The sequence below is a fragment of the Hyperoodon ampullatus genome, assembly GCF_949752795.1.
Source record: "Hyperoodon ampullatus genome assembly, chromosome: 4".
NCBI lineage: Eukaryota > Metazoa > Chordata > Mammalia > Artiodactyla > Ziphiidae > Hyperoodon > Hyperoodon ampullatus.
Genome location: NC_136917.1, coordinates 87,226,584 through 88,138,862, shown reverse-complemented (window position 1 = coordinate 88,138,862; position 912,279 = coordinate 87,226,584). Strand labels below are relative to the sequence as shown.

The following is a 912,279-nucleotide window of genomic DNA, read 5'->3' as shown; positions in this document are numbered from 1 at the left end:
TGTCCAGTACTTTTCTAAGAGCTGAGAATTCATCAGTGAACCAAACAGATTAAAATCCCTGCCCTATGGAGTTTCCTTCCTAGTGGAGAGAGAAATTAACAAATAAGACTAATAGATAAAATATATGGTACATTGAAGAGTGATACATGCCAAGTTAGGGAGGTAAGGGAGCAGCCACATGAATACAGGGAAAAGCAATCCAGGCAGAAGGAATAGCAAGCACAGGGGTCTGAGTGGGGAAAGTGTCCAGAGTATTGGGGGATGCCACCCTGGCTGGGGAGAGTTGAATGAAGGGACCAGCAGAAGGAGATAAAGTCCTAGGATGTAGTAGGGGCCAGATCTTCCAGGCATCACAGGCCTTTGTAAAGACTGCGACTTTTACTTCCACTGTGACTCTTACTTTGAGTGAGATGGGAAGAGTAAAGGGTTTAGAGCTGAGGGTCAGACTGACGTTTCAGAGGCTCAATCTGGATATTCTGAGAATCCAGGGCAGAGCAGAGAAGCTGGGAGACCAGAAGGAGGACTTATGTTAAGGATAAAGTCTGTTCTTGGTTAGTTGCTACTATCATTAATTACATTATATTCACATTAGGTAAGTTGTACATGTCAGGATTTCAGAATTACTATATACTTTTATGTTTTTTATTAATTTTTTTCTTTCCTTGGTACCATTTGACATTGAAGCCCAACAACGTTCTGTTTGCGGTTGAGGAAATGGTAATGGAGATACTTACATATCAATAAATGATCCCTATCCCAGGATTTCAGTTTTAGAAGCATTATTATATGAGGGGAGATTTTAAACGTCATCACCCTTGTTCCTTGATACCACAAGTCAAAAAGCAACCCCTCTACAGCCAGAGGGCAAATTAGTTGCTGGTTCCTGTGTAGATGAATTATGGCTTAAGGAGTAACAAAAATTTTGAATTACTAAACAACTTACATTGAAAGAAATAAGAAGAGAGGAAAGATGCATGAGCTTAGGGAAAGGATTTTATAATGTACCCCAGTCGACTCAATGATAAATGTACATAATTAATCATAGATGCCATTTTTGCAAGTGATATTTTTAAATGATAGAGGCAATTATCTGTACAATTACATATGCACAGCAATGCATTATTTTCTGCTTTCAACCTACCCTACAGAACAGGTAAGGAAGAGACTTACCTAATTTAGCATCCTAATTTTAACCTCTATCTCAAGAGGACATTTTTTGGTAATTAGAGGAGGTTCAGAAAAGGAATGTAAAATGGTGACTTCTTGGTTCGCCTACTATCCTGGTGAAACTATTTAATCACTATGGTTTAAAGCCATAAAATATAAGTTACATTCTCTTTTTTTAAAGAAATATAAAATAATTTTCTAAATGCTTTTCCAATAAACATTCTGGAAATAAATTATAAAACTTGTGAAAATGAAAGAATATTTGCTACTCTCTTTTTGTTGTTGTTGGGGAATGCTTTTTAATTTTTTTCTTTTTCTTTTTTTTTAATTCACATCTTTATTGGAGTATAATTGCTTTACAATATTGTGTTAGTTTCTGCTCTATAACAAAGTGAATCAGCTATATGTATACATACATCCCCATATCCCCTCCCTCTTGCATCTCCTCCCACACTCCTTATCCCACCCCTCTAGGTGGTCACAAAGCACCGAGCTGATCTCCCTGTGCTATACAGTTGCTTCCCACTAGCTGTCTATTTTCCATTTGGTAGTGTGTATATGTCCATGCCACTCTCTCACTTCATCCCAGCTTACCCTTCCCCCCCCCAGCCCCCATGTCCACAAATCCATTCTCTACATCTGTGTCTTTATTCCGGTCCTGACTCTAGGTTCATCAGAACCATTCTTTTTTTTAGATTCCATGTATATGTGTTAGCATATGGTATTTGTTTTTCTCTTTCTGACTTACTTCACTCTGTATGACAGACTCTAGGTCCATCCACCTCACTACAAATAACTCAATTTCATTTCTTCTTATGGCTGAGTAATATTCCATTGTATATATGTGCCACATCTTCTTTATCCATTTATCTGTCGATGGACACTTAGGTTGTTTCCATGTCCTGGCTATTGTAAATAGTGCTGCAATGAACACTGTGGTACATGTCTCTTTTTGAATTATGGTTTTCTCAGGGTATATGCCCAGTAGTGGGATTACAGGGTCATATGGTAGTTCTATTTTTACTTTTTTAAGGAAGCTCCATACTGTTCTCCAGAGCGGCTGTATTAATTTACATTCTCACCAACAGTGTAAGAGGGTTCCCTTTTCTCCACACCCTCTCCAGCATTTTTTGCTTGTAGATTTTTTGATGATGGCCATTCTGACCAGTGTGAGGTGATACCTCATTGTCATTTTGATTTGCATTTCTCTAATGATTAGTGATGTTGAGCATCCTTTCATGTGTTTGTTGGCAATCTGTATATCTTCTTTGGAGAAATGTCTATTTAGGTCTTCTGCCCATCTTTGGATGGGGTTGTTTTTTTTTTTTTTGATATTGTGCTGCATGAGCTGCTTGTATATTTTGGAGATTAATCCTTTGTCAGCTGCTTCATTTGCAAATATTTTCTCCCATTCTGAGGGTTGTCTTTTCATCTTGTTTATGGTTTCCTTTGCTGTGCAAAAACTTTTAAGTTTCATTAGGTCCCATTTGTTTATTTTTGTTTTTTTTCCATTTCTCTAGGAGGTGGGTCAAAAAGGATCTTGCTGTGATTTATGTCACCGAGTGTTCTGCCTATGTTTTCCTCTAAGAGTTTTATAGTGTCTGGCCTTTCATTTAGGTCTTTAATACATTTTGAGTTTATTTTTGTGTATGGTGTTAGGAAGTGTTCTAATTTCATTCTTTTACATGTAGCTGTGCAGTTTTCCCAGCACCACTTATTGAAGAGGCTATCTTTTCTCCGTTGTATATTCTTGCCTACTTTATCAAAGATAAGGTGACCATATGTGTATGGGTTTACCTCTGGGCTTCCTATCCTGTTCCATTGATTTATATTTCTGTTTTTGTGCCAGTACCATACTGTCTTGATTACTGTACCTTTGTAGTATAGTCTGAAGTCCAGGAGCATGATTCCTCCAGCTCTGTTTTTCTTTCTCAAGATTGCTTTGGCTATTCAGGGTCTTTTGTGTTTCCATACAAGTTGTGAAATTTTTTGTTCTAGTTCTGTGAAAAATGCCATTGGCAGTTTGATAGTGATTGCATTGAATCTGTAGATTGCTTTGGGTAGTAGAGTCATTTTCACAATGTTGATTCTTCCAATCAAAGAACACGGTATATCTCTCCATCTGTTTGTATTATCTTTAATTTCTTTCATTGGTGTCTTATAGTTTTCTGCATACAAGTCTTTTGTCTCCTTAGGAAAGTTTATTCCTAGGTATTTTATTCTATTTTTTGCAATGGTAAATGGAAGTGTTTCCTTAATTTCTCTTTCAGATTTTACATCATTAGTGCATAGGAATGCAAGAGATTTCTGTGCATTAATTTTGTATCCTGCTACTTTACCAAATTCATTGATTAGTTCTAGTAGTTTTCTGGTAGCATTTTTAGGATTCTCTATGTATAGTATCATGTCATCTGCAAACAGTGACAGTTTTACTTCTCCTCTTCCGATTTGGATTCCTTTTAATTCTTTTTCTTCTCTGATTGCATGGCTAAAACTTCCAAAACTATGTTGAATAATAGTGCTGGCTACTCTCTACTAAATTATTCTTTCTATTAAAATGAGAAAGAAAATTTCAGCAACTAGAGTAGGCAATGGTCTTTTTTTTTTTAACTTGATAGAATGAATACATCCTCTCTGTGCTATTTCTTTACCCTGCTAGTCTTATCTTACAAAGGCAGTAAGCTGTGGTGAAGGGTTCAGTCTGGAATCAGACCAAACATAGCTTCAAATCTGGTTCAGCAATTTACTATGATTCTAACCCTGAGCAACTTACTTAACATTGCTAAGCTTCAATTGCTTTGTAAAAGTGAGTCTAATCATAGCAATCTCATAAAATATGCTGTGAGCAGTACAGGAGATAATGTTTATCAAGTATCTGGTCTAATGTCAGGGATTCAACACATGTTCAATACTGTAGGTAGTATTAATGTTAAGTCCTCCCCCTCAAGTTCTTTAACATCTTACCCGACTAAAATAAATCGTAATGTCAACTATCATTCACTCATTCTACCAATGTGTATTGAGTGCCGTGCACACTTACAAGATATCAGTGTATAAATAAATGAGTCATTTTGGACGTAAGTAAAGAAAGGATGGATTATTCAGGTTAGCAATTTTGATCTCTAACTCAGATTGTCTAAAACTGTGCTGTCCATATGACAGCCACACACATGGCTCTTGAGCACTTGAAATGTGACAATTTTAAATTGAGATATACTGAATATGTAAAATATACTCCATATTTTGAAAACTCATTTTTAAAAAAAGACTGCAAAGTATCTCTTTATGATTTTTTTTGATATTGATCACATGTTGAAATGATAATATTTTGTATATACTAGGTTACATAAAATATATTATTAAAATGATTTTTTTCTGTTTCTTTTTACTTTTTTAGATATATGGCTATGGGGAAATTTTAAATTTTGTTCCTCACATTTGTGGCTACAATTATGTTTCTACTGGGCAGCAGTTATCTAAATATTTAAATACAGTAAGAAAGGAGGAAAGATTGGAAAGGAGGGAGGGAAGGGGGAAGGAAGGAAAATAAAAAGAATCTTCAAGAACTAAAAGATATAAGCCTTAAAAGATCACATGGTGGAACAGTCATTTCTCCACATAACACCAATGACAAAAAAATCTGGGAGATTGAGATACTGTGCTTATAGTACAACGCCAGTTACTTGGCAAATGCCAGCTTGTAATACTTATTTGTTTCATGATCACCTCTCATGTTTTAGGCACCATACTAGTTGCTACAGTTACAATGATGAACAAAACAATCCCGTCTATCCAGGAGTACTCAGTCTAATGAGAATTACAAACAAGAAAAAATTTTGCAAATTTTTTGTTTTGTATTTTATATTGTTCTCATGGACATAAAAGATACAATGTTCTAATTTTCTTTCAAAGAGCTTGTACATACCTCTCCACATCTGACCCTTATTAGCATAATTTCTGTTTTGTTCTTGTGAAAATTAACAGCAAGGGGATATCGAAAGGCATTTTTAGTTCCTCTGGCAAAAATTTCATTGACTAATATACTGCAAAGTTGTTCAGTAACAAAAATCAATTTAGAAGCACTCAACTGGCATATATTTCTATATCATACATATCATTCTCACGCAAAATCATTCCTGAATCCTCCTACAATATTTCAGGCTGCCTATGTAGTCATGCTTGTATATGTGTGTATGCAAACTATTTGCATTCAAATATGCAGAGCAAACCCTTCATTTTGGAGCCATCACAGCCCTCGCCCGCCCCCTTCCACCACCACCTTCCCCCACCAAGCTCTAAGAGGAAGGAGCCCACAGCTCTGGCGGCTCCCAGCCTTTTGTCGTGCTGATTAGAACTGAGCTGAGCTGCAGGATTTACATCTTAAAGGAAACCAAGCCCTGGCCCCAGAAACCGATCGATCCCTGAAGGAGGAGGAAAGAAAAGGAAAAGCTTACAGGAGCCAGAGTTGGGAAGCCGAGTTTGGGGGAGTGGAGAGAGAGAGAGAGAGAGAGAGAGAGAGAGAGAGAGAGAGAAAGGAAACAGAGAACAGTTACCGTGGCGAGCCGTGCAAGATATTGAGATTTGAGATGAAACTGAAATACTGAGCTATTGATAAGGGATGAGATTCTGAGAGAGAAGAGAAATGAAGGCAGAATGAGCAGAGGCAAGAAGATCCCAAGACTTGCTGAGGGTTATGTAATCCTTTGGTGATTTTCTGAGAGGCTGCAATGAGGATTTCAAATGCTTTTCATTAATTCTTGCCTATCCAACTGGTGTTTCTACCTGCTTTGTAACCATTGACGCTGGTGAGAGCAGCTGGGTTAAATTAATTAAACAACGAGGCTGAGGCTGTTAGACTGAAGGGGCTCTAATGCTGTGCCAGCCTGTAGGCAAACCTAAATCTAAGCCTGTAAATGCCTCCAGGTTAGGAATGAAAATGCTAAGGACAGCCAATCACAAACCACAGCCAGTCAAATAATTTCCTTTCTTTGCTTCCACACTTTCTCTGTATAAGTCTTTCCTGAGCTCCTGTGGTCCAGTGTTCCCACCACTTCTGGTTTGGTGCTGCCGGATGCAAATCAATTTTTGCTCAAACTTAAAATTTTTATTCTGCCTCGGTTTATCTTTTAACAGTTCAAAGCAGCCCAGCTCTCGCTGGGTTCCTGGTGCTACTTCAGTAACTCAGTCTGGAAAGTGAAGGCTGTCCCAAGCCCTGTGCAGCACAGCGGCAACTATGGCGGTCTCTAGCACCCTCAACCAGAAGATGCTCCGGAAATACGGGCTGAATGAAAAAATCTCTGGGGTCTGAAGGGAGATTTGATGTTGGTATCTCCAAACACAGACTAGGTATGCGGCAACTGACTGAATAAATGCATCTGTATGGCTGGAGAAAGTGACAAGTACCGCCCCAAGCACGACCCTTCAACCTTCATGTTTGTGACGCCAAGAGCTAGAACAGACCTGGTTTACTGGTTTTGTTCAGCTGTTTTGTTTGCTTTGTTTTGTTTTTTGATATTCAATTGTCCTTGACAAGAAATACACAGTCTCAGTTTAAATACACAGGTCACTTTACTGCCTCTCCCACTTCCTCCTACCCCAGGTTCCCTAGTTGCAGGACCATTCCACTGTCTCTTCAGCACAGGGCAATCCTGGGGGAAGGGAAGACCAGGGTATGTTGCCTAGAAACCTGAGAGAAACCGTAGAGTTCCAGGTGAGGTGCACAATAGAATCATCAAAATCTTGTTTAGGCCCAATCCAGAATAATTAAAATTGAATTCCTGGGCCTCTGTCGTTTTTTCAAGTTCCTGGGTCACTCTGACACCTCGTTAAGAGAAGAGAAGCACTCTCCCCTTCATCCTGACCAAGTTCAAGTCCGAGTCTTCACTTTCGACATCATAATACCATAGGTTACAGTGAAGGTCTCCAGGCCTCTACAATTTAGTCAATAGCCCAGGTGTGAATCTGAAAGGAGATTCCTTACTCTATCCCTAAACTATTGAGACCTGATGCCTTGGCTGGCTGGGCCGGTCCCGGGTCATGCTGGCATCTTGGAAAAATTACTAACAGCTCCTCTTTCCCTCTTAAAGGAGCTCAGGTTTGGATGGTAAATTATATGGTCCCTCTACACATATCAAACAGGGAAAACCTAGCCTAGCGTAGTATTTACCTGGGATTCCTTCCAGCAACAATGTTAATGTTCTTTCACTCTCTTCCTTCCTCAGATGTCTTTCTTTCCAGTCCTTTCTTCTTTCTCTTTCGTCAGATAAAGCTTAAACACTCCAAACAGTCCATTCCCTCACTCTCCCCCACCCGACATCCCTGAGAGGTTTCCTCTTCATCTCCACATGTGGAGAGCTCAGGAGGAGGCTGCAGCTTAAAGATTTTATCTTGTTTGTCCTGTTTGAGAGCCAGGAGAGAGGGAAGTAGCCTGAAGCTCTGTGGAGCCAGACCACCCCTGGCTTTTCTCCAGGAAAACTAGAGATATGGATAACTTGGATAAGTAGAAATATGGTCTATCAAGCACAACATTCAAAAGGAAATCACTGCAACTGATGAGGGAATCAGATATTGTCTGGACCTCAGACCTCAGTGTGGACCTCAGACTACTACAGATCGAAAAAGGAAACCATGGGTTTTCCAGATTCACCCAAATCAGACTTCCCAAAAAGGAATGCGAAGGCCAGAAACTGGCATCTGCATCTTTCTGCATCTGGCTTAGGTTCTAAACTTAGTATCCTAATTCCTGTATCTGATACTTCTTATGCTTTGGTACTGGGTTTGCTTTTTGCTCCACCTTTGCCTTGTACCCTGATTGCAGTGCACCCCCTATCTTGGGCTGACTCTCGCCTCATGGAGCTCTTCCTGGATTCCGTTTCTAATTCTGGTGATTCCCCAGGAACACAGGCCAGGACTAGGAACTATCACTTGGGGCAAAGATGATATACAGGCCATGTCAATGGCGGAGAGTCTCTGACATTGTTATAAATGTCATTGATTTTTCTTCATGTTTACTACCTGGCCTGCTCTCTTCTCACCAGAATTCAGAAGATTTCTCTGCAGAGCTAATACTAGAAAGCAGACTGGATCCCCTGAATCTGTTCTCACATTAAAGCGTGATTCTTTTCATGACCCTCCCCTTCCATTCAGTCAGGCTCTCTGTTTTCATCATATTCCCTACCACCCTCCTAAGCTGCCTCAGCTCTGCATCTGACTTCGATATGAGTTGTTAAATTAGTTTATGAACCAGTTTTTGGATCATAAACTAACTACTGACATTTCCAGTTACAGAACTTAATTGTCCCATAAGGAGCAGCAGTTGCAAATTCAAATGACCACAGGGGGCGGAAGACAAGGTAACTGAATGAAGCAGTCTGGGTGGCAACTAGAGCAAGCTGGCAGGCACCTGCCCTGGATAAAGGGTCTAGCTGCTGTCCTTTCTCAGTGAACTGTTGCCATGAAGGAATGCTGGCCCCAAATGCTAGATCTTTCCAATTTTCCAGAAAAAAAAAAAAAAGATATCTAGATTCTTATGAACAGTCTACTATTTTTTAGAATATTGATGACTCATTTTAAAACATTTAAATTTCATCCTGGATAAACAAAACTCATCTGTGAGTCGGATCTGGTTTTCTGGTTGCCAGTGTGCAATGGCTTTTCTAGTGTATGCTCAGACAAATTTCTACAGAATTTTAAACATGATTTTAATATGGAAAAATCATCTGAGGCAACCCAACATCATGGGATATGAAATGCTAAAGGATATCCTGGAAATCTACAGATGCTAGCGTTTATGCATAAAAATGACAGCAGCAACAACAGAAATTCCTATTAAGTGACAAATAGCCACTTAAGAAAATCTTTGAACGAAAGGAGATTTTAAACGTTCTATAAGAGGTCCACTGTGCATGTTTTGTGCCTGAACACTTCATTTTTCATAAACAAAAGCGTCTCATTGTCTTCCATTTTAAAACATCTTTGTCAGCAAAGATATTGAGGAGGTAGTTAGAGGGGAAAATAAAAACACTATAAAAGTTAGCAGTGAAATCAGTTAATCTCTTATCCCTTATGACAGTTTACATTTTGAGTGACAACTAAGGTTATCTACTTTGCAAATACTGTAGCTTTATTCTTGAACAAGGTGATAGGAAAACACATTATTTTCCTCTATTACTGGACATTATCTTTTTAAAACAATCAGGATGTAATGCTTTAATACTTCAACACATGCAATACTTTGAAATGCAAAGTATTTCAACATGGGATGACAAAAATGGTCAGCTGACGAAAATGCTAGAGCGGGGCTTCTCAACCTCAGTATATATAACTGACATTTTGAGTCTGATAATCTTTTGATTTTGGGGGGGGGTGTCCTGTGCACTGTGGGCTGTTTAGCAGCACCTCTGACCTCTATCTCCAAGATGCCAACAGTACCCTCCCCAGCTTGTAACAACCAAAAAGTATTTCCAGACATTGCCAAATGTCTGCTGGGGGCCACATTTGCCCCCGATTAAGAACCATTGCTCTAGAGGAAATGTTGTACCTCACAACTTGGATTTTGATTTTCCAGGAAAGCCTTAAAATGGCACTTCACACAAAGGGGAAGATACTGGAAAGAGCATCACCCCTGACTTCATTTAAGTCCTCAGGGGACTGTGGGGATTGGGGAGGGAGGTCTTTGAGGCAAGAGCAGTGAATGTATACTGACAAGAAAGTTGCTGTGGGGGGCAGGCGGGGTCACCCCTAGATGTGAAATCCACTCTTCTTGACAATAATGCCGTGACAAGCAGGAACCAATAGAGATCTATCAGGCCAGGCAGCAACATCTGGTAGATTCCAAACTACATATGGGGAACTCCAGCCTTCCTCTGGCCAAGTCTGAGGCAAATTTTCAACATCTTGAAGAATAGGATGATACCAACCAGTTACACATTTAATAGGAAATCCTTTTTTTTTTTTTTCCATTTTGGAGAGAAAACATTTTTCCAGAAAAACATGAAAGGTTATAATAGTGGTTGGAAATCAGTAACTCTCAATTTTTTCTTTGTGGTTATGGAAGAAATCATCAATTCCATTTCTCAATAGAACCTCATAAACACAACAGGCCAGATGCCAGAACAGAAATTAAATGGCTTTGTGAGCCTCAAGGGAAGACATACTTTAACTATGAAGTATTCACACCAAACTTTGAGAACAGTACATGAAAGAGAATGGGCTAGAGTATGTGGTGTTCGCATTTGCTGTTTTTGACAGCACTGTTTATCAAAATAACTACAGCTTTCAAAGACAAGCCTACTTAATTTTTACTATACTGCTTTTCTGACCGGTAGGAACTATAAAGAATAAGTTCACTAAGTTTTGGGTTGAGTTTTAGTTCATTTAACTTGTTTCAGCCACAGTTAGATGTTTCAAAATGGTATCTTCCAGTCTCCTTTTATACTTAGTTTAAAATCTGTTTGGATGATATTGTAATGGTGGATACATGTCACTATGTATTTATCAAAACCCCGTGGAATGTACAAAGAATGAACAGTAGGGCTTCCCTGGTGGCGCAGTGGTTGAGAGTCCGCCTGCCGATGCAGGGCACACGGGTTCGTGCCCCGGTCCGGGAAGATCCCACATGCCGCGGAGTGGCTGGGCCCATGAGATATGGCCGCTGGGCTTGCGCGGCCGGAGCCTGTGTCCCGCAGTGGGAGAGGCCACAACAGTGAGAGGCCCGCGACCGCAAAAAAAAAAAAAAAAAAAAAAAGAATAAACAGTAATGTAATCTATGGTTTAGTTAACAATAATGTATCAATATTGACTCATCAGTGTATCATATATATCACATTAATGCAAGATGTTGATAATAAGGGAAGCTGGGGGGTGGAGTGGAGATGTGTGGGCAGAGAGGGCATAGAAGGGAACTCTGTACTTTCTGCTCACTGTTCCTGTAAACTTTAAACTTCTCTAAAAAATAAGGTTTATTAAATTTTTAAAAATCTGTTTTGTACATTTTATAATAAAAAACCCAAGAGAGTTAAAATTCTTTAAGTGTCTTTTAAATAGGCCTTTTGATGGTTGTTCTGCTACCTGCTTATTTACTGATGAAAGATGATTGTTCAGGATGAAGTGGGGAGAGGACAGGACTTCCTTCCTTGTCTGAGTGTGGTCCCTGACCACTCTCATCTAAGCTCCTGGAAAGCACTATTTGAGCACTGTAAACAGTGAACCTCGAATTGCATTACATTTATGCATTTTCTTCATATCACATGCTTTTATGGTTTTATGGTTTTTCCCCACAAAATAACTTTTGAAGTAAAATTCACTCAAAACTGTTTATAATGCATTTTACATGACAGGCCAAATTTGTTTCTAATTAACAACATATACTATTTGCTACAGAAGCAGTAAGTTATGATGAATCAAAGAGCTTTTTGTTGGACTTTATGCAACAGCAAACAAGTTGTGTTGAAATATAGTAAATTTGCTTTCTCAGTGGCATTCTATTCACCCTGTCATAAAAACTGTTGGTTCCAGTTTTAATCTCTGCCACAATGGGACATTTTTCAACACAGACGCTTCTTGGATGGTTGTCAGAGACTCTCCAGGCTAATTAGACCATCATTTGTCAAGGGAAGGCTCAGAGCAAAGCTTCACACTAGATGCTCTGAGGGGAAAGGGCAATCTAAAGAAAGTTTTAAATGATCCTGTGTTCAAAGGATACTCGTCTTGTTGAAAGGATAGAACTACATTTATGACAACATTAAGAACACACCCAAAGCAGATAAGAGTAAGCACAACTGAATTTAAGAGAAAGCTAGTGCTGAAAATTGCCAAACACTTAGAGAGTTACGAGGTACAGAACAAAGTAGTAAACTCATGGGCTCTGGAGTCCTAGAGACTCAGGTTCTACTCCAGATTGTGGAATCCTGGGCAGGTTATTTCACCGCTCTGGGTTTCCAATCTTGCATCTGTGGAGTGAAGCAAGGTGAGGCCATGTCTTTCGAGAGCTAGATTCATGGGAAGAGTGCAATAAGTGATAGTTTTATCATTATTGTTAAGAGTAGTAATAGCAGTAGTAGTAGTAGCAGTAGTTATACATTCTGAAAAAGAGACATGTTTTCCAAGAAGGTGAGACATAGTCAGACAAAGTAAGGAGACTGGATTTCAAGGTGAAAGTTTGTATTTCCAAAGAAGTGGGAAAGAACAAGTCACATTTTGTGGTAAGACTAAGAAAGGGAAGCTCCTTTGGGAGATTTATATGAAGTAAAATCAATGCAGTCAATATCATTTAGGGAATAATATCTGAAGGTTTGGGGGAGGAGAGCAAAAGGTAGAAAGAAAATTGGTTCAGGAGTCAGAACACTGGGGCTCTGAACTAGGTTTTACCTTCCAAATACTAATTCCTCTGCTGACTAGCTGTGTGACTCTGGGAAGGGCAAATCCTCTCTGGGACTTGAGTTGTTCACCGATGAAATTGGATGTGTGGTCTTGGAGGGTCACACAAGACCTGTGGCAAATAAGAGTCTAAGTTCTTAGGTATACAAGAGGCATGATGAAAACAGGAAGACAGTTGCTCTACAAGCTCTTTGTAGAATTGATTGGAGAGGGAAATAGAGAAGGACCAGGAGAGAAAAGAGTTACATTTACAAAGTACTGTCACAACAGGACAAGAAGGATTGAATCTGTTAACTTGGTGCAGGAATGGATATTAAGAGGCCCATGAGTTGGGAGAATGGGAATAACATGAAAATTACTAAAATTGAGAGAAAGGAATTATTTGTAGAAGAAAGGGAACATGATAAGCTAATTTTTCAAAGAAGTTAAGTGTCAAGACATGGCAGGAGATCTTTAATATTGACTAATAAGCAATAAATTAGATTTGATATAAGTAGAATAGATTATGTTACACATTTTAATTACTTTATCATATTAAAGATTTCCTAAAAACTGACTATAAAATTCATATAAGAGCATAAAATTCCAAGGATAACCGAGACAAATTTGAAGAAGGAAATATAAAGGAAAGATTTGCTTCATTAGAGATCATGAATTACTATAGTGTACTACTATATCAGGTAAAATAATGTGGTGTTAGGGGAAGGTCAACATATCAATGAACGGAAAAGAAACCAGACCTATCACTGAATGGAAATACCTAGTCTTACATAAGACCTGAGTGCAAGCAGAGGTGACCTTAAAAGCCAGCAGGCTTTATAAGTAGCTGCACTCTCCATATGGAAAACAGTACAGTTAGAACCATACCTTACATATCATACTTAAAAAAAAAAATGCAAATGAATTAAAGACATAAATGTGAACACAGCACATTATATCTTTTCATAATGCAGAGAGGGAAGAAATTCTTAAAACATGCTCAGCAAGTAGAAAATCATAAGGAAAAGATTGATTATTTTGACTACCTTATTGTTGGTGAAAGTACACATTTGGAGAGCAATCTGGTAGAAGATGCACGTATTCTAGACCCAGAAACCCCAGTTGTTCCATAGACTTTAAAGAAACTTGAACATTTATACAAAAGGAGACATGCTGCATAGTCTATATAGTGAAATATTGGAAGCAAACTAAATCATTAGAAGAATAAGTAAATAATTAGGGTGACTATTTAAATTTATTTAAACCTTGATCTACATGTATTCATATAGGTAGAACTTAAAAACAAAATACTGAGTGAAAAAACCGAGACTGAAGTATAATATCGTTTATGAACTTTTTAAGAACTCACACAAATACTATTTACCAATTATGGTAAAATTGGTAAAATATACATTTAGTAAAAATGTTGACAATAGACGGGCAGGGTATATGCCTACTTTAGGATAGAAGCTATTTTGGAGAGCGAGGAAGGGAAATAACACCAGGGAGGGGTTTAACCATTCTCAAGTACATGTACCTATGTTTATTTTTTAAATAAAGAAAACCTGTTAGTATTTTAAGATTCTGAGAAGTGGGTAATGAATCTTTATTATATCACTCTTTATATTTGTCTGTATGTTTGAAATATTCCACAATAAAAGACTTAGTAAAGCACAGTGGGAAAATTTTTATCACTCTAATAATTTAAATATTATCTATGTATGGCTACTTGAATTTTAAGGCATTGTAATTACTGTTTTGTAAGTGTTTGGAAATTTTATTTCAAATTTTCAGAATGATTTTGTTTGTTTGTTTTACTTCTCCATTTCCCAAATTGTTGAATACAAATACATGGGAAAGAAAACCTGCCATAAAACACTGATAGTTACATCACAAAAGCATTCTTAGCTTATAACAAGATTTATTTCATGGCTCCACTTCAATTTGATGAATTAAATGATCAGGGGCCATTACCAATTGAAAGGATTAGTGGATTAATAAAATTCAATTCACTAAAATTTACTTTCCAATATGTTTCAAACATAGAAGTGCTGTGTAAAATGAGGTACACCCGTAATTCCAAAGTGTAACTCAGGCTCCTGGGACCATAGACCCCTTTGATCTTGTCACAAATTAGCTCCTGGAAAGCAGAAGGCCTCCTGGACTCAAGTCTCCAGGGATTTTACCTCTGAAGCATCTCAAAACAAATAAAATGACTGAGACAGATGCTGGATCCAGAGAGAATGGCAACCATTTCACAAAATTAACCCCCAAATGATGAGAACGGACAATTCTCCACATGTAATTATGGCTTTTGTTATTTTTCTCCCATGAAAGCATTCTATTGCTTTGGCTTAAATGCAACAGATAGAGGTATTCAGCCTCGGCTGGCAATAGTTCTGATCCATATTTCAATAGATTATCCTGAATTGGCCTCCTGGAAGCATTTATGCTGACCAGTTTTGAAAACCTCTTTGTCAGCCCTCACCCTTACCTGCTAACGCCCAGCTCTCTCTAATGGATGAAAGCAGGGGGTGATAATAATCACTGTCTGCCCAGCCCTGAGTGCAGTGCCTGCGTCTGCAAAACAGTCTGCCTGGCGGGGGAAATAAAAAAAAAGGTAACGAGGAGTGTAATTCAATGAATACTTGAGAACCAAGCTTGAGGGTTACTTTTTCTTTTTAAAGGAGTAGTGATATCAGAAGCAGGATTATGAAAAAGAAAGAGTTAGTAAAAATAGGATCTTTGTGAATTAGAATAGCAAGGCCATTTCAAATTGAATTACACAGGATCATGGCAATTAGAATTGGAAAAGATCTCTCAGTCTTTCTCTGTCAAAGCATGATTACTCCCAAAGGTACATTCTCCCAAGCTTAGTTCAGTCCAATTTTAAATGATTCAAGTGATGAAGCCTTGTTGGCTTCTCTTGGGATATCACTTCACAGTCTAAAATAGCTAACTGGTAGGGAAGCCCCCCCATATATATATTTTTGTCCAAAAAAATATATATATATATATATATTTTTTTGCCTTATTCTATTATTCTGTTTTGTATTTCCCCAATCCACCTTAAAACTATTTGAATTTAATTTTAAATGGGTACAACCTACATTTAAATGATTAAACCCAGCTGAGTCTGGGTCATTTTGGATGGGTTAATGTCTCTCTCTCTCTTTCTCTATCTCTCTCTCACACACACACACACACACACACACACACATATCACACATGTACTCACATATACAATCAGAAAATATTACACAGCCACAATGTATTTATTGGAAAAAATTAATAAGGACCCTTAAGTTTTAGGTCATTCATTGATAAAACAATATAAAAAAATCAATAACCTACTGCCTTTAAACTGACAAAGAAGCAACAAACAATAAACCTAAATGTTATTCCACTTTGTGAATATTATATCTACTGTACATGAGTAAAATAATATGATCTAATAAAGTGTTTTCTATAGCTTATTCAGTATAAATAATATAGATATACAATATGGTGCTAATGCCATAAATATATTTATAGAAATTATTTTATTGAAACATTTTTTGCATCCATTCAAACAATAGTGATTCATACTTTCTTTGTAGATAGACTCATTCTTACCTTAAATTTGGTTTGAGCTTTGAGTAAGTTGTAGAGCCTGGGGGAGCAGCTTGGAGTGTTCAAGGTTAATGGAGGTTGCTTAAGGGTATTTAAATTTGATCAAGATTTTATATAGCTTTCCATGTCCTTTCCAAAGAGCTGCCCTAAAGTATTTTTCACACCTGTCAATTAACCAACCAATATCCAATCAGGTATGAAAATGAGTACCCTGGGAAAAGGAGAAAAAATGTAAAGAAATGATTTGAGTTTAATTTAAAGAAATGGAATTTACCATTTTTGTAGGCATGATGTTTTTATGTCATCAGTTCACAAAATTTTGAGTTGGAAGGAGTCTTAGAACTAGGAATCTTTGAGCTAGAATCATCTAGCTCAATGATTATACAGTCATGGTGGAAAAATTATAAAGAGAGACTGTGCAGCAATTTAAACTTTTGAATTTGTCAGTTGGGTGAATTTTAGTTGAATATGTGGATTGAACATGTTTTTACACCAAATTCCTCCATAAATCTTATGAAAATTACAACAAAGAAATTTAAAAGAACAAAAAGGAAGTGAGAGAAGACAGTAGCCAAGGAGACATGTCTATGCAGTTTTTTGAAGATGAAAGCAAATGGAGGGGTAAGTAAATGACTTGAATGGAGGAAGTTAATAATATCTAATGATTTTTGAGCATTTATTATGTGCTAAGCACCATCATAAAAGTTTCACATAATTTAATTCAGTAAACCCTCACAACAACACTATAAGGTAAGTAACATTTTTATCTCCATTTAATAGGTGATGCTTCTTAGGCAGAGTAGGTTACTAAGAAAGCTGTTAAGTGACAGTAACTGGTATGTAATCCCAGAGGATCGAACTCCCACATCTGTGAGAGGGGAATATCAATGACAAGCAAGCCAAATTGCCCCACCCAACACCCCCAAAAGCTAAGTGGAAGAAGGAGTGAGCAGTAGGGCTGAATGATGGTTGAAAGAACATAGAGAAAAAACTTAGACCACTAGCTCCCCTTTACCACACCAAATGAAAGGAGATTTTGAACATCCAAGTGGATCAGAAGATTGGGGGAGTCTTTACGGCAGAAACTGATCTCCTTGAAAAAATATCTACAATACCTGACATTATGGGTTCCCATAAAAAAGCCAGATAGCCAACAAATCCCCACACAGTGGTGCCTGTTTACAAGCTCCACTCGTGTACGGAGAGTGTTAACAGTCAGATTTTACTGCATCTTTCTTGATGTCTGTTTATATTGACTGCTTTATCTTTCACAAAAAGGTTGCTTTTCCCTTGCTTCTTTGTGTCTCATTTTCCACTGAATGCCAGACAGTATGTGCAGAAGACCAATGGAGACTGAGGAAAATTTCGTCTGAATATCCATATTAAAAAAAAAAAGAACCTTGACTCCTACCTTGCCCCATACACAAAATTAATTAAATATGGATCATAACCCCAAATACAAGACAATTAAGCTTTTAGAAGAAATCACAGGAAAATATATCCAGGACCTCGCGGAGCTTTCTTAAAGGGCACAAAAGGCATGAATCCTAAAAGAGCAAACCGATAAACTAGATTTCATTAAAATTAAGGAATTTGATTCACAAAAGACAACATTAAGAAAGTGAAATAAGGGCCTCCCTGGTGGCGCAGTGGTTGAGAGTCCGCCTGCTGATGCAGGGAACGCGGGATCGTGCCCTGGTCCGGGAAAATCCCACATGCCACGGAGCAGCTGGGCCCGTGAGCCATGGCCGCTGAGCCTGCGCGTCCGGAGCCTGTGCTCCGCCAACGGGAGAGGCCGCAACAGTGAGAGGCCCGCGTAAAAAAAAGAAAGTGAAATAAAGACACAAACAGGAATTATAAATCTGTAATACAGATGTATGACAAAATACTTATGAGATTATGCAAAGAACTCCTTCAAATAAATAAAAGACAAGTTATTTGTAAAAATTAAATGAAATACTTGAAAACAAACATCGTAAAAGAGTATATCCAAATGTCCAATGAGCATAGGAAAAAACTACTCAACATCACTAGTCATCAGGGTTATATAATTTAAAATGACAATGGGATATCACTGTTAAACCACCAGAATGGCTAAAATTAAAAAGAGTGACTATATCAAATTTGGGTGAGGCTTAAGAGCAATTTGAACTCATATACTGCTAGTTGATGTGAGTATAAATTGATGCAACCACTTGGGAGAACTGTTTGGCAGTATCTACTAAGTCTAAATAAATAACTAGTATCTACTAAGTCTAAATAAATAACTATTGCACAAGTCAGCAACTCTAGTCCTAGGTATATACTCAAGAGAAATGAGTTTATATGTATACCAAAACATATGTAAAAGAATATTAACAGTAACTTTATATATAATAGTCTCAAACTGGAAATAATCAAAATATCCATCAGTGGGAAAATAGATAAGGAAAGTGTAGTATATTTATATGGTAGAATAGTAAACAGTTACTTTTTTTTTTTAAGTTTTAAAAAAGAATGAACTACTACTATATACAACAACATGGATAAATCTGCCAGGCAATATTTTAGTGAAAGGCAGATGTAAAAACATATATACTACATAATTCAATTTATATGAAGTTTAGGTACAGGCCACACCATCTATGGTATTAGAAGTTAGTGATCACCTCTCTGGGGGTCTTAATCTGCAATGCTGAAATGTTCTGTATCTTGACCATCTGTTGGTTACTTGAGTTCATACATGTAAAAATTCATCACGTACATTTAATATCAGTGCACATTACTGAATATATACACTATTCTCAATGAAAAATTTTAAAAGGCTAAAACAAGTTCAGCTAGGATCATGACATATTTGAAGAAACCTCTAAAAGAGAACAAAATGAAACAAAACAGACTATCCTTTTTCCCAGAAAGTCAAGAGGATATATATATACATCCATGAAATAGAAAGCAGGAATTAAAAACATAAAACAAAGAACAGAGAAAAAGAAATAGGTTTTTTGGGGGAAAAAAAAGATAAAATGTAAAAATTCCATAGAAAATAAAGTTGAGGAAATTATCTAGAAAGCAGAACAAAAAATTGGGAGATAGTCCATAAAAGTTACCAGGGTTTTAAACAACTTAGCCACTCTAGGCAAAAATGCTCATCTCAGGACATGGTAGTCCTTGCCCTCCATGATTTCAGCCTGACCTTGGGAGGGCCTGGGCATATTTTCCTGTAACAAGGCTGCTCAGTGACTGCAACAGTGTATTTTTGATTTTTTGAGAAATTATATCAACCCAGCTTGGTCACAACTATTTCTTCAACTATGATTGGCAAATATAATTTTTTGAAAACAATTGAGAAAGCACATTAGTTAACCTTTACTTAATTTTGTTTGGGAGGTAGAGGAAACATTTCAAAACATGAGGTCTATATGAGAGGGAGAAAATAACAAATATAGTCCCTGGTGGTTATAAAAACAACAGCAACAAAACAATAAGAGAGGTGTGAAGAGTTGAACATACTCCTTTTGGTGTATCACAGAATTATTCAACCCTCTGGATTTATCCATTTTAGAATATTGTATGTTATCATTTCAAAATTGTTTTTCTATTTTCTTAAATAAATAATGTACATTCTAGAAAATCTGGATAATACAGTTAAGACACAAATAGAAAAATCAGTGATGTTTCTTCTGCACACAGATAATCACTATTGATATTTAGTTAAGAATTTTTAGAGTTTTTTTCTCTTTCACCATATATATATATTTGGGGTGATAAAATCGAGATCATAGTATATATATATCAATATGAGCTTGAACCATTTTTTTAGTTAATAATATATTGTGGACATCTTCCTATGTATATAATCATTTTTAACTGGTAATATTTCACAATATGGATGGTACATGGTTTATTTACCATTATCTTATTGTTGGACATTTAGCTTGTTTCAATTTTAAAATATTATAAATGATATAAAATATTTGTACATTTTTAAGGTATCTGATTCTTATTGCCAAATTGCCCTGAGAAATGTTATCTAAATTTACATTTACACCAGAAACTGCAAGAAGTGCTTGTTTCACTGAGCTGCAGCCAAATCTGAAAATTTTCATTTTTATAAAATCCTCAACAATCAAAAGGGAAAAAAAAGTAACATTGCTCTTTAAACTTGAATGTCTATGTTTCTAATATTGTTGAACATTTCTTCATATGATTGCTGGCATTTTAATTTTTTTCTTTTATGACTTGCTCATTCATGATTTTTCCCCCAAGTTTCAATTTTTCTTATTAAAGTATAAAATCTTTAATAAATTAAAGCTAAGACCAATAATTTTCAAATGCTTTTTCTCTTTGGGTGTTTTTGTTTGGCAAATTATGCATGTCTACACAAAGGAACACGTGTGATGGGAAGATAAGTGGAAAAACAAGGGTCAGAGGGGTTGACAGCTCACAATACCTTAAGTGTGGACATATTTGAAGATGGCATCAGTAAATCAAGAAGGAAAAGAAGGCTAGAAGAAAATGGTTCTTATGGATAAGATGTATTTTTGGGAGTTTTTCATATATTTGTATAACATAAGTAGGGTATTAGCAGAATAAAGTCTCTCTCAAAATCTGGAAGTCAATTCTTTGAATGATGATAGAAATCTTTCTTTTGCAGAATGAATAAGTCTTTTGGCTAAACATAGGTAAAAGCTTTTGCTCAATATGGCATAATAATTCCAGTAGGCTCACAGCAGCAAAACTAAGTCTGTCTCAAAGTGTCTTATTACAATAAAATCAAATTTAACCTCCTAAACCCAAGACGTACATCACTCACTTTTCTTTTCTTTCAAACAATTTGTTAGTATATTATCATAAATGCTACCTGTCACAAGACTGATAGCTGTCAGTACCTCAAAACTATGAATAAAATTGAAAATGAATTTGAATATGGGAACCATAATAGCATTTCATAGAGAGGTGACAATAATAAGAGGTTGTGGCAGACAAGAAAAATTCTCAGGAATAAGGAAATCAAGAAAACTTTCTTCAAATTAAATAAGCTCCCAAATCAGCCTCACCAGAGTTATATTTCCACCAAACTTAACAGTCAATAAAATACTTATTGGCCCTTGGTAGTCTGTAGCAATGGCAAATTGAGTTTACCTTGTGAATTTTTATATTGTAAGTATGTATCAAGTTGCAGAGCATAATTTCAAAATAACACAATCTGAGTTTATGTTTCTTTCCAAATAATACCTGAAACTTTCATTAATATTTATCCAACAATGTAAAAATCTCACTTGAATTTTAAAATATAATTTTAATCACTAACTAGGATCAATAAACACAATGCCTTTTAAAAGATCCAAGTCAATATATTTCAGATAAAAGAAGTTTCATCCAAATTTTAGGACTCAATTTATATTTCTTTTGCATTTTCTGGTTTAAAAAACAGTATTACATGCAATTATTTGGATGGATCTCAAGGGTACCATGCTGAGTGAAAAAAGTCAGTCTCAAAATTTATATACTTTATGGTTCTATTTATGCAACATCCTTGAAATGACAAACTGTAGAGATGGAGAAGAGATTACGGTTGCCAAGGGATGGGTGGAGGTGGGTGTGACTAATAAAGGGATAGCATAAGAGAGTTCCTTTGTGTTGCTAGAACAGTTCTGTATCTTGATTGTGGTAGGAGTTGCAGAAATCTATACACAGGACAAAATTGCAAGAACAATACACACACAGATAAATAAGTACATGTAAAAACTGGTAAAAAGTGAACAAAATCTGCACTCTCTGAATGGACATACTAATGTCAGTGTCTTGCTTTTGATATTGTACTACAGCTATATAAGTTGTCACTATTGGAGGAAACTGGGTGAAGGGATCATGGAACTCTAGGCATTAATTTTGCAACAGCCTGTGAGTTTAAGTATTTAAAAATAAAAAAGGGTTTTAAAAACATGTTTTCCACTTATCCACATGTTTAACTTTATATAGACAATTGTCAGAAAGGGAGCAAATTAGAACTCTTAGCAGCCACTACTGATCACAAAAATTCATGCACTGACAATAATTCATTTTACTTATTGGAGAATTCCTCAGGTTCTCATGCAGTGCTGACTTGCTCGGACTTCAAACACATTTCTAGTATACTTGGTAATCTGTTTTTCTCAACTATAGCAGATACATTCATCCAATCAGTCAGCAGTCATTTATTCATTTATTTATGTTTATTCATTCATACTTTTGCTGATTGTGCCAAGTAATGTGATAAGCATGACGTCCTGATGAATGACACAGTTTCTGTCCCCAAGAAACTTATGACTTAGAGTGGTGATTTCTACACAGAGGTTCAAAGAGAAATGAGGAAATATGTATCTGAAAGTTACAAGCTTTTCAAAATACATACTACCCCACCCCCCAAACTCTTATATATCCCTGAGGAAGACATCCTCCCACTTCCTAGAATAGAGGGAAGATGATAAATGGGAAGGGAGAGGTGAAGATAGATGGGACCAGATCAGGAAGAGCCATATATGTAGGAGCTTTGGACTTCATCCTTAAGGTAATGGGGCACTACTGAAGGGTTTAGGCAAGGGGGTGGGGTAAATAATCAAATTTACAGTGTTTTTCAAGATTACACCAGCTTTAGCATGCAAGTCTGGAGGATGGATGACTAGTTAAAAAGCTGTTGCAGTGATTTTGAGATGGCATAATAATGGCTGTGGGGATGAAGATAAGTAGACATGTTTTTGAATTCATTAGGAAGAATAACTGACAGGACTTGGTGAGCAGTTATTCCTCATCTCCACAGAAATGGAGGTAGCCAAAGTTTACCCATTGCAAGGTGGAGAGGGTAATGACTGGGTGGGACATAGGAGGCCTTCCAGGTTTCCAGTAATGTTTTGTTTCTTGACTTGGGAGCTAGTTAAACTGATCTATTTACTCTGAAAATTCATTCAGCTTGTACACTTATGATCTGTGCACTTTTGTTTCTGTGTATGTTAAACTATGATTAAAATTTTACATAAATTATGTACATAGTAGCAAAAATGCACTGAAATGCTATATGATTTACATGGTAATGAAATGTATTCAACTGCACATCACATGGGAAGAAAAAAGATAAATTTTAAAGATTCTCCTGTCATAGTGATAAGTCCTTAAAAGCCAATATATATATGCAAATAAAAGAAAGAATTAGGCCTTTGGGCTATCAACCATCACATTCAACAGGCTGAAAAAAATATGTGCAAAATTTGGCAGTTTTGAAAGTACATATTTTGTATTAGACCTACAGAAACTGAAAAAAGTTTTCTTACTGACCTTTGATAAAGATGAACACGACTTTCTTTACTTAAACATCATCTAGAGACAAGTCTAGGTTTACCCATAAAAGTAGGTTCAGGGACTTTGTGTTTCTCATTGGTGTAAGGGGCTTAGAAGATGCCATTTCATCCTAACATCAAGTATAAAAGTGAACAAACTGAAAAGTCAACAACTCTTCCTAGATCTGTCAGAGAAGTGAGGCCATAAGCAAACCCTTGCCCCCCAGATTGGAGAGAGAGACAGGCAAGTTCAGAGAATGCCAACCTACTAGAGCAGGAAACAGCAGAACCAGTGCTGGGGTAAGAAAACCTAAACTGTAATTGATGAATTGCTAGAGGCCCAGTGTGGACAAGTCTGAGAGTTAAAAACTCCAGGTGGACCCAGTCATAGAGGGTACAATACTTTCATTAGTTGTACCTACCAGTTCCTCATATTGAATATCAGAGAAAAATCTCTCCTTGTGCTTCTGGCAGGGTGAGAGGAAAGGAAACCATTTTGAAATACACCAGAGCCTTCTGTTTTTCTTAATATAGCCTGCCTGAGGAGAAACTATTTTACTAGAGCCTAACCTGCTAGGGTGTTATCACAGCATAGCCTGGGAAGTGAGATACCTAACTCCAGCCTCCTGTAGCCATCCAGATTCACCAAAGGAGGGAAAAGGGAGACAGAGAGAGAGAAAGAGAGAGAGAGAGAAAGAGAGAGAGAGAGAGGGAGAGGCGGAGAGGCGCATTGGTGAAGTTCACAGTCCAGAGACGCAGGCTCACCAAAGGCTGAGACCTAATCATAGAACTGTAAAATGCTTTTCCTCCACACTTGCCTTGCCACTTCATTATTAAAGTCTTAATTACTGTAGTTCCTTTTCCAAGTACATCATGTACACCATTCAACAAAAAATTACAAGGCATACTAAAAGACAAAAAATCACTTGGAAGAGACTGAACAAGCATCAGAACCAGAGTCAGATATGGTGAGAATGTTAGAATTATCAAACAGGAATTTTTAAAAACTATGATTAATATGCTAAGGGACTTAATGGAAAAAGTAGACAACATGCAAGAACAGATGGATAATGTAAGCAAAGAGATAAAAATTCTAAGGAAGAATTTTTTAAATACTAGAGATTAAAAACACTGCAACAGAAAAGAAGAATGCTTTTGATGGGCTCATTAGTAGACTGGACATGGCTGAGGAAAGACTCTCTGAGCTTGAGTATACAGCAACAGAAACTTCTAAAACTAAAAATCAAAGAGAAAAAAACCTGAAAAATTAAAACAGACTATCCAAGGATTCTAGGAAAACTAAAAAAGGTATAACATATACATAATGGGATTATCAGAGGGAGAAGAAAGATAAAAAGGAAAAGAAGCAATGACTAAGAATTTCCCCATATTAATGCCAGACACCAAACCACAGATCCAAGAAACTCAGAGAATACGAAGAAGGATAAATACCAAAAAACCTTACACCTAGGCATATCATATTCAAACTTCAGAAAATTAAAGATAAAGAAAAAAATCTCAAAAGAAGTCAGAGGGGGAAAAAATTCTAAGAATTACATCCAACTTCTCCTCCAAAACCATGCAGGCAAGAAGAGAGTGGAGTAAGATATTTAAGGTGCTGAGAGAAAAAATATCCACCTCTCTAAAATTCTGTACCCTGCTAAATTATCTTTCAAACTGAAGGGGAAATAAAGACTTTCTTAGACAAAAAAAAAATTAAAGAATTTTTTTTTGCAAGTAGATCTACCTTATAAGAAATGTTAAAAGAAGCTCTTTGGAGAGAAGAAAAATTATATAGATCAGAAACTTGGATCTACATAAAGAATATTTGAAGAAAGAATAAGTGAAAGTAAAATAAAAACTTTTATTTTTCTCATTCTTAATTGATCTAATAGATAACAGTTTACTCAAAATAATAGTAGTAACAACGTATTTAGATATATGTAAATCATACATAATTATATACAACCATATGTGATACATAATTATATCTATGTACATATATGATTCTGTATGCTTATGTATAAGTGAAATGAATGACAACAATGAAACAAGGGACAGGAGGGAGATATTAGGAATATTTTGTCATTATAAGTTACTCACACTACCCATGAAGAAGTGTAGTGTTATTTGAAAGTGTATTTGGATTAGTTGTAAATATATATTGTGAATTCTAGGGTAACCAATGAAAAAAGCTTTTAAAATGTATGATTGATATGCTAAGAAAGGAGAGAAAATGGAATCAGGTAAAGTGCTCAGTTAAAATCACAAAAGGCAGAAAAAGTGTGGAAAACAAAAATAGGAGCAAGGAAAAAAGACAACAAATAGAAAACAGTAACAAAAATAGTGGATATTAATCTACCATATCAATAATAACTTTGAACATCAATGGTCTAAATACACCAACTAAAACATAGAGACTGTCAAAATGGATCAAAAAACATGACTTATCTATACATTGTCTCAGAAAACCTGCTTTAAAGATAATGGCCCATACATATCAAAACTAAAGGAATGGAGAAAGAAATACACTAATCAAAAGAAAGTGGGACTATGTTTTAAATTTCAGATGGAGCAGATTTTGAACAAGGAAAGTTATTGGGGATAAACAGGGGTACTATATAATAATATCTCAAAGAAGACATAGGAATTCTAATGTGTATGTACCTGGCAACAAAGCTTTAAACTACATGAGGTAAAAAATGGAAAAATCTACAAGGAGAAATAGATGAATCCACTATAACATTTGGAGATTTTAACACAGTTTCATCAGAAATAGACAGATCCGGGCTTCCCTGGTGGCGCAGTGGTTGAGAGTCCGCCTGCCGATGCAGGGGACACGGGTTCATGCCCCGGTCTGGGAAGATCCCACATGCCGCGGAGCGGCTGGGCCCGTGAGCCATGGCCGCTGAGCCTGCGCGTCCGGAGCCTGTGCTCCGCAATGGGAGAGGCCACAACAGTGAGAGGCCCGCGTACAGCAAAAAAAACCCAAAAAACAAAAAAAACAAACAAAAGAAATAGACAGATCCAACAGTCATATAGTAAATCAGTAAGCATATAGTTGAACTCAACAGCATCATTGATCAACAGGTTATAATTGACATCTATAGACTAATGCACCCAACAACAGACGACTACACACTTTTCTCAAGCTCACATGAAACACTTACCAAATAAACCACATTCTGGGCCATAAAACACACCTTAACAAATTAAAAAAAATAGAAATCATATAATGTCTTCTTTTAACCACAGTGGAATTAAACTAGAAACCATTAACAGAGAGATAACTGGAAAAATCCCAAAGTATTTGGAAATTAAACAACATACATCCAAATAACACATAAGTCAAAGAAGAAGCCTGAAGATTAAATTTAAAAATATTTTGAACTAAATGAAAATGAAAATACAACTTATCAGTATTTGTGGATGCAGCAAAAGCAGTGCTAAGAGGGAAATTTATAGCATTGATTGCAGGTATCAGAAAATAAGAAAGATTTAAAACCTAAAATCTAAGCTTCAATCTTAGGGAACTAGAAAACAAAGAGCAAAATAATCCAAAGTAAGTAGATGAAAATTAATAATAAAAATTAGAGCAGTAATCAATGAAATTGAAAACAGGAAATCAATAGAGAAAATCAATAAAAACCAAAAGATAGTTCTTTAAAAAAGATATGTAAAATCAATAAGCATCTAGCCATGCTAACTAAAAAAAAAAAAAGAGAGAGAGAGAAGACACAATTGATATCAGAAATGAAAGTGGGAACATGACTACGGATCCCATGGACATTAAAATAAAGATATATTAAAATAAAATAAAATAAATTATATTAAAATAAAGATAAAGATAATAAAGAAACATTATGAACAACTCTATGCCCACAAATTTGATAACCTAGATGAAATGGTCCCATTCTGTGAAAGACACAATCTACCAAAACCCACACAAGGATAAATAGACAACCTGAATAGGCCTATATCTATTAAAGAAATTGAATCAATAATTAACCTTCCAAAATAGAAATCACCAGGACTGGATGAATTTACTGGTAAATTGTACCAGAGATTAAGGAAGAACTTATACTAATTCTCTACAATTTCTTCCAGAAGATAAAAGCAGAAAGAATATTTCCTAACTCTTCTATGAGGCCAGCATTAAGCTAATAACAAAACCAGACAAAGGCATTACAAGAAAACTACAGATCAATATCTTTCATGAACATAGATGCAAAAATCCTCAACAAAACACTAGCAAATCAAATCCAACAATGTATAAAAAGAATTATACATGATGACCAAGTGGGGTTTATACCAGCTATGCAAGGTTGGTTCAACATTCGAAATCAATTGATAAAATCCATCAAATTAACAGGCTAAAGAAGAAAAAACTCACATGATCATATCAATAGATGCAGGAAAAACATTTGACAAAATCCAACACCTATTCACGATAAAACTCTTGACAAACAAGGACTAGACGGGAAACTTCCTCAACTTGATAAAGAATATCTACAAAAAAACCTAACAGCTAACATCATACTTAATGGTGAGAAACTCAAAGCTTTTCCACTAAGATCAGGAACAATTCAAATTAAAACAATGAGACAGTACTACCCATCTATCAGAATGGCCAAAATCTGGAACACTGACAACACCAAGGACGTGGAGCAATAGGGACTCTCATTCATTGCTGCTGGGAATGCAAAATGTTACAGGTACTTTGGAAGACAATTTTGTAGTTTCTTAAAAAACTGAACATATTTTACCTACAATCCAGCAACTATTCTCCTTAGTATTTAACCAAATGATTTCAAAGCTTAAATTCACACAGATATTTGCACATGGATATTTGTAGCATCTTTATTCAGAACTGTCAGACCTGGAAGCGTCATGATGTCCTTCAGTAGGTGAATGGATAAATATATTGTGGTACATCCAGACAATCAAATATTATTCAGCACTAAAAACAAATGAGCTATCACATCATGAAAGATATGGAGGAAACTTAAAAGTCTATTACTATGTGAAGGAAGCCAATCTGAAAAGGCTACATACTGTATGATTCCAACTATATGACTGACATTCTGGTAAAGGCAAAACTATGCAGATGGTAAAAGATCAGTTGTTACAGGGGTTAGGGAGGAGGGAGGAATGAATAGGGCAAGCTCAGAGGCATTTTTAGGGCAGTGAAACTACTCTGTATGATACTATAATGAATACTTGTCATTATACATTTGTCCAAACCCATAAAATGTACAACACCAAGAGTGAACAAGAGTGACGATGATGTGTCAATGTAGCTTCATCAATTGTGACAAATGTTCCACTCTGGGGGAGGATGTATGTCGATAGTAGGGGATATTGTGCATATGTAGGGATAAGGGCTATGTTAAAACTCTCTTTACTTGGTGCTCAATTTTGCTGTGAACCTAAAGCTGCTCTAAAAAGTAAACTTTATTAATTAAAAAAGGTATGTTCAGAAAAACTTATATCAATTTTCACACTCACATTTAGAATTTCCCTACACACTGAACTGTGAAAACTAGAGAGAGATGATTTTATTCAATTGCTTTTAGAATCATTGACACCACTTAGGTCTCTTATTTTTTTGAGCCTTGAGGCAATGCTTCTTTTCATGGCAGAAATATAGAGAAATTCCCTTCTTCTCATGCTACTTTCCATTTCATATTTTTATATAATCCTCTATGATTTTATATTTTTATAGAGAAAACTATTTCATTAAATCTCTTAAAAATAACTTTTTGGTGTTTCTGCTGAGGCTTTAAAAATATGCTAATAATTATTTTACTAATCTCTTTTACTTAGGCTAGCATAAATATGAACATATACATAATTTCACTGTAATGCTAATACATAATACATTGTGTTTAGATTGGTTAGATATTGAAAAATTTTTTTTCAATGTGATTTTTTTATTACCGAAGAAGTAATTTATGTACTTGAAGAAAAATGGAGCAAAGTATATGCTATCAGGTACATTTTGTGATTATCTGCAGGTGGTAATGTTTATGAAGAAGTAGGCAATTTTTTTTAAAAAAGTGTTCATCCCTGAGCAGATCTTTTTCTGTCATCTAGTCTGTGCCCCCTTCTAACTGCACCTGTTATATTCAGAGATCATGTTGCATATAATGATATAATTATCTGCTTTGGGAGATTATTGATATGTTATGAATGAAAGATAATGGATCAGTCACTATGTGTGATTATAATTTTAAAAAATGTTACCAATAATATTTGGACAATGAACTCCATGAAGAATGAGTAGAAATCGATTCTCAAGACTTGGGGAGTCCTGAGAACCAGTGGAAAAAATATTTTAAAAGACTTCTCAAGGTCTCAAAAGCAGAAAGTTTCTACAGACTCACTGAAAAATTTTTAATGTATGTTTTTTTAAAAAGTAACTCCCAATATATTTATAGAAATGGCCATCTGATGTTTCAAGACTTCATTCTCTACTAGAGAGTATTTCCTTCATACCAAATTTACTGACCTTACTTCTAATTATTTTCAACCTCATTTTTCTCTGATTTTACTTAATTGCCTATCCTCCAAAGAATTCCTATAAATGGTCCTAAATAACTATCTTTTAGTTTTCTTCCATGATTTCTGACTACACTTCTATGCATTATTCTCTCTTCTGACTCTGTAGGGATAATGAGCTCCATGCTTTGACTCACCTGCTCAGGCCTCTTGAGAGATGTCTGAATGTCACCATGGTGACGGGGTACCACTCAAGGTCCTGTTGGGAATGGGATAGGGCTCAAGGGCTGAGGCATATGTCTGACAGAATGAGTTTAAGTACTCTTAGTTGGGAGAGAATAAGAGGTAGACAGAGGTACATAAAAAAACTATGTTCTGATGCTGACAGGCCTTGGAAGCCAAATTTAATTCACTATTTCAAGAAACTAAATCTTGGTTTTGCAGCTTCTCTCTCTATTCAGGTGTAAGGGTAGTCAAAATTAAGGCCCCAGAAATGTTGCTGTGTCACCTCTGTGTTAATGAACCTGGAAGGGTGTGTGTGTGTGCGCGTGTGTGTACGTATGTGATACTATAACACTCTCAAACTAGGCTGAATGTTAGGTTCCTAGTCTTCTATTTGTAGAGGTAGTTTGGGAGTAATTAGTATTAGGAGAAATAATTATTAGCAACCTTGTTTTATCAAAGTGCCCTAACAGAGGACAAATAATCCAGCCATTTCTTTTTTTTTTTTTTTTTTTTTTTTTTGCGGTGCGCGGGCCTCTCACCATTGTGGCCTCTCCCGTTGCAGAGCACAGGCTCCGGATGCGCAGGCTCAGCAGCCGTGGCTCACGGGCCCAGCCGCTCCGCGGCATGTGGGATCTTCCTGGACCGGGGCACGAACCCATGTCCCCTGCATCGGCAGGCGGACTCTCAACCACTGCGCCACCAGGAAGCCCAGCCATTTCTTCACTGACTGATTTTAGATCACTATTGTTTGGAGATGTCCCCACAAATGCTGAACATATAGGGAAACCTGCTTCCTTAAGAGTCCATAATTAATGATGCAGTAGCCAGGGGCTTCCCTGGTGGGGAAGCAATGGGAGAGGCCACAACAGTGAGAGGCCCACGTACCGCAAAAAAAAAAAAAAAAAAAAAAAAAAAATGATGCAGTAGCCACTTCACAACTGTGGGCTGGCATATAGAAATATATATATATATATATATATATATATATATATATATATCAAGATCTTCAATACAAATTTAAATCTAGGTTTTTCATTACAAACTTTTAGAAAGCAAAATTCTAAACCACATCTTTTCTAAAATGTCAAAGCTATTCCAATAACGTTCTCAAATGGCTGCAGAAGGGGTAAATAAGAATCACTTATTGATCAAAGTCAAGAAAAAAGAATCACTGGCTCAAAGGCTAAAGTTAAAGAAAGATTTGAGGTTACAAAATGTGTTTTGAGTTTCAAAATGCAGGAAGTGAAGAAATAACAGACCACTTAGGTAGTGCTTTGTAATTCTAATTTCAAAGGTTTGGTGTGAGAACTGAAATGAACATCTTTTTATATAGGAGAAACATTATAACCCAGCATCCTACACAGTTTCCTCCTCATTATTTGGTTCCATGTGCATCACTCTCCAGTTGGACCCTAAGTTGTTCTTGTCCAGCATGGTGCTAGGAATGAAAATGTTTTCTGCCTCTGGAACACGCCCTCCACAAATACTTCGGGATTAGGGAAATTTAAGGATAATGACTGGATTGGAATGCAGTTTCCTTGAGTGCTAGAGCAATGGATCTCAGACTGGAGCCTGCATCATCTGGAGGACTTGTTAAAACAGAGTTTGCTCAACCCCCATCCAGTTTCTGATTCAGTAGGTCTAGGGTGGGATAAAGAACCTGCATTTCTAACAAGCTCCCTGGTGCTCATCTGGGGAGCACAGGTTGAGGGCCTTTGTTCTAGACCAGTGGTCTCAGCCATGGCTGCACATGACAATAAGCTGGGGAGTTTTTTGACTCCTCATGCCCAGATTATTATCCAGACCAATAACATCAGAATCTATGGTGGTCGTGACTAGGCTTCAGTATTTTTTAAAGCTTCCTAGTAGATTCCAATGTGCAGCCCAGACTGGGAAACACTGTTCAGTCTCATAGTTGTTCTCAGCCCAGGCTGTATATTAGAGTAACTTGAGAAAGCATTTTTTTAAATTGAGCTATAATTGACATAGTATAAAAATAACTCACTTCAAAGTGTACAAGTCAGTGGTTCTTATTTATTCACAAAATTGTACAACCATCACCACTATCTAGTTCCAGAACCTTTTCATCAACTTCTAGGGAGATTTTTAAACAAAGTTCTGATACGTCGGTTCTACTCTTAGAGATTCTGGTTTAACTGTTTTACAAGGTAAAGGCATCAGTGTTTTTTTAAGTTCCTCAGGCGATTCTAACGTCCAGCGAGGGCTGAGAACCACAGCTCCTGAGTTTGATTACTGACCTTCCAAGACTGTTTTAGGAGTTAAGACTTATTCAGGAGATTTCACTGACCCAGGCAGGGATGTGGTAAGTACAGAGGAACTAGCACACATTTTCTGTCTAAACTCCTGCTTGTCCATTAAATATGGTCAATCACAATACAGGGAAAACATCATCCTTGATTTCTGGCGCTCAGAGCAGAGAGCTGGGTGGCCTTTAACAGACGGACCTGGAGGTGACTCTGGTAGTGAAACTGGCTCCACTGTCTGTGGCATTTCCCTGAAAACCATAGCTCCATTTTAGAGACTTCAAGAGCCTCTAAGGCTCTTTGGGCCCCCAGTAGGACTCAGAGCTGTTAGTTAAATTTTTTTTTTTTTTTTTTTTTTTTCGGTATGCGGGCCTCTCACTGTTGTGGCCTCTCCCGTTGCGGAGCACAGGCTCCGGACGCGCAGGCTCAGCGGCCATGGCTCACGGGCCCAGCTGCTCCGTGGCATGTGGGATCCTCCCAGACCGGGGCACGAACCCGTATCCCCTGCATCGGCAGGCGGACTCTCAACCACTGCGCCACCAGGGAAGCCCTGTTAGTTAAATTTTTAAACATTTGCTTCCGTTGGTCTGATGTTGTTTCAGTGATGGGCTTCTGTTGATTAAGGCACAGAAGCCGAGTTAGAGTCCTGGCTCCTGCAATTACTATTGTCTGATGTGGGGTAAAAACAGTTTCTTCATTTTGTAATAATCTCTTCCTCCCAAAGATATTTCCGTTATTAAGGAAGATAGTGTATTGGGTGCATTCACCTCTGTACAATTAATTCAGTACAAAGATGATGAGATTTTACATCATGTGATCTGGATTCAGTCCCTGGCTCTGGCCCTTTTAGCTGATATGATTTGAGCAAAATGTGAGCATTCACACTCTATAAAAGGGGAATCCAACAATGACAACAATAATAATAGCACCTGACTCACCTTTAATAACACCTTTGCATATTTTTGTGAAGATAAAATGGTATAGTTCACATGAAAATGTTTTATATACTATGGCATCATATAAATGATGATGCCTTAGGATGTAACTAGAGGGACAGACTTATGAAAGGAGGAAAGACTGCATAATTTATAAATTAAGATGATTCCTTTTGCTATGTAGACAGTTTGAACTTTAGGACCTCAGGAACAAAAGGATACTTCTTCTACAGATCATTTAAAAGCAGCTATTGGGCTTCCCTGGTGGCGCAGTGTTGGGAAACTGCCTGCCAATGCAGGGGTCACGGGTTCGAGCCCTGGTCCGGGAAGATTCCACATGCCTCAGAGCAACTAAGCCCGTGAGCCACAACTGCTGAGCCTGCGCTCTAGAGCCCGCGAGCCACAACTACTGAAGCCTGTGCACCTAGAGCCTGAGCTCCCCAACAAGAGAAGCCACCGCAATGAGAAGCCAGAGCACAACAATGAAGAGTAGCCCCCGCTCGCAGCAACTAGAGAAAGCCCGCACACAGCAACAAAGACACAATGCAGCCAAAAAAAAAAAAAAAAAAAAAAAAAGCAGCTATTGCCTGAAATCTAGGTAATGAAACCTCATTAAAATGATTTAGGGAGAGGGGGACTTCCCTGGTGGCACAGTGGTTAAGAATCTGTCTGCCATTGCAGGGGACACGGGTTCAAGCCCTGGTCCAGGAAGATCCCACATGCCACGGAGCAACTAAGCCCGCGAGCCACAACTACTGAGCCTAGTGCGCCACAGCTACTGAGCCCGCGCGCCTAGAGCACTGTGCTCTGCAACGAGAAGCCATGCAATGAGAAGCCCGCTCACCACAATGCAGAGTAGCCTGCTCTCACCCCAACTAGAGAAAGCTGGCGCGCAGCAACGAAGACCCAACACAGCCAAAAATAAATAAAATTAAATAAGTTAATTTAAAAAAAAAGATTTAGGGAGAAGGAGATCCTAAGTTGGTATCCCATAAGTAGTCATTTTTTTACTTTTCCTGATTCTATCTATCTCCCCCTTTTTGGGGGTCTTTGCCTATACAGAATTGAGTTAATTCTCCTCTTTAGTTCATAGCACTTTACCGGTCCATATGAGGCCCCTCCTTTTAATTTATTCTCCTCCTTCATCTCCATCCCTGATCCCATTTCCCATCCTTACATAGTCCCTATTCTTGTGCTTGCAATGTGGATTCTTCCAATCTACCTTCTGTACATTTGTTTATATATCTGTAAAAATATTTTTTAGTATGTATGAAATTTTTGTCATTTACACAATTATTGTGCTATAAATTTCATTTGTTTCACTTAGCAGTAGGCTTTTATTTCATGTGGTAAGAATACTCACATGAGACCTACCTTCTTAACAAATTATGTGTATAATACATTATTGTTGACTACAGGTACAGTGTTGTACAGTAGATCTCCAGAGCTTATTCATCTTGCTTAACTAAAACTTTATGCCTGTTGATTAATTACTCCCTACTTCCCTCTTCCTTCAGTCCCTGGCAACTACCATTCTACTCTTTGATTCTATGAATTTGACTATTTTAGATACCTCATATAAGTGGAATCATGCAGCTTTGGTCTTTCTATGACTGGCTTATTTCACTTAGTAAATGTTCTCAAGGGTCATACATGTTGTCACATATTGCAGAATTTCCTCCTTTTAAGGGCTGACTAGTATTCCATTGTATGTATATGCCATTGTGAGATTGGTCGTCCTACTATATGAAGATCTAACTCATTTTTTTTGACTATTGCATATCATTCTATTTTAGGCAAGTGCTCTATCATACGTACCTATTCCCCTAGAGAGGGATACACACTGCCCCCCAACTCCCACTGCCCAAAACAATGGTGCAGTGTTCCTCCTTGTGTGTCCCCTTGTACATCACGGTACCAGGAGTGGAGTCCCATTTTTCTATTGGGCTTCTGTCTTTCCTTAAAAAATTTTGAGAATTTCTAATATATTCTGGAAGTTAATGTTTGCCTGTTATAGATGTTAAGATCTTCCAGTCCATGAGTTACTATTTTTTAATTATTAATTAATTAATTAATTTTATTTTTGGCTGTGTTGGGTCTTCGTTGCCGTGTGCAGGCTTTCTCTAGTTGTGGCAAGTGGGGGTTACTCTTTGTTGTGAGTGGGGGCTTCTCATTGTGGTGGCTTCTCTTGTTGCGGAGCATGGGCTCTAGGCACGCAGACTTCAATAGTTGTGGCACGTGGGCTCAGTAGTTGTGGCTCGCAGGCTCTAGAGCACAGGCTCAGTAGTTGTGGTGCAAGGGCTTAGTTGTTCTGTGGCATGTGGGATCTTCCCGGACCAGGGATCGAACCCATGTTCCCTGCATTGGCAGGCGGATTCTTAACCACTGCTCCACCAGGGAAGTGCCCATGAGTTAGTTTTTAATATTGTGTATAATGTTCTTCGTTCAATAGAAACCATGAATTATTTTGATGTAGTCAAATTCCATTTACTCTTTTTAGGGATTGTACTTTGAGGGTCTATTTTAAGACACCCTTTTCTGCCCTGAGGTCCCAAAGGTTCTCCTGCAGGGACTGTTTCATAACTCTATTATTTCTTTATCATTTGTTCTTTCCCCAGTGACATATTAACTACTATAGTTTTTCTTAATATCCATAATATTTCTTAATATCTTTTAGGTCAAGCTCCTTATTTGTTCTTCCTTTTCAAAACTGTCTTAGCTGTTTATGGGCTTGTATTGTTCCATGTTAATCTTAGAAGCACTTTATCCTGTTCTCCCAAAATATTCTGCTGGGATTTTTTTTGAAATTGCATTGAATTTATAGATCAATTTGCAGAAATCTATATCTTTTAATTGTAAAGATATCAATCCATTCACATGATGTGACTTTACATTTATTCAAATCTTTGTTCCTCTTTTATTATAATTTTAAAACTTCTCTATAAAGATCTTTATTAGATCAGTTTGTAGACAGTTTTTAGCTTGTGTGTTATTGTAAATGATGTTTTATTTTCTACTGTATTTTCTAATTGGTTATTGCTGGTATAAAAGAATGTTACTTATCTTTGATATTTTATTTCTCGAACTTGCTAACCTCGAACTCCTTTATTTATTACTTTTCATAGCTTATTAGTTCTCTTGTATTTTTATGTAAATTATATAATCTACAGACAATGGCAATTCTGTCTTCTCCCTTCCAAATTTTATCACTCTTATTTCAATTGATTGTCGATTGCATTGGCCAGAACCTCCAGTACTATGTTGATCAATAGCATTCAAAGAAATTAGCCTTGTCTACTTCCAGACCCAATCATATCGTGGTTATGAAACTCACTGTCATATCTTCTTGGTTAGAAATGTGGTAGGTTTTTCCATAAGGCTCTTATCTTCCTGTGGTGGGGAAGGGGAATGGGGCAGAACCTGGCTAAAAAAGGAAATATATGAAAAGTCTTAGATAACACTTATAAAGCCAGGGACTCATTATACCAAAAGCTGGGTAATTCTAGTAAAGATGCATTTTCGGTTTATACTTGAGTGATTACTATAATCCAAAATAAATCCCCTTCCTTTATTTTCGCTCTATTCTCTCATGCCTTAAAATTGCTCTGAAGCCCCTCTGTCTTTAAACACCTCTAAACTCTTTCTTGATATGAGCCCACTGGCTTTTCTGTCTCTTCCTCTACAGGTCCTCCTTTCCCGCTTTATTATGTAGCTTACTTTTTCTCCTGGAGAAAACATAACCCTTCGTTTTTGGAAATAGAGTATCCAAATAGCAAGTGGGTGCAGAAAGAGGGCTGTGAACATTCTCATTATTAATTTTTATACTTTCTGCTTACATGGCTTGGCACATTGAGGCAGATAATTAGATATCCAGGTAGAAATATTTGAAAACTCTAGTTCCTTTGGCTCTATATCCCTCTGCCCTATCAGTCTAACCACAGTTTGTTCAATATGACATCTGCCTCCATCACCATTGTGTCCTATTTATGCAATGAAATGTAGCTTTATCTGTTTATTTATGTAGGCAGCTGTATCACATTTCTGATCCATTTTGAAATTACACTTAACTAAGCTTCTAGTGTTACCCATTTATTTGTATAATTCGTTTTTGGATTTAATTGAAAGATTTTACATTTGTTCTTAAAATTCCATTCTGACGCTCTAACATATGAAGAGTTTTATAAACTGATTTCTGTTATCTAACATACTATCTATTGCTCCAATCATCTTGTCATCTGTGGAATTTGATAGGAAGGCCATCAGTGTGCTCATCCAAATCTTTGATAAATATGTCAAAAAGGACAGGGCCAGGGAAGAACCCTAAGGCACACCACTATAAAATTTCCTTCAGCTTGACATGGAATTAGCATTCTTGGACATGACTCTTCAATTATTGATGAAGTCACCTGACTGTACTTGCATTCACTCCACATTTCTGCACGTTATCCACAAGGTTTTCATGAGAAACACTGTCAGATTCCTTGCTGAAATACTAACACACTGTGTGTGCAGCATTTCCTTGACCTACCCAATTAGTAAATCCATGTATTATTCAGTTCTATTTTGGCTTCAAGTGACAAAGTTTCAACTTAAACTAGAATAAGCAAAAGAGATAATTCGTAATTTACCTAACTGTACATTCTATACCATCAGAGCACTGGCTCTTTCCACCTCTTGGCTCTACCATCCACTGTGTTGGCTCCATTCTTACATTGTCTCTCTACTCTTGGCTTCAAGATGACTACCCGCAACCAGGGAGTTTTAACCCAACAGTTACTCTGACATCTAGAATTGAGTCTCATTGTCTCAGACAGGATCATGAGCCCATCTCTAAATCAAACCCAAGGAGATGGAAGGGTCTGAGCAGCCAGCCTGGGTCACATGCCCACCCTTGAAGCTGGAGCTGGAGTTTGCTTCACCCAAATTACATAACCTGAGAAAACCTCAAAGATAGCAATGATATCAAAGGAAGAAGAATGAATGGATATTTTCTCACCCAACAAAAATGTCTCAGCCCTCAGTGTATGCTCCAAAGTATCTTCTCAGGAGCCTCACAACTCAAGGATTATTCATATTATGCCTACATTTGTATAATCAGTTACTTTATACAAATATATATATATACACACACACACACACACACACACACATATGGAATACATATATTCAACTGTGTATATATATATATATATGTCCAGTTGTTACACAGTTGGAAGCAAAGCTCTGTTTGGATAAACAATGTATCATCAGAAGTTTATTTCTACAGGGATGACTAATGAGTGTTCTCCACTCTGCAGCTGGCTGGCTGACTTCAAACCCACTCACCACAGAAATCTGGGCAAGAGAGTGGTCTACAGATGAGGGGTGAGGGTATCATGTATGTATTTGTGGTGAGTTGTCCTGCAATGAAGAGATAATTTCTTGTTCCTGATTTATCTGGATGGCAACAGTAATATATGGTCCAAAATATAGTGGTCTTAAAGCAACAGGAAATGCCAGGGGTGAAAGCTATAAGAACGAGAACTGTATTTGGCTTTAATATATCTATTACAATTCAGGGCTGAATTGCTTTTTCAGAGATGGATTCTCTAAAGGCACTTAATGATCTGATTGGTTTGTCACCAAGGTACTTTTCTATGTGCTTAATTTTATTTGTTCCAACCACATTCAAGTCCATGGAGAAGTCTTACTCACTTGTGCAAATCTGCTAATGAGAGAGCCCAGCAATGAGCGCTAGAGAAGATGCTCTTAGGGAACACTTTAAGGGGATGCTCTTGCAGGGGATAATCTTGGGAACTTTTATTTCATGGAGCTTTTCTAGAATCATTTATAACCAGACTCAAGGACAAAATGAGGACACTTCAGGTCTGACTGCCTGATAAGAGCAGCTTTCTCATGTCTATGCTGTCAGGCATCCCAGAAAGAAAACCAATAGCAACAAAGGCAGGACCCCACTCCTGCTGCTTGACCACCCAAACAATACAATAAGGCCCTGGCCTGAACTATATACCTCTATACATTTTGGGTAGTGTCTGCTACCTTTCCTGTTCTTATTTAACAAATGTCCTGTCTTTTGTGTTAGACACACTTGATGTTATCAGAGTCAATATCTAGGCAGCAGCAGAATCACTATATCTTACTTACACTGAGAGACAGATAGGCTGGCAGCAGAGAAATAACAAGAGGATTGTCAATTGTCGGGAATATATTAAGCTTTTCCTGAATGTAGTAGATATAAGAATGAAAGCAAAAATCTGTTGGGAATTTTGCTACTATGCTATGAATATTAGTATTCATATGAATAATAATTCATATTAATTATATTAGGGGACCACCTTCAGAGAATGTAGGGAACCAGTGGATATCTTAGGAATCCAATAGAGAAGACAAATAAGCCTCATGTTTTGACACGGTAGAGCCAACCGTATAACCACAGGAGTGTTGGGGCATCCTAGCACTTTTCAGACTGATCAATAACATTAAACACTGCAGTTAAGTCTGACAAAATGAAACTAGCAAGAACATATCAATGAACACAAAGAACCTGATCATTATCACTCCTAGGGTGTAAAGAGCAACAAAATTGTAATTTATCTGAGGGTCCCACCATTAGAAAATAGGACAGAGTCTGAATTTCCTTTCTCATTTTCACAATAAGAAAGTCAATCCAGTGCTCCAGGCGCTATTACATTAAATACTGATATGGAGTCACTGTATAGTAAGTTTTCCTTCTAAGAAATTGATTAATCCTTAATGAAGGATAGGGAGACAGAGCCCAACCTAAATGGGTAATTCGTTCAAATACAGTTGACTTTTGTCTTTAGAGTCATTCTTTTCCCATATTATATAACGAATGATTTTCTTTGGAATTTAATTTTTCTGACAGTAACACATACATACCTAATAAATCTTTCTGGATTCTAAATGGACACTCTTGGAAAGCTTTCATTTGGCACAAATGAAAATGAGCTAAAGCTAGCAGGGAACTGCCTTAAAACCTATGTTTCATGTCAGGCCCAACAATCAATAGTGCCCACTAAGGATAAAAATATATATACATGTGGTTGGCTGCAAGGCTTCTGCTCCTGCTGCTTTCTGAACCCTTTGAGGCTATCAACATTCTCTGTGCTTCTAGGGAAGAGTGGAGGGTACAGGTTTCTGGAATTAAGAGGGCCCTGAGATGTCCATCTGCATCAGAGCTACACAGAGCCATGGAGGTGTGTCACTGTCAATTCAAGAGTTCAGTTCCATTCACTTCAGCTCAAAAGTTTTCTGCTGAGCACTTAAGTACAGAGGTGTAATGACAGCTAGAGATAGGAAAGGTGCAAAAGACACAATTCCAGTCCTCAAGATGCATATCATCTAGGACTTATTCAAAGCACCCACACATGAGCTAAATAGTCAGGATCAATGTGTGATGATAATATTTACCAAGCTACATGCAGAGATGCTAAGTGGGTGGAGTTATTTTTTGGATTGAAGTGTAAAGAAAATGACAGGGTCATCTTTTGGCCTTAGGATGCATTCACCTATGGTATCACTGGAAGAGTGTCCCAACTGAGATGTGCCTTAGGAGCTCTGGATGAAGAAACCCAATGGGGAATGCTCTTGGTAAGCTAAAAAGGTGTGTTTTCTGGAACTGAGTGTGTATTTTTCTGGAGATCCCAGCAGAGCACTGCTCAGAGGATGGCCAATGAGATGTTCCATACAACTTGCAGATGACCTCTAACCAAATAACCAGAAACTGGAGGGGGCCGCCCCGTCATTATTTTGCTGTTCCCCATTCCAGGATCACACAGAATTGGGGAGCTTACCTGGATCCCAGAAAAAAAGGGATCAGACTGCTAACTGTCTATTCCAGTCTGAAGATGCTGACCATATTCCAGTCTGAAGAAGCTGACCATTCTTATTTACTGAGCCCATAATGGCCCCTTAAAGTCTTGTGACTCTGCTGTTTTGAGACGCAGTGGCATATAGGAATCTTTGCTAAGGCTTTGAACATGGTCTCACCCCCTGGGTAGAACCTAAAGCCAATGTTTGTGAAGTTGTGCCTTTTGCGGGGGACATTGCCGCAAAGGACACACTCAGTTCTCTATCTCAGCAAACTCTACGCCCTTTTCTGAATCTTAAGTAATCACTCTCTCTCTCTCCTGTGGCTACCTTCAAAGTCTTCAGGGAACTCAGGTTTTAAGAACGTGCCTTGCAAGGTATCAGTTAATACAAATTTCCCTCCAAGGAAGAAGACAGCCAAAAAGCTGGGCTGCCTTTGTGGAGTGGGGTAGGGAAAAATAGATGGGGAGATCTCCTATTAATTAATATTTCAAGGTGTTTTCCTGCCACACCTGGATATTTGGAATTTTTCTTATAGACAATGATGCTTTAAGTGGTAAAATGATTCTTCTGAGAGCAGGGGGCAGGATGGATTGGAGAGGGGAAGGCATTATTGGGAAACCAGTTAGAAGTGTATTGTCAAAATCTAGACATGGTGTGAAAGATCCTGGACCTTAGTAATGGCAGTGGCCATAGGAAACAGGACAGACATTAGAGGCATACAGAGAAGACTTTAATCACTGACTAGACACAGAAGTTGTATGAGAAGGAGGAGTCAACGACAAATGTGAGCTTTCAAGTCTCAGGGAGTGGAAGATATTGACTTGGAGAGATAGAAAGGGGAAACAGGGGGCATGGAGATATGAAAGTGTTAGCAAGATAGTCAGTGACGTGAGATATTCAACCAGATGAGCAAGTTGTGAGGTTGAAATTCTGGAAAAGAACTAAGGGCTAGGGAAGAAAATTTGGGGACTCACTTGAAAAAGGAAATAGTTGAAAATGTGAAGATGAATGAGAACTCTGACAGAAAAGTATAAAGGAAACCAAGACAAGGCTGGTTCCTGGAGTTTGCTGGTGTCTGGCACAGGCAGCTAAAATCCAGAAAACTGTCTCATGAAAAGGAAGAGAATCTCTTCAGAGATCTGTCCCTGAAGCCTCAGGGTCAAGTCAGGGTCAATGAAACTAGACGTTTTAGAAAGAACAGGAAGAATGGGAATAGCCAACTCAATATCAAGTTGGGAAACTAATATTAAAAAGTTATTGGAGTGGGTTTCTAGCATCTTTGTGAGAAAAGATTTAGTCATTTAGTGGGAAGACAAACAAGGAGTTCAGGAAAAACTAGGTGGTGAAGAAAAGGAGACAGGGCTTATAGACCCACTCTTTAAGAAATCTGGCTGTGAAAATATGGTGACAAATAGAACAATAGCTAGAGGGTATTGTAGAATAAAAGGAAGAGTTGTTTCCTCTTTCCACATACCTCAAGAAAATATCTTTTCTGAGGGCCAGAAGTATCAGCCAGATACTGTTGAAGGAAATAACCAGGTTTTATAAGAGTTTGCCATTTGTAATAGGCATAGTGGAAGCTGTTTGCCTAGATTACTCGGCTTAGGCTCTACCATGACTCAATAAATGATTAAATGTCCATTTTTATGGCTTTCTGAAAGAGACATTGACCACCATGGCACGGTCAGCAAATGACAGTGGGTTCTTTATTCTCTGTTGTCATCACAGTCACTAAAGTTGACCACTCCTGCCCAGTGGCTGTCAGTTCACTGCAGAAGATACAAGAAAGAGAGCAAGAAGTTGGAAAGGAAATGTATACTTCAGTCCCACACAGAGATCTAAAGGGCTGGATCTAGACTTGTTCTCTTTTCAGAATTTGGATTAGAAATAGGCAGAGATGGAGTCTAGGAGAACAGTGCCTCTGGCATTATGACTCACTATTTAAGGATTTCATTAGGAGGGGAAGTACGTGTCCTTCAGCCAGTCATCAGCAAATCACGACTGGCCGCTTATTCTACCAAATCCTGCAGAATTTAGCTGGAGAGGGTAAGAATGTGGAGGTGGAAACTTCGACATTGTAATGATTTCCTTGCCTAAATCCAATCTTTTCTATTTCAAGTCATGAAAACACATATTTTTAGATGGATTAATAGACATAGACACATACAGAGTGCATATATGTTATCTTTTCATAAACATTTACCTGTCAATGTCTGTAACTTAGGGTGCTTTTAAATAAAATCCCAACTGAATTAACCTAAAATACGATGTTCTCTATACCAGTTCTCAAAAGAAGATGGATCCTAAGAAGGACTACTTAAATTCCTTCCAGAGAAAATAGGGAATAAATGAGAACACCAGGTAGAGTTAGAGGGTTATTATGATGAACTGATTTCTGTATAACATGACGGAAGATTAGAGCTCATAGGGTTCTGCATTTTAAAATAAATCACTGCATGGAGGCAGAGGAAACATTACTAAGAATTTTGTTCTGATGTCTGGTTAACACTTTCCTCTCTTTAGAGATTTCAAAAGTTCAGAGGGAAAGCACAATTTAAGCAGTCCTTTCACCCATTCAACAAAAAAGGCATTGAGGGCCTCCCGTGAGCTAGGCACAATGTTAGGCTCCAGGACAAGAAGGTGAACAAAAAAGACCTTTCTCATTCCTGGAGCTGAGAGGATAGTGGGGAGAGGGAGAGAGCAGTAAACAATACTGGCTCTGATGAATGTGTAATTACAGACTGAGATAAGTGCGTTAAAAGAAAAGAATGGAGCCCTCTAAAAAGCAAAGAACAAAGGACTCAAGGTGGAAGGGGGGTGCAGGGACACGGAAAGGCTTCCCTGAGAAAGGGCTATTTGAGCCGAGAACCAGGTCGAGTTAAAGCTAACCAAGGAAGGGGTCGGGGGAAGCTGCCGATACCCAGAGAAGAGCATGCGCAAAGGTCGATCCCGCCCCCAAGCTCAACCCTCACAGGGGCCTGGCTGTGCAGCTCCTAGTTAAGGGTTTAGTCTTTATTCCGAGAACAGTGGGACGCCATTCAAGGGTTTTAAGCAGGTTGGTGACATGATCAGATTTGTGTTTTGAAAGAGCACTCTGGCTGCCACGTTGAAAACAAATTGGAAAGACATTGTCTAAAAGCCATTGTTTCACAAAGTAAATGCTAAGGCCTGCAGCTGTCACAGTCACTTTCTTGTGGTCACCTGACCCCACTCATATTTTTCTGCCCCCCTGTGGACATTTGGAAGCTATTTGAGGCTGAGGATTAAGAATTTATTGATCCCAGATTATTATACGATTATGTCAACATTTGGGCTAGAGACACAACACCTTTCTGTCTGCTCAAAATTTTGATTAGCATGATGAATCGCCATTCTTGTCCGTGATTGAACAAACAAGGCCTAACAAACAAACTTCCGCATTTTACAGTCAGTCACGGTATCATATTACCCTTCTCCTCCTTCCACCTCCATCGTTGTAAATGCTCATCATCTTTCTAGTGGCCCTGTCTGTGTTTTGACTCTCCATGTATCTCACCCTGTCTCTGACTTCCCTGGTTTCTCATCATGAGCCCCTGGTCAGTCGTTTCAACAGTGCTCTTGCTGTGGTGCGTGACTGAGGACAGCAGAGAAGGCACCGTCAAGAGCAAGGCAGAGTCTTGGGTACCGGGCAGATTCCAGTCATCCTGAGTCGTTTGTAACTTTATTATAGAAAGGCCTGATTGCATAGGCCAATTTACCAAATTTCAACTAACCAGGACTAAAACCATGAGTGTGCAATTGCCCTCACCAGAACCCTGCATTGCCCTCAGGTTGCCTCAGCAGTAGTCCTGGAGCCCAAGGAGGGCTGAGCTGCAGTATACGCTGGTGGTCTCGGCTGACATACACAGAGGAAAGCAGGGACGGGGAGCCAGGCCGGTCCTGATGATCCCAGCCTGGAGAAACCACCTTTCACCATACCGGCTGTGAAATGTTGCTGTAGAGCTGATGTGCTTAGGGAGCATCCAAAACCTCCCCTCCACCGTGTGAAAAACTCTCTTCAACATTCCAGGCAAGTGGCCATCCCTTGGTGTCAATAACATGGCTTTAGTTGTTATATCTTCCTTATATGGAGCCTAAGCAGACTCCTCCCTTAACTTCCACTAACTTAAACTAACTGTGGCCTCTGCCACCACATAGAAGGCGAATTCTTCCTTGACAAGGTGGCCCTTTAGTACTTTAAGTGTGTCATTTTGTTTCCTCAATCTTCTCCATGCTGAAGCTCCCTATTTTCTTGCATGGGTGCTTCTCTGGTGAGGTTACTAGGGCCCTGTTGTCTTGGCTGTACTTCTCTGGACTTGCTAAGAGTTTGAAAAATACCATTCTTGAGAAATGTGTAATTGGCTGATTAAACAAGCTGGGCCCAATCAACTTTATTCTTGTATCCGTTCTTTTCAAACCAGTTCTTCTTCCATCTGTGTACAAAATTTGAAACAGACCCCATAGCTTTTCCACTATGGGAAATACTATTAGTCTCTTTGTTTGGGCACTAAAAATCTAATAACTCTGTCCCAGTCCAATCCACCCCAGTTCAGTCAAAATTCCAAATACATGTCCAGTTTAGGGCTTACCCCCCACTCCTGCTCAGATCTGACCCAGTCTTTGAAGCCTGGAGTTGTGAACAGTGTGGTTGCCTGCTTTACTGTTTCATAGCTCTTCCTCTTCTTCTCGGCAGCTGCTGTTCCCAACCACACCAGAGCTGGGCTGGGGTAGAAGAGACTCGGGGAAACTGGCTGGTACAGTTAGGTCTGTTGATGTCCTCTAGGCAAAGCTGATTCTCTTATGTGGCACTTTTGCCTGTTCCTCAGAGATGCTCTGCTGGTGACATCTAAGCCACTGCTTCTCAAAGTGTGGTCCACAAATGAAAAAGTTATTATCACCTGGGAGTTTGTTAGAAATACACATTTTGGAGCCCTTCCATCCTAAGGAATCAGAAACCCTAGGAGTACGGCCCAGGAATCTGTGTTTTAACAAGCCCTCTGGGTGATTCTAATGCAGGCTAAAGTTGAGAAACATCGATCTAAACAATGGCTCCTCCCCTCTGGCTGGTCACTTACAACTTTGTTCATACCCTGGGTTCCTGGGCACATTGCACCTCCAGGCCTGTGTTCTCCTGCTGAGCTGAGCCCACAAACCAACCTCAGGAAACTACACTTTCCCTGCAGCTAAAGGCGGCACATTTCCCTCCCAACATTATCTTCTCATTGCTGTACTCCTCAGGGGTCCTTGCACCTAGATTGTCCATCTTAGACTTATGGGGACATGTAGATGTGAATGTCTCTGTGCCCCAAACTTCAGGAAGTAAGTGCCAAGCTCTCAAGATGTTCTCTTGAAGCCTCCCTCTCTTGGCTTAAGGAGAAGAGTATGCTCCCCTCCTTTACCTCCTATTGAAGTGGGTGATGAGCTCTTGCTGACCAAACTGGACTTATGATCTGTTAACATGTTTCATGAAATGGATCTAGCACACCCTTTTGGGACATGGGAGGACTTTGATCACCCTTGTACTATTCATGTCCTTTGGGGCCTACTGCAAAAATCCAAGACAACAGTAGAGTTAATATTTAACATCTTTTTGGACATGGCAACCAAAACTCAGTCCAATTGGGTGGTCGTACTTTGTTCTGCATGCTACTTTTAGTAATGCAGTCCAAGCTTACATTGGTCAGATCCCAGCATTGACATATAAGGAATATATTGTCAATTTCCTTAAATAATTTTCACTCATGTTCCTCTTAAGTCATGTCTCCCAAAATTTATTCTTAGTTAGGTCTTTGTGTCAGTTTTAAAATTGATTTATGCTTCTCTTTATATTTAGCATGGTTATGTGCCACTCACGCCTTCTTGTATTCATACATTGCTGAGCTCATGGGACTTTTCAGACATTAACTTGCCTAATATCTAGACTATCTGTCCAACTATGCTATCTACTTTTAAGTGAAATAATCACTGTTCCCATTATTCCTAGCGTTTTTCCTTCTTGTTGATCAGAATTAAGAACAAATTGCTCATTTCCTGATCAATTCCTCTACATCTGAGAGATGAAATCATCAACAAGGCAAATGAAGAACTTATCAGATGTCCTGCTGTCATTGCATTAAATATCCTACAGATGCTCATTCTGTATATGAGCTATGCACCTTTCCTAGTTGGGCACACACTGCTGCTTGGCAACTGATTTCTTAACTGCTCTTTATTGCATCTCCATGGAGCTTACACTAACTCTTCTTTACCCCTTAAAATCCAGGCACCATTTCTTCCCATCACTACTCATAGATGACCCCTCATCCATTTAACTAAAGAACTAACGTCAGACAATATGAGCTCCCTCAACTTCCCGCCTCTTGATCTCAAAATCTCCCATAATTTGATTCTTTTACTTTCTCCCTGTTATTATCTCACAAAACATACCTCTTATGCTTGCCAAGACCATGCCTCCATCTTTGTCATCTTTTCTCATCCTCTTTGGGACTTCCATTTCTTGTGCCTCCTTAATGTGTCTCTCTCCACTAGCCCCCTGACACTGGCCAAAAAAACAACAGTTTTAGTCCCATATCCTACAAACCAACCAACAAGAAAACACCCCTAGACGCTGAAGTTGCCATCATGTTGTTTTCCTTTGCTTCACTCCTGTTGACCAATCTCAGCTCGCTTTTCTCCATTCTCCTGATAACTTTCCATTCAGAGTTACTCAATGATCTCCTAACCATCAAATTCAACAGCTTTTTCTTATTTTTCTTCTTCTTGGAACCATAGACTTTTCATATTACACTTTATAGTCTTGACTCTCCACTGGGCACATGATAAGTCCTCAATAGAGATCAGTCTCGATTGTTGTAATCGCATCAGCTTCAAAACTGATCTCCCTACTGAAAATCTCATTGTATATTCCATTGTCAGAATTACTTTTGTAAAGGAAATACAGCTTTGCTTAAATCTCTTAAATAATCTAGCCCCAATAACCATCTCCAGCCTTATTGCCTAATGTTTCTTTTTTTTTTTTTTTTTTTGCAGTACGCGGGCCTCTCACTGTTGTGGCCTCTCCCATTGTGGAGCACAGGCTCCGGATGTGCAGGCTCAGCGGCCATGGCTCACGGGCCCAGCCGCTCCGCGGCATGTGGGATCTTCCCAGACTGGGGCACGAACCCGTGTCTCCTGCATCGGCAGGCAGACTCTCAACCACTGCGCCACCAGGGAAGCCCCCTAATGTTTCTTGACACACCAACCAAAGTGGATGACACAGGATAGAACCATTTCCCTCTTCTCCAAACAAAATGTTTTTTATTTCTTCAAGCTTTTGATTATGATGTTTTTCCACTTTGAACTTCTCCTCCATCCCAGTTCTTTGTCATAGTACTTATTCTTTAAAATCTATCACAAATGCTACCTCTTCTGTGAAGACTTGCCTGATTCTGTTAGATGAGTGACTTCTTTTCCTCTAAATTTCTATAGTCTATTGGCATCCCTCATGTTATGCATTCAAATACACGAATATGAATAATCACTAAATTTAGACAGCATAACTTTTTTCTAAAATGACTACATCTTTCTTACACAAGGAAAACAGTATAAAACCAATCCAGGGCTTCCCTGGTGGCACAGTGGTTGAGAGTCCGCCTGCCGATAAGGGGACACGGGTTCGTGCCCCGGTCCGGGAAGATCCCACATGCCGCGGAGCGGCTGGGCCCATGAGCCATGGCCGCTGAGCCTGTGCGTCTGGAGCCTGTGCTCTGCAATGGGAGAGGCCACAACAGTGAGAGGCCCGCGTACCGCAAAAAAACAATTAAATTAAAAAAAAAAAAAAAAACCAATCCACCTTTCTTGTCTTGCATTAGTTTAGACAAAACATCATCTGAGAACTGGGAAAACCATAATTTTCTTTAATGTTTTGCCTGTAATTTGTAAAACAACAGAAAATATTCCTGTGGACGTGTTTAAAATTTTTCCCAGATGCCATAATCTCAGTACTGTATGGCAATGTCTTCATGACACCCACTGAACATCCAGATGCTGAGAGAGTCTGGAGGACAGGAACTAAAATGATTAGCAATTGTGGAAATAGGCCCTTTGTGGAAGTAATTTATATATGAAGAAGAAGAAGGAGGAGGAGGACAAAGAGGAGGAGGAGGGTGAATTATTTGACTCAGAGAAGAAAAGGTAGGGGCAGGAAATGTTAGTTATTAGTATCTGAGTGTCTAAAAAAACTATTATATGAGAGACAGTGAGCAGCTTTTTCGTGTTCCTACTCAGAGGAGGACAAATGCTTTGGGCTGTTGCATGAGAGATTACAAAAAGACAGTGGGATAAGTCTCCAGTCTCTAAAGTTGATAAAATTGTGAGGTGTGATAACATGTTGTCAAAGAAAGGGAGGAGAGACATCTTTCTACACTGGGGTCAGGGTGGTACCTTGGCTGAAAGAAAAGATACTGGAGATAGGGTTTTTATTCCCATGAGGTCACACATGTAGAGAAAGAAATGATTCTATCACACAGCGTATGAGAGAGCTCTTTCAGGAATCTAATTAGGAATCTAATCTATACTCAAGGAAGGAAGAAAGGTTCTGAGAATATGGCCCTGTGGGTAGATGCAGTCTTTGAAATGACATTCTGTTTACTTCTCATGGATCACCCACTCCCTAGCATTGTGACTCTGAGAAAGTTATTCGACTACTCTAAGAATCAGTTTTCTCATCTGCAAAGTGGGGATAATAGCTGTGCCTCCTTCACAGAGATGAGAGTACTCTCTGAGATGATGCTCAGTAAATGTTAATTTTTAAAATTGTATTCGATATGTAGCACCTTCTAGGTACTATGTTAGGCATATTCCCAATCATTATCTCCTTTACAGAGCAATCATCCAAGCCCTATATAAAACAGATGATGTGACGACTTTTCACCAGAGTTATGTTCTTTAATTAAAAATGAAAGCCCTAGGTATCAAAGACCAGCCTGCTGAGTTTCCTTACCTTTCCCAACCACGAGACATTTCCCTGATGTCTGCAGCACGTCTTTGACGTCTGGGACAGAAGACCAATTTGCCTTTACCCCCACATGGCTCCACCTGTCACCATTATTATGTGATCTTTATAAAATTAAACAGAGAATATACCAACCTTTTTTTTGCTATGCTTTCTACCAAAGCCATTAAGCTGACAAATATGGTGTCTGTTTAATAAGATGAATGGATACAAGAAAGAAAATTCCTGTATTTAAGTTTATATTTTCAAAACAGTATTTATACCCACTAAAGTATGTGTGATCAATTTGAGCTATAATGTATTTCTCATCATCTGATGAACTTGTGATAGAGGGTCTATTTTTAGCCAGTGGTTATTATAGAAAGCATATTTTCCTCTGGGTCATTGCTTCTTTCTTCCTCTGCCACTTACCTTCACAAAAAACCATTTTCTCAAGGATTCCAGGGTGTGAATCCTTTAACTCTTCTCTGTTTCTATCAAGAGATCACCATTCTGATCTGGGCAGTAGTTACTGTGTATCAATATAGACAACTGGTAAGCTTTCAATACCCCCATTTGAGAGTCAGTTAAGAAGCACAGAATGCTAAAGTTACCTATGTAGTTGTATTAGAGTGTGTGTGTGTGTGTGTGTGCACGTGCGTGTATGTGTACGTGTGTGTATACATATGCATTCCCTTTATTTATTTATTTATTTATTTTTTTTTTGCTGTCCGCGGGCCTCTCACTGTTGTGGCCTCTCCCGTTGTGGAGCGCAGGCTCAGTGGTCATGGCTCACGGGCCCAGCCGCTCCGAGGCATGTGGGATCTTCCCAGACCGGGGCATGAACCCGTGTCCCCTGCATCAGCAGGTGGACTCTCAACCACTGCGCCACCAGGGAAGCCCTCCCTTTTTTTAAGGAAAGTTTGGATACTCAGGAGCAAGGATAATGAGACATATGCTCCATTCTTAGCAAAATAAAGAGTTCAGTACAAAGCATTATATATAGCTTAATGCAAAAATATATTAATGACTATCTCTACGCTAATAGTGAAATTTAAAAATCCGAACTGCACGGTTGAATTTATATGGCTGAGTCAGAAAGAGTCATCATAATTGGAATTCGGCAACATGTCTGGATGATAGAAATCAGTGGGGCATGACAATCTTTACTTTGAGTTATACATAAAGATAGCTTAGGACTGGAATGAGACATGTGTGATGTATAAAGGAATCCTTAGACACTATGAACATAGTTCGCCACTGTGAAGAGAAAAGGGGAAGGTTAAATTACTTTGGCTATAAAACCCCATGTAAGGCTTCCCTGGTGGCGCAGTGGTTGAGAGTCCGCCTGCCGATGCAGGGGACGCAGGTTCGTGCCCCGGTCCGGGAGGATCCCACATGCCGCGGAGTGGCTGGGCCCGTGAGCCATGGCCGCTGAGCCTGCGTGTCCGGAGCCTGTGTTCCGCAACGGGAGAGGCCACAACAGTGAGAGGCCCGCGTACCGCAAAAAAAAAAAAAAAAAAGGAAAAAACCCCCATGTAATGCCAAAACCAACTGAACCAACTTTGTTTTCCAGATGTCTTAAGAACTGCATAATTGCAGAAGTTGGAGGAGTATATGAAGATGATTTCAGGGTATGCCTGATACATTATTACAGAAACAGCAACAATAATGATAAAAGTTTTAAATGATCCTAAGATGAACAAAGGAAATACTACTGCACAGGTTTAATAAGACATCCTTTTATAGAAGATGCCTAAACTATCAGCCTTTAGAGTAAGAACCACTTGAGTTTGAGCCCCAGTGTCACCACTTACTCTCTGTTGGACCTTGAAAATGTCCTTTACCTCACTGAGCTTTAGTTTGCTCATCTGTAAAGGCTGACCAAACAGGGCTAATGTGAGGTTTAAATGAGATAATAAAATAAATTTCTTAGCATAGAGTCAGGAGCAAGGATTAAGGGCTCAATAAATGTCAGCTATGGTGTTGATAATGATGAAGAAGAGGAGGAAGGAGAGAATGAAGAGGAAAATCAGCTAGATTGTCTATCTATAAATGCTTGTTAAAAGAGACTCCCAAGAAGAAACAATTGTCTGATGATGAAATGAGAGAATCCTCTCCTTCTAGGGGAAAGTTATATTATAGTAAATCATTTAGGTGCATTCCTATCTGTCCTTGTAGAAGAATATTCGCTGTAAAATTGAAATGGGGTCATATGACTTCTCTCAGATGGAAAGAGGAATTTTTTTTACCTAGAATTAAGAACAAACCTTAAATATGCTATTAAAAAAATCTGTCCTTTGGCTAAATCCCTATATAGCTAAGAGTTTATGAAAGAGAGCAGTTTCTTCACTGTCCCTGAGTCTGCAGGGACAGTGGGGGTAGAACGTGGCACATCAAAAGTTAAGGCGCTATGAGCAGCAGTTCTTGAAATTGACAAGCCAATCCTAATATTTATATGAAAATGTAAAAGACTTCAAATATTTGGAGCAATCTTGAAAAAGAATAACAAAGTTGGAGAACTTACACTACCTGATTTCAATATTCTGGGAGGCTACAGTAATCAAAGCAGTGTGATTGTGGATTCACAGAGCAATGGAACAGAATACAGAGCACGAGACTCCCACTCAGGTGGTCATTGGATTTTTGGCAAAGGTGCCAAAGTAATCCAACAGGAAAAAGAAATTTTTATCAATAAGTTGTACAATAAATAAAAGGAAATAAGTATCAATAAATAGGATATCCATATGGAAAAAAGTGAATCTTGGCCTCTACCTCACATATACACATACATTAATTCAAGATGGATAACAGACCTACACATGAAAGTTAACACCATAAAATTTTAGTAGAAAACATAAAAGAATGTCTTCATGGTTTGGGGGTAGGCTAAGGTTTCTTTTGTGTGTGTAATGGGACAAAGAAACACTAACCATAAAAAATGTTTTGATAAATTAGTCTTCATTAAATGAAAAGCTTCTTTCATCAAAAGACACTACTAAGAAAATGAATAGGCAAACTGAAGACTGGGAGAAAATATTTGTAAAATAGATATCCAACAAAAGACTGGTATCCAGGATCTAAAGAACTTTTACAACTCAGGGACTTCCCTGGTGGTGCAGTGGTTAAGAATCTGCCTGCCAATGCAGGGGACATGGGTTCGATCCCTGGTCTGGGAAGATCCCTCATGCTGGGGAGCAACTAAGTCCATGTGCCACAACTACTGAGCCTGTGCTCTAGAGCCCGTGAGCCACAACGACTGAGTCCGTGTGCCACGACTGCTGAAGCCCGTGTGCCTAGAGCCTGTGCTCCGCAATGAGAGAAGCCACCGCAATGAGAAGCTCGCACACTGCAACAAAGAGTAGCCTCCGCTCGACACAACTAAAGAAAGCCTGCGCACAGCAACGAAGACCCAACGCAACCAAAAATAAATAAATAAGTAAATAAGAGCAATCATTAAAAAAAAAAAAAAAAGAACTTTTACAACTCAGTAATATAAAGTCAAATAACTCAAAAATAAAGGGGGCAAAAGACTTGAAGATGTTTTCCAAAAGAAGATGTATGAATGGACAATAAGTACACAAGAAGATGTTTAACAACATTAGTCGTCAGGGAAATGTAAGGTAAAACTACAATGAATACCAGTATGTAACCATGAGGAAGGCTAAAATAAAAAAAAAATGACAACATCAGAATTTGATAAGGATGTAAAGTGATTAAAACTTGAAAATATTATTGGTAGGGGTGAAAAATAGTACAATCTAAAGTTAGTACAATCTACTTTATGACCCAGAAACTCTACTCCTAGGTATTTACCCAGGATAAATTAAAACATGTGTCTACAAAGGCTTGTACAATACTGTTCATAGCAGATTTATTCATTATAGCTAAAAACTAAAGACAGTCCATCAACAAGATAATGTAGAAACAAATTCTGTTCTATTTATGCAATGGAATACTGCAATAAAAAGGGGAAAAGCCATACTGATTACAGACAACAATATGAACAAATCTCAGAAACAATACTGAGGGGGAAAAAGAAATTTTAGAACAGGCAAAAGTAATTTATGGCAGAAAATGTCAGAACAGTGAGTGCCTGAGGGGGGGAATAATTGACTGGGAAGGAGCATGTGGGAGCTTTCTGGAGTGTTGGTGATGTTCTATATAGGGGTTTGGGTTATATAAGTGTCAAAACTCATGGAATGTTTCTTTAAGATCTGTGCATTTCATTACATATAAATTTTACCTCAAATAAAAACAAGACCATAAACAAATATTGAACCCTAATTAATAATATGAATACTGAAATGTTTGGGGGAAAGTGTACTGACATTTGAACTGGCTTTGAAATGCCTCAAAACATAAGATGGATTGATAGATGCATTGAGGGATGGATAGATGGACTGTTATGTGATATGTGATAAATCATGTGATTGATATGTGATAAAGTAGGTATAATAAAATGTTAATGGCACAGTCTAGGTGGAGGGTATGTGGGTGTTCACTGTAAAATTCTCTCAACTTTTCTGGATTTTTGAACAGTTTTGTAATAAAATGTTAGAAAAAGAAGTTAAGGTTGAATGGGTAGTTGATGGGTTGATCTGGGTCTGACCAAGACCCGGATGAGTGAGTCTGGTCCTCTCCTGTGGAGTATAGAATAGAAGAGCCAGGAAGGTTTTAAGCAGGGCGGTGCTATCATCAGATTTACATTTTAGAACGACCTCTCTGCCTGAAGTGTACAGGGTGAATTGTAGGCAGAGGGAGAGGAACTAATTGCAGTCTAGGAGACCAGTTAGGAAACTATTCCAGTTGCACATGTGAGATATTTAACAGGGTAAGGTCTATAGAATTACAGTAGGCGATAGTTAGGTAATGGGGGAGAGGGCCAGGAAGGCGTCCAAAGGGGCACCTGGGTTTCTGGCATTGTTCACAGAAAGAATGGTCTGACAACCTCTGGAGGAAATGGAGATGAAGCAAATGAGGGGTTGAGGGTGGTGGGTGAGAAGAGATGTTCCATTCCATATCAGACACGCTGACTTTGAGGTTCTCTGTGGTTCTCTGAGATGAAGATGTCCAGGTGGCATTAGTAATAAGGGTCTAGAGCTCAGAGAAGAAGTCTAGGTTGGAGATGTGGATTTTGAAATAATCAGCTAAATGATGGCAGTTGAAGCCATGCCAATGGATGAGATGGTCCAGGGGGAGAACATAAATGAAAGAGCCCTGGGGTTACTCACTCTTTAGGGTTTGGCTGAGGAAGAGGAGCAGGCAAAGAAGGTCAAGGAGGAACAATGGAGAGCAATGTTTGTGGATCTCAAAAGGACTAAGGGCAAAATTCATATAGAGGAGGGTACAAATAACTCTGTTCTGGCTTTTGGAGTGGGAAGAAGAGGACGCAGGAAAGTTTTCACAAAGGAAACACCAGTGGAACAAGACTTGAAAGGGTGAATAGGAGTTTTCCATGTGAACAAGGGAGGTAAAAGAAAGGCAAAAGGAACAAAACGATAGGCCAGAAGTTTCAAGGAGTATTTAGGGAATTTCAGGCCATGTTTTGTGGGTTTTTGTTTTTGTTTTTGTTTTGACCCTAGGTTGGGGATTACAGTTTGGCTTTTTCACCAAATATCAGCCTGTCGGAATATAGTGTTGGGTTAGGGGAGGACGATTTCTGTACTTCTCCCCAATATAAACTACTAGTTTTCAACTGTAGTGCACACCAGAATCCCCTGGACAGCTTGTTAAAACAGAGTGCTGGGCTCCACCCCCAGAGTTTCTGATACAGTAGGTATGGGTGGGCCTGATAATTTGAATTTCTAATAAGATCCCAGGTGATGCCAATGCTGCTGCTCTAGGGACCACACTTTGAGAACCACTGAGAATGCAGAGAAGAAGAGGTGCCACACTACCCCCCAGAATCAGCTTCTAAGGGCAGGCTTTCCCTGTCAGAGGGGACTAGTTATATTGGGAATAAGGGACTGTTCACATCACACAGTCTTCACATCTTTCTCACTTTCTTGGTAGACAGTTCCTTCTTGTTTAATCTTCAACTTATAAAAATTTTGGAAAATTTCAAGGCTGGGTTCTCTTCAACAAAGCAGACTCATGCTCGTGTGAGTCCCAGGGCCTCCTCTGTCCACTCACCCTGGTGACACACAAAAAAGAAAATGACTGCCGTGCCTTTCTCCCCAGTCTTGGCTGCCTTGTGGAACTGATTTACATCAGTTCATCATTTTCCCCTCCTAAGCCAGCTCAGTTATTACTGGAAGATAAAAGAAGCAAGCATAGGGCTTCCCTGGTGGTGCAGTGGTTGGGAGTCCGCCTGCCGATGCAGGGGACGCCGGTTCGTGCCCCGGTCTGGGAAGATCCCACATGCCGCGGAGCGGCTGGGCCCGTGAGCCATGGCCGCTGAGCCTGTGCGTCCGGAGTCTGTGCTCCGCAACGGGAGAGGCCGCAGCGGTGAGAGGCCCGCGTGCCGCAAAAAAAAAAAAAAAAAAAAAAAGAAGCAAGCTGATAATGTATCAAATTCCCCACAATAGCTCCTGGTCTGGTGGTGACCCTAGTGACACCACAGCCTGTCCTAGAAACTGGTGACACTTTTTCATTTAAAATTTATCTCTTCTACCGTTCTGCGACATTTCAACAACACAATCTAATGCAACATCCCCAAATTAATCAGGAATTGTACTCCCTCCACACCCTCCCCTCCCAGATTGTAGGGTTTTATGGCAGTAGAATTTAGGATGCCTATTACTTTGTGAGAATGGGCTGCTTTTAACTCTCCTCCTTCCCCCCAAACCTTGAGAGTACGGGGGTCTTGCGTATATCTCTGTGCCACCATGGTGTGGGAATAGCATAGTTGATATGTCTGCAAGGTGAGTGCCAATTTACTACCCCAAGCCTCCCTGAATTGGTGGAGAAGAGCTGGGCTGTTCCTGTGCCCACAAGAGGAGCACAAAAGGGATGAGCAGGGATCAGAGGATCAAATTAATCTGTAGCGAGGAGGACATAGCGTGACCTGCGGGGCCCATGACAAAGGGCATGGTGAGAGGGAAACTGAGCTTGTTAGACGACTGATCATAATCCAGAGAGGTGTTTACACCAGGTAAGAAAGTTTAAATAGGGAGAATTATACACAATGGTAGAGACAGGGCCAAACTAGAATATACTTGCGAGATACTTCAGAGTTTTAGAAGGCATTCAAATCAAACTTAGCCAAAGAAGAGATAAAGCGATGCAATTCCAGGAGATTCTAAGGGAGACATTATCACCAAAATACAAGGCTCCTATAGTCTAATGCATTCCTCTACCAAACTAAGTTCAGTTTATGATAAAGATATTAAAATGGGGGGAGGGTGTAGGATTCAGAGCATCAAAGAGCCCTTACACAGTGTGTGATCTAATAGAAAAAAAAAAAACAATGCAGCTGAGCCTCAAAAACAGACAATTCAGGGGGATGTGACACTGAATATTTAAAAGTCTGTCATGTGAAAGGGGATGAAACTTGTATGGATGGGTAGATGTTACAGGGAAAAGATTTTAGAGCAAGAAATATAATAAGGAATTTTCTAGAAGGTAGAACAGCTTGAGGAGTTAGGAGATGGGGTTTGGAGCAAAGCTGCTTAGGTTTGAAGGTCCTGTAGTAACCTTCTGATTGATTTACCCTCTTGGTACCTCAGTTCTCTAATCAGCACAATGGCATTAAGAATAGTATCTTCTAAGAGTGTTGTTGGGAGATTTTAAAGAGTTAACAGTTTTAAAATGCTTACACAGTGTCTGGCACATGCCAAGGGTTATAGTTGTTGTTATTCTTGTTACTGATAGAGCTACTGATGGAAGAATGGCTTTGAGGGATGGTGTGTACCCTCTGAGTTGTTGTCCGAGCAGAGATGTTCAGGTAGGCAGGAAATCAGAGAGGAAGCAGTGGTAGGAGGGCAATGGCGCCAGATTGATGGTTTCAGCGACAGGCAGACACGGGACTTCAGAACAACTACAAAGGATTAATTCTCCACCATCTCTATTTCCACTCGTAACAGCATCGTGACTACTTGTAAAGGTTGTTTTTGCTTTAGTAAAAGCATGAGAACTCACTCCCACAAATACTTCCACAATTATAATATCTTTAAAACTGTCTATAGATGATATTTACATTTTCACAAACTAAAAAAAGTCAGTCTTGAGAAAAAGTGAGCATTTTGAATCAGGTAAGATGCGGGGACATTCATTCATCCTTTCATTCAATATTTACCTAGTAATTCATACGTCGGGCACTGTGCTAGCATTGGGGATATATATATTAGTAGTGATAAGCTACACTCCCTTGCCTTCAAGGGGTTTACGATTTAGTCACATTGGTCAGAAATAAGATACAAGAGGTTAAGAACCACTATGTGACATAAACCTAAGAGAAGCCTTTCAATACTGAGTGAGAGTCTACAAATCTACAATTCTTGCCCCAGTAAGTAGCAGCAGCAACAGTCCCGTGGACTAATTTAGTACAGAGAACAGATAAAAACCAAAGCCAAACCCCAAAATCACAAAGCACCACTCCCCCCGCCCCGCCGCCCAACCCACAGACAGCAGCCTAGAACCAGCCTTGAGGTTGTATAAGCATGTTGAGTTAAAGGCACTGAGGGTCACTTTGCTTTTGAGAAGTAAAGCATAAGGGCAAGAAAGAGCAATCCCTGTGTGATGAAGCAGAGAAATGACTTCTTCAGAAAGAAAACAGAAATTCTTTAAAGTAAAATATAATCTAAAAAATAAAAATCTACCTGGCTATAGCCATTGAGGTGTTAAATACATACATTAAATTCCAATGGAACGAGGTAGATAAACATAGGGTACAAAAGAGAGATTGTTGAGAACCTTTATGAAAACTACATATTGTAGTTTAGAAGCTGGATGAAAGAATCTGTTGCTAAAGATAAATTTAACAAAGAATAGAGAATTTAAGACATGCAGTTTCAACAAAAGAAGTTTAAGGTAAAACAAAAATTTCTCCTGCAATCATTTTTAGCAAAATGTAGATGGAGACTAAAGTCTCTTCCAGGAAGTCGTTACGTAGCACTTAAGACATGTAAGTGTTTCAACTCTCCAAAGCCAGATGGTATTCATTGTGGGGTCCCAGGAGGACTCACATGTGAATGGCCACAGTATTGGTCAGGACATAAAATACAGCCTCAGTGTTACATACTCACCTAAACATCAGGCTCCACTGGGATTTTTTTCTTGAATAAAGGTTTGAGAATTGGGTCCCATCATCTATTAGTGCAGAGGAATTATTTCTGGAAATTAGAAAGGTGTTTTGTCCTCCAGAGATACAAGAAATTTTAAAACTCTGAGCCTCTTGAATTCTAAAACACTTTCTTCAAAGATTAATTGAATCACTATGCCGTTATAATCGTGATATATTCTGAAGTAAAAAATAAAATCAATATTCAATTTAAATTCTTTCTGGGGAAGGACAACAAAATGGGGAGAAAAATAATCCAACATTACTTTCTAAAAGTGATTTATATTTTTCTGTTTTTTCCCCCAAATTTTGTCTCTTGAATATGTATCATTTCCATAATCAGGAAAGATGGTTGAAACAAAGAACTATAATATACCAATATTAAGACATTTCTTAAAATATTTATCTTAAAGAGTGCAATTAATTCTGGTAGCTCCACTCAAAAAGATTTAGGATAGCCAAGCATAATAAGAGTTAAGGTGACCACTCTGGATTAAGACTCCAAATAGAGAGTGCAAGATGGATGGTCCAATACATGGTATGAAATTGAACAGTCTAATGTTATTTTATTCTAGAACACAGAAAAATTATTAGAGACTTTGTTGAGCTATTTAAGCCCTCAGTGTAATCTGAGCAACTCCACATTTTAACCTATGTGCTAAGGGGAAAAGAGGGATGCTGTATGAAATTAATAACCAGGAGAATTAGTAAAAATATGAATTAATTTTTCACTCCATATAGAGCTGAAGTATAGAATATTGTGTCAAAGTTTATAGTGGGAAAATCATGGAGGTATATGTTTTACAGTCATTCGTTATATTTGTCTCCACAAGTATAAAAATATTATTCTATCAAGTAGGTAATATAAAGCTATCAAAAGCAACAGGACATCAGTTGATCACCTACAAAAGAGATTACATTTATTTCCCTTGCTCAGTAATATCACACATACCCATTGGTTATTGTACTATGGGGTCAATGGCCAGCTTATTTTAGTATTAGCAGATGTTAGCTACTAATGAAACAGGACACCTGTTGAGGGGTACCAAATAGTTGATCATTTATGGGAGATCTTTATTTCTCTTGCAAGATTTTTCTTTAAGAGAAGCTCTTGGTCCTTAGTCAGGAAGACTAGTATATTTCCCAGGGAACTGAAAACTCTGTGTAAAATAACCTCTATTATGCATGAGATACCATCTGTCTCTGGGTCAAAGAGATGATATACTGTGTTGCAGGACACTGGTTCCTTTTTGCTCCCATTGGATTAAGTCAGACACTTGGCTTCAAGGGACCGTCTGCACCAGTCCCATACCCCAAAGTTTACCCATGGCCTAATGTCAATCAACAGTCTGGAGGGAAGAAGCTCTTCCTATGTAGCAACAATACTTCATTTTAACTGACAGCTGACATCCTCCTTAATAGCAATTAGCACATTGAAAACTCCCAACAATTAACCTTGGCGGGAAAATAAATAATTACGATTAATGTCTTTTCCAGGGTCAAAGACTATCATTTCATTATGCTCATACCCTTGTTAGTACATAGATTTTCTATTAATTTGCTGATCATGTATGGACTTCAGTCTCAGTGTACATATTTAAAATTTGTAGAAGTTGATCCTATAAAAAACACTATCCTGTGACCGCTTTAATAGAATTAAAATGCCTAAGCAGCCCTGCCGATACAATTCTTCCTTTGCGTATCTGACTTCTAAAAAACACACATTCTCTTTGTAGTGTTCAAGCAAGTAGCCTTGAGCTGGAAGCAAGAGTGAAGGTCACATAAGAGAGGAAATCTTAACTAAATCAGATACATTTCATTTTGCACAAGAATTTTCTCTCAGTCACCTCTATCAAAAACCAGCCTATTTTCCAGTTTACTTTTTACCAGGAGTAAAAATTAGTTTGCAAATTGTAAATGTAGGGGGGAAAGATAATTCAGCTCACTGTTTTATCACCGTCAACCCAGTGGTTTTCATAACTGAATCCCACATAGTCTGAGAACGTCATTACTGCCTTGCAGTGTTTGTAAAGCGGAGTGGAACAAGCCCATCTCCGCCAAAGGTGAGAGAGAGAAACCGAATGACCCAGGGCAGGACAGAGTGTGACCTGTTTGTGACTAAACTCACACTATAGTAGGCAGAATGAGAGCGAAGGAGGATACACACTGGGAGATCAGCCATATTCCTGAGGTTTTTCCGCCCCCCTGCCCCTGCACACCCTGATGACGCCAAGGCCGATAACTGCTCTTCTTATTTTATTTTTATTTATTCATTTATTTTTTGCGGTACGCGGGCCTCTCACTGTTGTGGCCTCTCCCGTTGCGGAGCACAGGCTCCGGACGCGCAGGCTCAGCGGCCATGGCTCACGGGCCCAGTTGCTCTGCGGCATGTGGGATCTTCCCGGACCGGGGCACAAACCCGTGTCCCCTGCATCGGCAGGCGGACTCTCAACCACTGAGCCACCAGGGAAGCCCGATAACTGCTCTTTTTAGATCAGGGCATAAATGCTCTTTCCTCAGTGTAGTCATTAAAGCCGGGAGAAGGTGAGGATCTTACTTAGTGATGCCAGGATGCACTTCTGTTTATTCCTTTCTACTTAAGGACAGAAAGAGGCAAGGGGAGTTTACCCTGGGTTTCAACATCTGTCCACATCCCTACAGAAATGTTCAGCAGCTGAAGTCAATCAGTTTCCACAAAGTGCTAAGCAACCGTACCAAGCGCTCTCAACCAACATTACCTCCGAATGTGCATGACCAGGCATATTTCAACGTGCTCTGCCAGGCGGTGTTAGTAATGTGAGCAATATGCAGCTCACTTTACTTGCTGACTGGCTTAAGAAGAGAAAATTAAATACATTTCTCATAAGGATATTTTGTGGAATTTTTCCACATCATTAAATAAAATGTAGCCCTGGTTTAAAGGCATTTCCTGAGAGAAAACATTCCTTAACCTAAACTAACTGAACGATGTGAAACAATCTGCCTGTATACACCATAATATTTTTTTCCTGATTACATGTAATGGCTCTCCTATCATCCTGCAAGCTTACCCATATCATCGAATGTTTCATGGCCATCCGAAAAAACTGACTGCCAACTTTTTAAAGCTGTTCTAGGGAAATGGGTGGTTATTCAATTTTCTCCTCGTAGGTACAAAAGACTGGATGGTATCAGAGATGACATTTCGGAAATAATTAAGAAAAATAACGACTTGCTTTCTTCAGCTAGGTCCATGCTTCCTTCACGACTTTGGCATAACAAGCTATAACATTGCTTTCTTATTGCTAAAATAAGGAAGATAAGCTCAAATGTGACAGACAGCAAGAAGCAGATGCTATAAAGAAATACAGAATCAAATGGAAAGCTTTCTTGTTTGCCATCAGAATGCATATTTTTCACTTTCTTCCCAAGGAAGGACTGCACATCCCTAGTGATGACTTAAATCCATTCAGAGTTTGGGTTTGCAACACCGTTTAATTACTTTAGATCCCCAATGAGGTAAATTACCACTCCTAACTCCGTCAGTTTTGGTTCCTGCATAGGGACTGAGGTGCTGTACAAGATTTGTGTTTTTTATTTTCCATTGGAATAGCCACATGAGATGTTCTGATTTTTCAACAGACTCTCCTGGCCTCTTTGTCTCAGTCAGAAGTTTTCTATTAAAAAGAAAGAAAAAAAAAAATGTTCCTTACAGGAAGATACCACACATCTTCTGTTTAACCCCAGGAGTCCTCTCTCCAATTTGAAAGTCAACATCAGACAGAGAGGTAACGCTTTTTTGTTTTGTTTCAATCCGAACACTCACAGTTGTTCAAATTGAATCAAGAAGCAAGAGTTTCAAACTAAGTGGTGAGCTAAAATAAAACTGGGAGACATTCGTTCTAAAGGTTGTATGGGAGAAGTGCTGAGTACACCCTGAGAGAAGAATAAAGGAGGGGGTAAGGTCTCCATCAAGAGGTTATGGCTACACAAAAATCCACAAAGCAATGTGTAGGAAGAAAATGTACATACCGCCCGCAGCATAATCCAAGTTGCTGTAATACAGCTTGGTGAAACATTTCAGCACTGGGGTTTTTGAAAAAACTCTGTGAGTGAGATGCCTTCAGAAATAAAAACAAAGTTGGGTTCCAAGAATCTTAGTGATTCTTGTCCCCATCTGGCAACACGGACAAATGTGCATGTGTGAGTGCGTGTGCACCCACCCCACACACACACGTGATAGGACAAGGCTGCTGTGTCTAAAGAGAAACATAGAACAATTTTCTCTTTGGGATGCTGGATCAAATTCCCAGTCTCCTAACTAGGTTAGGACTTTGTCCCTGCTTTGGGCATTGCCTTGTGGCAGAGAATAACCTCCTGCTCCATTTCTATTCCCTGCAAAAATAAAACCTTCAAGAAGAAAGAATGTCCTATTGTTGGAGCAGAATTATTCCTCCAGCTTCTCAAAGAGGAGGTATTTTTGGCATCTGGGAAGAGATTGTGTCCAGAGGGGCTTCTTAGTTTTACAGCTGGGTCCACTCAAACCAGTCCAACAAGCCAGCATTACATAGAGGAGCCCAGCCAAACACAGGCACTTCAATCACGCTCAATTCACTTGGGTTCTGGTAAATGAAATAAAACCCCAAAGCTTGGGCTTTTTATTTTTCTTAGGGCAAAGTCCATTTAGAATTGATATAATCGCTTGCTATGGTTACATATGCCACATTTATTTTTAAATAGCTCCACATCCCCAGGGCTCCTGATTTCCATCCACACGGCAGGTAGAAAGGCTGCAGGAAAATAATTTTCAACACAGTCTACATTTTACCAGGTTCCAAAAAAGCACATCTGGAGATGCACACCTAAGTTGGTAAGAAGCTGGGCTGCTTGGTAAATATGCCCTGCATTTTGTGTCCTGCTAAAGGATGCCCAGCCAAAGACATGGCTGGGGATGAAATCTATCCCATAATCTGCTAGCCAAGCTGAACATCCTGTCATGGGGCTGCAACTGCCTAGAGGAAGAGGCCTTTTTTTCCCCTACCCTGTGTAAATATGTCATCCACTCATAACTCTTGTGCATGTGGGGCTGTGTCTGCAAGTCACCTAATAGGCGACTGGGGGCCCTGATTAAGAAGTCCCGTGTTTGCTCTCGAATACCAGTGGAGGTGGATCTATAGAAGGCTGTTCCTCTACTATACGAGGGCTCAGGGGCCAGACTTTCACAGCCCCTGCCAAGAAGCTGACTAAGATGCGGACCAACACTGGGATAAGACTCAAGCTCTCTGACTCGGGTTCCTCTGCTTCCTGGCTGAATGGTATTTTGTGCTTCTCCTGAGGAAGGTGACGACATTTGCCTACTGTTATCCAGGACTGGTGCTTTACTTCTCTTCCTTATCAGTTCCTTGCAGTCAGGGACTGGGTCTCACTCATCTTTGGATGCCAAATAGAGTCCAGTTGAGTCTTGATGGTTAATATCTTGTTTAATCCAGAAACTGCAAACTGTGACCTGTAGACCAGCCTGGCTGCCTGTGTATCATTTGGCACAGATAGAGTTTAGCAAGTTATAAATTAGGTTTTATGTTTTACATACATTCTTACATTTACAAATGGAGAGGTTTCACATTAAAATCTGCATTTCTGGTTTCTTTGGAAAAACTGGGAATGCTGGCATCACTGGCTTTGCTTTGTCTCATGACAGCATTCAGCCAGAGCAAAGGAGCTGCTATGCTTTCTGATCTGGCGTGTTCTCTAGGTCACAGAGTCACCATGGTGCCTTATTCCTTCCTGTGAATTATCTGCCTTGCTCTTCTACGAATACGGTTTAATTGAATAGGAGTCCATTGGAATAATGATCCAATAATCTCCCTTATTATATTCAGTTACCGGATCCAATGCTGTAGCATGGAGTTTGTCAACTTTTTTTCTTCCTTATCATCCATGGTAGATGACTTTCACATGTGCAACACACTCTCAAGGGTGCTGTCAGTGTTATTCTAGCTGTAACAAGACTGTGAGATGGTTGCTATAGCCTGGAAAACTCTCTTCTTAGAAAAAGAAAGCAAATACTTCGCAGGCTTCAGAAAAGCTATTACTGGTAACAAATTTCTTGTGACATCTCACAACTGATCATGACACACTAGTGTGGAGTGAGAGTGCAGTTGCGAATAGCTTTGAAGCTGAAAAAGGAAAAGCATAAATAAGTTTAGAGAATTGTGTTTATAAAGCACGATAGAAAAGAAGCATCAACAAGACCTCCCAGTAAATAATTTTAGGTCAGGGTAAATACTAGGTTTACTAACTTCAATTCAGTTTCCCACACATATATTTATGACCAGGGCCAGCTCACTACATGGGAGAAATTGGCAGCCACCTTCTTCTTGTGATCGGGCTGGTAAGGAATCTCTACTATTAGACTCATTTCTAGGATTTAGGTAAAGACAGGGTATTGTCTCTAGGAGACTCTTGAAGACAGAGAGGATCAACAGATTCCCTCAGATGCTCTCCTAGAACTTGAATTAGGGTTGGTGTCTTAGATTTGTAGTTTGTACCAAGAGAGTAGCAGGAAACCTGGATCTGTCTCAAGAGAAGGCGTGGAGGCTGAGAGCTCAGCAGCAATCGGGAGGGAGAAACAGTAGGTCTGGACAGGGGGTGATAGAACCAGAGGAAGGATTGACAGAGAGCCCTGGGGTGCTGAGTGCTGACTTAGGGAAAGAGACCCAGGAGATGAGGCTTTTGAGAAAGAAGAATGGAATAATGGCAAAATCCATGGGGATAGATTACTCCAGAAGTTCTTTCCAAAGCTGGCTTTGCTGGTGATTTTAAAATTCACCAGTGTTATACTGGCTCATTTAAGGCATGGCTGATGGATTGCCTTCACCTGGGGGGCAAGTGGAACGTCAGATGCTAGTCCCTAATGCAGAGTGTGGTTTTTGTCTTAATCACCAATCTTTGTTTTTCAGGATTTTTAATAGGGTGACTGGCATTTTGCCTGAGAGCAATAGGGTCTTAAGATAAAGTATTGAAAGTCTGATGTTTCTAGGAATTAGATTGTTAACAGGCACAGTAAATGGATCAGGTGGTTCATTTTTCTTTGCAGTCTGGATTATGTACAAGTTGGCCTGGGCAAATTAGGAACCATCTATTGAGAATTAAGTATTTATTACTCTGCCCAGGCTCTGATTTCTTCAAATTCTAAGACGAAGAATTTTGAAAGAAAAAGAGGTTTCAGAAGCTTCTAAAAAGGTGGTGTAGACTAATGGTTTTAGTCATAGCTCTTTAAGTTGTTTTTACCACCTCTCAGAGGGACTTACATTTCAGCTGTCTGAGGCTGGCTAATTACTGAGGTAAAGTCAAAAGTTGTTCTGTGCTCAGAGAGGACAGGGGAATAAAAGCAGTGAACCACAAAACTGTGTCAGGAAAGTTTACTTTTCATGGTCATTGAATTAACGAAGGAACACAGCAGCTCTGGTCTGTCTCTGTCTGTCTTCGTGTCACCCTGGGCCTCGGTGCCACAAAGGGAGAGACTCTTGTCAGACCCAAGCACCTTTTCCACCAGAGGGGAGCTGGCAAAACAGAATGCTCCTTGATTAGAAAAAAAAAAAAAAAAGGTTGGAAATCGCTAATTCTCACTTTCTTAAAATGTGACAATTGTGTTTCTGGGGTGTCCTTTGAGAGACACAAGGATGAGAAGTGGAGTGGGGGACAGAAAACACAATGCCTGCCTTTTTTCCCTCTGGAGATGGAGAGAGAGCAGAATGACTTGCAGGTGGCCCCATCTGCAGCCACAAGGAATGCAACGACTTGGAAAAGAGCTCTACTTTTTTTTTTTTTTTTTAATTGTAAAAAAAGAATGAGAAGAAAATGCTAATAGTTGCAGCTAGAAAATACGCCTGGGAGAATGGCCTTTATCATCTGCTTTTGAAGTAGCGGTTGAGAAAGAGATGAAGCCAGGGAGAGAACCCAGAGGGCTGATCAGGCGTACAGAGCACTGTGGGCACCAGGACACATTTGGCACCTGAGGGGGAAACTTTTCTGTAAAGTCATTTCAAACTTGCTCGGTGATTTGGTGAGAATAATTTACATGGTCTTCTAAATGGTATATTCCTGTTTCATCTCCAGACAAGAGCACAAGAGATGTTTATAAAGACCTTAGCCTCTGTTTAGGGATGTCTAAATACATTCTGGTAATTAACTTAACTTTGATCCAGTGCAGTGCTTTTTCTTGGCAAAATAAATAAATCAGTGAAGGTTCTGGAACACTCTCCCCATTGAGACCCCTATCATTAATATCAAACTGAATTATTTCAATGGATATTGTTAAGTCTGTTTTTTTTAAATCTCCTATCTGGTTTTCCTATTAATAAATAATATTAACTATCTATTAATAAGAGTTCAAAGTGAAAAACTTTAATTATTAGTGCAATGCTTATCTTTTCTCATAAAACAAAACCTAAAAGTGTTCTATATAAGACTGTCCACACGTTGGTAATATTCTTGTCATAATCTGCATCTCAGTTTCTCACTATATTGTTAGAAAGGCTTAGTCACATGGCACAAGCAATAAAGAGAAGAGACCACAGTTCAGCTTCCATAACAATGAATGGATTGCGTACATTCAACTCCTCTTGCCATTTTTATGTATCTCTCTTCTCTGAAACCCAGAAGGGAAAGAGTGAGGTAGAATTACTATTTAGCTGAAAAGTATCACAGGCTAGTATATACTAGATATGCTGTCACCCCCCTCTTGTCCCTGTTTCCTGGTATTTCCTCAGTTGTGGTGTCTGTGAAATGGGCTGGTCCCATATCAGACCTGGAGTTATGAAAGGAAGTATGATTTTTTTCATAAAGGGAGAAACAGATATATTTAATCATTTCATATGAACATTGAATTTCATCAATATAGAGCATAGTCTCATGTACTAACAGCTGATATCTTTTTAAAGAAAGATTTTAGAATGCTGTTTCAAATTGTTTAACTGTAAGAGTTTCTAGATAATATTCTTCTATAAAATAGACCTGACCCAAAGGTAACAAAAAAATATACTTTAAGGAAGAAAATTTACTTGTATCTCACCACTTAGAGATAATCACAATTAACATTGTGAACTATTCCCTTTCAGAGTTTTTATATGCACACAAAATGACATTTTTATAAAATTTGGATCCTGCTGTATACATACTATTGTACTCTGATTTTTTATTCAAAGTTAAATCCTTTCTCTCATGTGTTATTTTAAAATGACCATTACCTTTTTGTAAATGAAAATTATACCTTTATATGGTGGGGAAAAAACCAATACACTGCAAAATATGATGATGGAAAGGAACACTCCCATTATAGACCTCAGTTTTAAATGCTTCCTAGGGTTAGGTAAGCATGGTCAACAGTTTCTCATAGAGATTAATTTTTAGTGACCGGGCTATACTGTCTTTCTAAATTAGCATCACACTAAAGCATTGAGCAAAACATCCCACAGAATGTTAATTAATGAGAAAGGGAAAGTTCCCATGCTGTACTTTTAAGATGATGTGAAGTCAAGCCCATTGTTAACGTCAACCGAATTATTTATGTGATTGTGCAGGTGAACAACTGAGGATTTGTATAGGTAAGTGCAAACAGCCCTAGAGAGTCATAGTATGGTTTTGCAGTGGTCCCCAACCTTTTTGGCACCAGGGACTGGTTTCGTGGAAGACAGTTTTTCCACGGAGGGCGGGGATGGGGGTGGGGAATGGTTCAGGCAGTAATGAGAGCGATGGGGAGCGGCAGATGAAGCTTCGCTTGCTCGCCCCTCACCTCCTGCTGTGCGGCCTGGTCCCTAACAGGCCGTAGACCGGTACCAGTCCACCGCCTGGGGGTTGAGGACCCCGAGTTAGACTATCCAGTGACATTGGCCCCTAACGAAAAGACTGTGGCATCCTTGAGAAAGGCAAGGTATTGTCATGCTTGATATAGGATACTGCACCCCACAATTCTTCCCAGCCACACTCTTGCAACTCGAAGGTTACAAATTCAGGTGCCTACTTGGCCAGGAGAGGAAACTGAGTGACTGAAGTGGGAAGGTGTGAGAAATGAATAGGGAAAGATGGGAACCATGGTAAAGAGGAAAGAATGTCTCATGGTGTGAGGGTGGAGTTACCACTCAGACTAGTACTTAATGGAAATGCAGCCTAGTGTTACCCTTTTGATTTTTTAAATGAGAAATATGAAACGTAAATTTTCATGTGAATTTGCCCAAATTTTTAAGGTTGGCAATTTATTAAAAAATTTAACAGTGCTGGACTATCCTTGCCTATTGGCTGCCTTAGAGGGCACTCTTATTTTTCTTCCATAAAAGCCCCCTCACTGAAGACGACCATTGCTTTAACTTTACCTGCAAGCCCTAGCTTCTCTAATCTCTGGAACAGACCTCCCCCTGCCCATCTGTTTCCCAGAAGGAAGCTCATGTGACACGGCTGGCTGGTACAGGCCCTGACATAACATCACAGCATATCCAGGGCAAAAGATGAGCAGGGCCTTGGGGCAGGCATAGAATGAGGACAGTCCCATTTTTGCCATAGACAGAAAGTGGCATTTTGACCTCCTAGTTCTGCTACTGTGATAATATAAGGGGACACCCGAGGCTGCAGGGTTAGGATGGTACCCACTGCCACAAAATGGCCCTGTCTGTCTCTGGTGGAATTCTCCCTCCTGTGAGGGAGCACTTAGGCCAGGGAAGTTGTGGGTAAGAGATCTGAAAATGGTCTAAATATCCTTTTTAAAAAATCCACTTAAGATGGTCTAAAACCTTTTCCCCCATCCTAAAATACTCTTTCTGAAACCCAGCCCAACTCCCTTTATTTGTGTTAGCATATTTGCCCTTGAGTGTGCCTGGGTGAGTTTACTCTGTCACCTAAGAAGCAAAAGAAAGCAAATTCAATTTTATGTAAGTAGTGAAAGAAAAATACCATCAAGAATCTTCAGGGGGCTTCCCTGGTGGTGCAGTGGTTGGGAGTCCGCCTGCCGATGCAGGGGACACGGGTTCGTGCCCCGGTCCGGGAAGATCCCACATGCCGTGGAGCAGCTGGGCCCGTGAGCCATGGCCGCTGAGCCTGCGCGTCCGGAGCCTGTGCTCCGCAATGGGAGAGGCCACAACAGTGAGAGGCCCGCGTACCGCCAAAAAAAAAAAAAAAAAAAGATAAAGATTTCTTGGGCTTCCCTGGTGGCGCAGTGGTTGAGAGTCCACCTGCTGATGCAGGGGACACGGGTTCGTGCCCCGGTCCGGGAAGATCCCACATGCCGCGGAGCGGCTGGGCCTGTGAGCCATGGCCGCTGAGCCTGCGCGTCCGGAGCCTGTGCTCCGCAACGGGAGAGGCCACAGCAGTGAGAGGCCCGTGAACCCCAAAAAAAAAAAAAAAAAAGAATCTTCAGGGCAGCAATTGTAGATGTTTTGCACCAGGAGAATTGAGAATGTGCTTTGTGAAAATGACAAAAGGTTGCTAACAAGTGTCAACAAACCAGTTTGGGAACTGATGTCCCATAAAAATGATGGCCACTTGACAAGGTATGGGTGCCATAAAGGGCACTGGTACCCAACAGAGACCTCAGGTCCTATCTTTACAATGAGGCAGACATCAGTTCACTCAAAATGGCTTACAATTGATGTCTTTGCTATTCTCCTACCTAAAGCAGTGTCTCATTATTTGAATATTGAAACATGGAATCAAACAAACCCATCAATCTATTTCTCCTAGTTATTTGCATTTCAAATTAGTGAGGTCTTTTAAAATATTCATGTTCTTTGACTCAGTAACACCACTTGCAGGAATTTACTCCAAGGAAACAATTCTACACAATAGCAAAAAACAGAAAACAAGCTAAATATTCAATAATAGTGGAACGGTTAAGTAAACCACAGTCTATGATCTCAGTGAAATGTTATACAACCATTGCAATGATTATAAGGACTATGCAATAACATAGAAAATACTTATGTTAAAATGTTGTCAGAAAGGCAAGATGCAAAATTCTAAACCAGCATGATTATATATTATACAAACCAGCCAACTAGCGAGCAAAAAAATCCTTTGTACAGGAAATACAGGATTACAGGAAAATTCATTGAAAAGTTAACAGTAGCACTGTCTGGGTGATATCAGTTTTTCTCTTCTTTCCTTAATTTTCTGTATTTTCTTAAATGAGCATATATTACTTGTGTAATGAAAAAAAGTATACATTTAAAAATGGGGCTCAGTCCCAATGCTTTAGAAAATGATAGCTAGGGACTTCCCTGGTGGTGCGGTGGTTAAGAATCTGCCTGCCAATGCAGGGGACACGGGTTCAATCCCTGGCCCAGGAAGATCCCACATGCCGCGGAGCAACCAAGCCCGTGCACCACAACTCCTGAGCCCGTGCGCCACAACTACTGAAGCCTGCGCACTCTAGGGCCCTCGTGCCGCAACTACTGAGCCCGCGTACTACAACTACTGAAGCCCGCGTGCCTAGAGGCTGTGCTCCACAACAAGAAAAGCCACCGCGATGAGAAGCCTGCGCGCTACAATGAAGAGTAGCCCCGACTTGCCTCAACTAGAGAAAGCCTGGGTGCAGCAATGAAGACCCAAACGCAGCCAAAAAAAAAAAAAAGAAAGAAAAAGAAAAAGAAAATGACAGCTAACAAAATGAAGCAGTCTCTTCAACAAAGTGGATCTAGGGTTATCATTAGCAGGATTTTCTAAAGCGAAAATGTTCATCCAGCACAATAATGATCCAAAAGCACTGCTCATGAGGAGGGGAAATAACTCCAACATTTCCCTCAAATAACTCTGCCAACACTGTGCACAGAATCAAGTTAATTATTCCAAGGATGGTTTACAACCCAAAGCAAGAGATTTTCTTATTTTTATCGTAATCTCAGTGAAACCTTGTACATGTGGTACAATCAGTGAGAAAATTAACCTTATTAAAATCCAGCTACAGTATTAAATAAGGGATTTCCATGGAAGCAGATTCAGAAAGTTGAATTAATGTAATGTGAAGTGGAATTTCCTTTCATTTTGTACCCCCTCCCCTCATAAATCTCTGCCCTTCAATTTCATCAAGTGATCCTTTGTTCTGACATTCTGGGCAGGAAGTATGGAGAGAACTGATCAGCTTTCCTAACACCTCTTGTGAGTTTTGAATATGCACGTGTTTGAATACATCAAACACATCTGCTTCAAGACAGTCCATGCTAAATAATCTCACCATGTGTAATTCATACACCACACCAGCTCCCTTCCTCCTGTCTCCCCTTCATGTAATAGCAACTCACACAGACACACACTAGAGTTTTCCCAGCCTGATTTTTAAAATGGAGGAAAACAAATTTGCAACAGGAAAGTGAAAAGCACTATGTTGCTATGTCCAAATAACCATCAAGAGAGAAATAAATCAAATTCAGCAAGTGAGGGGAGAGATGGGAAAGGGAGAGGACTGAGAGGAGAGGAGAGAAATTTAGGCTGGAAATTCCATTGTGTGCTTTTCAAAGGCTTTTCTGAGCTTTCTCTTTCTATTATCACCTTACAAATAGCCTATTGAGTAGAAGAGGATGCAAATATTTGTTTGGGGTTTCTCGCTACCTTCTTCTAGAAGATGGAGAAAAATGTTAAAGAGGATATTTTATTATTCTTGTATTGTTTTTGCTTTATTTCGCTAAAGTGGCAAAAAGACACAAAGTGAACACACAAAAACAAGCATTACTATTGATGCCACATTGACTTACTTTTTCATCTTGTTTTCTTTGTGTGTGTGGCTCAGGCTACTAGAAGAAATGTATTGATTGGTTGACAATTATTCCTAAGATCCTTCCATAGGGATGTGTGTGAATTAAGTTTGTATGTTTTAAGAATTAAGTTTGAAGTAGACAAAGTTTATATTAGCTTTCCCTAGTCATTATCATCTTTCCTTTCATTTGTACAAATTAAATACTACATGCTTTCCCCTGGCCTCTTTCCTAGTTTGCTTGGTTGTATCTGAAAAGTCTTCAAATTTGCCACGGCTTATCCTCAGAGGAACAGAATCACCGGCATTGACATCTGCAACAAGGCTTCAAGTTGGGTTCTGAAAGTAATCTGGGCAGAATTATTTTCTGTCTTTGAGCATTAGTTTACTTATTTGAGTCTGTTCAAAAAACAAGGTTAAGGGCTTCCCTGGTGGTGCAGTGGTTGAGAGTCCGCCTGCCGATGCAGGGGACATGGGTTCGTGCCCTGGTCCGGGAGGATCCCACATGCCGCGGAGCGGCTGGGCTCGTGAGCCATGGCCGCTGAGCCTGTGTGTCCAGAACCTGTGCTCCACAATGGGACAGGCCACAACAGTGAGAGGCCCGCGTACCACAAAAAAACATAAAAAACAAAAAACAAGTTTAATAGTACAGAGCTCAATTGAATGGAATTCCCAAGATGTTAAGTTAAACATTTATGGAAAACCGCATTTAGTTCATAAGCCCATCAGCAACACTCAACAAGGACATGAGGATGGATGTCCGATCACTAAATGCTGCCTCACAAATCCAGCAAGTCCTTCCCTTTCTTAACTGGTTTTCGATTCACAAAGGGATCTGACCTTTACCCTATGGTTTCTTATTTCCTTTAAAAGTCAGAAAAAAGTTATGAAAGAGTTTACTAAAATGTCTTATAAAAGACTGTCCATTCCTCAAAAGCTGGCTCTTGCCTCTCAGTTTTTCTCTTCATCCATTTCCACTGGGATTTGAAACATTACTTTAGTTCCCAAGTCAGGGAGGACATTTCTCTTTATTTCCCACATATTCCTCTGACCGGAGCGTATATTTAAAATAGCAGTAGCTTGCAAAATTGAATAAACAATTCTACAGGTGTTCCAGTGCCCACTCAGACTTATCAGGAGGTGTGGAGATGGCCTCTGAATGGTTGGGAGATTGGCACAGAATTAACCAATGTAAGAGTTCCCCAGTGAGTTGTTTCTCAATTAAAAAAATAAAACAAAAATAGGGCCCCATAGCTACTGTGCCCTGTGTTAGGAACATTATGCATTACCTATTCCAATCTGAACGATTCCCCGGGCTCTACGAACCCTTCGTTTTTCCTCCCAGTCCTCTGTCCCAGGAGGAATTTTGCTATGTGTGACCCAAATCTTTACTGGTCTCAGCTCCTTAGTGATTCCACTAACATCCACCTCGAAAACTTTGACACTTCCTTTTATAGTGACATAGGACAGATCATCTCTTTGTGATTATCCTAATGAAAATGGAATTCAGCTAGAACACACACACACACACACACACACACACACCATATACATACAAATTCTTCTCTTGCTTCCAAATCCAAATGCTTATACTTTCCTTTGATTTTCAGCATGCCTCTTTGGGAGTGAAGAGCTTCATTGTTCGAGGCAAGTTTCAGTGAATGGGTCATTTCCTGGCCTTCTGCATTGCGAACACACTCATGATAACAATTAATGAGAGGAAGGTTTTTTATGATAGCGTCTAGCTTCCGGTTTTCAGCTCTTAGATTCTCCCTACGCGCGCACGGATCCTATTACCTCTGGGAGAGCTCTTATTAATCTCAGTGTCAGAGCTGTTTCAACAAATCTACTGTAATAATGAAAAGTCATCTTATCACACTTTGCTCTCAGTAAATTTACCATTCTTTGATAAGGTTGCAAACAACTGGGAAGTAATTGATCTGTAATTAGCGTGGCAACTGCTGAAGAGAGTCTGGGCTGGGGTTTCATCATTTATCTGCCCAGCACAGCACATCCTTCTCCCCAATGCTAAATTATTTAGCATTCCTTTCAAATACAAATGGTCTCAATGGGTTCTCCATTATTTTAAGAACTTTCTGAAGAGGAGGCTAACATTTAAATTTGTGATTATCTGTCACCAGTGCAGTGCTTAGAGGAGCTGGGAGTGGAAAGGGATCATTTTTCACACATGACTTGCCTGCTGAAGCCAGCCTGTGCTATGAATGGAGAAGGACAGGGGCTCTTTGATCTGAACCAAACTTGCACAATTTACCTTTCAAATGCACTAAAGCTTTTGATAAATGTCAATTTGACAATTAAATTCTTCAAGGGACACAATATATCACCATCACAGTGTCTATTTTTGAGGGTTGGTCAGCCATAACATCTTTCAGCAGACTGCAGCAAGCAGAAGTCAGAGGAGAAATGATAGCTCTCAGGCTTTGCTCTTCTACACATGGTATTTTTGTCTCTTGCTGAGTAAAAGAACTGTGATCTTTTCCTTCAAGACAGGGCACAGCTCTGACGGCAGAGTTTAGGGTTTGCCTTGCAACCCAAAGGGATTGTGTTTGAGATCTGTCCTCTATCATTCCTCTGATAGTTCAGGGGAGAAATGAATGAAATTTTTCTTGTCATTTGCCCTTTTTGACAGTCTATTTGCTACATTAATATATATATGTATGGTCTACTATATTAATATATATATGAATATATATGTATTTCTCTTCTCAAAGGTATTTTCCTTTGTGTTTTGCAAGAGACAAGACAAGGCAAGCCTGCCATTCTCAAAAGTCTCAAAGCTGGTAGGAGGGCAGAAGTAGGATCACTGAGTTAGGACTTTGGTTTTATGTAAAACCCAGTTTAATGACAAAAGCCACTGTTAAGTCAAAGAGTGTAGATCGTAGTTGCAGGTTGAAGGGAATGGAGAAAATAAATGGTAGGCATGAGGGTTTGAGGTGAGATTTCACCTTCAAGGCCATTTCAATCTTTTAGGGTACAGGAACTACAAAGTTATTTCATGCCTAAGCCTGGATCTTTCTATGCTTCTTTGAGAACTAAAATAGCTATCAGATCATGAAGAAGGACTGGTCGCTGCCTTCTCAGGGTTGATGTTCAAAAGCACTTCTCCTCTTTGCTCTTTTTGCTCCATGAAAACTCAACCCTTACTGGAAGAATAACAATTGTAATGTGACATTTTGAAATGTTTCACATGAAAGATTATTGAGAACTCCATGGTTACGAAGGAGTTTCTGAAGTGCTGACAAAGGAAGATACTTTGGACGGAGCAACAGTGCCTCTGTGATCACCTTTTAAGCTCTTCCGTCATCACAGATAGTGCTGCCATGGCCCAGTGTGGTCCCACCACCCAGACATTTGGCACGGATATGATTCTATCGTTTTTCTTTTAAGATTACCATCTCTGGACATCTTAGTTTGCTTATTTATTTATTTATTTATTTATTTTTGCTGTGTTGGGTCTTCGTTTCTGTGTGAGGGCTTTCTCTAGTTGTGGCAAGCGGGGGCCACTCTTCATCGCAGTGTGCAGGCCTCTCACTATCGCAGCCTCTCTTGTTGCTGAGCACAGGCTCCAGACGTGCAGGCTCAGTAGTTGTGGCTCACGGGCCTAGTTGCTCCGCGGCATGTGGGGTCCTCTCAGACCAGGGCTCGAACCCGTGTCCCCTGCATTAGCAGGCAGACTCTCAACCACCGCGCCACCAGGGAAGCCCTGATTCTATCTTTTGACAAAACTGACATTTCAGTATGATTGTGAAGAAGACTAAAGCTCCCTCATCAGTTGGCTGACCTGCTGAAAATACAGACATAAGATGCTGCTCTGATGTCTACGTGGTACCTTGTCTCAAGAACTGAGGAGAATCGCTATAATCCTTACTATCTCTAAGAAAAAGTAAAAAAGAACCAACTGACTGAGTGTCTTGAGGGCATCTCACTGTTTCCAACACAGATTAATTTTTTGGATGGGCTATCATGCACTATTGTCAATCAAACCCTCCTAGAATCATAATGTGACATCAGCCCTCAGTACAGCTAGAGTCATGAGTGCTGAAAGTTAGCTACAAAAGAAATGGAGGTCACATCCCTGACCTTCAAAATGTTTGCAGTCTCTAACTTTTTTTTAAGGACTGAGAATAACAATTATTCTGTAGCTGGAGCTACCAGAGGATATTTGTCATATGCTTAAGGTTATTTCATGATGGCAAAACTGGGTGTAATGACAGGAAAAGAAAAAGTTATTTTGGTCAATGCCATTTCAAAGTACGGTTCTAAATAGCACCAACAACTCTAGTTGAAATTTAGCAAGTGATCATTTAGCTTTTCTATGGCAGCCGTGTAATATTTAGTTCTTTGTTCTGCTGTGCCTATTATTGTAAGGTACACACATGCCCTGCAAGTAAAATTCTCTTTTTTGTTTTTCTCGTGTTTTCTCCAACCGTATCTTATTGGATACACTTAATAGATCAGTAAGTAGGTAAACCTCTATGGATGGATAAACAATTATCCATTTTAAGCACTGATATTCAGACATTCCATATATCATAATGCATTTTTTAAGAGATAGGCAACGTCCTTTGGAATGATATTGCTGATGTAATAAACTTCTAAACTTTCATTCTCTATGTAAATTGTCTACTGATATATCACTAAATTAATCATTGACATTAAACATATGAAATCAGATTAAAAAATTAATCCATAATTGCAAATTTCATCATTTACCCCCAAATAGCACTTGGTAAGTATCTCATGTTATCTAACACTCTCCCCTGCATCACTGGATGAACTGCTTCCAGAACTGCGCAGATTTTGTCCTTTTCACTGACTTTTGATACATCACACACTGTAGTAGGTGGAGTCTGAGGCAGAAGTACAAATATAGGCCAATATATCACATCTAAATATTTAAAAGTTACACATTATATCTAAAAATTATAAAACTTACACATTAAAACTAGCACTCAATAAAATATGTTTATTCTTCTACTTTGGTAAATATATGTTCATAATAACAAAATTGAGTAACGTGCTAAAAAAAAGTAGAGTTTTTATATGACTGAAAGTCGGCAAAATATAAAAGATGACAGGGGCTTCCCTGGTGGCGCAGTGGTTGAGAGTCTGCCTGCCGATGCAGGGGACACGGGTTCGTAGCCCGGTCCGGGAAGATCCCACATGCCTCGGAGCAGCTGGGCCTGTGAGCCATGGCCGCTAAGCCTGCGCGTCTGGAGCCTGTGCTCCGCAACGGGAGAGGCTGCAACAGTGAGAGGCCCGCGTACCACACATAAATAAATAAATAAATAAATAAATAAAAATGACAGAATTCAGTTACTTTTACACATGTCTGGATGTTTTGGTGATATGCTGCTGATGTTTGGATGAATAATAAAATAAGACATATATAATTCATAAGTTATTATATATATTTATCCCCTAAAATTCTTTTTCTTGCTTTCCTTTCAACAAAATTGTATTGCTTTATTTATTTTTTAAAAATTGTATTTAGGTGAAATTCACATAATATAAAAGTTACCATTTTAAAGTGAACAATCAATGACACTTAGTATATTCACCATGTTGTGGAATCTAGTTCCAAAACATTTTCATGACCCAAACAGAAACCCCACCCCCTAAGTACTAACTCACCGTTTGTCACTCCCCCAACACCTGGCAACCATGAACAAAATTATATTGTAATGATTAAGATTTTTTTCATAAATTTTTGTTCTATTGCCAAAAATCATCATGTGTTAAATGTGAAAGGTACTAGTAATCAAATATATGAAATTCAAATACATTTTTTAATCAAAAATTTAAATCACTGGGTGGGAAGGAGGGGACTCTGCCCTGCAGATGCTGGACCCGCTGGCACCATGCGTGTGGCTGTCCTGCTATACCTGTGACGTTGGGGCAGAAAGGAAGCAGCTATTTCTATGCTTTAGTGCTCAGAACAGTGGGTGCTAAGAATGGTTTGTAGCCCGACATCGCAAAAAAAGCCAAAAAAACCCCACTTAAATCAAACATAAAAATTTATTATTATTGGGTTGGCCAAAAAGTGCCTTCAGTTTTTAAGTAAAAATAAGACACATTTTTCATTTTCACCAAGAACTTTTACTGAACAACGTATTCACCATTTTGTTCCACTACCTTCTGCCTTTTTTCAGGCAACTTCATAATTCCATCTTCCCAAAACTTTTTATCTTTTTGAGCAAAGAAGTGCTCCAGGTGCCTTTTACAGTCTTCCAGGGAACTGAAATTTTTTCCATTAAGAGAATTTTGTAAAGACCGAAACAAATGGAAATCCGAAGGTGCGATGTCTAGTGAATATGGCAGATGCATCAGAACTTCCCAGCCAAGCTGTAACAGTTTTTGTCTGGTCACCAAAGAAACATGCGGTCTTGTGTTATCCTGATGGAAGATTATGCATGTTCTGTTGACTAATTCTGGACGCTTTTTGTTGAGTGCTGCTTTCAGTTGGTCTAACTGGGAGCAGTACTTGTTGGAATTTATCGTTTGGCTTTCCAGAAGGAGCTCATAATAGAAGAGTCCCTTCCAATCCCACCATATACACAACATCACCTTCTTTGGAGGAAGACCGTCCTTTGGTGTGGTTGGTGGTGGTTCATTTTGCTTGCCCCATGGTCTCTTCCGTTCCACCTTGTTGTACAGTATCCACTTTTCATCACCCATCACAATTTGTTTTGAAAACAGAACGTTTTTGTTATGTTTCAGTAGAGAATCGCACATGGAAATATGGTCATGGTCAAGAAGGTTTAGCTTCACTTATGTGGAACCCAAACATCAAAGCAATTAACATAACCAAGCTGGTGCAAATGATTTTCAACACCTGATTTGGATATTTTGAGTACGTTGGCTATCTCCCGTGTGGTATATGATTGTTCTCAATTAATGTCTCAATTGGATCGCTATCAACTTCCACTGGTCTGCCTGACCATGGAGCATCGTCCAGTGAGAAATCTCCAGCATGAAATGATTGTTCTCAATTAATGTCTCAATTGGATCGCTATCAACTTCCACTGGTCTGCCTGACCATGGAGCATCGTCCAGTGAGAAATCTCCAGCATGAAACTTCAAAAAACACTTTTGACAAGTTTGATCAGTCACAGCACCTTCTTCATACACTGCACAAATCTTTTTTTGCGTTTCAGCTGCATTTTTACCTTTCTTGAAATGATAAAGCATAATATGCCAAAAATGTTGCTTTTTTCTTCCATCTTAATATTAAAATAGCTACAAAAAATTCACCGATTTTGATGTTTTTTTTTAAATGCAAGCTGATATGACAGCTGTCACAATACAATCTAACAAAATTGTTTCGAATGAAGTAAAGACAACTAAGCACTACTAGAGCCAGCTTACGGAAAAAACCGAACAAACTTTTTGGCCAACCCAATAGTTTTCATACATTTTACAAGAGTGTTATTTTTCTTCTACAATATTAAAATTACATATTAAAATTAAAAGGCAAAATATAAACTACAATTACTGACTATATGAATTTTTCATAACCTTTCAAAAGTAAAGTTGACTTTTTAATGTACTTTTAAAAAGTTGTATTATTTTTACAAAAATATACACAATTTTAATGTTCAGTGTTCGATACCTACATATATATAAATTTAATAGTAACATTAATTATTTTATATTGCAAAAATTTCCTCAGCTACCACACTTTCAAAACTGTTGCAAATACCATGATAAATTGTGGGTACCTCCAGAACAATGAAAAAGGACATGACTAGACAAAAAAAAGAAAAAAAAAGGAAACTTCACACCAGTATGCTGCTAAACCAGCATAGGGAGAGAGGGGATTACTACTAATTAATTACTAATTAGTACTAGTAATGTCCTGATTAGTAGTATTTACCAATTTCATTTAAGGCTACCAGTGATTTAAAATCTGGCTTGCAAAATTCCTGCCTTTTTAACTACTGGCTCTTGGGAGCTGGTATAAGCTAGCTCCAGCATACCACTGTTAGCACCTTGGGAAATGATACTTCACTAGGCAGGATTTGTAACATTTATGCGTTCTGAGAGTAAGAATTTGACAAGTTACTTAATATGTCTTTTCTCATAACTAAGCATCCTCAGCTTAATACTCCCCACTCTCGGAAGCAGTCTCCATCTGTGATGTAGAGAGAAGCACAACCTCCAAAGTTTCAGGTCACTTGGACATAGTTCCCTTTTGTTTCAAAGACACAGGGCAAGAGATGTGGTGAAGTGTTTCTCTGGGGCCTGAATGGTGTTAATGAAAAGATGGATGTTTAGGAATTCTAGTCACTCTGTGCCAATGCTGAGCATCAGATTCAGAGAGAAAGAGACTCCTGTGTATTATTTAATCAGTTTTATGTGTTTGCAAAATTCAGAGTCCTTTAAATTACAGGGCCCCAGGGTCCCTTAATGGTGAAACTGCTTATCAATCAGATCAACTATACTACTTACGTTTGTTAGATCTATCTCTTTTTTAGGCTCTGATCTACTTGATCTGTCTTACACTCAGAGAAGTAAATTAAAATCTTCCACCTCTAGGACTTCTATCTATTTCTCTGTACATATCCTTGTGATTCTGACATACATTTGTCTCATGATTAATGATGTTGAACATACATAAAGGTGCCATCTGTATATCTTCTTTGGAGAAATGTCTATTCAAATCCTTTGCCCATTTAAAAATTGAGTTATTTGTCTTTCTACTATTAAGTTGTAATAATTTTTATATATTCTATCCAAGTCCTTTATCACATATATGATTTACAAATATTTTTCCCATATTGTGGTTATTTTTTCACTTTATTGATAGCATCCTTTGAATCACAAAAGTTTTTAATTTTAATGAAGCCCAAATTATCTTACTTATTTATATTTTTTCTTTCCTTGCTTGTATCATTATGTCATATCTAAGAAACCATTGCCTAACCCAAGGTCGTGAATATTTACTCCAATGTTTTCTTCCACATTTTATAGTTTTAGCTCTTATATTTAGATATATGACCCATTTTCAGTTAATTTTTGTATATAGTGTAAGGAAGGAGTCCAACTTATTCTTTTGCATATGGATATACAGTTGTCTCAGCATTGTTTGTTCAGAGGATTATTCTTTTCCCCATTGAACATTCATGACACCCTTGTCAAAAATAATCTGACCATAAATGTAAGAGTTTGTTATGGAATCTCATTTGTATTCCATGAGTTTGTATGTCTATCCTTATGCCAGAATCACACTGTCTTGATCACTATGGCATTATAGTAAGTTTTGAAATTATGATATATGAGTCCTCCAACTTTATTCTTACTTTTCAAAATTATATTGGCTATTCTGGGTAACTTGCACTTCTGTATGAATTTTAGGATTGGTTTATCAATTCCTTCAATAAAGGTATCTGAAATTTTGATAAGAATTGCATTGAATGTGTAGATGAATTTAGTGATTATCGCCATTTTATCACTATTAGGTCTCCTGATTCATAGACATGAGACATCATTCCACTTATTTAGGTCTTTAATTTCTTTCAACAATGTTTTGCAGCTTTCAGTGTTCAAAAAACTTTATCTTCTTTTGTTTAATTTATTGCTACCTTTTTCTTTTTGGTGCTACTGTAAATGGAAGGCTGGAAGTCCAAGATCAAGGTTTTGGCAGGTTTGGTTTCTCCTAAAACTTCCCTTCAAGCCTTGCAGATGACCTTCTTCTCACTGTGTTCTCACATGGACTCTCCTCTGTGTGTATACACCCCTGGTGTCTCTTCTACCTCTTACAAGGACAAGAGTCCTATTGGGTAAGGGCCCCTCCCTTATGATCTCATTTAACCTTAATTACCTCTTTAAAGACCTATCTCCAAATACAGTCACTTGGGGGCTTAGGTCTTCAACATATTAACTCTGGAGAGGATACAGTTCAGTCCATAATGATCGATAACTTTTGCTTTTGTTTTCTGCCATTTTAAAAAACAGAATCTTTGTATCGATGCTGGACCTATTCCTTATTTCTTATCACTGAATGAGTTGTATTTTTTCAGACCAACTATTTGCTTGTATAGCTTCCTCTGTTTCTCTGAATCAAAATCAGCCCAGCAGCAGGCTATACAAACTGCCACCCATCATTCGAAACAAAGTATATATAGCTTGTCTGTTTCTGAGTCTCACCTTTAGAAAATGTATTTAAAATTGAGGTATAACTTATATACAGTGAATTGCACAAATCTAAAGTGTTCAAGATGATGAGTTGACCACTGTTCATACCTTGTAACCATCACCCATATCACATTATGGGACATTTCATCACACAGTAAAGTTTCTTTCTTGTCAATCACTACCCCTTCCCACCTTCATTTTCTTGCATGTCAAATGCTATTCTTATCACCATAGATTAATTTTGCTTGTCCTATGATTTCATATAAATGTAAGCATACACTATGTACTCTTGTATATGGCATCTTTCACTCAGCATAAATTGTTTGAGATTAATTCATGTTGTTGGGTAAAACAGTAGATTATTCTTTTTTACTGGTAAATAGTGTTTCATTATAAGACTATACCACAAGTTGTCTATTTATTCTCTTGTTGGTGGACATTTGTGTTGTTCCTAGTTTTGACTGTTATGCCTAAAGATGGTATGAAATCTCTTGTACATGTATTTTTATAGACAAATGTATTCATTAATCTTGGGTAAATACCTGGGAGTGGAATGCTGCATCATAGGCAGATGTATTTTTAACTTTATACATCAATCAAAGTTGTTGTACAATTTTATATCTTCACTGGAAATGTATGAGAATTCTAGTTGGCCCACATTCTCACCAATACTTCATCTTATCAAGCCATTTTAATTTCACCCATTTTCATGGGTTGTAGTGGTATCGGTGTTAACTGGCATTTCCATGATAACTATCAATGTTGTACTACATTTTGTGTACACTTTGATCAATCATATAACTTCCTTTGCAGAGGTTCTTTTGCCCTTTGTAGTAAAAAAGTTAGTCTTCACAAAGAGGAGGTTTGGCCTTTGCCTTTGCTTCTGGAAGATAATCTATATCATACCTGATAGGAGTGTCTTTACTAAGGGCAGAGGCTGGCCACCAAAAGATCAGTCATATGAATAGAGGGTGGGTGCTTTAGGTCACATGGGGTCAGTTGACCTAGAGGCTGAGATCAGCCAGATGGGCAATCAATCAATCATGCCAATGTAGTGAAGCCCCAATAAAAACTCTGGACCTCAAAGTTTAGATTAGCTTCCCAAGTTGGCAATACTCTATGTGTACGGTTACACATCAATGCTGGGAGGGTAATGCGTCCTGGGGACAACAGAAGCTTCACATTTGGAACCAACCCCAACTATGCCTTAGGAGTCTCTTCCTTTGACTGATTTTCTGAAAAATTTTTTTCTCTCTAATAAACTGTAACCATGAATATCAATAGCTTTCAGTGAGTTCTATGAGTACTTCCAGAGAATAATTGAACCTGAAGGTGGTTTTGAGAACCCCTCTTCTCAGAAGTGAGGGTGGTCTTGTGGAGAACTGTGCCCTTAGGCCCTGTAATTTAGCTAACTCTGGGTATGCCCCCTTTTATTGAATTATAGATGTTTTTACATATTCTGAATACAAACACTTTGCCAGATATATATATAAGGCAAATATTTTCTCCCTGTGTGTGGAGGGCCTCTTTACTTGTTTAACAGTGTCTTTCAATGAGCAGAAGTTTCAGCTCTGAAGAAGTAAAATTCATTATTTGCTTCTTTGATAGTAAGTGCTATCTATGTGCTAAGAAATCTTTCCTGGCCCTGGTGTCATAAAAATATTCTATGTTTTTTCTAGAAGTTTTATGCCCCTTATATGTATTTTAGAATTTCTTGATTATATCTGTCTCCTATCTTCTCACTGAAAATGACATTTACAGAAATTTCTTCATTTTCTTTTGCTTTTGTACAGAGCAAAGGGGAGACCATGCTGACCTGTACTGCTCTGGTCATACCAGGAGTCTACATCAATGTAATTTGAATTTAGAAAACCAATCCCAATATCCCATTAATTTTATATATTTGGAATCTGTTCTATTACAAAAAGTCATGAATTTATAGCTCATTTAAAAGTAAACTTTGCTCCAGGAGATTGTAGGACCAGCCCCAGATAAGCCAAGTATATGATATTGAAAGAACACCTCAATCCTGAGGGGGGAAGAGGAGGAGATTAATGACATGTGCTTTTGAGACAGGGACACAATGCCCCATGCACAAATATTACCAGCTGGTGTGTGAGTAAAGGAGGAACAGTGGAAGAAACAGAACAAAAGAAACCATGGTAAATTCTTCAATCTAAATGTTTTCTTTTTCCTTAAAATAATATTTAGAAAATCTGTAATTCCTCTTTCTATAATAAGCTCAAAAGTCCCTCCCACAACCCTGATGACTTTTACAAATGCTGGTCTGGTCCAGATGAAGGAATGAGAACTACATGCACTTTGCATAGAAAAGAAATATTTGGTAAACACAATCTTGAATAAGATTGGTAAACTAAAGTCATAAATACAAATATGTTGCTGTCTAGGCCTACTTACAACTAGTAAAATATAAATGGGCTCAGAATTTCAGTGTTGCAAGAGATTAGATGATGAGTTAGTAAGGTTAGTAGAAGGAATGCATATGACAGTGGATTTAACTATTACTGAGTATCCTAGACTTAGTTGAGATCATGTCAGAGCGTTTACTACTGTGACACTATAATAAGACAGCATTGCTGGGAAAAATCTTTTGTATAAACATTTTGCTGCAGTATCAACCAAATGTGTACCTACATGTATGTGTATACATATGAATGAATATTATTTGTAAAATATGCACATGGTTTTCTCATTCATCATTTCCTGTCTAATAATACAGGGCAAGAACAACATCTATATGAGTTAAGACTAAGTAATTCTCAATTTTGTTTGTTTCCTTTTGAGTTTTTTATGGTAAAGGGGACTAGTTTAAGAAATTAAGATGCTATATGAGCTTTTTGGTCCCATTTGTAAAACTTATGACATTTAACTCAGAATCTTTATAAAACCCTACTCGCCCTTCTAATATGACAGTATGAAAAGTTTTTTAAATAGGATATAGTCTGGAGCTTGCCCTCTTGTAATGGCTCTGAAGGTGTTTTGCGGCCTCCCTGTGTTTAGAAGGCAAACTTAATGTTTGTCATTGGCTATAAAATAGTAATTTCCTTTCACAGATGGCTGCTGAATGCACTACACCCAACAAAAGAATATTCAACTGGTTCTTGCTAATGTAAGTTCATGAAAAAACTGAAGCAGAACTCCTTGGAAAATAGAAAATGTTCTTTCCTTTTCTCTGTTTCCACAAAATGACAAGAGTATCAATGAACTGACAAATGAGCAGAGTGCCAATTTCATCTGAGGATTTCACTATTTCAGAAATACAGGTGCAGATTAATATGTCTTTAGATTTGTATGTGTGTATATATATATATATATATATTTTTTTTTTTTTTTTTTTTTTTTTGCGGTACGCGGGCCTCTCACTGTTGTGGCCTCTCCTGTTGCGGAGCACAGTCTCCGGACATGCAGGCCCAGCGGCCATGGCTCACGGGCCCAGCCGCTCTGTGGCATGTGGGATCTTCCCGGACTGGGGCATGAACCCATGTCCCCTGCATCGGCAGGCAGACTCTCAACCACTGTGCCGCCAGGGAAGCCCTAGATTTATATTTTGAGATGAAATTTTAACACTGTAATACCCTTGATATATAATAAAATATAAATAATATTCAGCTGTTATGTTCCATGCTGAAATTATCCTACCAATTCTCATCATTTATCATTCCTTTCTAACTAAAGAAATCTATAACTCTTAAACTGATGAGTTCTCTTTCATTTACTTTGAGACTGTGATTGTAGCAGGATTAATAAATTCACTTCTTGCCTCAGTTCAGTAGCTATCTATAACCTCCATTTGACATATTTTTAATCCCCTCCCTAATTTCAATAAAACGGTTCTTTAGAAATAATAAAAACAAAATAAGTGTATTATATTCACATTCATTGATTATGTTCTGGAAGGTTTACCTATTAAAGCCACCAGGTCATTTGTACTTTTAATAGAACTGCACTCTGCTGATAGTGTTTTCCTTCTAGTTTCATTTTGCGCTGGAAAAACCCTGTAGCAGCTTTTTCCAAAGTGTGTTTCTTGAAATATCAGAGTCCTGCAGGATATTGTAGTTCTTCAGCCAAAATAAAGGGAGGCAGGATTTAATGAGCCAGTGTATTTGGGAACTTCTGGGTTAAAACAAGGGAAGGCATTTTCACCTCTTTACTACAGAATTCTCAGGGTTTTTGAAATGCTGGTATGTACTGTGACTTTCTAAAAATGCCATGAATTCTAAAACTTTTCTCAAATATTGGAAACCATGAAATCATTCAAAAATATATGTTTTTAAAATGAAAACAGGTTGTATCAAGTTAATATCCCAAGTCCCTTTCCATCAAGATACTGAAATCAATCTTAAATCAGTTAAAGAATAAAGAAATAAATTACAGAATATACAGAATATTGTACAGCCATCAGAAATAATTCTTTAAAATATTTTTAATGGTATTGGGACATGCTAATGATATAATAATATTGAATAAAAATAATATACAACTATGGAGAATTTGGCAATATTACTGGATGTTATTGAAAATTACCAGAAAAATAGTAGAAAATTAATGAAAGGAAATACACAGGAAAAAAATGGCCATGGTGTTCTGGCTTATTTTTTTCCTTGCATTTTTCTATAAATTTTACTTTTAAATATTAACATGTATTAACTTTATAATACAAAGAAAGTGAAAACTTTCCCCTTCATTTCATTTTCTCTACTATTGTCAACCCATCATTATTTCTCTGTTTTAGCTGACTCTTTACTTTCTCTTTACCTCAAATCAATCCTCTGTATCAGGAGTCAGCAATTGGGATGCTGCCTGTTTTTTTGTCAATAAAGTCTTATTGGAACATGGTCATGCCCACTTGTTTATATATTGTCTGTGGCTGCTTTTGCTCTGTGGCAGAGTTGAGTAGTTAAGACACAGACTGTATAGCTTGCAAAGCCTAAAATATTTACTTTGTCACCAGGCTAGGACCAGAGAGGCAAATAGGGCCCCAGGATGCACTCACTCTCAGGAGAGAGGCACTTCCTCTTGGGGCAATGATGGGTTCAAATGTGTACGGCACTCATCTGTCCAGTAGATGCTTGTGTCAGTTTGGCCTGGGAGGAACAGATGCAATAAAAGAATTGGATGTGCAAGAGATTTATTGGAGGAAATGCCTATGGAGAGGAAGAGAAAGAAGCAGCAGGAGGAGGTGTGTGCTCGGGGAGAGGAGTCATCAGACCCACATGCAGGTCTGACCACTGTGACAGGAGATCTGTTAGGAGGAGCCTCACAGTGCAAAGCTGTTCTGTTTCAGCACTGGCCCACACAGAGCCCAAGAGCAAGACTGACGGTAGAGGAGTCCCACAGTGAGCAGGAGTGGCCTGAATCTAACACCCCTGCTTCAGCAGGAACGTCCAGGTGGGTCCACAGGTGCCACTGCTGGAGGCTGTCACCTGAATATACATGTATCACAGAAAGTTCTTTTGAAGAGACATCTGAGCAGTACATCTCCATCCACCACAGGGCTTATAATATTTGCCTCTGTGATTTGAGGTGTGTGGTGAGCATTGTGGTTATTTTCTCCAAACCATCACACCTCTGATTTTCAGCTTGGGAGAGATTGATTGCATTTTGGACTAAGGCAATCAGGGGTAGGTCATTCTGGGCCATAGTGGTGCATGGATGGTTCAGTCAGAATGAACTTTATGACTTTTATTAAGTGGGTGGAGTTTGTAGCAGGTTCTCTCTCCTTGTATATGAACAAGGAAGCAAGTAACCATGGCTGTTGCTGGGTTAGTCAAGAATGCTTTCAGCTAAAGGTATCCAAGATACCTGATTGGAGTAGTCTGTTACAGTTAAAGAACAAGCGGATCAGAGATGCAAGGTTGCTGGCATTAGTTCAATGGTTTTGAGGGAACATTCACTTGGCCTCATGACTGCAGCAGCTCCATCCTCACGCATTCATATTCAGCAGCAGGGGGTAAAGTGGCACAAGGTACCTGGCATTATTTCTCCTCAAGTGCCTTCCGGCCCTCCTCCCATCAGGGGTGAATAAGTATCATTATCAGACACCTCAGAACCATGACTGGGTTACACACTGACATCTAAGGCAGACCGTGGACCCACATTCCCTGAATCAGGGAATCTCTACACATAAAACAAAAGTAGGGTTTCACCTAGCATGCAGGTTCCAAGGAGGTGGAAAAATAGCTTCTGGAAGGGCAACACACAGAACTAGCACTTAGTTATCTTACAAGGCCAGCCTGAGGATGAAGCTGACACACAGAGATAGAGCTGGGAAAACAGAGAGAAGTGGAGCCAGAGCCCCCATCAAACCACACGACGATGTTCACGACGAATTTTCTGTTACGTGAACCAGTGTAACCCTTTGGCGGTACAGTAAGTTTTAATTGGTTTCCTCATTCCTGCATCTGAAGAATTCTAGTTAACTGAAGGAAAGAAAGGTATCTTTGTCTTTAGACTTTATAAAGTTGAAAATAAAGGGGGTTGGGCTGTATTAGTTAAGATGCTTTGGGTTATAAATTACAAACAAACAAAAAAATTCCTAACTCAAAGTGACTAAATGGTAATGAAACACATGATCTCTTCTAGCAGGAAATCTAAAAGTAGGGCAGCATGCAAGAATTCAGCAGCTCAAGAACATCATCAAAAAATGAGATTCTTTCTGTCTCTCCACTCTGCAATCAGCATCAACTTCAGCCTAAGGCAAAGACGGCTGTCACTGGCAATGGAAGCTACATCTAAGAGGAGAAAGAGCACAGAACCCAAGGTTTCTCTTCAGTTTGATAGGATCAACCTGGACCAACAACACATGAAAAAAAGTGGAGAAGCAGCAAGGATGAGATTTGGGAATAGCTGATAATGTATGTATATACATGTGCATGCACACACACATACACACATATCTATGTAGCTAGTGGCCTATTTCTTCAGTTTAGAATAAATATAGTCTTAAGTACCACTTTCATCATCATAATTACATAAACAAATAACTGCTAAGTGTTTACCATATGCCAGGCATTCTTCTAAATATCTGTACATGCACTATCCATTAAATCCTCACTGTAACTGCTCTTTGAGCCTATTTTCATCATCCCTGCTGTACAGAGGAAGCAACTGAAGGCACAGAAATGTTAAGTAATTTGGACAAAGTCACACAGCTAGTAAGTGGCAGAGCTGATACTTGATTGCAGGAAATTTGAGTACAAGTTTTAGTTTCAAACAGTCCTGGATTTGGGTCCTTGGCTCGGTTATTTTCTGGCTGTGCAACCTTGAGCAAGTCACTTCCATCTCTTCAAGCTTCATGTTCCTCCTCCATGCAATGAATCAGATAATAGATTATGATCCACATCATGGATATGCTCATCACTGTGCTGGAGTTTTCCAAGACCACCCTACAATTCTTCATTAAAAGGACTCAGAACTCAGAAAAGCTGTTTTACTTATGGTTATAGCTTATTACAGTAAACAGATACACAGTAAAATCAGGAAAAGGAGTACAGTGCAGACATAAGCTTCCAGTTATCCTCTCTCAGTGGGAATCTCCAGACAATGCTTAATCCTCCCAGCAATGACGTGGAGCAATATGCACACTATACTGCCAACCGGGGAAGCTCATCTGAGCCTTGGTGTCCAGGGCTGCTGATGCAGGTTGGTAATGTAGGCATGGAGTACCCACATGGCTGACCATAGTGGCTCAGGCTCCAGCCCAAGGACAAACGGATGGAGTGTGGCCCAAGGCTGCCACCATCAATCACATCATTAACATAAACTCTCTGGGGTGACCCAGGGCCCTAGCTATGCAAAGTCACTCTTATCAAGCAGGATATTCTGAGGATTTAGAGGTTATCTCCCAGAAGCCAGAGAAGGGCCAGTCCTTTCTTTGGGATAGGAAAGGTTTGAACAACCCAGGCCTGCTAGTTAACCCTTTACTGAATAGTCAGATTACATGAAATTTGTAAAATGTAATCAGTAACATTTGTCTCCTGGCAATCACTTGGTTCTCTCCTTTTACCCTCATCTTCATGGCCAGAAAGCAGCATTTAGCAATTAAAGACTTGAGAGGATCTATCCAGTTTCAATTCATTGATTACCCTTATTCAGAGATTAATACTATTCCTGGTCCCACAACTCATAAACATCAATAAATTGCAATATTTTGAAATCTCAGAACCAAGCGCTTTTAAAAGGGAAGATTCCTCAAAAGTCATAGCATTGGGCAGAGTTTGCATCTCCCCACAACTGGGGCACCTGCCAGATGCTGGTGGGGGACCCCGACGAGCCCAAGGAGATGGGAAGAACCCCCAAGTGAACCAGTAGGACATGGGGGGACTAAGGGGGGAGGAGAAGTGGAGACCAGATAGGACTGGCGCCCCTGAGGGGTGGCTGAGAGGGGGGAGGGGTTCCCACACCTGGAGGGACCCTCAGGGGCTCAGATCAAGGGGGAACAGGCCCAGCATTTCTCCTGCCCGATCAGCTGGGGAAGTCTGCCCAGTTCTCAGACCAGGTCCTACACACTCAGAGGTCCCCTCCGGGCTGGGTTGGTCCTGCGGGCATAGGAGGGAGGCCGGGGAGATCAGGAGAGGCAGGCAGGAGGGGCCCTCCAGGACCAGAGGAGCAAGAGAGGAGTGGAAGGTGTTTACCCTACCCACTTGAGCCCAGGAAGCCTGCTGGGCTCCCAAGTGGGGTCCCCTGCCCTCTGAGACCAGAGGCGGGAGGCACGTCTGGGCCCCTTCTGTTCTGTTGAACCTAAGCCCACCCCCCACACCTCCCGGGCCTTTTCCAGGCCTGTGGGTCCTAAGTATAGGCCCCACCCACCACCCAAACCTCACTCCTGCTTAGGCCCCGGCCTCCACAGCCAGGGCCTTTTCCACCTTTTTTTTTTCCTCCTCCTCTTTTTTACTACTGTGATTCTGCTTTACCTTCCGGTTGTTGTTTCATCTATGTTTTTATTTTTATATTTTTTCTAACGTAGCTGTTAGTTTCCTAGTCTAATTGTATTTTTTACTTTGTTATTGTCCTCCTTTTTTTTGCTGCCCTGAGCAGCTTGCGAGATCTTGGTTCATGAGCCAGGGGTCAGGCCAAAGCTCTTGCAGTGGGAGCTCTGAGTCCAAACCATTGCACTAGCAGAGAACCTCAGAACCCAGGGAATATTCATCGGAGTGAGGTCCCGCAGAGGTCCTCATCTCAGCACCAAGACCCAGCTCTACCCAACAGCCTACAAACTCCAGTGTTGGAAGCCTCAGGCCAAACAACCAGTAAGACAGGAACACAATCCCACTCATAAAAAAAAGAAAAAAAAAGAAAAAAAAAAAAGAGAGACAGCAAAAAAATATGTCACGGATGAAGGAGAAAGGTAAAAACCTAAAAGACCAAATAAATGAAGAGGAAATAGGCAACCTATCTGAAAAAACATTCAGAGTAATGATAGTAAAGATGATCCAGAATCTCAGAAATAGAATGGAGGCACGGATTGAAAAAATACGAGAGATGTTTAACAAAGATCTAGAAGAACTAAAGAATGAACAAACAGAGATGAACAACACAATAACTGAAATGAAAAATACAACAGAAGGAATCAATAACAGAATAACTGAGGCAGAAGAACGAATAACTGAGCTGGAAGACAAAATGGTGGAAATAACTGCTGAGGAGCGGATTAAAGAAAAAAGAATGAAAAGAATTGAAGACAATCTCAGAGACCTCTGGGACAACACTAAACACACCAACAGCAAATTATAGAGGTCCCAGAAGAAGAAGAGAAAAAGAAAGGGTCTGAGAAAATATTTGAAGAGATTATACTGGAAAAATTCCTGAACATGGGAAAGGGAATAGTCACCCAAGTCTAGGAAGCACAGAGAGTCCCAAACAGGATAAACCATAGGAGAAACACACCAAGACACATATTAATCAAACTAACAAAAATTAAATTCAAAGAAAAAATATTAAAAGCAGCAAGGGGGCTTCCCTGGTGGCGCAGTGGTTGAGAGTCTGCCTGCTGATGCAGGGGACATGGGTTCGTGCCCCGGTCCAGGAAGATCCCACATGTCGCAGAGCACTAGGCCCATGAGCCATGTCTGCTGAGCCTTCACGTCCGGAGCCTGTGCTCTGCAATGGGAGAGGCCACAGCAGTGAGAGGCCCACGTACCGCAAAAAAAAAAAAAAAAAAAAAAAAAAAGCAGCAATGGAGGGGCTTCCCTGGTGGCACAGTGGTAAAGAATCGGCCTGCCAATGCAGGGGACACGGGTTCAAGCCCTGGTCCGGGAAGATCCACATGCCATGGAGCAACTAGGCCCGTGCACCACAACTACTGAGCCAGGGCTCTAGAGCCCACGAGCCCCAGCTACTGAGCCCATGTACCACAACTACTAAATCCCATGCACCCAGAGCCCATGCTCCACAACAAAAGAAGCCACCACAATGAGAAGCCTGCGCACTGCAACAAAGAGTAGCCCCCAATCACCGCAACCAGAGAAAAGCCCACATGCAGTAACAAAGGCCCAACACGGCCAAAAAAAAAAAAAAAAAAAAAAGCAGCAAGGGAAAAACAAAAAATAACAGACAAGGGAATCCCTATAAAGTTATCAGCTGATTTTTCAGCAGAAATTCTGCAGGCAAGAAGGGAGTGGCAGGATATACTAAAAGTGATGAAAGAGAAAAACCTACAGCCAAAATTACTCTACCCATCAAGGATCTCATTCAGATTGGACGGAGAAATCAAAAGCTTTTCAGACAAGCAAAAGCTAAGAGAATTCAGCACCACCGAACCAGCTTTATTACCAAGACTAAAAGAACTTCTCTAGGCAGGAAACACAAGGGAAGAAAAAGACTCACAAAAACAAACCCAAAACAATTAAGAAAATAGTAATAGGAACATACATATTGATAATAACCTTGAATGTAAATGGATTAAGTGCCCCAACCAATGTAAATTGATACAGCCACTATGGAGAACAGTATGGAGGTTCCTTAAAAAACTACAAATAGAGTTACCATACGACCCAGCAATCCCACTACTGGGCATATACCCTGAGAAAACCATAATTCAAAAAGAGTCATGTACCAAAATGTTCATTGCAGCTCTATTTACAATAGCCAGGACATGGAAGCAACCAAAGTGTCCATCATCGGATGAATGGATAAAGAAGATGTAGCACATATATACAATGGAATATTACTCAGCCATAAAAAGAAAAGAAATTGAGATATTTGTAGTGAGGTGGATGGACCTAGAATCTGTCATACAGAGTGAAGTAAGTCAGAAAGAGAAAAACAAATACCGTATGCTAACACATATATATGGAATCTAAGGGGAAAAAAAAAAGGTCATGAAGAGCCTAGGGGTAGGACGGGAATAAAGACACAGACCTACTAGAGAATGGACTTGAGGATATGGGGAGAGGGAAGGGTAAGCTGTGACAAAGTGAGAGAGTGGCATGGACATATATACACTACCAAACGTAAAATAGATAGCTAGTGGGAAGCAGCCGCATGGCACGGGGAGATCAGCTCGGTGGTTTGTGACCACCTAGAGGGGTGGGATAGGGAGGGTGGGAGGGAGGGAGATGCAAGAGGGAAGAGATGTGGGAACATATGTATATGTATAACAGATTCACTTTGTTATAAAGCAGAAACTAACACACCATTGTAAAGCAATTATATTCCAATAAAGATGTTAAAAAAAAAATGCCCCAACCAAAAGACACAGACTGGCTGAATGGATACAAAACAAGACCCATATATGTGCTGTCTACAAGAGACCCACTTCAGACCTAGGGACACATACAGACTGAAAGTGAGGGGATGGAAATAGATATTCCATGCAAATGGAAATCAAAAGAAAGCTGGAGTAGCAATTCTCATATCAAACAAAATAGACGTTAAAATAAAGACTACTACAAGAGGCAAAGAAGGAAACTACATAAGGATCAAGGGATCAATCCAAGAAGAGACATAACAATTGTAAATATTTATGTACCCAACATAGGAGCACCTCAATACACAAGGCAAATGCTACCAGCCATAAAAGGAGAAATCAACAATAACACAATAATAGTAAGGGACTTTAACACCCCACTTTCACCGATGGACAGATCATCCAAAATGAAAATAAACATGGAAACACAGGCTTTAAATGATACATTAAACAAGATGGACTTGATTGATATTTATAGGACATTCCATCCAAAAACAGCAGAATACACCTCTTCTTAAGTGCTCATGGAACATTCTCCAGGATAGACCATATCTTGGGTCACAAATCAAGCCTTGATAAATTTAAGAAAATTGAAATTGTATCAGGTATCTTTTTGAACCACAACACTATGAAACTAGATATCAATTGCAGGAAAAAAACTGTAAAAACCACAAATACATGGAAGCTAAACAGTGTACTGCTAAATAACCAAGAGATCACTGAAGAAATCAAAGAAGAAATTTTAAAAATACATAGAAACAAATGACAGCAAAAACAAAAGGACGCAAAATCTATGGAACGCAGCAAAAGCACTTCTAATAGGGAAGTTTATAGCAATTCAATCTCACCTCAAGAAACAGGAAAAATCTCAAACAAACAATCCAATCCTACACCTAAAGCAACCAGAGAAAGAAGAAAAAAGAAAACCCAAAGTTAGTAGAAGGAAAGAAATCATAAAGATCAGAGCAGAAATAAATGAAATAGAAACAAAGAAAACAATAGCAAAAATCAATAAAACTAAAAGCTAGTTCTTTGAGAAGATAAACAAAATTGATAAACCCTTAGCCAGATTCATAAAGAAAATAAGGGAGAGGACACAAATCAATAAAATTCAAAATGAAAAAGTAGAAATCACAACTGACACCATAGAAATACAAAGGATTATAGGAGACTACTACAAACAACTTATGCCAATAAAATGGACAACCATGAAGAAATGGACAAATTCTTGGAAATGTACAATTTTCCAAGACTGAACCAAGAAGAACTAGAAAATATAAACAGACCTACCACAGGAAATGAAATTGAAACTGTAGTTAAAAATCTTCCAACAAACAAAAGTCCAGGACCAGATGGCTTCACAGGTGAATTCTATCAAACATTTAGAGAAGAGCTAACACCAATCCTTCTGAAACTCTTCCAAAAAAATTGCAGAGGGAGGAACACTCCCAAATTCATTCTATGAAGCCACCATCACCCTGATACCAAAACCAGAAAAAGATATCACAAAAAAGGAAAATTATAGACCAATATTACTGATGAACATAGATGCAAAGATCCTCAACAAAATACTAGCAAACAGAATCCAACAACATATTAAAAGGATCATACACCATGATCAAGTGGGATTTATCCCAAGGATGCAAGAATTCTTCAATATATACAAATCAAACAATGTGATACACCACATTAACAAATTAAGGAATAAAAACCATATGATCATCTCAATAATGAAGAAAAAGCTTTTGACAAAATTCAACACCCATTTATGATAAAAACCATTTAGAAAGTAGGCATAGAGGGAACTTACCTCAACATAATGAAGTCCATATATGACAAACATACGGCCAACAGAGTCCTCAATGGTGAAAAACTGAAAGCATTTCCACTAAGATCAGGAACAAGACAAGGATGTCCACTCTCGCCACTCTTATTCAACATAGTTTTGGAACTCCTAGCCACAGCAATCAGAGAAGAAAAAGAAATAAAGGATCCAAATCTGAAAAGAAGAAGTAAAACAGTCACTGTTTGCAGATGGCATGATACTATACATAGAAAATCCTAAAGATGCCATGAGAAAACTATTAGAACTAATCAATGAATTTGGTAAGGTTGCAGGATACAAAATTAATGCACAGAAATCTCTGGCATTCCTATACACTAACAACAAAAAATTTGAAAGAGAAGTTAAGGAAACAATCCCATTTACCATCGCGACAAAAAGAATAAAATACCTAGGAAAAAACCTACCCAAGGAGGTGAAAGACTTGTACTCAGAAAACTATAAAACACTGATGAAAGAAATCAAAGATGACATAAACAGATGGAGAAATATACCATGTTCTGGGATTGAAAGAATCAACATTGTGAAAAAGACTATACTACCCAAAGCAATTTACAGAATCAATGCAATCCCTATCAAACTACCAATGGCAGTCTTCACAGAATTAGAACAAAAAATTTTACAGTTTGTATGGAAACACAAAAGACCCTGAATAGCCAAAGCAATCTTGAGAAAGAAAAGCGGAGCTGGAGGAATCAGGATCCTAGACTTCAGACTATAGTACAAAGCTACAGTAATCAAGATAGTATGGTACTGGCACAAAAACAGAAATATAGATCAATGGTACAGGATAGAAAGCCCAGAGGTAAACCCATGCACCTATGGTCAACTTATCTATGACAAAGGAGGCAAGGATATACAATGGAGAAAAGACAGTCTCTTCAGTAAGTGGTGCTGGGAAAACTGGACAGCTACATGTAAAAGAAAGAAATTAGAACACTCCCTAACACCATACACAAAAATAAATGCAAAATGGATTAAAGACCTAAATGTAAGTCCAGGCACTATAAAACTCTTAGAGGAAAACATAGGCAGAACACTCTTTGACATAAACCACAGCAAGTTCTTTTTTGACCCACCTCCTAGAGTAATGGAAATAAAAACAAAAATAAACAAATGGGACCTAATGAAACTTAAAAACTTTTACACAGCAAAGGAAACCATAAACAAGACAAAAAGACAACCCTCAGAATGGGAGAAAATATTTGCAAATGAAACCGCGGACAAAGGATTAATCTCCAAAATATGCAAATAGCTCATGGAGTTCAATATCAAAAAAACAAACAATTCAATTACAAAATGCGTGGAAAACCTAAATAGACATTTCACCAAAGGAGACATACAGATGGCCAAGAGGCACATGAAAAGATGCTCAACATCACTAATTATTAGAGAAATGCAAATCAAAACTACAATGAGGTATCACCTCACACTGGTCAGAATGGCCATTATTAAAAAATCTAGAGACAATAAATGCTGGAAAGGGTGTGGAGAAAAGGGAACCCTCCTGCATTGTTGGTGGGAATGTAAATTGATAAAACCACTATGGAAAATAGTATGGAAGTTCCTTAAAAAACTAAAAATAGAACTACCATATGACCCAGCAATCCAACTACTGGGCATATACCTTGAGAAAACTATAATTCAAAAAGAGACATGTACTCCAATGTTCACTGCAGCACTAGTTACAATAGCCAGGACATGGAAGCACCCTAAGCATCCATTGACAGATGAATGGATAAAGCAGATGTGGTACATATATAGAATGGAATATTACTCAGCCATAAAAAGAAATGAAATTGAGTTGTTTGTAGTGAGGTGGGTGGACCTAGAGTCTCTCATACAGAGTGAAGTCAGTCAGAAAGAGAAAAATAAATACTGTATGCTAACACATATATATGGAATCTAAAAAAAAAAATGGTACTGATGAACCTAGTGGCAGGGCAGGAATAAAGACATAGACATAGGGAATGGACTTGAGAACATGGGGTGGGGGGGTGGGTAGGGGGAAGCTGGGGCAAAGTGAGAGTAGAATCGACATATATACACTACCCTATGTAAAACAGTTAGCTAGTGGGAAGCAGCAGCATAGCACAGGGAGATCAGCTCAGTGCTTTGCAATGACCTAGAAAGGTGGGATAGGGAGGGTGGGAGGGAGGCTGAAGAGGGAGGGGATATGGGGTTATATGTATGCATATGACTGATTCATTTTATTGTACAAAAGAACCTAACACAGTGTTGTGAAGGTTTTATACTCCAATAAAGATTAAAAAAAAAAAGTCACAGCACTTATCATAGCAAGAAATGTCAATGGTTTGGGGTTACACTTTATGATGCTACATCAGACTGGTTCCTTTTAAAGTCAGATTATCTCTTTTCATTGTATTCAGAAATATGTGGACAGATCAAGGTAGCTATTTTTCTGTTCACACTTCTATGCCAGTACTCGCAAAGATTTTTTGATTGCACACCTACTTCTAAAATAACTTTGATCTCTCCCGTCCAATTTATGTGTATTAATTATAAATTACATGTACCTATCCTACTGTACTAATATAATACATGTATGATAACAATTATACTCTCAATAAAAATCTTAAGAGGATGAAATTGAAAAGTAAATGTAAATAGAAGTTCTAATACTGTCTTCCCTTACTTGAGTGGATCATCTTGTGAAACCCTTGGGGTACATGTCTCCAACGTGGATATCGTTATTCTCCACATGGGAACCACACCACAATTCCTTTATGTCATGCTATCCTGGTTAGCCTGGGCCTCTCTGAGGTCCTCACTTTAGTATTATGGCAACAGCATTGAATTATGGAGAATATTACTTGATAAGGGAGAAGGAGAAAGAATCGATATTTAGGAAATAACCCGAAGCAATGGAATGCTAAACTGTGTGTCAAGGGGATTAGAGGTTGAAGGCAATCTCCAGGTGTTGGACTTATTGGACTAGCGTAGCCAGGAAGGGTCCATGAAAGAGGGAGAATATGGCTGGCTTTTAAGATGGATGGAACTGGGTTGGAAGATGGAAGCATAAAGTGAGCAAAGCCCTGGAGGAAGGATTAAATGTGATCAAAATTGGGGAGAATGTGAGACTGGCCCAGCTGAAAGACACAACTCAGGCCAACCTTGAAGCTCTTGACCCTTTCTCCCATTAGGCCACTAAAGTGATTCAATCTGGTTCCTTTCCTAATTCTCAGGAGCTCCAGAGGCTGAAAGCTGTCCTCTCAAGCCTCATCTGTCAAGGTAACTAAGGACTGTCCATAGTTCTCAGAGGTCAGCTCCTTGCAAACTCCTTTCTGAGCTTTGTAGCCTCTGGCTGGCTTTCAGGCTCTCCCCTGAGAAGTCATCAAGCCCAGGCTTCCCCTAGGTAGAACTAAGCTGTAGGCGATGGAAAGGGAGTTTTTGACAGGATTAGGACCTCCCTGCATGGTAAGCAATTTGTGTTTTCAAGTTAAAAGTCCTGACAGTAAGCTATGTAGTGTCATGTGCTGTGTGCAGTTTTCATTTAAAACGTGTGTGGGGCTAAGGTTGAAATAAGATTTCACTGATACATCAACTCTCTCAGTCAAGTTCACTTGGGATCACGTCTTGAGAACACGCCCTCTCCTGTGAGTGGGTCTGAAGGAAGATCACTGAGAAGAGAGCGAGGATGGTGGGTGGTGTGTCAGGAAGTATGAGTTAATGGAGTTAAAAATTAATCGGTGTGTGTGTGGTAACAGGAAAAATGAAAGGAACAGATGTTGAGGAGAGGCCAGTTGCCAGCACACAGGGATGGATGGTCTGTCTCTCTGCCAGGGCTCAATCCGAGCTCCAGGGAGAAATGATTTCGCTGCCTCAAGGTCTTAATGGAACATTAGTCAGGGCTGTGGGGACTAAGTCTTTGCCAAGGAGACGTCATCTCAGACCAGAATTCAGAGAGGCAGGGGAAGTGTGGGACTCTGCCCCTTATATGCTGTTTCAGACAGACAACTTCCAGGCTTGTGTGCTTTCGTAGCACCTTTACGAAAGCAAAACTGAAGGAGCCTGTGGTTTTCTCTCGACACTCATTCTGAGTGATCGCTGACACATTATAAGCCACTGAATCTCCAGATTCAATCCAGCCACAAAACAGGACTCAGGCTGCGTCGGTTATCCTTTACAGAATTACAGCCTGTTAGGACACTGGGGCTTCTGCCGAGATAGGTTTCCATGCATAATTCTGTTCATTCATTAAATCACAACAAAGATACAGTGAGTGCTCCTGCTGTACTTTGTGGCTATGTACCAGAAATATATCAGTGAACAGAACAAACATTTCTGCCCTCATGGAGCTTACATTCCAGTGGGAGAAGATAATCAATAAACAATATTCATAACAAATAAATTATATATTATGATGGAATGGATGTGTGCTATGGATGGAAAGAAAAAGTAAAACAGAGTAAAGGGGATAGGGAGTGCCAGGGCTGGAAGTGAATGACAATTTTAAATTGACTAGTCAGGGCAAGCTTCTTCATTAAAGGGGGTATATGGATATTAGGGGGAAGCTTATTTAAGGCAGTGGCAACAGCCAGTGTAAAAGCCCAACGTCGGGAGGTACATGAGCAGAATGAGCAGAGGAGAGAATAGTAGCAAATTAGGTCAGAGAAGCATGGGGCCAGAGCACCAAGGACCTTGTAGACCATTGTAAGGGCTTTGGCTTTGAGTCCAAGTGAAATGGGAGCCACTGCAGTGATTTGAGCAGAGGAGGGACATGATCTGACATGTTTTGAGAAGATGTCTCTGATTGCAGTGTTAAGATAAGGGGCAGTTATAGACACAGGCAGATGCTTTAGGAGGTCACTGCAGTGATGCAAGGAAGAGATGATGATGGCTTGGACCAAGGTAGAAAGGTAGGAAGAAGCAATTGGATTCTAGACATATTCTTTTGAGACTGTCCTCCTCTTATGTTTGAGTGTCCTAAAGTATAAGCTACTGCATGGCCTTCACCATGTGTGAGTGACTCACTCTATCTTGAATTTCCCAAACATACTTTTTCATATAACACTCGTTATGATTAATCTTGGAAAATGTTGTTTTAATGTCTAAGCCTTGGGGTGAAGATGGGTAACTGGCATCCACAGCCTATATCTGGTATGAAGCTTTTTGTTTCTGCAAAAACTGAACTAGCATTCTAAGAACAAGAGATTCACATAAAAATCTGAATTCCCAGTTAGCTTCATTTAAAAAATCAGGAAGTTGGCAATACATTTTCTTATGGCAACCATCAGCTGGAATTGAGTAACTGTTCCCATTGTGTCCTTCAATTCCCCGCAGTCCCTACTTGGCCTCTTTCACACGTTGACATTACTTGCTTAGACCATATAAGTATCGGGGTTTATGAAATGGCCCTAGTCCAGGGGGAGTTCTGAGGAAGAGGAGGAAGAAGAACAGGGCTATGGGTCAAGACCACAGAAACTACTGGGCCATTAGTCTCGGACTGTGGGACACTCAAGCAGACGAAGAAGTTCAAAGCTCTTTTGTCTAAACAAATACCCTCTTTAGATTTTCTCTATGGGCACGTTTGTCTCTCTTCCTCAGTGGCTCTGTCCCCTCTCACACAGTGGTGTGATGAATGAAACCAGGCCTCTTCCAGCTTGTGGGAAGACTGCTTCTCTCCTGTAGAGAGCCCAGTGGGTCCAAGGAGGGCTTCAGGCACTAGGACCCATGGAGTGGGTGGCAGAGGCCACATGTTCTAGTCTTTAGGGTGAAGACTGCTCTCTCTTGCTTTCGTATCTACCATTTTCTGCTTTTTCTTGCCTTCTGACCAGTAAGGATTGGAGGGCCAACACTAGTAAGAAGTTCTAAGTGACAGACTTGAGCCAACGGCCTTGGGCAACTCCCCCGCCCAGCTCTCCAGGGCCAGGGGCTCCATGGAGGCCTCGGGACAAATTTTCTCTAGTCATGAAACATGTGCATCTGCTTAGTTTTCCTTGTAAACCTAGAGTGTCTGTAAACAAGTGTTCAAAGACATGGTGACTTGAGGCTCTGACCACCTTTCTTTACATAAGAGGTATGTGGCCCTCAACTGAGAGTGCTTGTCAAAGAGAAATATTTCAAAAAGCCTTATTTCTGAATTTATTAGGAAAATGCAAGGAAAGACTCATTCTTTCCCCTCTCCTCTTGCTATGGATCCTGAGGATGGAGCAAAAAGGTCTACCTTACCCATTTTACAAAACAACCTCAAGCACACGCTCTCTTCCATGACCCTTACCAAAATCATCCACACTCTTTTTTTTTTTTTTTTTTTTTTTGCAGTACGCGGGCCTCTCACTGTTGTGGCCTCTCCCGTTGTGGAGCACAGGCTCCGGATGCGCAGGCCCAGAGGCCATGGCTCACGGGCCCAGCCGCTCCGTGGCACGTGGGATCTTCCCAGACCGGGGCACGAACCCGTGTCCCCTGCATCGGCAGGCGGACTCTCAACCACTGTGCCGCCAGGGAAGCCCTATCCACACTCTTGATGAGGCTTGAAATTCCAACAGTCTTTCATTCCACAGCTAAAAATAAGACTCAAAATGCAAACTGCAGAAACACCATCCTCTAGTACTGCTGCTCCTATTAAGGTCTCAGGGAAGCATGGAGAAGGCAGAGGTGATAAGAGAAAGAATCCAGGTGTGTTTACCCTTCATCACATAATGAGAATCAAGCAATTTCTTGGTCTAGGCTAGACTCAGAGGAGGACATATTCACAAAAGTTTTATAGCATCTCCTCATCTTTTCCTAATTCCCATCCTCCCATCACCATGGCAACCCACATGTTACAAAGGCAGGTGAAGAGGTTTGTGAATCTTAGCTCCTTGACCTTCAGGCCTCTTTAAGTTTTATTCTGTGCTTTTGAAGAGCATAAGTTACCTAACTTGTGCATTGCAGGGAAGAGGATTTCTATGGAGGATGTAAGAAACAGAACTTCTAAATGTTTAGCTGAAAATAGCAGGAGAGCCTTCACACTAATGACTGGCCACTCAAGGCTATTCCACCAAGAGAAGAAGATGTCAGGCCCCTCACTGAGAATGGCTGTGGGGAGAGAACTAAAATGCTTATGACTCATCTAAGTTCACTCCAGTCTTGTTCAAATGTTAGACCTTCTTATCATTAAAGTTTACCTTTGCAGGCTAAACTTATTATTGCATATAAGTAGAAACACGTGAGAAAAGTGATGCGCGCACACACGCGCACACACACACACACACACACACTCTAATTCTCACTAAGGTAGAAATGACTGACTCGAGATCATTCCAGAAGAACCCAGTTTTAAACAGAGGAAAGAGAACACCAAATCTAAGAGCAGAGGTGAACACAATGGAGCAAAGAAAATCAACTAACTAGAAAAGTTAGTAGGCGATAGGTACAGAAGAATGCTGGAGTATAGTATTTAAACAGTACGCTTTTAGATGTATGAATTACACCTGAGTCGAGTGCAATGGGAAGGTCAAGCTGTAGGGATGGTCTTTGCTCTCACAAATGAGTTTACATAGTGAGTTTGATAGGGTTTTAAATTCTAATGCATGTCTTGATTCTGGGTGAAATTTCAGAATTTCACCTTTCTGGTTCAAATGGGTCTCAGCATTAAATCATTCCTGGTATGAGGCAAGTCCATTCAATGTGGTTCCCAGATGCCCCTTAACAAGCTCTAATTTGAGCCAGGTGCTCAGGCATGGTCACCTCCCTGTACTCAACTAAGTCTGAGCTGTTGCCTGAATGGCATGTCCATTTTTCTAAGCCCGAAGAAGCATACGGTCAATGCATTATTGCTAACGGTAATTAGTGGCCCTGCTGAGGTCTGGTGCTTTCTCCCGGCTCCTGCACAGAGCCACATTTGTTGCTGCCCACAGCCAAAGAACTGGTTCTTTTTTTTTTCAATCGTTTGAAATCTGAAGAGGGATTTAGACCTCAGGATGTGAATGACAAAATGCACGTTGTACCCTTGTAAGTGGTTGGAGCCCCTGAGATTCTAGTGTTCTCATCACTGACACAAGGACACAACATGCCAAACGAGGAGAAAGATTCTGCTTCAGCAGAGAGCGATTCCCGTGGACAGCCTGCTGTTCTCCAATAATAGCGCCGAAACGGAGACACAGGAAAACAAGATCAGCCATTCCGGAAATCAAAAAGAGATGGAGTGGAGGGTGAGGAGGGATGAGACAGCAAACATATGGAAGAGTTTTCAGTTATGGAAGAAGGAAGCCAAACACGGGGGCCATTATTTCAATTTTCTTCAGTTTTCAGCCTTAAGAGATGCCCAGGAAATACTTTATGCTAATTCTCTTTTCTTAAAAAGCTGAAAAATCTTTCAAAACTAGAGAGAAGTAATTGTGGCTTACAGCTGGTTTGGTGTTTTTTTCCCTGTCCTTCAAAATAATCTGCATTTTTTTTCCACCCGGGGGGGTTAACTAGTTCAAATTCGATTCATGAGTGACAATTTCACTAAAATAATCTGAAAATATTTGCTATGAGGAAATTCTCATGAAGCTAAAGACTGCATGGGAGCCTTTTATACAACACTGGATTCATTCACTTTAGAAATCCTGAACACATAGAGGATACCTTCTATTAAGAAGAGCACTGTGGACTTTTATAAATTTCCACAGTGCTTCTTGGCCTATTTTCACCTTTTTGTCAGTAGCATTCTCTGTAGAGAAGCAATTTAGCAGAAAACAATAAACAGATCAGAATTTAAAGCAACTCTTTTATTCTTACAAGCCTTAAATGGCTTCTGACTATTTCAATCAACATAGCTTAAAATTTTCATGGGGATAAACATCCTTTTGTAATATTTTTCTAACAAAAATTGCCATACTTCTTTTCAAAAATTACATTAATTAATACTCATAGCCATCAAGGTGAAAATTGTACTAGTTCTATTACGAAGTCATTTTAATCACTTAATAAACATAAGGTGTTGATTGTTTCCTTGGATAGCAAGACAATCCAATCAAAATAACAGAGAGTAGAAAATAATCTCAGGCAAATAGACCCCATCATCTCTTCATACACAAGTGTAAGTTTGTGAGTGTATGTTTGTGCATGCAAGGTACATTTTAAAGTAAGTTTTAATTCTCCCAAAATGTCACTTTTGAAACAAAGCAAGATTAAAGGTGAAAATTTGAGAAATTAAATCTTAGTAATAGTTCTATCTTTAAGTTTAGTAATAGTACCACCTTTTAAAACACAGTGTTGCTTGGAAAAGAGTTCCCCTAACCTCGTCTTCATCTTAAAATTTAGGTATTTAAATTAAATATGCCTATTCCTTGGTACATACACCAGGATCACGAAAGCCATCGTATCGTTTGCCACAATCAAGAAATAAATATATCATTATCACAAGTAATAAGGAAAATTGAGATGCTTACAGTCCCTTGGCAGTGAAAGCTCTTGTATGTGCCAGTTCCTTGTGGTATCAGAGTAAATCCTTTTAGAGAAATCTGTGGAGAACCACACCAATCCCCATAACCAGTGTCAAGGGAGCAGGTAGTGGAGCCATGGGAGCAGAGGTGTGGTTGGGAAAGGACGTCTGTTGCGGGAAACTAATCAGAAGTTCTGGCTCCTCTTACAAAAGGGGACAACCCGACAACAAAGAGCACGCGTTCCTACCAGGAAACGCTGGGCTGGAGCCCTGCCCCCTTTAGACTTTTAGACGGTGCGCGCATTCTGTCTGCAGCGTTTCTCACACCTCGCCTGTTGCAGTCACGTGTGTTACCTTCCTCACAGCTGTAGGCACTTGAGTTGACTGACTTTATGGAACACGTGACCTAATACCCTTCACCTGGCAAAATTCTCCCCGGCCTTAGGCGCCCTCATCTAGGAGCCTTCCCTGCTCCTCTGAAGACGAGCCTGGTGTCTGCCATTGCGCTTTTCACAGGGCCCTGTACCCTTCTCTGCCATGGCGCTTTTCATGTCACCTGAAGGGACAGCTTAGTGTATTTGCCACCCCAAGGTTTGTATATAGCCCCGACTCTCCGCCAGGTCCTGGAAGGATGCTGGAATAAGCATAACATATTCTCCAAAGACATGAAAAGATAGAAGATGGGATAGGATAAGGGCTATATTCATTGTTCACTTAAGGAGATCAAGAAGGGCCTCTTGGAGTAACTGACATTGAAAGTGCTTTGTGGAGGTTTTCACAGGAAAAATGAGGCAAGGGATGTGTTCCAGAAGGAGGAGACAGAAACTGGAGGAATATTTAAGGATCAGTGAGTTTATAGGGTGTGTCTGAGGCACAGGAAGGACCAGCAAGCAGGGTGGAGGAGTGGGCACTCGTATAAATAAACGAGAGCTCTTTGGGTTGCACAGAGTGACATAATCAGTGCTGGACTGTGGTGACAAAGCAGGAGGAACCGGAGAGGAGAGACATAATGTGAAAAGGAGCAAGCATTTGTTGAGTGTGCCAGACCTGAGCTACACGCTTTTTATCTATGGTTTCTCTTATCCTCACAGCCCTGTGAAGAGGTTGCTAGGATTTTTATTGTAATTTCAGAGGGGAAAGCTCAGACACAGCTGGTTAAGTAAATTGCCAAGCTCTCAATTTCTGTACCCTTAACATCTTGCCCAGTGTTTGTTGTATGAGTACAGAAAAAAAGAAACCAATGGGGACTTCCCTGGTGGCGCAGTGGTTGAGAATCCGCCTGCCAATGCAGGGGACGTGGGTTCGAGCCCTGGTCTGGGAAGATCCCACATGCCGCGGAGCCACTAAGCCCGTGCTCACAACTACTGCGCCTGCGCTCTAGAGCCCGTGAGCCACAACAGGAGAAGCCACCCCAATAAGAGGACCGCGCACCGCAGCGAAGAGTAGCCCCCGCTCGCCCCAGCTAGAGAAAGCCTGTGCGCAGCAACGAAGACCCAACGCAGCCAAAAATAAAAATAAATAAATAAATTTAGAAAAAAGGAAGGAATGAACAAACAAATGGATGGAGCTGCCACTGAATCAGTTCTGCCTGAATGCTAAGCCCATTTCTTGCCTTCCACTGGCTGGAAGATATTCAGTAGGCAAGAACAGGCTCAGTAAAGGCCAGACCTTGGGTTGTGGTGCTGAGGGTGGATGGAGGAGCCAGCAGGAGAGGGGGCGGTGTGCTACAGACACAGCATGGAGACGTCATTTCTAGGGAGGCCAAGCACCTGATTTCCCTGGTAAAACTGGGACAATACCAGACAAACCAGACTGTTAGTTCTCCTAACTGGGAGCCCAGAGGTAAGAGTCCTATATTCCAAGGCAGTGGTTCCAGGACACCCACTGGAAAAGAAATAATGCTATAAGTGGACAGTGGTGGCTCTAAAACCACCAGCAGGCATCAACATCCCCTGGAGGGCTTGTTGAAACACAGAGTGCTAGATCCCACCCCCAGAGTTTCTGACTCGGTGGTGTGGGGTGGAAACTGAGGATTTGCATTTCTAACAGGTGATGCTACTGCTGCTGGTCTGGAATCACACTTTGAGAGATGCTGCTTTCCAGTTTGCAAAGCTCTTCTGCAGCCTCAGCTCATTTGCTCCTCATGATGACCTTGCAGGGTGGGCTGGGGCCACTGGGAAGGTCTGAGGATGACTGCTGGCCCGTGGAGCTGTACGGTCTCAGACCAGAGAAAATTAGAAACAAATGTCAGACTAGACACTGCCTTGGAGTCGAGTCCCTGGGGGTTTCTGTGTACTTTCTTGTCAAAACTAACCCTGTTGCTCTTATACTGTATACATCCTTGCACCTCCAGAGAGCTTTTATGCAGTGAATGCTATCCTGAAGTCCCAGAATTCATGAAGTCGGTCTCTTATAACTAGACAGAATCATAAATGTCTTTCCTTTTCCTGCCATATGCTGTGCATTTCTTACCCTGTGATCGTGAGCAAATGGTTTCTTTAAAAAATTTTATTTTATTGAAGTATAGTTGATTTACAATGTTGTGTTAATTTCTGTTGTACAGCCAAGTAATTCAGTTATATATATATATTCAGTTTTATATATGTGTGTATTCTTTTTCATATTCTTTTCCATTGTGGTTTATTACAGGATATTGAATATAGTTCCTGCTTCCCAAAAGTACTCTTCCAGAAGCTGCCCTCTTCTGGTGTTTACAGAGATGCCTGGCTATAGGAATGGAGCTATTCATTTGTAATTATCCGTTTTCCAAAAGCACCCCTAAATCTTTATCTGACAGTCTCTGGATTAAGCCAAAAGTCGCTTGCATTAGTTTTTATGCTTAACTATTGAAGATGGTATATAGGCTACCAACTTTTACAAAAGAGATCAGAGGGGAAAAGCTTATTTTTATGTATTCCTTACAATTTACAAAGTTTTTCATAGGTCATGTTGTGCTCAATCCATATAAAATCCCTCTGGGTATATTCCATGTTTCATAGATGAAGAGGATAAAGTGATGTATCTTAGGGTTGACAGCTAAGAAGAAATACAGTTAGGACACATTCTCACTTCTACCCATTGTCTATCTCTACCATTCATAAAGGCAGAAAGTCAAACCAGCTGCATTCTTTCGTATGTACATCATGAACATGCATCATTCTTTCATATGAATGTCAAGTCTGTGAAATATCCAGATCCTAGCCAGACCTTCAAACCCATATCCCCATACTGAGCACCCCCTCCTTTCCTATAGTTCTTCATCCACTTTGTATCATAAATTTCATATGTACATGTTTATTTTCTCCAATTAGATGGTAAGTCCTAGCAGACAGAGTCTTGCATTCCTTCCATTCTCCTAAGACCCTAGAACAATGCTATATACATAGCAGGAGCCCAGCGAGCATGTGCTGAACGCTCAGTGACTATTAAATAAGAACCTGGCCTTCGTGCAGCTCTATAAATACCAGACAGAGTGAGATGTGTTTTAGTTTCCTATTGCTGCTATTACATATGACCACAAATCTAGTGGCTGAAAACAACACAGATTTATTATCTTACACTTATGGAGGCCCGAAGTTTGAAATGGGTTTCATGGGGCTGAAACCAAGGTGTTGGCAGGACTGCATGCCTTCTGGAAGCTCTAGGGAAGAATCCCTTTCCTGGCTTTTTCCAGCTTCTTGAGACTGCCTGCATTCCTTGCCACACCATGACCTCTCTCTTCCATTTTCAAAGCCAGCAGAGAGGGTTGAGTCCTCACACTGTGTCACTCTGACCTTCTCTTCTACCTCCCTCTTCCACTCTTGATGACCCTCGTTGATTAGCAACCTTAATTTCCCTTTGCAGTGTAACATAATATTCACAGGTTTTAGGGATTAGGCTGTAGACCTCTTGGGAGGAGGAGAGCCTTATTCTGCTCACCATACTGAGGGAGGAAGAGAGTAAAAGGTGTCCAGAAATTGGTAAAATCCAAATAAACATAACTCACTAAAAGTGCCTGCTACCACTGCCTACTGTTTGAGCACTTATGAGGCATCTAGCTCTTACATATATGAGCGCCTTGTGCATATTTTGTGCATCATTTAATCCTCACATCCATCTAGTGATACTGGTATTAGGCCCATTTTCAGACTAGGAAACAGAGGCAAAGAGAAATCATGCAAATTGCTTATTATCCGCACAAGGGCTCAGTAAGGGAGCCAAGAGGGCGCTACGCTCTTCACACCACTGCACACCCAGCCTCCTGAGGTCCATCTCAGCTCTGCTCTGCAGGCCACACACGGCCTTGCATTTTCCTCAGCTCCCTTTCTGTAACTCCCAGCCCCAGAACCTGCTTAACTACACAACAAGAGCTAGGGTAAAACAAGACCTGGCAAAGCTCTCCAGCAGGTAACTCTTAGGGGATTTGTTTTTCCTCTTATTCTTGTTGTTCAAGGAGACATGATAATTAAAATGTCAGAGCTCTTCATGCTTCCCTGATCAAGATAACTACTTTACCACAGGTGATAGAAAGGCAAGGAGGAAAATGTCTGCTGTGGGGGAAGGTAGGTGATGATTCTGACAAGGGGCGAAGCTGGGGAAACTGATCCCACTGAGCTCAGGGGGGAGTTGATTACAGCTTCGGCTGAACCAGGATGAGTGCTCACCCATGGGGTCTTCAGGGAGCTTCCCACCCCAGCCCTCCTCCCCAAATCCCCATCCCCACCGGCTCGAAGGGAGCCAGTTCCCAGCGGATCCATCCAACAGCTTGCTAATTCTATCCAATCTCTCCAATTCAGTTAATTCCCAGTTTTAGTGACAGAAGCAGCAGCTGTCAAGCTCGGCAGCTGTGTTCTTTGTCTCTCTAGCTCTACCTCTCCCCCTTCTCTCTCCAAGTTAACTGAGTGGATCACATACAACCTTCTAGGGGGAAAACAGAATAAAAGTCCTGGATAAGATGAGAGAAGAAAGGAGAAACAAACTGGTAGGTGCTTGAAATTGTCAGGTCAGCTGGAGACAATGGAGAGAATTCTTTCCCAGCCTGAAGTCTCAGCTTAACACTGAACAGTCTCCTCAATGCTCATGTGCTCTCTAGAACAGACAGGGAAGTAGCTTTTAAGTTCTAATCTGTTGCAGGCCAGTGCATGGATCTACTGTGCATGACTAGGGAGCAAGCTCACACCACACGTGACTCACCCCCAAGAGCAACAGTACCCGGGCTGCCCTGCACCCTGTTCAAGAGACCCCATGCATGGATGCTGCAGTAATGACAAGCTGCCATAAAAAATTCCTATACACTTCGATTTCTGTATTTATCTCATTGACTAAGCTGCACTGTCCTAGAGGCCTCATGGAGAAAGTATGATCTGCACAAGGATTTAAGTTATGTTAGTTAGCCTTGTGAATTTCTGGGGAAAGCATACTTCAGGCAGAGGGAACAGCTAGAACAAAGGTGGGAGACAGGATGGGTAGAGTGGAAGGAATGAGGGGAGAATTTTAAAAAGATGAGATCCAGCAGGTAAGGGAGGGTAGTAGGTCATGCTGGGCACTGCAGGTTGTTCAAAGATTTTGAATTTTTTTTACTCTGAGTGAAATGGTGTGTGTTATAGGATTTTGAGCAAAGGACTGGCATGATCTAGCTGCAGTTAGGGGGGCAAGCCTAGATGCAGGGAGAACAGTAGGTGCTACAATAATTCAGGCAAGAGATTGGAGGACTGACTACAGAGGCTGTCTGAAGACAGAGGATGGACAGGGTACAAGAGAAGAGGAGGCAGGGATGGTGTCATTGTTTTTGGCCTGAGCCACAGGAAGGGTGGAGTTGCCATCACTGGGTTGGGGAGGGCATCACGCAAAGTAGATCTGGTGAAGGAGAATCCGGACTTTAATATTCAGCACGTTGAGATATTGAAATATCTAAAACACCTCCAAACTGAGATGAGAGATGCTGAACAGCAGTTGGAGATACAAGTCTGGAGTGTGGGAGAGACGTCTGGGCTGGAAATAGAAATGAGGGAGTTGTATTTCAAGCCATGGGGTTCAATGAGATTTCCAATGGAGTAAATTTAGAAAAGAAGGTACTCCAAAATTAAGAGATCAGGGAGAAGAGGCGGAACGGGTAAAGGAGGGGGAGGACGGAAACCAGAGAGTATAGTGACACGAAAGCCAAGGGAAGAAAGCACTTGAAGCAGGGACTCGGGCAAATTGCCAAGCTTCACTTTCTACATCTGCTAAACGGGAATATTAACGCCTCCTGTGAAGTTATCGTAAAGATTATAAATGAGTTAATCCATTTAATAAATATGTACTAAGTGCAGTCACTGTACTGGGTACTTGGATTTGAGTAACATATGGGTTCCCGAGTGGGAGGTTACCCATTTGTAAAACACCCAGCCCAGTGCCTGACCCCAGAAGGTGCTCAAATAGGTAACATTACTGCTCGGGTAAGAATAGCAATTGCCTGTGTGTGGCCTATGTGGATTCACACTCTCCTCTGCTTCTTGAGGCCAATTAAAATTACTTAGTGCTAATTAGTGAGTCTGGGTAAAGCAGGGGATCTTTCAGTTCCCCACCACACCAACCATCTCCGTCTAATGCTCGGATACTCCACAGAACATATGGATTTCTTTCTTGGTTGGGGAATAAGAAGGGACCGCTTCCGGAACTAGTAACTAGTCTTACCTGTGTACACAACTCAGCCCCAACTCCCCACCTCCCAAGCCTCGAAGGAGATGAAATAAGGTAAAGGGCAGTTTCCAAAGGGGAAGAAGATCAAGAAAGGGGAGCCTGGATCCTGTGGCCTGGAGAGCAGGCCCAGGGAGAGGCTGTAGAGCCTTCATTGCCTACATGTTCCCAGAAGGTGCACATGGATTTATGTGTTGATATATAAGATTCACTTTTTAATTTTCCCATAAGCCAATCAGCTGCCTCCTTCACCTGTTCGCTTTGATATTCCAGCAGCCTACGGCCTCCCTTCTACAGGCTGGATCCGACACTAGGGCTCCACGGGACAGGTAGCCAAGGTAGCCAGAAGCCCCTGGAGCCCAGGAGGCCTCCCTGAGGACAGTCCCCAAGGGCCATGGGCTCCAGGCAGTCAGCATAGGGCGCTCTCCCAGCTGCCTGTTTTCTCCCCTGATGTGCCCTGCCTACCTGGCCTGCTGCAGAGGGAGGCTCCTGGGGCCTGCTGTTTTCCTTATGACTATGGGTGACATTGCACACGCACTCCAGTTTCTTTCACGATGCCTTTGTTTTGATCTACAAAAGTCTGCTGAGTTTCTTTTGGGCCTTGTCATGTTAACAAAAACAAATGTAATAATATGCACTTGAAAAGGCTCGCAAGTCTTGATATTCTAATAAGCTTTTGATGCTACAGGGACCTCTGAGGTTTTTAAAAGTTTAAAGTTAATAAAGAGAGTAAAAGAAAAAAATATGAATTGTTTTTAATTATTATTATACAAGATTAACCAAACCAGTTGTGTATAATTAGACAGTAGCTACCTTGCATAGTAGAGGCAGTAAATAGGTCCACAGGGGGGCTGCCAGAAGGCTGAGGTGTTTACAAGGCACTGGAGATGTTTTCACCAAGCACATAATCCCCATTGCAGTTACTATTGCTTTTATAATGGATGTGTTCATTACAACCAGAGGCTAATAGACGTATCCGTCTTCTTTCTAGCACAGATGACTCTGAAGGGGGGGATGGCAGTGGAGAGTGTATGATATAATCTGGCGGTAAAATTATTAAGAGGGCCCATTAGAATGCAGCTTTTTTTTGTGGTTTTATTTTTGTTGCCATTGCCAAGAGGAATTTTAAGTTAAAGAAACAATTGCCAAAGGAGTGATGATTAAGATGTTGCTAAGAAAGTGTGGTTTAAAAACAAAAAACAAAAAAACCCTCCAGCATTGAAAGCAATGGGTCAGGAGTTCCAGGGCTTTGTTATGAACCAACCTATGACTTCGGGGAATCCATTCATTAACTTAACATTTATTGAGTGCTGCCATATGCCTGGCATTGTCTTAGGTGCTGGGGGAAAATAATGAGTAAGAAACACTGAACCTTTCTTCCCAGGTGTTCTCAAAGAAGGACATCCATCAGAGTCACCTGGAAAGCTTTTCAAAACATATTCATTGAGACTGCAGCCCAGAGTCAACAGAGCTGGGTATGACCCTGGGCGTATGAATTTTTATAAAGTGTTTCAGTGATTCTGAAGGTTGTTGACTGGAGTGGGAGAGATACATAATTAAACAACAAATATGATGAGTGTTTGATCTGAACTTCCAGTCCTATATTTTTATAGTGGGGATAATAATATCTGTCCTACATATCTACCTTGGGTCAGGTTCCCCAGGAAGCAGACTCTGAGAAGGAGTGTGTAGGGAATTTATTGGGGAGTGGTCTCATTTTGGGGAGTGAAGTGGACCAGTCATTATCTCCCCCCCTGGTAGGGATGTGACTTGGGGCAGGGCAGCTCTCTCCAGCCCTAGGCTAGTTCCTGGTGTAAGTTAGCTGACAGTTATCAGCCACGACCTCTGCCTGCAGTCCCACTAGCTGAAGGAACAAGGCCCTCAGTCCTGAAGGGGGATGGGAGTGGCATGTCATAACACCCTACACTATAGCTATTTCCTAGAGAAATAGATATTGAGATGGAGACTGGGAAGTAGTCTAGACTAAAAGTTACTCAAGACTAGAAGGTACCCACTTTCTATTATTAACCCATCACCAAATTTGCTCTTGACAATGGCTTTTGAATTTTATTCATTTTTGATGTGAGAATGATCTGACTGTGAAGTGTCACCCCATAATTACCAGTGTTGATTAGGCTGAGCTGGCTGGCTGGGTCAAACCTGCACACCGGACTGAGAAGGAAACAAAATGAAAAGACAACCCACAGAATGGGAGAAAATATTTTCAAACAATGCGACCGACAAGGGATTAATCTCCAAAACTTACAAAGAGCTCATGCAGCTTAGTATCAAAAAAGCAAACAACCCAATCAAAAAATGGGAAGAAGACCTAAATAGACATTTCTCCAAAGAAGACACACAGATGGCCATCAGGCACATGAAAAGATGCTCAACATCGCTAATTACAAGAGAAGTGCAAATCAAAACTACAATGAGGTATCACCTCACACCAGTCAGAATGGCCATCATCAAAACGTGTACAAGCAATAAATGCTGGAGAGGGTGTGGAGAAAAGGGAACCCTCCTATACTGTTTGTGGGAATGTAAATTGGTGCAGTCACAATGGAGAACAGTATGGAGGTTCCTTAAAAAACTAAAAATAGAACTAACATATGACCCAGCAATCCCACTGCTGGGCATATATCTGGAGAAAACCATAATTCAAAAAGATACATGCACCCCAGTGTTCATTGCAGCACTATTTACAATAGCCAAGACACAGAAGCAACCTAAATGGCCACTGACAGATGAATGGATAAAGAAGATGTGGTACATATGTACAATGGAATATTACTCAGCCATTAAAAAGAATGAAATAATGCCATTTGCAGCAACATGGATGGACCTAGAGATTATCATACTAAGTGAAGTAAGTCAGACAGAGAATGACAAATATCATATGATATCACTTATATGCAGAATCTAAAATATATATATATGTGTATATATATATATATATATATATATATATATATATGAACTTATTTACAAAACAGGAACAGACTCACAGACTTATAGAATGAGCTTACCAGGGGGGAAGGGTGGGGAAGAGGGATAGATTGGGAGTTCGGGATTGACAAGTACACACTTATATTTAAAAGAGATAACCAACAAGGACCTACTGTATAGCACAGGGAGCTCTGCTCAATATTTTATAATAACCTAAATGGGAAAAGAATTTGAAATAGAATAGATACATGTATATGTATAACTGAATCACTTTGCTGTGTACCTAAAACTAACACAACGTTGTTAATCAACTATACTCCAATATAAAATAAAATTTAAAAAAAGAGAGAGAAAAGGTACATTTCCAGGGATAAAATAACTGAGTGTTGGGCTTCCCTGGTGGCGCAGTGGTTGAGAGTCCGCCTGCCGATGCAGGGGACACGAGTTCGTGCCCCGGTCTGGGAAGATCCCACATGCCGCGGAGCGGCTGGGCCCGTGAGCCATGGCCGCTGAGCCTGCGCGTCCGGAGCCTGTGCTCTGCAACGGGAGAGGCCACAACAGTGAGAGACCCACGTACCGCAAAAAAAAAAAAAAAAAAAAAAAAAAAAAAAAAAAACTGAGTGTTGATAAGAGACATAAATGAGCTGAGTGCTCTTGCTACACACTTTAAACAAGTTTGCAGGTTCCACTCATAGTCATATTGCAACTACATAAGAAGCGGTAGTTTTTTAATTCACATTTGTCAAATTTTTTTCTTTGATTCTCCTACTCAAGGACGAGTTGCTGGAGTTGATTCACACATTCAAGCAAAGAGTTGAAACCTGTGCTTCTCCATTCCAGCATCTAGAAATGAAGGGATTAATTTAAATGACCTTTAAGATTTCTCTGGCTCTAACCTTCTATGATGACCCAAGTATTTATCTTGGGCTGGGAAGACCAGAATTCCTCTCAGACAAGAGCAAGCAATGCAAGGAGACCTCCAAGCAGAAGCCTGTTATACTAGAATGAAAGCTTTATAAAACGTCTCTAAATAACAATAAAGCTGGAAGATTTTTTTCCATGCAGCTTCTCCAGTACTGTCTCTTCCTTGTCTACACTGTGGAGCATGCATGTCAATAAGTGTGTATACACAGTGGCAGGAGGGGTACAAATAGGAAGATACTATAGATGGGAAGAAAAAAATTGATTTAAAATTGGGTAAAAAGTTGGAGTCTCCTCCATTGTCTTGGCTGGACACATGTTACACTTCATCCCCACCCTCAAATCATATTTACCCATGTTCTTGATGTAGTCAAGCAATCTGATGTGTCAATTTTTTTTTAAATTTTACATTTATTTAAAGAGTCATCTCTTATGAAAGCTGCTCCATCTCTCAGCATGTTCAAGAATATTTTAAACAACAAGAAATGCTCCATGTGACTTCACTGGGGCCTAGAACTCCCTGCTCTGGGAATTGAAAATCATAAACCAGTTTGCTGGGGGATAGTAAGCCAAAACACAAATAGAGCTAGAAAAATACTTGGAACTTGAGAACCTAGATGGCCAGTTGGAAATGAGTTTTCAATATACTCACTTGATTTCTAGGACTTTGAGCTTCAACCACAGGCCATTGTATTGGATAGATATATAAAAAGGTATTTGCATAAATACACGTTTGTATAAAATTTCCATAATTTTCTTCCCTCTGGAGTTAGAGATGGGGCCATCAGGACAACCTGTCAGGCCTGAAACCAGACTATTTTGGGACCTGAAAGGGAAATTAGGAGATGGGGTAGCTACCAGGATTTGGTGACTAGGAAAAGTGAATAATGACAAAATGGTTTAAGAAAAGATGAAATCCTTTGGAGCAGAAATGGCTAGGAGGAATGTTAATGGTCTGCCTTCATTGTGCTGTAAAGGAAGTGAAGTACTGAGAATCCAGCGAAGAACCCTCATCCCCCTGGTATAGCTGAGAGGTATAATAGATGGAATTTAAGAAGAGAAATTTGAGACAGGCATTAGGGAAGAGACCAAACTTCCGTGTTCCCAGGGGAAGGGGAACACACTCAAGGCATTTGAAAATTGAGGTTGAATTAAACTCTAGGAAATATTTTCTATTGTCAGCAACAATTCCATGCTGGCCCACTCGGATGGAGTACGTCATCTACCAAGACGTTTTCATTTCTAATTTCTTTAACTTCATGGAAAATCCTTCCTGAATTCTCCACAACTCTCTGTGGTGTTTAATAAGTGAAATAACTTAGTGCCCTCCATGGCCTTCACTAATTTACTATCCACTCACTCCTCCAAATCAATAATAAACACATTAAATAACATTGGTCCCCAAACGGACCACACTATTAACCTCCCTCCACTCCAAGAGACCAACCGACACTGTTTCCTGCTGCTTAGCTGGTTTTGTAAAAATCTACAGTCTTTGATTGCTCCTGCCCAGCTGAAAGAAGAGTCCAACTCCGCTTTTGTCCTTTCCTGGCTAATGCCGCGTGACTATCAGGTCACAGGGCCTGGACCCCTGGGCGCAGGGGTGGGGTAACACCAGTTGCTTTGATGGGAGGTGCCAAAGATTGAGCAAGGGAGCAAAAGAAGGTAGAAAAAGTTCATTGTTCTTGCTGAAAACTGAATTGCACTGCCATTTTTCAATTCCATTGAGAAATGTCAATGTTCTTTCCTAGCGTCTGGCGGAGGCAGATTTGACCAGGTGTCTCCACACAGAGTGGGTTCTCACAGTTGGGCTGCGTGTGTGTCATAAAGCTAAATAAGGAGCCAGCTCAGCCCGCCACCCCCCTTCGCTTCTGCCGGCCAGACACACTTCCGCATATGACAGTCTTATAAATAGATGCTGAGCAGCTGGTCCTCCTCTCACCCCCTGACTCCATCAGCTTCCCCCATCAGAAGCCCCTGACAGTCACGCAGCTGGGAGCTCTCCCTTTCCCTTCTCCACCCTCTACCTCCGACACGTGGCCACCACCTCAGCCCTGTCCACTATAACCATTCAGAGATTGGCTGGTGTGGGAGAAGGGCTCAAGGAGATGGGGGCTGGATTGGACCACTGAAGCAAGCTGTCACCCCACTAAACGAGGGGATGGAAGGTTGTGTGACACCCAACAGTCCATTGTATGGGGCCCAGATGGCTGCCCTAGCCCAAAATCCCAGGAATCATTCCGAAGTGAGTTAAACGTTCTAAATATCTATGGGGCTCTGCTATACCTCTATCTATATATGTACCTAGTCAAGAATAGTTTGGGGCAAATAAATATAAGATAAAATGCATTTATTAACTTCTACAAAGTACCAAGAATGTATTCAGGGTTCAAATGAGGGTAGGATTTAGGATAAGGAAAATATATGAAAGAATTAAAGATTTGGAAGCCACTATGTAATTAGGAGGTAATATAATAGAAGTGCTATTTTCTTCCTAAATACTGTTATTTTTTATGAAAAATTAAGGCTTTACAGGATATCAGAGTTACAGGAATGGTCAGAGTCAAGTCATTTTACAGGAATTAATTGAGTGTCACTATGTGCCGGACACAGGGAATGCAAGGAGATATCTCCTGGCCTTGATTGGCCCCTGGGCTGGTGAGACAGACAGACAAGTCGAGGGCCAGGGAATGATGCAGAAGATGGAGCGGCCAGTTTTGCTTTCCGTAAGGAGAGTTTGGGAAGTATGCCGAGAGGACATAGTGTCGTCTAGGCTACAGAGACAGCAGGAGGTGCATTTCCGGCAGGTCTAGGAAACAGTGAATGGAGCCACTGAGGCACAGGGTGCCTGGTGGGGACTGGCTGACATGGGCTGGGGCGGAGTGTGCCACCACAGGAAGGGGATTAAAAATGTGAGAGAATGAAGTCTTTGGACAAAGTGTGTGGTACCCACAGGTTAATGGTCAGATCTCGATGGTCACCTAAAGAATCCTTCCACTTTCTGGTTCATTCAGGTAGGCTAACCTGAATATTTAAATCTCTCATAGTTTAAATCTCCTACCGAGGAGTCATCCTTAAACCATGGCCCCATCAAGATCGTTTCCCAAAATACCCAGATATTCACTGGAAATGCACGGGCACACCTCCACTGAGGGATCCTTCACAAAGTGGATAAAAGTTCTGGTCCAGCTAATGCTGGACCAGGGCTCCCTCCTGGGTTAACACACACCAAGTTGTCACATTCTATGGGAAGCCCTCCCCGGCCCTTCCTTATATACTCTCATAGCACCATGTACCTGTTCTTTTCATTGTTGTTGTGACTATGATTTTTTTTATTGATATCTGTTCCTTTCTCCTGGAGGACGGCAGGATAGATTTCCTCCCTGCTGAATCTCCTATTTCTACACCTGCCTGGCACACACTATGCACTCAGGAAATAACTATTTCTTGAAGTTTTATAAGAGCTAGTGTTTATGGAGAAGTTTGTGTTTAATCTTTCACAATATTTTATTTATTGTGAAATAAATAGTGTTAATTGATCCCATTTTACAGACAAGTAAATGGAGAATCAAAGGATTAAGTAATCTGCCAAATGCTAACGAGTGGCAGAGCTGGGATTTGAACTCTGGTGTCTGAGTCTACAGGCCATGCTTTACCAGCTTGCACGGGCTAGGAGCGGCCATGGAGAGGGCCTGGCGGCAGAAAAGGAAAGCACAGCAACCCAGAGAAGGGAAGGCAGGGAAAGTGGTGGATAAGGAGTGGGGGCTGTATGGAAATCCTTTCTTCCTTTTAGGCTCAAGGGACCCCAGTCTCTGGCTTTACCACTAGCTCACCTCCATCTCAGCTGTTGAGAGTATTTTAGTCAGTGAATGAGGCTGGTCATCCTCAAGAAACGCTGCCCACCCACTCGGACGGCCCTCCCCAGCCGTGCACTGCCGAGTTCAAGCTGTTGATTGTTTCCTCAGGTCCCCTCGGCAGCAGGTCCCCCCAGCTCCCCATGCAGGCTCCCTCGCTCTCACTTCTGACCTAGGCCCTGTTCTTGGGAGGGTCTCCACAGCAGGTAAGAGGCCAGGTGGCTCTGAGTTCAAGGGTCACATAGTTCCTAGGAAATACAGGAGATGACCCTAAGACTATCATTACATGCGTGAATCTGAAGTGTCCCATAACCTCCCTGAGCCTGGAATTTAGATGGTGCCCTGCAAATGTGAGTCCTTCTCTATTTCAAAGCCATTTCATTACCTGTAAGTCTTAATTTGATGCCAAGTGGACAATATTTTGTCTTGTCCTGAAAGTCAAGCTGGCTTTCTCAGGGTAGTTTTCTTAAGTAAATTGAACACTGACCTGTGCTAAGTGCTCTACATTTATCGTCTCATTTCATCCTCACAGTAGCCAACAAGTAGGTATTAGTATCTCACATTTATAGATGAAGAAACCAAGGCTCAGAGTGATGAAGGCACTTAGTGTCACCAGGGAGTGAATGGTGGAGCTGGGATCAGAACGCTGATTTTTCTAAATGACAACTAGGGTACTGTAGGTTAAGAGCCCATTATAGCATAGCACAGGGAGATCAGCTCAGTGCTTTGTGACCACCTAGAGGGGTGGGATAGGGAGGGTGGGAGGGAGGGAGACGCAAGAGGGAAGAGATATGGGAACATATGTATATGTATAACTGATTCACTTTGTTATAAAGCAGAAACTAACACACCATTGTAAAGCAATTATACTCCAATAAAGATGTAAAAAAAAAAAAAAAGAGCCCATTATGGCCGCCAGTATACTATATGTATAATTTTTTTCCATTTTGGGCTCTTGAAAATAAGATTTTTGAGCAGTCAAATCTATTACCTGAAACATTGTAAGGAGTCATTGTGAGGATTTCTTTCTCAATCAGCAGCTTGATTGTTTAATAATCTTTTCTTTTAAGAAAATTAGCCACCAGATTAATAAATCCCATCTTGGTCTGTAGTGCTAATTCTAGGAAGCCTAATCTTTATCTTCATAGAGAAAAATGCAAGGGGAAAAGGGGGGTAGTATTGTCTGAATGGTTTCATTTGGGGATATTTTCAACAACAGCTTTTGTCTAAGAAATTAAATGTGACAAGAAATTAATCCACATTGTGATCTAATTATTTTTAGAATTATGAGAAAAATGTAAGGTGTCTCAACTATTTAATTTTGAAAAGTGTCTACCAAAATTAACTTTTATTACCTTTCATAAAGATTTTTAGTTTTTTTGACGTCCTTAAATGGCATTTTCAACAGTCACTAATGTTGCTATTGTTGTCATGCAAGGTCACTAGCATATAAGGTAGGGTGTCTTACAAAGCCTGACTTTAAAGAACATGTGACATATGATGATCTGGGCTTGTCCAAATATAATTTATCAAGTTCATGAATCAGAATGTGGGAGCGAATTAAAGACCCAGCCATATTCCTGACTTCCTTTATGTCTCTAAAGGATCAACTGTTAATCAGGAAGGAATCCCAAACACGGGGAGCTTCCTTGTGGGGTGTTAAAAGCAATATCAATCTGCCCCTTGAAAATTAGACTAAAGTAAGACCAACAATAACGGAAAAATGGCTAATGGGGATGGAATTAGTTAACCTAATTAAAAATATTTGAATTGGGGAAGAATTCACAATTATGACATTTTAATAAGGAATGTTTTGAAGATGTTTAAATCCCACCTATCTTTCCCAAAATATGTCCCCCAACTGCAGGATCCAGTGACCCAAATTCTGAATATTGAAGCTGATCTTCAGGGGAAAAAGCCACTGGATCCAGAAGGCACCAATCAAACTCAAGAGTGTACTCTGGGAAGAAACCTGTCTAAGTCGCCTACTCTCAGGAAAAGTGGGTTTTTACAGCATTTGGTAGAGAACAAGTCACAAGTGAACTACAAGAAGTTCTGTTGAGGGGAAAGTAAAGGGGAGAACATGGAGCCCCAATAAGAGAGGGTCCACAGCGATGGTGGAACCCCCAGGACTGCGGGGAGGAGCTCCAGAGGTAGGGAAAGCCAGGGGATGCTACATTTTATTTACTTAGCAATTCTGTAGGCCCTTCCATCATTCAGGATCCTAAATTCAGTGCTAACCCCTGGGTATCTGTAATCCAAAACACCGGTTCTCCTGAATACGACCTTTAAGCCCTGGGGAAACTCACATTCACTTCTCTTGTCCTAGATCCTCAACACAAATGGCAACCACATCCAAACGCCATGCAGGTCTGCAGCTAAGGTGCAAGCTGGAGGGGATGGACTCTGCTTCAGAATACGGGAGGGGGAGGAATTCCTCAGCAGAAGCACTTAGGTAAGAGAAATGACAAATTAATTAACTTGTCAAATTCTTACTTTCACAAAGCTTGAATGCAATGGATTTTAACATAACAAGACACCATTTTCTGGCAGTGTCAAGTATCCATTTACTTGCTTCTCTTCTTTCTCCAACTGGGGATTCCAAAGGTACTCACACACTAACGTGGCATTCAGAACAGTTACACATGGCTGCTAATGTGTATCACTCTGGTATTTGAATATATACACGGGTCTCTATGTAACATGAGTGAAGTATGATACTGATTCTTTACATTGATGGCTAGATGGACATTTAATAATGGGGCTGCAAATAGTTTTTTTAACAAAAATATATGACAAGATTTATATTTAAATCATTAAATGGAAATCTAGCCTTTAAATAATGTATATTTAAAATTTTAAAAATTTTAATAGACTTTGTTTATTTTAAAAGAAAAATATTTTTTTGTATAAGGATATTTTAAAAGAAAAATATTTTTTTGTATAAAATACATAACATAAAATTTACCATCTTAACCACTTTTTTTTTTTTTTTTTTTTTTTTGCAGTACGCGGGCCTCTCACTGCTGTGGCCTCTCCCGTTGCGGAGCACAGGCTCCGGACGCACAGACTCAGCGGCCATGGATTCTCAACCACTGCGCCACCAGGGAAGCCCCCATCTTAACCACTTTTAAGTGTACAGTATAGTAGTGCTAGCTATATGTGTCTTGTTGTATGACAAATCTCTCGAAATTTTTCATGCTGCAAAACTGAATCTCTATACCCATTGAACGATACTCCCTCTTTTCCCCCTCCCCAGCCCCTGGCAACTACCATTCTCCTTTCTGCTAAAGAAAAAAATTTTTTGAAAATATAAGTCAATTTTAACTTCTTTCATTTTTAAGCTTTACTTTCATTTACATTTTTATAAAAATAAATTCAAATTGTATGTATTTTAATAAAATTGTATCTTAATATTTTAATTCTTTAGACTACTTTCAATAGAACACAAATTATATGAAAAATCTTGACTGTAATGTCTTAATTAGTGATTTTGTTGGAATGAAGTCAAAAAATAAATTTTATGGAATAAATACATGATTTTTTATGAATTATGTACATCTTTGTTATTCATTCAAATATCTCTAGCTCATCAACATAACACAGACAAATGCAATAACAATTAATTCAGTCACTTTTGACATTTTGCCAACTTTAAGTCATATAAAGGCTATAATTTTTCATATTTTTCAATTTTGTCTCTATGAAATATGTTTTTCAAGGAAGGAAAATAGAACATATTTTGTTTAACAGTGTATTAGCTTTAAATATTTAGACATATGGTATGTGGGCCTGTATTTGTACTCCTGTCTGGCCACCAAAATATGAGCCTGCCTGATTGCAATTGCATGTCTAATTATCATTAATAATGATACACATGTTATCACCATGTCTTCACCATGTTACTATAAACTTTCAAGGGGCAATTATTTGTTTTGTTTATCATCATATCTCCAGTGTTTGGAATAAACCTGGTGTATAATTGATCCTCCTACAAATGTGTTACATTATATTGAAATCACCTTCACTGATGACAACTAATTGAGCTACTGAGTGAGCCATTGTATTAAAAATCCATATAGGTACATACCAAGTGCTATGGACAGTAAGTATTGCTAAATTCTAAATCCCATGTGTAATACAGGGATAATAAAATTACCTACTTTGCAAGGTTGTTGTGAAGATTAGAAAAGAGAATGCATGTGAGGCACTTAGCCCAGGGCTGGCACAGAGTATCCACCCAATAAATGGTGATGGTAATACAAGTAGTAGTTTTGTAATAGTAGTAGTGGTCCTGGAAATTGTAGTGGTGATAGTCGTAACAGTAGTAATGGTAACTGATATGGAAGTACAGGAACAAACAGTGTCTATGGGCTCAGATGGTCAGGAAAGGCATCATGAAGGAAAACACAGAGGTATTAGAGAGTTGAGCATACTTGAAAAAATGCATTTTTGAAAAGATGTGTCAAGGAGTCTAAGCTAGATAAAAAAGAATTGAAGAAAGGTAAAGTGGAGAAACCGATAGGTTAGTAGATGAAAGCAGCTGTAAAGGAGATAGGGTGATATAGCTGAATGGTATAGTTCACAACGGAACTTGATTGCAGGGAAAGAAGGTCAGGGAGTTACAGTCAAGGAATAACAGCAAGAAGCAGAGAGAACAGACTCTGAACCCTCTTGCCAGCCTCGAGGTTTACTGGATGGGAAAGGATTAAGAGTCACACTGTGAAAGTGTCACACTGTGAAAGAGCTTCAGGGGATGCAAAATTTGGGGGAAAGATACAAGCTTCAATTAAGGGAATGAGTTAAAGAGAGCACTCTGATAAAAGACTCTAGACCCGTTTTTCTGGAATATGGCAATTCTAGACAGCAAGGTAGAAGCGTTGACAGACTTATGGTGAGGACTGGATCAGGAGCAAGGAAGAAAACAGGTGATGGAGCAGCTCAGCAGGATGTGAAGAACATATCATCCCAGTCCTGTCACCAAATCTGTATGAATTTAGATAAGTGACTCAACTTTCTGGGTTCATCTCTTCATTTAAAATATAAACTTAATAATACTTGCTTTGTGAATCAATGAAAAAAAATTTTAATATATAAATATTTGGAAGCTTGAAAAAGTGAAACATGCTTTAAAAATATAAGGTATGATTATGATATTCATATATCAAGTCAGATTGGGTTCTCAGTTCAAATATTCCAAATACACTAGTAAATATGTCGAGACACGTAGGACACCAGCTTCAACTACCTGATGGATTTTTGTGAAATACAAGTGATTCAGAGCATTGGTCAAAACAATAACATCGACCATTGGCATGTTACAAGTCAAGCTGGATAAAGAGGTACATGAAGAAAGAAGAGAGCAGACTAGGAGAAAGAAGGAAGGACAGACATCTGGATGGTTCCATGAAAACAAAAAACAGGGGTGATGGAGGAGAGTGCTCCATAGACAGGGCTTCCACTGCCCCACTGGAGCCACAGCTCCATTACATGCCACAAACTCAGCAGTCTTGAGTGCAGAAGCAAAGAATAACTTAACAGGATACAGTTTAAATTAGCCTCATGGGAGGACCTGAGTCATATTTGGGTAGAACAGTGATATGATTTCCCTGGCTCTAGCAATATTTTTCCCCAAAGCTTGGCTGTGTATAGCTTTAGTCACACATCTCTCCAGAAAGTTGTAATTCACTGTAGTTTCTCACGTGTTAATATATCACATTGAGTGTTGACAGAATGGGCATTTAATTATCTGGGGATTGCTGTACTTTCTTTGCTTCTTGAGTAATGAACTGGATTCTATACCAAAGTGTGAGGTACTTACAGCTTCTCTGAAACGCCAGGGACTCTTCCTTAAGTTGCACAGGGATTCAGCTATTCACATATATCCCAAGACAGTAAGTGAAGCAATTATCTGGAGATTTCAGGAAAGCCACTGACTCATCTTAATTATCTGGATATAAGTAAAATCCAGTTTCAACAAACTTTAAGACACTGTCCTAATTACTTTGAATGTTGAATACTGTTTACAAGAAGTGACTCATCATTTGGGCATTAGATCTCTGTTGTATAGGCTGTTATCATTGTAATGGTGTCTGTGATAATTAGATTTAACCTGCTTGAATTATCTAGAAAATGGCCTTAAATTATCACTTCATTTTTGCAAAAGTATGTAATCCACCTTGAGTAGAGACAAGCAAAGCAGAAAATACCCCTATTCAGTAATGTACTTGGATTTGAAGACCATGAACTCTGCCACAGTCAAACTATGATTCTTAGAAAACAATTTATTCTGAGTTCACTGGAATGAAGGCAGCAGTGGGTTTAGGCTCCCTGTCCTAGTTAGTTTTGCATTCCGGGCTGCTTGTTTGATCAGCTTATACATGGTTTAGTTCAGTTGTTTCTGAGTATTGCCTTTCCTTAGCCTGGCCCTTCATGTGGGCTGGTTTTGTGAGCTGCTTCAGTTGCCAAGGTCATCACTCCCTGGCCGCATTTAGACAACACTACAGGAGGCTATGAGGTCTTGTAACGTTACATCTTCATACCGTTATAAAGGCTTTAAGTACTACAAGACCACAAGAAGGTGAGCTCCATTAAGAAATGGAAGAGCAGCATACCAAAGTATTACCTGAAGGCCTAGCACGGTGTCTTACACACAGAGGGTGCATGAATGTTTACTAAGTAAATGAGAACATGGTGTGCCCCATATTCAAACACAGCTGCCACAGAGCTATGTAAAAAATTGCTTCACACACTATTATAGTTTGATCCAACTTCCCTTTTCAAATTCAGATTTATACTTTCAACTAACCAATTGACATCAGCATCTTAAGACCCCATAAGCAGCCCAAAACCAACATTCTAAAAGGTGGTGGGGTAGGCAGCCCCTAAAATGGCTCCCACTGATCCTGCCCCTTGGTATTCATGCCCTTGTGTAATCCCCTCCCCTGAGCAGGCTGAAGTTGGTGACGCACTTCTAACCAATAGAATATAACCAAAGCTCTGGGGTACTACTTGTGAGGTTAGGTTCCCCAAAGACTCTGGCATTTGATTTGCTTGCCCTCTCTTGCTCCCTCACCCTCTCTCTGTCTCTCCCTTGTTCATTCTCTCTCTCTCTCTCTCTCTCTTTCTCAGAGTCCTTGCTCTGGGCAAAGTGAGCTGCCCTGTTGTGAGCAGCCCTGTGGAGAGGCCAGTGTGGCAAGGACCTGGTACCTTGGCCAACAACCAATGAGGACGTGTGGCCTGCCACAGCCACACAAGTGAGCTCGGCAGTGGGACTGTTGAGACCTTCCAAGAGCCATGTGAGTGAGCTTAGGCATGGATCCTCCCTTAGTCAAGATTTGAGATGCCTGCAGCCTTGGTTACACCTTGATTGCAGCCTTGTGAGAGACCCTGAGTCAGAGACGCCCAGCTAAGCCTTGACTGGATTCCTGGCCTATAATATCTGTAAGATAATAAATGCTTATTGTTTTCAGCTGCAAAGTTTTGGGGTAATTTGTTACACAGCATAGATAACTAATACAGTCAGTTCTGTGTTTTCTAGGGTATATAACGATCTGATAAATGGCATCCTTGCTTCACACTCTATTTTTTCCCACCACAAATCCAATCATACTCACCTCACTAAAGATGTTTTATGGGCTGTTGTTGCTCCAAAAGAAGAATTCTAAAAGTCTGGCACAGAACATCCTAAATCCTTTGTAATCTGACATTTACCTGCAGCTTTTCAACCTGTTTTCTATCAGTGATCCAACTTCTAAATGTCTCTGCTCCAACTACACCAAATTACTTGCAATTCCCAAGTGCATTACATATTTTTATGTTCCTCTGTTCTGTCCTGGTTGTTCCCTCTGCCTGGTATGCCCTCTCCATCTCACACCTTACCCTCCTGGAGAACTGCTACCCATCCTCCAGGCCTCAGGCCCCAATCTTCCTCTCTGTAAATTGTTCTATTCCAGGCAAAGCAAGTCACCCCCTCCTGTGTGTCCCATAGTACTCTGCTCCCACTACACCATTCTCTCTCTGAATACAGCATGGGTTTCTCATAGGTAGGAAACATGTTCCCTAGAGCATGATCATTAAAAGCAAAGGATTGGGAGCCAAACTGACTGGGTTCAAAATCCTGACCCGACCTCTTTACTTAGGGGAAAGCCTTGGACAAATTTTTTAACCTAAATCTCAATATCCTAATCTGTAAAATGAGGATAATAATAGAACCTACCTATTGTGTTGTTTTATAGTAAATGAGATAGTGAAATGTGCCGAGCATAGTGCCTCATGGTAATAAGTGTTCAATTCATGTTATTATTATTTGCATTGCTAGCCACAGAAACTAACACATAGTAAAATTTCAATTAATGTTTCATGATTCTTTGAAACTTATTTGCACTTCCAGTGGGGACAAAGTTTGGCAAAGAAATAAATGTTAACAGTGGTAGAGTTTCAGGCATTGTGGACAACTGTTTTGCCTCCTCCTAAGGTTGGCCCTGGATATTAATATGAAAAGAGCTAATAAATTAGCAGGTAGTCAAGAGAGCAGGGTTCATTTATTCACTGGGAATTATTTGTCAAGGGTCTGGAAATGAGAAGATTTTCCCTATTAATGTGATGAAGTGATTATAATTTGAGGATGAATAAACAATTTCCATTTTTTTGAAAGAAAAATTGCCAGGGAATCAATTTGAGAAGCCCATAGTCTTTGACAAGCTCTTTCAAGCAGCATGAGACAATAGAAGGGGCCTAGGCTGAGGAGTCTGAAGACCTGGGGTCTAGATCCAGCTCTGCATTTACTGCTGTGTCTCAGGGCAGGACACACTCATGCCATCTGTAAATGGGGGATGGTGGTACCCATTCTCCCTAAGTCACAGCACTAAGCCACAGTCGGGAGGAGCAAATGATCATATATGGGAAGACAATGTTTGAAAGTTTAAGAAAACAGAAACGTACGATGTGTATACTTTTGTGGTTTCCTATTTAAATAAGAAATAGTCAAACACGTGTAAGGACAGCAATGGAAGACATAATTGATTCTGCTTATGTAAATGTGGTGTTTTTCTTACACGCTTTCCAAAAAATTCAAAGGAAGTCATAAGACTAAAAGTCATTTTAAGGAACTTTTTTTTGTAAATTGGAGTAAAAGTGATTTTTCTTTTTTGGAACTAACAGAACATGACTTAAAAAAAGAAAAAAAAAAAAAAAGAAAAAAGGAAACCCTGAGGGATTCAATATTTAACACAAAGGAACTCAACGTTAAGAGCCAGGAACTAGCTTCTTTACCGTGTGCTTGAGTTCTCACAGATGTCATTGGGTCAGGTAGATCAGCTCCAAGATATTAGTAAGTCTCTGTATTTCTCAGGGGGTCTATTTGGAATCTGCTCATTGTTACTTGTCTTGAAAGGGCCAACCTATCTTATCTCCTTCAAAACCATTGTTGTAAGTAGGAATTTGAAAACATCAAATGCAAAAGATGATTCCAGGTAAACTAGATGAGCATGGTTATCCTTAAAGATTGATTCATTCCAATAGAAAAAAATAATGAAGGAAAATGGTAGCCAACCAACATGGTCTCCATATTAAACAAGGCATTCCAAATCCAGAGGTTTCTCCTTTGATTATCTCTCAGAGACAAAAATCACTCTTCACAATTTGAAACAAAAGTAAATGGAAGTTTGCAATGCTAAGAACCCCTGTGGAAATAAGGCGAAATAAGACAAGGCCTTTAGACCTGTGAGAAAAATCAATCTGATGGAAAATTGACAAACTTGTTTAACGTGAGGCACAAGAGCTGAGGGCTGACCCCAGAGACCTCCACTGAGACACCCCTCAAGTTCCCGTCAGATCCCTTAATCCATTCAATTACACAACAGCATCTCAAAGGGAACTTTTTTTTTTCTAAACCAAACATCATTTTATATTAACTTTTTTGCCATTGTGCTTTAAATTCCAATTTCTTTCTCTTCATTCTCTCTTCTATACTAAATTATTAAAATCACCAACTGCTCTACAATCAAAAATATTTCAGAAAGCAGTGATGCCAAATTTGGACTGACTAAAGTGAAATCAGACAGAAGGAAAGATATTTTAAACATTTCCATGCTTGGTGCATTGTTTAAGGATATGGCAACAAGTAATTAAAACTGACTACTTGGCTTTTCCCCATGAAACCAACGCTAAGCTCAGTGTTTGGCCCCATTACAACCTAATTCAGACCAGGGAGGCATCTGAGTGAAATGAAACACATTAATATATTTATAAATAAACAGATTTTTTTCTTCATCTATAACTTGTTCCTTTTTTATATATATTTATAAGCCACGGTAAGATGATAAAATAAGTAAAATTACATGTTGGTTGGAAAGCCAAATTGGAAAGTCAGAATGAAAAGACAAGATAGATAACCTTTTACAACTAGAGAAAGGAAGAGGTTCTTGATTGTTTTTAAAGAACAGATTTTACTCAAATGTCACTTAAATGGACTTGCATGCGTAGCTAGCCATAGCAATTCTGACCTGTATGCTTTTCATTTGCCATCATCTATCTATATACACACTTACACAAATAAAATAGCGTACCCAACTACACAGAGGGAGCAGAATTGCACTTCACCTTCACACACAAGTAACAAACACACCTCCACCACTGGCCTTGCTGCCTTCTGATGGGTGATCACCACTGTCTCCTGGTCAGGAGTTTCTATTCAACGCCTGTCAGCTTCTGGCCTAGCCCCTGGCTTTACTATGCTGTCATATGCATCTGTCATCTCAATTTCATTCAGTTCAACAGTTAAGTTCAACCAACAATTACTGAATTTTCTCTGTGCCAAGCACTGTGCTATGCACTAGAGATGCAAAAATGGCCCCTGTTCTCAAAAAATTTATGGAATAGTGAGTCCCTTAAAGTTCCTTCATTGAAGGGCCCTGTATTCCAGGCAGCACGGAGCAGAAAAAAATGGGTGAATCCCAAACTAACAAGTAGGCTTTGTTTAAAAAGAGAAAAAGGGGGGGACTCATTATTTGATTGGATATCAATTCACATTTTTTTTCTGTGAAAAAAGAATATTCACAGCGATGGTGGTGATTACATGGCTGGGTCTATGGATACTTATTTAACTCCTAATGTGGCTGAAATTCCCTTTGATGCCAAAGAAAAGTGCAATGAAAGGAAACTGCACTGCTGTAAATGTGGACCATTGCAGATATAAGTTTCCTACTTCTAAAAAAGTCTGTACTAACTTTCAGAGACTAGAAACCACTTTCAAATATTACCTCGTTTGACCCCATGAGATCAGAGGCTTATTGATCTCAGTTATTACAAATTAGGAAACCAGGCTTGGTGAGGCCAAGGAACTCGTTAAGGGTCACCTGGTTAGGAAGTGGTGGTTCCAGGACTGAGGGTCTCGCGATGCAAGAGCCCGTGTTTCTCCTTCTATGTGAGGCTGTCTCGGGAGATCTCTTGGGTAATACAAGCTATTGCACCAAAACATTGAATTGCATTTAAAAATAGAAATACAATGTTTCACTTTGTTATAAAGCAGAAACTAACACACCATTGTAAAGCAATTATACTCCAATGAAGACGTTTAAAAAAAAAGAAATAAAATGTTCACCTAGAACTTTCCAGTGCTCCTGGTATATTTGATTTCTTCCTCGTGACTTCAAGGAGTAAATATACCTTGGGGAAGAATGAACTTATCCTGAAGCCATTTTTCTGGCAGTGGACGAGTAGCTGGTGAACCACATTTTACTTGGCTTACTATTGCAATAGTTAGTTCTTGGTTCCATTTCTAGATAATGACAATCTTTAAAAAAATTTTCCCCTTCAGTTTTCAGGTTTGGAAATTGACATACTGATTAATTAGAAAAGAGAGAAAGGAGCTGCTGCTAAGATAAAAGGGAATGTTTGTAAAGACTGTTTCGTTTTGGACATGGGTCACCTAAATTTTCATTTATTTCTTAAATGAAGGAGTTAAAAAAAATGTCAAGTCAGTTATCAAGGCATTAGTTGGACAAAGATTGCATATTTTATCAAGCATTTTATGCAAAAGATAGATCTTTAAGAAAATCAGACGTAAGTAGCCTTTCTAATTATGGGGGCCCATAGTGTCAGCAAATGAGTGACACTTGGAAAAACTTATTTTAAAATTAAAATGTCTGAATTTCAGTCCTGTGCTGAAGATAAGGAAACAAAGGTGTTTAGACCACAAATTGCTACGCTGAGTGTCAGAAGCAAATCTGTTGTAAGAAACGCAGTATCTCCTGCTATTTTCAAGTCCACAATACACTTTCTGTGTGCAGACTTGCTCTTATCTCCTCCACCTAACTCCATTTCACTTAGAATACACATGTAGTTTATTACTCTACCATGCAATGGTGACATATTACTTTTACTTTGTGAGCCGAATATTGCACTTTCCCACATGTTACTGAGCTGCAAGCTTTTGTGAGCTCTCATGGGAAATTTGTGATGGTGTGAAGTGAACTCCTGTCACCACTCAATGGATTGCAAAAATAGTGTAGCTCTTGCTAAAGACCTGCATCATATCTTGAAAGACTGCACTGTTCAAATGAATACCTTCAACAAGATTTGTTGTAGCCAGCCTCGTTTAAATGTGTGAAATGGATATAGTATGCTTAAGAACATATAGTTGGCTATCTCCTTCCATTATACTCCTTCTAGCTAATCTTTTGATATGGATTTTTATAAGTATAAAAAACAAAAGGTAAGTATCCAAGCACGAATATTGGCATTCTGTGGAAAGAGGATGTTTTGGAGTCTCACAGACCTAGATTCAAAGCCAAGCTCTGTTGCTAAGTAGACATGTCGCCTTGGGCAAGGTTCCTAACCCTTCTGAGCCTTGGTTTCCTTCTATGCAAAATGGAGGTGATGATGTCTGCATCACAGGCTTGAGAAGTACCAAGCGCAAAGCAGTTACCCCCTATATGCTGATTTACTCTCTTTTCTTCCCTACTAGGCACCATTCTTCTTTTGCTCCATGATTCACCCACTTCTCATCTCTATATTATCACACTCTTGAGTATATCTGTACACTTATAGGTGTTCATGCATATGTGTGGATTTACCCCTTTATAGTCATACCATTGAATATTGAGCTGAACGGTGACTTTTTTCCTGTATTACCTTTAGGAATTCCAAAATAAGTTCCTTTTTTTTTTTTTTTTTTTTTTGCGGTACGCGGGCCTCTCACTGTTGTGGCCTCTCCCGCAGCGGAGCACAGGCTCCGGACGCGCAGGCCCAGCGGCCATGGCTCACGGGCCCAGCCGCTCCACGGCATGTGGGATCTTCCCAGACCGGGGCAAGAGCCCGTGTCGCCTGCATCGGCAGGCGGACTCTCAACCACTGCGCCACCAGGGAAGCCCAATAAGTTCCTTTTTTATATGATTTAACATAGACCATTAAAAAAAATTTAATAGCTATTTTAATTTCTAATTGGTACAATCAATAAAAAGAAATGTTCCTCTTAAAAGATGGGATTCCTGACCCCAAAATATGTAAAAGGGATTTGTAATTAAAAAGGAAAGTCTAAATGAGTTCTATTTACTTGAAGCTTATCTGACAATATACTGAAAAATTAAGCATATGAAAAAGGGTGTTTATAAGAGATTTAGTCACATACTAAAGAAAATATTGGCTTCTAAATGGGAGAAATTTAAAGTGAAATACTAGAAAAGGTGTTAAGAAAAGAAAGAGAGCAACATATTGCTGAGGGCCACACACTCCATTTGCATATGAATTTTGCCCTCAGGATATACCAGGAAGAACAAAGGCAGGCTGGGAACAAGACAGATCAGGTCAGAAAGAGTCCTGGTAATATGGCTTTAGAAAGTGTCTGCAGCCCTTTGCTTAAGCCGGGACCCTAGAACACAACAATTTCAGAAAGTAGAAACAAAGTTTAGTGTGCTGAACAGCAGCCATATTTGAAAACCTAGTGGCAAAATTCATAGACTTTGCCCCAAGCCTTCATCCTGATACACTATGCTTCACCCTTAGGAAGCAGGCATTAGGAGCTGCATCAGAGGGACCCCCTCAGGAGAGATTTTTGTTTATTAAGCTCTTTTACCCTTGTGGCCGAATAATATTTTTGAAATTTTAATCAATCAATTTTAATCAACCCTTTCAAGCAGCTGGGCCACTTTAGGGTCACTGTTCAAGGTTAGGAGGCTACAGCAGGGTGGAAACCAAAATTGCATTCATGGCTTTTGTCATCCAAAAGCCAGGGCCCCCGAGTGTCCTGAGGAGAGAAAGTGACAAGAAGTTTGAGAGCTGAGGATCTGAGTGGGAAAATGTAGGAATGTATTTCTCCCCACCTTTAACTCCTCAGCCTAGAAAAAATTCCCTGGGCTGGAGAAGATGGAAAAGAGATAGGAAAGAATCCATAAGAAAACAGATGGTGGTGGCTCCTGGTTAGAAGGGTCTTTTGTCCCTATCTCCTGGGCTGAACCCTGTGGAAGCAGGAAAACCCTAGGCGCTTTCCAAAAGCTGAGACCGGAGAGCATCTGTGCCCTTTCCCAAGGGGTGAAATGGCTGTGCAGGGAATCTAGGTAGCCAGGGTAGGATCTACAATAGTCTTGCAAAGATTTTCATGTCTCAGCCTGGCACGAAAAGAGCAAAATGGTGACTCTGACATCAAGCACGGCACCGAGAAGCAGAGAGAAGAGAGAGGGATTGACCTCAGGGGTCCAGGTGAACAGGAACAAGAAGGCTGACAGACTACTAAGCAGAAACCGGAGCGGGAGAGGCTCCAAGGACTACAAGCGTCCCCTGTCACCCTCCTTCCACGCGGCCCCTCCGTGCCTTCAGATGCCGCCCCAGAGAGAAAGGCAGGGTAGAACCTTCGATGACGGAGGGTAAATTTCCTCCACCTCAGCAGAGCCCGGACTTAATATAAAATTAACCAGAGTTAAAGAAAAATAAACTCCGATAACTCTTGCATACCTGATTTGTGATGTACAGCCTTATCAAAACCTAATAAAAAGTCCAGAGATGAAACTAGATAGGCTGCCGAGGAGAGACTAGGGGGCGGGACACGGGACAGCTGGAACATGGCTGGGGCAAGAACGTCTCCTTTGGTCGGAAGAGCGTCCCCTCCGCTCCCTTCCTGAGTCTCGCTTACAATTCTGTTTAAGTTTTGAAGCTGAGAGAAGAGAAGGCCCGTCGGAGGGAACTGAGGCCTTTAACACCCTGCACTGCAGTGAGTTCTTGAAGCACAGCAGCTCTGCCAAGGTGTTTAAAAATGAAGTGCAGTTCCTACCTCCCCACGCCTCACATTCAGGAACTTCAGTCAGCTCACATTCCTTTCACATTTGTTGCAGAAGCTCCCCTTACACCTGAGGGGGAAGCTCTGAGTTTTTCAACTGTTCAAATGCAGTGTATTGAGACGAGCACAAAGTTTCCATTCCAAAGCAGTAGCGGTGGAGGATGGAGCCCGAGGCGCAGCAAGCCTTTCTTGCCAGGTCCTGAGCAATGTCAGGGCCTCTGCGAGGCAGCCTCCGAGGAGCTGTGGACTCAGACCCTCCAACAGGAGCCAGAAAGAGCCCGAGTCCAAAGAGAAGACTCTGTGCTCATGAAATCATTGAATAGCTAAGCCAAAAAGACTTCTGGTCACTAAACCACAATAAAGCGGGCTTTACTTTACAATAGGGCATGGGTGTTAGTCCCTAACACGGAAGGAAGCTGACAGATGAGCCATCTATGTCCCAGGAAGGAAACAGGACTGGCTGAATTTTAAGCAAAAACCTTGGAACAATAAAAACAAGTACGTTAAGGGCTGGCCAAGGGCAAGTCAATAAATAAATAAGGGAAAGGCTCCCTGGTGTGGCTGCCAGAGGTTGAGATTGATTACTTTGCATGTGTTATAAGAGAAGTTGCATGTAATGCACTTCATATTTTTGCTTCCAATCACACCATTTCTGTCTAACAGGGGAGAGCTCTGGACCCGGATGCACACTGCCAGGCCTGCCAGATAAGGGAAATGTATTCCTCTGGGCAGCCTCCCTGTAATTTGCGGTCACAGTGAAATCACTTGTGCTGTCTCGGATTCCCTTCAGAGAGTGTGGGAAGGAAGATGACAAGAGCATCCCCTGGGGGCCGCAGGGTCCTCTTAAGCCACCTCTAAGGCAGGTGGGGCCTTAGAAGGTGCGGGTCTACCTGGTAATATTTCAGTGACACCTGGAAGGCTCTTTGTCCGCCTCCTCCAATTGCTCTCAGTTGCTCAGCACTCTTCTAAATAAATACAATCTTTCTTTCCACTGTTAGAAAGAATTTCATAGTAAGGTGTAAATGACTGATAGCATATCCTTTCCCGAGGATGGGTTTTGATAAGAGGAAAATAAGGGGAACATGGAGTTATTATTGAGAGCTGGAGTAGTGCCTTGAGGAAGGGAGGAAACTCTGCGTTGGGGAAAATGATGAAAAATGGGAAAGGCGTGGTTGCCAGAAGTTGATCACTTCATAAATTTCCATAGAGTCAGTCTTATTCAAAAGTACTGAAATGGCTTTGCTGACCCATGTGAAAGTGTCATTTAGAATAATCTACCAGTTGAGAGATCTTGTATGTTCCACATTAGTAACATCGAGGTAAGAAGAACTCCCACTAGAACATCCTGCAAACGCTTGGCATTCTCCAGCTCTGGCTTTCTGGGTTACGTAACCTCTGAGTAAAACATAGTCCTAATACCTGCCCAGCAGAGCTCACTGCAGTGCCTGGAGGGCAGTGGTCAGAAACCATCAGAATCCCCTTGGACATTTTACAAATGATGGAACCAAAGTGTTCTTGATCAAGAAGTCTTAAGAATCCAGGGCTTCCCTGGTGGCGCAGTGGTTGAGAGTCTGCCTGCTGATGCAGGGGACACGGGTTCGTGCCCCGGTCCGGGAAGATCCGACATGCCCCGGAGCGGCTGGGTCCGTGAGCCATGGCCGCTGAGCCTGCGCGTCCGGAGCCTGTGCTCTGCAACGGGAGAGGCCACAACAGTGAGAGGCCCGCGTACCGCAAAAAAAAAAAAAAAAAAAAAAAGAAGTCTTAAGAATCCGCCTTCCAATGTAGGGGACGTGGGTTCGATCCCTGGTCGGGGAACTGAGATTCCGCAAGCTGTGCGATGTGGCAAAGAAAAAAAACTCTCTTCATCATAAATATCCCAATTCTTCCTAAACTAAGTTATGAATTTGACATGACCTCAACAGAAGTACTAACAGTTCTTTTCTGTACCTAAACAAGCTGTTTTTAGAGGGCAGGGGGTACTACAAATCAGCTCTAGTAGATATTAGAACATACTAAAAAGCCTCAATATTTAAAAAGTGTGACACCGCCACATAAAATGACAGACCTTTGGAACAGAACAGAAATTATAGAAGAATAAAATACATATAGAATTTAGTATATGATAAAGATGGACTTTTTATACAGGGTGTTGGGACAACCAAGTATCATATGCTAAAGGATAAAATTGGATCCATACTTTACACTATACAGCAAAATTAATGATTTAAATGTGCAAAATGAAACCATAAAAGTACTAGAAGGAAACATGGGAGAATTCTTTTATAATCTTGGTATAAAAAAGGCCTTTTTAACTATAACTAAAAATTTAGAATCCATAAAAAAAAGATTGATAAATTCAGCTACATTAAAAACAACAACAAAGTCTTCTCCATATAAAAGTAGCATCAAGTCAAAGAGAAAAAATAATTGGAACTCATATATAGACAAAGTGTTCATTTCTCTACATAAGGAGCTCCTAGAAAAGAAAGAGGCTAACAACCCAAAATAGAAAAATGAACAAATGACATGAGCTAACAGTTTGTAGAAAAAGAAACACAAATGCAAAACATCAAGATTATCAGTGTCACTCATTACAAGAGAAAAGCAAATTAAAAATATACAGAGATGCTATTTTTCCCTGTGAGATTGACAAAAATCCAAAAGTAGGACAACACATTCTTTTGGTGAGGCAGGAAAAGAGGAGCTCTCATTCACTGCTGGTCAGAGAGCAAAATAGCAAATTTGGAGGTAGGTATTGGGGTGGCCCAAAAGTTCGTTCAGGGTTTTCTGTAATATCTTACTTTTTGGCCAACCCAATCATCTGTCAGTACCCCTAGATTAACAACGCATCTGCCAGACTTCTGCTTTCAGCCATGATAGAGTAAGATAAACCAAATTTACTTTCTCATCTTAAACAACAGCAGCAAGAAAAAGGAAGAAACATTTGAAGCAAAAGTTTTTAGACACTGGACAATAAGCAGCACAGGACAATTTTGATGGTTAATTTTATGTGTCAGCTTGACACATGGGTCATGGGGTACCCAGATATATGGTCAAACATTATTCCGGGTGTGTCTGTGTGGAGGTTTCTGGATGAGATTAACATTTGAAGCGATAGACTGAGTAAGGCAGATTGCCCTCCTTCACCCAATCAGTTGAAGGCCTGAGAAGAACCAAAAGGCTGACCCTGTTGTGAGTGAGAGGGAATTCCTCCTTACTGACTGCCTTCAAGCCACCACGTTGGCTTTTTTCCTGTTTTCAGACACAAACTGAAACATTGACTCTTCCTGGATCTTGAGTCTGCCAGCCGACAGACCAGAACTATGCACCATCCTGGCTCTCAGGCATTTGGTCTTGGACTAAAACTACACTGTCAGCTGTCCTGGGTCTCTAGCTTGTTGACTACAGATCTTGGGACCTGTCAGCCTCCATAACTACATGAGCCAATTCCTTATAATAAATCTCATATATATTCTGTTGGTTCTATTTTTTTCTGGAGAACCCTGACTACCACAACAGTGAACCCTGAAAAGAGAGAAACAAGTAAGGTGACGCTGTTGTTGCTACAGCCTACCACCTAGAGTCAGGTTCCAGCCCAGGGAGGGGTCTCCCCAAGAGCCCACAGCCTTGCTAAGTTGAGGAGACAGAGTTCAGAATTCTGAGAGGCCAGGGAGACTAGAAATCACAGGGCAAAATACCAGAGAGGCAAGCGCTCACAGAAAGTTCAGAGATCAAAGTGTTCCCCTTGAGGGTTACCCTAAGTCAGGACTCTCTCGATCCATGATTTAGTCAGTTCTGGGCTCTCATGGTGGGAGCATCTTTACAGACTATGATTCTTGAGCTTAAAAGACCCATTTCCTACACAACAGGGTCTCTAAACCCTAACCTGCTACTTCATTTGGTGCATGAATTAAGAACAACAATCTACTCCGAAGGAAAATTTGGCTGTGTTGGACTCAGTGGAAGACATGTGTTTGTTTCCAGCATGGTGTCTTTCTAAGAGATTTTCAGAGGCTATTTTTTGACCATCTGCTATTTTGACCTGATGTAGGCTTCATCTCTGTGCAAGATGCAAATCAAATGAAATGGCAAGAACGCTCAGTTTTGCATCAGGAGCCTTGCTGTTGGCTCTAGTCTGTCACATAACCTCTCTGGGTTTGTTCTCATCTTTACAAAAGGAAGTTGCTCCACTCTGTGATCTCTAAAGCCCCTTGAGTTCTAGAATTCTATGAAAATTTCTGATAATACATCACAATCACAAAGAATTTACAGTGCTCCGAGATAAGGCATAATTGCACCAGTTCTAAAATATATAGTTATGCTATTTAATTTTACAATGAGATTTAATTAACTTTCCTTTCCCACTGTCAAAAGCCTCCGTGGAATAATTGTCTTTGCAAATCGTGCAGAGCTTTGGTGCCCTGATCAGACACTCCAGATACCCAATTTGCTCTCATAGCAGCAGGAAAAACCTTGGAAAGCAATAATGCTTTATTCACTGGAGAAAAGGACAGCATAGTTGCCACAGGAAAGCCACCTCCATCCTCCTCTCCACAGCCCCAGAAGAGCTGTGGTACCAGGCACCGGCTAAATGCCATGAGAAGGATTTAGCCCAATGGATAAATCTTGTTCCTTCGGCTGCCTCAAACAGGTGGATACATCTGAAGCAAAGGTTACGAATTGGACTTTTTCGTACAGCCTTGTGGAAGTATCCATTGCCCTAGGCCCCCAGAGCCATCAGGGAATGTTTGACTTAACCACAGTTTTACTCATCTTTCAGCTCAAGCAGACCTTCAAACATAAACCTGAGTCACGTTGGGGCACTGAGTGGATTTGTGACCTTCCCTGGAGGCGACTGGCTCCAAACCCCGGGAATGTGTTATATGAAAAAATAAATGCCTTTTTTTTTTTACCATCTGTAAATGAAAAACATTCTTCATATGTTTAACTGTTTCAAATTGCCATATGTCTGTCACACACACACACACACACGCACGCTGCATGCCTGCTGGGGGCTGGGATCAAGTTGGTACTCGAGATTTTAGGTCCCTCTTCCAACCCTCTGCTTTTTCTTTCAAGGAGGCTACAGGTAAGAAGCTTCCAAGTTTGTACCCACCCGGAAATAGCACAATTTAAATCTTAGTGGGGATGCTATGGCTGGCTTTTCTGGAATTTCAACCGTCTGCTGCAATTCTCCCCCTCCCCTTTCAGCCATTCACTTAAACTGTCCCCATGCTGCCACAGAATCATAAACATCTAAGGACTAAAACCATGGCAAAATAGGGTAATGCACTTTATGTTTTATTTTATAAGAGGGATGGATGGGTAGAGAGAAAGGGAGAAGGAAGAAACTAAAAGAAACTTTTGAATTCAATTGTCCATCATTAACTGAGTAAGAGGACTAATTAGCTTCTTTCAGAGACTTTTTGGTTGGGTGTTTGCTGCTTGAATTAATTTTCCTGGAAAGCTAACAAGCCAGAGCTTTTCTTATTGTCTAAAGTTCCTCATTCCTCCCTCAAAACCATTAGGGGATGAAGGCAAAACCCCTAACAGTACCCACTGCAGGATCTATTTTGGTCTGACCTGACCATGGTGACTGAGGAACGGTCAGTGAGCAAGGTGGTGACCCACGGAAGACATGATTCTCTAAATCTAGAAGGAAACCCTCTCATGAAGGACCTTTTAAACTGACTCACAGGTATTGCCAAATAAGTCCTTTTATAGCGAGCAGTGGGTACTGCTGTTTGCTTATCCAGATCGATCCCTTCCTGACTGGCTGGCACAAATGTTTCTTTGCTTCAGAGGGTTGACACTGACTCCATTCCCTCGGATAGGGTTTCAATGTAGTCATGATCATGTGACCCAATTCTGGACAAAGAGATATAAGAGGCTTAGAACTTCTGGGAAAAGCTGAACAACACAGGTAACGTTCACTAATATCTGGTTCTCCTTTACTTCTGAATACATGGAAAATTGTACCTCCCTACCCCCTTGAAGTGAAGCAGGGCCATGGCAGGTTTCTGGCCAATGAAATCGAAGAGGAAGTTACAAGAACTATAAGAGGAAGTCACTTCGGGCCAAAAGATTTATCAGCAGCCTTCTTTTTTCTTGCCACTACAAACTCTGAAGTTCTTTTTAAGATGAGAACCTCCATTAGTCTGGGTCCAAGACTGAGCCAGCAAATCTGTGTAAGACATGGAGCATGGGCAAGCAATGTGCTTTTGTTGTTTTTAAGCCACTAAGATTGGGAGGTTATTTGCTACTGCAGTATAATCTAGTCTATAATGACTGATACAGCTTTTCTTGCTCCTGAGAAACAGACATAAGATGCAATAAGCAAGAGCTACTATTCCTACTCTGGAGACAATTTTGTGAGAATATGACACTGGATCAATTTAGTTCAGAGGAGGATGCCAACACATAAAAACCTAAAGAAGCCAGGCCCTTGACAACATCATTGAACACAGAATAAACCTGGAAGTCACCAGACTTCTTCTTCTTATGTGAGATAATAAACATCTCATTTTTATGCCACTTTCAGTCTCATATTCTCTTATTTGCAACCAAAAGCATCCTAACCAATACACTACAGAAGAGGTTATCCACCTCTCTCCTTCTTTCTGTATCTTTTTTTGTTTCCATCTATCCATCCATTCATTCATCTATATGACAAACAGATATATCAGTTATTTTTCAGGCCACACCAACCATAGGAAACAAAACACAGCAAAAGACCCCCATGGTTTTAACCAAAGCCATAAACAGATTCCCCAGAACTCTGGCTCCACCGAATCCCCCCAGTGATCACTGGTGCTGTTCTTATTACTGACCACCTCCCAGAGTCCACAGTGACTCTTCTCTTTTTTTTTTTTTTTGCGCGGTACGCGGGCCTCTCACTGTTGCGGCCTCTCCCACTGCGGAGCACAGGCTCCGGACGCGCAGGCTCAGCGGCCATGGCTCACGGGCCCAGCCGCTCCGCGGCACGTGGGATCCTCCCAGACCGGGGCACGAACCCGCGTCCCCTGCATCAGCAGGCGGACTCCCAACCACTGCACCACCAGGCAAGCCCCACAGTGACTCTTAAGGTATTACTGGAAAGCCGAGGGTCATCTGGGCCTGTTTCTTTGCTACTTGCAGTTTTTAAATTTACTCCGTCTATAAACATGTTTCCTGATATTAGCTCCATGCTGAGCACTGTAGTGACTGCAGGGGACAACACATAGTTACTGCCATGGAAAAGAAACAGGGTGATTGGGCAGGGAGGTGAGACAGGCAAATCAACAGGCCAGTTGAATACAGGGCCTGCCACTGTGAGCTGCAGATCCCCTGCAGCTTCTCACCATGTTCTCTTCTGGACACCAGTCTGACTACCACATCTGGTCACTCCTGTCAGCAGGTTGTGCCTGTCCTATATGCTCCAAACCATCATAACAAAGGATCCGTCAGGTCCTGAAAGGACTTTGCTCTGAGAGGTCTAGACCGATGCCCGGAGTTGGGTTAGAGCTTTTCTTTCATTCTCCACTTGCCACATTGCAGCCTTGCTTTCCCTACCTCTAACCAGTGATTGCTTCAGGACAGTCCCTTACCTGCAGTCACAAAGCCAGAGCTTTTCTTATTGTCAAAAGTTCCTCATTCCTCCCTCAAAACCATTAGGGGATGAAGGCAAAACCCCTAACAGTACCCACTGCAGGATCTATTTTGGTCTGACCTGACCATGGTGACTGAGGAACGGTCAGTGAGCAAGGTGGTGACCCACGGAAGACATGATTCTCTAAATCTAGAAGGAAACCCTCTCATGAAGGACCTTTTAAATTGACTCACAGGTATTGCCAAATAAGTCCTTTTATAGAAAGCAGTGGGTACTGATGTTTCTTTATCCAGATCGATCCATCTATATGACAAACAGATATATCACTTATTTTTTCAGGCCACACCAGCCATGGGAAACAAAACACAGCAAAAGACCCCCATGGTTTTAACCAGAGCCATACATAGATTCCCTGGAACTCTGGCTCCCCCAAATCCTCCCAGTGATCACTGGTGCTGTTCGTATAATGACCACCTCCAGGAGGTGGTCAGTAATAAGAGCTGGGTCTGCCTGGTCCCCTGGCAGGTGGCTTCCTAAGTATCCATTCCAAGGACTAGAAGGCAAAATTCATCCCTGTTCCTTGATGCTTGGACCAAAGCCCCTACAGAGCTTGAAATGGAATGTGTTCTCCAGAAGCAGACATTTAGATAGACTTTGGGGTACAAGATGGCTTGGGGTTTTTTTTAGTGAATAATGGCTGTGAACAAAAGGCAGGATTAGGCAGTGGAAGAAGTAAAACTATGATGCAGGACTGACCAACCTCAGCCAACCCAGTACACTGTGTTGGGCTGAAATGGCCAGGCCTCCATTCTGCTCCTGCTAGCTCAGTCACCAGATGAGAGGGGCTCCAGGAAGAGTGTGACCCTGAGTGAGGCTCCCCTACAGCTGAGGCAGACCATGACCGAGCTGACAGGGAGAGCTGTGTCTGCTGGGCTCCCCGCAACTGGGCGGCAAGTCCTTCTCCGGAAGGGATCTGGCAGACCCAGTTCAGTGTGCACCACAGTCCACCCTTTGGGCTTCTTGGATCTACTTCTCCAGGCGTGCTCAGTGAGCAGCTCCTCCAGGATTCCTGTGGGCCTCTTTTAGAGAGTGGGAACAGGTGGACAATTATAGCCCCCAGTGTGATCGTCTGAGCAAGGCAAGTGCTTTCAGGGCCCACAGTTGATTCTTATTTTCTCCTCCCCCATTCACTCTTGGGTACCACCTCGGCAGACTCAGACCATCCTCTCCAAAGTTCACCATATCCTTCTCTGATGGGGTTGCTGAATCTGTCCATCCACAGTTACAATCGGGCAAGGAAGTAAAAAGGGGCACCCATTTGGCTCCGTACATATTCCTCACTGGTCCCACGGTGTAACAGAAGCCCACCTCCTCCTGATGATCAGGGTCAGCTACACCTGCAATGATCTTGCCCACTTGTCCCCTGGATACAAGGATCCTAAAATGCCTGGGCAGCAACTGCAGTTCGAATTCAATGGGACTCTTGCTGTGTCCCCTAGAGAAAGTCTGTCCCCTCTGGGACAACTTTGGGTTGCAGGGACATAAAGCACAAAGTTCCCCAGTGAGTCACTGAAAGTGGGGCGGGGGGGTCACTCCTACTTCCACCTGTTGGTTCCCAGATCCATGTATTCTTCCCACTGAGAGCATAGTGTTATGGGGACACAGCACCCTATAAAGGCCTTTGGTTCAATGCATGCATTATATCCTTCTGGGCAGTGGGGAATGTGATACGACCAACTCGTGGATCCCATGGTAGTGTGCCCATTCCTCATATCTTTGCTGTAAAGTGGGTCCCCTGATGGGATGCCATGTTATACGGGATCCTATGCCAATGGATCAAATACTGCACAGGCCCTTAGAGAGTAATGCTGGCTGAGCCCTGATGGTGGGAAAGTCAAACTTGTGTCTATTCTTATGACAACAACTGCTGGCTTTTCCAGAATGGAAGAGGCTCAAGGTAGTGAGCTTACCACCAAGTGACCAGTTGATTTCCTTCAGGACTGATGCCATATTGGGCACTCAGTGTCAGTCACTGTTGCTGGAAGGTGGGACAATTAGCAGAGGAGTAGTTAGATCAGCCATGGAAGGTGGGAATCCCTGCTGTATGTCCTGCATGTAGACTCTATCTCTGTTGCCATGGCCACTACATTCATGTGTCCATTATGCCAGCACTAACGTGGCTGATGACAAAGGCTAGATAATGTCAACTGGCCTGGTCGTTCTGTCTACTTGGTTGTTTACTGCTTCTTCTGTAGTGGTTGCTCTCTGGTGGCTTTAGCGTGTTGGATGACGATCTTCACACTTGGTGCCACTCCCCACGTTCATCTGCGTGCCTCTGCCTCAGATTGGCTTATCCCCAACCTTCTAATCTTTTCTCTATCGGGCATCTAACCAGAAAGCCAGGACATTTGCTATATCTAGCCCACAATATATATTCTAATCTTGGGTCATTTCTCTTTTTGCAATTTGGTGAACAGGTACGTTGGGAAACTTCCCACTGGGAAGATTTTCCCTTGATGCTCTCTTTCAAGTCCATTGCTGACGAGGCTATATTGAAGCTGCTGTCCGTTTTTGGCTTAAACCCACATACTGAGCCAATCCATCTGTGTACTAAACTCAGGTGTTTCCCTCTATTTTAAGCTGGTCGTACAAGATGTCCTATGCACTCATTAGCAAGAGCTGAGGCAGGGGAATGTACAAAAATGGTGGATGCTCTGGTCTGGGCTACCTGTTCATGCAGCTTGCTTGTGCAGTAGGTCCTCCTTGGGCTTGATCCCAGATGGATCATGTCCATCTTATGGATTGCTGCCGGGCTCACCCAACCTTCTGATGTGAAGGGTGTGACAGGACCCAAACCCTGATGGATAATGCCTGGTAACTTAGTGTCCTGTGCTTAGGGTGACTATCTGTTAATGCAGGACTGAGGGATTTGCCATGATAAAAGACTTTCAGTGTTAAAACTGAAAATCTGGGAAAGTCTTGGGCAAACTGGGATGTGTTCGCCATCCTACCCATGGTCAGTCACTCTGTCTCCAGGAGGGCCCTGTTAACATGCCAGCAGTTGTATTTCAAAAGGTGTATAAGGGTTTCCCTGGTGGTGCAGTGGTTGAGAGTCTGCCTGCAGATGCAGGGGATGTGGGTTCGTGCCCCGGTCCGGGAAGATCCCACATGCCGCGGAGCGGCTGGGCCCGTGAGCCATGGCCGCTGAGCCTGCGCGTCTGGAGCCTGTGCTCCGCAACGGGAGAGGCCACAAGAGTGAGAGGCCCACGTACCGCAAAAAAAAAAGAAAAAAAAAAAAGGTGCATAATTCTCCACTGAAGGTAACATGGCTTTGTTCCAGAACCCCAGGAGCCTCCTTTGTTGTTCTTCCACTGGGACTTGCCACAACTCTTTGAGGGCATCCACCCAGATATTATCGCATGTGTCAAGGCCCCAGGTTTCCCAACCCGGGTCCTGACCTTGGGTTAACATACCTGTCCTGGTCGGTTCGTCCACTCCGACTTGAAGTCCTGGGCTTGGTCCTTGGCTTGCTGCACTCTCCAGCTAGAGAAGATGAGAGCTTCACTGTGTGTGAGCAAAGAAGCCCTCCGGCTTTAATCCCTGACTTTCAGTTAATTGCCTGTTACTCATTTTCAGGTGTTCACGATCTTCTGTGGAGTAGCAACAGCGCCTAGCAACACCCATCCAGTCCCACTTGAGGGCTAGATGTTCATAAGTTTCAGGTGCCTCATATACTGCTTTCACTAGTACATTCTCTGTTACAAATACACCATCCCAATTCACCACTGAAGGAAGTTTTAATGATAGGACCACCACCTGGTGCCGTAAAATGGGCCCTAATTGCCAGACAGGCGGTGAGTGATTCAGCTTTAAAGTTCCATCTTACCCTCTGCTTTCTAAGACTCTTCTCAGCACCAACTGTTGCAAGGCCGGTTCTTCAAACTGAGACAGTCTGGGGAGCAGGATAGCTATTACAGATGAATATACCTAAAAGGGAAAGGGGGAAGAGACAGGATTGGTCCCAGGAAGAAGACGATCTGTGATGCAGGCCCGACAAAGCTCTGGTGAAGCTGGCGAGGCGCTCTGGAATGAGTGTTTTCTGTAGAATCTAGTGCAGGCTGCCCTGAAAGAGTATGACGGACCACGTGGCTTCTGTTGAAGGAGCCAACACCTGGAGGCTGGCTGTTAACTGCACCCACTCCCTGTAGCTGACCAGGAAGTCCTTCCATGATGGGGGCTCTGCACAGTGCACCTCCACACCTACCACCTAACTCTCCTCCGACAACTCAGAGGCCCCCTGAGACACGGCTGTGGCATTGCACAGGGCCCGTGGTAGGCATGGGCCCTAAGCCATACTGTGATTCCTGGCTTGTGGGTTCTACAAAGTGAGTCCTTTGTTTTCCCATCGGGGAAGAAGGGGAAAGATGGCGGGGAGGACCCAAAGAATCACTGTTTGTAAATTAGGAGGTACAAAGAAAAAAGCACCACAACAATCTGAGGAGAAGAAAAATGAAAGCTGGTCTCTCTCCAGATATCCTCTTTCATTGTCTTTTCTTCTCCATATTTTCCAGTCCAAGACCCAGAATAAAAGCATCTGGACTAGGACTTTTCTTAAAGTGGCCTAGAAAAGAGCCAGACATGTCTGTATGGACCTTTCTTCCAGCTTTCTGCCAGAAATGTTCAATCAAATGATGACTGCTCTTCCTTGTATTGGGGTATCCAAATAGGGAAAGAGAAATCTCTTATCTTGTTCCATAAACCCAAGTCCTAGGAATTCCACCACTGGCCGCATTTCCCACTCTCTCCCCAACCATCTGTGTTCACCCCACGCTGGCCATCCTGCAGGGAACTGACCAAGTGTGTCCCTTTGGCATGACCAGCCACGCAAACGTAGTGAGACCACTTTCTAGAGGTCTACTACATTGCATGTTTAAAAAGTTAAGAGCAATTTAAAGTGCAAGTATTACTCTGAAAATGCTCCCTAATTAATAAATGTTCTACATTTTTATGTGGGAATGTTTAATATTTAATTTTTCAATAATTTTATCATTTATAATTTACTAAATTTATTTTATGGCTTGTATTTATTAAAAATTGATATACTTCCTATTTCTTTTACTCCAATGTTAGATTTTTATGCAAAGTGAAAAAAACTGGTGCTTTTCAGTCATATGACTTTTTTTAAAGCCTCAATTGCAGTGTATTAAGGCTCCAACATCCTAAGCTTCCCTTATGGTATCTCTCCTGACATTTTCTCAATGACTATTGCATTTGTGTAGGTCAGGGTATCAGCAGCTCTTTGGAACTGGGCTAAGATGTTCAGCATTTTTCTCCAATGAGCTGGTTATAGCAGCTATTGCAGCACTAAAACTTCATGGTGTTGGAATTGTATGGACTTGGAGCTACAATGTTCTATATGCCCCTGAAAATTCAGACCCTGTATCAAGATGGGCTGAGTAGGGATTTCTGGCCCTCAGGCGTTGACAGCTCAAGTGCATTAAGTTTCCAATCAGGTAATAGAAGGGAGGGGCTGGCAGAGAATACTAGAAGTGGAGTTGGTGTTAAATGCCCCAACCATTGAAAACCAAATATTTTCAAAGAAACAAAGCATGTCTGATGTCTTTGGTCTGGATTCTGCAAGTTTGCAGCCTCTGCAAGGGAACCTTTGAGACTTTGAACTGAAATCTGAATATTGGGCTGTACATCTTCGTAGGTAGAGGGAGTGCCAATATTAAAAGTCTCCTTTCCGTACTGTGGATTTTAGGCAAGCTCAAGTTATGATTAAGGTCAGGAGACCACATATGCGTTAAGTGGAGGAGGATTTTATACCGATAAAATCGGCAGGCACAGAGTGGGTTCAGTTCATTCAGTGCACACATGTTTATTGAGCATTTACTATGTGAGGTGCTCATGAGGTCAGATAAAAAGAGAGGTGCAAGGAGTGAGAGGGCATTTCGATGAACAATGGCTGCAAAAACAACAGAGGGGAAGAATGACCTTTGTCACTCTGTAAGTCACCACAATTCTATAACAAAAGCCCATCAAACAAGGCTGTGAAGTATTTCGAGATGCTGGGTTTAAAAATATGATATAAGGGCTTCCCTGGTGGCTCAGTGGTTGAGAGTCCGCCTGCCGATGCAGGGGACACGGGTTCGTGCCCCGGTCCGGGAAGATCCCACATGCCGTGGAGCGGCTGGGCCCGTGAGCCATGGCCACTAAGCCTGCGCGTCCGGAGCCTGTGCTCCACAACGGGAGAGGCCACAACAGTGAGAGGCCCGCGTACTGCACACACACACAAAAATGATATAAAATCATTAATGTCAAAATCTACCACTCATCACGTTCGACATTTTTAAAAATTAATTAATTAATTAATTAGTTTATTTATTTATTTATTTATGGTTGGGTCTTTGTTGCTGCGTGCAGGCTTTCTCTAGTTATGGCAAGTGGGGGCCACTCTTTGTTGTGGCACGTGGGCTTCTCATTGCTGTGGCTTCTTTTGTGGAGCACAGGCTCTAGGCGCAAGGGCTTCAGTAGTTACAGCACGCGGGCTCAGTAGTTGTGGCTCACCGAATCTAGAGCACAGGCTCAGTAGTTGTGGTGCACGGGCTTAGCTGCTCCACAGCATGTGGGATCCTCCTGGGCCAGGGCTCGAACCCATGTCCCCTGAATTAGCAGGCGGATTCTTAACCATTGCGCCACCAGGGAAGTCCCACATTTGACATTTTTTATGACAACTCTTGAACATGTTTTCTCACCCCTGTTAGAACCGAGGGCAGAGCCCACCTCTGTTTTATCTTTACTTCCCTGCATCCTGTATAGTGCTTTGCTCACAGTAACTCCCATAAAGATGAGCTAAATGAGTTCATGTTTACACCCAGACCATCTCTAGCTTGTAAGCTACAGGAGGATAGGTTGGATGCATTTTTCATTGATGTTTTCCAAGGAGCCTAGAATGGTGCTTTGCGCTGAAGGTGCTGAATAAGTGCTGGTTCAGTCAAAGAGAAACCTCTGACACCCTATTCTTTTTAAGATCCAGGCCTCCCCCAGTGCCCTTCTCTCAACCTGGCAATGCTGAGTTGGGGCTCCTTTAGTGCCAAACACAGCTCGCTCCTGTAATATATCTGCTGAGTGTCTGTAGCATTTTGATATAATGCATTAAAACATTTCCTCAGCCAAGTGTTTTACACAACATACAATATTTTCCTATGCTAATGTTTCTTTTATTGAGTTTTTTACAAAAAAATTATCACACATTCTACAGATATTCAGCAACACTTACTCAACTGAAACACAAAATAAAATTACATAAACACCAAATACAGACATTCTCTTAAATTAACTGGAAAGAACTGTTTGTTAGTGAGGAATCAACTCCACGTAAATTGCCGTGTGGCCTCTGCATAGGGCTCTCTTTGGTCAAACGTCACATTGGTGGGGCACTTTCCAGGTGGGTCAACTCCACTGTCCCTTTATCTGCCAACCCAGCAATCAGGACAGAGACTGAGCATCCCAAGTTTAAGTTCTGGAAGAGGGCTTATATTGTAGCTCCAAGGGTCCCAAAGCAGACAGTTGCTACACCTTGTACAGCCCAAGATGAAGGCAAGTGAGGAGGGTATGTAGACTTGGCAAGAGTTACTGAGTTGAGAGAAACACTTGTTGCCAGAAGAATGTGCAAGTGGCCCCTCCCTGTGGAAGGACCATTGTCTGGGGAAAAGGTGACTTAGAGAAGAGAGCAGATAGCAGAGGTCTGGGCATGGAGGTGAAAGCATGAGGAGGAGGTGTAGGGAGCAGGTCAGGTAGGAAATCAGTGAGGGGAGGTCACGTGGGGGCACCTCCATCCTGGGAATTGAGACCACAGCTTGTGTCAGGTGCTCAGGGAAGACTTAGAATAACTGCCCAAAGCTCAATCGTTATACTTCCACTTGAACTCTAAATCACACCAATTTCATCCCCCTGTGAGGTAGAGGCAAAGGGTCAAGGAGCCTAGACCTTGGCAGATAGGGTTAATAGCATTCATGCCTACGTGCATCACTTCTGATCCTTGAAATCACCCCCAAATTCATCAAAATAAGTATTTTCACTCTTAGTCAGATGAGGGGACCAAGCACCAGGAAGTTTAAGTATCTTGCAAATTGTTGTACTTGGCATAAAGGGGGAGACCCAGGACTGGGATTCAGGTCCTCTGGCCACTCACCTACTGGTTTCCTCCCTTGTTTCCTTTATACCTCTGTGCAAATTTTACCCTCTCAGTGAAGGTGATCACCATTTATAAGTAGGAACCCTTACTCCACATCTGTACTCCCTCACCCCCATCCCTTCCCGAATACTCATCAACGTCAGAAATACTAATACTTACTTGTCTGCTTATTTATTGATCTTGCTTCCTTCCCCTATTACAATGTAAGCTCAGTGCAAGCAGGATTGTCTGTTATATTCACTGCTGTATCCTCTAAACCTACAACTGCAACCGGCACGTCACCCTTGCCTAATCCTATTTGAAATGTCTGGATTAGGACTTCTGAATCATCCAGGTATCTTGCTTGAATGCAGATTCAGAGCCTGAGATAGGTCCTCTATGCTCATATGGCTGGTCTGGGGAACACTCGCCATCACATGTGGTTCTCCTTTAGCTCTGATTTGGTGGTAGGTGGAGATGGCTAAAGAAGAGGGCAGGGTGGGGCCCAAATGGAGGGGAATAGCTGAAAGGAATCTCTTATAGGTAATTTTCTATCCTCAGTAGTTCCCCTTTGATCTCACATGCATCATGAATGTGCAATATTTCTGAATGGTACTTAAGGAATAGGTATTCTCATCCCACAGCACTTTGACAAGCACCCAGCCTCATTTCCACTGGGCCTCCCTGATGAACACTCTAGGAGCCGCATTCCTGTTGAAAACTTGGTTCAATTCCAAAGCCTACCTTAAAAAACATAAAAGCCTCAAAGGCTGCAACTAAGGGAACCAACTCTCTCAAACAGGGATTTTCTTTAGGATCTTTTTGGCAAACACGTATGTTTCTTACTTTGAGGCAGGCCATGTCAGCAGTTTAATTTAAGACATCAAATGAGAAACAATCTGTCTGGCATAACCTTTTGCCGGTGAAATGAACAGCCTCTGAGCCAGCTCCCAGAAAACACTCTCATTATCCTGGTCTCCGTGACATGGGACATATTGTCTCTTTTCTTGACTTGACCTTAACACATCACTGATGCAAAACATATTTTTAGTTTGAAAAACAGTCATCTAGAAAATAAAACCATTTCATCGTCTCAGCCACAGTTCTGAGCCTCAATGCTATTGAAAATGTGTTTTATTTGTTTGATTTGTACCACTGACTGGTTCTGGCCTCTTAAAAAATTAGGGAAATATTTGTGAGCATAGAGGTACCCTGCAAAAATTTATTCTTTCCATTCAAAGCCTAAGGTTAACAAACTAAGATCAATGGGAACATGGACTCTTTGACTCTGGTCACAAAATATTCTTGGAAATTGAGGGATAAAGGGAGTTTTGTTTGGACGTAAAGACTCATGATCAAATTAAAGAAAATAATATCTCCATAACTGTTTAAAATAGCAAAAATGTGATCTACATCATGGAGAGTTCCAGTGGAATGGGGGAGGAAAATTAGAGACCATTTAGTTTAATGAGACATTTTCAGAGATGAGGAAGCTGTGGCCTGGTAGGGAGACTTGCTCAAAAATATGTAGCTATAGTGGGAAGAAGCAGGACTAGAATTCAGGTCTCCTGGTTTGTGGCTAATGACCTCCCACTTCACCTACTTTCTTCCCTGTAAAAGTCCTACACGACAGATATACTTGCACTAATTGGTGCATTGCTTATATGAGAGCCTCTTGTACCTACATCAGTTAGGATTAGCATCAACTACTATTAACAGGGGCTAGAGCAAGATAAAAATTTATATTTCACTCATTTAAAAAAAGCCTGGTGGTAGGCAGATCTGGTGTAATGACTGCACAGAAATTAGGGACCCACTCTCCTGGTAACTCTTTACTCCATCTTTCTATTGCCAATTTATGACCTAAGATAGATGCTGAAATTCCAACTATTATGTCCACACAACATGCTGGAAGATGAGAAGAAAGACAGTGGACAAAGGGGCTTCCTTCTGCTGTCTCTTTCTCTTTTAAGGTGACTTCCACAAATTTCCTCCCAACAACTTCTGCTTATATCTCACTAACCAGAACTTATATTGCCACAAGGGAGACTGGGAAATGTGACTTTCCATCAAATTGGGGTTCTATTCCTGAAGAAGAAAGAGAATATTGGTATTGGAAGGCAATGAACTGCCTCTGTAACTGTACAAAGTATATTCATAGCACTGAAAGCCATCCTCTGGTCTAAATTTGGCATTTTTACAGTCAGTACATTAGGAGTCATGATTCTGATAGTGGTATAGCAGCTTGTATTGGACTAACCATCTCACAGATAATGATTAAACTCTAGGGAAAAAACAAACACAAAAAACTTCCTGAAGTCACTGGAGAACAACCCAAAGTAGGAGCTAAAGGGAATTCAACCATTTAAAGAAAGGAAGCGGGGGGGCAGAGTCAAGATGGCGGACAAGGAGGACGCAGAAGTCGAGTCTCCTCACAACTAGGGCACCTACCAGGCACTGGTGGGGGACCACGGACACCTAAGGGGACAGGAGGAACCCCCAGGTACTGGGTAGGATGTGGGGTGTGTGGGGAGTGAAGGGGGAGGAGAGGTGGAGGCGGGACAGGACCGGCACCCCTGAAGGGTGGCTGGCGGAAGGGAAGGGATCCCACGCACTTAGGGGGAAACTGGGGGACCACTGGGAGAGCAGAGGATCAAAAGGGAGCATGGCCAGGTTTCCCCTGCCTACTTGGACCCCCAGGAACCTCTTGAGATCCCCAGCCTGGTCCTCTGCCCACCTAGGCCCCCTCCAGCAGTGCGGGTCCTGAGGGAGTGGAAGGGAGGGAAGGGGGAGCAAAAGTTAAGGCCAGACCTCCAGGACTGGCACGGGAGGTAGGAGTTCCTACACCCAGCGGGACCCACCCACAGTTAGGGGTCCAGCAGGGACAGGGGAGACCCTGGGGGAGACAGTGGGGGAGGGGTGCAGAGGAATGGAAGGGAACGTGGCCAGTGCTTTCCCTGTCCACTTAGGCATCGGAAGCATGTTGGGCTCCTGGGCCTAATCCTCTGCCCTTGGAACCTCCCTCCTGCCGTGCAGAGCCCAAGCCCCGCCCCTACACCCCCACCCAGGGCCCTACCTCTACACTAGGAGACCCCCTCCAGTGAGCTGGGCCTAAACCCCACCCACACACCCTCACCCAGGGCCCTACCTCCAAACTCCAGAAATCCACACTCCAGAGGCCTTCCTTTCCAGGTGCTGCCTCTCCCCTTCCATACTGGTCCTAAGCAGCAGCCTCGCCGCAAGCTTGAAAGTTGCACCACTGAGGCCCCAACCCCAGGGCCTTTTCCAGCTATGAGGGTCCTGAGCCTAGGCCCCACCCCCCTCTCAAACTGTCACCATCCCACCCACCTAGGTCCTGCCCCACCCTAAACCCCACCCCTGCCTAAGTTCCACCCCGCCTAAACTCTGCCCCAATGGCCAAGGCTTTTTTTTTTTTTTCTCTTTCAGATTGGGGTTCTGTTTTACCTTGTTGATTCACTGTTGATTCTTTTATATTTTTATTTTTCCTAATAAATCTTTTATTTTTCTAATTTTATTTTATTCTTTATATTTTGTTATTGTTCTCTTCTTTTAGCTTCTTTCCCCCTCCCCCACCCCTTTTCTTTTTTCTGTTGTGGTTTTATTTTACATTGTTGCAGTTGTTTCAATTATAGTTTTATTTTTCCTAATATAATTTTTATCTTTCTAATTCTACTTTGCTTTTCATTCTTTGATATTGTACTGCTCCTTTTTTCTTTCCTTCTTTCTTTCTTTTCTTTTTTTTTTTTACTGCACCACGAAGCTTGCGGGATCTTGGTTCCCAGGACAGAGGTCAGGCCCAAACTCCTGTGGTGGGAGCTCTGAGTCCAAACCACTGGACTAACAGAGAACCTCAGACCCCAGGGAATATCAGTCAGAGTGAGGCCTCCCAGGGGTCCTCATCTTAGCACCAAGGCCCAGCTCTATCCAACTGCCTGCAAACTCCAGTAATGGACATCTCAGGCCAAACGACCAGTAAGACAGGAATACAGCACCACCCATCAAAAAAAAAAAAAAAAAAAGTTACAGATGAAGGATCAAGGTAAAAACCTACAAGACCAAATAAATGAAGACGAAATAGGCAACCTACCTGAAAAAGAATTCAGAGTAATGATAGTAAAGATGATCCAAAATCTTGGAAACAGAATGGAGAAAATATAAGAAATGTTTAACAAGGATCTAGAGAATTAAAGAGTAAACAAACAATGATGAACAACACAATAAGTGAAATTAAAAATACTCTAGAAGGAGTCAATGACAGAATAACTGAGGCAGAAGAACAGATAAGTGAGCTGGAAGATAAAATGGTGGAAATAACTGCCAGGGAGCAGAATAAAGAAAAAAGAATGAAAAGAACTGAGGACAGTCTCAGAGACCTCTGGGACAACATTAAACGCAACAACATTTCAATTATAGGGATCCCAGAAGAAGAGAAAAAGAAAGGGTATGAGAAAATATTTGAAGAGATTATAGCTGAAAACTTCCCTAACATGGGAAAGGAAATAGTCAATCAAATCCAGGAAGCACAGAGAGTCTCATACAGGATAAACCCAACAAGAAACACACCAAGACACATATTAATCAAACTATCAAAAATTAAATACAAAGAAAAAATATTAAAAGCAGCAAGGGAAAAGCAACAAATAACATACAAGGGAATCCACATAAGGTTCACAGCTGATCTTTCAGCAGAAACTCTGCAAGCCAGAAGGGAGTGGCAGGACATATTTAAAGTGATGAAAGGGAAAAACCTACAACCAAGATTACTCTACCCAGCAAGGATCTCATTCAGATTCGACAGAGAAATCAAAAGCTTTACACATAAGCAAAAGTTAAGAGAATTCAGCACCACGAAACCAGTTTTAAAAAAAATGCTAAAGGAACTTCTCTAGGCAGGAAACACAAGAGAAGGAAAAGACCTACAAAAACAAACCCAAAACAATTAAGAAAATAGTAATAGGAACACACATATCGATAATTACCTTAAATGTAAATGGATTAAATGCTCCAATCAAAAGACATAGACTGGGTGAATGGATACAAAACAAGACCCGTATATATGCTGTCTACAAGAGACACACTTCAGACCTAGGGACACATTCAGACTGAAAGTGAGGGGGTGGAAAAAGATATTCCATGCAAATGGAAATCAAAAGAAAGCTGGAGTAGCAATTCTCATATCAGACAAAATAGACTTTAAAATAAAGACTATTATAAGAGACAAAGAAGGACACTACATAAGGATCAAGGGATCAATCCAAGATGAAGACATAACAATTGTAAATGTTTATGCACCAAAGAGAGGAGCACCTCAATACATAAGGCAAATGCTAATAGCCATAAAGGGGGAAATCAACAGTAACACAATAATAGTAAGGGACTTTAACACCCCACTTTCACCAATGGATGGGTCATCCAAAATGAAAATAAATAAGGAAACACAAGCTTTAAATGACACATTAATCAAGATGGACTTGATTGATATTTATAGGACATTCCATCCAAAAACAACAGAATACACTTTCTTCTCAAGTGCTCATGGAACATTCTCCAGGATAGACCATATCTTGGGTCACAAATCAAGCCTTGGTATATTTAAGAAAATTGAAATCGTATCAGGTATCTTTTCTGACCACAACACTATGAGACTAGTATCAATTACAGGGAAAAAACTGTAAAAAATACAAACACATGGAGGCTAAACAATATGCTACTAAATAACCAAGAGATCACTAAAAAAATCAAAGAGGAAATCTAAAATTACCTAGAGACAAATGACAATGAAAACACAACAACCCAAAACCTATGGGATGAAGCAAAGCAGTTTATAGCAATACCATCCTACCTCAAGAAACAAGAAACATCTCAAATAAACAACCTAACCTTACACCTAAAGTAATTAGAGAAAGAAGAAAAAAAGAAACGCCCAAAGTTAGCAGAAGGAAAGAAATCATAAAGATCAGATCAGAAATAAGTGAAAAAGAAATGAAGGAAACAATGGCAAAGATCAATAAAACTAAAAGCTGGTTCTTTGAGAAGATAAACATAGTTGATAAACCATTACCCAGACTCACCAAGAAAAAGAGGGAGAAGACTCAAATCAACAGAATTAGAAATGAAAAAGGAGAAGTAACAACTGACACTGCAGAAATACAAACGATCATGAGAGATTTATTACAAGCAAATATATGCCAATAAAATGGACAACCTGGAAGAAGTGGACAAATCCTTAGAAAAGCACAACCTTCTGAGACTGAACCAGGAAGAAATAGAAAACATAAACAGACCAATCACAAGCACTGAAATTGAAACTGTGATTAAAAATCTTCCAACAAAAAAAAGCCCAGGACCAGATGGCCTCACAGGTGAATTCTATCAAACATTTAGAGAAGAGCTAACACCTATCCTTCTCAAACTCTTCCAAAATATAGCAGAGGGAGGAACACTTCCTAACTCATTCTACAAGGCCACCATCACCCTGATACCAAAACCAAAGATGTCACAAAGAAAGAAAACTACAGGCCAATATCACTGATGAACATAGATGCAAAAATCCTCAACAAAATACTAGCAAACAGAATCTAAGAGCACATTAAAAGGATCATACACCATGATCAAGTGGGGTTTATCCCAGGAATGCAAGGATTCTTCAATATACGCAAATCAATCAATGTGATATGCCATATTAACAAATGGAAGGATAAAAACCATATGATAATCTCTAAATGCAGAAAAAGCTTTTGACAAAATTCAACACTCATTTATGGTAAAAACTCTCCAGAAAGTAGGCATAGAGGGAACCTACCTAACATAATAAAGGCCATATATGACAAACCCACAGCCAACATCATTCTCAATGGTGAAAACTGAAACCATTTCCTCTAAGATCAGGAACAAGACAATGTTGCCCACTCTCATCACTATTATTCAACATAGTTTTGGAAGTTTTAGCCACAGCAATCAGAGAAGAAAAAGAAATAAAAGGAATACAAATTGGAAAAGAAGAAGTAAAACTGTCACTGTTTGCAGATGACATGATACTGTACATAGAGAAACCTAAAGATGCTACCAGAAAACTCTAGAGCTAATCAAAGAATTTGGTAGAGTAGCAGGATACAAAATTAATGCAGAAATCTCTTGCATTCCTATACACTAATGATGAAAAATCTGAAAGAGAAATTAAGGAAACACTCCCATTTACCACTGCAAAAAAGAGAGTAAAATACCTAGTAATAAACCTACCCAAGGAGACAAAAGACCTGTATGCAGAAAACTATAAGACACTGATGAAAGAAATTAAAAATGATACAAAGAGATGGAGAGATATACCATGGTCTTGGATTGGAAGAATCAACATTGTGAAAATGACTATACTACCCAAAGCAATCTACAGATTCAGTGCAATCCCTATCAAATTACCAATGGCATTTTTCACAGAACTAGAACAAAAAATTGCACAATTTGTATGGAAATACAAAAGACCCTGAATAGCCAAAGCAATCTTGAGAAAGGAAAACAGAGTTGGAGGAATCAGGCTCCTAGACTTCAGACTATACTACAAAGCTACAGTAATCAAGACAGTCTGGTACTTGTACAAAAATAGAAATATCAGTGGAACAAGATAGAAAGCCCAGAGATAAACCCACTCACATATGGTCACCTTATCTTTGATAAAGGAGGCAAGAGAATACAGTGGAGAAAAAACAGCCTCTTCAGTAAGTGGTGCTGGGAAAACTGGACAGCTACATGTAAAAGAATGAAATTAGAACACTCCCTAACACCATACACAAAAATAAAATCAAAATGGATTAAAGACCTAAATGTAAGGCCAGACACTATAAAACCCTTAGAGGAAAACACAGGCAGAACACTTTGTGACATACATCACAACAAGATCCTTTTTGACCCATCTCCTAGAGAAATGGAGATAAAAAGAAAAATAAACAAATGGGACCTAATGAAACTTAAAAGCTTTTGCACAGCAATGGAAACCATAGACAAGATGAAAAGACAACCCTCAGAATGGGAGAAAATATTTGCAAATGAAGCAACTGACAAAGGATTAATCTCCAAAATATACAAGCAGCACATGCAGCTCAATATCAAAAAAACAAACAATCCAATCCAAAAATGGGCAGAAGACCTAAATAGACATTTCTCCAAAGAAGATACACAGATTGCCAACAAACACATGAAAAGAGCCTCAACATCATTAATCATTAGAGAAATGCAAATCAAAACTACAATGAGGTATCACCTCAAACCAGTCAGAATGGCCATCATCAAAAAAATCTACAAACAATAAATGCTGGAGAGGGTGTGGAGGAAGGGGAACCCTCTTGCACTGTTGATGGGAATGTAAATTGATACAGCCACTATGGAGAACAGTATGGAGGTTCCTTAAAAAACTACAAATAGAGTTACCATATGACCCAGCAATCCACTACCGGGCATATACCCTGAGAAAACCATAATTCAAAAAGAGTCATGTACCACAATGTTCATTGCAGCACTATTTACAATAGCCAGGACATGGAAGCAACCTAAGTGTCCATCAACAGATGAATGGTTAAAGAAGATGTGGCACATATATAGAATGGAATATTACTCAGCCATAAAAAGAAACGATACTGAGTTATTTGTAGTGAGGTGGATGGACCTAGAGTCTGTCATACAGAGTGAAGTAAGTCGGAAAGAGAAAAACAAATACCATATGCTAACCCATATATATGGAATCCATAAAAAAAAAAAAAAAAAGGTTCTGATGAACCTAAGGCCAGGACAGGAATAAAGACACAGATGTAGAGAATGGACTTGAGGACATGGGGAGGCAGGAAGGGTAAGCTGGCATGAAGTGAGAGAGTAGTAGTGACACATATACACTACCAAATGTAAAATAGATAGTGGGAAGCAGCTGCATAGCACAGGGAGATCAGCTCAGTGCTTTACGACCACCTAGAGGGGTGTGATAAGGAGGGTGGGAGGGAGGCTCAAGAGGGAGGGGATATGGGGTTCTATGTATGCATATGGCTGATTCACTTTGTTGTACAAAAGAAACTAACACAACACTGTAAAGCAATTATACTCTGATAAAGATGTTAAAAAAAAAAGAAAGAAAAGAAGCACAGTCATTTCATGTGATCTGCTTTTACATGGGTTTTCCCTTGAGAGGACTCCTCAGTCCACATGGTACCACGAAGATTAGAACCTGAGAAGAAAGCTTCTGTCTATAGACTTGAAGGGCCAGGGAAGGGTCCACGAGATGGGCAATTGAATGGGAAATCCTGGAAATGAAAGAGCCTCATTAGAATCTGCATATAAACCCTATGCCAATCCCTGGCTGACTCCTGTTCTGCACATACATGGGGAAGGCTATAAAGAGACCAGTGAAAGCAACGATTGGAAGGCTGAAAAGATTAAAAAGATATTTCAGCTCTGCCAACACAGGCAAGAGAGAGTTGAGAGTTTAAGTCCTTCAAAGTTAGAGGGACTTGGCTATTTTTTTAAAAATAATTTTCACCTCTATTATTTTCTTCCTCTTTGCCTGGGATTCAAATTGCACATACATTATTAGGCCAGTTGTACTGCTTGTCAGTGAGACGTTTTTCTGCCCCCTCAACTTTTTTCTCTCCATTTTTCAGATTAGATAATTTCTACTGCTATATATTCACATCCACTGACCCTTCTGCAAACTCCATTTGCTCTTAAACCCATATTCAATAAACTTTCTGTTTCAGATATTGTACTGTTCAGTTCTAGAATTTCCATTTTTTAAATGTAATTTCTATTTCTCTGTGGAGATTCCCCATCTGTTCACTCATTATGACCACTTTTTCTCCTAATATTTGGGCATATTTATAATAGTTTCTTTAAAGTCCTTGTCTGCTAATTCCAATAACTGTGTCATATCAGGTCTATTTCAACTGACTGATTTTTTTCTTGAGTATGAGTCAGATTTTCCTTTTCCTTCACATATCTATTAGTTTTTGATTGTACACAGGACATTGTAGATCATGTGTTGTAGAGATTCTGGCTTATGTTATCTTCCTTTGTTGATTTTTAACTTTTTTTCCATTAGGTAATTAGATTATTGGCTAATGACCTTGAACTTGTGGAGGCTTGGTTAGAGAGAAACACAGATCTCTTTGTTAGAGAGAAAATATAAATCAATAGCAGGATTGAAAAGGGGTATCATTATACAGCTTACAAACATTAAAAAGATTACAGGGAGTTATAAACAAGTTTATGGCAATATTCTATAACTCAGATGTAATGACAAATATCCCTGTGTTGTCCTGATACAAGAAAAATTTCACTGGGGAATTCTTTTAACTATTTAAGAAATAAATAATACCACTTTTACATCCTCCTTCATAAAATAGAGGGACATTAAGAGGCTAGAGTATACCAGAAGAAAATAAAAGAATCTATATGATCATATCAATCAATTACAATAAATACTAAAAAAAAATGTTCTTTAGGATGGAGAAAAATGACATTAGAAGAAGCAACAGATATGAATAGATATTAAGAAAAACACTTGACAAAATTCAATATCCTTTTGTAATAAACACTCTCAGCAACCTAAAAATAGAAGTGAATTTTTTCAATCTTATGATTGGCATCTACAAAACTCTACAACTAAGATCATACTTACTGGTGAAAGATTAAATGCTTTCCCCTAAGACCACGAACAAGGAGGTCACCTCTCATCATGTGTATGTAATATTGTACTGGAGTTCATAAGCCAGTGCAATAAATCAAGTAAAAGAAATAAAAGGTATAAAGATTGAAAAGAAATCAGCATTGTCCTTATTATTGCAGATTTTTTTTGGATTAAAAAATCCTCAGAATCTGCAAGACAGCTACTAAGAACTAATAAGTGAATTTAGCAAGGTTGCTGGATACAAAGACAATGTACAAAAATAAGTAGCACTTCTATATACTAGCAGCAAACAAGTCAAAAATGAAAAAAATTAAATTCCATTTACAGTAGCATCAAAGCATAATATACATAGGAATAAATTTAATGAAAGCAGTATAAGACCTCTACTCTGAAAGCTACTCTGAGTTGCTGAGAGTAATTACAGAAGACTGTAATAAGTAGAGAAATGTACCATGCTAATGGACTAGAAGACTCAATATTGTTAAGATGTCAATTATCCTCAAATTTATCCAAACACTGAAATAAAAGCCCAATTAAATCTCTAATGGGCCCCTAAAATGGCTAAATTTGAAAGACTGACAACATCAAATGCTGGTGAGGATGTAGAGTAATTAAAACTCTCATTCATTGGTACTGGTAGTAGTGGAAAATGGTATAGCCACTTTAGAAACCAGTTTGAGAGTTTTCTTATAAGGACTATGTTTATACAAATATCCTATGACTCAGCAATGCCACTCCTAGGTATTTACCCAAGCTATTCCACTCCTAGGAATATATCACATAAAAAGAGTTACAAAAATGTTTAAAGCTCCTTTATACATTAGTCAAAAACTGGTAACATCCCAAATGTCTATTAAGAGGAGAAAGGATAAATAAATTGTGGTATATTTATACAATGGAATACTACTCAGCAATGACTGATACATACAATAGGATAAATCTCAAAAACAGTCATGTGAGGGAAAGACATTAGACACAAAGAATATGTGCTCCATGATTCCATTTATAAGATATTCAATAACAGGCAAAAATAATATGCAATAGAAATCAGAACAGTGATTGTGGTGGGGTGAGGTGATAGGGGAAATTTCTGGGATGGTATACACACACACATACACACGTAAGTGTTTATATATGTATACACGCATACATTGTATAGCTTGTTATATATATATTATATAGCTTGTTTGAGATATTTGTTACAAAATCTACATATTTGTCAAAATGCAAAGAACTGTACCTTAATACATATGTATTTTATTGTAGGTAAGTTATGCCTCAATTGAAAAAAAAGGGACTTTTTAAACCAGGAGTGCCTATCAGTTGGGCATCTGTTTTGGTCTAAGCAGGTACAGTAAAAGTCCTCTTATCAGCATAGTAAGGACAGCTAGTTGGACACTTACTTTTAAAAGCTTATTAAAAATCATTTAAAAACATATATGTACATATATTTTTTCAATATTTTACTTTTAATATAAAAACACACACACACACACACACACATATATATATATATATATATATATGCATTCATTTGCTAATCTTTTGATGTAGAGCCAAGGCCTTTTTTCTTTGATTTGTGTTCTACACTGTCATTCTTGAATAAACCATCTCCATAACGTATCTATGATTTCTAGTTTCAATTTCTTTTAAAAGCAGTAATAAATTAAATTCATTTTTGAAGCAATCTAAATGCAAAATTCTTCCAGGTTTTAATAATTTTTCCACATTCTACATCTTGTGTGCCCTATAACTAACCTGAAAGATTTCTCTTGTGCCTATCTTTTCATCTGAATTTCCAAAGCATTCAACTTTGTTTTTATAGCAGAGGAGAGAGAACTCTCTTTTTCCCATTCTTATTTCACTGGTTTACACAGTATTTAATTTAATTACATCATCACAATAACCATACAATTACATAACCTTAATAACCATACAGTTACAGATCCCTGTAATTTCTCATTTAAATCCAAGACAATGGCCTCCTTCCATACAAAAAGATGTAATAACGTCATAGGAAGATAAAGGGCTAAAGTCACAGGAAGATGAAGGGAAAGAAAGCTCTGTCTTTTTAATCAATAAACCTCTTACAGGGTCTCTCACTTTCCTTGCCCTCTTTACATACCTTTTTACCCACGAGCTATGATCCACAGTGAAATTGTGGCAATCCTCTCAGGCCTTTCCTGTCTATGTTCTTTCTTTTATCTGAAACGGGAAGGCAAACATTGGTTTAAAGGTCTTTACAACCATTATTTCCTAAGTAGCCAATAAACATATGAAATGGTACCTAGTTTTTTAATATTCTGGAGAATGCAGACTAAATCATGATAAGATACCACTACAGGGCAATTGGAAGCAAATAGGTGCTCAATAAGAATTTCCATACTCTGCTGGTAGAGATGTGAATTGGTTCAACAGCTTTGGAAAATGGTGTGGCATCACCTAATAAAGTTGATGATATGCAAATAGTCGCACTTCCTCTCCTAAGTATGTATCCTGTGTGCTTGTGTGCACTATGACACTTGTACGAGAATGCTTTTGGCAGCAGAATTTTTAACTGTCCCAAACTGGAAACAAACCAAATGCTTTTCAATAGTAGAATGGCATTTCCACAAAATAAAATGGATGGATCCTACAAACACATTTCATCAAGTAAAAAAAGAAAGTTACAAAACAATACACACAGTATGATTCTTTCATGCAAAGTTCAAAACCAAGCAAAACCAAACTATATTTTTCAGGAGGCATATAGGTGGTACAAGAAAAATAAAAACAATAAAATTATTTCTATAGAGGCCAGGAGAGTGATTATATCTGGAAGGAGGGAGATGCCTGGGCTTGGGGAGGGGTATTTGGGGGGGGCTTCTAGGGTGCCAGTGTTGCTCTATTTCTTAAGTGGTGCTTGTTTTGCGATTTTATTACAACTGTATGTGCATGTGTTATTCTCTGTTATATTCACAACAAAATATTTTAAAACATGGAGTATTTTACGTAATTCACTTAATTCTCCCTGTCTCTCCCCAATTCCATGTTTGGGGATTACTTTCTTTTTTCTTTTTTTTTTGCGGTACGCGGGCCTCTCACCCCTGTGGCCTCTCCCGTTGCGGAGCGCAGGCTCAGCGGCCATGGCTCACGGACCCAGCCGCTCCGCGGCACGTGGGATACTCCCGGACCGGGGCACGAACCCATGTCCCCTGCATTGGCAGGCGGACTCTCAACCACTGCGCCACCAGGGAAGCCCTGGGGATTACTTTCAAATCTATCATTAATCCTTGGAGGCATGAAGAGCCTGATCAATAATTTTCTTAGACTCTTTGGTTAATTATAAGAATGAAGTATAGCTAGGAAGAAATGGGGACAGTAACATTCAACAGCAGCCACAGGAAGAGAGTAAGGAAGTGGACTAAACATCCATTAGTATACATGTGAGCAAATTCGGTCATCTGAATTATCTAATAACAAGGGATGTCAGTAACTTAATTTTCACATTAAACCCAATTATTTAAGTTATCTATGAGTGTGTTTCCCAGTATTTGCCTCTCTATATTCAACCATGAACCCTGAATAGTAATCCATCTTTTGATTTGGAATCGAAGAAACACTAATAAAAGCTTCATTGAAATCCAATTATCAAAGATGTCTTTTTTTTTTCACTTAAGCCAGAAAGTGAGCCAGTTGCAAGATGCTGCTTAAATTACAGTAGAATTATTTGCTAACAAAATTAAGGTTGCTGAGCTTTCTCCATTAATTTTGGTATTATTTATAAAAATCACCCTTGTCAGTAGCCACCAGGCCCATCAAGGCAGCATCTATTATTTTAATAACAATTCTTTTTAAAAGCCCTCCTTTAGTCACTGATTCTTCATTTTTGATTATGTTAATCACTAAAAACTCCAAGGAAAAAGAAGACTAAATAGATTGCACTCAGTAAACGTCATTTATGATTGTATGGTGTATGTGAGCACATGAGCGTACACACATACACACGCACACACATACACACATAGTCACACCATTGAAGATTTCAGGCTAGAGAAAGGAACTCAGTGAGTGCCCATCAGCCTGGTCTAGTCGTGAATCCTCATGCCACTCGACATGATGCCAAGCTGTGGAAAAAGTACAAGAAACATCCATCCGTTATATGGTGAATGAAAGAGTTGAAATAAACACTTGCCCTTCGAATGTTTCTTTTTTCTTGGGCTGATGACATCCATAGTTTTATTAGCCAAGCAAAATCACAGGAAAGGAGAGAGGAGATGATTTTAGTTTTCTGAAGTTTATTTCTTGGAGACAGAAGATTGCATTTCAGGGACTGAGGAAGCAATATTGATACATTTGTATCTACTATCTCTCTCAAAAAACTGGGATTAATATTAATAAGCATAATGCCCAAACAGGAAACAACCTAACATCCACCAATGGTAGTATGGGTAAATAAATTGTGGTTTATTCATATAATGAAATAGATAGACTTGACCCTGCCTGTTCTATTTCAGCTATAGATTATCACATTATCAGACAAGCCTCTGTATTACTAAAAGGTTTTGATACCAGATTTGTGTAATTAAAAATGAAGTGATAGTTCTATTTTTAGTTTTTTAAGGAACCTCCATACTGTTCTCCATAGTGGCTGTATCAATTTACATTCCCACCAACAGTACAGGAGGGTTCCCTTTTCTCCACACCCACTCCAGCATTTATTGTTTGTAGATTTTTTGATGATGGCCATTCTGACTGGTGTGAGGTGATACCTCATTGTAGTTTTGACCTGCATTTATCTAATAATTAGTGATGTTGAGCATTTTTTCATGTGCCTCTTGGTCATCTGACCCAGCAATCCCACTACTGGGCATATACCCTGAGAAAACCATAATTCAAAAAGACACATGCACCCCAATGTTTATTGCAGCACTATTTACAATAGCCAGGACATGGAAGCAACCTAAATGTCCATCGACAGATGAATGGATAAAGAAGATGTGGTACATATATACAATGGAATATTACTCAGCTATAAAAAGGAACAAAATTGGGTCATTTGTAGAGACAAGGATGGACCTAGAGACTGTCAAACAGAGTGAAGTCAGAAAGAGAAAAACAAATATCGTTTATTAACACATACATGCGGAATCTAGAAAAATGGTACAGATGAACCTATTTGGAGGGCAGGAATAGAGACACAGATGTGGCGAAGGGACATGTGGACACTGCAGAGGAGGGGCAAAGGGGGGATGAATTGGGAGATTGGGATTGACATATATACACTACCATGTATAAAACAGATAGCTAGTGGGAACCTGCTGTATAGAGCAGGGAGTTCAGCTCAGTGCTCTGTGGTGACCTAGATGGGTGGGATGGGGGAGAGGTTCAAGAGGGAGGGGTTATATGTATATGTATAGTTGACTCACTTCCTTGTACAGCAGAAGCTAACACAACTTCGTAAAGCAACTATACCCCAATTAAAAAAAAAAAGCTACTTTCAAATATTTAAAAAAAAGAAGTGATAATGAAAGGGCCCCCCACTGTTTTACGAAACAGTGTAGTGGTCCTTTGATTCCTGTAGTGGTAATGACATGACAGGTGTGCCAGAAGAATTCCCACAGCTGTCTCCCTGCCACATGGACAGCTGTTCCACTTAAAATTCCAATGATGGTCGGATAGAAACCAAAGAGTTACGCAACGCTATGCTCCCAGCACAGGAGAAAAGAAAGGTGAGACAAGAATGTTCTCCCACTTCTGCCACCTGCTTAGACATGGGATTGTGTAAACTCTGTGTCACACAGAGCTAACCTCCACTACCAAACAGGTAGGGAATCTTGCATCTAGGTTTAGCAATTTTGGATAATCAATCAGTTTAAACAAGTTATAAAATTTTCTTTAAAAAGTTAACAAAATATTCGATACAAAATAATTTGTTACATATGAACACATTATGAAGCATATTAATAAAGCAAACACTGGTGAATCCACACTTCAACTAATGAAGTAGAACCTGCAGATTCAGTTGAAGCCCTCCATGTGGTCCCACGCCTGCCCACCCAAGGGTAACCACCACCCTGAAACTGTGCAGTTGTCACCTTTTCCTTTTTCCATTTTTATTACTATGCTGTGTCCCTAAATAATAGCTTATTTAATTTTGCTTGTTTTCACTGGATTCTAGGATAGAACACACTCCTGGTTGTCCTCCTTCCTCTCAGGTTATTCTGTGTCACTCTCCTTTGAAGAGTTTGCTTCCTCTCCCTGCCTTCTGAATTTTGGAGTGACCAAAGACACAGTCCTTAGACTTTTCTATCTAAAGTAATGGATGATGACCAGAGATGACGATTTCAGACCGGCTTATGGTTTGAAATGCCATCTGTATACCTCTCCTCAGAACTGAACTCCTATATCCAACTGCATACTCAATATACTCATTTGGAAGTCTAATGAGCATCTAAAAATTAAATCATCCAAAACTGAGCCTTTGATATTCTCCTCCAAAATCTTTTTTTTCTTCTTAAATGGAAACTCCATTATAGCTTTAAACACTGCCATTCCCTTATTCTATTTTTTCTTCTGCAAGATTAGATATATTGGAAAGTTTCATACTGTGTCCCATGTGTCTTAACCTCTCAGTCATCCATCCATATGGAAATTATCCACGCAAAAGAAGAAAAGCTTTTTTTTTTTCAATTTTCCTTTTCGTTTACTCACATCTACCTTTCTGTTTACAAATTATCCCTATAGCTGGATCTTTTCTACTAATGCCTTTCCATTTTAATGGTCAATTATATTTTTCATTTCTAAAAATTCTATTTAGCTCTTTTAAAAATATTTCTGTTCATTTTTTGGCAGTTTTTTTCTTATACATTAATAATAATTTTTAATATATTTGAATATATCAAACTTTTATTCCGAATTATCTATCTTAACATTTAATATTGAAGCCTTTGAGGATGTGGGCCTATTGTTTTTCTGTTGACTTGAACTAATGGTGGCTTACCCCTGCTATTCTCTGTGATTTAGACTGTGAGTTCATATTTTCTGGCAGGCTATTTGTTTTTCTTTTGAGGCTTCGGATGATTTTTGTCTGCTTTGTTGGGCAATGAGCACTCCTGAAATGAATCCTTTTAAAAATAAAATTACAAGCGATACAAACAATGCAAATACCATAGATTCAGAAAAACCCATGTGAATGGTAGCCAGTGGCCACTTATTTTCAGAAGAACCTTTTTAAAAAACAATCCATGAATAGCCAAGGCTGAAAATGGTAATTTTTCTTATTGTCTACCTCTTCAACTTTTGTTTTGCTTTGCTTTATTTTAGTTCACTCTTTATAAAAGGGTATTGCCTTTCCTATTTGTGCTCCCCCTAATAATTACATCTACTGTGCTCTGCTACTATGGCTAGTTTTTAAGACTGTCTCCTTGCTATGCTATGAGCAATTGCAGGATGGGAATGAGTTTTATTTATCTTTAAATGCCCAGTGCCTGGCACATGTTTTTTATTCAATAAGTTTATTTATTTACTTTTGAGAAAATTAATAAATGGCTAAGTAAATGAATGAGGGTTTAGGGAATGGTACTTTAAGCGGACCACCTGTTTAAACCCTTGAGGTTTTAATCTTATCTCAGTACTCATTGGCCAAATGCAAATCTCCTAAATTCAGTCTTGTTTATTATTCTGGGTTCACTGAACCTACATAAAGTCTGCAGTGAAACACCCAAGGACACGGACTGCTGCATGCATCACACCCAACCAGCATAAGGGAGGCCATTTATTGTCTCTAAAATAAAACAAAAGACACTGTGTTTTCTTTCTCTTTTATTGCAACCCATTGCAAGGTCAAAAGATTCACAGAAATATAGAAACTCGAAACTGAATGAATTTCCTTTATCCACTCAAAGAGATGTTAAAGACAAAGGACCAAAATTTTCCACCACAGCAATGTATTTCATAGTCTTTATTCTGAAAATACTGTTGACATTTTGGAGAGGATAAAAAGCCCTGCATTAAACATGTTCACATATATTTATGACATTCTAAGCAAAAAAAGAAACTCTATATTGCCCAGAAAAATCATTTTAAGCCTTATTTCAAAGCATCTAATGAGAGTACATTCAACAACCATCACAGGATCATTCAAGGTGATGCTTTTTCTGGTTGTTTTTGTGATTAATGCTTTGAGGCTGGATGTGATGTTTCTACAGATTCCTACAAACACACCAAAGCAGTTTTCCAGGTTATGATGCATCAGGCTTTCTGGATTAGTCAACATCTTAAAGAATAAGTGCAAGTCCCCAACCCACCCCCACCCCCAAGCTAAAGCATGTTATAGTGCTGTACTTGAGATTCAAACAACGCAACATTAAAAAAAAATTGATTACACACTTCTGAAACCATCTGCCAACCAAATTGTGACATTCCAAGGATTATCACAACTTTGAACTGAAATGGCACCATCTATATCATCGGTGGTTCTCCTTCCTTTTGTCTTTTTTAACTATTTAAAATATAGTGTGACATATATAAAAATTAAACTTTTGCTTATTCACTCAAGCTACTATTACTTTACATATTGTCTTATAAATTAGTTTTGGATTAAAAATCAGTTAAAATATTGTGAATTAAGACAGTTTTCAGTAGTGGGGAAATGAACATGAAGATGATACAGTTCAACGTTTAAGAAGAATAACAGTTTGTTAATAGTGAACAGCTTTTTTTCTTACATAAATTTTATTCCCTTGAAATTAAATTAGTAAGCCATTTAGTGATGGAAGAAATACTCTCGGTGCTTAGTGACTGGATTTTCCAAACTGATTGGGATTAAAAGCAAAAACATGCCACATCAGAAACAGGTTGACATAATCAAAGGAAAGTTGTTTACACAAAAAGAGTTATTATAAATAAGTGAATGGCATTTGAATGTAAAGCTATTTTTCATTTCTTACAGCTCGTATCATTTTAGCAACACTGGGACTTATATAAAGTGAATCTCAAATCTTAGCATATCTGTTAAAGACCAAAAAACACTTATGTCCACATTGGGAAAGAATAAATAGCAAACTCACAAGTCAGGGTTTTGTATATCTAACTCTACTGTGAAAGACAATCACTCTTTAGCTTAAAAAGCCTCCCTGCTGTCCTTGAGGATATGGGGAAGGGGAAGGGTAAGCTGTGACAAAGGGAAAGAGAGGCATGGACATATATACACTACCAAACGTAAGGTAGATAGATAGTGGGAAGCAGCCGCAGAGCACAGGGAGATCAGCTCGGTGCTTTGTGACCGCCTGGAGGGGTGGGATGGGGAGGGTGGGAGGGAGGGAGATGCATGAGGGAGGGGATGTGGGAACAGATGTATATGTATGACTGATTCACTTTGTTATAAAGCAGAAACTAATAAAAAAAAAAAAAAAAAAAAGAAAAAAAGCCTCCCTGCTGTCTTGATTATAAATCTAGACATAGGAAAGGTTATTTGAGCCTGAGTCCCCAATATGAATTACTCGTAAAGATGTGTGAAATCAAAACATATATTCATTGACTAACAGATACTGTCTAAACTGAAAACTGGCAATCTTTAATTAAACAAAGAAATGCTTATTTCTGACAAGTGTAAACAGAATCTTAATGAAAAGATTTTCTAATTTTTCTTCTTAACTCATACATTAACCAGCAACAGATCTTTGCCATAGCATAATAATTCAAAATATGATAACATGCATATATCCAAAAAACCTGTTCTAAAGCCCAAAGCAAAAAAAAAAAAAAATTAATAGAAAGATTGTCTACTCATATCTCACTCATTAACCTTCTATTAACGTGACTAGCCCCAAATCTCAGAAATATACTTTCATAATTACCAAAATTAACAAAAATAATTAAATGATCTGTAGAGTTTTTTTTTTAAATAACTGCACACTAGTAATTACATTGGTGGCTTTAATGTGGATAATGCTAAGATTAGCTCCAAATATCATGAAAACATATCCAGACCAGTTACTATCCATTGTATTATAAAAGCTAATACAATGTTAACATGAAACTCAAAATACTTAGTACTCAACAGAATTTTGTACAATAATGAATAATTAACGTTTGTGAGCTGGTCAGGGGAGTTCAGATTGTTGCCTCCATATGAAAACTTCACAAAAGGTTTTGTCCTCTATAGTCCCTAAGTCGCCCACCAGACAAGCAGGTTGGGCCACCTGTGGGGACAGTGAGTTAGGCAGAGTGACGGTGGATGCCATGCTCCCTCAGTGGCCTGAAGAAAGGTCCCTGTGTCAGAAAATGATCTAGAAAGAATGTGCTGTGGGGTGTGTGTGTGTATGAGAGAGTATGAGAACCTATATGTGTGTACGTGCTTGAAATCTTGAAAAGTACTGCTTTCCGGGCTTCTAATTAGCGCAACGTGGCTCCTTTCCAGTCATCATCAGTAGAATCGCACAATTCTTTCCCATCGAAAAAGAAGGCAGTTGCCTTCATTTGGGGGCATCTCCAGTGGCAGTCATTATTAGAAGGTCAAAATAATGGATCCGTTTTTTTTTTTTTTGATTCTACAGCAAAAAAAATATATATATATTTTTTTTTAGAGAAATAAGCCTTTGAACTTAAAAACTAAATGTCTGTGCCTGTCAAAATCGTTATTTAAGGAAAAAACCAGCTCACCTGGGAACAAAATAGCAATTAAGCTTATGCTACGCAGTATGCAAACGAGACACAGATATACACACTCGGGTACACATGGAGACATGGGACAGTCAAAACCTTTGCAAGAGATCACCCACCCCAACTCTACAATTCCTCTCCGCCCTGCTGGCTGATCCACATGGACCCAAGCATGGGCAGGGCTGTCAGGAGGAGGCAGCAGACATGTTGGGGGTCCAGCCCATCTGGTAGGCTCTCTCCAGGGTCCTCTTGCAGTCCTGAAGGACGGTGCTGAAGGTGATATGGGGGTACTGCTGCACCAGCTGCTCCACCGTCACTTCACTGACCTGCAACCACAAAGAAGAGCCACGGTCACCCACAGGGACCACCGAAACCACCAGCCACCCACGCTCACTGGGATGTGCTTTCCATGGCACCGGGAACCCTCGTCTCCTTCCTTTTCAGCAGTGTGACCAATGCTTCGTGAGAAGACAGTGTCGCTTTTTGTGTGACCTCCCTGATTTCCTAAATACTACATTCACCCTAAGGGATTTTCTGAAAAGACATGATATCAAGAAGTTAGTGTTTTCTAGACGCATAGATAACTGTGACTTGTCAAGATCTTAACAATGTCCATTGAAAATGGAGTGCTTGGGAGGTGAGGCAGCAGTTAGCATCCTAGTGTGCATTTGACTTCATCATCCACCTGACAGCTTTTTTAGGATAGAACTGTAGATTGGTGGAGAGGATACACAGGATTCTGGATAGAAGTGTTGGGGAAAATGTTTATTTTTCTTCCCTTTAAACGTTAAGGTATTGCAAACTTCAAGTCCCTTTGTGGAAAGGGCTGAATTGTGAAGAATCAATAATTAAAACATACATGGCTGGCAGGTCAGGGATGGCCCCATAGACCTTAACCATCAAAGATACCACTTTGATTCTTGATTAGACAAGGCAATCAGACAGGCCTAATTAAAACTAACACCTTTACAATTGCTGTGCTGTGAAGGGATTAATTTGTCAATTATTTTTAAGCTGATTGCAGTTCATATCACAAAAGTAGACAGCTTCCTTCATCCTTTAGATAAATAAATGATTAACCTAAGAACCGCAACTTTTAGGTAACTTTATTTAAAATCTTTATTGAACACTCGGCATTTTCAAATACATCAATATTTCATTTATACTGGGTAAGCTGGTCTGAAAGAAGGTGCTGGTGATACACATTTTTGTGCTCCCTCTCCATGTCTGTCCGCTATTGAAAAAGATCAGGACCACAAGGAAAAACCTAAAACAACATCAAACCCTTGCTGTTTGCTTTGAAAGCACGCTTGGGAGTATGACGACCATGACATTAAGTCATCTGCACTTTTCTGAAATAACATGGTGTTTTCTGGGTGATTTGGTAAACCATGTTATATATAATCTTTTTGTTACATTTAGATTTGATATTTCCATATTGCACTGATGATACTTAGTCTTTGTCAGCATTTCTATTCAAGACTTTCTTGTATTAAAATCAATTTTAATTCCAAATTCAACCAAGCCATGCAGTTAATTCTTTTTGTGATATAGATACAATGTATAACATTTTATTCACAAAAACACAAAATAATTTTGAAAAAAAAGAAAAACTGATATACAAATTAGAGTTGAGAATATCAATTAATGATCTTAAAAGGAGTTCTAAGCAATATAATTTTTGATTTTTTAAATTTCAATTTCTATCCTAAATCTTGCTTGAGTTGAGGCTGCTTAGAACAGTACACTTAGAAAGTCATGCATCATCTAGCCATGCCTATCTCTCTAGTATATTTTTGATACTAACCAGTCACCTGACCTAATTTAAAGTTATCAAGCTGTCCAAGTTCTTTCTGGCCTCAGGATCTTTGCACATGCTGTTCTCTTTATCTGGAATACTGTTAAATCCACTTCCACCTGAATGTCCCCTTCTCACGCTTACTCCACCTTATTCTTAGTTCTTAGTTCAGTGTCATTTCCCCAGGGAACGTTGATCACTGCCCTCACTCTGCTCCCCTCCCCACATTAGGTAAGGCTTCCAGGTTATTCACTCTTCCAACACTGCCTACTTTTCGTTCATGGTACCTTCAAAGTTAATTTATAATTGCTTTGTTTAATGTCTACTCCTGTTCCCATGTAAGATCTTACAAGAGCCATGATCAATTTTGTATTCATGAGCCAGGCCTACTTCTCAGTGAATGAATGAGAAAACAATGACAAACTACAAATAAAAAATAGAAACCCAAGAGCAAGGCAAAGCCAGACACTAACATACTAATCACAACATACTAAAAACCAACAATTCCCAGAGGAGCTTGTATTCAGCTCAGGAATTCCCTCCTTCAGGAAACCTTCCCTAAGCAAGCTATCTCCCCATGAGGTTGGTCTCAGTACACCTTCTCTGTGGACCCATGGCGGGTAAATGAAAGGCTTGTCTCTTATTTAAGCACTCTCACATTGTGTTGCAATCATCTCTTTACTTGCCTCTCTCTTCTACCTGAACCAAAGTCTGGGGACCAGAGACTGCCTTTTATCTTTAAGGCTATAGAGCTGTATACAAAGTAGAGAAGAAACATGACAACTGTAGTTGACTTGAGAGTCAACCAGGCACAGGTTGGAATCCTGGTTTCACTTTACAATTTGGTTTCCTCAACTGTAAAAACTGGATAATAGTACTGATGTCACAGGACTGTTACAAGGATAAAATAATATGCCTAACACTGTGACTGACATAAAAAGGTCCCCAAATGGTAGCTCTTATTAGTACAGCTGGCATTCAGTTAACGGTCATTCACTGAGTTAATTAATGCTATGGTAAGGTGACCAGTTCTCTATAGTGATGCTCAATATTGTTCAACTTCTGAGATATTTCAGAAATAAACCTTGATAACGTAAGTTGTAATGCTCAAAATAAAATCATCGCAGGATGAGAAGTAACTATACACTATTGATACTATGTATAAAATAGATGACTAATGAGAACCTACTGTATAGTTCAGGGAACTCTACTCAGTGCTCTGTGGTGATGTAACTGGGAAGGAAATCCCAAAAAGAGGGGATATATGTATACGTATAGCTGATTCACTTTGCTGTACAGTAGAAACTAACACAACATTGTAAAGCAACTATACTCCAATAAAAATTTTAAAAAAATACTTCAGATACAAGAAGAATCTATTCTATCTTAATGCTCTCTGGAGAACAGTTCAGAACTTTTCTTAGTAATACAGTCCAGGTTTTAAATATCCACTTTCAGGAAATCCTCCCTTTTCTTTACCTGACATTCCCCAGGCTGTGGTTAGGTTATGTTCCACCCTCTAGCCATGAACAAACCCAGAAGGATGCAGGTCCTTCTAAGGGACAGATGAAGTCATCTGGTCAGAGGACTTTCAGAAAATCTGCATCGAATTGGAAAGGAAGTAAACACGGCCCAAATCACTTAGCATTCAAGGAACAACTAACTGAAAAATAGACGAAAAACGGAGGGAGAAGGGAAAACATTTAAACCCACCATAAAGATGGGGCCTGTCTTCTGCAGTACATCTTTTCTAATTTACACATAGACCTGTACAAAGTTTTATACCGAGGGTTGACAGGCATTTCGTTTTGGAGGTCCAATTTTTAAAAAGTGAAAATATCACTAAGTGATAACTGTTTTGCAAGAGGAGATATAAAGTTCACCTTAAGCAAACTTGATACATGAGATATGGATTTATGAAGTACATAAATTAGGAGATAATTGTTCACTTTAGCAAAGACCTTCACGGTAGGGTTATTTTGTCAGCTCTCTTAATGTGTTTTATATTCCTTTGATTTACCAAAATTCAATTTACCTATTTCTGTTGCATAAGGTAAGGTCCACCTATAGCTAAGAATATAGAGTGTGTTAGATCTCTGGCTTTCATAGGTTATGGGCAAGAACAGACAGTAATTTGGCTTTGTATAGCTGTATGAAAAACGTTACAGGTAATCCTCCATGGATATAATGTGTCTTCTAAGCAATCTTTTTGCTAACTGTGTTAGCAAAACAAAGCAGTAGGGAAAATGCAAATATTCCATTTTAGAGCTTTGTTGGGTAGAAGCTATTCAGGGGAAATACATGTACTCCCACTAGGGAAGGTTCTATCTTTTACTTATAGTGTCTCCTGGCGATACGGTGTGACAAATTTTATACTGAAGTTATTTTCATTTACTCCTCAGAAGTATAAATTATGCTCACCTCTTTGTATAGACTCCATAAGTGCTTTGGTGCCTCAGAGAAAAAGTTGGGTGCAAGACACCAGGAGGGTCCAAATCATTTTAAATCGTTACGCCTACATACACATTTCTGCAGACATTTTGTCATGCACAACTCCACTTGCTAGAATGAAAAGAACCATTCTCTGTTCCAACTCATAAAATGTATGTAATATAAAAAAAGGAACATAAAGATGAATTTTAAAAAGTTTCCCCACGATCCCTGGTTTTCTGTAATTTCTTTTTAACCTGCTGAAACCTATCAATGGCAATTCTTATATTACACATGAGATTTGAAAAATGCAGAGTATCTTCCTAAAGAAGTATGCAGTAGTGTCATTTGAAGAAATTACTGTGATTAAAGGGGAAAAAAAGCATGTACCACAGGTTTTTTTTTTTAATATGTGAAATATAGTTCTCTCCAAAGACTGTATAGCCCTAATTTACATTTTCAAAATTATTATAACTCTTTTTAAGGTAATAGCAATTTGTCTGGTATTTTAATCTATTTTGAGCTAACATCTATTAGCACTTTTTGAAAATGTGAGGCAAACTGCTATGCAAATTAAGGTAAATCATACTATAGTTTCATCCTATTGCTGCTGCTACTATAGAAGCGTGAGGAGAGATCCTTCAGAGTTTCTGAGATTCAGTTTAACCAATTTATCCAGACCATCACCCTGTTTCTTCACCTCCTTATTGACACTTGCCCCAGAAAATTCCAGAAAGTGCAAGCCTAGGCCTGAATTATCTCCTCAATAATACCTGTTGTTCAAAAAATACAATTTCTAATGGAATTTGCTGCAGAAACCATTTATGTTAAGTGATTCTTATTTCCTCTTTGACTCTTGTTATAAAATAGAACATGCTTCTTATGTCGGGGGGGAATATTTGACATCTGAGTACATTAAAACCACACTTGAGAATATAATGAACCACTTAGGGACTTCCCTGGTGGCGTAGTGGTTAAGAATCCACCTGCCAATGCAGGGGACATGGGTTCGAGCCCTGGTCTGGGAAGATCCCACATGCCGCGGAGCAACTAAGCCCGTGCGCCACAACTACTGAGCCCACGTGCCACAACTATGAAGCCCGTGTGCCTAGAGTCCATGCTCCACAACTAGAGAAGCCACCGCAATGAGAAGCTTGTGCACCACAACAAAGAGTAGCCCCTGCTCGCTACAGCCAGAGAAAAGCCCACGTGCAGCAACAAAGACCTAACACAGCCAAAAATAAATAAATTAATTTATAAAAAAGAATATAATGAACCACTTAAAATCATCTTTTTTTTAATGAAGAAAGTTTCTCTGCAAAAAGTGGACACTATTTAAAATACCACAAGCAATAAATGTATTGCATTTTTCCTAGACCATAAGTTCCTTGACAGCAAGGAGGATTTTAGTCATCTTCTTGTTTTCAGTCCTATACGCTCTCTCTGGCACATTCTCATCCCATTAGAATATAAGCTCATGAGAGAGGAGTTTTTGTTGTTTCTGTCCACTACCAAACCCCTAGCAGCTAGTGAATGCCTGGCACATAATAAGTACTCAATAAATATTTGTTGGCTAAATTAATATAGTAGTTGTTCTATGAGTGTGTATTGAGGAAACAAAAAGGCACCAAATAATACTAATACCCAGAAATCATGGAGATAAGCTCACCTTGTTCCCAGGGCATTTAGCTATGGTGGTGGCAGTCTCTAATGTCTTGACATTAGGGCAGCTCCAAACTCCTTTAATCTTCCGAAGTTCACAACCAAGGTGATTGTTTCTGCTACTCTCCTTTCTCTTCTTTCCATCTGATATCACCGGGTGCCTCCTTCCAGATACACCTTGCCTGGGCTTTCCAATAATTTTGCACAGGAGACCAAAGCAGCCCGTGATCGTGGTTCAGCATCATGAGCTGGTGGTCACTGGGCCATGTGGCTGTTGGGCAGTGCTCAGGAAATGCCTAGGCTATACTTCAGATTAACTGATGGCAGCCTTCCTACTGGAGATGCGTGACACACTACACCTGGTAGGTGACACTGAGAAACATGCTGATGGTCACTGCACATGTGCCAGTTTCCAAAACTTTGCGAAAACCCACATGTTTCAGAAGATTTCATACTTCAGCCTTCAGCATCCAGTGCCCTGCTCAGGGTAGCAGACCCAAGAGGGCCCCACAGAAGATTCTGAAGTTTTGTGATATTTAAGGTTCCTTCTGATGTCACAGTTGTCTGGCGACAGGCGGAACTGTGGGCAGATCTCCTGACTCAAAACAATGCTATTTCCACCCTCTGATTTCTTGGGCTTCAGCAGTTCTACATGTCTTCACTGTTTACCCAGGGGCTGGTTTTTGGTTGTTGTTTTTCCTTGTCACAGTGGTATCTGGCATTTGTTGTCCCAGGGAACATGTAAACAACACTCCAATATACAGTATAGTCCCAGACAAGGAAAAATTCTCCAACTAAAACTGCCTCATGCTCTCTAGCGAGAGACACTGTACTCATCAGGATTAGGCTCTCATGTGCTACGGGATAAATCAAACGCATTCTTCAGTGTGGTTTGTTTTGGCAAAATACTTGAAAGTAATTTGTTAATTTTTCAGCCTAATGACCAATAGGCAAAATAAAAGTATGTCCCCATTCCAGTAGGGATGGAGGAAGAGGGCAAGGGAAAAACATTCAGTGAGCATCTACTATTTTCCAAGCATCTAAGCATTAATACCACTGATTACAGATGAACTGTGGCTCACACAGAATTAGTATTTCACACAGGGTCACACAGCTAGTAAATGGCAGCCAGGATTTGAATCCGGGACCCTGCAACACAGGCGCTCTCTGCCCTGGGACACATTGCCCTGCACACAATGCGATGCATGAAGCGTCAGACTAGGGCCTAGCTGAGCACCCACTCAGTGAAATGTCCACTGACATTCATTTTCCAGCTAACATTTTAAAAGTGATGGCGGTTTACATATAAATACAATTCAAAGTCCTTTACAAGCTCTTCAAAGTGGCTGCTCTATGGGAATGTAAATTACAATAGATCTCACTTGGCCTGGGGAACATTCTGCTGTGGAACTGTGGTTGTGGAGACTTTGACACATGATGGAAACATGACGGAGCTGTAGGACTAACAAGGGGCCTTTTAGCAGGGCACCATGCCATAAACTGGCGTAGCTTTCCCTCCAATCTTCTACCCTTCAAAACGTTTTTCTGTGTCCCAGAGGTAGAATGGCCAGCATGACAGATATGGTCCCTGCCCTCTTGGTGTGGGAAGATGGACAATTACAACAACAGCAGCAAGGCCTGAGAAGTGCTTTCTAGGGGAAGTACAGGTTGCTGTGGACAAAACTTCGTAGCTCCTGACCTCCGCCAAGAGGGCTGGAAAGGGCTTTCCAAAAAAAGTGATCCTTAAGGGGACTCCTGAAGGACAAGGAGGTATCGGCTTGTGTACCCCATGCACTAAATATACACATATTATTCAGGGGAGAAAGGAAACCCGCTCATGAGCTAGAATAAAACAAATAATCTGTCCTTCACTTTGTAAGCTTTGTAAGGCAATGCTTCTCCAGCCCACCTAACAAACTCAAGGGTATAACTGAAGTAAGTTCTTGTTTCCAATAGCACTGCTCTGAGGACAGGGGTGGGTGGATGCAAAGAAAAGGCCCCCCCTCCCTTTCTGCAGGCTGGAAAAGTAAGGAGCCCACAGTAAGTCTGTGAAAGTGTCGCAAATAGCACAGTCAACTCCTGCATCCTAATTCAGGGCTCTTGCCCTCACGCTGGTCTGTCACTATTCACAGACTCCTGGGCAACGCCACTCACTGCTAACAGCCCCACAGGCTGACTCCTGGGCAATATGCCTCCGGAGTCGGCCTCCCTCTGAGCTTCTTGGCTCCCGGGACAGTGTGCTGGCTGTCCGTGGGACCTGGCATTCACCAGGTGCCAGCTGCTTTCACCAAGTGCCCACTGGCCCCAAGATGGGCATGTATTAAAACGGATAAAATAAGGGTGACATGAATTTAGTAATACCTCAAATTTGCATGTAAATGAGATGAGTCATCTAAGTGCAGTTTAAAATATTGTAAATAGGACACTAAGAAGAGAATAAAAGAGCAGACAATGCAGTGATTTGGCCAGGACCCTCACAGCCAACCACATGCACTGGGCTCTCCGCAGGCCAGGGTAGATTTCTTTTATGATTCTCTTTCCCTCCCTTTGCAGCAGGACGTTTCACATCCCTGTTTGGGTGACATACCCCATCCGGCTAATGTTTCCCTATGATCAGAGCAGGGAGGTCCAGGACACCAGGAATCTGGCGCCACTGTTACAATCTCTCACCTCATCTCTTTCCCTTCAGCTGCAAGCCTAGCGTCCCAGCAGCCAGCAGCTCCACAGGCAGAAAGAGGCTGCAGGCGGACCCCACAGGGAAGGCAAAGGCTGGTGAGGGCTGTGGAATGACTCTGGGCATGAGTGGAGCACCCAGCTCCTTTTCTCCACCCTGCAGGCAGCTTCACATGCCTTTCCTTCCCGCTTCCTTTCTCCACACTCCACAGTGACCCATACGTAACAAATGATCAATCCACGTTTACTGATGTGGGATGAATTAAGCTGTGTCAATAATGCCCCCAAAGGAGAATCATTTAAGAGTTCTTTGGACTTCATCCTCAGAAGTAGCCAAAGAATTCGAGGGACAGTTTGCCCCAGAAAACCTTTTGCAGTTATTGAAATTAGGGTATAACTAAGAATGTTCAGAACACCACACACACAGTTTAGGTTGTCTTGGTATATAACTCATAGGGGTGGAACAGCAGTGATTGTAAAATGAAAGTAATTAACCTGAACATGCTCTGTCTGGGAGGACTAAGGGGAAGCAGGTGTTCAGCCTGCGAAAACGTTTCTCAGTGGATTTCCTATGAAGTCAAAGTGTCTTGGATTTAACTTTGAAATACAAATAACGAATTTAAAAAATTAAACTGCATCTGCAACCAAGAATACAAACAAGAATACAGTGGTTCTCAGCCCAACTGCTCATTAGAATCACCTGGGGATCTCTGAAAAATCCCAGTGCCCAGGCCATATCCCAGACTAAACGTAACCCAAACTTGGAGGAGTGGGACCCAGGCATTAGTATTTTTTAAAGCTCCTAGGAGATTCCAATGTGCAGCTCAGGCTGATTGAAGAGCTCCTAGAGAGCACAGGTGGTTTCTGCACTTGGGAATCTGAAACCAAGGTCTGAACTACCATCACTTACAGGTAACAAGTACCCACCCACCTCCCATGCCACCCACCACATTAAACACTGAGTCAGGGGTTCTGGAGGAAAGAAGCTGTTGCTCCTACAGCTTCTTGGTCCATCTTGTTTCAGATATTCATCACTGTCTGAAACAAAATGTATATTCTTTGAGTGTAGTAAAAACAGACTGGTTTCCTGTCCTTCCACCTTGGCCTTCCATCTCCAGTAGGGCACAGCCAAAGGAGGTGGCCACCTGACCTTCCCAACAGCTAACGGAGAGAAAGATTCCCCTAAACCCAGTTCACACAAGGACGTAGTGCTTCCTCAAGGACCACTCAAGAGGTGGGAGGAGAGGGCACACATAACTGAGTAATATAATTTTTAAAAGAAAATGATTATCTTATTGGAGCCTAAAAGCCACCTGCTAAATTATGGGCATCAGCTGATTATAGGACACCCATAATGCACTATGCCTCATGCATGAACCTCATACCAAGAGCCTGAGGCCTTTAAGGATGTATTTTTTTTTTATATAGAGGTAAGAAATATTACTTTTGGGTGGCAAAAAACTCATCTAAAAATCCCAAAGTGTAGAAGGAGACAGATACTGAGAATGCAATGAACCTGACAGAGGCAGGCTCATAAATTCAGTCAACTTTGTCAAATGCAGTCATTCCATTTCAGGATCTGCAGTGACTGGAAGTGCCATGCTCTGTCAATATCACAACAGGCCTGGATTCATGCTGTCTCTTTTTCATGAAATGTGGGTTTCCTGTTAACACTAGCATTGCTTCTGTTCACTTGAATTAGTATGGTGAGAAAGTTGCAAAGAACCTGGGAGGATGGAGATCACAGAAACGCCTGCAATATTAAGTGAGAACCGGGGCTCACCAACCTGAAGCCTCTAATTAGAGATTAGTGTGACAGGAGTTCAAAAACTAGACTGTCAGAGAGAAAAATTAGTGACATTTTCATTCCCTGTTTCACCAAGTGATCCTTCACCCAGAAGGATGTTTCAAGCCAATTGGAAGCTCCAGGTACACAGTATTCCATAGGACGTTCTGAGGCCACAAACGCATGGAATTGACCCATCGTGCAAGTCTGTACATTTTTGGTATAGATTTGCATGTGCAGTGCAGGTTAGAACCAAAATTGACATGTGTGGGACACGAGGATGGAGAAAGCCACTTGGGGAGTCTTGGTGGCGCTCTAAATGATTCAGTAAAAGACTATTTGAGAAAACCTGGGTCCTAATAAGATAATTAACACTGTCACTAAGTGAGTGGTAAGTGTAATGTATTTACAGAACACATCTGCGTGTTTCTAAATTAAACTTGCAAAGTTAAGCTAAAAAACACAATTGAGGGAGAAAACTCTCAGAACCAAAAATTATGTTTTCTTTTGTGCGTAATGGCTTTCTTGATTTCAGTTTTTATCTTCTTCCATAAAGTCTAGGACGGTGGTAATTACCTGTGGACACCTGACGAAAAAGAAATCTCTCTAAAATTGAGTCTCCATCAGGTAGAATTTATGGATTTGACCTGTTTCCTAAAACAAGTTTATTAGCAGCAAAAATGTATTCTGTATAAAAGTGATAAATCCATAAATTAAAATTAAAAAAACCTGAAAATAAGTGATATTTTTGGCTTTCAGAAGAGAGACTCTACATAAATCAGAGCATTTCAGGGTTAGGCTCTGAAGGATGCTGAGTCCCGTCACACAGCAGATGTCTGAACTCTGTCCCTGACTGACCTGAACCCTTAAGGCTGCACTCAGAATTCCCCAGCTACAGGAAACTGGTATTAAATCCAAGGTGTCATCTTTCTTATTTATTTCCCTCCGTCTAGATACTTTTTGTTACCTATCAAATTATTCAGAGGCAGTGGGATCTAATGGTTTTCAAACTTGCTTTTGGCTGTACAATACTTCTGCACACCAAAGTAGTAAGTATACAAACCAAATAAATAACCGGATAAAGCAATATAAGTGGGGTTGCTCTGGCTGATGTTAGGTGCGACCAGGCACCGCGGCCTCTTAGCCACTCTGTCATTCCTAGAGGCTCTGAGGAACCTCCTCGGAACCTTGGGGCCACACAGAATGCAGATGAGAAATAACCCCCAATCCATCTATCCATCATCCAACACATATTTGTTTAGCATCTGTTACGTACCAGCCACTGTGGTAGGGCCTGGCAATATAACATAGACTAGAAGCCCATGGATCTTATATTCCAAGGAGGAGTGGAGTCATGGGGATGAGAATGTAAGAATTCACCACCACTACAAGTAAGAGCTAATGTTCACTGTTTACTTCATGTAAGGAATTTTACACATATTAACTCACTTAATCCTCTCAACAGCCTAGGAGATAGCTGCTATTTTTATTTCCACTTTACAGATGAGGGAACAGAGGCACAGAGAAGCAGTATGGGAGGTGGAGACAGAAAAGCCAGGGGTGTGGTGACATTGGAGACAAGAGAAAAGCATCCTCGCTAAGGAGGGAGTGGTTACCATGTGGATGCGGCTGCTCAGAGATGGAGCAAGTTGTGGTCAGAGAAATGGAAACTGGATTTGGTGACACAGGAGTCACTGGTGACCTTGCAGAACAGAAAGAGAGTGTATGGAGTGGTGAAAAGTAAGGACAACTGTTCACAGTCAGTCCTTTTCAGGAACTGAACGGTCGAGTGCCAGAAAGATAAAACTGTAGAGGACCATAGCTGAAAGCCAGGTGGGACCAAAGTGAAGTTCTTCATGTAGAAGAAACAGAATCGCGGGTGCTGCTTTTGAAAATTAATTTGCAGTCTGATAGCACGGTAACTGCCCATTTACTTGTCTGTCTTCCCCAGCAGGCTGCAGGCTCCATGGGGTACGAACTCTATCTCGTTCACTGTTTTTTTCTGACCTGTCTCCGATTACAGTTACTGGAACACAGTAAGGAGCTCAATAGATATTTCTTGAATAAATGGATAAAATATATAATAAAAATTGGACGCTGGGGAAGGAAGCTTAGGTTTTCTCTTGAAAAACTACTTGCCAAACAAAGTTTTCACTAGACCCAGCACGGTGGGCCCCGGTAACCTGCTGCTGAGTGGCTGGGCCTCGGGGGCGGGCCGGCCCGTTCCTTTCCACGGAGCCACAGTCCTCCAGTCTCCTGAGCCTCAGCAGGCTGTCCTTGTTTCTACTTTGTGAAGTCAGGTGCTTCGGAGTTCTGGGATCTAATCTGAGCTCCATTAAGAAACTGCTGTTACCTTTTCTATTCCTAAATTAGAAAAATAATATGATCCTGCAACCTAATTCTTTCTTATAATTACTTAAGCCAAATCAAAGTCCCAAGGAGATTATTTACTGCAAAGCAATGATGCTCCAGGGAGCCTTCAGGCAAAGACCAACGTAACATTCTATTCACCCCACAGCATTTGGGGAGCAGTAGGCCCCTCCTGCCTCCTTTTTTTAAAAAAAAAACAACAATTTCACTATACATCCATCCCGTAACAGAAGTGAGCAAAACATAAGCAACTACTTGCACACTCCCTTAAAAAGTTCCAGGGAGATGCCGTTTTTCTTGAAGAAACAAACCAGCCTGGAACTGACTGGCGGTCAGACTTGCTGAGTCTTACTCTTACTTACTCTCTCTGTTCACAGAGCCCTGCTGATCTCTAGGTTTCTTCTTCCTCTGTAAGTTTCACTGTAATTTAATGGGTCCTAACTATTAAAAAATAAAAATGGATCGTATTTTTTTTTTTTAAGAATTGCGGTCTAAGTCTCAGGGGCCTAGTTTTCTTTGGAAGATCTTAGCATGTGAATTTATATTCATGGCTAGCATATATGAACTAGGCAGTTCATATCATGGTTAAGTATCAGATAGGATTCCAGAGCAGCCGTGTATACATGAATAAATAATAATGATAATAATTATAATAGTTGACATTTACTGAGTGCTTACAGAGTACATGACATTAGGCTAAGTGCTTTATTGCAATATCTCATATAATCTCATAACAACTCCCTGAGGTAAATATTACCCCCATTTTTCAGATGGTAACACAGGCTTTTAGAGATTAAGTTGTCCAAAGTCCCACAGATAGTAAAGTGAAGGACGTAGAATTTGAAAACGTAGTGATTTGACACTAGTGCTCACCAATTTAACCTCTGTCATAAAGCTCCACACCAGTGTCTCTTGCTTTATTACTTAAATACAGGAAAGGCCTTTCAGTTACCACTTCGTAGAAGTTTAGGTGAGGAGGGCTGGAAGAAGAAGTGATGGGAACTTGGCGAAAATGAGGTTGAGAGATAACCTCTGAATTTCAGCTGATGTGTTTTTCCCTGTTTCAATTACCAGCAATAGTCAGGAGAGGGTTGTAAAAATGTGTTTTAAAGTATTCCTGTGCGGAAATCACTGGAAGAAACTGTTTTATCAGCAAAAGGAACAAGATGCTGATACTTCAAGTGAAGGACTTAAGTGCAGATTTCAGAGCCCCAGCCATACTCTCTCCCCATTTTTCATCTCCCCTTTCTCTTGGCACGCATGGCATTGGGGGCTGTTAGGGCAGTGGTTATTGTCTCCCATGATCTATAGGACTGCACGATCTGATACAGTCAGACCACTCCTGTCTTATTAGGAGAGAAAGTTTTGTTTTGTTTTTTTTCACTTTATTTTTTTTGATAAGGCATACTTTGCAATATTCAATTTTGGCCATGGGCAATCTGGAAACAGCTGTGGATACACTGTGGGGAGAGCGGAGTCCCTGCAGGTACGCACTTTGTTTCATGGCTGAATTGCTACCCAAACAGTCCTAGACACAGTGCCCCACAAATTATTATTGCCTTAAACTGATTTTTCCAGTTAGTTCTGTATATTAGTTACAGAGTCCTGTATTATTTTCCCCATAGGGCTTTCCTGCTCATGATTCCTAAACAAGCTGATAAAAACTCCATTTTCCCCACAGAAATCTTTACGTTGTTGAGGCTTTCTCTTGCCATAATTACTTCCTGAAAAATGCAGTGGTCAATTCTTCCTGAATATTTTTACATTAAAATGGGCACATAAAACTTGGCCCTTGAGATTTTAAGGTTGCAAAGCAGATTCCTGGCTTTAAAGAGCTGACTGGTTGCTATTACTTGCTTTCTGTATTGACTTCTCATTGACTTGATTCAATCTCTCTACCATTTCAATGAGGAACTCTGTGCAAAAACAAGGATTCCTTATGACCTGAAGAAATCTTTTCTTATGAAAAAAAATCATGTTTCATTCCTCCACCAAGTACTTCAGGAATTAGGCCAGGTGAGGAGAAAGGTCTTGGCAGTGGCAGTTTGATGAGAAATGAATTAATTTGATTATTTCCATGGTGTGGATCAATAATAGTCAGCCTCCACAGAGGCCCCTGGCCTGAAGGCAGCTGGATAGTCAATAGGATCACACAGAGGTGATCTCCTCCCCCAGCAGCCTCTCTGATCTTTTCTGGGTGGACTCTTCACGCCTGTGTAATTCTAATTTATGTCAACTAGAAATCAAAGAAATTCCAAGAGGCTTTGGTCATAGGACATTGGGGTGGACCTTTCAAAATCTATTTATGTCTATTCCTTAAGTAATGTGTCCCCCACAGCCCTCCTGGCGTCTCTACAGGCCAAGGAGAGGTAGCTTCCCAGCAGAAGGGCTGCTACCTGCTCTGGGCAAAGGCAGAGGAACGCAGTTAGGTAAATCAAGGTACCCTTTCTCCTTCCTATTGACAACTCCGCAGAAACATAAGAACTAATAAGCATTTTAAGCAAAATGCTTTGCCAAGAGTGGCTCCCTCAATAACGCTCTTTGATGATACCCCAGACGCTGGCATTTTCAAATCAAACGAACAGTGTATAAAATTAGTTCTGCATGAAGTTAAAAAAAAAAGTAGAAAGTGAAAGGGAGCTTTTAAAAGCTCCAGCACTTCTTCATCCAACTGCTTTTCACAAGGGTTTGGCATTTGAGAATTGTTACATTTATGATGCTATTTGCTGCTCATAATTCAGGCCCCCTGTCTCCAAACTTCTGTATTAACACTTGCTGCAGAGGTTTCCACCGTGACATTTTATCACTGAGGTTTCCCAAACCAGCCAGGCTGCCTCTGGTGAGGTCTGGTTTCTCAGCCAATACCATGCCACTGGGCTTCCTCCCTTTTCATCAACCCTGTTACCCCAAACATTTTTCGTTAACATTGAACATTGCATTTCCATTTGCCCTACAGCTTTCCCAGGAATTTTTTTTTTCTTTTTGTCCTTTTTAGTTTTGTTCTCCATCCAAACTGCCATGTAAGAAGTGAGAAAAATATCATATTAGTAGAAGAAACAGATCTGTATAGAATCTAGAATTCACTGAAGTTGTGAAAATGATTTCTATGACCAAAGCCACTGACTGTCTGTAATTGTGGAAAGCAGAAAAAACATACTGCTCTTATTAGACAGTCCCGTTGGTTATACAAGTAGTTTTAACTAAATCACCAAATAAATGCGTGTTAAGTTGATAGGTGATTTCGGGTCAACTCTAATTCCCAAGGTCAAGTAAGCCTTTGAACAGTCTTTAAGAATATAAGTTCACCCCAATTCATCAAAGCTGTCTCACACAGCGTTTTCTTCTCTGGGTTCTTACAATGCACTAAAGTTTAGGAGATTAAGTGGCGTCGGCTTCAAAACCGAAAGTAATGCCTCTAACGTGCTTATCCATCCAGCAATTGGAAAAGCTACTCAAACAGGGGCTTCTTAACGCGCTTCCTAATTTTACAAGTGTGTGGGGAACACTGCATTTGTCTAACCGCTGGAGGACTCCTTCCTAGGAGTCACCAATGTTGCAGCCAAATTTACTGCTGTTTAGCTTAGACCCTGACTGATAATCTATATACATGTTGCTTTCATCTGCAAAGAATACATTTAATGTTTCTTATCTGTTCTTTGTCTACCTAATGAAAATGGGAGAAAAAGAAACAGAGGAAAAACACTTTTTTTCCTACAACAAATACAATGCATTTCGTTATTTAATTCTTCAGAAGCTCAAGTGAGGAAAAAAGCAGACATTTGGTATAGCTTCCAAATCAAATATAAGTGGCCCCAAATGAAAGAAAATATGATTAGCCTTCAATATTTCTGAGAACCCCAGAATTGCAGGACACGAACCCTGGGACACACAGATATCACAAACCCCATCTCTCTCCAATGCAGGGATCCCACTGGCAACATGCCTGACAAGGCGGCTAGTTGTGGAAACCAGTGAGGTCTCTTGCCCCTTCCTTTAGCTCCAGTTGGTGTGCAGAGGGGAAAGAGAACTCAAATGAACAAGTTTTTAGTGGTTAGCAGATTAGATTAAGGTACAGGGAGAAGAGTAATAGATCCAAATTAATTTTGTTCTTTAATTCTTTGTTGGCACAGATGATACCGTGAGACAGACAGTGGCTCTTTGTCTCTGTATCCTAATCGTAATTTCACTGTTTCCTGTTTCTGTTCTTCTATTCTTTCTCCATTATTTTTCTTATCCTAGCCACTAGACCACCAGGGAGCCACATCTCCATTATTCTCCTTAATACTTTCTTTTTGTTTCCTTACCTATTTGAATTGTTTTATCTTCAACCCACCCTTTTCTCCCACTGCCAAATCTTTCTTCAGCATTATGCCTGGATCAGTAAGTTGATTCCAAATACACTGTCCCACAGAGGCATTAGTTTTCCTTCGTAAAGTGTGTTGAAAATGTAACTATTGATATATTTATGTCGAAAATAATAATCTTAAATTTAAGTGAGAAAAAAGTAAAAGAGCAACATCTTCTTTAATCTGAGTTCATTTCTTTCTTCTTTTTTAAAATTTCCTTTCAAAATGGCGGGCAATACAGTTTCTTTTCTCATTTGGAAATTCAAATATCAAAACACAGGTTAATATAATGATGATGATAAGAATAATCATTAACACTGAGCATTTTATATATAACAAGCTTTACTCTAAGGGCTTGATATATGTTCACTCATTTAAATGCTCGTAGCATTTCCACGATTATCATCCTCATAGTAAACAACGAAACAGAGAGGTTAAATAACTGCCCAAGATGACACAACTAAGTGCAGAGCCCAGATCTGAACCTGAACTCTGGCTGTGTCCATGTCCTCGGCTACTACTAACTTCTTTTCTTTGCTACTCATATCTTCCTTTGAATCTTGATAACTTTAAAATCTGGAGACAGACAGCATAATACAAATGTCAAAGACAGAAGAGCTACTCACGCTAGATCTCCAACCAACTAAATCAACCCGTAGGCTTTTTTTAAATTTTATTTTTTGCTTTATAACAAATTTAATCAGTTATATATACATATGTTCCCATATCCCCTCCCTTTTGCGTCTCCCTCCAGAAAGATAGATCAATGGAACAGGATAGAAAGCCCAGAGATAAACCCACGCACATATGGTCACCTTATCTTTGATAAAGGAGGCAGGAATGTACAGTGGAGAAAGGACAGTCTCTTCAATAAGTGGTGCTGGGAAAACTGGATAGGGACATGTAAAAGTATGAGATTAGATCACTCCCTAACACCATACACAAAAATAAGCTCAAAATGGATTAAAGACCTAAATGTAAGGCCAGACACTATCAAACTCTTAGAGGAAAACATAGGAAGAACACTCTATGACATAAATCACAGCAAGATCCTTTTGGACCCACCTCCTAGAGAAATGGAAATAAAGACAAAAATAAACACATGGGACCTAGTGAAACTTAAAAGCTTTTGCACAGCAAAGGAAACCATAAACAAGACCAAAAGACAACCCTCAGAATGGGAGAAAATATTTGCAAATGAAGCAACTGACAAAGGATTAATCTCCAAAATTTATAAGCAGCTCATGCAGCTCAATAACAAAAAAACAAACCCGTAGGCTTTTAAGCGCAAGGCTTTATGTGCACTGTGTGTGTGGTTTGGAAACTTCTTCCATCCTAACAGAACTTCCCGTGTTTGGCCCTGAGCTGCCTTAAGTCTGAGGATGCCATATTGCAGGGCTGGGCCATGCTGCACCAGGCTGTGGTCGGACGGCTGGGTGCGAGAGCCAACGGGCTCTCCGAGCAGCAGGCTGGTTGGAGAAAGGATTCAGAGGCCACCTGAGGAAAGGGCTAAAACCCTCAGGAATATTGCTCATCAAAACCACCTTCTGATCCCATTTTGGACTAATTTGCATTTAGGTAGAAAAGGATCCATTAGCTAACTGAAAATTGGCAAAATGCTGGTCAGCAAATATGTCTGGAATAATCTTCTGCACTAACTGGAACACAAATTTCTACAATTCATCTCTGAAGGTGAAGCTGATCTCAACAAATCTAAAGAGTATGGACTAGAAACATGGTGACTTCTGAGAATGGTTGTGGCTACAAAGATACATTTTGAATGCATACATTTTGGCATCCTTGCTTAGGTAGTTCTCATGTAGCAATTCCTTCTGGTGAAGCTGAGAAGCTCTGCTGTCACTGTTTAGTGTTTCTAGAACACTCTGCCTACTGTGGACCCTTTTATCTGTTTTAAAAGAAGTCATTTTAAAGTGACAGGGTTAGTAGCAGTGTTAGGTTAGTTAGTAGTGAAATCTGAGGGAGACTTGCAACCCCTGGGTCTCCGCTGTTGCTTAGTAACAAAGTCAGTCGGTTTCTAGGCTGGGCTTAGAATATATAATAAAATCTCTCTAAACATAACTAACTGGCAAAGGCCTAGTATAAGTTGGGATTGTAAAGCATATGGAGAAAAGAACTAGGTCAATTAACAAAAATGACAAAGATCTTGGACCATTCTTCTTATTTGCCCCCAGATTTGCTACATTTAGAAAATGCATGTCCTTTGAGAGGCATACATTTTTAGTTTCACTCTCATTTGTTGGATTTGCTAGATTTGTCCCTAATCACCAATTGTAAAAGTAGCACACATGTGTAAATCATTACATGATGCCAGCACTTTTGGAGCAAGTATCTGAGGTGGGTCTTTTCCAAGGAAGCATCCCCTTGCCTGGAGATAGCCCCCAGGGTTTGCCACAGGCACTGGACACAGACTTGAAGATCTGGGGTAAAGTCTTGGAGGAGTGGCCTTGGGCCAGTGCCTGGTCTTTCTGAGCCTCTATTTTCTCCCCTTCACAGTACAAATGATTACTTCCTAGACTTGTTATAGGGGAAAACATAAAAGCGACAAAGGGGAAGGCACCTCTCTAATGCCTGGTTATCAATTCAGGTTTTGATCATCTTTAGTAAATGCAGCACAATTTCTCAAACTCATGCTCACGTCTCTGGCCAGCTCCACTGACCTCCCGTGGGGCCTCTGGGACTGTTTCTCATCATGTGCGAGAAGTGGCGCCTGAAACGTGGAGAGAGGCAAATTCCCACATAACATTCCCTCACTGGCCCTTTCTTGCCCCCAAATGGCCAGAATACATAGATGTTGAGCACTGAAATCACACACTTCAGATTGCGACAAAACAATTTGGCACTGTGTTTCCATCTTACTGTTGTAGGAAACTTGGAACCCAGAACAAAATTTTACTGTTAGACCGTGCACATTGCAGTGTGCCATGGAAACATTTTTAATTGTGGTCCATAGACTTATGGATAGGAAGCCAAAATCTAAGCTGAGCGTGTGTATGATTGTTTTTTCTTTCTGCATAAGCACGAAATTCATTTTTAAACAGAGAAATTCAAAAATAATCTCAGATAAGTTTAGAAAACCAGGCAACTTACAGTGTAATGGTATATGCACATATGTGTATACAAACATATAAATATATAGGAAGAGAGGAAGAATATAATATCAAGCTATTAACTACAGTGATATGTAGAAAAGAAACTTGATAGGCAACTCTTACTTTATCGCATCTCATCAGCCCCAAATATCTTAGAGACTTGCTGCTCTGTGCAATCAGGGTGGCTCCTTGGTCTGTAATTTCTTTACACCATCCAACATCCACAGTCTCTATTGTCATGCTGTATCGCCCAATGGCTATCAGTGCTGCAGGGAGGGACAAAGGGGAAGAAAGCAAGCATAAATGTTAGCAGGGTAAGGGATCTCTATCTCATTATGACTATTTCTCTCATTTCCTCACTAAATTTGTTCCTGAAATGTTGTGTGTAAATGAATGTTTTGTAAACGAAATTCAATTTAAAATGCTTTAGGAAAGCTTGCTCTATGACAAACCCTTTCACAAAGTGAATAATCATGCCATAATTTCCCTTTCATTGGAACACAACATTTTATCAGTTTTACTCATTACAAGGTTACCTGTACTTCCAAACATTCGTATCTGCAGAAGGGATAAATTAAAATGAATTACACATATAACGTTACAGAAAACCCTAAGCAGTAATTAAATTTTACCCAAGATAACTTTAATAATTAGAAAAAAGAAGAACCCATGTAAACACCATTTTGAGGTGTGTTATACTGCATATGAATTTCTTTACCAATTGGCATTTTTTTCCATCTGTTCATGATCTGTAAAATGTAAGAGTATATAATATTTTTCACGTTAGTCCTTCTTGGGACCGCTAGGAATTAAATGTACATTATACATACAGCTGAATTTAATTGGTGCTATGCTAGAGCACAATAAAGGGAATGCATTTGTTATGGGGAATTTCCTCACCATATCAAAAGTCTTCCTTCTATTAACATATGAAATGAAGCCTGTCATCTGAACATTACGACAGCATCTCTAGTCTTCTTGACTGTTTAGCACTGTACCACTACTGACGTGCAGATGCTTAGCCCATAATCTATGATGTGTATTACTTATCACTGCAAAGCTCCATAACCCATCTCCCTGTCAGAGCAACCAGTCGGTGAATTTGGCTCTTTGCTACAGACTTCTGATTAAATAGACGTGCACACTTCTACCTTTGCAGCACAGGAAAACAGATTTCAATACCTCCAGCCAGAAAAATTTACGGTGCATTGGTTTGTAAATGAAAACCCTGAAAACAATGCCAAAAACGTTAAAAAGGAATAATAAATTGTTTGCTAATTATTTCCTCATTCTAAGATAGGATGAGTTGGTTTCTGTGACATTAAAAGCAGATGATATTTTCCAATTGATTAGATTGATAAGAGCAGAGTGCATTACTCATGTAAATAAACATTAACTTTTTTCACTTTAATTTTTTTATACAGCAGGTTCTTATTAGTTATCTATTTTATACATATCAGTGTATATATGTCAATCCCAATCTCCCAATTCATCCCACCACCCCACCCCGCCTCCACCCCCGCTTTCCCCCCTTGGTGTCCATACGTTTGTTCTCTACATCTATGTCTCTATTTCTGCCTTGCAAGCTGGTTCATGTGTACCATTCTTCTGGATTCCACATATATGCGTTAATATATGATATTTGTTTTTCTCTTTCTGACTTACTTATAGCTTGCAGAAAAAAAACACTTGGCAAAATCTCTTTGCTAATTACCTAAGTAATTTTTTTAAACTAGAAAACTCATGCCCATGCATTCAAGTATCAAAGCACTCCGAAGTAGCCAGATATTTAAAGTTTATAAAAACAATAATCATGATCCCAGTGTTTTCCAGTGAAAATGCTATAAAGGAAGAAAAAACTTCCTGGAAGTTCCTCATGTTATCAATTTGTTGATGTTCTCATCTGTGCACATGCTATTTTGGCATTTAGTTTTCCAAGGAGGTGGGGCGGGGCAGGGGAAATCTGCAAAGGTTTGCTGAATGGTCTGAGTGATATTTTCGTGTAGTATAAGCAATATCCCAGGTTAATCCCATCGGTGTTCCTGACCTAAGAAAACTATTGTTCTCTCTGATATTGTCATAAATTTCATTGGTTATGATATCCTGAGGATCTTGTATGATAAAAGAAGTAGAAGGTGCAAAAAGAAATTCCTTTCAATACAAAGTGCTCAAACTGTGATTTCAAAAGATGGAGCACAAGATGCAGGATGACTTCACATTAGTGGATAGCGTATTTTTACTGAGGTTTGAGACTGGAATGTGAAAGCCCTGCACTATCCAGAAAACAGTAAATCAAGTGATCTGCGGAGTTTCCAGAGGCTGCTTGATAAGCAAATGAAGAGTTAACAGCTATTAAGTCCAGATGCTAAAATCACTAGTGTTTGGTATTTTCCTTTTTTTTTTCTTTCTTGTCCAAATTAAAACAAACAGTAAATAAGACAACCGAAGATAAATCAAGGTATTCAGTTTTTGTTTTGCCATAGTTCTATTTACTGAAGAATTAAATTTTATTTTTCCTTAACTCATTCATTTACTCAACAAACACCTCACGAACACTCACCCTAGAGCATTTCTCTCCAATACTTATTGACTATCCATGTGCTAAGCATTGGGCTAAGAATTTTAGGTGCATTATCTCATTTAATCCTCACAGCAACCTTACAAAGTCTTATTGGTAGTTCCATTTTAAAGATCAGGAAACTGAGTCACAGAATGATGGAACACCTTTCCTGGTATCACAAGATAGTAAGTGGGGAGTAGATAAGTAAGCTGAGAGCCGGCTCTCAGTCCTGGCTGCACATTAGATCTACTAGTTCAGAATCATGGGCCCAGGCACCTGGCAATTCCAACATGCTGCACTGCCAGCGTATGGAACTGTGGTGTGACACACCTGGCCTGTGCTCGGTCACAGGGACAGAAAGGTTCACAGAGCTCAGAGGTCAGTTCAGTGGGGATGGCGGGGGGAGGGACGGTTGGGTGGAAATGAGGAACAACCAAGTAAACAGTCACAACACAATGCTCATCCCCCATCTCTTCCCATCCCTAACTTCTCACTTTTCAGATCTTGAGTCAAAGGTCAGCTTCTCAGAACCGATCGCCCTGTCATTTTCTGATATCGGAAAAGTTACTATTTATTTGTTCAGTTATGTACTTTTTTTGCACCTCACTTCTCCCATTAGAATGATGGATTTCCTATTCACTGGTGTATCCCCAGCATCTAGCATACACCTGGTACAGAATCAGTTCTTAAAAATATTAGTTGAACATGCCAATGACTATAATGTGGTTAGGTCTATTATAGAGGCATGCCAAGGGGCATGCGAGCCCCTCACTCTTCAGGGGAGGAGAGAGATCACGGGAGCCCTCATGGAAGAGTTAAGCTAGGTCTTGAGGGATGACTAAGGATTCTCCAGAAAAACAAAGGCGTGACTATGGTGGGCTAAGGAAATAGCATATGTAAGGGCAGAGAGATGTGAAAGGACTGGGGAGCTGCAGGTCATTCCGTGTGGCTGAAATAAAAACGAGTACAAGGAAGTGGCAGATTTATTCCAGAAATATTCATTCCATGATTAGTAGCACTGGGGTTGGCATAAGACATACACGGAGTAGCAAGAATAAGCAGAGTCCTTGATGTCATGAAGCCCATATTCTAGAAGAAGAGAGAGATGTGAAGTGGACACAAAAGTATATATAATTCTAAATTGTAACAAGTGCTTTGAAGGAAATGGAATGATCATTGTAAGAATGACGTTTACATGGCACCAGGGAGAGTCTTCCTGGTGAAGTTACTTTTCATCCCTCCAACAGCACTGCAAAAACAATATCCATGGTAGAGGTAAGAAAACTAAGGTTAAATACCTCACCAAGGCCCCATGCCTATTAAGTGGCAAAACTAGGGTGCAAATGGAGATAGTTTGGCTCCAAAGCCAGGGCTCATTCTTTCACAGCAGCAGCATCCAGGGTGGTAGAGGAGCCTGTGTATGTTCAGAATGTATTTCCCTTTACCTTCACTCAAAATTTAAACACTACTGCTCATAGGTAGCCAGGTAGCCAAGTATCACCCTGTGACTATAAAACAGGGTCCAAGAGTATCTTTAAATCCCGAAATATATACTGAGTAATTTACCTCTCTGTGAATATATCCTACCTTTGGATATATTTTTTTATTGTTTTTCATGAGCTAGCTGTGGTAGAGTCTCAAATTCATTTCCGGCCTCACTACTTAGTAGATGTTGACCTCAGGATGACATTTAACTTTCCTGAGTCTCAGCTTCCTCACCTGCACAATAGCGATGGTGACTATATGTCCTGTCTACTTCACAGGGTTGGTCTGAGGTTCATATGAGATAATACATGTAAGGGACTTCACACTACATAAATGTACTACATAAATAAAATACTGATTTATTCGATATTTTCCCACGCCATTCTACAGTGGTGCAGTTGATTGAAAATGAAAAGACTTGGAAGAGTTTTGAAAAATAAGAAGCTCTGGGCAAATGGGACCATTATATAAATACTTAGTCATTATGTCACTGCTAGAGTTCTTGAACTGCCTGCTCTCCATCGGTGATCACAAACTTACAGACTGCACCTGGGATGATACGGCTGTAAATGGAATGTATGATTACTATCTTCACTAGGGGCTGTTGACACATTATAATGGTATTTATTAAGCCTTGAAAAGGGATAAATTATGCAAGACTAATTCCTTATCCCAATGCCATTTTAATGCACTTTTTAATGTGCTAAGTGTAACTAATAAAGTTAAGTTTTAAAAAGTTACAAAAATTCAAAGCTGTAATTCAGAAACATATGATGATCAAGGATATACATTAACCCACTAAAAGGTGTTTCCATAGGCATACAGAGTGACTGAAAGACATGAGCATATACGTAGTTAATTTTGACGAAGAAACTCCATTTCTAGGAATCTATCCTGAAAATATACTTCTAATTATACAAAATTACACACATACAAGTTTACTCATTAAAGCGTTGATTGTAATTGCAAAATAATGGAAACAGCCCCTAATGCCCGTACATAGGAGAGTGGTTAAATAAACTATGCTACATCCTCACAGTTGAACACTATGCAGCTTTAAAAAAAATTAATGGGGGAAGATCACTAGGAGCTTCCAAATCATTCAGTGAAAAAACCAAAGTGCAAAAAAGAGTTTACATGATGTGCTACCACCATCCAAAAGACAATGCAATTAAAAAACTAATCAAAAACAAAAACATGAATCTGCTCACTTGTGAAAAAAGAATATGGGAAAGACACACCAGAAACTACAGAGACTGTTTAACTATAGGGGGTTGGTGGGAAAGGGGAGAAAAGAAGGGGGCATGGAATGTGGAGGTGAGGGTGGGCGAGTGAGGGGGACAAACACTTCTTAGACTCTCTCTTTGGCTAGAGCTTTGACTCTCTGAGCCATAGTAATGCTTTACATACTTCCCCAAATTAAAAATTTAAACCAGCCAGGATGGGGAACCCCAAGTGGAATACCAACAGTAACAAATGAACCTAACTGTGTTACAAATGAACAACATGGCCCCAACAAATAATATAACCACACCAAAGGGGATGGGAATTAAGAATTAAGTGGCGGGGCTTCCCTGGTGGCGCAGTGGTTGAGGGTCCGCCTGCCGATGCAGGGGACACGGGTTCGTGCCCCGATCCCGGAAGATCCCACATGCCGCGGAGCGGCTGGGCCCACGAGCCATGGCCGCGGAGCCTGTGCGTCCGGAGCCTGTGCTCTGCAGCAGGAGAGGCCACAGCAGTGAGAGGCCCGTGTACAGCAAAAAAAAAAAAAAAAAAAAAAAAAAAGAATTAAGTGGCTTCGGAAAACATGATTTTGACTGGATATTGTAAAGTGAAAACCAAAAAGAACTGTCAGCAAATACTGCACTCTAGTAAGGAAATCTATTTCTCACAGGGGTGTGAGTTAGCAATTCAGTAACTACTTTACGCATAATCTAGGATTATAAACAATGAGAGCCAGTCTTTTCACTGTTAGGGAAAGGAGTTACAAATAAGAAAAGGGGGGAGGCTTATAATGAACCTTGTGGTATTGAACTGGAATCAGAGATATTAGAAAGAACTCATGGTGTTTTATACACACATTATAGAAAAATACATGTAGAAATAATAAATATGATGTATGTGCATGCATGCATGGCTTAGTATACATACATACATTTCTTAGCTCTTTCTGCTGAGAGGAACTCGGAGCAAGGATACCCCAGTAGCAATGATCTACTAGCACCCAGATCTTAGTTTTTAAGTATCATTCTCCAATAAAGTGAATAAAAGAAATCAGGGCTTCTTAGAAAAATGGTTGATTCCAGAACTGGGGCCGGGAAAATAGACGATGATTCTGGGATATCTTGTGATCGTATAAAAAAGAAGTGCTTAAAAAAGAGTGAGGGTACATCAAAAAGACAGAGGATCCAATCAGAAAGAGCTACTAATGGCCACAGCTGGAACAATTTGAGCAGCAAAATAAATAATGATAGTACTGGATTATAATTCAGAAAACTGAATAAGCATTCACAGATTCACACTGATATAAATAAAAAAAAATAGCCAAGGAAGGGCACCTTACAGAAGAATTCCAATTAATAAATGTATAAGGAATGAGGGAAAAAAAAAAAACATTATCAGGCGAAGACTAGAGTAATAATGATTGCAGGCAAGATCCACCAATGGATGCTCAAATCAGCGAGTGAAAGTTTGAGGTGAAACAGAATATTGGCATAGTGCCAAAGATATTTATCAACTACCGAAAATTGTAACTTTATAGTGGAGAGACCCAGCAGACACCACCTTACCCAAATGATCAAGGTTAACATCACCAGTAATAACATATAGAGATATACTGTATCACCTGATCACTTCTGCAGTATTCTCACCAAAATGAATAATTTCAATCTACTCATAAGAAAACATCACACAAACCCAAAGTGAGAAACATTCTATAAATAATTCACCAGTACTCATCAAAAGAGTCAAGATAATGGAGTATAAGAAAAGAATGAGGAACTGTCACAGATTAAAGGAGCCTGATGAGACATGACAACTAAATACAATGTGGGATGCTGGATTGAATCCTGGACCAGACAAGGAAATTAGGGAAAAACCTGGTGAAATTCAAGTAAGATTTGTAGCTTAGTTAATCTTGTTGTTTCAAGTTAATTTCCTAGTTTGATAACTGTACTGTGGTTATATGTCGTCAACATTAGAGGTAGCTGGATGAAGAGTATACATGAACTCTCTACTATTTTTGCAACTTGTCTGTAATTCTAAAATTGTTTGAAAGCAAAGAGAAAAAAACATGGACAAGTTAATAAGAGATACCAAGTGAACGAACTAAGTAGAGGATTAAAATTTTCTAAGTGAAAGCAGGTATTATTTTTACACTGTAAGATCTGATATATAAATGTTAGGACTAAAAATACATTTTTTCCGCATAGAAGAAAGATTAGTCATATGAGTGCACTAACAAGTGACCTGCATGTGCCATTTTGTCCTTTCCAGTTCTATCATCTGCTGTAGATCTATGTACCTGTAATAAAATCAGAAGAAATGCCCTAGTGCATGAAAGAATCAGGGTTAAAATTTAACAGTAGGATTAACATCTTTCATGTAATACTTGGATAAAAGCCATTTGTAAAGAAATTTCTTGGCACGGATACAGAGAGATAAATAGGAAAAGTGCTCTTCTTTGTGGAAGCCACAGAAGCCCCCAAAACAAAGGAACGGCGCTTTCAGAGACACTTGTTATTGCATCATGGTCCCTGCAAAGGCTCCCTCTACCCCGCAGGGACTACAGCAGTGGCTCCTAACCCTGGCAGTTCAGGAGAATCACAGGTGCCTAAAAAAAGTACAGATGCCCGAGTCTCACCCCTGGAGATTCTGATTCAGGAGAAGCTATAAAAGCTCCTGTGATCCCAATGTGAAGTCAAGGCTGAGAACCACTGGAACAGAGAAACCTACAACTCCAGCAAAGTCAGTCAACTAAAAACAAAAGAACTCATTTTTAAGGATATAAATAACTTATGTGTTCTGATATTTTAAAACAACTTTGCCTCTCAAACAGTTACGACTTCTTGTACATAATCCAATGCTTTTAATCCCTTTATTTCTTATTTATAGCTTTAATTCCACTTTTAAACATTATTCTGTTCCTCCCATTATTATGTAGCAAACCCAACAGTGACTACACCTTACATTTTTCCAAGTTGTGCTTTTTTGTAAATATTTTTCTTTATTTCACTGCACTTACTTATATTTCTAATGCTGCACTTATCAGAGTTCGTTTCATATTAGAATTATTTATCAACATGCCCGTCTTCCCCAATACTGTAAAATCTTTGAAGCACTGAACATGGAGAGTGTTTTCCTAGGACCCCTGAATCTCTGAAAATCAAGTGTCACTCATTTTTTATAGTTTTAATATAGTTTTTGGAAGTATAACATAAAGGTAGAAAATTACACAAATCCTCAAGGTACAACTTGATGAATTTTGACAAAGTTAACATAGCTGTGTAACAGTATCTGGACTGAGAAACAGAGCATGACTAGCACCCCTAAAGCACCCTCATCCCCGACTCCAGTCACTACTATTCCCCCAAAAGGATAACCACTATCTTGACTTCCCATCACACAGATTAGTATTCTTGTTTTTGAACTTCATACAAATAGTCAAACACCCAACACACTTGTTTCTGGTTTTTTAGCTGTCCATCATGTTAATGAGATTCACCTACATTGCTATGTGTACTGGTGGTTCGTTCATTCTCAATGCTGAAAAGTATTTCATTCTATTCTAGATGAACATTTGGGCTGTTTCCACTTCTTGGCTATTAGGTATAACGCTGTTATGAACATTAGCACACATGTCTTTGTGTGAATATATGTTCTCACTTCATTTGGGTAAATACCTAAGAGTGGGATTTCTGGGTCATATGGTTAAGTTTATGCTTGACTTCCTAAGAAACTGCCAAAATGTTTTCCAAAGTGGCTATACAATCTTACATTCCCACCTGCAGCATATGAAAGTTCCAGTGACTCCACATCCTTGCCAATACTTGGTAATGTCTATCTCTTTGATTACAGCCACTCTAGTAGGTATGAAGTGGTGCCTGATTGGGGGTTTTAATTTTCATTTCTCTAAGCACTAATGATTTTGTGAATCTTTTCATGGTGTCATACATTTTTAAAAAATCCTAGCTTAGTGCCTCTATCCTTGTAAGTACTCAGTAGATATCTATTAAATTAAATTGATGAAGAGGAAAAGCACATAGATAATTTTTCTATTATTAGACTATAGCAGAGAACTAGCTTTCTAGACAACAGATAATTTTCCATGTAATTTGAAGGAAACTACCAGTAAAATAAACTTAGTCTATCCTCTGGAGACATGAAAAGTCTTGAAGTTTCTTAAAATAATAAAGTAAACTCAGGGAAAAAATAAGGTTATAGATAAGTTTCCAAATGCTCATTTACTTCTGGAAATTTCAAAGACTGTGGAGTATGCTTTACTTAGGAACTCTAAATCTCTAAAAATCAAGTGAAAAATAAATCTGTACGAAAATTGTCCAAAAATGGTGGATAACAGAGTGGAAACACTGAATTGTGCTAGAATTTTCAAGATGCTGCACATAGGGCATTTATTTTACATAACTCTGCTTATGAGTTCAGAATAGCAACATGCGAGTATTGTCTGACTTACAAAGGGAGCAAGCTGGCTGTGGCCCTTGACCTTCCTGGGAAGAGGCTCTCCTGCCCTATACATCCTGAAACAGAAATGCAAGCACTATTTATAGGCTGTGTCTGCTTTCCTTCCTATGAGATAAACAAGCTGGTGGGAAAGTAAAAGTTCAAGTGAAGGAATTTTTTAAATAAAGGTCTTTTGATACATTAGGAGCAAGGATAAGTATTTTTCCTGCTTTATCCCTTCTTAATTATTTTTAGTTTAATGCAGAAAGATACAAATCTGATTGAGTAAGTAGAAACTATTTCTGAATATGTGACATCCAAAAATGTAATGAACAAGGGGTGCATTTAGAACTAACCTTCATTTAACAGGAATCTGATCCACTACTCTGGTTTTCAGTGGTGCTGTATTTGGTGGTAACCAACCCTTTGAGTGGAATGTTAGGCTCCCCTGACAATCTCCTTATTAAATTTTAGAATTTGAGATGAGGAAGAAAAAAAGCCTTGCCACTCTAACATTAGCTGAGAACCTAAAGTCCCTGGTTCAATGCTTCTTTTTTATTCCAGCCTGCATAAATACATACATTACTTATCAAAGAATTATGCGTCCTTTTCAAAATCCTGACATTATATTAGATTTCCTCACTTTATGAGAAGTGAATTCTGGGCTTAAATATGTTGGTTCATAGATATGGAAAAGTACATTAGTGTCTCTGTCATCTATCTGCCTTGGCCACCTTTCTGAACTGAATTTTCCACACCACGGTAAAGACAGGGCATCAGTTTCAAGCAGGCGTCAGATACAAACATCTATCTGCCCCAGTGTGCAGAAAAGTAGGATGTGATTTCAGGGACTACCACTTAAGAAATACCAAGGTTAGTGACAACATATGTGTTGTCGAGCTGCCCAGTAAACATTATAAGAGTATCTTGATACTGAAGGGAAGGAAACCAAAGGAAGAAAGAACGTGTGGGGATGTCAGCTGAGTGAATATATTATCTCTTCTTTCTTTCAACAATACTAATTGAGCACCTACTATGCATCAGGAAATGTTTTAGGAGCTGGGGATAAAGAGATCAAACCCCTGCCCTCGTGGAGCTCATATTATGAATACAAATAAATAATACTATATAATATTTTGGATGGTAATAATGCTTTGAAGAAAAATAAAGCAGGGACCAGAGGTAGGAGTGCTCTAATTTTAATTAGGATGGAAGGAGAAGGCCTCACAGAGAAAGTAACATTTGAACAAAGATCTGAAGGGGAGGGGTTCAAGCCATACAGGTATCTGAGGGAAAAGCATTCTGTGCAGAGAAAACCTAGTGCCAAGTCCATGAGGTGGGAAGGTTGCTAGCTTGTTCTAGAGTGAGCAAAGGAGCAAGATGGCAAGCAGCAGATTTTAGATCAAGGAGTTGATGGAAAAGGGGGTGGACAAAATCATCTTACAGGCAAATTTAATGACATTGGCTTTCACTCTAAATGAAGTGGGAATACATTGGAGAATTTGTGGCAGAAGAGCGTCGTGAGCTAAAAAATTTTCAAAGGACTTCTCTAGCTTCTGGATTGAGGACAGAGTGTAAGGAGGCAAGAACAGAAGCAGCGAAACCAATAAGGAGGCCATTGCAATTATCCAGACAAGAAGTGATAGTGGCTTGGGCCAGGGCAGCATAATAGAGATGGAGAGGAGTTGAATTATGAATAGAATTTAAATATGGGCCCAACAATATTTGCTGATGGAGTAGATATGGAATGAGAGAAAGAGAACAGTCAAGAATGTCAAGAGAAAAGAAATCTTTTTGGCACTTAGATTTGAAAGAAATTTCCTACGTGGGATTTTACATAGCTGCTCTTGGCGTCCCTGTGTGTCTAAGTGTCCTTGTATTGGTAGGGATTTATTGGCTTCTTCTACCGGATATAAATTCCACTGAGAGGAGCAAAGGCCACCTTTATTCATCTTTATATCATCATTGTCTAGCATAGGGACTTTACTTGTTAGTACTCAAGGTATGTTCATTTACATATGGGTATCTTAGATACCACAATTACAGGCACTTAGGGAAAAAAACTCAGAAAGGGGTTTTATGTGTATTCTCTAGAGTTCATATTATTCTTTTATTCTAGAAATATTTATTGAGTAGCTCTAGTATGTCAAACACTGTGATGACTGTAGGTATCTTTGGGGAGATTATAGGTAACATATATTTCCTTAAATATTTATGCATTCGAAAATGTTCAACACTAGGCAAGTTTTACTTTTATGAAGGATTAAAAACCAGTTTCCACTAAGATCAGGAACAAGACAAGGTTGCCCACTCTCACCACTATTATTCAACACACTTTTGGAATTTTTAGCTACAACAATCAGAGAAGAAAAAGAAATAAAAGGAATCCAATTGGAAAAGAAGAAGTAAAGCTGTCACTGTTTGCAGATGACATGAGACTATACATAGAGAATCCTAAAGATGCTACCAGAAGACTACTAGAGCTAATCAATGAATTCGGTAAAGTAGCAGGATACAAAATTAATGCACAGAAATCTCTGGCATTCCTGTACACTAATGATGAAAAATCTGAAAGTGAAATCAAGAAAACACTCCATTTACCATTGCAACAAAAAGAATAAAATATCTAGGAATAAACCTACCTAAGGAGACAAAAGACCTGTATGCAGAAAATTACAAGACACTGATGAAAGAAATTAAAGATGATACAAATAGATGGAGATATATACCATGTTCCTGGATTGGAAGAATCAATATTGTGAAAATGACTCTACTATCCAAAGCAATCTACAGATTCAATGCAATCCCTATCAAATTACCACTGGCATTCTTCACAGAACTAGAACAAAAAATTTCAAAATTTGTTTGGAAAAACAAAAGACCCCGAATAGCCAAAGCAATCTTGAGAATGAAAAATGGAGCTGGAGGAATCAGGTTCCCTGATTTCAGACTCTACTACAAAGCTACAGTAATCAAGACAGTATGGTACTGGCACAAAAACAGAAATATAGATCAATGGAACAGGATAGAAAGCCCAGAGATAAACCCACGCACATATGGTCACCTTATCTTTGATAAAGGAGGCAGGAATGTACAGTGGAGAAAGGACAGCCTCTTCAATAAGTGGTGCTGGGAAAACTGGACAGGGACATGTAAAAGTATGAGATTAGATCACTCCCTAACACCATACACAAAAATAAGCTCAAAATGGATTAAAGACCTAAATGTGGGGCCAGAAACTATCAAACTCTTAGAGGAAAACATAGGAAGAACACTCTATGACATAAATCACAGCAAGATCCTTTTGGACCCACCTCCTAGAGAAATGGAAATAAAAACAAAAATAAACAAATGGGACCTAATGAAACTTAAAAGCTTTTGCACAGCAAAGGAAACCATAAACAACACCAAAAGACAACCCTCAGAATGGGAGAAAATATTTGCAAATGAAGCAACTGACAAAGGATTAATCTCCAAAATTTATAAGCAGCCCATGCAGCTCAATAGCAAAAAAACAAACAACCCAATCCAAAAATGGGCAGAAGACCTAAACAGACAATTCTCCAAAGAAGATATACAGACTGCCAACAAACACATGAAAGAATGCTCAACATCATTAATCATTAGAGAAATGCAAATCAAAACTACAATGAGATATCATCTCACACTAGTCAGAATGGCCATCATCAAAAAATCTAGAAACAATAAATGCTGGAGAGGGTGTGGAGAAAAGGGAACACTCTTGCACTGCTGGTGGGAATGTGAATTGGTACAGCCACTATGGAGAACAGTATGGAGGTTCCTTAAAAAACTACAAATAGAACTACCATATGAGCCAGAAATCCCACTACTAGGCATATACTCTGAGAAAACCATAATTCAAAAAGAGACATGTAGTGCTTCCCTGGTGGCGCAGTGGTTGAGAGTCCGCCTGCCGATGCAGGGGACGCGGGTTCGTGCCCCAGTCTGGGAGGATCCCACATGCCGCGGAGCGGCTGGGCCTGTGAGCCATGGCCGCTGAGCCTGTGTGTCTGGAGCCTGTGCTCCGCAACGGGAGAGGCCACAACAGTGCGAGGCCCGCGTACCACAAAAAAAAAAAAAAAAAAAAGAGACATGTACCAAAATGTTCATTACAGCTCTATTCACAATAGCCCGGAGATGGAAACAACCTAATTGTCCATCATCGGATGAATGGATAAAGAAGATGTGGCACATATATACAACGGAATATTACTCAGCCATAAAAAGAAACGAAATTGAGCTATTTGTAATGAGGTGGATAGACCTAGAGTCTGTCATACAGAGTGAAGTAAGTCAGAAAGAGAAAGACAAATACCGTATGCTGACACATATATATGGAATTTAAGAAAAAAAAAATGTCATGAAGAACCTAGGGGTAAAACAGGAAAAGAGACACAGACCTACTTGAGAATGGACTTGAGGATATGGGGAGGGGGAAGGGTAAGCTGTGACAAAGCGAGAGAGAGGCATGGACATATATACACTACCAAACATAAGGTAGATAGATGGTGGGAAGCAGCCGTATAGCACAGGGAGATCAGCTCGGTGCTATGTGACCGCCTGGAGGGGTGGGATAGGGAGGGTGGGAGGGAGGGAGATGCAAGAAGGAAGGGATATGGGAACAGATGTATATGTATAACTGATTCACTTTGTTATAAAGCAGAAACTAATAAAAATTAAAAAAATAGAAACAAACAAACCAGTTTTTAAAAAGGTGCTACTGGACAGATCATTTAATTTTACCAAAGTGAAGAACTTGACATTTCCTATAATACCATTTCTCTCCAACTCAGCGCTCCTTAAGGCAAACAAACACACTTACTGGTGCCAAAATTCAATATCTAAAATCATGGGAAAAAAGCAAAAAGCTATTTGTAAACTAAAATGAAACACAGAAAGTTGAGCTCAGTTATTCCTCCCTGACTATAACCAGAGCAGCTGTAACTCAGGGGTTGTTGTCCAGTATATGGACTAGTTTAGAAAGTGGCAATAATTCTTGCTGATGGGCATTTCTGCCATAAGAAGGGCAAAGTAAATAAAAATACGAAATTCAAAGTATCTCAATCTGAGATTTTAAAGTTTAGTGCAGAACTAGATTAAAATGTAGAAAACACTAAACTTTCCTATTCTTTTTGCTTTTGAGGGAGAAGAGAGAGTCCCAGCCCTGGATCCTCTTACCTGGGAGCTTGAACCATGCACACAGGTTCACACACTCACATGTGCACACAGGCACAGATGCAGACATGCAAACACACATTTATTCCTAGGCCCTAGCCCACAGGTAGACCTACCCTGAAGCTAATGAAGGTTAAGCTTCAGGGTCCATCATTTACATGGACCTTTACCAGGGCCTGGTCCTAGAAATGTATTCACATGGCCATATATTTTTGTAAAATCGGTTAAAGCAAGATATTTTGCATTCATTTTCTTAAAGAGAAACCCCAAACTGTACAAATCTCAGGCCCTGAGAAACCCTGACTTTGTCCCTGACCCAACCCAGAATATTCTGATTCAGTGGCTTTGCGGGTGTATACCAGGAGGCTGTATCTTTTCCTGCTTCTCCTTCTTTTTAAATGTCACCAAGTGATTTTGATATACAGCCAGGTTTGGAAATCACTGACAAAGGACTACAGACTGATTAGTTTAATGAGTCCCTGACATCTAGGTAGTATTTCTTTCTGGAGCTTTGCCACCATTGATTGGGACATAAACCATATAACACTATGTAGTTTGGAAAAAGCTGAATATTGGCAACATTCACTTCCTCATTGCAGTGATGAATCGCATAACCCTCTGTGCAGAGTAATTAACTATCCATTTGTATGTATTGGCTGTAGTGATAGAGTTTTTTCCACGAGGAAGGAAGGGAATTTGGACATAACATTAACAGTTGTTAATACCAAGCAAATAGAGTAAATTGGATTTATTAAAGAGTATGTGTGTGGATTTTTTCCCTAGGAGTTGATATAATTTGTCTAGCTTTCTAATTATAGCTAGGACAGAAAATGGCTGAACCCAGAGACCTCTCACGGTATCTAATAAACTTTTACTTACAGGGAGAACATTTCTTGGGCTGGAGAATGACAAATAATTTACTAAGCTTTTCCTGAAAGACAGCTAAAGGTGTTTCACCTATATCTAGCTGATGAATTAGCTTTAGCTAATAATCAGTGTCATGAGACAGGGAAAAAGCAGCCTGTAATTACCTTGAAAGGAATGAAGGAACAGATCTGATAAAGAAACTAAATCAGTTAATTCCTCTAGAGGCATACTGAGTGAGAGAAACTTACTTTACTGCAAGTTTAAAGTCAGGCAGAGATGGGGGCATCGGTAGTTTTTACCTGCCCGGCATCCATTCATTCCCACTTTCTGGTAACAAACCTTCAATTTTTCTTTCCATAGGTGCAGTTTGGGGGCTCTAATCAAAGGTCCCCTCCCTTCTCCAGGCTGCAGGTGGGCATGTGCCCCAAACTTGACTAAGCACACTCACCAGCAGATATCTGAATTCTGCCTGGAATGACTTAAGAAGAAAAACAGCTAGAGTCCATGCATCCTGGGGGAGTTCCCTAAAGAGACTCTTATTAGTCCCAGCTACTTAGAGATCCCACGTGCTTATCCTTCCCAAGGCCTACCTTATTTAGGTTTTATTTTTGATTCTGGGAATTACCCCATTTTTTTTCAATAATTTCTGTGCTTTTGTTCTTGGTTTTGTTTTCACTTAAAGTAGCCTCTGTTGGTTACTTGCAACCAAAGAATCTTAACTGATACAGAAAACTATGCACAGGATGGCTCAGTTATTTTCTACAATAATATGAAAATCCCAAAAGGATTCTCAACAGTATTCAGCTGAGTCACAACAGCAGAATATATAAATATGGCTCAGTTAATAACCATTTGTTTTGTTGGTAGATGTTACTGAAATATCTGTACTCACTTTTTAAAATTTTATTTTATTTTTTATTGGAGTATAGTTGCTTTACAATATTGTGTTAGTTTCTACTGTACAGCAAAGTGAATCAGCTATATGTATACATATATCCCCTCTTTTTTGGATTTCCTTCCCATTTAGGTCAACACAGAGCACTGAGTAGAGTTCCCTGTGCTATACAGTAAGTTCTCATTAGTGTACTCACTTTTTTTAGCCATCAAATGAAAATAACTTTATTCAGATTTTTAAACAATGACTCTATTGAGTAAAAATGGCACAACTTATTACAAAAGTTAAATTAATAAAGGAAAGTATAAGAAAGCTTAAAAATTATAGCAAATCCCACTATCCAGAAATAGCATCACTAACTTTGGTAAGCATTCTTCTAGCATCTTCTGCATATACACAGCAAAAGAAAGATAAAAATAATTTCAGAAATATATATTATTATACATGCTTTTAAAAAGTATTTAATTGATTTTTACTTGAATTTAATGAAAATAAAGAAACTGAATTGAAATTAAAAGAATCATAGAACTTCAGTTAAATATTTCTTCACCATAAAAGATAGCAACTCTTAAAAGAGTTTACATAAATTAATTTTAAAATTTCATGAAAACTTTTAAGAATTCTGAGCTATTTAAAAAATTCTACACTTTAATCTCAGACAGAATCTATTGACTCTCTTCTAGGAAAGATGAGAAAACTGGCAGGCTTTTCTTCCTCCTCTCATATTTGTTAGCTATATTATTATTTTTACATTATCAGGTTTCAACGTTTCCATCTGCTTTTCTAACCACAATTCTCATGGCTGTTTTCTCTGGTTCTATATTAAATGGGTGAAATACCATGAGTTTCTCCATGATTGTTTTTTTATCCCTGAGTTTTTTTTTTTTTTTTTTTTGATTAATCTCTTGGGTGGCTAGGTAGCATCTTTAAGTAGTTTTGCTTTTTTTCAAAGGCAGATTCATTATATAATTCCCGAAGTTCTTGAATGTTTGAGAAAGACTGTTACCCTTATGTTTAAGGAACAACGTAGCTAAGTATTAAATTTAGGGGTCATACTTATTTTTACTTTCAGAGCTTTATAGACAAGTGCTTCAGTTTTGCTGTGGAGAAACCTAAGTACAACCTGATTTCTCCCCCTTCAAACGCGTCTTGCTTTTAATGTCTAGAAGTTATGTGATTTACTTCTTAGGATCAATACTTTTATCAGGATATGTCTTGATTATTCTGTAGTGATTTAATCTCCTGGAACCTGTCAGATGCTTTTGACTTCTCTACAAAACTCTTCAGACACAGGATCCATGTGTTTCACTCTTGTTCTGTCTGCCTAACTTCCCCCTATCCCACCCCTCACCTTGCAAACGATGTGCTCAAATGAAATGAGAAGCATAGATCTGTTCCTTTCAAAATCGTCTTTGATTGACTGGGATTGGTTATCTGTGGGGAATGTGGGGAATACGGGGAGATGAGTCATGAGCTAGAGCCATTTGCAGCAACTACTTGGGAATCTTCATGTCTGGTATCTTCACCACAAGTCCATTATTTCCTTTATCCTCTCAGGTTTCTATGTTCAAGATGTTACATATTACTAATAACTAAACTATTGGGGTCATTTTTGTGTTGAATTTTGGAACTTTCTGCTTCTCTCCCTCATGATTCATCCACTTCACTCTGGCAGTCCTCCCCATTCCAAAGCAAGCTGGTAGATGAGAGAGATGGCTCATCAACATGGTTTCTCCTTGAGTGACCCCTTCCCCAACATTTTTGTAATGTGAAACTGGGACTCTGCTTGAACATTCCCACCTCTTCAGGGACTTGGAGACTCATGGCTCTAATCAAAAATTGCTGGATGTGCCTTTCTGAATAGGGGATACCTATTTCATGTTAATCAAAAGTATCCCCCAGGATTTTTTTGTTTGTTTGAGAATTATGAAGTTAAAGCGTCAATAACGTTGAGAAATAACAAATTACACACAGAACTGTTGAACTGTAGGTTAATTTGACTAATATTTGTTGTATGATTACTGCATGCAAAATGACAAAGGGGATAAAAAATGAGTAAAAGAAAGTCCCTTTCTTTTATGTTCACTGCTGAGCCAAGTAGTATACTACGACCAACCTTTATTCCTCAATTTTTATCTGGAGTTTATATTTGCATCATTATTTTTTGAATGTTCCTATAGATGGTTCAAATCCCTACCAATATTTTTCCAAAAGCTTAAACACATAAATTAACTTATTAGTTCCATTACCCAACCACACCCTCCTGTGTCTATGCCCTCCACTCTGAAGTCCTCCAAACTCCTGCTCCTGCTGAGGTGAAGACTGCTACGGATAGGTGCCCAGGCATCCTAAGATTTCCCTTTTCAGCTGTCCTGTGGATCCCATTTCTTCCCCCTATTGTAGTTCATTGTCTTTTGTGATGAAACACATCTTCTGAAGTGCTAACGGGAGATAAAATTTGAGCCCTTAAATGTCTAAAAGAATCTTTATTTTATTTTCACAATTAATTACTAGTTGAACAGTGTATAGAATTCTAGGTTGAAAACCATTCCTCCTTAGTTTTGAAGGTATTGCTTCATTATCTTCTAGCTTCTCGTACTGCCTTTTCCTCTCTCAGCTTAATTGAGATATAACTGACATATAACACTGTATAAGTTTAAGGTATATGTTGATTTGATACACTTATAGGTTGCAAAATAATTATCAATATGGCTTGTAAGAGATTTGGAGCCACTCATTTCTGATCTATAGCATGAATCTGGTCTTCTTTCTTGGGTAACTTCTAGAATTTCCTTTTCATCCTTGGCAATATAAAATTTCATGATGATGTGCCTTCATGTAGATCTATTTTCATACATGTTGCTGGGCATTTGGTGGGCCCATTCAATCTGGAAACTCATACTCTTCCTTCTTTCAGAGCAGAGTGTTCTTTTTCAAGGATGTAATTGCTTTTCTTATCTCTGAGAATAGTACTTAAGGTTTTTGATGTTTACTTATGCTATTTGCATTGCCTCTGTTTCCTCTTAGCCTCATTTTTCTGTTTGTTTTCATCTCTCTATTTTACGTCAAAAGCTTTTCTCAAATGTCTGGTCACTTAAGTATTTTTGACCATATCACGAGGGCCTTTTAGCATATCTGATGCTTCTGAGAACTGAGCCTTGCAGGGGTTCTGCAGCCCAACAGGCTCACTTGCAACAAGCTCACCTGTCATGGAGGCCCTCTCTGAAAGCATTGAGGTTATGAGTTCCTCTGCTTTGTTAAGACAGTTAGCACTCTTCCTTCTGATTCCTGTTTTCTAAAAAAGTGTTGACATCTTTCTCATCCTCTCTTATATCCTTTCCTACTCTCTCTCTCTCTCTCTTGTTTAATCCCATTAATGTCACTTTAGCAAGATTTTAGGAGGAAGAGAAGATAAATGCATGTGGTCCATCAGCCATTTCAACTGGTGAGAACGAACATGGGAAACCTACGGTCTTTCCTAATTGTTCCCAGTTTTAGGCATTCATTAAAAATTGCTTTTTTGGGCTTGAATGAAATATATAGTTAAAGGAAAGGTCAGTCTCTTTACATGTGTACATGTTACATACCCAGTCTATTAAAAGCAAAAATTAAAGGCAGAGTAAAAAGCAGCCCAACTTAGCGTCAAAGGTGAGCAGTATATCCTGGAAAATATAAGTAAACCTAATAATTAAATAATAATATCTTCTTAGTTATTCCTGGTTCCTGCACTATTAATCTGCTCTATATTTTATATTACTCTTCTCTATATTTAGGTTAATCTATGTGGATGAATAGATTATTTTAAAAATCTATTGGGATATACTTTATCAGCCAGAGTAATATGTTTACCATTGAGTAAAACAATATTTGAAATAGAATCTCAGATGCTTGAAAATTCTCCATATATTCTCAAAGAATAGTTTCTACAATTTAAATCTTTCCTTCATAACATATTTGAAACACTTCTTCTGATTTCACCAAAACCTTAATACACTAAATATTTTTATTTCAAGATATTTGAAAATAAACAAGTAAACACCTGGCATTTTATGCAAAAGTATATTTTCAGTAAAGGGACTATTTTTGCTAAAGTAAGTGTATTAACATGACTTGATTCAGTGTGTTTTTTGGTAAGAGAATTCAACTCGATTTAATTGCAGCAAATCTTGATGAAATTCCATCATCTATCCACAATATATGAAATAGTCATTAAATTCAGTCAACTATTTTTTAGGTCCAGAGAGAGATGTCTTCAAGAAAATAGACTATGATTGACAGTTCCCTTAAATAAATCAGTAATATCATAAATATTTATATACACAGTTATAAACAAACTATTATCAGTTTAGGAAATGCAATTTATCCTCAGTGATAATAGCTTCGAAATTTAAAAGCAGAATTTAAACATTTTATTTCTCTGAAATTTTATGCTTTAAACAAAAACAAACTCTTCCAACTAAAGAATATCAGATAATGTAGTTCTCTACTAATTATTACATTTCAATTTTTTTGGATATGTATGTAGCATAGGGTAACCACCATGTGCTTAAAAATTATTTGTGTGCACTAAATACATCACTTGCAAGAATGGTTCAGATGCTAAATGAAAGATTTTAAATAAAACCGCATCCCCAAAAGCTTCTATTTAAGTTCTTTGCATTTACTGAAGATTCTTATAAAATCTACTGAATTTCAGGTGATGATCTCTTTCTCAGGTAAAGCCTATAAAAGGTGAAAGTTGCATCCACAGAGGAAAACAAACGAAGTGCAATGTAGTTAATTTCTAGAACATATTTATTAGATGCTAAATAGAGTAAGCCTCTCTAGAGAAAGCACTACATCTCAGGGGATTAGAAGATTTGTGAAGCTACTATCCTCTCATAATGCAGGGATCATCAACTGCAAAATATTTTCAATCATTACACTCGGAGTACATTATCACATCCATGAACATAAGCTATATTTCAGACTGTAATGAAGCACGGTACTGTATGTTTTAATTGCTTTTATAAGCTTCACATAATATCTGTAAATATTCTTCTATATATTTTGAATTTTATTAACCCAGATAAATCACTATCTCATTTTTTGATATTGTGGGAAAAGAAGGAATTCCATATAAGTGAAATAAGCAGGTAGCAGAAACTTACTACTTTATCGTAGGTTAATTAATGTGAAGCTGCCATTTTTGTGGGTTGAAATGATTAAATATTGGCAGCTTCAAATGCTTCAACTTACACACTGAAAGTTTCTTATTTTGGCTATTCTAGATTGAAGTAGTTTTGGAAAGTTTTATCTACTTCTTTATCTTTTAAAATAGCATTTACTGGACCTAGCAAAACTTTTTCTCGATTATTATAACTTTACTGTAATGAGAAGCTGTGCTCCAAGCTAGAGAAGAATTCTTTACTAAGCACAAATGCCTAAACGGCCATGTAGATAAAGTAAATGAGCAAAGCTGCTTTATTATATTTCTTTGACACAGACACACTTTGTTTGCATATTACACACTGAAACATTTTTCTCCTCTATTAAAAAAAAAATGCACTTGCTCCCTGTCTTTTAATAACACTCAGCCCACTAAGCCTGCCTTCCCATTCCTCACTTTGATGGACACTCAGATGTAACAAATACTTTCTTCAGGTTTTTTTTAGCCAGACTGTAGATAAATGTCAACTAACACTAAGCTTCAGTATTGGTGAGACAATGGGGATGAGTGGGGACTGTGAATATTGAAATGCCCTCCCTAAAAGTAGGGGCAGTAGAAAACCAGATACCTCCATCTGCAATCAATATACTGCAGTCAATCTAAATTCCCAAGAACTAATTAATGTTTTTTAGGAATGTAGATTCAGTGCTTCCAGATCTTCAGTTCTTCAAGGGAGATGTCAAATAAATTTTTTTAAATGTGAATCACCTGATACTTGTGTTAGGAACTGAAAAAAATCAACAAACAAAAACAAAAATGCTGTGTAGCTCAACAGATTGAGAGCTAAACTAAACATGTTTGTGAGATGGATATGGACCATAAAGCATTAGTTTGGAATCTCTGCTCTAACTGTTCCCACATGATGCTGTGTGGTTTTGCATCTCTCTATGTATTTCTCATTTCCCTGTTGTCATAGCTATTTTTCAGTAACTCCAGGTTGTTGGACAGCTTGAGAAATCAGATAATCTCACTTGTCACAATATATAAGGTTGGAATGAATGGGCTTGGCAGGAGTAAAGGACAAGAGGGTTCTTTGAAAATATTTAAATTTACTTTATTGATTCCAACATGACATCACAGGGTGGGTTTTAATGAAATATTTACTATTGGTACAGTACTAATGCAACTAGGAGTGCCAGAGGGACAGGCAAGAAGAGCAGGTGCCAAGGATATTACCCTCTCACAGCATCCCCCTTTTAGGGTAGGAGTTACAGTCAGAGTCATTAACACTATAACATTTCAAAAAGCTAAACAAGGATTATCCTTCAGTAACTAAGCAAAGCATGGGTATCTCAGAGGTTGTTTTCTTTCTTCCATAAAGTAAAGCAGCTCTCTGAAGATGAAGCAGTCTTGAAGACCATCTAAAAATATCTTTTCATACTTTCTTCTCATCTGTCTTTATTTATTTCTTCAAAGTTCTTATTATGGAAATTTAAAAACAAAAGTACAAGAGATTTTATGCATGTACTTTGTGGTATCTATTTTAATTGCACAGGGTGTTTTTTTTTTTTAATAACTTGCAGGCTTTTGGTTTGTGTTCTAGTTGAAGTTGGTTGATAAGTGATCTCCAGACAACTGAAATTTCACTACAGTTTGTATAATAAAAATCATCATTCACGGCATTGCCTGAATAAAAATTGAAGAGAACAGAAATGTTGTTTTATCTCGGTAATTTATGAGACTGAAGAACTTTTCTTGTGTATTTCATCAACATCTATATAATAAAAATGAAAACCATTAAGTCATTTTGATTTTGTCTTTTTAACTGTAACTTGATTTGTAATCTTTTTTTTTCTTTCATATCTTTATTGGAGTATAATTGCTTTACAATGTTGTTAGTTTCTGCTGTATAACAAAGTGAATCAGCTACATGTACACATATATCCCCATATCCCCTCCCTCTTGAGCCTCCCTTTGATTTGTAATCTTAAGCTTAAACAAAAAGATTTAAGAAACATACTTCTGGAAAACATTGATATTTCATATTTCACAGATCTTATTGTAAGACATTTCCTCCTATATTTATTTTACTTTAGATTTTCAATGTAAGCAATTTTAACTTTCCTGATACCATTTTGAAAATAGTTAATTGAGGCAATATTTATAGTAGTAGTAGTCAATCATATAATCATTATTAAAAAATTTATTTATTGAGCACTTTCAAGGTAGTCTAAACACAATATCTCATCCTCACTGTAACACTGCACAGTACTGGATTGAACCACTTGAAATTGTTGTCTCTGTAGACTGAACATTTGCAATTGCAAATGAATCAACCCATAAGTAATATTAGCATAACCCTTATGCTACAGAAAAGAACACTGAGCAGACAGAGGTGGAATGTAGCCAGTTAACAGCAAAGCTAGGATTCACACCCAGGTCGACCTGGTCCCAAAGCCTGTATTCTTAAATTGAAGAGCTGTCATGGGGGCATGTGATGACAGGTGAGGACAGACAAGGGCAAAAAGGAGGAAGACAGTCCCTTAACTATAAGACGTTTACAGTTTGCTTGGGGAGAAAATAATAATCTCAAAATTAACCAGGGAAAATAGAAACCATCATACCACAAAGTGCAAAATGACGGGACATTTGCTTTCACACCATGGTCTGAGCTTTACTATTACAATTTCAGAAGCAATTTTTCTCTGACCCTCTTCATCCCCCCCTGAACTGGTTTTCTTGAGGCCATCAAGGCACCATGTCACAAGCTGGCGGGAGGGAAGCCTTGGTCATATGATCCAAGGACTACAAGGGAGCTTTCTTTAATACACCCATAATCACACATTTATAAGAATAACATTTTGAGGGAGATCAGCTTGGTGCTTTGTGACCACCTAGAGGGGTGGGATAGGGAGGGTGGGAGATGCAAGAGGGAGGAGATATGGGGATATATGTATATGTATAGCTGATTCACTTTGTTATAAAGCAGAAACTAACACACCATTGTAAAGCAATTACACTCCAATAAAGATGTTAAAAAAAAAGGGTCATATAAAGCTACTGTTACGCAACTTGTACTTTTCCCTTGTTGGACATCTTTATATTTGTAGAAAAGCACATTCTATTTATAGTAATGCTGTATCAATGTTTGGCCTAAAATCTGTCATTTTATTTTATTAAAAAAATGTTTATATCGTTTTCAAAACAAAAGGAATAACATTTTGACTTTGATATCAGTACAATTCACTGTACAAGAATGAACTTCTAAAACATTAATGACTCCAAGCCTAGTCCTCTCTCCAGAGCTCCCCATTGCATTTTTGCATCTGGGACCTCACCTAGATATTCCACAGGTGTTCAAAGGCCATGTGTCCAAAAATAAATTCACCATTCTTGACTCCAAACCTATTACTCCTCTGATTCCTTATCAGGTCATGGCACCAATGAGTTGCCCAGATCAGAGCCAGGAGAGTCATCCTTTACTCCTCCTCTTCCTTGGCCGTCATATTCAATCAGGAACTTACTCTACTATTGATTCTATCTCCTCAACAGCTCTTCAACCTCCCCCAGATTCTGCATCCCCACTGTACGTATTTGGATCCACAACATCTCTTGCTGACCAGTGACCCAGTTCAATTAGTTTCCCTGCCTCCAGTCTTGCCCCACTTCAATCTAGCCTTCACAGAAAGAAAGCTTTCTAGTTTCTAGTCGTATCAAGCATACTTAAAAGATGAAGAAACAACCTTATTTACTTGCAAAGCACAGTCTAGGGCTTGAACCCCAAAGCCGAGATATAATAAACATCTCAATTTTTTGATAGGTAAGTAGCCCCCACTGACAGCAAGGTCAGGCCTATAAACTTAAGTTCTTAATGGGAAGTTTATACATGGCAATAATCAAATAAAACAGCGAAAACCAAACAGAAGTATATTTTCCCTAAATAAAGTTACTAAAGGATCAAAGATATAAAACAGTAACAACTATCTCAGTGCCTACGTATTATCAGTCTGGGGTCACGCTTGCATATTAACAGTCTGGGATCACGCTTGCATATTATCATTCTGAGATGATGCTTACGTATCATCAGTCTGGTGTCACGCTCATGTATTATCAGTCTGGGGTCACGCTCGCATATTATCAGTCTGAGATGATGCCCGTGTATTATCAGTCTGGGGTCACGCTTGCGTATTATCAGTCTGGGATGATCCTGAATTGCTATTTAGACTTTTTACTCCAGGAGTAACTTTCCAGAAGATTGCTAAAGAACCCTGAATTCTGCTGAAGTACCCCCAGGTACTTCCTCAATTCCAGGGATGGGGCAAAAGGAAGAGGAAAGTGAAAGAGAAAGCAGAGGGAAGAGGGAAGGAAAATGCAAGTAAGCTGGATTCCTGGTTTCCTGCTTCCAGCTCAAAGAGGGCAGTTCAACTATGTTTTGCTAAATATATTGTGGCTCTTCATAAGACTTAATTATAAAAGGGTAATAATGCTTTAAATAGTAATTTAAAACTTACTGCTCTAGTTTAATAGAGTAGATGAAAAATGTTAATTCAGGTGTAGCAACTAATTATGCAAAGATAGCTTTTAACTAAATAATAATTAACACAATACCAATCTCTCTTTCATAAATATAGAAGTGTCTATTCTGTGTCTTCTTAAACATTCTCTGCTTACAAAATATATCTAAAAGCAGCTTATCTCAAACTCAAGATTTTATCTGATATTATTGTAATCAATTCCTTTTGCTCTGATTTCTAACATAATCTACTTTTGATTAATGAGCAAGTATACCCTTAAAACAAGGTATGTGGAATACCTCTTCAGACTTCTATCTTAATATTTGCTTACTATTTGTGGAATAATGTACACTTAGTACTTAGTATCTACTGTGAAAATGAGACCTTGAAATACATCAAATACATACAAGTGCAGATATTTATAGTTAAATACAGCCAGTTACAGGTAAATCTGAACATACAATCACAACATATGTGATGTACGTATATACATAAATCAGATACACACACCACACCACATAGGTACATACATGCAACAGATGTACACATATACATACATCTCCTGTCTTTGGATATATAGTTGAAGCTATAACTTACCTATACTAAAAGATTATTTTCAGGCCTTTGTCCATCTGGAATGATTCTCATAGTAAAATTTCAAATCATACTATTTGAGTGGAGACTTGCCTTTTAATACATTCTATATGTTTTATATTTTCTCTGGGCCTCACCTGCCTTAGGCAGCTGTGGTCTCCAGCGCTAATCTGTGGGTTGCCTTTGGGCAACATTTCTTGAGAATGATGTATGGAACTGCAGTTCAACTAAGCAGGAATATAAGGACATGACCATGTTGGGAACAAATCTAATATTAGGCCCAAATGAACTAAAAAGGAAAAGGGGTAGACTGCATGCCTGGAGCAGACTTTTTTTCTTGGGGAGTTCAGCAAATCTGCTTAAATTCCCTAGATCCAAATGTACATTTTGACCTTTTCTTGGAAGCTAGATGACAGGCCAGTCAAATAGTGAGAATAATTTCTACTAATACATATTTTTTGAAAGCATATTCCTTAAACATCACAGGCATTCAAGGTATGTTATATCTAGCATGTACATCCGGAATTTAGTACTTTAAGGCTTCATATACTAAAGCATAATGGGTAAAAACTACTTTAAGTAAAGGTAAAATAAAAGATAAAGCATACTCTGTAATGACCTATATGGGAAAAGAATCTAAAGAAAAGTGGATATATGTATATGTATAACTGAGTCACTTTGCTGTACAGCAGAAACTAACATGACATTGCAAATCAACTATACTCCAATAAAAATTAATTTAAAAAAGAGATAAAGCAATATAGCAGCCATCAAAGAGACTATGAATAACATAACAACAACAAAAGGAGTGACAGGGGACTTCCTTGGTGGCGCAGTGGTTAAGAATCCACCTGCCAATGCAGGGGACACGGGTTCGAGCCCTGATCCGGGAAGATCCCACATGCTGCGGAGCAACTAAGCCCGTGTACCATAGCTACTGAGCCTGCGCTCTAGAGCCCGTGAGCCACAACTACTGAAGCCCACACACCTAGAGCCCGTGCTCCACAACAAGAGAAGCCACCGCAATGAGAAGCCCGCGCACCTTAATGAAGAGTAGCCCCCGCTTGCTGCAACTAGAGAAAGCCCGCGTGCAGCAACGAAGACCCAACGCAGCCAGAAATAAATAAGTAAAAGTAACAATTAAAAAAAAAAGGAGTGACAGTTTATGAATATGTATTATCTGATAACATGGTGTTAAGTTCTTTTATATACATTTACTCAATTAATCCTCATCCCCTTCTTGCGATGTAAATGCTATTTGTGTCATATAAATGAGGAGGTTACATTTCAGATGAGGTTGTATGACTTAAGGACCACAGCTAATAAGAGGTAGGGACAGGACTGGAGCCCAGATCTGTTAATTATACCAGACTCCAACATTGCCCCTCCTACCACCGGATAATTAGAAACAACTCATAAAGAAAAGAAGGCAACAGGATTCCGGTGGGGAGAACATATCTAGGAACATGACTAATAAATGTGAATTGTTACGAATAGTAAACTGAAGTAACCAAAGAGATTCAAAAGCAGCTAAGGACTTTCATTTAAACAGTCTGAACAAGACAAAGAAACTACTCAGTCATAAACATTATACAATTTGGGGGTCGCTTATAATACTACTGTTACATTAAACTTAATTTTCCTTTAATTAGGCATATCTCTAGTTTCCATTCTGCATGGAAAGTAATGTGATACTAGATTACAAGGGCAGACATTTCCCAGTCAGACTTGGAAATATAGTCAACTTTTGAATCACAATTAATACCTTCATAAAATAGATAAAACTCCCATGACATATATAGTAATTCCTTGATAGAGGAAAATATTAATAGCTAATTTGCACCTTCCTAAACTGTTGTCCTCTACCTCTCCTTGACCATATCATACATTTACACTTCACACATTTACCTTGTAAAGATCTATGAAGTATGACTACAGTGTAATGAATAAGGAATAGTCTCAAAAGATGACTAATTTGAAGGAGATAACAGTGATGTAAATAGGAAAGTTCTAGTATGTTGACTAAAGGTCAGTCATATTACTTTATAGATTGCTACTGAACAGTTTCACATGCAATAGCCACAATACGTACATATAAGCTCAGTACCAAACACTGTAATCTCAGCACAGTGCCAAATCAGAATAGCTGCAAACTATTTTCTCTCCAAAACAAGCAAAAAATCGACCAAGCAAACAAATAACCAACAGGGCTCTACTTGGTATCTCCTGTACTTAGTATTAGGGTAAGAACTAATTCTCATGTATTTTGGTTATTTAGTCATGGTAGATTTATTTGCTAATTTCACCAATATTCAAAATACCATCTTCTGTATACAGAAAAATCTATTCATTTATCCAACAAATGATTATAAGTATCTACTAGGTTCCAGGCATAGTTCTTAGGCACTGGAAAATGAAAGAACAGGTTAGCTGGAAGACAGACAAAAAATACATGATTTTAAAGCTAAAAATGTCCATATATTCAAATTTAAAGGAACCTTGGGCCCATTCAAGAAAACTATATATATAAAAACTGAAAAATGTGACCAAAAATCTGTAAACAATTAATTCCCTATAAAGAGCCATGAGTTCAAAGAAAGGGAGAATCCTTGTGTCCTGGAATCATCAAAAAAGACTCCATAGAAGTGGGTTGTGAGCTGGATCATGAAGCATAAATGGGCTGATAAGTGATGAGAGGGTATTCTAGAAAGTGTGTAGGGGAAGCAAAGGCTCTGAGGTGGGAATGTACATGGTAGGATGGGGTTCAACAAGCACATCAGTGAGCATATGAATCTACGAAAAGAAACAGTGGGGGGCTTCCCTGGTGGCGCAGTGGTTGAGAGTCCGCCTGCCGATGCAGGGGACATGGGTCTGTGCCCCGGTCCAGGAAGATCCCACATGCCACGGAGCGGCTGGGCCCGTGAGCCATGGCCACTGAGCCTGCGCGTCCGGAGCCTGTGCTCCGCAATGGGAGAGGCCACAACAGTGAGAGGCCCGCGTACCACAAAAAAAAACCAACAACAACAACAACAAAAAAACAAGAAACAGTGGGTATCAAGGTCGTAAATGAAGATTGGGCTCTTCCTACAAGGGTCTGAAATGTTAGTTTGGAAAGTTGAACTGTATTGAAAGATCCCAACAGCCTTATACTTATGGATCTGGGATAGTGATCCCCTGCTGAAACGGCTCTTTCTGCTGTGCCAACACACACTTTTGCTGACTGCAGCACAAGTGGCCACAGTGATAGATTCTGCCCCATGTTAATTATGACTAACCAAACCTGTGATGATCTCACTTGTATACTTAAATGAACATAAACAGATATTTAGAACAACTTATACTGAGATTCCGGGGGAATAAATGAAAAAAATTAAACAGAATTCTATATTGTGAATCAATGCAGATTGAGTAAAAATACAGTGAAGGGAATGTTTCCAGTCAAACCATTTTGAAGACTCATTATTAACTCCTTTAAGTGGATCCTGAGTACTTAGACAGAACAATTGCACCAAGTTTCCATGGAAAGAACCACAATTTGTGCATAGTGTCTCAAGTCTGTCAAATTAGTTTCAAATAATGATACCTACTGTATGCGAACAATGTTTATTGCTCAGTGGCTACACATAACTTACATATTCTTTAGACTAACAGAGCTTCAAACCATAATTAACTGCCTTGCTTAATGAGCACATGGAACTTCAGGAAGGTGGCTGAATGAAATTGTCTTCAAAATCCTTAAACGACAATGGAATGATGGAAATACAAAGAATAGCTATTAGTTCCGCAGGTCTTTGAAACATTTTCCCCCCCGAACTAAAACATTTCTCCAGCCTATCCTGCATCATAAGCTTAAGTAGCAAAATCTTACTTTCCCCACTAATTGAGCCCTCTTTGCCTCAGGGATTTCTCAAGAAAACATAATACAAATGGCAGCAATCTCCTTCAAATCCTTGCCCAATGAATTCTGAGACTTTAAATACAATATAAATCTTGAATGCAAAAACAAGAGAGATAAGTGGGAGGGCTGCATCCAAAGATGGGGGAGGCTGTTAAAGTTAACTAATGCTAAGGTTAACTTTCCCTAAAGAATCTTGCTCAGAATTCAGTAAAACTCACGCTTCAGGCACTGGGACAGGACCTGAGCTATCTTCTGCTTCAAGGAGGTTTAAACATTTCAGGGATAAAATTCAATCTTGAGGAAGGTTAACAAATATGTTTATATTTACCGTACTATAATTGAAGCTAAATGCCTTCATATATAGGATATATATTGGTTGCATTCTAAGAATCTGCTTCTTTAGAAAAGTAGGGTCACTAAATTCTTCTTGGAGAGCTACGCTGAACTAAAGTAGCCTCACCATAAACCACTCAAATAAATGCAGTTCAGAGTCTCCAATGTCATTTGCTCACAGTATGGGATGGGCGTTGTGAAGAAAGATGTTCCAGGGTGGGTAAAAGCCTGGCCAGGGGGAAATAGGGGACAAACTGTTCAAAGAAGTCAAGAAAAGAACCATTAAAGGAAGGAAAGAAATAATGGAATTGGGCCTGACTTTTCTGAAAACTAACAAAGAAGGAAATGAAGTAAATTAAAATTCTTTCATTCTTAAAAACTTAATCAGTGACAAATTATAAGTAAATATATTAGGACTTCTGCTTTACAGATGAAGAAGGCTGACAAAATTTTTAAGGCAAAAGTGCAAAATGAGAAACAGCATGGTGTAGTAGAGAGAGTCCCACTAAAGAGTGCTCATCTAAAACTCACAGCAAACATCAGACTGGAAGGTGCAATAATGTAAGTGTCCATTAAAGCCAGGAACAAGCCAGAGATTCTCTGACATTCCTAGCACCCAGGGTATTTATGGTCCTAGATAATGGCAATAAAATAAAAAGAAGAAATGTGAAACCTAAAAATTGGAAGGAGACAAAATGATCAGGATTTTCAAAAGATACAATTACTTACCTAAAAAATGCAAGAGACTCAAACTGACAAACTATTAAAAATACTAAGAAAGTTTAGTAAGTTGGACAGTTACAAGATTCATAAAACCAACTGCATTTCAATATAGTAACAACAACCAGTTAGATTTTTTTTTTTTTTGAGGTTGAGCAGAGGAAGGTTATTGCAGGGCCAAGCAAGGAGAATGGGTGGCTCGTTCTCAAAAACCTGAACTCCAATCAGTTAGAATTTAAAAGAGAAAAAAGATACTACTGACAATAGTAACACACATGCAAATAACATTATATAGGAATATACCTAATAAAACATGAAATAGCTTTGTGAGGAAAATCATAAAACTTTATTAAAGGGCATAGAAGAAGACAGAAATGGAGAGTTGTACCTAATTTATAGATGGGACAATTTAATGTTATGAAATACATCCTCTCTTCAGAAAAACCTATACATTCAGTGCAATCCCTCCAAAAACCAATATTGTTTTTAAATAAAATTTAAGAAATTGATTGTATAATTAGTATGAAAGAATACTGTGTAAGAATGAGAAAAGGTAATTTTGAAAAAGAATTAAGGGGGAATAAATCTACTATATTTCCTGTCAAAATATAAAGTTACAGTAACTAAAACAGTATAGTATTGGTGACAGAATAGACAACCGATAGAAGAGATTCCAGAAACAGGCCCATAAATATATGGAACTTCTGTCTATGAGAGAAGTGCCATATCAAATCAGAGGGAAAAAGACATTGATAAATGATTCAGAGACAACTTATGATCATTACATAAAAATGTGTAGATCCCAACCTTACATGTAAAAAAAAAATTCCAGGTCAATTAGAGACCTGAACTAAAGAAAATAAAATTAAAATAATTACAATACTATATATAGAAGAATATCTTTTTGACTTTCGGTTGAGGAGGGCTTACTTAATATTAGAAAACAAAAAAATAATAGAAAATGGTGCTCATTCTGTGCCTGACACTTTGCATGTATTAACTCATCCACCTCACAACAACCTATGAGGCAGGTATTATTACTATCCTCATTTTATAGCTGAGGAAATGAAGGCATTGAGAGGTTATGTAAGTTGTCTAAGATCTCAGGGTAGGTAAGTGGCAGAGCTGGGATTCAAATCTCAAGTCTCAAGGACTAAAGCACATCAAAGAACAGACTGATAAATGTGGCCCCATAAAATTCAATCTCTTAAAGACAAATATATTTTAAGCTAGGGTAAATAAGTGGCAGATTGAGAGAAAATATTTGCAGCATGTAACAAAGAATTAGTATCAAGAATATATTTTTAAAAATTTGACAGAAGTCTATAAAAATAGAAAAATAAACAATGGCTACAAATAATTTAGAAAAGAAATCAAACTGGCTAATAAATATGTAAAAATATTCATCTTCACTACTAATTGAGAAAATGCAAATTAAAATGTCACTGAAAGGATTTTCTTATTGGACAGAAGAGCAAATAAAAAGGTTTGCTAATACAAGGTGTTGGGAAGAATTAGGAAAATGAGCACTCTTACACTGCTGAGGGAATTATAAATCTGTGTGGCCACTTTGGAGGGCAATTCAGAAATACCAATTAAACTAGAAATGAGAGTAACTCAGGATCCAGACATTTATGCTGTATCATAAATGCTCACTTTATGGAGCACTTACTATGTTTTGAGCCTGTAACTCAGCACCTGATACATATTACCTCATCTAATGCTTATAACAACTCTATGTTGAGGAGAATGAAGCTCAGATTGTTTAGGTAACTTATACAAGGTCCCACAGCTAGTAACTCAAGAGCTGGGATTTAACCAGCAAAATATATTGCTTTGTTGCACACAAGGAGGTCCACCGAGGAATTTGTAATAGTGAAAAATGAAAAAGAGCTTAATGTTGATCAACAGGGGAATAGATGAATATGACATGGCATGTTCATTTCATGAAATTCACGAAGTGGTTAAAAGAATGAGCTAGATATATATACATCAACATAGACAAATCTCAAAAGGATATTGTTAATATTGTAAGGGTACATACATATGAATATGTATAAAAACAGTCTGCAGGAAGTACACCTGTCACAGTGTTTTCCATTAGGGAAGGGGAGCAGTAGCTAAAAGGAATTTCAGATTTAGTTATAACATTATACATGTTCTTTAAAGGACAAAGTATTCATATATTATTAGTATAACTAAAATACAATATTAAAAAAAAGTTCACAATTTGGTGCCCAAAAGACTTAGGTTCAGATTTTAGGTTTGCCACTTATTTCCATATTTAGCCAATGAATCAAATGTTGTAAAGAGGTGTAATATAAGGACTTGGGGAAGACTTCAGGTCTGATGTCTAGGTGGGCACTGGGGACCATTTCTGAGGGAGTTTCCAGGTGGCTTAACCAGGGTGGGGAATAGCTATCATAAGACTATAAGTGGTTTACATAGGCAAAACATTCTCTGACATAGATCGTACCAGTGTTTTCTTAGGACAGTCTCTCAAAGCAATAGAAATAAAAACAAAAATAAACAAATGGGATCTAATCAAACTTACAAGCTTTTGCACAGCAAAGAAAACTATAAACAAAACAAAAAGACAATCTACAGAATGGGAGAAAATATTTGCAAATGATGCAACCGACAAGGGCTTAATTTCCAAGATATACAAACAGCTCATACAACTCAACAACAAAAAAACAAACAACCCAAACAAAAAATGGGTGGAAGATCTAAATAGACATTTCTCCAAAGAAGAAATATGCATGGCCAACAGGCACATGAAAAGATGCTCAACATCACTAATTACTAGAGAAATGCAAATCAAAACTACAATGAGGTATCACCTCACACCAGTCAGAATGGCCATCATTAAAAAGACTATAAATAACAAATGCTAGAGAGGGTGTGGAGAAAAGGGAACCCTCCTACACTGTTGGTGGGAATGTAAGTTGGTGCAGCCACTATGGAAAACAGTATAAAGGTTTCTCAAAAAACTAAAAATAGAATTACCATATGATCCAGCAATCCACTCCTGGGCACATATCCAGACAAAACTGTAATTCAAAAAGGTACATGCACCCTTATGTTCATAGCAGCACTATTCACAATAGCCAAGACATGAAAACAACATAAATGTCCATTGACAAATGAATGGATAAAGAAGATGTGGTATATATATTCAATGGAATACTACTCAGCCATAAAAACGAATGAAATAATGCCATTTGCAGCAACATGGATGGATTTAGAGATTATTATACTAAGTGAAGTAAGTCAAAAAGAGAAAGACAAATATCATATGATATCACTAATATGTGGAATCTGAAATATGACACAAATGAACCTATCTACGAAACAGAAACAGACTCACAGACAAAGAGAACAGACTTGTGGTTGCCAAGGGGGAGGGGGTGGGGAGGTGAACTGGGAGGTTGGTGTTAGCAGATGCAAACTATTATATATAGAATGGATAAACAACAAGGTCCTACTGTATAGCACAAGGAACTATATTCCATATTCTGAGATAAACCACGATGGAAAAGAATATAAAAAAGAATGTATATATATATATAACTGAATCACTTTGCTATACAGGAGAAATTAACACAACATTGTAAATCAACCATGCTTCAATAAAAATAAATTTAAAAAGAAGATTGTAAGTGGTTTAAAGACAAGGCCATATTTTGTATCATAACAGTAAGTAGCTTTTCACACAATAGGCTCACAAGAAATACTGATTAGAGATTTTAGGAGGACGTGTGTTTGTGTGGGAGGGTGAAGGCAGAAGGAGTATCAGGAAGCTGGTATGGACTATGATACTGACTACCAAGAGGCTAGCCATGAAGAAAACAGAGGTGTCATTTGTGTGGAAGTGACAGATTGAAGAGAAGTTTGTTTTGCTGCCTTTGTTATATTCTGAATAGGCAGAGGGGGAGGGGAGAAATGGTGTCAAGTTTTGGAGTAGGACAGAGGAAAATGGGATGAGAGAAGCACACGTGCTGGGTTAAGAGAAGTGACATTTTCTCCTGGGAAGGGAGCAAAGGAAAAGAAGATCTGTAAAGAGTTGGTGGTGATACTGATGATGGTGATGATCACAATGATAATGACGTCACCTTGTAACTTCCCTTGATTCTCTTGGAACACTTCTTAGATACGAATGGTTTAGAGCTTCCCTGAGAATCTTTGATCCTTAAGTGAAGCAGATCCATTAACTCTTCACTGTACTGCATCCTGGAGACTAGGGGTGCGGGTCAGGAGTGATGAAAGGCCACATTCTAATCCTTAGACGCCTTCCCCTTTTTGTCTAAGGGCAGCATTCAGGGCTTAGCTTCATAAACTTAGCACGAGAGGATGATATTTGCTAAGGGCAACAGTATCACTGCTCATGCTGCAAATACTGACAGCGGTGGGTAGAAATTCAAACACAGTTGAGGGCCAAGCCAGGGAACTTTCAGGGCTGTTAAAAACAGCACAAGAGCATGTGCCACACAACTGAAATGGATGCACTCGGAGCACAGGTAAAGAAACAGGAAAAACACAGGGAAAGACTTCAGGTTTCATTCTATGAGGTTGGTTTGTTTTTGTTTTTTTAATGGGAGACACTTCACACAATCACATGAGTATACAGTGCAACCATGAGTCCACCATACGCAAGTTCAGCATTCTACAGGAATACATCATTATAAATTTAGTAGAAAATCTAAATGTAAAACTAGTAAAATGTTTATCAAATGTAGCTTTTCTCTAAAGCGTATAAGCAGTTCACTGAAACCAGAACAGTGTTTCAAATCAGAGCATACAACTTAAGGTGGAATGATGAGGCACTAGAGTCAAGGGGGAAGACTCCAGTTACACCTGCTGAATACACTCCTCCTTTGAAAAGTGAATTTGTTTTCAAATGGATTAAGAATTAACAGTTGAAGTAAGGTTGCAAAAGTCCTACTGGAAAATACCCAAATAATGGGATTGGATGACCTCTCTGCTGAGAGGTAAAGGGGGATAATGGGCAAGATAAACTTCCCCCGACTGATTTAAGCCTAGGTATCTAAGTCTGTACCCTTTTTAGGTACACAGTTGCAGAGGATATTTGCTGGCTGTTTCCTAATTATGTGCCATCCTCCTTCCCTTGTCCTAAAACCACTCAGATTTCCTTTAAGAATCAACCAATCCCTGAATTCTTAGCTGTACTTGGGTTAAATGGAATCCATCTTTAACCCTGGAGTTAGGCTTTGAACAGCTTAAACACACCTATGAATTCCATACACCTGGCCAAAGCGATAAGTGGACATTTGATACATGCCAGTCCCACTAGAGTAAACCCCAGGACTTTGCTGGGAATGCTGGGACACAGATTCTTTCTTTCCTTGGGATGATATGTGTGAATTACTGGGTCTACAACTACTATAGCCCTTTTTGCTACCACAAGGAGAGTCAGCCTAAGGGCAACACCAATAGATTGAGGGAGACAAAATGCAAAGAACTGCAGGAAAACAGAACTGGAGCCTGAGAACACGAACCTCACAGGTAAATAGAACTACCTCTTCAGGTCCATGAGTCAATCAAATTCGCCCCTCCTTTTTTGTTTAAATCAGTTGAGTTGGTGTTTTTATTAACTGCAACCAAAAGATTCCTAACTGACCATATTCCATTCGTTTGATTAATGTTTTTTTTTGTTTGTTTTGGTTTTGCGGTACGCAGGCCTCTCACTGTTGTGGCCTCTCCTGTTGCGGAGCACAGGCTCCGGACGCGCAGGCTCAGCAGCCATGGCTCACGGGCCCAGCCGCTCCGTGGCACGTGGGATCTTCCCGGACCGGGGCACGAACCCACGTCCCCTGCATCGGCAGGCAGACTCTCAACCACTGCGCCACCAGGGAAGCCCTGATTAATGGTTTTAAAAATAAATATGGATAGAACACTGAACTACATTTTAGTCTTTGATGAAGAGGCTAATAAACTATATTTTGTGTAGAGAAAAACTAGTTTCTTACTATAATTGAAATCTTAAAATATATTATTTGCTTAGACCCAAGCATCCCTTCATTATTTTAGGAACTTCCTAAAATTTATGCCATATGGAATCTGGAGGGGTATGTCTGAATTCTAAATGAAGACACTCAACCATTAAAAGCTGCATTAAACATAAGTAAAACATTTTTGCCAATTTTTTTTTATTTGTATACCCTATTTTAGATCTGGGAATCTGACGCTAAAAATGGTCTCAGATTTAATGTTGATTTGTATTCAATGCCAACAATAATAAAAAAAAAAAAGAACCCTAGTTAATGTCTTTGGTGTTTTTATTTTACAGAACTGTTATTTCATAAGAGCTGTTTCCCAGATTGAATAGAGGCTGGGGTCGGGGAATGGTTTGTTCTTTATATGTGAAGAAAAATTTCCACCAATAGTCTGGAAAAAATATGCAACAGTCTTTTCTGCAAGAACTTATGAAAGTAATGAGATTTTTTTTTCTTCCTTAGCTTCTAAGAAATTTACAGTGAACCACATTGTTCTTGCGTAATCTAGTCTTGGGACGTATAATTTTAGAAACCAGATGTACCTTTTTGAGTGTAAAAATAAAAGTAATTTTGGTGCTTATAATAAATCAATAGCCAAACAGGAGAGCTGTGTTTACTTTAGCCTTGTCTGCTGCCTTGTTCAGCTGCTAGAACAAAATACCTTAATCCAAACTTGACTTCCCAAACATTTCATCGTTATTGCTAGTTCTCGCTGTCTCCCATCTGTATTCAATCAGGCTGACATCTATTGGTTCAAAGAACTTTACACATATGCCAACAGACAAAGGATGCTTGGTGCCAGATATCCGCGCTCACCCATAGGTACCTTTGGACTTCTCACCTCATCGTTTTGCAGATATTTTCTCTGACTATCTAAAACCTCATTTAATACTTTCTTCCTCAGACAATAGATTTTTCTTCTTGTGGTGGGGCAGTCTAGTAAGCACCTAAACTGGTTGCTTAAAGATCTTCTGGGTAGAGCAGACTTCACCTATGCCCCACTGGGTGGTGTAGCTGGTGCAGTAAACACAAAATCCAGATCCCAGGTACTATGTCCATATTTATTCAATAAAGACTAGGTGGTTTGGGACTATAATAATCAATCCCTTGTTTTCACAACATTTTATAAAATGTAAGACCACCTAAACATGGTTTAAGGTCATGCTTTTAAAGTCTAAAACAAAATGTACCACAGAGATTGGGAAGGCTCTTAGTCATGGCTAAAGTTACTGTGAGAACTCCACCTGATCCACATGCTAGGTGAACAGAGGGGTGGGTAGAGTTATCCCATTAACTTCAGTTTCTTTTCTGACGTAATTTCCTTAAAGCTGCATCACTTCCTGCTTACCTTTTTTTTTGTTGTTGTTAATATATTGGAAAATGTCTTTTATTCTTTTTTTTAATATATTGGAAAATCTCTTTTATTCTTTTTTAAATGTTATTTTATTTTTTATACAGCAGGTTCTTATTAGTTATCTATTTTATACATATTAGTGTGTATAAGTCAATCCCAATCTCCCAATTCATCCCACCACCGCCACCACTCCCGCTGCCTCTTTCCCCCTTTGTGTCCATACGTTTGTCCTCTACATCTGTGTCTCTATTTCTGCCTTGCAAACCAGTTCACCTGTACCATTTTTCTAGGTTCCACATATATGCGTTAATATACAATGTTTGTTTTTCTCTTTCTGACTGACTTCACTCTGTATGACCGTCTCTAGATCCATCCACGTCTCTACAAATGACCCAATTTCGTTCCTTTCTATGGCTGAGTAATATTCCATTGTATATATGTACCACAACTTCTTTATCCATTTGTCTGTTGATGGGCATTTAGATTGCTTCCATGACCTGGCTATTGTAAATAGTGCTGCAATGAACATTGGGGTGCACGTGTCTTTTTGAATTATGGTTTTCTCTGGGTATATGCCTAGTAGTGGGATTGCTGGGTCATATATAACTCTAGTTTTAGTTTTTTAAGCAACCTCCATGCTGTTCTCCATAGTGGCTGTATCAATTTACATCCCCACCAACAGTGCATGAGGGTTCCCTTTTCTCCACACCCTCTCCAGCATTTGTTTGTAGATTTTCTGATGATGTCCATTCTAACTGGTGTGAGGTGATACCTCATTGTAGTTTTGATTTGCATTTCTCTAATAATTAGTGATGTTGAGCATCTTTTCATGTGCTTCTTGGCCATCTGTATGTCTTCTTTGGAGAAATGTCTATTTAGTTCTTCTGGCCATTTTTGAATTGGGTTATTTTTTTTTTTTAATATTGAGCTGCATGAGCTGTTTATATATTTTGGAGATTAATCCTTTGTCCGTTGATTCATTTGCAAATATTTTCTCCCATTCTGAGGGTTGTCTTTTCATCTTGTCTGTAGTTTCCTTTGCTCTGCAATAGCTTTTAAGTTTCATTAGGTCCCATTTGTTTATTTTTGTTATTTCCATTACTCTAGGAGGTGGATCAAAAAATATTTTGCTGTGGTTTATGGCACAGAGTGTTCTGCCTATGTTTTCCTCTAAGAGTTTTATAGTGTCCGGTCTTACACTTAGGCCTCTAATCCATTTTGAGCTTGTTTTTGTGTATGGTGTTAGGGAGTGTTCTAATTTCATTCTTTTACATTCAGCTGTCCAGTTTTCCCAGCACCACTTATTGAAGAGACTGTCTTTTCTCCATTGTATATCCTTGCCTCCTTTGTCATAGATCAGTTGACCATATGTGCATGAGTTTATCTCTGGGCTTTCTATCCTGTTCCATTGATCTATATTTCTGTTTTTTTGCCAGGACCATATTGTCTTGATCACTGTAGCTTTGTAGTATAGTCTGAAGTCAGGGAGTCTGATTCTTCCAGCACCGTTTTTTTCCCTTCCTGCTTACCTTTTTTAAATGTAGTTTCACAAGATAAAAATGACATCAAATAAAGAGATTTGAGGATATACAGTTTCTGACAAGACTGTTCTTTCCTCCAAGAAACTCAACAATAAATAGGCATTATGGTTAATCATTTTAAATGAAGTCAAGTCTAAAATTTGCTATTTTTATTCCAGATCACAGGCTATACAAACATCTTTCTTCTTTCTTATATAAGAAAGTAAACTTCTTAAATAAGCTATCCTATTTCCCCTGGCAGCTGGGCATAAAATGTGCCATTTAACTAAAGAGTATTTTACCTCTTCCCTTTATCCTGTTCATTTCCAGCAAAATAATGTACATCTTTTACCTTCAGAATAGACTGAATGAGAAAATGCCTCAAACATATGTGGTTAAAGAAGTTTGTTTTCTGAATTAAAAATCCTCAGAATGAGAAACCGTTTTCTCAACATGCTAAAAATTTAGTCTTTGAGCATGATCAAAGGTGTGTCACTATGACATACCAACTTTGGGTGTAAGAATCCTATTTAGGATTTCCTATTTCACAGCCTGTCAGGGCATTTCTATCCTTTCCTAAGGGCATTTCAAAGACATGAGTAAAAGTTTCTTCAATATATAAACCTTAAATATATTTAACCCTGTTAAATTGCAAATATTAGTAGATTAGGACCACCATGACCACCACTACTATTACATCTATGATTCCTGGTTGCTGACAGAAACTGTCAGCTTCCTAGAAAGGAATAAATGCAGTGTCATGGGGAGGCTTCTCTATTTTTTTTTTTTTTCTAATTTCTAAGATTCCTGAGGATTTAAAATGATCTTGTGAGGACGCTGGTAAAACCACAGCTGAAAATCCAGAGACTGAGCATTCTATAAAACCTAAGAACGAAATAATATCAAAAGCTTTAGAAAGCTGTGGATTTTTTTTTTTTAAAAAGAAGGTGAAAGATGAAAGGAAAATCTGCACAAGTAGCATACCAAGAAACAGATGGTCTTTTTAAAAAATGAACCAAGAGTGTGCCTTCCACAAGCATGCTTCTTAATTGTAGCATACTGAGCACTTTTATGCAGATTATTTCATTGCTAAGCAAAGAGCTGAATAAACGGGGTTAGCTCATTGACATTAAATGACATAGTATACTTGGAGCTCATCTACGATTTAGTCTGTAAACACCTGATATGCAAAATCGTATGAAGAAACTAGTGCCAAGAGGGTTTAAGATTGACCAATGTTCAGTGAAGATTTAAAAGCTTGCCTTTCATTTTGCAAAAGATGCTCCCTTTCATATTTAATCAATGAACTCAGTTCTGTTTTAAGCACTCGATTTAGAATATATGATTTTGTTTCATTTCAGCTTATTCCAAATGAGTCAAAGAAAGCTTAGAAACTAGGAGGGGGACGGGGGGAGGGAAAAAATAAGAACTAATGTGAATTAAACAGAAAATTTCGCAAGAAAATTTCCGAAACAAGTAAATTATCAACTTTACCTCCGTTGGACAGACTGAGGAATAATGGTTTAAATGTTTATTTCTATTTAGCACAGGATCGTAGAAACATTAATGACAACCCTCAGCTAAGGTCTTCCTCCTCACTTTGGTTTGCCAGCTTAATGTCCCCTCACTCCTTGCTGAGGAAGCCTTCCAGCGAGGGTGGAGGCAGACCTACCGACACTTAAGAAAGCCAGCTGCTGCCCCAGCTCCTTGATGGGAGAAGAGCTGGACCAATGGGGGGGCCTGCTCTGGAGAAGAGGAGGCAGATGTCCCTTGTCGGGGGGGTGGTGGATGGAGGGGGGGCTCATGGTGGCAAAGCCGGAAGTCATTCAGAATCTGCACACAGCAGCTCTCCAACCTTCTGGGATGGCTGTAACCCAGGCAGGGGCACCTTTAGAGCTGGGAGGGAGCTCTTGGCACATCTACGAGAGTTGCTGAGATTACCGCACCCTGTTACTCAATGCACCAGGCTTTTTCAAGGAATCTGGATCAATATCTTCTCATTAACTTGGGTACTAACTTTCCAAACTGATCTTTTTATTTTTGTGGACAAAAAGCTTTGTGTAGCTTACATGACCTCTTACTTTACTATGGCTCTTACTGATCACAGCAGCCAAGCAAATTCTGAAGACTAAAATTTGGAACAAGAATATGCATAAGTTTGTACTCACATCCTATATTGCTGGTCTGTGTATACATAAAAGACGTACATTGAAATATCTATCTATACAGATCTATATTTAATATATCTATATTTATATTTGAAATAGTCACATTATTGACATATATCTCCGTAAATGATATAAATAAAATCCTAGTGCTCCACTGAGTTATGGAAGGCAAGGTACTTTCATTAGACTTTAAGCTCTGCAAAGATGAGGATGTGCCGTGTTCCTTTGTTGATTTCCATGCTTAGCCTTGCTGAGTAACTATTGCAACCAATCTGTGTTCAGCCCTCCTCCGGATTTTGTCTCCCCATCCAGGGAATTCAGGCATGAGCGCTTGTTTTTGTTCTTTCTATATTTCAAATTTGACCCTCCCTCTGCTTCCATTACTCATGGATTGTACTTTGGGAGAGAGGGGTGTAGTACAGAACCTGAGCATCTGGTAACTTAATTCTCAAGCAGCATCTCTATTTTGTTACACCATAGTATAACTGTTTACCTTGCAGCGAATACTACTTGTATCGTGTTGTTCTTTTTATATACAGAGACACAGATTTTCACTGAGTCAGAAAGAGAAAAAATATGTAGGGTCCTCAACTAAATGGAAATTGGATTTCTTGTTTTGGCTACTACATAACAAGTAATCGGGACTATAATGCTGGCAGGCTTGACTCCTCTCTTGCTCTCACATCTATATTTGCTCCATCAGCAAGTCCTGTTGGCCCTGCCTTCCATCCATCCAGAATCCAAGTGCTTCTCCCCACCTCCTTTGCTACCACCCGGGGCCAAGCCAACTTCCTCTCCCACCTGAATTACGGATTACTGCAACAGCCTTCTCATCAGTTCCTCTCCATCTGCCTTTGTCTTCCTAGAAACCATTCTCACGAGCAGCCAAAGGGATCCTTTTAAAGCTAATCAGTGCAAGTCCCTCCTCCTTGCAGGAGCCATGATAGAGTCTCACCTCACTCAGAGTAATGTCCTAAAGGCTTAAATGTTCTGGCTCCCTTTACCTCCCGGTCTTATCTGCTTGTGCTTTTGATTTTGCTCACTCCACTCCAGCACACTTGCCCTCTTCACTGTTTCACCAACAAACAAATCATCCTCCCATCTCATGGTCTTTGCACCTGAAGTTCCCCTCACCCGGGTATGCTCAATCCTCCCTCTCCCAAATCTTCATGGCTCACACTCTCACCTCCCTCAGGCCTTTCAGAGTTCCCTTCTCAGTGACAGCCTTCCTTGATCCCCTTGTTAAATGGCACTACTTCCCACCCTCCCTTATCTCCCCTGCCGGGTTCTATTTGTCTCCCTATCACTTATGAGCTGATTCTACTTATTTACTTACACTAGAATGTAAACCCCCTGAGGGCAAGAATTCCTGTTTTCTTCACTGCTTTATCTCCAGCAAGCCTGGGGTACAATGCTCAATAAATACTTAAAGAATAAATGAATTGAATGATGGCAAAATAGTTCAACCAAGCAAACTCTTAAGATCTAGTTTTATGCCATAGTTGCAGAATGCATACTTAAAACTTAAGCTCAGACGGCCAAGTTATTTAGTTTTGTGACTCTTTTTCAGTCATTAGATATTTCAAAATGACATATTAGTTCTTTTTTGACAAATTAGCAAATTGAGAACCAAAGTGACTGGGGCTGCTGCATTTATATCTAAACTGTGGATGTGAATCTTAGTACATGGCCCACAAGTCTCTGCAGCACTGACTTTATCATTTAATCAGCAAAATTCTGGTGGTCAAAAAGGGTTAACAAAATTTTTAGGTGAATATGAATTATTACAGAGGATTGGGACAACCTGGCTTAATATGAATCTGAGATTTTTTGGATGGTCAACTTTAGGGGACAATGAAGCGATATCTGGGACGTGAATAAATCCACACCCCAAATTCTGAAGGTAACTTTTGAGAAAATTGAATGACTTCTGTATAGCACCTTTTATGAATCTAGCAGAAACCAAATTTACATCAATGCCAAAGGCAGAGTGACACTTTCTCCAGGAAGTGCCTAATCCTGCAATAAACCTGTTGAAGAGACAGGTTTAATGTTTACCAAGGCTAAGTGTTTAAGAGGTCTCCATGGTATAATTTATCACTACTACAAGTTTTTGCTTTCCTTTCAAAGCCATGAAAATTGCTCCCCAATCCCACTAGGAACTAAGCTGCTCATGTCAAGATCACAGTTTACAATTCGTTTCTATTTTCATAGCACTTCTTTGTTTATTCCTTGTTGAAAAAATATATGCTATTATATACACTACAAAGCCACAGGATGTAGTCACATGAAAATTCAAAGGATAAAATATTTAAAAACTAACACTGCTTGACAATAATAAACGGAGTAAAAACAAGGCACAATGATTTGAATAAAAGGTTTCAGATTTAAATGGGAATGAGGGAGGTGGTCATTGAATTTTTATTTCCAACCTAGTCAGAAGTTAATTATCCACACTCTTAGCAAAACCTTACAGTCCATGAGGTTTATCCAGGAATTCTGAAGGCAGAACCTTCCTGAGTTCTTTTCATCACACTAGTTGTAAAAGAAAATGTGTGCTGAATTTACCTGCAATAGCGTTCAAAATTAATGCTGCAGGAATCTAAAGAAAACATTTTTGTATTTACATGCCAAATATATAAAAAGAATAAAGACACAGTTGGCAAAGACTTATTTTCCATTTATTCTCCTTTAAAAACAAACCAATTTTTAAAATTGTATAAGTCTATATGCAAGCACATGCTAATTTGATGTCAGGGTCCATTTTCAGGGAGACATTCATTTACGACAGTACTGTTTATTAATGGTCACAAGGGGACTGATAAGGCTGAGGAGCTTCTATCATGAATGATAAGCTGAAACCTTTCTCAGATTTCATCTCAGAGCATCCTTTGATAGGGTTTTAGTGTAAAGTGTTAGGAGGAGATTCGGTACGAGTTTTTGAAAATCCTAAACATTTACCCCCAACTTTTTTTTTTTTTTTTTTGCAGTACGCGGCCTCTCACTGTTGTGGCCTCTCCTGTTGCAGAGCACAGGCTCCGGACGCGCAGGCCCAGCGACCATGGCTCACTGGCCCAGCCACTCCGCGGCATGTGGGATCTTCCCGGACCGGGGCACGAACCCGCGTCCCCTGCATCGGCAGGCAGACTCTCAACCACTGCGCCACCAGGGAAGCCCCCTCCCTCCACCTCTTGCTTTCCAGGGAAGATAAAGGCACATAACTCAAACCTGATTTGGCTCAGATTTACTGAGTCCTGATTCAATTCAATTTCAATATCTATGGAGCACCTGCTGAATACAAAGCTCACATTTCCTGTGACCACACAGGTAGGACAGTACTGCTGGGAACCTAAACCTTGTGGCAGAGACCTGGGCATCACCAGGCAGATCCTGAGCAAGGATGCCTGCATTGGCTTCCTTACAAGGTACCAAGGGATGGCAGAAGTCAGAGAGAGGCCAATAAGATGTGCTTTCCCTCAGTGTACAGAACATTTTATTTCCAAAATGGATTGAGGTCAGACAGAAATACCACAAGGCACCCTGAATCTCTGAATGTGGAAGGTTTGCAATGTGTGCTTTGGGCACTAGAGTCACTAATATGTATGGAAGTCCTCAGGACTACCTCACCATGTAATATATTACAGCATCTGAAAAATCAATGTCCTAGGGCACAGAAAGATGAATACAGAGCTTTTCAATTATCTTTTTTTTCCCTAAAAATATTTCTCCCTTCAAACAGATTCAAAAGGCAATATGATACTGTTTTCATTCTGGTTAAGAAGATGTTGAGTTTATGCAAGGATCTCAACTGCTGCAATCCCACTGGGTAATGGCCCACTGGGCAAAAGCTGTATAGACCCTGAAAACACAGTAGGTTAATAAAACTCTCCCTAAGAGCTCAATGAATGAGGATGAGGCATCTTCAGTAAATTGACTTGTCTGTTTAACAGTCTAGCTGCGCCCAACTTCTTTAAGACTGACACTTTTTTTCTTTTTTAAACCAATGTCTTCTGTCAGTAAGTACGTGGATCACAGTATTGTTTTAAAATAAAATTTCCTGTCACACTCACATCTTGGGAAATATAAGAGAAGCAATCCTAAAAGCCCAGCTTCTTCATATTCAGTCAAATGAGAAACCAGAGTGAGTTTAATACAACAGGAAGAAACCTAAGTTTCAATCTCAGTTACCCGAAGGCACAAGGTCATCTGCCACCTTTGAAAAAATAGGCCTGCACACAAATGATGCAATATCAAGAATAGCCTTGGAGACTTCCCAATTTCTTGGTGGGGAGTGGCAGAGAGGAATATTCTGGTGGGATATAGAGCATTTATCCTGTGTTTCAGAACATCTGTATTCTACCTAATGCCCAAGCACTTCCTACTAGTGTTAATAATGTGTGCAGAGAAGGCTTGGTGGGTTTGTTATAGTGGCAAAGCCCTTTTTCCAAACCAAATTTTACAAGAGAAGTCAATGAATAATGAAGTCAAAAGCAGAGTGTCTCCATAGCAATGGGTACGCAAGTGTGTTGGGGGTGAGAGGAGCAGGAAGGAACGAGGCTGGAGTCTAAATGGTGCTACGATAAAAGAGGTTTGATAAATATTTGTTAAAAGAATAAATGACCTACCATTTCAGGACAGACTGGACTGCTGTGAACTCCCATGGTACGTTTACCTTAAACACACCCAGCTTGTGCTTTCCTCTGGTGGCCTATAATGGCACTTTCATCTTTGTCCTGGTCTTGGTAAATAGGCCCCTGCAACCGGGGAATAGCTCGACTGTTTGAGCCACGAGAAAGTGGAAATTTATTGAGCCTTTGATTCCTCCTGTTTCTTGGCTGATTCATGTCATCTTAACTTCCAGGTACTTCCCAATTATATTTCCACAGCTGCCTGGCACACTGACCAAGAGTGTCTGCTCCTGGCCATCCTCCAAAACCCTGTACCTAGTGCTCCCTTGTCAGAAAATCCATGGTCAATAGCTTAGCATTCTACTCCTGAGAGGATGCCTCTTTTTCAGATCTTTATATTATTGCTGCAGTGAAAGAAAATGCCTCTTTTTAAGCTGGAAAGAGTTAAAGTTTTTTCCTAAAACCCTAAGGCACTTGATATGCTACATTGATTTTCAAGGACACAGGATTCTTAATATCCATTCTTTCATTGAGTCATTCAACAAAAATTTATTGAGCGCCTACTCTGTGGGAAGCACTGTCCTTGACATTGGGGTATAATAATGAATAAGACAGATCAATTCTCTTCCTCCATGGTGGTAACGTTCCAGTGGGAGAAGTCAAACAAACATACACATAAAGGAACAAGAATAAATAAAGAACACAAGATAGTGATGAATGTGCTGAAGAAATATAACAGGGTGAGGTGATGAACTGAGTGGCCGGGACAAAGGGCTATTTCAGATGGGATAACCAGCGAAGTTCCACCTGAGGAGGTAACATCTGAGTCAGTGAGACTCGACTTTTGAGAAAGTGTTCCTTTGAGACTTCAGTTTGTATGTAGCTTTCACCAGAAAATATCAAAAATATGAAGGAAGTACATAAAAGATCTTTTCATTTGTCTGCACTTATGTGGTTTAGGTTCCACTAAAAGCTACGCTTCAGGGCAGAGAGCCACATACATTTCTAATTGGGTACAAGGAGTCTTATTAGAAAAATATTTATTACATGTAACTGGGTAAAATACTCCAGATGGCATCCGGGCATTTGCATAGCGCTTCATGTCAAATTAATAATCATTAATTAAGGGTTAGAGTGTTCAGAATAAGTTGGCTTGAAAGAAGATAAATAAGTAGTCAGGCTAGGACTTAACCCTCTATAAAACTTTCAAGCAGATAAGGTTGGGCCTTGAGGTTGCTCTAGTCTCCTAGAATTCTCTTTTTATCACATTCACCACCAATGTATCTGGAGTCCATGTACTTTACAGTTTAGCAATTCTGGATTTAACAAATAATCAGAAGGATCTGCCCTGAAAAGAATCTGAGGAACCCTCATTTTAACCTAAAAGCAATATCACCAGATGATCTGTTTTAAATTGAGTAAACCATTCATCACAAATTTTTTTTTTTTTTTTTTTTTTTTTTTTTTTTTGCGGTATGTGGGCCTCTCACTGCTGTGGCCTCTCCCGTCGCGGAGCACAGGCTCTGGACGCGCAGGTTCGGCGGCCATGGCTCACGGGCCCAGCCGCTCCATGGCATGTGGGATCCTCCTGGACCGGGGCACGAACCCGTGTCCCCTGCATTGGCAGGCGGACTCTCAACCACTGCGCCACCAGGGAAGCCCCCATCACGAAACTCTTGAGACCAATTTAAGAATTCAACAAAACTCCTTGTGCCTAATAACACCTTGCTTAGCTGCAGAGGAAAGCTTACGAAGATAATAAGTGAAATAGAGCAATTCTGAAATCTTTGCATTTTCCGATTTGTGTTATAGTATAATACAATGAAAGAATTGCTTTTGACCCTGCCAAGTGGAACCTCAAGGACAAAGATTTTACTGTTTCTTTTCCTGGAAAATTGATGTAAAGATTCAATTTACTTTGGAGTGTCCAAGTGCTTCAGCAACTAAGGGGGAAAAAAAAGATTGATTTTTCATATGGATGTTATGTAATTAAGTTCTAATTTGATAAAAGAGCTGATCAAAAAGTGGTGACCATTCTAAAATGTTCCTCAGAGCCGAACAATTACCTGTAATGCTTTTAGAAGGAAAATTTCTCAAGTAAATTTCCTTTATGTTATTCAGGTGTTGTGTTTCCATACTAATGTTCTCACCTTTATTTAAAAATATATACATGTAAATCCAGCATTTGTACACTCCTCTTATGTTTACTATATATTTTGAGCTTGCCACATTCAGCCTCATGTTGTAGCTTTTGGGTGAGGATCTATGTAGCCAATGCTATTGGTGCCCTCCCATATCCCTCTATAATTACTGTTTCTGAAAAGGCCAACAGTTTCCCATTGCAAGCACCTGTGACTCCACTGAGAGCGCTCTCTGGGCCCAGAGCAGGCCTGGGCAGCATACAGTGCTGGTTGGAAATGCCACAGAATTATCTCCCCAGAAGCAGCCCTTGGCCAACAACATAAAGTCAATGGTTGATAAATACCCCATTTTCTTTTCTCCTTGGGGAGACATGTTCTATGTCAACTTCTTGAGCCCCTCAACTGGGACTGAGCCCCAGTTGCCCACTGCAGTAATGTGTTCATAAATGTGCCCTCTCGTGGCTTTCTTTTCCTGTCCATTTTCCATCCCCAACCCTTACAACTGCTCCTTGAGATAGGCTCCTAAATACTTGCATTCAAATCCTTGCCTCAGGGTCTACTCTCAGGAATTAAAACCTAAAGTAATCTACATCTCAAGTATGCAAAGAAACTATTAATGATAAAGGATAGGTCCAGTCCAAACCTTTTTCTGATTTCTTAGAAGACATAACTCAGTGCTTTGTACGCAAAATGCGGCATTAATAATGATGAGGAAAGCATGTAACATCAACTGAGCACGTCCTCTACGTCAGGCACTGTACCCTATTCTATACCCTATTGACTCTCCCCACAGCCTTGTGAGGTAGGTACTATGGAAGGTACAGCCTTTTTTCACCACTCACTGTTCACAAGAAGTACTAAAATGTTCCTAATTTATTTTGAAGCAGAATTAAATACTACCACTACAATCCCCTCTACCTGCCTCCCTCCATATTATTACCTTTTTAATGATAATAATAATAAAGGAGATACATTTACTTTTTTTACCTAGCACAGACTGGCTAGTTATTATGCCATCCAAACTTCACTGTTAAGCCTCAGCTCCTAGAATAGTACCTAAAACATATCAGGCACTCATTAAATACTTATTGCATAAATCCAATTTTACAGATGATGTAATAGTGACTTAGAAAGGTAAGTAACTTCCCAATGGTTCTGCTGTAAATGGTAGAGCTGATTCCAGAGTTCAAGCTCTTAATCCCGCGTTACACTAGAAGATGATCTACATGAGGAGGAGGAGTGGGGAGTCCACTTAATACTTATTTGCTCTGGGCTTGCAGAGAGACTAAGAGATATGAGGGGTTGCTAACATATTTGTTGTCACACCAAAAAAAAAAAATAATCTGCATTACTGCATCTTCATTTACTGATTATACTAGTCATAATCCTTCTGGCTACCTGCATCCTTTCTTGCTCTTTCTCCATGCATCTCCTGAATAAGTAAATTCATGTGTCTGCCTTGCGTTTGATGAGACTATTCCAATGTTTAATTTGGTGATTAATGTGTGTCGTGATCTACGGTAAATGTCCTACTTGTCTAACAGTCATTTCTCAGGTCAAAGGAAGCAGAATAACTAGCCTGTCTGTGCTATGTAAAGAAGTAAATGTCTCTCCTTTATTATTAACATGAGGGAGGCAGGTAGATGAGGTAGTGGTGGCAATTTTTTTCCACTTCAAAATAAATTAGGAACATTTAGTACTTTAAGAAAAAAATTTTTTCTCAGTTACTAATGTACATTTTTGAGCTACCTATACCTACCTTCTCCAATTAGTTAATGGAGAACTGGAAACCTATCTATTTTTGTTGGACTACTGACTTGAATTTTGTTTAAAAACAAAGCACAATAAAATTACTGATGAAACATTTAAAGAAAATAAAGCAAAAAATGATGTATCTAAAAATAATAATTGTACATTACACAGGTGAATAAGCAATTTAAAAAATATGCTAAACTTTGTCATCAACAGAATGGGTGTTTAGTGGTTATTAAAACGATGTCTCTAAAGTCCACCGACTTTTAATAAAAAACACCAAATAGAAAAACAAATGCTAAGCCAATTTCTCTTCAAATATTTAAAATGTTAAACGTTCATCTATTTTGGTGAATTACCCATGACAGAGTGAAATGTTGTAAATAATAAACAGCCTTGGGCCTCCCTGGTGGCGCAGTGGTTGAGAGTCCGCCTGCCGATGCAGGGGATACGGGTTCGTGCCCCGGTCTGGGAGGATCCCATATGCCGCGGAGTGGCTGGGCCCGTGAGCCATGGCTGCTGAGCCTGCGCATCCGGAGCCTGTGCTCCGCAACGGGAGAGGCCACAACAGTGAGAGGCCCGCGTACCACCAAAAAAAAAAAAAAAAAAAAAAAAAAAAAAAAAAAAATAATAATAAACAGCCTCTAATAATAACTGTAACTACATTACATAATAGCAGTATTTAAATAACGGTTCAGAGTCACGTCGCATGCTGTCAGTAATTAGCCACATGAGGAAAAAATGCAATGGTAACTCCTACTCCAGAGTTACGTTACCCAAGATTTTGTAGAAGAGCAAGTGAGTACTTAAGACTCTGTAGAAAGCTTTAAAGTCTTTGATTCTTGAGCATCCCATCTGCCCAACAGCTAAGAACAATCACTTCCTTTTATATAAAAGATTATGAGCCAAATGTGAAAACTGAAACATACAGCAAAGAATTTTTCCAGTTAATCAGCTCTCATAAGATTTTAACTATAAACACATAATGATTCTCTAGTAAATAAAGCTGGATATAAAAAAGCATATTATCTATTACAAGGTTATGTTTTTCACTAACACAGTAATTTTCTTCTGAAGAAAAGATTCTATAATTTCAAAGAAGTATATTTTAGAGGGAGGAAAAAACACTCAGTTTTAAAAAATATTATGGTAATAAATTGACACCCAACATAACAAACTCCTTTTCTTGGCACATGATGATCGGTATTCTACATGTATTCCAAGAAGCTAAGGAGGAAGCATAAAAGAGACTGCACATGACCTCTTTTCATATCATGTTAGCAATCACTCTTTTCAATTCACCTGTTCTTATAACTGACCTCATTTGGCATGTAGATATTAAACATCCAAATATTTTAAGGATGGCAGATGATATTACAAAATGATTAATTTCTTGCCATTCGTCTACAGAGGCTTTAAAAATATTAAGGCTACCCTGGGAAAAGAGGTTCTTGGATAGTTCCTCTCAACCATAACAAAGGAAATTCTAAACAATAATTAATATGAGAAAATATGATTGCTCTTTGAGCACTGGTGAAGGAAATGTGGATATATCTCAAAATCTGGTAAAGAGAAGCAGCATGTAGAAACACATAAAGAGAAAATAGGGCTCCTATGGGGCCTTCTCAAGCTCTAAGGAAAGCTTTTCACGAAGATTAAAGAGGCAGTGGGAAAAAAAAGCCTTTGACTAGCTTTGGAGGAAAATACATATACAGTAGCAATCCATCACACCCTTAGTTGTGAAACATTTATTCTTTTAAACCTTTATTTACTTAAGAGAGTTCAGCTCTAGGATTTGTTCTAAGAGACAAAAGCTGCTTTGATTTTTTTATAAGTCAGAAAAGATGACCTCCCCAAAATAATTCCTAGATATTCCTTTTAAAGAGGCTATACTGCATTTAGAAATATTACATTTTAATTTTACATACAGAACCTCAACAATTACTACTACTTCTAAATGACCTTATATACTCAGATTTAAGGAAGGCATGTAGCTTGCACACTTAGTTCATTGATCAATAGCTTCAAAATTTTATTTTATGGGAAGGACAAGAACCTGAAGATAAAGAGGTAGTGGTTTTAGCAGGATTCATTCCTAACATATTATTACTATAAGAGCAAAATGATGTATCCCTAATCTTCCCAGTAAGGGTCTTTCATCTGTTATGTAGTTGTGGGTCTGCCTATGATTACACAATCATCACTATAAGTGTATGCAGTCATTTGTAGAAAATATGCTCTTAAAACAGAAGTTATGTATTTCCTAATTACCTCTCTGGAAGGAGAATTTCTTGCTAAAGCAGATTTTTTTTTTTCAAACATACATGACACTAGAAAAAAGAAAACAATCTCCTTGTACAGGACTGAATAATCTAAGTCTCTCCATCTCTGCACCGCCATTTTACCATTTACCTTTCTTTACATAGTTCAGTAGAGGGGAAATAACACAAGGCAATGAAAGGCAAAATCTCTCTCTACCTCAAAGGAACTTCCCATATTGGTGGTGAAAAGAAACTCACTGTCAATGCTGGAAACTGTTCAGACTAAACAGATACAATAGGGAAAGTCTTCAGAGAAAAATTCATTTTTAAATGGCTTGTCCTTTTATTTCCTTTGGGGTAGGGTGGAGGATATGGAGCCAAGTGATTTTGAAAGCCTAAATCTAATTATTCTGTGGTTTCCAATTTTTCCTGATGCTTCTTTTCCTTCTCTAGTCTCATTACTTAAAATGAGCCACATTTGTTTGGCATTATTAGATCTGATAAATTAACCTAAATGCTCTAAAATTACTTTTACTACTACTTAGTGGGAAAACATATTAAATTATTATAAAACCAATATTTAACTATGATACGGTATATAAGTGTATAAGTGTATGCTAGTAAAAATAAAAATATTTTAAATATTTTTTCCTGATTTTTAGTTTCTAAATGCTTCAGCAGATTTTCTTGGATTTTACTCTCAATCTAAAATGTTGATTTATTTACAAAATAGAAATAGACTCACAGACATAGAAAACAAACATGGTTACTAAAGGGGAAAAGAAAGTGTGGGGGGGTATAAATTAGGAGTTTGGGATTAATATATACACACTACTATATATAAAAGATAACCAGTGATGACCTACTGCATAGCACAGGGAGCTATACTCAGTATCTTGTAATAAATCTATAAGGGAAAAGAATCTGAAATATATATACATATATATATGTATATATATAACTGAATCACTTTGCCATATACCTGAAATTAACACATTGTAAATCAACTATACCTTAATAAAAAGAAATTTTTAAAATAAAAAAATAAAATGTTGATTTATTGACAATCTGAACATGGTATAAAAGTCAAAAATACGAGTTGTAATCAGATATCTGTGAAACACAATGGTTCCAAGAAACATTTTCCAATATAATTATAGGACCCCACAATGCTTACAGATCTTTGTGGGAGGAATCAAAGAGAGAAAGGCTGTAGGAAAGTAACTTGTTCCATCTTCTCCCACATCTGTGTATACAAAGGCAAAACATTTCTGTGGTGACTACCCTAAAGAGGACAAAGTCCAGGGTGAAGAAAGGATGGGAGCTAGCAGCTGTGAAATTTTTATCCCCTATTTGCTTACATTTCTACATCTACAAAGTCTGGATTTACATATATTCTTCCTGAAAATAATGCTCTAATAACTTCATGTAAATTCCAGAAGAAAATCCAATCCATCAGCAAAGTCTGTTTATTCTACCGCCAAAATATACCTTGAATCCGTTCACTTTTGTCCATCTCCATGGTCACCATCATTTGTCCTTGGACCACAGCAACAGTCATCTTTCCACCACAGTGCCCCCACCCCCAATCCATTCTGTACACAGCAGCCAAAGAAAATTTAAAAAACATATTTCTGGGCTTCCCTGGTGGCACAGTGGTTGAGAATCTGCCTGCTAATGCAGGGGACACGGGTTCAAGCCCTGGTCTGGGAGGATCCCACATGCCGCGGAGCAACTGGGCCCGTGAGCCACAACTACTGAGCCTGCGTGTCTGGAGCCTGTGCTCCGCAACGAGAGGCCGCAATAGTGAGAGGCCCGCATACCGCGATGAAGAGTGGCCCCCGTTGCCACAATTAGAGAAAGCCCTCGCAGAGAAACGAAGACCCAGCACAGCAAAAATAAATAAATAATTAATAAACTCCTACCCCCAACATCTTCACACAAAGAAAAGAAAACCACAGCTTTAAAAAAAAAAAACATATTTCTGATCACATTTCTCTGCCTAATACTCTTAAATGGCTTCCCACTGCATTTGGAATAAAAGCTAAGTTCATTGCCTACACAGAACAGTCTACCTATCTATCTGACTTCTTGTGTATTCACCCTGTCATTCAGGTTGTACTGGTCTCCCTTCAACTCATGAGACTTTCCCTCTGCAGGGCCTTTGTGTCTGTCGTTTGCTCAGTTTCTTGATCCAACTCTTCTTGTGCCTGGCTCCTTCTCATCTTTCAGGTTGGGGCCGAGATACTTCCTTCTAGGGGTAGCCTTCTCTGCTAATTCTGTGTAGAGTTGGACCCCTGCCCTGTTCTGTACTTTTCTGTCATAGAATCTTGTAAGTTTCCTTAAGAATTGTTTTATTACTTGGTTTGTTCATGTTTTCATGGACTACTCTCCAACTGGTATACAAACCCCAAGTGGTAGGGGTGATTACATGTGCTCATTCTAGGCTGCAGCCCCAGGGCCTAGGACAGTGCCTGGCACTGTCACTTAATAAGCATTTGTTAAATGAATAAACACAAAAGAAGGAAGTGAAGTGAATAGGAAATCTAGCAGCATCCTAAAGTTCTTTTATATTTCAATGCATGGTATTACCTATTTATATATAATTATGTCCTATAGTACAAACAGTTACTGCATGCTTATCTATGAAAGGTGACTGATTTATAAAATGAGTACCTTATTAATAAATTCTGGAAAGCTATATCCTTTTTGGGGGGCTTTATTTATACTGATTTGTCAATGTTTTCTACCTTGACATTTTCAAGTGTTTTCAAGACTGTACAAGCATCTTTTGCAGTTTAGCTCTATTTATCTTTCTGTAGTGCTGGGTAAAAAGTAAATAAGGACATTTTTTCCTTGGGGCTATATATACAGTCTTTGTGAACAACCACTTTTGGCTGAGCTGAGCAGTTGGTAGAACTGAGCAGAACAGTAAAACCCAGCACTACGAGGCAGTAGTGCTGGCCTCAAGTAGAGTCACTTGATATTGCTTTTGCTGTGAAACATCTAAGAAGCCAAGACCTCTTTAGCATTTTTGAGCTATCTTTTTAATTGAGTAACTTAAATAGGTATCTTTCTACTTTACTGCATGGCAGATTTATTCCTACTCCGTGCAAACATGAATTCATTCTGACATTTCTACTTCAAAACAGACAGAATCTCTAGAACAGTATGTTTAATTAATTTCTGTTAAGACTTAAAGGCACCAAAGGCATGGAATTTTAGATAAATACTTATCCATGTGCTCACTCCATATGATAGGTCATATGTTCATATTACATACATTACAAACATAAATTTAAATAAAGTATCTATCAATGCCAATTCTATTAGAATAATTATCACTCAGTGTTATACTTATTTCTTTTGAGGTCCAGCTTCTTGATATACAGGGGCCTCTCAAATTAATGAGCCTCAGAATCACTGGATAAGTTATTCAAAAGTGCAGATTCCTGATCCTATCTTCAGATTATGGTGCTAAAGGTCTGAGGTGGGGTCCAGGAATCTGCATTTTTAACAAATTCTGCAGGTGATCTGGATACTGATGCAAAGGGGCACACATGCTGAAAAGTCACTAGTCCAGTCTTCTCCTTAGCAGAAGGACTTTTATCTTGCACTTTTTAATGTCTCCATCAGCACTTTGCACATCACCTGGCATCTTGTAGGCATCAATAAATTTTTACTGAATGTTCATGAGAATAGAAAGTTTTATGACTTTATGAAACATCTAATGGAATATTATCATTGGTGTATCTTTTGAATAGTAAAATTAGCCAATACTAGTTATTTTTTTTAAAAGGAATACATTTGGGCTTCCCTGGTGGCGCAGTGGTTGAGAGTCCGCCTGCAGATGCAGGGGACACGGGTTCGTGCCCCAGTCCGGGAAAATCCCACATGCCGCGGAGCGGCTGGGCCCGCGAGCCATGGCCGCTGAGCCTGCGCGTCTGGAGCCTGTGCTCCGCAACGGGAGAGGCCACAGCAGTGAGAGGCCCGTGTACCACAAAAAAAAAAAAAAAAAAAAAAAAGGGACTACATTTAAGGAATATGTTTATGTTTAAAACTTTCTGTGAATACAATGAAATTGGATATTTTAATGACTTCCATGTGGCTAGCAGCAGGTGGAATTACTGTGAAGAACAGAAAAGAACTCTTTACTACTTGATCTATTTTATTCAGTTCCATTAAATGGTTTGAAATAAAATGCGACTGTTGTCTACTGAACTCTCAGCACCAAATGTATTTAATAAAACAAATTTGATTTGTTTTATTAATATTATCATATCTCAAATCACTGAACTAAGTCTCTTTTCTCTAATACATGGTAAAAGATTTTTAAAGATCAAAGACAATCTTAAAATATTTGAATTGAACATGATTTATTTCAAAATAAGAGATATCTATTAAAATAAATTTAAAGAGACACTGGAAAGAATACCAGAAGGAGGGGGAGGGACTCATAAACTATCTCTAAAACAGCGTTTAGAATCCAAGTGACTTCTAAGCCTAAAAACTATCACCACCGAAAGCAAGAAGCATGCTCAGGAATATACAGAATGTCTAGTTCAATGTTGATTGTGCATATAAACTAGGAATTCTAGGAGCTAAGTGTAAGGTTATGGGTATTATAAAAACTGAAAATGGAGATAAAAGTTTGAAGAGGAAAAACTGAATGGTATCAGAAGACAGGAGGAGGCAGCAGTAAAGAAAGGATAGGCTTTAGAATTAGAAGGTAAGAGTTCGAGGAACAGCAATGTGACCCTAGCCAAGTCACTTTAAAGAAGTCTGGGGGACTTTCCTCATGGTCCCGTGGTAAAGAATCTGCCTTCCAATGCAGGGGATGCGGGTTCCATCCCTGGTCAGGGAACTAAGATCCCACATGCCGTGGGGCAACTAAGCCCGTGCGCCACAACTACTGAGCTCGCACGCCTCAACTAGAGCCCACGTGCTGCAAACTACAGAGCCCAGCGCCCTGGAGCCTGTGTGCCACAACTAGAGAAGAGAAAACCCACACGCCACAACTAGAGAGAAGCCTGCATGCCGCAACAGAAGATCCCATGTCCTGCAACTAAAGCCCGACACAGCCAAAAAAATAAGTAAGATAAATAAATAAATTAAAAAAAAAAAAGGAGTCTCAGTTTTCTTATTTGAGGGATGAAATGGCACTGAATTACTGGCTTATTCTGGGGATCCACCATGATTTATGTTATGGATGCCTTGTAAATGGCTGTCTTTTATTATTGGCTTACCATTACAGAGGCACAGAAATAGGATCAATGGGTAAAGAATGAGATGGGACTTGGAAGATATCTACATTTGCCATTTTATCCAATTTCATCAGTTTGCACAAAACTCACCCTCTCACGGATCCCTCCATACACAGCCTGGGAAGACGCATCACAACTATTGACTTACCAACAATAAACAGTCACTTAAACTACACCTAAGATAATGTGACTTAATAGGCTTCTCAAGCGTTCTTTACATCAGGTTAATTAGAACTCAAAGAAATAGAAAATCTAAATCCCTTCTTATTTTCCTAATTATTTCAAATATATAAGGAATCTGTGGTAGGTATATAGACTTTAAACAATAAGCCATCCCCCAGATAGGGTTACAATATAGCCACTGACATGTATCCAATTCTATTTTCTTACTTTTTACCAATTTGCCTTTGATTCTGCTTGTGAGTTTTCATCTTGACTTGCTATTCCTCCTTTTGCAAAGTGTGGGGTAGTGTTACAAGTTAAAAATCTGTGATATATTTCAGGATACATTTCTCCCTAACTGTCTGACTTTGACCATTACATTTATTTTCATTTGAGAAACTCTAAAAAAAAAACAAACAGATGGGAACTGGAGGAGAGGAAGAAAGGATGTGAACTCTTATCCCACATAGCTTCATACCAGGACTACATAAAGGAAGAGGTCTGGATTCTCAGGATGAGATAAGGACTGTGGCTGCTCTTGAACACAAGGGACTGTGACTATGCTTCCACGTAACATGGACTTGAGGGGTGTAAGCACGGCCTGTCTTTTGACATCACAAGTGCTACGTTGGGAGACCTGAAAAATTGCATATTCCTTTGTGGTATCTGAAATTCTTCTCCCTGTAATTGACTTAGATTTGCATTACCTCTTTTACTTTCCATGACAAATCTAGGCTTTGGGAAAAGAATTATTTCCATGGTAGAATAATAATCTAAAAGTGAAGTTTGAGCAAAAATACTATTTCAAATGACATATTTGACTACATATGTTGCACTGCAGACTTCAAAGAGAACAAGTCTAGTTAAATCACTTTTTCACTATCATCCAATATTAAATGAGCATTTTAACATAAACTAAATGAATCATTTTCTTAATTTCAAAATAGTCAATATGAAAGAAGAAGCAGACTTTTTTTTTTTTTTTTTTTTTTTTGTGGTACTGGCGCCTCCCGCTGCTGTGGCCCCTCCTGCCGTGGAGCACAGGCTCCAGACGCGCAGGCCCAGTGGTCACGGCTCACGGGCCCAGCCGCTCCGCGGCACACGGGACCCACCCCTGGGCCAGGGCACGAACCCGCATCCCCCACATCGGCAGGCGGACTCCCAACCACTGCACCACCAGGGAAGCCCTTAGACATGATATTTTGATACTCAAAAAATACTTCTAAATTACTATCCCTTTATTAAAGTTATTGAAAAGTTCAGTTAAGCCTTAAACCTTTTTGAAGCAGGTTAACTTTGCCAAAGATGTTTGTTTTCTTTTTGAAACTAGGTACATACAATGTTAAAGGCTGTTTTCTAACTTTCTTTCCTATTTTGTTTTCTTAATTTCATTTTCTTTTCATTCTTTCACTACACACTCTTTAACTGCAGACTGGCTCTAGTTACCATATCTGAAATGTAGCCTCTGGTGTCCATTGCTATGGCTGCATTTCAGACAGACCCCTGACTTTAGGAGTCTTAAAAGCTGGAATCTCTTACTATGTACTGTATTTCCTACAAAAGTATGAAAATGCATTTTGAACTACTTATACACATTTTATCACATACTTCAATGTACTTTGTAAAGTACATAAAGTCATGTTAAAAAGTTAGGTGCCAGATGTTGGCCTAAAACATAGTACCGGCATTGGAAATAAAATGTGTTCTGAAAGCGTGGACGTCAAGTCAGGTGGTCTGTGAAATTTATTCCAAGGAGGTTATCATTGTCATTTGTCTATAGAAAAGAATGGTCAGTAGATCAACAAGATGTCTTTTGTTTTATGGTACTTTGTTCACACAAGGTTCTGTTGAATAAAAAGTGGTATTTTATATATTACTTACATGTCTATTTCCTTACAGAAGATGCAAAGCGTGCCTAGATTAGTCTCTTTGTTTGCTATGTATGTGCAGCAGCCTTCAAAAGTCAAGGACTCTTAAGAATTGATTTGAAAGTAATTGCTGTCCCTTTTACATTGGCAGGAGACCATAGCAAATGTATATAAATATTACTGACTCGCCTCAGCTTTCGTGTAAAAACCAAACTAAAGCAAACAAAACAATGCTCTTGATTCTCAGAAGAGGCATATATACACACCTCTCTCTCTCTCTCTCTCTCTCTCTACACACACACACACACACATACACACCTCATCTCAAAATATTGTGCAACATCTTTTTCAAAAAGTGTTGTCGGGCCTCCCTGGTGGCGCAGTGGTTGAGAGTCCGCCTGCCGATGCAGGGGATGCGGGTTCGTGCCCCGGTCTGGGAGGATCCCATATGCCGCGGAGCGGCTGGGCCCGTGAGCCATGGCTGCTGAGCCTGCGCATCCGGAGCCTGTGCTCCGCAACGGGAGAGGCCACAGCAGTGAGAGGCCCGCATACCACAAAAAAAAAAAAAAAAAAAAAAAAAAAAAAGTGTTGTCAGTGGTAACAGAACACTTTCCACAGTGATTGTTAGGGATCTTTAAGAGAAAGAAGGTGAATGTGCTCTCATGGTTTGCCTTAAAAACAGCTTTAGAAGGAATGATAAAATAAAAGGTATATCAAATAGAATAACATACACCATTTTTTTTTCTTTGACACTTTTGCAAGATATAAACGTGTAAGTTGGCATAAAGGGCCATTTTCCATTTATTAAGCCAAAGAAGAACATTAGGTAACACATCTGAACTGAAATGCCAGCACCAGTTTGTCTAATAGGTTCACAAGACCTCATTCTGCAAATCAGACTGAACAGGGGAAGAGGCAATGGAGGGGAACCTGAGATTGTAGCAACCATGGAGGGCGGGGGAGATGCAGGGCACCACATGCCACCTGCTAAGCAATTAGGAGAACTGTTTGCAAGCTCAAGAAATCCTGGAGAATTTGGGGTTGTAGATAGCACTATAGTTAAGAGTCAAGTAACACACAGAAACTTAATGGGAATTCTCTTTTGAACTTATAACACTCAGTCATAATTTTAACACCCATATATTAATAATACTATAGTTCATACCAGCCACTTTGCTGTACGCCATCTGCTCCAAAAAAGTCTTATATCTTTACATTATTACTATAAGCATGAAAGCTGTTTTTAAAGTTGCACTGATATTTTCCTTTTAGTTTGCATTAATGGCACTGTTGGATGAGTTTGAAAATGAACTTGATTTTTCAAATGCAGTATTTTATAATTTCTCATTAAGGCATTCTGTAGCTTCAATGTTTATGTAACTATTTTACACTCTTAAATTTGTTCAAATTCTTAATACTGAAAAAGTCAAAGTATAAATTCTTTCCTAAGATTTGTTTTACATAGCGGATGGGGTCAAAGAAGCTTGTAAGTCACTTAATTTACTATCTATTTCTTCTAAAATTATTCCCAGAGGCTCTGAATCCTCTTAAGTCTGTTGCTTTTCTTTTGCCTTCTGGCTAACTATTCCTCCTCCCCTTGTGCCACCTTCTACCTTGGAAGATCTAACAAGTATTCTTTTGTCCTACTTTCTTGTATTCGGAACTATTGATGACTTTACATTAGAAGGCTGACTGATGTGTTACACAAAGGCCCCTATGTAGGTGAAGTCTGAAGATGTGCTAAGCAGCCCATTATTTTCACAGTACAGTGATCCGCTTGTGGAATTTTCTGAAAACATTTCCAAGGGACAAGACATCAGAGCCTCCATTCCTGTTTTGCATTGACTTTTGACCTAACATTGGACCAGTAAATCCCATGTGTAAATAGGAGGCTGGGTGGCAAGGCCACTTTCCTAAATATTTACAGTGGTAAACTCTCCAGGTTATAAATTACAAGAGAGACAAGATGATCACCTTTACCCACCATGAACTTGTATTTAACACTTATTTTTGTATTATATTAAGCAGGCTAGCAGAAGTTTAGCAGTATACAGAAACTCAAAGAGGAACAAAAATTAGATTAAATAATTCATCATTTCAAATAACCATGGATAAGAAAAACAGCTGAGAAAAAAAAACAAAACAGCCAATGTTAGCATAGGAAAATGTTTCTTAAATTTAAAAAAGCAAGATAAAACTTGAGTAACAAATAAGTCCTATTATTAAGCAAAAATGCCATGTTCTCATTTATAAACATAAAAGGGTGTGAATTAACAAAACATTATACAATGTATGTGAAACATCCAATAATCGTCTGAACGTAAATAGGCTGAGATGCTCAGTCACCAATCGGTGCAGCAGGGATGCAAATCACCCCATCTTATTCAGTCTGTTGTGTGCAGTGATTCTCTGAGAGTAGAATAAAGGGCTCAGGAGCCAGCGTTAGACTGTGATTTTTGTCTTCTGGGAAACTCCACTTAACAGCTCTGAATATCATTAAAAGCCTGTGAGAGTCATTCAAGGGCTGCTGCTGTAGGTTGACGTGGGAGCTTCCAAAATGCACACATGGAAAGACAGCTCATGGTTACAGATCTTTCTGCAGAATAAATCCAGTGGCCAAGATGCTGAAAAGCTTACTCTGACCTCCAACAGCACTTCTCATCTGTCTCTCCTAATCGTGAGATGGACTTTTATCAGCAGGCAATAATACTGTAAGCCCCTTGAAGGTAGAAAATGTGCCTGCATATCTTTCTATTCGGTGGCACTTGTGTATTTCTAAGCCAGTGGCAGGTGTGCCATAAATAGATGCTGAACTGAATTACAGCATGAGATCACATACTTGGCCCCGTCAGCAGAACCCCACACACCACTCACTGGCAATATTGAGATTACAGGGGTCACGGGCAGCACTCTGCCTAATGGTGTGCTGACTGACAGAGTAGAAAATCAAATCAAGGAGGCCAGCGTGACCTCTGAGTTGGGCAGACAGGGTGCGCACTTACTGTAGCAAGAAGGTCAAGATCAAAGTGACGAATGTCCAACCTTCCAGTACATGGCTAGAGACCCTGACTGACCACATCTGATTATCTGCGCAATTTCATCAGCATCACCTGTAATACTTTAGCTAATAGTAAACAATGAGAGAGGAGCACAAATAACACAATCCCAGACCACAGCAAATTTACCAGGTTGAAGAAGTGCACTTGACAACAGGCTTCTCGTGGATTATGCAAGCCTGCCGATTAGACATGAAAACAACTGCTTTATGGTGACCCAAAATGGGATTAACGTAAGCCGGATGAGTGTTAGAAATTTTTAAAGAACTCAGTGAAGTACCATTCAAAATGATACAGCCAAGCTGTTAAAAAAGAAAAAAAAAAGTCCTGGGAAAACAGAGAAGCTGAGATGAAGCTGGTTATCAGTAATCAAGAAATGGGACAGCTCCTACTGAGAAAACTTATGTGGGAAAACATGATTCTAGGCATCAAAGTCACTAGTTTCTATGAATCCAGGGTGAAAAGGGTTACTAGTCACTTATCTGTCTGTTAGCCACATCAGTCCTCACAAATGGTAGTCAGGCCATTTAAATACTAAAGACAAAAATAAATATGCTGTATGTAAATATGTATCTAAATGACTTTTACATTTAAAAATAACTTCACTCTCAGCTACTAAAAAGCTCCTTTAATTCTAAGAGAGATAGTCATTGGGTGACTAGGGCACTGCAATTTACATCTGCCTAGTGGTGATATATTAGTCCAGTCTCCAGAGGGCTTCACCTTGATTTTCTCCATATGTTACCCATATGTTACATTACCATAAACATATCTTCTAGAAAATATCCATAAGCTTCACTTTTATACCTGAATAATAGTGGCCCTTCTTTATCCTTTGGTTGTTATCTCTTCTGTGGATTTTGAAATATTTATAGGAATTATATATTAAAAGAAATATTTTTAAATCAGTTGAATATAATCCCTATCATGCATAACATTGCATTTCTAGGATCTATACATTTCTTTCCTATAATACTGAAGTTCTCACACTCGAATATCAAGATAGAATTACTATTTACATTTGGGTGAAACAGAATTTAGCCTGAATTTTAATGCATCATCCCAACCAATGTTCCTAAGTGTGCCCTGGAAGTGGAGGATTTTCTCCTTTTGATGAATGAGTCATGGATAATCATCATCAACCCCGTGATATCAATAACAGTTTATGGTTACTGAGTTCAGATGACATGCCAGGTACTGTGCTATGGGACACCACACGTCATTTTTCATTTTACCTACAACTAAAATATAGGTAAAAACGTAGTAATGATGTTTACAGCTATATTCTTTTCAGGTAGAATTCACTGTAATTCTCAGTTACCACAATGGTAATTTTGCACATATGAGACCCTAACAATCCTGGTGCTTCTAGGGCATACAGCATGAGAAAGAGTAAATAAATAATCTGACTCTTTGCTCGCTCTCTTTTTTCTCCATCTTCTTTCTTCTTCTAGCTTTCTAACTACTGGAACCTCCACGGATCAGAAAGGGCTATGATGATCTGGTTTCAACGAATGCCTCTGGGTGGATGACTGTAGCCATAAAGTTTTTTATTTCAGGTTGCTTTAAAGTAGGAAATTCAGAGTCAGTCTCTACCCTCAATAGTCTCATTATTTCATGTCAGATTTTGGGGAGAATCACCCTGTTTCCAGTATCTCCTATTTCCAATCATGTAAAATTGTATAGAATAATTCTGCTCATATACAATCTGAAATATTTCACTCTCTTGCTAGAGCATATCCTTTCAAAACCAAGGATCCTCTCTTTGTCTTTCAAAGTCTTCTACCAGCTGAGTCCATGAGCCCTGTGTACTCCTTTCCCAAAGCCAGCCGATAAGGCCTTGGAAGAGAAGGGCAGGAGGGCTCCATCAACCTAGACCGGACTAATGCAAACTTCAGTGACCATGTTTCACCTATTTCACGCTCTAATCCCTATCGCAGATAATACTTAGACTTATATCCAGATAGAAAACAATTAGGAGGTAATAAGAATAATAGCAGTGAACATTTATTTAAAGCTTCCTGTACATTAGGTACAATATTAGCCACTTTACAAATAGTATCCCGTTTAATTCTCACAAGTAGGAAACAGTATTATTCTCACCTAACAGAAAATGAAGTTGAGGCTTAGAAACACTACGAAACTTGCTCAAGGTTACACAGATAGTAAGTGGTAGAGCTGTCATTTGAACCCAGGTAGTCTATCTCTGTAAGCCATGCTACTGCTCCCCATAAAATGAATTTTTATAATAAATTTCATTCCTTCATATGTTGAGTCCTCACTATGATTTAGGCACTGTATAATAAGACACAGAGTAAGTAAGGCGCGCCCCACCCCTCAAATAACGTGTGTTTTGTTGGGGGGAGGGGTCGTGTAGCTAAATAGTGGGACTGCCTGTCTGAGAAAATGGAGTATTACTGTGGTAATCAGTTAGGTATATATGTCCAATAATTATGCTGTACGCTTTATACTTATACAGAGCTGTAGTATATCAATTATATCTCAAAAAAACTGGAAAACAATGGAGTCATTGGAGGGTATGTACAGCAGACTAGCATGAGCTTATCTGGATGAGTAGTGGAGCCATGCTGGGAAGGATCTTAAATGCTAAGCAGTTAAGCTGTTTTCTGTGGACAACGGGTTTTAAAGTGTGGAGGCCCCCAGTTGGATGTGCATGTTAAAAGGCAGGGGTTCTCAAACCTGGCTGCACATTAGAATCATCGGGGGATCTTTTAAAGAAATACTGGAGCCCCGACCCCACTCCCAGAGAATCAAATTCAATTAATCTGAGGGAGGGTGTGGGCATGAGTAGTTTTAAAAGCTCCCTAGGTGATCCAAATATGCAGCCTAGGCTGAGGACCACAGCTTCTCGGCTTCTAGTGTCTCATTGACAAAATTTTTAAAATGTACTTTTATTAAACATTTGCCACACAAACAGCAGAACATAACCACCAGTTCAGAAGATTTTACCTAAGATATGATTCTAAACAATGTCTCAAGCAAAATTATTGCTAAATCAAGTGAAAAAAATTTTTAATAAATTTTTTGCTTGTGATTATATGCTAAAAGGTAAGGATTTGCTGGCAAGACGTGAGCCAGAATGCTGAAAGGTTAAGTCACAGCACATGATGATGAAACAGTGGGGAAAATGACTTTAAAGGGGTAAAAAGAAAATCAACCACTCATCTTAAAAACCTTCTTTTCCTAAAATTCTGCAATTCTCTCTCAATGCATCTTGGGTGACAATAGTTAAAAATCAAACGTATCTTTACACTATTCTACAGAATCGTGGCTAAATTCTGCCACAGCAATTGCAGACCACTCTCAGCTGAGTTACATAACAAAAGTATCTGCAGTAGTGAAAGTTATTCCAGCTCTTGGGTAAAATGACGGATGCTCCACAGTTTCTTCGGATGTGAAGCCACTAGGGACCTGGCTGCAAGCATGTATTTTTATAGACACCTCAGCTAATGTAAAAGTTCTAATGCGAACTTCAGTGCTTGGGAACATTAAATAGGTTTGGGATGCTTCCCCAGAGAGTTTTAGTTCCATTAACACAAGACTTGGTGGCTGAGGAGGATGTAATCCTGATCCCATGTTAGAGATATAGAAAGAAAATCTCCTCACTGTCTTCAAGTTAGCACTCACGTTTCAAAAGATAAGGAGAACCTTTCTATGTCGAGAGGACTAAGGAATTCAAGCGGAACCTAATTCAGCATCTTATACACATCCCCTTCCCCCAACAGAACTCAAGTGGCAGAATATAGCTAAATTATTTCAGCTGTTAGAAGAGAGAGAATTTGTGGGCCTCCTTCAGTGACTACCATGATAGGAAGTTCTGTTTACTAGCTCTTGGCCCTTCAGGCTCTGACTGTTGGCTCTCAAATGGCTACGGGTGGCAGCTGCATGTGAAAATGTCTGCTGCCAACTCAAAGGCACCATGGTGGTCACTGCACATGGAAGGCCTATGTACACAGATGCTCCTGTATGGAGCTTCTACCTTCTGGCACAAGGCTGAAGTTTGGATACAGGCAACACCAGCAAATCTACTGAGCTCCCATGATTGTTCTCAGAGGGTCTAACGTTCCCTCAGTAGGCCCTTCCCCACCATCATGATCCCAGGAGTCATACAAATTGGACTCTAAAGTAGACTCTAAAAAAAACAAGACTTGGGCTGCCCTGGTGGCACAGTGGTTGAGAGTCCACCTGCCAATGCAGGGGACGCGGGTTTGTGCCCTGGTCCGGGAAGATCCCACATGCCGCGGAGCAGATGGGCCTGTGAGCCGTGGCCGCTGAGCCTGCGCGTCCGGAGCCTGTGCTCCGCAACGGGAGAGGCCACAGCAGTGAGAGGCCCGCGTACCGCAAAAAAAAAAAAAAAAAAACAAAAAACCCAAGACTTTGTCCTCTTGGAGAGTTCAGAGAATAGTTGGTACGGTCTCCAAGGACATTCAAGGCTTCCTAGAGGCAGGTCCCACAGCAATTCTTCCCTCACTACCAGCCTCCACCCCATTCCAGAATACAACCGTGTCAAGTATACTTCCACAACATGTCCTTAGCCATCCCTTTCTCTCCATCCCTACTTTCACAGTCCTGGTTTGGAAGATTTTTTATTTTATTTTTTTACCCAATCCAGTCCAATCATTCTAGTTCATCTTGTCTCCAATACATCTTCTCCTCAATCTATCCTCTATTCCAGTGGTCAGTAAAGTATGGCCAAGGACCAAATCCTGCCTGCTGCCTGTGTTTGTATATAAGTTTAATCAGGCCACACCTATTCATTTATGTATTATCAATGGCTGCTTTCATGCCACAATGGTGAAAGAGAAGGCATGGCCCACAAAACCTAAATTATTTACAATCTGGCCCTTTACAGAAAAAGTTCTCTAACTAACTGCACCATTGTCAGGATGATTTTGATCAGAATATAGATCTGATCACACTGCTTCCATGCTTAAAAGACTTTTGTGGCTACATTTGGTGGTGAGGGACCAAACTGAGGTTGCCAAATGTAGTATTTCTGACCACATTAAATAAACTCCTGATCTTGAAGGTGCCTTGCATATTAACACCGACTTTATCCTTCTGTGCCTACGCTGTGTGTTTTGCATATCATGCTCTTCATCTGAAGGATTTCTATTCATCCTCCCAGTTCAGTTCAAATGTCATCTTTATTACCATGTAGACTTCTTTGACTCCTCTCAATGGTCAGATCCTCCCTATGTACTTTCTTCAGTTCCGCAGCACATTTTTCAATTTTGCATTTATCACTTAGTATTTCATTCATTCATCTATCTGCAGATCTGGTTGCCTTGCTAAGTCATAAGGAATTGGCTTAAATATATCAGGATTAAACTTCCAAATAAACATAATGGAGATTTTATGCCCTTATTTATATTGAGATTACTGTTATTTCAAAATAGTTTGAGAATTTCTCTAAAAGTCTGCCTTCAGAGTCATTTTATGTTCACACCAGAAAAGGAGTCTTAACAGTTTGTAGGTGCATCTCATTTCAAGTTAAATGAAAAATCACTCTTTAGTTTCATCACTAAGCTTATTCTAAAGAAGTTCTAATCCTTTCCAAAACTTAAGTCTGCCCTTAAAGAAAAATTTACCAATGATGGTAGTTGTTAAATAATTTTTAGCAGGCTTTGAATGTAGTTTTAAAAAGATAAATTTCCAAAATATTTTGAGCAATGGCAGCCATCTTGAGAGAATAGATACTTTTGTTAGGCTATCAACTTTCATGGGAATGATACATGGTTTAGAATGTATTTTTTGTTTCATTAATTAAATGGCACTATGTAAAGAATGGAATACTCAACAATTTGGTTAACCACTTTTTTTTTTTTTTTTTTTTTTTTTGCTATACGCGGGCCTCTCACTGTTGTGGCCTCTCCCGTTGCGGAGCACAGGCTCCGGACGCGCAGGCTCAGCGGCCATGGCTCACGGGCCCAGCTGCTCCGTGGCATGTGGGACCCTCCCGGACCGGGGCACGAACCCGCGTCCCCTGCATCCGCAGGCGGACTCTCAACCACTGCGCCACCAGGGAAGCCCCAATCTTTATAATTTTGAATAGAAAATGCCTCTAAAAGGCAAAATAGAAGCAACAAAACAAAGCAAAAAATGATAAATGCAACTTCATTAAAACGAGAGACTTGTTCATGAAGATACCATAAACAAAGTAAAGTCAAGCCATAGCTTTGGAGAAGATATTTGCAAAGCATATAGCTGACAACAGCTTCACATCCAGATTGTCTAAGAATGCCTACAAATCAATAAGATAAAAGCAATCTCCTAAACAAACAAACAAACAAAAAGATAAGAACAGGCAGTCCAAGATAAGATGAAACTTGAAGGTCCAATAAACATACCTAAAAATTCTCTACTTCATCAGAAATCGAGTAAATACAAATTAAGCCATAATGAGATATCATTTCACACTGATCAGACTGGCAAACATTAAAATGTCTGGCAACACCAAATGTTGGCAGGGATGTTGAGCAATGAGAAATCTTATACCTGATGGTGGGAGTGTAAATTAGCACAACTTTGGAGAGCAAATTGGCAATACCTAGTAAAGCTGGAGATGCACTCCTAGGTTTATTCTTAGACACAAAGAGATATATCCAAGGATATTCATTGCAGCACTGTTCGTAATAGAAAAATCACCTAAATGTCCTTCAATTGGAGAATGAATAATTAAATTGGGATTGTTTATAGAATGGCAAAAACAAATTAACTAGGACACATATACCAAGTTGGATAAGTCACAAAAGCATAATGCTGAACAACAGCAAAAAAAAAAAAGTGAGAAGCAAAAAACATATATAGTAAAATACCACCTACATAAAATTTTAAAACCTGCAAAGGAAAGATCTATATTGTTCAGAGATACATACAAATAAAGCAAAAAAAAAAAAATAGTTGTGTGTGGGACTGATAAGTACCAAAATCAGGAGAGTGGTTACTCTTGGAGGGGAAAGATGGAATGTAATTATGGACTTCATAATCATCTGGTTTTTAAAGCTAAGGTATACTGATGTTTGTACACTATTCTCTATGCTTTTCTGAATATCTAGAATTTTCACAATTTAAAAAGTCAATCACTTTGAAGACAATTCTTTTTGAAGGAAGTTGATATAACATGCACCTCCACAATAATAAATCCAACAGCCATATTCCAGTACCTGACAGCAAACTGGTGAGATTTTAAACTACTCAGACAGTGTTATCAGTTCTACAATTAGAATTTACCTTCAAGTTTGGCCAGCCTAGCTCTCTCCCATTTACAAGAAAGGAAATGGCAGGGATAACTCAATTACTCAGTATTGTCAGACTGGCAAGTGACAGGCTTGGAACAGCTGGGTCTGTACCCAAGCTGCTACAACCGCAGACACGGGATATAATCAAATAGGGGCATTTTCAAGCAATGTCCAACATTCTCGCATGATTACTTTCATCAATCTTACTTAATTTTGAATTATAAATATGTATCTTGAAACTTTCCTTAGGGACAGAAGCACCTGGATACATTTTGGACTTAAATGACTCCTGTATCATGATATAATATTTATCAGATGAAAACAGTAAGGTACAGAACAGTGTGCATAATGCAGCACCACTTTGTAAAAAATGAAGGGAAACAAGAACATTGTATTTATTCAGCTTGCATATGCAAAAAAGAAACCAAAAAACAAAACTGGACAGGATAAATTAGAACAGAGGTTAGCTGTTAGCAGGAATGGGTACTGGGCAGAGTACCAGGACTGGGAGGGTTACTTTTCCCTATATATTTTTTTATAGCTCCTCTATTACAAAGCATACATTATTTTTCTCATCCTCTTTTCTCAATGAACTCCAGTTCCCACTTATTATCATGCCTACGTAACCTTTTTCATGGACTGATCAGACAATGATGGCTTATGGTCAGGGCCTGACAGGTGGTACAATGCCCATTACCTTGGCATTGCTTATGGACCCCAATTTCAATGGCTCAGCTTCTTATGTACTAAGATTCTGGTTTTTAGCTCCCAGGTTGAAATGCCTCATGCCTATTGCTTTCTGCTTAAGCTCTGGTCTCAAGCTCCTGCAGGTCTTAAGCTTTTCTCACAAGGACACTGTCTTATACAATTTTCGTTAAGACTATGAGGTAATAGAGAAGTAAACCTTTGGAAAGTAGCGAGCTTTGCCTGGGTTGTAAGATGCTCAGCTTTCTTTTGATGTCTGAAATACGCCTACCAGTCCACTTAGCAACCGCTTTACACCTGACACCTAGGCTCCTGGGTGCTTACTGACTCTCATTATCCTGTCTGAGGTTTGACTGACCTTGACTCTGTGCTGTTGACTCTCACCAGGGTATCTACTCTAAGCTCCTTTCTCCTCTCTTCTCACCTGTTGATCCCTAAAATGTAGAGTTCTCACTGATATATTTTTCTATGATTGTTTCCAGCAATCAAGTGGAAGCTACTTCTTCCTTAACTTAGAATTTGGTTCTTGTTCTACAGCTCTTTTCTAAAGAACTGGGTTCTAAAAGATACTCCAAGAAAAATCATGGCAGTCAGGAGAACCCTAGCCTGAGGATCTAAGGCTCCAGGCTGGATGAAGAACAACTTCTCTGGCCCTTAATTTCCTCAACTCTAAAATGAGCAGTTTAGTAAATATTATCTGTAAGGTTCCTTACAGACCTGAAATTCTATGATCCTCCTCTTTCTTTTATTCTCTTCTACCTTCTTCCAGCTCTATTCCTTCTTTCACCTCAACATTTCAAACATACTCTGAACAGATGTGTTTAGACACATGTACCCATGATTTAATCTCATAGAAATATATCAGAGAAGACTAAAAAGCTTGGAAACATAAAGGAACAAATGAGAATTGCTGCCTGCCAACTTTCCTCACGGGAAAAAGGCATTTTCTTCTAGAGAGAAAAATCTCTCGAGGTACAATTGTTAAAAAAAAAAAAAAAAGGCTCCATTTTCTCATAAGGACCTTGTCTTATAAAATTTTCCTTAACAATAGAGGAAAATAGAGAAGTAATAGGAGGTAATAGAGAAGTAAATCTCCAGAAAGTGTTCTTTTAACTTTAACATATATCATCCATTCATGTAGTCACCCACTAAGATATATTATGAGCACATAATCATGTAAGTAATTAGGTCTCTATAACTAATTTGTATTTTTAATCATCACCGTCATGTTGTGGCTGAAGTTAGAAATCTGGGAGTCCTCCCTTTCCTTGACCACAGATCCAGCCAACCACCAAATCCTGAGGACTCAAACTCCAGAAAGACCTTCCCTTCCACTTCTCTGCTGCTCTTCTGCCTGCCTAGCCATGGCTTGCCTAAACTCTTTAATAGCCTCGTGGTGGCCTCTTTGCACTCTGGCCATTCTCCAATCTTCTCTCTGCAGAGCAGCCAGAGCAATCCTTTTAAAACCACAAACCTGGCTATGCCACTCCCCAGGGAACACACTTCAATGTCATATCAATGGCTTTTCAATCAAATCTACACTCCTTCCTGAGACTTCAGGGCGTACAGGATTTGGTTCCTGTCTACCTTTCCGTCATTAACTAGCTATGTGAGCTTCAGCAAGTTATAGGATCTCTCTTTACATTATAAATTTTATGCTATAAAATGCAGCTAAGGGTTTCCCTGGTGGCGCAGTGGTTGAGAGTCTGCCTGCCGATGCAGGGGACACGGGTTCGTGCCCCAGTCCGGGAAGATCCCACATGCCGTGGAGCGGCTGGGCCCGTGAGCCATGGCCGCTGGGCCTGCGCGTCCAGAGCCTGTGCTCCGCAACGGGAGAGGTCACAACAGTGAGAGGCCTGTGTACCACAAAAAAACAAAACAAAACAAAAAAATGCAGCTAAGAAGTAGAACCTGACTGTAAAGTGCTTATGAGTTCTCGGTACATAGCAAGTACTCAAGGAGTGTTAACTCTGAATATTTTATAGTCAGTAAAGACTCACAGAGTATCTACTCTGTGTATCACACTAAGCTAGGCACTTCAAAAAACAAATGAACCCTTTCTAATACTTCTCCCAACATATCCTTTTCTCATTGCTATGTCAACAAGGGGATTACTACTTTTAACTTAACTTTTTATAAAAGTTAAAAAATATATAATATAAAGTCTTACATTTGGGCTAAAATATCAACAGCACCAAAAATGGCTTAGAGCTCTTCACAGTTAATGTGAAAAGACCTTAAGGATTTTAGGTGATTTAGGAGTTTAGAATCTAAGAGAAAAGAGCACAGTGGTTTCCACACTACCTCCCTACCCCAATGCACACACAGAAAAAACTACAGAAATCTTAGATAATGATACTGCTTATATCTGTAACAAACTTATGGTTACCAAAGTGGAAAGGAGGGGGTGGAGGGATAAATTAGGAGGTTGGGATTAACGTATACACACTAGTATATATAAAATAGATAACCAACAAGACCTACTTTATAGCACAGAGAACTAGACTCAGTATTTTGTAACAATCTATAAGGGAAAAGAATCTGAAAAAGAACTGAGTCACTTTGCTGTATACCTGAAACTAACACAACATTGTAAATCAACTATACTTTCATTAAAAAATAAAACAAACAAATAAAACAAGAGAGGTCACATGTTGCACTGGTCAGACAATATCTGGTTTTATTCTAGGCATCATATTTTTAATGGTTACATTAACATGTGAATTAAGGACCAACTTAGGACAAGTAGGAAGGTAAGGGTCCTGCTAGCAATGTTATATATGAGATAGTTAAGGCAACTGGGGTCATTAGCCTTGGGAAGAAAAAACCTGGAAGGGAGGATGTCAAAATATTTCAAATATTTGAAAAGACTTTTTATAGAAAACACATTATATATGTCCTGATGAGCAGAGCTGGACCCAAAGTCCTGAAGACACAAAGAAGAAGACTTCAATTCTCACTATCAGAACTATTCAGAAACAGTGGGGAAAATACTTGGGAGAGTAACAAATGGCTCTTCATAGGAAAGATTTTAAGTACAGGCTGAATTATCATCCTCTAAGAACCATGTGGAAAGAATTTCCTTTTTGGATAAGAGCAGGGACTAGATAATAATAGTTGACTTTTACTAAGCACTCAGTGATGTGCTAAGAGCTTTACAAAATTACTCATTTAGTGTTCACAACAACTCTAAAAGATAGATACCACCATTTTTCTGATGAGGAACCTGAGATAGGTTAAGTGACTTGCCCATGGTCCAACAGAAAATAGCTGAACAGGAGTCAAATCCAGGCTGCATGACTCCAGAATCTGGACTCTCAGCCTTCATATTAGCCAACTTCTAAACTAGTTGATTTCTGAATCTTCTCTACCTCTAATTTCCATGTTTTCATCTCTCACAACTTTCTGCAGTCACTTGTTGACTGGCATCCCATAGGCCTGTGATTTCCTGTTTCTAACATTTGTAAGGAAAGGAAGTTTATGGGAAATAGATGAATGTGTACCATTTCCTGGAGATGTACAGGAATGCATATGTAAGGAGACAGAGTTGTAGCAGAAGGGGAATATTAATCTATGCAAACCCTCCAAGAAAATGTCTCTATAATCAAAAACGACCCTATAAGGGACCCCTCTGCTCATTCAGAAAGAGAATTTTGAGATGCTTTTAGATATACAATAATTTAAAATATGCCATACTTAACAAAAAGATCCAAGAGAAAAATCAAAAGGTATAGCAACCTTTACAAATATCGTCTTGCCATTACATTAAAAAGTGATAACTGCAGGAAGTTAAGACTATTAACATTCTAAAAGCAGAATAACAACCATACAATATTCCATATAAGGAGAGAGTTTATAAAGTAAAATGTTCTGGAGTAATTTGAGATCCATATAAAAATCAGGTGGATAGGGCTTCCCTGGTGGTGCAGTGGTTGAGAGTCCGCCTGCCGATGCAGGGGACACGGGTTCATGCCCCGGTCCAGGAAGATCCCACATGCCGTGGGGCGGCTGGGTCCATGAGCCATGGCCGCTAGGCCTGCATGTCCGGAGCCTGTGCTCCGCAACGGGAGAGGCTACAACAGTGAGAGGCCCGCGTACCGAAAAAAAAAAAAAAAAAAAAAAATCTGGTGGATAAATAAGATAATGACAAAGAGCAGAATACCCCACAGAATGCACAGATATTCTGGTCTGGTAAAAACTTTTGGGTATATTACTATGCTTAGATGACTTACATGGTCTCATCTGGCACAATTTTGCAGTGATAGTAAAAAAAAATACAATTTGCTCATTTAGAACATGTTTTAGAGCTGGGTGAGAAATAATTTCCCTAAATTGAATATGTGGGAACGAATTACAACCCCAAATCTGCTATTAACCTCAAAATAGGTAATTGCAAGTTTGTGTCTAAATCCATTTGTCATAATAGAACAAAGGAAGAATCAACATGATGGATGTGGTTAATGTGTGACAGTTATCATGAGCACCACGAGCCCAAACTAAAAACAACATCAAAGAGAGATTCCAAATGTGATGCAGCCATGAAGGCAAAACTAATTTTCGAATTATAATAGCAACATCCAAGAAAGCGAATGTTTTCTTTGTGTGATAGTCACAGCTGGCATTTGGAGGATGGCCGGCCACTAATGTCCTAATAAATGGTAGGCACACACTGGAAAGGTTGTAATCACGTGGTGAGCTGAACAAAATTGCTGCTGCTTTTGTCATAATGGACCGGCCTGGCAGCACATCACAAGGTGCTGGAAAAAAGTGAGTCTCATTACCAGTTCGGGCTCCAGGCTGGACGTGCCTAAGAATTCTCAATCCTACGGCATAAACACATTTTCAGTGCATACGGGTAATACTCCTTCTTTACTCTTCTGCAACACTTCTTCCCTGTTTTTCTGTTGGAAGAATAGCAGAAGTCCTGGAAACTACTTGGTAGCGTCACAGCAAGAGCTTGCTTTAGGCAACAGTCACCTCGCAGTTAAGACAGAAAACTGCCTGCAGATTTTGTGAGAACAGAGGCTTTCGTTGATGCCACTTGATACCGGGGGAGAATAACCACTCTGGTAGCCACTGGCAGGCCTGGTACTGCCTGGTGAACTGTACAAGGAAAGGCAATGACCCTACCCTGCTAGACTGAGTGTCATGAGATCAGAGAGAAGGTCTTTTTCATCTTTACATCCCTGGCACCAAGCACTGTGCCTGGAATGGATAGCCAAGAAACAAAGGACAATATAGAAGAGAGTTAAGCAAACAGGCTCAGAATCTTGGCTCTGCTGTTGACTAGCCTATGGGACTCTGGGCAACTTATTTCAGCGAAGTCTCAGTATCTCTCTACAAAAAGGAAAAACAGTTGTGGGGATTAAATAGTGTATTAAAGCATTTAATACACAGTTGTGCTAAAGAAACCAGCAGTTTATTGCATCAAATACATTTTAACAATGAAAGCTGCCTAGGAGGTATGAGGTAAGGGAAAATAGAGAAAAAGCCCAAGATGGTCATTTTTCACAGATGAAAGGGGGCAACAAAAGTTCTCTGCATAGCACTTTGAGGTGAATACAAATGACCTTTACTTGTCCAAAGCAGTTTTTAAAAAAAAAATCTAATTGGCTTTTTATCATTGGTCATACAAGGGTTCAAAGACAAAGTCTGTCCCAAAACAGTAAATTCTGAGAGTAAATAGAAATTAGAATTAATATTTCTTGTCTCATTTTAGCTCAACAAATTTCTTAAAAGCTGGACTATTTTAACACTTGTAGAACCTCAAGGACAGGAATACACATACATTAAAAAAAAACTTCTTAACTTTTAGTCATTGGTTTAAGTATGAACATATCTGCCAAACTAAGTAAGTGTAGACACATAAAATAATTGATGGCTCCTCTCTTTCAAACATTTTTACATTTATCTACTCTTGGCATTCTTCTATAAAATCATCTTTCTATGGTTTTCTCTCTTTTGACAGGATACAATTTGGATTTTTATTTGCACTGCTCATAGTTTTAAAATTAAAGTAGATATCTTAGATGTTGGCAGTTTTCCACATCTGCCTCCAACATGACTGAAACTGTCTTGGTATCATCTCCGGGGATAAATAACTAATTAGTTATTTGAGTCTCCAGTCACAGAATTGGTTAGCAGTGATGAGTACTGTAATATAATTGTTTCTTATTGGAGGGTTAAATTTGAAAGAAAGAAACTGTTAGGCCTTCGAAGACTTCTCCAAATTATGGTTTTCTGATGTGTGTCAAATTTTAGGTTCACAAATGTGTTTGTTATTTTAATATACCATCAAATAGCTCAGATAATCAAATGATGTTTTCAGTGGTTCTGTTTAATACATTGGCATGTTTCCAAAATACAGACTTGAAGTAAGTAATCAGAGATGAAAGCAAGGTTATTTGAACTATTTAAATGGCATAAATGGCACTTTCATACATCCACATATTCTGATTAAACTAGATTGTGTACATGAATGTGTATGTGAACATGATTCAGCCTAAAGAAGTCCAGCTTTTCTTAGAACGGTCAATAAGTTAACTTGACTTTCCTGATGAAAAATACACAAATATTCAATGCAAGGTGAAATCCATATGTATATCTTGTGATTAGTGATTACAGCCTCTTAAGAACCACCACTCCAGTGCTAGAGCATGACATGTGTCTCATCAGACACAGACTGGTCAGAAAGTCAGGAGACATGAACTGTCACTCCTTACTCTGTGATGTCACCACACATGCTGCTTCTCTTCTCTCCTCACACTATCATCTGCCCCATGACAACACATCCCCTTCTGCTTTGTCTTCATCCACTTGGAAACCTCAGTGTTCCTCCAGGATCAGTCTTCCTCCTTTACTCTCACTAAATATTCCTCTGACCATAAAAGGTCAGATGTACTTTTATGGGCTCAATTATTACTTGTGTGTAGCAAACTCTGAAATGTTGCTTTATGGAATGTTAAAATGCAAGGAATCTCAGGACTCTTATTTTATGTACAAGAAAATGGAAGCTGGAAGCCATGAAGTCTCTTGGCTAAACTTACCCATCTAGTTGGCATCAGGGAGAGCACTAACTAGAACACAGGTCTCTGCAATTCCAGTTGCCTGCTCTCTACTACACAACACTGCATCCATTTCTATCCTTGGTGCATCATTTGGTCTCTTGCACCTCTACCTTCTTACTGGACCTCACACTTCAGATGTCCAAAACCAGATTCTTCACCTTCTCTCTCAAGCCAACTCCCACGACTTTTTTTTCCCCCCCACTAATGTCATCTCAATCTCCAGGTTATCCTAGCATGAAATCTTGAAATCTCCTTTGAGTCCTTCCTTTTATCTTCTGAATATAATCAGTAGCAGGTCTTTGCTATGGATATGATATTGAAATATACCTATCTTTCAAGGACAAGTGTAAATACTAACTCTTCAATCAACCCTTCCAAGGTCATCAATTCATATTGATTTCTCTCTCCTCTGAACTCACAGAACATTGACTGAGTCTACCAATTTTTTTCATACTTAATCATATATCTTATATCTTACTGTGTCACAAATTACCAAACTTTAAATTTTTTTGTAATTCTCATAAGACCTAGAAAAGTTTATGCATATAGTAGGTACTCAATAAATTCTCATTGTATTGAATCATATTTCTTTGTAACTTGTTATTGGCTGACATAGCTCTAAAACATGAATACGATGCTTGCAAATATTTTCTGATAGTTTTGAATATTAAAAGAAAAAAATTGAGTGCTGACTAAATATTCCTCTCAGAAGAGCATCTCATTTAATACAATATTTATAAGTGAGAATAAAGGTAAGTAGATATGCACAAAATAAAATGAATATAAAATAACTCTATCAAGTATTATGGATATTACCAAAATGTGGCCATTTCAATAATGTTTTTCCTGACACATATATGAAACACAAAAATAATGTAAAATAGCAACATCTTTAAGCGGACAGTGCTGTCTCAGGAAAGATCAGTTGAGAAAGTATACTGAACCACACACCGAACAGCAGTCCACTGGCCTGTAGTGCAAAGGAGGGTGCACTGTTACAGAGTGCAGGGGTCCTCACAAAGAAAACATCCTATTTCAACCTCCCACGTCTAACTTGCGGAATCATTAGTAGGCAAAGACAGCTGATTTTAATTGTTGCACTGGTACACAGGGAGAATGACAATCTCAAAAGTAAAGAATTCTTTTTCCCCTCCTAATTAGTCAAAGAAAGTTGACATACCATGGCATATTCCTGAGTCTACAGGAGAGGAAACAGATTTTAAAAGGAGAGATGAATGAAAAGATAGCAGGCGGAGAGAAAAATGATTTTGATCACAGAAGACTAGAAATGAAGGAAAATTTAGATAAACTAATATTAAAAAGCTGAAATGGTTAGGACTAAATTAATAAGTGTAAAAAGCAGAAAGAAATGGAATAAGGTTATTTATAGGAAAACTGACTTTCTCCTTTTTCTTGTCCGTAAAATTAGGCTCAAGGAACTATAGATTGTACAATTACTGCTCTGATACAAAAAGCGACTTTAAAGCCAGAAATTTACTTCAAATTCCACACAGGAAATTTAATCTCATTAATTTACTGACATACCTTAGATATGTTAAGTATGGAATATGTAATGCATTTTGAAAATCAACTCTAAATTTTACCCAACTTCAAGGAAACAAAATTTTTCTTTCAAATAATAAAATAAGTTTTTAGAAGTAAATGTTGAAAACTAGTAAACTATAAGGAATTTCATTTTTTAATTATATTTGCTGATATTTGAAAATTGTTTCCAACAAATAGAATAATTCATATGAACAAAATAATGCATTGAGCAGGAGGAAGTACTGACCCTGAAGAACCGCAAATTCAATACACACCACAAAATCATTCTCCCCTTACCTAAATAGCTGTTAGTCTTAAGAAGAAAAAAAAAGAAAGAAAGAAATTAGAGTGAATAATATCAGTAGCGTGCGTTTGATTTTTTTTAAAACAAATAACTAAGAAAGATTACAAAGATGTTTTACTTTAAAAAAACTAATAACTAGAAAGATCACAAAGATGCTTTACTTTACCACAGACTGATTCTGTAACCCTCTTTAATGTTGATTTTGCAGTCAGAGTAGAGGCAGCTCAGAGCTATTGCAGCTCCCTGTGACAAGAGTCTCCAAAGGAGATGAATGAGATCATCCTATTAATAAGGTCGCAATGGATCTGAAGTAGACCTTTTACAAATTAGCAAAATGTTGCAGCACTTTAGTAAGTGTCAACAACAGCCTTTCTCCATGAAAAATGCACTGGCTTATGGAAAACTAATTTTTTAAATTAAAAATTTCTCATAACAAAAGATGTGCTGCTACACCTACTTTTTCGCAATTCGTTATTATTTCAGAGACATAGATTCTCAAGGTAGCCTACACTTACATCTGGGTTCAGAATAGCCCACCTCCCAAAAATCTTTTAAAGTAAGTTATGTCCACTAATTAAAATCAATCTCTATGGTTAAAGTGTCAAAAGAAAGTTTTCTCAAAACACTAATAGACGTCAATCTTAAAATTCTCACCCTATTAAAACGAAAATATCTTTAGCAATACTTGAAAAGACTTAACTCAAAATCAATGAACTCTTGTATCAATCTGAAGAAAGCAAAACCAACCCTTTGGCTTTCTTGGGATGAACAAAGTGGACAGAAAAGGAGTGCTTAGATTTAAAGGGGTTGTCCTTAAAAGTATCAAAAACATAACCATCTTTTTTTGTATTTTTATAATGGGATATAGTTGGTTTTCAATGCTGTGTTTTTTGCTGCTGTACATCCACTTGATTCAATTACAGAGACATCAATAAATTCTTTTTAAGAAAAAAAAAACTTAACCATCATGTGGCAAGAGAAGTCAGCTTTTTTTCCCTTCAAGTAAAAATTATTACAGAAACTCTTCCAGATATACATACACGATAGATGCATGGATGGATGGATGGATGGATAGATATTTACAGATAATTTTATTAATACTTATAGAAAAGCAGTCCTCAAAGTGGAAATCTGCTTCAAAATTACCTGGGGGTACTTGTTAAAAATTCAGATTCCTGGAGGTATATTCAGATTCCTCTGCAGGTATAATAAGGAATCTGCAATTTTACTATGCTCCCCGTGTGATTATTTTGCACAGTGACGTTTCAAAACTACTGCTGTAGAAAGACTTGGTTGGCTACTTTGCTGTGTACAGTATGGTGCTGGTAACCTCTACCTTTCTTTCCACAGGCATGAGGTGTAGTGGTCAGAGTTCAGGTAGAATGAGGCTCCAACTCTTGTCTTCCCTTTACAATCTAACTTTGGGCAAGTGACTTCAACTCTCTGTGATTTGGGTTCCTCATCTTGACAATAAGGATTTTAACCTCCCATAGAGGTGCTTTGGGATGAAAGAAAATGTACGTTAAGTCTGGCACACAGGAGCCTCTCAAAGATCATATTATTAGTTCAATCCCCACAGTGGCAATTAACTTGTCCTGCAGCTGGTCCACAAAATGTACCTCAAAACAGCAGCCAAGGGCTTCCCTGGTGGCGCAGTGGTTGAGAGTCCGCCTGCCGATGCAGGGACACGGGTTCGTGCCCCGGTCCGGGAAGATCCCACATGCCGCGGAGTGGCTGGGCCCGTGAGCCATGGCCGCTGAGCCTGCGCGTCCGGAGCCTGTGCTCCGCAACGGGAGAGGCCACAGCAGTGAGAGGCCCGCGTACCGCAAAAGAAAAAAAAAAAAAAAAACAGCAGCCAAGAAAAGAAACCGACTATTCTGGGGTGATGTGCTCCTAACTCTCTAAGATAAGGTGATATGGTGAAACTCTGAGAAGTTTTACCAACCCTTCACAAAATTAATTTTGTAGCAGTGGGCAGAAGAGAGACTGCCAATTGAACAGTTTAGGGAAAGTCAAGAGAAGCACTGAAAAGAAATCGTTCCAAATCAATGGTAAATTTTTAGTTTTTGTGCCCAAATCTAGGCACCGATAGCGTTGGGACGGTAGCAAATGAATCTGCATCGATTTCACATTTAAAATTAGGACATAATTTGTCACCTTCAGGACTGTGAGGCTGATTCCTTTCATTTTAAATTTACATGGTTTCACTGCTTTGCTTAATATGGTCATTTCTTGATTATTAGTTTCTTTCCCTTGTGCTTTCTCAACCTTCCAGTGTCACTGATTAAAACTCTTGGTGCCAGAAGTATACAGCTAAGAGGACAAAGGGCATTGGCTTTATAACTAATACAGGTGAGGAAAACGGGGATAGAGACCCAGGAAGAGCGGGTGTAAACAACATCTGGTTCCACCAACTGCTCCACTAGACTCAGCCAATTAGTGTGATCAGGAAGTAACATGCTAATAAACAGTTCTAACACTGGAAAGGAGAGAAAGGAAACAGGATTTTTTTCATTGGTTAGAAAAAATGGCTTCAGGCTAAGTTACAAAAAAAAAAAACAAAAAACCAAAATCACTCAGGAAGAAGAGACTCTTTATTTCCTACTTGAAATATACATTTAGAAATACATTACTAAAAAGTACTACACTTAAAGTTGATATTAGTGAAGGAAATGTTGCATGTCATCTTTCAGAGCTTCATACAGATTTTAACGCATTGACTACATGTGATTCCTCAAATTGGGGCATATTCCTTTTCTCCTCCTAACATAACTGTATAACTTTCTGCCCACATCAACTCAGGTGCCACCTAAGCTGCTTTGTATGTCCAAACACAGCACAAGCACACACTTATGTACACATAAAATGAAAACTAGCACTTTGGATTGTATTTTAATTACAGAGAATACAGTTTGCAAGTATTTATAATTAATTGTGGTAGAAACTTCCTGATGATTCAGTTGGATTGAGGAAAAACAAAAAATGTTTTAAAATGAACCCCTATTCCCATTTTTACTAAGCAATTTTAAGATGACCTAGTTGATTCTAGGCGGCGATGGACATTGACATGTAGAATGCATCCGTAAACAGCAGTTTGTGAATCAGGCATCCTGTACAGGGCATGAGGCTCTGTGTCCACGCAATAAACTCTTAACTGTTGATGTGGTAGGGAAAAGATCTAAGGTGAAATGGTACAATGGCCACATAATCCAGGTGGAGAGCAAAATTATCTCCCTTATGATTATGAGTCAACTATGGTACACAGAGATGAAGTGGCTTTAAAAAAAAAGTGAATCATGAGTAAAAATAGAAGGAGAAAAGATAGCCCAGATTCTGGTTTCTTTTTTTTTTTTTTTTTGGTCAGTTGTTCTCAGCACATAGAGATATAGAACTGTTCCTTTATTTTTTGGTAATTTTAAATATCTCTCTTACTTTCATAGGCCATCACCCTTTCCCCTTATTTAGTTTTAAGACTCTTATTGACTAATGTAAAATATTTACTCTCAGAACAAAAGATATACTATACAGACCTCAGAGTGATCCGCACTTCAGCCAGCTCAAAATTTAAGAGTCAACATCTAATATATCTTTTTCTATCTCCTTTTGTGAATAAAGAAAAGCTTAAATTATTTATCCCTCTATAGTTGGGCCAGCTACAAGTTAACTTGTCCTTAAAAAGCACCAAAACGCAAATGATTGGGCTACTTAATACAGAGATATTTACAGTGTGCTTCTCTGACCTACGGCCTCACTTAAAAAAAAAAACATCCATTTCTTAATTTTATTTCAAAGTGATGTCACACAACTAGAGTTCAGTAAAAACAACATGACAAATTAGAAAGAATTTACAAGAAACCACGTTCTTTTAAAATGTGGCCTGCAGCAGGTTTGCATTTTGCACATCTCAAAAAATATATCATTAAGAGCTCCTTCCTCATCCTCAAATGAAAAGTTACCAGAATTCTTCCATCCTTCAATCGCTCCCCCTTCAATGGCCACTGCTCATGCTCCAGCTGTGACTCATCCATCAACAGCCTATGATGATACAATCTAATGGGAGCTTTGGGATCACTCAAGCTCTGGCCTCACTTCTTTGAGGAAGGGGGCAAAGGCTCTAAAATGAACACTCCTATGGGTGCTCCTGGCACACCTCTAAACAACAGTCTCCTTCTAGTCCTTGTCTCACCTCAGGTCATGTGTCTGCCAGCTAACACCCTGTGGCCCATTTTCCCTACATTAGACAGGCCTGTGCTTTCTCCTAAATTAAAACAGTAACATTCAAAATTACGTAGAAAATAATCCTGTGATAATGCTAAGAAGAAAACGAAGGAAAACTTGAATCAAGTTCCAAATTTTACAGGGAATATTGCACATCTTTCAAAATTTTGCATCCTCAGTTTTATGAATGATGGGGCAATCACATATTTTCTTAAAATAAACTCTGTCACATTAGAGTTAAAAATGTCAAGTATGGTCAAGGTTCTGTGGAAATTAGTGGAGACATGAAGATCAGGTGCTTTAGCATCAGAAAGTGACTTGAATGTGGTCGCCATGGTAACAGCCTTGGTGCTTACATCAAAGGCCCTTCTCTTATATGCACAATACCCCGTGATGTTTCTGACTTTCTGACGAGTGCTTGGGCCATGGAATTGTTCTCCTCTTAGGTGGGGGCCCACTGCATTCAGGGCTGATCACTAAGTTTAGTTTAGATGCTGGTGGGTGAAATTCTCTCACAGAACCCTGGGTCTAGCAAAGTACAAAGACCACTTTATATAAAGAGAGGGGTTCAGGAATCATGTAGAAGAACCTCATGTATTTTCAACTTACTTTTATTCAGTTACACAGAAAATTAAAACGTTCTGAATCACGATCATTATTTAATATGTAGGGCTGAGAAATAATCACACACACTCACACGCACACAGGCAACTCTTTGTTAAGGAGGTAGATTTTACTTCTGTATGCATTTTGTGATATGCCTCACCTGCCTTTCACCTGGTTCTAATCAACTTCATACTCCCTTCTACCCACTCATCAAATTCACTAGTTTATTTGCTTGGTACGTTTCAATGACCACACTGTGAAAAGCATGCTAATCACCCCATCATATGTTATATTTTGGTAGGGGTAGCTTTTATTATGCAAAAAAGTTCACATGCTCAATGTACTAAGTTTTGTTAGAGTGGTTCTTATAACATGGGGACTATGTCTGCTGAATTTCACTGAAAATATCAGTTTCAGGTCCCTTCCAACGTGGTCTCAACCAACACAGACCAGAGCTTAAAGCAGTTTGCTAAAGTTGTGACCAGAAATGGCCTCTGAGTTCCCTGTTTCTTTTATGCATTTTTTTTTTTTTTTGTCTTTCGAACTAACATGGTCTCACAAAGGCAAGAAAAGCTCTGGGAGGTTTATTCAGCGCTTTGCAGTAAAATCCATACTTACTGCAGGGAACATTTCAGTAGATCTGTTCTCAGTGACTAAAATTAATCTGTGTACTTTCCTTCTCATGCGACACACAAGTCCTGGGGCCTTATTCTGTTGTGGAAACTGATATTCAGATTAACCAAGAACAGGAATGATATGGGCAGAAGGCGAATTTGGGGGACTTTGTGGTTCCTGTTGGTTCTTGATTCGTTTTTATTTTCACTCCTTTGGATACCTTGCTTTTCATGTGGGCTGGAGCTCACAGTTCTGGGACTCAACTTGTCCTCCTTACATGCACAGTTGCTCATTCATCTACTCTCACCTTAAGAGTAACCCCCAAATGTGAACTGATACAGCCACTATGGAGAACAGTATGGAGGTTCCTTAAAAAACTACAAATAGAACTACCATATGACCCAGCAATCCCACTACTGGGCATATACCCTGAGAAAACCATAATTCAAAAAGAGTCATGTACCAAAATGTTCATTGCAGCTCTATTTACAATAGCCAGGAGATGGAAACAACCTAAGTGTCCATCATCGGATGAATGGGTAAAGAAGATGTGGCACATATATACAATGGAATATTACTCAGCCATAAAAAGAAACAAAATTGAGTTATTTGTAATGAGGTGGATGGACCTAGAGTCTGTCATACAGAGTGAAGTAAGTCAGAAAGAGAAAGACAAATACCATATGCTAACACATATATATGGAATTTAAGAAAAAAAATGTCATGAAGAACCTAGGGGTAAAACAGGAATAAAGACACAGACCTACTTGAGAATGGACTTGAGGATATGGGGAGGGGGAAGGGTAAGCTGTGAAAAAGCGAGAGAGAGGCATGGACATATATACACTACCAAATGTAAGGTAGATAGCTAGTGGGAAGCAGCTGCATAGCACAGGGAGATCAGCTCGGTGCTTTGTGAATGCCTGGAGGGGTGGGATAGGGAGGGTGGGAGGGAGATGCAAGAGGGAAGGGATATGGGAAGAGATGTATATGTATAGTTGATTCACTTTCTTATAAAGCAGAAAATAACACACCATTGTGAAGGAATTATACTCCAATAAAGTTGTAAAAAAAAAAAAAAAAAGAGTAACCCCCAAAAGGTTCTGATAGACTGAAAATACAAATATAAGCAATCCATTGTACTTGGGTCTGAAAGGTTGACTACAACTGGAAAAACTCTAGTACTGTAACATTTATTAACTATTTACTAACTGCCTCCTCTGTGCCAGTACTGTGCTAGAAAATAGGGTTATAAATATAAGTAACACTACCAAACCTTAGGGAGTTCCCAATCCAGAGGGAAAGAAGGCCGGTGAGTACTTATTCTCAGCAGAGTGTGATGCAGGTTACCAGAGGGTTTGCACAGGAAGCTACCAGAGTACAGAGGAGAGGCAGGTGGGCTGGGTGCCAGAGAAGGTTTCCTTGAGAAGCTGAGTCTGAGCTGACCACAGAGTGATAGTAACAACCAGCCTGGCTGCAAAGAAGTGGAGGTTCAAGTTGGGGAGGGACACTAGGGCAGAAAAAGCAATACATGCAAGAGGCACAGATACGGGATCACCAAGTGTGGTCACTGTCTGTTAACTAAGGGAATGGCGGTGGGGAGTGGGCCCTAAGAGTGGGGCAAGGCCTGGGGAAATAGAGATGATTTAAACTCATGGGTAAATCAAAATCAGTCAAAACCTGGTACACTGTGGATAAAATAGAACTAATGTCAAATGTTTTTCCTGATAAATATTTACTTCTTGAAAGACAGCTAGTTTGAGAATGCCTTCATTTGGATGTGAGAACCCCTACCTCAGTTGCACAGCTTTCTCAGCTAAACTTCTTAATTTCAAGTGATCATGGGTGGGTATGTGGCAATGGGTGGGAGGGAACAAAGGATAGGAGATGGGTTCTTGGAGTTTGGGTAAGAAAAGATCAAGATTTTTATAATGATACCTTTATTCATTAATTCATTATAGTAAATGTGACTCATAGAAGAGTGAAATGCCTTTGGAATTAAAAAAAGGGAACACAGTAAATGTTCACTATAGATCTGTTATATATTTTTTTGTTGTCTAATTCTTTAAAAATGGAAAACAATTTAAAATAAAACATATAACAGTTTCTGTTTGGAAAGTTCTGGAAATGAACAGTGATGATGGCTGCACAACACTGTGAATGTACTTAATGCCACTGAATTGTACACTTAAAATGGTAAATTCTGTGTTATGCATATTTTTACCAAAAAATTAAAAACTATATAAAGTTATATATAATATATATACACACACATACATACATATATATATATATATATATATATATATATATATAGTTGACCCTTGAACGAGTTTGAACTGTGTGGTCCACTTATACGCAGATGTTTTCAATAAATATGTACTACAGTACTTCATGATCCCTGGTTGGTTGAATCTGGGGATGGAGAATCATGGTTACAGAGAGTCGACTGTAAAGTCATACATAGATTTTCAACTGCAAAGAGAGTCGGTGCCCCTAACCCTTGCATTGTTCAAGGGCCAACTTTGTATATACAAGTTAGGACTTATAGTACAAAACTCTTCATGTAGGGTAAAACACCAGTAATGACATTATTTAATAACCCATGCTTTCACTGTGACTAACATTCCACTATATAAATAGCTACCAATTATTGACCATCTACTCTGTCAGGCCTGTGATACAACCTACAACACATGCCCTTTGATACTGGTATTATTCCCATTTTACAGATGAGGAATATATACTATTAGGATAAGAAATAACATTTACATGCAAAAATTGAAAGACCATTACATGGAAGTTACTGCTACTACCTTACACGCCACATGGGATTTTAAAATTTTTTCTTACGTTCTTTTTTTTTTCTTACATTCTTAAATGCAATTTTAGAAGATACCTATGGGCCAGTTGGTTGTAAATAACAGAGCAAGTGTTAGTTTTTTTAAATGAACCACTTTCCATTTTATTTTAAGGAATCTTGTGTAACCATAAGCTAATTACTTTCTTCATAAATTAGAACAGATAAGTGGATACCAGTAAATTTACACAGCTGATAAATTTCTTTTAACAATTTAAGTAATTTCAAGATTCATATAGGATTCCTCATAGATATGCCAGAATTTGGCAAAAGCATAAAATTTTATAGAGAAGACAGTTATTTCAAACAATGCATGCCACCCAATAATCTAAATTTAAAAAGCTATCTGAATAATTTCATGGTACAAAACCCACCCTCCTTTAGGGAAATCTTTATCTGTAACAGAAAATTATGTGTTCATGATGAGGAGGAAAAAAAAAAACCACTTAAAATATTTGGAAGAAGTAATCACACACTATCAAAGAATAAAGTATTTGTAGGATTCTCAAATCCTGATCTTTTAGTAAACTACATATATATTGTAAATCCCAGGACTTTACCTGAATACTTGAAGGATCTGGGAGTGAGAAGCCTGTGGCTCTGGTCCTGGGCATCCTCCCATTAATTGACAGCCTACTGTGGGCCAGGCACTCTCACTAGGCACTGATGAACAAGACAGACACAGTCCCTTGCTTCTCAAATGGGGAATGAGAAATTTAACAGGAACAACACATAAATATAAATTATAAGACCTACATAAGAAATGTACAAGATACTAAGACTAAACATAAGGGAAGGGATCTAATTTGCCACCGATACAAGCTGAAAGCAAAGGCTTTGAAGTCAGAAAAACTGGATTTTAGTCCTGGCTTCTCTAGTTAGTAAGTAGTCGGGTTACTTAACAACTGTGCTACTGAGCCTTTCTAAGCTTCAGTATTTTTACCTGGAAAATGAGGATAGCACTGCTTTTTCTTTCAGTCTCATAGTAAGAAGAGATAAAGTATGTAAAATGTCTAATAGTACCAACTGCACACATAGTGGGTACCATTATTATTTTAATACCGCCATTTATTATAAAATACACAAACAGCATGAAACACATTTGACTCTGGGAGCATGGAAAATCATGTTACTACTCTCTGACACTCTGTTATTGTTATCTTTAGCATACTCAAATTTTGGAGATGCAAATCAACAATTTTATTATTTGAAAACACATTCTAGGGTTTATATAACAGAAAGTAAAGTGTGGGAAGTAAATTCTTTTCTAGTTAAATGAGGTTAATCATCAGACAATTCGGAACATCTAAAATCCTGGATAAATGCTTAAGTTTGTCTTCCTTTGCCAGTACAAAGGAGACCTAGCACTTTCATCACCTAGGCAAATGTCCAAATAAACAAAGTTTGAGGAAGGTAAATAAAGTGGAATAGGTTTTATGTCAGTAAGAGCTTTTTTTTTTTTACATCTTTATTGGAGTATAATTGCTTTACAATGGTGTGTTAGTTTCTGCTTTATAACAAAGTGAATCAGTTATACATATACGTGTGTTCCCATATCTCTTCCCTCTTGCGTCTCCCTCCCTCCCACCCTCCCTATCCCACCCCTCTAGGTGGTCACAAAGCACCAAGCTGATCTCCCTGTGCTATGCAGCTGCTTCCCACTAGCTATCTATTTTACATTTGGTAGTGTATATATGTCCATGCCACTCTCTCACTTTGTCACAGCTTACCCTTCCCCCTCCCATATCCTCAAGTCCATTCTCTAGTAGGTCTGTGTCTTTATTCCTGTCTTACCCCTAGGTTCTTCATGACATTTTTTTTCTTAAATTCCACATATATGTGTTAGCATACAGTATTTGTCTTTCTCTTTCTGACTTACTTCACTCTGTATGACAGACTCTAGGTCCATCCACCTCATTACAAATAGCTCAATTTCATTTCTTTTTATGGCTGAGTAATATTCCATTGTATATATGTGCCACATCTTTATCCATTCATCTGATGATGGACACTTGGGTTGTTTCTATGTCCTGGCTATTGTAAATAGAGCTGCAATGAACATTCTGGTACATGACTAATAAGAGCTTTTTAAGATTTATCATGGACCCAATCTAATATAGACAGGTGAATTCACTCCACAGCTGCCCTTTCTTTTTTTTACTTCACTTTATGTAAGGAGGAACCGGCATCAAGAAAAGGTTCCCATTTTCTTTATCCAAATGGATAATTTTGCACAAAGAGATCACTTTGTCATACGAGCTTTCATGTGGTGAGCTGGCAGAGTTGTTGCTGCCTTATATGATCAAACAACAACAATAAAAATCACAGGGGATGCAGTGTATGGGCAAAGCTTAATTAGAGCCACAAATAATTCTCGGGGATAAAAATATGATTTAGAGAATAAACACCATGAAATTACTGATTATCTCTTCCTTTCGAAAAAATTACCCAAAGTGAAGAGTACTTAAATGTGATACAAATATCAAATGTAATACAGATATGCTAACTGGATCCTAACTGCATGAGATAACAATCCTGAGCCAAGAAGCTGCACCCAATTCTCATGCTTTAAATGAAGAACCTTAATAAAAATCATAGTTTCCATTAAATGTTGTCCCATTATCATTAGCACACAGTTAAGACGTGATATCGAATGGATAGCTTTATCTTCAAGGCTATTTATAGGAAGCTAATAACTGGGACCCCAAAGACCTCAATTTGCATAAAAAGGAGGCAAGGCTACATTCACTCAAGTATACAAATGGCAACCTTACAGACAAAAGCTCTAAGAACTCATAATCTCTTCTTTTTGGATTTCGTCAGGGATGGCTGGCTAATTGGAGGAACTCATGAAAGTTCCTTACAATCCAATTAGCACTTCAGTGCAATTAAGCAGTAGAGGCTTCCCTATTCTGCGGAGAATGGCTTTGATCTTGCAGTGAAAAGTGTCCTTCCTTAAAGCTGTGGTTTTGATTTTTTTCTCAGTAATTAGTGCTAATTGTAAACCCAAGCCTGACCTGCCATAAACAGAGTGTTTTACCGCATTTGACACTAGGACCTTAAATCAGTGTTCTCTTTTGTCTATATTGTACTTGCTTATTAGAAGTCTGGCTATTTTGCTCATTATTTGATGCACAATGGATAAGTACATACTAAAGTCAGCTGAAACAAATGCCTGGATCTTAAGAGCTTGTGTGGGTATTTTCACTGATGTCTTTTAAGCCCAGTTACCATAAAAGTAGTTGATTGAATTTCACTTAAGGAATATACTGTAGTTTTTCCACACAAAGAATGACTATTCAGAAACAATTTCTAAAGAGGTTTAGTGACCCTTGTATGTTTTGAAAATAAAAACAAAAGATGAAAATGGTCTTTTCACAGGAGCAAACAAAGAACTGTACAAATCAACTGCAGCAGTCTGCTGAAAAATACCTATTACAACAATGTCTGTTAAATCAAATCATTGTTTAGATTCATAAAAATGAATTAAAACATAAGCCTGTTAGTGACTAGGCCAATGAGATATCTCTATATGGAAATAAGATGCTGCAAAATATAAAATCCCATTCCTTCTCTAAGGTATAGATAAGACCTTTTGAAATTAGCACACATTTTCTATGCAAATGCAAAGCAGCTGGATATTAGATGGGACACTTTTCCCTCAAATATGTTTTTAAACATACTCTATTCCATTACTTAGTAAATGGAATAGAAAAAAAAAAAAAAGATAAAGGAAGCTAGCCCAGTCCAGGTTACATCATTAGACATTCTGAATCCGGACCAATTTACTGATCTTGAAGTAGACACAGTCTAATGTACAGACATATAATTACTAGGAGGAAAAATATCTATCTAAATACAAACATACTCTACACAAAAAATATGATGACGCCAATTAGCACTACTTAGAAACAGCTATTTTGGTAAAAAAAAATTTTCCCTTATGGAATAAAGTCAAGAATCTACAAACAGTATTTTCTCTAAAGGACAACATGACTGAATATGACTAAAGCAAACAAAAGGCAAGATGGACTGTTAGAAATCATCCCTTATTTTATGTCTTTTAAATTTATTCTAATCATTAAAAAAAACAAAGTATTGCATGCATACAGTTTAGAAATCAAATAATAATAAAAGGCCAGTCAAAAACTTAGGGGTACTTTCCCATTCCCTCCCCTCCTCCTTCCTAGAGGCAATGACTTTCAACTCTTTTAGCCATTGCTTCGGCTCTTCTTTGGCTCCATATTTTAAAATCAGCTACGACTGTAGTGACGTGGCTCACAGGGATAAGCCCTGACTATCTGCATTTTGGAGCTCCTCAGGGGAAGAGGCTCAAGGCTCAGGTTTAGGACCACTAGACTTTCACCTGTGTTTTCAGTGTGGTTCCCGCACCCTCTTCAGTCCCTGTAGCCTCTAAGTCCTGAGACTCCCTGATTCTGTCTTCCCCAGAGCATCATCTCCTACCTGGATGGAAGGGGTGAGGTCATCTGACCAGGGGCAGTGGAAATGACCAGGAGGTCTAGTTGCAACTTGTACACATTTTCAAGCAATCCCTATTTTCACTACCCTCACCCTCTATTACTACATGACCTCCAATTCTGAGATCTTTTTGGGAGGCAGACTGGTAAACTGTTCTTTGGTACTCTCAACCTGCAAGCATTTTTGTTTGACCAAAATCTACTAAATTACTTATCATTCCTTCAAAAAAATTTATTGTGGTAAAAAATATATTCAAATTGTGCCACTTTAACTATTTTTAAAGGTATAATTCAGTGGCAACAATCATACTCACAGTATTGTACAACCATCAACACTATTTCCAAAACTTTTCCATTACTCTAATCATTTATCGTTCTCCCATCTGCCTTCCAACTTCACAGGCTGTGTTCTTGGACTACAGTGGGTGATTCCCTACTTTAATCATAATCAAACTTTATGTTTGTGCTTTTTTTTTTCTAGTTGTGGGTGTGATTTTCAAGAGAAGGGTGCAAAAATGCTTTTATTCTATCATTGTAAAACCTAAATTCCCATCTCCTAATTTTAAAGATGTGACAACTCTTGCCTGGAAAGAGTAAGCAATTTGCTCTGGGTGCCACTGAGATTTGCTTAATTACCCAATGGGGCTCTCTCCATCAACTAGACTACTCGTTTCATTATTGGGGTCCTTATGGGTTTAGATAATTTTGTGGGGTACACAAAAAAACTGTGTATACTAAAGAGATTGAGAATGATGTTTCTGTAGAAATTATTAGAACAGTAACTGTTGGACAGTCGATGCTTAGGCACCTAGATCTTCCTAAATTCCTGTGGTGACAGCAACTAGGAAATTGAATAATAGAATTAAGTCTCTGGAACATCTTGGATGTGCAGACATGGAGAACTTGTTGACCAATGTTGACAGCTAAACTTTTCTCCTCCTAGAGCTGGCAGACTTTATTTTAGGACCTGTTTCATACAAAATTTTCAATGTTTTACTGTGCATGCATGCCAAATTCAATGTAGATAATACCTTAAACATCTAGTAATGTAATAGCAAAAATGATAAAATAACATTTTCTGTACTTGGATGTGGCTCTTTATGTTATAAATCCTCACTTTCTGAATTTCATGCACCACTGTGGCCACCATTTTAAAGTCTGGCAAGTTATTTTAATCTCAGGTGTCATCTGCTTCAACGATGAACTGGAAAAAAAAAAAAAGGGCCTTAACAGGATAGTATAACTTAAATAGTATGGTAGGATTTGAACCTATGGTTGATCTGAATGTCTCTTGAGGAAAGGAGGATGAAAAGAGGAGGAATTATAAGGGCAACAACATCAAAGAAACAGGACAACTATGCTCTCGGGTAGGTACCCTTGTCACACCTACTCTGTAGATGAAAGAGCCAAGGCTCAGGAAAGTTAGGTAACTTGCCCAATATCACACAGCTGTAAGTGACAGAATTACAATTTGAACCCAAATCCAGTGCTCTCAACAACTCAGCTATGTGGGCAGATGGAAGAGTTCCAACAACTCAAAACCAAAGTTTAGTTATGTGAATAAAGTAAACTAGAATAGGCACAAAATATTATAGAACACTGATCATGGTGAGGGCAGGGCAATTTCTTTTCATCTGAAAGGCAATTTAGTCTCTTCTTTTAGAGTAGACACATTTGTTACTCTTGATAAACTAATTCATAAATATGAAAAACACTGGACAAGACCCACTAAATTACGCCCATGAAAATGCAGTTGAAAAATTTGTTTTTACTTTTTTTTTTTTTTTTTGCAGTATGTGGGCCTCTCATTGTTGTGGCCTCTCCCGTTGCGAAGCACAGGCTCCGGACGCGCAGGCTCAGCAGCCATGGCTCACGGGCCCAGCCGCTCCGCGGCATGTGGGATCTTCCCAGACCGAGGCACGAACCCGTGTCCCCTGCATCGGCAGGCGGACTCTCAACCACTGCGCCACCAGGGAAGCCCTGTTTTTACTTTTAAGCAAATGTGATGTATAGTTACAAAAGCCCATTGAACTACAACAAAATTCTTTTAACACAAAACTTATTTTCCACATTAACAATTTGTTCAAGAACCTAGAAATAAATAAAAATGGCCCCTGAGCAAGTATCGAGAAGGAAAGCCATAGTAAATGCACTCTGTGCCTTCTTGACTAGAAAGCCTTTTGCCCCTCCCTTGAAGTCTACTGATTCTTACTTTAAGTACAAATCTAACAAGCTACGTTCTTTTCCCCTGTAGGCCAAACCACATCAAAAGCAATAAACAAAAAAGGGTGAGACATTGCTAAAGGAAGGAATACAAGAACATCAGAACAGCAAGAATCATGAACTTCTAATAAGTTACTCGAGAAAGATGGTAGTTGAGGTCAGAGGTTGTCAAACCACAGCCTGCAAGCCAAATTCAACCACTGCCTATTCAATGACGAAGTTTTATTGGAAATCAGCTATGCTCATTCACTAAATATTAGCCATGACTGCTTTTGTAATACAGTGGCAGCGGAGTAGCAGCAACAGAGACCACCTGGACTGCAAAACTTAAAATATTTACTACCTGGCCCTTTACAGAAAAAGTTTGTCGACCTTGTGGTTGAGGTCATTAAAACCATGAGTAAACAGCGTTCTACACCTCATTAGGCCACGTGGGCCCAGCACAACTGAGTTACCCAGAAATTGTTGGCTTATCTTTAGTATATTTCAGTATATACTGTTTAATAAAGCTTTGAAGGATATGATGCACTTTAGAACAGTTTCCCCCAAAATGATTTTCTTTTAACCAACACAGCTCAAACATTTCAGTTATCCAGAAATCTGATTATAAATGAAATTTAATATTTAAAAAAACTATTCAGAAGTTGAAATCTTAGAATTATTCACTGGCATAAGCAGGTGAACAAAATGAAATCATTTCGGTTGCACTTGCTAAAGTATTCTTTCCCCTTGAGATCAAAGTTTGTCTTCTAATTTCCTCCAGGTGATCCAGTCTCAGGGCTCTAGAAGCCTCGTGTTCCCTAAACTGAGCACGTTGGAAACACTGATACTGGACAAGTGAATTGGCATTTATTGAAGAACTAGTGCCGTAATCTGAACTACTCCTTGATCTTCCCCCAAAGCATGCTAGAGAACCTAATTTCCATAAAACTTTCTAACCCAGTTTGAACAGTATAATGTGGACAGTGGGGAATAAATGAGTTTGATCAATTATGAATTTATATGATATGTTAGTAAGCTATTCAGGCTAAGTCTTACAATTCAGTATTTTGAACACTAATGCCATGCTACATAATTTTAAAATGGTGCATTTCAGAAAAACCTCACTAGGGCATATTTGCATATTTGGAAATCTAATTAACCCAAGCATATCTTAAAGCTTTCAAGAGAGAACATACAATAACATTTTTGTCAGCTGAATGTTTGCTTGAGGCTATGAAAGGATTTTATCATCTGTATAATTTAACTCTTTAGCTCCCAATTTTTACATAGACCTGTCGGATCTGGCAGCTAAGTGTGGATAGATGGAACCTTTCCCTCTCTCTGGGCCTGTGACTCCCGGGGTTCAGTGTGAACAGGAGGACTCCAGCCACTTCAAGAACACCATCAAGTGCCTCTGACGACCCTGCTACCCAATCCAAACCCAAATGCAAAACTGTCTCTTTTCCCTGACCTCAGATAAGGTAACTCTGAGCTGCCTTTCTTGCACAAACACGTGAATTAAGTGGAAAAAAAAAAAAAGACCTCCACATTGCATAGAGAGCAAAACAAAACATCGTTTTTATATCTTTTGTGGTGGAAAATATTTCACAAGGAGACAGAAGCCCAGAGAGGGACGCTGCCTGACCTGCCTCCCCAGCTGCTACCTCCTCTGTCCCTCACGAATCGCCACCACTGGGGTTTTCCTCTCCCCCTAGGCCAGAATCTATGCCCATTGACAAAAAGGAAAGAGCAAAAAAAGAGTCCAGTTCTAAGGACCTACTGGCTTCCTGCTAAGAGGCAGCAGTGATTCCTGTAGGCATCAATCTGTCTGCGAGCCTGGTCATTGAGGTTGATCCATGCCATCTCCAGACATCTTCCTTTGCATTTCTGGCCATTTACCTTGTCAGAGTGAAGAAAAGACCTGCAGTCCTTGTGACTGCATTTCCCCAAGGACTGCTGCAAATATGGAGGCTCAGGCTGCCAAACACTATTTGCAATCTCATGGCCCTCACCTGTTTTGCCAAGTTCCCTGCAGATGCTCCCCTGTTACAGAAGCTGAAAGGAAAATGTAGCTCCGGCAAAAATGGAAGTCACTTATATCAGCATTAAGTAGGAGACTGGATTTATGAGGAATTCTGACATGTCCAATAGAATCTAAATACACTATGTTAGAGATTTCAGGATATACTGTAAGAAAATTATGAACTTAATTTGCAACAAATACAGTCAGTTCTGCAATAAGGCTTGTTTGGAAATTGCAAATTTGTTCCAACAGAATTGATACATTAGGGAAGGACTTGAGCATAATGCAAATTTCATATTTGCTTTTACTCCAAGATCTTGGTGAGAAACACTAGGGGAGCACAGAAAACTGTACCCAGCTGAACTGAATTGTGGAGAAATTTACAAAACACACGCAAGCTCACATCTCAAACTTCTCGTTTCACTTCCCGTGTTATGACTCAGTTATGAGCCATATTCATGCCTATCTCTCATCACAATTTTCTATCCTATTTCAGATCACCTCCCTCCACCACTTCACCCTCGGACTTGACTTCCACAAGTAAACTCCAGGTCTTCTTCAAGGTACACTGCCACATTTTTTGTAGAATCTATGTAGTACTGTAGTATTAGTATGTATTCCTTGACTCTTCAATATGTGTAAACCATGCTACCATTTTCATTAAGTTCCTATCATTTAAAAATTTTGTGTCCCCCAGATGAAGTTTTTGGAGTGTTTGTCCCTAACCCCTTTTTCCTCTAAGCTACAATTTTCTGTGCAGCATGATGAATTTAGAAACATGTATGTCACCTTATAACAGAACTGACTGTAAATTAGGTTTCATTGTTTTATTAAAGATCAAAGAAAGGGCAGAGGACAGAATCAATAACATTTTAGTTGATAAAAAGAAACAAATGCTTTCATGTATCTTGCCAGGTAGTAACAATCAGTTCCTGTGATAGCCCTCTTGGCATTCTGGAGCACAATGGACTCCCTTCTCACCACGCCACAGTTCAGCTCAGATGGCATCTCCTCCAGTAAACCCTTTGAAATCTCCAGACACTGCCCGAGTCTGTACTAGATGCACCCACCACGTCTCACATGTTTCCAAGCCGCCTGCTTATACCTTTGGCACAGGCCAAGTCACATCACACTGCAATTCCGTTTACTTATTATCCTCATTCACTAGCCTGTGGGCTCTTTCGAGCCATCTTCGCACCTGTAGTTGGATTCTGAGCGCGTCACATAGTGTTTAGCATAGGGGAGATGACTATCAAATGCTTGTGAAGAAAGAATAAAGGAGTGTTCAGTTATTTGTATCACTCATAGCCTTGAGCAGTGCTTTACACAGAGCAGGCACTCAACAGACATTGTTAAATAAATGAAAGAAAAGGAAACAAAAAAGTGTACTTACTTAAGAGATAGGGAAACAGTGAGCAAAGTCATCTCTTGAAATTGTCAAATAAAGCCTTCATATTAATAATGTAAATTTATCTTTATAGATGAATAGGAAAGGAAGATGACTACGACATTTTATTTTATAACCACGATAGAACTGTTAAATTCCTCAAAAAGGTTGTCTGGCTCAGTTCTACCATCAAGCAGGTCAACTGTTAAGCCCTCCAACCAGGTGGGTGCTCATTTCATTTTAAACATATTCAAAGATTATATTCTGTCTCTTGGTAACCTTAGACAATGCTTATTGATATTTTATAATCAAGAAATCCCTTCCAATGTAAAAGCAAGCTCTCCCTTGCTACTTTAAACTAATTTTCTTTTGTTCCTTCTTCCGTAGGGATAGAGAACTGGTCTGCATTCTTATGATAAACCTCTATATACTATAAGACAGTTATTAAGTCATCTCTTAAGCTTTCTATTTTCCTGGCTAAGCAACCAAACTCCTTTTAATCTTTCCCCACATGACCTATTTTACATCCCATTAAGCATTTCTGTTGTTTTGCTATAGACCTTTTCCAATTTTCACACTTCCTTTTAAAATGCAGAAATTCAAAGTTGACAAAATAATTTAATAAAAGCTTATACAACACCAAACATAACAAAGGATTATTTCCTACCTCCCTAAATGCCGGCATCATAGGAGTTTTATAGCACACTTTGCTGAAAGCCAACAAGTTCTTACAGCCTCTCCGTGTCCGCTGGTCCTCATGCACTCCCTGAACGCGTGGTGTCTGAGGTGGGCCTGGCACCCACATTCTCTCTGTGGACAGTTGCTCAGAGGTGCCCTGAGCACACGCTACACCCTCTGTTCTGCTCTCACCAGCTCGCTGAACTAGAGCTTCGGGGCGTGGCGCTGTCCAGGTGGGCCTCATCTTAATTTTCTGTAGTTCTGGCCGCAAATGAGCTACATGTGCCTTTTGCGGAGCAGGGCTGGCCCTTGTAGTCTTGTTTTAGGGTGAGCACCACTCTGTTGACTCTCCTGGAGCTCAGTCTTTTTCTTGTCCTATCTGTGCTTGGACAATCTTCCTCCCTCTGCTGACAGTATAGTTTGCTTTTCTCTCTTAGGATATAACCTTGAATTTGTTCCATATTTTTGAAATGAGATTTATATAATTTATTAAGATCATTTCAAATTCTAGTTCTAGCTTTCCAAGCATCGTAACCCCTGTTAGCTTAGTGTAATCTCCAAACTTAATCAGTATGCCTTTTATTCTGTCGCCCAGGAATTAATGAAAAGGCAGAATGGAATCTATCATGAGCACCAGGACTGAATCCTTAAGATCTTCAATTAACAGGCCCTTACAGCTCACAATAAGGACTTTAGAGGGTAATCTCCTAAAAAAATTTTTTTTTAAAAAACATGTTTACCTAATTGTGATTGTCTTGGGATCTACTTAGACAAAATCTTATTTATTGATAAAGGGTAGTAATTTATGGGATGGAATTAAAGGTGATAGTGAATTGATAATGACTTTATCCATTGCTTTTCTTTAGCCTGTATGGGTTAATATTTCATCAGAGAAGGAAATTATACCACTTTGGGTAGATTTGCTATTCACAAAACAGAGCAATAAAATTATAACCAAGATTTTGTAATGATGCTTTTCATTATACTGGTTATTGTCACTGTGCAACTTAAAAATAAATCAATACCTAATTAATTAACTATTAAAATGTAAAAAGATTTTAAGTCAATATAAGAAACTAAAGGTAGAAACTTGATCAATCTAGGTAATTGTGACAGTGGTATTATCATGAGATCAAGTTGCTGAATGATTCAACAAAATACTAAGTAAACTGCAGACAGAAGCAAAAACTAGCGAAAAGTAACTAACATTAAGTGCATTCAGCTAAAATGATTGTTAGCTTCTAAACTTCAAACTAGATATCCTATTTATACAGTTAAAAAATGGTAAAGCAATTATGTCAATAGTTGCAAAGTCTTTCTTCTTTGGTAATTTTTAACTAGATAAGTGAATTTAATTTCCACTCAAAAATATTTGATCCTAGAGCAATTTCCACCAGACATTTCTGTCATTGTTGCTACAATCTTGAAAAGGTTGAAGACAATGAACAATAATGTCCTTAAAGAGTAGTGTTCAGTCAATCAAAAATATTTATTGATGGAAAATTTGATTGCTATATGGAATCTCTTTCTTGATTATTTCCTAATTTCTTTTAGTTCCAGGTTCAGTTATTTTAGACTACTAAGTTGTTTCGTGCAACTGTTTTAGATGTTGACAAAACTGCATGCACAAAAATGGGTCAAGGGAGAATTACAAAAAATTATCTCACTAGGCTCCGATTTATGGAATGTTTCATAAAGGGATATCTGCTGTTAACACAAAAAGGAAAATATATCAAAAAAGGAAAAAAATCTGAGCTGTGATGTTCAGCAAAGAGTTAGTGAACTGACCTTGGAATAGTATTGTATAAACATACAATTCTCCCGCATTTAGATTTCTGCTGGCATATACCCTCTGTCTGCATATAATGTTAATGCATCTTTTATTTATATCAAAAGGCTGCCCTAGACAATCATCCTAAAAATATAGTAAGATAACAGTCTTTGTTCTGGGAGTAAAAGAACTTGAGAAAGTTCTCATTCTTAAAATATGCCATTTTATAAAATCAATTCTCAGATATTCAGTGTCTAGTCATTGAGCTACGGATTGCCTATAAATGTGCTCAAATACTTCTCCTCTTCCTTTTTTTCATGTATTGGCTTTGACTGCTCATTAGCATATCCAGGACAAGACAGGCTGGGTGATGCAAATCTATCAGTTTAGAAGCCTTGCCAAAAACTTGTGGAAATTCACTTCCCTACAGTAATCTTATTTTTCATTACAGTTCTTGAAATATGTTTAATTAACAGGATTAAATCCAAGGTCAGGTAAACAGATCACATAAAGAAATATCATAATACACATTCAATTCTAACATATCATCAACTTATAATGTATTCTTACTAAATACTATCTGATATTTGTACTTTTATTTTATATAGTTTTCAAGATTAAAGATGTAAGTGAACCCTTTTAAAATTAATATATTTAAAATTTTGTTTTGGAACAATCTATTCCATTAAAGAGGACTTGAAAAAAACATGTCATTGCCTGATATTTGGATACTTTTTTATTATAGTATTTTTCATTTTAATGGCATTAGGATTAGTGGAATTTGACTTATGAATTGAAATGGGTTGGATGAACTTACCATTTTCTTAGGTAATACACAAAGAATTCTAGAAATCAAAAGGATGTATGGAATCTGAATCAATCTAAATGTAAATTTGACAGTTCATTTTTGTTACAATGATAATTGAAGTTTTTGAAATAACAAGCTTAAAAATAATACCAAAGATCCCATTTGTAAGGGTCAATGAGGAATCTCTTACTAGATTGTTTTGTTTTTCCTAGCTTAGTTAAATCTGATTATTCCAAAAAGAAACTTAAAGACAGTTGACCTAATATAGGCAACAAAGTTTTATGGGGGAAATGTTTAATATTCTAACATGAAGATAATTATACCAATAGTGGGTATGTAATAAAGTGGTTGTATAATATCAAAATGAATATAAATATTAATTTACTCCAGCCCTTTGTTTTATAATACATTGAACAAATGTGGACTTGATAACAGGAAATTCAACAAAAGGTTAGAATGGTTATGTTTGTATATTTGAATGCCGGTGATGGGAATTTTTTTCCCCTACAATTTCTATATCTTTCAAATATTTGACTATGAATATCATGTTTACAGACAAATAAAAAGGTATTAATAAGCTAAATACAATTGTGAGAAGACTGGAAGATTTCTGCTAGCATTCTCCAAGAGATCATAAATCTCCAGATGTTATATATGATACAAGCTGACTTCTCTCAGGGCTGATATACGGTCACTTGGAAGAATCATGACTATTTTAAAAGTCTATCTTATCTTCACTAGTTACAAGTATAAAGAACATTTTTTTCTTTCATAATTGAGATTTTATTGGTTTTGAGGATCAGTATGCAGACATTTCAAGTTGTACACAATTCTTAACATATGTACCAAAAATCTAAAATATCATGTAATTGTGATTCTTTTCTGAACAGTTATTCCAGTGACTTTCCAGCTTAAAATTTGGAGGCAAATTTTCCTTGACAAGATATCAAGTACCAATATCTTCAAATATTGATATGCTGTTACATCGCAAGTCCCATTAATTCACAATTTAATATCATATACACTACATACTCAAATTGTCAATCGTTTACAGCACATTAACAAAGTTACTAGAAGAACTGGACTACCACCACCAAAGATGTTACAGAATGCACAAAATTCTGCCCAGGAGAGCCAAGATCAAGGAGTGAGTGGTTTGCTTTAGGAAACAATTCTACCAAAAACAACATGGGAGGAGAAACACTTTAAAGAACATTTTTAAGTATTAAGGAAGCAGAAGAATCTAGAAATCTGTATCTGCAATTTTTCTTCTCATCACTGAATGTCCCTTAAACCAACAATTATTGAAGTTGGTATAAGAATGTCTGAAATATGGGGGAAAAGGATATTTGAATTGTTCATGCTTATTTGAAGCTAATACATAGCATTCAGTCAACAAAGAGTTATTGGGTAAATTGTTAATTTTACGCAGTACTAGATACTGGACAAAAATGAAGAAAAAAAGACCTACACTTTCCTTCTCAGGGCTCATAATGTATAAACTCAAAGACTAAGTGGCGGTGATACTGGTGTCAGGGATCTGAGGACAGGTAGGGTCTGCCCATGATTTCCTGTGATTGTAAAGTTTGGGCTTTCAGTTTGACTATTTGGGGACACCCATTCCAGACAACCATGGGAGATAAGATGTGAGTAGAAAAAGAAACATATTTTATTTTTTTAAAAAGTGCTTGAATGACATTTTTTCCTCTTACTTCTTGAGACATTTCATGTTATGGCAAGCAACTGGAGGAAAAGAAAAGGATAAGACAGTAAAAGAGATCATGGAACAGACTTCCATATAAATAAATGGTGCTTAAATTGTGGTCTCAGGCTGTAACATCTAGAGATAAAACACAATTAATTCTAGTCTTGCTGGAGGGAAATTATAAGTATTAGAATACACTAAGAGAATGAGAGACATTTTAAATCCACATTCACCTCCATTCCCTTCCCACTTTCCAAACTCATTATCACTGGGAATTGACTGCAGAAAGTGGTTGGAAATTTCAAGGATGTTTGCTATTTAAGAACCAAATTAAAATAAAAAAATGCTTATCCCTTGCCAGTATTATAGGACAAAGTATACTTGGGTGTAGGCATGCGAAATCTTATTCGTGTATCATACTAAATTATTCATTGGAGATAATTCTTTCTAAGCAGGTTTACAAAGAATCATAATATACTATTTAGTAAAAACGGGGTTTACTAAACTGTGCATATCCCAAATGTTTTTTTTTTTTTTTTTTTTTTTTTGCGGTACGCGGGGCTCTCACTGTTGTGGCCTCTCCCGTTGCGGAGCACAGGCTCCAGACGCGCAGGCTCAGCGGCCATGGCTCACGGGCCCAGCCGCTCCACGGCAGGTGGGATCTTCCCGGACCGGGGCACGAACCCATGTCCCCTGCACTGGCAGGCAGACTCTCAACCACTGCGCCACCAGGGAAGCCCAGAGATCATATTTTTTTAAAGAAAAAAATACTACTGAACACAGAGGTCAGATTTTTTTAAAGGAAAAATACTACTGAACAGAGATGAACTGCTTATTATTGTGTTGTGAGGGGCATATAGGGGCCTTGTATATAATCTTGATGATACTTTACAGCTGCTACCTGAGAGTCTTCACCTGAACTCCATGGTCATCCCATGGATTGGCGCCAGGGAAACATGATTAATGAGTTCTACATGGACATATACACATGCATTTCTCTGGGCAGGAGGTTCATACCTTTCATCAGATAATGATTAAATAAAGTGCTTGTTCAAGAGTAAAAGCTAGCACATAGTTTGTTCTTTCAATAAACTTAAGTAATATTCCTTGTATGGCTGGATTCGTGAAAGACAGCAGGGTGATTAGAGGAGGGGCTGGAGGGGTCGGGGTAGATGCCAGAAGGCAGCTGCAGCTGGGCACACACAGGCTGGGAACCTATGCTTGAGAGGGGAGAGGAGTGGAAGGCTGTGATTCTCAAACTTCAGCATGACCAGAATCACCTGGAGGGCTTGTGAAAACAGATTGCTGAGCCCCATCCCCAGAGTTTCTGATTCCTGTCGGTCTGTGGTGGGGCCTGAGAAGTTGCATTCCTGGCAAGTTTCCAGGTAGTGCTAGATAAGGAACCACATATAAGGGTTGAGGTCTAGGCTCTGGGGCCCGATGGGGTTTAAATCCTTTGTCTACTACTTACTAGTATGGAATCATTGATAAGTTACTTAACCTCTCTCCACCTCAGTTTTCTAATCCGTAAAGTGGGGATGATTATACCTAATGAAATTTAATACGCTAATGCATGTAAAGTGCTTATTCCAGTGCATGACACATTAAGATATATAATAAAGTTATCTACACACACATACATACTTGGATTAAACAAAATTATGTAATACTGAAAACTTCCATAGACAATATGTTAAATCAAAGCAAGCTGAGTATGATATAGTTTTGTCTTTCAGATAAATAAACCCTTTTCAAATTACTGAGTCAAGTTAATCATATCACTGCTATTTCCTTAAATTTGCAGCATTTCAATCACAGCAGGCCTACCAATAAGGGAATCCATGGTAACCACACAAAGTAAACATCCACCTACCCATTAGTGCCAGCAATTATTTGGCATTTGTTATGTTAGTTAAACTGTGTAATGGTGTGTGAGAAATCAGTTTCTGCTTCCTTGACCCTTTGGAAAGCTGGTTTTCCAACCCAGTATGCCTTGCTGAGACTCCAGAGTCTGACAGCTGTGACTTCAGACACTGATTCTCTCACAAGCCTCTTCTGAAAATGAGGCAGCAAACATTGTGGTCTCCTCTAAAAGAGTAAGAATCTATTACAGGGACTTGATTATTGATAATGACCATTTCTATTTTGGGGCTAACAGCTAACTAAGGACTTTTATTGTTCATTTTAATAAGTATTCATCATGAACCCTGAACTATCCTTCAGAGGACATTAATTTTAGATGCATGAGATACACAAGAACACAATGAAAGGATTATTTTCATGCCTTTAGATTTCAAGAAGTATAACCTGTTTACTTATACTGAAGATGTACACAGAAAAGGAAAAGAGATTTAAAAATAAAGAAATAAACTTTAACAGTTTTAAATATAAATGCGTCTTCATGCTCTTATAAATCCTTAACCTTAATTCTAAAGATATTACAGACCTAAAACTACACAGAAATTTTACCTAATAAAATAATATTTTTTAACTCTACGGATATTTACTGTCTCCTTAGTAAAGTATCCTGCATTAAATTCTGGAAGAGATACAAAAGTGAATAAGTGCTTGACTGTTATCAGGGAACTGATACTTCAAAGAGGAGATGATACACGATCGTGAGGGGAAAAGGGAGGGCATTTGAGGCATGGGCAAGGTCACAGAGACTGGACTGAGGCTGAGAATGAGAAGAAGCCCGGCTTGGCTTGAGGAAGAGCTCATGATGGAGAGAAGCAGGAGATAAAGTGAAATAGCAGACCTGGGGGTAAAAATGAATTCTTTGGACCTGATCATCCCTTTCATGGTCAAAGGCCTTCTTAGCCAGAATCCTGATGTCATCATAGCATTTTATTTTTCCTTACTGTTTCTGCACCCCTGTGCTGGTCACAGATACGCCTTCTCTGTCTCCACAGGGATAGAGATTTGACTAAGGGAGTAACCCTTTGCTACAGGCAGACAGAAAGTGCAGAGGTGGAAAGCTGCTGAGTCAGGGCAGGGAGCAGAGGAGAGACTGGACTACGTCATTGTTATCTAGTCCTTTGGGCTTTAAGTGTCCCATTGGTCTAATGAACATTTGCTCTACTCCTGCCAGAAGAAAGTATGTTTGCTTTAAAGAAATCTGGGTTGGCAGTGGCAGCTTCTATTTTAAAGCATAATACAATATGGCACCAGGGCAGGGGACATTATATGAGAAAAACATTCTCCTTGATACTCTTGCCAGCATGTGAAAGGGAGAAAAACCAATGAATAAACATAGTAAGTAAAAACAAATAGTTATTCTCGAGCCACGCCCAGATGACTTTTTTACTCCACCATGTTGGTTGACCTCTTCCACTACTTTCCTTCATTGCAGCCAAGAACACAATGCCTCCCTATGGATAAAGCTATGTTTGCATATATATAACTTGATTACAGAAATACAAAGAGACTTGAACCAAGGCTGATTATGAAAATGTTAAACATGACTCCTTGGTCATTGTGCAACATTTCTAATATAATCTTAGAGCAATACAGAGTGGAGTCCTAACTATAATGATAACTTAACGAGAAGAGTCACATATTAGGTGAAAAAAAAAAGACAAGAATGAACCTTGAGCACAGGGTAAAATACATTTGAAAATACATACTCTCCACTTAAAGTCAGAGATTCTCATTTTTAACTGGTATGCAGATAATACATAAATGAATTTTCTTTCATTTGTAAACACAAAAGCTTAAAAGGATATTTGTACTTTAAGAAACATCAGGGCATACTTTACAGAATTAGAGTACTGGGCCATCAATATTGACCTTATCTATACAAAAGATTTTTATATTAGGATGTCAAGGAAATGTACCAGGTTCACATAAAAACAAGTCCTTCAATATTCAGTTACACAACTAGGAAGTGAGTACTCTTATAATCCTTTCACACAATGCATTGATGAGTAAAATATATGGCAATGAACTTGCCATGGAAACACTTTTATTTCAAAATGAAACTTTGCTGAGAACCAGAGGAAAAACGCATCCATTTTCTCAGGGTGCTACACTGGCTATACCTCATTTATGCAGAATTTAGGTTAATTGATAGGACTCACAGACAAGGGTTCTATAAACCATTTTACTGAGCATACATCCTGATTATAATGTCATGTTAAGAAATGGAGTGCAATCTGTCTTCGTGTCATATTTAATAGATTTCTAGTAAATAGCCCACAAGTGCTCCTTCTAACAGGTGATGAATTATATTAATGCCCTGTTGTACTTTCCTAATTAAGGGCCTGGCAGGATTTCCATTATAATCAAGACTCCTCCGAGGGAGGGAACAAAAGGAGTGGTTTTCATGTTTCCTGGCACTGACCACAGGGCTCCCCTCATGCTCCGCTATGGGGGCCATGGGGAACACACCTATGAGGGCTCTCTCAGAAAAAAGTTTGGGAAGTTGGCTGTTTAATTATTAGCAACGTCCGTTTTTATCAAGTCGTCCCCTTTCTTTTCCTAGCTTACTTGCCCTTTCTCTCAGCCTCTGCTTCTCTACTTTCTTACTCAAAAGCATCCTATTCTCCTTCATCAGGGGTGGACTTGATAACTTCTCTTTGATGCCATTTTCTTTCCCAGACTTGGTTGCTGCCCTGCTGTTTGCTCTGGAAGAAATCTGTCTGCCCTGCATCTGAGCTGCACAGTGTCAGCATTCTTTGCCTTTTGAATAACAATGAAGGACCTTCATAAGCAAAACCAATACTAAGATGGCAAAGGGAGAGGGGTATACGGTTGATGAGGAACCTCTCTCCACACAATAAACATGAACTTATCAGAAAATTCAGAGGATAAAACTACAGCCTCTAAGGTCCACCCCCAAAGTAGCGTTTCTAACAGTGAGAACGTCAGAACAGCTAAGCCAGAAGAGGTGGGTAGAGCCTGGGTAGGACTGGAAGCTGACGACTTGCATGTTCCCCAAGTTATTTTGTGGGCATGCATCACATCCCACACGCATTAACACTTATCAGAAATTGAAATAGCAGGGATTGGGCAGTGCAGGGAATAACAAAAGTAGAGGGGAGCATAGGACAAAGAGGAAGACACAATGATAAAAAAGGTGGAGGGGTGTTCTGGATTGGTTTAACCTGCTTTGAAATGAACAACAACAACAAAAAAATTGAGGACCTAAAGAGAAGAAATGGAGTGGCCAATCATGCCTCTCAGACATAAGTGATTTTTATTTTTATTTATTTATTTTGTGGTACGCGGGCCTCTCACTGCTGTGGCCTCTCCCGCTGTGGAGCACAGGCTCCGGACGCGCAGGCGCAGCGGCCATGGCTCACGGGCCCAGCCGCTCCACGGCATATGGGATCTTCCCGGACCGGGGCACGAACCTGTGTCCCCTGCAACGGTGGCAGGCGGACTCTCAACCACTGCGCCACCAGGGAAGCCCCTATTTTTATTTATTATTATTATTAAAAAAATTTTTTTTTTCCATAAGTGATTTTTAAGTCTTGTTATTTCCATCACAGGCAGATTGTGTGGTCTCATGAGCAAGCACAGCCTTGGGGGCTTGCACAGGTGAGGATTTTGATTCTCAGCTTTTCCCCTTATGAGCTGGTTCATCAACTTGGACAAGTCACCCGGGGACAATAACATAAACTACCCGGAGCTATTATGAAGGCAGGCTTAGATATTTAAAACATTTTCAGAGTCACAGTCACATTTCCATCTCCTATTATGAACTTTCAAGCCATTTAATTCTTTAAATTTGTAACATAAGTTGTGCTTAATTCTTATTTTTATAAAATTCAGATATAGTGTATTGAGTTTTAACAAGTGAGCACACATTGTTGGAGTGACAGTATTAACAAAGGTCTACTCCCTCATACTGTGAGGTCCCCAGAGGTACTCTGGATCTACTTCCAGGGTAAAGGAAGCCAGCCACACAATTTCAGTTCCCAGGTGCCCATGAGTTCCTGGTATCCACTTGCTATAAGGCACACTGCATTCTTCTAATGACCTATCCCTTTGCTCATACCCAAGCAAAGTTTTACTTCTTGCACTAAAATAGCCTAAAACAGTTAAATCAAAGTTAAATAAAAATTAAAAATGGTTATCACACCATCTAACTTCTTACCTGTTTTGCACTGGAATTATATGATCATAGAGGGCGAAATAATCTGATATGCTTTTAAGGTGGATAAAAGATATTTAAATATTGAAAGACATTATTCAGAAAATTAGTATTCATTTTAGCACACAATAAGGATATTGTACATAGACTCCCCATATATTCATTTTTGGACAAAAAGAAGAAAGTATTTCTGTTGCTGAAGTTGTATATACTTTTCTAGAGTAAAAACTTTATACTAATCTTTTGTAGAAAATCAGAATGAATTAGTATGGTGTATATGATAATCTACTATGTCATCATGCCAGAAGTTTGACCAATTCCTTTTCATGGAAGTTTGAAAATGTCAAGTTCGTTTTTAAACCCATGGCTAGTTTCATCTACTTTAAACCAAAAGTGACAAAATAGGAATTGACTGGGGGGAAAATTCTGCAATCCACTGTTCTTAATATTTGATAATCCATGTGAAGCAGGTTTACCACAAACTGCTGTGACAGAACAAAGATGACAGATAAACTCCTGTGACCAAATTAATTGGAAATAGGTGCCTCAGACTTGTGATCCTATTTCAGTTTTTGAAAGAATTATATGCACCTTCAGAGCATGCCACATCTAAGGATGATTAGTCCTTGTACCTCTGGCATCAGGCTGATATGGCATGTTGCCAAGTGTCTCAAGAGAAAGCTAAAAAGTTCAGTGGAGGTGGTGCAGACTGTGTAGCTATTCCAGGATTACCTCAGAGAACATTCTGGCTTTTCTGTTGAAAGCCTGTCAGAGTTTGATATCTATTCTCTTTGTGCCTATGATGTGTGTTTTCAGACTGCCCTAAGTGGACCTTCTTAAATTGGTCTCTTGTTTTTTTCACTCTGCCATACTGCTAAGAAACATAATACAAAGCAACTTTAGGCATTTTTATCAAGCCATTTTTACCCACATATCTTTTCCTACCTTTATTATGATTTATACATGTCAGAATGATCTGGTATTAAACTATGGCAACTAATTCCAAACAGAACTTAGTGTTTTCCATTTATCTGAAAACAATGACACTATGCAAGAGGTTAATGGTCAACTGTCTATACATTTGCAGGTACGCAAAATACAGCCGAATATTAAACATTGCCCAAAAGAGCTATTAATTAAATGATTACATGTCATACAAATTGCTAATTGTAAACACATAATAATTTCTCTTGGATTTGCTTCAAAATAATTCTGTGTGTGGGAAGAGAGGAGAAGGTGAGCTATGTATAGAGGAAAAAAGATAAGCTGTCTATTGGTAACTGTTGAAGTTGGGGAGTATGTATTTAGGATTTTATTATTGTTTTTTGTAGAAACTTGTTAATATTTGAAATTTTCCATGATAAGAACATTTTAAAAAGAAAAACCTAGCAACTTTAGAAGGTTATAAAATTATCTAATGTGGCTGAAATCGATTTACTTTACAGAATAGAAATATAATCTATTGAATCACCTGTATTGAGTCTACTTTGCACAGTAACCATAATAAATTTATGAGATTAAAATATACCTGCAGCTGGAGTAATATTTCAATGGCTAATATAGATATACATTTTTTTATACTGTTAAATCTACTTCTTGCCTTGTCAAACCAACCATAACTAAGATAATACATGGAAACCTGAAATAAATAATTATTTTAATAGAGAGGGTTTTTGTTGGCATGTTTAACTTCTCTCATCATAAAAGACATCAATGCTCTCAACTTAAACTTTTTTTAGGGCTAAGAAAAATTATAAGATTAAACACCCAAAAAAAAGCAGCTTATTCAAATGTTAGAACAACAGAACACAAGCATAACACTGATTTAGATATACTTATCACTTTCCTTGCAATGCGAATAAGGTTGCAAGAAGTATCCCTATTTACATTAAAAGAACTCAAACTTCAATATCATATATTGATAGCCTTTTGAATGTAACAGGAATACACACTGAAGTCAAGTAAACTGTTTAAAACAGATCTAAATCACTTAGAATAGTCTATTAAATTATATTTTATTGGAATTATTTTGACAACTTGAAAATTATTTTAATTAAAAAATAAAGCATATACATTAACACACTAAACATTCTAGTTAATAGTGACACATTTAAAAATGTGCAGTCCTATTTATAATAACAATTTTGAAAACTATCAGTCGCTCAAAATTTAACAATATATCCCAGTAATCACATTTGAAGGTGGAAATATCTAACATATAATATCATTTTAACCTTATTGTAAAATCAACTGTGGGAAAGCCATGTTTATATGGTTAATCAATATTTTTTCGAATATAAAAGCTACTAAATTTTCCAAAAGTCCATACAAATTTACTGACATCTTAAGTTGAAAATTACTAATAAACTCAGGCTAAAAAAGTCTCATAACTGAAACTTTAACACACTTTTTAGCAACAGCATTTATAAAAGGATGGCTGGATATGATCTGCTCCTTTGAGAAGAGAGAGAAGGAAAAACACAGGAGTCAAATTTAAAATATATGATAGCTCATACACTTCAGATAAAATGTCTGTACGATACTTGATTATTTGAAAAAAAAAGTGGCACTAAGAGAACTATATTTTCTAAGTGATATATAAAAGCCAAAACCACATAAATAGTGAAGATTTCCAGCTTTTCATATCTGCTACTGCTTAATTTTTTAACCAACACTCATCTTTTCTTAAAACAAAACAATATCAGATTCATAATGGTCAGGCAGATAAGTAAAAATTTTTTCTCCAGGTGCTAAAACCTACCCTGAAAAAAAAATAAGATTTTCATTCTAAAAGAATAATAACAATCAATTACAGAATGAAATCTACTATAAGCCAGGTGCTTTGTATAAGTTCTTTATTCCCTCCTTCGTAAATCCTTCAATTTTTTTCAGGTAAGAAAAAAGACTCACGTATATTTAGTAGCCCAAGACACATACCTAATAAGCAAGTAGTAGTGATTCAGCCTGAGGCCTGCTCATGCTCTTTGCATATTGTGTGTCCAGAAAATAAAACCTGTCTTCAGTGTTTTTAAGGAATGTCTACTATAAAGATATGCAAAGCCAAGAAATCTAGCGTAATTTAGCACATGTTGAATAGATGCTCTGCAACCACGGCTGGGTATGGGAAGACTGAAAAATGGGTTTGAGTGTCCTTAGGAATGATTGAGAAGCTCTGGTCAGGCCAAGCAATCACTAAATCTATACCTATTTTAATGATAAAGACAACACTTTGATAGTGTTTAATTCATCATGGATGGATTAGGTGAAATTGAGTTGATGCTGATAGCTGAGAGAATTATTTTCTAAACTAACTAAATCTTTTTGTATAAATATAGGCTAAAAGGGAACACTGTTGGATTTATTTTTTTATACCTACATGTTTGAAAACAAACAAAAGTTAACTAGTGATAATTTTAAGTCACCAATACAAACACAAATATCGTCAGGTTTACTTTAGCGCACAGAGCCAATTTTAATATATTTATTCTTTTTCTAAAAGAAAAATAATTTAAAAAATAAAGATCAAATGATAAAAAATTCAAATGTCCTCTTCATAATATATGCTGTATGTAATATAGCTACAATATCCTGAATTCTATGATTAGTCTGAAACCAAGTAATTCTATACCTAGGAGTCTAGCAAGATATCACCTTTCAACTCATTACCACTTTTTTCTACTGCAGAAACAGATTAATCTGAGAACTTACTGGTCAAACACTTTTCTTCCACTTTTGAAATTAAAAAAAAAAGAGTTTCAATCATTTTCTCCTGAAGATGTCATGTAGGGTGCTAACACTTTCATAAGCACGATCAACACCTTTAGAGCACTGAAAAACTGATATACGTTGAATATATAGGCTGCTACAAATAGTCCTTTCCTAAGTAGTATAGTTTTAGGAGTAGTATTCTCATAGAGAACCAAAGAAATTATTTTATAAAAATTCAGCAATGCATTTAAATTAAAGATCATTTTCTATACATGAGTGAAATATCAAACACACAAATAACCAGTACTATTGATAATAGACCAAATTTGGAGGTTTAGTTTTTAAATGTAAAAATGTTGCTTAAATGGATTAAAAGAATAAAATTTCTCATCTAGATATGGTACTATATTTGAATTTTTAGACCCATTAATTAAATGTAAATTGAAAAACAGCCTGATGATCTGATCTTTTGTTTAGTGTAATGTAGGTAACTGCCCACCTGGAATTTAAGCCCAAGATAAATTTTCTCTTAGACAGCAATGAAATTTGAAAAAGAACGAACTTTGGGCAAAGAAGTCTACTCTTGATTATTCCTGAGAATAAAGAGGATAATCCCAAATGGCTATTTAACCTCATATCATGTCTATTTGCCCATGCGGGTGTTGTCATCTGAACATATAACTAAGAGTGTATTTCCTATATTTGGAGTTTGTAATATTTCTAGATAAATAATGACATACTGTGATTCCTTGAATTAAGATAATTTCTCCACCAGGTTCTCCCTGTTGAAACCGTTTGTAGATCTCTACTCAAAAAGGACCACGACTGCTGGGCTCCAAGAGAAAGCTTTGAAGTTCCTTTCTGTTCCTTTCCTAACCCCTCTTCATCTCTCTGTGGAAGAGGAGTGTGGATCTGAAGTTGGATTCCAGGACGGTAATTGAGCAACATGTTCTAGGGATGAAACTTTCAAGAGATAAGAGCTTTTCTGTACCAGCTGTGGTGGCTGCTTTCTTCCGGCATCCTCCCATGAGGCTCTGCTCAGCAGCCTCCCTACCATCCATTTTCCTTCAGCATGCGCAGACAGAACTGGAGCTATTGCCCCAGGGAGGACAGGCGGGTGAGGGTGCAGATAGATGTGCCTTTTTGTTTCAATGGGGTTATTAATTCTAAGATTGGTGTTTAGTGGCAGGAACACCCAGGTGGTCCTACAACCAGGAAAAAAGGAGCCCTCCATGTATTTTTTTTTTTCTTAATTAGAGTTCTGTGTTAGGTTTGGGGCCAAAGGTGGTCATCATCATTTATTCAGTTAACAATTAATTATTAGGTGAGTAATGAATAAGGGTACAAACTCTGGGGTTAGTCCTTGTAAATCTGAATTCTAGCTCTGTCACTTAAAACCTGCATAACTTTGGGCAAGTTATTTATTTGTGTCTTCATTTTCTCATCTGTAATAGGAGAAAAATAACAATAATAACTCCCTAGTTAGGACTGTTGTGAGAATTAAGTTAATAAATGTGGAAACCCTTAAAATAGACCTCACACATAACAAGTGCTCAATAAATATTATTAATAATTTTTAATATAAGAAATATGAATAATGCTAAGTCTTGCTTGACAAGCAGCTAAGCAAGGGAGGATGCAGACAGACATGGAAGACAAGGTCCCTGCCAGGGAACCTGTCTGCTGGTATTGGGCATGCATCTTCTTAGGGACTGATAGGATCTGTCTGCGTCAGGATTCCTGAGGTGAGGTACCATCTTAATAACCACCTAATTTTATCCTTATAACAAACACCAATTTTCAGAATGAAGCCAGGATCAAATCTGAGGCTAAGTGGCTAAAATCTTGTTTAGATTTGAAGAAGCCCAACTTTATACTTCAAGGTTGACTTATATTAACGAAAGATTTTAAAAAGCGATAATATTGATAGGCATATGAAAGTAAGACTTCCTGAAGATGAATTGAAATGTACATGACTGTAGATAACTGGAAGCCAAAAACACAAAGAACGTCCGCCTTTCTTCTCGGCTTCTTGTGCCTATCTTCAAACGCGGGGGCTTGCTTTCTAAAAGCCTCTGTTCGGTTTGTCTAACATGACTACACAGCTTCTGAAAGTAGAGATGAGACTATAAAGGCTGAGTTCAAGGAACAAGGCTGAGGCTTCATGGTTTGTAGTCCTAGAGGCCTGAGAAGTGTTGTGGAAAGCAAATATCATACACATAGAAGATGTATATGTTTCTAAATCCACATTTTTTTTTTATTTGAAAGAGGATAACGTTCTCTGGAGCAGTGATACCTAAATCTAACTAGTCATAAAACTCACCAGAAAAACACTAAATAACATTAACAAAAAGCTACAGAGCTCTGCCTACCATCCTTACACCCTTACACCACTCCTGCCAAGAGTCAGATTTTAGTAAGTCTGATATAGGGGTAGTAATTTGTACTCCCCAACGCCCCACTTCCCGCAAAGACACCCAGAATATTTGAAGGCAGTACCAGGATTGGATGCACTCATCTCGATCTGATCTTTAGAATCATCACCTAGTCCCCAACTTCCATAGAGACCCTGGTTTCATCAGTCTGGGGTGGGGCCTGGCGCTGGTGTGTTAGAGAGCACACCCAAGTGGTCCTAAGGTGCAGTGAGGGCCCCTGTGGACCAGGGGCCCTAGTTCAATGCTTTCCTGCTGAGCCTTTTATTGCAAAACTGGACATGATTTCTGTGCTTCAAAGCAAAGACCAGATGCTACTGTCATTACCAGAAGGTGTAACCTGAGCTCTTACTCTGCATAAGCTATAGCACTGAGTGAAGACACAAACATAACTTGTTACATCCTAACCAGTGATGAAGCCAAATTACAGATAAGATTAAAAAAATTTAAAAAAAATTAAACTCCAGGATGGCAAACGTGCTATGTAACCTTCATCCACTTCCCCAGAAATAACCTGAAGGCTGCTCTTTCAGATCTAAGTTCCTCTTACTACTTTATCTCTTTCTGCTTTTGGTATTTAGCTACTGCTTATGCTGGAAGAAAAACAATCCTGCATGGTTTATCTGTTATTTTACAATATCCTGTCATCAGCTTGGAAAATGAGGCATCAACATAATTTATTTTCAGGGGCACCTTATATAAAACACACTTTAACATATCTAAGCATATCTTTCCATTGCTTCCGGTAGGGAGATTTAATCACAATATTTAATGAAATAAAAACTAAATCAGAATTTCTTTCAAATGAAGGGAGAGGAGAGATGAAATATGACTTCACCTGTTTACATCTAAAAATACCGAGATAAAATTATACACACACACACACACACGACTTTTAAAAATATTAAATTGGGGCAGGTATATAACCATGTAGGCAGGTATATAACCATGTAATGCTGGGATTTTCCTTATGACAAACAAGAACTGGGAGGAACTAGGTACAAATCATCTCTTTTTATACAGTTTAATGATCAACAGATCTAGTCAGACTAGGAAGAAATTTACTTTCTATTATGGAAATATAACATATTACAAACATCCTGCACTAATATGAAAAGTATAGTATTAAATTCAGAGCATGATGAAATTTTCTATTATTGCACATCAGACAAGAATACTTTGTCTCCTTGAGACTGGAACTAGAATTCAAAAACTGTTGGCCTTGAGAAAGATGTATAAACAAAGCTATGACTCTTCCAATTTTTATCATTTTTTTAATGTTAAAAATCTTGCCATTATTAAGCGGATTTTGAAACAGGAAGAATATTTCAGGTCAGTTCTAAGAGTGCTTTGGGGGACAAATTTTTAAAACTTTTTTATCATGGAAAATTTTCAACATACACAAAAGTAAAAAACTAGTATAATGACCTTCCACGTATTCATCACCTAGCTTCAACAATTAACCCATAGGCAAAATTGTTTCACATATACCTCTGCCTACTTCCACCACCCTCATGGGCACACAGACTGGATTGTTTTAAAGCAAATGTCAAACAGCATGACATACCATTGTGGAGGGAGGGTGTCAGCGTTTCATCAAGTGATTATCCAGCACCTGAATAATTAGGATTTTGTTTTCTTTTTCAAGGCATAGCTCTTACACGTTTTTCATTCCTAGAATTTTTTTCTCTTATGTCTTAATACTTTTATTAGCTTGCCTGGACAAAATAAGATTCTTCTGGACTCACATGGTGAGATGATGAGTGATCATTCTTTAGCCATGTGTTTTTCTGACGTGTAACCTGTGGCTCTATCAAAACAGATCATCAGGTAAGAAATTAGAGATGCAGGGATTTTCTAAACCCCCATTTGCAAAGATGTTCCAAACAAAGCTATTAAACACATGTAGTTTTTCTGACATTTTTGATATATCAGGAAAGTTCAATGTCAGTGCAGCCTTTACTTCTACATTCATTTGACTAAGCAATAAATAGTCTAGGCAGATGTTCTTCATGTATCTAAAAGTCAAGGCCTGCATAATTATGAACATTTCTTATATTTTCCTTTATTTAATCTGATATATATTCTAATATATATTTTTCCGAGAGTATTCCATTTTTACATATAATATCTTCTTTTAATATAATGCTTAGCTTGAAAAAGTGGGTGTGTGTTATTGTTCTTCAGGAATCTTCCTCTAAATCATACTCCTCTGTATTATAGTGCTATCCCAAATAGATAAGTTATGGCAGTACTAAAACAAAATGTGCTGGTAAACCAAAATTTATACCCAATAATGCCACAGCCAACCAATTTTTGAATACAGCCCATCCTAATGGATGAAGCTCACTTCAGACTAACATCCTTTAGCTCAAGAATGCACGATCCCGGGCTTCCCTGGTGGCGCAGTGGTTGAGGGTCCGCCTGCCAATGCAGGGGACACGGGTTCGTGCGCCGGTCTGGGAGGATCCAACATGCCGCGGCGCGGCTGGGCCCGTGAGCCATGGCCGCTGGGCCTGCGCGTCCGGAGCCTGAGCTCCGCAACGGGAGAGACCACAACAGTGAGAGGCCCGCGTACCACAAAAAAAAAAAAAAGAATGCACAACCCCTTCAGTGTCCTATTCAGGGCTGTGGTGCAGAGACTGAAGAGTAAGAATTAGCTAGTAGAGATTTTCCAAATTATGTTAAAATTATACTAAAATCGACTTCCAGGGAAGATGGCGGAAGAGTAAGACGCAGAGATCACCTTCCTCCCCACAGATACACCAGAAACACAGCTACACGTGGAACAACTCCTACAGAACACCTACTGAACTCTGGCAGAAGACCTCAGACCTCCCAAAAGGCAAGAAACTCCCCACATACCTGGGTAGGGCAAAGCAGAGAGATTCCCGCACAGAGGATCAGTGCCAACCAGCACTCACCAGCCCGAGAGGCTTCTCTGCTCACCCGCCGGGGCGGGCGGCGCTGAGAGCTGAGGCTCGGGCTTCAGTCGGAGCGCAGGGAGAGGACTGGGGCTGGCGGCGTGAACACAGCCTGAAGGATCTAATGCGCCACAGCTAGCCTGGAGGGAGTCCGGGAAAAAAAGTCTGGACCTGCCAAAGAGGCAAGAGACTTTTTCTTCCCTCTTTGTTTCCTGGTGCACGAGGAGAGGGGATTAAGAGCGCTGCTTAAAGGAGCTCCAGAGACGAGCGCGAGCCGCGGCTGAAAGCGCGGACCCCAGAGACAGGCGTGGGACGCTGGGGCTGCTGCCGCCGCCAAGAGGCCTGTGTGCGAGCGCAGGTCACTGTCCACGCCCCCCTTCCGGGGAGCCTGTGCAGCCCGTCACTGCCAGGGTCCTGGGATCCAGGGAGGGCTTCCCTGGGAGAACGCACAGGGCGCCTGGGGCTGGTGCAACGTCACGCCGGCCTCTGCCGCTGCAGACTCGCCCCGCACTCCGTGCCCCTCCCTCCACCTCGGCCTGAGTGAGCCAGAGTCCCCGAAGCGGCTGCTCCTTTAACCCTGTCCAGTCTGAGCGAAGAACAGATGCCCTCCGGCGACCTACACGGAGAGGCGGGGCCAAATCCAAAGCTGAGACCCGGGAGCTGTGAGAACAAAGAAGAGAAAGGGAAATCTCTCCCAGCAGCCTCAGAAGCAAATGATTAAAGCTCCACAATCAACTTGATGTACCCTGCATCTGTGGAATACATGAATAGACAACGAATCATCCCAAATGAGGAGCCAGGAGTCAGTGCTGTGCCTCTGAGGTGGGAGAGCCAACTTCAGGACACTGGTCCACAAGAGACCTCCCAGCTCCACATAATATCAAACGGCAAAAATCTTCCAGAGATCTCCATCTCAACACCAGCACCCAGCTTCACTCAACGACCAGCAAGCTACAGTGCTGGACACCCTATGCCAAACAACTAGCAAGACAGGAACACAATGCCACCCATTAGTAGAGAGGCTGCCTAAAATCATAAAAAGTCCACAGACATCGCAAAACACACCACCAGACGTGGACCTGCCCACCAGAAAGACAAGATCCAGCCTCATCCACCAGAACACAGGCACTAGTCCCCTCCACCAGGAAGCCTACACTACCCACTGAACCAACCTTAGCCACTGGGGACAGACACCAAAAACAACGGGAACTACGAATCTGCAGCCTGCAAAAAGGAGACCCCAAACACAGTAAGATAACCAAAATGAGAAGACAGAAAAACACACAGCAGGAGAAGGAGCAAGATAAAAACCCACCAGACCTAACAAATGAAGAGGAAATAGGCAGTCTATCTGAAAAAGAATTCAGAATAATGATAGTAAAGATGATCCAAAATCTTGGAAATAGAATAGACAAAATGCAAGAAACAGTTAACAAGGACCTAGAAGAACTAAAGATGAATCCAGCAACGATTAAAAACACAATAAATGAAATTAAAAATACTCTAGATGGGATCAATAGCAGAATAACTGAGGCAGAAGAACGGATAACTGACCTGGAAGATAAAATAGTGGAAATAACTACTGCAGAGCAGAAGAAAGAAAAAAGAATGAAAAGAACAGGGGACAGTCTCAGAGACCTCTGGGACAACATTAAATGCACCAACATTCGAATTATAGGGGTTCCAGAAGAAGAAGAGAAAAAGAAAGGGACTGAGAAAATATTTGAAGAGATTATAGTTGAAAACTTCCCTAATATGGGAAAGGAAATAGTCAGTCAACTCCAGGAGGCACAGAGAGTCCCATATAGGATAAATCCAAGGAGAAATATGCCAAGACACATATTAATCAAACTGTCAAAAATTAAATACAAAGAAAACATATTAAAAGCAGCAAGGGAAAAACAACAAATAACACACAAGGGAATCCCCATAAGGTTAACGGCTGATCTTTCAGCAGAAACTCTGCAAGCCAGAAGGGACTGGCAGGACATATTTAAAGTGATGAAGGAGAAAAACCTGCAACCAAGATTACTCTACCCAGCAAGGATCTCATTCAGATTTGATGGAGAAATTAAAACCTTTACAGACAAGCAAAACCTGAGAGAGTTCAGCACCACCAAACCAGCTTTACAACAAATGCTAAAGAAACTTCTCTAGGCAAGAAACACAACAGAAGGAAAAGACCTACAATAATGAACCCAAAACAATTAAGAAAATGGGAATAGGAACATACATATCGATAATTACCTTAAATGTAAATGGACTAAATGCTCCCACCAAAAGACACAGAGTGGCTGAATGGATACAAAAACAAGACCCATATATATGCTGTCTACAAGAGACCCACTTCAGACCTAGAGACACATACACACTGAAAGTAAGGGGCTGGAAAAAGATATTCCATGCAAATGGAAACCAAAAGAAAGCTGGAGTAGCAATTCTCATATCAGACAAAATAGACTTTAAAATAAAGACTATTAGAAGAGACAAAGAAGGACACTACATAATGATCAAGGGATCGATCCAAGAAGAAGATATAACAATTGTAAATATTTATGCACCCAACATAGGAGCACCTCAATACGTAAGGCAAATGCAAACAGCCATAAAAGGGGAAGTCGACAGTAACACATTCATAGTAGGGGACTTTAACACCCCACTTTCACCAATGGACAGATCATCCAAAATGAAAATAAATAAGGAAACACAAGCTTTAAATGATACATTAAGCAAGATGGACTTAATTGATATTTATAGGACATTCCATCCAAAAACAACAGAATACACATTTTTCTCAAGTGCTCATGGAACATCTCCAGGATAGATCATATCTTGGGTCACAAATCAAGCCTTGGTAAATTTAAGGAAATTGAAATTGTATCAAGTATCTTTTCCGACCACAATGCTATGTGACCAGATATCAATTACAGAAAAAGATCTGTAAAAAATACAAACACATGGAGGCTAAACAATACACTACTTAATAACGAAGTGATCACTGAAGAAATCAAAGAGGAAATTAAAAAATACCTAGAAACAAATGACAATGGAGACACGACGACCCAAAACCTATGGGATGCAGCAAAAGCAGTTCTAAGAGGGAAGTTTATAGCAATACCATCCCACCTTAAGAAACAGGAAACATCTCAAATAAAGAACCTCACCTTGCACCTAAAGCAATTAGAGAAAGAAGAACATAAACACCCCAAAGTTAGCAGAAGGAAAGAAATCATAAAGATCAGATCAGAAATAAATGAAAAAGAAATGAAGGAAACGATAGCATAGATCAATAAAACTAAAAGCTAGTTCTTTGGGAAGATAAACAAAATTGATAAACCATTAGCCAGACTCATCAAGAAAAAAAGGGAGAAGACTCAAATCAATAGAATTAGAAATGAAAAAGAAGTAACAACTGACACTGCAGAAATACAAAAGATCATGAGAGATTACTACAAGCAACTCTATGCCAATAAAATGGACAACCTGGAAGAAATGGACAAATTCTTAGAAATGCACAACCTGCCCAGACTGAATCAGGAAGAAATAGAAAATATGAACAGACCAATCACAAGCACTGAAATTGAAACTGTGATTAAAACTCTGCGAACAGACAAAAGCCCAGGACCAGATGGCTTCACAGGCGAATTCTATCAAACATTTAGAGAAGAGCTAACACCTATCCTTCTGAAACTCTTCCAAAATATAGCAGAGGGAGGAACACTCCCAAACTTATTCTACGAGGCCACCATCACCTTGATACCAAAACCAGACAAGGATGTCACAAAGAAAGAAAACTACAGGCCAATATCACTGATGAACATAGATGCAAAAATCCTCAACAAAATACTAGCAAACAGAATGCAACAGCACATTCAAAGGATCATACACCATGATCAAGTGGGGTTTATTCCAGGAATGCAAGGATTCTTCAATATACGCAAATCAATCAACGTGATACACCATATTAACAAATTGAAGGAGAAAAACCATATGATCATCTCAATAGATGCAGAGAAAGCTTTCGACAAAATTCAACACCCATTTATGATAAAAACCCTGCAGAAAGTAGGCATAGAGGGAACTTTCCTCAACATAATAAAGGCCATATATGACAAACCCACAGCCAACATCGTCCTCAGTGGTGAAAAACTGAAACCATTTCCACTAAGATCAGGAACAAGACAAGGTTGCCCACTCTCACCACTCTTATTCAACATAGTTTTGGAAGTTTTAGCCACAGCAATCAGAGAAGAAAAGGAAATAAAAGGAATCCAAATCGGAAAACAAGAAGTAAAGCTGTCACTGTTTGCAGACGACGTGATACTATATATAGAGAATCCTAAAGATGCTACCAGAAAACTACTAGAGCTAATCAATGAATTTGGTAAAGTAGCAGGATACAAAATTAATGCACAGAAATCTCTGGCATTCCTATATACTAATGATGAAAAATCTGAAAGTGAAATCAAGAAAACACTCCCGGGCTTCCCTGGTGGTGCAGTGGTTGAGAATCTGCCTGCCAATGCAGGGGACATGGGTTCGAGCCCTGGTCTGGGAAGATCCCACATGCCGCGGAGCAGCTAGCCCCGTGAGCCACAATTACTGAGCCTGCGCGTCTGGAGCCTGTGCTCCGCAACAAGAGAGGCTGCGATAATGAGAGGCCCGCGCACCGTGATGAGGAGTGGCCCCCACTTGCCGCAACTAGAGAAAGCCCTCGCACAGAAACGAAGACCCAACACAGCCATAAATAAAAAAAAAAAAAGCAAAAGAAATCTGAATGAAGTATGGTCTTAAAAAAAAAAAGAAAAAAGAAAAGAAAACACTCCCATTTACCACTGCAACAAAAAGAATAAAATATCTAGGAATAAACCTACCTAAGGAGACAAAAGACCTGTACACAGAAAATTATAAGACACTGATGAAAGAAATGAAAGATGAGACAAATAGATGGAGAGATATACCATGTTCTTGGATTGGAAGAATCAACATTGTGAAAATGACTCTACTACCCAAAGCAATCTACAGATTCAATGCAATCCCTATCAAACTACCACTGGCATTTTTCACAGAAGTAGGACAAAAAATTTCAAAATTTGTATGGAAATACAAAAGACCCCGAATAGCCAAAGCAATCTTGAGAACGAAAAATGGAGCTGGAGGAATCAGGCTCCCTGACTTCAGACTCTACTACAAAGCTTCAGTAATCAAGACAGTATGGTACTGGCACAAAAACAGAAAGATAGATCAATGGAACAGGATAGAAAGCCCAGAGGTAAACCCACTCACATATGGTCACCTTATCTTTGATAAAGGAGGCAGGAATGTACAGTGGAGAAAGGACAGTCTCTTCAATAAGTGGTGCTGGGAAAACTGGACAGGGACATGTAAAAGTATGAGATTAGATCACTCCCTAACACCATACACAAAAATAAGCTCAAAATGGATTAAAGACCTAAATGTAAGGCCAGACACTATCAAACTCTTAGATGAAAACATAGGCAGAACACTCTATGACATAAACCACAGCAAGATCCTTTTTGACCCACCTCCTAGAGAAACGGAAATAAAGACAAAAATAAACACATGGGACCTAATGAAACTTAAAAGCTTTTGCACAGCAAAGGAAACCATAAACAACACCAAAAGACAACCCTTAGAATGGGAGAAAATATTTGCAAATGAAGCAACTGACAAAGGATTAATCTCCAAAATTTACAAGCAGCTCAATGCAGCTCAATAACAAAAAAACAAACAACCCAATCCAAAAATGGGCAGAAGACCTAAACAGACATTTCTCCACAGAAGATACACAGACTGCCAACAAACACATGAAAGGATGCTCAACATCTTTAATCATTAGAGAAATGCAAATCAAAACTACAATGAGATATCATCTCACACCAGTCAGAATGGCCATCATCAAAAAATCTAGAAACAATAAATGCTGGAGAAGGTGTGGAAAAAGGGAACACTCTTGCACTGCTGGTGGGAATGTGAATTGGTACAGCCACTATGGAGAACAGTATGGCGGTTCCTTAAAAAACTACAAATAGAGCTACCATAGGACCCAGCAATTCCACTACTGGGCATATACCCTGAGAAAACCATAATTCAAAAAGAGTCATGTACCAAAATCTTCATAGCAGCCCTATTTACAATAGCCCGGAGATAGAAACAACCTAAGTGTCCATCATCGGATGAATGGATAAAGAAGATGTGGCACATATATACAATGGAATATTACTCAGCCATAAAAAGAAACGAAATTGAACTATTTGTAATGAGGTGGATGGACCTAGAGTCTGTCATACAGAGTGAAGTAAGTCAGAAAGAGAAAGACAAATACTGTATGCTGACACATATATATGGAATTTAAGAAAAAAAAATGTCATGAAGAACATAGGGGTAAGACAGGAATAAAGACACAGACCTACTAGAGAATGGACTTCAGGATATGGGGAGGGAGAAGGGTAAGCTGTGACAAAGCAAAAGAGAGGCATGGACATATATACACTACCAAACGTAAGGTAGATAGCTGGGGGAAGCAGCCGCATAGCACAGGGAGATCAGCTCGGTGCTTTGTGAATGCCTGGAGGGGTGGGATAGGGAGGGTGGGAGGGAGACGCAAGAGGGAAGGGATATGGGAACATATGTATATGTATAACTGATTCATTTTTTTATAAAGCAGAAACTAACACACCATTGTTAAGCAATTATACTCCAATAAAAAAATGAAAATTGCAAAATTACACTAAAATCATCATTACGATTAATTCTACATATTTTAAAATAAATTTTAAAGGTAAAAATGAATAACCAAGAAAGCTTGGAAGAGGCTTATGCTGATTCATAAATAGAATAAACACTGATTCATAAAGCTGGATTGTTTTTCTGACTATTCAAGGAGGTTTCAAAATTATTTCCAATAAAGGCTAGTGACACGGTATCACAAAAATTGTTTTTAAAAAGAAAAGCTTCCATTTTGATGCCAAATAATTCCAAATGCTACCAAAAAATCAATGAAATAGTGTGTTTTCTTAATATTGCATTGGTTTAAGTCAGAAGAATTTGTGGTAGGGCAAAATCTGTGTGTGTCTGTGTGTGTGTGTGTGTGTGTGTGTGTATGTATTAGCCTCCCTTTCTCCCTTTGACGCCACAGATAATTCATTTATGAACCATTTATCTTCAGGCTGAAGATAGCATTTTAAATTGAATATTAAAAAAACATAAAAGACAATAAGCATACTAAAAACTTATTTAGATATTTCTATAATGTTACATATGTTTAAAGAAAAATGTTTTTTTAAGTAGAAAAGGAGGCAAAATTAATCTATGCTGTCAGAAGGAATGATACTGATTACCCTGGGGGTAGGGTAATGACTGGAAAGGGTAAAGGGAGGGGTGAGGATTGTGGGGTACTGGAAATGTTTGTTTCTTGATCTGGCTGCTGGTAATATGATGTATTCCATTTGTGAAGAGTCACTGAACTTATATGTTCACTTTATACTATACTTAGAAGTTTTTTTAAAAAGCAGAAAATGAATTAAAATGGTATTAGACCATTTTTCACACTGTATCACCTGTAGCATTTGCTATTTCTGAATTTTATGTATTAATAAATACTTTCATATACATATAAAATATACAGAGGTGGTTCTTCTAAATAATTTCAATGGTGTACAAGGCCAATTTTTTAACCGGATTTATTTAAAATATATGCACCTTTGAGGTTTTAGGAATAATTTTGAATGTAACATAGCCTCCATTAAGAGTAAAGATGGCTAAATAAACTCTTTAGTACAGGATATTTAAACTATGTCAGGTGAATCAAAAGAACCAAAAAACAAGGATATATTCCTTATCAATTCCAGTAGGCCTTATTTTAGAGACTACAAAACTTCCCTTACTTTTAAGGAAAAATATCATCTGTCCCTTAAGAGTTTGTATAGGTATGTATTAATGTAACCCAAAGCCTAATGAACTCAAATTTCCGAGGGGTTTATAAATTATTCAGATCTTTAAAAGAGTTATTTTTGAAAAATAATGAGATGTAAGAAATTCAAGTAGTCTGGTCCCACTTAAAGTTTAATTTAATAATATTATCAAATAAAAATAAATAATATTAAATAAATAAGTAGTATTAAATTAATGAGTATTTAACTTAGTTCTGTGAAACCTAGTAAAAGGCCTAAAACTTCTATTACAAAAGAAGGTGAAAGTTCTGGACATGGAACATGGAAAATGGAAAAATGCAGGCAATAAAGGAGTCAAAAAATTGAAATCTGCGACTGATGAAGTACAGTGGGGTAGCTGAGTCTGGAAGAGACAGCCCACCACAACAGATTTATTCCTTTAGCTACAGTTAGACACTCAGGTAGAAGAAGCTACTTAATTTTACGGTTAACTTATCACCAAAAACTCAACAACTTGAACCATGTTGAAATGCTCATAAACCATTACAAATTCCGAATGTTCTCATATCTGCCGTGCCTGGTTTTCACCTTTGTTCATATAACGCTGCTCACTCTGCTGCCCAGTTTTCCTGTCCAAATCCTTCCTTCCTTCTTCCACCAGCCTAAAATCTTCATCCTCTCCAAAATCTTCCCTGATCCCACTCCAGTGCTCAATTATCTTTTTTCCTTCTCTGAATTCCTTTGACACGGCTTAACTCTTATGTAAGCAGTGTTTTATGAATTAAACTCTCATTTTTTCTGATGGGGAAAGTAAAGAAAGGACAAATCTTGTCTACTCCATTTTCTCTTTGCATCTCTATGACAGTCCAATTCACAGACAAAGAAACTGGGACTCAGGGAGACTGAATAATTTGCTTGTCTTCACACAGATATTAAGAAGCAAGATTGGGTTCTGAACTCGGGCCTGCTTGACTCCAAAGTATTAAAGCCTCTGCCTTCAAGCAGATGGTGATTTGGGAAGACAGAGAGAATCATATTTCACCATGAAACCTCTCCTAGAAAATGGACTGCATTACTAACTTCACTACTCCCAGCACATTACCTGAGACAGATGTAGATAAAAAATATTGGAAGGAAGATAAAGAATTTGCACATGTTCGTACACACAGTGGCAGGACAGGGACTAGAAACCATCTCCTGGCTCCTCTGCGCCACACTCAAGAGAGTTCAAGGATGAAAGGTTATATCTAAGCAGGCAGCACATTGCAGTGGAAAGAGTACCGGATTTAGGGGCAGAGAGATGCGGGTTTAAATCCTTTCTCTACCATTAATTTATATCCTTAGGCAACTTTTGAGTATATTTCCTTATCAGTACAACAATAATAATACAGATATTGAAGGTCTATAATGTGAAGACTAAGGGATCCAGCATATGTTAAATTACTAACAAAACACTCAGAGCTAGTCTCTCTGCTCCTCCCAATTTATATGTAATATTAAAATGCTGAATTCTGGTATTCTACTGATACCACATCATTTCCAAGGGTTCATCATAAAGCACAGCCCAGAAATCAGAAGGATGTCCTCTACAGGGGATCCACCCCACATGGGTTTCCCGTGACCCCTCTAGGCAGCCTAATGGGAAGACAGTGCTCCGTGCTTTTCATTATCCAAGAATATTAAAGAGATGGCATCTTGAAAACAATTTCAAGAATTGATTATCATATCACCTAATACAGGTTTCATTACAAGAGGGCAAGGAGTTATGAAGAAGATGGTTTCCTTTTTATTTGTCTGATTTGTTCCTATCTGTCTTCCAGGATATCAGATGGATAGTCTGCTCTATTTATAAATGATACTACAAAGGATGAGAACAAAGGATGAGATTATAAAAAGAAAGAAAAAGCCTCAGAAAGATGAAGAAGGAAGTAAACTTAAGGCCCGTTAACTAGATGTATGAATTAACACCCTGAGTCACCAAGTCAATAAAATAAATAAAATCCACTTTCAGTGACTGGTTGCATCTTTGACACAAAGAAGAAAAACAGAAGTCACACTGACATCCACTTTTCTCATATTACACTAATTTAGAATGAATTCAGAAATGGAGTTTTACATTAAAGATGGTTAATCTAGAGCTGCACTCTCCAATATAGTAGCCACTCAGCGAATAGTGCACTGGGGCACTTGCAACATGGAGAGTCCAAATTGAGATGTGCTTAAAGGGAAAATACACACCAGATTTCAAAGACTTCATATAAGAAAAAAGAATGTAAAACATCTCGGTAGTAATATTTTTAATTAATTGCATGATGGAATGATAATATTTTGATTACATTTTATTAAGTATATCATTGAAAGGAATTTCACTAGCTCCTTTTCACTTCTTTCAATATGCTATTAGAAAACTTTAAATTACATATGTAGCTCAAATCTGTGGCTTGCATTACATTTGTATTGGACAGTACTGGCCTAGAATGAGAATCAAAGATATTTGATACTCAGGCAAGTGACAATACATGAGAAATACTCTCTCTGACTCAAACAGAAGGGGTTGAACTTCATTAAGAATTCCATGTGCAAACTGTTTCTTGAGTCACAGATGCTGATGTGGTTTTATACAGTAGGTATTTAGCATGTTACATTGCTACCTGAAACATTTTTGCTCTTTAGGATTATGATCTACCAAGATAAGATTTAAAGAACTTAATTGTAAATATATACTATAAATATAAATTCTAATACATAAATTCTAAATGACACAGATGTCACTAGAATATGGAGTTCAGTACACATATATATATATATGTAAAATTTTTGAGGTCAGAAAGTCTAAAACAAAAACCTTGAGAAAACTGAGATTTGTCATTTCTTTCCTAAACTACTCCAATATCTTTCCTGTTACCAGTCTCTCCACTGATCTCTTCTCAGTGCAACTCATCCTCACACCGCTGTTAGAGCCCTGTTTTGGAAGATAAATTGGATTTTATCACTTTCCTCCTCAAACACCTCCAATAACTCCCAACATTTATAGCATAAAGTCTAAAATCTTTAGAGTTAAAGCTTGCCAACATCTCACTCCAAATTAACTTTCCACTTTCATCTTTGAGAATTCTCCACCGCAGGCGAATGCCTCGCCCTCCCCAATCATGCCAAGCTTGCTCATAGCTCTGCTGTCCCGTCTCCCTCCTTGTCTGCTGGTGAGCTCTCCCTGCCTTCAGTGCTACCCCCAGGTGACCTCCAGGAATCTGGTACATGGCTATCGTCATATATCCCACTCACCACACTATACTGTACAGGTCTAGTGCCCCTGCCAAGACCAGTTTGATAGGGAGTAGGATGAAGATAAAAACCTAGTAATGTTTTTTTTTCTTATTCTTTTTAAAAATTATTATTGAGATATAATCAACATATAACATATTAATTCCAGGTGTACAACATAATGATTTGATGTATGTATATACTGTGAAATGGTTACCACAATAAGTTCACTTAACATCTCTCTCCACACATAGTTACAATTTCGTGTGTGTGATGAGAACTTTTAAGACTTACTCTCTTAGCAACTTGTAAATATGCAATGCAGCATTTTTTTGATGTGTTAATGTAGGTTTATTTATTATTTTTTTTTAATTTTTATTTCATTTTAATTTTTTATACAGCAGGTTCTCATTAGTTATCTATGTTATACATATTAGTGTATATATGTCAATCCCAATCTCCCAATTCATCCCACCTCCCCCCAACCCTGCTTTCCCCGCCTTGGTGTCCATACGTTTGTTCTCTACACCTGTGTCTCTATTTCTGCCTTGCAAACCAGTTCATCTGTACCATTTTTCTAGATTCCACATATATGCATTAATATACGATATATGTTTTTCTCTTTCTGACTTACTTCACTCTGTATGACAGTCTCTAGGTCCATCCACATCTCTACAAATGACCCAATTTCATTCCTTTTTATGGCTGAGTAATATTCCATTGTATTTATGTACCACACCTTCTTTATCCATCCGTCGATGGGCATTTAGGTTGCTTCCATGTTCTGGCTATTGTAAACAGTGCTGCAATGAACATTGGGGTGCATGTGTCTTTTTGAATTATGGTTTATTTTACCTTTGTGTCCCCAGTATCTAGTACAGTGACAGACATGAACTAGGTGTTCAATAAATATTTATTGGTTAAGAAAATTATGTTTTTTTCCTCTATCACCTTAGTCACTAGCCACGTAAGCCTCTCACGTTTCTGAAACATGTAGCACTTTCCTACATGCCTACTGTCCCATCACAGCTTGGAATGCTTTTCTTTTTGAAATTTGTTTACTTTTGCTTTTAGTTCTAGCAGAATAATACATGTTTATTGTTAAAAAAAAAAAAAGTTAAATGCTACAACCAGCAGTCTCATGCTGGACGTGTCCTCATTTCCAAACCCTACTTCCTGAGATCAACTACTTAGGTCTTCTTAAAAATAAAATTTTTCCCTTCATTCTTATATTTCTCAGGCCTTGTCCTCAAGGAGGACATAGGCAAAAGAAGGCAGGTCTATCTCAATCTTCATGCTCACTAAAATGACTTGCAGAGTACTTTACTTCACATATAATAGATACTCAATAAACACTTGTTGCTTGATTAAATGAATGGATAAGTGAATATTCATGCTCTTTGGTGCTTGAGCACAAACTACTCAACAGTCTGAATCAGAGATACGTTCATATACCACAGTCAAAGCAAAGTAACAAGTTAAAATGGGGGGTCAATTAAGAAGTAGGAAGGAGATAATGAAAGGCAAGACAAGGTGGGTGGAAAACACGAAATTCTCCAAAGTTAAAAAGGTCAAGGTAGTCACATAATAGAATGTGAATGAAATTTATATTCAGATAAACTTAGATTTGCCTTCTAGCTGCATAGGCTTGGGTAAATTACAGAACTTTCCTGGGTCTCAGTTTTCTTATCTATAAAATGGGGATAATGCTCCTTCCTTTCCAGATTTGCCATAAGTGTATGGTATGCTCTATAAAAGGAAGCTGCTTTATTATTACTGGGTATGTATATGGGAATAATAATAACAATAACAACAACATCACTCTGGAAACCTTGAAGATGAGGCAGACTGATGGTTTAACCAGAAGCTTCTTATACACTTTTTTTTTTTAACATCTTTATTGGGGTATAATTGCTTTACAATGGTGTGTTAGTTTCTGCTTTATAACAAAGTGAATCAGCTGTATGTATTCATATACCCCCATATCTCCTCCCTCTTGCGTCTCCCTCCCACCCTCCCTATCCCACCCCTCTAGGTGGTCACAAAGCACCAAGCTGATCTCCCTGTGCTATGCAGCTGCTTCCCACTAGCTATCTATTTTACATTTGGGAGTGTATATATGTCGATGCCACTCTCTCTGTCACAGCTTACCCTCCCCCCTCCCCATATCCTCTAGTCCATTCTCTAGTAGGTCTGTGTCTTTATTCCCGTCTTGCCCCTAGGTTTTTCATGACCATTTTTTTTCTTACACTCCATATATATGTGTTAGCATATGGTATTGGTTTTTCTCTTTCTGACTTACTTCATTCTGTATGACAGACTCTAGGTCCATCCACCTCATTACAAACAACTCAATTTTGTTTCTTATTATGGCTGAGTAATATGCCATTGTATATATGTGCCACATCTTCTTTACCCATTCATCTGTCGATGGACACTTAGGTTGCTTCCATGACCTGGCTATTGTAAATAGAGCTGCAATGAACATTTTGGTACATGACTCTTTTTGAATTATGGTTTTCTCAGGGTATATGCCCAGTAGTGGGATTGCTGGGTCATATGGTAGTCCTATTTTTAGTTTTTTAAGGAAACTCCATAAGGTTCTTTTTAAAGAACCTCCACTGTTCTCCATAGTGACTGTATCAATTCACATTCCCACCAACAGCACAAGAGGGTCCCCTTTTCTCCACACCCTCTCCAGCATTTATTGTTTGTAGATTTTTTGATGATGGCCATTCTGACCAGTGTGAGGTGATACCTCATTGTAGTTTTGATTTGCATTTCTTTAATGATTAGTGATGTTGAGCATCCTTTCATGTGTTTGTTGGCCACCTGTATATCTTCTTTGGAGAAAGAAATGTCTACTTAGGTCTTCCTCCCATTTTTGGATTGGGTTGTTTGTTTTTTTGATATTGAACTGCATGAGCTGCTTGTAAATTTTGGAGATTATACACTTATTGCTGAGGCTTCACCAGACTAGGGTGGAAACAGAAAGAAGCGGTTACACTTGGTAATGGAAAGTATGTGGGGAGGACATGAGGACAGGTTCCTTCTAGCAGCACTGTAAAGGCAGAATTCTACGTACATCTATATGTTAATCATCTTTTTTGTTTGCTTGTTTTTTTCCAGAGAGTCTACCAAGGAAAATCAAGTCTCTTTTTTAGATGGCACACTCAGAAGCACAATAACAATATTTCAGAAATGACAATGGATATGTGATTACTGCTAAAATTTAATACATATGCTTGATGGAAAAGTAAATTTCCTAACATCCTATACTAATGTAATCCATACACTGAATAAAAACTCTATCTTCAACTTTCTATTAAGAGAGATAGCCAGAATCTCAAGACAATAAAATCTCACTAGAGGGTATCAAATAGCAGAGCCTTAAATTGCTCTCAGCATCTCCATGATGATTCAGTGCATTAATGATAAGTGATTGGTTAAAAGCATTTAAATCAACCTTACATCCTTGAAATTTTCCATGAACAAAAACAATATCCATTTAGAAAGATCTCCCAAAAATGAGTTTGTTGTAAAGAAAAAGAGAAATAGCTCAATAAATTATTTTAAAGCATTTGGCTAGTGAAGTAACATCATCTGCTAGGTGGAATATAACGTAAGCCCTTGAATCACAAAGTAGTCATAGGTGATGGGTAATCAAAAACACCTGTGCTCACTTCCATTTACTATGGACACATGGAATTATGAACTAGCTGAAGCACATAATCATTAAACTGATCTGCAAATATAAAACCTCAAATGATTGAGGTTTTATATGATGTTTTATATGAATGACGTCCTCATAGCCCTAAATAACCTAAAAGTAGAAGGAAGAAAAATCCTCTTCATATATGGTAGTAGACTTTGCTAGTTTTGCAATATTTCTATATATAACAACTGTAACTATTTACTAGCTATGATCCAATTTAGAGAAGAGAAAACCCCAAGCAGATATAAGGATGGTATGCGTGGATGTTTTTATGTTTGTAATGAAAGCATGACAAATCAAAACCAAGTCTCCAAAATGGAACTAATTTCTAATTAAATGACATCATTACAAATTTTTAAGTTAATGCTCATTATAATATTAAATGCTCATTATAATAACAAAAGTAGAACTCAGGTAATCTGAATTTAAATATTTGAGTAAATTAAAAATGTATCTCTTTCAACCTAATTCTTTGGCTGAAAGAACAGAAAAGAAATTAGTTTCTTGGGGTTAGCTCTCTTGGGGTTAGCTCTCCTATGTCCTAGAATAAAAACAAAAACAAACTACAAACAAACAAAAACATTCCCTTTCTGAATGAGAATCTGACCTTTGGTTAACTTCCTAGATGTGTTCTCCAAAAATGGTACATTAACCATGTTGCTAGGCAACACTGCTTAGAGCATCAATGATCCCCTAATTGGTAGACAGCATCTGTCTGGTTTAAGGGAACTATAAATACCTGGTGGGGACACCACTGCTTAGATTCCCTGAGTACACTCATTCTTATAACTGGACATGTAACTGTTAGGGATGCTAGATGCTATGCCTATTGGTTGTTTTAAAAGATTATTAGTTCTCAGGGGTTTGAAGCTTCTAAGCCAGAGTAGTGCCCACACCCATGCAATGTGGATCTCATCTCCTGGTACTTGAGCCTTCACCTGGTTGGTGAAAGAAGATGTTTCCTGGCTGCTGGGTGAGCTGTGGAATGGGCTGCTGCGAGGTCTCCCACAGAAAAGGACCGGCTGACACTGCCCTATGGCAAGCTGAGGTCCCCATCCTTAGCCCTTCTGAGTAGACTGTGCCAAGTGCCCCCTGCAACAGCTAAATGTCTAAGTGTTTAGTTGAACCTAATATGACCTCATGGTAGGCAAGGCACCTAAATGTTTAACTTTTAGTATTACTTTTGGTTTTAGCCCTAAAACCAAAGCCCTTTTGGTTTAACCCAGGATAAACAACAATATTGCTAAAGTCGTGAACAAATTAACTTTAATAACATTTTAATTCATTCATTCACCCAAGAATATTTTAGGAAGTTCATCGTAGCTGTTCTGTGATAGACTGTAAGGTAAGGAGAAGACAAATAGGGGATACAATTAAGTGGCCAGTGCAGTTATCAGTGGAGCTGGCTCTATTCGAGATACATTTCGAGGGTAGAGTTGACCTGGCTGGTTAATGCATGTTGATGAGGTATGAAGAAAAGTGAGGCATCAGAGACACCTAAGTTTTGGCTGGAGTACCTAGGTGAATAGTGATGCCCTTTCTGAGTCAGAGAAGACCGGTAGTGCTAACAAAGACGTGGCAGACATGGCGAAGAGTAAACAGCCTTCCACTCTGCATTCAAATTAACCCACTGAAAAGTAAGTACTTACATAAGCCAGTCTGGGGAAATGATGCTCTGAGAATAGTGATAATAAGGATCCAGTTTTATAATCAGCATTACATACTTAATTCCTTTTACAGGGAGCAGGAACGAATAAAGAAGAAAAAGGAGGAAAGGCAAAACACATCTTTAAGTGTGCAGCACATCATGTGTTAAATTGAAACAACCCCAAAGTTCAACTTCCTTCACTGTTCAAGGAGAAAATCCTTTACTATGTACTTCACGATAAAGGATTTGCAACTATATGGTGCTTGAGAAATATGCTATTGCTGTAATTTAACTCACTGTATGTGGGCTTCAAGATGCACAGTGGCATTCCAAACCAACTTTTAAAGAAAATTGCATGGAATTTTCAAGACATCAGGAGCGTTCTTAAAAGTTATGCAGAGAAAACGGATTTTTGATAGTTATGAATTACATTTAGTGCTGCCAGATTGCAGGGAACGCTCTTTTTGCCTCAGTATGGTAGAATTACTGTTGACAAAGTTTTAATTTAAATTTTTAAGGGTTTAAACGGAAGAATATAGGTCACTGAATTTTCATTCACTGTGTGAGTATTACTAGTGGCAGAAAGCAGGCTTTGTTAGTGAGGGTCCAATTTTGGGCCTGGAGTCCATCTTTTCTGTAGTAGTTGGGAATTGAGTATGTGTTGGCGAGCATAATTTAGCTCTCAGTCAGTCAATCAGTGGACTGAACACGCACAGTTAGAAACCTGCTTGGCACAGAACAGAAACTCGGTTCAGAAAATACTAAATGCATCTGTGAGACAGACTCAAGTCTGCACAAATCATATATTACAATCACAAGCTGGAAGGGATTCGATCTTGCCTAGCAGGTCGTAGATTTAGATAGATTTGTAACAGTCTGAAAACACACTACACAGCTCCAAAGTCTAATTCTAAAATTTTCAACTGGTTTCCTGAAGTTGAAAAAAAAGAGGTGAATATTTGTAGAGCCCACTGCATGTAAAACATGTTTTAAAGAGGCTTGCAATATATCAGGAAACCTTAAGAAATTACAGTAGGTATCCAATTTAAATGCTGTATCTTAAAATAACTAATTTAAAGGTATATGCTATGTAGGTTATTAAAAATAAAAATCACTTTCTTGAATAAAAAGTTAAAAATTCTATTTTTTCATAAATTTGAGAGACTAGAATAGATTTCAAATCAACATTCTGTTTAACGAAAAGATGAAGTATGAGCTACGTGAGAAAAGCAGTATAATTATTGAAAGGCTTTTCCCACATAATTTGCCTTTCTGCACAATTTGTGGGTGGGGGGGGATCTTTCTCCAGGTTTGTGCTGTGTTTGGTGCCCTGTCCTGAGTGCCCCCAGCTCTAGAATCCATATTTTCCTCCACAGATTGATGAATGTGATGGATAATACTGACATGTGTAGCACATAGTCATGCACATTCCCTGAATTTGCTCTAACCCCAAAATACTGTGGAAGTAAATTTTAGGGGAATATGCTTATGTGGTGTAAAGGACTGGCCTTCAATAATAATATATTTTGGGCTTCCCTGGTGGCGCAGTGGTTGAGAGTCCGCCTGCCGGTGCAGGGGAAACGGGTTCGTGCCCCGGTCTGGGAAGGTCCCACATGCCGCGGAGCGGCTGGGCCCGTGAGCCATGGCCGCTGGGCCTGTGCGTCCGGAGCCTGTGCTCCGCAACGGGAGAGGCCACAACAGTGAGAGGCCCACATACCACAAAAAAAAAAAAAAAAAAAAAAAAAAAAATAATAATAATAATAATATATTTTGTAGGCATGTAAATAGTTAGTAATGGTATACTGGTAAGTACCGCACTGAATGCTCTGACAACAAAGAAGCCAGAAATTATGTGCAAATTTCAGCATGCCTGCTAAACTTATCTCTCTTTCTGCCACTCAAGAAGAAATTCTCAGAGTCCAAGTGGGTGAAAAGAAGAAATCACTGAATCTGTTCTAATTTCTAATTTTTTAGAAAGAAAATCCTTTGCAAATCTTGATTGCAAGGTGTGTTGTAATCCCAAAGTTGAAAACGAATGCTTTAGAGGATTTTACCCAATTTCTTACGTAAACTAGTGCAGAAGGTATGATTCTCATAAAAAGCCAAGTACATTTGCCTCAACGTAAAATAGGACTGATTGAATTTCAAACTCTTCATTTATTTTGTAGAGCTGAAATGTTAATAAGTTCCTTACTGCTGTTCAAAATTGGCTTGAATCTTATTTATTCTGATATATATGTATATATATCATATATATACTATTGTAATATGTATGTGCTATTATCAATACATATATATAACAGTAGTCCCTCCTTATCTGTGGGGGATTTGTTCCAAGACCCCCAGAGGATGCTGAAACCTTGGATAGCACCAAACCTTACATATACTATGTTTTTTCCTATACATACATGCCTATGATAAAGTTTAATTTATAAATTTAGGCACAGTAACAGAGTATCCAAATTGCCATCATCACTACTCTTGCAACTTTAGGGCCATTATTAAGTAAAATAAGAGTTACTTGAACACAAGCACTGTTATACTCCAATAATCATCTGAGAACTGAAAGGGCTACTATGGCTAATGGGTGGAAACAGTAAGCAACCTGGACACACTGGGCAAAGGGATAATTCACCTCCTGGGTGGGATGGAGTGGGACAGTGCAAGATTTCATCATGCTACTCAGAAAGGCAAAATTTAAAACTTACAAACTTTATTTCTGGAATTTTCCACTTAATATTTTTGGACCGAGGTTGACTGTGGGTAACTGAAATCATGAATAAGGGAGATTACTGTATTCTCATTCATTTAAAAGAAGTTTTTGGTTACTATAGGATATAAATGATTTAAAATTTCAAATATATTCTCCTTAAGTATGTTCAGAAAGTGTTATTCTAGATGGTTTTGTCTTGGTCATGAGCTGCTTCCTGCATGACTGTCTCATCCTCAGTACCCCAGAGAAGCACCTCTGGACTTCAAATCTCCAAATCTGACTTTCCAAGGCTGACTTCAGAAAGATTCTCAAACAGAGGGCAGAAGAGGGGGCTGGATCCTATGAGGGCATTATTGTGATTTCAAATCTAAAAGAACAGAAGAATCCTTTATGAGAGGAAGTGAAATATCTTCAAAGCAAAACTGCTTTCTTGGAGAAGCTCCTAGAGCCATATGTGAGGAAAGAGATAATAGAAAGAAAGAAAATGGGAAATTTAACCTAAGAAAGAGATAGAGATGATTAAAAATATATTACAAGTATCAAACAGTACTTAGCTAGTTTTCTACACACTTTTTTTTTCCGCTTCTAAGAATTATTTACCATATAAAAGTATTTTTGGCAAGCAAAATTTACATTATACCAGTATGAAGGTAGTTCATTTAAAAAAGCCATACATATTAATATATATAAAATAACTCCCTGAAGACATAGAGAACTTTTTTGTTTACTTCTTATTTCTAATTTTTAAAATCTCCTTTTCTCTGCCCATACTCAGTCATTCTCAGTGAAAGACAAGTTGCTTTCAGGCATTTGGTATGCACTGCATACAGAGGCACATAGGCTGGATCAGCCACATCAAACTCAACACAATTGTTTGAAAAGTTGAAAAGTTCAAACTATTTATTTAATGTCATGCAGATAAACCCAAGAAAAGGAACATATCTGACAGATAAATTCTCATTGACTGAGTCTTAAAAAGCCAAGGGAATGTTTTAGGATATGGGCTAAAATGAATAGTTTAATATTCAAGTTAAAAGTAAGTTTGACTTAATTAGGAAATTAAATTAACCAAACTACCTTTCTGCCTCAAGTGAAAGTTCCATTTAATATCTATCCTAAAGTGAAATCATAAAGGGAATCTATTCGATTCTCTTACTCCCAAAGATATGAGAGGAAAGGAATACTAACTCCTTATTTCATATATAATAAGATCAACACACTGGATATGATGAGCTTGGGAAGGTTGGCACCTTCTATGTCAAGAACAGTGTCCATTTTGTATCAAGGAAATCCACCAGTTTCCTACTCTTAAGCAGGTCACTGACTGAGAGGTCTAGTTTTTATCTATACTTTGAAGGAGATGAACTAGAGCAGTGTTTTACAAACTGCTAGTCATTCTAGTAAGTGATGAAATAATTTTAGTGAAAATCCAACAAGCACTTTAAATGCAAAATGTATTTTTCATGGTAGAACAAGGAAGTTTAAAAGCCCTGAATAAGATTATGTAACACCATACAGTTTGAACACTTTTCTACGTATTTCCAAATGGGTCCAAGAGGTCATATTTTAGGACTTACTTAAAACAAATGCAGAATATCTGAGACAAAACTAGAAGGAAATCCCCAGAAAATTGATGGGGTAGCTAAAATGTAAAAGTACCTCTCCTTCCCAAGTTCCACCCCTAATTTCTCCAAAAGCAGAAAATGTGGGTAGAATTAAGAGAGTGTTGGATACAGGCATACCTCGGAGCTATTGCAGGGTAGGTTCCAGACCACCACAATAAAGTGAATATTGCAATAAATCGAGTCACACGAATATTTTGGTTTCCCAGTACATATAAAGGTTATGTTTATACTATACTGTAGCCTATTATGTGTGCAATAGCATTATGTTTTAAAAAACAAGGTACATAACTTAATTAAAATATACTTTATTGGGCTTCCCTGGTGGCGCAGTGGTTGAGAGTCTGCCTGCCGATGTAGGGGACACGGGTTTGTGCCCCAGTCCAGGAGGATCCCACATGCCGCGGAGCGGCTGGGCCCGTGAGCCATGGCTGCTGAGCCTGCGCGTCTGGAGTCTGTGCTCCGCAACAGGAGAGGCCACAACAGTGAGAGGCCCATGTACCGCAAAAAAAAAAAAAAAAAAAAAAAAGATATATAGATATATATATTTTATTGCTAAAAACTGCTAACCATCATCTGAGCTTTCAGTGAGTCATAGTAGAACGTCAAAGATTACTGATCACAATAAGAAATAAAGTAATAAAGGGAAAGTTTGAAACATTTTGAGAATTACCAAAATGTGACACAGAGACACAAAATGAGCAAATGTGTTGGAGAAATGGTGCCAATAGACTTGTTCAACATAGGGTTGCCACAAACCTCCAATTTGTAAATATCGCAGTATTTAAAGTGCAATAAGGCAAAGCAAAATAAAATGAGGTATGCCTGTGTAAGGAACTAGAAATTTCTAGGGTGCTGAGAATCCCTAAATGAGGATTCTCTAAAACCCAGGGGACTGATGTTACTGAGTTGTAATGGAAAGGTTGGACTTGTGATGAGATCTAAAATAGGTTTTAAGCTGGAGGCTTAAAATACAGAAAATACTCTGATGTAAGATTCAGAGAGCGGCACAGATTTTGAAGATACATTTTTTTAAAAAGCCTAATTCATTCGAAGAACCAAAGTTCTTTAGAAAAATGGCTGATGCCATGTCTCCAGCATGGAATGAACAAGATGAGCCGGGCATATCTTGACATAATCAGTCTATGTCAAATGGACAGGAGAACCATTTTGAAGAAGCTTGTACTACCAAAAGATAGGACAATTTGAGTATCAATTTAAAAATAACTGCAGTGGATTATTGAGTTTATAATAATACTTAAACAAAACCAACAGCAACACCTCATTGGTCACCTCTGAAGAATAATGGAAATGAAATTAGCATTTTAAAAACTGGTAAATAAAGAGAAAGAATCATGTATTATTCCTTCCTTTCCTATATAAATTGAACTCAAGTAAACCAAGAAGTCAATAAAGGAAAGTTTCTCTTAATAATAAGGAAATCCTGTTAATAAATAAAAAGAGAAAGAACTTCTGGCAAGGTTTAATCCTACCAGTGTTAATGGATATAACAATGTGAGACTAATTTGTGAAAGACATACAGTAAAATCAATTAGCTTAATGTTTAATTTATATTTTGCTATGAGTGTTACTATCATTTTCTAATGGGAAACTTGGTGGACGTTTGTTTTGTTTTGCTTTTTCGTTTTTTTTTTTTTCCCCAAAATAAATCAGATTCCAAGTGTCTTAAGTAGGCTAATTAACCAGTAAATAGTGAAGGAGATTTAGTCAAACACACAGCTGGGGAGGGCATAATTATCTTAAATTATCTTAAAGAGAAGGTGAGACCCTAAGAGAGCACTTGTAGATATAATTTACTGCTTTAGAAGGAAGAGATGCAGCCCTTGGGTTTTTACCCCCTTTCTGCTCCTACTTCTCATGATATTTCAGAAAATGAGGAGCACTGATGCTAAACAGCATAAAGGAGGCAGAGAGCAAAGCCACACTGAAGAGACATTCAATTTTGACTTCTCAGAGGACATTCTCGGAAGTGGCTCTCCTAAGGGAAGAAAAGCAAGGGGCACCTGACACAGGTGATGACTCTGAGGCCCCGGGAACTTCTGAGCCCAGGTTTAAGGAAGAATTTAAAGAAGAGAACAATTGCTTATGTTTTTGAGAATGGTACAACTGTGTATCTTTAGAAATATCTGTACTTTAAAAAACTGCTATGGAATAAAATACCTAGGAATAAACCTACCTAAGGAGACAAAAGACCTGTTTGCAGAAAACTATAAGATACTGATGAAAGAAATTAAAGATGATACAAACAGATGGAGAGATATACCATGTTCTTGGATTGGAAGAATCAACATTGTGAAAATGACTCTACTACCCAAAGCAATCTACAGATTCAATGCAATCCCTATCAAACTACCAATGGCATTTTTCACAGAACTAGAACAAAAAATTTCACAATTTGTATATGGAAACACAAAAGACCCCGAATAGCCAAAGCAATATTGAGAAAAAAACGGAGCTGGAGGAATCAGGCTCCTGGACTTCAGACTATACTACAAAGCTACAGTAATCAAGACAGTATGGTACTGGCACAAAAACAGAAATATAGATCAATGGAACAGGATAGAAAGCCCAGAGATAAACCCACACACATATGGTCACCTTATTTTTGATAAAGGAGGCAAGAATATACAGTGGAGAAAAGACAGCCTCTTCAATAAGTGATGCTGGGAAAACTGGACAGATACATGTAAAAGAATGAAACTAGATCACTCCCTGACACCACATACAAAAATAAACTCAAAATGGATTAAAGACCTAAATGTAAGGCCAGACACTATAAAACTCTTAGAGGAAAACATAAGCAGAACACTCTATGACATACATCACAGCAAGATCCTTTTGGACCCACCTCCTAGAGAAATGGAAATAAAGACAAAAATAAACACATGGGACCTAATGAAACTTAAAAGCTTTTGCACAGCAAAGGAAACCATAACCATAAAAAAGACGGAAAGTCAACCCTCAGAATGGGAGAAAATATTTGCAAATGAAGCAACTGACAAAGGATTAATCTCTAAAATTTACAAGCAGCTCACACAGCTCAATATCAAAAAAACAAACAACCCAATCCAAAAATGGGAAGAAGACCTAAAAAGACATTTCTTTCTCCAAAGAAGATATACAGATTTCCAACAAACACATGAAAGGATGCTCAACATTACTAATCATTAGAGAAATGCAAATCAAAGCTACAGTGAGGTATCACCTCACACCAGTCAGAATGGCCATCATCAAAAATCTACAAACAGGGCTTCCCTGATGGCACAGTGGTTGGGGGTCTGCCTGCCGATGCAGGGGACACAGGTTCATGCCCCGGTCCGGGAAGATCCCACATGCCGTGGAACGGCTGGGCCCGTGAGCCATGGCCGCTAGGCCTGCACATCCGGAGCCTGTGCTCCGCAGCAGGAGAGGCCACAGCGGTGAGAGGCCTGCGTACCGCAAAAAAAAAAAAAAAATCTACAAACAATAAATGCTGGAGAGGGTGTGGAGAAAAGGGAACCCTCTTGCACTGTTGGTGGGAATGTAAATTGATACAGCCACTATGGAGAACAGTATGGAGGTTCCTTAAAAAACTAAAAATAGGACTACCATATGACCCAGCAATCCCACTACTGGGCATATAACCCGACAAAACCATAATTCAAAAAGAGTCATGTACCAAAATGTTCACTGCAGCTCTATTTACAATAGCCAGGATATGGAAGCAACCTAAGTGTCCATCGACAGTTGAATGGATAAAGAAGATGTGGCACATATATACAATGGAATATTACTCAGCCATAAGAAGAAACGAAATTGAGTTATTTGTAGTGAGGTGGATGGACCTAGAGTCTGTCATACAGAGTGAAGTAAGTCAGAAGGAGAAAAACAAATACCGTATGCTAACACATATATATGGAAACTTAAAAAAAAAATTGTTCTGAAGAACCTAGGGGCAGGACAGGAATAAAGACGCAGATGTAGAGAATGGACTTGAGGACACGGGGAGGGGGAAGGGTAACCTGGGACAAAGTGAGAGAGTGGCATGGACTTATACATACTACCATATGTAAAATAGATAGGTAGTGGGAAGCAGCCGCATAGCACAGGGAGATCAGCTCGGTGCTTTGTGACCATCTGGCTGGGTGGGATAGGGAAGATGGGAGGGAGATGCAAGAGGGAGGAGATATGGGGATATATATATATGTATAGCTGATTCACTTTGTTATAAAGCAGAAACTAACACACCATTGTAAAGCAATTATACACCAATAAAGATGTTTAAAAAATGCTATGAGACGTCATTTGGCATTAACTAAAATTGCTTTTAAAGGATCATTTAAATGAAGAAATCATTTCTATATGAAAAGCAGAGTAATTTAAGAAGTTATCTGCACATAATCCAGTAAACAATTTGGAGTGAGGAGATTATAGTTCCGGTTTTGTTAATTAATTAAAACCTGTGTGGGCTCAATTTTCTCATCTATTAAAAAAGTAATATTTCTGCTTCCTTCATAAGCTTTTGGTAATAATTTAGAAGGAGAGTGTAAGAAAAAATTTTAACTCATGAAGAATTATATACAGTTTTGAAATAATTAAGAAAACATTTATTGAATACATGAATACACACTGAATATCAATAAGAGTCTCTATCTTCCAGCTAGGGAATGTTTAATCATAGAATATAACTGATATTTGGTGGCAGCACAACAAAGTTATAGTGAATAAGCACATTAAACCTATTAAGTTCTATAACTATATAATTAGATCTCATGGGGTAGTTGCTTTGCGACATTTTTTTTTTTTTTTTTTTTTTTGCGATATGAGGGCTTCTCACTGTTGTGGCCTCTCCCGTTGTGGAGCACAGGCTCCGGACGTGCAGGCTCAGCGGCCATGGCTCAGCCCAGCCGCTCCGCGGCATGTGGGATCCTCCCAGACCGGGGCACGAACCCGTGTCCTCTGCATTGGCAGGCGGACTCTCAACCACTGTGCCACCAGGGAAGCCCGACATTGTTTTTTTATACACAGATGGACAAACGTGGTTATCATGGGATTCAGTTACCTTTGTTTAAGCTTTGACAACTGGGAAAATCCAACAAAGCTTTCTAGTAATAAATACTACTAAGCATATTACTGACCTATGAGTGGTTATCCAAGAGATATTTAACACTGAATCCATACCATATGGTTATTCACAGACAGTGTGAACCTGAGGCTTTCCTAGCCACAGTTTCCACATCTCTAGGCTTGAATACTAACAGCACATATCTAAGGGGATTAAATGAATAATGCCCCACAGAAAATATCCAATAAATGGTAACTATTCTATTATATTATGATGAAAATTTACACTTGACTTCTCTCAATTGAACTGGGTATTTGATTAGTAGTTAAAACCCAAAGTAGTGTTTCCTTTTATATATGTTAAGTGAAGTTGTTACCATGGGAATGGTGAATAAGACAGGAAAAGTCTAGATGAAAGTTGGAACTTACCCTGAATTTTCAACTAGAATATTTTCATAAGGTTTCTTCAAAATTTGCCTGTGTGTGCACGTAATCACTTTGGATGATTTCTGCTCTTTCTTTAGATTAACCAGTGCATACAAACTCATCCATTCAGACACCTGTTCTTGCTCTGAGCCTTTCCTAAGGCTGTAGTACCTCAAATGCCCTTGCTTCTCATATCTGTCCTCCCATGCCTCCTCCAAAAAAAATCCTTCCCCAAAGACGTCAGCCTCTTATGACCTTGTCCTCCTGAGCCCCTACATCTTGTAGGGCCTATTTGTTAAAAAAAAAATTGACACCATCATGTTGCTTAATATGTTGGAAAACATTTTCACTGCTTATGTCTTCTTTCTCTATGTAAGAGTATATACTTCTCACCCATCTCTGTATTCTCCTCAGCACCCAGCCAGTACACATACAGTAAACATTTGCTGAATGAAACAAAAATGGAACTGGTCCAGTATAAATCCCAGGAGTAGAAAGAAATTTAAACATTATGTACGTCAGTTCCTTACCTAGTGCTTCCATCTTTCCATATTCTTTTCAAGAGATTATCTCCGTGTGAATAACTCTTGTAATAGAGAACTCACTACCACTCAAAATTTCTATTTTTAAGAAGTTTTAAACATTAGAAGATTGTTTATTTTGTGGGATACTAGAAATTTAGTATTACTGCAGTTATCTTGGTCCCCTTTAGATCTACTCATTGCTGATACAATACTGATAATGGTCAATAATGACTCTTTATACTACAGCATATTTCAAGGAAAACAAATGCTTAGTCTGCATACTTAAGGGTACTAAGCAGTGGGGGTTAAAAATAGGAACCCCAAAAAATTACTTTTCATGTGATTTGGGATAAATTTCTTTTATCTGTAACAGGACTCCTTCATAAGATTAACGCTAAAACAGCTAATCAATACTAAAATCAAACACTCTATTTTAGAAATGCTAAAAGCAGTTGAGAGAAGGAAAGTGGGAAAGTCAATATTTTAGCTAGTGATTCGGGTGTATATGGAAACCGAGTATTTGGCTATAAAAATTAATAAACTAAATAATTTGCAGCAACAACATTCATGTATTTGGAGGTGTAAGAAAGTTCAGGGGCAAGCACAGAAACGTTCATTTGCCTTTTACATGTAAGTTAGAAGATTCCTTAATCAAAAAAAAAGAACTCTATTATATAGGAAGCTAGAGATGGCCTTTGAATTGGTTATGGGAGACTTTTCTTAAAATAAATGTCTTAAGGGCTTCCCTGGTGGCGAAGTGGTTAAGAATCCGCCTGTCAATGCAGGGAACACGGGTTCGAGCCCTGGTCTGGGAAGATCCCACATGCCGCGGAGCAACCAAGCCCGTGCGCCACAACTACTGCGCCTGTGCTCTAGAGCCTGCAAGCCACAACTACTGAAGCCCACATGCCTAGAGCACGTGCTCCACAACATGAGAAGCCACTGCAATGAGAAGTCTGCACACCACAACGAAGAGTAGGCCCCGCTCGCCGCAACTAGAGGAAAGCCCGCGCACAGCAATGGACACCCAACGCAGTCAAAAATAAATAAATAAAATAAATACATTTATTAAAAAAAAAAAAGTCTTAAGAAGTGCTCCTGAGGCTTCCCTGGTGGTGCAGTGGTTGAGAGTCCGCCTGCCAATGCAGGGGACACGGGTTCATGCCCCAGTCCGGGAAGATCCCACATGCCGTGGAGCGGCTGGGCCCGTGAGCCATGGCTGCTGAGCCTGCGCATCCGGAGCCTGTGCTCCGCAACGGGAAAGGCCACAACAGTGAGAGGCTCGCGTACCGCAAAAAAAAAAAAAAAAAAAAAAAAGAAGTGCTTCTCAATACATTTGAGATGAAAGTCTATTATGAAAAGTCTATTATGATAAGCATGGTTACTGTTCAGTCTTTTATTTCAGGGTTATATAGCTGCAGGCTTAGGATGACCTAGGAAATAGGGAAGAAAGTCAACAATTTCTTTGCTGTTGAGCAAAAAGAAAGCATTTAGAAAACAGTTATAATTAAATACCAATTTTTTGGTTAAAAATCATGACAATTACTGAAAAGAAAGAAAAAAGAGAAAATAACACTTGCTAAGTACAACAGTAGACACATAAATACAATAGTGAGGATTCCAGGAATGAAAGAATTAAAAGTGGAGAGAAATAACTTTTAAGATGGACATAAAAAGAAGGGGAATTTGCAACAGTAGAAGATTTAGCAATTTAGTACTATTTTGTTAGAAACAATAAAAGCTATCTATATTTAAATGACAGAATGGAGAGAAAGTGTGAATAATCAACAGTAAACAATAAGACATCCTTTTTGACTTGCAACTGTATTTTCTAAAGTTCTTCTCTGTCACTTTACAACGATTAGAGTTATTCCTGCTGACAAAAGGAGTTGAATCTTACCCAGCAACCTTGGAGCAGTTTGAAATACAATTTGAAAATGAGACAAAACATAAAAGAAAAAGCCAAGAATTAAATATTAAATGTAACATCACTGTATGTAATGCATACCTAATAATATGAAAAACAAGATGGTTAAGAAAGAGCAAAATTATTTTTGGTATAAGATTTTTTTCTTGAATAATATATCAGTGTTGGTTTGGCAAGAAAAAAAAAAGTGAAACACTCCTGATACTAGTATAACCCAGAATGCTTCTTGGGATCTCCTTTTGTTTCTTCAGTGTGCTTATTTTGAAAATGTATCCCAGATCCCAATTTGGATTAACTAACAGCTAAAGAGGTCTGGTATTCCAAGAAGAGGTAGCAAATGTACAACTTATTAATCTTTCAACAGCGTCAGAAGGCCAGCAAGGCTGGGGTGAGGCACGGGTTAGACCAAAGCAAAGATTTATGGCTGCAGGCACTCCCTGCCATTCTTCTTGTCTGGAAAAAGATGCATTACCTGTTGTTTTTTTTTTCTCTCTCTTTTTTTTTTTTAATAAGCAGGCCAGCCCTGTCCTCTGGATTCCAACAGGATGAAAGCTCCAGGAATGCAGAAACTACATGTCCTGCCTCTAGCACAGAGCCCAGCACATAGTAGGTAGTGAATCAATATTTGTTAACAGAATAAATATACATCACGTCTGTTGTGTGGCAGACCAACTGAAACGACATCTCACATGATAACCACTGGAACAAATGACCTCCTTGTCTTGGAAGACCTTTTGCCCAGAGCAATCCAAAAGCTTTTATGGCAAGCCTTGGGGTTAGGTTTAAAAGTCCCAGATCAGGCAGAAGCACATTGGCAAGCAGAGTAAGGGGCAGTCAAAGACTGTCCTCAGAGAGCAGCCCCAGGGCCTGCGGGAGTGACAGGAGAATGTGGAGCGGCCCAGATGAGCCTGTGGGTTGTCAGAGACTTGTAGGCCCCAGACATCGATGTCAGTAGTTGAGTGTTTACAGTCCTCTTTAATTAAAAGGTTATTTGACAACTTGAGATGGGAAGCAAAAAGATATCCTCTAGAGTGTATTTCAAGGGCCCTGAGGAGTGCTAAATAAAGTCAAAGGAAATGTGATAACAACCCAGAAAGGAACCTGGGTCCTTTTTACAACTGCTCCCTGACACAGGGTCACACTGGTAACCTTCACTACGGAGATGCTAATGGAGATACGGGCTTTATTCATCCATCCCATTTACTATATCACATGTTCTATGCCTTGCAGCTGGAGTAAGACTGGCTCTGACCTCTGTAGGCTTGAATGATACAAGTTGTTTTCCCTTTAATCCTAATTCTGAAGGAGGAGAATTTTCAACAGAAAAGTGTTTGAAGGTGAGCAGAAAGGTTGGTTGGAAATTATTAGTTGATAAATTATTATAAGAACAAAAAACAAAAGCATAAGGGAAGCCAAGAGAAAATTATCCAAACAAAAATGAAGGTAACATAGAGAAGAGATAGGGAAGAAACCTAAGATAGGGAGACAAATTAAAGATTTTATACTTTTTGCTGCATCTTTCTTTTTATTCCCCACTAATAAGAATCTGGTTTAGATAGCTTAGGTGTGGAAGTCAGCTAGGCATGTATAGACTAATAGAGGTCAAACTTCTAAATAATGATTCCCACAAACAGAAAGCCACACTTGGAGGAGGAGGGCTGATTCTTCTTCAGAAAAAGAGATGATTCTATAATTACAAAGACTGCCAATTAGTGAGTATCCACTATGCCACCAGGCACAACACAGACGTTTTATATTCATTTTCACTACCTTTTATGGTGTGTACTATCATGTGCTTAACAGATGACAAAACTAAGAGGTTAAGTAACTTGCTCAAGGTCACAAAGAAAAGAAGAGGCGAATTCTAACCTACTTCTCTCAGTTTGAGTTTTCTTCCCACGATACGACCTATAACATTTATTTGTTTAGTTACAGAAGAGTGACAATATTAGATTTCTCTTTAGGGAGCAATTTCCCAAGACTGTATTTTCCATTTAGCTGTGCCTGAATTATTGATTTGTTTATAATTGTTATCCTTTACCATAAAGATCTATGTTCAATCTGGGGAATAAGAAGCCTATTAGAATGATAGTTTTCTTCATGACAACTGTATCATATATCAATTAAAATGAACATAACAGGGCTTCCCTGGTGGCGCAGTGGTTGAGAGTCCGCCTGCTGATGCAGGGGACATGGGTTCGTGCCCCGGTCCGGGAAGATCCCACATGCCGCGGAGTGGCTGGGCCCGTGAGCCATGGCCGTTGAGCCTGTGCGTCTGGAGCCTGTGCTCCGCAACGGGAGAGGCCACAGCAGTGAGAGGCCTGCGTACCGCAAAAAAAAAAAAAAAAAAAAAAAAAAGAACATAACTGGGCTTCCCTGGTGGCGCAGTGGTTAAGAACTTGCCTGCCAATGCAGGGGACATGGGTTCGAGACCTGGTCCGGGAAGATCCCAGATGCTGTGGAGCAACTAAGCCTGCAAGCCACAACTACTGAAGCCTGTGCTCCTAGAGCCCGTGCTCCACAACAAGAGAAGCCACTGCAATGAGAAGCCTGTGCACTGCAACAAAGACCCAATGCAGCCAAAAATAAATAATAAATTAATTAATAATAAAAAAAATGAACATAACTTCCTAACAGCCTGGGCAGGTGTTGCTAAGTACTATAATACTATACTCAACAACTGTGAGAATCTTGAGAAAAATTACAAATGATAAGCCAGGGGAGCTGCTGTTTCTGAATCAATGCATCCTGCAAAAACACTTCAAAAATTGCAGGATACTGTACTGAAAGCATGTACGAACACAGCACCAAAGAAAAAGGAGGTGAGGAGGAGACTAGCTAGAATATGAGCAAAGCAATAGGAAGCAGAATTAGGGAGTAGTCGCTTGAAGGATGAAATTCCCCTGGTATCAGGTGTACATCAAATTTTACAATTTCTAAGTAGCCTCAAAAATCAAAAAGTCCGGGGCTTCCCTGGTGGCGCAGTGGTTGAGAGTCCGCCTGCTGATGCAGGGGACGCGGGTTCGTGCCCCGGTCCGGGAGGATCCCGCATGCTGCGGAGCTGCTGGACCCGTGAGCCATGGCCGCTGAGCCTGCGCGTCCGGAGCCTGTGCTCCGCAGCGGGAGAGGCCGCGGCGGTGAGAGGCCCGCGTACCGCAAAAAACAAAACAAAACAAAACAAAACAAAAAAAAAATCAAAAAGTCCCACAGAATATGTCTTTAATTATCCAGCTAAAGAAGGAAGAAAGCATCTGCTTTTCCTTCTTAAAATTTATAATTAACACAGGGCAAGGGATCACAGCCTCCCCTAGTAGAGCAATGACCTCCAATAACATGCTGTTTCTCTGGTTACAATGAAGAATCTTTCTTGCTGTCTTTTTGACAAAAATTGTTCACGTGTTATTGGCATGGTACCAGAGAAAAAAAGATGCACTGAGCTGAGTGTTTAGTAATTTCTTTTAATTTTAAAATCAACTAGCAATTATAGTAAAATCTCATAAACTATTGAGCTTTCCCCCTCATCCTCAACTGTGCCCAAACATTTTGAAAAACAGAACCAACAGATGCACAGAGACTTTTGCCACAAATCCTTAGAACACCTAAAACCTCACGGAAGAAAGAAGAGAGACTAGGTGGGGCAGAGAGCTTGAAAGCTGGAGGGACTGAGGTATGAAAAAAACTGTGATAGATTTCACGTCTGGGTGGAGGAAGGAAGTCCTCAAAAATTTCACTTCTACTTCCTGTCAACTAGACTAGATGAGTGGTTCTCAACTTTGGCTGACATTGACATCACTTAGGCAGGTTTTATTGCCTGGGCCCCACCTGCTAGAAATTCTGATTTAATTAGTCTTGTGTAAGGTTCAGGCATCAGAATGCTCTAGAAACTCCCCAGGTGATCCTAATGTGCAGAGAGGGTTGAGAACCGCTGACCTAAATAATTCAGAGATAGGAATAAATGCAAACCACATGGGCAAAGTTCCAACAGTTTTCACCTCACCAGGAGAAAAAAAATCCTGAGATCTCAAAATATCAGAACCTGAGAATATCACTCAACAATAGCAATAAACAACAGCAATAAACCTTCCTTCCTTCCAAGGAAAGGAAAGGAGGTAGAAGAATTTTGTGTGAATCTTTTCTCTGTCCCATTCCTGTAGGAAAGCAATTTTTCTCAGCAGTATACATTGTGCTAATCATTAGACTAGGTACCAGGTACACACAGGAGCATGAAGTCAATTCACAAATGAGGAAACAGCCTCAGAGAGGTGAAGGAACTTCCCTAAGGCCAAAGAACAAGGAACGAAGACAGAACTTGATCCCCGATTTGTCCCAAGTCCAAAGCTTTTTCTCTTTTCCGTATCTTCTGGAACATTTCTTTGCACTGGCTAACTTAAATGGTACTGGGACAGAGTGTAACTTTAGCAACATTTTCCACTGCAGGACCTTGAAGAGTTCATTCTAAGGAACTTAATCCATAGCTCTCCTGGCAATTAGCAATCTGACATTGACAGCAAACAGGTAAAAGGAGAAATATAAAGTAAGGTTGTAGGGGCAGGTAGGAGACTAATGGTAAAGGATCTTGAATGCCAAGTAAAGAGTTTGCAACGAATGAATGTACTAGTTAATTAACAAATCTACAGGTATTGAGGATATGCCCTGTGTTGGGCAGAGAGAACACTCTAAGGCCTAGACAATAGGGAGATATTGGAGGTTTTAGAGTTACTGTATCTAAATGGCGATCTAATATGCCAAACCAGAAAACAAACTACAAGTAAAAAGAAAACATATCAAAACACTCCTTTCTCATGCTATAATTAGGAAAAAGACAACAACCCAGAAACATTATGGATAAATCCATGTACGACATTTACCATTCTCAAAAACTAAACTTTGAAAAGAAATTAGGGTTATTTTCAAGCCAAATCCTTTATGTTGTTTTTTATTTTTTGTTACAGCTTTCATAGAATTTTTCCAAAGGATGAATTTAGTAGCTGCTAAAATACAACTCTCCCACCCAGGGCAGATGGTCAGTATGACATTTTAGGATTGGAGTCGGTTATTAGCATATGTTGGAGTTAACAATAAAAAACTTAATGGATTATTAGAGTTCCCTTCAAGGCAGAAAGCATATTCTCCACTTTAAAGGAACAAATTTAAAAATCAGAAAAGAAAAATGGAAACCATTTTAGTCTCCTATAAAGCCAAATAATTAGTTAAAACTCTGTATTTAGATTACATATGCAAATTAATAGGAAAAAATATATAAAGCTGAACGAAAAAGGAAAGGCTAGGTTACTTTTCTTTATTACTCCAATTGGATGATTTCATACTTTTCATATTTTTATAAAACAACTTGCTTTTCTCCACTTTAAAGGGATATTTAAAATTAAGATAATTTAAACTCTTACAAACAAACGTATACTCTTTACTTCCTGTATATCTGAACTTCCTATTGGAAGTTTCCAGCGCTTTAAAGAATTTAAGGCATTAAGAAGGTTGGCATTTGGAATGGCACAAGAATGCATTTTACATGACATTAAGCAAATCAACTCTGTAATAATTACTTTAGTTATATTTATTATATCAAATATTTAACTATCCTAGTATTTATTTTCATCATACAGCAATTTTAGCCATACTTTTTAATCCTATGTGAGTGTGTATGTGCATGTGCACATATGTGTGTATGATTACATGTGGTGATAAACTGATATACATGTTCGGTTTTACTCTGGTTCCATTATCATGATTTCTTGATTCGGGGGTGTATGATCAGAAAGTACAAGTAAAGATAAATCTCCTAGTCTCTGAGTTAGTAGCTTTTGATTTCTTTTAAAAGAGCTTTCAAAGATCTTGTACCTTTTTATTCTTGAAAATGATTAGGACAATGGCTCATTACATACCATAATCTGTGATTTTACAGGACACCAAATACAGCTCTTTCAGGTTTTGTCCTTCCTTTGCAATGACCTCCACACACCTAAAACACATACAAAAAATGGTGAGTTACACTAATGCGTTTCAAGTTAAATTAGCAAGAGTTTGGCCAGGACTATAACAGGAAGAGGTCAGCGTTTGATGAATGCCACAGCTCTCTCCTTTCAACAAACCTCTTTCAAGGTGTTTCAGGAAAAAGTATTATATTCCCTGCTTCAAACTCAAGTGCTCTAATACCTAAATGACTTTAATTAAATACATTTATGACTAGCACATCTTTTAAAACCAAAGTGATGAAAGAGAGATATTCCTGTAAGAGTAGTGGTACATTTGGTAATAAAGGATTAGTAAACATGTGCTATATAATGAACATATGTTATTTACATAAAAAATAATGTAATGAAAGTGTAGAATATAGACAGATGGTCATTATAAAAGAATGGTAATATTGCTCATGGTTTAATTATTAATGATGGACTTTGATAACACTGAAGTACACATTTTGTGAAATTTTATTCAAAATAAAAATGTTTTAAAAATCTGTAACACTGATTAAAGATGAAAGAAAAATCGTACACATAAGAACTTTAAAATCTTTTACTTTAAAATGTTTTATTCTTAACATTTTAAATGAATTGTTGCATACATATAGGCCATATCCATAATATATAGATATAGATATGTAAGATTTAAAGTCTTTTCTGGTTTCATTTCAGTTAAAAGGTTTTTGAATGGTGTACTCTGCTCTAATGGCCGTAGTGGAACATGTAGTACAGAATTGAATGAACTTTGAAAACAATGATTAACAGTGTGGCTCAGTCCCCTGAATTATCAGAAAAACCTGTACAGTCAAACTGACACATTGGCATATGCATCCTTCAATGCAGCCCCTGTTTTAATCTTTATAAATAACAGTTAAGTAAAAGGGTAAAAGCAAAAAGAGTCATTAACCTTTTCTAGAAAGTAAGGATCAAGTAATTTGATACCTATGTGTGTAATCCATCAAAAAATTACTGAGTATCCATCTATGTCTTTCAGATATTTTATTTGCTGTCTGGCTTATTTGTAGGTATCTTCATAAAATGTCAGGACATTTTATACAATTTTACTTCACATAATTTATTACTGAAGGTTAAATTAGTTATAGAGAAGATATATTTTTCTTTTAAAAATATTTTTATAGAATATTGTTTTAATGGAATGATAAACATTTCTAAGTTCCTCAGAATAACTGAATAAACATTTTTTTGGCTATTTAAAAAAAAAAGATATATGATAAAAATGGGTAAGCTTTTCCATGGTTACAACAGAAAACTTAAAACAGTAACAATGTAATTATGATTGATACAGGTTATTATGAAGGGAAATTTTTAAACCTAATTCCGTGTCATTTTGCTTTACTGTAATATTTGAATAAAGTCATAAAAAAGGGAAAATAAAACATTACAGGCAACAACCATGTTTTACATATGACTTTAAAAACTAATTTTCACATACTAAGGATAAAAATAAAGGCCCTACATGATAATATTATAAATAGTTAATAAAAAGTCTACTTTCTACCGTATCAAATATACATAGCTCTCTGTCCTCCTCCATTACCTACCAAAAAAGTTAGCAGATCCAACATTTTGTATGACCACCACAAAATGAAATACGTTAGTGCAGAAATAATGTTCATATAATTTATTTTGTTCTCATGGTCTTTTCAAATAGTTCAAAACACCTGATTTTACATCTGATTATGGAAAAACTCTAAGAAATACAATATTCTATTTGTGTTCCTGCCACTTGATTCTATATTAGGTATGCTACAAGCACACGAGAACATTAAAGACACACAGAGCAGACTACAGACAGCAAATAACACAAATTGATTTCAGTGTACAAGCCAGATCAAATGCTATTTTATAGGCAACAAAAACTGGTATTCACATAAAATCAGATAATCAATCACTGGATAAGAACTGTCCTAAAACTGATGAAAGGCCATGAGCATCAGGTTTCCTCCCTACATGACAGAGAAAAGTTATGAATAGATATTACACATATATTTAGCTTACTCAAGAGGCAATAGCCAAGAGAAAACATGTGATTAAGAAAAAAAAAAACAGTACAGTACATACCTTTTAGAGGGAAAAAAAGAGAAACATAAGAGAAAAGCATTTTGCTTTTACAAAGGATCACCTAGGATTTTTGTTCTTTTGTTTAAATTTTTTTTAAATTAATTAATTATTTATTTAAAAAATAAGGAATGCTTCATGAATTTGTGTGTCATCCTTGCGCAGGGACCATGCTAATCTTCTCTGTATCGTTCCAATTTTAGTGTATGTGCTGCCGAAGCAAGCACTTGCTCTGTTTTTAATAGTTCAGTCACATAAGGTTTTCCAAATACTTTTAAGTACCCTGTAATCACAGCCAGTGTGCTAGAAGTTATACACAACATAAAACTATTCCGCAAACAGGAATTCATGGAGGAAAAAAAAAGTATTCCTTGGAAGATTTTTAGCAAACATTATTTTTTTAATTTAAATATCACATATTTCATGGATGTGATATTTGAGAAGTCCCAAGTTCTGTGAACCTGGACTGAAACTCAATATCATATTAACACACAAAATTGAGTGGTTCAAATAAATAGGTAAAATAGCTATTTTTTTGAGAGTTGAAAATGGAAGTGGTTTATATTATCCTGTTACTGCAAATTGGTGAAAATGGAACCCCACATCAGGTCCCTGGCTAGTGTCTTAAGTCCTGTGATTAGTCTAGGCCTAGTTTCCCAGGCAGCTTGTAGTGATAGCAAGTCATGATGAGAGACCACGCTGGTGACTGTCCTTTCCTTCTAAAACTTTTAGAGTCCATTCTAGAGTATATTTACAGGAGGTACCCTAACACAAGTCTGTCGACCACATTTACTCTAAATAATTCTACTCTGTTTTAAGAGTCTTGGCTTTAGTCGTGACCTTTAGTGTATTAACATCAGAGAATTTCCCAGTTCACTGCATAGACTGTATGCAGGCAACAAACAAGGCTTAGTAATTATTTACACCTTTTGACTACAGGTATTCATGTAAATTTTTAAGGGGTATTAAAAATGATACCAAAAAAAGGGAGGACTGTTTGCAAAGTCACAGTCTGTGAGAAGGAGAGCGAAAGAACCAAAGAACACATTTCAAACCTTTGCTTCTCCATCCCCTCTCCTATTCACAGATATCAAATAGGAGAATATTCATTAATCTCAGTGATTAATTATAGTTTTGTCCCTAGGGGTAAGCCATGAATTCCTAAACTCAGAATCCAGAATTCAAAATTTTCCCATTATCCCCCTACCCGTCCCCACCACCCCTAAGGATAAACCTCAGAATACCATATGACCAACATTTTCTCTATGGGTCAGTGCATTCAAAGATTTCCTGTTTCATGCATGACAACCTAAGGAATTACAAAACTTGGGAAAAGAACAATATCCTTAGGGAAAGTAATAATCTATAAGATTATTAAGAACAAATTCATAATATAGGAATATGGCATAGTGGACAAATGCAGAAGAATATCAAATATTGTTAAAGTAGCCCATGAACATCAAACACAAGCCTACTAAACCACCTTTCTGAGTTCTGAGAAACAAGAGGAGACATATTTTAACAAGAGTGAATAAAGAATCAGAAGACATACATTCTATTTTTACCTGCATGAAACCACAGAACAACCCCTATCTTTTTCCAAGTCCCACATCATTATTCTTTATAAAACTGAGGGCCTATATGAAAAATTTCTCCAAATCAAATGTCCTAGGTTCATTTAAATATATTTTAGTTCATTCTGAATTGCCTCCCCTCAGATTATTTTCTTGCTTTTATGTTTTCGCAGGGTCCTGAAGAGAATTTAAAAATTGCAACCACTGTAAATTCCTGAGTAACAGCTGTTGAGTACATATATATATAAACTCCGTTAGAACAGTGAATAGGGCTAGAAAACCTGCTCCAAAGTATCCAAAGCATCCAGAATTATTTTTTATAATAATGTGATTTTATGCTCACTTGCTTTTGATAATGTTCTAAAATGCACCTAAAAAATTTGATGAAATATGAAAAACAGCAAAAAGGTACTTTTGTGATCAATATATGTTTTTTTGTTTTTTTGGTTTTTTTTTAAAAGAAGAGAAGGCATTACTTAGTTTCAGTGGAGGGAAAAATCTGTCTCCTTAGCAATAGATTCCTAGTAACCTGATTTATGTGAAGGGTAAAGGTTAATGAATTAAGCTGTGTAAGCTTCAAAACTATCAAAGGAATTCAAAAGAGCCTTGAATTATAGAAAACAATAGCCATTCTGCATACATACCAAATTTTTATGTTTTTTGTCTCCAACTCAAAAGCTGGAACATGGCATTAGTGACAATTGAAAAGGACTAATGAGGAAATATGACTACATTGCTTGCAAAGAGGAGTGTCCTAGGAGACCTTGTTACTGTTTGTGATGTGTTTCAAATCCAAATGAAGCTAATTGGAGCTGCCAGACACTGGTTTGCAAATCTCACTTTAAAGGACAGGCTCAATCACCTTAGAGGTGTGAAAAGAAATGTCCCCATTAGAGATGCATTAGTATGTGGCTTGGTGAATTTCTAAATAAACTTTAGGATGTTCTTTCCTAAGTCACTTTTATATTTGAATAATAGATATATCTTCAAGCAGAAGAAAAAATGCAACAAGACAAAAACAACCCTACAGATTTAAAACAAAAAGTATGAACAGTGCTATAAAGTAATTGGCAAATAAGTGCAACAGGGAGCTAAGTACGTTTAAGGTCGAATAAACACGTAGATCAAACGTTAAAACTCCTGAAATACAAACACATCATAAAAGTAATCTATTTGGGGGTTTTAGAAATAGAACTTCATTTTCATCATTTCCTGAAACTAGACAAGCCGACAAGCCACCCTGTGTTATATAGATTGTAAATGGGTAAAAGCAGAAGAGCCTGCAACACACACACACACACACACACACACACACACACACACACACACACACACACACACACATGAAAAGGAATAAAAAGGATTTACAAGATCTAAAGAGAGAAACAAGGGAGCAAACTTGGTCCAATTCTGTGCTACAAAAGCTCATCCTGACTAACTCATATACGGGTCATTTAAATGATAGCAGAGGTCACCAAAACACAATTTGGCATCTACAACAAAGAATAATGATATTTGATTGATTTTTCTAAAGCCCCAAATCGAGTTTTACTGAAGTATAGTCCAATCCCAGTGCAGCAAATGAATGGACATGATTTATAGGTATACCCTGCTTTCAGAATGTGCACTATATAACAGATTTCTATGTTAAAAAAAAGATAAATTTACAGTTAAACATTTACAAAATGAATCAATTCAAGAATTTACTAACAGTACCCTTCCTGTTATATGTGAATATAATTTCATTTATAAACATTCCATTCATAGGTACTTTTCCTAGTAACATGACACCTTAACCTTACATAGCATGCAGTGGTTATTTTTATCTTTAACTTAAAGAAATGTACATAATGACAAATGAAAGCCTATTTTGAGAAAGTGATACATGGCATCAAATTGATACATTGAGTGCCCTTTGTATTTCATAGTACACTTTCTTGTAAATGTTCTTCTATTCCATCCCTTTAACAGCATAGTATCAAATGTATGCTTAAGTCAATTTTTCATGCAAACATCTAAAGATAATCTCATAAAAGAGATGTTCACTGCAAGAGAGATTTTTTTAAAAGGATGACTTGCAATTAAAATGCTAAAGCGTTTGCTCAAAACACAATATATCTCAGGGGCAAAGACTAGGAGTGACATGCAAAATGTCATCAGCTCCACCAGTTACAATTCTCTTGGGATATTCATTAAGTTCTCACTTACCAAATGTTATTCTCTGGAAAGCCAATATCTGATTAGTGAATCCAAGATTAATTTAGGTAGTTGCTACTTAAACAGCGGAAAACTGATGCCCATTTTGTCACACAGAGATAGTGAAAGATTATACAATGAGAAGAGTGGTTTGTTTGTTTGTTTTTAATAAGATGTACCACAATAAGTGGCCTGAGATGTTACTGAAACATAAATTCTATGGGTTTACATCTCTGCCAACAGAGGTGTTACACCTTTGGAAGAGGTGGAGCAGATGTTGTCATCTGCTGATTCTGTCTGGACCACCCTTTCCCTGACAGTCTCTAGCATTAGGTAGGTTTCCTAACTGGAGAGTAAGTAGGAGTCAGCATTGAAATAGGAGTAATACCACAGCCAAATAATATTTTCTAACATATTTAGGAGTGACCATCACAAACCAGCTCTTACGGGAATATTTTGTTCCTTCAATAGGAAAACATGTTTAATGTAATTTGAATGTTTCTTAGAGAACTTTAAAAAATGTTTTTCAAATAGAATAAAGCCTGCAGTATTTTTTTAAATGCACATTTTCCTTAAGCTACTAAGAAACAAAATGGTTAAATGCTTTTCCAAAGCAAGGGGGCAGGGGAGAGGAAACCAAACTAACACATTTGGATAAACTTGGCTCTGGCTTTAATATTTCAGATACATTTATTGAAAAGTCTTGTTTTTAATTTTAGCCGTTGTTCCATCCTTTTACCGCAGCTACACTAAACCATTATATAATAACTTGAGCTAACTTTTTCTAAGCGTGCCTCCGAATATGCAAGAAGCAGAAAAAATATTCTAAGCTATTTCTGATTTATTTATTTCAACAAGGTTTTATTAAGTGCAAATTATGTGTTAGAAATGTTAAAAGATCTAATCAGAAAGCCACATTATTATAAAATGATAGACGTAATACTTATAACCTTGATAGATCAACTACTATTTATTTTTGCTGCTACAGCTGATATTAATGTTCATACCCAGCAGCAGAAAAAGCATACCACAATCTCTATATCTACTGAAAATCAACTGAAAAGAGTCATGTTTCAGGACTGAAGGAAATGCTAGAAAGAAAGGGAAGGGGAAAATTTAAAGGTAAGACCTCCTAATTCAGCAGTTTAGTCATTCTTCAATGGAAAAAAAATGTAGTTATTTTGAAATAGGAGAAGTTAAGAAATCTCTTCCATCCTTAAAGGTTTTTGGGGTTCCATCAATTTATAGCCAATATCTCTGGGGGAATCCAGGCATTGCACAATGTTGATACAGTTAAGACTGGTGCTATCTTTATGGTATTCTGGCATATTTTAAGATAGAGGGTGGAAGAGAAGATTTTATTATCCTACATGTAACAAAAATTTACTGTCTGGAAGCAAAAGCCCAGGCCCTGAAAAAAAAAACAAAACAGGAATATAAAAACATATAAAACTATGGTCCAGTTCAGTGAATTGTGATTCATCAGAGGCCATTCCTTTTCTGAAAAAAAAAGTCAGGCAAAATTCTGGCAAGTTCCAACTCCTACCCCGTCCTGCAATAATAAATAAGAACTTTAATGGTAAAGCTAGAAATATTTCAGAGACTTGTTAGGCTTCCAAACAGCTAACATGAAACTTAGATGGAATATTAAACATACAATTGATGATAATCTCCCTGCCCATCTCCACCCCCATTACACTTACTGCTTTAAGTATTGATGAGAAAGTCTCAATTCAACAGACATCATATATTTTAAGCTCACCTTTCATTTAAAATGGATAAGACAAAATTATTTTAGTGGACTATAAAAATATACTGAAGATGAGATTTAAGGCATTATTCAGGAAAGAGTTAAGTACTTCCTTACCAGAAGACGCCACAAGTCGTCTTTGTAGTGACTAATTGCCTCTTTAACCTCTGTACTGGGGGAGCTGGCCTGTGCTTCAATACCAGTTTTGTGATAGAGCCAAAGACTGATGTTCAACAGAGACCTCCCATGACCTGTGTAGCCAAGGAGTTAACTCAGACAAGATGCTGACAAAAGGTTTCCTTCTCACTTGGGAAGGCACAGAATCTCTTTTTGGATAAGCCAAATTCTCAGAAGACTATAAAACACAGCAGTAAAGACAATTATAAAAGTCAAAAGAATGGTTTCACTTTAGCTAACAATGATTCCCAACATCCCAATGTACCACTCAAAATTTTGTTTGAGAATGGTTTTAGCAATATGAAAAAACTATATTTGTAAAATGCAATGAAGAGGGCACCTAATTTGATATCTTTGAAAGCTTATAATTAGATAGCTGTAGTAGGACACAAAGAAAGCAGGTCAACATTCTCCATTCCAAATGTTTCCCACATGCTTCAAGCGTTCATATTCAGGAAGCCTGCACTTTGTCACTAATTTTTAAGCTTAGCAAATTTCTGGCCCAATCAAAAGCCAATAAAAGAATTTTTACAGGTGATTTTAAGTACAATTATAAAAAACTAATTAATCCTGTAATTGGGAGAGGAAAATGGTGAAGGCTTCTTATTAGTTTCTGAAAAAGAAAGTATGAGGAAGGAGTTCTAGGTTAGGGAGTGGGAAAAGTATAAGCAGTAGGAATAAAGTTATCCACATATTCATTCAGAAAGACAAAAGGAGAAAGATCACATGGCACTGATGAAGACAAGGACACTACATAAATTTGACCTTATTGATGCTTAGCTAGATTGAACTCTGAAACCTTTGAGGCTTAAGGGTCATCACTGCTGAATTCATAAAATCTACTTCCAAAGCTCTGGGACTCCCATTACTTTATTCCTATTTTCTTCCATATCATTACATATTAATGTCATGTCAGGGGTGAGATAATCTTTGCTCTAACATTTACAGGAAAGAGAGGCAGCAGGTCACATTTAGTTGTTTTGGTACATTATGTTTACACGGAGAGATAACTTCCTTACTTAGTAAAAAGAAATAACATTTACACTTCTTTAAAAATAAAAAAGAAACAATTCATATATTTCTACAGACTACAATAAGGGACATTAACCAAGAATCCTCTTATGAAAAGTATGCAGTTTACATTTTTAATCCCAAAGGAAGAATGACAACTGATTTCAGTTAATTTTTATTTATCTGAAGGATAGAGAAACAAAGGCCTCCCCACTTCCTTCTTAAATAATATTCAAGTAAATGCAATAGAATGAGATTTTAAAATTCCAGAGAAAGGCTACTGAACCTTACCTAGCTTCACCTGGCCAGTTCAATGATACTTGACACTATAAAGTCCATTTGCCTGTAAAATATACTTCTAGAGGATTCTTTCTTAACACTTTAATTTATTCATCAATGACAAGAACTGATTATCAGCAATTTAATTTATATTCAAAGTGCTATGTAGTATAGATGTCCACATGTATATAAATACACTTATAAATACAATTCTTAAATACTTTTCCCTTCCCAATCAACAAATATCTAATTGTTGTAAATCAACAAATTATCTCAATCAAAAAATATCTAATTGTTGTAAATGCACATAGTAAAGGAATTTTAGCAGCCTAGCCCCTGAAATGCCGTGATCACTAAAATTCAGGTTGCTTTGCTTGAATTAGTCCTCAGTCTATTCCCTATGAAGGGAAAACACATCTCTTTGTTCTTGGAGAAAGTGGTGGAAAGCTAATGAAACCAGTGCTAAGACTGATAGAAACCATAGGGGGGAAGCATTACCCATTTTCTCCTTGCAGAAAGTTGCAAAAGCAAGACAGTAAGTAAGCATGGAGAAAGAAGACAGCACATTTCACAATTTGTTTCAGACAGTGGGTACCTTGCAGGCAACATCATGTCTGACAGCCAGCAGGAACAAGCAACGCTCCCAACCCCAGTCCTCAGTTTTATGTTATTTTTAAAAGGTAAATCAGGGCTTCCCTGGTGGCGCAGTGGTTGAGAGTCCGCCTGCCGATGCAGGGGACGTGGGTTCGTGCCCCGGTCCAGGAGGATCCCACATGCCATGGAGCAGCTGGGCCCGTGAGCCATGGCTGTTGAGCCTGCGTGTCCGGAGCCTGTGCTCCGCAACGGGAGAGGCCACAACAGTGAGAGGTCCGTGTACAGCAAAAAAAAAAAAAAAAAAAAAAGGTATGAACAGCACATCTCTGGCATGTTTCTAAATGTTCCGCTGTTGAGTAGTTGTTGATTATTATAGTTACTGTTCTGTCTGCATAATCAACAAACCATGTAGCAAAATGGAGTGGAGTAACAGTATTAATATTTCTGCTCTACACACAATACACTTCTCTCACGTACCCAAGTAAATAAAGAAATACATTCTGATATTCTGAGGAAGAAGACTGAGGTGAGGAGAGGGGCAATTGATTGTTTTCTAAGGTTATTAGTGGAATAAAGAGGCAAGAGCAATGCCAGGCGTTTGAAAGGGACGTCGGGTAAATGTGCTTGGAGTCAACTGATCAGTTGTGCGTTCCTATGGTTGGTTACTGGGGGGTACCGTGAGTGCTGCCCTGGTAATGATAGAATTTTATTAAAAAATTAAGTTAGAGAACAAATTCCTTTTTGTGATCCATTATTGAAAGGTTAAGTGCATGCTCATCAGACACAGGACACTCTTTGGCCATTGGGCAAAATTTGGGGCTTTGGGAAAATTACTGGCAATCCAACGTCACATCATACTTTGAAAAAGGTGAAAGAAAATATAAAGGGTAATAGTATAAGCAAGTCAGTGAACATGATATATACTCAGGGACACATCAGTTGAAATAGTGGCTGTAAAGAGGAAAAAGAAGAAAAACAATATAAACAGAACATAAAATATCTATATAAAATAACATTTTATATGTAACATATACAATAATACATTCATATATTTCATAATTACTAAGGAGCCTAAGTTCATTTCATCTGTTTACTTATATCCAGCCTTATTTCCCTAGAAATGCATACAAAACTACAAAAGAAGACTTCCGGGTAAGATGGCGGAAGAGTAAGACGCGGAGATCACCTTCCTCCTCACGGATACACCAGAAATACAGCTACACGTGGAACAACTCCTACAGAACACCTACTGAACGCTGGCAGAAGACCCCAGACCTCCCAAAAGGCAAGAAACTCCCCACATACCTGGGTAGGGCAAAGCGGAGAGATTCCCGCACAGAGGATCGGTGCCGAGCGGCACTCACCAGCCCGAGAGGCTTGTCTGCTCGCCCGCCGGGGCGGGCGGCGCTGGAAGCTGAGGCTCGGGCTTCGGTCAGAGCGCAGGGAGAGGACTGGGGCTGGCGGCGAGAACTCAGCCTGAAGGGGGCTAATGTGCCACAGCTAGCCGGGAGGGAGTCCGGGAAAACTCTGGAGCTGCCGAAGAGGCAAGAGACTTGTTCTTCCCTCTTGGTTTCCTGCTGCGCGAGGAGAGGGGATTAAGAGCGCTGCTTAAAGGGGCTCCACAGACGGGCGCGAGTCGCGACTGAAAGCGCGGAGCCCAGTGACGGGCGTGGGACGCTGGGGCTGCTGCTGCCGCCGCCAAGAAGCCCGTGTGCGAGCGCAGGTCACTGTCCACACCGCCCTTCCGGGAGCCTGAGCAGCCCGCCACTGCCGGGGTCCCGGGATCCAGGGGCGGCTTCCCTGGGAGAACGCACGGCGCGCCTCGGGCTGGTGCAACGTCACGCCGACCTCTGCCGCTGCAGGCGCGCCCCGCACTCTGTGCCCCTCCCTCCCGCCCGGCCTGAGTGAGCCAGAGTTCCCGAAGAGGCTGCTCCTTTAACCCTTTCCTGTCTGAGTGAAGAACAGACGCCCTCCGGCGACCTACACGCAGAGGCGGGGCCAAATCCAAAGCTGAGACCCGGGAGCTGTGAGAACAAAGAAGAGAAAGGGAAACCTCTCCCAGCAGCCTCAGAAGCAGCGGATTAAAGCTCCACAATCAACTTGATGTACCCTGCATCTGTGGAATACATGAATAGACAACAAATCATCCCAAATTGAGGAGCCAGGAGTCAGTACTGTGCCTCTGAGGTGGGAGAGCCAACTTCAGGACACTGGTCCACAAGAGACCTCCCAGCTCCACATAATATCAAACGGCGAAAATCTTCCAGAGATCTCCATCTCAACACCAGCACCCAGCTTCACTCAACGACCAGCAAGCTACAGTGCTGGACACCCTATGCCAAACAACTAGCAAGACAGGAACACAACGCCACCCATTAGCAGAGAGGTGGCCTAAAATCATAAAAAGTCTGCAGACACCCCAAAACACACCACCAGACGTGGACCTGCCCACCAGAAAGACAAGATCCAGCCTCATCCACCAGAACACAGGCACTAGTCCCCTCGACCAGGAAACCTACACAACCCACTAAACCAACCTTAGCCACTGGGGACAGACACCAAAAACAACAGGAACTACGAACCTGCAGCCGGCAAAAAGGAGACCCCAAACACAGTAACATAAGCAAAATGAGAAGACAGAAAAACACACAGCAGGAGAAGGAGCAAGATAAAAACCCACCAGACCTAACAAATGAAGAGGTAATAGGCAGTCTATCTGAAAAAGAATTCAGAATAATGATAGTAAAGATGATCCAAAATCTTGGAAATAGAATAGACAAAATGCAAGAAACAGTTAACAAGGACCTAGTAGAACTAAAGATGAATCAAGCATCGATTAAAAACACAATAAATGAAATGAAAAATACTCTAGATGGGATCAATAGCAGAATAACTGAGGCAGAAGAACGGATAAGTGAGGTGGAAGATAAAATAGTGGAAATAACTAATGCAGAGCAAAATAAAGAGAAAAGAATGAAAAGAACAGAGGACAATATCAGAGACCTCTGGGACAACATTAAACGCACCAACATTCGAATTATAGGGGTTCCAGAAGAAGAAGAGAAAAAGAAAGGGACTGAGAAAATATTTGAAGAGATTATAGTTGAAAACTTCCCTAATATGGGAAAGGAAATAGTTAATCAAGTCCAGGAGGCACAGAGAGTCCCATACAGAATAAATCCAAGAAGAAATACGCCAAGACACATATTAATCAAACTGTCAAAAATTAAACACAAAGAAATCATATTAAAAGCAGCAAGGCAAAAACAACAAATAACACACAAGGGAATCCCCATCAGGATAACAGCTGATCTCTCAGCAGAAACTCTACAAGCCAGAAGGGAGTGGCAGGACATAATTAAAGTGATGAAGGAGAGAAACCTGCAACCAAGATTACTCTACCCAGCAAGGATCTCATTCAGATTTGATGGAGAAATTAAAACGTTTACAGACAAGCAAAAGCTGAGAGAGTTCAGCACCACCAAACCAGCTTTACAACAAATGCTAAAGGAACTTCTCTAGGCAAGAAACACAACAGAAGGAAAAGACCTACAATAACGAACCCAAAACAATTAAGAAAATGGGAATAGGAACATACATATCGATAATTACCTTAAATGTAAATGGACTAAACGCTCCCACCAAAAGACACAGATTGGCTGAATGGATACAAAAACAAGACCCATATATATGCTGTCTACAAGAGACCCACTTCAGACCTAGAGACACATACAGACTGAAAGTAAGGGGATGGAAAAAGATATTCCATGCAAATGGAAACCAAAAGAAAGCTGGAGTAGCAATTCTCATATCAGACAAAATAGACTTTAAAATAAAGACTACTAGAAGAGACAAAGAAGGACACTACATAATGATCAAGGGATCGATCCAAGAAGAAGATATAACAATTGTAAATATTTATGCACCCAACATAGGAGCACCTCAATACATAAGGCAAACACTAACAGCCATAAAAGGAGAAATCGACAGTAACACAATCATAGTAGGGGACTTTAACACCCCACTTTCACCAATGGACAGATCATCCAAAATGAAAATAAATAAGGAAACACAAGCTTTAAATGATACATTAAACAAGATGGACTTAATTGATATTTATAGGACATTCCATCCAAAAACAACAGAATACACATTTTTCTCAAGTGCTCATGGAACATTCTCCAGGATAGATCATATCTTGGGTCACAAATCAAGCCTTGGTAAATTTAAGAAAATTGAAATTGTATCAAGTATCTTTTCCGACCACAATGCTATGAGACTAGATATCAATTACAGGAAAAGAGCTATAAAAAATACAAACACATGGAGGCTAAACAATACATTACTTAATAACGAAGTGATCACTGAAGAAATCAAAGAGGAAATAAAAAAATACCTAGAAACAAATGACAATGGAGACACGACGACCCAAAACCTATGGGATGCAGCAAAAGCAGTTCTAAGAGGGAAGTTTATAGCAATACAATCCCACCTTAAGAAACAGGAAATATCTCGACTAAACAACCTAACCTTGCACCTAAAGCAATTAGAGAAAGAAGAACAAAAACATCCCAAAGTTAGCAGAAGGAAAGAAATCATAAAAATCAGATCAGAAATAAATGAAAAAGAAATTAAGGAAACAATAGCAAAGATCAATAAAACTAAAAGCTGGTTCTTTGAGAAGATAAACAAAATTGATAAACCATTAGCCAGACTCATCAAGAAAAAAAGGGAGAAGACTCAAATCAATAGAATTAGAAATGAAAAAGGAGAAGTAACAACTGACACTGCAGAAATACAAAAGATCGTGAGAGATTACTATAAGCAACTCTATGCCAATAAAATGGACAACCTGGAAGAAATGGACAAATTCTTAGAAATGCACAACCTGCCAAGACTGAATCAGGAAGAAATAGAACATATGAACAGACCAATCACAAGCACTGAAATTGAAACTGTGATAAAAAATCTTCCAACAAACAAAAGCCCAGGACCAGATGGCTTCACAGGCGAATTCTATCAAGCATTTAGAGAAGAGCTAACGCCTATCCTTCTCAAACTCTTCCAAAATATAGCAGAGGGAGGAACACTCCCAAACTCATTCTACGAGGCCACCATCACCTTGATACCAAAACCAGACAAGGATGTCACAAAGAAAGAAAACTACAGGCCAATATCACTGATGAACATAGATGCAAAAATCCTCAACAAAATACTAGCAAACAGAATCCAACAGCACATTAAAAGGATCATACACCATGATCAAGTGGGGTTTATCCCAGGAATGCAAGGATTCTTCAATATACGCAAATCAATCAACGTGATACACCATATTAACAAATTGAAGGAGAAAAACCATATGATCATCTCAATAGATGCAGAGAAAGCTTTCGACAAAATTCAACACCCATTCATGATAAAAACCCTGCAGAAAGTAGGCATAGAGGGAACTTTCCTCAACATAATAAAGGCCATATATGACAAACCCACAGCCAGCATCGTCCTCAATGGTGAAAAACTGAAACCATTTCCACTAAGATCAGGAACAAGACAAGGTTGCCCACTCTCACCACTCTTATTCAACATAGTTTTGGAAGTTTTAGCCACAGCAATCAGAGAAGAAAAGCAAATAAAAGGAATCCAAATTGGAAAAGAAGAAGTAAAGCTGTCACTGTTTGCAGATGACATGATACTATACATAGAGAATCCTAAAGATGCTACCAGAAAACTACTAGAGCTAATCAATGAATTTGGTAAAGTTGCAGGATACAAAATTAATGCACAGAAATCTCTGGCATTCCTATATACTAATGATGAAAAATCTGAAAGTGAAATCAAGGAAACACTCCCATTTACCATTGCAACAAAAAGAATAAAATATCTAGGAATAAACCTACCTAAGGAGACAAAAGACCTGTATGCAGAAAATTATAAGACACTGATGAAAGAAATTAAAGATGATACAAATAGATGGAGAGATGTACCATGTTCTTGGATTGGAAGAATCAACATTGTGAAAATGACTCTACTACCCAAAGCAATCTACAGATTCAATGCAATCCCTATCAAAATACCACTGGCATTTTTCACAGAACTAGAACAAAAAATTTCACAATTTGTATGGAAACACAAAAGACCCCGAATAGCCAAAGCAATCTTGAGAACGAAAAATGGAGCTGGAGGAATCAGGCTCCCTGACTTCAGACTATACTACAAAGCTGCAGTAATCAAGACAGTATGGTACTGGCACAGAAACAGAAAGATAGATCAATGGAACAGGATAGAAAGCCCAGAGATAAACCCACGGACATATGGTCACCTTATCTTTGATAAAGGAGGCAGGAATGTACAGTGGAGAAAGGACAGTCTCTTCAATAAGTGGTGTTGGGAAAACTGGACAGGGACATGTAAAAGTATGAGATTCGATCACTCCCTAACACCATACACAAAAATAAGCTCAAAATGGATTAAAGACCTAAATGTAAGGCCAGACACTATCAAACTCTTAGAGGACAACATAGGCAGAACACTCTATGACATAAATCACAGCAAGATCCTTTTTGACCCACCTCCTAGAGAAATGGAAATAAAGACAAAAATAAACACATGGGACCTAATGAAACTTAAAAGCTTTTGCACAGCAAAGGAAACCATAAACAAGACCAAAAGACAACCCTCAGAATGGGAGAAAATATTTGCAAATGAAGCAACTGACAAAGGATTAATCTCCAAAATTTATAAGCAGCTCATGCAGCTCAATAACAAAAAAACAAACAACCCAATCCAAAAATGGGCAGAAGACCTAAATAGACATTTCCCCACAGAAGATATACAGACTGCCAACAAACACATGAAAGGATGCTCAACATCTTTACTAATTAGAGAAATGCAAATCAAAACTACAATGAGATATCATCTCACACCAGTCAGAATGGCCATCATCAAAAAATCTAGAAACAATAAATGCTGGAGAGGGTGTGGAAAAAAGGGAACACTCTTGCACTGCTGGTGGGAATGTGAATTGGTACAGCCACTATGGAGAACGGTATGGAGGTTCCTTAAAAAACTACAAATAGAACTACCATATGACCCTGCAATCCCACTACTGGGCATATACCCTGAGAAAACCATAATTCAAAAAGAGACATGTACCAAAATGTTCATAGCAGCCCTATTTACAATAGCCCGGAGATGGAAACAACCTAAGTGTCCATCATTGGATGAATGGGTAAAGAAGATGTGGCACATACATACAATGGAATATTACTCAGCCATAAAAAGAAATGAAATTGAACTATTTGTAATGAGGTGGATGGACCTAGAGTCTGTCATACAGAGTGAAGTAAGTCAGAAAGAGAAAGACAAATACTGTATGCTGACACATATATATGGAATTTAAGAAAAAAAAAGGTCATGAAGAACATAGGGGTAAGACAGGAATAAAGACACAGACCTACTAGAGAATGGACTTGAGGATATGGGGAGGGGGAAGGGTAAGCTGTGACAAAGTGAAAGAGCGGCATGGACATATATACACTACCAAACGTAAGGTAGATAGCTAGTGGGAAGCAGCCGCATAGCACAGGGAGATCAGCTCGGTGCTTTGTGACCGCCTGGAGGGGTGGGATAGGGAGGGTGGGAGGGAGACGCAAAAGGGAGGGGATATGGGAACATATGTATACATATAACTGATTAAATTTGTGATAAAGCAAAAAATAAAAAAAATTAAAAAAAAAAAATAAATAAATAAAAAAAAATAAAAAAAAAAAAAAAAAAAAAAAAAAACTACAAAAGAAATATTTGAGAGGGGTAAAGAAGGTAGAAAATATGGATAGTAAAATAATAAAGTTAGGGATATACTCACCCTGAAGTGATTGATATGATTCATCCTGAAAAGCTGTTACAAGTGGAATAAGATTTTGGAATAAACTTTCAAGAAACCAAAGTAAAGAGGGAAGTATGATTATTTATAAGATTCATAATATCAATGAGTTAAAAAAATCTGATCAAAAGAAGTTACAAAAAGACTATGTAGACTTGACGTATCTCTGGGGAAAGGCTGAATTTTTAAGAAAGTGTTAAAATATTTGGTATCATTTGGAAAATTTCCTCCCATTTCTTAATACCACTGTGGATTTAATTCACATGAAAATGGCCTCTCAAAAAGCTAAAAATTTAAAAGTATATTGCACATGATTAATAATATAATGCAATAATAAAACAGAGATGATATTTAGCTATATCAAAGTTTTACTGAAATTTAATGTTTCTTGTACAAAATCAATCAGTCATGGACAGTAGAAATATGCTTCCAATGCTCACACTGTCAAAGTTTTGTATGTGTGTATGTGTAAGACACAGTCCTGGGGTTCAGAATGTAATTGAACTTCTCTAAGTCTTTTCTGTAAAATTCTGGAAATTACAATATCTATCTCCAAGGATTTTGTAAATGTTACATTTCATAATGTTTGCAAAGGTGCTTTTAGTTATTCAACAAACATTTACTAACCCTTACTCTGCCCCTCACTAATGGATACAAAGATGGAAAAGACAAGTCTCTTCCCAAAGGGAATTCACAATCTTGTCAATTTAAACATCTTCCACACAAATAAGACAGGGTTATTTAGGATCCAATAGAATTTTCAAGTACATTTCTTAGAAAACTAGCACTGTGGGACTTTAATAGTTGACATATGCAAGAAAGAAATGTATGCTCCAATAAGTTCATGTTAAATCAGTTTTTTTCCTTAGTAAAAAAATGAATGTAAAGCACATAGGACAACACCTAGCACACAGTAAGCAATTACATTTTAATTATTATTATTTAGGCCCTAGCACAGAACTTGGCACATAAAAAAATGCCTGTGGTAGGCTGAATAATGGCCCCCAAAGACATCAGGTCCTAATCCATGCAACCTTTAAGTGTTACTTTATATATACTTTATACTTTTTTATGGAAAAAGGGTCTTTGCGGATGTGATTAAAGATTTGAGATGGGGAGATTATTTTAGATTATCTGAGTGGGCCCTAAATACAATCACAGGTATACTTACAAGAGAGAGGCAGAGGGAGATTTGACATAGACAAGAGAGGTGATAGTAATATTACCCCAGAAGCAGAGACTGGAGTGATATGACCATAAGCCAAGGAATGTTGGTAGCCACCAGAAGCCAGAAAGAAAAGGAATGAATTCTTCCCTCCAGAGGGAGACTGACACCTTGATTTTGGTCCAGTGAAACTGATTTTGGATGTCTGACCTCCACAACTGTGAGAGAATAAATATTTTTGCTTTCAAGCAACCAAATCTGTAGTAATTTGTTACCATAGCCACAGGAAATGAATATAGTGCCTAATAAATGGCATTAAACTAATCACTGGATTACACATGTGGCACCAAGAAATATGACTTATAAAGGTAACAAACTGGGGCTTCCCTGGTGGCGCAGGGGTTGAGAATCCACCTGCCAATGCAGGGGACACGGGTTCAATCCCTGGTCAGGGAAGATCCCACATGCCACACAGGAACTAAGCCTGTGTGCCACAACTACTGAGCCTGCACTCTAGAGCCCGTGAGCCACAACTACTGAGGCTGCATGCTGCAACTACTCAAGCCCGCGTGCCTAGAGCCCGTGTTCCGCAACAAGAGAAGCCACCGCAATGAGAAGCCCGTGCACCGCAACAAAGAGTAGCCCCCGCTCACCGCAACTAGAGAAAGCCCGCGTGCAGCAGCGAAGACCTAACTCAGCCAAAAATAAATAAATAAAACGAATAAACTTATTTAAAAAATAAATAAATAAAGGTAACACACTAATTGCAATTAAGATGACATAATTAGATAAGACAAAATTTTAAGTTGTGAAAGGGAGAAAAAACGAAAACCTTAAAGAATCCTACCAAATCTTCAGCCAGAATTAGAATAAATTCCAAAAAGGTATGTCTTCTAAACTTTTTTAGAATAAACACTCATTTTTGCACAATTTATTATTGAAAATTTGAAGCATACCGAAATTTAAAGGAATTGTTTACTCAAAGCCATTATTCACCACCTAGATTCCATAATTAACATTTTTCTACATCTGCTTTATCTCAGATGTATACCATCTATTTCTCTATCCACCCAGGTATCTATCTATCCATTCTTACTTTTTAATGCATTTTAAAGTTAAGTGCAGACATCAGTACATTTCACCCATAAATACTTTATCATACACATTACTAAAGTTCAATGTTTATAATGGTTCTCTTTAAAAAAAAAAAAAAGTTTTACCTGCTGTGAAACACACAAATCTCAAATGCAATCAGGTTTGACAAGTGCATATATCTGTCTACCTTGAACCCCTATCAGATCTAGACTATTCCTAGCACCCCACCAAGTTCCCTCATGCCCCGCCTTCCAGTCAATGCCCATACCCACCCACAAAGGCAACTACCATTGTATATGTTTTGTTACTTTGTTTTATTTTACCGTAGCTTAGTTTTTTTTTTTTTTTTTCCGGTACGCGGGCCTCTCACTGTCCTGGCCTCTCCCGTTGCGGAGCACAGGCTCCGGATGCGCAGGCTCAGCGGCCATGGCTCACGGGCCCAGCCGCTCCGCAGCATGTGGGATCTTCCCGGACCGGGGCACGAACCCGTGTCCCCTGCATCGGCAGGCGGACTCTCAACAACTGCGCCACCAGGGAAGCCCCGTAGCTTATTTTTGTCTGTTCAGAAATTTCATAAAAATAGAATCATACCTGAGTAACTTATTTTTACTCAGTGTAAGAGGTTGAGATTCATCGATTTTGTTTAACATTTCAGTAGTTTTTCCTGATTGTACCTTTCAGTTGCCAAGAGGCATTCTATTATATGAATATAGCATAGTTTCTTTATCCATTCTTCTCTTGAAGGGCAGGTGAATTGTCCACAGTTTGGGGGGAATTCATTAATAACAATGCTAGGAACATTCTTATACAGTCTTTTCATGGACATATGCTTTCATTTCTCATGGGTAAAAACCTGGGAGTAGAATTGCTAAGTCACAGAGTATTACAAGTATGTATGTAGTAGATGAATGAATTTCCTTCCAAAGTTGTTATACCATTTTACATGCCCATCAACATCTATGAGAATTGTAGTTTCTTCAAATCCTCACCAATGCTGATGTTATCAGGCTTTCAGCCATTTGAGTGGGTATGTAATTAAGACCATTCTAAATTAAAAAATTCAAAGATCCCATCATGATAATAATAGTACTCTTTTTTTTTTTTTTTTTTTTTTTTTTGCGGTACACGGGCCTCTCACTGTTGTGGCCTCTCCCGTTGCGGAGCACAGGCTCCGGACGCACAGGCTCAGCGGCCATGGCTCACGGGCCCAGCCGCTCCGCGGCATGTGGGATCCTCCCGGACCGGGGCACGAACCCACATCCCCTGCATCAGCAGGCGGACTCTCAACCACTGTGCCACCAGGGAAGCCCCTACTCTTTTTATCTTTTAAGAAAATACACAATACTAAAAGATAGCTAGAAACTGATCAATATTTTAAAATTTATTTGTATATTTCCAGATTTTTTTTAATGCACGTGATATAAAAGTACACATACATGATATAATTTATTCATTAAGCAGACAATGCTCACTGCAGACTCTTTGCAATAGCCTTCTGGCCCAGATGCAACATTCCATCTGCTTGTTCTTTGGGATATCTTCAAGGGATATCTAATTCTATCTCGTCTATCATCTTATTCCAAGCACCTGACTATCCAACAATAACTAGATAACTTCAGGAAAGGGATCTCAGACGGTTCTTAGCCTTCAGCGTTATATGCTGTCTTCCACGTTATCTCTCATGAGTTGAACTAAAAGTTAAAAACCAATATAAAATCAGCCCAAAAACTATGATCTCCTTGATAAGCATCAAGCTTTTCATTTAAGGTTCCTACCCTAACTGAATATTTGGTGAAAGACATTATATAATGTTGTGCCTTAAAAGGTAGACTGCTTATCCAATCACCAAGAGCATTTTTTAAAATGTGTTGCCGTAAACTGGGTTAGGATTCTGGCACTAGTCAGCATATAGTAAAAGCTGGATACCATGGACCTTTCAGCAGAGTCTTCCTCAATCTGGGAAAAAAAATAATGGAACTGCCTTTCTTTTAGTGTTACTAATTATCTAAGTGAATTGCCCAATTTTAAGTAACATGCAGTCTGCTGATTTTCATAGCTACATATACTGCACATAAAATAAAAGACTTCACCAAAACATGCTGAAAACCATGGAAGTTGCAAATGAACATAAAGATGCCTAGTACTGCTGAAGAGACAAGGTCAGTGTTTTTCTCTAATCGTAAGTAAACAAAGAACAAAACAGATCAAAGAAAATTTAACCTGACAGTTTATCTTTTTTCATTCCATTGTAAATTTTATTTTTGTCTCACATAAAATGATTCACCTATGATCGAGATGATTTGTGTTAAGCAACCAAACATTAGGTATTTAAAGAACTCTTTGTAAACAAAGCCCCAAATAGGATCAAGGAAAGAGTCACACATCTCTTAAAACATTTAGTTAAGGTTCAAGACATACAAAAGTTCGTGAACAGCCATATTAACATTCCCAAGCACAGCATAGGTTTCTATATTTGAGGATATCTATTAGATCTGAAAGATCTTTTTCATATATAATATAAAAATAATGAAGATATTAATAACATTGGGCATATTACTATAAACCTCACATGACCAGTCTGATATTCAATGAGAGGAAAAGATATTATACCTTGATTTCAAAATATAATATATAAAAATATAGTAAGAATTATATAACCATTATATTATTTTTCAAAAGTAATATTTAAAACTGGAAACCACTGAGAAATAATTGCAAAGTTACTGTATGAAAGCCTTTAAAAGTTATTTTATACTTTTATATTATTCAATTACACCATATAACTTTTAAGACATTCAACTTAATTCTTTTCGAAGTAAACTTTAAACACTGATTAGAATCAATGTCTGTAAATCCCTACAAAGGGAGAATAAATGCATGTTTATTGCAAAAGTTAATACAGAGCCCAAATCTATGAGTTTGGAAATCTCTCTTAATAGCTAGTACAACCAATGTCAAACATTAATTATAAAGAAACATTCAGAATTATTTGGGGTTGAAAAAAGTTTTAATGGCCAGCAGGTTGTGTATTCATACAAACTGGGTACAGCCACATTCGTTACTGAGCCTACCTTCCAACATCCATGCCCAGTTACCCTGAGTCTGGTCTTCAGCCAAACACCTAATTCCTCTATGCTTGGAATCTTCCATTTTATTGGCTTATCCAGGCCAGATTAAGGCATGTAGAGGCCATGAGTCCTGGAAAAAAATATGGTTCCTCTTCTATCTCTAATTTCATAATAATAATTTAAAACTCCACTAAACTGCACAGTTCATGAACGAAAGACCAAACTCTAATTTTAATTTTTTTTCTCAGATTGTTGATGCTGTCCTTCTGGGGGTGATACACTAGGCATGTGCTTGGTCTGCTTAACAGTAATCCAGCAGAATGCCAGACTTGTACCAACTACTGCTATATCCTTCACTGGGAACCTCTATGCCCCTGTTTTATGGACCAAGATGACTTTGGCACATTTCTTTTGTTCAAGTTTTGTCCCCCATTTATTTCTTTCATTGTAGCTTGAAACCCTAGATATTGACTTCTGGCCCCCAAATTCTACATAAGTCTATCTGACTTGGCCCACTAAACAGAATTATTACATAGATAGTTTCTCAAAACACTAAATTTGTCATGTACTTACACCTTACCAGAGTCCCAAATAGGCATCCTAGCCATAGTCTGTGTGGCTGAGTCAGTGTTTTAAACAAACCTGTGAATATGAGTGTCCTTAGATCAGTCATGCATTCTTCAGTTGTTACAGTCCCCACTATTCCCCAATGATTACATTTGACCCACTTTACTCATTTACATTCTATGTTTGGTCAGACCCCAGCAGTGGACTCTTCTCACACTGACAGTTGCTCTTGACTCCTAGTTTTTCCTCCCTCTGTTGTGACCACTGTATGAAGTATATGTCATCACCCTGACCTGACTTCGAGTCTGATCTGACATGGGGCCTATGTTTTACTCATCCTTGATGAGATGCTCAAGACAGCTTTGTTGAATGAATGTGTGAAGGATTGGTACACACTGATAAGACAAGTCATGCTCTTATATATACTTGGAATTCTGAATAAAAATAGCAAATGTACCACTTTTAATAAGCATATGTCAACAAAGCAGAACATTATTTTTAGGCACAAGGAATGAATTACTTGCAGTTTTAAAGAGAAATATCTATGTAAAATCTGTCTAATAAAAAGGATGAAGAGCATGTATTAAAATACAGAGGGACTTAAAGGGAAAAAAACTGTACATGAAGATAGGCAGACTTTAAAATATAAATAGGATAAGAATGTGCAAAGGAAACATAAAGTGGATTTTGTTGAATTTCCCTCAGCAAACATATCTCCTACAATAGTTAAGCCAAACTGATTGAGAAGACACTAGAATACTCATCCTTATGTAAGCAAAAGAAGCAACAAAAACTGTAATAATTTCTTTCGTAAATGCTATGGCTATTGAAAATTACAAACTGCCATGAATTTCAAAGAACTCACTTTATATTTCTTGATGTTGCAAAAGAAATGTTTACCTATTTACCTAAGGGAAGTAAGTTTACTTTCTATAAGTTCCACTACAGGAAAAGGAAAATATCACAATTTGTCAATGTAAGAGTAAATATCACAGTAAGAAAATAAACATGGGTTTTATAAGGTATTATTTTCAAAGAAGGTTGATGTGGTAAACAACATAGCTCAAAAGTACTTTTTATTTAAAATATATACCCTTTAACATTTATTTGCTTATAGAATTAAGACAGTATGTTTACTGGAGGGGTCTGGTACACACCTAACTATTTTTAGTGTAATTTAGAAATGTCACTGCCTTCAAGAGGCAGAATGGGTGCTCTGGAGCACAGACTCAGTAGTCTCAGTTCCAGAGACCAGACCAAATCCAGGCTTGGGAACCTCAACAAGTTATTTAGCCTCCCTGTGCCTCACTTTCCTTATCCGTACAGTGGATGTAATAAGAACATCTACTTCAAAAGGCTTTTGTAAGGATTAAAAGAAATGATATATATATAAAGTGTTTAGAACAGTGCCTTGCACAAATTAAATGATACATATCTTAGCTATTATAACTTAATTTAAAATTTCCATTATCTCTAGATAATATGTGCCTCCTGATTTAATATAATAAGAGCTATCCAGCACTCCAGCACTACCTATGCAGTATATTGCCCCCAAACCAGGAACCTAAATTTAATTGAGACTCTAATTTATCTATCAATTTATAGACAATATATGGGGGTGGGCAGGTAGCAAAACATATTGAATGGCACCATAAGAAGACAATCAGCTAAATGCAGTATGAAAGAAATTTTGCAGGACAAACAATTCATGTTCTACAACAAATGAATGACAGGCAAAAGAAGAGTAGTATTATTCATTAAAAGAGACCAAATGCAACATGTAACCTAGTTTGGATCCTAATTCAAATAAATGAGCTGAAAAGAGGCTTCAAGAAATTATCATCATGTTCGTTAGCTGTAATAATAGTATTGTATGTGTGCATTTAAAAAATCTTCATCTGTTAGAGATAACTGAAGCGTTTCCAAATGGTAATTTGTCCAGAATTTAACTTAAAATACTCCAGGAAAAAGTAAGTTGCAGGGATCAATCAATAAAATAAGGGGCTTCCCTGGTGGCACAGTGGTTGAGAGTCCGCCTGCCGATGCAGGGGACATGGGTTCGTGCCCCAGTCCAGGAAGATCCCACATGCCGTGGAGCGGCTGGGCCCGTGAGCCATGGCCGCTGAGCCTGCGCATCTGGAGCCTGTGCTCCGCAATGGGAGAGGCCACAACAGTGAGAGGCCCACGTACCGCAAAAAAAAAAAAAAAAAAAAACCTTCCACAATAAACATAAATTTAAAAAATTCATTATCTTGTGTGTTTGCCCTCAAATCTACTATGCCAATCATATTTGTTATTCTGATTGTGCAATTTAACTAAATGCTACTAAATTTAAAATTTTAAATTGTGCAATTTAAAATTGTGCAATTTAACTAAATTAAATGTGAAAGTGAAAAAGAATTATTTTTATAAAACTACACTAAATGCTTCACATATATTTGATAAAAGTCATTAAAAATGATTTTAATTAGGTATGAAATGATTTAAAAGTTTAGGAGAATCAAACATCTTTTACAACCGTAATGGTATGAGACTAGAAATCAACAAGAAAAAAATTACAAAACCCACAAACTGGAGTCTAAATAACATGCTACTAAATGACCAATGGGTCACTGAATAAATAAAAGAGGAAATTTTAAAAATACCTTTAGACAAAACAAAATGTAAACACAAAAATCCAAAATCTATGGGATAGAGCAAAAGTAGTTTTAAAAGATAATTTTATAGCAATACAAGCCTACCTTAAGAAACAAACAAAAAAACCCCTCAAATAAACAATCTAACCTTACAACAAAAGGAACTAGAAAAAGAACTAACAAAACTCAATGTTAGTAGAAAGAAAATTATAAATATCAGAGTGGAAATAAATGAAATAGGGACTAAAAAAACATTAGAAAAGATCAATGAAACTAAGAGCTGCTTTTTAAAAAAAATAAACAAAATTGATAAGCCTTTAGCAAGGCTCACCAAGAAAAAAGAGGTAAGGCCCAAATAAATAAAATCAGAAATGAAAGAGGAGAAGTTAAAACTGACACCACAGAACTACAATGGATCATAAGAAATTATGATGAGCAGTTATATGCCAATAAAATGGACAACCTAGAAGAAATTGATAAATTCTTGGAAATGTATAATCTCTCAAGATGAACCAGGAAGAAATAGAAAATATAACAGACTGATTACCAGTAATGAAATTGAATTAGTAATTTAAAAAAACTCCCAACAAATAAAAGTCCAGGACTAGATAGCTTCATATGTGAATTCTATCAAACATTTAGAGAAGAGTTAATGCCTATCCTATTCAAACTAATCCAAAAAATTGAAGAGGAAGAAATGCTTTTGAACTAATTTTACAAATCCAGCATCACACCAATACCAAAACCAGACAAAGACGGCACAAAAAAGAAAAAAAAAAAAGAAAGAAAATCACATGCCAATATCCCTGATGAATACAGATGCAAAAATCCTCAACGAAATATTAGCAAACTGAATTGAACAATACTCTAAAAGGATCATGCACCATGAGCAAGTGGAAATTATGTCAGGTATGCAAGGATGGTTCAGTATCCACAAATCAATCAATACGATACACAACATTAAAAAATTAAAAAATAAAAATCATATGATCATCTCAGTAGATGAAGAAAAAGCTTTTGACAAAATTCAGTATCCATTTATGATTAAAAAAAAAACTCTCAGCAAGGTGGATATAGAGGGAATATTCCTCAACATAATAAAAGCCGTATGTGACAAATCCACAGCCAACATTATACACAACAGTGAAAAGCTGAAACCATTTCCTCTAAGATCAGGAACAAGACAAGGATGACCACTCTCATCACTTTTATTCAACATAATATTAGCAATCCTAGTCATGGCAATCCCCAGACAAGAAAAAGAAATAAAAGGAATCCAAATTGAAAAGGAAGAAGTAAACTGTCACTGTTTGCAGATGACATGATACTATATATAGAAAGTCCTAAAGATGCCCCCCAAAAACTGTTAGAACTAATAAATGAATTCAGTAAAGTTACAGAATACAGAATTAACATACAGGAGTTCAGATAGTTTGTTATTAGTGTCTAGAAATAACAAACTATCAGAAAGAGAAATAAAGAAAACAGTCCTATTTACAACAGCATCTAGAAGAATAATATACCTAGGAAAGAATCTAAGGAGGTAAAAGACTTGTACTCTAAAACTATAAGAGACTGATAAAAGGAAGTTGAAGACAATCCAAACTAATGTGTTTATGAATTGGAAAAATTAACATTGTTAAAATGATATTACCCAAAGCAATCTACATATTCAATGCAATCCTTATCAAAATATCAATGGCATTTTTCACAGAATGAGAACAAATAATTCTAAAATTTGTATGGAAACACAAAAGACCCCAAAAAGCCAAAGCAATCTTGAGAAAAAAGAACAAAGCTGGAAGTGTCACACTTCCTAATTTCAAATTATACTACAAAACTACAGTAATCAAAAACAGCATGGTATTGGCACAAAAACAGACACATAAATCAATGGAACAGAATAGACAGCCTAGAAGTAAACACCCAATTATATGGCAAGTTAATCTATGTCAAAGGAGGCAAGAATATACAACAGGGAAAAGACAGCCTTCTCAATAAATGGTGTTGGGAAAACTGGACAGCTATATGCAAAAGAATAAAACTGGACTACTTTCTCACACCATATACAAAAAGAAACTTAAAATGGATAAAAGACTTAAATGCAAGACGTGAAACCATAAAATTCCTAGAAGAAAACATAGGCAGTGTGCTCTTTGACATCGGTCTTAGAAATATGTTTTTGGATCTGTTTCCTCAGGAGAGGAAAACTGAAGCAAAAATAAACAAATGGAACTACATAAAACTAAAAAAACTTTTGTACAGTGAAGGAAACTATAAACAAAATAAAAAGGTCCCCTACTGAATAAGAGACAATAGTTGCAAATGATATATACAATAACAGGTTAATATCCAAAATATACAAAAAAACTCACACAACTCAATATCAAAAAAAAACAAACAACCTGATTAAAAAATGGGCAGAGGACCTGGATAGACTTTTTTTTTCCCCCAAGAAAAGGCATACAAATGGCCAACAGACACATGAAAAGATGTTTAACATTACTAATCATCAGGGCAATGCAAACTGAAACCACAGTGAGATACCATCTCACACCTGTCACAATGATAGTAAGACAACAAATAACAAGTATTGTTAGGGGATGTGGAGAAAAGGGAACCCCTGTGCACTGTTGATGGGATTGTAAATTGGTGCAGCCACTATGGAAAGCAGTATGGAGATTCCTCAAAAAATTAAAAATAAAACTGCCATATGATTCAGCAATTTCACTTCTGGGTACTTAATTGAAGAACACAAGAACACAAATTCAAAAAGATATCACCCACTATTCACTGCAGCATTATTTACAACAGCCAAGAAATGGAAATAACCTAAGTGTCCATCAATAGACATATGGATAACGAAGATGGTATATATACACACAATGGAATATTACTCAGCCATTAAAAAAAGAAATCTTTTCATTTGTGATAACATGGATGGATATAGAGGGTATTATGCTAAGAGAAATAAATCAGACAAAGACAGATACCATATGTTCTCACTTATACAAAACAAAAATATAGATCCAGAAAACAAACACGTGGTTGCCAGAGGGAAGGGGAGGCGAAGAGAAAGAGGTGAAGGGGATTAAGAGGTACAAATCTCCAGTAATAAAATAAATAAAGCAACAAGGATGTAATATACAGTATGAGGAATATGGTCAATAATAATCTAATAATTTTGTATGGGGACAGATGGTTACTAGATTTATCATAGTGATCATTTCATGATGTATGTAAATGTCATTAATTAAGCCAAGCAAGCAAGCAAAAGCAAAAACTTAAAAAAAATAAATAAAATGTTTAGGGAAAGGTCTTTAAAATTTAAAAGGATTCTATTTATATTGCTTTACAAGTATCTTTCTCACCCCACTTCAATGTACTGAAAATTGGAAATCACCAATGATGCAATTGGGGTGTAGTTTACAGAAGAAAGATGACGTGACTCCCATCAGCATGCTCTTATACAAATAAAATGCCTTGGTCCTTCAACAGAATACTCATGAATAAATGGGCATTTATATAATTTTAAATTATGCAAATTCCTTGAATATATTATTTTACAATGCTCCTACCTTAACTCTTTAAATCAACAAATACTAATCTCCATCAGGGCAGAAAAGAGGGCTTTCACTGAGTTACAAGTTTGCTTCGTTGTTCTTTAATAAAAGTTTTGGACCCCTTTTTTGGTTAACAGAGCCCAAAGGTTATTTATGTTTTAAAATCCTTTTCAAAATATTATTTCAACTATTTAGATTGATTAATTCACAATATAAGATTAAAGTACTATAAAATGAGAAAATGATATGATGTTTTAAAGTTTAAATAATGAAAATCCTATGGCCCAACTATTGCCTCAATAAATATAGTCTAGAAGCTAGAGGCCTTTCCAAATTGCAAAAAGCTATGTTTTGTATTTGACCAAAGACAAAATATACAATAAAATGTACTGATATCAACTAGACTTAATAAATACTATAGCTGTGACAATTTATTTATATTATTCCCATTTGACAAAAGAGTTGGCAGTAGCTTAAAATGAAAGAAAATGTTCATTTTAGCTAGTTATAAAATAAGATGACTTTGAACTTTGCTCTAAAAGGAAAAACAGTGCTTAAAATAGGCTTTCTTCTGAAAGCCAAGTTATGTAAAATATTCAAAGTCACTATTATAAAGTTCCAGAATTTAAATATCTTTTCTATTAAAAATTATCATTCTTCATTAGTACAGTTGAATATCAACACAAGCATAATTCTGAGTTTGATTCATACACTTTGGGGACAAAAGTATAATCACAGAAAGCTAACCAAAATCCTGGCCTGTGTGTTCTAATAAACTGAAGTTGGGAAAAAAAAAAAACCGATCTCGATAAAAAATATTTTATCATAGATTTGATTTAAATATAGCCCCCATCTCAAAGCTGTTGGAAATTGAGACAAAAGCAACAAATCAGCATAAAATGAATATATAATTAGTGCCTAAAGCCCCATGCCAGAATTCCTCATCATAAATTTTAAAATGACATTGTTTAATTGTTTATTTAAAAATAGTAAAAATATTGAAGCATATTACTTTATATCTTGGGAAACAAAATAGAAAACTTTATATTATAGTTTCTCTAAGCCAAACTTTCAAAATATTAAAAAATATTTAGGTATAATAAAATCTTGAATTACAAATAAGCACTTATGAATCAGACTAATGCCTCTTGAAAAACCAGCGGACTATATGACTGCCCTCTCAGAGCCACTGGAAACAGTCACCACTATGAGTCTCTGGTCATTTGGAGCTTCTATTCTCACTCTAAGAGCAGTTTATTTATAAAAAGGTAACTGTGGACTTAGTTGTCAACTTTCATACCTTGTTGAGGGGAAACAGATACACATGTAGCAACAACACAAATTAGCAAAACCATTCTGGAGTGTAGTCTAGTATTATTCACTCCTTCATTTATATATTTATGGACCACCACATATGCCTAGGGATACACTGGATCCTAGAATTACAGGATGAACAAAACTAAGAAAGCTTTCAATGAATATGTCCTGTGACCCAGAAATTCTATTACTGCAAATAGAATAGGTTAAATAAATTATGGTATCCACATGCAGGTATGTAATAGGATGATACATATTTTCCTTGACATGTAAAGATGCTCAATTATTATATTAATTGCTAGCTATGATTAAATACTTCTAAATCAGAAAATATATATTTGTAAAATATTTTAAGATTTTTTTCCTTAGTATTTTATATTGAAAGTCTCAACCTGAGAATGTTCCTCCTTCCAACAAAGGAGGCTCATGTTTAATCAACTTTCATGACTGAGTGCTAAGTAGGAAGGATTTCTCATACCATGGTGTTGATACAGAGCTGTGCCCAGAAATGGAACTTACAGAAATTCACAGCCTCATACACTCTACAATAAACACCTGATCTATGATCTTGGGCAATGTCACCAATTTAAGCACATCTTAGATGGAACACAGTGTTACCAATGATTTACATGTTTTGAAATCTTTTCTCAACAATACAATTTTAAGACGTTTTCTGTCTACACACTTAACTCCTACAGGAAATTACAAAATGCCCACCTAACAACTGGCACTTGGAAAGTGAATTATGAATAGATGGCTGCAAGAGACAGAATAAGCAGCAAGGCCTTTAGAGACATACCTGGTAATCTAGATCTCTCTCCTAAATATCCAGTAAGGAAATGGAGATTTATCAGAAAAGACAGGTAACCTATCTACTACCCAAAAGCATTTTGCAAGTGTCTTCAAAACCATTAGTCTATGCAAAGACATCAGATACACAAATGAAAAACTTAGGCAAAAAGTGTTTGACATAATGTAAGATAAACATAATACATGTCTCACAATAAAATTTAAAATCTAGTTTTTTTAAAAAAAGGCCTAAGCTTTTTGTACTAAACTATCAAAATCTCCCATCAGAAATTAATTTCAGATTGGGATTGACATATATACACTAATATGTATAAAATAGATAACTAATAAGAACCCACTGTATAAAAAAATAAAATGAAATTCAAAAAAAATTTTTTTTAAAAAGAAATTAATTTCAGAAGAAAATGCTTTAAAATAGTTTGAACAATGGGAGTTCCCTGGCGGTCCAGAGGTTAGGGCTCCATGTTCTCACTGCCAGGTGCCCGGGTTAGATCCCTGATCGGGGGAACTAAGATCCCACAAGCTGTGCAGCACGGACAAAAAAATAAATAAATAAAAATAAAATAAAATAACTTGAACCAGATTTCAATGCCAATCATATCTTTGCGTTATGAAATTGAAAGATTTAATAATGACATATCTTAAATGTGATAGAAGAAATCAGTAGTATGATTTTTCAAGTAAGAATTTACAGCATTAGTTTCCCACAGTTCTAAAATGTAGTTTTTAAGTCAAAAACAGATTTTTTACATCTTTCCCATTTAAGGGTCCCAAAGACATAAATTTTTAACTCCATCTCCCCAAGCTCTATAAATTCTCTTTTTGTAGACTTTCTGATGCATGGATTTGATCTATATACAATTCAGCTAAAAATTAAATGCACAATCTTCAAAAACTCTAAATCTTTTACAGTTGTGCAGTTGAAGATGAAAGAACTTGTATACAAACGTTTAAATTATATAAACCTTCCTATGTAAGATGGAAAACAAGAGGCTCAGTACTGTTTCTTTTTTTTTTTTTTTTTTGGTGGTACGCGGGCCTCTCACTGTTGTGGCCTCTCCCGTTGCGGAGCACAGGCTCCAGACACGCAGGCTCAGCAGCCATGGCTCACAGGCCCAGCCGCTCTGAGGCATGTGGGAACTTCCCGGACCGGGGCACGAACCCGTGTCCTCTGCATCAGCAGGCGGACTCTCAACCACTGTGCCACCAGGGAAGCCCTCAGTACTGTTTCTTAAATTCGTCCTAAGGGATTCTATTAAAACAGTATGCTCTTACAAAAGATCCCATTACAGCAATCCCATTACAATCCCATAACAACAGATATTGCACTGGAAACAAAAAGGTTCCTTTGTCAGACTAAAAGTCAATAATAATTTTACCACTACTAAAAATAAGTAACATTTATTGGTACTTTTGAAATTAACTACAGCTCTATTATCTCAGTTTATACTTTATTTTTTTTATTTATTTATTTTTTTGTGGTACGCGGGCCTCTCACTGTTGTGGCCTCTCCCGTCGCGGAGCACAGGCTCCGGACGCGTAGGCTCAGCGGCCATGGCTCACGGGCCCAGCCGCTCCGCGGCATGTGGGATCCTCCCAGACCGGGGCACGAACCCGTGTCCCCTGCATCGGCAGGCGGACTCTCAACCTCTGCGCCACCAGGGAAGCCCTCAGTTTATACTTTAAAACACCATGTAAGGTAGTTTTATCTTCATTTGATGAGTGAGGGGGCTGAGTTATAGAGAAATTAAATCCTGGGGCCAACATAGTATATGCTGGGATAGTTAGTAATAAATTAGTAATGAAATGAGACCAGGTTACTCACTCCTAGATCTAGGACCTCTCTGGTAGACAATGAAAGAATTAAAGTAGCTAATATTAGTGAGCCTTCATTAGCTAAATGCTAAATATTTACTTATTTAATTCTGTAAAATACAACTCCATTTTACCATGTCCATTTCACAATGCAGAACAATGGCTGAGAGTTAGATCTAGTAAGTGGCAGATTTAAACTGAGGTCAGCATGAGTATGATTACAAAGTTCATGCTTTTTCCCTACAAGAAAAAACTTAAAGCTAGAAATAATTCAGAAGCTAAGATAAGCCTAGTACTAGAAGCCTAGTACTTGTCTACATGGACACTTTCTTACATGAGAAAGGGGAGAGGGGAATGAACTCAAAATACCAGGTAAATTTGGGCCTGGTCTGCAGATTCTTAGTATCCTGACATTCCTACAGTTCTGCCTACCCCTGAACTCATAGCCCAATGCCTTCAGGTGCTCCTGCAGAAGTTGCTCCTGGAGGCCAAAGCAAAGTAGAAGGGCAGATTTTAGGAAGAGGAACACTCACTAAATCTGAGGATCATTTAGGTGAATATGTCTGTGGATAGACTGAAAACAGCCAAAAACATCGTTTCTCAGAGCATAGAGACTTTACACACAAAAAAGGGAGACTTCACTCAAATCAATTGGAAAAACACTGCATTGTGGAACCCTCAGATCCTTGGGTCACAATGCATTCAAGCACAGAAAAAGCTTTGAGCAGTACTGCAGAACAAAGGCTTATTTCATTTGGCTTGACCAAGTATTTCCCAAGGGTAAGACCTATTAATATTCTAGGGAACAGCTTCTGATATTTCAGACTTGAGTCTGAAAATAATCTGTGAGTATGAAACCCACTGTGCTTTTCTCTTAGGATAATTACTACAGAGTGAAATCTAGAGGGCATTATCTCCAAGGTCCACACCTCTAGTGCATTATTCTAAAGGTATAGGTAAGAAATAGCCCCAGGGCAGATGAGACTAAATGGTGTAATCTCTGGATATTAGAACTGGCTGGGCCTTAAAGGTCTTATCATTCCTTCATTTACATATGAAGAAGCAAGAGCCCTGAGTGATTGAGATCCTGCTCCAAGATCCTAGGACCTTGAGAAGTGGCTGCACTGCTAATGAGAGATGGCCTCTCCTCACCAGGGTAAGGCCATGGTGTCTTAGCAGCACGGCAAGTCAGAGGCTTTCCATCCACTACATCTTGGCATTCTCTGCTGGTCTGACCCAGGGCCAACAGGCAGAAGGCTAAGGAGGTGTTCTGCCTGCTTGCTTTGCTGTTTTGTTCTCCAAAGGAACCACCCCAAACATAGACAGGTTGCAATTTTGAGCATGAAATGTTTACAGTAGGAATATCAGACAGGTGTCTGACATCCTAAGATGTTTGTTTCTAGGCTAATATACCCACAATTTCCCCCCAACTACTGTATTGACAGGCATTTACAACACCTAAGAGTATTTCTAAATTTTATAAGGATAATTTGAGGTAAAAAAAAAGTACTTTTTACCATATCTATATAGGGAGGGATTTTGAAGTGGTTTTCTAGGGGAAATAAATACATAAATATCTTGGAATTCAGCAGGAAATTCTAAGTTGCTTTCTGTGATGAGCGGGACTTTGGGAAGATAGATTTCTGAAAAGGATTTTTGGAAGTGTAACTAGATAGTGAGAGACTAGTGGCTAGATAAAGTGCTACTGAGTCAGGGATTATTGAACTCGCCTGTGTGTGATACTTTCTGCCAGGTGAAAAAAGTATATCCAAAAAGTGCTGTGTCCCCTACACTCATGTTAGCGATGGGTGACTGAGAGCTAAGGATATCAAATAATGGGTTGGTTGAACAGCAGAGGAACGTCCACGTGATCTCACTGTATCTCTTTACCATTTATAACGCAAACCAGATTAAATTCTTAAGTAATAGAGTTACTGAATCAACTCTAATAAAAGCTCTCATTTCCTCTAACCTCCACATTTAAACCTCTAAATTCTACCACCACTCTCTCAAAGACACAGGATTCTTTGGTTTTAATTTTTCTCCTTCCACCACCACCTCCACACCTTATGCCTCCTTTCTCAATGTAAGTCAAACTTCCCAGTCATCTCCACTCCCCACGCATGCCTTAAACTAATCTGAACACCACCACCAAAAGTGCAAGAGAGAAAAAGACCTTCTGAGTCCTCATTCCTTTGATTTTCTACATCCCCAGTCCCCTGCCCCATAGACCCCAGTGCAAGGCAAGTTGAGAATCACAGACCTACATCCAGTCATCCTTAGAACAAGATGGTCTTTTAAAATTAATATTTCAAAAAACTGCCTATTTTCTATTAATCTCTTACTCATGCTTTTATGACTAATAATCCACATTTGAATTCCATTGAGATCATTTATGTCTTTGGCAAAAAAAAAAAAAAAAAAGGGGAGAGAGATTAAATGAGGAAGGGGCTCGTTCCTGAGAACCATCCTCACCTGCTACACTGACTAGACCCCAGCCATAGGCTGCCCTTTCTCTGGCCTGCTCAACCATAGCCACAAAACTCTAAAAAGTCTGACCCTGAAAACACTCTTTCTTTCCAGCTGAGTTCTTTTTATAATTTTGAATTTAAAGACATGAAATGAATAGTCATGCTCATGAAGTTTCCCTCTGTTAGCGCTCATTTTTGTTATGGCACCATTTCCCCTGACTGGGCCATGACAAAAATGTGCTAGTACCAATTTTTACTCTCCACAATTGTGTCACTCTTCAAGCACAGCATATAAACGGATATCCAGGTCAAGAAATCCTGAGTATTTTCACAGATATATATTTAATTAAAATCACGACTTTCATTGTTGCAGGTGTGGGCTTCCTTCAGTCATTTAAGCTCTCTAGGCTTCATTTTTCCTACTTTAAAAAAAAAAAAAAGCCAGGGGAAACACTACTTATGCATAAAACACTTTGAGCTCCCCAGATGAAAGCCAGAATATATAAGTGTGATGCATGTTTATTGCCTCTTCTCTGATGAAAAGTGGCAGCCTTCTGCTTGAACTGGGATTAGAAATTCTGACTATAACGGAGAAGAGAGAAGCACAAATGAGTAACAAGCAGTCAGAATAAATAAAACTGAAAAGATGGAGAGTACTCCTTTTACAAAAGGAACATCAGTTGCAAAACTTGTGGTTTAATTTGGTATGCTTTCCACTTTTAAAAAACTGGGCTCCGCTGCATGTATAATGAGCTACAAGCAGAAGGTACATTCAGTAGTACATGAATTAAAAATAACCTTTTCATTTGCTTTTCTGTAGCTTGGCATTCCTATATTATTAAAATATAATGTATTAAAGATTAAGTAAGCATATTAGCCTACAGACATCATGCTTATGTGGCCATGGATATGAGGCTATCCAACATAAAGCTAGAAATCCATCTATATAAAATTCACATTTATCATAGTATAGCTATCAATTAAAAAGAATGCAAACTTTTCTAACAAAGTCGGCTATTCCATCCGGGATAAAAAAGAACGGAATGAGGAGAGAATCACTAATGAGAGCCACAAATAATTACAAGCTATTCAGTAATTGGGAGAGAGCTGGATTCTATGCTATAGGAAACATTAAATAAACTCCCTAGCTTAATGAAAATTAATATTCTCCATGTAGGATTTAAAATACTAAGGCAATTTTCATACCAATATTTTTGGGGATAATAAAGCATTTATTAAATATTTTTCTAGTATTTATTCCTTTCTATGGTTTAATTTCCTTTCTCATTTTTTCTTTTTGACATGTAATACATAAATTTACAGAATATTAAGAGAATGGACAACGAAGTAATTGCAAAGACATAAACAACTTAAAATTATCAAATTTCCAAGGACAGGGCTTTCCTTTCATCTCATTATTATGTAAGCAATACAGGTTCATAAAAGAAAATTTGGAATTCAGGAAAGTGAAGTGAGAAAAAAGAATCCTATGAGTCTAATGAAATCAGTAGTCACTTCTTTTATATTTCCTTTATTGTTTTCCAATACCTAGCTTTTTTTGTTTGTGTGTGTTTATCTTTCTTGTATCTCATACACTGTTATATTAGGGATACAATGTTATACCATGCTCTTTTCAGTTAATATGTCAAGAAGCATTTTATACCCAAAGCATGTGTTTCTTTTCTATTTAGAGTTCATATTTCCTTTCAAAAAGTTGCTTTATCAATGGAAAGCAGACATTCCCCAGAACTTGGTCATTTGTCCTACAGACTGTTCCTCAATGGCTTCACAAATGATGGTGATGGTCTTACTTAGAGCACTCCAAGAAAAGTAGATGTCATAGTGCACTGGTATCTAAACTTAGAGAGGGGCCAGAATTTCTCCTAGTCAACTATCTAAGAATTTAGCCTCATATTTCAGTTACAGGAAAGCCTGAGGTGTGGTTACGTATAAGGTAAAAGCTATTCAGTAACCTCAGCTTAACTTGGTTTTTAAAGATGTGAGCTGTCAATTTCTCTCTTCAGCAGCTCTTCCACCCTCTGGGCCCCTCAGCCTACTGCTGTTAACATGTAAGAAAATAAGAAGCCCAATCTTTGAACTACTATTCCCAATTTGTCAGATTCACCAGTGAAGGATCTGTGTTTGAACTTGTAAGAATGTACAAGACAGAAATTCCCTCATACTCACATTCATTGAAATGAATAAAATTCTTCCTTATGTTTAAGAAAATTAGGTAAGATGGAAATCACACAAAGAGGAAGACTAAATTGAAAATTTGGGGAAAAAAACCAAACCTTTACTTTTAAAATGACATAAAATCAAAACAGACATTTACAATAGACGTGTCTTGTTTTCTCCATTGTTCTCTTGGATGAAAGACAATAGTGATCTTTTTAAAACAGTTTGCTATGAACAAAATTTATCATCTACTGATGCATTATTTCTCAATTTCTTTCTCTTATTATCTCTCAGAGATAAATGGCAATAAGAAAGACACATTAAAATGACACTAAGAACAGCGTTTTATAGTTTTAATTATTTTTTTCTGTTTTTGCAATAAAAATGATGTGGTATGTTTACATGTCTTATATATTGAGAAGCAATAACACTGTTTAAAAATTCATAATTGTGCAGATAATTTTTACTTGATATTTTAAATATGAAACAGATTGCTTCTGGCCCCTAATATTATAGCCCTGTTTACTAACATATATTGTAGGCACACCTATATTTATGTCAGTCACTTACTGTGCTTTTTATTCTGTTCTGAGGTATTCTGCATAGAGATAATATTCACTTACGAGTCCATCAAGTGTTTTCTCTTTCTGAGAAATAATTTCACAGTTTGTAATACAGATAAACGAGCACTCGTTTTCCCAACTTCTCTTGGATTTGAACTCAGTCTAGCCTATGAAGTAAAAACTGAAGACCTGAAATGAAAATCTGAGACAAGGGAGACTGTGGATGGGCAGTGAATGACATGTGCCTCCAGCCCTGCTACAGTCATGGAGGAGAGGGGGCATCTGACAGCGCCCAGCGGAGGCCTGGCAGGCCTCTTGGGGGCAACACTTCATGTAGGTCACTGCAGTCAGGACCTAGTCCCTACCTTCGCACTCCAGAAATGATTTTGTGCTTAAATTAAAACTGAGAAGGCTCTCTGGGATAAACCCATGAAAATCAAATTCCTATAGAGTGCTAATTTATTAATTTAGAATGACACATTACTGTAATGCAAGCTGATCTCTGGCCTTGTCAGATTAGTGCATTCTCACCCACACAGAAACTGACAGTACAGAGTTTGTATCATGGACAGAGTTAAACCTAAAGGGCTTGGTGATTTTATCTCAGCATTCCTAGGCTTAATCTATTCAGAGCAGTCTTCCTTCCTACAACTTCATTCTGTCAGAGGTTCTCAACTGGGCTGCTGCTTTTTAATTTTAACTTTTTAAACATAATATTAATTTTAAACATTCTATTTACTCCTAGATGGCCATTACATTTAAATGATACAACAGTAAGATAGTGAAAATGAAGTCTACTTCCTTCTTCTATTCCTAGATGCCCAGTATCTTTCCCTGGAGGCCAGCTACACTACTAGCAATTTCTTGAGTAGCCTTCCCGAGATAATCTATGTACTTATAAATATATGCCATATGTGTGTGTATACATATACGTGTATCTTACATATATATACAGATACATATGTATCTGTGTATATATGCAATTTGTCTGTCTATAAATACCATATGTTATTTTGGCATTTTTTTAAAACTTTCCATATACAGAACTTTTTAGTTTTAAAATGTACATTGGACATGTGAATAACAACAAACATCCTTAAATATTATTTTACTCATGTGAGAGTTTATCTGTTAGATAAATACCTTGAAATGGAATTCTGGGTCAAAAAATATGCACATTTTTAATTTGAAAAGTACTGCTAATTTTTGGTCATATTTTATAATGGTTAAAACTTAGAATTTAAAAACACAACATGGCAATTAACTTCTTGCATGTCGTGACCACAGAATGGTTTACTGTGAATTTTTACAGAAGGGAAAGACAATTCAAATTCAATAAATTTTGCTTCTAGTCACCCTCTTATCCTCAAAGGTAATAATTCAAGGTGTACGACTGATTACTGAACCCTAGAGAATAGGCCATGAATTACATGAAGTATATGCCTGATAGATGGGAAAGCAAGAAAAATAAACGGAGAGAACATGAAAGAAAAGATTTTAAACTTGGGGTTCAAAAGGTTTCCCTTTTCTAGTAACTTTGGAGTTTCACGGCAAAACTCCTGGGGAAGAAAGGTTTCTTAAGAGGACTGGGGACTATTGAAGATCAGGTTTCTGGCAGGAATTTTCAGATATCCTTACTGGTAAGAACTTCTTCCAAATGCTAAGAAGGGGAAGGGAGGAAGAGAAAATGCGCAGACTAAGTTATGAAACTTCAGACCCCAAACCCAAAATGTCTTTATTGAGAACAAGAGCGATATCGTGACATTGATTATGAGGAAGATTACAAAATCTTAGAGCTCCTTCACAGTCTGCTAATACTGTTATTAACTAAGTCAATATGTTGGGCTAAAGAAAAAAATATTTTTTAATAACCAAGGTATAGTAACCATTAAAGTTTGTTTTTTTTGTTTTGTTTTTTTTTGCCGTATACGGGCCTCTCACTGTTGTGGCCTCTCCCGTCGCGGAGCACAGGCTCCGGACACGCAGGCTCAGCAGCCATGGCTCACGGGCCCAGCCGCTCCGCGGCATGTGGGATCCTCCCGGACCAGGGCATGAACCCGCGCCCCCGGCATCGGCAGGCGGACTCTCAACCACTGCGCCACGAGGGAAGCCCCATTAAAGTTGTTTTTAACATAAAACCTAAATATATAGATTACCTTTTAAATATTTTTAAACTTAAAAAGTCTGGGATATATACTTGGCATGGCCTCATGCATGTATATGACCCTCACTGCCTTATCAGAATACAAAATAAAAGGATCAATCATAATTATAATTTCCATTCTAAAGTGACTTCAAACAACTTATATAATTCTAGAGAACTATAATATAATCTTTTAAATTACCTATATATTGATTTTCTTTAATAAAGCAGAATATAAAATAGGTTTAAATGTGTTATTTGCATCTAAAATTTAAGGACAGTGTCAAAATACTGAAGTGCTCTTTTCATTATTTATCATTTTGGAAGGCAAGTAATTACAATTTTCCTCCATTTTATTATCTTTTTTACAAACTTATATATTTTCACAAAACCATCACTTATTTTATAATTTACCTGAAGTGGGATTTAAGAATTTCTCAGTTTTATTCTCAATTATTCAAAATACAACTAATATGCCTTTAGGTTTTCTGATTAGTATATGAAAATAAATGAGATAATTATATCTGAAATTAAATAAAGCATTTGGATCTTGAAAATGAGCACCAAGCATTTAAACATAAAAGCTAAATAATAGTTTAAAGCAAAAATATATTTTACAAATGAAATAATTCAGTTTATCTTCTGAGAATGAATTATTAATTTTCATTTTATATCTACAATAAAGCAAGGTCACAGTATCATATAACTCTGAATCTACACAATGTTTTAAATAGATGTCTTAAAATACATTACCTAGACTTATCTCATGTTTGTTGAATGAATATTCTAAAAGAAATGTGATGGATATCATTAATAATTTATGTAACAGAGAAAAGTTTGTATCATTATCATAATAATATGGATTTTTTGGTACTAACTATACGGAATATTTGAGTCACCTAAAATAGACAATATATACCTCATATCATTTTATTGTTATATGTGTCCTTAGTTTATCTTCTCTCCAGCAACATATATATCACTGTATTCCTATTAGTAAGCACCAAACCTCATAAATATTAGGAGTTCAATAATTGACCTCTCAGTGAATACTGAATGAATTAATTGACTATAATATTCAATTTTCAGTTAAAACATGCTAAAGAACTCTTTTTTTTTTTTTTTTTTTTTTTTTTTGCGGTACACGGGCCTCTCACTGTTGTGGCCTCTCCCGTTGCGGAGCACAGGCTCCGGACGCACAGGCTCAGCGGCCATGGCTCACGGGCCCAGCCGCTCCGCGGCATGTGGGATCCTCCCAGACCAGGGCACGAACCCATGTCCCCTGCATCGGCAGGCGGACTCTCAACCACTGCGCCACCAGGGAAGCCCAAGAACTCTTAAAGTAAATGGTAAAATGAGAAAAATTACTATTATACACCACGAGAAAACAAAACCTTAACAGAATAATTATATTGACTAGAATGTTAGTTTCTGTCATCTACAGTCTTGAGGGCCTCTAGATTGCATGAGCCCCTTCCAAGGCCTGGAAGTACTCCTAGCATTGTAGTCACATGATCATAAGTTTTCATAAGATATTTTAACAGTCATTTAAACTATTGCACATTTAGAACGAATTTTTTATTTGTAATTTTGTGTTTGATTTCTTAAGAGGCAGAGGGAAAGTTATAATAGTGGCAGGCTCCACAAACTTGGATCCGCTCCACCATAGTTTCCTATTACACTGAAGATTCCTGACACAAGAATTGAAAGTAAACCAACATTTGGACAGGTAACAAAGATTTGATTTACAATTATAAATATCTGTCATTTCTTGTTAAAAAATCAAAATATGGCCAATTCTAAGTTATGGGCTAGCACACTACTCTGAAATACAGTTCATCATCTAACAAATCATGTGGTGAGATTTCAATTAGTTATCAGCACATTTTCTCAAATTGCAGTTTTCTTTTCTGATAATTATTCTTGGACATTTATTGACAGTTAACAGCCGCTCTACTACTTCACTTATTTTACTTCATGTGTTGACATTTCACATTTAGTCATATTTTCAGATAGCTTAAGGTACTTGAAGAAAACAGACACTTTGATATTACTTTTTTAATTCTTTATGATTCACTCAGCATGTAAAATATCATCAAGTTGTTGTTTTTGCCTGTGTGATCTTACGTCTCGTTAAAAAATGTGCAGTAATTACAATACACATATAACACTCAATTTTCTGTTAAATATTTTGACGTACTTATTCTACCAAAATATCAAAAGTCAACCATCATGAAAGCGCCACGAAGTACTTGAGTCAATGTTTTTGTTAAAGCTAGCAAAAAAAAAAAAAAAAGTTCTCTTTACACCAATAAAACATAAATACTCCTAATTGCTAACAGACTTTTTTTGACAAGTGTTAGCCCAAAACGAATGCTTACAACCTATGCTGAGTAATGGATGCCTGGAAAATAACATTTACATGGAAACGCTGACACAGTTTTCACCAGAAAAAAATACTAAACTTATATATCAGTGCTAGCTTAACAGGGCAATTAGAATACTCTTGGCCTTGGAATGATGTAAGAAAACATTTAAAGAACATCTGATTCTGCTGAAAATAAGACAGTAAGATTTTTGTTAAAACAAATGCCTGAAGGTGTGAGTATGATATTACTTAGACACACACACACACACACTACACACACGCCACACACACACACCATGGTCTACAGCAAGAAATATTTTGATCCTTTTCAAAGGACATTTTGTTATTTTGGGGGGTAGAAGCTAAGAGAAATAAGAAGAACTATATGGAGAACATGCCCTACAATTTACAACTGAATCATGTTTACTACAACTATTACATCATTTGCTTTCCTTTCTTGTATTATGCTATATCTACATTATTTTGTAGAGTATGTATTTTAAGAGATGGATACTAAAGATTTAGGAGAACAGGACTTAACAGTTTGACTTATAGTAAGGCTACTCTAGAACGCTTATTTTATTTGGAAAGTAGAAACATTAAGGCCATACCTTTTTTAAGTCAAGAAGATCAGGAATATGAGTGACGGCCATGTGCAAAGCAAGAATAAGGGAAAAATCATTTTTAAAGGATAATTTTGTGTTATCTGTTACTGTGTTTTCGAGTATGCATCATGCCAACAGTAGGTATAAACAGTAGGTATAAATAGAAAATAAGAACTCATAGGAGAAAGTCGCAAAGGAAGTTATCCTCATTAAAAAGCTAGATTCTATAACCGGCAAGTCAGAAAATCACAGAGGTAAACTAAACTTCCTGCTGATTCACTGAGAAAAGGAAGATTATTTTATTTTTCCTGCTCCCTCCCCTCACCTAGCCCCAGTGGTTAGAGTCAGTCAAGAAAGCTGCCTTCCTTTTCTTGGTTTCAAAGGGTGTCGTGCCCCCCACACTGCTGGAAGAAGAAATGAGAGCTGACGACCCCATACAAATATCTTTCTAATTTCAAAACCTTCCTCATGCAGATGCCTGAAACCAAGTTCTACAGTGCTGATAAATGATTTTGTTTCACTTTGTATTCTAGGCTGCTAGATATAATTATTTTGAGGCTAGGCAGCACTCCAGTGGTCAAGTAACAAAACGAATCTGCAGACTACTCTTACAAGGAGAATTACCCATCTAGATTAGTTGTTGGATTCTTCCTCTACTGACGTCCTAAGATATTTCTTTGGACACATGGCATATATTTCAAATTAAAATATTATGCATTAAAACAGCAGGTTAAGTAGAAGTTTTTCTCCTTATAACAGATTTGTAAATGAATCTATCAATGTTGGAAATCTCATCATAAATTACTCTGTTCACTATGTCATTCCCTTATATCCAATTAGGCCCTACAAAGCCAAATTCTGCAAAACGTTCAATAACACATCTAATCTTAAGGCTCTGATCAGGTTAACGATAGTTTCCTTCAGGATTGCATTCATCTTCACAAAGTGTGGTTGTCTTTAAAAACCACTGTTAGGTTCAGAGACATTAACTTTTAAAGATACTTTTAACAGTTCTTCCCTATTACTAAAAATCTTATCTTTCGTGCTAGTAAATACAAAGAGCGTTTCATGATAGCATAAAGAAAGAAACTGCCATAAAATGAAAACTGAAAAACATACTGTTTTTAAGTTACCAAAAAGGGTTTACTTAACAAGGGTATACTTTATCACTACAAATGCTTTCAACCCATCTCACAAGATGCATCTTCTTTTCCTACTGTCGTTTCTATTGCATAAATCAAAACAGTACTCATTAGGGTAAACCAAACTTCAATTGCAAGGATCTCAGCATTTCTGAAAACATAGAAATAAAGATACCCAAGTTAATGTCACTTAATTAAAAATATATAGGTTGCTCTGGACAGTTTTTACTAACTCTGGTCCTTATTATCTGAACTAGTGAGATTAAGATAATTTAGGGCTGAATAGTTCCAGAGTGCAGCAGAGCATAAAGGCCTTCTAAAATAGAGAGGCCCAAATCCAGAATACCCACTACCATGTAACTACCACTGGGAAATGCAATTTTAATTTGCAGGAGGATTTTAAGGAAACTCTTTAGGGTAAATAACAGTGAATCCTAACCAAAAAAAAAGGAATTCAATAATTTTGCAGATGAAGCAGATAAGACACTGCTACAACACTTTTAAAACCAGCCAAATGCAGTTTCTTGATTGGAAAGAGCTCTCTGAGCTAATTAGAATGCAAAGCACCTTGAGATAAAATTTCACGAAAGATCGATTTGTGAAAACATTTTTTGTTACTGACATAAAATGCACTACCATCCATAGACGGCGCGGCTAGGACAAACTCAGTCGCCCCACCGAAATTCCCAATGTGTAACTTTTGGCTTGACTGCCAAAACATGCATTTTAATATCCTGTTTTGAAAGTAGGACTACAGGTACTAAGATTTTTATAATTCTATTATAACTCAACCTATCTGTATGAAGTTCTCAGGTAAAAGACAATGAGCAAAATCTGTAACAGGAGGTATGTGCTTCAGGACTAACATTTGAAAAACAAAACTCCATCTGTGGGCTTCCCTGGTGGCGCAGTGGTTGAGAGTCCGCCTGCTGATGCAGGGGACACGGGTTCGTGCCCCGGTCCGGGAGGATCCCACATGCCGCGGAGCGGCTGGGCCTGTGAGCCGTGGCCGCTGAGCCTGCGCGTCCGGAGTCTGTGCTCCGCAGCGGGAGAGGCCACAATAGTGAGAGGCCCGCGTAGAGCCAAAAACAAAAAACAGAAAAAACACAAAACTCCATCTGTGTCACATATCTCATGTGTAGGCTTGAAATTAAACAGAAAACTTCATCTCATTGTTGGCATCTCCAGTTGTGAGGATGACTTAATTGAACTGCATGGGTTCTTCTTTGTGCCAATCTCAATTCGGATCCAAACCGATACCAACCTGATTCTAAGTCTCCTTCCTTATCCACAGCACTTCGGGGTGGAGTTGGTGCTGAGAATCATTCTGTCCTCCTCTAAGCTTGCCCTGAGGTCACAGAGGAAGCAGCTCTGAACACATCCTTCCCAAGCCTAATCTCTTCAGTCCCCCTGTGATATTGTGATGTATAAGAGGAAACAAATACTTGATCTTCCTCCCTCATTTCTGGCACAGAGCTCCTAAAATCCTTAGACTTTCCAAAGCGCTGAGAGATATAAATGTGTTTTTGTTATGATAATGAGCTGACTTTTGGATCCCATTTAAGGAAGGGGCTGATTGCCAGGAGAACCAACCCTGTCACTAGAGGATTGGAACTTCCTGTCAGGACCTCTTCCCCCAACCACCTCTGGGAGGGGAGAGGGGCTGGAGGTTTAATCAATGATTTAATCAATGGTACCAACTTAATGAAGCCTTCATAAAAATCCAAAAGGATGGTGTTTGTGGAGCTTCTGGGTTGGTGAACACGTGGAGATTTGGGGAAAGTGGCCCGTTTAGAGATGGCATGGAAGCTCCTCACCCTCTCCCCATACCTTGCCCTGTGCATCTCTTCCACCTGGCTGTTTCAGAGTTATATCCTTTTACTATAATAAACCAGTAACCTAGTAAGTAAAACGTTTCTCTGAGTTCTGTGAGCTGATCTAGCAAATTAATTGAACCCAATGAAGGGCGCATTAGAACCTCCAATATGTAGCCAAATCATTCAGCCAAATGCTTCAGCTGGCGTCTGAAGTGGAGGGCAGTCTTGTGGGACCAAATCCTTCACTTTGGAACTTGATGCTATCTCTGAGTAAACAGTGTCAGAACTGAGTTGAATTGCAGGACACCCAGCTGGCATCAGAGCTTGTGTGTTGGCGTGGGAAAAATCTCCACACATTAGAATTAGTAATCAGAATCCTTACCTACCTCATTCCAAACCTGACTATTTTTTTCTTATTATTCCTCTCTCCCAACCTCAGTCAGCCTTTCTCTCTCTCCTGTGTTTCTCCATGCTCCTTTCTCGAATTCTAAAAGAAACTTCCCTTATTCTGTTTTACCCCAAAGTCATTATCACATTTTTCCTTCCCCTTCATGAATACACATCAAATCAGTTAAACTTGCTGTTCCTTGTGTCTCATCTTTCATTTATTCATTGGTACATTATACTCTAGTTTCTTACCCACAAATATTAGATTACAACTCCAGCAAAACTACCTAAGTCACATGATTTCCTAAACCAAAAATCCAGCTTAGGTTCTTACCCTAAACAGCTTCCACAATATCTGGTTTTGCCAAATACCCAATTCATGAAGCCATCTTCTCTTTGGCAGCATCAGATTGGTTCTTCTCCTATCGTACTGATTGCTTCTTAGTTTCCTAGCATACGTTTCCTCAGCTCCCTTGAAAGGCGTAACCTCATTTATTCCAAGTGATGTGTATATCACTCTTCCCGAATGCCTCCCAAATGCATCCTTGGCCCTGATCTTTATCCCTAATCTTTATGCCTGCAACACTTGTCTAAATAGACTTCAACTGAGATTTAACATGTCTAAAACCAGTCATCATCTATATCCCCTCACACCTTATTTTACCTAACTAAAGTTTAAGAGAGCTTACTTGACCAAATGTAAAGAGTTAAGTAAGAATGCTAAAAGAATTCTTACTAACACCCCCAAACCTTCACAATATGTTACATAAATGAGAGAGTTAATACCGCAAATTCAAGAATGAGCAAAAGCCAAGTCAAGAACAGTTATAATGTCACAATCTGCAGAAATATTCCTAGAGAGGATGACAAGGAAGTCCTCAGCAATATCTTTTTTTTTTTTTTTTTCGGTACGCGGGCCTCTCACTGTCCTGGCCTCTCCCGTTGTGGAGCACAGGCTCCGGATGCGCAGGCTCAGCGGCCATGGCTCACGGGCCCAGCCGCTCCGCAGCATGTGGGATATTCCCAGACCGGGGCACGAACCCGTGTCCCCTGCATCGGCAGGTGGACTCTCAACCACTGCGCCACCAGGGAAGCCCCTCAGCAATATCTTGATCTTAACCACCAACTCATTCTTCGTTAACTCTTCTGCATTAGACATTTCAGATGTCTAGCGGCAGGCTAAGGGTCGCTCAACCTTCTCGACATGAAATATGTTGCATTTAGCAGAAAAGTGTTATGGAGCTAAACAAATAAAAGGACCATATCTGAAGTGGAAAAGATTTAAAAAGGTACATGGGATCCCATTCCTAAAACTGTTGAAATACACGTGCTTATTTTCTGATAACCTTCTTTTCATTTACACATATTTTTGCTTCAGGAAGAACACTTTTAGTCCTATGTCAAGTTACAAAAGTTAGAAATGCCCATAAGGCTATATTTTTAATGCTACTTCATAGCAATAGCTGGCTAAATGGCAGAGTAAAAAGGACAAAATAAAAAATGAAAAGCTCTGTGTCTATACTACTACATTTGGAACATGAAATCTAGGGAGAAACCACACTTAATGGATAAAGACTGAACTGCATTGATTTTGAAATTTCAGAGCTAGAGTGGTTATAAGGTTGGAAGAGAAGAGTATTTTAAACATCTATGAACACCTTGCTTACTTTCTGAAGTAGCTATGAAGACTTGAGATATAAACAAATAAAAGAAAATGTTACTCATGAATTTAATTACCATCAATTATAAGGTACTATCTACAGGGATCTAAACTGAAGTCAAAACCTACCATGAAAAACAGTACATAAGAGGAAATGAATGACAACCAAAACTTAAAAATAAAAAAGTAACTAACCTGTTCTACGTGGAAGGCTCAGCAGATGAAGATGAGAAAACAATATAGCAAAGCTTTATAGCATAAGCTAGTTTCCCTGAAAATCCAACATGTTAAGGACTTTATTAAGGAAAGCATTCAGTGCTATATTTATAAAGCATTTTCTATGATGAAATATAATGGAATAACATAAATTCATACTGAGGATTAGGTCAATCTCATGAAACCAGGCACCAGGAGTTTTTAGGTAGGAAAGAAGTACGGGGGGGAAAATGGGTGGGTGGGTGGAGGGTGACACGATAACAGCTTCTATACTTGTCTTATAATAAGTCATTGTATGACCAGATCATGCAAAATCAAGTAGATTTGAATCATTTTCTTGTTAGAAAAGTAGGACACTGAAAGCTATAGGGTTGTTCATTCATTCATTCTTTATCCAATATTTACCTATTACCCATTAACTGCCAGGCTCTGTGCTAAGTAACAATGAAGATAGCGCCTCTCCTCACAGAAACAGACAAAACTGAGCAACGTGGTGGGTGCTATCACAGCCGTTTGCGAGGGTGCTATGGAAACCTAGGAGAGATGTACCTAACCTAGCAGGTCTCTTTTGTTTAATGTGGAAGAAACGCAGTTAGAACTAGGTTTGGATAAGATGCCAATAGACTGGGTTCCACAGAAGAGGAAGATGCGTTCAGGAATAACTGGAAGCAAGGACAGTGAAGTCCTACTTTCTCTGTGTTTCTTTCCATTTCTCTCTATACATTGGCTTCATTCTCTCAGAATCATTGTCTGCACAACTCAGAACTACGGCTGAGGAAGCTCTGTTTTGACACCTTCCCGGGCTTTACAGTGGACTGGCCATCTTGAGCTATGTTTACAGTTGATCCAGAATAATCACTAAACAAGCCCTCTTAGGAACACTACCTTAGAGATCTGAAGCCAAACCCATTTGATGTCTGAGAAGGTGATGAAATGTGAACAGCAAAGGTGAAGTGGTTAGTCCTGGTTCAGCAGGAATTGCACTCCCTGGGCATGCTTACTAGAAAGCTGCGTGCTTCCTAATGAAGCTGGTGTAAACTTTACTGACGGCCTTGACTATGTTGCTGAAAAATAATTTGTATAATGATGAGGCAAAGTGATCCTGAAACTCTCTCCACAAGGGCCTTTTTAGAATTTTGGACATATTCCTTAAATAGGAAGTCTCAAGATATAATTGCTGACTCCTGATTAAAAATAAAAATATAAATAACATATTTGATATTTGATGTGATGGAAGCCACAGGGTGGAGTTTCAATGTTTTTAGAGACAAGACATTCCTTACCTGTGTTTTAATCCTCAGCATTATAGAAGGACCAGAGAAATTCATTAGAGAAAAATAAAATCTCCTCAAACTCAAAAATTTCATCATTATTAACCTCTGCTTGAAAAAGTTAAATGTGCAATTATAGGCTCACTGGGAAAATATAACCAACATAGTTATAAAATCTGTATGGTTATTTTGTGGGTGCGAGCAATGAGGTTTGAAGGATTATCTCACAGGGGCTTTAGAAGTAGCAAACTTTTCTTGTATTTCTGGTTGCATAAAGCAGGCTTGTCTCTTGTTTACTACCCAGCAGTTGCAATGGGGGTCATTTACACAACAATTACTTAGAAGTAACTCCTTTGAAATGCATTGTGTGATTAATTGACTTGGCTTCAGGAATGCAATGTTGTTTCTACACTGTTGTTCACTTCAACCTAATGCCCCCTAGAGCACAGATCCAATTAAGAAACAAGGCAGGGAGGCAGATATTAAGCGAACTATTTCTATATCACACAGGACTTTCGTACAGGATTGAACACCACCACCTACTGTCTGCAGGCACTTGATTTATTCAGTGCATCCCTGTGACACTGGGGTTATGGGTGATGGAAATGAATAGGATTTAAAGTAAATGTCTTAGAGAAAAATTAAAACCAGATAAATTTAACTTATTAAGAAGTGCTTTTTAACACAAAAGCCTAAATACAGCTAAAACTTAATCTTCTCAAAGAAATACAAAGGATAATGATCTGGCCTATGGATTATTTCGGTATATAGTGATAGTAGAATTTTCCTCTTCAGTGAGATGTTTCCAACCAAACTGGCATGGGGAAACAATCTTTTTCACAAGGATTTGCATTTCCCATTCTTTTAAGGAGAAATCACCTACTTTGTTAGTAGAGGCAAAATCAGGAATCAGCAGAGTCACATACCAAATGCTTACACATTGAGCAGTTAGGGCCTTGCCTCCTCTAACATAAAAAGCACGGGACGGTAACACACAGGGTCTCCTTATAATCATAGGTTCAGACAGTACTCAAGCTTCGCCTGGCAAATAATGTCCCAGTTGTTCCCCCAGGCCCCACTCCATCTGAACCCACACAGCTTCCCTTCCCTTTTTTCTCTCTCCAAGTAACTTTCTACTCTGCCTACTTAGCTATACTCCAGCACCCTCTGGGCTGCAAGTTCATTAAGACGAAAAAGCTTAAGTCCAACTCTCAATTCTACATACAAATTCAGGACAAAAGGCTTCCTGGTGAAACAGATCTCCAATGTTTGTCACCAGCATAAGGCCCCAGTGGGTGAGAAAACTAGGGGAAGCAGGAAGCACGCAGGCTCAACTGTAATTCCATCTCTGTCCCTACTCTCTGACCTTGGGAAAATTACTCAGCGTCTCCCAGCCAGTTACATTTACATATAAGGACATATGGAAAGTAAGGGTTACAGAGTGTTTCTCAAAGTCCCCTCTGGTAACAAAGCACTAAAGCTGTAATGCAGAAAGAGCAGTGGTTCAACCACGGACTTAGGCTCAGATCGCCTGGTTCAAACCTCAGCTGGGTCACTTCCTAGCAATAAATGCCTGGTCTCTCATCTCTAAAATGGTGATACACCTCATAGCACTGTTATGAAAATTAAATTACTCAGTATTATCAATAAGTGCCCAGGATAATGCCTGACACGTATCAAATGTTCTGTATGTGTTATTGTCATTCTAAAAATTTCCAACCACAGATTGGTGTGCAGGAGCCACCTGACACTCTGCCTCTGTTGAGAGTAGATCCAATTTCACATAGTAGCAATCTTTTCTACTTATTTCAAGTTTTCTTACTTCCTGGAAATCTTCCTTTATAATTTGCAATGTGAGCTAAAACATGAGCCACAATGACAGCCCAGAGTGATCCATTTCACATAATAGCAATCTCTTCTTATTTCAAGTTTTCTTGCTTCCTGGGAATATTCCTTTATAATTTGCAATGTGTGCTAGAACATGAGTCACATGAGTCACAATGACAGCCCAGAGTGATACATGAGTTCCTTTTTGGAAAACATCAACTGATAATAATAATGAAAACAAAAACTGTAATAGGAGCATTATTGTTTTGTCTTCAGTCCCTTTTATAGAATTTATTTCCCAACTTTTGATGAACAGATTGAACTATGCTGTGTCTGATCATCTTTGGCCAAAAGTAATAAGAAAAGATTATAAAACTAAAGTGAAAAAAGTTGAATTCTTACAATACCTAGGGGTAAGTGAAGCCTTTCAGTAGTATCTCAATAACAAAATTTGTTATTTAAAGAAACGTTGTCAATCAGCTACCTGCATTTTTTCAGGAAGGCAACATTATACATCAATATTACAGAAATTTTATGGAATTAATGCCTTATTTTGTCTTTGTCCATGACTGAAAGGGCAGAAAAATATAAGGAAAACCAATGAAAAATATAACCTCCAAATAATCAATATTTAAGAAGGTATAAAATATGAAAACTCTTTAAATGGTAGAAAACATCTACCTAATGACTGTTTTTGGAAAAGGAAAATAAAGTGAGAAACACTAGACCCCTATTCTTATGGCTTCATACACACACACACACACACACATACACACACAAACACACAGTTAAGATATCAACTATTTTGATCACACATATAGGGATACACATTTTCCATTCCTTCCCTAGCTCTGTGTATACTCACAAAACATCTGTGTATACTCTCTAGGATTTTCCCACTCGTGAAACAAAGCATCAGTCTCAGAGTTTATGAAACCATTCAACTATAGACACCTTAAAGTATATGGGAAATGTAAATGTACTCATTAAATATAATTAAACACGACCGAAAATATGTATGGCAGAATTGCACCAAAACAGAGCAGGCAGCCATACACAGAGACCTGGGCCTTGAACCCTGACCAGTTGTCTACAGTTTGGGCAGCAGTGCTTAGCATCATCTGTATGAAGGATCTGTTCGACACCTCAGCTAGAAAAGGTAAAAAAACAACTTTGAAAATGGAAAATAGTTTCAGACTGATTTTCATAAGAAAGGTGGGAAACTCACTGTTTAATCGTTTCTACTTAGCAAATAATTTATCTTTCATATTCTTATAAAGTGGCTTTCTTCTGTGTTATCAGTAAAAACTAACACTGACCTTCCTCCTGGAAGGTTAAACTTTTAGCTTCTGTTTGAAACGCTAGAGTGCCTTTTCTCAGAAGAAATGCTACATATACAGGCAGCGAGCAATGAAAAAGAATACACCATCTCTCCGACCCTTCATTAGTCAGAGAATCTTGCCAACAGCAATGCTACTTGTATACGGTCTCTGCATGAAAAACTGCTTTCAAAGGTAACCTTGCTAAGGGCTATGTCTTGGCAGAAAGAAGCAAACTTTACTTTTCTACCAGTCAGTTTGCTCTGCATGAGAAACAGGTGTTAAGGTATGAAACGGGGCTCAGAGCAGCAGCAAACTAAAACTCACCCCAAATAAGTTTCATCTGGAAAAGAACACATACTAAGCCTGCAGGGCCGACATGTTTTTGCAAAATGCAAATCATGAAAACTGGTTAAGGGATTAAATGCTCTTTTGCAAAAATGACCATAGAGATTATAATCATTAATTAAAATCATGTAAATAATTTTCTGAAAGAACTCTCCCTTTTTATCTCATAGGTTTCAAACAGCCTAATGGTAGAAAGGTTTAGTCTCAGAAGAGATTCTCTAATTAAAACTAGAAATCTGGTATAATTAGTAAGTGTCAGTCTGCAATCTCAACCACTTAGTAAAGGCAGAGAAATCAAATGCTGTTGTTTTATAAAAACTCCAATAAAATCTCCGAGAAAATGAAATTTTTATAGCATCTACTTCCTATCTATACAATAGGTGTCCCACATGGGACTAGGAACTTGTTAAGTGGATAAATATTTTAACACTTACAATTCATATATGCCAGTTTTATTCATTTTTCTTTCTCTCTGGAGTTTCAACTTGACCCACAAGTCAGCTTTAAGTGATTTAACTGGGGTTTACATTTTTGAATTTTCTGAGCTCCTTGATTCTTTCACTCCCAAATACCCCATTATTATCTCCACGCAGAAGTGAACCAGAGCAAAAGAGAGAAGATGAAACTCAACATATCAGTTACAAATGTTGATTCCATTGTCCTGTGTAGTCCCTCCATCCTCCTTCCCTGCATTGGATGTTCCAACTGTATGAAAGCTTCAGTGTTTACAAGTTTAATTTATCCTCCTAGTAACAGCTCAAAGAACAAGGGGAATTGGGTTTTCCGCAGCTAAGTTTTTGGCATATAAGTTGGTCTGTAGTTAAGCACACACAAGTTAGGAAAACCAATTAGTGCTATCAGACAACAGCACAGTCAGGGATAGTTATCAAAACCCCATGTGTCATCATTTGTTGGTGGCTTCCCCTCCCTTTTCAATACCCCTGACTTCTCCTGGGAATCCATGGGCTTCTAGAAATAGACTCTATCCCTGGATCCAGGAATGGGCTGCTGAGCCTCAGCTAAGCCAGTCAGCGCCTTCAGTACCTATGCCCCTGCACTAAGCTCCCACAGTCCAGGCGGGGTCGTCTCAGGACCGCCTGAGCTCTGCATAGCCCCACCAGATGCTCTTTCCTGCTTTGGCCCAGGTGGTACACAGATGCGAGGCCACAGCTTCTTTTCTACCATCAGAGAGGTCAGCCAGTGGGAAAAGCCTTCTACACCCTGAAGACGACAAAGTCAAGAGAATCCCAGAGAATGGAGCTGAAGCTGCTAGATGAGGAACACTCTGAAGCCCACCCGCCCTCTGGGCCTCTATTTACATGAGCCAATAAAGTCCCTGAATGTTTGAATGAGTGGTTGTTCTTGCTTGTAACACAAAGAATCCAAACCAATATAAATGTATACAGGGTATTCAACTCAATTACATGGAAAATTACAAAATAGTGTGTTAGCGATGAGACGCGCTGTTCAGATCTCCCTTCAAACAAGGACTTGCTGCCAAATATGGGGTGGCGAGGGCACCAGCCTCACCTGTTGACCTGGACTGTAGGGTCAGCCTCGGCTGTTGACCTGGGCTGTAGGGTCAGCCTCGGCTGCAAAGAGCCGGCTCATCCAAGCAGCAGCCTGTAACAGTGGCTGAGGGGTGGGCGGTACACAAAGACCTGTCCATTTCAGCCCTAAGCAGGACACCTGGACTGGCAATGCTAGCTCCACAGGGTTGGCCAAGACCTTGGCTGCACCAGCATCACGGTTTGAATTTTCCCTCTGCCCAATCCTCCCTCCACACTTCCTTTCACAGTAGTTGATACCTAATAAACATCTTAGACCCCAACCAACCTCCAACTGAGTGTCTACTGCCAAAGAACCCAACAGTGTCAACTTTCACATTATAACACATCACAACAACTTAAGAAAACAGAAGAAAAATATATGTGTGAAACCACATAAGGAAAATCCTCACCAAATCCCTATAAACAAAATGCATAACAGATTTTCTTCTACCCCACCCAGCCCTCTGCTCTTCCAACCTTTCTTTGATAATACAGTTTCCTTCGGCCACATATATTATAGAAACCTTGGTAAAGGAGTAAGGCATTATTTAACAAATCGGAGTAATACAATTAAGTTGGCTGGGAACCTACTGAAAATTTACAAGGCCTGTGAGCAATGTGATATTTCCCAAGAGTCACCAGTTTTGCTTTTTTTCAAAATCACTTTGAATGTTGCAACAACTTTTTCTCACTATTGCAATTTTTTATGAAAGGAGATTTGCTGTATAATCTGGGTAAGATTTCAAGTATTTAGGTGATAGGAAATAGATGTTTTCAATCAAAATTTGCTGTGAAGCAAATTTCTTTTAAGTGGATCCCATTTTTTAATTAACTGCCATTGTAAAGTTGGAGATCAACTGAACAATAAAAAGATCACACCTGGGGGCTTCCCTGGTGGCACAGTGGTTGAGAGTCCGCCTGCCGATGCAGGGGACGTGGGTTCGTGCCCCGGTCCGGGAAGATCCCACATGCTGCGGAGCGGCTGGGCCCGTGAGCCATGGCCGCTGAGCCTGCGCGTCCAGAGCCTGTGCTCTGCAATGGGAGAGGCCACAACAGTGAGAGGCCTGCGTACCGAAAAAAAAAAAATCACACCTGGGAATGCAGGTTTTCTTTAAAACTAATACAGTTAAAGGTATAAATAGCTTTGATAAAACAATAATTTAGGGATTCTATTCTCGTTGCCTCCTCACACGTCTTGCTCTCTAGTCATCGAAGACGTTCATATTCCAAAATCCCTGGATACTCATCCATCCCTTTTGGTTGTCTTCTCTAAAACATTGTCATTCCCCTGACACTCATCTTACTTTTTTTGTGGTACGCAGGCCTCTCACTGCTGTGGCCTCTCCCATTGCGGAGCACAGGCTCCGGACGTGCAGGCTCAGCGGCCATGGCTTACGGGCCCAGCTGCTCCGCGGCATGTGGGATCTTCCCAGACCGGTGCACGAACCCATGTGCCCTGCATCGGCAGGCGGACTCTCAACCACTGCGCCACCAGGGAAGCCCACTTCTCTTCCTTTGACTTCTACCACACAATGCTCTTTTAGTTTTACTCTCACTTTTTTCCTCTGTGCTTTCCAGGCTCATTCTCTTCTACCCAGCCATTAAAAGACATCCCTTAACACTTGGTTAAGGCCCTCTTCCCTTCTCACTCTATAAGCAATCCCTGGTGTTCACAACCGTCCCTATGGTTCTAGAGCAGCACCTCTCCACAGATTACTAATACACAGATCACACAGTCCACTTACACACAGACCACTCACAGAACATTTCAGATGAAAGCCTCAAAGGCACCTCCCAATTCCACATGCCAAAGACTGAACTCTTGACAGCCCTTCTCCCAGGTTGCCTATCTCAGAGAACGATACTACCTTCCATCCTGTACTAAAAAACCCAAACCGACCAGTCTTAGCTACATCTCCCTCCTTCACTGTCTCCCCACATCCAAATCCATCATCAAGTCCTGTTAGTTCTGCCTCCAAACTTTTCATGTGTCAAGATAAATTCTTCTTTTTATTTATCTTTTCAACCACTGAAATGTAAAAAAGCAGTTTTAGCTCATGAGCTTTACAAAAACAGGTGGTGCACCAGATCTGAACTACAGGCTGTGGTTTGATGACCTGGGTCTTATAAGAAACAAACTGCACACCTTCCTAAGTTTGTATTACATGACGGTGTTTTAAGGGGTTCTCAAATATCTGGTTCTGTTTTACTTTGTGGGTTGTTACACATTAACACAACACACATACACACAGTCACCCCCCTTTTTTGGTATACTACAATAACCAGTGAATTAACTTGTGCCACCAAGTTTTGGGTTCCCCCCCCATTTGGGGATGGGGGCTCTGCTTAAAAGAATCTCTTCTCTGCCATCTTGATTAAAAAGAAGACTATCACAATGTGACAAAGCAAACTATTAAAACCAAACAAAGCTTTCCAGGTACAAGTACTTATTTGTGTGAATCCAGATTTTTCTCTGAAATGTGCAACCTGAACAAAATACAGAAATAGATTTAAAGCTGAAGCCAGTATTGTTTTGCAACTGCTATGCAAAACACGTTATTTAAAACTAATGGCAAAAATAACAAAAGTAACAAACATTTACTGAGTCCTTACTATAGACCAGCCCCTTTGCTTTCTGAATTAACTTCTTAAGTAAATATTATATACATTTGAACTTGTGTGACAAAATTATAGTTTTAAAAAAGTCACATTTTCCTGTTTTCTATGTTGGCATCTTGTGTACAATTTCGTTTGGAAAAGGAGATCTATTTTGACTTTATTTTTCCTTTAATACACCACCTGCTTTGGCATTTTATTGCATATTCTTGTTACCATTTGCTACTTTGCTGTCTGTTTTATGTGAACCTTGCTTCACCCATCGGCAGGCTGTTAAGTATGCTCCTTGAGGTCAGGCATCAGGCCTTTTCTCCCACTCCTTACATGCAAAATATATATTCTACATACTCCCCTAAAACAGGGCTCAGCCCATAGCAGCCCTCCAAGAAATGGACTGCTGCTTATAAAAGTGAATTTTAAACTTAATCTGTGAGCTCCTTAAATCTCCATTTGCTTAAAATACATTTCAGTTAAATTGAGGTGCATGTAAGAGTTCTTGTAAATATTTAATAGACTCTAATCCTTATATTACATTGCAGATTAGAATAGTATCTAGTAGCAAAATAAAAAATTTAGTTTTAGTAACAGTATAAAATAATCATGTTTTCTTTTGTTAATTCATGGTCAAACTCCTCTGTCCAGAAAACACAACATCCCTCCTCTGTTTATATTCTGGCGTTAGCTTTGGCATCTTCTAGGCTGAGAAAAATTGTGATTTCAGACATCAAGTATTTTTTAGTTCCATATATTAATTTACATACTAAAATTTATTTGAATGCGCCAACAAAAATTAACTAGTATCTTTGTTGAGATTAATGATCAGAGTATCTCTACAAAGCCTCCAGTGTCCATGTAGACCAGTCTATATCTGGACTTTTTCTAATGACCTGTCACACACCAAGGAAAGGTGAACATGATGACAGTAGCCAAATGAAACCCAACACAAAGCCTTGAGAAACCAGAGGGTGAGGCTGGGGCTGTGTGTCTATATTTATACAAATAAGAAATTTACAGGGAAATATTTATAGGTCTCATTAAAGACCCTCCTGAAATGAGTACACAAATAGGTCTATTAAATACCGGAGGGATGAATGTTTCCCAAAGGGAAGAGAAGGAAAATAAGCAGTAAGTACTGGATTTGTGCATACTGTTAAGATATACTATATATTTTAGAGAATTTGGTTATTTTGTTTTGTTTTGAAGAAAGCAAGGACAATGAATTGAAGGGCTAATTACAGTATGCTCTCTTCAATCACCAAATTAAATAAATATATAACAAATCTGTGAGATAATTAGAGAATCAGCAATAGAGAGAAGAATAAAACATTTCTAAACCATTTACTCACATAAATAATAAAATATTCAGTTAAATTTTTAACCTTACACATACACAGACTTCTTCGCACCCCTTCACTCCCCTCTCTCCCTCCCTGCCCCAAAATACCATGCATCACACATACGTCCAAGTATGTTTCTATGGAGAGTAATTAAAATTCAGTTTTTATAATTTATTAAAATTGGTAAATATTTCCCTATTGAAAAATATCCCCTTTTCTGTATTTTACATGCCATAATACACTCTTATGATAATAATCCCACTAAAAATCTTAACCTACTTTAAAAAGGTAGAATGCCTTAGCTTAGGGCAGAGAGTTTTCTCCCAGTGCAACTACAGCCCCCTTGAGTTTTATAAGAAAACTCAGTCTGCAACACCTCCCCTCCCCCCATCTTATCAGTAATTTACTAAGGAAAAGCAAAACTGGTTTTTTTTTTTTTTGCGGTACCTCTCACTGTTGTGGCCTCTCCCGTTGCGGAGCACAGGCTCCGGACGCGCAGGCTCAGCGGCCATGGCTCACGGGCCTAGCCGCTCCGCGGCATGTGGGATCTTCCCGGACCGGGGCACGAACCCGTGTCCCCTGTATCTGCAGACGGACTCTCAACCACTGCGCCACCAGGGAAATCCAAAAGGGACACCAATTTTTTTTTTTTTTAAAGGAAAAGCAAAACTTTTTAAGAAAGCAAAGTTGAATCCACTGATGTGGAGCATTAAAATGATTATCAAAGAGATTTCCTTTGAATTTTTAATAAGAAACTCCACCTTGAAATGTATCCAAAAGCTAAAAAGGTAATTTACATTGCTAGATATTCCCTAAGGGTCACTAATGAAAAAAAAAGCATACAGTGCTGAGCATCTTAGCATCTCAGAAGAATTTTCTTTACTACCCATTCAGGTTCACAATCCTACACTGACAGTTTTTAACGTCTTTTGATTTAGTAATTTCACTGCATTTATATTTGCAAAGATTATATGCAGACCTGAGTGAGAGTTAAGTGGGTAGATCTGTCTAAGTGTAATGACAATAGAATAAGATTTAAAATTTTTAACTCAGTAGGGTGTCTATGTTTTATTCTAATGCCTAACTTTACTTCAAGATGCAAGTAAATGTAGGATAATGTGGAAAGAAACAAAGCATGATTTTTAAAAATCAAAGCCATTAAGTACTTAGAAAGCCACAAATTCAGGCTGTCAGAGCCAGAACACATCTGCATGCACTATAATCCTTAATTTGAGATGTCCATATGTGAGATGTGCCCCTTTGTAGTTCCTCAATCACTCAAGATTCCAAAATAGCAGCATAAAGTCTATGGTTTAAACATCAAAATTTGTACTTGTACATAGTATGCTCTCTGAAGCTTACAAAGAGCCTTGGGCTCTTAAACTTAAAATGATTACTAGAGCACAGATATAAATGCAATCTGTGGCACTTAGCAGCATGTGCTACTTCAGTCATTATTCTGTGCAAATTATGCTCCCTGCGACCAGTTAGTTAATCAAGAAGCAAGGGCAAAGCACGAGGGAAAAGCTCTTCTGCACAAGTTACAAAATCATCTTTCTGATAAAATGCATAAAATTAATTATATATCTCTGTGTATCTTCTATCCAGAAACTTGTCCAAACCCTGGTAAACTCGGCAGTTCTATAAGGGAGAGGCTACTATTATATGATCAAGTTTCCTTAGTACAAATGCCAGCAGGACAAGTATATAACACTGTGTAAACAGTATGTGCTATTTGGAGAAAAAAATCCAGGAAACCTCTCCTTACTCACTCATTCTATTTCTCTCCTATATCTTTAAAGAATACCAAAACTATTTCTAAATTCCATTCTGTTCATTCACATGGACAACAAACATTTAGAAATTTCTCATTCAGGCATAAAAATGTGTCTGTGGTTAACTAACACAAACAAAAGCTGCCAATGTGCTCCTGTTTTATGGGAGAAAGGTCTTTTTGTAATTGAAAATATATTGCTTTCAAAATCTGTAAGGGCTCTCATATTCTGTTCTAAAAATGTTACTGTCTAAACCATTTCTGGGGACTAAGTATTACATGATTTACTCTGATTAGAAACCTTATGGAAGCTGAAACAAAAATAAAAATGATTTTAAAAGCCTAAATTTTGAAAGGCTCATATCAAAATTGATAGAAACTTACGGTACCAAAAAATAAACCGGTGAGTGACCTTCTATGAAAAATCAACTTAATATTTATCTTGGCATGCCTATTTCTTACACATTTTATCAGAACACTTCAAAACTGGTAGGGAACCAATGCTACCGATCATCACACCAAAGGAAAACAACTTGCTTCTCTGGGCAAATACGATAAGTGATATATTTAGCTTTTCTATTTTACATATAAGGAGTCCCTCTTAGAAAGCAAATGTGTCGTTTATGACATTCATTTAAAAATCATAACATGTCATATGTTTACATTTGGGGGCGGGAGGACATGTATTTTTTTTTTTTTTTTTTTTTTTTTTTTGCGGTATGCGGGCCTCTCACTGTTGTGGCCTCTCCCGTTGCGGAGCACAGGCTCCGGACGCGCAGGCTCAGCGGCCATGGCTCACGGGCCCAGCCACTCCGCGGCATGTGGGATCTTCCCAGACCGGGGCACGAACCCGTGTCCCCTGCATCGGCAGGCGGACTCTCAACCACTGCGCCACCAGGGAAGCCCGAGGACATGTATTTTTGTTTCTATTAAGTATTTTACATGTGCTCAGAATCCGACTTCTGAAGATCTCTGAGCAACTTTTATAAATACCATCAGATGGCAAAGTTGTTTACCTACAACATGAAAATGAAGGAAGAACTGGGAACAGAAATCAGTGGGACCCTCAGACGCTTTCTCACTTCATATGTGGTATTTATTTAACTTTTACCATACCGTTAGGAAGAAGGAGAGGGGATGGTATTTATGCCCATTATGTGGGAAAACTCAAGCTACATAAAATTTAAATAAATTATTTTAGTAAGCTATTAACAAAGAAATTGGAGAACAGAAGTCTCCTCCAGCTTTTACCCTGTATACTACATAGAATAAATCGAGAAGCTATTCAAATTAACAAGATGAAATCTAACATCGAACTGATTTGATAATTTCCTGACAACTGAGGTCATTTTTCTGTTCAATGAATCTTAACATTTGTTATGTTAGGAACCTTTATGTACAATTTATCACTGTTAATATTAGGCCAGAGGTAATAAATGGCAAATTTAGTTACACTTTATTCACAGTAAGGGCTGATGTGATGATAAATGGCATCATTCATAGAGTTTTCACCTTTAAGTCAGATGCCAGAACAAATGGCACAAATTCAATTGTTTGAAAAGAACTAGGAATTTTATGAAGAGAACTGTCTTCTTAGAAATAAGAAAAACCGATAAATCAATTTCCTAGACAGGTAAAATCAATGCTGAACGTAGACATGCTGTCTACAACAAAACATAACTTTTAAAAACATAGATGAAATTGTTGTTTAAAAGTTTAAAATTCTGAAGAGCTGAAAATGCTCTGGGTCTGTTTAAACTATGATTACCATACCAATCTAGTTATCTTCCTAGATACAGACTCAGTGTTTTAAAACGGTTATGCTTGTTAGCAATTTCATAAAGTTAAAGACTCCAGGAAACACGATCGATTACCACAACACAAAATATTCTATGATTTTGTTTCTAAATGTTAGTTATCCTTTGCATATGTACAACAATTTCTTTAGGCATGGAGAGCCACATAGGAAGCACTAGCAAAATGATTTTTCAGCTCAGTAAGAAACCATTAATTCATTATCAGTAACACAGCTCCTGTGCAAATGGAAAATATGGTGTTTTTCAGACATGAGCAGAAACAGCTTTTAATTTAGACAGTTAATCACACAGGACAACCTTCATGTTACAAGGCCCATTTTCTCCAGAATGTCTTTGGTGGCAGTTCAAAATTAACACCAAGTTTATGGACAAACTTCTGTCTCAAAAGACCATTGGAAACTGTGCTTATGCTACCCTGAAGGGAAAGAATGTGATAGAGAGCAAGGTAGAGCGGAGTAGGAGAAAGAGAAGAAGAACATAGTCCACATATTGGCCCAGATTCGGAAATCAGATTATCCAGGAGTAACCTCTTGGAAGAATGAGTTTGACATCAAGCAGACAGAAAACAATAGGTTCCCCTTATCTGGGGAGTTGGGCGGGCGGGGGCGGGGGGTGTCACACAGCACCAACACTGTGCCTGGATGTCCAGTCAGCATGGAAGGAAAAAGATCAGGAAGTAAGGAGCTGTCTGAACAACCAGGAGGCAGTGTGAAGTTCTGAGTTAGACAGGGCAGGCCCTACAACAAGGGCTGAAAGGCCGGCAGAAGCATGCCAAACCCAAGCGTCCTGCTGGACGTTAAAGAACCCTGTAGAGGGCTTCCCTGGTGGCGCAGTGGTTGGGAGTCCGCCTGCCGATGCAGGGGACATGGGTTCGTGCCTCGGTCCGGGAGGATCCCACATGCCGCGAAGTGGCTGGGCTCGTGAGCCATGGCCGCTGAGCCTGCGCATCCGGAGCCTGTGCTCCGCAGCGGGAGAGGCCACAGCAGTGAGAGGCCCGCATACCGCAGGGGGAAAAAAAAAAAAAAAAAAAGAACCCTGTAGAATGTACAGGAGATAGAAAGCCAACCTACAATGTGTCAGTGATGAGGGAGTGGCATGAATTAAATGCTCCTCTATGGAATACTCAGCCAGTCCACTATTGGTCAAGCCAAATCAAAGTACATATATTATTTGGGGCTTCCCTGGTGGCGCAGTGGTTGAGAATCCTCCTGCCGATGCAGGGGACATGGGTTTGTGCCCCGGTCTGGGAGGATCCCACATGACGCGGAGCGGCTAGGCCCGTGAGCCATGGCCGCTGAGCCTGCGCGTCCGGAGCCTGTGCTCCGCAATGGGAGAGGCCACAACAGTGAGAGGCCCGCATACCGCAAACAAACAAACAAACAAAAAGTACATATATTATTTGGAAAAAACCCTACCCCTAAGAGAGTGAGTCACAGCTTTAAGATTTTAGTTTTTAACACACAGAACTAAGAAACTCATCTTTGCGTGAAGGGCTCTTTGTGACATTCTGATCCCAGGTTAAAGATTATATCTTCAGAGATGCTCTTCTTGACCACCCAACATCTCTCTCCATCACATTAAGTTACTCTAATTCTCCAAATACCACTTCATACTATCTGATAGGCTTCTTACTTATTTATCTTCCCACAACCCTAAAATAAAAGCTTCAGGAGAACAGGAAATCTGCCTATCTTACTGACCACTGGATCTACTCGACACTCAGTTAACTCTTAGTAGACTCTACATTAGAGTTTAGTTTTAAAAACTAAACTCTAATGTAGTTGATAAGTGGTCAAACTAAGCCAAACAAAAATGAAGCATAAAATAGTTTGTTATGTGATATGAATAGACATCGGCATACTTAGCAGTTACTTTTGGTACATAGTACATCTTTCATTCTCTTAACTGATAATCTGTAATCCAAAATTTTTCCATGTCTACAATGGTATGAGATAAGTCATAACCACAAAAATGCAACCATTTTCTCAGTTACCTTATGGAGAGTAGGTTACGCCTGGTATGGGCTTACTGCTTATACTGCAATATATTAATGTTTTAGAAGAGTGTTCATCTGTGGATAATCCATATTAGAGACTAATTTAACAATCCTAATTATCTCAAGGACGCTAGCATTTTAGCTAATACACTATTCATAGCATGATTTTTATATCCATATCCACCACTAGCATCCTAAATGCAATCACTAAAGGAAAAATTATTTACATGTCAGAATATTGTTTGCATATCATAAATCCTTGTAAAGTTTTTTAAGGTATCTTCAATTTCTAGATTTCCTTTAGCAAGAAAACAGTTCATTCAATGAAGCCATCATTTTGAGCAACCAGAAATTATTTTTTAACTTTTTATTATGAAAAATCTCAAATAAGTAAAAAAAAAAAAAAATAGAGGAAATGGTATAATGAACATTCATGTATGCACCCCACAGGTCAACAGTGATCAACTCATGGCCAATCTTTCGTCATTTATGTGTTGACACTTCTCCCCATTCCCCTCCCCACTTTGAATTGCTTTCAGATAATCCCAGAAATTATGTTATTAAATTTGTATGTCAAAATATATTTCTAATAGATCCTTAGATTTTAAATATTTACATAATGCAGGTTTTTCATGGGGTTTTTTTTTGGTGTCATTCTATTTTATTTTATTTTTAAAATTTTTAAAACTTTTAATTTTATATTGGAGTACAGTTGATTAACAATGTTGTGTTAGTTTCAGGTGTACAGAAAAGTGATTCAGTTATACATATACGTGTATCTACTCTTTTTCAAATTCTTTTCATGGTTTTATTAACCTGTTTATACTTTATTAGGAGCCTGTTGCTTTTTTTTTTAACATCTTTATTGGAGTATAATTGCTTTACAATGGTGTGTTAGTTTCTGCTTTATAACAAAGTGAATCAACTATACATATACATATATCCCCATATCTCCTCCCTCTTGCGTCTCCCTCCCACCCTCCCTATCCCACCCCTCTAGGAGGTCACAAAGCACCGAGCTGATCTCCCTGTGCCATGCAGCTGCTTCCCACTAGCTATCTATTTTACATTTGGTAGTATATATAAGTCCATGCCACTCTCTCACTTCGTCCCAGCTTATCCTTCCCCCTCCCCCGTCCTCAAGTCCATTCTCTACGCCTGCGTCTTTATTCCTGTCCTTCCCCTAGGTTCTTCAGAACATTTTTTTTTATAGATTCCATATATATGTGTTAGCATACTGTATCTGTTTTTCTCTTTCTGACTTACTTCACTCTGTATGACAGACTCTAGGTCCATCCACCTAGAAGCCTGGTTGTATTATACAAAACTAAAATATGCTTTAAAAGGACACTTAGGAGGCTCTTCTTGATAATTTATAATATCAACAGTAGTTTTAACACAGCTAAAGTAAGTTTTTATTCCTGGCTTCTTCAGGTACCTTCTGGAAGGCTCTGATTACCAAATTTTTATTCTGTTTTTAAGAATAAAAATTAGAAATGAAAGGCAAGTTATAATGTCATAGTTTTAATCAATCACTAGAGCTTAACTTTTCTTCCTTTCTTTGCTTTCAAGGCGAAAATACTCATAAGAAGATCAATTCATTCTTGGAATTTAGATGTACTACGACAAATTTAGACATTTCACTACAAATACAGATGGAGCTGTAAACATAAAAGATCAGAACATCAGAATTACATAGCAAAAATCTGTGGTAAATTACCACAGATTTCAGAAGGAAGACATTTTGGGGGGAGAGAAAACACTGAATGTCTACACTGCTCTCTAGCTTAAAGAATTTGTTCTCCAGGTCTTTGATGTGAATTTCGGAGAGCTACCAAATAAAGGCGTAAGGCTATGTCATTTTTACATCAGCCACTTGTTTCTGGGCATGCTAGGAGGAGAGGCATTCAAGAACCTCTTCAGAACTTTGCTTTCAAAGTTTAATTATGAATGGAATAGCATAGCAGGAAGACAGAGAAATTCAATGTGTGTACGTAGACCTCTGTCCACAGGCCAAGATTTTATTTCCAAAAGGACACAGGGCCTTCTCATTGAACAATGCCATGGTTAGCTCATCATACCGACACAGGGCTTGTGCCAGGACATTTAAGGCTTTCGATGTTCCACTATTCATTACTCCCTGATGCTTGCCAAGGACCAGACTGAACCCATTCAGTATAAACTTAGTGCTGGGCCCAATCAAAGGACTTCAAGGAAAACATGAACAAGTGTTTTGTATGCAGAATCCAGCCGCTGGCAGTGTCTATTAATGTAACACTGTTCCCAGCTAATTCTCATTTAAAAAATGGCTTTTGAACTAAATTGAGTTACCTCTCTGCTGTATTTTAACATTAACTGACACAAAAAGAAGAAAATGTTTATAATTAGTCCTTTTAAAATATACTTCGTGATAGTAATTTTCCAAGCAATCTTCTCCCATGCTTTAAAATGGCACATGGGCAGGGAAACTGGACAAGTACCAACTTTTAATCATCATCTATTGCTTTTATTTTAATTAACAAAAAATTTTCAAAACCACTAAAAATATAGAATTGAATGTACAAAGGATGCCACTTCAGCTAGGAGAAATGGTAAGGATATACTTTACAAAAATTTCAAAATAGACATCATAGAGGCGAAAAACCCTTGAGAAAATGGTGACAGAGACCCATGTGAATGGGTTCACCAGTTCCCAGGGCACGCGCACTCCAGGGCTGGGGCGCTCATTCCATGTGGAATGTGAGCGGCTGTGGCTCAAGTGAGATGAGTTCAACCAGCCTCGGCAGCTTGTCCTCAAGGAAGGAGGATTAAATACAGCTTTCTTCTCTCAATCCCCAGAAAGGGTGGCCATTACAAACTACAGGGTTTCTGTCTCCAAAGAGTGAGATTCATGAAAATGAAATATGGAGAGATAGAGGGGGCATCAGAGAAGCTGATCCCCCCCAAACAGACTCCTAAGTGGCATTGTATCGATACTATTTTTAAATACTAAAATTTTTAGTGCCAAATCAGTCTCAAATTAGGAAAATAATTTATTACAAGTTTTAATTTCCATTTGGTAGCTTTATTTCCAGCAAATTTTTAGAACTGAGGAAACAAAACCAAGAGTGTGGTGATTAAAGAGATGGAATGTTGTATCGACAGAGCTGAGTTCTAATCCTGATTTCACCACTAACTGGGACCTTGGACAAACTATTTAATCTCTCTTAGTCACAGGTTCCTTATTTGTAAAATGGAAATAATGCCTATATTGTCGCTTTGAATTTGGAGTGTGTGTGGTGATGGGATATCTTTCCCATCACCATCTTTCAGCTTAGTCCACCCTGTTGATCAGAAACACTCCGGTCCAAAGCTACTGTCTTACTGCTGGCCCTCATTATGGTTTTGCTCTTGTTTATGTTCACCACTGTACTTATGGTACCAACAACAACAAACACAAGACAAAAAGCCTTCATGGGAAGAAACTTCTGCAAACACAGCACAGTGTGTTGTAATTTTCCCCATGTATCAGTAATGCTTGACTGCCTAAAGAATTCCTGGCAGAAGAAATATTTAAATCACGTCATTTATAAGATTGGAAATCTTATGACAAAGCAGTTTACTCATCATTTTTTTTCTGCTAATAACATTAACTATTCTAAACACTGTAAAGTCAGAGTCGAGAGACTAAATAAAAGAATGTTGGCTAGTAGGAAAAGGTAAGTATGTGATAAATACCACAAAGAAGCCAATCGGGGGGAAGAAAGGATATTTGCCATCATAATTACTGGGTACTTTGCAAATATGCATAACACCTTGTGAAAGTGTAGAACTACTTATTTTTTCTGTCTTTAAAGGTTTTATTTTATGTGAGCCAGTTAATCTGTCCTTACTCTGCTTAAAATCATCAGCTGTGAATTCACTTGGATAGAATTTAGAAAGCAATCAGAGCAAAAAAGACCCATTTCATCAGCTTTATACAGTTTTGCAGAAGGTAACCTGTATTCAGTAATTCAATTTCTAAAACTTCAGAAAACTTCCTGCAACTTACGGTTTTTAAGCTGCAGCCATTTTGCTTTCAAGGGGCATGAAGAACTTTCAAATTCAAACAGCATTCCTTAGAAAAATGCACAAGGCAGGGCATTGCCTCTGCTTCAAAAACAGTACATTTGTTGTTTTTGTCGTTGTTTAAATGATCATTTGGTCAGTTTGGATTCTATCATCTAATATTTTCAACATAAACTTGCAGTATAAAACACTAGTAATCTAATTTAAGAAAAAATAAAATATAGCACTGGTCAGCAGAGGTTTGTGAGCACTAAAAGTAAAGAAAATGTGTGAGAAGATTAATTTTGAGCTTTTATGTCATGTCATATATCTTACCAGGAAATCTCACACTCTTGTAGTAAAACTTTTTATTTTTCAAGTGTTTCAGGGAAAATAAGATATTTTCTCTTTCATTTACCACAATGCTTATATCTCCTTCACTTTTTTTTTTTTTTTTTTGCGGTACATGGGCCTCTCACTGCTGCGGCCTCTCCCGTTGAGGAGCACAGGCTCCAGACGCGCAGGCTCCAGACACGCAGGATCAGCGGCCATGGCTCACAGGCCCAGCCGCTCCGCGGCATGTGGGATCCTCCCGGACTGGGGCACGAACCGAGTCCCCTGCATTGGCAGGCGGACTCTCAACCACTGCGCCACCAGGGAAGCCCTTTCTTTCACTTTGATGGAAGAGATATTTTGGAAGCTAGTAGGTCTCTTATTTTATAGTTAAAAGGATAATAGGTCTCTTCTGCAGTTTTTGTATTTACTGTATTTAGTTTACTTCTCAAAAAGTTTCCCTTAATTCACCCTTTTTCTTCAGTTCACAACCAAGTTGCTCTTATGCTTTTTATTGATTTTCCCTTTATTCCCCTCGAGTTGCCATCCTCTTCCTGCTTCCACGGAGCAAACTGTGCCAGACACTATGTCTTATGCTGGACATTCTCAAATTTCCTTCATCAATTTTATTCTCTCCCTCAGCCAAATATTAATTTTACACATAATTACATTTCTAAATATTATTTTCATTAGAAAGGTTACCTACAATAAAAATAAAGAAATTAATCAATCCTCTAAGACTTCTCCTGAATTTATAGAGGATCACACTAAGATATAGGCTCAAAATGTACAGTTCAACCAACTATACTTATTGAGTGTCTCCTACAGGACATACCTCTGTGCATCCCTGATGATGAAGAACAAAAGCTTAAGATATAGCCTCTGTCCTCTGAGAAGCTTCTTACTTTAGTTGGGTAAGACTAACACATATGAAAATGTTAAAAACAGATACGAAGAGTAAAGGATTCATTCACTGAATGTAAAACATTTTTCAGAGTTTTGGGACAAAGCAAGTGTCACAAAACAACATGTATAGGATGGTCCTATTTCTATTAAAAATATATTAAAAATGACTAGAAAGATACATACAGAGAACTCTGGGGAATAGAAAGAATTTTACCTTTTTCTTCACACAGTTTGGACATGTTTTTAAAAGTATGAATTAACAAAGAACTAACAATAAATAAAATGGATTCAGATGGGTGAAGGCTTCTTGGAAAAGGCAGAAAGAACTGGTGTGAACCTTGAAGAACAGGCAGAGAAAGCACACAGCACTGTGGAAGAAAAGTTTTTAGCACTTAGAAAAGATGTAATTTTGCTTCAGGAGATGATTCAGGTAAAGCTGTAGTAGAAAAGCCTGGCTGTTGTAAACTGGTGAAGGCTTTGACGTAATGTATTATTAAGCCATTAGAACTTGCATATGTTTCTCAAAGTTGCTTGTAACTATAAAAAAGGTAAAGGATAAAACACAGCTTTCTCTGGGTACATACCCAAGTTACAAACACAGATAGGAAAAATGTGGGAAAAAATTTTAAATGCTAGAAAAGAAAGAGAGCTACATTTAACTCTTAACAATCTGTATATGTAGCTTCATTTCTTATCCTAGACAACTTAAAAGATTCTTCCCAAAAGGAATAGGACAGGAGAGCTCTGCTTTCAACATTTTTGCTGATATAACTATTCTAAAGTTAACTAACACTTATAAAGACAAGAAAGAAACATAAAGCTTTTGTAGAGTTTATATTCTATTAGAAAAGAGGTCATTAAAGCAAAAAACTTAGTATCTCTCCCTATTTATTTACTTAAGAATATGCATCAAAAAGAGAATAAAAGTGACGGTGACAGAGAAGGAACAGGAAGAAGTCTGATGCTTTACAATTTGCAAATTAATTTTACATATTATTTTATTGGATGACTGCCAGAAAGTGAGGGATTAATCCTATTTGAAATGGTGGAAAACTGAGGCTCACAGTGGTGGAGTGATTGAGTTACTCAAGGTCACTCAAGCAGTAAGTAAGAAGCTGGGCCTGAAAGCCAATTCTTCTAAGTTGAGGGCTCTTTCTACTATACCACTTCTACCAACGCCACCACAGTATGCACCAGGGCAAAACTGAGACTGCAGAATAACAAAGCAGGACAGGATTCTACTTCTTGTAAATATGAAAATAAAATACAACTTAAAAGACAGACAATAACAGGTGTTGACAAAAATGTGGAGAAACTGGAGGCCTCATACACTGCTGGTGGGACTATCAAATGGTACAGACACTTTGGAAAAGAGTCTAGAGTTCCTCAAAATATTATACCTAAAGTTACCATATGACCCAGCCATTCCACTTCCAGATAGACAAACAGGTAAATAGATAGATGGAGAGAAAGAAAGGAGATATATATGTAACCTCCAAGGGAAGTGAAAACATATGCCCACATAACAACTTGTACACAAATGTTCATGACAGCATTATTCATGTTAGCCAAGACGTAGAAGCAACTCAAATGTCCATCAACTAATAAATGGATAGACAAAATGTGGTATATATCTATTCAATGGAATATTATTTGGCAATAAAAAGGAATGAAGTACAAATAAATGCTACAACATGGAAGAAAACTGAAAACATTGTTTTAAGTGAAAGACACAAAAAGGCACATATATACTATTCCACTGATATGAAATGTCCAGCATAGGCAAATCTGTAGACAGAAAGTAGACTGGTGGTTGCCAGGGGCTGGGGAAGGGGGTAATTGGAAGTGACTGCTATTGGTTACTTTCTGGGCTAATGAAAATATGTGATAATTAGATTGTGGTGATGGTTGTACAATTCTGTGAATACAGTAAATACCTCCTGAAGGTGGTGAATTTCATGGTATGTGACATATATCTCAACAAAGCTGCTATTTTTAAAGGAGGTGAAAAAATGGAAAGAAATAGAGAAATTTAAAAATAGAAAATAATTACAAAAATAAATTATATAGAATTTCTTTCCTAACAACCTCTGAATTTTAAACACAACTCTGAAAACTATATTATTTGGAATCTTTTGTTAATTAAGTGAGATAAAGAAAGTTTAAAAACTACGATTAGGCATTGTTTTACAATTCAGTTTCTTCTGCAGCTTCAAAACATCATTTCACTAGGCTCCTTTAAAACTTCATTCTTTTCACTCCACAAGTCTTAAAGACATGAGAAATTAAAAGGTGAATTACGGAATTCAAACTGTTTTTATGAAATCCTTCATTTGAACGGAATATGTAGAGAGATAAGGCAAAAGGTATTTTTAAAGGGACAGATGACACATACATAAATAAATACACCTCTCAGGAGTCATAAGGACTTTGACAGGTCAGGATGGACACCCGTTTCCTTAGGGTTGACTCACGTAAGCCCGCCCCACGTCTTCTTTCTTGATCATCTCTCTCTGACATCATGTATCCTTCTAATGGATGTCTGCCAAAAACCACTCTTAGTTTGATTCTGTTTTTATTGAAATTGAATTAATTCTATCCTAGGCAAAAAATTTTTTCTAAGCCTTTATTTTTCTTTGTTTCTCTAAAACTTGAAAATTTATACTATGAAATGTAAATAGCATTGTCCTGTTTCATTTGATTCAACACACGTGCTTACTCCTCATGAAATGTATGGTGCAGAGTTAAGAGCGGAACAGCGGAGCCAGACTTCCCGAAGTTCTAACCTTGGCTCTGCAATTTATTAGCTATAGTTCTATGAACCCAAGGTAAGTCACTTGACCTCTCTGGGGTCAGGTTCCTCATCTTAAAATAGGAAAATAATCATAACTTCCTTGCAAGCTTGTGTGAGGGTTAAATGAGTTAACATATGTAAAGCACTTTGATCAGTGCTGTGTACATAATACAACATTAAGCACAGCCTAAGTGTTAGCTAATTCCTTAGTAATGAAAACAAGGACCATCTGAGCGCCTTCCTTTATTTGCAGCTTGCACTAGGGTCAGCCTTAACCCATCTGGGCTTCCAGGCTCACAGGGCACAGCACAAGGAGCAGGACTGCTGCCTCTGTTCCCTAGCCTGTCGCTCCACGGAAAACACCCTGTGGGTCCATATCAGAGAGATGAAGGGGTGTTGGGACCATCACTCCTGAGAGATAATAATACGCACGAAAGATAACCCTGCCCATAAATGAGTTATTTCAATTCCCAATGTTCCTTTTTACTATCTACTTATTGCCTCCATTATCTATCCTGTTCCTGATTTATAAGAGCCCTTTCTATTTTTTTTTTTTTTTTTTTGCGGTATGCGGGCCTCTCACTGTTGTGGCCTCTCCCGTTGCGGAGTACAGGCTCCTGACGCGCAGGCTCAGCGGCCATGGCTCACGGGCCCAGCCGCTCCGCGGCATGTGGGATCCTCCCGGACCGGGGCACGAACCCGTGTCCTCTGCATCTACAGGCGGACTCTCAACCACTGTGCCACCAGGGAAGCCAAGAGCACTTTCTAAGCATTTCTTTCTCCTTCTAAAATTACACATGGCTGTCAGTCATTCATTGCTGCACTACTTAAGAAAGGTCACTTGGAACGGAAAGGAGGAATCAATCTTAAAGAAAATGACCTAAAATCTTGAGTATGTTCTTCCAAAAAAATGCAATGAAAATTTTTGTAGTCCTTATGGTGATAAAATAATAATGTGTGTTCATTATAGTCATAATGCTGATACCCAGATTACTGCCTCCTTGCCTGCATATAGGATGGTCTTAGTTTTCTGAATAGAAAGAAATGGAAAAGACAATGGACTAGAAAAAGAATTTAACATCTTTTTTCAGACCCGGTCCAGGTTCTGAAACAGAACAAGCTTTGCGAAAGTACTCAACACCTTAGAACTCCATTCCTTAGCTGCCGTTTAGTGCAGCAACATGGGGTTATATGTGGACCAAGACCGATCATCAAGGGAGGACATTCTCTGCTCTTCTTTTTAGTTCCTGCATATAATCCAGCAGCAAATGCTTTTAGCCCTAGCCTTAAACTATATACTAATCTCCACTTCTGTCATGCAGGTCCACACCACAATCATGTCTTACTTAAGCTGTTATAATACTGCCTAACTAATTTCTCTGCTTCCATCCTTTCCCTGGTACTGTCTATTCACTACTCAACAGGCAGCATGATCATTTTTAAATGAGATCATGTCATTCTCTCACTCAAAACCTTCCAAAAGCTTTTCACCATATGTAAAAATCCAGACCCCTTCACATGACCTACAAGGCCCCACATAATCTGCCTGCTGCCATGCACTCCGACCTTATTTTCCTATCCCTCCTTCCTTCACTGACATTTGCTCTGGCCATACTGCCCTCCTTTCTGTTTCTCAAACACACCAATGTGGTTCTGCTTCAAGGACTTTGTACTTGCTATTTCCTCAGTGATTCACACAGCTCACTCCTTGACTTCACTCAAGTCTCTGCTCCAGTGCCAGCTCTTCCATGAGGCAGACCCTCACTAACCTGTAGAAAACTGCAAACTATAATCCCCAGGCACATATCCTACTCCCTACATCCACTTAAGCTGTTATACTTTTCTTACCACTATCTGAAGAATATTTTCACTTGTTCATTATCCATCCCTCCTACTGGAATGTAACTCCCCGAAGGCAGGGTCTATTTTGTTCACTGCTGTAACTCCAGTGCCAAGAATAGAGATCAGCAAGTATTCGTTGAATAAATAAATAAGCAGGTGAACCTCAATGAAAGTGCTTGGAAAACTATGAAATATTATGAGCTCTTCGGATACAGGAATCACCTTCGTACCCTTAGGGCTGAGCACCTAGTAAGTTTGAAGAATGAATTCATGAATGAATGTACCAAGTTAAGTTTGAAGGATGGATAGATGGATTCATGAATGAATGAAGTTGTTGTGTTTAAGGATAATCAGGTTAGGCTAGGTCTATATATCTGAATAAAGTTATGAGTAACTATTACTAAACATTTTTTAAATTTCCTTTGGTTTTTCTATCGTAAAAAATGTTTTTGTTAACCCTCTCCATTTTTTTTTTTTAGCACTAAGTAGAACACCCCTTAGATATCCTGGGTTTGTGTTCTTACCTAAAACAAGACAAACTGAGGGAAAGCATCCCATTAGATCATGTTCCCTAGTAGGCCAAAAGATTCACACCCTTGGACAAAGACCTACTGGGAAAGTAAAAAGGTAGAGTAGGCAGGGAAATACCTGGGCTTTGCAAAAGGAAAGACAAGGAGTGATGGAGAGAATGGAATACTGGCCACTGCTCCCCTCCCAGGATTCCCAAACACGCAGTCCTATGAGCTTTCATTATTTTATTGCATATGCTTAATATAAACAATGCATAGCAATATAAGAGCAATACATGATTAAGATGTTTTGTGATCTTTTTTGACAGTAATACTACATTTTATTTGAATCACTTTTCACACATCAAATACAGCAAGTCTAACTTTTCACACATCAAATACATCAAGTCCAAAGAAGGTGAGGGGGTGAGTGGGCAGAGGTGGGAGGTAGAATACATCCACTCTGTTAAAATCAGAGAAAGAATTTCTTTTCTTTATAATGTCTGTCATTAGAAGTCTGTCATATAACAGAGTCAAACGCCTTTATTCTCAACCAAGCTTAAGGGTCAATAAAGTGACCACAGTTTATCGACACTAAGGTGTGGTTGTTGTTCCTCACCCGAGTCCTGGATGGGACGGGTGCACCCTAGCTCGCTCTGGCTCTTGGACCAGAGCTAGGCAAAGCTCTCAGTGCTCTGTCAGCCTTCGTCTTCACTCATCTGCTTTAAACTGTGTATGAGAAAACCCACTGGATTCAAGAACACCCGAGCAGAACCTGAAGCATAATTCTGAATTAATCTCTTTTTAAGATCCTCTCTTCAAGTTTAATTTGAAACAAATTCTTCAGTAATGCAAGCTATTTATTTATAATAACACTTGAAACTGACTAAAATATGTACTTCCAAATATAGAATTTCTCATATTTCTTACCTGGATACTAATAGATATAATTACAGTGCATTATAGTTATACCATTCAAAAAAGACAAAGACAAATTAATACATGTATCATAAACAAACTTGCCACTTGACTGTGGAATTAGATTTTAATTAATGGGCCCTTTCTCAAGTTTGTAAATAAAGTTTACTGCTTGAAAGCAGTTTCCTATTTAGAGTCCTAATTTCCACACAGAGGAAAAAAAGGCTTTTAAATGATTTAAATTTTCAAATGCTGAGTAATGTCGAATTTTTTCAAAGTATTCTTTATTTTAATACTTAAGAATTTGTTATTTTTGATGAGAATCATCATTTGTCAATCCTACTGCAGTATGCTTTTTTTCCTGGTAGTAAATTGGCATGCTTTAAAAAAAAAAAAAAAAAAAGCAGATTTGTGCCTGAAAAACATCACACTATCATTTGCTGTACCTTAATTTTTTTAAGGAGAAGAAGCCCCACACACCTAATTAGGATGGAATTTTATGTGCTTCTTTGTTTCTAATTAGTGGTTCAAATAAAATATCCTAATATGAGTAGTTATTAAACCTGGGTTCTAAGTCTCCTTCTTCCTCTTGCCAATACACTGAAGAGTCCATGTTACCAGCACCAAGTCTCTTTCATCAGGCCAATGGCAACAAGAAATCTTCAACAAGTGTTGGCCTGACCCCTTTTCTTTTTCTACAGATCCAGCTGAACATCAAAAACTGCTTGAAATTCAGCAATCACATTTCTCACTGTTCCAGAATGACCTATTTCGCACTAGAATGAACCAGTGAATTCATACATATAAATAACTATCTGCAGACGCTGCTTTTAAAAATATGAACAGGAATGAGCAAAAAAAAAAAAAAAAAAAAAAAGGAGTGGGGAGCTGTAGTTAAAAATGAAGATTTGATTGAATTGGTATTCTTCAACTGTCTGATACGACAATTAGAAACAAAGCAGACCTACATAACTTAGCTATCAATGCTACATTTAAAGTCTTAGAAATTGTCAAAAATAATATTCATGAGAGTACAAGCTAAATTAACCTTTTCTTAAAACATATATCATCATATTTTTCTTGTGTATTTATTTAAGCTATCTTTTCTAGATACCTAAGAAAAAATATGTTAACATACTTCTAAGCAGACTATGTCTATAAATTAGTTGCAATATTCTTCATCCATAAGCATTTATTGAACACTATTGTGCACAAGATCTAATGATATGCTACCTCCTGCAAACACAGTGTTCTAAGACCTTCTGATCTCTCAGAAAGATCTTTCCCATTTTTATAATCTTTCAGTCAGTGTATAAAATTGTACATTCCAGCTTTTCCCACTAGAATATGGGATCATGCTTTATTCATTTCTATATTCCCAGTGACTAACAAAATCCTATCGCATAATGAAGTTTCAATGAATATTTGCCAAATGGATCGATTACTTAGTTCCAGTCCTTGAGAAGCTTATGGAAGTCCAGGCAGTGGCCACACAGAACCCACTACATCGCTCACATTAGAGCTCTGTGTGGTAAACCTAGGGCCCTATGGTATACCCTGAACTGACCAAAAGATTCCGACTTCAGGCTCTGATTAAATGACCAAGAATCTTAATTAAATCAAGAGATAAAGATTTTTTAATATGAAACAACAAAATTTCGGTGGATTCTGGAACTTCTGCTTCCAGCCATGATGAGAAAAGGAACCAGATTTTCCCTCCTACCTCAGAAAATCACTATGCTAGACAACATATTAAAAAACTGGGCTTCCATGGTGGCGCAGTGGTTGAGAGTCCGCCTGCCGATGCAGGGGACATGGGTTTGTGCCACAGTCCGGGAAGATCCCACATGCCTCGGAGCGGCTGGTCCCGTGAGCCACGGATGCTGAGCCTGTGCGTCCGGAGCCTGTGCTCCGCAACGGGAGAGGCCACAACAGTGAGAGGCCTGCGTACCGCAAAAAACAAACAAACAAAAAAAATTGGTATTCAGACACTGACAACAGGCAATGCAGGACAGTGATCTCTGACAGCAAGGAAACAAACAAGTGAGCCCTACACATCAAACACTCACTGCTTAGAGCGCTTCCAGATCACGGCATGGGAAAGGAGACCCCAAATAGAGCACAACAGTCTTGCTCAGTTCAAGAGACAGAGTTCAGAGTTCTAGAACACCAAGGTGGCTAGAATCTGCTGCATAGAGAACCAGAAAAGAGGGAGCTACACAGAAAGAGCAACTGAGTGAGCTGTGCAGATATGCACAGGAGTCCAGTAGAGTCTTGGGCTGAATACTGGTCTGGTTCTGCATAAAAGAAAACTACTGAGGCCAGAGAAAGAACCATCATTCAGGACTAAGTGGAACAATGTCTGGAGCTCACCAAGGCCTGGAAATACCTTGATTTCCATGAGCCAGGATACAAAGACCTGCTAATCCACAGGGCATCAACTCAAGGCCTCAGAAGGACAATGCCCCACTAGTGTGGCCAAATTAGCCCTCAACTAAAAGCTGTTCTGGATCCACCTAACAAAACTTAAAAGCAAGGCTTAGATGACCAAACTGTGTCCAAGTAACTTAACTGCATCCCAGAACAAAGTCCAGACATATTTAAAGGGATATAAAAAAAATCAGCACCCAACAACCTAATATTCACAATGTCTGGCATCCAATCAAAATGAACAGTCATGAAAAGGAGGAGGAAAATATATCCCACAACAAGGAGAAAAATCAATCAGTAAAAATAGATAAAGAAATGGCACAAATGACAGGATTAGTGAACAAGGATGTTTAAGCAGGTATTATAAATATACTGCTGGCCAAAAAGAAGGAGGAGGAGGGGGCTTCCCTGGTGGCGCAGTGGTTGAGAGTCTGCCTGCCGATGCAGGGGACACGGGTTCGTGCCCCAGTCCGGGAATATCCCACATGCTACGGAGCGGCTGGGCCCGTGAGCCATGGCCGGTGAGCCATGGCCGCTGAGCCTGCGCATCCGGAGCCTGTGCTCCGCAATGGGAGAGGCCACAACAGTGAGAGGCCCGTGTACCGAAAAAAAAAAAAAAAAAAGAAATATACACTTTGATTTCTTTCATTTTTTGGAACTTTTACAAATAGAAGAAAATTTTAATTATTAATTTTATGAGTCATTTGAACAACAATCCTTTATCTATCTTTTTCAGTTATAGAACTGTGGCAATATCTATTTATATTACACAGCAGGCTGTATATGAAAGTCATAAAGCTAACCTTGGTTGCCATTATCTGTAATAAACAGAAAACACCCTGCAGGAGTTTACACACCATTTTGTGAATATAACATGTACAGATTTTTACATACGCCAATTCCTAGAACTTATTTATTTACGGATTTATTGTGCATAGTGACAATTTGTTTACTCCTAAAGTACTTTTGATTTGTTAGTATCTTAGTGAACACATTTCATTCAATTCCCAAAAGTTGTCGTCTCTGGCTTCCAAATTACTATAAATTCAATATGACATCAAGCATAAATCATCATTTATATTAATTGAGTGTTATTGTTATTGAAAGACAACTAGGTACACATCACTAAATGTCTGACTGAAACAAATTAGGCAAGAAAACAATTTTATAGCCAATAATAAGAAATAAAGTTGTTGTATGTTCAGTTGCCCCACATTCTTTGTTTGTGATGGTGTAGGATACTAAATGACTTTTATATTCTTATCTGTGGCCATTTGTTTTTCAAACTGTGTATATCAGAAAGACATTCAAATGGGCAAAATTTACCCTGATACTAAATGAAGCACACAAATGCTTGGCACATTGCAAAATGTTTCAAGCTTGGTTGGCTTTTCAATGCCTGAAAAGGGAATTAGAGATAGGCCACTGAATGCTAATCACACTGTTGCATCTACTCACCACATTTAAATTCTTAGGGTGAACATATTTATCACTGACTTGTGATGCTACATGATTTTTAAATATTGCTCTCAAGCTGCTGGATAGAATTTCATGTCCTAAGTCCAGAAAACCAAGGTAAATGACAAACATGTTGCAGATTTCTTTTCTTACCCAGAATATTAACAGAGTGCCTCTAATCCTATACAGAAATATAGCCAAAAAAGCACAGCCATGCACTCTTTTGAGTGTATACAAGAGCATAATCTCCAAGCAATTTTTTAAACGAATGCATCAATCACCTGACAATTGGGCAAATTCAAGACATATTAGAAAAAGCTGAGGGATAACTGGGAAATATACGTCTAGGTACAATAACCTGACAGAACAATAAGTGCTCAAGTTACACAAACAAAAATGCTTGTCCCTTCCAATTATGCATGGTAAAATCAGTTAAGTTCTTCCTAGAGGGAAGAAACAGAAACAGAAGAAGCATGGGCTTCATTCATTGACTATGAAACCTAAGTTAGTTTTTAAAATGTGAGAATTTAGTGTGTGTGTATGTTGAAAAATAAATGTAGAGTAAGCTAAAAAATTGTTTTCTTTTAAAATGCACATACTATCATACACATAAACATTAGTCCTTAACTTCTAGAACTGGCCTCGTTTTTAGACTCATTTCTAAGTAAACACCATACATATGGGGGGACTGGGGCAAACTGGAAAGCACAGGTCCATCCAGAGATGGTAGTCAATATTCATCTCAAGCTGCTGGGGGAGAAGTGGGAATGCAGACATCTCCCAATTTTTAGAAAAAAAGAAAAGAAAAGAAAATCTCCCAATTTTTAAATTTTTGCAACTAATTCAAAGTTGAAAAGTTATTTCTCTGAGGAGTTCTACAATATGGCCCACATATACAGACCATGTCCGTAATGAGCAGCTGAGCGAGATGAAAAGGAGTAATTAGAGCTATCAGTGATAGAGAAGGCCCCAAGACTGCATCTCATCTGGCTCCCTGCCTTCAGACAGGGAAGATATTCAACAAGTTTAAAAACTGAAGCAGCCAAGTCTCAAAGAGATTAAAATGAACTTGTTCACAGTCACACTAAAATTAAATAACAAAACAGAGGTTGATCACCTTCCACAACTATTTTTTGTTTGTTTTTAAGCTAAAAAACCATTGGCTTAGGTATTTTACTGAGTAATTACTGGCTTGAAAAATGACAAAAAGATATACAGTGACAGAAATTTTGAAATGAAGATGACAGTGAACAAAATCTCCTTAGAAAGAATGTAGTAAACCAGAAAGATAATAGAAAGAAATGAGAGAAGTCTTAAAGTCACGGAAGCATATAATACAGAATACAGGAAGGCCCTCAGCCTGACATCAGTGAAATGACTCCAGAAGGGAGGTCTAGAAGAAGGACCAGAAAGCAAAAGAGGAAGTGAGTGCAGAACCAGGTCAGGTGATGAAAGATTAACAATAATTCACGGTGGGGTAAAGAATATCATCAATCCAAATTGAACAACTAAAAATAGTAAGAAAGGTTAAGATAGAGAATAATGGGATGAAAAATGCATGATACGTTTTGCAAGAAAAAGTCATGGGCGCAAAAAAATCTAATCATTCTAAAAAGTAGCAGAGATAGATCCCTAAAAGAATGAACACCCAGGTTTTCAATTCCCAGTGTGGCCAACAACCCTGAATCCTTAGCTTCGGCAAGACTGGGATGATGATTCTCCGTACTTTGTCAGGTAAGTGACCTTGCAACCCCAAAGAGGGAAGGGATACATACAAAAATAATGAAGTGGATCAAAACAATAATTTGTATACTTTTGCTAGGGTTAGGAATGTTTTGTTTGATATTTAGCGTGCTTGAAACATTTAAGAGAATCTGACACATTAGGAAATCTGACATTTTAGGCTTGTGATTTTTATTTAAAATATTTAAAAGAAGTTGACTAATAGTAAACTTGAGATTTGAATTTAAACTATTTAAAGATAGTCTGGGGCTTTCCTGGTGGCGCAGTGGTTGAGAGTCCGCCTGCCGATGCAGGGGACACGGGTTCGTGCCCCAGTCCAGGAAGATCCCACATGCCGCGGAGCGGCTGGGCTGTGAGCCATGGCCGCTGAGCCTGCGCGTCCGGAGCCTGTGCTCCGCAACGGGAGAGGCCACAACAGTGAGATGCCCGCGTTGCGCAAAAAAAAAAAAAAAAAAAAAAAAGATAGTCTGATTGACTAAGTTTATACACATCATTTGAAAACTGATTGGCTAATACATACATTAGGTTTCCAGTTTGTAAGTTGTGTTTAAGTGCTCAGGAAGGTTTCTGTAAGGTTATCTTGCTAAAGGTTAAAGTGCTTGGATAAATTAAGTATATTGGGTGTTATTGTTTGAAATGCCTAAAGGAATTTAATTAATCAAGTTTGAAAATGGTGTGAAATGTTTAGGAGAATTTAGGCTGTCAAAATTATGAGCCAATTGACAGTTAATCAAGGAAAAAATGAAAGTGAGTGTTTAAATATTACTAACTTTACTAACTTTAAAAATGAGATTTTAAAATTACTAACTTTAAAAATGAGTTTTGTAAATTGAGCTTAAAGGTTTATAAAAACTCGGCTTTAAGACTGGAAACTTTAAAAAACTGAGTATGAATTAAAAACACAAGGAAATGTCAGTATTTCTTTCAAATATAAAAGACCCTCAAAGATTAAAAGTCCAATGACTCTATGGAGATGACATTAACTTCTCCAATCAAGAGGTTTTTTGTTTTTGTTTTTGTTTTTGCAATACCTCGAGATATTAATAGGTATTCCAGGAAGAAAAGGGGTCTGTAGTTGAAAAAGAAAAACTTGGGAAGGAGCTATTAGCTACATACCCCTCTTGGAAATTTCTAGTGTATGTACATTATTAAAGGCTTTGAGAAGCCCTACAATAAAGAAATGTTCCATTTTTGTGGGGTTTTTTTTGAATACAGGAGTTAATGCTTATTAACATCTGCAGAATTGCAGAAGGTGCTCCATAGAACACAGTTTGGGAAACCCCACATTAAATAGTTGTGGAAAACTCCCTCAAGGATTCTTCTTTGTCAGAATGCTGGCAGCAGAAGGAATGAAAAATCAGTTATGCAGGATCCATTTCCATTATTTGATAGTATCACCCAACAGCTGGCAGGTAGGCTGCCTTAATGAAATGGGATAGTTCTGTCTCAGGAGATGTTCGTGTATTCTCAGAGTTCAAAACCACTGCTTATGCTTCGCTGAGTATTACACTTGAGACTCTTCTCTAGTCCCCATTCATATATACACGATTTTCACTATGATCTACATCCTGATGGCTCCAAAATCTTTATCTCCAGTCCTAATTTCCATATTCAGATTCAGACCAAACTTTCTAGGTACCTAAGGATTATCTCTGCTTGGGTGACCATGATAACTTCAAAATCAACATGTCCAAAACTGAGTTCATTCTTTTCCACCTAAAATCTGTTTATACTCCAATTTTCTACAATTTAGTAACAGCATACTGCCTATCCAGATGCCCAAGCCAAAAACCAAAGTAAATTCTGGAGTCTCCCAGCTCCCTCAGCCTTTATATCACTAAGACCTATACACATCCTGAATGACTCAAGTTTATGCTTTCCTTTGCATTCTGCTTTTCACTACTGATGTTCAGGATGTCAAAATTGTTTTCCCTGGACCACTGCAGTAGTCTTCTATCAGGTTGCCCTGCTTCTGATCTCCCTCTAATCCACTGTACGTTGCTGTTTTTTTTGTTTTTAGTATAAACCATTCAATGCCTTCCTATCATCTATAATGACAATTTCCTAAATTCTTAGTGTGATATCCATGGTCCCTTATGCTCTGGCTCCTATTTATCTCTCTAAACCCCTCTCTCACTATGGCGTCCACATCTACCCTGTGTTTTAGGTACTTCTAACTTCTTACACTTCCTAGGATAGGCCATGACCCTTCAAATCTCTCTATCTTTACACATGTGGTTTTCTCGATCTGAAATGCCTTTACTATTCTCTTCTTCCAAAAAACTCCTAACTTATCCATTAAGATTCAAGTGAAATGTTACCTCCTCTCGGGAGCCTCCCCTGTTCTTTGCATATTTCCCTTTCTGTGCTGATTCACTGTACTTTTATTCATATACACAAAAGGCACTCACTTCAAATTGCTGCAATTATTTGCTTTATATAGCTACCTTGCCCACTAAGACTGAGGTGGCATGCATTATTTTCCAGGTTTAAAAAAATTTTTTAACTCTCTAATACTGTACCTAAATTGAGATAATATTTCTTAAAAATAAGTTTTTAAAATCCTAAGTTTGTAATTTGACCAATTCCTTCCTTGCCTTATTCTAACCTTCTTAGAAACTCCAGCAGAAATGCCTATCTCACATCCTTGCCTATTCCCTCAATTTTTTTCCCAACTGTAAACAATACCCCTTTCTATCTTCCACAACTAAAGCACAACATACACTGAAGTTTCAAATATCTTAATTTTAATATAGGCCTCTCTTGGTCATAAATCCATATGCTGGAAGGATGTGAGGATCTGAAGTGCTTGGGCTGATTGTGCTGACAGCATCAGAGACCTCAGTCTCTCTTCCTCTAAGTTGAAAATTGATTCAATTCAACAAATATATACTGAGCAACCACTAGAGTAAAAGTCACCCTGTTAGGAGAGATGCAGCCCCACTAGGAAGATACCAGTTTTCCCCTACCTGGCAAAAACTACTTATGACAGCTAGCCTTCCATTCATTTGGACCTTATTTAAACACTCTAGGACTTACAGTACAATTTACTATCTACAAGAAACCTTTCCTAATCACTTTCTGTGATTTGTTCTTTGTGTTTAAATGTAACTTAGTCATTTGGTTAGAACACAGTATATAAGGTGTTACTGATTAATATGTTTCCTTCTACTTGTTTCTCAACTTCTCCATGGCTCCATGCTTTCCCTTGCCTTGGGAGCAGAAGCACTGCTTTCTGTTTTATTTCTGTTGTTGATAGAACCTAGTGCAGTGCTCTGCATACAATACAAACTCTAAAAACACATGGTTTCTAAAAGGCAATATTCCAAGAGTATGATTTTCCTGATCCAAGTATTAATATCTTTCATCTAACAATACATTAAATCAGCGCACTTTTTGTAATCAAGTTACTAGAGAGTCAGGCTCAGATAAAAGCAAAAGCGGATGTCAGTACCTCATTAAAAATACAAATAAATGTTAGAGAATGTGTTATTCCAATAGCCTCTTATCACTCTTGGTAAGTGCCCGGGGCGAGGACCTCGCAGGGTCAGATAGGCAGTTCCCACCTGACCATGGCATGGATAATCATGTCCTGAGGTTGTGCAAGGGGAATGCCACTAGTCCCAAATCAACAAGCTCATTCTATTCACAGCCTGGAATAAATTAGGCACTTCAGGGAATGGAAACTGCTACTCTCCCCAGGAGGAACCAGGGCTATATGAGCAGGTCAGAGTACCTGCCTTGGGCATGTCAGGTGCCCAGCCAGCTGTGAAGTTCTTCCTAGCCTTACTCAGTTGGAAGCATCATAATAGGGCCCATTGTTAACACTGAGAAAATCAGGAGCCTCAACTTTAGAAAGAATGTATTTCCCATCTCTCCAAGACTCAGTGAAGAAAGTTCTGGAATGTAGACCTTTAGAATCAATGAAATTGTAGCATTCATTTTTCTGTCAGAAAATTAAATGAATACATCTAATATTCTAATGAGGAGTTGGCTGTATAGTAACTTCTTAAGTGAATTACACACTTTGCAGAAGTTTCTATGTAATGAGAATACAAGTCAGCATGGTCTACTCATTTGAGATCTATTTAGCCTCCCTACACTGTAACAATAACAACTCCTGATCATTTCTCTATGTTTTCAAATAATTCCGGAGAACAAGATTTAATAAAAATTAATGCGTAATTGGATTTCCATGGTATACAACTTGACGAAATTCAGAAGGTGGTCCACAAACAGTGGTAGTGGTCCACAAATAGTGATGAGCCGCCCACTGGCTCTAGGCACTGCTTGATCAGGCCCTGGCATTAGCCTTGCTTCATATTGTGCATTCACCATTGAGCTGCTGTAGTGTTAACATATGCTGCATTGGTGCTATTAGCATTGCCTTTACAATTAACATTCATCTACACTTCATCCCATTCCAGAAAGTAGGTGCTAGGTGAAGGGAAATTTACTTGAGAGCTGCATCTTCACTTCACTATGAGGAATACAAACTCCCTGTGGAAAAGAGGAGGGCAGAAAATTTCCCTCTTCCAGCTCCTTCGCCTTTTGGAACAAAGAGGTCAGTCCACAGGCTAAATAAAACCAGTTTAAATCAGGTAGCAAACCACAACTTATCCAAATTTGATGAAAAAGGTGGCTTATATATCAAGATGGAAGTTCTATGAACAATTCCCTTGTGTTTAATCTCACCTTCTCTTAGATGGTGTTTCAGACTTAACCACTGCTATAATAACTAAGGTATCTTATGGAAGAGAAAAAAAAGTCATTTTAACCCCCAAGAAACAGGTAAAAGAAGAACTCTGTGTACTGAATGTGTATATGTATGTCATTAATAATTATAACCATTAAGTTCCTATATCATGGAGTAAAAAAACTTACTAGTTTATTGTCTGATCCAAAAGTTTCACTGATGTATCTTTAGTGCCTAGAACAGTGCCTGGCAGTATAGAAGGCACTCAAATATTGACTGATCAGTTGACTGACTGACAGAATGAATGAGTCTATCCTTTTCGCCATATTTATTATTTCTTTATATTAGTCAAAAGCTCAAAAGAATAAACGGATTTCAGATTTAATCCATAACCATTAAAGAATTTCTAAATAAATAGGCTACACTATTGAGAGAATCTTTATGTTTTTTGGCAATGAAATATATAAAACATATAAAATGATGATAGATTGACATACATCTACGCTTCCCCACATACACGAAGGATTGGAAAAGAAATATTTCTAAGTTTTACAGGATGATCTTATGCATATTTTCATACAGCTGTTCATTATACAAAAGACAAAGACTACATAAATCTAATGGACAGAAAAACGTGATTACAGTTTAAACGTTTTCTTCATCTTATTTTTAAAGGTACTGAAAAGTGACACTTCATTACTCTGTATTTTTATATTCCAACCTAAACATTTTACATTTTATTTGGTAACTAATACTCTTAATTCCATGCACTGGAAGAGGGTGGAATCTAATTAATAAATACTAAAACATCTTTGAAGAGCAATAAAATATTATTCTCTAAATTATAAGTCAAATTTTGAAAGTATATTGGGCACTCAGAATAAAAATAGCAACAATAGGGCTTCCCTGGTGGCGCAGTGGTTGAGAGTCCGCCTGCCGATGCAGGGGACGCGGGTTCGTGCCCCGGTCCGGGAAGATCCCACATGTCGCAGAGCGGCTAGGCCCGTGAGCCATGGCCACTGGGCCTGCGCATCCGGAGCCTGTGCTCCGCAACGGGAGAGGCCACAGCAGTGAGAAGCCCGCGTACTGCAAAAAAAAAAAAAAAAAAAAAAAAAAGCAACAATAGCAATAGCAAACTCTTATAAAGGGCTTATTATGTACCAGGTAGGTACTATCTATAATATAGATAGATGATTTTATATAATTTGTATAACTTCTAAAATAAAATACCAACTAATATATATACATACATATATATACATACACACACAAATACATATATATTTGATCCTCATAAAAATCCTATTAGATACCATCATTTCCATTTCAAACATGAGGAAACTGAGGCACACAGAGGTTAAATAATTTACTAATTAGTCATTTAGCAGAAAAAAAAAAAGAAGAAGAAGCCTCCAGGGAATTCCCCCGTAGTCCAGTGGTTAGGACTCTGCGCTTCCACTGCAGGGGGCACAGGCTCGATCCCTGGTGGGGGAACTAAAATCCCACATGCTGTGCAGCACGGCCAGAAAAAAAACAGAAGTCACATAGCTAGTAAGTAACAAAGCCAGTATTCAAATTCAGACAGTCTGGCTCTTGAGGTCGTGGTCTTAATCACTATGTTATATTTCACAGAGAAATGGATTTTAATTTTTTGTGAAAGCATCATAAATTAAGTACATTGTTAGAAAATGTAAAGATAAGTACTTGCAGTTTATTCTAATAAATCTATTCATGGAAATGCAAATCAAAACTACAATGAGTTATCACCTCACACCAGTGTCAGAATGGCCATCATCAAAAAATCTACAAACAATAAATGCTAGAGAGGGTGTGGAGAAAAGGGAACCCTCTTGCACTGTTAGTGGGAATGTAAATTGATACAGCCACTATGGAGAACAGTATGGAGGTTCCTTAAAAAACTAAAAATAGAACAACCATATGACCCAGCAATCCCACTACTGGGCATTTACCCTGAGAAAACCATAATTCAAAAAGAGTCATGTACAACAATGTTCACTGCAGCTCTATCTGCAATAGCCAGGACATGGAAGCAACCTAAGTGTCCATCAACTGATGAATGGATAAAGAAGATGTTGCACATCTTCAATATAAAATGGAATATTTCTCAGCCATAAAAAGAAATGAAATTGAGTTATTTGTAGTGAGGTGGATGGACCTAGAGACTGTCATACAGAGTGAAGTAAGTCAGGAAGATAAAAACAAATACCGTATGCTAACACATATATATGGAATCTAAAAAAAAAAAAAAAGCTTCTGAAGAACCTAGGGGCAGGACAGGAATAAAGACACAGACATAGAGAATGGACTTGAGGACACAGGGAGAGGGAAGGGTAAGCTGGGACGAAGTGAGAGAGAGAGAGGCATGGACATATATACACTACCAAATGTAAAATAGATAGCTAGTGGGAAGCAGCCACATAGCACAGGGAGATCAGCTTGGGCTTTGTGACCACCTAGAGGGGTGGGATAGGGAGGGTGGGAGGGAGACGCAAGAGGGAGGAAATATGGGGATATATGTATGTGTATAGCTGATTCACTTTGTTATAAAGCAGAAACTAATACACCATTGTAAAGCAATTATACTCCAATAAAGATGTTAAAAAAATCTCATGAATTTCCCTTAAAATGCGCACCTAATTTTTATTATCATAAATGGGAGGTACACGCATACAGGAGGAAAAACACAGAAATAACCTCTAGGGAAAAATATTTAAAATTAGAAAATCAACATTATGGGATTTAAGCTATATGCCAATTTGTATTCATATAAAAACAAGACCTCTGAGTACAACATACTCAAAGTCAGCGAGGCAGATGCAAGTGACTCTCAATAGTGTCTAGTGCATTATCTGTCAGCAAAAGGCTTTAGAGAAAATGCCCATGAGGAGCTACCCAGACATCGCTGCTCCAGCTTCTTCCCACGGCGTGCTCATTCCTACAGCCTTTGAGAAGAGCATGCGCAAGAAAACAGCAAGCTCCCACAATTACCCCTGCTTATTGGTGGGCTATCACATTCATTAGCCTAACATTTAGTTCACTAGAGCACCTGCTTCTAATACTGCTAACACATGACCTTAATCTGGGCTGCAGGATACAAGCATTATTATTTCTCATCTTCTAGTCTGATTTTTACTCTTTATTCTTTTGCTATATATAAGATTTCCTACTTCATGCTGGATCTTTTAGGAAACATATTTTTGTTGTGGCACTGCTTGCTATGTATATGTGCTTGGTTGAGTTTTTTGCCTTTTTCTTTTTTTATTGCCACCACACAGTTTTGGCAAAACCTTCCACAGGAAAGTCAAAATTCTGTAGGAATTACTCAAATATCTCTATTTTTATTACAGCTTTCTCCTGGGAGAAATGCATTAGTCTGTTAATTTCTCTCAACCTCACATTTTTTTTTCCCCCTCAGCACAGGCAAAGCTCTAAAAAGTAACATCAAGCACTCAAAGTAATTGAAGGAGGCTACCTAAAGAACAGCAAATCGTGTGTAGGCCAATTCCTAAAGACAAATCTTAAAATAAACATCACTGTGGGCACTGAAACATATTCAGCTACTATGTTTACATTTTCATTGATAACTTTAATGTAAACAAATTATATTCTGGTGTTTTTATACTATTGAATTTTTCATAAAGACATAGCACTGAATCTTTTCCTTGGAGCTTACTTTCTAGAATGGAAGAAAAAGCAGCAGTCTGAGTGAAAGCAAACCCTAGTTTCATCCTATTTCAGCACACCTCGAACTATCGTCTCATTGTCATCTTTCATTCGCTGATGCGCCCTATTCCTGTGTCTCTTCTACATACCAATAAGGAAAAATAAATCACTGCAAAACATACGACTTCCTAGATTCTGCTACTGGGTAAAGGGGAAGCAAAACCAAGAACTTACCTTTTGAAATGTTCAGTCAAAATCAGTATCTTCACATACAAAACATATTGCATTATTCTTAAAAGAAGGCACTCACAAAATGAATTGAAATTCCTGTGTACCTTGGGCTGTGACTTCCTCTCTTGAGTTCCAACGACAGAGCACCTACCAACTAGTATTCTTTGGAAACTATATTAAAGCGTGCACTAAGTTTGAGTCAGTGACTGTCAACTTATTTGTGGTAAAGAATCTCTTCACACTCCTGATGTTGACATTACTAAACTGCCTTGACAAAGTAAGATAAACATTGGATTTGCTTATGCTTACTTTAGTCTACGGTTTTAAAGTTTTGGCTAACTTCACTAAGTAAGTCCTACAAATTCATCTTTAACACTGCACATTTCAGGTCATCTGGAGGTTAAGTTAAGCTGATAAGGAGAAAGGTATTTATATTCCTGAAATAAATACATATTAATCACAACAATTTCCTTAGATATGAGATATATCAGAAAAGGGCCAAAGTGATGAAGGAAAACTTAATTTTGGTCGCATTCATGCTAATTTCTAGGTCTTTGGCATTGGTATATTTCTTAACGCCGCTGGGCCTCAGTTTCTTCACATGTAAAATAAGAAGGATGGCCCAGATAAACTCTATAGTTGTTTAAAAATTTTAAACTCCAAAACTTAAGCAAATTTATCTGAGTTTTAGAGAACAAACATAATTACAGGTACTTAAGCCCTGGAATTACAACAATATGCAATGGTACTGAAAACATTTCACTCTGGCTCCAAATGTGATTCAACTCTAATAAGAGTGCTACCCAGCTAGTAAGCAAATACCTGTACATTGAAAATATTTTTAGAGCAAGCATAAACAGTTTGACAGTAATTTGTATCATTCTCACGGGAAAATAACTTCTCCAATCTCATCTTTCTAGTCTATGTAGCAGTGCCAATTTATAGGCATATAAAATTCGAAACCTCTTCTGTGCATCAATTATAACTTACACAGCTCCCTGAGCAGCATTTAAAAAGCAAAGAAGTGCAAACAATATTCTGCTTGCTGACATAGTAAAAAATTTAGCTAACGTAGCTTTAGAACTTCACAATTTAACTGCAATCAAATATCCCCTTTTCGAGACAGGAAAGCGACTAGGGCAATTATCCTAAGTATAAAACTCCATCCCTGAAATTATCTAACTCATTACCCAAGGAAAAGGGATGTAGGTTGGAAAACTGGCCGATGATATTTTCCTTGTTATCAATGTACAAGAAGCTATAAAATCCTACATTTTATTTTTTTAAAAAAAGGAATGCATTTAAAATCACAGACATACATATCTAAGTGACACAAGGAAAAAATGTAATGCAACATAAAGAATATTAAATATTTAAAACTTTTCTACTTGTACTATAAAGATAACAAGATTAATGTACATAAAAATAAAGAACTTGAGAATTTTGTGAAAGTTCCAGAAAAATCAATAAAAGTAGGTCAGGACCAAAACTGAACAAAATGAGGAAGACTTAAACATCAATTAGAATCTAAGTTAGACAGAAATAAGAACTTCCTGAAATGAAATACTCAGAATTTATATCTATGTCTATGAGTAACTATTAGAGTCTTTGGGCGGGGAGTGGGTAATGGAATTTTATGAAGCCTTTTTTAAAATGGCAGACAGTTTTGATCAATGGTGATGGCTTTGGTTGGCTATGTCAAAGGATATTCTGGCTGATATTTGCATATAATTTTCATTGTGTTACCAGAACTATGTAACAGTTTGTGCGTGGGAGAGAGGGGATCCTTTTTAAGCTGGATGAGTTTATGGTATTATCATTCAAATATTACCCAAACCCCAGGAAGAACTAGAAACCTTTCCTTAGTCCATATATGTTCTTCCATTTTCCTGAGAGATGTAACCAAGTGAAACACAACACCTGTATAAGCTCACAGTCCAAAGAGCCCAAAATAGTCAACAAAAATTCTAAAAACCCACAAGTGTAAAAATCCTATTTCGTAACTCCTTAATTTTATTTATTTATTTATTTATTTATTTATTTTTTGCTGTACATGGGCCTCTCACTGCTGTGGCCTCTCCCGTTGCAGAGCACAGGCTCCGGACGCACAGGCTCAGCGGTCATGGCTCACGAGCCCAGTTGCTCCGCGGCATGTGAGATCTTCCCAGACCGGGGCACGAACCCGTGTCACCTGCATCGGCAGGCGGACTCTCAACCACTGCGCCACCAGGGAAGCCTACTCCTTAATTTTAGATTGCTCTGATGGAATGGGTCTTTTGAGAATTTTCTCTAGAGCAATCATCTGCAGTTACGAGAGGTGCTGAGGTAAGTAGTTTCTGGTCAGCTGTAGACCAGAGATAGTCCTAGAGAACCCGGCTAATAGCATATGGCTTAACTAAAATAGAGAGTATAATTTAGCCTCTAATTTGATCAGTTTAAAAATCAGGTAGAAAAAAAAATTGGGCCCTAGGCTAGAACCTGGCATATGAGATATCAGCCCAAGGGCGTATTTTCTTAAAACTATTTTGGAGGTTTTGTAGGTAAAACTAGATTAGGGTCACTCACTTCTCTCTCTTTTCATTTAAGCTTCAGTTTCTTTTGTTAAACCACTAAGCATTTTTTAAAAATTTGTCTGCTAAAGTAACAAACCTGAAAATTCCATCCAATTCAAATCAGACTATCTTTACTTCAGATTAAAAATGATTTTATTAACATTCTAGACAGCTAAGACCCTGGGAGAAACTGCCAGTTTATATTTTTACCATAGTCATAGTTTTATTTCATATATATGTGAATATATCATTAGTTCTCAGAGCAAATATAGAGCATGGGTCAGCTGAGGGCCTATTTTCTAAAAGAAGGGTCAGATGAAAAAGCTTACTGTCTTTAAAGCTATTAAGGCACAACATTTTAGATAACCAGGTTTAATCTCACCGAGAGACACATTTAGGGAAAATAAAATCTCAGTGGTCACTGAAGAGAATATTACAAACATCACACAGACTCCATTTAAAGTCACCAGAAGCCTTTGGGTGTCTAAAATCTTCAAATCAATACAATTTTAGTCCTGTCTTTGTGTCTCTGTATTATGCTTTGTTGTTGTTACTTGGCTTGTGCCAATAAGAATACGGAGAAAGATATAAACATAAAATGTAAGAAGTCATTTTTGGCTAAGAAAGTAATGATAAATTTGGAAGAGTCAGACATTTATGTCTTTGTAGAAGTGGCTTTCTAATTGTCTGTCATCCTCACTATAGCACAAATTGAGGCTATGGTGAGTCCACGGTGATAAATTCTGATGCTCAGCTACTATGACGACTAATACCAAACAGCTGCCATTGTCCTGTCCAAAACATAATATGAAGAAAAACAGTATAGAAAAGCTGTGCAAGCTCAAGAGGGTTGTTCATCTTGATTCCCTTTTCAAAACTGCCATCAATGCTTGTTCGACTCATGTAAGTAAAATGCAGAGTCAGCATAACTAAAGGACTTTGGGTTTCAAAGGTTATTGACACAGAATGCTTGGAGAAAGGGAGGTGCTTAGTGTTAGGAAGATGATGAGGAAAGAGGTGCTTAGAAACATAAGAAACTAGAAAGGAGAAAATTCTACAGCAGGCCATTGTTTCAAAAAAAAAACAAAACCCAAAACTTTAATAGATTTTTAAAATTCTGTTTCAAAAAACTATGTGTAGTAAAATAGGAACTAAAGATCACAGTTTTTAGCATTTTGTAAAAAATTTCTTCTCTAATGCCAATTCTTTTTTTTTTTTTTTTTTTTTTTTTTTTTTGCGGTACGCGGGCCTCTCACTGCTGTGGCCTCTCCCGCTGCAGAGTACAGGCTCCGGACGCGCAGGCTCAGCGGCCATGGCTCACGAGCCCAGCCGCTCCGCGGCATGTGGGATCTTCCCGGACCGGGGCACAAACCCGTGTCCCCTGCATCGGCAGGCAGACTCCCAACCATTGCGCCACCAGGGAAGCCCCTGCCAATTCTTTTTAATGAAATCAATAAAAAAACAAAAACAGGCATGGATTAAAATTTGATTTTTAAATATGCTATGTATAAAATCATCCAAACATTGAAAAATGATTTGAATAATAAGCCTAATTGAGATTTTTAAATCAGAATTACAAGTTTTCATGAAACAATATTTTTTCTGCTTTCTCTACTTATTCATTATTAAGAATTTCTCCATAACCCTCCATTAACCTGAAAATCTAATTATCATCCAGTCATAATTTTTTGCTTTCCCTGGATTTTGTCTATTATCGGTGGGGGGACAACGTTTTATGCTTTTCATTTCCAGTGTAGTTTTCTCTAATATTAACAGTCAGTTGTGTTACTGAGGGTTCTTTAGTCAACTAGCCTGTGCCAGCTTCAGTGCTAAAAATACTATTATAATTAGAAAGAAAGCCATGAAATAAATGAAAAGTGAAAGAGTTAATATACCAACAATAATTTATCACCTTATTATAACTTGCCCTGTGGCACACAGAAACTCTGTGATAAAAACATAACCAAGAAAGCTTCCCTTAGCACAACACTTCTGATGGCTTGTCATGATAGCTGATTAAAATGCCAAAATCAACAAGAGTCTACAAAGCACAGTTAAAAATTATGTGAAGATCCATAGCACAGTTTTTTTCAAGCACTTTAAAATTTAATGAGATATAGATCGTGCAACACTAGCTAAAGAAAGTAACTGGGATACACTGGGGAGTACAGCTTCCAATGTATACTTCTGCAGCTAATGCCAACTATAAGGAAAATAAACTTTTCAATATTATATATAATTTCAGCAGAAACATCTGGATATTTAAATATTTTTACTATAAAAACAAGTACAACCAAGTTCAATTATTACATTTATGTTCATGGTATTATAGAAATTCATTTCCCCATCTAGCTATTTAAATGAAATTTTCTGGTTGATGTGATTTTTTAAGTAGATGTGATACCAACTGCTACTGAGAATTGCATTCTCAGAGAATTGCATCACAAAGATTGACTTAAAAATGTACTCCAGGGCTTCCCTGGTGGCGCAGTGGTTGGGAGCCCGCCTGCCGATGCAGGGCACGCGGGTTCGTGCCCCGGTTCGGGAGGATCCCGCATGCTGTGGAGCGGCTGGGCCCGCGGGCCATGGCCGCTGAGCCTGCGCGTCCGGAGCCTGTGCTCCGCGGGGGGAGAGGCCACAACAGTGAGAGGCCCACATACAGCCAAAAAAAAAAAAAAAAAAAAAAAAAGCTATAAAAATGTACTCCAGTCTTGATTATTGTTAGCAGAAAATCTGAATTTAAGTATTTTCTTTGAACTGTAAGCAATCAATCTACATATATTGCATCCTGACGGGGCACATGAGTTAAGAAAGAGAAAAGCAAGAGAAAGGGTCTTTTAGCACTGTCTTTTCACGAAGTAGGGTTTTACCAATTTGTACTGTGGTTGTATAGGCTGTCAGCTATTATGAAATCAATGCAATGTATTCACTGGTTGTCAGTCACAGGATGACAGTATTGTAAATTAAGGGGATGCATCTTCAAGCAGAGTTCCATACACATATTCCTAAGGAATCCATTTGCAGTCTGATTTATGCTCTTAAAATAGACAACCTACCACTATCTGTTGAAAAGTCTCACAGGTATGAAACTGTCTAATTGAGTATCATTTTCCTTTATAATCAAAGTAGGCTCCCATTTAGCTTCAATCACTTTGCAGTTTTAACCTTAATATTTTCTATACAGTGAAAAGGAGTCAAAAGACTTCACGAACAGTTTTGAATAACATTACTTATTTAAATATGTATCTACTGAGATGAAAATTACTGAATAAAAATATGTCACAGTAGTTGCATAACTCCTGAGAATACATTAATAGCATTCCTTAAAGCAGTAATTCATTACCATGATAGATTGCTAAAATCTATTCTAAAACCTAATTAGAACAAAGATTTTTCAAAATAAATGAAAATAATTATTGGCAGGTACACTAAGATCTCTTAAATTTAAAATAATATTAAATTACCATTTTTGGATAGGTTTTTAAAGACACTGTTGCATAGTCTTTTATCTAAATTAACGATGTCTTTTAATCACATATGCTTAATAATCTATAAAAATGCCCAGGCCATGTAAGAATCGATAAAAGTTCTGATAAGTCTATGTAAACAATTCTGTTCTTCATAATTTTTTATTTAAATAGTAACATTTTAACAGGAGAAAAAATTGTTTTAAAGGAAGGATATTTATAAACAAACTTTTTATTTTTCATGTTCCCTTCCAGATTTTGTCATACATTATTATATAACCATGAACATATAATATAATTGACTTTTAATATATAATTTTTATTATAGGTGAGAAAAGAAACATTAAAAAGGTTTTGTGAAGTCAAAACTGAGACTTAGAATAGGAAAGAAATGAAAGGAAGAAAAATTTCTTTCTCTCATATACATGTGAAATTGCCATTCTAACGTAAGAATCACAAAACTTAAAATTAGCAGAAAAATCATATATCTTAGTAATCAAAAAGCCGTAGTTGGGAGTGAAAAGAAAAAAGATATTCATAAGTATTTGGATACAGTCATATAATTTAGGGAGATGCCTTTAAAACTACAATGAAATTACTATGTGTCAATGTCATTATTAGGCCCATGGATAGGACGTCAAGGGTTGATATTACATGTGGATTCAATTTATGTGGATGAAGAAAAAAAAACTCACTATCTGTTCAAGATTTTACTCTAGGTTTTTCTAGGTAAAAACCTGGGAAAAGTTCACTTGTAAAGTGCTTTTCTTCATGCTGAAAATTTCTTAAACCAATTATTTTCTATTGCTCCCTTATAGGTACATTTATCAACTTCTAGGGTTGAAAGTGTTAAACAAAATCTGCTTCAATACCGCACTGTATTTTTTTTAAACTTCATATAGACTATCAGTTGTGTTCCAACTACATAATAAGACTTATGTGCTCAAAGACGGCCACAACCAAGTTAGCCAGGTGTGCTGAGAGTAGGACAGCTCTTACACATTCAATTAATAGCCCCATATTGCTGTGACCGAACCTGAAAGACTGCCTTTAAAGTTACAGTCCTCATTTTTAATATATTTCTCATTTAGATTTTGTTTCTGAAAAATGAAGGTAGAATAAGTAATATTTTTCATTGCTCCAAGTTTTTCAAGTCTTTCTAAACCTTCAAATTTTAGCAAAACAGCAAAACTCAAGAGATACTATCCACATAAATCTCTATGCAGTTCTTGACTCTGTTACTGAAATAAATAACATATTTCAAACAGGAATAGGAACAACTTTACAGGTTCAGATCTACTCCTGTTTTATGTCTATTCTGACACAAACTTCTTGGTTCAAGGTACTTCTGACACTAGTAAATTATTACTTCCTGGTTACATTAAAAGATTCCTTGAGTATCTAATGAATCTTAAATAATAAATGTGTTTCCTTGACTATTTTGCCACTGGAAGTTCTGAATTCTATTATAAATAAGTCCATGACTGGTAATAATATTTTGCTTTAAGAGTGCTTTGTGAAAGATCTGCAAGCAGCCCAAAAGTTCAGGTATCAAAATCACAAATGAAGAGACCCCCAGAGTCTTCATTAATAGGATGACTATAAATGATTTAAAATTGTGGTGAGGCAGATGTTTCTATGGAGAGACAAACTACATGGGCATTATTGGTTTTAATAATGAGAATACACACCTTTGAAGGAAAATCCTAATAAAACATTCCATTAGGAAAAAAAGTGGGGGGAGGGGATATCCTCCTTACAAGCTAATCACCACTGTGAGTTCCCTTATATTCTCAGAACAGCAAGAGACCACATTTTCATCAAAACATAAATCGTTACTACAGAGGGAATTCAGGACACTGACTGGTTAGTAAAAATGAAATAATATTATAGTATTTGTTATAATTATGAATGCTAATTATTATATAGCTATCATAATTATGGTTCCATTAAACCTTTAATTTTCTCTTATAATATCTAAAATTATCTTAATAAATGTCAAGGCTGAATTTTAGGAATTTTTTCACGAAATCATTTTAGTTATTTAGAGTAAAATTATTTTATGTTAACTTTGACTGAAGTCCCTTTTAAGAAATGCAAAAGTGTAAACAGTTTACACACAGCTTTGACAATTCAAAATTATCCCTTACATATAGTTAACAATGACCGCAGGAGACTGAAATCTGTGTACTGTTATTAATGTTAAATACAAAACAGTTCTAAACCCTAATTAGTTAATACACTAATGAATAAACTTTTCTTGCTTCATATAATATGTTGTGTTTATAACAAATATTCAAAAGTTATATAAATAATATTTTCTCTTTAAGAATTACTTTAAAAGGACTTCATTTTCTAACTGATTTGATTTGCAAGTTTAAAAAGCTTACATTTCAGTAGCCTTTCATTCAAGTAAACAGTGATCTACAAAATACCTTTACCTTCATTACTACTTCCTTTTAACAAACACTTTAACTATTTAACAATGATGTTCTTATAGTGCAAAAAGTAACATGATTTCCCAAGCCAGCCTGTGTAAACATCACCAAAAAACATTTACGTTTACACTGCTGGACGTCATACACACTCCATTAACTCCAAATATGAATAGAACATCTCCATTTGGATGTCCTAGATTAGTTTACCTCAAACTCAGCACATAAACATGGAACCAAAAGAAAGGAATATTATATGCATAAAAATGTTGCCTGCAGTATTGTTAGCAGTGGGAAAAATCAGAAATAACTTTAATAAATTTTCCCTTCAAAGAGGGAAATGTAAATGATTAAGTAAACTGTGGTAAATATCCACTCAGAGGCACACTTGGCAGCAAGCTAGTAATGAATATGATCACTCTGACGATTCCAGAGGAATACGGAGGCAAACACTGGTGAACTGTACAAGCACTATGATTACAATTTAAAAGGCACTATTAATAAAGAGTTGGGGGAAAAAACATTAAAAATTCTGAAATTATTAAACCTCAAACTTCTCCCATAAATTATCTCCTCTCTGAAGTATCCTCTTTCTGTTTGTCCATGTCTAAAAATTTTTACATTAAATCTGGTTCTTAGATATAAATAAATAAATAAATCTGGTTCTTTCTTTGAGGGGAGACCAACTAGTACTATATCTTGGGAAAGTGGACACCATTGAGATTTTACTACACTATATTTTAATATTTCCTAATTGTTCATTTTAAATTCTATCTGCCAAGTTAGTCTTATTTACTAATAGCAATAATAAGCTATTTGAAATTATAAGAGAAATCTAAAATTTCTATTTTATTTTCTCCATTCATTCATTCTTCCACACATTCATTCAGAGCACAAAGGAACAGCCCATTCTGGAGAACGAATTTTAAGTTCCCTGATAGCAACAATGAATTCCCAGTGTCAACCCCCGTGTCAGGATTCCAGACAGCATGTAGAGGAAAGAAAGAAATGGAGGGGTGAGGGGAAAGGAAGGAAAAGGATGTAGTCTGTACACAGCAAATGAAAATAAGGGAAAGAAAAGGAAGAGGAAGAGAAAAAAGAAGAGAGTGAAAAAATGCTTAAATTTTAGAGTCAAACATCTCAGCTTGAATTCTGTCTATTCTTACTAGTTGAAAATCTTGAATGCATTTAAATCTTTATGTTCCCTTTTCCTCATCAGTTAAATTGAGAGTCAGATGAGTTGGCATCTGTAAAAGGTTTAGTAGAAGTCCAACACATAGTAGGTACTCAGTACATACTGGCTGCCCTGTTAATGCCTCAATATACTTCAAAGAATATATATTTTAAAATCACTTCTAATGTCCTATACTACAAAGTTAAGCACTGCCAGTAAAGTAAGGCTGAACACTGGCTGCCCTTATTAGCTGTTTTGAAGATATATGACCATTATTTGGAAAAGCCCAAAGATCTAACTTCATTTTTTCCAAAAATGGCAAAAAAACAATAAATAGCAATTCTTAAGTCCAATGGCAAACAACTCTAGTATTTGTTACATGACCATAATAGACCACCAAGGGAAATTATATGGAAGGACAAAAAACCCTTGTATTTCATCTCAAAATCAGAGTTGGAAGCAAATATATGAATAAATATGTGAAAATAAATATAGAAAATATATCAGGAGAGCCAAAGAGAGAATCCTTTTTCTGTCTGTTTGAAGAAATCATTTTATGGTGAAAATAACTCCCTCTTAAATTTGTCTTATTTTTTATTTTATAATTTAATACATCAGGTTTTCTTAAACTGGGGCATACTTGTTATGTCTACCCATAAATTTTAAAATAACAGAGAGATGTAATTTCAGAAAATGACAAATAAAAACACAACTAATTTTTCCCTCAAACCACACAACTGAACCACAGCCACTCTTTCTAAGATAATAGCAGAGTTCTCTTTCCAAGGAGTGCCTGGCACAGTGCAGTGAAGAAAAGAAAAGCACAATTTTATCCTCAGAGGCACCGAAGGAGACTAACATTGTGACAAAAGTAAATACTGGAAGTTCTCCATGAAGGAGCAGACTTTAAGATCATACGTATACGTAAAATGTGTACTGTACTAATGTAGCCATTGATTTCCAATCCTAATTCCGACAGCCTCCTGGCTCCTGAAGTCACCCACAGGTTGGCAGCTTCTTCTGTAGAAATTCTCAGATCATGATTCCTTACCCTCCACTTCTGCTACGCCTTAAGCCTCCACTGCAATTCCTTTTCTTTCTCTTCCTTATTGACAAAGAGCTGCTATGAATTTAGAAACATGTTTCATAAATTTATATATATATATATATATATTTTTTTTAAAGAAGATGTTGGGGGTAGGAGTTTATGAATTAATTAATTTATTTTTGCTGTGTTGGGTCTTCGTTTCTGTGTGAGGGCTTTCTCTAGTTGTGGCAAGCGGGGGCCACTCTTCATCGCAGTGCGCAGGCCTCTTACTATCGCGGCCTCTCTTGTTGTGGAGCACAGGCTCCAGACGCGCAGGCTCAGTAGTTGTGGCTCACGGGCCTAGTTGCTCCGCAGCATGTGGGATTCTCCCAGACCAGGGCTCGAACCCGTGTCCCCTGCATTAGCAGGCAGATTCTCAACCACTGTGCCACCAGGGAAGCCCCTATAAATTTATATTTTAATAATCACAGCATTATCTAAATACATTTTTTGTTATTATATGTTTAGATAGAAAGTATTACTGCTGTCTCTTATGGTCCAAAATAATGCTTTGTAATCAAAAACTTACAGACTTAAAAAGATTAGCAACCACCTAATATATTCCATATATTTGGTGGCAGCTTCAGAATTTCATTAGAGAAGGGGTTTGGGGTGTCAATCAGATGGGAGGAGGTCGTCTATGGAAATCATCTTACCAGCGTGTTTATATAATTGGCCCATAGTGTTTACATGCTATCTGTTCATTTAGTATAGATTTGGAGGGAGAAAGCTGGTGGTAGTTCTAAGGGGAGCTAAGACCCGCCACAAACCACTCCTTGATACAGCTCCTTCATGTTTCAAGAGGATGGTTTCAATGAGGAGTAGAAGCAAAGGTAGGAGTCGAGAGAATACTTACTCACAACGTGCTATTTTTGTTCCTGGTAATTTTACCCTGACATTCAAAAGGGTAAGAATTACGCAAGCATCTGGATCTTGGTGAGAAAAGGGACTTGGCTAACTTCACGCATTCTTGAGATTCAAACCATGTTTGCAAGAGACTCAGTCCTCTGCTAATGCCTTAAGCACTCATCAGCAGTGAAGTGAACAAATCTAGATGTTTCTACTGTTTGGCCTCCTTCACAATTCTTTACACTCTTAAAAATTTCTTTTTGACTAAACAGCATGGAACTTTGGCTACATGTGGGATTTCGAGAAAACCAGAGACAGGAAGGGAGTAAAAAGGTCTTTATTTTATTTATTTATTTATTTATTTATTTATTTTTTTTTTTTTTGCGGTACGCGGGCCTCTCACTGCTGTGGCCTCTCCCATCGCGGAGCACAGGCTCCGGACGCGCAGGCCCAGCGGCCATGGCTCACGGGCCCAGCCGCTCCACGGCATGTGGGATCCTCCCAGACCGGGGCACGAACCCGTGTCCCCCGCATTGGCAGGCGGACTCTCAACCACTGCGCCACCAGGGAAGCCCAAAAGGTCTTTATTTTAAAAGGTAACATTTGCATTTGGCATTGCCTTTTCTTCTCAATTTTTGATTTGGGGTTTTGGGGTTCAGGGGAGAAAAATAAGACAGTTATTTCCTCTCTAATCAATCATTTTAATCTCTATAATAAGTTGAACATCTCTGATCTCTCAGAAAAAGAAACATTTTAGATGAATATTCTAGGGAGCAGCAGGATGGAGGCAAAGAAAATTCTGAAATATTCACCTCTCCCTCTCACACCATCCAGCTGTCAGTGTCTCCAGTACAGTTAGTACTTCATAGGCATAGCAAAGATAAGGGGTATTTCAATCATCGATGAGCAACAACAGTTGCTATTTCCAAATACGGGAGAAAAAAGTAAGATTCCTTTTGCAGAAAACATTCTGTTTTCATCTCTAAATGTGTACATGTATATATGTGTGCTGTGTTCAGTAAAAGAAAAATATTGCAGCTAAGTTAAATCTCTTAGATTTGGAAATGGAAAGACCCTCTTTTATCTATTTATGAGCTTAACTCTAGAACTAATTCAAATTACTACTGGTTAATGTTTCTTGAATCATTCATTTCCTCTGAATAAGTTTCATTCATTCTCACAAAAAGGAAAATGGACTTTTAAGCTTGCTAAATGTAAGAAAAAAGTATTCATATATCAGATCCAAAACCACTAAGTTGCAGTGATAGCAAGTTTCAGTAACATGTTGCTTGGTATGCTGTAATCAAGTTTAAACAATGGTACTTCTTGTCCTAAAGTGGGCTGTGGATATAAGAACTAGCTTTTCTTGCCCAGCCAGGCAATATGGAATGAAGGACTATGGTCAAAGAAGTAGGTACAAGAACTGCTATAGCCAATCTACACAAACACACACACAATGTAGTATTTAATAGTACGGTGCTTGCACCAAAAAATTTATCTACTAATACATAAAACTGATCCCTCAGGAGAAAAGTTTATAATGATACTAAATTTGCACTGTGAAAAGAGCCCAAACTAGTGAAAACTTAGAGGACTTGGTAATCCCAGAAGTTTCTGTGAATGGTTATTAGAAATGTGGTCCAAACTCAGAGGGAACCCTCATGTTTCTATATTAGTCTGAAAAAAGTTATTTTGATCATTCCACTTTTTCTTAATATAGCACAAAAAGAAAATTTAATGAATCTCGGCTTGTTATGTTATTTTGAAATCAGGTTTTAACTTATTGTTTTAAAACTATAACTTAAAATTATATATACGTAAACATAAAGAAAAGGTCACATTTACTTTAAATTCCAAGAAACTCACTTTGATGATCAGATAACATCATCCACCTTTTAAACAAAAAATAATAGATTAAAAACTAGAGTCATCAGAAATTCCATATTAACCTGTAGTATTATAGAAGTTGCCATTAACTGAAATTCTCTATGAACTAAATACATCTCCTCTATGATGAAAATCATAATGTTAAATCATGAAATATGGAAAAATCTTGAAATGTCTGTCATTTTTAAAGAAGGATAATGACACTCAGTGTCATTTCTTATAAGTGTAATTTATCTCATTCTAACTCTATGGAAATTGGTTATCTGCACCACATGATATACAGCACGTGCTGCCTACCTAAGGCTGCTTTTTGTGGCAGGAGGGTACGAGGATCGGCCACTGCTCTCTTTTTTGTGTTACTGAGAAAAGCCTCCTCCCTGCACTTTGCCTCCACATCAGGACATGTGGCTCTTAACCTCCCTATCACCCACATTCACAAAATCAGGAACATCACCCGTAACCTCTGTGTTTTAAAAAACTGGCATGATCACCTGCTGGTAATCACGTATGACAGTGAAGTGGCATGCCTCCTTTGAAAAAGCTGCTCTAGATGATAACTGTACACTGATGAGAGCATTTAATTATTCCAGAGCTTATCACTGCCCCACAATTATCTGCTTCAGAAGACGCACTATGCTTGTGAATGATGTGTTTCTAGTGAAAGTCATGAAATCAGTTTGATAACCAAAATTTCTGGATAGGTATCTTGTTAGTGCCCTCTTCCTCATAATAAATAGTCTGACATGACCACTTTTACATTTATTTCATACAGTAACTGTTGAACAATGTGACACTTCAAATGATGGGGAAAAGAGGAGTATTACAGTTAAGTTTAGGTCCAGGAAAACTGGATGAGCTGCTAGGAAATACACTATCTATGGCTAGACTATTCATACTCTGAGCACACTTCTAAGATAAAAACTCCAAAGCTATTAAAACTATTTATAACTGCTTATTACTTAAATTTTAAGTTACTTCGTCTTATTTTTCTAAATTCTTTGTGCCTATTTTTTGTCACTCCCCATAGAAGTTCTCAGGACTAGGGTGCTTAAAATGTAAAGATAACTTAAAGATCCAAAATCAAAAGGACAAGACTTAGCAAGATAATGTATTGTTAAGGAATTTGTCCAAAGTTATTAAAAAAAAAAAAAGACTAGCTAATTGGGGGAAAGGGTCTTATGAGCAAAAGTGAGAACATGTCAAGCAAAGACAATATGGTTCAGACTACAAACATCAAGATTACTGACATTTATAGAAAACCTTTACTTCTTTCCCATTTTCTCCGTCTTCTGATATGTCTGGCTAATTTTTCATTGGCTTTACTCTAAATATGCATTATCCATAGAACTTAAGCATAGAGAATAAAAGGGAAAATTTAAAACTCTCAATTTTTTTGTCCCACAGCAATTTTGGTAAAATATTTTGCGTGGGCTTTTAGATTGTATGCAATTTTATGCTTTCTGCCTATTTCACTGCCTAGAATAACTGGGCTTGATATCAAACAGAAAAGTAAACACCCCTTCTTTTTTTTTTTTTTTTTTTTTTGCGGTACGCGGGCCTCTCACTGTTGTGGCCTCTTCTGTTGAGGAGCACAGGCTCCGGACGCGCAGGCTCGGCGGCCATGGCTCACGGGCCCAGCCGCTCCGCGGCATGTGAGATCTTCCCAGACCGGGGCACGAACCCGTGTCCCCTGCATCGGCAGGCAGACTCTCAACCACTGCGCCACCAGGGAAGCCCCAAACACCCCTTCTTGAATTGCAAAGGTAAACCAGAGGAACCGCAGTGGGGTGTAGGGGCAAAGAGAAATTATAGCTAATCACAAATAAAGTTTTATTCTTCCTCTCTCTCACTCATGGCCTTTACACTGAGGAAGTAATGAGTCATTCATGCACTTACTATTATTTTATTCATGCCTTTATTATTTATTTACTGCTTATTTACTGTCTAATTTGTACCAGGCAACGGGGAGACATTGGAAGTACAAAGACTCAGTCCCTGCATTCACAGAACTCAAAAGTGTATGGAAAAAGCCATGAAATTCTGTGATAGATGCTTTATGGACAAGGCATGGAAAACAGGCTGCTAGAACAGGCAGGCAGAGGAGATCAGGTTGTCTATCTAAAAGGGGAAAAAGACCTTAGGGCAAGTTTTATGGAGAGGGCCACATAAGAGCTAGACTCTGAGGTAAGAAGTGCCTCAGATTTACTAATTCATTGGGAATGAGCATTTATTTCCCTTCAAGGGACATCATTCATCAAAGAAAAAACTTGTATTCTTACATGACCAATTTAGAAATCTTCAATACTTAGAGAAAGTGATCTGACTGAAATAAGGAAGCTTCCAGGCATAAAATAGGCAATAGAAGAATTAAGATCACATCATACTTAGAGTGAGTGTGCATGTGTGTGTGTGTGTGGGTGTGTGTGTGTGGTGAAGAAAGTGGGTAGGGGAAGGGGATGTAGAGTGAATATATAGTGTTTAAGTAACTGATGATATTCCTGAATAGAAAACACTAAATAAGAAACAAATTATGTCCATTTAGCACCTGAGATACAGCACTTGCTAATTTTAGAATTCATAGGATTATTGAGTCTACACTGTCATCTACAAATTTGAATTTATGGAATCTGATACCTGTCTTATACCATCCTAGGTTCACAGCACCTCCGGATTCAGTTTCAATCAACGTTTTTTGAGTTTTCATCACCAGGCTGCTGAGTTCTGCTGAAGGAAATACAACAACCATGTGGACTGGTGCCACTACAAATTTATGGTTTCCAAGCTCTCAAAACCACTCAGCAATTCTATATTCTGCTTGTCAGCTCCCTCTGCCACTTCCCACAGCAGCTTTCCAAATTTTAGCTCCTGTCCCAAGGGCCCTACCCAATTCCTTCATTGCCTCGGGCTTTTATCTCAGAACTAGCTTGGCTTCAAAGAACAATTAGGGGCCATCGAGCATGTACTCATTCAACTTCTTATACTCCACAAACCCTAGGAATGTTTAATCAGCATCCACCCTCTATTCTCAGAGCTAGAGGATATCTCTCCCTCTCAAGGTTAATTCCTCCTGACATTCCCTTATTCCTAACCATGTCCCCTGAATTCCTCTTGGACCTCCCTCCATGAATTTCTGCCTCCTCTCACCTATATCTCTCTCCATCTCTCATCTCCTTTGCCTCAGCCTCCCAACAAGTTCAAGTCTCACCCACTTTAAAAAAAGGAAACAAAACTCCTCAATTTACTATAATCTTGGTTTTCTCCCCCACTACTTGGCTAAAACAGCTTTCCCTAAAGGCAGCACCATCCTCGCAAATGCTATCAGCACAGGCCTTTCCTCAGTTCTCAACTTCATAACTATCTCTAAGGCATCTGACAGCTCCTTCTAGAAATTTTCTCTTCCTTTGGTTTCAAGTAACAACAACTTTGCCTATTTTTCTGATTCCTCTTTTTCATTTTCTCTGGAAATTCATCTGTCTCTGCCCACCCTTTATCCATGGTTTTGTTGAGGTTACATCTGGATCCTTATACTACAGCAATCCTAGGAGAGTGCATCCACACCCAAGGCTTTAACAGCTGCCAAACAGTACTGACATCTCTCAAAACCTGGCTCAGATTTCTCTCCCAAGTTCTCGCCTCTAGATTCAATGGTGAAGTATATATAAACTCAAGGATATCCCACAAATTCAAGATTACTTACCTTATTCAGTGAATGGCACCATCCAATTACATCCACAAGAAACCTGAGCCATCCCTTTTTTCACTCCCCACATCAAACCAGATGACAAGACTCATTAATTCCATCTCCTAATTTGTAAACTTATTTCCCCTAGTACTTTCTCCCTGTTCCTGCCTTAAGTCTAGGCATCATCATCTCTTACCTGGACCACCCAAATTGTCTCCCTTCATCAATTTTCCTGAACCATGATCTTGAACTTCTATCTGTCCCAACATGGAAATGTGACGATGTTACTTCTCTAGTCAGTTTTCTTCAGGATGGGCCCTGTCTGCCTCTCTCGTTTCATCTCCTACGCTTTATGCTCTCGTAACAATGAACTATCCTATTCCTCCCGATGTGGTGTTCCCTCCTATGGTCTAGATCTGTCTACCCAGAGAGGCTTATTTACCTGGCAGAATGGCTCAACTACTCGACAAAGTTCCACTCAGCTTCCAGGTGACAGATCCGGTGTTCCTCCCTTCTTAGTGTAAACAATCCTCAGATTGCCCCCGACTCCTACCCCTGACACACACACAGCCCTGGCAGTTTCTCACATTCCTTTTCCTTTTGTCAAAATGACCACTAAGACCGTAGTCCTTGCCACACTACCTTCTGATTTGTCTAATGTCTGTTTGCCTCTTATTCTGTGAACAGAGCCAGGCCAGGTTTTCTTTGCTTTGTAACTCGAGCCTCAAATCACGCTCAAGCCATTGTAGGAACCAGTCAATACTTTCTCAGTGAAAAAGGACACTAGTCTGTTCTCTTTCCAATCACTTTTCTCCTTCTACACACCTACATGAGTTCTATTTCTAAAAATGGATCTGAACAGGTTACTCCTCTAGTTAACCTGAAAGCAATGAGAGACCTCTGAAGGAATTTCCAAATACCTCAAGATGGCATCCAAGTCACTACATGACCTACTTGAACCTTGCTTACTTCTCCACAATCACTTTCTGCTCCTTCACCCACAAATCAGACATTCCAGCAGTATCAGACTATTTGTCGTTCTATGCCTCCCGGTCTGCACACATGGGTACGACATTCCTCCAGGGTCTATATGGGAAAATCCCTCTCATCCTACAAGTCATTATGACTGTATGAAAGCATTTAATGTCAGGGCATCACACCTCCATGAAACATTTCTGGCCTCATCATTCAACCCAGGCTGAGTTGATTCGCCTGCCCTCTGGTGTACCTTTTTTTTTTAATTTAACTTCTCCATTTATTTCACACACTTTAATTATTTGTTTAAAAGTTTGTTTCTCCTATGAGAGTGTCAGCTCCTTCAGAGTAGGAGTTGTTATATTTACCTTTAAATCTCTGACACATAAAAGCCTATGTTTCAACCACTAGCAGGATAAGAAGACAAGCCAAGTATGTACAAATACAAAAATACAAACACGTTATAACATACTTTAGTTGGCATTAATTTGTCTACACTTAAAATATTCTCTCCCTCTATTCTTATCACTTTTGTACTGGCACTTTAGAAACTATAAGAAGCTACACTCTAATTATAATTATTTTGAATTCAATGTTTTACTTCCCCTGTAATCTTTTTTGCAAACAGTAATTTTTCAAAGACTGCTTGGGGAATTTTTTTCCCACTCTACTTCCAGCAAAAGGAGATTCTTAAAAGGTGTTTAAATGAGCTAAATCTGTACAGAACCAAAATGATACAGTAAATCGTAAATTAGTCGGGCTTGAATTTCCAGATGCTCCTTATTATTTCCTTAAATCAGCTCAAAGCAACAGTACTCTGGCATTTGCAAGAGCACCTCTGTCCAAAAATGCTGTCTGTTTATAAATATATATCAGTTTGTTAACTGATTTTTTTTCCCCTGAAGCCTACATAAGTAATACTAATCATTGTGTTTAAAAACTAATTGGGAACGAGGAAAACAGTAAGGAAAAAAATGTTGATGAGGAATTGGACAAGATTTCTTTTAAACTGTAAAAAGTCCTTACATGATGAATTTCAATGCTTAAAGAAGAAATGATGGCATTACAGGTACCATTATGTAGAATTATTCGGCTATTAAATACATTCTTCAATAAAACAAAGTGAACATAAATTGCTAATGTGTTTTACCAGAAGAACAGCATTCACATATACATGAAAAGAACACGCTATTCATGTATTTATTCATTGCTGCAGTATTTTATAAAGAATCGTAAGTGCCACCCCAGGCATCTCTTCATGCCCAGACTTTTCACAACAGACATTCACTCACCATGGAATACTCAACTTTCTGGCTACACCCTGTTCTCTCCTACCTCCATCCTTATTTATGAGTAGGAATACGTGAGTACAGTTTGAAGCCCAAAATGTACTCAAACAGTTCTAACAAAGTTGCATCCAATAAACCTTTGTTGGGCCTTTCAACTGAAGTGAACTGCTCTTCATACCTGTGACCTTGCATTTTTTCATGAAAAAAACAAGTAAGGCTGCTTTCTTAGATGGATACTCCTGCCTTGGGTGCTTCTGCAATTTATCTCCATGCGAATGTGGGAGAAAACTCCATTTTGACAGGAAAAGTACAACTCACATTCTTTAATTTTTTAATTTATGTCCCAGGAAGCTGGTAAAGATAACTTGATTTTTTAAAAACTTGAGCCAATAGAAAAAAACTTATGACTGAAAAATTATAGAGAGATGTTACGACATCTCTTCATCTGTGGCTTTCAAAAAATAGATTAGCAACGCATGTCTCTAAGACGAGCAGAACCAAGGATGTGTGATATCCCTGGAAACCTCTCTGGTTCTATAATTCTTTGGTATTTCCGACACACTCAGATCAAATTTAAAAGAATCAAAAATTAAATAAAAGTTTTTTTAAATTTGAACCATTTCTCAAAGGAGGAAACTCTACTTCACTAGATTAATGTAATCTCATATACTTGATTATACTCTAATGCACTCAAAAGTTAACGCACGTGCTATTAAGAAAAGTGATTCTTAAAAGGTGTTTAATAAGCTGATCCTATATGAACCCAAATGATACAATAAACGTTAAATCATTTGGGCTTAAATTTATGTACTCTCATGGACCAATATATATATATACTAGAATTACTTTTAACATAAAAAGGCCCTCATTTAACCATTTGTCAACTGGAGAAAGCAATTTCCCACAGCTAAAACATTTAAAATCTGACATAAGAATAAAATTATATTAAAATGCAATAATACATGAATTTGGTAACTTGCCAAGCATAGATATGGACTTCTGCAGATTTCTCTTTCTAAGATATACCAAGCATTCCAACATTTCTAATCATTTGATAGTCAACTGCTGTAGGCAAAAAACTGTGTCTAGTAATTCTGTACTGCCAATATATTTTAAACAACTTCATAAACATTGCTCATACAGTATGTCTAATAGATTTTGCATATTTTTTCTTATCAGAAACTTTTAAAGCACATATAATCTGCTGAAATTCTCAAACTAAATTAAATCATAATAGGAATGAAACTGACAAAATCTTTTAGTTGGCCTGTTTTACCTGGAGAAACTAGTAAAATGGAACTCATGACTCTGAATCTCCATATATATTGAAAATAAACATGTTTAATATTTAAGTAATTTAGTTAAATCCTCAGACAATAATTTTGAATACTTTTCATATTTAAAAATGCAAATGTGATAGAGAAGCACAATAACATTTTAAACCCATTGTTTTAGAATTATGCACTTTCACTCCAAACCCACCAGAACCAAGAAATTAATGGCATTAAATAGAGAAAACAGTTGCTTCATTATCAGTTTTATGAAAGTTTTTTTTAATAGTAAAATAGGACCCAATTTTTCCTATACTTTGATAAAGTCTAATTTATGGCACTTGCCAATGATAAATTAAGAAACATGAGTTGTGACTTAAAAGTATGCAGGAAGTTTACTTGACAGATCATTTTCTAATACTGTTATTGTGCATTTAGATGTACTTGTAGGATAAACACATCAAGAACAAAACAATTAACTTAATAAAAGCAAATGAGTAGGGATCACATGGCAACAAACAGACTTCTATTTTTTAAGGAAACTAGCATCTCAGACCCCCTCTCTCAGAACAGTTAGAGGCAGACAGAACTTTGAACTTTGTATAATCCAACTTCAGGTAGGTCAAGACAAGTTCCATTTTCTCTCCCCACCAAACCAGCTTACTTAAAAATTTCCCTCATTAAACACATACTAACTCCATTAAACTCATCAGTTTCCTTCATTCTCCTACTTATTTTCATTTACTAATACAAAAGGTAAGAAGTGTCTTACAATGTTTATTACTGTGGGGAAGTCAGGGATATGAAAGAGGTTATATTTTTAGATGCAGTTCTGCAAATAAATAAAGTGACTTAATCAGATAAAGGGAATTACTCTAAAAAAGAGAGGTCAGTTTTAAAGAGTTATTTAAAATCAGAACTTTAGGTGCCTCAGTTAGTTCCCAAAGGGCATTTTTAAAGGACAGAGAAAGATATATAGCACTACGTCTCTGTTGCCTTAAAATTTTTTTCTTACAATTTGGAGACAATCATTGTCAACACTGAGAGAGAAATGCACAAAGACAGCAGTAGTAAGCATAAGCTATTAAGCCTCTTATCACCAAAGCAACCAGAATCTTAGAATCTGAATTAAATTGTCACCTCTTTGGCATAAAAAGAGGGATTTACAAATCCCATTTAAATGAGGATTGTTTTAATTCATGCTAAGATAATTCTGAAGTTACTTTCTGTTTCATTATCACTGCAGTAGGACTTAGTAACAGGAGTTTCCCTCTTCCAGCTCAGTTCCTGGTACTCCATGCCTCATCCTCATGTCCAAGTGGCTACGACAATCTACCTCACTGCCTTAGACAAGGAATCACAGGAAAACAATAATCAAACCCTTCTTTTGAGTTTCATAAATCCAGACTTCTGAGTTGCAACAACATGATTTTTAAGCTTCAAAAGCCATAAAGACTTAAGTTAAATGGTTCATGCCATCAATCAAAGATCTAGAAAACTACTGGAGAGTCAGTCATTCCTCCCACCCCCAAGACTACAATTTCCCCACAAGAAAATGAAGTATGAAGAAGGATCCAGCATGAAATGGGAACAGAATAAATATCTGCTAAGGCAAGAACATCCTCCTCTCTCATCTTCTACACCCTCTCTCCTCTATCATTTGAAAGTACTGTGTTTAGAGAAAATTGGCAGAAATATAATTTGATGACCTCTCTTCACAGAAAAATGAAAAACACTTACATTCTTACTTTCCAAAAATAAAATGCAAACATTCATAATTTATCAAATTATATTTTTCATTTTTGTTTTATAGAGCTATTTTTTTACAGGTATTCCTTTTTTGGCATTATCAAACTAAATATTTATATCTTTTAAAGGCTTATTTCTATTTTTTTCATAGTGTATACATGCTTTAACCTAATTTTACCAATCTGCAATTATAGTGCTGTTAAAGTTTTTTCTCCTTTTTAAAAGAACTTTCCTTAAAATAAAATCTATGATCCCAGTTTTTATTTTCCTTTAAAGGACCTTTCTGTTTTGTTCATTATGTGCTTTCTTTTTTTTTTTTTTCCATTATGTGCTTTCTTGAAATTTAATTGAATTTTAAAAGGCAATATTAAATTATTCAGCACCTCAAAATCAAATAAACATGTTTTCAATTTTAAAGTGGTTTTATTGGTGCAATGATAGTGAATCAAACAGAATAATTGTAATATTTTTAATTTAAATGACTATTACTCAGAAATTATTTGACATAGAGCCAAGTTCACGTCTAGTTGGAGGAGCACTTTTAAAGTAAGAGATTTCTTTTAAACTCATAAATAAAGTCATTTGACACAAATAACAGGTAAATGAATGGTAAAAGATGCACATAAAACCTTAAAGTTAGCCCTGATGCTAATTTAAATTATTAATACACATCTTAGAAAATAAAGTCACTTGATTTGCTTTCAAATTAAAAAGTAAAATAAGACATTTTTGTGAAATTGGGAAATATTTTTAGATACAAAAAATATAAATCTCAATTCACATAATTATTTATATGTAAGAAATGTCATTTTTTCATTTTTCTATAGGACTGTGTGAGTATTCTACTGGAGTAAGCCATTGAGACAACAGCAAATTAATTCACTTTGATGCTTCAAATTCTTATAGAATATAGTATTAAATTTCACTTGTCTTAATTATATTCTTTACAATTTAGAGAAAATCGATATCAAGACCAAGAAGTTCAAGACAAATCTGAGGAAATTATTCAGAATGTAGAACAGACAGATAAAGAGAAGAAAAATATGAAGGAGAGGTTAGGTGATATTAAGCAGGAGATATGTAGAAGGAAACGACATTCTACATAATCAGAATTCCAGAATTCCACACAACACATGGGAAAGGAAAATTTTTCAATGACACAATGGCAAAGATTTTTGAGAACTGATGAAAACCAATCCTCAGATCTAAGAGTCTAATAAATTATAAGCATAATAATAAAAAGAAATCCACAGCTTGATAAATCATGAAACCGCATGATACCAAAGACAAAGAAATGTCAAAACCTGTCAGAAAGTAAAGACTGCTATCCATAAAGGAATAGTAATTAGATGTATAATGACTTCTTAACAACCACAAAGGATGCCAGAAGATGGTAAAATAATATCTTCACTGAGTTGAAAGAAAATAACTTGTAAATCAAAATTCCATACTCAGCCAAACTATCTTCCAAAACAACAAAGACAAAATATTCAAAAAAACAAAAACTGAAAGAGCCTCTCATTAAAGAAAACTCTAAAGAATACCATGGGGGAGGAAGGAAAATGATCCCAGATGGAAGGAGAGAAATGTAAGACAAAATGTTAAGCAAAAGTACTGGTTAATACATGGGTTAAATCTAAATAAACATCAATTGTATAAAACAATAATTTCTGATGGGAGAAGGGAAAGGTAAGTTTGACCAAAGAATACATATTGATTAACTTTTATACTGTGTTAAGTATGTATCTTAAAATAGAGAGGGTAACCATTAAAAAAACAAACATAGAGCATATAACTTCTAAAGAGAGAAAAAACAAATGAATCAGTGAATCCAAAAGAAGGTAAGAGTGAATATGGGGGGAAAGGTTAGGAGAGTGAAATAGATAAAAAACATAATAACTTGATCCAAAAAATCCAATATATTAGAAGTCACACGAATCCAAATGATTAAACTCTGCAGCAACAATTAAACTATTTACAGTAAAAGAAAGCCAAGGTCCTACATTAATATCAGACAAAAAATACCTGAAATCAAAAGTATTAAGAGAGAAAAAGAGGGTCATGACAGAATAATAAAACATTCTCAACAGAAAAATATAGAAATTCTAAACTTGTAAGAACACAGTAACAGAGCCTAAAGCAAAAAGTTATGCAGCAATAGATAAGAAACAAAACTGTCATCATTTACAAATGTTGGAACTGTCTATGTAGAAAACCCCAAAGAATCTACAGATAAATTAGTAAGAGCAGATAACAAATTTGTTGGATACAAAAATCAACATTAAAAGTTCATTGTATTGCTATATACCAGCAAGAGTTAGGAAACTTAAAAAAATTTACAATAGCAATACCATATCTAGGAATGATTAACAAGATATATACTAGCTCTTGAGGAAAATTACAAAATCTTATTGTAAGACATAAAAAGACCTAAATAAATGGACTAGCATGCTATCTAATCCAGAAAATGCAAATTAAAACTACAATGATATTTCTGTTTAAAACCTCACTAGAGTGAGGAATAATTAAGAAGCTAGTCTCACAAGCATTTGTGAGTATATGGAACAAAGGGACTCTGACACACCTCTGTTTTGAGAGTAAGTTTATTTGACCACTTTGGAAAGTAGTTTGGTATTTCACTGGGAAGTGGAAAACACACAATCCTACATACAATTCACCTGTCACATTCCTAGGTGTGAAACTTTTGCACATGTGCTTAGGAGACGTGTATAAGAATATTCATTCATATAAGCAGCATTGCTTGTAATAGCCCCAAACTGGAAACAATCCAAATATACTACAAAATAAAATAGATAAATAAATTATGTTATCTTCATTCAATCAAATCCTAAACAACAGTCAACTCCAACTCCATACAAGATGGATGGATCTCAAAAAATAATTTTGAGTGAAAGAATCAAATCACACAGAAATACATACAGTATGATTTCATCTATATAAAGAAATAAAAATAGGCAGAACTAAGTTATTCATATACAATTACATACATAGGTGATAAATCTATGATAAAATGTGACAGACTAAGTGTGATGAGGAGGACTCTGAAAAATTGAATACCCACATCCAAAGATGAAAGATTAATATCTCAGGGAGGGGTCTCAAAGGGCAAAAAAGGTCAAGTTATTTAATCCTCCATACTCGTGTATGTAATTTTGATGACTACCACCAAGTGGCAGTTGATGCTACAGATTCTGGAGAAAACACAGAATGCTGAACTATATAAAAATAGGCCACAACAATATCATTACTATTATTATATATAAAGTACTAACAATGTGTCAGCCACTGGACATTAAGACATTATCACTCCTCATGGCTCATAAGCAAAGCAGGGGTTTCTCACTTTGCTCATGATAAAACCAAGTCTCGGGTCAATTTGTCAAGGTTACATTGTACATGGTAAGTGATAGGGTTCTATTTACGTGACTTCCAAGCCTGTTCTCTCCCCACCACTGTTTTGTGGCACGTACCACTGTTTTGTGGCACGTACCACAGTGAAGCTTGTAGGATGACGGTGATTTATAGGCATATATCTGATTCAGCTACCCATACATTCCCTGAAGTTAGGATCTATATCTGATTCATTGTCCTTCAAAGTAAACATTCAATTAAAGAATATCTAAATTGTACATGGAATAAACACTTTAATTTTTCTAACCTTTTCACATGAGTGATCTCATTTAAACCTTCTAACAAATTCTCTGAGGAAGGTGTGTAGGAGGCATACTGAAATAAAGGCCTGATAAGTTAGATAGTCCAGGCTCAGAATCAACTGTGTCACCACCATGCTGAACCAATCTGTGCCTTGGAGTAAGTCATTTAACAATGTACACTGTACACCTGAAACTAACACAACATTGTGAATCAACTATACTCCAATAAAAATTAAAAAAAAAACAACGTACATATCACAGGCTTTTATGGAGGAGGAGAAGACTTTTATTAAATAGCCAAAATAGCACAACAACTAAATAAGTGATTAAACAGTAATGATCAGGGGCTTCCCTGGTGGCGCAGTGGTTGAGAGTCCGCCTGCTGATGCAGGCGACACGGGTTCGTGCCCCGGTCCGGGAAGATCCCACATGCCGTGGAGCGGCTGGGCCCGTGAGCCATGGCCGCTGAGCCTGCGCGTCCGGAGCCTGTGCTCCGCAACGGGAGAGGCCACAGCAGTGAGAGGCCCGCATACCGAAAAAAAAATAAAAAATAAACAGTAATGATCATTATGTATAAACATTAAGAGATACTGACATTTGAAAGATGTCTTAGCTACAATTTTTTTTTTTTTTTTTTTTTTTGCGGTACGCGGGCCTCTCACTGCTGTGGCCTCTCCCGTTGCGGAGCACAGGCTCCGGACGCGCAGGCTCAGCGGCGATGGCTCACGGACCCAGCCGCCCCACGGCATGTGGGATCTTCCCAGACCGGGGCACGAACCCGTGTCCCCTGCATCGGCAGGCGAACTCTCAACCACTGCGCCGCTGCAAATTTTTTCCTTCAAAGATAGTTTCTGACTGGCACTCAGTTTCTCATTACTCTGATTCTCACCCATTTGTATTACTTAAGTATAAGTAGATTTTACATTTAAGTTTCCTTATTCTCCACTTTGAAGTGCGTTAAGCATGCGTAAAGCATACAAGATCTGGGCTCTAGTCTTAGCTTCATTTACTACCCTTGACACTTGGATAAGGGTAGTAAATGAAATCGTGGACTCTTTGGACAGTCCATGATAGTCGCTGCAGCTTGGCATTCCAAATACCACCCTTAGTATCATAGCCCACACTCTTTGTACTTTCAGGAAGTCACATTCATTCTTTCTCATATTAAGTCCAAGTTAATTATCCATTAATTTATTATGAACAGAAAATAACAGCCCTAACTTTAAGATATCACACATTCTCTAAGTGTTTTCTTATGAACTATATGGCTTGTGTTTAAAAAAGTACTTCTTTGTACCTTGATTATTTTTCTCTTCCTATCTAAATCCAATGCATAAGAGAGAAAAAAAAAAAAAAAAACGCTGGCAGAAAACTCTTGGGAGACTTCTCCTGATCCTATCCCCTTAACTTTCAATGTTGTATATGATGAGGGATCTGATGCTTATTTGTTTAACTTTTAATTTTGAAAATTTTCAAACATGCTGAAAAGAAGAGTAGAATGTATACCTATGAACCTTTCACCTAGATTTATCAATTGTTAATATTTTACCACATTTGTTGTATTGCTCTCTCAATATACATTTTTTTCTTTGCAGAATAATTTGAAAGTCAAGTTGCAAACAACATAACATTTTACCTATAAATGCTTCAACATATATATCCAAAGAACTAGGACATTCTCCTATTAAATTACGGTATCATTATCACACCTAAGAAATTTAACTTTGATAACAATCATTTTTTTTCTTATACAGACTATCTCCACCTGTCCCAATCATGTTCTTAATAGATTTTTTTTTCAATCCAGGATCCAATGAAGAATCATGCTTTGCATTTAATTGTCATATTCCTTTAACTTTTACTCATGACTTTCATCACATTGACATTTTTAAAGAAAGAATCCATATAAATTATCTTAACAGGATGTCCTATAATCTCGATTTGTCTGATTACTGTTTTGTGATTAATTTCAGATTAAGCATTTTTGGAGAGAATATTACAGGAGGTGCTGTAATTCCCACAGGATCACATCTGAATGCACATAATGTCCATTTTCCCCAATACTGGTGGTTCTGATTGATCACTTGATTAAGGTAATATCTGTTGGATTTCAACATTGTACATGTACCTTTTGCCCTTCACAATTAATAACCTTTGAGGTTACAAAAATATCTTTTCCCCAACAACTTTCACACAATGATTTTAGCATCACTGGTGAATCTCACGACTTTAGTTTTCACGTGGGGCCCTCATTCCTCATGGTTGCTATATTAACCAATCTCTCCTCAGAATGCCTATTTAAGGAACATACCATAAGGTTCTTTTGTGAAGTCTTTAGTTTTAAGTCTGTTACATTTGCTCAAGTTATCAGTGTAAAGAGTCCCTTTTTTCCCCCTTTCTAAATCTTCTGAACTTTCTTCTAGTAAAAGCTTCAAATACAGTATTTTACATAGTAGTTGCCTCATAGCTCATACTGGACAAACTCTAGTCTACCTGCTCGCCTTACTTTCTATAGAAAGAAAAAAGTCATCAAAATCCAAGCAGAACTAAACTTAGCCCATCAAACTTGAGCCCATCTGTCTCACTGGTTAATAAAGAAAATTCTCTTTGCTTCACAAAATACAGGACAATCTGTCAATCAAACTCTTAGCTTTTCTCCTCAAAGATTTGTACCAGGTTGTCTGTCATATCTCCAGCGTTCTGTATTTGCTGTGGATCTTATTTTATCAGCTCTAATGAAGCAAGCTACATAGGAAGGTGAGATAAGGTTTCCATCAAAATCTTAATTCCCAAATCAGAAGTCAAGAGGGCAATCCTGGGAAGAGCATAGCCATCTGTAGACACTGAAAAGAAACTCTGCTAAGACAGATAATTATAATAGTGGAACTTTTTGAGCAAGTAACTATGACCTAGGCTCAAATGTTACCCATAAAAATCAAAACTGATCTATTATGCAAAATGGAAAAGCAATTTAAATAAGGACACCTATGTTTCCACTTTTTTTCCTCTGTTGAAAAACCTGGCCGACTTTTAAAGTAAGTGATCTAGCAATGAGCAATATGCATTAATGCCTCCAGTAATGAATACAATATGCTCCAATGACATTCTTTATCCTCAAGAACTTTAATATCAAAGGTGAAAAAAAAATGTTTGACTTAAATGATGCATTCTTCCACAGGGAAGCCTAAATGGCCAGCAGAAAGCATGGTGAGCAAGGAAATCTAGTCTCAACTTGGCCACTATGATCAGTTTCTTCATCTATGAAAAAAGAGATTAGACTTGATGAGTTCCAAAGATTTTATAGTCACAGTCATCTATGAACCTGAATATATATGTGACTAAGATATCAAAACATAAATAGATACTAAAATAAAATAACTCCTTGCTCTCCCCCAAAAGATTGAACCAGAAGCACAAGACTAAAAGAGGCACCAAAAATACTCAGCCATCAACATAATTAATAGTTTGGTGCAATATTTTAAAAAATAAAAATTATCGCAAAAATCCATGATGAACAAAATATCAAAATTTTAAACAAAGACAGTCATTGTTGTTTGTTTTATGACCCTGCATTAATTGTGCAACAGGAACTGTCATTTCCAATCAGCTCCCAGTCCATGAGGCTGTTCCCCATCAGGAAGGTTTATAAGGGTCGAGCACAGGGTCCAACAGACTGGGTAATATACTTTATATACAGTCATACTTCTTTTATAGAGCTTTTATCAACTTTTTCCACTTGATACAAAATATGAGAGGATATTTTGATAAATGTACATAGGGACACATTTTTTAATATTTTTCTGCAGCTCTAATGTGATTCAGCAGGGCACTAAATTTAAGGATTCATTTTTTCAACGGGTGAAGCACCAAAATGTTGCAAATAAATGCCTTTACTCCAGGAGCTTTCAGTCATGTAGAAATGAAGAGTCAGTTTTACAAAGAAGTAAAGTGAAGTAGAAAGTACCATAGAGAGAAAACAAAAATCCTAGAATTCAGGGAGATCAGAGCTTCCTCTATTGGGGGAAAGAGAATTAGGAAAAGACCCCTGGAAGTTGTTTAGAGTACTATATTTACCAAATAAAAATACAAACATTGCATGAGATATATTCATACTAAAAAGCATTTGTTGTTTTTTATTCTGAAATTCAAAAAATTTTTAACATCTTTATTGGAGTATAATTGCTTTACAATGGTGTGTTAGTTTCTGCTGTATAACAAAGTGAATCACTATACATATACATACATCCCCATATCTCCTCCCTCTTGCGTCTCCCTCCCACCCTCCCTATCCCACCCCTCTAAGTGGTCACAAAGCACTGAGCTGATCTCCCTGTGCTATGTGGCAGCTGCCCACTAGCTATCTATTTTACATTTGGTAGTGTATATATGTCCATGCTACTCTCTCACTTCATCCTAGCTTACCCTTCCCCCTCCCCATGTCCTCAAGTCCATTCTCTATGTCTGCGGCTTTATTCCTATCCTGCCCCTAGGTTCTTCAGAACCATTTTTTTGTTTTTTTTAGATTCCATATATATGTGTTAGCATACGGTATTTGTTTTTCTCTTTCTGATTTACTTCACTCTGTATGACAGTCTCTAGGTCCATCCACCTCACTACAAATAACACAATTTCGTTTTTTTTAAAAGGATCTGAAATTCAAATTGAACTGCACATCTTATATTTTATTTGGCCATCCTAAAGTGGTAGGTAGCATATAAGTTGAATCTTCATATATAGATATAAATAAGAAACTTCTATATCACTACTTTGAAATTACTATTCAACAAATAGGAAGCATTATGACATAGGCACTGAACTGAATTCAAATACAATTGTGGTACCAACTGACTGGATAATTTATTTCTGTGAACTTCAATTTTTCCACTCAATATACTATTATTTGCCCTACGTACACTGCAGAGTAGGTAGGTTTAAAAAATCTGAAGATGCTTTTTGAGGTGTAAGTATCAGTGAAATAAAAATTTAAGATAAAGCATTGCTTTATTGTGGAAGCCAACACCTATTTTGTTGATCTAATGGGTGGCTACCCCACAGTTCATCCACTTGATCCACGGACCATGGCGTCTGCCACTAAGAGTTAGGAAATTTCATTCAAAAAATACCAAGGACTATCTTGCCTTTTTGAACACAAAGCTTTATTCAAAGTCGGGACCATCCTCTGATAAGGGGTAAAGTTCACAAGAACACTCAGTTCCACTGTTGTCAGGATCCTCTACCAATGATGAATTATTGTGTAAAAATGTGTTTAAAACTGTTTTATCAAGTCCGGAATGCTCAAACACCTTTGACACTGATATCTCTGTGTCCTCTCTAGGTGTCCAGGGCCTAGGCAACTTGTAAAATTTCCTTCTTGCAGGCAGTGTTTCCTTCTCCGACCTGTGAAGGAACTCCCACTTAGCCCAGAAGCCCACAGTCAAATCTAACTGGTATATCAGGTAAATGTCAGGGTAAGACCAATAACAAGTGATTTACCCTGCTGTACTCCATCTTCCACCAAACCAAAGATGTGAACACAAAATTAACCTCAAAATGGAAGGATGGGAGATAGCCAAGAGAAAGGAATAATAAAGAAATAGAGATGGGTAAATTCAAGAGATGAAAGAAGAAAATGGTGTAGAAAGGATTATAGATAATCTCAAAGATGAAATGAGAGAGCTAGGGAAAAAAAAGAGATATGAAAAAAAAGCCAAGGGACGGGCTTCCCTGGTGGCACAGTGGTTGAGAATCTGCCTGCTAATGCAGGGGACACAGGTTTGCAGCCCTGGTCTGGGAGGATCCCATATGCCGCGGAGCAACTAGGCCCGTGAGCCACAACTACTGAGCCTGTGCGTCTGGAGCCTGTGCTCCGCAACAAGAGAGGCTGTGATAGTGAGAGGCCTGCACACCGTGATGAAGAGTGGCCCCCACTCGCCGCAACTAGAGAAAGCCCTCGCACAGAAACGAAGACCCAATACAGCAAAAATAAATAAATTAATTAATAAACTCCTACCCCCAACATCTAAAAAAAAAAAAAAAAAGCCAAGGGACGATGATAAAGAAATGAAAAAAATGGGGTAAAAAGAGGAAATATGGAGATTTACCCAATCATTAACCCCTGAGCAGACCAACCAACACCAGAGAAATCAGGCAGGACCATAATCCTCACAGACTGCTCTGAAAACAAGAAGCCAAGGATTGGAGTCAAGAAACTAGGGATTTCTGTAAATTTAAGCAACAGGCCAGAGATAAACAAGAAGTCAGGCCTCCCTTCAGCCTTAATAAGAAAAACAATCCAAATTCGCCACTTTTTTCTAAGTAGCTGCCAGTAATTAATCTAATAAACTAATATTCATGGTAAACTAATTGAATCATTTTGTAACAAAGTAGGGAAGTAACTTAAACATACACACACACACATATTCAAATACATACACACATTTTAAAGGTGTCTTCAAGCGAAGTTTCTCAGACTGAGAAAAATGAGATACATAAAGCAGGTTTTTACAGTTGTTTGTTGTTTCCAATTAGAGATAAACATACAAATTTTAGTCCTGGCCCCTAAAATTAACCCCCGAGTACCTTGGCTTTTCTGGGTTTGAACAATGAAGGAAATCCTGACTATCAGATCCCAGAAATGTTCTGTAAGAATTTATCTTGATTTTTGATTAACCTACAAGTGTGCCCTCCTAATTTCCCTAACCTCCTCGTCTATAAATTCATTATTTGTAAATAAACATCTAGCATACTATTAGAGCTCAGATATAAATCTGTCTTAAAATAAATTCTAATTTAGAACAAAAAATAAAAATAAAACTTCCTTAACAGATCCATCTTGCAATACACACCTTATACTCTCAAGTTATTTTTTTTTATTTTTTTATTTTTTGCAGTAAGCGGGCCTCTCACTGTCGTGGCCTCTCCTGTTGCGGAGCACAGGCTCTGGATGCGCAGGCTCAGCAGCCATGGCTCACGGGCCTAGCCGCTCCGCGGCATGTGGGATCTTCCCGGACCAGGGCACGAACCCGTGTCCCCTGCATCGGCAGGCAGACTCTCAACCACTGCACCACCAGGGAAGCCCTCAAGTTATTTTTAATTGTAATTATTATCTTTCTTTCTCTGCATTGTTTTTTAAATTCTACTTATAGCATATGAAAATTACAGAATTCCTAGAGACTGCCTGGAAAGCTAGAAGATTACAAATAAAGAGGCTACCTTTTGTCAAAAAAGGGACACTGATTAAAATTTAATTTTAATTCTATAGAAGCAGCTTATATATTGTTCTGATTAACCGCATACAGTCATAAACTACTAAAATTTAGGGTGAATATTTGCCTTGACCATAATAAGGGATTTACTTTTGCTTCTCGATTTCTATTATAATAAGCATCATACCATGCTACAGTTATTCATCTGTAAATCTGTCTTTCCCCTTATTGATGCCAATGAGCAACTTATCACAAGAAATCACAATATTTATTTACCTTTTTCTGCCCAGCGCCTAACATAGTATCAGAATATATTAGGTGCTCAAAATACACATACATATTTGAGTTCATACAGTTAATCAACAGGACAAAATTCTTTATGGAATATAAAATGTAAATCTATTCAACCTAGAAACAAAATTTATGTACTTGATATCAAAAAATAATTTCTGGAGAAATGTACATTAATCGTCGTTCTGCTTACAAAATCCTAAAAGGAATAGCTGTGTTTTTTCACAACTTGGGGATTTAAAAATTTCTGGAGTAGAGAAAGTATCAAAGCTAGCTGATAGCTTAGCATCTTACTCTGAATCAACCCCTACTGTTTGCTTTTCCTCACTTAGAGAAATTTTAAATGTGTTGTTATTAAAACACTTAATATCAACAAGTTTTCATCTGCTCATAAAACAGGTTTTAAACATCATTTTATGTATCTATCTAAAATGGAGTTTTTCTTAAAATATACTTCTAGCTTTACATATCAAAAAACAAAAAATAATAGCAGCACTTCTCTCATCTGAAGTTCCAAGAAAAATAATTTGATTCTAATGCACATGTTAGCTCTTTTGCATGGCAAACAGACACCAAAAAAAAAAAAGAAAAGAAAATTAAAATAGTGGGGACCAGTATAATTAGTTATACAAATGGCTACAATAACAATCTGTTAAGTTAATATAATTTTATTTTTAAGCACTCTTGAAATGATCTATGTTATTCAAATTAAAAAACAAGAGTTTTGATAAATTTATTTTACATCAAAAGATAAGAGTTAGACCTAGCTGTTAGATATGCAAATATCCATCATCTGAAAATATGCATCATGTAGTATTTGATTTTTCACTTCATGCACCCCTATAAATGGCACTGAACAAACTGGGAAAAAAAGAGTAAGCTAAGGACAACATAAAAATGTGAGATAATTAAGGGGATTTCTTCTTTTAGGATTAGGGGTAGGGGGGAAATATTTTTTTCCGAAACATTTTTCCATTCCAAATAATTCATTTTGTGGTGCAACTTAGAGCCATTAAAATACATTGCATCAACAAATAGTCTAAAATTCTAAATCACTACTATAAAGTATGTTTTATATAGATCTGGTCATAGAAATATGCCAAAGTATCTCTTATAGGAAGGTTCGCTTTTTTGAGAGAAGATGCAACAAAACCCAATGCAACACTTTTTATTTGAAAGATCATGTTTGCTGTGTTCTATGGAGTTTTAGGAATGGTCTATGGATACTCAATAACCAGTGAATTCAACTTTGATTTTTCCTAAAAAACAAAACTAAACTAAAAGGCATAGATGCATTATTAGTTTCAGTACACTATATACAATATAAATTATATAATGACACTGTTTGAGGACACTCAAATTTTAATATGGCTACGTAATTAAAAGAAAAGATTAAAGAAAAATACCTCTGAAAGCCAATAAATTCATACTTGATAGGAATCAAAAGCAAAAGTAAAACTCAGTTTAGCTTTTTAAATGTTCAGTGTTAAATAAAATTGATGCACCAATTACTTCTATAAGTCACCTTTCAACTCTAATTACCCAGACACAGGTAACTTTCCACTAATACTTTTTACCATTTTCTTTCATTTAATATATCTACTTAAAAAAAAAAAAAGGTGTGTGTGTGTGGCACCACCACTTCTGGTTCGAGGCAGCTGCTGTAGTGGGGTGGACTATGGCAACTCAGAAAGCCACTCCAGGAAGCCATTCAGAGGAGAGCAATGCTTTGGACCTGTCATCAGCTTATGAGGTAACGGATTACGTGTTGCAGAGACCCAGCCAGGAGGCCAACAGTGAGGCTTTTAAGTGCTGAGGAAGCCCTTTCTATTCCTTGCTCTTCTGATGTGGATCCAGCAGTGTGGCTGACAGGGTCTTGGTGCTCCAGCCTGGTGTCAGGCCTGAGCCTCTGAGGTGAGAGAGCCAAGTTCAGGACACTGGACCACCAGAGATGTCCGGACCCCACATAATATCAATCAGCAAGAAATCTCCCAGAGATCTCTGCCTTAACGCTAAGACCCAGCTCCACCCAACGGCCAGCAAACTCCAATGCTGGACTCCCCAAGCCAAACAACTAGCAAGACAGGAACACAACCCCGCCCATTAGCAGAGAGGCTGCCTAAAATCATACTAAGTTCACAGACACCCCAAAACAAACCACCGGACACTGCCCTACCCACCGAAAGACAAGATCCAGCCCCACCCACCAGAACACAGGCACCAGTCTCCTCCACCAGGGATCCTACACAAGTCACTGAACCAACCTCACCCACTGGGGGCACATACCAAAAACAATGGGAACTACAAACCTGCAGCCTGAGAAAAGGAGACCCCAAACACAGTAAGTTAAACAAAATGAGAAGACAGAAAAATATGCAGCAGATCAAAGAGAAAGGTAAAAACCCAGCAGACCAAATAAATGAAGAGGAAATAGAAGTCTACCTGAAAAAGAATTCAGAGTAATGGTAGTAAAGATGATCCAAAATCTTGAAAATAGAATGGAGAAAATACAAGAAACGTTTAACAAGGACCTAGAAGAACTAAAGAGCAAACAGATAATGATGAAAACACAATAAATGAAATTAAAAACTCTCTAGAAGGAATCAATAGCAGAATAACTGTGGCAGAAGAAGGGATAAGTGACCTGGAAGATAAAATAGTGGAAATAACTACTGCAAAGCAGAATAAAGAAAAAAGAATGAAAAGAATTGAGGACAGTCTCAGAGATCTCTGGGAAAATATTAAACGCACCAACATTCAAATTATAGGGGTCCCAGAAGAAGAAGAGAAAAAGAAAGTGTCTGAGAAAATATTTGAAGAGATTATAGTTGAAAACTTCCTTAACATGGGAAAGTAAATAGTCAATCAAGTCCAGGAAGTGCAAGTCCCATACAGGATAAATCCAAGGAGAAACATGCCAAGACACATACCAATCAAATTATCAAAAATTAAATACAGGGCTTCCCTGGTGGTGTAGTGGTTGAGAATCTGCCTGCTAATGCAGGGGACACAGATTCTAGTCCTGGTCTGGGAGGATCCCACATGCCACAGAGCAACTAGGCCCATGAGCCACAACTACTGAGCCTGCGCGTCTGGAGCCTGTGTTCCGCAACAAGAGAGGCCGCGATAGTGAGAGGCCCGTGCACCGCGATGAAGAGTGGCCCCCGCTTGCCACAACCAGAGAAAGCCCTCGCAAAGAAACGAAGACCCAACATAGCAAAAATAAATAAATTAATTAATAAACTCCTACCCCCAACATCTTCTTTAAAAAAAAAAAATACAAAGAAAAAATATTAAAAGCAGCAAGGGAAACGCAACAAATAACATACATGGGAATCCCCATAAGGTTAACAGCTGATCTCTCAGCAGAAACTCTGCAAGCCAGAAGGGAGTGGCAGGACATACTTAAAGTGATGAAAGGGAAAAACCTACAACCAAGATTACTCTACCTGGCAAGGATCTCATTCAGATTCAATGGAGAAATTAAACCTTTTACAGACAAGCAAAAGCTAAGAGAATTCAGCACCAACAAACCAGCTTTACTACAAATGCTAAAGGAACTTCTCTAGGCAGGAAACACAAGAGAAGGAAAAGACCTACAAAAACAAACCCAAAACAATTAAGAAAATGGTAATGGGAACATACATATCGGTAATCATCTTAAATATGAATGGAATAAATGCTCTAGCCAAAAGACATAGGCTCACTGAATGGATACAAAAACAAGACCCATATATATGCTGTCTACAAGAGACCCACTTCAGAACTAGGGACACATACAGACTGAAAGTGAGGGGATGCAAAAAGATATTCCACGCAAATGGAAATCAAAAGAAAGCTGGAGTAGCAATTCTCGTATCAGATGAAATAGACTTTAAAATAAAGACTGGGCTTCCCTGGTGGCGCAGTGGTTGAGAGTCTGCCTGCCGATGCAGGGGACACTGGTTCGTGCCCCGGTGCGGGAAGATCCCACGTGCCGCGGAGCGGCTGAGCCCGTGAGCCATGGCCGCTGAGCCTGTGCGTCCGGAGCCTGTGCTCCGCAATGGGAGAGGCCACAACAGTGAGAGGCCTGCGTACCATAAAAAAAAATAAAAAAAATAAAGACTATTACAAGAGACAAAGGACACTACATAATGATCAAGGGATCAACCCAAGAAGATATAACAATTGTAATATCTCCAACATAGGAGCACCTCAATACATAAGACAAATGCTAACAGCCATAAGAGAGGAAATCGACACTAACACAATCACAGTAGGGGACTTTAACACCCCACTTTCACCAATGGACAGATCATCCAAAATGAAAATAAATAAGGAAACACAAGCTTTAAATGACACATTAGACAAGACAGACTTAACTGATATTTATAAGATATTCCATCCAAAAACAACAGAATACACTTTCTTCTCAAGTGCTCATGGAACATTCTCCAGGACAGATCATATCTTGGGCCACAAATCAAGCCCTGATAAATTTAAGAAAATTGAAATCGTATCAAGTATCCTTTCTGACCACAATGCTATGAGACTAAATATCAATTACAGGAAAAAAAAACTGTAAAAAAATACAAACACATGGAGGCTAAACAATATGCTACGTAATAACCAACAGATCACTGAAGAAATCAAAGAGGAAATCAAAAAATACCTAGAAACAAATGACAATGAAAACACAACAACCCAAAACCTATGTGATGCAGCACAAGCCCTTCTAAGAGGGAAGTTTATAGCAATACAATCCTACCTCAAGAAACAAGAAACATTGCAAATAAACAACCTAAACTTACACCTAAAGCAATTAGAGAAAGAAGAACAAAAGAAAACCCCAAAGTTAGCAGAAGGAAAGAAATCATAAAGATCAGATCAGAAATAAATGAAAAAGAAATGAAGGAAACAATAGCAAAGATCAATAAAACTAAAAGCTGGTTCTTTGAGAAGATAAACAAAATTGATAAACCATTAGCCTGACTCATCAAGAAAAAAAGGGAGAAGTCTCAAATCAACAGAATTAGAAATGAAAAAGGTGAAGTAACAACTGACACTGCAGAAATACAAAAGATCATGAGAGATTACTACAAGCAACTATATGCCAATAAGATGGACAACCCGGAAGAAATGGACAAATTCTTAGAAAAGCACAACCTTCCGAGACTGAACCAGGATGAAATAGAAAATATAAACAGACCAACCAGAAGCACTGAAATTGAAACTGTGATTAAAAATCTTGCAACAAACAAAAGCCCAGGACCAGATGGCTTCACAGGCGAATTCTATCAAACATTTAGAGAAGAGCTAACACCTAGCCTTCTCAAAGTCTTCCAAAATATAGCAGAGGGAGGAACACTCCCAAACTCATTCTACGAGGCTACCATCACCCTGATCCCAAAACCAGACAAAGACGTCACAAAAAAAGAAAACTACAGGTCAATATCACTGATGAATATAGATGCAAAAATCCTCAACAAAATACTAGCAAACAGAATCCAACAGCATATTAAAAGGATCATACACCATGATCAACTGGGGTTTATCCCAGGAATGCAAGGATTCTTCAATATACGCAAATCAATCAATGTGATACACCATATTAACAAATGGAAAGATAAAAACCATATAATCATCTCAATAGACGCAGAAAAAGCATTTGACACAATTCAACACCCACTTATGATAAAAACTCTCCAGAAAGTGGGCACAGAGGGAAACTACCTCACCATAATAAAGGCCACATATGACAAACCCACAGCCAACATCATTCTCAATGGTGAAAAACTGAAACTGTTTCCTCTAAGATCAGGAACAGACAAGGTTGCCCACTCTCATTACTATTATTCAACATAGTTTTAGAAGTTTTAGCCACAGCAATCAGAGAAAAAAAAGAAATAAAAGGCATCCAAATCAGAAAAGAAGAAGTAAAACTGTCACTGTTTGCAGATGACATGATACTATATATAGAGAATCCTAAAGATGCTACCAGAAAATTACTAGAGTTAATCAATGAATTTGGTAAAGTAGCAGGATACAAAATTAATGCACAGAAATCTCTTGCATTACTATACACTAATGATGAAAAATCTGAAAGAAAAATTAAGGAAACACTCCCAATTACTACTGCAACAAAAAGAATAAGATACCTAGGAATAAACCTACCTAAGGAGACAAAAGACTTGTATGCAGAAATCTAAAAGACACTGATGAAGGAAATTAAAGATGATACAAACATATGGAGAGATACACCGTGTTCTTGGATTGGAAGAATCAACACTGTGAAAATGACTATACTACCCAAAGCAATCTACAGACACAATGCAATCCCTAACAAACTACCAATGGCATTTTTCACAGAACTAGAACAAAAAATTTCACAATTTGTATGGAAACACAAAAGACCCCGAATAGCCAAAACAATTTTGAGAAAGAAAAATGGAGCTGGAGGAATCAGGCTCCCTGACTTCAGACTATACTACAAAGCTTCAGTAATCAAGACAGTATGGTACTGGCACAAAAACAGAAATATAGATCAATGGTACAGGATAGAAAGCCCAGAGATAAACCCATGCACATACGGTCACCTTATCTTTGATAAAGGAGGCAAGAACATACAATGGGGAAAAGACAGCCTCTTCAATAAGTGGTGCTGGGAAAACTGGACAGCTACATGTAAAAGAATGAAATTAGTACACTTCCTAACACCATACACAAGAATAAATTCCAAATGAATTAAAGACCTAAATGTAAGGCCAGACACTATAAAACTCTTAGAGGAAAACATAGGTAGAACACTCTATGACATAAATCACAGCAAGATCCTTTTTGACCCACCTCCTAGAGAAATGGAAAAAAAAAACAAAAATAAACAAATGGGACCTAATGAAACTTAAAAGCTTTTGCACAGAAAAGGTAACCATAAACAAGATGAAAAGACAACCTCAGAATGGGAGAATACATTTGCAAACAAAGCAACTGACAAAGGATTAATCTCCAAAATATACAAGCAGCTCATGCAGCTAATATCAAAAAAACAAACAACCAAATCCAAAAATGGGCAGAAGACCTAAATAGACATTTCTCCAAAGATGATATACAGATTGCCAACAAACACATAAAAGGATGCTCAACATCACTAATCATTAGAGAAATGCAAATCAAAACAACAATGAGGTATCACCTCACACCGGTGTCAGAATGGCCATCATCAAAAAATCAACAAACAATAAATGCTGGAGAGGGTGTGGAGAAAAGGGAACTCTCCTGCACTGTTGGTGGGAATGTAAATTGATACAGCTACTATGGAGAACAGTATGGAGGTTCCTTAAAAAACTAAAAACAGAACTACCATATGATCCAGCAATCCAACTACTGGGCATATACGCTGAGAAAACCATAATTCAAAAAGAGTCATGTACAACAATGTTCATTGCAGCACTATTTACAATAGCCAGGTCATGAAAGCAACCTAAGTGTCCATCAACAGATGAATGGATAAAGAAGATGTGGCACATATATACAATGGAATATTACTCAGCCATAAAAAGAAAAGAAATTGAGTTATTTGTAGTGAGGTGGTTGGACCTAGAGTCTGTCATAAAGAGTGAAGTAAGTCAGGAAGAGAAAAACAAATACTATATGCTAACACATATATATGGATTCTAAAAAAAAAAAAAAATTGGTTCTGAAGAACTTAGGGGCAGGACAGGAATAAAGACACAGACGTAGAGAGTGGACTTGAGGACAAGGCGAGGGGGAAGGGTAAGCTGGGACAAAGTGAGAGAGTGGCATGGACATATATACACTACCAAATGTAAAACAGATAGCTAGTGGGAAGCAGCTGCATCGCACAGGGAGATCAGCTCGGTGCTCTGTGACCACCTAGAGGGGTGGGATAGGGAGGGTGGGAGGGAGACGAAAGAGGGAGGAGATATGGGGATATATGTGTACGTATAGCTGATTCACTCTGTTATACAGCAGAAACTAATACATCATTGTAAAGCAATTATACTCCAATAAATATGTTTAAAAAGGGGGGGGGGAGGTGGAGAAAGTTTACAGTAAAAGCAAGAACTAGACTTTTTAAATTAAGCTTTAAGCACTATAACTTGCCTCTTGACATTCTAGAGAATACAATCAAATATATAAATAAAGGAAATAAAAGGCAAAATCTTAGAAAAAAGAGGGTAAATTTATCATTATTTTCAAATGGTGTGACTGTCTACCTTTAAGAGCCAAGAGAATCAACTATAAACCTATTAGAAACTATATAAATTCAGAAAGATGGTCAATTACAAAAGTTACATACAGAAGTATATTTAAAATGTACAAAAAGTATACTCTCATTGACCAATAATAACCAGTTAAAAGACATTAAATTGATATCATTCACTACAGCAATAAAATAAAACTAAATTTAATAAAAACTAAATTTAATATGAAATACATAGGACCTATAATAAGAAAACTATAAATCTCAAGAATGAGAGCCTTAAGCAAATAGGAAGTGCTATGTTTTATAATATTTAAAGATATCAGGGACTCCCCTGGTGGCGCAGTGGTTAAGAATCCGCCTGCCAATGCAGGGGACACGGGTTTGAGCCCTCGTCTGGGAAGATCCCACATGCCGCAGAGCAAATAAGCCTGTGTGCCACAACTACTGAGCCTGCACTCTAGAGCCCAAGAGCCACAATTACTGAGCCCGTGCACGTAGACCTAGTGTTCTGCAACAAGAGAAGCCACTGCAATGAGAAGCCAATGCACCGCAACGAAGAGTAGCCCCCGCTCACTGCAACTAGAGAAAGCCTGCACGCATTGAAGATCCAATGTCAGCCAAAAATAAATAAATAAATTTATATTAAAAAAAAATCAAATTTCCACAAATAAAACTGTAACTATAAAGCCATAACCACAAACTTCTAATGGTGTGTGTGTGTGTGTGTGTGTGTGTGTGCATGGTGGTTGTGGTCGCTGGCATTATTATTCAAACATTAGTAAGTGGAGAGATTGGAGGAGAAAGAACAGAGCCAGGGACTATTCCAAGGTGACATACGGACCAAGGATTTAAGATCATAAAATCAATTCAGTCCAAAATTTGATTTCTAGAGGGTCAGGAAAAAAGTCACTGCATAGAAAAGTGGAATGTGTCAGTCCCAGTTTGACTTAGAGAAAAGTAGGCTTGGTGGGGAGGTTAATGTAATCAACCATGACATATTCAGATCTTGGAGTTCAAGACAATAGCTTCTAAGAGCTAAAACAAGAAAAGAAAGCCATGATAAGTCTACTAAGTTTTACATTTTCTCTTGCATGTAGAAGATACTGAAAGAAGCAAATATAGCTATGGGGAGCTTCAAAGGCCTGAAGGTATACCTTGAACCTTACTGGAACAAGGAAAAAGAAACCAAGATAATAGGTCCCTAGCAAGTAAATGGTGGTATTTCAATTAGTATTCCCATATTTTAGATTTGTAAAGTCTCAGAGAACAGGAATCAGAATGTCCTTGGCTAATATTACAGACAGTTACTCTGAATAGAGAAATCTACTCTTGGAATATCAAGTTGTAGGTATGTTCTCATAACCCTCACAAGTCTAAGCCAGACAAACTCAACTTTCCCACCCACCTTTTTCTTGATTCAAAACACTATGCAGGGCTTCCCTGGTGGTGCAGTGGTTGAGAGTCCGCCTGCCAATGCAGGGGACACGGGTTCGTGCCCCGGTCCGGGAAGATCCCACATGCCACGGAGCGGCTGGGCCCGTGAGCCATGGCCGCTGAGCCTGCGCCTCCGGAGCCTGTGCTCCGCAACGGGAGAGGCCACAACAGTGAGAGGCCCGCGTACCACAAAAACAAACAAACAAACAAACAAAAAGCACTATGCGATTTTATTCAAAAAACTACTAAAGCAAAAGGATTACTTAAGAAGACAACATTTCAGATTTGCGACAACATGGTGATATGTGATACATCCTGCATGGCATATAAAGATATATTGTGTTCAGACTTTTCATAATGGGTGAAATTAACACAAATATTTAATTTTCAATCATATTTTATTAATGTACTAAATCAATGATGTTAAAAATCCTTAAATACTATACAGATATAAAAATGGAAATAGCAAAGATAAGAAAATAGCAATGAAAAATCAACTTAGATCCCAGGATTATTTTCTCACTAGGACAGTAAAAGTTTATAGATTTTTCCTATATATAAAATGAAACATCATAGCAATGAGAATTTTAGTTATATAGTATATGTCTGTCACTGAAAAAAAGTTAGAAAACCTAAATCACAACAGGTTATGTTATTTTGTCAAATAATTAAAAATAAAAGGATCAACCAGTGACTCGGAGAGTCTATTCCTACTTATTATGATGACCAGGTTTTACAAAATCCAGATCCTAAAATCCATGATGAGACACAATGAAAGGATGCACAATTAATATGTCACTCGCAATAATGTCTTTTCCGCAGCACCAAAGGCCTTTAAAAGGGTGAGTGTACTATAATACCAAAATTAGATTTATATATCCTAGAAAACAGGTTACACACTGATGAACAGCATTAAATTGACATAATGGCTCTTAGTGGTTATAAATGTAGCTTTTTCCTACTTTAATTGGCAAGGACTAGACTGACCTTTTCTCTATAATTCAACTACAGTACAGTAATTAGACAAACCACTACTTACTTCTGAAATAAAGAGGAGAGGAAGAAAGCTCTCAGCCACCAGCTTTGAGAATGCAGAGTAAAATTGGGTTGGCATTCTACTGGGGGAAAATGGGCCACCACACCAATAAGAAAAATCGTTTTCCATAAATTATGTTCTATGTTTAGTTTAATATCTGAACTAAAGAAAAAAAATCCCAGAGGAAAGCCCTTTTCATATACTTAGAGACAGTCCCCCACTTGAGGATAAAAACCAGTCCTAAAACCAAGTTTGAAAGTAAAAAGAAAAGAATTAAGATGTTACTTGGGACAGATGGAGGAAGGGTAGGATAAAATCCCTAATTGTGATCCTGCAGGCATGTCTTCCTTGGGCCTGCATAATTCAGCAGGGAGGTAAGAGTCTTGCCGGGGCCTTAAGGAAAAGTCAGCCTCATGGCTGAGGCTGAGAAGGGAGCAGTTTCCCTTACCTAAGAACAACCGCCCTTTTTTCCACCCTGTTTCTGGGTCTCAGGCGAAGGTCAGCCAGCCCCTAAGCCGTTTAGCTTCCAAGGTGGGAAACACTAGGTCCCTGAAGGAGAGGTGGGAGAAGCTTTCTTTTTCAGCAGCCCAGATTGCACATAAGTGATCGCCTCTCTGCAAGACCCTGGGGAGAGAATCATGACATGCTGAAACAAAAAACAGTACAAACTCAACCAGTGAGTGAGTTCTCATCACAAGTCACTACCCATTAGCATGCCAATGTCTCCACACAGGTCACACTCTCCCAGCAGCTGCAGTAGTTGGTAGTCACACCACTGAGCACTGATAAATCAACTCAGGACCCAGAATTATTTTCTCATTTGGACAGGAAAAGTTTACGCATTCCCCAATATGTAAAATGGAATATAATTGCAGTATGAATTTTAGTTAAACAATATATCCCGTTAGTCACTGAAAATAAGTTAGAAAATCTGAGTGAGAGCCAGGGACCCTCTTTCATCAGTGAGAGCAATGAGATTTGGTATATAAACATCAGTTTAAGGGAGTCATTGTACAATATGTAAAAATCCAGGTTACACTAAAGTGCAATGTACAGTAATTAAAAACTATCTACTCATGGAAACTGGAGACCATTGACTCCCTCAATTATAGGAAGAGCAAACAGGGTTTCAGAGCGTGCTCAACAAAGTTAAAAAGAGTGCATAGAAATGATGAAAATGAAAAGCGGCAAAAGTATTATACAATCATCCAGAAATCCCCTGACTATATCAGAGGCAAGTATTGCTAACTATCACCTCCATGAAGGCAGGGAACACAAAGATTCTGCTTACTGTCCTAGCCCAAATGTCCAGTCATGGTAAGTATTTAATAAATACCTGGTAAGTGAATAAATGACAAATAAACAAAATCATATGCAGTAATTTTCTCTCACAAATTCTTGGGTCACACGACAATTACTTCTCATAATGCTTATCAGACACAAAAGAGACATGTGAATACTGCTTCTCTAAAGAGTTCACTTGGAATAGAAAACTGTATTTTACTTATGTGACACTCACTGGGCCACTTAATCTCTTGTGCCTTGGTTCCCTTATTTGAAAAATGGGAATAATAATAGTATCTACCTCACAGGGTTGTTAGAAATTTACTATATGTAAAGCACTTAGAACAGTGGTTAGCAAAGTCAGTGCTATAGAAGTGTTAGTGTTCCAGCTGTTATTCTATAATGATATGCAGGTAGGTTTTTTAAATCCTATGGCTATTCACAAGTCTTATTAGCCTCTCACTACCCTCCCCTGCTCTGGGAGGCAGAGACCATTTCTTATTCTACTATGTATTGCCAGTACTAAGCACACTGCCTGGCACATAATCAATGACTAAAAAAAAAAAAAAAAAAAAAAAGGAATACAAATTATATTGAATCAAACACTAATATTATAATATGACAATGTTCTCATCTAGATCAGAAAAAAGTCATCTAAGCCCACTATGATTCAGAGCATGAATTTCCTACACAATAAATCCAAATGTGACAAGCATCTTCCTTTAACATTTGATAATATCTAATTAAGAGATAGTTATAATGAAAGAGCTAAAAAATGTTTCATTTTTGCCAGGGCCCAGCATAGCCAACCTCTATTCCTTTATGTTCTTTCTTACCATTTAGTCATCATTCAAAAACTAAACTCTCAATCTTTTAAATGTATTATTGTGACATCAATGGCAAGGAAAGCAGATAAGAAGGTTCAACTAACAATCAAATATTAGGAAACTGGCTAAGATGTCAACACTGCAGGACATTAAAATATTTTTAAAAATCTGTACTGAAGACGTGGAGAACTACACATTGCTCAAAACATGTTTATCACTACAATCACACCTGTGTGCAAAATAACATGTTAGACCTCTAAGGAAGAGTGGATTTGCTTTATTTATAAATTTAAAATTGTCCACCTAACTGCCATAATTCACCCTGAAATATTTCTCCCTTTGGTTTCAGAAAAATAAAGTCTCAGTTGATACCCTGATGCAACATGCTGGATCATCAATAATCCAGCAATAAACTATTGTTCTCTGGCAGTAAACCAAGTTTCTCTTATAACATTTGTAAGCAGTAAGTGATAGTTAAGAATGAGCTTTCCCCTGAGCACCTGGAAATAAGATTGTCCTCTGAATTAAACTATAAAATTGATCCAAAATAGAACAAATGGGCAAAGATAATAGTCAAAATAGCTCCTAGGCCAAAGCAAGAATTTGACATCACATCATCATCACAATGACATTCACAGAAAGGTATCACTAGGATAAAAGGGTGACCATATAATTTATCATCCAACCATGATATTAGGCCAGACACAAACCAGGACTGTGCTGCACGAATTGAGATATACAATCACCCTAAATCACAGGAGTCGGTCCTGTTGGGAAAAAAAGAATACAAAACAGTAGAGCAAACTGCGGTATTGCTCTTCCAAATATTATAATGGAAGCCTGTTTCATGAATATACCATTCATTTGGTAATTAATAATGTTTTAGTCCATGTCTGTTCTTACAGTGTAATTTTGTGTTGTTATTTAACTTGATTATGTAACTTTCATTTACTACTTATGCCTTATCTCTGATATGTGGTGGGTCTTTTTGATCAGTGGGATACTTGTGTCTTATATTTCTTTTCAAACCCCATATTCCAGCATTGTGTACTATAAACTGTAGATGGAAATCAAATGCTCACTGACTGATAGTAATAATAATTATTATTATAGCTGGCATGTATTGAGTAATTAACTACGTGCCAGAAACTGTCCTAAGTGCTTTACATGTATAATCACATTTAAATCAGACAAAAACATTATGAAGTGAGTACTATTGGAATCTTCATTTTACAGATAATAAGACAGAGGGAGACTAAGGAACTTGCCCAGTGACAAATGTGTAGCAAGTGGCAGAACCAGGATTCAAATCCAGACTGTCTGGCTCCAGGCATAACTACTATGCATACTGTCTCTTAGTGGAAAGTAATTTAGTGCCTAAATAATTTTATTAAACATTAAAAAACATTAAATTTAAACATTAAAGTTATTATTATTATTATTTTTTTGTGGTACGCAGGCCTCTCACTGTTGTGGCCTCTCCCGTTGCGGAGCACAGGCTCCGGACGCGCAGGCTCAGCGGCCATGGCTCACGGGCCCAGCCGCTCCGCGGCATGTGGGATCTTCCCAGACCGGGGTACAAATCCGTGTCCCCTGCATTGGCAGGCGGACTCTCAACCACTGCGCCACCAGGGAAGCCCTAAAGTTATTTTTAAGTGCTCCAAAATAGGTGATGATTGCATCCAGGGTTGGCATAGGTATGGAGAAACAGATACGCTTCTCCAGGGATATAGACATATATTGATATAATCTTCTATAGGGAATTAAGCAAGATGTATAAGAAGTTTACATATATTTACCCTTATATGCAGGAATTCCATTTCAAGAATTTAACCCTAAGGAGACAAAAATTAAAAGTACACAAAGACACAGGTATAAGGATGTTCACCATACAGTTATTTATAAGAGTAAAAATTGGGAATAATTAGAATGTCTATCAATAAGAGATTGGTTAAGTGCAATGTGCTAAAACCCTACCGTAAATCCATGAGAAATGGTGAGAGGTATCTATATTTATTAAAATAAAAATAAGTCCGTAGTATATTGTTGACAATAAACACAGACTGCAAAATAGCACACACAATGCAATTCCAAAAGGAGGTGGGGGGAGGACATGCACATATGTGCATATCTAAAAAGATGTTCACCAAAATGTCAACAATGGAAATGTTTAGAAAGTGAGATTTTAGATAGTCTCCATTTTTTTTTTTAATATTTACTAAAAACCTCCTTGTGTGTGTGTTGTTGTTTTGCCAAAGGGGCATAAAAGAAACACAAGAGTGTACAATCTAGAGATACCCAGTTCCATTCTAGGCCATGAAAGAAAACAAGTGTTGATGGCAAATAAGTGGCTATAATGGAATGTAAGGGAGAAGCTCAGCCAAGTGGGACCCAGCAGCCTAAGGGCCACCTTCACCACTAGCAGGCTGTGTGAACCTAGACAAGTCACAGATGATCTTTGAGCCTCAGTTTCAAAACAGCAAGATGAAGAAGTTACATGAGGTGTTCTCAGAAGTCTTTTCAACCCCAAAGGGCTGTGGTTAAAATTTTCGGAAAGAGCAGGTAGAAATATAGTAATGCCTCAATCCCTTGCTAGTCACAGGTGTATTCTGCAGTCTATTAGTATACACGTTAACGTCAGTTTGTACAAGATGTGAAATACCAAAACCCAGAAAATAAGAACAGCAATGAAAACCCATAAACACACTCAGGCACTTGTTATTGGAAATATGATTATTCCTCAGAGAGTGGGATAGCACACTCACCTAAGGCTGGAGCCCAGGGGAGACCCCTCACTATCCCAATAAAAGCTCATTTCCAAACAGTTGACAGTGCTCTTGTAACATTTCACTTTTATACAGATAAAAAAACTACAATATGATCCATCTGACATTGTGGTATTTATACTTCTACTGACAAAAATCTAGGGAAAAGAGTCAAGTGAGACCTTGATGTTGCATTTCACTGTTATTCAGATATATCAATAATCAAATCTGGAGAGCTGCCAATAAAAACAGAATAAACATCATTAGCATTTTAATAAACCTGCAAGCCACAGGGCTGGAAAAACAAAGCAAGACAGACAGAGCAAAGGGAAATCAGCATGTGCAGTGTCTTCCCTCTAGCGGTTTACACCCCCACCGCCGGGCAGTCCACTGCGTCCTCCCCACTCCACTCCTGCAAAACACACGCTCCAGGGAGATGTTTCTGTGTTTTAAAACCTCTCATACACCTGCCCAAGCTCTAAAGTTCAGGGGATGTGTTGCAGTCTTTTTTTTAAAACTGAGAATAAATAACCTGATTTTTAAAATACTTTCAGAAAATGCTGATCTTTTAGTTATGAAGCATTTTGAATGTCAGATAGTCAGAATGTTATTTAATATGTTAACTAAATAGACCCAGATGAGAGATGAAGGAAAAGTGGTAAGAAGATGGGAAGAAAAGAAAAAAAGAAAGAACCGCATATATGCAACAGATGAAGAGTCAGCAGTTAACAGGTAGAAGGCTGAGTTACATGTCCTTTGAAACTACTTCCAAATCAGATCCTAGGATTCTTGGAATATATCAAACACAGAATTACATATAAACACTCAAAGTAAACAGTTAATTTCCTTAATTTTCAGTCATTATATTTCCTCAACTGAACCAGAAATTAGAAATTGAAAGCCCTGCTTCCTTAGATATTTTGAATTTCATTTAATCTCCTTATTAGTCCATTGTGTGTGTGAGTATGTGTGTGTGTAGATAATGTTCAAGTATATTTTGAAAAGTGTAACTCATTAAAATATACAGTATTTGGATAAAAACTGCAAGTGAAAAACGTTCAGATATAACGTAGCTATATATTAAGGTACTTTACTTTATGGCAACATAAGTAGGGGTCACTTGTTTTTTTTTTTTTTAAACTCCATTTATGAATCTGAAAACACTTCACCCATTTAATCTGAAAATAGAGACGTTTATGAAAATATACAATAATGAGTACACACTAATTGCCTTATTTTCTTCAGATAATTGTGAACACTTCAGTATTACCACACAATAAGCAATAAGTAGCCATCAAGAATCTGCTAGTGTCTTTAAAATGTTTGATATAAGACCTTCACTGTCAATTTGCAGGGAACCATGAGGCTACAATGGTGATAAAGCATCAATGATAGATGGTACCACCCAAGCCACCATTCTAATAATGAACAAATGATTCATACTCAAGTTGCTTTTGGAACATGATTAAGCCTCCAAACATTTCACTAAGGTAGGTCCTCATTAACTCAATCTTATAAAAGAGAACTTAAATAAGTTTACCAAGGTTATATAGTGAATGACAATGATAAAAATCTGGAACAACAATAACAACAACAAAAAGAAACAACACAAAGAACCCCAGACTCCCATAGTCCTCTGCGAGCCCTATTCATTAGTATTGCAGAGAATCCTTTCAGGGTAATTTATTTCATTGCTCCGCGTCTAACTGACCTTCTCTGGTAGCCACTGGCAAGTGTTTGCCAAAATGTCACTGACCAAAAAACTCCTTACAATGCCATGTATTATAAAATGAATATGTCAAGAACCAGATGAAAATGTCATCAGTGACACTGACAACAATAAAAGAAAATACTCTATAGATTGAAGGAATGGAAGAAGATCCAAGTTAAAGGGGAAAAAATTACCCGAGAAAATGTCATCAATGACTTCATCAACAAAAAAGTAAAAGAGACCACGGCTTTAAGTAAGGAAAGAAGGCACAAATTAAAGGGGGAAAAGTTCCTGAGAATCAAATGCTCTGTAATGGATCAGAAAGAGGAAAAAAGACTCCTTTTACAAAGGCTTGTGGGAAAACTACAACATCTCATTTACCGATCCTCCTGTTATTCCTGGCGGGGAGACAGAGGCGACATGTCTAAGCACCTGTGAGAGCTCTTCAGAGCTGAATCCCAAAGTCGCTGGTTATTTGCATGTCAAAATTAATGACATAATTTGTAAATGTCAAAAGCAGTCACAGCAAATTAAACAGAAATTGAACGAAAATTTCCTCTGTGCTGCCCTTAAAATATAAAGTCAAAAGTTGTTGGTTATAGATAGCCCGTGGGAAGCAGCTGCATAGCACAGGGAGATCAGCTCGGTGCTCTGTGACCACCTAGAGGGGTGGGATAGGGAGGGTGGGAGGGAGATGCAAGAGGGAAGAGATATGGGAACATATGTATATGTATAGCTGATTCACTTTGTTATAAAGCAGAAACTAACACACCATTGTAAAGCAATTATACTCCAATAAAGATGTAAAAAAAAAAAAAGAGGAGCTTAGGACCAAAAAAAAAAAAAAGTTGTTGGTTTTCCCACTCTGAAGTCTTTGGAAATAAGTTTCACTCATACAAATACTTAAACAACCCAGTTGGGTGTATCTACTTTTAAAAAAAGTAATTTCACTAAGAAATTACTTTTACACTAAGATTTGGGATATTTTATTTTATTTTAAATGTTTTATTTATTTCATTTATTTTTGGCTGTGTTGGTTCTTCGTCGCTGCCTGCGGTTTTTCTTCTAGTTGTAGCATGCGGGGGCTGCTCTTCGTTATGGTGCATGGGCTTCTCGTTGCGGTGGCTTCTCCTGTTGCAGAGCACGGGCTCTAGGCACATGGGCCTCTGTAGTTGTGGCACACGGGCTCAGCAGTTGTGGCACACGGGCTTAGTTCCTCCGTGGCATGTGGGGTCTTCCCGGACCAGGGCTCGAACCTGTGTCGCCTGCATTGGCAGGCGGATTCTTAACCACTGCGCCTCCAGGGAAGCTCAGGATATTTATTTTAAATGGACCTAGCTTGCAAATGTGATTCTTAAAATAAATGATTGCAGCTCGATGCTGATTATTATAATATATTTGGGGTATATTCTGGAATTTTCATCTGGATATGATTGGCACTTTTAAGTAACAGCTTTAACAGAACTTTCAAAATAACACGTGTATATTTTTGATTACCTGCCTGAGGATGAGTTGCACTGAAGATTAACTATAGTCCACGTTTAACCCTAGGCATTTTGTTCCACCTAAATGCTTACAGGACACCATTATCTCAACAATGAAATGAAATCAATGCCTATCAGTGCTAAAAACATGGAGAGGTGCATGTTAGGATTTCCTGCTACTTTGAATTACTATCTGTCCCATGTTCTCCCCCATACATACTCCCAAGCCCATCAGTGTGGATCACCACAAATTCTAAATTCTTTACCAAGTACAGTGTGCACATATACAATCTATTTAGAGGATTGAAATGTAGTATACAACTAACAGTGACAAGTTAGCAAAGATAAATGTAACCATTCAAATTAAACATTAGAAAGATACTGTCAGTGGGGAAAGAATCACAAGTAAAATATATGTGCATGCAACAAGCAACAGGTGTGTAAAGTTACTGCGACCTTGTCCATTTTTAAATAGCTATATTTTCAAAATGGGAGACACCATCAAGTAGCAGCAGTGTCTGTCTGAATGTCTGTCAGGGCCTGCCTGGTGATAGTTTATACTTCTCCCCCTTTAACAAGCTTCACTGTTACATGTTACACTGTACTTGGAGATGGATGGCTGCCAAAAGCCATCACCGAAACAGAAAACAAAAACAAAGCTCCTCTATAACATAATGATGTCTCAGTACTGGAAATAAACTCATAAAAGAAAAATCTTGGAAACAAAAAGAAGATGTACATCTATTTAAAGATATAAATTACTAAACATTTCTAATTCCAATAAGACCATAATATGCAAAATACTAACTGTGTGATAAGTAATATATATTTCTTTGAAGATATTTATCCCACAAACGTCTATAAATCTGCAGAAAAACTCTTCTTTTTTTTCCAAAAATCATTACTAATTTTAATGAAGAAAGCCAGGGCATTGTCTTGACATATTTTGTCATCCCCTTTCCAAATAAATTGCTGCCACAAGGATATGATGTTTCTCCAGAATTTTTCTCCCCTTGTCTTCATTCAGTTTTTTTTTTAATCCAGCAAGGTTAACATGTTGTCAGACTAAAACTGTATCCAAGTACCTCACACATAAACCACACCCCTGTCAAAGAATTCAGTGTGTGCCTCTTTAACTCTTCAATTACATTTAAAACGCATTTTTAAAGGCTATGTCTATATTCATTAAATGAACTTGACTCTTTTGACTGACTTATTTTGATTTGCTCTATTTCTTGACGAATGTGAACAGTTCATTTTCTTTTTCTTTTACCTTGAACATAAGCTTATGTTTACTAGTCCTGTGCCATCTAATTTATACTGCCATCTAATCAATCAACACACATTTACTAAACTTCTGGTTAGGAGCCCAGGAGTATGGAAAAGTCAAAATTCCCAGATACAGTTTTAATTCCTATGCTGTTATCAATGTCACATTCTAAGAAATTTACAATCCATCTGCGTGTAAGTTAAAACTAAAAGAAAAAAAATGCAACCTACTCTCTCTCCTCTCCTCAAATGCAGGAGTCTCCAGATATATACTCACACAAAACAAAATATTCAACTCTGTGTGTAATGCAACAAAATATCAAAATATTAAAATACACTGGTAATTTGCTAATGGAAAAAAAAGATTAATCAGAACCAAAAATAGGAATTGAGTTTAAATTCAAGTTAAAAGGAAAACAAATGGAAACTGTATTTCCCAAATGAAACTACTTCTCCAAATACCATAATAAATCATGGAGGAAATGCTCCCAGGCTTCATTTAACAGGCAATAAAACCCTGAGGCAGGTCTGATTAGTGTGGTGCTATAGTAAATGGTAAGATGAGATATGATATACATGTCAGAATCACCCACTAGTCTTAATTAGTTTATTGATGTATGGTTTCTAAGGTGATAGCTAAAATTTTTTAAAAAAGCATTTCAAAAAATGAAAAGACTACCACTTCTATTTGTAGAATTTTTTGTGGTATTTTTGTTATAGGTATTAGTACCATTACTGCCTATAGGCCATAGAAGTTATGTCCTTACAAGACTTATTACTAAAAAACACAGTGTTGAAGGCAAACATGACAGTGATTAAGCTTCAGTCACAATTCTTCTAAAAGACGATCTCCTCTTTTTCCATTTCTCCCTAACTTGACAATAGGGTAGAAAGAGATCTATTCTGAATAACATGAAATGCCAAAAACTGTTTTAAATACATATAAAATCAAGGCCTTATATTTATGTATTCTTAATTTTGTATTCACATTATTCCTTTCAGAAGAACTGCCTCTTTTCCCCATGCATTTTTTAGGTGATTACCCAAGATTAAATAGTTACACTAGAAACTGCAAATGGATGTTATTTTATTGTAATATTTATTTTAATCAATGAGATGTATTTTATTATAATGCAATTTAGCTAGTACTTATATTCATAGACTCTACTCGTAGGTTTAACTGCTTATCGCAACCAAATGTATTTTTAAACTTAGAATAAGCTTTTGGAGCTAATTTGATAGATGAGACTGAGGTCAGGCAGATCTGCATTCAATCCTGACTGCACTTCCTAGCTGTGATCGCCAGCAAGATCTTTTACCTCTCTGAGCCTTTTTTTCTTTACCTCATCTATAAAATAGGGCATAATGACACCTATGTCACAGAGTTGATGCGATAATTAAACAGGATAATAAAGCACTCCTGGCACCTTGCCTAACTTAATACAAAATGTTCAACATAGAGCAGCTACAAAGTCAATGTCTAAATAACAAACTACACCAAAACTTCACAGCTTAAAAAAACTGCTCTTACTTGCTCACAACTCCCTGGGCTCAGCTGAGCAGTTCTGCAGGTTTCATTCACAGGACTGCAGGAATCCAAAGGTTTGACTGAGGCTGGATGGTCTAAGATGGCCTCTGTCACACGTCTGACAGTTGACCCTGGCTGTTGGCTAGACCTCTATCTCCATGTGATCTCTCATTCTCAGAGAGACTACTCTGGGCCTCTTCAGGTGGGGCAGCTTCCAGAAAAGCAAGTTGCAAGGCCCCTTGAAGCCAAACCTTAGAAGTCCCACAACATAATTTCCACTACATCCTATTGGTTAGAGCAAGTCACAAAGCCAGCCCAAGTTCAAGGGGATAGAGAAATAGATGCCACCTCTTGATGAAAGGGTAGTCAATATACCAATGCACAAAGGCATGCATATAGGGATAGGGTAAATATGTGGCTATAATTTGCAATCTTCTAAAGTCTGCGAAATAGTGACAAATTTTATAGTACCTATGCTGTCTTTCAACTATAAATAATTGCAGAATTCATGTTTTAAAGGCCAAAAAGAAGTACTAGCTTGAGTTTTCCCCAAACTAGAGTAACACTGTTCTGCTACTTCAATGACAGATTCAAAAGAAGACCAACATCATTTAGGTTTCTTTGTTCACTTTTCTGTATTCTAGGAGTCCTCCACACTTTTCTATTTATTCTAATCAATGTATTTATTTTCATCTGATTTGATATTTTTACCTTCAACATGAAGCTTTCTAATCAAACCTTCCACAACAAACAGCATCACTGGGAAATCTGGATCAAGTATGCTGCACTTCTAGAAACTATGAAGTTTTGTAAAAGAAGTAAAGAAAAATATATCCTTGTAAAAACTAAATATACTTCTGTTCTTCTCCATGAAAGTGATCACTAGAGAAAAATTTAGTTTTGTGATACAGTTAATTAGCTAGGCTTAGAGATCTATTCATATCGATTTAAGCAGAAATAAAGAAAAATAAAGAAAATAATTTTTATATCTATTAACAAACAAAAAGTAGAATGCCAAAACAAAATCTGAAATTTAATTGATTGCATCAAATCTAATTTTAATGAATATCTTCCTAAATTTCTTGTCACACACCCAGAAAGTCACAAAATAACTGCTACCAAGACTTCCTTTAACAGGTGTGTCTCTCAAAGATTCACTCCGAGAGCCACAGTCCTTAATACAATCCAGTCTATTTGCTTTGGATAATTTCATGGGGCAGGACAGGCCACTAAACACACTGCGTGATAAGAATGGCTCCTTAGGGAAGGAGAGAGATGAAAGAAATAGCTACTTGCTGTTTGACAATATGGTGAACAGAGAAGCAGTTTGGGGAATGACTAATTCCCCCACTAATGACATTCCTACATTTCCAATGAAGAACTGATTCCTAAAGTTGCCATTTTTTTTAGCTGAGGTTCTGTTACAACATGGCTTCATATAGAAACAGTTGGAAACTCAAGTCGTTTTCAATTTTAGACAAATTGGTCCTGCCCAAATTATAATGTTCAACAAAGGAAAACTTCAATAACATGAGGTATGCCTAATCTGTTTTTTAAGACATTTAAAACTCCTGATTATGTTAGGACAAGCCATACAAGAACCCAAAAACACATCTGTTAGAGAAAATGTCACTAGCCAGTGCCATCTTCGGTGGTTATTTCTCCCCCTATGTGAACAAACCTCCTTAGTGTGCATTATTGAAACTAGATAATTCTTCTTGATAATTAGAGATTAAAGATAACCCTGTGCTACAGTTGCTGAAAAGGTGATCTCAATTTATTTTTAAAGGGAAACTTGTGTGCTAAAATACTCCTATTTTGCTTTAATTATTTCAAAGTCCCACATGGGTGATACATCTACTATATAGGTTCATATGGAATAATTACCATTTTTGAAAAATAGTGACAATTCTAACATTCTTTAATTATATTGCTTACTAATCTTAATTGCCACGATTTCAAAAGACAGTTCCAAAGTGCAACTTGAACAAACAGAAAAGCAATTAGCCTAAATTAATTGCTTTGCTGATGTGATTTGCAGTAGGTATGCATGGTGGTTTTGAAACTCCTGCCACTGCTTTCACAAGTTGATGTTCTGATGATTTTTTAGCCTATTTTTGCACAAGAGCAATTAACCAGATAATTGTTCTAATGTGAACCTGGACTTAAATCAGTATGTTTAGGTTCATAGTTACAATTAACCAAATATTAAACATACATATAAAGAGCAGCACTTAAAAGTGCTACAAGGAAGAATTAAGAAAAAATATGCAACAGTTTTTTCATATAGCCATACTTTTCTCACCAAGAAACAGAAAAAAAGCCGTTAACTCTCTCCTCTGCCTCTTTTCAATTAATACAAGGTGTCACTACATATGAAAAGCAAATGAAGTTTCTGGATCTTCATTTAAAAGTATTCCAAAGACTCTATTAAAAAAGCAGAAACCAATGATTCAACATTAAAACCTAGGTATTGTTCAAAAAACGAAGCTATGGCTTTCAGATAAAAAGCATGCAATACATAAAGCAAGCTCTATCTAAATCAAGACAATGACATTGTCCTCACTTTATTAAGTATCAACTTTACTCAGAAATAAATAAATCTGGAAGAAGGAGGACATGTGAACCAGTTGCCTGGATTTCAGCCAGAGTTCAAGCCAAATCTAAAAACAGACTTACACATCCTACAAAAGCAACATTTACAATTCCCTCAACACGTAGGTATTAAATTGCTTCTCTGAGCTGGGCTCTATGTGAGGTTCCAGGGGCTGAGGCTGGGGCAGAGGGCCAAAGATGAAGACGCAGATTCGCCCTTGCAAAGAGAGAGATTCATAAACAAAACATTACACAGCCACACAATGATGTATGCCACCAGTAGACTGATGTGCTATGGATTTAGCCAACAGTAATGTGATGCAGCACTTCATTACAACCACCATTATTATTTCATCTTTTCTTTAAATATAAACGAATTCACATTCATTTTAAGGGAAATTATTAGCAGTGCAACTATAACTGTTAATGAAACAAGTTTGCTTTTGTCAACTTCAATAAGCAAGGAGTTATTTTATACTACCTTAAACTAAATATTTTATCAGTTGAGGAATGATATACATAAAACCTTTCCATCTTCATAAGACAAAAAGGTTCAAGCTGAAAGTACTCTGTCATTCTTCATGTCTTCATGTATTCTTTTTTAATTTCTGAAAGGACCGTCATACAGAAAGTAGCTCAGGCACATACATGTCAGGTCTGCCATTTTTAATTAATACCAATCAAGTTCCAGCTATTTCTCCTCTGGTTAAACATGTGTGTACCTATCTTCTAAGATATTTCTTTATGCCACTGTTCATAAAATATTTTAGGCTGAAGCAAAATCTCTTGCACTAAATTAATAACTAATCACAGGAGATATTTATCATCTCAAGCCTTTTACAAGGAAATTGTCAGATTTAATCACCTTTCTCATATTTTCACTATTTACTGGGCTTCATTTATCATACATTTTAAAATTTTGACAACAGTGAGTTATTTTAATTACCATTTCTGGTTGGGGATTAAGAATAAGACAACAGCTGGGGGGAAGAGGGGAGAGGGCAGGAAGTCATAAATTTGTCTGAACAGTCAATAAACTATTATCGTTTTCATCAATAAGTGAATATTCTGTTCATTGTTGGTAATTTTAAAATGGGTTTTGAGGTTAGGAAGCCTCCAAATTTATGCGTATACAGCACTGCATTCATCATCATATATTGTACATTGTGTCCCATTCTTTCCCATAATTTGATCATGAATTCTGATTCATAACATATAAGACATAATTTTTTAATCTCACAAACTAAGTGCTTAATATATACTTTTACTCATCTTTATATTGTCTTAAAAACACAAAATCAGTGGCAGCATTTAGAATAGCACATCCAGGAATACCAATAATATGATTCTATAAAAGCTCTGTTAATTATTATTATTTGCAGAAATGTTTACTTATGCATTATTGCTCACTAGGAACCAAAGACAAAGCAGAAATTAAAAATTACCATTATATATTGGAACTATCATAAAAATTTGCATTTTTCTATATGACAAAATGTGAACATGGAGAATCAATAAGACAAACTCTTCCACATCAAATCCAGTTTCCATCCCATCTCCAGAAATGGAGTTAAGAATCAAAGCAGGCTGACATAAATGAGATAAAGACGATCTCATACAGATTTCCTTTCAAGTGACGGTACTAGGTTAAATGCTCTAATGTTACATATCAATTAATATTTCCTTTAAAATGATATTCGGCAATTAGAATTATTGAAAGAACCAATATCAGAACCAATACCCAACAGCACTACATACCAAACAATGAAAAAGTACCTTTAATTTGAATTTCATCTAAGGATAAATGCACAAATCGCTTTATCAGAAAAACTTCTCCTTCTGTAGAAAAATATCATTAGCTATTTGAAAAATCACATATGCTAGGAAAACTGTACAGATTAGTTATGGCAGTTATTTTTTACGAAAGGTACTGAGACCTTCAATGAAGTTAACTTCCTTCTTTTTAACTCAGTAACAACTTACTCAAAGTATATACCACCCAGTATTCTCCTTCACTCTGCAACGATTAATTTGTTACAACTGACAGAGAGCATTTATAGATAATAAAATATTTGTAAAAGTAAATGTGTATCATCACATGCTTAAATATCTACTCAAAATTCATTCTGAAATTCTTTTTGATATCAAGTATGAGCTAGATGTGGTATAAGACACAAAAACGAGCAATACTTTCTACTTTTCTTCAAGAAACTTAGTAAGAAATGAAGAGTGTTTATAAATGGAGTTGTTGGGGGAAAACTGCTTTTTATTACAAAACTAGATGTTTTTAAAATCTATAGGTCTTATCTAAAACTTTTACCTCTCAGATACCCCATATAGAAAAGAGAAGGTAGGGCTTCCCTGGTGGCGCAGTGGTTGAGAGTCCGCCTGCCGATGCAGGGGACACGGGTTCGTGCCCCGATCCCGGAAGATCCCACATGCCGCGGAGCGGCTGGGCCCGCGAGCCATGGCCGCGGAGCCTGTGTGTCCGGAGCCTGTGCTCCGCGACGGGAGAGGCCACAGCAGTGAGAGGCCCGCGTACAGCAAAAAAAAAAAAAAAGAAAAGAGAAGGTAACACTCTAATGATGCTCAGAATGATCAAGCATAGCCTGAGGTAGGATGACCATCATCCAAAGCAGGACATCTGGAACACAGAAAGGAGCAATGGCAGCGCAAGTGCTAACCCTGACAGAATTCCAAAACAACAGGAATGGGCTGAGACTGTCCTGAGCAAATCAGGACATTAGGTCATTAGGTCTGAGTCAGAATAAGGTACTGGGAGACAGTGAGCCCCTCGTGGTTAGAGCTTGGACTTTGAAGACACAGAAAAATGGGTTCCAGTCTTGGCTCCACCGCTTACTAGTTGAGAGCAGTCTAACCTTTCTGGACCTTAATTCCTCCATTTTAAAATGAGGTTAATTTCTTCCTCAGGGCTGTTGTAAAGATTAAATGAAACACTGGGTGTAAACCCTTAGCACACTGTATGGCGCAGATTGTAATAAATGGCAGCTATTATTAGCTGTTGTTATTATCCTTGGTTAAAAAACAAAAGAGAGAAAATATTATACCCTCCAACCTCAGGGGCACTACAAAAAGCTATCATGGTTTTAAAGAGAGGGTCTAATGGATAGAAGGACACCTAAGACATCATTTTTGAAGATGGTTAGGGGGCCTGAATAGTAGTTACCCCAATATCATACTATTCTTCTAAGGATGGTCTTACAAATAACTGTGACTATAAAAGAGTATCAATAATAAGCCAACCTCAAACAAGCATCACTAGCTCAGAAAGGCTCCATTCTGTCCCTGCTACTCTCCTAGAACTCAGTAAAATATATTCATCCTTTTTTTAAAAATATGAATAGATACAGAACATACTCAAAACTATGTAGTAAGTTACAGAAATAACTAAAGTTCAGCTTTACTAAAGCTCCACCTAACCAGCCCTACCACATTATTAGGCACCAAAAGTATGCAGATAGACAGCTCAGCATTCTACACTGGCAGGAGAGAGCTGCTCTAAATACCACCATGGAGCTGCTTCTATGGGCAGCATTATTTTTACCACCTCTTTATTTCCAAGTTTTCATGCTTTTATAGGAGCAAATTGTTCAAACTTCACACTCAGTACTCCAAGGTGAAAAGTATTCCTCTCCTCCAGATCACTTAACTTTAATAGAAAACAAAATATTCTCCAACTCTAATTCAACCATGCCTGCTGGATGTAATGGATAGGTTTGTCCCCCTTGGGCAATCTTTAAACCTCAGTCTCTAGGAGAATTAAGTAATATTAGGGGATTGAAATGAAATAAAATTCTAAGTCCACTGTGACGTGACATTCACAGGAAGATGGTAGATTATCCACCCAGTCCTCGAACACTTATAAATACAATATATAGCATATGTTCACAAAACAATTCTTGGAACTAAAACACAACGGGCACTCAGCAAATATTTTATATCACCAACACCTGCTCAAATCCTCTTTGAACTTTATTTCTAAATGTCACCGTTTTTTATTGAATCAACGGAAATTTTAAAGAAGAAACAGAATAAACATCCAGAGAAGATCAAGGGAGTTAGAAAAATCTTTATAGAAAGCCTCATTGAGTGTTACATGAGCCAGGATGCTGTCAGTCTCCCTGAAAGGGGTGGTGGAGTAATCTGTCACTCTACAACTTCAATCTCAGTATACCTAAAAGACTAAAAAGGGCTCTGCACAGAAAAAGAAAAGAGAAAGAATAGTCTTAAGATTTTTCTTAATATTATAAACAAAGGAATTGTGAATCAAATACTAAGCACTGCAAATAAATTCATTTTAAATCACAGGCTTGGAGTTGGAGTTAATTTAGTAAACTAGTTCAACCCTATTATTCAGGAAACTGTTTAGAACACTCGTTTGAACACTAAGTGGGAGTGAGTTCTCCATTTTGGAAGGCAGTCAATGAAAACGAAGGTTTTAATTTATTTTAAACTGAATTCTGTCTCCCTCTGTAACTTCAACATGTTGGCCAAAGTTCTGAGGCCTGAAATAATGAAGAACTAATTTAGGTAAACTAATCAACTCTATATTATCTGTTAACATATGTTATCAGACTCAATTTAAAAAGAACTACTTGATTTAAAATAAGAAATCTTTACCTAAAAATCTCTCCATTCTGGATTTCAATAAGGGAGAATTCAATTCGTAGACTGGGTAAGGAACAAGTAGATAATATAAAAAAATAGGTCATGCTGGGTGGGAATAGTGGAGAAATTGGAGAATGGCCAACGAGAAAAGCCCATTACTCATCCTGGAAAAACTGTTGACATGAGAAAATGTGGGTCCAATGTTGCTAGATTTGCAACTTTCCCAAGAGAAGGCCAAAATTCAGAATTTTTATGTGAACTACCCCAATTTTTTTAAGTTGGTAACTAATTCAATTTTTAAAATATTGTATAGGCCAAACAAAACAGCTTTGTGGACCGGACTCAGCTGAGACCACCAGTTGGCAATTTCAAAATGATGGTATTCAAAAGTTTTACTTAAAGAGAAGATATTTATAGTTACTATTCTAAACACAAGTACATACAAAGTGAAAGAGTAACATATTGTAAACGTTATTTTATACTTGAAAAAAACTGGTTGCAACAGTCTCAGGTTTAAAAGCCCTCAAATTTTAGAGTGTCCACTGATGCAACAGCTGCCTTTACGTAAATATAAGATTCATACAGCAAATTAACTCCTTAAAGAAGGTATCCTTAGTTATCCATGTCCAACAAACTCATACATTCAATTTTGCTTTAAACTGCAAATTCAAAGAATAAATCTCTAGCTAGGCAAGTTCAACTAGCTGGCAGCACAAATGGCTTTAACAACCAGCCTGACTTTTGCTGTTTTCTGACTTTAGCTGACAGATGCTAGAGAATCTTTCACTTCTCTTGTATTGTTATCTTCTACTGTTTTCCTAATTCATGAGCAAGCATGGTCAACTGTCAATGAAAGAATCATATATTAGATAATGGGTATATACATTATATGATCAAATTTTATTTTCAGGACTAACGTTAAAAATTGAAATTAGGGGGCTTCCCTGGTGGCACAGTGGTTGAGAGTCCGCCTGCCGATGCAGGGGACACGGGTTTGTGCCCCGGTCTGGGAAGATCCCACATGCCGCGGAGCGGCTGGGCCCATGAGCCATGACCGCTGGGCCTGCACATCTGGAGCCTGTGCTCCGCAACGGGAGAGGCCACAACAGTGAGAGGCCCGCGCACCACAAAAAAAAAAAAAAAAAAAAAAAAAAATTGAAATTAGGAAGATTAATTCTCTCTTTGGTAGCCAATTTAAATATTAAAAATAGCTTCCATAAAGATCTATTAAAATAAATTAGATTTCACTTAATTCTTCTTGACAAAAAAAAAAGCCATTATAGGCATATTACTATAAAGATGCTCAGAACCATTCACGTTTTTATATATCTGTTTTTTACATCCAAAGCATGCTGCTTCTGGACTCTATACCAAACATACAAAAACAAAGAAGACCAAATTGAATGTGAAATAACAAAGGATTTATATCAAATACAAGTAAACATTCCAATAAACTTACAGTCAGAGAGAGTAGAGGAGACATAATAACCAGATGTTTAATTTAAATCATTGATAGAAATAGTCAGTGTCCTCTTTTCATAAACCACTTGGATTTGATTTGTATTCAAAAGCAATGGTAAATGTCAAATGACTACTAAGACCATCCTTCTGAATACAAGAAAATATCACGCTGTTTAACTCTCTAAACACAAAAAGTCCTTTTAGAAAACAAAGATAAAGAACAGAATATCTTAGTCACACAGATCAATTCAAGAACCACAGAATGCTAAAAGGTTTCATGAGCTTAACAGTAAAGACCTTCAATTACTAAATATTTTAAAATTTTGAGCTTCAAAAAAAGTTTATTGATAAAATCTTTTAAAAGCCAGAATAAATCTTATATCTAAAGATCTGGGAACAGTATCAAAGTGTATCTTCATGTGAGGAATCCTTTATTAAAGCTAGCAGCATTAAACATAGATCCTTTTCACAGGTATTAAGTTTAAAATAGTATCTAAAGGTTCTATTGTAACTTTATTATGAAAGAAAATAATGAGATTAGTCTAAAAAAAACTAAGAATGTTACATATAAATGTCAATTGTGCGCGAACCTAGATATGAAATGGAAATTGACTCATTAGCCATTTGCTTTTTCTTGTTTGTCCCCATCCAGTTTTTACTGCAGCAAAGATGGAAAACACATACAACTGGAAAAGCCAAAGAAAAGTCAAACAAATGGGCTAAATTTAATAGGAATAGTATGACCTTCCGCTGACAAAAGATGTTGAAAGGATTAAATGAGAACACATGTAAAGTGCCTATCAATTACCTGGGTAATAAAGGTTACCTTCCTCCCCTCTATCCTTACAAGGCTCACTATTATCTCACTCATTAAGTCTTATGTCACCTAAAGAGAAAACCTTCTGAGAGCAGCAGGGACTCAGTGCTCCACAGTCTGAGACACAGCACCAAGTATTTAGTAGGGGGTTAATAAATGCCTCCTGATTTACTAGAGAATACTAATAATGAACAAATGTAAAACAGATGCTAATTGATAGGCTAAATGCATTAGTGCATTCCAGTGTCCTCTATATGAAAGGTTACTAACCCATCTCGTCTAAGTGCTGAAATTATAATTAAGTCTGATGGGAAGTCCTAGATTTATACCAATATAATTACAAATATTACTTAGCTTAGTGATAGAGTATGGCAAGAACAATGAGCTGAGTAATTTAGATGATACTACAAAGTGGGTTTTAATGTTTGAAACTCCTATTACAGTACACAGGATAAGTGCAAGCAGTGTAATTAAAACCTAAGAGTCTGATCTTTAAAACTCTACCGCTCAGCCTCATTAAAATGCATGTTTTCTCAATTAATCCAAACTTTTCCATTAAAAACATAAAAATACACTTTCATTCCTTGCAAATAAATCTCTACAGTACAGGTATTTAGGATCAAATATCAAATAACCATTATAATTAGGAAAAAAATGACTGAAATAGCAAGAGATTTGAGTAGATGGAACCTAAGAAAGGGAAGGTGAGGGCTGCCCACTTTTTCATTTGTAAATACCCAGTTATGGCTAAATAAGCATTTGAAGAGCTAAAAGATGAGAAATCTCTGAATATCTTTGTGTAAATAATACAAACCTAAGCAAAATGTTTACCAAGCAGATAGCCCTTATAATCATATATGGACTGCATCTAATTTACCTCTGTAGGCTCCAAGTAGAGTCTTCTATGCATGGACATAGAAAACTGTTGTGCAATGAAAGGCAATCATTTTCATAACCATATTGTGGCACAAATAGTTTTCACCTTTCAACCTGAAGCATTACCAAGAAGTTTACCTCAATATTAAGCTAATGCTAAACACCTAAACCACAGGATGATGTTCTTCATGTACTTTATTTTATTAGTTATTATGAAAAACACTTAAAAGATTATTTTTAAGTTGCCACATAATTGGCTATGTAGGCGAATGTTGATTATAGAGAATAATTTAATTTTTAAAGTTTTCATCAATTTCCTTTAGATTTTGATCCACCTCACATAGTGACTGTTACTCAAAAACAATAAACACCTTTTATAAATGATGACCATGGGCCAATTCTGGATTAGTAAATTTTTCAAGAAAAATTTTACTAAGAAAGAGCTAAGTCAAAAGCTATCACATAATTTAAAGAGCAATGCAGGGTAATTTATAAAAATGTCACTAGAATTTACCATACTTGGGGAAAATGTAGTCTACAGGATTTTATTGTTAAAAGTATAAAAGGAAATTAAAAGTGAAAGGGGGAGGTGTATTGAATTTAAAGCATTATCTGACACAAACTTAATAAACCTCTGCTCTAATTTGTGAAAAATATTTAAATCTAAATAGGTTCTAATTATAGCTGAAATAGTGCTTTCTATTTTGAAAGCAAAATATTTTTGGTGGCCTAACATTTTTTAAAAATTTATTCTTGAAAAGTTACTGGGCAAGAATCTTATCTCACGCTTATATTTAAGAACCTATCTAAACTAATCAGCAGTAGTAGAGTAGTGCTAACTCTGCAGCTGTTTTCATTATAAAGAAGTTTATTTTCAAGGGTTCTTGCATATTTTTTATTTCCTTCATTAAATATTTCAGAAAAAACTGGCTTATCATTGTTTGTTTTAAAAACTACCCATTTTACACATTTTTACACTATATATTAAACTGTCCATCACATAACTTCCATTTTCAAAACATTCTATTTATACAGAAAACAAAATGTCATCCTTGAGAAAGGATCTGAATGCATAATGTTTGAAACAGTTTCTCAGAACCATTTTCCTTGATAAGTGAAAAGTAAAATTAACACAAAAGTTGCAAAAATATTAAAGTGACAAACAATATGTCTTGGATGGGTGACAAAGAGAAAATTCAATAGACTTCTATTATTATAACTGTTCAGGCAAACATTTGAGTCTTAGCACATAAAAACCTTGTTGCAAATATAAGCAATGGATGGGTTAAAAGTATACTTCTAAATGGTTTTCAAAATTTAAACATATCTATTTTAAAAGTCATGGCTTTATCACATTTTCCTTAAAGTAGACATGCCTTATTATAATGATAATCAGTACTTGGTACATAGAGCATGTGTTTCCCTATGGAAAAGTATTTTTAAGATGTTACAATGGTTACCTGTCATTTATGATCCAGTTCAGGCAGAGATTGAGAGAGCTCAGATTTTTGCACCTCTTGACAATTTCCATCACGGTTTCATTATCCAGTTCAGTGATATGACGTAGGTCCAAGCTGGAAAGGTTTCTTAGCTAATGAGATAAATAAAATGAAAGATGAGAAATATAAATACTACATTCATCCTCAAAAACTATAAATATAGTTTATTATAGAGTATCACTGTACAATAGACAACAGTCTAGAATCATTTGATTAAACTAAATGTTTACATAACATTTTAATACTAAATTAGAAATGAGGGCAGAAATCTATGATGAACAAATGAATGGCAAAAAACATTAAAATCAAACAGATTTATTGAGGCATCATAAAAATCAAAAAAGTTAGCAATCTAATAGGTGGGAAAGCTGTTAAATCTCTCACATTAATTACCCACAATTTGATAGGCTTATTTTCTTTAACATTGTTCCATTTCAGATATTTATCTTCGTGATTATAATGCCACTTTTGTATAGGTTTTCTCTTTTTTTTTTTTAAAGATAAAATATGAGTAAGTGGTTAATTCAGAGATATCTTGGTGATACTTTATCAATGTACTCCAAATTGCAGTATTATGGGTTGTATGTTCCACTATGTGAAAAGCAATATAAAACATTGTTTAAGAAGTAAAGATTTTCTCCATGTACCACCTTCCCTATTTGTTCACTTTTTCTACTCCTTTCTTGATGTTTCCTGTCTTCCCCTGATGTTGCCTCCAAGGAAAATTAATAATATCATTTACACAAAGATGGTAGCATCTTAATTATCCTCTTCAAATAAACTGTATCTCAAATAAGCTATTTTTGCTTAATAACATGCAAAGAATTAATTTGGAAGCATGTGGTAGACCAAATAACACCCCTCCCAAGGATATCTATGCCCTAATATGTTACCTCATATGGCAAAAGAGACTTTGCAGATGTGATTAAAGTTACAGATTTTGAGATGAGGAGACTACCCAGGGTAGGCCCAATCTAGTCACGTGAGTCCTTATAAGCAGAGAACCTCTCCCAGCTAAAGTCAGAGAGATGCGAAGGAGGAAGATGCAGGGGACATTTGAATTGTGAAAGGGATTCAACCTGCCTTTACTGGCTTTGTGTCTGGAGGAAGAGGGCCAGGAGTCAAGGAATGTGGGCAACTTGTAGAGCTGACAGCCAGTAAGAAATCTGGACTTCAGACCTACAACCTTAGGGAACTGAATTTCCTCAAAAACCTGACAGAGCAAGAAAACAGATTCTCCTCTCGATCTTCCAGAAAAGAGTACAAGGTGGATGATTTTAGTCTGATGAAACCTGTGGTGATCTTCTAATAAACTATGAGATAACAAATTTGTGCTGTTTTAAGCTGCTAAGTGTGCGGTAATTTGTTACAGCAATAGAAATCTAGTACATGGCCTTTCCAGCACCATCAGGGAGCCCTCCAGGACATGGCAGTCTTCTCTAGGCCACCCTCAAGTCCTGCTGTAGCGGAATGAGGTAATTCCTGCACGAAGCTGACTTGCAGGCGTAACTCAGAGCAGTGAGTCAGGCGAGCTTAGACCCCAAGAGAAGAGAAGACACTGGTATTGCCGCTGCTGTAGGACAAAAGGGAAAGAAACACTCTAAAGCACCACCATCCCAGAGAACTTTCTGCAATGATGGAAGTGTTCTCTAATTCTGCTGTCGAATATGGTAACCACTAGCCACACGTGGCTACTGAGCACTTGAGACGCGACTAGCGTGAGGAAGGACCTGAATTTTTTTTTTTTTTTTGCGGTACGCGGGCCTCTCACTGTTGTGGCCCCTCCCGTCGCGGAGCACAGGCTCCGGACGCGCAGGCTCAGCGGCCATGGCTCACGGGCCCAGCCGCTCCGCGGCATGTGGGATCTTCCTGGACCGGGGCACGAACCCACGTCCCCTGCATTGGCAGGCAGACTCTCAACCACTGCGCCACCAGGGAAGCCCAACCTGAATTTTTTTTATCTTATTTAATGTTGTTTAGTTTACATTTACTTTTTGTATCTGTGGCCAGTGGCTACAGTGTTGGACAGAGCAGCTGTGGAGAACTGGGTCTGCCAGGCAGCACGCACACCCTCCTCCCCACCTCAGCTCACAGAGAGGCTTCATGCAGAGTCTCTGCCCACTGCTCTGATGCATGCTGCAGGGCTATGGAGAGAAACAGGGATGGCTAAGAGGGTGAAATGCGAAAGGGTCCACAACAGTAGGGAACGCTTTCTAGTTGAGACAGCAAGCCTCTGTCACTAAGGCTGAATTCTGAGCCTTCAGCATGAGATTCAGGAAAACCTCTCTGCAATTAGCCTCTCAGGTCAGATGTTCCAAGAAGTTGCCGTCCAGTGTGGGACTCAGGACAACACGAGAGAATGGAGGCAGGACCAGGAAAGAAGAAATGGGTTGGACAAAGTTCTTCCTCAAGTTACCATGGACTGAGGCTTTACCAACATCAGAACATGGTTGGTACTTGGCAACCAAAGCATAACAAAAGGGAACAGACTCACCTTTGTTAAACAAACAAAACAAGAAACACTAAACAAACAAACAAAACGACAGACTGCTCTGGCTGTCTCAGCAGCTCCATACAGTTGACCAGTCAGAACTTGGGCTGACTCGCTGCTTCCCCTTCCTCAAGGGTCTCCTCACTCCACTGTCTGAGAGCTACAGCCAACACCACGCCCAGAGCCCATAGGTGGGCTGCCTGGGCTCTAGCTTTATACCCCAAACATGGCACCTGATTCCTATCCTTTACCTCTCTACCTACCACAAATAAGGTAGGCTGGTATTAAACAAAACCACAAAAATGTTTTGAAGTACCTAAAGGAACAATAACCAAAAGCCTACATAAAGTACAAACCAGATAGCAAAATAAGTTTCTAATAATCTTTCAGACATCATTAAAGTCATTTAAAGAATCAAAGGGCTGATGCACGTGCTCCTTGCTATGCTTTCTTCCCTCCCAACTCCTGACGTGTCTCCATGCAGTGATGGAAACAGAAATCATCCAGAATAACAGCTAGGCTTAGAGCAAAGTACAAGGTTGTGAGGCCGGTACCCATGTCTTTTATGAAAGAGCAGGAGACACAAGGAGTACAGAGAAGACTGCAATAAAACAGGAGAGACAATGGTAATGCCAAATGGAACAAGTCTCAAAGTCTCGATATTTTGTTAGTTATATTTGTTGTTGTTATTTTTCACAACTGTTGGAAGAGTAATGGTCTGGAAGTAGCCGTGGAGAGCAAAGAGGATCCTGCCTCCACTTTCTGACCCTGAGAAACACGGTGAGAAAATAAACAGGTATGGTAGGTAAAATTCTAAAATGACCCCAAGGACCCATGCCCTAACATAATCCCTGACCTTGAGTGTGGGCAGGACCTTATAAGGAAAAGTAAAAGGATTTTGCAGCTATAATTAAGATCCCTGACCAACTAAACACTGAATTAATCAAAAGACAGTATACTGGATGGGCCTGGCCTAATCAGTTGAGCTCTGACAGAGGGTCTAGAGGTCTGAGAGATTCTCCTGCTGGCCTCGGAGAAGTGAGCAACCACGTTTTGAGAGGGACTGTGAAAGGCCCTGTGAGAAGACCACATGGCTAATACCCTCAAGAGGCCTCTAGGAGCTGAGAGCAGTCCCTGGCTGACAGCTAGAAAGAAAATGTGGACCTCAGTCCTATAACTACAAGGAACTGAATTCCTCCAACAACTACCTGAGCTTGTAAGAGGATCTAAACTCTAGAAAGAGATGCAACCCCAACTGACACCTTGATTGTGACCTTGTGAGACCCTGGAAAAACCAAGTTGCAGCATCTGGACTTCTGACCCATGGATATAGTAAGATGATAAATATATGTGGTTTTAAGATGCTAAGTCTATGGTAATTTGTTGTACAGCAATAGAAAATCAATACAGAAGGGCTATAGGGGACTCTGTACACTTGAAAAGAAGTCAGGTTTCTCTTAAGACAAGGGGAATATCCTTAGCCACTTTAAACTCTGAGGCTCACTGCCCTTCTTTAGATACTTATGTTCACAAAAGCTTAGAAGGAGATGCTTGCTCCATTCAGCCTTCTCTCTAGGTGTATCTTCAGTGGCCAAGAAAACAGTTCCTGGGAAGACAAGCAACTCTGATGTGGTCACTCTTATTAGCTCCAATTGGGGAACTAAATTTCTCAAACCAGTCTTCAATCATGGAAAGATGACTTTAATGGAAATCCTTTATGAAAATGTTTGCATAGCTCCTGGCTTTCAATTCATATTCTGAGAACAGTCACATATTTCCTAAACACATCTTAATACCACAAGGTAACTGTCTTTTCACTTTCACTAAACTTTTATTTTTCACAAGATTTTGCATTGGAGCTAAACTAGTAGCTAAAATGGTTTCACTGGTCAAGTTTTCTTATTCTTGATTAAGCAAAGACAAACTTATACATGTCAAGGATCAGAATCACTGTTAAATTTGATATCCCTCTTAATGTTCCCCTCAGTAATGTACCCCGTATTTCTATTTTCTATATAAAAATCACCATTTCTTATGACTATAAATGGAGTATAACCTATAAAAATTTTGAATCAGTCTTGTACACCATAAACTAATATAATATTGCCAACTATACCTCAATTAAAAAATCACCATTTTCTAAAGTCGCATTACTTTTATAGTTAGCTTTCTTTACAGGGTATTTTTGATCCCAACACCCCCAAAATTTTCATCACTACTGTTCTGGGAACATGTAAAGAATGAAGTAGCCTCTGTGAGTTGCAGGTACTGGGTGGCTTGCTGAGCTCATGTCCTGACAGCGGCTTCATGTCTGTACCACAGCCAAATCAGAAATACATGAAATGGACGCACAGAGCTGCTAGAAAATATTTTGAAGCATGACTATTAAACCTATGAACGTTAAGGCTGAATTTTGCTACGTGTAACCATACACATATGTGAACTGTTATTAAATATAGCCACGTATAATACACATACAACATCACTTTATTTTCCCAATTATACTGTATTATACTCACTACAAAGATGACAATCATAAAAATTCTATCCAGTCACATAAATATCTCCTACACATGCATATTCTGGGGTCTAGCATAGCTTCTGGCACAAAGTTTCTATGTGAATTATGACTTTATCTCTTAGCTTCCTTCACTGTAAAATACCTTATCACAACACTGTGAATGTACTTAACACCACTGAACTGTACACTTAAAAATGGTTAAAAAGGTAAACTTTTGTTATGTACATTTTACCACAATAAAAAAAAAAATTACTTCTTCGACCAGGACCCAGTGGGAGGATACAATAAAGTTCTGTAGGAAAGAAAACTTTATTTGTGCCAGATCGGTCCCTCACATTAAGGAAGGTAACTGAGGACCAAAGAGGTTTGAATAACTTATTAAAGTGCCGATAATAGGCAGAGAGTCGATGGCAAATCTAAACTATTTTTCAGACTTAGGAAAACCCAAAGATATCTTCAAGAACTAATGGAATAGCAAGAAGTAACAATTCCAGAAACTATCTACATGTGATAAAATTCTAATTCTAGTTCATTGACTCCTGAGCTTTCAGAAATCCTACATCCATGCCCATTCATCAGTTCAAGGTGGGTCAGATGATGACACTGGGCCACTTGTGGCTGATACTGCCCTGTATTTATTGTCCATAAATGGAGCATTCTTTCTCTTCCAATGGAGCACAGACTCAAACATGAGGAAACAGGTTTACTTTGGCTCTCACATGCCAGCTTTCTATTGAGATCTTGAAGAGTGTTTTGCCCTTGGATTCAATTAAGGCTCATTTTTCATGAGCTGACAGTCACTGACTATGCTTGTGTCACCTTCCCTATGACCACACTGACCAGTTCAACTTGAAATATGACAGAATCCAAAGGCAGTTCCAGGAGGCTAATTCCTGGTAGCCGGCATCATTATACGACACATACGGAGCACCTCTACGGGATGTGGCATTTTTATTCAGAACCCCACAAACAGCTCTGTCAAATTCATCATATTCCTTCCCTTGCTGTGGGAATTTTATAATAGTGCCCTCTAGCATTTCATAAAAAGCTACCTAAAATAATCCTTCATAAACAAATAATTACATTTAGGAAACTGACATTTTAATTAAACTTACTTTCCCTTACAAATTCACTGGTAGTCTTGGGTTAACACAAATCACAGAGGATTTGAATAAGCAAAGCCATACCACCAGGATCTTTTAAATGCTTCATTCCAATTTTTAAACAGCTTAGTAAGATATTTTAAAAGAAATTCAAGTCAGAATGTAGAATGCAGGTAATCAACTTTCAGTTTAATATTGCTTTTATTGCGAAAAAATATTACTTATAGCCAATTCCGGTTAAAGCCTAAAATTAGTCAATGAATGTATGGCTGTGGATGTACTTAAGAATAAAATGAGACACTAAAATGTTACCTAGGAAACACAGACTTGGAGGATTATAAAAAGACCTCAAATAGCTTCTAAATTTTGTTAAGACTCTGGAAAAGTAAAAAATGAAACAAAATCCTCAATTGTGCAGGTTGACTAAAGGGGATGAAGCAGCATAAGACGACTCACAGTACCTTGGCAAAGGCAGCAGGGATGTTCCACTGTTTCAGACTAACAAGGATAATTTACGTGAAGCCAGTTGGAGGTGATAATTTTTGTAAAGGATAAAAACTTCTGTATAGGGCTTCCCTGGTGACGCAGTGGTTGAGAGTCCGCCTGCCGATGCAGGGGACACGGGTTCGTGCCCTGGTCCGGGAAGATCCCACATGCCGCGGAGCAGCTGGGCCCGTGAGCCATGGCCGCTGAGCCTGCGCGTCCGGAGCCTGTGCTCCGCAACGGGAGAGGCCACAACAGTGAGAGGCCCGCGTACCGCAAAAAAAACAAAACAAAAAAACCAAACTTCTGTATAGTTAAATATGTTCAAATGTCAACCAGTACCTAAATTACTTCTTGCCAGCCCTGTGGATGTTGGCTTCATTGGGACTGAGTTTCAAAGCAATCGATTGTAATCTTTTTTTTTTTTTTTTTTTTTTTGCGGTACGCGGGCCTCTCACTGCTGTGGCCTCTCCCGTTGCGGAGCACAGGCTCCGGACATGCAGGCTCAGCAGCCATGGCCCACGGGCCCAGCCGCTCCGTGGCATGTGGGATCTTCCCGGACCGGGGCACAAATCCGTGTCCCCTGAATCGGCAGGCGGACTCCCAACCACTGTGCCACCAGGGAAGCCCTCGGTTGTAATCTTTAGAGAGCAAAGTCAAGGGTTAAGACAGGCTGCTGGGGCCGTAGATCAGCAACACACACTCACCTGCCAATTACCTGACAGGCTGCCAAGATGGGGATCACGGGAGAGACCAAAAGCACAGGGAGACAGAGGGGTCAGAGAAAGGCATTTATAAGAAAGTGGGGAGAGCCACCTATTAAGGACAGGGAGGGAGATACAAGGAGAAAGGGAGGGGGCTATAGTATGGGTTGTGCATGGCAAGACTAAAAATAATAGTAAAGAAACTGAGACTGCTGGGAATGGAAAGGGGCAGAGAGGGAATTTCTGTCCCTGAGCACAGGAAGGCTTCCGCACCTCGACAGGTTCTGTTATCTACATTTAGAGAAGGATTTGGTTGGACAAAGGAGAGAGTGAGGGGCATCCCTTCTGCTCATCAACTAGGCTGAACCTCAGTTTGGTTAAGGCTGGTACTCGAGTATGGAGAGAGTAATAAAAGCTAGATAAGTCACATTTAGGACATCAGGCAAATCCTTCCCAGCACCTCACAGAACTGAGACACTCAGGGTATAACTGAAAGCTTTTAAATAGCCTGAGAGCCTGGCAGAGACAATAAAAATTTCTAATTCTAACCATGAAAATAGGACTTCCAGGGTCTGGAATGCTTATCATATCCACAATAGCTACCACGTTAATTCTCTGGCTCCTTCTTTATGTGTTCCTTCCAACCACTGTCTTCTTAATCACAACGGGCTGCTGTCTCTTTGCTTTATTTCCAAATCCAAGGCCTGGTTGGTTCTGCCATTCTCCTACTGGATCTGACATCTTTCACCATTTTATTCATGCTCTGTTTTGCTTTCTAGGACATTTTACTCACTGCTTCTCTTCAGAGCTATCCCTTCTAACTCCTTCTTGCCACATAACCAGTCAGATAAATATTCCTTAAATAACTCTGATCATATCTCCCACCTTCTCTGAAACCTTCAGGAAAACAAAAACATTTCAACTGCAGAAAGGAATCCCAGAGCTTGCGTATCAAGGCCGTTCACTCTCCATACCTACTATTCCCTGACATCTTAAGTTAAAATAGCTCAAATCTCTTTCTCCAAGTTTTGAGAAGTTATTCTCACTGTGCTCAGAGACCTGTATTCATTATTTAAAACTGAGCTCACTTCCTGATTACTTCAGAGAGAGGAAAAATTAGTGAGTCTTAAAATATAATATACCTGCCTTAATACAAATTACTAACTAGGCAGCCCACAACAGAGCTATGCCTTTTAGACAGAAATCGTCAATTGGCAACAGCTGCCAAGGGACCAGGGGAACAAACTTTCCTTCCTGCTACAGCTACTTGGGAGTCCCCTCTTTGTTTTCTCCATCTACTCACCTTCCCTTTCCCCTTCCCTTCCTCCTCCCCCACCAGCCCTCCCTGCGCTGTGCTGCTCAGGACCAAGCTCTCATGGCAAATATTTGACATCCAATCCTAATGCTTGAGCTGATCCAAATCTGCATCTCTGGTGCAGTAGCTGTGGTGCACTTTCATTCATTCATTCATACTTATTTACATGTTCCTGAGCACGTGGCTCTAACCTTGGCTGCACATTAGGATCATATGGGGAAACTTTTAAAAAAACACTAATGACCAGGTCCCATCCTTACAGCTTCTGATTTAACTGGCTTTGGGTAAGGCTAACCATTCTTATTTCTGAAAAAGATACCCAGCTGATCCCAGCCTGGACAAGGAACCACTTTCCTAGTGCAGAGCAACTGATATTTAAATCCAGGTACTGAAAGCGTAAAAATAATTTAAAAAGCTCAGCCTCTTCAATCACTCAAAAAAGAACATAGAAGACTATTATTCATATAGTCAGTAACTATTTATTGGGTATCCATTATGTACCAGAAAATATTCCAGCTGCTAAAAATATAGCAGTGAACAAAACAGACAAAAAAATCCCTGTCCATAGGGTACTTATATTTCTAGTTGGAAGGGGGCAGTAGAAACAATAAGTAAACAACTTATATAGTATGTTAAAAGGTGTTAAGTACTATAGAGAAAAAAATAAAGCAAGGCAAGGCAGATGGAAACCAGTGGGGGGAAGAAAGATGGAGTGTAATTTTAAATAAGCAGTCAAGAATATCTCATTGAAAAGATATATGGGCACAAGTTTGAAGGAGGTGAGGGAGCAAATAGAACCATGCTGATGCCTGGGACAAGAATAAGTGCAAAGGCCCTGAGATGGGAACTGGTCTAGCGTTTTGGAGGATTAGTAAGGAGCCAGAGGTTCTGGAGCAGAGTGAATAGAAGGAAAACTAATTAGAGACATGGCCAAAGAGGGGAGCAAAGAAGGGAAGACTTATGAGGCCTTGTAGGCCAAAGTAAGGATTTTAGCTTCTGCTCTAAGGAATGTGGGAATTTGGTGGGTTTTAAGCAGGTATGTGACAGGATCTAAGTTACATTTTTAAATGATTATTCTAGCTTCTGTGTGAGTCTAGCTAGACTAGGAGCAATGGTAGAAGTAGAGAAGCTGTAATGAATTAATCTAGTCAAGCAACATCAGTGACCTGGGCCACAGTGACAGCAGCTGGAGGTAGTATAACGTGATCAGATTCTGGATATATTTGAAATTAGAATCAACAGAATTTTTTTTTTTTTTTTGCGGTACGCGGGCCTCTCACTGTTGTGGCCTCTCCCGTTGCAGAGCACAGGCTCCGGACGCGCAGGCTCAGCGGCCATGGCTCACGGGCCCAGTCGCTCCGCGGCATGTAGGATCCTCCCGGACTGGGGCACGAACCCGCGTCCCCCGCATTGGCAGGCGGACTCTCAACCATTGCGCCATCAGGGAAGCCCTAACAGAATTTTTTGACAAATTAGTTATGGAGCACAAGAGAAAAATAAGAATCAGGGATAATTCCAAGGTTTTTGGTTTGAGCAACTGGAAGGTATTACTGCAATTAACTAAGATGCTTTGGGGACAGGTAGGGAGAGACTTTGCTTTTGAATATACTATATCTGAGATGCCTGTTAGATATCCAAGGAGAGATGTCAAATAAATGTGGGCCTCATCAGCACATAGGTAGCACTTACACTTCTAAATTTAATATATAAAAGTATTAATTATATATAAATGTGCTAAATTCATTAGGTTAGCTAGGTACAATCATACTAGCCTTTCAATTTATAGTGAGTAAAAAAAAATATTAATTAATTGATTAAACTACTTTGTGGGCATACATACCCAGAGTAATAAAAAATAATACATAGTGGACTAGCATGATTCTAAAAAAAAAAGCATTAGCAGCAATATTGTCCCAAGCCACCTGGAGCAGTTACAAGGCTGGCTTCATTTCCTGTCAAAGCATAATTCAGCCTTCACACCTCCAGTACACATCCTCTGTAAAACCTCCCAGGATGCCCACCGTCAGATTAAGAGACTCTGCCCTCTGTACACCCACTGATGTTGCTCATTCTCCCACCACGGCCTTAAACACACTGCTTTATAATTTAGTCTAAGTAAGTATATGTTTCTCCCACTAGAGTCTAAGGCAAGCTAATGCAGGTCAGTGACCATGTCTTATTCACTTTTGTGTCACCAGTGCTTCACACAGTACTAGGTGCATCAAACGAAATTATTAAATGCTGATTGCTGAATGAGTAAGTTTGAAATCATGAACAAAACATTAGAAATAATTTCATGTACCTAGGTTTCCGTAAACCAGGTCTCCGTTCTTTTAACTATGTCGAATGCAGGATCTGCAGCTCTGAAGCTACATGTTTCTAAAAGTGATATATTTGAACATAAACCTCACTAATACAGAAGCATTAAATAATAAAAAACAACATTCTCACTCTACACAATTAAAGATCATTTTAGAACAAGAAGCATAATCAGTTCTCTATTTTCATGTTTGTTCTTAAAATGAAGAACATTTAGGGTTTCCCTGGTGGCGCAGTGGTTGAGAGTCTGCCTGCTGATGCAGGGGACACGGGTTTGTGCCCCAGTCCGGGAAGGTCCCACATGCCGCGGAGCGGCTGGGTCCGTGAGCCATGGCCGCTGAGCCTGCGCTCCGTAACGGGAGAGGCCACAACAGTGAGAGGCCCGCGTACCGCAAAAAAAAAAAAAAAAAAAAAAGAAGAACATTTAAACAGTCTCTGTAAGTTTTCAGAGTTTTGATGTGTGTGGCAGGAATTTTGAGTAGTTCACCAAAAATTTTAATCACCGTCTTCTGCTGCAGAAACGTGCATTTGTTAATTGGATTCCTGTTTTCTTCGTACACCAAATCAGAATGGATGCTCCGCTCCTCCTCTTCCACTCTGGCAGGCAGCGCAATCTCTAATTGACTTTTTTCTAGGACTTCTTTCTACCAAATCCCTTTCTTTTCTCCATAGAAGATTGCTAGAGCTCATAACAGACTACAAACAGCACTTAAAGTTAGCAGCACTAAGCAGCCCTGTCACTTTTTTACCTAGCAGGAGCTAAGAAAAAGAATTTCTCCTCAGTTAAAAAATAAAACATTCATACTGTTTGACTTAAATAAGAAAAAAATCAAAGTCTAAATAAATTAAGGGTAAATTAAGTCAAATGTGAAGCAAGCAAGGAAAGATTACTTTGTCTAATTGGACTGGTTGTATACTTCTCTTTCATTTCCTCATACCAAATTCACAGATCTGTTTTTTTTTAAAAGACAATTCATGGAATTTTGAACCCATTTCAGTCACCTGAATCCACTTATCACACTTCAATGTGTCAAAAATTTTGGAAATATATTCCAAATAAAAGTTTTACGACCTTATTTTTAAAAGTAGTAAAATAACTGAAATGCCATTAGCCCAAGACAAAAGCTTATCATATCTAAGCCAAGTGACCTATACATTAACCTCTTGATATTATACTATTAAAGTCAAACAGCCAAATTATTCCATTCTTTATTTCTAAATGTATGAAACTGAAAAACAAAGAAATGACATTAATGATTTTTAATTAAAAATACTCTGGCATATATTGTCATTTTCCAGCATTCAAAAAATGTTACAGAAATGATATACCTACTCTCTAAAATGAAGTGCCTTTTATTTCTTTCTTTCTGGTTTAGAATATGGAACTGATTTCTTTCTTTCTGGTTTAGAATATTCACCTTCACATGGAAAATCTCTTGGGCTTTCACTCTCATTTCTGAGCCTTAGACTAAAGTCAAAGTTCAGAGTGAAAGAGGCCCAAAACTTAATTTCAGACGTTAGTCTTGCTAATCTGTGACCAGGTACTGTTCACAGAGGAACAGCATGAGGTCCCTTCAGTAGGTACCTGAAGCTTCTCTCTGAGGCTTACCCCATAGGTCTGGAGCGCCCTGAGTCATTCAGGAAGAAAACAGCTAACCTAGGCATCCATTAGCTTTCTCTTCTCTCAATCTCCAAGCCATTTTTATGAGAAGAAACATTCCAAAATGTATATATAACTCTGCCCCCCTACCCTCCCTCCTGAGTCTCCAAATATAGCCTCAAATACCCCTTCTAGTTGGAAGACAAGTCTGATATTAACAATCTAAAAATGAATCAATCAGATCACCCTTACTAGTGAGAAAAAAAAAAATCAGGATGCACGTTTGGAAAAAATACTATTTCTTCCACAGTCTTCATTTCTGGCATTATACTTGATATTATGTAAGTGCAACAATCACCTATAATAATAAAAGAATGAACACTTTCCAGGTGAGAAAAATCTTAGAAAACTCAAACTTTTTAAAGAGCATGTAAGGATTCATACTCAAAATCCAAATCAGGAACTCTACAAAACACTGAATCAGGTCCCATTTGTTTTACTTAGTTTTACCTTTGTCCTACAAAAGCAGTTCCAAGAAGCAACATCATTTGGTTTACAATGTATTTAAATTTGGAACTGACAAATCACACTCAATGTTAAGAGCTGGAAGTAAATGATCTAAAATTCTAGGTTAATGACTATGCTATAGGCAGTATATCAGTTACCAAAAAGAAATGGCACTCAGAAAGAAGGTCTTTATGAAGTTTTCCTTGATTTTAAGTAACATAGAACATGAAACTACATTATTATTATAAAATGCAAATTTTTCAAAAATGAAGTGTAAAAATTATATAACTGATTTATATATTAAAGCACTACTTTCTGATACAAAGAACTAATTCTGTTCTCTCAACCAGTTTCTTCCATCTATGAGTTGAAAGCTTCAACTAATTGAAATGAAATTTTAAATAACAGTATCTAGTATACAGCTAACTTTAAATATCAAAATTTATGATTTACTTTAATATTATGTACTTTGGGTCACTTATACCTTCTCACATCAACAAAAAGCATGACCAAGATTTCTGAAAATTAAAAAATAAACAGAAGTACTGACACGATAGCATGTTACTTGTTGCGGAGCACAGGCTCCCGACACGCAGGCTCAGCGGCCATGGCTCACAGGCCCAGCCGCTCCACGACATGTGGGATCTTCCCGGACCGGGGCATGAACCCGTGTCCCCTGCATCGGCAGGCGGACTCTCAACCACTGCACCACCAGGGAAGCCCAGCATGTTACTATTTAATTGTCAGTCAAAACCATCCAAGATATAACTTAAATTAACTGGTAACTAATAATCGATAACTCAAATAACTAGTTCACAGCAATTAACTTATTTAGTCAAATATTTTTCTTTACATTTGCCTCTGTGAATTGACATTATACATTATAGCACTGAGAAACATTTGAATTTTACTCTTTCTAGGGGCATGTATAAAACCTATTCTTTTATAGTTAAGCACCTAGCCCTCTATCCTATTCTTGGGAATCACCACAGCCTTGTAGCTTCATTATTCCTAATTACCACATAGCTAGCTTCCTCTACCTCTCTAGTTATAGCTTTTCTAGATCCAAGACCAAAGTATGGCTAGAGAGTGTCTAAGGAATGGTCAAGTCTAATTTAAATGTTATATTATGTGCAATTCTCTGCTTTGTGCTTGACCCCCATTGTTACAAGACTCTCTAAGGGGAAATAAATATCAGTTCTATTCTCTTAGATGTGGTCTCGCATAAGAAACCCTGAATGACACAAAAAGGAATATGTATTAGGATCTAACCAGGAAAACAGAAACCACCATAAGCATTTATTAAATTACACGAAGGGAATTTCATTAAGGAAAGTGGTTATTCTGATGAAGTAGAAGGTGAGAAGACAAACTGGAGAGACTAATGTAAGCCACAGATTTAGCAGCAGCAGGAGGCCACAAGCACCCTAAGGCTAGAGAAACAGAAAGAAGACTCAGTGTTCATGGCCACAGGCCTGGTCTTCCAATACAAGCTGGAGCTGCAGGAGGTCTGTCCAGGGCTGGAACCATGGAGATGAAGCTGTTGCCAGAAATGCTACCTGAGACAGACAGGGAGGTTGAGAAATACCAGACTCTCTCCTTCCCTTTGCCTTCCTGCCTCCCACTAAATGCAGCCTGCAGGGGGAAGCCCCCTATGATATATAAGAGCACGCTTAGAGAGAAGAAAGGATGTGAGGGCAAACAGACCTAGGACCAGCACAAAGCAAAAGGAAAGAAAGGGGAAGGGGGAGCCAGATTCCAAAATGAAAAGTAGTCAATCTAATGAGAGTTCATTATCACAACCCAGAAAAAGGAATAACTGCCAGAGCATTCCCCACACCTTGTCTGAGAAACCCAGGGTGCTAATAAACTTTTTCTCCTTTGAGCTAGATGAAAGCTGTAAAAGTATCCTGAGCTGCTTTCTGCTTTCTCAGGCACAGGGGTATTGTTTCATTTTTAAAGATCAAAAATTGATAGCCAATTGCATGTTGAAAAGTACCTCTGATCAAACATAATAACCAAGCATTTCCACTAATGAATATAACAGAGAAAGTTCCAGTGGGCACCTTTTTTCTTGGAAAAAAATGTTGATGGCCAATCATCCCACTGGGATACAATCAATTGAAAGGAAGTCTACAGTAGGGAAAGCAGCTATGTTCCTGATGGTTTTGTAAGTACACTGTGATCAACAGCTTTTGTGTATATACCTGTGATACCTCTGGGCTGGAGAGCAAACATATGAAGAGCTCAACTGTCTTTAGTCAATAGACGCTACTGGACTCTATTATTGTGCCAGTGTGCCAGGAGAAGAGGGAGCTCACAACCAAACTCTATTCTAAAAATTATTATGGAAAATAATGAGTAATATTATGTAGACCCAAATTCTGGTTAAATACTGAGGTTCCAAGATAAAATTTTAGAACACACCTCTGCTGTTACATAGATAACTTTTGACTAATAGAGAGTTACCATGGAAATGAATTCCCTGTTTTCAAAGAATGTGACTCCAATAAAGATGCAACATAATTTTTCTTCCCCTCAGTATTCAGGAGCCCCTTAGGCCATCGTTATAAACACTGCACAATGTTAAACAAAATTGTAAAGAAAAATCTGATTATTTGGATTCTCTATGATTAATGATTGGCACGGTGTGGGTATGTACTGTGTTTGTGTATAAATGAATATATAATATGTACATATGCAGGCATTTCCCTGTGGCTAACAGGACCTGCCCAGGGGCAGTGAAAATAGTGTATAAATAAGACAGTTGAATTAGTTGATAATAAAACACCATTAAATATTTTATAAATGTTCAAAACTATTAAGTGAATATAACTGTCAATGTTTTAATCAATTAAATATGTTTTCAAATTAATTGGACTCTGTAATTCTCAGTAAATGTTTATTTTAAATTAATAAATGAAAACTGAATCACTTTGCTGTACACCTGAAACTAACACATTGTAAATTAACTTTACTTCAATAAAAAATTAATTAATAAATGAGATCTGCTTACTTTCTTTCCCTCAGTAGTATATCTCCTCATTAAGTTTCATTATAACATATTCTCATTAAGCCCCAGATCTGGTTTCTCTAATTCAGGTAGTCTATTCTGTCAATTTAGAGATGTGACCCCATCCGTGCCTGATATAACTATGCATTTATGTATAAACCACAAGATTGAATGAAGCAGATTCACACTGATCCTTAAATAAAATTTCTGTTACAACACAGTGTGAATGAATCTGAAAGTCAAAAAGAGCTTGAAAGCAGTGTCTCCTAATATCTTTCTTGGATAAAGACTGACCTCATGTGTTAGAGACCAGATAAATAAAGTTGAAATCCTTTTTTACAAGAATACTGGCAATGAAAACCATAATTTACGAACAAGTGTGTGATAAAAATTCAAGGAGTGAACTGAGGATAACATAAGCAAAGTAAAATAATATTTAAAGTATAAAGCCAAGATCCAGGAAAGGCCCTTTCAAAAAAGATAGCCAGCTTTCCTCATTTTGTATTTATATATTTATAGTAGAGCCTGAAGCAACCATTTTATAAAAGGATAGATGCAACAAAGAAATTCATTTGTTCATTTTACTTGTTAGGACTTTCACAAACTGAGTCATCTGAAAGATGAATTCATTTATTTTACTAGTGTCACATTGATACATCCTGCTGTTGTAGTTGCGGAAATGAAAATGTAGTACAAATATACATTACGACTAGAGTAGGAGTAATAGAGTTATAAAATATAAAAAGAGTAGCCTCACTGAAGATATTACTGACTTAACAGAATGAAAAAAAAATAAGTGTGATAAATTGCCACAGCTTACATAGACAATGCCTATACTAATTTAGAAAAATAAAAATCAAAGTCACTAATTTGTGCAATAACAATAAGGTACAACATACCTCACACCGGTCAGAATGGCCATCGTTAAGACGTCTACAAAGAACAAATGTTGGAGAGGGTGTGGAGAAAAGGGGACCCTCCTACACTGTTGGTGGGAATGTAAATTAGTACAACCACTATGGAGAACAGTATAGAGGTTCCTTAAAAAACTAAAAGTAGAGGTGCCATATGATCCAGCAATCCCACTCTTGGGCATATATCTGGACAAAAATGTAATTCAAAAAGATACATGCATCCCTATGTTCACAGCAGCACTATTCACAATAGCCAAGACTTGGAAACAACCTAAATGTCCAATGACAGATGAATGGATAAAGAAGATGTGGTATATATATACAATGGAATATTACTCAGCCATAAAAAAGAATGAAATAATGTCATTTGCAGCAACATGGATGGACCTAGAGATTATCATGCTAAGTAAGTCAGAAAGAGAAAGATAAATACCATATGATATCACTTATAGATGGAATCTAAAATATGACACAAATGAACTTCTATGAAACAGAAACAGAATCACAGACATAGAGAAGAGACTTGTGGTTGCCAAGGGGGAGGTGGGGTGGGGAAGGGAAGGATTGGGAGTTTGTGGTTAGCAGATGCAAACTATTATACATAGAATGGATCAACAACAAGGTCCTACTATATAGCACACAGAACTATATTCAATATTGTGATAAACCATAATGGAAAAGAATATTTACAAAAAAGAATGTATATATATGTAAAACTGAATCACTTTGCTGTTCAGCAGAAATTAATGCAACAATGTAAATCCACTATATTTCTATAAAAAAATGAAAAAATAAAGTACAAAAGTGTATTCTTCTGATTCAGTATATTGCTATGGTAGGAACTTTTTAAATGATTTTATTAAAAATATTATTTTAGTTGTTCAGTGTATTAAAGGGGAAAAAAACAAAACAAAACCATGAAGAGCAGACAAACAGTTTTTAATCTTAACATTCAGCATTGGCACTCAGGTAGAAAGAAGGGACATAAAGTTTTTAACTGAGATTTATTTTCATGAAAATTATTTTTCATTCTTATTTTAATAAAAGAATATGAATGGATTAGGACTAAAGAATTATAAGAAGCTTTTATACATAATGATGAATATTTTTCTAATTAATTTATATATATTATTTTTCAAATGCTGCTTTAGTATGTGTCAAGCACTCTTCTTCTAAAACCCGAGAGATAGGTAGATGTTATTATTATCCTCACTTTACAGATGAGAAAACTGAGGCTAAGAGATTAGGTGATTTGCCCTAGGTCATACAATAGCAGTCATCCTATTAGCTTTGATGACAGCAGTAAGCAGTTTGCTCTCTGTTGTGAACTTCAAAGAAAAAATCTATTAATGGATCACACCAGGCCTAGAGAATCAGCGCCTAAATTCTCAACACTTGATTTTTGGCTCAACTCTTAACTCCCGGAAAGCTAAAAAGAACCAAAAGCACAGTCATCCTACAAATACCTCTTCAGAGTCCTCACTGGTCATACTCACTAGGGAATATTTCAGAGCTGAATGAACTTAAGAACACACACTTGCCACATCTCAAAATATCACTCAAGTACCTATAATTAATCAGAAACAAATGAAATGATAATCTATAAGTTAACAGCTATAACAACCCTAAAGTAGCAAAATAATATGTTCTGCCTTTAGAATAAGACATTCTAAACTGATGAGTTGTTTGGAAATTTGAAAGACAAGAAAGTTCATCTTTCATTTCTAGTCTCTGAATAAACATGAAAAGGAAGATGAAAATTGAGTTAGCTGCATGAATGAACATTCTTTCACTTATGTTAAATTGACTGAAAAAAATCAATTTTGTTTTTCTTTAGAAAATATTTCATATTTTCAGCCATAAGCACTTTTAAAATATGTGTTTTTAAAAAAGTTCTTTAATATGATATGGTCCAAGAAAATATCTGAACTTTGGGCATTTTTTTAGCTGTTACCTTCCAAAAAAAAAACCTCTATTTAAAAACAAAAACAAACATACCCATATCTGACACATCCTAAGAATTCAGTTCATGTTTATAAACTGAAAAACTGAGGCAACAATAAGATCTAAGGTATCATCAGAATTAATATCATTAATTAATATATCATCAAAATTAATATCATTAATTAATAAACACTTTTAAATTTATCAACAATCTTTAGTTATGACAAATATACATTTTTATATAGCATATAATGAAAATGAACATTTTGTCAAAAATTCTTCACCATCATCCTTACTAGTCATATAAAATAGCATCTTCCTGACTACTGGTAGAAATCATTTGAACTTATCTAAGTCAATTCACAATGGATCTGTGGCATTAAACTCATGAACCCACAGCATTTCTGAGGTTTGCCCTCCAACTATACGTAAAAATAATGTGTCACTTTGACATTTCAGATTCCATTGGCTTATCTGTTCAACTGATTTTAAATTAATATTATATATTAATGCATATGATTATTAATTATTATCCTGAGCATTTTCCATGGTATTATGCATTCTCAAAAAGCATGCTATTGAATAGTATGATTTTATCATGTTATATTAATAGCAACATTTTTAACTTTTTAACCCCTTAAAAGCTTTTTTATTATTATGGAAATTTTCAAATATAAGTAATGAGAATAATATAATGAACCGCTATGTCCTATAGCCCAGCTCAATTATCTATATTTTGCCATTTTTTTCTCCTTTAGTGGCCTATCCACTTTTTTTCTTTTTATCCCTTTGTAATATTTTAATATAAATCCCTAACATTGTGTCATTTCACTAGTAGATACTCAAGTATGTATCTCTTACTGACAAAGTTTTTAAAATATATCAGATATTTGGTAGAATTCACCAGTGAAGCAATCTAGGCACAGAGTATCATTGGAGGGAAGGTTTTTAACAACAGACGTAATTTCTTTAAGAGATATAGAGGTATTCAGGTTATCTATTTCTTCTTCAGTGAGCTTTGGAAGTTTGCATCTTTCAAATAAATTTTCCATTTCATCTAACTTGTTGAATTTAGAGGCATAAAGATGTCCATAATATTCGCTTGTTATCCTTTTAATATCTGGAGAATCTGTAGCTATGTTACTCCTCTGAGTCATGGTATTGGCAATTTCTCTCTCTCTCTTTTAAGTAGCCTGAATAGAGATTTATCGAGATTTATTGAGTTTATCAAAGAACCAGCTTTTGCTTTCATTAATTTTCTCTTTTCTTTTTGTTTTCCATTTCATTGATATCCACTTTGATCTTTATAATTTCCTTTCCTCTGCTTACTTTGAGTTTAATTTGCTTTTCTTTTTTCAAGTTTCATAAGGCAGAAGCTAAGGTCGTTGATTTCAGACCTTTTTTTTTTTTATACAGGTGTTTGGTGGTATTTAAAGTAAGTACTTTAGTAGCATCACACTAAATCTGATGTGTTGTGTTTTCATTCTCATTCAGTTCAAAATACTTTCTAATTTCTCTTTTGACTTCTTTACTCATGGGTTATTTAGGACTGGATGAGCAAGGAAGGGAGAGCATACACCAATCTCTGGGGTTTTCTATGCAAGTTCTCTCCACTCTGGTACTCTGTCCTCTGAATTCTGGCTATCCTGGTCTCCCTGGACTTTCGGTTCTGTCTCAACTCAGATAGTCTGCTGAGTTTTGCCTGGGTTTTCCCTCTCTGTGCTACAAGCTGGAAACTCTTCCAACATATTAGACGAAGGCAAGCATAGGGCTTCTCTTGTTTGTTTCTTATATCTCAGGGATCACTGTCCTTGGTTGTCTGATATCCAGTGTCTTGAAGACCATTGTTTCATATATTTTGTCAGTTTTTCTAGGTTGTTTCAGGGAAGAGAGTAAATCTGTTCCCCACTACTCCAACTTAACTGGAAGAAGAAATACAGTTCTGTTTTGTTTTCTTTATAGATCATTGTAAACTCATGACTTTTATACATTTGTTTTAATCCATTTCAGCCATTTTCCTTTTTGATGCTCAACGTATCCCAGCTTAGGCCAGTGAGAGGCACTTCATGTTGGCTTTTGGGTCCTCTGACATGTTCCTATTAGTCCTTAATGTGGCAAATGATACTTAGGCACTACAGTCTAGTCACTAGGGGTTAACTATACATTTGCATTTGCTGAACTTGTTTTTGAAAAGTGGGAAGGAGAGCAAAAGTTCAAGATAGAAATATTTTACATTTATAAATAGGTACATGGCAGTGAAAAGAACACACCTGTGTTGGAGGAAGCTCAATTCTGCCGGATACAAGTCATTAACACTCTCAACTGTTAGAGACCTCAAAAGTTCTTATCATTGCTTCCAAACCCACTCCGGTAAAGCTGACTTTATCTTCTCAACCTGTGGGCATTTCAGTCTTGGCTACTTCTGGACTCTCATTTACATACTCACAGCAGCTTAGAAGGAAGGCCTCTTACTTCAATATTGCTTGATATTAGCAGAATCTATCTGAAGACTAAGGGTGTGTCATCAATAAATAGAGTCCAGCCAAGACTCAGAGCATCAAAGTAAAATTAAGTCCACAAGACCACAGTAATAGAATATCAATATTCTTCCATTTATTCCCAATCTTCTGTCTTCTTGCCCTTGATTTAACAATCTAAGGTGTCACAAATCCCCAGTTTTCCCTTCTAACTTACTAAAGACTTGACATTCCTTAGTTTCAGTGACAGCCACTCACAGTCCCGTCCAGGCCAATGACTCAAATTCAGAGATTTGTCTGGCTGTAAGAAACTCTAGAGATACATCACCTAATACAGGCACATCTCTTCACAGGAGGAAACTAAGGCACAGGGATTTTATGGCACCTCCTTCTAGTAGCAAACTTAGAGCCAGAGACTTAGTAAAGTAATAACTTGGAGAGATTTTCTAAATCATATAAAATTAAATGTATTTATACCAGTAACTCTCAACACTTTGTATCTCATATCTCCCTAATCATTTATTTAAGAATTGCATACCATGTTGATAATAAATTATTTAGAGCTATATACCATGATTATAATAAGGGTAACACAACTTTCTAGGAACATTTATATATTTACAAACATTTTGTGAATGTAAATTACATTTTGTATAAATGTCTTAGTAGAAAAACACTGTCAGAATGCAAATATTTTAACAAAAAAGCTTTTATTTTATTAAAACTTGAGTTCTACCCTTGGTTTTCAAGAGATAAGATAACTAAAATAGCTTTGCAAAAGTTATGCATGTTTAAAATGCTATCTTGCCTTTACCTGAATCCATGAAACTAAGCAATATTATGCCACAAACCAGTCTTCTCATCAAAACAAATACTGTGCTGAGCAAGAAAGATGCTCCTAAAACGCTGTGGACCAGCTTTGATATGAATCCAGTAGATTCTGACTGCTAACAGGCCAAAACACCAATCCTGGTTATATAATCTTCAGAATAATCTTCTCAGCAAATTAAGCCTTCCAAAGCTGACATTTGCTGTCGCTGCTATTTTGTCACAGAAAATAATTCTGATCTTTTAAGTACCAGTGTACAATAATTTTTGGCCATCTCAGAATGCTCAGGGAAGCACTTACTGATCTAATAAGTCTTGTTTAGTCTTTAATGAGTACAATTTCAAGTGATCGTAAAAAGCCCACATATGGTCATTATAACCCTTGTTGTGCACAATCTGTTCATCCAAAGGCATTTCTACTCTACACCATAAACAGCATTAGATGTGACTAGAAAAACAGTCATCTACCAAAATGTTCAGGCCAAGGTTATAGAAAATGAATAAAAAATTATGGTTACATATGGTCTTGGTTACACTGAGATGTTTTGATAGAGCAATAAGAGAGAATAACGTGCCTATCCTCTCTGCTGGCTTTAGGTTCTGATCCTCAAAATATAATTAAAGCTGATCAGTCATTTAAGACACAGAACAACCACAGGCTCTGTTTCAGATACACTAGACTAGAACAGTGATTTGATTTTCTTTTTCAGTTTGCTCTGATTTTCCAGCAATTTAGATATTGTAGCACCTATTTTAATAATAGTAGCTAAAGTTTACTTAGCACTTACTGTGGTTTTGATACTGAGGCAAGCATCTTGCATATATTACTTCAATTAATTCCCTGAAAAATAATTTGCTCACTTAGGTAATAAATGGCAGAGCCAAGATTCAAACACGAGCTGACAACAGAGCCCAGACTCCTATACACTGGGCCTTATTGCCATAGTTCTAGGTAACTCATAAACATTTGCTCTTTTCCTAGGAAGAAAGAAAAACATTATATCCCGCTAAACTGTAAGCTTGAAGAGACCTGACAAATTTCAGATAATACACAAGTAAATTTTATAGTAGCCAGTTTTCTAAAGCATGTATATAAGAATTAGCTCCTAATTATTTTAGAACTCTGAAAAACAGCAGAGATGATACATTGAAAGGGAGAGATTACAAAGGAACTGGTATTTTCATTATTGCTAAAATACGAGATTTCATATATTTGGTATATAAGTAAACTCTCTTTAATATAAAGTTAATTTTTGACATACATTCGCTTCTCTTTTCACGTTACATACTCAGCTTAATCATATGCACTGACCATATTCACTTCTTAGAAGACAAATGCTCAGAAGAGCTAATGATATGGGACCAGTGAACACTTTCATCAAAATATCTTCTAACACAATACATTAACATCTCAATATGTTCTGTCATATATATCAGTTTCTTTAATGTATATATTTCATAGTCATTAGCAAATGAAAAAGCAAAAAAGTTTCTTGTTTAAATGAATGCACCATTTCAGAAAGGATAGATTTTGTACTGTTGCCTTAAACTGATTTTAATTTTACCAAACGCTACTTACACTTCTATAATGGTCTGAGTAGTCCTCATTCAAGTATGTATAACATTGCTAGGGCACTGATATGAATGATACTTGGAAAAACTAAGGAGACGTAGCCACGGTTCCTACCTTGGTTAGATGAATGACTCCTTTAGAAGTAACTGAACAACCCATGAAGCCAACGTACTGAAGTTCAGGACAGTGCTCAGCAAATGCTTTCACTGACTGATCTGTCACCTAGGGAAGAGACATGAAGAAAGTCAAGATGGCATTACAGTGAGTGAATTTAAAGATCTGGCTACTGCAAACTCCCTCTGCCTTACCTTGCATCATTAATATTTCCCTTTCCAATGGATCATTTGAATCCATATACAGCCATGCTGCAATATGTCCTGTGGGATTTTTTTAAAATCCTCCCTCAACCCCACATCCCTTTCTATCACCCCACGTTTGTTCACTTCTTCACAGAAAGTGTCTCAGAGATGTCAACACTATCTACCTCCACTTCTTCGCATCTCTCAATAGATATGTACATATTTTATTGACATACACTTCACAAACTACAAAATTCACCCCTTCAAGAGGAACAGTTCAGTGGTTTTTAGCATATTCACAAGTTGTACAACCATCACCAATATCTAATTCCAGAACATGTTCCTCACCCCAAGAAGAAACCCCATGCCCATCAGCAGTCACTCTCCTATTCCAACTCCAGCCTCCAGCCCCTGGCGACTTTCTGTCACTATGAATTTGCCTAGTCTGGACATCTTTTATAACTGAAATTGTACAATTGCTTCCTAAAGTGCAACAATGGTCTCTTTATAAGGTTTCTCCCTACAAGTGTTTCTTCCAAGAAATCTGGTTTTGCCCCTCACTGCTTCCAATTCCTCAGATTTGGATGGTGTGATGGTTAATTTTATGTGTCACCCTGACTACACCACGAGGCACCCAGATATTTGATGAAACATTATTCTGGGTATGTCTGTGAGGGTGTTTCTGGATGAGATTAACATTTAAAACAGTAGACTGTGTAAAGCAGATTGCCCTCCCCAAGGTGACCACTCAACCTTAGTCACATCCAATCCGTTGAAGGTCTGAATGGAACAAAAAGGTTGAGTGAAGGAAAAATTGCTCACTCTCTCTCTCTTTCTCTCTCTCTGCCTTGTCTTCAAGTTGAGACACCAGTTTCCTACCTTTAGACTCAAACTTGGACTGGAACTTACATCATCGGCTCTCCTGGGTCCTATGCATTCAGACTCAGACTAGAAGTACACCATCAGCTTTCCTTGATCTCCAGATTGCCGATTTGGGGACTTCTCAGCCTCCATAGTTACATGAGCAATTCCTTACAATAATCTCTTTTACAGACACACACACACACACACACACACACCTCATACTAATTCTGATTCTCTGAAGAACCTTACCTAATGTAATACATATTAGAATCCCCTGAGGAGTTTAGTAAAATCTCAGAGCCAAAAGGGGTGTGGCCCAAGAATCTGTATTTTTAACAAGCCCCTAAGTGACTCTTAGGGATGTGAAAACTTGAGGCCCCAGAGCTGCAAAGAAGTTACACTGACAGCTTTTGGCATTTCTACATGGCCCTGCTTTAAACAAAGGGCAGACTGAAATTCCTTTTTTTGTCTCCCTCAACCTCCAAAAACTTTCCATGTATAAAATTATCTTCTTATAATTGTGCTAACGTTTTCTTCACTGTTCCACAAAGTTGTAGTTTATTAAAGAAGGTCCAAATATTCTCTATCATAGGCTTTATTTCAGATTCACTTTCCACACAGTCAAGATGAAATCAACAAGTTAAACACCACTGTTAGTTTTTCAAACAGCAGTGACTTGCATCTCCTTTGCATTAAATTTAATATGGGTGACTCTTACTTTGTATCTTCCTTATCTATTCTGAATAGATATTGGAAAATAAACGTATGTGGGTAGCATTAATTCTGAAACAACCCAAGAACATTTTCCTAAAATAATGAAACCAACAGCATCCATGGCACGTCTGATAAAAGATTAATTCTGCCCTCAAAAGTAAAGTATGCTTCAGCAGATTAAGAGTAAGGGTGCCATTGATAAATTAAAAATGGGCCTTCCTGACACTCAGCTTTCTAAAAACATTATGTTAACAAAGAATATTTAAGGCATTAAAACTGCCTGAAGCTTTAGTGAAAACAAACCTATTAAAAAGTGGGGTGGGGGGGAAGATGAGAGAGAGCAAAGGTTAAATAACTATGGCCATTTGGTTAAATAACCCTGCCTAATCTCACTCTAACATCAGGCCTCTCCTAGGTCCATCTTCAAAAGGGGGAAGAGGAATTCAGATAAGGATTAAGGACACAAGAAAGCTCAAGTCCAAGGTGTTAGAGCTTTCAGAGAGAAGAAAAAAAGGTATTAAAATGTGCTTGGTGGGTCTTTCTCTTTCAGCTCAAGGAATCAGAATAAGAGAGCTCGGAGGAGCCTCCAGCATCAACAGAGTCTTATAAGCCAAACAAGACCAGAGTAAGTCCTTGGAGTACAGAAACACTCTTAGTAGGCTTAGATGTGTTTTAGGAGACAATAAAAGGCCTTAAACTTAAACAGTTGTGCAACCAACACCAGGATCCAGTTGTAGAACACTTGCATTGCACCACCCCCAAAATTCCCTTTATCCCTTATGCCCATATGTTCAATCACAACTCCCAGCCCTAGACAACCATACTTTACACATCCATACCTGCCTTTTCTAGAAATTTCATACAGAGTTCTATCATAAGTAGTCTTTTGTATCTAGCCTTTTTCACTAGTGTAATGTTTTTGAGATTCATCCTTGGTGTTACATGTATAAGTAGTTGGCTCATTTTATTGCTGAGTAGAATTGCACTGTAGGACTATACTACATTTTGTTTATCTGTTTACCAGTTGATAAACATTTTAATTGTTGCCAGTTTGGAGCTTTGATAAATAATGCTTCTGTGATCATTCACATACAAGTCTTGGTATGGACATTATGTTTCATTTCTCTTGTGTAAATATCTAGGAGTGGAATTACTGAGTCATGTGATAAGTATAAGCTTAATTTTTTACACATTTTCAAAATCGGGTTGTTTTCTTATTAAGTTGTAAGAGTTCTTTATATAACTTGAATACAAGTCCTTTATCAGATACTCGTTTCACAAATATTTTCTTCCATTCTGTGCCTTGTCTTTTCATTTCCTTAATGGTGGTCTTAGCTCTAACATTTAGGTCTATGGTGCTCTTGGAGTTGATTTTTGTGAATAGTGTGAAGTAAGGTGAAAGGTTCATTTTTTTTTTTTGCATATGAATTGCCCCAGCGCTATTTGTTGAAAAGACACCTGTAACGGTTTGATTTTGAAGGATCATACTTACTCACAGACTGTGGGAAAAGCAGGCAGTAGAAAAGAATTCGTATGCAAAGAGAAATGTGGCTCAGGATTTGGAAAGTAGTATCGGAAAATCAGGGGGGAATGAGATCAGCTTGCAAAGCAGATTTTGATCTTTTAGTCAAAGCTGTGATGGAGAGAAGGAGGACGATGAACCTCAGATTCAATAGTGTCATCTCTTCACATGACAGAGGTAGAGAAGACCGTCTCCTTAAGCTGGCATTCTAAAAGCCAGCCTATACTTTTACAGCGGCATGGAAAGCATGCAAGTGCATTTAGTGTTACAAGGTGGAAAAGCCCTGGTGATAAGGAATGTCTATTGTGCCTTCAGAGTCACAAGAACCAAGAAAAGCCTCAATAATATAAACACACACAAAGATTCCTGTAGAGCTTCCATTTGTGAACCTTAAGGGGGCCTTCTCTAGTTGCTAAACCCTAAGCAAATGAAAACCAGAAACACAGGGGGCAGAGGGAAAAGGAAAATGTTAGTTCTCATAAGCTCTTGAAAGCTGCATTCAGAAATCCTTTGAGGGTGGTTTCTTGTGAGATCAAATGTGGCTACAAGAGAGAAACCTCTCCAGGAGGTAGAAACAATAGGCCTAGAAAATTTTAAAACGGGGCAAATGTAATAGCCACTGTGTTAGAGGTGTTCATACATGACTAAACTATTCTGGGCTAGAAGAAAGAGAAAGAACAGAAGGTGAGCAGTACAGTGTCACTCTTTTTTTTTTTTTTTTTTTTTTTTTGTGGTACGCAGGCCTCTCACTGTTGCGGCCTCTCCCGTTGCGGAGCACAGGCTCCTGATGCGCAGGCTCAGCGGCCATGGCTCACCGGCCCAGCCGCTCCGCGGCATGTGGGATCTTCCCGGACCAGGGCACGAACCCGTGTCCCCTGCATCGGCAGGCGGACTCTCAACTACTGCGCCACCAGGGAAGCCCAGGGTCATTAATTTTGCTTGGAGAGTTATTGTTTACAAAATTTTTTTTTTTGAATTGTTGAATCTAGGGATTCAGTCTCTCGACACAGCTCACTCTCTTGAGGTTTGGGGTACTAGCAGCCAAAGAGTTTAAGAGAGAGTAGATAATAAAATGGCTATATTTACTAAGGCCTTACTGTGTGCCAAGCTAAGTCCTCTCTATGCATCACAGGAGATCCTCATAATAGCCTTGAGAGGCAACATTATCCCCATTTAACAGGTGACTAAAATAAGCCTATTAGAGATTGACTTCCCCAAAATCAAATCATTAGCAGGTGGCAAAGTAGGGCTTTAAACTTTGGTCTTTTAGGTTTTGAAACCCATGCCCTTTAACTTATACACACTAGGTTGTGATTCATTTCATGGTGCTACTTTCACTCAAAAGCAAACTTAAGGCCCTCCCTTTAGCCCCAGAGAAGTAGAGTGAAAAGGATCAAGGCACAGTAGGTCTACTTTTTAAAGAATTTTCTGAAGAGAAGTGCTACCCTTGATTACTTTTTTCAATCTCCTATAGGTAGACCAGGTGTGCTGCCAATGCCGTGATAGTCCTGTATATCCTGAGAACCCTCCCAAAAGAGGAAAGCATAGGAAAGGGCTGGGGTAGTCTAATTCAGACGTGTTGAAGAAGCTGGATTAACGGTAGTGAATTATAAAACCACATAAGTAGAACCTGATAATCCAGGAAAGCACTTTCACCTAAAAAGGATTAAAATTAAAGAATAAGAAAATAAGGATGGGAGAAGCTTTTACAAAAATTTCAGGATTCTAAATAAAGAGATGCAATTTATTCTTATTTTAAGACAAAGTTTTCTTGGAACATGGGAGGAGAGGTCTATCTTTATCAGAGTAAGACTGAGTCAATGAAAAGGGTTTTGTAATCTGCACTGAAGATTAACTTTTGGAAATGATGCTAGCATATCTGGGGAGGAAAGGAATTTGTAGTATTAACTCTAAAAAGGTGGAGCAATCTTTGGACATTTTTATACTGCTGGCATCAAATAATTGTTCTGTGTAATCCTACATGAGTATCCTAAATAATATAAAAGTATTTTGTGACCTTGCTCAGAAAAAAAAAGTTTTCTCTAGACTTCACCCCAAACCTACTAATTCAGGACCCAGAAATATATACTTTTAATAAGTTCTCTTAAAGAGTCTTATGAAATCAATCCAGAAACAGTCCCATAACTAAATCTAACATTCACAACTAACTAGACCCTCCAAATATTAGTACTGAAGATGACCCTGGGTATACATGGGGCTATCTCTTTGCCATCTGTACTGATACCACAGACCACCATGGTCCAAGACATGTCCTCCTTCTCCTGGACATTTTCAATAGCTTGCACACTGGACCTCTTTCTGCCACTCTTGACCCCGCAAATCTGTTCTCCACCCATCAAGCCACAGTGATCTTTTTAAGTGCGAATCTGATCATGTCATTCTGCCATTCAAAATGTTCCAATGGCACTAATTACTCCAAGAATAAAATCCCAACTCCTCTATAGCCTACCAGGCCCTGCATAATCTGACTCCTCCCTAACTCTTCCACCTATTTTCATCACCCCACCACCCCCTACCCTTGCTCACTAAGTGGTGTTCTCCCCACCTATCCCATTCACTGCACTAAGCCCAGTGCTTGGCACACAACAGGGGCTCCAAAATGAAAAGGAATGAATGAAGTCCTGTCTTGATGCATGTTAATGCCTTATTTCGATGTTGAAAAACAAGTCCTTTTTAATGCTAAGAAAATTTGATCTGTTGATCTTACTGGTTCCAAGTGCCACAAAGAAGCCATGGCTAAGAATGGGATATACAGCTTTCAAAGAAAGAAACAGCAGCACTTTGATTCTGGAGTGAACTGGAAAACGAATGGGAGGAAATTAGCAGGGTGACTACCTAATCTCACTTAGGACTTTAGGACCAATTCAAGGCCTTCTTTCCATCTCCAAGGACAAAGAGCAACAGGGATCAAGGACATAGTGAGTCTACTTCCTAAAGAATTTTCCAGGAAGAATGCTAACCTCATTACTTTTATTCGTGTCTTTCAGCCAGAGTGGTCCGTGGGCCTATGGGGTGCCCTCACCTTCTGAATGCAAAATAAAGCCAGCATAAAGCAATCTGCTTAGGCTGGGTTCTAACTGAGCTTTATAACCGAAGGGCAAAAACATTTCCATGTGTTCCAGTTCAGCAAATTTCATGAGACTAGAAGAGTCATATGATTCTGGACAGAAGTCAGCTGGAGTAGAGTTTGGTTGTCTAGGTATCCCCTATTGGTTTAGGAAAGCAGAAGAGAACTGACCCCAGTAGTCAATGGCTAGAATCAGCAATACCTTCAAAATTGAAGAAAGCACATTTATAGTAAAGGGCTTATTTCACTCAGAGTTGCTCAGTCTCTTAAATCCCTTTAGTTCAACAAACATTTGAGTACCTACGATATGCACAATGCCTCATGTCAAGTACTAGTGCAGTATGAAGATGAGGTGCAGACAGCAGAGAGGAGACAGGTTGGGATATGAACAAGTATAACTGCCATGACTACTAGCGAGATCCCTGGGAATATTTTAGCCTGTGTACTGCATCCCAGTCTAGTTTAGTTCAGTTTCCCAGGACCTTCTGCCTAGATCTGAATCCAAGTTTGAAGAGGTGACTAGACTATGGAGGGCTGAAAGCCTGGCAGAATGGTTATGACTTGATATGGGAGGGAGGGAGGGAGGGAATCTATTTTATTGGTAACATGAGTAATATCGGGATTAAAAAACTGTAAGGTCCCCTTGAGTTCCGGCATACTGCAGGCACATAATTGATGGAGCCATTCATTGAAGACTCTAACGGAAGGGTGATAAAGGGAAAGTTGTACTTCAAAATCCAGCAGGTGTACCCAGGACCAGATACAGGGATATTCTGGCCTTGGAGAGGCTGCCAGTGGACTATGGCTGCAGCAGGGTCCCTGCCCCCACGTGAACAGTAGCATACCACACAGAGGGGTACCTCAGTGAGGCCTAGGCACGTGCCAGAGTCAGAAAGCATCCACATCTAACAACAGACAAAGAAGTGCTATGTGAAGTACTGTGATGATAAAAGTCCCAAATGAAGAAATTTTACTTAGATACCAAGTAACCATACATTATACTTGTAGGAGCTTTAAAACGGAACACAAAATTTCTCCATTGCTTTAGTGGAGTCTTCAAACTCTACGAAAAAATTCCTTTTCATTTTCACCTTCCTTTGTTTTTCTGTATTATTTTTCACAGGGTGTAGTGTACACTTACAATTAATGCACTAGAAATCCCCTCCTTTGAAACAGTATAACAAAAACACAAAACAAATTGGTACTGATCATATCAAAGGAAATAGCTAAATATGGAGACAAAACACTTGGTATAGATTCACTTTATAAATCATTTCATTAAGACCTTTTCACTATGCTCTTTATGTAATAAAATTTTCATATCGTTAGTAAATTTTAAAAAGAAATCTAAAATAATGTTATTTAAACAGAAATAGTTTTCTTTTAAACTATGCTCAGACAACAATATTTACTGAGCAAATACTATGTGCCAAGTACTGTGTAACATACAATGATTAAGACAGACTGCCCTCATGAAGCTTACAATCTAGTGAGAAGAGTAAATGTTAAACATTTATTACAAGTGTGATAAAGAAGATGTGGTACATATATACAATGGAACATTACTCAGCCATAAAAAGGAACAAAATTGAGTTATTTGTAATGAGGTGGATGGACCTAGAGTCTGTCACACAGAGTGAAGTAAGTCAGAAAGAGAAAAACAAATACCGTATGCTAACGCACATATATGGAATCTAAAAAAACGGTACTGATGAACCTAGTGGCAGGGCAGGAATAAAGACGCAGACGTAGAGGACAGACTTGAGGATATGGTGGGGTTGGGGGAGGTGGGAGAGGAAGATGGAATGAAGTGAGAGAGTAGCACTGACATATATGCACCACCAAATTTAAAATGGATAGCTAATGGGAAGCTGCTGTATAGCACAGGGAGATCAGCTCGATGCTTTGTGACGATCTGGAGGGGTAGGATAAGGAGGGTGGGTGGGAGGGAGGCTCAAGAGGGAGGGGATATGGGGATATATGTATACATATAGCTGATTCACTTTGTTGTACAGCAGAAACTAACACAAGGTTGTAAAGGAATTATATTCCAATAAAGATATAAGAAAAAACATTTATTACAGGTGTGATCACTACTTTAATATAATCATTTGCAGTAGTCAACGAATTATTACTTTCTATATATATGCCATAATTACATAGTACACGTAGAAAGAAGACAAAAATATGACTAAAAATTATACTCAATTATTACAAATAAGATTTTTCTCAAACATTTTAAGCTATTGTATGCCTGATATCATTATACACCTGATATCATTTCAGTAGCAAGCTAGAATATGTATTGCTTTTATATATCATGAGAAAAATAAGGATTATTTAAGAACTCATATTTACTAATACAACTTTGACTTTTAATTAGCATGATACAACTATTCCATTAAGCAAATCAGAAGCACAAAACAGTAAAATTTTTTACCCCTTTATTATGAAAAATTTCAAAAATATAAAAAAGTAGAAAAAACAATACATAAAACTCCATTTACCAATCATCTAGCTTCAATAGTTACTAACTCATGGCCAACCTTATTTCATTAATAGCCCCATCCACTTCTAAAACATCACATTTATCAGTAAATATTTCAGTATATTTCTAACAATAGGCTCTTTAAAAAATCAGAGCCATAATACCCTTATCATTCCAGCAAAAATGTTCATGTGAGACTTAATATGAAAAATGAACTATGTATAGTTTTATAAAGATAACATTCCAACACGGTAATTTAAAAATCTCATTAAAAATTTACCACAATTTTATAAAAACTGACCTTTTGTCAACAAAGGGCATTGAGATTCATAACTAATCATTTTCTAAAAGTCTAAAATTCCATTAGTGTCCAATGAGAATCTGATCATTTGATTGCTTATTTGACCTTGCCTGATTTTTGCTCATCCTGTCTTGCTTAATGTTAGTCTGGGTTTGGAAAAGTCAGATTGGCTGATAAAAAGAGATTTATAAGTTATGCATTAAAGTATTGTGAAAGGGAAAGACACTGGTCCAGAACTAATGGCATAGATATTTGTCCCTATTAAAAAGATCTATGATAAGTTAGGTATGACTCAACCACTTTCCTTTAATATGCTGACCAAGTTTCTTTGACGAATACTGCTTTATTTTATTGAAATAATATTTGGGTAATGTAAATGAAACAGAACAATTAGTCTATTCTGCATCTGCTCATCCTTTAATTAATGAAAGGAGTAATCTAAAAAGAAATCTACTAACCTAACAGCCATAGTTGTATTCAGCAATAATATTTACAAAGCATTTTCTAGTACACATATACATCTGTCCACTCACCCAGTTAGATAAACAGGCAGGTGTAATTTCCATTTTACAAATGGAAGAAACAGAGAAGTTAAAGTAATCTGTACAGGGTTACATAGGAGCCCAGTACTCTTTTCATTAGAACATAATATACTTAAAATACAACCAAAGAATCTATAATCTATATGAGCACTAACTTTGAGACCTTAAACATAATTGATAATAAAGTAGTTGCTTCATAAACATACAATTAATTCTTTGGTCATATCACAGAATATATGTTTTAATTCTCTGAAAATAAAGCCTCTTCCATTCTGTAAAGCTTTATTTCATTCCTAAATAAAACTTTAAAATTAAGAGATATGGTTAGTTTGAGGATTCATTTCAAAGAGTATAAGGAGAAAATCATAAGAATATGACTGAAGGCTACATTAAATCCACCAGACAGATCACTTACCAAAATTTGATTGTGTGGATGTATCATGAGTTATGTAAGAAAACAGGAAAAAACAGAAGTAGTAAACACAACTTGAATTCTGAATCATCTAACTTTGATTGAGGTTTCATCGCAAAGGGTGAAATGAACTTAAGTCCCAGAAGGCTAACACACAAAAAAACGGGAAGTACTCTGAATAGCAGAAGAGCTAGTTAGTATTTCGAAATGCACGCTAAGATTCACAAAGCAAGGGAAAAGCCACCATTATAAGGTAACTTAGACTTCCAAACTATCTGGGTTCTCTCCTTTTCTATATAATTGGGCATTCTCTGCTTCCTTCCTCAACCTCTGCCTGAATCTCTCTTCCTCTCCAGGACATTTGCTGTCCTTTCCCCTTTCCTGTGTTTCCATCTGTCACCTTACCTCCTTTCTCTGGTTCTTCCCTTTCCTTTTCCTCGTTTCTTCTGAATCTTTTATGCCCACTGTCACACCTTTCTTAACTGGCTGGTCATAATATGGAATGAAAGCATTTCAAATATAATTATTGTACTAATTTCAAATCAATGATATTAAACTTTTTATTTATCTCAAAAAGAAATGTAAGATTATCTGACTGCATGAAATCACTGAACTCAGACTGGGCTGCAATCCAGCTCCACATCTTACTAGCTTACTACCTTAAAGAAGTTATCTGTTTTCCAAAAAGTGTGAAAATGAGATAGAAACCTAATGGGGTTCTTATGAGCATTCCAAGAGAATTCCCATGTGCTGGACACATACCATACAAAGTGCTTAATAAAGATTAGTCACTACTCAATGTATACACTTCCTTTCCCCAGTTCCATGGAGCTGTCACTTCAAACATTATTGTACAAAATTAACTTTTATTCCTATCATTATACTTGATAGAATATAAAGTAGCATTTAATGATAGTCTCTGTTATGATATGTCCCACCTACCTACCACTGGGCCATTAGAAATAGAAATGACAAAAAAAAAAAAAAGAAATAGAAATGACAATACATAAATTGTCTATTCTATACTTGTTCACCAGGCTTAAGTTATGTATCAATGGAAAAATGTAAGTTAAATGAGACTTTCATTCAGTAAAATAAAAGTAAAAAGAAACAAGTTTACCTGTACTTTGTAATATATCTAAAATTATAGATAATAAAAGGAAGTAATCCAAATAACCTTATATTTCTAAGGGTATATTGATTCTACTTTTAATGTTCTAACTTGACAATACTCTAACAGCCCTTGGAGATGACGGTACATTCCTACTGTTGTTAAAGCCTTTGGAAAGCACAACAAAGTATATATACCAAAATTGGGCTTTGTAATGCTCCTAAATATCCAAGGTCTTAGATAATAAGTAGAATAGCAAAGTTTCTTACCTGTGATTATAGGAATTTAACTCATCAATATATAATTAGTTTGATTTATTATAAGTATAATATTCTATAACCACAAAGAACCACCTCCTCCCTGGGAGGCTGATGCATAATTTGCAAAAAGAAAACACATACAAGCAAGAGCACGACCTTCAAAAAGTCACTTGTGTTTGTGAAAATATTTCAGATTAATATTTTAACAAGAGAAAAATGCTTCCCAGGATGAATAAAATCTAACCAAGGTATAAAGTCCTAACAATCCGTGTTTTAATCATAAATGAAAGCCAATAATCACCTGTTCAAGAAAAGCATACGAACACCCTAATGTACGAATATAGAACATTTCTTGCATATTCATGTTTCACATTCTTTAAACAAGAAAACCTATTATCAAAAAACAAAACCTAAAATTAGGTTATACATTTTTCATCATGTCAGACAAATGCATTCACAGCTCACTAAATGTTCTTTCTTACATTTCAAGCAGCTTATAAAATCCCACCTCCTTTAATAAGGTTCCCACAATAACTGGAAGTAAGATGGCGAGTCCATCACCCACCCTGACCTAGTCCACTTGGTCCACACACTTAACCTTCACAGAGGAAGCCATGCTAAGTAACAAGAATGTGAGAAAAAGGCATTTCCCTTGTCAGTTTTGGCAGAATAAAAAAAAAGTTATGTTGTATAAATATGTTTAATTTCATTTTTTTAAATCAGAAGCTCAGAAAGGGCAGAGCTCATGTTATACAATATCAAGACCCAGATTCATCTCTCCAGGAAAAAGGGGTCAAAGGAAGTTTTTAAGTATTTTCATAACATTCCCCAAGTCCAAGTTAACATATACCTTAACAGGGCTGGACAGATAGTAGGTGCTCATTAAACATTTATGGAATACATGAATGAATCAGTCAAATCTAGGAAAAGCAGGTACTAGAAAAACCATATCACTGAGGATGAAATGACAAGTATACTGCAGAATTTCTATGTTAAAAGTCAGTATTTGAGTGCCTATTTGCCAGGCACTGTGCTAGATGATTTTTATTACACTTATTTAAAGTACAGTGTAAAAGTCTTAAAGGTGTTCACATTTTTACTCAAAAAGAGCACATCTGGGGACTTCTGAGCAATAGGCTCAGCAGACAAGAGACGGATTTGTGGACCAGGATGCTCAATGCAGCAGTATTTGTAGTAATGAAAAAATACAGAAGCCTCCCAAATGTATTAAAATTAGGATAATGGTTAAATGATGGTATATATTTTTGATAGACTGCTATGTGGCCATGAAAGATCATATTTTCTTAAAACATTTAATGAAATCGGAAAATATAATGTAATTGAAAAAGCAGGATATATAATTATTAGGAGTTTAAACATCATTCTATTAAGTATATAAGCAGATTGAAAAAACTGAGGAGATAAAAATGTTAACTACCTCTTGGTAGTGGGATTATATGTGTGATTTTAATTTTCTTTATGTTCTTCTTTTCCAAAGTTCTACATCAATACTCCATTATCACAGAAAACAAATGCTAAAAAAGGAAAAAAAACAATGGGAGAAAGCTTTTTAAAATTGATTCTCGTATTTTAACCTAAATAATTCTCATATAAGTTTAGAAAACTTGGGGACTTCCCTGGTGGTCCAGTGGTTAAGACTCCACGCTCACAATGCAAGGGGCCCAGGTTTGATCCCTGGTCAGGGAACTAGATCCCACATTCCGCAACTAAGAGCCCGCATGCAGCAACTAAAGATCCCGCAGGCAGCAACAAAGGTCCCACGCGTGGCAACAAAGGTCCCGCCTGCCACAACTAAGACCCAGCCAGAGCAGCCAAAAATAAATTAAATAAATAAATGTTTAAAAAATAAGTTTAGAAAATTTTAAGAAACTAAATGTAAATTTTCTTAAAATTTAGAAAAATAGGATGTCGATTACTTTACCCTATAAAATATTAGATATAAATTAGTAGCATATGGGCTTCCCTGGTGGCGCAGTGGTTGAGAGTCCGCCTGCCGATGCAGGGGACACGGGTTCATGCCCCGGTCTGGGAGGATCCCACATGCCACGGAGCGGCTGGGCCCGTGAGCCATGGCCGCTCAGCCTGCGCATCCGGAGCCTGTGCTCCGCAACGGGAGAGGCCACAACAGTGACAGGCCCGTGTACCGCAAAAAAAAAAAAAAAAAATTAGTACCATATTTCTCCCTGGCTTTTATTCTTCCATGCCATAAGAAGAAAATGTATTATAAAACAATATACAATACATCTAAATACACTTTGCTTGGGTAAGCCAAAAACAAGTTTTTGAAAATCTGTTTATATATTTCCCCTACATATTGAAAAAACGTACATTTAAAAAAATTTGTTAAGGAACATAATACTATGTAGAGCCAATTCACTAGTTTAGACCCAAAATATAAAGCAAAAATTTAAAACACTGAATCACTGTTCCAACATATAACTGGACTGCAGAAAAAGACATACATCTAGAACACAGTATTAAAAGGTACTTTAAATGTACACAAATATGCAATGCTTAGTGATGGGATACATTCCAGGAATTCTCAAAGCCAACGGCTTCGGCAACATGGTGATAATGTGCTTGTATTACACAGCTTCTTGCCTGTACTTTGTGTGAAAACAATAATCAAATATATCCCAGACCTCACATGCATGGAATTACAAAATAGAGACACATTTGCTTTTAGTGACCTAATTAGGGAGCTAGAATTCCCCACTAGCCTGACTGATGGAAATTAGCATCTCTAAGTTTTCTCTGTGGTCTTTTCTGGGATGCCCAAAGTAGTGACTCGCTCCTGCCCAAGCACTCAGCTTTAGCTGCTGTCCCACAGGTGCTGACTTGCTGTGGTTCCTGTTGCCTCCGTGTGCCTTGCAGCAGAGCCACTCAACAGAGCTCAAGGCTTTTCCTGCCTCTTATGATCACTCCAGTGTCATGGCATCAAAGTTGCTAGTCCTGGGAGTGCCAGAGCACTGCAGAAGTGGAACCAGTGGCCTCTGCCCCAGTTCTGCCCCAAACCTCACCACCTGAGCCCCGATGGGGCCACCATCTCACAATGTCTGTCTGTCTCTCCATACACAGTTTCTTCAGTTTCTGGCCCTCTCCCTCTAACCATAGGAATTAAAACGAAGTACCAGGGGTCAAATGAGGAATAGATGCCACACAACTTACACCTTCCCTTACTCCCCTACCACAAAGCTCTCCCTCTCCCTCATGTTTTCAAAATATGTGTATCAGGATCTGGCAAATGCTACATATATAAGCATGTATATAAAAAGAAATGGAGGGCTTTGCTGGTGGCGCAATGGTTGAGAGTCCGCCTGCTGATGCAGGGGATGCGGGTTCGTGCCCCGGTCCACGAAGATCCCACGTGCCGCAAAGCGGCTGGGCCCATGAGCCATGGCCACTGAGCCTGCGCGTCCGGAGCCTGTGCTCCGCAACGGGAGAGGCCACAACAGTGAGAGGCCCGCGTACCACAAAAAAAAAAAAAAAAAAAAAAAAAAGAAATGGGCCGGCAGGAATCTACAACTTTAGGTGGTTCAGACTTGAAGTCACAAGAACTAGATCTGAGTCACTCATTTCACCTCACACCAACTACATACTTAACTCTCCAAATCCCAATATTCTCATCTCAGTTACTGCAGTACCTACCCCCACTGAGTTGTGTGAGGATTAAAAAATATAATGCATGTGAAGAATTCATATAATACAAACTTAATATAATTGTATTCAAATAAATTGGTTCCTTTGGCGAAAGAGAGAAAAGATTATATGTTAATTTGGGTGAAAACTAAGTTTCTGGAATTTCATAAAGAAAGAAACACTAAAGCATCAAAAGAAAAACATCTTTGTTCAATGAGATTTCTGGTTTAGTTAGTTGAAGAGGCTTGGTCTTTTGAAATCTTAGGCAATCTGTCCTTACCTAACATTGTAGAGTTCATTAACTATTTAGAGGAGGTAATGCAACATGACAAAGTAGTGTCTAACTGGGAGTCAGATTTTAATTTTAATTCAATTTACAAATGTTTATCATCAAGTATGTAAAAGCCCTGTGTAGTATGTATGTATGTGCAGTGGTGGTGAGGAGTAATGTACACAGATACCCATAATAACATGAGATAAATGCTAAAATAGCCATGCAAAAATTGCTTTTGGATCACAGAAGAGAAAGCAATTAGTTTTATGCATTTGTGGGGGGGACCAAGTGGTATCTTGAAAGTCACAAAGGAGAGACCTTTAAAAGATCATTTCAGGCATGGAGGAGAGGTAGAACCACTCAGAACAATAGGTACAAGGGCCCAGAGACGTGAATGTACAAAACATATGGTAAGAATGAAAAATCCAGGTATCAAATTCTGGCTCTGCCCTAGGCAGCACTGTGGCCACCTTGGACACATTATTTAATCTTCTATACCTCTGTTTTATATTCTGTAAAAATGGAGGTAAGACTATCTGATTAGAGCTTTCTCATAAATAAGGTCACTTTCATAAAAATATAACCTATTATAGTTAACTTTGTTTTATGTGTCATCAGATTTCTTCTAATGTCAGGTTTGAAATTTTTAACTAATACATCTTAAAAATTAATATATCTAAATTTTTGATATTCAAAGTTGAATTTTTAAAGTTTTGAGCATGTTTTAATTTTTACTCATAGCATTTAACTTTTACTGCCTTCTAAAAATCTTCAGGGTGTTCAGGGCTTCTAAGGGTTTGTATTATTCATCTGTATGAAGCTAGGAAGTGACGTGATTCATATTCGCCACATGTCAGGGATTAACATTCACACCAGCACTTCTCTTCTGGTTCTAGAATGAGATGTATTATCCTACTCTTCCCACAAAGTACAAAAACAAAACAAAACAAAAAAACCCCTGGGCATCATATATAAAACAAACACATGTAGACTTTTACTTTGGCTAGAAACAGCAGGACAGCAGGGTTTTCCTGAGGTTTGTTTTTGTTTTTGTTTTGGCCTGTGTTCACTGATGTTTCCAGGTTGCTAGCTTCTCCAGGACCCAATGAGGGATGTGTGAGGCAAAAAGACAATCCAGGGAATTCACCACTGTGTTGTCCTCAGGTTCCCAGGGAAAGATCAAGAGATGCCAACACCATGACGATGCAGATGTTGGAATTATCTGACAAAAGTGTTAAATCAGACATCATAAAAAGTGCTTCAGTAGGGCTTCCCTGGTGGCGCAGTGGTTGAGAGTCCGCCTGCCGATGCAGGGGACGCGGGTTCGTGCCCCGGTCCGGGAGGATCCCACATGGCATGGAGCAGCTGGGCCGGTGAGCCATGGCCACTGAGCCTGCGCGTCCGGAGCCTGTGCTCCGCAACGGGAGAGGCCACAACAGTGAGAGGCCCACGTACCACAAAAAAAAAAAAAAAAAAAAAGTGCTTCAGTAAACAAGTACAGTAGAGACATTCTTGAAGCAATTTTTAAAAAATGTCTCAGTAAAGAAACAGATGAAATAAAGAAGAACCAAATGGAAGTTTTAGAACTGAAAAGTAAAATAATCAAAGGAAAAAAGTCACTGGATGATCTCAAAAGCAAAATGAAGACGAGCGGGAAAAACCAGTAAAACAGAAGATAGAAAAATAGAAAGTACCCCATCTGAAAAACAAAGAGAAAACAGACTGCAGAAAATGTAATATTCATGTCATCAGTATTCCAGAAAAAAGAAGAGAAAGAATGTTGAACTAAAACAGTACTCAGAGAAATAATGCCAGAAATTTACCCAAATTTGGTTAATGAAATAAACCTACAAATTCAAAAAGATGAGTGAACCCCAAAAGAATAAACATAAAGAAACACATGCCAGAACATATCATAATCAAACTACTAAAAACTAAAGACAAACAAATCTTGAAAGCAGAAAAATCTCTCTATAATTGAAATGTGAAAAACAATTCAATATTACAGCAGATTTCTCATCAGAAACCAAGGACACCAGATGGAAATGTAACAATATTTTTCAAGTGCTAAAAGAAAAGAATTGTCAAGCCAAAATTCTATATCCAGAAAAAGTATCCTTCAGAAGTGAATAGGAAACCAAGACATTCATTCAAAGATGAAGAAAAACTTAGAATTTCTTGCCAGCAGACCTACCCTGAAAAATAACAAGTAGCTCTTGAAAAGGAAAAGAAACGATAAAGAAATCTTGGAACACTGGGAAGTAAGGAAGAGGAAGACAAAAAGTAACAATTTGGATTAATACAACATACTTTACTTCTCCTCTTGAGCCTTCTAAATTATATTTGATACTGAAACATTCAAGCAGAGATAGGCTGAGAAAAATTCAAAGCCAGGTTCAACCCATCCTAATCCTCCCTCCTTCCTATTCCTTTCTCTTTCTCAACTAACAAATAGACACACTGGTCTTGATCATGTGGCCTAGAGACCTAAGTCCTTCTTGACCCTGCACTACAATGTCTAGACATGCTTTATCCCTTTTACTGCTTTAAGAAAAGAGGATTTCAGTCTCTTTCCCTGCTAGGGATGGTATGAGACAAGCCAGGAATGCATCTGACTGATATGAGACCTCTGAACATGACTTATAACCATGGTAAAAAAAAAAAGATTAAAAGTGAAGGCTGATTCCTACTTATGATCTGGTCCAACACTACTAAATATACTGCTTTATTCTGTACCAACATGTTAATTTACAGAAACATATCAAATCAGTATTAAAAATAGTATCATGCATATTTTATTACAAACTGGGAGAATTCTATATTTAACATTCAAATAGTGAAGCTGTTTGGTATCTTTGTAAGGACATGAACTTGCATAAGAGTGCAACTTGCACAGAAACAGAAAGAAAAGGGAGCACACTGCACCCCTGCATTAGAAATGCCCTCTACTCTGGCCTTGGTTCATAATCCACTACCCCAAGCAAGATGCCCCGAGGAGCAGTGCAGAGCTGAGAACAACAAAACATACCTGACCCGTATTTTCTGAAACATGCTATTAGAGGTCACCTGCCCACAATTAGACATATTCCTATACTAACAAAATATGAGTGCAGGGGAAGTCCCAATGGAGGCTACCACATTAGGACAGGGAAACTAACTCCTTTTTCCTTTATCCAAAAGTAAACCCCAATGAATGAAGAGATTGTAAAAATAGTTAGAAAAAGCTGACAACTCTCTTCTACATCTAGGAAACACATTTTTTGCATGCAAGAAAAAAGTGACCTTATTATTTTTTAAGAACTGTTACATATCCGAGAAACCATATAAATCTCTTCAAAGGTTTTTAAAAGGTTTAAAAGCCAGGAAATTTAGATGTTTCAGCACCATTAATGCTAACCTTGGCACTGTGACTGCTACCAATCAATTTTTTCCTTTTGGAAAGAATGAATAATTTTGATGAATGCTATTGCAAATTACACACTAAAAACACAATTTTTCATATGAATGGGGCCAATGTCTTTTGGCACGCTTGTCACCATCACAATATAACTGCTAATCTTCAAATACAGTTATTAACAACTTCAGAAAATCATTTAGAAGACCAACTCTCCTTTTTAAGGTCAGTGATTATCACAGTTAATGACCAATTGGCTTTAGCCATTACTGTCCTGAACTTTATATCATGTTTTAAACTAACAAGACAATAAATAACTATTAACACCAACATATTTTGAAGGGTGTTTTTCAGTCACCATCTATGCTTACCAAAAACATAACTGCTTTTGTGTTTTATATAATCACTTGGTCACTTGCTGATTTTTGCTTGTTTCCTTGTTGTAACTGGTGTTATTTTATCATTAAAGTAGGAATAAGGGTGAAGGGTAAAAAGACAAAATCAGAGATAAACCCTATTAGCATTTTTCAAAAATACTAGTTAAACCTGTATTAGTTTAGAAAATATAAAGGGCACTGAAAGGTATCAAATGAAAAATAAAAGCCATCTTCTCTTCATTTTCATTTCTCAAAGGTAATCACTCAAGTCTCTTAGAGTTGCTAACAAAAGAACTGTTTAATGTATATACTTGTGTACAGTATATGTACCTCTTTATTTTTCTTTCCAATTTCATACAACAGTTTCATACATGATACACTGTTCTGCAGCTTTCTTTTTTCCCTTATAATATCTTGGAGATCCTTCCATATCAACATGCATAGGTTTATCTCAATTATATAAGAACTGCAAAGTATTCTATCATGTGAAAATACAAACTTATTTAACCAAACTTATACTGATGGATATCTAAATTATCTATTGTTTTGTTGTCTATTTTGTTTTGTTATTGCAAACAGTACTTCAATGAATATCCTTGTACATATATTTTGAAAAACATGTGAAAGTTATCTGCAGTATTCCTTATAGTGTGACTTCTGGGTGAAAGAACATGTGTCTTTTTTTTTTTTTTTTTTTTTGCAGTACGCGGGCCTCTCACTGTTGTGGCCTCTCCTGTTGCGGAGCACAGGCTCTGGACGCACAGGCTTAGCGGCCATGGCTCATGGGCCCAGCTGCTCCGCGGCATGTGGGATCTTCCCAGACCGGGGCACGAACCCGTGTCCCCTGCATCAGCAGGCGGACTCTCAACCACTGCGCCACCAGGGAAGCCCAACATGGGTCTTTTTAATTTTGAGAGATTTTGCTACACTGTCTTCCAGAAAGACTATACTGACTGATTTTCATTGGAGAGAATGTCTCTTTCTCTACCAGGTATTGTCACACCTCTTATTTTCACCAACCTGCAAGGTAAAAATGATCTCACGGTGTTCTCACTTCGAATTCTTTAATTATTAATAAGGAGGATGTAAATCTTCTTGTATGTTTATTCAGAGGCAGTTGTTCTTAGCTATTATTATTTTCTTATTTAGTTAGAACAGGAAAATCAAGTCTGATCCCTTTAGTTTAGGGCTTGATACATAACAGCTACTCAATAAATGCCTGATCCCTTATTAGATGAATCAAACAACAGTTTAAAAGAAACCTTCCTTACAGCCACACTGTATTGTCCTGATACAATCTAATACCTGGTTTTCAAAATTCTCAAGATTCCTTGACAAAGAGCCAAAAGAAGTTGGCAAAACTATAGAACAAGCAGGTTACAAACAAAAGGACACACAACAGTAAACGCATTATGTAGTCGCTCTCCTGTAGCTATAATCACAGACGACCTTCTACCCTGTTATACACAACACACATTTCTCCATATTATATAAACCTTTTAAAAAGCTAAATAGTATTCCACCAATCCTATAAAGTAGTATTTTCCAGGTTTTATTCTTTCTATAAAAAGTATATTTTATACATCCTTCTACAATTTGCTTTTATCTTTTTATTCAACATTATGTTGCTGAGATGTAGACATAGATACATGTAAATCTACTCCATTAATTCAACCACTTCCAATTATTTAATATACAGTGATTTATCAATTATATTATCAATTTATGTTTAAATTATTACAAACAATGTTGCAATGGAAGTCCACGTGCAGCAACAAAGACCCAACGCACCAAAAATAAATAAATTAATTAATTAAAAAATTTAAAAAAAAATTTTTTTTAATCACCATGCCAATAAAACATTCTCAGAAAAAACATTCAAAATTGTTACTGCATGTTCAAAGCAACTGTTGAAACTAATGTAGAAAAGCAAAGCTTTCCCAACTTGTATATGAAATTTCCCTTTAAAGACAAGAATTATAGAAAGAACATTTTACTCTAAGAAAAAAAGTGTTTTTTTAATCTTCATTTCTGTGCCTCAGCAGGTTTTCTATAATGGTAATCCTTGTATTTAAGCATGTGGAATGGTTCTTTGAAGACTGCCTTCAAATAATTCATACCTGCTAAATGTATTACTTTAAATCTTTATGAATATTTTTGTATTTGTTAAAGCATAACATAAGGTGCCACCTCTCCACTCAAAGTCCTTTGGATTGCAGAAATGCTATCTCACCATTTAATGGCTTCTCTCCCCCTTCCTCTCCCCCTCCCCTTCCCTCCCCTTCCTCTCCCCTTCCCTCTCCCCCTCTCCCTCCCCCTTTCCTTTGCTCTCTTTGCAAGATAAAATGAATAAAGTAGGTCATCCTCCTTGATTCTAACATCCAGCATTATCTATTGAGGATAATTAGACTAGCAATAATTTAAGAAATATTTAGGCAAATAATTTAAAATTTGTAAAAAAAAGTATCCACATAAAAGTAATAATAAATATGAAATCAACTTTTCCTACAACATTGGTATCCTTAGGTAAATTCATGTTTTGAATTCATGGAAAAAATTAATTAAGGTATGAATACATTTTATAGAATCTAGAACTTCAAATGTAAAGAACTTTCAAGGTGCATTATGATAAAGAAACTTACTGGTAAAATAGTTCTTAAGTGGCCAACTGTGCTTCTAAGAAAGAAAGAGGAATAAAGTTTTAAGAATTTGCAACATATTCAAGTATATTCCCTCAATTGAGCTTGAATTGGCTAAATTATATATTCTCTGATATTTCAGAGGAAACAAGACATCAATTACCAATTCCCAAATTCTGACTATACATAGCTTCTTCCTTAATTCAGTACCCACCTAGAGAGAAAACTCTGTCCCTCATGCTTTCCTACTCTCCACTATTTAAATCACTGATGTGACTAAGTTTAATGATCCAATAAGAATTTAAAATAATCATCAAGACATCCTAAAGACATCACTTATTCCCAAGGGATGCATCGGACACTGAGAGAAAATGGAAATCATAAATGCGTCTAATTTCTCCACCATTAATTCTGCAATGTTAAAGAGTAACAGATTCCTACTTAATTGTATTCCAAGGAAAGACAATATGTTAACTTGTAGAAATAATATTTAATAATTTAACATAATCCACAATTTCACAAGGGACTTTCCTGGTGGCACAGTGGTTAAGAATCTGCCTGCCAATGCAGGGGACATGGGTTCAAGCCCTGGTCCAGGAAGATCCCACATGCTGCGGAGCAACTAAGCCCATGCACCACAACTACTGAGCCTGCACTCTAGAGCCTGCGCGCCACAACTACTGAGCCCACGTGCCACAACTACTGAAGCCCATGCGCCTAGAGCCTGTGCTCTGCAACAAGAGAAGCCATGGCGATGGGAAGCCCACGCACCGCAATGAAGAGTAGCCCCTGCTTGCCACAACTAGAGAAAGCCCATGCGCAGCAACAAAGCCCCAACGCAGCCAAACATTAATTAATTAAATTTTAAAATTAATGAAATTTTTAAAACTTTCATAAAAATGTTTTTTACCCCATAAGTGTAAGCTAAGTTATAATGGTAAGAACAAAGGACAAAAGACAAGCCTACCCTCTGCTTTCTCCTATACAGGGCTGTCAGAGGTACTGAATTATATGCCCTTCAGGAAATCATTCAGAAAACATGAATGGACCTAGGGGGTATTATGCTAAGTGAAATAAGTCAGACATAGAAAGACAAATGCCATATGGTTTCACTTATATGTGGAATCTAAAAAAATAAATGGTCAAACATAAAACCAGACTCACAGATACAGAGAACAAACTGGTCTTTGCCAGAATGGAGGTGGGGTAAGGGGGTATGGGTGAAATAGGTGAAGGAGATTAAGAGGTACAAACTTCCACTTATAAAATAAGTAAGTCATGAGGATATAATGTACAGCATAGGGAATATAATCAATAATATTGTAATAACTTTGGTGAAAGATGGTAACTAGACTTAATCGTGGTGATCATCTTGTAATGTATAAAAATATTGATTACTATGTTATACACCTGAAACTACCATAATATTGTAAGTCAGTTATACTTCAATTTTAAAAAATGAAAATTACTTAGTAGCAATGTTTATGTTAATCCTAATGTCCTCCTCCTCAAATGGGCTACATACATGTTACTTGTTCATAGATTTATTGTAATAGGACACTGTGCAACCTACATACTAACTATGTTGCTTTATATGCATATCTATGACATTAGAAATAATTTACTGTGGCTTTAGTGAATGTACAAAGGACTTGAACAATGCAATGGAGCAGAGTGTTGAGTAGAACTCTGTCAAAGAGATTAATCAATCTTGAAGAAAAGTTTATATGCATGTATCTCAATACACATTTGCTGTTTATTCTGACATATTGAACTATATTTCTTCCAAAATCCTGAAAACCATTAAGACAGAACATAATTGTGGCATACAGATAATTACTTTATAAATAAAAATAAGTTATGTTCTAGGGTCCTAAAGGCTTAACATGCAGCATATTTTAATACATATACACTGTAAAATGGATTTTAACTTTTTCATTTGGTTGTTCCTACAATGTTTTCTTTGTAGTATTTTATAAAATACTACAAAGAAAATGAAAACGATATGATTTTCAATATATCTTCATTGATCCCTACATTTAGGCAGATTCAAAGGTAAATTCAAAAAAGAGAAAGAACAGGTTTCAGGTTTTTTTTAAGCAATCCAATAACTGACTTTTAATTCAGTAGCCATAGGTTTCCCTGGTTGTTGGGAATATAACAGAACTGTGTTGGGTGCATACTGAGGCTCAACCCCAAGGAATCCTGAGTTTGTGTCCATGGAAAGACTGACCAACTGCATGACATGTTATGGTTCCACCTCCCAGGATGTCATTTCTAACATGCGAGACATGTCAATTTACTTCCACACTTTATTTTCACACATTATATTGTTTTGAATTGGTTGAAAATCACATAATGGAGTACTTAAAATCTGAAATAATGCAATTTCTTTCCAAGGTTTTTATAAATAACACATCACTTTTTTTCTAAAGCCTCTTTCTAGCAAGGCAACCCTAGACAAATCACTTAGGAAAACTCACATTTAAAGATTTTACTAAAAATAGATTTCAAACTTTGTATCTGGTTATCAGGGAGGGGCAGGAAATAGCACCTAAAACATAAAGCTGTTGTGCTCACGAAGTGAGAAAGTGCTTAGCAAAAAACCAGGCACATGATAAGCATGAAAACATCTTAGCCAAAACTTTGAATACTGGCTTCTCTGTTGACTCTAAAAACAGCCAGCTCTCTGCCCTTAGATAAGCCACTAAACCTCTCCAGGCTTGTTTTTTCACCTGTAAACCATTCTACTGGATTCCAACCCTTGCAGTCAGAAGAGTCTGACTCAAAAGACCAGTCTGGAAGGAAATCTGAGAGAACATCTGGTTCCTATCTCATATAAATATTATAAATAACCTTCAGAACATTTACCTCTGCCCTACCATTGGTACTCAGAAAACATCTGTTCTTATATAAGTAAGAGTAAAATTAAAAATAGAAATAGAACTACTGATGAAGATATTCTGTTCCTGCCTACTGGCTTTCTCTAACTGGGCGAGTATCTTCCTAGGTAAAGTCCACCCAAAAAAGTGCTGAGAAGCCATGAGAAAAGGGTCAAGACCATCAAGACTGAAAACAGATTAAGATCTAGAACAAAGCCAACTCTGCAAATCATAAATGAGACCACAATCACCAGAAATATGAGCTGTATTATTAACCTAAGGCCTGAGGCAAAGCTCAGAGTCAAGAAGGCTCAGGAAAGCCTGCTCTCCTGGCAGGTATTTTGTACCATCCTCCATTTAGGTTATTTGCATATATCTCATCTCTTGACTAGACCACAACTTCCTTGGAAGCAAGGATTACTGTCTAATTTACATTTACATCCCCTGCTATGCCTAGCACATTGCAGACATCAAATTAATATTAGGCAAATTAATTATGATGCCTTCTAAAGAAAATCAATGCTTATCTTGACATTCAAAAAAACATCAGCTAAGTTTCGTTAGCTGACAAAAGTTAGTCACAACATTTATCACTGGGTTAAAGTTTGTTTTTTTTCTTTATTTTTAGGTTTCATTTTATTAAAATTATATATGCACCTGGCTTGAATTAGGAAATAACTTCAGAAGGTTTTGTTTCTTTTTTGTTTTTGTTTTTGTTTTTGCTGTACGCAGGCCTCTCACTGCCGTGGCCTCTCCCGCTGCGGAGCACAGGCTCCGGACGCGCAGGCTCAGCGGCCATGGCTCACGGGCCCAGCCGCTCCACGGCATGTGGGATCCTCCCGGTCCAGGGCACGAACCCATGTCCCCCGCATCGGCAGGCAGACTCTCAACCACTGCGCCACCAGGGAAGCCCCAGAAGGTTTATTTTTTTAAAAATAGCAGACTCCTCTCCCCTGCCTTCATTTCCCCCTTCTAAGAAGTAATAAGCATTTTCCGTTCTTTCAGATTATTATTTTGGAATTGACTTCCTTATCTCTAAATACCATGCTTATGTTGCTATTTCTTGATTTCAAGTTTAAGGCATTATCCGTTGACTTTTCAACACGAAACAAGGGTTGAGTTCTATTTCCTCCACTCAGATCCAACATTCACACAATCTTTCCCACCTAGTTATATTATAATTTTGGTTAGATTCATATTAGTGTTTATATAATTGTGACTATATAAACAGTATCTAGAGCTGAGCCATTTAGTGTGATATTATTACTTCTATGAGGTTAACAAATGCCTTGGGGTTTGTTGTGGTCGTGGTTCTGTATGTTCGTTGCTTAGTTATCTGTGTATCGTGAATTCAACATCAAATTCTATGCCAGAGAATATTTTTAGAAGTTTTGGCACTCATTATGGCCTGCTGTGGCACTTTGGCATTTTCAGGAACAGCACAAATATTTAAATTATTTTTAACGGAGTTTTAGTTATGTTGCTTCACTGAATAGGATTATGTTAGGTCTGGGTCACAAACTGCCTGGGCTTTATATGGGTTACAGGTATTTCTAATGTTACAAAATTTTACGCTAATCAGATTATCACTTAAAAGTGTTAGATTGGTTTTAATGTGGTGCAATGGAAACAGCAAAAGATATGAAGACAGACAGACATTGTAGAGAATTCTGGGCTCACCCTAACTGAACAAGTACTAACTTCTTTGAGCCTCAGTTTGCTCATCTATAAAATAGGGACTGGTGGAATATCATAAGTTGATTTCTGATTTTTCTACCCACAGGAATAATTTGATAATAATTTTTTAAAACCTGAATAAAAATGCCCATAGGCATTTACCCTATCAAGATAGGATATAAAATTAATTGAAACTTATCAAGGCCCTAAATGACAAAGGGAGGAATAAAGAGAGTAAGTTAGAGTCACTTGGGCCCCAATGGTCAGGAAGAATAGCACATGAAGATGATAATAATCACTATCATTAACTGAATACTTACTATTTGGCAGATACTATCTCCTTTAATCTTCATTGCCAGCAGATGTGAGGTAATTTTGCCCACTGATGAGAAGTTGAGGCAGAGGGACAAACACCCTGTCCAAGTTCACAGTGACTTAGTGGCAGAGCCAGGATTCAAACTTAGGTATTCTGATGCCAAAGTATGTGCATGTGTTCACTCAATCATGACCTTGATCGTGCCTTCCATGAAGATTCAAACAGCAATGTAAATGGTGAAATGATATTAAATTGATCACAGATTTAGTAAATGTTTTGAAAGATAGGCCTATTTGTGCCTGGATTGGGGAATTGGGAACAATCCTACGCGGTTGTGTGTGTTTTGTCAAAGGTTGCAGAAGACATTGTGTTTGCATCAATCTGCATCTCCTCAGACCAGTCACACCTTGACCCTGAAGACAGATCACATTAAGGACACTGGGGCAAGCATGTCAGCAGCTGTGAGGAGTGCTAGCTACTTCACAGGGTTATGATATATAGAGCATGCTACTGACTGAACTGTGTACCACCAAAATTCATATGTTGAAGTCTTAACCCCCATGTGATTGTATCTGGAGACAAGAGTCTTTAGGAAGTAATTAAGGTTAAATGAAATAATAGGGTAAGGGCCCTTATGGGATAGGACTGTGGCCTTACAAGAAAAAAAAAAAAAAAGAGAGAGAGAGACCTCTCTCTCCCTCTCTTTCTCTCTTTCTCTTTTCCTGCCATGTGCCATGTAAGGACAAGAGTGGCAAGAAGAGAGTTCTCACCAGAAAATGAACTCGGCCAGACCTTCATCTTGGACTTTCCAGCCTCCAGAACTATGAGAAAATAAGTTTCTGTTGTTTAAGCCACCCAGTCTACAGTATTTTGTACGGCCAACCAAGTAGACTAATACAGAACATGAATTTAGAAGGAACTTGATAATATTAACTCTCTTCTTCCTCTTTCTACCCTTTCATATGTTGGAGTTAAAAACAGGTAGCAAAGAAGCAGTTAGTTGTTGAAACGAAAAATCATGTGAGATTCCCACAGGAGGAACAGATTCAAGTAAAAAACACAAAATTTCTGTTTACTACTCATTCAGGAGATTAAGTGGAACAGTATAAAGAATGAGAGATAGAATCTAGGGAGGCTTGGGCCCTTACTTGCGAGATGGCTTTGGCCAAGTCATTTAATATTTCCTTTTGCTCAGATTTAATCACGGAAATCAGGCTAGATGATCTTTAACTGTTTTCTGCTAAAATACTCTAGGATCCTATAATGTAGGTGGTAAAAAACTAGTCAACAGAAGAGTCTGCTCAGGATATATTCCTAAAGTAGTAACACACTGAGAATTTAAAATGATATAAATTAGATCCCAGTAACCAAGAGAAAAACTGCACATAATAAAAAACCATTATATGCTATATCCAGAGCCTACGTATTTCCAGGGCAGTCTATAGATCATAATGAAAGCAATTACATAATTTCCATTTAAATAACAAGTTTCTGTGATTTAAAAGTGACAGGTTTTTCCCCCCAACAGCAAGTCCTTGGCTGCTATCAGCTATTTTCACAGAATAATTTGACTTGGAGAAAAGAAAGCACAAACAACACTTTTTCAAGCTGTGAGTATCAAGAATTGAAGAGATTTGATCTAGGAGGGATCAGGTACAAGCAAGTATGTTGGTTTAAAGAAAACACAATATGATCTATCAAAAATGTTTATCAATATTTAATATATGGGGTGCGGAAATCCTTGACTTAAAAGTTTCTGAACAGCAAAAACTGTGAAACTCATTTTACTATGAAAAAATAGAATTAAGAATAGTTCTCAAAGAATTCAGAGGATTCTAATGTAAAAAAATTATTCCCCATGTAGCTGGAGTATATCAGACAAAGCCCTGGAACTGAAACTGGTCCTGTGTTTACATCCTTGGCTTACCATATACTGGCTGTGTCACTGTGTCCAACAAACTTGATCTCTCTGAGCCTTACAGTTTCTTCCACACAGTGTCAGTTTGAAACAAATATGATTAATAAATGTAAAAAGGCTGTGTAAAAATGTTGTTGCTGGGGCTTCCCTGGTGGCGCAGTGGTTGAGAGTCTGCCTGCCGATGCAGGGGACACGGGTTCGTGCCCCGGTCTGGGAAGATCCCACATGCCGCAGAGCGGCTGGGCCCGTGAGCCATGGCTGCTGAGCCTGTGCGTCCGGAGCCTGTGCTCTGCAACGGGAGAGGCCACGGCAGTGAGAGGCCTGCGTACCGCAAAAAAAAAAAAAAAAAAAAAAAAATGTTGTTGCTAAAAATATGAGAGCTTCTAGGATGTCCAAAGGCATGTTCAATTTCTCAGTGTCAAAGATGTGATAATACGAGATGTAAAAAACACAAAGCAAAGGTAAAAAATAATTCCCAAAACAAAAGGTAAAAAAGAATTCCTAAAGCAAAAGAATCATATAAGGATACAGACAGTACCCTAAAAGACCATTATTTCAATATCTAATAAAATCAAATTTTAAATACCAGAAGGTAATGGAATAAAATACCACTTTTAAGTTTACTAATTTGAGAATACTAGTCTTTTAACCTAAGCTAAGATGAAACTTGCTTTGTAGTTACCTATAAGGTAGTATATTTTCTTGTTTCTATCAAGATGGGTAAACTCCCTACACTACTGGTTCCCTCCACAAAAATCAATACTGGAGAAACTACAGCTTAGTGAGGGAAACAGTTGCAAGGAACTTAAAAAAGAAAGAAAGAAAAAGATAAAACCATACAAAAACAAACAACAAAAACTATGTACGATGGAGTCAGTGTGCTGAACCTAGGTTGGGAGGGAACAAGTTGTTGGAAAACTTTCCAGTGCTGCTCTTGCCTCTCCTCTGAGATAAGCAAAGCATACACCTCACCACATCACAGAAATAAGGCAGCAGGGTAATACGGGGCAGCTTAAAGGCTTTCATGAGGTGAGAGTGAAACCCCTAGGTAGAGAAGAGACAGTGAGTGATCAACAGGAAGTCAGCGGTGCCTGGAGTTGAACATGCCAGATTAACAATGACCAGAGGCTGGCCCTCGGCGCTTCCCAATTCACATTAAGAGGCAGAGTGGCTATGTCCTGGGAACGAGAAAAGATCTAGAAATCTAGACACTTAGACAACTGTGAAGAACACCCACAATTAAATAAATACACAAATCTAAACATACATTAGCTTTCCTTTCTGGTAGGTATGAAGAAAGGGTGGGAAATAGGAAATGAAGGAGAGGGCAAAGCCATGCCAGGCAACCATTTCTATAAGCAGAGAGGGAGAAAGTAGGTTCCTATGCTCCCATATTTCTCCTGATTATTCCAATTAGGCCCACAAAAAGAGAGACAACTGCTGCTGCTGTCTTGCACTTAACTAAATCATGCCCATGGAAATTTAAGCCGGGGGAGGAGATGGTCACTAGGGGGCACCAAACCACAGCCAGTACTAGGACAGAGTTGGCTCTCAGCCCAATGCCCTGAAATTCTGGCAGGTGAGATGCAAAGACTTGCTCTAGTCAATCCATCAATATTGATATCACACATTCTTGCACTTACACAATTAGAAACTTGGACTCCCTTTACTGTCTTTTGGAAGAGTTTTACAAATCTGCTGAAGCAGAATTATTAGAACTGATGTATCAATAATTTAAAATAAACATGATATAACAAAAGCAATAAGGAAAGATATAAGCATGTGAAGCATGAATAGGAAATCATTAAAAATAATTTTAAATATTGGTACAAAAATATAATAACTAATAAAAATCTAATAGAGGAAATACACAGCAGGATGGATACAGCTAAAGGATGAATTATTGATTTAGAAAATCACACTGGAGACCTTTCCTGAAAGGCAACAGGAAAGGATAAGATGTAACAACGTGAAAGAGAAGCCAGCAGATGGAAGCAGATGTGTGAACATCCAGATAATAGGAGTCTCAGGGAAAAATGGTGGGGAGCAGAAAGTAGAAAGAGAGAAAAAGTAAATCTTTGAAGGAATAATTAAAATAAATGTTACAGAACTAAAGAAAGATGAAATATTTCAGAATGAAAGAGCTTTCTGACAGGATAAATGAGGAAAACTCTATATACCATGACACATCTTTAACCTTAAGTTGGTTACATTTTAGATAAAAAAAAAAGATAAAATTCCTAAAGTTTCCATAGAGAAAGCAGATAAACTTTGAAACAACACTGGATACAATACAACACAGTAACATTTTAAAGTGAAGAAAAGTAATTTTGACTCTAGAATTTCCCATCGAGCCAAACTGTTTCTCAAAGGTAAGGGCAGAATAAAAATTACTCAGGCATACAAGAGTACAGAAGATTTGCCTCACAAAGGCCCAAATTAAAAACATTCTTAGAGAAGGTACTCAAAAAAAAAAAAAAAAAAAAACCAAATCAGGAAGATAATGCAAATATACAGGATATAAGGATTATCAAATATCTTTTTTTCCCAAATATCTTAACTGTTTATGTCTTACAAAGTAAGCTAAACTAAACACAAACTAAAACAAAGAATACCTATAACAACTGAGAACCAAAACTCTAAACAGGGGGCTTCCCTGGTGGCGCAGTGGTTGAGAGTCCGCCTGCTGATGCAGGGGACACGGGTTCGTGCCCCGGTCCGGGAAGATCCCACATGCCGCAGAGCGGCTAGGCCCGTAAGCCATGGCCGCTGAGCCTGCGCGTCCGGAGCCTGTGCTCCGCAATGGGAGAGGCCACAACAGTGAGAGGCCCGCATGTGGAAAAGAAAAGAAAAAAAAAAAAAACTCTAAACAGGAACAAGAAGCAAAGAAATAATATTAATAAGAAGCTAGGAAATAATAAAAAATATAAATCAACAAAATACCGAACAAAAAAGCAGTATGAGAGATGAAAACAAAGGCTGCTTTTCTGAAGACTTAGAATATTAACAATTACTGACAGACTTTTCATCAAAGACATGGGTGATGTTGGGGGATGGAACAAAAAAGCAAAATACAGAATGAAAAGGGGAAATATTAAATGTTAAAGAGATTTTTAGTGTCATAACAAGTATAGGCTGAGTTGAAAATCAAGATAAAATTGATAAACTCCTATAAAAATGTAACTTGCCAGAAATGGCAAAGGAAGAAATAGAGACCTTAAGTACCCCAAAGAGCATGAAATAATTTGGAATAGTAGTCAAAACTCTCCTCTCAAAAAGCCCAAGGCCCACAAAAGGGTTTTAATAAATTTTTAGGAAACATTAATGGCTTTATAATACAGGTTGTATATGTATTATACATGGGAAGAATGTGAAACTTCACAGCTCATTTTAGGAGGCTAATTAATGGAATCTTGATTCCCAAACCAGACACTATGAGAAAAGAATATGGATTTCATTTATGAATTAAATGGAGAGCCAAAAACAGAAACAACCTCCAAATAAAGTACTAGCTAACTGAATCCAACATTATATTCAAAAATAATAATACATAATGATGCCATGAGGTGTTTGCAATGCAATGAAATGCTGCAATGCAAAGGTGGTTCAATATCATCATATGATTAGCTCAATTAATGCAGGAAAAGCACATGATAAAGTTTATTACCTATTCACAAAATTTTTTAAAATGCTTAACAAATGAAAAATGGAAGAGAACTTCCTTAAGTTGGTATAAGCTACAGAGGAATACTGTTCCATTTGAACTTAGCTGAACACCTGCTAGCAGAACTTAGTAACAAAATTAATTCAAATAAATTTTCAGTTTTCAATTTTCCTCCCTATCTTAGCTCTCACCACTCACTATCCAAAATTGATGAACCATATATAACCAACTAATTGAGATCATCTTGCTCCACCAACTAACTATCTGAATTCAGTCTCCAAGTAATCTTAGATAGCAAAGAATATCTGTATAGCAAAAAGCTACATGAAACATTATGTTCAACATAGAATCTCTATTCTCTCTAAGATCAGGAACAAAAGAAAGGAGACTACTCACACCATCACTCTTAAATACAGTTCTTGAGCTCTTGGTCAAAATAAAATGGAAAAGAAAAGTTGTAAAGATTGGAAAGAAAAGGGAAAAAACATCATTATTTTTGTATGATATAAATATCCACCTAGAAAAAACAACACAAATATTTTAAGTTCAGAATAAGAGAGTTCAGCAAGGTTGTCAGATAAATTAAAGGGTTCTTATCATAGAGTCCATAAACTTTAATGGATACATAAATTTTGATGGGAAAATAAATTACATTTTCACATTCGGTAACTTTCATATACTTTCCTTAACCTCTATTATATTTTACTTTCACTTTCCTCTATACAGCACTTACTTCAATTACGAATATAGGCAACAAAGTACAGTAGCTGTCACCAATAGAAACGACAGTTGTTTCCAAACTGCACTACAATATTTTTAGTTATCTTGAAATAGCATTAATGTTCATTATTATTTCAAAATTATGAGAGTTGTTAGGCAATGTTATTATTTAATACATTAAAAAACACATCTATATATTTTCATATATCTATGTGTTTTAACATTATCCTGAGAAAGTTTCCATAGACTTCACAAGATTGCCAAAGTGTCCATGATACTTAATCAGCTCTTCAAAAACCAGAATTAGGAAGAGAAAATTATCTTCATCTGAACAAACTACCCAATATGAAAAGAAAATTTCAGTATTTAATGTGGACTGTGTGTTTGTTTTAAAGAATCTCTATACTTTTTTCAATTAACACCTTTTTTTTTTTTTTGCCAATTAACTAATTTTGTCCCAACTGAACCAGAAAAACAACAGGTATTCTTGTCCCAGTTCAGTGTCTACAATTTTTTTTTTTTTTTTTGCGGTACTCGGGCCTCTCACTGTTGTGGCCTCTCCCGTTGCGGAGCACAGGCTCCGGACGCGCAGGCTCATTGGCCATGGCTCACGGGCCCAGCCGCTCCGCGGCATGTGGGATCCTCCCGGACCGGGGCATGAACCTGTGTCCCCTGCATCAGCAGGTGGACTCTCAACCACTGTGCCACCAGGGAAGCCCCAGTGTCTACAATTTAAGAGTACCACAAACTTTCAAACATATGCTCTGTCCCAAAGATAAGGAGAACCAATGATGGAACTAAAATTATATAAACTGGTAAAGAGAGAAGAGACAAAAATATTCAGTCAATTTGGGCTTCCCTGGTGGCGCAGTGGTTGGGAGTCCGCCTGCCGATGCAGGGGACACAAGTTCGTGCTCCGGTCCGTGAAGATCCCACATGCCGCGGAGCGGCTGGGCCCGTGAGCCGTGGCCGCTGAGCCTGCGTGTCCGGAGCCTGTGCTCTGCAACGGGAGAGGCCACAACAGTGAGAGGTCCGCGTACCGCAAAAAATATTCAGTCAACTTTATGTATCATTATACAGAGTAAGATAACAAGATGGTCCCTGTCTCTATGCTTTGTTTCAATGTTTATAAATTACAGGAATATAGGCTTAAAATGAAAATAAAGTGATTTCAATTCAAAATAAATTAAAATTTTCTGACACCCAAGTGAATTAGGAAGTAATCAAGATTTTCATCTGGAAGTCATTCTAACTAGATCTTCCTTTGTTGAAAAAAATTCAAGGCTGAGTAAAGAGATGAGATCAGCTCTCTAAGCCTTGCCCACTTTACTTACCCAGGACAGTAACTTCAGTAAGACAAATCTTAATGTGAAAGTACCCATTATGACTATTCTAATTTCAATGAAAGATGAATGAACCAGTCAATTAGTTTTTACATCGCTAGCCTACATTTCTTAATGCTATGCAACATTAGTAAACATAAAATACTGTAGAGAATTATAATGATAGTTGAGAAATATATTTTAAACTTTTACTGACATTGTCATAGGGTCAAAGCCATATTTCATTTATCCATGATCATTGGTTTGTTGTATATTTTAAACCTATTTATATGAATTAATATTGTCAAGAACACAAAACTCTATTTAGAAAATGCAATAGAATAATTTAGAATTTTGCTTTAATCAATGATTTGTCTGCATTAAAAGATTTTTTCTGGGACTCTCCTGGCGGTCCAGTGGTTACGACTTTGCCTTCCAATGCAGGGAGTGCGAGATCAATCTGTGGTGGGGGAGCTAAGATCCCACGTGCCTCGTGGCCAAAAAAACAAAACATAAAACAGAAGCAGACTTCCGGGGAAGATGGCGGAAGAGTAAGACGCGGAGATCACCTTCCTCCCCACAGATACACCAGAAATACAGCTACACGTGGAACAACTTCTATAGAACACCTACTGAACGCTAGCAGAAGACCTCAGAGCTCCCAAAAGGCAAGAAACTCTCCACGTACCTGGGTAGGGCAAAGCGGAGAGATTCCCGCACAGAGGATCGGTGCCGACCGGCACTCACCAGCCCGAGAGGCTTGTCTGCTCGCCCGCCGCGGCGGGCGGGGCTGTGGGCTGAGGCTCGGGCTTCGGTCAGAGCGCAGGGAGAGGACTGGGGCTGGCGGCGTGAACACAGCCTGAAGGGGCTAATGCACCACAGCTAGCCGGGAGAGAGTCCGGGAAAAAGTCTGGACCTACCGAAGAGGCAAGAGACTTTTTCTTCCCTCTTTGTTTCCTGGTGCACGAAGAGAGGGGATTAAGAGCGCTGCTTAAAGGAGCTCCAGAGATGGGCGCGAGCCGCGGATGAAAGCGCGGACCTCAGAGACGGGCGTGGGACGCTGGGGCTGCTGCTGCCGCCGCCAAGAGGCCTGTGTGCGAGCGCAGGTCACTGTCCACGCCCCCCTTCCGGGGAGCCTGTGCAGCCCGTAACTGCCGGGGTCCTGGGATCCACGGACGGCTTCCCCGGGAGAGCGCATGGGTGCTCCTCGGGCCGGTGCAACGTCACGCCGGCCTCTGCCGCCACAGGCTCGCCCCGCACTCCATGCCCCACCCCCCCCGCCTGAGTGAGCCAGAGTCCTCGAAGCGGCTGATCCTTTAACCCTGTCCTGTCTGAGCGAAGAACAGACGTCCTCCGGTGACCTACACGCAGAGGCGGGGCCAAATCCAAAGCTGAGACCTAGGAGCTGTGAGAACAAAGAAGAGAAAGGGAAATCTTTCCCAGCAGTCTCAGAAGCAGCAGATTAAAGCTCCACTATCAACTTGATGTACCCTGCATCTGTGGAATACATGAATAGACAACAAATCATCCCAAATTGAGGAGCCAGGAGTCAGTGCTGTGCCTCTGAGGTGGGAGAGCCAACTTCAGGACACTGGTCCGCAAGAGACCTCCCAGCTCCACATAATATCAAACGGCGAAAATCTGCCAGAGATCTCCATCTCAACACCAGCACCCAGCTTCACTCAACGACCAGCAAGCTACAGTGCTGGACACCCTATGCCAAACAACTAGCAAGACAGGAACACAACGCCACCCATTAGCAGAGAGGCTGCCTAAAATCATAAAAAGTCCACAGACACCCCAAAACACACCACCAGATGTGGACCTGCCCACCACAAAGACAAGATCCAGCCTCATCCACCAGAACACAGGCACTACTCCCCTCCACCAAGAAGCCTACACAACCCACTGAACAAACCTTAGCCACTGGGGACAGACACCAAAAACAACAGGAACTACGAACCTGCAGCCTGCAAAAAGGAGACCCTAAACACAGTAAGATAAGCAAAATGAGAAGACAGAAAAACACACAGCAGGTGAAGGAGCAAGATAAAAACCCACCAGACCTAACAAATGAAGAGGAAATAGGCAGTCTACCTGAAAAAGAATTCAGAATAATGATAGTAAAGATGATCCAAAATCTTGGAAATAGAACAGACAAAATGCAAGAAACAGTTAACAAGGACCTAGAAGAACTAAACATGAAACAAGCAACGATTAGAAACACAATAAATGAAATTAAAAATACTCTAGGTGGGATCAATAGCAGAATAACTGAGGCAGAAGAACGGATAAGTGACGTGGAAGATAAAATAGTGGAAATAACTACTGCAGAGCAGAAGAAAGAAAAAAGAATGAAAAGAACAGAGGACAGTCTCAGAGACCTCTGGGACAACATTAAATGCACCAACATTCGAATTATAGGGGTTCCAGAAGAAGAGAAAAAGAAAGGGACTGAGAAAATATTTGAAGAGATTATAGTTGAAAACTTCCCTAATATGGGAAAGGAAATAGTTAATCAAGTCCAGGAGGCACAGAGAGTCCCATACAGGATAAATCCAAGGAGAAATACGCCAAGACACATATTAATCAAACTGTCAAAAATTAAATACAAAGAAAACATATTAAAAGCAGCAAGGGAAAAACAACAAATAACACACAAGGGAATCCCCATAAGGTTAACAGCTGATCTTTCAGCAGAAACTCTGCAAGCCAGAAGGGACTGGCAGGACATATTTAAAGTGATGAAGGAGAAAAACCTGCAACCAAGATTACTCTACCCAGCAAGGATCTCATTCAGATTTGACAGAGAAATTAAAACAGAAGCAATATTGTAACAAATTGAACAAAGACTTTAAAAGGTGGTCCACATCAAAAAAAAAACAAAAATCTTTAAAAAAAAAAGATTTTTTCTGTTTTCATCTTTGGCCACTAATTATCTCATTGCCCTTTTATTTGCTTTTATGATATAACTAAGCTAAGGCAGCTGTTCCCTTATTTCTTGAAATACTGATTTATCAGTCATTCTACCTAATCAGGGAAAAGAACAAAACTATTTGTACTCATCTTCCAGAAAGGAATTTCAATTTGACATAAAAGGATATTGATACAATTCTTAAATCTAAACAATTGACCCAATTAACCCTATTTTCAAATGATAGAGACCAAAAGCCATCATAGCCAAAACTATTTTCTCAACTATTTCCTTTTATTATATCTAGAGTATGTTCAGCCCAATTTGTTGATTTAATGAGTAAAATCAACACATACTAAAAAGATCCCACTTGTGATTCCCCAATGTGCAGCTGTATTTTGTCAACCTCTGTATTAATCATTAAGATATAAATCAATCAACCATTGTTGTCAGGGCTCACATATATGGTAACATGCTTACTTCCACCAGGACTTATGGAACTTGTTATTATTAAATATCTTAATAATCTCTGAAAAACAATATTTAATCATCTTAAAGTCAGGTTCTGTTTTCCTTTTTGCTTAACCAGCTTATTCTAAACCAGAGCATCTCAAACTTTAATGTGCATTCATATCACATCTTGCTAAAATGCAGATTCTGATTCAGTTAGTCTGAGATCCTACATTTCTTAACAAACTTTTAAGTGACGTCTATATGCTGCTGGTCCTCATATCATACTTTGAATATCAAGGTTCATAACTGGAATTAAGTTTAACTTCTACAGAAATGCAATATAGTTCTCTTCATACATAGAGATACTTAGTTGTCCTTTAGCTTTCTCTTACACAGGTGAACTAATTCCAATTCTTTCAAGTTTATAAACTTTAGAAAGTGATATATGAGGGAGTATGGTAGAGTTGAGGCATAGATAAATATAAGAATCTTTTCAAGATTTAAAAATATGAACCAAAATTTGCTTGAAATCTTATATTGTAGCTTTAAGTAAGGTGCAACCATTAACCAGAACTATATTAACAACTTTAATGTCTGAATACTGGGAAATAATTTTTAATAACACTAATGATGGGGAAATTTATATTTATTCTATAGCATAATAAGTTGCAACTATTTAAAGTTCCCACAAAAAAAATTTAAAAATCAATTTTTTACTATTAAAGGTATTTAACATTTAGATATTAGTGAAATTTTTAAAAGACTAGCATAATATTTTCAGGATTTTCCAATAACAGATATCATTAGAAATTTTTTAGAGAATCATTAAAAATCTAGTTGGCATTAGAAAACCAGTTTCCCTAAATAAAAATAATGAAAACATGAATTATGGAAAACTAATACTATTATCAATACCTTTTATACTTGGCATTATGTTATATAATCTAATTATCAAACATCTAGAAGTGTTTGTATCTAGATACTCAAATTTTTTCTAGAAAAGTCTTCATAATTTGTTCACCTAATCTTATTTTTCTGGGTTGGTATGAGCTAAAAGTTTGTTCAACAAAACTTACAAATGCCACCTTGAAAAAAGTTTCAAGTTTGGAAATGTATTTTCTAAAATGTGTACCCTTGCTGTTATTCCAAAGTTTCTAAATTTACACTCACAAATCTAAATGTTTGAGATTATTTTTTTCCAATGGACTTTTCAGATAATGTATAACAGAAAATCTGACATTTCTGAACTGGCTATGCACAGAATTCTCCAAACATAGCGAAGGCGGTATTTCCAAGACATACTTCAGAACATTAATAAAATAGACCAAATTTTTACTACTAGACTGAAAATCAAAAGACTCCACTATGAAATGATGTATAACCACCAAATATTCAACTTTTACTTTATATAAAGATTAACAAATTTAAGTGGTTAGAAATTCTTAATTATGTATATTGCAATGTTCAGTATATACATTATACGATTCACGGTGTTACTTAATCCTACCCCTACTAGTAGTAACATAACCTTGGTAAATTATTATATTTTAGTATTAACTTCCATTTCTATAAAATGGAGAAAATGGCTTCCTTTGCCAGTGGTTTATTCAACAAATATTTTGTGCCTAGTCTGGGGCAGGCACTGTGCTAGAGTGAAAAAGACAACTACCTGCCACAATAAACATGGTATATAGGTGGATGGAAGGTAGATGAATAAGTCCTGTGAAGATAAAGCTGGATAAGAGGATAAAGAAAGATTTCAGGCTGCTGTATTAGACAGGGTTATATTAGGGAAATCCTATCTGAGAGAGTGACATTTGAGTAGAGACCTATCCCTAGGATGTTTGAAAAAACAATGATCATGTCCTTTTCATTTCAAATACATTTTCTAAATGTTATTATTAAAAAATCAACTTTCATTAATCCATTATAATGATAAATAGGGATGGCATAAACAACTATATGCCCAAAGTAATTCCCATCTAATTTTGGTTCTTAGTTTGATAACTGCTAACAAGGTACAAAGCTGGCTAGTTAAAATTACTGTGTGTCCCAGGCATGTTCCACCCTCTAGTAGAGTCAGTAATGAGAAAGAAAAACCAGAAGTTTACTGGTAGGAAGCTAATGGGGGGGAAACATGCGAAAGGGGAAGAATAAAGAGAAATAAAGGGTCTGAATGATCAATAAACTGGATAAACTGCTCATGAATAAATCATGAGTAAATGACATTTCTATTTTCATTTTATTCCTAAGAGGCAACAATTTAAATGGAGTGGGGTGTGTGTCTATGCACACAGGTGTGTATGTGCCATGGCTTTTATACCTAACTTCATCTAGCACTCTCCCCGTTTTTACTTTCAAAGCATTTTATCTCAAAGTATAAGGTTTAAAGGCAAATCTGTAACTATGAAACGGCTCTGGTTCAATGTTATCAGAAAAGGACCAGAACTTTAGATTATATAAATTCTCATGTTTTTCTTCTGAGATGCATCAGCCACTTCGCACAATACTTCAGTCGTTGCAGGAAGCCTGATGCCTCACTCCTTCCCTGATAAACTGTTCAATCAGAACTATGCTGAATTTACTTTTAAGTATCAAACTAAAAAGTTAGAATTCAACTCCTGAAGAAAATGACATAGAGGGGAGAAATTCATCTTCTTTAAAGATATATAAACACTACTAACAAGAGGCTGATATAAATTATTTCATGTTATAACTCCTTCTATAGGTTTTTAATGTAAGGACTTTGACTGTATAAATTGAATTATTTTGGAATGTATTCTTTCCTTACACTGTTATGAAAGCTTTCAGTCTTTTATTTATATGAGTACTGAGACCATTATCTAGAGATAATCCAAGACAGGAATAATCTGAAGAATTTAACAGGAAGAATGTACACAGAAGGGCTAACTTCATCAAACTTAATTATACTGGATACCAATGAAAAATATAGGAATCCCTTTATTTTTTTAATTGAGACTTCATTTTTTAAGAGCAATTTTAGGTTCAGAGCAAAATTGGGGGGAAAGTATAGATATTTCCCATATTATTTCCTGGGATACGCATAGCCTCCCCATTATCAGCATCCCCCACCAGAATGGTATATTTGTTACAACTGATAAACTTACATTAACACATCACAGTCACCCAAAGTCCTATTTTTACATTATGGTTCACTCTTAGTATTGTAGTACATTCTATGGGTTTGGACAATGTATAATGATGTCTCCATCATTACGGTATCATACAGAGTATTTTACTGCCCTAAAAATCCTCTGTGCTCTGCCTATTCATCCCCTCTAAATTCTTTCATTTGTATGTATTTTTCATATCAGCACTAGCCCCACATCATCATAAAGCTGGTGCACAAAAGAAGAATCTTGATTCTCTATACTGTAGTAATCTGAAGTGAGGCAAGAATATAAAAATATGGGTATTGTATCTCCTCTTCTCTCTCCCTGCCCCTCTTCCACCACCCAGACTAATATCTCCCCCAAAAAAGAGGATCATGTATTATTCATCTTTGCATCTCCAGCACCTAAGACAATACTGCCACAAAAACAGATATTCAAAGAATAATGTTCCTGAAATCTTTTAGATGAGTTTTTTCCCACCAGATTACTTTATTACTAGAAATATCAAACAAAAAAGTGGTACTGCTCTAAAACACAATTTCTCCTACTGTTACTATAAATATTAGTGTAAAGTGGTATGGCTATAGCCCCCTCAATAAAGAGACTAGGCAGGTCCCAGCAAAAGCAAAAAAAAGCAGCAACAGCAAATATCCAAAGCTAAAAGATTGCCTCGACAACTTTGAAACTAAGTTTTCAAGCATGTAGATTAAAAAACATTAGAGAAGTAAACAATCTCCAAGCATCTAGAAGATATCCACAGGGAGGTAAAAAGGAGGGATGCCAGGCATGTTACCATATAAATGGTAAGATTCTAAAAAACAGTAAAAGCTCTTAAGAATAAAAAGGGTACCTTAAATACTGAGAAACTCTAAGTGTCTGTAGACACCCTATGAAGAAGTAATGGTCTTCTCTACACTCCTTTCCAGTGGCAGGTTGAGAAGAGGGTGCTCAACCCTCTTAAATGTATGTCATACATTTAACAACTATATAATGAAAAGTAGAGCTTTAAATTGTTTAAAAAACCACATGTTCCCAAAGAAATTCATCTATTAAGACCAAAGAAACAGAGAATTCATTAGTCATTAACCTTGAGAAAAATGCCATTTAAAATTTCCTCTCTCAGTATTAAGTTTATGTTTTACATGAACTTAAGTTTTATATATATGTTCATAATATTTTACAAATTATGTCTCCCATATCCCATTTTAATGTTATCAGTATGGGGAAAATCACATAAAAATAAAGAATAATAGATTGCTGAAACTCACCCCCAAAAGTCTATTTATTCTTGGGAAACATCCCTCTCTATCTCCCTCTTCTTTCCCCTCTCCCTCCTCTTCTCTCCTCACCCCCTGGCAGGCACATGTACTCATCTCCCTTCCATATAATTACATCCAAGCAAGCAGTGGAAATGATGAAATGATTTGGTGAATAAAACAATGTAAAAAAAAGAAAGAAAAGAATAACACAGGAAAAATAATGGTTAATGAAAATCAGTACCTATACCTAAGCAAATCATGGTAGAAATCATGACACCTGATAGTCTCGCTTTCCCTAGTGAACCACTGACATAAACTACTAAACTTGGAGCTTTCTTCCCTTTCTATTAAAAGGTCTATCTTCTCTATTAATCCCACAAATGTGCAAGTCACATTCACGTGTAGCAGATGCTTCTCCATCGTTCACTTTACATCCAATATCTGTTTGCGATGAGAAAAGGAACCTACAAGTTAAAGAAAGGGAACATTCATCTCATCCATTCATTTATATTTATTCATCACACTTTTATTAAACATCTTCGAAGTTCCAGGCCCTAAACTTGGGCTAGAAAGGATCACTGCTGAGGTAAGGAGTGCTGAAATTAAGGAGAAAGTTTGCTCCAAACCCAAGATTTAGTCCATGAAATAAATGGGCTCTCTTAGGCTTTTTTTGTTCTTCTTCTACCTAGTAACCTAGTAGAATGTAGGGGAATATACACGTGCGCGCACACACACATAAACACACACAGAACAAAGGCAGTTAAGATAGTTGGTGAGCCCTCGACACCGGGCCAGTTCTCTTTATTCATTACAACACAGATTCAAACTCTGGAGGAGAAAATGGGAAGGTGCAACAACCCACACACGATGAAAAATGGGCCTCTAACACAAATAAAACTCTTCTTACAGCCAACTTCTTGAGAACACATTTGTGGGCTGGCACATGGCTTACGAGTTGGGATATATCTACCAATAAATTACATACTATAAAACAACAACTCTAAAATAACATGCTAAGAGATACTCAGTTATAAATGCAAGGTTTCACCACGTATCTAACTGTGACATCTTAGTATTTCATGTAGATCCTTTCACTCAGTTGGAAGAATCATTCCAAAGTACTTAGTAAGCGAACTAGACAGGAAGCATAAGTAAGAACTCTTCAAAGATCTCCAGAACAGGGATTTCTGGTTCCCTCACTTACTACCTATGTGACCGTGAGCAAATTAATCTGTGTCTTAGTTTCTTCACCTATACAATGTGGCTAGTAACAGTATGGGGTCATAGTGAGGATTAAATGAGCTAATATGCTGGCATAACATACGGCATATAAAAAGCAACCAACAGGTTAGCTATGATGTTTGTAACGAATTATGCCACACTTTCCCAGTAACAGGGTCTCTGATTTCACTGAGGAGAAAACCAATATTCTCTTTGTCAGAAACCTATTACACATAACTAGTCACCTAATTATAAAAAGTCACATTATGAATACTTACTTTTTATACATGTGTGTACATGTATATAAAAATAATCCATACAGAGTACGGTATGAAAAAGTAATCATAATTAATTAATTAACATGAAGCACTTTCTGGGTATTAGGACCTTTGCATATATTATCTTTTTTTACTTCAGATATAATTGACATGTAACATTATATTAGTTTTAGGTATATGACATAATAATTTGATATTTGTATATATCGTGAAATGATCACCACAGTAAATAGAGTGGTAGATTCTCTTTTCCTATAATGATCACTTTTAAGATCTATTCTCTCAGCAATTTTCAAATATACAATACAGTATTATTAACTATACTCATCATGCTGTACATTACATCCCATTACTTATTTTATAACTGGAATTTTCTACCTTTTGACTACCTTCATGCCACAGGTAACCACCAATCTGTTCTCTGTATCTATGAGTTGGCTGGGTTTTTTTTTAGATTCCACATATAAGGGAGATCATATGGTATTTGTCTTTCTCTGCCTAACTTATTTCACTTAACATATGCCATCTGTGTTGTTGCAAATGGCAAGATTTCCTTCTTTTTTATGGCTGAATATTCTATTGCATTTATACACAGACCACATTTTCTTTATCCATTCATCCATCCATGGACACTTAGGCTGCTGGCCATTTGTACCACTTATATGTCTTCAGAAAAAAAAGTCTACTCATATCCTTTGCCCATTTTTTAATTAGACTTTTTTGATATTGAGTTGAATGAGCTCTTTATATATTTTGGATATTAACCCCTTATCAGATACGTGATTTGCAAAAATTTTCTCCCATTTGATAGGTTGTTTTTTCATTTTGTTGATGGTTTTCTCTGTGAAGCTTTTCAGTTTGATGCATTCCCACTTGTTTATTTTTGCTTTGGTTGCCTTGGTTTTTAAAGTCAAATCCAAAAAATCATTGCCAAGACCAATGTCAAGGAGCTTATTGCCTATGCTTTCTTCTAGAAATTTTATGGTTTGAGATCTTACAGTCAAGTCTTTAATCCATTTTAATTTTTGTGTATTGTGTAAGATAGGGGTCCAGTTTTCCCAATACCATTTATTCAAGTGACTGTCCTTTCCCCATTGTATATTCTTGGCTCCTTTATCATAAATTAATGGACCATATATGCATGGGTTTATTTCTGGGCTCTCTGAATTCTGTTCTATTGAATTTGTGGCTGTTTTTATGCCAATATCATACTGATTTGACTACTGCAGTTTGTAATATAGTTTGAAATCAGGAAGCATAATGTCTCCAGCTTTGCTCTTCTTTCTCAAGATACCTATATTATCTTATTTAATTAAAAACAGAACCACAAATGTAGGTACTATTATTATCCTAAGTAAGGATATAAGGAAACTTGAAGAACAGAGAGGTTAAATAACTGCTCAAGTCCGCACAAGGGAAGTGACTGATTCACAATTAAAGTGCAGACTGTGTAATCCCAAACCAGAGTTCCTCGTCAGTATTAACACTGCTCCCACAAGTAACTATCAACATGCTAAGAATTTCATATACATATGTGTGTGTATATACACACACATATATACATAGAGACAGAGAGACAGACCTTTAGGATTACTTACCATGAATGCTAAATGCAAATGTGTACCTCATCAAGTAGATGACAAGGACACTTCCTTCACCATAAACTACAATGAGAGTTCTGACTGACCATTTGATCAAAAAAAAAAACAGGTCAGGTTTTTTGTTTTGTTTAGGCAGTGGTGCAGGGAGTAATTTAAATCAAAACAGTTACATGAAATCATTCAAAAAAAAAGTTTTTAAAAATATGCCACAATTTTCACCTTCTAGGTGTCCCTGGCCTGTGGTAAGCCTACTGTGACTTACCCTTATTTTCATTAGAATGTATAATAGTAACCATGCCTCCCTTCTACCTACCTCTATAGCCATTAAAGAGATCAACTGTTTTGCTATCTTTGCTCTCAGACAGTAGAGGTGGGAAGAGGAATGAACTAACATCTTTGAAGCGCTATTTTGTGTCAAGAACTATAAGCCTCCTACAAAGACTGTGGTATTAATCCTCACAACCACCACATGGGCAAGGGATTATTATTCCCATTCTGCAGAAAAGGAAATGAGGACAAAGAAAGATTTATGGCTCTTGATTAGATCACCCACACATTAAGGACGGAGCCTAAATTTCAACCCAAAACTAACTCTAAGGCCTTGTCAACAAGGATTCCAAGAAGCAGCCTAGGCTATGCTCACTGGGAAACGTACACCCTCACTTTCTTCTCTGGTCTCAGCACTCCTTCCCATTTACTATCCCAGAATTAGTGTGGATGGGGAATCCAGATAAAAGGGAATTTACACTACACAATGCAGATTTCCCCTTCAAGGTAATAAGAGAAATTAATTTGAAGAGATATTAAATGTAAATTTTTAATATAGTATTAAAACTTGAAAACAAGAAAGTAAATGTGATCCAATCTAAAATTATCTTTTATATGTATTCTTTAGCCAGACACTTGAGTAATCTATCACTTGAAGAGAAAACATGTCTATTTCCAAGGATGAAATGAAATGTTTAATGAATTAGCTGGATTTTTTGCATGTTTCCCAACTTTTTAATCCCTTCTATTTCATTACTTGATTGTACCACACACAGAACTTTAGAAAGTGGACATAGTATTTTATTTTAAATATTTGAATTGCTTTGTGAGAATATGAAAACATTACTTTCAGAGACGCTATCAAATGACCTTGATGATCTATACAACATTCATAATAGACTGGTAAACATTTGTGAAAATCCTTGCTGTGATGATTGATTGCTTTTTTCCTTGCTTCAGTTACCTCAAACTAAATTGCCTGTCATTAAAATGATGACTTCTGCCAATGTAGTTTCTTAATCCTTCCTCAATCCTTTCTAGCAGTGACAACCTTAGAATAATATATTGTAAGTCTTTATGGATCAATAATGCTCAGTATAAAACACTGCAATCTACCACCAAGATTTTTATCCCCCTATTTATAATGATGTCTGACAAGCTAACTAACAGTAAAATTTCTTACTGAGGGAAAAAAAAAGACATCTAACAAACAAGTCAAATACAATACTATAAACAGCATATGCCAATCTAAATAAGTTAAGAATTTTGAGTGAAGCTTAATGTTAGCAAAATGCTTTTATCCTGAAGTAGTTAATGACTGAGATGTCATTTTCAGACTACTCAAGAAAAAAATTATTCAGGCCCTTACTTAGACATTTTGAAATGATTTATGGGAGGTTATTTATGTGAAAAGGCTTCTCAGCAATGTCAAAAACAGAAAGCTTCCACTTAAAAACCATAAAAGATAAGCCAACATGCATACTCTGGGTAAATATTTCCATAGGCAATTAGAAAAGACATTGTTTTATTTATCCATATTTAGATTGTACCTTGAACATCTTTATATGGAAATTAGTTTATAATTACCTCTAAATACTACAATTTAGATGTTTCCATTTAAGCCAAGAATTACTTAAAATAAATGCCATTTTTTTTATATCAATGAAAAGAGCCATGACACTGCTTTACAACTGACAGTACCTCTTTTATATAATGAGTTATATTAACTATGTCTTCTCTAATCTCCATGTGTTTCATAACTTATTAAACTCAAATAACCTGAAATTTCTGACAGCACTAAACTGGAGGGGAAAAGTTTCAACAAGCTAGAAGTTCACGATATTTTTCCTCCCAAACTGTTTAACTACAGAATGAGAAGAAACAATTTATATTTACTATTGGGCAACTTGAAAAACATTATCAAGCTGGATTTAGAGAATTAACTCCATATCAAATATCTCTTTAAACTGGGGGGGGGGGGGAATGTAAACTCCATTCATTCTTTCTCAAGAAACCATTGGAGGAATTAAAATTGAAGAAGTAGGATTTCCTCGATGGCGTTGTGGTTAAGTATCTGCCTGCCAACGCAGGAGACACAGGTTCGAACCCTGGTCCAGGAAGATCCCACATGCTGCGGAGCAACTAAGCCCGTGTACCACAACTACTGAGCCTGTGCTCTAGAGCCCGCATGCCACAACTACTGAAGCCCGCGTGCTGCAACTACTGAAGCCCGTGCACCTAGAGCCTGTGCTCCTAGAGCCCGTGCTCCACAACAAGAGAAACCACTGCAATGAAAAGCTCACACACTGCAACGAAGAGTAGCCCCCACTCGCCACAACCAGAGAAAGCCTGCACACAGCAACAAAAACCCAACGCAGCCATAAATAAATAAATTTTAAAAAAAGATTGAGGAAGTAAAACAAGTGAAAGGAAAATATGGAAACCGAGAACAAAAGACCCAATGCAGCCATAAATTAATTAACTAAAAAACTGAGGAAACAAAACAAGTGAAAGGAAAATATAGAAACCAGGAAACAGGGATCTAACACAGAAAAGAGACAAAAGAAATCTAAACTGAAGAAGGGTTTAGGGCTCCAGGAGCAATGTCTCTAATGAAACACACACACACACACACACACACACACACAGTTATGTTATTAGTTTGGTCATACTGAAAAGAGTTTATAGTTCTGTCAGAGTTCAAGGTAAGAATTAGTAACTGGTACAAAGAAAACTAAGCAAATGGGGGAAGTTACTAACTCAAAAAACTTTACGCAAGGAAAAAAAGTGAACATAGTACAATATATAGCTCTGTTGTAAATGTTCCCATAGTCATAATAATGTGATATAAATATAATGGAAGATGAGAAAAGAGAAAAAGGAAAACAAACTATGGTAGGAGGAAAGGAGGGAAAATGCTAAATCATTTTTTCACAGTAGAAAGACACTGTGTATTAAAATTGCAAAGTCAGGAAATGGTAGTATGGATTTGGGGAAGGACGATATAGAGGTAAATAAAAAGGAGGAAACAAAAACAAAAAGTTGAAAGCAGTTGTCTCTGTGGAGGAGGACTAAGGCATGAAGACAGAGGTACCCATTTTTCCCTCTAAGCCTAATATACTTTGACTTTTTAAACTATGTACACTTACTGGTTTCTGAAAATTGTTTAATTATTGAATGAAGTGGAACTACATGAATCAACACTGACAAAATCTCTAAAAAAATATTGGGCAAAAAAATAGAAAACTGCAGACTGTTAGTTCACTACTGACATTTATGTATCAAGTTTAAAAACAGAAAACCAAAACAGAGTGGGAAGGGTACAAAATTGTTCCAGACAAACAAGAACACTACTTACTAGCAATGACACCATGGACAAATGACTTACCAGCTCTTCACCTCCATTTCCTCATGTGTAAAATATAGATAACAATAGTATCTATCTGATAATGTTATTTTGTGAATTAAATGAGATAATGCAGGTGAAGTGGTTGGTACACAATATACTTTTGATAAATGTGTCTTATTATTATTCCTTTTGTTTTTCATTTTTCAATTTTTCTGTAATGGATATGTAAATTTTTAATTGAAATTTTTTCCCAAAATGTTCCAGAATTTATTGAAATAGGAAATGGCATCTATTATTTGAACTATCAGTTGGTGTCAAAAGAATAGCTCAGCCTCAATTATGCCTGCCCTGCGCTGACCCCACACACAAACATGAACAAATATTTAAAGAATCATTGGTTTGAATGGGGTGCCCTAACCTCCTCCTCTACTTTTATTCGTTCAGCAGATACCGACCACTCACTAGGTTTAAGGAATGTATAAGAAGGTACGCGGAACATAAAGATGCAAAATACATGGTTCCTACACTCAAATAGCTTACTGTAATCAAGGTAGGGAAGCTGAGAGGTAGGTAAATGCAGTGTGATATGCCATGTCATGGCTGTGAAGTCAGGCAGTCTGGGGTTCCAATCCTGGTTCTGCAATCTTAAACTCCAAGCTCCAGTGTCCTATGTAAAAATTTGAATAATAGAAATTGCCTTACAGAGTTACCTAAGGATCAAGATAACGTTCTTAAAGCAACTACCACATGACACACAATAGGTGCTCAGTATTTGGAAACCCTTGGTCCTACTAGAATTGTTGTAGAAGATACATACTTTCAGAAATGGAAAATTCAGGGGAAAAGCCCTGCACATCTGTTACTCTGTAAAACTTTCACAAAAAGATATAAATAAATGATTACAAATTCTTAGTGAGAAAATTTACTTTCAGAGAAGGGAAACCAAGGATTATTTTTTGTGGAGACACTGGCATTTTAAATACCATGTTCCAAAGATCCTAAGACACATTATTTTCCTGTTTTAATATCTCTGAAACAGAATGTACCCAGCAATGATGATGTGTCAGTTTAACTGGCAACATTTTTTCTTAATGGTACATAAAATAATAGAATCAGTGAAGTATAGTAGACAGGGATGAAGGGAATTATGTAGAGAATAGCAATACTAAAGGCACAGTACTGAAATTCCCAAGGCATGAATGTTGGCATGTACAGTTCGGGTTGGCCAGTATGCAGCTGTATACAAAGAGGAGTTAGGAAACAAGGGTGAAAAGGCAGTCTGTTCCATTAGTTTGTTTACTGGATCACTACCATACTAGTTAATTAAGTAGTGCTGTATGTGGCAAGGTATAAATCTTGGTATGTGGTAGGGTGAGTTCACCCATATTGTTCTTCAAAATTATTTGGCTCTTCTTGCCCCTTACACTTCCATATCAATTTTAAAGTCAGACTGTCTAATGCTGTAAAAAATACTAGTTGAGATTTTGATCAGAATTGTATTATTGAACTTACTGGACTTATTTGGGGGATAATTTCTATTCTTATGCTTTCCCGTTCAAAAGCATAGTACCTCTCCCCATTTATTTAGCTTTTAGGTCTTTCAATAAAGTTGTATAATTTTTTTCCATAAAGGTCTTGCACATCTTTTGTTGGATTTAGTCCCTGGTATTTATTATTGGGTTTTTTTAAATTGCAAATGGCATTTAAATTACCTTATGTAAATTGATGGAATATTCAGTAATCTCAAGTATATATGGTAATACGATTGTTAACATGTTTAATCTTGCTTTTCTGTATGTTTATATGTATCATAATTTAAAATATAACAAAAATATTTCCATGATACACAGATTAAAGCTTCAAAAGTCCAAATAAAAGATTCATAACACATATGCAATTTCATTTAAAACAAGCGAAGCACAGATGTAAACTGTCCTGTAAAGAACATAACATCCAAAACCCATATTCATATATAATATCATACAATACATATAAAATGTTGGGTTATTAAACACTGGACTAGTTCCATTTCTGCAACCTTGAAATAAATGATAGGAGTGGTAGTGATATCAAAACAATTATTCTTGCTCACTTTAGTGATTTTATTAGAGTCAACTCTCTAATTGCCCACACCAACAGAGAGAAACATTGACACTTGCAACAGAAAACTACAGATAACCAACCCAAGTGAGTTGAACATACACTAAAAAATTAGGCCTCCCCTAAATTTATAAGTATCCAGAACAGCTGGGTCATCATCTGCTCTACTTTCCCTCAAGACAACTTCATTGATTACATGAGACAGCTTGTGGCAGAGAACTGGCAGCAGAAATGAATCCCAGTTTCCTTAAAATCTGAAACAGACTATACACAGACATTTATTTTTCCAAAATTTCTCTAATTCAAGTTCTAAAATGTCCTTACTCTCATAACTTTACCCTTTTCTTAAAAAGTCATTAGCAGACTAAAGAATAAAATCGATGAAATGAGTTCGGAACCAGTATGCTAACTTCCAAACCTCTGTCTCTTGGGCTCCAAATCTTTAGACATCCAACTGCCTACTTGAACGTTTCCTAAACTAGTGTCCTCTGACGTCTCAAACATGACCTTTTTACTAAAGCAGTCCACCCCAAGTCCCAAAACTATGTCCCTTTTCCAATAGTCCCTATGTCAGTGAGTAGCACCTCAACCTAGAAACCTAGAAGTTGACTTGGGTATTCCAACAAACCTAGAAGTTGGTCTAGGTACTCCTAGAAGTTGGTCTTGGGTACTCAAAACAAAATTGTTGTTGTGAACCACAGCATCCATTTAATCGTCAAGGCTGACTCCACCTCAATACTCCTTCTACTCACTGCCACTGCCTTCATCAGACACCCATTACCCTTTCCTCTACTATTGCAGTAATTTACTTGGTCTTTCTACCCTCATCCCTCCACCAGAAAATCTTCTGAAAATGTAAATAGGTACATGTTACTCTCCCACTCAAAATTCTTTAATGTCTCACCAATGCTTACAGGATAAAATCCAAAATTCTTAGCATAACATCCAAAAAGCTTTTATAGCCTACATTTCCAGTCAGTCTCATAGGTCCATAGTCTCCTTTTCCTAGCCCTGCTCTCTAAATGCCTCCATACCTCTGCACATAATGTTCCCTTAACCTAAAATCCCTTCTTTATTTTCTATTACCACCTGGAAATATTCTTCAATTCTCTGTAAACAAAACAAAGCATCATCATCTCACAAAAACCTTCTCTGAACCCTGAAGAAGACTTAAGCACTGCTCTAAAGTTTCCTTTGAATCATGCCTTATTATATAGCACATATAACACTGCATTTTAATTCTCTATTAATATCTTTCTCTTCCTAAATAACACTTAATTGGGAAATATCCAGAATTAAAGCATAGTGTCAGTATTCATCAGACACCAAAAAACATTTGAATAAATACTGTGTATTTCTATTAACTTCTTATTAATCTGAAAATATAGTTATCACTGATACTTTGAAATTAAAATATTTCTTGGTAGGAGTCATTACATCTCACAATGAGGAATTTTCATTATAAAATGAAACACTGCCTATTAATATGAGTTATATATAAAATTGAAATATTTTACACTAGTTTTAAGTGGCTTATTCGTTTAAAAAAGGATTGAAAATTTTCTAATCTAATACAAAGTATGAAAATTGTAAATCCAATAATTAAAAGCTATTTTCAAATATGGAGACAAGCATAATTTTGTTCCTAGAAAATAATTCTGGAATATTTATGTCTCCTCTAAGTTTAATGTCTCTACTTGATTCTGAGCACACAAATTTGAAGGAATAATTTTCAATTTACTGAACAGTAAAATATAACTTTAAAATTGTACATTTAGACTATATTCATACTCAAATGTTTAATTAAATCCCCTCAAAATTATATTTACTGAATCATCATACATTTGATAACATATGATGAAACAACATACAAAAAGTAAACAGAAAGCCATTTGCAGTTAAATTACTCATTTTAAACTGCACAAATTATTTAAGAACACTATCAACAGCAAGGATCTCACTCAGGAGTAATGTATGTCAATCATTAAGAAAAATAATTCAAAGCAGACACACATAATATTAAGCAAACACAGACTGTCAAGTTAATACTTATTTCTAATATAAGCACTCAACCACAGAAAAAATGATATATACCAATGATACTTTTTAAAACTTATGCAATATGTACACTCTTAATGATACTAAATTGCAAAATATACGATTCAACAAAAGATCAAATTTCTGTGTACTCTATTGTCTGAAATACATATGTTTTATAATTCCAAGAACTTGTAAGTTCCTTAAAAACACTTTGCGTTTACAATCTAATATTAATACTACTCAGTGATTCTCATTCATTATGAATGTTTTTATGAATTTTTGAGAACTGTCTAGATTCAGAAGCATAGATCCCAGTGGATGCTTTTAACCTTCATCTTACCAGTGCCAAATGGTGAATAAAAATCTCTAACTGAAGAAATCAGATTTAACTATAACATTATATATGTATATAAAAAATATTTCCTTGACATTTCCTTATGTATCCACCTATCCTCCCTCCAAAACCAATGAAAGAAAATCAGGAAAATCTTTACATTCAACTTGGTTGGAAGTGATGAGAAAATTAATCAGACCAACAAGGACGGGAAAAAGTAAAAAACAAACCCTTCTACTGAGATTACTATACTCAGCCTATCTTTAAAAAAAAAAAAAAAAACCTATGCTACGTCTTCATTTTTTAATTTAAAAGTCTACCTAAAAGGATCGGGTGCCAATTTCTGATTTTATTTTCTTAACATTTCTCTATATCTCAAAAAAACCCATTTTGGTTCATAGTTATTTAAAGTGATTTTACTGTACCATAATATAGCAACAACTCTAATAAAATATTAAAGTCATTTATACACGTGCATATTTTTTTAAGTCTTAAGGATAAGCTTACTAAAACTTAACATAATTGAACTCTCAGTTATTAAACTTTTAAACAAAATGGCTTTCAGATATTCAAGAAAAGATTTTAAATTAGTTTTAAAATGTGATATTTTACTGAAAAAATGATCTTTAAGAACTATGCTTCAAATTTATGTACTTTCTCAAATTTTGAAATATAATATTATCTAACTGGCTTATTTTATTTTTAAAATAAAAACTGTTAACATTTAGTAAGCATTTACTATGTACCAGGCACTATTCTAAGCACATTACATATATAAACATATTTAGGGGCTCAGGAATTAAATAAATTGCTCCAGGAGACAAAGCAAAAGAGCTGGGATTTGAACCCAGGCAGTCTTGTCCAGAGTCCATACCCTTTACTATAAGTTTACAGCCTCTTCTGTGCCAAGGACTATGCTTGGGACTTGCAATTCAAAGTTCACACAATCAAACAAAACACACAGTCTCTGCTTTCAAAGAGTTCATAACTATTTATACATATATAAAACAACAATGTTTCTTCTAGTGATAAGAGACCTTCTAGTAATATGATCCAACTGCTAGTAGAGCTCAAATCAGTATAACTAATTCTTAAAGTAACTCTTCACAAAGGAGATGACATACGGTTTCAAAGGGTGGGAATGCGAAGGGAAAAACTCTAGAAAGGTAGATTAGAAACAGACTCTAAGGTCCCAGTGAATGCTGTTCTAAGGAATTTAGATTTGACTGTGTAAGCAATTGAGAGCGAAAGAAGGTTTTTACTCTGTCCAGCCAAGTGTTTTAGTAAAAAAAAAAAAAGCAAAAATACTTTTCAGTGTTATTGAAGATAGGTGGAACAAGAAAGAGATTGAAGACAATAACATTAGTTAGAAACCTACTAGAAGAGTCAGAAAAAAAGTACAGAGAGAAGAAAGAATGAAGAGTTATTTCCAAAGTTTAGAAACTGAATTTTATGGGAAAGAGGGAAAGATGAGAGACTGGATTGAGTCTGAAGTTTCTAGCTTGAAAGACTAACAAGTGATAACATTAAATGGATACAGAAGAAAGCAACAGGAGTCAAGGGGAACTGGGATATGATTCATGATTTCAAACAATATAGCTGACACTACAAGTCTTGATCTTTATAATAAAAAAATCAGTTGCTCTCTGTTATGAAACATATTTGTATATAAAATACAAATGTAAGTTTCTTAAACTTGTTTCTTTTGACCCTATTTATACTATTTTCTTGATAAGAATACACCTAATACTAAGCAAGGAACAATTTCTTCTTAGAAAGTATGACCTAAAATAAAAAGATCAACCTCCCTAAAACCCAAAAGCACTGATTTATTTACTGTACATTATTAATGTATGATGGCTAAGACTTTGATACAGCTGTAGCACTTACTTTGATGTCAGCAGTAGCAGAAGTACCCCAGTTGCCTTCTATACCCAGTCTTAATGAAAATATATTTTTAATACCTTTGAATATCATATGTCACTTCAGACATTTTCTGCTTTGCTCTGAGTAATAGTTTATTTTATTAATTTTGTATTAATATATATTAAAATAAACATTTTAAAATTAATCATTTGTTTTATTAATGCCTACTAGAGTTATAAGTATGCATTTCAGATGAAACAAAACATTCAATAGTCTAAAATTATAAAAGATACATAACTGCAACAAAAAATAGTAATTGCTGCTTTTAATACAAGAATTCATTGTTTTTTACTTCAAATTGTTATTAAATAAAAAAAACAAATAGAAAGGATTTCATTTTCTTAAAAATTAAATCTAGCATAATTCAGTTAAGACACAGTTAACAACATAGGAACTGACTTCCTCATTTTGATAATTTCCACATGAGGCAAATAAAATAATCATCTCCTTTAATAACTTCATAAATAAACCCAGGGTTAAGACCATTCACTTCCTTAAAAAAGGATAACTTATAATTCAGTAGCAAAGAGCAAAGTGAAGAAAACAAATAGTAAAGGTGGATCATTTTATAATCTATAATAAACAAGGCGTTCTGGTGAATTTCATGAAGTATAGTTTTCAGACATAAATCTAAACTGTGACAGAATTATATAATATATAAGACCTCAACAGTTAAAGAATGCAATCATTAAATTAAAACAAAATTTTTTTGCTGAATTCACAAATTAAAATACATTAGTTTGACCAACAGGTGGTGCTCAATCTCCATTTATAAAGAGACTAAACATTCCCCCAAAGCATTTCCAATACAAAGAAATCATCTGCAGACTATGTGGCAATTTTTAAAACTCAAACATCAGAAAACCCCATGTATAAACATTATTTTAACTGTTTCACTGTGCAGAGGAAAATTGGTTACCTTGCAAAAGAATTTTAAAACTGATAATGACTGCCCATTCATCCATAGAAGACTTTGCTAAAACAGTTTTTTAAATATTGCTGAAACATTGCTTTTAAAAAGTAACATTCAATACCGTAAAATGTTATGCAACACAGAAACTTTTAAAAATTATCCCAGTGTTCATTATAAATTAAGAAAAGACTAAAGTCATTTTATTTTTTTACTTTTTTTTAGTCATTTTATACCAGCTTAACTCATGCTTTAGAATTCTTACTAAGTATTTAACACTCTATCCTTTGCTAGAAAGACAGTTTTTAAAACTAACAAAAACTAAGATATTTGGCTAAACTAGAATCAGCCGATTTTTGAAAATTCAGGTTTTTATATGGCACTATATTCTTTATTTGTAAAAACAGCTTAAGACTCAATTGTCTGGTTGAATTCTAAATGCAAGTTACTCTCACCAAAAGCAATATCCTTACTTCTTATCTGAACTGTGTTCAAACAGTTTCACTCTTTCATTACCACAAATACCCAAGTAGGACTTATACAATTTTAATTTATCTGTCACATAACTAAATTTTTTTTCTTCTTAGAGAGAAACACAAAGTACTACAAAAATTTTGCAAAATATAGCATTATATGATAGAAAATGCCCCAAGACAACTTTTAGTCTATTCAAGTTATAGTCTTCTTGCTACTTAATGTGAAGATAAGAAGGCATACAGTATTTGGTTTCTAAATGTCCAAAAAAAAAAAAAAAAAAGATAGAAGACACTAAGAAAAATTACTTTTTGTATAAATTCTGTGCATAGAAAAAAGACGTTGCTACGTATTAGTCAAAGGGAGAGCAATAAAGCAGGATAGAGATGGATTTAAACTAAAATCTAAACAAAACAATTTCAATGGGCTTATAGTTTTGCTGGAAGCACCTAAAGCCTTAAGTTTTATTTTACAAAAATTAAATGCCACTGATTACTAACTCAATAATGTTAAAAAGAAATCAACTCAAATTCAGTCTGAGATATGGGAAACAATGTTGTAATCGTGGAAAATATTTAAAAAATTTTTAAAAAGCAATGTTCTGGATCAACAAAATACAGTGCATTCCTTGATAACATACTATCTTCCTCATACAGAATTTTAAAGTATCAGAAGTCTTATTCCCAATTCATTCTTTAATTTTTAGACCCATGTTTATTTATTTACTGTTATTAACCACAAATTAAAAGTCTAATTTAGTTCTTACATGTCTTCAAAATGAAACAAAAAAATTTAAAACTGAATATTTTGGCATTTAAAACATATATATTTATTCTTGTTTATAAAATGAAAGTCTTTTTTTCCATATCTACATTGAAATTCTGGCTCATTGATCTAAAAATTAACCTTCAGTTTTATATAGTACCAATATTTCATTAAAATACAAATAAATCATATTTTCCTTTGTTATCTAACTGCCAATACTGAAAACCTAGTTTTAACATGAGTACACATCTGAAATAGTAGCCCCAAATTTATGTTGCTGTTCTAAAGCAGTCTGATTTGTAACAGTTTCTAAAATCCTCTAATAGTGTTAAAGTCACTTAGACAAGATTCTACCAAAATCTTGTTTTTCTTTTAAACTGATGGCAGAGTTGGTTGTATCTTTCTGACACACAGACTAAATTCCCAATTCACAGCTACGTAGCTTAAAGCTCCTTAAGCAAATCCCTCACTTCTACTTCCCTTGTAAACGTGAGGTTATTACCCCCCGCCCAAGATACCATTAAGGTATATTTTGTGCATACACAGAAAAGTTTCAAACTTTTTTTTTCATATCTATACAAGCAGGTTTACATAACAGAAATATGCATTAGAAAACAAAAACATGCCTAATTTTTAGGGACAGAAAAATGTTACAACGTAAACATTATTGAAAAAGGAAAGAAAAACCAGCAGGTAGGCTCATTTCTACATAATCCTTCCTTTTTAAGATAAATATTCCCTACAGTAAACTTACTGGATTTTACTTTTCAATAGCTAAAATGAATATCTATACTTTGAAATGCAAAAAATATATAAAAATTTTTTTTAAAAAAAGGCCAGTCTGCCCCTGTTCATGATTGGCCGCTTGTCCAGTAAGACCTGGGTCCCTAGGTATGTTATCCGCTCTGCAGGAGCTCATTGAAGCAGTGCATGTGAAATTCGGAAGAATCCAGGAGGAACTAAATAGCGTGGAACACAATAACACGATAAAATGTCAGTCGAGAATCTGAAAAAAAGGGTAGATGTCATGGAAAAATCATTAGATATTTCTTCCCAGAACATCTGAAATGATGGGTAAATGAACCTACATGTCCAAATTTATAACCTGCACTTAAAGTTTCAGAAGATGAATTTCTTAAAGTTCAAAAGGAATGTGTCCATTCTCACAGAGAATTCTGATTACAGTTTTGAGTTTGTATAATCTATAATTTTTAAAGCCATAAATAGATGGTCACGTATCAGTGTCTCACTTGAAATTTTTAAAACACATTTTAATCGAATCATTGGGTCTGCTAATGATTAGATTAAATGATTTAATATTTATATCTCTGACTCAAAAAAATTTTAGGGACTTAATTTTCAAAAGTTTCACTCAACTGATACTAAAGCATTCCTTCTATTTGATGGAAAAATTTTAACAGGGAAGAAAACATATTCAGATCTAAAATGAAGGATACTTTATACAGAGACACACACTCTCTACTACTTGTTCAGTGCCCCAGTTTAGAGACAAATAGATTCATGATTCTGTTTTCATGAACAATTTTGGAATTGTACAATAAATGCTTCCAAAAAGAAAGATAATGGTTTTAATTAAATGTGTGGACCAAATATCTACTGTACTATAGGGCAGTTGTTAAAAATTACTAACTATAAAAGAGCTGCTTCTTTTATACTACTTAATTATCTCCATATGGAGGTTTTTTCTGTAAAGTATATTTAACAGTGCTCTATATACAAAAGAGATGTATTCATTCTATGAAGTTTTGTTTAATTTCATTTTGCTATGGTAGCAATTTGAGAAAACCTAGAGGGCAGCTCCTAGACCTAAAAATTATTCATTAGTATAAAATAACTCAGTTTCTTTTACACAGAAAGAGGCAACAAAGAGAAAGGAAAAAATAAAGATGTGTATTTCTGGCTACATTTTTATTACCTAGAATTTTTACAATGAAGGTCTATATGCAATTATTTTACACACATAAGGGTAAAATTCCCATAGTTCCAAAAATTGATGACTCAAAATGATTTATAATTACAGATGGTAGTTAGTAAAATAAAATGAATATTAAAGAATATGTATATATGTTTAAATCTTTATAGTTTAATAGCTTAAAATATAATCTATAACTAGATTATAGAGTAAAATGTAGTATACAAATACATGAACATAATAAAAAGTAACAGACCTACTAAAGTTTTTTTCTATGAAATGAAATTGATTCATGGAGTAACCACTAGAGCATTTTAATTGTAGCTTTCTACTGCATTTTTGTCTACCAATTTTAAGAAAAGATACAGATAAAACTCAGGGATCTCTGAATTCTGTTATTTCCACCACTTATTAATTCTGTGACCTTTGGCTTTACTTTGTTGCTCAGTTTTCTATTACCCTGTCTGAAAATGGAGGGGGCACAAAATTATATAGATGAATTAAATAATAAAAATCTAAGATGAGTTTAAGAGTTTTTAAAAATTCATCTTAATAAAGGAAATTTTAAGAATAAAACAAGTCATCTTTTCATGGAGAACTGTTGGCATTATTTGAATTGCAAAACAATTCTAAGCCAGCAATTTTACTAAATTTCTTTTAGCACACAATTACTACAGCTTGCCTATGCTGCAAAATTCTTACATCTTTCTTACGCAGCACTTTAAGTTACAATTCTAATAGGCAGAAATGTAAACACTACGTTAACTACTATGTGAATGCAATAGAAATTAGTTGTGGTAAATTTTGTATTTTTGTTTTTAGTTGCATTACCATAGATCTAACCCTAAGAAAAAAGACAAACACTGGAAAAATAACACTTATTCTTACATGAATTGTAAATAATAAAACTGCATTATTCCTGGAAAATGTGTATCAGTTATCCGTATAAATGGAGTAGGTTAATAATTATTTTACTAAGAGACATGGTATGGTTCTTCTATTTAGGAGAGCCATAACAACTTGGAATCCAAAAATCTGTGGCACATCAGTTCCTAGAATGATAATTTCTATGGATCTGTAAGTATCATATTTTTAACTCTGCTAGTAACAAAATCCAGATATTTCTCATTCTTAATGGGAGATACAAGTATTGATACAACAGGATAACTAATTTTAAGAATACCTCCTAGTAGGACAGGCAATCCAACCATTTCTCATGCCGTGATTGGAATATGACATTTCTTTGCGCCAACCCATCATAAGTCTTTCTGAAAAACATGCCACAAATTTGGACCAATCAATAAAGCAGTTGGTCAAGGCTAATTTAGCTGAAAATACAGATGTCAATGTAACTAAACTGGCACATCCCAGGAAAAACAAAAGTTTACACTAAAATAGAGACAAAGATACTATAATGATTATCTCTAGATGAGTATAAAGTCATCAACAGTCAAAAATACTTCCATGAATATATCAATACATTGTAACTGAAGTGTAATTTCTCTCAAAAAGGTGGATGGAGGATTCACGTTTGGTTTATGGAATAGCCATTTCAAACAAAACCCCAAAATTAAAGTTGGAAACACATACTGCTTCTTGACCTTATTAAGTCTTAGAAGCCTCCCTAAATGAGTCTTTAGCCTGAGGAAATAATCACTTTCAAATTAACCCTTTTTAAAAAGTAAATTAGCTTATCATTGTTTAGGCTGAGAAAGCCTTGAAAAATTAAAACACTTACAAAATATAATTTCTACAAAGTCTGAAAATTTTCTTCTAACCAAACAACGGTAATTAAGATAATAAGTTTTCTCATCAAATCCTTAAACCCAATTGAACCATTTAAGAAATACATTAAGTGTTTTAATTTAAATGTTTTCCTATATTTAAATAATACTTTACGGAATAATATGTTTGTATTTTGTGGGGTATTTTAATATAAATTATTTTTTTCAGAAACTGACATATATCTTTTATATATACACTAATAGTTTTTTCTATAAGGTAACCTATGGAATTCATATATAGATATATTTCATTTTTTTAAAAACTGATGTTGAAGGAGAAATCAGTGATAATTCACAGTTCAAAGTAATTTTTCATTTTGTTTAAGAAAAAGTTACATAATTTCTTTAGGCCCAAAATGTCACAACTAAATTAACATGTTACCAAGGTAAAATAAAAAAGGAGATTTGCATTCACTTTTTAAAATAGAGAACCTAATACATAAAGCTACAAATACTACCATTGTAAGAAAACAGTTGTACATGAAATTGTATAGCTTTACCATTACATTCAAGTCCCTGATGCAGATCCAGCTAGTGGTAGCAACAACACAAAATGCTGAAATCTTAACATAAACACTCTTCCTAAGCCTTAGAAAAATCATGAGATTCTCTCATACATATGAAATGCTTCAAAATATAGTCCCTTTACTAACTGTGGCCTCTAAACTACCCAGTACAGGACTCAAATAACAGCCATACACTGAACCATAACATATGGCTAAAGACAGAGAGCAAAATGACCACCATTTATTAGATGAGCCACCTAGAACACACTTCTAGTACCAGCTCAATTCCATTTGACTAGATCATTTCCCCCAAACACACACATATAACACACACACACACACACATCCCACAATCAACACTACCCATTCTTTTTTTCCATATCTTGGTCTTCTAATTTAAGACTAAATGCAAACAAAGACAAGTTCAATTGCTTTATTTCACTGTGGAAAATAACTCTGAATTTGAGAGAGATGAGTCTGTTCAACATAAAATATATATATTCTGAAAACTTTACTTGTTACTTCAACTAAAGCCTTCTCTCCATTTAAAGTAAAGAAATTCAAAACTGAAGTATTTTAACTACAGGAGCAATTTTTAAAGTTTGGTCCAGGGATTCTCACTCAGGACCTGCTCAGGGTATCTGCAATGTCAAAACTATTTTAATAATAATACTAACGCATTAATTGTTTATTCCACTCTCATTCTCTGAATATAGTGAAGTTTTTCACCAACTATATAACCTGTGATGACATCACTCTAATGAGTGATGGAATATATGCTTGTAAATTAAATTTTCTCATTTTTAATTTCAAATGCAAAACATATCAATAGATACAACAACATGAACAATGTTGTTCATGAGAGTCCTGAATAATTCTTAAGAGTGCAAACAAGAAATCCATAAACCAAAGAGATTAAGAAATACTGAACAGAGGAAATTTGGTCCCCAGAAATACTGCCTTTAATGGAGGGGAGATCATATACTATGTTCCTTCCTCTATCTCCTTCACAGCCCCAAGACATGTATCTCCAGCCCTTTTAATTTTATTACAGTTTCAAACCCAAAATAAATAATCTATTATGAATACTAAACACTCTCAATACAGTTGTTTTAAATAAATACAAAGCAGCCACAATTTCCATGCAAATTTATATCTACTACTTTATGATTATTTAATTAAATCTGTTTTTCTTCAAGTACCAGCATTCAAGAAAAATTATTTTAGTCTTAATTTGAATTACTGATTCTGTTTTAGTAACTATATTTCAATAGTGTTATTTATTTTTATTTCATTATAACTTTCAGTAGTTAAATCTAATAGGTTAACTCAACATTTATAAACTAACCAAAGAACATAATTATCACTTAATTGTTTTCATGAGAAACCATTTTCTAAATTCCAATCAAATTCATAAATAAACCTATGGAATACAAACACTTTTCAGTGAAGATTTCCTTTAATTATTGAAACAAAGCTACCAAGTATACACAAATATACACGTTGCTTTAATTTTGCCCTTTGGGTTGCCAAGAACAAAAAATCAATTCAAATGAACTCCAGAGAAAGGAAATAAATCTCAACAATCATCAACACAAGAATGAAAAGACCTAGGCACCAAGAGAGCTCTTAAACTCCCTCTCTCTGTGTTGTTTCTACCTCTCACATTCAGTATTTCTTTTCTTACCTCATATCTAACTCTTATACATACTTGATAAAAAACAATTTCCGTACCCTGTGGGGAGTGAGACTTCTTCCCGATCTTTCTTTACAGTAAAATAAAAATAAAAACTTTTCCATTTGAAACCGATTCTCTACTGTACATCTACAATAAAACTTTTCTATTAGGAACTGATTCATTTTTTACAAGTTCTAACTCCCAGGAGAAAAATTTGATCAGTTCTTGGGAAAGGTAAACTTTCTAAGCTTCAACTTCCTCCTCTGAAAAATGGGGAGATAATAATACCTACCTCATAAAGCTGTCATAAATCAACAAGTCTTAAAAGATGAGCCTGGCGGAAAAGAGGGGAAAGAGAATTTTGAGCAGGAAGAAGTGAGCATGAATGGCATGTTCTGCAAACCACATATGGATTCAGATAAGGCAGAATGGGTTTGTAAGGACATAGTAGGAGCAAGGCTTGCTAAGCAGAAGTCAGGCCAAGGGGGTATTGTCAACCATTCTAAGGAGTGTGGGGTCTCTACCTTATATGAGAGGAAAAAACATTTAAGGATTTCTACCTAAGAATGAACACAGAAGAAAAACAGGTTGAGAGAAGGGGGTAGGTAAGATTATGAGTTTAGATCTATTGAGTTATGGCATGCTCAATTTGAACTGAAAATAAAGGTTTATAAAAGAGAATAAGACTAAGAGAATTATTCAGCAGTCTGAGCATACAGGGAGTAGCTGAAGTCGGAACTCAAGCAGTTGTTAAATGGTCCTTTTCCAACTATTTAGACCAATCTCCACAGAAACATCCATACGTTTACCTATCCACTTCTAAAACTAAAGTTTCTTAAAACAATATTGACCTTTACTATTTAATACATCTGAATGCTTCCATTCCTATTAAAAAAAACTGCCAAATTGGGTCCAATAAATTTATATCAAAACCCACTACTGGAGGCTTTACTGACAGAATAATACTGAGTTAAGGTACTGTTGTAGTACTCAGAGCAGACTCCTATATCCAAGAGCCATTATATTTGTATTTTTAAGTCTTATCCATAATTGTTTATGTACATGAAGGATGTGTGTATTTTTAGAGGATGTTTTTATTTTGAGGGTAAATCTTTATACATTTTCATGAAAAAAAAGGATGTATATATATTTATTGTTGTTTTTATTCTGTGAGCATTTAAATATTCAGAGAAAACGTACTTCCCAGTGCCTCAAGTAGAGCTAAAGGTTTAATGTGTAATGCTGTGAAATAAATGAGAAATCTACACTGGTGGTTATGTGTTTGATACATATTACTAATGGATACAGGTCTCAAAGAGGAATTTTTACTATGTTTAGGTCTAAAACATTAGGTTCAAAAACTTCCTATAACAGAGGTAGTACAGAGCAGTGGTTAGGAACATGTATTTTTGATGTTATACTGCCCAAATTCTAACCTTGGCCCTGAAATTTACTAGCTGTCATCTCTCTGTGCTTCAAGTTTCCTCATCTGGAAAATGGAGATAATAACAGTACCTACCATAGGGATGATGTGAGAATTAAAGGAGTTAAAATATATTTAGTGTTTCACAGAGTGTTGGACTCAAATGTTAAAATATTATTATTTACCTACTTCTTTTAAGTGAAGGGGCTTCCACTGTGCGGTCTGTCAAGTATTTCATCATTCTGAGTATAGGGAATAAAGCTGCCATTTTTACCATAATGGTGTCCACAGACTGCTGAGTCATAGGATTTTAAGTTAAGTATAATCTGAAGGTCTTTTATAAAAAAAGAACTTGAACCTTCATATTCTCTTCTCTAATTATCACTTGTGAGTATATAAAAAAATCCAAAATACTGACACTAGTAATTGCTGCTTACCATTTAATGACTATGCCTTCCTCAATACCTGTCAATTTTCAGTTCTTATACTTTCTCTTTTTGATGGTATACCCCCAAAGTACTAAGTCTGGAACCACTGACTATCAGATCAAGTACCCATATACCTTTCAATTATCCCTGCCTGTATCACTGTACATAACATAGTAATGTCATTGATAGTTGTTATAGTGATGACCTTCTCGAGCCACCAAGAAAAGGCTAATTATCTTAATATATTCTCTTTAACATATTTTAGAAAGACTGCCTTTTAAAAGGTTTAAAGTGAAATGAGTGACCTTCAGTTATCTAGTCTAAGGTGTTAACTCTTTGGTAGTATAAGTAAAATCCTGTTTTACTCTATACCATATCAACGTCTGATTCTGTTTAACATATGTATTTCCATTTGCTTATAGATGATCCTTACATGAAGATACTTGGCTGATATGCTGATAATAAGTTCTATTGGACAAAATATTCTGTATAACGAATTACCTTTAATCTTGGCCCATGAGAGTATACTCATTGTAATAAAAGTTGCTTCTATTGAGATATATTGTTATAAAATATTGAGGAATAAAGAAAAGACTGGCCGTCGTAAGTTTTCTAAGGATCTCCAGTTTGTTTTAAGTTTTATCTATGTGTGTATGTGGTTTACAATGTAACTATTTCATTTAAATAGTATATGTTATAGGAGACATAATAATAAGATAGGATGTCTTAAATATCAGTTGATCAATGAATACTGCCTTAAAAATTCATGTTCTCAGTTGTTTGTTCCTATAAACTGACAGAAACACGACTTTGTCCAATTTCTACCCCATCTACCTAAGAAAATTCCTACTACTGCTGTTTCTAACTATCTTGCCTTTCCTTTTTAAAAATTTTTATCAAATAAAATTAAGGAATGAGAAAGAACATTTTGTATTAATAGTAAAAACTAACAAGGGGGAGGTAGTAGTACTAGTAAGAATAATAGTAGCATGAACAGCAACAACAACAATAACAAATAATGGTGATTTTCATTTTTGAGTGCCTAGAATGCATAGGCACTGTGCTAAGCATATTATATATATTATCTCATTGCAACAATCCTATGAGGAAAATTTAATTATCACTTTATGGTTTAGAAAAACTGTGGTTCAGAGAGGTTAAGTAGCTTGCCCAAGATTACAATGGCTAGTAAGTGGTGGAAAAGAAATTCAAACCAACTTGGCTTTCTTAACACTACACACAACCCTGACTCCTGCTGGTATACTTCTGCAGTCCAAAAAAGTTTTGCTTTAGAGAAAAAATGTTAATCTAATTTTGGGGGAACCTCTCTTGTAGATTATATATAAGCAATTATTCTACAAAATTGCTTAACTACTAAAAGAATCTAAGTGAGCGGTGTGACACCTCTTGCTGTTATTTAGAAGAGAAGTAATTTTGTCCTCATTTCCTCCATCCTTTGCCCTTAATGGGTGAGAAAACTATTTTGCTTGAAAAGGAAATAAACAGGTAACATTAATTTTTAAAAAAACATAACTGTTCATTAACTGATTTTCAGGAATTAAAAGATGGATAACAAATGGTTTAGAATAGACACAGGAAAATGAGCATTCAGATATACTGTGGGTGAGAGTACAAACTGACACAGCCATTCACCCTGAAGTGTATTCTGCCAACAGGTAGCAAATTTTAAAAGCAAATACCCTCTAGACTCCAAAATTTCACTCTCAGAATATATTCCCAGGAAATAATTGCAGAAGTAAAAGAAAAAAGAAGAAACTGAGGCAAGGATATACAATGGAGAAAAGACAGTCTCTTCAATAAGTGGTGCTGGGAAAACTGGACAGCTACATGTAAAAGACTGAAATTAGAACACTCCCTAACACCATACACAAAAATAAACTCAAAATGGATTAAAGACCTAAATATAAGACTGGACACTATAAAACTCTTAGAGGAAAATATAGGAAGAACACTTTTTGACATAAATCACAGCAACATCTTTTTTGACCCACCTCCTAGAGTAATGGAAATAAAAACAAAAATAAACAAATGGCACCTAATGAAACATAAAAGCTTTTGAACAGCAAAGGAAACTATAAACAAGACAAAAACACAACCCTCAGAATGGGAAAAAATATTTGCAAATGAATCAATGGACAAAGGATTAATCTCCAAAATATATAAACAGCTCATGCAGCTCGATATCAAAAAAACAAACAACCCAATCAAAATATGGGCAGAAGACCTAAATAGACATTTCTCCAAAGAAGACATACAGATGGCCAAGAGGCATATGAAAAGCTGCTCAACATCACTAATTATTAGAGAAATGCAAAACAAAACTACAATGAGGTATCACCTCACACCAGTTAGAATGGGCATCATCAGAAAATCTACAAACAATAAATGCTGCAGAGGGTGTAGAGAAAAGGGAAACCTCTTGCACTGTTGACAGGAATAAATTGATACAGCTACTATGCAGAATAGTATGGAGGTTCCTTAAAAAACTAAAAATAGAATTACCATATGACCCAGCAATCCTACTACTAGGCATATACCCAGAGAAAACCATAATTCAAAAAGACACATGCACCCCAATGTTCATTGCAGCACTATTTACAATAGCCAGGTCATGGAAGCAACCTAAATGTCCATCAACAGATGAATGGATAAAGAAGATGTGGTACATACATACAGTGGAATATTACTCAGCCATAAAAAGGAACAAAACTGGGTCATTTGCAGAGATGTGGATGGACCTAGAGACTGTCATACAGAGTGAAGTAAGTCAGAAAGAGAATAACAAATATCGTATATTAACGCATATGTGGAATCTAGAAAAATGGTACAGATGAACAGGCTTGCAAGGCAGAAGTAGGGACACAGATGTATAGAACAAACGTATGGACACCAAGGGAGGAAAGCGGGGGTGGGGTGTGGGATGAATTGGGAGATTGGGATTGACATATATACACTAATATGTATAAAATAAATATAGCACAGGGAACTCCACTTCGCTGTAGAGTAGAAACTACCACAACATTGTAAAACAACTATACCCCAATAAAAAAATAGAAATTAAAAAAAAAGAAACTGATATAGCAATAGTTAATTATTTCAGGGATGTTTATAATACTGAAAAGTCAGAAATATATGCAATAATAAGTAATAGTTACATAAAGCATAGCAAATCAATACAATGGAATACAAAATAGCTTTTAAAAATTATATTACAGTCTGTATTTACTAACATAGAAAAATACATCTGAGATAATTTAGAAAAAAACACAAAACAACACTTAATATGAGCCATTTTTATATTAAAATAAATATTTATATGCGATGCCTATATGCATTAACAAGTTGGAAATGGGGCTGACCAAATTGTTCATAGTAGATTATGTAGTTGCAAGAACTCTGAAACCATATACTTTATTCATTCATTTATTTATTTTTGGTTATGCTGGGTCTTAGTTGCGGCCCACAAACTTTTTTAGTTGCGGCATGCATGTGGGATCTAGTTTCCCTGACCAGGGCTCAAACCCACGTCCCCTGCATTCGGAGGCAAATTCTTAACCACTGCACCACCAGGGAAGTCCCTGAAACCATATACTTTAAAAAATACTTTTAAACATACACTTTAAAAGTATTAATTTGCAATCAACATGTATTCCCATCATAATCAGAAAAGGGGGTCATTTTCATGACATTTTCATGTTTTACATCCTTTAAAAACAAAAGAAATAATCAGGATGCCTACCAAGATTCATGTGCAAAGGTATAAAGAGCAAAAAACAAATAATGTAAATACCAAATGAACATACTTCCCAGCCTTGAAGAACTAATGTTCTATCAGATTATTTCTTGTTATGGGATAATGTTCAAAATATATTAATTAGTGAAGCTATACATTAAGTATAACTTCTTTGGAAAATACAAATTACATTTACATAGAAAAATACTGAGAATATTCACTCAGTATAAACAGGTATAAACAGTGATTGATTTGTCTTTGGGTTGTGGATTATGGGTAATTTGTGATTTCTGCCATTTGTGCTTTGTGTTTTCCAAGCTTCCTTTAGTGAGGATGTATTGATTTTGTCATTTAAAAAGCAAAATAAAGAAATATAAGGATTCTTCACTTCTCATCTGTTTATGTTTCAGGCAACAAACTCTACAACCAATACTTCAAATGAAAACTATTCTATTTAGAATAAGTATGACAGATGGCTAAAAATCACTAAAAAGTTTTTCTAAAATTGAAAATTTCTGTTAAAATGCAAAGTATCAGTCTCTAAATTAAATATTTAAGAGTTTTGTAAAGCAGGTGAACTTCTGTGCATTAAGAGCTACTTTTAAATAATTCTGTTTGAGGAAAATTCAAGCTCTTCCTAAGCATCAGCAGGATTTTCTGGAATAGAATTTCCTACAGAAGATCACAGTTCTACAGTTGGAAGATTTCACAAAACAGGTAGTATCTCGGAGTGGACTACCTTCTTTAATAGCTGCAAAAGGACAGTGAAGTTAACAAAAAAGCACTTACCACACTATCCACTTACCCTGACCCTTGAATTATTACCTAACAATTCCTTTTCTACCCAAGTATCTCCTTATTACAAAATGTGAAAGCTGTTTTACTCTAAGAAACCATTTTTAAAAATTTTCTGCCCAAAATTTAACCACTTATTTCCATTTAATGATCCCATTAGGCTATGTGATATCCCTAAATGTTTAATTATGTCAGAAACTGACCACTTAAACTCTGTAGCTTCAATAAATAACCTAACTGTGATGACAATATATATAGTTTGAAATACTGTAGTAAATTGCATAAATAAAAAAATTATTCTATTAGAACTTTGAGTTATTTTTAAACTATTTCAAAAAACCAATATAGAGATATCTACTCAACAATTAACAAATTACGTATGTTAGGAAGTTTGTTCAATTTTATTGCAGGGCCCTTTTCTCATTGCCATGTTAGACAGCCATCACTTAAGCATCATATTGTGGAATTTAAGTTTCTTTGGTTTTAAACAAAAAGCATATGTGACTTACAAGCATCCCTTACTTACACATGTCCTACACAGCCCAAGGCTGAAAAGTCCACAGATAATTTTCCTTCACTATCTGCTGCTGCTGGCTGAGACTTAACCTCCTCTCTTCTCCTAGCTAAACTGTCAGCAAACTTCTTCAGATAACTCCAGCCACTGCCATGCTGGCTTTGAGCAAGGAACAACTCCAGAGCAAGTCAACGCAATTTAAATTTGGGACTGAAGGGGGAAAGAAAATGAGGGTAAGATAAGCACTATTGAAATCATTGCATTTTACCTTCTGTTCCCCACTGCAGAAGAGTTAACTTACCTACCCTTTCCTCAGGTACTTTTTATCACTAATTCTTTTCATGCTGTTCCTTAGGAATGCTCCAAGGAAGTCTCAGTATTCTTCCAAATATATACAGAAAATGACTTTCAGTTTCTGGGTACTCCAAAATACACCACTGGTATCTTTTCTTGGACTGAGCCCTTCCTAAGAGTATTTTTATTCCTTTCCCAAATCTCTGTTTGTTTGGTATCTGTATAAACTCTTACAAAACTTTTTAAAAGACAGAAGAAGACTTGCTCTGATGACAGGAAAAGATAAAGAAATGCTAATACTATTTTGTGTCTTATAGTTGAAGAGGAAAGAAATCCTAGTCACAAAAAGAATGGGTGGTAACAAGAGGCTAATAATGAACTGTGAAAGAGAAGAAGAAAGATGAAGGCTCAACGCCAGGAAACGCTGAGTGTGATCTAGTATTTCCAATGGAAGAGTTCTAGTCAGACCCTTTAGCCTCCAAACTAGAAAACCTGTTCTCCAGACCCCAGCACCCACCCCTGTGCCCCAGCCAACACTTTGGAGCCACCATGAGAACACAGAAATGTATCCTTTGAACCACCTAAGCTAGTGCTCTAAAGATTATTTTTCCACAGAAACATTCTTATAAAGGCTGGCTGGATCCCATATTACCATCAATATGATAGTTCATGTAAAAGACTACTGTAGACCAGATTAGGGACCCATTACACAAAACACTCCTAGAAAGAAAGAGTGTTCCTAGTTCAACTCCTAAAAAAAAAGTACAACTTTAAAAAATCAACTCTTCAAACACTGCCTATTTGTATGTCATGAACTACCTATTCTTCTGATGCAACCAGAGCTAGTACAGCAACATTTCCATGTAGAAAAGCAATTTCTTTTCTTCTTATATATATAAGAAATGGATCTCCTTTTTCTAAACTTAAATATCCTGAGTAGCAGATTGCCTGACTGTAGCAGTCCAATGCATTGCTGGAAGGCAATCCAACAGTAGGATGAGAGTAATTTCACACGTATCTTCTATTTAAGCAGTCACACATGTTATGACACTGTCCAAATGCCAAAGTGTGAGCAAAGAAATTAACTTTTATAAAACTAAGTTTCAATTGAAGAGTCCCTTAAAACTTGAGGGAAATAAAGCCTGCTGTTCTAGCTCTGAATTTGTTACTTCAAAAGTACAGGTCATGTACTAAATGTTTTTATATCCTTTAAAATACAACTATGGAGGCTTCCCTGGTGGCGCAGTGGTTGAGAGTCCGCCTGCCGATGCAGGGGACATGGGTTCGTGCCCCGGTCTGGGAAGATCCCACATGCCGCGGAGCGGCTGGGCCCGTGAGCCATGGCCGCTGGGCCTGTGCGTCCGGAGCCTGTGCTCCGCAACGGGAGAGGCCACAACAGTGAGAGGCCCACATAACGCAAAAAAAAAAAAAAAAAAAATACAACTATGGAAACTTTTTACTACTCTGCAGAAATACAAAGGAATGATTTTTACTCCATTATAATTTGCAGGCCAACTAAATTATTCTACATAACATGTTCACAAATGTATTATTTTTTCAGAAACTTCTAATTAAAATGCTCCAATAATGACCATTTCTAAGCTAATGCATAGTCATTTCAGTAGTTAAAACGTATTCTTTTCTAATTTCACCATAATAAATTAATGGCAGAGACGCTGAATTCCTGCTTTTATGTCAGACCCAAGTTACTTACATGAAATAAAACATGAATTTAAACTTAATTAATTACAAACTCCAATTGATAATTTCTATCATGTTTTCAAATGAAAGTAAACATTTAATATACAGCCAAATCTCAGTTAATAAAGATCAGACTGTTCAATGCTCATGATGCTTTTATTTCTCCTTCCATCTTCCACTTTTAGTTCTTTTTCACTTCTTATCTGTTGAATAGACAGTTAAGATGATGCATAAAGTTGTTACAAAGAAGAATTCATCTATTCCAACTTTCTACCTGATGAATAATCCTTCCAACAATATTGATGTACATATAAGCCCTTCTATTCAGAGAAGTACCTGAGAACACAATTCCTCTGGAATAAGTCCTACACACCACTTACATTTAGGCCCAGCCTTGGGCACCTGACTGGATACATATCCTTTGGGACTAGATATTACAATTTGAAAATGATAGGCTGAGTATCTTCAAAAAGAAGAGACTTAAGGCCATTTAATTTCAACCCTACCTTCTACCACATAGAAGTCTACCACGGTGTTATTGAGGGAAAAATTAAAACAGAGAGACCTAATTCTGTCATTCATTTATAGCAAGCTAACAACTGCAAAATATACCCTTAGTAGCTATACTAAACTATTCTGCCCATTTACCTTTCAGTAAAAGTTGGATAGTAGCAAGGGAAAGATTAAACATAGGTCAGTATCAGGTTTGGTGATTGTCCTCAATTATTTATATTTATATATTATATATATATATAATATATATATTATTTCTCTACTCATTACTAAGATAAGGGTTATCATTTCACTCAACAGTCTCAATGACAATGAAGACAGAATATTCTGTAAAATACATAGGTAAATATCACCATTTATAACTCTATACATTGTAGTTATTTAATGCCTATCAGCCTTAGTTCCAATGCATATATAAAAATCATTTATGAACAGTCAATGTTATAGTGTTCACTTTATTTTACATTATATAATAAAAGAGTTACATAGCATAGGAAAAGGAAAATCTGATTAAAAATCTGAAAATAAAATTCTTAGTAATATGAGCAGTTATCATCAAGAAAAATTTATGCTTTCACAATTAAAACAGAGGGTGGTGAGAAATATATTGATGGCAAAACGTTAAAGATTAGTGAAGCTGATTAACAGATACAAACTACTATACATAAAATAGATACACATAAAATAGATACAGACCAGAAAAGAATTCACTGTATAGCACAGGGAATTATATTCAGTATCTTATAACAAAACTACAGAGGAAAATAATCTGAAAAAACATATATTTTATATACATATATATATATATAAATAACGGAATCACTTTGCTGTATACATGAAACTAGCACAATAGTGTAAATGAACCATACATCAATTAAAAAAATTAGTGAATCTGGGTAAAGGGCATATGAGGTATCTGTACTACTCTTGGAACACTTCTACTCTGAAATTATTTCAAAGTAAAACAATTTAAACACCTAAATGAAGGCAAGAAACACCAGATTTAAAACACTGTCTTTAATACAACCAACAGTTAAAAAGTAATCAAGCAGCCTTAAATGCTAACATTTTTCCACATTCTTCAGAATACGTTTTCTCCTGAACTGTGGTAAAAGAAAAATCTAGAACTTCAAATACACCCTTAAAAATAATCATAGACTTTGAGTTGTCTGCCAATATCAAAATGGTTTGATCAAGATTATGTTTACAAAGACTAGATTTAAAAAAGAAAAATAATTCAGTATGCAACAACAAATTCCTAAGATTTTCCCATAGGTAAATTCCAAAAATTAGCACAAAAAGGGAAATAATTTATAATTTAATATCCTATTCATACGGTTGCCGCATGTTGCGCTCCAAATGCCATACTGATATTATTTACTTTAATGCTAAATATTGTTCTTAGCCTATTTCTTCTTCCACATTACAAACTTAATTCAGATTAAGTTTGTTCAAAAGTTAAATGGTCTGTCTATACTACCTGGAAATTAGGCACACACACACAAAAAAACCCAGTAAAAACTAACATTCAGATTCTGAAATTACTACTTATAAGAGCAATGAGATATGTTTATTTCATTTCATTATTTTGAAATCAGGCAAGAAAATCATTGCAGTTCTAAAAAATAATATTACTATATTTGTGTAACATTAATACTTTATAAAATGCTTTAAAATCTATAATCATATTTTAGTCTCATAATAACATTGTGTGCCAGGTAAAATAGGTATCATAATATCAACTTAATAGGAACATTTCATAACTTATTGCAATATTAAATTTAAGATCATTTACTGTCCTGTTTTCATATTTTTAAAAAGTTTTTCCATTTTTACTTATAGTTTCATGAACAAAAAGATACTCAACAAATGCCATGTAATATATCATATGTTTACCATGAGAACTATTTCTAAAAATCAATCAAGAATGATAGATTAATTATTTTTGGAACTGATCAACTAACAAGGCTGCAAAATGCAGTTCATAGTAAGTAAGGGGGAAATAATCAAAACTTAGGAAAATAACGTATCAATAAGGTCACTTCATTACTGAAGTAAAAAATAATAAACACACATTCACAAAACGAATTCTTAAGTATATTTTTCAGAATCTATCTATAGCTATGAGATCTAGAGAAGAAGATAGGGAGAAAATCAGCTTGAGTGACTTGTTATCAGTTTTACTTTTTTTAAATTTGTTGTTAAAAATAGAAATGTCTTAGTAAGATTATGAAGATTTTCTCATTCATAATTTAATGTTTTGTTTTTCAATGGTGAGGTGAAAATATGTATTTATGTACAATTTTAGTAATGTTGTTATAAATTAATTGTGTTAAATACACTATATTTCAAAATATTTTTCTAACATCAATAAACTGAAATAACACACTACAAATTACCCCAAATGTGCATAATTTTAACCAAATCTGGTTAACACTTCTCTTTCACTATTTTTCTTCCAATTACAATACAACCAAGAGACCTTTTATTTTCCCCAAAAAATACGAACCTTGTCAAAAAAAGAAAATATCACTTAAGCAACTAAGCATCAAGCATATGCTTATTTAATTCAGCACCACAGAATCATCAACTCAAAGAATCATCAAACAAAAAACTCAAAGAATCATCAAACACAACTGAAATTATGCTCGCTAATCTATATCTTTTGGTAATTCAATTAGGATATAAATCTAATATCTTCCAAATATTTTTAAATATACATAGACTACTTAAAAACAAGTTAACGTGTTCTAAATCTATATAACACTTTGGATTTATAATGTTAGGAAACAATTATCTGTGATATACAGAGTACATCTAATAGATAATTATTTTTAAGCATCCCAAAATGGGCACAAAACATAACTAGAGTCTGACTGCAATGCTGCCCTGCAAATACACACCCTTGCTGATAAGGCCGTCTCAGGATATCTATTTAACAAGGGTCTTCAGCAATGAAACCTCTTTGAGTGAGGTCCACACAGATCTATCTCAAACATGATGCATTATGATTCATGAAAAATGATGTATTATGAATCTGATGAAACTCTATCTTTAAGAAATATTAAGACTCAGTAAACTCCATCCTGCTTACCTGACCCTCTAAAAACTTTACAGGAGAAAAACACTGGCGATTTACTAATAAATACTTGCTAGACAAATACATTTTAAAAAGGTTACTGACAACAAAAGAACTATAGTTGAAATGTAAACCATTTTTATATGGCAATACCAATTTTAAATTCTAATTTCTCATTAAATAACTCCCTACAACAATAAATTACTTCTGTCATAGATTACAAATTAAGCCTAAAAGACACTTAATAGATGATTAATAAAATCCTATCTTTCAAAACACAAGCGCTAGTCATCATTGAGTTGGCAGGCATTCAAAAGTTTATACATATAAATGATAGCAGTCTTTGAATATGAACTGTAAAACTTTTAATATTAAAATATCAAAACAAAAAGTGAGGAACATCTTCTAATTCAGAAGACAACACTTATTTCCTGTGTTCAATGATGTCTACTCATTATTAGACAATCAAGTAGTCATTTTTAAATAGTATAATAATATTCTAAATATAATAAACAAATAACAAATTAGGTAAAAGCGTAACAGAACAGACCAAAAAATTGTACATATTGGATATTATGCTGTTGATATTTTAGAGATCAGTAATTCTTAAATCACACCAAATTATTAAACTATTAGAGACCTTATCAGTTATTATAAACCCAGCTAATTACATAAAATATCAGTTTTAATGTCGAGCCAATATAATTTCCTCCACTTTCGCTTTTTAAAAAATTACTTGTTAGTGTATTTATCCATTACATTTAAAATCTTTGTAATAATAATTTCAAGTTATACATAATGGCCTCAATACCTAGTTCTGAGCTATGCTTGTATCAAATCCCATCAAATTTTAAGTGGAATAAGTACACTGGTAAATGTTAAACTTTTTAAATTTAATTTTCCATTATAAAGTTTTTTTTTAATGTAGGTAAAGTTGACACATTAGTTCTCCAAAAATTAAACCTATGTATTATGTTATATTAAACCTATGAATATTTATCTGTTAAAATCATACTCCCAAAACCTTGTACATAACTTTTTAAAAACTCTGATACAAAGGGCACTTTTAATAATGACAGTAATTTTCCTGCAATCTGCTAAAGAATATAAGTATTTTGGCATAAAAATTAAGATATGTTACACTGAAGGTTAACCACCTTAAGTACAATAAGAAAACATTTCCATACATCTTAATATGACAGATTCATGAAAAAAATTACACCAGTAGGCACATTCTACTTACAGTCACATTAAAAATATTACCTTAAAACAAAATGATTAAATATTTATTCCAAGACCTATATAAAATGTTAACTGTCAATCAAGTGCAACAGTATTATTTAGTGTAAAATAAGAACCTTACGAATATGGATATTTAAAAGCAAAAGCATTTAATGTATGCTTCCTATCTATCTATCTGCAAATAGAATCACATGAGGCTTGTTTTTATTGTTATTGTATTTGCCAAGATAAAAACTTTAATAGATCATTAAGTAACAATAAAATTCAATACATGGTTTTGCCCAAAACGACTTCTATGAAGTAGTTCATAAAACAATGGACTAAGGTAACTATAAAGACTGTAAACATTTTTCCTTCTAACAAATGAACGTTAGATTTCCTAATACAGAGGAAAAAACAACCCATGCACACAACAAAAAGATGTCCTGTACTCTTAACAATTTTCTACTAGTAGTAATAAGTTTCTACTAGTTCAAAAAAAAAAAAGTAATGAGCTATAGCCACCATATCACACATAAAAACAGAACAATACCACAGCCAGTAACTTAATGCCTTATCAGCAGGTTTACACCCTTCCTACGGCTTTGCTAAACAGTAGGTAGGATATACAGATATCAACCAAAAGTATTTACTAACCTCTTGTTATAATGTTAATACACTTGCAGCTATGTGTTATGTTAATATATTTGCAACTATTCCTATTTCAATTTTTAAATAGGTCCTAAATAATCCAATATTGATAAAAAAAAAAAAGTTCTTCAATAACCAACCTGCAAAAAGGCCCTGAAATTTTAGGCAAGAAATGGAAACCAGTTTTAAAGACTGATAGAATTTAATATCTTTTACTATTCATATATGATTTTTTCAAATATGAAATATTATTTTCATTCTTCCTCATCAAAACTGTGTTTAATTAAGCTTTTCTGGCACTGTATGCAATCATAAATAGAAAACAGAAAACAGCAGTCTAATTTTATAGGCTTGAGAGACTTCTAGTACAAAGAATCACTAGCACACAAGATAAAGATACAATATGACTGCTCTTCTCATAGTGAAACATTTAACGTTCCCACCCATGGCATTTAAAATTATAAACCAAACAAGTGATGGTTATGAAAACAATTGTCTAATGTCCATTATATTAACCATAGGACAACTGTAATTAATAATTTGAAAGCTCTTTTAACTTCATAGCTATAAAAATCACAGTGTAAATTAAATATTCATTTAAAAAATAAATTACAGCAAACCCCAAAATCAAGGCCAAACCCAACCATGACTGACTATGCCTGATCTGACACAGCTGGAACATTCTGCTTTGTCTACTCCCACGAAAGACACGAGGTGGGGACAAACAGAGCTGCCTTCCAATAGTTTTACTCTACACATACAGACAACAAAAGAAATATTTCAAATAAGACATTCCACTTAAAGTTTTCTTCAATGTAACAGTGTTAAATTTATATAACTAATCTAATTCTTGAAATTGATCATTCTAAGTGCAGAATGGGCAGAATTAGCAACATAGAAAAAGAAAAAAAATTCCCATTAAGACATGTTTTAAAACATTTAAGATGTACTTTCTTAGAAATTTTTCTGGATATTTATAAGTGTGGCATTAAACCTACAGTAAAACAAAAGCTAACTATCATATTTCTTGGATTAAAGCAGTCCTATTTTTGTCAGGACAAGCAACTACCATTAGGGGGAGGTTATATTTAATGAATTTTAGCTGTGCACTGCCATGCAAAAAGTATTAACAAATGAAACAACTGGAAGTACTTAATATTTTTCAAGAGAATTTACTTCATAAGACATCTGAAATAATGTGAAGATTTTAATGTTTTCCTATCAGCATTAAATTAATATTTCTTAAATATTTAAAAATATTTTAGTTTTAAATAAATGCAAACTAATTTTGAAAATAACTATTAACACCTCTAAAAATAATATATTTTAAATAGGCAAAAATCAATACTCTAAAAGTAATTATTTTAATTAGATAAAATTATCTCTCAGAAAAACAATGTAATTTAAATTTTTTGATAACTTTCACTTTTTAAATTTAACAATTTACTTCTAAATATGTCACTTCTATTAATACTGTAGCAAAAACTAGGATAATTACCTCTAGAATCTAGGCTAGGCACTACCAAAAAGTGAACAGCAATATTTTTTCTCAAATATATGTATCTGAGATGTGTGCAGTGAAAAATGTTTATCAACTACGATCTAAAATTGTGTCCTAAGGTCCAAAAGTGATCTGTTGGCCTTGAATATTATTTATACACCATGAAAAATTACTCAATTTTGATATTCCTACTTAAAAACAATTATTCTTTCTTTAAAAAAAATTTTTTCCCTTACCTCTAAAAACATTTTGTAAGATGACAATGAGATCCTCCTTTAGAACATTTAGCATTCATACTTATCTCTCCTTACTACTTTGAACTTATTTCATCTTTTTGAATCCTCAACGTTCTCCTGTTCTTTTAACTTGAGCTTTGTTCCTTTCCTTACCTTTTACGCCCTTCTTTGTTTTTGTCTTTTCATATTTCATTCTTTTCTTTAAGCCAGCATCATATGAAGCCAAAGTGGCTTATGTCCCCAGGTTGGAGATAGCTATAAAAAATAAATTCTTACTATTTTTAAGGAGAGGAAAACAAGCTAGTTATCATCTGAGAGAGGATGAGGGGATTTTAACCCACCAGACAAGCCTGTCCAATAAAACTCAGACCTGAATCAAGTGATTAGAACTTCTCATGCACACACGTAGAGTCCTTGGAAAGCATCCAAAATTTTTTTTTTTGGTTTCTTCTCCCTTGTCTAGAAAAAAAGGACTAAAAAAACAATTGGACTATAATCATTTAATCAATTTCACAAGTCTATTGAACACAAAAATGCTTTAAACAGAATCTTTAGAAGCTGGGAGTTTAAACGTTTTGACAATTTTTAATTACATTTAAATACTTAAATCTGAGGGAAGGCTAAATTCTGTTTTCTGCTTCTCACAATTTCTGCTCAACTAGTAAGAGGATCAATTACTAAATATGTAATTTCTAGCTTATCCTAGAATGAAAATCCTACATTTTGCACTAAAAATAAATCGCTAAAGTAATTCCATAACCCTTTAAAAACTTGATTTTCAGCATATCATCATATTTGAGTAGGTTATTTGCAAACAGTTTTTTTTTAAAAAGATTAGCTTTGTAACAACTTACAGATAATGCTGATTTTAATTTCAGAACAATCATACAAATTTATTTAAAGAAAAAGCCAAAGTTTAATGCCTATATGCAAAGAAAGCTTTATGACAAAGATCTAAAGTTATATTATCACCAACTGGTTCACCTAGCAGGGGTGTCCTAATAGTATGTATTCAATGACATATTTAATGAGCATAATTTTCATGTTGCCTAACAGTTGTTCCTTACAAAAATACTATTATTAATATTATTACTACTACTTACCTATCATATGGCACTTATTGTAGTATGTTCAAATCTATAGCAATACTCACATGTAAAGTCTTTAATTACTGAATATATTACCAATAAGGCACAAAATTTAAAGAAATTGATATGGAAGTGACTATGGCTAGAGATACACTCACAACTTTATAATATTTACTCTGCTTCTTCTTTGAGGATAGAAGAGCAAAGAAGGATGCTTCTTCCCAAGTGCTGACCAAATTTAAATGCATGTCTTTTATTAATGCAGATTTGAAAGAATGGTCACACTCTTCCCACACTTTCTCCACATATGAAGTGGCCTCTGTTTTATACAAAAGCAGACTGGCGTTGATGCTATTATACAAGATTACATCTGCATATTACTGTCCTGAAAATGTTTCAGTGTCTCTCCCACACATTAAGTTGTACAATTTAGGTGGCTGATGATAGTCCTGTCCATTCAGAAACTACTTCTTTTGCCTTTCTAACTATAACTCAAGATTCAGAGGCCAAAAAAAGGACACAAAAAAATGATTAATGTAGATAAAAAAATCTTTAAAAAATAAAACTTCTGCATGGCAAAACTGCTACAGGCAAAGGCTAAAGCAAAATGACAAAATGGAAAAAAATATTTATAACTCTAATCACATACAAGGAACTAATAACTAATATATAAAAAGTGTTCCAGGAACAAAGAAGAGAAAGATCAGCAACTTGGTAGCAAAATGAGCCAAGGATGAATAATCACAGTTAAAGAAATCCAAGTGGTTTTTTAAACATATGAAAAGATGCCCAATCAGACTCACAGTGGGATAAATACAAATTAAAACTAACTCAGATACCATTTCTTGCCTATCAAGATGGCAAAAATCTAATAGACTGACAACACACTATTGGCAAGGCCGTGAGAAACAATCACTCTCAATGCATATCCACTGCTTACATGACTGCAAAATGATACAGCCCCTAAGGAGGGGAATCTGGGAATATCTACCAACATCATAGGTGCCTGTACCCTTTGACCTAGCAATCTTACTCTGATAATCTCTCCTACAAGTACACTTAAATTTGTACAAAATTATAGATGTATAACTGGCCTAACAATTCTTGTAATAGCAAAAGAGTGGGCACAAATTAGATACATACCATGAGTGAATGAATTATGCTACTTCCAAACAATTAACTGCTATATCACAGTTACAGAAGAGAAGAAGAAGAACGAAAAAAAAAAAAAAAAAAGAAAAAACAATGAGAGCAATCTTATGGATCTATTATGAGAGATCTACGAAGTGAAAAAAATAAAAGTACAGTATATATACCAATTTAACTTCTGTGTAAATAGCATGCCATCCTTTGTGTAAGTACTATCTATTTTTTATTTAAGAAAAGAATATAAAAATATATTATTCTTTTTCTTATATTTTCACAAGAAACACTGGTTACACATAGGGAGAAAGGGAGAAGATGGAAATGAATAGGAGCAAGAGTTCTTGGTATGTATTTTTTAAAAGAATTTTATTTTTGATCCACTAACCTTTCCAAAAATTAAAATCAAAGGGCTGACTTGCCAGATATTAGTGGAAAAAACTATTACCTTAGCCCTCTTAAATCATTTGTAATATTGCCATCAATTATTTAATAGATGTTCCCAAACAGAATAATGAGATCACAAGTGCCATATCAATGCCTGTAAAGTAATTAAAAATATTACTTGGGAGCTTACTATAAGCAAGGCTTCTGGAATAAGACCAAGCTTCAAAACTTTAATGCCAATAAAACATGATAAGTTTATGTCTAGAAGCAGTATACTGTGTACATTGGAGGTGACCAATATTGTTCAATAAAAAATAGAAAGGGCTCACCACAGCTAACATCATATTCAATAGTGAAAGACTAAAATCTTTTCTTCTAAGATCAGGAACCAGGTAAGGATTTCCATTTTTTGTCACTTCTATTTAATATAGTACTGGAAGTCACAGACAGAGCAATTAAGCAAGAAAAAGAAATTAAAAGCATTTGAATTAGAAAGGAAGAAACAAAATTATCTCTGTAGATTATATGATCTACACCCTAATATTACACCAAAAAAAACTATTAGAATAAATGAATTGAGTATAGCTGCAGTATACAAAATCAACACAAAAAAATCAGTTGTATTTCTCTACACTAATAATGAACAACCTGAAAAGGAAATTAAGAAAATAACCCTATTTATAATAGCACCAAAAGGAATAAAATATTTAGAAATAAACTCAACCAAGGAGTTTTAAGAATCGTATACTGAAACTACAAAACATTGTTGGAAAAATTAAAGATGACACAAATAAATGGAAAGACACCCCATGTTCATGGATTGAAAGATTTAATATTAAGATGCCAATACTGGGGCTTCCCTGGTGGTGCAGTGGTTAAGAATCCATCTGCCAATGCAGGGGACACGAGTTCAAGCCCTGGTCCGGGAAGATCCCACATGCCGCGGAGCAACCAGGCCTGTGCACCACAACTACTGAGCCTGCGCTCTAGAGCCCGCGAGCCACAACTACTGAGCCCACGCACCACAACTACTGAAGCCCGCGTGCCTAGGGCACGTGCTTCGCAACAAGAGAAGCCATGACAATGAGAAGCCTGTGCACCACAACGAAGAGTAGCCCCTGCTCGCTGCGACTAGAGAAAGCCCGCACGCAGCAACGAAGACCCAACACAGCCAAAAATAAATATGTAAAATAAGTAAATTTAAAAAAATTAAAAATAAAAGATGTCAATACTACCCAAAGGGATATACAGGTTTAATTAAAATCCCAACAGCTTTTTTTGCAGAAATAGAAAAATCTATCTTAAAATGCATATGGAATTTCAAGGGACCCCGAATAGCGACAACAATTTTGAAAAAGAATGAAGTTGGAAGTCTCACACTTCCCTGACTCAAAAAATTATTACAAAGCTACAGTAATCAAAAGTATAGTAGTGGCATGAAGACAGACATATAGACCAATGGATAGAATACAGAACCCAGAAATAAATCCTCACTTATAGTCAAATGATTTTCAACAGTGTGGCAAGACCATTCAATGGGAAAAGGACAGTCTTCTCAACAAATGGTGCTGGGAAAACTGGATATCTACAGGCAAAAAAGAATGAAGTTGGACCCTTCCATCATATTCAAAAATTAACTCAAAATAGATCAAAGACCTAAATATAGAATTAAAACTATAAAACTCTTTGAAAAAACCATAGGGGGAAAGCTTCACGACACTGGACTTGGCCATGATTTCTTGAATATGACACCAGACAATAAAAGTAAACATAGGTAAATTGGACTACATCAAAATTTAAAAGTCTGTGCATCAAAAGAAACAGTCAACAGAGTGAAAAGGTAACCTACTGAATGGGAGAAAATATTTTTGAATCATATATCTGGTAACAGGTTAATAACGAGAACATATAAAGAACTCCTACAACTCAACAATAGCAAAAAAATAACCCGATTTTAAAATGAGCAAAGGACTTCAACAGACATTTCTCCAAAGATACACAAATGGCCAAAAAGCATATGAAAAGACGCTCAACATCACTAATCATTAGGGAAATACAAATCAAAACCACAATGAAATAACATTTCATACCCATTGAGATGGCTATCACCAAAAAAAAAAAAAAAAAAAAAGTTTGGTGAAGATGCAGAGAAATTAGAACCCGTGTGCACTAATGGTAAAAATTAAAACGATACAGCCACTATAGAAAACACTACGGCAGTTCCTCAAAAAGTTAAAAATAGAATGACCATATGATCCAGCAATTTAACTCCTGGTTATATACCCCCCAAAACTGAAGTAGGGGTCTCAAAGAGATCCTTGTACACCCATGTTCATAGAAGCATTATTCACAGTACCTAAAACAGGGAAGTAACCCAAGTTTCCTTTGATAAATGAATGGATAAACAAACTGAGGTATATACATAAAATGCAACATTATTCAGCCTTAAAAAGGAAGGAAATTCTGACACATGCTACAACATGGATGAAATCTGAAGGCACTATGCTAAGTGGAATAAGCATAAGTCACAAAAAAGACAAATATTATATGATTCCACTTATGTGAGGTATCAAAAAGAATCAAATTCATAGAGACAGAAAGCAGAATGGTGGCTGCCAGGAGCTTGGGGGAGGGGGATTAGCTTTGTTGCTTAACTGGTATAAAGTTTCAGTTTTACAAGATGAAAAGAGTTCTAGAGAATGGGTCCACAACAACGTGAATGTATTTAATACTACTGATCTGTACACTTTAAATGGTAAAGATGGCAAATTTTATGTTATGTATATTTCGCTACAATTAAAAATAAAATGATTTTTAAAAGAGGAGAAAGCTGATAGAAGGCACTGCATTCAGTCAAGAGAAAAAGGAGTCTTCAACCAAGAAGCATCACCTCTATAACCAAAACCTTACCAAGGAAGCAGAATGCATGAATTCTTAACAAGGAAGAAACAATCCAGAAGGGCAAAATATGATATCATGAAATACTCAGCAAGATGAGTTAGGCAAAAACATGATCTTAAGAATAAGTAAAAGACCTGAAGAATAAGTGGAATTTATTTTGGCAGGAGGGAAAGAAATAGTATTATAGGAAGGAGAAAAATAAAGGTAAAAACTATGGAAAATAAGAACATACGGAAAGACAAATATTAAGATGACAGGTTCTACCTTACCATCTACAATAAAACTTTAATCAGTTCTTAACAAAAAAGTAGTATTTTTGAGAAACAGAGTAAATATCTTACTGATTTGTTTGAAATTGGTTTACAGGTAAACCCTAAGCGGGACGGGTTGGCATCTGACATGCATAAGAAAATACTGCAATTCAGACACAAAAATAAAAGGCCTAGAACTAAAAGAATTAACAGTAACACTAGAGAAGCAAGGCATCAATCAAAACAGTGTAAGGATAAGTGGAATACAAAGGATGGGAGAGAATAAGACAACCAATGGCTAAAATTTTCAAGTCTCTGAGACCAACAAAATCCATTCATTCAAAAATTACTTCTGAGCAATTACTATGTGCCTGGCATCCTTCTAGGCAGAGGATACATCAGTGAATAAGGCAGATGCGCTCCCTACTCCTATGGAGTTTACACTCTAGGAGAGGAGCATGATACACAAGCAATAATAAAGAAAAAACAGCTGACACTATCCAAAGGTTTTACACAAGACACAAAAGCAATTAGCATTAAGGAAAAATGATAAATCTGACTTCATCAAAACTAAAACCTGTTCTTCAAAGGAAAATAAAAGGAAAGGAAAAGGAAAGATATAGACAAGGAAAAAGTAATCACAATGCATCTATTTGACACAAGAACTTGTATCTAAAACATATAAAGAACTTACAAATTGATATGAAGAAAACCAAAATTCTTAAAAATAGGCAAAATATATGTACAGACACTTCACAAAAGAAGAGAGAGTAATAGCTAATATGCACAACTAAAAGGTGCTCAAGGGCTTCCCTGGTGGCGCAGTGGTTGAGAGTCCGCCTGCTGATGCAGGGGACACGGGTTCGTGCCCCGGTCCAGGAAGATCCCACATGCCGCAGAGCGGCTGGGCCCATGAGCCATGGCCACTGAGCCTGCACGTCCGGAGCCTGTGCTCCGCAACGGGAGAGGCCACAACAGTGAGAGGCCCACATACCGCAAAAAAAAAAAAAAAAAAAAAAAAAAAAGGTGCTCAACACCATAAGACATCAGGGAAAAGCAAATGAAAACCACGATAAGGTACCACCACACATCCACTCGGATTGGCTAACATTTAAAAATCTGACATTACCACTGTTGGTGAGGATGGAGCACAAATGGAGCTATCAAACATTGTAGAAGGACATAAAACAGCACAACCACTTTGTAAAACCCTTTGGCAGTTACACACAAAGTGAAATTTAAAGAAACACTAACCATATGACCCAGCCATACCAATCCTAGGCATTTACTCAAGAGAAATGAAAACCTTTGTCCATTCAAAGACTTGTTCATGAATGTTCATGGCAGCTCTATAGTTAAAAACTGGAAACAACCCAAATGTCCATTAACAGGTAAATGGATAAACAAATTATTGTATGTTTATATTTTGTACCAACTTTCAAATTAAGTACAACATACTCAGCAATACACAGGAATTAACTATGATACATGCACAACATGTACTTAGGAACTGTTATCAACAACCTTTAACTACAAGTGGAACCAGACTTAGACTGAAAATGAGATAGCAATGAGCTAAGCAAAGAGTCAGAAAGAACAAGTTCCATAAATACACTGTAAAAGACACTGAATCAAATCAATCCTAAAACCTGACCTACCCCTACACAGAGCAGTTATGAGCCAATAAACTTCTTACTGTTTAAGCAAGTTGAGTCAGGTTGTATTATTTGCAATCAAATGAATCATAGATGATATGATGTAGCTCATACTTAATGATTTCAATATTCCCCACTAAACAGTACGAAAATTTAACTAAGGATGAGAACTCATGGCAAAGAAAATGACAGGAATTCATGAAAAAAATTGACTGGAATAACCATTGTGACTAAGTTACTAAAAAATATAAAAGCAGTAAGAAGTATAGGTGGAGTTGAAAAAACACAAATACTAGAGGTTAAAATGACTCTTCCAGAAATTCCCCATAAGATGAAAGGCTCACTGGACCCTCTCAAATGTATAAAGCACCATCGGTTACTTCTCCCCCTTGGCAAGTTGCTCAATAACAAAAATGTTCACTACCAGCAAAGCTCTGGCAATAACTTCCTTCCAGGTTTCCTTTAGTCATAAAGAGAGAGAAGAGAAATGGCAGTTGAGAGGTTAACAAGAAAAGAGAGGAACTTAACATTTTATGAATTGCTATTTTCCAAGATGCCTTCTTGGACAATTTACATATATCATCTCAATCCATATAACTTTCTCAATGACCAAAGTAAACAGTATCATCTCCAATTTATATATAAGGAAATCAAGTCTTCAAGAAGTTTAAATTTTAAGTGCTTAGGGCTTCCGTGGTGGCGCAGTGGTTAAGAATCTGCCTGCCAATGCAGGGGACACGGGTTCAAGCCCTGGTCCAGGAAGATCCCACATGCCGTGGAGCAACTAAGCCCGTGAACCACAACTACTGAGCCTGCACTCTAGAGCCCGCAAACCACAACTACTGAAGCCCACACGCTGCAACTACTGAAGCCCACGTGCCTAGAGCCTGTGCTCCGCAACGAGAAGCCACTGCAATGAGAAGTTCGTGCACCACAACAAAGGGTAACCCCCACTCGCCACAACTAAAGAAAGCTCATGCAGCAACAAAGACCCAATGCAGACAAAAATAAATAAATAAATAAATAAATAAAGATCCCTTAAAAAAAAATTAAGTGCTTAAGAAGAAATCCACAACTTGTGAACTGGTAATTGGTAATTCTGGAATTGAAATCTCTACCTGTCTGATACAAAAGCTACCTTTCCTCAACCTCTTGATGAGAATAAGCATCAAGATGTCACTGTGTGTCCCTTTGTCTGACCTGTCCCACAGGAAAGCGTCAGTTACTTCTCACAAGAAAAGTACGTCCCTTAATGATATGACAGAGCACAGAGAATCAAAGATTTTTTTAAAGCATCTTGTTTATTCTTATCTCTGCCTCTAAGTGTAAAACTATTTGATGTTCTCAGAAAACTCCAGCAGCAGACATGGTCACTATTTAAAAGAAAAACAAAAACACCTGGAATGGAGATGAAGGACAGTATGTAGCAAAGACATGTTTCTTGGTTTTGTGAAAATTATCAACAAGATATCATAAAAAGGGTACATATGAAAATATATTCTTTTGATAGAAAACCATTGAAATTTATGGCTATTATCATTTCTAATGGGGAAAAAAAAAAAGGAAAGAGCGTAAGTATTCACCAATAATGACATCTGTAGAACAGAATATGTGGTACAGTTTTTTAAATAAAAACATATGTCCTCAAAAAACTAAACACAGAACTACCATATGATCCAGCAAATCCACTGCTAGGTGTATATCCAAAGAAAACAGAAACACTAATTTGAGAAGACACATGCTGTTCACAGCATTATTATTATTATTATTATTATTTTTGCGGTACACGGGCCTCTCACTGTTGTGGCCTCTCCACAGGCTCCGGACACGCAGGCTCAGAGGCCATGGCTCATGGGCCCAGCCACTCCGCGGCATGTGGGATCTTCCCGGACTGGGGCACGAACCCGTGTCCCCTGCATTGGCAGGCGGACTCTCAACCACTGCGCCACCAGGGAAGCCCCACAGCAGCATTATTTTAAATAGCCAAGATATGGAAGCAATCTACGTGTCCATCAACAGATGAATGGATAAAGAAGATGTGGTACGTATGTATATGTATACACACACGCGCGCACACACACACATGCACACGCATACACACACGCATGCACACACACAATGGAATATTACTCAGCCATAAAAAAGAATGAAATTCTGCCATTTGCAACAACATGGATGGTCTTAGAGGGGGGTATTATGCTTGGTGAAATAAGATGAAGACAAATACCCTCTGTTATCACTTACACTTACATCTGTTATCACTAAAAAATAAAACATGCATAAAACAAAACAGAAACGATTCACAAATATAATGAATAAACTAGTGGTTAGCAGTGTGGAGAGGGCGGGGGTGGAGGGGGCTGGATAGAGGTATGGGATTTTGAGATACAAACTACTATGCATAGAATAAATGAGCAACAAGAGCATATTGTACAGCACAGGGAAATATAGCCATTATTTTGTAATAACTTTAAATGCAGTACATCAAGAAAAAAAAAACTGAATCACTATGTTATACACCTGAAACTAATATTGTAAATCCACTATACTTCAATTTAAAATTTTTAAATAAAAAAGTTTAAAGAAATAATAAAAAATAAAAACATATGCACACATATTTGTATGTGCATTAAAAGTTTTCTGAAAATAATCACCACAGGGATTAACAGGAAGTTCTCACTTTTCACTTTCTACTTTTCTATACTATTAGAATTTTGTAAACATGTATAAGGATTTTTTATGACAGCAAGGGTTATTTAAGCCTCTTTTCTTATATTTCTTAGTATTTTATAAAATCCTCCCAAAAATTCTTTGAACTATGGTTAGCTTTCAATATTATTAACAGGGTGACAGATAAATGACTAAAGAAAAATATCTTACTATTCCCTTAACATGAGACTACCACTTTTACATAAACTGCCTGAGGTAATATTTTTATTCATTCCTCAAAGAGAAAATCACCTCACGGGCACTTGCCCAAAGTCACTCAACTAAGATACAGAAGCCCTATGTAAACCTATATCTTCCTAATTCAAGCCTCAAAGCGCTCTCCATTATATCACAATTGCCTATTCAGAGAAGATGGTGTTTTAAAGTTAAAATAAGCTTATATAAGTACTTCGGTTTTTATTCAGGTATACCCCTCCTCTTTCCAAAAAGGAATTGAGACAGTTCATGAAAATTCACCCTACAGGAGAAAAACAAGTAGAAAATGAGGCAAGGGAAAATAAGGGTTAAAAAGAAAAGTTATTCTATAGTAAAGAGAGAAATTCTGAGTGCTTTTAGATGAATTACTAGTATTTTTCTTGATTTCTAAGATGCCAAAGAAAAGAGGGAAAACAGACCACAACATCTTTTTTAAAAATTCACAGGCCTTCCCTGGTGGCACAGTGGTTAAGAATCTGCCTACCAATGCAGGGGACACGGGTTCGATCCCTGGTCCAGGAAGACCCCACATGCCACAGAGCAACTAAGCCCGTGTGCCACAACTGCTGAGCCTGCGCTCTAGAGCCCGTGAGGCACAACTACTGAGCCCGCGTGCTGCAACCACTGAAGCCCACGAGCCTAGAGCCCGTGCTCCACAACAAGAGAAGCCACTGCAGTGAGGAAGCCTGCACACTGCAACGAAGAGTAGCCTCGCTCACCACAACTAGAGAAAGCCCGTACGCAACAATGAAAACCCAACACAGCCAAAAATAAATATATAAAATAAATAAATTTTTTTAAAAATTCACAGTAGTTAAAATAATAAAGGAAAGCAATTGCTCAGAAGTCCAGCTTTCCCCTTTGCTGTACACCTGGAACTAACACAACACTAAATCAACTATACCCCAGTAAAAATTTAAAAAATAAATAAAATAAAATTCATAACATAACAAAAAAAAAGAAGTCTAGCTTTCTCCAGTACCAAGTCCAGAGGGAATATATAACTGAGTGCTCTCATGAGGTAGAACTCTGTGTGATATAGATGACAATCTCCTTATAAATATCCTAATAATAATTAAAACATTAAACCAACGGAATGCGGGGGTGGGATGAATTGGGAGATTGGGACTGACATATATACACTATTATGTAGAAAACAGATAACTAATAAGAACCTATTTTATAGCACAGGGAACTCTACTCAGTGCTCTGTGGTGACTTAAATGGGAAGGAAATCTAAAAAAGAGTGGATATATGTGTACGTATGACTGATTCACTTTGCTATACAGCAAGAAACTAACACAACACTGTAAAGCAACTATACTCTAATAAAAGTTAATTTAGAAAAATAATGAGAAAAAGAGCCCAATGGAATAATGCCAAAACTCAATTCATTAGATTTAATTCTTCAATTATTGCTACCCATATACTACTCAAGTACTACTATGGCTCAATGGAACAAATCTATCTTTAACAGCAAAGTGTCTTCATAAAAAAACTAACAGAACAAGTCACTGTAATGAATATAGCATGTTTTATACATAATAACTCCTTTAATTTTAATCTTCAAACTATTTCACCTTAATTAGGTAACTAACTTAGAGGTTATCATCATTAGCAAATAAAATATTATCTAGATATCATTATTTTCAAATTCTTACTATTAAAATGTAGTTTTCAATATAAGAAAGGCTAAGAGTCCAGGCTCTAAAGCAATGGCTTTGACAAGGGTATGTTACTGTCCCCCTCCCAGTGGGCTCTTACATAAGTAAATACAAGATGGAAAGAAATTGCTCATGTTAATTGAGTTACTTTATTGTAAGTGGGCTGGCATGACCCAAGAAAAATTGGCTCTAGAAGCATAGTGCTGCATATGTGGTTAGTACTCAATAAATGGTTAATGAATGAATCAGTGAATGGTAGGAGATAGGACTTATGGAAAATAATTAATTGATCCATGTAGCTAATAACCATGAAGGAGCCAAGGAAAACATATTTTCCAGAATTATACGACTTGTAATGACAGCACCATTAATTTCCAAGCTTTCAATATCATTTTCTAGGGTATAAAATGTCATTCCACCCTCTAACCTTTGCCTCTATAAATTTAGCTTCTATTCTCCCAAATATCATAAATCAATGTATTTAATAATTTATTTCCATCAAATTATCTAAATGACCGGTCTACACTGAGAAAAACCAAGCCATTATATCTTTATAAAGCTATTTGACATTTCTAAGAAGCATGCAAGGGATTTACTGCTTTGCTTCTTCAGGTAGGCCTCACATTACAAAACACTGAATAAACCTCAATGGAATGAACTACGTGCAGCTTCTCAAACTACAACCCTAAACACTTTATGCCAACTGTATCTGTCACTCAAGCAATCTCACTAAGATACATTTTTGAGAGCAAAGACAAATCAACACTCCACATGGACCTCTTAGACTCCTTCATAAGGCAAAGAAGCATAATCCATCAATAAAGAAAGAGGAAAAAATCTCCCTCTTAAATTCAAATTACATTAATCTGAAATCACTTCACCACCTTATATTATTTTGTATATATGGATACAAATATATATTACATGTGTGTGTAAACATACATATACACCCACATGTGAGCTCTCCATTTAGACTGAAAATCTCCTAAAAATGGAGATTGGTTCAAAAATTTACTCTATATTCCACATTCTTGTAAATATGATCAATCATAACTTGTTCAAAGGAAAAAATCTGTGTCAATCAAAGTTGAAATGTGCTAATTTGATCTCCAATAATATTTTATTAGTTAGCTCACTCAACATTTACATATCATTAACCATTCTGAGTACTGACTAGTCCTAGGTATAATCAACCACATTTCCAAAGGATTCGCAGAAACAAAAAGGCATATTTTTTTTATACTACATGTTAGAAAATAGCAACTGGAGAAAAATCCACCTACAGTTAAGAAAATATTTTGTTTGATTTGATTTCACCAAAACTTGTGTATCAGACCAGTACTGAATTACTGACCAATGTGATTAAGCTGGAAAAAAAAAAAAGGACTCTCATTTGTCTACAAATTAGTAGCTCTAAAATCACAGGAAGTCTTAAAATCAACATAAATATTTAATGTGGTTTCCCCCCCAAAGAAGTTGTTGTTAAATCATAGTACATCTAGAAACCAAAGAAATATCGCACAATCATCTTATCCTTATGAAAGATGACAATGGTTGGATTTATTAAATTACTAGTGATACTCCAAGCTGATAAGTAAAACAAAAAGGTCACTTGGTAAGGTTAAAATTCACTTACCTCCATACCAAACAAGTGATTAGTTAGATATTCCTGACCAGCTACCCTTACCACCTAAAAGAGTTAACTTTTCTAACCTGTAAATCAATTCACAGGAATTGCTACAACTGCAGCAAACCAAAACTAAGAAAAGACCTAATTTGGCATATCTATGAATACAATTTATAAATGGAAGGTGCAAAATGCAAGGGACCAATATGTAGTTATTGTACCTGCAATCAAAAGATCTAAAAAGAACATGAAAGTGCAACAGAGAATATCTTAAAAGTTAGATTTAAATAGTATCAAGTTTAAGATCAGAAACATACTTTCCTTACATTAATTTACTAAATTATACCACGCTTAACTAATATGTTAAAATACCTGCTAAAGCACTACATTTATAGTTCATCAATGACCTCTTTAAAAATTTATTTGATTAAAAACAAGTAAAAACTAAACAATTTATTGTTTAGGCAAATATACATAGGTAACAAATTGGGGAAAATGATAAACATAAAATTTAGGATAGTGGTTACTTCTAATTACCTCTGAAAGGGAGTCAGAGATGAGAGAAGTAAAGAATACAGAGGTAGATGAAAGTTACTGGAAATACTCTAATTCTTGGTTTAGATAGGAGGTTCTTGAGTGAATGTTAAATAATTTTTAGATAAACTGACTTTCATAAGACAATAAGATCATGCATGGACCAATTAGGATAGTATGCCATGAACCAAAGATTATGACTAGTAAAATTTTATGCTGGTGAAGTCCATTTTGAAAAATTGACATTTACTTTAAAAATTTACCTTTCACAAATGTTTCTTCCTAACAAATATTAAAATATCAGCAAACTCAACTCCTTTTATCAAATATTCAGACTGAAGGACAGACTGGAGGAATGCCCTCAGACAACCAAGAGCCAAACCAAAATCATTCTCCTTAAATCAGAGGAATATTATCATATTGGTTTCAATTTTCAGTCCTTCAAAGGCAGTTCGGGGCAAACATGTGAAAAAAATGATCAGAAACAAAAAAAAGAGTCTAACTGTATTTAGATTGTGTATTGAATCTGTATTAAGATTTCTTAAATTTTAAAAAGCTTCAAAAATAGATATAGAATCTTAATTTACAAAACATTTTATTTCAAATAAAATTAATCAAATAAAAAATTAGGACACCTGACTCAATGCCAACATTAGAATTCCTAAGTCAAACTACTTAAAAAGGAGACCCTGAATGCTTTATGTAATAAGTTTATCTAAAAGCCAAATCAGAAATATCACTATTTATAGGTATGCTCAAATATATTATTCTGAAATTGCTCAAGCATAAAATGTATTTATAGATAACAGTAGTCTAGAAGCCAAATATTAATTTAATGTAAAGGTAATACAACATAATACATATTGTTTTATATTCTTTTGTATATCTAAACGTATAAAGGAAGACTTACGTTACTTAATTATCAAAAATAAACAAATATGAGACTTTTGGCAAAGATGAACAAATTATGAGATTAAAAATCACTTTTAAAAGGCTGTCCCACTAAGATTCTTTATTCGTCTTACTGGAAAATCAGTATTTTCAAATCAATTCTTATGTGAGGGCAAATGACTGTTAACTATGAGCCTGAATGAAATTCGGTAGTATTTAAAATACCAAAAGTTAAGACACTGAAATCTAGTAGCAGTCAAATCTTTGCTCTTAATGTAAAGAAAAATATCATAATTAAAAATTTTAGAAATATGCCTCAATTGTCAATTTATCCACACAGAAAGCTAATGAAAGATAAAAATACCATCCTTGTTCTAGACTTTAGTCACATACCTCTAAAGATGAAAGGGCAGAGAAAAGAACCACACATACAAAACCCCAATGAGATTGTCTGAAATTGTCTCAGATTTTCTTTCAGCTGACTTAGAAAGGGTTACCTTAAGAGAAAATACAATAATAATTTATAATAATAACATAATAACAATTTTCCCACTTAGGGGTTAAGAGTTAATTCAAATTTTTTGAAATTAGTGAGGTTACTTCCAAAATTTTACCACTGAAGGGTCCTACTATGTGTCAAGCTTAGCACTATCCACTTTGTTACCCACCATTATAATTATATAAATGTTCTAATTAGTTATAGTTAAGATGCTTGAAAGAAAGAGTTTGGTGACTTCCAAGCCTGTAGTATACTGTATTGAAACTTGCTTGTTCATTAGTACTATCTCTAAATATATATTGATAACAAAGTAAGTATGGTTAAGTCTTTATATTTTTTTCAACAGAGAATGACTCTATAACCTCTAGATAATTAAAGTAAAAAATTTAAACACCCAAACTGCTCAAGAACTAGGATGTAAAAATCTGTACTCCAGTTAAGCTTCCATTCTGACTTCTAATTCACTGTACATCAAAGAAAATCAACTTGTCCTGACACATAAGGACTATTCCCTTCAGTGATCAGGCAGGTGTTGAGGCCAGAAAGAGAGCCTATTTTCCACAGCCCTTTACCTTGTTTGATCACTGGTTACTTTTGATCTGACACTGCCCTCTCTCTAGTAATGACTTCCCCCTCATAGACCCTACCTCACATCTGTCAGAAAGAATAAAGGGCATCAAACTGAGACCTGACAACGCCTATGGGCCATGCGATGGGCTGCCAACTGAATGCTCCCCAGCTCCCACAATTTCTAATTCAGTTTCTTTTGTTCTGGTAGGTACAGGGTTAGGGTACCAATGACAGCAGAAAGGATTATGCACCAACTGTGAAACCGAGCCTTCTTGAATGTGTATCTTTTATCTCTGCTTCTTCATCTTCTTAAATGCTGCAAACTTCATGGTGGTTACTATGAAATACATATTCAACAAGTGCAATAGAAAGGTTGTTTAAATCCTTTTCCAGAAGAAAACAAAGGACACAATGTATTGTAATTCAACTATAAAGCTTTAAGGAAAAAGTTTCAAACCCATGGTGTGAGATTATTAAAGGCCAGCTGTCAAAGAGCATGTTAATTGTAAATGAAAGACAAAAGTTTTACGAGGACCACTACTTAGTGCCATACACCATCTAAAATGGAAAGGTCCCCTAAAACAATGCATATATTCAGAAGAGGCAATCATTTCAATTGTTAAATTATAGATTCTCACACTAATTTGGTACTAACCAGTACTGAAAATAAGTTCCTCTAGTCCTGTTTAAAAAAGGTGGTGAGTGTATGTAATCTTTTTTTTAAAAAAGGCATTAGTAACAATCACTTTAAAATGTTAAAATTTTTTAAATTTGGCCAAATATCATTTTGACACCATTTTACTTATAATTTTTCAACTGTCATTAGAATATTGCATGAGTCCTTGTATATTCATTAATAAATAACCTTCTACACACACACACACACACACACACACACACACACTGGTGGAGAGCTCTTTATCAGTCATGCAATAAAAGGATTTGTAGGAAGCAGGTTTAGAGGCCTTCTAAGATCACTTTCAAGGCTAAGTTACTTTTTTTTTTTTAGGAAAGGAGGGTCAGAAGAAGGAAGTACATGATCAATAATATAGCCATGCAAGTTTAATGTACCTTTAATACTATAATGCATAAAAACAAATAACTAACTTTAGACATCGACAAATACAGAATCTCAAAGGTGAGAGGGAAGCATTAAGGTGATCACAAGTTGACTCTAATGACTGGAGAAGTTAGTTTCTACAACAGCTAAAGAAAGATATGCCTTGATGGACAGAAAGGAGAAAGGCTCTCACATCTGAGAACTAACCTGTGACACTGGGGAAATCCATACACTAGACTGATAATGATTAACCCCTATGAAAAAGACTATATGTGAAATACCTCCTATTCTAAGACTGATCAGTAATCAACACCATTATACTCTTTAAAAAAAAAAAAACCCTGTCTTGACTCTGTAATCTAAAAGTATCATAATATAAAGTATATTATAAACATGTGATTGTTTTAAATAGACTTTAATATATGAAAACAGATGATGCCTACATACACACTTGGACTGACTGTACAGAAGAAAATCATCTAGGTATACTAGAAAAAGCACTTCTAGATTGAAAAAACAAAACTTAATCCAAGGTTAAACAATTCAGTAGGCCGACCCAATACTTGCCCATTTTTTTCCTTAAGTTTTCCAAATGCCACTTAATTGTCCAAGACAATGAAGAAATAAACTGTATTATTCTAATAAGATACCTAGTTATGCTTCCTTTGGGGTATTCTTTTCCTAATTTTTGATTCTACAAAACCATTAGGACATATTAAAGAACAAAAAGATAATAAAATAAATGGAACCAATTTATGATATTTAAAACTAACAATTTTATATAAAGTATTAAAAAAACTGTCAGTGTAATTTCTGCGTGTTATATCACGCTCAAAGCAAGCAATGTCAATGTTCTGACTACATTTACTGCCAGATATGCTTGATGCATTTTCTGGGTACCAAGCAATCAAGATATGTATCAAATATATTTAATTTATCTCTTTCTAATGTGCAACAATAAAAGCAAGCTCTTCTAAACAAACTCAAACATAGAGGCAATTTGTTAACTTTCACCTTTTTAAGAATCAAGTGATGAAATATGACAAAAGAAAAAGGACTACAATTCTTAGCAAGCTTAAGAGATTTTTGTTAAGGTTTTCTGAAAGCAAAAGAAGGAAAATGCACTGGGAGAAGCACTGAAACAATTCAAATATCCTCAATGGAATGTAACCAAGAAATGAAAATATCTACCAGGTAATCTGCAATAAAAAGAACTTTAAAGCCACAAGCTTCAACATTCACTCTTTTTTGTTTGTTTTGGCTGCATTGGGTCTTCGTTGCTGCGCGTGGGCTTTTTTTCTAGTTGCAGCAAGCGGGGGCTTCTCATTGCTGTGGCTTCTCCTGTTGCGGAGCACGGGCTCTAGGTGCGTGGGCTTTAGTAGTTGTGGCACATGGGCTCTACAGTGCGGGCTCAGTAGTTGTGGCCCACGGGCTTAGTCGCTCCCCGGCATGTGAGATCTTCCTGCACCAGGGCTCGAACCCGTGTCCGCTGCATTGGTGGCAGATTCTTAACCACTGAGCCACCAGGGAAGCCCTCAACATTCACTTTAAAAAAATCATTTCTTAAAAACTACTTAATTCTTGAAGAGGACATACTTATTTGGGATTTTACTTCCTCAAACTATGACTGCCATTCTTCTGGTAAGAACACTAATGAAGAATCACGTCACACTGCTATAGAATGAAACATGTTTCATCAATTCCGTTGTTAATAAAAATTGACACTTGTATACTAAAAGCTGTATTGTATGTACATATCAAAGTATAAATAATCATACTTAAAGTTACTGACATGTGCCTCATTAAAAATATTAATTTTTAATAGTTTTCTTTTTGGCACAAAAAGAATTTTTCCCAGGACAAAACCAAAAGGATTTGAGGATAAATGGTTCATCTTAATTAACAGTCCTTTTCAGAAAATTTATAATTTTTATGTAAAAAAAGATTGATTTTTAACCATTTAGTCAAAACATTGACAAATACACAGTCAGTTACTAACTACAAGTTTACAAAAAAGACAATCTCATCCCCATTTTCAAGGAGCTTACATGACTAAACTGAAGCCTTGAAACCTACAACAAATTATCAATGGATTAATAAGAAAAAATAAAGGGAGCTGATAGAATATTGGAAAGTAATAAATGGGGAAGAATTCTTAAAGAATATTTGACCAAAAAAAAAAATTTACCTCAGCTTGAACACATACTGTAAGAAAGCAAGATGACAAGAGAAAATGAAGACTAAGTGGACAAGTTAAGAACGTAATGAGAACAGAGACAAATAACTGCAGAAATCTTTGTAGTTAGCCACTACAGATTCTTGAAATGATAAAAACAGTATTTTAGCAAGAGTATTTCTGTGTTGTGGATGTGAAAAAATAAAAAGTCGATCTTTAGAAATGTCTTAGGTCATGACTGAATTCAGTGGAATACAATATACCATCATCTTTCACACTGTTTTCCGTTAAGTTCTTTACTCATAAGCTTATAACACTTGTAGTTTATAAAATGTATAATAGATTACACAATGGAACTGACTACATTTATGCATGATGAAAAAAATACTTAATATATCAGTGAAGAGGGGTACATACATATACGTGTGTATGTGCATAAAACTGTGTCCTGGAATAACTTAAAATATATGAAATATCAAACTATTCGTAAGTATCTTCAAATATTTAAAGTTAACATTAACCTAGTAAATAGATATGGAATTATATTTTGATTCCCATTCAGAGGATCTACAAATCACGGCGCCACCTAATTCTACCATGTTCTCAGAGGAGTTAAAACAAAAAGCTAGGGCTTCCCTGGTGGCGCAGTGGTTGAGAGTCCGCCTGCCGATGCAGGGGACGTGGGTTCGTGCCCCGGTCTGGGAGGATCCCACATGCCGCGGAGCGGCTGGGTCCGTGAGCCATGGCTGCTGAACCTGCGCGTCCGGAGCCTGTGCTCCGCAGCGGGAGAGGCCACAGCAGTGAGAGGCCCGCGTACCAAAAAAAAAAACAAAAACAAAAAAACAAAAAAAAGCTAGCATTAAATGATGAAAATATTGATAATTTTATAATCTGTAGGCATTCATGTGGGCATTTAAACAACAATGAATATAAATATATACCTTCCTCTTTATTTTCTCAAAGATATATGTTCAATAAGAAGAAAATAAAAGATAAGAATAATCACCCAGATACAGCTCAATTAGAAGGACTCTGATATATAACTATTTTTCTTTGGATTACAAATTCTCAATATATTCATTTATGTATCATATTATAGTGAATGATAAATACCTAGATTTTATGCTTAAATCAAAAATAGTCAATAAAAACCTGGCAATAGACACTACAAATTTTCTACCCCCAAGAACTCTCCATAACTCATTTCTATCATATTTTAGAAACCAAAAATAGTGAAATAGAGGACCCATTAAAGAAAAGTACTGTATTGATCTTTTCTACAACCTAAATTTTATGTGGCTACACAAAATAAGAAGCGATAGGAGGGTTAAAAAAAAATAATATCAAAAAAGTACAGATTTCATCTGGCCTCAAATTATCAGCTACTAAAAACCAGAAGGTACAGTCCAAGGGAAAGATTTTACCCTAACACTCTCATCTGAGCAACTTTGTCTTTAGATCTTTAATAAGAACTTGAAGAAAGACAATATAGGTAATATGAATAAGCAAAATCTGTAGCAGGAATAGGAACAGTAGTCACCACACAGGATGCCTAGATGCACTTTCATGACAATGTATCTTTCTGATAATAACAACAAGAAAATGCTTGAAAGGAAGCATCTTATCAACTGGTAACCAGATTCAACTAAAGTTTGTAAAAGATATTCAGAAAGGCACATCTTAAAAAAAAAAGAGAAAAAGAAAAAGAGAAATTCTTCTCCCCTTAAGCCTAATCACTAAAACATTAAATGGGATTAAGTCTTGGATATCCTAAGACTCTAACACCTCTGTGATAGGTAGATGAAGAAAAATATAAGCCAAAACTTCTCTCTAGATCCAAGCAATACATCTCACTTGTTGACTGACAGTCTAGAAAGGCAGTTGAAGAATGTGTGCTCATAAATGACAGGCTTAATGTACTCCCAGCATTCCACTGCCATCTAAGGTTATAAAGTTTCTATTTGCTAAGTCTAATGACTTGGCTCTTTATCTCAACCCACTATCAACTGTTACCAACACTTGAGCACAGAGACTGAGACAGCACTTTCATGTTTATATCTGAAAGATAATTTGATTTGCTCCAAAACTCTTTGTGATTTTTTTAATATGCACTCCTAAAAGAAGTAAACAAAAATTACATTTTAATAAAAGGATCTAGGGGCTTCCCTGGTGGCACAGTGGTTAAGAATCCGCCTGCCAATGCAGGCGGACACAGGTTCGAGCCCTGGTCCGGGAAGATCCCACATGCTGCAAAGCAACTAAGCCTGTGAGCCACAACTACTGAGCCTGCACTCTAGAGCCCACGAGCCACAACTACTGAAGCCCATGCACTCTAGAGCCCGTGCTCTGCAACAAGAGTAGCCACCACAATGAGAAGCCCGTGTACCTCAACAAAGAGTAGCCTCTGCTTGCCGCAACTAGAGAAAGCCTGCGCGCAGCAATGAAGACCCAATACAGCCAAAAATAATAAATAAATAAATAAAAATTTATTTTAAAAAAAGGATCTAAACTACAGACTATATAAGTGGAAAATAACACCAGCAAAAGAACCGCAACACTAGGAATAACCTACCAACTATAAATTTTAAACCCAAAACAAATTGGGTATTTTTAGTAATCTAGAATTTGATCCAGAAAAATTTTTTTAAGAATATGTAAATACTATTTAGAGTCCCTATTTTTAGCTATAATAAATTCTGCATTATCAACACTGGAATATCTGTATCAGAGTTTTTAATACTAGGCTAGCTTCCTCCTGCAATCCTGTTTGCATCTGAGCAACTCCTACCATCAGTTGATGGGCTCCCAAAATTTGTGAACTAATTTTAGTATTACTAAATTAATATAATGTTAAATAAATATGCTGGGTAAAAAAAATAATGCATTCCAAAGAAAAATTATTTGGATACTATCAAAGTCACTGCTTGCCCTCTACCAAACTGGTTCACAGGGGAAGAAAAATATACATACACACACACATACTCATTCTTTATGGTTTCCTATGCCTTTCAAATGATGGAATACAATTCTGTCATGCTCTTATCAAGATACCTGATAGATAAAAAAGATACCCACAGGAGAAAAATAGAAAATAGGAAAACAGATTAAAAAGAGAGACAGTAAGCTCTAACAAAGAATATATAACGAATAAAAATGTATTTATTCTTTAGACTGAAAAATCTGCCAAATAACATTTTAACTGTTTTTTCAAGTGGATCTTTCAAATATCACTGAACAAAATAAAACCAATTTTATTAATCATAAGAATGTACAAGTCAATGTAATTCAGACAAGAATAGAAATTATACTCTAGTTGATCAAACTCCATATTGTTAAAAAAAAATATTGTCCCAGAAAATACTCCTTGAGAACATTAATGACTCTGGCTAGATAAATTTGATACATGAAGAATGGCATCATTAATATAGTAACTAGATCAAAGAAACTTACTTATTTGAAAAGTCAGAAAACCACTGACTCTGCAACTTTAACCTATTTTTCAAGCTTTTATTTATATGCTTAAATGCACCTTCTTTTTAAAGCATGTTCCCAAAATACTGGAAGAAATATGTTTTTAAAAGTATGTTTAATTCAGCAGTAAGCCATCTGTCACTAAACCAACATTTATTGAATGACTATTATGTGTCAACACGCGGGTGGATGGGCTAAAAAGATAACTAGATACTCTCCACCCTCAAAAGAGTTGACAATCCATCAGCAAGATACAGCTGTAAACCATAATTACAGTTATTCATGGAGAGCAATTTGACATTATCTAGCAAAAATTTCAAAATGTACCCATCCTTGCTCCCTTTAATTACATTTCTAGAATAGATCCTAGAGAAATTCTCACAGATAAGCACAGAGACTTGCACAAAGATTTTACTGCAACACTGCCTATAATAGCAAAACAACAGAAGCAATATAAGTGTCCCTCAATATAAAATGGATAAACAGGAGATATATACATATATAGGATACTAAAAGTTTAAAAGAATGAATTACATATTCATTACGGCTAAATATCAAAACAACTTAAAAGTAAAAATGCAAACTGTAGATTGACATACTTTGTGAGACCAGATTTTAACCATATAATATCAGATATAAACTATTTGGGACCACATACTGAACAATATTATATTGTTGTTCATGGTATCCATTATGTCTGTTAAAGCAGTTGTTTTTTTAAGCATTTTAGATCATCACAGTAGTTGCCTCTAGAAAGAGATAGTGGAATAACATGGGATGCAAGACAAGAGACTTAAAGTTTATTTGCTTTATTAATTCAAGAAGAAGAAACAAATTTAACAAAATGTTAACAACTGTCGATGCCTAGGTGATGGGCATATATATGTTATTACTCTTTTCAGTATTCCAAATTTTTTTAATTTCCTAAAATTAAAAAAAAAATACAAGACCGAAAAATTTGATCACCTTTCACATTTGAAATACCAAGTATAATCCCAATTACCAAGAGAAATATAAATTTCTTAGCATGACACTCAAGAAACTTAACAACCTGGTCCCCACCTTCCTTTAGAGACCCAACTATGAACACTTCGCCCACCAGCCTGATATAATCCTAATCTTACTTTAACACCCACCACTTATTAAACATTCCACATATCTTCCTGATGCCTTATCTTTGTTAATGATATCACTTTCCTCAAAAAAATGTTTGCTTGCATCACAATTGCCACATCACTATATATCATTCAAGATCCAGTTATAAATGTCACCTACTATTTATAGGATTTCCTGATTCCTCCCTAATCTCTCACACAAGTAACTATTTTGCGATTGGCATTTCCATAGCACTTATCACTAGAAAAGGATATTCTTTCTTTGGCAATATAACTCTTTTTAAATTCCTTAACACTTCTCATAGTGCCTGGCACATAGTAGGTATTCAAATGTTAATTCCACTGAAACATCTTAAACAGTGTTAAGGAACAGAGTAGAAAGTTACCAGTTCATTAATCCATTAAAATTTCTATTAAATACATCGAACAAAAATGAAATGGTATTTAGCTTCTGAATCCAAGTATCACAAAAAACACAATATTATGTTTCTGCCAAGTAAAAAATTTTGCATAATGAGTGCAATTCTACAAAAGTTCATTAGGTTCACATTTATACAGGATTAAAACCAACATTAAATACTATCCTGAAGACAGTTTTCCTCTTTGGTAATTTTACTAATTTTCCTAGAAAAGATTTCAGTGTATCTCCATTGGTACTAGCAGCTTCCCCTAAAATCAGTTATCATCCTAGCAAAAGGATCTTCTGCTCATGCTAATAGCTAATTTCCTCCTCTGATGTCTCACAACACCTGACAATTAAGTGTTTTAATGGGGATAATGCCTTTCGGAAATTATTGCTTGGTTCAAAGGCATATATGGATTAGCTCCACCTGTGATGTATCCATGCAATCAAAGGTCTTGAGGACGAACTTTTGAGAATCCAACAGATCTGGGTTAGAATCTTGACTCTGACATTTATCTGTTGTTCCTTAACCTTTCTAGGCCTCAATTTCTTCATCTGTAAAATGGAATAAAAATAAACTACCTCATGGGGACTTCCCTGGCAGTCCAGAAGTTAAGACTCTGCACTTACAATGCAGGGGGTTCAATCCCTGGTCGGGAACTAAGATCCCACATGCCACAAGACACGGCCAAAAGATAAAAATAAATAAATAAAAAAATTTAAAAGTAAGCTACCTCATATGGTGGTTGTGAGGATTAATTATGTAAAACTACCCAGTGCCTGGTACATTATAAACAGTCAATGAGCTAACTATTGTTAAATATTTTTAGATATCAAAAAATGACAGCAAAATACTGAAAGTATATAATAACAAGATGAAGTTTATTAACTTTAGGTCACCTTCTTTAGAATGCCATATTCATGTATCACTGTTTATTGGAAACTACCACTCTCGGTGTAAGTAAATGCCTCATCCATTCAGAGAGGAAAGGGCAATGAAGGCGAATATCTACCCTTGGAGACTTTGGAGGCTGAAGTGTTTACTTATAAAGTGGAATTCTTCATAAATGTACATTATTTATGTCTGGGATTACAAGTAAACTCACTTCACAAGGAGTATCTGAGGAATAAGATAACAAGAATGTATTGGGGGTGTTGGGGGGTAGCAGGGACCAAATCCCTTAGTGTATTAACTCAAAGTTGAAAAGTAAAAGAGTCAGGAAATGCAAGCCTTAATATAATGCTGAATTAGTTACTGTTATTTAAGCTCTGATGCAAATGCTTACCTTACTTACCCTAGTTGATGATAACATGGCTACCAGTCTATTCACTTAGCTGCTGCAACAACCTCACAATCACAGCAAGCAGCAAAAAAAGAATAAACTGTGGGTAACTAACAGATGAAATCAGAACATAGTAAGTGACAGTAGGTACTGACACAGCCCAATTCAAACTGGTAGACTCCAGAAAGTGAACTCTGATACGGAGAGGAAGAAAAAAAAAAAACATTTATTAAAGAACTTCCTACGTTTGGGACCATATATTTTGTACTTCACCTCAATCTCATTTAGTCTGATCCTCATAAAAACAAGTCTGAGGTAGTATTATATCTTTTCTACAAACAAGGAAATGAAAGTACAAAAATTAAGATAACTGAATCACATGATTGAGAAACAGTAGGATCAAGACATGAATTGAGTTCAATTCAACTCACACTCAGTATTTGCCTCATTCATCCCAGAAGGAAGCAGAGAGAGGTAAATTTAGGTCCTATGTCATACATGTAAGCCTCCAAAGGATAATAAAATTAAAAACAGTGAAAAAAAATGTTACAAATAATGTTACAGCAAGAGCCAAAAGACTATGGGAGATGGCACAGAACTGTAAAACTAGTAAAATAGTTCACCAGGAGGTTGAAAAAAGTAAAAGGTCATAATTAACCATTGGGAAATCAAATTTTAACCAGAAAACATTTACCATTTCCCTAAAACTTTCTAAAATCTATTCATAATACATTACTACTTTCTTGGGTAACTCAGAAATCTATACTAGTTTCATAACTCAACTCTACAGAGTAGAAGGTGTTAAAAAAAATAAGCCAAATAAATATAAGACATAGAGATCTCTATCAAATATGCTGACCCTAGAACTTAGCATAGAAGCCATTTTCAAAATCGTAAAATCCTAGTACTTTAGAACATCAGGTTGGATAACAAATGTAGATAATCTATCTGACCCCATCATTTTACAGCCAAATAAAAAGCTGCCCAAGACATAGGGAATAGACTTGAGGACACAGGGAGAGGGAAGGGTAAGCTGGGACGAAGTGAGAGAGTGGCACTGACATATATACACTACCAAATGTAAAATAGATAGCTAGTGGGAAGCAGCCACATAGCACAGGGAGATCAGCTTGGTGCTTTGTGACCACCTAGAGGGATGGGATAGGGAGGGTGGAAGGGAGACGCAAGAGGGAGGGGATATGGGGATATATGTATACATACAGCTGATTCACTTTGTTATACAGCAGAAACTAACACAACATTGTAAAGCAATTATACTCCAATAAAAATGTTTAAAAAAAAAGCAGCCCAAAGAGCTTCTGTCCAAAAAGTAGAGAAGCAGAATCTGGAGCAAGGAGAGTAAGGAAGCAGAGAAAATATACTTAATGAAGTTTCTAGATCATCAATAACTATACACACAAACTAAACATGGCTTTAAAATAATTTTGTAGCCACTACTGCACAGAAGTGATATAAATGCTATAGCTAAAGGACGGCGACAGTTGGATATAATATGCTAGACACTCACTATAGTTGTATTCCTCAGATCTGTTTTTATAGTCTATACAACAGTTTTATAACAAATGCAAAATACATCCATGTAGGTGCATGGCAGTTGTCTCACTCAAAAATTACTAAAACAAAAACTCATTCTTTGGGGGTAAGATTTTACATGTATGTCCTCAATTATTTGCCTCACCATAAATCATCTGAGTACTAAGATGTCAGATCATTGTCCTCTTTCCACCTGAATAAAACTCCTTGTGATAAATACAGGAATCCTTTCTCTATGCTAAAGTGTACCTTACTTACAGTGCCACAAATAAGAATATTCAAGTATCTTGCTACTTTGTGTAAGATAGCAAGTTCACCTTGTAACACTCTAGATGCAACTATTATTTCATATTTTTAAAAAAAAATTTCCCTAAAACCATCTAAAGGACAAAATTAAAAATAAACCATAAATATCTGCAGAAACCATGTACGAGCATTTTATCTTTATAGTTACATCAAGGACACAAAGCTATGTCACTGAAATATACAAAGACAATGCTGCCATCTAAAGGCCAAGATATAATATGAAAAAATGTATACTTAGTCATATACTGTCAACGTATATAAAAACAACCAATTCGATATTTTAAAGTCAGCAAAGTTCATACTTTAAAAAAGCACTATGCTACGATTATTTTTAGGCTACACAATAAAACTCTAATATTATTTTGAGAAGATTCTTTTTGAGAAGACTGATAAGAGAATTAGCGAAATAATTTAGCTAATGATCAATATCTGCACAGGTAAAGTTCTGCTGGCATCCTTTCAGACACAATATTCTCCTGAGTACTGAATATTTCTATTAGTTGTTTGTCCTATTTAATGGTTTATTATTTCCTGTCTGTTATTAAATATACGGTATAATTATATATATGCATATATAAATATTATTTGCGTTTAATCTATTATTTCTACTCACCCTTTTAAAAATATTCGTCATTAAAGGACTAACAATAATACATCTCAGAGTGAAAAAACCCAATTTACTTAAAATTGTAGCTTTGCAAGTAATTCAAATATTTCTCCTTATTTCATAAATTCTAAAAATACAAACTAAAGTTCCTATGGGAGACCAGTTATCAACAGCTCAACTGTTCAACAGAAAGAGTTCATACTATTCTAAATTTCCCTTTCTAAAAACCTTAAATTGAAAGAATTTCATTGAACTGAACTTTACTTAAGATTTAGCAAAATCACTTCTATTGAACATAACTAGAACCTTCAAAACATATGGTTTAATTCCTTTGAAAAACCACTGACCAAAATTTTTAATGTGTCAAGAAAAATGTTTTTCTGGTTTTGCTCAACAAGAAAACAAATATTAATCACTCAACAAATATTCCCATTATGTGAGAAATATAAAAATTGTAAGCTGGGATTACCATCTTTTAATTTATCTTGAGTGGAAAGTGGAAACCAATGGACAACAAATATGGTCAAGTTCTCATAAAGACTACTAGTTTTTTATTGTCTCCTATGAGTCAGAGTTTATACTAGACAATTTAAGGACATTATATCATTTAATCCTCAAAACCACAACCTGCAAAAATACAAATACTAATAACCCCATTTGCAAAGGAGGTTCAAAGATCTTAAGTAACTTTCCCAAGGTCACAATGCAAGTAAATGGATACTGGGATTCAAAAATTCATTCTCTCTTACCCAGAAGACCTTACTCTATCCACAAGAACATAGTGTCTCAGGAGTGATTATTAAATTTGTATTAAATGTGAACAGGAATAGGAACTATTTTTACTGTGTAATTTCACAGAAAAAGATAATTCTACATGGTAATAAAAGTGTTTACTTTTAATTCATAGTATTTCAACTTTTCTAACTGTAATCTTTAAAAAAAAAAAAAGCATTATCTCACTTGAAGTGCTGAGGCTTCTAGAGACCTTTCAAAACTTACATTGATATGTAAATTTTGTAAACTAACTCCAAGGGGCAACAAAAAGATCTCGTTATTTTGAAGATACAGTTAAAAAGCAAATCTTCTTTGTAAATATACATATTCAGGACCACCTTGCCTACATTTTAATGTACAGTATTTTTCAACATTGAGAACTCTACTAATGCCTCCCCAGTGACAACTTTTTCTGTTAACCTGTACTATATACCTATCAAAGCAAAATTAAATGGATTTGGAATATTATTCAGCCATAAAAAGGAATGAAGCTCTGATACATGCTACAATAGGAATGAACTTTGAAAAAATATGGTATGTAAAAGAAGGCAGACACAGAAGACCACATATTGTGCGATTCTATTTATATGAAATGTCTGGAACAGACAAAAGTCCACAGAAAGTAGATTACCAGTTGCCATGGGCTAGAGGAAGGGGGAATGAAGAGTGACAGCTAATGGGCACAAGGTTTCTTTTTGGGATAATAAAACTTCTAGAATTAGTAATGATGACTGCACAACTTTGTGAATATACTAACAAACACTGAACTGTACACTTTAAAAAGGTGAATTTTATGATATATAAAGTATATCTCAATAAGAGAAAATTACATGGCTTTAAATATATTTATAATATACAATAAGTGTAAATGAGTTACCTACACATGTGCTTAAAATATAATGTAAAACCTATGTAACTAAACTAGTAGTCTTTACAACTAAAAACAAGATTATCTGTCTCAATTTACTGAGTCCTATTTTACACCATACTAAGTGAAGGCTCTATTTCACAAGCATACATCTTCCTGAATATTAAAAATTCCTAACTATCTAAAATTACTACAATCCCTAGGGGAATCAGAAGGAACGACAACTACATACTTATGTTTGGCAGCCAAATTTAATTTTTTCAAATTAATTTTTTCCACTGTCAGACTTTAGAAAAAAGCACATTAGCACATGCTAATGAAGAATTTTTAACATGTAACTACCACATACAAGCACCCACACAGTTATAAAATCAATTTATACAAATCATTGTTTTGGGAAGATTCTTGCTTTTAAGTAGAATCTGCCTCTAAACCATCAAAAAATAAGCAGAAAAAAATTTATAAGCTAAGTTATAAGGAATTCAAGAGTTAGAAACAAAATGAAAAACACAAGAATGGTAACAAGTACTTACTAATTTGTTTTCCTGCATGTATATTCTTTGTAATTTCAGACAGCCTTTAGCTATGACGATCATGCCTTCATCTGAGATCTTGTAACACTGGCCGAAATGAATATCTTTGAGTTCTCTGCATTTTGAGCCCAGCTGTAAACAAAGAGATTTGACTGAATGCTCCAAAAATAACAAAGGTGACATATTTCAAGTGGGATTTTCATATAATTTTTTTAAATAGCCATACCACAGTTAAATAATTGCTTATAAATTACTCTTAAAATAGAATGTAGGCAATCTATCATTTAAAATAGTGTTGTGTAAGCCTTTTCACCTTCTAATTATCTTCTTGCTTCAACTGCCTCATATACTATATGCCCACCTAGGTGCCTAGATTCCATAACACTTCAAATTCATGTCTTAATTTCTCTTGAGTCTTTTTATCAGTCATAGTGTTAGACTGAGTGGAACACAGGTCCAAGGAATAAAACCAAGGTCCAAGAAGTGAGACAAAGGTCCAGTGAGTGAACGAATATTTAATTCAGGAGATTCTACTTCTAGTTCTGACTGCCCCAATGTATCATTTTTCTCCATCGGTTCATTTACTCTGTGAAAGAGAAAAAAGACTGAATATGCTATAGGCAATATTCTAGTTAATACTTATTTACACACTTATTGCATAAACTAAAAAAAAAAAAGGACTAGTGATTTCCTGATTGAAATCTCAAGTGTACCTTAAATAGTTACTGAACAGGTACAATGTTCCCCTTAAAAAACATTAAGTACAACAAAGAACAAATTACATAATTTCTTTTCAAAATCTACAGTAGAAATTAGATGATCTAAGCAAACTATAAATAAATGTTTTATAAGTATTACATATAAAGAAAGTCATCTTAGAGATAAAATAATAAACTTTAGTAAAAACCTATATATCAAAAATTGTCTAAAAAATTACATTAAGACAATAAAATCCAGTTTGGCAAGGGTTCAAAGTGTGCTGATACACCACTGGTAAGAGTGTAAAATTAGTACTAAAATTCTTCTTGGAGGGCTAGTTAGCATAAATGAAAAAATTTTATAAAATTTGCCTGAAAATTATGACTCAGCTTCTAAATATTTACCAAAAAATATAAGAGGGATGGATAATTGTACAGATACATAGTAAAGTCAACATACTACAACGTTAATTATACAATCGATGTAGTGGGTATACGGGTGTTCACTGTAAAATTCTTTCAAATTTTCCATATATTTAAAATTATTCATAAAGACTATTGGAATAATTAACTAAAGGTGTTTGGTAAGATTTAGCTTCAAGAAATTAGCACAAGAATTTTTTTTTAAATAGTGAAATACAGAAAACCTAGTTATAAATTAGGGTGTTTTCATAAAATTGAGTATTATATAGCCATTAAATTGAAGTAAACCCTTGACAAATAAAAACTGTACATGTTTTTATAATACAATTCAATTTTTATAAACAAATTAGGCACATTTAAATATACATATACATATTTAATTATACACATATATATAGAAAAGAGATAAAATATACACCAAGGTGTTTACAGTGGTTATTTCTGATCAGTGCAATAATGGGTACTGTTCTTTTTTTCTTTTCTATCAGTCTTCTCACATCTTTTTAAAAATAAATATTTTTGTAATAAAAACTTTCAAGTCCTGTTTCAAGTAAAGTAATGATATTATCAGAAAGATATGCAATTTCAGTTAGTTTTTCCAGGGATGGTGATATATACAAGCCATCTTATTTTAATCTAGGTAACACTATAACCAATTATATATTCCACTAGAAATGTAAACTCCATGAAGACAGAAGCTTGTTTAACTAACATAGGCCTGGTGCCCAAGTGTCTTACAGGCAGTTGATACTTAGTAAATATTTGTTGAATGAATGAAAAGGCTGATCAGAGTTATTCATTGTAAAGAGGCCTCTTTGAAAAATGGACAAATAAAGGAAACCATGATTATGGTCTCATATACCACCATGTTCTATTTAATTCAAGAGTTCTAAATTGGGTCCACAGGTGGAAATCAGGGATTCCAGGAAAATGGATGAGAAAAAAAAAAAAAAAAGAGTACATTTTTATTTTCTTACTATTCTCTAAATGAACTTTAGCTTTTCCTTCACTTATTAAACAGAAAATCACAGTAGTTTAGCAGTATGTGTGACTCTGTAAACAACAGAAATCAAAGATAATTTCACATAACACTACTGTTATTGCAGATAGTGAAGTATCATTTTTGTTCATCAGTATTCATCATGTTTATTAGATCTACTACCAGATCTTATAATGCATTAAAGAGGCACATATATTTCTAGAACAAACTTACAATGTCATGTTACTTAGACCCAAGAAAGCTGAATCCAAAGCCAATAGTGGGGAAAGCAGAAAAGCAATATGATAATCACTACAAAACTCCCAATAAGCTCACATATGTCTGGCAGTGAGGGCAAGGTTGGTGTTAAAACCACCAGGATTCTTGAAAGTCTACTTAAGAAGTAGTTAACCACTCAGATCACCTCCTCATTTCTGCACAGCCTGCCCCTGCCCACTCTCCCACAATAGCAAGAGACGGGAGTTCACTGAGGGGAGTAAACCATAGGGTCTTTGGGGTATGCCATGCACAGCTGACAGCAGAAGCACCCTCCAGAAAATGTGGGGATGTGAAAGTTTATACAGTGAAAATGGAGGAATTAAAAGAAATAATTCTATAAAATGTTCCAAGATGAAAGGATATGGACTTCCAGACTAAAAGGACTCACTCATATGTCCAATACAAATGACAAAAGCAGACCTGTATCAAGGCAAATCATCATAAAATTTCATAATCGTAGGTATAAAAAAATATTCTAGACTTCTAGTGAGAATCAGATTTCATACAGAGGATTAAGGATAAAAAAGGCAACAAACTTCTTAATTATTTAAGAAGAATACTTATTTCAAACCTAGAATACTGTACTCAGGATTCAGACTATGAATTAAGTGTGAGGGTAGAATAGAGATATTTTCAGACATGCAAGCTCTCAAAAGATGTACCTCCCATATATTCTTTATCAGGAAGCTATTACAATCTGTGCTCTACAAAACATGAGAATACATCAAGAGAAAGAACACATGACATCTAGGTAATAGGACATCTAATAGAACAGCAAGGTGAGGAAAACATTGAGAATAAGGGTGAAGATAAGGTACTAAGATGACCATTAATGCAAGAGTAGTTATATACAGTAAGTCCAGACTGCTGTCTACTTTAAGAAAATAAATTCGACTAAGTAAATATATATAGGTATACTAAAGCAACTGGGGGAAAGCTGTGGACTCCATCACTATTAAGATATAAAAACTAAGTAAACTAAATGAGGACAAAAAGACATTTATTCATTCCAATAAAAACAAAATTCCAGAGGGGAAAAAAAAGGTAGGTAATTATAAAATATAAATACTGAATACTTATTTAATAAAAATTATAACAGAATTATTTTGACACAATGAGGGCATAGGAGATAGAAAAGGATAGTGAGCTAAATCCTCATCTTTCCATAGCAAGGAAATAGCAGAGATCAGCGGTCCGCAACCTTTTTGGCACCAGGGACCGGTTTCGTAGAAGACAATTTTCCCACGGATGCAGGGGAGGGAGGTTCAGGTGATAATGCAAGCGATGGGGAGTGATAAGAAGTGGCAGATGAAGCTTCACTCACCTGCTGCTCACCTCCTGCTGTGCACCCGGGGGTTGGGGACCCCTGGGATGGTCTAAAATGGATAAATCAAGAAAATACATACAGACATAGATGGCAAATGCTTCTTCTCTACCACTGCTTCCTTCTTCTGGACGGAGTTCAACTGGTCTAACTTCTGGTCTCTACACTGATTAGTTTGTATTTAATAAGCTGAACATGTTCAGTTCATCTCTATCTTTTTTCCGCTTGAGGACAAACTGCCCACAAGGAGCAAGCATCTACTTCTACATTTGCAGGACACTGCTGGTCCAGCCTAGTAGATGACGACTGGGTCGCCTGGCCAAACTCCAGCATTTGAGTTAACAAGTCTATTTAACTCTATTACTAAGCAACATTCCCAATCTAGCCTTTCTGTGTAATAAAGTTGGTGTTTTTCCTCTGTCACTATTCCAATGTCTTATTTGTCAATTTATTGAGATGCTGGAGCAATAAAGAGACTTCAACACTTAGTGCACCAGCCAGGTGATCTCTTCCTGTATCAAGTTTACCCCCATTAACTCTTTTTTTTTTTAAGATTTTTTTTTGATGTGGACCATTTTAAAGTCTTTATTGAATTTCTTACAATACTGCTTCTGTGTTTTTTTATGTTTTGGTTTTTTGGCCGTGAGGCATGTGGGAACTTACTTCCCCGACCAGGGATTGAACCCACACCCCCTGCATTGGAAGGTGAAGTTTTAACCACTGGACTGCCAGGGAAGTCCCCCCCTCCTTAAGTCCCCCCCTCCTCTTACCTTATCCCAGCAAAAAGTCAGTACAGCTAAAGGATCTACAAACACCTCAAAATTACCTCCATAACACTTCCTACTTTACCAAAGAACATTCTGAAATAATAACTACTCATCATAAGATACCTATCTGGCTGATATTGACAGGATGCATACCACCACTCACCTTGGTTGGATACTGGAAAACTCCCTGAGGGCCCTTCCAGGTAAGAGAGGTTATCAACCTTGTGAAATTTTAGCTCCAACCACACCTATCCATTCACACCCAGCCTGTCCTTCATTGCTATTTGCACCTGACACTCATGCCAGGTACAATCCTAACTCTCACTCTTCACCAAGTAAATGGTCTTAGTTACCTAAGACATAGAAGCCCAGTATGTCATTTAAGAGGTTCTGAATCTTTATCAATACAAGTCCAATATCTAGTTCCCTAGAAAAGGTGCAAGTCAGATGGACAGTAATAGAAGCCTTCCTCTAACTCTAATAATGTGTCAAGGGCACCCATCAGTCAACCCTGAAGGAAATCATTTAATGAAAAGGGTGTTAGTAGCCACTTTATCACTTAAATGAAGCTAGTCCACCTAGTAATCCATGGTTCATTTTAGCACATGACAGTAATTAGAACTACAAATGGACTAAAGTAAATAAACATAATATAAAAAGGACTGTCTTTGATTTATTCTTTTCTTCTTTGTAATAATCATTTAAGATTATTCACAATTTTGCTCAAGAACTCCAAAGGTATTTTTCAAATTTTTCTATAAATAGTTGGAGGTGATTTTCCCAGCATCTCAAAATTTTTTTTTTTTTTTTTTTTTTTTTAGCGGTTTGCGGGCCTCTCACTGTTGTGGCCTCTACCGTTGCGGAGCGCAGGCTCCGGACGCACAGGCTCAGCAGCCATGGCTCACGGGCCCAGCCACTCCGCGGCATGTGGGATCCTCCCAGACCGGGGCACGAACCCTTGTCCCCTGCATCGGCAGGCGGACTCCCAAACACTGCGCCACCAGGGAAGCCCTCAAAATTTAATTAAAATTTTGCACACCATCCTTGAGAATTTACAAAAGAGAATTTGTTTTAACAAGCTATATGTTGTTACTGGGTTATTTTTGTAATAAAACAAACACCTTAGGAAGAATATACTTCGACAAAGAATCTAGATAACTGAAACCAGAACATGGAACCCACTGGGATAAAAATAAGATCAGGTCTTCCAATGTCACACAAAATCTGCTCAAAACCAGTATTAAGAACATATTTTTAAAACATGAGGTATGCCACCTTCAACAGAAGAGGGAAGCTGTTCCTTCTACTTTCCATTCCCAATATGTCACCACCGTCACTATTATACACATGCAAAAGAAAACAGTGAAGAAAACCCAATCCATATCTTCTAGTAACTTCACCCAACTATGCTAACTATTCATGTTTGTGAAATCATAAAAATGACAATTTCATAATTTGATTCATTAGTTTCATCATTTGTAGTAGAGTAGTACAGACAATGAGATATGAAAGCAAATTTTTCAAACTGCCACTCATCTGACCCTCTTTAAGGACTCAAATTTGAACCTTTTTCCTAGATTTATGTTGTCTAACTTTGTCTCATTTAAAGAACATTCCATTTAATACAATGAAAATATGCTACATAAGCTCCCAAAATGTGTACCAATACTATTTCTTAGTTGTACTAGCATGATGTATAATTAAAACTCAAGAGTAAATGAAAATTGAGAACATACATGGAATAATCACTTGATTAATTTGTTACACACTAAAAAGATTTTTTATTTTTTAGAAAACCAGCAAAAATGCTATTTTAGTACCAGTACATAGAAACATTTGTTACTTATTAATGTTTCAAATTTTAAAATACTGTGATTAAAACTTTTGCAGCTTAACTTTAAAAACATGGGAAGCCATCAAATGTCCATCAACAGATGAGTAGAAAAAAATATGGTTTATACATACACTAGAATATTATTCAGCCATAAAATGGAATGAAACTGATATATGCTACAACATAGATAAACACTGAAAACATTATGCAAGTGAAATAAGCCAGACACAAGAGTTAATATTGTATGATTCTACTTACAGGAGGTAGCTAGATAGGCCCAGAAAGTATGCTAATTAGAAATTATAATAGAGCCTACAATGGTTACACAACATTGTGAACACACTTAAAGTCACTGGAACTGCACACTCAAAAGCTGTTAAAATGGCAAATATTATGTAGATTTTGCCACAGTAAAAAAAATCAACACAATGAAACAGCAAATGTCAATAAAACCTGAGATGAAAAAAAACAGTCAAGAGAAAGTGATATTTCTTCCCAAACCTGTTTTTTCTAATTATAATTATTATAACATAATTACATTAGATATTAAATAAACCGACAAATGAGAAGGAAAAAGAAAGCTCTTGCTAAAAAAAGTAGGTTGAATGTTTTATGTTCAATGAAAGCAAGCCATAAAAAAGTGCTGATGAATTAGTTTTCAGTGACAACTATAAAGTTACAAAATATTGGGAAAATCATATTCTAAAACAAGCTGCACCCATATTCCTTCATAAGTAGTGACCACCTGTCCCACTTCAATTAAAAAAAAACAACAACTGAAAATCATGGGTGCCACATCATTGTTATAGTTTAAGTAAAATAAAGTCGAACTCTAACTAGCTATCTCTAACTCTAGAAAAAGGCCCTGACCCTATATCAAAAGACTCACTAATGAATCTACAGTTACATAGCATTTTTAAATTAAAATGTTTATAGTACATATTGATTTTTGTGATTCTATCATTTAACTGGTTTTCAGTTAACTGACCAACTTCCATCCTCAGGCCCAGAAGGCTTATGCTGAATTATAACAATGCCTACCTATACCTCACTGGGTTGTGGAGAAGATCTAAAAAAAAATAACACAAATGGAAATGCTTATTAAGGCACACTGCAAAGCATATAAAAGCAATAAATAAATGTTTTATATCTCTATTATTATTAATGGGTAAAGAAGGAAGCTATTAGAACACTATTTATTAGGATTCATGTGAAGGGAACTTTTTAGAAGTATTCAATACTCTAAAGATAAATTTCCAGAAAGAAGCTTTCTTGAATTACATGAAGGCTCAATACTCCCAGTTACAGATGGAAAACTTTCTCTCTAGTCATTGAACTGAAAATTCCAGCTTAAAATCCTAGATATGATTCCATATGACATGATTCAGAGATCCAGCAAAATTTAGAGAATATTGGCTCCATACCTTCCCAACTATGTGAACTTGGACAAGTTACTTAACTTCCAAAAGATTCAACTTTTCATCCTGAAATACCTCAGCGCTGCTGTGAAGATTAAATTGGACAACAAAACAAAATACAATGCCTGTCATATAGAACGCACCCAAAATATATTTACTTCCCTTTGCAAACTGTGATGCTAATTTAGAAACAGAATACTTAAAACATTCTTAAACTACCTAAATGTAACACATTTTGATAAAGGAGGCTTTTCAAGATCTCTAGTTTCTCAGTCTCATTATAAATATCACTTATCATTATAGGGATAAAATGAGTGTCATGTAATCTGAAAAGGGGAGGAAATGAGCTAAGTGGATTTAGTATGAACTCAAGACATCCCTGCCCATGCGCAGCAAAGAAGACCCAATGCAACCAAAGATAAATAAATTAATTAAAAAAAAAAAAAGACATCCCTGGATAAGAATGCCAGACCTATCACTTATTACTTTATCTCAGGTAAATTACTTATGGTCTCTCTGTAACTGCTTCCTCATCTATAAAAATGAAATAATACCTATCTCACAGAGTGGCTGCGAATCAAAAGAGAAATTAAATGTATGAAAATATAGTTAGAATATATGAACAGTGCCCTACCCATGGTAGATACTCATAAAGGTTACATACTTGCTCTTTACTTAGTTGACTGAATATCACTAGAACATGTAAAGATAGATGAGACTGACATTTTCCTTTATCTCACAGAAATTCAGCATCTAAAAACAAGTAATGTTTCTTTTTTCCTTTATTGTGGTAAAATATATCAAACATGAAAATTGCTATTTAACCATATATAGGTATATAATTCAGTGACATTATATTCACAGAGTTGTGCAACCAACACCACTCTTTCCAAAACTTTTTCATCACCCCAAATAGAAACTCCCTACCCATTAAGCAACAAGTACCCATTTCCTACTTCCCCTAGCCCCTGAAGCCCTCTACCTACATTTTGTTTCTGTGAATTTGCCTATACTGGGTAATTTATATAAGTAGAATCTTATAATATTTGTTCTTTGTGTCTGGCCTATTTAACTTTGCATATGTTTTCAAAGTTCATTCATGTGGTAACATGTACAGTGTTTCACTCCATTATAAGGCTGAATAATATTTCATTGCATGACATACATTTCATTCATTCATTCATCTCTTAATGGACAGTTGGGTTGTTTCTACCCCTTGGCTATTGTGAATAATGATACAATGAAAATAAGTGAACAAGTATCTATTTGAGTCACTGTTTTCAATTATTTGGGGTAAACATCTAGGTGGAATTGCTGGGTCAAATGATAGTTCTATGTTTAATCTTTTGAGGAACCACCAAACTGTTTTCCACAGTATGTGCACCATTTATATTCCCACTAGCGATGTATGAAGATTCCAATTTCTCCACATCCAAAGAAGCACTTTCTTATTTTCTGGTTTTTGCTTTTCTTTTTTTTTTTTAATATCCATTGGAGTAGGTGTGAAGTGATGTCTCATGATTTTCATTTGCAATTCTCTAATGACTAATGATGATGAGCATCTTCTCATGTGCTTGAGGGACATTTGTATTTTTCCTTTGGATAAATATCTACTCAAGTATTTTGCCAATTTTTCAATTGAGTTTGGGGGGGGTTATTGTTGGATGGTAAGAGTTCTTTATATATTCTGGATATTAAGCCCTTATCAAATATATGATTCCTACACATTTTCTCTCATTTTATGGGTTGTCTGTTCACTCTGTTGAGCATGTCATTTGAAAAAAAAAGTTTTTAATTTTAATCAACTCCACCTTATCTGTTTTATACTTTTCTTGCCTATTCTTTTGGTGTCATATTTAAGAAACCATTACTAAATCCAAGGTCACGAAGATTTGTACCTATACATTCTTCATAGAGTTTTACAGTTTTAGCTCTTAAAGCTAGTTCTTTGATCCATTCAGAATTAATTTTTGTAGATGGTATAAGGTAAGGGTCCAGTTTCACTCTTTTGCATGTGGACATCTACTTTTCCCAGCACCATTTCTTGAAGAGTGTTCCTTCCCCCAGTGAATGTTCTTGCCACTGTGGTAAAAAAAATCAACTGACCACAGGTGTAAGGGTTTACTTCTGGACTCCCAATTCTACTCCATTGGTCTATATGTCAATCCTTATGCTAATATCACATGGTTTTATTTACTGTACCTTTGTAGTAAGTTTTAAAATAAAGAAGTATGAATCCTCCAGCTTTGTTCTTTGGATTCAAGATTGCTGTGACTCTTCTACATCCCTTAAAATTCCTTATGAATTTTAGGATGGATTTTCCATTTCTGCAAAAACCACCATTGGAATTTTAATAGGGATTGCATCAAATCTGTAGCCCACTTTGGGTAGTATTATCTTAACAATATTAAGTCTTCCAATTCACAAGCTCAAGATGGCTTTACGTTTATTTAGGTCCTCTTTCTTTCAAAAATGTTTTGCCATTTTCAGTGTATAAGTCTTGCATTTGCTTGACTAAATTTACTCCTAAATATTTTATTATTATGGATGCCATTATAAATGGAATTATTCATTTATTAGGCCAAACAGTTTTTTTGTGGATTCTTTAGGGTTTACCGTACAAAAAACATTATCTGCAAATAGAGATAGTTTTTTGTCTTCCTTTCCAATTAGGAAGCTTTTTATTTCTTTGTCTTTCCTAACTGCTCTGGCTAGAACTTCCAATACAATTTTGAACTGAAGTGGCAAAAGTTGGGCATCCTTGTTTTGTTCCTGAACTTAGGGGAAAAGTTTTCAGCTATTCACCACTGAGTATGATATTAGCTGTAGCTTAGTCACATCTGACCTTTATTATGTTGAGAAAGACCCTTCTATTCCTAGTTTATTGTGTGTGTTTTTTTTTTATCATGAAAAGGTGTTGGATTTCACCAAATGCATTTTCTGAGCTAATTAAGATGATTATGTGGGGTTTTTTCCTTCATTCTGGTAATGTGGTGTATTACATTGACTGATTTTTGTAAGTTGAGTCACCCTTGCATTCATGGGATAAATCTTACTTGGCCATAGTATATAACCCTTTTAATATGTTGTTGACTTCTGTCTGCTATGTTTTTTTGAGGATTTTTGCATCTATAGTCATTAAGGATGTTGGTCTCTAGTTGTCTTCTCTTGTAGTGTCTTTGTCTGGCTTCAGAATCAGGGTAATGCTGGCCTTGTAGGAATTAGCAAGTGTTGCCTTCTTTTAAGTATTTTGAAAGAGTTTGAGAAGGATTGGTATTAATTCTTCTTTATCTGTTAAACCAAATTCAACAGAGAAGCCATCTGATTCCTGACTTTGCTTTGTTGGGAGGATTTTTATTACTGATTCCATCTCCTTACTTGTTACAAATCTGTTCAGATTTTCTACTTATCCCTGAGTCAGTTTTTGTAGTTTTTACATTTCTAGGAATTTACCCATTCCATCTAGGCAAGCCAGTTTGTGGTATACATAGTGGTTCATAATTTTCTTGTATAATCCTTTTTATTTCTATAAAGTTAGTGGTAATATCTACTCTTAAATTTCTGATTTAGTAAGTTGAATCTTCTATTTTTCTTAGTCAATATAGTTAAAGGTTTGTCATTTTTGTTGGTACTTTTAAAGAAACCAGTTTTGGTTTCATTGATTTTATCTATAATTTTTCTGTTTTCTAGTTCATTTATCTCTGCTCTGATCATTATTTCCTTCCTTCTGTTAGCTTTGGGTTTAGTTTGCTCTTCTTTTTCAAGTGCCTCCAGGAATACAATTAAGTTACTAATTTCAGATTTTTCTTCCTTTGTAAACATAAACTTTTACAGCTATAAATTTCTCTCTAAACATTATTTTTGTTGCCATAATTTTTGCTATACTGTCTTCATTTCCATTCATTTCAAGATGTTTTCTAATTTCCCTTGCAATTTCTTCAATGTTCAATTGGTTGTGCAAGGGTATGCTGTTTAACTTCCACATATTTGTGTATTTTCCAGTTTTCTTTGTGTTACTGATTCTTAGATTCACGTCATTATAGTCAAAAAAGATACTTGCATGGTTTCAATCTTCCCAGATTTATTAAAAGTTGTTTTATGGTCCAAAATATCATCTAATCTTAAGAATATTCCATGTGTACTCTTCTGTTGTTTAGTGTAGCCTACTGTATACGCCTGTTAGGTATAACTGGCATACAGCATTGTTCAAGTCCTCTAGTTTCTTGTTGATCTTTTTCTGGTTGTTCTCTCCATTACCGAAAGTAGATTATATTAAAGTCTCCAACTATTAATGTAAAACTGTCTTTTCCTCCCTTCAAGTCTTTCCATTTTTGCTTCATATATTTAGGGGCTGTGTTGTTTGAGTCATATATGTTTATAATTGCTATATCTTCCTGATTAATTGAAACTTTTATCAATACATAATGACCTTCATTGTTTCCTGCAACCTTTTTTCACTTAAAATTGATTTTTTTTCTGGTGATAATACAGATCTTCCTCAATTTACAATGGGCTTACATCCTGATAAACCCATCGTAAATTGAAAATATCATAAGTCAAAAATGCATTAATACACTTAACCCACTGAACATCATAGCTGAGCCTAGCATAACTTAAATGGGCTCAGAACACTTATATTAGCCTATAGTTGGGCAAAACCATCTAACATGAAGCCTGTTTTATAATAAAGTGTTGAGTATCTTATGTAATTTCACTGAAATTGAAAAAGAGAATAGTTGTATGGGTACAGAATGGTTATAAGTGTATCAGTTGTTTACCCTCATGATTGTGTGGCTGACTGGGAGCTGCAGCTCACTGCTACTGTCCAGCATCATGAGAGTGTCACACCACATATTGCTAGCCTGGGAAAAGATGAAAATTTAAAATCTGAAGTACAGTTTCTACTGAATGCATATGGCTTTCACACCATCATAAAGTTGAAAACTTTTAAGTTGAACCATCATAAGCTGGGGACCATCTGTATAGCCACTCTAGCTCTGATTATTAGTATTTGAGTGGAATATCTTTTCCCATTCTTTTACTTTCAACCTCATTGTGTCTGTATCTGAAATGAGTCTCTTTTAGAGATAATAATCAATGCATGATTGATTTTTTTTATTCTGCCAATCTTTGCCTTTTAGAGAATTTAATCTATTTATATTTAAGTACTGATATGGAAGGATTTATTTCCACCGTTTAGCTATTCATTTACTGTATGTTTCATACTTTTTTTATTGTTGTTCCTCAGCTCCTCCATTACTGCACTTTTTGTATTTGGTAGATTTTATGCAGTGTACCATTTGATTCTCTTCTTATTACTTTCATATATATACTTTAGTTATTTTCTTAATGGTTATCATGGAGATTACAATTAACATCTGAAACTTATAACCTTATTTGAATATTACCATGTTGGTTTCAACAGTATACACCCTACTCCTGTACATCTCTATCCCTCCTACTTTATATGGTTATTACCACAGATGATACATTATGTGCCCATTAACAAAGATTTATAAATACTGTTCTATACATGTGCCTTTTAAATCATATAGAAAAAAATAGTTAAAACCCAAAAATACAATAAAGCTATCTTTTACGTTTACCTATGTGGTTACTTATACTCGCATTCTTTTTTTCTTCATATGGCTTTCAGTTACTATCTAGTGTCTTTTTATTTCAGCCTGAAGAACTCTCTTTACCACTTCTTGTAAGGCAAGTCTACGAACTTCCTCGGTTTTTGTTTACCTTGGAATATCTTAATGTCACCTTTATTCCTGGAGAACAGTTTTGCCAGATACAGAGTTCTTGGTTGACATTGTTTCTTCACCACTTTAAATATGTTAGCCAACTGCTTTCTGGCTTCCATGGTTTCTGATGAGAAATCAGTTGTTAATCCTATTGAGGATCCCTTGTATGCTATGAGTCACTTCTCTGTTGCTTTCAAGATTCTCTTTGGCTCTAGCTTTTGAAAATTAGACTATTATGTGTTTTAATGTAGGCCCCTTTGAAATCATCCTGCTTGGAGTTCACTGAGTTTCTTGGATGTATAGATTCATGTCTTTCACCAAATTTGAACAGTTTGGGCCATATCATTTCTTAAAATACTCTTTCTGCCTCTTTCACTCTCCCTTCACTTTATGGTATCCCACAGATCCCTTAGACTCTGCTCACTTTCCTTCATTCTTTCTTCTTTCTGCTCCTCAGACATGATCATTTCATTTGTCCTATTCAGGTTCACTGAGTCTTTCTTCTGCCTGCTCACATTTGATGCTAAATCCTTCTACTAAGTTTTTTATATCAGTAATTATACTTTTCAGCATCCAAATTCCTATTTCATTCCTTTTTACACTTTCTAGCTCTTTATTGCTATTCTCATTTTGTTCATGCATCATTTGGTTGAATTCCTTTAGTTCTCTGTCCATGCTTTCCAAACCTTTCAACTTGATTTACAGAATCAACAATTCAATCAATTGCTATGTTTAAGAGTAAAAAAGAAAAAAATACCAGGAAAATTCATCAATTATGAAAGCTCCATACTAGGCCTTTTGAAACTTTATTATACATTTTTAAGTTGTTAATTCACCAGAAGTGTAATGTAGTCCACATCAGAGCTTATCAAATATCACTGGGTCATGAAATTAATTTACTGAGTGGATCAAGATCAACATTTATTAACATAATAGTATAGAATAGAAAATATCAATTGCATTGTTCATAAGGCTATATATTACTTCATAAAAGTTTTACTTCTATTTTGTGTATATATGAAAGCCATTCTCTTTCTACTATACCGTAAAACTATCCCAACAGAAGAAAGAAGCTAAAAGAGGACACACCCTACCACAGCACCATCTTAAGCATAGGAAAGGATTACTCATTGTACTGCAATGAGGTTCATATGCAATTACTTTTAAAAATTACTTAGAATGAAAAAGATTTATTTCACTACTTTTATCAGATTATTACTTCATATATAACTAATTCATAATTCAGAAACCATAAAATATGAAGCAAACATCTAATCTATCATAAATTAATGGGTTCTAAAATACCTCACATTCTAGGGAAGATTTACATAATTAGTCTCAAAACTGTAAATATTAGATAAATTCATAATACTTAACTGGCATATTAAGTCTTGTTCCTTAAAGAACTTTTTAGTTTCCCTCTATTTCAACCATAAATATGACCTTTTTTTACAAGGAACACCCTTGGCACTCTGGTCAACTGGTACCTATTTGTGTTATATCAGATTTAAATATATAGCAAATTTAATACATTTCTTAATAAATACATAGACTTTTTTAAATGTTTCATTGTGAAGTATAACTTGCTGGGAAATTTCTGTCACAAAAAAATCACACCATGTCTATAAAATTTATAATTTACCTCAAAGATTAATTTGTTTCAACAGACTTAAGAACTTCATAAAATGCTTTGCTAGTGAATAATCCTGTACATAGCAGAAATAGATCAGGACAAATATTACAACAGGTAAGACTGTTGTTGCACAATTAGCCTGTGCAGACAAAATAGGCTCCCTTACAAATTGCAGGATTCTTAATACATAAAATGGATTGACACACCTAGTACTATTTAGAATAGTCTTTCCAAATTTCTTCTAATACTGAGCTTTCAGTTAATTCATATGCAGTGTTTAAATTCAGGGATCTTCAGGGAATTCCCTCATGGTCCAGTGGTTAAGACTCCACGCTCCCAATGCAGGGGGACCAGGTTCGATCCCTGGTCAAGGAACTAGATCCCACATGCCACAACTAAGAGCCTGCATGCCACAACTAAAAGATCTCACATGCTTCAACTAAAAAGATCCTGCATGCTCCAACTAAAAAGATCCTGCATGCCGCACCAAAGATCTCACACGTGGCAATGAAGATCCCACATGCTGCAATTAAGACCCGGCACAGGGGTCTTCCCTGGTGGCGCAGTGGTTAAGAGTCCGCTGCCGATGCAGGGGACACAGGTTCGTGCCCCGGTCCGGGAAGATCCCACATGCCGCGGAGAGGCTAGGCCCGTGAGCCATGGCCGCTGAGCCTGCGCATCCGGGGCCTGCGCTCCGCAACAGGAGAGGTCACAACAGTGAGAGGCCCGCGTACCGTAAAAAAAAAAAAAAAAAAAACACCCGGCATAGCCAAATAAATAAATAAGTATTTAAATAAATAAATAAATTTAGGGATCTTCATATTATTTCTGACTTCATCTCAGATCAGACTTAAGTCTAGGACTTTACTGATACTCTGCTTTTCCTGGGAACTATTAGGACTACATCTCAATTCTAAACTTAAAAAATAGTTCTGACAAAGTGCTTGAGTGGAATTATTAATTCTTTCTTTCAACAAATGTTTGCCAAGGGCACTGTGGGTCGAGTGGTAAATGTGCATAGCCTCTGCCCTCATGGAACAGACTCCTTTATTCGAGGTCTAGAAGAGTACAGTCTATTGGCATGGAAAAGTGGAAAGACTGTAGGGCCGTAGGGCTTTGGAGAATCCAAGCTTCAAATCCCAGGTCCACTGTCTACTACACATTAGGCAAGTTTCTTAATCTCTCTAAGCCTTAATCTCTTCCTTTACGAAATGAGTTTAATATCAACTATTTCCACAAAGTTATTTCAAAGGTTAAATAAAAACTACAAAAAGTGCCTAGTACAATAGAGGGAACATTACTAAATATTCAGAATATTCACAAATTCAGGGACCGGCACACAGAATCCATTCAATATCCACTCTGAGACAAGAAACCTTAAATACCATTTCCAAAGAAAGTGAATCAACCAGAAAATACACATGATACTATATTTAATCCAATTATTGTGCCTAATATAGGTAATTACCATTTTTTTCTTCATTTTATACTCCTTAACTTGGACTTCCATTTAAAAGATATTTTAAAACATGTAAGCATGTCATCTAGTAACATAAAAGAGGAATTAAAAGTTAATTTTTAAAACCTCATGCTGACCCAAACTGCATACTGTTGTTACCTAAAGCAAAATTTCATATAAAATTTAAGTAACAAAAGAATAAATTAATAAAATGGCTGGTCAAAGTTCAGGCACTTATTAAAAAACACAAAAAAGTTAATTTGTCAATTACAGCCATGGCACTCTAGTTCACTAACCCAAATATTCATAGATACATAAAAAGGATGACTTATTTTAGTCTCTGAACATTACAATATGTATGTTGCTACATATGTTGCTACAACATAGCAATCTTTCAAAGTGTTGCTGCAAGAAAACATGTTGAGTTAATATAAGTAAAACCATTTTATAGATGCTAAAATTTACCTGTTTGAGTCCTTCATCAGTAAGTTTGTCCTGGTTGCCTACATGAACTTTCTGAAGTAAAGGACAGTGAGAGGCAACTGCAATAATAGAGGTGTCAGAAAGCTGTTTACACCTGTAGGCTGTATACCTAAGAAGTCCAGGACATTTAAATGCTAGAACACACACGCCAGTATCAGACATACTGCGACAATCAGAAATGTTGATTTCAATTATATTTTGACTTCTTGACGCAATTTTTTCCAATAATTCATCAGTGACCTATGAGAGGAGAGAAGAAAAGCAATAAATTTAAAAATCTGCTAAAAGTAGAAACTTACATTCTATTATTTTATTAAGTTCTCCCCAATAAATAATATAATAATTAGATTATAGCATGAAAACCACAATCAAAAGAAAACCTTCTTACTTAATATTAAAGCATAATAAGAACTGTGGTATAATAAAAAAATATATTTGGTCTTTGTCTCCAGTTCCTGGAACAGAGCTCCTAAAGTTCTAGGAATTTCCTGAGTGATAGGAATGTCTTTTGTTATTTTTAACAAGCCCCTTTTACCATGCCTGAGTTTATACTAATGAAATGACTTAAGTTGGGGCCCCTAGATAGCTTCAGGATGGGGGCTGGTCACCAGAAAGACCAAACACCATGTGATTAGAGGGTGGAAACTTTCAGCCCCATCCTCCAACTTCCTGGGAGGGAAGGGGAGCTGGAGACTGGATTATAAAAACTCTTGAACACTGATTTGAAGGGCTTCTGGGTTGGTGAATACATCAAAGTGCTGGGAGGTCGATGTGGATGTAAACAATATAGAAGCTCCAAACTCTCTCCCCCCATACTTTGCCCTACGCATATTTTCCATTTGGCTGGTCCTGGTTTACATCCTCTATAATAAATCAGTAAACATAGTATTTTCCTGAGTTCTGATCATTTTAGCAAATTATCACACCTAAGGAGGGGGTTGGGGGAACTTCCAAATTTACATCTGGTCAGTCAAAAGTATAGGTGGCTCCTAGGACTTGTGACTGGTATATGAAGTGGAGACAGTCTTATGGGACTGAGCCCTTAACCTGTGAGGTCTACACTAACTCCAGGAGTTAGTGTCATAATTGAACTGTATTGTTGGACGTGCATTTAGTGTCAGAGAATTTGTTGTCAGAATGGAAAAAAACACATATTTGGTGTCAGAAAACACCAAGTGATAAGGTATGTGTTAGTTTTCATTAAACGCCTAAAAATCTATCCTTATTAGGAAAACTTTCAAAACTTTCAAACTCACCAAAAACTTCCCACAAACAAAACTGTATTGAGATTTGGAGTTGGTTCTGTTTTTAACCCAACAAATAGTATATAAAATAGTATTATCAGCCATCATGATGTATGACTTGACTTTTCACACTTATTATGAGATGATACCTACCAAAGTATATAAATTTCAAGTGTTTTACTACTTTTATCTGAATACATTACGTATAACTAAATCCATAGCTTAGACAATATATCATTTTGGGTTTCAGCACACTGAAGACTTCATAGAAAAGTCCATTTAAAAAAGTTTTTCTCGGAAGACTCAAAGCTACATGTAAGTAACCTTAAAATTCATCTGCTGAAATTCATATGGCCATCTCAATTCTTTAAACAAATTTTTAAAACCAACCTCTACACATTCCCTGCCCAATCATATTTCCAAAAAAAGAAAACAGAGTTAACATTATTCAAGTCTTTTGTGTAAAAATAATGGTGAGAGAAAATGCACATGATGAAATTTAGAAAGGAAAAAGAAGGGCTTCCCTGATGGCACAGTGGTTAAGTATCCGCCCGTCAATGCAGGGGACACAGGTTTGAGTGCTTGTCCGGGAAGATCCCACATGCCACAGAGCAACTAAGCCCGTGCACCACAACTACTGAGCCTGCACTCTAGACCCCACGAGTGACAACTACTGAGCCTGCGTGCCACTACTGAAGCCTGCGCACCTAGAGCCCGTGCTCCGCAACAAGAGAAGCCACCACAATGAGAAGCCCATGCACCGTAATGAAGAGTAGCCCCCAGCCACCACAACTAGAGAAAGCCCGCACACAGCAACGAAGACCCAACGCAGCCAAAAATAAATAAATAAATAAATTTATTAAAAAAAAAAAAAAAGGAAAAAGGAAAGAATTGGAGTGTTGAGGGATATAAGGAGTAAGAGCCAAGGTTGAAAATACCTTTGTTTATGCTTGTTGGAAAGAGCATACCTCTCTTTTTTTTTTTTCTTTTTTCTTTTTCACCTCCAGACCTAACTACCAGGAGAGGGGAAAAGCTCTTCTTAGTCTGAGTTTGTAACAAATAGCTCAGACAGCCAAGACTAATGAAGTAAAGAGCCAATGGATTACTTCACGTTACCTCTCTCCATGGTACCAGCTACAACTAACTAAATATTCACCATTCCCCCTGGACACAAATTTCATGAACCTGGACAGGTAAATGACTAATTCTGTAACTGTCTTCACCTCTTACCAATGAGACAGAAAAAAAAAAAGAAAACTCATACACAAATGCTCAGGAACTTGCTTATTTTGTTTAAAGTACATGTGTTTATAAACACACACAAATGCTACCAGTGGTGTGTTGGAGTTGGCTTGTACCAAATCACAAAAGTCTACAGTATATACCACTTTCGAAGTCAGTCATATCACTACATTCAGTGACATCACATTGGTAGCTTGAAATTGGTCATGGTGAAAATATTTGTACAACAAAAACTGGAAAATATAACAAATCAGGGCTTTTTCTTTGCTCTTTTTGAAAGCCAGCTGTTAAACATTTACCAGCACATCACTAACAATATCACGGAAGGATTAAGAGCAGGTTTAGTAGTCTAATAAAATCCTATTCTTATTGGATATCTTTTTAATGTTTCCAATGCCAAGCACTGAAAACCAAGTTTAAGGGAAGAATTTAACAAATCCAACAAATTATTTGTAATAAGCACTATTAACTATTTTCTTTCCTAATTTATGCCACCATATAAACATATTGGCAGTCGGGCAATAGGGAGGATTAGAAAATTCATCAAAATGAAAATTAAAACAAAATAAGTTATCTTATTCCATTTTGCTTCCATTTCTTCACACAAAATAACATTATAAGTATACTGTTATGAAAAGTATAATAATAATAAATTAATAGGGATAATGATAGTATCAACTCATAAGATTGTTGATCAAATGAATACATATAAAGCTCACTGAACAGTATGTACATGGCACGTCAGCAGTACTATATAAATGTTTGCCTTATTTTCTACTATTAAACTAATATTCATAAAATGACCCCTCCAAAAAATGAAAAGTTTAATAACTCTTTTTAAAGGTAGTAAAAACCAGGGGGGATGAAGAGGACTAAGACAAAGAGGATTAAGAACCAACCCAAAATCACCAATCCAAACTAAAAAATGTATTCTTCATCATAGGAACCTAGCTTCAACTTGAATTTGAAAAAAAAGTACTAAAGCACAGAATTATAGATTACAGTCATTTGAACTATCTTGAAAAACTACAGCGTGAAAGAAGTGATTTCTGAGGAGGAAAAAGATATTTTTTGAATAGATCAACCTGAGTGTTTCTTTAGAATTAGAATCCATACCTGCTGACGACTACTAAGATCCAGCTGCTTCCAAAACTGGAAATCTAAACAAAGGTCACGCCAGTACTTGCAAACCAATGATGCAGAAAGGCAACGCTCATCCAGGGATAAATTGGAAAATATCTGTGAATAAAAAAGGAACCACATAATATGTGCTAAAAATTTTAAAGGCAATGAAAAGGTCTTTATCAGTTAGAAAAAATTACTTTTTTTTTTTTTTTTAAATTTATCCTTTCTGTCGAGGGCTGACTTTAAATAGATCGCAGTGAGGGAGCTGCTCTGCTACGTAAGACACCCTGACCCAGAAGCAGGTCATCTACGAATGGTTTAGCACCAGGTTCCCTATGAAAGTGTGTTGTGTGAAGGGCGAGGGTGCACAACAGGCAAGGGGGTGGCTGCCTTTCCAGCCGTGAAAAATCAACTTTAAAAACAGAAAACCATCTTAAGTACAAGTGGCCATTATTAAAAGAGTCATTGTTATGGACTGTCCTAAAGAAGAAGTATGATATGGGAGAAGCTAAGAACACAACCAAGAGAGGAAAAAAAAAAGCAAACACTCAAATTACTAAAATCATGAATAAATAGAGACATTATTACCAACCTTACAAAAATAGAATTATAAGAGAGTATTATGAACAATTGTATGCCAACAAATTAGATAACCTAAAGGAAATAGACAAACTTCTAGAAACATAAAAACTACAAAAAACTGACTCAGAAGAAATAGAAAATTTGAATACACCTATAACAAGTAGAAATATTAAATCAGTAATCTAAAAACTTCTAACAAAGAAAGACCAAGGACCAGATGGCCTCAGTAGTGATATATTTAAAGAACAAATACAAATTCTTCCCAAAATTGGAGCATGAGGGAACCCTTGCTAATTCATTCTATGAGGTTAGCAATACCTTCATACCAAAGCCAAAGACATCACAAGAAAACTATAGACCAACATCACAAGAAAACTATAGACCAACGTTCCTTATGAATTTAAATGCAAACAATCCTAACAAAATACATTTGACCCTTGAACAACGCAGAGGTTTGGGGTGCTGACCCTCAGTGCAGTCGAAAACCCAAGTATCACTTATAGTTGGCTCTCCCTATATGCGGTTCCTCACCCATGGAATCAACCAACCAAGCATCATGTAGTACTACAGTATTTACTCTTGAAAAGAAATCTGCATGTAAGAAAACTTGCACAGTTCAAATCCATGTTGTTCAAGGGTCAACTAAACTGTATTACCAAACTGAATCCAGCAGCATATTAAAAGGATCATACATCATGTGGTGCCCAACTGGCACCACAACATGAGACTTGCAAATATGTGGGTTTTCACCATTTTTTTCCTAACAAGTTCATCACTTTTAGTTGACAAACACAGGTTGTTACTTATTGCCCCAAACTAAGTGGGATCTATCCCAGGACTGCATAGATGGTTCAACATGCAAAAATAAATCCATTTAACATATATTAATCCATTTAACCATATTAATAAAATGAAGGTTTAAAAAACCCAACCATCTCAATTAATGCAGAAAAAGCATTTGACAAACTCCAATACCCTTTCTTGACAGAAAATACTCAGAAAACTAGGAATAAAAGGAAACTTCCTTAATGTGATAGATGGCATGTATAAAAGTTCCACAATTATCATTATACCTAATAGTGAAAGACTGAATGTTTTCCCCTGAGATGAGGAACAAGAAAAAGATTTCTACCATCTCCACTCCTATGCAACATTGTATTAGAGATTCTGGCCTGGGCAATTATGTAAGGAAAAGAAATAAAAGGCATCCAGGTTAGAAAGGAAGAATTAAAATGTTCTATAGTCATAGATATCATGATCTTATATACAGAAAAAAAATACACACAAAAATTTAGAGCTAATAAGCAAATATTTCTGTATACTAGCAATGAACAATTCAGAAATGAAATAAGAAAGCACTTCTATTTGCAACAGCATCAAAGAATACTTTTTTATACTTTCCACTTCTTCATACTGAGATTTCCCATTTGTTGGGTCAATGTTATCATATTCTTCTATAATTTAAATCATGTTTCCTTCCATTCTTTTAACATGTTTATAATAGCAGTTTAAAGTTTTTATCTGCTAAGTCTAATATCTGTGCCTACTCAGTTTCTATTAACTGCTTTCATTTCTCTCAGTATAGGTTCCATTTTTTTCTGTCTCTTTACATGTCTCAATTTTTCATTCAAAACCAGACATTTTAGATAATACATTGTAGCAACTCTGGAATTTGATTTACTTTTCAGAATTTTTTTTCAGCTTTAATCTCCCTGGCCCTAAATGGTAGGATATGAGTCCCCTGAAGTTTGAATGTCTCTGCTCAAGTTTTAATTCTTATTCACATTTTTTTTTTAGCCTGGCTTCTTAGGGAGGTCAACCTCTGTCTAAATTGCTTAGTTTCCAGCTAGTTATTTGGGCAAAGATATGCTCAAACATCTCAAGTCTGCTCTCCAATCTGTGCGTGGGATGGGAAAAGCATATTCAAGGCTTATACTCGTCTGCTTTAGCCCTTGCTTTCTGCTAGATACTCTCAAGTCTCCCCTGCACATATGCATAGTTTCAGAGTAAGCCAAGGATATGTGAAGAGCTTATTATCCCTTTATGGTTCTCTCATTTCCAAGGTCTGCCTGTTAAATTCCTAGCTCGTCCCCCACTCATCCTAACTGGCACCACAACATGAGACTTGCAAATATGTGGGTTTTCACCATTTTTTTCCTAACAAGTTCATCACTTTTAGTTGACAAACACAGGTTGTTACTTATTGCCCCAAACTAAGTTACCCTCTTAAGACACCTAAGCTGCTGGTTTTCCAAGCTCCTGATTCTTGCCAAAGGTACTGGGGTACGAGGGTACAGTAGGGGCCTCATTCAAGTGTGGTGTAGACCTCCACTATTCTTACCTGAAGCTCTAGTAATTTTCCTAAGAATAAATGCGTCTCATTTTGTTGTGTGTTTCTGGTCGATTTCCAAAGCCCAAATAGTTTTGGGCAATTTTTCCCAGTTATTTATTATATACATATATAATAAATAAAATATATATAAAATTTATATATATTTATTTTGTGTTTGTGGAGAGGATTCACCAAACTCTTCATGCAGCCAAAGCTGGAAGTCCCTCTCTGGTGGATATTTTTAATGCTTGTTCCCCTCATTTTATAGATGAGAGAATTTAGAGAGATTTAGTGAGACTAGATCATTTGTTTAAGGTTAAAGGACTACATGGCTTTAAAGGGCTAATTTGTCCCTTAACAAAGAGAAGATTCGTGGAACATAGTCACTGGAACCAAGAAACACCTTGCTTAAAATATGTCTGACTTTCGATCGTACCTTCTTGGAAACTTAGTTTTCTCCTTTGTTAAAGTGAGAGGATTGTTATCATTAACAGAAAATTGACTAATCTAGATAGATCTAGATGGGTCTTACTTATTCAGGTGAAAGGAAATAAATAAGTGAGTAAAGATAAAACCAGTACCAGCAAAGATGGATAAAAGTAAAAAAGCAAAATACTCAGCTAAAATACCAATGCATATTTAATAGATCTTTGCATATGGTTTGTGGTAGGCAACCTACAAAATGGCCCTCAATGACCCCACCTGCTGGTATTTACACCTGTGTAATTCTCTCCTCTTGAGGGTAAGCTGGATTTACTGACTCACTTCTAATGAACAGAGTATGGCAGAAGAGATTAGATTAAGAAAACTGTGGCTTCCATTTTGAGTGTTCTTGACACTGTTGCTCTATGTGATTAGCCCTATGGAGAAGCCCAAATGGCATGGCAAGGAACTTAAGCATCTGGCTAACGGCCAGTAAGGACCTGAGGCCTGCCAAAAACCATGCGAGTAAGCTTGGGTGAAAATTCTCAAGTCCCAGTCGAGTAGCCCCAACAAACACCTTGAATATAACCTCATAAGAGACCTTGGATCAGAAGGACCCAGCTAAGCCACAAAGGGATTCTAACCCACAGAAAATATGAGATAATAAATGTTTGTGGTTTTAAACTGCATAATTTGTTAAACAGAAATAATTAACTAACACATGTTTAAATATTCCCGCTTTTCTTTGTCATTAAAATGCTATCTTGCCCCTATCCTAACTCCTCAGAAAATAACTACTATGCACCATGCTATTTTCTTAACTCATTTAACAAACATCTGTGCACATGTACCTAGGCTTCTGTGGGAGACACTAAGACATGAGATTTATTCACTGGTTTCAAGATTATGTGGTCAAAGGCATTTCTGAATTATCTTTGGATCATCTGAGATTCAAGAGAAAGAACACTTCAAAGGTTGCTTTGAAGAAAGAGAACATAGGTCTGTAAAGGACTGGCCTGGAACATTTTTGCTAAATAAGAAAGAGGAAAAAATGACAATGAAAAAACTGAAATGGCACTTGCATCAAGCCAGGAAATTGCTTACTTTAACACAGGCCTGTTAGCAATGTCTTGAGCGTGACAGAAGTCCAAGCCAAGTAGGTACTCTAAGGCTGTATTAGATCGAGGGATCTATCATCTTATATCTTGTTGCTCTTTCATCACTGCCCTAATTTATAGGGTTGAAAATGGGTTACTCTTTTAATCCAGGTGGTCTAGCCCTGGAAAAGGGAAGAGGAAGCAAAGGACAAGCAGCTGCCTTTTATAGTGTGATCTGGAAGTCATATACATTGCTTCCACTCATATCCTATTATCCAACATTTAGTCACATAGCCACCCCTACATGAGAGGCTAAGAAAGTCTCTAGTTAGGTGATCATGTGCCTAACTAGAACACGATGGGTACTGTTACTAAAAAGAATATAAGGGGAATGGATATTGGGAAACAACAATGACTTCTAGTCAGGACCTGGGTTGAAAACATGCTTAATATTCTTGATCTTTATTGGCAGATCTGGACAATGCAACTAAGCTATTAATTACCAGAAAATGTACAAGCCATATTACTGATATAATCTGAACTAATCACTACCAGGCCAATATCCAAATATTTCTAAAACTTGAAGATTCTATTTTTGACTGAGGCATTGATATAAGGTATCAGAAGATACTTCAGACTAAAAAAACTTCCAGAGAACGTATCATTGCTTAACATTTGGTCATACATATCCCACAGACCTTTATAGTACTTAAAAATCAACCATGCCAACACCTACATTTGGCCATTTCATTTCTTGATGAAGAGATCTCATCTGCTATCAGATATTACTACAAAAAGGAGTTAAGGCTTATGAGCATGCAGACTGTATGCAAGTTATAGAAATACAAGAAGTAAATCTGTGTAGCTATTTTATATTGATTATCTTCTCTGTGTCAGTTTAACTTTTTTGGCCTTTTCAATTTTTTTCCTATGTACATCATATCTTGCCTCTTTCTTTTTTTTTTGTGGTACGCGGGCCTCTCACTGTTGTGGCCTCTCCAGTTGCGGAGCACAGGCTCCAGATGCACAGGCTCAGCGGCCATGGCTCACGGGCCTAGCCGCTCCGCGGCATGTGGGATCTTCCCGGACCAGGGCACGAACCAATGTCCTCTGCATCAGCAGGCGGACTCTCAACCACTGCACCACCAGGGAAGCCCTTGCCTCTTTCTTAAATATTCTACTTATATTGCTTGCCAAAAGCTTGAAAGTAAAATTTACTAAACAGTCTGTTGAATAAAGCACCATTTAGAAAAACAGAGACACAAAACATATTTCTGATACTTTTTTTTTGGCCACACGGGGCTTGCGGGGATCTTAGTTCTCTGACCCAGGATTGAACCTGGGCCCCGGCAGTCAAAGCGGCGAGTCCTAACCACTGGACCTCCAGGGAATTCCCTTTCTGGTATTTTTCTAACCGTACAGCCATAGGGAAGTCACAGATTCTAAAACTATTTCCTAATCTGTAAAATAATTTCTCACAATTTAATCATTAAAATTTAAAGCACAGCAAACTAATAAAACCCCCAACTGTTACTACATAGAGTGTTAGTCTATAGCAAAGTCAGGTATTTACACAAGAATAAGTTTTATTCGAAAGCCAGTCACAGAATTCAATAAAACAAGACTCTTTTTTTTAAGTATTTTGGGAGGAGACACTGAAATGATGTGTTCTTTTGACATATCTCCATTATTCTCTGAGCACTTCCTTGCATTCTGGCTCAAAATATTCCAAGCTCATCTTGTGCTTTACTTGTCCCAGCCCTGGAATCAGTCATTTCTCCAAGGAACACTGATTCCTTTTAGCAGAGAATGATATTTAGAAGCTAAGATCTGGACACTAAGTGTACTCACTGTCTTGGGTATTGCTGCTCAAAGACCCTCTCAGAGGGCAGAGCGAGGGAATGCATGCATGTATGTATGTATGTAACCAATCTCCCATTGCTGTTGCTAGCTTCTTCCACCACATGGATGCCCTTACCACATCACTTGAACACCAAATTGGCCAAGACTTGGGCAATATTCTTTATTTTTAATTGAAGTATAGTTGATTCACAATATTATATTAGTTTCAGGTGTACAACATAGTGATTCAATATTTTTACAGTTATACTCCACTTAAAGTCATTACAAAATAATGGCTATATTTCCCAGTGCTGGACAATATATGTTTGTTGCTTCAAGATTCTTGATAAGCATAGAACAGGATATTTAACCAAAGGTAAGTAACTTTTTAAGAAACTATTATTTTAATATTAAATGCTTCCATATTTGCCTTCACATATCTTCCCTTACCTTCCCTATCATTTATACAACCTGGTATCTTAAGTTGGTAAAGAACAGCTTAGGGTTACCCCCCTTGGCAGCTACTCCTTACAAGGCACCAAAATGTATAGACTTCTCAAAATGAGAAGAAAAAAAATCTCAGCTTTTGGTAGCCTGATTTGATTAAATTATCCAAGATTACTAGGCATTCTCCAGCAAAGAACAATCTTGAACCTGACTTCCTAAGGACACTCCATTTTAGCACTGGCTAAACCATCCCTAGAACTCCAGAGACATACTTTCTAGAATTTATCTGGTACTGGAACCTTAAGTCAAAGCACTCATGAAAAGCTACAGGTAACTTAGCTCCTCTTACCCACTAGTAATCTACATTCAAAGCTTTAAAAAGTCGCATCACTTTTTTTCTTCAACTCCCATTGTCATTGCTTTTATCCTTGTTTTCATATCTGAAAAAAATAGATCAGATACATAAGTTTTCCTCCAAAGCACACTTCTCTTATAAAACTCTTTCTTGATCACTAAAGCAACCTGTTTGTAATAGAGCTATAAAAATACAGATTTAATAACTACTGATACATTATCAGAGATGCATTCATGGTGAAGTGGTTTTCTAATGGTGGTGACAGATTTTGGGTCTCTCACCTGGTTTCCTTTGGAAAGAAATAGTCTGCTGACAGAGAGCAAGATATCTAAATATATAGCATACAAAGCCTCTAAAATTTAAATATAGATTCAAAATACCCAGTTACTCAAATAGCTACTACTTAAAGAAAAATATTCCATTGCTATCATTTGGTAAAACTGTTATAGTGGATCCACTATATAAAAATCTAATTGTGGTATCAGTAGGTAAGGTTGCTTAAAGTAATAAAGGCAACAGGTAGCAAAGACTGAAGCTAGCTTATATGATCCAAAACAATCCATTTACCAGTCCAAGTTCATATGTAACAGGCTTAAGTACTTTAGAAAATGCTATTCCCACAGTTGACCTTTGAAGAGCCATTCCCTGCTTCTCAAATTTCTAATATTTAAAGACACAATCCAACCTTACAGACCCAATTATAAAATTAGCCTCTGACGCATAAGGTTAGATGTTGGTTGGTGTAAGCTTCCCCCCACCCCCTAATTCAGGAATCTCTTTCATAAAATTCTAAGAGAAGACTATTTAAGCCCTTTTACACCATATGTTGAAAAGATCTCTAAACCTGGAAACACTGAGCTGGGTTCTAGCCCAGGGTCTGCCATTCACTATCTGAAATGTCTTGGGGTAAGCCATTTCACTTCTACAGGCCTGTTTCTTCATGCATAAGAAGTAGGGAGTGACAAGATGACCTCAAAGGTCTCTTCCTGAAGTTACATAATTATGACTTCCAATGAAGTTCACCATTTTAAGAAAGAATTCATTTCATCTTTACAGAGCTCCTATAGTTAGAAAGGACTTCCTGAATTTTCAGAGAATCACATTCTTCAACCCTGAAATTCCACTTCTTGAAATCTACCCTAGAAAAATGACCACATGTGCATAGAAAACATCTATTAGCATTGTTTACAGTAGTAAAAAATTGAAAACATCCAATTATACCATACTGAAATAAATATAGTATGGCATAATACTATGGGATACTATACAACAGTTAAAAAGAATGAAGGAAACCATACACTCACTAATAAAAAAAGACCTCCAAATCATACTGTTAATGAAAACAATTGCAGAACATGTACATTTTGATGCCATTTATGAAAAAGGCTATGAAGTTTTACACAGGGCTTTCTACAAAGAAAAAAATATTCTGGAGCTGCACAGTCCAGTACAGTAGCTGCCAGCCACGCATGACTACTGATCCCTGAAATGCAGCTACTGTGACTGAGAAACTGAATTTTAAATTTTATTTCATTTTAACTACTTTAAATTTAAATAGCAACATGTAGCTAGCGGCTACTGTACTCCACAGTACAAGTCTAGAAGAAAAATCTAAACTGATAACAGTGGTTAGTGACCTCTGGAGAGAAAACTAGATAGGAGAGTAGGGGGTGAACCAAGGCCAACTTTTGCTTTACAGTCATTATTTGAATACTTTAAAGCAAGTAATACTACTTACATAAAAGTAAAATTGAAAAAGAAAAAGCCTTATTGATATTGGGCCAAAAAATATGCCTATGAACCACAGTAGAAAGAATTTAGTTTTCTTTTGCTTTTGCCATACCTGGAAAAAACTGAGCAAGTATGGTAGTTTGAGTCAACTTTCCTAAAAACATCTTTGAATCAGATTTTCTCATGTCTCTCTCCCAAACTCTCTCCCCTCCACATCCACCTTTTCTACAACTGTAGTAAATTCTGGTACAAAGGCCGCAGCAATACAATTATAGAAGTTATGGCCCATTATCAGGGGAGTAGGACATACTTTCTAATGGGGGTAATGGATTTGTGCCTCTCTATGCAACAACTCTCTGGTACTGTAAAGAAAATTGTCATAGCTCCCTAAGTCTTCTCTTCTCCATGCCTAAGCAGAGCCAGAATCTCTTCACCATCCAATGGCTCTACTGTGGCTCAAAACAACAACTCAGGATAGAAACACTTCTTAGAGACTTCCCTTATTGGCATGGCATATTCACCCAGAGTCTCAGCCCAGACTTCCTAAAAACCTGGTCATTCACTTGTTCATCAGTATTTACTGAGTGCTATTAAATGCCAGGCACTGCACTTAGGGGAGAAGATAGAGCAATGAACACTATATATGTCACCAGAGCCTCTGCCCCGTAAAGCCTTATCCCCAAAAGTTCTACTTCGGTTGGTAAACACTAAAAAACTTCGATTTCAATTCATTCCAGACAGTCTGACTCACTCTGTGCTGAATACCACCAGGACCATGAAAACCACACAGTATCTTTATCCAAGTTTCTAATACAAGTAATGGAAATCTATATAACATGTCTAAATACTCCAACACAATAGGGTAAGTCCAATGAGTAATTTCCCCAAATGTCCCTTAGATCAGGTTTTCAACAGTCCCTAGCAAAAATGTGGAAAAGAACAATGTAGCAAATGAAATAAACTTATTCTATAAGAAGTCTCTTTATTATGAAATCATGTCCTACCACCTTTTTTTTCTTTTTTTTGTTTTTGTATTAATATTATCTATTTCATGAAATAATAAAGGTTTAGGTAGAAAGTGGGAAGTACCTGGGTTTTGTTTTGTTTTTAAACAGTTTTACTTACCAAACAAGACAGCAATCAAACCTCTATACCAAGTATTCGTTGATATTTAATTTGTCCATGTCATCCACTAATTTAAAAGGTTCAAGAATGTTTCCTCCACCCTAAAATGCACACCCTGAACATACAGAGGTGGCAATTACTCCTCCAAAAATACACCTCTGTAAATTAAACAATTACATTTGGACACAAGGAAAAGGTAAACTTTCCCACTCCTTTGCTATATTATTTACAAAAATATTAATATCACAATAAAACAGACCCCAAAACACAGGATTACAAATAGGCAAAAAGTCTAATCAAAGCATATTGTTGACAGTATATAATTATACTGTCAACAATTACAATTGATGGCACTTCAGTAACAATAAAATTTGCCAAATTCTTATCTAGGTTTTTCTATCTAGTCTTAAATATCATCCACACTGAGTAACCGGGTTTATATTTATTAAGCTTCAGAAAGCTGCAGATGTGGGGGTGGGAGAGAAGAGAGAAAATGAGGGAAAAAATAACTTTTTAATAATAGCTTACTACAAACTATCACATAACTAAGTGACTAGCACTAGCATTGACAAAATTGCAAATTTTACTTAGTAGTTGCGAGACGAGGCTCCCACAAGACACCTACCTCTTCCCCACTCATCTATCCCCCAACAAAAAATACATTTGTCCTTACCTTCTGGTAATCTGTATGCTCTTATGTAAGGGTTAAAATGTAGAAAGGTAATACAACATAGCAAAAATAAAAGGGTTTTCAAGTCAGGCAGGCCTAAATTCCCCAGGTCTGCCCCTTACTGTCTGTGTGTGACCTTGGGCAAGTCATTCAACCTCTTCAAGCCTCACTAGACTGTAAGCTCCGTAGGAGCAAAGACCACTTCTGCCTGACTTACTACTGTAGGCACATGGCACTGAAATATCAGTTTCTTCTTGTATAAAATAAGGATGTTAACAATATTTCTCTCACAGCGTTAACTGAAGGATTAAATGAGATATTATGTATATAAAGCTCTGGCACAGTGCCTGATCATGGTAAATGATCAATAAAATTAACTGTTTTTGACATCAACTAGCAGCTATCAAACCTGAAAATACTGTTTGAAGACTTTCAAACACTAATATACAAAGTCTTCACCCAGTCATTGTAAACTGCTCAAGTGATAAAACAATATTTCACACAAAACTTACGAATAGTTTCTAAACCACTGGGCTGGGAATCTAATAATAGATGAACCCTGAATTATGCGCAACAGACCCAAGCTATTAAAAGACATTTAGTAGACTCCAAGTTTTTCTACTTCAATAATATGCCATAGGCATCCTCCCCATTGGCTTCCCAATCTCCCCTTCGGACATCTCCGGCTGTCAGGGAGCCCCCTCCTCCGTGCTTAGAGGGAGGAGAGAGAAAACCTCCGAGGCGGGGGCCGGGGTTGGGGGACAGCGCGCATCCCCGCGCCACTCGCCCGGACCCACCTTGAGCAGGATGGATGGCGGCAGCTGATTGATGTCTGGGATTTCGGGGGATGGCTCCCTATGACAGTCGCACGGATTTTCGGGGGTCTCCTGACAGTCCGCGTCGCCGCATTCGTGGTGCTGCTGGGCAGGCGAGAGGGCGGTGCCCCCCGCTCGGACGGCGTTCCCACCGGCCTCTGTGGGGGCACCTTCCGAAGTGGGAGAGGAGCGCTGGGGGCAGAGAGGCTGCGGTGGCTGCTCTGGGCCCTGGCAGCAGCCGGCGTCGGGGGGCCGCGGCGGCGAGGCGCCTCCCCCCGCAGGTCCTCCTCCTCCTCCGCTGCCGCCGCCGCAGGCCCCCCCGCCACAGCGGGGCTGCTTACAGGGGGTGCAGGCGGGGACCCCGGCCCCCTTCCGCTTGCACACCATCTCGGGAGGCGTGGGGGGCTCGGCCGGCGGCGGCGGCCCCCGGAAGAGCTGCACGGCGGCGGGCGGCCCCAGGAAGCGCACGGGCCCCAGGCTGGCTAAGAAGAGGCTCCGGCCCTGCTGTTCCCAGGCGGCTGCCGCGGCCAGCCCCAGCTCTTTGCAGCAGGAGGCGGGCGACGAGGCCGAAGCGGCGGCGGCGGCGGCGGCGGCGGCCGAGGATAGCAGGAAGCGGCGGGCGGCGGCGGCGCAGTCCTCGGCGGCCAGGGCCGCGTAGCGCCGCGCCAGGTGCTGCGAGGAGGCGGCAGCGGCGTAGGCCCCGTCCCGCGGCGGCGGCGGCGGCGGCGAGAGCGGCGGCTCCTCCTCTGGGCCGGCGGGGGCGGGCGCGCCGGGGCTGTGCACGATGAAGCAGAGCATGCAGGGCCCGCGGAAGAAGCAGTCCCGGCTCCGGGGCGCCGCCGGCTGGGGGGGCGCCTTGGCCGGGGTCCGGCGGGGCAGCCTGAGGAGAGGGCGGCGGCGGCGGCACCAGCTGCAACAGCGAGGCCTCTTCTGGCTTGGGCGGTTACGCGGCTCCTTCGAGAGAAGGTGGCCCATATAGAAGGCCCCGAGGAGCGGGACCGGGACAGAGAAGTAGGGAGGCCCGGACAGCCGGGCTCCCGGCAGCGAGGCAGGCCCCTCTCTGGCTGGGCCTCGGGCCCGCGGCGGGCGGCGGGGTCGCCCGCCTCGCGCACACACACGCACACACGGGCACACACGCGACGGTGGGGGTGGGGGTGGGTGTCAGCTGCGGGCCGGCCCGGCGCCGGATGGGGGCTACATGCTTTGCCCCGGGAAGCCGGGAGAACGATGGGCGCGAGCTTTGGGGGCGCGACGGAGGGAGCGAGCCTGCCGGCTCAGTCAGTCAGTACGGAGGCAGGGGGAACGCGGGGTCCGGCTCGGACCATTTTAACTGCGGCTCCGCTGGCGGCGCGCGCGCCCGCGACACAGCTCGGAGCCGCAGGAGCGCGCGGCCTGTTCGGGGAGGGGGCGGAGCCGCGGCAGCGGCGCGCTCGGGGCGGGGGCGCGGGGGCGCGGGCGCCCGGCTGCCTACCCGGGACGGGTGGGGACTGCTGGGAAGCGGGTCGGCGAGGGTGCGGGGCTCGCGGGGAGCGGCGCGCGCCCTTCCCTCCCGTCGCCCAAGGTTTCGCGTAGCCCACGCCCCTTTTGTGGGGCGGGAGGAGACGCTTCCGAGCCAGCTGTGTGGCATCCGTTTGCACTGCCGCGCTGACGTCTCTAGGTATAAGTTCAAGGACTGCCATTGGCCGGGAGCCTCTCGGCTCTTTCTTTCGCCCCCACCTCCCGACTCGGAGACCCGGGCCACGAAGAATAGGTAAACCTGATTCCGCCTGAAGGCCGACTTGGGTCCCCGGCGGCCCCTCGGGTGGAGTGGCAGATGCGCGGCCCTGGGCTGGTGAGGACTCTAGTTCTCACGTGAGGGACTAACAGCAGGTAGTGCGGCACTGCAGTGTTTCTCCACTTGTTTGCATACTTGTTGCTTGTGACAGACTACTGACTTTCCATAACTTTATTTCAGAATGAAAGCATATATCAAATTATTTATACACACCAGAAAGATAAACAGTTTTTTCAACCCAGTTAGTCATCCAACATCCCAAGCTGCAAGCTATGGATGACTTTATCGTTTGCACCCTCCAAGTCCCATCTATCCATCCATCAGGTACAGTACTTTAAAAATGATTATGCAGTGCCTGCTCTAAGATAAAAGGTTCTAGGCAGACTTGGGAGACCCAGATGAAAAAGAGGAAATAGTCTTGGCAGACAACCCTTTAGAAGATTTGCCTACAATGAGACCAGAGAAAGAAGGCAATAACTAGGAGCAGTATCTGGTGTTGAGAGAAGGTTAGTTTTCACAAGGGAGAAATCGGGAGAGGCTTTTGCAAGGAATTGGACATGCTGATAGGAATGAGCCAGTATAAAGGAGGAAGTAGGGAAATGAGAAGAGATAATACAAGACCCCTGAGAAGATGGAGTGACGATTACCTTCAGAGGGATACCGTCTTCACTGTGACTGGAAGGAAGGAGGAAAGGATAGATCAAGGTTGAATACAGATAGGTGGACATTTTTGGCAAGAAAGTGAAAGAGTTCCTTTCAAAAGGTCTCTACTTTAAGTGGAGCCTGGTTACATACTGAAGGGTGGAAGGCCGATGTTTTTAAAAGCTACTTAGGGTAACTGAGAGAACTGACTGAGGAAGCAGTATTTCAATATTCAAGGCCTGTCAGCGTAGAAACCTTTGTTTGAGCATGCCTGACTTTCCCACCCCAGTGGCCAGCCTCACCCCACCTTCACCCAACGTACCATCAAACCTTTGCTAATAGAAGCCTCTTTGTCAGGAATCACTTTTATTTTGGGTCTGCCAGCATTCACGGATCTCCCTTTCTCAGCTTAAGAACAGTGAGATGGAATTCCAAGAAACCTAAAGGCAAAGATTCATCAAAGGGTTTAACATACATTTCTATCAAGGCACTGCCCAAACTACATTTACCTACAGGTATTATCCACACAGCTTTCATCCCTCTGACTTTAAAGGGTTCTTTCAGGGCCCCAGAGCTTCACTAGTGAGGAAGGGAGGTTAGGAGTGACAGGGTTACCTGAGGCCTTATAACAAATCCTTTGCATCTCTTCCAGGCTACACTTTGAGCAAAAGGAGAGTGTGTTCTAAGCCTTTTTATTACTCTATGTCAAAATTGTGGACCCATTAACTTCATATAAATTAAACACACATTATGACCTAGCAATTCTACTTATAAGTATTTATCAAAGAAAAATAAAAACTATACACACAAAAAGACTTGTGCAAAAATGTTCATAGCAGCTTTATTCATGATAATTAAAATCTACAAACAACCTAGATGTCCATCAGTAGAAGAATGGCTAAACTGGTATGCTCGTTTGATAGAACACTACTCAGCAATTAAAAGGAAGGGAGGGAAGGAAACATGAAGGAATCTCAAAAAATTTAGGCTGAATTAGACTCTGGAGTTGGAGGCCTAGAATTTTTATCTGATTTTAACAAGCTCCCCATGTGATTTCTACACAAACAGCCTGGCACCATGCAGACCTATCAGAACTACACATAAAATCTAATTACAGCTTCTTGTTTTCAGAGGTGAGGCAAGTGACTCTGAGACTTTTGAAGTGGTTTCTGAAATTTACAGCACTGGTTCTTCCAATTCCAGAGCCATTCAGCCACAAGCAGGTGGCTGCTGTACCACAGCATGTAGCAGAGGGTTTCATATGTTTTAATAAGGATTAAGCTACTGCTATTGCCACCAGAGCTATAATGAGTTTTAGAGCTCATTACCCTAAGTGATAATACTGATAAATATTCTAAATATTCAGGAGACAGAACTATGAGTAAGAGTAATAAATTGCAATTTAGAGACAATTATAGCACTGGATGGCCTTTTTAATGAGAAAAAGGAAAGCAGCCTGAACAACCAGGAGCTGGCCTGGAACTATTTGCTAGGCCTTGGTGTTACTGGCATTCTCAACTAGGTTTGAGTGTTCTGTTGTACAAAAACAATCTCACAAAACATCAACATCGAACATGGCCACTCTGTGATCATAATAGACAAGAAAAAAATAAGATGCCTCCGTAATCATGTCTGAACACAACCAACACAAGAACACTCCAAACCACAAAAATGACCAAACATTCTGCCTAATATAAGTGATTACTGTTTCTTGACCAATTACAACCTAAGCCTTGCTCCACTCTTCCTACCTTCTAGATAATAATAATTAAAATATCCAATCATAGAATAACCTCTGCTTCCTGACAGCATCCAATCCAGAGCAAAGCCTTAAACCTTCCTCAAAATCACCAAGCACAAGCCCAATCCTATAAGTCTTTTACACCTTCTTATTGAGACTCTCCCCAATTCCTCACATGTGCTATGTGCCTTTTTGTAACAAGTCAGTAAACTCAACTTGGTTTAACTATGGGTGTGCTCCTGTTGGTCTTTGGCTGGAGAGCATTAACATTTGTTATAATCAAATGTCACCACCCTGTCTAAAATTACTCCCTCTTTATGCTGTACACCTTAAATGTTATAGTGCTGTATGTCAATTGTATCTCAATTAAACTGAAATAAAATTACACCTTCCTTTACTTTTCCTCTTACAGTGCTTTTATTTTCTTTATATCTCATTAGCATGTGTCTGTTTTGTCATTTTTTTCACTTTTAGTCTCTAGTGGAAGAGTGTAAACTCCATGAGGACAGGGACTTTTCTCAGTTTTTAGGAAGATAATCTGGCAACTGTATAGAAAATGGACTAAAGTAGGAAGAGGCTCTTAGCAGGAAGACCAGTTAAGACTGTTTGAAAGATCAATGGATGGGCCTTAAAAGCATGAATTAAGGCCAGCATGGTGGGGATAATGAAGTAGGGGTGGGATTGAGAAACACTTTTTATGTGGAGTTTTCAGGATTTAGTAACTTACTTATGAATTAGGCAGAGAGGAGGGGATGATGGATAGGGAAGAAATGAAGAACCCCAAAATATCAATGTGTATATTCATATGACTTATTTCAGTGTGTAACATTGTGGTGAAATAATGGATTCTACAATATAAAATATTTACATATTTGAATAAAATTCAAACCTGGAGTAGATATGTATTATAACATAGATTCACACTGAAAGCACATAAATTTAAAATGTTGAAAACAGCTTAAAAGAAAAACCTTTTCTTTCTTCTTTGCTGATATAGAATATATGTACTCACTTTGAAATTCACATTTGCCTATAAAAACACACCCACATATAAAAAGCTTTCATGCTTACAGTTGGCTAATGATGGTTGTTATTAACGGCTAAAACATCCTATGGCACCAGTGATGTAAGTAGAGATCAGTTAATGTGCCACTGGTCCCACTGATTGTGGTAGGTGCAATGGATGACCTAGAAGGACACTCTGAGGGCAGAAGACATTGTTTATGCATCTGGAAATCATGCAACACCCCAAGTGTTCGATAAATTTAATCCATTATTGAATTGCATTTTTGCTGCAATACTCAAAGCCAAAGATACAGATAACTTAGCAAGCTTTCAGAGAATTCCCTTAAGGAACTGATCTGTACTCTTTAATAGTTTGTTTCAGGCACAATATAAAAGTGCAACTGGTACCTCACTGGTTTTCCCTCAGTTCTTCCCATGACTGATTCATGCTCATCTTCCAGGTCTCAGCCCAGGTACCACCTCCTGTCACAAAAGCTTTTCCCTGGTGTCATACCACCCTGTTCATTTCCTTTACAGCAGTTACCAGAGTCTGCAGCTGTGGTATTTTCTTTTAGTATTAGTTGACTATCACCAGAATTAAGGCCTACTTTGTTTACCCTTGAATCACCGGCACCTAAAGTCGCTAATCAGTTGCACTTTAAAGGGAAATTATTCTGGGTGGGCCTGATGTAGTCATGTGAAATCTTTAAAGACAGTCTGGAAGTCAGAATAAGGGAGATTCAAAGCAGCAGCGGTTGCTTTACCTATGGCGTTAAAGAAGCAAACTCTCACGTTGAGGAGAGGGCTGCACCTGGCTGATGGCCAGTGAGAAGGCCAGCCCTCCATCCTACAGAATTCTGAATTCTGCCAACAAATGCATAAGCATGGAAGAAGAGCCTGAACAACAAAGGAGCACAGCCCCACTGACGCCTTGATTCCAGCCCCATGGGAACCTGACCAGAGACTCCGGCTGAGCCCACACCAGGATTTCTGACCTACAGAGCTATGAAATAATAAAAAGGTGTTGGTTTAAATCACTCCATTTGTGGTACTTTGTTATTGTGGGAATAGAAAACGTATTCACCAAACAGCCCTGTGAAACTAAGACTTCATGCAATTTAATGGGAGAAAGAGAAAGCGAAGTAATCAATTATCCATAACTCTCTGAAGATTAATTCAAGCTCATGAAAGGAAACAACCAGAGTTAATACAAAGAATTCATTGTTCTCCCACTTTTATATAAGCTAATGTGGTAATTGAGGCAAATGTAGGGGTTTATTTTACTTTTTTTTTTTTGCTTAAGATTCACATATTTATCTTTTCCTCTGTTTAAATGAAATTAATACAACACAAAGATGTTCTACCATGTTTACATTCCCTCAATTCTGTGCCCAGCTATCTCCTATATTATAACTGGTATTTCCTTATTTTCAACTGGTAAAATAGGGCCTTTAGAAAGAATTAAGTTATGTGTGACTCCCTAGCCAATTTAATGTTTTTCCCTCTTAAGTTTAATAACATTTTTGTTTCTTATTGTATAATTTTAGAATACTTATATATGTGCTCACAATAAACAAAGAAAGGAGAGATAATAATATTTACTTTTAGTGACTCAGAAATGGCAAGCCACAATTCTAAATGTTGACAATTTGTGGTATCAGTATAATAATCAATCAAATGTCTATGCTCCAAATTTGTTTGCTCCACTCCCAAATCTGATCACAAGTATCAGGTTGCCCCTTCCTAACCTGTTCCCTTTATAATACGGGTTTTATCTCTCCTTCCAGAGATAAAACAATCATAACCAGGATCCACAAACTACAGGGACTGAAAGAACCATTCAAGGTGTCATCCCTCCTGGGGCAGGTAGGAGACAGAGGAAGGGTGGCTGGAGTGGTGATGTGAAGTAACTCCCACCTCTCCTCTGATCCTCTTTCTGATATGGCTGGCTTCATTAATCCCTGGATTATGGGATTTTCTTGTTTTATGTTGCCTCCTTAGCCAAGTGATAAGATGTTATTCTTTGTCGCCACTCAGTGAGTAGATACTTCTCTTTGGATATAGAAAGGGATGATAAAGTACTTTTTTCCGTTGCAGAGCACAGGCTCTGGACGCGCAGGCTCAGCGGCCATGGCTCATGGGCCCAGCCGCTCCGCGGCATGTGGGATCTTCCCGGACCGGGGCACGAACCCGTGCCCCCTGCATCGGCAGGCAGACTCTCAACCACTGTGCCACCAGGGAAGCCCTTGATGATAAAGTACTTTTTAAAGTTATTTTTCTTCTCTAAAATATTTTTTTTTATTTTTCTCTAAAAATAGAGTCATACCTAAGTGTGGAAACAATGGAAGAAATGATTTTAGCAACTATTCTCTTTAACCTCATAAATTACATCAATTCCCTCAACTTTCTGGAAGGACACACTTTATCAGTATACCACCTGTGTTACCTTGAGTAGCTTCAAGTTTCAATTCTGTTCTACTTGCTTTTGAATTATACATTACTGTTTGTTTATCTTTTAGTTTTTTGTGTGTTTATTCAGTTATGCCTACAGTATGTTGTGAAGCAAGTGAATCAACCCTATTTGGAGTCCACTATTTCCCACTAATTAAATATTAAGACTAGGGTACAGGGATTAAAAATTATATTGTCTATCATCCAATTGTGAAAGCAGACATAAACATAATCTGCTCTAAATTTGGTTATTCAGCAACACTTGCTATTAAGAGTCACCTCTCCCACCCTCACTTAATAATGGGAATGAGAAATATGGGTGTTAGGGTCTTTTGCCCCCTCCAGGAGAATAGATCCAGATAGCTGAGAACCACCACTGTTATAGGAAGCATGCTGTTCTTTGTGATTTATTGTCCTTTCACCTTATGTATTCATTTCAATCTTATGTTGGAAGTAAGTGTGTGTGTGTGTGTCTGGGGAAGAATATGGGGAATCAGGACTTCTTCCCAATTCCTATTGATTTGCCAATGATTTTCCCTAGCAAATCGATATATTTTCTTCCATATTTGTAAAAATTGACATTCCTAAACATTAGTGAATCAAATCTAACTGGAATAATTTGAATCTTTATTGGACTACAAATCAAAGGCATTTACTTACCAACAGGTAACAAAACTGCAGATAGTGATAGGTGCTGTTTTCATGTGCTGTGGATCTAGAGAAACTCTATTTCTAAACTTAATATAACTGTTTTCCATGTCAACCATGAAATGATAAATAATAATCTCCCTATGACCAACATGCTACACATTCTTATAAATTAAAAAAAGAAGAAAATTTACTTTGAAGTCTTAAGAGCACTAAAGTGTGTGAGAATCTTCACTAAAAATATATGTGGAGCACATGGTCAAGTGACAAGAATCTATAAAGAACTGCAAGAAAATTTGTTACTTCAAAAGGAACTTTAATTCTAATGGAAATTAATCCTAAAAACCTACTTTAAATTGTATTGCCTATTTCATGCTGTTTCACCAACTTTTGTTACCAACCAACCTCCCATCACCCCTTTAATGTCTCATTTCTGACTGTGCCTTTCTATTCCAAACTGCACCTCAACAGTGCTGAGATATGCTTCATAGTCTCTTCTTATAGATGGAGTTTTGGAGAATAGTCTATGAAGAAAATTAATAATCCTGTCAGACATGTTATAGGGAATATATGCTAAGATCAAATTGGAGAATGATTACTCTGAATAGAAATTCTGAAGAGTGGGTTAATGGGGGAATAATAGTTTCTAAAATAAAACATGAGCATGGAATACATTTTCTGTGAAATCATCAGTTCTTTGACTACGTGTTAGGTGCGCATAGGTGTGTGTGTGTGAAAGAGAAAGTGGGAGCAAGAGACAGAGAGATAAAGCTACTTGTGTATGCTACCATTGATAACAATTTTCAAGAAGTACCTAACAATTCCTAACTTTAACTCATTTTCTTCCTTTGGTAGAGAAACTCTTATTCACACAAGCATGTAAAAAATTTCAGGTTGGGAAAATTTTGGCATCCTTCTGACTAGGCTGAGACAAGCATCCAGGATTGGTTTATAATCTAGGCCAAAAGAGAGAAAGCGTAAAAGGAGGAAACAAAAAGAAGACGATAGAGAAGTGACTTTAATGTTTTGGTGGGATAGGGTACTTCTAATGGCACTCAGTCCAGAAACTATCCTTTCCTGCCCCCCGAAACATAGGCCTCCACATCATCATTGATTAAGGCAATTCAAATTAAACTCATAGGGGCTTCCCTGGTGGCGCAGTGGTTGAGAGTCCGCCTGCCGAGGCAAGGGACGTGGGTTCGTGCCCCGGTCCGGGAGGATCCCACGTGCCACAGAGTGGCTGGGCACGTGAGTCATGGCCACTGAGCCTGCGCGTCCAGAGCCTGTGCTCCACAACGGGAGAGGCCACAACGGTGAGAGGTCCGCGTACCACAAAAAAAAAAAAAAGAAAAGAATTAAACTCATAATGAGATACCATCACACACCTACTAGAATGGCTAGAAGTTAAAAGATTGACATAGCAAGTGTTGGCAAGGATGTAGAACAACTAAAACTCTCATATAATGATGGTGGAAATGCAAAATGGTACAGCCATTTTGGAAAACACTTTGGAAAACATTCTGCCAGTTTCTTATAAAATTAAATACACAATTACCATATGATCCAGTAATCCTAATCCTAGATGTTTACCAAAGAGTAATGAAAACATATGTTTACACAAAAGCCTTTATGTAAATGTTTATAACAGCTTTATTCACAATTGTCAAAACCTGAACACAAACATTTTCCACTGGTAAATAGATAAACTATGGTACATCTGCACAATGGATAAGTCTCTAGCACATTACACTAAGTGAAAGAAGTCAGATTCAAAAGGCTACATCTTGTATGATCCCATTTACATGACTTTCCCCAAAAGGGAAAACTTTAGGGACAGAACACAGTGCAGTGGTTGCCAGAATCTGGCAGTGGAGGGAGGGTTTTACTACAAAGAGGTAGAATGGAATTTTGGGGGGAGTTAGAAATATTCTATAACCTGATCATGGTTGTGGTTATATGCCTGAATGCATTTGTCAAAACTCATCCACTAAAAAGGATGAATTATCTTTTTATCCACTAAAAAGGATGAATTTTACACTGTATAAATTATATCTTAATAAACCTAAGTTTTAAAGAAAGGAATATAGGTCAATAATTTATAAGACATCTAAACTAGACTCTTCAAAAATTCACTTCATGAAGAAAGAAATGAAAAAAAAGTGGGGTATCTGAACTAAATCTAGAGACCAAAGAAACAAAAATACCAAATGAAATATATGAACCTAGTATGGATTCTACTTTAAAATAATGTAACAAAACAACTAAGAAAAATGTTTTTGTACAATTGGGGATATTTTAATGTGGACTGGATATTAGATAATATTACATAATTATTTTTAATTTTCTTAGGCATTAGAAGAATATTATGATTATATATTTTTTGTTAAGGAGATATAGACTGAAAGATTTAAGGTAAAATGTCATGGTTTTTACAACTTACTATCAAATGGTACTGCAAAAAAAGGCAAGAGGGAGACATGAGAAATGCTGATCATTATTGAAACTAGCTGAAGAGTCTCTGGACATGAGTTGTACTCACCAGATAATATCTTTTAAGTGTAGTGATAACACTCTGATCTATAACATCACCTTTATTATATACCAAATGCCCATAACGGTTAGGAGTAAAAGGAAAACTGTAGGCAAGTATGTATCACACAATTCTAGGTTTTTTTGGTTTTGTTTTTTTTTGGCTGTACCGCACGGCTTGTGGGATCCTAGTCCCGCAACCAGGGATTGAACCCGGGTCCTCGGCAGTGAGAGCACGGAGTCCCAACAACTGCACCTCCAAGGAATTCCACAATTCTAGGTTTTCAGAACATATGTGTGATTAGCATATTTACATCTACCTTTATAAACTCTTAAATAATTTGGCGTTGATACACATTATATTGTTAATAGTAGCGCCCCCTAGCGGCTTCCCTGGTGGCGCAGTGGTTGAGAGTCCGCCTGCCGATGCAAAGAACGCGGGTTCGTGTCCCGGTGCTGGGGGATCTCACATGCCGCGGAGCGGCTGGGCCTGTGAGCCATGGCCGCTGAGCCTGCACGTCCGGAGCCTGTGCTCTGCAACGGAAGAGGCCACAACAGTGAGAGGCCTGCATACCGCAAAAAATAAAAAATAAAAAAATAGTAGCACCCATTGGTAAATCAGGTGGGGGGAGTAGAATTGGAAGTACTCAAGTGGAAACTTCATTTACTACTCTATACTTTATGCTTTAAAATGCTAAAATGCTTTTGGATGATTTCTACTTTTCTTGTAGTAAAAGACTCAAGGTGGAAAGGAGGTCATCTAAAACCTTATCATTTTCAATCCTTAGTCTCATATCTGTAAAATGAGACCAAAATTCTTTCTGAAAGACTTTTTTTTTTTTTTGCGGTACGCGGGCCTCTCACCGTTGTGGCCTCTCCCGTTGCGGAGCACAGGCTCTGGACGCGCAGGCTCAGCGGCCATGGCTCACGGGCCCAGCCGCTCCGCGGCATGTGGGATCCTCCCGGACCGGGGCACGAACCTGTGTCCCCTGCATCGGCAGGCAGACTCTGAAAGACTTTTGACTCTTCCTAAAATAAAATCCTCCTTAAATGGATGGATTTCTACACTGGGGTATTCACAAGTGTACTTCTACACTTTAAGTGTACTTCTACCTTTGAAGGCAGTTCCAAAGAAGAATTTCAAGAAACATTCACAACAATAACAGCATCATTAGGAAAAGTATCTGCAGTCCATGGATAATATAGGCAGTTCCCAATATAACAGAGTAGTTTAAAATTCATTTGTAAATTGTTATTAATCTTGCAGTGATGAGAAATTATGAGAGTAGGACCTTTACCTCCTCTATTTGAGAAAGCCGTAGAAATGTTACTAAGGTTTTTATTTAATCAACAAAAGTTGCTTGAAGTACATAACACATTTTTCCCACAGCAACATTGTTAAACATGTTAGTAAGACATGAAGATCAGACTGGAAAAGTTTTTTCAACCCAAATGTGACTGAGCTGTAGTACTAACAGTAGACCTCAATAAATATTCATAGTGTGAGAGTGAGTGAATGGATGAATCAATATTAAGGACTGGGGGTTCACTAGATCGTGAACTGTCACAGGAAGGAATTGGTCTTCCTTATTCATGTTTATATCCCTAACACCCTGCCACATAGTTGGTGATTAGTAAATGTTGAATGGATAATCCAAGAGCTGTTCTCATTTTTCCTAGGTGTGGAACTGGACTTTTATAATGTTATGTTTGTCTTAACCAATTATTAAGGGACATATTTTTTAAGATAAAATCATGAACCTTGTACAAAAATAAAATAGACATGTGTTAGACAATGGTTTTACTGAATTATTGAGGAAACTAGAAAAGTGTAAAAAGCCAGTTCAAAGAGATTCTGAAGACAAAACACAAATAGAGGCAATCAAGAGTACTGAAATAGATTTGTTAACAGACCAAAAAATGGTCAAAATTTACAGGGAAGTTATTAATTGCATCTTTACCAGCAAAAGTCATCTGCATTACCAGCAGTTTTCTACAAGTAACAAAGTGGTAAAATTACTCAGAGGCAATGAAAGTTACAAATCATGACAAAAAGGGGGCTAGAAAACACCTAGCATTTCATGGGATGCCCAGTAATATTTTTTATTTTGTCATTTCAAAGTCTTTCACAGTTTTTCCTTACAGTTTCCTCTCCTTGTGATAATGATAATTTCAAAGATTATTCTTAATCACACACACACAAAAAACTGGTTTTATTAAGTTTGGCCTGATTGTCTACATAGGTGAAGCAAGAGCAGGAATCAGCAAACTACAGCCTGTAGGCAAATTCCAGTCAAAAGCCTAACTTGCAAAATATGCAAGTTAAGAATGGTTTTTACATTTTTAAATGGTTGTAAAAACACCAAAAGATGAATAATTTGTTGTGACATACGAATTATATGAAAATCAAATTTCAGTCTCCATAATTAAAAATTCATTGGAATACAGCTACACTTGTTCATTGACACATTGCTTGTGGCTGCTTTCTCACTACAGTGACAGAGTTGAGAAATGTCACAGAATGGCTCACAAAACAAGACCAGGACTAGGTGAGGCAACTGAGGTACATCCCTTGGGCACAAGATTTAAGAGGGCACCGAAAACTAAGTAAAGAATAAATGAATGAATACTACTTTGATGCGTACTTTTTAAAATCAAAAGAATGACCCCCCCAAATTGACCAAAATGTCAAATTTTTAAATGAAGACAGAACCAGTAATACTGTTTTTCCTTTTTCCCTTTTGCCTCGGGCTCCCGTATGGCTTGGCAAGGCTTTGCTACATTTTACTGCACCCTGATCCTGGCCCTGTTGCAAAGCTAAAAATATTTACTACTGGGCTTTTATAGAAAATTTGTGAGTAAGAGTGTTAACCAACCATACAAGCTTCCTTGAGTTTGCTATTCAAGCTTAAGCACTTAGCATTAAGGCCACAAATAAACTTCTGACTGGGAAATTTCATAAGGAATCTTGGACTGGAATCTTAAAAGCTGCTATTATTTGTTATCCTGAGGCTAAGAAATCAAGTCCCCAAACCTCTCTCCACCAGATTTCTTCTGCAGTACCTATAAATTTGATGACTTCCACTCTTTTAGAGGTCCTCAAAATAGGCTGTTTCCTGGCTTGCCAGAAAATGACATTTTCTTATCATTTGTAGGCGTGGGACCCTGAAAGTCAATTTTCCTAGGTGGGCTTAACAGGTATTGGTCCTGTATGTAAAATCAACCTTCTTTTTCCATAAAAATGACCTGTCATACCTGATTAAAAGGGCATCATTCTCAAATCATAAATTCCAAGTAATTTGTCCAATTGTATCCTGATATAAAGGCAGATAGAGTCTTATTGAATGTATGCAAATAACTACATTATCATGAAAAGCAACAAGACTTAGTAAAAGTTTCTGAATTTGAGAGAGCCAGTAAGAATCAAATACCATGTAAAAATGTTTAATTTAGCTCACAAAAGCAGTCTACTAAGTTGTGTGAGTTATAGATTGCTTAAGAAGAAAGAGAAAGGGCTTCTTCATATATCCAAAAAATGAAACTAACACAACATCAACAATATTCCAAACAAGGGGGTTCCTGAACAATATTCCAAAAAAGTAACCATAATAATGTTTCCCCCTTCATTCCATTTGGTCCTCTGTAATTAATTTTTGCTTTGCTGGATCTTGGACAGCAGTCTGCTCTCTGGACTAAAAAGAGTTCTGGAAATTCTGACTCAGTTCGTTGGTAAGGTCTGAAAGTTGTCTAAGTGATATCAACTCAGAAGCCTGGGCAAGAGTCTGTTTTTTGAAATGCCAGTATTTTGAAGTACTTGTTATGGTCCTTTCCCACTAGTCTCTAAGACTGTCCTTATTTATTGAAGACACAGACTCTGGGCTGTAACTTATAACAGAGTTTCAGGCAAGCATCAGATTACAAGAGATAGATAGATGATAGATAGATAGATAGATAGATAGATGGATAGGTAGATGGATAGATAGGTAGATAGATGGATAGATAGGTAGATAGGAAGATAGATAGAGATAGATTACAAAGACTCAATGGCTGTAGTTCATTTATTACTGTGGCTAATAATATCAGAATGAAAGAAAGTAAAATTCTCTATTGGGATACAATGCATACTATTTCAAATTTTGGTCTGATTTCTCCTGAGAGTAAAATCCTATTATAGACAACAAGGGCACTGGCAAACTTCTAGGGACATTCAATAAAGAATACAAACTCTGAAAGGTATCTCAATATTTGTCTATACAAACCTATTCTAGAGAAGAGTGAACATCTCTCCTGATATGACAACTCTTCCCATCCAAGTCTCACAATAGGAACACCTCAAACAAACCTAATTATTTTTAGCATCTCTCTTTTTATAAGGTGAGAAACCAAATCTTTGTGGTTTTCCCAGGAATCTTTTGCAAATCCAAAGACACTTTTAGGTGTAAAAGACATCCTGAAATTTTTATTTTATTTTTTCTAAATTTAGGGTTCTCATTTGGGGAAGGCAATTTCCAAAGAATTGGCAGAGGATATGTGGACACTTTATTAAGGTAGGATCATGGGTTACTGAGTAACAATACTTGGTTGCTTATTTAATCAAAATGACAATAAAAGATTTTAAAAGTAAATATATAAGGTAACATGAATGTAAAGAACCTTAGTTCTTTCAAAAGTAAGAAGACTTTGTTCTTTTTTTTTCTTAAATAAACAAAATTATTCTGATAAGCCACAGAATCTCTGCTATGTAGGCAGATAACCCAAAAGGTAAAGAAAGCTTTCATATTACAATTGAAGGTTATTAATCAGGGAACCAAGGAAGTAAGCCATTAAAACACAATAATCTTTGCTAAAATTTAACATATCTTATAGCCTCTTTTCAAGCTCAGGTATTATAAAATCAAAGAAAATAAAATTCACTTTCCAAGTTTTCCCCATTACACTATTTTATATTCTGGAATAAACTGACCCTTTTCTTAAAGACTGTATTAATCCATTTGGGCTTGATGGGAGAAATTTTCACATATTCGGGTATGGAGAAGTCATTCTGGCTCATGTGAGATTTGGCTTGAACTTTATGCTAACTCAAACAGCCTTCTTTATGGCCTATATCTGCTTTAACCATTGAAGAAAAGAATGCAATTAAAAATCAAAATGGAGTTATTGTGGTTCAGGCATTCAAAATGAAGCCAGGTGGCCATTGTGAGTGTGGTTTCAGACACATTCCTCCATCACTGAGAACTTGAATTTTCTGAACTGTATCAGTCTCAAGGACACCATCAGCCATTCTCAAAACAATATGCTAGCAGCTGCCAGCTGCAATCTTACAGTCTCAATGTCTCCCCTTGTAACTAGGCAACCATTTTGGACCCTTGCTTAACAAGCACCCTAACTTCCTGTCAGCTCCAATCCTAACTCTTGACAAACAACTTATGTAATTCTGTGGGTTTTGTCTTTATAAGCCTCCCCTGTTTTGTAGTCCAGAGGAACACAATGCAAAAGCTCCTTGGATCTGTCTCTCAGGCTACAGTCCTCATTTTGGCTCAAATAAAACTCTTTTCTATTCCTATTATGGACTGGTTTATTGATTATTTCTGTCTACAGGCTGCTATAACAAAATACCATATACTGGGCAGATTAAAATATAAACATTTATTTCTCACAAATCTGCAGGCTAAGAAGTCCAAGATCAAGGTCCTGCCAGAATCAGTGTCTGGTGAGAGCCCCGCTTCTTGGTTCATAGATGGCTGAGTCTCGTTGTGTCCTCTCATGATTGGAAGCTGGCAAGAGAGCTCTCTGGAGTCTATTTTGTAAGAATGCTAGTCGCATTCATGAAGGCTCTGCCCTCCTGACCTAAGTACCTCCAAAAAGCTCCACCTCATAATACCAACATATTGGGGATTAGGTTCAACATATGAATTTTCAGGGGGACACAAACATTCAGTCTATAACAAGGACAGAGCCCTAAAGCTCTTTCAGGGGATGCATGAAGTAAAAACTATTCTCATAGTAATATTAAAATGTTATTTGCAGGTCTTCCCTGGTGGCGCAGTGGTTGAGAGTCCGCCTGCCGATGCAGGGAACAAGGGATCGCGCCCCGGTCCGCGAAGATCCCACATGCTGCGAAGCGGCTGGGCCCGTGAGCCGTGGCCGCTGAGCCTACGCGTCCGGAGCCTGGGCTCCGCAACGGGAGAGGCCACAACAGTGAGAGGCCCGCGTACAGCAAAAAAAAAAAAAAAAAAAAAAAAAAGTCATTTGCCTTTTTCATTCTCATTTTCTCACAAGGGTACAGTACAGAAGCTATGGGATGTGTAATATTACAACAGATTACATGCAGAAGTAGATATGAGAATCCAGCTTTTTTCTGGTAAGCCAGACATTTAAGAGATTTCCAAAAACATAAAACAATGCTATTGCCATATTTTTTTGGTTTTAGAAAATATATTGTTCATAAAAATATGTTATTATTTTAATATGCAATGGGTTCCTTTGATATTGCTGCTTTCCAATGATCAAAAAATAATTTTTTTTATATTTCTCATACAAACAAAAGCTCTTTGGAGTCCTCAATAATTTTTAAATGTAAAGGAGCCCAGAGAATAAAAAAATTATTTTATTTTAAAGGAAAAACCTTACTTTTTTTTTTTTGAAAAAAAATGCAGTTTTATTTCTCTGTCATTCTTGCTCCTATTATGGTCTCAACTACCCCTAATAATTATAACTTTTAACAAAGTTATTGGGGGGGTGGGATGAATTGGGTGATTGGGATCAACATATATACACTACTGTGTGTAAAATAGGTAACTAATGAGAACTTACTGTATAGCACATGGAACTCTACTCAATGTTCTGTGGTGACTTAAATGGGAAGGAAATCCAAAAAAGAGGGGATATATGTATACATATAGCTGATTCACTTTATTGTACAGCAGAAACTAACACAACATTGTAAAGCAACTATACTCCAATAAAAAATAATTTTAAAATTAAAAACAATAAAATAGCTTGGAAAAAAATCAATTAAAAAAAAAAGAGAAAACCAACCAAAGTAATTACCTGCTATTTCACAGAGAAAAATGAGAGTGAAGGAATTAAAATTTCTTTAAGCTTAAAACACCTGAACAATCAGCTGCCACAGAAAGAAACCTTATCTAAACTTAAGCAGATACTCCTGAAAATACAATTGCCATTGACTCTTTTGTGAGAGATTTTCCTGTTTGGAAGGAGACTGACCCTTAGCACCAGGAAGTGCAAATTCAGCTGCTCATTAGCATCATGATGTCCAATAGAACCTTCCATACTTTCCAGTGAAGCCCTAAACCCCTAAACATGCCTCTTTTTTGTTAAGTTGGTATATAAACTTTTACCTCTGGCTAGTCAGTGAGTTACTCATTACTTAGTGACTTCTGTGAGCATGGGTGTAAATAAACCGTGTCTTTTCTTCTGCTTGTCAGTTAATTCACAAACCCACAATGAACTGAACCTAAGTGGATAAAGGGAAAGTTTTCTTCCCAACAGGGATGGATTATTGAATTGGATGTCATACACAAGCACTTGAGCAAACTAGTCTGTGAACACATTTTATACAACTTTCTACAGCAATGCACATCTCTTTTACACCTCTTAAGATGGCAAAAATGAGCACATTCATTAACATGACTGAAAGATATAGCCTTTCTGTAGCATATAAAATAAAATGAAAAGTTGATAAATCTCAAACTTTGTTTCATAATCAGTGGTTCAGTATTCTAATTTACCCAGAAATTATCCTGATATTCAATGATTATCTATTAATTCATTAATTTAATAACAATCCAAGGTTTTAAATTAACTACAGATCCTGAAAATTATCTTAAAGCTGACATACTTAAAGCTGACATAACAAAACATAACTGCTGTTGAAATTAAAAGTTTGTTGGAATACCAAGACATGGAAGCAACCTAAGTGCCTTATCAACAGATGATTATATTAAGATGTGGTGTGTGTGTATATATATATATATATATATATATATATATATATATATATAGTACTCAACCATAAAAAAAGAATAAAAAACTACCATTTGCCGCAACATGGATGGACCTAGAGAATATTATGCTTAGTGAAATGTCAGGCAGGAAAAGACAAATTATATGATGTCACTTATTTGTGGAATCTAAAAAATAATACACTAGTGGGAAGCAGCCGCATAGCACAGGGAGATCAGCTCTGTGCTTTGTGACCATCTGGAGGGGTGGCTAGGGAGGGTGGGAGGGAGGGAGATGCAAGAGGGAGGGGATATGGGGATATATGTATATGTATAGCTGATTCACTTTGTTATAAAGCAGAAACTAACACACCATTGTAAAGCAATTATACTCCAGTAAAGATGTTAAAAAAATAAAATAAAATAAAAAATAACACAAATGAATACATATACAAAACAGAAACAGATTCACAGATATAGAAAACAAACTTGTGGTTACCAAGGGGAGAAGAAAGAGAGGAGGGACAAATTAAGGGTATGGGATTAACAGTTACACACTACTACATACAAAATAGGTAAGCAGCAAGGATATACTCTATAGCACAGGAATTATACCCATTATCTTGTAATAACCTATAATGGAATATAATCTACAAAACACTGAATCACTATGCTGTACACCTAAAACTAACACAATATTGTAAATCTACTATGCTTCAATAAAATAAAATAAAATAAAAGCAACTACCAAAAGAAAGTTTGTCAGAATAATGACTCAATTTAATCGAACAAAATTTACATTTTCCACAGTCCTAAAGGTTATGTAAGAGTAATGTCAATTTATTTGATCAATAAACCTATAGCTTAGGAAAAACAAATCCAAGTAAAATAAAAGGTATGTGAAGGGGTCCAGAATATGTCACTGTGGCACAAAAGTTATTTTGAACAGAAGGCATTTGAGTTCCTGAAATCCCTTATCTGCCTAAAAGCAGAGCCTTCCAAACAACTCAAAAGAATTTAGTTGTTATTACTCCCCTCCCTGGGAGCAACCAGGGAAGATTGACCCATCACCAGAAATGAGAAGACTCTACACCCCACCTAAACAGACATGGGGACAAAACTCCGTCTCCTTTCTATGGCCCATTTATCTATCCAAAAAATCATTTGTTTTCTCATAAATGCCCTTCTGTTTTTGCTCCTGTCCCTATTAAGATGGTATATAAGCCTCAAATTCTAATCGCCCCTTTGAGTCACATTTTTCTGTGAAATTCTCAGTTATATATACATAGGTACATGCATAAAAATCTGTCTTTTCTTGGGGCTTCCCTGGTGGTGCGGTGGCTAAGAATCCGGCTGCCAATGCAAGGGACACGGGTTCGAGCCCTGGTCCGGGAAGATCCCACATGCTGTGGAGCAACTAAGCCCGTGCGCCACAACTACTGAGCCCTCGTGCCACAACCACCGAAGCCCACGTGCCTAGAGCCCATGCTCTGCAACAAGAGAAGCCACTGCAATGAAGAGTAGCTCCTCCCGCCTCACAGCAACTAGAGAAAGGCTGCATTCCAGACCCAAAGCAGCCAAAACTAACTAACTAACTAACTAATAAATAAAATCTATCTTTTCTCTTGCTAATCTGTCTTTTGTCAATTTAATTTGAAGGCACGCAAATCCTGAACCTAACAATGTAGAGGAAAAGTTTTTTTTGTTTGTTTGTTTTTTTGTGGTATGCGAGCCTCTCACTGTTGTGGCCTCTCCCGTTGCGGAGCACAGGCTCCGGAGGCGCAGGCTCAGCGGCCATGGCTCACGGGCCCAGCCGCTCCGCGGCATGTGGGATCTTCCCGGACCGGGGCGCGAAGCCGTGTCCCCTGCATCGGCAGGCGGACTCTCAACCACTGCGCCACTAGGGAAGCCCCAGGAAAAGTTTTTACTCCATGACATACATTTATATTATACTTAACACTGATAAATCAAAGAGAAGACAGAGTTCTCTTTTTTTTTGGAACGAAAATTATTTAACTATTCTCATTTATTCAAGATTCACATAAATTATGTAAATTTGAATTCTTAAAATGTTTGATTTAGCTCATTCTGTAGGATAGATTTATTTTTAAGTGAAACACTTTTAAAATATTAGATATTTGATTTCCTTATTTTCTGGAAACCTAGAAATATACAATTTATGTAAATTCTTAGCTGTCTATAAACCAATCAGAACAGAGTTGTTTAAGAAACTTTATTAACTAGTATATTAATATTCTCCAAAGATAGGAAAACCTTTTACAGTTACAAACCAAGAGGTAAAGGCCTTTCTGAATTATAAACACATATATATATATAGACACATTGAATACTTATAACTCCAGTTCTACAGCTTCAGCCATAGGTCAAGACTAAACAAAGAAACAGAAAAACTCAGTGATCTACATGAGTTTGTGCCAATGGGAGGAAAAGTCAACAAAATTAAAGTCCCGGTATTGCTTGGTATTCGCCCCAGCTGAGGTACTGGGGCTCCCTCTGAGGTGTACTTCTCCACGGTGCATGTTCCCTGGCTCTGTCAGGTGAAGCCACTGGGCATCTTGGAGGATGGTGTTTTAAATTGTTAAAATTCAAATTTTTAAAAAAGGAAAATCAGAGCTGTCAATCAAATGTAAAATGAATGTATGTCAAAGATTTTTTAAAAACGTGGTATTTAACGGGGGAACCAGGAAGGTTAAAAATCAGGTCAGAGGAGAAGTCAAAGAGCAGATAAAGATACAGGCAATCAGATAGGCTGAAATGAATTCAGTTACAGGTGCCAAACTGCTCAATATTGCCAGGACAATAATCAGTTACATCCCCACTAACAAAAATGTATTTGTGTTTCTATGGACAAGGATTATTTGTATTTGTGGGAGATGAAAAAATTTTCCTTGACACTCTTAGAGTCCTTGGATGGGTCTGAAAATTAAACCAACAAAGACAGATGAACAGGAGAGAAGCATATGAGTTTATTTAAGTTTTACCAGACATGAGAGCCTTCATAAGGAAATGAAGACCAAAGAAATGGTTAAACCTGATTGTTTTTATGCTAGGTCTGATAAAGAGTGGACAGCCATGGAGAAAGACGGTAAGACTAAGGGTATGAGGTAAGTGCAGTAAACGAGAAATTTCACAAGACCTGCTTGGATTCTTCTTGGTGTTCTTTCATCTTGGAGATAAGGATGACCCTTTCTTCTGGGTATTGTAAGGGCACCTCACACATGAGGGTCTTATGACTGCTTCAGGAGAGAAGGGCAGAGAGGTGGGGTGGGGAAGGGAAAGTCAGAGACACCTTCTTGCTTCTGTTGTTTTCTCAAACTCCTGCAGCTTCAAATATTCAATTTTCCAAAGTGCCATATTTTAGGACAGTGTGTCCTGACCCCCACCATACTACTCTCTGTTTCCTGCAGCTAACAGTGATAAGATAGCTCTGAGACAATGAAAGATGTGGATAACCAGGGAGCTTGGGCTGAATAACACCTAACCTTCCATAGAACACCCAGTAATCTTTTTTCCCACTTTTCAAAGTCTTCCACAATTTTTCCTGACACAATTTTCTCCCACCTCTCAGCATGTCCCTTCCCCCCATCCTCACAAAGGCAGCCTAGTGAGACCTGCCCTTTCCCTTCTCTATCTTTCCCCTCCCTCATCACAAGTCCATTCACCTTTGGCTCCATCTACTTCATCTCCATTAACTTTGAGAAAAAGCACTAATTTACAATAATTTATAATAAGAAGCTCTCAGCCCTTTACACCTTATCTGCCCAAAGGTGTGGGTATGCTAACAGTAACAACAGTAAACATGCTTCTTGTCCTAAATGAGATCTCTAATTGAAGGTTTTTTTTTTTTTTTTGCGGTACTTGGGCCTCTCACTGTTGTGGCCTCTACCATTGCGGAGCACAGGCTCCGGACGCGCAGGCTCGGCGGCCATGGCTCACAGGCCCAGCTGCTCCGCGGCATGTGGGATCTTCCTGGACCGGGGCACGAAGCCGTGTCCCCTGCATCGACAGGCGGATTCTCAACCACTGCGCCACCAGGGAAGCCCAAACTGAAGGTATTTTTAATGGATATCAAAGTAAAGTAAAAATTCTTTAGATAATTTACAGAGAACAAGTTTTTGATGTGGGGCAAACACTTAGGCAGCCCAACCCCTGGCTGTTCTCATTTTTTTTTTTTAAGGAAACTTTTAAAAATTATTTTTATTTATTTATTTTTGGCTGCGTTGCATCTTCGTTGCTGCGCGGGCTTTCTCTAGTTGTGGCGAGCGGGGGCTACTCTTCATTGCGGTGCACAGGCTTCTCATTGTTGTGGCTTCTCTTGTTGCAGAGCATGGGCCCTAGGTGTGTGGGCTTCAGTAGTTGTGGTTCGCGGGCTCAGTAGCTGTGGCTCGTGGGCTCTAGAGCGCAGGCTCAGTAGTTGTGGTGCATGGGTTTAGTTGCTCCGCAGCATGTGGGATCTTCCTGGACCAGGGATTGAACCCGTGTCCCCTGCATTGGCAGGCAGATTCTTAACCACTGCGCCACCAGGGAAGGGAAGCCCCCTGGCTGTTCTTGATCTGCAGAATTTCTGACTTGATAGACAAGCTCATAGCAAAGGTCCTATGAGCTCCAGTGGTCAGGGAAGTGAAGTGGGGGTGTGGTCAGCAACAGCCTGGATATGCAGGTGGGTCTTGTATAAGTGGCTTGTTTAAAAATCTGTAACTGTCTGTTTTTTGAAGGGGACAATAATCACTGGGTAAATGACTAAGTTCTGGTCATTTAAAATCATTTTGTTTATGTAAGTCAACCTGTGGTGACAAAATGTTGTGAGTAATATGTTTTCCATGTTGCAAAAAGTGGGAGAATTGTTATGAAGTCTTTTATTTACCTAAAAGTAGATACTTCAATGCAGTGATTTAGATCATTTAAATTTGGTAATGTTTCCTATTTTTATTAAGGAGAGTTGAAATAGTTAAAGCTCTAATGTTACAGTCTTTAATATTATTTTTATTTTCACATTTCTTCCATCTCATGCAATTTTTAACATTGTGGAATTTATTGAAACTTACTACACATGTCTATTTTAAGTTACTGAAATATTTTCTCCTGCAAATAATGATGACAAAGATTCTTTGCTTGACCAAACTTTAGTCAGGCTCCTGAACCTTTTCCGAGGTCCATCCATGAACTTCCCTGTAAAAATCTAATTTTAGCAAGAACCCTGCTAAGTCATTTTAGCCAGAGCCCTTCACCCTAGATATCTGATCACCCTGGATATCTGATCACCCTGGATATCTGATCAGGTCGCTCATCCCCTCCACCATCCCCCACCATCCCCCAGGTGATGTCTGTTTACTCTGACCTGTCTTCAGCAAGAATCCTGTTAGGTCAGTTTCTTGCCAGAATTTTCCTGATCCCTGATGTTTTCTCTTAGTAATTTGCCATCCACTGACCCCTCACCCTGCTCCTTGGCTATAAATTTCCCACTTGCCCATGATGTATTCAGATTTGAGCCCATTCTCTCTCTCCCACTGTAAAATCCCACTGCAGTGGTCCCTATACCTAACACAATGGTACTAAATAAAGTTGCCTAACTATCTTTAACAAGTGTCAGTAAAAACTTTTTAACAATGGCTTAGAGAAAAATTCTGTGAGGAAAATTATGTAATTGATTTTGTTAATTTAGAAAATACAAGAAAAGAAAGAAGTGATGTGATGACAGGTGGTATCTTGGACAAGGTTCTTATTATTCTCATTTTTGGGAGAAAACAATCAATAAAAATTTGTGTTCATCTTATCATCTCTTTAATCCCTACTTTTATGATTTACTTTCTCCAAACAGCTAGAATTCAAGTTCTCATTTTCCTTTCTCCGAGCTGAGTTTCTAAGAACATTTTGAGGAAGTACCAAAGGTATATGTCAAAGCGTAGGACAACACATTTTTATCATTTTACACTCACTTTCCTCTGACCCTGTAAGAAATCAGTTATATCTTAGAAAAACATAGAAAATTTGTGTACTTTCTTTATACATCTGATAGAAATCTTAAGAAGATACATAGCAAATTTTGAAGTTGGATGTAACAAGATTCCCTCGCTTGAGGAGCTAATGATGGGGGGCGGGGAGGAATAAACAATTAGCTATGAAATGAGACAATAAAAGAAGTGCTAAGGGCAGGAGTAATACAAGTCCTTTGGAAGGCCAGAATCTCAGGGCAGGAGGTGGAAAGGACTTTTGGGAAGTCTTCACAGAATAGGGCAGCTGAATGGGTTTTTAAAGGATGATATGATAATGACAACAATTAACATGTGGTAGTTGGGTGCACATCAGTGCTGCTTGGTGGTGGTCTGAGGCTGGAACAGAAGATGATTTTGGAAAGGTAATTTGAATCCAGGTTACGTGAAGTCTTCAGTTACACCCAGGGAAACCAGCAGTAGATATGCAAACCTCAGCATGTCTTGACTGGCAAAAAAAAAGACCAGACAAAAATCACTCTTCTCACCCTATATTCCTCTTCTTCTCAACCTAGTATTTTCATGATCTCTCAGCCATATCCTACCCACACCTTTCCAGTGAGTTTAGCTGCCCTTCAAAAATCCCATTTTCACTAGTAACAATCAGGAAAAATACACACTACTGCAACTGTATCAACCCCCTCTTCTACAGGAGAGTAGGGAAGGGTGTTTTGGGTTTCTGTGGTGGCTGTTGGTGGTAGCATCAGCATTTCTTAGGGGAGATTTCAGTTACTTCTTAGAAAAATATTACTTTTTAAACCCCAAACTGACTCAGGCTCCTGGTCTTCCAGAATTCCCATTTATATTCCCATCTTCAGTCAGTACTTCAGTCAGTGGGTACTTCCCCCAAGACTTCCAAGGCGGTGCGCACAAACACACATACACATACACACACACACACACACACACACACCTCTTTTGGGTGGTAAGAGTGCATTTAATCCGCCAAAGTCAGCTGTTCAAATCCATCAGGTGGAGATAGGATTCATTAACATGTCAGTGACTGCTATCTCTTATCTAAACCCTTCCTGCTAAACAACGGAAAAGTCAACTTAAACCCAATAATTCTCTGATAGAGCCTCCTCCAGATCATTTATAAAGATGCTAAGAAAGGCAGATTCTACCACTAAGTCTTAAGAGATCAACTCTTCACACTTCTCATTTATCTCCTCCATTTGCATTCTATCTCCAGGCCAACTTTCAGGTTTGGACAACTCCCACCCATTTCCTTGTCTTATTTCCCATATCGAATTGTTAGGAAAAACTATGTCAGCATTTTCTGCTTCAAAGAATTCGAATAAGGCATACTTTCATATTGCAAACCACCACCCACGTATTGGTTTTCCATTTGGTAATCCTAAAACTTATAGAATCCACTAGCTCAGTTGTATAAAGTGAAAGTTAAGGCAAATTACTTCTCTGGGAGTCAATATTCTTACGTGTAAAAAAGTCCGCACCACAGGCCACTTACATAGCTAATGAACAATTATGAGAGACCCTAGCACACCGGCCTGCGGGTTCGTGATCACTACTGTTCTGCTCCAGCCCAGCTTGCTGGCGCCTCCTCTTTGGTTTATCACTGACTCTGCGACTAGCTTCTGAGTGAGTGTCCACATCTAGTGCAAGTTTACTAAGTCTGACCCACAGCGGTTCAATTTTATCCGCCAATATCTTGAGTTCTCTGGTGTTTTACTTTTTTTTTTTTTCCTGCCCTAAATCCTTACATTAATGAAGCAGGATACTCTATGTGTACTTGCATGTGTTTTGTCAAGTGGAACTTGCAGCATTTTAGATGTGAATCTCTCTTTGATGTAGTAACTCACACATCCATTTCAGGGGATCATATATTCATTCCATCAACAAATACTCTTGAGCATCTACTCTGAGCCACATACTTCTAAGATACAGAGTTGAATAAAACTGTCTTAAAGTACCTGCTCTCAGGGGATTTACATTTTTAGCAAATGGAGTATGTGTGTTGGGGGCTGGGGGCTATTTTAGATAAGATGGTTAAGGAAAGCTTCTTGGTGAGGTTAACATTTGAACAGAGTGAAAAATGCAATGAGCAAGTAGGTTATGCTGATATCTGTGGGTGTGTATGTGGGGGTGGGGGGGATCAAGTAAGTGCAAAGGCCCTGAGGTAGGAATCCCACAACAGCAAAGAGCCAGTGTAACTGAATCAGATTGACTGAAGGCAGAGTGTAGCAGAAGTTACAGAGGTAGGGAGGGGCAATATCAAGAATGACCTTCTTGACCATGATAACGACTTTGGATTTCATTCTGAATGACATGGAAAGCCGCTAGACAGAATTCTATTTCAAAATGTGTCTTTCTGGTGTTTAAAAAACAATGTGCAAAGTCAACTCAGTCTGTACACTACTTTATTTTGACTCTGGAGCATACTTTTAATTGTATGATAATTAACTGATGCAGAGATCACAAACATCTGTACAGGAGCAGATAGTAAATATTTTCAACATTTCAGTCTATGCAGTTTTTGTTGCAGCTACTCAACCTTGCCATTGTAGTGCATAAGCAGCTGTGGCCAAAAGAACATGACTGTGTTCCAATAAAACTTTATTAATGAACACTGAAATTTGAACTTCATATAATTTTTCTTTCATAAAATATTGGATTGGCCAAAAAGTTCCTTCGGTTTTCAAGTAAAAATAAAAGACTCAATTTTCACCAACAACTTTACTGAACAACATATTCACCGTTTTGTTCCACTATCTTCTGCCATTTTTCAGGCAGCTGCATAATTCCATCTTCCCCAAATTTTTAATCTTTTTGAGCAAAGAACTCTTCCAGGTGCCTTTTACAGTCTTCCAAGGAATTGAAATTTTTTCCATTAAGATAATTTTGTAAAGACCGAAATAAATGGAAATCCAAAGGTGCAACGTCTGGTGAATACGGCAGATGAAGTTTCCAGCCAAGCTGTAACAGTTTTTGCCTGGTCATCAAAGAAACATGCGGTCTTGCAGTATCCTGATGAAAGATTATGCGTTTTCTGTTGACTAATTTTGGACGCTTTTCATCGAGTGCTGTTTTCAGTTGGTCTAATTGGGAGCAGTACTTTTTGGAATTAATCTTTTGGTTTTCCGGACGGAGCTCATAATAGAGGACTCCCTTCCAATCCCACCATATACACAACATCACCTTCTTTGGATGAAGACCGGCCTTTGACGTGGTTGGTGGTGGTTCATTTCGCTTGCCCCACGATCTCTTCCACCCCATATTGTTGTACAGTATCCACGTTTTATCGCCCGTCACAATTTGTTTTAAAAATGAAACATTTTCATTACGTTTAATTTAAGTAGAGAATCGCATGCAGAAATACAGTCAAGAAGGTATTTTTCGCTTTACTTATGTGGAACCCAAACATCAAAGCGATTAACGTAACCAAGCTGGTGCAAATGATTTTCAATGCTTGATTTGGATATTTTGAGTATGTCGGCTATCTCCTGTGTGGTATAACTTTGATTGTTCTCAGTTAATGTCTCAATTTGATCGCTGTCAACTTCAACTGGTCTACCCGACCGTGGAGCATCATCCAGCGAGAAATCTCCAACATGAAACTTCTCAAACCACTTTTGACACGTTCGATCAGTCACATACACTGCAAAAATCTTTTTTGTGTTTCAGTTGCGTTTTTACCTTTCTTGAAATAATAAAGCATAATATGCCGAAAATGTTGCTGTTTTCTTCCATCTTCAATGTTAAAATGGCTACACAAAAATTCACCAGTTTTGATAAGTTTTTTTTAAATGCACGCTGATATGACAGCTGGTACAATACAATATAGCAAAATTGTTTCGAATGAAGTTAAAGACAGCTAAGTGCTACTAGAGCCATCTTACGGAAAAAACATGAATGAACTTTTTGGCCAGCTCAGTATTATTTTTCTTCTGATTTTTTTCAACAATTTAAAAATGTAAAAAGTTTACAAAACCATTCTTAGCTCATGGGCCATACAAAACATGCATTGGGCCTGATTTGGCTCATTGGTTATAGTTTGCCAACCTCTATCTAAACCATAACTACTACAAAGTTGGGTTTTTATTTCTAGGCTACTGAAAGAGGAAATGAGAACTTGTGGCAGAATGAAAAAAATTAATCCCATTTGAAATCTCTCAAGTAATGCATTCATTTATATATTTAAGACAAACTCACAACATTGTAAATCAACTATACTCCAATAAAATTTAAAAAAGAAGAAGAAGAAGAAGAAGACAGGACTTCCCTGGTGGTGCAGTGGTTAAGAATACTCCTGCCAATGCAGGGGACACGGGTTCGAGCCCTGGTCCAGGAAGATCCCACATGCCGTGGAGCAACTAAGCCCATGTGCCACAACTACTGAACCTGCACTCTAGAGCCCGCGTGAAACAACTACTGAAACCTGCGTGCCTAGAGCCCATGCTCCACAACAAGAGAAGCCACCGCAATGAGAAGCCCGCACACCCCAACAAAGAGTAAGCCCTGCTCACCACAACTAGAGAAAGCAGCGCACAGCAAGGAAGACCCAACAGAGCCAAAAATAAAAAAACTAAAAAAAAGACAAACATATATATGAAAATGTACTGAAATCTTAGTGAATACAATCTCAAGTCTTTATGATCAGAAAGAAATAAGATTATATGTAAAGTAGAGAAGGAAAAAATAGCTTTTGTCGGTAATCTGAAAAAGACACCTACATTTTAGTAGCTCAGAAATAAAATAGAAAGTATATACAGAAATAAAGATTTAAATGTGGATTTTTCTCAAGAATCTAAAACCAGAGTGCATCTTATGTGCAGGCAAAGGATGATAACCATTAATGAGTAATTTCCAGGGCAATGAGCAAGTACTAGCACCTTCCAAAATACTTTTACTACCAGCTCCATGATACCTGAAGTTTCTTTAAACAGGATGAATCCTTTTAGTCCATTAATATAAGGTTTAAAATAGAGTTAAGTTTTAAAAGATAACAATTGGTATGCACACCCATGGTGATACCTGAAAACTTTCCAAAATGTGCACTTACATGAATAGTTTAAAGTGATGTCAACATCCTTATGTATCTTTTCCTCAAATTGATCTGTCTGAAATATTTGAGTCCCCAGTGGTATGAGAATGGCATACCTGTCTTCCACCCTTAATCCAAATCTCATCACAGTCCCATCACATCCTCTGTGATGTAAATACCTCTGAGGAGGCAAACAAATATCAAAGCTTTTTTTTCAAGGAACCCTCTTGCAATGATTAATTGAGGCATGGGATCTTACATACATTTCTGTTAAAGGTGAAGTTTGGCCTGAGAAATAGGGTGTTTGGCCCATGTTGGGACACTAAATTCACAACAGGATAGGAAGCATAGATAATGATGCTTATTCCTTTAAATGCAAATGGAATGGTTTGTGAGGCTACCAAAATGTTGACATACATTGGATAAAACCCACAGATAAAAATACAACATCACTTCTTTAGGTGGGCTATGCTTATTCAGCAAGGTAGTTGAGACCTATTTCATCAAATTTTATCTTAAAATATTGATTCCAATTATAATCAATCATCCTATTTTATCTTACCATATATTTAATATTTGTATCCTCTATTAACAAGAAACTAGCTTATTTAAATGTATGATAAAATTTTAGTGACTTTAAAAATGAGCAGCAAGGTATACAGATTTTCATACTTATTTTAAGGGATAAGTGAACAAAAATGTTTGAAGACAGTTGCTCTAGAGAACTGAGAGGGGCACTTGGTTCCTGCAGGGAAAACAAGAGGACAGGGAGAGGTGGGAGGCCTTGGGAAATCTGGGGAGAGCACAAAAAGGTTGTTGAGGAATCCAAACACACACATCTACTTTGCAATTTTCCCAAAGAGCAGCCCTAGTTCTACCCACTAAATCTATCCCCTTCTCCCTCCCCTCCATTAGAGATTGGTAAGAGGAAAGGGAAGAGGAAACATCTTTATTGGGGTTTCCATGGGCAAAAAAAGTTAAGGATTAGCTAGTTTGAGTAATTTTAGTGGGATTTGGGCTATAGGATGGTCTCTAGTTGTCTGGTACCTGGCCCTAGGATGATGTAAAGCAGGAAAATACTGGTTTGGTGTGTGAGAGTAAGACAAGGAGGTGGTTGGGGTTATAGATTTGGCACCGGTTGGTTTGTCTGTAAAAGATGTGCTCCCAGATCAGTCTTTGCTATCTCTAGAATTGGCTATCCCTGGGAGGGGCAGTCTCTCCCCAGCCAGCAAGCTTTGTAAGATGTCAAAACATCATAAAATACAAAAAAAAATTTTTTTAACAATTAATACATTAAAAAGAGTGAATATGATCTTGGGTGGCCTCAGCTTGCAGGGCCTTGAAGCAGGATTTCAGTTCCCAACTGGTTCCCATTCAGTTCCCAATCCTGCTTGAAGCAGGATTTCGGTTCCCAGACTGAAGTCAGGCCACAGCAGTGAGAGAACTGAATCCTAACCACTAGAAGGCCCTGGCCCATACAGCCTTGCAGAAATGAATTCCCATAAAGGCGGAAAGTAGTGAAACAAGTAAAGTGTTTATTAGGAGGAAAAAGAGTACAGGTGGATAGACACACGGGAGGACTCAGAGAGAGAGTCGCACCCTCGTGGTAGTTTGAATCACTTATATGGGGCATTTTTTCTGGGTTTCCTTTGGCTAATCATCTTGCTTTGCCTTGTTCTGAGTTCATATTTGGTTTATCTCAGGGTCCTCCCACGTGTGCACGTGCATTTCTTGGCCAAGATGGATTCTAGCGAAGAGGTCTATGGATAGGTTGACATCACCTACTATGGTGTGGCACCCCCTCCCTTTCTGACCTTCAAGGAGCCTTTCTACGCATGTGTAGTCAGGAAGGTCTCCTTGACCTTGAAAATGAGAAATATGTGGTCTCTTATCTGGGCAGGGCTTAGCTCCTCCTCCTCTTCATCTTGGAGTATCTGTCCACAGGGGACAAATTCCAGCTGTTCAGCCAGAGGCCCATCTATCTTCTACCTCAAATATATGTATATGTATAGCTGATTCACTTTGCTGTACACCTGAAACTAATACAATATAAATTAACTATACTCCCAAAATTTTTCTAATAAATAAATAAAATGATTAATACAAATTATCTGTTCATATCTTTTGTCCACTTTTAAATTGAGTTGTTTGCCTTATTATTGAACTGTAAGAGTTTGCAACCACAGGACCAGCCCAAACTGGACCTACTCTGTTGATTACAAGATACTTAGTTGTTTTTCAGAGATGACAGAACAAAACCACAAGTCATGCAGCTGAGCATAGGCAGAAGAGAAAATTTTGACCTCAAAGTCTCTACCTCCCCTCCCCAGTGACAGAACAAAAGGACCTGGGACATGACTGGAACCTGAACACTGGAACCCTTTCAGAAGCGAAGGGTTCACTGACCAGGAATATCCAGTGCTGAAACCCCTTTACTGAATCTTACCATAAATGTCCAAGTTCCAAAGCCCTTCAGTTGAAACCTGCCTTGCCAGCGTTTTCACATACCAATCTGTTCCCCAAAACCCCTTAAATTTCACCCTGAATCCTGGATTGGGAAGATAGATTTGAGAGCCCCCAGTCTCCTTTCAGGCTGACCTTGCAATAAAGCTTTTTCTTTTCTGAAAAGCCAGTGACATAGTACTGGCTTCTGTGTGTGTCAGGCAGTAAACCCTTGCTCGATAAAAAGTTCTTTGTAAATTTTGGATAGTGGTCCTTTATCAGATCTGTGTTTTGCAAATATTTTCTCCCAATCTATGACATGTCTTTTTGTTAATAGTTGGAGAGTTGTTCTTAAAGTGTTACCAAACCAAACTTGGGTCTGCTTGACTACTTTTACTGACACCAGGTTGTGGTGAAAAAAAAGTGTGGCATTTATTTGCAGAGTGCCAAGCAAGGAATGAGGGCAGTTCATGCTCAAAAGACTAGAGTTCCCCAATGGCTTTCAGGGAAAGGTTTTTAAAGGCAACATTTGGGGTGAGGGCTGCAGGGTGTGTGACTTTCTTGTGATTGGTTGGTGGCGAGGTAACAGGATGGTGTTTCAGGTATCTTAATCATCAACCTTCTAGTTCCAACCAGTCTTGGGTCTATGTGTTTGTGGTCAGCATGTAGTCACCATCCTCCACCTGGGTGGAGGTGTGAACAACTCAAAGATATGTGTCAGAATGGTGTGTATATCCCTTGAGGAGGAATTAGGACTCTGTTTTAGAGCTGAACTATTGTTTCTTAATGGTTTTTCCTTTGTTTCTGCATTCCCTCACTTCCCTAATTAGTAACTGCTTGTGCCTGCTCTTTGGAACCCAGGGAAGGCCTAGAAGACCAAAGCCTTTTTCCCACAAACAAGAAACAGGGGAACCAGAGAGGCTTTTGTACCCGGGAAGGCCCTGCAGTTTCTGCTCGGTTTCCCTTTTCTTTGATACTCCTCAATCCTGAGAACAGGGGCAGGACAAGACAGGGAATAAAGTCTTGGATTGAGAAGTTAATCATAAACTTGGCAGGAAACTTGGTTTTAGGGGGACTAGATTTCACAAGTTATGATGATATCTTTCCTTAGCATAAAATTACTCAGGTCAGTGATTCTCAATCATGACTTACACATTAGAACCACCAGAAAAACACATATCTTTGCCTGCCCCCTCCAAAGATTCTGATTTCATTCCTCACTGCTCCCTCTCCTTCAATATTTTTTAAGGTTACCTAAGTGACCCTAATGTGTAGCCGGGATTGAAAACCACCATATTAGGAAAAGCATATAACAAGACTGTTAAAGGCATAGTCAAGGATAATCAAAGAGTGAGGCTTGTTTGATATTCTCTGTTCCTACCAATAAGCAGCCCAGCCCACTGGCCAGCTTTCTTGGATATCAGGACTTGGTTGCCTCTCCTCTGAATGCCTCCCTATGTGCCAAGTCATGTTTGGCACTTTTATGTATATTATCAAATTTAACTCTCCCAACAAATCTTTGGGAGTAGATATGATTCCCTCTTTAGCAGATACAGGAAATGAGATTGAGAAAGGCCAAGCAAATCAATTACAAATATGCAGTTATTAGGTGGTAGTGACACAAAACTTGAAATTTGTGTTCTGACTCTAAAAACCACATTCTTTTAATCTACACCTCAATTTCACTACTGGGAGGCAGTACCAGCCTGAGTCAACACTTACTGCATGATGTCATTCTTCATCAGAGAACACCATCTCATGTCCTGAGGCTTTCAGAAAGAACCGGGTGTTTGAAGCAGACAGGAAGACCACAGCTTCATGCAAAACTTTCTCAATAATTAATTCCCCAGTGCCTTTAAGATTTTCTGAAGCAGATTTCTTACAAAAAGTCAGAGACTTTTAAAGGTGAAAGAGAAGAAATGAGCTCCAGAAAATTTTCATGTTTAAGAAATTCACCCTTGCTTTAAAACTAGGGCACTAGGAGGAGGAAAATATTCATTAAAAAAAACCTTCCCTGGTGGCGCAGTGGTTGAGAGTCCGCCTGCCGATGCAGGGGGCACGGGTGCCCCGGTCCGGGAAGATCCCACATGCCGCGGAGCGGCTGGGCCTGTGAGCCATGGCTGCTGAGCCTGCGCGCGTCCGGAGCCTGTGCTCCGCAACGGGAGAGGCCACAACAGTGAGAGGCCTGTGTACCGCAAAAAAACAAAAAAAAACAAACCCTCCCTAGCCCAGAGCTGGGGTGGGGGGGAACCTCTATTAAGTAGAAGAGAAAGAAGTAGATTTAGGGTTAGCATCCTAAACTATTCCCCAGAGTCTCATCTGGAATTTTCAGCTTCTGTCTCTATGGTCAGGTTGTCAGGAAAGAAAACAGGGAGAAAGAAAAAAATCAAATTACTTGGAAGCTTCTCATTTAGAAAAATCCACTAAGGTCTTTAAGAATCTAAAGTTGGCAAAGAAAGAATAACTTGTTTTTTAAATTCTCCTTAAAAATTGTCCAGAACCCCTAAAATCTTCACAAAGTCTCTTCAGGGCCTTTAAAGTGAAAATGAAGAAAATGGTAGAACTTATTTAAAAGCATACAGTCTTAGGTCTTTAAGACTATGAGGAAATAAGAATATCTGTGGGGGAAAATAGGCTCCATGAAAACTCTTAACAAAAGAAAATTAAAAGCGCTAAGTGCGGGACTTCCCTGCTGGCGCAGCGGTTAATAATCCGCCTGCCAATGCAGCGTACAGGGGTTCAAGCCCTGGTCCGGGAAGATCCCACATGCCTCAGAGCAACTGGGGCCGTGTGCCACAACTACAGAGCCTCCACTTTAAAGCCCGCGAGCCATGACTACTGAAGCCCACGCGCCTAGAGCCCGTCTTCCACAACAAGTGAAGCCACCACAGTTAGAAGCCCGCGCACCGTAACAAAGACCCAATGCAGCCAAAAATAAATAAATAAAAAATAAGTTTATTTTAAAAAAAATTGCCAAGTGCAAAATAAAGAAATACAGATGACACAAAGAGAATTTTAGTGGAGAAAATGAGTACCCTTATGTAAAAATCTTCTGAGATATTTGAGAATATGTGTTAGAGCAATCTGAACATGTTTAGGCTAGCCTGCTGGAAGGGTAAGAGGAATCAGATTTGGCATGACAAGAGAAAAAAACTTCACAGAAGTAATTACTTTAGGTACTAGAAAAAAAGAAAGAAAGGGAGAAAGAGAGAGAGAGAGAGAAAAGGAAGGAAGGAAGGAAGGAAGGAAGGAAGGAAGGAAGAAAAGAAGGAAGATCTCATGCAATATTTTTAAAATAATTAATTTCCCAGTGTCTTCCATAATTAAGATAAACTACTTCAGAGGGTAAAAAAAGAAATATTGGAGAAAGAAAAAGAGTATTGAAGAAATTACTTTTGCAAAATTTTAGGGTTTCTAAATATTTAAAGCTCCTGTCTGCTGCCCCCTGCACACCCCTATCTGGTTGTATTATCTGCTCCCTCTCTTTATTCTTCAAGCGCAGGGACTGCAACTGCTCTCCGCTTTCCCTAAACCCCTACCCACATCTTAAATTCTCATCAAACTATCCAGTTTAAGAAGGTCATTTGTTTCAAACAGGACACTGGCAAACATCATCACCACATTTTAATGCTTAAAAACAAAACAAACACCATACATTTCCTGCTTACCTTATTTGCAGGAATGCAAACGTGAATTAGAGTCCGCCAATCAGATGCAACCTCCCGAGATTCGTGGTCGTCGTGGAGATATCCAGGGAAGCATCCACTTTGCAGTCATGGATTACTGCAGAGGGAGTGTTTCAGTGAAGTTCATTCAGGGAAGCAGAGCCACTACAAGTATATGGAATAAGGATTTATTATAGCAACTGGAAGCTTGGTGCCTTTTTTTTTTTTTTTTGGCTGCACCATGCGATATGTGGGATCTTAGTTCACCCACTGGGGATCAAACCCGTGCCCCCTGCAGTTGAAGCACAGAGTATTAACCACTGGACTGCCAGGGAAGTCCCTATGATAGGAATTTGTCAGTACACTAGTGGGAGAAGGGTTGGGGCAGTAAAGTTTGGAAAAGGGAGTTGGGCGGGTCAGGGAAAAGGGCAGTTGTTCTGGACTATGGGCACAGGTGGACAAGTCCGAGCGTGAGCGTGGAGGAAGCCAGACACATCCACTACTAGCGTGGGACCCTGAGGGCTGGCGTCAGCGTCCAGGGAAGGCTGCTCCCTCCTCTTGGCTGTCGCCTCTGAGTTACAGAGGAGCATTTGGTGGTGGGTGTGGGGTTGCTTTGCTGCTTCTCAGAACAGCCAGCTGTCGGGAAGAGCTGGGAGTACCGGAACCCGCCGGCACCTCTGTGTCTGGCTCACACCGTCTTTAACCACAGTGACCTTCAGAGAGCACTGACTGAAGCTTCACTTCTGTTTTCCAGATCTCCCCCTGATTTTTCTTTCGGCCAGCTCTAACCCGGCACCAGACTGCTGCAGTCTTTCAGGGAGTTTGGGGGTCTGCATTTCCACTAATGGTCACTAGATGGCAGAAGAAGACCCTGGTCTTCTTCAGACTTCAAAGTGATGCTAAATCCACATGTCCAGGAGCAGCCGCAGTCTTTTTTGTTTTTGTTTTTTAATATCTCCGTCCAATATTTGAAGAGGAGGTTATTTGAGACTAGTCTTTTTAAGCTTTTTAAAAAATATATTTATTTATTTTTTGGCTGTATTCGGTCTTAGTTGCAGCACACAGGATCTTTCATTGCTCTGCGTGGGTTTCTCTCTAGTTGTGGCCCCCGGGCTTAGTTGCCCCGCAGCATGTTGGATCTTAGTTCCCTGACCAGGGATTGAACCAGCGTTCCCTGCATTGCAAGATGGACTTTTAACCACTGGACCACCAGGGAAGGCCCCAGCCCCAGTCTTTGCTGTCTGTCTCTCCTGACAGGTGCTGTGTTGGCTGCAGTGAGGTGATCTGCACACAGGGCGTTTGCGGAATTTCTGTAAAGTTTTTTCCTGTGGTCCCAGGGTTGTTCTAAGTTGTCGCAGCCATTTTGATCATCACCTGAACTGTCATGTAACTCCACCTGGCCTTGCTGGACAGACCAGAGCAGGAGAGTTTTTTAGCATGAGCCAGGTCATATTTGACATGGTATGGAGAAGACCTTAGAATATGGTGACCTGGTGTGGTCAGCAAGCCTTCCTAAAGGGATGTCACATTCATTTTATCAACGCTACCTTGCAATTAAATTATTGCCTCGACTGGAAGCTCCCTGGGAACAGGCACCTGAAGATATAGCACTTCTAATCTGTTAACAACTAAGGATGATTATTTTTTTCAGAAGAAAAAGAAATCCTCTGTTTGAGGAACAAAACATGGGTTGCATCAGTTGTAAACAGGAAGGTTTGACTGTGTAATCTACCTAGTAAAGAGATTTGTAACAGAAATAAATTTTGTGTTTTCACCTCTGCATTTTCTTTTTATGTAAAATATTTGATAATTAGCATTAAACATATACAAGAATATATAACATGTATAAAGTATAAAGAATAAAATAAAAGGCTCACTCTTTTAAAAGAGTCATTCATTCATTCATTCAGCAAATGTAGGAAATCTGCATAAAGATGGAAATGCATAAAAATATACTTATTCATTGGTCTCTCCACTTTCTTTCTGTCTGCCAGCCATTTTTTTTTACACTACTCTTTTTTCCAGCTTAAATTAGAAGGTTTATTGTTTCAACAATGTCTTTGCCAATTATCTAAATTCCTATGCTCTTTTATCTTTTGTCCCATGTCTGGCAAAACCTTACCCTGGATTAACCCAACTATCTGCTGTTCATGTCTGCACCAGCTCAGCTGGACATTGATGATGAAAGTCACACAATAGAGAAGATCACCCTCACTGAAAACTCATGATCATTGACCCTAATCCCGCTGGATTTATCTAAGCAAGTTCACTGTCTTGTCATTACAAAGTCCACCCCCTCCCAACACTGCAGGTTTTACTTGCTGGTCAGGACTAAGATCCCTCAGTGCCTCTTCAGTTCCCTCAAGCAAAGAAGTGAAGAGACACTGGAGGTGAGAACCTCAGCATACTGGAAACTGCCTATAGCAGGTACACGTGAACTCATGGGGTCAGGGGAGGTGGGATGGGACCAGTTATGTCTGCTACATCTGGGGTGAATGAGGTAGTGAGAGAATAGCTTAGGGAAAAGGTAATAATGTGACCTTTCATGTTTTAAGGATTAAAAATAAAAACTCTGCTCTGTGGATTATTTTCTGTTGTGAAAGGCAGACATAGTTTTGACATCATGCAGAGGCCAAAACAAGAAACCAGTCCCACTCCAGAACTTCTGGCCCAACAGAGACCCAGAGATGTGCCTGTGTATAAAAAATGGAAAGAGCTGAGCACAAAAAGCTATTCTCCAAGGAGCCCAAGCGTGGAACAAACTTGGCTGGGACAGCACTGAGGATCACTCCCTTTCAAAGGACAATGTACCCCTGACAGGGATCTGTGTCAGGATTAAATGAATTATATGGACTTTAAAAAACCTTTCTATTTTGAAATAATTCTAGACTTGTAGAAAAGTTGCAAAAACTGTACAGAAAATTCCCATTTGCCCTCCACCCACCTTCCCCTAATGTTAACAACAGATTGCATAATCACAATAGAATTATCAAAACCAGGAAATTAACATTGAAACAATGATATTGACTAAACTACGGATCTTACTCAAATCTTTTCAGTTTTCTCAAAGTGTCCTTTTTCTAGTCTAGTACCCTATGTGGGATCCCACATTGCATTTAGTTCATGCTTCCTTTACCTCCTCTATCTGTCACATTTCCTCAGTCCTACTTTGTCTTTAGGATCTTTACGCTTTTGAAGAGCACTTACTGGTCAATTATTTTTTTAGAAAGTCCCTCAGTTTGGGTTTGTCCAGTATTTTATTATGCATGATTAGATGCAAGCTATGCGTTTTGGCAAAAAACCACGGAAGTGAAGATGCTCTTATCAGTGCATCCTTTCAGGAGGTACAGTGATGTCACTATGTCACATTACTGAGGATGACATTAGCCTTGATCACTTGGTTTAAGTGTGTTGGCAGCATTTTTCCAATGTGATGTTTTCATTTTTCCTTTTCAATTAATAAATATCTTGGAGGGAGATTCTTTGAGACTACCCTATTTCTCATTATACTTGGCCCACTCATTTTTGGCATCCATTGATTGTTCTTGCCTGCCACATTATTACTATGCTATTTGCCTGATGATGATTTGCTATTTCCCTCATTTATATGAACTGATTTTCAGTAACCTGTTGGGTTGCAGTGGGACCTAATGATGGAAATGGACTGATCGTGGTGCAGTTCTATTCCTGCATAGATGTGGAGGCTGGAGTAGCCTCCTTTTGACCTTTTGGAGATTGTAATGGCCACAAGAATTCTTGTATAGATCTGTAAGAGGATGGAGATGCAACAGGGAGATAATTGGACTTCCTGCTAATAAAGCAGTTAGGAAACTGAATAATTAAATAAAATGAAGGAGACATCAATCATATTTATACATGATTTTGTGGAGCAGTTTATTTCAGTTAATTAATTTTTATCTGTAATACCATGATCCCTTTAAATCTGTAGATTTAGGTAAGCCTCCATTTAATGAAAAATTTTAAAAATTGTTAGTGTTCCATAGGGCCTGCCCTTTTATTTGTACCAATTATTTATATTTTGGCTTTCTGTAGTCTTTCATCTATACCTAATTATCTTTTTTCTAAATTATCTTTATCCTTTTTTTCCTCGGCATTGTGTAGATATCTTAAACATATCTCAATGTCATTTTTTCATTTCTCTGTAGGGTAAATTTTGCTCCTAATGAACTTGAGGTCCAACAATGTTATCTTCCTCCTAAAATACTGAACTGTGTTCTGTTTTTATTCAATTCTCTTATGTCAACTTTTCTCTGACATTATTAAACATTGTTTTCTAAATTTTTTTCTATTTGCAAGAGTAAACTTTGTCCAGAGTATTCTCTTTGATGCTGGTGTTTGATTTCTTTTTCTCTTTTATAGATATTACTAAGGATTGTCTCTCTTATTCTCAACTTTGAGTCAGAATAGTTTATTCAGGATTATTATTTGTCTAGAAATAACATCTATGGCTTCTTATTGGCTTATTTTCCTATTTCTCTGGGCACTATTAAGTCTTCACTAGAGCTAGAAGATGAAATGTTCTATCCTCTGTTCATTTACGTAGCTGCATGAGCTGGATAGGGAGGAAGCCATGTCTATGGGTAACTACATTCAGAGAAATTTATCTCCGCTTTCTCTTTCTTCATAATTCTGTTAAAACTCCTGCACCTGAGACTAGATGAATTGAGATAGTGATATTTCCTAACCAATTGTGAGGACATATTATTTTCAATGTGTTTTTCTCTTATCTTTAGGATGAGTGAACCACTTTGGGAACAGTCATCATATGTTTTGTCGTGTGTGTGTGTGTGTGTGTGTGTGTGTGTGTCTGCACCTACATCTCCACACTTATCTGCTTTTCCTTGCCACTATCACTCAAGATTGAGTTAGTGGTCCCAGGAATTATCCCCATCCCCTCCCCACTTGGTGATGGGTCGAGGAGAACACCTCTCCTGCTTGGTATGTCTTCTAGCTTCTGCCTTGGAATATGGGCTGAAGGGCCCCAAAGACTAGATTCCATGTCTTTTTCCCAGTATGCTCCTGTCATCAGTTCTAGTACTTCCAAACTGGGCAACATGAAAGAAGTTTTTTACAATGTCTTGCCCTGCCGACTTGTCCTTTACTCTTTACTCCTGGCATTTATATTTACCTTGCTCTAAATTGAATTATTCTTCATTGATGCCTTGTGAAGTTTATAGACAAGATTAGACATGTCCCCTTAGTTCAGTGTTGATAATATTGTCTTTATACATTTTTGTTGTTGTTGTTGCAGTATCTTTTTTTTTTTTTTTTGCTTTTGATGCCTTTTAAATTGATTTGTGGGAGGAATCTTCTGCAAAGTCCCCATATATTTTCAGAAGAATCAATATACTTTTTGCAACCTAAAAACATGAAACAAGATAAATCTAGTTGCCATTTTTGTGTGTGTACTTTTGGAATTCAAAATGTCCCCTAATTGATTTTCATTGCATACAAATCCCTTATTACTTTTGTAATCTTCTACAAATTTTACCTCAAAAAAACTTTTTTTTTTTTGGCTGCGTTAGGTCTTCGTTGCTGCCCGCGGGCTTTCTCTAGTTGCGGCGAGCAGGAGCTACTCTTCGTTGCGGTGCGTGGGAGGCTTCTCACTGTGGTGGTTTCTCTCCTTGTGGAGCACGGGCTGTAGGCGCACAGCTTCAGTAGTTGCAGCACGCAGCCTCAGTCGTTGTGGCGCACGGGCTTAGTTGCTCCACGGCATGTGGGATCTTCCCAGACCAGGGCTCGAACCCATGTCTCCTGCATTGGCAGGCTGATTCTTCACCACTGCGCCACCAGGGAAGTCCCTCAAAACAACTTTTGAAGTTCACAAAATATGAAAGTACTCACTGAAAAGTTTTTAATTTTATCTTTGTTTCTTTGTTTAATAAAAAGGAGACTTAAAACCCAAACGAAATATTTCCAATGGCATAACTGTATGTAATGAACACATATGACCACCAGATGCCAGTCTTGCTTCATGCTAGATTTCAACCAGCGGCTAGAGAAGAGATCATGCAAAACTGGTTTTCAAGTGGTAAAATATTTTTATCACTAGGGAAGACTTATATCCTCTAATTAAGCAACAAGGCATAAAAGGGAGTTCATTTTGATAGTAGAAAGACAAAAAATTTGCTTGGCTTTAATTACCAAAAGAAAGAGGTAATTCTTTAAACCGCGTGTCACCTAAAGGATGAAGGAGTTATCTAACACATGGAGCTTAGCTTGCTCTTAATTATATACTGGCTTTATTAACTTGACATACACAATGGCTGCTTCATACTTTTAATTTATGTAAGCAGAATTACAACAAAATTTAAAGGATTATTTTCTCCTAAGTTTTAGCAGAACGGATGAAGTTTAAGTAGGTACAAACTAAAAATTATTATATTATGTTTTGAATTTTTCTTTTAAAGAAACGTAAGTGTTAACTTTTTCAAAAGTCACTCTTTTTTAAGATTGGTAAGGCCATTTAATTTCATGAGTACTATACAAAATTATATTAAGGATTTGCACACTTAAAACAATGTAATGTCAATACCTTAAATTGCATTTCACTTCTAATTCCTAACATTTATTGTGTACTTACTAGATACCAGGCACTATTCAAAGCACTTTATATGTTTTAACTCATTTCATCCTCTCAATAAACCTATTAGGTCAATACACATCATTTCTTTTTTAGAGTTGAACAAACTAAGTCTCAAAGGAATTCAGTAAACTACCCAAGGTCTTGTTTCCAAACACATGAAGTCTGGTTCCAGGATCCACTGCTATGCCATCTAATAAAATTTTACACACCAGTGAACTTAAAAGTCTATAGAAGTTAAACTACCAAAGAATATAGAGTAGTTAGTCATTTCAGAGTAGTTTTAGAAGCTTGGTTATATATCAGAAAGTTATAGCCCCTTCACTTAGAGACTAGATTATTTTTGTGTCAGTCTTCCTTACTAACTTTCAGAGGCTAACATTTCCAGTGGGGAACAAACGTAAACACTGTTCAGCAGCTAGAAGAATATATACATCATATATATATATAGAAAACAAAACTACTAAGACTGTAGGTTAAGATGCTGACTGGGATAAAATAATGCATATAATCTCATTCCTTTCCCAAAACATGCTAAAACTTCAGCCAAAGTTTCTTTCCCTCCCCTCCCAAAGTTATTGATATAGTTGACATACAACATTGTATTAGTTTAAGTTGTACAACATAATGATTTGATACATGTATATATTGCAAAATGATCACCACAGCAACTTTAGTTAACATCAATTACCTCACATAGTTACAATTTTTTTCTTGTGATGAGAACTTTTAAGATCTACTCTCTTAGCAATTTTCAAATACTGCAGTATTGTTAACCATAGTCGCTATGCTGTACATTGCATCCCCAGTACGTATTTATCTTATAACTGTTTTTACCTTTTGACCAGAGACAAGGTATACTTTAAGATGTCAGAAATTCTCAACATAATGACAAGTTGAGAGGAGGAAACAGCAACACAATTTTGTAAGGTGGAAAGTGGATCGTGGAGGGTAAACTGACTAGAAGACCAGATCTTCAGCTAAGAGCTGAGAAAGCTGAGGATGAACACAATTCACAATTTACTTCAGAGTCTTGAGAAGGCTCAGGAACCGTTAGTTCCAGGTACATTTGGAAATGGATGTGAAGTGTGTTCATGTATGGGTGTGTGTGTTGGGGTCAAACTATAAAAAGTAGTACAGGGTTAATATTGTTTCATATATGATTATATTTTAAAATTACCTCTTGCTTTCCACACCTTTGGGCAACTGCCCAGTGTCCATCCAGGCAGAAAGCCAGAGGTTTATCTCTGGAGAGAGTAAATCAGAATCTCTGTACAGGAGGTGATAGGGAAGGGAATTCATCCACAGCTGAGGAAACATGGGTACAATGACAGAAACAGAGGGAATAAGTGACCATACACTTTACTGAATGCTGAATACAGAGAACTTCATCCTTCATTGAGCATCTGGAACGGTCAGCCAGACTCTTTCCCTCCAGTCAGTGTCAGAAGACTCTTAGAAATCTAACAAGGCCAAGAGGAAATACCTAAATATATCAACATCAAATGAAGTTTATCCAGATAAACTTAAAAAGAAGCTCAGAGTTGATAGCCCTCATTCACATGCCCATTTCTAATTAGCTTTTAAATTTTAATTTAAATTTTATTTTATTTTTATACAGCAAGTTCTTATTAGTTATCCATTTTATACATATTAGTGTATATATTTCAATCCAATCTCCCAATTCATCCAAACACCACCCCCACTTTCCCCCCTTGGTGTCCATACATCTGTGTCTCTATTTCTGCCTTAAAAACTGGTTCATCTATACCATGTTTCTAGATTCCACATGTATGCATTAATATACGATATTTGTTTTTCTCTTTCTGACTTACTTCACTCTTTATGACAGTCTCTAGGTCCACCCATGTCTCTACAAATGACCCAATTTCGTTCCTTTTTATGGCTGAATAATATTCCACTGTATATATGTACCACATCTTCTTTATTCATTCACCTGTCGATGGGCATTTAGGTTGCTTCCATGACCTGGCTATTGTAAATAGTTCTGCAATGAACATTGAGGTGCATGTGTCTTTTTGAATTATGGTTTTCTCTAGGCATATGCCCAGTAGTGGGATTGCTGGGTCATATGATAATTTTATTTTTAGTTTTTAAAGAAACCTCCATACTGTTCTCCCTAGTGGTTGTACCAATTTACATTCCCACCAACAGTGCAAGAGGATTCCCTTTTCTCCACACCCTCTCCAGCATTTATTGTTTGTAGATTTTCTGATGATGCCCATTCTAACTGGTGCGAGGTGATACCTCATTGTAGTTTTGTTTTGCATTTCTCTAACAATTAGATGTTGAGCAACTTTTCTTGTGCCTCTTGGACATCTGTATGTCTTCTTTGGAGAAATGTCTATTTAGGTTTTCTGCCCATTTTTTGTTTGGGTTGTTTGTTTTTTAATATTGAGCTGCATGACTTGTTTATATATTTTGGAGATTAATCCTTTGTCCATTGATTCATTTGCAAATATTTTCTCTTATTCTGAGTGTTGTCTTTTCTTCTTGTTTATAGTTTCCTTTGCTGTGGAAAAGCTTTTAAGTTTCATTAGGTCCCATTTGTTTATTTTTGTTTTTATTTCCATTACTCTAGGAGGTGAGTCAAAAAAGATGTTGCTCTGATTTACGTCAAAGATTGTTCTTCCTATGTTTTCCTCTAAGAGTTTTATAGTGTCTGGTCTTACATTGAGGTCTTTAATCAATTTTGAGTTTATTTTTGTGTATGGTGGTAGGGAGTGTTCTAATATCATCCTTTTACATGTAGCTGTCCAGTTTTCTCAGCACCACTTATTGAAGAGACTGTCTTTTCTCCATTGTATATCCTTGCATCCTTTGTCATAGATTAGTTGACCATAGGTGCATGGGTTTATCACTGGGATTTCTATCCTATTACATTGATCTATATTTCTGTTTTTGTGCCAGTATCATATTGTCTTGATTACCATAGCTTTGTATTATAGTCTGAAGCCAGGGAGTCTGATTCCTCCAGCTCCATTTTTTCCCCTCAAGATTGCTTTGGCTATTCGAGGTCTTTTGTGTCTCCATACAAATTTTAAGATTTTTTTGTTCTAGTTCTGTAAAAAATGCCATTGGTAATTTGATAGGGATTGCATTCAATCTGTAGATTGTTTTGGGTAGTATAGTTATTTTCACAGTATTGTTTCTTCCAATCCAAGAACATGGTATATCTCTCCATCTGTTTGTGTCACCTTTGATTTCTTTCATCAGTGTCTTATACTTTTCTGAGTACAGGTCTTTTACCTCCTTAAGTAGGTTTATTCCTAGGTATTTTATTCTTTTTGTTGCAATGGTGAATGGGATTGTTTCTTTAATTTCTCTTTCTGATCTTTCATTGTTATTGTATAGGAATTCAAGAGATTTCTGTGCATTAATTTTGTATCCTGCAACTTTACCAAATTCATTGATTAGCTCTGGTAGTTTTCTGGTGGCATCTTTAGGACTTTCTATGTATAGTATCATGTCATCTGCAAACAGTGACAGTTTTACGTCTTTTCTAGTTTGGATTCTTTATATTTCTTTTTCTTCTCTGATTGCTGTGGCTAGGACTTCCTAAACTATGTTGTATAAGAGTGGCGAGAGTGGACATCCTTGTCTTGTTCCTGATCTTAGAGGAAATGCTTTCAGGTTTTCACCATTGAGAATGGTATTTGCTGTGGGTTTGTCTTATATGGCCTTTATTATGTTGAGGTAAGTTCCCTCTATGCCCACTTTCTGGAGAGTTTTTATCATAAATGTGTGTTGAATTTTGTCAAAAGCTCTTTCTGCATCTATTGAGATGATCATATGGTTTTTCTTCTTCAATTTGTTAATATGGTGTATCACATTGATTGATTTGCATATATTGAAGAATCCTTGCATCCCTGGGGTAAATCCCACTCGATCATGGTGTATGATTCTTTTAATGTGTTGTTGGATTCTGTTTGCTAGTATTTTGTTGAGGAATTTTGCATCTATATTCATCAGTGATATTGGTCAGTAACTTTCTTTTTTTGTAGTATCTCTGCCTGGTTTTGGCATCAGAGTGATGGTGGCCTTTTTTTTTTTTTTTGCGGTACGCAGGCCTCTCACTGTTGTGGCCTCTCCCGTTGCAAAGCACAGGCTCCGGACATGCAGGCTCAGCGGCCATGGCTCATGGGCCTAGCTGGTCTGCGGCATGTGGGATCTTCCCGGACCGGGGCACAAACCCGTGTCCCCTGCATCGGCAGGCGGACTCTCAACCACTGCACCACCAGGGAAGCCCGATGGTGGCCTTTTGAATGAGTTTGGGAGTGTTCCTTCCTCTGCAATTTTTTGGAAGAGCTTGAGAAGGATGGGTGTTAGGTCTTCTCTAAATGTTTGATAGAATTCACCTGTGAAGCCATCTGTCCTGGACTTTTGTTTGTTGGAAGATTTTTAATCACAGTTTCAACTTCATTACTTGTGATTAGTCTGTTCATATTTTCTATTTCTTCCCGGTTCAGTCTTGGAAGGTTATACCTTTCTAAGAATTTGTCCATTTCTTCCAGGTTGTCCATTTTATTGGCATAGAGTTGCTGGTAGTAGTCTCTTATGATGCTTTGTATTTCTGCAGTATCCCTGGTAACTTCATTTTCATTTCTAATTTTATTGATTTGAGTCTTCTCTCTCTTTTTCTTGATGAGTCTGGCTAAAGGTTTATCAATTTTGTTTATCTTCTCAAAGAGCCAGGGTTTTTAGTTTTATTGATCTTTGCTATTGTTTTCTTTGTTTCTATTTCATTTATTTCTGCTCTGATCTTTATGATTTCTTTCCTTCTACTAACTTTGGGTTTTGTTTGTTCTTCCTCTAGTTCCTTTGGGTGTAAGGTTAGATTGTTTATTTGAGGTTTTTCTTGTTTCTTGAGGTAGGATTGTATTGTATTGCTGTAAACTTCCCTCTTAGAACTGCTTTTGCTGCATCCCATAGGTTTTGGATCATTATGTTTTCATTGTCATTTGTCTCTAGATATTTTTGATTTACTCTTTGATTTCTTCAGTGATATCTTGGTTATTTAGTAACACATTGTTTAGGCTCCATGTGTTTGTGTTTTTTACCTTTTTTTCCCTGTAACTGATTTCTAATCTCATAGGGCTCTGGTAGGAAAAGATGCTTGATATGATTTCAATTTTCTTAAATTTACAGAGGCTTGATTTGTGACCCAAGCTGTGATCTATCATGGAGAATGTTCCATGTGCACTTGAGAAGAAAGTGTAATCTGCTGTTTTTGGATAGGATGTCCTATAAATATCAATTAAATCTATCTGGTCTATTGTGTCATTTAAAGCTTGTACTTCCTTATTAATTTTCTGTCTGGATGATCTGTCCATTGGTGTAAGTGAGGTGTTAGAGTCCTCCACTATTATTGTGTTATTGTCAATTTCCTCTTTTATGGCTGTTAACATTTGCGTTATGTATTCAGGTGCTCCTATGTCGGGTGCATATATATTTATAATTGTTATATCTTCTCCTCAGATTGATCCCTTGATCATTATGTAGTGTCTTTCCTTGTCTCTTGTAGCATTCTTTATTTTAAAATCTATTTAATCTGATATGAGTATTGCTACTCCAGCTTTCTTTTGATTTCCATTTGCATGGAATATCTTTTTCCATCCCCTCACTTCCAGTCTGTTTGTGTCCCCAGGTCTGAAGTGGGTCTCTTGTAGACAGCATATATACGAGTCTTGTTTTTTAATCCGTTCAGTGAGCCTGTGTCTTTTGCTTGGAGCACTTAATCCATTTACATTTAAGATAATTATCGATATATATATTCCTATTACCATTTTCTTAATTGTTTTGGGTTTGTTTTTGTAGGTCCTTTTCTTCTCTTGTGTTTCCCACTTAGAGAAGTTCCTTCAGCATTTGTTGTAGAGCTGGTTTGGCCATGCTGAATTCTCTTAGCTTTTGCTTTTCTATAAAGCTTTTGATTTCTCTGTCAAATCTGAATGAGATCCTTGCCGGTAGAGCAATCTTGGTTGTATGTTCTTCCCTTTCATTACTTTGAGTATATCATCCCACTTGCTTCTGGCTTCTAGAGTTTCTGCTGAAAAATCAGCTGTTTACCTTATGGGAGTTCCCTTGTTTGTTACTTGTTGTTTTCCTTTGTTTTTTTTTTTTTGCGGTACACGGGCCTCTCACTGTTGTGGCCTCTCCTGTTGCAGAGCACAGGCTCTGGATGCGCAGGCTCAGCAGCCATGGCTCATGGGCCCAGCTGCTCTGTGGCATGTGGAATCTTCCTGGACCGGGGCACGAACCCGTGTCCCCTGCATCGAGAGGCGGACTCTCAACCACTGCGCCACCAGGGAAGCCCCCTTTGTTGTTTTTAATAATTTTTCTTTGTCTTTAATTTTTGTCAATTTGATTATTATGTGTCTTGGCATGTTTCTCCTTGGGTTCATCCTGCCTGGGACTCTCTGTGCTTCCTGGACCTGGGTGGCTATTTCCTTTCCCATGTTAGGGAATTTTTAGGCTATAATCCCTTCATATATTTTCTTGGGTCTTTCTCTCTCTCGTCTCATCCTGGGACCCCTATAATGTGAATGTTGGTGCGTTTAATGTTGTCCCAGAGGTCTCTTTGGCTGTCTTCATTGCTTTTCATTCTTTTTTCTTTTTTCTGTTCCGCAGCAGTGAATTCTACCATTCTGTCTTCCATGTCACTTATCCGTTCTTCTGCCTCAGTTTTTCTGCTATTGATTCATTCTAATGTATTTTTCATTTCAGTTATTGTATTGTTCCTCTCTGTTTGTTTGTTCTTTAATTCTTCTAGGTCTCTGTTAAACACTTCTTGCATCTTCTTGATCTTTGCCTCCATTCTTTTTCCGAGGTCCTGGATCATCTTCACTATCATTATTCTGAATTCTTTTTCTGGAAGGTTGCCTATCTCCACTTCATATAGTTCTTTTTCTGGGGTTTTATCTTGTTCCTTCCTCTGATACATAGTCTTCTGCATTTTCATTTTGTCTATCTTTCTGTGAATGTGGTTTCCGTTCCACAGGCTGCAGGATTGCAGTTCTTGCTTCTGCAGTCTGCCCTGTGGTGGATGAGGCTATCTAAGAGGTTTGTGCAAGCTTCCTGATGGGAGGGACTGGGGGTGGGTAGAGCTGACTGTTGCTCTGGTGGGCAGAGCTCAGTAAAACTTTAATCCACTTGTCTGCTGATGGGTGGGGCTGAGTTCCCTCCCTGTTGGTTGTTTGGCCTGAGGTGACCGGCACTGGAGACTACAGACTCTTTGGTGGGGCTAATGATGGACTCTGAGAGGGCTCATGCCAAGGAGTACTTCCTAGAACTTCTGCTGCCAGTGTCCTTGTCCCCATGGTGAGCCACAGCCATGCCCTGCCTCTGCAGGAGACCCTCCAACACTAACAGGTAAGTCTGGTTCACTCTCCTACGAGGTCACTGCTCCTTCCCCCTGGGTCCTGATGCACACACTACTTTGTGTGTGCCCTCCAAGCGTGGAGTCTCTCTTTCCCCCAGTCCTGTCAAAGTCCTGCAATCAAATCCCACTAGCCTTCAAAGTCTGATTCTCTGGGAATTCCTCCTCCCATTGCCGGACCCCCAGGTTGGGAAGCCTGATGTAGGGCTCAGAACCTTCAGTCCAGTGGGTGGACTTCTGTGGTATAATTGTTCTCCAGTTTGTGAATCACCCACCCAGCAGTTATGGGATTTGATTTTATTGTGATTGCACCCCTCCTGCCATCTCACTGTGGCATTTCCTTTGTCTTTGGATGTGGGGTATTTTTTTGGTGAGTTCCAGCGTCTTCCTGTCTATGATTGTTCAGCAGTTAGTTGTGATTCCAGTGCTCTCTCAAGAGGGAGTCATCTATTTAGTTTTTTAATTCTTTACACTTAAGGGCAAAAAGCCAAGTATTTCCAGGCGCACAAGGAAAGCTAACACAGAAAACAGGGCTTCCAAAGAAGATGTAGAAATGGCCACTAACCACAGGAAAAGTTGCTCAACATCATTAGTCATTAGGGAAATGCTAACCAAAACCACAATGAGATACCACTTCACACTTACTAGAATGGCTGTACTAATTTATTTTTTAAAAAGACAGTAAATAGCAAGTGTTGGTGAGAATGTCTGACCCTTGAGAGAGGAGGAGCTATACTTTCCCACAGACCCTGTGATCTCCTGGTGCACACAGCTAGTATTCTTGTACAACTCCTATAAAAGCCAGCACCTCAGGACTTCCCTGGCAGTCCAGTGGTTAAGACTTTGCCTTCCAATGCAGGGGGTGTGGGTTTGATACCTGGTTGGGGAGCTAAGATCCCATATGCCTCACAGCCAAAACACCAAAACATAAAATAGAAGCAATATTGTAACAAATTCAATAATGACTTAAAAATGGTCCACATCAAAAAAAATCTTAAAAAAATAAAACAAAAAAAAGCCAGCATCTCCAAACCAGACTAGGTAGTTCCCTCCCCTTGAATCTAGGCTGGCTTAAGAGACTTGCTTAACTAAGAAAATGCAGTAGACATGATATTATGGAACTCCCAAGTCTAAATTCTAAGAAGGCTTACAGCTTCCACCCAAGTCTTTTGGAACACTTGCTCTTGGAACCCAGCTGCATGCTGTAAAGAAGCCCAAGCAGCCTGCAGAAAGGAAATGAGCCTCCCCTAAACATCCCAGCTGAGCTTCTAGACAATAGCTGGTACCAACTTGCTTGTAAGTGAGCTATCTTAGAAGTTGAATTACAAACCCCAATCAAGCCACTCCAACCAAAGCTGTGTGGAGCAGAGGTGGACCATCTCTACCAAGTCCTGCCCAAATTACAAGTTCTTGAGCAAAATAAATAGTGGGTGTTGCTGTTTTTCCTTTTTAATCTATTAATATGATGAATTGCATTAGTAGATTTTCTAATGTTAAATTCCCTGTGTTCTTGGAATATACTTTTTTAATCTTGATGTAGTCCCACAATTTTGACACTGTACTGAGCATAACCATCACTGTTTATGGAAAAATAGATTTTCCAAGCAAATAAATAATGCTAATAAATGCATAAAAGTGTTTCACCTATTTCAGAAAGTTTCAGACATATGGGTAGAACATCATTAAGTAGTCCAGAAGAACTCCTGGCTGGCAACACTGTAAAAGCCAGTTTTCCTTATTTTACACAATTAGACTTTTCTTTAATTTGGAATCCTTAATCCAAATGAGCTATATATATATTTTTAGCTATTTTGAATGTTGCATTTGAAGTTTAGTTTTTCTTTTTTTGTTTTTTTGGTGTGTGTGTGTGTGTTTATGATTCAAATTACAGACTTGATTAATGGTATTCCCTTTAGGAAGTAACCAAGGCTTTACTAATCTGAAGCACTCAGAGGCGGAATTTTCTCTCTCTCACTCTTTCTCTCTTTGTCTTATCTCACTGAGTGTTTTACTTAATGCATATAATCAGCTGTTTACATAAAAGTGGAGAAACACAAATGAGCCTTGAAAGTCTTTGAAAATTAAAAATTAAAAAAAGAAAAGTAACAAGGCAGACTAGAGGCTTGGGATTGCTCTAGTTTGAAATTTTATCAGGTAAAAAGATGTTTTTCTGCTTTTTCAGAAACAACAATATTTAGGAGAGACCCTCCCAGCCACCCCTCACTCTCCAGCTTCTACCCCAGGCACACATACACACACAGACACACAGACACACAGACACACAGACACACACACACTCTGTCTCTCTGTCTCTCTCTCTCTCCTATACTTCCCCACCACCTCTACAGTGACTCTCTTTTAACCAGTTCTCCAAAGCAGTCTTTCTAGGATGGAACCAGTTCTCCGAAGCAGATTTTCTCCCCTCCTTCTACCGTCCTACCACCACCACCTTAAGAAACCTATTTTCTAGGAAAAAGAAAGAGAGAGAGAGAGAGACCTTGAAGTCAAAGCAAATTCCATTTCTAAAGTTTTTCAATAAAAATGTCCTCTAAAAGATGCCTGCTCAGAAAAAGTTACTGAAGTGCCAAACAGTGAGAGACCAGCATTTATTGCCAGAGTGACACAAGCTGAGAGCAGAGCTCCCAGCGGGAAGCTGTCATTATGTAAATGTGCCTGCGTGACAGCCCTCCAAGGAGGACAAATGACTCGACAGTGACTTCTTAATCAGCCTGTCTCTAGCAATAATAATCTAACCACTGGTCACCTAATTAAAAATGAAAGAAATCAGTGTCTTTTCCAAACACTGAGTTTCTAGAGTCTCAGGTTGCAGACTGTCATGAAGCAGAGAGCTGTCAGCTGTTTGCACTTCATGTCACAGACAAGCAGACCCTTGTGAGGGGCCTCAAACTCATGTCTGTGATTTGATTATGTTGCCATCATTCAGTTAATGCATTGATCTGGATGATTTGCTGCTATGGGCCCTTAGTCATTTATTCATTCATTCACCAGTTTCACAAGTATTTATTCATTCACAACTATTTATTACAAGCTTACTGTATGCCAGGGGTTATATCCTGGGGATATAAAGATGAATAGGACACTTATGCAGCATTTGGCGAGTCTCTCTGTCGGGGAAACAGATATAAAAATATTTAACTATGATACAATTTGATCTAGCTGTAATACAGAAAGCAAATATATATGTGTATTGCATATTATGGAAGATGCAATATGGTGGCCCACTGGACAGAACCATTCTACAGAATTTTTTAAAATTAATTAATTAATTTTTGTCTGCTTTGGGTCTTCATTGCTGTGTGCGGGCTTTCTCTAGTTGTGGCGGGTGGGGGCTACTCTTCGTTGCGATGTGCGGGCTTCTCATTGCGGTGGCTTCTCCTGTTGCAGAGCATGGGCTCTACGTGCGCAGGCTTCAGTAGTTGTGGCACTTGGGATTCAGTAGTTGTGGCTCGCGGGCTCTAGAGCACAGGCTCAGTAGTTGGGGTACACGGGCTTAGTTGCTCCGCAGCATGTGGGATATTCCTGGACCAGGGCTTGAATCCGTGTTCCCTGCATTGGCAGGCGGATTCTTAACCACTGTGCCACCAGGGAAGTCCCCATCCTACAGAATTTGAGATGCTTTTATTTGGGGCATGTACCCCTCAGGTTACCAAAGACTCTGCCATATCCTATTCTTTTAAACTTAATCCACTTCATTCATTTACGTTACCTTCTTGGTCCTTGTTAAGCACTTGAGTTTCAGATGCTGGTGTAAAGATAGGTCTAACAAGCAGACACCTGCCATGAAATGTGATATTAAAATTTAAGTATTGTTCTTTTAAATAAGTTTTAAAGAAAATTGTGTTTGATGTGTTAAAAAATTCTTAATCACACTTCTCTCAGGTATGGAAAAAAAAAAACCTCACCAGCCACCTGTGCTGTGTAGCAGCGAAAATAACCAAATATTTAAAACTAGCCGATCAATAGTATCTCAGTCTGTTTCCATTTTAGTTGTCTTCATTGCCGTCATTGAAGGGGAGGTTCATTCTCTCTGGGTTCAATGCTCATTCTTTTTTTTTTCTTTTTTTTTTTTTGCGGTACGCGGGCCTCTCACTGTTGTGGCCTCTCCCGTTGCGGAGCACAGGCTCAGCGGCCATGGCTCACGGGCCTAGCCGCTCCACGGCATGTGGGATCTTCCCGGACCGGGGCACGAACCCATGTCCCCTGCATCAGCAGGCGGACTCTCAACCACTGCGCCACCAGGGAAGCCCTCAATGTTCATTCTTTTACTTCTCTTCTCTACGAGCTGCTTCTCTTCAGATAGTGTTGGGGTGTCTTTCTTGACTCTGGAAGGGTGTGAGAAGTATCCTTGGAGCACTGCTGGCCCTCCTGTCCCGTGGCTGCTTGGCTACCTCTGGACCAGTGACTGGGGCAGGACAGCCAGTCCCTGGCCATTTGTGCACTATTCAGGTACAGGCACCACTGGTTAGTCCATGGTCACAGTCACTTGTTCCTGGCTCCAGAGTGTCCTCTCCTGGCAGCCTCCTTTTCCTGACCTCAGCACCTGCTCATGTATAGCCAACACTCTCAGCACTTCTAGGCTACACTAAGGCACTGAAAACTTCTAGATCCCCCAAAACTCATGAATAGATTATTGTGTTAATTGTACCGAGATCAAAGAACATAGTTTATGCCCTAAGACCTTGTTTGTGGTCAATTTAATAAATATTCAATGTGTGGTTGAGAAGAGTATGCTTCTCTAATGGTTGAGTCTATATTGGTGTTCTATTCCTGTGTAACAAATTAACACAAATTTAGAGGCTTAAAACAACATCCTTTCTTTTTTTTTACAACATCCATTTTTAACAGCTCACAGTTTCTGTAAGTCAGAAGTCCGGGCATGGGTTCTCTGCTTAGGGTTTCACAAGTCTGAAATCGAAGTATCCACCAGCAGTGTTCTCATCTGCAACTCAGGGGCTTCTTCCAAGCTCATGTGGGTTGTTGGTAGAATTTAGTTCCTTGCAGTTGTAGAACTGCATTTCTCAGTTGAGAACGGCAGGCCTCATTTTCTTACTGGCTCTTGGCCTGGGGTTGCTCTTAGCTCCTTGAGCCCACTCTGCTCCTAGCCATGTGGTTTCACCCATGGTAGGTTATTTTTTAAAGCCAGCAGAAGGGTATCTCTCTCCAAAATGATAAGATGGAGTCATGTATGACATAATGTAATCAAGGAAGTGACTATCCCATCATATTCAAAGGCCCTGCACCCATTCAAGGGGAAGGATTATATAGGATGTTTACCTCAGAGGTGGGAATTTGGGGACCACCTTAGGATTCATCCTACCACAGAATATGAGTTTTTATAAATGTTAATTAAATCCCACTTTTTAACTCTTATTCAAATCTCCCTTATACTTACATTTTTTTTGGTCTGCTTTACCTATTTTAATCACTAATACAGTTGTGTTAATTTATTTCTACTTGTAGTTCCATCTTTTTCTTTTTTTCTACTTTATCTATTCTGAGAACATTTATTAGGTGTATGCAGTTTAGAATTATATTGACCCTCTTTAACTCTAATAATGGCTTTTGTCTTAAAATCTATTCTGTTTGGTATTAATATGTAATGTTGAATTTTCATCTTGCTAGGATTTGCCATGTATATATATTTTTAATCTCCACTCTGTACTTTATATGTTAGGTGTGTATCAGTTATCTATTGCTGCTTATTATACTGCTCCAAAATTTAGTAGCTTATTATAGCATCCTTGCTCATGATTCAGTCATTTAGGAATATGAGTTAGACTCAGGGGGTTCTTCTGCATTATTAGCATTATTCTTGCCTAGTATTATTCATGTGGTTGCAAGTCATCTGGCAATTTGACTAGAGCTCAGTGGTTTAAGATGTCCTCACAGGTCTGGCAGTTAGTGTTAGTGTCAGCTATTGATTAAGCTACTCTCTTTATACAGTCTCTTATCCTCAAGGAGGATGCTTGGGCTTCATCATATAGTGTTGACAGGTGAAGACAGAGAGCAGAAGCTGCAAAGTCTCTTGAGGACCAGGCTTGGAAATCCACATGTTCCTTCTCTAGTACCCCTGCTGTGCTCAGTCATTGGCTGTGAGCAGTCAGAGGGTGTGTGGCCTCAATGTGAAACTTTGGAAGGTCCAGAGACATATCAGTCAATAATGCTCCTCAGAGCAGGTCCTTTGAGGGATGAGTCTGAGCAGTGCTCCTTCATGGTCACCACATAGATATGGTTTAATACCATAATTTAAAATATTTCAGACTTTTGTTATTAATGAGAAATCTTGTTATGGACTTCTGTTTTCAGTGGTTGTGTTTTCCTTTCACATGTATCATATAAAGCATTCAAAGCATGAAAGAATGAAGATATAGCTATTGGATATAGGTTCACCATTAAAAAACCAATTGCTTGAACTATTGGTCAATTAACTCACACAGAAAAAAAAATAAATTTGTTTCCTGATTTTTGGTAAAATTCAAGTACACTTTTCTTCTAAACTATCATTAAGACAATATAATTATGTAGTAAAGATCTTAAAAGACATTAAAACAACAATTAACTTCTGCTTATTAACTCTGTTTTTCAGCTTAAGGGTGTAGTCTACAGAGTAATGCCCATCCCGATTCTCTCCTTTCTGAAGCACAGCCCATGGCCTCTCAATATTTGTCTTCCCTTCTTCACTTTTTTTTTGCTGGGCATATGGCTGCTACTAATGAAGACTAGTTGTAGTTGTGTAACTCAGTTCTGGAAAATGGGATATTGATGAAAAGTGATATACATGACTTCTAGATGAACCTCTTCTCCTCCTGCTTTTCTTCTTCCTATTGGCTTAATGTTGACAAGAGAGTGGAGCTGGAGCAGCCATTCTGGATCATCAGATGATACCTGCATGACGGGGTTGACAGAGCAGCGAGGTAAAAGAAGCCTTGTGCTCGCATTCCAACTCTAGGTCATAGGTCTGGGCATTTAGATGAGAGAAAAATAAAATTCTATCATGTCTAAGCTATAGTTATTTGGGGATTTCTGTTATTAGTTGCTAAAGTTAATCCTAAATATCTTTCATATATTTGTTTGGTTTGCTCCCCATTTTATCCCCAGCATCTGTTATGGTACCTGAAGAGAGCAGAACTATGAGAGGCAGCCACCCAGCAGGAGAAATATGATGGACCTTCCCCAGCTGTAATAATATGAGTTAAAATTAAGGACAAAACCCATATCTGGCATACAACATGCACTCAATAAATATTTGTTGAATGAATTCATGAATTCATTAATTAATGAATTCATTAATGGCAGGGGGCTGCCATGTTTTTGAACCCAACATCACACCTGTCTAGAAGATCTCCTCCTTCTTACATTAGTCAGCCAACTGCTACTAATCTTCCAAGATCCAGCTTAATTGTGACTTTTCTGTCAAGCTCCCCCAGCTTTTCCTGGCATTGGGTAGTGCCTACCTTCCTGGTAGTAAATATCTCTGCCTCTCTTACATTTACCTCCCTTATCTCTCATCATATTGAAACTTCAGACTTTCTTCTTCGTGTTCTTAACGGCCAACATGATGTTTGGAAGGATGGAGGAGAAACAAGGAAGGAATACTTCTAAACATGCAAAAAGTCATATAGGACTTTCCTCTGAAGATTTAGGAAGTGGATTAATCAGTATTCTCCAGAGAAACAGAACCAATAGGATGTGTGTGTGTGTGTGTGTGTGTGTGTGTGTATGTGTGTATAAGGAATTGGCTTGTGCAATTGCGGGGGCTGGCAAGTCTGAAATCTGCAAGACAGGCTGGCAGGCTGGAGACCCAAAGAAGAGTGGATGTTGCAGTCTCAAGTCTGAAGCAGAATTCCTTCTTCCATAGGGGATCTCAGTCTTTTCTCTTAAGGCCTTCGACTCACTGGATGAGGCCCACCCACGTGATGGAAGGTAATCTGCTTTACTCAAAATCTAATGATTTAACTGTTAATCATACCTAAAAAATATCTTCACTGCAACATCTAGATTGGTGTTTGGCCAACAACTGAGGTACCATGGCCTAGCTAATTTGACATAAAAAGTTAACTCTCACAGGAGCCATAAAGAGAAGTGGGTTTATTCCATAATTTTATGTTCCAGTACTACTATTTAGATGACATCTGCCAGGAAAGTTGCATGTATTAGCAAGTGTCATAGCAGGTTATCATGAAGCCAGAAAAAAAGACTGATTATGACAATGAGAGAGAAGATCCTACAGAAAACGATTAGAAATATAATCAGATGTGTTTAGTTACTTCAAATTCATTATTACTGTTTGCATGGTTAAAGAAAGTTCACTCTCAGAGAGCATTTGCTATGTAACAAAATTAAGTGAAGCTTATGTAAACAAAGATCTCTGGGGGGAAGACTTCCTGCTTCTTTCAAATTAATTTTATACATATATATAATTTAATTATGTTATATATATATTTTTTTCCCAAATTGAAATAGGTTTTTTGTTTTTTATATTATTTTTTTACTCTGGAAACCTCAAGATGGCAGCGTTTTACTTTGGAAGAAGGTGTTCAGTGTCAGCAGTACCGTCCTGCTTTTCAATTCATAACAGCACCCAGGAATCAGGTTGTCAATAGGGGGAGGGGAATGGAGACAAGCTGGTAGATGTGTTTCGAAAATTTCTGACCTCTTACACTCTTCCCTAATTTCCCATCCACAAAGACCTCTGTAAACTGGCAGTTCAGGTTAATAGTTTCTCTACAGCAGCTGGTCCCCAACATTTTTGGCACCAGGGACTCGTTTCATGGAAGACAATTTTTCCACAGACGGGCGGGGGTGGGCAGGAATGGTTCAGGCGGTAATGCGAGCGATGCGGAGCGGCAGATGAAGCTTCGCTCCTTGCCCTCTGCTCACCTCCTGCTGTGCGGCCCGATTCCTAACAGGGCCACCGACCACTACCAGTCCGTGGCCCAGGGGTTGGGGACCCCTGCTCTACAGTCATTATAGAAACCAGTATTTTATTCTAGCTGCATTTGTACTGCTCCAGCTAAATAGCTGATTTTTCTGTTCCCAACACACCACTTATGCAGAAACAATTTTTATTTTTCATCTCGGAATTAGGCAGTAAAGAATCAATATTATAATAGTGCATTAGTGTCAGCCCTTGCTTGGGCTACTGAAACGGCCTTCTTCTTGTCTCCTTAGGGCCTCTTTTCCAAACTTCACATCATGTCCCTCTCCTATTCCCAACCATCCAATGGCTTCCCATTGCAACTAAAGTAAAACCAAACACCTTATCATGACCTGCATGCTCTACAGGGTCTGGCCCTCCCCACTTCTGTGGCCTCATTGTCTATCCTTCTCCCTCTTGCCAGCTCACCCTGTTCTAGCCACCATGGTGTTGCTCTTCCCTGAACACTGTGAGCTTGTTCTGCCTCAGGGCCTTTGCCCTTCCTGATAGTCTCTGAGTTTTACATGACTCACTTCCTCCTTCTAGTTCCTTCTCAAGTGTCACTTTCTTCAGATAGGACTTCCCTGATCATCGTCCCTCTCTCCCTCACCTTATCCTTCCCCTGCTTTATTTTTCTTCAGTGGAAGAATAATACCACCTAATAATTGATTATCTGCCCTCCTCAAGCAGAATATAAGTTCTATGGAGGGTTGGGACTTTGTCTTGTTTACTCCTGTTTCCCTAGAACCTAGAAACATGCCTGATTCATATTAGGTGCTCAATAACTAGTTGTTGAATGAATGAAAGAATAAAGCAAAGTTCAATCTGGTGTCTTTATTCCATCTCTTTTATATGTGGCAGTGTGCCAGATACCTAGAAAGTAGCAGTATAAACCCTAATGAGGCAGTCTTATTGACACTAACACATTGGATTTTTTTGACATACGTGATTCTCTATTTTTTAAATAGATATTTGATTTTTAAAAGTCTCTCCCAAATTGTCACTGAAACAAAAGTGATCAGATAAATGATAGCAGTTAGGTGTCTTTAGTATTTACATAATTAAAAAAACCCCAAAAAATTAGCATCAGATTTTCCTATAATAGATCTGTGAAATTTATTCCTTTTTAATATATATTTTTTATTGACGTATAGTTGATTTACAGTGTTGTCTTATTTTCTGCTGTACAGCAAGGTGATTCAGTTATACATATACATAGTTCTTTTTTTTTTTTTTTTTTGCAATACACGGGCCTCTCACTGTTGTGGCCTCTCCCGTTGCGGAGCACAGGCTCCAGACGCGCAGGCTCAGCGGCCATGGCTCACGGGCCCAGCCGCTCCGCGGCATGTGGGATCTTCCCGGACCAGGACACGAACCTGTGTCCCCTGCATCGGCAGGCAAGCCCAATATATATACTTCTTAATATTCTTTTCCATTATGGTTTATCATAGCATATTGACTGTAGTTCTCTGTATTATACAGTAAGACCTTGTGTTTATCTATTCTATGTATAAAAACTTACATCTGCTAACCCCAACCTTCCACTCTGTCCCCCCCACCAACTCCCTCCCTCTTGGCAACCACCAGTCTGTTCTCTATGTCTGTGAGTCTGTTTCTGTTTTGTAGATAAATTCATTTGTGACATATTTTAGATTCCACATGTAAGTGATATCATATGGTATTTGTCTTTCTCTTTCTGACTCACTTCACTTAGTTTGATAATCTCTAGTTGCATCCATGTTGCTGCAAATGGCATTATTTCATTCTTTTTTATGGCTGAATAATATTCCATTGTATATATGGACCACATCTTCTTTATCCATTCATCTTTTGATGGACATTTAGGTTGTTTTAGCAATATTGAATAGTGCTGCTATGAACATAGGGGTGCATGTATCTTTTTGAATTATAGTTTTGTCTGGATATATGTCCAGGAGTGACATTGCTGGATTGTTGGCAGCTCTATTTTTAGTTTTTTAAGGAAACTCCATACTGTTTCCATACTGGCTGCACCAACTTACATTCTCACCAACGGTGTAAGAGGGTTCCCTTTCTGTGGAATTAAGTCTTTTTTTATTATTGGAGTATAATTACTTTACAATGTTGTGTTAGTGAATCAGCTATATGTATACATATATCCCCTCCCTCTTGGACCTCCCTCTCACCACGCCCCTCCATCCCACCCATCCAGGTCATCACAGAGCACCGATCTGAGCTCCCTGTGCTATACAGCAGGTTCCCTCTAGCTATCTATTTTATACATGGTAGTGTATATATGTCAAACCTAATCTCCCAATTCGTCCCACTCTCCCCTTCGCCCCTGTGTCCACATGTCTGTCCTCTATCTCTATGTCTCTATTCCTGCCCTACAAATATGTTCATCTGTACCATTTTTCTAGATTCTACATATATGGGTTAATATACAATATTTGTTTTTATCTTTCTGGCTTACTTCACTCTGTATGACAGGCTCTACATCTGTCCACATCTCGACAAATGACCCAATTTCATTCTTCTTTATGGCTGAGTAATATTCCATTGTTTATATGTACCACATCTTCTTTATCCATTCATCTATCATTGGACATTTAGGTTGTTTCCATGTCCTGGCTATTGTAAATAGTGCTGCAGTGAACATTGTGGTACATGTGTCCTTTTGAATTATGGTTTTCTCAGGATATCTTCCCAGTAGTGGGATTGCTGGGTCATATGGTATTTCTATTTTTAGTCTTTTAAGGAACCTCCATACTGTTCTCCGTAGTGGCTGTATCAATTTACATTCCCAGCAACAGTGCAAAAGTTTTCCCTTTTCTCCACACCCTCTCCAGAATTTACTGTTTGTAGATTTTTTGATAATGGCCATTTTGTCTGATGTGAGATGGTATCTCATTGCAGTTTTGATTTGCATTTCTCTGATAATTAATGATGCTGAACACCTTTTCATGTATATATAGGCCATCTGTATGTCCTCTATGGAGAAATGTCTATTTAGGTCTTCTGCCCACTTTTTGATTGGGTTGTTTGTTTTTTTGTTACTGAGTGAAGTAAGTCAGACAGAGAAAGACAAATATCATATGGTATCAGTTATATGTGGAATTGAAAATATGATACAAATGAACTGTTTCCCTAGTGGCTGCACCAACTTACATTCCCACCAACAGAGTAGGAGGGTTCCCTTTTTGTGGAATTAATTCTTAAATGAAGCTAATTTTACTGAGAAGTTATTCAAGTTACCAAAAAGAACTTGTCACCTATGTCAAAAGAGTATCTGCATTACTAATCATGGGTGATATTTTGCCTGCAAAACAACTCTAAGGCATAGAATATTTAGGCTGCAAAAAGAAGAGTGTAAATAATTAAGATGTAAATCCAATTATGGCTCTCCCCATTACAGTTCTTTTTTTTAGTAATAGAAATATACTGTCTCCTCGGTTTATAAATGAAATTGCATCCAGATGCAAGCAGGTGGAAGAAGTTCTAAAAAATTCTTGGTAAATAAAAAGCAATTCATTAAACATTATTCCTAGTAATACAATATTTGATTCAGTTTTGCAACTACATAGAATCCCCAAATTCAAAATATAATAATATAAAAATATTCTATTTTGAAAAATATTAAGATAACTCCCTAAATTTTTTAGTAACAATAAATTATCTTTAAGCTAAAATATATTAAATACCTTCTTCTTTGAATTGGAATTAGGAATTAGAAGAAGTAGGGCTTGTTTTTTTCATAGTAACTTAATGAGTCTCTCTGTCTGTTATTTTTCTAAATGCTCATTAGCTTAATTCTTATTTATTATTTTAAAAAATCATTTTGATTTGATCATTTTTTTCACATTATTATATTATAATCAATGATAATAGCTATATCTATTAAGTGTTTACAATGTGCTAGGCACTATACCTAGCATATTCAAATTACTTAATTAATACTCATGGGCTAGCCTTGGAACCCAGTCCCCATTTTTAATACATTTTCAATGGAAAAATGGATTCCAACTTTAAAAGCACTGACTTACAAATGAAGTTTTTTAATACGACGTATTTATAAGTGACTGAATTGGGTGACTGCAACTTCTAATGAATGGAAATCTATGCAGCCTGACAAACTGAGTTAAATCAGAATAACCTTTGTGTGCAGGAAAATGTAGAAGCTCTTTCACATTTTATTTCCAAATAGAATTCTTGGCATTTGAAGATATTACGGCTGTCAACATTGTCTTCTGCATATTTGCAAAGCTACAAAGTCTGATGCATGCACGACTTGCAGTTACTTTCACAGTAAGCATCATCCATGTGAATTCAATCTGTTGACTGTAATGTGGCAAAGTACTTTACTAGCAATGCCTCTCTACCCTCTGTGCTAAAGGTTGCCTTTGCTCAAATAGTCACACCATCTCAGATTGCCACAGCTGGCTGGGTATTCTACTGCTGCTCTGTGTACACATCTGCATTGGTATGATTCAGTGAAACCTTGTTGGTGTTCTGCTCTCTCTTGCCTTAACTCACCACAGGCTAGCTCATTGTAGGAAAGTCATTTTGTTTGTTGGGTTTTTTTGTTTTTTTTTGTTTTTGCGGTACGCGGGCCTCTCACTGTTGTGGCCTCTCCCATTGTGGAGCACAGGTTCCAGATGCGCAGGCTCAGCGGCCATGGCTTACAGGCCCAGCCGCTCCGCAGCATGTGGGATCTTCCTGGACCGGGGCAGAAACCCGTGTCCCCTGCATCGGCAGGCAGACTCTCAACCACTGCGCCACCAGGAAAGCCCTAGGAAAGTCATTTTGATGGAGAACCCCAAATGTCCTCAAAGTGATATGGTAAGATGGAAACTTATTCTTCTGGTGTGCCAGGCTGAATATACTGGACATTTGTGGTTTATACTGTTCAGCATCTATTTCCCTATATTGAGGTAAAACCATGCTCCTTTAGGGGAACCACACTCTTCTACTGATGTAGCTGAGGCACGTCATTCTGCTGGAGCTGAACCTTCTTCTGGAGTCAGTGGTTGGTACATGACATATGAGAGCAATATATGCCCTGGCCAGAGAGACTAGTTCAGAGGTAGACCTGAGACCCAAGCAGGCCAGTCACAGCCATAAATGTAAGTTTAGGACTTTCTGCCAGAACCACTGTGAAAGAGAAACTGTTGTTGTTTTCTGGGGTTGCTAAGCCTAGACCTTCTAATAGCTATTCTGCCACCACTTGAAATCAGCCTGAGAGTGAAAGCAACATGGGGGTAAGCCAACTGGGAGGTGGAAAATATACAAACTACATTGTTTGAGTATCTAGATCTAGCTTCACCTGAAGCCAGTAGTGAACCCTAAATACTACACTAGCGTAAGTTACATTAGCTTAAGTTAATTGAATTGGTTTCTGCCCTTTGCAACCAAAAGAATCCTGAATAACACAATGGGAATGACCACAGACTGAATCTCAAGAGCAGTTTTATGGCTGTATTTGCCTTCCCAAAGAGGTAAACAGTCATTCTGAGGACTTCAGTTAACATGGAGGAGCCCACAAAATCAACTGTTGACATGTTCCTGAAGATCAGCAAGTGTGTTGCATGTTCCTGGTGCTGTGTTTTGGAATTCTCCTTTGCTGTCCTTTTTACTTTTCATAAAACTGGAGTGGCAGAGAGCAATAATCAGGGAAGTGCTGGTGCTATATCATCTTGCCAACTCTATAATCTTGAAACAAATCTTAGTATTTGGTTGAAAAATATAGTAATTAATAAACAGAAGAGTTCCCATGTGATGGACATGCTTTTGAATTTAGGTTTTGCTCCCCAGATCATGGTCAAGTTACTAACCTCTCAGCCATAGCTGCCTCATATTTAAAATAGGAATAATAATAGTCCTGCCTAATAGGGCTTTAAAAAAATTACATGGGTTAATTTAGGTAATAAGCTTGGAACAGTGCTTGGGTATAATAAGTACTCAAGGACTTCCCTGGTGGTTAAGAATCTGCCTGCCAATGCAGGGCACACAGGTTCGAGCCCTGGTCTGGGAAGATCCCACATGCTGCGGAGCAACTAAGCCCATGCATCACAACTACTGAGCCTGCGCTCTAGAGCCTGTGCTCCGCAACAAGAAAAGCCACTGCAAAAAGAAGCCCGCGCACCTCAATGAAAACTAGCCCCCGCTCACCTCAAGTAGAGAAAGCCTGCACACAGCAGCAAAGACCCAAAGCAGCCAGAAACTAATTAATTGATTAATTAATTAATTATTTTAAAAAAGTACTCAAAATACTTTAATATTAGGCATCACAACATATGGCCCCAGAATGGAACCCTGAATTCTCACATCATGACACCATCCTCATCATTTTCTTCAGCCACATCTGGACATGGTCTGACAGCCCAAGGTACAAACACAAGACCCTAGGCTAGACCTTACCATGTTTTCAGTTTCTCATAGGTTAATGGTTAATACAGAAAAGCAACAAACTATGACTACTGTATCAGGATTGTATTCAGCCTTGAAGAAATTTCCATTTTTCTGTGTTCACTTAGACCAGTTTGTATGATATGAAATCAAATTGGCAAGAACTCTGCCTAGTAAAAAAAGACATTTTCTTAGACCACATATGCCTTTAAACATTGTTATTTAAAAATTTGTTATTTCCTGGCAAAGATATGATTACAGCATTACAAGGAAGATATTGTAGTTGCACAATAGGCTTCGTTCAGCTCTCTTGAAGCAACTATTATAGATGTCTAGTGTAAGTACAACCACATGTTATAATGGGAAATTAAGTAAAGTATGTAACATCTGAAATTGGTCAGAAAATCAGAGAAAGTTTGGCTTTTGGGGCACATTTTTAAACCATTCTTTTTTGGCTTGTATTGCATAATATGAGCTTCTATTACAGAAACAAAATTATTAGAGAATGAAAATAAAGCATTAAAATAATTTAGTGAAGACTTTTTTACTGAGGTAATTCATCTCAGTTTCAAGTAAATAATTACCACATCTCTCACTTTATGGCTGCTTTTAATACTTTTTCTGCCTCTTTCTTTATTTTCAGATGGTCAGCTATCAAATGTTAAAATGGTCAGAATGCTTGAGTCTAGAACCTACCTCTTTTAATTTCTTGCTTCTATTCTGCAGTGGAGAGAGGAGTTAGATTTTCTCTAAATTAACAGTGAATAGCCTCTGAGAGTCAATTTTCTCATGGTGCATTGGATGATCTTAGCATAAAGGGTTTATGATTTTCCCCCCCCGGATGTTCAAAGGCTGCTTGTTGCTTACTTCTTGTTTTCTCAACCATGTCCAGATGAGGTTGTGACCTTCGGTTAAATGAAGTACTTCTATAACTAATTTTAAATTTCAGGGACTTTTTATACAGCTAAGCTCTGCACTTATGCATAATTTATTTTCCCTTGCTCACTACCTTGTTCATGACCTTTCAGTGAGGGTGTTCAGTGTCAAGAGGAACAAATCCATATTCTATATTTTGTATTAGTTTCTCTAAACTGACCCCCTCTTCCTTCTCTAGCCAATCCAAGACAACCTTTGGCCTTATCATTGGTTCCTAAATATACCCTGCTTGCTCTTGCCCTTATGCAATATTTATACAGTTGAGTTACATTTTCCAACACGTCTCAACCCTCTCATGTTCCCAAGTCATCTCACAGCCTAATGTTTCCATGACGCTAACTCTGGTCCATGTGAATCACTCCCCATTCTAATTGTCTATAACTGCATAGTCATTCCCATGCATTGGGGAGCTGATCAAATACTACCACTTATTTTTCTCTATTTGGGAGAATACATGTTTATTATCTCTAAGTATGTTATTATCTGCTTTGAGCAGTTGTACATTCCTTATTCAGTACAGAGAAGAAAAGAATATTATTGTCTCTTTTTACATTCTTCCCATCATCTTGTCTTATGTCTGGTAGAAAGGATATGACATTGTTCAGTGAAGGATGATGGAGCAGCACAGGAAGGCTGGTGATTTGAGCAAACTTGTCGACCTTTCTTTGTTCATATCTTTGTTTCTCCTGGCACAAGCTTTCTTTGTTTAAAGGTGTCTGGATGTTGTCATGCTACCTTGAAGTGGGTAGGAAAAAGTGATTCCTTGATCATTCACATACACCTGTGAAGGGATTTAAAGGAAACTTGGCCTCCAAGATCCAGTTGCATACACAAAAGTTGAGAGATAAGGTCCGCCCGTACACAAAAGGTGGTTTCAGGCATTTTTTTTTTCAGATAGAGGATTTCTTGTTTCAAACATATGGTCCAGATATATGACTAATATAGCTCTCTAATCACGAAGACTTCATATTTCCAACTACAAAAGAGCGTCTTTTTATAATTCTGTTATTCCCACCTCAATCTTTATGTTTTATCAAAGGGAATCTTTTCCAATATGTTTCTTCTCTGTTTTGAAACCATTTTGTTGGAAAATTTGCTCTATTTATTTTTGTACATTCCAGATGAAGGTTATTTTACTCTTATTCTAACCACTTGTCAATGAGTCACATAAATCCCTTGGGTTTTCCTGACCCAAATTCCAAGTGGTTTTTTAAAATCTCATAAAATGGTAAACACTTATTAGAGCTGAATAAAATCCTTCCTGGAAGTAAAATTTATGTCATTAGTTGGATAACCCATCAGAGTCCCCACTTAATAATTCATGGAACCCAGCAAAAGATTCAAAGGTATCTGGGTTGTTTGCTTACAACCGGGTGCTAATTACATAAGGTCAGAAGAGCCTCATTTCAGCCCAGTTAGTTTATGCTGATGAAATTTCTGTTCCAAACATGTACACTATTATTTTTTGGTGTAGGCAGTGATCTCAATGAGCCACCTGCTCTGTCAGGAAGGAAGAAAACTGAGTGGCAACCTCACCACTGCGAGTGAAGTTTCAAAGTGAAGAGCTTACATTTCTGTAGATGCAGGGTCAGTGTATGTCAAACCATAGTCATTTATTTCTAAATAATCTCAGAAATTAAATATCTCTATAATGCTGTGTTCCAGTTTATGTTGACCCACGACCTTTCTCTTCCTGGTGCTATAGCTAGTTTACAAAATGACACAAAGCATCAACCTGCCATATTTCATTACCTATACTCCCACACACTTCCCCAAAGCTTCTTATAAACGAGAGTTAATTACAGATCTAACTAACTACACAAAGCTGACACATATAACATATAAAAAGCTTTTTGTTGCCAGATAAATGCTTTGTCAGTTGCAGTCATATTGAATGGCAAAGTGGTGATACCCAAGAATGGCTAATTACAGGTCTGATTCCCAGTGGATTATGGTGAAGCTGTGCTCTGGACTCACCTCATATTTCAATGCAGAGGCATAAATTTGAATTAGGTAAAACTTCTTACATACCCATTACAGCTAAAAACATACATTTCATGACTCAAAAGGGCAAATGATTAGTATAAACTGCATTTTATATTTAAAATACATTAAACAACAGGATAACACTGGCATTTGACATTCTTGAAATTTTATACAAAGAGATTTCTGATATTTTCTCACTTATTTCCCACCACTTACTTGTGAATAACGTGTTCCTTCATAAGTTTTCAGTGGAGACTTGAAAGTTTGAAGGAAAAATGTCATATAAGAGGAAAGTTTTAAAAAATAACCCAAATCTTTATTCTGTTCTGGTTAAAGAAACTTTTAGGATCCTATTATTCTGTGGATGTCTGGTGGAGAATTACTGTTTCTAACTATAGTGTTTAGATTGTTTATGTTTTCACTTCCTACTCTACAGTGTTATCACTTCCTACTCTACTTGTCCAAGTGTTCATTTATTCTTTGGTTGTAGAGGATCGTGATTCAACAATCATAAAGTAGGCCAAGCTTCTCATAACATTAATTTTCAGTGTGGCCACACGTGAAAACTCTCCCATGGAAAATGTGTATGCCTTGTTAAGAAAAGGATCTAATTGCAAAAGCTTATTCTATCAACAATTTTGGTGTCTTTTTTTTTGTATAAAAAACCTGCATCATCTTTATTTTGCATACTTTAATTTCAGAACAAAACAAACAAAAAAACACAATACACAGCATTCAAACCCCATGTCAAATGTGGAAAGGGATAGGGCTTGAGGCCCTTATATCCTGCTTTAGACAGAAGGACAGAAATAAAATCACTAGACATCAGCAGAAGGAACCAAGTGGGCCAAGGCCACTGGGGCTGCTGCTGGGGGAGCCATGGGGGCACTATACAGAGGGAACAAAGTCTGCAGGTAGAAATTCCTAATCTACTTCTTCCATGCAAGAGGCATCCTCATCACCCTTAAGGGTGGGGAGGCGGATCTCATCAGGAACAGCAGTACTCGGCTCCTCTGCTGTCACTTCATCTTCATCAATGCCCAAGCCTAGCTTGATCATGCAGTAGATGCTGTTGGAGTGGGTCTGGGGATCCTCAAGCGAGAAGCCGGAAGAGAGCAGCGCAGTTTCGAACAGCAGCACAACCAGGTCCTTGACGGCCTTGTCATTCTTGTCTGCCTCTGGCTTCTGCCGCAGGGTCTCCACAATGGGGTGGTCGGGATTGATCTCCAGGTGCTTTTTGGCCATCATGTAGCCCACGGTCGAGTTGTCCTGAAGTGCCTGGGCTTTCATGATGCTCTCCATGTTGGCAGTCCAGCTGTAGGTGCTCGTCACGATACAGCAGGGTGAAGACACAAGCCTAATGGAGATTGTCACCTCCTTCACCTTTTTAGCCGAGATCTCTTTCATGAGTTTGCAGAGGTTCTCAAACTTGGCCTTGTTCTCCTCCATCTTCTTCTTCTCCTCCTCATCCTCAGGAAGCTCCAGGCCCTCCTTGGTAACCAAGACCAGACTCTTCCCATCAAATTCCTTGAGCTGCTGCACACATTACTCATCGATCATCTCTGTTGTGTACACCACCTCGAAGCCCTGCTTCCGCACTCGCTCCACAAATGCAGAGTTGGCAACCTGCTCTTTGCTCTCACCAGTGATGTAATAGATGGACTTCTGGGTCTCCTTCATGTGAGACACGTATTCTGAGAGAGAAGTCATCTCATCTCCAGACTAGGAGGTGTGATAGCGCAGCGGCTCAGAAAGGCATTGCCGGTTAGTGGAGTCCTCATGGATTCCAAGCTTTTGATTTTTAGAGAACGCCTCATGGAATTTCTTGTGGTTCTCCTTGTCTTCTGCCAGCTCCGAGAAGAGCTCAAGGCACTTCTTCACAATGTTTTTATGAATGGCCTTCAAGATTTTGCTCTGCTGGAGCATTTCTCGGGAGGTGTTCAGGGGAAGGTCTTCAGAGTCAACCACACCGCGGATGAAGTTGAGATATTCTGGTATTAACTCATCACGGCTGTCCATGATGAACACACGGCAGACATAGAGTTTGATGTTGTTCTTTTTCTTTTTGTTCTCAAAGAGGTCAAAAGGAGCCCGACGAGGGATGAACAGCAATGCTCTGAATTCCAACTGACCTTCTACAGAGAAGTGCTTCACTGCCAAGTGATCTTCCCAGTCATTTGTAAGCTCTTACAGAACTCTCCGTATTCTTCCTGGGTGATGTCATCAGGTTTTCTGGTCTTGGTCTTGTTCAGTTCTTCCTGATCAATATATTTCTCCTTGATCTTCTTTGTCTTCTTTTTCTTATCTTTGCCACTATCAACCTCCTCATCTGAGCCCACATCTTCAATCTTAGGCTTCTCCTCAACATCTTTATCTTCCTCTTCTTTCTCACCTTTCTCTTCCTCTGCCTCATCATCACTGATTTCCTTCTCACGTGCCTTCTCCAGATAGAGTGTGATGGGATAACCTATGAACTGTGAGTGCTTCTTCACCACTTCTTTGACCCGCCTTTCTTCTAAGTACTCTGTCTGGTCTTCCTTAAGGTGGAGAATCACTTTGGTACCCCACCCAATGGGCTCACCATGGTCAGCACGTACAGTGAAGGAACCCCAGCAGAAGACTCCCAGGTGTACTGTTCATCATCATTGTGCTTTGTGATGACAACCACCTGCTCTGCCACTAGGTAGACAGAATAGAAGCCAACACCAAATTGCCCAATCATGGAAATGTCCGCACCAGCTTGAAGAGCCTCCATAAATGCTTTAGTACCAGACTTGGCAATGGTTCCCAAATTATTTACAAGATCAGCTTTGGTCATGCCAATGCCTGTGTCTACCAGAGTCAGGGTGTGCTCCTGGGGGTTGGGAATGATGTCAATTTTCAGCTCTTTACCACTGTCCAATTTGGAAGGGTCTGTCAGGCTCTCATAGAAAATCTTGTCCAAGGCATCAGAAGCATTACTGATCAACTTACGAAGAAAAATTTCCTTGTTGGAATAGAAGGTATTGATAATAAGAGACATGAGTTGGGCAATTTCTGCCTGGAGAGAAAAAGTCTCCACCTCCTCCTCTCCATGGTGCATTTCCTCAGGCATCTTAAAGAATAAGAATCGCAGATACTAGAGAGCTGAGCAGGCAAGGACTGCCTCAATCTCACTCGCCACAACAGGGGTGCATGGGGATGACTCAAGAGCTTGGGTGTCTTTTTGACATTAATAATTCCATTAAATTTTTTCAAACCAATTTTTCAATAAGCAATACATGCACATAGAGTTTTAAGAGTTATAAAAATTACATACAGTGAAAAGTAAGCCTCCTTCTTACTCATCTTTAGGGCAACCACTGATACTAACATTCTTTGTATCCTGCTAGAGATATCCTATGCATATATACACACATAAAAAGTTCATCCACTTTTATATACAAACGTCAGCATAATATATTACTTCTTTACACCTTGCATTTTCATATAACAATATACCTTGGAGATCTCTATATTTAGCTATTTTATTGGTTTTTAGGGTGGTATAATATTCCATTACAATTCTTAAATACACAAAGGACCTCTGACTTTTTAAGACATATTTAAAATGAAAAAACATTGCCTTTCCTGGTAATCAGAATACATGGTGGCTTATTTTCCTATTCTTATTTCCTATTCTTATTTTTGTGCAAGAACCTCAATGGAACATATTTTCTTATGCATAAGGCATGCAAATAGAATGTGGTTTCCAGCACTGACACTTTTAGGGAAGTGACTTTGATGTGTTATTTAAACTCTCTGAATATGAGTTTTTTCATTCATAAAATGGGGTAGTACATCTCAAAGGATTGTTGGGAAAATTAAATAAACTAGTGAGTATGACACACTTTAGCTCATTATGTGGCACATAGTGCTGTATCTAGAACATTTACATTTATCTGTATATTTATACCTGTATCTATGTTTATACCTATACATGTCTACGTCATGTGTACAAGAATGCCCATATCTTTACTGTATGGAATTGAAATTAAGATGACTGCCTCATCTGTAACCACCCCCATGACTATCCTTTTTCTATTCTCTATTTTTCTTCATAGCACTTATTGACATGAGTGATGTAGCACACGTGACATTATATTATATATTTACCTACTATCTGTCTGTTTCCACTAGAATATAAGTTCCACGAGAGCAAAGACTTTGTCTATTTTATTTACCACTGTGTCCTACAGAGTCTAGAATTGTGCCTGAAACACATAATAGGTACTCAGTAAATATTTGCTGAATGAATGAATAAATTTTATAAATATTTGTTGAGTATATTAAATCATACATTGAGCTTGACTCTTACAATTAAAGTTTACGTTGAATATTCAGTTTTTATCCTATTAAATATGGTGCATGCTATGTGATAGAATCTTAGAAAAAAAGCAATATGATGTGCATGGTGGGCATTATCATAGCTTCTTGTCAAATAGATAAAATAATTACTATTGTTAGAATCAGACTGCAGCAGGTGAAGAGGATCTGAGTGATCATGGGTCCAGGTTCCTCAATTTACAGATAAAGAGAATTTAGCCTGAGGGGTAAAACTTGAATTAAAAAAAAAATGAGTTCTCCTGACTCAGGTACCTTCTACCACATTAATTTGCCTCTCAAACACCTATTCTGTGTTCAATACTCTACAAACCACTGTGGGAATCTAGGGGTATAAAACAAGGTCTCTGTCCTCAGGGACCTAAGTCTAGCACACGTGAACTATTAGAGAATACCAGGAGATAGCACAGTTCTAAAGACCACAATATGCAGTAAAATAATTCAGAGATAGTCAAGGAAAGGCATCATGGGAGCCACAGATCTTCAGCCAGACTGTGAAAAATGACTTAATTTGGAAGGGAAGTTTGGGAGAAATATTACAGATGAGGAAAATATGTGGAAATGGGCATGAGTGTTTATGAATCAGAGAGAAGGGAAGCAGATGACACATCGCAGAAGTATATGATAGGTAAGTGGTGGGAAATACTGTTGGCCAGGGACTGAGGGGAAAGGAAAACAAAAGGCCTTCACAACATTCATTTCTCTCTGAAGTAAGAGTTGAGGTTTCTTATTTTAATGGTGAAGGAACTAGAAAGAAAATGAAGGATTTAAAGAGGAAATTGAAGTGTTGAAAGTGGTACTTAAGGCCAGTAGTTGAGGCAATGATGTGCTGAATGGTTTAGGTGGGATTTAGGACAGCTAGAGATATTGGAGGGGAGATATTTTCCTCTTGTACTCTTTTGGTGCTTGCAACTCTCACTTGGAAGTCATGAGACTGGATGCTGTCAACTCCCTTCATCACTCTCATGTGTCTATTTCCTAATATTACCCTCCCTTGAGTAACTCTGGCAAACACTACCTTCTCAACAAAGTCTTCTCTGAACTTGTCAAGTTGTTGACTATACTTTCTCCTTTGTATGCCTACTATAATTGGGCATTTCATCTCAATTATTATTTATCACATACTAAATGGGATATTTACCAGTTTTACTCTGAACTCTTTTAGTTCTTATAAGGTCTGATTCATGACTTAATACAGTACCTGACACCAAGAGAGGCTTTATAGGAGTTCATTGAATTGTTGCATTCTTCCTCACCTGAAGTCCTCCCATTCAGTCACCTGCTCCATGGCTGATCCTTCAACCAGATTAGATCCAGATGAAATCTTAGACCCCTGTATGTTACTACATGATTAAAACATCATACCATGTTGGTTCTCATACTGCCTTACACCCTGGTATCCTGTCTCCTAATCCCTCCATCATCTCTCAGGTTATCAGCCTTGTCCTGGCTTCACTTCCTTCCTTCTGGCAGAGATCTATGACACATAAACACTGTTTACCTTGGTCTCTTGTTTTTACTCTACCATCCATGGAGGAGAATCACACAACCAGGTTGATATGGAACCTCTACAGATTCATGGCCTCCAATGTATGCTGATCTTTTATGCTGACTGGAATTTATCCTAATTCTCATAATCAGCTGTCTTTCTCTATCATTTTGGTGACTATTTCAAGCCTTTATTACTCTCTTCATATCTTTTAACCACCATGACTCTCAAGAAAGAATCTCAAATCCCGCTTCATAGACAAAATAGAATTAATCAGGCAGAAACCTCTTCAATTTTCCCCAAGATACCTGCTGATTCAATTACAGTCTATGTGCAGAGCTAATCGCTCTACCCCTGGTCATTATTTTCACATCCCCAGTCCATGTGAAATAGCACTGGTGTTTCAGTATTTAGCCTGCTATATCAGTCACCTCCTTGGAGGCAGACTTTGAGTTTTTTTCTGTCTGTAGCACATCACCTACAGTAGAAGCTCAATAAATATTTAATGTTAATAAATGAATTAATATATGTGATGGATGAAAATAGCAACACTATTGATGGGGGCATTTATTGAGAAGTAGAAACTGCTATTAGAAGAGGTGTTTTCAGCTATAAAAGAGAATAATTTTAATTTTTCATTATAGGCAGCTTTCTGGAAAGGATAGATGGGACCAGATACTTCTGAATGAGAAAAGATTTGAATCCAAGGAGAGCATTGGAGAATATGGAGAGGAACCAGGCCAGATTCAGGGAGAGTGGGAAGCCCTGAAGCAAGGCCAGGCCCTGAGATCTTGTTTTGTCCCATAAGACCTGGTCACACTCTGCTTTGCAAGAGGGCTGAAGGACAGACCTACAAAGAGTAACATCAGAAGGTATGACATCTAGTATTAGTTCAATTCTAGTGTAGCTAAAATGCTCTAAAGAGACACTTTTTTTTTTTTTTTTTTTTTTTTTGTGGTACGTGGGCCTCTCACTGTTGTGGCCTCTCCCGTTGCGGAGCACAGGCTCCGGACGTGCAGGCTCAGCGGCCATGGCTCACGGGCTCAGCCGCTCCACGGCATGTGGGATCCTCCCGGACCAGTGCACGAACCCATGTCCCCTGCATCGGCAGGTGGACTCTCAACAACTGCGCCACCAGGGAAGCCCTAAGAGACACATTTTGGATAATGAAATTGGTAAAATCTTGTGGAAGACTCTGGGGAGAAGGGAAGCTTACCTGAATCATGAATTATTCATGCTTCACTAGAAAACAATGAGTCAGAACTTTGGCTTTTATTACTGCTTCTGATACAAAGTGATTAGGTTAAATTTTAGATGATTGCACATGCTTATGTAACACACGAAATTCTATATGGATATTAACTTTTCTTTTTTGACTATTCCAATTTGAAACGATTTACTTTAGGTTATGGAACTGTTTCTTTCTAATGAATGCATTAGAATTGAATATCACGACATATGGAAGAATTCTTCCCAGACCTCAGTTAATCAAATTAAGTAATTTTTGCCTCTGATGCAGAACCAGAGACAAATGGATCTTTGAACTAAAATTAGATTAAACCAACACAGTCATCTGAAGAATGGAAATATACATACCCTTCGCTAATATTTATTATAAGAGAACATTCTTCTTTTCTGCTGTTGATTGTAGAGGTGCTGGCTGTACCATGACTGAAGTCACAAGTTGAGTCTCTAAAGTTGGCAAGGTGGTTCAGCTGTTTCCCCACAACCAAGAATATTGGTTATGTAGTGACAAACAGAAACAATTTAATAGCAGATTGTGCACCATAATAATCACATGAATTTAGCCATAGATTTCCTGTTCGATTTTTGCTGATCAATAGTTACCACAGGAATTTTAAATCCAGAATTTCTTTGGTCATCTTGCATATTCTGCATCTCTTCAGGTTAGAGGGAGGAGCAGTTATGGATCCCTCCTAAAGCTTGTTTTAAAACTCTTGATGCTTTTATGTATTTTAAAGTAGACTTATTTATATCATCCAGTCCTAAAAAAAGTGACTGAAGCAGAGAAAATGACCATTCTTCCTGTGATATCATAAATTCTTCTGCTATAGGGAAAGTCAAGAGAATGGCTGCAATAATTTAAAAAACAATGGGTGAATTAGTTTTTCAGTTAACCGAAAGGTATCAATGGAACTTTAACATTAAAAATCCTGGTTTTAGTATTAAGGAGATGATAACTTTTAATCTTATGATCAACACTTAATTTAGATTATCAGACAGAAAATAACAACCCTAAATACCTTTAAACCTCTAGTCATCACAGACTGTGTCAACCTCCCTCAGAAAGAAATGAGGGGACTTCTCCAGTGGCACAGTGGTTAAAAGCCCTGGTCCAGGAAGATCCCACATGCTACAGAGCAACTAAGCCCGTGCGCCACAACTACTGGGCCTGCGCTCTAGAACCTGTGAGCCACAGCTACTGAGCCCAGGTGTCTAGAGCCCGTGCTGCACAACAAGAGAAGCCACTGCAATGAGAAGCCCACTCACCACAACGAAGAGTAGCCCCCACTTGCTGCAACTAGAGAAAGCTCGTGCAGCAAAAGACCCAATGCAGCCAAAAATAAAGAAAGAAGGAAAGAAGAAAGAAAGAAAGAAAGAAAGAGAGAGAAAAGAAAGAAAGAAAGAAAGAAAGAAAGATAGGGAGGGAGGGAGGGAGGAAGAAAGAAAGAAAGAAAAGAAAGAAAGAAAGAAAGAAAGAAAGAAAGAAAGAAAGAAGGAAAGAAGAAAGAAAGAAAGAAAGAAAGAAAGAGTCTCCTGAAGTGTGTTTTTTTAAGAATTCTTGTGATGGACTGAATTTGAGAAAAGTTTTAGCTTCTACATTTTGAAATGTGGAAAGAATGAAAATATCTTAGATTTCAGAAAATATGTAAAAGGAGGTACATACATGCAGAGGGATGACTTATAGAGTAAAAAACTCATTTAGGTAAAAGGAGAAGGATAGGGTACTGTAGGGGTGAGGAGAGTTTGTTTAGTTTCAATATAAAGTCCTCTACACAATGATAAATAAAACCCCCATTTATGATAGCAACAAAATATTTAAGAATAAAGTTAAGAAATGTCCAAAACCTATATGTGGTAAACCTTAAAACACTCCTGAAAGACACAAACATGAACTTGAACAAATGCAAAATATATACTCTATTCTTGAACAAGAAAACTCATTACATTCTCTTTAAGTGAATTTGTTAATATTATGCAACCCCAATAAAAACACCAACAAGCTTTAATATAGAGTTAGAAAGTTGGTCTTAAATTTTGTATGGAAAAACAAGCATGCCTGTATTGTCAGGAAAAAACAAAACAAAAATATGAGGAGTACTCTTACTAGGCATGAAAACATAGTACAAAGCCACTATAATCAAAGCAGTGTGCTACTGGTGCATGAATAGACAGACAGAGAAGTAGAACAGAATAGAAAGCCCAGACAGATATCCAAGTTCATTAAGAAATTCAGTGTATGATAAGGGTGGCATCTCAAATCACTGAGTCAAAGATGGACTTGGGTAGCCATTTGGGAAAAGGTAAAATTAGATCTCACAGTATACACAAGAATAAATTTCATATTCATCAGAGATCTAACTGTAAAATTCTAACAATTTAAGTACCAAAGGAAATATGGGTAATGCCTCTTTAATCTTAGTGTGGAGAATGCTTTGTAATTATAACTCAAAATATAGAGACAATAAAAAAAAGAGAGCAATAAATTTAACCACAGAAATAAAAGAATTTTCCCATTACTTCTGTGATGTTTTTGCCAAAGACACTTACTGAATCTGAATCTCATCACAGGGAAACATTAGACAAACCTAAATTGAGGTACATTCTACCAAATAAGTTGTCTATAATGCTTTTAAGTGCCAAGATCATGAAAGTCACTGAAAGATAAATTTCCTTCCACACTGAAGGAAACTAAAGGGATGTGATAACTCATGGAACACATGATTCTGAACTACACATTTTTGCTGTAAAACAGGGGTCCCCAAACCCTGGGCTGCAGACCACTACAAGTCCGCGGCCTGTTAGGAACCAAGCCACACAGCAGGAGGTGAGTGGTAGGCAAGTGAGTGAAGCTTCATCTGCCGCTCCCCATTGCTCCCCATCACTCACATTACCACCTGAACCATCCCCCACCTCCATCCATGGAAACATTGTCTTCCACAAAATCGGTCCCTGGTGCCAAAAAGTTGGGGTCTGCTGCTATAAAAGACATTGTTGATGAAACCTATATGGGGTTTGATGATTTAATGGTAGTAATATATCAATATTAGTTTCCTGAATTCCTTGTATTTGGGTTATAAAGGAGATTTTCCTTGTTTGTAGAAAAGTTATCCTAATGTTAGGAGATAATAGTGTGTCAGGTCGATGAGTCACTCTCAGAGGGTTTGGGGGAAAAAAAAACTTTGCACTGTATTTGCAACTTTTCTGTAAGTTTGAGATTATATATAGTGCATGTATATATATATAATATGAGATATAATATGACCTTGTGTATATAATATACATCTATCCTGGTAATGTGAGTAATTGCATAGGAAAAATTAAATTACAAAAGCTGATCTCAGAAGACATTTGAAAATACAAACAGCCATTACCAGAGAAGAAATACGAAATGTTGTCAAAAAGCAACACCCAAAACATCATCAGGTCCAGATGTTCTCACAGGAGAATTCTATTTAGCTCCTAAAAGACAGATAGTTCCAATGCTATCTAAATTGTTACAGAACATATGAAACAAATTAAGCCTCCAAACTCTTTTCATAAAATGAGAAAACAGCAATACCCAGATCCCAAATATGGCAGCAAAAAAGAAAAAGAAAATGACAGATCAATCTTTCTTATGAATATCTATGTAATAAATCTAAATAAAACATTAACAAACAAAATTCAGCAGCACATTAAAAAGATAATAAACCATGACCAAGTGACATTTTATCTAGAAGTGCAGGAATAATTCAACATCAGAAAAAGCTATTAATATAATTTATCATATTAATAAATCCAAACAGAAAAATTACATGATCATCTTCGTAGATGCTGAAAACGTGTTAATAATGCTCGTTCATTTTTCATAAAGAATCTATAAATAAAACAGAAACCAGTAGATATGTTTTATTATGTTAAAGATGAATCCATCTCCACTCTCAAGTGACACCACTCTCAAGTAATTTAAGATTGTACTGGAACTGGTTCATAAAGTGATGAGCAAGATAAAGATGTCAGGGCTACTTCACATTGTTCCAGAAGTTCTGGTCAACACAATTAGACAAGACCAAGAAACAAAATGAATACACATTGGTAAAAAGGAGGTAAAAATATTGTTATTTCTAGATGATATAATTATATACATGGATAACATAAGAGAATCAACTAAAAAACTATGTAAACACTGAGAGAATTCAGTAAGGTATCAGAGTACAAAATTATATAGAAATAGATACCCTTCATAGATATATAAAACAGGCAACATTGATAAATCCAACTACTGGTATAGGTTGGAAATACTCAACATTTCCAGTAATACCACTGGGAATTTTCTGTATTACATGGATACACCTCAGAGGTGAGTTACCCAAGGCCATCACTGTTCTTTTGTAGGTAATCAGAATTTCTCTTTGGTAGCTTTTAGAATTTTCTCTGTGATTTTCATATTCTCAGCTTCACTATAATGTGGTTAGATGTGAACTGGTTTTACTCTCCTCAGGACCTGGCATGCCCCTTTCATTTGTGACCTCATGTCTATTTACGATTGGAGAATCTAAGCCATTTTTAATTTAAATATTGCCTCTTCCCATTCTCTCTATTCTTTACTCCTGAAACTTCATAGATATATATTGGACCTGATCTTTCTATCCTCCATGTCTCAATATCTCTTGCATATTTTCTATCATTTTATCTTGCTTTGGAATTCTGTGTGTTTCCTAGATCTGTTTCCCAATTCGATACTTCTTTTTTGGCTGTATTTAAGCCACTGTTCAACTGGGCACTGAGGCTTAAAATGTTTTAAATTGAGCTTATTTATAGATTTAAAAATTTTAAGTGAAATTTTAATGTACTTGAGGTGGAGGAGAAATATCAAACTGTCATACTGGTCAAAAGTCTATAAACAGTTTTTTTATGTATGAATAAATATTCATGATTGCATTAATTTATGGCTAATATGCCATTTGTTTAACATCTTCCTATTCTTGACTACTGAGGTTGTTTCAAATTTTTGCTAATGTAAATAATTTTGAAGTGACTATCTCTATGCACAAGAGATTTTATTTTTTTCATTTTAGATTATTTTCTTAAGAAGGATGGAACAAAAAGTATGCATGCTTTTAATGTTCTCAGTGCATATTGTCAAAATATTCTTTAAAGAAATGAGCCAGTAAAATGGCAGACTATAGCAGAGTGACAGACTCTGCCACCTCAGCTTCACTGGGTACTTTAATTTTGTTTAATTTTTTGCCGATTTAAAGGATGTAAGCAATATCTTTTTTAAAAAATTTGCATTTATTGGATTACTGGTAGGGACTGAACATTTCTCCAAGTTTGTTTACTGGCTATATTTACTCTTTTGAGGATTGTCTCTTTGTGCATTTTGCATTTCATTTATTAGAGTCTTACTGTTTTTCTTGCTGATGTGTTTCACTCCATTCATGATACCAATATAAACCTGTTGTCATATTTGTGGCAGTTTTCTCCCTAGCCTATGGTTTAATTAATCTACAAATTGCCATGAATACATCTATTCTCATGCATTCTATTGAAGCAGAACCAATCCTTTGATCATTTTAGTCAGCTTAATACTGAGAGACACATTTTCTTCATGGAAATATAGACACCAAAGCTCTGATTTCAGCTTCACGTGATTCAAAATGGCCTGTAATGCTGTCCCTCTAATGAGTGAGGGTTACAGTTGTGATGGCCCCTCGATAAAGCTACACTGCTGCAGGTTGGGACAAATAGGGGCTGTCTACCTGAAAGAACTATGGCCAATATATTATGAAGTTACTACAAGATCAGCACACAAATCCATGCTAGCTTGAATTACTCACCTCTGAAGTGTATTCACATAACCAAGAAAAATTCCCAAAGGAATTATTAGACATAATAATATATGAATAACCTGCTCATAGTTAGGTTTCAAAATGTAAACCATGGAAATGCATATATATTGTGGCTGAGCCATTGCCCCTTTTCAAGTAATATGAGCTGAATTATGAACTAAGCAGTTAGTTTAGTTCTGTTTTAAGCGTGGCCACGTAGACTCACAGATATGGGAGATATATTCAAGCAGGTGTTATAAAATTTGTGAATATAATCTTGCCATTTGCAACCACAGGGATGGACCTTGAGGATATTATGCTAAGCAAAATCAGTCAGATGGAGAAAGACAAACACAGTATGATTTCACTGGTATGTGGAACATAAGACAAACAAACAAAACAAAACAAAAACAAACACATAGATACAGAGAACAGACTGGTTGTTACCAGAGGGGAAAGGGGGTACCGGGAGGAAGGCTAAATGGGTAAAGGGAGTCAACTGTATGGTGACAGATGGAAACTGGACTTTTGGTGGTGAGCACGCTATAATATATACAGAAGTCAAATTCTGTTATACGTATGAAACATAATAAGTCAAAGTTACCTCAGGAAAAAAAAAGTTGTAAATATATATAGTGTTAGAGATTAAACAGGTGGTGTAATTAGGAAAAACTTATCATATGTAATAATCAGCATTATTCAAATTGGAGTTAATTGGCCCCAAAAGAGCCAAACCTGAATCAGTGCCAAAAGATTGAAATTGAACTGGCTGTGGCCAACATAGCTAATACTATCAGTAAATCCAAAAGTGGAAGAGTGCTCTCCCTGAATGGAGATAAAAATTGCATCTTTAAATGCAGGTTCCACTCCCCCAGTCCCAGTAGAATTGCTTAGGTTTAGCCTCAAGGCAGGCTCTTTTAAAAACTGTAAATGTAAATCCAATTGTCTTTGGGGTTCCTAGCCTTTCTGCCTAGAGCAGGGTGATTCAGAACTAGTCTTTTACTACTGTACAAGAGCCTCTGCTGTCTGGACGTCCCTCCCTCCACCCAGAAACTCCCAGTGACCCTCTATATACCCCACAGAGCCCCCCATCTGATTTCATGGACAATCGTAATCAAAAGAACCAGAGCCCCATCCTCATCCCTTTTATTTCTGGAAGCTAACTGAAGCAATGAATTATATTTCAGACATCCTACATAGAGCTACAGGATTTACTTTCGACTACTTGGCTTCCACTTCTCAGTAAAAGCAGTTATGCTAACCACGGTAATCAGTTCTTTCCACAAGCAATAAAGCACAAATATCACAGGTTAGAGTTCTTTTTTAAAAGAAGCACAGTTTAAAAACCTTTAGAACTCTGATGCCTGGAGTTGGATGGTATAATAATCTCTCCTTTCAAATCAACATTAGACCCAGATTGTATTTCCGAGTGAAAAGGCTGCTGGGCCAGAGAAAGTGACCTTTGGCTGAGAGACTACTTGTTACCTCCTCAGCTTCAGTGCTGCCTGCCATTAGGAAGAACTACCAAGTAATAAACTATTTACAGCCCGCACTTATCTATCCCCTACTGTGCCCCTTCTGGGGAGGAAAGTAAGGCAATTGATTTTTTCTATTCGATAGTCATCATCTTATACTTAGATCGTCTAACTGCCCAGCATTGCTTATGTTCAATTCTCAGGGTACCTTATATAACAAGGGTGATTTTTTGTTTGTTTGTTTGTTTGTTTTTGACAGATTTTAAAAGTCTAGAGCTTTTGTACAACATAAAATAATACCTAGAGCCATAGACAAAAAACGTACACAGACAAGGAACACAGAAAGAGGTTTTCCTGTCCTAAAGGATCTCATTTGAACCAACCTATAAAAGGAAGGACTAAATTCTCTCCCCATCTGCTCCAAACATTTTTATTCTGATGAATTAAGAATCATCAGATTCTTAATTTCTGGAAATTTCTTTTTGAAAATGTTTTTTAAAAAAGCAAATTCAGTTACTCTCTCCAGATCTTGGTTTTCACATCTGAAAAATAAGGAAGTTCTTTTTACCTCTGTGATTGTATAATTTTAAGTAGATTTGCACACACCTGCAACTCCAACCTGCAGTTGGGAGTTCCAGCACACTATAGCCACAGGCAAAGTGCTTGATACCAAGTTGTTCAGAACAGTGCAGTATTGACCCAACTATAGGATTTATTGACCTGAAGACTACAAGACAAACTCTTCAATAGTGAAATATACTAGAGCTCATGTCCTCTGTAATGCATTTATAGCTACTGTGCCTTGGAATAACTATCCTTGTGGAAGTACCCGGCACACCTAAAATCATGTATATTATGTTCATGTATATTATGTTTGAATAAACACAACCATGAATATATTTGAGGCAAACATACTGAGTTTGTGATTTAAAAAAAAAGGGTGACACTAGTCTATGTTTGCTAGAAAAATTGCCTAACGCTATGTCTTGACTGCCTGGTTAATGTCCTGGCTTTGGTAAATTGTAGTAGTTGGCACCACTTTTACCTTTAGAAGTCCATGTTGCCAAAGACGCAGTATAGCACAGTGGTTTGCATTGGAAAGTTGGTTCTGCCAGTTATTTAGCTGTGAGATGAAGGTAAGTCACTGAACTTCTCTAAGTGTGTTTCCTCATTTGTAAAATGGATAAAATAATAGTTCCTAGCTCATAGGTTATTGATAGGATTAAATAAGGTAATGTGTTTACAATGTTTAGCTCAGTGACTGTCTTATGGTTAATGCTTAATAAATATTAACTATTATTGTAACAGTTATTTAAAAGACTTTTGAATGGCCTCTCATACCTATTACCCCCCACCTCATTCTACTGGGAGTAGGAGCTTTGTCCCATGTGCCAGAAGTCTTACCTCAGTGGCAGTCTTTCACCATCTGTGAACCAGGAGTGTCAGGCATCAGGGTTGGGGTTTACTCTCCCAGGAAGAACTCTTCTCTCTGGCTCGTGTTTACCACCTCTGGTCTGCAGACAGTGGTACAGAGGGCAATAAAAGGAGCCTGGGTGAGACAGTGCAAGATCCCACTTGGCTGATGTACAGCAAATACGTCCCTCCTCTTCACCCCCACTCTAGGGAATGGTGACCTTCCTTTCACTGGTCAGGGAGAAGTCTGGCATAGCTTATTTTGTCCTCTCAGTGAAAGAGAAAGTTAAATACTCTGAGGGATGGACAGGAACTGATAGCGAGCCAGGGGCTTGAGAGGAAAAGTCTACTTTACTGAAGTGCTATTATACGCCAGGCACTATTGTTACGTTCCGGGGATGTAAGTAAAATACACACTGTTCCTGCCATCAGAAAACTTAGGAGATTGATGTGGAAGGAAAAGCACAAGAAGTGATAAAAATAGGACCTGACCTAATCAAGAAAGTTCTCCCTGAGGAAGTGACATTTGAAATGAGATCTAAAGTTTCAAGAAAATACAGCCTGCTACAGGGATGGCATACAAAGCGGTCAGCAGATGTCAGAAACCTGGGGCAGGAGAAAGACTAGTGTCCTCAGGCCTGAAAGAAAGCCATTGTGAATGGAGTAGAGAAAACAAAGGTGAGAGTGTGGAACATGAGCCTGGAGAGGCCGGCAGGCCCAGACCCTGAAGGACATCTTTGGCCAAGTTAATTATTGTAATACTTATCCTAAGAGCACCGGGAAGTCACTGGATGGCTCTAATATAGGGAGAGATTGACATGCTTTAACTTGCATTTTTACATGCTGCAGGGTAGAGTATAATGAGAGTGGATACTGAAGGCCATGGAGGAGCTGCTGCAGGAGTCCCTGCAAATGATGAGAGCACTGTGAACTAGGGTGGTCGTCCTCAGGAGGCATTAGATGCATTAGCTGTCATGGACAGGAAGGGGCTCTTATCAAGGATGACTCCAAGCTTCCTGGCTTGTACCAAGCCTGTGTGATTGTGCCATTTACTCATGTTGGGAGTGCTGAAAGGGGGCGGGTTTGAAGGAAAAGATAGTCTAATTTGGAGCATATTGAGTTAAAAACACCTTTAAGGCATTGAACGAGAAGCCTTGCACTGAACATAGGTTCTACCCCAGTGCCTTTTCACTTGCTGTTTCCCTGTCTGGACGTTCCTTCCTTCAGGTACCTTCATGGCTCACTCCCTCATTTTGATCAGGTCTCTGTTCAAATGTCAGCTTATCTGATGAAGGGTTCCTGACCATGTTGTCTAGAACAGCAGATCTCACTTTTGCTTTCTATTATCTAATCCAAAGCGAGGCCCCTGCCTTTTCTGGCCTCTGGTGCCCTTGAGTGGGCAGTCCGACCTAGTGGTTTCCTGACGCCCGCTCATCCATGATGGCCATTGCCCTCCCAGGTTTCCTAGCCTCAGCAACGGCCTCATCTTGTTCTGAAGCAGAGGCTGTATTTTCTTCCAAACCCCCATAGTTGTCTTGGCATAATTTTTTGGTTTGTTTTTTAACCTTTCTTCAAGTCCTAAGGTCATGGTTGATCTTCTTGGGGGTTAGGGACAAGCCCTAATAAATGTGTCAGGTTGTATTATTTTCCCCCAGTTTAACTGACCACTTAATGTTCACATGAATGAGAAGATGATGGTTCAAACCTAGTATTTCCTTCTTTGACTTTCAAAAAAATCGGGGTTTAATATTTTTATCAAAGCAACATATTACGTAGAAACAAGAATACCAAAAAAATTGATATGAAGGGTTATAAAGAAAAAGGGTATAATCTCCTAGCCATTTTTTTCCCCACAGAAGCAGCCAACTAAAATCTTTTTTAAAACTTTTTCTGGTGATTATGTCCATACTACTAAATATGCTCATAATGCTGTTTTTTATTTGATCAGTTAAGCCCCTGTCTTTTACTCCCTGCCTTGAAAGATGGATCTTTTCCTCATCTTTTGATCACTTCTGTTCCTTAGCTCATTTCCCACTTCTAATTTTTAGTAGTTATTATTTTAGTTCTTCTATTGGTTACATTTGAATATTTACACATTTATTTATTTAAATTCTATCTCTTGGCTATTCCTCTTTTAAGGTATTTGTTTATTCAAAGAGTTTTTCTTGACTCCTGCTATGGTGGATGAGAATATTTGCATTACTATCATTATGTAAGTATGGTCCGTTGAAGAGGAAAGGAGCCTGCTGGGTCCAATGTCATGACCCCTGAGCCACTAGAAGGCTAATATTCCTATCATGAATATTCCTACATGAATTCTCTTTTCATATTTTGCATCAAGTCCAGCCATAATTTAGTTTGCTTATTCGGAGCATGACTTTTATACTCTTTTCCCCCTAAAATTTCTCATTTTTCTTCTTCAGGGAGAAAGCATTTGCTTTTTTTTTTTTTTTTTTTTAAAAAACATATCATGAACAGCTATTCCCCTTTTGCTATTTACTTTCTTGGATCCATTCTATTTTGCCCAAGAACACTTCTGATGGTTCTTTTTTTTTTTTTTTTTTTTTTTTTGCAGTACGCAGGCCTCTCACTGCTGTGGCCTCTCCCGTTGCGGAGTACAGGCTCCAGACGCGCAGGCTCAGCGGCCATGGCTCACGGGCACAGCCGCTTCGCAGCATGTGGGATCTTCCCAGACTGGGGCACGAACCCGTGTCCCCTGAATCGGCAGAAGACTCTCAACCACTGCGCCACCAGGGAAGCCCGGTTCTTTTTTTTTAATAGGATTTTTGTTTTGTCTGTATGATGTCTTTCTCTGTCTCCTCCATGCTGATGGTTCTCTTTATATGTCTATGATCTTGTTTGACTATGTTGATTGCTCCTGGTAGCTGGCCTGGAGTGTCTGTACTGTTTTGCTCATCTGATCTCTAGCACAATCAGGATGGCTAACCAGTAGTTCTGCACACCTGAGGTGTGGGGACAGGGAAGGAGCTGGCCAGGAGACAGGGGTGGCTCTAAATGTCAAAATGGTAGTGGCTGCAGGCGCCTACCCTAATAACTAACTCTCCTCAGGCAGAGCAATGCATGTTTAAGAGAAGAATCCCCTCATTTTTAATTAATTTATTTTTTAAAACATCTTTATTGGAGTATAATTGCTTTACAATGTTGTGTTAGTTTCTGCTCTATAACAATGTGAATCAGCTATACATATACATATATCCCCATATCCCCTCCCTCTTGCATCTCCGTCCAACCCTCCCTATCCCACCCCTCTATGTGGTCACAAAGCACTGAGCTGATCTCCCTGTGCTATGAGGCTGCTTCCCACTAGCCATCTATTTCACCCTTGGTAGTGTGTATATGTCAATGCTACACTCTCACTTCATCCCAGCTTACCCTTCCCCCTCCCTGTGTCCTCAAGTCCATTCTTTACATCTCTACATCCCTCCCTTTAGATTCCATATATATGTGTTAGCACACGGTATTTGTTTTTCTCTTTCTGACTTACTTCAGTCTGTATGACAGACTCTAGGTCCATCCACCTCACCACAAATAACTCAATTTTGTTTCTTTTTATGGCTGAGTAATATTCCATTGTATATATGTACCACATCTTCTTTATCCATTCATCTGTCGATGGACACTTAGGTTGCTTCCATGTCCTGGCTATTGTAAATAGGGCTGCAATGAACACTGTGGTACATGACTCTTTTTGAATTATGGTTTTCTCAGGGTATATGCCCAGCAGTGGGATTGCTGGGTCATATGGTAGTTCTATTTTTAGTTTTTTAAGGAACCTCCATACTGTTCTCCATAGTGGCTGTATCAATTTACATTCCCACCAACAGTGCAAGAGGGTTCCCTTTTCTCCACACCCTCTCCACCATTTATTGTTTGTAGATTTTTTGATGATGACCATTCTGGCAGGTGTGAGGTGATACCTAATTGTAGTTTTGATTTTCATTTCTCTAATAATTAGCGATGTTGAGCATCCTTTCATGTGTTTGTTGGCAATCTGTATATCTTCTTTGGAGAAATGTCTATTTAGGTCTTCTGCCCATTTTTGGATTGGAATCCCCTGATTTTTATCTTGGAATAACATTCAGTCAGGGGGAAGGGTGGGGAGAAGGGATAGGTAGGGAGTTTGGGATTGACATGTACACACTGCTATATTTAAAATAGATAACCAACAAAGACCTACTGTACAGCACAGGGAACTCTGCTCAATATCATGTAGCAACCTAAATGGGAAAAGAATTTGAAAAACAGTAGATACATGTACATGTATAACTGAATCATTTTGCTGTACACCTGAAACTATCACAACATTGTTAATCAACTATACTCCAATATAAAATAAAAAGTTGAAAAAAAACAAACACATTCGGGGCCTGGATGGAGAGGTGGAGAGCTAGGGGAGGAAGCTGTCCAGTGGAACTGTTCACAGTGAAGTGTTAAATATGGCGTTCAGGGACTTCCCTGGTGGCGCAGGGGACTTCCCTCGTGAGGCAGTGGTTAAGACTCCACGCTCCCAATGCAGGGGGTCTGGGTTTGATCCCTGGTCGGGAAGCTAGATCCCACATGCGTGCCGCAACTAAGACCCAACCAAATAAATAAAATAAATATGGCGTTCAAATAAATGCCTCCTATAAAGTATAAAATGCTGACTAAGCACACAATTGTAAACACTCATCAGACCCAGTCTCGGATAAAATGGGAAACTTCATAAGAAGCAAAAGGATAGAAGGAGAAGATGGACAAGGATAATGAATTCATGAGTCAGCTAGTAGAACTTCCTGTATCGGAGAAATGAACACCACATTTTTCCATAAACATTTAATTTCCATTTGAACATTGCTATTGAGCTTACCATAATTACTTCTTTAGGGAAATGGTTCCACTTTCTGACTGCAGGTAGCTCCAGGAATATTTTCCCAATTTCAGTTTGAGTTTGACCTTTGCTCTTGTTTTACTGTTCTTCAGTTGTCGTCAGTCTAAAGTCTGCCGTCCTCTTAAGTTAGACACTTTTTAAAAAGTGTTTTTCTACCTGAAATGTCATTTCTTTAATCTAAATAAGTCAGATCTCTTGATCTCTTTCTGGCAGTTTCCTTCTAATATTGGCAGCTTTTTTGGTTTGTTTCCAGAATTTAAGGTTCTTTTAACATTTTATCTCCCAAATTCAATTTTCACATAATGGATAAGTCAATCTTTTATCGAAATACAAAATACCACCCTAACCATTAGGTGGTGAAACCCCTTTCATCACCTTTCAAATCACAATTGAGTGAAACTTTCTTTGACAAATGCATACTCTGTATTCAATATGCTTATAATATGTCTCCTGGGGTGGACTCGTAAGGCAATTTTGAGAATCATATGCTATTCACTGCCATATATGACCTCTCTTTGTGCTGTTCAACCCATAGATTCTGCAAGTGTTACTTTATTGACATTGTGGGTCTTTGTTAAGACCCACAGCTATTCATGCAAAACCTGAGCCCAATCATTCATTCATTCATCACCAGTTATGTGCCAGACACTGTGGTGGGCACTATGAAGCAAGAGGAATTAAAAGGAATCTGGTAGGGGAGAAAATTTTAACCATGATAAGTGCTATGAAGGAAAAGAATGGGATTAACTCTGATGGGACAAGAGGTGCTCAGGAACTTTTGCTTGAGATTGGAGATGCTATACACAAATATATTTATTTGTGTGCATGTGTGTAAGTGATATTTAAGAAGTATCTGGGACTTCAGCAGCAATAGTTTTTTTTTCTTAAATAGCAGGTTTATTGAAATAGAATTCACAAAACACAAAATTCACCTATTTAAAGTACACAATTCAATGGTTTTTGGTATGTTGCATTATTAATTTTAAAAATTGTGGATATATGTAATAAAATTTTATATTTTAACTATTTCTAATTGTACAAATCAGTGACATTAATTACATTCACGATGTTAAGCAACCATTACTACTATCTATTTCCAAAATTTTCAATCACCCTAAACTGAAACTCTGTAACTGCTAACTCCTAATTCTTCCTCCCCCATACACTGGTAACCTCTATTCTACTTTGTGTGTCCATGAATTTGCCTATTTTAGGTGCCTCATATAACTGGAATCATGTAGTATTTACATTTTAATGTCTGGCTTATTTCACTTAGGTAATGTGTTCAAAGTTCATTAATGTTGAAGCATGTATCAGAACTTCATTTTTATAAATGAATAATGTTTCTTTGTGTATTTATACACCACATTTTATTTATCAGTTCATCTGTTGATGGACACTCGAGTCGTTTCCACCTTTTGGCTATTGTGAATAATGCTGCAGTAAACATTGGTGTACAAGTATCTGTCTGAGTTCCTGCTTTCAATTCTTATGAGTAAACACCTAGGAGTAGAATTTCTGGATCATATGGTAGTTTTATGTCTAACTTTTTGAAGAACCACCAAACTGTTTTCCACAGTGGCTGCACCATTTTATATTCCCATCTGCAACATATGCAGGTTCCAGTTTCTCTGCATCCTCACCAACACTTCTTATTATCATTAAAAAATTATAGACATCCTAGTATGGGTGAATTGGTGTTCTATTTCAACTTTTGGAGAAGCTGTCAGACTGTTTTCCAAAGTGGCTATACCACTTTACATTCCCAGCAATATATTAAGATTCTGATTTTTTCATATCTTCACTAATACTTGTTATTATGTGCATTTTTGATTCTAGCCATCCTAGTGGGGATGAAGTGGTAACTCACTGTGACTTGAATTTACATTTTCTTCATGACTAATGATATTGAGCATCTTTTTATGTGCTTATTAGTCATTTGTAGGTCTTCTTTGGAGAAATATCTATTCAGATCCTTTGCCCATTTTTTAATTGGTTTATTTCTTTTCTAATTATTGAGTCGTAAGTGTTCTAACAACAATAAATTTAATTCCAAACTGCTGGGCAATTTTGAAAAGGAGCTCTTCTTCATTTCAGTAGTAAAATATTCCAGTCTGTAAATCCTGGGATGTTTTTCTGAGGTGTCCAGTAATGCAAGGATTTATGGAGGGTAGTTATTCCTTGATTTGATTCCTTTAAAGTTTTCACATGAAGTCAAATGATCAATTCTAAAAAGAAGAGAATCTCACTTTACTTCAAAGCAATAGTCAAATAGCTAAATCTTATTATTATGCTCTACAATTTTCCTATACAATAACTTACCTTGGATTTTTTTTTTGGCTGCATTGGGTCTTTGTTGACACGCACGGGTTTTCTCTAGCTGTGGCGAGCAGGGGCTACTCTGCGTTGCTGTGTGCGTGCTTCTCAATGCCGTGGCTTCTCTTGTTGCGGAACACAGACTCTAGGTGCACAGGCTTCAGTAGTTGCAGCACGTGGGTTCAGTAGTTGTGGCTTGCGGGCTCTAGAGCACAGGCTCAGTAGTTGTGGCCCACGGGCTTAGCCATGGCATGTGGGATCTTCCCGGACCAGGGCTTGAACCCGTGTCCCCTGCATTGGCAAGTGGATTCTTAACCACTGTGCCACAAGGGAAGTCCCTTCCTTGTATTTTTAAAACTGTTTTGGGTTAGTGTTTACCTATATCTATTTCCAATTTTTATTCCTTTGAATTTGGTTAGACTCATTGAGTTTTATAATTATACAATTTATACCACTCCCAGGTCATGGGCAATTTTGATTCATGTTAAATTAACTCACATTTGATTAATGTCAAATTCATTTAAGGTTATTAATGAGAACTCATACTTGGGATTTATAAAGCAAGTGTAAAGAGTGTACTACATGCACTCTTCAGATAGTAACTAATTATACTTTACAATATACCTGAAAGATAGATTTATTATTAATAATATTTGTCCTGATGTCAAACTCCATGAAGCACCCGCTTGACATAAATGTCTAATGTGATATAAGTTAATTGAGAAGAACCTTTGCTTTTCAACTTGCAGGCAACTGTTTATCCAGATATTACATTACTAATCTCTTGGCAAATGTTTTTTTCAAAAGCAATACATCAAAATGTTACTAAAGCTTGATAAAGTATACCTTGTCTTAGTAGAGGGACTGTGAATAAAAATCTGTCCTGTGGTATCTTATGTCAAGATAAAAGGAAGGGGAAATGATTCAAATTTTTTTAATTTGAAAAGTAAATGTCTCGAGAAATGATTAACCTATTTAAAGCATTTTGAATTTCAAGTGGATTATTTGACTACATAACAGTGGAACAAATTTCAGTGAATACTTAGGATAAAGGGAGTGTGAGGGACAACAAGAATTGAGTTCTAATCCAAACCCTGACACAAGTACTTTCATGATGCTCAGGCAGGTCTCCTAACCTGTTATTTTACTTACACAGTCATGGGATCACAGTAAGTCAGTTCCATAAACTGATAGGTAGTAGTCTGAATACAGTCCCAATTTTCAATTGTTTGGCCAACACATTTTTCAAAATATTTGAGCTAGTTTGCAACATTTTTTTAAATGACAGATTACACATACAAATTCAAATTTCTAACTTCCCTTGAAAAAAATCAGGTGATCTGGCGATAGTGGTCCCCATCCTTGAGTGACATTTGTTTGGAGGCGAGTAGCTGCCTCTCCTGCTAAACAGAGCAAGGCTGTGTCATTTGCCAAACCTGGCTCAGGTTGCTCATTTATGTCACCTGCCTATCTTCTGTAGTCACTTCAGTGTGCTTCAAAAAAAAGTAGGATATTTTTGGTTTTTTTTCCTAAAATATCTGTGATATCTGTGGCAGAATTCCAAGATGGCCCTAAGTTTACTACCCCTGGTGTACAACCCCTGTATAATCCCACATCTTGAGTGTGGTCTGAACCTGTGAACATGATGGATGTAACTCTCATGATTATGTTATGTTATATGGCAAGAGATATTATAGACGCAATTAAGATCCCTAACAGTTGACTGACTTAATCAAAAGGGAGATTACCCTGGGGGGGCTAAACCTAATCAGGTGAACCCTGAAAGAGTCAAGAAGCATCAGCAAATACTTTCCTGTGGATCTTAAAGAAGAAGAAATCAGTCATGTTGTGAACTGCCTATAGAGAGTGGTGTCTCTGGAAGCTAAGGTTCTCAGACCCACAACTGCAAGAAACTGAATTCTGTCAACAACCTGAATGAACTTGGGAAGAGGGCCCCGAACATCAGATAAGACCCCCATCACCGGTCGACATCTTAATTTCAGCTTGGTGAGACCCTTAACAGAGGATCCAGCTACTTCATATCCAGAGTCTTGACCCAGAGAAACTGAGAAAATAAAGGTGTTTTATTTATTTTTTAAATTTATTTTTTATTAAAAATTTTTTTTATTTTTGGCTGCGTTGGGTTTTCATTGTTGCACACAGGCTTTCTCTAGCTGCAGTGAGTGGAGGCTACTCTTTGTTGCGGTGCACGGGCTTTGCATTGTGGTGGCTTCTCTTGTTGTGGAGCACAGGCTCTAGGTGCGAGGGCTCAGTAGTTGTGGCATGCGGGCTCAGTAACTGTGGCTCATGGGCTCTAGAGCACAGGCTCAGTAGTTGTGGTGCACAGGCTTAGTGGCCCCACAGCATGTGGGATCTTCCCGGACCAGGGCTCGAACCCAAGTCCCCTGCATTGGCAGGATGATTCCTAACCACTGCGCCACCAGGGAAGCCCAAGGTGTTTTATTTTAAGCTGTTAATTTTGTGGTAATTTTTTATGCAACAATAGAAAAGTAATATGGTATCTATGAAGGAATAATAAAAAGGATACATATTTAAAAATCAAGGAATATGCCAAGAAATTGAATTATTTAATGTATGATATATATTTCATTTAAAAAGAAGGTTATGACTATAAAGGGAGAGCGTGTGAGAGAGGTGGACTCTTACAGTTCTGAAACAACTTTGAATGTATAATAGAATTAAGCAAATGAATTAATATGTTGATGTTGGGCACAAGGGTTTTCAGTGAGGAGGAAGGGACATACGAATGTGGAATATAGGAAGGGATTGGAGTTGGAGGTATGAATGTGAAAAAATATATATGTATGTGTATATGCATATATCAATTATCTCTTGCAGCTTAAAATTTAGTAGCTTGAGACAACAAACATTTGTTATCTTACAGTTCCTGTGGGGTGGGTTAGAAATCAGGGAATGACTTGGCAGGGTGGTCTGACTCGTTGTCTTTCATGATGTTGCCATCAAGCTGTTGACTAAGGCTACAGTCATCTTAATGGTTGGTTGAGGCTGGGGGACCATTTCCAAACTCACTGATATGGCTGTTGGCAGAAAGCTTCAGTTCTTTACCCTGTTGGCCTCTCCAAACACTGATCATGGCAGCTGACTTCCCCCAGAGAGAGGAAGGAGAGGAAGAAATGGAAAGCCAGAGAAACCAAAACGGAAGCCACAGTGTCTTTAATAACCTGAACTCAAAAGTAGACATGTCATCACTTCTGCCATGTCTGGTTGGTCACTCAGACCAAACCTTATACAATGTTGTATGTACACCAGGGTGTGAAAGCCAAGAGGCAGGGATCACTGGGGGCCATCTTGGAGGCTGGCATGGCTACTATAATGCATGTGTATATGTACATGTATATATGAGTGTGTGTATGTTTGTTTGTGTGTATGTATATGTATATGTAGATATACATACATGTATTTCCTAGCTCTGTCTGTTGAAAGGGCCAAGAAGCAAAGACACGGTAGCAGCAATCAGTGTACCTAGCATCCAGATTTTTATCTTTAATATCATTTTCACTAAAAACAACTAAGGTTTCTCAGAGAAATAACTGATTCCAGGGTTGGGGCAGGGTAGGTACAAGATGATACAGGAACATCATGTTATTCTAGGGAGTAAAGAAGTACTCAAAAAACATGATAGGGACATGTCACAAAGACATAGAAGCCAGCTCAATGAATTTCCACTTGCCAAATAAGTAAAATAATGAGTTTTAAATCACTGAAAAAATATGTACTCATGAATTTTTACTGGTGCTGTATAGACAGGTGACTTCTCTTGCTTAAAGTGGAATGACTGGGCCTTTCTGGTAAATGTAGAGGGAGTGCTGGATTTGGGAATCATCATTTGCAACCATAATGGTAAAGACTGGATTATACAAGAATCATCAATGCATGGTAAACCTAGAAGTGAAGAATAGGATATTTGCATAGTCTTAAAGTACCTCCCCACACACTGCTTATTGGTTGCAACTGAGGAAAACAACCCAGTAATTAAGGAGTGGAGAAACTGGGCAACACTTTAAGCAGGTGATCAAAATTAACATCGTCCATCAGGGACAGATGCACACTGTGTGCTTCCAAATGATATACTCTAAGAAGAACACAACATCTCTGTCCTATGCAACACTCCACCCAAGAATGCAAAACCTTAATCTAAGTAAGAGAAAACATCGGACAAACACAAAAGGAAGAAACTTCTATTTAAAAAATTATGTAGAGGGACAGCATTTTTTAAAAATGTCAATGTTGTAAAAAAAAAAAAAAAAGGCTAAGGAGATGTTCCAGATTAAAAGAGGCTAAAGAGACATGACAATTACATGCAATTATTCAACACCAGATTCAGTCCCGTACCGGAGGAGGAAAAAGTGCTGTAAGTCATCTGGCAAAATGAAATATGGACAATAGCTTACATAAAAGAATTGTGGAAGGAAAAAATTGGTCTTTTGTGTTGGCTAGAGATTGGTTTGAATGCTATATTCATCACTCCTCAATGTATGATTTCTGTGCCGTGTAGAAAAACAAATGTGATCGCTACAAAACTACCTGTCACCCCTAATGCTGTGAAAGATTTAAATAATTTCCCTAGGGATATATCTTACCACCATGGGGTAATTAAGGCCATTGCTACATGTTGTCTGATTTTTTTCAGCTACTTTAATTTTAATGGTTGGTGTTGGCACAGTCAATCAGACTGGCTGTACAGCCTTGCCATTTGATTATTAACTGCCAAAACCAGTTTTGATTATTTTCAGAGTGTTAGATGCCTGCTGAACACAAAATAAGACATGACACCAACCCAACAAGCTGGTTGTCTTAATGCCAAGACTATCTTTTCTCGTATCCTATAGCTTCTATTTTGGGCATTCTATCAAGGGCATTCTTCAGAAAGGTAAGTGATATTTCAATAAATATAGAGTTGAATTAGAACAACCACATGCTTTAAGTAATTACTGGAATTTCTTAAAGTAATAGAACTAATATTGAAAGAGACTGTATAATTCTCTGGCACAATTTTTACCTTTTTAGTAGTCTTTTAGCAATTACCTTTTTAGTAACAAAGGCAACTCATTAGGAACACTAATAGTCACCAAAAATCAACACATAGCACAAAACAAGACAAAACAAGAGTCTCTGGAGCTCTCACATAACTGTACACCACACATTGACTGTCTCTCCTACTGACACCTTAAAGCTGGATAAGATCACCCTTTGCACCCAAGGTGATTTTGATCTATTCCAATCTGCAAGGATTACCTGACGATACAGAAATTCATAGGCATATTTTTTAAAATGTCTTCTTTTATTTTGGAAACAATTAATACCTTCACTCTAATATTCAAAGGGTGCAAAAAGCCATATGGTGAAAAGTCCTTCTTGAACCTTTGTTCCCAAGTCACCCAGTTGCCCTCACTGGGCAATCAATGGTATGAATTTCTGGTACATCTTTCCAGGCATATTTTGTGCCTCTACAAGCAAATCTTAATATATACTGTCCCCCTCTTGTGCGAATGATAGCATATTACACACACTGTCCTGCACTGTTTTTATTTTTCACCTGCGGTAGATCTTCGAGACCCTTCCATAGCAGCTCATAAAGAACATTCTCGTTCTTTTCTGGGGTTAAGAATATGTCATTGTATGACTGTAACATTATTTAATCAGTCTACTACAGATAGACATTTAGATTGTTTCTCATCTTCTGCTCTTGTAAGCAATGCTATCATAAATACCCTTGTATATGTGTCAGTTTGCTTATGCTTGAACATATTTGTAGGTTAAATAGTAGAGGAATTGCTGTGTCAAAAAAAAAATCCAGGGCTTCCTTGGTGGCGCAGTGGTTGAGAGTCCGCCTGCCGATGCAGGGGACATGGGTTCGTGCCCCAGTCCGGGAAGATCCCACATGCCGCGGAGCGGCTAGGCCCGTGAGCCATGGCCATTGAGCCTGCGCATCCGGAGCCTGTGCTCCGCAACGGGAGAGGCCACAACAGTGAGAGGCCCACATACCACAAAAAAAAAAAAAAAAAAAAAATCCATTTGTAAATGTGATAGATACTATCAAATTGTCCTCCATAAAAGTGATATCAATTTACATTCCCCTGTAGTATAGAAGTGTGTCTGTTGACCTCCTTGATCTTCCCACATAGTGTTATCAATCTTTTTGACCTTTAACAAGCTGGCAAACAAAAAGTGCTGTTTCAATAAAGTTTTATTTGCATTTCTCTTATTATAAATGGGATTTAACATTATCTTATATGTTTATGACCCACTTGAATTTCTTTCTTCTGTGAACTGTAAATTCATATACTTTGCACACTTTTTTCCTTGGGTTGTGGATTTTTTCCTTTTTTTTTTTTTGTTTTTTAGGAGGCTTAGTATTAGGAAAATTAGCCATTGGTCTGCGATATGAACTGAGAATATTTTTTCGAAGTGTATTATTGTAGAGGCTTTTATAGTACCTATTTTAAAAAAAACATTTTATTGAAGTATAACATACACACAAAACATACTTAAATTCATGATTTTATTTTAAGTGAAGACACTTCTGCAACCACTATCCAGATCAGGAAATACAATTTTTTTTGGTATTCACAGATATTACTAATTTCAAGAAGAAGTGTAAAAATAGATCTTTCAAGCAGATATATTATTATGGACAAATTAGAGACAATAGCCAATTAGCATTTTAATTTTCATTATTTGTTTAGTGGAGTTGTTTGGATAGTGATATCAAAAAGTGGCATTTTATAGAAAAACAGAAAATTGTAAGGAATAATAATTTTTTTCGGGCTAGATTGTGTATTTTAACACCAGTTTATGCATACTCTTCTCTGATGAAGTGAAACATAAATGCTATGTAAAAAGTGAAAAGTGAATGCTATGAAGGGAGTCTTGAAGAATGTTAATTTTAGATGGGCCCCAGAAGGATGATTCACCACTTTGCTCTTGGAGCAAAGATCTAGCTTGTTCCACTGTATTCATACTTGCTACTAATTATTTTAGGTTTTCTGATGCATTTAAAATAATATAGAATCTTTTCTTGTTTGGGTCAATGATTCATTCAAACGCTTATTTCCTCTGAGTTCTGTAAATGTTCTAAGTGATTGTGCATTTTAACTTCTCTCCAAGTACAGCACTGAGAGCCTGTGGCAGCCACATCCAAGCAAATGATTTCAAGGCTAAACATGCAGCATCAAAAAGACCTTTCTAAAGTATCGATTTTAAAAGGCATTTATAAAATTTGGCCTTAGACCATACTTGATAGCTATTAAGAATGATAACAGAAGAAATCTTTTTTGAATAAATGACATTCAGCCATATTCTCAAAGGGGTGCAATTACGTGTTGTCTTCCTGTTTTAACTTCATTTTTAATAACAAATCTTCACACCCAATATGGATTTTAGAAATACCTAAATTTATATCAGCTTGGTAGCCCATAAAAATCACAGATGAGCAACAAAAAACCCCAAAGTAAGGCAGTCCAAGTAAACTGTAGATGTACAGTGTCTTCCACCCTAAATTTGATCAGTTCTGAGCTTAGGCTTCAGTTGAATCCTGGAGAATAATGAAGAAAATGTACTAATTTTGTAAATTTTGTGAGGATTTTTGCCTGATTTACATAACAAACATACCAAAGACTCCTTTCTTGCATAGCATTGTTTTAAACTGTCATTATGAGTGATGCCCTTTGTTTTTTTTTTTAATTTTTATTGGAGTATAGTTGTTTTACAATGTTGTGTTAGTTTCAGGTGTACAGCAAAATGTAATCACAAATATATATCCACTCTTTTTAAATTTCTTCTCCCATATAGGCCATTACAGAGTACTGAGGAGAGTTCCCTGTGCTATACAGTAGGTCTTTATTAATTATCTATTTTATATATAGTAGTGTGTATATGTCAATCCCAATCTCCAAATTTTATCCTCCCCCCAACTGGTAACCATAAGTTTGTTTTCTACATCTGTAACTCTATTTCTGTTTTGTAAATAAGTTCATTTGTACCATTTTTAAAGATTTCACATATAAGCAATATCATATGATATTTGTCTTTCTCTGTCTGACTTAATTAGTGATGTCCTTTGTATAAGACTTCCCTGTAAATACGATAAGGTCAGAAAATCAAGGCTACAGAGGTTAACTAAAAGCCGCAACATCCATGAGAATTTCTACGGATGAGGAAAGAGCTTCACCTGCTGTGAGAACTTCACCTCTCTCTTTTTGTAACAAGCAGAATGTGAAACAATGGGAGACAGAAATCCTCCGTTCAACCCCATTATAAGAATAGCATTGTTCTCATGGTTGATATTCAAATATGTGGTTTGCATGCGTGCTCTGAAGAGCTCAGAGCATCTTGCAAACTTCAGTAGGAATAGCACACATGTCAGCTTTTTTGAGGCTAGTTCAGTATTCCAAAATACCCAACTCATCTCTCTTAGTCAAATTTGATCAAGAGCTAGGACTCAGCAAAATACAAAAGCAGACAATGCTTTTCATTTCTACCTTCCTTTTTTGTATCCTTTTCCACATGGTTAACATTCATAACCCAGCCCAAAGCACTGAGGATCCTTGGCTCCACTTATAAAACTCCTGTTCTTGTCTCCACCATGAAGGGGCAATGGGAATGAAGAAAACACTGAATGGGTATCTGAATTTTTATAGTCCTGACTCTATAATGAAGTAAATGTCAGATTAGAGTTTCTTGCTACATCTCAGTGGTCTCTAAGTATCCCAGAGTATCTGCATTCTGTATTTTACATTAAAGTATAAATGACTGACAACCAGACTTGTTAATTTATACACAAAGTAAGTTCAAATCCTGAAAATAGAAGTCTCCTCTCATTCTCAGCCTTTCTGTTGGAATTGGGAGAAGGACAGGAAAAGCAAGCAAGGACCACAGAGGCACACAGGAAGAAGGATGATGAGAAGAGAATATCAGAGCCTATACTGGGCTATTCTGTTGCTTCTGCTCCTTCTAAAGAGACCAACCCAAACTGGTAGTGGCTAGAGCTGGGTTATAATGGGTATATATGGCTTATATGTTGCAAGGCTAAAAATAAAATATTGGCCCAGATTTCTATAGCTCTGATATTTCCTCTGATCCTTTACTGATACTATAGTTACCTTTCACGTATCAAAATTTCACCTGAAGAACTGGCATAAAGACAGACATATAGAGTAATGGAATAGAATATAGAGCCCAGAAATAAACCCTTGCAAATATAGTCAAATGATTTTTGAACAGGGTGGCAAGACCATTCAATGAAAGGACAGTCTTCTTAACAAATGGTGCTGGGAAAACTGGATATCCACATGCAAAAGAATGGAGTTGGACCCTTACCTTACATTATATACAAAAATTAACTCAATAAATGTTGTCTGAATGAAGATAAAAACATTGGTTGAATGAAGTTCGTTTTTTCTTTTTTTCTCCTTTCTTGTTTTGCTTAGTGGAAAAAAGAGAAATTAAAATCTGATTTCAGTTGTGTGTTAGAAAAAGGGACAGTCGGTAATTATTCATCATGTTGAAGTACTTAGAACTAGCAGCTGTGAGAAAAAGGTTTTTGATGACCATAGATTTGATTGTGAAACTCTTTTTCTAGGAGAGAAGTTCTCAGCCCTAGCTGGACACAGAAATAATCCGGGCCATTTGAAAAAAAATACAGATGTCAAAGTCCTACCTGAGAATAACTGAACCAGTTCCTAGGCATCAGTGTGTTTTATAATTACTCCAGATGTAATGCACAGTGCAGTTTCTAGGAGCCATATATCTCCCAGAGACAATTTCAGACAAGTTAGAAGGCAATTATTAATACAACATTGAGAATTAGCCAGAGAAATATTAAGCTATGATATCATACCAAATTAGGATTTATTATTGGAAAAGGTATCAAATTATCTTTTATGGGCAGTCACTCATTTCCTTGTTTTTCTTATTTCCCATGAGTTAATTCAAACAATTGTCCTTATATGCTATTCCACCCCATTTCCAGAGTCCATACCAATGGAAGGCAGTAAGAATATTTGGAGTCCTCTGCCATAACTTGGTGATGCTTATTCTTTTAGCCAAGTTGCAACTCTAGCACACTTCCTATACAACACAGCCTGTGTCTTACTAATTTTAGCTAATGTTCATTGAGTTCTTACTGTATGCCAGGGTGATATTCTAAGTGCTTTATCATGTATTGATACTAATCTTCACAACAACACCATGAGTTAGGTGCTATTGTCATGCTTGTTTCACATATAAGAAAACTCAGAGAAGTAAAGTCAGTAAGTTGTGGAGCTAGGAGACCAAGCCAAGCCTCTGCCTGTCCCCAGCTCACTAGAGTGCCAAGGTCCCCTCATCCTTTGCAGCTGAGCCAACCCCCAAGTTAACAATTTGTGTGTTTATTTCATTAGAAATAGCCAATGACACCAAAAACATTAATATTTATTAAATCCTCACTATGTGCTGTGCACTGTTGCAAAGTACCTTCTATGCACTTTTGCATTTGACCCCCACAATAACTCTATTAGCTAATGTGACAATTAACCCTATTTATTCACAGGTAATGAAACAATGGCACAGAGAGAGAGAAAATAATTAGCCCCAAATCAAAGGTAGAGAGGGGTAAAGCATGAACTCAAAATCAGGACTCTGACTCTTTAACACACTATGCTATCTGCCTCTTAAGAAAAATGTTAAATATATCTTTGTGACTTAGAAATTATAATAAAGAGTTACAGTTTGACGTTTTGTTTTTCTTTCAGGTAGACTTTGAAAATACAAGATTTGTGGTATAAATTTCTTATGTATTTCTGGAAACATAAGCATCTTTGGTGGCAGTTCCCTTAATTATAAAAAAAGAATCTTAATAGATTTCTTCAAAGAACTTGTAAACTTAGAGTCAGTGATGCTCGGTGGACCACTCTCACTGACTCATGTAGTCTGATTACCTGCATCTCTTCTCAACTCCGGAATCCATGTCACATTTGTAGGTTGAAATCGGCCATAGTAGGCACATTTACACTATGGAAATTGGCAAATGATACAAATCCTCCAGAACATTTTCTCCCCAAAGAGCCAGTTGTTAAACATTTATCAGCACATTACTGTCTAAAGTTATAAAATAGTAACAAGTTGTCTTGTTAATATTTTAGTAATTTAAAACGAAGGAGACTGTTGTCGTTTCGGGAAATTTTATTTCTTTTTAACAGGAATTTTGCTTATAAGAAACTGAAGAGTAAAATTCATTAAGTTTTTCAGATGTCATCAAATGTCAAACGCTTTACCTGTTAACTTAGTTCAGCTTCAGAGGAGATACTGAAAATGATTTTACTCTCATTTTTTGCAGTGGACATACTATCTGGGCTACTGGCCAGAAGACTTTGGTAATGATTTCGCCTTACAAATTCAAGTACATACTAGAACACTAATATTCTAACTCCCCTTGCCTTTCTTTAGTTTTATATAACTGAATATTAGAACTTCAGATGTTCTGCCTCAAAAGGAGTAAATGTGAAACATCTGTAAAGGACTGTGATAGACGTGACTTTGGATCCTTGCTTTTTGGGACAAGTACTTTATATGTCTATTAATAGTCATGTTTGAATTTGAGAGTGATTCTCCCCCTTGCTGTTTAATAAAATGGAATGTTTTATCAATTTATGTGACTTTCAAATATTCAGTGTATTCAGTATATATGCAATTGCTTCTGTGTGGGACCCATTCTTTCTGAATACTTCCTTCAGCACTACCATCTCACCACCACCCTGCCCCCTGAAGATCTGGGACTCATCCACGGGAATGTCAGGGCTGGGAACTGTAGCCAAGGCTGGAGCTGGTTACTCTGACAAAGATACCTCAGCATGCTGACATCCCAAGTGACAATTCCACAGGGGAAAGCTGAGGTTCAAGGACATTGAGAGAAGAGTTGAAGGAGGGGCTTATAGAGCTAGGGATTCAGAGTCAGGTCCATGAGTTCAAGAGTTAGCAAGGTGACTGTCCCAGCACTAGTAGGGACTCTTAACTCACCTCACAGTCTGGATGTTGTGGCGCATATATACAATGGAATATTACTCAGCCATAAAAAGAAACAAAATTGAGTTATTTGTGATGAGGTGGATGGACCTAGAGTCTGTCATACAGAGTGAAGTAAGTCAGAAAGAGAAAAACAAATACCATATGCTAACACATATATATGGAATCTAAAAAAAAAGGAAAAAGAATAAATGGTTCTCATGAACCTAGGGGTAGGACAGGAATAAAGATGCAGATGAAGAGAATGGACTTGAGGACACGGGGAGGGGGAAGCGTAAGCTGGGATGAAGTGAGAGAGTAGCATTCATATACATACACTACCAAATGTAAAATAGATAGCTAGCGGGAAGCAGCCTCATAGCACAGGGAGATCAGCTCAGTGCTTTGTGACCACCTAGAGGGGTGGGATAGGGAGGGTGGGAGGGAGATGCAAGAGGGAGGAGATATGGGAATATATGTATACGTATAGCTGATTCACTTTGTTATACAACAGAAACTAACCGAGCATTGTAAAACAATTACACTCCAATGAAGATGTTAAAAAGAAAAAAGTTTCAAGGTGTGTTAAAAGCCCTGATTCAATTTTATAGTCTCCCATTAGAATGACACCTCCATGAGGGCAGGATCTTTGTCTAGCTCTTGCTTATATCTCTAGCATCTAGAACTCTGCCTGCCATATGGTGATCATAAATACTGAGCATTCATAAATATTTGTGCAATGAATGAATGGATGGATATTGGAAATATCCATCCATCATCATATTGTGAACTATATGAAAAAAAAGATTTAAGGAACCTCCCACCTGGTTGGGTTATCATTTTATTCCCTTAGAACCTGTTTACTTCAAATGTGCTAAGGAAAAAAATTCTTTTCTTCATCCAAAATTATAGCATCTTTCCCCCAAAATGTTCTATGACACATTATTTCTGCAAGATGCTATCACAAAAGGGTTTAATAATAAAATAAAATGGGGAAATGATGAGTGAAACAGAAATTAGAAGTATTCTTTGATGCTGGACCTCTCAGAGCTCTTAATATGCTACTGTCGTGTGGAATCTCCAAAGAAATGAGAAACAGTGTGTGGGATTTTCCAAAATCAGTTTGCCATGGAGCACTTTTATGCAGAGAAACTTGGGTATTCCAAGGAAAAACTTTTAGAAATTCTTGTCTAGATGTTTTGTTACTGAACCAGGTTCGTTTTGCCCAATGTGTAGCAAACCAAAGCACTGAGATGCCAAGATTTGCAGCAAAGAGGGTTTATTCACAAGGCACACAAGCAAGAAAACATAAAAACAAGTCTCAGAACCACCTCCCCAAAGGCAAGGGGCTTGGAGTATTTATGGGATAAAGAGTAAACCAGCAGGGCGGTCTGAGGCGTGGGGAGTGTGGGGAGCATGGGGAAAGGTGTTTGGAAAGAGGTTCGGTAATCAATGTCCTGCGCAGGTGTAACTAAGTTATGGGCCTCTGCAGGTGTAAACATGGAGGCATTTAGCAGGATCTGAGGGTGGAGTCTTCAGCCCTCTAAATCAAAAGGTTGCCAAGGCTTCCCTGGTGGCACAGTGGTTAGGAGTTCACCTGCCGATGCAGCGGACGCGGGTTCGTGCCCCAGTCCAAAAGGATCCCACATGCCGCGAAGCGGCTGGGCCCGTGAGCCATGGCCGCTGAGCCTGCGCGTCCAGAGCCTGTGCTCCACAATGGGAGAGGCCGCAGCACTCACACATGACCACTTGGAGGGTTGGTGGTCCTCACCAGTCTTAACCAGCTCAGCTTAAACTAGACACAGCTGACCCCAAGTTCCTGGAAATCAACTCCGGTAAATATCTTTTTTTCAAATAAACATTTGTTTTGTTTATTTATTTTTGGCTGCCTTGGGTCTTTGTTGCTGGGTGCGGGCTTTCTCTAGTTGCGGTGAGCGGGGGCTACTCTTCTTTGCGGTGCGTGGGCTTCTCATTGCGGTGGCTTCTCTTGTTGTGGAGCACGGGCTCTAGACACGCAGCTCAGTAGTTGTGGCGCACTGGCTTAGTTGCTCCGCAGCATGTGGGATCTTCCTGGACCAGGGCTTGAATCCATGTCCCCTGCATTGGCAGGTGGATTCTTAACCACTGTGCCACCAGGGAATCCCTCCGGCAAACATCTTAATATTTAGGCTATGTGCCACTTGGAGGATGTGCAAGTCTTTTGTAGCAAAAATTAAAATGACCTTGATTTGTGAAGGCAGGTGAAATGGATTTGACTAATGATTACCCACAGTTTCATTTTCTACAGTTTTACCCTATCTAAAACAAATGCATGTGGAATCTTTTTCATGATCTGAATCTTTCTTCACCTGCTCCATACTCCATGAAAATTTATGATTTTAACCCATTTCCACCAGAGTCTGCCAGGGAACTGACTAGTCTGCTAAATTATATTGAGGTAAAATGTTAGCACCCGATAAGAGCTTTCTTACCTCCCCAGGCTACCTTGGCATGGCAAAGAAACTCCAGGTAGCCCCAGCTCAAGAGTCAGCCAATTCAGAATTTCAGGTAGGATCAATCAATGGAATGGCAGCAGAAACAGGGCTGGGGATAACAAGCAGTTTGGTTTGGAAGCATAAGGTTTTTGATAACCCTTCAAATTATATCTTACAGGGATCAACTGCTTTATCTACACAAACAGCAAACTATGTCCCCTGCTATAAAACCGATTGGGGGAAGTCTCTTTCTTTTTCAGCATCAGAGGGAGAAATCAATAAGATGACCAACCATCCCAATTTTTCTGAGACTAAGGGGTTTTCTGGGACATGGCTTTTCAGTTCTAAAGCCAGGAAGGTTCTAGGCAACCATGACAAGTTGGTCACCCTCACAAAGCAGTCACTTCACAAAATGAAATGACTCTCTAGGTCTTTAAAATTTCTGGAATCAGAAGCTTCAGTGTGAACCACATATAATATTTTTCACTGAATTGAAGAAGTGCATTTGTGAGTTTGCTTATGGTGAAGGAAAATAATCCAGGAAAATAAAATGTACAGTATTCTCTCAGTCATTTGAAACCTAATCATGTAGTTGGTGGAAGGCCCAGCCTCTTCCTTCACTTTCCCACTCTTCTTCTTTCCTTTTTGACCGTTTCACTGCTTTTTTTTGGTAAGAGCACCAGAGGGGGCGCTGAAGCTGGAGGGAAAACTCTTGGCTCTGTAGGTCGAGCCTACTACTCGTGTTCTGACCCTGCTTTTTCTCACTCCCCAATCTCTCTAACCTATTCATTGATGTGCATCCAGGCTTTCTATTATTAAATTTTATTCATTTTTCTTCTACTTATTATTTTGTTTGCCTTCCTAGTGTTATTCCCTAATTTTTTAAACCATTTATTTTTATTACTTATTTATTTTATTTATTTTTGGCTGTGTCAGGTCTTAGTTGGGGCACGTGGGATCTTTGTTGAGGCGCATGGTCTTCTCTCTAGTTGTGGTGTGCGGGTTTTTCTCTTTTCTTGTTGTGGTGCACAGGCTCCAGGGTGTGTGGGCTCTGCAGTTTGCAGCACGCAGGCTCTCTAGACGAGGCGCGTGAGCTCAGTAGTTGTGGCGCACAGGCTTAGTTGCCCTGCAGTATGTGGGATCTTAGTTCCCTGACCAGGGATCGAACCCGCGTCCCCCGCATTGTAAGGCGGATTCTTTACCACTGCACAACCAGAGAAGTCCCTATTCCCTAATGTTTTTTTGTGAAAAATAAGAATGATGTCCAACATTTACTCTGTGTCATGAACTGTGCTATAGACTTTGAATACATTTATTTTATCTAATTTTCACAAAACCTTAAGGTGAAAAAATAATTTATCCCCATTTTACCATGAAACAGGTGAAGCGACTTGCCTGAGGTCACAATTGATAGATGGTGAAGCTAGGATGCAAATCTGGGCTGAGTCTGAGCCACTATTCTTAAATCCTGCTTTAGCTACACTGTCTCTATAGCTTTCCAAGGTTTGAAAGAAACCTAATGAGTCTTTGCCACCTTAGGCTGTCATCACTAGGTGAGATGGGTCTGGATGTTAAAAACTCTTACCAGTCTGACTGTCAGGTATTTTTATTACACACAATCTTATTTCAATAGCTGGATTTCCACTTTTCTCTCTGGCTGTTCCTTCTCAGTCCATTTGCATGCTTTGCCTCTAGCCAGTCATTTAATGATGGATTCCTCAAATCTCATTCCCAGCCCTCTCCTCACTCTTTACTCTGCCCTTAGGCCAACTGATCTATGCCCACGTCTCACAAATTTACATCTTTAAATCCTCTCTTCTGAGCTCCAAACCCATACATCCAGCTGGCTACCTGCCCTTGTCCTGGATGCGGCAAATGCTCCTCATACCAAATATATTCTGAATCAAAATAAAGGAACTCCTTGCTGTGCTCGCTTGCTTGGATTTGGAAAGCCTGGTTCTTTCCACCATTCTCCGTGTTACAGCCACTATATCATCTGGTTATGCAATCTGGAAACCTGGGAGTAATCTTCATTATCTCCTCATCTAATCTGTGACAAGCACAATTAATCTCTCTTGGGCAGTTGAAAAAATGTCCTAACTGATCTACCCACACCCATTCTGGCTTTCTTATAATTTTTTTTTAAAATTACACCAACAGAAATCTTTTTAAAAAGTATATCTGATCATATTAGTATGATTGTTCCCCTACCTATCTCTTCAGTCTCATCTCACACTAAAATTATCTATATCAGTCAGGGTTCCAGCAAAAATTATATGGTATAATCAAGTTGGATAATTTGTTAAGAGTTCAATAAAGATATAGGCAGTGTTAATGTCCTATGGGGCTACTAGTAAGAGGTCCTATAGGTTACCACCCAATGCCAGAAGGGGCAAGAGAGGGGAGAATTACCATAATGAGGAGGTGGTAACAGTATGGAAATATTACCTGGCAGGAGCTGTGGCCTTGGGTAGAGGGATGCAGATAATCCATGACTACCTGTCAGGGAGGGTGCTGGGGAAATAAATAACCTGACTTATTCTCTTTCTACCCTCCAGTCCCATCCCAGGGCTGCTCATTGGTTGCAGTCAAATGAAAGTCAAGTGTCCAAAAGAGACCACTGTGAGTGCATCAGCCTCCAGGGGCCAGAGCAGGGCAGAGAAGGATAGACAATGGAGGAGGGGCAAATGGAAGATGGACAGGATGCTTACTAAATCAGGAAGGATTTTCAAATGTAGAAAGAGTATCAAAGCAAAATAAAGACTAACTCATACAACCAATAAAAACGATCATAAACTCAAAACTTGAACTCACTTGGAATAATAGTCTACTTGTTGTGCTGTGTGTAGTTCTAGAAGAAGACTTTCCAGGTTTACACAGAGTTCCATTCGCCGGAACTAGAGTTATACTTGCTCGTACTCTCAACCGCAAAACCCCATTTTATTAGACAATGGGCCCCTTCTCATACTTGAGTTAGTCAACTCAATTCAGAAATGCTCTCTCTCACTAAACCTGGTCTAACCACTTTGGAGACTGTCCCTTTCTTCTTCTTTTTTTTTTTTTTGTTTTACTTTTTTTTTTAAACCACTCTACTAATTGCCTCTGAAAGATTTCCCTCTCTTTTTACCTTAGTGAAGGAAAAGTTTGTTAGGTTTTTTTTTAACCTATTAGGCATGTGTTGTTATTCTCTATTTGAAACTATAGAAAATGTATTTATGTAAACAAAAAGCATCATATGAATGCATTAACGCTGAAACGAAGTGAGTTGTTTAAATGAAATTGACACACCTCTAAAAAAAATCCAGCAGGTGTTTCGTAAATATCTGTCAGCTATTTAAATTGTGAGATTCTTATGGGAGATGATTGTATGCCTGTGTTAACTACAATATTTTTAGAATGTTTAGGAAATATTTTGAGACTTTTACTTCCAGAAGTTTCTCAGATTAGATATTCTGAAAAACTCTCCTGCTACAAACACCCAGAAATGCTGCATAAGGTAAAATAAACATCATTTTAAATGTATAGGTGAGCTCACTATAAAACAATGGAAATCCTCAAGTGTCAAAAAGGAAGAGAGAGACAAAATCCCCGAAGGTGGTGATGCCTACAGGCTGCCCTGGGGCATCTCAAGTCCTGAGGAATCTGGAGACTAGGCTGTGAATGGGTCCTCAGACTAGGCATGGGGCCCTCGTCAGGTGCGGAGTTGGAACTGACAACCCTGAAGAAAGCCCAGACCCTCAAAAAGTCAGTATTTCTCTTTTTCTTTCTAGAAGAGGATGCTATATAAAGTTTTAAAATAATAAAAACGAATATTAGATATTTGGGGAGGGATATAAAATAATTAACAAATTCTGGTTATGGGAGGAGGAGAGGAAGGAGAGTGAAGGAGGTGAACACAATGGAAAAAGTGCACAAGCAGGCTTCTAGTATATTTGCAATGTTTTACTTCTTGAGGTATGTCCAAAGGTGTTTGTTATATTACTTTCTGTATTCGTGAAATATTTTAGGATGAAAAAACATAAAGAAAAACATGAGGCTACAAAGTAGCATGTATAGTATGTCTGTATATGTGTGTGCACAAGTATGTGTGTAGAACTTCTAGAAGGATGTACACTTAAATGTAGACTAAGGTAAATTGCAGAAGAATTCACACAGTACAATAACACACACAATTTAAAATATGCAACACAATAAATAAACCATGGGATGTAACATAACAGCATAAGGAATATGATCAGTAATATTGTAATAAATTTGTATGGGGACAGATGGTTTGTACACTTATTGTGGTGATCATTTAATAATATATGCATAGTCAAATCACTATGTAGTACATCTGAAACTAACATAATATTGTACATCAACTATATTTCAATTGATAATTTTAAAAAACATGCAACAGAATACTACTGGTGCTTAAAGATATATATCCATATAATTACCAAAAAAATATGAGATTGATAAATACCAAATTATGTCCAATGGTTACACTGCAGGGGAGAGTGGGGAAGTCATCTGGGGAGGGCCACACTAGGTGAACTGAACATTGTTGACAATGTATTGTCACTTAAGCTGGTGGTAGTACATCGGTATTAGTTATGTTATTCTTCATTCCCCTTTTGTAATAACTTAAATACTATAAAATTTTAAAGTGAAATATATTGGTGCTGTAATCTTCTGAATAGCAGCTGTTCATTCCTCAGGCTCTGAAGAGATGCTGGTGGTCTGATAAACTTAGAGAGTGAATACCTCTCCCAGAACAGTCTTTTAAATTTTTTTCTAATGCAATGATGTATCTTATCAATAATATTTATTGAGTGTCTACTATGTCCCAGGCCCTGTTCTAGGCACTGGAGATACAGTGGTGATTAAAACAGACAGAAACTATATTCTCGTGCATATCAGGTTCAGACAACATCAGAAAAATTGCTGAGCATTTTCTCTTATTTGCTGTTAGTGGGCTTGGCAGATGGGTTGGTAGAAGGTGCTGGAAGGTTCTTTGGGATTCGATTCTGAGAATGCTGTACATCCTCAAACAAACCTAGAAATTGTGATTGGATCCTGAATCAGCATAAAGTGCACCTATAATTACTACATTACACACTCTCTGGGTAGACTCATTAGACAGGCCTGGAAGAAAATTGGATTGGAATTATATTGGATACTATGATGGTATTTTTTATTTACAGGTCGTCCTGAGTAGATATTCTTGATATTTTTGTGGTTTAGATTGGCTCTCTTAGAAAATAGCCAGGAATCTGCTTCTGAATTTGTGAAGCCACCATTCATCACCCCCGTTCTTAAGCATTGATTATAGTTTCTTTGCATATCAGTCATATCACTAAGTGATTACAACCATCTTTTTTAAAGGAGTAGAGAGTCATGCTTTCTTGGAAGGATAAAAGTCAATCTACCTGCTTGTCCTCTCACCTATTGTCACTTCACAAACCACCCAAAACTTAATTCCTTAAAACAAGAACCATTTCATTAAGCTCAAAAATCTTCAGGTTAGGAATTTTAGCAGGGCGCAGCTAGGCAATTATTCTACCCCATGGGACATTGATTGGGATCACTCAATTGTATTCATTTGGTGGCTATTTAAATTTGGAGGGTCCAAGAAGGGTTCATTTACATGTCTGGTGCCTTATTTGTGCTGACTGATGTCTGGGCTCAGGTGGACACCTTTCCCTCTCCTGTAATTTGAGAGCTTCTCCACGTGGTCTTTCCACAGGGTAGTTGAACTTCGTACATGGTGGCTCAGGGCTCTAAGAGAGTGTGTTCCCCACGGCGGGAAGTGAAACCTACCAGTTTCTTAAGGCCTGGACCCAGATACTGGCAATGTTACTGTTACCAACCCTCCAGGGTCGGTTCCCAACAAGGGTCCTCCTGCCCAGTGTCCTTCCTGCCAAGAGAACGAGACCCAGTTCCATCCACAACAAAGGGAAGCTTTATTCTTTGATCAAATAACAGAGAGGGCTTCCCTGGTGGCGCAGTGGTTGAGAGTCCGCCTGCCGATGCGGGGGACACGGGTTCGTGCCCCGGTCCGGTAAGATCCCGCATGCCGCGGAGCGGCTGGGCCCGTGAGCCATGGCCGCTGAGCCTGCGCGTCCGGAGCCTGTCTCCGCAAGGGGAGAGGCCACAACAGTGAGAAGCCCGCGTACCGCAAAAAAAAAAAAAAAAAAAAAAAAAAAAAAACCAGAGAGGTGCAAGCTCCGCGCTAAAGTACATGCTCGCCCCTAAAAGGCCCCAGGTGCGGCTGCTTTATAGGGTTATTGTCCTTGGGGAAGGGAGACGGCGGAATTCTCACAGGTCGGGCGCAGGTGTGCTGCTTCCCGCGCTCTAGACCAAAGCACCAGCACAGTATCCCCGCGATCGGCCAGCCGCCGCCATCTTGAATTGCAGTGTCGTGCACAGCGCTTGCGCACATGCCGCAGGGGGGCTGAGGTTTCGGGAGCAGCCGGTTGGCGTGAGGAGATCTCGTCTGAAGCGACAGGTGCAAGGCCTTCACACGCAGCACCCTGTGAGCAAGTGAAACCGGACCAAGCACAAAGGAAAGAAAGGTTAGACTTTATTTTATTACCCAGATTCTGCTTTTATTTCCCAAGAATTGTTAATGGTAACAAATCCCTCCTCTGCCTTTTGTCCTGCCCCTCATTACTGAGAGGTGCTGAGGGGTGAGGTAGTCTTCTGAAACTATTTCCTGCTGGGTCTGTGTGTCGTTATAACCACCATTTGTCTAACCTTTCGGAGACAAAGAATGCCAGAACAATTTAAGATACATGGCCCAAATATTAGCAAGAGAATAATGGTCACAAGTCAAATTTTTCCTAAAAATGAAGATATAGTCAAAATTTTCCTAAAAATGAAGATATCTAGGTCTTTCCCCTGTAGGCACAAGTGTGCCCTGATGTTGAGGCTCACTGCCATGGCCTGAATCGCCCTGGTCACACTTTCGTTGTTTTTCCGGAAGAGAAGCTTCAGGTCAGAGTTTCACACAAATGGTCAAGGGGGGGCATGGCCCCAGGGTGTCTTTCCGGAGGTTGGGGCTCAGGGCCCTCTTCACTTGAGTGTGATGTCCCCATGGAATGATCCCCTGCACATTCAGGGCATTATGGGTGGTTAGGATCCCCAAGTGGTGTCCATTCCACTTAGGGGTGAGTGGGTCTTGCAGGCTGACAGTTTTCCAGGTTTTTAGGTGCACCCAGTCTCCTGGCGGAAGGGGTGGAGAGTCAGGTCAGTGGGTGCACACAGCACCTGGTTACCATATTCAGTGAGACCTTTCATGGTTGCTCCTACCTGAGGCCATACTTGAGTTGTTCCACTTCAAGGGGTTTAAGGGGTCTGTTTTCTCAGACTTGGGGAATGGATCTACCATACAGGAGTTCAAATGCAGTTAACTTTAACTTATTCCTTGGGGTTAACCACATGCAGAGCTGGACAATGAAAAACAACTTAATTCAGTTTTCTTGGGCTTCCTGATATAGCTTGTCTCAGGCCTGTGTCAAGTTCTAATTGAATCTCTACTTGCCCAGACAATTGAGGTCTCCAGGATGAGTGCAAGATCCATTTTATGTCCAGGGTATTGATTATCCCCTTCATCACTTGAGACACAAATGCTAAATCATTCTCACTTTGTAGGGATCCTGGAAGCCCAGACTTGGAGATTATTTCTTTCAGTAATGCTTTGGCCACTTCAGCTGCCATTTCAGTTCTAGCAGGAAATGCTTCTGTCTATCCAGAAGATGTGTCTACTTGCACCAAGAGATACCTGAAATTTCCCGGTACTCTTGGCATGACAGTGAAATCATTCTGGCAGTCTTCCCCAGGATATGTTTGTCTGGTCTGAATGAGCCTTATCTGGGGACCTCTCGGGGTGGGGGTGTCTAATGTTGGGGTTGTTTATTGTGCAGATGGGGTGTGTCTCAACTATTCAACTGATTATACTTTTCATGCCAGGAATTACCATGACCTCAACTGACCAGTTATATAGGGCTTCCCTCCTGTAGTCATTTCCTTGATGAGCCTCCCTGATGGCTTGACAAGCTGTAGTCTGGGGAAAGAAGTATCGCCCATGATCATTAACTAGCCACACATGGCCTCCTAGACCTCTATTGAAGCCCCATTTTCGGGCTTTGTCTAATTCTTCCTTTGTGTAGATTGGGGAGTAATTGGATGGATCTGGCCTTTGAGGTATGAGAGGTAGTTGCCAAGTTAGTGGCTCTAGGGCCACCCTTTTGGCAGTCGTGTCCTCTTTGTTATTTCCCTTTATTACCTCTGCATCGCACTTTGGGTGACTCCTACAATGAATCACTGCCACCTTTATTGGAAGCTGCACTGCTTCTAGGAGTCTCAGTGTGTTTGAGCCATGTTTCACCTGCTTATTCTCCTCATTAAGCATAACTCTGTCCTTCCAAATAGCTCTGAGTGCATGTAGGATGGCATACACCTACCGGGAGTCTGTGTAAACATTTAAAATCTTCCCTGTCCTGAGCTCTAAGGCTTGGGTGAAGGCTATCAGCCTGGCCTTTTGGGCAGAAGTCCCTGGGGGTAGGCTTCTCACCTCTATGACTTGGGTCTGGGAGGCCACTGCATATCCCACCAGCCTTCTTCCCTCTCTCATAAACTGCTCCTGTCTGTGAACAACTCCTCTTCAGCATTTGAAAGAGGTTTACTTCCTAGGCTGGGAGACTGGAATAAATCGTGACTGTGGTTTCTATACAATCACGCTCCGGGGACTCCGTTTCCATGGGTAGCAGGGTGGCAGAATTTAGCATGTGGCAGAATTTAACATGTGACAGGTTTCTATGGTAGCCACTGGGTTGTCTAAAAGCATAGCCTGACCTTGAATCGACCTTCTGGGGGACAGCCATTTCGTTCCCTTAGAACTTACTAAAGCCTGAACCTGGTGGAGTCTATGCAGTGACTGGCTGACCAAACGTTATCTTTTCAGCCTCCTTTAGCTAGGTGGTAGTAGCTGCTCCTGCCCGTAGGAAAGTAGGCCATCCATTCGTGGTTTGATCTAATTTTTCAGAAAAATAAGCCATCATCTGAGTAAGGAGTCCCAGTTTTTGAGCTAATGCCCTGAGGGTGATTCCCGTTCTCTCCTGAGTGTAAATATCAAAGGATGTAGCTAAATCTGAGAGGGTCAGGGCAAGGGCCTGAAATAATTGCTTTTTCAATTCTTGAAAGATCCCTTTGCATTCTGAGTTCCATTCAAAAGTATTATCATCCTTTCCTTTCAACTTTTCACATAGAGGCCTTGCTATTAGACCCTAGTTAGGGATCCAGATGCAGCCAAACCAGGCCATCCCCCAGGAAACCCCTAAGCTGTCTTCTAGTTTTAGGACGGGCAAGGCTGCAAGTGACTTCTTTCCTTTCCTTTCCTGGGATGGGTTTCTCTGATCTTCTGTGAAAATGAGTGCTACATAGGTCGCCCTAGTTTGTGATATTTGAGCCTTTTTCTTGGATACCATACGTCCTTTATCGGCTAGGTGGTTCAGGGTGGTTACAGTATTTTTGTCAGAGGCCTCCTTAGTAGGACTGGCCATCAGAATGTCATCTACATACTGGAGAAGGTTCCTTCTCCAGACGTAGATCTTTTAGGTCTTTAGCTAAAGTTTCCCCAAAGATGGTGGGGGGATTTTTGAACCCTTGGGGAAGGACTGTCCCGCAGTGTTGTTGTTTTTGTTGCATGTTTGGGTCCTCCCATTCAAGACTAAAAATTTCCTGTGACTCTGAGGCTAATGGAATACAGAAGAAGGCATTTCTTACATCTAATACAGAATGCCAGGTACTAGTGTACAGTAGAGTGGCCAGCAGGGTGCAGGGATTGGGGACCACTGGATGTATATCCTCGATGGCTTCCTTGACTGCCCTGAGGTCCAGCACCATTTGGTATTCCCCATTGGGTTTCTTTACAGGGAGAATGGGGATATTACATCCTGATTGGCATGATCTAATAGGCCCTGGTCAATTAGGCCCTGTATAACAGGAGCAATGCCCCAAAAGACCTCCTGACAGAGAGGATACTGTTTTCTATTGGGCCATGTATGTCTGGGTTTTAAATGGACTATTATGGGACCAGCTCCTACAGCTCATCCTACCTGTCCCTGGGCCCAGAGCTCAGGATTTACTCCATAGAAGTTGACTTACTCTGGCTGGGGAGATTTGTCCTCAGCCATTAACATTATCATCTTGTGCCCTTTGTCTAAGGGGATGGCAATCTCCAGTTTGTCTTCCATCAGGTGGATAGTAGCCCTCAATTTATGTAAGCTATCTCTTCCTAGAAGGGTTATAGGGCATTTGGGAACATATCAGAAGGAATGGGTAAGAGTTTGTTCATCCAATTTGCATTCTAGTGGCTCTATGAAAGCCTATTCTTGGGCCTTCCCTGATAGCCCCATCATGACTGAGTTTGCCTGATCTTGTGTTCAGAACCAAGTAAGTGGTACTGGTGTTGACTAAGAATTCAACAGACTTTCTCCCTATTCCAGTGTCACCCAGGGCTCCTCAGAGGTCATTTGAAGTGCCAGCTTAGGACCCCCTGGGCCCATCACCCTTCATTGATTTGGACCATCTGCCTTCAAGGGGAGTGGTCGGGAACTGCCAATTCTGTCCCCCTTTGGGGGTGAGGAGGGCATTCTCTCTTCCTGTGTCCCTCTTGTCTACATATGGTGTGCCGATCGGGTCCTAGTTTCCTTGGCCTGCTATCCCTCAGTGGGGGGGCGGGGGTCACTCATTGGAGTAGAGGCTCCGTGGGCAGTTAGTCAAGGTTCCTGTGCCTACCAGTTGACACTGGAAGGCAACAGCCAGAAGATGGGTTTACATCCAGGCCTTTTTATCCTCTGACTTTTCCTCCTCTATATCTCCGTTTTTAAACACCTAGTAGGCAACCGCAGCCAGAGATAGGGTTATCTGGTTCTATTTCCAGTTTCTGAAGTTTATGTCTAATATTGGGGCACTTTGAGAAATGAAATATGACCTCAGGATTGTGTTCCCTTCTGATGATTACACAGGGCCATTGTTAGTATAGATTTGGAGACATTCCCTCAGGTGCTCTAGGAATGCCAAAGGGTTTTCTGTTGGCTCCGGATGGATTTCCTTTAATTCCAATTGACAGGTTTCTTTCCTGCTGCCTGGATTCCCTTTAGGATCATATTTTTATAATGGATCAGCCTCTGTCTTCCACCCCATTCTCCATTGTCTCAGTGGTCCCAGCTGAGTTCATTATCTGGCACCATTTGATTCCCCCATCTGAAAATATTATGACCTGCATTGTTTCTGTTTTGTTGTCTGCTTCCTCTTGGGCTTTCGAAAAGATTGTGGCCTTTTCTTCGTCTGTTAGGAGTACATTGAGGTGGCTCTCGATATCAGCCCAGGTGGGGTCATGGGTCTGAAAGTTTCCCCTAATCAGGTTCAGAAGCCTCTCTGGATCTTCCCTCAACACTTACTTTGCCTTTCCCAGTTATACAGATCAGAAGTCGTAAATGGGATGTGTATCTGGATGAGCCTTCCTTCTCCATGGGCGACTTGTCTCAAAGGGCGTTCTTTTCCTGGCAGGTTGTTGGGCCCTTGCTGGTAATGATTCCTGCTTCATGTACTTGCTGGACTGGGTTCTGAGGGAGGGGTCTGGTATGGAGGGGGCCCCTAGGGCATCTTGAATTGCAGTGTCATGCACAGTGCTTTTGCACATGGCCTGCTGAGTTACAGTGCTAAACTTAGCCATTTTGCACCAGGAACTCTGGTCTGAAGTGCTGGGTGCAAGGCCTCTGCACGTGGTACCCTATGTGCAAGTGAAACTAGACTAAGCACAAAGGAAAATAAATTAGACTTTATTACCCAAATCCGATTTTTATTTCCTGGGAATTGTTGATGGGCTTTGCCAGTAACACTACTTCCAATGTACTCCATCAGCCAAAGCAGTCACAGAACACACCCAGATCCATGGGGAGTAGACATATTCTCCCAGACATATACCGAGGATTAGGGTCAATGAATTTGTGACAATCTTCAATCTGTTGCACCATCCTTTTCCATTGTTAGCTAGTAAACCTGGGTAAGGATCATAGGTACTCATTGTCAGGACCCCATACATAGGCTCAGTCCACTGTCTTAAGCCAAACTCAGTCAAAGCAGAATAGGTCAGAAGGTGACTAAAATACCAAATTGTCTCTTGGACAATTTTTTTTTGTTTTGGTTTTTAAAATTGTTTTATTTGGGAAAAGTGCATCTTACCAAAAGGCAGCTGCAAAATATAGAGACCTCTGCAACAATTACTTGTTTTTGCTTAACGTGAAAGAATGAGTGGTATCCAAGGAATCAAAGCAGTAGATGGACAAATCAGGGGCATCTCCAAGTTATTTTCAGGAAATAACTGAAATATCAAATTGTCTGAGAGGAAAGCCAGATAATATAACACTGGGCAGCAGGTTAACCTAATAACTAGAACAATAACTCCAGCACCTTGGAGTCAGGGGCTAAAACCAGAATGTCATTCCTTCATTCATTTACTTCATTCCATTTAATACATGTTTATTGAATGCCTACTAGGTGCCAGTTAAAGTTAGGCACAAGGGTGAGATACTTGTTCTTATGGAGCCTATAGTCTGTTGGAGGTTAACAACAAGTGGATAAATGATTAAGTAATCTACAAAATGTGACAGATTTGTCAGGGAGTGAAAATCTGTTGGTGATCAGGAAGGACTGTTTATGGAGTGGACGTTTACATCAGATTACCTGAGCGTTACAAAGGAGTCAAGATCAGAAGGAAGCACGTTCTAGACAGAGAGAGAAGTGCCAAGTAGAAGGAGCAGAATAAAGGTCAGTGTGTTTGGAGCAACATGAATGATAGGAGAGTTGTAGGAAATGAAAATGGAGAGAGGCAGAAGTCAGATAATCAGGGGCTTTGAAAGCCATGGTAAGGAGTTTAGATTTTATTTGGAGTGTGAAAGGAAGCCAATAAAGGGATTTGATTCAGGAGAGTGACATATCTTGATCGATGTTATAAAAAGACCTCTCTGGCTTCCATGTGAGGAATGGACTATGATAGCACAGGAATGAGAGAAAGGAGACCATGGATTGGGAGTGGCAGGTGTGTGTGTGTGTCCAAGGGAAAGCTGAAGTCTAGGTATTCATCGTGGAGATGGAAACAATGGATGGATTCAAGAGATATTTAGGAGGTAACATCAATAGGGCTTCATAAAGGATTGAAAGGGGTACAGAGGGAGAGGAAGGCCTCAAAGGGGAGTCCTAGGTTTCTGATAACTGAGATCCGCTGTCATCTCAACCTGCCTTGTCATCCAAACCAGGACAGAATATTTATTTAGATCATTATTTTCACTCATCTCAGCTTGCTTTTGAGAATGAGGCTTCTCTATCACCATGTGGCTTTTTTAAATGCTACCAGCAGTGAGCACAGAAAAGTTCAAAGACACTAAATGTATTTTCAAAGTGCCTTTCAATTCACGAAGGGAAAGAAAGGGGGAAGTGCCTTCCTAACCCTTTCACTGTCAGCGTATTTAGCTGAGCCAAGTAACACAAGCTTTCCCCTATGTGAGTGTCACAGTGCATCTTTGAAAAGCAGCTAACCTGATTATGAAAATGAAATTCAGAGACTCAAGCTCTGTGGGACACTGACTTGTTCTCCCAGCTTGCACAGAAATAGCTCTGGGATACCTTACTTCCCTGCCACATGGTGCTGCACCCCTTGATTTATTTTCTCAAATGAAGGGATGTTGAGTGATCACAGATCTAGCTTTGTGCTGTCATGACCGACCTTAATCAATTATAGCCTCAGATTCTGGGCCAAACAAGAAGCCAGAAGAAAATCTGAGTGAGAATTATTTTCTGGGCAAACCTTTACAACTCTTCAGATTGTAGTTTATCATTCCAGTGTGAGTGGAAGGTGAGTTGGACACCAGAATAAAAATGTAGTTTATTGATGTGAGGAGTGACAGACAGGCACACTCTGAAGACGTAGCAATAGAAGGAAATAAACATGCTCCATTAGCCAGATGTTGTGGTCTCTGTCAAGGAAATGCCCTGGGTTCAAATTTTCAGGCCGGCTTGGCTTCACTGCTTAGCTGGTTGCTGATTTTCCTTGTGTAAATATTTCCAGGCTCATGTGAGAAACTTGTACAAGTAAATTTAAAGGTGAGGACTTCCCTGGTGGCTCAGTGGTTAAGGATCTGCCTGCCGATGCAGGGGACACGGGTTTGAGCCCTGGTCCGGGAAGATCCCACATGCCGCAGAGCAACTAAGCCCGTGAGCCACAACTACTGAAGCCTGCGTGCCTAGAGCCTGTGCTCCGCAGCAAGAGAAGCCACCGCAATGAGAAGCCCGTGCACCGGAGCGAAGAGTAGCCCTCGATCCCCGCAACTAGAGAAAGCCTGCATGTAACAAGGAAGACCCAACACAGCCAATAAATAAATAAATAAACAAACAAATTAATTTAAAAAATCTATTTAAAAAGAGAAAAAGAAAAAAAAATTTTTTTAATTAAAAAAAAAAATTGTTCTTCCTCGGTCCAAAAAAAAAAAAAAAAATTTAAAGTGAGAAACAAAACACATTGGTATTCAAAAGTCACAACCCTTACCTCCAACAAATAAATTCTGCTTCAGCAGAACTGCTTCCCTGCCTCTTCACATTCAGCAACGTGCTATGCTCAACGTGGAGCAAGAGGTTTTAGAATTATTTCTAAATCAGTCTAAATGTGCACAAATAAATAGAAATATACAGTCAGTACCTTCTGCTCTATATGCACCAGGCTAAGGGTTGTACTTAAATGTGTGGACTAGGTATCTTCCGCTCAGGGCTACCACATGGGATGACTCCAGTGGACACCATTCACATTGTGTTCCCTTTGAATTCTGTCCGCTGGGCAATGCCAAAGGGTGCCGTACACATGCCCCTTGGAATTGTGGAATGAAGCAATCTCTTTGCTCATCCATCCATGAACCAACCTCATTAAATGTCTCTTTCCCAGCTGTGGCGTGGTCTGTGGCACCTAGGATGGCTCCCAGGCAGTCTTGGGCTTACCAGGCTGCAGACTTTCCCCTTCACCCTGGTGGTGTACACTGCTTATAACTGGGCTTTTGCTTTGGTTTCTTATTTTGTCCTACTGGTACTAGAATCCTGCCCTAAACCCCACCCAGCACTTTTCATTCCCTTCTCTAGGGGACTGGAATCTGTTCTCTGTACCCATCGTTTGGCTATGGTCTTGTCCCACCAAGCTAAGTTTGCTTCAGTTTACTCTAGAAATTCTTTCTAGCAAAACTCATCTGCCAGATCCAACCCAGATCAAGCTCAGGTGTGTTTGACCCCCTAAAACATTGTGACTCATCCTGCTGTGAAATCAAGACCAGGCTTCATCCTGCCATTTTGGAATTATTCCCTTCTTACAAGATCACTTTTGAGGGTCCTGTGGGCAACACAAGAGATGACATTATCCCATTATAGATCCATATTTTTGGACACTTCAGTGTGGGCCGAGTTATAAATTACTTCAAGAGTCTCTGACAGCAAAGTTTTAAATTTAGTTCATGAAACATGTCAATAAATACCACATTCTTTCTGTTTTTTTATATGAAAATCTCAAAATATTTGGAATATCAATTCCCAAGCATCAGATCCTCTTATATTGAGTCAGCTAGTGACATAAACTTTCTTGTCCTGCACTGTAATTCTCTCCTTCCCATCCAAGCTCCCCTATCTTTTCACCCCATGGAAACCTTAGGAATTTGGACAAAAGGAGGAAGTTAGATATAAGAGATGTAAGCCACAGGGTATCTTCAATGGTTGTTTTCCTTGTGGTGAGTAAGATGTGATCTGTCCTTATCTTCCAAAAGGGACTCATAAAGCTTTGGATGTAATGAGTTCTATTCTGGGAAATAAACCAAAAATTGAAGTTTGGGTTTTTTTTAGTGCTACACTCCAGTCATCCAAAGAAAATAATGAGTTAAGTATTTATAAATACTGTAATATGACTTAGTTACACGATTGTAATCTGGACACAGATTTAAGACACATGAAATCCCAGTGCTCCCTGGTGGTCCCCCCAGGGGTGACATCACTTATTATGAGGTTGAGAGGGCGTATCTCAAAGAATGTAGTGGAAAAATCCCAATGCACATGTAATTGGTTATGAATTCCAGAAAGTTCACTGTGTTTATACCGGGAAGACTGACTGCATCTTTTAGGAATCAAGAGTCTTTTGCTGTTACCACAAAACTGTCTGTTGAAGATCCTATTCCTCCCACTTATGAACCCAGATTTTGCTGGTTAGGAACCCAGATGTAAGCACAGGGACCTTCGGGCACTGCCTTTTTTTTTTTTTTTTTTTTGGCGGTACGCGGGCCTCTCACTGTTGGGGCCTCTCACTGTTGTGGCCTCTCCTGTCGCGGAGCACAGGCTCCGGACGCGCAGGCTCAGTGGCCATGGCTCATGGGCCCAGCCGCTCCGCGGCATGTGGGATCCTCCCGGACCGGGGCACGAACCCGTGTCCCCCGCATCGGCAGGCGGACTCTCAACCACTGCGCCACCAGGGAAGCCCATGGGCACTGCCTTTTTGAGAAGAATGGGAGGTGGGGTATTTAGGGACAAGGGGCAAAACACCAATCCTTGTCTCTTACAACCTCTCCCCACTTTCAGAATGAGGGGATTTGGATAAATGACCAAAGGCTGTTTCCCTGGTTCTGTGCAGTAGCCATATATGTACTGGTATAGTGAAAAGAGCCCTGCTTTGGCATTGGACTCACTGGCCACCACTGGTTAAAAGTGCCTTAATCTCCCTGAATCTGTTTCCTCATATGCAAAAGTGGGGATAAAAATACCTACCTTGCAGGAATCATTGTGAGAACTGAAGATGATAAATAACTATTATTTTCATGTTTCCCACAGAGTAGAAATTTATAGCCAATAATAGCTATTATAAGTATTTGTAATCATTATTATTTTCTTATCATCTCTTTCTTCTATTGCTTCCTCCTAACAATTCCTTATAGTGACAGCTAAGTCCTGAGAAACATTCTCTTTCTTCCTTTCTCTAGGAGTGACCTAGGTACTGAGGCAGAAATATTGTCCACTATTTCCCCCACAAATTGCTGAGAATTCCTCAGCCTAATGCATGCCCTATAAGTCTCCTTACTCAGAACCTGAATGCACAGGAGCTGTCTTGCTTTAGTTACCTTTGTGGGGTCTCCTCTCCCATGCTGAGGGCCTCCCGGAGACATTCTGCACCTCCACTTTACCACTTAAAATCTGGCCATTGAATGGAGCACAGCATCATGGGAGGCTAAGTCAATGTTTGCCTAAATAGAGGAATTAGCTTAATCATCAAACTTCACTTAGATATCAAAAATGGTCAGACACTTATATCTAATGTTTAATGCCTTTCGCACCATAATCATAGACTTACCCATGATTATAGATTTAAAATTTATATACTACTCAAGTGTGCAGAAATGTAACTTTTTAATATTTTTATGATTGAATTCAAATGACTCAGGACCCCACCCTATCCCCGCTTACCATTTCTTCAGATGGTGGGAAAAATAATCTTGACCTTAACAGATTAAAGATAATTTAGTCACATTCAGCTTAAAAATTAGTCTCTCAGCTAATTAGGTTCAGTTCAGGATTTAGAGTCATACGGTTCAGAGTTCATAGCCTATCTTTCCATCCCCCAATGGTACCGGGGTACAGGGGGAGCTTATGTACCATTACTTATGTTGGGGCAGTGTATGTGGTCTATAGTCTGGCCTCAGCTCTTCGCCAACCTCCATTGGCTCTTTAGAGATCAGCCTCTGTAACACAGCACTTCATCTGCTGCTGACGTACCTGGTCACATTTGGTTGGGGGGCTTGGATGGAAATATGATGCTGATGCATTGTTGTTTCTGCCAGAGCCTCTGGTGAGCAGGTCCACATCTTCTGCATCTTCTTCACCCCAACTGGGGCCTCTTTTAGTCCCCAGCTCCTCTCTTTGCCTAAACACACCACTCTACCCTTCCTGCCCATCCATCCTGTGACAATGCCAGCAAACTGAGAGTGAGTCTTCTCCCACAGTTCCAGACAGGAAGTAGAGCAGAAATCTCTTCCACTTTCAGCCTTCTCCCAAACCCCCTGGGATTTTCATAGTCTTCCTTAGGCTGAGGATCAGGGGATGGGGACATTACTGGTTATGATTCTGATAGCTCTTCCTTCTGTCCTCCTTGCTAAAAGAAACCCATTTTTTTCAGGGTATCAAAGTTATTAGTACAAATATTTACCTTTTCAGACTTCTTTTCGCTAGGCATGGGCAATAAGATAATAACTGAAAATTACTGGGTAAACTTCTCAAAAGTTACTGTTTCCAGGACTTAGAATAAAAAAGCTGACATGTGCCTTTAGCCTTTGCCTTTCTTCTTTCTTGTTGATTAAAATACATATGTGATGCCAGGATATAGAGTGGGCATCTTGTAACCAGCAAGACACATACTAAGGCAGCAGTTATAAGCTAGGAGACACTGATGATTGAGTACAGATTTGAACTACTTATCTTCAGACTTCTTGTTAGAGGGGAAAAAAGAAAATCCTGTTTACTTACACCTCTGTGATCAGATTACTTGTACATGAAGCTAAAAGCAATAAAAATGGATTGACTTGTGCACCATATTTATCTTAGTCTTGCTGCCTGTAAATATACCTCCACCTGAACCCCCCAGATTAGCAAGTGTTCTTATTGCCATCCTACATGTCAGGAAACCACTGTTACATCATGGCGGGGAAATAAAACTTCCCTGGATTCCTTAGTGCTGTCGAAAAAGCCAAGCTTCCTGAGACACAGAAATATAAATGATATAAAGATAGAGAATATTGGCTTCCATTTCCCCTGGACACATTTTCATGTATCATAAGGATTAGATCTGTAGCCATTTGTTCCCTAATGATGTAGCTAATTGCTCTGATCTGGAAGGATAATACAACTTTTCTTATCCCTCCCAAAGCCAAATATCTGGAGATAGGCACCCAGGTTAGCTCCTAGGAATATATCTGTAAAAATATATGAAGCCAGAGGCCTCTCTAGGTGGAACGCTCTAGGCTCTTTGACTCCTGGAGAGACTTTATTTACAATCCAGATGGTTAGGGTAAGATCCCAGCATCCTTTTCATCCTCATCTCAAAGCAACAAAAGGTTTTTTCCCCTTTCTTCTCTTGTTTTGGGAGGAGAGTAGAGGCAGCTTCTCTCCTGTACATAAACAGAAAATCCATTATTCTTCACCCAACCCCACCCCTGCCGACACGAGTTAAAAGATTCCATGGCTCTCATCGAGAAGCCTGTGGGACTAGGTTTGGGGGACTCATGCTGCAACGTTATTCTGGTTGTTGATCTGGTTGTGTCAATAAAGAATTCTCTGGCCCACATGCCTCCTGTCTCTGCAGTATTCACATATAAAAAGTAACTGTGCAAGTGGCATAACATGTCACAGTTCTTGAGAAAACAATCATATCTTTATCCTTGCTATTCTGTGGCCCATTTTATAACCTCTATTTTTGATTCTCCATAAGTTCAGGCTCATTTAAAACTGCAAGTCCTTACTGGCTCTAAACAACCTGACTTTCACACTCTTGTGTGAAATGGACTTCATGAACTTAATGAAGAAGTCCAAATGGGAACATATAAACGTTTGTCTTTCTTGTGTTCTTCCCTCACTCTGAAGAGCGCCTTTGGAGAAGTAATCTTATAGGAATAAAATATGGGTAGTATAATACTTCAAAATATTAACCTGTTGTACTTTTTTGTATTAGCTAGCATGACATTGTCATGTTACAGATGCTATAACCTTTCATGATATTGTAAATTTAACTCTTTGTCAGGTTCCTCCAGGACCACAGTAGCACTACCTCTGCTGACCTTACTGTTCATTTTGCACTGGGCCATTTCCCTCTGTCTCTTTTCTCAATGTCTTTCCTGCATGGACATGGTAGTTTGCATCTTGGAGAGGTGTAATGTGTGTCCATCAACCTCTTTTTTTCTTTCAAATTTGGTGGATTAAGTGGCCAAAAGTTCTTTGATCCTTTTCCATTGAGGGGGGATGTTTATTTTCCTTCCCTCTAAGTCTATGCACCACCTGTGATAGTGACCAGTATAATACAGCAGAAATGATGCTGCACTAGTTTCTGGGCTGCTTCCACTTCTACTTCACAGGAAACACTCGCAGCCCTAAGCCACCATGTAAACAGTTCAGTTACCCTGCAGAAAAGATCATACGGAGAGGACAAGGGGCCCAGCCAAGCCTAAGCTTCCAACCCTCCTTGTCAAGGCATTGAGCACATGAAATAGATCATCTTGAACCTTGCAGATCAGCCCGTCCTCCAGCTGAATACCTTAGTGACTAGCGGATGCCTTATGGAGCAGAAAAATTGTGCAACTGAACCCTACCTTAATTCCTGACCCCAAAATTATGAGATATAATTAAGTTGGCTATTGTTTTTAGCTGCTAACTTGAGGGGAGTTTATTACACAGCAATTGATAACCAGAACACCCTGGTTCATTGCTGTCCTTCCTCTTTGTTGCCTCTGTTTGTCACTAGCATTTATTTTTTCCCTTCTTCTCTCTAAGACAGCCTCATAGCATCCCCAACATTGATTTTACCCAAATGCTATTTATTATGATAACAGTGGTTTAAGGAATCATATAGTTAATTGCCAGACAAATTGCTTAATAGCCTAGAATATGAATTGTAATCATTATGTTTAGATATCTTCAGGATCTAGGTCTGTCCTCTACATGGTGAGACAAAGTATTCACTCAGAAATAGATTTTTTAAAAGTTTTAATCAGCATTATCATTATGCTGATGGAAGTATTGGTATTAATAAACCCTAAGCAGCCTCAAGGTTTGAATTTCTTTTCTGTTTAGATCTATCAGAATTCATAAAACAAAACTTGGATTAATGCAAAGAAATATATCCAACATGCAGTGATGTAATTAGTGTCCAAAAACGTAGGGGAAAAAGAAACATTTAAAAAATGTTCAAAACAGAATCAAGATTGAAATTACAATATGTTTCTCAGAGGGATGTAGAGAGATGTGAAAGGAAGAGGTGAAGTGGTTGCAATATGTTTGCGTAGTCATGCCATTTTGATTTTTCTTGTAAAATTTACGACCTTTCTTCCTTCAAAGTTCTTTTTTCCACCGGAGTCTATCCACGTTGCATGGTAGGCAAAACAGGTCCAAGGCCCCTGCAGCAGTGGGTATCGAACTTATAAGACCCAAGTTCCCCTTACTCTTCTGAAATGAAATTCATAGGTAATGTGATCTATCTCTGCAAATATTTTGAACAAAATATATTATGCCTTAATTTTAATGTAAAAGAGAAATAAAAGGAATTTATAATACAATATTTTCATAGGTAAAAATTTGGGCTCAATATTATAAGAATAATGAAGAATCTGGTGATGCACACACACACATATAGAATCATTATGATGGTGACAGCTACAAATAATTTAAGTGTGGTATATTGGTGACTCAAATACCACCAGTACTGTTGCCACAAGTGATATGATTTTCTGAAGTGATGAACAACTGTTGGTAACATACTGAACAAAACAAAGTAAAATCATCCTTTAATTTACATAGTTGTTGCATTCTGATTTTTAAGACTCTGTTATATGTTAAATTCATTATACATTAAAACTATCCCTACTTACTTTGTTTTCATGAGTGTCCAGTGGGCTATTCAGAAGTCATGTGGCTACAGGACAATTTTTTATTGTGTAAGATTGGTCAACACGTCACAATATCTAGCATCCCTGTTCCCTCCATCACTGTGGTGACAAAATTCCTTCCACAAATTATAGAAAATCTCCCTAGAGTAGGGTTATCAGATTAAATCCAGGATGCTTTGTTATATTTGAACTTCAGAGAAACAAAATATTTTTCAATATAAATATATCCTATACAATATTTGGGATGTAGTTTCACTAAAAAAATTATTTCTTTGAAATTCATATTTTACTATGCATCCTATATTTTTATTTGCTAAATCTGACCACCATACCCTCAAGGGAGGTACTGATCTCTTACGAACCACTGCTCAGCAGGCTACTCTCAAGACCTCAAACCAAACCTCCAACATCTGGAATCATGACCCCAGGGCACATGGCGGCATCTCACAAGGAGAAGAGATAGGCAGCAGGGTGCAAGGGCACAGCCACTTTCCCTTTGTGTCATCCACTCAACATGTAGAAGTTCTCTCATATCAGAAACTGGTTTTGGGGTCACTCCAAACTTGCCTATGGCATTGTATTTACTTGTCATTCTGTTCTCTGTGCTAATTTTAATTTAAAGGAAGTTACAAAGGAATACAAGGCCAAATTTTTCTAAGAAACCATTTAAAACATTTCCTTTATTAGGAGAAAGGGACAGTTAACCTTTCATTGATTTTCACGTTGGCATATTTTCTCTCTGGAGATAATGAAGATAAAGAGAGAAATAACATAGTACTTTATTGCATCTTTTGCTGCACATATTTCTTCTGAATACCAGAGACAGATATAGGAGCTATGAAGAGAGAGGGGACAGAGGGAAGAGAGAAATAAACATATATGTACATGTCTGTCTCTCCGACATGACTGAGATATTTCTTGAGGGGAGGTGTCATTATTCATTCTCATGAGTCTCCCCAAAAGTGCCTAGCATAGTACCTTGTAATGGTGGAAACTCAGTTTCTCTCTAATGTGATAGAAAGAAACAAAGGCACCAGAGTAAAGTAGATTTCATATTAAATAACATCATGACAAATGTGAGTCAAAAATAAGTAAACTATTTTTACAAGATCTAAAAATATTTTGGAGCAGATTTCCTCAACTTTATAGATGAAGAAAAGTCAAAGAGGTCTTCTGTGAATAAAATGTTAGAGCTGGAAGTTAGACCTCTTGAAAATAGCTCCAGATTTCATTTCATTTTCCAAAAAGTGTGCTTAAGAAGAATGGTCTCGGGAGGTACTCTAGGAAAAACAAAAGTTTCTTTAATAAAAGAAGATAGAAAGAGGGAGTTCCCTGGTGACCCAGTGCTTCAGTCACTGGTTGGGGAAGTAAGATCCCTCAAGCTGCGTGGCACAGCCAAAAAAGAAAAAAAAGAAGAAGATAGGAAGCGTTTCATACTATCCTTCTCTACTGCAGTTCACAATGTACATTATCCTTTTAAATTTTTGAAAAGTCCTACAGTAAGTAAATTTATTTCACTCTGATTAACTCAATTTCCCAAACATATTTAATCATGGATCTCTGCCAATATCATGCCTAGGAGCTTTAAGAAATAATGTTCTATTTTGCCCCAGAAGAATTAGAAATACATAAAACTGACATTGGACTTGACAAGCTGTGGTCAGAGACTCACTGGGAACTGAACTCTACCCTAGAGGTTCCCGAGTACTGTCCTGTGAGTATAGCTGCATCAAAATCACAAAAGGAGCTTATGAACACACAGACTTTTTGATTCTGTACCCCAAAATATGATTCTCTAGATCTGTATGGGGCTCAAGAATGTATTTGTAAAGTTCTATCAGACTGTTAACTACTGCCCTTCTAGAACTTAGTCTGGAAAAGGGTGTAAGTTACCTGATGTTCTGTCAACACGCGTTAAGGGAAGGTAAAATGTGTACTGCCTTGGACTTATGTTTCCTGTGATCCCAGGTTTTGAGGAACTTGCTCTGGAGATATCTGCACACATGTAACAGGGGAAAATGCAAGATCATCTAAAATCAATTGCAGATTGTTAGGCTGTGAAGGCAGACATCTATATGGTTACAAAGAAAGAGAGAGACTTCATGGAGTCTTCAGGATTTAGGTGGAAGTCTGGACTTTGGACCTATAAAGAAATAACATTTTGAATTACATGGTATTATGGGTTGAATAGTGTCCCCCTGCACAAATTAATATGTTGAATTCCTAACCCCCACGACCTCAGAATGTGACCTTATTCAGAATAGGGTTGGTTGTTGCAGATATAATTAGTTAAGATGAGGTCATTAATCAAATATCACTGGCTGTCATAAAAAAAGGAAACTGGGACACAGACATGTACTGAAGGATAGCACCATATGAAGATGAAGGAAGTGGTTAGGGTGATGCTTCTACAAGCCAAGAAATGTTAAAAATTGCCAGCAAACCATAAAAAGCTAGGGCAGAGGCACGGAACAGAATCTTCCTCACAACCCTCAGGAGGAACCAATCCTACTGACACCTTGCTCTCAGACTTCCAGCCTCCAGAACTGTGAGAAAAAACATTTCTGTTGTTTGAGTCACCTAATTTGTGGTACTTTATTATTACAGCCCTAGCAAATTAATACACAGGGACAGAAGTTACCATAGCCCATAAGGTTATCTTCCTGTTCCTATGTCTCCAATGCCTCCAGAGTTCCCCAGCCTCTGATGCCTTCAACCCTACTACTTCCACAGCCCTTCAGTAGCAACCGTCTGTGGATAAGAGGTTAGGAAAGCTGTTGGTAATGATAAAAAACTGCCCCCCTCCTCTTTCCACTTCCTCTACTATCCTCCATATTATAAAAGCAAACATGGCCTTTCAGACTCATCATTATTATTATGTATTACTATTAGTAATAATCGTAATGAAAAAGCTGTATTGATTATATACAACTAAGAAGCTTAGAGTTTGCTTCTTAGTACTTTTTTTTCCCCAAACACACTTAGGAGTTGAGCTCAGGGCAGGAGAGAAGCACAGAATTTCGATGACACAGTTATTAAATCACTTAGCATAAAAACCTGATTCTGAAACCAGTTCCCTTGACTTTCAGTTCACACACAACACAAGTCTAATGGTTGTAGCAGATGTTGTTGGATCCGGCCCATAGAAACGTTTATCACTCACCATGCTGGTAGACTTAGATATCACAAGCACTCAAAACTCTTTGCCTGAGTGCTTTCTCTCAACCCAATCAAGAACAGGCTAGCTGTTCCTCTGAGAACAGCCCTCAGCCAGTGACAGACAGGGGTTAAAGGGAGAATATCCTACTTTACTTATCCTACAGGTGGGATAACTCTTTGGAGTATTTCCAGAGGGTTTGAGCCCCAGTTGCCCACAGTAGCAACTGTTATCACACACTCATTTTTAGCTTTCTTTCCTTCCTCTTTCACATCCTTATCCACTATAATCACTTCTAAAATAAACTACTTCTACTCAATTTCTTATCTCAGGGTTTGCTTCTAGGGGAAGCCAAGCTAAGATAATGATATAATGGTATAATTAATTTGTTTAATTTTTAACCTGTTATTTTATGCATTGATCTGTTTGTAGCTGGTGAATCCCTCTACAGAGCCCAAAGTAATTTTATTTCATAGACAAAACATGGCTGTCATTGGGGTTGTTGGTAAATATTGTTTCTCCTCTCCCCAGGCATATGTAGAATTGTATCTCCCCTCTCCTAAGACAGGTATGGCCATATGACTTGGTATGGCCAATGAAATGTAAGTGGAAGTGATGTGTCTTTAAGGGCCAGTGCCTGGCCCCTCATGTTTACTTTTCTCTGTCTTGGTGAGTAGTGGACAGACCCTAAGATGATCCCAAAAGACCTCCACATCTTGGAATTCATGTCCTTGTGCAGTCCCTTCGAGTGTGTGCTGGTCTGGTGACTTGATACTAACCAATAGAATATGGCAAAGGTGATGGGATGTCTTTTCCCTTATTATATCACATAAGATTGTAAGTACAGCCTTGCAAGCACATTCTTTTCCCTGCTGGCTTTATTGAAATAAGCTGCCATGTTTTGATTTGCCCTGTGGTGAGGTCCACATGGCAAGAAACAGAGGCCCCCCTCCCAACAACCTGCCAGGTACTATTTCTTGCCAACAACCACATGAGCTTGGAAGTGAATCCTTCCCCAGTCATGCCTTCAGATGAGACTCCCAGCCCTAATACCTTGATTGAAGCCCTGTGAGAGATCATAAATCCAAGGACCCTGCTAAGCTGTACTTAGATTTCTGGCCCACAGACCCTATGACATAAGTGTGTGTGTTATTTTAAGCTGCTAAATTTGTGATAGTTTGATACACAGCAGTAGAAAAATAATTGGCAGTTGTGGTAGCACAGAGATGTAACCTCATCCCAGCTAGGTCTTGGCTGACCCAGTGAACATGTAGTATGATTGAAAGATAAAGCTTTGGTATTTAAAGCCACTATGATTTTGGAGTTGTTACTGCAGCATAGTTTAGCCTATCCCAACTGAATTATAATGCAAAGTCTTTTGCTCTCCCCCACCTGGCTACCAGATTTTTTAAATAAAGAAAAAAAAAAATCCAGCTGTGCTAGTCACCTCAAGTTATGCAGAAAACAGAATTTTACATGGAACCAAACTTGGTTTAAAAATCTTCCCCCCTAAATCAATATTCAGCTATAATTATCTCTGTCTTTCTCAGCTATTGGTTCTAAAATGTGACCTCATCAAAGTTAAGACATATTCAGATCTCATCTTTGACATGCAAATATCCTAATACAAAAGTGCTAATATCCTTCCAACTTTCAGAGTAGTTGCCTCAGAAACTAAAACAGCTAGTTCTATCCCTATTGAAAATAACAACAACCCAGCCTCTAGCTCTAGTTTGATGATTCGCCTTTCTGACATTTTGCGTTTAGCAGGAGGTTAATTAGACACAATTGCAACACTGCTGTGCTGCCCTAGGGCACAATACAAAGGGCCAATTTGGAGACAACTGTATCTTAGAAACCCTCGGAGATACCAGCTTGAAATTTCCAGCAGGTTTAAAACAGAATCTTCTTTACAAATTTAGTGGCTTTATTGGAACCTTAAGTCTGTGGCATAAGCCCTAATTGGGCTAAAGTTTCCATTGCAATGATCTGCTCAAGAACATAATGAAAAGTCAACTTTCTGATGTGTTTATCTACTTCCTGGCTCCAAGGCACAATTGGACATGCTAGTATCCAGATGCCCTTCTACATAAAGAAACTAAGGGCTTTTTATTTGAATTATAGTGTGCAGGTTTTTCTGTAACCTGAACTAACTCACAATTAGAAAGTGAGTATAGAAGAGACAGCCAACTGCTTAGCTCTATGTATGTTATAACAAAAGGAAGAGGTAATCACCCCCAGGATTGAAGGCATTTCCTGGGCTGGCAGGCAAGCCTCAGGCTCCACCTTCCAGTCCTTGGTTCCTTCAGACCCCAACTCAGGAGGCCCTTGCTCTTCCCTCGGTCAAAGCTTCCTTCCTTCAAGACTTTGCTCAAGATCACTTCTCCCCCTAAAAACTCAAGTCATTGGAGGAGACAGGTCTGGATTCTAGTCCTTGACCCCTCACTTACTAGTTTACATGAATTTTTATCAAATTATTTTACCTTTATAAACTTCAGTTTCCCCAAATGAGGATAATCGCTCAGAGGTTGTGGAGAAGATTGGGTAAGACAATAAGTGGAAAGTCCTTGACCCAGGGCTGGGCACCTGGTTAAAGAGTTTTGACTACTTTTTTATACCACTCATTCTACTTAGCCGCTAATTATGATTGGCCTTGAAATACCTGAAAAACGGTTGAACCTGTCACACTTGTGTTTGCTCCTCAGCCAGCTTCTAGGTTTCATAAAAGCAATGACCAGTTGTCATTATTCTTTATATTCAATGCAACATCTAACACATAGTAACAGTTGGTTTTATGGTGAAAATGGTGAAGACATTCACCTTACAGGGACCTGTCACAGTGCCTTGCCCTCAAGAGTGACTTAAGGCATTGAATGATTGGTGGGACACACAATAGAGGGGTCACAGCGCTAATTTCGGTGACCTTCCTGGAATATGATAATCTCACTAATGTGAATTATAAATGTGACCACTTGAAATAAATAACTTGTATTTTCAAGATTTGTGGGCAAGAAACATTGTTTGCTGAGCTTTATAAAGTTAAGGAGTGATTTGATTTGCCTCTATATGAGTGCTTTCAGGCATATTCTTGTATTAATTAAGTCTGTTTTTCAGGGGTTTTCAGCAGTGCATGCCCCAAGTACTCAGGCATGAAAGTCAAGATCCTCTATACATATTCATATATTGGGAGAAGAGATTTGAACTTCTCAGGAGAGGGTAAATTTGTGGCAAGGAAGGTCTCAGATGCTTGAGGCTGTTTCCTCTTCCAAGGAGAAATGTTCACATTGGCCTCTTTTATGGAATGTACAAGGGAGTACACACGTCTGTGAAACTTCTAATACCCAGAGACATTGTCCTGAGTCTAGAATAAACTCTTTAGTGTGTAGCTAAGCAGGACTAGTGAATAATACAAGTATTCTAATATATTCCATTTTTGCATTAAAAACCTTTGGAAATAGAATTCTAATAACACACAGAAACCTACAGACAGCTTCACTGCCAGGAATTTCTGTCAGCCTGCAGCTGCCCTGAGTCTCTGCTTAGCCAGCCTTCTCTCTTGAGGATAAAAGGGGTGAGTGACAGAAAACAGGCCTGTGCCATGTCAGTCTGAACAGGTGAGGGATTTTACCTAACGGCACAACAAATTGGATGATGCATGTTATTCCTCTGCCTTTTTGCCATCTGTGGGTGGTATATTTGCCCTAAAGTTTCACTGAAACTGTCAATTTTAGTTTCAAAATATATTTTAGTACCAGTTACTTAGCAGCAAATGTCTTTCCAAGAGAGATAAAACTTGTGGTTCCATACTTAGCCACATCTCTCTGTTCCCATTTCCCAATTACACTCTTGCCTTTTCCAAAGGATCTGTAGACATGTCACCTCCTGTCTGATACTCCAGTGTCTGGTGAAGAGATGTGAAGTCTGCACATGCACACTACTCTGGCATGAAAACACTGCTCAGGACGTATGTCTGCTATTGTCATTGTAAACTTCACAGTGTGTTATATTGTACCTATTATGTTGTATGTTGTCATTGTTGATTTTGAAATATGGTAATCTTGACATGAGAAGTTTATTAGTGAATACATCAGGTGATCATATTATATCATTAGGACAATGAAAATGATAATGACTGTGCTGGATCTTACAGTAGTTAAGATTTTCTACGTTGTTCCATTAGTCAGGACACAGGCTAAGCTGAGGTAACAAAGAGACCCCAAAATAACATAGCTTAAATTAGAAGCTTCTTTCCTTTTCATGTAACAACTCAGAAGTAAGCAACCTGTGCTCCATGTGTTCATCCAAAGACCAGGCTGCTGGGTTGGCCCAACCATGCTTAATATGCAGCTTAGTCTCTACGTGTAAGGCAGCTCCTCTTGTTGCCATTTCCCCCGATGGTGGGAAGGGGGAAAGAGGGAGCCCAAGGGAAGGGGCTTTTCTTTATGGACATGACCAGAAGTTCCCACATTTCTTATGCTCTCATCCCAATAACCTGCATCCCATTCAGCCTCATGTAACTACGACGCAAGCTGAGACATGTAATTTCCAGCTGGTCGGTGATGTGCCAAGCTAAAACTTAGGGCATTTTTTTTTTAAAGTAAAAGGAACAAAGGAGAATGAATCTGAGAGATAATTAGCACTATCTTTTAAATTCCTTTCAATGTTAAACAAAATGGAGCAAGAAAAGAAACGGACCCACCAGGACAGCCAGGAGAGGCCACTCATCTTTGTTATACAATTCCTGTCTGACACTTATATCCAGAAATGTTTGATGATCAATTAAGACACATATTTCTGGTCTCCGTCTAACCTTTATGACATTTATGGAATCATTGGATCCACCAAATAAAATAGCAGTTCTAGAAAGCATAGAAACAAGAGGCCTACTCAGACCTGAACATTATTTCCCACTATTCTTCAAGAGTTGCTAGATTTCCTGCACAAGATGGCAGTCTTCGGCCCAGCTATAGACCTTGTGAGCCCCATGGTATGGGAACCAACACTGCACATCCCTCTTTATGGAGAACCAGCATGTGGAGAGCAAAAAGGGGGTGATCAGTAGACATTAATAGAAAAGACTGACCCAGAATGCATCAGCAATAATAATAACAACAACAATAATAGATCTTGAATGTGCATGTGTTTGTCAGATATGTACAATTACATTCAGTTTAGAACCGTATGGTTTTGCTAACTGATAAATAAAAGAGGTCACCCTCTCTAGGGCTGAACCCATTTTCTATTTTCATGAGGTATAAATAACAACAGGTAATTGATCAGTGATAAAAATGCCTTTCTTCTTGTTAACCTTGCTAAAATAGAATTTTACATAGTATAAGTGTAAAGCTCAAAGCCTCAGTTTAGCTCAGGGTTCTTTTGGTTCCAAAAATAGTAGATGAAGGAACAGTCTTCTGACAGCAAAAATTTAATAATTTAAATGATGGTTAAAATTTGCACACAAAACTTATTGGGAAAACATGTATTTTAAAAATATAACTACAGGGGAGACCTTCATGATTGTGGAGGAGTAAGATGTGGAAATCACCTTCCTCCCCACAAATACATCAAAAATACATCTATATATGGAGCAACTCCTACGGAACACCCACTGACTGCTGGCAGAAGACCTCAGACTTCCCAAAAGGCAAGAAAATACCCATGTACCTGGGTAGGGCAAAAGAAAAAAGAAAAAACAAAGACAAAAGAACAGGGACAGGACCTGAACCTCTGGGAGGGAGCTGTGAAGGAGGAAAAATTTCCACACACTAGGAAGCCCCTTCACTGGCAGAGACGGGGGGTGGGTGGGGGGAAGCTTCGGAGCCATGGAGGAGAGCGCAGCAACAGAGGTGCAGGGGGCAAAGCAGAGAGATTCCCGCACAGAGGATCAGTGCCAACCAGCACTCACCAGCCCAAGAGGCTTGTCTCCTCACCTGCTGGGGTAGGAGGGAGCTGAGAGCTGAGGCTCAAGCTTTGGAGATCAGATCCCAGGGAGAGGACTGGGGTTGGCTGCGTGAACACAGCCTGAAGGGGGCTAGTGCACCACAGCTAGCCGGGAGGGAGTCTGGGAAAAAGTCTAGACCTGCCTAAGAGGCAAGAGACAAGGAGAGGGGATTCCTTCCCCATCTGCCCACAGAAGGTAGAGCAACGCCTAAATGAGCTTCAGAGACTGGCCCAAGCCACGGCTAGCAGCTCGGACCCCAGAGATGGTCATGAAACGCTAATGCTGCTGCTGCAGCCACCAAGAATCCTGTGTGCAAGCACAGGTCATTATCCACAACCCCCAGGAGCCTGTGCAGCCTGCCACTGACAGGGTCCTGTGGTACAGGGACAACTTCCCCAAGAGAACACACGGTGAGACTCAGGCTGTTGTAATGTCATGTTGGCCTCTGCCGCCACAGGCTCGCCCCGCATTCCAAATATAACTACTGTACCCTTCCCTCCCCCCAGCCTGAATGAGCAAAGACCCCCTAATCAGCTGCTGCTTTAACCGTATCCTGTCTGGGTGGGAACAGATGCCTGAAGGTGACCTACATGCAGAGGCGGGACCAAAACCAAAGCTGAACCCCAGGAGCTGTGAGAACAAAGAAGAGAAAGGGAAATTTCTCCCAGCAGCCTCAGGAGCAGTGGATTAAATCCCCACAACCAACTTGATGTACCCTGTACCCTGCATCTGTGGAATACCTAAACAGACAACGAATCGTCCCAAAATTGAGGCGGTGGATTTTGGGAGCAACTGTAGACTTGGGGTTTGTTGTCTGCGACTGATTTGTTTCTGATTTTTATGTTTATCTTAGTTTAGTGTTTAGTGCTTGTTATCATTGGTGGATTTGTTCATTGTTTGGTTGCTCTATTCCCTTTTATTAATATTATTATTATTTTTAAAATAATTTAAAAAAATTATTATTATTTTTCTTTCTTTCTTTCTTTTTTTCCTCCCTTTTCTTCTGAGCCACATGGCTGACAGCGTCTTGGTGCTCCAGCCTGGTGTCAGGCCTGAACCTCTGAGGTGGGAGAGCTGAGTTCAGGACATTGGTCCAACAGAGACCTCCCTGCCCCACGTAATATCAATCAGTGAGAGCTATCCCAGAGATCTTCACCGCAACACTAACACTCAGCTCCACCCAACAGCCAACAAATGCCAGTGCTGGATGCCCCATGCCAAACAACTAGCAAGACAGGAACACAACCACACCCATTAGCAGAGAGGCTGCCTAAAATCATACTAAGTTCACAGACACCCAAAAACACACCACTGGATGTGGCCCTGCCCACCAGAAAGACAAGATCCAGCCCCACCCACCAGAACACAGGCACCAGTCCCCTCTACCAGGAAGCCTACACAGGTCACTGAACCAACCTCATCCACTAGGGGCAGACACCAAAAACAATGGGAACTACAAACCTACAGCCTGCAAAAAGGAGACCCCAAACACAGTAAGTTAAACAAAATGAGAAGACAGAAAAATATGCAGATGAAGGAACAAGGTATAAACCCAGCAGACCCAACAAATGAAGAGGAAATAGGCAATCTACCTGAAAAAGCATTCAGAGTAATGATAGTAAACATGACCAAAATCTTGGAAATAGAATGGAGAAAATACAAGAAATGTTTAACAAGGACCTAGAGGAACTAAAGAGCAAACAAACAATGATGAACAACACAATAAATGAAAGTAGAAATTCTCTAGAGGGAATCAATAGCAGAATAACTGAGGCAGAAGAAGGGATAAATGACCTGGAAGATAAAATAGTGAAAATAACTACCACAGAGCAGAATAAAGAAAAAACAAAAGAATTGAGGACAGTCTCAGAGACCTCAGGGACATTAAATGCATCAACATTCGAATTATAGAGGTCCCAGAGGAAGAAGAGAAAAAGAAAGGGTGTGAGAAAATATTTGCAGAGATTATAGTTGAAAACTTTCCTAACATGGGAAAGGAAATAGTCAAGTCCAGGAAATGCAGAGATCCCCATACAGGATAAATCCAAGGAGAAACACGCCAAGACACATAATAATCAAACTATCAAAAACTAAATACAAAGAAAATATTAGGGCTTCCCTGGTGGCGCAGTGGTTGAGAGTCTGCCTGCCGATGCAGGGGACACAGGTTCATGCCCCGGTCCGGGAAGATCCCACATGCCGCGGAGCGGCTGGGCCTGTGAGCCATGGCCGCTGGGTCTGTGCATCCGGAGCCTGTTCTCCGCAATGGGAGAGGCCACAACAGTGGGAGGCCCACGTACCACAAAAAAAAAAAAAAAAAAAAAAAAAAAAAAAAAAAAATTAAAAATGGCTAGGGAAAAGCAGCAAATAACATACAAAGGAATGCCCATAAGGTTAACAGTTGATCTTTCAGCAGAAACTCTGCAAGCCAGAAGGGAGTGGCAGGATATATTTAAAGTGATGAAAGGGAAAAACCTACAACCAAGATTATTCTAACTGGCTAGGATCTCATTCAGATTCAATGGAGAAATTAAAACCTTTACAGACAAGCAAAAGCTAAGAGAATTCAGCACCAACAAACCAGCTCTACAACAAATGCCAAAGGAACTTCTCTAGGCAGGAAACACAAGAGAAGGAAAAGACCTACAAAAACAAACCCAAAACAATTAAGAAAATGGTAATAGGAACATACATATCGATAATTACCTGAAATGTAAGTGGATTAAATGCTCCAACCAAAAGACATAGACTGGCAGAATGGGTACAAAAACAAGACCCGTATATATGCTGTCTACAAGAGACCTACTTCAGACCTAGGGACACATACAGACTGAAAGTGAGGGGATGGAAAAAGATATTCCATGCAAATGGAAATCAAAAGAAAGCTGGAGTAACAATTCTCATATCAGACAAAATAGACTTTAAAATAAAACTATCACAAGAGACAAAGAAGGACCCTACATAATGATCAAGGGATCAATCCAAGAAGAAGATATAACAGTTGTAAATACTTATGCACCCAAAATAGGATCACCTCAATGCATAAGGCAAATGCTAACAGCCATAAAATGGGAAATAGACAGTAACACAATCATAGTATGGGACTTTAACACCCCACTTTCACCAATGGACAGATCATCCAAAATGAAAATAAATAAGGAAACCTAAGCTTCAAATGACACATTAAGCAAGATGGACTTAAATGATATTTATAGGCCATTCCATCCCAAGACAACAGAATACAGTTTCTTCTCAAGTGTTTATGGAACATTCTCCAAGATCATATCTTGGGTCACAAATCAAGCCTTGGTAAATTTAAGAAAATTGAAATCATATCAAGTAACATTTCCAACCACAATACTATGAGACTAGATATCAATTACAGGAAAAAAACTGTAAAAAATATAAATACATGGAGGCTAAACAGTACACTACTAAATAACCAAGAGATCACTGAAGAAATCAAAGGAGAAATCGAAAAATACCTAGAAACAAATGTCAATGAAAACACGACGACCCAAAACCTATGGGATGCAACAAAAGCAGTTCTAAGCGGGAAGTTTATAGCAATACAACCCTACCTCAAGAAACAAGAAACATCTCAAATAAACAACCTAACCTTACAACTAAAGCAATTAGAGAAAGAAGAACAAAAATACCCCAAAATTAGCAGAAGGAAAGAAATCATGAAGATCAGATCAGAAATAAATGAAAAAGAAATGAAGGAAATGAAAGCAAAGATCAATAAAACTAAAAGCTGGTTCTTTGAGAAGATAAACAAAATTGATAAACAATTAGCCAGCCTCATCAAGAAAAAAAGGGAGAAGACTCAAATCAACAGAATTTGAAGTGAAAAAGGAGAAGTAACAACTGACACTGCAGAAATATAAAGGATCATGAGAGATTACTACAAGCAACTATATGCCAATAAGATGGACAACCTGGAAGAAATGGACAAATTCTTAGAAAAGTACAGCCTTCCAGGAGTGAACCAGGAAGAAATAGAAAATATAAACAGACCAATCACAAGCACTGAAATTGAAACTGTGATTTAAAATCTTCCAACAAACAAAAGTCCAGGACCAGATGGCTTTACAGGCAAATTCTATCAAACATTTAGAGAAGACTTAACACCATCCTTCTCAAACTCTTCCAAAATACAGCAGAGGGAGGAATACTCCCAAACTCATTGTACAAAGCTGCCATCACCCTGATACCAAAACCAGACAAAGATGTTACAAAGAAAGAAAACTACAGGCCAATATCACTGATGAACATAGATGCAAAAATCCTCAACAAAATACTAGCAAAGAGAATCCAACAGCACATTAAAAGGATCATACACCATGATCAACTGGGGTCTATCCCAGGAATGAAAGGATTCTTCAATATACACAAATCAATCAATGTGATACATCATATTAACAAATTAAAAGATAAAAACCATATGATAATCTCAATAGATGCAGAAAAAGCTTTTGACAAGATTCAACATCCATTTATGATTAAAAAAACCCTCTGGAAAGTAGGCATAAAGGAGACTTACCTCAACATAATAAAGGTCATATATGACAAACCCACAGCCAACATCATTCTCAATGGTGAAAAACTGAAACCATTTCCTCTAAGATCAGGAAGAAGACAAGGTTGCCCACTTTCACAACTGTTATTCAACATAGTTTTGGAAGTTTTAGCCACGGCAGTCAGAGAGGAAAAAGAAAGAAAAGTCATCCAAATCGGTAAAGAAGAAATAAAACTGTCACTGTTTGCAGATGACATGATATTGTATATAGAGAATCCTAAAGATGCTACCAGAAAACTACTAGAGCTAATCAATGAATTTGGAAAGTAGCAGGATACAAAATTAATGCACAGAAATCTCTTGCATTTCTATACACTAATGATGAAAAATCTGAAAGGGAAATTAAGGAAACACTCCCATTTACCACTGCAACAAAAAGAATAAAATATCTAGGAATTAGCCTACCTAAGGAGACAAAAGACCTGTATGCAAAAAACTGTAAGACACTGATGAAAGAAATTAAAGATGATACAAACAGATGGAGAGATATACCATGTTCTTAGATTGGAAGAATCAACATTGTGAAAATGACTATACACCCAAAACAATCTATAGATTCAGTGCAATCCCTATCAAACTACCAATGGCATTTTTCACAGAACTAGAACAAAAAATTTCACAATTTGTATGGAAATACAAAAGACCCCGAATAGCGAAAGCAATCTTGAGAAAGAAAAACGGAGCTGGAGGAATCAGGCTCCCTGACTTCAGATTATACTACAAAGCTACAGTAATCAAGACAGTATGGTACTGGCACAAAAACAGAAATATAGATCAATGGAACAAGATAGAAAGCCCAGATAAACCCATGCACATATGGTCACCTTAACTTTGATAAAGAAAGCAAGAATATACAATGGAGAAAAGACAGCCTCTTCAATAAGTGGTGCTGGGAAAACTGCACAGCTACATGTAAAATAATGAAATTAGAACAATCCCTAACGCCATGCACAAAAATAAACTCAAAATGGATTAAAGATTTAAATGTAAGGCCAGACACTATCAAACTCTTAGAGGAAAACATAGGCAGAACACTCTATAACATAAATCACGGCAAGATCCTTTTTGACCCACCTCCTTGAGAAATGGAAATAAAAACAAATAAACAAATGGGACCTAATAAAAGTTAAACGCTTTTGCACAGCAAAGGAAACCATAAACAAGACGAAAAGACAACCCTCAGAATGGGAGAAAATATTTGCAAATGAAGCACCTGACAAAGGATTAATCTCCAAGATATACATGCAGCTAAACATCAAAGAAACAAACAACCCAATCCAAAAATGTGAAGAAGACCTAAATAGACATTTCTCCAAGGAAGATATACAGATTGCCAACAAACCCATGAAAGGATGTTCAACATCACTAATCATTAGAGAAATGCAAAACTACAATGAGGTATCACCTCACACTGGGCAGAATGGCCATCAGTAAAAAATCTACAACCAATAAATGGCTGGAGAGGGTATGGAGAAAAGGGAACTCTCTTGCACCATTGGTGGGAATGTAAATTGATACATCCCCTATGGAGAACAGTATGGAGATTCCTTAAAAAACTAAAAATAGAACTACCATATGACCCAGCAATCCCACTCCTGGGCATATACCCCTAGAAAACCATAATTCAAAAAGAGCCATGTACCACAATGTTCATTGCAACACTATTTACAAGAGCCAGGACATGGAAGCAACCTAAGTGTCCATCAACATATGAATGGATAAAGAAGATGTGACACATATATACAATGGAATATTACTCAGGCATAAAAAGAAACGAAATTGAGTTATTTGTAGTGAGGTGGATGGACCTAGAGTCTGTCAGACAGAGTGAAGTAAGTCTGAAAGAGAAAAACAAATACTGTATGCTAACACATATATATGGAATCTAAAAAAAAAAAAAGGCTCTGACGAACGTAGGGTCAGGACAGGAATAAAGACACAGACATAGTGAATGGACTTGAGGACACTGAGAGGGGGAAGGATAAGCTGGGATGAAGTGAGAGAATAGCACTGACATATATACACTACCAAATGTAAAATAGCTTGGGGAAGCAGCCTCATAGCACAGGGAGATCTCAGTGCTTCTGACCACCTAGAGGAGTGGGATAAGGAGGGTGGGAGGAATATGCAAGAGGGAGGGGATATGGGGATATATGTATACATATAGCTGATTTACTTTGTTATACAGCAGAAACTAACACAACATTGTAAAGCAATTATACTCCAATAAAGCTGTTAAAAAAAAGTAACTACAAAGAAAAGTAAATAATTCTAAATACGTTTCTGTGATTTCATTTTATGCAATTCCTAAAGAATAATGCAAGTAAATTTAAGATTTTTTCTACTATAGATCCAGAATCATATTTGTATCAGTGTACTGGGCAAGGCATATTTGAGGTTCAGAAGTAGGTAGATATTTTTAAAAATATCATATTACTCATTATTGTATATAAGAAGACTCCTTGGCTAGTTGTTTTTGTGTGTATGATAAAACATCCTATGATCTCCTTAGTAAAGCACTCCAAAAAAATGAGGAGGAGGATAAAATTTTTTAAATGTGATTACAGAACTAACAGAAAGCCTTCAAAGGAAAAAAAAAAGGCCTTGCTTGTTTTGACTCACAAAATTATAATATAGAAATTCCTTCATTATAAATAACTGAATATTTATATGAAACCACTCCTTTCTTTTATTTTTTTATTTTCTTTTATTTTTTTTTGCGGTACGCGGGCCTCTCACTGCTGTGGCCTCTCCCGCTGCGGAGCACAGGCTCCGGACGCACAGGCCCAGCGGCCATGGCTCACGGGCCCAGCCGCTCCACGGCATGTGGGATCTTCCCGGACCGGGGCACGAACCCGTGTCCCCTGCATCGGCAGGCAGACTCTCAACCACTGCACCACCAGGGAAGCCCCCACTCCTTTCTTTTAAAGAAACTCTGATGAATTGAGGCATATAATGTTGTAAATTAAAATTTAGCCACATACAGCAGATTCTTAGGAGAAAAGATTGTGTGATGAAGATAAGAAATTTCCAATTTTCAGATTGCTTTTCAATTTTCTTTCTGTTAAAATAAAAAGTGTCATTGAATTTACACTTTTGGCCTCCTCTCATCCTCCTATAAGGTTAAGAATTTCAGAGAGTGAAAGTTCTGGTTGATTGAGTTTTATAATAAGAATCTTCAAGTCAAATCCAATTAGGGTGGCCTTCAAGGACTAACTCAATTCTATATTTATACTGATATTCAGCTTCAGCTTGTGAAAAAGCAAACCAAACAAGCATATTGTCTTGGACTTAGGGAAATTTAAAGTCCAGAGAGATTTCCATTGTGATGTTATATCGAAAATTGGGACTTAGTTTGGAGCCAAAGCAGTGAAGCCTTGTGGAAGGGCCAGTAGGTTAATGGTAGAGCACCAAAGAAAGACCAAGAATTGGGAAGGGGAACTAAGCACAAAAGCAGGCAACAATCTGATAATTGATGACATCTGTCACAAGCAGGTTACATGCTAAGCAAGGAGTGGTAAGACAGGGGAGAGTTAGAATACTCATGTTGCTTCCATGAGAAGGAGAGAAAAGTGTTCTATGCCAGACTAGTCAGATTTAGAGGACATTTTCATATGCTAACTATTGTTTTTTATGTGCGTTTTGTTCCTCCCTACTGCATGTATAGCTGACAACTTTAAGCGCTTTTTTGAACATCTAATCTTTCTAGATGTTACGAAGTACATGATACATGTTAAATGTAGAAGTAGTAACACATCACATTTTGTAAATATATTTTTGTTAAAATTCATATGAAATGTTTTTTGGGAGGAATAGCCAAAGCACCTCTTTAAGCAGTACACACGGGAGGGCAGAGGAGAAGGAAGTAGAGCTCTATGCCACAGTGTTTATACCGAGGCAAGAATCAACCACTCTCTCTTGTGTTCCTGTGTTTTATTTTACTTTGCTATGTATATTGTGTGTATCATGGACAAATGAGTCCTAACTTACAACATCTAGTCTTTCTAGATGTTAAAGAGGTTGCAGCGTATGACAAAACTAGACTTAGTAACCAGTAAATTTTGTACATTTTGCACAAAAATTCCTGGGAAAGATTATCTTCTGAAAATTTGAGCATTATGTTCCATTGGGTTGATAGAGGAATGAGAGGAGGAAAGGATTTTAGGCCAACATATTCAGATTTTGAAGATACTTTCAGATTAGGACTGTTGTTACGTGTGTGCAGTTTATTCAAGACTGTTGTGTATATAATGGAGAAATTAAGTCCTTATTTGAAACACTTAGTCTATCTAGATATTTAGAAGTGCCTGGTGTATGTAAAATGTAGAGGTAGTAAAATATCACTTTGTAAATACCTTTTTGCTAAAATTCATAGGAAATATTGTCTTTGGAGACTAGAATTGTTAAATCACCTCTGTGAGCAGTATACTATTATCTATACTTGTTCATCGGTTTGGAGGAAGTGGGAGGGAAAAAATTGCAAAAGGTTAAGGCTAGTATGACCATATTTGGAACATGAGTCCTAATTTTGCAACACCTAATCTCTAGTTGTTAAAGAAGTTGCCAGTATATGACAAAGTATTTAGTAATACTAGCACATTTTGTACCCTTTGTGTTGAAATTCAGGGGAAACTTGTCTTCTGTAAATGACTTTCAGATATGAATTTGTTCAACCACCTCCAAGCATTACACATGACTTTACTTGTCCACTGGATTGGTGGTGGAGAATAGGAGATGAGGAGGGAATTGTTTAAGGCCAAAATGGTCATATTTAAAAGATACCTCAAATTATAACCATTGTTATGTGCATGCAGTTTTATTTAGCAGTGCTGTCTGTGTACATAGCAGACAAGTACGTTCTTATATCTAGTATTTCTAGATATTTAGAAGTGCTCAATGTGTTTAAGAGTAGAAGTAGTAAATAACACTTCTTGTAAATAGCTTTAAAAAATTGATGGGAAATATTGTCTTTGGAAAAATGAAATGGCTAAAATACCTCAATGAACAATATACTCTTTGTACCTTTTCATTGGGTTTAGGAGGTAGAAGGGAAGAAATTCCAAAAGGTGTTTTGTTAGTGTGTAACAGAAAATTTTAGCTTATCTATATGTTACATTTAACTGAACTTTGCTGTACAATTATTTTTACCCACCTATCTATCCTTCTTTGGTTACTAAATCCTGCTTTCCTCTCAGAATCATCTCATCCATTTTCATTTCATGAAATGAAACTTCCTCAAGGAAGTTCAGGTGACTCATCTAGCCAATCAGAGCACTGCATTCCCTAATTTGTAGTTATTGGTTCAGAGATGGACACACACCCAGTCAGAGCTAATGAAATAGAGTAAGACTTTTTGCTGGGTCTGCTGAGGGAAAGACATATTTTTTTGCTATTAGACTTAAACCTGGAAGGTTGTTGGCGTGAAATTATTGGTGCCATCTTGTCACTATCTGGAAGCTAAGAATGAAGAAATGTAAAAGTTGCAGAGCCACAGAAAACTGGAGACACACTGGATCCTGATGACATTGTTCCATTTCCTTAATTCAGCCATTTCTGAAGCCAGATCCACACTGGACCTATCAGATACATGAAGCAATAAATCCTTATTTGATGAGCTACTTCTAGTTGAATTTTTTGAATCTTGGAACCAAGAGAGTTATGAACGATCAACTGAACAGCATGATAATTTGTTAAGAAATAAAAAGCCAACTGGTGTACCATTTTTTTCTTGCCCTTACTCCTGAAAAGGAGGTCAACACAGTGTTTCTGAAAGTTTGAGCACATCTCTCGGGGGAAGTTAAGTGTTTTTCCATTTCAGGCTCACTGAAGTGACTTGCCCTAAAACAACAATAATCCTTTATTACCTCTTATGATTTCTGTGAGTGGGGATGACTTATCCCTGCTCCACAATGTTCAGGGGCTGAAATCTTCTAAAGGCTTATTCATTCACCGGTCTCATTGTTGATCCTGGCTGTTGTCTGAGGACCTAGCTGAGGTTGTAGGGCAAAACACCCATATGTGGTCTCTCTATATGGTTAGAGCTTCCACACAACATAGTGGCTGGGTTCCAATGGCAAGTGTCCTGAGAGAGAGATCAGACAGAAGTCACAGAGCATTGCTTCTCCCACATTTTGTTAGAAGTGAGTACTGCCTACATTCAGGGAGAGAGGAATTAGATTTCATTTTTTGAAAAGAGGAGTGTCAAAGAATTTGTAGACATGTTTTGAAACCACCACAAAGGAGAAGGGGAAAAAGAAGAGTTTCCCTGACACTAGGGAAAACTGGAACAGTGTATTTTTCTGATAAACAGTTCCTTCCAGATTTCTCATTATATGTATTTAGGTATGCTTGGGAGAAATTATGTGGGTTTCTCTATCAGCTTTTCTGTGTGTTTTCCAAAGTGGACTATTGGGGATATTATGTAGCCATTATGATTTTCTGAAAGATTCTGGTTTCTATATTATTTCCCACTAACAGAATCAGGACTCCTTGGAAAAATGGTCGATTCTAGGTTTAGGGCAGGTAAAGAACAAGCTGTTTTGCCAAAAAGCAAATCAGTAGTCAAAGATTAATGGAGGGCTTCCCTGGTGGCGCAGTGGTTGAGAGTCCGCCTGCCGATGCAGGGGACACGGGTTCGTGCCCCGGTCCGGGAAGATCCCACATGCTGTGGAACGGCTGGGCCTGTGAACCATGGCTGCTGAGCCTGCGCGTCCAGAGCCTGTGCTCCGCAACGGGAGAGGCCACAAGAGTGGGAGGCCCGCATACCGCAAAAAAAAAAAAAAAAAAAGATTAATGGAGATGTATTAAAAGAACACAGGAACCAGCTTGAAGGGACTCCCACCGGTGAAACTTGAGATAACTTTAGCAAAAGAAGGATAATTATAATTTATGGTTAAAAAGAAGTTGAATAAATAAAACTTCATGAGGATTGTTGGGTGCACACAAGAATAGGTGCATTTCTGACATTGGCTATTAAGAAGAGGATGTGTGATGTAGGCCAAGAGTTGCTAGGCTGATCAGGTAATCACTAAGGCAAAGTGAAAATTAGATGGATCACCTAAAATAGAAAGAAGCTCACCAAGGCTCTGAGTTGTACAGTATACAAAAAAGAAATAAAGAATAATGTATATGTTGGAAACCTTCCCACCACTGTCCATTGGGTAAAAAACATATTTCAAATCTGTTTTCAGCCAAAGTATATTCAAAATGTGCATTTTTAAAGAAAATTTATTCTTTTGTGATATTTGCAAATTCTGGAGAAGTTACTCATGCTCATCCAAAATGTGCACATAGGTTGGGAATTCCCTGGAGGTCCAGTGGTTAGGACTCTGCACTTCCACTGCAGGGGGCATGGGTTCAATCCCTGGTTGGGGAACAAAGATCCCACATGCTGCGCAACGTGGACACACACACACACAAAAACAGAAAAAAGAAAAAAAATGTGCATATAGGACTTATGAAGGCCGAAGGCTGATTTTGAATATGGCACATGTTTCCCACAGAAATTATCTGCATGCAAAATGACAGAATCTGACTACTTATGTGTAAAATCATTTAACTGCAAGTGACATTGATGTAGTGTAACTTCAGGAATAATCTGGACCCCCAAATATACCATAAATGTGGAGCACTAGAGCTTTCAGATGTAAGAACCTGACTAATTGCTCCCCTGCTCCAGAAATAGTGGAAAATATTTTGAAAAGAGATTCAAATTAATTATCTGTAGTCTGACTTATACATTCTTTTTATTTGTGCCTTCTGACCTCCAAGCAGTTCAGCTTTTCCATTAGTCCTATAGACCACTTCAGTGTCCCCAAGGCCACCATGAATGAGAAGAAAGAATAGCTAGAGAGGTCTCTAACTCAGGCAAAAGTTCACCTAGTCAGCTGAATGAACACAAGGCAGAGACTCCTGTCTATGTCGCACAGTGTCCTAAGTCTACAGTGCCTAGGACAGACTGGGGACTCAATCAATGTGTTAAACTGAACATTTGGTATTAAACTCAGTCAAATTATTCAAAACAATGGCAAAGCTGCACTGACTCACAGATCACCAGGCTGAGACCATTCTCCTTATGAGGTTACAGCTCCAATCAAGAGAAGACAACACAGATTTTAAATCTAACCTCTCTGTTTTTCAAACTCCCCTCTTTTCTTGACTTCACACAGGGCAAAGCCTGCATGTCCATTATGGCAAGAAAAGACCCTGCTCAACCAGAGAGCGCCCAGAGATCCTATCTGAGGGGCTATTATTCAAACTGTTAAACCACAGTGACTCATAGTTTTGCATTGCCAATTTTAAGTGAAGAGTGAAATTTGAAGCTGAGAAAAGCAATCAGCATGAGTGTACACACCATGCAGATGGCAAAGATGTCGACAATAAACTTTGTCATGACATCAATAGACTCACATTCATCTAGGAGAGAAGTGCAGGCACACGGTGAATTCGAATGTAACTTCCCTCCCCAGTCAATGAGCAACCTCAACATGCTTCCTCGACATGGAGGAAGAAAGAATTTCCAACTGAAAATCTTTCTATATTTAAAAAAAAAAAGACTAGAAAACCTTTCCAGGGAAGCCTAGGTTACTAAAGTTGGCTCATTAGTGGAACAAAAAGTTGATTGTAAATGAAAAAGACTGAGGTACAAAATCAGGGAGTAAGAAAATCAAAAAGAATTACTTTTCCTTGATATATGAAGTAATATGTAGCAACTACTAGAAAACTGGTACATCCTTGAGCAGAGTTTTACTTCCACACACCTAGAAATCCCAAAATACACTCTCTGTGAAACAGAATTAATTCCCCACTGTAAACCAGGGTAAAAACAATCCTTTGGGAATGACTCAGATAATTATTATTATTATTATTGATCCTACAAACTGAGACTATCCCAATCCATTTTGTAAGTCAGAAGAATTTTAGGGGAAAAAGTTTCGAATTATCACTAGGATAACTGGAGTCAAGAAATCTAGAATTTAAGGAGATACTGGAGAACATCCAGCCAGTTCTTTCCTTAGGCTCATCATTCTGTCCTTATAAACCACATGCCTTTCACCGTCATTTTTCCTCCTAAATAAATTAACCCCTGAAAATCCAATTTATTTGGAATAAGCAACTTGGTCAATCAAACACTCTGAGCCATTAGAATGTATTATACTTACAGGCTTAGCAATAATTGAAGTAAGTGAGCTAAGAAAGAAGAATACACAATTCTACTACCATCCACAATCTAAGCCTAGTTTCCTATAACTGGATTAAGGTCAACTGAAAAAAAAAGATAAAAACAAAATTAATTTTAGGGAAAAAACATTTTAGTTAAGCACTTCTCAAATATATGACTTGCAAAAGAAGGCCCTCATTATGGATAAGTAGTATCCAAGTTTTAAACCTGGCTTTTAGAAGCACATCTTCTGCCAAAGCTGGGAGACCAGGCATTGTTTGGCTCTAGGACAGTCAGGACACAGGCTGTGTGACATCAACTCGCTGTTACATCAATTCTCTTTCATAGAATTCTGAGTTCTGGTTCATGTTCAGGCATGTTATAGAAAAATAAAATGTAAGAATATTAGTTTTAATCCTTTCATTATAGGGTTTTCACTTTTGAGGTTTTCGTTTTCTCCAAAGAAAATTTTCAGGGTTTGTCTAATCAAAAACCTATTTGGGAATTCAATTTTTAAAAATGGAACAAAAATCAGGCAACTGGGGAGGATAATCATGTCTTTAAAAGTCTAATCGTAGAAGAATGTTCAAATTTTATGTTTTAGTCACAAAATGGAACACTATGTAGTCATTTTAAATGATCCATATATATGTTTGTTGACATTGAAAAGATTTTTCATACTATATGATTAAGTGAAATTAAAGTTGCAAAAGAGAAGGTAAATACTTGTTCTCATCAGGTTTGTGTGACTACTAATTTCAGTAACTCAACCATGTCAGTCCAATTAAATGAGGGTTATTTTAATTACAAAGGGATTCTTATGGATTTCCAAAAACACAAACCACAGTACAGTAGGGCATCATGAAAACAGGTGTGGAATCTGGGAGGACATCTAGCCCTGGGACAATTCTCTCAGATATACAATAACCACACAGGAAGTAAAAAATGACCAAGGGCTACTTTAAATTATTTTATTCTGTTTTTTCACCTTAGCTTTTTGTTTTGCTGAAAATTCTTAATAATTGTCTTTCATTCAAAGCTATTTTTTTCTGTTTTTTTCACACACACACACACTGTATTTTATTTTTACAAGAGATAAACTGACACCAAGCATTGTAAATGGATGACCACAACAAAAGCAACAATGATTGCAATTACCAAACATGAAACACACTCATACTATGTCATAATATTGACATTCAGTCCAGTAATCCTCCCATGTAAAATGTCCTTTACTTTGCAGTGAAAAATTGATTTGTATATTTTTTGCCTCTGAGTCCTTGTGGGATTTTTTTTTTATTCAAACAGAAAGTCACAAAAATTATAATCATCCTCATCAGTTCACTCAGTCCCATGTAATTAATTTTTTTCATCATCTTTTTTTAGCACTTTTCTGAATTCATCAGTTTTACATTAGAGTTCTGAAAATGCTTATTCATTCAGTGCAGCAGTATAGTCAGTTACCAGAAACCTGTACTTGTCAGAGTCTTTTCCATGAATTCCTTGAAGATGAAAACCTTTTATAGGAACAGTTTTGCAAAAGCATCAGAGTACACCCAGAACTGTCTGTAAATGACAGAAGACTTAAAAATGACATGGTTAAAGATTTGATGAAAGTTCATAATAATGCAATTAACAAGGAAATTTAGTTATTTCTGAGATACACATTTTAAAGTAATAACTAGAATTATAACTTATAACATTATACCAGAACATATAAGATTTTTAGAAATTTCATGTAATGTCTGAAACATTTATATTAACATATTTCCATACAAATAACCCAAAGAAAGTTTAGTATTTTTGTTTGTTTGTTTGTTTGTTTATACTGCAGGTTCTTATTAGTCATTAATTTTATACACATCAGTGTATACATGTCAATCCCAATCACCCAATTCAGCACACCACCATCCCCACCCCACCACGGTTTTCCCCCCTTGGTGGCCATACGTTTGTTCTCTACATCTATGTCTCAACTTCTGCCCTGCAAACCGGTTCATCTGTACCATTTTTCTAGGTTCCACATTCATGCGTTAATATACGATATTTGTTTTTCTCTTTCTGACTTACTTCACTCTGTATGACAGTCTCTAGATCCATCCGTGTCTCAACAAATGACCCAATTTCGTTCCTTTTTATGGCTGAGTAATATTCCATTGTATATATGTACCACAACTTCTTTATCCATTCATCTGTAGATGGGCATTTAGGCTGCTTCCATGACCTGGCTATTGTAAATACTGCTGCAATGAACGTTGGGGTGCATGTGTCTTTTTTTTTTTTTTTTTTTTGCGGTACACGGGCCTCTCACTGTTGTGGCCTCTCCCGTTGCGGAGCACAGGCTTCGGATGCACAGGCTCAGCGGCCATGGCTCACGGGCCTAGCCGCTCCGCAGCATGTGGGATCTTCCCGGACCAGGGCACGAACCCGTGTCCCCTGCATCGGCAGGCGGACTCTCAACCACTGCGCCACCAGGGAAACCCTGCATGTGTCTTTTTGAATTATGGTTTTCTCTGGGTATATGCCCAGTAGTGGGATTGCTGGATCATATGGTAATTCTATTTTTAGTTTTTAAAGAAACCTCCATACTGTTCTTCATAGTTTCTGTATCCATTTACATTCCCACCAACAGTGCAACAGGGTTCCCTTTTCTCCACACCCTCTCCAGCATTTGTTGTTTGTAGATTTTCTAATGATGCCCATTCTAACTGGTGTGAGGTGATACCTCATTGTAGTTTTGATTTGCATTTTTCTAATAATTAGTGATGTTGAGCAGCTTTTCATGTGCTTCTTGGCCATCTGTATGTCTTCTTTGGAGAAATGTCTATATACGTCTTCTGCTCATTTTTGGATTGAGTTGTTTGTTTCTTTAATATTGAGATGCATGAGCTGTTTATATATTTTGGAGATTAATCCTTTGATGATTCGTTTGCAAATATTTTCTCCCATTCTGAGGGTTGTCTTTTCGTCTTTTTTATGGTTTCGTTTGCTGTGCAAAAGCTTTGAAGTTTCATTAGGTCCCATTTGTTTATTTTTGTTTTTATTTCCATTACTCTAGGAGGTGGATCAAAAAAGATCTTACTCTGATTTATGTCAAAGAGTGTTCTTCCTATGTTTTCCTGTAAGAGTTTTATAGTGTCTGCTCTTACATTTAGGTCTCAAATCCACTTTGAGTTTATTTTTGTGTATGGTGTTAGGGAGTGTTCTAATTTCATTCTTTTCCATGTAGCTTTCCAGTTTTCCCAGCACCACTTACTGAAGAGACTGTCTTTTCTCCATTTTATATCTTTGCCTCCTTTGTCCTAGATTAGTTGACCATAGGAGCGTGGGTTTATCTCTGGGCTTTCTCTCTTGTTCCATTGATCTATGTTTCTGTTTTTGTGCCAGTACCATATTGTCTTGATTACTGTAGCTTTGTAGTATAGTCTGAAGTCAGGGAACCTGATTCCTCCAGATCCGTTTTTTTTCGCTCAAGACTGCTTTGGCTATTCGGGGTCTTTTGTGTCTCCATACAAATTTTAAGATGATTTGTTCTAATTCCATAAAAAATGCCATTGGTAACTTGATAGGGATTGCATTGAATCTGTAGATTGCTTTGGGTAGTATAGTCATTTTCACAATATTGATTCTTCCAATCCAAGAACATGGTATATCTCTCCATCTGTTGGTATCATCTTTAATTTCTTTCATCAGTGTCTTACAATTTTCTGCATACAGGTCTCTTGTCTCCCTAGGTAGGTTTATTCCTAGGTATTTAATTCTTTTTGTTGCAATGGTAAATGAGAGTGTGTCCATAATTTCTCTTTCAGATTTTTCACCATTAGTGTATAGGAATGCAAGAGATTTCTGTGCATTAATTTTGTATCCTGCAACTTTACCAAATTCATTGATTAGCTCTAGTACTTTTCTGGTGGCATCTTTAGGATTCTATGTGTATCGTATCATGTCACCTGCCAACAGTGACAGTTTTACTTCTTCTTTTCCAGTTTGTATTTCTTTCTCTTCTCTGATTGCCATGGCTAGGGCTTCCAAAACTATGTTGAATAATAGTGGTGAGAGTGGACATCCTTGTCTTGTTCCTGATCTTAGAGGAAATGGTTTCAGTTTTTCACCATTGAGAATGATGTTTGCTGTGGGCTTCTCATATATGGCCTTTATTATGTTGAGGTAGGTTCCCTGTATGCCCATACTCTGGAGAGTTTTTATCATAAATGAGTGTTGAATTGTGTGAAAAGCTTTTTCTGCATCTATTGAGATGATCACATGGTTTTCCTTCTTCAATTTGTTAACATGGTGTATCACATTGATTGATTTGCATATATTGAAGAATCCTTGCATCCCTGTGATAAATCCCACTTGATCATGGAGTGGGATCCTATTAATGTATTGTTGGATTCTGTTTGCTAGTATTTTGTTGAGGATTTTTGAATCTATATTCATCAGTGATATTGGCCTGTAATTTTCTTTTTTTGTAGTATCTTTGTCTGGTTTTGGTATCAGGGTGATAGTGGCCTCATAGAATGAGTTTGGGAGTGTTCCTTCCTCCGCAATGTTTTGGAAGAGTTTGAGAAGGATGGGTGTTAGCTCTTCTCTAAATGTTTGATAGAATTCCCCTGTGAAGCCATCTGGTGCTGGACTTTTGTTTGTTGGAAGATTTTTAGTCACAGTTTCAATTTCATTACTTGTGATTGGTCTGCTCATATTTTCTATTTCTTCCTGGTTCAGTCTTGGAAGGTTATACCTTTCTAAGGATTTGTCCATTTCTTCCAGGTTGTCAGTTTTTTTGGCATAGAGTTGCTGCTAATAGTCTCTTAGGATGCTTTGTATTTCTGCGGTGTCCGTTGTAACTTCATTTTCATTTAATTATACTGATTTGAGTCCTCTCTCTCTTTTTCTTGATGAGTTTGGATAAAAGTTTATCAATTTTGTTTATCTTCTCAAAGAGCCAGGGTTTAGTTTTATTGATCTTTGCTATTGTTTTCTTTGTTTCTATTTAATTTTTTCTGGTCTGATCTTTATGATTTCTTTCCTTCTACTAACTTTGGGTTTTGTTTGTTCTTCTTTCTCTAGTTCCTTTAGCTGTAAGGTTAGATTGTTTACTTGAGATTTTTCTTATTTCTTGAGGTAGGCTTGTATTGCTATATACTTCCCTCTTAGAACTGCTTTTGCTGCATTCCATAAGTTTTGGATCATCGTGTTTTCGTTTTCATTTGCCTCTAGGTATTTTTTGATTTCCTCTTTGATTTCTTCAGTGATCTATTGGTTGTTTAGTAACGTATTGTTTAGCCTCCATATGTCTGTGTTTTTTACGTTTTTTTCCCTGTAATTCATTTTTAATCTCATAGTGTTGTGGTCAGAAAAGATGCTTGATATGAGTTCAATTTTCTTAAATTTAAAGAGGCTTGATTTGTGACCCAAGATATGATCTATCCTGGATAGTGTTCCATGCGCACTTGAGAAGAAAGTGTAATCTGCTGTTTTTGGTCGGAATGTCCTATAAATATCAATTAAATCTATCTGGTCTATTGTGTCATTTGAAGCTTGTGTTTCCTTATTTATTTTCACTTTGCATGATCTGTCCATTGGTGTAAGTGAGGTGTTAAAGTCCCCCACTATTATTGTGTTACTGTCGATTTCCTCTTTTATAGCTGTTAGCAGTTGCCTTACGTATTGAAGTGCTCCTATGTTGGATGCATAAACATTTTCAATTGTTATATCTTCTTCTTGGATTGATCCCTTGATCATTATGTAGTGTCCTTCCTTGTCTCTTGTAACATTCTTTATTTTAAAGTCTATTTTATCTGATATGAGTATTGCTACTCCAGCTTTCTTTTGATTTCCATTTGCTTGGAATATCTTTTTTCATCCCCTGACTTTCAGTCTGTATGTGTCACTAGGTCTGAAGTAGGTCTCTTGTAGACAACATATATATGGCTCTTGTTTTTGTATCCATTCAGCAAGCTGGGTCTTTGGGTTGGAGCATTTAATCCAGTCACGTTTAAGGTAATTATCGATATGTGTGTTCCTATGACCATTTTCTCAATTGTTTTGGGTTTGTTTTTGTAGATCCTTTTCTTCTCTTGTGTTTCCCACTTAGAGAAGTTCATTTAGTATTTGTTGTAGAGCTGGTTTGGAGGTGCTGAATTCTCTTAGCTTTTGCTTGTCTGTAAAGCTTTTGATTTCTCCATCAAATCTGAATGAGATCCTTGCTGGGTAGAGTAATCTTGGTTGTAAGTTCTTCCCTTTCATCACTTTAAGTATATCATGCCACTCCCTTCTGGCTTGTAGAGTTTCTGCTGAGAAGTCAGCTGTTAACCTTATGGGAGTTCCCTTGTATGTTATTTGTTGCTGTTTCCTTGCTGCTTTCAATAATTTTTCTTTGTCTTTAATTCTTGCCAATTTGATTGCTATGTGTCTTGGCATATTTCTTCTTGGTTTATCCTGCCTGGGACTCGCTGTGCTTCCTGGACTCGGGTGGCTATTTCCTTTCCCATGTTAGGGAAGTTTTCGACTATAATGTCTTCAAATATTTTCTCTGGTCCTTTCTCTCTCTCTTCTCCTTCTGGGACCCTTATAATGCGAATGTTGTTGCATTTAATGTTGTCCCAGAGGTCTCTTATGCTGTCTTCATTTCTTTTCATTCTTTTTTCTTTATTCTGTTCTGCAGCAGTGAATTCCACCATTCTGTCTTCCAGGTGACTTATCTATTCTTCTGCCTCAGTTATTCTGCTATTGATTCCTTCTAGTGTAGTTTTCATTTCAGTTATTGTATTGTTCATCTCTGTTTGTTTGTTCTTTAATTCTTCTAGGTCTTTGTTAAAACATTTCTTTCATCTTCTCAATCTTTGCCTCCATTCTTTTTCCGAGGTCCTGGATCATCTTCACTATCATTATTCTGCATTCTTTTTCTGGAAGGTTGCCAATCTCCACTTCATTTAGTTGCTTTACTGGGGTTTTATCTTGTTCCTTCATCTGGTACATAGCCCTCTGCCTTTTCATCTTGTCTATCTTTCTGTGAATGTGGTTTTTGTTCCACAGGCTGCAGAATTGTAGTTCTTCTTGCTTCTGCTGTCTGCTCTCTGGTGGATGAGGCTATCTAAGGGGCTTGTGCAAGTTTCCTGATGGGAGGCACTGGTGATGGGTAGAGCTGACTGTTGCTCTGGTGGGCAGAGCTCAGTAAAACTTTAATCCTCTTGACTGCCGATGGGTAGGGCTGGGTTCCCTCCCTGTTGGTTGTTTTGCCTGAGGCAACCCAATGCTGGAGCCTACCTGGGCTCTTTGGTGGGGCTAATGACAGACTCTGGGAGGGCTCACGCCAAGGAGTACTTCCCAGAACTTCTGCTGCCAGTGTTCTTGTCCCCATGGTGAGCCATAGCCATCCCCCCTGCCTCTGCAGGAGACCCTCCAACACTAGCAGGTTGGTCTGGTTCAGTCTCCCCTGGCGTCACTGCTCCTTCCCCTGGGTCCCGATGCACACACTACTCTGTGTGTACCCTCCAAGAGTGGAGTCTCTGTTTCCCCCAGTCCTGTTGAAGTCCTACAATCAATTCCCACTAGGCTTCAAAGTCTGATTCTCTAGGAATTCCTCCTCCCATTGCTGGACCCCCAGGTTGGGAAGCCTGACATGGGACTCAGAACCTTCTCTCCAGTGGGTGGACTTCTGTGGTATAAGTGTTCTCCAGTCTGTGAGTCACCCACCCAGCAGTTATGGGATTTGATTTTACTGTGATTACGCCCCTCCTACCTTCTCACTGTGGCTTCTCCTTTGTCTTTGGATTTGGGGTATCTTTTTTGGTGAGTTCCAGTGTCTTCCTTTCGATGATTGTCCAGCAGCTAGTTGTGATTCTGGTGTTCTCGCAAGAGGGAGTGAGAGCACGCCCTTCTACTCCGCCATCTTGGTTCCTCCTCAAAGCTATTTTAAAAACTTAAAAATTGAAAAGAAAATTATAGCTCTAGTTGAGAAAATTAATAATGCCCTTATATCAGGATATTTTTAATGTGCTCATAATTTGTATTTAGTTTTTTCAAACTTTTGTATGGACATCTGTTTTCAACTATCTTGGGTATATACATAAAAGTGGATTTGCTGGGTCAAATGGTAACTCTATGTTTAACATTCTGAGGAACTGCTAAACTCTTTTCCAGTATGGCTGCACCATTTTACATTCGTACCATTAATGTATGAAGGTTTTAATTTCTCTGTATCCTCTCCCACACTTATTTTCCTTTTATTCTTTTTTTGGCTATAGCAGCCATACTAGTAGGTGTTAAGTGTATCTCATTATGGTTTTGGTTTGCCTTTTCCTAGTAACTAATGATATTGAGCATTTTTTCATGTTCTTTTTCACCATTTGTATATCTTCATTGGAGAAATGTGGATTCAAATTCTTTGCTCATTAAAAAAAGTTTTTTGGGCTTCCCTTGTGGCACCGTGGTTAAGAATCTGCCTGCCAATGCAGGGGACGTGGGTTCGAGCCCTGGTCCAGAAAGATCCCACATGCTGCGGAGCAACTAAGCCCGTGTGCCACAACTACTGAGCCCGCGTGCCACAACTACTAAAGCCTGCGCACCTAGAGCCTGTGCTCCACAACAAGAGAAGTCACTGCAATGAGAAGCCCATGCACCTCGACGAAGAGTAGCCCCCTCTACAACAAAGAGTAGCCCCTGCTCACTGCAACTAGAGAAAGCCCACGAGTAGCAACGAAGACCCAATACAGCCAAAAATAAATAAATAAATTTATTTTTTAAAAAAGCAGTCTGAGAAAGTTATAAAACATTTAATACATCCATAATGGCAATGTATAAAATAGATAATAAGGGCCTACTGAATAGCAAAGGGAACTCTTCTCAGTACTCTGTAATGACCTATATGGGAAAAGAATCTAAAAAAGCATGGATATATGTATAACTGATTCACTTTGCTATACAGCAGAAACTAACACAACATTTTAAATCAACTATACTCCAATAAAAATTAAAAAAAAACAAAATGGCAATGTTTGTGACACACATCCAAGCATAAAATACTTAAACAGTGTTAAAGAAATACATTAAGTTATTTCCAATGGAAAACTAAGGCATATTGCTGAAAACAGACAGGAGCGTGGTGGGTGGAAAAATGAACAAGGAACAAAACAGATGTGTAATCAATTTTTAAGAAACAAGTATGATTTGGGTCAGCATCACCTGGTTGTTCTTATGTCGACAGATTAAAAAGTTGTGGTGCAGCTATTGAAAGAGAAAAGTTGTAAGCAACCAGAGCACAGAAGAACTATGTCTAACAGAAGGCCGGATCTGCATAGAGGGCACATCCAACCAGGACAACCCCCAAGGAGGAGAGAGGGAGAATGCTGCCTAATTGATGGATGTAGGTGCCAATGGATCATTGTATCTGAGCCCTCCAAATCTTATTTACAAAATTAATTTAAAACAGGCTTGAATAAGAATCTAGTTATATTAAAAATGCTTGTATGATTATAAACAATTGGCAAATGATTAATGACAGCATAATTAAGTCTAAAGCAATGTGTAGTGGGGTGTTGCAAGGGTCCATATTGGGTTTGGTCTAGTTCAGTGCCTTTAACGAACTGGAAAAGGAAGTGAATAGAATTTAGAGATGTTACTCAATTTTCCACTGAGTTCATGGCCCTAAACAGAAGGTTTGCTTGGCATGGTATGGATGGCACTCAATCTGGCATAGAAAAGGATGGATTACAATCTCAAGTCCTTCACCCTTGAATGCTTGCCTTGTATATTAGAATTAATATTCTTTTCATGTGGCCCATTTTGCAAGCCCTGGCTTTCTCTAAAACATTTTTCCTCTGATTCCCTTTATACTACTTTCTGCTGAAAGTCATGTGAAACGGCTCTCCCTTTTCCTATATGTCAGTTACTGTTACTCTCTCAGGGCCTGAATTTATGCTCTGGTCTCTTATATGCATTTAACATACAAGTATACTCAAATATACTATAAACTGAGTTAAAAATCTGACCACCTGTGAGTTGGACTAGTCTATATATATATATATATATATATATACATATATATATACACACACACACATACACACACATATATATGTTGTATATGTTGTTTGATCTAATACTTACACGCCCCTTTCAAAATCTGATTCTTTAAAATCTCTCCCTTAAACCATGGGCTAAACCATGCTGTGTTATCTCTTGATAAGACATTGTGCACTTTATTACCTAGTTAGGAAACTCCATGATTCTCTGTGAGGTTGTGCTCTCTCCGTGTTTTCCACATTAGTTCCCTAAGAGAAGTTGCTAACTTGATTCCACTCTCTTTTTGCTTTCGATGGCTTATTAAATAAGCCTATTTCATGAAAATGTTCTCATCATTTGAAGGCAATGAAAGTGCCTTGGTTATCCATGCACTGGGTGTTCAGGTGGGGAGAGAATGCACTAATCAGAGGCTTCATTATAGCCAGAAATTTCAACCAAAATCACTTTTTCACAGTGGATAAACACAGAAGGAAAAGTAGTATTTGATTTTCATATTTGCCTTTTCTCTGTCCTTTATACTTGGAGAACTAAGGAGGGAAGAATAAAGATTAGAAGAGCAAAGGGTAAGGATAACAGCTTGAGAGCTTTATTAAATTATCTACATGTAGACAGTTAACCCTAATTGCAAAAAAATCTTGATTTTGTAAATTTAAAAACATCAAAATTAGAAATTAGAGCAAAATGATGAAATGGGCAAATGCATTTACCTCCCTTCCTAACTCAAATCCCTTTTAAATATAGAAAATATATTTTACGGTGAATAAATCTTTAGCAGCATGAGAAAGCAAATTTTAAAATTATGCTGTCAACAGATAAAAGATTGTGAGAAATTCCTGGAAGATAGAAAGTAAATGGGACAAAAATGGAGAAAAAGATACCCTCAAACACACATACCACCACCACCACCACCACCTCAACCAACAGCAAACAGAGGTAACAACAGATCCAGAAAAACTGCAAGCTCTGAATAAATAGCAAGCTCAGGAGGGAGTCTTGGGACAGCCATTAGGAAAGTTAATTAGAGAGATGAGCAAAGAACAGCAGGGCCAGTGAGACCACCGGCGTAATCCATCTCAGCAACACTTGATCACAGGTTGAAACCCGGCATGATGAAGAAAGTAAACTACCTACTTAAGAAAGTTCCTGGTTGAGTGTAGGAAATTAAGAGAAGAACAGACTTCATGGTTACTGGATATCCCATAGAAAAAAAGTCATTTTCCTGGAATAAAATGTCCTAAGAACCCTCATTCCTCATGTAAAGCTTCCTTATTTTGGATAACGTGCAAAACCAGCGAGTCAACACACTTCCATCCCCACTCCACTTGGCTAGTTTTCAGTTCACTGTCCTACAGGAGAAATAGCGAGCCTGTAGGGGAAACAGATCGACACTTACAGAAAAAAATTATACCTCCTCTGATAGAATTCTGAGATGGCACCCAAGATTCCGGCCCCTTGGTGTACACATTCTGTGTAGTCTCCTTCCCCTGAATGTGGACAGAACCTAGGAATACAGTGGGATTTCACTCCCATTATTAGGTTACTAATAATTTGACTTTGAGTTAATCAAAAGGGAGATTACACTGAGTGGGCCTGGAATTATCAGGTGAGCCTGCAAAAGAAGTCAGGGAAATTCAAACCAGCAGAGATGTTTTCCTGCTGTCCTTGAAGAAGTAATCATGTGAACTGCATTTGGCAAGGCTCTAGGAGGTGACAGTTACCCTGAAGAAAGTAACCAAGCAAACGAGGACTTCACTTATTCAAGAAGGAACTGAATTCTGCCAACAACGAGTGAGCTGGGAAGAGGACCCTGAGCATAAGATGAGACCCCAACTATGAGTCACATCCTCATTTCAGCCTAGTGGGACCCTGAGTAGAGGACCTAGCTGACCCACACTGACTCCTGATGCACAAAAACTGTGAGATAATACATTTGTCTTGTTTTCAGCTGCTAAATTTATTGTAATTTATTACAGTTGCAATAGGAAGCTAATGCACTACCTATTATTTTGACCTATATTTTTCAGTCATAAGAGTACCCTGACAACCAAGGATACCAAATGTGTGAACAAGTCTGAGATGGATGAAGAGAACAAATGACTTCTGAGAAAACAAAGATAATTCAGAGACCAGAAAAGAACTTTTAAAAAAATGTATTGATATTCTCAGAATAGAGAGGATATTGTATCCATTAAATAAGAAAATACCACATTAAAAAAAAGCACAAAAAGTTTATTTTAACTTAAAAACATGATTGTTGTAATTAAAAAAAATAGAAGGGTTTAACAATAAAATGGATGAGGCTGAAAACAAAATTAGTGATCTAGAAGATCAAGTTTAGAAAATATCCTAGAATACAAATTAAAAGAAGAGAAATGGAGTAAGGGAGAAAGAGAGGGAAGGAGAGAAAGAACGAGAAAGAGGACAGAAAATTGGGCACATGGAAAATTATCCCAGAATAATAATAAGAAGTTGTTTAAATATGTCCATTAAATATATAAAAACAACTTCTAGAAGAGTAGAATCAGTATGACTGACTTCCAGATTATTAGCAGAAATATTAAAAGAGAAAATTAAAATGCAATTAAGCCAATAAATGGTAAAAATATGAAAAAAAGAATAATTAAAAGGTCAATAGAAACATAAGATGAAAGGGAAAAGTCCAAGTATAATACAAAAAAGTGAATGAGTTGAACTCCAAATAAAATAACGCAAGGTTACAGAAAAAAAAAAAGAAAAAACCAACTGTATGCTCTTAACCAAGAGACAAACTTAAAATGACACAAGAAATTTAAAAAATAAAAGAAAAACAGATATACCAGACAAATGCTATAAAAGAAAGAAAACAAGTGTAACAATAGATTTGAAAGATAAAATGTATTAAAAGAAAAAGAGAGTGATATTTAAATTGAGCAAGAAGTTATTATCCACCAAGTCATTATAACAATCAGGAAACTTTATGCATCCGAAAAAATAGATTTGAAATATGCTGACAATCACTGATATGTAAACTTATTAAGTTTACAAAGAAAAGTCAAAAAAACAATTTAGGGCTTCTCTGGTGGCACAGTGGTTGAGAATCTGCCTGCCAATGCAGTGTACACGGGTTCGAGCCCTGATCTGGGAAGACCCCACATGCTGCAGAGCAGCTGGGCCCGTGAGCCACAACTGCTGAGCCTGCGGGTCTGGAGCTTGTGCTCCGCAACAGGAGGGACCGCGGCGGTGAGAGGCCCGCACACCACGATGAAGAGTGACCCCCGCTCGCCGCAACTAGAGAAAGCCCACGCACAGAAATGAAGACCCAACACAGCCAAAAATAAATAATCAAAAATAAATAAAAATAAATAAATAATAAATAAATAAACAATTTAAATAGGAGATGTCAACTTACTCCTCTCATAAATAGTTGACAAAATAGATGAAAAATAAACAAGGGTATTGAAATAACATAATTAGCAAGTATGATCTAATAGCTATACAAAGAATTTTGAAACCTACAAATTGAGAATAGTGTGGTACATACTCCATCAGATATCAAAAATTTATATAATGTTATAGCAATTAAAATAGGGCAGTATTGGAGGGGCCATTTACAAATGTATGTATAGAACAGATTTGAAAGTTCCAAAAAAAATCCAAGTATATAGGGGTATTTAGTATAAGATAAGGGAAATATTTCAAATGCATGAGGAAAGAATATTTGTAATAGTTGGATCAATTAGTTATCCATTGGAAAAAGACAAAGGGAAGATGACTACTCTGTACACCAAAAGAAATTCCTGTGATTAAGGAATTGTCTGTATAAAATAAAAACCTACAAAAGTATTAGAAGAAAATATAGGATAATATTTTTACAACACTGGAGTGGAGAAGACTTTCTTTTTAAAAAAAAATAAATTTATTTATTTATTTTTGGCTGTGTTGGTTCTTCATTGCTGCATGCAGGCTTGCTGCACACAGACTTTCTCTAGTTGCATCGAGCGGGGGCTGCACTGCATTGCGGTGCACGGGCTTCTCATTGCCATGGCTTCTCTTGTTGCAGAGCACGGGCTCTAGGCGCATGGGCTTCAGTAGTTGTGGCATGTGGACTCAGTAGTTGTGGCTTCCAGGCTCTAGAGTGCAGGCTCAGTAGTGGCACATGGGCTTAGTTGCTCTGCGGCATGTGCGAGCTTACTGGACCAGGGCTTGAACCCATGTCCCCTGCATTGGCAGGCTGATTCTTAACCACTGCGCCACCAGGGAAGTCTGAGAAGACTTTCTTAAACAATACCCCAAAGTCAGAAATCATAAAGAAATGAAAAATTTGACTATATAACAGTTTAAAACTTCTGAAAGACAAAATGACATCTTAAAGTTAAAAGATGAGTAACATACAACCCAAAACAATATCAGGATTATATAATGAGTTCCTAAAACTCATTAAGAAAAAGGCAAATATTCAAATGTTAAAATGCATACAAAGCACAAATAGTACACAGAAGAAAATAAATGAATAGCTAATTAAGGTAATTTAAAAATGGTTCACTTCTTTAGATATGAGAGCAAAGCGTATTAAAATAAATAGGTGTAATTTATTCTCTATCTTATTTGCATAAATAAATAAAAATGAATATCCACCGAGGGCAAGGGTGTAAGGGAAGCAGGTATTCTCTTGCATTCTTTTTTTTATTTTTATTTTTTTGCAGTTCGCGGGCCTCTCACTGTTGTGGCCTCTCCCGTTGCAGAGCACAGGCTCTGGATGCGCAGGCTCAGCGGCCATGGCTCACGGGCCCAGCCGCTCCGCGGCATGTGGGATCTTCCCGGACCGGGGCACGAACCCGTGTCCCCTGCATCGGCAGGCAGACTCTCAACCACTGCGCCACCAGGGAAGCCCTCTCTTGCATTCTTGGTGCACAATGACCAAGCCTTTAGTAGAGGACAGTTTTGTAGTATCTAGTAAAATCTTTTGATTTTACCTATGACCTAGAAAGTCCACTCTCAGATATCTATCCTAGAAAAATACAAATGTGCACAGTAATGGAACAGTAATGTTGTTTGATACATTATTTGTAGCAGTGAAAACTAGAAACAACTAAATATATATCAAATAGGTTATATGGTGCATTCATTACTATGAAATACTGTATGGAGCAAGTTTAAAGAAGTGGGGTGGATCATAGGGCAAGGTTACCACGATACATCCTTAATAGATAAAAAGCAAGTTGAACTATAATACATTGTTGTTTAACTTCAGTATTGTTAAAGGTAAAGAAAGCAATACTAGATATTTTTATGTGTGTCTATACATATATGAATAAAAGGATAAAAGTCTGGAAAGTTACACACAAAACTGTTAAGAGCACTTGGTTTTCTCTGGAGAGTGGATTCGAATTTGGGGGGAGTGGTAAGGATTATGATCTTCACTTTATATTCTTTTGTACTGTCTGTGTTTTTAATAAGGAGAATATATTTGCAGTTTCCTTACAAAAATTGATGATAAAAATATTTAAAGAAGAGCACTTCTCTAAGCAGTCTGTATTTTCCCTTAGGGTTAATTTTAATTTAGCTCCAAACATGTACAGAGAAAAACACACACTGCTTTCCAAATTAATTAATACTCAAGTGAGTAAAATTAAGAAAAGGTGTTATTAATTTTTTCTATCTCATTACTGGGAATTAAAATAATTACCAAGGAATTTCTCCTAGAGACTGCATATTCTTACTGAGGAAAAATGCTGGAAAACTAAGCAGCAAGTTTCCATGGGCTGTAATGAATGGGAGGTGGGAGAATGCAAAGGGTACAGAGATACTCAGGAACAATGGAGAAGGTGAATTGTGCTTTGAACTACAGATAAGAAGACATCTATACTTAGGTCATGTCCAAATGCATGTATTTTTCATACTGATTTGAGAACCTATACCCTGGGTGAGCATGATCCCACTTAAGGGGCCCTGAGACCAATTCCCAAAGGCGTTAGTGTGACAGCAGTTTAGCAGAGTCTCAAGAAATGCATATTTGAGATGACAGGCAGCAGGCAGCTGAGTATTTCTCTATTACTTTTTAAAGTCATATTCATGTGGATCTGATCAAGCAAATCTTAGGCTCAAATCAGTTCCTATTTATTTATTGAGAACCAACCATGTGCTAAGCCCTGGACCAAGTGCTTTCACATACATACCTCATTTATTCCTCAAAACTACACACAAATTAACAAGTGTGAAAATAACTGTGCTTATTGCCTTTGAAACATGAAGTCAATCTGAAGATACGCAAAAGCAGTTTAGAATCCCCTTCCTTCCTCTATTACATTCAGAGATTTAATGATTATCTTAAAGGCTGAATGATTTTAATGCTAAGACATCAGCATTTAGAGCTTATTTTTATCCCCCACCTCCTGCCTTTTTAAAAAGACTAACTCAGTAGTGCTCAAACTTTAAAATTACTATTTAAAGTTACATACACAAACCATTTTAGAAATTTTCAAAGACTGTTTTGACTACAGGGGATTTCTGACTTACACAAATGACTTTAGAACCCAATGCTACTGGAAGATATATAATCTAAAAGACATGGGATTGATTCCCATGTTTTTAACTTCAGAAGCTCGTACCCTTATGTACAGGTTAGATTTCCATGTTTGATCCTAAGTCCATTTATCTATGAGGACAACATGTCTAGGGACAAAGTATATTTGTGTAGACACAAGATCACTTTGGTTTCCATCATAATCATGTACCTGTTTTTCTAAACACATTCAATACTACTATGTTTTTGCACTTATGGGATTTGACAGGGTTTGTAACAGATCTGGAAACAAAGCACAAATGTGACAAACTTACTATGGGTTAACAACCAACACTGTATCACCACACAACTGCTGACCCCATTTTCTACAGAGGGGGCTGATATGACACTCTTGCACAAGCATGCAGCTTTGCTTAATCTCTCCAAATTCCTAAGTGAAAGTTGGTTTGTAGAGGAGCTTCTGTTTTACAGTCTTTATTCCCAACGCTCCCATCTCCACTATATTTTGTCAAAGCAAATTTGGTCAGTTAAACAAAGGGAAGGAAGAGAATTTCATACCATTAATTACCTTCTCCTGACTTCTATGGATACTGAGATATTATTTACACAATGCAACTATTGATGTGTAACCATCACCTAAACTGCTGTTACCACCCAACAGTAAAGTGGGGAAATGGCAGCCTATCTTTCTACACTGCTTTATTATAATTCATTCACTGTCTGTCTCTCCAAATAGAATAGTTTTTTAAGGGCAGGGATTTCATCTGTGTTGTTCATCTCTGTACCCCCATGCGTAGAAGGATGTCCAGTATCCATGTAGTAAAGGAAGAAGAGAAAGGAGAAAAGGAGGAAGAAAGAGAAGAAGGAAAAAATAGGAGCAAGAGTGTAAGAAGTTAATTGATCTTTATTAAGTTCTTATCTAGCAATTATATTTCCTATTATACTTTTATGCAACCAAAAATTATATTTGACAAATGGGACTTCCCTGGCGGTCCAGTGGTTGGGACTTCTTGCTTCCAGTGCAGGGGGCGAGGGTTCGATCCCTGGTTGGGGAACTAGGATACCACATGCCGCGTGGTGTGACCAAAAAAAAAAATTATATTTGACAAATGATGCAAGAGAATGCAGTTCTCTGCATATAGATTTTATTTTCAATAAGCTTTTGATCTCTCAAGTCAGTTGTCATCCTTATGAAAAAACTTTTTAGAACTTTTCCTCTCTTGCAAACAAATTTGCACTATAAACCAAGATAACTGCTAGAAAATCCTCTTCAATATCCTGCTGATCTTTAGTTCAAGTAAAGAAGGGAAAATGTGTGTATGGTAGGTGGGTAGGGGGGTGGTGGCATAAATCAGAAACTAATAGAACTGAACTGATTACCCACAAGTGATGAATGAGAACAGAATGGAAGGAATAGGGAAGTAAGTGAGACCTTCTGAATATATCTTTTTTTTTTTTTTTTTTTTTTTTGCAGTACGCGGGCCTCTCACTGTTGTGATCTCTCCCTTTGAGGAGCACAGGCTCCGGACGTGCAGGCTCAGCGGCCATGGCTCACGGGCCCAGCCGCTCCACGGCATGTGGGATCCTCCCGGACCGGGGCACGAACCCGTGTCCCCTGCATCGGCAGGCGGACTCTCAACCACTGCACCACCAGGGAAGCCCCTGAATATATCTTTTAATATAAGTTTTACCTTTGAACCAAATCAGTGTTTTACATATTTAAAACAGTATAATTATAACAACAAGGAGGGGAAAACCCTAAAATTGAATATAAACAAAAACAAATGAACCTAAAATTTTGCATATCAAATTTGTAACGAGCACAAAAATGCATCAAGTAACATCTGAACACAGTACGTTATATGTATACAGTATGTACACTCAGAACTGCAAAGGAATCTGAGATTTTACTTGGTTTGTCATTGGTAGTAGTATAAGTATAGTGCTTCTAAAGTAATTTTATTTTTATTTTAGAATAGAGTAAATGATTAAATATATCAATGTTTGGAACCAAAGCTCTCACTGAGGGAGTTAAAATACAATAAGGAATGGAGGTGGTGTTGAAATGGAATAGGCAATATCTATACGAACTCACGATTAAAAACAACCCTCTTATTTCTTCACTTCGTCACTGAAATGGTTTAGAAATAATGATGCATGTGGCAATGTGCACATTTAGTGCTCAGGTTTCTCATTGCTACTCCCCAGTAAAAGGAACCAAATATCCATGGAGAAATAACCTGACTCCAGGCCTGAGGCAAGGAAAGCACAAAGCAAGCTGGAAGATCTTATGCTAGAAGGAAAATGCTCAAGGACAAATGACAACATATCAAAAAGTCACAAGAGCCAGCTTGAGGACACTGTGACTGGCCAAATTTGGAATCTGGGACAATTTGAACATCAAAAAGAATAACTGTGAAAGATAATGCATTGAATTTTAAAAATAGAGTGAGCTTCTGGCTTCTTCTTAGGATCTAGAAAGTTGGAAGGAGTGTCATTCCCACCCTGGGATCAGGCAAATGCTGCATATTGTATAAAATCATTTTCTTGAACCCATTTAAGAGCTAAGTTTTCAGTGCGTCCAACTATCATGAAATCTGAGTTAAAAATGGATGCCTTCAGGAAGAGAGAGTGCATGAGCCCTGGTTTGCCTGAGGCAGGGCACCGAGGAAGGTGGGGTCACTATGCAAGCAAGTAAGATTTCAGGTCGCTTTTAATGAATTGCTAAAAGAAGAGAGTGAGCAAGCATAAGAACAGAACGCCTCTGGGAACCTCATACACAAGGATGTCATAGCACTTCCAGGCTCCTCTCTCAGACCCCAGAGGGTGCTTGCAAGGGGATTCTGTGGGTAGAGAGGGTAGATAACCTCCGTCCTGGGACTGGCTGGGAAGGGGAGAGCAACGGTCACTGAAGAGACCTGACAACTAATTGTAAGGAGCCTGGCTTTTTAAACAAACAAATAAACTACATGACATTATTGAGGAAATTGAGAAAATCTGAATACAGAATTTACATAAGAAACAATTTTTTCAATATGATAATTGAATTGTGGTTATGTAGTGCTTTCGGTTCATGTCCTTGTTCTTAGAAATACACACTGAAGAATTTAGAAGTGAAGTGTAGTAATGTCTACAACTTACTCTTCACTGGTATAGATAAAATGTGTGTGTATGTGGATAGAGGGAGAGAGAAGAGAGAGAAAACAAGTGTGGCAAAATTTTAACAACTGGTGAATATAGGTATAGAGTATATGTGCGTCCAATTGTATTAATAGTCTTTCAACTTTTCTGTAGGGTGTAGAAAAGAGTGAGGACCTGTTAACATTTGAGTTCAGGTGTTATTTGAGTTTTAAAACTTTTTTGTTTTGTTTTTTTTTGAGGTACACGAGCCTCTCACTGTTGTGGCCTCTCCCGTTGCGGAGCACAGGCTCCGGATGCGCAGGCTCACGGGGCCAGCTGCTCCGCAGCATGTGGGATCCTCCAGGACCGGGGCACGAACCCGTGTCCCCTGCATCAGCAGGCGGACTCTCAACCACTGCGCCACCAGGGAAGCCCTAAAACTTTTTTATTGAAGTATAACAGCTACAACGTTTATACAGAGAAGTAAACAAATTATGAGTGTGCTGTTGGATGCATTTTTATAAATTGAGCACTCCTGTATAATCAGCACCCAGATAAAGACACCGTGTATTCCTACATATAAGCCCACATATAAAGCAAAGATGTATGTACTGTGTAGACCCTGTGCTTTGAGTCAGCAGACTGGGTGGGAGGAATAGTTATACACATGATCCAAGAAGGAGATAAATGCAACTTTCCTTGCCTGTCCATGTAGTACAGGTAGATACTAACACAAGACCTACCTGTTATCTTTGGCTAGTTGACCATATGTACTAACAAGGAGACATAGGAGAAAGAACATCAAATAACTAAACATCCTAAAAGGTGAAAAAACTATACTTTAAAAAAATTTTTTATTGGAGTATAGTTGATTTACAATGTTGTGTTAGTTTCAGGTGTACAGCAAAGTGAATCACTTATACATGTACATATATCCACTCTTTTTTTAGATTCTTTTCCATATAGGCCATTACAGAGTACTGAGTAGAGTTCCCTGTGCCATACAGTAGGTCCTTATTAGTTATCAATTTTATATGTAGTAGTGTGTGTATGTCAATCCCAATCTCCCAATTTATCCGTCCCCCCCCAACCCTCTGGTAACCATAAGTTTGTTAGAAAACTATACTTTTTGACAAGCTTATTTCATTGAATTCAGTTTGGCATTTTTTTGGTGACCAGTGAAGTTGAGTGTATTCTCATATGTGTATTGGCCATTTGGATATTCCCTGTTCAAGTAAAAGTTTATTTTTGTATGGTCTGTGTTTTTCTTTATGACTTTCTTTACATAACATGTTTCCAAGTCTTTGGTTGGTTATCTGTATCACAAATATCTCTCCTCATACCATGGGCTGTAGTTTTGCTCCTGTAGTGGTGTCTTTTGATACACAGTTCTTAATCTTACAGTTCAGTTTATCAATTTTTTTCTCAATATACTTAAATGCCTTGTGTGTCTTTTTTTTAAATACATCTTTATTGGAGTATAATTGCTTCACAATGCTGTGTTAGTTTCTGTTGTACAACAAAATGAATCAGCCATATGCATACATATATCCGCATATCCCCTCCCTTTTGAGCCTCCCTCCCACCCTCCCTATCCCACCCCTCTAGATCGTCATGAAGTACCGGGCTGATCTCCCTTGCTATGCTGCTGCACCCCACTAGCTATCTATTTTACATTCGGTAGTGTATATATGTCAATGCTACTCTTACGTCGCCCCAGCTTCCCCTTCTCCCCCACCGTGTCCTCAAGTCCATTCTCTATGTCTGAGTCTTTATTCCTGCCCTGCCACTAGGTTCATAAAGATATTTTTGCCTGTGCCACAGTCATGAAGATATTCTCTTGTTTTTTCTTCTAAAACGTTAACCTTTCACCAATTAGAATGCACAACCCTCTTAGAATTTATTTTTGTGTATCCTTGGGGGATACAGATTCTTTTTTTTTCATATGGACATCCAATTTACCCAGCACTAATTGCTGAAAAGATAATCCTTTCCCCCACTGCACTGCATTGTCACCTTTGTGATAAATAATTTCTGGAGATCTAGTGTACAGCATGGTGACTATAGTTAATAATACTGTATTGTATATTTGAAATTTGCTTAGGTGTTCTCACCAGAAAAAAAGAAAAGATGGTAACTGTGTGAGGTGATGGATATGTTATTAGCTTGACTGTGGTGATCATTTAACAGTGTATACATATATCAAAACGTCGTCGTACACCTTAAATGTATACAAGTTTTATTTGTCAATTATACCTCAATAAAGCTGTTAAAATATATAACCATCCTAGATAATAGATATTATTCAAGTAAAATACACTGATCTATATTAATCCCTAACTTTAACTCTCCATTCTTGAGTCTAGTCATTTCGTATCACAGAGTAGTCAAGGCAAATAATGATGAAAAAATTAGAAAGAAATTAGAGTTCAGAGTTCACATGAAACTTGCTAAAATCAGATCCCTTTGCATTTCCAGTCAATACATTTCACTTCCTTTCATTTTGTTCCTTTTTACTCACGTTGAAAGGAAACAAAAGTGGAGCCATGTCCTAACATTATTACCATTTGTTACGCAGGTCATGGCTGCTGTCACCTTCTCTGTGGAACAGCCCCTCATTCCCAGCTGTTCTGTATTATCATGGTCTGCATATATTCACTCTGTCTTTCTCCTAATTTTCACATTCCACTTGCAACCCCTGGTATCATTTTGGTGTTGTCTCTGGGTGACAAATGAGTGTTCAACTTTCTCTCTTTTCATGAGAGTGTTATGTCATAGTCTCTAAAACTCAAGAAATGCCATAATATCTTTGTGAAACCGATGATAATACTGTCAAAGCTATGGGAAATTTCTTTAGACAAAGGAAAAAAGAGAATAAATCTTTGTCAAGAAGATTCTCTATCCATTAGAATAAGAATTTCATGCCAGCCACATTTAAAGTCTTGTACGATATTAATACCAATCAGTGTTTATTAACATTCAGACATGTTCACAACTGTTGTAGCAGCTGAGTGCCTGTAAGTTAAATTGATTTTAGTCCTTAGCTACCCATTAACACCATTGCTTCCCATTTCAGTAATGGAGTACAGTTGTTTGGGGGGTGTTTATGAAATGACATCTATTTGATTTATAAGTAACCCTGACTAGGAAATCTCTGTGTGTTAGAATGTAAATGATCAGCTCCCGCACTTTGACTGCCACATTGCAGCTGTGCATTCTGATTTCCAAACCATAAGAGACCAGAAAGATCTGGAAACACAGCAAATACTTAGTCTCTCAGCCTAGAGCAGATGCATTAGTGGAAATAGCTTTCAGATTTGCTTTTAACCGGCCCAGCCACAAGCCCACTAAGGGGACTGTGTGAGGATGTAGTGAAGAGACCTGGGAGTTTTTCTGAATTCAAAAGAAGACATTTTTTTTGAATTCTGGCTCAATATGCTAACAACCTATTCTCAGACACATTTTAACCCTAAAAAAACTTAGAGTCTGACATGCCTTGTATTGATTTGAGATATTCAATCAAAGCAAGCTCCAGTGTTATAGAGGAAAGAAAATGCCACCCCCTGGTTTTCTGCCCAAATGGAACTCAGTGTCGTTTCAGAGATTTGCTGGAACCAACCTGGTTGCAGACCCCAGGGTCAAGACACCTCCCTCTCATTCTCTGAAAAAGTCTGCACAGAGAGAATAGAGAGGTTGACAGACTGTTCCTCTGCTTCCGTGATACTCCCTTCTGAGTACTTTTATTTAAAGAATTTTTTTTTTCTTTTGGAAGAGAGTGAGTGCACTGGCCAAGAAAAGATAACTCCAAGTGCTACTCTTCTCTACTAGGGGAAAAGAGTCAGGGAAACATCCCAACCCAAGCCCACTTTTAGATTATAACTACCTACTTTCTGAATTTTAGCTTGAGAATTGCATCAATTTTATTTTAAGCACGGCAGAAGTCCCAATAATGTTTTGTACTTCAATGTTTTATTATTCAAGGCTGAATCACAATATCCCTTATGTAGGTATTGCAAAGCAGATTTATAGATGTGCTTACTTACTTTCCAGGGGGATTCTTTTTTTTTTTAAATAAGTTTATTTATTTATTTATTTTTGGCTACTTTGGGTCTTCGTTGATGCACAGGGGCTTTCTCTAGTTGCAGCGAATGGGGGCTACTCTTCCTTGTGGTGCGCAGAGTTACTGCAGTGGCTTCTCTTGTTGTGAGAATGGGCTCTAGGCACGCAGGCTTCAGTAGTTGTGGCTCGCGGGCTCGAGAACACAGGCTCAGTAGCTGTGGCACACGGGCTTAGTTGCTTCGTGGCACGTGGGATCTTCCTGGACCAGGGCTCGAACCTGTGTCCCCTGCATCGGCACGCAGATTCTTAACCACTGTGCCAGCAGGGAAGTCCCCAGGGGGATTCTTTAAGTACCAGATTCTTCTTTGTGTAACACTAAAGGGGAAAGTTTGTATATGAGGACAGGTTCCCACTGGGCTCCATGGCTAGAAGGTTTTCTGAATGCTGATGTGCTGAGCATCTCCATTTTAATTTACAGGCAATATTACTGTTTCCACAGACTGTAATTTTTTTTTAGGGAATTTTATGGAAAAAAAGCAAATAAATGACTGTAGAATTAAGAAGGAAATGTAAAAACTTGCAGGTTTCATTTGCAATATTATAGATAGTAGAAAACATGGCAGGAAATGGGAGGTAAGAAAATATGCAAGATAGAAGTACAACCTCATGCATGCATCAGGAAGAGATCCAGTAGGGTTATCCTCACAGAAAGGACAAGACAAAATGCTTTCTTTGCGGGGAAGAATGGAGTTATTAGTTGTTGGGACTGGGGAGAGCTGACTTAAAATAATATGATAACAACAACAATGAAACCCACGTCTATTTCATGGATAATTTTTATGAATCTCCATCCAATCGATTCTTGTCCATTCTACAACATAACACCCACCTCACATGTCCTATACTTTAAAAACTGAGCAGTCCCGAAGTGGAAGGTTTACAGATTCTTCAAGGCTGTTCATAGTAGTTGTCTTTCCTCCTTTTTCTGCCTTCCCCTCGTCTACACCTCTGCTTCCATCAGACCAACCTCTTGGCTCTGTACCTTCAACTTCAGTCCTGCCTCTGACCCTTTGTCTGCCCTTCTCCTGCAGAGTCTGCTGGCTTGCTTTGTCCTTTGGCTCTCTAAACCCTCAGGACAAACCCTCAGATCCACACCAACAATTTATGCAGTGCCAAGCCAGCCAAACCACCATTCACTTCCCATAAGAGGTCCTGAGTTCACAACGAGGTCCAAAGCCAATGATTTCTATCCATAAGGAACTCACAAGCCAGGCTAGGAGACACAGGCAGAATTTTTTGGAGGGATGTGTGTGTGTATCTTCCTGTCTGGTTTTGTTTGTTTGTTTGTTTGGTTTTTGGTATTTGTTTTTTGGAAGGGTAAGTCTTGATGAGGGAGAAGTTATATGGGTTCTCCTGGACTATCACTTTAGTAGTTTTTTTTTTTTTAAATGTTGAGCCTTCTTTTAATTTATTTATTTTTATTTTTGGCTGTGTTGGGTCTTCGTTTCTATGCGAGGGCTTTCTCTAGTTGTGGCAAGCGGGGGCCACTCTTCATTGCGGTGCGCGGGCCTCTCACTGTCGTGGCCTCTTTTGTTGCAGAGCACAAACTCCAGACACGCAGGCTCAGTAGTTGTGGCTCACGGGCCTAGTTGCTCCGCAGCATGTGGGATCTTCCCAGACCAGGGCTCGAACCCGTGTCCACTGCATTGGCAGGCAGATTCTCAACCACTGCGCCACCAGGGAAGCCCACTTTAGTAGTTTTTAGAGGGATATGACCACATTTTTCCTAGGACTGCTGTTTTACTCTGCTGCAAATTCCCATGCTCATGCAAATAGGAAAAGGGAAGAGAAGGCCGTGGAAGTGAAGATACAGAAGGGAAACTTGCATTACTTGAGGTATGAGTAATTTGCTCCCCAAAGGCATAATATTTCCATATAGTTCTTCCTCTAAAAATTGAGCAGCCTCAAGGTGGGAAAGGGTTACTGAAATCTGCTTTCATTAAGTCATACCCCAAGTTGAAATATGTAATAAAAAGAGCATAGAGTCAGACAGGTCAAATTCTAGTTCACTCACTCTCTGTGTAGAAACCTGGGCAGTTTACATATTGTCAGCCTCAATATCCTTACATGTAAATATGGAAATAATAATTCGGATGTAACAGGGTTTTCTAGGACTGTATGAGATAGGGTATGTGAAAATCCCTTATACTGAGGCCTAGCCTTAAATACGCACTCAGTACCTACTTGTTTCCTTTCCTTTCACTATCTTTATGGATGCCAAATAAAGAAGCTAATGTACTTTAATTTATTCTCCCATTCTTGTGGGGATAACAGTTATTTGAGCACATTAGAATGAATTTGTTGTGCATTTTCACTGACTTATTCCCTGACACGTGTCTTTAATAATTAGTCCTTTGCAGTCCAATCATGAGGATGTACAATATATGCATTACATAAACAAAAGTTGTCTTTAAGCTGCATCTAATAAAAGGGATGGATCTTAAAAACACACTCTGAATATACCTAAAAGCACTATTCAGCAGAGAAGAGCAGTAATAACAGGGAAATATTCTTTTGGAATGAAGAGGTAGAAATCTGGTTGAAGCCAGCTGACATGTCACCAAGCTTTGTGGCCCCTTCCGCTCTTATGGCTCTCAGACCTTTTATACCTTAACCTCACAGGGGATGTCACAGTTGTGAGAAGTGCTTGTTTGTTCCCAGATCACACAGCAAGTCGCTGATCCTATGTTCTGTCTCTGGCCTGTACTCTAAGCTTGGTGCACGGGACTTCTCAAATGCAGTCTGCTCTCTTGGTTGCTGTTGACAATTATGATTTTATAGCCTGAAGTAATTTGTTTGAGGGAAGGAGCTGCAGTTTTGGGTATCCTCTGCTATGATTGGTGGGATAGGCTTTCAGCCTCCATAATAATGCACAACAGCTGCTGAAGAACATCTCATTCTAAGTGACACCACGTTGGAAATGGAGAACCAGCCTCCACAGTCATTTGTACAGTCATTTGTGTGATTGAATTTCCCATTTTGAGGGAGGCAGATGACATTTTTTTTTTTTTTTTTTTTTTTTTTTTTTGCGGTACGCGGGCCTCTCACTATCGTGGCCTCTCCCGTTGTGGAGCACAGGCTCCGGACGCTCCGGCCCAGCGGCCATGGCTCACGGGCCCAGCCGCTCTGCGGCATGTGGGATCTTCCCGGACCAGGGCACAAACCCGTGTCCCCTGCATCGGCAGGCGGACTCTCAACCACTGCGCCACCAGGGAAGCCCTGCAGATGACATTTTTATCTAAAAACAATTTAGCTTTCTTTCTTTGGTGAGGAGGAGCTAGATCTACCAGCAGAATACAAAACAGGTTTTGGAGGGCTTCCCTGGTGGCGCAGTGGTTGAGAGTCCGCCTGCCGATGCAGGGGACACGGGTTCGTGCCCCGGTCTGGGAAGATCCCACATGCCGCGGAGCGGCTAGGCCCGTGAGCCATGGCTGCTGGGCCTGCGCGTCCAGAGCCTGTGCTCCGCAACGGGAGAGGCCACAGCAGTGAGAAGCCCACGTAATGCAAAAAAAAAAAAAAAAAAAAAAAAAAAAACAGGTTTTGGAAAGAGGGAGAAGGTCTGGATGGAAGGAAATGAAGCAAAGCAATAAAGTGAGGAATTTGCATCCACCTGTTTTTGTGGACAATGATAACACAATAACTATTTCTGCCCTTGAATGCTTACTCCCTTAAACTGGCTCCCCAGTGCTCATAATAAAGAAGGATTGGAACAGCCAGAAGTTTAATTTGTATTTATCACATGGTCGAATTGCTGGACATTTGAGCAGCTTGGGAAACAGGATAGCTGCCTGGGTGAGAAGTGAGAGCTGTTCTGAGACACCCCAGGTGCCCTTGCACCAGAGCCTTGAGCAATTTAGACTGGTTGTCCATTAACTAAACTCCAGCTGTCTCCAATCCGGCAGTTCCCTCCCTAAAATGAAATACTTCAGGCTGTAAATGTGTAGTCTTTAATCTGTTGTCACGACTGAGTTGGCATCAGATTGTACTCTGCTTGGTTGTGACATCTAAATTCAAAAAGGGCATTGTGATGGGGACAGGCTGGGTTTTAAGGCATAGTTCTATGTATGGTCCCAAAGAATGGCATCTGGGGGAAGAATTAGGAGCTTGAACCACCAAATCCAATGTTAGTTTGCTGCAACTTCTGAGTTATTTGTGTTGTCTCTTCCAAATTTCCCTTCTTCTGCTCTTTCTCTTTGGGAATTTCCCAGAACTTCTTTTAAGAAGGAGGGAGCCTTTTCCCCTGACTTCCCACAGGCCCTTTTCTGTACACCTCTGCACATTTCACAGACACAGAGCAGGAGGGTTGGATTCCTGCCTTGGCAGGTTTCTAGGTACCACTCTGACCACATCTTCCTTATAACCTGCTTTCTTTCTAGTTAAACATGTAGTTGGACATTCTAAGTAAACCCAGGTTTACATATGAACTACTCTATTACTGAGTTCATTCTTAAGGAAGTGGTTTGAATTCTACTTGAAAACCGTGTGTTGGGCTATGCTTTAGCAAAAAGGAATAGAGTAGCAAGGGCTAAGAGTCTAAAATACAGCTGTGCTGGATACAGAGTGCTGTCCAGGGACCCTCTGCAGAGCTGGCATAGAAGTGCAACCAGATCTCTAAATTTCAGGGTGTATGTGTAAGGTGAGTGGTAACCTCATCTCAACAGCTGTTTCTCCTTTGAAGGAGGACTTGTTCCTCTTTCTCTTGACACTTCTACAAGCAGGAAGAGAGCTATGAAGGAAGAAGTAGTGTAATAGTGTTTCTTTCCTGGCACAGCCCCTTTCCCAGGGTTTTCCCATTTTTACCAACAATGAGGCATCTTCTTTGCTCTCAGACTTCAATCTGGAAATAAGAAAATTATTCTATTTGAGGGCAAGAGGAAAAGAAAAATGGGTCTCTGAGTCTGGGAAGAGAAAAACCTCCTTAACATAAAGTACTCTGAAATAAAATGCTTGTAAAAATTGATAGCTGGACTGAGATTTCCTTTCTCCTTATTACATGAGGGGATTACATTTTGTCAGGGGTACATGTTGAGCTAATACATGGAGATGTGGAAGCTATTAAGTACAACTTAGTTATGAACCAGAGCTGCTGTCTCTCTACTAATGTGACGGAAAAACTGAAATTTAGAGAGAAATTCATTATTTGTAAATAAGAAACATGTAGCCTTGTTAGTCATTGGCAGCCATCTCACTACCATGAAGGAAGCCAGATTGAGGACCAAACCAACACAGTGTGAGGGCAGAGCCAGCAGTACAGAGAAATGGAGCCAAAGTCCTGATCAAACCATGCTTGAAGGCTATCCTACCACCAAACTGTTTATCACACGAACCGATAAAGCACTTTTGATGTTTAAACCACACTGCATGTTCTATTCCCTTCAGTCAAATACATCCTAACAGACACAATTTATTCCCAGAAATAAGGTGTGGAAAGTAACAGACTATAAAATGTGAGAATAATTGAATAGAAATTAGGTAGTGAACGTACTTTATTCGAGGCTGGGAAATGGGCAATCATTGTCATATGATAGCAAAACAATTGGTTAAACATAAGGATGGTGATCATGTGCCTAATGAGGATATAGAACTAGAAAAACTGGTAAGAAAAATTCAGTAGGTTAGAATGCCTTGTGGTCTTCAGTTTGATCCTAAAATAAAAAGGCAAGCTTAGGCTTAAGAGGGCTTGTACAAAAACAAGGAAGAAAGTACATGTTTTCTAAGAGAGGCCCTCTCTGGAAGCTTGAATCTAGCAGTGCTGGAAAAGCCAAGAGAATTACAGAGAAAGACATGCAACCCTGATTAAAGCTCACCTGAAGGGGCTTCCCTGGTGGCACAGTGGTTGAGGGTCCACCTGCCGATGCAGGGGACACGGGTTCGTGCCCTGGTCCGGGAGGATCCCACATGCCGCGGAGTGGCTGGGCCCGTGAGCCATGGCCGCTGAGCCTGTGCGTCTGGAGCCTGTGCTCCTAAACGGGAGAGGCCACAACAGTGAGAGGCCCGCGTAAAGCAAAAAAAAAAAAAAAAAAAAAAGCTCACCTGAAGCCCCAAACATAAATGATATTAGCTATAAATCCCCCTTCCAAGCTCGAGTTGGGGTTTCAGTTACTTGTAGTTACTTATCTTCCATTGAAGTTTTACTTACCTTTGGTTACTTTCTTTAAATCAATACAACAAGGCCTAAAATGTGTTGTTGCTGTTGCCTTTTAACCTTTATTCCATTGTATTGTTTCTGCCTCTTCCAAGAGATTCAAGATTTGAATATTCTTCTCTTGAGTATCTGGCTTCTGCCTAATCCTAAAAGATAGATAAACTAAATGCTATATATTTGAGTAGGGTGACTCCTTAACTACATGATATCAGATCAGGATTCAGAAAATAAACCTGAATGTGTGCTTCAGCAATGGTTGCATAATAAGACATTCATCATTAAGGCTAGCTCTGGACAAATCTGGTGTCTGAATGGTGAACCAGCAGTCTTTTCTTGGTGTTGGCTTGTAGCTTTCTCCCTGTCTTTCTACTGAGGGCTTGATGATTTCTCCTGGGGCCAAGCCTTGGGAATGTAGTTCTCTATACCGGGGGTCCCCAACCCCTGGGCTGCGGACTGGTACTGGTCTGAGGCCTGTTAAGAACTGGGCCGCACAGCAGGAGGTGAGCGGGGGGGCAAGCAAGCGAAGCTTCATCTGCCGCTCGCGTTACCACCCAAACCACCCCCGCCCTGGTCCGTGGAAAAATTGTCTTCCACGAAACCGGTCCCTAGTGACCAAAAGGTTGGGGACCGCTGCCCTACACCTTCTCTGCCTCCAACTTTCCAATATACACATTATCTCTCTAACCCTTTTTTAAAACCCCCTTCTTAGGATGGTCGTGACAACAATTGGATAGTCTTTTCCATATTCTTTTTTTTGATGTGGACCATTTTTAAACTCTTCATTGAATTTGTTACAATATTGCTGCTGTTTTTTGTTTTGGTTTTTTGGCCGCGAGGCATGTGGGGTCTTAGCTCCCCGACCAGGGATCAAACCCACACCCCCTGCATTGGAAGGCGAAGTCTTAACCACTGAACCACCAGGGAAGTCCCCATATTCTTACCTAAAGCAGAAATGTCCACGGATTCTCAAGATCTCAATTGTAAGGTGCAGAAACACAGTTCCAACTATCTGAAGAAAGAATGAATTAGCTCACATAACACACCATGGAAAAGCTGGGATCTGATTCCAGGGTTGATTGGATATAGGACTTAAAAGCCAAACAGGACAATTGCTATGTGTGTGTGTGTCTCTCTGCAAGTTTCATCTCTGCTTCTTTCCATAAGTCAGCTTTGGTCTTCCAGGCCAGCTGTCCTTATGTCCTTCCAGGCTCTAATGATGACCAGATTTAGGTTTACATCCTGATAACTTCCTGACCAGATATGAAAGAGAGTTCTGCCCAGCCAACTCCATGTATGAAAATCTTGAGGAATGATAGAAGCTATAAATGCTCTCATTGGCTTCACATAGGTCACAAGCTCTACCATAGTCACTGTGGCCTAGGGGAAGAGATACAAGATTGGGCCAACCTGGGCAGGTGCCCACTTTTCCTGATAGAAGAGGGTCATCTGTATCTCTCTACAGAGTCATGTGGTTGAAATGAGTGAGGAGCACTTCCCAAAAGAAGGGGAGGGGGTACTGTTCTAGGGAGACACAATAATACCTGTCTGTCCACTAAAGACAGCACTGCCAGCAAAGGAACAATCTGTTTGGTAGTGAAGTGGACAAATAGTATAATAATTGCTGACTCACCTGCAATATATCCTCAATAAATGCTACTGAATAGATAAGTTAGTCTTGAGTTCTCTAGCTTTAGAAATGGATTTTACTCATTTCTCTGCCTAGAGATTTCTGTTTAATCTCTGTCTCACCCCTATTCTCAGTTTGGAGTCCTTCTGCCTAACTTCTCAAGAAATCTTATGACTCTTTCAGAAATAAAGCTACCAGTAAGTCACGCCATTTACTTGCCTCATTCCTTTTGAAAATGGAAATATTTTCTCCTTCTCAATCTTTGCTATCCCTCAGCCTCAACTCCTGGCTCCTCTTTGAACTTAGTGGTTTCTATAGCCACAGTCATGACAGTTTCCTAGAAGAATCATCCTGTCAGCCAGATGCAAGATTTATTTAAGGTATGTAAACACCAATGGCAAAAGTACAATTACACACACAGACTATATTTAGGAACCTTCACATGGGGATGCCTCCATTTATGATAAATCCCTGATAGGCTGTTGGTGACAAGTGCAGAATGAATACAGGCATACCAAGAGATTTCGTGGGTTCAGTTCCAGACCACCATGATAAATAACTGCAATAAGCCGAGCACAGGAATTTTTCAGTTTCCAAGTGGGTATATAAAAGTTATGTTTATACTATACTATAGTCTATAGTATGTACATACCTTAATTAAAAAACTTTATTGCTAAAAAATGCTAACCAACATCCAGCCTTTCATTAGCTGTAGTCTTTTTACATTAGTAACATCATAGATCACAGATCACCATAACAACTGTAATAATAATAAAAAAGTTTGAAGTACTGTGAGAATTACCAAAATGTGATACAGTGAGCAAATACTGTTGAAAAAAATGGCACCAATAGAGTTACTTGAGGCAGGATTGCCACAAACCTCCAATTTGTAAAAAACAGTATCTGCAAAGTGCAGTAAAATGAAGTAAAGCTGTACTTCCCAAGTCCTATTTCTAACCAGCAATAAATGTGGAAAATCCTGAAGCCAGTTTTTGAGGGGTTTCTCTTTGAAATTTCTTGCTAGCCGACTTCTTTGTTGCAATCAAACATGTGGGACACAGACAAGAGTTCCTGAAGAGTGATCATTAGGTGACTATAAATAACCGGGAGACAAATGTCCACTGGAAGCACAAAGAGGATTAGCTTGGCAAATAATGTAACAGAGAAGAAGTAGAAATGGATAATTGCTTCCTTCTTCTTGGTACAAATACAGAGAAATGGAATAATCTCTCAATGTCTTAGAAATAAGAAAGTACAGTCTTCTGAAAAACAAGGCAATAAAATTATGTATTGCTTTGGAAGAAGAATAGACTCAGGATCACACCATTTTGCAGCATAACTACAAGTAAGAAGCTCAGATAATTTCAAATAGAAACACATGGTATACAGCATTACCACCATGAATCCTCTGAGAGACACAGAATCTAAAACATTGATTCTGGCAACTCTTGTATGACTTTACAGCAAAGTTACTGAAGGGGAAACGTGGACTGCCATTTTGCAAAAAGGATAATCTCAAAAACATGGCCATCTTGAGAACAAGAACATACAGACATTGGACTATTTATTTCTTGTCTATTATTGCTAGATTTATCAGAATTCATGAAAACAAAACAAAATACTTGGTTAGCATTTACTAAGATGGAAAAAATAAGAATCTCCTATCTGGTATGTCAGATTAGTCATTGAGAAAAATGCAAATTAAAACAGCTTGTGGGGAAAATGTGATGTTCTGTAAATATATCTAGCAAGTTTAAAAAAGGAAAGTGTAGAGGATAAAAGGAAGCTCATAATATTAAGAGCAGCTGATGTGACTTGTCCAAAAATATCTATCAGAAGTTTGTACACTGTGAGCTTCATAGCTTATCACTGATGATGTCAGTCTCTGTTATTAATTGAATGATGAGCATTTAGAGTTAATTTCAAACACTTGATTTTTATTGTGATTTTAAAGCAAAATATATTTCAGGAGAAAATCATAAAGATTAAAAATAAAAAAAATTAAATTTCAAACCAAATAAACCATTTATTTATGATATTAAGGAAATTCTTCCCAAAGGAAGTCACATTTTAAATGCATACATATTGTATTTCTCTTTGCAAGAGATGGGTGTGAATCCGAAGATTAATGGCTAGAAGATAACATAAGTGAGAATTAGCATTTCCTTAGATAATTTACAGTTATCCAAAAATAGTGTAGGCAGGGATCAAAGTAAAAAAAAAAAAAAAATAGAAGAAGAAGAAGCAAGTGACTTAGAACTGACCACAGTCATGGATAGATGTGGCCAAAGCTAGAGCATTAATAGAAAGACAGTGGAAGAAGTGGTAACATGTAGTACTGGGGCTTTTGATCCAGTACCCACCCACATTGGTGGTGTGAAGAAAGTTCATTGAGTTGATTCCAGGAGTATGTGATATCATGGAACATTTGCCCTAGTAGAAACCCTTCAATGAGCCCCACCCTTCCATCTGACAGGCAGACCAAAATGGGCTGCGGGATTAGCTCAAGGTCACAGCGTCTTTCCAGCTCTTTCTGTCTGAAGACCACTTACAGGTGAGAGTTTCTCTAGTTCTTCTCACCATCACAAACACAAAATCTTTGAGGACCTTGCCCGTGGAAAAGAAGCATAGGTTTAATTTCATTTTTTTTTTGTCTTCGTTTTCTGTCTTTTAAAAAGCAGTTTCAAATCTGTGATTCAGAATATATATATTCTGGGGAAGTCCAAAGTGACAGAGCTTTTTCATTTGACTTGCATTTTGGATCAGCCCACACACCACCTGGTGAATATTAGAATCTCAGAATGTTTGCAATGAAAAGGCCTCAGGGAGCATTTAGAAGCACATCCCTGCTTAGAAATGGCGGGCTCTCTCACCTGCTGGAGTCTGAAAGGAAGCGGTGAGGCAGAGCAGGGCATGGGCCCAGCACTCCGGACCTCCACTCTAACACTACTTCCACTGTTCCCTGCTTTCTCTCTAGCTTTCAATTTCTTCCTCAGCAAGAAAAAAAAAAGAGAGAGAGGGAGAGAGAGAGAGAGAGAGAGAGGGAGAGAGAGAGAGAGAGAGAGAGAGAAATAGGAAGTTCTCATACTGACCTGATATAGAAAGCCTTTTAATTATCTGACATTTTTGCCAATAATCTGTAGCATCTATTTGGGGAAATCATCATTCAGGTAGATAAATCACTAGTCCAGCCCTCTCATTTATAAATGATCATTATTCATGGACTGTTTGGGACTTGCTTTTTTTTTTTTTTTTTTTGCGGTATGCAGGCCTCTCACTGTTGTGGCCTCTCCTGTTGCGGAGCACAGGCTCCAGACACGCAGGCTCAGTGGCCATGGCTCACGGGCCCAGCCACTCCGCGGCACGTGGGATCTTCCCAGACTGGGGCATGAACCCGTGTCCCCTGCATCGGCAGGCGGACTCTCAACCACTGCGCCACCAGGGAAGCCCTGGGACTTGCATTATAAGAACCACCTATGACAAATGATTCTTTCATTCATGCATTCATTCAGCAAATATGTATTGAGAAGTTACTCTCTGCCAGAAACTGCTAGATATGGGGAGAAAAAAGCCCTTCCCTTAAGAGGCTCATGGTCTAGTAGGAAGGACAGATGTACGTCAAACATAAATGCACTTCCATGTTATGAGTGCTATGCTACAACTGCTGTACAATATAGTAACTTAGCACAGCAGTTAATTGTCTCACAGTGCCAGGGGAGACGTCTCACTTCTGACACTTCTGAAAACTTACTTAATCTCTCTGAGCTTCAGCTTCCTCCTTTTCAAACTGTAAACAAATAATAGTTCTTATGGCATAGGTTATAGGAGGATTAATGGAAATATAACTTGTAAACATGACTGGCATATAGTAGGTGCTCAATAAATGTTAGCCATTGTTATTATTCTTTCTACAGTAGAAATGAAAAAGAGACAGTGTTTTATTTGACTTGTGAGGGTCTAAAAATGCTTCATGGAAAGGATTTTCTCTAGCTGAGTCTAGAAAATGAACTATATTTCTGCCAGGTAATTGTGGGGAGAGATAGGTTCTGGGCAAAAGTTACATGAGTAGAGTGCTAAAAGCAGGGCACAGCATGACACATTGGAGAATCTTCTGGCCATAGGGAATAGCCAGTATTCAGGATGCAGGCCTGGCTGTCCCGCACACAAGGCCCAGACAGGGCCAGGGCCAAAATGCTATGTGTACTTGGTTCTGTCCTACTCTCCGTGACCTGGGCCAAGCCAGTCCTTTGCCTTGGCCTTAAGTTTCTTATTTGGAAATTAAAGTGATAAAAGTAGATGACCTATACTGTGCCTCCTAGCTCCAAAACGCTATAGTTTTATCTTAGGATCTAATCAAGTCAAACCGGAAGATTTATCATGTGTACTGGCCCAAACTAAGTGAGTGCTACGAGTTGGGAAGCTGCTTAAGAAAGGTATCAGTTCTTCTGTTACCAAACCAAACTTGGGTTCATTTGCCTGATGTGCAGCAAAGCCAATTTACTGATCCCAAGTTTTGGTGGAGGCAAGGACAGCATTTATTGCAAGGTGTCCAACATGGGGCCAAGCAAGTAGAAAAAGCAGCTCATGCTAAGAAGGCCTGAACTCCCCGATGGCTTTTAGGGAAGTGTTTTTAAAGACAAAGTGAGGGACAGGGTCACAGCTTGATCAGCTTATGCATGGTTCTCTGATTTGTTGATGGTGAGGTCACAGGGGTCAGCATTACCAATCCTCAGGCTCCAGCTGGTCTGGGGGCTATGTGTTCATGGTCATCATTCAGTTAGCTTCTTCCACCTAGTGGGGGTCTTAGTGTCTGCAAAACAGCTAGGATATGGCTCGGGATATTACCTGTAGCCCTTGAGGAGACACTAAATGTTCTTGACTTTGTTTTATGGCTAAACTATTATTATTTTATCTTACTTGACTGTTTTCCTTTGTTTCTGCATTTTCTCACTTCTCTGATTAAATTTGCTCTTTGGAACTTGAGGAAGGCCTAGGAGGCTAAAACTTTTCTACACACAAGAGGCAGGTACTGGACATGGGGGTTTGGGGGTCTGTCTCTGGGAAGGCCCCTCAGGGTTCCTGCTCAGTTTCATCTCAAGGAAGTCTGTGTGGGGAGGTGCAGAACTGTGGGGAAAGGGTGGGCACAAATTCCTGAGCAGCCACTGAATTAAAGGATCAGCTCCTTCATCCTCATACTAATGACTACTCAAAAGTGAAGGATTGATATGACTCAAGTATAGTGCACTACTCTCTTTCAAACTTGTGAAATTGTTCAGTTTTTTTTTTTCAAGGTGTTCAAATGCTTCTGCTTTTGTCACTAAGTAATTTTTCAATCGGTGGATACTAAATGTTCTGCTCCTACAACGTGGGGATCAGGAAACATTTTTAACTTGTTAAAGGGTCTTAAGTATGAAAATCCTGAGAATCACTAAACTAGACACTGCTAAATTGCTATGAATTGACTTTTACCTCAAGGTTAAAAATTAATCCACCCAGGGCTTCCCTGGTGGCACAGTGGTTGAGAGTCCGCCTGCTGATGCAGGGGACACGGGTTCGTGCCCCGGTCCAGGAAGATCTCACATGCCGCGGAGTGGCTAGGCCCGTGAGCCATGGCCACTGAGCCTGCGCGTCTGGAGCCTGTGCTCCGCAACGGGAGAGGCCACAACAGTGAGAGGCCCGCGTACCGAAAAAAAAAAAATTAATCCACCCAACCTGAAACTTTAAAAATATAAAGAAAGTAAAATGATGCCCAGGCAAATAACATGACACTAAGAGAAAGTGAACTATGACAAAAATGGAGAAGCATCTCCTGAAGAATGAATGCAGTCTTTGTTGGAGCTTTTGGAGTTTTTCTGTACCAGAAATCTGGTACTGAAGATACTGATAATGTGGGACAAATTATGGACTTTCTGTAACCACTCCTCACCCCCATGAGTTTGAAAGCTCCCAATAAGACAATTTACATAGAAGACATTTGCATGGCAGAAACCACCACCAGGCTAGGTTAGTCCTCATTGGTGCTGACTGGTGTGATAGTAAGAGCCTTTCATATTTTCAAAAGCCCAGGTGAGCTCCATGTTTGAAGACAGGGTTCATTCATAGTGGAAGCTGCCCCAGGAAGGGTGCAGGACATAGATCAGAATCTCAAAGACAGTTCTCTACTCTAATCCAGGGGTATTATCTCCCATTCATGAGGCACATCTCAGAATATTCACATAGATGGTGTTTTAGGAAGTTCAGGCTCCAACCTAAGAGATGCAGAGTGGTAGTGGGGAATTGGGTTCTGAAAGAGACAAGTGTGTGAAACTTGATAACAGCTATAACTGGCACTGAGATCACTTGCACCCTTCAGTCTATCCATAGGGTTCAAACCATGACTTGAAATGTGGTCTGTATTTAACAAAGGACATTGTCTACCTCTGCCACTCCCGCTTGCCAATACTCTTCTCACAGATCTCTTCAACACTCTCAATGTTAAGTCAGTGGCAGTTTTTTTAGATTTGAAGAGACTTTCTCACTTCTACTTGTATAAATAATTCAAAATTATTTTATAATTATATACAATAATTCAAAATTAATTTATTTTGGGGTTTTTTTTTGTTTTTCTTTCTTAGAAGAATCTTCCATTTATGGTTGGAGGATTGGGGAAAGGTAATTGCTTATGGGTCCAACTGTAGCAAAACCCTAAACCAAAATTTGGTGGTATTCTTCCTTTGAAGTTGTCACATATTCCATATTTGGTTATCTACAAGTCTCAGAAACAAATCTTGCTTTGTTTCTGATGTCACTGAGATGCTTCAAGGGTAATAGGCAGCAAGTGGATGCAAAGTCTGTTGCCTTCTGGGCTTTGTACTAGCTAAGATGAAAAGACAACAAAGGTGAGATGAGAGGAAAAAAATGGAGCTCCCCATGTTGACCAGCACTGCCACATATAATATTGCAGCACAAAGTCACTGCACCGCTAGCCTGAGAGAGTCCTGGAGTAAAGGTGCCAGAAGGAAAGGAGATGGGCCCCATGAAGGACACATGCAATTTGCATATATTATTTCATTTAATCTTCACACTAACCCCTACTGATTTATAAATGAGAGATCTTATGTTTCAAGAGATGAAGCAACTTGCCCAAAGAGCTAAGAAGTGACAGAGCCAAGATTAAAATCGTGCTATAATTTCAGGCTCAGGAGAAAGGACTTATGGAGAGTAAAAAATTATTGCCTTGACTGGTACATAAAGCTTTGTTGTTAAAATTAATTTTGTGTAGTGGTTTTCCAAATATATTCTTAGAAAAACCACTTCTCTGAAGTTTTAGTGGTTCTTCAGTGGTTCTAGAAGAATCTATTTTAACTTCATTCACAAGATAGGGTTCTAATTTTAATAAAACACATGTGTTATATACCAACACCTAGGAAACCATGAAATTATTCATTTAAATTCTTATTGGTTAATTTCATAACTAAATGTTACAATTTGGGACTTGCAGAAAATGGGGAGGGGGGATTCTAGTAGAAAAAAATTTTTTTCTACAGTTGGAATTCTGTCACCATCCCATTTCCACCATCGCATTTCTCTGCTTCTCTTTTCAGCAATATTTATTGAAAGAATTCCTATTTTTGATCACATCTCCTAAACCCCCATGCTCTCTTCAACCCACTCCAATCAGCGTTCAACCCCATCTACTTCACAGAAGCTTACTCTAGTCTGTGCCAACACTCCCTTGGCCAAATTAAGTCAGCCAAATTTGGGGGTTTTTTTGGTTTGTTTTTTGTAGGTTTTTTCAGGGCTCTGATTTTATGTGACCTCTCAGAAACATCCAACATAGATGACAGCTCCATTCTCCAAACCTCTTGCCCACCCGCACTCCCCCAACCATGTCTTGCAGGATACCACGTTCCTGGATCTTCCACCTTAATTTGGCCCCTAAACATTGGGGAGATCAGCACTCTCCCCTCTGCCCCTCCCAGTCACCGCTTCTTCTTAGGTTATCTATCTAGTCTCAAGACCTTAAATACTATCTACATTATGATAACTGTTACTAAAGTAGGTTCGATTTGCTAAAGCCCTGACATGCCGAAATCTGCAGCAAAGAGAGGATGTATTTGCAAGTCAGTCAAGCGAGGAGACAGGAGAGATCTCAGATCTGCCTCTCTGAAAGCAAAGGGCTGGGGTAATTATAGGATAAAGCATACGAAGCAGGGTGGTCCGAGGCACGGGGAACGTGGGGAAAGGTGACTGGAAAAAGGTGTGGTAATCGTTCTGTCCGGTGCGGGGGTAACTAAGCTACAGGTCTCTGCACATTCAAAAAATTGAGGCATTTGCCAGGCTCTGAGGGTGGACCTTTTGCCCCTCTGATGTCAGAAGGTCACCAAACTGGACACTCGCACATGCCCAGTTGGAGAGTTGGTGGTTGTAACCTGTCTTAACCAGCTCAGCTGGAACTAGACACAGCTGACTGCAAACTTCTCATTGTTTAGGCTACGTGCGGCTTGGGGGATAGGCAAGTCTTTTTTTTTTTTTTTTTTTTCTTTGGTACGCAGGCCTCTCACTGTTGTGGCCTCTCCCGTTGCGGAGCACAGGCTCTGGACGCGCAGGCTCAGCGGCCATGGCTCACGGGCCCAGCATGTGGGATCTTCCCGGACCGCGGCACGAACCCATATCCGCTGCATCGGCAGGCGGACTCTCAACCACTGCGCCACCAGGGAAGCCCTAGGCAAGTCTTTTGAAGACAACCTTGATGAGCGAAGTCAGGTGAAATGGATTTGACTAATGATCATCCATGGTTTCATAACTAACCCTGACCTTTAGATTCAGACTCCTATTCAGCTGCTCAGTTGGTATCTCCACTGTCTAACAGATGCCTAGAACAAAACTCTTGAACTTTCCCTTCTCAATCTATTTCTTGCCTATTCTTCCCCATCTAGGTAAATGACCTGACCATCTACTTAGTTGCTCAGACTAGAAACATGGGAATCACCTTTGACTCCCTTCCTTAACTTCCCACAGCCAACTTATCAGCAGGTCCTGTCAGCTCTATCAGCAAAATATATCCTGAATCACTCTACCTCTCTCCAACTTTGTTGCTGCCATTTTAGTCCAAGTAACCATCATTTCTCCTGGGTTCCTGCCCCGGCCTTCTACTTCCACTCTTTCCCCCTTCCCGAAAAATCTATTCTCTATACCATTAGCTCAGGGTTTCTCAACTACAGCAGTACTGACCTTTTAGGCTGCCTATTTATTTGTTGTGAGGGCTGTCCCAGGCATTATAGGATATTCAGCAGCATCCCTGGCCTCTACCCACTAGATGTCAGTAGCACTTTCCAGTTGTGGCAACCAAAAATGGCTCCAAACATTGATGAATGTCCCCTGGTGGGGAGGGCAAAATCTCCCCCTGTTAAGAATCACTGCCATAGCAAGAGCAATTTTTATTTAAAAAATGAATCATAGATAATAATGATAATAAATATAAAAATAAAATAAAAAATAATGTCACCTCCCTACTTTAAACCCTCCAGTGACGCCCCAGGTCTTTCACGTGTCCAGGAAGGCTCTGCATGATCTAACTCTGGCAATTTCTCTGATTTTAAGGTTCCCGGTGGCCTTACTTCTATTCCTCATATAAATTAAGCTCATTCTCACTTCAGGACATTGCCCTTGCTATTCTTTCTATTTAGGGTACTTCTCCCCTAACTTCCTAACTTTTGCATGACTTCTCTCTGCACATAATGGATCTAGCTTCTTGGCAATTCTTCTGTCACTGCTCTGCCTTATGTGTCCCACTTTACATTTCCACATCTCCTTTCTTCATAGCATCTACAGGTACCTGAAATTACCTTATGTCTATGTTTGCTTGTCTGTCTCTCCAACTACAGTGTAAGCTCTGTGAGGGGAAGCTCCTAGTCTGTGGAACACCCTGACTGCATCTCCAGTGCCTAGAATTGTGCCAGGCACACAGTAGCTGCCTGAGTAATATTGATTTTTAAAATTCTTCACGTCTTGGCTAAACATACTGAAGGGGTTACACGTGAAGCTTTGCAGTCTAATGTTTGCAGGTGTTTTTTAATAGAACAGGATACCTATCACACAGAGCTCAAATGAATTCCTGTGTTGACACCATGTGTTTGATGTGACAAATGTGGAAAATGCCCCTTTTGTAAGGAAAAGCTGCTAGCCTGATGGGATTGTGATTGGAGCCCAAATGCCAATAAATAAAGTTTGGCAAAGTTAACACCATGAAACTCTTCCTTTCAAGTGACCTAAGCTGTGTGGAAACCCATTCCCAGAGGTGAAAGCCTAATGAATCTGTCTCCTGTGCCATCGAGCCTTCTGTTTGATATAAGTTTTGTCAGGGGAATGAGGTATTGATGTTTTAATGTCTGTGGATTATGGTAATGTGCTTAACTATATTGATCTGTTCAGCATTCTGTACTTGCTTTGGCTGCCATCCCAAAAACTCCAAGAGAAGGAGGTGTCCAGATGGTCATAACACGGGCTATGAAAAGGGATCAAAGAAGTAGCACATCAGTGTTACTCATAAAATATTAGACATCACATTTTGACACTTCACTTAAGCCACAAGCCTAAGGGGAAGGTGCTTAACGGGCTAAATTAATCCTACCACTGACAAAAATCGTGTGTGTGACAAGAATAAGAACTTCCCAGCTGACCTGCAGTCTGGGAGGGACAGAGAAGTAGCTTTCCATGGGTGAAACCTTGGGCTGTGCCATTCAGGCAAGGACCTCAGAAGCAATGCAGGAGTGGGTCACAGAGACAGAGGAGGCACAGAGCACTGGGGGGTCCAAGAAGGCCTGGCAAAAGAACCAGGACAAAAATCAGAAGGGTGAACAGTACTCAGGCTGTGAAGTTGGGCAGTCCGGGGTTAGCCCCCAGCTCTGCCACTTGCTGATAACTTCTTATCTGCATCCCTGCCTGTGGGTTATTTTATTTCCTGATGCTTTCTTTTTTTTTAACCTATAAAATGAGGTAAATAATGTGTCTTCTCATAAGATGGAAGGAGAATAAAATGTGCTAATGTAAAGTACCTGCAGCAGAATAGGCACGTCAATTTTCCTCTTCCTTCTTCTCGATTTCCTTCCAGACTCTGTAGTGTCTACTCTAAATAAGACACCATGTGCATTACCTACCTGACCTTGAAATCAGCAAAGACCTTCAGAGAGGGAACTCAGAGTCACTCTTCTGTTCCCAGGTGAGTTTTTGTCAGCTGCCTCAGGGGAAAGATTAGCATGTGTGAGTTGCTGACATTGAGTCGCCCTCTTTTCTGTAAAGGTGATCTAAGGTTTGGCTGCAGACATTGGGGGATGGGAGGAAGTGCTTGGGGCAGCATCTGCGCCCACTACCCCAAATTGCCAGCCTGCGGGAGAAGAGCAGGGAACAGCAGAACCCTGTCCTGCTAGGCTGATTCTCATCACGGATGCCACAGACACTTTACAGCTATTATAATAAAAGCTGAGTCTGCCAGCCCTGGCTTCATAAGATGAGGGAGTAAACAATAGCTTGTAGATTAAATAACACAGGACATTTTACATTCAAGTTTGAGAGTTTAGTAGAAACTGAGAGCATAATAAATAAAAAGGACTGCAATAGCCTTTAATAAAGCAAACAGACCAAGGAGTCATTCATTTACCATATGAAGGATTTGTTTTCCAGGGCAATCATGCAAAAAGGCTTAGCCTATACTGCAGATGAAAGATTGGCCTGACCCTATCCTGCCCAGCTGAATGAACTCTGCAAACAGGATTTTCAAAGTGCTCTTTTTCAATTAATGTTTTAATATTTTGAGCCTTTTCATGGAAATCATAGCTTTAGCTGCTCAAGATGACTTAAGCGACTGCCTGACTTACAAATGCACCCAAGCAATGCCAATGGCCTTTGCAAATTAGATTTTTAAAATAATTCACATGGTGGCTTTTTAATGTACTCAAGTGCTTCCCATATGCTGCCTTCTAGCCTCATTCTGAAAAACAGATTTTCAGAGCATGGTGCACATTTCAACTCTTTTTTCATACTCGCCCTTTCCCTTTTAGATAGCTTCAACACTGCTTTTATTTATCAGTATAGTGAAAAAAGAGTCATAGGACTCAAGATGAGATGTCAGTCATCAAGGTTTCCTTCACGTTGAGTCTCAGATCATCACCAATCTTCAACCCTCTCCTCATCTAGCATCTGTATCGTTGCCGCAGCCCCTTGCTGTTTGATCCACTCCATACATTGTGGCCAAGGTGTTCTTCTTAAAACATTGCTCTCATCACTATTCCCTGCTCAAGAAATACAGAAACACCCTGCTGCCTCCAGCCTAAACTTTCCATTCCCCATACTGGCTTTTTTCCTCCATTAAAAAAAAAAAAAAAGGCTATTTTTTAGAGTAGTTTTAGGATCACAGAAAAATTGAGCAGAAAGTAAAAGAGTTCCCCTATACTCCTTCCCCCCCACACAAATAGCCCCCCTCCCCACCCATTATCAGTATCCTGACTTAGAGTGGTACATTTGTTAAAGTTGATGAGCCTACATTGATACATCATTATCACCCAAAGTCCATAGTTTACACTAGGGTTCACTCTAGGTGTTGTATATTCTTTGGGTTTTGACAAATGTACAATGACATGTATCCACCACTGTAGTACATACAGAATGATTTCACTCCCCTCAATCCTCTGTGCTCTGCCTATTCATCCCTCTTTCCTCTCCAATCCCTGGCAACCACTGATCCTTTTGCTATCTCCATAGTTTTGCCTTTTCCAGAATGTCATACAGTTGGAATCATACATTACACAGCCATTTCAGATTGGCTTTTTTTCACTTAGTAATATACATTTAAGATGCTCCATGGCTTTTCATTCTTTTTAGCACTGAATAATACCCCATTGTCTGGATGTGCCAAAGTTTATTTATCTGTACACCTACTGAAGGGATTCTTATTTGCTTCCAGGTTTCAGCAATTATGAACAAAGCTGCAATAAACATTCATGTGCAGGTTTTTGTGTGGACACAATTTTCATCTCATTTGGGTAAATCCCAAGGAGTGCGATTGCTGGATTGTACGGTAAGAATACATTTAATTTTGTAAGAAACTGCCAATTTATCTTCCAAAGTGGCTGTTCCTTTTTGTATTCCCACTAGCAATGAATGAGAGTTCCTCTTGCTTCACATCTTTGTCAGCATTTGGTGTTGCCAGTGTTTTGGATCTTTGCCATTCTAGTAAGTGTTGCAGCCTGACTTTTAAATCCTGATTTCAATTTACCTTGTCTCTCCAAATGTGTTTGCAGTTTTTTCAAACAAGAGCATCCTCCTGTTGTCCAACTTGTATTCCAACTGAGCCTCCACCAGCCTCAGTTCAAGCTCTGCGCCTTTACCCATGCTTTCCCTCACATGAAAGTATGCCACCTTCTTTTGTGTCAAAATATCCTTTGCTCTTGTCTGTGGGATCTTCTTGACTGTACCAGACATTATTTCCCTTCCCTTGCTATGAATTTCTCTAAGGATATGGTTGTCAACCCTAGACAGCTTTAAGAGATAGTGGAGGCTAGGTCCCATCCCTAGAGATTCTGATGTTTTTGAGCTGCGAGGAAGGACTTTTAAAAGTCCTCCAGATGATTCTAGATGTGCCCCCAGTGTCAAGAACCAAACACTGGGACTTACAGTCTTCACTGGACTATCAAGTACATTGTATGATCCGGTTCTCTGGAGGTAGGACTCAGCACCAGTAAGTTTTAAAGCTCCCCAAGTGATTACAATGTATAGTTAAGATGGAGAACCACCGGCATTCTACCTTACAATTTACTTCACGTGTATTTTCTCTACCCAGTTAGATTCCCAGTTAATAAACGGGGTTTCTACTTTTTGATTGCTGATCCCACCCCACCCCCTATTCCTAAAACACACTGTAATACTGAACACACAACAGAAATTAGTCAGTAAGTAATATCTAAGCAGGTAAATTAGTAAGTCCTTCTGGTGGCCTGTTTGATTTTATCAATTGTTGAGGTCCAAGGATTAGAAGCAAGATCATAGGTTTCAATGTCAAACTGGTTATTAATCTTCACTCAAATTAAATTACTGCCCTATCACCAAAGGCTAAAAATTTACCCTCTGCTAATTGCCTGATAAATGTGCCATCTTTTAGGGCAAAGCCCAGCTGAGCAAGTGTAGATGATATGGTACAGCCTGTCACACCATTGAGGAAAAGAAAAATGTCAATGAAAGATGAAGGAAAGAAGCATTCACATTCATTACTGATTTTTTGTTTTGAGGATTTTGCTGAGTCTTGTTCCATGGCTTTGTTATGATGCCATCATTATCACTTGCTGACTTTAAAAAAAAAAAAGACTGTCAACCAGACAACAAATGCTACTTGCTGGCCCACCTCAGCTGAGCTTCTAGATTTTTCTTACCAACTTCAGCCCATCCTGAAAATACGATTCAGCCCTCTAGAAATTAGTTTTCTTCATTTCTTTACCAGGCACAAAGCATATCAGGAAAAATCCACTGATGGTCAGTCACAGCAAAGTTTCCAGGGAATGAGTCCCTTCCAGATAGTGATGGCAAATATTAGTCCATTGACTCAGTTCTCTGCTGGAGTGGTTGAACTTTGCCTTTCCTAAAATTCACCTCTTTTAAAGTTTTCTGCTCACTGTGATGCTGCTATAATACCAGAGCAGTAAGAATGTTTATTTTGTGAAAACATATTGCTTTCAAGGATGCACATGATGTTAAAGTGAACTAAGCCCATCAAAATGCAGAAGCCAGGTTTTGGTTCAGAAAGTTGACTGAAAACCTGTATTTATTTCTTCTCCCCCATGTCCCATAGAAATGACAGTAAAGATAGCCAAAGAGGGATAAATCCATAGTAATATGTGACATGCCTACTTTCTTTTACCCTTTCAAAAAAGAAATCTCCTTTGAGTGACCTTTAAATATTTCTCTGAAATGTGTTGATAAGGTCCCCTGATACCATAAGGATGTAGAAATCCTCCCTCTCCTTTATCATTTATATGCTCTTCTAGGTGTATATAGCCATATACATCAGCAATACATTATGAGCTGGCTTGTCCTGGATGGACCAAGCTTTGGAATGTTTGCCATGCCCACAGCTCTTTTAAGACGTGATCTTCCCAAAAATTGTCTCACTGTTGCATGTGGTCCCAGGTGAATGAACAAGGGCAGCCAATCAATAAACCTACTGGCTGGAAACACTTTAAGGGGTGAACAGGTGAGCTTTGCCTAAAAAGATCTCTCTCAAAAGTTCTGAATTTAAGGCATTAGAATGAACCATTCATTTTGGGAACGAAGTGAAATACACAAGGAGAGACAACAAAGTCATGAGTAATCACGAGTAATGAGGGGCAGTAAATAGAAGCCATGTAAAAGAGAGGAAAGTGGAGAGAAGTTGGTGGGAAACAGCAGGAGTAGTAAAAGCAGAGATAATAAGTAGATGAATGGACCAGTAGAAGAAAGATAGGGCTTTGGGGAATCCTTTTTAAGGACAGTCTTGACCAGCATGTTTTTCTGGCTTTTAGCCTTTCATGAAAATAAAAGTCCCATACACTAAAAATATCAGTGCAGGAAGTTAGAAAAAGGCATAGACTATATAAAGTTCCTTTTCTAAGCTACTTACCAAGGTAAACACAACCTCCCAGATTTTTTTTCTGCTTAACTGTAAAGAAGCTCTTCAAGTATATGTAGCCTATGGCAGTGAGGAAATAAAGGGAAAAAAGGTCTAGATTTCAGTCCTAGGATTCCTTTTGAATTCAGCATCTGATTCTATAGGTTGTGTTTATATGACATCAAAGTAACTATTTTAACTTGTGGGATAAAAAAGGAGTCTTTGACACCACATAGACAAGAGACTCAAGGATTTTTCTTGTTTAACCTCTCCAGTTAGCATCTGTAGAAAGAGCCCCTCTTCTGCCAGACTGCAGTGTCATTATTTTCCTCATCCATAGAGGAGCTGTAAATCACTCAGTGGATAAACTGACAGGTGCTATATAAACACTGAATACAACTGAACATTCCTTTCAAATAGTGTCATGGTAAAACTCACAAGGCTCAAAGAATTTGCAATACTCTGAAGAAGAAAGCAATACAATAGCCTCAGAAATACATTGCTAGTGAAATAAATCTACAGTATTGACTTTGAGAAAAAAACAAACAACAAAACAACCACAAAGTCCATATGTAAAAGGAAGCAACCAATGTTATAGTAAATAAAATGTCTTCCTATAACCAGAAATACTGCTGCTTCTGACAGGTTTAAAGTGCTTTTATGCTGCAAAATTACAGTTTACAGTTGCTTGTGTGATTAAGGAAGTGCAGTGAAAATTCCTACCTATCTTCTGGAAGAAGCAAAAGCCAGGTATGAAGTAGGAAGGATAAAATCTATTTCCTGTTATTTTTCTCAGGACTTAAAGTCAGTTCACTGCAACAAATGTTAGCTTCATTTCTACGTGGAAAGCCCTTCATTTTCCTTTTCTCTTTGATCCAAGTCACACTAGTTTATTGAGCATCTACTCTGCGCCACTGGTGAAAGATGCTGAATATTTAATAACAAAGAAGATTCACTGGGGGGAGTGGGATTCAAATGGGGATAAGAACCTATGTGGCTGGAGGGCAGAGAAGATACCAGATGGGAAGTAACATCTGAAAGAGACCTTAAAAGAATGAGCAGGTGGAGATGGCTACAGATTTGTGTTCCACATTGAAAGAACCGCACAAGAAAAAGCATGAATATACAGTCATCAGGCTCTGAGACAAGAGCAGATAGTTTGGCATAATTGTAGAGGGGTAAGAGGAAATGTTTGAAAAGGTAGATGAAAGCTGTATTAGTCAGAATTCCTTAGGTTCAGGATTCTTTAAGCTCAGAAATTGGCCCACAACTGGAAAGTCAAGGGGTGCTCTGGCTTCAGTCATAGGTGGATCCAGGGACTCCCACCTTGCTCTCTAAATGTCACCTCTTTTCTCTCTGTTGGTTTCATTATCATGTTTTACGTGTTAACTCCTGGCAGCTTCAGTCTTTTATCATACCAATTCTAGCAGTCTCAACAGAAAATGAGCTTCTTTTTCTCAACTGTTCAGCCAAAAGACTCAGAATAGAGATTCACTGGTCTATTTAAGTCATTTTTGCCTATCCCTGAACCAATTACTGTGTCATAAGTCCACTCCTAGAGCCAAGAAGAGGGATCGGTGCCAGCCAATCCACATGGACGAGGGAATGGGGAGTGGGTCCCCGTAAGGAATCTTAAAGACACCTACCAAAAAAAGAACTGGCTTCTGGGAAGGAAAAACAGCAGGTGTCCCCACCAGGGGCCATATTTTGTGGGCTCTGAAACCAAACTGAAGAATATGTACTTGATTCAGCCATGGAGAGTCACCGAACATTTTTATGCAGAGAAGCAGCATAATGAGAGGTATTCCAGAATGATCTAGCACGAAGATGAAGGAAAAAATAAGAGAGATGAGATATAAGAGGATCCAGTAATAATTTCTGAAAAAGAAAATGAGGATTCAAACTAGAATTGTGGCCCTGATGGGAAGGTGATGGAGTAGAGATGGAAGATGTATCAACTTGGTTATTGGTTGAATTCTGCGTAAGAGAAAGAAAATGAGGCAATCAAAGATGATTGTTGTTTTCAAATCTGGTCAACTGGAGAAACGGAGTCAGGAGGAGAAATAGTTTGGGGGTGGAGTTAGTTGAGCTCAAAGGCACTGAGTTTGAGGATAGATGGTGCTCCCAGTAGAGATTTTCATCAGGCAGCTAGGAAGTGAAGTCTGAGTAAAATCCAGAAGCGGAGCCAGGTCCATACAGGTAACAATGGGAAACATCAAGGTAATCCCAGGAGGCAGTAAGGTGGGCATAGGACAAGAGCAATCCGGGAGCAGAGAATGACCAGTCGAGCTGGTTTCCATGCTCACACCCATTGGTTGTGTGTGAGGTCCTGACAGGTACTGAAGAGCAGTCAGGGGCCTGGGGTTTTGCCCAGGTGGTCACCATGGATAGGTAACAGAGGTAAGGAAAGAGGACAGGGCAGATTGTTGTGTGATCAGCTGATTCTTTTCTTGATCTCTTCCCTAATAATTGAAAGTTTTCATTTCTTCCTTCCACTGTCTTACTTTTCATTATTCATATATATTCTAACCCTCCAAGGTTGTTAGCTGGTCTGCATAATCTTTCTATTCCCAAGTCTCTAGATTATTGTTGTGAAAATTGCTCCTCTGTAGTTTATCAGCTCCCCCGCTTACCTCTGTCACATTCATTCCAGCAGTTCTTGTGAAAGAAGCCATTCCAGCACGGCACTAAGAACTTTGCTCTGGATCACAGTTACTGTGTGACTGTGGCCAAATTATTAGCCTTTTGAATCCTCAATTTCCTCATCTGAAAAAAAAAATTAGTAACCATACCTACTTCGTAGGATTGCCATGAAGATTAAATACATGTGGTGCAGAAGCAATAATGATGTGTTTAACTTACCCAATTTTGTGTCTTAGTGGAGAATAATTTGCGAGGAAGGAGTTCAAATCTGGATAAGAATTCCATCTTTCTGTTCTTGAATTTTTTACTCCACTCCTTATGGGCCCTGTTCCATACTACCCTCCCCAGAAGCACATGGACAAGCTCAGTGTGAGATTCCCATGGACAGCCTTCACTTTCACAGGTCACAGCAACTGAACAGATGGAAGAGTGAGGTGACCTCCTTCACCTTCACTGTGAGCACAGTGAGGCCGTTGTCATGGCAAAGACTCTCATGATCCTGGGTGTGCAGCAGCAAAGGAGGATGAGGCGAGCTTCCAAACCTCTGAGCTGCTATCTCCTCCTTCACAAATAAACCAGGATACCGTTAGCATTAGTTCCACCAAGGTGAGGACCTAGGGGTGTGTGGTGTGTGTAGGGTGTGTTGTCACCAGAGATATGTAGGAGAGAGGCTGGCATATAATAGTAAAGAGGAAAGGAGCAGGACAGTGTTACAAGCACAGACCAGCAAGTGAACTAGGAATACAGGGGATGAGAAGGAAATGGTGCCATCTGGATGAGATGCAAAAGGCAGGACAGGGTTGCCAGAGCCAAGTGTGTGTCTGAGGCCAGCCTCTATCCTCTCACTGTATAGAGGGTAGAAAAGAATAGAAAGCGTTAAGGAAGCCCAGGAATATCTACTTGAGAAAATTCGCTTTACGAGATTTTCTGCTTTCTTCATTTGCTACGGATTAGAGTCAAGAGCCTACACCTTCTTTATTCTTTAAATGTTGTGGTATCCCACCAAAAGAGTGAAGCAGGAGGACATGGACAGCCAGCACAGGTGGCCTTGGAGGGGAACAGGAGGCCTGTGTGTACTGCAGGTGCGGCCGCGTGCAGCAACACTGATTCCTCATTCCCACAGTGGGACCAGGCCAGCCCCAAGAGCATATGTAGGAACGACTCTTTAATGAATCGTGCTATTTTGAAAGGGCCGTTCATCTATCAGGCTGACCCAAAATAAATACAACTGTCACAGTCGGAAGCCCTGAAGAAAGCCCTTCTCTTTGGCACTCTGATTACAGCTGGAGCTGACATTCCACAGAATGCGATGATTTATGCAGCAGGAAGATGACTGGCTGCGGGGCAACAGGGAGATTTTCTTCTGCAAGAATTTCTGTCATGGCCTTTCCTGACCCTTCACCCTGGTGATTGAAATTTAAAAGTAAAATGAATGCCTTTTCCATGAGTTATTGAGTTTTCCTACCCTGTACTTAGCATAACTTGCTACTTGGGGGGAAAAAAAGGGATAAAGGGCTCTGTTCAGTCAAATGTCTGAATTAATGATCTCCCTAAGCGTCTTGGATTTAAATCGTAGGTTTGAGGGTGTAGAGAACATGGGTGTTTTCAATGAGATATGCAGCTTTAATAGGGCTTGTTATAGAAAGAGAAGCTAATCAGCAAAACGGTGATGAAACTCCAGTGAGGATGATGACCCCAGTTTGAAGTGATTTTAAGCTGTTCTAGTGAACCAGAGGAACTTGGTTTCCAAGTCCTCTCTGCTCATGTTGACCTGGTTTCAGGAAATTGATTCACAAAATCACCAGCCCTGACACTACCAAAGGGGGGTGGTAGAAAGAGGGCAAAGTGTATTTATCTTAGATTTGCCAAAATAAATCTGGTGATTTAATTGAAAAAGAATGGGCATCAATTAGAGCTGGGGGCAGAGGAAGCCAAAAGGAACCATATGGCAGCTCTCCATTTCCCTGAGATTGCTTTACAGAGAATTTTTATATTTAAATCCAAAGTTTCCAAGATCTTTTTACAATAGCCATCTGACACTACAGGAAGTCAGAGACAATGGATGTATGTTTTACTACAACGGACAAAAAACCTGTGCACTCAGCACCAGCCTGTGGGTTGGCACTGTTTTCTTCCAGCTAGAAGTTTACCCTAAAGCCATCAACATCTGCAACAAGGCAACTTAAAGAGAGTGAGGCTGGAAATACAGAGGTCCACATTAAACAGCTGAGATAAGCAGTGTAATGCAGAGAGAACAGCATCTGACTGGAACCAGGAACACCTTCATCCAAGCTGGCTGCTTGGACAGCCCTCACCACAGCAGCCTCACACTGGAAGGACACAGAGAGGTGTGAAAGAGAGGCTTCCTGAAAGCCTTCCATCCACTAAGCATACCTACCAAGTGTCAAGAGCCAAGGGACTATACACAGAAGCGAGGCACAGCATTTGATGAGTAAGAAATGCCTACATAAACAGCCATAATGCAAAACGCAATATCATAAGCATACAAAAATCTCATAGTTAGCTTTCTGACAATCTCTGGGACCCACCAGGCCTATCAGTAACTGCCTGGGAAGTCAAGATGTGACTACAGTACCCAACAAGCACTTATTTAGCAGCACCCATTAGAAAGTATACCCCACAAGGCAGGGGATTTTTGTCTGTATGGTACACTGCTTTACTGTTCCCAAGAGAACAAGAACAACAACAATAGCAGCTACCCGTTACTGAGGGCCAATTATGCCAAGCACTGTGGTACAAAGTGTACATGTATTAACTCATTTCATCTTTTCAACAACCTAATGAAATAGACATCATTATTCCCATTTTATGGCTGAGGAAATTGTGACAGATCGGAAAATTAACTTGCCTAAAATCTGACAGAGCTAAAGGACAGAGAAGCAAAGATGGAACCTGAGCCAACCACTGAAGAATAGGTAGGAGGAAGGCATGGAGGTGGCCAAGCAATAAGAAACGCAGAAGTACGAGATAGTTAGATGCAAGTCAGATTGCAAGCCAGGGTTTGGCAGCTGTGTCAAGTTTGTACAAGAGGATGACAGATAACAGAGAATGTTCTTGCTGGACAGCATTGAGTCTAAGGCTTCTCACACTTTAATGTGCATACGAATCACCTGGGGACCATGTTAAAATGTAGACTCTGATTCTGCCAGTCCTGAGATTCGGCATTTCTGACAAACTTCCAGGTGATGTGATGTTCCTGGTCTAAGGCTTCAATTTAAGTAGAAAGAATCTAGTCGATTGGTCCTGAATACTGGCCTAAGAACCAGTGCTCAACAGTCTATAAGGTCCACAAAGCTAAGTTCAAAACAATAAAGACAGGGCTCCCCTGGTGGCGCAGTGGTTGAGAGTCCGCCTGCCGATGCAGGGGACACGGGTTTGTGCCCCAGTCCGGGAAGATCCCACATGCCGCGGAGCGGCTGGGCCCGTGAGCCATGGCCGCTGAGCCTGCGCGTCCGGAGCCTGTGCTCCGGCAACGGGAGAGGCCACAACAGTGAGAGGCCCGCGTACCGCAAAAAAAAAGAAAAAGAAAAAAAAAAAGTTAAAAAAAAAAAAACAATAAAGACAAACTGAGTGGTTTTGTTTTTTTCTGCTTACTAGATTGCCGTTTTTTAATAAAAGGATACCACTCAGAACAGCCAGATGGAAGAGGCTCACAGGCCAAGGTATGGGGAAAGGGGTACAGTTTCCATGCCCTCTCCAGGTGTGCCTCCCTCCCAGCACCCCCATGTGTTCATCAACCCAGAAGCTCTCCGAACTCCAGTTGCTGAGTTTTTTATATAGTTAACTTTATTCAGTGTTTTCTTGTTATTTATGTTAAGTTGTAATTCACATTATTTGCAACACAATCCTATTAAGATAGACTAACTGTATGAACATCAAATTTAATCGTAGACTAAAACACTGGGAACCCTATGTCAGTCTCCACATTTAAAGAAAAAAGAAATCTAGGAACCAATGATGTGATCCAACTTCTTATTTCATAGATGGGGAGACTGAGGCCTGGAGTGGAGAAGTGCTTTACCAATTGATAGAAGATGTAGGCTGGGAGTCTCCTCGTTCCGAAAGGTAAAGCTAAGGCTACAGAGGTAGGTAGATTAGAACACACTGCAGAGAGCGTTACTTGTCACATTGAGAAACGCAGATTTTATCATATAGGCAAAGGCAAATTATTGAATATTTTGACAAGGAGAAGTGTCAATGAAAATTCTGAGTTAGGGTAACTAATCTACCAACACAGCACAGCATAAGTGCCCAGAGGCTGGGAGATCAATTCAGAATCTTATGCCTTACTACCTTGATCTATAAAATAGAACCTAAGATGCCACCAGTTATAAGAAGCACTTATGTACCCCAAAGAAAGAAAAATTTCTGTCAGTAGAACTATGAAAAAATGATTTCTTATTGCTTTGGAATGTTGATTTTATATGTATTGAATTGCTGTTATATACTAATTTAGACATTACTTTTCTATTATGTATTATTCTCATGCATTCATAAAAATAAACCATGAGCCAAAAGGATTGACTAAGGCTATGGTTCCCAAAATATGCACCAAGCCACCTCAAGGAGCCACAAGGAGTGGTTCCTCAAGGAGTGAACTAACAGGGTACCATGGGATGGTTTTATTTTCAGAGGAAACACAGTAAAACTTGACATCTGTTAGACGCAGTACCAACTATGAGCTCAAAGTTATTTATAATTTCAACATTAGATCAGGCTACACTCCTTTTGATGACATCATATTTTGTGAATCTGGGTTATTGGCAATTGCTGCGATAAAAAAGCAAATACTGAAAAAAAATAACGTGGAACAGGAAATGAGGATGGCAGTGTCCAATTTGATTCCAAGGTTTGGAAAGTTGTGTAGTGCCTCCAAAGCACGTCCGTACTATTAGTAAGTAATTCTAGTTACTTAAGAGTGAAATTAAAAGTTATTTTTTCAAATGGCTATTAAGTTGTTGAACCAAAGCATTTAAAAAAATGAAACCGTTAGATAATTCTTTTAGCCTAAGGGGTGCTATGAAAAAGTACTCAGACCCTAGAAGTGTCATGAACCAAGAAAGTTTGAGAATCTCTGGGGTAAGGTATTCCTAAAGCTTCTTCACATTCATAGTGCAACTCACCTGGATCACTCTTTGTTTCAAAGTAGTCTGCACGCATGTTTTATCTATATAGCACCATCCTCTGTGCCATGGATGCATTGGTGATATGCCATATTTTTAAGAATGCTCCACTACTGTTTCTGCAATTTTTAAAGCCCCATTCATCCTGAAAATTTTGTTGCTGGCAAATATCCCAGTTTGTTCAATAAAAGGTTTTTAGGCAATAACCAGACCTCATATTCCTTCCTTGAACAATCTATTAGGAGCTAGCAGTTGAGAACAGTGAATTAACATTTATTTCACCAGGAAAAATATGTCAGAATGAGCTAGCATAGACAATGACAAATACACCACTACTGCTATCTTCTGTTAATACACCACTACTACTACACCAATAACAATTGTAAGTTGACATTGAGAGTAAAACCTATTACAATTTCAAATATATTAAAATGTGAAAAAAGGTATATGTATCAAGAAACCAACAAAATATGATATCTATCTCACAATGCCATGAGAGTTGAGGTAATAATGCGAAAAGGTGTGTTGGAAACTGTAAAGCACTACCAATATTAATCTGATTAGGCACCAGGAGATAAGGGCCTGAAGGAAAGTATTGAAAGAGGCCATAGAAAAAGGGCTACAATGTTAAGAGGCACTGAAGTAGAATCAACAGGATTTCAAAATTAGAACACAAACTTGGGTCATTCAGCAACTCTCAACTCATGAAGATTGTCCTATAAGTGCTTGGTGAGGTACCTGTACCCACCATAACTCATAAGTTAGAACTTATGAGAAACATACAATCCACCTGGCAACTCCTTGATCCTCTGTTACATCTTGTTCCAAAGTCATGGCCACAGATTCAAGTTACATGTGCTTGACCCTGATGTTTATTCAGTGGTAGAATCTAGAGCCCTTAGTAAAATTATGAAGAAAATGTCCTAGATATTTACAGAAAATCACATACATTTCATTCTTGAAAAGCAGTTTAGGTTGGTAGCTAAATTTTAAACTAGTTTTGGTAGAAACAGTCCTAGGTTATAGGACTGTTTTTCTTAAAACATTTATAGGACCTTTTTTTTCTTAATTGAAGTGTAGTTGACTTACAATATTAAATTAGTTTTGGGTGTGCCAAAAAGTGATTTGATATTTTTATAGATTATACACCACACAAAGTTATTATAAAATACTGACTATATTCCCTGTGCTATACATTACAACTTTGTAATTTATTTATTTTATAACTGGTAGTTTGTACCTCATAATACCCTTCACTTATTTTACCCCTCCTCCCACCCCTCTCCTGACTGGTAACCACTAGTTTGTTCTCTATGTCTGTGACTTGTTTCTGTTTTGTTATATTTATTCATTTGTTTTGTGTTTTAGATTCCACATATAAGTGAAAGCTTATAGTATTTGTCTTTCTCTGTTTGATTTATTTCACTAAGTATAATACCCTCTAGGTCCATTCACGTTATCACAAATGGCAAGATTTCATTCTTTTTTATGGCAGAGTAATATTCCTCTGTGTGTATGTGTACACCATATCCTCTTTTTTCTTCATAAATGTATTTATTTATTTTTGGCTGTGTTGGGTCTTTGTTGTTACATGCAAACTTTCTCTAGTTGTGGCAAGCAGGGGCTACTCTTCATTGCAGTGCATGGGCTTCTCATTGCAGTGGCTTCTCTTGTTGCATAGCATGGGCTCTAGGTGTGCAGGCTTCAGTAGCCGTGGCATGTGAGCTCAGTAGTTGTGTCTCGCGGGCTCTAGAGCTCAGGCTCAGTAGTTGTGGCGCATGGGCTTAGTTGCTCCGCGGCATGTGAGATCTTTCCAGACCAGGGCTCGAACCCATGTCCCTTGCATTGGCAGGCAGATTCTTAACCACTGCACCACCAGGGAAGTCCCTACACCATATCTTCTTTATCCATTCATCTGTTGATGGACACTTAGGTTGATTCCATATCTGGGCTATTGTTAACAATGCTGTTATAAACATTGGAGTGCATATATATTTTCTAATTAGTGTTTTTGTTTTCTTTTTATAAATACCAGGGGTGGAATTGCTGGATTGTATGGTAGTTCTATTTTTAATTTTGGGGATAACCTCTATACTGTTTTCCATAGTGGCTTCACCAATTTACATTCCCACAAACAGTGCACTAGGTTTCCCTTTTCTCCACATCCTCACCAACACTTGTTATTTGTGTTCTTTTTCATGATGGCTATTCTGAGAGGTGTGAGGTGATATCTCATTGTAGTTTTGATTTACAATTCCCTGATAATTATAGTAGGCACACGAAAAGATGTTTAGCATCTTTTCATGTGCCTATTGGCCATCCGTGTATCTTCTTTGGAAACATACCTATTTAGTCCTCTGCTCATTTTTTAAATTGTATTTAAATTGTATTGTTTGTTAACTATACCTTTTTTTAGCTATGTGACCTTGGCTCTCTAAGCCTCAGTTTCCTCATGTCATAAAATAGAAATAATTATAATACCTCCTTCATAGGGTTGAAAGGAGGATTAAATGAGATAAAGCATAAATCACAGAGCTTGGCTTACATTTAGTATTTAAATGTCAAAAAAACCAAGATATTGTAGTTCTTTTGCCAGTTCTTTGACATAATTGGATTCATTTCTCATGGGAGTTTGTTCTCCTGCCTAAAATTTCATTTGGAAAAGTTTCATGAGCAATTAATAAACTGAAGCCAAATGTGAATCACATGTAGAATCTTTTCACTCATTCCATCTTCACAAGTATCTCCCTAGTCTGTGCCGCCACCATGTTTTCACTGATGAAGAACTATTCCTTCTAACTAGAAATCTTGCTTCCACTCTCAACTCACTGGAATCTGTTCTCTACCCACATTTCTAAATTTTCTTCAGAGTCTGTCACTACTCATGTTAAAATACGTCCAGCAGCTTCCCATTGCACTAAGAATAAAATGCAAATTCAGTACCTAGACTTTCCAACTCTACTGTTTCATCTCACTTCCTGCCATATACTTACCACTTCTCTCCACCCATGTTGACCTGCCTTTTTTTCCTTCAACATGCCAACCTCATTCCCACTGTAGGGACTTTTATGTTCCCTGTGCTTAGCACTTTTCACTCTCTGGCATTTTCCTTGTTCATTAATTTATTTAACAACCATGTTTTCTTCATCCACCCCCAGCCCCAGCCTTCAGAAGGTAAACTCTGTGATAGCAGATATTGTTTTGCTCTCTGCTATATACCCAGTGCCTAAAGCACTATCTGGCATTTATGGGGTATTCTATAAATAATTGCTTCATCATAAATAATCACATACAAATTAAACATCAGCAAAATACCATTACATATGTACCCTTCTGGGTATACATTTCTTCAGAGACAACATTCTGTAAACAACAAATAAAAGCACATATTATAATTCATATCTGACAGTGAAGAACTGAAATAATCTTACTCAGGTACTGATAAACTGAATTTGCACAAAGCCAAGGAAATTGTTTTATTGTCACCTCCCTTTGTTTTAAATTGCTCTGTAACCAAAAGCTCACTCTAAGATTTTTCCTTTTATATTTAGAAAGTCTTCTGGTTCTGGTTCCTGAAAGATTTTCTTGTCAGTTTATTTGCTCAGACAGTACGTCTCAAAGATTGACATTCTATTGCAAATTGAATCCCTTACAATTACTTGATCCTCCTAGCATTTAACAAGTAAGCTATTCCAAAATTCCAGGCTAGTAGTATGCTCTGAATAGCTATCAAAGGAGGAGAAATTTATCTCCCTATGTATCAATAAACATATAGGAATCTCCCTTTCTCTCTCTCTCTCTCATTTTCTCTATTTGTTATTGGTGGAGAAAATGTCAATTTACAGTAGAGATTTATTTCTTCAAATTCTTTACTCATGAAGCTGGCAAAAACTGAGAGCCAGATACATTTATTCCATTCTGAAGGACTAGTCTCTTTCAAGCAATCAGCAGTAACAGCATATAAATCTGTCAGCATAATAGTAGTTGTTTGAGGAAAATCCGTAACTTAATTACTGAGAAGGTACAGCAGAAGAAAATGGTCCTCAAACTCTGAATCAATGTAAATAAGATTCTATTCAATTCATTTAAATTAAAATGTTCATTGAACAACCACTATTACTCTCCAAGTACAATGCAATAGAAAGTCAGACACCTGAAGAAAGAGCTTTAGGAAAAGTGTATAAAGTGTCAAGCACAAGACTAGGCACACAGAAGTTGCTCAGCAAACACTGGATTTCTCCCAAAGTCTCTTGATTTTGTGCTGTGACTCTGGGGATGTGTCTTTAAAAGTACTATCAAGCAACTCGACTCAGACATACCCCCAGGTGGGCAAAGGTGGGGGCAGCAGCCCAATGGGACAGCCTTATCTGTGCCCAGCACGGGGCAAGACACTCATGTACATAAAATCTCATTTCTGTCCTCATAGATAGGTATTTTATTCCCATTTGCCAAAATAGGAAACGGAGGCACTGGGAGATTAAATAAATTGCCCAATAATGTGTGATAGACACAGAACACAAATTAAATTCCTCTCATCCATAGCCATACTCATCTCACTCAGAACACATTTATTGATCACCTTGAATCCCTGAGGCTGAGAATTCAAACAAACAGTACATGCTCCAAATAGCCAAAGAGCTTTCATTTAATGTGGGATGATACATATAAAAGAATTAACTTTCTTTTTAACATCTTTATTGGAGTATAATTGCTTTACATTGTTGTGTTAGTTTCTGCCGTATAACAAGGTGAATCAGCTAAATATATACATATATCCCCACATACGCTCCCTCTTGCGTCTCCCTCCCACCCTCCCTATCCCACCCCTCTAGGTGATCACAAAGCACCGAGCTGATCTCCCTGTGCTATGCAGCTGCTTCCCACTGGCTATCTATTTTAAATTTGGTAGTGTATAAATGTCCATGCCACTCTCTCACTTCATTCCAGCTTAAACTTCCCCCTCCCCATGTCCTCAAGTCCATTCTCTACTTCTGTATCATTATTTCCATCCTGCCCCTAGGTTTTTCAGAACCATTTTTTTTTAGATTCCATATATATGTGTTAGCCACAGTATCTGTTTTTCTCTTTCTGACTTACTTCACTCTGTATGACAGACTCTAGGTCCATCCACCTCACTACAAATAACTCAATTTCATTTCTTTTTATGGCTGAGTAATATTCCATTGTATATATGTACCACATCTTCTTTATCCATTCATCTGTCGATGGACACTTAAGTTGCTTCCATGTCCTGGCTATTGTAAATAGGGCTGCAATGAACACTGTGGTACATGACTCTTTTTTTTACAACTTTATTGGAGAATAATTGCTTCACAATGGTGTATTAGTTTATGCTTTATAACAAAGTGAATCAGTTATTCATATACATCTGTTCCCATATCCCTTCGCTCTTGCGTCTCCCTCCCTCCCACCCTCCCTATCCCACCCCTCCAGGTGGTCACAAAGCACCTAGCTGATCTCCCTGTGCTATGCAGCTGCTTCCCACTAGCTATCTACCTTACGTTTGGTAGTGTATACATGTCCATGCCTCTCTCTCGCTTTGTCACAGCTTACCCTTCTCCCTCCCCATATCCTCAAGTCCATTCTCAAGTAGGTTTGTGTCTTTATTCTTGTTTTACGCCTAGGTTCTTCATGACATTTTTTTCCTTAAATTCCATATATATGTGTTAGCATACGGTATTTGTCTTTCTCTTTCTGACTTACTTCACTCTGTATGACACACTCTAGGTCTATCCACCTCATTACAAATAACTCAATTTCGTTTCTTTTTGTGACTGAGTAATATTCCATTGTATATATGTGCCACATCTTCTTTATCCATTCATTGGTTGATGGACACTTAGGTTGTTTCCATCTCTGGGCTATTGGAAATAGAGCTGCAATGAACATTTTGGTACATGACTCTTTTTGAATTATGGTTTTCTCAGGGTATATGCCCAGTAGTGGGATTGCTGGGTCATATGATAGTTCTATTTGTAGTTTTTTAAGGAACCTCCATACTGTTCTCCATAGTGGCTGTACCAATTCACATTCCCACCAGCAGTGCAAGAGTGTTCCCTTTTCTCCACACCCTCTCCAGCATTTATTGTTTGTAGATTCCTTGATGATGGCCATTCTGACTGGTGTGAGATGATATCTCATTGTAGTTTTGATTTGCATTTCTCTAATGATTAATGATGTTGAGCATTCTTTCATGTGTTTGTTGGCAGTCTGTATATCTTCTTTGGAGAAAGGTCTATTAAGGTCTTCTGCCCATTTTTGGATTGGGTAATTTGTTTTTTGGTATTGAGCTGCATGAGCTGCTTATAAATTTTGGAGATGAATCCTTTGTCAGTTGCTTCATGTGCAAATATTTTCTCCCATTCTGAGGCTTGTCTTTTCAACTTGTTTATGGTTTCCTCTGCTGTGCAAAAGCTTTGAAGTTTCATTAGGTCCCATTTGTTTACTTTTGATTTTATTTCCATTTCTCTAGGAGGTGGGTCAAAAAGGATCTTGCTGTGATTGATGTCATAGAGTGTTCTGCCTATGTTTTCCTCTAAGAGTTTGATAGTTTCTGGCCTTATATCTAGGTCTTTAATCCATTTTGAGCTTATTTTTGTGTATAGTGTTAGGGAGTGATCTAAGCTCGTAGTTTTACATGTACCTGTCCAGTTTTCCCAGCACCACTTATTGAAGAGGCTGTCCTTTCTCCACTGTACATTCCTGCCTACTTTATCAAAGATAAAGTGACCATATGTGCATGGGTTTAGCTCTGGGCTTTCTATCCTGTTCCATTGATCTATCTTTCTGTTTTTGTGCCAGTACCATACTGTCTTGATTACTGAAGCTTTGTAGTATAGTCTGAAGTCAGGGAGCCTGATTCCTCCAGCTCCGTTTTTCACTCTCAAGATTGCTTTGGCTATTCGGGGTCTTTTGTGTTTCCATACAAATTGTGAAATATTTTGTTCTATTTCTGTGAAAAATGCCAGTGGTAGTTTGATAGGGGTTGCATTGAATCTGTAGATTGCTTTGGGTAGTAGAGTCATTTTCACAATGTTGATTCTTCCAATCCAGGAACATGGTATATCTCTCCATCTGTTTGTATCATCTTTAATTTCTTTCATCAGTGTCTTTTAATTTTCTGCATACAGGTCTTTTGTCTCCTTAGGTAGGTTTATTCCTAGATATTTTATTCTTTTTGTTGCAATGGTAAATGGGAGTGTTTTCTTGATTTCACTTTCAGATTTTTCTTCATTAGTGTACAGGAATGCCAGAGATTTCTGTGCATTAATTTTGTATCCTGCTACTTTACCAAATTCATTGATTAGCTCTAGTAGTTTTCTGGTAGCATCTTTAGGATTCTCTATGTATAGTATCATGTCATCTGCAAACAGTGACAGCTTTACATCTTCTTTTCCAATTTGGATTCCTTTTATTTCCTTTTCTTCTCTGATTGCTGTGGCTAAAACTTCCAAAACTATGTTGAATAAGAGTGGTGAGAGTGGGCAACCTTGTCTTGTTCCTGATCTTAATGGAAATGGTTTCAGTTTTTCACCATTGAGGACGATGTTGACTGTGGATTTGTCATATATGGCCTTTATTATGTTGAGGAAAGTTCCCTCTATGCCCACTTTCTGCAGGGTTTTTATCATAAATGGGTGTTGAATTTTGTTGAAAGCTTTCCCTGCATCTATTGAGATGATCATATGGTTTTTCTCCTTCAATTTGTTAATATGGTGTATCACGTTGATTGATTTGCATATATTGAAGAATCCTTGCATTCTGGGAATAAACCCCACTTGATCATGGTGTATGATCCTTTTAATGTGCTGTTGGATTCTGTTTGCTAGTATTTTGTTGAGGATTTTTGCATCTATGTTCATCAGTGATATTGGCCTGTAGTTTTCTTTCTTTGTGACATCCTTGCCTGGTTTTGGTATCAAGGAGATGGTGGCCTCATAGAATGAGTTTGGGAGTGTTCCTCCCTCTGCTATATTTTGGAAGAGTTTGAGAAGGATAGGTGTTAGCTCTTCTCTAAATGTTTGATAGAATTCGCCTGTGAAGCCATCTGGTCCTGGACTTTTGTCTGTTGGAAGATTTTTAATCACAGTTTCAATTTCAGTGCTTGTGATTGGTCTGTTCATATTTTCTATTTCTTCCTGATTCAGTCTTGGCAGGTTGTGCATTTCTAAGAATTTGTCCATTTGTTCCAGGTTGTCCATTTTATTGGCATAGAGTTGCTTGTAGTAATCTCTCATGATCTTTTGTATTTCTGCAGTGTCAGTTGTTACTTCTCCTTTTTCATTTCTAATTCTATTGATTTGAGTCTTCTCCCTTTTTTTCTTGATGAGTCTGGCTAATGCTTTATCAATTTTGTTTATCTTCTCAAAGAACCAGATTTTAGTTTTATTGATCTTTGCTATCGTTTCCTTCGTTTCCTTTTCATTTATTTATTTATTTATTTTTTATTAGTTTCTGCTTTATAACAAAGTGAATCAATCATACATATACATGTGTTCCCACATCCCTTCCCTCATGCATCTCCCTCCCTCCCACCCTCCCACTCTCCCCATCCCACCCCTCCAGGCGGTCACAAAGCACCGAGCTGATCTCCCTCTGCTCTGCGGCTGCTTCCCACTATCTATCTACCTTACGTTTGGTAGTGTATATATGTCCATGCCTCTCTTTCGCTTTGTCACAACTTACCCTTCCCCCTCCCCATATCCTCAAGTCCATTCTCAAGTAGGTCTGTGTCTTTATTCCCGTTTTACCCCTAGGTTCTTCATGACATTTTTTTTTTAATTCCATATATATGTGTTAGCATACGGTATTTGTCTTTCTCTTTCTGACTTACTTCACTCTGTATGACACACTCTAGGTCTATCCACCTCATTACAAATAGCTCAGTTTCGTTTCTTTTCATGGCTGAGTAATATTCTATTGTGTATATGTGCCACATCTTCTTTATCCATTCATCCGATGATGGACACTTAGGTTGTTTCCATCTCCGGGCTATTGTGAATAGAGCTGCAATGAACATTTTGGTACATGACTCTTTTTGAATTATGGTTTTCTCAGGTTATATGCCTAGTAGTGGGATTGCTGGGTCATATGGTAGTTCTACTTTTAGTTTTTTAAGGAATCTCCATACTGTTCTCCATAGTGGCTGTACCAATTCACATTCCCACCAGCAGTGCAAGAGTGTTCCCTTTTCTCCACAGCCTCTCCAGCATTTATTGTTTCTAGATTTCTTGATGATGGCCATTCTGACTGGTGTGAGATGATATCTCATTGTAGTTTTGATTTGCATTTCTCTAATGATTAATGATGTTGAGCATTCTTTCATGTGTTTGTTGGCAGTCTGTATATCTTCTTTGGAGAAATGCCTATTTAAGTCTTCTGCCCATTTATGGATTGGGTTGTTTGTTTTTTTGCTATTGAGCTGCATGAGCTGTTTATAAATTTTGGAGATTAATCCTTTGTCAGTTGCTTCATTTGCAAATATTTTCTCCCATTCTGAGGGTTGTCTTTTGGTCTTGTTTGTGGTTTCCTTTGCTGTGCAAAAGCTTTGAAGTTTCATTAGGTCCCATTTGTTTACCTTTGTTTTTATTTCCATTTCTCTAGGAGGTGGGTCAAAAAGGATCTTGCTGTGATTGATGTCATAGAGTGTTCTGCCTATGTTTTCCTCTAAGAGTTTGATAGTTTCTGGCCTTACATTTAGGTCTTTAATCCATTTTGAGCTTATTTTTGTGTATGGTGTTAGGGAATGATCTAATCTCATACTTTTACATGTCCCTGTCCAGTTTTCCCAGCACCACTTATTGAAGAGGCTGTCCTTTCTCCACTGCACATTCCTGCCTCCTTTATCAAAGATAAGTTGGCCATATGTGCGTGGGTTTATCTCTGGGCTTTCTATCCTGTTCCATTGATCTATCTTTCTGTTTTTGTGCCAGCACCACACTGTCTTGATTACTGTAGCTTTGTAGTATAGTCTGAAGTCAGGGAGCGTGATTCCTCCAGCTCCGTTTTTCGTTCTCAAGATTGCTTTGGCTATTCGGGGTCTTTTGTTTTTCCAAACAAATTTTGAAATTTTTTGTTCTAGTTCTGTGAAAAATGCCAGTGGTAGTTTGATAGGGATTGCATTGAATCTGTAGATTGCTTTGGGTAGTAGAGTCATTTTCACAATATTGATTCTTCCAATCCAGGAACATGGTATATCTCTCCATCTATTTCTATCATCTTTAATTTCTTTCATCAGTGTCTTTTAATTTTTGCATACAGGTCTTTTGTCTCCTTAGGTAGGTTTATTCCTAGATATTTTATTCTTTTTGTTGCAATGGTAAATGGGAGTGTTTTCTTGATTTCACTTTCAGATTTTTCTTCATTAGTGTACAGGAATGCCAGAGATTTCTGTGCATTAATTTTGTATCCTGCTACTTTACCAAATTCATTGATTAGCTCTAGTAGTTTTCTGGTAGCATCTTTAGGATTCTCTATGTATAGTATCAGGTCATCTGCAAACAGTGACAGCTTTACTCTTCTTTTCCAATTTGGATTCCTTTTATTTCCTTTTCTTCTCTGATTGCTGTGGCTAAAACTTCCAAAACTATGTTGAATAAGAGTGGTGAGAGTGGGCAACCTTGTCTTGTTCCTGATCTTAATGGAAATGGTTTCAGTTTTTCACCATTGAGGACGATGTTGGCTGTGGGTTTGTCATATATGGCCTTTATTATGTTGAGGAAAGTTCCCTCTATGCCCACTTTCTGCAGGGTTTTTATCATAAATGGGTGTTGAATTTTGTCAAAAGCTTTCTCTGCATCTATTGAGATGATCATATGGTTTTTCTCCTTCAATTTGTTAATATGGTGTATCACATTGATTGATTTGCATATATTGAAGAATCCTTGCATTCCGGGAATAAACCCCACTTGATCATGGTGTATGATCCTTTTAATGTGCTGTTGGATTCTGTTTGCTAGTATTTTGTTGAGGATTTTTGCATCTATGTTCATCAGTGATATTGGCCTGTAGTTTTCTTTCTTTGTGACATCCTTGCCTGGTTTTGGTATCAAGGTGATGGTGGCCTCATAGAATGAGTTTGGGAGTGTTCCTCCCTCTGCTATATTTTGGAAGAGTTTGAGAAGGATAGGTGTTAGCTCTTCTCTAAATGTTTGATAGAATTCGCCTGTGAAGCCATCGGGTCCTGGACTTTTGTCTGTTGGAAGATTTTTAATCACAGTTTCAATTTCAGTGCTTGTGATTGGTCTGTTCATATTTTCTATTTCTTCCTGATTCAGTCTTGGCAGGTTGTGCATTTCTAAGACTTTGTCCATTTCTTCCAGGTTGTCCATTTTATTGGCATAGAGTGCTTGTAGTAATCTCTCATGATCTTTTGTATTTCTGCAGTGTCAGTTGTTACTTCTCCTTTTTCATTTCTAATTCTATTGATTTGAGTCTTCTCCCTTTTTTTCTTGATGAGTCTGGCTAATGGTTTATCAATTTTTTTTTATCTTCTCAAAGAACCAGGTTTTAGTTTTATTGATCTTTGCTATCGTTTCCTTCATTTCTTTTTCATTTATTTCTGATCTGATCTTTATCATTTCTTTCCTTCTGCTAACTTTGGGGTTTTTTTTTTCTTCTTTCTCTAATTGCTTTAGGTGCAGAGTCAGGTTGTTTACTCGAGATGTTTCCTGTTTCTTAAGGTGGGATTGTATTGCTATAAACTTCCCCCTTAGAACTGCTTTTGCTGTGTCCCATAGGTTTTGGGTCGTCGTGTCTCCATTGTCATTTGTTTCTAGGAATTTTTTAATTTCCTCTTTAATTTCTTCAGTGATCACTTCGTTATTAAGTAGTGTATTGTTTAGCCTCCACGTGTTTGTACTTTTTTACAGATCTTTTTCTGTAATTGATATCTAGTCTCGTAGCGTTGTGGTCAGAAAAGATACTTGATACAATTTCAATTTTCTTAAATTTACCAAGGCTTGATTTGCAAGCCAAGATATGATCTATCCTGGAGAATGTTCCATGAGCACTTGAGAAAAATGTGTATTCTGTTGTTTTTGGATGGAATGTCCTATAAATATCAATTAAGTCCATCTTGTTTAATGTATCCCTTAAAGCTTGTGTTTCCTTATTTATTTTCATTTTGGATGATCTGTCCATGAAAGTGGGGTGTTAAAGTCCCTTACTATGAATGTGTTACTGTGGATTTCCCCTTTTATGGCTGTTAGTATTTGCCTTATGTATTGAGGTGCTCCTATGTTGGGTGCATAAATATTTACAATTGTCTTATCGTCTTCTTGGATCGATCCCTTGATCATTATGTAGTGTCCTTCTTTGTCTCTTCTATTAGTCTTTATTTTAAAGTCTATTTTGTCTGATATGAGAATTGCTACTCCAGCTTTCTTTTGGTTTCCATTTGCATCGAATATCTTTTTCCATCCCCTTACTTTCAGTGTGTATGTGTCTCTAGGTCTGAAGTGGGTCTCTTGTAGACAACATATATATGGGTCTTGTTTTTGTATCCATTCAGCCAATCTGTGTCTTTTGGTGGGAGCATTTAGTCCACTTACATTTAAGGTAATTATCAATATGTATGGTCGTATTCCCATTTCCTTAATTGTTTTGGGTTCGTTATTGTAGGTCTTTTCCTTCTGTTGTGTTTCTTGCCTAGAGAAGTTCCTTTAGCATTTGTTGTAAAGCTGGTTTGGTGGTGCTGAACTCTCAGCTTTTGCTTGTCTGTAAAGGTTTTAATTTCTCCATCAAATCTGAATGAGATCTTTGCTGGGTAGAGTAATCTTGGTTGCAGGTTTTTCTCCTTCATCACTTTAAATATGTCCTGCCAGTCACTTCTGGCTTGCAGAATTTCTGCTGAAAGATCAGCTGTTAACCTTAATGGGAGTCCCTTGTGTGTTATTTGTTGTTTTTCCCTTGCTGCTCTTAATATGTTTTCTTTGTATTTAATTTTTGACAGTTTGATTAATATATGTCTTGGTGTATTTCTCCTTGGATTTATTCTGTATGGGACTCTCTGTGCCTCCTGGACTTGATTAACTATTTCCTTTCCCATATTAGGGAAGTTTTCAACTATAATCTCTTTAAATATTTTCTCAGTCCCTTTCTTTTTCTCTTCTTCTTCTGGAATCCCTATAATTCTAATGTTGGTGCGTTTAATGTCCCAGAGGTCTCTGAGACTGTCCTCAGTTCTTTTAATTCTTTTTTCTTTATTCTGCTCTGCAGCAGTTATTTCCACTATTTTATCTTCCATGTCACTTTTCCGTTCTTCTGCCTGAGTTATTCTGCTATTGATCCCATCTAGAGTTTTTTAAATTTCATTTATTGTGTTGCTCATCACTGCTTGTTTCATCTTTAGTTCTTCTAAGTCCTTGTTAAATGTGTCTTGCATTTTTTCTATTCTATTTCAAAGATTTTGGATCATCTTTACTATCATTATTCTGAATACTTTTTCAGGTAGACTGCCTATTTACTCTTCATTTGTTAGGTCTGGTGGGTTTTTATCTTGCTCCTTCACCTGCTGTGTGTTTTTCTGTCTTCTCATTTTGCTTATCTTACTGTGTTTGAGTCTTCTTTTTGCAGGCTGTAGGTTCATAGTTCCCATTGTTTTTGGTGTCTGTCCCCAGTGGCTAAGGTTGTTGCAGTGGGTTGTGTAGGCTTCCTGGTGGAGGGGACTAGTGCCTGTGTTCTGGTTCATGAGGCTGGATCTTGTCTTTCTGGTGGGTAGGTCCACGTCTGGTGGTGTGTTTTGGGGTGTTTGTGGACTTATTATGATCTTAGGCAACCTCTCTGCTAATGGGTGGGGTTGTGTTCCTGTCTTGCTAGTTGTTTGGCATAGCGTGTCCAGCACTGTAGCTTGCTGGTCGTTGAGTGAAGCTGGGTGCTGCTGTTGAGATGGAGATCTCTGGGAGATTTTCGGCGTTTGATATTATGTGGAGCTGGGAGGTCTCTTGTGGACCCGTGTCCTGAAGTTGGCTCTCCCACTTCAGAGGCACAGCACTGACTCCTGGCTGCAGCACCAAGAGCCTTTCATCCACATGGCTCAGAATAAAAAGGAGAAAGAAAGAATGAATAGATGTAGAAAGAAAGAAAGAAGGAAAGAAAGAAAGAGAGGAGGGAGGGAGGGAGGAAGGAAGGAGGGAAGTTAGGAAAAAAGAAAGAAACAAGGTAAAGTAAAATAGAATAAAGTATGATAAAATATAATAAAGTTATTTAAATAAAAAATAATTATTAAGAAAAAGAATTAAAAAAAAAACACAAAACGGACAGATGGAACCCTCGGACAAATGGTGGAAACAAAGCTATACAGACGAAATCTCACACAGAAGCATACACATACACACTCACAAAAAAGAGGAAAAGGGGAAAAAATCATAAATTTTGCTTTCAAAGTCCACCTCCTCAATTTGGGATGATTTGTTGTCTAAAGGAGGGAAGGAAGGAAGGACGGAAGGAAGGAAGGAAGGAAAGAAAGAAAGAAAGAAAGAAAGAAGATAAAGTAAAATAAAGTTAGATAAAATATAATAAAGTTATTAAAATAAAAAATATTAAGAAAAAAAATTTTTTTTAAATTAAAAAAAAACGGATGGATAGAACCCTAGGAGAAATGGTGGAAGCAAAGCTGTACAGACAAAATCTCACACAGAAGCATACACATACACACTCACAAAAAGAGTAAAAGGGGAAAAAAATCATAAATCTTGCTCTCAAAGTCCACCTCCTCAATTTGGGATGATTCGTTGTCTATTCATGTATTCCACAGATGCAGGGTACATCAAGTTGATTGTGGAGCTTTAATCCCCTGCTTCTGAGGCTGCTGGGAGAGATTTCCCTTTCTCTTCTTTATTCTCACAGCTCCCAGGTCGCAGCTTTGGATTAGGCCCCGCCTCTGTGTGTAGATCGCTGGAGGGCGTCTGTCCTTTGCTCAGTGAGGACAGTGTTAAAGGAGCAGCTGCTTCGGGGACTCTGGCTCACGCAGGCTGGGGGAGGGAGGGGTACGGAGTGCGGGGTGAGCCTGCGGTGGCAGAGGCCAGCGTGACGTTCCACCAGCCCAAGGTGCACTGTGTGGTCTCCCAGGGAAGCCGTCCCTGGATCCTGGGACCCCGGCAGTGGCGGGCTGCACAGGCTTCCCAGAAAGGGGGCGTGGACAGTGACCTGCACTCGCACATAGGCCTCTTGGCAGCAGCAGCAGCAGCCCCAGCGTCCTACGCCCGTCTCTGGGGTCCGCGCTTTTAGCCGAGGCTCATGCCCGTCTCTGGAGCTCATTTAAGCAGCGCTCTTAATCTCCTCTCCTCGCGCACCAGGAAACAAAGAGGGAAGAAAAAGTCTCTTGCCTCTTCGGCAGGTCCAGACTTTTTCCCGGACTCCCTCCCGGCCAGCTGCGGTGCACTAACCCCTTCAGGCTGTGTTCATGCCGCCAACCCCAGTCCTCTCCCTGCGCTCCGACCGACCATGACTCTTTTTGAATTATGGTTTTCTCAGGGTGTATGATCAGGAGTGGGATTGCTGGGTCATATAGTAGTTCTATTTTTAGTTTTTTAAGGAACCTCCATACTGTTCTTCATAATGGCTGTATCAATTTACATTCCCACCAACAGTGCAAGAGTGTTCCCTTTTCTCCACACTCTCTCCAGCATTTATTGTTTGTAGATTTTTTTTTTTTTTTTTTTTTTTTGCGGTGTGTGGGCCTCTCACTGTTGTGGCCTCTCCCGTTGCGGAGCACAGGCTCCGGAAGCACAGGCCCAGCGGCCATGGCTCACGGGCCCAGCCACTCCGTGGCATGTGGGATCCTCCCAGACCGGGGCACGAATCCATTTCCCCTGCATCGGCAGGCGGACTCTCAACCACTGCGCCTCCAGGGAAGCCCTGTTTGTAGTTTTTTTAATGATGGCCATTCTGACTGGTGCCTGATGCCTCATTGTAGTTTTGATTTGCATTTCTCTAATGATTAGTGATGTTGAGCATCCTTTCATGTGTTTGTTGGCAATCTGTATATCTTCTTTGGAGAAATGTCTATTTAGGTCTTCTGCCCACTTTTGGATTGGGTTTGTATTTTTGATATTGAGCTACATGAGCTGCTTGTATATTTTGGAAATTAATCCTTTGTCAGTTGCTTCATTTGCAAATATTTTCTCCCATTCTGAGGGTTGTCTTTTTGTCTTGTTTATGGTTTCCTCTGCTGTGCAAAAGCTTTGAAGTTTCATTAGGTTCCATTTGTTTACTTTTGTTTTTATTTCCATTTCTCTAGGAGGTGTGTCAAAAAGGATATTTCTGTGATTTATGTCATAGAGTGTTCTGCCTATGTTTTCCTCTAAGAGTTTGATAGTTTCTGGCCTTACATTTAGGTCTTTAATACATTTTGAGTTTATTTTTGTGTATGGTGTTAGGGAGTGTTCTAATTTCATTCTTTTACATGTACCTGTCCAGTTTTCCCAGAACCATTTATTGAAGAGACTGTCTTTTCTCCATTGTATGTCCTTGCCTCCTTTGTCATAGATTAGTTGGCCATAGGTGTGTGGATTTATCTCTGGGCTTTCTATCCTGTTCCATTGATCTATCTTTCTATTTTTATGCCAGTACCATACTGTCTTGATTACTGTAGCTTTGTAGTATAGTCTGAAGTCAGGAAGCCTGCCTCCTCCAGCTCCATTTTTCTTTGTCAAGATTGCTTTGGCTCTTCAGAATCTTTTGTGTTCCCATAGAAACTGTGAAATCTTTTGTTCTATCTGTGAAAAATGCCATTGGTAATTTGATAGGGATTGCATTGAATCTGTAGATTGCTTTGGGTAGTATAGTTATTTTCACAATGTTGAATCTTCCAATCCAAGAACATGGTATCTCTCTCCATCTGTTTGTCTTGTCTTTAATTTCTTTCATCAGTGTCTTATCATTTTCTGCATCAAAGTCTTTTGTCTCCTTAGGTAGGTTTATTCCTAGGTATTTAAATCTTTTTGTTACAGTGGTAAATGGGAGTGTTTTCTTGATTTCACTTTCAGATTTTTCACCATTAGTGTATAGGAATGCAAGAAATTTCTGTGCATTAATTTTGTATCCTGCAACTTTACCAAATTCATTGATTAGCTCTAGTAGTTTTCTGGTAGCATCTTTAGGATTCTGTATGTATAGTATCACATCATCTGCAAACAGTGACAGCTTTACTCTTCTTTCCGATTTGGATTCCTTTTATTTCTTTTTCATCTCTGATTGCTGTGGCTAAAACTTCCAAAACTATGTTGAATAATAGTGGTGAGAGTGGGCAACCTTGTCTTGGTCCAGATCTTAGTGGAAATGATTTCAGTTTTTCAGCATTGAAAACGATGTCGGCTGTGGGTTTGTCATATATGGCCTTTATTATCTTGAGGTAAGTTTCCTCTATGCCTACTTTCTAGAGAGTAAAACAAGTAACTTTTTAAAAGTGGAAACATTGTCACAGAGGTACACTTGGTAGGACAGAAGAGAAAGTAGCTCAGTCTGCCAAGGTGGAGTGAGGGTGAGGGATAGTGAAGACTTTACCAGAATGTAATAACAGATGAGTCTTGAAAAAATGAATCGGAGCCCATGGGGCAATCTATGGGAGAAGGAGAAAGAGGAGATGGTGGCGGTGTAAGAGTGAGGTGAGTTGGGCATTGGGAACTGCAAATGTGGGTCCAGGGCACTTTAGAGAACAGCAAGTCATTTGATTGGTCTGGAATGTCAATGTGTGATGGGGATGGCAGGAGTTGAGCCTGGAGGAGGGAGCAGAGGCCAGGCAGGAGGGCTTTGTGTCAGGCTGAAGAGTTCAGACTTTATCATGAAGGTCACAGGGACCCAATAACAGATTTTTAAGCAAGAGGATGACATCCTTAGATTGGTATCTTCTAAAGGTCCTCCACCAGTGGTTTGGAAGAAAGATTAGAAATAGACTTATTCAAGGATGCAGGAAGACCTGAGAAGAGGCTTCTCCTCCAGTCCTGGCAAAAAAGGCCCCAGTCCAAAGCAGTGGCTCAGAGATGCTCCTGTCTGGGCCCTCTCCACTGCATAGCTCAGCGTGGTGTGCTCCTTGAAGCAGCTCTGTTCCCTCAGCGAAGTGAACCAACTTCAAGGAACAGGAGAGCCCTGCTGTCAGCCAGTGCCTGACACTCACTCTCCTGTTCAGTCCTGCAGTTGGATTTTGACCTTGCAAGAGTCCTGAAATTAGCCCATTAATCACTCCTTTGCATCAAGTTAAGGAGACCCCTATTAAATTTACAGCAGATGCCCTAAGAGGAACAGAACATTATAAGCCACTAATGCCCTGCACTTAATTGCTTCCCCAGATTAATTAGGTGGCTCCCCAGCAAGGCCCTAATCAAAGGGGGACAGAACAGGTAAATGTTGATGAGGTGAGGGAGTAAATGAGATTCAAAGCACTGGGCACAAGCTGGGAGGGACTGCGCTCAGCAATCCGGGCAGAAATGGAGCACCAAATACAAAGAAGAGTCGAGAAAGAAGGAAGGGCAAAGAGCTTTAAATTCAAAGGAGGCCAGCTGGGCTCATCGGGCATGGATTCTGCTTACATCCCTTTCACCATCTCTGATGGGTCCTCTGTCCTAAAAAGAGATCCTCACCTGGGACAGCAGTGGGGACTAATCAATGTCGTTTTTACATCCAGCCAGTTCCTATAACATGCTGAGCAGAGTACTGGATGCTTTCTATGCGTTCCCTCAGTCAACCCACATGAGCATGTTCTGAGCTACACTTACTGTTTCCCAGGAGGAAACTCAGGCTCAGAGAGCTTAACTAAATTGCCTACAGTCATACAACTGAGCACCAGAGTCAGGATTTGAGTCTAGATCCACTTGGCTCCAGTATCTTAACTGCTAAGTCAACCGCGCCACGTCTTACCACTCACTCCAGCAATCACTACCTCAGCTCTTCTCACTGGTTTAGGGTTCCCATGGCCTGCAGATGTAGTTTGATATTTAGAAGTCCTTGGATGCATTAAAAAAAACCCAGTCCAGCTCCATTTGCACCCCTTATGGGCACCTTACTGCATCCTCACCATAGCCTGGCGCTGCACTCTGTGGTGCACCAGGAGACTCTATCACTGCAGTCTGAGCCCCAACAGAAGAGTTTACATACCAAGGGAGCTGCTGGATTCTTACAGCAGTAAGTGGTAGAACTGGAATTACAACCCAGGTCTGTTTGACCGTAAAGCAAATGCATGTGTATTGTATGACTTTCTCAGGTGATGCTTGAGATAAACTTGAACAATGAGTCACAGAGGTGCAGAAAAGTACAAATTGTAGGCAGAGGCAACACCGCCGGCAAAGGCATGTAATGTAGGCCTGATGTGGCAAAAAAAATGCTTGGAGTACGATGAGGAGCTTAATGTGCTTGTGAGAGAAGACAGATGGCAGGAGATGAGGTTGGAAAAGAAGTCTGGATCGATGTTGGAAGGTGATGATCTGGGAAGCATTCAGTGGAGGGGAATGCCCTCATTGATGAGATGATGCAGGCATCTGAAAACCATGGGGAGAACACAGGCCTGCAGTGCTGTTGGCTGGTTACTACTAAGTTGTATTGAAGCCTCACAGAGGGATAATTAGGAGCCAAGAGCTCCTAACAGTTAAAGGATCAAAGTGAGTGCTTACCTGGTAGTTTACAATGAGGCCTTTATATCCTGCAGAGGGAAAGCATCATAGCTGAGGAGCCAAATCAAGATCTGGTAGTTGAGGTTCCTGAACTCTAGTGATATTTAAGTATTCAGCCAAAGCAGGTATGTGTGATAAGGTAAGGACTGAAATTGGGAAAACCTGGGACCCTGAAATGTGAAATGGGGACATCTGGGTGGGTGCTTCTTTGTAGAGCTCCCTGAAATATCAGAGCTTGAAGAAGTGGCCCACCTCTCTGGAGGAAGAGCTAGCAGCCCCAAGAAGGAAGATTCTGCTGAGTTCTTTTCCCCATAAAGCAATAGATAACCCCCTCAGGAATTAATTCTACCTGCACTTCTGGCTGCAGGCTAATTACTAGGATTAAGCGCACATAATCTGACTGGGGACTTACTGTACCTAAGAAGGAAGGAAAGAGATTTCTGTTGAAGGAGCTACAAGAATTAATCAGCATGTATTATATATGAGCTGGGGGATTGCCTCTAGGATTGAATTTGGGGGGGTACTTGATCAAGGGAATCACAACATAAAACTGGATAAGCAAAAAGTCCGTAACTTGAGACACTTTCTCAGGTCACAGGATTTACCACCCTGGCAAGGACTCAAGGGGATGGGACAAACCTTCAGCTATGATGGCTCTTAGAAGCCTGGAAAACGCAATGTCCTATGCTAGACAAAGTAGAAATGCCTGAGTTGCCCTGCACATAATATAGGAGGGAATAAAAAGGCTAAAGAAAGTGGGATGCTGGAGTAGATATATTATTGAAACCAGAAGATCTACTGCAGGATTATATATTCCACAGAGGGGCCCCGAAGATACCAAGGCCATTGGGAATGTGCTGGTGAGAGGGGCACCAGCAACATTCAAGAGTTCAGGGCCGGCCTCATGTGCAGGCCAGGGAGATCACAGAACTGGACTCATGATGGGAAGTGAAGTAATAGTGGCCAGTGAGTGGAACTCAACCATTAAAAGCCAGAAGGCCACAATCATCATAACAACCATCAAGGATAGAAGGGCAACCAAGGATACTTGATCCAGGAAGTTGTGGAGAAAATTAAAAGAGCATGGTATCCCAAGGGGCAAAGTTATCAGTGTCACTTAACATCTACAAGCAGAAGCAAGACCAGAGGGCACAAATAAGCTGCATGAACAGTAGCCTAGCCCTTTACCTCAGTTGTACAAGAACCCCTGTCCCAGATCACTTCTATGACTATCTATAGGGCCCCTTATGACCAGCTGTAGGAGGGGAAAAAAGCCTAAGCTTGGTTTGCATGTGGATCAGGTCAATATGTGGGTACAAACTAAAAATGAATGGCAATTGTATATAGCCGTATACAGAGATGGCTCTGTAACACAATGGAGAGGCAAAATCTTCCCAGTGAGCAAGTAATATGTCTCATCATTAACTGTGTTTGTAACAAAAAGTGACTCAAGGCAAGAATGTATATAGATTCCTCAGCAGTGACCAATGACCTAACCAGGTCATTAACCAGGAGCCTAAAAGGTAAAGCACTGGAAAATCAGAGACAAGAAGTTCTGGTGTAGACACAAATAGATAGCAAATAGTAGCGGGTACAAAGTATGAGGATTTTTGTTTTCCACAGTAATGCCCAGCAGAAAATATCTGCTATGGAAGAGACAGTGAACAAGCAAGTAAAAAAAAAAAAAAAAGGCAGTTGACATTAGCCAGCTTTCATTACTGGCACCGCAGAACGGGAATGATGACCCAGTAGAAGAGATGAAGGCTACACATGAATCTACAACGTGTACTTCCATTTGCTAAGGCGGATCTAGCTGCCATTGCCTCTGAATATTGAACCTGTGAGCAACAGAAACAAATCGGTGTTGATCCCTCAATCTGGCATTACTCCTTAAGCAAACCAGCCATCTACTTGGTGGCAGGTGAACAATATTGAGACCCTTCTACTTTAGAAGGGCCAGTAGTGCACCCTCAGAGGGATAGATACCTATTCTGGATATGAGTTTGCCTTTCCTCTTCATAGATCCTCAGGCAGCATCCCTGTCTTGAGGCTTACAGAATGCTTGATCCATTGGATGGAATCCCACATAACATGGCATCCAATCAGGGGAACCACTTCTCAGCAAACAACACAGTTTCTATCACCCACTGTCCCATCCAGAATCAGCCAGCCTCACAGAACACTGGAATAACGTACTGAAGGCACATCTGAAGTACCATCTTTAGGCACAGCATGCTACAAGCATGGGCTGGCATCAGAGGACCTCTAAATGGTCTCAATAGGAAGAATACATACATCTGGGAACCAGAAGTAGGCACAGAAGTGGCCCCACCTATTTTCACTCTCAAGACCTACTGGGGAGCCCTGTGCTTCTCCTCCCATTCAATTCTGGACTCTGCAGGGCTAGAGGGCCTGGTCACCAAATGGGCACACTCTTGTGAGGAAGCATAGCAAGTGTCCCTGTGAACTACAAACTATGACTGCTGCTAGATCCTCAGGTCCAAGGATCAGCAGGTGAGAAGAGGAGTCACCATCTTGGCAGAGAGAATTTACCCTAACCAGCAGAAGGAGGTAGGAGCTGTATTGACAAAATGAGGGCAGAAAAGATATGTGGAACCTAGATGGTCCACCTGACTGTTTCTTGGTACTCCTGACACAATTGTAACTATGAACGGGCATGTGCAACAACCCTGGCCTGGGAAGGGTATGATTTCCAAGATATCAGACCCATCAGGTATGAGGATTTGGGTTATACCACTAGGTAATCCAACAAGACCAGCAAAGGAGATATCTGGGGGTGAGAGGAATTTAGAATGGAAGGAGGGAGAGCATGGTTATCATTATATGGCAATCCTGGAGAAGGGCTGTCCAGATCTCCAGCCTGCTGTAAGGAACATAGTTCCTGACAATTTCTCCCTGCTGCCCCTGGCAGCACTAAGACACACTTCCCACAGGCTGCTCCCAATCACTGACTGAGCACAGCAGTGGTAGGAGAGCCAGTCCACTCCTGCTCAACACAGTTTCTCTAACAGGAAACTTTTTCTCACTGATGTCTCATCAGCACAGCTGAGATTTTCTTAGAGCTTCGCTATGGCCTGTGACTTTTCTCATCCAACCCTTCCTTCCTTCTCTACTTGCACAGCATCTAAGAGCTCTCCCTGCCTATGGCAGCTCCTGTATCCTGCCCAGGCATTTCCCTCAATATATCTCTTGCATGTCTAATCCTGTCTCGGCAACTGTTTTTTTCAAAAGTCCCAAACTGATACACCTCCTATACTTTATGTTCCATGAAAGCAGGAATCATATCTGCCTTGTTTGCTACTGTATCCCCAGTGCCTAGCAACATTCCTAGGAATTGAATTAGTGCACTCATTAATCATAGCAGCATCGATTACATGGAAGGAATGGAATCCAGACTGGATGGAAATGGAGACAATAAGTCCAGGACACACTTTCAGGAATACTGGCAGTGAAAGAGAAATAAGACTGGGGGTTGAAGGTAGCTAGAGGAGATTAACAGGAGTTCTTTTTGGATTGGAGAGGCTTGGTCACATTTATATGCAGAGGAGAAGTCAATGAAGAGGGCAAGACTGAAGATACACTTGACATGGAAAAAAAATAAGTGAGGAACAGAGCTCAGACGGGAGTAGAGGAGGAATGAGGAGTTGAACACCTGCCTTGGGGTCTCTCTTTTTCTAGTGTCATAGGAGGAAAGATCATCTGCTGAGAAAGAGAATGGGTAGTGAGGGATAGTAGAGACCATGAGGGGGAATGAAGCAACTAGCCCCCAGTGGTGAATGGACACAAGAACACTGTGGGCCATGTGTAAGGCTGACAGAAGGAGTTCTTCTGAGGCCAGAATCATGAATCTATAATTCCAGCCATGGGATTTTCTTCAGCATCCCTTAGGGGTCCCTATGAAGAACTGGAGATGTTAGACAACTATGGTGATACAGGGTGGGGAAAGGCAGCCTATGAGGAGGGTTCTGGGGAGGAATTACAGGAATGAGAGGAGGTTGATGGTGACTGATTTTAAGCAGTGATTTACCAAGGTCCAAGTTTGGAGGAAGGAACTCCCATTGAGGGAATAATAAACTGACCACATTTCCTCCCTGTATCTTGTCTAATTCTCCCACATGAAAGTATTTTCTGCCCACAGATGAGGTCCTGGAGGCTCAGAGAGGTTTGTAGAGCATGCCCAGTTTCCCTCAATTTTTGTGTATTGAAAAACTCTTCCAAGATGTAGAATTGGCTCATTCCACAAGAAGGTTTTTCTTCAAGGGAACAGAGACAGTTGCCCTGGTTATGTTCAAAATGGGCTCTGACAAGAATTTTAAGAAGTTTTGCAAATGAGATTGCTCCCAGAAACTTGTTTGCTCATTATGAGGGCCCTCATCCATTATCTGATAAAGATAATTTGAGTCAAGTAAAGGGTGAAGTTCAAAATGAAAGCAATAAAGGATTTATTTTCAAATCTGGTGATGACTATGTTCCCATGAGCATTCTAGTGAATTTAGATTTATGGACATACGTGACTCTGCAACATGTCTTAAAATTATATTGCATTCCCCGTGGTGCCATCTTTGACAGCTGGTCCCATGTAAATGTGAGACTGGACTATTTACCACACAACATCACAGATGAATGTGAGAAGCATGGTTCAGGCTGTCATTTGTTTTAATTTTTTAAGAAATTAACTAGAAGAAATGTGAAAAGATTCATTATATACAGAAGAGGAAGCAAAATTTCTTTCCTGATGTTTTCCTATTGGAGTTGAAAGAAATAGTTCACTGAATTATCAGTAATGGATAAGCTCTTCATTAAGGAGGAATTTTATTAAAATAATATTTTAAAAACCCAAAATGAATCAAATCTACCAAAATTTTTGAATTGTTTAAAAAAAAAAGTAGTTCAATAGGAGTACCAGGAAGAATTTGTGCTACAGGTTGATTCTGAACCACTGTTAATGTGGTAAGACCCTTGCTCATTACAAGTAATACCCAATTTACAGTGGGTTTATGTTTCCATTTTTTCATAAGTGGGTAATTTAGAGCTTCAGAGACATCTTGCTAAAGAAAAAAAAAATACTGCCACAGAACCAATGTGGGTCAGACTCATAGTAGGAGTTTTAGATACCTAATGCTTTAGACAACTAATCCTGCAAGGCTGCCCATTTCATAAGTGAGAGAGTGGAGGCCCAGAGGTTACCTGCATGGAGCTAGTCAGGACCAGCAGTGTCAGTCTAAGCTCTGCATCATGTGAGAGGGCCATGGCATTCGAGAGGAAAGACATGAAGCTTAGAGAAATTCTACCTAATTCTTAGTCCTGGAGCAGGGCAATGAAGAGGGCAAGTGCTCAAAAGGGCAAGTATCCTGAAGGTCTGGAGCCTTAAGGTTAAGAACTTTTTATTTTCAAAATCCTGACTCTTTTTTTTTTAAGAGAAGGAGGGCTCTGTTAATTGAATAACAGGGAAGAGCCCAGCTATAAGTAGAAGTGGAGGGGTGGTGGGGTCTAGTGGTTGATAGTTGTGCCCAGTGGCTGACTTGGGTGCAGAGGTAGCAGATGCAATGATCAGCAGAAAACCACATAATGATGAATAATGAGGATCTCAGTGCAGTTCTGATGAGCTCAACACCAGGCTACTTGGGATTCCTATATAATGCTTATAATGCTAGAGAGGAAGCCCTCCTAAACAGGACTTATACTGAATTTCCTTGCATGCAATATGATTTTGAAAACTTACACAAAATATCCTTTGTTGTCCCAAAGATTTTTCAAACCAATCCTGCCCAGCTATATACATACATTCCTGAATGACAGATATTACCTTAACCATCCCAGAAGTTTTTGCAATCCTTATAAGAGGCTTTGATATTAATTAATCAAATGAATTTCTCATTGGTGAGAATTTTAAGCAATGTAAAATAATGAAAATTTAAGAAAAAGTCACGGGAAGATAGTCATCTGGGCTTTGGGGGATCCGTTAAGCTGCCTTGCTCCTGAGCATACCATTCCTCCACTTCTGAAACTACAAGATCTTTCGAAGTTCCAAGATAGTTTCAGCTCTTAAAGTTTCCAAGGTGATTTTCATTTGTTTATTTGTTCCCTCTGGTGGAGATGTCAAATGCAGAAGTTTGTGTAACACAAAATATCCAGGTACACATAGCTATTGCTATGAATCAAATCTTCTCTATACCAGGGAAGATCTCCCAAACTACTCTCATTTTATTTCCCAGTAGCCTTTAAAATAACCAGATAATATCAGTCATTTGGGTTTAGAGACCCAGAAACTGATTGCTGGAAACATTTAATCCTTAATGTTGCCTCACTGAAATAAACCAGTCATTTGTCTTTGTCCATGAAATAAAACTAGATAGACTAAGGTCTCTTCTCAATATTTTTTTTCTCTCCTTAATATGTATTACACTTGATCAGAGCAATTAGCCATGATCCAATTCAGGTAGGAAGGTATTTTCAAAAACCTGACAACCAATCTGAATTCCAAATCCATGAAGGAGACTTGCCAGAATGCTGTTAGTGTGTACAAATATATGCACTGTTCAAAATCAAAGAGAAAAAAGATGAAATTCTGTTAAAGGTGGCCCAAGATAAAGGCATTGAAACTCCTGTTCCTGAGAACTGCTGCTGAGTTCTTTCTTTTATTTATTTTTTATTTTTTAAACAACTTTATTGGTGTATAATTGCTTTACAATGGGGTGTTAGTTTCTGCTTTATAACAAAGTGAATCAGTTATACATATACATATGTTCCCATATCTCTTCACTCTTGTGTCTCCCTCCCTCCCACCCTCTCTATCCCACCCCTCTAGGTGGTCACAAACCACCTAGCTGATCTCCCTGTGCTATGCGGCTACTTCCCACTAGCTATCTATTTTACGTTTGGTAGTGTATATATGTCCATGCCACTCTCTCACTTTGTCACAGCTTACCCTTCCCCCTCCCCATATCCTCAAGTGCATGCTCTAGTAAGTCTGTGTCTTTATTCCCGTCTTACCCCTAGGTTCTTCGTGACTTTTTTTTCCCCTTAGATTCCATATATATGTGTTAGCATACAGTATTTGTTTTTCTCTTTCAGACTTACTTCACTCTGTATGACAGACTCTAGGTCCATCCACCTAACTACAAATAACTCAATTTCGTTTCTTTTTATGGCTGAGTAATATTCCATTGTATATATGTGCCACATCTTCTTTATCCATTTGTCTGTCGATGGACACTTAGGTTGCTTCCATGTCCTGGCTATTGTAAATAGAGCTGCAATGAACATTTTGGTACATGACTCTTTTTGAATTATGGTTTTCTCAGGGTGTATGCCCAGTAGTGGGATTGCTGGGTCGTATGGTAGTTCTATTTTTAGTTTTTTAAGGAACCTCCATACTGTTCTCCATAGTGGCTGTATCAATTTACATTCCCACCAACAGTGCAAGAGGGTTCCCTTTTCTCCACACCCTCTCCAGCATTTATTGTTTGTAGATTTTTTGCTGATGGCCATTCTGACCGGTGTGAGATGATATCATTGTAGTTTTGATTTGCATTTCTCTAATGATTAATGACGTTGAGCATCCTTTCATGTGTTTGTTGGCAATCTGTATATCTTCTTTGGAGAAATGTCTATTTAGGTCTTCTGCCCATTTTTGGATTAGGTTGTTTGTTTTTTTAATATTGAGCTACATGAGCTGCTTGTAAATTTTGGAGATGAATCCTTTGTCAGTTGCTTCATTTGCAAATATTCTCTCCCATTCTGAGGGTTGTCTTTTGGTCTTTATGATTTCCTTTGCTGTGCAAAAGCTTTAAAGTTTCATTAGGTCCCATTTGTTTATTTTTGTTTTTATTTCCATTTCTCTAGGAGGTGGGTCAAAAAGGATTTTGCTGTGATTTATGTCATAGAGTGTTCTGCCTATGTTTTCCTCTAAGAGTTTGATAGTGTCTGGCCTTACATTTAGGTCTTTAATCCATTTTGAGTTTATTTTTGTGTATGGTATTAGAGAGTGTTCTAATTTCATACTTTTACATGTACCTGTCCAGTTTTCCCAGCACCACTTATTGAAGAGGCTGTCTTTTCTCCACTGTATATTGTTGCCTCCTTTATCAAAGATAAGGTGACCATATGTGCATGGGTTTATCTCTGGGCTTTCTATCCTGTTCCATTGATCTATGAGTTCTTTCAATGTGAGGTGCGCCGTTGTGTGCAGACAGGACATAAAGGGATCAAAGGAACAAGTAAACAAACAGAAAGTGTTCTCAGAACTCCTGCTTGATGGCCTCAAAGAAGAAGCAGAAATAAATCAAATAAAAGCCTTTTTTATAGGTGCTGAGATGGCTTTTTAAACATCAGCATCCTAAATGCCAGATGGTTAATGAAGGTCAGGCAGGCAACTTTCATAATTTGTCATTATGATGTTTAGTCGTGTGCCTTTATTAGGAACTGGTGGATAACTTCCCAGTTGGCAATATTTTGGGAGTATTTTTCCTATAATAAGTAAAGTTTTAAAAATATGAGGATAAAAGTAATTTAAAATTCTTTTTTTTGATAGAGTTAGAAAGGCAAATGAATTGCTCAATGGCCATGTTTATGCAGCCAAATGAGATTAATTGCCTGCTTTACTTTCACCTGGAGCAGTTTCTGTGACTCTGAATCACATTTTTGCTGACTTTTGAGTTCAAGAACAAAAGTTGAGGGGGATAAAGCTGAAGCAACCACTGCTAAAATGGCTTTTGCAATACAGATTTCAGAGGCTAGAGGGCATAATTTTTTTAGCTGATCCAAAGCAAGGAAAAGCAAAATCTATTCATCTGTTTCTTACACAGTGACCTAGAGGCTTTAAAATTTGGATCATGAGTGCAAGCTCGTTTCTCATTAAAAACCAAATCGGTATCTGCAGAAAGGAGCAGCATAATAAGATGTACATTTTCTATGGTTGTTGGGGGTGTTTTTGCAGAGGTCCTGGACTTGTGAGAGAATGTAGAGCACGCTCAGAGGGACCCTTTGGTTCTGCATATATTCCTATCTTTAGGTTTGTCAAGCGGTCTACTTGATCTCCACTTGGGCTAGTTTTCCCCCAAAACAGCAGCCCTCCCACCAAAGAATATGTATATATGTATGTATATATACAGTGTCATCAAGGATCTTGATAAGTAATTGAATATCATTAGGAAATGAGAAGGCTGATTCCAGGTAGTAGGATTTGACTTTTATGAAAATAGTTTCTTTTTAAAATGTATGAACCTCGATAATTTTTCTTCCAAAGTGGTTAGCTAATCAGTGACATTGTATGGAACTAACATGGTTTCTACCTTTATTTGGCCTCTTCCTACTTAGGACTTTCTGAGTCTTCTTTGCCATTTTACCTTCTTTATTATGATATACTTCTTATTTCCTCTCCTCACATATTGTATGTGACCCCAAGCCCCAGATCACCTACCTCTTCATTCATTTATTCTACTCCTGTTCATGCCAACATACCCAAATGGAAGGAGAACAGTGGAAAAAGTAACTTCCACACTCACAAATTCCTCCTTAATTTCATCATGTCTTTGCCTCACAAGCCACAATTTCTATGACCACATTCAAATTTTTCTTGAATGACAGTTGTCTTTCCCCTCTTTCTGCACACCAAAAGCCCTCAAACAGGATATTTGTAGACTAATGAATGCAAGTACTCAAGGAAATGATGGGGTGTCTTTAAGAAGTTTCTAAATAAGGGATAAATGTATCATTAAATAAAATGTTAAACACTTTTTGAAGCAAATCTTTTCACCTCCACCTCCAAAATATATTCCAAACTTACCTATGGTAGGCAGAATTTTGGTCCCCATGATCATTATTCCCTGATGTTACTCCAGTGAATATGTTACTTTATGTAGCAGAATGGATTTTGCAGGTGTAATTAGGGTCACTAATCAGATGACCTTAAAACAGGAAGATTATTCTGGATTATCCTGGTGGGCCCAATGCAGTCACATGAGTCCTTTAAAGCAGAGATATTTCTCAAACTGTAGCAGAAGATGAAGTCATATTTGAAGCATGAGAAGGATGTGTTGATGTACCACTGTTGGCTTGAAGATGAAGAAGACCATATCAAGGAAATGGAAACCTAGTCCTATAACCCCCAAGGAATTGAATTATGCCAACAACCTGAATGAGCTTGAAAGCAGAATCTTCCCAAGAGCCTCCAGATAAGAGCCCAGTCCAGCCGATACCTTGATTTCAGTTTTGTGAGGCCCTGAGTAGCATACCCAGTTGAGAGATGCTGTGCCCAGACTTCCAACCCATGGAACTGGGCTTGTGGTAATTATTTACAGCAACAGTAGAAAACTATTAGACCACTCCTTCTTGTTATGTGGGATTTTAAAAGTCTTTGCTACTTAATGTCTTCATTTTTACTCTTCTGTTATTTATAATTGAAAACTAAAGTTTTATATCTGCTTCTCAAGCTGTGAAAAATAGTCCTAAAATTCAAACTTTCCCTTCTTTTCTGATGGACTGTTGTATGTACTGGCCTTTTGATGAAAGAATACAATTTTCTTTGCATTAGCTGAATGTCTATCAAGGACAAGGCTCTATGCTATTCAATTTACAGATCCTACTTCCAATCTTCAGAACAACTTTTATGTCCCAGAAGGGAATATAAATGTTCAAATTTGGGAAGAAACAGTAACCATCTCTGATGGTAAGAAGAACAGGAAACAGTATTCCAAAGGAAGCAGGTATGTAAGGAAACAGTTTATTTTTGAATCTGACTCCAATATGCAAAATATCCAGGATTTCAGGAACCAGCTACAGAGCAGAAATGTTTCTATTTTTAAGTCTTATGTCACAAACTGAACTGTCCAATAAATGAAATTTAAAAAATTTTATATGACAGATTAATTGTTTACTTTCGAGTTCTATAAAAGAAACATTGTGCCAGACCAGTAAAACAGTCAGAGAAAACTTTATTCAACACAGTTGCAATAGGGGAGAGAAACTGAATTCAACTCCACTGAAACAAAAGGTGGGAGGATTTTTAAATGCTGGGATGAGCTAGTGGAAAAGTACAGGGGACTTTAGGGAAGTTGGTCACTGTGATTAGGCCATCCAGATTTACTAATTGTCACTTTTCAAAGTTAGGATCCTACCTTCCCCCAGAGACTATGAGACAGGGCTTCTATCTTTCTTGCTGAATTACATTTCAAAGGGATGGCTCCCTTGTTCTTGAGAAAGACATTTCTGGGTTGTATAAAATTTACATTACAAAGAGACAAAAGATTTACAACTGCAAGTTTTCTAAAGTAAATGCTCTAGGAAAAAGTTGGTCAGGAACCTATAGTCAAGAACAAGCTTGTCTAAAGTTTAGTAAAGCTGAAGGGAATATTAAGCCTATCTTGGTCAGTCCCCATTTTGCTTACCTTCAGGAAATTTAAACATAGTGTTTTTGGAGAGTTTTGCTTCTCAATTCCAGGATTCATTCCAACCCCTACCTACCTCTCAGCCATTGAGTTGTGGTTCCAGGCACCCCGCTGAATATCAATTGTCCACCTGCCCAGTTTATGGCAGAATGGTCCATTGTGCTGGTTAGCACAGCTCCTTCAAGACCAAAGGCTCTTTGCTGCTTCTATGCCATATTTGGAGCACAGGAATATTACTTGTAAGTGGCTTGTGAGCCAGTCTGCCTACATAACCAGGATAGTTCTCTCTCTGCCACATTTCTCATCTAATCATCTAAACTTAGCCTGATGGAGACAACAGGAGTAGAAGAAATAAAAAGAAAAATAGCACAGTTAATTTCTCAAACATATTTTCCTGCCACACATCCTAAAGAATAGGTGGATTCAGTCAACAGACACGAAAGCATTAAGATGCTAATGTTTTGCATTCACATGCTAATTCAGAAAACAAAGGAAATGTATCTAATTAGCCTAAAGTCATTAGAGTGAATTTCACCATCCTTTCAGTTTAGTTTCTGTAGTATTCAAAGAACTTGTCAAGATGGAGCAGTAAATTTAAATATTAAATACATTTTCTTTTCAGTAACACCCAGTATTGGAAACCATCATAATCATTCAATTTTAAAATATGCTTTTTACTCTCATATTTTTAGACGTTTTTGATTGTGTACTATTGTTAGCTATATAGGGATTTTATTTTTTAAGGTTTTTTTTTGACCTTTCTGATAATCACATTTAGTGAGAAAAGAATAGGACAGAGTATAACATACCACATAGAATGCATCTATTTGTGTAATTCTGCAAAAATAAGGTATAGTCTTTTTTTTGAATTTTATTTATTTTTTTATATAGCAGGTTCTTATTAGTTATCCATTTAATACATATTAGTGTATATATGTCAATCCCAATCTCCCAATTCATCACACCACCACCCCTCCCCCACCACTTTCCCCCCTTAGTGTCCATACGTTTGTTATCTACATCTGTGTCTCTATTTCTGCCCTGCAGACCAGTTCTTCTGTACCATTTTTCTAGGTTCCACATATATGTGCTAATATGTGATATATGTTTTTCTCTTTCTGAGTTACTTCACTCTGTATGACAGTCTCTAGATCCACCCACGTCTCTACAAATGACCCAATTTCGTTCCTTTTTATGGCTGAGTAATATTCCATTGCATATATGTACTACATCTTCTTTATCCATTCGTCTGTCAATGGGCATTTAAGTTGCTTCCATGACATGGCTATTGTAAATAGTGCTGCAATGAACATTGGGGTGCATGTGTCTTTTTGAATTATGGTTTTCACTGGGTATATGCCCAGTAGTGGGATTGCTGGGTCATGTGGTAATTCTATTTTTAGTTTTTTAAGGAACCTCCATACTGTTCTCCATAGTGGCTATATCAATTTACATTCCCACCAACAGTGCAAAAGGTTTCCCTTTTCTCCACACCCTCTCCAGCATTTGTTTGTAGATTTTTTGATGATGCCCATTCTAACTGGTGTGAGGTGATACCTCATTGTAGTTTTGATTTGCATTTCTCTAATAATTAGTGATGTTGAGCAGCTTTTCATGTGCTTCTTGGCCATTTGTATGTCTTTGGAGAAATGCCTATTTAGGTCTTCTACCCATTTTTGGATTAGGTTGTTTGTTTTTTTAATATTGAGCTGCATGAGCTGTTTATATATTTTGGAGATTAATCCTTTGTCTGTTGAATCATTTGCAAATATTTTCTCCCATTCTGAGGGTTGTCTTTTCGTCTTGTTTATGGTTTCCTTTGCTGTGCAAAAGCTTTAAAGTTCCATTAGGTCCCATTTGTTTATTTTTGTTTTTATTTCCATTTCTCTAGGAGGTGAGTCAAAAAAGATCTTGCTGTGATTTATGTCAAAGAGTGTTCTTCCTATGTTTTCCTCTAAGAGTTTGATAGTGTCTGGTCTTACATTTAGGTCTTTAATCCATTTTGAGCTTATTTTTGTGTGTGGTGTTAGGGAGTGTTCTAATTTCATTCTTTTACATGTAGTTGTCTAGTTTTCCCAGCACCACTTATTGAAGAGACTGTCTTTTCTCCATTGTATATCCTTTCCTCCTTTGTCATAGATTAGTTGACCATAGGTGTGTGGGTTTCTCTCTGGGCTTTCTATCCTGTTCCATTGATCTATATTTCTGTTTTTGTACCAGTACCATATATACAGATTCAATGCATTCCCTATCAAATTACCAGTGGCATTTTTTACAGAACTAGAACAGAAAATCTTAAAATTTGTATGGAGACACAAAAGACCCTGAATAGCCAAAGCAGTCTTGAGGGAAAAAAACGGAGCTGGAGTAATCAGACTCCCTGACTTCAGACTATACTACAAAGCTACAGTAATCAAGGTATAGTTTTGTATATAATCTCTGTACATGAAGATGAAGCCTATGATAAATTTTTTAGAGATCATTTATGTGTTAAATATGGATCTGGCGTTCACATCAGGAATAAGCATCATAAGTCCATGGAATGATTTCTGAAAAGATTGCAAGATAAAAATTGAAGACTTTTTTAAGAAAACCTTGCAGTTTTAAATAACATAGCAGACATCAACAAACACTAATGTTGAACTACTCAATTCATGATGTTGCCATGACAACAGATCTCAAAAACTGAAAGGCGAGGATAAAGTTGAATGAAAATTTGGGTTTTAGACCTTATGCTCAAATCCTTAATTTGTTTAAAAAGAAATTTTCCAATGGACAAGTTTCCTGTAAGAATCCCTGGACAATAGTACTTCTCTCTTTGCCTCCTAAGGGTTTCCTGATGCTGCCACTGCACCCAGCCTCTTGAGTCTTTCTGCTTCCCTTGACTGTTGGTTGAAAAGTGACAAAAAAAATTCCATTCCTTGGTAGTGCAACAGAAACAGTTTGGAATGCTCCAAGAGAGACTTTAATAAGAAAACAGAGAAAAACAAAAAAAACAATATGAAAGCTCCCCAAATCATTTTTCAACGATTCCTAGGTGTGTCTCTCTTGTGTGACCAGTTATGGAACTATGACTAGGGAGACTAACCTGTCCAAGCTTTACCAGGAATTGCTTGGTTTTAGTAACTGAAAGTCCCACATCCTAGGAAACCTCTTAGTCTTTTGCAAACTGAAATGGTTCATCATCCTACCTGTCTGTTAGAGGGAATTCCATAAAGGGCTTCTTTTCCAGTCCTTGGACTTTTTCCTATTCAACTCCTCCAGTGTCCCTTGATGGTAGACACAGATGATAAGAAGGTTGAATGAGCTGGTTTCAGTCTGAGAATGGAAGGGTCCTGCTTATTCAGATATGTTAGTGTGGCAATAGCTAGTCAGAGGGTCATTGAGCCATGGACTTGTAAATGAGTATTTCACCATAGACCTTAACCAGTACTCTTAGAAACAGATGTCATCAAACTCCAATAGTAGACAGCTGCCCAAAAGTTTATCACAAGTATAGCAGGTACTGGTGTCAGAGATAAGCTGAGGGCTTCCCTGGTGGTGCAGTGGTTGAGAGTCTGCCTGCCAATGCGGGGGATACGGGTTCGTGCCCCAGTCCGGGAAGATCCCACATGCCGTGGAGCGGCTGGGCCCATGATCCATGGCCGCTGAGTCTGCGCGTCCAGAGCCTGTGCTCCACAACGGTGAGAGGCCCGCATACCGCAAAGAAAAAAAAAAGATAAGCTGAATCTTTGGATAGTGTGAATATTCAAACAACAGCTATTCAACTGAGTAATGTGTAAGTGGTCAAAACAAAGTGGCTTTAAAGACTTTTTGACCCAAAAGTCCAGCACACTTGGTCTTTTGTAGACTGAACGCACAAGTATGGACAAAGAGAACACTCTCAGAAATATCAGAATACCATATACAGTGATAAATTACAAGTGGAGGATTGACTTTACTAAAATTAGAGTTGCCATTAACCTCAAATATGAGTGGAATTTTTATAAGTGACTTTTATTCTTTTTTATGTGTACCCATGTAGAAATATATATCTATACAAAATAGAGAAGACAATGAAAATCACCAATAATCTTATTACACAGAGAAATCAACAGATAACATTTTACCGTTTCTTCCTGATCTCTCTCTGTATATACTAACACATATATGCATATGTATCATATAGATATAATATATGTAGTTTTCTAATCTTTTTTTGACATAATATTTGTTAGGAACTGAATGTTTGTGTCCCCCTCCAAATTCATATGTTGAAGCTCTAATCCCCAATATGATGATATTTGGAGATGGGGTCTTTTGGAGGTAATTAGGGTTAGATGAGTTAATGAGAGTGGGACCCTCATGATGAGATTAGTGACATTATAAGAAGAGACACTAGCTCTCTCTCTCTCCCTGCCCTGTGAGGACACACCAAGAAGGCAGCCATCTACAAGCCAGGAAGAGAGCTCTAACCTGACACCAAATCAGCCAGCACCTTGAACTTGGACTTCCCATTCTCCAGAACTAAGAGAAATAAATTTCTGTTGTTTAAGCCACTCAGTCTGTGGTATTTTGTTATGGCATCCCCAGCAGACTAAGAAAACAACCATGAAAATTTTCCTATGTTAAACATTCTTCTCATACATTTAAAATGACCAGTCATCCATCATACAGTATGAATGTACTGTAACTTATTTTACCAAACCACTAGTTTAATTCATTTACATATACAATGTACACTTTTGGTTGCCCTTCCTATTTTCCAAAAATGAATAACGATTTTGTTCAGGAATATACTTCTCCTCCATGTAACCTTGCACCTCAAAGAGAAATAATTCCACTACAAAATCCAGGAGTGGACCTGATTGGTCTAAGAGTAATACAGTTCTTTCCCAGTGATTGGTTCAGAAATGGCATATGGCCACTTCTAGCCAATAAGATGTGAAGGGAAATTCTGATGGAGAGACTTGAGGAAGTTTTCTGACATCTAAGACAGAATCATAAGAAGTAACAGACTCTCTTCTTCTTGAGGCCATTGTGAATTGTGAATGTGCGGCCATCTTACTTTTGGCCAGCTTTGAAGACTGCAGAAGAGATTAATGAAACCTAGTTCTTTGGTGAACATTGATGAACCACTGAGTCACAACCCTGAAACCTACCTCCTCCTCTGTACTTCCTGTTATGTGAGATAAATTTCCTCTTTATTTAAGTCAGCTTGTGTCAGGGTTTCTGGTACTTGCAGCTAAAATATTTTATAAATTTTGCTGTTACACTCATCTTTGTACATAAACCTTTGTCTTTGTACATAAACCTTTGTACATATACCTCAGATTATTTCCTAGGATAGAATCTCTGAAGAGAAAATCCTAGGTCAAAGGTAGGAACACGTTTAATATTCTTCATACCTATTGCCAAATTTATTCCAAGAAAGGCTGCATGACTTTACACTCCCATCAGCAATATATAACTGACTATTTCAATGTACCTTTACTAGCATCGAATACTATCCTTTTAAAACCTTTCATTGCTGTGATGGAAAAATAATGGTACCCTGTTGTGATATCAATTTGAGTCTTTGTT

General features: G+C 38.1%; 1 protein-coding gene and 2 pseudogenes across 3 annotated transcripts; 1 reads left to right on the top strand and 2 right to left on the bottom strand.

Moving 5' to 3' along the window:
* Positions 1-173,126: 173,126 nt before the first annotated feature.
* FBXL17 (F-box and leucine rich repeat protein 17) lies at positions 173,127-671,556 on the bottom strand (the record flags this gene model as incomplete). Its single annotated transcript, XM_079702400.1, has 9 exons — positions 173,127-173,267; positions 193,240-193,382; positions 347,309-347,385; positions 504,909-505,039; positions 528,854-528,961; positions 638,505-638,636; positions 655,534-655,791; positions 659,154-659,276; positions 670,564-671,556. The coding sequence occupies 9 exons, from the start codon at positions 671,554-671,556 to the stop codon at positions 173,127-173,129; spliced, it is 2,106 nt and encodes a 701-aa protein (XP_079558526.1).
* LOC307052205 (shieldin complex subunit 1-like) lies at positions 473,205-473,439 on the top strand (annotated as a pseudogene). Its single transcript has one exon. The product of its transcript is annotated as a shieldin complex subunit 1-like (transcript).
* A 68,070-nt stretch (positions 671,557-739,626) lies between the features above and the next one.
* On the bottom strand, positions 739,627-741,796 carry LOC307052514 (heat shock protein HSP 90-beta-like; annotated as a pseudogene). Its single transcript has one exon. The product of its transcript is annotated as a heat shock protein HSP 90-beta-like (transcript).
* Between the last annotated feature and the right edge of the window lie 170,483 nt (positions 741,797-912,279).